Raw genomic sequence first — 1,059,895 nt, 5'->3', positions numbered from 1 at the left:
ATACAGCAGACCCTGAAAGCCAATCAGATCGCTAGACTAGAGCAATCATTGCTATTACCTTGTGGGATGTGTACTAGGAATAAATAGTTATTAAGTTTAAATCACTTCTGATCTGTTTTTAAGGACTTAATTTTTTCTTATTAAAGTGGTAAATTTGCACTATCCCCAGCATATCCACCCCACCAAAACAAAATTTACTACCCTTCGTAAATTAATGCAATAGACAATTACTGTTCTGGGATTTCTCCAGCATCTTTTGGAATATTTCTACCTGTTTTAAATTCACCATGCAGTGAATGGGATTTTCCCTCCGCAACAGTGACTCCAGCTGAAGATTAAAAATTGATGAGTCACTGAAAAGTAACCAAACAAAAATGGAGAATTTCCTTTACTTAGTCATATAATATGATATCTGTAAGTGCCTCTGAAACGCATTGCTGGAAGTTAAATGTAGAAATTGAACTAACGAGTACCAACCTTTGTCTGATTTGGAAGCTTTCTGTGAATTCTCTTTTAATATCTTGGGGTTGAATTGCCAAGAAACAATTAATTGGGAATTGAAGCACGGAGAGCAGCTGAAGGAACTCAGTGGTTCTAGCAACTGGACATACATTTTGGGTTGAGTGTTCATTTTCCTCCACAGACGCTGCCTGATTAGCTGAGTTCCTCCACTGCTCTTCCTTTCTCGCTGCAAATTGCAGCAGCTCCAGTGAAAAATTGATTCCTTACTTTGAAGATCAAATCAAACTACAAGCAATAGAAGCAGGATACAAAGTAGATTTAAGAAAAAATAAAGAAGGGTTTCAACCCGAAATGTTGCCTATTTCCTTCGCTCCATAGATGCTGCCCTCACCGCTGAGTTTATCCAGCATTTTTGTCTACCTTAAGAAAATAAATGATCAAGTTTATTTTCTTAAATGATCAATTTTGGTTGAACTTTTATAAAGCGTACAAAAATCATATTTGGAACACTATAATTCTTGTGCTTGAAAGTACCTGCGACATACTGCAGAAACTAACAAAAAGAGATAGTGTATGCCTTTCATAGTTATAAATTTAGCTTGTGCACTTCTTAAAATAACTTTGAAATTAAGTCAATTTAGGAGCCAATATTCATACTCTGGAAAACCCATTGGATGTGTTGCATATAGTTTTTCCCCAAAATAAAACCAAACCATTTAAATAGTTGGTAAAGTTAGAATTAGATAAAACCAAACAATTCCAGATTTAAAATGTCGATGCATCTTACACTATCCATACACATTTCTTAAATTCTATTGAACACACTTCAAAATTCCGTTTTTTTTTTCCTTTGCTCTTTATACTCCCATTCTTATTGGGATATTTGAAGTATATTTTAAGCTTCTGGTAACACACCAACAACATGTTCCACATTTACTAAAAGTCAGTGTATTCCTTGGAGTTGTGGAGAAAAAAGTGTAAATAAATCTATACTCGTACCATACAGAATGATGGAGGTAGGCACAGCAGTTGAAAAGTATAAAAATATGATTATTGACATTTTGTTCATACAAACCCGTGTCATTTAGCATCTCAACTGACAGCACATTACCTTATTAGAGCAAGGTGTTTCCATCTCTTTCTCTAATCATTTAGGTTCACTACCATCAAGATCAAGAATGAAGAAAATAAATGAAATTCCAAGAAATGTAAGAATAAATATTACTCTAGTGCATTTCTGCAATCCTATAATAACAATAAATGTTAGTACAACATCCTAAGATTGCAGGGTCTTGATGTACAACAACAAAATCCTAAATCCACATTTGTCATTTGTAAAAAATGCAGTTTACTGTGATTTATTAACATGGATTAAAATGCCCAACCAGTGCTGTAATGTGACAGTATTTTTTAAAATTAAAATTCTTATACTAAGCTCACAAAGAACATACACATCTTTTTGCAAAGGGACTCAAATTTACAACAGTATTCAAAAATGGGACAGAAGCATTGGCAAGTTTTTTTACAAAGGAAAAAGTAAATACACAATTATTTACATAACATCTGCAGAAATTGGAAATAATCTATACATTAAATTACTTTCCTACAAATAACCAATAAAGTAAAAGAACCACTCTGCAATGTCTCAAAACCAATATTGCATTGTTCTGCTATAGTTTAATAGTATACAAAAAAAGTTTTACTACAGAAAGGAAAGGAACAAAAATGTAAATTGCTTGAGTGCCAACACTCCTTAGAAGTGCAGATATATTTAACATACTTGAATAAAAAAATTTATACAAAACATTCAATAAATGCATTTTTAAATGCAACAATAAAATACTAAATTACAATTTTGAGCCATCCTGTGCACTATAATATCAGTAAGGGTGGCTGGAATGTCCACTTACAAAATAAAATTTGAAAATGTTTTTCGTCCCACTGGCTTCACAAACATATATATACACAACTCCAACAGGAGTAAAATGTTCTTAAGAATCAAAAACGGTTGTGAAAGACAAACAGATAAGCACTGGTTTTAAGTTTATTACAATGTCTAACTTACAAGTCTTAAGAAGTATCTTTAAAAGATACAATACATAAAATATTTACATCTTATTTTACAGAATAATGTTCTAATCGGTTTGCACAACCCCATTTCAGTGCCATCCTGAGCTGTGAAAATTATTTTGCTGGAAAGATGGTGGCAATTGTGATCTGGGAACAGAAATTTGTGGGGGTAATGCAGGCATCTGTTTAAGTCCTTGACCTGCATGTGGAAGCGATACTACACCAGAGGATGGAGGATGGAATCCTGGGCTTGCAAGTGCAACAATATTATTTGCTCCTTGAGGCTGGTGATGAGAGCCTTGCCTTGGCAGTGGATGGTGAGATCCTGATCCCGCAGGTGGAAGTGGAGATCCTAGATGATGCGTAGGATGGTGACCCAACGTTTGATGGGCCCCTGGTGGAAGATGATGTGGTCCTTGAGAAGTTGGATGATGAGATGTTTGTCCAGGAGGAACATGATGTCCCACCCCATGAACTGGAGCTGGCGGTGGTGGTGGTGGTGGCGGTGGTGGAGGAGGAGACGGTGCTGCTGAATTAAGTGCAAGTTGATGGGATGTTGTAGTTCCAGATGCTGGTAGACATTGCAGTCCAGTTACAGATGGTGGTTGATGGTGATGAGATGTTGGCCCTGGTGGTGGAGGTGGCGGTGGATGATGTCCTGAAGTCTGAGTATGTAGTAATTGCCCTTGTGTTGGTGGTACTGGATGGACTGCACCTTTTACATGTGGCAATGTTGGTGGGTGTTGGGCCTGTCCTTGAGGTGGAGGATGGTGTGAACCTGGAAGAGGCGGATGATGTGGTCCTGATCCAGGTGACTGTGACACTGGAGGGTGTGGCTGTGTTGCCGGTGCCGAGGAAGAGTGATGCAGACCAGAATTTGCAGATGGAGGATACTGCCCTGGAGATGGTGCATGATGTACAGAAACAGCTACTGCTGATTGTGATGCAGAACTTGGAGATTGTGGAGGAACTTGGTGTAAAATAGTCCCAGGAGAAGACTGAAGTAAACTCGATCCAGGCAAAGTTTGGGTAGGACTTGGTGCAGGAGAAAATGCTCCTTGCTGGAGAACATTTGTTCTCGGCTGACTGAAACTTTGAAAGTTCCCAGAAGGTTGCTGGTTTTGATAGTACGTGGGTGGTGGTGGTGGTGGTGGTGGTGGAGGTGGAGGTGGCGGTGGTGGAGGTGGCACACTGTTGCTTGAATGTTGCTGGCTGAACTGACTCATACTAGGTTGATGACCTGATGATGCTGCAGATGAAGAATAAAATGTTGCACTTGTCTGTTGCTTTTGTGCTAAATTCCCAGGCTGTGTTGCTTGATAGTATACTTGCCCCACAGTGACAGGGGTTAAAAAAGATCCTCGATGTGATGGGGCCTGTGTGGTTCCCATCTGAGGTGACTGTGAATGAATTGTCCTGTAGGATGATCCCAGATGCTGTGTCTGTGACTTTGGTGAATGCAACAGCGTCTGAGGCTGCGGTTGAGAACTTGATGGAAGATAGGTGGACAGTCCAGGTGCATGAGGGGCTGGAGATTTAATAATCTTCTCAGAATGTGATGGAAGCACAGGAGTTTTCAACGGAAGTTGTGTCGGCTGAGAATTGGATGGTTTTACTGAAATTTGGGATTGTAATGGACATGGATGTTGTGAATAATGTGGATTTCCAGATTGGCTGGTAAAATTAATTTTTGTTATTGGCTGGGATAAATTGAGCTTCTGTTGTGCCTCAGGTTTAGATTGATTCAGATTAGAAGTCTCAATTATATTATTTGTATTCTCTACTTGGGAAGTCTTCACCTGCAACTTTACTTGGGACTGGGATGAAATCGGAGGCGACGATGGACAAGTCTGTTAAGTTAAAATACAAGATTTTAAAAATCACTTAAACTGAACACATGATAAATTTACATTGTCACAGTGTAATAAATTAAAAATGTGGTACAAATATCAGTGTGCCTATTTTAATGAATTACTGAAATCATCCATAACAAGTTAGTTACCTTGTTTAATTTTGTAGGGCTTATATTATGCTTCTGAGAATTCACTGGAGAAGGACATTCCTTTTCAGAAATTTGCTCTGGAATTTCAGCTTCTGAAACTTCTGTGGAAATATATTAAAGGATTAATATAGAGCAACAGGACAGTACAGAAGAAATACAAATGGCAAACATTAAAATTGCTACGCCAATTATTAAAACAACAGCCATTTCTTCTTTTGGCATCTTAAATATAAATGGCACATTAAATAATGTTGTACAATAAATGAGTTTTGTTGCTCGTCGTCAACGTGCAGTAACTCTGTCCATGTATAGAACCACAATTCATATTTTTTTTCCAATTACAGGTAAAAAAAACGAACATTTGTTAAGCACAACTTGAATAACTCTTCCTGCGCTTTAGCACAAATGAAACTGAAATTTACTAACATTGTGCTTTTAGGTTGCTAGTTATTTATGATAGCTTCTGTTTGCACAATCAACACTTATCCAGCAAATATACATCTCCAACCTTTAGAATCCATGCATATTTGTGAGCCACAATTACTGGAATTCTTGGCCAGAGCTTTTAAAGGAATACTCTACATTCATAATATACCATCTCAGAATTTTTATTAATTCATTTTTCAAGATATTCATTCAGATTTTTCCATAACCATATCTAGACTTTTGCATTGTCTCCCATCAATGATCTAGAAGAATTGAGGCATGGTATCTCAGTGCTAAGTCTCACAATTCAAACACTCGTCAGAAACATTTAATCTTTCACCCTTTCGGGATCCACAATAAAGCCAAACGAAGATCTTAACTGGCTCAGGCTGAATAATGGAGATTGCAATGTTAGACAGATATCCAAATGTTTTGATCAATTACCTTTAGAAGATGGGTAGAAGTTTCACAGTTCTCTTCTTGGAAGTAATACTTGTGTTCAGACACCTCTTCAAGAGGTAAGACAAAAACCGGGGAAAATGCATGATGTTTAACTTGTACATTGCTTGGTGAAATGAGCAGGCTTGAAGGGCAAATAATTTCTTTCCATCCCACATCTTTTCTGTGTCTTTATAAGGCTTGTATAGAACCTTAGTGTGGAGTATTCCTTTAAACATTTACCAGCAGAAATGCACAAACCACCAGATAATATCTTTTTTACAATTTTCATAAACCTAGCTGCCATATCGAAAATGGAGGTAGTAATATAAATTCCAGAATACAAAAAATTGCAAGTACGATGAACCCACACTTTATTTCATATTATACATTTTACTACATGCATTTTACCAAGTACAAAGATCTATAATTTAAAAATAGCCTTACATATCAACAGTTTTAAACCCATTTATTCACTGATATTTACATAAAATATCAATTTGTACAAGCAATATGGAAACAATAAAGGGAGTTCAGTTTGAAATGACATTAGAATATATGGTTAAAAATAATTACATGTCACATAAATGGTGGAATGAATATGGAATGTCTTCACTACTGACCTAGGTTAGATTCACTGGGATGGAAAGCTGGGATCTTCAGTTGGAGACGTGGAATGGGTTTTGAACAATGGGATGAAGGTGGAGTTTGGAGATGAGACTGTGGCCAATGAGTTGATGTTGGGCTATGAGTGGGTGAAATCATTCCTACAGATGGAAATCCCAACAAAATAGCATTAGAAACCATGGGCTAAATTTAGTTGAATAATGAGCTAAATCTCTAAATCTACTTTCTATAATTACCAAGATTAAACAATACCCTTCTTACATAGACATGAAATTAATTACCATAAAAGATGCCAGCTTCTGGGCAACAAAAAATAATTTAAAAGTGCAGGAATATAAATGTATCCTCTATTGTACAAAATAAATTATTTAACTGTGGTTGAACTTTATTGTGCAAGAAATGTACAATATTGCATGATCAGTTCAAGTGATCAAAGATGAGTTTCAACCTCATCAATTCTCAACCATCTGAGGAAATGATTCAACAACAAAAATTGTATGGAATACCCCAAACTCCTGACTTCAATACTTTCCTGGTAATTACCTATGCCAATCCACATCGCCTTTGATCCAGCGACGAACATCAAACCACATATCACCAAGGTTGCATATTTCAAATTCAATATTTGTCTCCAGTTTTTTAACCTTATCTCAGCTCATCTGTTTGTGAAATCCTCACCCCTGCCTCTTACTTCCAGGCTCAATTACTCTTAACGCACATTTGAGCAGCCTTCCTCACTGTGACATAATGTGCTTCACCCCTTATCCTTCATGTCATCCAAATTTCAGAATCCTCACCTTCATTTTGTCTCACTAATGTTCACTCCTGATTTACACTGGTTCCTGCATAAGCAATAGGTTTATTGTGATACTGGGTTCATTTGCTTTCAAATCCTTTCATCACAGAAGCCAAGCAACATTGTAATACTCAAAATGTTTACCTTTACTTTACTATGAATGAATGAATGAATCTCTTTATTGTCATTGCACATGGTACAACGAAATTTAAAAGTCAATCCCACGGTGCGATTCACAAGAGCAATTTTAAATATATAAGAAAAGGTAAAAATATATACATATTTAAAAAAAAATACAAATAAATAACAATAGCAGCTGAGGTAGAACCATTCAGTTGAATGCGAGTGTTATTTCTTATTTTGCATTGTTAAGTTCACGTATGGCTATGGGGTAGAAGCTGTCTCTGAGTCTGTTTGTGCGAGTTTTGAAAGATCTGTACCGTCTGCCAGAGGGCAGCAGGTGGAACAGGTTGTGTCCAGGGTGGGAAGGGTCCTTCAGGATATTGGCTGCCCTGCCAAGGCAGCGAGAGCTGAAGATGTCCTTCAGGGAGGGCAGTGGGCAGTCAGTGATTTTTTGTTGTTGATGACCCTTTGAAGGGCACTCCTGCCCGCTGCAGAGCAGCTGGCATACCATGTGGTTATACAGTACGCCAGCACACTCTCGATGGAGCAGCGGTAGAAGTACACCAGCAGCTTCTCCTCCAGGTTGTTTTAGAGAGTACTCTTATATATCTATTGTGCTACCGCAAGTAGAATTTCATTGTTCTGTTTTGGGACATATGACAATAAAACACTCTTGACTCTCTTGAAACCCATCCAATGTGATCACGTTTCCCTAACTTTGTCATCTCTGCAGACGTACATCCCTCTGAGATATGTTTCTCCAATTCTGGCCTCTTGATCATTCCCACATTTAGTTGGTCCCCCTGTTATAGAATTCCTTTCTTTAGATTTGACCAGTTCTCTTTCCATATTTGACCCCCTATTACCTGGCCCTCTACCCAGGCTTTTGACCAGCTACTTTAATATCTCATCAGGCATATCAAATTCTACTTGATGAAGTTCCTACCTTAGAACTATTGTTTTGTAATGGTATAATAAACTTGCTTTGCAATTGGACTTTGATAACTGAAATTCAGTGGTTAATTCAAAGCTTTCTTAAAAAAGGAAACATTTTCAATCTCCTCCTTCCCTCCAGCATGATCACATCCTTGAGTCACAAAAGGTGCATAGTGAGTGTACCTGCACACATTGAGTATACCTTAAATCTCTACATTTCTTTCTGTTATACCACTCCATCTTACACTTCGTTTCATTCAATCATTCACACCTCTTATGAGAACTTGTGCATTGTGTAGAGGTCTGAATTTCCTACTGCATGATGGTATTCATTAAACATTTAAATTCAATTTGTAAGCAACTCAAATAAATTCCACCAAAGGTCCAAAACCTATTAAACCAAGCGAGTAATATCAGCCAGTTTGTTATCCACAACTTTGTTCCTGGTTGGTAAGTACATTTACCACATACTTCCATCTATTATTTCATACGAATAAAGGAAATAGAAGTGGAGCAGGTCATTTGATCACTTGTTCCTGCTCTGCATTCAAGAAGATCATGGTTAATCTATGTCAGCACCACTTTACTGCATGTTCCCCAGATCCCTTCATTCCCTTATCTAAAAATCTGTTAACTTGTCTTGAACATAATCAGCCTTCATAGTCTGACTAGATGGAAAATTTCAATGATCATCCACCCTCTCTATGCTGATATTTCTTCCCATCCATGTCCTGAATAGCTGATTCTTTATTTTGAGACTGTGACCCTTGAATCCCCATTCTGGAATCAATCTGGTGTATTTTCATTACAACCACTCTATCACCATTAAATATTTCCCAAGTTTTAGAAAGCAGAATAACACACAATATTCCAGGTGTTCTCTCATATGGGTCCTAATAATCCCTGTAAGGCATTGTTCCTCTTGCAATCAATTCCTTAAAGGACAACATACCATTTGCCTTCCTGCTAGCTTTTTGTACCTGCACATTAACTTTTGTGACGTGTACAAGGAGATGAAGAGCAGCTATTTTCAAACTCTCACCACTTTAAAAATACTTACCCTCTCTATTTCACATGTATCCCCAATATATTCCATCTGCCATGTTCTTATCCATTCACTAATATCCTCCAAAGCCCCTCTGAAACGTCTACCCTGCATCTAGCTGTGTATCATTAAACCTATACATTTAAGCATCTCATCCGATGCCTGCAGACCACCTCTGATTCACAATTTACTTGGGTCACGTTTGGAGTATTGTGGTATACTGCTCTGGTGACCCCATTACAGGAAGGATACGGAGCCTTTGGAAAGAGTGCAAAAGAGGTTCTCCAGAATGTTGCCTGGATTAGGGAGTTTTTGCTATAAGGAGTCGTTGGACAAGCATATTCTCTGGAGCATCGCGGAGGCTGAAGGGTGATGTGAAACGTATTTACAATTATGAGAAGCCTAGAGAGGTAAATTGTCATCACTTTTTCACCAGGGCGAAAATGTTATATACTAGAGGGCATAGCTTTAAGGAGAGAGGAAAAACATTTAAAGGAGATTCACGAGGCAAGTTGGTTGTTTACACAGAGTGCAGTAGGTGCCTGGAACACGCTGCCATGGGAGGATTTGGGAAACTGACAGTGTGTCCACCAACCCCAAAACCATTTATTTCAAAACTTTGGATGCAGGTCATCTAGTCCTGGATATTTAAGAATTTTCAGTCCAAATATTACTCCAATGCTTTTTTTTTAGCTTTTGCTAATTTCCTGCAGCTCCTTCACTTTAGACATGTTGCTTGTCACTTTTACTGGGAAGTTTACTGCTACTTCCATGAAGAGACACAAAATATTGATTTATTTGCCATTTCCATATATTTCAATGTAATTTTACCTATCTCAGTCTGTACTGGACATACAATAACTTTTCCTAGGGTTTTACGTATACTTTTTAAATACAGCGCATTTGAAGTCTGTACTATTACTTGCTATATCACGTTTGCTTTCACTCTTTTCTTACCTAGGCTTGGTCCACCAAATTCTGAAATTTTCCCATTTCACAGGAAACATACAATTTTTAAAACTTGACATTGCCATCTTTTTTCTATTAGCTCCATAACACTTACCACCTTCTTTTTCTTTTCTGTGATCACTCAAAAGCAGAGCTCTCTGGTAGCTTCTTTCTCTTACTTTCTCAACTGAGGTTGATGCAGTCCTGTAAGAAAAAAAAAAATATATATATATATAGCATCAATCCATTTGTACCTTGCAACATTTCAAAAACTTTAAAAAAAAATGATTTACTCAGCTGACTAAACAAATATTTATCACATATTCAGAAAGCACAATTTTTGTCTTCCAAAAATTCAGTCAATAATTTTAGAAGATTTCCATCTCTGGATAAGAATAAAGATGTAGATTATTTTCTAAATGGAGTGAGAATTCAGAAATCTGAGGTGCAAAGGGACTTGGGAGTTAAAGTTAATTTGCAAGTCGAATCGGTAGCAAGGAAGGCAAATTAAATGCTATCATTTATATCAAGAGGACTGAAATACAAAAACAGAGATGTAATGCCGAGTCTCTATAAAGCACTGGTCAGGCCGCATCTGGAGTACCGTGAGCAAATTTGGGACCATAACGGAGGAAAGATATGTTGGCCCTGGAGAGGGCCCCAGAGGGGGTTTTCAAGAATGATTCCAGGAATTAGGTTAGCATGTGATGAGCGCTTGACAGCACTGGACCTCTACTCGCTGGAGATTACAAGGTTGAGGGGGATCTCATTGAAACTTACAGAATAATGAAAGGCATAGATAGACTGGATGTGGAAAGGATGTTTCCACTGGTGGGAAAGTCTAGGACCAGAGGTCATAGCATCAGAATTAAAGGGCACTCTTTTAGAAAGGAGGCGAGGAGGAATTTCTTTAGTCAGAGGGTAGTTATTCTGTGGAACATATTGCTACAGAGGGCTGTGGAGGTCAAGTCAGTGGATATGTTTACGGCAGAGAGACAAATTCTTGATTAGAAAGGGTCAAGGGTTATGGGGAGAAGACAGAAAAATGGGGATTAAGAGGCAGAGATCAGCCACAATTGAATGGCAGAGTCGACTTGATGGGCCAAATGGCCTAATTCTACTCCTATAACGTCAACATGTGATAAGGGAACTGATTTCAACCACCATACTTTTCCAGAGGCCATTTACCTTCTGCTGCTTGCAACTCTTGGTCTTGCTATCTATTTGTAAACATCTTCCAGCCATTTACAAATAGCTAAAATATATTTAAATACATGAAATTAACAAGGTAATACCTTTCAGTACATTTTTCTGTACACCTTTCTTCCACAAATGAGACCAATTTCCTTTAAAAGGCTTTACGTTTCACTCCTCATCTGACATAATTTTGTCTCCTTTTTATTTCTCATTGTTTGTCACTTTCTCCACCTATCTGCCAAACAACCCCCCCCCTTACCTGTATCCATCTATCACTTGCCTGGATTTGTCCCCCCATCCCCTTTTCCATCTTTCATTCCCCCTATTCCAATCAGGCTGAAGATGGATTCCGGCCTGAATCGTTGCCTGTTCATTCCCACCATAGATGCTGCCTGACCCGCTGAGTTCCTCCAGCATCTTTAATTTTTATCCTGCTTATTTTAAATGTAATAATCCTGGAATTAAAATAATACCCACTTTAAGACAGCTATTTTGTCTGGATTCGGGCTTTTATTATTGTTTTATTAATATTATCAATATTAATGCAGGATGAAGGCAATTCCTTTACCCTGCATTAGTATTGATAATAAATTGAAATAAGATAATATTGATAATGTTGAAAGACGGTATATGTGGAAAACTGAGATTATTCACTTTGGAAGGAAAAATGAAAGAAAATTCGGGTCAGATTATAAAATGATACAGCACAAAGGGATCTGGAGAAGCTAGTGCATGGAACAAAGGGCTCGCGTGTAGGTACAGCGGGAAGACTAATGGCATGTTGGTCAAACGGTACAAAGAAGTTTGATGTAACTTTACAAAGCACTGATGATGAAACACAGTGTATGGCCTAATGTTTTGGTCTCCATATGTAAGGAAGCATGTGCTTGCGACTGGAGACAGTACAAACAAGGTACTCATTGAGCGGCCTTGGGCATCTATGTTGAATTCCTGGGAAGGATGTACAAAACTAGGCTGAGCCAATTCTCACTGGAGATTTAGAAGAATAAGAAGTCTTATTGAAAGATATAAGATTCTGAGGACATTTGTCAGGGATGATACCAAGAGGATTTTCCCTATTGTGAGTATTTTGTACTGGGGGACATAATTTGAGAACATTAATTTACGATGGAACGGAGGAGGAATTTCTCCTCCCAAAGGATTATGACTCTTTGGAGCACTCTGCATGATGGCTGCGGAGATGATGTATTTGAATATATATATATATATATATAAAGCACAAATTTTCCAAGACTTTTAGCCATGAGGGTTATGCAGAAAGCGGGGAAGATGTTAAAGCCAAGATTGACTTCGAATGACTAGTTGCAAAAATAGGATGCTTCAAGACCATGTTTTATGAGCAGATACAAGAATTTTTAAATCAATGTATAATGAAGCAGGAAGCACAATCACGTTGGTGAGGCCATAGATAATAGGTAGATGTTGAAAAAAAGGAACATGAGTTTTCATCAATCAACAAGAAGTTATCAGCCAAGTTCCTGTTGAGCGATGTAAACTCCTGTTCCTGTTTATCGTCGTTTATTTATTATTTATATCCACACCCACATCAATATGCTCCCTGCTTCATTATACATTGATTTAAAAATGTGTGTATCTGCTTATAAACCATGGACTGGAAACTTCCTATCTTTTCAATCACTCACATTCGAAGTCCAGTTCGCTTTGGTGCTTCCTTCATATCACTCCACTGCTGGCAAAAACAGTTATATCAGAAATTCCTTTTAGTAACTGTCCTACATCTTTTTCATAAATGTGTTAGTTATAACATCTGGGCAGGGGGCAGGTGCTATAGACCTGCACGGGAAGGTAGACGCTCCCGCTCCCGCCCCCACGTGTCTCGGGCAGATGGGGCTCGTCAGCCTGGGAAGGCAGTCCATCTAGGAGAGGACATATCCAGTCATGGAAAAGGCTCCAGGAGTAAACCTCAAGAAAATCTGGAGTCGGAGCACATAAGGCGGTTCGTCGTTGTCTACAACCTCACTTTGGCAGCTCCTGCGACGGCGCTGGTGCAAAACTGAACAGCCCTGCTGTTCCTTTGGATCAACTAGCGACGTGGAGAGGGGGGACGTGCTGCATGGGCAACAGCCTGTCCTCCATATGGCATTGCCCAGGCTTGCATCCGACCAGGATGCATCACCCATGGCCAGTCATGACCGAGGGGGGCCTACTATAACTACAAACAGCAGCAGAACTTGTACTCACAAAATTTTCTCAATGTGTTAGTATTTCCATTTGAAATTATTTGATTAGTGATACTCAAATACTCATTCATTTTTTTTCTTGTATCATTTTTTGATTCTAAATTGAAAACGCTGTGTGCAGACCTATACTTAAAATGTTTCATTGTCTATTAATGTGTACCACCACATCCCTTCACCCACCCACTGATGTGTAAAAATATTGTATGAACATACCATCGGACATCTGCATCATCAATTTTCTTTTCTGTTGGAGGCGTTTGTTTTGTTGGAGACTTGTTGCCTGTTTCAATGGGACTGACAGACTCCACCATACCAAGCAAAGTTGGTGGATGACTAGGAATACTTTCCCACTGCTCTCCACAAGCTTTTACACAGCTGCTATTGTCATTGCTATTGGGTATACTATTACCACTACAACCACCACTGTGTGGTGACGTTGCAACTGGAGAGAAGCTTTCTGATTTGGAACCACTTTGTCTTGCTTCCCTCTGTCTTTTGCGATACTCCAGTAGAGAAACCTGGAAAAAGAAAGCAACTTGTAAATAATAGCAACTACTACCATTTACATTTCGGCCTTCATGTTTTGCCACATGTGAACTGCACTTTATTTCATGGATGTCACCCAAACCAGAGCATTTAAGCATCTTCAGTTTTTATTTCAACAGCGTAAACCTATTTTACAATGTTTCCTTATGATGCAGATGGTGGCCATATGATTGATCAAACTTATTCTGCTCTAGGAATAATTACATAAATTTCCTTCATTTACTTCTCTGTAATCTATTCTTTCTCATATGGCCATTCATTCACAAATTCTCACACCATCCATCCAATTTTACACATAATTTACAGTGCCCAGTTTGTCTTTTGGGATGCAGGAGGAAGCAGGACCACCTGGTGGAAACCACATTGTCAGATAAAGAATGTGCAAACTTGATATGTACAAGTATCAGGATTCAATTCTGCTGTGAGACAACACATCCGGCTGCTATGCATGTAGTAAAAATTCTGAAAAAATTATTTATTCACTTACTTTTTTCTTCTGTGGTGGATTTTGTGGTGTACAACCTCCCTCTGTCATACTGTCCCCATTAATCCCTTTGCCAAAGTTGATCATCCCATCCTCAGAGCAGTAAAAACCAGTTCCTTCTGGAAATGATAGCCTGGTGTCATCTTGAAGTATTTTCGATTCATTTGCCCTAAAGCCACCTCCTATCTCCAACTGATGCGAGGGTGTAAGATCCCGAAGATTGGAGTTCAATGCAGAAAAACTCGGTTGTTCTGGGCTCTTCATCCATGAAGAGTACACAGAGCCCACTCCACTGTAAATAGGATCTGATTGGCTGTTTGTGTCAGTCCGATCATGGTGAATAGGGCAATCTAAATCTTTGTGCAGTGCACGCTGCTCGCACAATTCAAATCCCGCCTGGAGTTCCGAAACAGATTCAATGCCACTGTTACACTGGTTAATTTCTGTTTTGCTCCGTGGGCTAACGTCTCCAATAGTCTTTACATCATCAAGTTCCATTTCCGTTACGTTGGAGCTCGTTAAAGAATTCAGTGCTAAGAGGGAGGATACTTTGTCAGAAATCTGCAAATCAAAAAGTTAATAAGTTACTTTTAAAACTTTTCACTCTTTAAATTCAAAGCTATTTATAGGAAAGAACTTAGGAAAAGATTTATTGAAATAAGTCAGTTGTATATTACTAAATAGGAAGAAGAATGGTTTAGCATATCAAGATGCAATCTTGTGACACCCAGCCTAAAAAGACTTGATATGCACAAGCAAATTATGGAACATCTTTTAAAACTGGATGCCTGAAAACTGCTTAACATGTTTGAGACAATGGAGGAACAACATTCCATAAAAGGATTGAGCGAGTTTGATCGGAAAAAAACCCAGACATCAGTGACGGTTGACAGTAATGAGACCCCGTCAGTTCTGCTGGGCAAGGAGCAAAGAAATAAAATGAAGGATGATATTTTACGCCAGGCATAGTAACAGCTTAAAGTAACAAATTTATCCATACCTTTGTGGAGTCTAATGGTACCCTAAAATGTAATGTTGTGATAGAACTTGTTTTCTTACAACACCAAAACCCCACAGTATTTATCATTGTTAATGCACTAAAATAAATTACACTAACTTACCTCGTGAGTACAAATTCTTCGCTTAACTTCTGGGGAACCTTCTGGTGACGAAATGTTCTTTAGATAAGGCAAAGGAGAGAAGGGCAAATTAAAATACAAACAAAAAATACTTTAATACTGAATTGAAAAAGCTGTTTTAGCAAAAAAGCACTTTATATTTAGTAAAGTATTCTGCTTCACAAATCATATTCTCTTTAATACTAAAAGACAATGACATTCTAGATAAACCACCTATTTAATTTACATAATTAATTTTAACCTTTTTGATGTGCCATTTCACTATAGCCAAATTATCATTGGGAGGAATCACAGGCTAAAACACTTTTATTAATTTGATTTATAGTCATAGAGTTATACAGTGTAGAAACAGGGCCTTCAGCCCAACTTGCCCATGCCAACCAACATGCCGCATCTACACTAGATGCACCTGCCTGCATTTACCTATATCCTTCTAAACCTATCCTAAGTTTGTATTTATCCAAATGTTGTTTTAAATGTTGTGATAGTACCTGCCTCCACTGCCTCCTGTGGCAACTTGTTCCATAAACCTACCTCCCTTTGTGTAAAAGTTACCCCTCAGGTTCCTATTAAATCTTTTCCCCCCTCATCTTAAACCAATGTCCTCTGGTTCTTGATCCCCTTACTCTGGCTAAAAGACTGTGCATTCACACGATCTATTCCACTCATGATCTTATACACCTCCATAAGATCATCTCTCATCCTCCTGCGCTCCAAGAAATAATGTCCTAGCCTGCTCAACCCTTCCTTATAGCTCAGGCCGTCGAGTTCTGGCAACATCCTCGTAAATCTTCTCTGCACCCTTTCAAGCTTACCAATATCTTTCCTATAACAGGGTGACATAAACTGAACACAATACTCCAAATTGGCCTAACCAATATCCTGTACAACCGTAACATAACCTCCCAACTTCTATACTCGATACTCCGACTAATGAAGGCCAATGAAAGCCTTCTTGACCACATTATCTACCTGTGACGCCACTTTCAAGGAATTATGTACCTTCACTCCTAGGTCCCTCTGCTCTACAACACTCCACAGAGCCTTGCCATTCACTGTGTAAGTTCTGCCTTGGTTAGACTTCCCAAAATGCAACACTTCACACTTATCTGTACTAAACGCCACTAATCATTCCTTAGCCCACCTGCCTAACCAATCAAAATCTTGCTGAAATTTCTCACAACAATCTTCACTATCTACAATTCCACCTATTTTAATGCCATCTGAATCCAAATCATTCACATAGATGACAAACAGTAATGGACACAGCACCAAACCTTGAGGCACACTTGTCACAAGCCTCCAGTCCAAAAAAACAACCTTCCACTATCACCCTCAGTTTCCTTCCATGAAGCCAATTTTCTATCCAGTCGGCAGGTTCTCCTTGGATTCCATACGATTCATCCTTCCAGTGCACCCTACCATTAAGAACCTTGTCAAATGCTCAAGAATTCTGTCTTTGTACTTGCTTAAAACAAATTACATCTCTAACTTTTCCAAATTTGGAAGTAATCAACCTTAAATGTTGACATTTTCTCTCTTCATCGATGCTACCTGACGCTGTTATTTCCAGCCTTTTCTGATTGTAATTCAAGATTTTTAGCATCCACAGTATTTAGCAATGGGCACAGGTTGTTATTGCTTTCATCTGTAGAAAGTTGTTTATTTCAATGATTACGATATAATGGGCTCTCCAATCATTGTTATGGCATTACATTATCATTGCTTATGAGAATTTTTTTTTAAAAAGATACAAGCACAGATAAACAAACAATTGACTTTGTTCCATCTGTAATGTGCGACTGCTTAATTATAGAAGATGCAGATTGCTCCAGGTCTAATATTATCAAGCCAAAACAACTGAGTCAATTAATTTTTTTTAGTGCCTGAATATTCCATAATTAACAAAACATAAAACTTACTTCAAACTGCAAGCTATTTCCATGAAGGTGGGGTGTTACAGGTGTCACTGGTGAATAAACAGGTTTCAGGCCATTTCTACAAGGTTCATCCTCTATTTTTCCCTTAGTTGGTGTACTACACAAAGAAGGATCTGAGGCAGTGATATCAATAAATGGGGGAGTTGTCTGTGGAGAAGGGACTGGAGTGAAGAGCTCGGGTAGACCAGAGTCTGTTAGATGGCGTAATCTTCTTTTCTTTAGCGGGGTAATCAATTCTGCAAGGTAACGACAGAGAATGAGAGCAACAATGCACCCCTCTGTGATTAATGTCAAAAGTTTTTATTAAATACACAAAAACACCAAACTTGCACCTACCGAAGAGTCCACCACGGACTATACTGGAAGTTGGACAATTTTTTTATACTGGACAATTATTTTTTAACATTTATCAAGCCAATTAATCAAACCTGTACGTCTTTGGAATGTGGGAGGAAACTGGAGCTCTCGGAGAAAACCCACGCAGGTCACGGGGAGAACGTACAAACTCCGTACAGACAGCGCCCGTAGTCGGGATCGAACCCGGGTCTCCGGAGCTGCATTTTGCTGTAAGGCAGCAACTCTACCGCTCCGCCACCGTAACTATATAAAGATGAGTGGCAAGATTGGACAGAATTTAAAACAGCTAAAAATGACTAAATGATTAGCAGGGAATGAAAAGAGCTAGCCAGGAGTATACAAGTATTTAGTAAGTTTCTTCTGATATTAAAAAAGGTAGGTGAGCGTTGGTCCACTAGAAAGCGAGTCCAGAGAATTATTAATGAATAAAAGGTGGCAGATGAACTAAACCAGCAACAACCTTCAAGTAACATCCCAGAAAAGCTGTAAATCGGAAAGGAGGAACTCAAAAATGTTTACAATAATCAGAGAATCTGAAGGATTTCCAATGTCCCTGGTGTGTAGGAAATATGTCCAGCTGCAGCTACAAACACACTGCATTGCACAGCTGGAGGTGGGAATGGGTGAACAATGTTGAGAATGTGTGGATAGTATGTTTTGCAAGTGAATCACATAATAAGTAGGTGCTGCACAGGTGCAAAAGCAGTGGGTGACCACCAGTGGGAATGTATAGGTACAGCAGAAGATCCATTTATTCATTCCCTTCTCGAACAGATACACAGTTATCAAAACTGTTCAATGGGGGGTGGGAGAGTGGATGGCCCCTCAGGGGAGAGCAGCAACAACAGTTATCTTTTTGGCTCTTCTGCTGCATAGTGGGGGAGGGAAAAGACTAGGATGACTATAATGAAGGGAGATGGGGTGGTAACGAAAGACGTGTCTGTGGCCATGAGTGAAACTCTCAAATGACATTGGTGCCATGGTCTGGCAGAGCTGCAGGGCATTCTGAAATGGGAGAGTAAACAGCCCATGTTCATGATACATGTCAATACCAATGACATGGGTAGAAAAAAGGAATGATATCCTGCAACATGAATTTAAGGAGTAAGGTTGTAGATTAAGAGCAGGACTTCCAAGATTGTTACTGCTGGATTAGCTCTACTCTGTCATGCATCTGTCACCCCTTCCAAGCCTATCCAGTTCAATATTACTATGGCTGATCTATGTGTGCCAATTCCCATAACCGTTAATATTCCAAATATTTATCAACCTCTACCACTCTCAAGGGCTGGGAATTCCAGAGATGAAGCACCCTCAAAGAAGAAATTTGTTTGCACCTCAGCTTGAAATAACTGGCCCCTTATTCCATAACTAGATCTCTTTGTCCCATTTACCCTTTCGATTCCTGTCAATTTAGTGCACAACCTTGCACATTGAACTCTATTTGCCAGATTAGAGATTAAAACTAAAAAAATGGGCAACCACTTTCCTGGGATTATACTACAGGCCTCTCAACAATCAGCAGGAAATGGGAGACAAATCATAGACAAGCATTAAAGGATTGGAGCTTTTAACTTCACCATTAACTGAGATCACCTAAGTGTGAAAGGTTGGGATAGGGTGGAGTTTTGGTGCATCCAGAAAGCTTTTGGTGTCAGTACATATATACTTCTAAATCAGGATTAGGCAATGGGCAAAAAAGAAAGCCAAATCAATGAGGTATCATGGATGTGCACACCGGTTTGAATAACCATAATTTGGCAAGTTTCCAATACAGTTATAAAATGGGATAATAGTCGGGTAATATCAGCAATCGGGAAAGTCATTGTTTATTTCTAAGGAAATTAAATATTGAAGTAGGAGGGATGCATTTCATTTTTGCAGGGCATTGATGAGACCACATCTGGGGTATTTATTACTGTATTGGTTTCCTTATTCATGTGCTGAAGGCTGTTGAGTGAAGGATGGATTGTCATGAGAAAAAGTTGAACATGCTAGACGTTCTGGAGTATGAAAGAGTGAAAGGCAACCATTAAAATATATAAAATCTTGAAGAATTCTAAATGGAAGGATGTGGGAGAATATAAAACCGTGGATCATTATTTAACAAAATATGGGGTCGCTTATTTAAGGAAATACAAAGACTGCAAATCTTTGGAAGCAGTCTTCTTAATTCTACATTATTGATCCTAAAGACCCAAACAGCTTTTGGTGAAGTTCAGATATTTGTGGAGCCTGAGCAGATGAGGAATCATATCCATTACAATATTAGGCTTATTTGAATCAGGTTAGTATGTTATGAAATTGCTTTGTAAAATGTGACATTAAGTTACAATACCTGTCAAACAGCAATTTCCACTGGGTGCAACTGTGCCTGGACTGTGAGTTTCACCACTCATTGCTGGACTCAGAGAGCCATCATACGAAGTTGAATCAAAGGCATCAGCAACCGTTGAAGTCTCATCCTCCAAGGCTTGTTTTAACCAACGCTTTACAAATAAATATACCAATTAGGCGCTATTCGTACAAACACCTAAATTAGAATTCTTATTTTTTTCAAGAATTTTATTACTCTCAGGTATCCCTTAAATTTATTTAAAAAAAGGTTGCCTTCATAACTACTACTCAAGTGTCTTAATCATTTAGATTGTAAATTCACTCACCATGAATATTTTGCCATTACTGCTTTGAAACCCAATATCTTAGCAATTCTTAACAACACCTTCTGTTAAACATAGTGAATTCTGATCTATGTTGTAAGCGAGCTGTTATTATCACATTAACTCAAAAATAAATCTACACTATCAAAAATTAAAGTAAAATCTTTACCTTTTTGCAAGATCCAACCTTTGGTTCCAAAGTTTCTTTCCGACGTCTTCTCTCTGACAAGAATGGCGAGCAAAATCGAATATAGTGCTTAGGGGTTGTATATATATGAGGACTGTGTGCAAGGCCAGGTAATGAATTCAATTGTGTAGCAAGAACTTCAGGATCAGTTGTTATTCGCAGAGGTCTCTCTAAAGGGCTGTCAATTAGTTTACCGGCCTTCTCATTCAACCATTCAGTGACCAAGTGCTGAAAATAAAATGTAAAACTATGAACAATGTCATAAAAATTCTAATTAATTAAGTTGTTTTTTAAATATTTACTTTCTAATTTTTCACAGGATGAATATTTTTTTAAAAAGCAAATATAGTGGAAAAACCTAGCTAAGAAATCTTTTTTTTTAATGACTAAGAATAGAGATGATAAAGGAAGCAATCATTTACCCATTAGGCCCATGCTAGTTCCCATAAGTCCCACGCCCAGTTTCATTTTCCCAGTACCCCTGAAACTTATTCTCACACACATGCCCATCAAAACCCCTTTGATTCACTTTTCCATGAAACTACACTCAGAAGTTGTTTAGACACCCATCACATCAACATGCCATGAACTTGTAATCCCAACACCATTGCTAGAGACTTTAGATATATTGATAATATATCCTCAGACAATATTAAAAAAAAGCTAGACAAATGTGGACAATTTAGATAGATACAAACCTTTTTTGTTTTGGGATATTTAATTGTTGTTTTGTTGATGGATGGTGATGTTGTTCCAGTTGATTCTTCCGTTGTTATTGTAGTTGTTTCCACTGCTGCTGCTGCTGCTACTGCTACTGCTGCTGCTGCTGGTGGTGGTTCTATTTCAATTGTTTCTTCATCCACGTTGGCATCGCATGACTTAGGTGCAGTCTCAGCAAAAGAATTTTCAATTTCATTTTGTTGGACATCAACCTCTGGAGAAGATGGAAGAATGTCAGAGCAGGTACTAACAGTTCTGTGTCTCCGGCGTTGCTGTCCTATATGGGTCCTACTGCGAGAGAAGCTTTTCCTCTGTTTTGCTCGGTTTATCTTGCAGGGATTTGGCTTAGTTAAGACTTCTTCCTTCACTGATTCCTTAAGGAACAGATAAACATGATATAGAATTAATAATTTATGCACCCATCCTTGGGTGAATTAAAAATCAAATTTTCTTAACCCATTTGAAAATATTTTTGGCTTAGGTTTTATAACATTTACAAGAGATAATGAGATAAAAAAAAGTGGACTGATGGTGATGATATCTCTTTTTTTTAAATTGGATTCTTGCACTTTTCAGCACAGGATTGTTGTCAATCACAGAGCATAAAGTGTTGGAGTAACTCTGCAGGTCAGGAAACATTGCCGGAGGACATGGATGGGTGATGTTTTGGGTCAGGATTTTGAAGAGTCCTAATCCAAAATGGCGCTAATCAATGTCCTTAAGAGGTACTGCATGACCCACTGAGTTACTCCAACACAGTGTTTTACGGAAGATTCCAGCAACTGCAGTTTGTTGTGTCTCTCTTCTCATTTTCAATCATAACTCACATCTGAGTTAATGGCTGAAAAAAACAATTAATAATTAAAAATCGAGGATTGAATATGAATCCCAAGCGAAAAGAGCTAATTTAGGTGGGCAAAATAATTACTTCAGGTACAAAAATAAAATGGGTAACAGATTTTAGCAGTAAAAAGAAAAATCAAAAAAGAAATACTTTAAAAGAAAACAAACACAGGCTGATAATTTAGGAGATATTCGTAATGTGATCAAGAGTTCATGGCTGTCATCATTAGACGCAATCATAAGTCATGATAAGAAATCAGGGACGAATATGATAAATTTGAAAGAGACATCAATTAGCTTTTGCATATTTCTTTGAAACCTGCAGCAATAAAAATGCAAGAATAAGACTGAATAATTTAAAATGAAACCCATTCCACGTTTGATTGGCACTAAATAAACAATTACTACATTATTATGGCACTTAATTTCCATGTATAACTGATTATGGCATTTAATCCAGTAAAAGTAAAAAGAAATATTAAGAGCAAAGGCTACTTGTATGATTCAAATAGCATTAACAACCAGCAACACATTGAGATTTGAAACATACAACCTACCTTCCATCTCCTGAATTTACTTTGCATTTTCATAACTAAATATATCATTAACAATGTTATTTTTGCAGCGTTTAGTCCATTGTTTTTCTTTGCCTTGGAGAAATATTATTTGACCATACCATTTATTTGAGTCATTTTGATCAAGCTCCAGCAAGTACTCAGCAATCAATGCATTTGAAAACAGTATTTTCAGTGGACAATCAAAGACTGTATTGAGATTTGACATGAATAGAATCTTGTTGCTTCTTGCAGTTATCAAGGATATGGCATCCTGATACACCTTTAAGCTCCAGTTATTAGGGTGGGATGTGGACGAAGGTGTTGTGTTCCCAGAAAGGAAGTGGCTCTTTTTCCACTGGCATAACAGAAGGTAGATCCCTTGTAGACACAAAATGCTGGAGTAACTCAACAGGTCAGGCAGCATCTCTGGAGAGAAGGAATGGGTGACGTTTCGGGTCAAGACCCTTCTTCAGACTCTGTATCAAAGCTTTTCAGTGATCCTATGGTTTCTATGAATGCATGGTATCAGGATATCAGAAAAAGGACATGACAAAGTGGAAGGATAAAGTCTAAAAAGAGGAAACCAGACAAAAAATCTTGTGGGAAAACAAAGAAAATTAAGGACAAGAAAAAGGCAGGTCATTTTTTTAAGCTGTCTCTGACTCCATGCTATTTGTACAGATTTAAAGTGGCAGCTGTTAAATCCCCAATCCCTGGCAAAGGCCTCAATACTAATCCTTGGGCATTTACCTTTTGATACACTGCTGGAGCTTCATTCACAACCCTCTTATCATTTCTGTTGCAATTACAGGTAGCATGATGACCAGAAGTGAAAAATAAAAAAGTTAACGGCGATTAAGAAACTGATCAGATGCGGATATTAAATAAAATGTGAACATAAAAAGTAAAATTAAACTAAGTCAGCAATTCAAAAAAAATGAGGCATTGAAAGATTCCAGGAAATGGCATGATAATCATGTCGCACAAGTGTAATAAATATAAATTAATTATTCTTCATATACATGAATAAGACCAGTGTCACATGTCAAAGTCAATTTTTTGGTAGTGGAAGAATAAAGAAGTGGTTCTTAAGGGAAAAAATAAAATAACGCGGTCATTGACCATTTCTCTAACTTCTGCAGTTGGTATCCCTATGTTACTTAAAGCAGGAGTAGCTTATGTATAAGAATGTAATCTAGAACTCTCAAAGTAGGAGTAGCTTATGTATAAGAATGTAATCTAGACGCAATTTTTGATGGTGTCCTAGACTACTTAATAAATTAGTGTCCAGTGGGCCAAATGGCTGAATTTTAGGATGTTAGACTTTATTTTGAAAAATTAGTAATGAATCACTTGTATAATAATGCTAATGGTAGGCAAATAGGGAATTAGCATAGGAAGCAGATTTGTTTTACTGATTTACTGTGATGGAAGAGAAGTAATATACCTGAATGGAATCCGAGATGGGTACTGCTTGTATTTCTTTGCTGTCCAGTTTAACATCTTTTGCTGTACTGATTCGTTCCAAAGCCTGTTCTCTTCTTTTCTCCCTCTTCTCCATCTTTGCAAATGCTTGCATGATAGCTTCCATTTTTCGTTCTTCTCTTGTCTGGTGAAATAGGATGAAATTAAAAGAAGTGAGCCAAATATATACAGCTACCAAACTATATTAATATTATATTGGATCCACATTTTCTTAGTTTGTGACCAATAATGTTTTATGAACACAATTTAAGAGACATTATCTTCAGTTGCATAAACATAAATTCATAATAAAGTGGATAAAGAAGCAACACATTGTATTTTTCATTGAGGTGGGTTTTAAATTATAAAGGGAAACCAAGCTGTGTAAGCATACACGCAAATGGATACATCTTAAGTTCCAGTTATATGTAGCCATCAGTTCTATCTTTGTATGTCATAAACTCTTTAAAATAAATCAGCTTTACCATTCTTTCTGAAATTGCTTTTTCTTATATATGTAGATAAATCACCACCACAGATCTAGCTATAAATGTTATATTTAAAATAACCTATACACAATGTGGCCATGATGCTTCCAGGAAGTATGGGAAGTGAGAGGTGATAATAGAAGGTAAAGGATCTGCTGAGCTTAATGGGAGGACCTCATAATACTATTTTTGACTTCTGCCCCAAATTCAGCAACAAGTTGTGGAAGTAGAGACAATGAATGATTTCAAAGAGAAATGGATTGGCACTGACAGGAAAATAAATGTATAGGATTATGTGGATAACAGAATGGAACTGACCGTGGCTACACCCAGAAATTGCTTGGATTTGATGAGCTAAATGGACACTTCTATGCAAATTCGACTTTGCATTTTAATACATTAGAACTGATTGAGAATAAAATTGACAGACACGTTGGCAACATGCATTGCACTGGAACAACTTTGTTTCCAGCCTAGTCAACTGAACAAAGTCCTCATTAACATTGTAGGGCCTTTTTGTAGGGCTCAGATGGCTCCATCCCAATTCCTGGATACATCCTGTCCCACCGGCAGGACCCATTCACCACAGGTGATGAGACTGCTGATATAATTGGGAAAGAGTAGCCATGGGAATTCCCAATATTGCCTCTGGTTTTCATGAAGTCTCACGGCATCAGATCAAATACGACCAAGGAAATTCCCTGGCTGCTATCTACTGTCTTCGCATATGATGAACCATGCTGAACAACACTTGGAGGCAGTAGCAAACTCTGTATGGGGGCTTTCAAGTCTTTCACCAAGAGTGGCTTGGTAACACGCTGCCCAAATGTTAAAGGGCAAACCTACCCAAAGTGTGTGAACCATCAAAAGATACAAACCTCCTTGACCTTGTCCCCACCAATGTATCAGCAGCAATTACATCTGCCTATGATAGCACTGACATTACTGGGATTACCTTGAGAGTTGAAGCCCTTCCTTCAAATTAGGTCATCATCAGGTTGTATGACACTACCACTATGCTAAATGGAATAAGCTTCGTATAAATGGGGTAGGTCATAACAGAGCTATCATGCGGAATTAAGTAATGTATATACAGTTGCGAAACTATCCAAAATCTGTACTTTATATCTGGGCATAGCACATATGCTAGGGTTGATGAGCAGAAGGTAATGTCAGGAGCAGCAACAGGAGTAATGAGAAATTATTGTCGAGTTTCTACTGTGTTTCATGGAGAATCACCCAATTGTCCACCAAAACAAGGACAAATTCAACTCATTTGATTGCTCACTTAATCGACTCTCAAATATCAGTAAATCATTAGTTCTCCCATTATTGTGGTATGGGTATGAAGACTACTTTGACATAATGAACCACTGTTCTGATTATAGTATCAAGATCCATTTCTGAATCCCGACATTTTTAATCATTTTCATATGCACAATTCTAATGCAACAACTCTAATCATTTTTGTTTCAAGCCTTTGGCAATAAAAGTGGCACATTAAACAACACAGGAATTACAATTTTTATGAATTTTATGACACAAAAATGGCAGTCTTGCAAGTTCTGTTGGCTTTTAGAAGTACTGCTGGGTGACACGTCTGAGTCCTATCATTATTATGTACTCATTTTTTGGGTCCTAAATTTCATGTCGTCTGAGTTTTTAATTCTGTTAATTATGTTTCCATAACCTGAATTTAAGCCATTCTTTATACAAATCTTATACCGTAATTATAACAGCAACAATTTCTACATGTATGAAATGTATGATATACAACAGTATTACATCTGTAATTATTTTACATGCACATACAAGGAAAAGGTAAACTGAGAGCATGGGTTGTGTGATAATAATTACATATCAAGCCATTATCTATCGGTCACCATCCCAATTTTAAATATTGCGCCATACAGAAAATCTACACACAGTAAACAGTCCTAGACCTGATGAGTTCCTTTTATGTACAAGTTCTTTGTCAGAAAAAAAATGCCTCAATTTATCTCAACATTTTCCTTATTGGTTGCGTCATTTCCAGACTAATTTATGCACCATGCTAGTAGTTTATTCCATCATAAGTATAAATTAGTTTAAAATAAAATTATGGTATATAATATGGTACGAAGATTTTAATTCTGCAACACACTGCTCAGAGTGCCTGAAGACAAGGTTACCCCATCAGGGAAAAATAAATCAGCATATCATCAGAAATACTATCCAATGTTTCATTTCAACCTGCCACAATATGATAATTCAGTATGACTCGTTTTTCTCCAGATAAGGAAAGCTTTGGAATACTGTTTGGAAGAATGCATAAATTAGACACTTTGCTGCGAATAAAGCATTCACTAGATATCTACTTTGTCAATATGTGTTTTTAAGAATTATTGTTGAGCATATTGGGAGTTCATCAGGCAAAACAAAATCCTACAGAAATGCAATAATGTAGCCCTAATGTATAAAGCAACAACATTTAGCAATCAATTAAAGCTGTTTTTATGCCTGAAGTCTTTTGACAGCATGAAGCAGCTATTTGCCTGTCAACTTACCATCTTTCTTTTTCTCTCTGCAATCTGCTCCTCAGACTCCATCTCTACTTCATTGCTAACTGGAGGTTTTTCTTCTATATCCTCAATAAAATCTGGCTCCTGCAAGATGGAAATGACTGCTTTACATGATCTGCACTACTCTCTCTACAGACGATGGAAAGCTATAATCTTGCTATATTAGTCACTACTGGGGTATATAGCTGGCCATCAAAACAAGATTACTTACTATTACAAGTGTTACTACAATTTTACCTGATTGTTAACCAAAGAAACCCTGAGGGGAGACAGTTTTCTCTGTTTGTTATCCAGTGCCTTAACTTTGGTGGCCATTCCTTCAGTATCCGAAGAAATATTTTGATTTTGAGCATCCTTTTCTTTCAAGCAGTCCTTTTCTTTCTTTCCTTTTTTTCTTCTTGTTTCATAACCAATGCTGATGTTCTCAGTTGGCTCCAAATTTTGTTTGAGGACAGGACAATCTGGATTCCCTTTCAGACAGGCACAATCCACTTTATATTTGCTGTATGGAGGAACAAACATTGAAACTCTGGTGCACATTAAAGAAAACAAAATCAAGCTATTCAGTAGAAACTATCCTACCAAATAAATACCAGATTATATTCAATAATGCAACTGCAATAAACTATGAAAGCTCACAAATATCACTCATACGTTCACACTTTGAATGTACTTTCAATGCCATTTGCTGAAATGTACAATTGGTTTAATTTTCCCTCACCCCCTTTACGTTATCTGTCGCTGTGGATCTCTCAGGAAATTACTTTATTTATGCCTCTTTCTACACATTGTTAATTTTCCCTCGGTTTCTTCACTTATGTGCATCTCTCTGCTCTTTCGAAATATTTGTTTTTTATTTACCTCATTGCTTCTTTCCCTGCTCTTATTTCTCACTGCATTTACATACACCACTGTTTTCTAGTGTCTACTTCTTTCTTGCCTCATTACATTTCTTTCTTCCCTGCCATTATATTTTTACTAATTTCCACACTTCTTCAAATTAAAAAAAAACGTTCTTCTTTCAGGTGCTTTGACAATGCCAATTTTCCAAAAACAAAAAGCAATAGCATTGGGTGTGTGTGTGTTAAAAGAAAACAAGCACAGCTCACGAATCATTCGTTACTTCTCAACATTACAGTAAATGTTTAATTTATTAAAGCACAAAAGTATCCCTTAAAACAAACATTTGTAAGAACCATTTTTGTCGACATCATTTTGCTAATTTAGATGTTACTCAGCACAACATCACAGCAACCCATGACATTAGGTTCAGCATAAGCACAGAGGACACCTAACTTTATCTCTTTCCTCTTCACCACCTCCCAATACTATTGCGTCCACTCAACTACTTACCAATTTCCATAATCAAAATCAAATCCAATGGTAATTTCTGTTCCCTTTGGAATGCTTCTCTTGGAGTAGATATGAAGATGAATCATACCATCTTCAATTTTGTGGCGAACCTACAAATGTAAAAAAATAAAATGAGAACATCTCACTGGCCTGAATCTCGCAGAAGTATCAGAGACACATTAGGGTAACTGACATTAAAGTGAAATGGTAACAGCATAAGCACAAATTCGGGAAAGTGTTATCTCAACTGTTCTTATGTTAATGCTGACCTCTACATCTCTACTATGCTGAACAATGCCAAAGACTTGACAATTAAATTAAAGGAACAATAATGTTGGTTATTTACATATCCAATTATTACATTAAAACCTGACCAGAAAATGTTTGGGCTGTTCACTTAAGTGCAAGTTCTTAATTAAAGTGTAATTGTCCTAGTTGGAACATGCAGCCTCTTTCTTCGACAATTTAATTATTTTTGAAAAAATATATCACAAAAAAAAAATTCCGACCTCCCTCAATCATGTCTTTTTTCCCTATGTTTGTCTTATGATCTGTTGATGATTTGACATGCATCTACCTATACTGACTGGCATCACCCGTTTCAGACTCAGAAGAATATATTCAGAAGCGTATCCTTTTCACACACTTCCCAGATTTCCTAGTCAAACACTGAGATGAAATGAATCAATACAAAGTTCCAGTACAAAAAAAAACAACAAAAATTCTATTGTCAAGTGTGAGTGTATTGTCAATAATGAACTGCTAGCAATATTCATTCAATGCTGATCACAAAATCCAAACATTAATTCATGACATATACTTTATCAAAATACAACTCAATATATAGTGTAGCAAAGTGCGGAGTCATGCATTTTGGTAGTAGAAATAAAGGCATAGATAATTTTCTAAATGTGGAGAGAATCCGGAAATCAGAGGTGCAAAGGGACTTGGGAGTGCTGGTGCAGGATTCCCAAAAATTAAATCTGCAAGTCGAACCAGCAGTAAAGAAAGCAAATAGAAACAGAGACAAATAGGTGCAGGACTAGGCCATTCAATATGATCCTGGCTGATCATCTAAAATCAGTACACCGTTCCTGCTATTTCCCCCATATCCCTTGATTCCTTTAGCCCAAAGAGCTAAATCTAACTCTTTCTTGCAATGCTAGCATTTATTTTGAGAGGGCTTGTGTACAAAAACAGGGATATAATGCTAAGTCTGGCCGCACAGAATATTGTGGGCAATTTTGAGCATCTGATGAAGGATGTGCTGGCTCTGGAAAAGGTCCAGAGGAGGTTTACAAGAATGATCCCAGGAATTAAAGGTTTACATATGATGATCATTTGTCAGCACTGGGCCTGTACTTGCTGGAGTTTAGAGTTAATTGAAATGTACAGAATAGTGTAAGAATTGGATAGAGTGGATGTGGAGAGAATGTTTCCACTAGTGGGAGAGTCTCGGACCAGAGGTTATAGCCTCAGAATTAAAGGGCGTTCTTTTAGGAATTTCTTTAGTCAGAGGGTGGCGAATCTGTGGAATACTTTGCCACAGAAGGCTGTGGAGGCCAGGTCAGTGGATATTTTTAAGGCAGAGATAGATAGATTCGTGATAAGTACGAGTGTCAGAGGTTATAGGGAGAAGGCAGGAGAATGGGTTTAGAAGGGAGAGATAGATCAGCCATGATTGAATGGCAGAGTAGACTTGTCGGCCTGCCAAATGGCCTAATTCTGCTCCTGTCACTTGTGATTTTAGGAACTCACCTCTGAATTTGGTATGCATGACCGCCTGACAAATCGTGCCTCATTTCCAAATGTTCTTGCATCAACACACATTTCCAGTCCTCGAAAGTTTGAATAAAATAATACAAAGGGATAAGGTCTAGAGATAAATAGATAATTGTCGATTCATTTCAATGCTGGATAACTAGCAAAGGTTGAAGTTAAGTTTTCAAAGCAACAAATTCCAATAATTAAAGAGTTTTTTCCACAGGTGCATACAGTCAAACATCTCTCTCCAAATGAAACTATAATTGCTACTTTCTGTTATTCTAAGATCTTGAAATGTATTCTCAACTTAAATCGATAATATCAATGTTGTGTTTTTCTGGTGAGAAAGCATGTTTCTACCTACAGCACTTTAGTGGTAAATCAGGAATGGTTCAAATTACGATCAATGGCGATAGCTATATTGGAGTGATGGGAGTAGGCATCATCGTTGGTGTCCATGTATCTCTCTTAGGTTTGAGGGAGTACAGTGGGGTGATGAAGTGTTGAGGAAAGGAAATAGCTGTGGTTCATAAGCTTAATTACATTTTCTGCAGAAATTGTGCAACGGTTGTGAAAAATGCATTGGAACACACTGTTAAGATATTCTCACCAAAATGTTCAGCGTTAGAAGACGGAAACTTATTTAAGTTCATATGTGCACAGTGGATGAATATTGAGCCTCACCTTTCTATTACTGCTATATAATCAGCTCTTGCAGCACCTTACCTCCAGCATCTTGTTCTATACTCATGTGTCATTACCAGAAGTTCTGGATGTGCCCAATTTCCTCTAATTAAATGATGGATGAGGAATGAATCCCATTTTTCATCTGCTCCACTGTCTTGAGACAAAACACTATTCAATCATTGCATCTTACTAAAGCAAAACTGCACATCCATCTCCATATCCTCTTCCTCTATAACCTTGTACTTCTACTACCTCATCACAGTTAACCGTTAGCTGCCTCAACATATTAACAGCAGAAATCCTCATCTTATTCCCTAATTTAGTCCAGTTTAGATACAGCACGAAAACAGGCCCTTTGGCCCATTAAGACCCACATTGACCAGCGATCCCTGCACTTATCCTACCCACACTGGGGACAATTTACATTTATATCAAGCCAATTAGCCTACATTCCTGTACTTCTGGAGTGTAGGAGGAAATCGGAGATTGCGGAGAAAACACACGCAGCTCACAGGGAGAGCGTACAAACTCCATACAGACAGCACCCAGGATTCTGGCACTGTAGGCAGCAACTCTACCACGGCGCCACCAGGCCACCCTCACAATGATATTAAAAGCAATTTGTCAATGTAATGATTTCAATGTGAACAGAAATTTAAGGAACTATATGCTTTTAAAAATAACTGAACAATATTTCTCAAACTTGCCTTTTGAAGAAATGCCCATTTGCTTCAAATTGTTCCCGTAGCATAAACTTTCCACGATATTCAATAATGAACGTATCAGGAAGCAAATCTTTGGTGGCTTTCAATATTTTTTTGTTTTTTTGCACTTGACTCTGAAAGAAAAAATAAAACTGTAACCCAATGTAGTTTGGATATCTGGAAGCATCATTACATCAAATCCATAACACAGAAATTCATCCATGATATAGAAGTACCAAAGTATAAAATCCACCATAACGCAAAAACAAATGCAACATTCGCTCTAATTAAACATATAAAATGTTACATTGGGTCTGTGCTCAATTTTTAGGATGTTTTAATGGGCTACATGGTATTTTTTTAAATAAGATGTCATGTTATGAAATAAATGCTCCATTAGTTATAGCAGCAGCTGTTAGTAGCCAAAACAGATTTCAAGGTGACAAACATCAAAGGAGTCTCTTAAAAAATTAACAGAAAATGTTCAAATGTATGCTGACTTGAGAAAAGTTTTGAACAAGGAAACAAATGGAGGATTAAATGGAAACTGAACTATCCAGATTAGCAAATTGAACTGAAAATTAGATGGAGAAAAAGGAATGGGTGTTAAAGCAGTTCTCAGAAGAGCATAGTAATACCCCAAAGGCTTCATTTCTGAGTAACTTTTATTCATTGTATATCAATTATACAGTCACATGACTAGAGAGAAATGTCAACAATTGCAGAACATTAAAATAGGATTTTTTTTAATCTGTGGAAAAGCAAAGGAAATTGAAAAGTGGGGAGTGGACTTGGGAGCTGCACACACTCCTTTCTGCTCCACATTCAATCAATATATATATTTTTTAATTAGCTTGTTTGCTTAAGGGAGAATTCAAAAGTAGTCATTGACCAAATTAAAGTTTGAGCCGTTCTAGTGACTATCCAAACTCAAATTTTGTAGTTTCATGTTGGTGGCTAAGCATCACAGACTTTAATCAAATTCCAAGGTAGAAGCCACCACCCCAAAAGTAGTAAAAAAAAAAAGACAACGTAATGGAATAACTCAACGGGTCAGGCAGCATCTATGGAGAACATGGAAAGGTGATATTTCGGGTTTGGGGCTTTCTTTAGGCCGATCCCGAAACGGCACCTAAGCATGATCTCCAGAGATGCTGCCCGACCCGCTGAGTTACTCCAGCACTTTGTGTCTTTTGTTTTGTAAACTAACATCTGCAGTTCCTTATTTCTCTCTCCAATATAGTAGATTGACCAAATTATGGGAATGAATTAAGTTTGAGCCATTCCAGTGAATATAGAACTTGGAGTCTGGAGCAAGGTGGGAAAGTATCCAATAATCTGTTTATTGTAACATTTGGATGCTAGGTATTGAGAGAGAGAAAAAGAAAGTGAATACCGAAATGAAATGGAGAAAATATTACAGATTAAAGAAATATAATGGATACAACCAGTAAGAGAAACCAAAGAACAGAGAGACTGAGGGAGAGAATGAGTGAACAAGAGGAATTACATCCCGTTAACAACAGTGGCAGCAGAATGGTTATGTGAAAATAAATAAAAGGGCAAAAAGCCTTTATTTCTTACCTCCACTGGCAGCTTAATGGCTGCAAGATTGGTCATTAGATCCGATCTACCGACCACCTCCAGTTTTTCATGTCCATCACCTATTTCTAAAGCAAGTCTGTGTGCTTCAAGAATGTTCTGAATATCTTCACTATACTGATTCCCATCTGCTTCTTCATACCGATCCATCCACGTTTTAATTTTGTTTTCCCACACAAAGCTGGCATTATCAAGAGCATCAGTTTCTGATATTGAACTTTGCTAAAATCAAAAAAGCATTGGCAAACATTATTTAACATCAATTCCAATTTCTTAATTTACTTCTTCCTTTCCCCCCACCAACTAATATAAAATCAGCAATTCTCAAAAAAAAACATGCAACTGTGGCATCATAAATATTTTAAATTTGAGATATGCTGATCAAGATTTGATAAGTGCCTTCTCTCAAGATTTAGCAAGGAATTACATTTAATAAATTTTGGGAAACAAGGCTAATATATACAGAAGTTAAAATTGAAAGAGTGAAATAGGTTAGAAAAAATTGAATAAAACGGAACTGAAATTGCAAATAAAAGTAATCAAGTACACACCTATTAATACAATTATCAGGATTGTGCAGCCAATAATTTGGAATTTTCAAAAAAAAGCCACCGACACAGATTTCAGAATTTGCCACTGACAAGAACTCAATTGAGCCACTCTCTCCTGCCTTCTTATAAGTTACCGTAGGTCAACTCAAAATTATGACAATAAGCCACAGTTTGAAATAGGGGTTCTAAAAATGATTCACTGTAATATTTAGCTTAATAAATCATAGAGATAGATTATGTTCAGATGAAGTACAGCTGGTAAAATGTCAGATTAAAATTTAGTAAAATTACATTTGTAAATAATAGAAAAATAAATAAACAGTAATTTACTTTTTTTAAATACGCTTTGATGAATAATTTTGGATACAGAAAAAGATTAGCCCTTATGGAATATATTGTCTATATAGATTAAGGTTGTTTAACTACCCCAAAACTATTACCTGTTTTGTTGTTAAAATTATTTCATTATAAGACATTTTTATGCCTCCACATAATGAAATACAAGAAAAACAGGCAAGGAAAAAACAAGAGAATTAAGAGACATGTCTTGGTATCCAAACATCTGACAGTAGGGTCCAAAACTGGCTCGTGACAACACTATACTTATTGTCTAGCTAGAGTGACAGACAACTAATTTCATGGAAATTAGATCAAAATCTGATATAAATAGCTGGTATTAAAACATCAACGTCCACATCAAAAATATAAAGTGAAATGCTCATCCCAAACAATAATCATAAGATTGTAAGCAATACAAATATACAATTGCATTATATATAGATATCCACATTTATTGAAAATTGATCAGGAAGTGCACGCACATTTGACAAATAGTCAAGCACAATGTTATTGAAATAGTGCAATTTCTCACCTTTACCCTTGAAGATTTTCTAGATCCTTCCCGGAAAGGCTGAAATACAGAAACAACATTCACTTACTTAATTGAAGGACAAAGTACACTGCATGGAAATCCTTTATCCTTTGTTTTGTAATTGTCAGGTGGATCTTCCCTGTCCTCAAAATTGTATAAACAACTACAAATGCCTTCAATCTCTCCTATCATCTTTACCTCTCTTTAGTTTATGTATTACTTATCCTCAATTCAAACCCAAACCATATTAACGTTCCCAAATCACAATCACGTGATTCGGTGGTATTTGGACAGAATCACAAATTTTAGCATAAATTACCTTACTACCATCTATGTTTAAGAAAGAACTGCAGATGCTGGAAAAATCGAAGGTAGACAAAAATGCTGGAGAAACTCAACGGGTGAGCCTCACCCACTGAGTTTCTCCAGGATTTTTGGCATACTAACATCTATAGAAGCTTTGCCTATGGTTTGTGTTGTAACACATAAATCTGTATTACTGTCACTGGCGAACTGAAATCTAACCTTAAAGGTAAAAACATTTTCATATATACCTTGCTTGGGTCAATGACAAAAAGAAATTACAGCTAATGAAGAGTAGCCACCATTATAATTTATTAAACGCAGCATGCTCCCTTGAAATAAAAAAATAGTAATAAATAGATAGTCCACGAGAATCAGGAATCAAGAGTGTTTTATTGTCATATGTCCCAGATAGGAGAATGAAATTCTTGCTTGCTGTAGCACAACAGAATATGTAAACATAGTGCATAACGGGAGAAAAAAAGTTCAGTGTGTATATATATACACATGCACACGTACTCAATAAATAAACAAATATAGTGCAATAATAAGTCTGTTGTAGTTCAGAGCTTATTTGTTGTCGTGTTTAATAGCCTGATGTAATGTTGATTGGGAAATAAATCTTGACAAGGCACCATGGATAAATATCATTATTTTGAAATCATGGGATTTTTACATCCTTAGTGGGAAGATGAGGCCTTGGTTTCTTGCGCAAAAAAAAAAAACAAATTGCTGGAGGAACTCTGCAGGTCCCACTCAGTTCCTCCAGCAGTTTGTTTGTGCTCAATATTACAGCATCTTCAGTCTCGTGTCTCTCCTTGTGTTCTTGTGTCATTCGAAAGATATGCCTCCATGAGTGCATCACCATCCCCGAGATTAGAATCCAGGTCCATTTTGGATCAGAGATTAGAGTGTTATCAAGTGTGCAATTGGAAAAGCAGGACTAGCAACAACAAATCTAAATTGCTGCCATGAATAGCAATAATTTTTCTTGCTTTCTCACAGCAGGAATATGGCCTTTGCGTCATTAATCAACGAGAGAGAAAAAACATTCAGCTACATTTCTGCAGTTATGGTGAAACGGGCAACATGGTAGCTCAGTGTTTAGAGCTGCTGTCTTACAGCTCCAGTAACACGAGTTAAATCCTGACATTGAGCGATGTCTGTGTGGAGTTTGTGTACATATTCACCTTGTTTGCGTGAATTCCTCCCCACAGCATCTCAATAATGTGCTAGTGATTGGGTTAATTGGTTGCTGTATTTTGGCAGATGGCCACAGAATCAGGGTTCTGGGGGCAGGGGTGTGGTGGGCAAATATTGATGACAGAAAGAGACAAGGATTGGGGAAGTAGGATAGGCACAAACTGCTGGAGCGGGTCAGGCAGCATCTCTGGGAAAAAAAGGATGGGTTACGTTTCAGGTCAGGGGTCTTCCTCAGACCCGACCCAAAACGGCACCCATCCTTTTTCTCCAGAAATGCTGCCTGACCGGCTGAGTTACTCCAGCACCTTGTATCTATCTTTAGTATAAACCAGCATCCACAGTTCCATGTTTCTACATTGTGCGGAATGAGATTGATGGGATGGTGCCAAGATAGACATAGGCTTAATGAATTAAATGACCTCTCCAATGTTATGGGAAATACAAGAAAGAATATGGAAGTTACACTGCATTATAAATGGGACATTCTGATATGAATAATATTAATGTAGCAGTAACTCATATTGTGGTGGAACTACATTTATAAAATGAAGCATATAATTTAGTATAAATTGTAGCTGACTAATACTCTTTGTTACATAATTTTTCAAATTGTGTCTGCAGTGTTCAATTAGATAATATACAATCAATGGTGGCCAGGTTTGGCACTGACACCTGAAATATCAATGAACAATGTACAACATAGAAACATAGAAAATAGGTGCAGGAGTAGGCCATTCGGCCCTTCAAGCCAGCACCGCCATTCAATATGATCATGGCTGATCATCCAAAATCAGTACCCCATTCCAGCTTTCCCCCCGTATCCTTGATTCCCTTAGCCCTAAGAGCTAAATCTAACTCTCTCTTGTAAACATCCAGTTAATTGGCCTCCACTGCCTTCTATGGCAGAGAATTCCACCGATTCACAACTCTTCTGGGTGAAAACATTTTTCCTCATCTCAGTCTAAATGGCCTACCCCTTATTCTTAAACTGTGACCCCTGGTTCTGGACCCCCCTAACATCGGGAACATTTTTCCTGCATCTACCCTGTCCAATCCTCTAAGAATTTTATATGTTTCTATAAGATCCCTTCTCATCCTTCTAATTTCCAGCGAATGCTAGCCCAATGACCCATTCTTTCATCATACATCAGTCCCACCATCCTGGGAATTAACCTGGTGAACCTACACTGCACTCCCTCAATAGCAATAATGTCCTTCCTCAAATTAGGATTACCATTTATCCATTGTTTTTACTGGCTATAAAATTAATTTGCTCTGGAGCATGAAAGCAGCATTGCACATCATGCCAGCTTCCTAAACTTCTAATTCATGATCTCCAATTGTGATCCTTGTACAATAGAAGTCACGTTTTCTTTTACATCCTCAACTCACCTGCACCACGTACTAATTATATAGCAACAAGCATGTACTAATACAAAGCTTCATTACCATTTTACATAGCAGCCACTTCAGGATTCCAGCACTTAAAGGCAACATGTTTAGACAGGTACATGGTGCATACATATTTATAGCAAATATGTACAAGACAACATTCAATGAAACCATTGTCCACAACATAAGACAAGTAATGAGGTTAAGGAAATGAACTTAAGATGGCATGTGCGCCAAAGCAATCAACAAAAAGGCCCGCTCTGTAATACCCTAGGTTACAGAGAGAAGGCATTCCTCATGTTCATGTATGCAACCAAGCCACAGCCCCAGGAGCAGCAGAACAATCTCAGAATAGAATAGAATGACTTTCGTCATTCAAACAAACTAAAGTTTGAATGGAATTTCGTTCCCGGCAGTCATAACAGCAAAAAAACCCCCAAAAAACCCCACACAATTAACAGAGTTTCACACAAACATCCAACACAGTGAATCTCCAAACACCTCCTCACTGTGATGGAAGGCAAAAGTCTTCTCTTCCCTGTTCTTCTCCCGCGGTCAGGCAGTCAAATTGCTGCGTCGAGGTGATCGAGGCTCTTGATGTTAAAGCCCCCGGCGGGCGACGGTAAGTCCCGCGGCCGATTAAGCCGCGCGGGGCAATGAAAAGCCCTGCGACGGGCCGGTTCAAACCCCGCGATTCGGCGCGGGTGAAGTTGCCGTTGCGGGAGCACCCGAAAATCGGTCTCCTACCAGGGACCTGCGAGCTCCCGATGTTAACGTCCACAGGGCCTGCGACCGAAGCCTCTGAAGCTCCGAAGTCGGGTCGCAGCCACAGCTCCACCACAGCCTCCGAAGTCAGCCAGCTCCGTGATGGTAAGTCCACAGGATCTGCGACCGGAGTCATCAGATCGATTCCAGTTGGAGGCCGCCAGCTCCACGATGTTAGGCCCCAGCGAAACGGAGACACGACAATGGAAAGGTCGCGTCCCCGTTCAAGGAAGAGATTTAAAAAGTTTCCCCCACCTCCCACATATACACAACTAAAAATAAACCAAAAACATACCCATAACAAGACAAAGAAAAAGACAAAAAGAAAAGATAAACGGACTGCAGGCGAGCCGCTGCTGCTTAGGCAGCGCCGCCACTTCCTCTGTATGCAACTACTTTATGCTTTTAAACATCACACTTCGTCATCAAAATGACCCCTCCGCCTAAAGTGCGTTAGTCATATTCACTGATGAAAAATATAATCATTGTAGCTGTGCTCCTTCTTGCCAATCATCAGGTTTGATTTTGTAAATGAGGAGAGACAATTGAAGACCACTGAAGAATGCCTCTGACAGTGGTACTATTGCAGAGGAATCACTGGAGAATTAGAGAAACTTTCAAAAGGTCAGTGGAGATGCACAACAAAATGTTTCTTGGAATGTCCAGCATGTCAGACTGAATGCATCAGATAACTAGGTACATTGAGGGATCCACATCAAACATCACAAAGTGAATTATGCAGAGCCAGTTATCCAGATTCTTAGTCTGGAGGTGATGCACACTTCTATGGGGGGGGGTTGCACGTAAGGTCACCGGTTCATAGGGCTTGCCGCACGGAGCTGCTCAATCCATCTGGAGGACATCGCAGCTTCCGGTATATGTTGTTAATACACGAAACTCGCACTTTCATACCTGTTAAAAATCGCCAAAATTGTGAATGTTTGCACTGTAAAAAATTGTGAAAGTCAGGGTAAGCATGTACCCAACTTCAGAATTCCTAAAGTGAAGCGAAATGAAGGTAAAGAGAAGCGAGAGCTGAAGGGACAACAACAGCTAAAGTGCTTGGTGAACATTGGCCGTGCAGATATCGAAATTGAAAATATTGGGAATTATCGCGTTTGCTCACTGTATTTCATCAACAGTAAGGCATTATTTGTGTTTTTTCTTGATTCCTTTGATCTCTAAAAAGTCTTAGAAGTGATAAATCTGGCTGTAAAATTTTAAAATCGCCCGTGGTTCTGGTGGATTTTTACATGCAAAAAGAAACGCTTCTGAAGCTAAATTTATCATTAAAAAAATATCCAGACTTACGAGTGGTGTTTGGAAAAGTAAGTCTTCTATCATTATGCTATTGAGATGTATATTTTGGCAAATAATAAAATGGCCTGACAGCTTAAACACCCACTCCCTTTCAATAGGATATTGTCAGTTTGCTGAGGTTGATTATGTCCAATTAACAGCCAACAATTATGCCATTCCTTGGCTTGCATCTGAGTAAAATGTAATTCAAAACCCATGTATGGTTTGCGATTTCTTTTTTAAATGATAAATGTTGCTTCAGAGGCGCTATCTTTTTGTATGTAAAAACCCACTTGAGAACCATGGGTGATTTAAAAATTTTACAGCCAGATTTATCACTTCTGAAACTTTTTAGATGCCAAAGGAATCAAGAAAAAACACAAATAATGCCTTACTGTTGATGAAATGCAGTGAGCAAACGCAATGTTCGCCAAGCACTTTGGCTGTTGTTGTCCCTTCAGTTCTCGCTTCTATCTACTGTCATTTCTCATCACTTTTGGAATTCTGAAGGAGGATAAAAGTCTCTCACGCTTATCCCGATTTCCATAATTATTTACAGCACAAAAATTGACCATTTCAGCTGGTTTTAACGGGCCCGCAATGCTGGAAACAATGGTCAGTGCTTACCTGCAGTTCATCGCGTGTACTCCTGTTGGCGTAGCGTAGCAACAGTACGGGTCATGGGTCGTGACCCGACTGCCGTGCAACCTCCCTACGCTAGCCACTGGATGCTCTGATGAAGCAGATTTCTGTTTCAATGAAACCATTGTGCAACTCTGGAGTCTCAGGCCAAGTTCTGTTAAATGTGATCCGTAGAAAGTAGAAATCTTTAATGTGAGCAGGTTGCTGTTCTGTGTCAACTGAAATTGGACTTCACCTGAATCATTGAGCAACAGACAACTGTTTAATTTTCCTATCCCAGATTCTGTGGTTATTGGAACAGTGGTAAAAACAGTGCATTGTCTGACTGGTCTTAAGTGAAAACCATAAGATAGCAAAGGTTTAAAGACCTTCTCCCTCAGGCTGCCACGGTTTTTTCTCCTACCACATGCTCTCAGGCAACACACTTGCCATGCTCAACAGAGAGCTTTCACAATCTGCAGATGCTCCTTTAAATTAATGTGCATACAAAAAAGGTGATCTGCTTCCCTTTGTCAGAAAGGGAAGTTGAGGAAAATCGCAATGCAATGGGAGAACCATGAAGTCTACACAGAAACAAGTGTGACAGTTTGCTGAATAGATTATAAAACATGGACCAATTTCAGTTAATTGTTATGTTGAAGATTGTTCAATTTTGTCCTCAATTCTTCTCAATTAAATACTTTTTGCTTTCAATGGTAAACACTTTTCATGTAATGTTTTAAGTTGAAAGAAACATTTTCTTTAACCTTTACTATCAATGTGAAAGGCACATATTTGGCAGAGCACTGAAAGGAGATATTCAAAGTTTGTAAATTAAAAATTGTGCAGTAATCAAAAGCACAGTATAAAGTCAGTGCAACATGAAAAAAATATGACAAATTAAAACACAGATGCTAGCTATAGCATTTACTTTAATTAATCCAATAAAAGGAAAGGCAATTGACTTAACTTAGAGGGTAGCACGATGACCAATGTTTGCAATTATCACGGTGGAGGGGGACTCCATTGTGTCCCATTGCATTATAGTTCACACTTTACCCACCCTCACAGTGAATGCAAACTTTTATAAAATCCTGACATTTGGCCTCTGTGGCTGAAGATTGTGGAGATCATACAATCATCTACGATTGTGAACACACATCTTTTCCTTCAGTTTTAACAATCATAATTTATGCATGCATAGTTCTTTGAAATGCTTCATTCACTGGATGTGGACGTCACCGTAAATGCCAGAATTTACTGACCATTCCTAAGTGCACCTGAACTGAGGAGGCAATTAAGCATCAAACATCTTGGCGACTCTAGCTTGGTTCATATACAAGGCAGGCTGGGCAAAAATGGCAGATTCCCTTCCACGAAAGACATGATGGAGTTTTACAACAATCTAGTGGTTTGGTGATACCCTGACTGAGATTAGTTCTTTAAATATTTGAATTTAATTTTCCAGCTCCAGATCAATGATCCAGAAATCAATCTGCTGATCTAATAAATTAGCATCTACTTTATCATGCCTCCTAAAGAAGCAAGAGTGAATTGAAAATGCACCTTTGGGGGCCATTCATAGAAAGAAAAATCAGTGCCATGGTATCTCATCCAGTTTGCACAGCCTCTTACCATTCTTATTACACGGATATAGAAATCCAATCGTCAGAATCAAATGTCCATGAGCCGCCACAATGTTATTCCGTCATTATGGCCTCCCCTTAGAGAAAGATCAAACACAGATGTGACGGCAGTGCATTCACAACAGTGAACACACTGACAAATCGCCTTGATTAGCAAGGGTTACTTTCTCATCTTTTTCCTTGACTGCCTAAAAGCATAATTACCTTTGTGATTATTTTCCTCAGATGCAAACAATGAATTTAAAATTAAGTGAAAATGACATTTCCTTAGATCTTAGGATCTATTCTCTGTCTTTAAATGGTTCATTGTTAGTGAGTTTCTTTACTGTAGTTCCACTGCTACATTGAACTTTAAATTAGTTATAAATAAGGATAAGTCTGGACCTTGGGGGAAGTACTAAATTGGGAGAGGGCAAATTACAATATTATTATTAGGTAGGTGCTCGGAGAATACACTGGAAACAACTGTGATTGAGTACATCTACATCTGACATGAGGGAATCGTTTAAGGGAACCATGGATGACATGAAAAATTATAAATTTGTCCTTAAAGAAAAAGGAGACAAAGGCAAGTATTAGGAAAATGAAATCAGACTCAGCCTTTGAGGAATATAAATAATAGCAGGAAACAATTCAAGCAGGGAATTTGGAGGGGCAAAATGAAGCCTTAAAATGAAGTGTTTAAGAAGGAACTGCAGATGCTGGAAAATCGAAGGTAGACAAAAATCCTGGGGAAACTCAGCAGGTGAGGCAGCATCTATGGAGCGAAGGAAATGGGCAACGTTTCGGGTCGAGACCCTTCTTCAGACTGATGCGAGAGTGGCGGGAGGGGGGGGTGTGGGTGGGAAGAAGTCTCCCAGTCTTTCCAGATGCAGCAGAGGTTCATCTGCACCTCCTCCAACCTCATCTATTGCATCCGCTGCTCTAGGTGTCAGCTGCTCTACATCGGTGAGACCAAGCGTAGGCTTTTGTCGATCGTTTCGCCCAACACCTCCGCTCGTTTCGCAATAACCAACCTGATCTCCCGGTGGTTCAGCACTTCAACTCCCCCTCCCATTCCGAATCCGACCTTCCTGTCCTGGGCCTCCTCCATGGCCAGAGTGAGGCCCACCGTAAATTGACCAGCACCTCATATTTCGCTTGGGCAGTTTACACCCCAGCGGTATGAACATTGACCTATAATTTCAGGTAGTCCCTGCTTTCTCCTCTCCTTCTCAGGTCTCCCTCAGCCCACTGTCTCCTCCTCTTCCTTTCTTCTTCCCGCCTTCCCCCCACGCCCCCCCCCCACATCAGTCTGAAGGTTTCGACCCAAAACGTTGCATATTTCCTTCGCTCCATAGATGCTGCCTCACCCGCTGAGTTTCTCCAGTATTTCTGTTCATCATAAAATGGTATCCCATAGAAGAAAGAGGGTAGAGATGGAAGTGTGTTATTCTGGTTGAAGGTCTGTGACCAATGGTATTCCAAAGTTATCAATGCTGGGACCTCTTGTTTGTAATATATATAAATGACTAAAATGAAAATGTACATGGGCTGGTTAGTAATTTTACCAGGCAACATAATCATTTGAGGGGTTGCAGACAGTGAAGATGGCTGTAAAAGCATACCATAGTACATAGATCAGTTACAGATATGGGTGGAGTAATGGCAGATGTCGAGTTTAATCTGGGCAAATATGAGGTGTTGCACTTTAAGTAAGGGGAATGTAAGGGGAAAGTCTAATGGCGAGATCTTTAAAAGCACTGATATACACAGGAATCTTGAGGTTCAATACCATAGCTTATTAAAAGTAGCAGCACACGTGTATAGAGTGGTAGAGGTAGCGTGTGGTATGTCTATCTTCATCGGGTCACTGAGTATAAAGGTTAGGGAATAAACATTTGGTCAGACAGCATCTGGACTATTATGCACCTTTCTGGTCACCTCATTCCAGAAAGGATATGGAAATGTGGAGATGGTGCAAAAGATATTTACTTGGATGCTGCCTGGATTAGAGGATATTAGCTACAAGGAAGTATTGAGCAAACTTGGATTGTTTTCTCTGGAGCATCAGACTTTGGGGGAGTGGGGGGAAGATCTAATAGAAGTTTATAAAATTATAATACATAGAGAGGGTAGACTGTCAGAATCTATTTCCCAGGGTGGAAATATCAAATACACAAGTGCATAGTGTTAAGATGAGAGAAAAATATTTAAAGGAGATGTGCAGTGCAAGTTTTTATGAAACACACAAAGTGGTAGGTACCTGGAGCACAGGCGGCAGTGGAAACAGATACGATGGTGGCGTTTAAGATGCTTTTAGATAAGTGCATGGATATACAGAGAATGTAGGGATATGGATCACGTGCAGACAGAAGTGAATCGTTTGGCATCCTGATCAACACATGTATCGTGGGCTGTAAGGCCTATTCCTGAGCTATATTGCTCGACAATCACCAGGTACAATGCAGTGCAGGCTCAACTAAATGCAGTGTGACCTTTCATCACAGTGGAGGCCCCACCTCCAGTTTAAATTCCATTTGGAATATTTTGGAGGACCAAGAAACCAAGAACCAAGAGGCAAACATAGCATTGATATGAAAACCTGATTCATTTACGAGTGAGCAATGACAAATGTAATTTGGAAATAAGACTGAATGTTGCATGACAAAATTTGTTTTAAAACAACATTGCATTATTAATGATGTCAACAGTTCTGTAACGGTTACCAGACACCTATCCCTAGCCCTAGCTTGAATCAACTTAGGAAGTGCCCAGGTCTTGGAGCAATGTAAATCCATTTGGAAACATAATTTCACAAATGTATAACATTGTTCAATGGTTTAAATAATTTTGAGCCCAGCACATTTACAGGATGCCACTAAATCGACACATCTCCAGAAATGATCCCAAATTTTCCTGGAAATTTCCAAGTTACGACAAAGCAAACAAGTTAAATAAAATTATTTAATTTATTTTGCTTCTTTTTTTAAAGTTATATGCAATTTTGTCTTGAATTTTACTTTACAGCTATCCTACCCTCTTTTTATGTCCTTTCCTCAAGAGTACCACAAAAATGAAGTGCTATTTCTAATTTTATTAAATAGTAAATTTATTCAAATTGTGAATAAAATTTGCAAATAAAAGCCAGCTTTTACACAAATTTTGCTTCAATTTGAAGCCTTAAAAAAAATATTATGGAGCTAAACTCCAACTATACAAAACAGAACTAATCTGAATAGAGGCTTTTATTATCTGGAACGATATAATCTGTTCAAATTTTAAACACAAAAGCGAAATTGTGAAATACAACACAGGAGACCATAGGAAACATATTGCATTTCTCTGTCATGCGCAAGTGTCGCTTCTATGGGCGATTTTATATATACCAAGCAAACTATGACCACGTTGTGTTGCAGTGTTACTGTAGCAACTTGGGTAGTCTTATGTACAGTATAAAATTATCTACAATTTTGTGACAACATTTAAATCAGGCAACATAAATTCATATCCCTCTCTCAATTTACCCTTAATTTTCCCACAATGGTTGCTTTACCACATAAGTGAGCCTATACTGAATACCAGGAAACAAACTCAAATAAAGGAGATTAAAAACATGTGTAAAATAAGAAAGTAATCTGCGGAGTCTGATGATACATGCATTCAGATTTACAGGGTTCAAAGGACAGAATAATGAGAAAATAATAGGCATAGGGCCTGTTTAAAATGAACAAAAACATAATAAAGTAAATATATACTCATAACTTTGCTGTGTGATGTTATTAACAGCTGTCAAATGCTGTTGGATCTCTGATTTTACAAATTTATGGGGTGTTTCATCTCTCCCGATCCCCCTCTTTGCATCATCTAAACAGCACTTAGGGCCTGTCCCACTGCGGGGACCTAGTTTGCGAGTGTAGTAGAGTTTAGGAGAGTATGAAAAAGTGTCATGGTCATGTTGATTCGCCGAAGTAGAACACCTCCTTCGACCTTCCTCAATTATGTAGAGAACCTCCTACGAATATGTTGAAGACCTCATTCGACTATGTAGAAGACCTCCTTCGACTATGTTCAAAACTTGCTTTGACTATCTATGATTTACTCGACGATGGGCTCTGGCAAATTGGACCCTGAATAGTAGAGAGTGAGGACGACCCCCTTCGACCTCAGTCGACTACACCGAAAACCAACTACGAATAGCGACGAGTGGCTACAGCTCAAATGATCACCTGAGAAAATGATGTCATCTTTACAATTTGTTTTTCACTATAAAATGGCTGCCAGGTTGTTTTTTTGTAAAATCATTCTGAGCCATGCGTGCAAGGAAGGAACTGGTGAGGAGGATGATGGCAGTAAAAATACAATTCCTGCTGTTTGCAGAAGACCTTTTGCTTGTGCAGTCTAAAGGCAGAAGGGCAAGAACAAGGGTGAAGAGGAAGCCCAAGAAGAGGTCTCAGTGGGTGAAGCCCCTCTTGCAAAGGAGATTCAGGTTGGGACAGTATGAGAACCTGATAAATGCGCTGCACGAAGTGGATTTGTCTGCTTTTAAAAACGAGCTATTACCTTTGAATACCTTCAATAGCATTACGACCTACCTCGACTAAAAAATGACGTGACCTAACTGAGGCCTCGAGTACGCGGGGACTACTCTCGAACATGAAGGAGAGTTACAAAGACATCCTAGGACCTTGTGTCGACCATGTTGCGAGTATGAGTCAAGGGCAAACTCTTCTAAACTCGCGAATTAGGTCCCCGCAGTGGGACAGAGGCCCTACCACCCCCCCCCCCCCCCCTTTTTTTTTTAACTGGCAGGTTCATGCAGCCGACAACAGTATCCCATAGATTAACCTTGAATTACTTTTAGGAAGCATATTTTCTGATAAAAGAAATGATCAATACAACAGGAATAAGTCTGCTTCAAAATAGTGCTACCTGAATTAATGAAGCAACAAAGTGCCTTTGATTGACATCTTAACAAAAGCATGAAACCTGTAGTAAAGCAGCACGTCCATAGTACTGCAATGGAATGAGAGCCTAGATTCAATTAAGATACTGGTAAGGGACTCGCAACCACTGATTATGATCTCTCATGAAAGATAAGAAATGCCATCAACTTTGTATGAAGAAAGTTGTCAATGTGTCAACCAAACTATTCAGACGAACAACAAAAGGAAGCTAGACACAAAAAGCTGGAGTAACTCAGCGGGATAAAATGTTGTTTTGTCCCACTGAGTTACTCCAGCTTTGTGTGTCTATCTTAGGTTTAAACCAACATCTGCAGTTCCTTACGAAACAAAAGGAAGCTAGCAGTTTAAACAATGCATCCAATTGCATTCTAGAGAACATGATTGCATCCAGCACAAACCGAACCAGTCAATATACTTGGGCAATCTTGAGTCTGAAGAAGGGTTTCGGCCCGAAACGTTCCCTATCTCCTTCACCCCATAGATGCTGCTGCACCCGCTGAGTTTCTCCAGTATTTTTGTGTACCTTCGATTTTCCAGAATCTGCAGTTCCTTCTTAAATACTTGGGCAATCATCCTGATGAATGTTATAGCCAAATTCCTGAATCTAGGTTAAGTCGTGCTCTCAAAGGTGACAATTCAGAATTGCAAATGCTGATCAATGAGAAAGATTATAGTCAAAGCTTCCCTGTACACTGTCATTGACTTTTGCTTGCACTTTTGGTTGGTTGGCAGATTAATCAGAAAGTAACTCCTCTGTATTTACACTATTGATATACAAGCCAAGCCTATTCTATCGGTTTTAATATTTTGTATAAATTAAATGGTTTGATTTTACATCCAATAAACTTTAGAACATATTTCTTTGTTTAACTTGAAAGTGCCTGGGTGTGGGGAACGGGGGACAGGGATTTCCAAGTATTTGTCGGCAACTTGTTAATAGCTTTAAAAGTTTACAAAACCAGACTTTCACAAACTATTAAAATAATCTTGAAATGTTTTTGTCAATGCAACATAGTCCAAAGACCTGAGAATTATGGTACAAAATTAACCTTCAGTTAAACTAACTCTTAGTGGATATTTTTTTCCCGTTAGTTAGTGCAGCTCTCTCTAGTTGTCGAACATTATTAAAAAAAAACAGAATATGACTGGACAAATTCTACTTGCCTTTCTTGATTTTGCAGCAAACTGTTCTTTGTCTCCACTTTTCTTTCGCTTTTTCTCATTTACCTTTGTTACCCTTGTGGCTGTTAATGTGATAGTTGTAGGGATTTGCTGAAAGGCAGTGTATAGCTCCACAGGTACCTCATCTCCACTTTCTGTTGCACTGGTATCGCCGTCTATTTAAAAGAAGAAAACAAAATCTGAAACAAACCTGCACTCCTATATACATAAGCATTTGTACAAAGGGCCAAAATAAAAAAATATTACATATTTTAAAATATAACCTCAATTATCCATTCTTCTATCGTTTACTATGAGAATATTCTGAAATTTATGAGAATATTTTGAGGACTCAAGATTACAGATGGTGCGATCTCTGTTGCAGAAACAAATTAATCAATGTTATGTTAACTCCCAGACCATTCAAGAAAGGACACCCTTAAACAATATTTGCATGAATTCTAATGTCAGTAGTTTCATTAGTGAAATTCACTGAACAGGTAGTTGTGTTCAGGTGCAGAGGATGCTATTGGTGTATCAAACAATTACAAGTCTGGTCTGCAAAATAAATTGAGACGTAGAGATTTATCGGATTAGGTCGAGTATTGCAGTGCCCAATGTGTAATGAGTGAATTAAGCATAAGAGTATTTGGCACTTTCCGTATTCTACCTACTTGCATTAATGGAGAATGGTGAGGTTTAGCGAGAGAGCTGCCACCAATATGCTGGATAATCAAGGTTATACGCATTTTAAATCTGCACATCTCCAACAAAATGGCACATGGAAGCAAGTACAAATATTATGAACCCGACACAGTGACATGTGGAGCAAGCATATACAAATCAATACATAAAAGATAACTGCTCTACTATTCAAAATGCAGTATTTTATGACATTTTTTTGTATGATTGGATTAAAATAAAATCCAACAAAGGGATATGATATTTTATAGATTGCCAAAATAAGTATTTGGTTCTTTACCTCAGGGATAAACCAGTGGAACTAATATTATTAAATGCAGCATTTTAATCATTAAGGTTAGAATCTGAATGTATCATGAAACTGTGTCAGGTTGTCACTTCAAAGAAATTTGCTTTGCATTTCATAATCTGTTTCACATTTTATTCATTAAGAACAAAAAAGAATGGAAAATAATAAGCGATGCTCAACAAATACATTGATACCATATTAAGAGGTGTAGAAAGAACAAGAGGATAAGGTGGAAAATTAGCAGATATATTTATTGCTTTAAAAAGACGGGTTAATAGGAATTAAAGGTGATAAATCACCAGGTCCAGATGGTCGACATTCCAGAATATGGAGGGAAATTAAGTGATGAAATAGCAGATGTACTAACCATAATTTTCCAAAATTCGTTGGAAACAGGAATTGTACCAAAGGACTGGAGGGTTGCGAATGTTAACTCCTGTTCAAAAAAGGGGAAAGGGATAAGCCAGATACCGATGGACCAGTTATCCTCACATCAGTATACTGTTAGCGATCATATTGAGGGAACACTTCAAAAGGGACAGTTTGTAAAGGGTATATAGTAACTGATTAATTTGTATCTTTGTGGACAAAGGGAATGTAATAAATGTGATATTTTTTAAAGTAAAAAGATAAAAACCTTTGATTTTTTTGTGAAGGTTCATGTTATTAACTATAGATTTAGATAGCACAGGTAACAAACAGGAACAGATAGGTGTTAGGCTATTTCTCAAAATAGCAAGATTCAGCAAGGTACGTGCCAGTGATAATACAGTGGAACCTGTCCTTACTCATACAAATGATATGGTGGGAGGCACAGAGAAATGAACAAACTTAACATAAAACACCAAACGATGGGCATAATGAACTGAAATTAACCGGAATATATCAACAGATTGTACAGACTGTAAACATCTGTAATGAAGTTGAAAGACAGATCTAGAATAGTAGAATTAAAGATATGTTACATAGATACGTACTTTTATTAGTGTTTTACAGATAAGAAAAAAATGTGCAACTAATTGATTCTGAGCTTCATTAAATTGGGGTTTTTAAATTAATTCAAAGAGCAAATGATTAACCTGTCCAGAATATGGTTAAGTGTAACTGAAGAACTATGCAGATTGGCAACAGAGAATGGAGTTTGTACAAGGTACAATGCATCCCAACAAATTCACCTAAGGGATGAAAGGTTATGACAGGATTGAATTTACAGAACTGTTAATAACTGCAATGGAGTTACAAAACAATGGACGATTCCAATCGTTTACCACTCTTTAAAAATAGCACTGAATATTATAAACATACGTAATGAATCAGTACTTTTCCACGTTGAACAACTTGAAAGGAGCACTAAACATAGCAAGCATGCAGATTGTAATTTAGCTGAGAGACTTCAATCTCTATCACCAAGGATGACATGGTATCACAACTACTGACCAAAATAGTCAGACCGGGCATACAATTGATGGTGAATGAGCCAAGGTGAAGTAAACTATTTTGGGCCCAATCTCACCAGAGAACACTGTTTTGCTTGTTACAGATACGCCTATGCATCATCTCTGCACAGCCCTACTGGAGGCATTATCATCTTCATAATGAGAATGGCATTATTCTTATGACAGTACTTTTATGCAAAGTGGGATACGTTCAAAATAGGACTGGTGGCTTAAATCTAAACATCTACAACAAACTGGATGGCCATTGGTAACAGCAGAATTACATTCCACAATTTATAGCCATGGCCTAGCATATCCATCAATCTATCACAAGCAAATAAATTAGAGGACCAATCCTAGATCAGGGCAATGTACTAAATGCAATATTCTTAATGATGCTATGACACAGCATGCATACCACATTGTGGAAGCAGCATGCTGCAAATAGAGTTAAGTATTTCAAAACTAATCCATCACACCAAAATATCCACTATTCTATACATTCAGCCATGGATGAGTGAGATCAGTTAATTAACAGAGGGAAACACCATCTGGAGGGAGCTGTTGGGGATGTGGGTCAAATAAAAATGGGATTAATGTTGGATAGGTGTAAATGGGCGGTTGGTGGACAGTGCAGACACAATGGGGCGATGGACCTGTTTCCGTGCTGCACTTCCCTATGATTATGTGACCATGAACATCCCATTCTCAAAGATGGTTGAAGAAAACAAATTTGAACAATAACCAGTAATGACAAGTACTTTATTCCTCCCGGTCTCCCCCTTTAGGTTCCTGCCATCACAGAAACAATTCTTCAGCCAATTTCCGTCATCTCACCTTGTACCAAGAAATTGTAAATGCAATGGATATGAAAAAGCCTTGGACACGGATAACATCCTGGAGCTGGTGTTGTAACCTTGTGTTTCCCAGTCTGCAGCTCAAAACAAGCTGTTCCAAGTACAGTTACAAGACCCACATCCATCGAACAGAGAGGAAAATTGCCCAGGTACATGAAATCCACAAGAAGCATGACAATTCCAATCCATCCAATTGCCACTCAAGTTACTTACACACAGAAAGTTACTCAAGAAACAGAGTTACATACACTGCAGTTACTTACACACAGAGAGTGGTAGGTACCTGGAATGCACTGCCAGTGGAAGTGGTGCAAGTAGAAACGATAGTAATGTTTAAGAGGTATTAAGACATGAACAGGCCGGAAATATAGACCACGTGCAGGCAGGTGCGCAACTTAAATTGGCGCCTTGATCGGCACAGCCACTGTGAGCCAAGTGGCCTGTTCCTGTGCTGTACTGTTCTATGTTCGATCAAATCGCCAAGTTCCAGTAGTTCTTAGCAATTTCACTGCAAAATCTGGATGCTGACGCCAACTAGTTTTCTGGTGCAGGTCAGTGGACAGGAATAGCTCTGAGGGAGGAGGCAACTATTTCAGACAATTTACATTTTCTGAATTAACTATATTTAATTATCAACTGCATTTAATTATTTCAAGTGTTTTCTAGCATGGCTCTCTGAAGACTGTGGCAGTAATGTGGCAGACCAGGGAAGATAAGCAATTGCTACACATGCACTTGGTGAACTTTGTGTATACAAACGTAAAATCAGGACAGTCCTACCAAAGTGAAATATTGAGACACAATAATCAAATTATAGACTGGAAATGGAAAAGCACAATTAGAGGGGAAAACAATGGATGAAAGAAGGAAAAACTAACAGAAGGAAAATGCATTAAAAAAAACCCAAAAACTTGAAAATTCCCTACAAAAGAAATGTTAAAAAAAATTATCATTTCTAATCCAAGACAAGTATGTTAGTATTCAATTAAGAATTATCCTGAAAAATGGAGAACATGGATTGCAAGTTGATGATGTCCAATGGGACTGCATACAGACTGAAAAAAAGACGTGCTAATCTATCACAATTATAATCACATTTTTACACACACACATGCACACGAGTTAAGGTTACTTGAATACATTTAAAGGGACAAAAAACCCAATTTCAAAATTTCAAACTCTGCAATGAAGGATGGTAAGTGTTGATTTGGAAAGCCATGATCCTCAAGGACATTTGGAAAAAAAAAATTTAGAGATGATGCAGTAGTTGGAAGGAATAAGAGCAAGAGTGATCTTTTGAGGAGTGGTTAAAGATCGTGATTTTGAGACATACCTAGACAGGACAACCTTTAAATTGTCAACCAACACATGTACCATGAAAATAAGTTGACAAAGGAGATACAAAAAAAGCAGGAAATAGGCGAGATCGAAAAGAACTCAAGAGAAATTTTACAGATAGAAAATGATGGCAAATGAACAAATGAGCCTCACATAAATACTGCAAATTAGAATATTGAGTATTTAATAGATTAAGTATTGTTTTCTGTTGTGGTCTGAAATTAAAAAAAGTTAAATGCAAATCAAACCTAAAATGATTAAAACATTTGCAGCACTTTGGTAACTTTTTATCACAGTCAAAGTGATATTCAGCTGTGGCAAATGGAAGACTAAAATTGAAGTGGAACAGACACTTTCAGACACAAGTTGATGAAAGAAAATTATACGGTCAAGTCATCTTATGATATATGTATTTTCTGGGGCTTTCCTTCACCTATAATTGATGTGGCTCACAACCAATCTCCTTTATTTCCTGCATTTTTGCTCTCATCTTGTTTTCTCTCAGAAAGGCAAGGAAATGTTTCTCTGGACTGCACCTCCTCACCCACCAGCATCAACGTATCATTCCCTATATTTTCTTTCAACAATATTCCATAACCAGACACATTATCCTTAGTTTTCATTTTAACCTTTTTAAAAGTACCATTACCTCCTCCAAACTCTGGTTCATTCCCTATAATTCCCTGTCCCCAGTACTTTCCCCACAAAGAGACAATGCACCATTTTGCTTTTATTTTGTCTCTTTCCAATGTTCAGGGACCTAAGCAGCTCTTCCAGGTGAACCAGCAATTCACTACCATTTTATTGCATGGCAACAGGTGCTCATGATTTGATTTATCCAGTGTATTTCTTGTACGATGGATAAATCAAACATAAATCAGGTGCCTGCTTTAGAGAACCCCCCATTTTGGCTGAAAGGATAACCCCAAACTTTAATTGCTACTTCAAATCTCCTTCCTACTATCACACTTATTTGACTTTGTTCTCCAATGTTTAATCAAAGCCCAACCAACATAAGCTCATGGAATAGCACCTCATCATCTGTTTAGGCATGTTGCAGCCTCAGTAATTTCAGATAACCAGCCTTTCGGACTTGTCCAGTTCTGGTGCAAGTTCCTTCACTTGCATCGTTAACCAATGTTTTGTCTCTCCACAGGTACACAAAATTGCTGGAGAAACTCAGCGGGTGCAGCAGCATCTATGGAGCGAAGGAAATGGGCGACGTTTCGGGCCGAAACCCTTCTTCAGACTGATGGGGGGTGGGGGGGGGGGGGAGAAGGAAGGAAATGCGGAGGAGGAGGAGCCCGCGGGCGGGTGGGAGGAGACAGCTAGAGGGTTAAGGAAGGGGAGGAGACAGCAAGGGCTAGCAAAATTGGGAGAATTCAATGTTAATGCCATCCGGATGCAATGTCCCCAGGCGGAATATAAGGTGCTGTTCCTCCAATTTCCGGTGTTGCTCACTCTGGCAATGGAGGAGACCCAGGACAGAGAGGTCGGATTGGGAATGGGAGGGGGAGTTGAAGTGCTGAGCCACCGGGAGGTCAGGTTGGTTATTGCGGACTGAGTGGAGGTGTTCGGCGAAACGATCGCCCAACCTACGCTTAGTCTCCCCGATGTAAATCAGCTGACACCTAGAGCAGCGGATGCAGTAGATGAGGTTGGAGGAGATGCAGGTGAACCTTTGTCGCACCTGGAACGATTGCTTGGGTCCTTGAATGGAGTCGAGGGGGGAGGTGAAGGGACAGGTGTTGCATTTCTTGCGGTTGCAACGGAAAGTGCCCGGGGAGGGGGTGGTGCGGGAGGGAAGGGAAGAATTGACAAGGGAGTTGCGGAGGGAGCGGTCTTTGCGGGAGGCAGACATGGGAGGAGATGGGAAGATGTGGCGAGTGGTGGGGTCACGTTGGAGGTGGCGGAAATGGTGGAGGATTATGTGTTGTATTTGCCGGCTGGTGGGGTGAAAGGTGAGGACCAGAGGGACTCTGCCCTTGTTGCGAGTGCGGGGATGGGGAGAGAGAGCAGTGTTACGGGGTATGGATGAGACCCTGGTGTGAGCTTTATCTATGGTGGCGGAGAGGAATCCCCGTTCCCTGAAGAACGAGGACATTTCCAATGCCCTGGTATGGAATGTCTCATCCTGGGAACAGATGCGGCGTAGGCGGAGGAATTGGGAGTAGGGGATGGAGTCTTTACAGGGGGCAGGGTGGGAAGACGTGTAGTCCAGATAGCCATGTGAGTCAGTGGGTTTGTAATGTATGTCGGTCAGGAGTCTGTCCCCTGCGATGGAGATAGTGAGGTCAAGGAATGGTAGGGAAGTGTCGGAAATGGTCCAGGTGTATTGGAGTGCCGGGTGGAAGTTGGTGGTGAAGTGGATGAAGTCACTCAGTTGTGTGTAGGTGCAGGAGGTGGCCCCAAAGCAGTCGTCAATGTAACGGAGATAGAGGTCGGGGATGGGGCCCTGGTACGTATTGAACAAGGATTGTTCAACGTACCCGACAAAGAGGCAGGCGTAGCTGGGGCCCATGCGTGTGCCCATAGCTACGCCTTGTGTTTGGAGGAAATGGGAGGAGTCAAATGTAAAGTTGTTGAGGGTGAGGACTAAGTGGAGGAGAGTGTCAGTGGGTGGGTATAGGTTGCTCCTCTGGTCGAGGAAGAGCTTTGAGGCCATCCTGGTGGGGGATGGAGGTGTATAGTGACTTGACATCCATGGTGAAGATGAGGAGGTGAGGGCCTAGAGAGTGGAATGCATGGAGGCGGCGGAAAGTGTCTGAGGTGTCTAGAACATAGGTGGGAAGGGGTTTGACCAAGGGGGATAGGATGGAGTCAAGGTATGTGGAGATGAGTTCGGTGGGGCATGAACACACAGAGACAATGGGTCTGCCGGGAGAGCCGGGTTTGTGGATTTTGGGGAGAAGGTAAAAACGGGCCGTGCGGGGCTGGGGAACGATGAGGTTGGAAGCTTGGTCGGGCAGGGCGTGGGAATTGATGAAGTCGGTGATGGTGCTAGAAATGGTGGCCTGGTGCTCGTCAGTGCGGTCATGGTCCAAGGGTAAGTAGAAGGAGGTGTCCAGGTCTCTCCACAGATGTTTTCTGATGTACTGGGTATTTCCAGTATTCACTTTTATTTCAGGATTTCCAGAACTGCTGTATTCTGCATCTCACAATTCCATCATACTCTTTATTTTTTCACCCTTCACTAACTGCTCTCTGTCACCTCCCTCCTTTTACAACATTTGTTCTACCATTGTTTATATTAAATTTGTACTGTCTATCGCTATTCTTCCCTGCAACTTTAAACAGGCCATTTTTCCTCACTTTTCCAGTTCTGATTGTCATTGACTCAAAACATTAATCTATTTTTTACTTCACAGATGTTGTGTAAACTGTAAAAGATCAGCAGCATTTTCTATATTTGCAGTATGATTTGCACCACAAGTGAATTTTCTTCTATAAAGGTTTGCACGTCGAGTAATTAAAAGGTGAACTAATAAAGTGTACAATAGAATTTAAGAATTATTGGACAATGGTACCAGTTGTTTATTTGTAATAGAGGAGTATTAAGGATTAGAAAATACACCAAAAGTTAGTTCAGGAAGTATTATAACAGTCAAATTATAGTCTGGCACAGAAATAAAAGCATCGAGGGAAAAACAATGGATTAAAGAAGGGAAAACTAACAGAAAGAAAATACATTCAAAACAAAACTTGACAATACCCTACAGCAGAAATGAGACCCAACAGCTAAAACGGTTCTCACTTCTGATCCAATCATTCTTAATAATCAATTAAGAATGATCCTATTATTTAAAAGTGCTTGGCTTTAAAATCTACCCATAATTTTCTGTAACAAGTATAATGACAATTCACATTTAAATACCGCAAGCATATAAACAATAACAATAACAGGAAGGCTAGGGAATATAACTGGAAAAGTTACATAAATTGACTGACAGGTCTGAGGTTTCATTTGTCATACCTCAATCTTCTGAACTTACTTGCTGATTCAGACATTAATAATGGGTGAATCAGCATGATCTAGCTCAATGACATGATAAATTTGCCTGCAATAGCGGAGTACATTCATTTAAATTGAATTGTGAACGCAGCCCAGACCATCATACAAACCAACCTTCCTTCTATTGACTCCATTTATACCCAACGCTGCCTCAGCATAATCAAGGACGAGTTGCACCCTGGCAACTTTCTTTTCTCCCCTCTACCATCAGGCAAAAGGTATAGAAGTGGGAAAATGCACACCTCCAAATTCAGGGGCAGCTTCTTCCCAAGTGTTATCAGGCAATTGAATCATCCTACCACAACGAGAGAGCAGTGCTGAACTACTATCTACTTCATTGGTGATTCTCGGACTCTGCTTGATCGGACTTTACTGGCTTTACCTTGCGCTAAACGTTATTCCCTTATCATGTCTCTATTGTAAATGGCTCGATTGTAATCATGTTTTGTCTTTCTGCTGACTGGTTAGCACACGACAAAAGCTTTTCATTGTACCTCGGTCCACGTGTCAAACTAAACTAATCTATCAGCAACTTACTGTCCATGAATACGGAAATCCAGCTGTCAGCAGGATGTTGGGCTAACTATCCATTACTTATAATACAATCTTAGCACAAAAATATTTTAAGGAAATTATTTTAATGGAAGTGAAAGGCATGGGGAAGTGATAATTTAAACTAATTTCCCATCATTTTAGCACACTGCCCGCTGCAAAATCTGCCAAATCAAGTTTACAGAATGTTAGAATCATTCAAAGTGTCCAATTTATTCAAATAAACTAACTCCAGCTTCTTAACCGTCTGCAAACCACTAAACACCGATAAGCCCACATCCATTTCATCTATGTTGTATCAAAGTAGAATTCTTAAAGTGCAAATCATCCTCAGCTGAAAACAAAATCACATGGTAAAACATATTTTGTATGGTTGTACATGTCAATTTTTGATTTTACATAAATCGAAATACCCCCTTAAAGTTATTTTTGATCTGTATTGTGAAAGCAGAAAATATTTTCCTCAATAAACTGTATAATCAAAATCAAAAAACTTCAGATGCTGGATCCCTCTAGTGCTAACAAAGAATATTTGACTTTAAACATTAACTATTTTGCATTCCACAGAAAATGCTTACTGACCTGCTAAGACCTTACTAACCTGGTCTTTAGACCTTTTAGACTAAAACTAAATATGTGTTTTTTAAATATTCGAGAGCTTAAACCTTAACTATGTTCCAGTCAAATGTTTCACAGCTGCTAGTCTTATGCAGCCTGTGACAGTTACAGTGCCCTGCATAATGCTTGGGATAAAAACCCATCATTTATTTATTTACCTCTGTACTCCACAATTTGAGATTTGTAATAGAAAAAAATCACATGTGGTTAAAGTACACATTGTCAGATTTTATTTTTATACCTTTTTGGTTTCACCATGTAGAAATTACAGCTGTTTTTATACATAGTCCCCCCCATTTCAGGGCACCATAATGTTTGGGACACATGGCTTCACAGGTGTTTGTAATTGATCAGGTGTGTTTAAATGCCTCTTTAATGCAGGTATAAGGGAGCTCTCAGCACCTAGTCTTTCCATCACCTTTGGAAACTTTTATAGGTGTTTATCAACATGAGGACCAAAGTTATACCAATGAAAGTCAAAGAAGCCATTAAGACACTGAAAAACAAGAATAAAACTGTTAGAAACGTCAGCGAAACCTTAGGCTTACCAAAATCAACTGTTTGGAACATCATTAAGAAGAAAGAGAGCATTGGTGAGCTTACTAATCGCAAAGGGTCTAGCAGGCCAAGGAAGACCTCCACAGCTGATGACAGAAGAATGCTCTCTATAATAAAGAAAAATCCCCAAATACCCATCCAACAGATCAGAAACACTCTTCAGGAGTCAGGTGTGGATTTGTTAATGAACACTGTCCACCAAAGACCTCATGAACAGAAATACAGAGGCTAAACTGCAAGATGCATACCACTGGTTAGCCGCAAAAATAGGATGATCAGGTTACAGTTTGCCAAGAAGTACTTAAAAGAGCAACCACAGTTCTGGAAAAGGGTCTTGTGGACAGATGAGACAAAGATTAACATATCAGAATGATGGCAAGACAAAGACTGGAGGAGAGAAGGAACTGCCCAAGATCCAAAGCATATCACCTCATCTATGAAACACGGTGGCGGGGTGTTATGGCCTGGGCATGCATGGCTCCTGAAGGTACTGGCTCACTTATTTTCATTGATGATACAACTGCTGATGGTAGTAGCATAATGAATTCTGAAGTGTATAGACTCATCCGATCTGCTCCAGTTCAAACAAATGCCTCAAACTCATTGGCCGGCGGTTCATTCTACAGCAAGACAATGACCCCAAACATACTGCTAAAGCAACAAAGGAGTTTTTCCAAAGCTAAAAAATAGTAAATTCTTGAGCGGCCAAGTCAATCACCCGATCTGAACCCAATTGAGCATGCCTTTTCTACGCCAAAGAGAAAACTGAAGGGGACTAGCCCCCCAAATAAACACTGCTGTAATTTCTACATGGTGAAACCAAAATGTATAAAAATGGCCTTTATTAAAATCTGACAATATGCACTTTAACCAAATATGATTTTTTTTTTAATTACAAATCTCAAATTGTGGAATACAGAGGCAAATAAATAAATGATGGGTCTTATTCCCAAACATTATGGAGGGCACTATATGCATTGGGGTTTTATGCATTGACAGAACTTCCCAGTGTCAAGGATCCAACAAACCTCCAACAATACAAAAGCATTACACTGTATGATGTTTGAATTTCAGATCGAAAATAGTTTGCAGTTTGGCCGTGTTTTCTGCTGTAGCTGGTTCACAAGTTTGCATTAATTAACATCTTACATTTCCTCTTTTCACACAACATTTCACTACTTTGTAGATTCACACTTACCTGACATATTTTCCCTTTTCCTTGTTTGCAGCAACATAGCTCTGTCTCTATCCAAACTCCTGGAAAAATAATTACATGATTACAGTTTCATGCAACTTATCAATAGAATCTTGAAAAATAATATGATATGTTTCATGTTATTAATTGTACATACCGAGGCTGACAACGATCACACAGGTAGGTTTCTGGAATATGCTGCCTGTCAATACCCATGCAATCTATATGCTGCCACACACTACAAATAAAAATTAAAAAGATCAAATTAAGTTGAAAAAACCTGCTGCAACTATAAACATTACTTGCACAATTAATGACATAATACATTTAATTTCAAGCCATTACCTTAATCTTTCATATGAGTTTCTGTAATGCAAACCAACTAGTTGTTAACTTTTAGTTTAAAAAGGAGAAATATGTCATATACATCTAATGTATAAAATAACGACAGCATAACCTACAGCATTGTGGAAAACAAAGTTATTTTTAGTTAAAACTTACGGTGTTAATTTAGGGTTTATAGTAGAAACGAATGGGGTCCTAAAAGAGCCATTTCCTATTCTTTGTTTTATATTTCAAAATTATTTTCAGATCATTCACATAGAAATCAACAAGAAAAACTTGGATAAATTTGAAAAATAAATATTTTCAACGTAAAAGAATGAAAAATAGCATAAGTCACACAGCAATAAATGAAATCTTAGAACAAATGTCACCAGAGGAAAGTGTGCAAAAATAAAATATCATCTCATCTCACTGAAAAGAACAGAAATATGCAATTCAAAGAAAAATAATAATGTTTCTGCTCAGCTGTTCATATAAGTTCTGCATTATTTTTTATGCCAGCAGATTGGTTTGTCTCTTTCAATGTCAACTTGAGTTTAATATTCAAATTGAATCTTCTAAATGGAAAATACACAATGTAAATATTTGTTTTGGAGTCCAATTTTCTTTCATTTTCAAACAAGTTGGCAAAGTGCTAAAAGGAAAATAACAGTTCTCTCCTTGGGAAGCAAATTAAAATTAAATGTAGCTTAAATATTCTTGAAATAGGCAATGATAATCCTGCCTCTTCCTTCTGCCAGCCTCTCCCCCCCCCCCTCTCCCCTACAATGAGTTTGAAGAACTGTTTAGCTTAACATCTAACAAAATTAATAGACTATAGATGCATAAAATAAACATCAGTAGTTGAGCACTAAGGGGAAAATACTCAAATAGTTAGAGCCATGCCTCACTGAAAGAAAAATTGTAGTGGATTTTGGAAGTCATTCATTCCAGTGCTACAACATCACTGTAGGAATTCCTCAAGAGATTGTGCTTGACAAAACCGTCTTCAATGGCACGATTCTTTCTAGAAATGGGGGTGAATATTTCCTTTCATTCCCAACTCCTCTGCAATTGAATCAGTCCATACATCCAAGAAGACCTAGACAACATTCAATAAGCAGAAAGTATCATTCACACTGCACATGTGCCAGAAAATGACAATCAATGAGAAAAAGTCTATCCACCAAATCAACATTCAATGGTATTATCAAGACCCATTCCCCTACCATCAATATCGTAGAGGTCAGCACTGATCAGAAATTAAACTAACATAGGCATATAAATGTGGACGAAAAGAACAAGTGATTTGTACATCCTGTGGTGAATAATTCACTGCCTGCCATGTGATGGAATATTCTCCAATATTTGCATGTGCAACTACAACAACACGCAAGAAACTCAACATCATTTAGAAGGAACACATCTGAGTGGGACATCATCTGCCATCCTAAATATAAACAAACTTCACCACCAATGTAATGTAGTTACAGTTCCTTCCTCAGGCTTCTCCAACAGCATTTCTTAAACCTTCAAGCCCAAGGACAAGAGCCTCAGCTGCATGGGAATACCACGATATATATGCTCCCCTTCAAATTGTACAATATCTTGACTTGGAAATACATTGTCATTCCTGCATCACTATTGGATCTCAATTCTGGAAACCTCTTCCCACAAAACTGAGAGAGTAACTTTCAAAACGACTGCAGCAGTTCAAGAAGATCGATCAACATTACTTTCTCGTGCCATAAGGAATAGTCAATAAACAGTGAACCTACCAGGTCATCCAATCTTAAAAAGCAGAACAAAAACCAATACGGCCATTCTAATGAATGGTTGTGAACTTTACCACAGCATTTTCCCAACACATTTTAAAAATATTAACTGTCCAGGTATTTCTCAAATACAGGACATACTGTGTTAAATATTTTCCATATGGAGTATCCAACATCACAATTATAAATCTTCAAGTATATGCATGGAGACATGATACAAATAGAGTGCCCCAAACTCTATGCAACAACTCACTGTGGGCAGCAATGAATGGATACTCTGAGGAACGCCACTTTGGATGGAAAGTAATTTTAAATGATCATAGATATTTAGGAACAAGCTTTTAAAAATCACATACTTGAATTCACTAATGCTATAATCTTTTTTAAATCCTTTCCATTGTTATTTTTTTAAGTCCTGTTCTTGTTCAGATTGTTAGCACACAAGGAGAATCTAGTAACAATTTTGTTATTCAAAATTATGGTAATTATAACCAGTGATTTTACCTGCCTACTGTTATAATTTGCTTTGAAAAAATGTTGTAGCTCTTTTCAATCCTGTAAACTCAGTAAGAAGCACAATTAATGGATATTTCCAGTATCCTCTGACCATTGGCTGTTAAATTGGCTATTCAATTTCCACATGATGAAATAGTCTTGATAGGCCATCTGGATATGAAATTTGATGTGGAATGTCTTGTGGTGAATTTGGACCACTGACAAGATTTGGACAAAACTTGGACCAAAAATTTGGACTAATTGATCCACATTAGAATTCATGCTCCACATATCTCTCATCCCACTCCATTTCACCCAAACAGCAGATCTTTCTACTGCACTTATGTAGTATATAAATGCTTCTCTGCTAGTTGCCTCATGAAACTCCATGTGGTAACAAGTTCAACGTTCATACCAGTCTGAAAAATCTTACTCCTGCATTCTTCATTGCATTTATTGGAGAACACCGCAAACTTCTCACCATTTCTGCAAGACCTCTTAAGCAGAAATACTCTCTCCATATTTATGCCTTTTTCCTATTTTTCCAAAATGAACCTTGCACTATTTATCTTCAGACTCTATCAAAGTTTAGTAAACCACACTTTATCAGAGCAAAGCTCTTCAGATCCAGAAATTATGCTAGAAAGAGCTTCTCAATATTTATAAGTACTTTACACAGAACATGCAGCACATATACCCACGAGGCTCTACCACCTCTGACTCGGGAGGTTCCGACCCGCAAGGCCTGCGAGGCTACACTGCCGGGCCGTGAGGCGCTAGCCTCTCAGAGGCAACTTCACAAGGCGCCTGACGCAGCGGCACCTACGGAAGGCGTCTGCCACAGCCACCATTCACCACAACTATTGTGCATTCCCTCCACATTATCTATTTTCTTGAGATTTTCATATTTGATTCTTGAACTTGCTTACAGAAAGTGGAAAAACACTCTTTGTGTCTAATCTATCAAGACCATTCAGCAATTTTCTTCCTTCCAATATTTTAACTAAGCGACTAACATTATATTATCCCTGTACAAACATTAAAATATCTTTGAAGCTTGAAGCAGATGACTAAGTCACTCCTGACCTCAGTGCATAAATTTCAGCCTGGGAAACTAAACGTTGAGCAAGATTTTTTTCATTGTATCCCATGCAAAATAAAGGTGCTGAGGCCGATGATGAGGCTAGCTCAGCCAATACTTCTCTGACATATTCCTAGTTCTGCCAGGCTAAAAGAATAAGCTTCCCTTAAGAGGAATCCAAAATCATCCTTTCAAATAGAAAACTATCATGTAACTCAAGACACAGATGAAAGGCAACGGTTAAAATCATGCAATCCTACCTGCATTTATCACAACAGATCATGTATCCATCATCATGGGTGAATCCACAGATGCACCTGGTAATATCTGTTCCGTAACTTCCATCCTCAGAAGTGCTGATCGTGGTGGCACTGGAGGTTTCATCAAAATTAGCAGTGGTGAATATGCTCACTTCATTTTTTCCTATCACAACTGGTGGAGGAGGCGATGCAGGGGGTGTTGGTGGAGGACGAGCACCATAGTTGTGGTCCTACAATTGAAGAAAAAAAAATAGATTTCAAGGCAACCAATTTTATTTATTTGTTGTATTATTTTCATAAATAATGTATTCAGTGATGAAGCATACATCAAACACTTGCAGCTTTACAGTGAATACATTCTATTCAGCACCATTTTTTTAAATTCTCTGGACCTAACAAAAGAACATAAAATCTTACCACACTTGTGTATCATTTCAAATATCAAGGTAATCACCTTTATAAGTTAATCTGATAATGTTAATTATTGTGAAATAAATTACTGCAGATAGTAAATTTCATTTGTCTACCACTATAGGTTGAAAGTCAGGCATTACCATCGCAACTACTACATAAGCTATCTATGAAAACTTAATTTCTAATTGGACCGAAGGCAGCTGACTCATCAATACAATTTGTTCTTCAAAAAGTTACAAATTATTGTACCCCCACAACATTTTCCTACCAAGAACTAACATTAGTACAATTATTAAATTGTCATCTACAAAACTTTTAATTGTTGTGAAATAAAGCAACCAGGCCAAAAATATATTTTGTTCAAGCAGGAACTGCAGATGCTGGAAGATCGAAGGTACACAAAAATGCTGGAGAAACTCAGCAGGTGCAGCAGCATCTATGGAGCGAAGGAAATAGGCGACGTTTCGGGCCGAAACCCTTTTTCAGACTGATGGGGGGGGGGGGGGGGGGGGGGGGGGAAGGAAGGTAAAAAGGAGGAGGAGCCCGAGGGCGGGGGGATGGGAGGAGACAGCTCGAGGGTTAAGGAAGGGGAGGAGACAGCAAGGGCTAGCAAAACTGGGAGAATTCAACGTTCATGCCATCCGGACGCAAGCAACCCAGGCGGAATATGAGGTGCTGTTCCTCCAATTTCCGGTGTTGCTCACTCTGGCAATGGAGGAGACCCAGGACAGAGAGGTCGGATTGGGAATGGGAGGGGTAGTTGAAGTGCTGAGCCACCGGGAGTTCAGGTAGGTTATTGCGGACTGAGTGGAGGTGTTCGGCAAAACGATCGCCCAACCTCCGCCTAGTCTCCCCAATGTAAATCAGCTGACATCTAGAGCAGCGGATGCAGTAGATGAGGTTGGAGGAGATACAGGTGAACCTTAGTCGCACCTGGAACGACTGCTTGGGTCCTTGAATGGAGTCGAGGGGGGAGGTGAAGGGACAGGTGTTGCATTTCTTGCGGTTTGCAACAGAAATGTGCCCGGGGAGGGGGTGGTGCGGGAGGGAAGGGAAGAATTGACAAGGGAGTTGCGGAGGGAGCGGTCTTTGCGGAAGGCAGACATGGGGGAGATGGGAAGATGTGGCCAGTGGTGGGGTCACGTTGGAGGTGGCGGAAATGGCGGAGGATTATTTGTTGTATTTGCCGGCTGGTGGGGTGAAAGGTGAGGACTAGGGGGACTCTGCCCTCGTTGTGAGTGCGGGGATGGGGAGAGTGAGCAGTGTTGCGGGGTATGGATGAGACCCTGGTGCGAGCCTCATCAATGGTGGTGGAGGGGAATCCCCGTTCCCTGAAGAACGAGGACATTTCCGATGACCTGGTGTGGAACACAAAATATATTTTAACAGCCTGTCTACGTATCTGTTCACATTCAGTTTTAAAAACTACCATCAGATGTTTAGCAGTACGCTGGTAATTTAAAACTATGTTGGAACTCATTTCTGGTATTTGTAGAAACATAACTTTGATTTTTGTGTCTGTCTCAATAATAGATATCACAAGCAGATAAGAAATAATGCCCACAAATGAAGTCTGTCTTTTAAAAAGTCTATTAACAATTATAGGAAAAATAAAAACACTCAGTAACAATGCACAAAAACAAGCAAAATAAACGATTATATATCAATGTAATAAATATTAAGGAACAAAAATGGCTACACCTAAGTTGTCTGGACCTCACCTGTAGCTAGAGAAGATGCAAAATGGGCAATACTTGTCTCATAGCCCAATTAATATTATATTCTGAGATGATTATACAGTCAGATCATCAGAAAAAAAGTACTAATTTGAAATTAAAGTATGCATGTTGAAATGCAGTTATTCTATTAATTAAATAACTTACTGCATAAGGCAAACCAATGTAACTGTGCGAATGATGAGAACTGCTGGTATATAATTGGTGTGGATAACTGTTTGATTTTTCTACCACCACGGGGCTCGCTTCTACTGATTCTGGTCTGGAGAAAGAGAAAATGCACTGAATTACTCCTTATGTTTTAGATTTATCGCAGCACATAATTCATTCAACTGGAAATAATTATACTTATATGTTACATATTATGTTTTTTTAAAGGTATACACATAAGCAAGGCTTCTATTATATTTACCATTATAATCATATTAGAATTAAAAATAAACTTGTACTTAAGTGCCTTGAAATGTCGTAAAATGTCCCAAATAGCTTTGAGGGGTGTTATCAAACAATATTTTACAACACGCAAGGACTTATTAGTGCAGGTTACCAAACGTTTGGTCAGAGATAGGTTTTCAGAAGTGCATTAAGAAAATAGAAAGGCAGACATATCAAGAAAATTCCAAAGCTAGAGCTTTTCTACCTGAATACACGCAACCAATAAATTCGGGAATATTTCCAGCAGTTCTGCAGTGGTTCCAGTGTGCGAAATGTTCCAAATGCACAGCAGTTACTCACTCATACTATTCCACCAGCACCTCCCAAACCCCAAATTTCTACCACCAAAGAACACAGGAGCAGGCAGACCTCCTGCAGGTTTCCTTGTTGTACCCCCATCATAAGGTCCGGGGCGATGGAGGACGCCCTGCAGCAGCTTGGGATTTACCAGGATCGGGAGAGCTCCAGAACATCCAACATGCAAGACAGGACCTTTTGACTTTGGACTTTTTCCTTTGTAAATTGTGCCAAAATATGGCCACGTGTGCAAGAATTTCACTGTGCAGTGCACACATGACAATAAAGAACCATTATGGTCTGTTATAACATGGGTTTACCTATTTAACTATAGGTATATGATGTACATAAATTGGCATATGACATATCTATGCAATACATAAATAATGTATTGCATAGATATGTCATATGCCAATTTATGAACATCATATACCTATACATACATCGTATGCCTTTCTATATAGGAGTACAATATGCTTGCCTTCATAGGAGTATCAGTCAGGATGTGATGATGCAGTTTTATAAAACTTTGGTTAGGCCATATTTGGAATATTGCGTGCAGTTCTGGTCGCCCCTTCATAGGAATGAATTGGAAGCTTTGGAAAGGGTACAGAGGAGGTTAACCAGACTTGGAGGTTTACCAGACAAGGCCAGCACTATTCTGTTTGGCTCAACATTTTACCACACAACAAGAGAACTTATTGAAGCAGGTTTCTGAGCATTTAATATTGTCATTTGGACCATATGACTAAATGACCAATACAACACATCTTCATTGATAAAACAACTTTAAAATATATATTTTAGCAAATATGCTGTAATTTATTCACTTTCCAAAATATCTCTTTGCAGTATTTATTTCCACCCAATAAATGGGGTGAAGCATATTGGCAGTAATTTCTGTCCTGCAAAGAACAGACATTGCAACACCTCATTAAACAATGGATAGAAGTTAACCAGAAAATAAAGATTATCTGTTCAAATCAAATCCCAACAAGAAAGATCAAATTGACTTTTACTCTATATATTGTAAACTCATTCTAAAACATACCTACAGAATATTTCAAGCGGCTTAACTCCAATACAACAGTTCCTAGTCTCACATGGTGTCAAACAGGGAAATCAACTATTATAATTTAAGCTATCACAATTAAGTTTTTTTTATCAAAATATGTAACAGATAAATATCTTACTTGTTCTAAACATAAATGATGCAGTCAAGAGGGTCTAAATCAATACATTATCAACAGCAAAGCAATCAACCAACACGGAAGAAGAAAATTATCGCAGCACATGCTTTACATACACCCAACTGTCACGGAACACAGTAACGACCTCGTTGTGATCATCGACCTGACTGTTCACATCCTTTACAGTACCAAATCATTCCGCCCAAAGTAAAAATTACACAATCTACTGCACAACAAATATTGCACCATAATACTGGTTTCTTGTGTAAGAATATACTGAAAGCTCCACAAAAAGCAAATTCCTCAACATTAAGGCCAAAGGTACAATCAAGGATCGTGCCTTTTCTTATCAGTTATGTTATTATTGAAATGATTATTTAGCACTTTGCTGGAAAATAGTTCAGAAATAAAGTTAATTTTATACATTCATTTCTGCTGCTCAGAAAGGTGTTTAAATGTGCATGGTAAAAAACTGCAAAGCTTAGCTAACACTGCACAATGCTGAATAAAACAATAGGGAATCCAGAACTTAATCCCAAAATGATTATTGTACAGGTAGTTGAACATTAATATTTCCTTTACAGTAATTGGCTACAATGCCTATAATGCATGGGTTACATATCTTCCAAACAAAGCTTAAAACCAAGTAGGAAGGAACTGCAGATGCTGGTTTATATCAAAGATCAACACAAAATGCTGGAGTAACTCAGCAGGTCAGGCAGCATCTCTGGAGAAAAGAAACATATGATGACGTTTCGGGTTGGAACCCTTCTTCAGACTGAAAAAGGGTTCCTACCCAAAACATCACCTATTCCTTCTCTCCAGAAATGCTGCTTGACCTGCTGAGTTACTCCAGCACTTTGTGTCTATCTTATGCTTAAAACTGAACAGTTTAAAATAATGTATTTGGCATTAAAACAAAAGTAGAATATAAATTTAATTTATAAATATATTTCCATGTGTAAAATTAAAACTCAACTTGAACCTCATGAGCATTGATCTAAATACCCAATAGATGATTCAAGCATGATCATTATTATAGATGTATCTACATATCTGAAATTGTTAAGTTCGAAGATGCAACACAAAATATTACTCAAGGGCAGAGAACAAGAATTAAAACCAAAAAAATCTTGAAATAGGTTAAAATTGCAGCAAATGGTACCTGAAACATGGTTACGTTCTATCGAACTCTGACAGGCATTTACGGCTTTAATTTAGATATATTTTCTACTGTGGCCGAGTCAAAAAAACACCTGCAGTTCAATGCCTACTATTTATCTTTAACTAAAAAGTGTTCCTTTTGCAAAAAATTGTAACTTACTTTAATTTATTAACTGCACTCGATGGTTTTGAAAGGGTTCAAGTTAACCAAAAGTTGAACTAATTATAGCCATAATTTACAGACTGTCAATGTAATTTAATTTTTCTTAATTGTTTGATACCACAATAATGTTAATAGTGTCTCAATTTTATATCAACATACAATCAGTTCATCAACATCAAAATATTAAAGTGCTTATTTAAATATGTATTTCCTATTCATGCTATCATAACTGCCATGAGTTATACTTTTAAGGCAGCATTTATAATCACAGCCTCTGCAAACATTTATCTACAATTCTATGGTGACATACCGTACCCCTCAGGTGAACTTGTAATGCAAATTTACTGCCACAAGATGGTGGTCTGGTGCAGTTTACACTGGTGCACAAGCTATTTTGTCTACATCCAAGTTTGGAAAATGGTACATATATTTCCAACATCATACTCCAGTTCCTTTCCAATTTAAGTTAATAGAAATGATTTATCTACTTCCAGTTCCCACTTCTTACTATTTCCTAATTCCTACCAATCCAATACATTTTAGTTTTTTTAGGGGATGCGAATTTCCAAGCTAGCAAGTGCCAATGGTGCCGTTTTTTTCTAATTGTGATCTGCCATCTTCATCTGCATTCATCTTCTGTATAGTGCACTATCTTTTCTCACCATTTATGTTCGTACACGAGGCAGAAATCTTTTAAAAATTAATTGACAAGTAAAAACTATTGCTTACACCTCCTGTTCCAATTTTAATTTCAAGGCCTGCAAGATGCAAATTGCCATAGTAAACTTTGTTCCATAGTGTTGCTACTTTGCAACCCTTAGCTCTTTAAAAAAACTACTAAATTGAAAGTTTGTAACATGTTAACATGGAAATCAAGAAAAGGTGAGACAAATAAGAGCAGAAAAAGAAAACAAATGGATCTAGAAAATGCATCATAACCACAAGAAACAACATGCTCGAACTTATAAGCACATTCACAGTGTACCTACAATTAACACAGATTTACAATGTGATATTTATTTCTGTGCTATAACAAGCTATTTCTGGTAGACACCTGGGACCTTTAATAACTGAATAACATCAAAATAGCAGTTAGAAATGCACCAGAGTACGGAGGTTCCTAGTTATTTATTCAATTTAACTAACTATTCCTGATACTAATATGTAGGAAAGAACTGCAGATGCTGGTTTAAATCGAAGATAGACACAAAATGCTGAAGTAACTCAGCAGGCAGCATCTCAGGAGAGAGGGAATAGGTGACTTTTTGGGTTGAGACCCTTCTTCGGACTGATGTCAGGGGAGCGGGCGGTGCAGAGATAAAATGTAATCGGAGACAGTAAAGGGCCTGTCCCACTTAGGCGACTTCTTTGGCGAGTTTAGAAGACTCTGCGCTCGCCACAAGATCTCCACATTCACACTGTGTTTTTGATTTTCTGTTTTTGGATTGAATTCTGTTTTTAATTTGTGTCTCTGTGATGTCTTTATTACTTGTTTTATTCCGATTATATGTTTTTATTCCGATTACTATGTAAGGTGTCCTTGAGATGTCTGAAAGGTGCCCATTAAATAAAATGTCTTATTATTATTATTATTACAGGTGGTCTCCTTCATGGTCGGGAGGAGTTCCCGCATTCTGGGAACTAGTTGAGGCCTCAGTATGGTCGCCATAGAGAAAATTGATACATTTGTAGTTGTAGGTCTAGGTAGTGGGGTCATAGGTAGTCTTAGTTAATTGCCTTTGCTGACCAGTCATTTTCATTGGCTCATTGAGAAAAAAAGGTATGTAAACAGCTGTCATTCCAGTGCGTGGTCATTGTGCAATTTTTCTTTCAGTGGATCAAACGGTGTGAGACATGGCTCAGAGGAGAAGGCTTCAGTGCAGGGGCAGGGCACAACCCTCAACAACACCAAACATTTGTTTGTTTATAAGATTTTTGTATGTTTCATTACCAATAAAGGAAATTCGTGACTTTTTAACCTCAAATTGATATATGAATATCAATTCATAGTAGTCCCTCATGTCATCACATATCTCATATTTCATTTCTCATATATTTAGATCATTGAAACACACACAAACACAAGGAAGGAGTGCACTGTATTTAAAGTTTGTCTTTTCACATTTATTTTGATGAAGAAAACAGACACAAGCACTTCAAATGCACTGTATTTAAAAGGATTTTATTGTCATACATCTTGATAAATCTAACACTAAAACAAGCAATTCACAGAATTTAAAAGAATATATCTGAAAAATCTAACGTCATTTTTATAGGTGATCTTACGACTATATAGAGTCGTAGCCAGTCGTAGCTTACTTTCTGTGATCATGGGTGTAGTCGTCTGTAAGTCGAAGGGGGTCGTTCTCAGTCTCCACTCTTTGGTCGCCAATTGTCACGAGTGTATCGGCGATTAAGTCGTAGCTTGTCCTACATAGTTGTAGGATGTCTTCTACATAGTCGTAGGATGAGTTTGATACATTCACTTTTTCAGTGATTCAACAAGACTATGACAGTCGCCTGCACTCGCAAAAGAAGTCGCCTAAGTGGGACAAGCCCTTTAGACTGGTCAGAGAACTGGGAAGGGGGAGGGGATGGAAAGCAAGGGTTACTTGAAGTTAGAGAAGTCAATGTTCATATCTTTTTGAAAAAAAGGCATCTGAGGTAGGTAGTTGGACATAAGTAGTGAGGGATTGGACCGGGGGGGAAATAGGATGGAGTCGAGGTATGCGATCCCTGAAGGTATTCCTGAAACAAGATTAGTTTCTCTCCAAAGATGCCGTCTGTCCCGCTGAGTTACTCCAGCTTTTTGTGTCAATCTCCAGGTCAAACCTGACATACAGGTGTTACATCTCCTGAGGTTGCAGGGTGAAGTCCCCAGGGAGGGGACAGTTTGGGTGAGAAAGGATGTGAAAAAAAGAGTTGCAGAGGGAGTGGTCTCAATGGAAAGGCAAAAGTGATGGGGATGGGAAGACATGACTGGTTGTGAGATCATGTTGAGATGGCAGAAATGTTGGAGAATATGTTGTATGCAGAGGCTGGTGGAATGAAAGGCAAGGATCAAGAAAACGCTATCCTTGTTCTGTCTGGGGTGACGTGGACGAGAGAAGAACTGCGTGACATATAAGAGACACTGGTGAGGGATACATGTACAACAGCAGGAGAGTGTTGCTGTCGTAGATGGATCCCTCGCCCGTCTCCTCTGTGTCGTAGTTCTTCTTTCGCTCGCTCTCTCTCTCCGCAACTCCATGATTCACTCAACCCTGCCCATCTAAACTGCCTCCTCCCCAGGTACTTTCCTCTGCAATCTCAGGAGACCTAGCACCTATCTCTACCCTTCTCCTTTATATCCATTCAGGGACCCCAGCAGCTCTTCCAGGTGAAACAGAGGTTCACGTGCATCTCCTCTAACTTCATATACTGATATTCCTCAACATATACAAGGGTTACGTTCTGATGCATCTCCTGCGGTTGCAGGGCAAAGTCCACCGGAGGAAATGGTTTAGGTGGGGAGGAAATGGTCTCTGCAGAAAGCAGAAAAGGGTGGAGATGGAAAGATGTGACTAGTCGTGGGTGAAGAAATGTTATTGACTTAAAACAAAATGTTTTTATCCCACTTCTATCTTCCACCTCCTACTGCCTTTCATTCCTTAACTGATATGGTCCTTTTCTTTGATTCCCCCATCTAACTGAGGTAACTCAGAGGTAACTCTTTCATCATGTTCCTTTTATCTGGGTGTCAATTCTGTCTCAACATGTTTACTAAATCCTTAAAAGTCTAATTGCTTTAAAACCATAAAGACAATTCCCAGTTGGGAAAGTAGCTTAATCACTAATCTCAATAACAACCAATAAACAATGTTTCTGTTGTTCAACACTCAGATCCCACTCTCGTTTCATCAATTGTAATACTTCAGCAGGGGATTTGTTAGTTCCACCATTCCAATACCCTGGAAGGGGGGAGAGAGTGGGGAGTGGGAGAGGGTTAGAGAGGAATGGGGGGGAGGAGGGGAGAGGGGGAGGGGAGAGGGGGAGGGGAGGGAGTGGGAAGGGGAAGAGAGGGGTGGAAGGGAGGGGGGGGGAGAGGGAGAGGGGAGGGGAGGGTGGAGGGGAGAGGGGGAGGGGAGGGGAGAGGAGAGGGGGAGAGGGGGAGGGGGAGAGGTGGAGGGGGAGAGGTGGAGGGGAGAGGTGGAGGGGAGGGGAGAGGTGGAGGGGAGAGGTGGAGGGGAGGGAGAGGGAGAGAGAGAGAGGGAGAGGGGAGGAGAGGGGAGGGAAGAGAGAGAGAAAGAGGGGGGAGAGTGAGAAGGAAAGAAAGAGAGGAGAGAGGTGGAGGGGAGAGGAGAGCGAGAGGGGAGAGGAGGGAGGGGGAGGGGAGAGGAGAGGGGAGGGGAGAGGGGAGAGGAGAGGGGGAGGGGAGAGGAGAGGCGGAGGGGAGAGGAGAGGCGGAGGGGAGGGAGAGGAGAGGCGGAGGGGAGAGGAGAGGCGGGGGGGAGAGGCGGAGGGGAGGGGGAGGGGGGGGGGGGGGGAGAGGGGAGAGGGGGAGTGGGAGATGGGATTTTTTCAACATTTTCGAGATCTCGTCTCCACGGGAAAAATCTCTACCGGAATATGTAGAAAATCTACCGTTTCAGAGTCGTTTTATTTTCCCGAGAAGCTGCGATTCGGGGCAAACAAGGTCAGGGTTTTATTAATATAGAGAGAGAGGGGGAGGGAGAGAGGGGGAGAGGGAGGGGAGCGGGAGAGAGAGGGAGAGCGGGGAGAGGGAGAGCGAGAGGAGGGGAAGGGGGTGGGGGATAGAGAGGAGGGGGGAGAGAGAATGGAGTGAGCGGGGTGGGTGGGGGAGTCGAGCTGCCGGAGGCGTGGCGCGAGCATACTTGGCATGATGCGGGCAGGGTGGGGGGTGGAGGAGAGCCGGGCTGCCAAATGAAGAGAGTGAGAAAGAGAAGCGGCTTCTGACTCTGTGAACCCACAGCAGGAATGAGCGCGCAAGGCTTCACGAGTTGCGCCTACAGTTATGATATGGTTCAGCGCGTGAGGAGTCGCTGCCCCAAGATATGTAGAACAAAGAAGCTATAGCAGAACGGAGCTGGGGGGGGGGGGGGGGGGGGGGGGGGGGGGGATATTTTATTAAAAAATGTGTACATAAAAATGTCTAAATGTAATGAGGAGTGGATTAGCGAATGTAAAAGTGAAATCGCTAGCGAAATGGAAAAAATGTCGGAGTATCTGCATGTGGTTTTGGCGGACCAAGGAATCAAAGGCCAAAAATCTAATCTAAAAGAAAATCTGAAAATCGAATCTGACGTACACCCACAAACACACACAGAGTTTTAATATATAGATAGATATGATATGATATGCTTATTTTTATTACTGCAAGCAATGGCTCGTCAATTTCAATGGCAACCCAAGGTGAAACTGACAAGCTGCTCTGAAAGGCCAAAATTTCTGATTCCTGCAGGGAGGTTACATGTTTTTTTTGTTCCCTGGCCTTCCCCAACCCCCTCGAAATTGCATTATAAACAATTCAGCCCAGATAATACAAATAATGTTCCCTAATTTATCCATCACGTTATATCCAATTCACGTTATGGAGGCACATGTTACAACTTTACTGCCTGTCTGTAGGGTTGCTGAGACATCATCTGGCTGCAATTGTGAGGAGAATCAGTTGTAGAGAACAATTATTGGCAGAAAGGGATTGCTCTATGAGCTGATCAAACTTGCTAATCTCCTTCGTTCACATTAAAGTGTAAAATACAATGTGCTGGAGTGTTTCAGTGGGCGGGCAGCATCTGTGGAGACATCAGACTGAAGAAGTGTCTAGACCCAAAACATCGTCTGTCGAATCCCTCCACAAATTCCGCCTGACCCACTGTGTTACTCTCATTTTTTTGCCCATGAAAGTCATTGATACCCATCTACTTGGATCCGAGTGAAGAACTTACAAGTAATAAGTTTACTAATGACACAAAAGTTGACTTATTGGATAGTTGCCGAAGGCTACCACAGGATACAGTTCAGATTGAAAGATGGGCAGAGCTTTGTCAGATGGAATTTAATCCCAACAAGTGCAAGGTGAGGCGTTTTATGAAATCAGGGTATGACGTATACAGTAAATAGAGCTAAGGAATGCAGAGGAACAAGGGTCCTTGGGATTCAAGTCCATTGTTCCCTGAAAGTGATGAAGTGGATGGATAAAATAAAGAAGGCATGGAGCTTTACTTCATGGGTCAGGGAATAGAACAAAAAATGTGGGAAATTACATTGCAACTTTACAAAACTCTGGTTAGACCACTGTTCTGGTATCTGCACTGTAGGAAGGACATATACCTGAGAGGGAGTAGAGCAGATTTGCTAGGGTGTTTCCTAGATTACATTGATAGGAATAGTTTTCCTTGGAGCAAAGAGGGCTAAGGGGTGACCTGATAAAGATGCTTAAAGTTACAAGATAGGGAAGACATTTACAGGGTAGATAGTTGGAATCTTTATTTAAAATCATGATAGGGGTATCAAAAACAAGACTATAAGTTTAAGGTGAGAAGAGAATTTTAAAGGGGATTTAAAAGGAAAATGTTCCCTAAAACAAATAGTGATTGATAACTGGAATTAGCTGACCGATGTGTTGGTAAAGTCAGAAAAAATCACTGTTTAAGAGACATTTAGATGCGCAATTTAAATAGGTACGGCATAGAAGGATACAAAAATCCATTGCAAATAGATGAGATTAGTATGAGGGTAAAAGGTCATAAGTGACAGTAGTAGTATTCGGCCATTCAGCCCATCAAGTCTTCTCTGCCATTCAATCATGGCTGATCTACCTCACACTCCTAACCATTCTCCAGCCTTCTCCCCATAACCTCCGACACCTGTACTAATCAAGAATCTATCTATCTCTGCCTTAAAATTATCCACTGACTTGGTCTCCACAGCCTTCAGTGGCAAAGAATTCCAGATTCACCACCCTCTGACTAAAGACATTCCTCCTCATCTCTTTCCTACTTCATCTGCCCTTTAATTCTGAGGCTAGACTCTCACACTAGTGGAAACATCCTCTCCACATCCACTCTAAGCCTTTCACTATTCTGTATGTTTCAATGAGGTCCCCCCCTCATTCTTCTAAACACCAGTGAGTACAAGCCCAGTGCCGGCAAACACTCATCATAGGTTAACCTACTCATTCCTGGGATCATTCTTGTAATCCTCCTCGGGACTATCTCCAGAGCCAGCACATCCTTCCTCAGATACAGTGCCCAAAATTGCTCACAATATTCCAAATGCTGCGTTACCAGCACCTTATAGAGCCTCGACATTACATCACTGTTTTTGTATACAGGCCCTCTTGAAATAAATGCTAACATTGAGTTTGCTTTCTTTACTACCGATTTGACTAGCAGATTAACTTTTTGGGAATGCTGCACCAAAACATCCACGTCCCTTTGCACCTCCGATTTCTGGATTATCTCCCCATTTAGAAAGTAGTCTATGCCTTTGGTGCCACTTTGGTGGCAAGAACAAGGAGGCAGATTATTAGCTGAATGGTGTCAGGTTAGGAAAAGGGGAGGTGCAACAAGACCTGGATGTCCTTGTACATCAGTCACTGAAAGTAGGCATGCAGGTACAGCAGGCAGTGAAGAAAGCAAATGGAATGTTGGCCTTCAGAGTGAGAGGATTTGAGTGTAGAAGCAAAGAGGTCCTACTGCAGTTGTACAGTGCCCCTGTGAGACCACATCTGGAGTATCGTGTGCAGTTTTGGTCTCCTAATTTGAGGAAGGCCATTCTTGCTATTGTGGGAGTGCAGCATAGGTTCACCAGGTTAATTCCTAGGATGGCGGGACTGATATGTGATGAAAGAATGGACCAACTGGGCTTATATTCATATAACCATATAACCATATAATGGTTATATGGTTATATTCACTAGAATTTAGATGGGTGAGAGTGGAATTCTCTGCCTCAGAGGGTGGTGGAGGCCAGTTCTCTGGAAATTTTCAAGAGAGAGCTAGATAGGGCTCTTGAAGATAGCGGGGTCAGGGATATGGGGAGAAGGCAGGAACGGGGTACTGATTGTGGATGATCAGCCATGATAGAAACATAGAAAATAGGTGCAGGAGTATGCCACACGGCCCTTCAAGCCATTCAATGTGATCATTGAATTCTCTGCCACAGAAGGTAGTTGAGGCCAGTTCATTGGCTATATTTAAGAGGGAGTTAGATGTGGCCCTTGTGGCTAAAGGGATCAGGGGGTATGGAGAGAAGGCAGGTACAGGTCACTGAGTTGGATGATCAGCCATGATTATAGTGAATGGCGGTGCAGGCTCCAAGGGCCGAATGGCCTACTCCTGCACCTATTTTCTATGTTTCTATCAGAGGCAGAGAATTCCACAGATTCACAATTCTCTGTGTGAAAAAGGAAGAGAGTTAAGGAGAAGGACCACAAAAGTAACAATCTCAGGATTACTGCCTGTGCCATGCGACAGTGCGTAGGAATGGAGTGAGGTGGAGGATAAATGCATGGCTGAGGGATTGGTGCAGAGGGCAGGGATTTATGTTTCTGGATCATAGGGACCTCTTTTGGGGAAGGTGTGACCTGTACAAAAAGGACGCATTGCACTTGAACCTGAGGGGAACCAATATCCTGGCGGGGAGATTTGCAAAGGCTACTGGGGAGACTTTAAATTAGAACGGTTGGGGTGAGGGACTCAAATAGAGAAAGCTAGTAGACAGGGTGTGAGGCAGGAGGCAGAGAAGGGTAGCCTTCAGACCCAACGTGTAGGGGAGAAAGAAGAAAAAGATAATAAACAGAGAATAAGAGGTGGTGGGTTTCTTAAATGTGTATATTTTAATGTAGCATTGTAAGAAAGGTGGATGAGCTTAGAGCCTGTCTGGATTGACACCCGGAAGTATGATGTTGTGGGGATTAGTGAAACATGGTTGCAGAAGGGCTGTGATTGGAAACTAAATATTCCAGGATTTCGTTGCTTCAGGTGTGATAGAATTGGAGGGGCAAGAGGTGGAGGTGTTGCATTGCTTGTCAGGGAAGATATTACAGCAGTGCTTTGGCAGGATAGATTAGAGGGCTCGTCTAGGTAGGCTATTTGGGTGGAACTGAGAAATGGGAAAGGTGTAGCAACACTTATAGGGGTGTATTATAAACCGCCTAATGGGGAGCGAGAATTGGAAGAGCAAATATGTAAGGAGATAGCAGATATTAGTAGTAAGCACAAGGTAGTGATTGTGGAAGATTTCAATTTTCCACACAAACTGGGAAACACATTCTTTAAAAGGGCTGGATGGTTTGGAGATTGTAAAATGTGTGCAGGATCGTTTTTTTCAGCAATACATAGAGGTACCTACTAGAGGAGGGGCAGTGCTGGACCTCCTGTTAGGAAATGAGACAGGTCAGTTGACGGAGGTATGTGTTGGGGAGCACTTCGGGTTCAGTGATCACAATACCATTTGTTTCAATATAATTATGGAGAAGGTCAGAACTGGACCAAGGGTTGAGATTTTTGATTGGAGAAATGCTAACTTTGAGGAGATGCGAAAGGATTTAAAAGTAGTGAATTGGGACATTTTGTTTTATGGGAAGAATGTAGTAGAGAAATAGGGGACATTTAAAGGTGAAATTTTAAGAGTACAGAATCTTTATGTCCCTGTTCGGTTGAAAGGACAGAGTAATAATTGGAAAGAGCCATGGTTTTCAAGGGAAATTGGACACGGTTCAGAAAAAAAGAGAGATCTACAATAATTATAGGCAGCATGGAGTAAATGAAGTGCTTGAGGAGTATAAAGAATGTAAAAAGAATCTTAAGAAGGAAATTAGAAAAGCTAAAAGAAGATGAGGTTGCTTTGGCAAGTAAGGTGAAAGTAAATCCAAAGGATTTCTACAGCTATATTAATAGCAAAAGGATAACAAGGGATAAAATTGGCCCATTAGAGGGTCAGAGTGGACAGCTATCTGCAGAGCCAAAAGAGATGGGGGAGATATTGAACAATTTATTTTCTTCGGTATTCACCAATGAGAAGGATATTGAATTATGTGAGGTAAGGGAAACAAGTAGGGTAGCTATGGAAGCTATGAGGATCAAAGAAGAGGAAGTACTGACACTTTTGTAAAATATAAAAGTGGATAAGTCTCCAGGTCCTGACAGGATATTCCCTAGGACATTGAGGGAAGTTGGTGTAGAAATAGCAAGGGCTATGACAGAAATATTTCAAATATCATTAAACACAGGAATGGTGCCGGAAGATTGGCGTACTGCGCATGTTGTTCCATTGTTAAAAAGGGTTCTAAGAGTAAACCTAGCAATTATAGACCTGTTAGTTTGACGTCAGTGGTGGGCAAATTAATGGAAAGGATACTTAGAGATAATATATATAATCATCTGGATAAACAGGGTCTGATTAGGAACAGTCAGCATGGATTTGTGCCTGGAAGGTCATGTTTGACTAATTTTCTTGAATTTTTTTGAAGAGGTTACATGGGGAATTGATGAGGGTAAAGCAGTGGATGTTGTCCATATGGACTTCAGTAAGGCCTTTGACAAGGTTCCACATGGAAGGTTGGTTAAGAAGGTTCAATTTTGGGGTATTAATAGTGGAGTAGCAAGATGGATGCAACTGTGGCTGAATGGGAGATACCAGAGAGTAATGTTGGATAACTGTTTGTCAGTTTGGAGGCCGGTGACTAGTGGGGTGCCTCAGGGATCTGTGTTGGGTCCACTGTTGTTTGTCATATACATCAATGATCTGGATGATGGTGTGGTAAATTGGATTAGTAAGTACGCAGAAGATACTAAGGTAGGTGGTGTTGTGGATAATTAAGTAGATTTTCAAAGTCTATAGAGAGATTTAGGCCATTTGGGAAAAGTGTGCTGAAAGATGGCAGATGGAGTTTAATGCTGATAACTGTGAGGTGCTACATCATGGTAGGTAGGACAAATCAAAATAGGACGTACATGGTAAATGGTGGCGAATTGAGGAATGCAGTAGAACAGAGGGATCTAGGAATAACTGTGCATAGTTCCCTGAAGGTGGAATCTCACGTAGATAGGCTGGTAAAGAAAGCTTTTGGTGTGCTGGCCTTTATAAATCAGGGCATTGAGTATAGAAGTTGGGATGTAATGTTAAAATTGTACAAGGCATTGGTGAGGCCAATTCTGGAATATGGTGTACAATTCTGGTCGCCAAATTATAGGAAAGATGTCAACAAAATAGAGTACAGAGGAGATTTACTAGAATGTTGCCTGGGTTTCAGCACCTAAGCTAGAGAAAGGTTGAACAAGATTTGTCTTTATTCTTTGGAGCGCAGAAGGTTAAGGGGGGGGACTTGATAGAGGTCTTTAAAATTATGAGAGGGATAGACAGAGTTGATGTGGATAAGCTTTTTCCTTTGAGAGTAGGGAAGATTCAAACAAGAGGACATGATTTGAGAATTAAGAGACAAAAGCTTAGGGGCAACATGAGGGGAACTTCTTTAGAGAGTGGTAGCTGTGTGGAATGAGCTTCCAGTGGAAGTGGTGAAGGCAGGTTTGTTTTCATAATTTAAAAATAAATTGGATAGGTATATGGATGGGAAAGGAATGGAGGGTTATGGTCTGAGCGCAGGTAGATGGGATTAGGTGAGAGTAAGTGTTCGGCACGGATTAGAAGGGCCGAGATGGCCTGTTTCCGTGCTGTAAATTGTTATATGGTTATATTTCTGGAGACTTCCGTGACCTTTCCTGCACTCTCTTTCCAGTTAACTCCACGCCTATGCTTCCACGTTGTTGACCCCACGTCCCCACTATTTTGTTTAAACCCACCCTGTACGGCAGCGGCTTGACTGCAGTCCGTCTGTCTTTTTTTAAAAAATTTGGCCCGTTAAATGTATGTTTTTGATTCTAGTTTTTATTATTTTTTAGCTGTGTATATGTGGGGGGTGCGGCGGGGGGGACCGTTTAATCTCTTCCCTGTATGGGGACCCGACTTTTTCCCTGTTGGGTCTCCGGTGTCGTTGGGCCTAACATCATGGAGCCGGCGGCAACCTGAGGGCTCCAGTCGCGGAGCCTGTGGACTCGCCATCGTGGAGCTGGCCGACATCTGAGCGGGGAGAGCTGTGGTGGCGTGCAGCTGCGACCCGACTTCGGAGCTTCGGAGGCTCCTGCCGCAGGCCCGGTGGACAGGAACATCAGGAGCTCGCAGGTCCCTGGTGGGAGACCGCTTTTCGGAGCTCCCGCAATGGCAACTTCTCCCGCCGGAATCGCGGGGTTTAAATGACTCGGAGCAGGGCCTAACATCGCACGACGCGGCTTAAAACGGCCGCGGGACTTACCATCGCCCGTCGGGGGCTTTAACATCGTGAGGCCCAGTCGCCTCGATGCTGTAGTTGGGCTGCTGGACCGCGGGAGAAGAACAAAGGGAAGAGATAAGACTTCTGCCTTCCATCACAGTGAGGTGTTGGAGATTCACTTGGATGGATGTTTGTGTAAATTGTGTTAAGTGTGTGTCTTGGGGTTTTATTTTTTGTAGGAATGTAGGAATGAAATCTTGTTCAAACCTTGTCTGTTTGAATGACAATAAAAGGCATTCTATTCTATTCTAGTACCAAACCTACCTGCCAGAATGTTGTTTTCTGGTATTAAATGTTGGTCAGCATGAACATGGTGGATTGAAGAGCCTTTATCTATACAACGTCAGGACGTTCGTAATTACAGGGTATAAAGGGTTAAATTATATGAACGGGTTGCATAAACCGATTGTCTTAAATTCCTTAGAATTCTTAATTTTGGGTATTATCTAATTAAATTGTTCAAATGAATAAAAATTGTCAAAATCTGCTGCAGAAAAGTTACTTCCTAGGATGGGCAATTTCAGAACAAACTTGTGGAGTTGCTGCCTCACAGCTTCAGCAACCTGGGATCAATAATCTCTGGTGCTGTCAGTGAAGAGTTTGCATGTTTTCCCTGTGATGGCGCAAGGTTTCCCCCAGATGCTCAGATTTTTTCCTTCCACATCCCAAAAACATGCTGATTGTTAAGTTAATTGGCCATATAAATGTCCCCAATTTTGTAGGTGACCAGAAGAATCTGGCAGCAATTGATGGGAACATGAGGAGAATCGGTTATAGTGAAAAATACTTGCAGAAAGAGATTACTGTTATGAACTGGTGTGATGGGCTAAATGGCCTTGTATATCACAAGAAAATAATTAAAATTGGAGGAAGATACTACTGCTCTGATTTTTCCATCAGACTTATGCCTCAAATGAAATAATGCTAATTAGATTAATAACTTAATTTTCCTTTTGACAAATGTAATAAGGAATGAACTATTTTGACCTCAATCTTTCTTCTCAGTATAGATGTGATGGAATTATTGAACCTATCATACACTGATATTACTTTATTGTACAAAGCACATCGCCCGACATACAAAGCAAATACAAATACAAGGCATCGCTTTGTAGCACACTGTATGTAGCATGCAACATTTTTATTTGTAGGAATTAGGATAACCTTTGAGAGTAAACATAAAATAAGTTTTGAATAGATCATGACTGCAGAGTTTCTTCTGCGTGATACCATTTCCACCTGCAGTAAATAAGATGTCAATTATAACATCCAACTGAAACATTTTCTTATTTAAAAATCTGTATGCATATCGTGGAAATGACATAATTTACAATAGTAAAATTGGATTCAAAAGGGGTTGTGTTTCTCAAATGGAATACATTGAGCACCTGCAAAGCAATGGAGAACATTTTTGACAAATATTTTGGCACATTTTATCCACTACCCTGTCCAGCAAGAAGGTTACATGGAATGCTCATTCCATTCTTGCTAGGCTACAACCCTGGATAACTACACCAATAAAGATGGGGAGCCACATAAGTAATGTTCCTGAGGAATCCCTCACCTTCGAGGGCAAGACTGTAGTATTCTCTGGCCAGTAGATACCATTTCTTTGCTTATTAAACATTTTTTTACTCTGAATCTGGAGGGCTTGGATGCTTTCCTCAGGGTCCAGGTAGAATTATTTGTGCTTCCACCTTAACTACAGTATTATGCCACCACCCTATTTAATTCCAAGCTTGCTGCTGCTTAATTTCAATGGACCAGCAGAGTTGAAGGGATCTATGAACATTACTTGCAAGAACCCTTTGAAAAATACATTTCAACGTTTTTGGACTCAAGTGCACAGCTATTTTGGGCTTGACTGCATTATTCCAGATACCTGTGTGCTCCTCTAGTATTGATTAAAAAAAAGTACATTGGTTCAAGGCTGAGTTTAAAGTTCAGTAGAAGTGCCCGTCCTCAATACAAACAATGAGAATTCATGCAATGCCTGACCATTCAAGTAACCAATGCATGAAATAAGACTTCATCACTTTCCACTTGATAAATGTATTTTATGGGAAAAGGACAAAATAAGGTGCAGTCCATACTGAAGAGATTAAGATAGGTTTCTAAATGGCACCAGCAATAATGAACTAAAGACAGTAGTCAATTAAAAAATTTGTCTACGAATTCTTTAAAACACAATTTTTTTTGTAGAAACTATTAATCCAAAATTACGTTAAAGAAAAATGTAACAGGACTTGTCTCACATGTACAAAGTTGGTTAATATTTTAAATCATTCATAATGGGGGGTGAACATTGTTGAATTTACAAAACATAAATATCAACCATAAAATATCTTACTCTGAGCCAGCAGCCATTTCCAAATAAGAGGTCTCCGTTGTGTCAAATCCTATTGGAATCACTATGCTCATGACGTTCGCTGCTGATAAAGTCGACTTCTACGGAGTCCTACACATTGGCATCCAAAACACTGGGGCATGCCAGCCACAGTGCTCATTGCAAACATCTAAGTGCATCCACAAAGCCTGTAAAATAACCACACAAAAAAAAAAACATGAACTCAACAGCATTTACATATTATAAATCAGTAATTAAATTAGATTCTACTTGATAAATTCACAAATCAAAGTTGCCCAAATTGCAGGAAGGAACTGTAGTTGCTGGTTTACACCGAAGCAGCATCTCTGGAGAGAAGGAATGCATGACATTTCGGGTCAGGACTCTTCTTAAGACAGTCAGATGTGTGAAAACGACAGAAAACTGCTTTGATCTATCGTTTTCACATCTTACATTCTCTTTGTACCCTTCCATATCTCCACTTTCCCTGTTTCCTGACTCAGTCTGAAGAAGGGTGTCGACCCAAAACGTCACCCATTCTTTCTCTCCAATGATGCTGCTTGTCCCGCTGAGATACTCCAACATTTTGTGTCTAACTACATTATTATCTCACTTGGAATGCAGGATGTATTTCCAGGAATGAGATCTAGTGGAATCCGTGATAAATTAAGTTATTATAGAATAAAATGAATAACTGGCACTGCATGAGGCCTGTACCCCTCATCCTATCCCTATCCTCTCTTCTGCTATGCATTGCCATGGCAGAAACCTGGCATGAAGCTGGAATGAACTGCGCCATGGCATGATTTGGAGAGATTGTGAGAGCTGGCACTGGACAAGTAATGTGGTCACTCAGCCCCCAGTTGCTGGACAGAGTGCAGCTCTGAGCTCCACATTTCAATGTTAAGTAGCTGCACCACTTGACCTACCTGTTCCAACACTAGCCCCTGTGCAGCCTCTGTACACAAAGTAATAGGGCAATTCATTGCTGGTGGATTTCCAAAGAAGGCAAGTGATTTGTAACATGTGCACAGAACAGCGCAATAATATTGCTTTTAAGGTAAAGTTGAGGTTGGTACCAATGTGCAGAAAAGAATTGCAGATGCTGGTTTAAATCGAAGGTAGACACAAATGCTGGGGTAACTCAGCGGGACAACAGCATCTCTGGAAAGAAGGAACAGGTGACGTTTCAGGTTGAGACCCTTTTTCAGAATCTAGGTAGGTACCTATGTTTGGAATAGACTACCAAGAGCACTGCAATGAATTACCACTCTGTTGAGAACTATAATGACTGAATTACCATATAAGTTGTGATTTAAGCCCTTCATTTGAACTAGAAACTGGCACAGCATCTGAATATGACAGACAATGCCGTTCTCTCCAAAGTGAAGCTATGTTCCATTCCTGCACAAACATTCCCTTGTACATTTCACTGCTTAACCAAGATAACATCTAATGGCAAAATACGCTCAAATAAATGATGCACAGCAAAAGTTAAGTTTGAAATGGAATAAAGTCACGCTCTCAAAAATAGAGGGTGTACCAATGCCGAAATTAATTGATGTAAATATTTTGATCAGATCTGTGAAAATAGCATTCTTTCAAAACTTTATGTGACTTATTGCTGAAGAAACGGCAGAATAGGATGTTTTTATACAGAAAACCCTTAATTGAACTCAATACACTGCATTTAAATTTGGTGAAACATGGAAAACTATTAACCCAAATTTTAATTAAATAACTTCTCAAGTTCCACATTACTGAGGCACTGATTGGATTAAATGCTAACATACTTATGTTCTCCAAGACATTCTAAGGGAAGACCCTTCATGCTAATAGAATTCCCTCACTATTCAGATCAAGGTGATTTTTTTTTCCATATCTTTCTGATTACTTCCCACTATTTGCAGATAGTTATGCAGGACCAATAAAATGTAAAGTAAGACATCATTAATCTCACAACTCCCCTCACAACATTAAATTGTTCTCCAGCTATAGAGGGAGTATGGGGTACATTAACTTCACTTCTTGTTTATCTAACTTACGAAAGGGAAAAAAATGGTTGATAATTTATCATATTGCCAATTTATTCTTGTTATGCTGAATTATTTTTGTGTCATTGATAAACTGATATCAAAATAGGCCCAAGTTCCTTTATTAATTTGGAACCCATGCTGCATATCTGCCCTATTGTTTAAGAAATTTCACCTGGAAACACCTATGCCGGACAGACTATATTGTTACCAATTTGTTAATCATTAGTTGTAATCTATTTTTCAAAATAGGAGTCTCTAAAATTCATAACAGGTTATGGCTCACAATCTCGTGATAGGGTTCCATCCTGACCTCCACTGCTGTTTGTGACTGCATGGAATTCCCCCGAGTACTCATGTTTCCTTACACATCATGAGCGACACAGTGGCGCAGCAGTTGAGCTGCTGTCTTACAGCGCTTGCAAGTTTGCATGTTCTCCCCGTGACCACGTGGGTTTTCTCCGAGATCTTCGGTTCCCTCCCACATTCCAAAGACTTACAGGTATGTAGGTTAATTGGCTTGGTGTAAATATAAAATTGTCCCAAGTGTGTGTGAGATAGTGTTAATATGCAGGGGTCGCTGGTTGGCGTGGTCTCGGTGGGCCGAAGGGCCTGTTTCCGCGCTGTATCTCTAAGCTAAACTAAACACCTTGGTTGTTAGATTGCAGACACAAGAGACTGCAGGTACTGGAATCTTGAATGAAAAAAACAAACTGCAAGAGGAACTTCTGATCAGTCATCTGAAGAAATGTGTCAACCTCATCTGTCCATTTCCCTACACAAACGCTGCATGAACCCACTGAGTTCGTCCAACAGCTCGTTTTTTACTGGTTGTTAGGTTGATAGATCACTGTAAATTACCTCTAGTATAAGTGAGTGGTTGGAGAATCAAGAGAAAGAGAATAGATTAATTGGATGTGAGGAATGGGACTGTTGAGATAGATATGATAGGCTAAATGGCATCCTACTATAATGTAAACAAAATATATATCTGGTTCCTCAAAGCCCCATCATAATCAATCGAGTACTTCCCAAAGAGCAGTTATAGTGCAGGAAAACAAGGCAAACCAATTCATGCAACAAGAAAAGTTACTAGACATTCACTTTTAATTACACAAATTTAAAGATACATTCTTTCCCAAAACATAGGATGATTCCAGTGTTGTTTGAAAATAATTAAGAAATTTTATGTCCAGCCAAGATGACAGGCAGGCCTCACTTTAATAGCTGACTCAAATAACAGTAGTTTGAACACAGACTTTCCAGCACCCTCCGTTCCAGAGCCTTTCTGGATTATCCCGTTTTTCCAGCTCAACTATTGAACCAAATACACCCCTGGCCTGCTAATGACACCCCTTCCGTGTCTCTGAGGCACCATGGAGTGCCAGAAACTTAAGAAACAAATATAAAATGTACACCGAATGTGAATGCAATGCCCTGCCAACCTATCCCCAGTGTAAAAAAAACAAATACAATCTAAGTAAGTTCATAAAGAAATATGCAAGATGAAGAAACAAGATATTTGCAAGTATCTGCAGGGCATGAAATAAGAAAAACTTACAGAAAAGGGGAAACGTCAGGAAACGGTAAGACAGCCAACAGGGGAAAGAAGTGGGAGAGAAATAAAGAGTAATAAGAGAAAAAGCATTCGAATCCAAACTATTGTCAATAAGATTTAACATTATTAGCAAAGTTAAATAAAACTTTGTGCGGTTACTTATCAATACTAACTGCAAGTCTGTACTGTTTACCTATTCTTCAAACATGCAAAGCTAGAGCATTTTTACCATATTTCTAACATAATACAGCAAAGCAATAAAATAACTACGGGGAGGTAAATTTGCCATAAGGTATAAATCCAGGGGCCATTATGGTGAAGAAAGCTTAATAAACTGGTACACAAAATTTTATTTTTGATTCCAATGCCACAAGAAATGAGCTTTCCTTTCCAAAATTAGTCTTTTGGGCTCTTATAGACAAAGGCTTTATAAAGACTCTGATAACAGTACATTTTGTGGTCTTCAAACCTGCATCCTAAATAACATGATATTCAATTGCCCAAGACCATTAACTAAATTATTTTATGTTTGCCAACCTTTAGACATTAAAAAAACCATCAAAAGCTACCTTTTGTTTGTCCAAAATATGAGTAGACTTTTTGTACACTATGTGGTAAACAAATTCAATTCAATATAAAAGACCGATTGTTAGTATAAAGTGCACCATTTTAGAAAAACATTTCCCTAATTAGCATTCAAATTATTGAAATACAGCTGAAAATAGACCTCTGACAGCTTGGTTTTCAGTGTGTATTCATAAATTTGTTCAATTTGGTGCAGGTTGAGCCGATTCATCAGTCTCAGTCAAGAGCTTAAATGTATGCAGCATAATAACTTCCCTCCCATGTGCCATTAACAGCCAAGACTTCAAATTAAATTTGCAGTAAGACAGTGAAGTTCACGGTGGTAACTCTGTCTTTTCATTCAACACCTTGGAGTAAAAAGTGAGTTGAGAATTGTTCAATGTCTTTATCAAGCATAGAATTCTGGATTATAAACATGTGAATTAGGAGCAGGGGTTGGATAATAAACCCCATCCACATGCCCCAACATTCAACTAAGATTATGACTGATCTGCCTGTAATGATAACGCCTTATTCTAGCTACTCATAATGTAACTTTTCATCCCCTCTGCATTACTAATCTCCATTAGTACAGTCACTTAAAAAAATTGCTATTCATGTCCTAACTCACAAAAATGTCCTAATTCACATCAACTATTATATTTTGGACAACAGCTTCATGGCATCTGAATCAATGCAGAAATCCTAAAACAAACAAACATTCCATTTTAGATTAATTTCCCAATGATTAGGAAGACTTCTGGATAAGCGGTTAACAGTGAAATTACTCTGTGATTAGATTAAGACAGGAGTCCTTAATTATCCAGTTTCTTATTATCCATGATTTCCCTCATGCTGCCATTGCATTACTTGTATTCATATGTTTCTAATAAGATCTGGGGTACCATTGACAAACTAAAACTGCTATTTACCTAATCTTCCTCCTATCGGTCTCACATTGTAAACATCAGCTCACCCAAAACCCTGTACGTCCATCTTGTCCTATAAAAAGATTTTCATTGTTGAACTACTCCAGATCCTTGTGTAACAATTGAAAATGATCATTTTCATCTTCAATTCTCCTCATAACATCATTCAGCTCCAAAAACCCAATAACTCTACATTCTGCTGGCAGGTGATGAATCTATTCGCCTCTTTCCACATCACCCTTAAAGGCCAGGACGTCACATTGTTTGTGCTGAATAACCTGGAATTCTTATCCAAATTTAAATGCTTCTTTACACTCCTCTTCGCCTGTGTACTTTCTTAAATCCAATTTGTTTAATTACATTTATTACCCCGCCCCCAGGTTTAGTATTTAAATCTTCAGCAATTTGTCAATTTTTTATTTGATAGTATCTTCTACAAGTTAGTGCAACCCATTATTCTATGATAAAAGTGGCGCATAGAATTTCTATTAAACATATCTTTACACAGAATCCTAAGGATGTGGAAATCAGAATTGCATCAATTGGCTGAAGGGAATAGTGTGTATTAAATAAGAAATTAAAGACAAGAGAAAAGGGAATAGAACTCCAAGTTGACAGGATAATATGAAGAGGGGGGATTTGTGTGGGATTAGTAGTATTGCTAACATTATTTGTAATGACTAGAATGGGATACAGACAAAAGGATTTCTTTTAAAATGCAACAATTTCAACCAATCCATACAACCTCCTCTCCCCTACATATACATTTGTTCATGGTATTGAGCATCAATAACTACAGAATAAAAGTTGTTTTAACTTTATATTCTGCTACACAGATCATCAGCAGAACAAAACGTAAGTGACAGAAATAAGCATGCAAGTGATGGGCCAATTTCATACACAACCCGAACATCAGTTACAGCAGCTGAGGCATATGCAAGTTTGCAAACAAGGATTTCAAGGCTGATTTGAATATATGAATTTTAAATTAAAAAGGGATTGGGTTGTGTAAATGAAAGGAGGTTCTAGTAGTTGAAGAACATGTAGTGGATAGATGAATGTTGTTCAGAGAACAATACAAGTAAATGATGTTAAACACAAGGCAGAAGAAACTTGTTTTTTAACAAAATGTTAAAAATGTGGAGTCTGATATTAGCCAACATTAAAAATGGATTGTGCAAGTAGATTCAGGAAAGGCATCAATGATGTAGATGGATGATGTTTTCCATTAGGCCTCCAACTGCTAAGTTCAACTACAGGACTTAGAACTACAAGACTTAGAACTACAGTCACCAACCTGAATGACTACCGCCCGGTTGCCCTAACTCCAATACCAATGAAGTGCTTGGAAAGACTGGTCCTCTCCCACATCAAATCCAGCATCCCTGCCTCACTGGACTCATCAATTTGCATACAGGGCAAATAGATCCACAGAGGATGCCATCTCACTGGCTCTTCACACTGTCCTGACTCACCAGACAGGGCACGTACGCGAGGATGCTCTTCATAGACTATAGCTCTGCCTCCAATACGGTTATCCCCACCAAGCTCACCACCAAACTCCACCAGCTAGGCCTCAGCTCACTGATATGTGATTGGATCCTGAATTTTCTGACGGAGTGAGACTGGGCCCGCACCTGTCCTCCACTATCACCCTGAGGTTGTGTACTGAGCCGCATGCTCTACTCCCTCTTCACACACGACTGTGTTCCTGCATTCGACACCAACACCATCGTCAAGTTTGCAGATGACACAACGGCAATCGGGTTGATCACCAACAGTGATGAAACAAACTACAGCGGAGGTGCAGAACCTGGCGGACTGGTGCTCATGTAACAACTTGTCACTAAACACCTCCAAGACCAAGGAGCTGATTATCGACTTCAGGAGGTCACAGAAGGGGGAATATGCCCCAATCTCCATCTACGGGGACAGTGTGGAGAGAGTGTCCAGCTTTAGGTTTCTGGGCACTCACACCTCAGAGGACCTCACATGGTTCACCAACATCGCTGGGCTGGTCAAAAAGGCACAGCAACGACTGTTCTTTCTGAGAACATTGAAAAGGACTGGTCTGCCCCAACAGCTGCTGACAACCTTCTACCGCTGCACGACAGAGAGCATACTATTGTATGGCATCTCTGTGTGGTATCTCAGCTGCACGGAGGCAGAGGAGAGCTCTTCAGCGCGTCGTCCACAGAGTGCAGAAGATCATTGGAACACCGCTACCAGCCTTGGAGGGCATCTACCACACACGGTGCCTCAGGAAGGCCGTCAGCATTCACAAAGACTCCTCACACCCTTGTATAGGACTGTTCGAACTACTTCCTTCCGGCAGACGTTACAAGGCCTTCTACGCCTGCACCTCCAGACTCAGGAACAGCTTCTTTCCCAGAGCTATAGCTGCTCTGAACCGGCCCTGCTGAGTGCTCCCCACCCCCACGGACTGTCTCCCTCGGATGGTCACGTCACACAGACACATCTGCACTTTGGTCTGTTTTGACTATTTTACTGTTGTAATGTTCTTTCTACAAACCATGTTCTCGGGGTATCTAACCCTAAATTTTAGTAGTTATTTAAGTTATGATGTCGGATGGAAACTGCATATCCAAATCTCGTTGCACTTATGTGCAATGACAATAAAATATATTATTATTATTATTATTATTATTATTATTATTAGGACCACAATAAAAGATCGAAATTGTTTCTGAGGAATTTGGAGCATATGATACAATGCAATTTGTCAAGTAGTTCAGCCAAAAGTGAACATCACCAGAAAATAAACATAGGATTTGCAATGCAGGCAGCAATCTAGCCTCATACTGCCTGTTTAATTTAATGATTTATGCTTCCAGTTGGACTTAATTACACTGTTCAGTAGCTGCTGCATCACCAGGGAGCCAATATTGCCAATGTGAAAACTTAAAAAGGAAGTCGAATCATACTTAGCGCAGCTGTTCTAGACTAAAAAACCATTAAGAATGGCATTAAATGGGATAGGCCACTACCAAGTTTACAAATTCTTAATTGGAGCTTTGGCCATGAAGGTGAAAAATTGATAAAAAGTTAACCTGCATCCACAGATGGACACAAGGCCCTCCACACATGCTCAAAAGAAACTATAACGGCTAATTATAGAGGTCCATCCCAGGAGACATGCCAAGGGAACCTGAATGTGGTACTGGAAGTTCACAAGTTCCATTATTACATATATCAAATGCTAAAACCTACCACCTGCACCAATGTTCTCAGTCACTATTCAATTTACTATACAACCATTACTTAAGAACAAATATATATCAATCAGGACTTGCTCCTAACCTAAGGAACTGCAGATGCTGTCAACCAAAGATAGACACAAATTGCTGGAGTAACTCAGTGGGACAGTGAGCATCACTGGAGAGAAGGAATGGATGACATTTCAGGTCGGCACCCTTCTTCAGACTGAGAGGGAATCTAGAAATATGGATGGGCAATGTGTGAAAACAACAGGCTAAAGCAGGTGATAAGGAAATGTAGAATGGTTCATTGCTAGCTATTGGGAAGATGACAACGTGGCATACAATCAGTAATATTTAATCAAGAGGACAGTAGAACAAGTTGGAGAACTAGGATGAGGGAGGGACGGAGAGAGGGGGATAGCAATGGTTACTCAATGTTCGAATAATCAATTTTCATACCGCTGCATTGCAAGTTTTCCAAGCGAAATGGTCGCCTCCTTGACGAAGAGGCGACTTTTTCCACGTCACCTCCCTCGTGGCCTAACAGCTTGGATTGGAGCAGCCTTTCCCGGAGACGGGCCCTGGAGCATCAGCAGTAGGCGCAGCGTGGACTTTTCCATCATGGAGCGGGCGAACCCTTGCCGAGGGTCATCAGAGAGGAGTGCTCCGATTGCTGGCCTGGTTACTTTGGCATCATGGGGCTGTGGTCCGCGGAGCTTCTAGCCGCGGGCGGGGCGTGGACTTACCATCCGGAGTCTGGGATCCCTTGCCGGGGATCGCCAGAGAAGAGCTCCGACCGCCGGCCTGTGGCCTATAACATCCTGAAGCTGCGGTCCCAAAGTGTGTTTGACCGTCCCGACGTCGGAGTTTTGATCATCCCGACGAGAGGGCCTGTACATCGGGCCATCCATAGCGGCGACTACGAAGGGTTTATGGCCCCGACCATGGGTGAACAAAGGAGGAGGACTGGCTGAAGAATGCTGTGGTGGATGTTTGTGTTAATTCTTATTGTGTATTGTGTGTTCTTTTTAAGTGTATCGCTGCTGGCAAATTCATTTCACTGCACCTTCGGGTGCATGTGACGAATAAAATTGACTTTGACTTTCATTTTAATTGTCTGTTAGAAGGTGAAACACTGTCTCCGAGTCTCTCTTCACAGGCTTTGACCAACTCCTACAAGAGTGTGTCTAACCACCCACCCTTGGCACTACCATCATAGATTTATTGTTCACAACCATTGTGCAAAAATATAACTGGAATACTGTGCCATAAGGAGATCAGAGGTTGGATGTCCAGGGGCAAATTATTCACTTGACACACCAAAACCTTGCAAGGAACCAATCAGAAGTGCGATAGAATATTCTTCACTTGGCTGGATGAGTACAGCTCCATGGACAATCAAGAAGCTCAATGACAAGCAAGGCAAAGATTGGCAACCCATCAGCACCCTAGATATTCACTCATTCATTCCACAACCATTACACCATGTGAATGCTAACCCTGCACTAATGCTACTCTGATGGTTCTAGCAGGTGCAAGGTATGTGAAGATATCCTTGCCAATGCACTTTTGTCTTGTATGTTGTTCTCTATTGAGGTAGAATAATTGCTCCCTAAACCCCTTCTTTGGCAAGTTCACATATGGCAAGTGCCTCCTAATACATTAAATGCCTGGAATCAAATGATTTTGCAAAGCAACTTGAAGTCAGCAAGCAGTCTTTCAGCAATTGCCCTGTAGACTTTTGCAATTTGAAACTACAGAAACCACGAAGCACCAGAATTCATAGCAGCCAGAAAGAAAATTCAAACAGCAGAAATCTGTAAGCAGTTAATCATCCTGATATACTTCACTCACTGGGAGGTTAATAGCCCTTTCACATTATCTGTTCAGCTGTATCAGATTAAGGGAGGGCATTGGCTGGACAAGTACTGTCATGCTTCGTCCCCAAATATATTACTATATAACCTGAGGAAATTGTAACAAGGACAGACAATTGCTAAGAATCAAACATTTGGGGAATAAATGCTGGATTTCCATTTCCTAGATTCATCTTCGGTATTAAAATTGGAACTGGTTGAACAATGCTGCCCTGTTAGATAATGGAAAGAGAAAACACAAGTTATGACACCTTGGACGTGCATCTTTGAGCCAGCAATGTAGTTTGAAAAGTGCATGGCTAAAGTTCTGCAATACTTTTCTCCCCTATACATGGCAATATCCGTATTTCTAGCACTATATTTATATTAGATTATCAACATTTGCATTATTTTAATTTTCTTGGTAAATACTAAAACGACCTCAGTAACTTAACTATTTTATACTTCATATAAATTGGTTAGAATACTTGCCAAATGAGCTCTCTAAAAGGTTATTGAATATGCCACAACAAATGCATCTTATGCTATTGTCATTGCTAATTTTGCACTTGCTATATGCATTTTTAACTCAATTTAGTGGGAAATAATAATTTCTTGTTTTTTGTGTTTTTCTTATTTCAACTGAACTTCTCACTGCATTACCATACAGTGATTCAGAAAGACATGGTTAGTTTATTTATAGAATAGAATATCCAAGAACATATCCAGATATATTCTTCATCCACAAAGCTAATACTTGAATGAACATTTAACTGATAAAGAGCTTCTGATGACATGAGCACATTAACAATTGAAAATATCATATTTTGTAATTATATACTGAGATAGGTCAGCTCAAGTTTAGTTTTCAATTTAGAGATACAACATGGAAACAGGCCCTTCGGCCCACCAAGTACCCATTCACAGCAGTTCTATGTTCTCCCACTTTCTCATCCACTCCTGACACACTGGGGGCAATTTACACAGGCCAGTACAGACTCCACACAGACAGCACTTGAGGTATGGATCGAACTCGGGCCTCTGGCGCAGTGAGCCAGCAGCTCTACCAGCGGTGCCTCTGTCAAGTGACAAGCTTTGTCGTGAAACCTATTCTGTAATATTTTGAAAGCAGATGCTTATAAATATCCACGTAAAGAAAAAAGGGCTTATGTAGTGAACTTTTAATTCTGGTCATTGATCCAAGTGTATAAAGAAATAATAATAAACAATATATAGTCTATCAGTTTAATAAATATTTATGTTAGTTGTTGTCCACTGAATTATACATTTTACTTACATCTGTACATATAAAATTGAATAGTTATTAGCCCAGATACAATGGGATTGCAAAGGAAAGAATGCAGACATTATTTACGAAGAATGATGCCTACGCTGGAAAGCTGTAGTCAAGAAAAATTGATAATCTAGGTTTGTCATCTTTGCAAAGAAGACAAAGGCAAGGTGGAAGAGTAAAGAAAACTTCATTGAGGTGTGTAGAATGTGAAGCATAATCCCACAAGGAGGGTCAAAACCAAAGGGCGTAGATTAAAAGGGCATGGAAGTATTTGAGGAGAGAGAAAAAAATTTTCCCCTCCAACTAAAAAGGTAGCAGAGTGGTAGAGCGAGAAATCTTCATCACCCATTTATTCTACACTTGAAGAACCGTGGCCTGCAAGATTTAGGATGTTTCGCGGAAAATGGGATAAAGTTGTGTGATTCTCTTTCAAGCAGTTAAACACCGAGTTATCCATATTATGTTTACTATGCTGCTCTTCAATTAAAGGTGCTTATAGTTATTTGTGCGGTTTTGTCAGGCTGTTATATGTATAAAATTGTTATATATATTCACAATCCTTTGACTATGCCTCAACCAAATCTACTGAGACTGCTTCTTTAACCCTAAAATGTTCTGTTCACTTACAAGATCTGAGGGATTTTTTTTTAAATATACAGAATGGCTGATATCTGGAACTCATTGCCAGAAGAGATTAAGGAATCCGACTCAATCACAATATTTAAGAAACGTTTATTAAGGGCACTTAAATAGGCATGGTGTAGAAGGATACAGACCAAATGTGGCCAAAACAGATTAGTGTGCATGAGCAAAACTTATGTTCTATACTTTGATTATTCCATTTTGTTTGCTATTCTTAATTGGTTACAGAAATAAGTTATTGGTCTTATAATTCAGCAAATTTAAATATGTTAATTGGAGCTGAAGGATATGCAAACATTAACTTACAGCAATGCTGCAAGGTCCAGTAGTCCATCAAATTGTAAGTGGGATTCCAAGTTTGCTGGGTGGCTAACTGCACCAGTGGCATGGTACCAAACCAAGCACACCAGGGATGACAAAATACTATCTAAAATATGATTAATACCAGTTTTCCAATATGAGAAATGGGTGTCTGGACATCATACAGGAGGTAGATGTGATATCTCTCTCTCTCTCTCTCTCTCTCTTTAAGTCAGATCATACACAAAATTAAAATGTAAACTGTAATTTAACCAGATAGAAGCCAATGGCATACATGTGCCTTGCATTTGGGTTTAATTAAGTAAAAAATAATATATTACCATGTGTAAGAGACAATTTACACAGGCCAGTACAGACTAATCTAATTTCAATTTTTTTTAAACATTTCCTGTTCACCAGAGACATTATTGCATGTTTTTATAAGGTATTTAAGACTTCCTGCTTGTATATGGTTTGTTTCTACCGCAGTCCCCTTTTTAAAGATAAAAATAACAATGTGCTGCACAAAATTTCATATTTATACCAGTTTTTTTTGTTGCACTTGGGGACAGCTGCAGTTAAAGAATCATCGATATTAGTTTATGTTACTTCAAAAATGCATATCCAAAATAGTGTCTAAGAACTTTTGATTGTCGAGTTCCTGTTCTGTCTTCATTCCCATTAATATTTCAACGCATTGTATATATACTTCCGTGCACATCCAATTAAAAAGGACATTGTACTATATTAAAACAAGATGTGATACATAAACATTGTCAAACCCAAGCTGTCAAAAATGCAACCTCGTACTTCCTTACTTTTGGGGCAAAAAAATAATTTCCTTGATTGAATATCTTCACTTGTGCGATTGCTGGTAAATATTTTTGCTCTGTTTAAGCTCATTTCGGCACACTGGCTAAACATAAATACATGGACCACTTCAATTTATTACAATTACTAAATCCCAGAACATTACTTTGCAAGTGTACTACAGCACCTTCACCTGCAACTTAAGGCACCTTTAAGCATTAAGCCCCCTTATCTTTTTACTTTCACCATTAAAGAATGAAACAAACATCGTTAATAAAATACACAAAATTTTAACGTAATCATATCAGAAGATATTGGACTAGTTTCAGAATGACATTCTGAAACATTTTTTTCGAAACCTTCGCAATTAAAAAAAACATTTCTAAAACCCTCAGAATGGAATACAAGTTGAGGCTAATTTATAGTAAACCTATTAGATATGTTTATAATATGCTTCTATTAATACAATGACTTAAGGTAGACAAAACGAACACGGCATGGGGTGTGGAGAACTCAAGTCGATTAGATTTACTATAATACCAACTGTCCGCCATTTTTCCTAACAGCGTAAAGGACAAAAGAGTTGCTTTGGACACTTTAAGCATTTATGTTCATAATAGCCAAATTTTCCCGAGACATTTTGGGAACATTTAACACATTTTACTTATTTACTAAGTAGCGACGGGTTTAAGGATAAATATGACTGTACCAAAAGAAAAGCATATCGATTTAAGTACTCATAGGTTGATCTGTCAAGAATATCATTTTCAATAAATCACGAAGAAAGTTGGAAAGTAATGTATCTTGATTTTGTTAAACACTTTTGATCACAAATATTAAGAAAAACGATTAAAAAAATAACTTCCCTTTGCCAACCTTCCAAAAGGTGGAACCATTTTTGTGATTCCGCACCGAAGCCTATTTAGAATTTAGAAGTGTTTACAAAAACTGTCAATGAGAACTAAAGTGAATTGTGCAAAAGAAAGTTTCGTCTCCATCCTAATGCACTTGAATTCCTAAGATAAACAAATCCACCCTCCCCCAATATGTTGTGGTTCCACGTTTGCAGTGGTCCATCTTCCCTCTCGAATTCGAAGTACGTTATCCGTTACCTGAATTGTATATTAAAAGTAGTTATTTTACGTGATTTCTATTTTAATAGAATGTTTAATATTGACTAAATAACGGTACTGTAGATATTTATTGAAGAAGCACTCAGAAAAAAAGGGCAAAAATATAAGCAATACTTTAGCGTGAACGACGTACTATATTTTTAAATCTCTAGCCTTTGCTAAATTCCTGTCACAATTAGAGAGATGACAGTATGTACTAAACAGACAACATATGGCATAGACGTATCTTTTCATCTTGAGAACTAAAATGGAGTAAAACGGAAATGTTTATTTATGAAAGTCCCAGCAAAACCAAAGTTAAAGAACGGTGGGACTCAAAATATGACACTAAAAAATCATATAGATTGCCATGATATATATATATTACACGAACATATTCTATACACCTACGTTTATACATATCGTGTTGTGAAGTGGTGTTGTGGACTGTGATTCCCTGAATTTAAAAAAACGGTTTCCCTAACCCGCCATATTTCGCGTTGTCAGTCAGTAACCAACCCTACCACCTCGGTCGCCACAGACTCAACGCGTATATATAGTTTAAATTAGACATTTCCTCATAAAACGTCTTGGACAGATGCCATGTAACATTGTCTTACCTGAAAGGTCCACCAAGCCGATAGAAAGTCTCCGTTAAACTCGTTTTGCCAAACCAAAACAATGCAATATAATCTCCACCACAACGTAAATATACAAATAGTCCTATATTTCTAATCACACCACAGCGTTGGCTGTAATTTCAAACTCAACTACCTTTCTTCAGAAACAGGAATAAATGCGGAACTATTGCAGGGTATCCTATTCCGCAGTAAAAAGGTTTTTAGTTTTTGTAGACAGTCTCTGTGGGATCTGTTGCTATCTCTGTGTACGATTTACTCCCCTTCTTTGGAAAATGGCGGCTACGGAACGTCGTTCTACGGGGTTTGCCGGGTGGTGGTGAAGGGCGGAGAGCCCAGCACGCATGCGTATAAAGAAGCGGTGAAGGAGCCCCCTGGTAGCATTGGCATTTCGTTTTTGGCTGTAGTGGCAGCGCGTTGAAGAAACCAAATCACCATGGTTAACGTAAAGTGCTACTGCTTTGTGGTTAGAGGTGAAACTGTGTATTAGCGTTGAGTCAAGCGCGTGCATTTTTTTTTTTTTTTAACGTTTGGGTAACGTTGATGCTGTTATATCTATGTATAATAATTCTATAAAATGGCGCATTTTCCAGTCAAAAAGATAAATGTTGCGTGTTCGATGTCTTTCTGTGAGTGACTTCCTTCTAGACTCGCCATTGGCCATGGAGCTGCATGCCGGCCTCAGATTGGCTGTCAATGACGTTATTCCCACTGCATGCAGGTGGAGCCTAGCGCAAGATATCTGGTCAGGACGGCGTTCATAAATATGGACTCCATTATGGGGCAGGATTGGCGCTCTCCTGTGGGGGAAAATCCTGCCGACCGCATTCGACCCGGAGCACTCGGAAAGGACTAATTCTACTGCACAGGTCTACTTTTAGGCCATCAGTGTCGCCCTGCGAAAAGTTAATAATAAGAATAGTTTGTGATCGTGCCTTGAATCTGCGTCAAAACAAGATGGCGACAGTTATGTTGTTTGTCGCAGGTTAACCCTACGCGTTTGATAGTCCACGTGATCGGGATAAATTCCTCTGCTGCATAATAAGGTTGTGGGACTGACTGACGTCTGAGCAGTAGTTTCCATGACACTTAGTTTAAGGCGAAAACGTTTTTGAAGCACCCCACCCAATTAATATGTACAGGTGCATGGGGTTTCGTATCTTTGTGTGACGACGTTTTTAAAGTTCGCTATTAATTTTTGATCTCCAAAAATAGTTTGAGGTCCTAAAGTAGAAACTTGATAAAAGAGTGTCAGAAGAAGGGTCCCGATTGGAAATGTCTAATCATTCCCTCCACAGATGCTGCCTGACACGCTCAGTTACTCGGTTACTTTTATTTTTGCTCATGATTCTCAGCACTTCTTCTACAATTCGTCGTCTCCATTTTGAAGTCTTGATTTTGTACATGGGTCAAATCGTTTTTTTGCGTTTTCTAGTTCGTCGTGATGTTCAATTGTAGCCAGTTTTCGTCAACGTCCGCATCGTTATTAAACCGAACTTTCTCCGCTTATAAGGCTGGGTTCTGCATTCAATTTCGGAACTATATATAGTACCATATTTAGTAGCTCTATGGAGGCACCATATTTATTCCATTGTTCTATAAATAGTTTGCATTCGTTTTAAAAGGTCCCTGACCTGGAAATGTTAACTTTTTTTCTCTTTCTACAGGTGCTGCTAGACTAGAGTGTTTCCAACATTTTCTGATCACTTTGTTATTGTTTTAATTGATTGGATTGCCTCCATCCGAACTAAAATGAGAGCCTTTTTTCATATGTAGAATGGGAAGTGAATTGTGATAGAAGGGGATATTTGAAAATTTTGATTTGTATTTGAAATTTTTTATTTCAGTTGACCTGAAGAAAACTAGACAAGTTGTTGTAAATGTGGTTAAATTAGATTGTGTATAGTTTGAAGGTATCTGTTAAACTGCACAATGAGCATGCAATGTTTAGTAAGATTTAATATTCGAGTTGATGTTGCACAATTAGTTGAAATTACTATTTGTAATTATTGTAGTCTGTAGTGAAGATTCTCCCTTCAGTAGTCCTGATATTCCAGGTAATTGGCAAATGGAAACCTATTGATAAGTGTCCTCCAATTTTGGGCAGGCCTACAGTGTGAGAGTGGAGGGTAATTATGAATAGCTGTTCTATGTTATATGTTATACTTGGCAAATGCTGTATCTACACACATTGGCAATTAATGACACTGCTGCATCTGTACATTGCTTCAACAATGGATTGCTAGTAGATTAAACAAAGCATTATGCCTTAAATTACATTAAAGTTGTGTTGTGCGATGGTTATGTGTGAACTGTGGAGGGAGTATGACTTAAAACTGGAGAATTTAATGTCCCTGCTATTGAGTTGTAAGCTAACCAAGTGAAATTGCCGTCTGTCATGTTTTCTGTGGAGGAATACTTTGTTCCTGATAATTCTGACAAACCAGCATTTTCTGGCAGAGAAGCCAAGGGCCAAATGTCAGGTATTATGGTGGGCTTGAAGGGCCACATGATACTGTGGAAACAATGCTGCTGTTGGTTGGTTGGTTGTGTTGTCTGACATGCCAGTTGAATCTTTGAATGGTAAAACTGTTTTTTCCTCTTGGTGGTAGCAGCATTATTTTAGGGGATACATAAACGATTAGATGACAATTGGTCTTTAGTACTCACAATCACAAGTGACCTGTGGTTATTCAATCAAATGCCAATTTCTTGTACTTGGATTCTGAAACTTGTGACTCGTGCAGCACTGCATTAGTTTGGATTTCTATTCTGTCCATCCCATTTGTTTATCCCTATGAAGGTTGTACTTTGCTTTGGCACAGTTGTCAAATGGAATTCCTGTTCCATGTGGATTTAGGGTAGTTTGCAGTCGGTAGAATTTTCTTTCTCGATTGTATAGTGTTTCTCAGCACACATTCACTAATGTTACAAATATTGATGAACTCTAGGGTTATTGGGCAGTTGCTTTTTTCTCCTGAAATTGGACACCAGACCAGCTTCATTTTGGTATGACCAATCCCTTGACAATTGTGTCATTCTTCTGGTTTGCCCTTCTGGAAAGGTGTGCCTGCTACTTTTGTCCTATTCATCCTACTTAGTCTCTTTTCTGGAGTTTGGAGAAATGTATGTGTTCTAATGCATGAGCAGCGAAAGAAAAGCTAGCAGACAGGTCCATCAGAGTTAAGAATAGAAATGGTGTATTTGCTTTTATTGTGAAATTTAAGAATTTTGGAGGTTTTATCACAGTTGTGGAGGGTGGTTCCAGGCCACACCTCGAATACTGAAGGGTTTCGGCCCGAAACGTTGCCTATTTCCTTCGCTCCCTAGATGCTGCCACACCCGTTGAGTTTCTCCAGCATTTTTGTCTACCTTCGATTTTCCAGCATCTGCAGTTCCTTCTTGAACCTCGAATACTGTGCACAGCTTTGTCATATTCTTTTTTTAAACTGCTTGTTTTTGAAGGAGTCCAAATTAGATTTGGCAAACTAATTTTAGGTATATGGTTGTACAACCAAGAGGCTATGTATCCAATCTAGAAATGTTCTTAAAGTAGTTAATTTCTTGCATTATCTGGCCCAGAGGATGTTGAGAGGCATCATTGAATATGTTTATTGTGGAGATTAATATTTGGAAGATTAAGAAATTATGGGTAAAGGAAATGGCACAGAAGAGGATGGTCGGCAAAGATTCAACATGGGCATGTTAAACATGAGAGCAGGCTTGGGAGCCCTAGTGGCCTACACGTATCTTTGAGTGCAAAGAAACCAATGGATGCAACATGTCAGTATTTTCTAAGCTCATTAGGTAAGAGTTGGGTAATTAAAAGGTTGGTGCGAGTATGAGCATGAATAGGTGTTAATTTCACATCTAGGTGCCATTTATACTCCAAATTAACAGATGGATATTACTTGAATATCACTTTGCTATTTTGTGCAGTTTTTAAGAATGCAACTGAAATATTCTTGATGCTTCGATCTGTCCAGGCAGAGCCTATAACGATCTAATTTACTTACTGTTTTTTTAAGTATTTTAATTCCTTGCAAGATCATAATTTCTACAGAATTCAAACCATGAAATATTTTCCATCCAGCAGTCCTTCCGGATGAGGCAGAGGTTCACGTGCACCTCCTAACCTCAACTACTGCATTTTGTGCTCCTAATGTGGCCTTTAGACTAGACTGCAATTGTTTCACCAAAAGCTTGTGCTCGGTCTGCCAAGGCTTGCTGCATCTCCCGGTTGCTAGCCATTTTAAATCTTGTGTTCCTAAACTGCCCGTTTTGTCCAGGACTGCCTCCATTGCCGCAGTGAGGCAATATGCAAACAGGAGGAACACCTCTTATTCCGTTTGGGTAGTTTACAACCTTGCGGTAGAAGCATTAAATCTGCCAATTTTGGATAATTAACTGACAATCAACCAGCTGCCCTTATATTTCTACTTAACAAGCAAGTGGCCAAAATGGAAGGTGAAGGATGTAGAACAGGGAAGAATAGAAAAATTAGTAGACTGGGAATGGGGATCTTTTGTTCGGGTTGATAACGTGATCACTGATACTGCAAACAAGCAGAAAGTGAAAAGGTGTGTAGGGGTACAAAAGTCAATTTTCATGGCAGATATGTCAAGATATTTCAGTGTTGTTTCTTAATAGAGGAAAGATATTCTTGTACTGAAAGTTGGAACAATTTGGATGATCTGATAGTTGGGATAAAGTGTTTGTACAATGGGCAAGGGGTAGGGTCTGGCTTGTACTTGCATAGTGTCTTCGATTATGTTCTCGATGAAACTGAAGATCTTGTAAGGGTGTATGTGAAGATGCAGAATCTGCCATGACCCTATTTGATGGCAGTACAGATGTGACTCAAAGGCATCATGTAGGAAAGTTTAATGTCAAATGTAGTATCCCATTAATGGTATTTTTTTTTAAAAGGGCCAATTTAGCTTTGTGTCCAGAAGTAGAATAGTTTGTTTTGGCTTTCAGTGCGATTTTCTGTTTTTGGGCCAGATTTTGTCACTTGTAAGACGAGCCCTTTCTGCCCAAAATCAATCTAGGTGATATAAACAGTGCTGATTATCAAAGAATAGTTGAACCCAGGAAACACAACTCATCCTCTTTGGCCCAAATATCTGTTTAAACTGACCCTTTATGATTGGTGCTTTTAAGGTAATTGTTCAGGCTATCTCCATGTTTGATACCTTCTGCAAATTTCATTTTAATTTCCTATTGTGCTGCTAGGAAATTGAATAGGAAAAAACTGCTGATGTTGGTTTAAATCGAAGGTAGAAACAAAATGCTGGAGTAACTCAGCGGGACAGGCAGCATTTCTGAGGAGGGTCGAGACGGGTCTGAAAAAGGGTCTTGATCCGAAATGTTACCCATTCCTTCTCTCCAGAGATGCTGCCTGTCCTGAGTTACTCCAGCATTTTGTGTCTACCTTGAGCGAATTGAACAAATTTATTACTTATAACTTTTGAATTTTCTCAGAAACATTGAATTGCACCTGTTCCTTACCAAAAATGCCTCTTGTCAATTTTTTGTAGCATGAAACTCACCAAAGGAATTCTATGCAAAGATGAATGGCCAAGACGGTGGTTATCACGTTCAGTTTAAGAATATGTGCCCCCCTACTGGGAAAAACTGTGAATTGAAGCAGGAAATAGTGTGTGGTTTTCTCAGTACTTTGACTGAACTTGCAGAGATTTGCGCAGTAAAATTGTACAGAACCTTAAGTGAAATTGGATTATTTGGGATTAAACATTGTAAATGCTTTCATGTAACTGTTTAAATACTTCCTCGAGGATGTAACTAGTAGAGTGGATAAGGGAGAACCAGTGGATGTGTTATCTGGACTTTCAGAAGGTCCCACATAAGAGATTAGTATACAAACTTAAAGCACTCGGTATTGGGGGTTCAGTATTGATGTGGATAGAGAACTGGCTAGCAAACGGGAAGCAAAGAGTAGGAATAAACAGGTCCTTTTCAGAATGGCAGGGAGTGACTAGTGGGGTACCGCAAGGCTCCGTGCTGGGACCCCAGCTATTTACAATATATATTAATGATTTTGACAAGGGAATTGAATGCAACATCTCCAAGTTTGCGGATGACATGAAGCTGGGGTGCAGTGCTAGCTGTGAGGAGGATGCTAGGGGGCTGCAAGGTGACTTGGATAGGCTGGGTGAGTGGGCAAATGCATGGCAGATGCAGTATAATATGTATAAATGTGAGGTTATCCACTTTGGTGGCAAAAACAGGAAAGTAGACTATTATCTAAATGGTGGCCGATTAGGAAAAGGGGAGATGCAACGAGGCCTGGGTGTCATGGTACACCAATCATTGAAAGTAGGCATGCAGGTGCAGCAGGCAGTGAAGAAAGTGAATAGTTTGTAGGCATTTATAGCAAAAGGATTTGAGTATAGGAGCAGGGAGGTTCTACTGCAGTTGTACAGTATTGGTGAGACCACACCTGGAGTATTGTGTACAGTTTTGGTCTCCAAATCTGAGGAAAGACATTCTTGCCATAAAGGGAGTACAGAGAATGTTCACCAGACTGATTCCTGGGATGTCAGGACTTTCATATGAAGAAAGACTGGATTCTAGCTTGTACTCGCTAGAATTTAGAAGATTGAGGGGGATTCTTATAGAAACTTACAAAATTCTTAAGGGGTTGGACAGGCTAGATGCAGGGAGATTGTTCCTGATGTTGGGGAAGTCCAGGACAAGGGGGAAATCTTTTAGGACCGAGATGAGGAAAACATTTTTCACAGAGGTGAATCTCTGGAACTCTCTGCCACAGAAGGTAGTTGAGGCCAGTTCATTGGCTGTATTTAAGAGTGAGTTAGATGTGGCCAATGTGGCTAAAGGGATCGGGAGGTATGGAGAGAAGGCAGGTACAGGATACTGAGTGGGATGATCAGCCATGATTATATTGAATGGTGGTGCAGGCTCGAAGGGCCAAATGGCCTACTCCTGCACCTATTTTCTATGTTTTTCCTCATGGTATGTGGCAACATTTATTTTGTCTAGAATTGCAGTAAGTAACCAAATACTACTCCAAGAGCTGAGTTATTAATTTATTTTAAAGCATGGTGCGTTCTTGTATATTAAACACAGTTCACAATCCGTGTCTTTGGACCTGCACTTGTAAAAATATACACAAATGTATGAGCTGCCATGCTATTTGGTAATTTATTCATCTAAAAGCATATTTGGCAGTAAGACAAATGGCAGAACTGGTGTGGGGTGAATAGAGGTATGGCAGGGCTCGAAATTAGCAGTTGCCCGGGTGCCAATGATCACCCAAAGTGCCGCCGGGCAACCTAATCGCAGAGTCATTTTGCCCGATTTGGCACAGCAGATACTGGTTTATGCTGAAGATAGACACAAAAAACTGGAGGAACTCAGCGGGTCAGGCAGCATCTGGAGAAAAGGAACATGACGTTTCGTGTCGGCAATGGCTGTTGTGCGGGGCAAAGATATTAGGTGCGTGGTGATGAAGGGTCGGAGCTAATGATGGGGCCCCCGTTCAGCAGCGGCTCCTCCCGCACCCCGCCCACCCTGATAGCGGCCGCTGCTTGCAAATCCACTAACGGCGATAAACGCTTTCAAAGCAAACCCTCTCGCATGCTGAAGCCGGGAGGAAGGTGGAGGCCTCCTTCCGCCGTGTGAAGCAGCTGCACCAAAGATCTTATAGCATCTATGAGCTGCACAGCTTGGCCCCGCACCTTCCTGTTTACTGGCTGAGGAGGGTAGGCGGTGGTGAGGAGATCCCAACCGTCTACCCCTTTGGCGGTGGACAGGGATGTTGTCCGAGGAGCGCTGACCTACCTTCCTCCCCACCTTCTCTGCCCCTTCCCCCCCCCCCCCCCCCCCCCCCCCGGTCTCTGTCTTGTACGCCCCCTCCACCCCCCCCCCTTATCCTGAGACCACTCCTCTCCATCCTGCACTGATCCCCATTCAATTCAATTCAATTCAATTCAATTCAATTCAACTTTAATGTCATCGCACAAATACAAGTATCAGTACAACGAAATGCAGTTTTGCGTCAGACCGTAGTAGTTGTACATAAAGAGAAAAAACAAGAAAAAAATAGAAAGAGAGAAGATACAGAATAATCAGGAAATACAGAATGATTAAACAAAGGGGGACGGAGGGACCAGAGAAATCTATCGTCGGGACTCCGAGTTCAGCAGTGTGATTGTGTTGTTATAGAAGCTTTTCCTCATCCTGCTGGTACGTGACCTGAGGCTCCTGTACCGCCTCCCTGATGGGAGGAGGGCAAACAGTCCATGGTTGGGGTGTGAGGGGTCTTTGATGATCTTCCCAGCCCGACTCAGACACCGTTTTCGGTGGAGGGCATCCATGGCAGGGAGCGGGGCACCGATGATGTGCTGCGCAGTTTTCACCACCCGTTGTAGTGCTTTCCTGTCCGCAGCGGTGCAGCTGCTGTACCATACCGTGAAGCAGGTGGTCAGGATACTCTCTATGGTACAGCGGTAAAAGTTGGTCAGGATCTGGGGGGACAGGTGGGCTTTCTTGAGCCTCCTAAGGAAGTAAAGGCGCTGCTGTGCCTTTTTGATCAGCTTGGAGGTGTTGAGGGACCAGGACAAGTCCTCCGAGATATGCACTCCGAGGAATTTATAGCTGGAGACGCGCTCCACCTCAGTCCCGTTGATATGGATGGCGGTATGACTGCCTCCTCTGGTCTGCCTGAAGTCGACAATAATCTCCTTCGTCTTTTTGGAGTTGAGGATGAGGTTATTGTCGGCACACCAGGTGGTCAGGTGCTGGATCTCATCCCTGTAGGCTGACTCATCGTTGTCGCTGATCAGTCCTACTACCGTGGTATCGTCATTCGTGAGCATTCATGCCTCCATTCAATTCTCACATCTCACATTGATAAACCTGCCACCCCCCCCCCCCCCCCCCATTCATTCTGTACTGATCTACCCCCCCCCCCATTCATCCTGTACTGATCCCCCCCCCCCCCCCCCCCCCCCCCCCCCCCCCCCCCCCATTCATTCTGTGCAGATTTCCCCCCCCACTCATCCTGTACTGATCCCCTCGGCATCATGCTCGGCGTCAGTCCCTATTTCAGGATATCCAACAAATACAAAAATACTGCAGGTCATTTTACTTTGCGAGCTTGCTTTGGGTTGACGAAGGGAAAGAACTCTGTCAATATGGACTTCAGCAAGGCATTTGATATGTTTCTGCAAGATAGGCTGCTCTGGAACATTGGATTGCATGGCTTCCATGGAGAACTAGCAACATGGTTTCATGGAAAGAAGCCGAGAGTGAAAGCTGAAGGGATTTTATTGGACTGGGCGCTTTTGACTTGTGATGTACCTCGGGGATCGATGCTGGGCCCATTGTGTTTGTGATTTATGACAATTATTTGGATGGGAATGCAGAAGAGATAATTAGCAAGTTTCAAATGTTAGTGCTTAGTGGTATCGTAGCTAGCAAAGATGGTTATCAAATTGCAGCAGGATCTTGATCAGTTGGACAAGTGAGCCAAGAAATGATTAATGCAGATCAGTGTTATGTTTTGGGTAGTCCAACCAGGGCATGACCTACCCAGTGAATGCCCCTGGGAGGTGTTATAGAGCAGAATGATCAAGGAGCGTGATTAGCGTTTCTTGAAATTGGTGTAACGGGTCGGGAAGGCTTTTGGTACATTGTCCTTTATCAGTCCGGGTATTGGAGTATAAAATATGGGATGTGTTACTATTGTACAAGATGTTGGAGAGTGGTGTGTTCAGTTTTGGTCACCTTGCAATAGGAAAGATGTTAAGCTGGAAAGAGCGCAGAGAAGATTATATGGATGTTGCTAGGACTTGAGGTCTTGAGTTATAGGGGGGGGAGGAGGGAGGGGGTGATCGAGAGGTGTATAAGATCATGAGGGGAATGGATAGGATGAATGCATTGTCTTTTACCCAGAGTACGGAATCTGTGTTCTTTGACCTACCTATTCATCCGTCCACCACTATCTTTGTATACCTTGCTAGTTCTTTGTCTGAACTGGGGAAGGGTTTTTGACCTGAACCTGTACTGTTTCTTTTTCTATAAATACCTGGACTGAGGTTTTCCAGTGGTCTAATAGATGTGTAATAGATTAATTTAATTTAGTGCAGTAACAGTAGATTACAGGTAAAACAGTAGATTGCCAGGTTTAACACACCTGATGTTTTTCTTTAAATGAAAATTCTGAAAGGGCTTTTAGATTACCAGTGTTGGATGCTTGACAACTGGATATAGTGAGGACCTTTTATATATAATTTTTTTTTAAACTAGAGGGGGAAAGACATTTAAAAGAATCTCTTGTCCTGAATTCACAATCCAAGTGAAATTGGTATACAATTGCAGCATGTACAGTTGTATTCCGAAAATTGGACTGAATGACAGGCTCTTTCCTTGTTTTCTCTCCACCCAGTGTAGAGATTCTGAATACACTTCTAATTGAAGGCTCTAGGAGGAGACACTATCTATATTCCATTTTTTTGAGACCAGGGAGTTGCTGGGCGATTGTTAAGAGAAGGTTGGTGTACAATTGCTGGCTTCTCCCCTACACTAAAAAATACCAACAATTTAGGAAGTAATACGCCACAATTTCATCCACAGCATTACTTTCAACAAAACACTGGGAAAAGGGGCATTGAGCAAAGAACATTGCAGTCCGCAGCATTAGATTTTAGCAGTAGATATTTCCTAATTTGGGACGGGGACAAGGAATGTGCACAACTTTGAAACCTTGTTTTAAAAAAATACATTAATGCACTTTTAAATCTTAATTATTTATGCAAGTGATATTTTGAGCAGATTAATGCAACATGGTCCAGTACTCTCCCCTAATTAAATTCTGAATTGTTCACATGACCTCTAGAATAATATTATGAACATAAAATGATTTGTATTTCCAGAATTGCAGGTCGTGTTGCATCCTAGAAATTTATATTTCAAAGAATGATTTGAAATATAACCACACAGCATTTGGAAGAAACATAATTTTCAATATTTATCACTATTTATCACTGTGGTTCAATAAACCTTTTTGGATTTCAGGCAGTTGCATTGAGAAATTGGATGTGCAAAAGGTATTTGGTTGATCTAAATGAGAAAACTGTTGGCTAGTGGTAGATTAGATGAAAGCAGTTATGTAAATGATTCTAAAATGCTGCTGATTTTTATTTTTAACTTTTTTAAGGTAATGGTAAAATCCATGGGTGGTTACAAATTATTTAATTACTTTTTCTCCAACTGAAGATGTTTGTCAATACTTGCTGGGATAAGAGTTAAGACTACTAAATCTGGATACAATATTTATGCTTCAAATTTTTAATGTTTTGTCCTTGGATGAAGATCCAAAGGTGCCCCACATTATTAAAGTGGGTATATGATATGGAACAACAGTAAAAGATTAAGCATAGGTTTGGGTTTTGATGCCTCTAAGATATCTGCAACATAAGTAACTTGACACACCATGCTACAAGGACGAAAGAGCAATTTTTATAGCTGCCACTGTAAAGGCATACAGGTAAATGGCACATACACAAATGAATTTAAGCTTAAAATCAGCCCAAATGTTATGCAACAAACATTGACAGGTTCATCTGTTCCAAATGTCATTGAAGTTTGCACATTGTGGTATTTTGAATTGCTGAACAATATTCATAGACAAAATGTCTGATACATATTTCTGTTCCTGCATACTATCACGTGGATGCCTGTAGACTATTTCTTGGTGCTAATCCCCAATGAACCACTAGAAACACAAATTTTAGTGTCTTCCATCTACTATAACAACATCTCTTGAAGTGTTGCTAGTCTGATATGCACTTTGCCTTTAAATTAACTATTGACTGTAGCATTTTGCTTAATTAGATAAAGTTTTTAGAGGTGCAAATATAGCTGCTACATTAAGACCAGTTAATTTAATTCTGGAAAATTAAGGTGATTATTGCAAACGTGTATTGTAATAAAACCACAAATGTTTAAATTCTGTAATACATTTGCCCTTTATATCTTGAACAGTCACTAATCTTTTATCAGTCGAGTAAGCTGCAATATTTGTCCAAAGACGTCACAAGTCTAGTAATACACATTTTCACAATACATTGAGGTAGGCTGATCTCTAAGTTGGTATATTTAAAAGCAAAAATCAATAAGACAAATCGCCAGAGACCAATATTAGAGTTCAGTGTGGTTACATAAATATTGAGTGACAAACCAAGATACGCAACTTGTATAACATACTGACATGTGATGTGAAATATTCCCTTTGTGATATTAAAAGCCATAAAGACAACATAAAACATTGACAATTGTAACAATACAAAATCCAATCACTGGAAAGGAGAACAAACCTAGATTTCAAACTTTCGCCTGTTGAATTTGTTGCTGTGCATGTACAAAATATTCACAGCACAGCTCAACTGTTCATCTTAGAGAATTAACCTCAGGAGGTAGGTATGCATTCTCTTCTGGAAGGAACTTTCTCTGCAAAATCTAGACTCTTAACTCAAAACAAAGTAAATATGATCTCTTGTGGCACTCGAGTTGATGGCACACTTGCAAATCCACAATTTGGGTATTGAACGTAACAATTTACTCCATATTTTGTCGGTTTGCAGGAATAGTTGAGATCTTGTTGAGCTTCCCTTTTTTTAATAAAATTAAAAGCCACATAAAACAACATTAGATTTGACAAAACATGTAAGTAACAATAAATCCAATCACTGGAAAGGAGAACAAACCTAGATTTCAAACTTTCGCCTGTTGAATTTGTTGCTGTGCATGTACAAAATATTCACAGCACAGCTCAACTGTTCATCTTAGAGAATTAACCTCAGGAGGTAGGTATGCATTCTCTTCTGGAAGGAACTTTCTCTGCAAAATCTAGACTCTTAACTCAAAACAAAGTAAATATGATCTCTTGTGGCACTCGAGTTGATGGCACACTTGCAAATCCACAATTTGGGTATTGAACGTAACAATTTACTCCATATTTTGTCGGTTTGCAGGAATAGTTGAGATCTTCAGTTGAGCTTCCTTTTTTTATTTGGTGTGGATAAAATTAGCAGTTATCTTTAATTGCCTGAAGTAGTTAGCACAGAAAATAAAATAGATGGTCATTATGTATCAACAAGAATTTTAAGTACGTTGCATTTCATGTAAGTTACAAAAGTTTGTAGTTATAATTGGCCTGAGAATTAAAATACATTTAAGTAATTAAAATTCTTGACAAATGAGGATTTTGTATTTCCATATATTTTCAGTTTTTGGTTTACAAAAGTAATTTAACAGTTCATCAGAAACTAGATCTAGTTAAGGTGTTGCATTCTAAGAAGGGCTTTTTGTTTTGAGATTTGAGCTTTCTCACCTTATCCCAGTTGAGCTACCAGTAGGATGTTGAATTGTACTATAATGTGCAAAATCATGCTCTTTCAACTGTCTGCCTGGAATCTATTCTTTACTAAGTCCTATATTAATCTTTATGTTGATCATGGGTTTCACCTTGTTGCTTCTCTATTCTAATATAAACATTAATACTGCGGACATGTACCTTGGCAGTCAAATGTCTGACTAACTGGATCTGAAGGCTTACTTTTTCTATGTAGAATTTATTTTACAATTGAATTTGTGCTGACTCTGGGGTTGAAAGTGTGGATATGTCATTTGATGTAAAAGCTTGCTGTTAGAATTGGGGTACTTTGAAAAGCTTGTTGTAAATACCAGGTACCCAATTAGTTACATTACTTTGGAACTTGACAGACAAAAGTTGGGGAGAAACATGTTTCCATGTAACCTTGCAGTAATCGAACACCATCGTCTCTTAAGAATACAGCTTCTACTTTAACAGTGGGTGGATATTGAAATTGATTAGCAATTGCTTCTATTAAACATTGTCACATAATACCTTATTTAGCTTGCAGTGCCAAAAATGGACTTTAAAAAATGTTGTTGCAAGTCTGAAATACTCTAGCCACTACATGATTTTTTTGTAACGTGGAATTTCTTGGATGTGCACCTATCATGTTAAAATAAAACAACCTGTATTAAATTTTAAAGGCAGCTCTCTACCCATTAATCGTTATCTGGCTATAAATATAAATGTATATATTCAAATAAAATGTTGGCATTCAAAATATTAAAGACTTTAAAGATTTGTATATGAATTTTACTCTAAGGCTGAACAAACCTATTTATTTTAATGTTTTATTTATTATTTATTTTTATGATACGTGACTAAGGAAAATTCATTTCGTTGTCTCTAATATGAGATAATGACAATAAATTGAATACAATACAAAAAGCTGGTTGAATTTTAAACGTGTAAATATTTGTATCTACAATGAAAAGATCAACAATTTTGCAGTACTGCTGCGTTCGTTAAGTGTAGGAAGGGAAAAGTCTGCCACTAATAATTTCACAACCTCAAATGTTCCAAACTGCTTTGTAGGTCATGAACTAAGTATTAGTCAGTGATATAATGTAAGAAAGGAGCAGTCTATTTGCAAGGCCTATTTTCTATTTTTTGGTTCTGACAGTCAATGTTTCTGGTCAAGGACTTATTTCTATCTGTACTAATGCTGCTTGATTATGCAAAGTAATGAAATAGCATTTCATTTTTTTTGGCTTTTATTGCTTTCAGCCTAATTGGCCTATTTAAAGTATTTGAAATAGTTGAAAACATGATTATCTCCAATACTCCTGCAAGTGAGTACTTTGCTATGTTAAGAGTTGGAAATAGTAGAAAGTAATAAGGGTGTAGAATGTACTCTAGAAAATGGTTATTGGTTTCGATTAAGTGGTTTAATCATGGTGAAGTTATAAATACCAATTTTGCCAGAGTAATGACTAGTTAACCTTGTCCTTCTCAATTGGTCCACTTGCTGCATTTACATCTATCCATGCAAGCACTTGTATAAGTGCTCGCAGCAGTCGCATGAAGATAAAGTCCTGAGTTCAAGCCAAGAACTCACTCCCCATTGTGTATAGCCATCAAATTGTGGGACAAACTTGGAGCACTTGTTATGTATCATTGAGCATCCCTTAGACCACCAACAGCAGCAATAAAACTGCAGAGTAAATGCTGGTACTTCTCCCATCATACCCATCTGAAAAATATGTGCTGAACTGTAACAAAGGTAAGCAATCCACAACTGGTGCATCAGATCAAAACTACAGTATTTTCATATCTATTTAGGAAGGTAGGATAGAGTTGAACATCATAAGAGGAGACTGAGGCATCCTCATTTGTGGCTGGGTCCAGCATGTGTGTGCTGTGCATAAGGCTGAAACATTTAAACCCGTTTCAGCTGGAAGAGCCGAATGAATGTTTTCTCTCATGATTCCCACCAATTTGATTCACTTAATTATATCGGGAAATGGCTGAGAGTACTGAATACAGCAAATGCATATGCACTCTAACTTTCCAGCTGTAGTATTGAATTTTGAGGAGTTGTGCTCTGGAATCAGTTGTAGTTCCTGCCAATTTTCTTCAACACGGTTTCAACTTGATGTTTCTAACAAGATGGAAAATTGTCCAGTAATGTCCCCTGAAGAAATCCCATCCAGTTAATTGTCACCAGCCAGTTATTAATCAAAGGGAGGAAAGTGCCTCTAGTTAGTATGAAACCCGCGTCTCTGGTGCTGTGAGCACAACTCTACTGCTGCACCACTGTGTTGCCACTAAAATAGCTGTGAGTGACCAGGCAGTATTTGTGCAAAAAAAAACAATTGATGTTTTGTGTTGATGACATTTCATCAAATGATCTGTCTGATTATGTCCAAGGCATTGATCTGAGCAATTAGTTTCTACCCAGACAATGCCTGACCTGGTAAATATTGCCAATTTTCTGTGTAGGAAAGAACTGCAGATGCTGGTTTAAATCGAAGGTAGACTCAAAATGCTGGAGTAACTCAGCCAGCCAAGCAGCATCTCTGGAGAGAAAGAATGGGTGATGTTTTGGGACTGATATAGTCAAAAGAAGGGTCTCGACCCAAAACGTCACCCATTCCTTCTCTCCAGAAATGCGACTTGTTCCTCTGAGTTACTCCAGCATTGTGTCCACATTCTAAATTTTCTCGCAGTTTTTGTCTTTTGAAAAAGCTCCAATGGTTGGCTTATTACTTGCACAAAGGAGAACAGTTTATGCTTGCTGAAGGAAATCACACCCGCAAGAATTCACAGCAGGGATTCCTTGGGCAGCCTTTGTATACTCAACTTCATTTACTTCATCAATGACAGACACAAAATGCTGTAGTAACTCAGCGGGACAGACAGCATCTCTGGAGAGATGGAATGGGTGATGTTTCGGGTCTAAACCAGCAACTGCTGTTCCTTCCTACACATTTCATCAATGACCACCTGTAAGGATGAAAATGGGGATACTGATGATTCTACAATATGAGATTTCATTCAACTCGAATCTAGTTTTTTATCTGCATGCAGCAAAATGTAGCCATGGATTTGTAATATTCAATCATATTGACATTACCAATTAACATCCTTCAGGAAGCCAGAAATTTTACTGATGTGCCGCAAGTAATGTAGCTGCTCAGACGTTGGGCACTTTGGCAATTGGGTCTTTGAGCTAATACGTTGCTACTATTCACTAGGCACACATATGAACTATTATTTGCCTTGAGTGCAGGTAATAACACTGAAGAAGCTTGTCCCCATACGTGGCAAAGCAATCCTTTTGATAACCTAACCCAAAACATTAACTTGCTGAGCCAGCAGCTAGTGCAGTGTATGCCATCTGCAAAATGCACTGTAAGTACTTGAAAGGCTACCCTAATAGCCTCTCCCAAAGCTACAAATGCCACCATCAAGAAGAAGTGGCAAATGTACCAGAACACTCTTATGTAGCAGCCTTAAGGGCCTGTCCCACTTGGGCGTTATTTGCGCGTCATTTACGTGATATGACGCACAACGCGGCATCATTAACGCGAGCGTGGTGAGACGTGGCGTAGGCAGTGACGTGAGGTCGGGCGCGGTGCCCCAGGATTTTGGGATTCACAAAATCTTTGCGTGATGTGCAAAAGACGCCCAAGTGGGACAGGCCCTTTACTTTGAAGTATATCACGATGTTCCTATGTGTAGGAAGAACTGCAGATGCTGGTTTAAATCAAAGGTAGATACAAAATGCTGGAGTAACGCAGCGGAACAGGCAGCATCTCTGGAGAGAAGGAATGGGTGACATTTCGGGTCGAGACCCTTCAGTCTGACGTCTCGACCCGAAATGTCACCCATTCCTTCTCTCCAGAGATGCTGCCTGTCACAATGCTATATTGTTCCAAAATCATGAAATGTTTTATCCAGTCGGAATGAGAGGGTGCCTGCATTGGAGAACTACAGAGGTTTAAGATGTCTCACCACCCTCAAGGACAATTATGTATAGGCAAAAAAAATGCTGATCTGGTCAGATGTTCAAACCTCAATTTTTTTTTTTTTTTTTTTTTTTTTAAATGCCAATGATCTTGTCTGCATTAAAGAGGATCTTGAACCGCCTCAAGTTTTGTCTCTGGACCCTACTACTCTTCGATCATCAAGTGGGTGTTAACAATTCCAGGCCTCTGCCTCTGATGTTATATTTCTTGTATTGGGAATAATACAATGTTGATTTACCTTTGTGTTAACTGTGTAGAGAGAAATGGAACCGAGATGACCAGCTGAATATTTCCAGCATTTTCTGTTTGATATCACATTTAAAACATCTGCAGTCATCTACAATTGTATAATTCCAGGGGACTGTTTACCTTAATGTTTGCTAAATCCTTGTAATATGAATTGTTTGTCAGGAAGAAGCCAAACCCAAGTGTCATACAGAGAACCCCTACTTATATTTTTGTTTATTAACTTATGGTCCTACATAAGTTTGCTGATAGAAATTGATTATTGTGCCGAAAATGTTGGACTTGTAAGTAGGTCTTTGCATTTGCAATGAATGTATTCATGGTCAACCAGGAATACAGACTGAAAGCAATCATATATGGATAAACTAAACCTGTAGAATCAAAATTACAAAATACATACCTTATTTTCTTAAGCATTTCCATCATCTGCAAAACAATAAGATATTAAATGTAAATTATTTACAAGCAGTAATTTTGGCCTGAATTTTGTGGTTGTCAGTACATTAACAGCACTTGCCATTCATGATTCTTATTACGAGCCAGAGACCTTTATTCCTCAAATAACATCAGACTAGAAATGTCTCAACATCTATTTCAAATAGGTGCTGGATGTTGCTTTGGCTGCTATCTCAGCAGATACTACTACACTAATTAACATGTACATGTATCTGATTAGATATGAAATGCTTTGGGACATCTCCAGAACAACAAACTTCTCCAATCACAAATCACTCATTTTTATCAAAATGTATTCAGTTGAGATGCAGTTTTTGCTAATAGCCGTAAGGTGGCACAGTCTTATACATTTCAAAATGGCAAAGTGAGAATTTTTGTAACCTTCACAGTAAACGTGAACAAATAAAGCAAATTCATATTTAAGCAGTTATTGAATTCAAGAATCTAAATAGCATGTCATATAAACAAAATAATTATTTCTGCTGGTAAAAACATACGATTTTCTGTTGTTAACATGGACCAATGGTACAGATTTCTTTTCAAATCGGTGTCTTAATATTTAATTTCCCTCTAATATCATTGCACTAATTCATTGAACAGAATCCGGAACTAGACAGAGAATGATGCAAAAGCCATGTGATAAGAAAGTGTAGAAAAAATGATAAAGATTTGCAGCTTGACTTTGTCAAATGACTATTAGCCGGAGGAAGCAACAAGCTGTAATCTCAGCAAAATAGCTTGACGATATATTTGTAATAAACGAAAATAAATTGTCATTTATCAGAGAAAACCACCATCCTCACACATTTCTACTGCTCCCTCTGTAACTTCTTGGTTCACACATCCCTTCCCACCCAAACGACGCCTTCCACAACCACGTTCTCCTGAAACCGTGGATGTAGCACCTGTCTCTTTACATCCTCCCACACATCCATCCAGGGACCTCAGCAGTTCTTCCAGGTGAGACAGGTTGATGTGCACCTCCTCTAACCTCGTCCACTGTATTCAGTGCTCCCTTTATGACCATAAAATTACCAGAATGTCACAAAATTACAAATGCCTTTTAAGTAGAAATCTGCCACCCTTCCCGTTTGGCAGATATGCGACTCCAGAATCATACCAAATGGTCGACTCTTAAATTCCTTAATACAGGACTACTTAGGTGCAACACAAAAAACAGTTTCACTAGTCAGAGCTAAACAATCTCATAACCAATAGCTGAGATCAAAACTTTAGACTCCTAAAAGCATCTAGATATTGGAACAAAAAGAGGTGGTTCCACAAATACTCCCATCTTCAACAATGACAGGACCCAGCATGCATGTGCTAAAGTCTGAAGCATTCATGACCATGTTCAGTCACAGGTGCTGAAAGGATGATCCATCTTCCTGTAAAAAAAAAACTAATTGCAGACTAACATTGGTGGATGGGAAATTACTGATTATTATAATATTCAATTTTACATGATTTTCCTCCCCTCACTAAACCAGGCCACTTACATCACCAACAATGAACACACTGCCTCAGTTATAGTCATAGAGTGATCAAGTGTGGAAACAGGCCCTTTGGTCCAACTTACCCACACCAGTCAATATGTCCCAGCTACACTAGTCCACTCTGACCTCGTTTGGCCCATATCCTTTCAAACCTGTCCTATCCATCCATGTACCTGGATAACTCTTTCTTAAATGTTGGGAGTCCCTGCCTCAACTACTTCCTCTGGCAACTTGTTCCATACACCCACCACCCTTTGTGTGAAAAAGTTACCCCTCGGCTTCCTATTAAATCTTTTCCCTTTCACCTTAAACCTATGTCCTCTGAGACATATCTCCGCTATAAGGAGAAGTTGAGCGCAGTTATTCCGTGGAGCGCAGGAGGCTGAGGAATGATCTTGCAGAGGTGTGTAAAATCATTCATGGGGTGAATGCACAGTCTTTTACTGAGAGTAGGAATCAAGAATCATAATATGTCATTTTAAGGTGAGATGTGATAGGAATCTAGGGGCAATTTTTTCACACAGTGTGGTGGGGAAATTGAATGAGCTGCCAAAAAAGGTAGTTGAGGCAGGTACTATAACAACAATTAAAATACATTTGGACAGGTACATGGATATGAAAGGTATAGAGGGATATACAGTATGCAAAACACAAGCAGGTAAGACCAGCATGGTTGGGTCATCTTGATCAGCATAGGCAAATCGGACTGAAGGGCCTATTTCCATGCTGTATGACTATTACACATTAATAAAGCATTTCAAACTTCTGACCCTTTTATTAATCCTCAATACATTGGAAATTATGTTTGGATTGATTTTCATCTGAGCAGTGGAAAACAAAGCAAAAAAAGCTGGAAAATCTACACTGCATGACAAGTTTCAGAGGCCCTGCAAGTGGATGATAATTTAAAAGCTACTAGGCATCGAATTGTGCCAGACATCACATTTCCATGTTTGGAATAACAATGATCATTGACAAAGACTCACAGCAAATTGAGTATTCTCTGAGCTTGAACAGTTCCAGTTTTTACATATTCCAAGCCTGCCATCCATTAAATTCTCCTCAAGCTTTCATAAAGGTGTTCTGCAACAAAACACTTTGCATTTATTATTCTTGGCATTTCTGGGGATATTGTCTCAGATCTGTTAAGCATTCTGTAATGCGCCATGACAAGACATGGTTGGTTGATGTGTAGGCAGGAACTGCAGATGCTGGTTTAAACCGAAGATATACACAAAAAGCTGGAGTAACTCAGTGGGTTGGACAGCATCTTTGGAGAAAAGAAATAGGTGACATTTTGGGTCAATAAAATTATACATGCACTGGAACACTTCTTCACTGATCAGGTTAGCTAATCGTCATTTCTGCACCAGATCCCCAAATAATTCAATAATATCAGAGTTGACAGAATTCACTGGACTCTGAGATAGTTAATTTATGCTGGTGATGTTATTAATATTCACCAGTAATTTACAGAATCACATTTTCTGATATTAATACTTCACAGAAATCAGAGATTTTATGGGCCTCATCTGTATATCTCTTTCCATCTGAAAATGCAGAAGATGTGTCAAACGCAATGGTGTGGTGGGTATTAATGTGTCACGTGCCAAGCCAGAGTATTGCAGTGAAGATTCCTCTTATCTTATTTCAACAATACTTATGATCATAATCTTTTTTGTGTGTTATTGTAAATCTTTCCATTTCCCACAACAATCAAAGAGTTATTCTATGGGCCTAGAAAAATCAAGAACTATGCAAAGATTGCCTATGTTCATTCTTTATTTTAAGACAATATTTTCATCTTTTTATTTCCAAGTCATTCAAGCTTGTCCCAGAAATGAAACTCCAATGTACTGATTTCTTCTTCTCCTGACACCAAGGATCTTTTCAGTTTCCTTATTAAGAATCAGCGTAATGGAGCTATACAGCATGGAAACAGGCCCTTTAGTCCATCTCGTCCATTTGTAACTGTGTGCTAGCAAGCTAGTTGCATGATTTGTCCAGACCTTTCCTAACAATGTACCTGTCCAAACATATCTTGTACCCATGTGTACCACATCATCTGGCAGCTTGTTCTATGTACTCACCAGCCTCCATGTGTAAAAAGATTCAGATTCAGATTCAATTTTAATTGTCATTGTCAGTGTACAGTACAGAGACAACGAAATGCATTTAGCATCTCCCTTGAAGAGCGACATAGCAAACGATTTGAATAAAAAAAATAATAAGTGTCCGGTGGGGTGATTGGCAGTCACCGAGGTACGTTGTTTAGTAGAGTGACAGCCGCCGGAAAGAAGCTGTTCCTCGACCTGCTGGTTCGGCAACGGAGAGACCTGTAGCGCCTCCCGGATGGTAGGAGGGTAAACAGTCCATGGTTGGGGTGAGAGCAGTCCTTGGCGATGCTGAGCGCCCTCCGCAGACAGCGCTTGCTTTGGACAGACTCAATGGAGGGGAGCGTGGAACCGGTGATGCGTTGGGCAATTTTCACCACTCTCTGCAATGCCTTCCGGTCGGAGACAGAGCAGTTGCCATACCATAGTGTGATGCAGTTGGTAAGGATGCTCTCGATGGTGCAGCGGTAGAAGTTCACCAGGATCTGAGGAGACAGATGGACCTTCTTCAGTCTCCTCAGGAAGAAGAGACGCTGATGAGCCTTCTTGATCAGAGTAGAGGTATTGTGGGTCCAAGAGAGGTCATCGGAGATGTTGACTCCCAGGAACCTGAAGCTAGAAACACGTTCCACCTCCGTCCCGTTAATGTGGATGGGGGTGTGCGTGCCGCCTCTGGACTTCCTGAAGTCTACAATGAGCTCCTTGGTCTTCTTGAAAAGTTATCTTTTCAATCTTTTCTCTCCCACCTTAAATCTATGTTTACTTGTTTTTGACTGGGGGGAAATAACTGAGAATATTCACCCATCTGTGCCTTTGAAGATTTTATACAACTTTGTAAGGTCACCCCTTAGCCTCCTACTCTCAAAGGAAAACAACCCCAGCCGATCCAGTTTCTCCTTAAAATTTTAATCCTCCAGACCCTTGAATCTTTTCTGAATCCTTAGGATACAAAGTCCTGGAGTAACTCAGTGGGTCAAGCAGCAATCTGGAGAATATAGATGGGTGACGTTTTGGGTCAGCACCCTATCAATCTTCTCCAGAGATGCTGCTTGACCTGATTAGTTACTCAAGCACTTTGTGTCCTTTAAACCAGCATCTGCAGTTCCATGTTTCCACATATTTTCTGCACCCTTCCCAGCTTAGTGACAAATTTTCTATAGCAAGGCAATCAGAACTATAAACAGTATTCCAATTGTGGCCTTAATAACATCTTGTACAGTTATAACATGATGTCCTAATTCTTGTACTTAATACCCTGACCAATGAAGGTCAACACATGTGGCCACTTTCACAGAACTGTGGACCTGCACTGCTCGGTCTCTGTGTCCCACAACACTTTCTGGGGCCCTACCACTTGCTCATTAAGCCCTGTCCTGATTTATCTGAATTATACTCAATTTGCCATGAATGCTAGGGAACTCAGGGAAGTTAATAATGCTGTATTGAAGAGAATCTACATTACTGAATCTACATTACTGAAGGTAGCAGGGAGATGGGTGTGTGGCCAGGATGGTGTGGGTCTTTGATGATACTGCCAGCCTTTTTGAGGCAGCGACTGCGATAAATCCACTCGATGGAAGGAAGGCAGAGCCGATGATGATTACTAAGTCTATCAATTGTTTTAATAAAATTCATGGTTATATATTCTGGACATATTTTTAACCGTTAAATATTTTGAAGAATGGATTTATTAATGGATCTGTTAACGTTCAAACTTAAGTAAGTTGTGGGTTATATCTGAGAACTACATGAAGGTAAAAAGTCAACCATATTTATAAATTTTTTGTAATTCTTGAATAAAGGATCCGTACAAATTCAAACTATTTACTGTGACTGAGAAAGATCATACCTTTGGCATCCACTTTGAAGTCATCTGGCAGTAAACCATCTTGCCTGTTGCCTAGGACGAATGCCAGAAATGAAAGGATGAGAGCATCTAGGATTCCAATAATTGCCAGAATGTAGGCCCAGCGAACAGAGCAGGCACCAAGGGTGTACTTGTCCGTTTTTTCCCCACACATGCGTTTTACTTCATCTGAATCCCAGCCATCTGGAAAGATCATGCAGCCCAAGATCAAACAGCCAGCTGAAAGAGAAAACTGGAAGTAAGGAACAAAAGCATTTCATAAACTCGTGTACATCATGCAAGCTTTGGAAAATGATGACCACATGGATGCTGCCTGACCTGTTGAATGCTCCGGGCATTTTCTGTTTTGTTTTGAATTTTCAGCATCCACAGATGTTTGGTCCAGTTTTCAATATTGTACTTGAGTTAAAAACACCACTTCCAAGTTCTATCAATAACCATTCTGACTTGGAAATATTTCACTGTTACTTCATTGTTGCTGGATCAGAACCCGGGAACTCCCTCCCCATCAGCATTATAGGTATACCCACACCTCAAGGACAGCAACAGTTCAAGAAGGCAGCTCACCACTGCTTTCCCAAGGGCAACTAAGGATAAGCAATTAAATCCTGGTCCAGCAAGTTAAACCCATGCTTTGAATGAATAGAATTTGGTTCAGGATCCAATGCATTTGCTGATTATTTCTCTAAGCCGAGCAGAGATAACTACATTTTTATGATTCCTATATTTCATTCTGCCTTCTCTGCAATTGGACATAATGATTTTCCAGTTCATTTAATAAATGCTGCATTAACACATCAATATATTTGGAGATTCTTTCAAACTTCAGCTGTTTTATAAAAGAAAACAATTAATTTGTGTAATCGCTTCCTTGAAAAGCAAATAAATGAACCTTTAACAAGCTCAAGATGTTTAATAAAATTTAAGGACTAATATCAGGCTACTAATTATTTTGAAATACTTATTTTCAGTTTTATTAATATACAAGTCAGGCAACTACACAATAAAAAAAGCAATAATCTAACTGCATCTGCTACCAAACTTTTTCCCATTGGCTGCACTTAGCTTTTTTGGCTCTGCTGCACCAATTAAGCTCAAAGGTTGGCCCCTGCAGCTACTCTGCAAAGTGGAGTGGTCTGCAAGCAAAGACTAGACATCAGAGAGTGGATCCTGAGTGAACTCGCAGAAAGCCATGATGGCCTTTTTGTAGCTTGATGATTCATGTCCAAGTGAGTTCTGCTATACTCCACATGCAGTTACATGTAGACTGAAATTACAATAACAAAAACAATGATTAGGTGTGTTGCTATAGTAAGACTAGGTTTGTGACAAGGTATGCAAAACAGCAACTTAAATCGCTCGATACTGAAAGGAGCGAGATAGGGACACCTATATTGCTGAATCTCTCAAAATGCAGGATGTAATCAATGGAGCACTTACCATTACCTGTATAGGGTGATTTCACTAAAGGTCACTGGAGCGTAGATCCGCACCCAAGTGACCAAAATTCTCAAGTGGAGGACACTCGAGGGTTCGGTACATGTTAGTGGATGGGAAAAAACGCATTTTCCCACCCGTTAAAAACATAGAAAACGGCGAGGTTGTGAGCTGCAAATTACTGTGCCAGTCGGGGTGACCGTGAGGCACAGCTACCTAGATTTACAGGAAAAATAAAAGATAGCAAGTAAGGTAAATTCAAGAGGGAACTGAAGGTGCCAAACCGGCGGAAATGAACAGCCGACATTTGCCGTGGATATTTACAGGTCCAAAATATCGGGAATTATCGCGTTTGCTCGCTGAATTTCATCAAAAGTAAGGCATTATTAACTTACTTTTTATAAATTCAGCGAGCAAATGCGATAATTCCCGATATTTTGGACCTTTAAATATCCACGGCAAATGTCAGCTGTTCATTTCCGCTGGATTGACACCTTCAGTTCCCTCTTGAATTTACCTTACTTGCTATCTTTATTTTCCCCTGTAAATCTAGGTAGCTGTGCCTCACGGTCACCCCGACTGGCACAGTAAATTGCAGCTCACAACCTCGCCGTTTTCTATGTTTTTAACGGGTGGGAAAATGCGTTTTTCCCCATCCACTAACATGTACCGAACCCTCGAGTGTCCTCCACTTGAGAATTTTGGTCACGTGGGTGCGGATCTACGCTCCAGTGACCTTTAGTGAAATCACCCTATTCACTATTAAAATTCTCAATTTTCCTAACAAAAAGTATCACTTGATATATCTCCAGACTGTGAGACTGGATACAAGAAATATCTATATGATTAAAAGTCTCATCTTGACCACTTCCTGTCTGCGCTGTATATTGATTTTCAAAAATAAAATGCTACCATATATCGCTATGATTTTTTTTGGCCATCTTACTCAGTCCTCCTCCACTGAGCAGGCCCCGAGGATTTTTCCCATCGATGAAAAATAAAAAAAGTTATGAGTTGTTAAAAAATCTTGAGATCCTCTCATCTGTCAATCACCGTAATGAAGGTAACGCCCCTTCCAGGGGAGGAGGACTATAAAACCCCGGATGCCTCGACATGGCTCAGTCACTCTCATTCTAAGCTGTGAATCAACTGAACTCTGAGTCTGCAATGTACTTGCAATAAATGATTTGTAAATCCTTAATGACAATGCCATGAGTTGTTTGGCCTGCTGCCCTGACTGTGCTTGAAACTGCAATGCTTTATTAGGTCCGACTGTGTTTAGAAGGAATACATGCTTTATTAGGTCCGACTGTGTTTGGTTCAAAAGACCCGCTCAATTTGCCATGAATGCTAGGGAACTCAGGGAAGTTAATAATGCTGTATTGAAGAGAATCTACATTACTGAATAGATGGTGCTGGAGGTCTGAAAATGCATTAAGATGATTAAATTCCTGGGACCTGATCATATGTATCACTATGATTTGTGCACGGGATACACTAAATGACAATGATTGGCCCTTAAGTTAAAAGAATATTTGTATCAGTTTTTACACTCCTCTTGCTGATGGGGTTTTATGAACACATTTTCTTTGCAGCTCTTTTACCTTTTCCAAATATAAAAGCTAGTCGAAAAGGTACAATGGTAGTAATTCACTGAATCATAGAATTGTTAAGACACAGAAGGAGACCATTTAACCCGCTGAATCTATGCCAGTTCTTATCAGCACAATCTACCTGCAAAATTATTCAGATCATAACTATTTTCTTTAAAAACCATTCTCTTTCCTCCGTTAAACCTAAGCATCCTATATCTTTGGAACATTTGCAGTTGGGAATTTTTTTTCTCTATGCTAAGGCAGTCATTTTGTGACTTCCGCTTAGTGGACAGGTCGCGCTGATTGCGTAATTTCCGGTAAGTGCAGAGGTCACGCTGATTGCGGAAGTGCCGCTGACTGCAGAAGCCCCAAAGTGGAGAGGCCGCGCTCAGCCGTGTGAGTATTCAAGAAAGTTTACTGCCATATATATGGTATGTGAGTTGGTGAGTGTGTGTGCTTGTGAGTGTGAGTGGCTGTGTGTGTGTGTGTGTGTGTGTGAGTGGGAGTGTCTGTGAGTGAGTGAGTGAGTGAATGTGTGTGTGTGCGTGTCTGAGTGAGTGTGTGAGTGGTCTCAGTGACTGAGCTGCCAATCCAAAAATCCATTTGGCCCACAATGTCCATAATAGGTCTATAGAAACCAGTCCTTTCAGCCCACAACACCATGCCCCCCCCCCCCCCCCCCCCCCCCACCACTGGCCATCAATATTAAAATTGGTGGAGAGGTGGAATATTGTGTTGGGGCCCAGCCCTCCCGTGTGAAGCTGTGACCCGATTGGGTCCCACTTAGTCTAGTTGCTCCTAAAAGCCCAATTCAGTCTTTATGATTGGGTTGAAATTATTTGTACGTTTGGGGCTGGTGCATTCTATATATTGGGTCATATCAGAGAAGCAATCTCTGGAGGTCTGGAATGAGCAGCAGCTTCATGCTGGATGTATACACTAGGAAAGAGCTTCACAGAGAAACAGCAAAATAACTCTACATACAGTTCTCAAATTAGGAAAGCCCTCGAGCTCGGCAACCAAAAAAACATTTACTGCTTCTGACTGCACCACATGGCACAAGGACATCCAAACTGTGGCCCACACATCAAATATGACCTGAGATGCTTCATGGATTGGCACACACAATATTCTACTTTGACAGGCCCCAAGTGTCCATGGGTAGTTTATTCCGTCATCACAAGTGAAGCGAGACTTGGCTAGAAATATGACAGATGTTATATTGGGAGGAGTAATTCTGATCGATGACTGGGGATGGTCAGGAAGGTGATGGGGATATTTGGACAAACAATATCAGCTCTGAGGTGGTGGTGGTCTGCTGCTGGATCTGCAATAACAATGAAAATTTAAGAAAGTCGTCTACCCGGAAGCCACACCAACCCCAAGTTACTGGGAACCCGTTAATTAATGCTGAAACAAGCCTCAATATTCCAGCTAAGCCCTGCGGTAGTGCTTTTGTATGCATCGATTAATTTTGTGTTTGTAATGTCAAACACATGCTCTCTGACCTTAATCACCAAGGCACTATTCCCTGACTCGGAGCAGACCACTAGATCTGACCACTGATCAAAGATCCCATAATCCTCAGAGTCATGTGTGCCAGGGTCATTCTGTTGTGCACAGCATTGTGGGCCTTGGTTGCTATTGAAATTTTAAGAGGCAGGCTCACAATAAAAACATCTTTCCTGGACCATATTACAGCAGATCTATGGACTTCTGTGGTGCTGAAAATGCCAATTTTCAAGTATTTACAAATACTTAGAAATTCTCAGTCTACTTGGAATTGAATACTCTGGTAAGTTTCACAAGTGCCATTTCTAATCCCAGCCCCATCTTCTCTCCATCTCAACTCTGTTTTCATCACCAAGAAATTCAGACAAGCAATTTCCCTGGAGGATCTTAGTGTTAAGCCCAATTAAGCCAACAGTGACAACCTCCACATAAGTCCAATTCTTGTTGGATAAGTTGATTCTCCTCTGGAGTCAAAATCAGCATTATAACCATTGGGATTAATTAATTATAAGATTTTTAAAAGGATATTGCAAAAAGAGCAAGCACAAACACATTAGATAGAACCAAAACAATAAAGTTTATGCTGTTTGACAAAATCACACCATGTTAATGCTTATCCCTATAATATTTCTCTATTAATGCCGCAATAGTTTTGCCTTCAGACTACATTTTACAATTAGACTTAGGATCCAACTTGCAATTATTGAAATTCCTCCTTTGGCAAATTATATTTGACTGTCTATAAAGAGTTTATGTTCAGTCTGAGACTGTGAAAGGTATATAATGTTATTTGTTCTTCATTTATTTCTTATGTTCTTGTCAATATTTTTTTGTGATTTGCTGGCCATAGCAATTAGGATTGTACTCATTATTCTTTATGAATGGTAATAGGCTTACACATATTGTTACGATTTATCAAATAGACAATTACAAACAATTGCAATCTTAACATTATGCAATTTAGAAGAGACATTGTAACTGTACCTGGAAATTATATTTTTTTACAAAATCTACCAATCTGAAATGGCTAACAAAATTAAGTTGACAAGTTTATTTAGGAAAACACCAATCTGAAATGTATTTGATGAGTCCTACTACCCTAAATTTTTCATGCAATTTGTTTAAAATTCGTAGTCTTAATATGGTATATACCAGTTCATGAATAAAGTTGATATTACAGATGTGACGGCAATATTATGTTTCAATCACATTGCTCTGAAATAAACAGCACCACACAAGCAAATGTCTAGGCCCGTTACTCTTGTTGTTGTCAACTAAGTGAGATTCATTTCCTTGGTGTCATCATACATCTATCAACCAAAAAGAACCCTGATGCCTCACACCTGCACAATTGGTATCAAAAGATTTATTTTGTATCCATCATTCACTGTTCAAATTCATTCTAGCAATGCTGGAGCTGAAGTTTTCATATGGGGAAAAAAAAAGAAAGGTTATTGTGGAAATAATTCATGAGAGAGACAGCTTCGTCGGAGGAGTTTAGTGAGATCAGAACAGATAGGGCAGATTGGAAAAAATTAAACGGTTGGATGGAGGAGATTGGAATGGCTATTTTTTTTTTAACAAGCTACTTTGAGAACTTTGATATCTGAGTGGAATCTGCTTGCAATGAAATTTGAAAAAATTCAAGTGAAAGATCTAACTTTGCAGAATTTGATTTTAAAAGATGTTAATAATTGAATGTCAAGAATTACATCATCCATCTGCTGATTGCAAAATCTACCCATTACTACAGGTTTGGATATGCAAATATGGCGCTAAGAGACACATAAATCATTAAACTTCATAAACATACCAATATCTCTGTGCTGTAAAACGTTCTTCCAAATCTATTTCACTATATAAACAGACAATGTTCCATTTTACACACAGAGTTCCATCCATTCTAAATGTGGTACTTATCTATTGAAGGTGCATATAGAATAAAGATCATTATTTAATTTCTAATAATTGACTAAACAAGTACATCAGGATGTCGAAGAAACCTGTTCAAAATTTATTTTGATTTTTCAATGGAAAATTATACACACTCTCTATTTATGAATCACAAATTATCCTCAAACTCAACCAATAGCTGACACAGTAGAACCAATAGAAAACACCTTTAGGTATAAGTGGCTAGATTATTTTTAATGAGGGAAATAACATAGATATGCAATTTGGGGTAGCTGTTTATTTTCTGAATTGATTCATGGAGCATGTTCCTGGACAGTTTTTGGCTTCAAAAAACATTGCCACTATTGATGGTCATATGAGTATGTACTGCATATGAAGTATAGTACAAGAAGGAGATAAAGTCATTCATGACATGATGTCAAGACAACAACTCTCCTTCAATGTCAGCAAGATGAAAGAACTATTTATTGACTTCAGCAAACAAGATGGAGCACATGTCCCAGTCTGCAGCAATGATACCAAAGTGGAGATACTGAACAAGACCTTCAAGTTTCTAGGCAAAAATATATTGCTAATCTGTCCTGGACCAACCACTTTGAGTTAAGAAAGCACACCAACTTCTCTACTTCCGCAGAAGATTAAGGAAGCTCGACATGTCTCCAACAAACACAAGAAATTGAAGAGAGTTGTGAATGTAGCATGGTCCAGCATGCACCCCCCCCCCCGCCCCCCATCTCCATCATATATACTTCATGCTGCCTCAGGAAAGTTGCCAATTATACTCAAGGATCATTTACCTTGTCATTTCTCCTCCAACATCCTACTGGGCAGGAGATATAGAAGCTTGAAAGCATACACCACCAGATTCAGGGACAGCTTCTTCCCCACTGTCATCAGACTACTGAATCCAATTCTCATAAGCTAAGGATGTAGTCCTGATCTCCCAACCTTACTCATTGCTCTTTCACTTTTTTTTATAAATATCTGCAGATAGTCTGTAATTGTAATGCTGTAACACCATAACATTATATTCTGCAATCTGATACTTTTCTCTTTGTATGATTGTAATGATCTGGATAGCAGGCAACCAAAAATGTCACTGTATTAAGGTTGTCAATTCTAAACTACAAGTAATTTTTTTGCTGTGTAATTTGTACTGCACTTCTATATCCTGGTTTGTTTCGTCTATGAATAATCACACTCTCCAGATGTGATAGTTAGAGGATCTTTAGTATCAAACTATAGTGAATTTATTTTCAGATTGATAGCACACCACACTTTCCTTGAAGAAAACAAAGCATTGGATATAAATATGCCCCAAAACCACATGCAAATACAGCTTTTTTTTGATCAGGCTCACTAACACCCAGTAAAATGAATTTTCCCAGCAAACACGCTCCATCTCATTATACTTATAATTCTTACACCATGTCAATTTCTAGCAAGACTAATTTAATCCGTTAACTGCATGTATAGTGTAAACTAAATGATGATGGCACAACTTTTGTATTTTACTGGCTTATAATATTTCTCACAATACCAATCAATCAATCAATCAATCAATCAGTTTTATTCGTCACATGCACATATAAGTGCATGTGTCTTGGAAGTCCCGAATTGGCACTTTCCTACCGGAGAACGCAGCTTTGCGATGTTGTAGGCAGCAGGCCGGCGGTCGGAGCTCTTCTCCGGGGATCCCCATCGAGGGATCCCAGGCTCCGGATGCCGCGCCCGCGGATAGAAGCCCCGCAGAACACGGCTTCAGGATGTAACAGTCCGCGGCCAGCGAACGGAGCACTCCCTTCCGGCGACCCCGGCAAGGGCTCGCCTGCTCCACGATGAAAAGTCCACGCTGCATCCGTTGCTGAAACACCAGGCCCGACTCCGGAAAAGGCCGCTCTAAATCCATGCTGTTAGACAGCGAGGAAAAAGTCGCCTCTCCGTGGAGGGGGCAACCGAAAGCGGTTCCCCCTTTACCCCCCTCAAAGGGAAGTTGAAATAACGAACACACTGCTGGCAGGGCAGCCTTCTCGCAGTGCCCCCACCGATCAGAATAGTAAGTACACCTCTCAGTAAGCAAATATTTTCTACAGGGATTAAATTATGCGGCACAATCCACCTCTGAAAGGAACCTCCACAGTTTGGCCAAACCCCATCCTTCAAAATGTAAGACAGATTATGTCAACTTGCTACATAGCATCACTTCACACATTACTTCAAACTAACAAATATGGGCAGAGGATGTGGAAGCGATAAGATAGCTGGTTTTGAGATAGAAAACAGGAGGAGTAAAGAGTGGAAGAGGTGAGTGGTGATGTCCCACAAGAATCGGTACTGTGATCACTGATGCTTCATTCTCTGATGCTCATTTCAATGTTCCTAACACCAATTATCTCCTAGGACTTTAGTCTCTCTACCACCCTCTCCATCACTTCCATATTCAGCTTTCTTTACCTCTGCCTCTAACACAATCCAATTACTTCTTCAATCAACTCTACAAAAGGATAGCAGAGGGAAGACTTTGTGTGCAAGGGTCATTCCATCTTATCTTGGGCCTGTGTATGACGGAATTTAGCATCAAGGGCCTGACCTAGACTCTCCACTTTACCAGTATTACTTGTATTTCATGGCAGGCACGGAACATTTTCTTCCGGGTCAATGATTTTTCAGTAGACTTCTTCATCGGTATTTCATCAGAATTCAACGTGAAGAAGCGACTTTTAATTTAATTTGCATTTAATTGAAAATGAAGCACCATTCTGATGAAAGGTCATTGATCTGTTGCTCTGACAATATCTGACGCACAATTTTTCCAGCATTTTCTGATTTATTATAGAAACCTAGGTAACAGATTTTTAATCCAGTGTATACATAATAAAACTAAGGCTGCTTTGTTTGAATTTAATGATTCCCTTCAGAAGGGTCATCTTGAAGCCAGTTTGATCAGGAAAGTGAGATTTACAATTGATAGGAATATGTGAATTTGAATGACCTTCTTAGAGCAATCAGAAAACTAAAGCAGAGCTCCATTGTAATCGGTGTAATCTTTAAAATCTTTTTTTAAGGAGAATCATCAATGATGCTTCTTTTCAAGTTGAAAGCAAGTATGATTGTAATTGGTATTTTATATCAGTCTGTCTATAAATCCTTTGACATCATTGGCATAATTAGCAATCTATAACAATGACATTAACTGGGAAAATCTGCTTGAATAGATCATTGATTCTGACAGTATTAAGAATCTAAATTAACATGCACAGTTGAAGCATGTTTGAAATTGTCAAGTTGTCCTCTTACCAACAATACATGATATACAATCAGATCTGTAACCTACAATTTTTAATAGTAAATGAAATTACTATTTAAAGTCCATCATTAAAGATTTTAGAGGAAAATGGAAAAGCAAGTACAGGTACATACAATTAAATTGAAAAAAATCAAATCAAAATTGTATGTGCCTTCACTAATTTTTCATGCATCGATCAAGCTGTTTGCAGGTGGTGAGAAGAGTAAACTCTTGATTTCAGTCTCACTCCAGCTTTTGACAGTGTGAGTATCAAAGTCAGAAATGAATTCTTCAGTTCTGATACCTTGAGGTCATTTACACAGTTAAGCTTTCTACATGCTGAAAGCAACATCCTGTGGGTAGGACGGCAACATCGAGCACCTTAATATATTTACGAAGAATATTATACGTTTGATCATGTACATTTACTCAATAGTTTGACCTTATGAATGGTATATTTTAGATTTTTTCTAAGAGTTATTTCATTGGTGTAGATATTTGTTGGCTTTTGTACTGTCTGACAGAACATCTGCGACTCCACATAAAATAAAAATAGAACTTCAGTCTCATCAGTAAAACACTCAGAATAAGAGATGAAAGCTGAAAATATTATTTCCTGGATAAATAACCAGGGTTAGACAGTGAACAGTAATCACTTCAGGATTTATATCTCTACAAACACAACCCTTCACCAGTCAACCATTAAATTGGATACTGACTAGTGCATTGTGAATTCTACCTTCCAGGGTTAAGAGGAAACCAATAGCATTACTATCACCTGAATAGAATTGCTTCCGATATAAAAGGAATGTAAAGAAAATAGATTTTCGATTTAAATGGGTTTGGTGACTGAAAATCAACCGATCTTAAAAAAAAGAGACCGCTGTCATAAAAGACTGGCATTTGATGAATCCTTCTTGCTCTCAAGTCTCTTTAGCCAGCAGCGAAAAAGGACTACTTGACCTAAATGCATCCTAATGAGCTGCTTTACTGTTCCATAATTAAGTTATGAAGCAATGTCCATTTTTTCTATTTCTCTGCCTTTTATCTTTTTGTGTGCACAAAACAGACGGATGAGATAAGTGTACTTAAAATGATAAAAGGTCTAGTAGGAGTTGGTAGAAAGCTCTTTCCGTTGCCAGAAGGGTCAAGAATCAGAGGACGTAGATTTTACGCACCACCTCGTCCATGCTGACCACGATACCAATCTAAAATAATCCCATTTGCATGGATTAGGACACATCCTTCCGCTCTTTTCCTATAAAAGTACCTGTCCAACAGCGCGCCAATTCAAAGAGGGCTGAGTTAAGAGTGGTGATCAAATATTAGTTTCAATTAAGTGGGTTTTAAAGAGAATCTTCGATGCATAGTGTAATAAAGGAAGGAAATGACATTACCAGTACACATTACCCGCATAGCTATGTGCCTCCAAGACCACCTCCCATGAATCTTGTACAGAGCCTCGGCGTTCCTGAACCAGTCCAGTTTACTGTCCAGGTGCACTCCAAGGTATTTGTACTCCCTGGTAAACTGCACATCCACACTATTGCTGGAGACAGGGGACAGGGTGTTCCTTTCCTCCTAAAGTCCACCACTAATTCCCTAGTCTTGTCAGTGTTGAGCTGCAGGTGATTCAGCCCACACCATTCAACAAAGTCGTTGACTACACCTCTGTATTCAGCTTCCCTCCCACCACTGATGCAGCCCACGATTGCAGGTGCTACTGCAAGCATGATACTCGTTGTACCTGTACCTCAATATACTTGTAAATATGCAAATAAACTCCACATGACTTGGATCAATCTACCATGCAGAACCTTTAAGTCCATTTGGAAAACAGCTACCACCTTGCCTTTATTAATCTCCTTGGTTATCTCCACACAAAAAAAAAACTGATTTGTGAGACATGATCTCCCCTGCACAAAACTATGCTGACCACCACCTAATCAGTCCTTGTCTTTCCGAATGAACATAATAAGTTGACTGTGTAAATACCACTCAATGTTCAGAGTTGCTCTCACTTGTGGTCCTCAAACAATTGGGTAAGTCAATCAGAGCAGACCCTGACTCATTTTTATTCATATCTTAAAATGGAAAGATGGCCACAGGTGAAAAGATATCAAGTTGGTGTATTGTCCATTTACCACAAGGTGGTGTATTGTCCATTTACTTGGTCAAGAATTTTCAGAGATGGTACATTTGAAACTTTCTGTCAGCTTTCCTAATTACTTGCTCGATCTACATATGATCAAAACATGTACTATGCACCTCAGAGTCCTTTAATCTCTCGTTCAAAGGATTTAAAATGTTCCTGTTTGTGAAACAGAGCCTGATCACTTGATTCAGTAATGTGAGTATAGGATCCATTCCCTTCAGGTATGATAAGTTGACAGCGGCACTAATAAACTTTTCTGTATTTCTTCTATGGCAAACCTTCCATTTTGAGCTACTAACAAGAATGAAGTTAAGGGGCTGTCCCACTGCGCGGACCTAATCTGCGAGTTTAGACAAGTTTGCCCTCGACTCAAACTCGCAGCATGGTCGACACGAGGTCTAGCAGGGCCTATGAGGTCACTGAAACTCTCTTTCATGCTCGAGGGAAGTTCCCGAATACTCGTGGCCTCAGGTAGGTCGTGGAAATTTTTTCAGCATGTTGAAAATTTTTCCGAGAGTAAAATTTGGTCCGCATGGTTCAACATTTTTGACTCGGAGTGGGGTCGCTACTTAGTTACAGGCAGTCGATGGCAGCCGTAGGTAATCTCCTTTGCTGACCTGACCGGGCATTTTGATTGGCTCATTAGAGTTTTCAGGACTCTAATGAGCTAATGAATTTTTCCCCCCCCCCCCCCCCCAAGTCCTCTCTAAAGGACTTACCGTACCGTACACTGTGGCAGCCGTTTACCTTCCTGTTCATCATGGGTGTGAATTTCAGACAGCGCTCCCCCGCTTTCCCTGGCCCCCGCCTTTGCGATGTGTTTGTCTGTGTGTGTGTGTGTGTGTGTGTGTGAGCGGTCGGTCGATCCAGCTCGAGGTTTTCCAGGCGAGTGCCCTCGAGCTTGAAGGTCGCAGACACTCTTCTTAACTCGCAGATCAGGTCATCGCAGTGGGACAGCCCCTTTCCAGAGTTGTAGAGTTATATAGCGTTATTATAACAGGTCCTTCAGCCCATGTCGTCCATGCTAACCAAGGTGCCTATGAAATAGTCCTATTTTCCTATATTATGCTCATATCCTTCTGATCCATGTACCTGTCCAGATATTTCTTAGATGTCATTGGAGCTAGCTCTATTACTGCCTCTGGCAGCTTCATCCATACAGGTACTATCCTCTATGGAAAATGGCAACCGAGGTCTCCTTTACAATCGCTCTCTTCTTTCCTTAAGCCTATGCCCCCTAGTTTTAGACACCTCTATCTTGGGAGGAAGACTGTGGCTGTCTACCCTATTTATGCTCCTCATGATTTTATAATCATCTTTAAGTGCATATTGATTTAACAACCTCATTGAACATGGGAATCTTGTTTCCTTTATTCATTTTCTGTCAGTTTTCAAACTGTGCACTCTATCTGTTTGGTCTCCCCAGTTACATTTCAAGTAGAAATTTATTTTCCCAAATATGCTTAAAAATAATATTTAAATAAAAAAATCTTGAAAATGTTTTCCCATTTCTGAACGATTACAGACATTGGACCATTTTACCAATGGCAAACTTTTTAATATGCTGCTTTATTGATAAAAGTAATTATGGCTCCCTGATAAATCTGTCAATTATAATGGAAATACAATCACCACATTAGCAATGAACATGTTAGAACAAGAAAACCTGAAGCACTCAATGGGGAAAATGTAATAAGTACACCATTACTTTGCTTGCCAATCGGACTCTATTGCATCAGTTATGACAGAGGTCTTATACTGGTGCTGCTTCCAGACTTCTCCCTTGCTGTAAATTTGACATATTAGCTTTGGAGATCTCTTCTGGAATACAACTACATACTATGAGTGTGTTGCATGTCCGAGATTTTAGTGCACCAAAAGTAATCTCTTTTATAGACACAAAATGCTGGTGTTACTCAGTAGGACAGGCAGCATCTCTGGAGAGAAGGAATGGGTGACGTTTCGGGTCGAGAACTATCTTCAGGCTCAAGTAATCATTTTGTACATATTGAAGGAGACCAATGTGGCAGAAAGCAATGTAATGTTTCTCAAAATAATTTCTGACCAGCAGCCCCACTAAGTTAAGGGTGAAGTTATAACATTTATCAGACTAACATGACATTTATTTTCCCTCCATTTGGAACAGGAACTGCATAACAACAACTAATCTGAGATATGAGCATTCCAATATTTCATATTAAGAGCCATAGATTTTTGCTGGTATGCCATTTCTCAGTACAGAACAATATAGTAAAATGCAGGAATAGATATTCATCCTAATGTCAGTTCTGACAAGAATACATCATGACTGAAGTATTTCATACAGTGATAGAAGCAATATCCTCTCGCGGATGGTATAAAAAAAAGTTAGAAGCAGAGTAAAAACTGGTCTTTCTGCAAATCTGGAAACTGCCAGTAATTAACTACAATGGAAATGTCAATTTAATAGAGCCCAATTTAAAATGTATCTCAAACAGACTGACTCAGACTACAGATCAACTTCAAATTTCAAAGGAAACATATTGCAAAGGAAAGACGTGCTGTGTGGTTGGTGATTAAATGTGCAACCACAGTAAAGTATCTGATCTGAACAGATGATGTAGCTCATGCAAACATGTCTTTATGTTGATATGCCAAATTTCGTTTAATTTATAGTGTGGAAAGAAGCTCTTCGGCCCGTCCCTGCTAACCATCAATCACTAGTTCTATCCTACACACAATTTACAGAAGTTAATGAACCTACAAACCTGCACATTTTTGGGATGTGGGAGAAGACCAGAGCACCTGAAGGAAACCCACGCTGTCACAGGGAGAACGTACAAACTCCGTACTGATAACACCCAGTCAGGATCGAACTCGAGTCTCTGGTGCTGTAAGGCAGCAACACCACCACCACGCTGCTGTGCTGGCCCATATCTCTACTATCGTGCCCTAACTTGCATCAATTACCATTTAACCATCATCCGAATTCCAGTTACGTAAACACGTCTTTAAAATTCTCATCCCTGTTTTCAAACCCCTCATTGGTTTGGCAATTCCCCATCCCACCAAAATAAATATGTGGGGCAGCATGGTGGTGCAAAAGTAGAGTTGCTGCCTTACAGTGTTTGTAGTGCCAGAGACCCGCGTTCGATCCCGACTATGGGTGCTGTCTGTATGGAGTTTATATATTCTCCCCGTGACTTTTCACCAAGATCTTCGGTTTCCTACCACACTCCAAAGACGTACAGGTTTGTAGGTTAATTGGTTTGGGTTTGTATACTTGATATAGGTGTAAATTGTCCCTAGTGTGTATAGGCTTGTGTTAATGTGCAGGGATCGCTGGTCGGTGCGGACTCAGTGGGTGAAGGTTATTGGTTATTTCCAAACCCATGGATCTAGAGTTAAAGCAAACATTTGCAAAAAGTCAATAAAGGATTAAGGGTTTCGGTACAAAACGTTGCTTATTTCCTTCGCTCCATAAATGCTGCCGCACTCGCTGAGTTTCTCCAGGACTTTTGTCTACCAAAGGATGTGGATGTGTAGAGAGCAGATAAGAATACCACTGGAAATTGTATAAGAATTTAAAACCAGATAGAAGATGAATTAAAAGATAATCAGTCAGAAAAGTACGACAAATTAGCCCCAGAAGTCCCCTAAATTTAACAAATGACATTTTTTGCACAGTGCCAAGGTGGTAATATGTGCTAAAGCCTGGTTTTGTTAACTGCTACTATAATTTAATCTTGGGAAAATATGATTTTGGCTTAAATGTAATGTAAATGCTATAACTATTGGTGTTGGGGTTTATTGAATCACTGATTGGCTCTGTAATGGGCAACATTTGCCCAATCATCATTTTCCCAATCATGCTGTATTCCAAGGTGATTGTCCACTACTAAATCCATACCGAGGATACACTCCACTAGGTTTTCAAGTCAGCAATAAATCTTTCAGCACCACACCTCGTGGACAGTGGCAATTGAAAACTAATAAAAGCATTTATAACTTGCAGAATCATGGCAACAATCATTTGAGAATAATAAACAACTAGCATGTAGGTAGCTTATGATCCCTTTAACATCACTGGATTGTGGGGTAAAGGGTGGACTTCTTTCTGCAGCTTCACATGTTCAGTCGATATTAAGAGGAATGATAAGCATTGAGTGTTGATATCATAGCCTTTCTGATCCTCGTACTTCCAGCAAGTGTTCATTGTAAACTGTCTATCACCAAGATCGTGAATGCCATGATTCACACCATAAAAACAGTGAATTTCATTTTGAAGCTCTCAGAACAAAAGTAATATCCAAACAATGGGCACAGACAAACTCAATATTTTTCCAGGAAATAGTACACAGATGTGTAATTCACTGCTTCTGAATGAACTCTAATTGAACATTCAAGAAGTGATCATATTCGTTAATGAATACTTTGTTTTTCCTGTAAAATAGGCAGCGATATTTGTGCAAACAATGATAATCTTGATTTGTTGCTTGCTATCCCACCAAGCCTTATGGTCCTTTCCACTTGATCACCTGTATCTATTGAAAACATTAGATCATTCAAAAACTACATATGTGAATTTGCTGATATAGTAGTGGACAGTAAATTGACTGATGTTGTTAATTCTTACAAAGTGTCCTAGTGTGTAGAATCTGATGGAATGATGTGCCTAAACCACTGCAATGATTAACATGGCTTTGAGGCACTCTGCCTACTGGAGCAGAACTACCAGAAATACAAATCCTCGCTGGTTAAAAAAGGCCGTATGGTGTGAGGCCCTATGCATCTTGCTCTCTTGGGCCCTTTGTTTCAACCACAGCATAAAATCTCTGCTCTCTTTTTGCTGCTGTTCCTCTACATTCTTTAGCTACAGTGTGGATCAACCAAGATATCCATTTCTCACCAACTTACACTGGAGGATCTCTTCACGCTTCAGTTCCATCAAGTTTTATGAACAGAGAAAATACAAACAGTAGCCATCTAAGAAGATTGATTTGTGAATTAACACTGTTGATATGACAGTGTTAATCTTCACATAACTACGGACTGTTAATGCTAAAGATTTTAGTGTCATTGGGATTCTGCGGACTTGGGGAAAAGAGTTTTCAACAACTGAAGAATATATATTTTAATATTCTAAAAAGAGCTACTGGTTAAATCATTTTTACCACAGGTTACTTACCATATTAAAGGCACAATATAAATATAAATATAATTTGCTGTATGATAACTAGACAACATTGTCATGTTTGAAAACAAAAGCAATAAAAATCTATCCTGAGTGGCCAGGACCTTCACAACAAATTGTCTTTGTCCCAAACATTATGGAGGGCACTGAATATAAGATGATGAGGGGAATGGATAGGGTGAAAGCACAGAGTAGGGGAATTAGGAACCAGAGAACATAAGTTTAAGGTGAGAAGGGAAATATTTAATAGGAACCTGAGGGGCAACCTTTTCATACAGAGGATGGTGGATATATGGAACGAGCTGCAAGAGGAGGTAGATGAAGCAAGGACTATAACAATATTTAAAAGATATGTGGGCAATTGCATAGATAAGAAAGTTGAGAGGAATATAGGCTAAACGCCAGCAGAGACTAGCATAGATGGGGTATTTTGGTCAGCATGGACAAATTGGGTCGAAGGGCTTGTTTCCGTGATGTGTGACTATGAGTGAAAATGTTCTATTATTAGCAAACATTTACACAAGTGTGTTCAATTATATGACTCGAATATTAATTTAAAAAAAGCTCCAATCCTGCTGGAAGGAACATAGTGAGATCAATATTTCTCACCTTAAATTTCACAACATCCCAACATGTAACAATGTTTGTTATATGCCACTGGCACAGTATGCACTCATTATTTCAGCTTTTAAACACTGGAATAACTGTGACATTGTCAGCACCATATTCAGTGTTTACATTAAGTACCACCCTTTTGAATTTCAAAATCAATAACATTCATTGTCAATTATATTATAGAACACGCTGCTCAGCGTTCTTCTTAGAGTGAGAGTATTAACAGCACCGAAATCTTGCATTCTGCGTTAGATACGTTGAAACTTCTTAAGTGAATGCATTCACTGACAGCCACTGAATAGTGCAGTATAGCTTTACTCCAGTAAAGGACCATATCAATTAATCATTATCTACACTATACTCCAAGCTCCAGTAGCAATATCAGTAAATAAGAATGAATAATGATGGTGAACTTGGTATATGATATGATTCTATATTGTTTTAATACTAAAGATGATGGAGATCATGACAAAAAGCAACACTTTTGTTAGTTTATTTACGTTTCCCTGTGAAGCCATATTGGTTGTATTTTATGTCTCTGCTGATTACATCAGCAAGCTAACCTCCAGAGATTTCAATGAAGGTTTGAATTCATTCATATTCAGAGGATGTCTAACCTTTCAGTTCAGAATGCTGCAGATACCGCCATAGTGTTCAATTTATTTTCACAGTACCATTTTGATATTAGAATCTTCCCTGTACACATGTAACAAACCTTACTTAAAAGGCAATCACAACATAAAATTTCATGAACCAGTTTACTTGTGTTCCAAATCTACATGTAAATTAAAGATAGCATGACCTTGTTTGAAATGTTACAATAATGGAATTTGTCAGGACTATTTGCCTATCCAGAGCAAAAACAAATCTAACCATTGCCTTTCCTCTTAAAATAGTAGATAATGCAGTCATCCTGTAATAGTATACATATAACCCTCCCTGTGGGAGGCATGTGGAAAGCACTTAGTAGTTAGAGGAGCCTTACAGACAAGATGATTTAACTATTCTTTATCAGCAAAAATAAGTGTGTTTGTCATGGCATATTTCATTCTTGACTATTAAGGTAATAATATATGATGTTAGTATTTGATTATGGATAATTTAATCCTTTCTAGAGGGCAGATTTTGGAGCATTACTCATTAATTGTCAGTAAATACATTATTTTATTCCAAAATCAATATCCCATGCAACAGACACTGATTTCACAAGTTCACATTATCGGAGTAGAATTAGGCCATTCAGCCCATCAACACCGCCATTCAATCACGGCTGATCTCTGTCTCTTAATCCCATTTTCCTGCCTTCGCCCCGTAACCCTTGACACCTGTTGTATTTAGTTCAATTCTTGAATTCTCATGTAATTAGCTCAAACTCTGTAGTCTTATAGTTTTACATCAACTATTTTATCCAGCTTCTCAATAGTAAACTATTCTGATATAAAGTAAATTTGGTCAACCAATCAGAAACTATTTCCAATGACAAATACTATTCGCTGGAAACTGCAGGAAATGAGTGGTGATGAAAAGAACAGAAATGCTTAGAATTCTGTTTTCAACCAATAATTTGTGTCCAACAGATCAGTACTTTTGACCCAATAGCATTGATATAGGAGACCCTTAACTCTGATTCCTCAAATGGGTAAAAATAAACACACAGTGAATTTTGTGCATTACAGGAGAAAATTCTCCTGACCCAAAAATATCTTTGCATTTATTTCTGACCCTTCAATGTCTACCAACTTGAGTTCACATTCCTTCAATATAATCTCTGTTAAATCCCCACATATTTCCTGTTGTTCCTCCCCCACTGTGGTGTGTATGAAAATGGGCTCCTTTTTGTTCCCACAGATATTTTGAATCTGTTAGAAAGATCATTTATTTACACTGAATTTATTCCTTGATTTTCACAGAAATGTTTAGTGATGATTTTAACTTTTCTTGATGTTTTTTCTGTGCTTACTGAAATTCCAAGTTTAACATTAAAAATCTTCAAATTCGTTGATTTCTACGCCTATGCATAGCATGTGTTGAAAAACATGCATTAAATTAATATTATGAAAGCTCCTCTAAAGGAATCTGACCAAATGACCCTATTGCTCAAGATTGATTCAATTTTATTTGCTATAACATTATGTACTGAACTTTGCATATAGTTCTTTCATAGCTTTTTAGTGTGAAAAGACAGACAAAAGCCTTGACCAGACTAGAGCCGTCGTCTTCAAAAACCATTGATAAATTTAACCTGCATCATGCAACCTTGACTAATGCAAGGCTAATTAATTCAGAAAATTTGAGTGGACGGGGAGTGTGGGAACTGTGGACCCGTTAAGTGGACGGAGACTGTGGGAACCGGGGACCCGACGAGTGCACAAGCAGCGTGGAAGCAGTGGACCCGTTGGCACAGGGAGTGTTGGAATCAGGACACAGCGAGTGGATGAGGAGTGTGTGAATTGTGGACGAGGCATATGGGAACTGTGGACACAGCGAGTGGGGGACCCAAGGAGTCTGCGTGTGAATAGGGAATGTAGGAACCGTGGCCCTACTGAGTGCATGGGGAGTGTGGGGAATCAGGGACCCGGAGTGGACGGGGAGTGTGGGAACTGGGGACACAACGAGGGGAAGGGAAGACACAAGCTGAAATAAGAGATATTTGCAATATCCCATAATTTATTGCTCCATGTTTTTTAAAGAAAGTGGCTGAAGTCTCGATTCAAATGTAGCTGAGTACACAGTTCCCTTTTCCATGTGAATGTATGAATTAGGAGCAGCGGCCAGCAGCTCAGTCCACCATTTAAAAGGATCATGGGTGATCTGACTCAGTATTCCTGTCTCCCTGTGGAAATACATCCTTTCCTTGTTTATCAAGAATTAATCTATTGAAACACAAGAAACTGATGGAGGAACTCAGAAGGCTGTGAAGTATCTGAGGGGAAATGGACAGACGGCATTTTGTGTTGGAAATCTTCAGTGATGGAGTCGGCAGAGATAGCTGGAAAAGGGAGATGATGGTAGAGCAAAGCCAGGCAAGTGATAGATAAATGTAGCCAAGGTGGATGGGGTGATTGACAGATGGGTGGAGTAAGCGACAAAGGCCAGAGGTGAACAGGACACAAAAAGGTTGTCAGGTGAAGAAAGAAGAGGTGTGAAGTATAAATCCAGAGAGAGGGATATGGGTGGAATAGGACAAATGGAGGCCAAAGAGGGGGGACAAGAGGGGAGATGCGAAGGGAAAGAAGCATGGTGTCTTGGTGGTGAAAGAAATGTGTTTGCACTGAGGTGGGAGTGGGGCAGAGGAAAGAGGAGTGAAATTGGAGGGGTATTACGTGAAATAGCTCGAATGGGCAGATATGCCATGAGAAAAGATTCAACATGTATAGAAGAATAAGAGGGGCGTTGATTGAAACACAAGATCCTGAGGAATTTTGATTGGGTGGATGTAGATCGCGAAAGGGGTGTCAGAAATACTCTACTTTTGTCTACCTCAGAGATAGTCCAAATGATTTTGAAGCAGGGTGAAAGTTAGTAGTAAAGTTTATGAAATCAATGAGTCCTGCCCAGGTGCTGGAAACAGCTCTGATACAGTCGTCAATGTGACAGTGAGAGAATTGAGGAATGGTGCCAGGGTACATTTAGAACAAGTAGTGTTCAATGTAACCAACAAAAAGACAAGCATAGCTGGGGTTCATGCAAGTGTCCCTAGCTACGCCTTTGACTTCAAGAGAGTAGTGAGGAGTCAAAGGAGAAATTGTTAAGGATTAGGATGAATTCTGTCAGGCAGAGGAGAGTATTAGTTGAGGGGAACTGATTAATCTATCTCTGCCTTATAAATATTCAAGGATTTAGCATCCAATGGTCTTGAAGAAAAACAATCCTGGGTCTCACAATCTCATTGCGTTTTTAAATGAATGATCCCTGATTTTTAAACAACTTTTACAGTTATAGATTCCCTCACAAGAGGAAATATCCACTCTACCTCCACCCTATCAAGACCCCTCATGATCTTATGTGTTTCAATCAACACTTCTCTTATACTTCTGAACTCCGGCATGTTGAACCTTCTCTCATGACAAATTTGCCCATTCAAGCAATCAGTCCAGAAAATATTTTCAACAGTGACTAAGGCATAGCATCCAATGTTACAAAGGATGTTCTCCATGCAAACCTGAATACCTATGCATTTGTTGACCTGGTCCCCATGTAATTCGAGGTGACCATTTCACGAAGCATTTCACTGTGTGTACCTATCAGCTGTTAGGGCAAACATCTCTTCTCATTACGTAATACTGCACCAAAGCACACCCCTTGAACCCTGAAACAGGACCTTCAGCCCATTAAGGCAGTGCTGTCCCTCAAGCACCTACTTATAATCCTACGCTAACTGCCTTTGTTCTCCCACATTCCCTTCAATTTCTCTCAGATTCTATCACTCACTTGGAGATAAAAGACATAAAGCTCTCTGCCTCCGAATGGCCTACTCCTGCACCTATTGTCTATTGTCTATTGTCTAAACCGGTGCAACAACCTACATGTAAGGGGAAAAAAAGCAGGCTTTACTGCAAGCAGATTGGAAAAGATGGACATTTAGGACTTTCTCTGCCCCTAAAAAAGAAAATATTTGCATTGGAAACAGATTAGAATTACCTTTATTGTCATTCAGACCTTACGGTCTAAACGAAATTTCACGCCTGCAGTCATACATACAATAATAAACAACAATAAACACAAATTAACATCCACCACAGTGAGTCCTCCAAGCACCTCCTCACTGTGGTGGAGGCAAAAATCTTAGGGCTGCAGTCTCTTCCCTCCTCTTCTCCCTCTGCGCTGAGGTGATACCCCACCGGGCGATGGTACAAACAGTCCCGCGGCTCACCGAACCCCGCAAACGGGCCGGCTCAAACACCGCGGCCCGGGGTGGTCGAAGCTGCCGCCCTCCAGTCCAGCGGACGCAGCCGCTGGCCCGCGGCTGAACCCCGGACTCAGGTCACCGCCGCCAGAACGCCGTCCCAGCCACCGGAGCACCGTTCCAGCCCCGAGCCGGATCGCCCTCACGTGAGTGCCGTTCCTCCCTCGAGCTGGGCCGCTCCGACCTCCCTCGGGCTGGGCCGCTCCGGGAGCGCCGTTCCTCCCTCGAGCTGAGCCGCTCCGACGGGAGGGCCGTTCCTCCCTCGAGCTGGGCCGCTCCGACGGGAGCGCCGTTCCACCCTCGGGCTGGGCCGCCCCGACGGGAGCGCCACAGCCCCTCACGGGAGAGTCTCAGCCCCGCGCCAGGCCGCCCTCACGGGAGCGTCACAGCCCCTCACGGGAGCGCCGTTCCAGCCCCGAGCCGGGCCGCCCTCACGGGAGCGAGCCCAGGGCAAGTCCTGACTGGCTCTGCCTCCGGAGTCTCGAGGTCGCCAGCTCCGCCATTAGGCCTCAGCGCAGACGGAGGCAGAGAAGGGGGATACGACAAAAAAGTCGCATTCCCCCAAAGGGAGAGACAACAAGCCCCGTTGCAACCCCCCCCCCCCGCCCCCCCCCCCCCCCCCCCCACCCACAAACACAACCTAAAAACCAAACACTTAACTAGACAAAACGGAAAAAAAAAAACACAAAAAAGTAAAAACAAACGGACTGCAGGCGAGCCGCTGCTGCCAGGGCAGCGCCGCCACTTCCGGTGCTTGAGGCAGGGAGGTTCATCTTTGAAGAGAGATTGAGTAGCTTTGGCCAGTGTTCATAACAGTTTAGAAGAATGAGAGCTGGGAACCTTCTTTCCCTGATTGGAGAGTCAGCAACCAAAAGGTACTGCTTCAGGGTAAGGGTTCAGCCATTCAGTTTAATTGTGTTTAGCTTAGAGATACAGCATGGAAACGGCCCTCTGACCCACCGAGTCCTCGCGGGCCATCAATCACTCATTCACATACTAGTTCTACACACACTCTATACACTTGGGCAATTTATAGAAGCCAATTAACCAACAAACCCACGTGTCTTGAGGCCAGTTCATTGGCTATATTTAAGAGGGAGTGGCTAAAGGGATCAGGGGGTATGGAGAGAAGGCAGGTACAGGATACTGAGTTGGGTGATCAGCCATGATCATATTGAATGGCGGTGTAGGCTCGAAGGGCCGAATGGCCTACTCCTGCACCTATGTTTCTATGTCTTTGGGATGTGGAGGAAACCAGAACACCTGGAGGAAGTCCATGCCATCACAGGAAGAAACTCCACCCAGACAGCACCCAAGGTCAGGATTGAACCCAGGTCTCCGGCACTGTGGGGCAGCAGTTCTACTAGCTGCGCCACTGTGCTGCTCATTTGGGACTGAGATGATGAGAAAGTTGTTAATTTAAAGGGTTGAACATCGTTTACAATTATTATTTTTTTACCCCCAATGAAACAAAGGGTTTGGGCAGGAAAATCGATAATAAGGATCAGCTTTAACCTAACTGAATAGTGAAGCATGAGTGTTTTATGGTTCACTTCTACTCCTATTTTGAATCTTATTATTATGTTCTTTAATATTTCATGGATTTATTAAGCAATGTTATCTATATTATATTATTTTTACTTAAAAATTGACGGTACTCAAAAAACTAGTCTTAACAATGTTTGAAATATCTTTGTCATTGGCAGTTACATGGAAATTGCATAAAAAAGTATCTTGGCAGCATCTATTAATATAATTACTCATCCATTTTACTGCAGCCACTGCATTGTGTAATTACTTTTTTTTTGCTTTAAAGCCTTAGCATAGGAAGTGCTTATGCCAATATCGAAGTAGAAAATAATGTCGCAGTTGACTGTGCATGTAATAAGGTTATTACCAGGATCCTTAACATCTTTTTTACAATTCAGTGGCATCTTGTGCCAATACTTAACCCAAGAGTAAATATTCTCACAGCCACAAAACATTGAGGCATTGTTATACATCCGAAGAAATTGATAAGGTGAAGTGCTCTGGATGAATTTACAAAAAAGATTTACAATCTATTATTGTTAATTGCTTAAGAATTGCAGTGAAATATTTATTTTGACATCTGAGCTGTCCAAAGGAAATAATTGCCAGTGGCTAAATTATATAAAGTCAACTTCTATGCAGATTAAACCAAAGGTACTACAGGTATTTTTATATTCTGAACAAACTGCAACAATCACTTACATTAAAACTGCATGTTTGCAAAACATAAACATCTCGAAACGTTTCACAGAAGTATTATCCAACAAAATTGCATATCAAAAAGACACGAGATATTACAGAAAATAACCAAAAGCTTGGGTAAACAGCTCAATTTTAATCAGCCTCTTAAAAGAAGAAAAGCAAAAGAGGGAGGTAGAAAGATTTACAGAGGAATTTCTAGAGATTATGGCGTTAGAATGTGAAGATAAAACGACCAACATTGCAAAAATTGACAGGCAACTTTTCACTCAGAAGGTGGTGGATATATGAAACCAGCTGCCAGAGAAAGTAGTTGAGGCAACTACTACAACAGCAATTAAAAGACACTTGGACTGGATAGGAAACAGATTATTCTAGGAATATGGGCCAAACACGGGCAAATAAGGCATCCAGGTCTCCATGGACGAGTTGATCTCTTCAATGTATTGCCAGTCAACACCCCCAATCTATGTCATTTCCCATATATTTTAAAATAAACTAGTTGTCCTTTTACTGAATTTGTTTATCCTCTTGTGAAACCTTTGATATTTTTCCACAAATTTAATTTGCAACTTGGAGACACAAGACACTGTAGATGCCGGAATCTTGAGCGAAAAACAAACTGCTGGAGGAACTCAGAGCACCAGGCAGCATCTGTGGAGGAATGTGGACTGACGGCATTTTGGATTGGGACCTTTCGTAAGTTTTGGTTGGTACTAACTCCATACATCAGGAGCACATATGATGCCTTGCACGAGGGGCAGACCACAAACTACCCATCCGTTCATCCAGTCAGGTTTGTCCAGCTTCGTCTGTGGAAAACTCTGAAGTTCCCACTTTGGCTTCATGAGCCATTTCAAAACCCACAAAACTAGAGTAGAAGCAAGCCATCCTTGATCTCAAAGTGTAGTGTAAGAATTTAAAGATTATCAGATCATTCTCAACCATCTCTCTTCTAGCCAGGAATTGTGATGTTTCTATATGCAGATTTATTTAGTTCAATCTCAGTTTGGATCTTGACTACACTGATAGTCCAAATCTCACTTGGTTGTTTTCTGTCCAGGTTTTAATATTCTTAAGTTCAGAAAAGCAAATTTTTGTGATTTTTGTTTAACTGAATTTCATGAAATTCTGTTCATTTCTGACAGTGTTGAGAATGCTCGATAATCAGATAAAATAAGTGTGAAAGAACAAATATTAAATTAAGATCTTTCTTTGTCATAACCTACTTCTCTCATGAATATTCATTTTGATCAATGCCCAATCTTACTCATATAGCCAGAGATTAATTGAACTAATTGTTGTTCCCACTTTAGAAAAGAATGGACATTGCTAATGACATCATTTCCTGTTTGGCTAATGAATTTAAAGCTAATCTACAAAACTCAATAAAAGAGCATTCTAGCTACCAAAAAAAACTAATTGATATGAATTTACATAAAATTTAACAGGAGAAAAGATAGGCCATGGGGAAATAACTAAAACAGTTTCTTGTGTACCAAAAAGATAATATTTGTTTTATTGAAAAGTAATGTAGCAATTATACTTGTGTGTAGAATGTTTAGAGCAATTATAGAGAAGCAAAATGACCCACTGAGTGAAGGACTTCAATCAATTTTGTCATGGAAAAAATTAGCTTGGAGATATACTTTCTATAGAGGAAGAGAGATGAAATCACACCAGACGTTCCTGGGATGGTTGGTCTGCCATACCAGGCAGGATTGAGTAGGCTAGGCTTTTCTTCTTTAGAGTTTAAGAATGAGAGGTAAATTCTTTATTGTGTACACCAATTTTGAAGGGCTTTGGGGGGACCTTTCCCCTTGCTGTCAATCAAGGTCACCCACCATCTCAAGGGGTCACCTCTCAAAATAAAAGTTAGGCCATTTAAAACTGAAAAAAGGAAAATTAATTTACATAGGCAAAGTTTTGCATTTATCAAGGAGAGCAAATGATTGGGTATTTATAAAAATGGAGATTGATAGGTTCTTGTTTGGTAGGGGTGTCAAAGGTTATGGGTGGAAGGCAGGAGAAAGAATTGAGAGCGAAAAATAGATGTCATTAAAATAAGGCATAGCAGACTCGATGGTCCAAATGACCTAATTCTGCTTCCAAGTCATAATCCTATGATCAATAATTTACCATTTTGGTGTAAACCTATGCAAGAAAGAAATACTGACAACTACCCTACTTGCTTAAAAGGCTTAATAACGGAGACACAACTTCACATATTTTGTGCTGCGCATTGGAGAATAATCATGATTTTGAAATATCTAAAGTAGATTGCATGTAGATTCAACTGCAGATGCTGGTCTACAAGAAAAGAGACAAGGTGCTGAAGTAACTCAGCAGGTCCGGCAACATCTCTGGAGAACATGGATGCATGATGTTTTGGGTCAGGACCCTTCCCAACCCGAAACATCTCCTATTCATGTTCTCCAGAGACGATGTCTGACCTGCTGAGTTACTCCAGCACTTTGTCTCTTTTAAATTGCAGGGAGTTGCAAATAAGTAAAAAGCACACTGAGGAAGATTTAGTTCTGAACTCCGATTTAGTTCTAAATCACCTTTAGCCGAACAATCCGTGGATAATTCTGCGTCTCCAATTACGTTTAAGGTGAGAACAGGGAAATTGAAAGGAGATCTGAGGGAAATTGTTTTAAAACAGGTAGCAATTATAATGAGCTTCAAGAGGACATGGTAATGGCAGATAGAATTACAAAGTTTAAAGGGCATTTGCATAGGTACTTGAATATCAAAGGAAGGGAGGGATACGAGCCTAATGGGCCTGTCCCACTTAGGCGACGACAGGAGACCATGGTCGTGAGGAGTTGAAAAATTAGCCGCGATCAGAATGAAGTTGCCATGGAGAGTAGCGAGAATTATTGTGTCATAGGGGCAGTGGTAGTGGGTTGCCAAGAGGTCGAACGTTATCATAGGTTATCGTAGGTTGTTGCCGGTGCTGACCAGTGAATTTCATTGGCTCATTGGGAAAATAAAACGTAAACAGTAGTTTTCAGAACCAAGGATAACTGATCGGTAATGTTAATGTCCGCCAAGCTTCACAGCCGTGTATCTCTGGCTTCTTAAAAGTTGTCTCCACTCCTTCTCCCCCCCCCCCTTTTTTTAAAGGACTTACGTGACCCTTCCCGTACACTGTTCTTTCACCGTCTTCGTTACAGCACCAACTTTTCCTGTTCATCGTGGTGTGTCTGTATCGCATTGGCTTTGCACCATGTGAATTTCACTCGGACAGCGCTCCCCCACTTGCCCTGTCCCGCGCCTACATAACTGGCTGGTGAAGGAAGCGGTGTGTGTGTGTGTGTGTGTGTGTGTGTGTGTGTGTTCCACTCTGACAGTCGCCGATCCAGTCGCCGGTTTTTCAGCAACCTGCTACAACTTGACAGTCGCCGGCAGTCGCCTGAAAAATCACCTAAGTGGGACAGGCCCATAATGCAGGTAAATGAGAATAGCATAGATCAAGGTCAACATGACCAATTATCTAAAGATCCTGTTTCTGCGCTGAGAGGTCTATCACACTATACCATTCCTCTGATGTTCCTATCATCACAAAAGGAACTACCGGTATATTAATGCAAGGTATTGTTTCTTTGACCGTTAGAGAAATACTACCAATATTTGGGCCTCTGCTCTAATTCCTGAGTATATGACTCTGCAAATGAGAACTCCAATTCAAGTCTCACGTTTAACCCACAGACTAATGCCATAATGTAATTATTCACACTGAATAAATAAACTGGATTGAACAGAACTAAAAATAGAAGCTATTTAAACATTAAGAAAAGTTAGTCCTTATTGTCTAACTGATCACTTGCCTATCAGTAAACTCTCAATATTAAGTTGTAAAATATGAAGCGCAGATCAACAAATTTCACAATGTCAGGGTCACCAGTAATGATGGTGAGATTCTTTAGGTGCTTGTGGAATTCAATTTGTAAGAGGATCATGAGCTTTCCGAGCTGACAAGGTGCATAACAAGAATGCTGATCTATTGATATCTGCTACGGTCTAAAGGCTGCAGTTATATATGAAGGTGAAGTAGACCTTGAGAGCTGACACTGAAAAGCTGGTTAACTATTGCAAGAGTAGACAAAAGTGCTGGAGAAACTCAGCAGGGGTGCAGCAGCATCTATGGAGCGAAGGAAATAGGCAACGTTTCGGGCCGAAACCCTTCTTCAGACTGATGTAGGGTGGGGGGGGGGCGGGAAGAAGAAAGGAAGAGGAGGAGCCAGAGGGCTGAGGGAGAGCTGAAAAGGAGAGGAGACAACAAGGGCTACCTGATGTAATCATCTGATTGCAAGATGTCGGCTTCCAAAGATAATTTCCAGCACACTTCATCTCCAAGATGCCAATGCTAGCAGTGAGGTAAGCATCATAATAAATGGACAAGCTTAAGCATGATGCACTTCCAATTTTTACTTTAGTGCTACCCTTGACTGAACACTAGAATGTGAAATTTACAAGAGCTAGGTAGCAGCAAAGGTGAAGAGAAATAACAGCATTCTTAAAAATGGTCAGAACCTTCATGGTTTTGTTTAGTGGATAAAGGCAATGACCAGCATAACCAATTGTTGGCTTCAGGAGAGGAAGCATTAACATAAAATGTATTTGCTGAAAGGTCAAGAACCTTGCCGCTTATACAATGGCAATAACTCTTCCTAAGATGGTGACATGACATGAAGCATAATTGTCTACAATTATTGACAAAAATTCCCATGCAATCGCTCATGATGAGTTAGAAGTAAACTACTAAATTACTTTGATTGAAGTAAACAAAAGTAACTGATGAGACTCATGGATGAGAATGAGACTCACAACTCCAATTAAATGATTCAGAAAGATAGCATGCAAAATCTTTGTAAAGAACAGAATATGTGTCCTGAAAAATAAACATTATATTTCCTCTGGGTACAAAAATAGATACATATCTTTGGCATACCTGTTACATTTATGTATAATTTTTTGCAAGGAAGAACTAACTCTTTATCAACTCATCAAGTTGGCATAATATGCCTCATTTTTAGAATGAAAGCTATGACGCATAGAGCTTACTAAAAATGGAATCATTTGGCATAATTGCATTTTAACCAACTGCAACGCTATTTAGTGTTAATGAGCTGCCAGAGAAAAGCTGTAGAAGTGGATACAATTCTGACTTTTAAAATATATTTCAACAAATACTGTATATAGAGAGGAAGGGTTTGGAGGGCTATGGGCCAAATGCAGGTAAATACGCCAATATGTCAACTTGGCCGGCATGAACAAGGTGGGCCAAAGGCCTGTGCTGTATACCCTATTTACAATACAATATGAAAGGTTCTGCCAAAATGGAGGCATTTAAATTCATGCCTGCTCTCATAATTTCTCTCACGAATGGCATTATGGGCAGTAAATTGGATCTACATTCATTTTCTTTCTGACCAGTTTTCTCCTGCGAATGGCCAGTCCTGCCGCTTCAGAAATAATTTATGTGATATTCTGTGATTAATCAGAATATATACATTTAATGGCAAAGCCCTCAACCACATTGACAAGAGGAATCGTGGTATCCAAGGCCATAATTCACTAAAAGCAGCAACACAAACAGACCGAATAATAAAGAAGGTGTTTGGTATGCTTGCCTTCATCAGTGGGAATCAGCAAAATAGAGTTGAAGGAGAAGATCAAATATGATGATTCTGGTGAATGACTGAGCAAGCTCAGATAACCTACTCTTGTTCCAATTCTCATGCTCTTTGTAGTTCAATGAAACATATGGCGGCATGGTGCACAGCGTGGTGCAGCCTTACAGCGCCAGAGTCCCCGGTTTGATCCCAAAGTAAAAGTGCAACCTCTTCTTATCTTCTTAAACCACTGGTCACAGACGTCCAGCCAGAATAACACCCTTCCACCATCTTCTATGGGTAAGTCAGTTCTGAATCCATACTGGGAGGCACTGTAGAATTTTGGGTCTACCTTGCATCCATACTACCATGTCACCATGGATACCATACATCTTAATCTGCAGGGAGGATCTTATCAAATGCATCACTGATGTCCATGAAGACATCACCCACTGTCGTACTCTCATCTTTGACATCTCCTCACAAAACTCATTCAAGTTTTTAAGACAAAATCTGCCCCGCACAAATCCACACTGCCTGCCCCAAATTAGACCGTTCTTTTCGAAATGCGAATAAATTCTATCCCTAACAATACTCTCCAACAGCTTCCCTACTACTGATATGAGACTCACCGGCTTATAATTTCCTGGATTATTCTTATTTCTGTTCTTGAACAAATGAACTTTGGTTACTCTCCTGTTCTCCAGCATTGCCCCTCTCTCAATAACCTGAGATAGATCGCAGCATGCCCTGGGGATTTAGTTTTGTTTAAGTTTAGTTTAAAGATACAGAGCGGAAACAGGCCCTTTGGCAGACCGAGTCCGGGTTGCTTAACTTTCCTCAGTAAAAGCTCAGGAAAGGTTTAGTAGGAAAGAGTTGGAGATTTGTCCATTGGTTGACCTACAAACATATTTCCATTAACATCAATCCTTTCATTCAACACAAGATGCTCCATGGGCAATGACCCATGAGAAAGGGATCAGGGGGTATGGAGAGAAGGCAGGTACAGGATACTGAGTTGGATGATCAGCCATGATCATATTGAATGGCAGTGCAGGCTCGAAGGGCCGAATAGCCTATTCCTGCACCTATTTTCTATGTTTCTATGTCTATGACCTACTTTTGAGGTCAATTCTCTGCAGGAACTGCAACAGTCAAGGGGTACGTAGTAAACTCCCATTTGAATGCAATTTTATATCGATCAGACATTCACTGTCTCAGTTGACTTTGATAGAGGACAAAACTGTCGACCAGACCATTAGAGATTACTTCCCTGCTCATGATCAAAGTGGTTTTTGGGCGGCATTTGCATCCATCCTTTGGAAGGAATTGATAGAGAGTTTGCTGAGAGTAAAGATAAGTCCTGCCAAGCTGATGAGAGTGTTGGTGAGGGAGGAACTGTTTGTTTCTTTGTTCAAGGAAGAAGAAGAGGGCCCGAGGACTAGGACTTTCCTGATGGGGAATGAAGTGGACAGATGCTGCAGAATGACAAAATAGTGAAGATGAGTTGGTTGGGACCAGGGAAATGGAAGTTATTAAAATGGTGGAGAGCATATGAGCTGTCCCAGGTGTGATTGGGAAAGGAATGGACACGAGGATTGAGGATAATTTTATCCACTTTAGACCCAGCATTATCTCCTTGTTGATCTCAAAATGACCCAGCATATTAGTGTACCCCATACTGGTCTCACTATCCTTCATGTGAAGGGAGTGAACTGCAGATACTGGTTTCAACCAAAGATAGACACAAAAAGCTGGACTAACTCAGTATGATAGGCGGCAAATCTGGAGAGAAGGAACGGGTGGTGTTTCGGGTCTAGGAGACCCTTCTTCAGAAACGTCACCCATTCCTTCTCTCCGGAGATGCTGCCTGTGCCGCTGAGTTTCTCCAGCTTTGTGTGTCTATCTCACTCTCCTTCATGTTCTTCTCCTTGGTGAAAACAGATCCAAAGTAGTTGTGTAGTACCTCAATTTTATTATTTCATTCCAAGCACGAATTACATCTATCCTTGAGTGGTTCTACCATCTCCCTAGTTACCCTCTTGTTTTTATTGTATGTATAAAAAGCCTTGGGAACCTCTTTAACACAATAACATTTCATGGCCCCTTCTGGCCTTCCCAATTTCCTGTTTGGGGTTTTCCTGCATTCTTTATATTCCTCAAAGACCCTATCCGATTTCATTTTCTTAAACATTACATATGCTTCCTTTTTCTCATTGACCACATTTATAACCTCTCTCATCATCCAAGATTTCCATACCTTGCATTCCTTGTTCTACCTCCTTACTAGAACATGCCAGTCCTGAACTCTGATTAGCTGGACTTTAAATAACTTCCACCTGTCAGATGTGTACTCACCCAATGACAGCTGCTTTCAGTTTAGTTTAATTTATTGTCATGTGTACCGAGGTACAGTGAAACGCTTTTGTTGTGTGCTATCCCATCAGCAGAAAGACAATACATGATTACAATCGAGCCATTACAGAGTAGAGATACATGATAATGGAATAACGTTTAGTGCAAGGTTAAGCCAGTAAAGTCCGATCGAGGATAGTTCGAGGGTCACCAATGCAGTAGATAGTAGATCAGTGCTCTCTGGTTGGGGTAGGATGATTCAGTTGCCTGCAATTTACCCTTCCCAGCTCCTGTCAAGTAAGACTGTAATTTCGCCTTCCCCAATTTTGTACTTTCTCCCCCAAGGTACTTACTCATCCGTACACATAAAACTATTTTGAAACTTACGGAGTTGTGGACACTGTTCCCAAAATGCTCTTCCACTGAAATGCCTTCAGTTAGCTGGCTGGCCAGGCTTGTTTCCCAATACAAGTTCCAATATGGGTTCCTCCTATCAATGGACTATCCACATAATGTTTCAAGAAACCTTCTTGGATACACCTTACAAATTCTGCCTCGCTTCCTTTAATTTCCTTAGTATCCAGATATCTATCCATCATGGTTGGACGAATCACAGATGGGGACGAGTCAGAGTATAGACGTGAGATCGACCAACTGACCAAATGGTGCCAGCACAACAACCTGGCTCTCAACATCAGTAAGACCAAGGAACTGATTGTGGACTTTAGTAGGGGAAGGATGGGGACCCACAACCCTGTTTATATCAACGGGACAATGTTGGAGAGGGTCAATAACTTCAAATTCGTGGGCGTGCATATATCAGAAGATCTTCCTGGACCCAGCACACCAATGCAATTGTAAAGAAGGCACATCAGCGACTCTACTTCCTGGGAAGATTACGGAGATTCGACATGACAAATAGGATTCTCCTAAACTTCTACAGGTGCACGGTAGAAAGCATTCTGACTGGTTGCATCATGGCCTGGTTCGGCAACTTGAATGTCCAGGGGCGAAAAAGACTACAAAATGTTGTGACCACTCCCCAGTCTATCACTGGCATTGACCTCCCATCCGTCGAAGGGATCTATCGTAGTCGCTGCCTCACAAAGGCAGCTAAAATCATCAAGGACCCACACCATCCTGGCCACACACCTATCTCACCACTGCCATCAGGAAGAAGGTACAGGAACCTGAAGACTGTAACGTCCAGGTTCAGGAACAGCTTCTTTCCCACAGCCATCAGGCTATTAAGCACAACAAATAAGCTATGAGCTCTGAACTGCAAAAGACTATATTATGATTTGTTAATTGCACTATATTTGTTATTTATTGAACTTTTTCTTTTTTTTCCCCGTTATATACAATTGCAATGTTTACATATTCACATATTCTGTTGTGCTGCAGCAAGTAAGAATGCCATTGTCCCATCTGGGACATAAGACAATAAAACACTCTTGACTCTTGATCACTGATTTGAATTAACTCACTAACTGAGCATTCACAGCCCCCTGGGATAGAAAATTCCAAAGGTTAATCACTTGGAAATTAAAAAAATCCCTTTGTTTCTCAGTCCTCAATGGCTTCCAGTAAGACCCTGACCCCGAGTTCCGCAGGAAAATCATCCACCTATCATTCACTCTCCTGAGCCCTCTGCAGAATAATTTTAATGGGATACCAATGGTGGTGTCATCAGCAATGGCAGCCTTGCCAACGGTCTGTCTGTCTTTTTATCTTTTTGTTATTTTTAGTGTGTTTTAAAAGTATGTGTTAATGTTCTCTGGTTTGTTTTATGTGGGGGCTGGGGGAGGAGGTCGGGGAAAACTTTTTTTCCAATCTCTTACCTTGCCGGAGATGCAATTGTTTTCCGGATCGTATCTCCGTTTGCTCTGCGGCCGAACATCATGGAGCTGGTGGCCTTGCTCAAGACAGACTTTGAGCCCCACCAAGGACTTGCCAACAGAGCCTGTGATCCCTTGCCTGGGATCGACGCTCCAACTGCGGATTTCAACATCGAGGAGCTCACAGTCTGGTGTAGGGACTGATGGCCGGAAGCTCCAAAGTCGCAAGATGTTCGTCTAGTCCCCACCCGGAGTCCGATCGCCTGGTGCCAGGAGCCAAGATCCCCCCAATTCCGGAGCTTGATCGCCCCAACGCAGATGGCCCGACCGCTGGCTATGGTAGCAAAGATCGTCCCGTCAACAGAAGACTTGAGGCATCCGACCGCGGGAGAACAAAGAAAGGAAGAGATTGACATTTTTTTTCGCCTTCCATCCCAGTGAGGAATGTGTAGGAGTCACTGTGATGGATGCTTATGTTAAAATGTATTTTGTGTGTCTTGTTGCTTTTTATTGGTATGACTGTATGGCAAATCAAATTCCTTGTATGTTGCAAAACATACTTGGCTAATAAAGTATGATTATGATGATTATGAATATGAAATAGTTTGGGAAAAGCAGAATTGCTCAAGCCAGAGAATAACAATTTTATCAATGTATTTAAATATTGTTGTCTGCAGAAATATTTTTCTAGACCCAAGAAAAGAGCAGGTAATGAGTAATATGGTGGAGTTTAATTATAAAAAGCAGGAAACAAAGTGTTGGAGCAACACAGCAGGTCTATTGCATTTGTGGAAGGAAATTAATAAATGACGTTGGGGTTGGGACCCTTTTCAGAGTTATGAAGTGGGGGGGAAAGTTGGAAAGAGGTAGGGCAGGGGCAGAGCATGATAAGACTGACTTGCTAGATTCTGCTCTAGCTTACTTCTCCCCCGCTCAGTTTTTTCGCATCTAGTCTATGTCTGAAGGGTCCAAACTGAAACATCATCTGTCATTCCCTCTACAGATGTTGCCTGGCCCGCTGTTCTTCCAGCGCTTTTTTTTCCTCAGGTTTCAGCATCTTCAATCTCTTTTGTCTCCAGATGTTGATAATAACCTGACAGATGTTATTATGGAACTCTAATTCATTGTTAGCTTCGTAAAGTAAAAATGTAATAGTTATTATTAAGATTCTAGAACAATTTTAACGCACAAGTACATGATTTATGGCAGTCAATTGGGAAAAAACCCAATTTTCTATGAAATCCCCTAAAGAGTGTGGTGTACAAAATAGAATTGTCAAACAGACACCTGCTGCACATTTGGAAGTGGAAAGAGTTCAATTAAGTAATTAAAGCAGCCATGATTAACAAAAGAGCATGGAGACCATAAATGACTGGACTGAAATGTGTAAAGAATAGTTTAGTCCATGGGACTGTTGATTCTGAAGGAGCTGTACCGAAAAATAAAGAAACCATAGTGAGAAATAGAATGAGTAATGTACATAGAAAGTTAGCATCAAGATTAACATGAAAAGTATTCTCAATTATGTTTGAAGAAAATGTTTGATGTTTTGAAACAGAGATGGTTAAAGCTGCAAAATAAACTCCTGATATGGTAGACTTTTGAACTGGTACTTTAGTCTTCATAGCAGAGGAGAACAGCTGCCAATTTCCACCCTGCTTTCACCTTCTCATCATCAATCTCTGACTTTTCCTTTTTCTTTCTGAATCATTCTGTGTCTATCTCAGGGGATTGACTCATTGCAAATATCCATTACAAGCCACAGATTATTGTGTTTTCCTTCAACTACCTTGACTGTACTTCCTCCTATGTTGCTTCCTAAAAGAATGCCATTACAATCTCCCAGTTCCTTTGTCTCATTGCATTCACTTTGATGATGAGACATTCCTCCTAGTTGCCTTCAAAATGCCTTCAGGAACCGTGGCTTCCTTTTTACCATGGTGGGCAGAGCCTTTGACTGCATCTCATCTGTTTCCCATGCATCTGCTCTTGTCCCCTCATCTGGTGCAGAGCAAAACAGTGTTTCTCTGACCTTCACCTTCCACCATTTTTAATGCATCAACTTTTCAATTTCTGCCACTCGCAATTAGATCCCTCTACCAGATACACTCCTCTTTCGTTTCAGCATTTCAAGGCATTTCTTTCTTTTTGACTCCCTAGTCCATTCTTCCATTTCCAGAAGCACCTAGTCTGCAGGAATAAAAATTAGCTTCCGATTCTCTACCACTTTAATTCTCAATTCCATGCTCACTCTGGCTTCCTGCACTGTTATAACAAGGCCAACAGCACAAGCTTGAAGAACAACGCTTTACATTCCATCTGGGCACACTGCAACTTTCATACTTAATATCAAATTTTCCAACTTTAGGTAACTTGCTCCTTCTTGGCTACTAAAAACTAACTTGTTTTCTCTCTTTCCCAGTTATGACGAAGGGTCTCGGACTTGAAACATAATATCTTGTTTACAGTATCTTTCCATAGATGTTGTCTGATCGGCAGAGTCCTTCCTGCAGATTCTGGGTTTATTTTAGATTTTCAGCAGCTATAGATTTTTCTTCTGATTTTTGTACAAAACTGGTGTGAGCCACATTTCCAGTTTTGCTTACATATCTTTTCAGGCACAATATAATTTCCAGGCCACCATTCTATTCTTTAAGAAAATCTTTTCCAACATACAAAAGATCTGAGAAATTAAATTGCAATATATATTTTAGATAGTTTGATTATTTATATTGTAGAAAATATTGCTGACACTTGAATTGACAAGGCACTTCATCATACATGGGAGTAGACCAATGGAAATGCACATATTCAGCACAGCTTAGGAGGAAAGACATATTTAAATCAGCTTTTGTTCTTGTCATAAATAAAACAGAAAATATGGCCAACTCCTGGTAAATGCTGAAAGACAAATAAAATCAAAAACTGTCAGAAATACATAGATTAACCACTATCCGAAATACAGCTTTAATCGGAACGGGCTGTTTGGCAGAAGGGTTCTTATGAGGCTTATGCTGTATATTTTTGTTACTTTTACATTTGTACTTCAGAGACATAACATTTTCATTGATCAATAAGACTGATTGGTTCCTTAAGATTGCAGGACAGTAGAGAAGCAGGCTACCATGTTAATTTTTTATTTGTCACTTCAAATTATAGAACTTTACATTTTAGTTTAGTTCTAGTTTTAGAGATACAAGATGGAAACAGGTCTTTCGACCCACTGAGTCCATGCTGACCATCAATCACCCATTCACACTAATGCTATGTTATCATACCTTTCTCACCCACTTCCTTCACACCAATTTGCAAAGTCCAATTAACCTTCTGTAGCAATAAATTCCACAGATTCACCACACTCTGACAAAAGAAATTCCTCCTTGATTCCTTTCTAAAGGTACGTCCTTTTATTCTGAGGCTTTGGCCTCTGGTCCTAGACTCTCCCACTAGCGGGAACATCCTCTCCACATCTGCTCTATCCAATCCTCTCATTATTTGGTATGTTTCTATGAGGTCCCCCCTCATCCTTCTAAATTCCAGCAAGTACTGGCCCACTGCCATCAAACGCTCATCATATGTTAACCTAAACATCCCTGGGATCATTCTTGTAAACTTCCTCTAGACCTTCTCCAATGCCAGCACATCCTTCCTCAGATATGGGGCCCAGAACTGCTCACATTACTCCAAATGCGGTCTGACCAGTGCCTTATAATGCCTTAGCATTACATCCCTATTTTTATATTCTAGTCCTCTCGAAATAAATGCAAGCCTTGCAATTGCCTTCCTTATTACCGATTCGACTTGCAAATTAACTTTTTGGAAATCGTGCACTTCCATTGACTTTCCTTTGTCTATCCTGCTATTTACTTCCTCAAAGAATTCCAACAGGTTCTTCAGGCAAGATCTCCCTTTCACAAAACCATGCTGACTTTGGAATATATTTTCATGAGCCTTTAAATACTCATAAACCTCATCCTTTATAATGGACTCTAAAAATGTGACATGCTTCTGCCCCCACTAATATTTTAGGCAATGAGTTCTGGACCCCACCACTTTTTTGGTGCAAATATTTGTCTTAATTCCTCTTTAATTTTTCTATTATCTACTTTAATTTTATATACCCTGGGCATAGACGACTCTGCCAAAGGAAATAAACCTCCCTTTGTTCTTCATGTGTAGCCTCATATAATTTTACACACCTTGATTAAATTTCCCCTGAGCCACCTGAATTTCAAAGAAAATAACACCAGACTCTTCATAAATACCATTTTTCATCTGACAATATCTTGTAAATCTCCTCTGTATTTTCACCATTCCAACTATACTATGATGTGGTGACCAAACCCCATACATTTATCATGTCATAAGTGATAGGAGCAGAATTAGGGTATTCGGCCCATCAAATCTGCTCCACCATTCAATGACTGACCTATCTCTCTCTCCTAAACCCATTCTCCTGCCTTCTCCCCATAACCCCTGACACCCATACTATAACCATATAACAATTACAGCACGGAAACAGGCCATCTCGGCCCTACAAGTCTGTGCCGAACAATTTTTTTTCCCCTTAGTCCCACCTGCCTGCACTCATACTATAACCCTCCATTCCCTTCTCATCCATATGCCTATCCAATTTTTTTTAAATGATACCAATGAACCTGCCTCCACCACTTCCACTGGAAGCTCATTCCACACCGCTACCATTCTCCGAGTAAAGAATCTGATCAATACTGATCAAGAATCTATCTATCTCTACCTTAAAAATATCCACATCCTTCTGTGGCAAAGAATTCCATAGTTCAACCTTAATCACTCTGCACTCACATTCTCTATCACAACCCTTAGAGGCAAGTGTTCTAACCACTTCAATAAAAGATGGAAACACCCAGCAAGTCATGCAGCATCTGTGGAAAGATAAAAAGAGTTAATGTTTCAGGTTAAAGAAATATAACCTGAAATATTTATTTCATCAGAAATAAGATGTTAAGGAAAAAAGTTGGCTTTAAGTTGCAGAGAGGCTTGCGAGGAGGAAATAGGACAGAGAATATCTCTGATAGATAGAGCGAGGTGATTCCACTGTTTAGGGAGCCATCTAGTTGATTGATTAATTATAAAAGTTAAAGAAAAAGAAAACAAAAATACTTGTAATTGCTGTGATGTTCACGTTGGAGCTATTGCTGAAACCAAATGGAGAATGTTTGAATAGTCCGCAGATCAGACGCTGTCTGTGAAGAGATAAAACATTTAATAATATTACATTACATGGATAACCTTACAGCAGAACTGCCAAATTTGACATTAGCAGAATGAGGAAATTTAATGAAATTGGTGAATTCAAAATTGAGTCCAAAGGCTACAACATGTCTAGAAGGAAGATGAAATGTATTTCTAAAGCTTATGCAAGACCTCATTAGAATGATTGGAGATGTCGAGTTGGATGGAGCTCTCAGGTTGAGGCAGGGTGGAACTGCACTGATACTTGTACGTCATTCTATTTACTGAATTGCTGCATTTGAATTGCGGCAGCAAAAATCTAATGTCGTTTAGTCAAGGTGAAACTCCTGATTTCAGTAACTGTGCCATGGCAAGGTAAGATCAGTTCCCTCAGTATATTATCATATCTACCCAATCCATCCAGACAGTTCAATTGATTGAAAAATATCAGAGCGACCAGACAAAAGCAACAACTACACTGCTGGAAGTTGTTATTTTGCAGGTTAATAATATAACAATGCATGTAGAAGTTCAAGGCCATCATCATCCATCCACAGTAGCATGACCAATAGCAATCTACCACCATTATTTTTTGTCATTAATACAAAGCACATAGTAGAAGAAAAATGACAATTTTATTGAATTTAATATAATTTTCTTATGTTTTTATTCCTTTAGAAAGCAGACCGTATTCCTTAGGAAATTTAATTTTCTGGAGAGGATCTATAGGCATGTTTTTCAGAGTTATTGTATTTTTTCAATGGCACCAGATAACAGTTATTTGAAATAGCCCTCCATTCTCAATGTTGACATGTATCTCCTGTACATCAGTACCTTTTTTGTTTAGTTTTGTTATTCTTTTGCTGCAGGTCTTTTGTCCCCCTGGCCTCTTCAAACTCACATTTTATTGGATGGCAAAATACAACTGCTGGTGCTAATGGACTGGGTTATGAATCCTGGAATGAAGATCGTCGCCTCGACAGAAGTGAATCAGATTTTTACATCTACAATTCAAAGGCATTGTCCCCAATAAATATAATGGTGAACAGGCCTTACTGCAATTGTACTCTACTACTTTGTAGGAATTCAAATTTAGCAAATTCAGCTGTGAATTCTAAAGGCAGATTTTGAATCCACGAAGGGTCTCCACCTATTCCTTTTCTCCAGAGATGCTGTCTGATCCGCGGAGTTACTCCAGTATGCATCTAGATTGACAAATGGAAACCTGATAACCAAGAAAGATTCACTAAACACTTGAAAAATATTACTGCAACAGGTTTCACACTTTCCACCAAGTGCCAGAGAGGCCATACCAAATGCAACCATTACACTGCTAGAAGTAGGTATATAGCAGAATTATAATATAACAAATCATATAATATATGCAGAAGTTCAAGGCACTTTCTTCATGCTAAAAATCTTACAAATTATTCTTGTAGTTACTTGCTCATCTTATGCAAGTATGACGATATAAAAATCATGCAGAATCAAAGCTTAACACAGATATGCCTCGATGACAAGGTAAAGATCTCAATTCTTGACACTGTCCATGCCATAGACTCACAAAGTGGCCCAACTGTCGCCACCTCTTATGATCAGGAATTTCATCTTGCAGCTATAACAGCTGCCCACCCATAGAAGATAATTATTGAACATGTTAGTATAGTAACATAATTAGTAACAGAACTCTAGCCAAATGATATGATGAGGAACCTCATCTACTTAACCATTTCCTACTTGAGCAATGTGATTCACACCAGATCCAAAACCTATTGTAAATTGTTCAGTTCTCTGCAATGTACCAAAATAGATGTCCACTCCTGAATATTTACAGGTTAGGACTCACTCAATTCTCAATGATAGCTTTGATAATCTGGTGTCAGAGTCAGGCAGCTTCATGATAGTCAAGGGGACTACAGATGAATGATTATCCAGCCTCGTTATTAAGGAGACCCAAAGTAGTAAATCTGCATCTTTAGTCCCAATATGTATATGTATGTACATTCATATACCTTCACAGGAAATATCTTTCATATTGAACATTAATCTAAAGTTAAATGAAGATAATTTGCCTTCAGCATCATTAAAAGTAACATACACAAGATAGCTTGTAAAGTCCCAAGCACTTGGTTGTTCTAAAAATCCTGGATGCCAAGCACAATGAATTTCATTATTTTCTTAATATATCATTTATCTAAATGTCTGTGTAAAAATAATTTTATATTAAAATTATATGCCTGTACCAAATTATAATGACCAAATAACTAGGTAATCTAACCTTGCCTTATCCTGCTCTATATTCCAAACAGTACTTGACTTTAATTTCCAGCAAGATATTGAACAGAAAGATTTTGCTTTTAATTACTGGATGCTGCTAAAGTGATTGCATTATTTTAAAACATGATCTAATCCAGTTGCAGATCTCAAACTTGTTGAATATTTAGCACAATAATCTTTCGCCTGTAAACAACATTTGTAATATTGTGACAATACCAACGATCAATCCTACATAAGGAAAGAAGTTTCATTTGTTAAATATGCTGGAATACTGACAGAATACAAAGCTATTTCAGACACCTGTGGAACACTATAAATCTGTTTTATTAAAACAGTATAGCAGTATATAAATATGGTGGATTTATGATTAGATCAGTGCTCTACCCCAGGATAGTGGAAAGTCTATTACATTATTTGCAATTCACGCATTTTTTCCAGTTGTTTAATTTTCACTTTTTAAACTTTTAAACATAGTGACTACTGCTGGGAACCAACCATAATTTCATAATGAAATCTTCAAAACTAAGTAACTGTTAAATCGCTGAATCTTTACTTACAAATCGTCGCAGAAACATAACAATCCTCTCCATTCCTCATCGTATTAAATGGGGTACTTTTCAAACATGTTGTTTGTTTGTGGATTCAGAACTACTACCTTTCTACATATATTCCACTGACATTGTAAATTCCTTATCATACACGAATCAGTGCACAACAGTCAATGTTTCAGTTCATGTCAGATAAAACAGATCACCTGGTTTCATGAACCACATTGCCTTCTCATTATGGAACACGCTAATTGATCTGCATATGAATATCTTTACACTTGACTCAAAAATATAATGTTGCAATAAAAAAGTAATAACTTATCAAATAAACGTTTAAAAATCATATACCAACTATTTAGATCAAAGCAGTTGCTCCAAATGAATATTTCACATAGAAATCTTAGGTACAAATCATGTTTACTATAGATGCAACATGTTATAAACTTGAAAAGATCGAACAAATTAACGCGTTAACAAGTTAAATTGTTAGAAAATCTGTTTCCAGGGCCTCCTAACTCATAATACATTAATGAACTCAGTCCAAGTTCCCCTTGTCAGTACAAAGTATCCTTGTTTTTAAAGTAGCTACAGATAGGTAAGCTTGAAATTGAAACGTGTTATCCATGGATTACCCAATAGTCAAATGTCATTCGAGGCATCGGAATTTTAAAATATGAAACTGATCAAAATGTACATTATAATCGATTATTAACGATTACAGCAATTCTATTATTTTAATTTGAAATGTATTGAAACTCACATGAAGAAAGCAAAAAAGAGCGATTCTATATGTTGATGAAGACCCAGACTGGAAATAAGGAAATGTCCTCTGCAGTCGTCCAAATATATATGATTGTAACAATTAAAAAAAATGTATTGTGATACACCAAGATGAGACCGTTGCTTAAAATATCAACATTTTAAATGTCTTCATCTGTTTTAAGATTCACCATCTATTTACTCGATCACTTTCCCAGCTATCTTTCCTTTTATCTGTTACTGTATGTGTGTTAAAGTTTTGAATACAGGCAAAATACCTGGCTGAGATAAGAAATGATCTCCGCTGCGGAGATTTGCAATTTATGCCAGGAATTGACCTTAAAAATCTTTGCAATGTCCAATACAATGCCTGACTGAGGTTCTGGGCAATTCAGTGCTGACTGCTCTGCGTGTTCACTCACCAGCTGTAAGTTGCACCCATCCGCAGATTTTGTAGACGGTGGCCGTATTACAGAAGAAGAAGAGAACGAAGCATGCGATGCAGCCCATGATGAGCGCCATGGACGTGGCGATGAAGAAAGAGGCGGCTTTGAAAGCCCCGGACGCAATGGTGGAAAAGTCAGTGAAGCTACCGCGACAGGTCAACTCCCGGGAGAGCCCGTTCCCGATGCAGTAATGAAAGAGCCCGAAGTAGCCGGCTTGGGGGGTATCCACGCCATCCCCGATCCAATAAGGCTGGATGAAGCACACCACATTCACTATTGCAAAACAAATGGTGAAAATAGCCCACAGTACACCGATCGCTCTTGAGTTCCTCACATAATTAGTGTGATAAATTTTAGCTGCCTCCTGAGCTGGCAACATTCTGCTATTCGATATCGTCACCCCAACTCGGCAAAGATGATCTTCAATCTTCGCAGAAAAAAACACCTTCCGATGCAGAATATGTCGTCTGATATTGTCTTGAATCTGACATTATTCTGGAGTTACGATTCCAGGCTGTGATTTTAACCTCTCATTCCGATCTTCTTTTTGTCAGACTGATTATCTTTCCTTCCCACCGATCACAGAGTGGAGATGCAGAGTGCGTGCATCAGCGCCGCATACCTCACCCTGGTCGCGACTCAGTTCATACTCCGGTGCTGAAGAATTATTGGAGCATGGAGAACAGTATTTAGCTTGCGAGCCGCAAAAGCCCCTGACACCAAGGACGGTATGAAACGGTTACCCGAACACCACATCCCACAAGCACGAATTACCAAGCGCGCTGTATGTTGGGACATGTAGTTCTTGCTAAAAACATTAAAATAGAATGATCACCGACCATTGTAAGACATTGCAATAATAATTACAAATACATTTCTAGCAACATATTACAACATTAAGCAGTTGCCAATGAGCTGACGCTGCAGCATCATCAATCACGGTTCTATCCAATCCAGTTCTACACCGTGATCCAATCTAGCTCATATGTTCATTAACGGTATTTGGTATCTGTTGCTATTCCTACCTTATTACATCCATACCAATGTTCTTTCAATGCCATGTCTGAGTGTACTATGACCTGAAAATGAAACAACAGACTATGAATCATTTGCCTCAAGGACACACCAAAGTATTTCACTGGAGGTAAAAAAAAAAGAAAACAGCAAATGAAAATAGTAGACCAGAGTATAAACACCCACGTTTCCACAAAGAGCAAAATACAAACTTCTAGAGGAACGCAGCGAGTCGAGCAGCACCTGTAGGGGGTGGGTGGGGGGGGGGAATTGTCAACGTTTTCGGTTGACAAAGCCACCTAATGTACAGTGCCCTCCATAATGACCCATCATTTATTTACCTCTGTACTCAACAATTTGAGATTTGTAATAGAAAAAAAATCACATGTGGTTAAAGTGAATAGTGTCAGATTTTAATAAATGTTGATACATTTTTTTTCACCATGTAGAAATTACAGCAGTGTTTATACATAATCCCCCATTTCAGGGCACCATAATGTTTGGGAGAGCAATGTCATGTAAATGAAAATAGTCATGTTTAGTATTTTGTTGCATATCCTTTGCATGCAATGACTGCTTGAAGTCTGCGATTCATGGACATCACCTGGGTGTCTTCTCTGGTGGTTCTTTGCCGGGCCTGTATTGCAGCCATCTTTAGCTGTTTGGCTGCCGCTGCTCTCTCTTCACATTGTGTTTTTGATATTTTGTCTTTGGTTCGAATTCTATTTTTAATTTGTGTATTGGTGATGTCTTTATTATTTATTTTATTCCGATTATATGTTTTATTATTATTGTTAATCTCTGTAAGGTGTCCTTGAGATTTTTGAAAGGCGCCCACAAATAAAATTTATTATTATTATTATTATTATGCTTGTTTTGGGGGCTAGTCCCCCTTCAGTTTTCTCTTTGGCCTATAAATATTTGTACTCGATTAGAGATCTACATCTTTGGGGGTGTCACCAATTTCGATGATCTTTGCACCTGCCAGAAGCTGTATAATGAAACCAGAGGGAACAATCAATAGGGAACCAGTTTAGCTGCCCAGATTGAATATTCTTTCCAGAGATGTTGCCAGAATTGTTGAATGTATCCAGTATTTTTTGTTGTTAAATCAATGCAATATTGGTTTTCATCCATCAAACTGGACCTGGTGCCTATTAGCTCCAGCACTTAGTGAATTTGCATTGCCGTACTTTATTTGTACAATTGTGGGAAGCTGAACTATTTAGGGTTCTTTAGGTATTATCTAGGCTTTTGGAATTTGTAATAAGTTTGTTTTAAGTGACAGAGAGAATGGGGGAGGCTTATGTTGCCATAGTGATAAGCTATTAAAGACGCCATCTGATTAGTAGGTATACCTGGGATTGGAATGAGTCAATTCTGCTGTTGGTTGTCCATCTGTTATGTTTATTCAGTTTTATTCCTTCCACTAACACTGCGTGACTACTGGGTATTTCTCACTTTTAACTGATTAAAGAGAATCCCAAGGCTTTTTAGACAAACATGAAAACAAGAGTATTTTACACCACCAGGGGGCGCTGCACGATGGCAGCCTTGCCAACAGACTGTCTGCCTTTCCATCTTTTTTTTGTTATTTTTAGTGTGTTTTAAACGTTTTTGTTAATGCTCTCTGGTTTATTTTATGTAGGATGTGGGGGATGAGAGACGGGGTCGGGGGAAACATTTTTTTGTCATCAAACAGAAAATAGGTGCACGAGTAAGCCATTCGGCCCTTCAAGCCAGCACCACCATTCAATATGATCATGGCTGATCATCCAAAATCAGTAACCCATTCCTGTTTTCTCCCCATTTCCCATGATTTAGTTAGTCTCTACCCGAGACAGCGAGTTCCTCGATGGTGAAATCCAGGCAAGGGGTCGGCTCCGATGGTAAGTCCACATCCCCGCGGTAAGTCCACATCCTCGAACAGCCTTTGCTTGCATGCAACAAAATGTAGACAACATTCAGATGGACTGATATGTGGCACAGAAATGCAAGGCAATTACCATCTCCAACAAGTCTAACCATTTTCCATTGGCATACAATTACCATAATTACATTCCCCACCATTAATATCTGGGGAATGGGTTGGAGTGATCATCTATGATCAAGAATTCTACAGGACCAGGCATGGGTACAAGTCTGGTCAGAGGCTGGATATTTGTTTCCTATTCACCATTAGGGTTTTCAACAATCAACAATGCACAAATCCGAAAATCAAGGGAATTTTCTTCACTTGTTTGTTGAGTGCTGCTTCAATTCTCAAGAACCTTGTCACTGTCTGGAACAAAATAATCATCTTGATTGACCCCCCATTACTTACCCTAAATATTTATTCAATCCATCACAGGCACATTGTGGCTACAGTGTTTACCATCTACAGCACAACCCAAACCAGAGACTAAGAAGGACAAGGGATTCAGCTGCATATCCCATGTTCCCCTTCAAGTCACACAGCATTCACACTTAGAAATATATTGCTACTCCATCACTGGATCTGAACCTGGTACTCCCAATGCAACAACTTCATCATCTGTCAGACCAACCTTTACCAAAAGGACTGAAGTGTTTCAAATAGGTGGTTCACCATAGAAACAGAAAATAGGTGCAGGAGTAGGCCATTCGGCCCTTTGAGCCTGCACCGCCATTCAATATGATCATGGCTGATCATCCAACTCAGTATCCTGTACCTGCCTTCTCTCCATACCCCCTGATCCCTTTAGCCATAGGCGCCACATCTAACTCCCTCTTAAATATAGCCAATGAACTGGCCTCAACTACCTTCTGTGGCAGAGAATTCCAGAGATTCACCACTCTCTGTGTGAAAAAATGTTTTCCTCATCTCGGTCCTAAAAGATTTCCCCCTTATCCTTAAACTGTGACCCCTTGTTCTGGACTTCCCCAACATCGGGAACAATCTTCCTGCATCTAGCCTGTCCAACCCCTTAAGAATTTTGTAAGTTTCTATAAGATCCCCCCTCAATCTTCTAAATTCTAGCGAGTACAAACCGAGTCTATCCAGTCTTTCTTCATATGAAAGTCCTGACATCCCAGGAATCAGTCTGGTGAACCTTCTCTGTACTCCCTCTATGACAAGAATGTCTTTCCTCAGATTAGGAGACTAAAACTGTACGCAATACTCCAGGTGTGGTCTCACCAAGACCCTGCAGTAGAACCTCCCTGCTCCTATACTCAAATCCTTTTGCTATGAATGCTAACATACCATTCGCCTTCTTCACTGCCTGTTGCACCTGCATGCCTACTTTTAATGACTGGTGTACCATGACACCCAGGTCTCATTGCATCTCCCCCTTTCCTAATCGGCCACCATTCAGATAATAGCCTACTTTCCAGTTTTTGCCACCAAAGTGGATAACCTCACATTTATCCACATTACACTGCATCTGCCGTGCATTTGCCCACTCACCCAGCCTATCCAAGTCACCTTGCAGCCTCCTAGCATCATCCACACAGCTAACACTGCCCCCCCAGCTTCGTGTCATCCGCAAACTTGGAGATGTTGCATTCAATTCCCTCGTCCAAATCATTAATATATATCGTAAATAGCTGGGGTCCCAGCACTGAGCCTTGCGGTACCCCACTAGTAACTGCCTGCCATTGTGAAAAGGACCCGTTTACTCCTACTCTTTGCTTCCTGTCTACCAGCCAGTTCTCTATCCACATCAATACTGAACCCCCAATACCGTGTGCTTTAAGTTTGTATACTAATCTCTTATGTGGGACCTTGTCAAAAGCCTTCTGAAAGTCCAGATATAACACTAGTCACATCCTCGAAAAATTGGTTCTCCCTTATCCACTCTACTAGTCACATCCTCGAAAAATTCTAAAAGATTCGTCAGACATGATTTACCTTTCGTAAATCCATGCTGACTTTGTCCAATGATTTCACCACTTTCCTAATGTGCTGCAATCCTATCTTTAATAACTGATTCTAGCAGTTTCCCCAATACCGACGTTAGACTAACTGGTCTGTAATTTTCTGTTTTCTCTCTCCCTCCCTTTTTAAAAAGTGGGGTTACATTAGCTACCCTCCAATCTTCAGGAACTGCTCCAGAATCTAAAGAGTTTTGAAAAATTATCACTAATGCATCCACTATTTCTAGGGCTACTTCCTTAAGTACTCTGGGATGCAGCCTATCTGGCCCTGGGGATTTATCGGCCTTTAATCCATTCAATTTACCTAACACCACTTCCCAGCTTACCTGGATTTCACTCAGTTCGTCCATCTCATTTGACCCCCGGTCCCCTGCTATTTCCGGCAGATTAATTATGTCTTCCTTAGTGAAGACAGAACCAAAGTAGTTATTCAATTGGTCTGCCATGTCCTTGTTCCCCATGATCAATTCACCTGTTTCTGACTGCAAGGGACCTACATTTGTTTTAACTAATCTTTTTCTCTTCTCATATCTATAAAAGCTTTTGCAGTCAGTTTTTATGTTCCCTGCCAGTTTTCTTTCATAATCTATTTTCCCTTTCCTAATTAAACCCTTTGTCCTCCTCTGCTGGACTGAATTTCTCCCAGTCCTCTGGTATGCTGCTTTTTCTGGCTAATTTGTACGCTTCATCTTTTGTTTTGATACTATCCCTGATTTCCCTTGTTATCCACGGATGCACTACCTTCACTGATTTTTTTTTTTGCCAAACTGGGATGAACAATTGTTGTAGTTCATTCATGCAATCTTTAAATGCCTTCCATTGCATATCCACCGTCAACCCATTAAGAATCAATTGCCAGTCTATCTTGACCAATTCATGTCTCATACCCTCAAAGTTCCCTTTCTTTAAGTTCAGGACCCTTGTTTCTGAATTAACAATGTCACTCTCCATCCTAATGAAGAACTTAACCATATTACGGTCACTCTTGCCCAAGGGGCCACGCACAACAAGACTGCTCACTAACCCTTCCTCATTACTCAATACCCAATCTAGAATAGCCTGCTCTCTCGTTGATCTGCTCTCTAACCAGCAACGCTACCCCACCTCCTTTCTCTTTCTGTCTATCCCTCCTGAATATTGAATATCCCTGGATGTTCAGCTCCCAGCCTTGGTCGCCCTGGAGCCATGTCTCTGTGATCCCAACTATATCATAGTCATTAATAGCTATCTGCACATTCAACTCATCCACCTTATTACGAATGCTCCTTGCATTGAGACACAAAGCCTTCAGGCTTGTTTTTACAACACTCTTACCCTTTATAATGTTGAAAAGTGGCCCTTTTTGATTTTTGCCCTGGATTTGTCTGCCTGTCACTTTTACTTTTCACCTTGCTACCTATTGCTTCTACCCTCATTTTACACCCCTCTGTCTCAACGCTCACACATTTAAGAAACCCTTTCCCTTTAACTCCATCCTCGATTATCCCATTCGACACCCACCCCCCTTATTCAGTTTAAAACCACTCGTGTAGCAGTGGCAAACCTGCCTGCCAGCGAAGCATCATTTTCTAAAGTGTAAAAATGAATACTGGATTAGATTTGAGGGATTGAATGATTCAATTCTGCTAACATGTCTTATGGTCAGATGCATTACATTTTGAACATATCAGCATTTTAAATACAAAGACTATTGCAGCTTTGCCTATTGCCCAGCTATTGAAAGAGATGTGGAAAATGTAATGTCAACACTTGCAATCTGTCAAGATTGCAGAGAGAGTCCATCAAAGAAACTCTTACTAATATGAAGATGGCTGACACAATCACTTAAGATCCTCTTCAGTGATCTTTGTCAGAAAACCAATGACAACTTTCTGATATTTCTCAATTGATTGCAGATCAATACATGGAATCATGTTCTGCAGCAGGAGTGAATCATTTTCACAAATAATAGTTCAGTTCAGAAGATGTTAATTAGTAAGTTCAAATCTGCTTGACTTTACCATGTGCTACCAAGAGTAGCAATCTACCTAAATTGCTGCTGCTGAACGTTATTATTACAAAGAATAGGAAGAGATTATCTAACCACTCACCCTTGTTCAATGACATTACAATTGCCAAGTCACTCACCATCAACATTCTGAATCCCACCAGACCAGAAATGCAATAGGGCCATCCACATAGACCATGAGCAGTTTAGTTGGGTGTCCAGTAGTGCGTAAAACCACATTTCCCTCCATTTACCTCCTGCAACTCCAATACTCAAGAAGCTCAACACCATCCAGCACAAAGCACTGTATTTAATTAACAATCCATGCACCACCCTAATCATGTATTCCCTCCACAATCTGAATTTCACTGTACCTTAATTGGTACATGTGACAATAAACAAACCTTGAAACCAATGCACAGTTGCTGCAGGAGCTGACATCTATAAAGTGTGCAGAATAAGTTACTCGAACAGCATCTTTCAAACTAATTACCTCTTTCATGAAAAAGGAAAAGGGCAGCAGGCACACGGGAGCACCACTATTTATAGGTATTCCTCAAAATAATGTTTAAGCCTGACTTGGAAAAAGGTCACTGCTCTCCAATGCTTGCTGGGACTAAATCCTGGAACTCCCCATCCAATAGTATTGGGGAAAGACATTGCCACCACTTTCTCAAGGGAAAATTGAACAGCTCAATATATTGCTTGTGATAGCAGCAAATTGGCTGCATTAGACCTCTATTTTTTTTAATGCAATCCATTCCACTTTATTAGGTCCGGAAGAAATATTGACTTTTAAGTCTTTTAATTTCTCTGGCACTTTTTACAGTAAAACTGATAATCCATTTTCATATTGAATTCTGATGGTTCTGTATTTGGCTCACTGGATGGTGACACTCATGTTCCCTCTGAGACACTGGACCACAACTGCGGTAGCCATGCTTTCTTTAAACGTATTAAGCCTTTGGTTCTCACTCTCCTTTGAAACTTAACCAAGTACACTAAAAATGTTATTATAGTAGTTGTGGTATATTATTTATTTCGAACATGTAAAACTAAAAGTTAAAAACAAAGCAAAATAACAATAAAATGAACAATAAGCCTATACACAACTTGTAATGAAGTTTGTGAATTAATTACACATGATGAAGTTTGTGAATTAATTGATGAGTAGCGGAGAAGGGATAGGAATAAATATATAATATATATATATATATATACACACACACATATACGTACATATATCCATACATAAGCCACGTACATACATATATACAAGCACGTAAACATACATACATAATTTATAAATAATTATCCAAATTCTATGTACTACGTAAATATCACACTGTGTCAATAAACTAAAACTTAACTGTCATCAAAGACAAAGTCAAAGTAACTTTATTGTCAATTCAATCATCACAGCCCTTCCTCATTCTTATATCTCTGGAAAAAAAATGTTTTGCACTTCTTAATAAACTGAGCACTGTTTGTGCTTTGCTTGAGTTCCACATCCAAATAATTCCACAATTTCATCCCACAGATTGAAATATACATACTCTTCATTGTTGTACGAACACAAAGTTTCTTTAAATTAAACTTTCCTCTCAAATTATAACCACCCTACCTGTTAAAAGAACATTTTTTGTATATTACCTGCTAGTAAATTATTTCTTGCTTTATACGTTATTTGTGCTGTATTAAATTCTACTAGATAAACTTCATTTGTGTAATGTAAAAAGAGTGAAAAACAACAGAGTATTCTGTTAAATTCCATTAGTCTGAAATATCAGCCAGCCAGGCATCCACCAAAGCCTCCATTTGTACCTGTTGCTGAAACTACGAAAGATTGAGTCAATATGGTCAATTTGTAAGAACTTCCTCAGTCCTCGTCCTCAAAACGAATTATCAACAAGGAAGCCTCTTTTCTAAAGAACAAAAAAACAAACTGCTGGAGGGAATCAGTTCTGAGGAGGGAGATGAACAGATGACATTTTGGGTCAGAACCCTTCTGCAAGAGGGGAAATAGCTTGTAGAAAGAGGTGAGAAGAAGTTGTGGAGCAAGAGATGGTAAGGGATAGATTGATCCAGGTGAAGTGAGGAGGGGTGGTTGATAGGCAGATGAATCAAGTGCGGTGAAAAGGGTTGTGATAGTCAAAACTGAGAGGTGAAAAGGGCTGCAAGTGGAATCTAAGAAAGGAAAGTGATGAGTGAAATGTAGAACTAGAGGTAGCAATGTTGGGTAGATAGGCAGGGGTATGTAATAAGGAACCCAGAGGGGGTAGTGGTTGACGATGAGCAGACGGGGAGATGGGAATAGGATTGGAAAGGTCTGCGGGTGGATAATAAGAGAGGTGAGGGAGTTATCTGAAATTAGAGAATTCAAATTCATGCCGTTGGGTTCGAGGCTACCCATAATATATATGAGGTGCTGTTCTTCTATTTTATGTGTGGCCTCACACTGGCAATGGAAGAGGCTGAGGACAGATAGGTTGGTATAGGATTGGGATTTATAACCGTTTGCTTCAACTGACCGTGGCGGACAGAGCGCGGGTGTTTGGCTGCACATGGTATTACCAATGTAGAGAAGACCACATGGAGAGCACTGGATCATGCAAATAGCATCCAAAGACCTGCTCAGCTGAACAGTTCTAGAATCAGATTATCATTTAAAACATTCCGAATCAATCTTCGTGCAGGTTGTGACAAAGGTGCCATTGAAGCAGTTAAAATTCGCACTCCCAGACAGAGATCACAGAGCGGAATATGATTTTTGCTCCCGGAGACGGACAACAGTTGACGCCGAGTCGCCGACACCAGCCGGCGCGTGCGCAGAAAGCTGGGGTGGAAGGTCACCGGCGAGGGAAAAAGTGGCGCGCGAGGTAAAAACCAAAGATCTTTGGTAAAAACTTCGGTAAAAACTGGACGGAGAGGAGAAAAGAAAAGAAGAAAGGCAAGGGCCGTGAAGAAGTGTGTGGCGGAGGGACAGTGTGGGTGATTCGGCGAGTGAGAATGCGGGAGGAGCAGAGGGGCTGCAGCGATGGAGATTAAACTGAGAAGTTGGTGACAGTCAGTGGCGTGGAAGATGTGAGCTGGTGTTTGGGGTGGGGGATGAAGGTAGAATTTGGTTGACGAGAAGGGAGTTGGGTAGGTGAGAAGGGGGGAAGTGAGTTAGGCCCCCTTACTTGTTTGTGTAAGAAGGAACTGCAGAAGCTGGTTTAAACCGAAGTTACTCCAGACACAAAAAGCTGGAGTAACTCAGCAGGACAGGCAGCCTCTCTTGAGGGAAGGAATGAGTGACGTTTCGGGTCGAGACCCTTTTCCAGACTCGAGTCTCAGTGTCACTCAGTGCCAACTGCTCTTCTATGTAAATACGTTGCCCAATAAATGGCTTGGCTAGTAAGATTTATCAATAATATTTAAAAGAGCTACTGTTTTACTTAAAATGCAGCCAATTTACATTCAGCATGTTCCCCACAAAGGAGTATGCATCTGAAAATTCTGCCAGATTTTTTAAAAAGAGTAAAAGTAATATTTTGCTTATGATTCTGTAGCAAAATCTTTATGAACAAGACCTGTCCATGGTAGTTTTCACGGTATGTTCTGTAGAGGTTTGTTAGAGTATACATGCACAACTGTTTAAATCACTGAAGCCTCATGGTTATGTGATCAGTCCTCCGCTCAACTCTATCGCCAGACACAGCTCCAATGCCATCTTTCAATTCACTGACATTTTACAGGAGGAAGATTGAAATTCTGATTGAATAGTTTCAGATCAACAATCTTGCCCTCAACGTCAGTAACACCAAGAAGCTGATTGGTGACTTCAGGAGGGGATGTGTTTAACCCATTGACTTCAATGTTCTATTAGCAGCTTGTGTATTATACTTTCTTGGTGACAGCACATGATATAACAATCATTTTCTATATCTCCATCTCTCCTGATCCATTGTCACTGTCAGGTTCTCTAATATCCAGCCCTGTCACAGTTTTCTACAGTTAAACACTACAAAGATTATTATCTTTGGCTTCTGTCACCAGCATCTCGGTTCTACTGACAATTGGATACATTTAAATCTATTATTTGATCTTGATTATAGAAACATAGAAAATAGGTGCAGGAGTAGGCCATTCGGCCCTTAGAGCCTGCACCGCCATTCAATATGATCATGGCTGATCATCCAACTCGGTATCCTGTACCTGCCTTCTCGCCATACCCCCTGATCCCTTTAGCCACAAGGGCCACATCTAACTCCCTCTTAAATATAGCCAATGAACTGGCCTCAACTACCTTCTGCGGCAGAGAATTCCAGAGATTCACCACTCTCTGTGCGAAAAAATGTTTTCCTCATCTCGGTCCTAAAAGATTTCCCCCTTATCCTTAAACTGTGACCCCTTTTTCTGGACTTCCCCAACATCGGGAACAATCTTACTGTATCGAGCCTGTCTAACCCCTTAAGAATTTTGTAAGTTTCTATAAGATCCCCCCCTCAATCTTCTAAATTCTAGCGAGTACAAACCGAGTCTATCCAGTCTTTCTTCATATGAAAGTCCTGACATCCCAGGAATCAGTCTGGTGAACGTTCTCTGTACTCTCTCTATGACAAGAATGTCTTTCCTGAGATTAGGAGACCAAAACTGTACGCAATACCCCAGGTATGGTTTCACCAAGACCCTGTACAACTGCAGTAGAACCTCCCTGCTCATATACTCAAATCCTTTTGCTATGAATGCCAACACACCATTCGCCTTCTTCACTGCCTGTTGCACCTGCATGCCTACTTTTAATGACTGGTGTACCATGACACCCAGGTCTCGTTGCATCTCCCCCTTTCCTAATCGGCCACCATTCAGATAATAATCTACTTTCCTGTTTTTGCCACCAAAGTGGATAACCTCACATTTATCCACATTATACTGCATCTGCCATGCATTTGCCCACTCACCCAGCCTATCCAAGTCACCTTGCAGCCTCCTAACATCCTCCTCACAGCTAACACTGCCCCCCCAGCTTCGTGTCATCCGCAAACTTGGAGATGTTGCATTCAATTCCCTCGTCCAAATCATTAATATATATCGTAAGTAGCTGGGGTCCCAGAACTGAGCCTTGCGGTACCCCACTAGTCACTGCCTGCCATTGCGAAAAGGACCCGTTTACTCCTACTCTTTGCTTCCTGTCTGCCAACCAGTTCTCTATCCATATCCCACTCTACTAGTCACATCCTCGAAAAATTCTATATCCACTCTACTAGTCACATCCTCGAAAAATTCTATAAGATTCGTCAGACATGATTTACCCTTCATAAATCCATGCTGACTTTGTCCAATGATTTCACCACTTTCCAAATGTGCTGCTATCCCATCTTTAATAACTGATTCTAGCAGTTTCCCCACTACCGACGTTAGACTAACTGGTCTGTAATTCCCTGTTTTCTCTCTCCCTCCCTTTTTAAAAAGTGGTGTTACATTAGCTACCCTCCAATCCTCAGGAACTACTCCAGAATCTAAAGAGTTTTGAAAAATTATGACTAATGCATCCACTAGTTCTGGGGCTACTTCCTTAAGTACTCTGGGATGCAGCCTATCTGGTCCTTGGGATTTATCGGCCTTTAATCCATTCAATTTACCTAATACCACTTCCCGGCTAACCTGGATTTCACTCAGTTCGTCCATCTCATTTGACCCCCGGTCCCCTGCTATTTCCGGCAGATTTTTTATGTCTTCCTTAGTGAAGACAGAACCAAAGTAGTTATTCAATTGGTCTGCCATGTCCTTGTTCCCCATGATCAATTCCCCCGTTTCTGACTGCAAGGGACCTACATTTGTTTTAACTAATCTTTTTCTCTTCACATATCTATAAAAGCTTTTGCAGTCAGTTTTTATGTTCCCTGCCAGTTTTCTTTCATAATCTATTTTCCCTTTCCTAATTAAGCCCTTTGTCCTCCTCTGCTGGTCTCTGAATTTCACCCAGTCCTCTGGAAGGCTGCTTTTTCTGGCTAATTTGATATTATGTTTCCTTCAATCCCCGTATGCCCTCCACAGCAATCCATTTGCACCTCTAACTCGCCTTTCTTCATTCCTGCCTGAGCCCACCTGCAGATGAAATCCTCCCATATGTCTTTAGTCATATCTTGACATGATTGTTCGAATGTCATGTCTGCTGACCTCCCAGTGGGTGCTCTCCACAGATGAGCTCATCAAAAAATCTGCAACCCAGCTTGTTTCACTCCTTTTCCCTCTTCCCCATAGCCCTGCAAATGCATCCAGTCAGGAAATTATCCAATCCCATATCAAATGCTGCATTTGAACCTGCCTCCAGTAACACTTGGCAGTGTTACACTGTTAAATTGTTTTACTTTAACTTCCCATCCCATTCCCATACTGACCTTTCTGTACTGGGCCTCCACTGTCAGTGAGGCCATATACAAATTGGAGGAACAGAACCTCCTGTTTCATTTGGGCATCTTACAACCCAATGGTATGAATATTGATTTCTCTAACTTCAAATAACCCTTGCATCCCCTCACTCTCCATCCCTCCCCCATCCCAGTCAACATACTTGTTTCACAATCGTCCTGTGGAGTTTCACTATCACTCGTTATCACCTTCCCTATTGTGGGCTCCACCTTTCTTTGATCATAGTTGCTGGCTTTGATTTTTACCTTTTGCATATCTGTCATTCATTTGTTCTATATACATTTCATATCTCTCTCCCTCTGCCCTGACTCAGTCTGAAGAAGGATCTCGACCAGAAACGTCACCTATTCCTTTTCTCCAGAGATGCGGCCAGAGACACTGAGTTACTCCAGCTTTTTGTGTCGATCTTGACCTATTACTTGCCAGGCTTTGCACTGTCTCCTCTCTCCCAGCTTTCTCCCCACCACCACAACAATCACCACAAAATGTCCCGACCCGAAACATCACCTATCCATGTTCTCTAGAGATGCTGTCTGACCCGTTGTGTTACTCCAACACTTTGTGGTTTTATTTTTACATGCAGCAGGTAGCGTAAAGAGAAAAATACCAGCGTGCCGAAATAGCGTTGAAGCGTTTTACATAGAACAGTACAACATAGGAACAGAACCTTCTGTACACAATGTTTGTGGCGAACATGATGTCTAGTTAAACTGATCACATCTGCCTGTACATCATCCATATCCCTCTATTCTCTCACTTCCATGTGTCAGCTAAAAGTCTCTTAAGTTTCCTTGTTCATTTATATCAAAATTAATAATATCAGTTCTTGAGGCAAATGAAATATTATCTACAAAACATTTTTTTGAAGATATTTAACTTTGACATTTGCTAATTGTTTTTACATTGTGCTCTTTACAGAAGGACTTTATTTGATATTTAGAGATGTCTGAGATTGATTATGCTGAATATCCCAAAGACAAAATAATTTTGCTGAAAGAGAAACTAATTTGCCGGGACGCTCAGATTGTTACTCTGCTATCATTGTTAGGAGAGGTAATTTTTATTTAAATGAATTAGTATGAAATTAAGCAACGTGTTTGTATATTATTCTATCTTAATTTACTTTATCAGTTTATCAGAAATGTAAGTGAAGATAATTTTACAGTGCTTCTAGTTCCTTTATTTTTGTCTTCATGTTATCTTTATTTTTGTTATTTTTAAGTATTGTTCCATTGGTAAAACATATTACTGTACAGTTACTGCTCGTTTTGGAAGTATTGTTCCATTGGTAAAACATATTACTGTAAAGTTGCTGCTTGTTTTGGAAGGGTGGGAATCCATCGAAAAATGCAGTCTCAGATGAGATCTGCAGTCTGAAGGTCAAAATGATACAATAAGAATCGACCTCAATTAATTGACTTCATACGTTAGTTCTTGAGGATGTGAACATTACTTTTTTACCTTTTTAAACTTTTCATTGTATTTTTCTAAGACTTTTCATTGTATTTTTCTAACTCTTGGTATTGTAGCCAATGTTTTATTCCTCAACTATAATCTGAAATAACAAAGGCTTTCATTAGTAAAAGACAACAAAATGTTGTTATATTTCCCTGCAACAGTGATTGCTTGTTGGAAAAGTACTAAGTTCACTGCTAATTGCTTAAGGGTCACCTGAAATGCGATTTAAAAAAACCCTTCATATTTTCATTTAATTTCTATTTCTTTAACTAAATATTCCATGTTTCTGGCAGACATTCCATTTACTTTCTTTAGCCATTTTGTTTTGTAAAATTTGTCACAAATATCAGTGTAATGCAAAAACAGCACATTTTTTGATATTGAAATAAAGGCACAAATTAAATATTTCATATCTATAAATATTTTGTTTATTATTCCAGCCTCAACATTATAGCTACCCTTCCTTTTTCGTATATGGGCACACTGCAACAGGGAAAACCTATGTGATACAAACATTGTTGGAGACATGCAAGGTAAATGAAAACAAATGTTGAGTCTGGTAATGGGAAATGTGATTAGTTCCAAAAGATTGTCGTATAACATTAATCAAATGGATTTCAACAAAAGGCTGCTTTAGATTTTACTTTAGACTAAAGAGATACTGCACGTAAACAGCTTCGGTCCACCGAGTTTGCACTGACCAGTGATCACCCCCTACACTAGCAGTATCCTACACATTAGGGACAATTTTACTGAAGCCAATTAACCAACAAACCTGTATATCTTTGGAGTGTGGAAGGAAAATTACAAGTAGCAATTGAATAGCAAGGCTGGTTGGTATCTCCTTTTTTTTTTAACACTTTGCAGATTATCTTTTGATGTGTAAATTTAGGAATACAGGTGGCAGTAGAATTAAATGGTGTAAACAGAAGACCACCCCCTCTCCGGGCACTTTCCTTTGCAACTGCAAGAAATGCTACACTTGTCGCTTTACCTACCCCCCTTGACTCCATTCAAGGACCCAAGCAGTCTTTCCAGGTGCGGCAGAGGTTCAGCTGCACCTCCTCCAAACTCATCTATTGCATCCGCTGCTCTAGATGTCAGCTGATCTACATTGGTGAGACCAAGGGTAGGCTTGGCGATCGCTTCGCCGAACACCTCAGCTCGGTTCGCAATAACCAATCTGATCTCCCGGTGGCTCAGCATTTCAACTCCCCCTCCCATTCCGAATCGACCTTTCTGTCCTTGGCCTCCTCCATGGCCAGAGTGAGGACCACCGTAAATTGGAGGAGCAGCACCTCATATTTTGCTTGGGCAGTTTGCACCCCAGCGGTACGAACATTGACTTCTCTAATTTCAGGTAATCCTTACTTTCTCCTCCCCTTCCCAGCTCTCCCTCAAACCACTGGCTCCTCCTCTTCCTTTCTTTTTTCCCCATCCTCACATCAGTCTGAAGAAGGGTTTCGGTCCGAAAAGTTGCCTATTTCCTTCGCTCCGTAGATGCTGCCTCACCCACTGAGTTTCTCCAACATTTTTGTCTACCAACAGATTCTAGTAGATATCACCTTCAACCTTTGTATGAATGGCTTACATGCTGGATTTTCATTTCTTCATGCTCCCAGGAAACTTGGTACTGCAGCCTCAGTATCTGGACTTAATCCACTAAAGAAAAACAAAGTCCAGCTGTAGGGGTTGAACTTTGTTGAAGTGTAGTGTTTTCTGCCTTATTCTGAAAATTTATATATACAGTCATTGTTGTTTTCTGCTTTCTGTTAGCTTTGTGGCTATTATGATTTTTTTGTTTTTGTTTTATTGCAGTTTCCCCACATAATTGTGAACTGTGTGGAGTGCTTTTCCTCAAGAATGCTTTTTGAACAAATACTTAACCAACTGCAGGGTAATTGGCTCTCCTCTGAGAATGAATGCTTACCATATTTGCGGTGTAATACTCTTAATGAATTTGTTCTACTATTTAAGCAAGTGGTCCGTGAACAGAATCTGCTCGATCAAACTGTCTACATTGTAAGTGATTTTGAAATTACACTGGATTTTTTTAACTTTTAGCTAGGGTTATCGTAACACTGTCACAAACATCTCCTCCCTCACCTCTATCCCGGAACCCCAGCAGTCCTTTCAGGTTAGACAGAGATTTACATGTACCTCCTCAAATCTCTTTTACCTCGGCCGGTCCGGAAACTGCATGTAAATGATTAGATTAGTACGGACCGGAGGGAAATATTTATTATTTAATTATTTAATTCACTATTTGCATGTCCCATTTAAGGTGTTGGACAATGCAGAACAGCTAAGAGAAATGGATGCAAACCTGTTGCCAGGATTTTTGAGGTTCCAAGAATTGGTATGTAACTCATTAAGTAACAGTAATTTATCTATACACTGTAATGGCTCGATTGTAATCGGGCATTGTCTTTCCGCTGACTGGTTAACACGTCTTTGAGAGATAGATTGGCTTCATCAAGGAAATTGTTGAGGCAGGATCCATGATCGGGTGGATAGTGAAGAAGATAGTCTCAGAATTGTACTGATCAGCTGATAAACTGGGCAGGGTGATGGCAGACAGAAATTACTCCTAATAAGTTCAAGGTTATGTATTTTAGGATAGGATAGGATATACACCATAAACGTGAGGGCCTTGGGAAGTATTGAGGAACAAAGGGAACTTGGTGTTCAAACAAAGATTCTTGAAAGTAGCAGTACTGGTGGATATAGTAAAGTAGGCAGCAAATGGTACTCTTGCCTTCAATAACTGTGACGGATTATAAAATCGGGGATTTAATTTATAAAACATTGGTTAGGCTATTGCACATTTCTTGGGATAGGATGTTTTTGTTATAAGAAGAGACTGGGTAGGCTGGGATTCCTTTCCTTTGGACAGAGGTGGCTATGGAGGAACCTAATAAATCTACAAAATTAGGAAATGCATCAATAGGGTACAGTAAGAATCTTTTCTCTGGCAGAGAGATGTCTTGCACGGTTTTTAATTTCTGACGTAAAGATGCTCAAGAGCATCTATCTAGTATAACTATCTAAAGCAATGTCTCTGAGTGTGTGCTGCTCAATCAATAGATTGGAATTAAAATCAATACAGATCCATCACCGATTTTCCGCCACCCTTGGTTTCAGAACCTTTCCAGATAATCCGTTTTTTGCCGGACCAACAGAGGTGACGGTCTCTGAGAGGAGTCCACTATACCAGAATGGTCCACCAAGGCAGTCGAAGAGCTGAAATATCGGCTCGCAAAGTCGGCATCGGAATTCAGCTATGGAAACGGATCTGCCAGATCCATCTGGGCCATTCCAGAGCCCCAGCTGCAAGGGGCATATTCAACCCGCCGATCGGCTGCGGAAGTCCCGATGAAATCGAGATCAGCCTCACCCAGCCTAGGCGCAAATTTTCAGGGGTGCTTCTGAGGGAGTGGGGGAAATTTCAAGTGCGCTCTCGTAATTTTGTCAAGATTAAAGGAGGTGCCGGACCACCAGTTGCCTGTAAATCGGTGCTGGATCTTGTATTTAAAAACAACGAGGTGTAACAGGACAAAAATTCAATGCAAATAATTAGAATTAATGTGAACAATGATCACATCGTTTTTTTAAATAAGTATGGAATATCATGCATTTATCAACATTGTCAACAATTGTAATTTATTAAAATTGTCAACAATTGTCTTGTTCACAGGCTGAAACAAATGTCACTGTTATTTTCATCAGTGAAATTGTCTGGGAAAAATTTCGGCCAAATACTGGCTGCTTTGAGCCTTTAACCTTGTATTTTCCGGACTACAGCATAGGTAAAGTGCCTCTTTATACAGTTTTTATTTTTTGATAGCATGTCGTCTCACTTTTCCTAAAAAAAAAATAATGTTTCATATTGTATGATTTTATTCATTACACTTTATGAATTGAAATTCCACACTATTATGTTTAGAAACATAGAAAACAGGTGCAGGAGTAGGCCATTCGGCCTTTCGAGTCAGCACCGCCATTCAATATGATCATGACTGATCATCCAAAATCAGTACCCTGTTCCTGCTTTCTCCCCATATCCCTTGATTCCGTTAGCCCTAACTCTTTCGTGAAAACATCCAACTCTTTCGTGAAAACATCCAGTGAATTGGCCTCCATTGCCTTCTTTGGCAGAGAATTCCACAGATTCACAACTTTTTGGGTGAGAAAGTTTTTCCTCATCTAAGTCCTAAATGGCCTACCCCTTATTCATAAACTGTGACCCCTGGTTCTGGACTTCCCCCATCACTGGGAACATTTTTTCTGCATCTAACCTGTCCAATCCCTTAAGAATTTTATATGTTTCTATAAGATGCCCTCTCATCCTTCTAAATTCCAGTGAATACAAGCCCAGTCGATCCATTCTTTCATCATATGTCAGTCCCGACATCCCGGGAATTAACCTGGTGAACGTATGCTGCACTCCCTCAATAGCAAGAATGTCCTTCCTCAAATTAGGAGACCAAAACTGCACACACTACTCCAGATGTGATCTCACCAGGGCCCTGTACAACTGCATTAGGACCCCCTTGCTCCTATACTCAAATCCTCTCGCTATGAAGGCCAACTTGCCATTTGCTTTCTTCACTGCCTGCTGCACCTGCATGCTTACTTTACTTTTTCTGAAGTAAATTTGCTGCTCAGCCCAGTTAAGCTTCTCCACTCCAGATTCTTCAAGTCTTAGGTTTGCATGTTATGAATGCTATATGGAAAGTGCACAGGTTGGATTTCTTTTTTTTTTTAAAGAGCCCCACCAAATAGGTAACAGATTCCATTCTCAAAATAATTTAACATAGATCAATAATTTGCTATTAATTCTATCAGCTGCAACTGTAACTATGACTTTGCAAAGTCATTCATTTTCTCCCATATTAATATCATCCAAATATATTTCATTGTTTATTACTTAATATAAATTGGTTTCTGTTGAAGCACTTGAGAATTGTAATCTACCTCCAGCATAGAATAAAATAGGATGGTGAATTAGTGACGTTCTGCTCTTGCTTATTGTAACTTCCCTCCTTACAATTTGATATTGTTTATTGCTCTAAACTCCTCTGCAGACTGATACACAAATTTAAATGTACTGTGGCAATTGCTATTAATTTATCTTCGTATTCTTAACAGATGACATCCTGAAAATTCTTTCACGCGATTATCCTCCGGAATTTTCTGCAGATTTTTACATGTCTTACATTAACATACTGCTTGGAGTATTCTATACTGTCTGTCGGGATTTGAAGGAGCTGAGACATTTGGTACGTTTTTTTACTGGTTGAAGGATCTATTGAGGAGAAAGTATTTTGTTTTCTTCTTCCATTACTGCACATTCCCTGCTCAGTATCTCTGATTGCTGTTGGATTTGGTGGCCAGTACATTCACACTGCTTTTCACAGTCACAGAGGTATGAAGTGTGGAAACTGCATCTTGCCAAAGGTTTAAGACCTTATACAAATATAGATAAATAAATTTCACATAGGCAAAATTGGCATAATGTGCAATAAAACAGACCGTAGATTTGAAGTGTACGTGGATATAAGGAAATTCTTATACGTAGACTGAGAAATCAGTCAATCAATTTGGAAAAGTGAGTTGTGATCAGTTGGCAGGTTAAAGTTTTGAGCTTTTAATATTTCAAATAAGTATGACTATTTAAAAGCTGTTCTGCAGAGTTGCAGAAACCTCTGGTTATTCATCATTGAAATTAACTTTGGAAATAAAAAATGGTGTCAGAATTATTTTTTTTTAATGACATCAAAAGTCAAGAAATATTTGATATTAATAGGCTATGTCTTGTCATGTTTACCATCACCACTGTCAATGTGTTGGAAAGTAATGCTGCTAAATGCATATTCAAAGTTATGCCGCAACAATTTATATTTCTAGTTTTTGCAGACGAGTAATTGTAGTCAGTGACAGTCGTGTCCAAGTTTAATTTTCTCCAATCCAGTGATTTTTATATAATTGCGGGGCAGTCATATTTATTTACAATTGGGTATTTTTAATTTCAGTATTACCACAAAGTAGATTCTGTTAAAATGTTTGGGATGTACAAAAAATGAAATGATATGATATATTTTCATCTTCAAGGCTTAAGGGTTTGTTCCTGCGTTGTATCTCTAAAGTCTAAAATCAGCATCTGTAGTTCCTTGTGTCTAAATTACTCATCAATTGGCTTGATCAATACAAATGTTTTGTTAGCGATTGGGAAATTAGAAAGACTGGCATTATATTCAACAGGGTCATTGTGTGCTGAAGAGCCAATTCTGCTGCTGTACAGTTCTATGTTTAATATACTGAGTAAATTCTGCTTAAAGGTAGTTTATCATGTTTTACTTACATCATGCTGAGAATGAGAGAGTTGATTTAATGGTCCAGAATTTAGTCATTGGTGAGCCATACGCATTTGTTGGAAACTGAAGAATTGCACCATACTTGCTTGCTTCTGCCGAGTAGGAACTTGTGGAGAGAGGCCAACTCCATATGTGGTGTTAATGAGCTTCTGTGAAATAAATAGTATCAGTACGGTGGCGCAGCGGTAGAGTTGCTGCCTTAAAGCGCTTGCAGCGCCGGAGACACGGGTTCGATCCCGACCACGGGTGCTGTCTGTACGGAGTTTGAACGTTCTCCCCTTGACCGCATGGGTTTTCTCCGAGAGCTTCGGTTTTCTCGCACACTCCAAAGACGTACACGTATGTAGGTTAATTGACTTGGTGTTTGTGTAAATTGTTCCTGATGTGTGCAGGATAGTGTTAATGTGCGGGGATCGCTGGTCGGCATGGACTCGGTGGGCTGAAGGGCCTGTGTCCGCGATGTATCTCTAAACTAAACTATACTTTGGGAAGCCAGAAAACTTGCCCAACATATAGTTGAAGTCAATGACAGTCACGGTCCAAATTTAGTCAGTTATCGGAGCTGTCACAAATTCTGCTTCTGACATCCAAACACATTTAGAAGCATGCAAAGTATTATAATCTATTTAAACTGTGGGAAAAACGTTATTAAAACATCTGAATGCTAATTTAAAAAATAATGTCAAAGAGATTTAAAAACAAAAATCGAAATTAATTTAGTCCCATGGCAGCCCTTCCATTGAAATGATTGAGGAAGTTGTCTGTGCAGTCAGTCCAATCTATATAAGATATTAACGTGGTTGTATCTTCATAACTAGAGGAAATTGCCATTACTTTATCACGTAAAACTTGGTGTTGAGTCCAGTGTCGGTAAGGTGGGCAAACGGCTGTAAACAGTTCATAATTTTTGAACATTGAGCATGCGCATAAATTAGAACATTGCCTTCAACTGAGTGTTATGCAGAAATCATTGAGAAGGATGTCAGAGGCTGCTAATGAAATATTCAGATGAATTTTTAGTAGTGAAATTAATGAAATCAATATACCTTCAACTGATGTGCCTGTTTGTGTGTTTTATTTCAGGCTGCAATAAACTTTCCTAAGTTCTGTGAACCTGGTGTTCAAAAAGGGGGAGCGGTGGTGGAGCGCTGCTGCTGCTGGCCCGACATCCGGAGATTCGGAGGCTGTGGCGGACGGCGGCACCGGGAGCCCGCGGGTCCCTGGAGGGAGACCCACAGCGAAGATGTTAGTTTTTAAACAGTTGCAGTGAGAAACTGAAAGTAACTTAGAATTTCTTGAAATTGTTTACTTTTTTAAATAAGTTGTAATATCAATTTCTATCTTTTCAAATGTCCAACTTTCCATTGCCATTACTACACAGGTAAGTAGGAGTGATCTTACGCGGAGCAAAAAGAACAGATCTTCCAGTTGTTATTTCTATTTTAATTGATTCTTTATTGAAGTAGTTGTACAAACAAAGTGATGAACATACCGGGTTCTCCTTATTCTCATCCAAGTTGTAACTTTTGGTTCTCCCTGATCTGATGAGAACTGTGTACTCTCCACCTCCTGTGCTTGGTCTGAATCACTCCCTGTCCCCCAAGCCCATATGTTCCGCCCCTCTATGCATCAAATGACTGCCCCCAAATGTCCAAAATAATACTGCTAGAAATATCTAGACAAAATAATATAATATGCCAGCAGTAATTAGCCTAAACATAAATTGCTCCCACAGAAGTATTCATTGTTAAATGACCTCCAGAAAATGCAACTTCTTCATAATTACGAGGGCATGTCAGATTCCAAATGGTTAACTTTTATTTTTTTTATCCGTGATTAGCCGACAAAAGTGCAGTTTTAATTAATACACCAAATTGTTCATACTATAGGCGTTTCATCTATGCCAAATTTTCCAACACAAAAATTGAATTAAAAATTACAAACAAAATGGTATGGCTGAATTTCGCAGAATATCACCTACCAAGTCAATTCCCTACTCCGGACCTTACCAGATTGAAAACTCAGCAGTTGTTTGCTATTTAAATGACTCCATGATTCTTGTGCTAGTATGTTTTATTGTAATCTGTACTTGCAAGTGTATTTTATTTATGATCTCTTCATCTTAAATTTTTATTTTGAGAATTATCACACTACTTGTGATCGAGATTAAACTTTGAAGCTTTTCTAATCTTTCTCACCAGTTGAGTTCTTAATCTTTACAGGCTCTCAATGAATTTAATGTCGTCTTGTGTGCTGATTTGTAACTTGGTATTGTGACAGCACGCTCTCCCATGTCTGTCGCGTTGATCCCTTTAACTGGCTGACAGGCCACGGTATTATTGGTAACAACTTGGTCCAATTAGCTGGTATTGGGTGGCCACTTGAACCTTGTTAGCCTACTCCCTATAAACTGAGAGAGAAACAGAATGAGAGAAGAAGAAAGAAGGGAAAAGTTGAGTGCCTCCCAGTTAGTGGTTGTGGTGGACCACCAGTTGCCGGAAAATCAATGTGAACTTGCACTAGGGGAAAATACAGTAAATCTCTGCTGTGTTTTGTGAGTGAAATAAAATGAATTTGGGTCAGAGCACTTTCCTGGTGCATAAGAATATTTTTTGCAAGTCCAAAAGATACCATCAGAAAATGTTCTTGCCATTTTAGAGGGGGCTGTTACATACATTGGAGAGCTTCTATCAAGGTATAATAATAATAATAATATATTTTATTATAATTGCACATAGGAGCAACGAGATTGGGTATGCAGCTTCCATCCGATGTCATAACTTAATCAACTAAAAATTTAGAAAACAGTAAAACAGTATAAAGTGCAAATAGGTCTGTCGTGTCGATGTGCGATGTGACCATCCGAGGGAGACAGTTCATGGGGGAGGGGGGGGGCACTCAGCAGGGCTGGTTCAGAGCAGCAATAGCTCTGGGGATGAGGCTGTTCCTAAGTCTGGAGGTGCAGGCGTAGAAGGCCTTGTAAAGTCTGCTGGAAGGTAGAAGTTCGAACAGACTATTGCAAGGGTATGAGGAGTCTTTGTGAATGCTGACGGCCTTCCTGAGGCATCTGCTATAGATGCCCTCCAAGGCTGGTAGCTGTGTCTCAATTATCTTCTGCGCTCTGTGGAGGACACGCTGAAGAGCTCTCCTCTCCGCCTCCGTGCAGCTGAGATACCACACAGAGATGCCATATGTTAGTATGTGTGGTGCAGTGGTAGAAGGTTGTCAGCAGCTGTTGGGGCAGACTGGTCTTTTTCAATGTTCTCAGGAAGAACAGTCGTTGCTGTGCCTTCTTGACCAGCGCAGCGGTGTTGGTGGACCATGTGACGTCCTCTGAAATGTGTGTGCCCAGAAACCTAAAGCTGGACACTCTCTCCACACTGTCCCCGTTGATAGAGATTGGAGCATATTCCCCATTATGTGTCCTTCTGAAGTCGATAATCAGCTCCTTGGTCTTAGAGGTGTTTAGGGACAGGTTGTTTTCTGAGCACCAGTCTGCCAGGTTCTGCACCTCCGCTCTAATTTGTTTCACCACCGTTGGTGATCAGCCCGATCACCGTTGTGTCGTCTGCAAACTTGACAATGGTGTTGGTGTCGAATGCAGGAACACAGTCATGTGTGAACAGGGAGTAGAGCATGGGGCTCAGTGCACAGCCCTGTGGTGTGCTGGTGCTCAGGGTGATAGTGGAGGACAGGTGCGGGAATAGAGGGGGGAGCAAGAAAATGCAAATACAATGTTTGCAAATCCTCTTTTTTTCCCCCTAGTCAGTGAAGAGGATACTCGTCGGCTGTGGAGAAATATTGAACCACACCTTAAAAAAGCAATGCAAACTGTTTATCTGCGAGAAATATCAAGGTAATAATCTTATGAATAAAACAACTTTTGCAATACTTGATGCAAGGTGGCAGCACCAAGGCTTGCAAGTATGTGGCTTGAATGTGATGTTTTCTGAACTGGAAGCAGAACTGTTACCATCTGAACAAAGCTCATGCAGAACTTTAGTAAAGAGTATGGATCTTCTGTGCCACAACTAAAGTTATCTGGGATCTGAATACAATAGTAATGTTTAATCGGTAACTTGACATATCTGACATAGTCAAGAAAGTTTTATTGTCATGTTCCGAAACGCAACAATGAAATTCTTACTTGCAGCAGCACAACGTAGTATTCTGTAAGCAGAAATGTGTAAAATTTTTCCCATAGATTGGTGTATTGATCATTGATATATTAATGTATTCTAAAGTTTAAACTTTAATTACAGACTTGTTTGTTTTCTTTTCACCAACTAAAATTGTCTTGGATTGCTGATTAATTCAAGACAAAAAAAAAATCTGCTCCATAACTTGCCAGTAAAATAAAAAAATAAATAAGCAGTGTTATTTCAAGCTCATTTGCACCAGATCAAAATGCTTATTTACTCAAATTGTTCAAAGTAGAATGTTCAACTTTCATTCTGTTAACTGCTAAATTAAATATCATCTCATGCTTCAGTTCTCAGTGGGAGAGGCTGCAGCAGGATGATGAAGATAGTGGACACCTGAAAGGTAGTACAATCTTATTTAATTGATCAGAGGAATATTTGCCTTCTGTTGCTGCTGATCAGATCAATTTTAGTAATGTATGAATTGCAAAGAAAGTCTTGCTTGATAATTACAAATATTAATCTGTCTCATTTAGGATTACAGTGATTTTTTTTAATCCACTCCCGTACAGATTAATCTATTGTTGGTAGCAGTAATATTGACACTCTATAACCACTTCTACAGCCTTTCCGCAGGGTTGCTCTCCAGCACTCCAGCTTTTCTTATCTGGTGACTTATTGCATATGTCCTCTCATCCACCTGCTCCCTTGACTGCCAAGAAGTGCTAAAACACGCAATGCCATAAAATATATAGATGATCCATTTAGACTTTACAAATAATGTACATTACTTTTTTCGGGACAAAGGAGCAGAAAAGTTTATCCATCTACAGCTACCAGGAGGATTTAAAGTAACTTTGGATCAAGCGGGGGGAAAAAGCAATATGGACAAATAAAGCAAAAAGCCTGAAGATTGGGAAAATTTCAGAGCTTTACAAAAGACCAATGTATTGATAAAGAACGTGTTGGTGGTTTATAAAACTAGAGTAGTAAAAAATATATTAATTCAGATTGTAGGAGATTCTATTAACATGTAAAAATAAAAATAAATGAAATAAATTAGACTGACAGAAGTAAAATTATATTGAGAAATAAAATGGCAGAAAAATGTATGAGGGGTTGTAGAAAATCACCTGGGCATAGTGGAGAATTACAGGTTTAGATCTATCTTCAAAAAAATAATATGTTGTTTAAAAAAAGGTATTGGATTCATTAGTGGGAATGAAAAGATTATGGTTCCCACAGATTGGAAGGCAGCAAATGTAACCAAACTAAGATAGGACGGAGAGTAAAAGGTGGGAGCTGGACACCAGTTAGACTGATATCCATAGTTGGGGAAAAAGCTTGAATTTATTATTGAGGAAAAGGCAATTGGAGGCATAAAATAATATCAGTATCGGGTCAAGTTAAGTTTATTGTTATATGCACAAATATAGTACGGTGCAGGTAAAATTATTTTATGAAAATCTTGCTTGCAGCAGCATCAAAGGCACAAAGACTCAGACAACATAAATTACACAAATTCTACAAGATAGAAAGAAAATGACTTCAAAACACGTTATCAAGATGATAGGGGTCCTGGATTATATACACTGCATTCTTGAGACAGTCTCATGTAGTAACTTCCTATGGTGGTGAAGGTAGTGCTCATGATGTAATGGGCTGAATCTACAATTATCTTGTGTTCCTGTGTGTGAATTGCCATATCAAGCCATGATGCCACTTACCAGTTCAGTGCATCTGTAAACGTTTGTTAGTGTTTGATGATATGCCGAGTAACTTTAAACTTCTAAGAAAGTTGAGGCACTGTCCCAGTACAGGTCATTCAAGATCTTAATGCCACAGAATTAGAAGTTGATAATTAACTCTTTGTTATTAGATTTTATTTATTTTAAAATCCAGAAATGATTTCACCTTCAACACCTTATCAAGAGCAGTGTTGTAACTTATTACCTGGAACAAGCATATTCAAAGTGGAGCATAATTAATCTTTTCAAAACGGCAAACAAAATTCATTTTTGATGTATTTCAAATGATTGTGTTTATTACATACCAGCTAATGCAAATGTAATACTTGGTCCACAAAATATTTCTGCTTCAGAGTCTGTAGAACTCATTGTCTTTATTTATTTTTAATGCTTAGGACTCTCTGCTCATGCTCATGTTGAACTTCCATATTACTCCAAGTTCCTGTTGATTGCTGCTTATCTCTCCTCCTACAACCCTGCAAGAACAGACAAAAGATTTTTCATGAAGGTAATTTATTATTTTAAAATGTTTAATCCCTAATTTTAATTAAATCACATGGTCGGAAAATATATTTCAAGCAGTGGACAATAGAATGTACAGATTTTAAAGGTGTAATTCACGGGTTTTACGAGAGAAATATGATTGAATTATTTTGAAAGACTTTTATTTTTCAGTGAGTTATGGAGTTAGTGCAGAAAGGCGGCACTGAGCTGGAAAGTCAGCAATAGTGTTGTTTAAATTGGTCTTGGCATAAGGGGCCAAATTATTATTAATTGTTAATGGGAGTGCTTCAAAAGATCTGGGCAACTTTCGGAGTTATGCTTTTTTAACATGTGACATATTTCAGATGAAAGATTTCTTGTCCATGTACGTCAAGCATGAATAGGCTGACAAAATCAAGGTGTACTTTGAAAGGAAATCGTTTCTGGGCACATTCATATTCCATCACAAATTTCTATCAGTTGGTTAGCAGATGTCTGCAATTATTATTTTAATTATATATTTCCTGCATAAATATATGTTAAATGTCTGAATTTAATGTACCATTTTCTAATTGGTGTGACATTTCGAGTGCACATGATTTTACTGTTTCATCAAATTGTGCTGTTTATGAGATCTAAAATAAATTGTAAATTATATTGGGCCAAACATTGTTGCCTTGGGTTTGGAGATTTGCTCTGTTACCTGACATTATTAAACGATAATTACATCTATTTTATGTTACTTCATCGCTTTAAGTGCCAGTCTTGTTAGTTTTTTTTTTTTTGTTTGATGTGAAATCCCATCAAAAAATACTCTGAAAAACTGCTTGAAACCTTTTTATATTAAAAAAAATCATTGGTATATTTTAAGGCCATATTTGAGCAGTCTGAAGAAGTGTCTCGACTGAAAAATGTCACCCATTCTTTCACTCCACAGATGCTGCCTGTCCCTCTGAGTTACTCCAGCGTTTTGTGTCTACCTTTGATTTAAACCAGCATCTGCAGTTCTTTCCTACACATTAAGACTATGTTTCTCAGCTTTCTAATATTTGTGAATAGAAATTGCGATGTACCCAATTTATTCACTTTGAATAGACAGCTGATGGAATTAAAACAAAGTATGAAGAATTATTTGGAAGTTATTTCCAGGGGAGGGAAATTTCAGGCATAAAATGAATGGCTAATTTTGAAAGGAATTTACTTCCCATTTCAGGATTGTGCTGATGCATGTCGAGTTATGATTGAAAGGCTCATATCTTCCACTTTTGAATCCAGTAGAACTGTTTCGAACTGCTTGTCATTATCTGCAGATATTCGAAACTCTCAAACAAAGAAGGAAGTCTAGGCTAACCATGGGACTCAATCTTAATCTGCCAATCAGTTTATTTTATTGGGTTCACTGTACTGGTTATCTGGTGTACTATGCAAGAAAGGATATTGAAATTGGTTGGTGCATTGAATGCTTACTTTGTAATTTGCATACATTTAAAGTTGCCCTTGGAAAATGCAAGTAAAGCATTTCCTGTTAAAGCTTGCGTTTTAATAAACTCTTCAACAAAGTAGGTCGAGTCATTCCAGTCATGAAGAGCCTAGATTTTGATCTTAATTCTGCATCCTCCGTTAGGAATGTGTAATTTAGGTTCCAGCTGGAGAATCTGGAGTTATCATGCAGAATTATTATTTTGTATGTCTTGTATAAAACACATGTATTGTTAATAGCTTATTCAGATTATTGTCCCTATTATTTGAAAGGGTGTTCATTTCAGAACATTTTTTAATGCAGAATTGTAAAAATGTTTATTTTGCTAAAACAAAATCAAACAAACCTGTTCATAAAATCAAAAATATCAGATACAAGGGAATATTGTATTGTAGTTAAAGAGATAACCTGGGACACTAATGCTATGAGGAAACACAGCAGCTAAAATATGCATGCTATGGTTATTTTACTTAATTTTACTGGGTACCATTGTATTGATGGTTAGTTATAATTTAGAGAAGTGAAATTTCCCACTTTACACCTACTTTACAATCATACCCAGCTTTCAAGTAGATGTTAAATTAAGAATCATTTTGGAATTACTGCAAAGCAGCAGTGGTTACAAATTAATGATCAAATAAAATTGACGTAGAATTTGGAAAAACAGTGAAAATACAGTTTAAGCTTTAATTTTAGATATCTAATCTCTTTGAGTACTTTACAGATCAATCTAATACTTATAACTTTTACCTGGTTATATTTTCCAGCATCATGGGAAAATTAAGAAAAGTTCATTTTTGAAGAAGCATGAAAAGGTGAGTTGATATTCACTGTTATGTTTGCTTGTTTGACTAGCACTGAATGCTCTCTTGGGATTTGCACCCAAAGACACATGCTTCCTGTACCATCTCTTTAACAGTAAAGTATTCTACTGTTCAAAAGTGTTCTACTCTCTATCAATGGTGTGGATGTGCAGTTTACTAAGGAGTACAAATACCTTGTAGTGTACCTGGACAGTAAACTGATCTGGTCCAGTAACGCCGAGGCCCTGTTCAAGAAGGGACAGAGCCGGCTGTACTTTTTGAGAAGGTGCCGTTCCTCCAACATTTGCAGTGAGATGCTGCATATGTTCTACCAATTGATGATAGCCAGTGCCATCTTCTTTGCTGTCGTGGGCTGGGCGAAGGCTGTGGATGCTCACAGGATGAACAAACTCACCAGGCTTTGTCCTGGGGGTGGAGAATATCTTCCAATACCTTCATGGAAGAAGGTATTGGACAATACAGCTCGCCTCCTCCATGACACACTAGTCAACCTGAGGAGTAACTGGTTTCACCAAAATGCACTGACAGAAGGCCACAGGAGCTCTTTCTTCCCTGTGGCTATCAAACTGTACAGCTCCTCCGCCTTCTGTCGTAGAATAGACTGACTCCCCCCCCGCCCCCTCCAATCTTTTCACATCCCCAATCTTTTCCACTCGTCACATTAATGTCATGTGTTTTATGATTGTTGGCAGATCAATTTCCCTCTTGGGATAAATACAGTTATATCATGGTGTAATCAGCAACAAATGTTATCTAGTTTACACCCATGTTCATACATACAACCAGATATTGCAATCTGTAAATTCAAATCTGTTACTAAATAATAGTCACCACTACCATCAGAAAGAAAATGTTCTAGTGAGAAATTCAGAGCTGCATGCAGCACTGGCAGTTGAAACAGCTAATGAACTGTTATTGGCATGGCAGAAATCACTGGGCCTGTGAATGATGCTGATATTTCAATCTACAGTTGTTAATTAGAATGATGAGGATGAAGCTTGAAAATACTGCCAAAAAGAACACTACTGGATTAACTCCACAGGTGCCGTGATGTAGTTTCCATTTTATTGAACAAGATTTTTTTTTTGCTTTGCATTCTGATCATTTAAATAGCTAGAGCCACCAACATTATTATAATTTGAGCCAAACAAAAATAATAGGCGTTCATGATATGCTTGGTTAATTCTGAACCTTTGCCAGTTTTATTTTACACTAAACCTGTCACACGGGAGGCCTGGTCCTCCAATGCATTAAGTGGTTAAGGGACTGTCCCTGAACATTATTGCTGAACCCAGTGATCTGAAGGCACAGTGGAATAATTTTCATCTCCATAACTCCAAGGAAAATGTAGGGATCAGGTCTAGGCACTAAACTACCCACTAGTTACTTGGTAAGAAAGGTCTCAATTGCAACATGATACCCATTCTCTGAATTAGTCGGCTCAATATTTAGTCCATTTCAGTTTCTCTTTGTGGTGTTTGTGTTTTCCTGATTGATACTGTAGGAAATTTAACAATAAATTAAATGGGAAATACTTGAACTTTGTTATTCCAGATGGTACCAATGTCTACTTTTTCCTTGCTTCCTTCTTTGGTACCCTTTTGAACCCGAGGATGATTTACTTCCAATCCTATAATTGTGGGTTTTGAAGTGACTTCTCAAGCGAGGCCTGCAGATTTTGCCACGAGTGGGGCAGGAAGTACTTGACATGATGGGTGGGTGAATAATATGTGAGGTGGTGCGCTCCTCCCGCCATTTACACTGGGCTTTTGTATGCCCTTAACGCTTGGATGTTATTTTTTAGTGTTATCCCAAGTGCTCCTCCTCCCTCCTAGCACTATGGTTTATGGATTCCAAGGTGTCACTGGAGTTGTTGTATTTTTCACAGAGGTTTTGAAATCTAATATTTTTCTCTCTCCACTTGATAATTTCCTCCTATGGTATAGTGTCTATTTCCGGGCAGCTTACTTGTTACTGTTGTAGCTTTCCATTCAGTAACCAATGCCTGAATTTTGTTCAGGTCTAGGTACATGCAGACATAGTCCTAGGGATAAGAAATATATGACTTTTGTCATAATTCCATTTGAACATTTGGTAAATTCCATCTTTGCACCTATCCACCTTTCAGATTTGCTAATTTCCATATTTGCATGATCACAACATTTGTTCCCTTGAAAGAGTGCATCAGGCCTGTCAGCACTTGCTGTCTCCAGACATCCCGCCATGCAACATGTTAACTGCCTTAACTGAATGTCCTTAAAATCCTCTGGACAGGTGCCGGAGTTTGGTAATGTGTAGAAAACGTGTTCCTTTCAAGCTGCTTCGTTCCACACCTCTGGGGAGGCTTTGATAAAGAAGTATTTATGACATGATTTTCCTTCAAGTGTATTTGGAGATCCCCTGTACAATTCATTCTTAATCACCTACTTTGTGACCTTTATTCTCTACAGTATCAGGATAAATTCCTTTTCTCCTGTAACTGATACAAGTGCAGAGTAAATTATGACTCCCCTCCTTTGGCTGTGCTCCTTTTCTTTTTAATTTTTTTAAATTTTATTTTATTAGAAGTAAGTACAATCATATGGCACCAAAGTGCCTAATATATATTTTCATAATACATTTTATGTACAGCTTCTTTTTTTTTTGTTATATTAAAGAAACATTAGAATAAGAAAAACAAATTAGATAGTAAAGGATAGAAAGACGTGAGATATATAGTGTGTGAAGAAAAAGAAAAAAGACGAATGAGTGAAGAAAGTTGAGAAAAAGAAAATAGAAAAAGGAGAATAAAACATAAAATTTGTTTAAAATTAAAAAAAATGTAAGGAGATCATTGTTTATAATCTTGACCAACCCTCGTCCAGTCCTGAAACAGTTATTTTTTACAATTGTGTTGCACCACATGATTTCGGCTGTGCTCCTTTTTAATAGGCAGGATTAAAATTGACAAATTTCGACTGCAGTTTAGGACTCCCTACTAGAGTCATAGAGTGATACCAGTATGGAAACGGGCCCTTCGGCCTAACTTAGCCAACATATCCCAGCTGCACTATTCCCACCGGCCTGTGCTTGGTATATATCCCTCCAAACCTGTCCTATCCATAGACCAAGCACAGCCAGGTGGGACTAGTGTCAAACATTTTGGTGGAACCAGTTACTCTGCCGGTTGACTAGTGTGTCATGGACTAATGTGAAACTGGAGGCAGACTTAGATATTCAAATCCTTGCATATCATATTGTAATTGAGAAGGTAAATTATGTCTGGTGAATACAGGAAATAAATTTAATCACATTCACTGATTTGTTTTTATTAAACTTTTTAGGTGTTTTATAAAACCAAAATGTGAAGAACAGCTATTATTTCACTGCCTTGCAAGGGTATTAATTTTACTCTAGTGGGAAGATCCATATCAGTCTCCAATGCACAATAAATAGGTTTTAGCCACTATAATGGCATTATTCAACTTTGTAATGGCAAATTCCTTTGAAAACATGCCGCATTGCAGCTTAAAGGGAAGTACATTTATGGGGAGCTATTCACTTAATTGACTTGGAAGCACATAATGTCCTGAGATGTAGCATAACTCAACATTATAATATGTCTTGTTTCCTATAGACCAGCAATCACCTCCTTGGCCCTAAACCATTCCCATTGGATCGTTTGTTGGCAATTTTCTACAGCATTGTGGACAGCAGAGTAACTCCCAGTGCCAACGTGTTTTCTCAGGTGAGTATGGAGTACGTGAGTGTGAACAAGTTCCATTAGGAAATCTTAAGCTTTGAAATAAAAATAGAAAATGCTGGTACTCAGCAGACAACTGAATAGAGAAATATAGAGTTAACATTTCAAGGCAAAGATCTTGCACCAGAATGTTTTGAGTTTTGGTATTGAAAAGATTGGGCTGTTGGCAGCAAACTAATTGTAATGATGTGAAAATACATCAAAAGTTAAATTAAAAGGTTGTAATCCTGATATGGAAACTATTGCGATACAAAGATTAATTATCTGGCAATGAAACCTTGGGTCTGCTATTTACATACTCCACATTTATGGAATCCGCACACGAGGCGTACATTGAATGCTCCTTCTCTGAAAACAGTAATTACCCTTGAAGTCTGCAGCATTATTAAGCAAATACAGTGGACGGCTCTTCTTTTAATATGCTTGGGTGAATATTGATGAAATAATTATTTGTTGAAAATTTCACAATTATGCAGATGTGCTTGGGACAGTCGCCTTCTGCTTTTAAGTCTGTCCCTCAGGATGGTTTGCTTACACCCCATTACTCTGTGCCACACTGTCTCTCGTGATGGATGGAGTAAAAAAAGATTTCCAAGGCCAGAAAAGGCCATGTTTATTGGCAAAAGTCCCTTCCTTGTTTCATCATACCAAATGAAAGCATGCAGCTTGATTAATTTCACATAATCCGCATTTATACATTTGTGATGAAACCTGACATGTTTATCTGAGTACTCCCAATTTACTGATTTACTAGATCCATCCAGTCTATTGGCTTATGGCATTGAATATGTAATGCTTTATTAATATTTCATTTAAGGCTAATTGGGAAATATGTACCTAACAAGTAGGGGACAAAGGTCTTGGTTTAAAAAGAAACCACGTGCTTTTCCTGGAACATTTGTTCCTATGGAGGTTTTTACAACAAAATGGTAAATGTAAAATTAGTATAACTGATGCAATTAACTTGTAATGCATGACACTAACTTTTATGCTGCCAGCAACTCCAGGAAAAAGGAATTGCTCAACAATGCCAGGTTTTGTTTTAAGATTATCAGCTAAAGTATTAACATTAAAGTGACAGTCTGATTATGCAGCACTAAAATAATACTAGTGACTAGTGGAATTCCGAAAGGGTCGGTGCTGGGGCTGCTACTCTTCACGTTGTATATTAATGATTTGGATGAGGGGATTGAAGGCTTTGTGGCAAAGTTTGCAGATGATACAAAAATAGGTGGAGGGGCAAATTCAGAAAGCAGGGACTCTGCAGAAGGACTTAGGCAGGTTGGGAGAGTGGACAGAGAAGTGGCAGATGGAATAGAGTGCAGCAAAGTGTGGAGTTGTGCATTTTGGTAGTAGGAATAAAGACGTAGAATATTTTCTAAATGGGGTGAGAATCCAGAAATCAGAGGTGCAAAGGATTCCCAAAAAACGGAATCAGTAGTAAAGAAACCAAACTCAATGCAAGCATTTATTTCAAGAGGACGTGTATAAAAACAGGGATGTAAGGCCACATTTGGAATATTGTGAGCAATTTTGGGCACCATATCTGAGGAAGGATGTGCTGGCTCTGGAGAGGGTCCAGAGGAGGTTTACAAGAATGATCCCAGGAATAAGGAGGTTAACCTATGATGAGCGTTTCTCAGCACTGAGCCTGTACTCGCTGGAGTTCAGAAGAATGGGGTGTTGGGGGGGAACCTTGAAACATACAGAACAGAGAAAGGCTTGAATAATGGATGTGGAGAGGATGTTTCTACTCGTGGGAGAATCTAGGACTAGAGGTCATGGCCTCAGAATTAAAGGATGTTCTTTTAGGAAGGAGATGAGAAGAAATTTATTCCGTCAGAGGGTGATGAATCTGGAATTCTCTGCACTGGAGGCCAAGTCTGGATATTTTTAAGGCAGAGATAGATAAATTCTTGAATAGTACAGGTGTCGAAGGTTATGGGGAGAAGGCAGGAAAATGGGGTTTGGAAGGAGAGATGGATCATCCATGATTGAATGACGGAGTAGACTTGATGGGCCGAATAGCCAAATTCTACTATCCCTTATGACCTCATTATTCCAAATAAAAATCTTTTTTTTGTGGGTATTTTTTCAGTGAACTTTCTCAAAATATCTATGTGTAAATATCATTGTAATTTACCTTTCTTAGTCTCAGCCTTATGTAAGCACTGGTGAAAAAAGGCTGTATTAGAACGTGTAATATAGAAGCACCAGCTTCTAACATTTCACTTCTGATTTAGTGGAAAGTTGCTACAGCAAACTCCCACAATATTTGCAGATCTATTCTGGAATTTAGCTGTCTGATTTGTTGGTGTCTTTTTTCATAATTTCTTCGAACAGAGATGCTTCAATAACTTACCATTATGAATGACAGTTCTGAAGTTTACTTAATGAGCAGATCAAGCACTGATTGCAACCTTTTCTCACTATTAACCTATGACAACCTAACGGGTAGGGGGCGCAGTCCTGTATGGGTATGGCTGCCCAGCCTGCAGCAGTTCGTTTTTTCACCTCTTTTTATTATTAGTAAGTTAAGTGTTTTATTTCTGGAGATTTCGGTTTTTTTTATGTGGGGGGGGGGGGGGGGGGGGGTAAAAGGGGAAAACTGCTTTTCAGGGTCCCTACCTAGTCGGAGAGGCGGCTTTCCTCCGAGCAGCACCTTCGACCCATCCTCGCGGCCTACCATCGGGGTTTGGAACGGCGTTTCCTGTCGGGACTGGCCAGAACCTTGGCTTCGGTGGCGGCACAGCGCTGGAGCGCTATCGCGGAGCGGGCGATGCCTTGACCGGTTCGGCGTACTGTAACTCCGATATGCTGGGACCGCCGATAAAAACATCGCAGAGCTGTGGGTCTGTGGAGCGGCCAGCTGTGGGCGACGGCGCTGAACTTTACATCGGGAGCCTGGGATCTCTCGCCGAGATCGCCAGTGGTGGAGCTCTACCCAACGTGCCCTGTCGGCTTCGGAAGCCGCGATCTTGAGTAAGGAAGCGGCTGTTCTAGGTATCCCAAGCCGCTGAAAGGATTTTCCCAACGCCGGAGCACCATCATCCGGCGAGAAAGGCCTGGAACATCGGGCCTCTGTAAAGGCGACTGCGGAGGCCTCAATAGGCTCGACTATGGGTGGACATGGGGATGGGGACTGGACTTTGTGCCTTCCCTCATAATGGGGAACCATTGTGGGGGAATGTTTTTATGTTTAAATTTCTTTATTATTGTTATGTTGTATTCTTTTTAATGTGCTGCAATGGCAATCTGCATTTCACTACACCAATTGGTGTATGTGACAAATAAAGAACCTTTGAACCTTTGATGATAATTAAGATGACACCTATTAATTGAAAGCCCTCCCAGCAAAGACAATTGCTTGGATCTTGGACAAATACAGAACCATGTTAGTATCATAAACAATATGTTTACTAAATTTCCGCAGTGGAAGAGCCAGTTTCCTGGTCCATCGTCTTCCCACACCAACCTTCTTTCCTGTCAGAAATAGCCTGCTTTGTAAAATGAGGATCCTGTCTGTGGTGAAAAAGGGAGGAAAGTATATTGTGAATTTAAAAAGGTGACAAAGAGATACAACTAATTAAATTAGTAGGCAAATGGCATACAATGTGGGAAAATATGGTTATTCATTTTGTTAGGAATAATTTTTTAAAGGACATTATGCAGAACACTTAGATGCCGAAGGTACGGGTTGTCCTGGTGCATGGTGGGCAAAGTATATAATAGAGCAAGTACAGTATTTCCCAGCAATGAAGACTCACCTGCATCAAAGACGCACCCCCATTTTGAGTTGCTAAATTTTGAAAAAAGGCTGGCAGGACATAGAATTTCTAACGCTCAATAAAATATAAATAAATAAAGTAATAATTCAATTTGCCCAAGGCTTTCAGATCTCCTCCATTCTGAATGCCTGAATGGGTGGGGGGTGGAGGGTGACGGCAGGTGGAGAGACAGTGGGGAAAAACGGGAGCACACCGGACAAGTTGAATCAGTTGTGATCTTATTGAATGACTATACTAGTTCAAGGGACCAATTCATAGGAAGGGTTCCTTTCACAGCGTGTGGGGAGTCTGGCCCGGGTAAGCACGGGCAGGAGCATTGAGAAGGAGGGGGTTGGGGATCATGCCAGCAACTCACTCACTCACCGCTGCCGGGCGCGGAGCCACTGCATTGTGACCGGGGAGGGAAGTAGCTCGGGTGGCTGCGAGCGGCCACCATTCCTTAAATTCCGACTGCCGCCGGGAGCAGGACATGGCCTCACTAGAGCGGAGCAGGTTCAACGGGCGATGGAGCTTACTCCTGTGTCAGCGCGAGTAACCTTAATTGGTCCCTTGATCGCGCTGACACAGGAGTAAGCTCCACCGCTCCACCACCTGTTATCCATCGCCCGCTGACCCGCTCCGCTCTTGAGCTGGTCCCCTCACTGTCCGGTCTTCATTGAAAGACACGGACCGGGCAGTGAATGCCATGCTGTGTCACTCAGCGCAGCAAGTGAGGCCATGTCCTGCTCCCGGCGGCAGTCGGGATTTAAGGAATGGCAGCTGCTTGCAGCCACATGAGCTACTTCCCTCCCCGGCCAAAATGCGGTGGCTCCGCTCCCGGAGCGCCGTGGCAGCGGTGAGTGAGTTGCTGGCATGATCCCCGAACCCCTCCTTCTCAATGCTCCTGCCCGTGCTGACCCGGGGCAGAATCCCCACACGCTGTGAAAGGAACCCCCCCCCCCCCCCCCCCCCCCCCCCCCCCCCAGCGGTGCTGTCCTTTTACAGCCACTTCCCATCAGCTGCCAGCAATGAGGGATAGACTTCTCTATCCCTCAGTACAGCAACATCGTTCTTGATGTTGCTGTACTGAGGTATAGCCAAGTCCATCTTTCTTGGCTAACAACCTAACCTTCGTCCTCCAAGACGCATGTAAATTTTCATGCCTTATTTTTGGGTAAAAAATAGCATAATCATTGCCGGGAAATACGGGTAAATAGGAAGCTAATAGAATGTCACTGTTCATTGCAAGAGGAAATGAATGCAAAACCAAGAAATTTGCACTTAAGTTTTGCATAGGGCATTGGTGAGTTTATGTCTGAAGTTTGATGTATAGTGCTCATTTCCTTATTTAAGGATATATATATAAATGCTTTGAAAGCAGTTTGCATTAGCTTTGCAAGGCTAATAGCTGGAGTGGGTGGGTTGTCTTCTAAGGAAAGAATGGACCTACAGGGTTAGGCTTGCATCTGTTGGGAGTGAGGGACACCTTGATTTAAATTAAGACCTCGAGTGGTCTTGACAGTGGATGTGGAGACAATATTTTCTTTTGGGGGAGAATCTAAATCAGGTACCGGCGACTGAATTGTCTTCAGTTGTCTCCGACGGTCGTAGCTTGTCGCTGGTGGACGAAGGTTGACTTTGGTTGTCGTAGGTTGTGCCTAGGTTGTTGTAGGTTTGGTCGTAGGTGGACGTCCTAATGGGTCGCCAGTAGCTTGCCGTAGCTTGACGTCGACTAGGTGGTAGGTTGTTGTAGCTTGTTGTAGACATTGTCGGAAAGGGGGTCCAGTTGCCTGTTTTTCGGCGACCTGCTACGACTATGACAGTCGCCGGCAGTCACCTAAAAAATCACCTAAGTGGGACAGGCCCTTTACATTTCCAATGAATTGTCCTCTTGGTCATATGTGGTCCAGTTTTCACATCCATATGACGTTCAGGTAAAACGGTCTTATTATTTTAGTTGTTATATGAGGCTTTTAATTTTTCATTATCTTATTTGAGACAATATTCAATACTCAGTTATTGCACTGGGTGGCAGCATTGTGCTAAGCTTTGCTTAGTTAAATATTGTCAGCTATTGGAACGGAATATTGTTCAGGAGTAATTGAGATATTTAATTTGAGAATGTGTTCACTGCAAAGCTGTGTCACTGACCTCGGTCAATTTTCCAAAATCAAATGACAGCAATTTGACATTTAGAGCTCCTACTATATAAATACCTGCAGTCAAGATGAGGTACCCAGGTCAGTGCTACCATTGGTTCCTTTCCTTTATTTTTTATCATTGTGCTCACATCACTTCACTAAAAATTCCCCGAGTTAGACGTTTAATAGCTAGACGTTTTATAGTCTAGGGTTCAACTCTTTTTTTTAAATGTTTTCGGAGATCACGTTACAATCTCCACATAGCTTCATCATGTGTATCTCCGTTGACCATAAGTATGGCCTCCTCAAAATTGTTTTTTTTATTGCTAAATATTATTGCTAAAATATTGAAATCCTGGATGTATGCTTTTATACATCCCAATATTTAAAATATATTATACTCAGAAAGCACCGCATATTTAAAGTATATTTGATGTAGTTACCTTTTCCTGATTGATCCAGTTTAAAAGTATGTATATAATGTCTGAAATTATATTGTCATTCAGTTGAAAAATTGAATATTTTAAATCATGCATTTCAAACCAATCATTGCAATTGTTGCTAAATAGTGTACCTGTAATGCTTTTTAGAAGTAAGAGCAAACCGGAAATTTGGAGAAGCCCACCAAGGTGACGAGTTGTTACCGCAGGCTGGAATGGGCCAGTGTTGTAATAAGATATGGTTTGAGCCAAGTGTATGGAAAGAGCTGGGGGAAGGTGCAGCATGGAAAATAGAATCAGATTAAGAAAGGACTGAAAATAAGTGGGCTAGGAATTGGGATTGAATGATAACTTTTCTGCAACTAGTAAGGGGGTGGGAATAGATATATTGGAGAGAAGGAGCTTCCAAGCCTGAGATTGTATTGAAGGTTGACAGTTAAACCTGTGTAGATTTGTTCTCGGGCCATCAGCTTGCCGACACATTTGTGCCTGTTGCATTGTGATAGATGCTGTGCTACTTGAATTGAAATGTGGTTGTTCGTTAAGAATATTAGGCTTTAGAAGAAAGAGGTGTGAATGTGGACTAGATTTACAATTGATTGATGTGTTCTGCATGAAATCATGCAGGATATCGTCCCTTTGTTTATTTTATTGAACACAAATCACAATGCAGGCTTGGCCTCAAATTTAATCTTTTCTATTTGGCAATCACTCCACTAGGTGTCACAGTCCATCACATTTTCTTATGAACGGTAAAATATCAATATTAGAGTTTGAAGTCAAGGGCTCTGGATTTTTATATAATATTTTGAAATGCTGGCTTTATATCTCACTGCATCCCTGATTTTGTAATTTATAATACTATAATGCTGTGGTTTGCATAATTACTGTATTTCATTGTAGTTTTCACTCTGCAGCACTAGTTATCAGTGTGAATTTTCAAATTTACGGACAGATGAAAACCGCGTAGCCCATCGGGTCTTTGTAGCTTCACAGCATAGCAATTTCATCCATCCTATTTCCCCATCCCTTTTCCCTTGTGGCCCTGCAATTTATTCTCTTTCAAAAGCCCATCAAGAACGTAGTAATGGACCAAGTGCACAAAGCAGAAATATTTCTCTCTTTCCTACATTCTTGGAAACTAATAAGAATTATTTCATAAACATCATTCTGAAAATAAACTTGTATCACTCGGGTTTTAAATTACAATTTCCTGTCTTGCCCAGTTTTATTTTTAAAACAATGTTGCTGTCTTGAGTTTAAAATTATCAGTTGGTAATTCTCAAACTTGCAATTATTGTGACAAGAACACAAGCACCAATTTAAATGAGAACAAAAACCCAACTGTAAAAAAAAGTTTATCTTTATGTTTCGTCTCCATTTCAGTCATCTATGGCCAATACAAGGTATAAACTGGTCTTCTGTGCTGATGAACTACTGCAGACATAATGGAATCAAAGCTCGAGGATTTCACTGCAACATGTCTCCTTTAAATAACAATAGGCACCAGTTTTCTCTCTGAAGAAGTGTCCTAGCCGGAAACGTCATCTGTTCATTTCCTCCAGAGATGCCTGACCGGTTGAATTTCTCCAGCACTATTTTTTGTTTAAGCATCTGCAGTTTCTTGTGTTCTCACTTTATTGCTCCACTGGAAAATCTCCTCAAAGTATGCCTACTCTGACATAATTCCTCAGTCTTAAAAGGGTCCCGATCTGAAACATCGTCTGTCGATTCCCTCCACAGCTGCCGCCTAACCTGCTGAGTACCTCCAGCACTTTGGTTTCTGCTCAAGATTCCTGCATTTGCAGTTCCTTGTGCACCAGTTTATTAGTCCTTGATGGCATGTGCCACTATATTCTGGGCTCTTTAATCAGAGAGGATGACTTCACAATTCCAGAAGTTGACTGTGACCAAGACATTATCTTACAGGTGTACCTGTTTTACTTTGTAAAAGTCGTTAGCAAAGACTTGTTTGATTTTTGCACCCCAAGATCATCAGATTCAGGAGTGTGTTTCCATATGGAATTATTATCTGGTTTAATAAAACTCCATTAACAATTGCTTTGTTTATTTGCTAAAATGAGCAGTGAACCTGCAGATGATTTCTCTTAACTGTGCATAGAATCAACTTGCTAGTGACAAATAATCCATCTTCTGGAATAATTTATTCAAAATATCTTGGGTATAAGCAAGCAGATTTGGTACAAATGTACATATTGTCTTATAACTCGGTTAAATGCTGATCTGAAATTTGTTAAACTTTTATGTTTTACTGTACTCCAAAATTAAAATTCATCATCAGCTATTTAACATTGCAGAGCTAAAAATACTTGAATTGAAGTTGTAACTTAAAAAAATCTTTGAATCAGTGTGATTAACAACCTTGTTTTCCCAAAATGTATGTTCCTTTTAACTATTGGAATAAACTATCATTCCAATTTTATGTTGCTGTGGCCACTCTTTTAATCCCGAGTTCCAGCAATGCACCCCAGCCTCTCAATCTTCCATAATAAAAATGTTGTTTTCTCTTTATGCTCAATCTCTGTAGTTTGAAGCCTTTGATATAGTCCAAATGAATATATTTGATGTGCCTTCTCTGGTACCCGGAAGATAAATATATTAGTTTTCCTGAGCACCCTTCCTATCATCACTTTAATGCATTGTCTCTCAATACTTGGCTGACAGGACATAATCAACTTGAAGCTCAGCGTTTGTATCCCAGTGGATTTGGTGTTGCTTATTCATGACCAGTGATCTGTGGAGCAGTGGGCCATCTGCTTCAAGTTCTCTGGGGCAAAGGTGTATCGGGCCTCCAAACTTCTACTGCTGGTACATTTATCAGTAAATGTATTGTTTTCAACAAAATATGACAGTAGGTACAGTTACTCCAGCTGATGTTTATACTGCTTTAGACTTAATCTGTTTTCTAGATAATGGTAATGCATTTCCACTGATAATATTTTACAGACTCCAGACACAGTGTTTGGCATTGACGGGAGAGTACACTCTTGCTATAGGCAGACCACTGCGCAGTGAGGTTTGGTACTTCTCAAATATCTTCCTGAAAATGCTTGGGTGAATCAGACGAGCTCATATGCATGAGAGCTTCTCTTAGTTTAACATATTGAGTATATTCAGCTCAAAATCGAAAGCAGTTGAAAAATCTTCAGCAAAAAATGAAATCTATTTTTTGAATAACTACATTCTCTGAAATTAACCAACATCCAGGTGTTAGGCTTACCTTTACAGCTTTACTTAAATATTTATGTTAGTCTATTTCCTTTCTTTATTGGTTGATGTTAATCTATCTTTGACAATTGCTGTTAATGGATGTCTTGGATCGGGTCAAGAATTAGATTTAGGATGCTTTTGGATTTGTAGTGCCTTGACAATGTCCATGCTAACAAAAGAGATTTTTGGTAAGATGTATTAACAATGTTGGAACGAGTGATTGAAATTGAAGTGAAGCAGTACAGTGGAGAGAAACGTGCCTGGAAGGATAATGTTGGTTCCTGTTACTCAGCCTTTGCAGAATATGACCAAGGCAATTGTGAAGTGAAAAGTCATATTTATGCATGGTAGTTAATAAGGAGGCTGTTTAAATACAGGTTGCTGCCACGTAGTGGGAATATTGTGTTCCTAGAAAAGGGACCATATCGCAGTTTTCTACAGCACCGAGCCATTTTCTCTGTGCATGCATTAGGAAACACGAGATGAGAAAAATTATGTTGATTTTTTTAAAAAATGTTCACACAAATTCTGTACTTCATATTCCTGGTTAGTGATTGGTAAGGGTTAATTTCTGTAGTCCAAATAGCCATAATAAGGCAGGGGGCTCTATATGGGGCAATAATTGGGAGTGAAGTGATCAAATATGTTTATTTGACAACAGGTGCAGCAGGTTTTGGAATTAGTTTTATATTATCATTTTAATAGATTATGCATTATAAGTAAAAGTATGTTTATGTGGTGAGATTTGGTTCTTAAATCATCCAAACCACCTTTGACATACGATTTATACCAAGCAAGGGAAGCTATAGGTATGAATTTGTCCATATCTCTGCTTTATTAAACATGGATTTCTGAGGTATTTGTGATAGCAGAAATAAACTTTGGCTTATAGGCTCAATCTTCATGGTATATTAATCTAGCTCAGTTATGAATAAGTCGCAAGCTGTATATCTGCCGCATTAACTTGAATTAGCATTTATAAAAATGAAACAATAGTTTTATATGGTTCATTTATATGTATCTGGTTTGAAGAATGGTTCAAATTAGCACGTATTCCTATTTTATAGAACAATTTCCTTTGTCAATTTTGATTATATGGAATTGAAATCTTTGTGTGCCTTGATAATCTCTAATTAAAATAAATCTGTGGTTAATTGGCCAAGAAAGGTATTCATGATTATTGCAAAGATTTGGAGTTGTTTCCCCCCCCCCCCCCCCCCCCCCCCCCCCCCCCTTTGCTGAGGAATAAGTGTTTTTTTCAGAGACATTCCAGCTATAATGGTCAGTGATTAATGGGACTTTAAAAGGCAATGACATTGGTATTTACAATGATTATAAAAGTGACATAATTGTGACTATTTATCACCATGTCAGCTTTTACAGTTGGGTCAAGGTTTCTAAAATCTGTGTCCTCTGTTAAAAAATGGAATGAAAATTGTTCAGTTTCTTTGGCATTTCATCACACTTCAGCAGGAGTTTATCATCTTTATCTCATAGCGACCATCTCCCTACTTTGATTCTCTTATCCATACTGATCGATTTCAAGATCAGTTTATTGTCACATGTACCAATTAAGGTACAGTGAAATCTGAGTTACCATACAGCCACACTAAGTGAAAAGCAACAAGACACACAGCCACATAAAATAAAAGTTAACATAAACATCCACTACAGCGGCTCCCCACATTCCTCACTGTGATGGAAGATAATAAAGTCCAATCTTCTCCCTCTTTATTCTACTGCGGTCGGGGCTGTCGAACCATCCGCATTTAGGGTCATCAAAGCTCCTGCAGCCGGTGATCTGAAGCCCTTGCTTTGGGGTGATCGAAATTTCCTCGTTGGGATGATTGAAACTCTCCGTGGCTTGGAACTCCCGAATCGGTCTCTAACCAGGGAACGCAGGCTCTACGATGTTAAAAGTCCACAGGCCCGTGGTTGGAGCTCTCCACAATCGATCCCCGGCAAAGGGATCGCAAACTGCACAACAATAAGTCCATGCTGCACCCACGGTTGAAGCGCCGGGTCTGTCACCAGGAACAGCAGCGCCACTCTACGATTGAAATAGAGTCAAGATGGTAGGAGTGAAATGAGAGTGTGGCCAGGATGGTGTGAGTGCTTAATGATACTGGTTGCCTTTTTAAGGCAGCACTTCCTATAGATGTCTTTCATGGGGTGGAGGCCAGTACCTATGACGGACAGGGCAGTGCTCACCACTTTTGTAATATCATTTATTCCAGGATATTTGCATTGTGGAATCATGCTGTGATGCAACCAGTCATTATGCTCTCTATCATACACATGTGGAAGTTTGAGTGTATTCATCAACATACCGATTCTCCTCAATCTGCTAAGGAAGTAAAGGTGTTGATAGTTTTCCTTATGATTGCTTCAATGTGCATAGGCTAGTATTTAGTGCCCAACCCTGATAATCATGGTGGTGGATAATCTTGTACAATTACAATCTTTTGTACAGTGAAGTTCCTCCCAAAATACTGTTCGCAAGTGAAGAATATTTGTGATTTGGAGATTATGTCAGAAATAAGGACATTTCTTTAATAGATTTCTGACTTTCATTTATACCCTGTAAGAATAAAATGTTGTGTTCTCATTTTATTTCTTCCCATTTATCTAAGGAAACACAGACTGTTTTCTTAGTGGAATCAGCTATGCTAAACCCTGTGATTAACTCTGTACCAATATTTATTTATTCTATCCGCTATCTAATCTTGCATTTTGTTTGGGTTGCACGTTTTATCATTTTGTTACCACATGGCTTTTATCTAAAGTGGAAATGAACATGATTACCTTCACAGTTTTACAAAGTGTTTTATTTTTATGACATTTGCTTGCTCAGCTTCATTAGCCAGCACCTTGTCAATCAGGCAAAAGCGGGTGCTGGAAATATAAACTAAAACAAGAAAATGCTCAAAATATTCAGCAGGCATAGCAAACATAGTTAATGTTTTGTGGTGATAATGTTTCATTAGAATCAGCCAAAGGTTGAAAAATAGTTTGTTGAATTGCAGAGAAGAGAGATGATTGGAAGAGGGATGCTTCTAATAGAGTGGAGACCAAGAGAAAAGGGAGAAGCAGATTGGTGTTGATAGAGAGAGGGTGACAAAGGTGAGATAATGCAATTATACTGTCTAGAGGAGGGTGTGAAAAGTGGAATGAAATCAGGATGGAGCAATATTGAAATTCAGTAAATCTGAAATGTCAAGGGTAATGTGTTTGTATTAAAATAATAGTTTTGTACATGAATTAAATTATTTTAATATTGGAAACAATTTGAGGAGTTATATGTCTCTCTTCACATTGTGTTTTTGATTTTTGTTTTTGGACTGAATTCTGTTTTTAATTTGTGTTTCTGTGATGTCTTTATTATTTATTTTATTCTGATTATATGTTTATATTCCTGTTAACCTATGTAAGGTGTCCTTGAGATGTCTGAAAGGCTCCCAATAAATAAAATTTATTATTATTATTATTATTATTAGGGAGGGAGGGAGGGTGATGGGTGGGGCTGACAGTATCTGATTTGGCAAGCCATATTTATTGTGGGATATTTACCAGAAAATTCTGATGTCTGTTTTTGGAGACACTTAAGACAATTTGAGGCTTTATATGTAAAAAATAATGTCCTGATTAGACAATACATTAGCAGAACAATGTTTAAAACACCAATTATAGAGAACAATGAAAGGGATTGTTATTTGCTTATAAAGAGCACTACCTGCGCGCCCTGTTTTAGTTGACAATTGGGTCACTGTAAACGACACAAGTTGACTCTTTACATTACATTGATGCATGTATTTCCAAAGATTTTATGGAATAGATAAATTACTTAATATAATACATAATATTAAAATCAAAACGTAGATAATCTACTTAAAATGACAAGGATGGTCAGAAATGCATTTGAGAATATCTCCGTAAATTAAGAAGTAGAAACAAGGAACAGGAGATGCTGCTTTACACAAAAAGACACAGTGCTGGAGTAACTCAGCGGGTCAGGCAGCATCTCTGGAGAACGAGCATAGGTGATGTTTTGGGTTGGTATCCCCCCAATTCTATCCATGTTCTCCAGAGATGCTACCTGATCCGCTGAGTAGCTCCAGCACTTTTGTGTCCTTCTCAGTAAATTAACTCCTACAGCACATTTCATACAGTAGAGGTAAGCTTCAACTTCACCCCCTGGGTATAATCTGGATCACCCGTCTATTCTAATATCTACCACATTTCGTGATGCTGCATTTGTGATATTCCAGAAATAACATTTGTTACTGTAATTTTGTCTTTGAGTCCTAACAAAGTTGTTTGTGCAATGATTTTATATTTTTATCCTATATTATCTAAATGTTTTGTAATTTGTTAGAAAAAATCTGGTCAATATTTGTATTTTTTCCGAGTAGTTATTTTAATATTTGAGATATATACAGAAAATGGGGCTAAGTTACTGTGCAGACAGCAACTTTTTAAGTAGTAATGTCCCGTAGAGAGATCTACTAAGATAACTGACTTCATTTAGAGACCAGCTTTAAGTTATTTCCTTTTTCTTACTTCATGGCATCTGCCATTAATTTAATGCCTACAAATAAGGGTCTGTGTAGTCGTGAACTCTGCAGTGCGGCTAACAAAAAATATAATTCCAAAACTAGAATTTTGTTAGTTGCCTACAGTTTTTGTTACTTCTATCCTCTCGGTTGATGATATCCCATGATACAATCCATTTTTTTTTTTTACATTACAGTACTTGTAACCGCTAAAACTCATGCATGTTTTGTTGTTTGCAGTTCCTGTAATTCGTCATCAATAAATCACAATTGCTTAACAAAACATTTATTCACTTATTCTAATTAATACTGTTCCGTGCTCTTCATCTTTTTAAAAAAAATGATGCTAATTTCTTTACAATGTTAGTTCATTCCATATTTTTTTTCTAACAGTGATGTGGAATTCTCACTGCTGCCGCAATGAGCAAGATTCGGTGTAAAGGGAATTTCATTTTAATTAAAATTAAAAATTAAATGTCATCCTTCAAAGATACAAATTCCAAATATTGGCTTCTTTGCTTTCCTCCTCCAAATCCTCATCAAACTGGATTGGCATGGATTTAAATTCAGCATAATCTGTTGATTAACTTTTCAACAGCTCTTTAATATCCTGATCACTGGGGCGCTGTGTCATATTGAAGCGCATTATGTTTGTGAACTATGATCAAATGCAGATCGGAGCAGAGTAGATAATCCTTGCCTGGATGACACTGAAATTCAAGGATGATTATGAATTTTATGACAAAAATTTTATAACAAAACATTCCTCTTTCAACATCATGTCAAATGTTTCCAAAGTAACATGTAATATTTTCAAAGAGCATTTCAAAGAATGCTCAGAGTACCAAACTTCTCATTTAAAATGTAGATCATAAGGGAGGAAAAGCAATAAAATCAGGTTTTCCATTTGCTAATTATGCTCCTTGTATTTGCATTGCACCTTTGACATTAGTAAAACCTACCAAAACAATTAGTAACCATGGTCTGTTAAAAATTGATGCTGAATCCAGCATGTCGCTTTTGGAATAGATGGTCACAATCTTTGACCATCAAAGTAAGGCTTTGATGATTATCTTAAAGGATGTTATATCAGTAGGGAATTCTAGGGTAGACACAAAATGTTGGAGTAACTCAGAGGGACAGGCTGCATCTCTGGATAGAAGGAATGTGTGATGTTTCTAGACCCTTCTTCAATCCTATGGCTTAGGAATAAAGTAGATGAACACATGATCATTAATGCTACAGTAACTAAATGGATACAGGAGATGACAAGTATGGAGGACCTCAGAGATGTTTGTAGGCATGGTAAAGATTACTAGATGGATGACGGGATGTTGTTAAAGGATTAGAAAACTGATGCACAATTTTAGAATTAGACACGATGAACCAGGAGGCCTTGTAAGTCACATGCATAAGGATGAGGGGTGAGTAGGATTTGATGCATATTAACACAACAGCATTAAATGAGCAAATGTTTATGTGAAGCAGAAAATACGGGTGCCAAGTAAATGAGTAATTCTAGAAGTAGAAATGTGGGCAATATTGTATTAGCAGTTAGCTTTGGTAGAGTTGGGTCAGGAACTTGAACAAAAAAAGCTCCTCTGCCCACAGCCTATTCAGATTTAAAAACCTAATGTGATATTAATGTAACGCATGGGTCTGGATTTAGGGTTTGCAGTGGGAAGAGAAGAGCCGACCTCCATTTAATTGCATGGCTGATAAGATGCTAAAGATGTTTTTTAGATGTTATGCATTTCATGACAAAGTAGGAAATTCCAAATGTTTTCTGTGAAAGAAAGTGGTTTAATTACCTTATTTACTTCAGCATTCTTGTCTAGTAGAATTCTTTACTTGTTACTTGTAAGTATAAATTGAAATATCTGTTAAAATAGTCACCAGTGGTTTAAGGATACAACTTGAAGTGTTTCAGTATTGAAGGACCTTTTAATGTGCCAAATCGACAACTATTCAGTCCCTTACTTGTTCCACACTTCAATTAGACCACAAAGAACCTGCACTTCCATTTACATACATTTGACCCATAATGTGCTCATCAATGAAAAAGACATCAAGCTCCACACCTGAAATTCAGGTGACTACTGTCTTTTGGGGAAGAGGTTTTTTTTGTTTTTTTTTGCAACCTTAGAATTTTGAAAATCGTGGGACTACTGAAAGCCACAAAATATATTTACTAGGATGGATGAAGAGAATTAGAGAATTAGCAACATTGCAGGGGGGTGCGCCCCAGTATTAAAATTGGAGTTGGACTCTCCAATTGGGATGAACACTTTCCCCAAATGTGGTGGAAATTTGCAACTTACTATCCTATTTGGAGCTGGGTCTGGTAATTGTTTCCAAGCTGGAGATGAATAAAAGGTGGTTTATATTAAACGGTTGCAATTTAGAGAATATAAAATGTAGCATTTAAATGAGAATAGATTAACAAATACTGTGGTATAATCAGAAATAACAGGTTTTTGCTAAGTACTACACCATTTTCTAAAAATATAGTCTTGGTAAGATACCTTTTGTAAAGCATATATACAGTGGATTGATCTGCAGTGCATGTCATTGGCCAGTGAGCGAATAGTGTGCCTATAGTTTTTCAAATTCAAGTAATTTTCCAGTTTTCCGAAGACATTTTTAAGTTGCCTTTTGAGTTGAGCAAAGTAATATCTATCTATCATATACTTATTAAAACTCTGATCTTGTACGTGTGTGTATATGTGTGTGTGTGTGTGTGTGTGTGTGTGTGTATATGTGTGTTTATATGTGGATGTCTTTACATCTTCGCAAAAACACTACGCGGTAACGATTACATTTTTACATATTCTGATTGACATTTTTCCTATGAGACAGAGACCATCTTCACTGAACATTTTATGCTTTATTTCTCGACCTATTACTGTTTAAAAGGAAGTAAGAAGATTTTTTAAAAAATCAAATGACTTTGAATTTAAAACGACCAGCTTCAACTGATGACCTCACAATGGCCCGGCTAGCAGTGACGACACTGGAACACTGAACTATTCACCTCACAGGAGGGGAAGGGCGAATTGCTATTGCAACACGCAGGTGAAGTGCAATTGGAATTTGTTTTAAGTTCACTGCTCAGGGAGGCAGGGAAGTGCTGGAATCTTACGTTCGGGAACGGCTTGGAGGACCTCGCCTCCCGTGGGGGCTACGGGTAGGGAACGGACGCGATGGGGGAGCAGATAGGGGGTGGGGAGGAGGGGGATAGAGGGAGAGGATGGGGTAGGGAGGGGAGAGGAGGGGGTAGGGAGGGGAGAGGGGTTATGGAGGGAGGGAATGACAGGGTAGGGGAAAGTAGTGGTGAGGGAAGGAGTGGGGGAGGGGAGGAGGAGGAGAGGGGAAAGAAGAGGGAGGGTGTGGAGGAGGGGGACGGAGTGCTGGGGATGAGAGGGAATGGAGGAGGATAGGGTAGGAAGAGGGATGGCAAGGCGCAGTTAGGGAGGGCTGCCGTGACTCGCGTCACAATGGGGATCTCTGGCGTCACAAAGGGAACCCGTCGATCGTGCCTGCGCAGTTGTGGGCTATGGGTGAGTGGTGGAATATTGTGTTGGGGGAACGGGGCCCAACGAGTCCCACTAGGTCTAGTAGATCTTTAAAAGTTTGCAACATTTATTACCACTCTGTAGTAAGATGCAATATTTTTATTAATTCAGAGTTCTAAGTTTAGTGTTTATTGAAATGGATAATTCTTTAGATTGGCAAATTTAAATGAAGCACTGAAACTTCTCTTTTTGCTACAATTGGCTGCAATTCGGGTTTTATATCAGCATGTGTGTTTGTATCATCGCCAATGCTTTTCCTGCCAGCAGATGATCCACGTTATCCAGTACTGCTTCAATTTACGATAGGCTTGGCTTGGTTCATGTTTCTGATCAAATAGCCATAACTACAAATTAATTATTTCCTCGCCCCCATCCTTCCCATGTTTCCACTGTACATGAGCTTGTTATGGCCAAAAACTTAAATGAACGGAACTGAATTGCAAATGGTGAGTGGAAAGAAATGGCAGTGGAAAAAAACTTTTATGGGTAATAGAAGACTGTCCCAATTGAAGAACAGCTGCTCATTTCAAAGATACTTGTAAGAAGACATGTTTCCCCTGGTGTCATTAATTGCCTAATTGTGGATGTCTTTTCATGCACAAATAAAGAAAATAAAAGAAAATTGACAATTGCAGTGCTGGAGGATTGATTTGAGACATGTACCACATGGATAGCAGCTACGTCTCAAAACACAGCAGTCTCACTGTTGAATCAGAATGCTAACGGTTTATGTTATGACTTTAGTGCCATGATCACATAATCCACATTCACATGTCTGTACAGTGCTGATGGCATATTGTAGTGGTGGTGGTAAGTTTTATTTTCTAACCCTTAAAAATGACTCTATGCTACAGTGATCTTTAACTTGATTTCTTACTATGTAAAGTGAATCAATTATGACATTTTTAGTATTAAAAAAAAGACTATTTGAGAACTTGAGCAATGAGGTGTAGATGAATTGCAACAAACTCAGAGAATCAAAGTAAACAGAGGACGAACAATGGAGGAGTGAATGCAGTCTGGTAATGCATCATTGTTTGTCAGTCCATAATAGACAGAATGGAATTTGCTTATGATTACTTGACATGCCCTTTTCTAGATTGGCCCTACAATTACTTAGTCAATTGAGAGCCCTAATTTGATGGTAGTAATTGTTGTAAATTATTACAAATTATGTTAATTGAATAATGTAAGCATTTGAGTGCTTCATTTTGTATTTTAACTTGCTTCAAGTTGTGCAATAATGTTGAATGTAATTAAAATGTTGTCCACATTTTTGCTTGCACCTTCAGATCACTACCCTGGTGGCACTTCAACTATTGACCCAAGTTGGACATGATGATCAGCTGGATGGGCCCAAGTATAAATGCACAGCAAGTCTTGATTTCATCAGAGCAATTGCCAGGTATGCAATGTTGTTTTCCATTGCTGAAGCATAAAGATTTAAAAGAAAACTATGGATCATGCCTAGACAAGATACAATAGTGTATAACGGCTTTAAAAGCAAAAGGAGATACTAATCGGGTTAGATAACATCTGTGGAGAGGAGAATAGCTAATATTTCAGGCCAATTACTTTTCATGAGGAAAAAGATAAGTTAGAAACCTAGTTGCAGAGAAGAGCGAGAAATGTAGAGAACAAAATGAATATTTGATATTGGGCGATAGGGAGAATCTCAAGACTGATCATCAAGAACATACAGCTGAATGAAGAGACCAGCTGTACGCCCACCCACCCCATCAGGCATCTGCTGCTGCTGCATCTGACAAAGAGTTTGTGGTTCACACTTTGGCCTCATCATTTACTTTGATCACCATTTAATTAGAATGAAATCGTCAGCCTGGAAAACTGACACGAAGAAGTACTGCTGTTTCTTGAGATTACTTTAGACTTCGCAGGAACAGTGTGAGAGATCAGAACAGAAATGGTTTGGAGAATTAAAGTGATGGGCAACTGGAAACAAGATCACGCCTGCACGTGGAATAGAGGTGTTCAGCAAAATAGTCACAATCTGCTTTTGATTTCTCCAGTGTAGAGGACACCGCATTGTAAGCTCTAAATGTAGTCACTGAATTGGAAGATGTACATGTAAATTACTGTGCCACTTGGAAGTAATGTGTTGGGTCCCTGGATGATGAAAAAGGAAAGGGAAAAAGATCATGTGTTACATATTTTGCTGATGTATGGGAAGATGCTGTTGTGATAAGCGCTGGCTGTTGGTGGAGATGGAAGAGAGAATCAGTGGATCATGGAGTGATTGCTTCGTTGAAGTGCTCGGAGGGGAAGAAGTGTCTTGTGGCATCTTGATTCATTAAATTTCAGGGAATGATATGTTGAATGTAAAAGCTGGTGAATGGGAAGGCAAGGATCAGGGAACCCTTATCCTTTCTCATGGAAGGGGAAGGTCTGTGGGCGTAAGTTGCAAATGAAGCAGATGTAATTGGGAGCCATGCCAACTTTGGAGCAAAAGCCACAGTAAAGGAAAGAAGAAGATATCTTGGGTATGTTTTTTTGGAGTCCCCACAGGATTCAGGGAGGGGAGGAGGTATGATCAAGAGAGGTGTGGGAGTTTTTGGGCATGCATGAATATTGGGTTTAAAGATTGTACGCATGTAGCTGTTTGACTTAAACTCACAAACGATTTTGTAATAAATACATAACAAAAACTACACGTGGCATTTTGGAACATATTAAAAATATATATTTGATGCTCCCAGTAAGGTTTCTGCTTATGCTGAGCACATTGCATGCTAAAGTAGGAGGTGATGCTATACTTTGATACCTTGTGTCTACAGTTTTGAAGTCATTTCTGATATCTGTCAGCATTATATGCAATATGTAGGCGGGTATGTTTCGAGCTCTCCTTCCCCCAAAATGGAACATGGATAGAGTTCCCCTGGTGCTCGCCTTTCACCACATCAGCCTCTTCCAGCATATCATTCTCCGACATTTCAATCACCTCTAATGTGACATTAACTAGACTCTTAACGAGTCACATCTTCCCATCCCCATCTCTTTCCACCTTCTTCAAAGACCATTCCCTCCACAACACCTTCGTTCACTCATTCATTCCCACTCAAACCATCCCTTCCCCAGGTACTTTCCACTGCAACCGCAGCAGATGTAACATCTATCTCTATATCTCTCTTGCCCAGCAGTGCTTCTGGGTGAGACGAAGGTTCATGTGCACCTCCTCTAACCTCATTTACTGTATCTGGTGTTCTTGATGTGACATCCTGTACATTAGTGAGACTAAGCATAGACTGGGTGACAGTTATGCCGAACACCTCCTGGATCTCCATTTGTTAACCATTTAACTCCCCTTCCCATTCCCATACTGACCTTCTGTCCTGGGCCGCCTCCTTTGCCAGAGGGCCACATGCAAACTGGAGGAACAGCGTCTCGTATTCCACTTGGGTGTAGCTTACAACACTATGGTACGAACGTTGATGAAGAAGGTTCTCGATCCAAAACGTCACCCATTCCTTTTCTCCAGAGATTCTGCCTGTTCCACTGAGTTACTCCAGCATTTTGTGTCTATCTTCAGTATGAACATTGAATTCTCCAATTTAGGGTAACTAACAAATTTCTTCCTCTTCTTTCTCCGCCTCCCCATCTCCCCATGTCTCACCTAGACATGGTTATATTTCTCCCCTCTCACTTGCATTCCTTCCTCTAGCTTCACAATTTGCAACTCCTCAATCCTTTTGTCCCACACCTTCTGTCTTTTCATTTCTCGTTTTTGTCCAACCATCTGCCTCTTAAAACCCCACTCACCTATATACATCTGTTACTGAATTCTGACATTAGCACTTGAAATTCTATCCATTGAAGTATTACTCATGCTGAAGAAGGGCCCCGACCTGAAACGTCATCTATCCATGTTCACCAGAGATGCTGCCTGACCCGTTGTGTTACTCCAGCAGTTTTAGCCACTTCCTGGTTCATAATCAGAATTGCTCAGTAACAGATTTTCCAGTCTGATAGTAAGGCAGTTATCGCTCTGTTCTTGCGTGTCCCAGCACCCCTGTAGAATTGTTCATGCCATATATAATCACCACAGGCTTCAGAGTAGAGTCCATAGAAAGTCTGTGGGCCAAGACAACAAATGGCCGATCCCTTTCAGTGACAATTGATTGTTCAGTCTGTTCCATTAACATTGGCATTCCTAATGCTTCCATGGCTGTGAAATATTTAAAGTGCTAATGTCAGAAGCTGTTGACTGATACCTGGTACAAACCTGCCTCGAGAGAACATATAAATATTTACTTGGACTTATCTTGTAAACTGATGGAATGCAAATTGTATTTACATAATGCCCAATTATGGACTTTTTCAAATTTCCTGTAATGTTAATTAATACTAAGTCTAATTAGGTGGTCATGGCTTGATGGGTGAAGCTAAATTTCATGTTGTATCATATTAGAAAAGAGAAATATGGTTCATTTTACCCTTGTAATAGAATTTCCAACTTGTGTGTTTTGGTTGATATTAAGCCTTTGTGTGAAGCAGAAGCATACATTTACATTTTATTTTAAAGTAATATAATCAATTGTTACAAACATTTATTTAATCTCATTTGAATAATGCTCAATAATGGTAATTTCAATGTTTGGCCAACTTTTGCCCTATTCCACGATTGTTCTTTATTAGACCAATAACATAGAAGAAAATGTTTATAAATATTATTCCTATACTTCGATTAGTCATCAGAAAGTGGGTGAGCATTTTCTCAATTGGAAGTTGAAAGAAAAGGGTCGTGATGAATGGAATGTGTACAGTAACACAAATTTTGAAAACTACTTTGAAATGACTGTCGTCATCTACTTTAAGAGATGTTCAAGGCAGAAGACTATATTATCAGTATCTTGAGTATTTGCTAAATAAAATGGACAAATGTGAAAATACCTTTCACTGAGTAGTTGGACATTCTGGATGCAGCACCCTGGAAATCAATTAATCAATTCAAGATCAAGATCAAGATCAAGATACATTTATTTGTCACATGTACCAATTGGTACAGTGAAATGTGTGGTCGCCATACAGCCATACGAATAATAAAGAACACAGAACACGATAGTTTTTAAACACAGACATCCTTGCACAGCGGGATCAAAGTTTCCCACTGTGAGGGAAGGCTCCAACATTCAGTCTTCTCCCTCTGTTCTCCCATGGTCGGGGGGGGGGGGGCGAAATTCCAGGTGTTTAAAATCTTGCTGTTTTATTGATGGAGAATCAGAGCTAAATTGTTAAGTATCTTTTGCAGATATTCTTGAATCAAAATTTTAAAACTTTGTGGTCAGGCAGAGGAAGACATAATTGGCATAGACATTGAAGTGAGTTCTAACCATATTTAACATAGTCATGCGTTTTATCAGAATATAGAAGTTGTGAAGCAGTGTTGCCTAGGGCAGCTTATACTTTGCATCCACAAATTCATCTTGGGACTCCCTACAAGGACATTTGCTGCCTCTTCTTCTTTCAATGCATTTTCTCTCTAGCCCTCTCCCCCAACATTATTCCTTTAATGATCCGTCCCCTCGGAACACTGATCCCATGCTTAGCCAGAATGTCGGCAAGCATACAATTTCTGAAGCTCCCTCTGTGCAGGAGCTGTGGAATATTACTGAGGTGCTTTCATTTAAGGGTGTTGTTCTGAATTGAACATTTGAATAAATAACATTCTGAGTGTTACATGAAGACTATGGATGAAGATGACCGTATAGCTAAAACATAGATCAACTATAAGTAATAATTATGCACAATTTGAGATTTTTAATGCTGGCATGTTTTAATTATTGTAATCAGTGCAGAATTTACAAGATAAATCGTGTGAAATTATGAATTTAATAATCATTTCTTTTTTTCTTTCTTTCTAGGACTGTAAATTTTGATATAGTCAGGTACTTATATGATTTCTTATGAGACCAGATGCACGACCATATGGATACTGTGAGCAATGATCAATGTTTTTACACCAATTCATACTGATCTATCTACTCCACTGATAAGTGACAGAGGCATTTTGGCTCTATTGGATTTGTCCAAGCAGGTGCTGGCACAGTGTGAGATCTGATGAAAATATCTTGATTGGTCAGAATGGATATTTAGATTGAACTATTTACCACGAACTCGTCAGTGTTTTGGAACGATGTGTTAATTATTGACAGCAGGAACTCAACACAATCTGTTCCAATCTAATAACATCATTTTAGCACAAAAGCTGTCAGAAATGTATTTACTTGCAATTATTTTTCCTCCATGTTGTTCTTTCCTTGGAATCGTGTACACATTTATTTGTGGCTAATCTTTCATTTTTAGTTGTCTCCTGTAAATTATACACACCCTACTCCTGGGAGAGTTTGTCATTGTTGTTCATGCTGAGAGCAAATTACTTCTATTTTCTTGACAAAAATAAATAAATATTACTGTCATAATTGTGTCCTCTAGATTTTCATTTTATTCATTGTTTGAAGCGTTAACATAACCAAATGTTTTTTCGTCTTTGACACAGTAAGTTAGTATTTCGCTCATTCAAATACGTTGAATATCCTATAGGAATTCTCTTATTGTCCTAGTCAGTTGCTGCTGATTAATTTGCATTCATCGTGATGGTAAAACGTAAAACCATTTATTTTGTGAATATGACTGACCATATTTTGTGTCATAGTTAATATATAAATGCTAATATATCATCATTTGCAGCAGCTTGAAATATTATACTGCACATGATAGGATATTCCTGCTATTATGTTAAACATCTTGAATGGCCTCCAAGGCAATAACTTGTTTTTTAAGCCAATTCATGCATTGCAGCTGGTACTACTGCTGACAAGGAATTTGAAACGATGCATGCTCGCAGGGGTCATCATGGTGAACACCCATCATGAAGCACCATAGTTTAGTTTCACATAACTAATAACAACAGACATTTCATCTCTGTTGGCTGAGGTTTCCCTGTGTTCTGGCTATCAACAGAACAGTTTGTGCCATATTGATTGCGAATGCAACAGGCAAGCACTTATCAGCGTGCAGGAATTTAACTGCAGTGTGTCCTGACAGACGCTGTAATGCTCTCTATGCTGGAATTCTACTTCATTTTCTTATGTTAACATACTTAATCCAAAGTAACTATGATATCAACCTATATCTTGCTACTAACATAATTTATACCATTCATTGGTGTATTGTTCAACGTGGGATTTTTTTCCAGCCATAACTATTGTGCTTTATACAATGCATAAAGAAAAGTGCATTTAATTCCACACTTAATTCTCCACATTGAATTTATTTCCCATTTTTGTCTCATACATTTGGCAAATGAGAATGCAAAGAAATGCAAACAAATAAGTGACCCGAAGGTGTCTTGTTTGGAAAATTGTTGAAAAAACGCCACACTTTAAATGTCTTTGTTGCTGTGACAAATACAGTACAAGTAATATAGAATTGAATCCATATTTTTTCCCAGAAATGTATAATTTTTGAACCACAATTTCTAATTGTACCATGAACGTTTCCATATTTTTGGTATTGTTACCACATAGTCCCGTAGTTGTGTCAGATGACTAGAGTTGGGCAAAAAAAGTTAAATTGGACGATAAAAGGAAAATAAAAATATATATAATGTTTTATTTCACTTTCTTCATCTTCTCCAGGTCCTTCCAAGGGAACAGCAGGGTTCTGTTCCCGAGAACTGTTCGTAACCTGAACAGTTCGCAAGTGGGAAATGCAGCCACGTACCGCTTTCCCACCAGGCAAAGGTTGCCTTCATCCCAGCAACAGCTGGCAAATCCGCGCTGCTGGTCCCCCAAACACTCCTTCATATGTACAGCTCTGGATAAGTTGACCATCCATAAACTGGAGAGGTCATGTATTTGCCTTGGAAAGTACCTTCCTCGGAGGATTGTCAAAAATAAGTTATTGACACTGGCAAATGCAGAAACGAAAATTGTTAAAGTTGCTTTTGTAAATTAAACACTAAAAGAGTCCATATGCATATCCAGCTGTAAGCCAATTAGTGCTACTAGGAGGTGAATTGACCGTTATTGTTTGCGACCTATAAATGTTGGTCCATAATAAAGTACAAGCAAATTTCCAACTGGACAGTTCTACAGTAAGTGCTGCAGAGTTCAGGATTTCAAATGTAGCGAGTTATTGACATCTATTAAATCTAGTTTTAATTAAACTAAATACTTGGTTTAAGATGAAGGATAATGCGTTTCTTATTTTGTATATTAAGTTACCCCAAAGAAGAGCAAGAAATGTAAGATGTTTCTATTTTACTTTAGTTTTTGGCTATTTGCAAAGTGAAAGATTCAATTATCGAATGTGTTGGAAAATTTCCCAAGGAATGTACATAATATTTACAAGTTTCCATGTATTTAAAATTCTATAGGTCTTTTGAAACTGTGCGCTAATAACTATGCTACAACATATTTAAGATATCTGCATCAACTTGACCTAGCAATATCAAAACATTTTTTAAGTTTCTATAATCTACAACATTTTGGAAGCACTTTTTAAAATCCCATATAATAACTAATTTGACTGAGTCAGAGGTATCAGTTTTCTTCAGGTCAAATGGCAAATTTTCTCTTTGTTTTGAGCCTGTTTGATGAAGCTGTCTGTCACTTGAACTTCAGAAAGCAAAGGTTGTGAACTGTTTAGTTTTCAAATACTAAATCATAACTATTACATGACAACTGTTAATCTTCAGTTGTCTGTAATATTTTTTTGCTGTTTATTTTAAAACTTTTAAATCTTTGCCTATGTTATACCTGAACAAAACCTGGTTTATAGACGGACTCTTTTGTTATTCTTGGTGTTCTGCTTGTAAAATTATTTCTGTGGAATCAAAATCTTTATACATTTTGTCGCCCTCATTGAGAATAATGCTTGCATGAAGATTCTTGCAAGTCCAATTTTTCTGTCAGGCAGTCCTCCAGCAAACATTACAGGTTAGTTGATTTTTTTTTGTTTCCCAGTAGTTGAGTTAAAGTTGCAAGCGGATTTAGACTTTGTGCTGTGTTTACAAGAATTTCAACTTCTACAGATATGCAAAATGTAGCTCTAGAATTCATACTTTGAATACAATAACAGAGCAAACATAAATAAGCAATTTTATTAGGCATTTAAATGTGCAAGTGTTTTTGCACAAAGTATCCATTAATCTAATGACATCTCTAATTAGATCCAATCAGATACAAATATTTAACAAAGCCCTCCTGTAATGATTTGCACTGGAGAATGCACAAATAACATTTTTGTTTGTTGGGTGTTCTTTAAAAAAAAATGTGATTTCAAAAATTGTAGGCACTTAAATCCCACAGGGGGAAAAAAGGTCAGTTTGTGACCTTGCATGCAGCAACTATCTGTCAAGCCTAATCTAGTTTTGAACTTAATATCCAAGCTCTCAGATATTTTTTAATATGCGTAATTCTGCTTTGGTCAAAAATTGACTGAAATGTCCACTGGTACTTGGACAGACTTATTTACTCTCAGGTTAAAGTTCTGTTGACATGTTATTAATAATTGACACCAGTTACTTTTCCACAACCCACACAAATATATAGAATATATTAGCTGAAACTAAAATCCATTTGTCAACTGATTGTAGCCACGCCAATTATGAAAATCTAATCTTTCATTTCTAAGTATTTGTGCTAAACTCAGTTTTGAATATTTGATATTAGTATCAGGAACTCGCCAGTGATTTAAAAAAAAATCATATTGTGATCCAGTGGAAAAGTCGGCATGGATATTTCGTGAATGATCTCGTTATTCCACGATATTAAATCAACAGAGAATGCCGCTTCTAATATCTGGTGTTCACGAGTCGCTTTGATTAACTGATGCTGGGACAGAAGAAACAACTTTCATCCAAGATCTCTATAGGTAATGAAACAACTGGAATGACTAGAATGTTAAATAATAATGGTTCAGGAAGGAAGTTAAAATTAATATTTTCATTATATTATTTTTACCATTTTAATGTTTAATGTAAGGGGGCTGGTGGTCCTAATAAAAAAGGAAGTTAGCAATATTGATTAAATGTCCAGAATTAGTACCACAGATTAAGCACTGCAAAACCAGTGTAAAATCTAGGCAATTGAGGTTTTTGACAAAAGCAGATATATGTCACTGCAGATTTTTTTTCCAAAGGTAAAATTAAACCATTAATTATGTTGAGTAAGGTCTTTTGTGGTGAGCACTTCAGAACTGAAACAGCATTTAAATTACTTTGCAGTGTATGCCATAGAATGAACACAATGTTCGATGCGTAGATTTCGTTATTTGATTAATAACAAGACGAGGCTTAAATGAGAGATTGCAGTTCTGGACAGCAAGAATGAGTGAGGAATGGTTCTGTCTGATGCTAATCTGAGAAGGTGGAGTTTTTCAGCACTCCAGTAAAAACAGCAGGGGAAATAAATTATTTCTAGTCACTGCATTTTATGCCTGATCAGTTCCCAGTTTTAGTCGGTGTTCTGACTGGAGGGAAGACGTTTGTCGCCTTAAAACAAAGTTAACAATAAAAGACACGCCTTGAGGCACGTGGGAGGGAGCTGGAAAGTGGAATGGAATATGCTCTGAGAAAGACGTGTGTGAAAGCTGTATTGCAGCTTATGAAGCTGGTGTATTAGAATGCAGTAGAAACAGCTGACAGCTGGCAGTTCCTACAGTTTCTGGCTTATGACTTTCCCAACAGAAGCTCTCTAACATTAAACTTGTAATCTTTTTCCCACAGCAAAAGAAAACCCTCACTCACAAGAACCGGGTTTCTAGCAGAACAGCGTACGAAGAGGATAAAGATATGGATAAAAAACGATGCTTTAACATTTGGACTTTGTTCTTTCTGGTTGGAATATTCTCGTCAGATCGTGTCCGTGGCTCTGTGGGGTTTTACCCAAGGTTTGCCCCATTCTTTTTCCTCTGTACCCACCATGGAGAGCTGGAGGGTGATGGCGACCAGGGAGAGGTGTTGATGTCACTTCATATTGCGGGAAACCCAGGGTATTATGTGCCTGGTCAAGAATATCATGGTAGGTCACTTTCTGTATTTAAAGGTATATTGTTCTCTCTTTTTGTCTAGTTTAAAATAATGGTACAAGGATTAGTTTCAGGCAGACTCAAAATATGATTCTTTTGCATGGTATGATGTATGAAATGCATACATCCATCAAAACTGATAAGCATCTGGTTGAAGTCTGCATATTTTAAATAATAATTTCTTTGTTTTTTGACTCACGAATATTTAATATTTTGATGTTTACATTAAGAAGAGCAAGGTTTAAAAAAAAAAAAAAAAGACCATATTAAGATGATATATTTGAACATCAGCTTTCTTGCTGATATGAGTTCTAGAGACAAATGAATCCTTTGGGATTTCCTCCTTTGTTGTGAACCATTCCCTTTCTGTTCCTAAATCTCTGTCCTTCAAAGAGTCTGTACTAGAGATTGGGTGTATTAAACTAAGCCGGCAGGCCTGAGTAGGCTTTGTGTGTGGGCTCAACTCAAGTGTAAAAACCTTTTTGCTGAGACAGCTGTCAGTCCCAGACCGATCTGTGTTTTAAAAGTAGATATATTTCTGATGAGAGAGCATAGAGTGCAGTCCTGGCTCATTTCTATCCTCTGGACTGCGTTCACAGTGAGGCAGATAATAATGGAATGCCCAGCACAGTATCTCCTATGTACATGTGTGAACTACAGCAGACTGTTCACTGTAAACCAAAAGTGAGAGTTCAGGTCATCCGAGCATGGGGTTGAATTAACATGGAAAAGCAGCTTGACTTGAGCAGTTGGAAGCAAAAGCGCCTATCTTATATCCATAACGGAGATTCTGGCAAACTCTAGAGGAAAATAATTCGACAGGAAGCAAAAATATTAAAAATGTTGATATAAAAGTCAAAAGTACAGTGGTTAAAGTTTTGAAATGTAGTCCAGAACACAATAAAATCCCTTTTATTCCACACTGGATACCCTAGTTCGATGAAATCAGATGATGTATTTTATATTTAAACATGATTTTAACCAGTTCATTTCAAGTACTGGCAATTCATCCATTGGGATTAATTAGTGGGGAAACATCAGTATGTTGAATATACTGCACTTTTTCTGTAGATATGAAAATATTAAAAATGCAACTGTTCAGTTTTTTGTTTAATTAGAATTTCGGTGTTAGTAAATTATGGATAGAATGCAGAAAACCATAGGGAGCACTACAGATTATTGTGAAAGCCTCAGTGCAATTCGCTAACTAACAAAATAACCATAATGTGTAAGAAGGAACTGCAGATGCTGGTTTAAACTGAAGATAGATGCAAAAAGCTGGAGTAACTCAGCGGGAAAGGCAGCATCTCTGGAGAGAAGGAATGGGTGACTTTTCGGGTCAAAGCCCTTCTTCAGATAGCTAAAATAACCATAATGTCTGGATTCCCCTTTATTTTGGGAATTGTTAATAATCTTATTTTATAAATTAGACAACCTGTAACTGAATATTAATGATTCTGCTTGTCGGTAGATTAATCCAAATTTAATTTGTTAGCCTCTAATATATTTGCTGTCAAAAAGTTGAGAATTCGCTTTTGTGAAAACGTCCTATTGAAGTGCTGATTCATTTAAATTACTTAATTGTTCATTGAGGCAAGTGTGCCAGGTATTGTCAGCATTGAGCTAACTCGTATATTTGGTTTTACACTTCAAATCAGAATTAAATACTACCATTTATATAGTGTTTAAGAAGGAACTGCAGATGCTGGAAAATCGAAGGTAGCCAACTATGCTGGAGAAACTCAGAGGGTGAGGCAGCATCTATGGAGCGAAGGAAATAGGCAACGTTTCGGGTCGAGACCCTTCTTCAGACTGAAGAAGGGTCTCAACCCGAAACGTTGCCTATTTCCTTCGCTCCATAGATGCTGCCTCACCCTCTGAGTTTCTCCAGCATTTTTGCCTACCTACCATTTATATAGTGATGGGGACAAACCAATCTATAAATTTGCATTAGCAAGAAGCACTGTATCAATAAATCACCTACATGTAAAATAAGTACGATAACTTATGCTTTGCAAATAGTGGGGACTAGTAGTCTCAATCCATTAAGACAAATTCAATACAGTAAATAGATTCAAAAGGTTGCTGCCTGCAAGTCATTACTGTACCCTGTGATTAAGGAGTCATGTTGACATTGAAGCATTTATTTGATTTGTTTTTTTAATTCTGACACTAAACCAATTACATTAAAAAAATTAATTGGGTGACATTTTCTTTGCGGAGATTTACTTTCCTTGCATTGGATATATCCTAACATTCAGCCACTCAGAAAATGAGGAGCAGGGGAGAGATGAGTTATCACCATGGGAAGGGTTGCATAGAAATTGTGTTCCCAGAGCATGTTTTATGGAAAGGATTGAAATCAGCCTTTTTCTTATTCTCTTATTTTACCAGAAACATTATCCTTTTCAAGTAGTCTTGTTGTGATATCAGCATCTTTGAGTGCTGATTTGAGTCCCTACCTTGTCATAGTACAGTGTGAATGGACACTGTTGCTTTATGGAGAGAGATTGGATATTAGATGCTCTTGGAGTACTGCCAGCTCTGTATTTCATCCACAGGTGATATGTTTGGACACTGAAGGGGAAAAAACGAGTAAAAGAAACAAGTACGCGCTTGTTTATTTGTCAAATGCACTGGATATGAACCAGAACAATGGAATTCTACCTTGCTGCAACTTTGATACATTAGACGCAACAACAATAAACGTGTAATAAATTATCAATTATTCTAAGTAAATTAGACCACGATGGTGAAGAAATCAAAGTATAAAAAGCAATCATAGTTGTGCAAAGTCAGTAGTTGTTCCGTGCTGTGGTAATGTTGTTGTCTGGACTGTGTCGGTAGATTAATCCAAATTTAGTTTGTTAGCCTCTAATATATTTGCTGTCAAAAACCTGAAGGTTGATGGGAAGAAACTATTCTTGAACCTCAAGGTCGTGGTTCTCAAACTCTTGTATCTTCTTCCTGATGGTTCCAGCGAGAAGAGAGAGAGAGTTGCCAGTGTAGTGTGGGTCTTTGATGATATCAGCTGCAATCTTAAGGGGTGCTGAGCTTCCCACCCTTCCAATGGGTGGGAGGTCAGTACCCGTGATGGATCGGGCAATGCCCACTACTTTCTACAGCCACCTTTGCATTTGAGCATTCACGTTTCCAAACCAGGTCGTGATGCAGCCAGTTAGTAACTGTACATTTGCAGAAATTGGATTATGTTCGGTGACATGCAGAATCACCTTAAACATCTGAGGAAGTCGAGGTTTTAGTGAGCTCTCTTTGTGATTGAATTGATGTGCTGCGCCTAAGCCAGATCATCAGGGATGTGTACGCCCAAGAACCTAACTTTTGATTCTTTCCACTGCCGTCTGCCCATGAAGATAGCTGCATTGTGTCTCAGCTTTCCCTTCCTGAAGTCGACAATCAGCACCATGGTCTTGCTAATGTTAAGAGCAAGATCGTTGTTATGGTACCACTCAACTAGATTATCGATCTCCCTCCTGTGCTTGACTCATCGAAATCCGTCCAACAATGATGGGATTGTCAGCGAATTTAAAAATGATGTTGGTCTCGTATTTCAGTGGCACAGTTCTGGGTATAGAGAGTAGAGCAGGGGACCGAGCAAACAGCCTTGAGGTGCTCCTGTACTGATGGTTAGCGAGTAAGTGGTGTTGTTGCCAAACAGTACTGATTATATCTGCCAATGTAAAAGTCAAGAAACCAGTTGCATTGGGAGGAGCAGAGATGCAGTTTCCTTGACAATGAGATTTTTTTAAATTAAAAAATTCAAAATAAAAAATATACTGCACAAAAAAGCTGCAAAAAAACCTCTTCATATATTCTCAGTGTCATACTCAGTAATGTTCGCACCTATCTTTAATGAAAACACTCTTGCCACTCTTAGCCCTCTGAGCAGATATCCCATTTCTTGTTTGAGAGGTTCCCCCAACACTCTCCCCCTCTCAATATCTGGCAACTAAAGGATCTGACATTGTGGCACTCCTGCACAGTGCCATTGTGTTGGCTACCCAAACATCAATTCTTCTTTCAGCACGTATTCCTGTAGTCCAGAATTGGTTAGCTGGCAACATTCCTTGAGAAACATCTCGCTGTGCTGGAAGGCCAACAAGTTTTGTACAGACCAAAGAGCGTCTTCCACTGAGTTGATGGTCTTCCAGCAGCACTTGATGTCCATCTCCAAGTATTGGCTGGGAACGGGCCATAAATCACAGAGTCCTCTGGAATAAACCGTGACAAGGACCCTTGCACGTCCTTCTCCATAATCACTTCACAAATCCACGCTCTGCGAAGAGGTGGGAGATCTTCTCCATAGCAACCATCCCAAGGGTAGTGTGCCAAGTCAGTAATACTCTAACTGGGAGGGCTCCTCTCACTACCAACCAAGCAATATCTTGGTCGTTGGCGAGCTCTGGTGATGAGGCATTTTGCTAGACAAACTGGGCAGTCTACTCGGGGAACCTCCGCATCAAATCTGTCGAGTCCTTGTCCCGCAGAGCCTGCAGGATGTTCTGTGCTAACCACTTTGCCCACTTTGTCTGTGAATGTGCATTCTATGGTCCCGTCGGATGATAGAGCATAGAACAGAACAGCACAAGTTCAGGGCCTTTAGCTCACAATGTCTTTGCTGAACATGATGCCAAGACTGTCACTTACCTACCTGCAAGTAACTCGTATCCCTCCATTCGCTGCATATCCACATGCCTATACAAAAGTGTCTTAAATGCCACTTACGTATCTGCTTCAACTACCACATCAGGCAGCGTGATCTAGGCACTCATCGCCCTCTGTGTGTTTAAATCAAAACCTGCCCCACACATCTCCTTTAAACTTTGCCTCTCTTGCTTTCAAGGTATGCCTTTAGTATTTGAACCAGATCCAACTTTCTTCCCCAGATACATTGAAAAACGGCCCAGGTGTTCATCAAGGCAGAGGAGCGGGAGACGAGCTGCACCTACGCCAAGTACAGCAGCCCTGAGAGCAGCTCACACCCGATAACCAATCTTTTAACCAGTTATTAGAAGCAATGCTGCTTTCACAGTCCCAATTTTTGTTTGACTTTGGCTATCCGCTCCAGTCAATTTTTGTTGCACACCTTGGCCCCTGTGAACCAGATCCCCAGCACCTTCAGTTAGTCAGACCTGACGGAAAAGGGGATGGACGATGCCAAAGAGCATGGCCTTGTTCTTCCTGCAGTTTACTCTGATTCTTGATGCCAACTCAAAATGGTCACAGATCCTTTGACAATGAGTTTGGAAGAGAAGGTGGTATTGAATGCCGAGTTGTAGTCGATGAACAAACGGCCTTGCTTTCAATCGCTATATTTTCTGTACCACAATCCACACAGGATCAGGCATTCTCCCACTCTAAATCAACCAAAACCAAACAACTTCCTTGAACTTAATTGTTTTCCCTGGGCTTGAATATCAAAATATTTTAATTTCAATGTGATCATGGAGGCACTTGGAAAACTATTATGCTTTAATGTATTGTAATAGTAGCTTTAAAGTCATTGGCTAATTGTTGCTGTTTTTGCTCTGCAGAAATCCATAATATTTGTCATAATAACTGAGCATAAATGTTTTTTTTATTGTATATAACTAAATAAATATGTATTTGTAACATAAAAATCATACAAATTTTCTGATCATTCTTGCAAATTCATGAGGAATGAAGTCATTTTAACAGTAAAATGCTGAATATTTTGTTTAGTGAATGCGATAGGTAATTTTATTGGCAATGGGAAAGGCACCTTGTGCCATTTATGTTTCTGTACAATACGGTATTCCAGCTTTTATTTCAAGCTCGCAAATGTTAAAGCATCATTGATTATAAATACCTGCTTTGATTTTACTTAAATTAGCGCTTGTATTGCAGAATTACACTGAAAATGAAAAGGGCTTTTTTCAATAAAAGTAGTCAACAAATGTGTAACCAGCCTTGAACCATGTCTGCTGTAACACGCAGATTTCCCTCTAATACTAACCAACAACATTCAGACCAACTTTTTAATCCCTCACCCATTTTCCTCCTTTAATTAATAAAATTATGTTCCATTATAACAGATGAAGCAAAACTTGCAGTTGTGGGAAGAGTCTCATCAGAGGAGACCTGGAACAGACAGAAGACATAGAATATACCATAACAAGAGCTAACAAAGGGCGGGCTAGATTTTGATGAACAAGGTAGACAGCTGAGGAAGAGGTTACCTTGCAGCTTTCTAAACTGTACCATGAATGATAATGATTATGATTTAAACTTGGATGAATTAAATTCACAGCCTCTGGTAATGTAGCTCCCAGGAATCTGTCAGTTACACCGAGTCATTTTTAGCCAATATTTTTACAGGCATCATAACAAATGTTATAGATAATTTCCATCTCAAGGAATGACTTTTAAAATAACTGTAATTTGTGTGTAATGCAGTCAGCAATTCAAAAATATATGAAAAAATACTTTCTATATCTCCTACCTCTAAATTTACTGAACGCCTTCAGCCATTTTTTCCCTTTATCTTGGAATTCTTCTAAACCTCTTCTAACTTAATTACTTTCTGCATATTTAGAAATACCGGTTCAAAACCAAATTCCTTCATCATGCTTTCAATTGATTTCACTAAATTATTCACAAATGTTGGATAGCATTTGTTCTTGGGCTGCTTCGCTACATTTTGGGTGATATGTAAATACTGTCCAATATTGGTGATGCAAAGCTTTGGATATGCTTGATTAGGTCAGACAATTATCAAATGAGAATTCATGAAAATACTTTGCAAGGCTATTTCCAGGTATATGAAATAACAATTGATTAACCAAGTTTTTTTTTGGGTAAGATGCAAGGGATATTTATTTTCTTCTCTCCTCACAATTTTAATTCAGAGGTATTTTGTATTGGTGGGATTACGATTACTTCAGGGAACAATCTTGAATATAACAAGATTGATGAGTTTAAACTTCAATCAATTTATAATTTCAAGCATTTGGCATTCCACTGGAATTTGCTACTTTACTTGAGGATAGAAGGATAACTAATGAACACGAGTACTGGTGAGAATTCCCAAAAGTTGCACCAGTAATAGGGGATGTAATCTGAATTAGGATTAAAATTGGATTCGCCAAATCAATATCCCATTGCAAAAATATTGCTTTCCTTAGTAAATTGGAGCGAGCAGCTCCAAAGAATTTTAAAACTGATTTTTAATGTTAATAATAACATTGTGTGCTCATGTCAGCATTTATGAATTTGTTCCTCCAAGCACAAATGAAAAAGGTATTTTACATACAGTTGAATACACTTTACTTTCAAAAGGCAACATTTTGTGCCATCAGTTTGATGCAAGCCAGCAAATATGGATATCTCAAACTTGATCACTATTCACATTTTTCAAAACAATTCTTGGAGCCCAGTAGTAGAATTATGAAGTGGAACTATTTTCCATGAAGAACAGTTAACACGGATGTTGTTATTATTTTTAGATTGCTTGAATTATTTAAATTATAGATATTTTTCTTGATTTTTGAAATTATTTTTTTAACAGTTTGGTTCTTAAGAGCTTTGAAATGCTAAATCAGAACATTTAATATTTTAACACTGGCTAAATCAGGGCAGCGCTTAGCACCATGTCAAAGTTGGTCAGTAGTTGTGTCTTTGGCTTGTTCTTTAAAAAGTTAATTTGAGATTTATAAGCTGTAGCACTAACAGTTGATTCAAAATGCATAACTGCTTTAGGTTTATAAATATATGCTCCTGATTCAACATTAATGAGCAATTACCATATACAAGTTTCAAAATGATATTCAATGAATAAATATCTCTTTGCAAGCATCTGGTTAGCTCATATTTATTATTTTAATATATATTTCTATGCACAATTTAAATGAATAAAACTGGATCCCTTAATTCTAAAATAACAACATTTGTGATTTAAAGCAATATTATCTGCTTGGTAGACAGTCATGTGAAACAATTCGCTTCCAGCAGCAATAAGCTGTGCATACACAAAGACGTTTTCACTTTCACTCCATTGCACCTGTCAACTCATTTCTAGAGATGAAGTGCTTTTATTAGAAAAGGACAAGGCACATTAAATGATCCTATGTGAGAATCTATTTTTCAGTAAAAACAGCAAACTCCAAGAAGTAATTTCCCCGTCTAATGAGCTATCTTTGTGCAGGGAAGGCAACTTGATGAAAAGCAATTATTTTCAATGAATTACACAAAAATTTCGGAAGAAATATCCAACCTATGTCATGAGATTTGAATAGCGTTTCGCATTAACATGTCAGGGTGAGCATCTGAGATCTTTCCCTTTCCATTGCTGAACTATGCTGAAAGTTTGACTACTTTTTTGGAACAAATCCCAACTCGTGTGACTATATTTTCAATCAATTTCTGCAATACAAACACCAATTTAAATAAAATTAATGCAGATATTACAAGCAATTATGTTTTGACCTTAGATTTGCAGCCTTTCGATTGCATTGCCTCTATTTTCTCAAAATGTATCACTCACCACTTCACAGCAATAAATTCCATCTGACACAAACTTGTCTTGGAACCCCTCTCTTCTTCCTATCATTGTGCATTCACCATTTATTTCAATTCCAAATCCTACATTAAAATGCTCATTTTAAATGTGTACTTTACACTCAATTTCTTCATTGAATTATATCATTAAATACCATGATATCATCCTCAGTTAATATCTCAGTCACTTTTAAACTGTCTGAAGATCGAAAGCCACAAAAAAGATCACCACGATTTTGGCATCAGCCGTGTTGACCAGCTGCATCAGTTTTGATCAAATAACTAAAGCAGAGGGAAATTGAGTACACATGTAATAGAAACTATATAAAACATGTATTTGGAGCTTAGAAGATAGAATGTGCAAAATATTTTGAGCAGTACTGTGATGCAGAGCTACTCCTGTTCCTTGCAGCTCCTTGGGTGTTGTTTGTGCAGAGTTTTCACATTTTCCCTGTGACTGCATGGTTTCTGTGGGGTGTGCCAGTTTGATCCCGAATCCCTACGAAATGATGGTAGGTTAATTGGCTTCAATAAATTATCATTTAATGTACATAAATAAAAGTAACCAAACACCATAGGATATAGGAGCAGAATTAGGCCATTCGGCCCACCGAGTCTGCTCTTTCATTTGATCATGGCTGATCTATTTTTCCCTCTCAGCCATATTCTCTTGCCTTTTCCCCATAATCTTTGACACCCTTACCAATCAAGAACCTATCAGTGTCTGCTTTAAGGAGAATTGATGGGCATGTAAGAGGAAATACATTTTCGGGCTTCTGGGAAATAAGAACAAAGGGAAAAGCATTGATAAGATTGCGCTGCTGGGAGCTGGCGTAGACTCGAGCTTTTGATGCACTCGAGGATTTGATGGACTGAATGGTCACCTTCTGTGTTGTAATTAGTGAGTAAATAAATCCATGGTTCTGGAACCACTGGGACAGAGGAAGTAAGAATGTCAATATTAAGGAAGTTTGGTTGATTTCCAATTTTGAGGATCAGAGAAAGGTTTTGTAGAATCATTACACTAGAAATTGTATAAGGCGTGACCACTACTATAGTAAATGTGCATGGTCTGGAAGAAGAGTTGACCTTTCGTGCCTTACATTCCAAAAATAATACTGCATGACTGATGGCAAATCTTTTCTTTAAACATAATATTGTCAGTTATTTCAAACCTACCACTTCATCATATTATCAAGATAATTCAGCAACTTCTTGCTCCAGCACTTTTCCATCTCCATCCTTTTTTAATAAAGACATTGTAAAGTTGAAACTTTTTATTGCTCATTACACTATGCCTAATTAAGTAATTTATCAAAAAAAAATTCACTCGGGTATATGTGGGTATATGGAACAAGCTGCCAAAGGAAGTAGTTGACGTACTATAACAGCATTTAAAACTTGCACTTAGACATGTACACGAATAGGAAAGGTTTAGAGGTATATACGAGCCAAATGGGGGTGAATGGGACTCGCTTGGATGGGGCATCTTGGTCGTCATGGGCATGTTGGGCCTCAGGGCCGTTTCCATGCTGTATGACTGTATTGCTTTGTTAACCTAGGTCCTGAGTGACCAATTTGATTTAATTTTTCTTAAAGGTTACAAAGTGCATTGATTATGGCAGTGCAGTTGAAGTAATCGACTTTGATTTCAATAAGCCTTTGACAAGGTCCCACATGGAATTCTGATCCAAAAGGTTAGAGCCTAGGGGATGTAGGGCAAGTTGGCAAATGGTTACAAAATTGACTGCGTAATAGGTGGCAGAGGGTGATGGTATGGATTGCTTTTATGATTGGAAACCTGTGACCAGTGGTGTACTACAGGGATTGGTGATAAACCTCTTAAGCTTGTAAGGGGGAAAAAAAAATGATTTGAATATAAATGTAGATGGTATTAAGTTGCACATGGCACGAAGATTGGCATTGTTGAGTAGGGTAGTCTTTATCTACAGGATAGTTGGTAAAGGGGACAGAGCAATGGTAGATGAGATCTAATCATGACCATGGTGTATGAGGTGATTTATTTTCAGAGGACCATTGATGCAAGGACACGTACAGTGAATGGTGAAGGCCCTAGAGAGCATTGAGGAAGAGAGGGATCTTAGTACACAAATCCAATTTTTTATTTAAAGGTGATAGCCAAGGCAGATACAGTGGTTGAGGAGACATATGGGATACTTGCCTGGGATATAGAATATCAGTGTGAAGACGTTATTGGCAACCTGATTTAAAACAATTAGTAGGCCACAATTGGAGTGCTGTGTGCAATGTTAGTTGCTGTACTTTATTTGTATTGGTGATGGTGCAGAAGAGATTCACTCGGATGTTGTTTGGGGTTTCAGTCACAGGAGAGATTGAAAGCTTCGATTTCCTTGGAGCATGAGAGACGGGGGGGGGGGGGGGGGTTAGTCCCTGATTGTACGGAATATTATGGAGGGGCATTGATACAATCCATGTTCTCGAGGTATCTAAATCTAAATTGTATTAGTTATTTATGTTATAACATCGGATGGAAGCTGCATACCAAATCTCGTTGCTCTTATGTGCAATGACAATAAAATATATTATTATTATTATTATACAGTTGATAGTAGGAAATATTTCCCCATAGCAGACGTGTCAAAAACAAGAGGATGAAGGTTTGAAGTAAGACGCAAGAGGTTTATAAGGGATCTGAAAGAGATTTTTATCACCTCGAGTTTGCAATCTGGAACACTCTACCAGAGGGAGTGATGGAGGCAGAGACTCTAGTGTCTAATATCTAGAAAACTACTTAAAATCGACAAGCATTGGAGGTTACAGGCTGGAAAATGGGATTAGTGTAAATTAGTCAGCATTGAAATGGTTGGCTGAAGGACCTGTTTCTATCCTGTATAACTCTTAACTTTCCATCACTGCTCTGATGGAAGCTTATTTTTGGTGCCAATTACACTATTCTCGTTTGTCCTAAACAATAGATTGGTAACCCCTGGAGGAATATTAACTCTTTTATTTTGCAGTACTGACATGCACAGTGTCTGTCAACTCGATCAACTCGTTCATATCTTTAACAATTTACAAACCTTGTCAGTTCACGTTAATGTTTTATTGCAAATAAACCCAGAAGCCCCTCTGAACCTAACTGATGTCCCTTTTATTAGTTTTAAATATTCAGTGTCCTGTTGCTTTTCATCAACAACAATGACTGTAGATTTGCCAGATAAATGCATAGCTACTTCCAGGAGAGTGGAGTGATTCCAGTGTAAGCCTTTTGTAAATTGATGTCAAAACATACACAGGAATGTTAGAAATGCTGCTGCAGCACCATGAACAAGTCAGCTCTACTGTTATACTCGAGTTTCTGAGTATAATTGTTTTGTTTGGGTGTAATTCACCCTTGAGTCTTTATCACAAAATTTCATTTATCCTCAACTAAATTTCTTATTTTTTTGGTAATATTCATCTTATTCTCCCTCGTGTATAATTTTATATATAATTTATTTTGTCACATGAGCAAAAGAACATAAATTAACTAATTTCTTAAGTGCTTATTTTATTCACCTTTTTGAACATCCTAAAAATATGTAAAGAAAACTAGGAGTGAAAAAAAAAAGTTTAAACACCACTGGTTTTGGAAAATATTCGATTAGAATGATTGAAAAAACAGTCCACCGTCTAAACACTAGGCTCCAGCCCCATCCGACCATCGGGCTTTGATTACTGCAGTTTCTTTTCTTGAAAAACTAGCTGAAAAAACCATGGTCTTCCCTAAAAGTTAATATTACAGTGAATTTGGAAAATATACTGCAACTTTGAAATTAGAACATCATAGGTAGAGAACTTACTAACCATTTTAATGGCAATGCCTTTTTTAAGCATAGCACTAAAATATATAAATATCAGAATAAATGAAGTCATTCACCCTTCATTCACCCCTCAGCTTTCATTCACCCCAAAATAATTTCATTCACCCTTGGATGAACCATTCACCAGTTTAAGAAGCACTGAATTTGACAAAAGCTCAATTCAGAAAATGTGGCTGAAAGGCAGTTAAAAGTAGCAAAAGATCTACCTAGTTAGAAGTGGTCTAATTGGAGATTGCAGAGGAAAATATGATGGCAGGGAAAATACAGAGTAGATAAATACAGAGTGAGGCTAACACAAATTTGGGGCAATTAATGAAACTGCTGGAGAGACTCAGCGAATCAAGGAGCATCTTTGGAGGGAAATGGACAGACAATGCTTGGGGTCAGAACACTTCTTCAGAAATGGACAGACGATAGAAGTCTGAAGAAAGGTCCTGAACCAAGATGTTGCTTGTCCACTTCCCTCCACTGATGCTGCTTTAAGTTCTTTCAACATCTGCAGTCCCTTGTGTCTCCATTTGAGGCAATTAAGCTAAGTCACACTCAACTGCAAAGGAAAGCACATCAACAGGAAAGTGGTAATCGGGTGGCGCCATTGAGTGTGGCAGCCTCGCCAGCAGCTGTGTGTCCTTTCATCCTTTTTGTTATTTTTAGTGTGCCTAAAAGTATGTTTTTAAAGGTTTCCTAGTCTTTTTTATGGGGGCAGGGGATAGGGGAAACCGTTTCCCAGTCACTTCCTGGCCAATAGTCAATTTTCTTTGTCACATACCCGAAGGTGCAGTGAAATGAATTTGCCAGCAGCAGTACAATTAAAAAAGAACACACAATACACAATAAAATTTACATCCACCACAGCATTCTTCACTGTGGTGGAAGGCACAAAGTTCAGTCAATTCTCCTCCTTGTTCACCCATGGTAGGGACCATAAAACCCTCCGCAGTCGCCGCTATGGACAGCCAGATGTCTTGACTTGCTACAATCATGGAGCAGAACGATGCCTTACCGGGGATCGCTGTTTTGGAGCTCCGGAGTGTTGGGCCTGTTGACTTGAACACCGTAGAGCTGTGATTTACGGAGCTTCTAAACCGTGGGCCAATGGTCGCCAGTGTTGAATCTCCGCGCAGCTCGGCCTGTGGACTTCGGGAGCCGTGGTCTCCGGTAAGAAGTGGCCGATTCAGAAACTTCAAGCCGCTGAATGTACTTCTTCTGTTCCGACACCGGAGCTTCAATCATCCAGGCGAGAGGGCGTGAACATCGGGCAATCTAGTTCATAAGACTTTAATCAGAGAGTGGATGGAGATAGGTTTGTACAAGTGTTTGACTTGCTGGCAATTGTGACAATTGGTAGACAGCCTTTTTAAAACATCTTTTGGTGAACAGTAAAAGGACTCTCTCAGTGGATTCACTAATGGATCCAGTAGACAGCACAGACTGTGAAATGAGTAATTGTGATATTCTTATTAGATACTTCAGGTTTACGGTATGCCTGACAGATGAAAAATTAAGTAACTATAAAAATTTCATTTGAGACTTGCAACCAATTAACTATAGAGCTAGAGGCTTTTTTAACAAAAAGAATGTAGTTAGAGGAGCACCGAGAATGGATGCCTTCTCAGGAGATGAAGAAGTTCATCTGGGAGCTAAGCTATGCAGCTGCTGAGTTGCCCAGTGATCATCTGTGAGCTTGCATTGGGGTAGCTGCGTGGAACAACAAGAGCAACAAAGAGGTCTGGTCTTTTAAATCTGGCAAGGTGGTCCCATTACCAAAAAAAATGCTAGCATTTTAAGGTCTCTGCAGCTGGAAGCTCAGGACATTTGTAAGATAAGGAACTTCTGTCATATAGAAACTTAAAATCAGAGAAGGTTACAGCTCAGGAGTGTGTGCCGGAGCTTTTCTTCAATGAATCAAGAGGACAATGAAATTCTTAACTTGCAGCAGCACAACAGAATATGTAAACATAGTACACTGTAAACAGTAGAATAAATGAGAAAAAAAAGTTCAGTGTGTGTGTATACACAGACACGCGCACATATCTTGGGGCTGCGTCCCCCACCCCATCTCCCTCCACCTCATTTTCCTCATCCTCCTCCCCTCACTCCCATTCCCTGTCCCAGCACCTATGCAGAGTAGAGCAACACCAGGGCCTGGAACTTGGCCTGGATCTCATACTCTGCCCGGCCCTGGCTGTAGGCGGCCGAAGCACACGTGGACCTGGACCTCGATGGAGTTGGGCTCGCGGTACAGGGGGCGGGTGAGGTTGGCAGGCGGCTAAGCCAGAGTTGCCCACAGAGCAGGAGGCGGAGGCTGTTTCCACCATTGTCCCGTTGATATAAACAGGATTGTGGGTCCCTATCCTACCCCTTTCAAAGTCCACAATCAGTTCCTTGGTTTTGCTGGTGTTGGGAGCCAGGTTGTTGTGTAGGCACCAATTGGTCGATCTCAACCTTGTATCAACGTTGGGATTTTATTCTTGATATTCCACTGTATTCTTTTCCATAATTCAATAATCATCACAATCTCTTCCTTTGAGGGGCAAATATTATTTTGACTACTCTAATATGGCTCATTGCCCAGACTTAGACATGAATTGAGAGCTGAAACTTTTTTTTTCAAAAGAGACAATCTTGGAATGAAAGGAAAGATTTTAGAGCTTTGCATTTTTCAAATGTACTATTTTTTTTAAACCTTCAGTTTAACAGTGTTATTTTGGATTCTACATTTTTTAAAAATAAATATCTATTGAGAGAAACCAAAGGAAATACCAGGGCCTATGATGCAGACCCTACCTGGGTTGGTTAAACATATAGAAGAAAGATCACTTAAACCACCAAGCAGTTGTTAGGTGATTTGGATTGTAAATGCTTGCAACTTCTGGAAGAGGTGAAGACAAAGGTCATGAAACATAAGAAGACAGAACTGCTGGAGTAACTTGTATAAGCAATAAAGAGGTGGATTGCGAGTGTAGCAAGCATGCTTTCCTTTCACGTATGAAGAGAAAATATTATGATGGACCAAACTTAAAAGCTGGAAGAAAGAGAAGAATAATTGATCAGACTCCATTTATTCTTTCCCTTGCCCAGAAATGTGAATAAAATCAGTATGAAATTTGGGTTTTGTGAAGGCTGTAGATCTGTTAAATGCCTGTACCATTAGCAATTTTATTTGCACTTTATTTTTCTCATTAAAAATACCAAGTTTAACCCATTCTGCATTATTCCTATTTTGTTTATTTTAGTCTTATTCTGTGCGCGTGTGTTAGTTGTGACTAATTCATTCGATGACTAAATGGAGCTATGTTTTTTCTTCAGTACCTGTATTGATGGAAAGGTGCAGAAATTTTAATATTTCTGAAAATACTTGTTGAATTGTAGCCTGAGCAATCTAGTTGTACTTTATATGTTTCAGAGCTTGTGCCAATTTCTAGTCACAAATGCAAAGTGCTGTCTGTGACTTATTCTGCAGGGCTGCAGTGGAAAATAAATACATACCAAGATATCTGTTGACCATTTCACAGAAATACAGAAAACTATTGAAGGAATTAACTTGTACTTTCTGTCACCAGTTTAATATTTAATGGAATTTCACTGTGCCTTGTCACATGTGACAATAAAGTATTCCATTCCATTCAATATTGAACTCCATGTTCATCTCCGTTCGTAATATTAAATAGTGTCACTGCAGAATATTTTTGTTATTTTAGGGTCTTTGATGGGCGTGAAGACCCTAAAATAACAAAAATATTCTGCAGTGTCACTGTAAATGCTGCACCTTTTGGTGTTATGCATTCCTAAGAATTACAAAGCCAAAGTCGTAAATATACTTGAACCCCCAAGATGCGCTAGTTTTTTTTTAAATTTAGAAAAAAAAAGGTAAATGTCAGTGAAGGAAAATTATTTAAGGTTGTGGCAAGTTAACTACATGTGAAGAGAGAAACATTGGAAAAATATGGCAAAATGATTTTACCAAATCAATAAGTAACGTTGTTCCTAATGCTGCTCCAACCTGTGCCATTTTGGTCCTGGTCCTGAAAGAGACAACCAAGATGACTGCTGGGCAGTATATTATTAGCTAGTTTCTCGAAATTGGAGTTCGATGATGTTAGAAAGTCTGCAAACAAAGATTTTTAGTTGCAGTAGAAGTAGACGCAGTTGTTCTTCCACGTGTCTCTCAATAGTAGCTTAGCCAGTATTCACTTTGATGAGCCTTTGAATAAAGCTTCCCATCAAGCCTGCATGGCCATTTAGCTCCTCAAACCTTTATTTACCATGATTGACACAGCTTCGTAGAGAAATCAGCAAATTTCCCACTCCCTCCAACTGGCAAGCTGGCTGCTTTTTTTCCTCATTTAGTGCCAGCATCCCACTGGTTATATTTAAATGGATCCTGCTTGGTTCTTGGGAAGGTAACATACAAGGTGACCTTTTATTTTGCTGAATTGTTGGTGTTTTCAGATGCTTGTCTTTTTGGAATGGCATGAGGATTTGCCTAAACAAACTTCGAAAGATGATTACCAATGAATCAAGAATAGCACCAGCAAAGGATTTTTTTGATTGGGAAAGAGGTCAAAAACACACAACAATGAAAAATGGGAGCAGAATGGAGATCTAAAATACAAGAAGTACAGTCATTGCACCACTTGATAGGAGAATGTCTCTATTAAGATCTCAGTCTGGAATTTAAATGTACCTATTTTAAGGAAAGTTTGTCGTTATCAAATTGATTAGACATGGATCATTTTTTATTTTTCTATTTTGTCTTTATTGATTTCTATATTGTCTGAATCATCAACTCAGTTGTCAGCAAAAGTTTAATTCTGATTAAATTGGTAACTTTAATTTAGCAATTTAGGGGGTTAGAACAGTGTTGTGTATGTTGGTTTCCTTCTGCCTCATGCTGTTGAAAGCAATATACGTTCCTGTGAAATATTCTATATTTCAACCAAAGGCAAACGGTTAATGAAGAATAGCAAAGAGATTCATAGGATTTAAAATCTTGTCGCTTACACTTCTGAAGTATCACTTTCTCACCCTGCCAGGAATATTAATAACACTTCACTTTATATTTGCACTACCCATGGTTTTTATTAAATGGCTCTAAGCAGTGACATCGTTGCTGTTTACAGATAAACTGAAAATATCTTATTTTTTGCCTAATAGCATAAAGCAAGTGATAGCAACTCAGCATCTCTCCTGATTCCCCAGTGAACTGGATCATGCCAATTTTGATTTACCGTTTGGAAAAGAAAAACATGGCAAAAGCTAATTGATCATGCTGAAGTTTTACCATACTGTTCAGCCAGTCCAATCCTAATCCGTTCCTTTCCTGTACCTTTTAATTAGGCTGCTGAACTGTAATAGTTTCAGCTCTGTTTCAAGGATAATTTATAAAACACATTTCTGTATTTTGATTTAAGAACATAGATTAGAGCCCGTGTGGTGTCGGGCAGTTTGGCAGAGTGGATCCTAAATTGGCTTCATAATAAGAGACATAGGTTATCCACCAAAGAGTTATCCACTTTGGCGTCAAAACAAGGGGGCTGATTATTATCTCAATGGGGTTAGGTAAAGGGGCGGTACAGCGAGACCTGGGTGTCCTTGTACACTGGTCACTGAAAGTTGGCGTGCAGGTACAGCAGGCAGTGAAGAAAGCTAATGGAATGTTGGCCTTCATAACAAGAGGATTTCAGTATAGGAGTAAAGAGGTTCTTCTGCGGTTGTATAGGGCTCTGGTGAGACCACATTTGGAGTATTGTGTACAGTTTTGGTCTCCTAATTAGTGCAGCTTAGGTTCACGAGATTGATCCCTGGGATGGCGGGACTGTCATATGAGGAAAGATTGAAAAGACTGGGCTTGTATTCACTGGAGTTTAGAAGGATGAGGGGGGTCTTATAGAAACATATAAAATTATAAAAGGACTGCACAAGCTAGATGCAGGGAAAATGTTCCCAATGTTGGGCGAGTCCAGAACCAGGGGCCACAGTCTTAGAATAAAGCGGAGGTCATTTAAGACTGTGAATTTATGGAATTCCCTGCCACAGAGGGCAGTGGAGGCCAAGTCACTGGATGGATTTAAGAGAGAGTTAGATAGAGCTCTAGGGGCTAGTGGAGTCAAGGGATATGGGGAGAAGGCAGGCACGGGTTATTGATAGGGGACGATCAGCCATGATCACAATGAATGGCGGTACTGGCCCGAAGGGCCGAATGGCCTCCTCCTGCACCTATTTTCTATGTAGGGCAATGGCAGATGGTTGCTTTGAAAATCTGTAACTAATGGTGTACTGCAAAGATTGCTGCTGGGCATGTTGCTGCTATAATATACAATAATGACTTGGATATTGAATATAGAAGGTTGAGGGAAGACTTGATAAAAGTATATAAAATTATTTTCATAGTCGGGGTAGATAGTCAGAACCTTTCTTGCATGTTGGAAATGTCCAACACTGGAAGGCATAGCTATAATATGAGAGGGGGAAAGTTTAATGGAGATGTGCGGGCAAATTTATTTTACACGGAGCGTAGTGCAGACCTGGAATGCATTGCTAGGGATGATGGTAGAGGCCGATACAATAATGGCATTTGAGAAATTTTTAGTTAACATCATGGAAGTACAAAGAATAGAATCATATCTGGTTCTCTTGGGGTGAGCAACATACTCTGTTTCACAGCTCCCCATACTCTGCCATCAAAGCCAGCACATGTCCTGCAGCACCAGAGGAGCAAACGCCCTTGATCAATTCTATACCATCATCAGACTGGTCAATGTTCAAGGACTCGGTAACGGACCTGAATGAATACGGCAGAGTTGTTACAGACTTCATAAGGAAATGTGTGGAGAAGCATGTTCCCACGAAAACCATCTGAGTATACCCCAACCAGAAGCCTTGGATGAACCAGGTCTACAATCTTCTAAAGATCAGACCTCGAACATTCATGTCCGGTGATGCAGATTCACACAAGAAGTCCAGATATGACCTTGATAAGGCCATTAATAAGGCTAAAGGGAACTTGTTTTAAACTGGAGGTTGAGGTGGACATTCGGCAGCTGTGGCAGGGTTTTCTCGCCATCACTTACCGCAAGGTGTAACCAGGAGAAACCTCAAGTGACAGCAAAGCAACACTCCCAGATGAGCTCAATGCGTTCTACGCAGGCTTTGATAGGGAGAACACTGATGTGCTTTCCCAGGCCTCCATAGGCCCCAATGGTTTAACAATCTCAGTCACAGAGGCCGGCATCAGAAGATCATTCAGGAGGGTGAACCCTCGGAAAGAGTCTGGATATGAATGCATACTTGGTCGTGCTCATAAAACCTGTACAGATCAACTGGCTGGAGTTTCTGCAGACATCTTCAACCTCTCCATACAGAGGTCTAAGGTGCTCACCTGCTTTAAGAAGTTATCAATAATACCGATGCCTAAGAAGAGTAAGATGACATGCCTCAATGACTACCAACCGGTGGCACTAAAGTACATGGTGGTGAAGTGCTTTGAGAGGTTGATTATGGTCAACAAGAATCAGGACCCACTACAATTTGCCTACCGCCACAACATGACAATGGGAGGATGCAATCTCGCTGGTTCTCCACTCTGCACTAGACCCCTTGTGCAATAAAAACACATACGCCGAGTTGTTGTTTATAGACTGCCGCTCAGCGTTCAACACCATCATCCCCTCCAAACTAGCTTCCAAGCTCATGGGATGTAGGTCTCTGCGCATCTCTCTGCAACTGGATACTCACCTTTTTCATCACCAGACCACAATCAGTACGAATTGGCAGCAACACTTTCTCCTCAATAACCATCAGCACAGGAGTGCCTCAAGGCTGTGTGCTCAGCCCCATGCTCTATTCATTCTATGCCCATGACTGTGTGACCAAACACAGTTCCAACTCCATCTTCAAATTCGCTGACGACACCACCATTGGACGAATTACAGATGGCGACGAGTTAGAGTACAGGAGGAAGATTGATCGACTGACCAAATGGTGCCAGAACAACAACCTTGTTCTTAACATCAATAAAGCCAAGGAACTTATTGTTGACTTTGGTAGAAAAAAGCCAAGGATCCACAAACATGTTTTCATTGATGGGACAATGGTGGAGAGTCATAACCTTCAAATTCTTGGGCGTACTAGTCTTTGAAGATCTGTCCTGGAGCCAGAACATTGATGCAATCATTAAGAAAGCCCATCAACGCATCTACTTCCTTAGAAGACTGAGGAGATTTGGTATTTTAACGAATACTCTCTTGAACTTCTGCAGGGGCACAGTAGAGAGCATATTGACTGTTTGCATCACAGTCTCAGTCGGCAACTTCGAATGCCGAGGAACAAAGAAGATTGCAAAAAGTGGTGAACACAGGTACTGACCTCCCCACCATTGAAGGGATTTACAGGAGTCTCTGCCACAAAAAGAGAACGGGATCATCCGAGACCCATCAGGAAGAAGGTATAGGATCCTGAAAACTGTAATGTCCATGTTTATTATGGTGCTTACAGAGTGCTATGTTTGCATATCTGTTTTGCTGCTGCAAGTAAGAATGTCATTGTTTTTCGGTACATATGACAATAAAACACTCTTGGCTCTTGATATGGATCATGTACAAGCAGATGCGATCACTTTAACTTCATCTCTTCAGTACACATACAGTGCCCTCCATAATGTTTATTTATTTGCCTCTACTCCACAATTTGAGATTTGTAATAGAAAAAAAATCACATGTGGTTAAAGTGCACATTGTCAGATTTGAATAAAGGCTAATTTTATACATTTTAGTTTTACCATGTAGAAATTACAGCAGTGTTAATACATAGTCCCCCCCATTCCAGGGCACCATAATGTTTGGGACACAGCAATGTCATGTAAATGAAAGTAGTCATGTTTAGTATTTTGTTGCATATCCTTTGTATTCAATGACTGCTTGATGTCTGCGATTCATGGACATCACCAGTTGCTGGGTGTCTTCTCTGGTGATGCTCTGCCAGGGCTGTATTGCAGCCATTTTTAGCTTATTTGGGGGCTAGTCCCCTTCAGTTTTTTCTACAGCATATAGAAGGCATGCTCAATTTGGTTTAGATCGGGTGATTAACTTGGCCACTCAAGAATTTACCATTTTTTAGCTTTGTAAAACTCCTTTGTCGCTTTAGCAGTATGTTTGGGATCATTGTCTTGCTCTAGAATGAACCACCGGCCAATGAGTTTTGAGGCATTTATTTGAACTTGAGCAGATAAGATGTGTCTATACACTTTATGTATACAGAATTCATAATGCTGCTACCATCAGCAGTTGTATCATCAATGAAATACCTTCAGCAGCCATACATGCACAGGCCATAACACCCCCACCACTGTGTTTCACAGATGAGGTGGTATGCTTTGGATCTTGGGCAGTTCTTTCTCTCCTCCATACTTTGCTCTTGCCATCACTTTGATATATAAGTTAATCGTCTCATCTGTTCCCAAGACCTTTTTTCCAGAACTGTGGTTGCTCTTTTAAGTACTTCTTGGCAAACTGTAACCCGGCCATCCTAGTTTTGCGGCTAACTAGTGGTTTGCATCTTGCAGTGTAGCCTCTGTATTTCTGTTCATGAAGTCTTCTGTGGACAGTGGTCATTGACAAATCCACACCTGACTCCTGAAGAGCGTTTCTGATGTGTCGGGCAGGTGTTTGGGTTTTTTTCTCTTTATTATAGAAATAATTCTTCTGTCATCAGCTGTGGAGGTCTTCCTTGGCCTGCCAGTCTCTTTGCGATCAGTAAGCTCACCAATACACTCTTTCTTCTTAATGATGTTACAAACAGTTAATTTTGGTAAGACTAAGGTTTGGTTGATGTTTCTAACAGTTTTATTCTTGTTTCTCAGTCTCACAATGGCTTCTTTGACTTTCATTGGCACAACTTTGGTCTTCATGTTGATAAACATAAACAACAATAAAAGTTTCCAAAGGTGCTGGAAAGACTGGAGGAAAGACCAGGTGCTGAGAGCTCTCTTATACCTGCATTAAGGAAGCAACTAAACGTACCTGAGCAATTACAAAAGCCTGTGAAGCCATGTGTCCCAAACATGATGGTGCCCCGAAATGGGGGGACTATGTATAAACACTGCTGTAATGTCTACACGGTGAAACCAAAATGTATAAAAATACCCTTGAATAAAATCTGACAATGTGCACTTTAACCACATGTGATTTTTTTTTTTTTCTTTTACAAATCTCAAATTATGGAGCACAGAAGTAAATAAATAAATGATGGGTCTTTGTCCCAAACATTATGGAGGACACTGTATTGTGGCTGGAAGTGCCCGTTCCTCTGCTGTACTGTTCTATGCTCCATGTAGGAGATATGGTTATTAAATATACAGATGATATAAAATTGTGGTTTTGCAAATGGTACGAGGAGTTATCTTAGTTTACAGTTTGTAAAAGATGTGCCGGAAAGGTGGGCGGAGCATTGACAGATGGAATTTAACCTGACACTTCTGAAGTGATTCATTTTAGGTGGGTAGAAAGGGCAGGCCATACACAATAAATGTATGCCCCAAGGGAGTGTTGAGGAATGGAAGGACCGTGGGGTACGTCCATAAATCCCTAAAAGGACATCATTGGTAGGCCTTCATTGCCTGTGACACACAATACAAGCTGGGAAATTATCGTATAACCTTTATGAAAGCATCCTCTCCCTTGGATGCCGCTCTGATCCCTTTAACTGGCTGACAAGCCAGCAGAGGCCAATCATTGGTAACAGCTGGGTCAAATTAACTGATATTGGTTGGCCACTTGAACCATGTCAGCCAATTCCCATTAAAACCACCTCTCAAACCCAGGCATTCCAACCAGAGGGGAGAAGATGAGAGAAGTGCAGGAGAGAAAGAGGAAAGAATAAAATAGAGCAAGAAGAATACGAGGAAGGGGGACAATGTGGAGCGCCTCCCTGCTAGCTGTGTTTCCCTGTCGCAGGTTCGAGGAAGACTGAACTACTCAGACAAGCCCAAGACCACCAGCGTCGCTGTTTAGTCAAGACTGGTTCACCAGGAAAAAAGTAGGAGACAACCAGCGCCTCTACCTGAGGCTGGGGCAACCCTGAGATGCCAGAATCTCTTCCTTTCCACTGACAGCGCACACACAGAGGCAATGACTGGCTGCCAGGATAAATCAGAAACCACCAGTGCCGCATCCTCAAGACTAAATCTTCAGCACCTCCACTCGAGGCCAGGGTGAACTGCAGGAAGAAGCCCAAGATCACCACGCTCCCTCCTTCGAAGACCAGGACTAGACTGCTGGGACAAGCCCAAGATCACCAGTGTCATCATACATGTGCTCTGACGGTGAGGAACAGCACCCCCTGGGCGCTCCTGGACTTTCTTACCACTATAAATAAAATATATCACGTGAGTTCCCCCTACTGCTAGTTTTGGTGTAGTCGCTGCCAAATCTGACATCACCTCCTGACACCACACTTTATAAAGCATAAGTTTGGCTGCTACACAATAGGAAGAATTTGGCAGAGATGCTTGAGCAAGACACTCTCAACATTTAAGAAACATCTAGACAAATTTTTGAATTGCCATGACAAATGGGATTACTATGGCTGGGTCCAACCGGAACTGTGCAAGTGCTGGGCTGAAAGGACTGTTTTTGTCCCCACTTGTGTCAATAAGTATCTACCAGCTTTTCATTATTTTGCAATTGGGCTTATGTTGCCATAAGCTATTTCTCTTAACCCTTAGGAATTAAATGTATTCCATAACCTTCACATCTTCAGTGGAAAAATGGGACCTAATTTCTCATATTAATTTTTATATTCCATTTCCTTGTGCCCACTAATACTCAAGTATATCCACTATAATAATTACAGCCAAAGGTGTAGATACATAAGGGAACATGTACCATCAACTTCTGATCGCTTCCTTGGCCACTTCAGGGCAGTTAATAAGTCAATTGCATCGGTCAGTTTGCTGTTGACATATAGGCCAGATTAAGGATGTTAATTGTTTCTCTGACCATTTTTGGTATTGGTAAAATGATCTAATAGAATGTCAATAGTGTATGTTCCCTTGATCATTTCTACAATCCATCCTGTAAAAACATTTTGACAAAGCTCCAAGCACAAAGTCCATGCAGACATTTAATTTGGCAATATTTTTTTATCAATGTAGCACACCTGATATGAACTTCATTGGGAAATTGACTTGTTTTATTCACCCATTTGGTGTCACTTGAAGCAAGTTTCGACATTTGTTCCTGACAACCATTAATCATCAAAATCATGCTTTATTAGCCAAGTATGTTTTGCGAGGAATTTAATTTGCCATACAGTCATACTAATAAAAAGCAACAGAACACACAAAATACATTTTAACATAAACATCCACCACAGTGACTCCTCCACATTCCTCACATGTGATGGAAGGCGAAAAAAGTTCAATCTCTTCCCTTCATTATTCTCCCACGGTCGGGGGTCTCGAGCCTTCCGTTGATGGGATAATCTTACTCCCATAGCTGGCAGCGGGCCTCCTCGTTCGGGCGATCAAGCTCCTGCATCGGAGGTTATCAGCTCCCTGCACCGGGTGATCGAGCGCCGTGTGATCGGACACCGGGTCGGGGCTTATCGAACGTCGTGCGGTTTTGGAGCTCCCGACTCGGTCTCTCCCGAGGCTGCAAGGGATCGAGGTGTCGATCCCAGGCAAGGAATCTGCTCCGATGGTAAGCCCGCGGTGTGGCTCAAAGTCAGTCCCGAGCAAGGCCTGCCGCTCCACGATGTTTGGCCGCAGAGCGACCGGAGATACGACCCAGAAAACAATCGTATCTCCGGCAAGGTAAGAGGAAAAAAGAGGGATGAATTATAAACAAATTCAAACATGGGGATGAGATATTTCATGGGACGAGATTGGGGCTGTTGAGGATGAGCTGACGTGTTGAGTGTAAAGTTCAGTTATGCTTGAGCTAATTGGCTCCATGCCTTTGTATTGTTTGCATCTTATAAAAAAAACTTCAAACGTTTCACTTTTCAAGGCCTTTGATTTATTTGGTTTCCAACTTTAGTTTGATGTGTATTTGTTTGCCCAATTATTTGTTGTGCTACTTTAAAATCTGTTTTGTAAAGATGCATTTTCCAGGATGGTTTTAGGAAGGAATGCTAATGCAGAGTTAAAAATTGGATGAAGGGATGAACATGTATACGATGCTGAAGTCCAAGCATGTATGTTTGGGAAAAGGAGAGATTGTTTTGGAAAAGGATAACGTCAAAGGGAGGGATGATTCCTTTCTATAGAAAATTAATAAATTGCAGAAATCCAATCTGCCTAATTTGATCCCTGATGAACTCCATTGTGCAATCATGAGGACATTGCATTGTCGACCACATTTAGCATAATGATCACTGATCTCCACAGCCCCAGGAAACTGCTGCTTTCTGTTTGATCATATGCTCAAAAATTGTAAAACAACTATTACAATTAATAGCAGTCTGAAACAAAAACAGTATACGCCTCACCAGTATCCACCTATCACCTGCCAGACTCTGTCCTGTCTCCATTTATCTTCCCGCTTTCTTCCATCCCAATCGCCACAATCAGTCTGAAGAAGGCTCCCAACTCACCTATCCATGTTCTCCAGATATGCTGCCTGACCCGTTGAGTTACTCCAGTACTTTGTCTTATTTTACAATGAACTCAATAAACGGTCAACAATGCACTAGTTAATGTGGAAAGAAAACCATTGGCATTTCAGATACGTACCCTTTGAATAAAAATATAGCAATAAGGTCAGCAGACTCCAGCAGTGTGGCCTGAGTGATGCGTGGTCCTCCCAATGTTGCTCCAAAGAAGCCAAGTTTCTGAAATCTTCATAAATGTCTTTGACGGGTGACAAAGCCTCCAACTCCAGTTTTGCTGTTTGTTAAAACAGTGTGGGGGGAAATATCAGAAACATGCTATTAAAAACAAAATACTTATTAAGAACGAAATTACTGTTAAAAATGTTTTTTTTTTAAATAAGAAGGTAGACAAAAATGCTGGAGAAACTCATCAGGTGAGGCAGCATCTATGGAGCGAAGGAATAGGTGACGTTTCGGCTCGAGACCCTTCTTTTGCATTTGCAGTTCTTTCTTAAGCATTTAACAAAATTAGCTATGTTATAAAAATTGAACGCTTTAAGCCAAACCATGTTTTTTTTAATATAAAGTGTACTTGCTTTCTCTTTCACTTCTTTGCAGACCTACATTTGCCATTGCAATCTTGGGTTCTTTTGTCCTGCACCAGATTTCACTAAGTTACGATCAGAGATTAGGTCCTGGGGAATCTCTGCAAGATTTATAATGGCCACTTGGGAAATGTGGCCAGAAAAGGTGCTCTTTAACAGATATGATGTCTACTGCCTTTGGCCTCCCAAATGGTGCATTAAGGGCTACACGTGCTTGGAAGCGCGGCACAATGGTGCAGAGGTAGAGTTGCTGCAATACAGCATCAGAGACCTGGATTTGATCCTGACTATGGGTGCTGTCTGTACAGAGTTTGCATGTTTTTCCTGTGACCACATGGGTTTTCTCCAGGTGCTCTGGTTTCCTCCCACATTCCAGAAATGTGCAGGTTTGTAGACCAATTGGCTTCCGTATATTGTCCCCAGTGAATAGGATAGAACTAGTGTACGAGTGATCGTGGGTTGGCGTGTACTCGGTGGGTCGACGGGCCTATTTCTACGTTGCACTTCGAAACTAAGTACCATCATTTCTGACTCGCCATCAGAATCTGATCCTCTGCTGTTAATCTGGTAAACAGCATTTCCATACACACAAGTAAATCCGAAGTAATGCTGCAAGCTGTTATAATTGTGTTTAGTCATTTTGTGGAGTTGGAAATGCTGCTAACTTTCAATGCCCGTGCCTTATTCGACATGGACACATGCACATTCCCAAAAGTGCCTGAGTATTTTGTGCTGTATTTGCAGTTTGGTCTCCCAAGCCCTCATTGTTCATATGTGATTTCCTGTATGTTTTTCAGTGACTATTTCCACAAGCACATACTTTGATGGCTTACTCGTGACTGGTCTCTACACATCAACAAGCATGAGCACTCCACAGAGGGTCAATGGTCCTAGTTCAATTGCTCTTGGTAAGTCTTATAGCCCCTGGAACTTTTTTTTTGACAAATGCTGGAGTTTAATTAAAATGTGCATAAATGGTTGAGTGTGTTAAAATAAAACTACAACCTATTGAAAGTAGTGTGCGTGCTAAAGATGTAGTTGCAATCCAACATCAATTATCCTTAACCAGTACAATAGTGCCCATAGAGTGAGAGAGTACTTGTTCATTTTTTTGCATGAAGGGGCACTTAAGCTTAAATAAAGAACAAGCAACTGTATATTTTGGCCTTGACAAAGTTGGCCCAGTGTCAGTAGTTTGTATGTTCAACTTCGTTAAAAATCGGTAATGCAGAAATCTAGCCTGTGAATCATTTACAGATCTGAGTGACCGCTCCATTGTCAGAGGTGTGATCCAATGGATGAGAAATGAAACTGAACTCCTGTATACCTGTTTTTGTTTTTTTTCCTTATTTCAGTTTACCATACAGCATAAAAGGCTAATCACCCATTGAGTCTGTGATAGCTCACATGGCAATTGTATTCCCATACTAATTTTCCTTTTAACCAATTCTTGTCAGATTTCCTTCAGTTATCTCAATATCCTACCACATACCTATGATGCACTGGGTGCAATTTAGAGTGCCCAAGTAACTCCTACCTTTGGGGATTTGCAAGAAACTGAAAAACACAGGAAGAACATAAACTCTACACAGATGCTCCTTCAGAAAAAAACACAAAATAATCACATATTGATATTTCAGTGGGGAAAATTTACATTATTACAACTAACCTGGCCATTCTTTCAATTGATATCGCCAAAATAAAACATAGAAAATAGATGGAGGAGTAGGCAATTCGGCCCTTCGAGCCAGCGCCACCATTCAATACGATCATGGCTGATCATCCAAAATCAGTACCCCGTTCCTGCTTTATCCCCATATGCCTTGATTCCATTAGCCCTGAGCTTATCTAGTCACTTTAATATCGTTGCTTTAAACATTTTATTGAACTTTCTGTAATTCAACTGAGATTACATTTCAAAGGTATTTCATTGCTGCATCATGCTTTGGGATGTCTTTCTCCCAACTCCCCCAATCGCACTACACTTTGATATTGTGGGACAGTCACAAATGCAGGCATTGACCCATTAAACATTTGCACTCTTTAATTTGTCAAAGAACACGAAGTTGCTCTGATATTCTTTATTCGAGTCACCTTTTAATATTAAGGAGTATGGAATATTTGACGCCAGATTCCTTGAGCTCTGTAAGCAAGTCATACCTTCAGAGGAAGTAAAATAAAGCAAGAATGTCATAGTCTTTTCAACATTGCCCAGTAACTCCATAGCCATTATTTAAGACTGTTGATTTGAAGGTAAAACAAATCTTCTGCTAGGTCACAGGCATCTTCATTTGACATTGTCACCAGACTCTGGTGTCTGTATGTAAAGGAAAATACATCATTCTGACTCCAGGTATCAATTGGCCGGAGACAATGTCTGTTTGTTGAGCGATTCATAATCTGCATTTTCTTGCAGATTGAGAAAGAATATTGAGAAAGAATAACATGGATCTGAGATGCATTCATTTGATATTTATAGTTCCAAGCATAAATCTTACATATTTTCATATTTGCTTCATAAATATAAATTATGTAAATGGATTTTACATTAACCATGCCTGTGGCAGAAGTACAATCATCAAGTGCGGAACCTCAGCTCACATGGAGCTATTGATCTTTAAAATGGTACAGTGAAGATGGAAAATTTTCTAATGATGATGGGGGGGAAGGGGTTGAATTGGCGAGTGAATCTTTCTGTGGCGTGGCTCTTTTTTTCTTGAAAAGGGTACATGACGGGAGTCTGCAGAACGTATGATGGGGAGAATAATTTGTTTTTAAATTTATAAAAAGAAACCTGTTGTAAAGATTAATGCTCAAATCAGTAATGGTAGAATAGAATATTAATTAATTTTGTTTAAAAATATAAAGATTGCAACCATCTTTTATTTTTGATAATTACTTTGAAAATATTTTGACTGAATTCTTTCTTGCTTTATCGTGCTGCAAATACTGACAAAAAAAAGATTTCTTCACGTAGCAGTGATGAAAGATGTCCATTATCATGTACAAAGAGCCATTACATTGATCAAGTGCGTTGAGATGAAATCACTTAAACCCTGCTTCCCATCTCAATAAAAAATTAGTAGCGAAGGGTTGAAGGATAGCAATTCCAGTCGAACCATAAGATGATCAACTAAGTACATAACAACTTAAAAGTATGAAATCAAATTAACTCATAGAGCCGGCATGAAAAGATAAATTAATGAATGGAAACATACAGGCTCGAGGCATGTGCTTTCTTAAAAGAAAATCAGCAAATTGTTCATTTACAGGGGCTATTTTTATAGTTAATACGATTGAAAACGCATTGCCCCGGGAATATTGCCCTCATGCCACCAAATTAATTCCCGCAGCTATGTATCTACTAGCCATGGGCTGAAATGACTAAATTAAATGTAAATTTGTTTGTCCCCCCCCATTTCAAAGAATGCAAATGAAGTTATTTCACTTGAAAAAAAATAGACATGAAGCCCATACGACTGTATCAGTTGAAATAATCTGGCATGTGGCCTCTCTGCGTGATACAGCAGTGACACGGGATTCCTGTTTCCAGACTGCATGAAAGCATCAGGGTTGTTGCAGCTTTTTGATATATGGTTGAAAATAAAATCCCACTTTCCAACTGTTCTTCAACCCACTAATTTTATTTGGTGTCTTCATAATTTTCAGAAAATGAATGAATGTACGTGCCATGTAAAATGACTCTCATTTCATAGATGATTAAATTTAGTTTTGACATTTGTATTTCAGTAATTATATGGTAACTATATAAGCCAGTCAGGTTGAAGATAGCGAGCAAATGCACCTGGGAACTGCAATTTATTCCTGCATTTGAATCAATCAAAGATGACAGCCCTGTTTTAATTAAGTGTGCACTTCAAATATGCCTATTTGAGCACCATGTTTAGAGCTGTGTATATTGATTCCAGAAAAGTCACAGACATTTGCATCTAATATTAGTCACAGCTCAATGCTCAATTATGGCATTTGTTTGTGGGTTACCAACAGTGCAGTGCAGAATGACAGATTTATATGAATCTAATACTTCCATAAAAATGAATAGAAAAAAGATCCTAAACATGTGGTTGGTTTAATCTCTTGAGCTTGTCCTATGTTGATCAGCTACAAAATTCATTTTTTTAAATTATTTGTTATGTGCTCTGCTTTTTAATATGCCTCTTTGAGGCAATGGAAAGCAGAAACATCTGGGCTGCAGCAAAACTTACTTTATATAATTTCCTGAGATTACCAAATCCTTCAAAATACAAATGTATAACAAGGATATTGTTCGTTGAACTTTCTCCGTCCATAATTTGTTATATATCTTTGGTTAAATGTGATTAGTTTCATTTGTCAACATTTTCCTCTGATCCTCACCACCTCTCCCCCTTGCATTGTGTACGTTTCAAATTGGCACTGAGGTAGTCGCTGATTATCCAGAAAATACTGTAGACTACTCTCTCAGGTATGCTCGTGCCTCAAATCTAAATTCCGTCCCTTCAGTACTCCTTCGTACTGTTTCAGACTTGAATCTATTTTGCTCATTGTATTTCTGTGTATATACAGGTGCACAACCTTTTATCCAAAAGCCTTGGGACCAGACACTTTTCGTAATTCAGAATTTTTCGGCTTTCGGAATGGAAGATTTTTAGCGTAGTGGTAGAGTGCTCGGCTCATATCCGCAAGGTCGCGAGTTTGCGCCTAGATCCCGGCAGTTACTCAATCGCGGGTTTGAGTCTTCAATGTAGTTTTTTCTTGCAGAATAGGAGAGAATAGGGAGGGTTAGGCTGGGATCATTCTCTGCAAGATGATTTTAGTGCGGGAGACAAGTGCAGAAGAGGTGTACTGACTGTGTGGGCAGAACTTTGGAAGGGATTGCCCACCATTCTCAAAAGCCGCTGTGTCTCCCTATCCCTCCAACTCCAGAGGAATCCGCTGCCCGATGGGCCGCTACGGCGACAAGTGGCAGTTCGCCCACAGCCCGAGCTGTGCCCCCTCATCCGCAACCCGGGTTCCTCTGGAGTTGGAGCGGGGCTGGGCTGGAGTTGCTGATCTGGGATCTCCGTGCTTGCAGTGGGCCTGGGGGTCGGTGTCCCGATGAGCGGGCGCAGCTCGGGCTGTGGGCGAACTGCCACTTGTTGCTGTAGCGGCCCATCGGGGAGCGGCTTCTGGTGGTCCTGACGTCTCTCAGCTCCTGTCCAGGGGGATGGCCGGAGACGTCAGGACCAACAAGAACCCGCTCCCCGATGCGCCGCTACAGCGACAAGTGGCAGTTCACCCACAGCCCGAGCTGCGCCCCCTCATCCGCAACCCGGGTTCCTCTGGAGTTGGAGCGGGGCTGGGCTAGAGTTGCTGCTGGTTGTGAGTCTCTGGGATCTCCGCGCTTGCAGTCGGTGTCCAGTTGGTCCCGACGTCTCCGGTCACCCACCTGGAATGGAGCTGAGACTGGGAACTGTACCGCCCTTGCCCCCTCCCTCTGCAACTGCAAACAACCCCACAGTTCCTAGTCTCAGCTCCTGTACAGGGGGGTGGCCGGAGACGTCACAGCCCGAGCTGCGCCCCCTCATCCGCAACCCCAAGACCAAGACGCACCTTGCACACCATCAGCTTCTGTCCCTACGGGGAGCATGTTCCTCTGGAGTTGGAACGGGGCTGGGCTGCTGCTGGCTGTGGGTCTCTGGGATCTCCGTGCTTGGAATGGGCCTGGGGGCCGGTGCCCCGTTGGTCCTGACGCCTCCGGTGACTGGCATTGGCTCCGACGTGAAGACAGTGCGAAGCCCCCGCGCCAGTGCAATGGGCGGGGAGCTGGAGAGGTGAGGGAAGGGGTCACACACATGGCCGGGAAGCAGAGGGGTGTAGGTGGGGTGAAACTGAAGGGAGCGACAATCTACTGCTACCTGCCCGCTGAGTTAAAAAGTTCCCACGCAAGACTCGCGATACACTGTGTATCGTGAGTCTACCGTGGGAACTTTTTTAACTCAACGGGCAGGCAGCAGCAGATTGTCAATTATTAACCCTCCCGCGCAATATACCCTCACCTTCTCTTTTATGAATGGGGATTTAGTTCACCTCTGTCACCTCTGCGGGCCGCCCTCGGTGAACGTCTTCAAGGACCTTTTTTCAAGGACCGAAAAAATGTCCGCTATTTGGAGGTTTTCGTTATTTGAATCTTTGGATAAAAGGTTGTGCACCTGTATTGGCGTTCTCGGTAGCCATTACTTCTTCCTTATGAACAGCAACTCAAATAAGTTGTTCTACTTCCTTACATCCGTGCCCAGCCATCGCCCTCGAGTGAAGCATGCTAATTTCCTTCCTCTCCAACTCGTCCTACCCAAGCTGGTCTTTTGAGCTTTGCCCGTGTCTCAGCTATCGCAGGTCTTGTGTACCTCTTTATGCTCTACAATGGCCATCTGTGCACTTGTCAAGAAATACGAAGTGAAAATAAACTAAGCTTTGATTTAACTTGAATTCATTACTTTTTTTCCCCCCACAAATTTCCCGAGGTAACATTTTATTCCACATTTCAACTTTTTGGGTAACAATTTCTAAATTCTGTATGATAAATATCTGAAACCCGATAGCTTGAGTATTGTTTTGGGACTGTGATCCCTTTGTTCCAGATTCCTTAATCAATCTTTCCTGCATCCACCAAATCAAACACTCTAAAGTGTTTTGTGTAAGGGCACCTCTCATTCTTGCTATCCCTAGAGACTAGAGGCCAGGAATCAGTCTCGTAAAGCTTTGCCATACTCATTACATAGGAAAGGAGATCAAAATTGTACGTAACTCTCCAGGTATGGCCTCATCAAACCCTATATAAATATAATAACACATCTTCATTCTATATAACTATTGTAAGACATCTTTATTCTTGTACTCAAATTCTCTTTCAATTCACTTGCCTTCCTGCGTGGCTGCTATTAGCTGCATGTCAGCTTTCGGTAACTTGAGTACAATGACACACTGGTCCCGTAAAGCATTGACATTTTCTAATCTCTCACCATTTACAAAATACACAATATTTCCTCTTCCCTGCCAAAGTAAGTACTGTAACCCCGTATTTTCCACATTGTACCACACAAACGGTATTATTGCTCACTCACCTAGGTTGCCTATACCCTCCTGAAGCTTCTTTCACTTCTCGCCACTGTTCTCGGTTTAGTTTCAAGTCATCAGTGAATCTCAGATTTGGTTTGCAGCGCCAAAAGGAAAAAATATATATTATTTTCAACAAACTGGACCATTAGTGCAAATAAATCTTTCTTATGAATAGTTGAGGCTCAGTTTCGGAATCCTGCAGTACCCCGCAAGACATTGCCTGCCAATATTAGAAGGACCCATTTATTTCTATTTTGTTTCCTGTCATCCTCTTAACCCATGCTAGTTTACTACTACCAATTCCATGTGCTCTATTCATACTCACCAAGCTCCTCTGTAGGACCTTGTCAAAAGCCTTCTGAAACTCCAAATGCAGCCCATCAACCAGATGGAGTCATAGAGTGGTACCGTGTGGACCTTTGGCCCCACTTGCCCACACCGGCCAACATGTCCGAGCTACACGAGTCCCACCTGCCAGCATTTGATCCATATCCCTCCAAACCTGTCATATCCATGTACCTGTCTAACTGCTTCTTAAATGTTGGGATAGTCGATGCCTCAACTATCTCCTCTGGCAGCTTGTTCCATACGTCCACCACCCTTTGTATGAACAAGTTACCTCTCAGATTCCTATGAAATCTTTTCCCCTTCCCCTTCACCTTAGACCTATTAGTCAAATGTTTTGTGATTCCTTCAAGAGATGTGGCTTCACTGCTGAACATTCAATTGTCCATCTTTAATTGCCTTTGCGAAGTTGTGGTAAACTGCTTTCTTGAGCAGTGCTTGAGGAGTGGCTATGCCCGCAATGCTTTTAGTGAGCGGTTTTGCACTAATGGTCCAGTTTGTTGAAAATAATATATTTTTTCCTTTTGGTGCTGCATTTAATTGTTCCAGTGCGTATCCTGTGTATGCGACAAATAAATACTTATGACTCGTGATTCTTGACACTGGAGGGGTTTCCAGGATTTTAACCTGGTGAAGGTGAAGGAACAGCAATATATTTCCAAATCAGATTGGTGTGAGGCTTGGAGGACAACTTCCAGATGGTGGGGTTCTCATGCTTTTACTACTCTTGTCTCTTTTGCCATTAACGGACTAAGGTTTGGGAGATGTTATCTCAGGAGATGCTGCAGTGCATCCTGTAGATGTTCCAAACTAGGGCGACAGCGTATCCATGGTGGAGTAAGCAAATGGTTGTTGATGGGATGCCTATCAAGCGGGCTGCTATATGCTTGTCGTGTTGAGCTCCATAAGTGTTGTTGAATTGGGAGATTAGTTACTTGCTACAGGATTCCCAGCTTCTGATCTGCTTTTGCAGCTATATGTTTTTTTTTGGCTGCTCCTGTTCAGTTTCCAGTCATAGTAAACCAAGGATATTGATAGTGAGGGACTCGGTGAGAGTCTGGGATAGAGTGTGATTTGTCAGGTTTCAGGGTCATTAACTTCTCTAGTCTTTATTTCCTTATTTGCACTGTCCTCCTGCTCCTCAGAATTTCTGGAAGATGTTTTTGTGTCTCTTATGAAGACAGAGCAAAAATATTTGTTTAATTTTTCCCTTGCCCATTTCTTTATACCCTGTTAAATTATCATTCTTTGCCTGTAGGAGACCCATATTCGTCATTACTTGTCTTTTACATTTATGTGCCAATGGAAGCTCTGGCGATCTGTTTGTGTTTCTTGGTAATTTACTCTTGATTTGCCTTTTCTTCTTCAATTTCTTGGTCATCCTTTGAATTCCAACGTGCCTTTCCCAAACCATCAGGTGCACTACTTTCTATTTTAACTTTATAAGCTTTTCACATAGACTTAATATTGTTGTTAATCACAGCAATTAACATCATTGTTTTTTTTAGTGCCTTTAAAGAATATTTTTTTGTTGTAAATCATGTGTTATTTCTTTACATGTTAGCTACTACCTGTCCATCGTAATCCCTTTTAATGTTGTTTCCCAGTCAACCACAACCGACCTGTCCCAACTATCTTCAGAGATTCTTTTGTTTACTTGAAAATCATTGTTCAACTACATCACTTTAAAACAACGTTTAAATTCTATTATATTGTGGTGAGTGGGCACTCCTTCTGAGAGCCCCCGTATAGAAAGTTATTATTCAATCCTTTTTCTCAAAGTCCCCCTTAAGGCATGTATCAAAGAGCCCTTGTGCTTTGTTTTAATTATGAATGGAATATTTAAAACAACTTTCTGTATTTATGTCTTGGAAAGAAGGCACTTGTGTTTTATCTTTTCATTGCAATGGCAAATAATGACCAACCTGAAAGACATAATTTAGGTTAAAATAAAAAAGCACAGGACAGGTGGAATTACATGACCACATGAGAATTCCTATCAGGATTCATGGCCACTTCAACAAATTAGAACGTTTTATAAAATGTTATTAAATTCAAATAATCACATACTGTACATCTTGCATGAAGACATAGAGATAGAAGGAACTACAGATGTCAGTTTACAAAAAAAAAGCAATGTGCGGGAGTAACTCCGCAGGCCAGGCAGCATCTCTGGAGAACATGAATTGGTGACACTGGGTGGGGACCCTTCTTCAGACTGATTGTGGTGAGGTAAGGGGGAGAAAGCTGGAAGAGAGGAGGGGCAGGACAAAGCTTGACAAGTAGGGGCAGATCAGTGGCGCAGCGGTAGAGTTGCTGCCTTTCAGCAACAGAGCCCCGGATCCGATTCTGACCTTGTGTGCTCTCTGTACGGAGTTTGTACATTTTCCCTGTGACCGCATAGGTGTTCACCGAATGCTCTAGGTTCTTCTCGCATTCAAAAGATGTGCAGGTTTGTAAGTTAATTGGCTACTATAAATTGTCCCCAGGGTGTAGGATAGACTAGTGTATGCGTGATCGATGGTCAGTGCAGTCTTGGTGGGCCGAAGGGTCTGTTTCCATACTGCATGTCTAAAACTAAAACTCAGTAATAGGTGAATACAGGTGAGGCGTGATTATTGATAGGCAGATAGTTGGATAAATGCCAGAGAAGATGGTAGGTGTGAGATGATAGAAGAGGTGTGAATTGTGAAGCCAAAGGAAGGAATGTAGGTGGGGGAGGGGGGAAAGACCTGGAGACATGGGTATGAGTCTGGCAAGGAGGGAAGAAAGGAAGGGGGGAAAAAAGGATGTTTATAGGTTAGTTATCTAAAATTGGATAAATCAATGTTCATACTTTTAGGTTGGAAGCTACCCCAGTGGAATATGGGGGGATGTCCTCTGGTGGCTTCACTCGATCAGTTGAGGCCCAGGACAGAAGGGGTGTAAAAATGTTAGCAACCAAGAGATCCAGCAGCCCTTGGTGAACCAAGCACAAATGTTCGGCGAAACATTCGTGTCAATGTAAAAGAGGTCACATTAGGAACAACGAATGCAGTAGATGAGGTTAGAGTATGTGAACCTCTGTCTTACCTGGAAGGACAGATGGGGTCCCTGGATGAATGAGAGGGAGGAAGTATATGGACAGATGTTGTGTCTTCTGTGATTTCAGGGGAAATTACCTGGAGAGGGGGTGGTTTGGGCAGGAGGGGTGTTTCAGAGGGAGCAATCTCTGTACAAGACAGAAAGGCACGAGAAGATGTGATGTGGTTGGATCATGTTGAAAGTGACGGAAATTATCAGAGTATGATGTGTTGGATGCGAAGGCTTTCTAAATTGTATTTATATTTATGAAGGCCATGTATATTTTGTATAAAGACATAATGCGTATGTAAATCGGGATGGGAATTGTAAATAATTACAATCAGGATAACTTATAAAGTAACTCCATTGAACTACATTTGAATGATCAGGTGAGCTCGCCCACAAATGAAAGATCGCAAAGCATCATATAGAAGAAAAATGGAAATGATGTAGTCTGATGTGCATTATAATCCGCAACCATAGATGGGACACAATTCAAATTAATTAATTGATTCCATGTTTCTTGTTATGTTTTGATTCAACTCAAATGCGATTCTCAATCATCAATCTTAAATTTAAAAGAGATGGAGGATTTGATAGCACAAAGATTTGTTGATCTTACATGCAGAAAAATGTTAATCTATTTCTCTCCTTTCTAAATAATTATTTCTGTTTTTGAAGTCTGCTGTATGTATTTGGCAATCAGAAGATATGAGGACACTAACAGATTGGTAAATGTTAATATATGCGCCACTGTCACTTTAAAACAACACTTTGATAACAAATGTTTACATCAAAATAAAGAAAGAATCTTTTTCTTTGAATTCTACTCATAAGAGAATTCCCCACTGGTTCTATGCATCCTCCGTTTCAAGTTAATATATGCTACCAATATCTTGTGTGACAGGTAATTTTTACAGGTACAAGAGACAGATGTTAAAACTGACTGGGAACATTTTCTACGATGACAATAAATTGTTTTTTATTTATCATATATCTCTTGTGTTTCATCAGATTTTCTAGATTTGACAGAGCTATGTATCTCAATATTTTTGGGATGAATATTTTGGTAATGTTTTACATGTAAAAAATCTGATGTGTATTTTTATGTGTGGATGAATCTTGCATTAATATTGTTTAAATTTTTACATTAAATTCATGAAATCACACAAATACATAAAATAAATTGGCAATTCATTCTCAGATCCAGCCGATTGAGAAGCTGATTCTTTCATGGCATTTGATTTTATTCTATTATATTGTTTTATATGATAGATTTGAGGTCCCACCCCTCAGATTATGCATTATAACAAATAATTTTTTGCTAATCGCTTGTATGCACAAAATATTTTTGAGTATCTTGCATTCTCTACAGGATTTAACAGAAGTGTTGATTTTGACACTTGAGAAGTTAGAAGTTTGAAACAGGGTAACAGTTCTTCTGAAATGTGTTGCTTATTCCAAATGGAGGCACTCTTACATTAATGTAGTGCTGCTGACTCCTAATGTGCAGATCCCAGTCATCCCACGTAATTAATAGCACTCTGTGAAATGGCACTGAAATCCACTTTTTGTCAGGACTCCTGATCCGTTGCCATCAATGCAACCTTATAAGCATAAAAAACAAGTTCACTATATTAATAGACTTACACCCCAGTGAAAAGTTGCCTATCTAGGCATAATTTAATGTTTAATCTGGTTCTGTCAATACCTTTCAGGCCCAACAATATTTGCGACTTTTGTCATAAGTGATAGGAGTAGATTTAGGCCATGCGGCCTATCAAGTCTACTCCGTCGTTCAATCATGGCAGATCTATCTCTCCCTCCTAACCCCACTCTCCTGCCTTCTCCCCATAACCTCTGACACCTGCACTAATCAAGAATCTATCTATCTCTGCCTTAAAAATATCCATTGACTTGCCTCCACAGCCTTCTGTGGTAAAGAATTCCACACATTCACCACCCTCTGAGTAAAGAAATTTCTCCTCATCTCCGTCCTAAAAGAGCGTCCTTTAATTCTGAGACTATGACCTTTAGTCTTAGACTCTCCCACTAGTGGAAACATCCTCTTCACATCCACTCTATCCAAGCCTTTCACTATTCTGTATGTTTCAATGAAGTCCCCCATCATCTAAACTCCAGCGAGTGCAGGCCCAGTGCCGACAAATGCTCATCATAGGTCATAACTACTCATTCCTGGGATAATTCTTGTAAACCTCCTCTGGACCCTCTCCAGCGCCAGTACACCCTTCCTCAGATATGGTGCCCAAAATTGCTCACAATATTCCAAATGCAGCCTTACCAGCGCCTTCTAGAGCCTTAGCATTTCATCCATGTTTTTTTATACAAGCTTTCTTGAAATAAATGCTAGCCTTGTCTTTCCAACTACCTTTTATTTATAATTAAAGATATCTTTTCTTTAGCCTGCAAACCTTATTTTTGGGTGGTATAAAAGTTTGAAGAAAGTATATCGCGGTCAATAATCAGATTACACAAATAATCCAATTGTTAACGCCGTGCAAACACACCACTACAAACATAGGGGAGGGTCTACTTGCAATTCATAATCAATCACCAGATGGAAGGTTTTCTTTATCAATGAAATGTCACACAATTTAAAAATAATTTTGTTAGGCCAGTGTTCTCAGAAGAAACTCTGTCCATATTTGACCCATTCTCCGATAATTGCTCTTTCCTGCAGTGGTCATAACTCTAATCCCACCTTTGCAACATAACACCATATCTTGCACTACCATGGAATTATCTTACTGATTGTGCTCTGCACCTATACATCACTCACCGTCCTGGTGTGGCTGACAACATACGTGACTTGACCAGTTCATTCCAAAGAGGAAAAAAGATTACAAGGGAATATTGGGCGACCGTGGCTGACAAGGGAAGTCAGGGGCAGTATAAAAATAAAAGAGAAGAAGTACAACATAGCAGAGATGAGCGGGAAGCAAGAGGATTGGGTAATGTTTAAAGAGCATCAGAAGACAACTAAAAAGGCAATATGGGGAGAAAAGATGAGGTACGAAGATGTTAGCCTAGAATACAAAGTGGGATAGCAAAAGCTTCTTTAGGTATGTGAAGAGGACAATAATAGTTAAGACCAAAGTTGGACCTTTGAAGACTGAAAAAGGTGAATGTATTATGGGGAACAAGGAAATGGCAGATGAGTTGGATCCGTGTTCACTAAGGAGGACACAAACAATACTGGTGGCCAGAGGATCTGGGGTGATGGAAAAACTGAAGGAAATCCACATTAGGCAGGAAATGGTGTTGGGCAGACTGATGGGACTGAAGGCTGATAAATCCCCAGGGCCTGATGGTCTGCATCCCAGGGTACTTGAGGAAGTGGCTCTAGATATCATGGACGCATTGGTGTTCATTTTCCAATGGTCTATGGATTCAGGATCAGTTTCTGTGGATTGGAGGGTAGTTAATGTTATCCTACCTTTTAAGAAAGGCGGGAGAGAGAAAACAGGGAATTATAGACCAGTTAGCCTGACATCGGTGGTGGGGAAGATGCTGGAGTCAATCATAAAATATGAAATAGCAGCACATTTGGATAGCAGTAACAGGATCGGTCTGCGTCAGCATGGATTTACAAAGGGGAAATCATGCTTGACTAATCTTCTAGAATTTTTTGAGATGCAACTAGGAAAATGGACAAGGGAGAGCCAGTGGATGTAATGTACCTGGACTTCCAGAAAGCATTTGATAAGGTCCCACATAGGAAATTAGTGGGCAAAATTAGGGCACATGGTATTGGGGGTCGAGTGCTGACATGGATAGAAAATTGGTTGGCAGACAGGAAACAAAGAGTAGGGATTAATGGGTCCCTTTCAGAATGGCAGGCAGTGACTAGTGGGATACCCCAAGGCTCTGTGCTGGGACCGTAGCTATTTACAATATACATCAAAGATTTATTTGAAGGGATTCAAAGTAACATTAGCAAATTTGCAGATGACACAAAGCTGGGTGGGAGTGTGAACTGTGGTGAGGATGGTGAGGAGGACTTGGACAGGTTGGGTGAGTGGGCAGATGCAGTTTAATGTGAATAAATGTGAGGTTATTCACTTTGGTAACAAAAACAGGAAGGCAGATTATTATCTAAATGGTGTCAAGTTGGGAAAAGGGGAAGTACAACGTGATCTGGGGGTCCTTGTTCATCAGTCAATGAAAGTAAGCATGCAGGTACAGCAGGCAGTGAAGAAAGCGAATGGCATGTTGGCCTTCATAACAAGAGGAGTTGAGTATAGGAGCACAGAGGTCCTTCTGCAGTTGTACAGGGCCCAAGTGAGACCACACTTGGAGTATTGTGTGCAGTTTTAGTCCCCTAATTTGAGGAAGGACATTCTTGCATGTGAGGGAGTACAGCGTAGGTTCACAAGGTCATTTCCTGGGATGGCGGGACTGTCAAATGCTGAGAGAATGGAGTGGCTGGGTTTGTATACTCTGAAATTTAGACCTTGGATGAGAGGGGATCTTATTGAAACATATAAGATTATTAGGGGTTTGGACATGAAGAGGTAGGAAACATGTTCCCAATGTTTGGGGAGTCCAGAACCAGGGGCCACCGTTTAAGAATAAGGGGTAAGGCATTTAAAACAGAGATGAGGAAACACTTTTTCACACAGAGAGTTGTGAGTCTGTGGAATACTCTGCCTCAGAGGGTGGTGGAGGCCAGTTCTCTGGAGAATTTCAAGAGAGAGCTTGATAGGGCTCTTAAAGATAGCGGAGTCAGGGGATATGGGGAGAAGGCAGGAATGGGTACTGATTGTGGATGATCAGCAATGATAACAGTGAATGGCGGTGCTGGCTCGAAGGGCTGAATGGCCTACTCCTGCACCTATCGTCTATTGACTTGAAGATTAAGAAAAGTGTTGGGACAATAACTGTTGTGCTTGACTAACATTCAGTGAGATTGTCTCTGTTATAGACCTTATAATTAGGATCATGGTTTATATCCTGCATGAAGCAAACATAAAATGTTGTCAAGGTTCTATGGATAGCTAAATTTGAGGAGGGTGTTCTTCAGTCACATCTGACAAATGGAGTCAAAGACTTTAGTGAGGTAAAAAATGGACTACGTTTAGTGGCTGGTGCTGCTCTTTGCATTCTCCTTGGTGTTCTTCTGAATGGATGAAATCCACACTTCTATTTGGGGAACAGCTCTTTCTGGTTTCTCTGAAGAGCCAATTCAGAAAGATCCTATCCCTTAATTTCCCAAAGGCAGACGAAAGGAAGACCTGAAATGTTGCCCATTCCTTCTCTCCAGAGATGCTGCCTGACCCGCAGAGTTACTCCAGCATTTTGTGTCTATCTTCAGTGCATGAAAAGGACAGGACACAAGTGAGCTGATCAGGCCCACTGACAACTGATCGCTGTTAATTTGCATTTAGTTTGCTGATGTCCAAAGGCAAGTTTAACTTTCACATTTGAAAAGTTTTTTAATCTCTATCTTTATTCTTCACAGTACTATTAGTTCGACTGCGATAATGAGGAACAGGTTGTTTTTATCCTTTTAAGTATATCCCACACCACCTATTTATAATTCATGTCAGGATTAATTTTGCTATTAAGTGTTTTGTGTGTGAGCCACGCTGTTAATAATTATGTAGCCATGCATTATAATATTTTCAATTAAGCTATAATTTGTTAGGAAAAATAAAACAAGCCAAAGGTCACAATCTAATGCTCTAATGCTTGTGAAGCACAGGGAAATGCAACTCAATAATTGTCAAGCTCCCACATAATGTGCAGATCAAGGACTTTGTCTAGCCAATTTAATGTAAATATTGCATTGCTAAATTTAAATATACTAAAATGAAACTACTTCTATAACTAATAAGAACATTACAAATAGAATCGGGATGAGGTCATTGTACAGCTCATGCTTGCTCCATTGTTCAGTAAGATCACGGATGATCTTTTAGCTTGGGTGCATTTTCCTGCACTGCCTTAGATAAAGTTCATGAGAAGGCTTCCTTTAATCCTAACATCCACTGTTAAACTTCAGAAATACTCTTTCTTGTTTTCCAGCTGTTGATACTAGCCTTGTCCTGTAATGAATGAATCACTTAATCATAATCTGGGGAGCTTTCCAAAGTGATTTTATTGAAAATAGCCATTAATGCAACATACCTGAGTCAAGCTGCAATTAGCTGACAACTAGAAACATTTTTGTTTGCCATAGTACCTACACCAGTGAATTGTAATATAGAAATCTTATTAAATATGACTATACAATTGAAGCAAAAATTGTTACAACATAATCAAGAGCATTTTGCAGTAAATAGATTGGACCATATATCTGAAACTGAATGTCTTGAAAGTAAACTTAATCCAACTGTTCCCCCTAATTATTCAAATGACATTATCTGTCCATTACTGTCATCTCGTGAGTTTTGAGCATGGGCTGTCACTGTAATGACTGCCAATCCTGCTCTTCTGAGGATGGTCGGCCTTCTCCTTTCTGAACTTGATAGCTGCAGCCAAAAAATGATCAATCACATCATATGAAGTAGGTCTCAGCTCTTCAAGTACACATCCAGGTAATTTAAAAAAGGGATGAAGGTTTCTGCCACCCTGTCATGCAGTGAATTCCAGACACCTCCAGCTGTCCGGGTGAAATTATTTTCCTCGTTTTTTCCCTAATTCTTCAATGTGGTGTCTGTGACTTCTGGTCTTTGACCCTTTTCTCAGTAGAATAAGTCCCTCTGTTTATTCTTTCTCAGCTCCTCATAATTTGAACTAATGTCTCCGATAAGAATATGAATTCAGACATTTGAATTTGGCTGTTATCATTTCAATTGCGTTTATCCTAAATCCTCTGAAAGAAACATTGGATTATCTGCATTAAAATGATGAGAACATTCCTAAAATAATAATAAATGGGCACTATTTCTATAAAGTGCAGAATTACATTTGGAGAATTTTCCTTACTAAATGAAACTATGTGGTAAAATAAATTATATTACAGCAGAGTGAATAATTTAGACTGTTCTATCACAGGAGAGAGTATGATTTAGACTCTTCTGCTACCCAGCACTGCTTTAAACATCATTAAGCAACCCACTTGGCTATGTAATGTTGGTGTTTTTATGCAACATTAAAAACTAACCCTACATTAGTAATGGCATCTGCTATGACTTTAAAAAGTAAATATTGTTCGATCTAAATTTATGAAATTTGTATGTAACTTCTAAATTCCATTGACATTGAAGAACAGCTAGTCATGTATTAATCTTGAAATTAGTTTGATATGCTGCTGTTTAGAGAAACAAATTAGAAAACTAAAATATGATTTAATTATAGCAGCAATGGTTTGCCTTGCTCTATTAATCTCTGTTACAGAAATAAAAAGGGAAAGGGCATGAAAAGTTTCAAACACAAAATAAGAATTTTGTACAGTGAGTATGATCTAGTGAAATGCACACGCTGAGTAAATTGGTGTCAGGTTAGGATTTAGGCAGCAATACTTAAAGGTCTGAACTTCATGAAGGAAAGAGCCCAGCTGGAGAACAGGGAAGCTGTTATATCTGGAGCTACCGATTTAAGTTTGAGTGTATAAACAGTACATGTGTCAGGTAAGAGGTGAAGTTGGCAAATAAATATTGGCCGTTATAATTGAGAAAAATTAGCCTGGCCATCTCCAAAACAGCGCAATCTATCCTTTACCCCCTACCTTTTACTAACTGGACAACATCTCAGATCCAGAAGGGATAGGACTCGGAGTGGAACTATAGTTAACAGTTCAGGGGAGAATAGAAATCATACCTGAGCTCCTATTGCAATGATTAGAAAGATTATGACAGAAACAAGCAAGTGTCCATTGAACTGGATCATGGAAGTTGATTATGTCAATGGTTGCTGAAGCTGAGAAGGAAGAGGAGAAGTTAAGCACTGCATAATCTCAAATAATTTGTTGTCTAACTCTGTTGAGATCTGTTTTAATGCTGTCTCTGATTTTGGAAAGATTTGAATATCACATTGTGCGAAGGATGGGAAAAAATATTGACAAGTGATGTTCATAGGTTTGGGAAGGCAGACCCAAATTTGTGATATCAGTGATAGAACAAGGGCAGGCAAAGAGTTTTAGCCTGGGATATCAAACTGAGCATTATCTCGAATGGGGAAAATTATTCACTTGGTTTTCATTTATGTTGGTGATGATGGTGGTGTAAGGCATGGATGAGTTAGGCCGAAGGACCTGTTTCCATGCTGTATGACACTACGATTCTCAGAAGAGTTTGGAAAGCTGGTTTATTGGGCTGTCTCAGAACTGTTCTGCCTTTCGTCTCCAGTACAGTGTAGGACGTTACTTACCTGTTGAGGTAAAATCTACCGTCGGATTGCGAAGTCTGAAACAATAATGGGTTGAATTATTAATGGGATGTGGACTGAACCTTGTGACCAATAATTTAATTCAATTTTGACCATAGATCGTTATGTTACTGAGTTATTCATGTTCTATTGCTGTCCAGATTTTTTGCTTTACGGATGTATGAAAAATAATGATAATATTATGTGTGGGAATATGGTGTAGAAAGGGCATTGACCTGACACTAAATTGCTCCATCGGTGGCCAACATGAGCTCTAAAAATGATACAATTAGTGGCACTTTGGATTGATTAACTGTATATTACAGTTTGTGAAGCTATTATTGTTATTACCTGGCTCGAGTGCACAACTATAATGGTCAAGACTAATTCTGTTAGCATATTTGGTGATCAGCATTTTAGAGTGAGGGGCAGGTTCCATTTAGACTAAATTCTATCCTCAAAGCATTTCTGTTTCATGAGGAAAATAATGTACTACTTTTCTGCAATGAACAAAATAGATTAATAAAATAACCTTAATAAAACAGTACCTGGATGAAATACCAATAAGCAAAAAATATATATATTTTAATTTATCACTATTAACTAAATGTTGTGTACATTCTTATAAAATGTAATCATTGTTGTAAGAAAAGTTATTGTAGGTTTGCTGAGCCATGGTTGTGCGGGTATAATTTGAGAACTTTCTCACAGTAAGGTAATGATGGATGAGTTCATGAGATATACAGTGTTGTTGAGGTAAAAACAGGGTGATTGAAGGACTGGACCAGATTACCAGTAGCTAGATGGGCCACTTGTCACATCTTGGCTCTTTCATCAAGAAAGAACTTACAAATCCACGATCATAATGTCCACATTTGAATTGAGTGATTTGTAATTCCATCTCATACAGCACCAGCATGCCTTTTTCATGACACCATAGGGACTGCAGATGACGATCTAGGGAGATCATGAAATCTGGGAATGTAACGTTGTCAGAATTTCACCTATTAACTGGCAAATATTCATTTTATTTCCTCGTGACATTGCAAGTGTATTATATCGTGTGTGTTCCATAGGGCTCAGTTTTGCTTTAATTAACCAATTAAGCTTGCATTCTGATCGAATTTGGATTTTGCAAAAGGCTTATGATCTTGTGAATAATCATGCTACCAATACCCCAGTGCAATGCTGATATAATTATTTGGAACCCATGTCACATTTTTTGCTCATCTTTGCCAGAAGAAGCATTGCATTTACTGGCAAAATCTGTTATCCCCAATAAAATAAATTAAAAAATATAAGCAGTGTTTTCATAACTGGCCATCAGTAGATAACATTTCAGATACATTTCAGAAAACACCCCAATGACTTTACGTAATTTGGAACATCAGTACATCAAAATTAATTTGTTTAATCATTGGCTTCATTAACCAGACAGACAAAGAATCCATCAAACTCATCTATCAAAATAAAAGTAAAATTAAACTGTTAACACTGCGAATGGCATGTTGGTCTTTATAACAGCGAATGGCATGTTGGCCTTTATAACAGCGAATGGCATGTTGGCCTTTATAACAAGAGGAATCGAATATAGGAGCAAAGAGGTCCTTCTGCAGTTGTACGGAACCCTAGTGAGACCACACCTGGAGTATTGTGTGCAGTTTTGGTCCCCTAATTTGAGGAAGGACATTCTTGCTATTAAGGGAGTGGCAGCGTAGGTTTACTTCCCGGGATGGCGGGACTGTCATATGCTGAGAGAATGGAGCAGTTGGGCTTGTACACTCTGGAGTTTAGAAGGATGAGAGGCTATCTCGTTGAAACATACAAGATTGTTAAGGGTTTGGACATGCTAGAGGCAGGAAACATGTTCCCGATGTTGGGGGAGTCCAGAACCAGGGGCCACAGTTTAAGAATAAGGAGTAAGCCATTTAGAACGGAGACAGGGAAACATTTTTTCTCACAGAGAGTGGTGAGTCTGTGGAATTCTCTGCCCGGCGGTGGAGGCAGGTTCTCTGGATGCTTTCAAGAGAGAGCTAGATAGGGCTCTTAAAAATAGTGAACTCGGGGGATATGGGGAGAAGGTAGGAACGGGACACTGATTGGGGATGATCAGCCATGATCACATTGAATGGCGGCGCAGGCTCGAAGGGCCAAATTGCCTACTCCTGCACCTATTGTCAATTGTCTATTAGAAACATAGAAACATAGAAAATAGGTGCAAGAGTAGGCCATTCGGCCCTTCGAGCCTGTACCGCCATTCAATATGATCATAGCTGATCATCCAACTCAGTATCCTCTACCTGCCTTCTCTCCATACTCCCTGATCCCCTTAGCCACAAGGGCCTCAGCTAACTCCCTCTTAAATATAGCCAACAAACTGGTCTCAACTACCTTCTGTGGCAGAGAATTCCAGAGATTCACCACTCTCTGTGTGAAAAATGTTTTCCTCATCTCGATCCTAAAAGATTTCCCCCTTATCCTTAAATTGTGACATGTGACCCCTTGTTCTGGAATTGTTACATCTCCAGTGTGGTACAATATAGCTGTTGATTGATCAGTTCAATCACCCATGTCTCCCATTTTACTTTTCTTGCAGATGTTACCACTATATGTCCCTTCTGTTTAAAAGACAGTGTTCTTTTGTGGTTGTTCATTCTCACAGTAGTTGAATCATCTTGTTACTTTTCTCCCCTTTCTTCATGGAGCTCACCATCGAATCTTTACATACAAAAAAATGTGAACATATGGTACAAATGTAGAGGAATGTCAAAACTGACCCTACCTTTTCAGAAAGTAGCAATGCCCATAGTCTAGAAAGTGAAATTTTAACTGATTTAATTTTGCCCCTCACTTGGTTCAAGTCTATTGAAGCCTCACGGAATCCCAAACATGACAGTGGTTGATATCAGGAAATTGAGTACAGTTTAGTCCTTCATGGATAAACTGACTGCTGCATTTTAGAAAAATAATCAATTGGTGATAAAGCTCAATAGGGTGTGCTTAAAAAAGGAACTTGCATTTGTCGAATGACTTTCACATTCTAAAAACATCCAAAATACTTTAGTACCATAGTCATGTAAGCAGTACGTTAAAGGTACTTGTATAAATTAGTGCAATTTCTCTTTCTGATGATTAGCTTGATCTTGTACCAGAATGTCTGAGTTAGCTGAATGAATATATTTCTTCAAGTGTAAACCCACGCAGTGAAACTTTGACAATCATGCCCCTCCACAGGGAAATGTTGACCGCCGACTGAGACTTTGGATCAGAGTGACATTTGAACCTTTCCCAGTACTAAACCAGAATGACTTAAACACTTCAGCTGTGTAAATATATGTGCAGGTAACTGGCAAGAATGAGAGTGAAAGATTAATCTTATCAGAGGTATTTCTGTAAACTTTTGAGTCTGTGATAGAAAGTGTTACAGAGCTAATAATTATCTTGACCTGACTACTGCATTCCAGTCATTCACAGTCATTAAAGGTCTGTTTCCTTTTCTGTTCCGGTGTGTCCCAGATAATGATGTAGTGCCATCTCATCCTTCACTTTGAGGTTAGACTCTTTCACATTCGGGTTATACTCCTTCCCACAAGATTTCCAATTTTATTAATGAGTTTCTAAAAGCAGCAAGGACAGTTTGCAAAGCGTAGAAAGAATATGTGCGTAAGAATCATGGCCTTTGACCTCAACCATATTTCTCATTATTCGATGTAAATTAATCTCCATGCAAAGATACCCATTCTCAGTAAGTTTTTAATTTCCAGACAACTTATGCTGTCCATTCTTGTACTGTGTATCTGCTTTCCATCGATAAGAGGATCTGTGCACGCTTATCATACGTGGCAGCTGCACGCTGCAATTGTTATTCAGAACAAAGATTAGTTGTGCACAACAGAGTTACGCATATTGATTTTAATGCCAACGGTCCGTCCCTTTAGCAAATCTTAACTTATTTGACCGAAATAAATCTGATAATTCAATCCTTTTAAACTCTCAGAATTCTGACTTATTTTCAGGAATGTCAGCCATGACATAATTTCTATCAGGTTTCCACCCAGTCTGGGGGCTTTTTGTTCAAGTCCCAGACAAACATTCAGACCAAGGACCCTCTGCTCATCAATATTCCTTGGTGTCCTACTATTTACTCTTTGTCCTATTCTGACTTAACTTTCTACTTGACTTCCTGCTAAAGCTTAGACATCCTTCACTATCCACAACAAGACCAATATTTGTGTCATCTGCAAAATTACTAATCATACCTCCTACATTTACATCCAAGTCTTAGTACATATCACAAACAAGGATTCCAGCACCCATTCCTGAAGTGCACACTGGTCACAGATTTATAATCACAAAAGGATCCTTCCACCATTGCTCTCTGCGTCCGATCACCAAGCCGATTTTTAATCCAATTAACCAATTAGCTTTGGATTCCATCTTCCTAAACCTTTTGGACCAACCTACCAGGTGAAACTTTGTCAAATGCCTTACTGAAGTCCATGTAGACAATGTCTGCTAACCCTCCATTAATCTTCTTACTTACCTTCTCAAAAAACTGGCTCAAATTAGTGAGACAGGATGTCCCCTCTACATAACCATGCTGTCTATCCCCCTTGAATGCCTGCCTTTTCAAAAGTACATGTATCTTATCCCTTAGAATTGTTTCCCGTATTTTTTCTATGACTGACATAAGACTCACTGGCCTGTAGTATCATTGCTAGTCCTCTAGTCCTACAGGACCAACATTAACTATCCACCAATCTTATAACATCTCACCTTATAGCTACAAAGATGTAAAAATCTCAACAGGGCCCCAGCTATCTCCTCCATGGCAAAGGCACTATAAACATTTTGTATCGTTCATTTGTCTGTGTTTATAGAATTGGCCGTGCTTCAGTATCAAAGAACAGGAAACACTTTTATGAAGACACCAACAAATACATAACATCTTGATCCAATTATATAATTAATTCTGCGCTTTGAATGGCTGTATTAATACCATCAGAATCAAAGTGCATGAATTAATGCATTACATTTTTGTTTCATGCAATTCTGCATGAGAGAATAAAAATACCATAATGAAGTTTTGAACAATTTGCTGCATGTACTTTTAAAGGATCATTTAACACTAATGCTCAACTACTTAAAATGTGGTACTGGATACACAAGGAACTGCAGATGCTAGAATCCCGAGCAAAACACAAAGCAGCATCTGTGGGGGGAATGGACAAGTGACGTTTCGAGTCTGGTCCCTTCTTACAGATAGTAGTAGTTCGTGGAGTTCTTGAATGATCTGCAATTTATCCCTGTAACCTTACCCCTTCAGCAGTGGCATGAAACTAGTTGATATAATAATCACAGCTAAATCCATGTTAAATGCATGATCTGCCAAATAATTTAGATGTTTCATCATTGAATAAGCTCCAACTTCAAGGATTAATAAAATATCAGTAAAACAACTCCAATAGTTTAAACTAAATGTTAGCTGGAGAAGCATTTTTCTCAGTAGAGAATAGCTAGTAAGAAATAATTTTCTGTCATCGGTGGCTTGGTAAAATTGATGCTTAACTGCTGTAGGTCAGGGGAAGTTGACTTGACACTTTTTCCTGCACTCAGAAACTGAAATGATGTATTTGGCTTTAACTGGTAGTGTCACTCCAGGATCTGTGTTGGGAATGCAACTATTCACTATATCCATAAATGACATGGATAATATGATAAACAGTTTTATTTTCAAATCACCAATGGGTCAAAGAGCATCGAGCATTTTCTGTCCCTACTGAATAACAGTAGGGACAGAAATGTTAACATAAAATAACAATACATTTGACAAATGGGTTTCAACAAAGGCAAGGATGGAGTTACTCATGTTGAACTTAAAAGAAAGTCTGTGCAAAAGTCTGTTTTGGACAGGTTTGATTTTCATGGATTTTTGGTGATGAAAGGTGGATGATTTTTTGTTACAAATTAATTTCAGTACAGGACACCTTACTGCAATTATACGTAGCTTTAGTGAGGCTGCACCTGGACTATAGTGTTATAGAGTGAGTGCAGCGAAGATTTCAGTTTCAGTTTTGTTTATTGTCACGTGTGCCGAGGTACGGTGAAAAGCTTTAGTTGCATGTTAACCAGCCAACCAACCAATCCATGAAACCAGATTCCAGTGACTTGCTCCAGGGTTTCCTGTTCGAGGAGGGTTTGGCCTTTATGCTTCGATTTAGAAGAATGAGAGGGAATTGACAGAGTGGATGAAAAAGGATGTTTTCTCTCACTGCGGAGTCTGGAACCAGGACGCTGACTTTGAAAATAATAGGTAGACTATTTCAGACTGAAAGGAGGAGAAAGTCCTTTATGCCGTGTGTGGTGAATCTCTGGAATCCTCTAACCCAGCAGAGTTGTTGAAACTCCCTTATTACGTTCATTCAAAACACAGACGGTTAAATTTCATAGATATGGAAAGAAAATAAAGTTATGGGGATAGTGCGGGAAAATTACATTGTGATAGAAATCAGTCATGATCATCATGAATGGGAGCTACGTTATAGAGTAATACAGCTTGGAAGCATGCCCTTTGACCCAACTCATCCATGCTGAACAAGATGCCTTATCTAAGCTAGTCCCATTTGTCTCAGATTGGCCCATATCCTAGTAAATCTTTAAGAAGGAACTGCAGATGCTGGAAAATCGAAGGTAGACAAAAATGCTGGAGAAACTCAGTGGGTGAGAGCAGCATCTATTGAGCGAAGGAAATGGGCAACGTTTCGGGTCGAAACCCTTCTTCAGACCTTGTAAATTTTTCCTAGCCATGTATCTAACCGAATGACTTTAAATGTTGACGTTGTTCCTTTCTCAATTATTCACGCTGGCAGCTCATTCCATATTCCCACCACCCTCTGTTCTGTGCAGAGTGACCAAAATAAAGATCAGCCTGCCAAAAACCACCCTATCTACCTGTGCTGTCACGTTCAGAAGGCCGATAGAGCCTGTTGACCTACTACTATTCCTGATACTTATGTTACACTCATATTAAAGCCAGATATGTGAAGCTGGGTTACAGGTCAGCTGTGATCTTTTTCAATGACAGAATCCACTAGGTAGATCAGTAACCTAAGCCTATTTCTATCTTCCTCACTTATTCTGAACAATCCAATTCTACTGCAAAGTGTATAAAGTGCAACTAACTAATTAGAATATTAAATACATTACAGTGATACAAGAAAATAAATATGTCAATGATTCTGCAGTGAAATATCCAATGTGTCTAATTATTTGTGCCTCCCTCCCACAGTTCAGGGTACACTGGAGTTTTAGAGCCAGCTTAATTAATCAGTTCTGTTATAACACAAGGTTCAAGCCAATGTATCTTTATTGATTATGGATTTGTGACAAAACATTTTAAAACAACACATATTTGAACAGAGTAGCTGTAGTTTTACAAATATTTACTATTATTATATGCAATAATTTTTTTTATTTAACTCGCTACTTCTGTAATTGACGAAATATTGGTACTCAAATTATAATTTGAGAATGCAGTATTGAACAAAAGTGTCGTGCAAATGTTATCACATGCCAGCAACAGGATACATAACTTGAGGGTTTCCTCCCATTAGACCTTTGGAACTTTGACGTTTATGATAAGGGCCAAAAGGTTCCCTGAATCTCATTTAGTGTAGAATATTTATTTTTCTTTTGTCACACATTATGGTGGTTTATAGTGAACGTAATGATCAAAGTATTTTATAGAATATATAACTGGGAACTGTTTGTTCCCCAACCATATGCAGCAATGATGTTACGTTATTCATTGCAAATGGATAATTAGACGTGTGCTTGATATAATACAGTTAATGCGAATAAACTGATTGTTGCCCACAAAATGATGGATTTAGAATTCCCAAAAGGTTAACTGATCATCTTCTAAATGATCAATCCTCCCACTGCACACATTGTTAGAGCACTTCTGATGCCTACCAGACAAGAGGTTTAAGTAAATAAATTCACTTGCACAAAGTTATAAATTTCAGCTCTTTATTTTATAACCAGTAACTTTCATTTCTGAAGAATAAATAATATGGTGAATGAGAGGAATTTCAAAAAAAATCAGGGCAATTTCTTTGGAGTTGTAATGCTCGTATCCTTTCTGTTTCATATCTTACATTCAAAGGAAGTGTAGATTTGTATTTGTAAAGCACTTTTTGCAACCCAAGGAAGTAGCAGATCTTCATCATGGAATAAATGGTTCGGAAGTGTTGCCATGGTTCTGTAGTTCTAGTAGACACAGAAATTGCAGATGCTGGAATCTTCAGGAAAACACAAAGTACTGAAGGAACTCAGCGGATCAAGCAGCATCTGTGGAAGGAGTGGGCAGACAATGTTTCGGATCAGGGATCCTTCTTCAGACTGATGGAAAGGAGGGGGGGGGGGATAAAGCTGGGAAAGAGCGATGGGTGGGGCAAAGTCAGGCCAGTTTTCAGATGGATACCAGTGAGGGAGGGAGGTTGATAGGCAGATGGCTGGAGATGGTGAGGCTCGAGGTGAAAAGGCGATAAAAGGGAGTCAAATAAGAAAAGGAAGAATTAATTGTAAAGCCAGAAGGAATGATATGGGTGGAAGTAACCAGGTAATGGGGAAAGAAGGGATGAAAAGAAATATGGGACTTTGGGGAGGATGAGGAGTGGAGTGACTGGGCTGGTGGGAAATGGAGGGAGAGATGAGGGTGCACTCTGGGTAGGAGAGGGGATGGAGGCCATTACTTGACATTGGAGATTTCCATGTTCATGTCGTTGGATTGTAAGATGTTCAAGCAGAATATGACGTGCTGTTCTTCCAGATTGTCTTCCAGTGGTAATCGATCAGAAGGTCAGTATGGGAATGGGGAGAGGAGTTAATACAGTCTGCATCTGGGAGATACAGCTGGAGAACGCAAGAGTTCTACCAGATAGTTTCCTCGTCTATGCTTGGTATTGCCAATATAAAGGAGACCACGTCATGAGCACCTTTCGCACTTGGAAGGGCTGCAGGGGTCCCTGGACGGAAATTCCATCTTCTGCAGTTGCAGGGGGAGGGTTGAGTGGGGAGGGTTGAGTGGGAAGGGCAAACCATGCAGTTGCGGAGATGGTGGTCTCTACGGGAAGCAGAAAGGGGTGGGGATGGGAAAATGTAACTGGTGCAGGGAATGATGTTGAAACGTTAGAACTATGGAAACATGGGGAAACTACCAATGCTCACGTTTGTTTCATATGTTTCTGACCTTTTTTATTTTTTTATTTTTTGGTGTAGTATTTGTAAATGAAATTTGAGACAATTAAGTATATTGTAGTGCATAATTTGAATGTCAAGTGTTGGCTCTTGAAGGATGATATTTGAAGTGGGGCAAACACTTAATATAAATTAATATGAGGTGATGTTTATTTGTATCTGGTACTTAAGGGTGTACAGACACTTTTTTAAAACATTATCTGATATGTCATTTTTGCAGAAGGACTGATTTCCAAACCAGCTGTTTAATAATAAACAATCTTGTTGTGTTGCTATTTCCGTTTACTATATGTCATATTCCTTTTCCATTAGTTATCCCCTTATGCCCCTGTCCCACTTAGGAAACCTGAAAGGAAACCTCTGGAGACTTTGCGCCCCATCCAAGGTTTCCGTGCGGTTCCCGGAGGTTGCAGGTGGTTGCCGGAGGTTGCAGGTAGTGGAAGCAGGGAGGGAGACTGACAAAAACCTCTGGGAACCTCCGGGAACCGCACAGAAACCTTGGGTGGGGCGCAAAGTCTCCAGAGGTTTCCGTTCAGGTTTCCTAAGTGGGACAGGGGCTTTGTATGAAGGTAGCTTGTGGTGCAGCAAGAGATATCTGTAGGGCGTGCTGTGCAGAAAATACACTTGTGGTGAAGAAAATACACAATAAAAGAGAAATAATCACACAATTGCTGAAGCTTTTCTCGCTGGCATATTTTATACGCACACCAGCCACCACATGCCTATATACAGACGCACCAGTATATAGACCACACACACAAATTCTCACAACAAACTTCCTTTATGTATCACACATGCCCAATATGTACCGTGCGTTACACACACACACACACGTGCACACAATGCATCTGTCACAAACATTCTACGTGTATTACACACACATATTCTTGCACCACACATGCCCTATATATTGTATGCACACTGCACATATATTCTCCGTGTATCATCAGAGAACGCCTGCATCATACACATTTCCGATTAACACCAGGCACAGTTTGTACAAACTCCACCTGTACCAAACACACCCGTTCACATACATCACCTGCAGAACACACACAAACCCTAGAAACTGTTAGCTTCAATCGCCCTTACTACATGGTGTATATTCTCCAGAGTGGCTCTGGAACATATGGGTGACATATTGTAGAAATCGGTTAGCTTATTTAAAATGTGTTGCTCAAGACACTTTCTTGGAACATGAAACCTCACACTCCACTTCATTCACAAACACCAGTGACACCAGAGCATATGGTGACGTGTTGCTGAGCGCGGAAACATATTTTGGCTGCATCGAGAGGGCTGCAGCTAGAGCTTTGCTGAGATCGGAGTCAAGCAGATTGAAGTGTTGAGTGAGGTGTCACAAGGGCCATGTAATACTGTATGTAGCAACAGCATAGGAATAGGTTAATAAACCTTTCTCTGAGAGTACAGGGCTGTTTTCTCTGAGAGTACAGGGCTGTTAGCGCTGAGCAGTGGAAAGTTATTAAGTTTGAAAACACATTTGTGATATTAGGCCCACACAAACCCACCAAAGGCAGTGTGCCGTATCCTCAAAGGAACATCTTGCACAATGCTGGGGTCAGACTTTTTTTAAACCTGGCTGACTTTGTCAAAGCACAAGTTAAATTGAGCAGTTAACCCACTAATGTGACAAAACATCTGGCATTGTGTTTGTATCTCAGTCACCAATACCGCTTGCCCTTACAATTAAGGAACCTCAGATTTGCAGAAACAAGGTCAACAAGTAGCGTACGGAAATGTGATGTCGTAACTTAGCCCAGCAGAATGGGGACCTTTACATTGTGTTAAAGCAGGGGAATCTCAGCCCTGCAGAACCATCCAGCACCCATGCAAGAAATCATCAATGCAAATGGGCCCTGTTGTCCACTTCAATCCAATAGGAAATGCTGGGAATGATCGGCAGGTCAAGCAACGTGTGGAATGAGAAAAAGAGTTAATATTTCAGGTTGATGACTTCTTGTCAGAGCTCCTTACTGACATTGTCTGATGCACTTTGTTGTTACAGGGTTCATGTCTGATCAGCCATTTGGATCACAGTTCATGTGCAGTGTTGTAGCATCTCACGTCAGCCACCTTCCACAGACCAATCTCAGCTTTGTCTGGATTGCCCCACCTGCAGGAACAGGCTGCGTGAACTTCATGTGAGTAAACCTGTGATGTCAATTGTGGGGGGCAAAGCGGGCTGCTACTCAACTAATTGCTTTAAATGCAAGACTGGCTCCATTATAAACTCCAATACCAATATTAAATGATTAAGTTACATTTGATCGTTATATTTTCTAAGAGACAAAGGTAACCACAACTCGCACAAATTTGTAGTTGGATGCAAGATGCAACAAAATGGAATTTTAGCATGAATTCTGTAGCTGGTGTTTTGGGACTTAAATGGGAACAGTGAAGCGCTATCTAGCAGGGTGGAGACCAGTGTTTAATCTGCATGTTCATTTGATTCATTGCTAAATTGAACTGGAACTTTATTGAATTGGCATTTGGGATTTGGCCTCTACCTCCCTCACCTTGCCACTTTTCTTGATTGACTCCACCTACCTCACCCATAAGGAAACCTTATTGACAAGCTGATGACGTCAAGCTAATAAAACCTTTCTCGGTCTCACCATGAAATATAGGTGTTTTCCCACAGTCCCTCATAAAAACATCCAGGAATCTGCTGCCCTATTCTGTCCGTCCACAATACTTTGATAAGACTTCCCCCACAACCACCCCCCAGATTTACCTTGACATCAGCAGCATCTCCTGCCAGCCAACTACAGTTTTCCAAGGAAAAGTCCAAACAACTGACTGCTGTCACTAAAATAAGGCAGGGAAACTTGACGGGGATCCGCCTTGTGGCACCATTCATGGTCCAGACTGGAATGGCACCATTCCCAGCAGCTTCATGTTGATGAGTTATATCAATCCATTATTCTTTACTTCTATTCCAAAGCATTTTCTTCCAGCAGACTGACAGGGTCAGTTTTCCTTATCTAATGGTGATTTAAAGGATAAAAGAACAATTGCTAAATCCGACTGCTTCACTACATTGGATGACAATCAAATTGCATGTATCTCTCATTTTCTTCTTTATGCACAAACCAAGGTGCAACTGAACCCTATGCTTCAGTGGCAGGAGAGGAAGCGAATGTGTACTGTTTCAAAGATAGACCTAAAATGCTGGAGTATTTAACTCAGTGGGTCGAGAAAATGGATGTGACATTTCTGGTTGGGACCTTTTTTCAGACTGATTGTAATAGGGAGAGTGGGGGGGGGGGGAATTGGAAGGTCATAAGGAATAGGAGTAGAATTAGGCCATTCAGCCCATCAAGTCTACTCCGCCATTCAATCATGGCTGATCTATCCCTCCCTCCAAACCCCATTCCCCTGCCTTCTTGCTTGAAGCCCACTCCCTACTATTCTTCTTGAAGCACTGCTGAAACGCTAGTCCAAAACCTGTATTAATAGATCAGATATACTGTGTAACTTCTGAAGGACATTGTGGAAAAGGAGAATTTTGTAGAAAATTATCTCTTTTATCCCCATTAGTGTTCACTTCTTTATGGTGGTCTTCACGCTTTTAAAATCCAAATCACCTCATATGTAATCTCTGATTTAATTCATCTTCTCTATCACTTTAAAAAAATCTCTTGTCCTGTTTCAGGGGTATGTTAGGGTAATGATTATGTCATTGACTATTGGTCTGGAGGCAAATGAGTTCAAATTCTGACACTGCAGTTTAAGGAAATTGAATGGATTTGAAATTAAAAGTGTCAATAATGGTTGCCATGAAATTACTGTTCATTACTGATAATTATTGTTACCTAGTTTGCTTATGTTCTTTGGGAAAGGGAATCTGTCCGTTTTACCTTTATTTAACCTACTTATTGTTGTGCACAAAGATCAGACACAAGCCTCCCTTCCTGTTTCAATGGTCAATAAGCATATTTAAGGAATTGCATCTGCAAGTATGTGTATTATATGTTTTGATGTGCTTTTTAAGAACCAGGCAAATTTAATTTTTTTGTCACTACCCATGGCTATGTGTGACTCTAGATCCACAAATTTGGTTGACTTTTTACTCTGACATGGTCTGGAAAGGGGAATTGGGGACGATCAACACAATGAATAACGAAAGCAGTGTTTACATTGGCTCAATTATCAGAAAGGTGTCTCAATGATCATAAAATAGGATATGAATGGTATTGTAAAAAACTATTTGATGTTTGATTCTGGCCTTGGTAACATTACCTACATTCTACATAAAAATAAAAAAGTTTGCAATCTTGATTCATTAACTAAATTTCTCAATTTGACTGAGTCTTATAGCAATACATGCGAACAAATATGCTTGGACTTCATGAGTTACTTTTGTATGTTAGAGCATCCAAGAATACTAAGAAAATGGCAAAACAATGGAGTCTATTAAAGTTTGGAAAAAAAACAATGAATAAAGGCCTTAAGGAGACTCTTACCGGTCCAGGAAAAAACCCTAGGACCATCCGCAACTCAGAAGATATTTAATATACAGCCTTTTTAAAAATCTGTTCTCAGTTTTCTGGCAGGTACTAAACTGTTTAGATGTTTAACAACAGAGAGAAAACAGTGAAGCACAGAAAGGTAACAACAAGAAGGGCTCTATTATGTATGACAGGCATGTTTGAGTCACATGGTTTTGATTGCATGAATCAGCTGCAATATTCTCAGCAGACATTTACAGCGCCTTAAATCTTTGCTAGTTGTTAGTACACCGCAGCCATCACAGGGAATCATTTGGATTGAATCCAGACAGCAGTGTGATAGATATAGTCTGGTTTGTGGAAGATTAGAATATAACGGCAATTCATTTTTTACAATACCATTCATTGCCTGTTTTATAGTCCCTGGGACACCTTTCTGTTAAATGATAACGGTGCCAATTTAAACACTGCTTTGGTTATTAACTTGGGTTCAAATCTTGCACTGGCAATATTGGAACCAATAAAATTGTAATAATAAACTTACTAATCTATAAAACATTGTCGGAGTCCAATAGCCAATGTTAGTCATAAGTAGGTAAATGGAGCTCATACAAATGTATATTGTAATTTCTTTAAATGGTTCACTCATAAGGGAGATGTATTTACTCTCAACAAAATCTACACAACTTTCTCACATGTCTTTGCAGCTGTATTATTACTTATCAATTAATTTCTTGGGATCTGGGTGACACTGGCAAGGCCTCTCATTGTTCTTGAAAGGGTTTTTTTGGGTTATTGCAATCCTTTAGCTGAAGATACTCCTGTAGTGCTGTTGGGGAGGATTAGAAACAGTGACAATGAAGTGTTGGCAATATGTTTCCAAGGCAGGTTGATGTGTGACTTGGAGGAGGACCACAGGAGGTCTTGTTCCCTGCTGCCCTTATCCTGTGGTAAATTTTGTGTGTTCATTAGGTGCTAATTAAGTAATCTAGGAAAAATGAATGCAATGCATTTTGTAGATGGTACACATTACAGCTACTGTGCACCAATGGTAGAATGGAGAAATGTTCAGGTTGGTGATTGAGGCACCAATTAAGTGGGCAGCTGTGATGAAAAGGCTTTGGCATATTGGGAAGTGAGCCATTCATCATGGAATGCCCAGTCTCAAGCCTGCTCTTGTAACCATGATATTTATGTGATATTCTGCGGCTGGACAAACTCAACCTAACTTTCTATGTGTGTGACAAATGGAATATTTTCCCTTTGATGCACATGGACTTTAGGATAACCAAGGCTCTTTGATGCCCCATTCTGTCAAATGTTACCTTGATATTATGGGTACTCCCATCTTACCTCTTGAATTCAGGTCTTTGGTCTAAATTCATCCAAGGCTGGGTGGGATAAGGTCTGGAAACAAGTAATCCCTATGAAATATAAATGGGGCATCGCCAGGTTTAGTGCCGGCACTGTTGAGAGCACCTTCCTTTTTGCTGAAGATTAGTCAAAATGAATGGTAATTAGCTAGGTTGCATTCATCCTGCCTTTTTGTTTTGGAACATGAGGTACAAGGCAATTTTCCACATTTTCAGGTGGCTGCCAGTATTGTTATATAATGGAATAGTTTGACTAGAGATGCAACTAGACTTGAACCACACGTCTTTAGTGTTCCAGCCAGAATTTTGTCAGGGCCTCCTGCATTCACAGCAATTTGTTAATTCTATTTTTAAGCTTTTGCATGATGGAATTACATTGGAAGTGTTTTTAAGCAATAATCTCTTGAATTTAACACTCTACGGACCATTGCTTCTCTCTTGGCCAGAACTGATCTCCAATGTGGCAGATGGACTGGTCATGTGGACACCCAATTGAGCTGTTGTCACTACCTCTGTCTGAATTACAATTGGAACTGAAAGTTTAACTATTAAAAATAAATATGTTTCCTGTCCAATCATTTAAGTAGAACCAATGCTGATTCCTAGCATGACACCCCTCTTTCACATTGCAGTCTTTTTAATGTGTTGCAGACCCCAATGATGTACAGACTCAATAGTGAATCCATCAATTAACTAAAGATTTTATTGTCATTCAAAAATACACCAACAAATCCAAGTCTGAACGAAATTTCGTTGTCTCTCGCTCACCATGCAACATAAAATAACAAAAAGATAAAATAGATAAAAAGATAAAATAGATAATAGTGGCAGCACATTATATGGAATTAAAGAGTCTGATGGCTCGGGAGAAGAAGCTGGTGCAAAACCTGGCCGTTCTGTGCCTTATACTGCGATATATTTTGCCCGAGGGCGGCAGAGTGAACAGTCCATGATGGAGATGTGTGGGGTCTTTTAGAATGCTGTTGGCCTTGGACAAGCAACGTTTGCATGCAATGTCCCGGATTGAAGGAAACATAGAAACATAGAAAATAGGTGCAGGAGTAGGCCATTCGGCCCTTCGGCTCTGCACCGCCATTCAATATGATCATGGCTGATCATCCAACTCAGTATCCTGTACCTGCCTTCTCTCCATACCCCCTGATCTCTTTAGCCACAAGAGCCACATCTAACTCCCTCTTAAATGTAGCCAATGAACTGGCCTCACTACATTCTGTGGCAGAGAATTCCAGAGATTCACCACTCTGTGTGAAAAATGTTTTTCTCATCTCAGTCCTAAAAGATTTCCCCCTTATCCTTAAACTGTGACCCCTTGTTCTGGACTTCCCCAACATCGGGAACAATCTTCCTGCATCTAGCCTGTCCAACCTCTTAAGAATTTTGTACGTTTCTATAAGATCCCCCCTCAATCTTCTAAATTCGAGCGAGTACCAACCGAGTCTATCCAGTCTTTCTACATATGAAAGTCCTGACATCCCAGGAATCAGTCTGGTGAACCTTCTCTGTACTCCCTCTATGGCAAGAATGTCCTTCCTCAGATTAGGAGACCAAAACTGTACGCAATACTCCAGGTGTGGTCTCACCAAGACCCTGTACAACTGCAGTAGAACCTCCCTGCTCCTATACTCAAATCCTTTTCCTATGAATGCTAACATACCATTCACTTTCTTCACTGCCTGCTGCACCTGCATGCCTACTTTCAATGACTGGTGTACCATGACACCCAGGTCTCGTTGCATCTCCCCCTTTCCTAATCGGCCAACATTCAGATAATAGTCTACTTTCCTATTTTTGCCACCAAAGTGGATAATCTCACATTTATCCACATTATACTGCGTCTGCCATGCATTTGCCCACTCACCCAGCCTATCCAAGTCACCTTGCAGCCACCTAGCATCCTCCTCACAGCTAACACTGCCCCCCAGCTTCGTGTCTTGGAGATGTTGCATTCAATTCCCTCGTCCACATCATTAATATATATGAGAAGAGAAGTCCCAATAATTTTTTCAGCCGTTCTCACCACTCTCTGCAAGGACTTGTACCAATAAAGAACCTACTTATGTACAGCTGTTTAAAAAAAAATCTGTGAAACCTACTTCTATTTCTGTATTCATAACCACGACATTTGAGGATGGTCAATTGTGATGCAAATTGGTTTTATGCTGCCATTTCAGCACTGAGAATACTGGATCCTGGGAATAAAGGGGTCCATCATTTGTATTTGCTGCCACCCTGCACTCAGATAAGACACCGTTCACCATTTCTCCAAAGGCCCGACTTATATTTTACAGTGTCATCAACAGTCAGGACTGTCAGATAACAGTCAGGTGAATTTCATCAAAATCAATCCTTCCAATGCAATCATCCTGTTAGACTGGTCGCATAGGCCTCTACTAAAATTAACTGTCCTTTCCTGAAGTGAAATAATGGTGTAATCTAAAAACTGACACAGTAATCAAGCAGCTGGAGTTGACACTGTTCTGTCTACCAAATGAAAGACTAACTTACTGGCAATGGGCTTACAGCATGTTGGGAACTGTATTGCGTTCTTAGGCTTGGACTTTACAACAGCACTATAAAATTACCTAGAAGGCAAAAAAATATGTCCATAGTTTTGGGAAAAATATTGTTCCTGACACAAGGACAGATGAAAAGAGAGACATCAGAAATTTCACAAGGCACAGCCAGGAGGTGAGAGAAATATATACCAGACCAAGTAAAAACAGCAGTGGTCAGCCAGGTTCTGGTGCCACTGACATTATTGGATATCCAGTGGTTGAATCCAAGCTTTCTTCTGGAAAGTAAAATGTTAGTTTTAAAATCTTCCAAAAATATCTAAATTAAAATGATGAATAATGCAACGATCAAATAAAATAAATTACATGTGCTAAGTTAATGAGCAATTATATATTTCATAGAGAAGATGAATGAGTTACAAGAATGAAGCAGAAATTATGTATGAAGACATTTTGATGAAAATGACATTAGTTATAGTGAGGCACTTGCTGAATTATAAAATAGATTGGGAATGCTAAGTATCTTGAATGTTAGGGTAACTTTTCTGATCCCAGGATAGCAGCAAGCTACCTCACCTATTCCAGTCAATGGGCAGAAAATCTTTAGAAGGCCAAAATCTCTGATGTCATTGTCCAAAATGGAGCAATTGAGCAGAGCTTTCAAGGTTAAAGGTGATCATATCAAAACCATTATTCTGACTGCAATGCATAATAGATCAGCTCATGTTGGAAACATGAGAATTCTAAAAGAAATTAAATGAGGAATGAAACGTATATTCAAGAGCACAATTTCAAGAAGGCCGTCTTTATTGATTGATTGTTCTCTACTTTTCTTATTTATTTAAAGCAGTGTCAGTGAAGACACAGGGGTTTAATTCAGTAGCCACTGGAAATAGCTGGGCTAATCATGATGTACTGTACATCCAGGTTGGCAGCAGTGGATTCCCCATCTTTGTGGGAAATCCACGTGTCCAGATTTTGCTGCTGGTCCCCCCCCCGTGTGCATGGAACCTGCTATGAGTGGAACCAGCAGGAAAACTCACAAACCTGGAGTATAAGCAAGTAAGTCTCAATCCCAGGCCACTGCCTACTAAAAAAAAGCAGATTTTTTATTTTGACTTTGTTAATATAACACATGGAACTGAGGAAATCTGCTCTTGTTGATCTGAGTTAAGGAATATTTTTACTTTATTTAATTCTGGTGTGTGCAATTGGAGAATCCAGTTACTTTGAGATAGCATAGACAGTGATACATGGAAATACTGTGCCCATGTCCCTTTGGAGATAGCACCTGCCAGTTCAGGTTATTGGTAATATCACTGAAAAATAAGGCTGCAATTGACCTTTGTGTGAACCAATTATGGTGTAAGCCTGGTCATACATTCTAATTCACGCATATTCCTTTCATGTTCATTTGGAAGACATTGTCCATTTTTCAAACCATTTTATCATTTGAAAACATAAAAATAGAAAAATGCTTAACTGTGTGCTTTTAAAAACAAATTGCATCAAAGTAGATGAAAAGTTGCTCTGACTCCTGGTTTAGGTTCAACATATGTCTGAACTTTATTCAGAACTCATGCATCAACATTACAATCAACAACAAGTTAAAAATAAGTATTTAAATAGTGAGCTGACTGGTGTACATAGGTAGGTAGATGTAAGAATGGAAATGAAGCACAGGTGTTGAGTGATGAAAATCAAAGTTGGATTTATGTTTTGAACAAATATCCTTTCAAAAGATGGTGGGACGATGTATTACACACCATCGTCCCGCTCCCACAGTCTAGTGCTTCCAGGGAAAGAATAATCAATATTCAGTAAGTCAAATGGGAGTCTGGAAGATCAATGAATTTGGCCCAAATATAAACTTAGTTGGATAATTCCATGCCCCTTGTTTCTTGAATATTTATTACTGAGCTTTTGCTGTGCAGCTAATAGAAAAAGATGCATTAAAGCATCGCAGTTATTAATTCTGAAGAGCTGACATGTGATGGATTTACTTTTGTGCACTTTATATAATGTCAGTGGTTATAAATACATGTCAAATTCACTGCTTTCGTGAGTATGCATCTTACCTGTGTTCATGGCCAATATCAAGTTAAATGTCTATTGTGAGTCTAAATCAGCTTGAGTTAAAAAATATTCAACTGTTACCAGAGCTGCTATTTCCCAAACGTCTGTAACTAACCATGTCTCCTCTTGTCCCACCTTTTAGTTCATCCCTCTTTACTGTGCATTGCCATTCAATTCATCAGTGAATTACATCTGCTTTCTACCCTATCACACTAACTTGTCCTTTTGTTTATTCCCTCCCCTTGAACAGTCTGCCATTTCTGAATTTGCTTGAAATCTGTTACATCCTTAGTTGTTTCCACCTCAAAGGAAAGTTCACCAGCAGAATTAAAGAGGAACTACTAAGATGTAAAAAAGGATTAGTCCTTGATGGTATAACTGATTATGTACCTAACAAATAATTATCTGATTTTGCAGCACAATGCTCAGTGTTTCCTGTCACTTAGTGTGACACAAAATTGAGGATTTTTTTTTTTTTTACTGACTCAAACATCATCCGTTGATGGAATTCGCACAGAAAGCAACTTGCCTGGCACTGTGACTGGCTACCGATTGTTAAAGAATTTACAGATGCTGACTGACCCCAGCATTCCTATAGAGTTATTCATTCCTGCTTGTGCAAGAGCCTTGGATGTGCAGAGGGCAGAAGCCCATAATTTAGAACATCACAAATGTCATGAGAAGTACAGCTTTTGATTAAATCATGAGATGCAACCTTGATATGGAAGCATTTGTAAATCCCAGTGCACTAATGGTAGTGGTATTCCCCCATGTAAGCTCTGGTGGTTGTCAGATGGTGTCTGAATAATGCAAGTGTTGTTTGACAGGTTTTTTAATCTGTTCAGTTTTATTTATTATTGAAAATGTTAAGTCAAAAGTGCAGAGGCCATCTCAGATTTAAAAAAAAAGAGTAGAGAAGCTGGTCAAATGGTAAAGAAAGGCCATTGGTATTCAGGTAATCTAACTTTCTCCTTAAAACAGCTTATCCTGTTTTTCTTATTCTTCATTTCAGCATATGCTTTGGATGAAACTCAAGTACTATTCAAATCATTTGCCAAATACCGGAAAATAAACAAATACAGCACAAAGTGAAAGAATACTTTCAATTAGTAACAACAAATTTAAGTTAACAAAATTCATCTTTTTCTTTTTTCTCTTTTACAATGTTAGAGTCTCTGTGCCAGTGATGTACATTTAGTATAGAGATACAATCCCTTTGGCCCACCAAATCCACACCAACCATCGATCACCCGTTCACACTATTTCTATGTTATACCAATTTTGCATCCACAAGGGTAATAATATAGAGGCCAATTAACTTACAAACGTGCATGTCTTTGGGATGTGGGAGTAAACCAGAGCACCCGGAGGAAACTTGCACGGTCACAGGGAGAATGTGCAAACTCCATACAGCACCCAAGGTCAGGATCGACTCCGGGGCTGGCACTGTTTGTTCTTTATATGCATGTGTAATATTGAACAATTTACAGTTCTATTCAGGACCGTGCAAGTTATAAGATCAAACAGAGTCTTACAGAGATCTTACATTTTCTATTGATTGCGTGGGATGATAGGCGAATAGGTAGGGCATATGAAATGATGTCTCATTATAGTATCTGTAACAATATAATTTGAATTATAACATCGGATTAGAAAATAATAAATTGATATGTAACATTTTCTCTCTTATTTTACAAGGGCCACTGCTACACAGAGGGGTCAAATCATATTCAAGGATGCGCTGGTTCAGCAGTTGTGTGAACAAGGAGGTAAGAGAAAGACTGTGACTTCAAAAACAAATGCCAATTGTGCAAGTTTAATTTAAACCATGTTGCATATCTTTAATGCATTGTGGTTATTCATGTTTTGTAAAAAATAACACTCAATTGGTTATGTTTTGGATATGCTGGGCTTTATTTTTTCTTTTCTCATTGTAACTAACCATTGATGTAGAATCCTTAATTGAGTAAATCCACAGGCAAAACTGCCCGAGTGACCATGACTCATGTTCAAACTTGGTCAGAGAGAAGACTATTTGACATTTGGAGGCGGTACAGCATAATATACGTTTATAGAATTCCTACTTGCGAACCTGAATCAAACAATGTGATAAAAAAAAAGCAGGAGGACTGGGTCATTGTTCTTCTCCTTAACTTAGAATCGATTTCCCTACTGCCTTGACTCGTGCCAAATTCACCACACTCCAGGCAAGCAATTGACCCACCCATCATCTTGATCCTTATGGCTAAATAATTCACTATATAAATCATTAAATGCCCCTATCCTATTCGTAAATATATTTTCTCTGTTATTTCATCTAATTACCCAATGAAGCACCATTTCTTTGAGGTCTCACCCGCTGAATTTCTCCAGCAATTTTGTCTACCTTCGATTTTCCAGCATCTGCAGTTCCTTCTTAAACATTTCTAAGAGGTCGATCTGGAGCCATGGTTGCACCAAGGATGCTTGGAAAATGGATTCTGGTTGACATGTAAGAGTTACCCTCTAATTTTCCAAGGAAACGTGTTATCTTGCCCAATGATTCCTCCATAGCGACAGTTCAGAATATATGTAATAATTGATTCAAATCCGCATCCTCCCATTCTGTTGGGCCATGTCAGATTTTAGTGAATAGTTTTGTAATACAGTATACAGCAGTTACAGCAATACAGCTGTGATCATTTGTAAATTAATGTGAACTCAAATTGCAACTCATGCCTGGTGATATATCCAGGAAAACCTTGATAGAATATTGATCACACTTGTATGTCCAAAGCATTCCTTTTGTATTGTGCTTTCCATGAAATCACACTGTAAAATTATCTTTTAAAACAGAGCTCAAGCATCGTAGAAATTAAAATTTGTGCTTCCGATTCTCTAAATGATAATGGAACAGGTTAACTACAGAACACCTCCCTCGACTATGTTTCTTTGTAAAAGATTTGTTAATCTTTAGGATTAACCTGCCCCCAAATTGACATGCTTAATTTTGACCCATTCAGTCCATCATGTAAACTACCCCCCCCACCCACTCCCCATTGACTTCACCTATACTCTACCTACAGTGGCCACAGTCACAGGGCAAATGTACAATTCCACACAGGCAGCACTTGAAACAGGTCCCTGGATCTCAAAGGATCTCAGCATTGATATTTCATGCTGGTGTCAAAAGGGGCAAAAAACCTGGAATAATAACTATTTTCTTCCATATATGTTGCCCGACCAGCTGATTATTTCCAGATTTTGGTTCAGATTTCAAGCATCTGGAGATTTTTGATTTTCAATGACTGAAAAAGAGTGCATTTTTCATGGGTAAATGAAATAATGAATCCGTTTATCCCACAGGAAACAAATTAAATTCCATTTGCATCTTTAATTTAGTATGTTGCAAAGACTGTAGACTAATGCTAATAATAAACTTTAGTCAAATCCACTCCTGTAGTTGCCTGTTAGCTCATAAACAAACATATTGTAGAATTTTAAACATTTCCATTTGTCTTTATGAAATACTGAGCATTTTTAGTTGTACAGAAAATATGTTCTTTTTGTACTCTTTGATCCATAACCTCAGCAGACTGGGAATGTTCCCTAGATTTATAGCAATTAAAAATAGAATTATAATTGTGCTCAGCTACAATCTTTAATTATCAATGAAAATGAAATGTGCAGAATTAAGTATACTTGGGGATTATGAGTGTTTCAGCCGACAGCTCATTAAAGACCAGGCCATGGACTCTTAATAACTTCCTAAAATATTGGCAAGCAGTTGGTTGAGTGAGAATTACAATTCATTCAATGTGATAACCCAGGGCAAGGTACTGAAAGCCTATTAAGTACAAAAAGAATTTGGAAAATTTATTCCGGAGACATTAAACTTTTATACCAAGCACTTTCTCTTGTATTTTGGCATTTTAATAAATGTATTCGGGCTTAGATGTAATTTTTTTTCAGGCATAAATGTTTCATTGTTTCATGATCGTAATAGTTAATTTCGAAAGTTAATTATTTAACAGGTACAATTTCTCTAAACATGATTATGAAATTCTACCTAATAAAAGTTTAATAGGTTTTGTCCCTTATGTTAATGTGCTCTTCATAAATATGAAACTTAAGGATGTTTTATGTTACATTGGTATAGAGCTCTCAGCTTTTACCTGCAAGTCCCATGATTATAGATTGGGGGGGGGGGGGGGGGGGGGGGGGGGGGGGGGGAGAAAGCTCTCTGAACTCAACCTGGGGAAAATAACAAGCCATCTATCTCTCGTGTGCTTCACATCTGAGAGGGTTTAACGCAGGTTTTCACCTCAACGGGATTGATTAAAGGTGAAAACCCTGTGGGGACCAATGGCACTTCCTTCCAGCTAATGTTTAATGGATCAGTTGTCAATTACATTTGAGATTCTTTTGCCTCACAATCCCCAAGTAATTTGAACACAGCCAAAACCTGGCTTATCTAGAAAAATAAACATTTGACTGGGAGAAGAGAAGAAAGCAAAGTAACAACACAACAGGAAAGAAATCCACAGAGAGAGGCTATTCCAATTTCTTAATGCTAATCTCAAAATTTTACCCTTGGATTTTTAGTGCAGGCGGGAAGTCAAACTGGCCATGGGCTGTTTTTATTTGCAGCTTTACTGCCACTGTGCAAAGTGGAAACATTCACATTAATCCTGTCATGCCCATTGTTTTGGAGGACTTTATCAAGGCTAACCTCAGCCGAGAGCTTCCAAGGTACAGACTTCATGTTACCTGCCCCACCAGAGGGGAGAGAACACTTGACCACTGTCACACTTCAATCCAGAACGCATATCGCTCCGTTCCCCGGGCGGCTCTGGGTCTCTCTGATCATTGTTTAGCTCATCTTATTCCGACCTACAGGCAGAAACTAAATTCTGCTAAGCCTGTGGTGCGAACAATGAAAAGGTGGACAAGTGAGGGCATTGAAATCCTACAGTCCTGCTTTGACTGCACTGATTGGAATGAGTTCAGGGAAGCAACCACCAGCCTCGATGAATATACAGAACTGTGACATCATATGTCAGCTTTTGTGAGGACAGTTGCATTTCCACCAGGACCCGTATCTGGTACAACAATGACAAGCCCTGGTTTACAGCAGAACTCAGACAGCTCCGCCAATCTAAAGATGAGGCCTACAGGAGTGGGGATGCAGAACTCTACAGGCAGGCCAAGTACAAGCTGAGAAGAGGAATCAGAGCTGCCAAGGATAGGTACTCTGAGAAGTTGAGGTACAGGTTCTCGGCTAATGACTCTTCTTCAGTGTGGAAGGGTTTGCAAGAAATCACCAGCTACAAGAGGAAACCCCCCCCCCCCCCCGCTCCTTGGACAATCGTCAGCTGACCAACAATCTGAACGAGTTCTACTGCATTTTCGATAAACAGAAACATAACCCTGGTAACCCCTCCCCAATCAGCACTTCACACCTCCTCACAGCCTGACTCCAGTCTGCAAAGACTGGACCCTTCTCCACCCATTCCTCCCAAATCACTACTTCACACCTACTTACAGCCTGACTCCAGTCTGAAGAAGGATCTCGACCCAAAACGTTACCCATTCCTTCTCTCCATAGATGCTGCCTCACCCGCTGAGTTTCTCCAGCACTTTTTGTCTACCTCCAGTCTGCAAAGGCTGGGCTCTTTCCCACCCACCCCTCTCCAATCACCACTTAACACCCACTTACACCCTGACTCCAGTTTGCAAAGACTGGGCCCTCGTCCACTACCCACCCTCTCCTTGCTGCCCAACATCAGTCTGCCACTTCTCCATCACCAACAATAGAAATTGAGGAGATGGAGAGGCTATTCAGAAGACAAAAAAGCCGGAAATCACCAGGACTGGACAATCTACCGTCAAGCTCTGTGCCAAACAACTGGCACCAGTCTACACAGACATGTTCAACCAGTCCCTGCAAACCTGTACTGTCCCTGCCTGCTTCAAAGCCTCCACTATTGTCCCTGTACCCAAAAAGACAAGGATTACTGGTCTTAATGACTACAGGCCTGTCGCACTGACCTCTGTAGTAATAAAGTCAAAGCCAAAGACTTCAGCTGGCCCAGCTGAAAAATATCACAAACCCCCTGCTGGACCCTCTGCAGTTTGCATACCGGGCCAATAGATCAGTGGATGATTCAGTCAACTTCGGCCTGCACTTCATCCTCCAGCACCACCTGGATTGTCAGGGGACCTATGCAAGGATTTTGTTTTGGGATATTAGTTTTGCATTCAACACCATTGTTCCAGAGCTACTACACTCCAAACTCTACCTGTTGACTGTGCTGAATCCTTCCGTCAGTGGATCACCAACTTCCTGACAGACAGGAAGCAGCATTTGAGGCTGGGAAAGCACATCTCGGACCCGCAAACCCTCAGCATAGGAGCACCGCAAGGCTGCATACTCTCCCCTCTCCTTTACTCTCTCTACACCAACGATTGCACATCCGCAGACTCCTATGTAAAGCTTCTCAAGTTTGCGGACGACACAACCCTCAACAACACCATATCACATCTGTGGAGTTTTTTAAGTTCCCCGGAACCATCATCTCCAGGGACCTTAAATGGGAGGCCATCATCAACTCCACAGTCAAAAAGGCCCAACAGAGGATGTACTTCCTGCAGCAGCTGTGGAAACACAATCTGCCACAGGCAATGATGGTCCAATTCTATACTGCCATTGTAGTGTCTGTCCTCACCTTCTCCATCATGGTCTAGTTTGGCTCAGCCACCAAGCATGACATCTGGAGGCTGCAGCAAATCGTTCGATCAACTGAGAAGGCTGTTGGCTGCAACCTTCCCCCCCATTGATGAACTGTACACTGCAAGGGCCAGGATAATCTTTGGCCCCTCTCACCCTGGCCACAAACCCTTTGAATCACTTCCCTCTGGAAGGCGACTCCGGACAGTCAAAGCTGCCACAGCCAGAAATAAAAACAGCTTTTTTTCACGAGCAGTAGCTCTACTCAATAACCAAAATCCTGCAGCCTCCTTTTGCTCTGGTATTTTATTTCATTCACATGTTTAAACTATAATGTTTTATTCTTAATGTTTTATGTTTTATTCTTAAGTTTACTGTATGTCGTGTTGTTACTTGCGAGCGGAGCACCAAGGCAAATTCCTTGTATGTGTACATACTTGGCCAATAAACTTATTCATTCATTCATGCATTCATTCATTCATTGTAGGTAGAGGGATTGTACATTAAAACTCAACCTTCCCTCGGTCACTCATTGTCACCGGGTGTCTCACCAGTCCCCACACTAAACATCAGGCAATATCTCTTCACATAAACATATTTCCACACATGCAAAACACTTACTGAGTACCTAGAAATGCCTGTCACTAATCATAATTTAATGTGTTATGGGCAGCATGTATGTAAATGACATTGGTGGGATGATGGATGTTCTCGGCTTTTGGCTTCAAAGGCAGTTGACTGTAAATGATCATATTAGTAAAAGGAAATTCAATCTCGAAAAATGTTTCAAAGTGTCACACAGTTTGAAAATTATGAAAAATGAATCATTTGCAGTGTATAAAAAACAAATGTTCATATATCATTTAAAATTAATGAAATCTTGTAAAGCAGCACATTGAAACATTTAATGGGATCTTCTTTGAACCTAGAATAAAACATACCTTGAATTTATTATTTAAAATATTAATATTTAATTTACCACTATATTACTGCAATGTCCCTTTATTTCATATTTTAGTGAAGATAATACTTTTAAATGGTGTTTCTTTTAAATAGTTGATACAGGTTTTAAATATTGCATGCAGTGATTTTATAGCTCAGGATTTGGTGCAGTGGGCAGGGATTCCGATGTTTTGACTTTTGAGATCTCTTCTGGGGCAGAGATGACCTGTACAAGAGGGACTGGGTTACATCTGAACTGGAGGGGGGCAATGTCCTTGCAAGCAAGTTTATTAATGCTACTTGGGAGGTTATCAACTACAGCGACAGGAGGGTGAGAACCAGAGTAGTACAGAAATTGGAAGAATTGGTAGATGTTAGTCTCAAAGGAAGGACAGGCAGGGAGAGGTGAAGGAATATGGTGAAGCTGATGTGCTTATTTCAATGCAAGGAGTATTGTGGAGAAAACAGATGAACATAGAGCCTGGATCAGTGCTTGTGACTATGATGCTGTGATGGCCATTGCACAAACATGGTTGTGAGAGGGATACGAATGGAAGCTCAATGTTTGACATGATCGAGAAGGAGGTAAAGAAGTGGAGGAGTTGCGCTACTAATCTGGGAGATTGTTGCTAGAAGCACTCAGGACGTACTGTACACTAAGGCAATATGGGTAGGGCTTAGAAATAAGAAAGGCGCAAGCACACCTCCGCTACATCGATGATTGCTTTGGTGCTACCTCCTGCACCCACACACAACTGACTGATTTCATCCGCTTCACCACTAACTTCCATTCGGCACTCAAATACACCTGGACCATTTCCGACACTTCCCTACCATTTCTTGACCTCACTATCTCCATCGCAGGTGATAGACTTCTGAGCGACTGACAGATTCAGATTCAGATTCAGATTCAATTTTAATTGTCATTGTCAGTGTACAGTACAGAGACAACGAAATGCATTTAGCATCTCCCTGGAAGAGCGACATAGCAAACGATTTGAATAAATAATAATAAGTGACGGGGGGGGGGGGGGTGGTCTGGCAGTCACCGAGGTACGTTGTTGAGTAGAGTGACAGCCGCCGGAAAGAAGCTGTTCCTCGACCTGCTGGTTCGGCAACGGAGAGACCTGTAGCGCCTCCCGGATGGTAGGAGGGTAAACAGTCCATGGTTGGGGTGAGAGCAGTCCTTGACGATGCTGAGCGCCCTCCGCAGACAGCGCTTGCTTTGGACAGACTCAATGGAGGGGAGCGAGGAACCGGTGATGCGTTGGGCAATTTTCACCACCCTCTGCAATACTTTCCGGTCGGAGACAGAGCAGTTGCCATACCATACTGTGATGCAGTTAGTAAGGATGCTCTCGATGGTGCAGCGGTAGAAGTTCACCAGGATCTGAGGAGACAGATGGACCTTCTTCAGTCTCCTCAGGAAGAAGAGACACTGATGAGCCTTCTTGATCAGAGTAGAGGTATTGTGGGTCCAAGAGAGGTCATCGGAGATGTTGACTCCCAGGAACCTGAAGCTAGAAACACGTTCCACCTCCGTCCCGTTAATGTGGATGGGGGTGTGCGTGCCGCCTCTGGACTTCCTGAAGTCTACAATGAGCTCCTTGGTCTTCTTGGAGTTAAGGGCCAGGTTGTTGTCAGCGCACCATGCTGCTAAGTGCTGGACCTCCTCCCTGTAGGCCAGCTCATCGTTGTTGCTGATGAGGCCAATCACCGTTGTATCATCTGCATACTTGATGATGGTGTTAGTACCATGTACAGGTGTGCAGTCATAGGTGAAGAGGGAGTAGAGGAGGGGGCTCAGCACACAGCCCTGTGGAACGCCGGTGTTCAGGGTGAGGGTTGAAGAGGTGTGCTTGTCTAAGCTCACAGACTGGGGTCTGTTGGTTAGAAAGTCCAGTATCCAGTTGCAGAGGGAGGGGTCGATGCCCAGGGTACCGAGTTTGGTGATCAGTTTTGATGGTATAATGGAGTTGAATGCTGAGCTGTAATCGATGAACAGCATTCTTACATAAGTGTCTCTGTTGTCGAGGTGGGAGAGGGCGGAGTGAAGTGCCGTTGAGATGGCATCCTCCGTACTCCTGTTCTTGTGGTAGGCAAACTGATAGGGATCCAGTGTGGGGGGTAGGCAGCTTTTGAGGTGTGCCAGGACCAGCCTCTCGAAGCACTTGGTGATGATGGGGGTAAGTGCAACTGGGCGGAAGTCGTTGGGGCTTGCCGCAGTGGAGTGTTTTGGCACTGGCACGATGGAGGTGGTTTTAAGGCAAGTGGGGACAACTGCTTGGGCAAGTGACAGGTTGAAGATGTCAGTCCAGACGTCTGTCAGCTGCGCAGCACAGGCACTGAGCACGCGCCCGGGGATGCCGTCAGGGCCAGCAGCCTTCCGTGCATTAGTCCTACTCAGTGCCACGTACACGTCGTAGGGGGTGAGTGTGAGGGGTTGGTGATCGGCAGGTAGCACAGCCTTGATGGCTGTCTCTAGATTGTCTCTAGACTCCCATGGCTATCTAGACTACACTTCTTCCCACCCTGCTTCCTGTAAGGACTCTATCCCCTGCTCCCAATTCCTCCGTCTACGCCGCATCTGCTCCCAGGATGAGGTGTTCCACACCAGGGCATCGGAAATGTCCTCATTCGTCAGGGAACGGGGGTTCCCCTCCCCTACTATAGATGAGGCTCTCACCAGGGTCTCTTCAATACCCCGTAACACTGCTCTCTCTCCCCATCCCCCCCACTCGTAACAAGGGCAGAGTCCCCCTAGTCCTCACCTTTCACCCCACTAGCCGTCACATACAACAAATAGTCCTCCGTCATTTTCGCCACCTCCAACGTGACCCCACCACTCGCCACACCTTCCCATCTCCCCCCCCCCTGTCTGCTTTCCACAAAGACCGCTCTCTCCGTAATTCCCTGGTCAATTGTTCCCTTCCCTCCCGCACCACCCCCTCCTCGGGCACTTTCCCTTGCAACCGCAAGAGATGCAACACTTGTCACTTAACCTCCATCCTCGACTCCATTCAAGGACTCAAACAATCGTTCCAGGTGCGACAGCGGTTCACCTGCATCTCCTCCAACCTCATCTATTGCATCCGCTGCTCTAGATGTCAGCTGATCTACATCGGTGAGACCAAGCGTAGGCTTGGCGATCGTTTCGCCGAACACCTCCGCTCGGTTCGCATTAACTAACCTGACCTCCCGGTGGCTCAGCACTTCAACTGCCCATCCCATTCCGAATCCGACCTATCTGTTCTGGGCCTCCTCCATGGCCAGTGAGCACCACCGGAATTTGGAGGAGCAGCACCTCATATTCCACTTGGGAAGTTTGCACCCTAGCAGCATAAACATTGACTTCTCCAATTTCCTTGCTGTCTCCTTCCCTTCTCAGCTCTCCCTAAGCCCTCAGGCTCCTCCTCTTCCTTTCTCCTTTCTTCCTGCCCCCCCCCCCCGCCCCGCCCTACTTCAGTCTGAAGAAGGATTTCGGCCCGAAACGTTGCCTATTTCCTTCGTTCCATAGATGCTGAGTTTCTCCAGCACTTTTGTCTACCTTCGATTTTCCAGCATCTGCAGTTCCTTCTAAAGTACACTAAAGGGATAGTATTGTGTTGTTAAAGTCATAAAGTCATGGCCATATGGTCATACAACACGGAAACTGGACCTTCAACCCAACTTGCCCATGCCAGCCAAGCTGCCCAATCTACATGTCCCAGCTGCCGATTTGAGTAACTCCAAACCCTTTCCTGTCAACGTATATGTCCAAATGTCTTTTAAAATTTGTTATAATACCTGCCCCTATTACCTCCTCTGGCAGCAACACCCTCTGTGTGAAAATGTTTCACCTCAGATTCCTTTTAAATCTCTTCTTTCTCACCTTAAACTTACATCCTCTAGTTCTTGATTCCCCTACTCTGGGTAAAATAATCTGAGCAGCTACCCTATATATTCCCCTCATGATTCTATGCACCTCTATAAGATCACCCCTCATCCTCCTGTGCTGAAGCAATAGTCCTAGCCACATTCTTCATAATCTGCAAATTTTCTTTTATGTATTCTCTTTTAAAAGCATCTTTGAAGGTGCTTCCCCCATTATTTATAACCGTTCTTATTACTTTTTTTCGTCAATTGGTTTACATCTTGTCACCATTTTTTCTATCAGTGCAAATGTTTTTTTCCTTTCCTGTTCACTGCATCACACACGTACGTACACCCCACACATTGCTCCGAAAAGTTGGCCCAGAATTTGCAGTCAGCAGTGAAGCAACAAAACCGAACACTGACTTTGAAGAAGCCTCTTCACAAAATCAGCTATCTCTGGAAGTTAAAGGATAAACTTGTAAAAAGCAATAAAAAAAAACAAAAGACAATGGAAATGACAGTACATAAAACTTACACATTTTTAGGGACAGATAGTTTGATGTGATAATTAAAATTCAAACTGTCATTAAGTTCACATTTAAAATTTAATAGAAAGAACAGATTTCACAAAAGGACGAGATCATAAATATTTGAAATTCATGATATTTCGAGTGAATTTGCCTGAATACAAGGAAATAAATTAGCTTTACTGATGGAAATGTACAGAATCACTGTCGATAACTGTGATTTTCATCTTAAACTAAGTGTGTACTGAAATTCCAAAGTTGTTGCTGCGCATGGAGGAGTGATAACAAATCTCAGTACCTATAGCATCATTACTGCTGTAAATTTCGGACCAGTTACTTAACTTTTCCCATCATTACTGTAAAAAGACCAGTTATGTAGTTCCAAAATTTTGAACTTCAGTTGCTACGTTTGGAATAAACTCCTATCCTCACCTTTGTTTTTAGCCCTGTGGTGCAGTGGCTTGCTACCAGCCTGGGATAGTCACTGGCCCAGGGTAGATCATAAGGCAGTCAATAGCCTGGCTGTGAGTCTTTAATATATGGTAGCAGGAGTTGACATGCATTTGGTTTAATTTCTGTAATTCTTTCTCCTACAATGTACATTTTAAAATCGTTTTGCAGTCCATTCCCCAGGTCTAATCTTCTACTCAGTATAAATCCAACACTGATAAAAGACGAACCATATGTAGAGTGATCCTTCACCAAGACAAGTCTGCCAGCATATTTTGCAACTATTTCTATTTCCAACACCACTAACCTCTGAACGGGATGGGCAATTTCATGTCAATTACTGATGAATTACAGATAGTTTTGCACTAACAAAATGGGTTAAAACAATTCACTTGAACTCATTATACCGTGAATTTTGGCATTATGTGATTTGGATTCCAACCTCAATTGTAATCTGTGTGCCAAATTTTTTAAATATGTTTTAGTAGGCAATTTTATTTAAATGTATTCTGTCTTTAATGATCCATAATGTCACATCATTATACTACCATATAAAATGAATTTCCTATCAGTTTTTCATGCTTCTATTTTATTGCTTTACAACAGTATGGTAGATTTAAGCTGAAAACAACTCTGCCTGTTATTAAAATTCAAGAATAGGTTACAAGAAGACCAGCAGCTGAGGTGCAACCAGGAGTATTCACTCCCACTGGGATAGGGGATATTCATGCCCGTGATCAGTGCTATGTACAGTCTGTGTGAAGGTGTGTGCTGTGGCTATCAAATGATATAATTAAGCTAGGAATGGTGCAGAATAGATCCCCGAGGATGTTCCCGAAATTGGAGGGCTTCAGTTATAAAGAGAAATTGGGTAGGCGGGACTATTTTACCTGGAGTGTGGGAAGCTGAGGGCTGACCGTATGGAGATACATAAAATCATGAGGGGCATAGATAAGGCAGATGGTCCCGGTCTTTTTCCAGGATAGCGGAGTCTAAATCTTGAGAATAATAATTTACGATGAGATATAAAAGGGCTTTGAAGGGCAACTTTACCACACAAGGTGAGGTAGGTATATTGAAAGAGCTGCAAGAGAAAGCTATATAGGCGAGTACTGTTACAATGTTTAAAACCCATTGGATTGGTACATGGATAAAAAAAAAGGTTAGGATGGATGTGGGCCAAATGCAGGCAAATGGGACCAGCTTGGATAGACATTCTGATCAGCGTGGACAAGTTGGGCGAAAGGTCTGTTTCCATGCTGAATGACTTTACGAGGTGAATATCAGGCTCGAGTGTGTTGTTGTAAATGATCAAATAATACAGTAGTTTTCATTATATGGGCTACCCCATGAAAAATCACCCATTGACTGAGGTCTTGTGGAGTGTGAATGGCACCACTGTAGCTCCGTACTACTTTACAAAAGGGAGAAAAGAAGAGAAAATGGAAAAATATCCATGGACTGCAATTGCAAAGTTGTAATAACCTTAAATAGAGCCACTGTGCATCCTTTAATACATCGAACAGTACAGCATAGGAATAGGCGATTCAGCCCTTGATGTCTCTGTTGAACATGATGCCAAATCAAACTCACACCTTCAGCCTACATGTGATTTATATCCTCCATTCTCTGTACATTCGCTTGGAGCATCCTTATTTTACAATCTTATATAGTTTATATTCTCATGGCTTCCAGCTTTGTTTCCATGAGTAATTATAATTTAAAAAATCTGAGTTTGTTTAATTGAGTGTTTAATGGTGATTCATAAATTAATGAAGACATACAAGCTTAAGCTTAATTGCAATGGCCATGCATTTTACTTTATAATACCATGTTCTGTGGGTGTTGTAGTGTGATGTATTATGTTTGTTTGATTTACTCTCTTGCTTCTCAACAAGGTCAAGGTAACATGAATTTTCCATTTTGCAAATATCCAATCTGACTCAAAGTGAACAAGTTTTATTTTAAATATGCTTTTAGTTTAAGGTCATCTATAGAAAAATCGACATAGCACATAAGTGAAATAGATAATCTTCAGTTTAGTTTATTGTCACGTGTAGATAATTGACCACAAAGTGTGAATTAACCTTAGTTATTACACGCTGTAATTAAAGTTATTTTGAATTGTCAAACAACTGACTAGTTGAGAAGGAAGCAAGCCTGCCTCAGCTTGAAATTTATGATTTTTCCCCCAGAGAACGTTATTCATGGAAATCTTCCATGTAAATAATTTACGCAGTTATCATTATAGCGAGGGGATATAGAATGTGCCCATCAGTTAACACAACTTAACTATTCTTACCTCACAGCTCCCACTGAGTCTCCCCTACGGCCAAGGCTGGGTAAGTGAGAATATTAACAATACAATAAAATACTGTCTGGAGCTTTCCAGTAACTTTGTGTAATGAAAATTTCCTCCAACTTTTTAAGGTATATTTGAAGAATTTGAGCATTAATACCACACAATCCCTTTTATCTTGGGGACATGTAATATTAATTCTTATAAATCCTCTTTGTTGATTAAACATTTTTGATCTTTGACAAAATTTTCAAAATATGTGATAGAATGTGTCATTGCCCCCGAGCCAGCTAATTAGTGTGAATATCTTCTCATGGATAATGATTTCATCAGTCTCTCGTGGTGCTGGTAGCTCAAACAATAACACAGAGTTTTCTGCAATCTACAACCAGATGTCTGCACTGTGATAAAGGAAGAGCCCGTCAATAAACAGTACAATTCATAGTTGTGAGATGAAGTTAACCAGATGAGGTTAATCATCTCAGTTAATAGTGAGATGATTAACTTCATCAAGAAAAAAAGTATCTGGATGGAGACCATTTAGTTCTTTAACAGTCTGTGGATCCGTTATTCTCATTGTCTCTACTATAAGTACAAGTTAAATGCTGTTTTATTCTGAGACGCTTTTGTGTTGTACAAAACCGAACTAGGCTATTACACTCAGTTGACAAATGTAAACAGAAAAGGCCGCCTAATATAACCATAATATCACTTTACGTAAAAGTAACCATTTTCCAGAACCCCAATGCTTTGCTCAGAAGTGGTTTGCAGATCCTGTTTGAAGATGCTCAGAGAATGCCCAGCTGGTAACCCCTGTATCTGTAACTACTGATCCCAATTACAAATCTCTGGAGACCTGCAACAAAGAGATATAACACGCTCCCTACCACCAACCGGGTCGCAATGAGGCAAGCCATTGGAACATTCAAATAATCATCCCATTACTCAGATCTGAGTTGCTGTTTGGGCCACCTGAGTGTGTGGACAGTCATTGTCGGCATTAGGAAGATGAGGCTTTAGCTGGAGGATCAGCACAATGGTGGAGCTGGAATTCCCGGCAGGGAGCAGGTACTAATCACCTCCCTCCAGAGCCACTTCCAGAGGAGGTGCCCACAGCCACCAACCTGCCATGTTAAGCAATTCAGTGAAGGCTCCACAAACCTTTACCCTGCTGACTTTTCCGGGCAATTTACCCACCATTTCACAATCTACTAAAACATGTTTAAAACACAAAATAAAAACTAAATAAAATAAATCTGAACTTGTCTCCTTCTGACAGTAGTGCTCCCACTCCTGATATTTATCACTTAACCTTCATGGTTACCAAGTGAAGGGGGTATTTATGTTTTGGTATTTACATTTGAAAGGAGTAAGTTAAATTGGGCATTTGAGTCACATAGGCCACAGGGTGGTTGGTGGAAGAAACACATCGCTGCAGTCGAGGGTCTATTTTTGATGACGTCCTAAAGCAGGTTTATGTGGTAATATTCAGGAAGTTTCACTCTGATTCCATCAGTACTGTACTTAGAGCAGTTTCTGCTAACACTAATTGCCTGAAATAGAGAGACTCCACAGAGTCATAATTTGAGGCACGTAAAGTGGCCATTCAGCCCATTATGTTTGTGGCAGCTGAGAGAGAGCTAGCCATTCCAGTATTATTGTATTGTATTGTATTCAATTTATTGTCATTATCTCATAAGAGACAACAAAATGGATTTTCCTTACAGTCAAGTAACATTTAAAAAAAATAAATAAATAAAATTTAAAAAATTTAAAACAGCACAAACACAGAAGTCCACGATACAACATGACCCCACAGCGGCACCAAAGTTAAGGAAGGTACCATAGTCCAGCCAGCCTCCCCGCTAAAATACATCACCTTCCCATTCCAGGTCTGGAACCAAACATTCTACTGCATACCTCAACACTACCATTCATTATGAACTATAAAACTGTAATTGTTCGGGAGAATCCCTTTGGCAGAATATAAATGGCCAACAGTGAAATCAATTAATTTGTTATTTAAATTCCCATATCTGTTATCGTAATTTGTGGCGCTGGCTCTCGAGCCTGTATGAATTTCAGTGTTGCTTTGTAAGTGATGTTCCCACATGTTATAGCAGCATTTGCATTCTTTCAGTGAAATTACTCATATAATCATGTGTTGATTCAGAAGACTCATTGAAATGAATTACTGGCTCGGTTATGCAGGTTACTCTCGGAGAGGCCATAACCAGTGCCATGCTCAATAAATGTTTTACAGGCATCAGGAGAGGGACTAACCAGCTCAATGGGATGCTAATGTAAGCATGCAGCCTTGCATAATAACATGCTAAAATACATCCTGCATCCCTCGGTGGATTGAAATAGCCATTTTCCCTGTCCTATGCAGAGTCACCATTACCATTCATTTAAATTTTAAAAGAAGGGAACCATAACAAATCAATGTTGCCATGGAAATGAAAAATCCATAAACCTCTGTTGCTGAGATCTACATACATCTTGTCCTTGAAAGAACTGGTTTTGAACACAAGCCAAACAGAGGCAAGCCTGGCTCTCCAGAGCATAGCACATAATGCAAATTGTAGTGACTATTACTCATGCCTTTTCATAAGGAGAAAAAAATGACTGGGCTCTTGAGACAGAGTTAGACAAGCTAAGCATACATTTTGCAAAGTAAATTGCTTTGTGATGGATTGTTTATTAATTAGTCTGAATTTCCTTTCTAAGCTGAAATCCACAATGCCAATGTGATTCTCCGGGATGATTTTGATTCCCATCCTCAGTTGGAACTGAATGAAGAGTTATGGTAGGTGTACACATAAACACGAGCACCCGTTAACCTCTGTAGTCTGGAGGGACCTGAAAGTCTTATTTTAAATTCAGTTATCATAAAATTTGTTATGAAACAGTCTGTGTTTTATTTTCATGGTCAATTTTTCTGTGCTGGTTAAAATATGTAAACATCCTTGGAATCAGTTAATATGTTCAGTGGCTACTATTCCTCACAAAGAAACAATAACATTATGTAGTGACTTTATTGCAGTTAACATCCTTCACGATGAAAAGCAAAGGGGTTAAAGGAGACAGTCCAACAAGTTGAAAAGTTGGATTTTGATGTTTTAAAGAAATAGAAGCACGATAACCACATGGACAAACATAAGGCAGAAGAACTGGCAAGTCGGGTGGAAATGCCTGAAACTAATGCCACTCATAGTGGGGTAATATCGCAGAAAAAACACAGCCCCATGCGTGCACAAACTATTTTAGCCATTGTGTACTGCATACGTGTTTGACACAATAAAAAAATACGTGCAAAGATCTGCCCTCAACCAAAATATTCAGTGCATCCAAAGCTGTTCAGTATTTGCAATTTCATGACATAAAATGATTTGAGCAGGAAGATCCAATATTTGCTTCACATTTCACTCCTCCTCTAGTCTTACACCTTTTTGCCTCCTTTTCAAGTCTAGCCTTTGTCCATCCACCTGTCAAACATATTCCCCTCACCTGTATCCATCTATCACTAGCTGGACTTTGTCTTGCCCCCCACCTCTTTTCCATATTTCTCCACCAACTACAATAATTCTGTAGAGTCCTGACCCGAAACATCACCTATCCATGTCTCCCAGAGATGCTGCCTGTCTCTCTGAGTAACTCTAGCATGTTGTGTTTTAAAAGCATCAAAGATGGTTGTTCATAGCAGGATATTGTAGCAGGTAGTTAACACAGTGGTCCACAAATCACAATGAGAGGAGGAACGTGAAAGCCTCTTTAAATGTTACATCTCCACACAATTCCAAGCACAGCACTCTTGGAAATGCTTTTATCATCAATCACATCCAGATCATACCACCATGGCTGAACTATTTATGGAAGCCTTGTGCATGGCCTACAATGTAATGCCAACAGTCAACTAACTGTTGATCAAACATAATGTCTCAAACATCAACCTAATTTATAATGATAACTTCCCACTATGGCTTACAGTGATAAAGATCCTGGCGAATCTCGGTCTATGATGGTGGCATTCCTCCCTTCTTGGGTCTCAGTGGATCCAGTGTCTTTCATCCCTTTGCACGTATTCATACCAACACTTCAGTCACAGGAGGTTTTTGCTTTTAAAGTCTGACCCCAAAATATAATTTGTCAGATTATTGATTTTTTTTTTTTTGCTGTTTGTGGGATTTCCCTTTGAGCATGTGACTGCTGCATTTAGCCAAGGTGCAAGCAATGGCTACCCTTTGGTTGGCTGGTGTTTTGGGGGTGGAGGAGGGTTGAGGATGGGGAAGGTGCTAAGCAAATACAATTTATTCTTTGTTTTGTTTTTGTTTTTTTTAATGAGGTGCATAGTCAACCCTCATGTGAATTAATACAATCTTCCTTTGTCTCATTTCTCCAGGTTTGAATGCAGCCATTGTGTAGTGGGTGATCAGTGCGGGATCATAATGCATGGCAATGCGGTTACATTCTGTGAACCATATGGTCCACGAGAGCTGGTAAATTGTTTTCAAATGTGAAGCATTTTGCGAAAGTAAAGCAGATTGATTTATGCCTTTTGTGGTGAGCCATATGTAAACTCCACTGAGGCATTGTGAAATATCTGTGTGAATATTCCTCATATATTACAATGCACTCTATGGGAAAGGTTTGACCCAGTTTAAACCCCAAATCAGCATTGCAGAAGCAGCACATATTTAACCAGGGCTCTAAGATGGTTCAAATGTGTACCCTGGACCTTTTTTCAGAGATGTAGGTGGGCTGTTCTGGCTGTTTTGTTGGGAATGTCTTTAATTTTAGCAGAAGTAGTTTGGCTTGTTTGCTGTGTTGGCAGCTGTCCCGTGTGGTGGGGAATTGAGGCACACCTGGAGATGGGGACCTTGCTGCCTGGAACAATCCCATTCCTCGGCAAGACAATGACCTACCCTACATCACTTGAAACCCATCTACGATATGGTCAGTATTTCAAAACTTGACAATCAAATAGTTTAAATCAGCCACTTTGAATGCCCTCCAGCCAGTTTTCACATCTAAGGCTGAACACCACTGCACTCTGACCTGAGATAGTACTGAAGGAACCTCTTAATCATAGTCATAGTGTGTGGAAACAGGCACTTCGGCCCAACTTCCCCACACCTTCCAACGTGTCCCCTACACTAGTTCCACCTGCCTGCGTTTGGTCCATAACCCTCCAAACCTGTCCTATTCATGTACCTGACTTAACAGTTTCTTAAACATTGGGATAGTCCCAGCCTCAACCACCTCCCCTGGCAGCTTGTTCCATACACCCACCACACTTTGTGTAAAAAAAAAAAACTTCTGAACCATCATGGTGGCACTCTGTTATCTTAACTTTGATTAATTAAAATAATGACATTCAATTAACATTGAGAGCTGACCTGTGAAGGAGAGCATATAGGAATGCACAGTAAAGTGTGTGGAGTGTTGCAGCATCTCAAGTTCCTGGGCTTCCCCAATGTATTAGCAATGATGCAGTTCACAGGCTGAATGATTATTGGTATTGGTTCATTATTATCACGAGTACCAAGAGTGAAAAAACTTGGTTTGTATGCTTTCCAGTCAAATCATATTATACGTGCGTACAATCAAGCCATACACAAGTACAATGGGTTGTGCAAAGAGAGAAATACCAAGGTACAGAATATAGTGTTACAGCATTAAAGGTTCAAAGGTTCATTTATTTATTGACACATACACCAATTGGTGTAGTGAAATTCATTACAACAAAACAGCTACAGTTTACAAAAAAAGTACAAGGTTTATGTTGAGGTAGGTTGGGAAATCAGGACTTCATCCTTGCCCTATGAGATAACTGTTCCTTAGTCCTTCAACAGTGGGACTGACGCTGTTCCTAAATCTAGTGGTATGTGGTTTCAAGCTTTGGTATCTTCTGCCCAAAAGGAGAGGGGAGAGGAGTGATTTTCTGTCTTGTAATTACAGAAGGCATGGCAAGAGAACAGGTGTGTGTTGTGTGGTTCCTCCTCCTGAAGGACTTACACTTGACTTGATGGAGGATAAACTAAATGTGGATTTAACAACCATCTACAGAAATTCTGTTTAGCTGCAATGACTTAATCCACTCCCCCATCGCACGTACTAATCAACATTCTAAATGAACTGGAAATCTCCCTGCAGATGTGCAAATAAAAATGAGATAAATGAGCATCTGAAAATACTATTTATTACTCTAAGCATTACCATGTTTGAAAATCTAACCAACTTTCACCACGTGATCTCAGGAGCAAGAGAAAAAGGGTGCTGTGCCATGAGTAGCAAATGATGCCAAAGATACAGGATGGAGATGTAAATTTTCCAAACTTCACATTCCTCACCGCCACGAGCACAGTATAATGTCTAAAAGTGACTTTTCTCATTCAATCCCAGTAAATGGATCTCAGTCCATTTACCATTCGGACAGGTTTATTTAGATTACCAGTAATCCGATTCTGCCATGAAGGGCACATTATGACCTTTCTTCGATAAAGCATTTCATCTAGAAATTTAGGGAAAGGTAGCTGCTTTCTCATTCCATTTAATAAAATTACATTTTGCACAGGGGATAATCCTTGACCAAGATTGCCACTTGTTACATTTCCAAACTTAAATTGCTTTCAGGAAGAACACATGCCTTCTCAGTTGATACGTAACAAAATTAACTTCATTTTCGTGACTCTTAAAAGGGATTTGCAGTATTTCTAGTATTTGCAGTATTTCTAGGATTTGCAGTATGTTCTCCATATAACGGGGACTGATAAACTGTTCCAAATGTACTTCCACACATCAGTCCTGGTTACAAATTAACTAGCTCTTTAAGCCGATGCACGCACGGAGCAATTCTCAGTGCTGCCTGTATGCACACAAGGAATGTTCTTCAAGGAGCTCTCTGGATTAAAATATCCAGGGAATGATCTTCAGGAACTTTTATTGAATGTGCACAGTGTAGTGTTTAGAGATACAGCATGGAGACAGGCCCTTCGACCCACCAAGTCTACACTGACCATCAATTACCCATTTATACACGTTCTGTGTTATCCCACTTTCCCATCCACCCCCTACCTACAAACTAGGGGAAATTTACAGGTGCATTTCCCCTAGTTTCTGCCCAATTTTTTCATGACATCAGGATATCTGCCTGAGCTAATCCTTTTGCTTGCATCTGGTCCATATTGCTCTAACGCTTCCACATTCATATACCTGACCCAATGTATTTTAAACATTGTAACTGTATTTCTCCCTACTGCTTCTTCCAGCAGCTCGATCTGTACACTCACCACCCTCTGTGTGGAAAGTACTTCTTCTTGGGTCCCCTTTAACACTTTCTCCTTTCATCTTAAATCTATGCCCTCTAGTTTTAAACTTCCTTACCCTAGTAAAGGACTGTGACAATCCAACTTACCTATGCCCCCCATGTTTAAAAACAAAACCAAATAAGAATTGGATGCCTAATTACAGTAGAATAAGTTGCAAACAAAGCTCTATTTATCCCCTTGTCTCTAAAACCTTGTAGAACCAAATTCCTGGGAGGCACATTTCCTGTAGGAATATACTTGGATAGCTCTGGTGTGTAACTGGAATGTGCAGCCTTTATCTTGGTGATCATTCTCTATCTTTAATCATTCTTTAGCTGCCCTGCGACTAACAAAACAATCCAGCAATTTATGTTTGATCCATACTTGTTTCCCTCTTTAATTGGAGCTTTATTCTGTATCATTCAGTATTAATTGAATCACATTTTTCCATATTTCATATACAACTTGCCCATCAGTTTCATTGTTTTCCTGATTAAACTATTTTACAACATGCACGTGTTTTTTTGAAACGGCTAACTTATGGAATAGTAAACAATATTAGTCGGAACCACCACAGTGGTCTTCATTTTGTCCATTTTCAACGTGCAACATCTTGTTTTGCAAATGTCATCAGAAGATGGATGATTGCTTATCACACTACTAATCGTGGTCAAACACATCAAATGAAAATTATTGTGAGTTCTACCACAAGTGGGAAGTGGGCTAACGTTTGTAGGTCTGTGCCGTGAGATCAGGAGATTCCTGATGTGGGCTCAGATGTGTGCTGAGCAACAGATCTCATCCAGAGCAGTAGTCAGGGTGGGCTCTCAGAAGATGAAACAGTGTGGGTGACTGCTACTGACCACCATATGACAGTGTGGTTGTAAAGCTTTTAGGATATTTGGTTTAAATGTAACAGCCCAAAGATCACCCTTGGCTCTGATCGCAAAGATGTTGCTAACATCCAATGCCTCTGTCCCTGCCTGAAACTTTACCAGCAGGAAGACTCTAGTCAAGAGACAAGAGGGTTTTATTGTCATAAATCTCAAAACGGAACAATGAAATTTTTACTTGCAGCAGCACAACAGATATGTAAACACCATAATAAACCTAAAGGAAACCCCCAATCCCCAAATCTTTGTAGTTAGGAGCTTATTTGGAGGTTGTAGTGTTTAATAGCATGATCGTTGTTGGGAAAAACCTGCTCCTGGACCTGGACGTTACAGTTTTCAGGCTCCTATGCCTTCTTCCCAATGGCAGGAATGAAATGAGAGCATGGCCAGGATGAGTCTGAAGAAGGGTTTCGGCCCGAAACGTCGCCTACTTCCTTCGCTCCATAGATGCTGCTGCACCCGCTGAGTTTCTTCAGCAATTTTGTGTACCTTTGGCCAGGATGATGTTGGCTGTCGTTTTGAGACAAACATGCTAGAAATATAATATTAGCAGAATAATGGTCTTTCCAAAACTAAAACTAGAATGCGCATTATGAGTTGTTCAATTTGCATTGTTCATCTTCTTTGTTCCCACTCAATGTGTTGGAGTTATTGACCCTTGTTAAAGTTCAGAGCTTGCCGTGCGGAGCTGTTAGGCAGCTGTGCAAATGGTTGAAAGCATCCTCAGAGGCTCAAGTCTACACCTTGCTAAAGATCTCCTTTTTCCAACAGCTGAGAAGTACTTTATGTTTGATTGTTGTGAACAACTGCAAGTAACTCTGAATGGATGCACAATTTTGGGTGCATTTTGTGTAACAAAAACACTCCCCAGTTCAGGAATCGCAACTATGCAGCACAATAAACAGCATGTGAATTATAGATGATGTCAGTCATCAGCATTTACTTTCAATCAATCTTGTGGATTCATCCAAGTTATCTTGTGAATACCTGTCATTTCAAATGATAAATAAAATAATGACAACACCTATGAGATTGATGGGTGCAAAACAGCATAGGCACACTGATTAAATTGCTAATTAATTGACTATTAATGCATGATTTCATTTTCCGGTTTATGCATTCCTTTCCAGCAACTGGTGTTGGATGTGCAGTGAACTTTAGATTATTGTTTATTTTTCATTTGCTGACATTGTTTCCCCATTTAAATATTGGAACACCTTTTGGGATTGATTATGACCAGAATTAATTAGGATTTTTCAACAGAAAATAAGTCTTGGGTTTAATTATAAAGGTAGTTCCAGATTGTGAAGCAACATGAGAGCTATATGTTTTAGTTAAAGATGATCATTTCAGATTGGGTCTGAAAATAGATCCTGAATGACATTGCAAAGCAGAGATTCTGAATCCCATTCACACGTTCCTCTCAACAATAATTAATTACATTTCATTTTCAGCCTTGGGTGTTGAGCTGGTATTCTGAGTTTAAATTCTGATTCACACAACATTTTTTCTCAATTTGTCTTTTTAAACCACCAACAGACAGATTCCTTCCCTGAAAGACTTTGTCTATTCAGTGAATTTTGTAGAGGCAGCAGTCAAACACCATTTGAATTCAATTATTTTTTGCATGTTAAAGTCAGGAAATATCCTTTGGTAACTCGTGTTTCTTTTTCTAGACCACTGTTATGCTGAATACAACTACAGCATCTGTTCTGCAGTTCTCCATTGGTGAGTGATAGAAGATGCCTGTTCCTTATAATAGCCCAATTGACATTGAAACTGACACATGAGAGTATTCTGAAATCTGCAGGAGGAAGCAAGAGCCCTGAGCTCAAAAACTTCTAATTAAAATGAACGTCTGGCGATACAGTGCCCTCCACAATGTTTGGGACAAAGACCCATCATTTATTTATTTGCCTCTGTACACCACAATTTGAGATTTGTAAGTTTAAAAAAATCACATGTGGTTAAAGTGCACATTGTCAGATTTTAAAATGAGTCATTTTTATGCATTTTGGTTTCACCATGTAAAAATTACAGCAGCGTTTATACATGGACACCCATTTCAGCGCACTGTAATGTTTGGGTCAGGTAAATGAAGGTAGTCACGTTTAGTATTATGTTGCATATCCTTTGCATGCTTGAAGTCTGCGATTCATAGACATCACCAGTTGCTGGGTGACTTCTCTGGTGATGCTCTGCCAGGCATGTATTGCAGCCATCTTTATCTTATGCTTGTTTTGGGGGATAGTCCCCTTCAGTTTTCTCTTCGGCATAAAAAAGGCATGCTCAATTGGGTTCAGATCGGGTGATTGATTTGGCCACTCAAGAATTGACCATCTTTTATCTTTGAAAAATTCCTTTGTTGCTTTGGTAGTATGTTTGGGATCATTGTCTTGCTGTAGAATGGACCGCCGGCCAATGAGATTTGAGGCATTTGTTTGAGCTTGAGCAGATAGGATGTGTCTATACACTTCAGAATTCATTATGCTACTACCATCAGCAGTTGTATCATCAATGAAGATAAGTGAGTCAGTACCTTCAGCAGCCACACATGCCCAGGCCATAAACACCCCCACCACCGTGTTTCACAGATGAGGTGGTGTGCTTTGGATCTTGGGCAGTTCCTTCTCTCCTCCATACTTTGCTTTTGCCATCACTCTGATATGTTAATCTTCGTCTCATCTGTCCAGATGGCCTTTTTCCAGAACTGTGGTTGCTCTTTTAAGTACTTCTTGGCAAACTGTAACCTGGCCATCCTATTTTTGCGGCTAACCAGTGGTTTGCATCTTGCAGTGTAGCCTCTGTATTTCTGTTCATGTTGTCTTCTGCAGACAGTGGTCATTGACAAATGTACATCCGACTCCAGGAGAGTGTTTCTGATCTGTCGGACAGGTGTTTGGGGATTTTTCTTTATTATAGAGAGAATTCTGTCATCAGCTGTGGAGGTCTTCCTTGGCCTGCCAGTCCCTTTGCGATTAGTAAGCTCACCAGTGCTCTCTTTCTTCTTAATGATGTTCCAAACAGTTGACTTTGGTAAGCCTAAGGTTGGTTGATGTTTCCCACAGTTTTATTCTTGTTTCTCAGTCTCATCATGGCTTCTTTGACTATTAATGGCACAACTTTGGTCCTCATGTTAATAAACAGCAATAAATGTTTCCATGATGGAAAGACTAAAGGAAAGACTATGTGCTGAGAGCTCTCTTATACCTGCATTAAGGGGGCATTTAAACACCTGAGCAATTACAAATACCATGAAGCCATGTGTCCCAAACATTATGGTGCCCTGAAATGGGGGGACTATGTATAAACACAGCTGTAATTTCGACATGGTGAAACCAAAATGTATAAAATGGTCTTTAATAGAATCTGACAATGTGCATTTTGGCCACATGTGATTTTTTTTTCTATTACAAATCTCAAATGTGGAGTACAGAGGCAAATAAATAAATGATGGATCTTGGTCCCAAACACTGTACATTCTTCCAACGTTGCTCATAAATGTAAATTTATATAAGAAATGCTCAAGGAGAAATGTCTTTCAATGAAGCTATTGCATGACTTAACTTACAGCTATGTATTTGTGAAAATTCCCCAAGGGTTAAAAAAATGGTCAAATGAGCTTTTTCCGAGTTGATAAATGACTTGTTTTAGTTTATTATAGATGACAAAATTTACAACGAACCAAATACAACGATTGTAAGATTTTTGGGGCTTTTAATTTATCTGTGATAATTAGTAGCAAGTGCGATGGTAGAAATGTTATCTGTGATGGACCTGTTGAATCAGGAATTTAAAAGACTTTTCCTCCACATTACTTCACATTTCACTTTTTAAATTTCAGTCAAGGCAAGAGGTAGAGGGATGATTGGATATGAGGCGCAACCCCCTCTTTTTCTAGATTTTGTTAGTGTGGAGTGTCATTATTGACATTCCTGTAACCTCCAGTAAAAACGGATCCACTCATTTCACATTTGCCTGGTTTTCAGGAGCTAAGTCCTTGTGTCCATCAGACAAGGTCAGCTACCTCGAGTTAAAACATTCTGTCAATGTATAAGGATTTCAGATTAAATGTACTGGAGCAAAATCCACGTTCCGGAAAATCAATAGCCATAAATCTGGTGGAAAAGCGGCAGAAACCTGATGGCATTCATGATCAATCTATGATGAAAGGATTGCACTTGAGGAAAGAGGGACTGAGTTGTCTGCATAATTTTTCCACCTTTTCCCCATTGACAGGAGCAACATACTGCCAGGGATATCATTGGGCATAAAACTCCACATCTGTGCAAGAGTGAAGGGGTTGGGATCCAACTTCAACACATGAGAAGAAAAAAGAAAGCTGGCATTCCAAATTTAAATTTTTTTTTTTTTAAATCCCAATTTTAATTTTTTCCTCTTCATGCCCATCCCCAATTTACATTTTCTCACTTTGTTTGTTCTTATGGGTCTCCTAAGAATTATACATTTCTGGCCGAGGGTGCAAACTGTGCAGTTGCAGCCTGCTAGTAGTAGGTGGAAGAGAGAAGGAGCCTGTGGAATTGATGCCTGATCCCACCCAGGGTAGATCAGCAGGTCAAGTCATTGGGTCCTGAGAGTATGAGAAAGAGTTCACTGGCCCTGCCAGGGAGGCCTTCAGTTGAACATTGTTGTCTCATTAGATTTCTGCCTTTTCCCAAAGCTGGTTAACTCTGGAAGCTGTTGTTAAATTTTAGGGGCGCTGTCAATTATCATAATGGGACGGGACTCTGAATTCTTTCATGTTACTAGACACCATGTTCAAATGTAACATTCCAAATAGTAATAATGGTGATAATAAGTGAATTAAATTATATGTAATTATGTTTACTTCTTCTGAAGAACAAACAAGAAAATAATCAAAAGTCTGTTTACAAATGCTATGGAATTTGGACCTTTTCCCTTCGATGTTTCCAATTTCTAATAAGCTCTAACTTTACATACAATTATTTGAAATGTTCCTAGTGTCTCCTCTTGTAAAACGTTAATGAAATTCAATTTACAGAATCAATTAAAAAATATAGTTAACCTTTTAATTACCATTTTTTTAAAAAAATACCGATTTCAACCTGCCCATTTTATTTCGTGTTTGCTTCCTTCAGTGAAGGAAAGTGATTGTTGATCCCTAAGAGATGCCAAATCATGGGAAAACTTGACATTTCTGTCAGGTGTATGGCTCCAGCTCTTGAACAAATCACCAAATATATTTTAATCCTGTCTCTGGCAAACTGTTTACTCATATTTTTCTTTGATTTACAGTTTCACAATTTATTACTCGGCACTATCATACTGACAATGACCAATGTTCATTCTGTTATTTATTGTACTTTTGGACCAGAGTGTTGTCAAGTGATTTGCTTCACCTTCAACCTGGTACCAGAATCTATGTGGGAGAGGTTGAGGGGACATAAGCACCAATTCTTTGGGGATTTAATACTGGCATTTCACATTGGTCCTGAAATCCAAAAATCATGAATATGAATGAAAGCCCTTTGTTACTTGTTCCCTTGTTAAATCAAATCCTCATCGAGTTGGTGTGTTTTATGCAACTGAGTAAGCAGAGCTCTGTTCCATTCGAATTTCAGCCCTGATCATAACATGTTGTTCCTGTAAATATGTATCATTGCTTCAAATACCAGGTACTTGTGAAATGCAGCAATGGGTCCAAGTTCAAATACCTGAGGAAGCAGAAACGGAGCAAATTGTTCCACAATCTGCTCAGCAAGTGTTTGTTCTTTTTCAATATTGTCATTGGATTTTCAGCTTTGCTTTATGTTTTGAGAAATATTTATAGAAAATCACAACACATGCCAAAATGCTTGATCATTTGGGGAAACGCAAAGCTGATTTATTAACGGAGTTTTTTTGTAAAGTAAAAAGTTCTGACCAAACTACTTGTCTGCAAAGTAAAATCTGTTAATTCATGCAGAAATCAGGTCAAAAAAAACAGTGATGAATTTTTGTGTTTAATTATAGCTTCAGGCTTCCGTCACCTAATATTAATAAGAATTACACAGTCAATATATCAAGATAATGTAGCAGGGAGCAATAATCCAGGCTCCATGAAAGCATCAACCAAAATTTCCTTTGCCATTGAGCATTTTTGATATCGGAGTCTGATGAACTTCAAGAACAAATACCAATCGCATATTGTCGAGACACGAGTCAAGAGAGTTTAGTCGTCATATGCACCAACAGCGAAACAATGAGATTCTTTCAAGCAGCAGCATAATAGGACAGTAAACACAGTACTCGTATTCAACATTATAAACAAAATTCAATAAATTAAGAAACACCAACATTAGTGCAAAAAGACTAGAATCCTTCGTGTAACCCAGACAGTTCATAATTCACAGTTTAGTTTATGATTGTAGTATTCACTGGGCCTGATGGTAGTCTCAATGAAATAAATAAATAAACATTTGGAGCAGCAAAGATTTACAGGTAATGGATTGTAGCACAGGACTCAATCTATTGTAATGAGCAGATTAGAATGTACTGTAGCTTTTAGGTCATGATCTGCAGAATTTTAGTTGGACTTCCATTGAACAGTAGAGCAAAGCAGTGAACAAAGCAAGTGCAAAGACACCTTTCAATTCTTCAGTCAATAGTTTGGGTTGATTTGTGTTTGAAACCTGCTATCATTCTGTGGAGAACAACATAACAAAATACATTTGATGGTGTGAACCAGGTTTTAAATTAGAGACAGCAGGTGAAACATGTTTATGGTTTTTGTGAAATGAAAATCAGTTTTCTATCCCGACTCCTGAGCTTATTATTCTTCAAAGAAGTATCAAAGTGACATATATATCTGAGCTCTTGAAATGGCAATTGTAGCAGGAGCGCCTACTTGCATCACCAGCTCCTAATACATCTTCAGATTTATTCAGCCATGCCTCTGGGAGAATGTGACAGATGATTTTCCAGGATTGTGATTTATCATCAATATATCACATGTGTCATGAATGATTCAGTATTTACATTTAACCACAAATCAGTCAATAATTTCATCATAAATCAGAGGCACAAACGCCTAAAGACTAACAGAGGGGCAGCAGAAGGTCACTGCTGATGCCGACAAGTGATCTTTTCCTGATGCTATTTTCTCTTCCCTCTGATCTGGTTTACAGGTTCTGGCACATGTCGCTATAGTTACACCGATCCCAGTATTGCTGTCCTCTACTCCAAGAACTCCTCGGCCGATTGGATTGTTTTGGAAAGGATCAGGTTTGTACAAAAGAAAAGTAATGGTTAGAAACTCTTCAATCAGCATGAAAGGGTTGATTGTGATTGTGAAAGATCTACTTCTAATATGATCCAATTTGGGGAAACTTGTTTCAAGCAGAAATAGTTCTTAATTTAGATAACTTTTTAATGAGACTGCCTTACATGTTTTCGTTCCTCTCATGTGATGACATTACAATACAATACGGGTTTATTTGTCACATTGCACAAAAAGTGCAAGTGAAATGAATATGTCAGCAGCGATACAATGAGAAAGAACACACAATACACAATAAATATTTAACACAAACATTCACCACTGGTGGAAGGAACAAAATTTGACCAGTCCTCCTCCATTTCCCCCCGTGGTCGGGACCAGAGTCCAGAGTCAGTCCAGGATCGGCTCTTCCCCACCTGGGACCGTGGCTTCAGGCTGGTGTAGGCCGCAGGCCGGCGGTCGAAGATTTAAAATTTGCGCCGCAGCCAAAGCACCGCAGACCGCAATCGAAGCTCCCCTCACAAACGCCCGCGGCTGAATTCATTGGAAGCTTCTTTGGAATGTAGCTGAAACTGACAGCGGCTTTCGGTTGGGCACTCCCCTAACACCCGCTTCATGCCGGGTCCACGCTGCGCCCGCCGCTTTCGCCTCCGGGAAAGGCCACGCCAATCCTTGTTGTTAAGCGACCTGGAAAAAGCCGCCTCTCCATGGAGGAGACGACCAAAACGGTTTCCCCCTCCACCCCCCCCCCCCAACCCCCCCACCAGGCACCCACCAGGGACGAACATCAAAAACCATACATTCAAACATACTAAAAAAACAAAAAAAGTTGAAAAAAACGGACATGCTGCTGACAGGGCGCCGGTTTGCAGTGCCCCCCGCCACACAATTTATATTTAGTGCTGCCGTTTATTAAAGCAAACCCCCTGTGAATTCAAACACTCTGGTGTACATTGGCATGGGTTATTTCTCCTCCACTTTATTTTAGTGGTTTCCCCAATGCATACACAGGCGGCCCCTGTACTTTAGGTATTGAAGCAACTGGTCACCTTGCTCAAGTGCTGGCAGGTGCAACTTAACACAAAGAATGATAAGGCCATGAGTATCCATAAATACACTCTCCCATAGGTCAGCCTATATTGATGATATTTTGTTGAGCCCTATGAAATGATCCAGTTCCAGACAAAAAAATAATTTTGTTTTCATTGCCTAGTTCTTCTGTGACCTTTAAGCCATGGGGCAAATCCAGCTGGTTTTGGCTCTGGCTGCCGGTCCTAAAGGGACATTCAGCTGTTCCCAGGCAGTGATATCTCCAGGGTTACAGTGGCAGAACCTGAGCGATGAGTTCATCCTTGCAATCCAGTATCAGTCAATCTGGCACAGGGCCAAATTCCCATTGCTTTAAATTGGGAATCTCAACTTGAAGACCAGGAAAGTAAGCTTGCAGGTGAAGTTAAATAATTATAAAGGCAAATGGTACGTAGCCTTTAAGCACATGAGATGTTGAATATAAGGATAAATGTGTCTAGGTACAATCACACAAGGCCTTGGTGAGGCAAGAGTATTTCGTGCAGTTTTTGTCTACTTACCTGAAAATGTACTTGCTTTAGAGGCAGTGCAACAGAAGTTCACTACACTGTCTCCTAAGACAGTATGATGAAAAATTAAATCAACTGGGCCTCCAGTCACTAGAGTTTAGAAGAATGAGTGGATGTGGAGAGGAAGATTCCCTGGCAGAGTCCACAAGCAAGAGCTTCGGTTATTGTCTTGGGTTACGATGTAGAACATTGAGAACTGAGATGCGGAGACATTTCTTCACACAGATGGTGGTAAATCTGTGGACTTTCCTTGTTAGAAAGTACTAGAAGGAGCCTGATGGATCTCTGAACACAAAAAGACACGAGGGGGAACGGGGAGAGAATGGGAAGATGATACTGAGACAGAGTCTGGTGAACTTCGGTTGCACTCCCTCTATAGCAAGTTCAGTGATTTCCTAGCATGGGACTGATGATTTACAAAGTCATCAGAGCTGTGCGGTACTTTACTGATCACCTCTGAACAGGCTTTTGATAAACTCCTTACCAGGTAGCATAGCTATTGTGCTGTTCTGAGGAAGTTCTGGGCTGATATGCAATGGCAGCATAGCTGCAACGTAAAATACAGGAAGAAAATGTAAACAGAGAAATGATGTATGCGTTTAATCTTTACATAACAGGGCTCCGTCCAACACCGACACTGTTATCCACATTGTCTACCTTCCTCAAGATGCCAAAGGGGAAAATATCAGATTTAAATGGGCACAGGATTATCTCCATGCAAGCCACGTATATGAGGCCTGCTGGGCCCTGGATAACATCCTGATCATCAATGCTGCCCACAAGCAGTCACTCTTGGAAGATAACCTGGATCCAGTCGACACGGGCAACTGGCTTTTTTTCCCTGGAGCAACAGTGAAGGTTTGCCCTGATTAATCACCTCATCTCGGTCATTTGTTGCGTCTTTGTCTCTTTCTATCTTTCTGTAATTACTTCATTTTAATTTGATAAGCTTCACATCTCTGTGGAGAATTCGTATCCTACGATTAATCAATTAAAATATGGATGTCATTCAAATATGTCTCTGTAGGTAAGGGACATGAATGTAAACCTGCTTGCAAATGACATTTAGTACATTTTTATTTGGAGTTTTTATGGTAATAGTGTGTTAGTCCGTCTGGCTCTCAAATATACCCTTCTGTCCGCTTACGTTGAATGACATCTTCTTAATTTCAGAAATGAATGTGTTGAGGGCAGATTCCTTTCCATCTGTCACCAGCCATTTGCAATCTGCCATTGCCCAAACCCAATGCGTACAAGCCAACAGCAGTAACCCTAGCAAAGTGTGTGGGCCAGCTGTCGGGAAGTATCATCACAAAACTTAACCCTTGGGGAGGGAGTCAAGAATTTATATTGTATTAGTCTTTGACGTGCATCTAACCATGAGATAATATAAGTGACTGAAAACATTCCTGGGACATGAAGGTGAGGACATTTAGATTTGCCTCTGGTGGGACAACCTTGCAACTGAAATTGTTTTAGTTGATCTGAACAGCCTGCTTGTTTTGGAAACAAGCCTTGTATTTCCTGATCCTTGTGTATTTTAATTATTTTCTATCGACAATATTGGAATTTTTATACTGCTGTGGGAGATACCATATAATAAGCATATATTTCCTCTGGAGCTCTGGGTACAGGCAATGAATTGGAGTGTTTGCCTAAGTGAATACTGAGAAACTGAAGCTATTTTCCCAGACTGAGAGATCCAGAACTATGCTCATTGTCTAAGGATAACAAGCTTGTTATTTAGGACTGAGATGAGAAGTTTCCTCACCTGAGAGAAGAGAATTGTTAATGCAAGGCTGCCATGGTACTAGAATGGGAATTTGGTTGTTTCGTATTTAGCCTAAATAGAATTGAGGGATTGGCGGTGATTTTTGTTTTCTGGATAAAGATAAGTTCAGATAAGTTGCAAGGTTCTGGCAAGAGGAGCTTTGGAGGGGGTCTGTTGCCATGAGGATAGAAAGTGTGTTTGCATAAATATATTAAAATGACAGAATTCTCATTGTGCAATTGTAACCCAAAAGCACTTGTGAGTTTCAGTGACCATTTGAACCCCACTTCTTTACTGTTTCTGGAGGAAAGCCGCCACCAGCTGATGAAGGAGATGCAAATCTCGTGGCCACTAACTATAAGACTGCCCTCGCGGGATGTGCACTGATTTTCTCCTGCTCTGGTGGATGTGGGAGATTTAAGAATTGCCCTGGACAAGACATATGGCCTTCATTTGTGAAACCTGAAACTAAGAACGATTTTTTTTTTTTTTTAATCTCATTATTAACTTGTATTTTAGACTCTGTTGTTTGGAGCAGGTAATAGTATTCTTATTAATCATTCATCATTTGGTATTAATAATATTATGAAATGTAATGGAATAGCCAACTCTTAGTGTCAAAGAAACCTCTCTGTGTGTGGTACGAGAACTTTGTCCCGCACTTGTTAATGAGGTTCAATGGCGAAACTCTCAAGACTGCGACCAGTAATTGGCAGACATGGAGTTTGAAGTGTTGTATCTCCATTTTAACAGCTGCCCTGCTCCTTTCCCACCAGTAGAGGCGATTATTGGGCTGTGACGTGCTCGTTCCAGCCTGCCGCCTTCAGCATTTGTGTAGCTAGTCAATTCCAGTGGCCTCTGGTAAAGGCCATAATGCTAATAAAGAACCATGCAGTGTGTAACTCTCTGAAATATTTAGTTTAGTTTAGAGATACAATGTGGCAACAAGCCCTTCAGCCTACCGAGTCCGCACCGACTAACGATCCCCGCACATTAACACTACCCTACACACACCCAGGAGAATTTTACATTTTCACCAAGCCAACTAACCTACAAATTATCCTGTATGTCTTTGGAGTGTGGGAGGAAATCGAAGATCTCGGTGAAAACCCGCACAGGTCACGGGGAGAACGTACATACTCCATACAGACAAGTACCGGCAGTCAGGATCAAACCTAGGTCTCTGGTGCAGTAAGGCAGTAGCCCTACCCCAACGCCACTGTGCCGTCCTATTCAATTATTTTTGAGACCAAAGTAAAAGTGCATTTTAATATTATGTTCTATCTACATATGCATCAAAATACAATATGATTTTTAAAAAAACACAATTCTTTGAATGCAGATGTTTACTTTTTATTTTCAAATGTGAGAGATTTCCAGATGGAAGGACTTTCACAGAAGATATCTCCACCTTCATAGGTGGATTCATGTGCATTCATTGTCTTTGCATTTGGCCAGCCAGGGATCTATTCAATACAAATTTGTATCAACTGAAGAAGTCCTCTTGCCTGCTACCGTGTCCCAGATCTTTTGTGTGTCAAATACTTTAGTCCTGCAACTTGTCGGTGAAGCATGACTGGGCAGTAGTATGCAACCATTTTTAAAACTCTAGGGTTCAGAACTTATAATTTCACATAGAAATATGCAACACTGGGAGAAACATTTGGTCCATCACATCTATGCTGTTGGTTCCCTCCCATCTTTTTCCCGTTTGTAAATTATGTCTAACGCTGCCGCCACTGGCTGTAAATAAATATCCCTCACCCCCTGCATTCTTTGACATAAATAGAAGCTCTCCAGCCAGTGTTGAGTTTCACCAAATCAACATTCATACTCTTGAACATTTCTACCATTGTATGTTATATCAGGAAACTAATTGTTAACTTAGTGTTGCAATTGCTCATTGCTAATTTCTCAGTTAATAACAGCCTTCCCATTTTGGAATTCAAACTAATTAATAATTGCCAACTTTAAGACAGTCACCCAAGAAGTATTACACGGTTAATCATTGCAACTCAGTTGCCCCATGTTTGTATCTTCAGTTGCGATTTGACTCTCAATGAACAGATGTTTCCTGTCTTCCAGTTCTGAACCAATTATATATCACAAAAAGGCACACGAGAAACAGAATAAACAACAATTCCATTTACCTTTCGGTCTCTGTGGTTTACTCCAAGTGGTGCCAGCTTCTTAACTCCTTCTATGACTTTGAAATCTGTCAGCACTGGCATCATTCCAGTAAATCACCTCTGTAGTCCGTACCTCCAGGCCTTGAATCTTTCCTGGTGTGATCCTGAGAGTTGAGATGAGACCCAACGAGAGATATAGAAAGGCATGCATACAATTCAAAGGTTTTACCTTTGGTAGCAAGAGGAAGATTCATTTTGTTCACAGGCCTCTCAGGAAAGAAAACGTGGCCGTTGGGTATTGCTGGGAATGAACCTTCCAGGCTTCTATAATTGCAACAGTGGGAGAGCCCGGGAGGCCCAGTCCGGATGAGCTTAAGTTTACTTGTGGAGCCCAATCTGGGAACAGTTGCCACGACCCCCTGTGACTGCAACACCCACACATTTGCCTTGAGGGTGGGTTGATAGCAATTGTCCTCAGTACACCAAGCTGAAGGATACCAGCCTTTGGGTTTGTTGCTCCCACCATTACTGACCACTTTGACCTGTATTTCTTTAAGATGTTTAACCCAGGTGCTTTATAGTTTTGTAGCAGAGAAAAGGGATTTGTAGGAATCCAGTGCACGTGTAGCTTTCTATATAACGCATTTGCACACACACATGCAATAATTAAATGAGGCTCTAACTATCTGCCTGAGAACCAAGTTACAATCTGCTATGTTTAAAGCTGGTTATAAGCATCATCAGTGGGCTCCCAGAGTTGAATTGCTCCTCTGCCCCAGGTGGTGCTGGTGCCATCTTCCCTCCCTTGTCGGAGTCTTCACTGAGTGTAGTTCTCACTTGCATCCATGTCTGCTGTCGAGGCTCCTCACTGCTGACCATCAGGGTGAGATTATTGGTGCCTAGTTTGCTGATGGGGTTAGTTACACCCTTGCCGTGGTGGCCTTCCAGAAACTTCTCTTGGCTTGTTCAATTGGACAACAAGGCGGGAGAGTTGCTTTAATGGATAGTAAGTTTGGGGGAAGCTAGGAAAGCAAACCTCCAAGTAGGATAGAGGCAGGAAACCGACCCTTCCCTGTTGTTTATCTCTCCCTGGACTAAACCTTACGTTGAATATTCAATCACTGAATCAATGGATCTGCATCTGGTCAGGAACACCTCTTCTTGTCACTAGTATCAGTGACCTGTGAGCTCAGACCAAATGTCTGGCCCAGCTGGTGTTCTGGATTTGGACCTTCCGCTTGGCTACGCCAGCTTGGCCAACCTTTCCTTGAATCCCAGCTTCCCTGCTGTGGAGTGTAGCTGGCTTCAGGTTCTCTTCAGCCTGGTAACCTGACACCAGGAAAGCTGCTGCCCCAAAATGGCGGGTGACTCCTTGTGATGCTCATAGGCAGCCGGCTGACTGGGACTCGCTGCTCACTCGCTGCCCCAGAAGTAAGAATTGACTCCACTATGCCTGAGTTAGTGAGCTGTGAGATTGAGAAATTGGATCATTTCCAGGATGTGGGTTTGAAACTAATCTGGGAATAAAAGTAAAAATTCAGATGTGGTTAATTAGGTTTGTTAGTGGTTCAGAAGAACTCTAGAGATTTGAAGCTGTACTTCACGTAACTTAACACATTTATCATCCCCATGAGACAGGAAACCTTTTATTAAAAAAGACGTCTGAATAATTGCCACATTGTATTTATTCATGATGTTTTTTCAACTACGAAAGCGGATATCAGCTTCAGTATTGTGATATATCAGGAATAAGGCTTCATGGAGGGAAGACTACATTTTACCATCAGTGCTTTATAATATTAACATCAGTATTAAAACGTTGTTGCCCACTATACCCTACTTAATCCTGTAAAAGTAATCTTCAACCTTATACTTGATTTGTTGTAATCAACAGTCCATTGGAGGGTGGCCAGGGTGGGGAGCTTTGATGATATCAGCTGCTTTTTTAAGACAGCGCTTCTTGTAGATTCAAGATGGGAGGGAATACATCGAAGTCCCTCACCCTGAGCACAGGATCACCCCAGGGTTGCGTCCTCAGCCCCCTATTGTACTCCCTGTACACACATGACTGTGTGGCTAGGTTCAGCTCCAATTTAATAATTAAGTTTGCTGATGACACTGTGGTGGTGGGCCTGATCTCAGACAACGATGAAAAGGCCTACCGGGAGGAGGTGGCTGATCTAGCGCTCTGGTGCCAGGATAACAGCCTCCTCTTGAACATCAAAAAAACGAAGGAGCTGATCATGGACTTTAGAAGGGCACATCATCCGAGGACGTACACTCCATTGAGTATAAATGGGGATCCTGTGGATAGGGTGAACTGTTTTAAATATCTGGGAGTCCACATCTCTGAGGATATGACATGGGCATCACACGCCTCAGCACTCGTGAGGAAGGCAAGGCAGCGCCTTTACCACCTCAGGCAATTGAGGAAATTCAGAGTGTCTCCGAGGATCCTCCAGTGCTTCTATGCAGCGGCGGTGGAAAGCATCTTGTCCGGTAACATTACCATCTGGTTTGGGAATTGCTCTGCCAAGGACAAGAAGGCTCTGCAGAGAGTAGTGCGTTCGGCCGAACGCACTATGGGAACTTCACTCACCCCCCTGCAGGAACTATACAACAGGAGGTGCAACTTCAGAGCAAACAAAATCATGAGAGACCCCTTCCACCCCTGCAACAGACTGTTCCAGCTGCTACGGTCAGGCAAACGCCTCCGTTGCCATGCGGTGAGAATGGAGAGGTTGAGAAGGAGTTTCTTCCCAGAGGCAATTCGGACTGTAAACGCCTATCTCACCAGGGACTAACTCTACAGAACGTTTTTCCTTCTGTTATTTATTATGTAAAAGAATATGTGTGTTATGATTTTGTTTATAATTTGTTTGGTTGTTTTGTTGTTTGTCTTTTGCACAAAAAATCCGCGAGCATTGCCACTTTCATTTCACTGCACATCTCGTATGTGTATGTGACAAATAAACTTGACTTGACTTGACTTGACTTGAGATCCCTTTAATGGTGTGGAGGTCAGCATCTGTGATGGACTGGGCAGTAGTCACCACTCTCTGCAGCCTCCTTCCTTCCTGGGCATTCATGTTACTGAACCAGGCTGCCTGGGATGCAACCAATCGGTGTGCTATCCATCATACACCTGTAGATGTTCAATAGATTATTATTGAATTTATATCATTGTGTTTTTATACCACTACAACCTAAAATTAACATACTTTAACTGAACGATTTTTAAAACGGCAACCTATTTTTAGTCGAGGCCAGTTTTAAACATGATGAAAAATTAGCAGCAACCTAGATGAAGTCTCGACCATGCGGAAACCACTTTCGACCATTAAGGAGAGTGACCAAAACCTCCGGAAACCTTGGGTGGTGGGCAAGGTCACCAGAGGTTGATGTTTCGGTCTCCTAAGTGGGACAGGGGCTTAAGACTCCATTAAGTAAATACATTTTGTAAATGAAAATATAATTGCCTCCAGATTATTTGGCAGCTGCACTCACACTGTGCTGTTAGCTGCCCCCACATAACAATGTGGAATACGTATAATGATTTTACACTCGAAAATGTACATGACCAAAACTTACCTGGGTATATTTTCTTCTGGCTACTGATATTAACTAGAAAAGATAGTGCAACTGGAAAAATGAAATCTGTTTTACATTTATATTTGCGACTGGTAATAGTTCCCACAATAATAGTTCCCACAGTTCACTGCAGTATGTCTTCCGTCTCTGCCAGTCAGTTTCATGTTTTGTTCAATGAATTAAGATTAATTACTATTTGTTTACAAGGCTCAAAGCAGAGGATGATAAAACAAGTTAAAAAAAAAAAATAGGAGTTGGATTTATCCCATGCTGATCATTAAAGTTTTAACCATTAGACTGTGTTTCTGAGGGCATGGGGGGTAAAAATGAAACATAAATCAAACTATTTGGCTGATATTTCTCAACCATTAAAAATCAATCAATCAAACATATTTATATAATCAATGTATTCTTAAGAAAAGGACCCACTCATATTGCTGAATTTACTTTGTAAAGCCTTTATGCCTAATGGCTGCATTAATCCCCTGCTACTTCGCCATTTGATCCTAAATGTAACATTCCTGGAAGGTGAGAATATGAAAATGTGAAAAAAGATGGGAAAACCCCAGGATTTATAATTTGATCAATTCCCTCTATCAACAGCTCTAGCAACTATCCTCAGACAAACCTTCTGTCTTTACTTTGTGTACTAGTCATGTCTCTACTATTTATTTCATTCCCCTTACATGTTTTTCCTCTACCTGCTAAATTTTTGTAAGGTGTCCTTGAGGCTCTTGAAAGGCGCCCATAAATAAAATGTATTATTATTATTATTAAACCTCCCCTTGTTTGCTCTCTAAAGCTTTTGATTCACATGTGCTGTTTCTGAAGCTGTATTATATTATCAGAGCTTTCCTTTCCCTTATGTTTTTGTTGCTTGACATTTGTATGGACCACATGCTGTGATAGATTATCAACACAGAGTAACTTTGTCACAATAAGATTTTCAAACAGTCGAAGAGATGAAGAGCCAAGCTTGGAGGTGTAGCAGTGCTCGACAGGATAGAAGTGTTTATTTTAAATAAATTATTCTGCATTATAAGTGTTTTAGAGGAGGATGTTGAATTATTGTTGCAAGTAATTACAGAAAAATCTGGTACTTGGGGAAAGTATCTGAAACTCGTATGGATGTCATTGGGTTGTAATAGAGATGAGGAGGAATTTCTACAGCCAGAGGGTGATGAATTTATGGAATTCATTGCCACAGATGGCTGTGGAGGCCGAGATATTGTGTAATTTTTAAGCGGAGATTGATATGTTCTTGATTAGGAAGGGCATCAAAGGTTATGGGGAGAAGGCAGGAGAATGGGTTGAGAGGGAAAAATAGATAAGGCGTCATCAAATGGTTAAGTGGATTTGATGGGCTGAATGGCCTAATTCTACTCCTCTTATGATAATGTACATTCTTGGCAGTTGGAAATCAAAGAGAAGGTACCACAAACTGTTACTGTATTTTATCAATTTTCACTAGTATGCATATGTGGGGGACTGAAGAGCAGTTAAATAACTTTTCAACCCGAGATTATTAAACTGGGAAGTACAGGCCTGTTACTCAACCCCCAGCTGTGCCCAAACTACTAGAAGCCAATAATTTGAGATTGAATGTTTAGAAATTAAAATGTATTGGACAACATCATGTTTCTACCAATTTAACTGTTCTTTAAATCAGAATCTAATTAATAATGAAACTGAAAAGATGCAAATAATGAAGCAACAATTGATTTTCCAATGGCTTTTGCTGAAGTGTCTCACGGAAAGGTTCACTACACTGCATCAATTATTGGGTAGAATTGGAAATGTAACAGCACGGATAGGTACAGAAAACCAACCGAAAGTTGCTTTGCCAGGAGAAGATTTGAAAATTGTGTTCCAAAGGGTAGATTTCATTGTCTAACCAGGTTTATGATTTGAATTTGGATCGCATGAGAACATCAAAATGTATCGGAGAGGAAAATTCAGAGATTAGGCAAATAATCAGAAGGGTGGTAAGAAGTGTCCAGAAGGAATAGTCAAACTTGTGGAATGGATAAACCAATGACCAACACGATTCATTGAGAGATGTTTGAGATAAGCATTTAGGAAAGGAAATTCACATCAAAACATTCATTGCGATGCTCAAAGGCTTGGATATCAGAAACAGCAGGGAGTTGAAAATACTTATTGTGGGTACAATACTGCAAAGATGTAACATGCGCCAAAGGAATTTCTATTTTTATAAACAGAGGCTTAAAGTACATCACCAAAGAGATCCTAGTAATTTTATTTTAGCCAATAGTCATGACCGTGTTTACAATTGCATTCTCATGGGTACACCATTATAAATGAGCTATTGAGCTGTAGATTAATGAGGGTGATAACACAAATTCATAAGTGTAAATAGAAAATTGAGATTAATATAATTGTATAAAGTATTGTAAAAACATTGCAATTATAAAAGCAAAGGATTTTAATGTTATTATTGTTTTTAATAATCTGACTGAAAGGCTTGTGAAAACGGATGTATTTAGCACTGTGACATTAATCAATAAAGTGGCTCTTGTTTAACTGTGATTTTGCTTTTTAATTGGATCTAATATTTAAAGCTATAACAAATGAATAATTCAAAACTCTTCCAAATTCTCTTTTTTGCTTTATGAGTTGGTTGTGTTTACAAAAAAATGATTATAATAAGTGTAATGCCGTCTCTCCTCTGTCCCTCTCTCCACAGCATAGCTGTCAGTCTGATGGTAACGCCATGTATTTCCATGGGACAGAGGGCACTGATTTTAACTTTGTAACAACCAGGGACATTGATCTGCAGACTGAAGGCATTGTAACACAGTGGGTAGAAGAGTTTGAAAGTCAGCCTGCAGGGTAAGTGCTTGTTATTTCTAGTATTCCGAAGATGTGTACTATTATCATGGGGATAAGTGAAATTCAAAAGAGAGCTGCATTAGCTCTGCACATACATATTTAAACTGTAGCTACCAGCCAAATAAATTTGCGGAGAGTTCAGTGTTTGCAGTGGGATGGAAACCGTGCATTAGGAATAACTTTTAACTCTTCATACCCTTGCAACTTAAAAGAAAACCAAACATAGCTTTTTCCTCCATTGCCCTGGAAAAATAAATCATCTTCTCCCAGTTCATAACCACAGAGGTTCTGAAAGGTTTCCTGTGCACCTAGATATTAAAAAAAAAAGCACTTGACAGCAGAGGGAATTCAATTCCCTGAACTTATCCTCACTGCTGATGCATGTTCAATTGACAGCTCAGGGATATCCATTTAATGTCCTCCTCAGAGAGTTTAATTTTCTGTTAACCCCCTTTGTGACTTCACAATGTTTAATATATCAGCTACTTCAAGCTCGATAACAAGCTGAATAGCTCTTGCGAAAGTTCAAGGGAAAAAAAATGTTCCGCCTGCTTCTGGTAGCAAAAGTGCAAATGCATGAATAGGAATGGATTTAGGATTTTATTGTGGCTGGTGAAGCGAGAGGATTTTTCCATTATTGCTACTTACCATTTTCTTCCACTACAGAGAACAAACAACGTGTACAAATGGCCTGTGTTCTAAAGTGATCAGACTCTCCCTGGGTTACTCCGCTGACATGTGCTTTGATTTGCTACGACTTCATTTGCAATTCTCTCCATTTACTTCCTTCACCCAGGCTTGAATATTCTAGCCTTCTGTCCATCCCTTCATCTTTTTACTTAATGCAGGCCTTCAGCTGCCTCAGCAATATCTTCTGAAACATCGTCCCTTGTTATTATTTCTTTTCAATTTTACCAAGCTTGGAGCCCATCTCCCCAGCTTTAATCACATTTTGCTTTGCATTGTGAAGCTCTCCTGGATTTGGGGTTTGCAGCAGAGAATTGTGCAGTATTTAACAATAGGTTTGGTTGGTCTTTGGGGGAGAGATGATTTTGATCGAGGGCACAGGAGTTGTATTTGCATTGTGTGTGGAGATGAACAGCAACAAGAGCCAAGTTGCTTTTCCCTGTGCAAAATGACTTTGTAAATCTCCTGTTCTTGCTTGTAAACTCTTCCCCTCTCCTAGCCCTTGGCACTGCTCAGGATATCTGCAACATTAAAAGTATTATGTAAATACATGCAGTTATTGTTGTTGAAGCAGCTAGGATTTAAGGAGATTAGAATAATTGCCCCATGCACAGAGTTCGTGAGCATCCCTGAGCAAGGTTTCTTCATTGTTTTTTAACATTTACCTTCACTGTTTGCATATAAATAATGTCAGATTCTAGAAGCTTCTCATAAGATTGGATGGATTCCTGTACATTTTAAAACAACATAATAATTTTGGCAAATGTGTAATGGACTCTTAATTACTTTAATTAATTCTAAATCCATTCGTTTTTCAAAACCAGTATTCACCAATGCCCCAGAAGGATTTGAAAGACATTAAGTAAATACAAACTCTGCCTCTTCTTACATAAATCTGATTGATGATCCCATGGAGTCTGCTTCTTTCTTTCAAATACATCTGTGGTGATTTTTAAATTTTATTTCAAGTCTGTTTTCTTTTGTCGTTGCTATGTTAACACCAGAAGTTAATGCCATAATTCAGTCTGAAAATGGTATCTAAGCCATGACTCTACCTGGGCCTCTAAGATTCCACTCACGTTCTAGTGTTTTAAATAGGTCTGTGAAAAGAAGATCTTTCTCTTTGAAACTAGTGAGCTGTGGGAATCTACAGCTACACATCCATGTTCTTAGTCTAGACTGATCAGATTTCCAATTAGAGTTTTGTCTCACAGTGGCAGTTATCGTCTCAATCCCTTTTCGCCCTAGTATTGTTTTTAAAAATCTCTTAATGCAGGTATGTATTTCTGAAAATCAATGTCACTTTGGAGTAAACAATTTTGATATCAGATTTAGTCACTCAAGTGCCTGTTGTATACTTGCATTCCTGAAGTTATATCTTTTAACCCCCAGCTTAACATTTCATATCTTGTCCTGATGTTATTAGAACTGTTTACTTTTGCTTCCTGGGTAATTATTTTTATCAAAGCAATCGGGCGACGCAGAGATAATTATTTTGAAAGCTGAGTTTCTACAAATCCACAGCCTTTGAAACAAAAGCATGTTTGCTTCAAATGTTTATAAAGTGGAATGTAAGTTTTATCACAACTGCAATTAAAGTATGCGGCAGAAACATACCATGCTGGCCTTTCTCACGTCTTTCTCTCTGCAGCTGGGAGACATCAGGAGCTGTCATTGGCACAGAGTGCGGCGAGGTGGAATCAGGCTCCTCTCTTGTCTTTCTCGATGAAGGCAGTCGTGTTGCCTGCACGCCATCTCTGGACACAACCAATGGTGGAAACCTCAGGTTTTACTTCAGCATGGGTGAGCTGTAAACCACAGAGCACAACGCTCGTATCTATTGACTCAAAATGCTAATTTGCTAACTGTTGAATATTTTAACAGTTTGAGTCTAACCTTGCCTGACATTGTGACTTGGCTACCTTTGAGAAGATTAAAAAACTTTGTCTGACTGCCCAATTCAAATCACCCATATTTAGCATGTCAACATCCATTTAAGTTGCACCTTTACATGTGTATGAAGGGATTCCAGAGCTGACTTAAAGTATCAGAAATATGTCCACTATTGTTGGTTATTGGGCAATACTCACCACTCCACAACATAAGCAGTGGCAAACACTCTTCCAAAAAGAATATCCAAGGCAAGTCCTTAAACTTCTTTTAAAAAAAAGATCATGGTGATCAGTTTTAGTTTTGTTTCATTTCTGAACATCCCTCTTCTCCGGATAAGACATGCATTGGCAAAAGGCCGAAGGGCCTCTTAACATGCGATATGACTCTATAAGCACAATTTTTTTAGACCATGATCATTTCAATGTGCCTGATAGGAATTTGGCTTTGACTAAACTTCCAATTCCAACCTGTGCCGTGTGCTGTCAGACATCCAAACATTTCCATTCAAGAACATCCCATTGTTGATGTGTTTTCTTTGTAGCTATTATAACATCAAACTGATGGGGCAACTATTTGTAATTATGAAACATGGCAAATTTAAAAAGAATTCAGTGATGGAACATTAGCTCATAGAGTGCTGTGTCTAAAGATACAGAGTTTGATGACAGCCATAGAAAATAATGCTCCATCTCTCTCCCTCAGGGGCTGGTTCATGCAGTCCTGGAGAATCACATGAAAACGATGTCATACTCTATGCCATTGTTGAGGGCAGAAGGGAACATATTTTGGACTTGCTCCCTTTTTCATCTTATAGGGTAAGTAGATTCAGTGCATCTACTTAAAATGGTCAGCATCAGTCACCAATGTTTTAATACTGCAGTTCTGGAGACCCATGAGCACCATAAATCTGAGGTTGTACAAAAGAATGAATGCAAAAGAAATAGCATCTCCACTCCCTTTATGTGAGTGCAAGAGGCTTGCCGGTAAAGTACAGATTCAACCTCCATCTAATGCTTTGCTAAGTTACCAGTCATCTCCACTTGCTCACAGTGGAATAGCAGCTGGAAGAATAACTCGTACCCCAACACCACAAACTTGCCTGGAGAAGCGACAGGTCAAGGGGACAGTTGTCACAACCACCTGATGTCAACTGGGCCAGGATGCGGCAGCAGACTGCCTTTTTATTAACAGGAAAAATATAATTAAAAAAATTAATGGGATTAAACTGAGATCCAAACATTTGATACCATCTTATTTGATGAAAATAAGATCAGATAATTAGTTGAGAGTGCCCTTAAGGAAATCATGGTTAAATAAATACAATTTCTTGTCACATTTTGGAAATTATGCAGTCAAAGGTCACAGTTTATTAGTATATCTTTATTTTTCCCAAGCTGCATGTTTGAACTCAGGCATGGAGGAAGGTTTGCCCTTTGCTTTGTTTCAACAGTGACCCGCGCAACAAGGACCCCGTCACTGTTTCTAATATCACATTTTATCTGCAGATGAGTTGTTCTTGATTGATTTAATTGTGTTTGGAACCATGGCAATGTTCACTGCACATTAGATGCGTCTTCCCAGCTTATTCACACCCCGTACCTACAAATGAGCTTTGGGAGACCGGCAGGAAGGATTTCCCTAATGATGCAGACGACTGTTCAATGGTACTTTATGGTCACATGTACCTAAGTACAGTGAAATGCACATGTACCGTAGTAGAGTGAAATGCTCTTTTTTTTGCATACAGTTCAGTGACAATCCTACCATACACCGGGCACAATCATACCAAGTACAAGACTGTAAGATAGTAGACCACACTGAGTCTGTACACAAGAGTCGCCATGGTTTAAGCACGATTTGTACCCCTTAAAGTCCAAAATTAAAAATAATGTTGTCTTAACTTGGCCATAAAAGCCCGTTGTCCTGGTGGCGGCACTGGGTCAAAGTTACAAACATCGTCCTGGCCAGGCCATGTGTCAATGTCCTCTACCGATGCTCCATGCTGCTGCAGGCCATGTCGGCTGCATGCACTCTACCACGGTGTGGAGCCCAATCTAATGGAGCCCCAGGCTGCTGCATGGCCTCCATTGGCCACTAGTGAAACTTTGCCACAGCGAACCCAAGAGGAATACATTCCAGTTGACTTGTTGATGCTCATTTTGTGATTTTTAATGAGAAACTCACCATCTAGGCCACCAGCAGTGCCTTTGTTAAAATCTTCAATAGCAATTAAAACCTCATCTGCAATAAAATATTTTAAAAGGATATGAATATTAGCCAGAGATTGGTTGTTAATTATTAAGAATGGCAAAATAAGATTTAAAATCTCCCTTCAGATTATCTATTCCCACGGGACAACCCACCGCTGTGGCGTGTTCTGCTGTGGGAGAACTCAGCTTCTGGCCTCATTTCCGACTTGTGAACTGTTTGTGTTATCAGGAATAGCACTCTGCTGCACCCTGGAAAGGATCTGTAATGTGTTTAAAATGAAGAAGTAGACAAGAACTATGTTTTAATCTCCAAGCTTTCTTTTGCAGAAAGCAGGTCTGGTTTCTGTTGTGATCACACCAGAACTGCAGACAGCAGCTGCAAGGTTCTGCTTGAGACAGAAGAGTCACCATGGGCTGAACAGGAACGTCTGGGCTGTCGACTACTTCCACATTCTACCTGTGATGCCACCAGCACCTTCTCACCTCGCAGAATTCTCCATCAACATGGGCTGTGGATCTCATCAACCCGGCAACAGGTAGAAGTACAGTATCTGCTGGTCAGCTTCTCACATTCTGGACAATATGCGCTCTGACCTTGGCCAGGGATCGTGTATACAGGAACAAAATATGATGGGGTTAGGAAGATTGCTTATTAAAGGGCCTGTCCCACTTTGGTGACATTTTCTGCGATAGCCGGCGCCAGTCACTATCGTGGCATGACGCCGAGAAATCGGCCCCCTACGACATTGTCCACGACAGGCCACCATCTAGTCGACGTCAAGCTACAACAAGCTACGTCAACTGGCGTCCCAATTCTTCGGGACACGCGACATCAACCCACGATAACATCCACGACAGCCTACGACGATATAGACGACAGCCTACGACAACCGAAGTCAGCCTATGTCAGTCCGCGACAAGGTACGACCCTGAGGGCGTCAACTGAAGACAGGTGGAGCGGTGCACTTTTTTCAAATGACGCAACGTGACACTCGTGACGCCGATGCTGCCGCCGGTTGACGTAGCACGACATAGGCACCCGGCGACAGCCAACGTCAGATGGTGTCAACCTGGCGACAGCCTACGACACCCTACGACAGCACCTACGCCAGGAGAAGTCACTCAACGTTAAGCTGACTGTCGCCGAGAGGTTTTGAACATTTCAAAACCAAGCGGCAACAAGAAAAAGGCCATGACACTTGAGGCAACAGCTCACGATAATACAGGTGTCACACCGCGTCACCCCGCGATCATGTGGCGACAGCCGATGTTCCGGCTGTCATCGAAAAAGTCGCCTAAGTGGGACAGGCCCTTAAGAGATTCCCACCTCCTTAAGCCTAGTGATCCACTGATGCATTCCTTAAAATCCCTCAAGCACTGCTGGATTAGTAGATAAAGGAATCTTTGATCTTCCTGATTCTTCAGAAATCCAACTCATTCCCTTAAAGATCAATCCCCTTTCTCTTCTAATGGTCTGGACAATCTCCAATCCTCCAACAATCTTCATATCTGGTCACACTTGGTTCCATTGAGGTCTCAGAAGACCTCCTCGATTTTATAGTTGGAAGTCATGTCTCCCTTAGCTACATGTGTTTCTGTTAGATGGTTCCAAGTGAAGGAAAATTATGATTTAAAAAAAATAATTAAATGTTTCTGTGCCAACAGCATCAGTTTGGGGTTTTCAACCAACCGTGGCCGTTCATGGTCCCTGCTGCACATGGAGTGTTTGCCTGATCTCTGTGCCGGCCCACACTACCCCCACAGCTCTGTCTACTCTTCTGAAAATTACAGTGGGTACGGATCTAACCAATCTTCCAATGTTATTGCTGAATAAAATCATTGTACTTCTAAATGACTGTTTTCCAATGTAGAATGACCAGGGGCTGAAAAATGTTTACATTGAAGCCAAGACCAGAATTTAGTCTGAAAATTGGATTAGAAATTCAATTGAAAATGAGATTTTCCGCTGTCAACATATTCATTAAAAATTCTCAGCAGTGTGAACAAATTGCACACACAAACATATACAAAGGCATGGTCAACATCGGCCACTCAACCCCCTGAGCCTACTCCATTGGTTTATAACATCATGGCTCATCTGATTGTAATATAATCTCTGCAATACCATCTATCCATCGTAACCTTACACTTTCTTGAAAGTATACTCCAACAGCTGTGAACCTCCTTCCTTCCTCATCTCCATTTGTTGTAGTGTCAGGGTCATAGAAACATAGAAAATAGGTGCAGGAGTAGACCATTCGACCCTTCGAGCCTGCACCACCATTCAATATGATCATGGCTGATCATCCAACTCGGTATCCTGTACCTGCATTCTCTCCATACCCCCTGATCCCTTTAGCCACAAGGGCCACATCTAACCCCCTCTTAAATATAGCCAATGAACTGGCCTCAACTACCTTCTGTGGCAGAGAATTCCAGAGATTCATCACTCTCTGTGTGAAAAATGTTTTTCTCATCTCGGTCCTAAAAGATTTCCCCCTTATCCTTAAACTGTGACCCCTTGTTCTGGACTTCCCCAACATCGGGAACAATCTTCCTGTCATACTAATATAATCTGAGAGGGACCATCCTCGGGAACTTGATCAGAACGCTGGCTGCTTATCCAGGAAGGAGGGAGTTCACCCATTCCAAGTACGTCGAAATCAACATAAACTGAGGAATTTGTTGATCTTGAAAATACTATTTGATTAATCAAATGTTGTCCTTTGTTGAAGGTGGAGTCGCATAACCATTCCTCTCCCATACGCAGCGCTTACCACTGGTACCAGGTTTCGCTGGAGTCAGATGGGCTCCTCAGCAGGGAACATGTGGGCGATTGACAATGGTTTGTAATGTTACATTCTTCAGTAAATGCACCATGATCAGCGACTTCTCTTTGTCAGTTTCATTTGTTTCATTTGTTTTTTCTGATGTATTTTGTTAAATTCCTGGAAAACTCTGCCATGACATGAAGTGACTAATGAGGGATGGCGAAGAGCTACCCCTGATGTCCTATTGCGATCCTGTTGAATGTTACATAAAGTGCCCCTTGTGTGACGCTGAACCTTCAGCAAAAAGCATATCCTATATATGGTCTCCATCATTTGGCAGTGAGGATAAGATGATTCCAAGAGAATAAGTGAGTTCGGTATTCCGAAAAACGCAAGGAATCATGGGATTTGTCAAAGGTCATTCGCGATAAAGAAAATGCGAATGAAGCGCTGGCTGTATAAACTGTGTATAAATTCTTATCTTTATTCCTAATTTATGTGCAAAAATATATTTAATCTGAGGAACGGGAGTGCCAGGTACCAACAGCGAGAGAGAGGGGGCAGATGCGAGTGGGAGATGGGGAGAGACTGGACCGGCGGAGAGACATTCTCGGCTGTTGCGTACACAGACCCGTGCCTCATCCGCAGCCAGGATCGAACACGGGCGCCACAAGCGCTGCCGAACTACCACTGGACCGTCCCCGTCCCCCTCTCCCCCTCCCCGACTGTCCCATCCCCACCCGGGGGGCATGCAGAGACGTCCGTGGTGACCCCTGACCGACGGGACACCGGGCTGGAACTGCGGCTGCCCCAGGCCCACAGCCAGCGCGGAGAAGAAGCGTTGACCCCACCTCGACTCCGCCTGCCCCGCCGGGCCATATACGACAGCCCCGGACCGACGGGACACCGGCCCTGAGCAGTGGCGGCCCCAGTCGCGCAACTAGCGCGGCGAAGAAGCGCCAACTCCAGCCCAACCCCGCTCCAATTCCCGAGGAACCCGCACCTCCAGTCCCACCCAGCGGCCACTGGCCAACCCCCCCCCCCCCCCCCCCCCCGCCCCGCGCCATCGAAAGCCGAGCATCAGCCATCAACGTGGACACACACAAAATGCTGCAGCAACTCAGTGGGACAGGCAGCATCCCTGGAGAAAAGGAATGGGTGACTTTTCGGGTCGAGCCCTTTCTCCAGAGATGTTGCCTGACCCGCCGAGCCATCGCATCACCCATGTGCATCCCCACCGATGACCGGCGCTCGGTCCGCGCTGGCACCAAGGGGGCCAACCGACAGCCACTGGACAAGGCAAGAGGCGCAGCCGACGGTCCCCGGCCAGCCAAGGATCGAAACGTTTCGGGTCGAAACGTTGCCTATTTTCTTCGCTCTATAGATGCTGCCTCACCCGCTATTTTCTCCAGCATTTTTGTCTACCTTCGAAAGTTTAACCAGCCTGTTCAAATCCAATGTGAACTTTCCAACCTACCCTCCACACTGCACATTCTCCTCATTTCCTTCTATCCAAGAAGGTTGTTTAGATTGGAATATAAGGGCTGTTTCAAATTGGTTGACCACATAACTTGTAATTTGTGTCAATCAATATCGAATTTGAATAGCTGTGACTCAGGCTAATGCCAGGGATTTTATAATTAATAGGTTCGTTCCAGGCTTTCTTGCTTTTTCTAGGCCGGTGCTGCATTGAGTCAATAATTTAAATAGATACAATTGTGGATTTGTGCAGCCTGCAGTACACTGTGCTGACATATTTGACGGATAAATGTATTTATAAATCATATTGAAATTAATACGCAGGTCCGTACACACACAGTAGCTCAGCTGGCGAGAATGTTTATCCTGAATGACCCATGACCTGGGCATGCGCTGTTGAAATACCGAACTCACTTATTGGCCCAGGTCTGCACTGTCAGCAACCACGGTCTGAATCCCATGAGCAAAGACTTTTAACTCGGCCAACAACAATCTCAGATTCTGAGATGCTGTGCTCAGAACATGCTGTGTTGGTCAATTAGCAATCTTTGGCTGGGCTTCACCAATGGGAGGCAGTAGAAATCTTCAGGGTGACAGGCTGGTAACTGGAGAAAATCACAAGTTAAAGAGAAGCCTGACAATTACATTCCCAATCAAGCTGCGAATGGTGGCTGATAAGATTGACAGCAACCAAATCATTGTGCACTCTTCCATTGCTAAATTCTTGATATATTTAACAAGACCGTTAGAATGAGGACAACATCTAATGCCCTTTTTATTCATGGCAATGTTAATCCTCTGTATCATAGGATTGAATGACCAGTAAGTTATTTTGTAAACTGTCTCTAACCCAAGTGGATATTACAGTGATCTAATCTGTTTATTTCTCTCCCAGTCTACATTGGTCCAGCCTGTTACAAACTGTGCTCTGGTCGAGGTCGATGTACTACTAATGGATGCAAGTAAGATCACATTTTCATTATTCTTCATTATTTCAGGTTTTTATCTGCAAAAAAGAAAACATTTTTACTGACCTATTTTCTTTGATCATTAACCTTGCCTCATTTTTCCCAATCTACCAGCACTATTGCATGTACAAGAAAACAGATGTGTTTGTTTATCTAGGATGTCACCACTAACCCAGCACAGTGGTTTTTCAGTGAGCTTCCTAAAAATAATGTTAAGCTAATGATCCTGAATTATTTCACGTCACCTTTAATACATTAAAATGGTTAATCAACTTCCGAGGCAACTGCCTGAGCTAAAATTGTGTAACAAGAAATTTTATCAATATATTTAACATGAGCTGGACTCAGAAGTAAATCGGGAAACTTGACATCTTAGTCATACAGTACAAATAACTAATGTGATTAGATAGGAGGCCTGTGAATTGGGTCAAAGCTTGTAAGTACAGATCTTTTGGAATTCCAGTAATCTTTATGTTTTGTTTGAGTAAGAACCTTGACTATTCTAAACATTGACAGTACAGGGAAAAGCCCAGGGGTTTCCTTGAACTTGGCCCGGTGCTAGATGTTCAACAGTTGGACGCAGATATCTTCACTACGGCTACCAGACCTGAGATTGGGCTGGACCTTTGAAGATTTTGGACCACTGTAGAATAGTGATGGGTGAGGATGAGACTATGTACGATGTTTGCTGAGAAGACGGGGGGGGGGGGGGGGGGGGGGGTGGGGGGGGGGGAGGGGGGGACGCACCTAAAAAACATTAACTCAGTTTATCCTATCAACAGTGTTTCGTGACTTGCTGAGAGTTTCTCGCTTTTTTCTGTTTTCATTTTAGATTTCCAATTTTATGGATTTTTATTTTCTAATCTTTTACTTACTTTATTAATTTTATTGAACATATTAAAAAATACAAACACAAATAAACTTGTAAGCAATAAAAAAAAAAGAAAATAAAACACAAAGGAAAACAAACAAATAAGTAACTCAAATAATACAAATAATATTGTTCATGTTCAAAAGGGGTAAGAAGATGTTCGAAAACATTTCTGGTCCTACCCCCTCTTATTTTCTATACATTTTCATGGAAAAATAAAGTAATGGGAACAAATGGACCCAAAATCTGTTGAACAGTCCACAAACAAGAAATAACCAACCAGAAAAGAAAATCACTGGTCCAGCTCATAACCATTCAATCTTTTGTTTCTGAGTGTGTTTTTAGTTTGAATAGAGTCTTACATTTTTTCAGCTCATCATGGCAGTTATTCCAGATACTAACACCCTTTGCTGTAACACAATGGAGTTTTGCATTAGTTCTTCTTGCCGGTTTTTCGAATATGTAGGTTCCTCTCAGGTTGTGTTTGCTTTCTCTCCGTTGGAACAACCCCTGGATATTACAAGGCAATTGCTGATTAGCTGCTTTGAACATAATTTGGATAGTTTTGTAATCTGTCAGATCTTGAAATTTTATTGTTTTTAGTCTGATAAATAATGGTTTTGTTGAGTGTCTGTAGGTGGTTTTATGTATAATTCGTATTGCTCTTTTTTGGATCTAAATGCAGAGAAGGAGAAATAGTTCAATTTCTTTCTACAATTCAAGCCAATGATCTCTCATTGGAACCAGCTCTAACAAACTGAAACAATAACTGTTTGGCCCCACAGATGATTACTGGACTGCTGAGTGTTTCCAGTATTTTCTGTTCTCTGTCCCTTACTGATTCTTACAAATCCTACGCCAGTCAACATAGAGTCTGGGTGTAAACTAGTATAGCTGATTTCCAATTCAAAGGCTCAGATTTAAGTGACCAGATTCAACCAATAGCACAGCCACTAAAAATTGCAATAATTCAAAGGAACCATTAACCCTGTTTATGAATCGCGATAATTTAAATCTTCTTGCATATGGCGTGCACAGCCTAAAGTTGTAGATCAAGGGTAGGCATCCAGGCCAGGACAGCATTGGTTACTGGGTGAATGGCTTTGATGCCACCAGGGAAAAGCCTCAGTGGGCAGTCATTCACGATGTGTGGGATGGTCTGGTCTGGATGTCCGCAGTCGCAAGCAGGGCTGTCTGTCAACCTTCACATGGTCCACCCTGTTTCGACTAATGCAATCAACCCAATGTGCACAAACAAATAATTTAAATGAACCCACATCCTATCCATTGCATGATGCTGATATTGGGAAAGCTATTTTCATTAACCATATCGATCAATAATTACTCTAAATATCAAGTAATATAATGGTGTCGTCAAAGGTTTATGGTTATTGTTTTGACTTTTTTATTTGCTTTCAGATGTGACCCAGGATTTTCAGGGCCTGGATGTGACATGGCTTCCCAAACCTACCCTACCATCATTTCTGAGAGTTTCAGCAGCTCCCGGCTCTCTTCCTACCACAATTTCCATTCAATCCGTGGTGCAGAACTTGGCTTTGGTTGTGGTGTCCTCTCTAGTGGCAAAGCTCTGGTGTTCAACAAAGAGGGAAGGCGTGAGCTCATTACTTCTTTTCTTGACAGTACTTTAGCCAGGTAAATGCACAGTATTTAACTGAAATATGACTTTAAAGGGGTTGCCCCACAGTGTGCATTTACATGTATAGGAAGGAAGAAGTATCTCGACCCGAAAAGTCACCCATTCCTTCTCTACGGAGATGCTGCCTGACCCACTGAGTTACTCCAGCATTTTGATTCTACCAAGGAACTGCAGATGCTGGTTTCTACTGAAGATAGCCGCAAAGTGCTAGAGTAACTGAGCGGTTCAGGAGGCATCCCTGGAGAAAAAGACGGGTAATGTTTCGGGTCGGAAGAAGGTTTCCATCTTTCTCCAGAGATGCTGCCTGACCTGCTGAGTTACTCCAGCACTTTGTGTCTATCTGGTGTACATTTACATGCTGTCTCCAGGTAACAAATGGATTCTGTATTTGTGGACATCCATAAGTCGATTTTGTCCATAATTCGGGAACCACACAAAAATCACTTGATATGGCAATCATAGCTCGACAGTATTGTAATGGATGGCATCAAAAGAACATAGGACTGAAAAGGAAGAACAATTAGTGAACAGAGAGAGGAAGCTACGGTGCCCTCTATAATGTTTGGGTAAAGACCCATCATTTATTTATTTGCCTCGGTTCTCCACAATTTGAGATTTGTAATACAAAAAAAAACAAATATTGTTAAAGTGCATTTTTATACATTTTGGTTTCACCATGTTGAAATTACTGCAGTGTTTATACATAGTTCCCCCATTTCAGGGCACCATAATGTTTGAGACACAGCAATGTCATTTAAATGAAAGTAGTCATGTTTAGTATTTTGTTGCATTTCCTTTGCATGCAATGACTGCTTGAAGTCTGCGATTCATGGACATCACCAGTTGCTGGGTGTCTTCTCTGGTGATGCTCTGGTGATGTATTGCAGCCATCTTTAGCTTATGCTTGTTTGGGGGGTTAGTCCCTTCAGTTTTCTCTTCAGCATATAAAAGGCATGCTCAATTGGGTTCAGGTCGGGTGATTGACTTGGTCACTCAAGAATTTACCATTTTTTAGCTTTGAAAAACTCCTTTGTTGCTTTAGTAGTATGTTTGGGATCATTGTCGTGCTGTAGAATAAATGGACGGCCAATGAGTTTTGAGGCATTTCTTTGAACGAGAAGATAGGAAGTGTCTATACACTTCAGAATTCATTATGCTACTACCATCAGCAGTTGTATCATCAATGAAGATAAGTGAGCCAGTACCTTCAGCAGCCATACATGCCCAGGCTATAACACCCCCACCACAGTGTTTCACAGATGAGGTGGTATGCTTTGGATCTTGTGCAGTTCCTTCTCTCCTCCATACTTTGCTCTTGCCATCACTCTGATATAAGTTAATCTTCGTCTCATCTGTCCACAAGACTCTTTTACCAGAACTGTTGCTTGTTTTTTAGTACTTCTTGGCAACTTGGTCCTCATGTTTATAAACAGCAATAAAAATGTCCAATGGTGATGGAAAGATTGGAGGAAAGAATAGGTGCTGAGAGCTCTCTTATACCTGCATTAAGGAGGCAATTATTACACACCTGAGCTATTACAAACACCTGTGAAGCCATGTGTCCTAAACATTCTGGTGCCCTGAAGTGGGGGGACTATGTATAAACACAGCTGTAATTTCTACATGGTGAAACCAAAATGTATAAAAATGGCCTTTTATAAAATCTGACAATGTGCACTTTAACCACATGTGATTTTTTTTCTATTACAAATCACAAATTGTGGAGTACAGAGACAAATAAATAAATGATGGGTCTTTGTCCAAAATATTATGGAGGGCAACAGTGGTTCTGTAAATGTGGGAATGAAAGTATTTATGTATGCCAGACTTTAAATTTAACGTTGGAGCTTATTTCGATGGACGGGTGATAATAAGTTGGATGTTTGTAACCTTGAACTGCACATACACTGTGAGATACATATCATCATACACAAATCTTCTATAGGGAGATCGTTGAGCCCAAATTCATCTGACTTTGAATTCCTGCCGGATGCAATGCCCAATTTGTTGTTAAATAGCTGGCAGACAGCGTGACAGAGTGGTGAATTTTGCACAATCTCTAAAGCCTGCTTTATGGGCTTGCTAGTAGACTGAGGATCAAGCTGCTTTAGTCTAATCCTGAGTAACGAGTATTGTTCAATTTGTTTGAAAGCCCTATTTTCCGTCCTCATGGAAATTTTCTGTCAATATCGTGTTCTTTACCTCAAGAAAGAAAAAGACTGATGAAGATCCCAGATGTCCTTCATTGAGAAGCATGCAGGGCTGGTCTAATACTGGTGAAGAGTTTTCTGTTCAACATGCTATGGAGCCTAGGGGCCCATTTACAAATATCAATACTCCCATTAAGCTCTTAAATTGCTAAAACCATTAGATTCCGGTGTTCTGATTTAGAATTTATCCACCAATAGGAATTCAACAATTTCCAAATCTCCAGGCCCACAAAATTCAAACAGTATCAGTGCAAATAAAACTGAATTGCCTGGCTATAGGCTATATATTGAACAGTGTTTCAATGTCTTAAAGTGTTGAATGTAATTTACAGTTTATAACAAATAGGAATTGCAATTTCCTTCAAAATAACATAGCGGCAAGCAAATATTTCAAATCTAGGATAGAAACGTAGGAAATACTGTAGATGCATGAGGGGGCCATTTGGCCCTTCGAGCCAGCACCGCCATTCATTGTGATCATGGCTGATCATCCACAATCAACAATCTGTGTCTGCCTTCTCCCCAGATCCCTTGATTCCACTCGCCCCTAAAGCTCTATCTAACTCTCTTTTAAATTCATCCAGTGAATTGGCCTTTACTGCCTTCTGTGGCAGAGAATCCCACAAATTTACAACTCCCTGGGTGAAAAAGCATTTTTCTCATCTCAGTTTTAAATGGCCTCCCCTTTATTCTTAGACTGTGGCTCCTGGTTCTGGTGCTGTTACAGCAAAGGAGAATGCATGGAAAATTCTACAGATTAGAACAGCAAATTCACGCTAGAGATTAATTTGACCTAATACATTTGTGGTCTCTGATTATATGCCATAATTTCTCTCTGCTGCAAGAGATGGCATGTGACGAGTAAATCTACTGCATAGCTGGGCATCTGTAAGAACCACTGCATGGATTTGTTCCAAGTCATTTCAGCCAAAAGGAGCTGAAGAGTATTCTGCAGTTGAATGAATGTACTGTAAGTCTCAAATAATACATGCACAAGCAGGGAAAACCTGCAATTAGATTTACTATATAGTGCATGATGAAATTACTCCAGAATGTGCCACTGCTGTTGATAGCAGGAAGACAATTGTAATGCCTTGCATATCAGTCGCAATCAGTCAGTTTGTTGAGAGAACACAGGCAGAATTTATGCGAGATAGATTCTTCACCACCTAAATCTCCACAAACTGCCTCCTTGTCATTCCTTTGAACATACTGGTGGTGAGTGGCAGCCTCCTTTAGACTCTTGAGTAATTTCAGAAGAAAATGTATTTTGCTGATTACCAAAACATCAGTTATGAGGCTACAAAGAACAGAGAGACAAATACCACGGGGATCAGTATTATCAACATAAAAGTTTGAATTCTTTAAAGAAATAATCAACATTATGATCTAGAAACTAACAGCTTTCCATATGATAAAAATACAAGTGGATTTGACAAAAACATTTGAACAAACAAGGAGCAGCCCAACCTAATTACCCAGCTGATGCAATCAGTCTCCAGGATCGAAATCCTCCAATCCGGCCAATCCTGGTGAATCTCCTCTATGCCTTCTCCTTATAAGATTGAAGAGATTCGTACATCGTCGAATACTCTATTGAACCTCAACAGGTGTGTGATAGAGAACATACTGACTGGTTTAGGAGCATTATTGTCACGTATACTGTGGTACAGTGAAAAGCTTTGTTTTGCATGCTATCCAAACAGATCAGATATATCATACATAAATACAATCAAGTCAAACTCCAGTACAATTGATAGAGAAATTGATGCTGAGGTGGGGTTATGGTTAGTGTTGTGCAGTGTTCAAGAGCCTGGTGGTTACTAGGAAGAAGTGTTCTTGAACCTGGAGGTGATAGTTTTCAGGCTCCTGTACCACCTTCTCGATGGTAGCAGCATGAAGAGAGCGGACCAAGATATTGTTGGTGTTTGATGACATTGGCTGTCTTTTTCAGAGTGGCTTCTATATAAACCTTCAATAGAGGGGTGGGTGGTCATTACCCATGATCGTCTGGGCAATGTCTACCACTTTCTGCAGCCTCCTTCATTCCTGTGCGTTTGAATTACCGAACCAGGCCATGAATGCAGCCAGTCAGTATCATCCCTACTGTACACCAGTCGAGGTTCAATAGAGTATTCGGTGACATGCCAAATTTCTTCAATCTTATAAGGAGAGAGTGGAGAGGAGATTCACGAGGATGTTGTCTGAATTGATGGACTGGGTGGGCTGTGCTTGTTTTCCCCGGAGCCAAGGAGGCTGCGGATGTCCCTGATATAAGTGTATAAAATTCTATGAGGCATAGTTAGAGTGGATAACCAGAATCTTTTTTTTAACAAACTTACTACATTCTCCTTGTAAGTTCTCATCCAAATTGTTGATATAGGTGACAAATAGGAGTGGACCTAGCACCGATCCCTGAGGTACATCGTTAGTTAAAGGTCTCCAGTCCGATAAGCCACCACATTCCACCACCACATTCCCTTTCATCATTACCTTATTTATGATGGTGCCCATTTGCCACATTATCACCATTGAAGTTTAAAAGCACGTGGAACGAATGAGATTCCCTGTGAAATATGTTCAATGGGTAATTACGATACTAATTACTAAAGTAATACTAAACTCTTAATTGTAGCTTCGTTCCTGCCCAAGGTACCACATTTCAATGCAGGCTTTGAATGATGGGCTTATTTAAGGTGTTAATTATTCTGCCTCAAAATCTTATTATTTTCCAGATTCCTCCAGTTCACTCTTCGCCTGGGTAGTAAATATGTTCTGAGCACATGCAAGCCTCCAGACCAGCCAGGAGAAGGAGTTCTTCTGCACTTTTCAGCTGACAATGGAATTACATGGAACCTGCTGCAACATTATTCCCACCTGAATTACCACGAGCCACGGTAAGGCGTCAATCTCCTGGATCTCCCCACCCAACAGTGACTTTTACCAGGCATTTAAGATGGCCATCACCTCACCATCACCTTCTCAAAGTGAATTATAGATGAACTTTTCTCTGAATTAATGTCAAAGAATAGATGATAGTTTTTCATAACTTTGAAATTATTGCATTGGGATGATGTCATGGGAATGGCCTTGCTTCCCGCTCATTTTAGCTCCGTTGTACTTCTTTGCTTTAATTTTTATACTGTCCCTGACGTCCCTTGTCAGCCTTGGTTGTCCCTTTCTCCCCTTGGAATCTTTCTTCCTCCTAGGAATGAACTGATCCTGCACCTTCTGTATTATTCCTAGAAACACCTGCCATTTCTGTTCCACTGTCATCCCTGCTAGTGTATCTTTCCAGTCAACTTTGACCAGCTCCTCCCTCATGGCCCCATAGTCCTCTTTATTCAACTGCAACAATGAGACCCCCAATCTACCCATCTCCCTCTCCAATTGCAGAAGGGAGAGAGAGAAGAGAGAGAGAGAGAGAGAGAGAGAGAGAATGGGGAGCGAGAGAGAGAATGGGGAGAGAGATAGAATGTGGAGAGACAGAGAAGGGAGAGAGGAACGATGGCACGTTATAACCCTCAGCCGTCCCATTCTGACCGCCGCCGAACCCCCCCACCACACCATTGCACCCTTCTTCACGGCGGCCCAGTGATGTCTCAGCTCTGACAATTCGAGCGATCTAACCGGTAACAACACTAAGAGCAGCCCCGGGTCGCCGAGCTCCCCGACTTGAATCAAGCTCACTTGAAAAATCAGGCGGTGGGCCTGATGTGTCCCGCGGCCATATTTTGGAGACTCCTGCCTTACATGAACTAAACTAAAATGTACAGAAGTACAAAAATTGATGACTTTATTATTGTGATAATTATAGATCTATTTTTTAAAAAATTTGATAGCTTTCTAATTTACCGACAAAGTCTACCTTCCCAAGTGGTGTATCTATGATCTTTGGTCAGCGCCGCCGCTGCTGAAGCGAGCTAACGTGGAGAGAGAGTGAGGTAGCGTCAATTACGTTGTCTGTGCCTATATAATTGACGCTCGCTCTTCCTCCACTGGGCTCAAGACACGCCCCCTTGTGAGGCAGACGTGATCGCTGCCTCCCCTGGAGCTTTTTCAATGCAGTTTTATGTGAGACCAACGAGCACAAATTTAATATCTTTATATGTGAAATACGTTACCTGGACTATGGAAGGTAAGGACATGTAATGAAGGGGTTTACACACATTGCTTTAGTGACTTACATAGAGATAGTAACAGGCACACACTTATTGCCCGCGCTCCATCCAGTTTCTGAGGGGTTGCGCAATCAGAGGGGAGGCTCAGCTCGCCGCTGCCTCACCTCTCATCTCTTCATGTATTTGCAGCAGAGCTGCGCAAACTTTGCGATTTTTACTATAAAAAATTATTCGATTCATATGGAAATTACATTTATAACACGGATCAGTGGAAAAATCTTTATATTTATTTTATTTTATTATTATTTTTCTTTACTTTTCTTAACAGCTATTTTCATTGGGAGTATGACGGGTGAGGCTCTGCCTCCCCTGACCACACGTCCCTGGTATGTGTATATATATCCCTTTTAAATCATTTTGATTATCCCGGCAGATGTATTTGGTGTCATTAATGGCATCTTTCCAGATGCAAATGACTCTTCACTCAACAGAATGGTGCCATTGAAATAGCGGAAATAACAAAGTTATTTCAGGAAGTTTAATTTCATTTTCCCTGCCACTTTTTTTATAATGGCGACGTTCCCTCTAGTCTTACAGTCTAGGTGAAGGGTGTCCACCCGAAACATTGACTGTTCATTTCCCTCCACAGATGTGCCTGACCTCCTTGAGTTCCTCCAGCAGCTCTCCTTTTTTTGTTACAGATTTTAGCACCTGCAGTCTCTTGTGCCTTCATTTTGTTTTTCTCTTGGCAAAGAAATCTGGTTATCCATATTTAATATTGATGAAGTGGATATGTCTGAATCTCATGCAATGTTGGTGTTATTTAGACAGCTGAGATTTATCAGAAGGTGGAAGTGTTTGATGATATGAATGTTAGAGGTTGAGGCCAATGGACTAACTCACCTGACTTGGCACGTGCCTGCTGGATAGTATCACACTGAGGTAAAATATGGCATCAAGAGGGAGAAATTATGCAGGTATTTGGCAGTCTTCAGAAGACAGAGCAAATTGCAGGATGAAAGCTCACAATAATGTGTTTGTGCAGCATTAACTAAGTTAAGCAGTGTGGCAATGTGATTTTCAAACATCCAGTTGAGGGATAACTCTTCAATTTGTCTGTCCTAAAATATGTGCCATTAAATGAAACCAGATTAATAGTTCTTTCCTGTCCAAACTCGCGGCATGGCAGGTTTCATATGGTTCGTAGATGAGGTGACACTGACATGAAATATGTGAGCTCGAGTAGGTAATTACGAAATTCCTTGGCAAGAGGTAACCTTATCGCCATCTATTATTTTTTAAACTATCAATAACTATAGGATGTTGATCAGCTCTGCGGCACTCAAACAGGTGTTATTAATTAACACGTTGCCATGGAGACAATGGAGTTGAAAGCAATCTTGTGTGTGGAGCCCTTAGCAATGTTACAGGATTTTAGTTTGCTGTGCTTTTTTTTCAGGGATTCAGGTGTGTGGAATGATTTTAGCTTAATTAAACAGAATTACAGATGACTGTTGTGCTTGCCCAAGGCCTCTAAAATATCCCAAAAGTCTCGCTCACTCACTCTCCAGCTTCCTTTGGTCCTTTGATGATTGTTTTCCTTTCTAATTATGCGTGGGTGTCATTGACGAGTTGGAACAACCTCGAGTTGACAAACAGGACAGGATCTTTGCAGGCTGGAGCTGCCTGCTGGGCCAGTTGGCTGCCATTGCCAAGTATCTCCACTGTTTGAGGTCTGTCCACAGTGCCCATTGTGACTAGAGCGGCAGCTGTGCCAGGTTTCATAACTGTTCCCCAGCTGTGTCAAGCCCCCTGGTTTTGCCAATTGCACTATTTTTGTGGTGCGTGCCACCTGTCTTAGAGACACCACTGCCAGCTGAATAAAGCATACTCTGAGTTTGACGCTAGAATCATGCTCCTCCCTGCATTTGTAATTAACCCAGAATAACTCCCTGGCCCCTTAAATATGTGATTGGATTTCATATTGCTTCCATATTCCTTTTAATTTATTACTAAAGTTTTAATCAATTAAAACAATCCTAAGGAAGTCTAATGTTTCTTTCATTACTTTTTTTTTCAAAAGTTGTTTTAAAGGATATTTACTATCGAGTAACTTCAGTCTTTTTTCTACTTAATGTAAATTGTGTGCAAATCAGCCACCCTGACCACTGTGTAGCTGTTCGGCTTCTGGTTTCAGTCAATTATTTTCTTGTCAGGACATAATTTCTGCTAAGAAGACCATTTTGTTTGACTATGCGGCACGGTGACACAATAGTAGAGTTGCTTACTTACAGTGCCAGATACCCGGGTTCAATCCTGACTACGGGTGCTGTCTGTACGGAGTTTGTATGTTCTCCCTGTGACCGCATGGGTTTTCTCCGAGATCTTTGGTTTCCCACACTCCAAAGATGTACAGGTTTGTAGGTTAATTGGCTTGGTATAAATGTAAATTGTTCAGAGTATGTGTGGGATAGTGTTAAGGGCCTGTCCCACTTGGGCGTCATTTGCTCGTCATTTACGCAACATCATTTACGCGTCACGACGCACGCATGCGCCGTGACAAGTACATGATGCGCGCATGGTGCGTGGTAACGTAGGCAGTGATGCGCGGTTGCGCGTGGCACCCCAGGATTTTGGGATGTACAAAATCTTTGCGCACCATCTGCGTGAAGCGCAAATATGCCCAAGTGGGACAGGCCCTTTAATGTGCGGGGATCGCTGGTCGGTGCAGGTTCGATGGGCCGAAGGGCCTGTTTCCGTGCTGTAACTAAACACGGTTATGTGTTCAGCCTCCAGAACCAGGACTTGAACCCATGGACCTGACACAAAGCTGTAACTAAACTAAACTACAAATTAGTGATCTGAGAGAAGATAAATGTATAGAATATGTTGGGATGATAGCTTCTCTTTCTTCAGATTATGTACAGTTAGTCTTGACATTGGCTCGGTTCCATTGTGTTAATCACGTGAATATAATTATTTCCCCTGGTTTGGTGTAACACTTTCCTATCCATCCCTGCATATCCAATACTAAACAATTTTATATAACTGCACACTGCTTAAGTATTCCAGGTTTATAAGGTCTCTGTAGTCTTCAAACATTGGCCATCTAACTATCCTGCACCATTAACTCTGTTTCACTTAATATAGGTGCTGCTTGACCTTCTGACTATTTCCAGCACCTTTTTAGTTTTATTTTAGTTTTATTTTCGATTTATCCATTTTCAATAAATATTTATTCAGTCTCTTTTCAAAAAGCGAATCAGTCAGCTGTGACTTCGCAGTAGCAGACCCAGCTTTGTGTCAGGTCCATGGGTTCAAGTCCTGGTTCTGGAGGCTGAACACATAATCGAGGCTGACACTTCAGGGTAAGTGTCGAACAGCAGGAGGAGTTTGGATGGTAATGGATAAACCCAAGGCATTATTGCCCGCTGAAGTGGATGTTAACGGGTCTTTCTTTGCTTCAAATGAAAAAAACAGGCTGGTTCACCTCATATCCTGACCATCATTTTGGCCTCAACCACCATCCCAAAAAACAGATATATCTGATAATCATCTTATTGCTATTTATGGGACTCTAAAGTGAAAACCTGACATAATCATTTCATTTATCACCTCCAGTGGCTACTCTGGGGCATCCTGAGGATGTGAAAGGCACTGTACTAAAATGAATGTTTTTCTCCTGTTTATCCAGCACTAAAATGTAATCCCTCAATCTATAACATTACTTAACTACTGTTCACTTTCAACATTCTGCATAAATCTGCTCCATCTTCAAGCCCCCTCCCCACCATTTCAAAGTCAAATCTGCATCTCTTCTCGTGCATTAGTGTTATTGTCCAATTGAAAATCCTGATCAGTGGGTAATGGCAACAATGTTTTAATTGCCTACCACTATTTTCAGTTTTTTAAATATCTTGGGTACACTAACAGACTACTTAAGAAACTACACTGATTTATTCTGTATGCTTACATAGTTATTGAATGGCATTACATTAGTAAGTAAACCAGACTCAATAATAAAAGACTCCCACCATCTGATTTTTATCTTTTCCAAGCACTCAGAAATATTAAAGAGCTCAAGAGAACAGTAGTATTGAAATTGGAGTTTGTTAATAAGAAATGCAATTAGTTGCACTTGAATTTCCAATTAATTCCATGTGGCCAAAGGTTAATATTGTAGAAAATAATGTATCACAGATCTTAAGCATGAGAATTGTCTTTTAACACCTTCTAACTTTATAAGTCAAGTTGCCAAATATAACCTGCAAAAGATTAGAATAACTTTTTTTTTGCATTGAATGGATTTTCTATTTTCACTCGAATAGTACTGAATTTTACACTTGGGGCTGGGGAACATGATACAGAGGGCTGTGCACCTGCCAAATTGCTCCTGATTTTCATTCTTTTCCCAGGAAACTTGCCCCTCTGCATGATGGTAGGCGGCGCGACCAACGTCGCAGCGGCCTCTGCAGTCCGTCTGTCTTTTTTTATTTTATTGTCCTGTGGAGTGTAAAGTTTGTGGTGGGTTTTTGACTGTGTATGTGTGGGGGGTGGGTGGGGGAAACTTTTAGATCTCTTCCCTGTACGGGGACCCGACCTTTTCCCTGTCGGGTCTCCGTTGCCGTTGGGGCCTAGCACCGTGGAGCGGCCTCCAACCGGAACAACAGCTCAAGTCACGGAGCCTGCGGAGCTGCGGACCTACCATCCTGGAGCTGGCCAGCTTCGGAGCGTGGAGAGCTGCGGTGGCGCGCTGCTGCGACCCGACTCTGGTGGATGGTGACACCGGGAGCTCGCGGGTCCCCGGTGGGAGACCGATTTGCGGGGCACCGGCAACAACGAATTCTCCCACTCGAATTGCGGGGTCGAAAGTGACCTGGAACGGGCCGGTGCGGCTTTAAATGGCCGCGGACTTGCTAGCACCCGCCGGGGGCTCCAACATTGGGACCCGGAGCAGGGCCTTACATCGCCCGGCGCGGCTTTAAGTGGCCGTGGGACTTGCTAGCGCCCGTCAGCAGCTTTGACTTTGACCAGGAGAGGAATGGAGAGCAGGGGAGAGAGGGGGAAACCGTTTAAAATCTCTTCCCTGTTCGGGAGACCCGACCTTTTCCCTGTCGGTCTCCGTTGTCGTTGGGGCCTAGCACCGTGGAGCGGCCTCCAACCTGAACGACCCGGGGGCTCGGGAGACTGCGGAGCTGCGGACTACTCACCATCGTGGGGCTGGCCGGCCTCGGAGCGTGGGGAGTGGTGGTGACTCGCTGCTGCGACTCGACTCCTGGGGCCCGGAGGCTCCAGCAACGCAGCTGCAGGTCCGGTGAACTGGGACATCGGGAGCTCGCGGGTCCAGGGGGAGAGAGAGAGACCGCTTCCCGGAGCTCCCACAACGCGACTTCTCCAGCCCGTGTCGCGGGGTTGGAACGACCCGGAGCGGGGACGTACATCGCCCGGCGCGGCTTCATGGCCGTGGGACATTCCAACGCCTGCCGGGGGCTCCAACTTTGTGACATTTAGACCGGGAGCGGGGCCGTAAATCGCCCGGCACGGCCTAAAATGGCCGTGGGACTTATCATCGCCCGCCTGGGGCTTGGATATCGGGAGAGACATGGAGAACAGGGGAGAGAAAAGACTTTGCCTTCCATCATGGATGGATGTTTGTGTGAATTAAATTGTGTGTATGTCTAGGAAATTGTCTTTGTTTGTATGGCTGTGGAAACAGAATTTCGTTTGAGCCTCACTGGGGCTCAAATGACAATAAAATTGTATTGTATTGTACAAGACTTTGCCTTCCATCACAGTGAGGAGGAGCTTCACTGTGATGGATGTTTGTGTAAATTGTGTTGGTGTGTGTCTTGGTTCTTTTCTTGTATGACTGCAGAAAAAATTTTGTTTGCACTTCATGTGAGGTTCAAATGACAAATAAACGGTATTGTATTGTATTGATGAGCATCCACAATCTTCCATGACTTCCCCATTTTCAATAAATGCTGAGTTCAGAATGGGGAGCAAAAGACCAGTTTGAAGCACTTTTAGTCATATTTCGTCAGTCATGTGGAGTGGATGATCAATCTTGTACTCCCCCCCCCCCCACCCCCCGATGTCCCAATGGCAGAGAAGCCAGTCTTCAACTAATCCAATCCAATCCAAGAATTATTTTACTTTGTTCTGAAATATCTGAGCACACGGCAAACAGCAAAGGCTTTGAGTCACAGACGTATCCCCCTGATCTATGGAATGTCCAACATCACTGACAATCTAACATTGATCATCCATCCCTAATTGTCCCAAAACTGAGGAGACATACATTGGTGGATCTGTGGTTAGCTAAATACAATACTCAAAAGGGGTAACTGATTTCATTTCTTGAAAGGCATTGTGAACCATATGGATTTTTCCAACAGTAGTTTAAGGTCATTGTTAATATTTTTAATTCCAGATCTATTAATTTATATTTCAGCTTCTTCTGGATTCAAGCTTGTAACTCTGAATCAATGGTCTTGACTCTGAATGCTTTTAACCATAATGCTACAGCGTCCCAAAGTTACACAAAATACTGGAATAAAGCCCCTGTCCCACTCCCGAGTTACCATGAATTCTCCCGAGTTTTCCCCTTGATTCAAACTTGGAGAATTACGGTAATAGCCAGCCATAGGGCTATATTTTTCACTTGTGAACATTTTTCAACATGCTGAAAAAACGTCCCGACTTACCTGATGCCCCGGGTACCTACGGCTGGCATTACGAGCCCCTACAAAATATCTACGGACTCGCTACGGACATTCTCCGAGTTTGAATCAAGGGGAAAACTCAGGAGAATTGGTGAGTAACTCGGGAAAGTGGGACAGGGACTTTACTCAGCAGGACAGGCAGCATCTCTGGAGAGAAGGAATGCGTGACGTTTTGGGTTGAGACCCTTCAGAAGAAGAAAAAGGGTATCTTCTACAGCAGAAGGGTCTAGACCTGAAACGTCACCATTCTTTCTCTCCAGAGATGTTGCCTGCCCTGCTGAATTACTCCAGCATTTTATGTCTATCTTCAGTTTAAACCAGCATCTGCAGTTCCTTCAAGTCAAGTCAAGTCAAGTTTATTTGTCACATACACATACGAGATGTGCAGTGAAATGAAAGTGGCAATGCTCGCGGACTTTTGTGCAAAAGACAAACAACCAAACAAACTATAAACACAATCATAACACACATATTCTTTTACATAATAAATAATGGAAGGAAAAACGTTCAGTAGAGTTAGTCCCTGGTTATAGGCGTTTACAGTCCGAATGGCCTCTGGGAAGAAACTCCTTCTCAACCTCTCCGTTCTCACCGCATGGTAACGGAGGCGTTTGCCTGACCGTAGCAGCTGGAACAGTCCGTTGCAGGGGTGGAAGGGGTCTCCCATGATATTGTTGGCTCTGGAGTTGCACCTCCTGATGTATAGTTCCTGCAGGGGGGCAAGTGAAGTTCCCATAGTGTGTTCAGCTGAACACACTACTCTCTGCAGAGCCTTCTTGTCCTTGGCAGAACAATTCCCAAACCAGATGGTAATGTTCCCGGACAAGATGCTTTCCACCGCCGCTGCGTAGAAGCACTGGAGGATCCTCGGAGACACTCTGAATTTCCTCAATTGCCTGAGGTGGTAAAGGCGCTGCCTTGCCTTACTCACGAGTGCTGAGGCGTGTGATGCCCATGTCATATCCTCGGAGATGTGGACTCCCAGATATTTAAAACAGTTCACCCTATCCACAGGATCCCCATTTATCCTCAATGGAGTGTACGTCCTCGGATGATGTGCCCTCCTAAAGTCCATGATCAGCTCCTTTGTTTTTTTGATGTTCAAGAGGAGGCTGTTATCCTGGCACCAGAGTGCTAGATCAGCCACCTCCTCCCGGTAGGCCTTCTCGTCATTGTCTGAGATCAGGCCCACCACCACAGTGTCATCAGCAAACTTAATTATTGAATTGGAGCTGAACCTAGCCACACAGTCATGTGTGTACAGGGAGTACAATAGGGGGCTGAGGACACAACCCTGGGGCGATCGTGTGCTCAGGGTGAGGGACTTCAATGTATTCCCTCCCATCTTGACTACCTGGGGCCTGGCGGTGAGAAAGTCCAGGACCCAGGCACACAGGGAGGTGTTGAGCCCCAATTCCATTAGCTTCCCGGCCAGTCTGGTGGGGAGTATCTACAATATCCCAAGTTGTGGTATGCCTCCAGCCAACCTGTTTCAGATAAGCTATAACGCTAGCATGTGCTTGACAATGTGGAGATTCTAGCGGAACTTTGAAGTACATTTCTATAAATCCTAGTCAGTGCTGAAAGTAACAGGAACATGATGGACCAAACGATCTCCTTCCATGCTGTAAATTTCAGGAAATTCATGGAGTTTTTTTTCTCCCCCACCGCCAGTTGGGAACCCCCCCGCCTGCATGTTCTTTGCTCTCTCTCCAGTATACCTAATCATCTATCCAATTCATTTCTAGCCCTTTCCCTACTTGTATTTGCTAAGCCAGCTCTGAATCCTTAAGATGTTTCTTACTTTCACTTGGCATTGTTGTTATGTCACGTTAATAAAATTACAAGAAGCACTTTTTTCTAAATGCTCATATGCTGCTGACATTTTGAATAGAGGAACATGTATTATAATCATTCTTGTTCTTAAAACATGTTTTAAGAAGAAGAAAAAACTAAATCAATGCTATATATTGTCTTTATTATGTGTTTTAGGTGCTAATTTTGCTTGTTCTAAATTAATTGCATATTTCTGAAAATTATATGCAATGTTTATTTGTACGAAGCATTGATATAAATGCTAACAGTTTTGTATCAAGAATTTACACCTTTTAATGAATTGAAAGTTGGCAACCTCCATGTTATTCTGCATTTTGCCTGATGAAAACTCTGAGAGGCAGATAGATCATTTGTACAGTGCAGTGACAGTGACCAGCAGGTCTGCCAAGAATCCGGCATGCTTCCCAACCTGACAGGTGCAGAACTGGGTGGGAACGCGATCATTGATTTACGTAGCTAATCACGGTGATAGAATTATTTTCTTTCCTGTGATAATATGTCCTCCCTGATGCTCCATATGTTAAAAATATAACAATGTTTTTCATTTGAGGTATGTGTAGATACAAGCACATTGCCTAAACGCCAGGTACTGATAGAGTGTAGTATTAACAATTGGAGAAAAGAAGCAAATGTAAGTAAATGTATCTATGAACATTTATTTAGGAGTAAACTGGTGGCCTCAATCCATGCAGTGAACTCAATATTTACTTATTGTGCTTTTAGAAAACCTCTGATAAGAACACAAGTGTCTTCAAGATTTATTTTCTCTGCAATCAGCTTTGTTTTTTATTTAATATACTTAAGACAAATTATTGTTGGTGATTGAAACAAATGAATGATTTGGTTCATTGACTTGACTTCCACTCTTCACAATTGAATGCAAGTGTTGATTTTTGTAGATTAATTAAGACATACAAAATTGGATGGAGAATTACAAGATCAATGGCCTCAGTTTTCTTCCATTAATGTTTCTAACACCAGTGTCTGGATCTAAAGTGTCTGGATCTAAATCGTGACAACGAAATGCAAATGCGAATCTGCATGCAAACCTAATTTTTGGTCTAAGATTTGTGCTCTGTTACACTTAATTTCAATCAACATTAACCAAATGCAGGCTCCTCAATCACATTTTTTTTAACTGAAAATGTGATGGTTTCTAATTTATCACACATTCTTAACTGAAATGAACATCAATCTATTGTCCTAACGTGATAAAAATGTGTGGTGAAGTTTACCTCAGTAAGTGGGAACACTGCACCGGTGACCCATAACTTCCATGTGAAGACTTCCTTACCTGTTCCATCACTTCTGAACTTTACACAAGATTCACCATCCAAATCTCATGAACAGAATTTCACAAAGTAAAGTTCATTATCACGATGGATACGTCTATCTTTGTCATTGAGCAGAAAGAAGATGATGTCAGAATGTCTTTCTAACAAATAGGAGTTCTGTTGCAATTGTTTTTTCTATAATATCTTGAAATTATTACCTCTAAAAGTCATTCTATTGCTTAATTAGATACATTGATGGGTTTTATATTTTTAATATCCCTCGCCGTAAATATTGCAGGTATCAAGGCATGATAAACAGGTTGCAATTTGTCGAATTTTCATTCACTGCTGTCTTCTCCATCTTAGAATCATCTCCGTGGACCTCCCGCAGAATGCCCAGCGGTTAGGCATCCAGTTCCGATGGTGGCAACCCTATCACTCTGGGCCTAATGAGGATGTGTGGGCAATTGATGAAATTAGTATGACCTCAATCCTGTACAACAGCATTAGTCTCAACTTCACCAATCTAGTGGATGTCACTCAGTCCCTAGGCTTCTACCTAGGAAATGTCCAACCTTACTGTAACCATGACTGGACCCTCAGGTAAGATGATATCAGTTTCATTTCCCACGTTGTGTTAAACCTGTGTGAGGAAAGCAAGAATCATTTTACAATAATAGGATGTTAATGTTTTTCATTTAACGTCAAACTTTCTCGTGTGCATCTGCCTGAACTAACAGACAATGGAGAGGAGCCAAATGTCATGGATTGCACCAGGTACTAACTTGCCTTGGATGAATTATCATCACATTTCAAGTAAATCAAAATCCCTTGAATGCATTGAAATATTTGCAAAGTTCTCACTTTGTTGTATGTTGAGTTTGCTCACAAATTACAGCAGGAAACACTCTTTTTAGATAATACTACTTGGAATTCTGCGACACTTCAAATCTTTACTAGCTTTAGATAGGTCACCAAAAAGATAGGTAGGTAAGAGTGCCAGGTTGTTGATAATCTTTTCAGAATCTCTATTTTGTCTCTCTGTTAAATTTGTTTTTCTAATTATTCCTTGTTATAGAAATGCAAATAGATGTTGTTGCATGGGAGCTGGTTCAGAGAGCGTCTGGGGTACAATGTCCATGATAGAATTTTGCACTGGGTTAGTGAGTGAGGCAGGTTTGACAGGACTAAAGGAACAGTGGAAGGCTTTTTCAGAAGACAGTTGATGTTAGGAGTCCTAATGCATTTCGATAGCCTGAGGGGAGACAGCCACTGGCAATGTTATTGAATACTTAATGAAGGAAAGTTTACAGAAAGCTAGTTTGAGAGGAAATCAAATTATTGAATAAGTTCTGAAATACATTTGGTTTAATAAGGGCTAGAAAAGAGATGTTGCATCAACCATGCCATCCTTTATTGATTAGGTGAAGCTAATCCCAATGTTTTTTTCATTAAGTAGTTTTATTGTGCACTAATGACTATCCCACAGTTTAATTTCCATATCATGCTAACCAATTCATTCAACAAAATTACATGGGGCACAGATGAGTTAAAGTAGGTAATAACTTTAACTTCACGGTTTAGACTGATTTTCGATCTATGCACGTAGATCCAATGTTGACTTTAGTAGGCACACATTTTTATAATGACAGAGAGGTAACAGATTATTTTGCACAATATGAGAGAATGTTACTGTTGCGAAGGAAGGATTTGACGGATATACAGAGATTGCCGAGCATGCGTTTGTCAATCTATTCCAGCACAAAATTCATGTTTCTTATTAAATGCCGATTTGATGATTTCTCAACTTTATCCACGCCCCGTGGTTTTCATTGATTTAAAAGAAAATTAAGTTAAAATTGATGAATATAATAAATAATAGCACTAAATTGGTGATGGCATTCCTCTTCACTGTTTACATTATTGTCCTTAACTTCAAATAGAACCACCATCAGTGATCCAGATATAAAAATAGACAATACTGGAAACACTCACCGTCCTGAAGCTACTTCTGTAGCAGGCCAGACCATTGGGCTTGTGACCAGGGGTATTTGCAAGGATTTAACCATGTTTGGAGCGAACCTTAAAGATACACATGTTACTGATGTATATCACTTATCGTGCTTAATGATCAAGTGGAGAGGGGCGAATATCTTTTCAGACCTGTCATCCGTTGAGCATCCACACTAAAAGGGACCAATAAAGACTACTGAAAATCAACGAGTTTTTTTTTTCTCTTAATGTCATTATCTATCGAGTTGGAGAATGCTTCTTCTAGTCGTGGAAGGAAGATCAGAGAGAAACTTACTGTATTTCATTAGTTTGACAATCTTGACAGGCATAATTAAACTATTCCCTGTGACAGTTAAGGGTAAAGATCGTTTTTTATGAACTTATTTTTGCACTTTTCAGGAAAGATTGAATACCTACTGGCATTAGCTTTATGCGTTAGAAATTAATCAACACCTGAAAATTGTAGATTTCCAACAATGAGAATGAAAATTCTGTAATTGTTAAGCCCCTATCTAAATCATAATATTGCTGAGATTGTGGATTCTGTAACATCAGGCATCGGCTGCAGGGAATATTGACCACTTTTGGTTCATGGTCTCTGGCCCCCCTCTCACCAGTCCTGGCGGTTGCTGTTCTGCCCAGCTAATCCCAGAGTCACCTGTTCTTGCTGAAGGCTCATTACCCAAACGCCAACTCCATCCTTGAATTTAAACAATGCACAGTGGTGCGCCCAGAGACAGGAGGAGGAGCCATCTTGGGGAACGGCTGCTAACCAGCAGCCGTCTGTTTAATTCACTTTTTTTTGCAGTTTTAGTGAGTCCTGTGCCTTGTCTGTGGGAGAAATTACTTTTTAATGTGGGGGGTAGGGGGTAACAACATTTCTATGTCCTTACCTGGTTGGTGGGGCAGCTTTTTCTCCGGGCTGCCCCGTCGACCCGTCCTCGTGGCCTACCAGCGGGCGTGGAGCGCCGTTTCCTGGCGGGGACTGCCCAGCACCTCGGCTTCGGTGGCGGCACAGCGCTGGAGCGCTATCGTGGAGCGGAGCGGGCGATGCCTTGCCTGGGTCGCCGCGCTGGATCGACACGCTGGAGCTCCGGTGAGCTGTGACCGCCGAGATCAGCACCTCCGGGCTGCAGGTCTGTGGAGCGGAGCGGGCGGCGCCGACTCTAACATCGGGAGCCTGGGAGCTCCAAACCGGCGCGGCCTTGTCGGCTTCGGAAGCCGCGGTCCCCAGTTAGGAAGCGGCCGTTCCAGGTGGCCCAGCCGCTGAGAGGACTCTCCCGATGCCGGGGCAACAGCGCCCGGCCAGGATCATCGGGCCTCTGTAGGGGCAATAGCGGTGGCCTCAATAGACCTGACTTTGGGAGAACTGGAGATGGGGACTGGACATTGTGCCTTCCCCCACAGTGGTAACCATTGTGGGGGATGATTTTTTTGTGTGTAAGTTAATATGTTAGTCTGTGTCCAAGATGGCTGTCGGAAGGGAGAGTGGACGCTGGCGCGGTTTAGCTGCCGCTGCTCTCTCTTCACATTGTGTTTTTGATATTTTGTCTTTGGAGCGATTTCTGTCTTTAATTTGTGTATTGGTGATGTCCTTATTATTTATTTTACTCCGACTATATGTTTTTTCTCTCTTGTTAATTTCTGTAAGGTGTCCTTGAGACTTTGAAAGGCGCCCGCAAATAAAATTTATTATTATTATTATTATCTACTTAAAAAGAGATTTCTCAGATAAAATACTCCACAGTCATGATTCAATGGAATGATTTAATTATTTTAAAATGTACATGAAGTGTGCTTGTTGGTAAACCTGTTTTTTTTTAATTTAGCAACTGCCATGAATTACCACAATAAGAAAATGCTTGTCAAATTTTGTCTATCTCGTTTCATAACTGCAATTTTTAAAGGTTTATCCCACAGTTTAGATTGGATCGATTTGTTTAAATAATTAATTAAATTTTGATAAACGTTGTCAAGAACCAAAAAATGAATCAACCTTCCTGACAATTGCTCAAATCAATTTGTATGTCTCAAAATAGGCTCAAAGGAGAAGAGAGTTTACAGTAGAATATCTTGAGTTTAGATATCAGTACCCTGTACCTCAGAATTTACACATTGGCTATGAATATTACTTTTTTTAAAACACATTGAAGTATTTTAGGTATGGCTTATCTTTTAACGTATTCAATGTAAAAACATTATATTTTGGACAAAATATTTTCCCCACTTTTCTTGACTCGCCCTTCTTACGTTTGAAATAATGTAGCACAGCCTTCTGTTACAGTCCAGTAAAATAAAAACACGAACTTCATAAATTCTGTTTGATTAACGGAGGAGAGAAATAGTTGAGTTTTCGTCGCTGGAAGCAATTTTTGCCATGCTCATATTAACTTTTTAACCTATGCCTTTTGGAACTAGCTTCAAGGAAAAGACACACCATTAGGTTAATATGGAGGATGATGAAGCTGGAGAATCTGCATTGAATTTGGCTGATGACCTTCATCGCCCTTGCCAGCCATTACCCCATGGGAAATCTCCAGACCAATTCACACTATCTTTAACTGATTAGTAGTTAAATTAATTAATGCCAGCTGATCTCAGCTGGGCTTCCATTTGATTTGCTCTTGGCAAATCCAGAACAACGAGTTAGGTGCAATGTTCTTGTTGGTCGCAGGGGAGTGATTGACAATGTTTTCATCATTGCATGAAACTTGGGTTGGGTAATTTATCATTCAGCACAGACTATTCCCCAGCTCATTTTCTGCAGCAGGCGAAACGTGTCTAATCATGTGTAATGTTTCCATCAGTCACCTTCTTTTGCCAAATAAGAACCCATAAATTTGGAGGTGGTTAAAATGCTCATAAATTATTTAAATTTTAAACAAATGATTAAATTATGGGCTTATTCTAGACAACAAAATCATAATAAAGTAATTACAGTGCAAAGCTTCTAGCAAAGCCGATAACTTACACAAGGTCAAATTTACTGTTAACCCACACTCTGCCAGTACCAATATCATTTTTGCAGCTTGAACTTTAATATCATAAATAATTCTTTAGAAATAATTTATTCATTTTCAAATCATTTTGCCATTAGCTTATAACTGAATTACAGAATTATTTAACGACAATTTTTTTACAACACAGATTGGTTTGAAGGTGGCACACAGGAGGATCATTTTCTGAGGCAACATTTTAATTCCAGTGAACCTACTCGGAGAAAATGGATCAAACCCTGTAATTTGTTAGTCATAAGAGAAACGAAATGCAGTTCTGAATATTCCCCTAAGCTGCCATGAATAATTACAGTGGGGAAGCAGAGCAGGGGCTGTATCATTGCATTCACCGTCTGTTGAGGGCTGTTGAAGTCCCTGTGATATCAGTGGCAGGGCCACTGAATTTTCCTTCAGAGGGAAGAAGCAAAAGTCTATATTTGTCCTTTTCCTTAGGCCTCAGTAAATGGATGGTGTTTTGGCCTTGGCTCGGCCTCTGCATTGATTAATAGCTAGGCAGAAGAAAGAAGGTCCAGTGGCTCCGATTCTGAAATCAAATTGTAATGAATGGGAAATTCAAAATGTTTTGTTGGGATGCCCTCCAATGCTGGAGTTGAATGGACAATGCTGAGGAAATAGACTAAGAATTGGCTGGTTGATTAATTGGCATCTGTAAATTGCCATTAGTACAAAGAGGTGACAGGAGAACGGGCGGTGGGGCGGAATGTGAGGAAAAGTGGAATTATTGCAGATGGGTTCTTAACAGTTGGAGCAGACTGTTATATGAACTCTTGCATGGAAGTTCAAGTTCACATTTATTTGTCACATGCACCAATTAAAGTACAGTGAAATTGAGTTACCATGTAGCCATACAATCAAAAAGAACACAATACACAATAGAATTTAACATAAACATCCACCACAGTGGAATCAACTTTCTTCACTGTGATGGAAGGCAATAACGTTCAGTCAATCTTCCTCCTCTGGTCGGGACCTGTGGTCGGGGCCATGAACTGTCCATAGACGCCGCTATGTACAAGCCCTCTCGTCGGGATGATCGAAACTCCGACGTTGGGACGGATCGGAACACTTTCGCTTGGAGCGAAACGGAATGCTTGGAGTTCCCGAATTGGCCACTTCCTTTCAGCATTGCTGCCTGCAAATATGCATATATACATTGACCTTATCATCTGTTTCTTCAATAGGCAAATTAAATAACTTGTATGAAAGGTGGTTTTTGTGTAGAATATATTTGTAGAGGAATTTGTAGAAGGGTTGGATCACACTCTATTTGATCCACTGCTTGTCGGACACACTCGAGTTACTATTTGAATTAAGAAGTTGCAAATATATTACCAATTGGGTCAGTCAGGATTCAGACAAATCCTTAGTTTAGTCATTTTCTTTACAATGCAATTATTTTTCTTCAATATAAAACCTATTAACACTTTTAGCTCTTAGCTCTAATAATATTGTTCTTCAGTGGTGGATATGACAAACATTAACAGCTTAGCTAATAAAGCCAGAGGCAGCAAAGGCAGGATCTCAGAGCCGCCTGTAGTAGTTGTATCCAGGTTCCCTCTGAATCGAGTGACTTGGCTTAGTCCTGTTTTTTATCAGACACAGATTGCTGTCAACAGTGATGATAAACAGGTGTTTGTTGCTTCATCTGGACCAAGGAAAAAGTAAAAGCTTATCTTGGACAACTGAATGATGTTACCTCCTTGGTCAATCTCAATTATGCCAATTCCTTGCTCTTATCTGTACAAGAGGTGGTTTACACTACAAACTTTAAGACTAAAAGATCATGAATATGGCCTTTTACAAGATAGAGTGAGTGACACAGAAGTAGTAAATATCCAAAAGAATAAACAGCTGGTCCTCAATTTACAAAGTAAATGAATTAAATAACATTTTGTAAATCACAAAAGGTGAGATATAGTACATTGTGCATACTTTGGTGCAGTGTGTTCCTACAAGTAAATAGTGCACTTTTCCTTTATAGTTAAATAATATTGAATATTCAGAATATTGAGGCTTCCACATCATGGCATGTCGGTCACAGTGCTCAGCAACTGCGGCACTGAGTCCGAGCCATTCACTGTGGAAACGGGGGTCACACAGGGATGCATCATCACACCCACCCTGTTTGTCGTCTTCATTGCTGCCATACTTCACCTCATTGGTGAAGAGCTGCCACAGGGGATCCCAATCCTCTACAGAACTGACAGTGGGCTCTTCAACCTTAATAGGTTGAAGGCCAAGAGCAAAGTCAGTAACACCGCCATCGTGGATCTTCAGTACGTGGACGACTGCGTCATTGCAGCACGCTCTGCAGAAGACCTTCAGGGCATCCTGAATGCTTTTGCCAAGGCATACAGAGCCTGGGCCTAGCCTTAAATATAAAGAAGACCCAGGTCCTACATCAACCTCCACCCAACCAGCCGTCTACCCAGCCCACTATAAAAGTGGACGACACCACTCTTGACCACATCGACTATGAGGTCAACCATCGCCTGAGCTGTGCCAGCGGAGCCTACGCCAGACTCGGGAAAAGAGTCTTTGAAGACCGAGACCTAAAGGTTGAAACAAAACTGCTGGTCTACAGAGCCGTTGTTCTCTCCACCTTCTTGTATGGAGCTGAGTCATGGACCACCTACAGCAGGCACCTGAGAGCCCTGGAACAATACCATCAAAGATCCTTACGAAAGATTCTGAGGATCAGCTGGGTGGACAAACGTACCAACATCAGCATTCTGGAGGAAGCCAACATGACCAGCATCACCACCACAATAATGCAGCACCAACTTCGATGGACTGGCCATGTCATCCGCATGTCCAACACGTGTCTCCCTAAACAAATCCTGTACTCTCAATTGAAGGTAGGTCGGCGAGCCCCCAGCGTGCCAAAGAAACGCTTCAAGGACAACATCCAGAACAGTCTGAAGAAATTCCACATCACATCAAGCAACTGGGAGCATATTGCACTGGACAGGCGCTCCTGGAGGAAATCAGGTGCACGTTCACGAAATGGAACTACGCCTTGTCGCAGAGACAAAGCGACAGCACTGTAAGGACAGAGAGAAGGGGGCTCGACGATTATCAACCGCCATCAGTCTCCACTGCCCAGGTTGCACCAAGGTGTGTGGATCGCGGATCGGCCTCTATAGACATCTGCAGACCCACAAGTAGACAACCATATGGAGAGGAGAGGACAGTTATACCGTCAAAGCTTGTTTCTTAAAAAACAGACAGCAACAAAGACTGTTAAAGGTAAACCGTGGCAATCTTTAATTGAGTCGTCAGACGGACGTGGCGAGATTACAATGAGCACAAATGGTGCTCAGTGCTACTCGGGCACCCACTCACAGAACAAAGAAGAATTAGCACAATTATACATTTTCCTTATCAGTAAAACATTCCTACCAAGTCTGAATATGGCATGACTGAAAGATTCTGTAGCCTTTCAGAATACAAGAAAGGTTGGGTCCAAATCAAGCTCATCCAATAACAAGTTATTACTTATCTTTGGGGTGTCCGCTTTTTTGCCTGCAGAGGAAACAATAACCCAATAACCCATTGACCTCATGAATAGTATGGGACGAATTGGGACAAATTGCTACACTCATTATGCAAACTGTAAAATCTTTAACTATTTGGAAAAGAGAAACAAAGTTAGTTATTTCCCACTTTATTTTAAAAGACTGTTCCCCCAGAGATTGTGCAGATCTACTAGAGGTTTCTTATAATAGTTAGCTCGTACCCCCTCAAAGATCAAATGACGCTCAATCTTAGAAGTTAACCAAAATAAATGTGTCCCAGTCCCCAGACTCATGACCAATACCAACAAATTAATACAGGGCCATTGACGATTTGAAGCCTTGAAGGTACCATTCGTCCAAACCACTTCCAAATGACAATTTCTTATGTTTTTTGGTTGTGTATATGCAGCATTTGGCACTTGTCAAATTTTCAAATGAAGTGCAGTGCAGCATGGTTAGATGAAGAGTAACATTATCATCCCATATTGTATTTCAGTTCCAATGTCAGGCAACAGCATAGGATTATTTTGTCATTATCCTCAACAATTTTATTATTATTATTTATTATTATCGTTGAAAACATTAGTGACGCAATGGTGCTGGTGACGGACGCACCACACATCTCTGTCCTCCATGCAGCTGGCAAGCTCCTCTTTTGTCTCTACATATGCGTCTTCCATCAACGTCTTCAGCATCGTCTTGATTGGCCGTCCCGGGTCACATGTTCCATGGGTGGGTTCCCACAGCACAACCCTGTTTGCTGGCATTTCTGGGTGGCGGTAGCAGGGACCAGCGAGCCTCCTCCTTCTCCACCTGATCTTCTCTTGGCCTCTGTAACTAAGGATGAAAATTAGTTGTGAAATAAAGTAGCATTATGCTTTTGATGTCTGGATTTAGGCAGGCAGAGCCCCAGTAGCTACCAGGTAAAGAAGACTTGGTCTCACATTCTTTGAATCCAGAATCACTGGGATGAGTCACTGCAGACATTGTTGTAATTGATCATTTTGACCTTTATCGTCATCCTGACAATTTTGTCCATGGTTTGCGTCCACTACATGTTGTTTGTCTTTGTCTTTGCTGTAGTTTCACTGGAGATTCCAAAACAACGCGCTACGTTGAAACCCAATCCATGCAAATTGGGGCTTCCTACATGCTGCAGTTCAACCTGGTGATGGGCTGTGGAAAGCCTTTTGCACTGCACGTGGACAACCAAATCAGCCTGGAGTATTCCACCAACCATGGCCTGACCTGGCATCTTGTACTAGAGGTAAATCCCAAGCAATTGGACTTGCCAAGTGCTACAAAGACCATTCACATTGGGAGAAATTGTACTCTTTGTTGAGTTCATTTCACTTGTACTTACATTGTACAGAAATTTATTTTTTCAGATGGTCTGATGGTCTTCAAGCACATACCATTAAGTGTTAATTATGGTACCTATTGAATGCATGTGTACTTTCTTTGGATAGTGTTTTTGGATAAATTCTACCTAATTTGGATGGGAAAATATGTGGACAGCTGGTCAAGGGCCCGCAGACTGCCAATGAACAGTTGACCCGCTGCAATGTCATGAATACTAAGTCACTGGTTTGCATTTCAGTGCGTTTTTTGTGCCAGATGTTGCACATTAGTAATGTGTAACAATTCCAGAAAGTAGTTTATCTTTTACTTTTCATGGCCAAATTTGAATGTGTTTGGCCATGCTCTCGTGTGTGAAGTGAAAAATGACACAGAGTGCTGGAGTAACTCAGCGGGTCAGGCAGCATCTCTGGAGAAAAGGGATGGGTGACGTTTGAGATTGGAACTTTTGGACTTTACGAAGTTTTCTTCCAATTTTGTTATCATATCATAGCATGTTTAATGGTTGGATTTGTGCAGGTAATGTCTTGTGTTCCTCTCTGATCTTTTAATATTTCAGCTCCCATGGCCACACCTGAAAAACTGAGAGCATGGTGGCTCATTGTGGTTAAGGCTGAATGAAGGCCTGATCTTTAGCAGCAACAGGAGGGAGATTTATTCCTTTCAAATGTGGATCTGTGAAAATATGAAAGAGATTCCAGAATGATTGGAGTTTGTGTTTGCACAAATATTAATTGATTACCTAGTAACACAAGCCCATTAATTGGTTCATCCTGGACCTCTGTTGAAATTATCCTAAATGTGGCCCATGTAGAGACTGTTCTCACAATGTTATTTTGAAATTGATGCATGTTTAACTTCTGATCATTAAACTTTGTATTCCAACTGCTACCCTCTTTGAATAGAGAATATGTAATATAGAATGAAGTGGCTCTGATGTTAAAAGTCACTGTAGAAAGCTTACCATTTTTATAAATCACAATTAGAATTGTGAAAAACAGACGGACTGAGGTTATTTTGCAGGCCAGGCTCAGTTTTGATTTTTCTATTCAAATTTACAATAATCTAATCACTCTGAAGCTTTACGCCTGGTGTCTTTGAATGGAGGGATGTGGGATTTTAAAAGCGATGACAATCTTGTTATTTTCTGTCTTGGTTTCCTGCAGGAGTGCTTTCCCAGCATGCCGAGTTGCCAAGAGTTCACTTCTGCCAGTGTTTATCATTCCTCAGAGTTCTCACAGTGGAAAAGAGTAACTGTGTCCCTGCAGCAGAAAACATGGTAAGAATATCTTTGTAGGCATTAATCCTTGGGAAAGGGCCAAATATAAGGTGAATCATTGTCTTCCCACCAACTGTCTCGTCTCGTAAATCTACAGAATGTGAAATGAAAGATTCCATGTAACTGAACTATGATTGGCTCCTCCCAAACCTGCGACGATGGGTTTAATTATCTTAACAGCTGTTATCTACTCAAATTAATTTTTAATCTCTGTAATAGGCATAAACATTTTAACAAGCTTCTGTAAGGCATTGATAAAATATGTGCCGTTTTTTAGTATCTTGACGAATGCATTCAAACCACAAAGATCACTGATGTTCAAACATGTTCAAGTGTGTTAGATGGGATTTGCTAATCTTCGCACCAGTCTCATTAAGCATTTGCAGGACATTTAAGCTTGAGCCTGCCATTTTTTTTTTTAAACATTCGCTTTAAGTATCAAGTACAGCTTAGACAAATTGCATTTGTTATTGCTTTATGAAAATGAATTTGGCTTTACGTGTGGATATTTGCATATCTGCACTGCTGATGAGATGCAGGCGGCTGTCAGGGACAGGTTTTTTTATTAAGCCAGAGTAATTATCACATTTCAGTTTTGGAATATAAATATTAAAATACTATTACATTATTTGGTATTTGGCAGGGGAAGGCATGTTTGAACATTCACTTATAATCATTTGATCTTCCTAAATGGGTTGACCTTGAAAACCAGCTTGAGGTTTTTCCACAGCCTAACACATGCAGCTTGCCTTGAAGTTTAGAATCCTAAAGATCTGGTATTCAGAACACTGGGGACCGTAGAAAACAAATATGCGCTCGAGGAAAGGAATACTGCCTTGGAAGCAATACCCTTCATGTGGCTAGTTGGCCCTTGACCCCCCCCCCCCCCCCCCCCCCTCTCTAACAGATCTACTTGTTAAATAATGTATCCATGCATATTTGCTGTTCATGACTGGTGCAGGGCAAATGTACGACTCTGAGTACAGTGGATGATCAGCATGGGAATTCAGAACACGGGAAAACATCTTCCATGTTCAACCAATGTCAAGAGTGAAGAGTGTTTTATTGTCATACATTCCAAAATAGGACAATGACATTTTTACTTTCAGCAGCACAACAGATATGTTAACATAGTACTCTGTAAACACCAAAATAAACAACAACAACAAATCTGTATATATAAACAATAATAGTGCAAAGACCAAAACAATGCCCCCAACACCATGTAGTTCGCAACTTATTTGGAGATTGTCGTGTTTAATAGCCTGATGATTGTAGGGAAGTAGCATCTCCTGATCCTGCACACAAGAAATAAAGTGGCTGAGTTAGAAATTGGCAAGTGTAATGTTGTGGGAATTACAGAGACATGGCTGCAAGAGGACCAGGGCTGGGAACTGAATGTTCAGGGGTATACGTCCTATCGACAAGACAGACAGGTGGGCAGAGGGGGTGGGGTTGCTCTGTTGGTAAGGAATGAAATTCAGTCCCTTGCGAGGGGTGACATAGAATCAGGAGATGTTGAGTCATCATGGATAGAATTGTACTGGTAAAATACCCTAATGGGAGTTATCTACAGGCCCCCAAACAGTAGCCTGGATATAGGGTGCAAGTTGAATCAAGAGTTAAAATTGGCATGTTGTAAAGGTAATGCTACGGTGGTTATGGGAGATTTCATCATGCAGGTAGACTGGGAAAATCAGGTTGGTACTGGATCCCAAGAAAGGGAGTTTGTGGAGTGCCTCCGAGATGGATTCTTAGAGCAGCTTGTATTGGAGCCTACCAGGGAGAAGACAATTCTGGATTTAGTGTTGTGTAATGAACCGGATTTGATAAGGGAACTCAAGATAAAGGAGCTATTAGGAGGTAGTGACCATAATATGATGTTTTAATCTACAATTTGAGAGGGAGAAGGGAAAATCGGATGTGTCAGTATTACAGTTGAGCAAAGGGGACTATGGAGGCATGAGGGAAGAGCTGGCCAAAGTTGACTGGAAAGAGACCCCAGCATGGATGATAGTGGAATAACAATGGCAGGTATTTCTGGGAATGAAACAGAAGGTGCAGGATTAGTTCATTCCAAAGAGGAAGAAAGATTCTAAGGGGAGTAAGACGCGCCCGGACTGTGGCTGACAAGGGAAGTCAAGAACAGTATAAAAATAAAAGGGAGAAGTATAACATAGCAAAGATGAGCAGGAAGCCAGAGGATTGGGAAACTTTTAAAGGGCAACAGAAGATACGTGACTAAAAAGGCAATACGGAGAGAAAAGATGAGGTACGAAGGTAAGCTAGCCAAGAATATCAAGAAGGATAGTAAATGCTTCTATATCTATAGGTATGTGAAGAGGAAAAAATTGGTTAAGACAAATGTGGGTCCCTTGAAGACAGCAACAGGTTCATTTATTATGGGGAACAAGGAAATGGCAGACGACTCGAACAGGTACTTTGGATCTGTCTTCACTAAGGAAGACACAAACAATCTCCCAGATGTACTAGTGGCCAGAGGACCTATGGTGATGGAGGAACTGATGGAAATTCACATTCGGCAGGAAATTGTTGGGTAGACTGATGGGACTGAAGGCTGATAAATCCAGGGCCTGATGGTCTGCAACCCAGGGTACTTAAGGAGGTGGCTCTAGAAATTGTGGACGCATTGGTGACCATTTTCCAATGTTCTATAGATTCAGGATCAGTTCCTGTGGATTGGAGGGTAGCTAATGTTATCCCATTTTTTAAGAAAGGAGGGAGAGGGAAAACAGGGAATTGTAGACCAGTTCGCCTGACATCGGTGGTGGGGAAGATACTGGAGTCAATTATAAAAGATGAAATAGCAGCACATTTGGATAACAGTAACAGGATCGGTCCGAGTCAGCATGGATTTATGAAGGGGAAATCATGCTTGACTAATCTTCTGGAAGTTTAATGTGGATAAATGTGAGGTTATCCACTTTGGTGGCAAGAACAGGAAAGCAGATTATTATCTGAACGGTGCCATTAGGAAAAGGGGAAGTACAATGAGATCTGGGTGTCCTTGTACATCAGTCACTGAAAGTAAGCATGCAGGTACAGCAGGAAGTGGACAGCTAATGGCATGATGGCCTTCATAACAAGAGGAGTTGAATATAGGAGCAAAGAGGTCCTTCTGCAGTTGTATAGGGCCCTGGTGAGACCACACCTGGAGTATTGTATGCAGTTTTGGTCTCCAAATTTGAGGAAGGACATTCTTGCTATTGAGGGAGTGCAGCGTGGGTTCACAAGGTTAATTCCCAGGGATGATGGGGACTGTCATAAGTTGAAAGAATGGAGAGACTGGGCTTGTATACATTGGAATTTAGAAGGATGAGAGGGGATCTTATTGAAACATATAAGATTATTAAGGGATTGGACACACTAGAGGCAGGAAACATGTTCCTGATGTTGGGGGAGTCCAGAACCAGGGGCCACAGTTTAAGAATAAGGGGTAGGCCATTGAGAACGGAGATGAGGAAAAACCTTTTTCACCCAGACAGTTGCAAATCTGTAGAATTCTCTGCCTCATTAGGCAGTGGAGGCTGTTTCTCTGGATGCTTTCAAGAGAGAGTTAGATAGAGCTCTTAAAGATAGCAGAGTCAAGGGATATGGGGAGAAGGCAGGAATGGGGTACTGATTGTGGATGATCAGCCATGATTACAGTGAATGGCGGTGCTGGCTCGAGGGGCCGAATGGCCTCTCCTGCACCTATTGTTTATTGTCTTTTGTCTATTGTTACAGTTTTCAGGCTCCTATGTCTTCTTCCCAATGGCAGGAGTGAAATGAGAGTGTGGCCAGGGTAGTGTTGGTCTCTGACGATGTTGGCTGCCTTTTTGAGGCAGTGACTGCTGTAGATCCCTTTGATGGTAGGAAGGTCTGTACCAGTGATGGAGTGGACAGTGTTCATCACTCTTTGCAATCTTCTTCATTCCTGGATGTTCGAGTTACTGAACCAGGCCGTGATGCAACCAGTCACTATGCTCCATACCGTACACCTGTAGAAGTTCAAGAGAGTATTTGTTGACATTACTGAAAGCATCCAACAATTAACACCGTGATTAATTTTATTTAGATTTAACTTTCTTAAATACAATAATTGTGGTATTGGTTAATCACATGGAAATGTATAAGAATCACAGGTGTCTATCAGTTAACTTTTCCCAAATATTCTCACAGAAGATTCAGATTACATTCCCCACTCTACTGACTTCATCACTTCAATTACATTGCATTTGAGTAATTGCAGCATACAGTGCATGGTCTTTGGACCAATTTACAATGTTGCTTTGCTTGTGTGAAATATATCTTGAAGATTAAGTATAGGTTAAGATTGTTCCTTTGTACACCTCCCTCCAGTAGGTATTGATTGCAAGAACCCCACAGACCTTTGGTACCTCACTCAAGTTACCATTCTTTGTATACAAACCAGAAAATGAATATGGCCAGGTTTGGCTATTCCTTTTTTACTATAGCTGAGCATTGCTCTGTCTCCAGGAAGCTTTGCTCTAACATAGGCCAAAAGCAATCATGACCAAAACCTGCTAATGATTCGTCCCTCTAGTTTTGAAGACTCAGGCCACTGTGCTAGAAAAGGTCAAATGAACTGTTAAGACTAGAAAACAAACTTAAAATCATGTAGTCTATTTGCCAAGTCAACTATTTAGAAAGTTAAAGTGTTTAAGAAGGAACTGCAGACACTGGAAAATCGAAGGTAGATAGAAATGCTGGAGAAACTCAGCGGGTGAGGCAGCATCTATGGAGCGAATGAAATAGTCAACGTTTCGGGTCGATACAGTCTGAAGAAGGGTCTTGACCAGAAACGTTGCCTATTTTCTTCGCTTGAGTCTGAAGAAGGGTCTCGACCCGAAACGTTGCCTATTTCCTTCGCTCCATAGATGCTGCCTCACCCGCTGAGTTTCTCCAGTGTTTTTGTCTACCTTAGAAAGCTAAAGATATTTCCTTCAACATGTCTGCAGGATGTTTCACTGTGACAACTTGTAGTAAAACCAGATCCCTCCGATCTATCAGTCACTATAAATGCCTTCATAAAAGACATTTTCATATTCATATTCATGGCTAAAAGATATTGACGGATAGTGGTTACAGTTTGCATGCTGCTCTTCTTAAAACAGCATTGTGTATTTATTGTTGTACTTATTGTATTTATAGGTTGCTCTATGAGCTTCATGCAAATTAGAAATGTCATTGCACCCTGGTGTATATGACAATAAACTAATCTGAAATTGGATATGTTAATTCTGAAGACTAATGCATCTTTTTAAATGTACTCAGGTCAAGTGCCACACGTTTCCGCTGGAGCCAGAACTATTACATGGTTCAAGATGAATGGGCATTAGATGATATTTATATTGGACAACAGTGTCCTGGGATGTGTAATGGCCATGGCTGGTGTCACAACGGATTATGCAAGTATGTGGGTGTAGTAACATACAACTAATGCCTTGTCAGCAGATATGTGTTGGACAATAGAAGATCATTGAGACACTTGAACCTAATTCACCATTCACTTCAAAAATAGACGATCTATACCTCAACTTAATTTACTCACCTTTGATCTGCATCTCTTGATGTCCTTAAGTAATAATTAGTTAGGTTTAGTTTAGTTTATTGTTACATGTAGCCCAGTACAGTGAAAAGCTTTTGTTGCGTTAGAGATTTTAAAAGATTTAATTGTTTGAAGTCTTTTAGTTTAGTTTAGAGATACAGTGCGGAAATAGGCTCTTCAGCACACCGGGACCGGGACTGGGACCGGGACTGGGACCGTGCCGACCAGTGATTCCCACATACTTACACTATCCTACACACACTAGGGATAATTTACAATTATTCCAAGCCAATTAACGTACAAACCTGTACGTCTTTGGAGTGTGGGAGGAAACCGGAAAACCCACGTAGTTCACTGGGAGAATGTACAAACTCCGTGGTAGCAGAGGATGTTAAAGTAAGGATTATGATGGAGCAAATAAATTATATGCAAGGAACGATGGGATTGACGTACTGACTGCCTTTTTATCAATACATATCATTTCTTTAATAAAAAGGAACAGCAGGTGGTGATTTATACTAAAGATACCAAATGCTGGAGTAACTCAGCGGGTCCGGAAGCATCGCTGGGGAAATGGGTGGGTTCAGACTGAAGAAGAGCCCCGATCTGAAACGTCACCTTATCCATTTTCTCCAGAGATGTTGCCTGACCCACTGAGTTATTCCAGCATTTTATGTTTGTCTTTCATGCCTTTCATTAGTTATTTATTTTTATAACCATATAACCATATAACAATTACAGCACGGAAACAGGCCATCTCGGCCCTTCTAGTCCGTGCCGAACACGTATTCTCCCCTAGTCCCATCTACCTGCACTCAGACCATAAATTTTGAATACTTCTACAATTGAAATTTATGACCTTACAACACCACCAATCATTTGATTTAACATCCCCTTAAGGTAAAGTTGGGTAAATACAGCTTATAGACATGGTGCAGGAGTGCACCTTCACCAAACTGTGACTGAACATGGTTTTATCTTCCCTTGCAGTTGTGATCCAGGTTATCGTGGATCTTCCTGTAAACCAGAGGTGATGTTACCTTCAACGGTGACATGCGACTTTGAGAATGAGGCTGTGATGAAGAATGATTGGCAGGAAGTGATAGGAGGACAAATTGTTAAACCCGAGGAAGGCTGTGGAATCATTTCTTCTGGATCCTCTCTCTACTTCTCTGAGGTAAAGTTCACTCTTTTCTCCAATACAACCTGAATCGTTGTCAGATTGGGAGAGGCTTTCATACTATGTATATTGGAATTAATGCCCTCATACAAAATTATTAGTAAAGGTGAACAGTTACATGAGTTTAAGGATAAGGGGAAAGTCTTTTAGGACTGAGATGAGAAAAACATTTTTCACACAGAGTGGTGAATCTGTGGAATTCTCTGCCACAGAAGGTAGTTGAGGCTGGTTCATTGGCTATATTTAAGAGGGAGTTAGATGTGGCCCTTGTGGCAAAATGGATCAGGGGGTATGGAGAGAAGGCAGGTACAGGATACTGAGTTTGATGATCAGCCATGATCATATTGAATGGGCTCGAAGGGCCGAATGGCCTACTCCTGCACCTATTTTCTATGTTTCTATGAACACTTGGTTGTTCAGAGTAGCAATGATAGCCATAAACTATGCAGGCTTCCTGTTCGATCGTTAGCCATCATTGGTATTCATGGTCTCAGTTAGTCAGTCGTAGCAGAGGTACAATTGGAAAAATTGATGGTAGACAAAAATGCTGGAGAAACTCAGCGGGTGAGGCAGCAATAGGCGACGTTTCGGGTCGAGACCCTTCAGACTGCAGAACTAAGGTGCTTTGAGACAGAGATAAAACTATTATGGGCTAAAGTACCATGTGATTATTTCCTCCTTCATTCACTTGTTGCAAAGAGTAATCTCCACTTATCTTTGTGCAAATCGTTTACCCAGTGTTTTCTGTCATTTGTTGCCATGTGTTTTAATAACATGAAGTGAAGGATATATCCACCACTCCAACATTACATTTACTAGCATTTCTTTGTTTATCCAGAATGGAAAGAGGCAGCTGGTTAGCTGGGACCTGGACACCCAATGGGTCGACTTTATCCAGTTTTATATTCGGATTGGAGGGAACACGGGATCCTGTAACACGCCTGACAGCAGAGAGGAGGGCGTTTTGTTGCAGTACAGCAACAATGGTGGCATTACCTGGAACCTGCTGTCAGAAATGTACTTCTCCGATTTCAGTCAACCCAGGTATGATGCAGGGACCGAGCAGGTTGGTTTCAAGACAATTAAACAAACATTGAAGCTGAATGTTGTTGCGCTGGGTAGCACATCTCTTCACAGCTGCTTTTTAACATTCTTCAAAGGTGCTTTGGCCAGATTGGTCACAGTAGCATTGTGTGCTTGCTCCCAAAAATGCTGCTGTCGTTGCCAGCTCTCTCCTCGGCTTTGTAAATAAAATGCAACACCTGGAGAAATGTAACCTTTCCAGCAGTGGTTTCTCTGCATCTTCCACGCACTGCAGCCTCCTGACATTGGTCCCTACAGCCCAGTACTCTGCTGGCACCGGCTACATGTGTTCTATCACTGCAACACTTGGCAGTGGAAGGAACAATTCCCCAGAAAGCAAGCATGCTGCAGAGTTCAGCCCATCAGGGGAGTGACATTCAGGAACCTTTAGTGCGGGAAGAGTTCCTGAAGCAAGTTCAATCTTCCAGTCCAGAGAAGTAGACTCCTCTTTTATCTGAGAATAGGTAGAGTCAATGTAAACAAACTGGAAGACTGAAGTTAAAGCAAAATCATTTTTGTTGCTCGTTTGTGTTGTATTCAACAGATTTGTTTATTTTGAGATTCCGGCCTTGGCGAAGACGACTTGTACAAGGTTCCGCTGGTGGCAGGCAGTTCATTCCGGGGAAGGGTATGACCAGTGGGCTATTGATGACATCATCATTTTATCTGAGCGGCAGAAACAAATCATCCCTGTCATCACACCAACAATACAACAGGTAACAATGTGATTATTTCATTATTGAACATTACCTGGAGAAACTCCAGTTGAATGCTAAAACTGAATATTACTTCAGGGTCATCTTGCCACTAGCTCTTTGAGCAACTGGTTGGAGTTGCACGTCAAGGCTGTAGATACACCCGATGGCCGTACAGATGGATGCTGTGGGACGGCTCAGCCTGGACAATAGCTGGGGAATAGATCACAATGAGAAAGGTTTTTTCCGGATGCTCAGGTTTCCTCCCACATTCCAAAGGTTTGTAGGTTAATTGGCTTCTGTAAATTCTGTAAACGGGTCTTCGTTGTCGTTGGGGCCTAACACCGTGGAGCGGACTCCAACTGGAACGACCTGGGAGCTCCAGTCGCGGAGCCTGCGAGCTTACCATCGTGGGGCTGGCTGGCTTCGGAGTGTGGAGAGCTGTGGTGGCGCGCGGCTGCGATCCGACTCCGGAGCTCGGAGGCTCCAGCTGCAGGTCCGGTGGACGGTGACATCGGGAGCTCACAGGTCCCTGATGGGAGACCGCTTTTCAGAGCTCCCGCAACGGCAACTTCTCCCGCCGAAGTTGCGGGGTTGTAAATGACCCGGAGTGGGGCCTTACATCGCCCGGCGCAGCTTTAATGACCGTGGGATTTGCCATCGCCCGCCGGGGGCTCCAAGATTAAGACACGGAGTGGGGCCTTACATCGCCTGGCGTGGCTTTAACTGCCGCAGGACTTACTATCGCCCGCCGTGGGCTTTGGCATTAGGAGGATAATGGAACACAGGGGAGAGACAGGACTTTGCCTTCCATCACAGTGAGGAGGAGATTCATTGTGATGGATGTTTGTGTGAATTGTGTTGGTTGTGTGTCTTGGTTCTTTTCTTGTTGTATGACTGCAGAAACCAAATGTTGTTTGAACTTAATTTGGGGTTCAAATGACAATAAATAAATTGTGTAATTGTATAATTATACCTGTCTAAATGTTTCTTAAATTCTGCAATATTACCTGCCTCAACTACCCCTTCAGCAAGCTCGTTCCATACACCCACCACCCTTTGTGTAACAAAAATATTACCCCTCGGATTCCTACTCAATTTATACCCCTTCACCTTAAACCTATGTCCTCTGCTTCTCGATTCCTCTCCTCTGGTTCTTGCCTAGAGTAGCAGAATCGAGAACCAGAGGACCTAGGTTTAAGGTGAAGGGGAAAAGATTTAATAGGAACATTTTTACACAAAGGGTGGTGGGTGTATAGAACAAGTTGCCAGAGGAGGTAGTTGAGGCATTTCAGAAACAGCTGGACAGGTACATGGATAGGACAGATTTGGAGGGATATGGACCAAATGCGGGCAGGTGGGACTAATATAGCTGGGACAAGTTGGCCGACGTGGGCAAGTTGGGCTGAAGGGCCTGTTCCCACACTGTATCACTCTGTGACTCTATAACTCTGTATTCAGTGCTGGAGCTGTTGGTTCAGGACGAGCAGGTTCCCTTCAAAATCTCATTCTCTGCCGGCTCAGTCAAATGATATCCTGCCCGTCACTCCCAAGGTTTCAAGTGTCTGATGGAGTGCCATTCACATTCCAACAATCTTAAATCCAGCTCTTTTAATCACCCTTGGATGGACCGCAGTTAGAAATAAAATATAGATTCATGTCCTTGACACACTGGAAGTAATCAGTGAAAGGCTGGAATTGCTCAAGGGAATTGGTTTAGAAAACAGATGTGCATTTTATGCGCTCATCAATCTTTGCATAAAATCTAATCACTGAAATGGAGAATTTTTTATCATTGATCAACATTAATAAAAACATTTGATTAGTCAAGGTTATCGTCCATGTATATATCTAATAAACTGAGCGAATTATGTTATGTCAATTGCACCATTAAAAACGTTTTAAAATTTGACAAAACGATAACTGAACAATTTGTTAATCATCAGGATATGGAAGGTTAATCGGGTTCAGAACTTTGTATGTTCATGAATTCCTCGCTTTTTTATTCTGAGCAATAAGTAATAAAGCTTGGAGGTAGACAAAAATGCTGGAGAAACTCAGCGGGTGAGGCTGCATCTATGGAGCGAAGGAAATAGGCGACGTTTCGGGCTGAAACCCTTCTTCAGACGCTTGACGCATTCAAAGCTTGGTTGTATTTCAACTGTTTGTTCAGTGCAAACTGTTCCCAGTTACTCCAATGATTAATCAAGCTCAAAAGCATTTTATAACATTGCAAGAATATTCTGTATGCAGAGATTAGAAATACTCTTTACTTTTGAGATCCTGTTTAAGTCTTCAAAAAAGAGTGTTTCAAGGGCCTGTCCCACTTGGCGATTTTTTTTCAGCGACTGCCTGCGTCATAGCAGGGTCGCCTAAAGATTTGAAACTTTTCAAAATCCAGCGGTGACAAAAAAAATGTTGCGGCACTTGAAACACCGTGCGTCAATATGTCATCACGGAGCATCACGCCGCGTCCCACCGCATATTTTTCACGCCGCATCATGCCGAAACAAAATCGGCAAGTGGGACAGTCCCTTTAGTTGTTACTTTCTTACTCATGCAAATGAATGGCTGCAGTTTAAACAGTAAATTTGCTGGAGACACCAGAAACTGCAGATGTTAGAATCTTGAGCAAAAAAAAGTGCTTGTAGAGGTCAGCGGGTCAGGCAACATCTAAGGAGGGGAATGGACAGGTGATGTTTGGGACAGGACCCTTCTTCAGAATGAATAAGTTTGCTACCTAGGTTCAAGATTCTTCACTCTTTGGCTTGCTTATCAAACATGTCTCTGTTTTATACGAGCCATAATCATTACATTGTAATAAAGTGATTGGTCATAAATTGGCCCCTGTGAGTGGAGATATATTAAATATGAAAAGCTGTGTTAATTACCAAGGGATGAATATTTAGTAATGCACAGTCTCTCTCATTTTTCCATTTAAAGTTCTGTGACTTGACCAAGTTCAACACAATGATAGGAGGTCCTTGTGCTCTTTCCAGTATTGCACACAAGAGAAATGGGCACAAAAAGTCAATTTATAGGTTGGTGCTTATAGATTGCATTTGAAAGTTATGGGCTCAGAGAGCCATGACAAATGTGCTGTAACCAAATCAATCTGGTACCCACAGAATGAAAGCATCTGGAGAATCCCATTCACATTCTTTGATTTATTACCAATAAGATCATGCCAGTTTGCTGGATTGGAGGACGAAGGTGTTTCCTTCTTGAAATGTAATTAATTTGAAAGTGGCTTTTGCAGCTAACTAAAGTTCTCTGAAGGTGACATCAATTTCTGTGAGTTAGTCAGAGGCAGGTTTTGTAGATTGAGGTTGAATCTTGCACCTTAATTGATTTTGCAAAATGCTCTGACATTGGTCTAAAGCCTCTGTATCTGTGGGGTTCGGTTTTTAAAATCCAGGGCGCACAGAGACCTCTCCCCAATAATCCGAGTGAAGCTTTACCCCTGATGGATATAAACGACGGTGTCTTCCACTCTGAAAAGTGTGTGGGGTGATTCCCTGATGTGGTGTAATCAGTGGAGGATACTGCTTGTGGGGAAGGCATATCAGGAAATTGAGAGGCAAGTCTGAGCATTGGTTCTACACTGAGCACTGTTACTACTACCATTCTTAGCATTTACAGGTTGCGGCTTACTTCAGTACAATTATATATACAGAATGATAGAAGATCTCTTAACTGTTAGAGCAGAAATCAGACCGAGGTGACGCTGTTTTATTGCTGAAGAGCCATGATGGGCAAAGATTTACAACTAGAGAGTCTTGACAAATACTCAAAGGGGTCATTCCCAGGAATATGTTATCTATCTTGACATTAAAAAAAGACTACTTCCTTGCAAAGATCTAAATCTGTGACTGACTCTTACACTGTAAGATAATTTATTTTAAGAACAGATTCTATCTTAAGCAATCATTCCAATTGCATCAACATTACAGCAAACTTTTCACACTTTTGGCTTGTGCATATATCCTTCACCATCCAGAATATCAAGGGTTCTTGAATCAACCACTGCACACCCAAAACATTCAAATAATGTCACTGGCAGATGCAGAACAAGTCTTAAGCCATTGTTCTAATGAAAACTTTTTTTTCTCCTGACAGTTCTTAAGACAGTTAGCAGTTCAAATAGAGTCTCAGCATTAGATAATTGCAGCAATTTGCTCCAAAGTATCAGCTAGTCATGTCTCAGAGAACTGAAGCATGAAATCAATTGTTAAGTAAGGCTTAGTATTCAGTTCAGCAAGCAGGTACTTGATCGTTTACAGCTTGAAGGTGTAGTAAAACAGTGGAGCACAAATAAACGTTAAATTGGCAATTGCATTTCACAAGGTGCAATGAAGTAGTCTGCCTCCCAGCTATTTACACCACATTTACAATCAAGTGCCTCCTCAGTGTGAGAATGTTGCGAGGGGTGAGGGGCTCGTCTCTCAAAGTGCACAGCCACAAAACACCTTGATCCACCAAAGCAGGCTCTGCAGAAAATAAAGACATGAAGTGGTAGAGTAACTCAGTGAGTCAAGAGTCAATTTAAGAGGCAGCATCTCTGGAGAACGGTGCCATTTCGGGACGGGACCCTTCTTTAAATTGGAGATTTGGTTTTGGGCTGCGTGGTTGGACAGCACACGTACAAACAAGGCCACCAGAGAGGAATATACTCTGTCTCAGCAGCAAGTGAATGAAGAGTGGGAATGACCCAGTGTGCTTGGCCTGTTGGTATTGGCATCAGCTTGGGGAAGTCTTCCACGGCAGCCTTTTCACAATACCTGGAGAGATTTTCAGCTTTACGGTGAAGGAGGAGATGGAGACAATAGCTGTTGGGTGCCAGCAGCAGAACTTTCCCCTGATCCCTCCATTTTCATTGGCGAGCAGTTTGAAGTTGCCCTGAACCTGAAGACCTGTGATAGAGTTAAGGCCTGTCCCACTTATATGTCCTTGGCACGCAAATTACGCGACTTCGTGGTCGCATTGAGGCGCACGGGCATCGTGTGGCCGCGCGGGACCGGTCCCACTAAGAAGTGTGGAGGGGTATTTAGTTGTGCGCGACATCGCGCGGGGCTCTGAAATTTTTGTAGCGAACTAAATCTTCGCGCGCCAACGGCCTGTCGCGGAACTGACGGCCAAAGTGGGACAGGCCCAAGACCCTGGCGCGACGCAACGTCTCACCTCCAACAGCAGCAGGGGCAGGCAAACAATAGCCGAGCTTGGCCTGGGGCTCACGGCCGTTGCGGTCCGGATCCGCCCCCACTTCTACTCCCAGAGCGGGGCCAAGAAAATTGAAGATTGAAGAAGAGTCTCGACACGAAACACCATCCATTGCTTCTCTCCATAGGTGCTGCTGGTCCCGCTGAGTTACTCCAGCATTTTGCATCCATCTTCAATTGACTTCACGTACTCCAGACGGCTGTGCGTACACATGAAATCGCGCGGGACCGTTGCGGCTCAACGCGACCACAAGGTCACGTAAATTGCGTGCCAAGGACACGCAAGTGGGACAGGCCCATTACCCTCTGGTTTGCCACTGACAACCTTGCGCATCAGTTTTGTTCAATGATGATGATCCTACTCCGGTGCGAGATGGAGGTGGCACCTGACTGAGGAAGAGTACAAGGAGTTTTCTCTCTGTCTGGCACACAAGGTAATTGTTACTGACACAGGCTGCCAAAAATAAGAAATACTTTTATTCCACTGGTCCCCATTAACTTGCCTAGTTCAATCAACAAAGCTTGGATTTAGTTAAAGAATGATTTGAAAATAAAGCTGCATTATAGACGAAAGGTCAGCAGTGCGATTAATTGTTCTGTTGCTTTGTTTCATTATCAATAACAGCCCAATGACTGCTTTAATATGGTAACTTTCTACATCCAGCTTAAATGATCTTGATCAGGAAGTGGGAGTCAGGTTCTGTCTCATTTCTGCAGTTGTTTAAAATACTATGGCCCTTCACTACTGTGGCATCCACAGTGTGATATTGTGCACTGCAACCTGTCAAATAAGGACATAAGAAACTGAAGCAGGAGAAGGCCATTCAGCCCCTTAAGCTTACTCTACTATTCAATAACAATAAAACTGATCTTTCACATCAGCACAATTTACTTGCGTTGACTTCATATTCCGTTATTTGATACTTTTATTTCGAAGACTAAAAGGTGCCGGTATGCATAGTATGCCTTGCTGTTGATGTCTATGACAGATTGTCACATTATAAGCTGCTTAAGGGCCTGACCACCTTATTTAATTATTACATTTTATTTATTTAAGCTTTAACTTTTTTGTAATACTAAAGATGTGAAAATCTATTTTTTAACCTTTTAGAAGTACGGGTAGGCTGTACAATCACAAAAATGCATTGCCTTGATTCCCTTAATATCCAGAAAGAAATCTGCCTCTGTCTTCCATGTATTTAAGCAAATGAACCCCCATGCCCTCTCAGATGGAACATCCAAAATGTAACAACCCTCTCATCTCGGTCCAGAATGTCCAACCCTTTACTTTGAGTTGGTAACATTGGGGTAACCTTGGTTACAGATACCACATCCAGGGGGAAACAACATCCCTGCAACAAGCCTCATGAGCAATTCTGGATGTTTCATCTCTCTAAACCCAGAGTGTAGTCTGTTGTAAAGGTATACTGGGGTAAAAGGTCTTGTTGAATGGTGAAGCAGGCACGAGAGACTGAAACGTCTGCTTCTTCTGTGTTAATATTTCCCAGTAGGACTTTACCCCAATTCTAGGTATCAGTCAGCCAAATTTTTCATTGTATTCTCTCTATTGCATGTATATCCTTCATTGGATAGGGAGGCCAGATCTCCCAGCAGAACCCTGTTATAATTTCAGCAAGATGTATTTACTCGTGTACTCCAATCATTTTTGCAATTAATTGTTTTCCTTTCCTAATTGCTTTCTGTACTTGCATATTTATTTTGTTGAACCATCTCTATTCTTTAAATGCCAGTGTATGATATTTATGAACACCTATTAGAAAAAAAGTCTTCTTTGGTATTAATTAGTCAAGACAAAATATAATTTGATTCATGGTTTTTGAAACGGAGGATAAAGTTCAACTCGGGTGACAGTTTTGAAAATCTCTTTATTATTATTCGCTACTGCAAGTTTCTCCCAGGACAAGTGAGCAGGAATGCAAGCAGACAGTGACAGCTACGGCTATTTCATGGAGAGGGACTTCCTGAAATGATTCACTTGATCGTCCTTGGAATAATCGTGCATTTGCACCAATGTACTTCAAGGATGAAACTGGTATAAGCACTGTGGTTATAAGCAGCTTATCTGCCCATTCCACATGTGTTGTTCTGATATTATCTTACCCAGGATTTCCAATAATCCACCATCAAATGGCAACTCAAATGGATTTACTGTGTTTGAAGACAACTTTACATTAAGCAGCTCACTCACTGCTGGCTTACAGCCACCACATTGCAGCCTGATTTACTGGGCTCTGAACCAGTTGTTCACTTGCAACTGGCCACAATTTAACCAACACTATAGCATCATCTATATTGTCATCTTTAAACACGTAAATGTCACTGCACCATAAATAACTTTCCTTTAACATTAGATGGAACTTCTATTTATATTAAAAAATCATACGTGGCAGCATTAAGATGATCAAAAATATTTGCTTCTTACTAAAGCAGCTGGCTGAGTTCATGGATCTGATATTTATCATTTAATGTATTTTCGTTGCTTTCTTGTCCCTCAGGACTATACACCATCTTATGATATCCCGCAGAGCCAGCTGAGCATTTGGCTGATGTTAGCTAATGAGGGGATGGGCAGCAATGAAACATTCTGCTCCATGACCCACTCAGCCATGGTGTTTGCCAAATCCGATGGTGACCGGGTTGCTGTGACTCGAGACCTGACTCTGAAACCTGGAGACCTGCTTCAATTCAAGGTACTGTGTGTGTGTTCTATCACCTCTCACTGATACATACACTTCTTGCCCCAAGCCAGCTACTATCGTATCCTTGCATTATACGATGTATCAATTGGAGGTTTAATGTCCGTAAAGGAATACTTGATTTTTCTAGCACCTTTTATGTCATTTTCAAGGTCTCTCAGAGTATTTTACAGCAAATGAAGCAGTTCTGAAGTGTTATAAAGCACTAAGCTCCCACAAGCATTTGACGTGCTCTTGCAATGATTTTGGAGGGTAGTTAGTATGAAGGACATAGAAGAATACAGAACAGCGTCAAGCCCTTTAACTCACAATGTCTGTGCCAACCAGGGTGTCAAGCTAAAACGCATATTTGCCTGCACATGGTTTATATCCCTCAATTCCCTAATTGTTCATGTGTCTGTCAAATGCTTTTTAAAAGTTGCTATTGTATATATTTCCACTATATCTTCTGGCAGTTAATGCCACGCATCTTTGGTCTCCAAATCTGAGGAAGGACATTATTGCCATAGAGGGAGTGCAGAGAATGTTCACCAGACTGATTCCTGGGATGTCAGGACTTTCATATGAAGAAAGATTGGATAGACTCGGATTGTACTCGCTAGAATTTAGGTGATTGAGGGGGGATCTTATAGAAACTTACAAAATTCTTAAGGGGTTGGACAGGCTAGATGCAGGAGGATAGTTCCCGATGTTGGGGAAGTCCAGGACAAGGGGTCACAGCTTAAGGATAGAGGGGAAATCCTTTAAGACCGAGATGAGAAAAACATTTTTCACACAGAGAGTGGTGAATCTCCGGAACTCTCTGCCACAAAAGGTAGTTGAGGCCAGTTCATTGGCTATATTTAAGAGGGAGTTAGATGTGGCCCTTGTGGCTAAAGGGATCAGGGGGTATGGAGAGAATGCAGGTACGGGATACTGAGTTGGATGATCAGCCGTGATCATATTGAATGACGGTGCAGGCTCGAAGGGCTGAATGGCCTACTCCTGCACCTATTTTCTATGTTTCTATGTATTCTATCTACCACTCTGTGTAAAAATACTTGCCATAAATCATCTTTAAACTTTTGCCCTCTCATCTTAAAGCTATGCCCTGTTGTGTTTGACATCTCCGCATTGGGAAAGACTCTGACAGTTCATCCTGTATATATGTCTCTCATAATTTTATACACTTTTATCAGGGCACCCTTCAACGTTCCAGAGAAAACAATCTACATTTGCCTAACATCTTCTTACGACCAATAGTCGTAAGAAGAGCGCCCTCTCCAATGCCTCCATATCCTTCCTGTAATGCAGTGCCCAGAACTGCGCACAATACTCCATTATAGCCGAACCAACGTTTTATACAGCTGCACCATGACTTCCCAACTTTTATACTCAACATCCAACCAATGAAGACAAGCATGCTGTCGCCTGCTTTACCACCCTGTCATCTTGTGTTGCCACTTTCAGGGAATTATGGATTTGCACCCCAAGACAAACTAGTTTGTTACTGACTACAGATTGAAATAGTCTTCATGGTCATAGATATAATTGGGAATGTAGGTTCAGGGCTCAAGGGGAAAGCAATATGTAGTGCGGTTCATGTATTGGGCAGCAGCTGTTTGGTCAGTTCAACCTGTTCAGTGCCACCCCGAGTATACTTGGGTCAGGGCCAATAGTGAAAAAAAAACTTGGCAGTGAACGGGTTAAAGGAAACCAAGATATAACCAACACTGCATTAGGTCTGAGGTAAATGGATAGTGGCTGAATCATGTTGTGATTCATAATAAACACAATGCATCCATCGGAAATTGTTTTCTGCAGGCTTTGAATGAAGGTTTTAATCTTTCTATTTAAAAGGCCTACAAAGGCATAAGAATTCCTGGATAATGTATAAAAGGAAGGATGACGTTGGGAGGGTTGAATGTAATTTTGACCCGTGTCACTGCAAAGTCCTTGTTGCATTTGGTTGAATGGCTTTGTCCATTCCCTAATGTCTATGCATTTCACGACCAATATTGCTACTACAGGATTCAGATGGTAAGCCATTGCAGTTAAGATTTGGTGGAATAGTTCTCATTTTGAAAAGATCATACCTCATCCCCATTTTTTAAGCAGTTGACGCGCTGCTGTCACTGTTATGTGATACACAGGACGGGCGCATATAATTGAAAATTAATGAACTGTGCAGAAATTTCTGATCAATGTATAACAGGCAGGAGCTGAATAATTGAAAGCTTGTAAAATAATGAAAGGCTACAGAGGTGAACAGCTGATTCATTGCCACAGATCAGCTTTCCTCATAACCCAGATTTACCGCCAGTTCCTTGATATTTGTTAAAAGGGGATTTTCATCCAGTTTAGTTGTTTGGATACTGATGTTTGACAATCCAAGTTTGACGATCAAATACAAAGATTTTTTTTTCCTCTGAGATGCTAGTGGTATTTCCTCAATAAGTTCCAAAGCATTCTTCCACCAATTAATAACACAAACAAAGATTTTAGTTTAGTTTAATTTAGTTTAGTTTATTATTATCACCTGTGCCAAGGTACAGTGAAAACCCCATTTCAACCTTTCCGCTCTGTATATTTCTAATATGGGACCACAACAAATGGACTCCCTTAACGTATATGTTTTTATTTTGTTTTTCACATCATGCATTGAGATGATTTCCAGAATATAAGAAAATGGAGATGAATTATTGCACCATAAACTATGGACAACACTTGCAGATGAATGATTAATTTACACAACATTTCTCCATCTAGTATTTTAAAAAGCTCTGCAACTATTCTGATAGAGATGAGCGATCCTTTAAAGCAGCGCAGAGGAATGTCATAAAAACACCGAGTTTTCATCTACAAACATTGCCAGCGTCTAGTTCAAACATTTTGGGAGCTGAGTTTTTAACGTATAATAATGCAGAGGTGCTGGGTTTGATCCTGAACTCTGTGCCAATACAATGTGACATGGACGTACAGGTTTCCTGGGTGAACATTCAACGGTGACTGGAGCTTTCCAGCAATGATAGTCCCACATGCGATAGAAAGGAATGTTCTAAACCGTTCTAAGTTCTCTGACGTGGCTTATGGTTACTCTAAGCCACATCAGAGTTTTTTTGAATTTGAATCCTTTATTTGTCATTCAGACCTTTCGGTCTGAACAAAATGTCGTTGCCTGCAGCCATACATGTAATAATAAACAACACACATTAAACACAAATTAACATCCACCATAGTGAGTTCACCAAGCACCTCCTCACTGTGATGGAGGCAAAAGTCTTAGGGTTGCTGTCTCTTCCCTCCTCTTAAGTGGAAAGTGGAAATAAATTAAATGGAATAGAAATTGTACTCATTTTGAAATTGGGCAAAAGCAGTTTGAGCTGAACCCTAAAAGCATAAATCTATTGCTATTAAATCCTGCCCCTCTCACCTTATAGTGAAAGAGGACAATTAATATTCACGGATTCTCAATCCTTTACCAGCATAATGACTAATCTATTACATCAAGTTCACTCCCTTCCTTGCTGCAGGACAGGCATGGGTGTATGTATGGCTTTCGGATGTTTTTGCCCAGGGAGGATTTAATTTTCCACATCTGGGACTTTTCAGCTGAACATCGGGTGTGAGAGCCAGTTCAGCATTGCTGCCCCGGTTCTGCTCCAATACTCTCACGATACTGGCAGATCCTGGTCCTTGGTCAAAGAAGGTTGCTACCCTACATCAGCCAGTGTCAAAGGCTGCGAGGGAAGTTCAAGAGAACTGAGGGAGTCAACAGTCTATTACACAGGAGACTTTGAAACCTGGACAAGGATCACAGTCATTATCCCAAGATCTGTTACGTCCAGGTAAGGAAACATATTTTCAACCTACCACAAACGAGGTCGTTTATGCAACTAACATAAATACATTGATGAGAATGCTAAATTCAAGGTTATGGTTGGATGGTTGGGAAGGGCATCTCATAGAGCATAAACATTGGAATGTGTACAGTTTTGGTGCTCTTGTCCGGGGAAGTCTAGACCTTCTTTAGTGGGTTCACTGGAAGGCGGCCTCATGAGGTGAGATTGAGTAAAATGGGCCAATCTTCACTAGGGTTCAGAAATATAAGGTGGGTTCTTTCCAGAAATAAAGGAAGGGAACAAGCTTGTCCTTGCTTCTTGTATGAGTGCCTTGGAAATTATCTGTTAACTTTACTGTGGAAGTGTGGTTATTAGCTACAATGTGGTTAATGAGCCATTGCCTTGTAATGTGCTGTCTTACAGAAAATAATAAGACACTTTGTAACCTGCGCAGAACACAGGGTGTACGCACCTTCTGAAGCCACCAGCTCTTTGTAATCATTTGAGCATTAAGTCCAACTAGCGTAAGGCTGAATTGTTAAACATTTCCATTTACCGAGAGCCATTTACAGAGTAATTATTTTTACTGTTTGAAATAACTGGAAAAAAATGCTCAATTCTTTTGTACCTTTAAATCACGTGCTGTCTCATGAACAAGCAAGTAGACCACTTGTACGCTCCGAGTATGGACAGGGAAAGAAGGAAGATTATAGTAATGTTGCAGCAATTGGTCTGTGCTCTGTCAGAATCCATCAACAGATATTGATTTTGATCTAGTGATATAGATCAGATGAAGCCCTTGATAAACACAGAGTGCTGGATCAACTCAGCGGGTCAGACAGCATCACTTCTCCAAAGGAAAAGGTGATGTTTGGGGTCAGAACCCTTCTTCAGACAGACATAAAGCCCCTGTTTTCTTTCCAAAAGATGCCACAGCCTTTTGTACTTTGACTAGAACACATGAAGACATCTTGCTGGAAAGCACAGCTTACTCTATATAGAGCAATATAAGTGGGACCCGTATATTCCTTATCATGAAATATGGAATATAATAGATGGTTATTGACACTGACAGCTGGTGAAATCTTGACCTTGGGTATACCTGTTTTCGAAACCTTGGCGGAAATTCAGCCTTTACTCTGGCAATAACCGACTGGGAACAATGCCTCTCCATCTCTGAAATCAACAGTGTGCAGGATGCAGGAAAGCCTCGAGCAAGGTTACATCTGCAGCCCGCTGTGAGATCGCCCTATTACAAAAAAGTTACACCAGGGAACCTGTTCTGCCATGTGTTGTATTTGTAAAAATGAAGCATCTGCAGACGGCTTTCCCTTTTGCTAAATAGTCATCGGTTGTGCTGAGAATAGTAACACCGACTGCAAATCACCTGAACATTTTCATTATTCTACAGTGTATAACTACTTTTGTATCTATCATTGTAATGTCTCAGTTTCTTTCATTCTTTGGTGAATTACAGTAAGACTCGATTCCGCTGGTTTCAGGAGACCAACACGCACAAGAGTGCATCTGCCTTTGGCCTAGATGAAGTTTACATCTCTGAACCCTGCCCTAACTACTGCAGTGGACACGGTGACTGTATCTCTGGGGTCTGCTTCTGTGACTTTGGTTACTCTGGTAAGATCATGCCAGATAGCTGTTACATTTATCTGAAGCTAGTGCCAGAGATGGCAAGATCCCGATCTTTGTTAAATGTGGTAGACATTGCCATTCCTTGTGTAGATACTTCCGCTTCAGAAAGACAGAAATATCAGAACCAGTCAGCTAAGCAGTTGCTCCTCCTCATATTCTTGAGCCCCAAAGAATTCACTGCATTTGACAAGATGTGACATAAACTGTAAAACGTTAGCGCATTTTAAACTCCGGCTGATTTTTTTTCCATTCAAAATAAAGCTGCTGATTCACCACTTACCAAGGTACATTTTTATCTCCCATTGATGGTATAATGAATGAACTACTGAAGAGCAAAGTCCAAAGTCATGTGTGAACTTTTCTGACTGATCAAAGATGGGATGCAGGATGAGAAGAGTGGATTGTGTTTGTTTGTAATGGGTGTAAAGTAATACGTGTGTAAAATGAAAATAGGGAATTGAATTTGTTGTGCCCCATTTTGTCACCAGGTCAGGGAGATGTTTTGAAAGTACTGACAGGTTAGTTAATGAACTGTACCTTTAGCTTGTGTGTGGCATTTTGAAAGTCTTTTAAAAAAACAAAACTTTTCATTTAAAATTTGAGCAAGACCAGTTCTGCTACTTGTTATATTACCCATGTTATATTGGACACTGCATGTCTTAAATTATTAAAAAATAACCCTTTCCTTTCGTCACCTGTCTGCCCAATTCAATGTACTACCGATAAATTATTCATATTAGCAAATCACAGTTTAATACAGGGTCCTTGAGAGCCTTATTCATTCAACAACGTATTTCTCTTATTGTGCCGAGTATAACAGAGGAATATCAATATCAATAACATTATAACATGGGCTCACATTGATTTGAAATGCAGCTAAGATCCCCTCTCAATCTTCTAAATTCTAGCGAGTACAAGCCGAGTCTATCCAGTCTTTCTTCAGGACTTTCATATGAAGAAAGACTGCATAGACTCGACTTGTACTCGCTAGAATTTAGAAGATTGAGGGGGGACTTATAGAAACTTACAAAATTCTTAAGGGGTTGGACAGGCTAGATGCAGGAAGATTGTTCCTGATGTTGGGGAAGTCCAGAACAAGGGGTCACAGTTGAAGGATAAAGGGGAAATCTTTTAGGACTGAGATGAGAAAAACATTTTTCACACAGAGAGTGGTGAATCTCTGGAATTCTCTGCCACAGAATGTAGTTGAGGCAAGTTAATTGGCTATATTTAAGAGGGAGTTAGATGTGGCCCTTGTAGCTAAAGGGATCAGGGGGTATGGAGAGAAGGCAGGTACAGAATACTGAGTTGAATGATCAGCCATGATCATATTGAATGTCGGTGCAGGCTCGAAGGGCCGAATGGCCTACTCCTGCACCTCTTTTCTATGTTTCTATGTTTCTAATGTTGAGCAATTGTATCACTCAGGTGCATTATTCAAATACTTGATTCTTTGTTTCAGATCACCATTTCTAGTTTAGATAACAGAACATTTTCTATACTTGAATGCAAATATTAAATGTAGAAACCTACTTCTCTCCATGATGCATGGGTCCATTCTCTCATAGTTGAACATGGAACCTGTGTACCGAACATACCGAACCCCAGTGAAATGACTGATCGGTTTGAGGATAAGCGGAGTCCTCTCTGGTTCAAGGTTACAGGAGGACAGGCTGGAATTGGCTGTGGGATACTGAATGATGGGAATTCCCTCTACTTCACTGGCCCCGGTCGAAGAGAAGCCAGAACTGTCTGTCTTGACACGACAAACATCAGGTGAAAAGCAAAATGTATATTTGACACTAGCTGTTGAAAAAGTTCACATTAAAAGCTCCCTTTTAATATTCTTTAAGTACATGCATTTCCTGAAGATGCTGCACAAAAGCAACGTCTATTATTTTGAAAAAATATTTTCCACATAGTTGTATCTCATGAAGCACAATACTGATCATTACCACCAGATCCAAATTAAGTGAGTTTAATTTATCTCTATTGGGTTAGTTTTGGTTAACTCAAATAGGCAGGGGCAGCACTGTATTCATTGTAGAAGAACATGACTTTTGAGATGGCTGAAGTTGCCTCCAACATTGGTTCCATCATGAGGATGCGCAAATCTAATTACCTCATTGTCCGAAATGTGAAGCTGAAGATTTGGAAGGAACCACTCTTGTGGTATTCAAACTTCATTTAAAACATCCATGAATCCAAAAATCCAATACCATTATTTTACAACGATGTTGGTAATCAGTCCAGGTGTGTGATTTGAGTTCATTAATTAGGATTACAAGCCAGTAAAATGTAATTGTTTATTTCACTCAATTTACTCTAAAGACAGATTAATCAGAAGTGTGAGGCATATGCAGAATAAAGCTTTTGACCCTATGTCCTCCAATGAAATCCTATGAACATAGTCTGGTATATCAGTGCAAATGAGGGCAGCACAGTTGAGTTACTTCCTTACAGCGCTTACAGTGCCAGAGACCCAGGTTTGATTGCGACCATGGGTGCTGTTTGTACGTTCTTCCCATTTTTTCTCTGAAATCTTCAGTTTCCTCCCACACTCCAAAGACATAAAGGTTTGTAGGTTAATTGACTTGGTATAAATGTAAATTGTTTGCAGTGTGTTAGGATGGTGCAATGTGCGGGGATCACTGGTCGGTGTGGACCAGGTTGACTGAAGGACCTGTTTCCGCGCTCTATCTCTAAATTAAACTAAATTAAACTAAATGTATCCTGTTCCCACACTGGCCATTGTTGTAGCTCTCCAAATGCATTACCAATATGTCCTGAATACTGGATATTCTGACATGGGTCAGAGCTCATGTCCAGCTGACAATTGGGGTCAGAGCTCATGTCCAGGCCGCCTCAGCACAGCAGCTTCCCCATGCAACCCTGAGGTTTCATAGCAATGTGCACATAGCAAGAAGAGTCCCTTTGCATGACATTTCCCTGCTTACCTCCTGCTGAGTGACACCAGATAAGTTTAATTTCACTTGGATATGATTTCCAGAATTCAGTTTCACACGTCAGATAGTTCAGTTTCATGGCTGGATTAGTTCTGTCGTGTGATAATTCTTGTGTTGTAATTCTATCGTCTACCTATGTTTCCATTATTGTCCATAATGCTCATCAGTCCTCTCTAGATGGCCTGTTTAATAACATAAGGTGGTTCTGACAAAGTGTATTTGTGATAACTTCTTCCTATGAATTTCATCATCTCTACTTTTCATACATAGATTGGTGCAATTTTATATCCGCATTGGAAGTAAAAGCCTTGGATCCTCCTGCAGCAAACCAAGAGCTCGAAATGAAGGTAATTAGAATTCAGAATGTTTGCTAGAATACTGTATGTTTTTGCAAAGGGAACATATTATCAATAACCCCAATGTATTCAGTACTCTTGTTTGCCTGAAATACAAAATGCTAGAGGAACTCAGCGGGTCAGGCAGCATCTGTGGAGCGAATGAACAGACCAAGATCCTTCTCTGACTGAAGGATGGTATTGCCCCAAACCTTTGCCTGTCTATTTCCTTCACGGGTGTATAAAAAAACGCTGGTCCTGAATCGTCATTTGGAGCTTTGTCTTTCTTTTGCTCTTTACAACCAATTATTTCACTCTCAGGATGATTGCTAATGGTGGAGTCCGTACGCATGCAAAACGAGTCCTGGTTTTAATCTATACATAACTAAAATTCTGATCTTGTACTCTTCCGGTTTGAGCGTTTGTCTATTTGCGCAAAAACGGTACGGGGGAGAGTAGAGGCGGGGGTAGTGGGGGAGGTGAGGAGGGATAGTGGGGGGGGGGGGGGGATAGGGGTGGGGGGGGGGTGTGGAGGGGTGTAGGGAGGGGAGAGGAGTTATGGAGGGAGGGAGTGACTGAGGAATAGGGAAAGGAGAGGAGGAGAGAGGTGTGGGAGGGATTGGGGAGGGGAGAAAAGGGGAAAGAAGAGGGAGGGTGAAGAGGAAGGGAGAGAGTGCTAGGGATGAGGGGAATTGAGCTGTGCCTGTGCAGTTGGGGGCTATGGGTGAGTGGTGGAATATTGCGTTGGGGGACCAAGCCTGTGTGACAGGGACTTAGTCCAGTGTCCTTCAATCATGTCACTTTTATTTGTGTTTTCCTCGATAGATTGTTGGATATTCTTCATTTTTCTGCAGTTTTTTTTCCACTTTTTCAGCTGATCCAGGAAGCAACAGGCATATAAAATGGTTTACATTCAGATTTCCCAGAGGATGTCTCATTCTTGGTAACACTGTATAAGTGATATTGTTTGGATTCATAAGTAGGAAGAGATGGGAAAGAGGAGCTGATAAGAGAATTTACAAACATAAATGCACCCTGGGGAATCAACAAAAGGTGCTAATTAAGGAGAACCAATTAAGTCATTTCAGATATTGACAATCATTATTTTAATTTCTTCATTTAGCAAGGCTCATTGAATAATCAGAAGAACATTTATAATTTCACAGTGCCACTTGAGAAAAATGACTTAATAAAAATTTATTGCTCCAACCTCTACGAAGAATTTTATGGATTCAAAATATGTCAAACGATTGATTCTATTGTTTGAGAAACTTTAGATTGAGCTCACGTGGGTGCCCTGAGCTGTCACACTCCACTCAAGCAAATCATAAGGAACAGGTGGAGTTCTCAGTGCAGGAGTACAGGAACAAGTTGCACGGAATAATCGTGTGATTAACAAGAAGATTATATCATGACTTTCCCTGCTCCTGTGTGTTATTAGCAAAAAAGTACTTGGGACAAAGTACTCTTGACTGCCATGTTTGAGAGCAGTGAAAGAAACCAGCGAGACACCATCAAATTTAGTAGAATGGTAATTGAGGTACAACTGAGGAGAAGTGGTTGATGGGATCTGTAACAGGAATATCCCACAGCATGCCTTTTGATTTTGTCATATGTGTTAACTAGTTGCACCAACTGTATTTATTTTATTCAAGATCTCTGCGTTGCTCCAGTTTGGTTTATTGTCCATCCCTGATCTTAGCTGTGCCATCAGTGGTGATTGTGCCTTCAGCTGCATTAAGCTTCTACTTTAATTTAATATTCCCCAAACCACTCTGCGCTATCCTTTCCTTTCCTTTAAAAAGCTCCTTAAACTGTATCTCTTTGACAAATGTCTTAGCTGCCTATCCTCATGCCTTCCAATGGAGCCAAGAGTTAATCTTATCATGTGCTTGCTCTTTGGGATGTTTTGCTACAATAAAGTGCTGAAACAAAATGACTACTTTGTCATTTTATTACGAGTAACTAGGAAACAAACAAGTCTTTTAAATAATCTGGACATATAAACATATTATCATATAAACAATGTAGTCACTTCACGTATAAACATTCTGAGTTTAGGTATCTGTATATACCTGCAAGTGTTTAGAAAAAAAAGGATTGAGCAGATTAGATTAATGGTATATATCTTATTCACTTTAGCTTTTAAAAATCCAGGAGATGGAGAACAAAGGTTAAAAGTAATTTTCCCATTTAACACACGTAAACTTGTTTAAGTTAACGTATGGGGATTAAAATATTAATTGACACCCAAGTGAAATGAAAAATGGTTTGTTTATTTATGTCTGATTCCTTGCCATTTTGAAAATTATGAATATATCGCTTATCCTTGGAGAACATCATATTTAATTCCCTCAGTGCGTACATTTTCCCCTCCAGCTATTTCACTTTCTAACACTTCCCCTAGCCCACACTGCAGAGTAATCATTGAACTATTAGGAATAATGTCATGGGAAATCTGCCACTGTGAAGCAAAATCCTGGCAACACAATTTATCCTCTCTCTCTCTCTCTCTTTCTCTCCCAAATTAGGAATTGTTGTCCAGTACACCAATGATAATGGAGTGACCTGGCATGTTTTGCGTGAGCTGGACTACATGTCTTTCCTCCAGCCTCAGAAAATAACAATCGAACTGCTCCCCGAAGCCAAAACCATCTCGACAACATTCCGCTGGTGGCAGCCACAGCATGGTAAGCTTCCATAACTTTGGAAACCAAGTATAAACTTATAAAAAGATTGTCTAGTCCCTTTATAACTTATACACCAATCAAATCTCCCTTTGAGATTCCTGTATTCAAAGCCAACAATCCCAGCCAAAACAAAAAAAAAGATACAAAGTGCTGGAGGTTTCAACTGGTCAGGCAGCATCTCTGGAGGACATAAGGTGGTGACATTTTGGGTCCCAACCTCAACAGTATCCTAATAACTGTAATTCCTCAGCCATGAAAAACATCCCTATAAATTGTGTTGGCATCCTTGCCAGGACTTGCACAGCCCTCTTGTAACAATGTGAAGAGACTGTACACAGTTGCCCAACACAGTATATGTATGATATATTTTACAACTTCATCCTTATTATATTTTTTACCTTGACCTATAAAGGAAAATTACCTTCCCATACATCCTATTCAGCATTTCTATTGTCTTAAGAGACTTGTGGATATTAAATATATAATGTCTCTTTTTTCCTGTACACTTAATATGGAGTCATACACCACGGATACTCATCCATGCTGACCAAGGTGCCCAACCAAGCTTGTCCCATTTGCCCATGTCTGGCCCATATCCCCATAAACCTAACCTATCCACGTAACTATCCAAGTGTCTTTTAAATGGTTACACAGTTCAACCACTTCATCTGGCCTATCCTTCAACTAATTATGTATTCACTTGCCCTATTGGTCCTTCCATTCGATCATGGCTAATCTATTTTTCCCTCTCAACCTCATTCTCCTGTTTTCTCCCCATTACGTTGAAGATCCTGCACCCTCCTCCATATTGTGTTCCACATCTCACGTATTTGTTCATCTTTCCAGTCGATTAATATATTTTGCTGCAGTGTTCTTTCCCAATATAAAGCTCAGCACCAATGTTAGCATTATTGGCATATCTTCTACTTGTGGCTCTTGCATTTAAATTCAAATCATAGAAACATTGAAAACAGGTGCATGAATAGGCCATTTGGACCTTCGAGCCAGCACTGCCATTCAATATGATCAGATCATCCACAATCAGTATCCCATTCCAGCTTTTTCCCCATATCCCATGATTCCCTTAGCCCTAAGAGCTAAATCCAACTCTCTCTTGAAAACATCCAATGAATTGGCCTCCACTGCCATCTCTCATCCTTCTAAATTCCAGCAAAAACAAGCCCAGTCGACCCATTCTTTCATCATACGTCAGTCCCGCCATCTCAGGAATTAACCTGGTGAACCTACGCAATATTACCTTAATAGCAAGAATGTCCTTCCTCAAATTAGGAGACCAAAATAGCACACAATACTCCAGGTTTGGTCTCACCAGGGCCCTGCACAACAGTAGTAGAACCTTCTTGCTCCTAAACTCAAATCCTCTCTCAATGAAGGCTTTCTTCATTGCCTGCTGTTCCTGCATGCTTACTTTCAGTGACTGATGTACAAGCACACCCAGGCCTCGTTGCACCTCCCCTTCTCCTAATCGGCCACCATTCAGATAATAATCTGCTTTCCTGTTCGTGCCACCAAACTGGATAACCTCACATTTATCCACATTATATTGCATCTGCCATGCTTCTGCCCACTCACCCAACCTATCCAAGTCACCTTGCAGCCTCATAGTATCCTCCTCGCAGCTCACACTGCCACCCAGCTTTGTGTCATCCGCAAATTTAGAGATGTTACATTTAATTCCCTCGTCTAAATCGTTAATATATATTGTAAACTGGGGTCCCAGCACCAAGGCTTGCGGCACCACTAGACACTGCCTGCCATTCTGAAAAGGACCCGTTAATTCCTACTCTTTGCTTCTTGTCTGCCAAACAGTTCGCTTTCACTGTCAATACCCTGCCCCCATTATCACGTGCTCTAATTTTGTACACTAATCTCTTGTGTGGGACCTTGTCAAAGGCTTTTTGAAAGTCTAGATCCACCACATCTACTGGCTCTTCCTTATCCATTCTACTTGTTACATCCTCAAAAAATTCCAAATTCCAAAAGCATGATTTCCCCTTCATAAATCCATGCTGATTTTGATCGATCTTGTCACTGCTTTCCAAATCACTGAATCAGAGCTGTATTCTGTGAAAAAGCAAGCCTAAGGGCCTAATGCTGATCCCTGAGTTTGCAACTCACTGCGAAGGTTACACAAAAAACTGATGTTCAGCATGGCCAACGGGCCGAAACCTTCTTCAGACTGATCGGGTCAACCATGGGAAGAGTCTTTTCTTTGGCCACCGGAGGATTACTTTTTAATTGTCCCTCCATAACTCCCTTGTCCCCGGGCACTTTCCCTTGCAACCGAAAGATGCATTTTACCACCTACTATAGAATCCCATGGATATTTATCATTCTGTTAGGCTATGTGTAAGGCCATGGGATTTCTGTGGATTCACGAACAAACTATGTTTGGTTCTATCATAGTAGGGGTTATAGAATCTTGGCTCCTTTGGTGAACTCTGTTTTTTCCCTTTCTTTCCCCGCACATCAAGAATTTAAAATTAGCATCTACATAATTGTTGTCATCTGCACAGGATAAAATAGCACACTTCATCTAATGGCAGATGATAATGTTAAGATTTTTAATTGTGAAGATTAAATCACAACTACAAACTAATACATTCTTGTTATCAGGTTTTATCAATTGTTTATCAAAATGGGCATGCCTCCTGAATATGGGAATCTGGAATCCTTCTTCATGCTTGTTAACATTAGCCTAACGTTGATTGTATTTGTCTTTTCAGGAAAGATCAGTGCACAATGGGCTTTGGATGATGTCTTGATTGGAATGAACGATAGCTCACTTAGTGATTTTCAGGAAACATTTGATGACTCCTCTGACTTGCAGCTCAATTGGTATCGCATTCAAGGGGGCAATCCAGATATGTATTGTCTCTCGAAGGACACAGCACTGGTTTTTAATCTGAATATTGGTAGGTAATTGAACAGAACTTGCAAACACAAGGACACAGGAGCTGGTGTAGGTCACCCGGCCCCTCAGGACTGCCTTGTCGTTCACTAATTCAATATGATTGTTGATGACCCACCCCAAGCCGCGTTTCCTCTTCTGTGTTAGTTCCTGTAGTCGCAGAATTCCCGGATTTTTCAAAAATGGATCTCCCTCATTTTGAAATGCATCCTGTCATCATCTATCCTCCTCGGCACGGCAGGCTGGAGAATTACAGAGATTCGCCATTCACCATTACTAAAAACATTTCCAATGGTGGCACAAAGTGCTGGAATAACTCAGCAGGTCAGGCAGCATCTCCGGGGAACATGGACAGCATCTCTAGAGAATCTATCCCTATTCTCCACTGATGTTGCTGAGTTACTCCAGCACTTTCTGTCTTTTTTTTGTAACCAGCTTCTGCGGTTCCTTTTCACCACTATCCACCATTTTCTAACATTAATCATAACACAGTCAATAAATAATCGTAGAAACATTTAATAACTTTGATGCTTTAGTTACCAGAGACATTTTTAATCTTCGAAATGATACATTCTCTCTTCCTCCTGCCTCCCAATTGCTTTTGTCTATTTTGTATTCCAGGCAAGCCTCGGTTTGCAGAAACGTGGGATTTCCATGTTACTGCCTCCACGTTCCTGCAATTTGAGCTCAATATAGGCTGCGGTGGTCAGTCGCCAGATTCCTCCGGCATCCACCTGCAGTACTCGCTCAACACAGGCAAAGACTGGCATCTGGTGAAAGAAGAGTGTGTCCCCCCCACCATTGGTTGTCTGCATTACACGGAGAGCACGATCTACACTGCACAGAGTTTCCAAAGCTGGAAACGTGTCACCGTCTACCTGTTTCCAGGAACCATGTAAGTCTACGAAGACATAAGGACGCAATCGAGAATGGGGGAAAAAGTGGTCAAGGCCTCCCAAATCAAATAATCACTTTAAGGATACTTGCATGTCCATGTTTGTATGTGTTTAGTACAGATGGTGTACTTCAAATTTCTTCATGTGATGATTTAGGAACAGGAAAATTACATTCAATCACTCCGACGTGTTCTGCTCTGTAGTTAGATCATGGCAGATCATGTTTAAAATGTTTTAAACATAGGAAATAGGTGCAGGAGTAGGCCATTCGGCCCTTCGAGCCTCCACCACCATTCAATATGATCATGGCTGATCATCCAACTCAGTATCCTGTACCTGCTTTCTCTCCATACCCCCTGATCCCTTTAGCCACAAGGGCCAGTAGCTCTTCAATCACTACTGATTCCTTATCCCTGCCTTGACACAAATCCATAAACCTCACTTTTGCCATTTTCAATTGACCCACCCCCCGTCCCCCTCCCCGTCGCCCAGCAAAGACAAATTTCAACTGGGTGAAGAAGTGTTCCCAATTTATTTTCTACTACCCTGCCACACAAAATAATTTATCAACCATATTGATTTCAATAATCATCTTGACCACCTATATTATTCATATATTTCTCATGACACAAAAGGCTATTCAGCCCATTGAATCTCTGCCAGCTCTCAGAACAAACTCATCAATCCCAATTTCATGGGTTAGTTCCTCTAAGCCTTTCCCCCTCACATCCTCATTCTTCTTATCGAGTCCACACACGTTGCCTATTTCCTTCACTCCAGCAATTTTGCTCGATTTTCCAGCATCTGCAGTTCCTTCTTGAACACAAGATTAGCCAGAGTTGAACACACTTCTCGGCATCTGCATACAATGATGTCTGTCTTCTTCTTGTGTTTCTTGCGCGTGGTGCTGGAAAGATTGTTGAAAACAGGGCCGCGACATGCACGCTCTTTCCTTAACCCCTCATCCTCATTAACTCCCCCAATCCACCAGCATCCGCTTCCACTAGGGACACTTTACAGTAACCAATTATCTAACCAACACACATGGCTTTAGGATATAGGAAGAAAACAGATTACCCAGGGGGAAATTCACAAGGAGAACATGCAAACTGCACACACACAGCACCAGAGGTCAGGATTAAAAACAGGTCACTGGTGGTGTGAGGCAGTCGCTGAATGAGTTGCACCACTGTGCTACCCTTAAAACTTTGTGGATTTAGTGTTTTAAGTCCTGTAAATGAAAGGAGTATATTTTGGGTAAACCTCCCCCAAATCTTGTTTTCGTTCCGTAAAGTTAGAGATGGATATACCAAGAACACACTTTGCTTCCCGCTGTTGTTAGCCCTGTTGTTGCCTCAATAATTGTGTAAAAAATGTTTTTTGTGAGATTGAAGCTAGGCTTTAATTAATAATTTTCATTTCCTGAATGCTGAGAATGATTTATATTTCAACCCAGCACCTTTCCTTTTGATGTTACTTATTCGTCTACTGTCTAATTAGTTCCCCCAGGACCCGATTCAGATGGATACAAACTGAATACTCTTCTGGGACTGATAATTGGGCCATTGATAATGTGATCCTAGCCTCGGGGTGTCCCTGGATGTGTTCTGGTCATGGCATTTGTGACATGGGTCATTGTGTGTAAGTATGAAAGCATCAATCTAATTGTGACACCGATGTAAGGCAGGAAGCCATTTTCTGCCGCTGACTGCAAATAATTAGAATTCATCCTGATACAATATCAGGTCTAAAACAGATTGAGAAAAGTTTTCATTATTATTCATTACAGATTACAGAGTGGTGTATATTAACTGTTGACTAATGCATCCCATGACAAACTAATCCCAAAAGGGCATCAGTCACTAATTAAAGTAACCCTGCCAGTTCATTTTTGCTATTGAACACCAACTTGCTCTATCCTGCTTCAATTATAAAGAAAATGTTCATGGTTGACAAGATTTTAGATGTAAATCATTGATGGGACCATCTGCTGTAATGTGGCCTATTCAAAGCTATATAATACAGGATATTAGTCTGCTACCAAAAGATTTTAATTACATCGCCTTTAGAATGTTCTGAGATTAGTTCTTAACAATGCACTTTGTTGCAAGCCAATAATTAGAAATTCTGCAACTGGGAGCAGAGTATGATTAAGATTTGAAAGGGGAAATGATGTACGGTTACATTTCCATTCTTCTCCTTTTTTTGTTTAAATTTAAAAATGTTTCTCCCCTTTTACAATTGCAAACTCCCATTAGTTACAATGGAGGCAATTTTGATTTTGGCCAGTTGTATTATCTGATTGACAATGGATTGGATGCCTATTATAGAATTATTGTGAGATTATGGAAGAGGGGGTTTGCAGGGCAATAGATGAGAATTTCTAGATGAGTGAAATCTTTTATGTAGTGATAGAAAACCAACAAAATAGGTTTGGGCAGGTTATGTAGTAATTAGCAACATTCAGTCTGGTTATTTGGTTTACTTGCTGCACTCAATCCTGGCAGGTCAGGATTTTATTTCTGCTATGTTAAAGAAAGCTTGCATTTACAACCATCCTTTTTTTAGATGCAAACTGTTGCTGCAGAGCTTCAAGGAGCCAGGGAGCAGTGGCTGTCGTGGTCTCAGTGCCAGCAGTTCCTAAGCGTTTTGTGACATTGAATGATTGAATGCTTCTAAGAACAGAATGGATGAAAGGCAGATTTTTTTTTTTATAATTGATACTTTTCTGGGAGTGAAACTCACTTCATCTTTGTCAATGTGTCAGAACGGACAATGGCAGATATAATCGGGTTCATTCTCCACATCCAGAGGAATGTTTTGCGACTGGAACAGGACAGTGGGAAAGTTTGCAACCTTCACATATGCTTTGTTACACTTACATTAACGGTGGGAAATGTAAAATGTGTATTATGTTTCATAGAATTGAAACTAGATATGGTTCAAGGCTTTTTCTGATTTGTCTTCGGAGACCTTTTTTGGAAATGAATTTAAAAAATGAATTTGTACGTGATCCTTGGGATTCCAGAGCAGCAGGAAGCAGGACATGATCAAAGCAGATAAATGAACTGAATGCTTCCTTTCTCTGTTAGATTTCCTGCCTTTTTGTCAAGCTCCCCATGGTTTCCTGCGAGGAGGTGCTGTTGGAATGAAGGTGCCGGGGTGGAAAAGGAGAAAGCATTCTCCCCAATAATCTTGTACTGTGCCTTGGGACTTGCGCTGTGTGGCACAACGGCTGACGGCATTCAGCCTGATGAACACAAGTGAAAGGGTGGCTAGTAATGGTACAGCTGAGGGAGTGAGCAAGTAATGTCTCAACAGTTTACCAGTAGTGATTGGAGTTGCAATCTATTCTTGTCATTTGGGCATTATTACAGTTTATGAAATTGACTGAGCTGCTTGATCTGACAGTGCCGTGTAACTGCACATACAGTTACTGTCTTGTACACAAGACTTATTGGATAATATTCAATAATTCTATATCAGATTTTTCCAATAATTGTTTACAAAGCAATGGATATCACTCCAGAAGAGGGGTCTCAATCCAAAATGTCACCCATTCCTTCTCTACAGAGATGCTGCCTGTCCCGCTGAGTTACTCCAGCTCTTTGTGTTTATCGTAGGTGACATATCGGGTTGGAACCTTTCTTCAGACCCAGCTAATCCAGCCTTAACCATTTCACCGGTTCCTTTAGAAACCTCTCCAGTGAATAGCAGAAAAGAGCATTTATTAGCAGCAAAGACCTAAGAGCAGACAATGGGCACAAGCCACCAGAGACTGGATACTGATGCACAGGTTACTGCTTCTGCTGCACCTACAGGAAAGCCTCTAGGACAACAGCAGATGGATCCAGGCCAACTTTTTCCGTGAGGTGGCTTCTACCAGTGAAGCTGCCAGATCTGCTGATGATGACAGCAAAGGGAACACACTTTCTTATTGCTGCTACTAAGCGCTGTCAGTTGCAGTATATCTGTGGAAGGTGGCCCCCAATCTCGCTGAGGTGTCCAGTGTTTCCGGAACAGTCCTCTGCATAGAACACCGTTCTGGGTTCCATCATTTAGAAACCAGATTGGTTGCTGCTAAACAAATAGAGCACTGCTGTCCACAGCCTATTGTTCCTGCTCCCACACGGGGTGGAGATAGCAACAGAATATATGAGGTAATAAATCGAAACAACAAAGGGCTACAGATTGCATAAACTGATAAGGAAGGAAGGAGATGAGTGGAAGCAAACAAGGGAGGGATGCTGGTCAGAAGAGAACAGTGGTTGATGGGGATGGGGGACTCTTTATACTGGATATCTCTCAGTTACACCCTCAGCCCTAATGCAGGGTCTCAATCTGAAATGTTGACTAACCCTTTGCCTCCATAGATGCTGCCTGACCTGCTGTGTTCCTCCAGCAGTTTGTTTTTCTGCTCCAAGAGAATATTGTGCCTTGGATATTTGGAGCCATATTCCGCAGAAAATGTTGCATTGGTGATTGGCAATTTGATCGGTTGGATGCGTTGATTTGTGGACTTTAGCTTGTGTGCTGTCTGTGAGAATGTCATTAGGTTGTGCCTTTCACTGATGTTCTTTTGCTTGCAGGTGCGACAGTGGCTTTGGAGGCCGCAACTGTGTCCCCACTCTTCCATTGCCGTCAATCCTCAAAGATGACTTTAATGAGAAACCCCACCCTGACCTCTGGCCTGAGGTTCTTGGAGCAGAAAGGGGAAACTTAAATGGGGAAATTATCAAATCTGGAACAGCGCTGGAATTCAACAGGGTTAGCAATCTATTATAAATATGTAGATGTACAAAACAGGTGTTGGAATACAGGTACGGCCCCACTCAACAAGGTTGAGCAAGTGAAGCTGCCACTGAACACAGTGCCGCCAGCAAGTGAGGCTGCAAACACCATGCCCATATTTGTAACGTTAGTTAATGCACAATCTCCCACAAGTATTGTCATTCTAATCTGTTTAAACTAGACTTTGGCACCTATTTATGTTTATCTTGCATTGTTTCAAAGTACCATTCACATCATTGCTTGGCATGAAAAGGTTCTTTACAGCTTAAGCCCCTCTAATTGTCAGGAGCACCAGCTTTATCTCATCATCATGTTGCCAGGAAGAGTTTATACAGATACAGTTTCATTAACATGAACCTCTCCAATAACCGGGACACGTATTCACTCCCTCTGGGCAAAATTCTGCAGATGGTGGAAATCTGAAATAAAAACTGAAAATGCCAGCGATACTCAACAGATCAGTCAAAGCTTAGAAAAGTACAGCACCAGAACAGGCCCATCGGCCCACAGTTCCATGGAGTTAATGTGGCATCAGGATTATGAAAATTTAGTAAATTGCTCGACTGACCTGCTAAATATTTTCAGAATTTTCTGTTTTGATTTCTCCCCCCTCTTATTGCTGGTTGAGTTGCAACCACATCTGACAGAAGAACGCAAGGAATAGAATGATGACATAGTGGACAGATTTCAGCTTGCACTTTCAGATGCTGGGCTTTGTCTGCCTGCCTTTCTTTTTGCTTCTGGTTTCTATTGAGGCGACAAAAATGTGAAGTGTTTCCCAGGGTCCAAATCTGGCTTCCTGTTGGGATTTTCAAAGCACGAGACTCGGAGAGGCTTTTTGTAATTGTAGGCCATTGGCAAGTGTAGGCTCAGAGTTTGTCCCTCAGCTGTACCCCCAGAACATAAGCCCAGCTGGTTCCACAGCACTTTCATTCATCCACATGCCACATGGAGCACGAAAATGCAGATAGCTTCTGCCCATTCCTCTGCATTCTGTCGATTTTGAGAATTAAATGTAATCTCTTCCCACCCCCATTGCGAGGGACATGTTTTGCGGCAAAATTTTGATAATTGCCTTCACTGCACTTATGGAAGAGTGTTTTGTCTGAATGTTATGCAAGGCCACTTGTGTCAGGTCTGCAGGCTCGTGGATTTCTGACTGGTGATCACCAGTTCCCCCAATTATTCTTGGGCTGCTCTTTCATTGATTTATTGTTTAGTTTTAGTGTGATTCAAAGGGGCTTTTACTTTTGTAGATTAAAGAGATGTTTATTATTTCTGCTTAAGGAATTGAGTTCTTCAATTGTTGTCGACAAGAGAAGCAAGGAATTTCACAAGCATTCTGCTTCTTAAGATAATGGGAGACTTTACACTTGACACATATCTGTGCCAGTAAGTTTACAGTCCGGACAGTTGTGCATTATTCTGGTGAAGGCATTAAGAAGCAAAGTATTCTGTCAATATGTTGCATCAACTGTGTACACCTCTGATTGTCCTGCTAGATTAGATGTTACAAGAAAAGGGAAGGGAACTAACAAGATTTAGGAGGAGGTTACACAAAAAAGCTGGAGAAATTCAGCGGGTGCAGCAGCATCTATGGAGCAAAGGAAATAGGCAACGTTTCGGGCCGAAACCCTTCAGAATTGCAAGAAACCCTTCTTCAGATTTAGGAGGATGTTTCCAGGTGTGGAGGGGTTGAGCTATAACGAGCCGCCGAATAAGCTGTTTTCTGCAGAGCATAGGAGACTAAGGAATGACCTTATAGTGGTATATAAAAGCACGAGAGGCATTGATAAGATGAATAGCCACAGTCCTTTCCCTGGGCAGGAGTTTAAATTGAGAGGGACCCTAATGATGCATACATGGAACAAGCTGCCAGAGGAAGTGGCAGAGACGGGTACAATTATCACACTTAAAATACACTGAGGCAGTTGCGTGGATAGGAAAGGTTTGGAGGAACATGAGCCAGATGCAGAGACGTGGGACCAGCTCAGTTTAGCTACTCGACTGACGTGGACAAACATAAAACAATAGAATGTGGAACAGTTGAGGATAGGAAAAGGCCCTTAGGCCCACGATGTCTGTGCCGAACATGATGCTAAGTTAAACTAATCTTCTCTGCTTGCAAGTGATCCATATCTCTCTATTCCCTGTATATATGTGTGCCTATCTAAAAGATGCTTAAATGCCACTATCCTGCCTGTTTCCACCACCACCCTGACCGTGCATTCTAGGCACCCGCCATTTTCTATGTAAAAATATGCACAGCATTTCTCCTTTAAACCCTCCCTGGTTGACCTTAAAGCAACACCCTCGATTTTTTGGTTTAGGAAAATATATGGACTGTTCTCCATATCTATGCTTCTCATAATGTTGTATACTTGTATCCGGTCTCCCCTCAACCTGACACTACGGAGAAAACAATCTAAGTTTGTCCAATCTTTCTCTTAGCTAATGGCCTTTAGTTTATTGTCTCTGCCACGTGCCTGCCTCTGACACTATCCCTCTTTAAACATTTCTGAATTGATTATATGGACCCCCCCCCCATAGTACTGGTGTACAATATTAAATAAAATCTTGGGTGCCTTTATCCATGAAACCTGAAACACAATGTTTTGTGGCTCTGAGAGTCATAGTCATACAGCATGGAAACAGGCCCCTTGCGCCCAGCTTGTCCATGCCGACCCATATGCCCCATCTATGCTAGTCCCACCTGCCCGCATTTGGCTTGTGTCCCTCTAAACCTTTCCTATCCGTGTACCTGTCCGAATGTCTGTTAAATGTTGTTAATGTACCTGCCTCAACTACCTCCTCTGGCAGCTCCTTCCACTTACCCACTATCCAGGGAGTGAGTTTGAAGTGACATTACTTTTGTTATGTGTTCTGTTGCTACCCTTATACAATAGCCTGTGTCTTCGGTTAATAGTTTTCAACATTTTGCACTTGGTGTGGTGATATTCTTATACAACGCACTGAGAATTGTGTAATTGCTCTTAATGTGTATTACTGCATAATGTGTATTACTACTGTATAGCACTGCATGTTGTTGCATTAATACACCCCTATACCACAGTTTATGGTCTGCTAACACTTTAACAAAGTACGCTGTTCATTATGCTAATATGTTTACTATGACAAATTATGTTGTTAATGTTCAACATAATGCAGTTAATAATGTAACATACTAAATGATATGCATTTTAATTCCTTCATTTAAACGTTTTGTGTGCTGTGTTAATATAGTAACATGCCACACTGTGTGTCATGCTAAAATTATTATGCACTGCACTGTATCTTGAGTCAATTTTCAAACAAATTGTCCTGTAAGTTATGTTAATGTCATGCAAATGTTGTTAATCCTCTAACTACAATATACTAAGTGCGGGTTTAGTACTGTTTTGTTCACACTCTAATATACAGCACAGTGTGTTGTCAGGGACACTTCTTTTAAATTGTTTACTGCAAAATGGACATTTGGCTGTTCATGTTCAATTAGTTGTACAGTAATTATGGAAGTAAAATGCCCTTGGCCTTCATTTAAATAACACATTGTGGTCATTTCTGTGTGTTTTTCTATACAACATACAACCACATTGGTTCTAATCCTCTTCATTTCTTGCAGGATGGGCTGCGGATGCTGGTGTCCCGGGACCTGGAATGCACAAGCACCTTGTACATTCAATTCTCATTCAAGTTCATCACTAAAGGTCTGTTTAAAAAAAAAAAAATCTTACCCAAGCAAACAATATTGAACAGATATCCGACTTAAAAGTTCCAGAGTATAGAAGCTATCTTGCATCTCATGCTGCAGAGACTAAAAGTAACATTAATGGCAAACATTTAAATATAACAAAAATAATATATATATTTGATGTTAGATGTTATTTCAAGTGAGGTCCATTGGCCATTTTGGATAAGTGTTGCAACTCATGGAGAATCCAAGTATTTTTGCAGGGAAGGTAATTTACCTGGCCAATTTTCTGATTGTGTTGCCTGTTTACTAGAGCACTGTGGCAGTTGTGCTGCTTGTGCATGTTGCTTCCCTGTAACCCGCTAGTGGCCAGGTATCATATGGAACCAATGCAGGTAACTTGCTGTTGATGGGTCCCCAGGAAGATGTGGAACTTCCAAGTGTGCACTTTAGTAAGGTCAGTCAGGATCAGCAGAATATCCATTGTGCTATAAAGTGCCAAAGGGACCCGGCGGTCAATTGGCACCAAATGATCAAGTTGTAAATTTCCATTCATTCGTTCCATTCCGTGCAGCCGAACTGCAACTGTCGGAGTTGGACTGACCAATAATCATGTACGAGTTAATTAGTACGAGTGTCAGGGGTTATGGGGAGAAGGCAGGAGAATTGGGTTAGGAGGGAGAGATAGATCATGATTGAATGGCGGAGTAGACCTGATGGGCCAAATGGTCTAATTCTTCTCCTATCACATATGGCATTGGAGAGGTTGGACAGAGTAACATCATCTGATAAAAACTCTTTGCATTTTCTGGTAATTTGATTAAGAGCACATAGATCATTATACATAAGATTTAGTGTGTATAACCTGAGAAGGAAGGGAGAGAGAAAGTAAGAGTGTCTGGACGAGTACTGAACATATAAAGCTCTGATTTAATATCCAAACACAACTCTGCACTGAGGTACAGACATCTGAAAATATCAGAAGTCTCTGAAGTCAATATATTAAAGCACTTCTCATGACAGCATGTTAAAATGACAGAAGGATTATCTCATCTTATGAGTTAAATATTTAACAACTGAGTTACAGAGACATACTCAGCCGCCATTTAGATTAAAAAAGGGAAGCACTCAGTTTGAATGCAGATTTCAAAATTAGTTTATTAATGGATATTTTCCTCGCTGCTTAAAAGGAGTTGCTTTCTTTGGAGATATATATGCACAGTTATTCCAGAAACTGGTTAATGCAGAGCCCGTAAAATATTACTAACGTTCATTGTCAGAATGTGGGTCATACATTTAAATTAAAAGCATCAGTGTAGGCTTCAAGCCCAAAGCTAGTCCCTTGTTATTTTGCATTTACATTTAAATAAAGAATTAACAGAAATTCAATGATTTGTAGTATTTCTAGATCCAGAATGGCATTTACATCGTTTTAGTATTAAATTTAATTGCAATATGAAATATTCTAAAGCATTTCCATCAGTTACTGATGTATTATATTTAGCTTCTGTTTTTTTAATATATTTGCCCCTTTCAATTTATTCTCCAGTCCCGATGTTATGCATGTTATTTCATTGTATTTATTTTACTCAGGAATGATATATAAGCCAGTTATTCCATCTGGTTAAGGAAGAGGGGAATTGTTTTTCACCCTGTCAGGTTTCAGTGACTCGGACACACTAAGGTTTCTGAAGTTGGCCCTGGCTATGCAAAGTGTTGGGATTCTAAAGACATTCTGGTTTGTAACGGACAATGTGCTCAAATAAACTATTTAATTCTGTGAATGACTTGGAGAGTGAGCTGATGGAGTTGATTAGCACGTCCTGGCAATGTTCTAAAGGTCGCATTCTGTTTGTGTCAATCATGCATCTAGTGAGTTTTTACAACTCTCAGTGGAGTTTCTAAACTCTGATTAATTACACTTATGCAGACTGACTTTTAGTAGATATTTTTGTAAACTTAAATTAATTTATTAGCGCCTGCCATTTCTGTGATAAATTGTGGGTTAGCAACAATGTGGTTGTGGTTCAGCCTCGTCCTGAATTGGTCTGATGGGAATTACACTGATCCCAACACTGTCTCTTTGGCTCAGGTGCTCCCGACCGCTCGCATTCTGTTCTGCTGCAGTACTCCATCAATGGTGGCATTACCTGGCATTTGATGGATGAATTATACTTTCTTCAGACAACAGAGGTGCTCTTTATTAATGTCCCCTTCCCACTTTGAATTTTCGTGACCTGGTGTCGGCCCTAAATTTAGCTTGCCTGGTAAATAGGCAGACCAATGTTAATTTGTCGCATGATACTGATTTAATGCCACCCATGTGCTGTTTCCGCCTCTGGCAACCTCACAACGAAGGTAACACATTGGAATTTCATTTACATTGTGCTTTCATTAAATCATTTCTGCCACCTTCTATTTATTAAAGCTGAATCTGTGAAGTTCTGTTGAACTGTGCAATATGACATGTGTGTGTTATGTATAAGAATAGATCAAGGATAATGTTATAGACGCAAAATATTGGAGTAACAGTCTGAAGAAGGGTCTCGTCCCGAAACATCACCCAGAGATGCTGCCCATCCCGCTGAGTTACTCCAGCATTTTGTGTCTATCTTCGGTTTAAACCAGCATCTGCAGTTCCTTCCTACACAAGGATAATGTTATGCTGTGAATTAAATCTCTAATATACTTAATTCTTCTGTTCTCGCTCCGTTAGTCTTGAATATGCAGATGCAGAGGATGAGCTCACTGAATCAATCCACCCAGTACCATTACACCTCAATGCCAACAGTAAACCACTGTATCCTGTTTCCATTTCTTGAGCCAGTAATGCACCGAAAATCAGAAATCCACAAAAGATGGGATCAAACTTGGTAACATTTCACTGCAGGGCACAAAGATTCCTGCAGGTCAATCTGCCCATTTAGACCCTCAGCCTCGCCCTTTGGCCTTCGCATGTGGACAGCCTGTTTAAATTTTGCAACACCAATGTGCCCCTACACCCATTACAACATCCTTCTCATGGAATATAGAGGGTACAGAAGGGTGTGGAGAGGAACAATGGAGATATCTCCTCATAATCATGCGTTTGCACCGAACGTCTCCCCTTTTCGGTGGGGAGAGCTGTGTCCTCCGAAATGATAACCGGGCCGGTCGGTTTTCTGTGTCGCCTTCCTCCCTGTGCGGGGCGTAGATTTAACTGGGGGCCTCCGCATTGTCCTCCGCTGCGAGAAGGGTCCTCGGGTGGAGTAGGGAGGCCCTCCTCTAGGCCATTATTAGCGCGACTTAGGAAATTGGTTGATGCAGCTGGAAAGTTACACTGACGTAATGCATTCACGTAGAGTCCGAAGTTTACACTTATGCAGACACTTTTAGTAGGAAACTTAAATTATTTAGCACTGTGATAAATTGTGGGGACAAGTGTCACTCTCAATCTGTACACTGATAACAACTTTCATTTTGACCATTCCATCAATGGTGAAATACCTGGCATTCCATGGAAATGAACATTTCAATAATTGTTCAATGAGGCACCAATTCTTTAAATTTTTTAGTTACCTTTACTGTAATGTCTACAATGCTTGATTAAAAGTAAATCGCAGCTGCATGTTAATGATTTTTTTAAAGATATTAGTGTATGCAGTCTTAGTTAATTTGTGTGGAAATGTAAGATTGGTGAGTTTGATATTGAGGCAATTCCACAAAAGATGGAAAATACAAAGAATAGTAAACTTTGTTGCATTAAAATTGGCAAATGCTTTCACATTTCTCGTGGCAACAATGGATATTAATAGCAGCTGTGACTTTGTAACCAATGTCTGCATGACCCACCTCTACAATTAAACAGTTTGTTACATTGGGATGTTGGAAATAGCCAAACAGTGTCACTTCAATCTCTAACAACTTTCATTTTGACCATTGATGAAATAATTCCATAAATGAACATTTCAATAATTGTTCAATGAGGCACCAATTAGTTACCTTTACTGTAATGTCTACAATGCTTGATTAAAGCTGCATGTTAATGATTTTTTTAAAGAAATCTGGCCTTATCATTTTGTGGAAATGTGATCTGATATTATTGATGGGTAAACTTGTTAAATGAGAAAAACTTTTAACCATTTGCTTAAAAAAACAGTTTTGTTGGAAATTCGTTCTAATGTTTGTGGCCAAAGGATGGAAGAAACTGGTTATTTCTATCCTGGGTGGAAACATTGGTCGTTCGACTTTACTGGTTATTCCCTATTGGTCTATACTAAAGGGAACCACGTAAGCATAACAGCTTCTCCAGTCCATTGGTTATTGGTCTCTGACTATATGTGTTAACATTAAGTGTTTATTTCTCTTGATTAATGTCCAGGCTCTTAAGTCATAAGATCATAAGGAATAGGAGTAGAATTAGGCCATTCGGTTCATCAAGTCTACATGGCTGATCTATCTCCCCCTCCTTACCCCCTTCTCCTGTCTTTCCCTCCATAACCTCTGAAACCTGTACTAATCAAAAAGTCAAAGAATCCTTGACGTCTCCACGTCTCTGCCACTTATTCCACTTTAAGGATGCTTCTTAAAACCTCCCTCTTTTAGCAAACCGCTCCCAAGGCCCAACATTTCCTTCTGTCATGCATCATGGTGGCCTAGCGGTGGAGCTACTGCCTTACAGCGCCAGAGACCCGGGTTTGTTCCTGACTATGCGTGCTGTCTGTACATTTGTACATTCTCCCCGTGACCTGCGTGGGTTTTCTCCGAGATCTTCGGTTTCCTCCCACACCTGGTATCTTGGAAACATGAGCGGCCTGAGACATACCCCAGGTATCCTTCTCAACATGTGCTTTATTGGGCAACATATCAGATTTCTAAATGATCTCTTTTATATATATTTTTTTAAGCATTGGAAAATTTTGTATTAACCATCAGGGGATGAATGCATCGTCAAGGGCAAAATGACCAGAAACCTGTCAGAAATGTGTCAGCATCACACCTCTTCATAGGCTTTGGCAATGTAGGTTTAGACTATAGGCGTAGGCGTAGTCAGGCTCCTGTTGCAAACTACATTACTGCATTATATACTAATTATCCTCGTGTACATGTCAACTCATCTGCAGATCCTTTTAGGAACATCCTGAAGATTTGCTCTAATGTTTTTACCTCACACCTTTTCTTACATTTTATTTACAAAGGAGCTATACATCACCAGGAAAACAAGTCTTAAGCTAAACCGTAGTTCTCATCAGGAAGCTTCTTTCCAATCATTGAAGTGAGTACCAATTGTAGATGGTCTCCAATGTAGCAGCATCCACTCACCAGAGATGCCTGGGAATGAACATTATCTCAAAAGATGACTAGACAGTCGGGTGGCGTTGGTGGAGAAGGGCAGCTTCTCTGGCTGCTCTTTCATTTGAGAATCACTTTTCCTCCTAACAAATGTTTTTAGTGACATACACAACAATCATAGCATTGCCTCTTTCAATATGCAATCCTCTGAATGCTCCCAAGCAATGCTGCAGTGTTGCAATGTTTACACCCGATCTTAGCAAGCGGATTTAACTGCATAGTTACTGTGCAGTTATTTTTATTTTAATGTTGTGTCTCTGAACAAGGGAGGAAGACTCTGCCATCGTCTTCGTGTCAAACATGGTTGGGGAACATTCCATCACCACACGTGATCTGGATGTTAATGAGAACACCATCGTTCAGTTTCAGGTAATTCTCTATGTTTACTGTACCTGCCTATTTTTTAGCAACATAGAATTTTTGGACATTGACTGCATGTATTTAGAATGTCCTCAGAATATTTTGAATTTCCCAAATCGTCTTTGAATCAAAACCTTGTTGCCCTTCAAATGAAAACCTTCCTAGGCCAAATGCTTACATTTCAGCAACAATGTGTAATAGCATCACTGAGTTAAAACAGAGAATATAAATGTGTTTTCTATAATTTCAGATCAACGTTGGATGTAACATAGATAGTTCAGCTTCTGACCCTATTAGATTGGAGTTCTCACGGGATTTTGGAGCCACGTGGCACTTGCTCCTGCCTCTCTGCTACAGCAGTGGACACATCAGCTCACTTTGTTCAACTGAGCTCCATCCCAGCAGCACCTATTATGCTGGAACCACCCACGGCTGGAAGAGGAAGGTCATCCATTTTGGCAGGCTGCATCTTTGCGGGTGAGTTCCTAATTCAGAATTTTTTTTAAAGCTTATTTAAATCTTTTTTTAATCTTTCCGCACACTTAAACTGGTAATCTTGTGATTCAAAAGAGTCGGTAGCCTCTGTCCCATTTGCACATTGATGATCAGTAGTTTGCTGAGCCTTGCCTGGTCTGGCCTGGTGTAACTCAGGAGCTCAGTTGCACTGCCATTCTCTGCTGCACCTGAACAAGTGAAGGCTGTGGCCTGAGAAGGTGCAATAATTCCCGACTCCCATTTTGTCTGGACCCACCTTTCATTCAATTGCGCTTTCTGCTTCCCCACCCCTCATCTGATACCCTTCTAAACAGTCAGACTTTGGCGGTCCTGACCAATTGCGGCTATTTCCTCTTCGTCCAATTTGATGCTCATCACATTTAATTTCTTCTTGTGGCAGAGGTACAGATGCATAACAGGTCATGACCCTGTCGCCAGTTCACTGCGTAGATTTCTATGGAACTACCACTGTAATATACCCAATGAACATGAGATGCTGGAGTAACTCAGCAGGTCAGGCAACAACTCTGGAGAAAGTGGATAGATGACGTTTCAGTTTGGGACCCTTCTTCAGACTTTCCAGACTTCTTTATGGGCCTGTTCCACAGGCGATTTTTTCTTCGACTTCCGACGACTGTCATGGTCGTAGCAGGTCGCCAAGAAATTGGCAACTGGACCCCCACACGACAATGTCTACAACAACCTACCACCTAGTCGATGCCAAGCTACGGCAAGCTACTGCCGACCCATTAGGAGGTCCACCTACGACAACCTACGTCCACCCGCGACAAGCTACGATAAGGTACGACCCTGTCGGCGACAATTGGACAAATTAAGACAATTCAGTCGCCAGTATTTGTCACCGGTTGACGTAGGTAGTCGCCAATGGAATTCACCGAAGTCAGCACCAGCGACAACCTACGTCATCCTGGCAACAACCTACGTTAGATTACGATCGTTGGCGTCGAGCACATGGGCGCCTACTGTCGCCGAAAAGTTTTGAACATTTCAAAATCCAGCGGTGACCAGAAAAAAAGTACGACTCTTTGGGCGACCGAGGAGATCATACTGGTGACACCCCAGCGACCATGTCGCAACAGCCTAGTTGCCTGTAGTCGCCTAAAAAATAGCCTAAGTGGGACAGGCCCATTAGGCTTTTTCAGTCCGGATCTGAAACGTCATCTATCGATTTTTTCTAGAGATGCTGCTTGACCTGCTGAGTTACTCCAGCATTTTGTGACTATCTTTGATATAAACCAGCATCTGCAGTTTCTTTTTTATTACCCAATAAACATGGTTTAGTAATTAATTTATGCTGGTACACTCCAGGTTGGTGAAACATAGAAACATAGAAACATAGAAAATAGGTGCAGGAGTAGGCCATTCGGCCCTTCGAGCCTGCACCGCCATTCAATATGATCATGGCTGATCATCCAACTCAGTATCGTGCACCGGCCTTCTCTCCAAACCCCCTGATCCCTTTAGCCACAAGGGCCACATCTAACTCCCTCTTAAATATAGCCAATGAACTGGCCTCAACTACCTTCTGTGGCAGAGAATTCCAGAGATTCACCACTCACTGTGTGAAAAATGTTTTCCTCATCTCGGTCCTAAAATATTTCCCCCTTATCCTTAAACTGTGACCCCTTGTTCTGGACTTCCCCAACATCGGGAACAATCTTCCTGCATCTAGCCTGTCCAACCCCTTAAGAATTTTGTAAGTATCTATAAGATCCCCCCTCAATCTTCTAAATTCTAGCGAGTACAAACCGAGTCTATCCAGTCTTTCTTCATATGAAAGTCCTGACATCCCAGGAATCAGTCTGGTGAACTTATCCGTCCACGAAAACCGTAGAAGTACCTGGGGTAGTGAAGATGGGAAAAGGACATGTTGTTTCGGGTTGGCCCTTCTTCAGACTGGAAAGACCAGGATGGAGGTCTGAAGGAGGAGGATTCTTACCCTTCACATATGCAGAGTTCCTCCAGCACTTGGGGCTTTCCTCAACATTTACAGCTTGTTTGAAATCTTCTTTTCTTTAGCTCATGCCATGGAAATATTACTGCTTGTTTCCACAGGTCAGTGCGGTTTCGCTGGTACCAGGGCTTCTACAGGCTAGGTTCTCAGCCAGTGACCTGGGCCATTGATAATGTTTACATCGGGCCCCAGTGTGAGGAGATGTGTAACGGTCACGGTAGTTGCGTCGGTGGAACCCACTGCATTTGTGATGCCAGGTATTCCGGGCCCACCTGCAAAATCAGCTCCAAAAATCCAGACTTCCTGAAGGGAGATTTTAAAGGTAGGTTGGAAAAAATTATAGTGGGTTCGTACTAGGTAAAATTATAGTAGTACAGGTAGTATAAAATGATTGTAGGTTGGTGAGGCCTGGGTTAAAGCGATCAAACAGATTGACTCTATCTACGGAGAATGGAAACAGTCAGTCTGTTCTACCATTTTGCGTAAAAATCTGAATGACACGTAATTTCCAGGATAATTGACACTGAATGGAGAATATGTCCAAAATCAGGATGTGGGTGGGAACCAGTGAATGTGTGTCTACATGTGGTGGAGGGGATTTGATTTGTGTGGTACAGTGGGAAGTGCTGGGTGGGGGTGGGGGTAGTAGGTGTGGACAATGGTAGGGTGTGGGATGCAGATGGAGATGGGCAGATGTGGAGGGGGATGAAGGAGGTGGTGGGCATGATTAGATGTGGGTGTGGGTGGTCATGGAGCACATGTGGGCAAGGGTGGTGTTTGCAGCAGTGAATGGGGATGATGGATGTGGGCAGAGGGGAGGGAGATGCAGGATGTGGGCAGTTGTTGCGTAGTGTGGTGGATCTGGGCAGTAATGGGATTAGGGATTGCTGGGCGGGTGATGTTGAGGGTGGGGGAAGGGTGGGATAGAAGCTGTCAATGGGTGTAGGATTTTCCTTCAATTGCTTCCGGTCACACAGTGAACACATTCACTGTAAAAATCAAGGATCATCGAGCAGAAATCCCCACCCGTTTGTTTCCATGCTTGCCTGTGGCTGGTGGGGGTATTAGTGAAATGCAGTCCCCTCCACCATCAGTAGGGGGCAGTGACGATCAGCTCAAAACTAACACCCAGCCAGTTTGGAAGCTGGAGCTTCATAATGTGAGCAGGACCTGGGCAGTGTGTACGGTTCGACTCGTTCGAATGCTCTGGACACTGTTGCATCAAGATAGACTAGCTAGGCGTTCCCTGTCTGTCAGCGCTGTACATTTATAACATTCAACATAAGAAAATAAATATTTTCATTTGTAAGGGGCTTCATTGTCGATTTTGTTTCAACATATGCTGGCAGTTCAGTCAAAGTTTTATGAGCATGTGTGACAGGCACAGGAGTTGTCGCTGGTGGTTCAGTTATTAGTCATGATTGTTAAAGGAGCCGGGGTCAGGAATCCCTGTCTTTCCACGGTACTTTAGCAGAGTGTCTGATGTTGGAATTAGGCCCTAAACCCACAAACGTTGACACAGTGAGGTGAGGCAGATGCAACCAGTGAGCATTAGGAACATCTGCCGTTACTGCAGTGTTTAATGAATATAATTATTGGTTGGCTTGAAATGTCAGGCTGTGAACTTTGTCGAGAGTGAGCAAAGGAGGAGGTTAGGGCCGATCCATTAAGATTACATTGAGCTTTATGTTTCTCTGAAGGACTATTCACAGGTTAACAGTTCAGAAACCTCTAAGATGTCAAGAGAATACATCTCTGCATCATATTTAAGGCTGTAATCCACTTTGGGTTTATATTAGCCAACTGATGTGGCAGCCACTTTGAAACATTTTTGGCAAATCAAACCTAACCAATCCGGACTTACTTTCATTCTTAGGTCCAACAGACCCTGCAAGGTTTTTGGTGATGAGTGGCGGCAAACCATCCAGGAAATGTGGTCTAATGTCCAGTGGAAACAGCCTCTTCTTCAGTGAGGAGGGCCTACGCATGCTGGTGACTGTTGACATGGATTTGTCATACGCAAGGTATTCGGGACACGTTCAGTCATGGACATTTCTACCATGTTCACCGCTTGTTTAATCCTTTTGTAATGAGCCTTCATGTGAAATCCTGCATTCAAAATTCAGGTGTGATGGGGATTTGGTTATCAGACACATCCGTACTGAACTACATCATTTGTGCCTTCACCTGCCTTGACACAGATTTTTCTGGTGGTCACACTAATGTGGCCATGAATGTTTCCAGTAAGTCTCTAGTCACTGTACCAAGCCAAGGCCCGTTCTAAATGCGGAATTGTTATTTCCCAAATCTGCTTTAGTTTCAGATCCATTTCACAATTTTTGGACACTGTTCTTTTTATTTTTTTTTTTGTTTTTGTTTCTTTTTTTTTTTTAGGCGTTTTTCCTTTTTTTTTTTTTTCCTTTTTTTTTTTTTATTTTTTTTTTTATTTATTTTTTTTTTTTCTTTTAAATTTTTTTTTTTTTTTTTTTTCCTTTTTTTTTTTTTTTCTTTTTTTTTTTTTTCTCCCTTTAACATACCCCCTATCCCTCTCTCTTTTTTTTGTCCTTTCCACCTTGTGCTTTCACTCTATTTTTATTTTTTTTTTTCATTTTTTTTTTTCCTCCTCTTTTTTTTTTTTTTATTGTTTTTTTTTTTTTTTTTTTTTCTTTTTTCCTTTTTTTTTTTTTTTTTTTTTGTTTTTTTTTTTTTTTTTTGGTTTTTTTTGTTTGTTTTTTTTGTTTTTTTTTTTCTTTTTTTTCATTTTATTCCTTTCTGTTTTTTTTTTTACCGGTTTCACGGTAGTTGCCTGTCGGTTGGAACCCCTGCATTTGGATGCCAGGTATTTCCGGGCCCACCTGCAAAATCAGCTCCAAAAAATCCAGACTTCCTGAAGGGAGATTTTAAAGGTAGGTTGGAAAAAATTATAGTGGGTTCGTACTAGGTAAATTATAGTAGTAGTACAGGGTAATGATTGTAGGGTTGGTGAGGCCTGGTTGTTAAGTGAGCGAACAACATTGACTCTATCTACGGAGAATGGAAACAGTCAGTCTGTTCACCCTTTTGCGTAAAAATCTGAATGACACGTAATTTCCAGGATAATTGACACTGAATGGGAGAATATGTCCAAAATCAGGATGTGGGTGGGAACCAGTGAATGTGTGTCTACCCTTGTGGTGGAGGGGATTTTTGATTTGTTGGTACAGTGGGAAGTGCTGGGTGGGGGTGGGGGTAGTAGGTGTGGACAATGGTAGGGTGTGGGATGCAGATGGAGATGGGCAGATGTGGAGGGGAATGAAGGAGGTGGTGGGCATGATTAGATGTGGGTGTGGGTGGTCATGGAGCATATGTGGGCAAGGGTGGTGTTTGCAGCTGTGAATGGGGATGATGGATGTGGGGGGGATGGTGAGGTGAGGGGGATGCAGGATGTGGGCAGTTGTTGCGTAGTGTGGTGGATCTGGGCAGTAATGGGATTAGGGATTGCTGGGCGGGTGATGTTGAGGGTGGGCGAAGGGTGGGATAAAAGCTGTCAATGGGTGTAGGATTTTCCTTCAATTGCTTCCGGTCACACATTGAACACATTCATTGTAAAAATCAAGGATCATCGAGCAGAAATCCCCACCCGTTTGTTTCCATGCTTGCCTGTGGCTGGTGGGGGTATTAGTGAAATGCAGTCTCCTCCACCATCAGTAGGGGGCAGTGACGATCAGCTCAAAACTAACACCCAGCCAGTTTGGAAGCTGCAGCTTCATAATGTGAGCAGGACCTGGGCAGTGTGTAAGGTTCGACTCGTTCGAATGCTCTGGACACTGTTCCATCAAGATAGACTAGCTAGGCATTCCCTGTCTGTCAGCGCTGTACATTTATAACATTCAACATAAGAAAATAAATATTTTCATTTGTAAGGGGCTTCATTGTCGATTTTGCTTCAACATATGCTGGCAGTTCAGTCAAAGTTTTTATGAGCATGTGTGACAGGCACAGGAGTTGTCGCTGGTGGTTCAGTTATTAGTCATGATTGTTAAAGGAGCCGGGGTCAGGAATCCCTGTCTTTCCACGGTACTTTAGCAGAGTGTCTGATGTTGGAATTAGGCCCTAAACCCACAAACGTTGACACAGTGAGGTGAGGCAAATGCAACCAGTGAGCATTAGGAACATCTGCCGTTACTGCAGTGTTCAATGAATATAATTATTGGTTGGCTTGAAATGTCAGGCTGTGAACTTTGTCGAGAGTGAGCAAAGGAGGAGGTTAGGGCCGATCCATTAAGATTACATTGAGCTTTATGTTTCTCTGAAGGACTATTCACAGGTTAACAGTTCAGAAACCTCTAAGATGTCAAGAGAATACATGTCTGCATCATATTTAAGGCTGTAATCCACTTTGGGTTTATATTAGCCAACTGATGTGGCAGCCACTTTGAAACATTTTTGGCAAATCAAACCTAACCAATCCGGACTTACTTTCATTCTTAGGTCCAACAGACCCTGCAAGGTTTTTGGTGATGAGTGGCGGCAAACCATCCAGGAAAATGTCCAGTGGAAACAGCCTCTTCTTCAGTGAGGAGGGCCTACGCATGCTGGTGACTGTTGACATGGATTTGTCATACGCAAGGTATTCGGGACACGTTCAGTCATGGACATTTCTACCATGTTCACCGCTTGTTTAATCCTTTTGTAATGAGCCTTCATGTGAAATCCTGCATTCAAAATTCAGGTGTGATGGGGATTTGGTTATCAGACACATCCGTACTGAACTACATCATTTGTGCCTTCACCTGCCTTGACACAGATTTTTCTGGTGGTCACACTAATGTGGCCATGAATGTTTCCAGTAAGTCTCTAGTCACTGTACCAAGCCAAGGCCCGTTCTAAATGCGGAATTGTTATTTCCCAAATCTGCTTTAGTTTCAGATCCATTTCACAGTGACCCCTAACAGTAAGACACCCATGTCCCTTTCCCTCTGATTTATTTCTCCCTTCAACCTCAGGCACAGATTCAACAATATTTGTTGTTCTCCTCTTTCCCCGGGAGCCAAAGTAATATTCTCTAGCTCCTTTTCTCTTTGAGGTTTGCCGTTATTTGCCTGAGTGTTTCAAAAATTGAACGCAAAGCAGGTTCCCTCCACCAGTTCCCAAGATGCTCGTTCCTTGTTAGCCGGACTAGTGCGTGGAAGGAATAATTTCAAACAACTCACTGAGAACAGTGTAACCGTGTTCAGCTGTCATGTTTAGAAGATAACAGAAATTCTGCCCAGCTTCTCTTCCTCTGATTTCTAAGAGCCAGACATTTTCATCTCATTGTGTCAGAGCGTTCTTTAATCTCCTGTCAGGTACGAGTTCACTATTTCCTCCCTGAGGTGGCGGTGAAACTGCTAATTTGAGACCTGAAGGTTGATAACAGAACCATTCAAGTTGATGCTGAGTGCCCAGTGGTTTTCACAGCAGCATGCCATCAACGCTACCATGATGCAAGCCTGTGGGGCAGTGGGCGTCTTCATGAATACTCATTAAAAATAAACAGCAAATTAGTTTTCAGAGTCAGAACTTGCCAGTAACCTAAAGAATCTACTTCAGTTTAAGAAAATAAACACCTACGCTTTCCAGATGAAGTGATCCAAATGCGAGAATTTAAAGTCGCAGCCCCAACTTTGCTGCTGAGTGCTCAGAATTCCTTTCCGAACATATGTTATGCATGGAAAGTGTTGTATTTGAGGTTGTCAGACACGTCAGACATGAATCATGTGCCTCAATTTAAAGAGGTGTTTGGTGGAAAGACAAAGGGACAGTCACTTGTGGATTTTCTGACCTTGAACATCCACTACGTCCCTTGGAACAGGAATGAGTTATTTATAAAGATCTGACATTTTGTTGACCCTGCTCCTGCAATTAACCTCCAACAGACCTTGGATTATCATTATATTTGTGTCACTGAAACAAGAATTCCTTCAAAAATGATTTTAATGGAGTAAGCTAGATTCAACAGAGGATCACAGAAAGGTTACATCCTCTGTTTGAACACTATGATTGAACTTGCCTCTGCATTCCATAGTCTGACTATTTGCTGTCTAAAAAAATTGTTCCTTATGCCACCTTATGTCAATTTGCATCATCTGGTTGTTGATTATCCACAAACACAAAGAGTCTCTGTTTAGTTCCTTCATGATACTTAATACCTCTGTCGTAATCTTCCCATCCTGCTTTGTCCAAGGAGAACAACCGCATTTTCCCCAAACTAAAACCCGTCATCTCACAGAAAATCTCTATTGCACCCTATAAGGCTTTAACATCTTTCCTAAACTTTGCCATCCAGTACTCCAGTTATGGTTAAAACGGTATCTTATAATAAACAGTTCACCATGACCTCCTTGCTCTTTTCTGAGTGACTGCTAATTCCTTCCTGGATCCTGGTCTCTAGAACATTCTCTAGACAACAAGCTGATGAGCCTGAAACTGCCGGGTTTACACTTAAAGCATTTTTTTGAGCAAAGGTGTAACATTTGCGGTACTTTTGCAGTCCTTGGGCACCACCCCAGAAACTGTAGATCTGTTGAGTCTGACCAGTGGCTCTGCATTTACCTCCTTTAATTCTCTCGGCAATGTACAATATATCCCACCCGCACCAGGGAGGTGATTTATCTACTCACAAAACAGCGAACCTTATGCCCCTGTCCCACTTAAGAAACCTGAACGGAAACCTCTGGAGACTTTGCGCCCCACGCAAGGTTTCCGTGCGGTTCCTGGAGGTTTTTGTCAGTCTCCCTCCCTGCTTCCACTACCTGTAACATCCGGGAACCGCACGGAAACCTTGGGTGGGGCGCAAAGCCTCCAGAGGTTTCCGTTCAGGTTTCCTAAGTGGGCATTACTCTTATCTCCTTAGCAACTTGCAGCCCAACCAGTATCTCAATAACATTTTGCTTTGTTGAGATTTTAACTGCACATTTTTTCTTGGGAGGATCAGGTCTGTGATATTAATAGTCAAAACCACCAGAAATATGTGGACGGGGCCATCAGTCAGCTGGTAATACTAGACTTAAATAAAGATGCCATGTAAAACCGCTAAATATTCACGATGCATTGAAAGATGGAGCCATTTTTCTTCGCCTCTTAGAAAATCTCCTGGTTTTAATTTCCAATCCACAATCCCACCTTGATTAAGGTGTTGCTCTGAGTTGGAAACAAATGTGATGTGGTTCACTCTGCCATGACAAGTGGGCCTGCTGGCATTCTGACATTTACCCAGAAACTTACTGCATGAATCAATTCCTTATGTGAGCGTCCACAAAGTCCGTCCGAAGGGACATTTTAACTATGAAATGCCAGCTATTTTATTCCACTTTTCACTCAGGTTTGTGCAGTTCTTCCTGAGACTGGGCTGTGGCAAGGCATCACCTGACCCCCGCAGCCAGCCAATGCTGTTGCAGTACTCCATGAATGGAGGCCTGAGCTGGGGCGTGCTCCAGGAATTCCTCTTCAGCAACTCCAGTAACGTGGGCCGATACATTGCTCTCGAGATTCCAATGAAGGCCCGCTCCTCCTCCACCCGACTTCGCTGGTGGCAGCCCTCTGAAGACGGACATTTCTACAGCCCTTGGGCCATTGATGAGGTGAGATCTATTAGCTGAAGGCAGGCGTGATACATTGAACTCATGAAGGCAAGTGCAGTACATTGAATGCGGGGAGGCACTCGCAGTAGATTGGGTGAAGGCAAGTGTTTGCTGCAAGGCCTCTGGCCTCTAGACAAGGGTAGATGTTATGTAGTATTAGGAAGGACACAAGCTGAGGGCAGTGAAATAGCAGCTGGAATCCCTGCTCTGTTGGCTGCCCAGTGAGTTTAGAGATACAGCGCGGAAACAGGCCCTTCGGCCCACCGGGTCCGCGCCGACCAGCGATCCCCACACACTTACACTATCCTACACACACTAGGGACAAATTACAATTATACCAAGCCAATTAACCTACAAAGCTGTATGTCTTTGGAATGGAGTGATTGCTTTTGGAAATTCCACATGCCTGGACTGGTGAAGACCAGGTCCCATGTTAAGTGGCCAGAGTCACAGCATGGGAATGGTCATTGGATTGAACCATTTTCCTCTGTGGACGGTACCATTGCCCGAGTCCCGGCCACCAGACAGGGGCAGCACCCGGAGCAGGTCATGTGCAAATGCTTGAACAATCCACCAGATGAGTGGTCACCCCTTCATATCTGCCTCGAGCATGCTGTGTTATCTTTCCTTCGATCTACACGGTAGTCAGCAAAACCCCTAAAACAAGGTCGCTGAGTGATACAGCATGGAAACGGGCCCACCATAACTCTGCCAACCATCAGCCTCCCGTTTAAAATATCCCAGCCTCAATCCCACAATCTCACTATCACCCCCCAGCCTTGCTCACGTACCTACACACTGGGGACAATTTACAACAACCCACACTTCTTTGAGATATGGGTGGAAAGCAGAGCACCTAAAGGAAAATCATGCTATTGCAGGGTAGAGCATGCAAACACCACACAGACAGCACCCAAGGTCAGAATTGCACCTGGATCTCTGATGCTGTGAAGGGACAGCTCTACCAGGTGCACCTCTGAGCTTCCCCTTTATTGTCCGTTTTGCCATAATTCAAAATGGTGAATGTTTTGGCCTGTTTCCATGCTGTATCACTCTGCGACCATGTTTTAGGGGTTTTGCTGACTACCGGGTAGATCCAAGGAAAGATAACACAGCATGCTCGAGGCAGATATGAAGGGGTGACCACTCATCCAGTGGATTGTTCAAGCATTTGCACATGACCTGCTCCAGGTACTGCCCCTGTCTGGTGGCCGGGACTCAGGCAATGGTACCGTCCACAGAGGAAAATGGTTCTCTGAAGCTTCAATCCAATGACTATTTTCATGTTGTGACTCTTTCCCATCATTTAAAATGGTTTGGTGGTTTCGAAAGAAAGCCAAGTCTCAAACTCCAGTAACAATGATAACTCTATGTCTGAAGATGGGTCTCGACCCAAAACGTCACCCGTTCCTTCTCTCCAGAGATGCTGCCCGTCCCGCGGAGTTACTCAAGCATTTTGTGTCTATCTTCGTACTGTATTAGTGCCTGTGATTTGCTCTGTGTGTAATGTATTGACCCTCACTGGTGCCTCTCTGAATAAAACAGATAGTGATTGGAGGCAGCATTCTGGGTGAAACGGTGATTGAGGATAACTTCAGCACTCTGGACAACAGGAAGTGGCTGCTCCACCCAGGAGGCACCAAGATGCCGGTCTGCGGTTCGAGTGGGGATGCGCTGGTGTTCATCGAGAAAGCCTACACCCGCTATGTTATCTCCACTGACGTAGTCGTGAACGAAGATTCTTTCTTGCAGTTTGACTTTGCTGCCTCCTGCTCCGTCACAGACTCATGTTACGGTAAATATCTTCTGGATTTATTCAATTGTGAGCTTCCCCTCGGCTGGCTGTATCGTGGTAGTGCAGGCTTCCCGTTCACCATTCCTGGAAAGTCTGATTCCATCTCGTATTTCAGGAACAGGGTCATCTATACAGACACGGCAGGTGGCACATTCGTAAAGGGTGCATCAATAATCCCTCATGGGATGGCATCCTCCACCTGGTAAAGGTTTGGAGGCCAGCTACAGTGAAATGGATTTCCTTAATAATATCACAACCACAGTAGAGTCATACTGCACAGAAACAGGCTGAAAATATGCAGCTACTTCCATCTGGGTTTCATGTGCATGGCTACATTTGAGAACATGTTACTACAAATTATTCGGAGAATGCGCATGCAATGTATGTTGAACACAAGGCTGCCCAATGTGTTTTGTGCCTGAGAAAAAAAAACGATTCATTTACACATTACTGTTAGAAATGTAGAAATCGGAACTGCTCAGGCACAAAACGCACCTGCAAAATCTGATAGCAAGCACACAAGACGTTGAAAGCGGATGGCCCAGTTTAGAGGGACCATCCCTTCCCCAGGCCATCTGCAGCTTGGGTTGATGCCCAGGCTACAAGGATTGATCCAGCACTCTGAGATCAGGAGCCTGAAGTTCTTGTAGCCAATGTTTTTCCACTAGCAGCAATGGGCAGAGAATCATGAGTGCTCCTGCACTCCTGTCATGCATTTTCACTCCTGAATGTGGTGCTCTCCGCTGGTGCAGTAGAGCCAGTCCTCCGTTCTCCTGGGGGAAGTTCCTTCAACTCCAGAAGTACTGAGCAAAATGCCAATGTTTTTAATCCCTTCCCAAATCTAAACTGCCACTGCTTATTCAGGATGGTATTGTCTCATGCTTGGTAATGTTAATAATGTAGCAGACACAAAATGCCTGTCCCACTTAGGAAACCGGAACGGAAACCTCTTTGCGCCCCACCCAAGGTTTCCGTGCGGTTCCCGAAAGTTGCAGGTGGTTGCCGGAGGTTGTAGGTAGTGGAAGCAGGTAGGGAGACTGGCAAAAACCTCCAGGAACTGCATGGAAACCTTGGGTGGGGCGCAAAGTCTCCAGAGGTTTCCGTTCAGGTTTCTTAAGTGGGACAGGGGCATAACTCAGTGGGTCTGATGAAGGGTCTTTTGTCCCGGAACATCACCTATTCCTTTTCTGCAGAGATGCTGCCTGACCCACTGAGTTACTCCAGCATTTTATGTCTCCCTGCAGTTCCTTCTTACATGTAGTGGTTTATACCTGCTAAGTTCCTCCAGCATTTTGTGCATTCCCTCCACAGACGCAGCCTGACCCACTGAGTTCCTACAGCACTTTGTGTTTTGCTGTTGGTAGTTTATACAAGCCGTCCCATGATGCTGACCTGCCTGATCCTGCATTATAGCTCCAAAACCCTGAGACCTTGCAGGGTCCTGACCCCTTATGTTCAGATCTGAAATTGCATGCTATATTCTGCCTCGGGATTTGGTCTAAGAATTTAAAGCAAATGCGTTGAAACTGTTATTATGAACATTTGGGTCTCTCTCGTTCATTCAGCTGTGGAGATGCAGTATTCCGTGGATCTGGGACTGGCATGGCAGCCTGTGCTGACTGACTGTCTCCCCAGCAACGTGGAGTGTAACAAGTACCACCTGCAGAAAGTCCTGGTGTCAGACACATTCAACAAGTGGACCAGACTCACGCTGCCACTGCCACCCTACACCAGGTATCTCCCGCACCTTTCCTTTCAGTTCACAGAACATCTGCATAAAAATAGGCAAGAGTATTTCTACTTCACTGAGCTGCTGATAGTGGGGTGGGGGGAGAGGCTGGAAAGTGTCAACAGAGATGGTATCAAAGGAGAAATGTTCATCCCCTGGGAATTAAATGTGTCTGAAAATATTTAATGATCAAAATGTCATCATTATTTTTTGAAAAATACTGCACAGTTGCACATTTTAATTGAGGAAATCAATTTGGCCAAAACCATCCATTGACCTCTGATCAACTAATCCCGGGATGATATCCCCGTCTTCTCCTGTTACTTGTGTGTGGCAAATCGAGGGAATCCCCAGGGAAGAAATAAAAAAGAGATATTTATATAATCTCTGTAAATGAGCCATGTTGCATAAATCAGCCTTGGCTAAAATGGCACGAAGGTCAAAGTACCTGCCCACAATTGCTGTCAAAACTCACAGATGAGAATTTGCATTTGGACATCATGTGGAAAGGATAATCATTGTTCACTGTGCAGTGCCTTTATCTCTCTGCTTTCCCCAATATTCCCGTCTATCTGTTACAGATCTCGCTTGTATGGGAAACACTGCCATCTGGTGATCACTGTGAACACTGCACAATCTGACTATTTCCTAGAAATTGGTTTTCACCAAAAGCTAAATCCCAGGGGCATTTAACCCTATTGCCCAATTGGACAAAAGAAAATTCAACACTCCCCCCTCCAAAAAAGTGGGTTGTTCACTGTGTGAAAACGCTGCCTGCCCGATCCCTGGCAGCCACGTCATACTCATGCTAACTACAGGGTCGCGTGAAGTGCAGTCAAAGTGGGGCGCAACAAAGCTGCCATGAAGCTGAAATGGAGGTGAGGTCAGGTGCCCTAAGCGGTTGCAGCAAAACTCCCCTCCACATGATCATCCTTACTGAATGGGCCGTATGCCCTGAGTGGCCCCGTGTACTGCGAGGCCTGGGTTATAACTGCAGGCGTTGCAACATTATCAGTGTTGTGAATAACTGCCGCCAACACTGTGAGACTCTGCAATGATTTCTAAAGCTCAGGCGACACACGTGGACAGCAAGCAGCACTGTCCCCAGGAGAACCCGTTTAATTCATATTTCCTTGCTGATTTGCCACAGCTTCATTAGAATTATTAGTCTGATTCCTGTGGACAGAATCCAGTAATTGAAACATGAATGTGGCAGGTGTTATATCCCTCCTTCAGTTTAATTTTACAAAGTAACTGCTCCTCTGATCCCTGGATCCAAACTACACGTAACAGGTAAGTAAGTATCAGTCTCCCTGAACAACAGGAAAAGAGTAACAATTAAACTGGCACAGGTAAACCTCCCATTGCCGTCACACTGGTCTTAACATCAGGTGAAGTACCTTTGTGATCCAGAGGCAGAGATACAGATGAGGTTCCACCATATGGAGGAACTTTCAGTAAGCAGGATATCCCAGCTTTGCCACCAGATGAATCTGCCAGACACTCTGCAACATTGTTTTGATGTGTTAAAGGCAACTGTCCCAAATGTGAGCTGGGGGGTCAGTTCTACCCCAGAATGCGAGTCTAGACTTCCGTTGCCCCTCTGCTGGGCTGCCCCTCCAGCTCACATGTCAAGACTGCTGTCCACCTGCCTCATTAGTCAAAGTCATGTGGTGCAGAGTACGTGGTGTTGTGCCCAGAGAACATGCATATTTCAAATGTTCCCAGGGCTTAATATCTTTAATCCAATTTAAATAACATTGCAGCTCATACTGTCAAGGCATTACAGTATCTGATTAAGATTTGCTTGAAGTGGAATGACACATTTTTACAAAATGTATTTATTTTTATATACCATCAATCACTATTATTTAGTGATGTCCATTTTTAAACTCCACTGTGTGAAGTACAATCTTTATCGCTTCTGATATATTTGCCATGTTTATTGATAAACGGATGATATTTCACAGCGATATTTTACATTCACTCATGCGCTGAGATATTTGCCGAGAAGTGTATGTGAAAACATGGAGGTTATAGGTAGGTTTTGGCAGCTGCCAGAGCTGGTGAAGGATGCCAGTCACTATTCAGCCCCCTTCCTCCCCTGCCTGCCATCGGCATACACAGGACTGTGCTCAGATTCTCTGCTGTACCTTCAAGGGTCCCACTTGCCGATTTTCTTCGGCGACTGCCGGCATCATTGACTGAAGTATCAGGTCACCGAACAATTTGCGGCGGTGACACGCGCGGCGTGATGACATATTTTCAAGTGTCGCAACATTTTTTTTTGTCGCCGCTGGATTTTGAAATGTTCAAAATCTTTTGGCGACACTGATATGACGCTGGCAGTCGCCGAAAAAATTGCCAAATGGGACAGGCCCTTCAGTTACTGCCCAGCCAAACAAGTCAGTGACAAAGACCAAAAGTAAGAAATGCAAATTAATGATAACAATTAACCTCTGTCCACTGCACTGTGCTGGAGAGGCTGCTGGCCTGTGGGCAAGCCATGTCAGTCAACCTGCTTTCCTTCAGTTGCTCAGTGAGGTTGAACTATTCTCCACAACAGCAGTACCATTTGAGGAATAAATGAACTGATGATTCTATTTGAGTCTATTATCCATTACAGGTCCCAGGCCACTCGTTTCCGTTGGTATCAACCCGCACCCTTTGAGAAGCAGCAGACATGGGCCATTGATAATGTGTACATCGGGGACAGCTGTCTGGACATGTGCTCTGGCCATGGAAGGTGCTCACGCGGATCCTGCATGTAAGTGAAGGATATTTGATGTTCATGCTACCAACTGTTTCAAAGTATTGTTCTTCAATTGCTTTAAGTTTGTCCTGGTATTAGCATACCCGCTGCATCCTAACACATCTGGATTGTGCATGCCACAGAATCACCAATATAGATTTGTATTTCCTTTCGTGTAGACACAAAGAACTACAGATGTTGGTTTACCAAAAAGAACTTAAAATGCTGAAGTAACGCGATGGGCCAGGCAGTGTCTCTGGAGAGGGAAATGTGATGTTTTGGGTCGGGACCTTTCTTCAGACTGATTGCAGTGGGTGGAACAAGTTGAAAGAGAGATGGGAGCAGGACAAACCTGGCAAGTGATAGATGGATACCGGTGAGGAGGACTTTCAGTGGCAGATGGTTGGACAAAGGCCAGTGATGAAAAGACAAAAAGTGTGAGATGAGGAGGTAAAGAGAGAGGAGGTGAGAAATGTAAAGCCAGAGGAAGGAATATAAGTGGAAGGGGAAAGGGAGAAATTGATGCACAAACAGGTGGGACAAGGGAAGAGACAGAAAAGTGGGTGGGGGGAGACAATGGCGGTGGGGTTGTTCACGTAAAAGTGTAGAATTTAATGTTGGGATATGGGCTACTCCAAACTGGACGTGAACTGCTGTTCCTCCAGTATTGTGTGGCCTCACTCTGGCAGTGGAGGAGGCCCGGGATAGAAAGGTGAGTATGAGAGGGGGAGTTAGCAACCTCAAAAATGCACAGGCACCTCCTCTAACTTCATCTATTGCATTTGGTGGTCTCAATGTGGCATCCTTTACATCGGTGAGACCAAGCGTAGATTAGGCAACAGCTTTGCCTAACATTTGCACTCGGCCTGCTCCTCCCAGACTCCCAGTTGCTAACCATTTTAACTCCCCCAACCATTTCCATGCTGACCTCTCTGTCTTGGGCTGCCTCTATTGTCAGAGTGAGGCCACACATAAGCTGGAGGAACAGTACCTCTATTCTGCTTGGGTCATTTACAACCCAATGGCATGAACATTAAATTATCTTATTTTAGGTAACTAATCCCCTACTTCTCTCCCCCCCATCAGAGACGATCTGATATGAGTGTTTATCAAAGCTGAACAGATAAGATAGGCCTCAATGTTTTCAATATGTTGAAGTTGGTAGGCAGGTAGCAGATGAAACAAATGCAAGGAACAATGCTAAAGCAAATAAAGTCATGTTTCTACAAAATGAAAGCAAACTAATAATAAATTATCTTAATCCTGCTTGTTAACTGCTGGGATCTGTTAGAAAATCAAAACTGAGCTGAAATGCTGGGATGTGCGTCTACCTCAGAATACTGTTGTGACTACACTTATTTCTGTGTATAGCTCTAATCACCTCCACCACATAAAAAGGAGTTTGTGGCTATTGAAGGATTGGATGCCATGCGGCCTCACCTTTGAACCAGGGGCTTGTCAATATGGGGCTTGTCAATGGCCCTACTAAAGTTTGTGTAAATCATATCTCCTGCCCTGCCCTGATCGATACACTTTGAATTATTGAATTAAAGCCTTGAATTCTTGCTATTTCTTCATTGAATATTTCCGACTGTGCAGATGTGGACATGGTTGCAAGCAGATACACCCAATCTACTTTTGCCATGTCCTCCTTTACGTTATTGAATGTGGCCACACCCCAGAATGTGGACAGATCATGGACTTTTATTAATGGCCCTTCCCTATCCATCTACATAACAATTTCAAAATATGCAGTTATTTCGTTTAGTTTAGAGATGCAGCGTTGAAACAGGCCCTTCGGCCCACAGTGTCCATGCTGACCATCGATCACCCTTTCACACAAGTTCTATATTTTCCCACTTTCTCACCCACAGACAATTTTACAGAGGCTAATTAACATACAAACCCTCACATCTTTGGCATGTAGGAGGAAACCCACACGGTCAGAGGGAGTGCGTGCAAACTCCACACAGACAGCAACTGAGTACAGGATCAAACGCAGGTCTCTGGTGGTGTGAGGCAGCGGCTGTGCCACTTTGCTGCCCTGTGATGAAACCTCCTGGAATACAACCAGTCAAAGTTGCCAATCAGTACCCCTCCCTACCGCAACTATGACAAACAGGAGTACATGAAAGCATCTGAGGACAATTCTCCCAATTGCATATCACGTGGTTTTTAGTTCTGTATAAGTCAAGTTGAAGGTTAGCAAAGACCCATGTTTTCATTAATCCCACAATGCAATCCGACCTGGCTGATGTTGACTCAAGTAATAGAACTACTTCAACAACATCTGGCAGGTGCGGGAAAGAGAGAATATCAGACACCGTAAAAGTCCCAGCCCACCCTCAACAAAATAATTGACCAATCTGCCTTCAGCACCGTTGAATGCAACTCTACCACCTTACTTACAAATGTTTCTTTTATTCAGGAGATCATTTGTGCAGGTGCTACTGACTTTGAAAATCTAACGTGAAAAGGCAGTGTATGATTATATCAGTGTATTTGTTGATGCAAGTAAAAACAAAGGAAGTTACTTGTTGGCATCAGTAATCCAGCACTGTGACCCTGGATCTGAGGCCGAACCTTAATGTTTCATTTTACAAATGCATGAGTCCTGCAAGAGTGTTATGTACTGGATACCGGCAGCGTCTCAAAGCAGAGCTGCAGTGTCCTTGTTTGCAGGAAATGTTTAAAGATGTAGTCTTTCCTTGTGTAATTGTGGGATGCTTTCATAATCGACTATTATCACTCAATTATCTTAATCTCTGTGTCCATAATCTTGGTAACTGCTTTTATTTCAACCCAGCTGCGATGAGGAGTGGGATGGCACGTATTGTGATGAACCAAAGTCCAGTCTTCCCCGACAGCTTAAAGACAACTTCAACAGATCCCCCTCCGGCAACAACTGGCTGATGGTGAACGGAGGCAAACTCAGCACTGTCTGTGGAGTCGTGGCCTCAGGAATGGCTCTTCATTTTAGTGGAGTGAGTGCGATCTTCAGGTTCGGTTGCTTCCAACCGGGCTGCTGTGTAAATAAACCATTAACTGTGAGAGGTTGAGTTCAAATATATAATCATAGAAAATGTTCAGCTTTGAAGAACGAGATTCAGCCTTTCATGGCTCTGAGCTACCCAGCCCGAGGAGATTTAGCACGCAGGTACAGTACGTAATTTGGAAGGCGAACAATGTTTATTGTAAAGGGGATGACATATAGAAGTGGGGAGGTTTTATGAAATATTTCATGAACCAATGTTTTGTGGTGCGATGATACCTGGATACAAATCAGTACAATCAAACCCCATTAAAGGACTTCTTCTTCAAGTCCGAAGAAGGGTTTTGGCCCGAAATGTTGCCGATCTCCTTCGCTCCATAGATGCTGCTGCACCCGCTGAGTTTCTCCAGCATTTTTGTGTACCTCCCATTAAAGGACTGTGTTCAAAGACTTATTGCATTAATCCACGTTCAAAGGCTCCTTGCATTAAATTGCATGCTTATTTCCTTTCCGATAATGTTTTTAAACAAACACTGTGCTGAGACAACTTGGCATCTAACATGCCCAAAACCAGTGACGTTTGTCTCTGATGGAATTCTTCCTCTGCTTTAGGGTTGCACACGTCAGCTGGTGACGGTAGATCTGGACCTCACAGATGCTGAATTTATTCAGTTTTACTTCATGTACGGCTGCCTTATTCCCCCAAACAATCGCGATCAGGGAGTCTTTCTGGATTATTCTGTCAATGGAGGCATCACATGGAACATCTTAATGGAAATCTTCTTCGACCAGTACAATAAGCCTAGGTGAGTATCTCAAGTACTTGTACATATGGACCTCTTTGGGGAGCTGCAGATGTCTCTAAATTAAAAGGTGCATTAACTAACGAGTCAGTGTGAATGGCAAGGGCTGTCAGAACCTGGCAATGGAGCCTTACTTGGCAACAAAGTAAGTGGTGTGAGCTTTCCTTATTCTGCTTCACTCTGAACTTTATTTGAGCGTCTGATTTACAGTCAAAATTATATTATATCAGGAAATCACAATTGACTAATTATTGATATTCTCCAATGAAGGAACGTGATGTGATGAATGGAAAGCAGTAGTTGAGCTATGTTCGGATTTCAAGAAAACATTTGACAAGTTGGTGTGTCAAAGGTTATTGTGGAAAATAAAAGCTCCCTGCGAAGTGGCAAGCCAAAGGGTGGTTTACAGGAAACAAGGATTTGGGGATATGTGGATCATTTATTTGTTTGGTTTGGTGTAACAGGTTGTTAGGTTGTTAAGTTAATTGGCTGCTATAAATTGCTCTAGTGTGTGTGATGGATGGGAGTGGTTGATGAGTACATGAGATACTAGGTTATTGAGAAATAGGTGGGGAAATCACAGATGGCAGCAGCTGTTGTGAAACAAGTATTTAAAGTGAAAAAAAAGAGGAAATCAGCAGCAGGCTTGGAGTGACTAACAATCTAGTTAATCTGCCATAACAATTTGACAATAGACAATAGGTCCAGGACAGAGAAATCAGCATGGATATGGGAAGGGGAGATAAAATGGTTATATATAATACATGGTTGCTGGATGGCCTACTGATATAAAGGTAGGTAGGAAAATGTACACGTTTCTGAGGCATCTTGTAAGTGCTCATGGAGAGGAAATTTAACCTTGCAGGAGAATCTAGAACCATACATCAATGTTTAACAATAAGGGGTTGCCTATTTAGGAAAGATGAGGCAAAATATTTATTTTCCAAGTCTTTTGGTACACAGTTCTTCAAAGGATTTCCATTGAGAGTAGGGAAGATTCAAACAAGAGGACATGATTTGAGAATTAAGGGACAGAAGTTTAGGGGTAACATGAGGGGGAACTTCTTTACTCAGAGAGTGGTAGCTGTGTGGAATGAGCCACCAGTGGAAGTGGTGGAGGCAGGTTCGATTTTATCATTTAAAAATAAATTGGATAGGTATATGGACGGGAAAGGAATGGAGGGTTATGGTCTGAGTGTAGGTAGATGGTACTAGGTGAGAGTAAGTGTTCGGCACGGACTAGAAGGACCGAGATGGCCTGTTTCCATGCTGTAATTGTTATATGGTTATATGGATGGTAGAAGCAAAGTATTTGAATATTCACAGCAGAGCTGGATTCACGTTACTCAGGGTGGGCAGGAATTTGTTGTTGAGGTTACAATCAGGTCTTGTTAAATAGTGAATGTTCAGAATTTACATTGAAGATGTAGGGAGTCCTTCATACAAATAGGCAATTTTCCAGTTAGTCTTATTGGCAGAAAAAAATAAGTGTCAGCGTAATGCTGAGACATCCGAATTGACTTCCGAATGGAAGAAGTTTTAGAGCAGCAGTCATGAAAGAAAGACAGAAGTTATTTGTCCCATTGATTTTGGTCCCTTTTCAAAAGCTTTCCCATAAAACCCACCACTTATTTTCTGAGCTCCAATTTTTTTTTTCTAATTTTTGTTCTAATGAGTATTTATCTATTTCATCTTTGAAGGTGATTACTCAATCTGCATCAACCTCATTGCATTTAAAGACTAAATGTTTATGTTGCCAATTGCTCTAAATTGATCCTCCCTGGTTATTGTTGTACATTCAGCCACTAGAAACAGGTTCTGTTTATTTATTTCCTCTAAACCTATTTGTGATCTTAAACGTCAACTCTCCTCTTTGTTTTCTGAAACTTGGAAGTTCTTTGACCAAGCTCCCCTTCATTTAAATTTGTAATTTGCGACAGAGATGTCAAATTCCTAACATGACTGGAAATGGAGTCTTTTTTTATGTGTATATTGAACTGAACTGTTCTGTATTTTTGCTTACAATATTTTGTTGTGCTGCAGCAAGCAAGAGTTTCATTGTCCTATCTGGGACACATGACAATAAACTCTCTTGACTTGAATTGAGTTAAAATAAAAACACTCAGCAGGTCAGGCAGTAACTGTGGAAAACAAAACAGGGTTAATATTTCTGGTTAAAAGGAGCAAAAAAAAACATTGCAGCAAGGAAGTGGTAGGGATTCATATAGGGCAAAATGAACATCTCAGACGGAGTGAAGCCAGGTTGCAGAGACGATAAATTGTGGAGATTATCTGGTCAAAATGTTAATGCAGGCAGTTGTAGGGGCAGAAAAGGAACACAGGCCAGGAAATGAAGGGAAGTAGAAATTAAGAATACCAAATAAATAAATGTAAAAGTTACAGAATGGTTTGCTGTAGGTCGGGCTGTGCTAATAGTGGGAGAAAGATGGATCAAATATCACAGATTGAAGATTTATACCAGAAATAGCCAATTCTCAATGGAAGCAAGTGCAAGTGAATTACTGCTCCACCTAGAATGACTGTTTGTGTTCGTGGGGACGGGAAGGGAAGAGTTAAATTGTACGGGAAGTGATCAAAAGGTGGGGTCGGAACAGCACGTCACAAAGGGAACTGACCTTCAAAATACTGAAGCTAGGTTGTGAGATTTGAGAGGAATGTGTGGCCTGGTGGTGGAATTCAGTTGGACTTGGGGAAATTGTGAAGGTTGAAGACGGATGTTGATGGGGTGGAAGGTGAGGATTGGGAGAACTCTATCCCAGCTCTGTCCAGAGAGAGAGAGAGGGTGTGAGTACTGAAACATAGGAAGTAGATGTAATGCAGTCAAGGCCTCTGTCATGCTACCACAGTCCATAAGGTAGCAATAGAGGAATATGGAAAATGGGATTGATATATCACAAAGGTTAGGGTGGGAGGAGCTATAGGAGACTTTTAGACTTTAGAGAAGAAGCTGGAAACAGGCCCTTCAACCCACTGAATCTGGGCTGGCCAGCGATCACCCCTACACTCGCACTATCGTCGTACACACTGGAGACAATTTACAATGTTACCAAAGCCAAAAAACCTACAAACCTGCACATCTTTGGAGTGCGAGAGAAAACTGGAGCACCCGGAGAAAACCCACGCGGTCACAGGGAGAATCTACAAACTCCATACAGACAGCACCCGTAGTCAGGATCAAACCCTGGTCTCTGGCGCTGTAAGGCAGCAACTCTACTGCTGTGCCACTGTACCACCCTTAATGTCAGCAGGCTTGTAATTGATGTTTGTCTTTAGCTTATTATCAGCATCTCCGTCCTGTCAGACCTCCCAAGGTTTTATAGCATCTTTTTTTATTACTCATTTCCACCACCTGCAGCTTAATTATTTTCATGGTGTTGAGTCTGTTTCGGACAAAGACCCCACATCAGTTGCTACCTAATCCAATGATTTGTTGACATTTTGGTTTTATTTCCAACTGTTAGAGCGTTACCACTGCCTGAATTGTACCACGTCCTCTGGACTTGTGAGAGTGTTGCTGTTTATATCGTCATCTTGATTTCAATCCGTCTCACTTGTTAAGGGAATAACTGTCCTCTTGGTTGGCCTTTAGTTGCCTTTGCAGAGATCAAGAGCTAATTACCCGAGGAATCTCAGATGGCAGCAGCTGTTGTGAAACAAGTATTTAAAGTGAAAAAAGGGGAAATCAGCAGCAGGCTTGGAGTGAATAACAATCTAGTTAATCTGCCATAACAATTTGACAATAGACAATAGGTGCAGGAGTAGGCCATTCGGCCCTTCGAGCCAGCACCGCCATTCAATGTGATCATGGCTGATCATCCCCAATCAGTACCCCGTTCCCGCCTTCTCCCCATATCCCCTGACTCTGCTATTTTTTAAGAGCCCTATCTAGCTCTCTCTTGAAAGCATCCAGAGAACCTGCCTCCCCCGCCCCCTGAGGCAGAGAATTCCACAGACTCACCACTCTCTGTGAGAAAAAGTGTTTCCTCGTCTCTGTTCTAAATGGCTTACTACTTATTCTTAAACTGTGGCCCCTGGTTCTGGACTCCCCCAACATAAGGAACATGTTTCCTGCCTCTAGCGTGTCCAAGCCCTTAACAATCTTATATGTTTCAATGGGATGCCCTCTCATCCTTCTAAACTCCAGAGTGTACAAGCCCAGCTGCTCCATTCTCTCAGCATATGACAGTCCCGCCATCCCAGGGAATTAACCTTGTAAACCTACACTGCACTTTCTCAATAGCAAGAATGTCCTTCCTCAAATTAGGGGTCCAAAACTGCACACAGTACTCCAGGTGTGGTCTCACTAGGGCTCTGTACAACTGCAGAAGGACCTCTTTGCTCCTATATTCGATTCCTCTTGTTATAAAGTCCAACATGCCATTCGCTTTCTTCACTGCTTGCTGTACCTGCATGCTTACTTTCATAGACTGATGTACAAGGACCCCCAGATCCCGTTGTACTTCCCCTTTTCCCACCATTTAGATAGTAATCTGCTTTCCTATTTTTGCTACCAAAGTGGATAACCTCACATTTATCCGCATTAAGCTTCATCTGCCATGCATCTGCCTACTCCCCCAACCTGTCCAAGTCACCCTGCACTCTCATAGCATCCCTCCTCACAGTTCACACTGCCACCCAGCTTTGTGTCATCTGCAAATTTGCTAATGTTACTTTGAATCCCTTCATCCAAATCATTGATGTATATTGTAAATAGCTGCGGTCCCAGCACCGAGCCTTGCGGTACCCCACAAGTCACTGCCTGCCATTCTGAAAGGGACCCGTTAATCCCTACTCTTTGTTTTCTGTCTGCCAACCACTTCTCTATCCATGTCAGCACTCTACCCACAATAACATGTGCCCTAGTTTTGCCCACTAATCTCCTATGTAGGACCTTATCAAATGCTTTCTGAAAGTCCAGGTACACTACATCCACTGGCTCTCCCTTGTCCATTTTCCTAGTTACATCCTCAATTTGCCACTGATTTAGCATTTAGCATAAAAATAGGCAATTCAGCCCACGGAGCCCAGGCTGATCACATTCTCTGTTTCCCCACTTTCTCATCCACTCCCTACCCACTATCACGGAGGCCAATTAATCTATGAACCTACACGTCTTTGGGATGTGGGAGGAAACCCAGTGGTCACGGGGAATGTGCAAATTCCGCACAGACAGCTCCCAAGGTCAGGATTGAACCCAAGTCTCTGGCACTGTGTGGCACAGTTTTACCTGCTGCGCCACTGTACTGCCTAGTTTAATCCGTTTTATTCATAATTGCTTATTCAAATGTTTTGTTTTTCAATTCATGTGATGTGAGCATCAGTGATAATGCCAGCATTCATTGTGCATCCTTGAATTAGTTTTGAACTAAGAGGTTTGCTTGCACATATCAAAGGGCAGTTAAAAGTCAAACACTTTGCTACAGGGAGGGAGTCTCATTCAAATCAGACTGGATAAGTTGGACACATTTCCTTCTTGAAAGCCCATACGTGACCCAGTTGGATTTTTACTGCAGTCTGCGAGTTTCATGATGAACATTACTGATAATCGCTTTTAAATACCAGTTTCATGTAACTTATTAACTTCTCAACTACACTGGTGAGATTTGAAGCCAAGGTTCTGGATCACTAGTCCAGGTTTACTATTCTAGTTATGTAAACTTCGCAGTATACCAGGATATTTCACTGAAGTTTTCATTGTATATTTTTGACATGAAATAAAGCTAATTCTTATTTGTGGTTTATTTGTAGCTTTGTAAGTATTCTCCTTCCATATGAGGCGAAAATAGTTGGCACACGTTTCCGATGGTGGCAACCAACCCATGATGGCCGTGACCAGAGCGACTGGGCCATTGACAATGTGTTGATAGCTGGTTCAGCCAGTGAGAGAACCTTCATGCTGGATACGTTCAGCAGTACCCCTGTCCCACCACATGACCGGAGCCCCGCTGACAGTGGTCCTGTGGGCAGGATCAGCTTTGACCTGTTTCAGGAAAAATCCACAGGTAAATCACAGTTCCACGGCCAATAGTTACCGAGGTTCCTCATAGGAAGGTTTACTGTGTAATTCTTAAATAATGGACTCTGAAAATGTTAACTCATGATTATCTGAATGCCACTTTTGTTATCTCTTTTATTGCATTGAATAATGTGTTCAGATGCAAACAGAAACAAAAACACGCTGGATCTTGCCATAAAGACATGTTTACCTGTCCCTTGGGACTCTCCAACTTCAATAATTGATTGCGTTTATACCAAAATAGAGCAACCATCAGTATTACACCTCAAGGCTAATCTCTGACTCCATTGTACAATTGGGTCAAGTTATAATTTCTCCAAGATAATTACAAAACCACCTTGTACATCCAGTCTTGAGACCCAATCTCCCACGCTCCCAGTTGGAGTCTCAGTAGAAAGGCTTGTAAACTAATTGCCATCATGACTTGCACTGCAACTTTCTAATTGTGTCCTGTGATGCTGAAACTAATTTTGAATTACATTCCTAAGGCACATACTTCTAACTCAGAGACAAATATTCAGTGGAGAAAAACTTCATCCTTGTGGAGATTAGTGTAATGAGTTGCCAAAAGCAGAGTATTGCCCTCAAGTGTGCTACCCTTATGTGTGCTTTGTGGCACATTGCCATCCCCCAAATGGTGAGCATTTTATCTTCACCACTGCAATACAATAACACTGCACATCCAAATAATGCAACACTTTCAAGGTGAAAATTAATATCTACTCATCAGTTGTCAGGAAATTTTAAGTCAAGTAAAACTGGAGCTTATCCAAGACGATGCTGAGAAAGTCGTGGATAGCACGTACAGCGAGTTGGTCACACCGCAGGTAAAAGGTAAGAGGACAGAAAGGGAACGGGTGGCCAATAGCCAGCAAAGCAGTAGGCAGGTAATGCAGGAGTCCCCTGCGGTCATCTCCCTCCTAAACAGGTATACCATTTTGGATACTGTTGAGGGAGATGGCTCATCAGGGGAATGCAGCAGCAGCCAAGTTCATGGCACCATGGGTGGCTCTGCGGCACAAGAGGGGGGGGGAAAAGAGTGGAAGGGCAATAGTAATAGGGGATTCAATTGTCAGGGGAATAGATAGGCGTTTCTGCAGCCGCAAACGAGACTACAGGATGGTATGTTGCCTCCCTGGTGCAAGGGTCAGGGATGTCACTGAACGGCTGCAGGACATTTTGGAGGGGGAGGGTGAACAGCTAGTTGTCGTGGTGCATATTGGCACCAACGATATAGGTAAAAAAAGGGATGAGGTCCTACAAGATGAATTTAGGGAGCTAGGAGATAAACTTCAAAGTAGGACCTCAAAGGTAATAATCTCTGGATTACTACCAGTACCACGGGCCAGTCAGAGCAGAAATAGGAGGATATTGCAGATGAATACGTGGCTTGAAAAATGGTGCAAGGGGGAGGGATTCAAATTTTTAGGGCATTGGAACCAGTTCTGGGGGAGGTGGGACCAGTACAAACAGGACGGTCTGCACCTGGGCTGGAATGGAACCAATGTCCTTGGGGGAGTGTTTGCTAGTGCTGTCGGGGAGGATTTAAACTAATGTGGCAGGGGGATGGGTACAAGAGCAGAGAGGCAGGGGGGTGTAAAATGAGGGTAGAAGCAATAGGTAGCAAGGTGAAAAGTAAAAGTGGCAGGCAGACAAAACCAGGGCAAAAATCAAAAAGGGCCACTTTTCAACATAATTGTATAAGGGGTAAGAGCGTTGTAAAAACAAGCCTGAAGGCTTTGTGTCTCAATGCAAGGAGTATTCGTAATAAGGTGGATGAGTTGAACGTGCAGATAGCCATTAATGATTATGATATAGTTGGGATCACGGAGACATGGCTCCAGGGTGACCAAGGCTGGGAGCTGAACATCCAGGGATATTCAATATTCAGGAGGGATAGAGAGAAAGGAAAAGGAGGTGGGGTAGCGTTGCTGGTTAGAGAGGAGATTAACGCAATGGAAAGTAAGGACATTAGTTTGGAGGATGTGGAATCGGTATGGGTAGAGCTGCGAAACACTAAGGGGCAGAAAACGCTGGTGGGTGTTGTAGTGAAGTTGGAGATGGTATCAAACAGGAAATTAGAAATGCGTGCGACAAAGGCAAAACAGTTATAATGGGTGACTTCAATCTACATATAGATTGGCTGAATCAAATTAGCAGGGATGCTGAGGAAGAGGATTTCTTGGAATGTATGCGGGATAGTTATCTAAATCAACATGTAGAGGAACCAACGGGAGAGCAGGCTATTTTAGACAGGGTATTGAGTAATGAGGAAGGGTTAGTTAGCAGTCTTGTTGTATGTGCCCCCTTTGGCAAGAGTGACCATAATATGGTTGAGTTTCTTCATTAGGATGGAGAGTGACATTGTTAATTCAGAAACAATGGTTCTGAACTTAAAGAAAGGTAACTTTGAGGGTATGAGACGTGAATTGGCCAAGATTGACTGGCAATTAATTCTAAAAGGGTTGACGGCGGATATGCAATGGAAGACATTTAAAGACTGCATGGATGAATTACAAAAATTGTTCATCCCAGTTTGGCAAAAGAATAAATCGGGGAAGGTATTGCATCTGTGGATAACACGGAGAAATCAGGGATAGTATCAAAGCGAAGGATGATGCGTACAAATTAGCCAGAAAAAGCAGCATACCAGAGGACTGGGAGAAATTCAGAGACCAGCAGAGGAGGCCAAAAGGCTTAATTAGGAAACGAAAAATAGATTATGAAAGAAAACTGGCAGGGAACATAAAAACTGACTGCAAAAGTTTTTATAGATATGTGAAAAGAAAGAGATTAGTTAAAACAAATGTAGGTCCCTTGCAGTCAGAAACAGGTGAGTTGATCATGGGGAACAAGGATATGGCGGACCAATTGAATAACTACTTTGGTTCCGTCTTCACTAAGGAAGACATAAATAATCTGCCGGAAATAGCAGGGGACCGCGGGTCAAAGGAGTTGGAGGAATTGAGTGAAATCCAGGTTAGTCGGGAAGTGGTGTTGGGTAAATTGAATGGATTAAAGGCTGATAAATCCCCAGGGCCAGATAGGCTGCATCCCAGAGTACTTAAGGAAGTAGCTTCAGAAATAGTGGATGCATTAGTAATAATCTTTCAGAACTCTTTAGATTCTGGAGTAGTTCCTGGGAATTGGCGGGTAGCAAACGTAACCCCACTTTTCAAGAAGGGAGGGAGAGAGAAAACAGGGAATTACAGGCCAGTTTAGTCTAACATCGGTAGTGGGGAAACTGCTAGAGTCAGTTATTAAAGATGGAAAGTGGTGAAAGTGGTGAAATCAAAGTCAGCATGGATTTACGAAAGGTAAATCATGTCTGACGAATCTTATAGAATTTTTCGAGGATGTAACTAGTAGCGTGGATAGGGGAGAACCAGTGGATGTGGTGTATCTGGACATCCAGAAGGCTTTTGACAAGGTCCCACATAAGAGATTAGTATACAAACTTAAAGCACACGGCATTGGGGGTTCAGTATTGATGTGGATAGAGAACTGGCTGGCAAACAGGAAGCAAAGAGTAGGAGTAAACGGGTCCTTTTCACAATGGCGGGCAGTGACTAGTGGGGTACCGCAAGGATCAGTGCTGGGACCACAGCTATTTACAATATATATTAATGATCTGGATGAGGGAATTGAAGGCAATATCTCCAAGTTTGTGGATGACACTAAGCTGGGGGGCAGTGTTAGCTGTGAGGAGGATGCTAGGAGACTGCAAGGTGACTTGGATAGGCTGGGTGAGTGGGCAAATGTTTGGCAGATGCAGTATAATGTGGATAAATGTGAGGTTATCCATTTTGGTGGCAAAAACAGGAAAGCAGACTATTATCTAAATGGTGGCCGATTGGGAAAAGGGAGATGCAGCGAGACCTGGGTGTCATGGTACACCAGTCATTGAAGGTAGGCATGCAGGTGCAGCAGGCAGTAAAGAAAGCGAATGGTATGTTAGCTTTCATTGCAAAAGGATTTGAGTATAGGAGCAGAGAGGTTCTACTGCAGTTGTACAGGGTCTTGGTGAGACCACACCTGGAGTATTGCGTACAGTTTTGGTCTCCAAATCTGAGGAAGGACATTATTGCCATAGAGGGAGTGCAGAGACGGTTCACCAGACTGATTCCTGGGATGTCAGGACTGTCTTATGAAGAAAAAGACTGGATAGACTTGGTTTATACTCTCTAGAATTTAGGAGACTGAGAGGGGATCTTATAGAAACGTACAAAATTCTTAAGGGGTTGGACAGGCTAGATGCAGGAAGGTTGTTCCCGATGTTGGGGAAGTCCAGGACAAGGAGTCACAGCTTAAGGATAAGGGGGAAATCCTTTAAAACCGAGATGAGAAGAACTTTTTTCACACAGAGAGTGGTGAATCTCTGGAACTCTCTGCCACGGAGGGTAGTTGAGGCCAGTTCATTGGCTACATTTAAGAGGGAGTTAGATGTGGCCCTTGTGGCTATGGGGATCAGAGGGTATGGAGAGAAGGCAGGTACGGGATACTGAGTTGGATGATCAGCCATGATCATATTGGATGGCGGTGCAGGCTCGAAGGGCCGAATGGCCTACTCCTGCACCTAATTTCTATGTTTCCATGGTTCTAAGTTAACAAGAACTTGTTGCCGAGAGGATCTCCAGTTGGTTTTATTGATTGATAATGATTCTCTAAAACATGTTTTTATCTCTAAACTGCTGGAAACTGTGAACATGTTGGCAGCTTACAAACCAAACAAGTACTGGATGTTCCATGATGAGTGTTCTGTGGAGAGATTCTGTGATTCGCCTGATGGAGTGATGCTGTGTGGCAGCCATGATGGGCGGGAAGTCGATGCAACGACCCACGACCTCACACCAAGCGAGGACTGGATCGTGCAATTTAAGGTGAAACCTCATCATCTTGCAAAGTAAAATTGAATTGGCATTTGATATTCTGTTGTACGTCTTGATGGAAAATGCCGATTGGTAATAGGATTACACAGGCAAGGTTAGATATCCAAATGTCTATAGCTGTAAAGATTTGCTCCAGGCTGATTCTGCAGTGCAGTGCAGCTCAGGTACTGCATTTTGTCCAACTTCTGGATGGTCTGTCATAAAAAAAGTTAAAACAAAGAAAGTCAGTGCCCAACAGAGAGAGTCAGATAGCATTTTAATCATAACATGACAGTCTTGAGTGATGTTAATGTGGATTTCTCAGCAGAGGCTGACTGGTTTGTGAAATATTGCCAGCACTCTTTGTGTAGGTTTCCAAATGCGTGCTTTTATTTTGTCTCCTTTTCACTTTCCTTTATTCAGAATCAGCCTAAGTCATTTGAAAAGAATGTTAACAGGCTGAGCATCTTGATGTCCACTCAAAGTAATGCTCATTTTACTTAAAAAAACAACACATTGAACTGTTTGGAGTTTTCTGAAGAGTAGCAACTGTTTGTCATTAAGAAATCTTGGCTACTCCTTTTGCCCACAGGAAGCCTGATAAACAATGATATGATTGTGACTGGGTAACCTGTTCCTGGTGCTATTATTGAGAATGCACAATGATAAAGGCACCAGGGGAAACTCGTTGAAATAGTGCCATAAGTTTTATATTTTTTTACAAAGGGGAAGTAAGCAGTGCCAGCAAGGTCAGCAATTAATGCCCATCCTTAATGCCCTTGAGAAAGTCCTTCTCTGTAAAAGATAATCCCACAGCAGCGAATTAGACCCAGTGATGCTGGAAGGGTGCAGTTTATTTCCAAGTACTGTGTGTCTGGGAGGGGAAGTTGCAGGTCTGGTATTCCCATGCATTCACTGCCCATTACCTTTTTGGAAATAAAGATCTTGCTGGTTTGGGAGTAACACTAGTCCCTGGAATTTTGTGAGAGGACGTTGCAAAATAGACTGGGCTGCACCATTAATACGTGATTCTAATTTCAATGGACGATTAAGTCAACCATACCCCAAAAGTGGCATGTAGGATTGCTTAGGTGAGGCAAGCAGATTTCTTCCCTGAAGGATATTAGATGCTTAAAACAATTACCAATTCTGAATTCAGTGAGATTAACTGAATTAAATATTCTCTAGCGGATTTTGAATTTACAACTCCAAATCAATGCTCCAGATTAGACATTACCATCTATAATTTAACCAGCACACCAGTGTTCCAAATGAGGGATGAGACAAGGCCCCAGTTTAATGTCTCACTGCACAGATCCGAACCAGTGAGGCAACACTCCCTCAGTAGTGCAGTGGGTCATTGTGTGCCCTTTGTGTAAATATATGTCACAGATGTAGTATACTTTGCACTTAGTCAGAAATCCTTGATGCTTCACTGATGCATTGTTTTAGATTATGCACTGAATTTTGTGTTATAAATCATCAGCTCATTTTAATGACAATCAATGAACCACAGATGCCAGAAATCTGAAATAAAAATAGAAAATGCTGGAAATACACTACAGGCAAGAAGCATCTGTGGAAAAGTCAATGTGGCTGCAATGTGTCCCGCATCAGAAATGTGAAATATGTTTCTCATTTTGCTGCTGCTGCCCGACCTGAGTGTTTTCAGTAGTTTTTCTTTTTGTGCAGCTCATGTTTCCCTGCAGATGAAGGGTTATAAATATCCAGCAATGATTTTCACCTGACCAAAGTCAGATCATTTCTTTGCAAACTAAATGGAACATAATTTTTAATGACAGTAAAGCAAAATGCCAACCAGTGAGAAACATCAGTGGACCTGGTTTAAGAAATGTTTTTGTTTTCGATTCAGATTTCAGTGGGCTGCAAGACTACAGAAAAAGTCATTCAGAATCAGGTCCATGTTCAGTATTCGACTGACTTTGGAGTGAACTGGCGATACCTGATGCCACAGTGCCTCCTGGCTGACCCACAATGTTCTGGTGATATCACTCAGCCCTCCGTGTTTTTCCCTGCCAAGGAATGGAAAAGAGCCATCTACCCGCTGCCTGACAATCTGGTGGGCAAGTGAGTAAGCCGAGCTGTTGCAGTGAGGAGTGTGCTGCATTGATTTGTTCCCTAGAGGTCCACACCCAAACTTCCAAGCTCCTCAGCATAGAGAAAATAAACCCTGCCCAATGTTGACATCAGACAAGATCTAGTTATACTACATTTGCCATCTCCTATTAAATTGAATTGGAAATAAACTGATGAAATAACAGGTTGCCTAACCATGCTCCCATTCCTCACCCTTTCTCTGTCTCCATCTCAGAAACTGGAGCTGACGACTGGAAAAACCTCAGAGATGCAACAACTTTCTACCATCCCTCCATTTGCTTTCATATTCTCTCCGCACTGACACACCTCATTCTTTCCTACCTCCTCTCCCCTCCTCCCCCCCCTCCATTCTCCCTTCTTTTCTCCTTCACTCATCCTCTTCCTCTTAACCACCATCCCCGCCGCGCCATCCACCCCCAACACCCTCTTCTCAACGCCACCCCCCCCCTCCCCTACCCTCCCTCTCCCCCTCACTTTCACTCTTCCCCCTGCTTCTCATCCCTTCCACCGTCTCTCTGCTCCTCTTGTCCCTTGTCAACAACTAGACTAAAGCCACATGAAGAGCTTTGTACACCATAAAAGCAAAAGTTGCTAGATTTACTCAGTAGGTATGGCAGCATCTTTCAGTAAGGAATAGAGTTGCAGGTTGATGAATCATCTCTGAACTGCCAGTGTGTGTGTGTGTGTGTGTGCGCGCTCTGTTCTAGTTGACGACTGCTGCTGACCTTGACTCTATCAACTTATACACGGGCAAGCTTTGTCTCTCTGCTTGAGTGAATGCCAACGCAGGGCTGGAGGAGAGTAAACAGTGTGTTTGAAACCGAAACCCATAATGTAAATTAGAAAAGGAAATGTTTAATAGGAACAATCTTTGATATGTTTCATGAATCATTATTGAGGATACGTTGACGGCTCATTAATGACATACTGATCCAGAGGGCAATAGTGAACAGAATCCTATGACATTAGACACAGGGAACTGCAGATGCTAGAATCTTAAGTAGAACACAAAGTGCTGGAGTACCTCTGCAGGTCAGGCATAGTATGGATGTGATGTTTCTGGTCAGGACCCTTATTCAGTCTGATCGATGTGGGGGAGAGAAACTTGGACAAGAGTTGGAGGCAGGACAAAGCCTGGCAAGTGGTAGCGGAATACAGATGAGGCAGGGATTGATTGATTGATCGATGTACAAAGGCTGGATTTGAAAATGAGATGAAAGGGGACCAAAGGAGATACAAGGGTGGTATATAAGGAAAGAGGAGGAGTGAAATGTGAAGCCTGAGGGAGGGAGAAAGGAGTGGGGAGAGGAGGAATAGTGGATGAATAGGAGTGCACCAGGTTTAGGAAAGAGAGGAGGGGAGAAGAAGAGAGACAAACAAATGGGTGGGGCATTACCAAAAGCTGGAGAATTCAATGTTCGTGCCATTAGGTTGTAAGTTATTCAAGTGGAATATGAGGTGCAATTCCTCCATTTGCATGTGGGCTCACACTGGCAATGAAGGTGGCTCAGGACAGAAAGATTTAGATGTGAATGTGAGGGGGAGGGTTAACGACCGGGAGATCTAGAAGGCCTTGATTAATGAGTGCATGTGATTGATGAATCTGTCGCCTACTCCACACTTGGTCTCACAGATGTAATGGAGGCTACATTAGGAACACTGAATGCAGTAGATCAGGTTAGAAGAGGTATTCGTGAACCTCTGCCTCACCTGGAAGGGCTGACAGGGCCCCTGCATGAATGTAAGGGTGGACGTGTTACATCTGCAGGATTTTATGGAGAGAGTGGTCTCTGCAGAAAGGATGGGTCAGGAAGATATGTAGTGTGGTGGCATCCTGTGGAATGCCTTTAGCATTAATTGGAATTCCTCAAGCAAGTGACCATTCTTTTGTAGCAGTGAAGCAGACTCCCTTTTTATGCCCCTGTCCCACTTAGGAAACCTGAACGGTAACCTCTGGAGACGTTGCGCCCCACCCAAGGTTTCCGTGCGGTTCCCGGAGGTTGCAGGTGGTTGCCGGAGGTTGCAGATAGTGGAAGCAGGTAGGGAGATTGACAAACACCTCCGGGAACCTTGGGTGGGGCACAAAGTCTCCAGAGGTTTCCGTTCAGGTTTCCTAAGTGGGCCAGAAATCAGAAAAAAAATGCAGATGCTGGAAACTGAAAATAAAAACACAAAATGCTGGAACCGACAGACGACTTTAAATTTACCTTTACCTTTAAATTTCACCATCACCTTCAGCTAAATAAGTGCTCTGTGTGATAAAGAGAAAGTAAGCAATTTGACTGGAGAAATGAGGCCCTTTATTCAAGGACCTGTTTAGTTATATCTGCATTTGGTTTATTGATAGATGTAACTTTGTCATTCTGCAGGTGAAAGTAAAACTAACATGTTTTATTCCAGCCCAGTGAGATTCCGCTTCTATCAGAAGTATTCTGATCTTCAGTGGGCCATAGACAATTTCTACGTGGGACCTTCCTGCCCAAACAATTGTGGAGGCCATGGAGACTGCCTGCACAAACAGTGCTACTGTGATCCTGGCTTCACTGGGTCAAATTGCTATTTGAGTCACCCTCTAAAGGTAAAGTTAGATTAGATGAGGTTTCTTATCATCTTGTGTTCTTGGAATATTGAAACTATGCAAATTTCACATGGCTCTTGAGTCCAGACTTGTGATATACTGGGTCAAGAGCAACAGCGTGGTCCAGAACCTTACTTTCACCTTCTGTGTTGCATTAATACTGGATGTTTGGGTCATTCTTTTGATGCACAATACGTTATATATATAAAACTCTCTTTCTTCTCGCTAAAAACTCAAATTGAACAATTATTTTCTTTTGGATGATGGTCAGGTCTGTTTTCACATTACACAGGTGGCTAAAATAACTGTGGCTTTCTGAGGTGTAATACTTAAGCACAATGTAATGAAAAATATGTCCATTGCCTTCTAAAAATATTGCCTAAAATACCTCATAGATAAAGGCACTGATTGACCCCCTATTTAGTGGTGCAGACAAGGTTTACAAGAATGATCATGGGTAAGGAAGGCCCATCCTACAGTGCAGGTTGGAAGGTTTGGGCTCCACACATAAGAGTCTAGAAGAATAAGCAACAATCTTATTGAAATATGTAAGTGTTTTAGTGGATTATAAGTGCTGGTGGGATGTTTCCCCTCATGGAAGAGTCCAGGGCCAAAGGGCAGTGTCTCCAAATAATTACGATTCAAATGATGAGAAATAACTTCTGGGAACATTTAAGCCTTAATCATTGGCTATTTGGGAAAACAACAGTTCTGGGGAAAGGACAGAAAATTGGACAAGAACATCTGAGACTGAATAGCCTGTTAGAACAGTAAAGCTGTTCAATAGAACAGTACAGCACAGGAACAGGCCCTACAGCCCACAATGCCTGCTGAACATGACACGTGTTCAACTAATCTCCTTTGCCTGCATGTGATCCATATCCCCTTTTCCCTTCATATCCACGTGCCTATCTTACAGACTTAAATACCATTATCGTATCAGCCTCTAATACTACCCCTAATAGTGTAGTCCAGGCACCCACCACTCTCTGCATAAAAAACACTTGCCTCATACGTTTCCTTTACCTCTCACCTTAATGCCCTGGCCTCCAGGCTTTGACAGCTCCACCCTGGGGAAAAAGATTCTGACTATCTACTCTATCTATCACTCTCAGAATTTTATAAACTTCTCACTTTTGTTCCTACATCTTATGATGTAGTATCAAAATGTACGAACCAGATGATTTTAAATTTAATTTCCTATTTCAGCTGAGTTAGCTGACCTTGGGCAAATCAACCTTTGAGGTAAAAAGGTATCTGTAGCCCGTGGGCTAACCTTTCATATCCAATCACTACTACAGTAACCTCTCTTGGAAAGTGTTGGGCATTGGTTGGGATTGGGATTATGCCAGCAGTCATAAAGGGCAGAGACAAGCTTACACAGAGCAAATGCCAAGGTACTGAGTGAGTTGTATTCAATACACACCATGAGTAAGCATGGAGAAGGAGAAGAAAAACACAGTGTCCTCTTTACAGTGGATGTTTGTGAAGAAAAAGACGTGCATTTCTACTGAAATGTTCGTGGCTATTTCAGGGTGACCCACAACAAAATTCCTCTTAAGATGACTGCTATTGTGAAACAGGAAGGAATTTTATCTAATTAATATTTATATTTAATATTAGTTACTGCGGCCCACTCAGTTCTACGGACCATAAAGCACATTTAATGAGCTTCTTTCAAGTTTAATTTTATGTCAAAATTAGTCCGTCTGTAACATGCGATGTAACATTAGACTAGATTTTTGATGGCAGCAATTGGGGAATGAGGGATGGTATAAAGGAAAACTTGGTGTTCCAATATTCTCTAATGTGAGTCGTGCAACTAGGGATTTTGTCCTTTTTTCACAGCATGTCACCTCTCATCACATGATAGTATTTTGGAAACTGGTGGCTAGAGAAAGGGGATGAGGAGGAGATTTCAAAACAGCTTAAACTTTTTGACGTTGGCTCCAGATGAAAATAGGAATGCTGCCTTGGCTTTTCTGATCTAGTAAATGGCAATGTTATGTGTTGCAGACTTCATTGAAAGAACGCTTTGAGCTTGATGACATTAAATCAGATACATGGATTTCTCTGGATGGTGGAAAGGCTTGCACAGACTGCGGTGTTCTGGTGGAAGATTTGCCCCTCTATTTCAGTGGAGTAGGCATGAGACAGGCAATAACCAAGGACCTTGATCTCAGGGGTACAAAGTGAGTTTGACACCATTGTTTTTATGTAAAACTCTGTTTCATAAAAGATCAATCAAAAATGTATTAAAATGTTTAAAACGTTGTGAATTACTGATCATAGACACATAGAACATAGGTGCAGAAGTGGGCCATTTTGACCTTTGATATGGCTGATATATCATGGCTGAGCATCCAAAATCATGCAAATCATCCAAAATCATTACCTGCTTATCCCCCATATGCCTTGATCCCATGAGCCCTAAGAACTCAATCTGATCATCACCTACTCTTGTCAAATTGTTGCTGATTTTGGTACTTTGCTGATAATCTGGCTTCAGGAGTTCACAAAATATTGGCATGGTAAAAGGAGAAATGTCAGCTTGCTGCGGAGACAGTTCTAGTCTGATGTTAGTGATGAGGCATCTTGTTTGGCAAATTCAAGGGAACATCATGCCTATTTGAACTATTGTTGACAATGGCTGATTTGCCTACCCAATGTCTGGAGATTATTATCAGGGCTTGAAAATTGAGCAAGATTATAAATCTACAATGAGGAAATAAACAACACCATCCATTTTAATTGTGCAATATGTTAATTGTTTGTTTTGAAAAAGACAAGCATTTGTACAGAAACTTTCAGTATTTCTCAGGAGGAACTGCAAATACATACCCTTTGTGTGGCTGCTAAAGTGTAGCTTGTAATACTTTTATTTACATTCAAGTGAAAGTAAGAAAAAAAAACGACTGTTTAAGGTCATAGGTCCACTGCACAGAAACAGGCCTTTTGGCCCACCTTGCCCATGGTGACCATCGACAACCTAACTAGCTCATTCCATTTGTCAGCACTCGGCCCTTAGCCTGGCTATGTCTGAAACGGAAAACATTCCAAATGCCATGGATCCTTTACCAGATGAGAACAAAATAAATCCTAAACCATTTAAGAGAAAGAAATAATGAAAAATATCTGAGAACAGAGGATGAGGTCCATAATTCTCTGCTGGAGATAAAATAAAACATTTGAACTGCCTACTTCTACTCTTCCATCCCCTGTTCCATACTCTTCCATCCCAACCCAGAATCATCAAACCTCTCCGTAGGGGGCAGCTGTCACACAGCTTGCATAAGGACCATGTTGTGAAAACGAAGCAGAGGTTGAAGAAGCTGCTACCTGATCAGAACTCTTGAAATTCCAGCCTTCATTCCTGCCGACTCCGAGCAACTTGATCAGCAGGAAACAGTGTTGTTTCTGGGGAAGAGAATTTGGTGGAAAATCAGGAAAGGGAATCTATAAGACCACCTCAGCCTCCTGCACTCCATGGAATAAAGGCCTACTCTGCCCATCCTCTCCCTAAAGCTCAGGCCCACAAATCCTGGCAACATACTCATAAATCTTCTCTGCATTTTTTCCAACTTGACAAGATCCTTTTTATAACTAAACTGAACACAATACTCCAAATATGGCCTCACCAACATCTTGTACAACTGTAACATAAGATCCCTACTTCTATACTCAATACCCTGACTGATGAAGGACAATATACCAAAAGCCTTTTTGACCACCCGATCTAATGCATTCCTAGGCACTCTGCAACACTTGCCAGAGCCCTGGCATTCACTATCCTGCCCTTGTTTAATTTCCCAAAATGCAACACTTCACACTTATCTGCATTAAACTCTATTAACCATTCCTCAGTCCACTTGCCCAACTGTAATCATGCTGTAATTTTTGATAACCATCTTCGCTATGTACGATACCACCCACTTTAATGTTAGAGCTTGGGCCTCTGGCATTTTGCATCTTGTTCATTTTTGATGCATGAGCCTGAGAAAATGTGTAAATATGCTTGATTGCATTTACTCAGAAGGTCAGGGATGAGAGCTGCAAACAGAATGGAATTCAATCTGCGGCAAAGTCACATTCCTTAGCCCCGCTGCTCTCAACCACTGTGCAGCTCAGCTGGCTCCTGTGTTCACCTCCATCTTTAACACTTCCCTCAGCCAATGTAGAGTCCCGCAGTGTTTTAAATCATTCATTATGCATTTATTTTAAAAATAAATTGGATAGGCATATGGATGAGAAGAGAATGGAGGGTTATGGTATTAGTGCAGGCAGGTGGGACTAAGGGAAAAAAGTTGTTCGGCACGGACTTGTAGGGCCGAGATGGCCTGTTTCCGAGCTGTAATTGTTATATGGTTATGTGGTTATTATCATCCCTGTGCCCAAGTCCTCCAAGGTGAGCTGTCTGAATGATTTTAGACCTGTTGCACTAACATCAGTTGCCATGAAGGCCTTTGAGCACATAGTCCTCACCCATCTGAAAACACACACTGCCCCCATCATGGACCCTTTCCAATTTGCATACAGCGCCAACCGGTCTGTGGAGGATGCTATCAACTTAGCTCTTCACTACTCCCTACATCATCTGGAATCACCGAACACTTATGCACGCATCCTGTTTATAGACTTTAGCTCGGCCTTTAACACTATACACCCAATTAAACTCTACAATAAACTGTTGGACATGAGCATTCACCCAGCCATGTGCCATTGGATTCTGCACTTTCTGACAAACAGACAGCAAAGAGTCAAGGTGGGTGAAAAACTCTCCAGCCCTCTGACTCTCAACACAGGAGCCCCCCAAGGGTGCGTTCTGTCACCTCAGCTCTTTTCACTTTACACCAACAACCTCACATCCCAATGCAGCTCAGTCAAAATTTTTAAATATGCAGACGACACAACAATAATTGGCCTCATCTCAGACAACAACGAATCACAATACCATCAAACAGTCGACAGCGCAGTCAAATGGTGCGCAGACAACAACCTCCAGCTTAATACTTCAAAAACCTTAAAAATCATCATAGATTTCAGACGCAAACAAAACCCCAAACCCCCGGTCCATGTCAACTCCCATCCCATAACCTCCACAAACTCATTTAAGTTTCTGGGCACCTATATCTGCAATAATCTAAAATGGCACATCAACGCAGACCACATCATCAAGAAAGGACAACAACGCCTATACTTCCTCAGACAGCTCAAAAAGTTCAGAGTCCACAAACACCTCCTGGTCCGTTTTTATCAATCCATCATTGAAAGCATCATCACCTCCTCAATCACAGTCTGGTACGGAAACACTGACAGTCACTCACTACACAGATTACAGCGCATTGTCTCCAAGGCCTCCAGGATCATCAACTACCTCCTCCCCTCAATCCATTCCATTTACCTCCAACGTACCTCAAAACGGGCAATAAAGATCATCTCGGACCCCTCCCATCCAGCAAACTACCTTTTCCAGCCTCTCCCTTCAGGGAGGCGCCTCAGGTCACTTGCTACAAAATCCACCCGCTTTAAAAACAGTTTCTTCCCCTCAGCAATAAGAACACTCAATTCCCTCCAATAACAGTCAATATTAAGGACTTTTGATGTATACAGTGTCTTGTCTATGGTCTTTGTCTGTTCTTTTGCACTATGTATTGTTGGTGAGGTTTGTGATGTGGTATGGGTGCACTTTATTACTGTGATCTGTGTTGTTTTTAGTGTTAATGTGACTAAAGCAGTGTACCATCATGTACCGAACCCAAGTACCACCAACCCTGGTCGTGTGGCAAATATTCTATCTTCTATCTTCTAACTTCTAACGAGTCAGACAGCATTCATGGCATGAAAAATCACAATTAGGCAAGGGTTTTGAGACAGCTGTGGAATATTCCGATAATATGCTTCTTGAGCTAAAGCACCTGAGAATACACAGTAAACATCCATGACTAAGATAACACTTTGTGCCTAAAAACAATCTGCTGGAAGATCTCAGTGGGTCAGGCAGCATCTATGAATGAAGTCTGATGAAGGATCCCGACCCAAAACGTAGTCTGTCCATTTTTGGTGTGGTGGCGCCTAACGGCAGCGGTTCGACTGCAGTCCGTGTGTCTTTTTTAAATTTTTTGTCTTGTTAAATGTATGTGTTGATTCTAGTTTTTATTATTTTTTAGCAAACAGCCTGAAAGTCCCCTCTGCTCGTAGTCTGTTTCCGATCAGTGCCAATAGATAGTTCATTACTGTGTCTATAAGTACAAGTTTACAAATGAATGCTGATCTTTTTGTTCCAGGTTTGTGCAGTATTGGGCCAGAATTGGTAGTGAGAGCAACATGACGACTTGTCACCAACCCATCTGTCGGAAGGAGGGAGTTTTGTTGGACTATTCAACTGATGGAGGTGAGATTTATTCACTGTCTTACTAATTGTGTAATTAGTTGAAACACTTCTTCCTGTCCAAATTAATCAGACGAATCACTGTGACGTTTGAAAGAGGAAGTAGAAACCCAACCAGCATTAGTAATTGACTGAATTTGTAGCATTTCATTGGCATATTTGGACATAAGACATAAGGCATGTCAGTGGGCATTTTGGGGGAGATAACTCATAAACCTTTGTAGGTAGGTATGTGATGAACAGAAGGATTGAAAAACATGTTGGTGCATTAGGATGAAGTAAAATGGAAAGAGGCTTGTGTGAGGAGCAGGAAGGAATCTGAAGGGGAAGATTTTCACATGCAGACCTATTGGCATCTACAGGAGGAGGCCATACAGTCATAGAACCATATGACATGGAAACATGCCCTTCAGCATAATTCCTCCATCCTGACCAAATTGCCTAACTGAGTTAGTCCCATGGCCTATATGTGCCCCATATCCCTCTAAACCGTTACTCTCCATGAACCACTCCAAGTGGTTTTTAAATGTTGTAATTGTATTCATCTCTACCATATCCTCTGGCTGTTTATTCCATATATGCAACATCTTGTGTGTGGAAAAAGTAGCCCCTCGGGTTCCTTTCAAATCACCATAAACATGTACTCTACAGTTTTAGACATCCCAACCCTCGGGAAAAGACTGTGGCAATTCACACTATTTAATCCCGTCATACTTTTATAAACCTCAATACTCAATAGACTGACCGATGAAGACAAGTGTGCTAAAAACCTTCTTCCCCATCCCGTATACCAGTGTTGCCACGTCCATGAAACTATGTACTGCACCCCTAGACCTCTATATTTGACAACATTCCCCAGGGCCCTCCTATAAACACCTTTCATTTATCTGAATTTAACTCCATTTGTCATTCCTCAGTCCATTGGCCCAGTTGATTAAGATCCCATTGTAATCAGAGATAACCTCCTTCATCATCCACAATATCACCAATGTTATTGCCATCCGCTATCTTACTAATCATGTCATATCTTATCAATCGTGTCAATTATATTCACATCCAAATTGGTATAAATAATGAGCGACCGTGGTCCATGCACTGATCCCTGTGGTAATCCACCCGTTACAGGCCTCCAGTCTGAAAAACAGACCTCTACCACCACTCTCTGTCTCTAATCTTCAAGCCATTTTTTTCTCCATTTGGCTAGCCTGCCCTGGATCCTATGTGATCTGAGCTTCCAGAACTTCTCATCCATGCTCATCCATGTAGACAATGTCACCCCCCCCCCCCCCCCCCCCCCCCCCCCAATCAATCTTCTTGGTTACTTCATCAAAAAACGCAATCAACTCGGTGAGACACGATGTCCCATACACACAGCCTGCTGGTTATCCATAATCAGTCGTTGCCTTTCCAAATGCATGTAGATCCCGCCTCACTCAATCCCCTCCAATAACTAACCCCCCACTGTGGTGGAGGTACAAACAGTAACTATATTTAACAGGCATCTGGATATATACTTGAATGAGCACAGCATAGAGGCGTGGGATTCATATAGATAGGCACAATGGCCAGTATAGGTGCGATGGAACGAAGGGTTTGTTTTTGTGCTGCTCATCTCTATGACTGTGATCAGCATAGATCGAGTGCTATGACTGGCTGCTCATATACAGTGTTATTATGTGTGAACCCATCAGTACCAGCCTTCATCAGCAAGCAGCAGTGATTGAAATCATTGACATATTATTGAGCTTCATTTAGAAGAATCTTTTAAACATTTTTTTTCCATTGAGGTATATCCTGTGCCTGATTCATTCTTGTGATGTGCTGCAGGAATGACCTGGAACATGCTGCATGAAATGGATTACCAGAAATATATCTCTGTGCGCCAGGACTACGTGTTGCTCCCGGAGGAGGCCCACACCAACACCACCCGCCTGCGATGGTGGCAGCCCTTTGTTGTTCAAAACAGTCTGATGGTGGCGAGCACAGACCGTGCTCAGTGGGCACTGGACAACATCCTGATCGGAGGATCTGAGATCAACCCAAGTCAACTCATGGATTTCTTTGATGATGGTAAGATGAAAATATTAGGCTGGCCAATGGCACTGTTGGTATTTATTTGTCAGACGCATGGGATTGAAACTCGAACAATGACATTCTTACCTGCTGCAACTTTATTGGCACATTAGACTCCTGAACAAACATTGAATTCTCCTATTTTAGGTATAAACACTGAATTCTCCTATTCTAGGTAACTCTGAAGCCCCCACTCTCTTCTCTCCCCACCTGCCCCCTCATTCTCCGTCTCTTTTCCACTATACAAAACCAAAATGCTCAGCATTCCCTGGGGATTCCTGGGGTCAATGGAGGATCAAGGGTCATACAACAGGACTGCACCAAGGTAGCTTCACTTGCATAATTGTGGCCTGAGCAGACATTGTCCCGGGGTGTGTGTCCAGTGGAGCTATTGGTCACGCTACAAAATACCTCAGATCCTTAAATAGGATGATAATGCATCCATGGTGTTGAATACGGCCAGTTACCTGGACCTGCAGACTTGAATTTTAGGGAGAGGTTGGATAGGCTGGGACTTTTTTTCTTTGGAGCTTGGAAGACTAAGTGGTAACCTTATTACGGTGTACAAGATCATGAGGAACATTGATAAAATGAATGCTCACGGTCTTTTCCCTAGGGTGCGGTGTTCTAAATCTAGAGGGCATAAGCTTAAGGTGCGAGGGAAGAGATATAAGAGGAACCTGAGGTGCAATTTCTTTTTCACTCAGGTGCAGGTGGTAGTCTGTATCTGGAAAGAGCTGCTAGAGGAAGCTATAGAAGCGGATACAATTACAACTTTTAAAAGACATTTGGAAAGGGACATGGATAGGAAGAGGTTAGAGGCTGATGGACCAAATGCAGACAAATGGGACTTGCCTAAAATGCCACCTCAGTTAGCATGGATAAAGTAGGCTGAAAGGCCTGTTCCATTGCAGTAGAGCTCTGAAAATGTCAATGCATGGTGGGATAAACATGTGCCGAACTTATAAACCAGCCTGATGTTAGTAAGCAGCCAGATATTATCACGTGACCATGATGATTAGGATCTGCGATAGCAGGTGTGAATGTGGTGAGAGTTTTAATCATACGTTGCTTCATAAAAGGACATTTTACATTGAGGAATGGATGCACACAGAGTGCATAAAAGATAAATAGTTTTGATTTGCCAAGGGGAGAACAATAAATATAGAACATCCATTATTAGATCATGGATCTAGATAAATTAGATGGTAAAAGTGCATCTCACGACACCTAGGTTTCATTCATGCAGAATAACTGGGTCTGAACTTTAAACTTTGCTTTAAGGCTGTAAAATATCGATCAATCTTGCAAATGTGTTTCTCAGGATTGTACATTTTTCCTACAGAAGGCATTAACCACGATGGGAACTGGATGTTCTACCCCAATGCAGTCCGTACAGCCGGTTTCTGTGGCAACCCCTCCTTCCATCTGTACTGGCCTAATAAAAAGAAAGATAAGACGCATAATTTCCTGGCTTCACGGGAACTTATTGTAGCACCCGGATATGTTCTGCAATTCAGAGTAAGGTTCTGTTTGGTTAATTTAATAATCCTCGTGCTTCAGTGCTTTCAAATCAAAACAACCCAAGGGAGTTCTGTTTATCCAGAACACAAAACATTTTGGAATTTAATTATTTTACTTTTCCATTGATTCAACACTACATATCAATTTTCTTTGTCTCCCCCCCACCCCCCGCCCATTTGATGAAGGGTCTCGACCCGAAAATGTCACCCATTCCTTCTCTCCAGCATTTTGTGTCTAACTTCTGAAGAAGTGCAGATTGGGTTGGGAAGATGACTGGGTGCTGGGTGAGAGGCTATCAGGTGTACAGAGAACGGGGCCACTGGGCAAGGTTGCTTTAAGAAAACATGAACAGATATAGGTGAATCCATGAGATCTTTCACTGAAGAGGCTGTGGGAGACACTGGGTAAGTGTGATAGTGAGCCTCAAAAGGTAGCTTCCAAACGCATTATTCCGGGCACCCCCCCCCCCAATTTTCAAGTGTTTATTTTGGCACACCAGTCCCCTTTTGCAACTCTGTCACCAGCCCATACCGAGAGTATAGGGTTTTGCTGACTTCCTGCTAAAACTCTTGAGCTGTTACATAGGAACACTGAACCAAAAGTGAATAATTGTTCACATCACGTTCTACTTGATGCTTCTACTTGTTCTGTGTTTTGACAGATTATTTTGTAATTTTGTAACTTTGAATATTCTTTTGGAATTTATTCATTCTTGTATTCTTTCTTCTCCTGTTAATTATTTACATCTTCTCCTGTTACTTATTTAATACTCTGTGTTTTGCAAAAACCTTCTTCCCCCGGTTAAATTCATTTTATTAATCATAAATCTACACACAATACCTCATAATATACAAGCAAAACCAGGTGTTTCGATTTTTTTGCAAAGTAATTAAAAAGAAATAACTGAAATATCACATTTATTCGTAGTATTCAGACCCTTTGCTATGACACTCAAAATTGAGCTTTGGTGCATCCTGTTTCCATTGATTATCCTTGAGATCTTTCCACAACTTGATTGGAGTCCACCAGTGGGAAATTAAATTGATTGGACATGATTTGGAAAGGCACACACCTGTCTATATAAGGTCCCGTAGTTGACGGTGCATGTCAGAACAAAAACCAAGCCATAAAGATGAAGGAATTGTCCACAGATCTGGGGAAGGGTATAAAACAATTTCTACAGCATTGCAGATCCCGGAGAGCACAGTGCCCTCCATCATTCTTAAATGGAAGAACTTTGAAACCAATAAGACTCTTCATAGAGCTGGCTGCTCGGCCAGACTGAGCAATCGGGGGAGAAGGGCCTTGGTCAAGGAAGGACCAAGAGCTTGATGGTCACTCTTATAGAGCTCCAGAGTTCCTCTGTGGCGATGAAAGAAACTTCAGAAGGACAACTATATCTGCAGCACTTCACCAATCAGGCCATTATGGTAGAGTGGCCAGACGGAAGCCACACCTCAGTAAAAGGCACATGACAACCCACTTAGAGTTTGCCAAAAGGCACTTAAACAAGATTATCTGGTCTGATGAAACCAAGATTGAACTCTTTGGCCTGAATGCCAAGTGTCATGTCTGAAGGAAACCAGGCATCGCTCATCACCTGGACAATACCATACCTACGGTGAAGCATGGTGGTGGTTGCATCATGCTGTGGGGATGTTTTTCAGCAGCAGGAACTGGGAGACTAGTCAAGATCGAGGGAAAGATGAACAGAGCAAAGTACAGAGAGATCCTTGATGAAAACCTGTTCCAGAGCATTCAGGACCTCAGACTGGGGCGGAGGTTCACCTTCCAACAGGACAACAACCCTAAGCACACAGCCAAGACAACGCAGGAGTGGCTTTGTGACAAATCTGTGAATGTCCTTGAGTTGCCCAGCCAGAGCCCGGACTTGAACCCGATCGAACATCTCTGGAGGGACCTGAAAATAGCTGTGCATCGACGCTCCCCATCCAACCTGACAGAGCTTGAGAGGATCTGCAGAGAAGAATGGGAGAAATTACCCAAATACAGGTGTGCCAAGCTTGTAGCATCATACCCAAGAAGACTTGAGGCTGTAATCACTGCCAAAGGTGCCTCAACAAAGTACTGAGTAAAGGGTCTGAATACTTGTGTAAATGTGATATTTCAGTTGTTTATTTTTAATTACTTTGCAAACATTTCTAAACACTGGTTTTCGCTTCGTTATTATGATGTCTTGAGTGTAGATTGATGCTAAAAAAAAAGAATTTAATCCATTTTAGAATAAGGCTGTAACGTAAAAAAATGTGGAAAAAGTGAAGGGGTTGGAATACTTTCTGAAGGCACTGTGTATGTGTGTGTGTACGCACACACATGCACACACACACGCACACACACTACACACACACACACACACACATGCACACACACACACACACACACACACACTACACACACACACGCACGCACACATAGACACGTACACATATACACACACTACGTACACACACACATAGACACACACACACACACACACATGCACACACACACACACACACACACACACACACACACACACACACACACACACACACACACACACACACACACACACACACACACACACACACACACACACACACACACACACACACACACACACACACACTCACACACACACACACACACACACACACACACACACTCACACACACACACACACTCTCTCACTCACACACTCATACACACTCTCTCTCTTCACTGGACCTTTTGTAATGTCTTTCAGATTGTGGTTGGTTGTGAAGCTGATTCCTGTGGGGATCTCCAGCCTGTATTGCTGGAGTACAGTAAAGATCCAAGGTAAGTTGCAACCTGTGAAAAGATTGTGACATTTTTGCCATCAGAATGTTACGTGAATTCAGCGACCTGTTGGTAAAATTCCCCACTGTACCCGCAATAAAATCATATGTTGTGATCTCAGATATAACAAATACTTGAGTTTATTTCTCCCTTCCCCATTTTCCCTTCGCAAATTATTCTTAATTGTATCCTATGACATCCACATTGTGGGAATACTGTCTGCCTTGCTGAGCTGTGTGCTGCACACAAAACCAGTGTTATATTGCAGCGTTATATACCAGCGTTATATACCAACAAATATACCTGCGTATTGTCTTTAAGCTGACTGGCTAGCTTGATTGATAATAGGCAAACATTTATATTGTTTCCCCATGATCCTGACCTCTCTTACTGCTGTCATCTGCTCTTTCGATGTATTTGTTTTATATTTGAACACAATGAGTGTGGCAGCTGAACATAAAGTTTCTGTAGGGCATCCTCCGCCTGGTTGTTTTTGGTTTAAATTCCTTTCTTCCTTTTGAATTGGATTCCTTTCTTCCTTTTGAAATGTTTCATTAGGAAATAGTAACGCGAGCAGTTGGCAGCAAAATATTAAGCAATTCCCATCAATTTTGCAGTCTGTCGTGAGGATCAGTTGTGACAAGCGCATCAGTGAGGTGCTCTCTTTTTCCTTTATGCAGAAAGGACTCCTGGTCACTTGTCCAAACAGAGTGTCTTCCTTCTACAAGCAGCAACATTGGCTGTTCTCCATTCCAGTTCCATGAGGCCAGCGTTTACACTTCTGTCAACTGCTCCACCTGGAATCGGGTCACCATCCAACTACCAGATTACGTTGCATCCAGGTATGTTTCAGAAGGGGAGGAGGTCACTTTGTGGCATTACAGCTCCTTACCATTCAAAACTTTTTAATCCACATTTTCACCTTGATGTTTATATTTTTTTAAATGACAAGTATGTTAAAGGTGCATTGTTTTTTTAATGTTTTCTCCATCACTCTTGATCGGCCGGTTAGTGCTGGGATTATAGACAGAAAGTGTTGGAGTAACTCTGCGGGTCAGGCATCATCTCTGGAGAAATAGGATGGGTGACGTTTCGGGTTGAGACCCTTCTTCAGACTGAAAGACACGGGAACGGGAATCTTGCCATTCCCTCCCAAACAGGATTGTGGGTACACCTACTCTTCAGCACTGCAACTATTCGAGATCGCAGCTTACCACGACCTTCTCCTCAAGGGCAATAGGGATGTACAATTAAATGCTGACTCAGCAGAGGAAGCCTACTTCTCTCGAATAAATAAAAAAAATGAAAAGAAAAGCTACTGGATTCATATCCAGTGTCTGGGCAATTCATCATATTGCCTCTAGATTTCATCACGGGAGCTATGGAGTTTAAATTCAAGTAATTAAATGAATCATTAATTGTATGTTAACCATGATTGTTGTAAAAAAAACAACCTGGTCCACTAATGTACACCAGGGAAGGACACCTGGTGCCTTGACTTGGTCTGGTTCTCTATGTGACTCAGACACTCAACAATGCGGTTGCCTCTTAACTACTCAGCAACAAATGCTGCCTTGGCCAGTGACATCCACACAAAAATACATGATGAAATTTACTCTCTTATTCTGTTAATTATTACCCTTGAACGATTCCATAAATCATGAAGAACAGGATCTACCTGAACAAAATCTTTGCTAAATGATCTTGCTCAGTAAGTTTGTCTAGTTATGGATTAGAATACCAGCAACTGAATTATCCTGAACCTGCCAAGTCGTCTTTTCTTGCAATCCAGTCAGATATTCACTTCACAACTTCTTTTTTGTTTTCTTATCTGATACTATTTCTTATTCCCTAAATTTAATGCCGACCACTTTTTGGAAAAAAACAGAAGCAACTTGTTCAACCTGTTCAATCATTGTTGTTGCTTTCAGCGCCACTCAGTTCCGATGGATTCAGAAGGAAGGCAACGCAGAGAAACAAAGCTGGGGAATTGACAACGTCTACATTGGTGAATCCTGTCCTAAGCTCTGCAGTGGACACGGATATTGTAGAACTGGAACTGTCTGCATTTGTGATGAAGGTTATCAAGGTACCTGCTCTATTTTTCACTATAAACCAAAATAAATTGATACCGTGATGGAGCAAAAACCTTGCGGGTTTGATTGTGATAGCATCATATGTTCAATAAAAGATGCAGTTATTTTTTCCAAAACCCTTTCAAGTCTGGTAAAAGACTGAAGACTCATATTAAGGCGCGTAATACAATTGCTGGAAACTGAGAGTACAAATCAAGAGAAACATTTTGGAGCATAGGGTAGGGATGGAGAAAAGATAAAGGTCAGCAGGTGGTTTGAGGAAGTAATTATAAAGTAGCAGAGGTTTTATTTAAACCAACACGCCACTCGGGATTTAGTCTGTTTAAAGAGTTGAAACCTTGTCTACTGAGGATGTTCTGCAGAAACCTGTCACTGCTAGATATTAGAGATATTTTTTTGTTTTTGGATACAGCCTTGTTCGGCTGTAAGTGAAATGTGCAGGTGGTCATGGTGACTGTAGGGTTTAGGGAGAAAATAGAAGGGCATTCAGAGAACTGGGAAAGGAGGCTCTGAGGGAAGATTGAAACAGGGATGGAGATATGCAAAGATTGGAGTGGGTCTGACAGAATGGAAAGGGAATGCAGTGGTCCAAGGGGATGGGAGAACCCTGTGGCTCCAAAATTAGTAAGGGAGTCAATACAAGAACCATTTGTTGGGCACCTTAAGGGGTTAGTGGCGGTGGATTAGATAGATCATTTGGATAGGGTATAAAGAATAGATTAATGGAATTGGAGGAAGGAATCTTATTCCTTGAGATCTGCAAGCCATCCTGTAAAAAGTATTTCCATAAACGATTCAGCATAAATCACCTAAAATGTGTGCAGATACCTGGCTGGCCTGCCTATAGGATCCTCACTCTCGTAGCAATCACCGCCTCTTGCAGCACCACTTCTACTCTCCCCAGCATCAAATCTTCATCTTTACACTTGAGCCTGATGTTTTCAGTCTTAAATGTTCTATTGTTTTAAACTTTGTTCATGCTTGTACATCAATTCTTCCAACACCATAGCCCTGCCTGTTTCAACAAGTGTTCTCCGGCTGTTTCATTCATTCTTCCACAGATTTCAGTCGCAAATTAGTATCTCGTCTATTCCTTCTGCATTAGTTTAGCAGTGAGTGTAACTAAGCCATTTGACAATGGGCCTTGTAGTCAGCAATGCTGAGGTGAATGAAATCAAGGATACATAAGAGGCCAATATTGGAATAAGCCGAGTGCCAATGCCTGCAGTATTGGAGACAATTGCAGAGATGAGGGGAATAGCATGCAGGATGGAAATGTTCAATTATATCACTCAGTTCGGAACAGTAATTTTCTTCTCCTTTGGAACAGTAAAAAATATTGGCTTTGTAATATTGTTTAACAATATGAATAAACCTGTGATTAACTTGTTGTTAATTATTTAACAAGTGTTTGACAGTCTTAATTAAAATTGAACCCTTGCTTTAAAAAAATAGCTTCTCAGCTGGACCTGTATTTGCTTCACATCTGTATCATACCACGTAATTCATTTTTCCCCTTTGTTTAATTGTAGCTAAAAGCTGTTTATCTTCCATGTGCAGGAGATGACTGTTCTGTTCCAATTAATGACCTGCCCAGTTACATCAAAGACAACTTTGAATTGGCCCGCGTCAGAGAAACAAACTGGCAGGTGATCCAGGGCGGTGCGATTGGCAGTGGATGTGGGCAGCTGGCACCCTATGCCCACGGCGAGTCTCTGTACTTTAATGGCTGTCAGATGAGACAGGCTGTAACCAAACTTCTGGATCTGACCAGGGCCAGGTACATATCCGTTAAAAAACAACTGTCAGCTTTGTTTTGCGGAAAGTGTTAAATCCATTGCGGCTTTCTGCAAATACAGCTGAAACCTTCCAAATCTACTTTTAAAGAGAAAGCATCTTTCAGTGGTCATGAGGTTGCAAAATAAACTTTCTTCTCCTCCCCTCGAATGACAAATGAATGTTGAGAGCAGAATAATGCATTTCATGAAAATTATATCTAAAGGACAACCTGATAGTCCCTGGTTGAAACTAACTAATGGATGTTCCAACAAATATGCTATCCAGGGGACTGTTCAGCTGAAAACAGAAAACTACCATTTAAAAATGAAATTGACATCAAGGTGATTACATATTTTCTGTAGATAGACACAAAATGCTGGAGTAACTCAGCAGGATAGCTAGCATCTCTGGAGAGAAGGAATGGGTGACGTTTCGGGTTGAGACACTTCTTCAGACTGAAAGTCACGGGAACGGGGAATGAGAGATATATACGATATATACGATGATGTAGAGAGATATAGAACAAATGAATTAAAGATATGCAAAAAAGTAACAATGATAAAGTAAACAGGCCATTGTTAGCTGTAGCTAGGTGAGAATGAAAGCTGATGTGACCTGGGTGGGGTGGAGGGGGAATGAGAGAGAGAGGAAATGCAGGGGTTACTTGAAGTTAGAGAAATATGAAATGCTGTTCCTCAAATTTGCATTTAGCCTCACTCTGACAATGGAGGAGGCACAGGACAGAAAGGTCAGTGTGGGAATGCGTAGGGGAATTAGAGTGTTTAGCTACCGGGAGATCGGGTATGTCCAGGTGGACTGAGCGCAAGTGTCTATATCTATCGTTTCCCTTTCCCGTAACTTTAAGTCTGAAGAAGGGTTTCAACCCGAAACGTCACCCATTCTTTCTCTCTAGAGATGCTGCCTGTCCCGCTGAGTTACTCCAGCATTTTGTGTCTATCTTCGGTTTAAACCAGCATCTGCAGTTCCTTCCTACATATTTTCTTTATTGCATGTATGCCAATGGTTTCAGTAAATTTTAATTTTGTTTAGAGATCGCTAAACTAAACTAAAAGATACAGCGCAAACACAGGCTCTTCGGCCTACCGAGTCCACACTGACCAGTGATCCCACACACTTATGCTATCCTACACATACTAGCGATCATTTCCAATTATACCAAAGCCAAATAACCTACAAACCTGTACGTCTATCTAGTGTGGGAGGAAACCGGAGATCTCGGAGAAAACCCACACGGTGATGGGAAGAACGTACAAACTCCGTACAAACAAGCACCCATTGTCAGGATCGAACCTGGCCTCCGGCGCTGTAAGGCAGTTACTCTACCGCTGTGCCACAATGCTACCTGTTAGATAATAAAAACATTTATTCTGTAATTATATGGAAAGGGGAATAGTCCCAGATAAAGTTCAACCATGCAGCAATCTAAGTAAGTCTTGGATCATCGTATCCTAAATTGTATGTTTGCGATGTTAAATTCCAATGCTTGAAGAGTTGCGTCTATTAAAATGGGGACGAGATGGACAGCTGGAATTGCACCTTGAATTTTCTGTTCCACCCACAAACTGCTGACAAATGTGGCGAGTGTGAGTGACCACAACAATCTGCGATCTGGAGCTCCCTACTCTGACAGATTATCCTGAGGCAGCAGCAATGCCCAGCAATCAGGTACCTGGCTGGTCCGATGTGACCTCTCCTACTAAAATAAACAAGAGGTGTTCCAGAAGTCAAAGGCACTTGCAGAATCAAATTGCTGCAGGTGCTGGAAATCTGAAATAAATTACAGAATTATATTTTAGTTCAATGACCTATCATCACTGTTCTAATATCAGGTCAGTGATCAAAAAGTCATCACCTGAAGTATTAACACCATCTCTATCCAGAGATACAGCTTGACTTGCTAAGTATCTCCAGCATTTTGTGTTTTTAAAAAAAATTATTTCCAAGAGGCCTTGGCATCAATTAGGGCCGGTATTCTGAAAATATTATTGAAACACCATTTAAAATTGGTGTAATTTTATATTTTAATGCATGCAATGTGTGAATTATTTTACAAAAGTAATTCCTTCGATCTTCTTTACTTTGTAGAACTCCGCTCATCTAAAATAACTTGCACATTAACTGATTAGATTGACATGTTAACTGCTTTGGATTTGGTTACTTTTCTGAACTTCCAATTCATTCATTGTTATGATGACGTAATTACTAAATAGGAAATGTTTTCTTTTGTCCTCAGCAAAATCATGTTTGTGCTGCAGATCGGTAGCATATCGCAGACAGCAAGCTGCAATATTGACCTGACGAACCCCAACATTGCAGACAAAGCCATCCTGCTGCAGTACAGTTTGAATGGAGGAATTACATGGCATGTTATTGCTCAGCACCAACCAAAGGATTTCATACATGCCCAGAGGATATCTTACAACGTCCCACTGTGAGTATCCAATTGTATGAAATCAGTCAGAATATGATGCTTTGGAAAATAAAAGGTCTACCTCTGTGAAAATAGGCAAAGAAAATAGGCAAAGAAAGCCTCTTATGAAAAATTGCAGCATCTGTTTAGGCATGGGATGGAGAGGCCCACCTTTTTTAACCACTGCCAAGTTAAAAAATATATATTTCCTGGATATGTTTTTGAGTGCTCACCAGTAGCTCCTTTAAACTCTAGTTATTACCCAATGCATCTTAGAGTCATAGTTGTACAGCATGGAAACAAACCCTTCAGTCCAAACCTGTCAATGCTGACCATGTGCCCTAACTAAGCCAGTCCCATTTGCCTGTGTTTAGTTCATCTCCCTCTAAAATGCTGGAATCCTGAGTAAAACACTAAGTACTGGAGTAACTCAGCAGGTCAGGCAGCATCTGTGGAGGGAATGGGGAGGCTATATTTTGGGTCAAGACATGCAGAGTTACTCTAGGAAGTTTGTGTTTGATTTTGTGATGAATAACTTTAATCTTTTTAAGTTCTTGGTTGTTAACTGAAATAAAAGCCATCATTAATACTGATGACCACAGAAGGAAGAGGATGGTGTTAGAATTGTGAGTGTCTACACAGTTGTGAGTTTAGAGAGTAGAGCAGAGGACTTAGCATACCGCCTTGAGGTGCTTCAATTTTGATGATTATCGAGTAATTTGTTGTTGCCAAAATTAGTGCAAAAAAAACTCAAAACCCCTAAGTTCCTAGTGCAACCAAGACAGTTAGTGGTTCGAAGTTTAGTTGGTATTCATAGTGGTCAATAGCAGGATGGTTGTTTGGAAGAAGCTATTCCTGAGCTGGAGTTCACAGTTCTCAGATTCCTATACCTTCTTCCCGGTGGCGGGAATGCAATGGGAGCATGGCAATGGGTGGTGTGGGTCCTTTTTGAGGCAGCGCCTCCTATAGATCTCTTCAATGGTGGGGAGGCCAGAACCCGTGATGAACCAGGCACTGTTCACCACTTTTTGTAATCTCCTTTGTTCCTGGGATTTCAAGTTGCCGAACCAGGCTGTGATGCAACCAGTCAACATGCTTTCTGCGATACACCTGTAGAAGTACATGAGAGCATTCGTCAACATATCAAATCTCCTCAATCTTCGAAGGAAGTTGAGTGTTGATGGGCTTACTATATGATTGCATCAGTGTGCTGGGCCCAGGACTGATCTTCAGAGATTTGCATGCCCTGGAACCTGAAGTTGTTGACTCTATCCACCACCGACCCATTGACGAAGACAGGTTCATGGATCTTCAGCCTTCCTCTTCCAGTCAGCATTCAAGTCTTTGATCCTACTAACGTTGAGAGCAAGGTTGTTGTTCTGGCACTATTCAATCAGACGATCGATCTCCCTCCTTTACATTGACTCGGTATTACCTGTAATTCATCCAACAACAGTGGTGTCATCAGCAAAGTTAAACATTGAGTTGGGACTGTGTTCAGCTACACAGTCATGGGTATTGAGTGAGTAGAACGAGGGACTTAGCACACAGCCTTGAGGTGACCCTGTGCTGATGGTCATTGAGGAGGATGTGTTGTTACCAATTCATACTGGTTGTGGTCTGTTGATGAGGACGTTGAGGATCCAGTTGCAAAGGGATGCCCAGAGACTCAGTTCCCTTACTTTGGTAAGCTTGGAGCCAGGATTCCTGAAGTTTCGGAAACTGGCTCACCATCAATAACTCAAGCACATGTCAGTGACACCTTGTCAGTGACATGTCCTTATTAAACAATGGGAAGGAGGTGCTTGAATTTAAATTATTCAATAGCATCAAGATTGAGTAGAGAACAACCTAATACATTGTTACTTTTGGCTCTTTGCTACATTTTTCACCAATTTTTATTGATTAGTAATTATTTGTTATCAAATCATTTTTATTGATGAGTTATTTATCAAAACAATGTTAATTTCCTAGTTAACACAAACTCCCCTGAGTTAAGTCATATTTATACAGATTTGTTCAACGGATCTATCTATTCATCTATTAAATGGTTTGTCTTAGCAGTTGTTTGATTGTTTCATAATGTTAGGATTTATTGTTATCCATATCTTCATCTTGTATATGTCACAAGTTGCATAAATATGATGCATGTAAAGAAAAATAGATCAGGTCAAACTTAACATATGTGTTATATGATAGGAATATGTATATTGAAAATGAATAGCACTGAAAACTTACATAACCATCTTTGGTTCCTCATGAAAATGACTCGCACTGTTTCAAGAAGCAAGCGTGCAGAACGCTTCGAATGACATTAAGTTACAGACATTCAAAGTACACATCAACCTCGATCATTGATAGTACTTGCAACTGTAAGGAACTATTTTACTATATCTAACACAATCAGAGGGTGTTAGAGATTAGTCTTAAAGAAAGATCAGTTAACAAAACCCTAGAGAGTAGTTCAGGGGCTTCCTTGCTGCCTCCCTTGTGCATTCTAATTCTGCACGCAGCTGCCTCTCCATCTGAGATGAAGCGATACATGCTCTATTTTCAGTGGAACCAAACCAGTAATTCTTTCCTGTGGCGCCTATTATGGGTAATGGAAAGCTTAAAAACTAAATACCCTCAAATGTTTTGAAATTTCCTTTAAATCTTGCTCTTTCTTGCTACAGAGAGGCACGAGTTAAGGGTGTACAACTAAGATGGTGGCAACCACGTCACAATGGAACAGGCCATGATCAATGGGCTTTAGATCACGTGGAGGTGGTCCTGTAAGTATCTGAGTTCTGTGTCATGAAGATAATGATTTTTTCCATTTTATTTGTGTGCAGTCACTGGCAATTTGCGAAGCTTCAAGAAAAGTCAATAGCTGGCTTTTCTGAAGGATGGGAAGTTAATCTATCTGAGTGTCTATTGCAACACCAGAGGTTTATTCAGCTCATTTCCTTTGATTGCAGGACTCGTAAACAGAATTACATGATGAACTTCTCAAGGCAACATATGCTCAGGCATTACTACAGCAGAAGGCGAAGGTCCCTCAGACGAAACATTTAAGTAATTACAATACATCTCTGACCTGCTTCATTATTCCAATAAACAAAGTACTGTTTTTAATAAGGGGCCAATATCAGATATAGGAAAGTAATGAAATAAATGAGTCTACAAGATACATATTTTACACACTGTGAATTGATGAATGAAGTGGCTTATATTCTGAAATGTATTGTCTTTTGCTCATTTTTGTGGTTGTGTGTTATGTGGTATGTTGCAATGTCAGTTACTGTGGCAGTATTATAAATAAATGTAAAAGTACAATTTAATTTGCAATATATTTGTTCTTATAGTCTCGTGGCACAATGACACAAACAATATTGAATGGTGCTCATCACATATGAATCTGTGTAAGTTAAATATGTTTAATATAAGAGGATCTTAAAGTGGAAACTAAAACAAAGAGAAAGTAGAATTCAAACTGAGCCAGTTAAAAGTAAATTGATAATAGGAGTTTCACACCATGTACAAATGTGGAATGCACTGTTCCAGATGGCTATAAATGCAGAATTAGTGTTCTAAAACAGTTATTTACGTGAGAGTTTTAGGCATATAAAGAATTATAAAAAAGGCTTTAGATAGATCTGCCACAGTTAACAAATTGTAAATCAAATGATGAGATGACTGTATAATCTTAAATAGCAAACAACGGTTTTCTTTGCATTCTATTATCAATAAATGTAACAAAACTAAAAAAAAATTCCTATGTTCAAAGAACTTCAGAGTTTGGGAAGTTATTAAAACATGTTGAATTTTTTGTGAAACAAAGTAGTTTGCCTTTTAAAGCCTTCAACACCATAGAAATAACAGTGTGTTGCAGTTTAAATGTGTATATCCTAGTTGGACATTAATATTGGTTTTCATGTAAATCTTTAATCTAGCTTTGTGTCCTCTGGCAGTAATTTAATGGTGATGATGCTTATTCAGTATGACAAATTGTTGTTAATTGTGTTAATTTTTAACTTGTTTCTACTGATTGAAAGCTGGGTCATGTTTGTAACTTCTGAGTGAACTAGTGTTGTGGTGACCTAGCATAGCTATAACTGCAATGTAACATGATCTAAAATTAGGTAGAGTAACTTAATATATCACAATGTTATTTACTGAGATAGTCCAAAGTTACTTTCAATAAACCAACTATCACTGATACCACTTATTGCTTTGTGGTTATCTTTTTGAAGTTAGGTTTTAACTACTTTACAACAGTAACCATACTTCAAAAGCACTTTTCGGTTGTAAAGGTCTTTGACATATACTGAGGATGCAAACGATGTTATTGGAATTAAAGTTCTTGGCATTTTTACACTTTTTTCATGTATTTTTTGTAAGCAATTTATAAAAACCTGACTCTTTAGGATAACTCATGTCAGAAAGAGTCATTGAATTTTATCGCTCACATTTTCCATCTTATTGAGTATAATTACACTATTTCTTTACCACCTTGATTTTGATATGTTGCCTAATTACTCAAAGCAATGTGCTGTGGATACCAAACCAAAGAACTTTAAATAAATGGTGGGCCAATGTTTCTTTTAAAGATATTAATTGCATTGTTAATATTTATGGAGGGAGGAATTGAAATTACCGATCTTTAGTTAGCTGTCAAACATATTGGTAAGTTCTCAAACAAATTATTGTGTTCACTGAAATAAAAATGGAAAATATTGGGAATGAGCAGCAGTTCAGACAAAGTAAAGAGTAAGAAACAAGTTAGTGGTTCAAGTAAACTCTCTCCATCCACACCTTAAGCTGGTATTATGCAGCTTAATACCAACTGTTTGTAATGTTTATATTTCAGATAGACATCACTCGCCTAAAATGTAACCTTGATAATATTCCAACTTCTTCAAGTTACCTTTTCAATCTAAGGATAATATATAAATGGGAATCTGCCTTAATACAGTGAGGATACATACAGCTGTAAATTATTGTGGATCTTGAAATGTGACAATTTAATGCCCCAAACTCATAGACTAACAGCCCACTGTAAATTACTCTCATTGTAGATGGTTGCTAGTACAGTATAATTGATCGGCATGTGAGAGAGAATAACTGACAGGAAAGTTGGTGGCAGGAGTGTAATTGATGGCATTGTACTAACAGCAGGTAAATAATGGACCAAAGTGTCTGTTGAGTCATTAAAACATAAGTAAACTTTAAAATGAAAACTGATTTGGGGTTTGCTACAGTGAATCAATGTTAAAATACAACTAGATTTAATTTTTGCAGGGTTTCCACTGATTGCCAACAAATCTTTGGCAAAAGTAATGCAGTAATCTGAGAAGATGCTATAAATAGCTATCATGTACCACATGACCAGAGATTCCACTAAATATTTTCCAATGTGGATACAGAAGATCAGGAGTCTCTGTGTGAAAGTTCTACTCCACTATGTTAAACAAAAGTACCACAGCAAGAGTGTTTTAGTTCAAAAATTGTGCTAAGGGTTTTGAACACTTCAAGCTGAAGAACGCTGTCATTTTATACAGTGTTCGTTTACTCTCCAGTGCCACAATCACAATGCATCAATACGGGCGATTTGCATATCCCAAAACCACACAAGTAAAAGACTTACTAATTATATTTATTTGATGCACTAAAATCATTTGAAAGATCTACATAGAAAATATTAAAATATGAACCAATCCACTCCCTTTCCAGATACAACAATTTATTGTGTATTTCCATATTATTTTATTGTACATTTTCAGAAAAAGAAGGATCGCCATGGCACTTGGAGCAAGTTATTTCATTGATCTGTGAGTGTAACCAAACTAACCAAAAGATTTGTTTGAAAATTAGACAAAATCTTTCAATCTTCTTTCCATGCCTTCTGTTCTTACTCATCTACTAGTTCAGAACCAGTGATTTCACCTGCCACTGTGGGCCTAGATTCTTCCAGCATGATCACGGGTACTTCTGAGCTTTGAGGTCCAGCAGGAAGCGGAGTTGGTTCAACAGAAGTTTTGATTGTAAATTCAGACACTGTGGACTCCTCAGGCTGCAGCTCCTTCAAGTAATCAGCTTCATTCCAGAAGACTTCCTAGAGACATGATGGGAAGTAGCTATGAGTATATGGGAAGTAACTATCGGTGTAATTAGTAATCACATCTTCAAAGCTTATTTCTCTGTTGCTTTACTGACTGTACATTGTTATCAAGAAATGATCCATACGAAAGAGAGGCATTAACTGAGTTATTTGATAATGCTAGTTTATTTCTCTAATTACTGGATTATAAGTGGCATTGCTTATGTGCTTATGACAGGTGCATATTATCAAATGCATGAAGCATTGTTCCACTGCAGCTGTATGTAAATAGAGCTGCTTTTTAAATCCAGACCTCTAATTGGTAAAATAGAAGATCTGAACTGAAGATTGATTCATGTTAATGAGGAAAGTGTGAAAATTAGAACATGTTCGTAAATTTTCACTTCCAGGTCAGAGGAAACTGGCATAAACTGCTATTTGTAATCAAACTTTATACTTTAAATAAATCTTCTGCTATTTCTGTGAAGGACTGGCCTTGATTTTAAAAATAGACGCAACACTTGCAGCACATAAATACAATGAAACGTTATGCAAATGTGTCTTTAATGGAAAAATAACAGATATACGGATGTAAATATGATCTGTTAGCATCATTTGCTGAACAGTTTGTCATCTCCCCCTGCAAAATTCATTATGCTCAGAAGAAAATCCCTAATATCAGTGACATTTTTACAAATAGTAAGAGGATTTTCTTGCCAAGATATAGGATACCCATTAGTTTTGGATGAGAAATTAAGAAATTAAATTAACATAGGGGTCATACTAATTTTATTTATTGGCTTTGCTAAATATATTTTACAAGATTTACATAGAAAATATTAAAATCTTGATCTATTTTTCCCCTTTCAATATGTGTTTTCCAAAAAGTAATTTTACTTCATTGTACATTATCAGAAATTCAGAAAACTAAGGCCAATTAACATACCATAGGGAAAATGTGAGAAGCTTTAATGAGGAAGTAATAGGAGGCTACAGGGAAAAAATAATAATTGGGCAAAGTCAACATGATTTATGAAAGTGAATTAAAGAGCTAAAAAATGAGTGAAACAGACCAGTAAGAAACGACTATGACTTCCATACAAATATAGGTGTACACAAAATCTGCCAGATAATTTGTACTTTGGACAGTAAAACAGTGCTACAATTTTACTGCAGTCAGTTGTCAATTAGAGGAGATTAAATAAATAAATAAATTGGGTCGCAGCAGATATGAACATGTGTATTACCCTGCAATAATAGCCTCGACCAAAGCCATAAAACTTCAGTCATTTTAAAACAATGCAAATTGTTCCTCCCAAATTTCTGCCACATCACTTTGGCAAAAATGCCAGAGCATAAAGCAAACCCTTCATCATGGCATTCCCACCCCACAGAAGATGTATTACGATTGGCAATTATGATTGCAAAACTGTATTACGTTAGGATCAGAGCACAGCCATACCTGGTTCTTTCTGGCTGCATATTTTAGCGATGCATATAATTCTATAGAAAAGTGTAAAAAGTGCAAGTGTTTGTGATTAGGGTATCTTTTCTGGCTGGTCTTAATGATGTCCATTATCTCATCAAAAGCTATTGATGGAGGTTTCACAGGATTTACTAAACTTTGTTTAACCTAATGATATTCATCTGGACTATAGCCTTTGATCATAGATTACTCACTTAAAACAGAGATTGAGCAATGTTTTCCCCACATTGGCTCATAAATCTTTAAAACTCTCTTCCTTAAAGGGCGGTAGAAGCATTATCTTTGAATATTTTTAAGGTAGAGGTAGATTGATAGGTGATAAGCAAGGTTAAAAATTTACTACGGGTAGACAAAATGCTAAGTTGACCTTGCAATCAGTCAAAAAAGGCACTCTCTATGAAGCTCTGTTATGGCAAGAAATTAACAGAGGACAGAGGAAATAATTTCAAGGATGTTCCCAAAGCATCCTTGAAAGAAATCCCTTACTAATGACTGCTCAAAATGGAGAATTCTGGATTGTTCTGAGGACTTCTTTCCCCATCAGTGGATGCAGGCAGAAGCCCAGCGTAAATGGCAGATCACCCCCTCCATCAAGCACTCCCCACCCCAACCCTTCTCCGTTATACAATCTATCATTTGCATACTGGCTTCATCAACCACCTCAGAAGTCATAGACTTGGAATGGCAGCAAAATACTGGATGTGCAACATCACAGCCATGTGTTATAACACCCAAGCATTTATACATCAACTGGCTCCTGACATTAGCAAACATCGATCCTGAAGACTTGAGGAAAGAATCCTCTGTTGCCCATTTTGTTACCTTTCTTTTTCAACCCTGAGGAAAATCTGAGAAGGTAAGAAAAACCAGGAGAACGAGAAGGTGATTCACAAAACATACATTAAGAAGGATTATTAAATAATGATAAACAGAGATTGCCAATATTTTCCTCTAATCAGGGATTATAATGTACTGTTAAAGCACTCCAACTGATAGATACGCTGTTGATTTTTACTTGCATAAACAGACTGGGATCAAATAGTAAATTGTCTAGATTTGTAAGATTCTCGTCATCTTAAACTAGATGAAAATCTCAAACTAAATATACAGAAAGTTTAATTAATCACCTCTTACCGTGTAATTGAGTATATAGAGTTTCCAATCTATCGTCATGTTGCACGTTAACTTGTGGTAGACTAGTTTTCCAAAGATGCCATAGGTCTGCACGGTGAAACAGACAGCAGAACCCTATGCAGAATAAATATGTCAGATCAAATCTGGTAAAGTCTCGAAGAGACTTATTATTGGATGTAAACAAGCTTTCATCAAAGTAGTGATCTACATTTTCTGATATAAAATGCAGTAATAAGTAATAAAGCTTCAACGCCATCAACTTACTGCTGTTGCAGGGATCTTTGGACCACACATGTCTGGTACAGTCTCATTATTGTTAGGACAGGTTGTTTCAATAAGCTCGAAATTCAGAGTAATGTTCTCCCCGATGGAGTTCTGTAAACATTAAAGTACAGGAGAGAAAAATGTTAGAAATATCGTAGAGCTGTATTATCACCTGCAAGCCACATCATATTGTTAAAGATGTTAATGTTTAATTGAAACGTTGCCTATTTCCTTCGCTCCATAGATGCTGCTGCACCCGCTGAGTTTCTCCAGCATTTTTGTGTACCTTCGATTTTCCAGCATCTGCAGTTCCTTCTTAAACACTTAATGTTTAATTGTATTTATTTAATGCCCTACTTGAAGGTTGCAATTTGTGAATCAAGCTTACAGGATAGGTTATAGCTTTTAAGATACAAAGTGCTGGAGTAAATCAATGGGTCAGACGACATCTCTGCAGAACAGGTCTCTTCTTCAGACTGATTGTAGTAAGGGGAAAGAAAGTTGAAAGAGAGGAGGCGGGACAAAGTCTGGCAAACAAGGGGGACTTTTTGATTGGAAGATGGTTGGATAAAGGCACGAGATGAAAGGCCAGAGATGAAAGGCAAATGCATGTGATAAAAGAATGTGCATGTACATAATATGCATTTATTTAGGTGCATCTAAAGAATCTATTCCAAAACAGAAATGTTGAAAACACTCTGCAGATAAGGCAGCATCTGTGGAAACTGAAACAGTCAACATTTCAGGTTAAATCATTAACTCTGAAAACAGTATGTCAGTATCATCCGTTGCCTGCTGACTGTTCATACATTTTCTATTTTTATTCCAGATTTGCAGCAGTTGCAATATTTAAAATTTTCAATAACTATTAACTTTTCCTTGGCAAGTGTTTTCTTATATTAACTTAACTTTCTAGAGTAAAACGATGATTTGTAATGCATATTTGCCAATTTAACTATTATAACATTTTAGGTTCTTTAGAAGCAAGATGAAACTTATTAGTGTATCATGACACATTAGCAAAATTTTGGCCAGATCATGCTTAACTTGACAACTGTCTCCCATTTCCAACCCCCCCATGTAATTGCTATGGTGGCACTAATTCGTCAGGTCCATGGGCCTGGGGGCCTCTACTACAGAGCCTTTACACCAGGTGAAATCGCCCAGTCTGCTGAGCAGGCAACAGAACACAGTCCCCATTTCTGGACTCCATGATGGGGTTTCTACCTTTGCCTTGATGAAATATACGTTTCATTGTTCTTAAATAACTTTGATAGAAACTATTAAATAAATCATAATTTATTTTAAAATTGTTTAAAAATAAGTAAACCCTTGTAATTGCGGACCTCTTTATAACAAATTTCGGTTATAGCAGATGGAGCATCCCCACAGTAATTAGACACCCGCCTCTTTAAGAACATAGGTTGCCAGTTACACTGTGGAGGCCATTGATATTGACAAGCAATTGCTTCTATCACAATTAACTCTATTAAACAACCTAACAAACAATCTTTAGTATTTGTAGCCAGCAGTAACAAAAATACATTTTTGTTAAAATGAAATTTGTATGCTCAGCAGGTTAGTGTCTTTGGAAGGAGAAAACACGTTAACATTTATGGTTGAAGAAGGAACTGGAGATGCTGGAAAATCGAAGGTAGACAAAAATACTGGAGAAACTCGGCGGGTGAAGCAGTATCGATGGAGCGAAGGAAATAAGCGACATTTCGGGTCAAGACCTTTCTTCAGACTGATGTGGGGTTGGGGGGGGGGGGGGCAGGAAGAAGAATGGAAGAGGTGGAAACAGTGGGCTGTGTGAGAGCCATTCCACCTCCTATAGTACCTTATAATGAGGGATTCTTGTAATTCACAATAAAATCATAATACATTTAGTTAAAATATATTGAAGTATTACAAATGAAAAAATAGACATAAGGTGACTCAAAACTTCAACTGAATTTATCTTTTTAATAGTTACAATCTTCCATAAGAAAAAATAATGATGTATTAATTATAACAATTAGCAAGTAATATTTACAATCAATAAGTAAGGAATTGTAAGGATGAAGTTAAAGTGCAGGTTACTAAAGTCTCCAGAAGAAATAGGACAGAAAGTTTAAGAAGGGATAAGAGTCTAAGGTCAGACAAATTGGGGATTAATATGAGAAGAGCGATGCTGAGTATTGAATTAAAATGTTATATTTGAATGTATGCAGCATGCGGAACAACGTGGATGAGCTTCTAGTGCAGTTAGTAAATGGCAGGTACAACGTAGTGGACATCACAGAGACATGGCTGAACGAGGATCTGAGCTGGGAATGGAATATCCATGGTTATACATCCTATTGAAATGGACCCTGGTAGGAATGATGGTGGAGCAGCAATGGCAGGAGTTTCTGGGAGTAATTTGGAAGATGCAGGATCTTTTCATCCCAAAAAGAAAGACATATTCTAAGGGGAGAATGAGTCAACCGTGGCTAACAAGGGAAGTCAAAGACAGTATAAAACTAAAAGAGAGGGCATATAATATTGCAAAGGTTAGTGGGAGGCTAGTGGATTGGGAAACATTTAAAAACCAACAGAAGGGCAGGATTCCCAAAAGGTTAATTTGCAAGTTGAATCGGTTATAAGGAAGACAAATGCAATGTTTAACATTTATCCCTGCGACTTAGAAACATAGACATAGAAACATAAAAAAATAGGGCCAGGAGGAGGCCATTTGGCCCTTCGAGCCAGCACCGCCATTCATTGTGATCATGGCTGATCATCCACAATCAGTAACCCGTGCCTGCCTTCTCCCCATATTCCTTGATTCCGCTAGCCCCTAGAGTTCTATCTAACTCTCTTTTAAATTCATCCAGTGAATTTGCCTCCATTGCCTTCTGTGGCAGAGATTTCCACAAATTCACAACTGGGTGAAAAGGTTTTTTCTCATCTCAGTTTTAAATGGCCTCCCCTTTTTTCTTAGACTGTGGCCCCTGGTTCTGGACTCCCCCAACATTGGGAACATTATTCCTGAATCTAGCTTGTCCAGTCCTTTTATACATTTCTATAAGGTCCCCTCTCGTCCTTCTAAATTCCAGTGAAAACAAGCCCAATCTTTGCAATCTTTCTTCATATGACAGTCCCAACATCCTGGGGATTAACCTCGTGAACCTACGGTGCACTGCCTCAATAGCAAGGATGTCCTTCTTCAAATTAGGAGACCAAAACTGCACCTAATACTCCAGATGTGGGCTCACCAGGGCCCTGTACAACTGCAGAAGAACCTATTTTCTCCTATACTCAAATCCTCTCGTTATGAAGGCCAATGTGATGCTTTCATTATGATGGCTTTCTTCCCTGCCTGCTGTACCTACATGTTTACTTTCAGTGACTGGTGTGCAAGGACACCCAGATCTCGATGCACTTCCTTTTTTCCTAATCTGACACCATTGACATAATAATCTGCCTCTTTGTTCTTGCTGCCAAAGTGAATAACCTCACATTTATCTACATTATACTGCATTATCTCTTTTGTATGCCCATCAACTATCCTGTTCTTCTTTCTGTCACTAATTCTGCCAAAGGGTAATTTATAGAGGCCAAATAACTTACTAATGCATCTTTGAAAAGTAGAATAAACCAGGGGACCCAAGAGCAACGTGAACAGTCATGGGAGAATGCGCAAACTCTGAACTGAGCACTCGAGGCCAGGATCAAAATTGGCTTGCTGGGGCTGTGTCGCAGCAATGCCAACTGCTGCATTACTGTGCCGTCTGCCATTTAAACACCATAAAATATAGAATAGAGTTGTGTTTCAACATTACAAATGTAATTTATTGACCTTGAGATAAGTTGCACCACTTTTTAAAAGTTTACTTATGCTATCTCTTCTGGGTTCAATTATTTGCAACTAAGCCGGTGATAAAGTGAATGTCAAGCACACAACCATGTTTTACCTCATGTACTGCCCAGAGAACTCGAGCCAAAACAAATTTGTAAAGCTGCCCGCTGTTGTCATTGAATTTAGAAATGGAATGCTCCACAACCTTGTGCACTCTTGGGTCAGTAACCTTCAGAGGTCGTAAGCAATCAATACATGGCACCGAACTAACATCTAGAAAACAAACATTTATTAGGGAATGACAATACAATTTTCTCCAAAAAGTGTGAGTTCCGTACTTGCTTAAACTGAGCACCCTTGGGAAATTGTATATGGGTTATAATAATGAATCCCTGCAGAAATGGAATTTTAATGTAATATATGCTTTATTTACACTCTTGTGAGGTGAAACCACAGATTTAATCTACACACCAGAAGTTTGAAGGGATCACATTATCCCAGATCAGGCACAGCATCTGTGCCATGTTTAAAGTTATTTATGTCTTCAGCTTTATTGTTGGCTCTACCCTCTTGTATAGTAAAATACTCTGGCAGACTTCATCTGTTGCATGTTTCAGTAGAGAGGCCAAGATAATAATAATAATAATAATAATAATAACAACAAAATTCTCCTACACAAGAATAAATGTAAGTTTATTTCTCCGAACTACTCTTGGCTGAATGGCAGAAGGCAAAGAGTTGGAGTAATAAGGGTTTTTTCTGGTTGGCTGCCAGTAACTCGTGGTGGTCCACAGCAGTCAGTGCTGGGGCCGCTACTCTTCATGTTGGTGATCAATGATTTGGTTGAGGGAATTGAAGGCATTGTGGTCAGGTTTGTGAATGATACAAAGATAGGTGGAGGGAAGGTAGTGTAGAGAAAGCAAGAACTGCAGAAGGACTTGGACTGTTTGGGAAAATGGGCAAAAAAGTGGCAGGTGGAATGCAGGTAGCAACGTGTGCAGACATGCATTTTGACAGTAGGAAAAAAGCCATAGACTATTTTCTAAATGGGGAGCGGATTCAGAAATGGAGGTGCGGAGGGACTTGGGAGTATGTTTACATACTGTGATTTACAAAATCTTTCACCATATTGCCTACAGGTTTCAAACTTATGCTGTATCAAATAATAAATGAATTATATACATTGGGAAATAGGATTTCCGTAGGCCAATTCTTATTTGAGTGTACTTTCAATAAATTAATACATGGTCAAGGCAAAGCTTTGAATAAGCTTATGGGCAAAGAACACTGATTATGAAAAGATACAAAGGGTGATTGGGTTCAGACTGATAACCTGATTTACCACCTGCTTAAGTGCGTGTAGTAAACACTCCAACATGCATGGACAGGGTTCAACTGTAGGTTAACTACTGCTGTTAAACAAGTCAAGTCAGAGTTTATTGTCATGTGTCCCAGATAGGACAATGAAATTCTTGCTTGCTGCAGCACAACAGAATATTGTAGGCATAAATACAAAACAGATCAGTGTGTCTATATACCATAAGTATATAGACATAATATTATCTACACATAAATAAACTGATAAAGTGCAAAAGGCTGTTATAGTTCAGAGTTTGTTTGAAGTTGTGTTTAATAGGCTGAGGGCTGTGGGGAAGAAGCTGTTCCTCAACCTGTATGTTGCAGATTTCAGGCTCCTGTACCTGCTACCTAATGGTGTGTGGCCAAGATTGTGTGGGTCCTTGATGATGTTGGCAGCCTTTTTGAGGCAGCGACAGCGTTAGATCCCCTCGATGGTGGGGAGGTCAGAGCCGTTGATGGCCTGGGCAGTGTTTACAACTTTTTGCAGCCTTTTCCGCTCCTGGACGCTCAAGTTGCCGAACCAAGCCACATTGCAACCGGTCAGCATGCTCTCTACTGTGTGCCTGTAGAAGTTCGAGGGAGTCCTCCTTGACATACCGACTCTCCGTAATCTTCTCAGGAAGTAGAGGCGCTGATGTGCTTTCTTTATAATTGCATCAGTGTGCTGGGACCAGGAGAGATCTTTGGAAATATGCACGCCCAGGAATTTGAAGTTCTTGACCCTTTCCACCATCGACCCGTTGATATAAACGGGATTGTGGGTCCCTATCCTACCCCTTCCATCAGTTCCTTGGTTTTGCTGGTGTTGAGAGCCAGGTTATTGTGGTGGCACCATTTGGTCAATCGGTCGATCTCACTTCTATACTCTGACTCGTCCCCATCAGTGATACATCCTACAACAGTGGTGTCGTCGGCGAACTTGATGATGGAGTTCAATGATTCAATGATTCAGAAACTATGATTCTGATGAAGCAATACAGCACCTCAAGAATAATAAAAGTAAACATTTAAAAGAATCAGCCCTAGGATATGTCCTCTGGGATGATATGTTTTTATTAAAATGAATGAAAATCAATGGGTCATAAATTAATTTTTTAATACTTTTGAATATTGTTCAGTGGTGATTTGTGCCTAGTTTTTATCTCTGTGAGGAGATTTTAAGGCTCTGCAAAAAAGGTCACCATGATAATTAAAACATAGCATTTTGGAAGAGTTTAGCAGGTATTGCAACCTTTGTGGAGCAAGAATCAGAATTAATCTTTCAGGTCAATTACCTTTCCTTTGAAAATTAATAAAGGGTTTTAAAAATAACATAAATGAACAAAATAACTGAATATGTATATTTTCAAAGAGCATGGACTTCATGGAAATTTGATCAAGAATGAACATAAAAAAAGGTTTAAATTGTGTTTAAGAGAAACTATTATTTCAACTGTAATAGAGGAAAAACTGATCTACAGGGTCCCTCACCATGTCCCTCACAATCTTCCAGTCCCACCTCAAGACCCATCTCTTCACCTCTGCCTATCCTTAGCCCCACGTCCCCCTCCCTTTTCATCTGTGCTTGAATTGCCTCATATTGTGTTTTGAATTGAATTCTGTCTTTAATTTGTGTACTAGTCATGTCTCTACTATTTATTTCATTCCGCTTACATGTTTTTCCTCTTCTTGCTAAATTTTTGTAAGGGAGTCCTTGAGACTCTTGAAAGGCGCCCATAAATAAAATTTATTATTATTATTACAGGTTAGATTTCAATATGTAAGCCAATCAGAGGCAATGTGACTTACATTTTACATATGTTTTCTCTTAATCCCTATGACTATGCAAATAAAATATTTCTGAGGGATTATGGTTATGCTGTTCTATTTTTAGATACATGTGTTTCTGAAAGACTGTGAGGGAGGAGGGAGAAATGATGGATGACCTTTCTATTTTCTATTCATTCACCATGTATACATTTTCAAAGTTTTAAACAAAAGAATTTCTTCACCGTTGAACATTACCTTCATCCATAATCAGTTGGATCAGCTGGCATTTGGGAATTCCTCTTATCTGACCTGTTGTATCACCAATTGGAAACAAAACTTCTGCACGGCAATCTCCGATTATCTTGATTTTTACAAAAGGCATAGAAATTACAATTCAGCCTGATGGTATCATGATTCTGTGCATAAACAACTCAATAACAATTCAGGCACCTTCTTGTAAAGCAAATGCATATAGGGCACAGTAGAAATCTAGTGTGAAAGTTTTTTCTAAAGGTTAGCAAATCCTTTGCACAGATTCTTGTTGTTATTACTGCAATGGAGACTACTTGCCTGGAGACTGATCTGTGGTCGAAGGAGACTCTGCAAATTATGGATATCAAACAGATTAGCTGAGATGAAGGTTACACAGAAAAGCTGGAGAAACTCAGCGGGTGCAGCAGCATCTATGGAGCGAAGGAAATAGGTAACGTTTCGGGCCGAAACCCTTCAATCTTGTTATTAGCTGAGATGAAGATAGGATGGAGTTTTGGATCAACAAAAGATGTGAAAATTAATAAAGATGGAGTTCAAATGAGAGTTAAAGAATCTAGAATTCACACAATGATTCTTCAGTGATCAACTGCATAGTCCATGTTTTTTTTTCTTTGGCCTGCATGCTGTGATAGGTAGAAGTGTATGTTCTTAATTCTCTGTTGCTTATAATGTTATTTGAAGAATCATTCAACATTCAGATACTTCTGTTTACATTGTGCTCTTTTTTTAAATCACCAAATGACAATTGTTTCTAATATGATTTTCCTTTTATCTTGAATAAAAATTGGACGTTAATTACGCATGAACTTACTGCTTCATCGATTGCTTTAAGTGGACAGTCTGACCAGTGCTTTTTTTTGTTTTCTCCACATTCTGTTTCCCGAATTCGGAAGTGCACCCAGTATATCTCTCCCATCACCACCTGACGAAGAAAACAATACTAGTTCTTTGTGATAATCTCTAGTTCTTTTCATCCCTGGTGAAATGAAAGGTAAGTGGATTTGAACAGGTCACCCTTGCGTAACTGGTGATTTTCCAGTCATTGAACTCAAAATAGGTGAGGTTACATCATCTTTGCCTTGCAGCCACAGAAAGAGAAGTGACATAAATATGTCTGGTTGTTTCACTGTCTTTTTTTTAACTTGTAGACTCAGTTATTCTAATGCTTTGCTAGACAATACGCAAATATTAATTGAAACTTTGCAGCCCATTACCTAACTGAACAAGTTATTTGCAACCATCATCCTGTGCTTAAACTACACTGTCTACACTATTTTAAAATGATCATCTTAATTTTCATAACCACATGTGCCTTTATTCTTTCTCTATCTCTCTGAGCCGCAAACTTCACAATCCTCTAAAGATATTATTGTGTTGATTACGTAATGTTGGATTATCCAGTACCTCTTTTATTGCATATAAAATCTTGTTAAGCGCAAATGTCCTTTTCTTTTTATTTTCATAATTGAAGATTTCCAATGCCAATTCCACTGATGCTTTCACCATGGGATTGTCAAGGCTTGCAGAAACTGGACAATCTTCACAAGGAATAGCAATGGTCTCCACTAGCAAAATAAAAGAGAAAAATGATTAATGAGCAAAGGCAAGTTGAAGAATAGTTTCAAAGAGATCTGGAAATAAAGCTTCAACGAATAATGGAAGTTAAAAGACTATGGCGCCTCAGAAGATGGCTTACTCACTGCAAGGCACTTTCCTTCTGACCTCTTTATGTCTGTTTCTAATTAAGCTTCTGGTCAATGGCAATCCCAGGATGGTCATGATAGAGGACTTGATGATTAGAATGGCTTTTGAATGTTGCCTTGCACTTTTACAAAGAAAATGCAATTGCCACTTATCATCCCATGCCTGAAGAATGTCTGGATCTTCATATCTTTGCATGTTTGTGTGGACGGTTTCAATTGAAGGAGCTCTGTTCAAGTAACTGAGCCATCTGTAATCATCGCCCATCATCCCCACCATAATTTTTTTCTTCTTCTGATTTCCTAAAGTCCAGTATTTGTGGTAAAATCTAAACTGGGCATAGGTGAGTGGTACATTGGAGATAGTACTGTTGAAGCCATATTCCATTAGTTGGCTGATTATTCATTGGTTCACCTGGCCAACACCAGATAAATCTGATGTTTCTATGCAGATGAAAGACATTTGGAAAATACATCAATATCCCCTTATAAATATTTCCATTAGAAGAGAGGGACAGCAGAACACAAGAAACATACCAAATAGAAGCTCCTTGAGCTGGTGCTGCCATTCAATAACCTCATAACCAATCCTGTATCTTCTTCTGCTTCCCTCCCAACCACAATCTTCCTTGGTTCTCTTGGTGTCAAAAAATCTATTACTTTCAGCCATGTGTATATTCATTGACTAAGCATGCACAGGATGGTAAGATGGCAAAATGGAATACTGTCAGTTGTAGAATTTCATTCCAGTAAATGCCAAAGAATTCTGAACTTTTCCCAGTATAGTAATTGATGGTATTACCAAAGCAGATCTATTTTTAACATGTAATATACACAACGCCGTTACTCACCCACTTTTTTGATGGGCATTCGTAGATCACACATAGGTGTCTTGGGCACTTTAATGTGGAACCCAAATTGAAAAAAGATTTCTGCTTTGCACACACCCTCAACCTGGGGCAAATGAAACACACATCCAATATGATTCAGTTTCATCTTTTCCCTATTGTATTGCTTTCAAATTATTACATTTAAAATGCATAATCCAAATTGATCGGGTGCGTTTGTATGTACGCATCTGTAAGGGTAGACAAATGCAAAAAAACAGCTGGAGACATTCAATAGACCAGGCAATGTCAGTGAAAGGAAATGGCCAATTGACCTTTTGGGTTGGGACACCTCTTCAGACTGATGGAGTAGAAAGAAGTGAGGAGAAGCGGTGGGGCAAGAGCTAGTGTTATATGGATCCAAGTGAGGACGGGTTGACAAACTATCCACATTTACTCCAAACCCAAACCAAATTGTCCATTTTGGACAAATATTGAATGGCGGTGCAGGCTCGAAGGGCCAAATGGCCTACTCCTGCACCTATGTTTCTATGTTTCAATAAATTATTTATTGTAAGGCAGGAATGTTTTGTCATAAACAAAGATACAAAGTGCTGGAGTAACTGAGCATGTTGGGTTACATCTCTGGGGAATACAGATAGGTGTTTTGATCAAGGACCCTTCTTCAGAGTGATTGTTGTAGAGGTGTGGAGAAAGCTGGAAGAGAGTTGGTTGCAGGACAAAGTCTGGCAAGTGAAAGGTGGATAGGGATGGGGGGTTCATTGGCAGGTAATTGGACAAAGGCCACAGAGCAAAAGACAAAAAGTAGGAGATAAGGACAAAGCACAAATTTTGAAGCCAAAGAAAGGAATATAGGCAGAAGGGATCGGGGGGTGGGGGGGAAGGGAGAAATTATGTAACACCTCCAACTTTGTGGATGAAACAAAGCTGGATGACAGGGTGAGCTGCGAGGCGGATGCTATGAGGCTGCAGAGTGACTTGGATAGGTTGGGTGAGTGGGCAAATGCAGTACAAAGTGAAGTGAAGTAAATGAAGAAAGCAAATGGCATGTTAGCCTTCATAGCGAGAGGATTTGAGATAAGGAACAAGGAGGTCCTACTGCAGTTGTAGAGGACCCTGGTTAGGCCACACCTGGAGTATTGTGTGCAGTTTTTGTCTCCTAATTTGAGCAAGGACATTCTTGCTATTGAGGGAGTGCAGCGTAGGTTCACCAGGTTAATTCCTGGGATGGCGGGACAGACATATGATGAAAGAATGGATTGACTGAGCTTATATTCACTGGAATTTCGAAGGATGAGAAGGAATCTTATAGAAACATATAAAATTCTTAAGGGATTGGACAGGTTAGGTGCAGGAAAAATGTTCCCGATCTTGGGGTAGTCCAGAACCAGTGTAAGAATAAAGGGTAGGCCATTTAGGACTGAGATGAGAAAAAAACCTTTTATAACCATATACCAATTACAGCACGGAAACAGGCCATCTCGACCCTTCTAGTCCATGCTGAACACGTATTCTCCCCTAGTCCCATATACCTGCGCTCACACCATAACCCTCCATTCCTTTCCCGTCCATATAACTATCCAATTTATTTTTAAATGATAAAAACAAACCTGCCTCCATCATCTTCACTGGAAGCTCATTCCACACAGCCACCACTCTCTGAGTAAAGAAGTTCCCCCTCATGTTACCCCTAAACTTCTGTCTCTTCATTCTCAAGTCATGTCCCCTTGTTTGAATCTTCCCTACTCTCAGTGGGAAAAGCTTATCCACGTCAACTCTGTCTATCACTCTTTTAAAGACCTCTATCAAGTCCCCCCTTAACCTTCTGCGCTCCAAAGAATAAAGCCCTAACTTGTTCAACCTTTCTCTGTAACTTAGTTGCTGAAACCCAGGCAACATTCTAGTAAATCTCCTCTGTACTCTCTCTATTTTGTTGACAGAATGGATCGACTGAGATTATATTCACTGGAATTTCGAAGGATGAGAAGGAATCTTATAGAAACATACAAAATTCTTAAGGGATCGGGATCGGAAAAATGTTCCCCTTCAACCTTTTCACCCAGAGAGTTGTGAATCTGTGGAATTCAATGCCATAGAAGGCAGTGGAGGCCAATTTACTGGATGTTTTCAAGAGTGAGATATACTGTAGCTCTTAGGACTAATGGCATCAAGGGATGTGGGGAGAAAGCAGGAACGGGGTACTGATTATGGTTGATCAGCCATGATCATATTGAATGGCGGTGCTGGCTCGAAGGGCCGTGACCTACTCCTGCACCTATTTTCTATTTTTCTATGTAAATGGGTATGCATCCAGGCTGGGCATGCTGGTGAAAGAAAAAAGGTGGAGGGAGAGGGGCGCGAGTTCTGGCGAGTTTGTCCTCGACTCATACTCGCAGCATAGTCGACACAGGGTCGTAGGAGGTCTTTGTAACTCTCCTTCATGCTTGAGAGTAGGCCCCGTGTACTCGAGGCCTCAGCTAGGTTGCGGCTTATTTTTCAACATGTTGAAAAATGCCCGCAAGAAAAAAAAGGTCGCCAAGGAACAAATTAACACTTTTTATACTCGTAGATTTAGTCATAGTGTGTCGTAGTAGGTTGGCATGTTAGTCGTAGGTAATCGAGGGCAGTCGAAGGTAGTCGTAGAGAGTCTTCAACATAGTCAAAGGGAGGTCGAGGGAGGTCGTCTTCAGTCTCCACTATTCGGTGCCCAATTTTCCCGAATTTAGTCGTAGCTAGTCTTCAACATAGTCGAAGGAGGTCTTCTACATAGTCGAAAGAGGTCTTCAACATGACATTTTTCAAACTCTCAATGGACAGCTCCTTGACAGTGGAGGATGCCAAAGGACAGAAATGACAGTATGGGAATTGGAAGGGGAGTCCAAATGTTTAGCAACCGGGAAAATAAATTTAAAAACACAAATCTCAAACAATACCATTCACAAATGTTGTTCTAGCTGCATGAGGAACTTGTTTAATATGTTTATATTGGATAATAAATTTTATATGCAAAGCATTATTTCTTTAAACGTGCTTTATCAGCAGGCATAATGAATGTAAAGATACTTACAGCATCACCGTCAGATTTAAAACGGCATGTTCTCAGTTCCACTTGTTCTTGACAAACACTTTCCTTAATATCAAATATCACAGTGTATGCTTTCACCCCTGGAGAAGTGATCTGTTAAGATGCGTACAACACAGGAAAATATTGTTCTCTCTCCGTCACTTATATTAAACTATGTGAAGCCTGTAAAGTAAACATAACTTCTCCTTTCATTAATACATGTATTTTACACCATAGTGAAGGGTGAAGATATTAGACTTCAAACTTTCTGTAAAATCAATTATACGGATTCATTAATGCTTTCATATTTTCCACTATTATTAAAGGATGTAGATAATAAAGACGTTATGCTTTCTTTGACATCAATTAGTCAGATTCATTAATTTTCTACCGTTACTAAAGGGTGAAGAAGATATTAAAGACTTTAAGCTTTCTTTGACTTTATTCTTACAGTGCAGCAGACATCGTACTTTTGCACTGGCATGTACAACTGTTTACCAATAAAACCAGTTCTCCATACAAAACCAAAATGTACAATGCAATGTTTATCATGGCTTGAACTTGCCCAAGCAAGAGCATTAAGTATAGAAAACTGAATTTCCATTGAAGTGAAACATTTTCATGAAGCATAAATTTGGGTCTCATTTTACTTCAGTTATTCTCTTTCTTTATCCCATGTTTTAATTTTCTTTGAACTCTTTTTTCATATTGTAACATTTCAGCTGAAAGAGAAAGTTCAGTAGGCAATCTGATTTGCAATCCTTGCCACTATCTTGTCCACTGCATGGAGCTTTCCTGTTGCTAAGGAAAAAATAAGGTCTGCCTGAATTAACTCCCTTCCCTTTTCCTTAATCCCCTGCCCTTCTGCAGTTACTGGAACAAGGTGAGCATGGAAGTTTCAACGTATTGAAGTTACTTTAATCTCAACCCAATATGCCATTAGCAAGTAAAGAAAGCTTTTTCATTCAAAATACAAATTTGGTTCTGATTACATATTTGTTTGGGATTTCCTCATGAGGTTTTAGCTGATGTACGGTTCGTGAGGGCCAAAAGAGAGATGGTAAGAAAAGATTTATAATTTCTGATGATGCCTTCTCACATAGAGGATGGTGCGTATACAGTACACTATTGTTTTTTGTCTATTGTAACAAGTTGCCAGAGGAAGTGGTAGAGGTGGGTGCAATTTTAACATTTAAAAGACAATTGGACAGGTACAAGATAGGAGAGGTTTGCAGGGATATGGGCCAGACGGGAATAGTTCAGTTAGACAACTAGGTCGGCATGGACAAGTTGAACCAAAGGGCCAGGTTCAGTGCCATGTAGCTTTATGATTCTACGACTCCATGATTTATAGGCCAGGAAAGGCTTGACAGTTTTTTTAACCTACAAAGAAACATTGAAGCTATGTTTGATTTCCTACCCATGCCTCTGACATGCTAAGCCCATCCGATCTCGTAACCTCATAGGAGGAAACATTCACCTTGATCTGCAGGATTAGGTTCTGAGCCCCCCCAAAATTATTAACTGGACATCTTTATTCTACCATTAATGTCTGTTGATAAAAAAAACATGAGGCTTGCCTTTCTTATATTTCTCACAATGTCACATTCCTGACCATGTTCTGTATAGTACTGCATCCTTCAGCGTAAGATACAACTATAAACCCATATATTATAAACACCTTCCATTGCACTGCTGTAGAATGAATTGTTCTCGTTCTGCCTTCCAGTTTGAGTGTATTTGAATTTGTGGGTAAAATAATAAAAATGACGGAAGAGCCATTGTGTCAGCAGAAACACATGACTTTTTTTAATGCAAAGAGTAGTGCAGCTAACCCAACATTTTGTTCCTGGTGGCTCACCTATTAGTTCAGTCCATTAACCCATTGGGTTGCTATGCCAGGGAAATGGAGTGGTCAAATGATCCAAAAACTACACTAACAATTGATCTCAGTTGGAATAATCATGGCAATCCTATGAAATTTGCATGTACAGTTTAACATTGCTCCAATTCTCCACAAGGAAGAAAGCACATTTTGCAACTGCCTGTTTCTTTTCATTATCGGTATGTTGCCAAGATTGGCATTTATTGCAATGACAATAAAGTATAATTGAATCCCTAGTATCCCAGGCTTTTGATACAATTTATTTGTTTACCACATCATTTCAGAATGCAAACCATGTACATGCCTAAATCAAATCACTATGAGGATATTGCAACTTTCAACGGTTTCATGGTTATTATTGTAGTTTTTCTGTATAGAATGAATTCATCTTTTCAAGATGCCACCATGTGATTTGAATCTCAGATCTCTAGATTATTAATCCAAGGCACTGGGTAACTGGTGCTGTAAAATTACTAAGTAGACATGGTTCTAGCAAAATGAGGGATGTTATTTGTCTAAGGAACAATGTTATCACAATTTTATTCTTCAGTAGGAAAATCTAATTCAAATCGAATCTGTGTATGAAAAAGTCTATTGCAATTTCTCAAAAATTAAGTTTTACAATCTCATAAATGCTGTCCATGACAACATCAGTTGTCATTGTATATTTATACCATTATTACAACGCATCAATGCTATAGCACGTCCCATATAGGGACTTGGTTTTGAAAGTTAAGTACACATATATCTCTTTGCTTAGTCGTAAATTTTTGGAGATCTCCGATTCTACGTCTGGTGGAGGCCAGATCATTTAATATAGTTAAGGTTGAGATAAATAAATATTTCAAAGATTGAGGAATTGAGGGTTTTGGGGAAATGGCACAATAGTTGAAGCCGACATGGATCAGCCTGTCATTTGAATGGAGGGGCGGGCTTGAGGGGCCTCGTGGCCTGCTTCTAATCCACTTTTCATGTGTTCTGAAGTTAAATGTAACTTAAAAATGACAGGTAATTCATATTCATATTACAATAAAACTCACATAAAATCAGATATATTCAGTTACCTGTCATATTACAGTTACTTATTGTTGGAAACTAGCTGTTTTATTTTTAGTTAGGCTGATTTGTGAACTTTGTAAACCATATAGGATGTGTCTCATATCTATAATTTCAATCCAATCCAGTGAACTGAATCTAAGAAAAATTTCCAGACATTCGTCGTTTTTTTCTACTTCAAATTGATGCTAATTTAATGCAGTAAATATATAATCTGGATACAATATATAAATAACAAAATAAATAATTTAGATTTGGCTATGCCCAACACAATAATCTATTCTAATTATGTACTCCATGTTAAATTATTGTTTATGTAATTCAAAAATATGTTTTATGGTAATCATTAATTCTATGAGTAATGGTTAGTTATCCAGATTCATTGTTAAGTACATGTGGAAGCATAGTTACATAAATAATTATTACCCACCTTATACTTCGCACTTTTTAGTTGCTGCTGCTTGAAGAGGTAAGGATTGGCAGACTTTCTGTTGTAAGCATTCACAGCATAATCTACAGCCAGGTTTGCCTCCCTATCAGAAACTGGAACCTGGATAAATATTTCTGCCGACTTAATGGTTAAAAGCAGGAGACTGAAACAAAGTAGAACATACACTAAAACGCCACAAGCCATGCTCAGAGCTGAAGTCTTTTTTTGTAGAAATGGATTATAAAATTAATAAAAGCAAGTTTCAATTTACAACCATTTGCTCTGGAAAAAATCTCAACCTGAATTTTCTGTGGGACTTTCGCACATGACTTGCCTAATGCACTCAGAGCTTTGTTGAAATAGTTTGTTTATTACTAAGTAAACTAACATCCTGATATTAGGTCAAGAAGAGTATATATTCTCTGTTTACTTGGACAATACCAGAAGATCTTCCTGATGGGTCAAAGCCCAAAACATATATACGGAGATGACTTTGAAAATATTGGTCTAAGATTAACACAGTAATGTTCAAATCTCTTTTGCTGAACTTACCTGTTTTTCCCCAAAAATAATATTGGGGCTGTCATCAGTTTAAAAAATGATTTGTATTTAAGCTCACAACTACTTTTAGTTCATCACTTCAGTTACAAATTTAATTCAGACAAATATATACATTGATAAAAAATGTATAAAGAGAAAGCTTGCATCTTGGGATACTTGAAAATATCTAGGCATCTGCCCAGAACACTCAATCAAAGGTAGAACACTTCCAGCCTTATTTTGCAGGATGGAGCTGAGAGGCTGTATTTCCCTTTTGTTCAAGAGTTTTTATTTGTCATATAAATATAAGATTTGATAGGATAAGAACTGGAGCAATGGAATTGTTACATGCTGCAGCTTTAAACATACATTAGATGCAACAACACATATAAATATATAATACACTATCAGTTATTCTAAGTAAACTAGGCCATGTTAGTGCAAAAAAGCAAAGTACACAGAGCAACCGTGGTTCTACAAATTCCATGGTTGTTTGGTTTGGGTGAAGGTGGTTTCTGCACCCACCTTCATTCCTGAGCATTTGAAATTCTGAACCATGCCGTAGTGCAACCAGTCACTTTGCTCTCCATTTGTTAAAGTTCAATATTTTCGGTGACACCTGGATCTCCTCAAACATCCGAGGAAGTAGAGGCATTGGTGAGCTTTTTTTGTGATTACATCAATGTGCTGAGCCCAGGACAGATCATCAAAGATGTGTACAACCAAGAAATTGAAGTTGTTGACTCATGCCACTGCCATCCCGCCGATGAAGGTAGACGCACGGTTCTTTGGCTTTCCTTCCTGAAGTCAGGATCGGCTCCTTGGTCTTGCTAATATTGAGAACAAGATTATTCAGGCAAAGCTAGCCATTGTCATCAACAAGAGAAGAAGAAGAATCAAGGATAAAGTTACAATTTCCCGTAAAATAAGATCAGTAAGCTTAGAGAATAATTAATTACAGTATTTCTTCCTGAAAAGACACGGGAAACTCTGCTTTTCAAAACGGGGTAGAAGAGATGCCACTGTACATCCAAAGACAAGACAGAAAGTCAATAACTCATTATCGATTTTTTTTCTGCGTAAATCCTGTGAAAAAATAATAGGAAAAGCTAATCCTGAAACAAAATATCTGAAACATGAAAAAACAGAAAATCCAGGAAATATTCACCAAATTAGTGCAGAAATGGGTAATTCACCATTTTTTAAATTTTTGTCTGCTATCTACAGCATTTTCTTGCTTTTGCAAATGATTCACTGCCTCCTCTCTTCCAGAAAAGCCTAATCTGAAAAAGTTTGACAAAGCTCTGACAAGATTTCTGATTGTCTCTTTTAATTTGTTCTTCATCCTCATCTTTTTCCCTATCTATTTTTTTGATTGTGTGTCTATTAAAGGCTGCTATTCATCAACAACAGCTCAGCATTCAACACTATCCAAGCACACCAGCTAGGCCCCTTGCCCTCACTTTGCAACTGGATCCCTGACATTCTTCTAGGCAGACCTCAAACATTGTGGATCATAGAAACATAGAAATTAGGTGCAGGAGAAGGCCATTCGGCCCTACGAGCCAGCACTGCCATTCATTGTGATCATGGCTGATCAGTAACAGCATTTCCTCCTAGCTGTCAACACTTCAAGGCTGCGTGATCGATCACAGGTAGAAAGGATGGCAAGGATGGTGTTTGGCATATTGTCCATCATCAGTCAGGGAAATTAGAATGGAAATTGGATGTTATGATACAGTTGCATAAATCAATGGTGAGGTTGCTCTTGTGTTATGTTCAGTTTTGGTCATCCTGCCATAGAAAAGATTCCATTAAGCTGGAAAGACTGCAGAGAAGATTTACAAAGATGATGCTAGGACTTGTGGGCATGAGCTATAGGGAGAGGTTGGGCAGTCTACAACTTCATTCCTTGGAGTGCAAAAGACTAATAATAATAATAATAATAACTTTATTTGTTAAGCACCTTAAAAACAACCAAAGCTGACCAAAGTGCTGTACAGAAAAAAGAAAACAAGCAAGACATCATAAAACAGGCAGAACAACAGAACATACAACTAACACGAGGCGCATAAATTACATACAAAAATCCAAACAATAAATTAAAAAACATAAAACACAAGTACAAACAACGCAGCAAAACCAAGCAAATAAAGTTAATAAACAATTCGACACCTCACTGGTCTACAAAGGCCATGGAGAATAGATATGTCTTCAGGAGTGATTTAAAAACAGCTAGAGAAGGGGCCTGTTTAACGTGCAGAGGCAATTCATTCCACAATCTCGGAGCCGACACAGCAAAGGCACGGTCCCCTCTGAGCTTCCACTTAGTCTTTGGCTCAATCAGGAGCAGCTGATCATCTGACCTGAGAGAGCGGGAGGGCGAATAAGGGTGAAGAAGCTCTGATAGGTAGGACGGGGCAAGACCACTTAGGGATTTAAAAGTAAATAAAAGAATTTTAAAACGAATCCTATACTGAATAGGCAGCCAGTGGAGAGAGGCCAAAAGGTGAGAAACATGATCATGCTTTCGTGTGCCTGTCAAGAGACGAACAGCTGCATTCTGTACCATCTGGAGACGGGCGATGGAGGACCGACTAACCCCCAGATACAGTGCATTGCAGTAATCCAGCCGGGTGGTAACAAAGGCATGGATTACCGTCTCAAAGTGCTTCCTTGACAAAATCGGCTTTATTTTTGCCAGCTGCCTCAGATGGAAAAAACCAGATTTAACAACAGCCCTTACCTGACAGTCAAATCTAAGCTCAGGGTCCACTTTAATCCCCAGGTTCGTGATGTTAGGTTTGAGATATGCAGACAAAGAGCCTAGATCAACAGGGGGGGCCCCAGAGGTGCCACCAAAGATCATTACCTCTGTCTTGTCATCATTAAATTTTAAAAAGTTCAGTGACATCCAGGCCTTTATGTCACTGAGACACTCAAGCAAGAGGCCGACAGAGTGTACACCCCCCTTTCCCAGAGGCACATAAAGCTGACTGTCATCAGCATAAAAGTGGAATGAAATCCCGTGCTTCCTAAGGATGGAACCGAGTGGGAGCAAATAGAGTGAAAAGAGGAGAGGGCCAAGAACTGAGCCCTGTGGGACCCCACACGACAGAGGAGCAGAGGAGGATACAGAGTCCCCAAGGCTGACACAAAAAGTTCGATCAGCCAAGTACGACCTGAACCACTCCAGTGCTATGCCCCTGATGCCCACCCACTGCTCCAAACGGGAGATCAAAATTTCATGATCCACTGTGTCAAAGGCAGCTGACAAATCTAAAAGCACGAGGACAACACAGTCACCTTGATCAGTAGCCAAAAAAATATCATTAAAAACCCTCAAAAGGGCCGATTCTGTGCTGTGCCGGGACTTAAAACCGGACTGGAAAACCTCCAAAACGTCATGTTCCTCCAAAAAGGCCATCAATTGCCTGTGCACGATCCTCTCTAGGACTTTTGATAAAAAAGGCAGTTTGGAGATAGGCCTGAAATTCCCAAGAACTGCAGGGTCAAGAGCAGGTTTCTTAATCAGGGGTTGTACTACTGCATGTTTAAAAAGTGCAGGAACAACACCCGAGGACAAACTGCTATTAACGACAGCGATAACAGATGGTCCTACAGTGGGCAACACCTCCTTAAACAGGAGATGATCTAATTGAGGTGTATAAAATAAAGTGGTATAGATAGGATGAATGAACATAATCTTTTTCGCTCGGGTAGGAGAATGCAGAAGTGGAGGGCATGGGTTTAAGTTAAGAGGAGAAAGATGTAATAGGAATAAGACAGCACAGTGGTGCAATAATAGAGTTGCTGCCTAACAGCGTCACAGACCAGAGTTCGATCCTGCCTGTATGGTGCGTGTACATTCTCCCTGTGACAACACAAGTTTTCTCTGGGTGCTCCGGTTTCATTCAACACTTAAAAAATGTACTGGTTTGTAGATTAAATGGTGTTGGTAAAATTGTCCCTAGTATGTAGGGTAGTGTTAGTGAATGGGTGATCGATGGTCGGCACAAATTCGGTGAGCCAAAGGGCCTGTTTCCACACTGTATCTCTAAAGTCTAAAATAAAGAATCTCATGGTCATTTTTTCAGTCACATAGGACAATGGGTCAATAGAAAGATCTGCCAGAAGAGGTCATTGAGGCAGGTACAATAACAACATTCAATAAACATTTGGACAGATACATGATAGGGGAGCTTTTTTTAGATCAATATAGGCTGATGGCAGGCAAATGGGACTAGTTAAGATGAATAGTGAAATGCTTTGATAGAGTGGATGTGGAGAGGATATTTCCACTCGTGGGAGAGTGTAGAATTAGAGGTCAGCCTCAGGAAGCAGTCAATGGATATTTTTAAGGCAGCGATAGATAGATTCTTGATTAGTACGGGTGTCAGGGGTTACGGGGTGAAGGCAGAAGAATGGGGTTAGGAGGGGATAGATCAGCCACGATGATTGAATGGTGGAGTAGACTTCAGCTGCTATCACCTATGACCCAGATGGGGCATTTGGTCAGAATGGGCAAATTGTGCTCAATGACGCCATTAGTGAAACATTCTGATACTGTAATGGCAGTTTCTATACCTTCCCAAAATCCATCTTCAATAGCCATTACTTCTCGAGAATGTGATGGAGCTACGATGAATTATTTCTTGGTTATGTATTACTTCAGTAAAAACCAATTAATCAAGAAGCAATGTCTGGAGAATTCGTTTTTGCTATCATACGAGTTCAGTGAGTGCGTATGAACTCATATGATAGCAAAAACGAATTCTCCAGACATTGCTTCTTGATTGTTTTTTACTGAAGTAATACATAACAAAGCAATAACTCATAACTTTCCATTCTCAATAGCCGTTCCATTCATTGCATATAAATCATATAAGAGTGTCTTCTTATAAGAGTGTGGCATCTCATGTGATCGTGGTAAAAACTGTTAGCCTTCACATCCTTCAAGACAAATTAAAACTCAAATCTATGAGTCTGCGCTAGTAGACACATCCACTCTATGTATCAAATCCCACCTACAAAAGTACAGGCCGATAAAAACCAAAAAATATTAGACATGGCTATAATATGCTCACAAGCTTAATGGCTCCTACAGATATGTTGCAAAGTGCTTTATAAATATTACCATATTTAGAGAACAATTATAACATTCGACCTCATAAGTCTGTATCCTGAAAATAGGAATGGGTATCAGTCTGTCCCACTTTGGTGCCTTCCCTCACAGTGGGAAACTTTGATTACGCTGTGTGGGGATGTCTATGTTAAAGACTATCGTGTTCTGTGCTCTTTTTTATTTGTATGGCTGTATGGTGACCTTGATAGTAACGTCATCACGGATTTAGTTGTGCTGGACTTTTCTAAAGCATTTGATATCATCCCACACTAGAGACTGCTTCAGAAGCTTGACTTCTATGGTATTCGTTCCAACACGAAACGATGGATTTCCAGTTTCCTGACAAAACGTCTTCAGCATGTGTGTGTGAATGGAAAGAGCTCCAATTGGTATCCAGTGTTGAGTGGTACACCTCAGGGCACAGTACTTGGCCCACATCTATTTTTGCTTTACATAAATGACATCCATGAAAAAGTCACAAATACAACCAGGCTATTCGCTGATGATTGTTTGCTGTACCACCCAATTAAGTCAGCTGATGATGAAGATACTCTCCAAAAGGATCTTGATACTATGGTTGAGTGGTCACAACAATGGGGCATGCAGTTCAACCCTTACAAATGTGAAACCATGCGTGTCACCAGAAAGAGGAATCCAGGCGAAACATCTTACAATATACTTGGTACCACCCTTGAAGAATCCAAACAAACCAAGTATCTTGGCATCAAATTGCAGAATGATCTGCGTTGGAATGGTCAGACTCATCATGCAAAGGTGAAAGCAACAGGTGTCCAAAACTTTCTGAGACGCAACTTTCATCATTGTTCAACTTCTGTCAAGGAGAAGCTATACTTCACCCTCGTTAGACCTCATTTGGACTACGCAGTTGCAGCATGGGACCCATACACAAATAAAAACATTTCTTCCATCGAACGTGTCCAAAGACAGGCAGCTCGATTTGTTACTAACACCTATGAGAGAGAAGCGAGTGTCACCAAACTTCTGAATTCTCTGGGGTGGAACCCTCTCCAAGACAGACGTGAAGCTCACCGTTTGACCAGTTTTTACAAAATGTTAAATGGTCAGCTCGACATAGATTACAAGACCTACACGAAACCCAAACCAATTAGGAGCAGATTAGGGCATTCGATCCAATTTGTGATCCCAGCTACAAAGTCAGATGTGTACAGCAATTCGTTCTTCCCCCGCACAATTAAAGCATGGAATAATCTCCACCCTACTATAGTTACCCAACCAGATGCAACTAAATTTAAAGTAGCTCTTTCTTCCCAATAACCCTTCCTGGCTTAAGTCCTCCCTCCACCACCTTCCAGTTTAAATTCCATTTGGAATATTTTGGAGGACCAAGAAACCAAGAACCAAGAAGACCACAAATGTCACTGTACCAATTTGTACATGTGACAACATGTGACAAGACATGTCTTGAGATAAAGCGATTGTGTTTGTACTATGCTCACATCCTTTTCCTATTCCCTGGAAATGCTCTTGCCTCAAGCGCGAACCCACATTTCTTTGAAAGCTCAGAATTGCAGTTATTTACACTATCGTTATCAGCAGGGAGCTTCAGGTCTTACATTAAGATTATAAAATTAAAATATTCTAACCATTTGCCACAAATTTTAAGTCCCTGTGCCTTAAACCTTAGAAGCATCTTCTAATGGGAAAAGCTTTACCCTAAGGAATCATTTTTCTCATTGATTTTGGCGTTTTCATTACAGGCCGAAATCTGAACATATTGTATTAACAAGTAGATGGACACAAAATAGGAATGGATGTCGTTTGGGTCGAGAACCTTCTTCAGACTGTCAGCCTCACCCATTCCTTTTCTCCAGAGATGCTGTCCCTCTGAGTTACTCCAGCATTTTGTGTCTATCTTCGGTGTAAACCAACACCTGCAGTTCCTTCCTGCAACTGGCATTAACAAGTGCTCCGCAGTGAGCAACAGAAACACACGTTATAAAAATAAATACGCTCCACCCACAGCCATTTAGACATCTCCAAGGTACACAAAAATGCTGGAGAAACACAGCGGGTGCAGCAGCATCTATGGAGCAAAGGAAATAGGCGACGTTTCGGGCCGAAACCCTTCTTCAGACAGATGGGGGGTGGGGGGGGGGGAGAAGGAAGGAAAAAGGGAGGAGGAGGAGCCCGAGGGCTGGGGGATGGGAGGAGACAGCTCGAGGGTTAAGGAAGGGGAGGAGGCAGCAAGGGCTAGCAAAATTGGGAGAATTCAATGTTCATGCCAGCCGGATGCAAGCAACCCAGGCGGAATACGAGGTGCTGTTCCTCCAATTTCCGGTGTTGCTCACTCTGGCAATGGAGGAGACCCAGGACAGAGAGGTCGGATTGGGAATGGGAGGGGGAGTTGAAGTGCTGAGACACCGGGAGTTCAGGTAGGTTATTGCGGACTGAGCGGAGGTGTTCGGCAAAACGATCGCCCAACCTCCGCTTAGTCTCACCGATGTAAATCAGCTGACATCTAAAGCAGTGGATGCAGTAGATGAGGTTGGAGGAGATACAGGTGAACCTTTGTCGCACCTGGAACGACTGCTTGGGTCCTTGAATGGAGTCGAGGGGGGAGGTAAAGGGCCAAGTGTTGCATTTATTGCGCTTGCAAGGGAAAGTGCCCGGGGAGGGGGTGATACGGGAAGGAAGGGAAAAATTGACAAGGGAGTTATGGAGGGAGCGGTCTTTGCGGAAGGCAGATATGGGGGAGATGGGAAGATGTGGCGAGTGGTGGGGTCACGTTGGATGTGGCGAAACTGACGGAGGATTACTTGTTGTATGTGATGGCTGGTGGGATGAAAGGTGAAGACTAGGGGGACTCTGCCCTTGTTGCAAGTGGAGGGATGGGGAGAGAGAGCAGTGTTGCGGGGTATGGAAGAGACCCTGGTGCGAGCCTCAACTATGGTGGAGGAGGGGAACCCCCATTCTTCATTCTTTCTTTCATTCTTCCCTTCCCGTACCACCCCCACCCCGGGCACTTTCCCTTGCAACCGCAAGAAATGCAACACTTGTCCCTTTACCTCCCCCCTCGACTCCATTCAAGGACCCAAGCAGTCGTTCCAGGTGCGACAGAGGTTTACCTGCATCTCCTCCAACCTCATCTATTGCATCCACTGCTCTATATCAGTGAGACCAAGCGGAGGTTGGGCGATCATTTCGCCAAACACCTCCGCTCGGTCCGCAGGAACCTACCTGACCTCCCGGTGGCTCAGCACTTCAACTCCCCCTCCCACTACATATCCGACCTCTCTTGTCCTGGGTCTCCTCCACGGCCAGAGCGAGCAACACCGGAAATTGGAGGAACAGCATTTCATATTCCGCTTGGGGAGTCTGCACCCTGGGGGCATGAACATTGAATTCTCCCAATTTTGTTAGTCCTTGCTATCTCCTCCCCTTCCTCAGCCCTCCTGCTGTCTCCTCCCATCCCCCAGCCTTCGGGCTCCTCCTCCTTTTTCCTTTCTTCTCCCAGCCCCCATCAGTCTGAAGAAGGGTTTCGGCCCGAAACGTCGCCTTTTCCTTCGTTCCATAGATGCTGCTGCACCCGTTGAGTTTCTCCAGCTTTTTTGTGGACCTTCGATTTTCCAGCATCTGCAGTTCCTTCTTAAACACGTTCTTCAGACTGTCAGCCTCACCCATTCCTATCCTAGCCCATTCCCTTTCTCCAGAGATGCTGTCCCGCTGAGTTACTCCAGCATTTTGTGTCCATCTTCGGTGTAACCAACACCTGCCGTTCCTTCCTGCAACTGGCGTTAACAAGTGCTCCGCAGTGAGGAACAGAAACACGCGTTATAAAAATAAATACGCTCCACCCACGGCCATTTAGACTCCCATCCCCTGGCGCGGTGAGGTTCGCGCAGGCGCACTCAGCAGCAGGAATCCGTGGGCCTTTCCCAAGATGGAGCGCCTGTGGTCACGTGATGCTAATTAGGGGGCCCCGACCAATGAGAGTCTGGCGCGGTCGACGGGCTGGAGCGGCGGCGTGAAGATGGTTTGTTTCAGAGACGGCGTCGGCAGGGTGCCCGGACCGTGTGGTATACGGAGAGGCTAGAGGGCAATAAGGGACGAAGGGTGAGTGACCCACTGACCGCGGGAGTTGGGTGGGTGGGCCTGGGTCCCCAGGCAGGGGAGCGTTGACATCCATGTTGCCGGGTTGTCGGGTATCTCCCCTCTCCCTGCACCGAGCCGCTGTCAACAAGGGCACCGCTCCTAACGGTCGCACTCTCACACAGTCAGCACTTTGGCTCCGGTTCCATTATCATCCGGCTCCCGTGTCAGCTCAAAGCAACTAGATGACTAAACCCAAGGGGAACCGCTGATGCTTTAAAGACTCGGTGCCTGACACTTGTTCAATGCCTGAGAGGCGCTGCTTTCTTCAATCTCAGATGTGTACAGACATTTAACATCAATATTTTACTATCTGGGAATAAAACAATGAACTTTCAATATCTGTATTGGTTTTTGTACTCTTTTTAATCTTATTTGTCTGTGAGTTGCGGTGAGGAATGAAAAGCATTACCTCCTTAAACACCGTATTGTCAACGAGAGCAGTGCTCATTCCCTCCAAGTATCAACAAAAAAGTAGTAGCGATAAAGAGCAGGATAAGTTCCCTTGACTTTTTAGTGGAGGCGCGGGGGAAATTCTTTGAAATATTGAGTCATCATTCCGGAGAGTCTACTAACTCGCTGCTGAAGTCTTCGGGAAGTACGTGATTGTTGTTGGGGATCAAAGTTGCCAATTTGTAATGGCAACTATAAACAGCCTATTTTAACCACGGATTTTGAATGGGGTTGAAAAAGGTTTTTATTGTAGTTTCAAAATGTTTTATTAGATTGTGAGTGTTTTGGTTTTGATTTCGTGAATTCCGATTGAGTGGTCTTTTAGCCTAAGTACTCGGTTTAAACTACTCTGTTTGTTCGTGAGTATTAAAGTGAAAGTTTGATTTTAATTGATTTTATTTGTGCATCGAAGTCAAATAAACGTGCAATCGCTGCCCTGTACGCACATGTCGCAAGGCTACACTTCCTTAACATTGAAAGGGAAGCATATGACTCGAGAGAAAATTGTCACCATAAGCATGTGATGTGGGCCGTCTAAGAGTAGAGGCATTGTAAAGTGCACATGTAGTTTTTCTGTGCTTGATCCTTGTGTATAATGCTGATACTCCAGGGCTGTCAACTCTCACGCATTTCGCCAAATTCATGTTGATCACAAATCTGTCGTGAGAAATTCTGTGAAAACTGCACGGGCCGCGGGTGTTGGAGAGCCGGGGCTGAGGGAGGAGTGGAAAAAGAAACAGCGGCGGGGACAGATGCGGACGGGGAGCCGAGGCTGTCGAGTGTTTGCCGGGCTGGCGAGTCGCTCGCTGCAGCTCCGGCCATTGAGCAGCCTCAGAGCAAGAGTCCCGAGCAGTCGGAAGCGTTGCGCCGCTGCCGTGAGAGTCTCTGTGCCGAATTCACCCAGGTGACCGGCATGGATCAGGCACCATTGAGGACAACCAGTGGTTGTTGGAAGTAAGTACCAAGCACTTGGTAGAAACGGTGGAAGATAGTGGCCTTCAAATGGGGGTGGTTGGAGAAGGCATCCTGCTTGCCTGCTAGATGTTGGGGGAGTTCAGAATCAGCGGTCACAGTTTAAGAATAAAGGATAGGCCAGTTCGGACTGAGATGTGGACAGTTTCTTCACGCTGAGAGTTGTGAATCTGGAATTCTCTGCCACAGAAGGCATTGGAGGCAAATTCACTGGATGTTTTCAAGAGAGGCAATACTTATTAGATCAAGGAGCAACAGTAGTACACAAAATAAATTGTTTCAGTTCAGTAGTCTATTGAAAAAAATATTAATGATATGTTTGTGAAGATCTTCAGTTTCTTTAGACTCACATTTTACTAAAGTTTCAGCCCTCTGATGCCTAGGCGAATCTGTGACTTGACATCCATGAATAAGTTTCATACGATCCTTTTGCATTTATAGGGTGATTTCACCAAAGGTCAAATGAGCGTAGATCCCCCCTCACGTGACCAAAAATTTTAACTGGAGGACATATCTCAGTTCGGTACATGTTAGTGAATGGGGAAACACGCACTTTCCCACCCGTTAAAAACATAGAAATTTTCTGTGCTAGTCGGGGTGACCGTGAAGCACAGCGACCTAAATTTTCAGGCAAAAAAAAAGATAGAAAGTAAGGTAATTACAAGAGGGAACTGAAGGTAGAAAACAGCGGAAGTGAACAGCAAACATTTGCCGTGGAGATTTAAAGATCCAAAATATCGGGAATTATCGCGTTTGCTCGCTGAATTTCATCAAAAGTAAGTTAATAATTCCTTACTTTTGATGAAATTCAGCGAGCAAACGCGATAATTCCCGATATTTTGGATCTTTAAATCTCCACGGCAAATGTTTGCTGTTCACTTCCGCTGTTTTCTACCTTCAGTTCCCTCTTGTAATTACCTTACTTTCTATCTTTTTTTTTGCCTGAAAATTTAGGTCGCTGTGCTTCACGGTCACCCCTCTCAAGACAGCCCTCCCTCTTCCCCCCCCCCCCCACAGGATTTCCACCCATGCAGGGTTGCACCATTTGTTGTTAACGAGAAAAGCATGTCCCCCACCCTTATACTTGCCACACTCTCTGCAGTCCCTGTCCGCCTGAACAGTCTGAAAGCCGTCCACACTCGTGTCCTTGTGGAGCCATGTCTCCGTGAAACACATCACATTGCTCTCACGGTACTCTCTCTGGGTCCTCACTAGTGCAGCTATATGTGCTGTTTTTCTTTTTGCCCTTTACCTAGATTGAATACATTTTAGGTAATGCAGTTTATGGGACGAACACATTTGTGAATTTGTTTCTTTGCAGAACTAGAGTTTGATCAAACTACAGTCAAATTTGTGCTAAATAGACAGTAGAGGTAATCCTTGGCGTAGTGGTAACACATTCGATCTTGCCTCACAAAGTTCTGAGATCATGTTCCACCCTAAAACTTTCACCCTAGAACTTATCGGATACACATTGAAAAGTTACTCTTTGACGTTATATTCTTAGAACTCCTATCTCTCAGTCAAGGAATGTCAAGGATTTTATCTTGCTTCAGTAAACATAAATTATCATCTAATAACGTTTAAATAAGTGTTCTCTTATTCATCACTCTACAATAGTGTAAATAATCTGGTTAGATTTCCCTTTTTCAAGAACCTTTATCTTTTGCAAATTATGAAAGAGTAGCCTCAACTATTTAGTATTTCACCATGGTATTTAATTGGATTTTAAATGCTTTGAGATGCACTTTGATTATTCCCACATATACAGAATAGCCTGATCATATGATACAATGATTCCAATTATTTACCGTGCTCTTATCTCCTGATTTTTTTCCAAGGATTTGTGCTGGGGGCTGTGGGGGGCGACACTTGTATGTCAGCTTTCGGGTATTCACTGATAATGTATCTTCATCAATACCAGAGACAGAGTCTGATAATTTAATTACTACTTTTGAGATTGTAAAAGGCTCTAGATAAATGTGCCATTCTCGGCTAGCTTTGCAGGCTATATCTTCAACTGTAAAGGCTTCACATTTCAAAATCCTCCAGCTGAGCTCCAACCAACCTGTACATCATTCTCATTAACGTATAGGCCGCCTTTTTCCCATATTTAGTTGGGTTTTGCTTACTCTTTTAGCTCTGCATTTTTTTGAGCCAGATTTATCTAACAGCAGCTTATCCCACAAGCATTTCATATTGGTTTCCATCCTCCCTCCCTTGAGTTTGCTCCAATAAGTTATTCTCAACACTGAACCTATCCTGGTTGGTGGAAGACTTCAATATTATATACACCATGCAAAGAATGTACTTGTTTGAATGCAGTTGTCAGTATGGAATATTTGTCAATCTAGGCTGCCCATTCCCCAATTGAGTAAGTGGCCTGGGTGTTACTTTTTGGCTTGCCTAAATTAGCCATATTTGTTTAGAAGATTCTTGGCTTGATGTAGTTTTCCTGCTGGATTCAATATTATTTTGAGCAAAAGAAAATCATCATATAGGCTAGTGTTTTCTATTCTTTTGTGACTAGTTAATTAAAAAATGTTAAGCATAATATCTAATAGTTGGAGAAACACTAATTGAAGTTTTTGACTGTAGCATTTGAACTGACCTTGAAATGATCTTACCTGTTGATTATGAAGCTGGTTAAAATACTGTTATGCCTCTTTATTTTTAAATATTATATGCTTAATGCACTTTTTTTGCAACATTGACCAAAGTTGATGAGAAATAAATAAATCTAATATTACCTGTTTTTATTGCAGTGCATTAATTTAAGGAAACATTTAAAGGTTTTCTCAATTTAATTGAAATATCAACTTCAAAATGAACCATACTGAATTGAGCAGTGAACTGAGCTATAACGTCAGTCGCAGAGTTTTTAATGAAGAATATTTCCAAGCTTACCTACATAAGAAAAAAAAGCAGAAGCTATCAAAAAGAGAAAGGTTTCTACAGTATTTTCGGTAAGTCTTTCAGTTACTAATTTGTGATGAGTTTTATAAACTGTTATGAACTGAAGTGGACCAAAGATTACTTGAAGACATGAGATTCCGAATGCAAATGATCACAGTTCAATTAGCTTTAAAATAGTTACGGATAAAGACAAGGCGGGTCCACGTTAAAATTCTGAATTGAGGCAAGGCCAACTTTGATGGTATTAGATAGGATCTTACTAGATTGAAGTAGGTTGTTGGTGGGCAGATGAGTATCTAGAAAGTGGAATACTTTTAAAAATGTGATGACTAGAGTTCAGGGCATGCCTGTTCCTGTTAGAGTGAAGGGCAAAGCAGGTGGGTGTAATGAAGGAACTGGAGATGCTGATTTATACCAAAGATGGGCACATAGAGCTGGAGTAACTCAGTGGGTTATGCCCCTGTCCCACTTAGGAAACCTGAACGGAAACCTCTGGAGTCTTTGCGCCTCACCCATGGTTTCCGTGCGGTTCCCGGAGGTTTTTGTCGGTCTCCCTACCTGTTTCCACTACCTGCAACCTCTGGCAACAACCTGCAACCTCTGGCAACAACCTGCAACCTCTGGGATCCGCACGGAAACCTGGCAGATTAAGAAAAATCCAAAGAGATTTTATGTACATTAAGGAAAAGAGGGTAACTAGGGACAGAATAGGGCCCCTCAGAAACCAATGTGGTCATCTCTATGTGGAGTCGCAGGAATAACCAAAACATTTGTCGAAGGAAAGCTGTAGACATTATCTATATGGCCTCGAGGCATTTGTTAAGGTTTCATGTAATAGGCTGCAGTGAAAGATTATATCACATGGGATCCAGGGAGAGCTAGCTGTCCTGATAGACAATTGGTTTCATGGAGGAAACCAGGGTGACGGTAGAATGTTGTTATTTGCATTGGAGGCCTGTGACTAATGGTGTGCCTCAGGGTTCAGTGCTAGGCCTATTGCTATTTGTTTTTTTGGAATAATTTGGATAAGAATGTACATGCCATGATAAGTAATTTTGCAGATGACATCAAAGTGGATGGTATATATAACAAACATGAATATCAAAAATTACAGCAGGATCTTGATCATCTGGGGAAGTGAGTTGAGGAATGGTTAATGCCCTTTAATACAAATACAGTGCCCTCCAAAGACCCATAATCTATTTATTTGCCTCTGTACTCCACAATTTGAGATTTGTACTAGAAAAAAATTGCATGTGGTTAAAGTGCACATTGTCAGATTTAATTAAAGGGTATTTATTACATTTTGGTTTCACCATGTAGAAATTATAGCTGTGTTTATACCTAGTCCCCCCCATTTCAGGGTACCATAATGTTTGGGACACATGGCTTCACAGGTGTTGCTCAGGCTTGTTTGATTGCCTCCTTCATACATGAGAGCTCTCAGCACCTGGTCTTTCCTCCAATCTTTCCATCACCTTTGGAAACTTTTATTGCTGTTTACCAACGAGGATCAAAGTTGTGCCATTGAAAGTCAAAGAAGCCATTATGAGACTGAGAAACAAGAATAAAACTGTCGGAGACATCAGCCAAACCTTAGGCTTACCAAAATCAACTGTTTGAAACATTAAGAGCACTGGTGAGCTTACTAATCGCAAAGGGACTAGCAGGCCAAGGAAGAACTCCACAGCTGATGACCCGAGGAATTCTCTCTATAATAAGGAAAAATCCCCAAACACCTGTCCGACAGATCAGAAACTCTCTTCAGGAGTCGGGTGTGGATTTGTTAATGACCACTGTCCGCAGAAGATTTCATGAACAGAAATACAGAGGCTACACTGCAAGATGCAAACCACTGGTTAGCCGCAAAAGTAGGATGGCCAGGTTACAGTTTGCCAAGAAGTACTTAAAAGAGCAACCACAGTTCTGGAAAAGGTCTTGTGGACAGATGAGACGAAGATTAACTTATCAGTGTGATGGCAAGAGCAAAGTATGGATGAGAGAAGGAACTGCCCAAGATCCAAAACATACCACCTCATCTGTAAAACTCGGTGGTGGGGGTGTTATGGCCTGGGCATGTATGGCTGCTCACTTATCTTCATTGATGATACAATTGCTGATGGTTGTAGCATAATGAATTCTGAAGTGTATTAACACATCCTATCTGCTCAAGTTCAAACAAATGCCTCAAAACTCATTGGCTGGTAGTTCATTCTACAGCAAGACAATGATCCCAAACATACTGCTAAAGCATCAAAGGAGTTTTTCAAAGATAAAAAATGATCAATTCTCGAGTGGCTCAAGTTAACCAACCGATCTGAACCCAATTGAGCATGCCTATTTATATTCTGAAGAGAAAACTGAAGGGGACTAGTCCCCAAAACAAGCATAAGCTAAAAATGGCTGCAATACAGGCCTGGCAGAGAATCACCAGAGAAGACACCCAGCAACTGGTGATGTCCATGAATCGCAGACTTACAGCAGTCATTGCATTGCAAAGGATATGCACCAAAATACTAAACATGACTACTTTCATTTACAAGACATTGCTGTGTCCCAAACATTATGGTGCCCTGAAATGGGGGGACTATGTATAAACACTGCTGTAATTTCTACATGGTTAAACCAAAATGTATAAAAATGGCCTCTGTTAAAATCTGACAATGTGCACTTTAACAACATGTGATTTTTTTTCTATTACAAATCTCAAATTGTGCACTGAGACAAATAAATAAATAAATGATGGGTCTTGGTCCCAAACATCATGGAGGGCACTGTGAGAGGTGCTATGTTTTAGAAAGTCTAACCTGGGCAAGACCTTTACAGTGAATGGCAGGGCCTTGCGGAGTGTTGTAGAGGGTTCCTTGGATGCAGGCAATTAGGTCCAGAGAATTTCCCAGCTATTGTGGTTTGTCCAGCAGATTTTCTCTATTGAAAATGATTTACTGCAAGTTCCCCTCCTCTGTTCCCATTTTCGGCCATTGGAGTGTTTGTAGCATTTTCTACTGTGATGATGAAACACAATATTTATTCAAAGTCTTTATAATTTCCTTGTTTTAATTTATTAATTGCCAGATCTTAAACCTGCAGCTTTCTAACTTGGCTTCCATTGCCTGCATTATAAAACAAAAATGATGTCTGTGTCATTTAAGGTTTGGGGATTGTATGACATAGCACACCAACTGTGGAATCTGTGGAATTCTCGGCCACAGAAGGTAGTTGAGGCCAGTTCATTGGCTATATTTAAGAGGGAGATAGATGTGGCCTTGTGGCTAAAGGGATCAGGGGGTATGGAGAGAAGGGAGGTACAGGATACTGAGTTGGATGATCAGCCATGATCATATTGAATGGCGGTGCAGGCTCGAAGGGCCGAATGGCCTACTCCTGCACCTATTTTCTATGTTTCTAACTACCTCTACCAATTTACAAGTGGCCAGATTACTGCTTATTCATTTTGCTTTCTGCAGTTGTTCAACCGTGAAAGCCAAGTCAACACTCTTCAGCTATGTTCCCATTCTGCAATGGCTACCCAACTACCAAGTAAAGGAGTATATATTAGGAGATATAGTATCTGGAGTGAGCACTGGAGTGATGCACCTACCTCAAGGTAAATATGAACACTGCATATATTGTTGTGATGGAAGGGAGTGAGGGGGTATCTGGGTTCGGAGGGAGGGAATGTTTGAATGCACTGAGCATGGTCATAATCCTAATTCTCCAGCCTTAATCATTTAGATTTCAACAACTAATTTGCTCAGTTATTCCCTTGCTTCCAATTGACACCCAAGGTCTAATTTCAAAAAGAAAGTTCCTTTTGGTACATCTCTGGAACATGAGAAGAAAAGTAGGAAATAGAAACTAAGAGCAAGAGTAGGCCATTAATTCCTTTAAAACTGATCAGCCATTTGATGTGATCATGACTGATCATCCAAATTCAGTACCCTGTTCATCTTTCTCCCCAAACACCTTGATCCCTCAACCCAAAAGAAAAATATCCATCAGCTTGAATATATTTGACAATTTGGCTTCAATTCTGTGATGGGTAATTTCATATGTTCACATATTTTGAGGGAAGTAGGGCGTAACTGGCAGCTCAATGCTCTAGAGTATAGATGCTACAGGCATGATAAAGATCCAGGTAAGATAGGAGGTGGAATTGCCTTTTTGATTAGGCAGGCCATAACTATAGTGCCCAGAGAGAATTTTCTTGAGCAACCATGCAGTGAGTTTTGAGTAGAACTTCTAAATGGGGAAAGAATGATCACTTTGGGACTGCATTATAATCTTCCCAATAGTCAGTATGCATTTGAAGAGCAGGTGTGTGGGGAGATTGTAGATGGCTAAAGTAAAATAGGGTAGTATTAGTTGTAGATTTAAACCTCTCGTATTGACTGGGTCGCCCATTGTGTAAAGGGCTTGACGGGGTGGAATTTAACTGTCCAAGAAAGTTTCCTTAATCCATATATAGAGGCCCCTACTGAAAAGGCCACATCACTTGACCCCATCAGGGACAGGATAGGGCAATTTACTAAAGTGTCAATGGGGAAGCACATTGAAACCAGGATCTAGATCAGTTGGGACGGTGGGCTAAGTAATAGGAAATGGAATTTAACTCTTATCAAGTGAAAGGTATTGCACTTCAATTTGTCAAACCAGAGCAAGACCTGCACAGAAGATGCAGAGCCCTGGAAAGAACTGTGAGTTCTCTGAAAATGGCAAGTCCTTATGGATAGTATGGTGAAGAAGCCCTTTGGCATGCTTGCTTTCATTGAGTAGCATATTGAGTACATAAGGTGGCACATGATGAAGTTGTTGGTGAGTCCATACAATGTACAGTTCTGGTCACCGAGCTATAGGGAGGAAAGGGTGCAGCAGAGATTCATCAGGATATTACCTGGAATTTCGGGCTGGAGGTATTGGGAGAAGATGGATAAGGTGGGACATTTTTCTTTGGAGCATAGGAGTGACCTTAATGAAGTGTACAAGATCATGAGGGGCGTGGATAAAGTGAACACTCAGTGATTTTCCCAGGGGAGAGTATTCTAAAACTGGAGGGTATAAGTTAGGGTGAGAAGAGTGAGATTTAAAGGGCAACTTTTTCACTCATAGAGTGGTTAATAACTGGAATGAGTGGTTGGAGGAACCGCTCATTACGACATTTAAACAACATTTGGGCAGATATATGGATAGAAAGGGTTTAGTGGGCTATGGGGAATTTGCAGACAAATGGGACTAGATCATTATGCTAACTTAGTTGGCATGATCAAGGAGCTCCCAAGGGCCTGTTTGTGTGCTGTATACCTTTATGTTATTTTAGATTTCTGATATCCTATTATTGTTCTAAACACATGTGAATACGAGCCTAGTTGAGCAATGTTTCTCAATACATCAGCCTCCCATGCTGACAACCGTGCTTCACCTGTGACTTACAAAGGAAAGGCAGATATATGAAAATATATTTTAATACTTTTTTTGATGAACAGCGAGTTTAGTTTTTTTGTCACGTGTACTGACGATGTACAGTGAAAAGCTTTGATTAGTGAAGATTTTGGCCACGTTTTTATGGACTGAAGTAATAGATGCAGGAATATTGCAGGTGATAAAGCTAAGTGTCAGCCATAATCTCAGTGAATAATGAAGCAGATGTGATATGCCAAATACCTTTTTTAATTACTGCTTTTGTTTCTTGTGGGTTTTTTTTAAATGGCTGGATGATTGTCCCATCACCACCCCTCTTATTTTTTGTGGCATAACATTATTAGTTTCATTTAGAGTTATCACAACTTTTTATTGACACCATAAATTTGCCAATAAAAACATTTATCAGCACAGCTAAGGATACTCCAACTGACCAATACGAAGCTATTTGCCTCGTGCAGCACTGATAAAAACATAGAAACATAGAATATAGGTGCAGGAGGAGGCCATATGGACCTTCGAGCCAGCACAGCCATTCGTTGTGCTCATGGCTGATCATCCACAATCAGTAACCCATGTCTGCCTTCTCCCCATATCCCTTGATTCTGCTAGCCCCTCAAGCTCGTTTAAATTCATCCAGTGAATTGCCCTCTACTGCCTTCTGTGGCAGAGAATTCCACAAATTTGCAATTCTCTGAGCAACAACGTTTTTTCTCATTTCAGTTTTAAATGGTCTCCCCTTTAACCTTGTTCCCTCCTTAAATCTGGTTCATTAGCCAACACTAAATTCAGAATTGCCTTCTCTCTGGTAGGCTCCAGTACAAACTGCTCTAAGAACCTGTCTCGGAGGCACTCTACAAACTCCCTTTCTTGGGGTCCAGAACGAAACCAGATTTTCCCTGTCTACCTGCATATTGAAATCTCCTGTAACTACAGTGGCATTACCTTTGTTACATGCCAATTTTAACTCCTTCTGCAACTTGCACCCTATATCCAGGCTACTGTTTGGGGGCCTGTAGATAACTCCCATTAAGGTCCTCTTACCTTTATAATTCCTCAATTCTATCCACAGCGACTCTTCATCGTCAGTCCCTATGTCACGCCTGGCAAGGAACTGAACTTCATTCCTTACCAACAGAGCTACCCCACCTCCTCTGCCCACCTGCCTGTCCTTTAAATAGGACGTATAACCTTGAATGTTCAGTTCCCAGTCCCGATCCTCCTGCAGTCATGTATCTGTAATCCCCACAATGTCATATCTACAAATCTCTAACTGAGCCTCAAGCTCATCCACTTTACTTCTTATACTTTGCATACATATGTAATACTTTTAATCCATTACTCACCTCACCTTTCACATCGATTCCTATTTCACTTGGCCATACACTCCTATCACTTCGTGAGCTTTCTGCCCTGTTAATTCTGGTGTCTTTCTTAACTTTTCCCATACTCTCTTCCCCTTTAACTCCATCCTTGTATTTCCAATTTGTCGCTGAAGCAGCATTTCTTGTCAATCATTTCAAAGAACCCATACTGTATTAGAGAAATTATATTAGATACATTTTGCCAATTATGTCCTTGCACTATATTCTGGGAAAACCCCATCAAGTAATTTGTACATTTCTTTTCAATTGTAATTTTAAAAATCACCTGAGACGAGGCCAAATGTTTACATTTTATTATTATTATTATTATTAATTCTTTATTTCGAACAGAATAAAAGAATAGAAAGCTAGTGTGAAACAGAATACAAAAAAACAAAACAAGAATATTTATAAAGTGCCATACACAATATCTATAAATAAATGAAATCGTATGTGTCCGAAAAGGAGCAGGAAGAAGCCAAAGCTTAATAATTCCCACCCCTTATTCAACTGCTTATAATTATCTTATACAAATTTAGCAGCATACACCATATGTACACCAGCAGCTATATGTACACCAAATATTTACATTTATACACTAATCAAATATTTACAAAGCCATACAAAAAAGAGAGAAAAAAATAAAAAAATAAAAGAAAAAACCCTCGTATACTATACAGTATCTTAGTCATATATACAACCCATCACCCTATAATCACCCTTCCCAATACAATCACTATAACAAATATCCCACTCACAATCACCTATCCTTATCCCAATATCCTTTAAAAAAAAAAAAAGTGTTTTGTACATCTTTTTAAACTGAATTATGTTTGTGCTAAATTTTATCTCCTGTTCCAGACCATTCCACAAATTCACACCACAGATTCACACCACAGATTAGGATGGATTGAAGTAATATAATTTGACACCTTAAGGTAGACTAAGAAACAATTTATTTGTGCAATTAATTTGGTATATTTGGTAAATAATTTTGTATTTTATTCATGTTATGTCCTAAGTTTCCTTGCTGATGATTAAATAACTTTTTCCTTTCTTCTAGGTTTAGCATATGCCATTTTGGCAAGTGTTCCCCCTGTGTTTGGACTCTATACTTCATTTTTTCCAGTTCTGTTATATATGATATTTGGGTCATCAAGGCATGTGTCAATAGGTACATTTTATTTATCTGTAACTACTTATTTGGTGTGCCATTAGGCAATCTTTCCATATGTATAATTTACATTGTATGAAGTCTTTAACATTGAAAACAAGTTATTGGTAAACCTCCAAGACTGTAAAGCTTTTGTAAGTTGTGGAACAGTATGTATCAGAGACTGCACAAAGTGAGTGTAGTGTATCCCAGTATTTGAGGAGCTTATTGGTACCTTCAGTTATTACTTTCTTGTCTCTTCTGAGATTGTGACCACATTGTTGTTTTTTTATTCCCCCTTTCCCCCATAATGTACAGCAAGTTTCCAGCATTCCATTCCCACCTTCCACATTGAAGAGACCAAAAACAGATTTGGTTGACAAGTTTATTGCGTACATCTGTCTGGTCTGCAAGCATGACCATGAGCTTATCATTTTAATTCTAAGTGTATATATAATGACGTATTTTGGCTGCAGAAATAGTTTATTTTATTTATTATATTTTCCATGGAAAAGTACATCCATGTACATACAAAATGGGGAACATTTTATAATTACCCTAATGCAGTTATATTTACGGACTGGGGCCCTTTGTTGCCCATCTATTTAAATGACTCCTGGATTAGAATGTACAAGGTTACTAAGTTTGCAGAAGAATCATTAGGAGGTATTGCAGATAGTGAAAAATTGTTAAATTACAGCGGGAACTTAAATCTAAATGGCCGAGGAATAGAAAATTACTTTCAATTCAGATGAGTGTGAGATGAATCAAGAGTGATTAATTGCCATACATACCGACAATGGAACAATTAAATTCTTGCCTATAACAGGCCTATAAACACACATAATAAACAAAAACAAGGTAAATTAATTACCCTAGTATTAACTCAAAAAAGCCCAAAGTCCGGAAGGGCCTCTCCCATAGGCTGGGCGAGTGGGCAAATGCATGGCAGATGCAGTATAATGTGGATAAATGTGAGGTTATCCACTTTGGTGGCAAAAACAGGAAAGTAGACTATTATCTGAATGGTGGCCGATTAGGAAAAGGGGAGATGCGACGAGACCTGGATGTCATGGTACACCAGCCATTGAAAGTAGGCATGCAGGTGCAGCAGGCAGTGAAAAAAGCGAATGGTATGTTAGCATTCATAGCAAAAGGATTTGAGTATAGGAGCAGGGAGGTTCTACTGCAGATGTACAGGGTCTTTGTGAGACTACACTTGGAGTATTGCGTACAGTTTTGGTCTCCTAATCTGAGGAAAGACATTCTTGCCATAGAGGGAGTGCAGAGAAGGTTCACCAGACTGATTCCTGCGATGTCAGGATTTTCATATGAAGAAAGACTGGATAGACTTGGCTTGTACGCGCTAGAATTTAGATGATTGAGGGGGGATCTTATAGAAACTTACAAAATTCTTGAGGGGTTGGACAGGCTAGATGCAGAAAGATTGTTCCCGATGTTGGGGAAGTCCAGAACAAGGGGTTACAGTTTAAGGATAAGGGGGAAATCTTTTAGGTCCGAGATGAGAAAAACATTTTTCACACAGAGTGGTGAATCTCTGGAATTCTCTGCCACAGAAGGTAGTTGAGGTCAGTTCATTGGCTATATTTAAGAGGGAGCTGGATGTGGCCCTTGTGGCTAAAGGGATCAGGGGGTATGGAGAGAAGGCAGGTACAGGATACTGAGTTGGATGATCAGCCTTGATCATATTGAATGGCGGTGCAGGCTCGAAGGGCCGAATGGCCTACTCCCGCACCTATTTTCTATGTTTCTATGGGGCATAAGTAAGGTGAATGCACAGATTTTTTTTTCTCCTCCGGGATGGGGTATCAAATACTTGAGAGGATAGGTTTAAGATGAGAGGAGAAAGATTTTAAAGGGACCCCAGGGGCAATTTCACCCAGAGGGTAATGCATAATAGAATGAGTTCGTAAAAAGTGACCGAGGCAGGTATACTAACAATAAGGCATTTAAAGACATTTGGCCAAATGCCTGCTTAGGAAAGGTTTAGTGGGGTATGGGCCATTGTGAGCAAATGGGACTTGCTTGAATGGGGCTTCTTGGCCAACAATGATGCATTGTGCCGAAGGGCCTGTTTCTGTGCTGCATTATTTTGACTTGCATAGAAAAATATAAACTCTTGCTGATGGTGTTCATGACAATCAACCTTGTTTTTAACATTTTCTTCTATCCTAGGCACATTTGCAGTTATAAGCTTAATGATTAGTGCAGTGTCAGTAAAACTTGTTCCAGATGATATGTTTGTGCATTCCTTGAATGCAACGAATAACTCCGACCCATTCGCACAAAGAGATGCAATGAGAGTTAAAGTAGCAACGGCCACAGCTTTCTTATCGGGAATTGTGCAGGTAACAAAAGAGGAAAAAAAAACTTAGATAAGAAATACGATGTAAACTTTTTTAATTATTATGCATTATTGTAAGCCGTTGATATTGTGTTGGAAATCTTACTGATGACCAGTGAACATTGACAAGAATTGGAACTTTGACTACAGGGGATGAAATTATAGGATTCAATTAATCTGATTTGTCCCATTCCCCTGGTTAAAGACTAATTGCCAGTGTAAAACACCTGTGTAGGGAAATTAATAATTCCAGGTAAAATCTATTCTATTTAAATAGTGCTTGGTTTATTTCCATCCAATCATTATTTTTTTTTTTCTTGAACAGCTCTGCCTCGGACTCTTACATTTTGGATTTGTCATTGTTTACCTCTCAAAACCTTTAGTACGAGGTTTCACCACTGCTGCAGCTACACACGTCTTTGTCTCTCAGTTAAAGTATTTTTTGGGCATCAAAACTAAACGATACAGTGGAGCGCTCTCAGTAATTTATGTAAGTATCCTAGTTGGATGTATTCTGTTAAATAAGGACATTTTGTTGACGGTCACAATCAGTTTTCATGGTTTAACTTTAAATACAAGTTTAACCAAGTGAAAGATCAAACTATTATGCTATTTAATCCATTTAATATTGTTGCTTCCTTTATGCCAAACATGAATTGAATTCCCCCTCTGCATTTAATTTCTCCTCTGAAACGCGTCACATTCTAGGGCCAAAATCATTACAATTCATTTTGGGTGGAAGAGTTGCTGCCTCACAGCACCAGTGACCTGGGTTCGATCCTGACTGCGGGTTCTGTCTGTATGAAGTTTGCACATTCTCCCTGTGGCTGTGTGGATTTTCTCCAGGTGTTCCAGTTTCCTCCCATATTCCAAAGACGTGCAGATTTGTAGGCTAATTGGCCTCTATAAAATTCTCCCCCCCCCCAGTGTGTAGGATAGAACGAGTGTTCACAAGTGATTGTCGTCAACATGGACTTCGTGGGCTGAAGGGCTTGTTTCCAAGCTGTATTTCTAAACCAAATAAAGCTAATTAAAATGTCACAGTTTGGATTTTCAAGTGTGCTTTATTGATTTATTTTGTGTTTGTAGACCTTTCTTGCTGTGTGTAAGAATATTAAGGAAGCTAATATAGCAACAATAATTGTTGGAGCAATTTGCGTTGTCGTCCTGTTTGGAGTGAAAGAAGTGAATGCCTGCTGCAAAGATAGATTTGTTGCTCCCATTCCTGTGGAGCTTATTGTGGTAAGTGGATTGATTCTTTTTAAACTTCACACTTGGGACTGAGAAAATGTTTGTTTTTTAAATACAATGAGATGATATGATTTGAAGGCAATGATTGAAAGAGTAGTGCGATCAAATTTAGTTGGAAGGGAAATAAATACTTTAAGGAATAATGTGTGGGGATGGAAAACTAAAGTGCTGGAAGTATTCGGCAGGTCAGGCTACAGCTGAGGAGGGTGAATTGGCAATGTTTTACATTCTAAGTGCAGGCCTTTAGGAGAATGCAGAGGGTGGTGGTGGGTGTGAGAATGATTGGGTGGCTCTTTCAAAAGATTTGATATGGGTATAAGGAGCCATTAAGCCATTCTATGCTGTCACGTTCTATAACTCTTTGAAATATCTGCAATGGAACTTGAATGAAAACTTTGAGTCCCAGCAAATGCATAATGACACTCTGAACTTCCAAGTCAACAGCATATCAAAACAGCCCAAAGGCAACTTTGATCTTGGTTTTAATTCCCCGAGTCCTGCCTTTTAGCTTTGAAAGTAATGGATGGATTCTGCGACAAGGGCACAAAAAATATTTGAAATATTGATTGTAACTTTTTTTTAATTTGTAGGTTGTTGTTGGCACTGGTGTTTCTGCTGGAATTAACCTCGTTGGCAATTATCAAGTAGATGTTGTTGGATATATACCTTCCGGGTACGAGGTGCATGTTGGAATAATTACTTATTACTTGTTATATAATTACTTGTCCGCGTTTTTATTATTTTTTGTCTGTGTTTTTATGTAGTTTTTGTTATTTTATGTTGGGGTGTGTGTGTGGTGGGGCGGGGGTGGGGTGGGAGGGGGGGGAAACTTTTTGAATCTCTCCCTGCACTGGAGACCCGACCTTTTCTCGTCGGGTCTCAGGTGTCGTTGAGGCCGCAACGAGGAGCGGCCTCCAACAGGAAGAAGCCGGGGACTCAGGTGCCGACTCACCGTTGCCGTCGCGGAGCTGGCCGGGTCCGGAGCGGGTGGAGCGGTGGAGGAGCGCTGCTGATGCTGTTGCTGCTGCTGCTGCTGCTGCTGCTGCTACCGGAGAGTCGGAGGCTGCTGCTGCGGGTCTGTGGACGACGGCGCCGGGAGCCCGCGGCTCCCTGGAGAGAGACCGCTTTTCAACCCAGAGTTGCGGGGTCGAAGAGCTCCTGGAGCGGGGCCTAGCACCACTGCCCCGCGCGGCTGGAATGGCCGCGGACTCTGCGAGCGCACACCGGGGGCTCCAACACCAAGACCCGGTGTGCGACCTCGTACCACCCGGCGTGGCTTTAATGGCCGCGGGACAATCGCCATCGCCAGCCGGGGGCTATGACTTTGACTCTGACATCGGGGGGGGGAGAGTGCAGTGGAGAGATAAGTTTATTTGGCCTTCCATCACAGCTATGTGATGGATGTTTATGTTAAATGTAATTATGTTGTGTCTGGGGTCTATTTGTGTGTACTGTATGGCTGCGGAAACGGCATTTCGTTTGGACCTCCAGGGGTCCAAATGACAATTAAATTGACTCTTGACTCTTAAGCCATTCATCGGTTTCAAAATTCATAAAAATAAGCTAATAGTGTTGGATTGTCTATGAAAAACCAAGACCATGTCTACTACTTGGATTGATAGATTAGCAAGAATGGGATGGAATTCTTACTATCCATCCCATTAAGGGGATGCTTTATTGCAAAAATAAGCAATGTTTCCCCAGTTTTCCTGCATTTGACATTCAAGAGTAGTTTTCTCAGCACCTCTTTGGTGCATGTACTTTTTTTCTACATGTATGTCTCCCTATGATATGAGTACAGGCAGTTGACTGCATGGTAAAATGAGGGGGATAAAAACAGAATGAATTGTTGAACAATTGATCAATGAATTGGTTTAAGCACAGTAAAATGCAAACCAACTAAATATTGCTCCTCTAGTACTGTTCAAACTTGTAGACAAAATAAAGGAATAGGATATCATTAACTTCTGCCTTACTAATACTGACATACTGTACATAAAATGTATTATGAAAATATATACTAGGCACTTTGGTGCCATATCATTGTACGTACTTCACATAAAATAAGATATTATAAAACAATAATACTGACATAGTTTTGATATTGTACAGTATGAAATACTGGGATGTTTTAACGTATGGGAATTGCAGGATCCTTGATTCTGTCAGTTGACAATCTTCTTGGCAAAATGATAAATGTTCATGCTATTACGGAGCATTATTGCCTCAAAGCTTTTAAATGCTGAGCAGCTAATATCCACGCACATTTTACTCTTTCAGATTGCGGACCCCTGTTCTACCTGACATCGATCTACTTTCTAAAATACTTTCAGATTCTATTGCAATTGCATTAGTTGGATTTTCTATGACTGTATCAATGGGGAAGATATTTGCTCTGAAACATGGTTATACTGTGAATGGGAATCAGGTAATATGTTCACTCTTCACATTTGTGTAGATCATGCAATTTCTGCAATCAGTGTTGGGGCAATGTTAACTAGAAAATAATCAACCATAATGATATTTGAATCCTCTATGAACAGAAAATGTCAAATGTTGTACATAAAGTATTAATTTAGGAATTGATGTGGAAATTTGCATAAATTTAACTTTAAATTTGCACATTCTGCTTGGATCAACTGATGGCAAATTATTCCCAATATATCACTTCTGACGTTGCAAAGCTTGTTTGTGGCCACACAAACAACTTTGAACTACTTTAGGCATACGAAACCTGTAATAGTAATGCTTGATACTACTGCTCTGTGTCCACTTTTACAGAGAAGAAACATTAGAAAATAGGTGCAGGAGTAGGCCATTCCGCCCTTTGAGCCAGCACTGCGATTCAATATGATCATGACTTGATCATCTAAAATCAGTACCCCGTTCCTGCTTTTTCCCCATATCCCTTGATTACTTTAGCCTCAAGAGCTAAATCTAACACTCTCTTGAAAACATCCAGTGAATTGGCCTCCACTGCCTTCTGTGGCAGAGAATGCCACAGATTTGCAACTCTCTGGGTGAAAATGTTTTTCCTCATCTCAGTCCTAAATGGCCTACCCCTTATTCTTAAACTGACTACTGGTTCTGGACTCCCCCAACATCAGGAACATTTTTCCTGAATCTAGCCCGTCCAATCCTTTAAGAATTTTATGTGCCTATAACATCCCCTTTCAGCCTTCTAAATTCCAGTGAATACAAGCCCTGTCGACCCATTGTTTTCAACATTTGTCAGTCCTGCCATCCCGGGAATTAACTTGAACCTACGCTGCACACCCTCAATAGCAATAATGTCCTTCATCAAATTAGGAGACCCAAATTGCACACAATACTCCAGGTGCGGTCTCACCAGGGCCCTGTACTATTGCAGTAGAAACTCCTTGCTCCTATACTCAAATCCTCTCACAATGAAGGCCAACATGCCAATAGCTTTCTTCACTGACTGCTGTAACTGCGTGCTTACTTTCAGTGACTGATGTACAAGCACGCCCAGGTCTCATTGCACCTTCCCTTTTCCTAATCTGACACCATTCAGATAATAATTTGCCTTCCTGTTCTTGCCACCAAAGTGTAAAATCTCATATTTATCCACATTATTCTGCATATGCCATGTATCTTCCCACTCGCCTAATCTATCCGTCACCCTGCAGCCTCATAGCATCCTCCTCTCAGCTCACACTGCCACCCAGCTTTGTGTCATCAGCAAGCTTGGAGATGTTACATTTAATTCCCTTGTCTAAATCGTTAATATATATTGTAAATAACTGGGGTCCCTGCACCGAACCTTGCGGCATTACTAGTCAATGCCTGCCACTCTGAAAATGACCTGTTAATTCCTATTCTTTGCATTCCTGTCTGGCAACCAGTTCTTTATCCATGTCAATACCCTACCTCCAATACCATTTTGTACACTCATCTCTTGTGTGGGACCTTGTCAAAGGCTTTTTGAAAGTCCAGATACTCCACATCCACTGGCCTTCACTGATGCTGATTTTGACCGATCCTGACTGTCTGTAGCCTACTTTTGCATTGGTATTTTATTTCATCCACATGTTTATAGACAGTAGACAATAGGTGCCATTCGGTCCTTTGTGTCAGCACCGTCATTCAATGTGATCATGGCTGATCATCCCTAATCAGTGCCCCGTTCCTGCCTTCTCCCCATATCCCCTGACTGCTATTTTTAAGAGCCCTATCTAGCTCTCTCTTGAAAGTATCCAGAGAACCAGCTCTGAGGCAGAGAATTCCACAGACTCGCAACTCTCTGTATTAAGAAGTGTTTCCTCGTCTCCGTTCCAAATGGCTTACCCCTTGTTCTTAAACTGTGGCCCTTGGTTCTGGACTCCCCCAACATCGGGAACATGTTTCCTGCCTCTAGCATATCCAAACCCTTAATAATCTTATATATTTCAATAAGATATCCTCTCATCCTTCTAAACTCCAGAGTTTACAAGCCCATCCGCTCTATTCTCTCAGCATATGACAGTCCTGCCATCCCGGGAATTAACCTTGAAAACCTGCATTACACTCCCTCAATATCAAGAATGTCCTTCCTCAAATTAGGGGACCAAAACTGCACACCATACTCCAGGTGTGGTCTCATTAGGGCCCTATACAACTGCAGAAGGACCTCTTTGCTCCTATACTCAACTCCTCTTGTTATGAAGGCCAACATGCCATTTGCTTTCTTCGCTGCCTGCTGTACCTGCATGCTTACTTTCATTGACTGATGAACAAGGACCCTTGGATCTCGTTGTACTTCCCCTTTTCCCAACTTGACACCATTTAGATAATAACCTGCCTTCCTGTTTCTGCTACCAAAGTGGATAACCTCACATTTATCCACATTAAACTGCATCTGCCATGATAATCTTATTTAAAACTATCTTGTCAAACACTGTCAATGAGGCTTTATTCAAACCAGTTGTACAAGATCCTCGGGATTAGTGCTATTACATGGAAAACTACAGTTTGGATTGCCGTTGAAGCACTTGGTAGGGTAATCCTTTGCAGTGTCAGCTCCTTGCCCAAATAAACCAGTTGTATTTGTGTGGTCAAATACTTCAATGCTGTCCTGTCATGTTACAGCTGTAACAATTACGGAATTTTCACTATGTTTGTTTTATTATAAATCTGTGTGTGTTGCATAACCTTTCCTTTATGCCAACCAGAACAAGAATTTTACTAATTCTTCCCTTTTTACCAGGAACTTATTGCATTGGGAATCTGCAATTTTATTGGATCCTTTTTCCAAACATTTCCTGTCAGCACCTCGATGTCCCGAAGCCTTGTGCAAGAGAGTACAGGAGGCAACACTCAGGTATAAATGTAGATTATTTTATCCCAGACATTAGCAAACATTAAGTAATTTTCACACTGGGTTATTTACTTCAATCCTTGCAGGCAATGATTAAGATTGTGGTATAATTCACTATTTAGCAGTTTCACAGGTGATAATGTGTTTGTCCTCCTATGGTCAAAACGATCCATATATTGTTGTGGCTTATGATGATGGGTGGATGTGGATAATTCACGGACAACATCCTGAATCCTGTACCATTTTCAAATACAGGTTTATGCTTCTGTTCCACAACTTTATAACCTGGGAGGCATTTTCCAAGTTTTGATCCTGTTGTTCTTAAATGTTTTATATCTTCAACGCTATTCATATATAATCTTTGAGTCTCACATTTAAAAAAAAACTGATGCTTGGAATTTCTATCCCACGGTGCCGTTTATTATACATTACACAACAGAACATAATTCAAATATTTTCTGAATTTTGATCAGGTGCTCTACGCGTGGGTGCACCCGAGTCAAATGGTGCAATACTCATTTCAATAGATACAGGTTTCATGCATGGCGCATGCAAATATGAATATTCTGTGTTCACAGGAGTTGAGGCCTGATATTGTTAATTAACAGGTTTGATCCGGTCTGGACTGCAGCCATGGAGTCCAAGTGGCTCCTCTAGCTTTTTAGTGACTTGTAGACGATAATTTCCTCCCATGCCTCCATTGCCTTCCAACTCTTGTGCTTTTTCCATGTTCTCCACTCTGGGCTTGCCCTCCTTTGTCCCCCTCTTCCCTTGCAATATCACAATCGGATTGCTTATTAATCTTATTAAAGTATTATTTCCCTTTTACTCATTTTTCCATAGGTTTCATTAGAACTGCTGCGATACTGTATATCGTATGTAAAATTGTTCCCAGTTTTGTACCCGAGAGACCATTCCCAAGTTCCAGTCTCACCATGGCACTACAAAATTGAAATTTCAGTTTGATTTAATTTTTTTTAATGAAAAATTAATTGATGGTAATAATATTTGGATTGTTATTAAAAACCTGTCCTTTAATGTTTGCTTCCTAGAAAGCAATCTGACCCTTTTTCTTTCTGGACACTCAACAGGAGAATTGATACTAATAATCTGCATTTGTATTAGCTAGGTGTATTTAATCCCAGTCTTTTATGACAATTAAACAATGATATAGGTCTCAACTAGCAAAAAAGGTTATTGTACTGATATTTTCCAAGGTCTATTACTCTTCATTTGTAACCTTCCTCCTTTAGAACATAGAAACATACAAAAATATGTGCAGGAGTCAGCCATTCTGCCCTTCGAGCCAGCACCAAAGTGGATAACCTCACATTTATCCACATTAAACTGCATCTGCCATGATGATCTTATTTAAAACTATCTTGTCAAAAACTGTCAATGAGGCTTTATTCATTAAAGTTGTACAAGATCCTCGGTATTAGTGCTATTTCATGGGAAAACTACTGTTTGGATTGCCTTTGAAGCACTTGGTAGGGCATCTCTTTTGCAGTGTCAGCTCCTTGCCCAAAATAAACCAGTTGAATATGAACATGGCTGATCATCTAAAATCAGTACCCCATTCCTGTTTTTTTCCCCATATCCCTTGATCCCTTTAGCTCTAAGAACTAAATCTAACACTCATTAAACTCTCTCTATTTTCAACCTGTGACTGATTCTGTCTAAGCATCAGCTTTATTTTGTTCTTTAGTATACTTAATAATTTAGTTCTCCAACTGGCACCAGCTGAAGCCAAGTTTTAACGAGCTAAAATGTTAATTTATTTCTTTTAATTAATGGTTCTAGTACTTTTATTTTAAATTCTCATAAATCTATATCAGCAGTGTGAATCTGACCTTGTATGTTTCTAAATTCTTTGCTGAGGGCTGCTTCTTGAGAATGTGTATTGTTTAACATTATTCAATTGCAGTTGTCGACCTTGCGGAAAGCTGATCATTTCAATGCACTGGGTTATCTGATTAGTGACGTTGGAGGAGGAAGTAAAAGAGGAAAAGTAAATGCCTTTTAAGATTCCTTTAGTGTTTAGTAAATATGTTTTATCTGTCATAGATTGCTGGAGGAATATCTGCCTGCGTTGTGCTCCTGGTCATTGTTTCCCTTGGTTATCTCTTTGAACCTTTACCTCAGGTATGTCCAATATTACAGGGTTTTCAATTACTTTCTCTATTGTAACTTTGCTAAAATATATTTAACTTTATTTTTCTCTCTCAACTTGGACATTTTTCTTCTCATCTACTGTACGCTTTGGTTCTACAAACAGCAATTACACTCTAGTGCTTTTATTATGTCTTAATATGTTACCAATATATATGAGTATGCGTTAAAATATCCTTTGTGTATTTTTACTGTTCATGCGCAAACCTTGGCAATGAACATGAACAGACACATTGCAGTCTAGTCTAACACTGTCCTTTTCTAGGGATGGTTCATGCAACTTTTACCATGGTTAGCAGTTAGGTGGGGGAATAATATTATGATCATCCTGACTGAAGAACAACAATTTAAAGTCCCTCCATCTAACCAAACTACAAGGGGAATAGGAAACCACGTCTGACATGCTAGTCAATCAAAGTTTTACAGGACATTAGGACATGCAGGAAGATCACTAGACTAAACTGGTGGGGTTGTTTTGCATATAAGCAAACCAGGGATGCATCACACCATGGTTTGCGAACTACTCCAATATGATTGCAAGAAATTGCAGAGAATTGTGGATTCATCACACAAACCAATCTCCGTTCCATTGACTTTATTTACACATCGCCCTGTGTCAGTAAAGCCACCAACATAATTAAGGAAGAATCTCACCCCGGTCACTCCCTCTTCGCCCCCTCCCATCAGGCAAGAGGTGCAGGTGTGAAAATGCACATTTCCAGTTTCCGAGACAGTTTCTTCCTAGGTGTTATCAGGCAACTGAACCATCCTATCAACAACTAGAGGGCAGTCCTGAGCTACGATCTACCTCACTGGAGACCCTCAGACTATCTTTAATTTGATTTAACCGGACTTTTTCTTGCACTAATTGTTATTTCCTTTATAATGTGTCTGTACAATGTACATGGCTCGATGTAATCATGTATAGTCTTTCCGCTGAATGGTTAGCATGCAACAAAAGTTTTTCTCTGTACCTCTGTACACGTGACAATTACACTAAAGAAACTAACACCATGGCTGCTACAGAATCATGCATGGAACCTTTCCCATGGCAGCTATAAAAAGGCTGCATAGGAAAGATGTGTGAGAGGAGGGGGGAAATGTTTGTGCACAACTCCCCACCTCTGTGCGATGGCCTGCTCTGAATGAGACCCATGTCAAAAGTAGCCTTGCATTCCAAGGGCCAGGATTATCTGATGTTCATAGTTGGCAGTGCAGATTGAACAACCAGTGTGGAGGTTTCAAATACCTTGATGTTGAATATTAGCTGGCAGATACTGCTAGATATCAACATCAGATTTCTTAATTATGTCTCATTGTTGATGCCAGCCTTACTTGCAGATTTTCAAAGATTACAGGCTGCACCCAAAAGTTCCAATTTACATTGTTAAGTGGGGAGATGTACAGTGTGCAGTTCAGGATCTTATTAGGTGCTGGGCTGAAGCCAGGACTTCACAAGATACAAATTATACTCCTGGGTGACTGGGCCAAATTTCCAGCGGGTATAATTTTACCTGGAAATTTACTAGTTATCCACCCAGGCTAAATTACATTTATGTGTCATTTTAAAATGAGCTCTAATGGCTGCAATATCTGAATATCTTTTGTGGAGCCAAGACGACCATTCTTGTTTCACAAACTTACTTTTCTCTTTTGTCCTTGATTATTTCCCCAGGGTTAACATACAAGGTTGATACTGCAGCAGCCATAATGTCATTGAAACCTTTAGTTTCTTTAGTCTAATTGTCACGTGTACAGAGGTACAGTCAAAAGCTTTTGTGTGCTAACCATTCAGTGGAAAAACTCCATGATTACATCACCATCTACACATAGTAGAGATACATTATAAAGGGAATAACGTTTCGTGCAAGATAAAAGTAGTGCTATCTGCAAACTTATTAAACATGCTTTGCACATTTTTGTCTAAATTTTTGGGCGTAATATTGTCTTAGTTTTAAATTTAAAATAAACGTTATTGTCTTTGTTTATATATTGTCTTATGATTTATTGTAGACTGTGTTGGCTGCAATTGTGATGGTGAACCTGAAAGGAATATTTAAACAGGTTATGGATATACCATTACTCTGGCGAACCAGCAAACATGAACTTGTAAGTATTCATAATATTTGTTATCTATGAAAACTTGAGGAATGTTGACATGAACAAGATGAAGGCTTTCAATATATATATTTTTTGGATGCTAGGGAATGCATCATCTGAGCATAAACCATACTGCAGGGCAAATCATATCTGAAAATAGTAATTATATCAATTTCTCCCCTACCCATTCCCCTCCCTCTATATTCTTTCCTCGATCTTCAAAATTCACAAAATCCTTTTGTCGCACACATTCTGTTTTTTTTTCCATCTCTGGCCTTTGTCCAATGTCTAACAACCACCCCCTTCCTTGTGGCTGTGTTCACAAATTATTTATCACGCTTTTTGTCCTGCCTCTTCTCTCACGTTTTCTTCCCCACCACGCTCCCGCAATCAGTCTGAAGAAGGGTCCTGACCTGAAATGTCATTTATCCATGCACCGATGCTGTCTGACCCACTGAATTACTCCAGCACTCTTTTTTTGTAAACTGCATCTGTAGTTCCTTGTTTCTCTAAAAGCATTGATTGAATTGGGGATGATGTGTAATATTAAGTGACATGCAGTACTTTAGCTGTAGCTGTATTTTCTCTAGTAACAGTTAACCTGGTGAAAATACAAATTAAATGCAACTAATCTGCCGGAGAAACAAATGGATGCAAAGTCAATGCTTCAATATCAGACCTTCTACAGCATCTTCTAGCAACTTGGGTGATGTTTCACTGATTTTCCCCAACCAGCTTAATTTAATCAGGCGACATTTTGGATCAAAACCATTCTTGAGGTGGGGATGCAGGTGAAAGGGGAGGAGAGGAATTGGTACGAGTTCAGTTAGGGGACAGGGGTAGAAAAAAGAGGTGAGGGGGGGCAAGAGGTTGGCAGTTACACCTGGCAACTTTTTCTCCCCTCCCCCTCCCAATACATTCCTTGCTCAAGCTTCACAATTCACAACTTCTCCATTCTTGTATGTCACACATTCTGTTTTTCATATCTGGCCTCGTATCTGACAAATTACTTGCCAGACATTGACCTGACCCCCCAACCCCCCTCCAGATTTCCTCCTCCCCTTCCGTGATCAGTCTGAAAAAGTGTACCGACCTGAAATGTCACCCATCTATGTTCTCCAGAGATGCTGCCTGACCCACTGAATTACTCCAACACATTTTTAATTTTGTAAACCATAATCTGCAGTTCTTTATCTCAACTGCTTAATTTAACTGGAGTGCATAGATTTAAAACTACAACTCTGTGTAGGCATAACAAATTAATAATTAGAAGAGTTCAGAATTTGTTTGCAACCTGAAAGTAATTAGGATTTTGATCTCTTCAGCCTGACGATGGAGGCAAAGGCCCTTAGTGTCTCTAAAAGTACTTGGATGACATTTGATGAATCAATAAGAATTATAGACCAAGATCAAGAAAAATGAATTCGTGTGGATGGATACTTCTAACCATGTATGAACATATTGAGTCTTATAAAATCCCCCTGTACAGTAGGGCTCTGTTCTAATAATCCCCTCAAACTAATTCCAATTTGATTCTGGACTCTATAACTTTGCTTATACAGATCACCATATGATTTCTTCTGTTGTGAAATTGTCTTTATTTGACTACAATGTACCCTGTAATACTTCAGGCTCTTTGGGTCATAATGCTCATTATGAATTTTTGGGGGAAATTGTACTAGCCATATCAAAAACTAGACAAACAAGGCCGAGGGGATCAAATAAAAGGATTTGAGCACATGGAGAGAATGTCTTGCTTCATTGGAAAGTGCCTTGTTTAGACTACACCTGAAGTACTGTGTAGAATTCTGATCAGAAGGATATCTTTGTTATTGGGGAGTGTAGTGAGGATTATTCGGATTGACAGGTCTGTCTTTTACAAGGAGATTTAATAGATGACTGCTATTCAGTAGAGTTTGGTAGAGTGAGAGGATCTTTGAGCAATGCAAAATTCTGAGGGCAAGGCAGAAGGGGAGAATATTCCATGCACGTGGAAACTAGAACTTGGTCAAACGTTCAAAATAAGGGATATTCCATTTAAGAGAAGAAATGTCATCCCTCGGAGGATGGTGAATGTCTGGAATTCTCTACCCTGGAGTTGCGTAACTTGGTCATTAAATGCCCTCAAAGCAGATGGATACATTTCTGGATATTAAATAACTTCGATTATTGGAAATGGGGTAGGGAAATTATGTTGAGATAGTAGTTGAGCCGTGATCTTATTGAATGGCAGAGGTGGCTTGAGGGGCCATATGGTCTTTTCCTTGGGCTGCTATATAAATGGGATTTTTTTTTTTAAAAGATCACATTGCTAATCAGGTTCAAAGAGGTTCTGAATAAATGTATCTGCCAAATTCATTAACTTCACTGTTTTGGCTCCTTTCAAACCATTTGAAGTGTACACCCAACAATACACATCTATGATATACTTGCAGCTCACAGCAAGTGTTGTTGAAGATGATCTGACTGAAGAGGTAACTGCAAAACTACAGCTCAGTCTGGGCATAACAAATTAATTCAATTAACTGGGTAGAGTTGCAACAGTCTATTGTGTTTTGAATGAAAATATGTATCATGTTGTTTTGGCATTCGCCCCATGAGACTTCATACTTCCCCTTTTCCCAACTTGACACCATTCAGATAATAATCTGAATGTACAAGGTAGCTTGCCAAAGTAATTATTAAAATGACGGACCCAAATATTCTAACATAGTAATATAGATTCTTAATTTCAAAATATTTTAAATGCATTCTTTTTTTAATGCCAGTTGCTGCTCCCTGCCCTGCAGAGCACCCACATGCTCATTGCAATCCTGCCCCAAGTGTTGACTGTAAGGGAGGTGTAGACACAATTTGTTCTACTCCCTGTTTGCACAGAAATATGCAACCCCTGATGTACAACTCCTCCCTGGCTACATGTCGAGTCGTGTGGAGTAATACATCCCTGTTTCCTCTTGTCCCGGGTGTAAAATATCTTCCTGACATTCCTTTCCATGTATACAGTATGGTGTCATTTTTGTACTGACTATAATCCTTTCTTGTCTAGACATTGTGGTTTGTATCATTTCTGGCCTCTCTTCTTTTGGGATTGGACTATGGACTCATGGTTGCAGTGGGATTTGCCATTTTTGGAGTTGTTTTTAGAACACAAAGGTTAGATACAAAGATCTTATTGCTTGATGGCTGAACATCTACTTTTTAAATGTGTGCATTTTCATGCAACCTTTGGTGTAATTTTTCTTTTGGTAACAGTCCTGGTCATCTACTTCAAACACAGCCTTGTGTTATTGTGCAGTACTATTAAGCAGTGTTTTTGCACTTGACATTCGCCATTGCTGGCATGAATGCCCATTCAGAGTACTTTTAAGATAAGAAATGGGCATGGTTAAATGTGTCCTGTTTCAGACACGCATATTTCTTTGTGCATCAGTTTAAAACAATTTGGCTGATATGTGGCATCAATATTATTTTCTGCTTAAATTCAGGGCACTTATCAAATTGAGAGACATGAACCATCCGCCATTGATGTTCCATGACGTTATTGGCACTGCAACATCCAGGATTGATATTCTGCACCAGCCATGTAAAACCCAAGGCTAAATGAGTAGTTCAGGGCTTTGTAACCTGCAGCAAAAGACTGACCACTTGACATCCCAAAGCCTCCACTGCCATAGTGAGGCCACAAGCAGACTGGAAGAACAACACCTCGTAATCTGAACAACGGTCTGAAATATCATCTGTCCATTCCCCCCACAATGCTGCCTGCCCCACTTCCTCAGTTTCTCCAGCACTATATTTGCTCATGATTCCATCATTTGAAGTTTCTTCTGAGATACCAAAGCCTCTTCACTTTCACATAACATGTTACGAGTGTTATGGAATACTCTCCACATGCCTGGTTGAATGCAGATCAAGCATTCTGATTAGCACACCATTTGTCACTTTAAAATGAGTTTATTCATGGTCCGGCTGTTCTGTGTACCAACTACACAATCACTTTGGATAGCCAATGTTTGATTTTTCATTTGGGAATTATGAACCTTGAACATTGTATTTTTGTAGATGGTACCTCTGAAGAATCACAATAAAATATTTTACATTTCTTTCTGTTGATATAACAGTAAAACCAATTTCGTTTTGCAGTCCTAAATACAGGGTTCTTGGTCAGATACCGAATACAGATATCTACTGGGATGTAGAAGCTTATGAGGAGGTGAGAACTATATGTCTTTCTAATTATTTCTCTGTGGATGAACCATAGGTTCAAGTTGCCGATTTGCTTAATACTTCCATAATCTTGATTGGGATGAAAAATATTTGCATTCTAGGTGCAGGAAATCCCTGGGATAAAGATATTTCAATCAAATTCCTCTCTGTACTTTGGCAATATTGACTTGTATGTCATTGCATTGCAGGAAAAGGTGAGTAATGAATGATTTTTACAATGAGTTTTTTTGTTTCTGCCATTTATAAATCATGAGAGTAAAGGTAACGAAATCAGGCAAAGTGAGGATATTAAATATTCTCGGCAGCAAAATCCCAAAGCCATAAAACTATATTCAAAGAGAGAGAGGCTAGCTCTAGGAAAAACAAATTCCTTTCAGAGACCAAAAGAGAAATGTGCGTGTGGAGCCACGAGCTGTGAGTGGGATCCAAAATGAAACTTCCTGTCAGTATGCAGCAGGGGAAGGATGTGGAGGATGGAGAGTTAGCACAGGGTACTCTTATTCTCAAACATGTCGGTGTCACAAAGGAGAAAGTGTAGAGATGTTGATATGCACAGTGGTGGATAAATCTCCAGGGCCAGACCTGATCTATCCCAGGATGTTATAGGAAGCAAGGGAGAAGATTGCTTGGGCTCTAACGTAGATGTTTGCATCTTCATTAGTATTGGTGAGGTACTGGAAGATAGCATAGCCAATGTTCACATTCAAAAGAAGGACGGGTAGGCCAGTGATCATTACATCAATAGTTGTGCGGAAAATAAATCTTGGGGATGGGTTTTGTGTTTAGTCTTACAGCGTGGTAACAGGCCCTTTGGCCTAACTTTCCCACCCTAACCAACATGCCCATCTACACTAGTCCACCTGCATGTGCTTGGTCCGTATCCCTCTATAACCATCCTATTCATGCGCCTATCTGAATGTTTCTTAAATGTATTATAGGACTTGCCTCCATTACCTCCTCCGGCTGTTCGTTCGATTTAGCTATCACGCTTTATCACCCAAAAAAACAAGATCCCCTCGGGTTCCTATTACATCTTTTCCCCCTCACCTTAAATCTATGGTTCCTGGTGCCCCTACTCTGGATAAAAATGCATTTGCCCTATTTATTTCTCTAAGATCGCCCCTCATCCTCCTGTGCTCCAGGGAATAAAATCCTAACCTGCTCAACCTCTCCCTATAAATTGCCTTGCTATTGGCTAGGGCGGTGAGGAAGGCATCTGCAAATGTACAAAACATTGGTCAGGTTGCACTTGCAGTGTTATGTCTGGTTTTGGCTGTCACGCTATAAGAAGGATGCGGTCGTGTTAGAAAGAGTGCAGAAGAGATTCACTCGGATTTTGCCTGCCGTGAATGGCTGCAGTTAAAAGAGTTTGGAAAGTTTGGGTTTATTCTTACTGGAACTTTGGAAGGCTGAGGGGTGAACCTAGATGTGTATAAAATGATGAATGGCATGGATAGGGTAGATCGGGTGAAATTAATGCTAACATTGCATTTGCCTTCCTTACTTGCAAATTAACCTTTTGGGAATCCTGCACCAGCATTCCCAAGTCCCTTTGCACCTAAAATTTCTGGATTTTTTTCCCCATTTAGAAAACAGTCAACGCTTTCATTCCTACTGCCAAAATACATAACTGCACACTTTGCATCTGCCACTTCTTTGACCACTCTCTCAACCTGTCCAAGTCCTTCTGCAGAGTCTCTGCTTTCTTTACATTACTTGCCCTTCCACCTATCTTCGTATCATCTGCAAACTTGGCCACAAAGCCATCAATTGCCTCATCCATATCATTGATATGCGAATGAAGAGTAGCGGCCCCAGCACCGACCCCTGCAGATAAACCAAAAGTGACTGGCAACCAACTAGAAAAAGCCTCCTTTATTCACACGCTTTGCCTTCTGCCATTCAGCCAACCGCTTAGGGGTATACTATAGGGAACAATGCTGGGACCATTGTTTCTCAAATGACTTGGATGAACATGCAGGTGGACTGATTAGTTTGCTGACTCCACAAATAATTTGATTGATTGCTGTGTGGAACAAGCTGACAGACCAAGTGATAGAGGAAGCTAATTGCAATGTTTAACAGGGATGTTGACAGTTGCTTGGATAGGAAAGGAGTAGAAGGATAGAGACTTAATGTGGAAAACTGGTATTAAGGTAGAAAGGCAACATCATTGGCATGGATGAGTAGAGCTGAGAGGCCTATTTCTGTCATGTACAATTCTATGATTTGCTGCATTTTTAAGTGGCTAATATCTCTAAATTCTTAAACTTCAGATTGAAATAAATCCAACTGCAATATTATTGGAAAAGAAAACTCTTGAAAAGAAAATGAAACAAAAGGCAAAGTTGTCAGAGGGAAAGAAGAATGCTTTCCTAAAATTGGTAAATATAAATATGACAAGCTTTATGATTCAAATGTGTAACTTTGACAAGGTAGAAGCTAATTAACCGAGCTTTAAATGTATTATGTCTGTATTCTCTTTCGATCTGTTCCAAACATGGCCTGGTCACATAACAATGTGAATGATGTGTAGCAGTAGGGTACTTGGCCACACATCTGTTTCACTATTTAATGAGCTTGTGACTGATCTGACTGTAACTTAAACTCCTGACTCGGGTCTACTGGTCTACCTTTTGTCCTTTTATTGAGCATCAATCTACCTTTTGGCTTCAGAATTCCAAAATCCTGAACTCGCTATCTCAGAGATGGAATTAAAGACTCTTGATACTCGTTAAAAAAAAAATGCTTTGTCAATCTTAAATGGCCACTGCCTTATTTTAAAGTAGTGCTTCTCCTCCCTCTCCCTGTCCTAAACCCCATTGGTTCTAATTTCTCCCGTGTCCTTTCCGTGTGGGGACGTGGCGTCGACGGACGAGAAGCCGAAGCAAAAAAGTCGAAGCCAAAGAACTGAATGGAAACGAGGCCGAAACGTCAAATGACCGAAAGAGTACAAAGTCGAAACGCCAACAAACCGAAAGAATGGGCTACCTAAATGCAAACTAACCGAAAGGGCGGGATGTCTAAAAGCCAACTAACCGAAAGGGCAGGATGCCTAAAAGCAAACTCACCGAATAGCCGCTCAACAGAAATAGCACCTACCCGAAAGGCAGCGTCACCTACAAGCCAACGAACCGAATGCCGCTCAACAGAAAAGTCAAATAACGGACATGACGTTGCCGGTGGCGGGTTTTGTCCTGCCTACACTTTTGACCTTGGCTATTTAATGAGTAGCCGTTAGAGCATTCTGATTTACCAAATAAAGTTTAGAGGTGGCTGCTGAGAAGTTGTTCAATTTCTTCCTCGGATTCGCAAAAGTTAGAATGAAGTAAAATTTTGATTCCACTTTACTTTGCTGAATTTTAATTTTGAGTTTAGATGATACCGTCTAATGGGAGCCATAATCACATTGTGTGATAAAAGTTATAGTTTCTCCATTCAGCATTTTGCTCTTTGTGGGATATTAGTGCATTACATCTATTGCTCTAGATTTTCCATAAATATATACACTTTGTAATGCAATAATCTTGTTATGTGCACATTAATGAAATTGTGCAAGCAAACCATATGATGAGGAAATTTCAAGAAAACAGGAAATGAAAGTCAAGAACAGGAAAGAAAACTGCACTGCTGCATAATGTTTCCGGCATCCAGCAGCATAATACAAAAAAATAAAAAACTGGTATTTGTAAATCCCTTTAAATAAGATCGTGATTGACCTGTTGCTTCATTGCTCACTCATCGTATTCTCTGGTTTCCTTAGAATCCATTGATTGTAGCTTTAAATATACCCATTGAGCACTGCAATCTTCTGAGGTAGGGAATTCAAAAAGATTTGTAACATTCATGTTTGAATTTAATGGCTATTCTCTTATCTTGGGACAATACCCACTAATTCTATAAGCCCAGCTAAAGGAAAATCTCTCAGCATGTTTTCCACGAACCCTGCTTAAAATATTGTACGTCTCAATGACATTATTTCTCTTTTTTTTAAACTATATAGAGAAAATGTCAAAGTCAATCTCTCCTATGGGACATGCCCATCATTTCAGCAATTTATCTAGCAAGTATATACAAGACAAGTATATACTTCAGGTGAGGAGAACAACATTCCACACTGATCTCAAAATGGAAACTTGCCACTCCCTACATAATTTGAACAAGATATTTTTAAGCATTTTTTCTTCCTAGTTGCTTGCTCAACCTCAATGGTTACTTTTTGTTTCTTGTGCGCCTGTTTTTCATCATTCAGTATTTCCTGTTTTTCTACTTGTGCCTGTTGCATTTCTTCCAATAGGAAGTATTTTACTTGTAGATCTACCAATCTTTAAAACAATAAAAGCAACTGCATTTCCCACGGTTATTTTACTTTGTTCCTAACTTTGTTATTTTCCTTTGAGAGTAAGTTGTTCCTCTCAATAAATTATTAACTGCAGCGTATTAGATTAGTCTGGTAATTAGTTGAGACTACTTTGTATAAAAAAACTCTATACAATGGCGGTTTCTCAATTACTTTTGCAGAGAAAAAGTGAAAAGAAGCATGTAACTCAGAATAAAGTGTCTGAAGACCATCAAAATGACGAGGCTGCAAAAGAAGTTTCAAATATGCAGAATGCTGAGATATATTTTGCTAGCACTGGAGCAAACATGCCAGGGGAAAGCCTAGATGAAGAACAAACAACATTTGTCAAAACACCATCTGACATCCATTCATTAATTCTGGACTTTAGTCCAGTCAATTTTGTAGATTCTGTTGGAATAAACGGACTTAAAATGGTAAGTATGAATCATTTTGACTGAAAGTGCTAATATTCCATGGCATAGGTGAATTTCCTTTGTTCTCAATTTGATAGCTCCTTGTCGTTATGTTCTCCCTGTCCCTAACGTTGCAACATAATTGTAAATTTAATTTATTAGTTGACCCACAATTGTACAAGTCTTAAACTGTCAATATTCAAATCGAGCAGAAACGCACGATTTTTGGTATTTAAAGTTTAGTGCTTCCTGTCTAAATAACAGGTGAGAAATATATTGCAATCCTAATTAATAATGCAATGTCCAGGCTGTCCCCTGGTTGTGTGAGGGTTTTATTCCCAAGGACTGTCCATAGATTGTTCTGTGAGTCAGTTCCGTCCATTTTCTAAAGTTAGCTATAATCATACACTTGCTCTAATTCTCTTAATTCATTGAATAATCACCCTACCACTGCTCACAGTTAAACTAACATAATATATTGTATCCAGTTATTACTGAATACCATGAAACATATTATTTACTATCTTGAAAAATATATGGGTGAATTTGTATAAAGTAGGATTTTTGTAAATAAAGTTGTGTTTTAAATTTAAAATAAGTGTTTAAAATTACAAATTGATAGTCTGTGAACTTGCTCTTTTAGTCTTGTGGCATTATTCTCCTCACCCTTTCGTATTCCGACATAAGTTTGTAGTTATTCTGAAAGTTGCCTTTGGTATCATAGGGTTCTCCTTGTAGCTTTTGATCGTCTAAAGATAATCAGCGACTTGGGGAAACAACAAACCCACTCAACTTCAGATATGCATATTTCCCAACACAGTCATGCAGTTGCAAATGAAGAAAGTGAGCATCAAGAACGTGAAATATTCAGACAAACTAAATAAAGGAGAGGATGGTTCTGAGAGGAAGTTTAGAATATTTACGGGATAAAGCCACAAACACAAACCACATAAGTAAAGATAATCAGGGTGATTCGGGATGGGACTGCTCACAAATGTAAAAGTATATCTCTAATTGGAATCAGAGTAAATGAAATGGCAATGACAAATAAAAGGCTCCTTAGTTGATTGTATAAATTACTTGTAACATGGCAACTCAATAGAAATAAATGAATACCATCTAGTGGTTGCTATAGAGCCTTTGACATGGGAACTAAATATTCTAGGATATTCAACTGCAAGAAGAGAAAACTTAAATGCGAAATAAATCGGGTCATTAATTTTAAACAATGAGATAAAGGTATTAGAGAGAAAAGATTTGAGCTCGGAAAGTAAACAAAAACCCACATTTTGAGGACCACTGATTTTCCAAACACTCGGGCATCACTAGGCGAGTCAACTGACTTTACTGGTGACCTTGATCTATCTGATATGATACTTGTATAATCTTGGCAAGCCTTTAGCATAGTCTAAAATGTGGAGCTTTTTAAAATTCTATAACAGATTAGATGATAAAACTCAGGCTTATATTTGTCCCTAATTGACATGGTGTTTCCTTATGATATTTTCAGATGCTAAAGAAATATGCAGAAATTGGAATTAATGTCTCCATATCTGGATGTAATGGTAGGTATAAATACCATCTTCATGCGAGAGTATCTAGGTTTTCCTATCTATTGAGTTCTACCTTGAATATACTCGGTGGCTGAGAGAATTCAAAAGAGAAATTCCTTGTTTCACTCTTAACTGGTAAACCCCTTGAATTGAAATGGTGATTTCTGTTTTTAGACTCCTTGTCGGGAGAAACCTAAAACTTGCATCTATACTGTTGAGCACCATTGGAAATTAGAATGGCAGAGTAGACTTGATGGGCCGGACGGTCTAATTCTGCTCCTGTAACTTGTAAAGTTATGAAAGGTATAAATTATACATTGCAAATTTTGTAAGATGATGAAAAGAAAAAAAATGCAAAACAAATTTAGAAAAAAAAAGTCAATGGCAATGCAACAGGTTGTGTTCTATTACTGAGGTAGGATTAAGGTAGTGCAGGATGGTTCAAGAACCTGATAGTTGTATGAAAGTAGTTGTTCCTGAATCTGGTGGTGTGCGACTTCAGATTTGTCCTTCTCTAGCCTGATTAAGGCAGTGAAAATAGATCATGCCTGGATAGTAGGGATCCTTGATGATAGATCCTTAATGACTATCACCTTAACACAGCATCTCGTAGATGCTTTCGATGGGAGGGAGGACTGTGTGATCGACATTGTTCAGTCCTCCACTCTGCAGCCTATTGTGTAGCTGTGTATTGGAATTGCCGTACCAGGCCATAATGCAACCAATCAGGACACTTTCTGTAGTGCATCAGAATATACAGTGATGTGCTGAATTTCTTTGTACTTTGAAGAAAGTAGAATTGCTGGTCTCTATGAAAATGAGTTATGATCTCAAATTGGGCTTGGTAGGATATATGCAGGATAGAGATTCTCTCTGTCATGGAGAATCACAGTTTCAATCCAAGGGATCAATCATTGACGATTGGGAAAAAAAGAAAAACATATCTTCAGAGGCAGTAGTGAACGTTTTGAATTCTTTATCCAAGAGGACGAGCAGAATGGTAGTATATTAACTTTCACTGATGTGTATACAAGGACACCCTGATCTCTCCCAATGCCAATACTTTTCAAACTCTCACCATCTCAAATAGAATGCTCTGTTTTTGTTTAATCGGCCAAAGTGGATGGCCTCATATTTTTCTACACTGTATTCCATCTCCTGTGTTGCTGCACATTCACCTAGCCTGACAACTGCTCATTTGCATCTGATTAGCATTTGAGAAAATTGGCATTTGAGTAAAAGGTAGCTGAACAGTTATTCAACGAGCATGGCAAACAACCTCTTAGATGAAAATTGAATTAAAGGCTTTAAAAATAATGGATGTTGCATAGAAATCTTTATCTTCAATCCCTTTCTTACTAATGGTCTTATTTCTGGTACCCGGACGTGGCGTCGAAGGACGAGAAGCCGAACGGAAACAAAGCTGAAACGCCAACTAACCGAAAGGGTGGGACGCCTAAAAGCAAACTCCCGAAAGGCTGCTCTGCCGAAAAGTCAATTAACGGACATGACGGGGGGGGGCTTGTCAGTGATTGGTCCAGACTGCCGCATCCATCACATCACTGGCCGGTGGAGACGGGAGGGTGGGGGTCATTTTCCCACATAAGTCATAGGTGACTGTGCAATCTGAACCCGAGCACCAAGTTGTAAGCGGCCATAGGAGTGCATCCCTCGGGACAGCCCCCACTGTCCCATGGCCACGCTCCGCACTCCGCCTCGTCTCCCCATGCGGCTGCACACACACGGGTCGGGGCCGGGTGGAACAGAGGTGTGGGATCAGCTGGCCCCTCCGCCCACCCAGAGTCAATGACCCTGTCCCCAACCCCCCCCAGGGTGATTCACTCCCCTGACACCCACACCGGTTGATTCACCCCCCCCCCCCCCCCCCAGGTCTGAAGAATGGTCTCAACCCGAAACGTCATCCATTCCTTCTCTCCAGAGATGCTGCCTGTCCTACTGAGTTACTCCAGCTTTTTGTGTTCATCTTCGTTTAAAACAGATCATCTGTTTTGAGCGTGGGAGCTTTTGTGTGTTACGCAGGTAACCAGATGGTATTACTGTGTTTAGACAATAAATAAAACGTGCTTCTTATTGTAGCAATGTTACAAAATTTTGAGATTTAAAAAATCACGTCTGCAATTTATCCCATCAGATAAAGCATAACAATAAGTTTAATTTGACACCAAATTCACTTTCATATCTCAAGTATTAAAAAAGTTATGACCATTTTCATACTCGGAAATTAGCATCTTGTTCCCTATTGATTTTCAATGGACATTACAAAAAAGCTGTGATCTTGGATAGTCAAACGCCCATTTCTTAAGGAAAGATTAACATTTTTAAATAGCCTAAGTGTCCAAAGATTATTCACAAATAATTCACAATATAACATGATTTTTATATCTAATTTACATTAATTTATAGGCCAAATGGAAGGAATTTAGTGTTCAATTGCTGTAAATAAATGCCCATTTAAATCGGCTTTCTAGTGGGTTCATGTGGAACGCGCTGGTTTAGAATGTTGACAGCGCGCTGGATTAGTGCCCTCAAATGCCGAGAAAAATACTGCGGGATATAAAAAGCCCAAAATGAACTATTCGTTATAGATAACTTGATATTCAGGGTTATATATATGCCCCATTTAATGTAAAAATAAGGTACATACCTTTAATTGTTTGCTTTATAAAACCCTGGGGCTGCGAGAGGTTGCGAAATCAGAGAGTAATTTTAAAACTATTAGAACTATATTATCGAGGCCTATAAAACTAATAATACCTTTTGCGACCGGGTCTTGCAGCGATTTTTCGTTAATGATTTACTAGGCTGAACATGTGCGATTAGTACAGCCTAGTAAAAATCGCGTTTTAAACCCGCCCCCTCCAAACAGCGCCAAAATCGCCGACATGGCTGAGGGCAGATTCCCAATGGCGATTCAGGTAGGTTTTGTAACATACCTACTTATTGTCAAGGGCGGGGCGGAGTGGGAGGAGATAACATTGTTTGTTGTCATGCACACTTGTCATCAGCGTGCCAGGGAATTTGTGTCTCCCCCCCATCCCCATGTTTTACCCTGGTGTGGGTGTTGGGGTCCAATGGAGGTGCATCGTGGTCAGTGACTCTGGGTGGGCGGAGGGACCAGCCTGTCCCACACCTGTTCCGTGTGTGTGTGTGCGCTGCCGACTCACAGCCCATCACAGTGCGGCCGCACGGGGTAGGCGGAGCGTGGCCGTGGGAGAGTGGGGGCTGTCCCAAGGGATGCGCTCCTTCGGCCACTTACAACTTGGTGCTCGGGTTTAGAGTGCCCAGTCACCTATGGCTTGTGTGGGAAAATGGCCTGCACCCTCCCATCTCCACCGGCCAGTGATGTGATGGACGTGGGGGTCTGGACCAATCATTGACGAGTCCCCCCCCCCGCCATGCGATGTCCGTTATTTAACTTTTCGGCAGAGCGGCCTATCGGTGAGTTGCATTGTAGGCGACGCAGCCTGTCAGTGAGTTTGCTTTTAGGCGTCCCGCCCTTTCGGTTAGTTGGCTTTTCGGCTTCTTACGCTTTCGATTACTTGCTTTTTCGGCTTTGTTTCCGTTTGGTTATTTGGCTTCCACTTCTTTGCTTCGGCTTCTCGTCCTTCGACGCCATGTCCGCACACATTATTTCTCCATATGATGACGTTTTTGTTTTCTAAATCTGAAACGTATAATTGTATAATGTCTTTTTTCCTGACAGGGTCAGTAATTGCAGATCTGGAACGGCTGGAATTCTTTGATAGCTCAATTACAAGAAGTCTTCTGTTTCACAGTGTACATGATGCTGTACTGTATTGCCAACATAAAGCTGCTTCTGAATCACTTTAGAAGAGTCCTTTGCTGCAGCTTGCCATCTTAATGAAACGCATTACTTGGAGCAGGCATCATCTCGTCACTTGAGAAATCACCATTCAACCATAATCACAGGAATATTACCCCATTAAGACTAGCTTATGCATTTGTGACCAATTTGAGTTTCAACTTCAATATGTTGTAGTTTTGGGATGGAGACATTTCAATACTGGTAACTAATTTTCTGAAGTTGTGTTCATCTATTTTGGAACTTTAAACCACTTGTTTCTCTATTCATCCTGAACTTTGCTCATGCATTGTTCATTGCTCAACCTTCAAGAGACGTGCTTTCATTCTAGCTGAGCCGAGCAGAATAAATAACCTCCTCGTAGAACAAAAGATCTGCTCCCATCTTCATCCATGCCTCTGTCATCATGTGGAGAGTCGAGTAGAACCAGCATTCTCAATGGTGCACACCATGCCAGAGAGTGGCCTTTACTTTTAATAGAGCTTACAACCATGCATATATTGAGTACTTAGCCATTATTGCTGTTGTTTTTCTTTGAAACATTCATCTTAATCATTAAGTGCATTCTGCAAAATAATTCTTAATACAATTCTAGCCAGTCCTGTGAATGTAAAATATATTTAATATGTTTTTGTGGAATTATGTTACTAATCTAAATCTGGAAGATTTATCTCCTCACTCATTTGTCTTATCTATCGCTCATCAACTATCATATTGTGCTGAGAGTTTGGCCCCTGGCTTCTGACTATCCTGCTTTCCTTGTTCATGTTCTACTGAATTTCCCATTTCTTCTTTAAATCACTTTTTATTTAGAGATGCTGTCATTGAATTTATTTTTGGGCAAGAGGCACAAGACCTAGTCTTACAATTTAAGTGAGGTTGAAATCAGTTGTATTACAACTATCTCGATTAACATCAGATAGTTCACATAATGCTTTAAAGGTGGACATTGTTTTCCAATGTCACTGCCAATTGCAATTTTCACAAACTGCTCACAGGTGGCACTAAATATTATTGTGATAATGTGAATATTTTTTTAAATTATGAAATTTAGCAAAATCTCTGAATTTTGATAGTTTAATCATCAAACCTGTTTTTCATTACTCAGAAGTGACCATTATTTTTTGATGGTGTTTGAAGGTCAATTTTATACTTTATTAATTTTCTACAACTTAGAGCAATATAAATATCACAATACAAACTGTTAGACTGTTTTGGATACAGGTACAATGAAGAATTAAAGGACAGTGGTGGAAAAGTGTGGGTGTTCTGTATCGTGTTGTCAGGTGGCCAAAGCACAAATATTGTAAATTTAGTTGTGTTAAAGCTGGTTTGCTTTCAGTACTTATTCATTGTACTAACATATCTTAAGTAAACTACTGTTTGTTCCCAGATCTGTTCTACTGCACATTGTATGAAGGGAGCAAAACATCCCGGCGCGAATAACGCGTATATTCACCTGATCGTAATTACTCTGAGGCTTGGGATGGCTTTGTTCTTTGAGAGGTTATATACATTGCACTGCATTGTTGGCATAACAATAAATCTGTCACTCAAAATAAGCACCTTTATTTATATCAGTGATTTCTTACGTAAAATATAAAAATCTCATTGTTTAATGTTAAGTCTTTGAAACCTGTAAATTTCAAATAAATCATTGTACGGTTTTGTCACTTGTCAGACTAAGAAGGCTCAGATAAATCAGGAATTTGACAAGATGTTGACATCTGACTGGCAGATCTTTCTTCTCAAAATGAAGGAATCTATTCCCTGGGGATATAGAAACAATGTTGAAGGATCACTAAGGGAAAAGTCCTTAAAATTTATAATCTTGAAGGTTTTGCACATTTCCAATTTTGTTTTTCCTTGTTCCTAAGGTCCAACAATAGTAGCTGTCTTGACTTTAAATTTATTTACCTATCATTGTAGTCATTATCTTTCAAAAATAACATTTCTGGCATTTTTTTAACATCCTAGATAGCCTTCCATACAAATGATCAGGTTTAACATGGTTAGCTCTCGTGGTATTTTGATACAGTAGCCATCAGAATCCACCTGGAATCGTGTATCAGGTATAATTGTAATTTGCCTTAAAAGTAGGTATTAAAAATTCACAACAAAGATATTGCTCTTTACTAGTTTTGGAGGTTTATGACTCGCTCCATTTTACCAGTTCTAGAACTGTTCTGTTTTATGTTGTGCTCTGATAACTGAACATATAAAATATAGAATAAATTGCTGATACAAGAGCACAAGTTGAACTCCAAAGCTGCTATTTGGAATTTTGTATCAATCTATTCTTGTGAATTGAAATGTAAAAGAGAATTTCTTGATTTGAAAATGCAATTTATTGTTATTTGTAATGTATTTTTATACAATAAAGAAACTATTGCAAGTTATTTCTGTGTGACCTCTTCAGTGAGAAGTTTTTATCTTGCTCGAATTTACTGTTACCGGCTGCTGATCAAACGGGAAGCTTATCTCTTTCTTACATTGTGAATGTTCGGCACAGGACCAGGCCCGGCCTTGTTGATATTATCTATCTATGCAAATATAATTTAACTGCATTAGGTCCTCATACCTCCATTGTTTTCTATTCTGTCCAAATGCCTTCTAATTACTGTAATTATATCTCTCCATCACCTCCTCTGGCAGCTGTTCTAGTGGTAGCTCTTAATCATCTTTATACCAAAGATATTAAGTACCAAGCCATATTTGACACATCAGAATGAGATGGTCATTCAGCAATGCTCCATAATTCATTAAGGTTATGGCTTATCCTTTTAAGGCCTACTTTTCTATATCAACTCTCATCCCTGGATTCCGTTAATGGGTAAACGGAATTAACGTTATTGTGGCGATCAGTGAAACGTGGTTGCAGGAGGGCTGTGATTGGAAACTAAATATTCCAGGATTTCGCTGCTTCAGGTGTGATAGAATTGGAGGGGCAAGAGGTGGAGGTGTTGCATTGCTAGTCAGGGAAGATATTACAGCAGTGCTTTGGCAGGATAGATTGGAGGGCTCATCTAGGGAGGCTATTTGGGTGGAATTGAGAAGTGGGAAAGGTGTAGCAACTCTTATAGGGGTGTATTATAGACCGCCAAACGGGGAACGAGAATTGGAAGAGCAAATATGTAAGGAGATAGCAGATATTAGTAGTAAGCACAAGGTAGTGATTGTGGGAGATTTCAACTTTCCACACATAGACTGGGAAACACATTCTGTAAATGGGCTGGATGGGTTGGAGTTTGTAAAATGTGTGCAGGATAGTTTTTTGCAGCAATACATAGAGGTACCTACTAGAGGAGGGGCAGTGCTGGACCTCCTGTTAGGAAATGAGACGGGACAGGTGGCGGAGGTATGCGTTGGGGAGCACTTCGGGTCCAGTGATCACAATACCATTAGTTTCAATATAATTATGGAGAGGGTCAGAACTGGACCTAGGGTTGAGATTTTTGATTGGAGAAAGGCTAACTTTGATGCGATGCGAGATGATTTAAAAGGAGTGAACTGGGACATTTTGTTTTATGGGAAAGAGGTAGAAGAGAAATGGAGGACATTTAAAGGGGAAATTTTAAGAGTACAGAATCTTTATGTTCCTGTTCGGTTGAAAGGAAACAGTAAAAATTGGAAAGAGCCCTGGTTTTCAAGGGAAATTGGACATCTTGTTCGGAAAAAAGAGAGATCTACAATAATTATAGGCAGCATGAAGTAAATGAGGTGCTTGAGGAGTATAAGGAATGTAAAAAGAATCTTAAGAAAGAAATTAGAAAAGCTAAAAGAAGATATGAGGTTGCTTTGGCAAGTAAGGTGAAAGTAAATCCAAAGGGTTTCTACAGCTATATTAATAGCGAAAGGATAACGAGGGATAAAATTGGTCCATTGGAGAGACAGAGTGGACAGCTATCTGCAGAGCCGAAAGAGATGGGGGAGATATTGAACAATTTTTTTTTTCTTCGGTATTCACCAAGGAGAAGGATATTGAATTATGTGAGGTAAGGGAAACTAGTAGAGTAGCTATGGATACTATGAGGTTCAAAGTAAAAGAAGTACTGACACTTTTGAAAAATATAAAAGTGGATAAGTCTCCAGGTCCTGACAGGATATTCCCTAGGACATTGAGGGAAGTTAGTGTAGAAATAGCCGGGGCTATGACAGAAATATTTCAAATGTCATTAGAAACGGGAATAGTCCCCGAGGATTGGCGTATTGCGCATGTTGTTCCATTGTTTAAAAAGGGTTCTAGGAGTAAACCTAGCAATTATAGACCTGTTAGTTTGACTTCAGTGGTGGGCAAATTAATGGAAAAGATACTTAGAGATAATATATATAAGCATCTAGATAAACAGGGTCTGATTAGGAACAGTCAACATGGATTTGTGCCTGGAAGGTCATGTTTGACTAATCTTCTTGAATTTTTTGAAGAGGTTACTAGGGAAATTGACGAGGGTAAAGCAGTGGATGTTGTCTATATGGACTTTAGTAAGGCCTTTGACAAGGTTCCTCATGGGAGGTTGGTTAAGAAGGTTCAACTGTTGGGTATAAATGCAGGAATAGCAAGATGGATTCAACAGTGGCTGAATGGGAGAAGCCAGAGGGTAATGGTGGATGGCTGTTTATCGGGTTGGAGGCAGGTGACTAGTGGGGTGCCTCAGGGATCTGTGTTGGGTCCTTTGTTGTTTGCCATGTACATCAATGATCTGGATGAAGGTGTGGTAAATTGGATTAGTAAGTATGCAGATGATACCAAGATAGGGGGTGTTGTGGATAATGAAGAGGATTTCCAAAGTATACAGAGTGATTGAGGCCATTTGGAAAAATGGGCTGAAAGATGGCAGATGGAGTTTAATGCTGATAAATGTGAGGTGCTACACCTTGGCAGGCCAAATCAAAATAGGACGTACATGGTAAATGGTAGGGAATTGAAGAATAGTTGAACAGAGGGATCTGGGTATAACCGTGCATAGTTCCTTGAAGGTGGAATCTCATATAGATAGGGTGGTAAAGAAAGCTTTTGGTATGCTAGCCTTTATAAATCAGAGCATTGAGTATAGAAGCTGGGATGTAATGTTAAAATAGTACAAGGCATTGGTGAGACCAAATCTGGAGTATGGTGTACAATTTTGGTCGCCCAATTATAGGAAGGATGTCAACAAAATAGAGAGAGTACAGAGGAGATTTACTAGAATGTTGCCTGGGTTTCAACAACTAAGTTACAGAGATAGGTTGAATAATGTAGGTCTTTATTCTCTGGAGCGCAGAAGGTTAAGGGGGGACTTGATAGAGGTCTTTAAAATGATGAGAGGGATAGACAGAGTTGATGTGGACGAGCTTTTCCCTTTGAGAATAGGGAAGATTCAAACGAGGACATGACTTCAGAATTAAGGGACAGAAGTTTAGGGGTAATACGAGGGGGAACTTCTTTACTCAGAGAGTGGTAGCGGTGTGGAATGAGCTTCCAGTGGAAGTGGTGGAGGCAGGTTCATTGGTATCATTTAAAAATAAATTGGATAGGCATATGGATGAGAAGGGAATGGAGGGTTATGGTATGAGTGCTGGCAGGTGGGACTATGGGGGAAAAAAAAAAATTTGTTCGGCACGGACTTGTATGGCCGGGATGGCATGTTTCCGTGCTGTAATTGTTATATGGTTAAACAATTAATGTAGACAATGGCTGAGAGTCTATAACTGCCTTGGCAATTCACCTCGAAGAAACCTCTTGACTCGGCTGTTATGTGCCAATCATTTATTTTGAGATGGTGATCCTTGGATCTAGGTTCATGGGAAATGTTATTACTGCATCTACCCTCTCAAGTTCTGAGAATTGTGTATGTTTCAATAAGATCGCCCACATTGTTTTCAACTATAGGAAGCATAGGTCTAGTCTGCTTAATCTCCTTAAATTATCAATGTGGTGAACATATGGTGCAAGTATATTCTTCCTGAAATGGGGACACTAGACCTCTACACATCATTCCAGATACATTCTCCCCAGGGCACCATAGAATTTGACCAATGTACTGTTTCCTTTCATATATCCTTTTGATTTTTATGGCATTGATTTTGGTTTTGCTTTTGGCAGTGTTGAACTAGATGTTAACAATATATGAATGGCTCCAGGAAATCAGATGGAGAATCCAGCTTTTTTTAAAAATCCGAGCAGTGGGATTCTCAAACTCTAATGCATAATGGGAAGTTATGGGGAAGATGGATACATAATAAGAATTAAATAAAATGTGCTCAGCTTTGGACAAAATGGTGGGATAATTCAATAAATGCGTCTTCAATGTTACTGTCAATAATTGAGACATTCTTGCCACTAGGCACTGTCACAAGGCTTGCTGCTTGCCTTCAGATTTCACCTATGTAGCAGTTTTATTGTTTGTCATTTCTGCTTAAAAATGTTCTACAATATTGGCTTAAACCATGATAAAATTTGTCAAGCAGTATGTATACCACAGAACAGTTTGTACAGTACTTTTAGCTTAGCTATTTTCAGACAAGATAATTACTCAGATTTATTCTATCCAATAGTAAATAAGTGACCAGACCTACAAAAAAAGAATGTTTTATAGTGTAGATAGATGAAAAAAAAAAAAAAAAAATTCAATTCTTGCCCATGACTTTATCCACTGGTGAATTTAAGTTTTTCACCATAAATATTACGACCATTGTTTCTATGAAGAATGAATCAACATCAAAATACTATGACTGACATCAGATAATGTCCAAAGAAATTGGATTTTGAAGAAAATGTTGTTCCCGATTTTAAAACCCTTAAGATTAAAATGAAATCAGATCTTATACGTCTAAAGTGACAAAATTGTAATTAATTTTTGGTTTTAAAATTGGATATTCTCCTCTATTGTCAAACACCTCATTGATAGTAACAGGAGAAAGATAGCAGGAACAGGCCAATGTGCATTTTGAGCCTGCTCACTGTTCAATACATTCATGACTGATCTCTACCATATTTCTGTACTCCACCCATATTCCCCGATGATTTGTCTAAATAAATCTGTTTAATCCATTATTTCCTGTGGATTTGAAGGATTTTGACTGAAAAATTCTCACTTGTATTAATGCAAGATGTCTTAATTTCAGCCTTCAGCAAATCTTTTAAAGTGAATTTGTCTTGTGTCATCCTATTCATTTTACCACATTCCTTTAACTTTTGCAGTGCTTCTTCATTATGATGGAAATAGTTAATTGCCTCAGGAATTGAGGCATAAAGGCTGTTCATTTCAGTGTCCAATGACTGTATGTACCATGGTGTGATGTAACAAATCAATTACATAGAAAATAGGTGCAGGAGGAAGCCATTCACCCCTTCGAGCCAGCACTGCCATTCATTGTGATCATGGCTGATCGTCCCCAATAAATAACCCTTCTCCCCATGTCCCTTGATTCCACTAGCCCCTGGAGCTCGATCTAACTCTCTCTTAAATCCATCCAGTGACTTGGCCTCCACTGCCCTCTGTGGGATAGTCGGGATATTCATCGGCTAAAGAGGAAAACTGCCCTCATCTCAGATTAAATAGCTTCTAGGTCTCAAAAATTGTATCTTCAATAGCGGCCTCCTTGATAAATTCAAACGCAGTGGTAAGGCACAATTAAGGAATTTTATAAGGCTGATAAAACTCATTCTGAAAAAAATCTTGAATATTAATAATGTATCATAATTGGAACAATATTGTCAAAGTAAATTAGAAATCTGAAAATTCTTTTACTATCTTACATGAGTTTTCCAAGCTAGCATAGCTTAATGTTAGCAGTATTCTGAAATACTGCACGATTAAGCATTTAGTTTTCCAGGCTCCTTAAACTAAGATAATGCATCAGTTGACACGTGTTAAATAAACCCAAAAGTTTTACCAAATATCAATTTGACCCAATGTGGAAAACCTCTTATTTTAGATGTAAGATAATTTCTTTGTGCAATCATTTTTTAATATCAGAACCTATTCCATTCTCTCTTCACAGGACAGAACTTTCTTCCAGATGAAAATAATTCTTACACCTTTACTATGTCTCATCCTTACTGACCTGGCCCTGCAATCTCTATGATTTTTCATAGCCCTCAGTTAATTTATCTTAAACATTAATCCCTCTCTAAGGAGCCACTCCCAATTTAACTTTTTCTGGTTCCTATACCGGCTGACAGTGGTAATCAATAACTTCCACTTCCCTTGAAACCATTTAAGATAGTTATCTTCAACCACCCATCTCTTGCAACTGTCCCCTTTGTACTTATCATAGTGCCATCTAGCCCTGTCGCTTTCCAAATTCCATAATACCCTTGGTAACAGGAACAGGCATTAACCCCATTTCCACAAGTAACACCAAGTACACCTCTTACAGCTGTTCTGATTGTAACCTCCACTCAGTTGCAAATTTAGTAGTTGTAACAATTTGTCTTTCCATTCCCAGATCTCATGGCATGAAGGCAATTCTAAATTATATTTATTGACATTATTCAAACAAATTCTGTAATCTGCATACATTTACAGTACAAGCAGCTAAGTGGAAAAATGTTACAGAAAATCATAATGTCTCAAATCTCAAGTATGTTAATCAGCAGCGACATCTGCTGGCAATTCCCTCCAAAGCAGCAACATTCATCTGAACAGTATTTGGCCCAATATATATTTTTAAATACTTTAATTATATCTTTGTAATATATCAGTTTTGCAATTGATGCAAGAACATCCACCAAAAGCATCATTTTGTTTCTCTCTCCACTGATGACACCTGATACACTGAGTATCATCATTTTATTTTAATTTTCCAAGGATACCCATCTTGAAAAAGCTCTGCTCGTTCTCTCCAATGGGGTTTTTGTTTTGTTCACATTACCAAAGAAATGTCCTTTTGTCTACCTCAAAACTCATCTCATTTTCAAAGCCTCAGATGTGATTTTTAGTTAAATATCAGAAACCTATACAAAACATGGATTATCCCCTCCAAAGAATGCACTAACATTCCTAGTATTAGCAAATTCTGAATTTAAACCGTGAATGCAAAATTTCAAAACTACAAAAAATTGATTTGATTTGCTGTTGCAGGTTTATAATTTATAGTGAGGTTCTAAGCTCAAGGGGTTTCTATACCAATAACTTTATATTATCATCCAATGCAGATATAAATTTCCTTGCACCCAGGGCTCAGAAACAAATCAATTAATCTGACTTTACAAATGGGAATTATGCCTAGAATACAAGAAATCTCATCTCTTTGAATAGATTTTGTTTTCACAGCAACCTGAAATGGAAGCCCTATTTGGTGCCTCATTCAAAAGGTGACATTGCATTACTTTTCCAATAATATTCAAGACACAGTATAGAGTATAAACCTTATAATTTAAAGGCATATGTATTACTAAGTGTACCTACACACCTTGTACTAAATTCTCATGCAGATCAGAATGCAAAAATGGCTCATCACATGAGTTCATTGTTTCTTTATTTCTATTAGGCCATAATGAAAACCCAATTATTAAACACATTTAAGGATCACCAAATCCACTTTTTATAACTAGTTAAAATCACAATTGGCTAACAATGTAAATATTACAGTCACAGAGGTAAAGTTCAAAGCTAAATTAGTTATAGGTCATGTATCTTGGGGTAGCACTGAACTTGGCATATGACTTGATAACTTTATTCACAGCTTCCAAGAAGTCTTTCTCTGTGGCAATTTTTCTGCGAGCTCTGATAGCAAACATTCCAGCTTCAGTACAAACACTACGAATCTCAGCTCCTGCAAAACAACAGTTTGGCACATAGATAACAACATTACTTTTGTTTATTATTATGTTTTTATTATATTGGCGCTACAGATTCATCTTTGAATGATGACCCAAGTTCACATTATAAAAATCCTAGCATCTATTAATCTGGCAACATTTTATACTTGTTTCAGAGGAAAATAATCTAATAATAAATAAATCTAAATAATAATAAGACAAAAGGACTGCAAATCATCCCAGAAACCTTTACAATTATTTTTCATCATGTATTTTACATAATGTATTTTACAGCCAATGGGTAATATAAATCAACCACAAAAATAGATTCCTGTTCCTCGTTAGCTTATGTTTCATTATGCATGTGATGTCAACAGTCATTATGCATTACTAGTCCACTACTTGCACCTTTAACTGACTGGCGTGCTGGCCAACTTGAGGCGGTGGTAGGTTTTCCTCTCTAAAGGATGCATGGGAACCAGGTGGGTTTCTATAATAATACATATCTTATCCTCATGAGTGCTGCCATTGGTATTAGTTCATTCCCAAGCTAGTTAATTGCATGAATGTATATTCCTAGTTGCCATGCTGCAAAGGGCAGAAAACAATGATGGGACGTATATAGCTCAGAAGCATTTTCTCAGCATACTGACCCAGAAAACCATGTAATAGGTGCAAGGATTTTATCCTCCACTGCTCATCCAATCCATACATAGATTAATGTCCCATGATTACTGTACTATCCTTATTAAATTAAGTTTAAATTCCCATTTAAAAAATAGTGAACAGTTCTAGAGAGGCGCTGAAAGAAATTAACATTGCATCAACAAAAGCAAGTGATCAATGACACCCAAACCCAATGCTGTCAAATCACCAGGATATGAGAATGTACATGCCAACATTTTGAAAGTGGTAGACGTAGAGAGTGAATGGAATATTGCCCTGATCCCAAATTCCATGCATTCTAACATGGTTCTAACAGCACAAAACTGCAATATAAACCACGCGAAATTAGAAGCATAGGCGACAAGACATACAATAATTGTGTGTGTTTAATGTACACCAGACTGGGCAAGTTATCAGAAGCAGTGCGAGGACAAATTCATTATGCCAACATGATGGTTTTCTAGATCAATATGCTGATGTTCCAAGGATGTACAAGCCATTTAACATCTAGTATTAGGGCAATGAGAAATTATTAATTAATAATCTGTAGCTAACAAGCTTTAGGATACATCATTAAGAATAAATGCGATTTAGATCAATACAAAATTGTCTTAAATCTCTTAAAATACCCTATGAAAGTATGGGACAGAAGTTTGCAACGGTACATTGTAGAACGGTAGACTAACTTTTGAAGAACTAATACACCGGTTACAACAAACATCTATCCACTCAAGATACAAAATACAACTGGGAAAGTTAAAGATTGTAATAGATTGAAGAAAATAATTAATTTGTTCAAAAATTGCTGTAAACCTTAGGATTAAGAACATTTCAGAATTCATCAAAGGTCCATGAAATTGACAAAAGTTGCAAAATTGAATATAACACTAATCTAGTGAGAAACATAAAAATAGACTGTTAAAGCTTTCATATAAAAAGGTACAGGTTAGCAAAAGAACGTAGGTTAGTTTTATAGACTGAGACATAAGAAAATGAAATGCAGAGGAATTTTGTTTATTCAATGTGAAAAAAAAGTTGTAAATTTTGGAGCATGGCTGAAAAAAATTAGTATTCATAAATAAAATTGTGCAAGCAGTTATTAGAACCTATGATTGATTAATAAATCCGCAAGACACACGGGCCCACATTTCTAAGTTTGGTAAGAAGTAGCTACGCAGAGAATGAATGGACATCCTCTTCCAAAATTCCATAACTTCTAGTACAGTTCCCATGGACTGGATAGCAAACACAAACCCAATATCAAAAAAAGATAGAAAGGAGGAAATAATAAGCTACACATCTGATATCAGTAGCAGGCAAAATGATAAATGTGTTAAGGAAGTGGTAGCAGAGTAATGAGAAAATATGACTACCATTAGACAGAGACAACACAGAATAACAAAAGGGAAGACTTTCAACAAATCAAGAGTACACGTAATAACCAGAAGAGATGAACCTGTGGGTGAGGATTGAACGCGATGCTTCCCTGCATAAAACACTTGCAATAATGTAGAATTGATTATATGATCCTTAAACTGATGTTAAAAGAATATCACTTTCACCCACCTGTACTATTTGGACATAATCGAGCAAGCAGTTCAAACCTCGTGTCTCTTTCCACACTCATGCTCCGTGCATGGATTTTGAAAATGTGAGTTCGACCCTGAAATAGTCAAATACCAATTATTTCATGCAAATCATGATTTTTATATCCAGAGTAAAATTCCAGAGTTTATCCTTTTCAGGACGGAAACAGTATTGGTTCATAATTTGGGGTAGTTGCCGATGACTTCCAAAGACAGACCTCTCTTACTCCTTTGAGTATAGGAGCAGGGAGGTTCTACTGCAGTTGTACATGGTATTGGTGAGACCACACCTGGACTATTGTGTACAGTTTTGGTCTCCAAATCTGAGGAAAGACATTCTTGCCATAAAGGGAGTACAGAGAAGGTTCACCAGACTGATTCCTGGGATGTCAGGACTTTCATATGAAGAAAGACTGGATAGACTCTGCTTGTACTCGCTAGAATTTAGAAGATTGAGGTGGGATCTTATAGAAACTTACAAAATTCTTAAGGGGTTGGACAGGCTAGATGCAGGAAGATTGTTCCCGATGTTGGGGAGGTCCAGGACAAGGGGTCACAGTTTAAGGATAAAGGGGAAATCCTTTAGGACCGAGATGAGAAAAACATTTTTTACACAAAGAGTGGTGAATCTCTGGAACTCTCTGCCACAGAAGGTAGTTGAGGCCAGTTCATTGGCTATATTTAAGAGGGAGTTAGATGTGGCTAAAGGGATTAGGGGGTATGGAGAGAAGGCAGGTACAGGATACTGAGTTGGATGATCAGCCATGATCATATTGAATGGCGGTGCAGGCTCGAAGGGCCGAATGGCCTACTCCTGCACCTATTGTCTATGTTTCTATGTTTCTAAATCATCTGCACAAAATATAGGCCAATAATTTTTTTACTTTAACTACACATTTTGTACCAACATTCATGGCAGAAATAATTGCATCATAAAATTGTCAGTGCTAGAAATCAAATGACAAATTAACAAACTGTATTAACAACCAAAAAAATTAAACCAGAATTAATGCAATTCTCCAGTTAGTTCTTATAATTATGCGAAATGCAGAATATATTTGACAAAACATTGCCATACCTCAAGATCTGGCAAACTAAATTCAATTTTTCGGTCTAAACGCCCAGGTCTCATCAGAGCTGGATCTAAGGTGTCAGGCCTGTTTGTGGCCATCAGTACTTTAATGTTACCCCTTGGATCAAAACCATCTAGTTGGTTAATAAGCTCCAGCATTGTGCGCTGAACTTCATTGTCACCACCAGCACCATCATCAAAACGGGCACCTTGGAGAAAAGAGAAACTTGTCAAATGCAATTGCATGCTCAAAATATTTTAAACAGAATATTAATATTGACATAAAACAAGATAATTGTAATAATAACTAGACTAAGTGGGTCCCAGTCACACGGGAGGCCTGATCCCCCAATGCAACCTATTCCCCAATGCAACAGTCCACCACTCACCCGTTCCCCGGGTTGGGGTGTGTGGCCTGGGGTTGTGTGGGCAGGGGCGTTGTGGGGGGAAGGGGTGTGTGTGGGCGCGGGGGGAGGTTGTGGGGGGGAGGGGGGAAAGCTCAGAGAAAAGGCGGGGAAAAGCAATGTGGGAGAGGGGGGGGATCACGGGGGAGGAAGGCAGGAGTGAGCAAGGGGGACCAGAGGGGAAGGGGCTGGAGCTGACGGTACGATGGGGACTTACAGCGGGCGCTGGTCGTCCTCCTCTGCCGGGATCACAGAGTCTCCGCTTTCCGTTTGGCGACATCTCCGACTCCGCGCAGGGCTGGGGCTGCTTCCGGTCCCTCCGAAAATTGTGTCCGGTTGGAGACCTCCACCGGCCACCCTCAGCTCCAGTAAAGACGCGATGGCGCAGGAAGGAGCGGAACATCCCGGGGAGTGACAGGAGAGACCAATCCACACTGCGCTGACTGGCAGGAGAGGAAATCGGTCTGCGCAGGCGCGGTTTTTAAGATTTTTAAACCTTGCTAACTTTTAAAATAAGCCACCGATCGGGAAAAAACTTGGTGCACTCGCAAGCACAGGAGAACGGCGAGTGAGCTGGCGAAAAATCGTAGCGCTATCGTGTACCAATTTTGCGCAAATAGAAAGACCGCGCAAACGGGAAGAGCACAAGATCAGAGTTTTAGTTATGTATAGATTACGTAGAGTCAAACAGCACAGAAACAGGCCCTTCCTCCCTGGCATAGACGAGTTGCGCCAAGTTGCAAATTTCCATATTGTATGGTTCCAAGATGCAACACAACTATTTAAACTATTTAATCTGAGAAATTTAAACCCTGATATTGACCATAGTGCATTTTTTAAGGTGTGTGTGTGTGTGTGTGTGTGTGTGCTTGCGCATGAGTGTATCCGTGTGTGCATGCCTGGTAGGGATCAAAAGGGAATACTTATCTTTATCACATAGTCGTTTGTGCCTACCTTCAGCTATTGAGTCTCCCAAGACTGGGGAAACTTGGTACGTCAGGGTAAATATGAAAGACTCATTTAATTGTATGCATTAAATGCCTCAAAAATGCGGCTAAAATCAAAGTCCCACACCACCCTGGCCACGCTCTTATCTCACTATTATCATCCGGAAGAATTTACATGTAACCCTAACTCGGCAACTGTAACCCTAACTCGGCAACTATGATCTACTATGGATTTTGTTTTGCATGCACCACAGACTTCGGTTTTGCACTTCAATGATCTGGTTATACAGTATTACCAATTAATTTATTGTATATTTATTTGTATTAATGGGTTATTGAATTAATGGGTCTGTAAAGCTGCAGCAAGTAAGAATTTAATTGTTCCCTTGACAGTATATATGACAATTAAACACTCTTTACTCTTAAAATACGAGGCAGTAAACCTCCAATCTAGGTCCCCTATTTGCCACAGTTAAACCCAGGTGCTGGAATTGAGTTCAGGTTTAAGGTTTATGCCATCTTGTCCAATAACGACCAAAACCCAACTGACTTGATGCACTAATTGTGTATAAACAACCTGAATTCCATGAATACTGAGTTCAGAATACAAAATTGAGAAACAGAATATGGCGCTATTAATAAAAGAGGATAATTATTTGTCTACACTAGTCAATAGTTATCCTTGTACGGACATGGGGAATACACGTCAATATATGCTCTCTTACAACACTAAATAATTCATTAATACTACTTACTGTATTGAATTTATTCCCCCCCCATTTGAAATATTGTTTGAGATTTACTTGAGATTTCAGTAAGGAAGCAAATTAACAGCAATTTTGTTGAAGTAGCTACTGTATCCAAATTACTATTACATATTGGTGGTATAGCGTATAGTATTGTTTTCATATCACAAAGGATGTACCAACTTCCAGAAATCTTCAGAAAAAATAAAGCAAACCGTCAGATAGCAGCAAAACGATGCTGAAGATAAGTACAATACCTCCAATTGCATCAATCTCATCAAAGAAAATCAAGCACGCCTTTTTTGTTCTGGCCATCTCAAAAAGTTCACGAACCATTCGAGCACCCTAAAAAATAAAAAGTAAATCTTTATCCGAATCTAGATAAAAATTGCTGTGTATTAATTTGGTGAAAGGCAACGTTAATATAGAGAACAAAAAGGATTCAAGTTATTTAGTACTATGGCGGCCTTGGTGGGAGACCTTTCACCATTGCAGTTATCCAGCATCTTACAGAGGTTCTATTAAAGGGGAGCTGAAATGGGTATCCAATTCTGTTTTCAGTTACTACAATTTCACCACATCTATTCGGATAACTTCCTACACTAGTGCCTCCAAGATGCCTTTCTTCTCTCTTCCCGAACTGTGGTTTTATTCCAACATAAACAGAAAATGCTGGAAACACTCAAAAACACATCATCTTCCAACTAGACACATTATAGTCCTCAGACCTCAACATTGATTTCACCATTTTTTTTTTAAGAACTGGTCAGTTCTGACTGTTTAACTGTAATACTTCTTTAGTTTTTTTGGAGAGTGGGGGAAATGTCAATTATCTCTCTGGGTATTTCCAGTAATTTTTATTTTTAGATCAACTTTTTTTAGGATTATCTCAATATCCCAGGAAAAAGACTGATCCTCAGAGATAATATTCCTATAGATGGGCTTGTGTCATCAACTTTTAGAAATGAGTTCTGTCACAGGAATAAAAAGATAGCGTTATTTACCTCTCCGACGTACTTCTGCACCAGTTCCGATCCTATCACTCTAATGAAGCAAGCATCGGTCCTATTAGCCACAGCTCGAGCACAGAGAGTCTTGCCTGTTCCTGGTGGTCCAAAGAGCAGCACTCCTTTTGGTGGTTCAATACCAAGGTTTACAAAAAGCTCTGGCTGTAAATTAAATCAACGTGTGAGCTCTCATGCTTTCTTGTTCAGTGTGAGTATTCCACAGTGGAACTGCGTGTTAATACTACAGTAGTTTTGACATTTAAGAAAAAACGAGCACATTTCATTACACTTTTAGATTTTAGACTTTCTTGATGTTTTCACGGCTTCATTGTTTATGGAACCAAACCAAAATACAGATGCCACTGCACAATTAAACCAAATAAAATACAGATATCATGTAAAAAGCTTGAATTGTACACGATTATTTAGTTCATTCTGTGTTTTACTTGTGCCTTTATAATTTTTTTGGCAAAATTATATACTTTCTGCTGTGAAAGGTTCAAGAAACGCATAAACTTTATTTCTACAAAAAATAAATTGAAATGTATAATGCCATAAGCTCTAAGTCAAAGTCATACATATCAAAAAGTTATGAGGTCACCACCCCATTGTCACAAAGGGGACTGGCCCGTAGTTTATGTATTTAATTAGAAAGCCACACGTGTGATTCTTAAAGCAAAATGAAGTCGCAAGTTTTTCTATAGCTGACATGAAGTTTTACACGGTTTAAATGAAACTTTTTCAAGTAAGTCCTGGGGGTATTTTTCAGTTTTGTTTAAATCAATAAGCAAAAATTCATATCCCAATCACATGCAATTCATACAATAAACCATTACACTAAAAATTATGCTTACATGTAGCAAAGGAGTTTCCACAACCTCTTGCAATTTTGCAATCTGTTCTTTGCAGCCACCCACATCACTGTAGGTAACATCTGGCTTTTCTTCCACCTGAAAGGCCATTGCAGAATTAGTTACACAAAGGGAGTAAAACCTAGAGCATAAAAATAACTTAAAAAATGCTTCTCCCCAATGCCAGACACGTCAAATTTTGTCTCCACATAGCTCTAAAATATAATTAATGAAGCACATTCAATACACTGAAGGCAGCTTAAAAAATTATCATTGTCCAGTCATAAGCCAAATTACTTGTTTAATTAAAACTGTAACCAAATAGAATGTTGTTTTATTAGTAATTTTGTCGTTAAATTCACAACGTAGCACTTTAAGTTTGATTGCAAATTATGATGGCAAACCTCGTTATTTCATCATATGTTAATTACAGGATCAAAGGTACTAACATTAAAAAGGAAACCTAATGACGCACTTAAATATAATCTAATGATACATTTAAAAAATAAATGTTACATATTTTTGAGCTCCATCTTTATATTGGTATTTACCTTGTAAACAGACCTGAAAACGATTTTGTGAAGGCGTTTACAAATCAACAATGCCCAGTTAACATTTTAACATAAGATTTAATTAAATGAACCCAAAGCTTGTAATTGAATCAGTGATAATTTCTAAAATACAACTGAAATACCACTGATCTCTATCTCACTTCAAGTCATTATCCTGACTGAAAATAAGAAACATTTTCATCTAATTTGTCTTGAAAACTGCTGTGCCATTCCATTTTCTCGTCACAAGTGGCTTGGGGCTCTTGTTTCTATTTATCTGAACCGATTTCTGTCCCCTGCCAGTGCCAAAGCAACGCTCTTCACCTTTGACCCGTATGTTGCTTTTAACATGGTCGACCACTCAAACGTCCTCTGATGCTTATTCTCTTTTGCCCAAAGTAGTAGGATTGATCTTACTTGTTAACCCTCAAACCCTCTTGCAATCTTTTTTGTTCCTGCACTGAGGTGGTTAACTTTTGGACATCCCAAATCCTATTGCTCATCAACAAGCTGTACCCGGAAAATAAAATCACAAGTCGTCACAAACCTCGTGACTTTATTTCCCCGCCACCTCACTGAACTCCAGCACTGCTGCTAATTTGATAGACCAGCCCAAAATAAGACAACATTTGCTCTAATTAAACATCCAAAATCAATACCTCTGGCCATCAAATTATACTTGCTAAACCGTCTCGTATCAAACCAGTCACTCGTTTCCTGTGACCATAAAATGAAATTTCTACCCTTACCTGCTCCATAAGGAACACAGCTGCTGCTCAAATCCTCGCCTATGTTTCCAATATCTCCAGGTGGAAGTGCTCCACTGCTCTCCCGGATGGCCTCTTCACTTCTACCCTCCACCGCCACGTTTTCACATATCAAAGTCTGTTCACTCATCCCATGTTCTGTCAATTTCCAATTTGCTTATTTTAAAATCTTGTGTTCAACTCCAGCTTGACCTCAACCTCACCCCCATAACCATCTTCAGTTCTATAAGCCACTCAGTGGTCCTTTAAGTCTTGCCTCTATCCAACATTCACTTCCAACAATCCAACAACCTGCTCTTTACATGATATTATCGTATAAACAATGACTGGAATTTTGTCAAAATTTGCAGTTCTCTATTCTCTTTGACCAACCTTAGTTTACCTCATCTAACCTAATATCTTCTCTCTGGATGATGTAGACATCAGCCAAATTATACTCCTGAGATGCCCTTTGGATGTTTAACTATGATAAATGCACTACATAAATGCAAGTTGCGCTATTGAATTTACCTGCATCATGGTAACAGTAGGATCGATCTTTGGTGGCAGTGGAATATGTATCTGGTACTTGTTTCGATCCACACTGCAATGTTTAAAGTAATATTTTAAAATATGGCACAGTTTGCAATAAAATATCAGATATCTAACTGTATAAAATATTAACATAATGAATGTTAATCAACTCTTGATGTAATTCTTAAATGTTGATGTAAGTCTAAGATTGCCTTACATTTCAGTAGTTATAATGAATTAATGCAATTTACCAAAAACTAAACACAAAAAGTGTACATGTCAGCATGAAAACTAAAAGTTTGGTTCCTACCCAACTCTCATTCCTTCCTCAATATCAGTAGGAGCCACCTGGTCACTTAGATCAACCACAAATTTTGCAAATTGCTTCACATTAATGATGTACTTGGGATCTTCAGAATCTGCATTAATAATCTTTGTACATCTGTAAAAAGAAAATAAAAATTCTTAGTCATCTTGTCAATAAGCTTCAGTGTCAATCTGTAATCATGAACTTGCATTTGTATTAGTGCCAATGCTAGACTTCACTGGGCTATTTAACCAATGTCAAAATACTATTTCAGAAATGCAGCAATGTTAAAAATCATATGTCCCCATTGGAAGGCAGATCAAGTAAAATTAAGGTCATTAAAATAAAAGTCAACATTAGAATAGTTTATAGCTTAATTTATTGTCCCATGTACCGAGATACAATGAATTGTTTTTTGGTGTGTGCTATCCAGTCAGCGAAAAGACTATACATGATTACCAATCAAACCATCCACTGTGTACAGATATAGGATAAAAGGAATAATGTTTAGTGTAAAACAAAGTCCAGTAAAGTCCGATTAGAGAATAGTCCAAAGGCCTCCAGAGGTAGGTGGTAAGCCAGTCTTTAGTTGGTGATAGGATGGTTCTTCTATTCTCTGGACTCTGCATTATGCATTAGATTTGAATGAGCAAAACTCACATCTTTAGAAGGCAAAAGCTCCATGAAATGCCAAAATACAGGTGCACAACCTTTTATCCGAAAGCCTTGGGACCAGACACTTGTCGGATTTCGGACATTTTCGGATTTCAGAATTGAAGATTTTTAGCGTAGATTAGGTAGGTAGCGCGGGCGGCTTGAAAAGTCTGGAGCAGCTGCCTCCTCCCCGGAGACCGGGAGAATCATTGCATAAATGTTAGTCATTTAGTTTGGAGGGATTTTATGTGGTGGTGGTGGTGGAGGTGGTGAAGGGGGAAACTTTAATTCTTAGTCCCCTACCTGGTCGGCAACTCCCAACCTCGCGGAGCTGGGGGCTCCGTCCGGCCGCGGGCGTCGCCGGTTGTAGCTCCGACCCCGGCAACTCTACCCCTGGCTGCGAGGCGCTCCAAATCCAGCGCGGCCCGCGGCCGGACGTCCCAGCTCCGGGAATGTCGGGAGTCGGCGGCGTCGCAGCGCTGGGACAACAGCGGGGAGCGCTGTGGCCGCCGACACACAACATCGCGGAGCGTCGCTGGATTTGGAGCCGCGCAGCTGGGGGCTCCGTCCGGCCGCGTACGGCGCCGGTTGGAGCTCCGACCCCGGCAACTCTACCCCTGGCTGCGCGGCTCCAAATCCAGCGCGGCCCGCGAATGTTGGGAGTCGGCGGCCACAGCGCTCTGGAGCTTGCCGCACGGCAACCAGGTAAGGCATTGCCCGCTCCCCGCTGGTATCCCAGCGCTGCGACGCCGCCGACTCCCGACATTCGCGGAGCTGGGGCGTCCGGCCGCGGGCCGCGCTGGATTTGGAGCGCCTCGCAGCCAGGGGTAGAGTTGCCGGGGTCGGAGCTACAACCGGCGCTGCCCGCAGCCCCACCGGCCACAGCGCTGCGGAGCTTACTGTACGGCGACCCGGCAAGGCATTGACCGCTCCCCGCCTCTCCGACCAGGTAGGGGACTAAGAATTAAAGTTTACCCCTTCACCCCCCTTCACATAAAAGCCCTCCAAACTAACTGACTAACATTTAAGCAATGATTTACAGATGTTTAAGCGTCTCCCGGTCTCCAGGGAGGAGGCAGCCGCTACGGTAATACAGACCTGGGTTGACCGTGGGTCGTTTTGGGTCAAGTTTGGCGCCAAACGCGAGCTTTGGTGCGCAGACGACATCTGGAAAAAATGGCCGGTTTTCGGAGCTTTTCGGTTTCTGGAACTCCGGATAAAAGGTTGTGCACCTGTACTGTGTAATTTTGCAACTTAAGGAAGAGTGATTTTTCAATGTAACAGTCACCTCCATTTCATAAACGTGTTTTCCAACCCAGCTTTCTATCTATGTTAGCAACAGTAAAAGAAAAGGCAGGGAGCTTGCAAATTGGCTCTTATCTTCTCTTACTAACAATGTTGGCTACATTTCAAAATCACTTCATTAGCTGTAAATTGTTTTGGGATATACTGAAAAGACTTGGAAGGTCACATTGGCAAAGAAGGGAGCTATTCAGCCCATCAAATCTGAACTAGCACTTTGTCAATATATCCAGTCAGTCCCATTACCCTGCTTTGCATTTGGAGACAACTTAATGTAATTCATCTTCCTTGATGGAAGTAGGAATCTTCACAAATCTGGAGGAACAATTAATAGGAAGGTGTTGAAACACACACAGCATCCTACTTCAAGAAATGAAAATCTTGAACAGAAGCAAACTAATTACTTTTTCTATCATTTTCCAAGATGCGGCTTATCAAACCCGGATATTTGCTTTGGATCATAAATGTTCTTAGGAGGAGAATGATACCGGATCTATTTGTATTACAGAAAGCTCTAAAAATTGTATCAAGCATGTCTTCTCATTCTTAACTCTGCCAAATACAGATTTGTCTGTTCTGTAACAATGCTCAGGCAATTGTTCTGTGAAAATTGTGAATGAAAATGACTCGTATTTGGAATCACGGTCAGATTTTGCCATCTACTTGTTTCAGTGGCTATTAAGATTTATTTCACCTCCAGCTACAGGATCAGGCTTGTTGGCTAATTAGTTATACACAAATCAGTACACAAATTAGTTGGCTAAAGGTCATTATCCAGAACTGCCCTGAACAGTCAAATTGCCTTTACCTTAATTGCAAAGGTTTGTCTACTATCCCTTAAAATGCAATTAACTTGCTCAACTACTCTCCATCATACATTATTCAATTTCCAAGTAGTTCTGTTAAAAAAAAATCAAAAATTTAATACAAACATATTCCCTCAATTCGAGATAATACTCCTGAATCATCCTCACAATATCCTTCATAACTTTAAATGTCTTCGAAAAATATTGCAACTCTCTCTATTCTCAAGGAATGGACAGCAGTTCAAAGAAACATGGGCATTTCTAGCACATTGCAAGCCTTTCAGCCCCTCGTATCCATGTTAGCCAAAATGGGCTTAAATTTAATCACATTTCCCAGTCCTCAATCCACAATTCTGCGCATTATAGCTTTTCAAGTGCTTATCCAGATGCTAATTGCAACGGGATGAGGATTTCCTTTCACTAATCTTTCAGAGAGTTAACTGAAGATCCTGATTAATATTTTCTCCTTAACATTCCTCTACTATTCACATTAATTTAACTCTGTTTCCTATTTACGAATCTCTCTGTTGAGGGTGAATAGCTTTTTACTGTTTAACTTGCTTCGGGTGTCTATTTTATATCTCATTAAATTGCTCAACATGTGTCCCAGTTAAATTAAGGATGTACACGAATTGGAGGCTCAGTATGACAAGGGGAAAAAGGATAGCATAAATATAAGCTCCTTCTTCAGTGTGAACTGGAATCTTTCAGAATCCTTACCTTGCAACTTGTAAAGGCTGCTCACTCTGGAGAGTCTGTTTGTCTGCTGCTAAGTCCCACAATGCTGGAGGAGCCAAACCAGTGTCAGATTCTTTGATACCTACACAAAAGAAGGCAATCCTTAAACGTGTGTCAAATTGCCACAATAAACAAAGTAAAACTACACAGCAAGGTGATATTAAACCAATTCTTAGAATGTGACTTCAAATTGTATTACTTTTCATGCATGATTTCAATTCAGATCAGATATATAAATTGGAAACCGTAGGAGGAAATTCTTTATATGACTTCTGTTATTGACTGAACACCACCTGTGAAGGAGTAATATGAATTTGTATTCTACATTTTGTCCTTAGGTCAGACCATATCAATTTTATTGTCAATGAAGTATTCTGAACTGTGGTCTCTGGAATTTGTTATACATTTGCATGTTACAAATTCCCACAAAAAGCCACGTGCTAATAGCAAACCAATGCATTTCAGAGATTTAGATTGTCGAATCAGCATGAATCAGTTCACCAGTATAAACTTGCTTGTTTTTTTTATTTGCAATAGTGCTGTGCGATCTTTTATGCCCAACCAAGAGAACAAATGCAGCCTTGATTTAACATGTCATCCAACCATCAGTATCTCAGTGCAATTCTCTCAGTACTGCACTGAGAAGTCAGACCAGCTTGTTTGCGCAGCAACTGACCATTCCTGGAGATACAAGAAACTGCAGATGCTGGTTTACAAAAGAAAATACAAAGTGCCAGAGTAACTCACCAGGTCAGACAGCATCTCTGGAGAACATCGATAGGTGAGGTTTCGGGTCGGGTTCCTTCTTCAGACTTAAGAAATGTCTCGACCTGATATTTCTTCTATCCATGTTCTCCAGAGATGCTGCCTGACCCCTTGAGTTACTCCAGCACTAAGTATCTTTTATTTGCTGATCATTATTAACTATTAAGTGGCACAAGAAAATATTAAAGGCTTGACGAATCTTGTACAAGAGAAAGGTTGATTGATTATAGGCAGTTTGGTAGTTCACACGGTTGCTCAAGTTTAGTTTAGAGGTACAGCGTGGAAACAGGTCATTTAGCCCACCAAGTCCGCACTGACCAGCGATCCCTGCACACTAACACTATCCTACACACACTAGGGACAATTTACAATTATACCAAGCCAATTAGCCTCCAAACCTGATCGCATAAATCACAATTCTTAACCCAGGAGTTTGTAAATCTAGCTCAAATTGGCAAAGCCAATTTAAAATATTAACGAATTGGTCTAATTTCAGTGAAATGTCTGTGATATGTCATAATCAGAGTGATACAATGTGGAAACAGGCCCTTTGGCCCAACTTGTCCCACTTACACTACTAGTCCCACCTGCCTGCACTTGGTCCATATACCTCCAAACCTGTCCTATCCATGTACCTGTTAAACTGTTTCTTAAACGATGGGATAGTCCCAGCCTCAACTACAGTGCCCTCCATAATGTTTGGGGACAAAGACCTATCATTTATTTATTTGCCGCTGTGCTCCACAATTGAGATTTGTAACACGTGGTTAAAGTGCACATTGTCAGATTTTAATAAAGACCATTTTTATACATTTTGGTTTCACCTTGCAGAAATTACAGCAGTGTTTATACATAGTCCCCCCCCCCCCCCCCCCCCCCCCCCCCCCCCCCCATTTCAGGCCACCATACAGGGCTTGTACACATGGAACAGCTATAAATTCAAAGACTCTTCGAGGACTACGGTCAAGGTCCAAAAATCCCAATTTCAGGGACCAAAATCTGGACTCTACCAAAGATCACAAGCTTGCCCGCCTCGAGACCGGTCCCTCCACCGACACGACCACCCACCCACAGACCCGGAGCTCCACCATTGGACTGCGGTGTCGCCTGCCCGACCACCACAAGGCCGAGATGGCCACCACGAGGAGCAGCAACAACATCCACCGCTTCTCCGACCCTCATCGTCTCCCCGGCCAAACCCAGGCCCGGGCCACTGAAACCGCCGCGGCTGCTGACTCTCACCGCCTCCCCGGGGCCAGATCCGTCGACCCGTATCTCTACTCCAGCCCCTCACACACGTATCCACCAAAGACTCCGCCGACCCTCGCCTCTCCACTGGCCACCAGCGGGCCGGAGGTGTCACCTCAACAGAGTTCCAGGCTCAACCCCAGGCCCACAACCTCCACGATGCAGACAGCACATGGTCTGACTCTGCTGGATCCTACTGCTTCTTTCCTCCCTCCCTCCCTCCCGCCGACCCCCCCCCCCCCAAATTCCAGGACTTTCAAGGATCGCAAGAGCCCCAACCATAATGTTTGGGACACAGCAATGTCATGTAAATGAAAGTAGTCCTGTTTAGTATTTTGATGCATATCCTTTGCATGCAATGACTGCTTGAAGTCTGCGATTCATGGACATCACCAGTTCCTGGGTGACTTCACTGGTGATGCTCTGCCAGGCCTGTATTGCAGCCATCTTTAGCTTATGCTTGTTTTGGGGGCTAGTCTCTTCAGTTTTCTCTTCAGCATATAAAAGGCATGCTCAATTGGATGCAGATCGGGTGATTGACGGCCACTCAGGAATTTACCATTTTTTTACTTTAAAAAACTCCTTTGTTGCTTTAGCAGTATGTTTAGGATCATTGTCTTGCTGTACAATGAATCACCGGCCAATGAGTTTTGAGGCATTTGTTTGAACTTGAGCAGATAGGATGTGTCTATACATTTCAGAATTCATTACGTTACTACCATCAGCAGTTGTATCATCAATGAAGATAAGTGAGCCAGTACCTTCAGCAGCCATACAAGCCCAGGCCATAAACACCCCCACCACCGTGTTTCACAGATGAGGTGGTATGCTTTGAATTTTGGGCAGTTCCTTCTCTCCTTCATACTCTGATATAAGTTCATCTTTGTCTCATCTGTCCACAATATCTTTTCCAGAACTGTGGGTGCTTTTTTAAGTACTTCTTGACAAACTGTAACCTGGCCATCCTATTTTTGCAGCTAACCAGTGGTTTGCATCTTGCAGTGTAACCTCTGTATTTCTGTTCATGAGGTCTTCCGCGGACAGTGGTCATTGACAAATCCACACAGGACTCAAGAGTGTTTCTGATCTGTCGGACAGGTGTTTGTGGATTTTTCTTTAATAGAGAATTCTTCTGTCATCAGCTGTGGAGGTCTTCCTTGACCTGCCAGTCCCTTTACGATTAGTAAGCTCACCAGTGCTCTCTTTCTTCTTGATGATGTTCCAAACATTTGATTTTGGTAAGCTAAAGGTTTGGCTGATATCTCTAACAGTTTTATTCTTATTTCTCAGTCTCACAATGACTTCTTTGACTTTCATTGGCACAACTTTGGTCTTCATGTTGATAAAAGGTGATGGAAAGTTTCCAAAGGTAATGGAAAGACTGGGGGAAAGACTAGGTACTGAGAGCTCTCTTATACTTGCATTAAGGAGGCATTTAAACACATCTGTGCATTTACAAACACCTATGAAGCCATGTGTCCCAAACATTATGGTGCCCTGAAATAGGGGGACTATGTTTAAACACAGCTGTAATTCTACATGGTGAAAACCAAAATGTATAAAAATACCCTTTAATAAAATCTGATAATGTGCAATTTAACCACATGTAATTTTTTTCTATTACAAATCTTAAATTGAAGATTACAGAGACAAATAAATAAATGATGGGTCTTTGTCCCAAACATTATGAAGGGCACTGTACCTCCTCTGGCAGTTTGTTCCATACACCCACCACCCTTTGTACATCAACAGAGAATTTACTTAATCGTACCAGTCAATTCGTTAATTTTCTTGAGAAGCTGTTGGATGTCATCCTCCACTTGCTTGATCTGCCTGGAATAGGTACTCTGACCCTACAAGAGAAGACAATGTAAAGTACAGTGGTCTCATCATACTGTGCAATGGCACCCTGGTGTAATATACCATTTAATCTGTTAGAAAATCATATGCGTCAAAACATCTAATGATGTGGGGAACACAAAAGCCCTTTGGTCATTTTGGAGAAAACAAGTATGTTCTGCGCATCACATCGGAACTGTCTCTCCAACAACTTGTGCTAGCTGTAGAAACATGGTGAAGAACAAGAATTATAGGGAAGAACCACAAGCCTGAAAACATGTTTAGTCTCGGGTAATGGAAGGTTGTCCTGCAAATTGCGGGAAGATGATGGATTCCTTAAAGTATGCCTGCCTTTGTTGAGAGGTTGCTCCTGTACTATTGCAATTGACCCAGGTTTTCTGGGGTCTGCTCAAGTATGTTTACTGTCGGAGTCTGGTGTTCCACAACAGAACAAAAGTGGTGTTGATTACAAGACCAGGATTCATGTACGTATCAGCGAATGATGACTTCGACCACAGTCACTGAATAAGTGCACAGGCGGGCATGTAATGCAGCTCACTGACTGAAGTTGAAGTAACCGTGGTCTGGAGCGAATGTGACATATATTGTTCAGATTCCCATTTGTCCTATACGTTAAATCCGCTCCATCAGGAAATCTGTTGGTGAAGGGCAACATCAGGAGAAGAAAGTTTGAGAAGGTGTTAATAACACACTCATGAGAGACATAATTCTGCAATGAGATATACAGACCGTAAGATCACGGCTTGAATGACATTGGGAAGCTGATATAAAAATGGTGACATACTATCAGGCTGATAAATTTGGGAAGATTGTTCAAGATTCTTTTTCATTTGTAGAAGCAGACTTCTCTGCAGTAAAAAAAAAAAGCCATTTGTAGTGGTTACTGCTGTTTGCTGAACCTCTGATTTGTAATACAATGAAATTAATGTTCATTGTGCCACCAACTGGACAGAATCCTAAGTGCAATTTGGGAAGCAACTCTTCAGCAACTGAAAAGGCGGCTGGTGTTAGCAATGTTGTCCTGAAGCAGACAACAAGGTGAACCCTCTGTAGTTATCTCAAACACATTTGTCACCTTACAGTCTCATGATTCCAAGATTGCCAGGCAAATCCTCTTCTTCCCGGGCATGGGAGATGAGGTTTGGGATTTATGATTTTGGCTCCTCTCCTCTATATTTTTATACTTCATAAGGAATATCTTGTGCTCACAAGATTTGTTGTTTCTTAGTTGGCATGTGGCGCTTTCAAGTTCTTGTCATGCAGATGTGGAAATGAGACTGAACCAGACAGTTTACTGCAAAATGGGACAATGGGAGCTCACAACAAAGACCTAATCATGGTAGATAAATTTTGGGGTCTGAAGAAGGGTTTCGGCCCGAAACGTTGCCTATTTCCTTTGCTCCATAGATGCTGCTGCACCCACTGAGTTTCTCCAGCACTTTTGTCTACCATCTATCTATAATATCAAGGGGGCTAATTAGCGTGAGTGCAGGGGGGAGGGGGGGGGGAGGAGAGATAGTTAGTGTGTGTGACGCTGCATGCTGCCTCCCTCCCCCCCCCCCCCCCCCCCCCCCACAACCGCACGTTGGGGGAACAGACCCAACGTGTCTGCACTTGGTCTAGTGGTAGATAAATGTTTGAATAGTTCCTTCAATCCTGCTGACTGTCTCTTTGCTATTGATAAGTTCTCCCACATTGTTAGCTCTCAGCGGTGTGAGCACTTGGGTGTTTAGGCAATAGATATCCTTAACCACACGATTGCCTTTGGGTCGCTGGACTCCCTGCACTCTTTGAGTTACTGTCAATTTACACAAAATCCTTGTTGCTTCTTTGACATCACCAATCCCGTACAACATCATTGGAAAAAGCTCTGTGAATTTGAGGGAAATAGTCCACCTTGACGAAACCATCTCTTTCATACTGCAAGCTGCATTTCTAAGGGAGGGGGGTAAAAAGGGTTAAAGAGAAAAGAACATTCCTACTGGCAGTCATTTCACTCTGACTTTGGCTTTTTTAACTGGATTATGAATTTTCCCATTGTCTCCTCTGAAATTGCATTACTGGTTCACGCTCACATCTGGCCAACAATTGCGAAATGATTGTCCTTGAGGATCGATCCATCTGACTAGAAAGACAAAAGCCAGCCAAACTAGGCAGCAGAGAAGTTCTTCAACTTTACCTCAGCCATGACTGATGCTAGTAAAATGTGTGGGTAAGTGGATTCCTTATTTTTCTTTGTCATAAATTAACTAATTAACGAAGAAGAATATAATTTATATTTAAGTTAATTGTTTGCCTTTAAATTTTTGAATATTGAGAAAGTGCAAAAATAAAGACTCAGAAAAAAATGTGTGATTAAGAGAAACACTTCCAAACTGTTCAAAGACGTCTGGTTACAACTAAAGGGCTAGCAAAACAATCTGGGGAAAGTACCGTCGGATCTGCCACTTTATTCACCATTCACGATACACGCATTTTCACGCCTGACACTAGGAAACAGAAGATCAGAATATTTAAGAATAAAGAGTAAGCCATTTAGAACGGAGACGAGGAAACACCTTTTCTCCCAAAGTGGTGAGTCTGTTTTCTCCCAAAGTGGTGCTCTTAAAAATGCTTTCAAGAGAGAGCTAGATAGGGCTCTTAAAAATAGCGGAGTCAGGGGATATGGGGAGAAGGCAGGAGCGGGGTACTGATTGGGGATGATCAGCCATGATCACATTGAATGGTAGTGCTGGCTCGAAGGACCGAATGGCCTACTCCTGCACCTATTGTCTATTTGGCATGCTGTGTCAGGTTAGTGTTGGTGAGCAAACTCTATGGCCCATTGATACTTTGCTACAGTACAGATCCACAGCCTATATTACTTGAAGGATGTAAACTAAATTACTCGTGTGTGCACGCTGACCATGGACAATTTATTAAGCCTTGTGATATAAACCCGATCTTATCCTTACCCAATATTCACAACCATGCTGTGCCCGTTACAGTATTCTTTGGCAGGATTGATATCCATGCTTTCGTTTACATGATTGATTGAGAAGTTGACTATAATCCAGTTTCAAATAATTGAGGGCACAGAAGATTAAACTTTCTGGTTCATTTGTAACTGTGTAAATGTTGATTCATTAGGATATTTTTTTTAGCAGAAATTCATTCAGAAAAGTAGCCAAACAATAAACATTGTGCATGTACATTAGAGAATGGATATAAATCCAATAAGATCAAAAATAAAACAGGCGGCAGAATTGGCACAGTACTTACATAGGTCTTAAGGAGGGCAATATCCCCTTCATCAAGTGCTACAGTTCAACCAAGAAAAAGCATAATTAGAAATGAAAATACATTTCTATCAATTAAAGAAAATCGCTAAATTAGTCAGTATATTAACAAATAATGATTTGAGGCTTATATGCAACTCTAATTTTAAAGATAAAACCTCCAAAAAATAACCCAGCATTTGAACTTAGTTCAGCTCAGTAACTTGGGGACTCAAGAGGAAACAGGAGAGAAAATAAATGAGAGAGGAAAGAGAGACCACACCTGGAGTATTGTGTACAGTCAGTTTTGGTCTCCAAATTTGAGGAAGGACATTCTTGCTATTGAGGGAGTGCAGCGTAGGTTCACAAGGTTAATTTCCGGGATAGCGGGACTGTCATATGTAGATAGAATGGAGCAGCTGGGCTTGTATACTCTGGAATTTAGAAGGATGAGAGGGGATTTTATTAAAACATGCAAGATTATTAAGGAGTTGGACACGCTAGAGATAGGAAATATGTTCCCACTGTTGGGGGATTTCAGAACCAGGGGCCACAGTTTAAGAATAAGGGGTAAGCCATTTAGAACAGAGATGAGGAAATACTTTTTCCACACAGAGAGTTGTGAGTCTGTAGAATTCTCTGCCTCAGAGGAAGGTGGAGGCCGGTTCCCTGGATGCTTTTAAGAGAGAGTTAGATAGAGCTCTTAAAGATAGCGGAGTCAAGGGATATGGGGAGAAGGCAAGAATGGGGAACTGATTGTGGATGATCAGCCATGATCACATTGAATGGTTGTGCTGGCTCGAAGGGCTGAATGGCCTATTCCTGTACCTATTGCCTATTGTTCTGGCCGAAATGAGGCAGGCAGTCGTGAACATTGGAGAGATACGGTGGGGCACATCAAAGGGAGATATGCAAAAAGAGTTCCATTTAAAAAGGAAATCAGAGCTTTCCTAACCAGGAGAGAATGATGAGTACCATGCATGGAGGTGCTGGGTGGCTGAAACGTGATGCGTGCTTTGATACAGTTGGCAGAATATGGAATGTCCTCATTCAGAGGGATAAAAGTTCATTTGCACAGCCTTTGACAGGGGTAACAAAGGTCTGAAGAAGAGTTTCAGCCCGAAACGTTGCCTATTTCCTTTGCTCCATAGATGCTGCTGCACCCGCTGAGTTTCTCCAGCTTTTTTTGTGTAGCTTTGATAAAGATCTCTGGAGAGAAAGTAGAAATGGTAATTCTCAGGCTGATATTTGTTGACTTCCAACGCCAGGTGAGCAAAAATGAATTTCAATGAATTTGATGTCATTATGGAGTTTATGAAAATTAATCCCATGTTTTTATGTGACATCATCCAGCATTTACAATAAGATGGGGTGCAGGTCATTCACTGAGGACTACTACAAGCAAAGGTGCAAGCACAGGAAGAATAGCCATTGTAATGTTTCCTCTTTAACTGGATTGATCAGAATACAACTCGTGGTCCACAATTTAACAAGTGGAGAATCATTGGAGTAAGATTATGAATAACTGGTTTCATGATCTTGTAATAGGCTGTAGCTGGGTCAAGGAGGGTCGATTGTCATTGTCACAATCATAAAGGATCATGATTACTGCGAAAGGTGCTAATACTGCAACATGAAAGGAAACGTGATCAGAAACTCAAATAAGGATATTCAGGAAAAATGTGCATATTGGGAAGCTACAACAGCTTGAGGAAGAACCATTGATAAAATCAGACAATATAGGGACTATGGAAGGCATATTTATTTTAAATCAGAGATCATGGGCATTGCTGGGTGGTGAAATCTGGGCTCACGACCAGATCAATAATGCAAGGCACTGGACCAGTGACAGCCTCTATCAGTTCTGATAAAAGATCAATACAAACATTAACTGTTTCTTTCGCTACAACTCTTATCTGATCTGTTGCAAACTTCCAGGATTTTCATCTCCATTTCATATTTCCAACATCTGCAGTATTCAGTATCTGCAGTGTCCCCCTTGAACTGTGTAAATTGGAATTTATTGAGATAATGGAGCAGAGAACAAACAAACAGCGTGCAGGTCAAAATAGAGAAGTTAGAGAAAAATGAGAATGTTTGTGTATCTTGTTAAGCTAGGGTTAAGGAGGGAAGAAGCAAAGACAAGGTCGTTTTTATTGAAGAATAAGACATTTGAATAGAAAGCTGGAGGAACTCAGCAGGCCAGGCAGCATTTGTAAAGGTACATGTTCCAACGTTTCTATTAGATAGATCTCTAGGGGCTAGTGGAGTCGAGGGATATGGGGAGAAGGCAGCACGGGTTATTGATAGGGGACGACCAGCCATGATCACAATGAATGGCGGTGCTGGCTCGAAGGGCCGAATGGCCTCCTCCTGCACCTATTTTCAATTTCATGTCAGAACCCTTCATCAAAGGGTGCTGATGCAAAACGTCGTCAGTCCTGTTTCTTTCCACGGATGCTGTCTGCTCCACTGAGATCCTCTAGCACTTTGGTTTTCGCGCAAGATTCCAACATCGGCAGTTTCCTTGTGTGTCTCCAAAACAAAGTGCTGGAGTAACTCAGAGGCCAGGCAACATCTGGGGGACAGGGCCGGGCGACATTTCGGACCAGGCTCTTTCAGCCTCCAACCAACAGCAATGGGCCCATTCCTTTCGCAGCCGCGGATCTCCCACCAGAAAGTCTCCGAGAATCTATCCCTCACCTCGAATCGGCTTATCTTCTTCTTTGGACTCCTCTTTGGCTTTACGCTGGTCACTTCCCAGCTGATCCGGCATGACGGCGGCAAAAATCACCCGGCGTTAGTTACACAGCACTTCAGCAGGCCTCGCCGACCGGAAGTCATCCAGCCCCACCTCCCAGCACCCACCGCGCCACCAATCAGACCCACCTCCCAGTATCCCCCGCGCCACAATCAGACCCACCTCCCAGCACCCACCGCGCCACAATCAGACCCACCTCCCAGCACCCACCGCGCCACCAATCAGACCCACCTCCCAGCAAAGATCCTATAGCAAGCTCCGCTATAAGATCTTTGGTCAGACCCACCTCCCATCGCTCCGACAAGTATCTCCTCCTCTTCTAACCACGCTGACTCCAGGGTCGCTATTTTTGTCAAGAGCAACGTGTTATTCAGGGAGGTAGCATCTGTGGGTCATTGACCTTCCGTCATTAATCATTTTCCTCAATTTTCCTGAATTTTTGTTTATTTCTCGAACTGTCCATATTCTGCTTCTGTAATTTGGAAAACATGCATGAGCATTTCATATCTGAGCACAAATTGATGCTACATTAATTAAGCTTGCTTATTGCAATACACTTATCTTTAGGGGAAAATTCTTTAGATTTTCATTCACTATTGTTCCATTTAATTAATGTGCTGTGCATTATTACTGCTGGGCTTTACACTTAGTGTCTTACCTAATGCAATTACAATAGATAATAGGTGCAGGAGTAGGCCATTCTGCCCTTTGAGTCAGCACCACCATTCAATGTTATCATCCCCAATCAGTACCCCGTTCCTGCCTTCTCCCCATATCCCCTGACTCCGCTATCTTTAAGAGCCCTATCTAGCTCTCTGTTGAAAGTATCCGGAGAACCGGCCTCCGCCGCCCTCTGAGGCAGAGAACTCCACAGACTCACAAATCTCTGTGAGAAAAAGTGTTTCCTCGTCTCCGTTCTAAATGGCTTACCCCTTATTCTTAAACTGTGGCCCCTGGTTCTGAACTACCCCAACATCGGGAACATGTTTCCTACCTCTAGCGTGTCCAAACCCTTAATAATCTTATATGTTTCAATAAGATACTCTCTCATCCTTCTAAACTCTAATTCTAAATATGAATTCTCACCCTAGCTTCCCTGGTGTTTTCGAAACCTAATCGTGATTCCCTTATATGCATTTTTCCATTTAACTTGTGTATTTATAGCATTGTCAGACTACTTATCCAATATCCAATTTTAGATGAGTAGTACACTAAACTCTTACAGTTTAACACTGCAGCGAACCAAACTATGGGCATTGATCATGCCACAAGCTGTTCTCCATTTGTCCACATTTTTACAATGATTATATTGCCTTTAATAAGTCGTTTTAAACTTTGTATTCTCAGTGTGAGAAACCTGATAAGACTAAACACTGACAAGTTCCCTGCATCTTCTCCTAAAGTCTTAAAAGCGTCTGCAGGGAAAGTGAATAAACCTGCTACCTCTACCAACCTGCATGATAAGTTCTTTGAGGGTGTGAAGGCAGAGTGAATAAATGGTAACTAGTGTACCTGGATATCCAAGAGGAATTAATAACAAATGTCCTAGATGAGGCTATGGAAAATGTGTACCACTTCCCATTTCTCATGATTCACTTTTCAATGATGTCTGACATCGTTGATGAAATTCACCAGTGCTTTCTATGTGTCAGCACAGCCTTTGAGGAGAAATGCTTGTAAATCAAGTCCCTAACTAGTCTTGGCATTCATGGAGAGCAGTGATCCCCTCCCCCTTTCACCCCACCAGCCGGCAAATACAACAAATAATCCTCCGCCATTTCCGCCACCTCCAACGTGACCCCACCACTCGCCAAATCTTCCCATCTCCCCCCATGTCTGCCTTCCGCAAAGACCGCTCCCTCCGCAACTCCCTTGTCAATTCTTCCCTTCCCTCCCGTACCACCCCCTCCCCGGGCACTTTCCTTTGCAACCGCAAGAAATGTAACACCTGTCCCTTCACCTCCCCCCTCGACTCCATTCAAGGACCCAAGCAGTCGTTCCAGGTGCGACAAAGGTTCATCTGTATCTCCTCCAACCTCATCTACTGCATCCGCTGCTCTAGATGTCAGCTGATTTACATCGGTGAGACTAAGCGGAGGTTGGGCGATCGTTTCGCCGAACACCTCCGCTCAGTCCGCAATAACCTAGCTGAACTCCCGGTGGCTCAGCACTTCAACTCCCCCTCCCATTCCCAATCCAACCTCTCTGTCCTGGGTCTCCTCCATTGCCAGAGTGAGCAACACTGGAAATTGGAGGAACAGCACCTCATATTCTGCCTGGGTTGCTTGCATCCGGGTGCCATGAACATTGAATTCTCCCAATTCTGCTAGCCCTTGCTGTCTCCTCCCCTTCCTTAACCCTCGAGCTGTTTCCTCCCATCCCCCAGCCCTCGGGCTCCTCCTCCTCCCTTTTTCCTTCCTTCTCCCCCCCACCCCCCATCAGTCTGAAGAAGGGTTTCGGCCTGAAACGTCGCCTATTTCCTTCGCTCCATAGATGCTGCTGCACCCGCTGAGTTTCTCCAGCATTTTTGTGTACCCTCCCTCCTGTACATCTCGGAGACAGAGCTACCTACAGCTGGCAACTAGAAACACTGAGATACCACCAAAGCAGAGTTTACAAAGATCCTCAAAGGATGTGATAAGGACATAACATGATTGAGCAGGCAACATGGATGCATTTGCTATAGGGGGACTGCAGCATTCTGGGATAGAAAGTCACATGGGGAGAGATTGAGGCCCTAAGCCTCCATTCTCTGGAGTTTGTATGAATGGGATATGACCTCAGTAAAACAAATACCACACCTAGATGATTTGGCTGGGTACAACTGTGGAGGATGTATCCCCTGATTTGATGGGCAAAATGGCCTAATTCTTCTCCTAGAACTTATGAACAACCACTCCCTGCAGCTACATCAAGGCAGCGTTCTGGTAAACCCCTTCTGCGCCCTCTCCAAAGCCTCCATATCCATCCTTCCATATTGCAGATCATCCCAAATTCAGCTGCAACACTCCTCTCAGATACTCCTGTTATTTGATGGTTATTTTCCCCCTTTGTCCCTGAATTCCCTCAACTCGGCAGAACAACCACCACCACCATCATCCCTTATAGCTTCTGAACAAGCGCTCCGACTCCTCGTCCGACATCATCTTCTTTTTGCTTGCGGGGTTAGCAGCAAAGATTCTATAGGATCTTTGGTTAGCAGTGCCTTGGATCTTTGGTAAAGATGCAAGCTGGTGTGCAACGGGTAACCAGCCCCCCTTTTCTCGCAGGGATTGCTGGCCGGAACGCTCTGTTCAGCCTCCGAGTTCCGCGGACAGACGAACCCGTTGCACGGGAAGGCCCCGGAAGTGTTGGGGAGAGTGGCCGGCCGGCCGGTTCATGTGGCGGCGGCGGCGGCGGGGACCGGTCGCGGAGCGGAGCGGGGGTGGATGGTGAGTGGCCAGTCGGGCAGCCATGTTGTGCGAGGCGCCGGAAGGCCTGGCCTCCGCCGTGCTAAAGCCGCTGGGAGGTAAGTGTGTGCGAAGCCCCTCTCCGTCTGCTCGACCCCGGGCCGCTACCTCCCTCTCTCCCCCCCCCCCCCACACCCGGGCCCGCTAACCCTTGTTCATCCAGGGCGATCTGAGACACAGTTGCCTGGGTAAGAGATCTGAGATTAATTTACTTGGGTAAGATACCAGGGCACTCGACCATCGTTACTCTGCACTCATGGCACCTTCACTTTTCAGATCTTGAACACTTGTGGCCGACTTTTCTCTACCTTTCGTGAGGTTTGGGGTGTAAGATTGTAGCGATGTTTCGAGTTCTGAGAGGAATGGGGTGGATACCGAGAGGCTCCAACTGAGGACTATTTGAGATAGGCGCAGGAGTAGGCCATGCGGCCCTACAAGCCAGCAACGCCATTCAATGTGATCATGGCTGATCATCCACAATCAGTACCCCATGCCTGCCTTCTCCCCATATCACTGACTCCGCTATATTTAGGAGCCCTATCTAGCTCTCTTTTGAAAGTATCCAGAGAACCGGATACTTCTCTTGAAAGTATCCAGAGAACTGAGGCAGAGAATTCCACGGACTTACAACTCTGTGTGTGAAAAAGTGTTTCTTCATAGAAATATAGAACATGGTGCAGGAGTAGGCCATTCAATATGATCATGGCTGATCATCCAACTCAGTATCCCGTACCTGCCTTCTCTCCATACCCCCTGATCCCTTTAGCCACAAGGGCCAAATCTAACTCCCTCTTAAATATAGCCAATGAACTGGCCTTGACTACCTTCTGTGGCAGAGAGTTCCAGAGATTCACCACTCTCTGTGTGAAAAATGTTTTTCTCATCTCGGTCCTAAAGGATTTCCCCTCTATCCTTAAGCTGTGACGCCTTGTCCTGGACTTCCCCAACATCGGGAACAATCTTCCTGCATCTAGCTTGTCCAACCCCTTAAGAATTTTGTAAGTTTCTATAAGATCCCCCCTCAATCGCCTAAATTCTAGCGAGTACAAGCCGAGTCTATCCAGTCTTTCCTCATATGAAAGTCCTGACATTCCAGGAATCAGTCTGATGAACCTTCTCTGCACTCCCTCCATGGCAATGATGTCCTTCCTCAGATTTGGAGACCAAAACTGTACGCAATACTCCAGGTGTGGTCTCACCAAGACCCTGTACAACTGCAGTAGAACCTCCCTGCTCCTATACTCAAATCCTTTTGCTATGAATCTCCGTTCTAAATGGCTTACCCCTTATTCTCAAACTGTGGCCCCCGGTTCTGTACTCCCCCAACATCGGGAACATGTTTCCTGCCTCTAGAATGTCCAAACTCTTAATAATCCTATATGTTTCAATAAGATACCCTCTCATCCTTCTAAACTCCAGAGTGCACAAGCCCAACTGCTCAATTCTCTCAGCATATGACTGTCCTGCTATCCCGGGAATTAACCTTGTGAACCTACGCTGCACTACCTCAATAGCAAGAATGTCCTTCCTCAAATTTGGAGACCAAAACTGCACACAATACTCCAGGTGTGGTTTCACTAGGGCCCTGTACAACTGCAGAAGGACCTCTTTGCTCCTATACTCAACTCCTCCTGTTATGAAGGCCAATATGCCACTCGCTTTCTTCACTGCCTGCTGTACCTGCATGCTTACTTTCATTGACTGATGAACAAGGACCCCCAGATCCCATTGTACTTCCCCTTTTCCCAACTTGACTCCATTTCGACAATAATTTTCCTTTCTGTTTTTGCTACTAAAGTGGATAACCTCACATTTATCCACATTAAACTGCATCTACCATGCACCTGCCCACTCACCCAACCTGTCCAAGTCACCCTGCATTCTCACAGCATCCTCCTCACAGTTCTGCCACCCAGCTTTGTGTCATCTGCAAATTTGCTAAAGTTACTTGTAATCCTTTCATCTAAATCATTAATATATATTGTAAATAGCTGCGGTCCCAGCACTGAGCCTTGCGGTATCCCACTAGTCCTGCCTGCCATTCTGAAAGGGACCCATTAATTCCTATTCTTTGTTTCCTGTCTGCCAACCAATTTTCTATCCGTCAGCACTCTACCCCCAATACCATGTGCCCTAATGTTGCCCACTAATCACCTATGTGGGTCCTTATCAAATGCTTTCTGAAAGTCCAGGTACACTTCATCCACTGGCTCTCCGTTTGTCCATTTTCCTAGTTACATCCTCAAAAAATTCCTGATTAGTCGAGCATGATTTCCCCTTTGTAAATCCATGCTGACTCGGACCGATCCTGTTACTGCTATCCAAATGTGCCGCTATTTTATCTTTTATGATTGACTCCAGCATCTTCCCCACCACCGATGTCAGGCTAACTGGTCTATAATTCCCTGTTTTCTCTCCCCCGCCTTTCTTAAAAAGTGGGATAACATTAGCAACCCTTCAATCCACAGGAACTGATCCTGAATCTATAGAACATTGGAAAATGATCACCACGATTTCTAGAGCCACCTAGGGTGCAGACCATCAGGCCCTGGCCTATCAGCCTTCAGTCCCATCAGTCTATCCAACACCATTTCCTGCCTAATGTGGATTTCCATCAGTTCCTCCGTCACCCCAGATCCTCTGGCAATCCTCAGGAAGATTGTTTGTGTCCTCCTTAGTGCAAATGGATCCAAAGTACCTGTTCATCTGCCATTTCCTTGTTCCCTATAATAAATTCACCCTTTTCAGTCTTCAAGGGTCCAACTTTGGTCTTAACTATTTTTCTCCTCTTCACATACCTAAAGAAGCTTTTACTATCCTCCTTTATATTCTTCGCTAGCATACCTTCATACCTCATCTTTTCTCCCCGTAACTTTTTAGTTATCTTCTGTTGCTCTTTAAAAGTTACCTAATCCTCTGGCTTCCTGGTCCTCTTTGCTATGTTGTACTTCCCTGACTTCCCTTGTCAGCCACGGTCGTCCCTTACTCTCCTTGGAATCTTTCTTCGTCTTTGGAATGAGCTGATCCTGCACCTTCTGTATTATTCCCAGAAATACCTGCCATTGTTGTTCCACTGTCATCCTGAGGGTATCTTTCCAGATAACTTTGGCCAGCTCCTCCCTCATGGCTCCATAGTCCCCTTTGTGCAACTGTAATACTGTCACCTCCGAATTTCCCCTTCTCCCTCTGAAATTGTAGATTAAAACTTATCATATTATGGTCACTACCTCCCAATGGTTCCTTAACCTCAAGTTCCCTTTATCAAATCTGGTTCATTACACAACACTAAATCCAGAATTGCCTTCTCCCTGGTAGGCTCCAGTACAAGCTGCTCTAAGAATCCATCACGGAGGCACTCTACAAACTCCCTTCCTTAGGGTCCTGTACCAACCTGATTTTCCCAGTCTACCTGCATGTTGAAATCTCCCATAACAACCGTAGCATTAGCTTTACAACATGCCAATTTTAACTCTTGATTCAACTTGCACCTTATATCCAGCCTACTGTTCGGGGCTGGTAGTTAAGTCCCATTAGGGTCTTTTTACCCTTACAATTCTTTAGTTCTATCCATACTGATTTCACATCTCCTGTTTCAATGTCACCCCTTGAAAGGGACTGAATTTCATTCCTCACCAACAGAGCTACCCCACCCCATCTGCCCACCTGTCTGTCTTTTCAATAGGATGTATATCCTTGAATATTCAGTTCCTGGCCCTCTTGCAGCCATGTCTCTGTAATTCTTACTGAGCCTCAAGCTCATCAACTTTATTTCTTATACTTTGTGCATTCATATACAACACTTTGACTTTGGTATTAACCTCCCCTCTCACTACAGTCCCCATTGACCCTGACCGTACTCTCTTATCCCGTCTTGAACTTTCCTTCCCATTAATTTGGGAGTCTTTTGTAACTTTTCCTGTACTCACTTCCCCTTTAACTCCATCTTTATACTCCCAATTTGTCAAATAGTGTACAATGTGTAACAATTTCTCATTCAAGATTGAATTGAGCAATGTTTCTTTTCACTGGTTGTTTCAAATTCTCTGCTTTGGAGGGGGTGTTGAGTACGTTCAGTTGTTGAGTATATTGTCGACTGAGATTGATAGAATGTTTGAATTGCAAATAAAGCAAGATACATAAATTCAGGAGGAAAATGAATTAAGTGCATGAGCAACTGAGATCTAAAATATCCGGTATGTTTCCTCCAGATGTATGAATATTAACTTATTTCAACTTTTGCCCCCCATGGTATTTAAAATCCAAGCTTTTAGCCTTTTCATCATAATTTTCTGATTTTAATCTTTAATACAATAATAATAGGTTAAAATCAGAAAATAATGATGCGAAGGATTAAAGCTTAGTTTTCAAATACCTACAAAGCGGGAGCAATTCCTCTCAGAAAACTCATCTGCGTGTAGCGTCTACACTCAGAACTTCAGTTCTTTCCATAGGCTGTTGTTTCTTCATTAAAATACATTTGTGATGTCTTTAGTCATTTCCATAAGGACATTGGTATGTTAGCTTTTTTACAAAGTTTCTCTTTGCATGCAGCTTCAGTACTTTGCCCAGTGGAGCCAGTTGGAAGATGGTTTGAGGCACTTGTAAAGAGACGGGCGAGGAATGTGTCGGCTTCTTTTCATGAGTTGGAAGATGAGAAAGAATCATCTTCCGAATCAGAAGATGAAGAATTGCAAATCGAGGAATATCCGTTGCTGAAAACCCTTGAACCAAAGGACTGGAAAGTATGTATTGATTTATGTTCTTAAAATTTCTGTAGGGATGCACTTTTTTCTTCTCATTTTGACCGTTTTAGCTTTAGTTAGATTTGGTTGATTTTTGTTTTTTCTCAAAATGTACTGCCTCGTTAATTTTTATTGAGAATTGATGTAGATTTATAATATATTTGCTGTATCGGGTTGTTGACCATAACTGAATCCATTATTTCATAAATAGAAAATGTTGGAAGTGGTATAGAAACATAGATATAGAAACATAGAAAATAGGTGCAGGAGTAGGCCATTCGGCCCTTCGATATGATCATGGCTGATCATCCAACTCAGTATCCCATCCCTGCATTCTCTCCATACCCCCTGATCCCTATAGCCACAAGGGCCACATCTAACTCCCTCTTAAATATAGCCAATGAACTGGCCTCAACTACCTTCTGTGGCAGAGAATTCCAGAGATTCACCACTCTCTGTGTAAAAAATGATTTTCTCATCTCGGTCCAAAAAGACTTCCCTCTTATCCTTAAACTGTGACCCCTAGTTCTGGACTTCCCCAACATCGGGAATAATCTACCTGCATCTAGCCTGTCCAACCTCTTAAGAATTTCTAAAAAAAAAAACCTCAATCTTCTAAATTCTAGTGTGTACAAGCCGAGTCTATCCAGTCTTTCTTCATATGAAAGTCCTGCCATCCCAGGAATCAGTCTGGTGAACCTTCTCTGTACTCCCTCTATGGCAAGAATGTCTTTCCTCAGATGAGGACAGCAAAATTGTACGCAATACTCCAGGTGTGGTCTCACCAAGACCCTGTACAACTGCAGTAGAATCTCCCTGCTCTTATACTCAAATCCTTTTGCTATGAGTGCTAACATACCATTTGCTTTCTTCACTGCCTGCTGCACCTGCATTCCTACTTCCAATGACTGGTGTACCATGACACCCAGTCTCATTGCACCTCCCCTTTTCCTAATCGGCCACCATTCAGATAATAGTCTACTTTCCTGTTTTTGCCACCAAAGTGGATAACCTCACATTTATCCACATTATACTGCATCTGCCATGCATTTGCCCGCTCACCCAACCTATCCAAGTCACCTTGCAGCCTCCTAACATCCTCCTCACAGCTAACACTGCCCCCCACGTTTGTGTCATCCGCAAACTTGGAGATGTTGCATTCAATTCCCTCATCCAGATCATTAATATGTATTGTAAATAGCTGGGGTCCCAGCACTGAGCCTTGCGGTACCCCACTAGTCACTGCCTGCCATTGTGAAAAGGACCTGTTTACTCCTACTCTTTGCTTCCTGACTGCCAGCCAGTTCTCTATCCACATCAATACTGAACCCCCCAATACCGTGTGCTTTGTAGTTTGTATACTAATCTCTTATGTGGGACCTTGTCGAAAGCCTTCTGAAAGTCCAGATATAACACATACTACATGTGGTAACATCATCTGGTGAGAAAAGCTGTCCCAGTGGAAGGCCTGGTCTCAGCTAAAAATAAAATTTTATAAAAATAAAAGTATTTTCTAGATGGTGAAAAGTTGGTGAAAAAATAAGAATTTAAGATGAGAATGAGTATTTAAAGGGATTTGAGGGGAAAGTTTTGTGCATAGAGTAGTTGATATCTGGAACTTGCTACCAGAGGTAGTTGTGAAGTCAGATCAATCCGATTATTCTATTTAAGAGACATTTAAATAGGCAAGGCATACAAAGCAAATGCAAGAGTGTAGGATTAGTGCAGTTAGGCAAAAAGGTTGGCTTGGATGTGATGGGTAGAAAGGCTGTGTCTGTGCTGTTCATCTCTATGACTGACTTGGTACCAACTCGTATTTAGGGATACGTGAAAGCAGATCATTGAAATGTGATGGTAAAGTATGTTTCTCAATGTTCACGGGAATTTCAACCTTTAATCCTTCAATAAAATGGAAATTATGTTTTGTTAAGCACATCTAAATGTTGCCCTCTATGGAACCTATCTGGGGTACTAAGGTGATGTTCTTAAAGAGCTTATGTAGGCTTTGAAGTGAGAAATGAGCAGACTCGCCGGTATACGAGAAAAGGAAATTATAAACAGGAGATGCTGGAAAATTTTTAATGAAATTAGACTGAGTGGGACCCATTGGGTCCCAACATCACACGGGTGGGCTGGTCCCCCAACGCAATATTCCACCTCTACACCAATTCCAATATTGGTTGCCATTGGGGTGGTGGGGGTGCTTTCTGGAGCGCTGGTATGGGTGTTGTGGGCTGAAGGGACTGGTTTCCGGAGGGCTAGTATGGACATTGGGCCCAATGGATTCTTGGGCTGGCGGCTCAGTCACTCAAGCCTGTGGTGCTGGCAGCTCACTCATGGCTGGTGGGCTGGCAGTTGACTTGGGGCTATTCGTTGAAATTCCATTTCAAGCAAGGTGCAAGGCCACCAAATTCAAGTGCAGTTTCTAACCACTTGAAGCAGGGTGCAAGGCCACTAAAGACAGCGAGTCGTGACCTCTCCCTCCTCCATTTTGCACAGATTGAGCCACGCCCACACTTCTGGGTTTTATAGTCCCTCCCCCCCCCTCCCACCAGAAGGGGCGTGGCCTTCATGGTGTGATTGACAAGAGAGAGAATCTCAACATTTTTTAAAACACTAATAACTCTTTAATTTTTCATCGATGGGAAAAATCCTCGGCACCTGATGAGCGGAGGGGGACTCCGAGTATGATGCCCAAATATCATACGTGGTAGCGATTTTTCTAAAATCAATATAAAGCACAAACAGGTCAAGATTAGACTTTTAATTATATAGAAGGCAAGGCAACTTTAATTAGGCAAGGCAACTTTAGTATTTCCAAACCAAAGGCAACACAGCTTTAGCATTTCCAAACTATATTCTCAAACCACATTAAGGGCACTGACAGGTCAGTAAAACCACTCACAGTTTAGTAGACATAGTAGATAGAACACTAGGTGTTCAAGATCAGACTTTTAGTAATACAGATAGAGATAGATAGATAGATATAGAGTACTAGAAAATCTGAAGACGTCCGTCTTTGGAGAGAGAAACAGTTAATGTTTCAGGTCGCTAACCTTCATAGGAACAAGGAAAAGTTGGAAATTAGTTGCATTTTGTGCATTGAGAAGGGGAAGTGTGGTGACCAAGAGTAAATAAAAAGTGTAGGAAGGAATTAGATGCTGATAAATTGTTTCTGCACATTAAAAACACTTGAAATGTAGGATATCTGGTGAAAATAATTTCTGTGCTGCCATAAAAGTAGTAAAAGTTTACGAAAATAAAGATCACCAATACTGAAAATCGAAAACACTAAAATTCAGCAGTCAGGCAGTGTCTGAGAAAAGAGACCCAAAAATCATTTTGCATTTATCCTTTATCAGAACATATGCATTTTCTGTTTTTAATTAGCAAAGGTTTCTGTGTATCTGTAGAGCATTAGGAAAACAGTCAGGTATTAAATGCCAGGGAGTGATGACATAGTTTATCAAGGAATTAATCACAGATCTCTATATTTCTTTGGCTACATTTTTCTGTTCCTTTTCCAGAATCAAGATCATTATGCTGTTCTTGGGCTACGACAGTTGAGGTACAAAGCAACACAGAGACAAATCAAGTCTGCCCGTAAGTAGTTTTCCATGAGCTGAGGATTCACTCTTTTAGAATCCCTTTTGTTATTGTTCTATTTGATGTGTTTCATGGAATTTAAATGTAATCTGAAAAGTTTTTAGATAGTTAATCTAGAGGGAAATGACTTTATCTGTATTCTTGATGCTATATTTATTGTTTGATAGTGATTGAAACAGAAATCGTTAGATTTTTGCATATTAAAGTGAGTATATGAGGTTAGAGTTGGACGATGGTATTTGGTCAGCCGTATCCTAGTTGAATGGTAGCACATGTTTGAGGGGCTAAACAACCAATTCCTGCTCCTGTTTATGGTGCTATTTGATTTAATAACGTGGAAGCGATTCAATTAAATATTTTATGTCTTGATGTTATTGCCCTGAAATTGTGCCCAGGATTCAGTTGTGCAGGCACTCAAACTTTCTCTTTATGGTTTGATATGCTGATTTTTATTTTTCATTGCAAGTTGCTGGAAAGGTGAGAAGAAATATCTTGGTGCCCTTTATTGGGCTAATTGGATCTGAAAGAGTGGAGGGACAGACATTGTATTGCTATTTTCATAAAGTTAAAGATGGTATGATACACTTTGGTCACAGGTTTCTAAAAAAAATTGTTTAATCACATGTCCACTCCCACCCTACAGTTTCTGTAGCTATTGCACACGTAAAGGCAGCCCTGTTAATCTCAGATTTATTTATGCATAACACAGAAATTGCAGTTTCTCCAGGTTTTGTGAACACGATAGCTGTTCACGCTTTCCTAACTGAGTGAAAATAAAATTATTTGAAGGCTTTTTGGGAATAATTTTATATCATAGTCATTTGTATGACATCCTGACTTCATCTAAAGTTGATAAAACATTAGTGAGAGTCACTTCATGATAATTTGCCACCAATGGATAATACGTGCACAAACGTGTTAGTTTATTATTGTCACGTGTTGCAAGATATAGTACAGAATTGTGTGTGCGCGCATTATCCAGTCAAATTATACCATGCATGAGTATAAACAAGCCATACACAAGTACAACAGATATAATGCAAAAATAAAAACTGAGTACAGAACATAATGTTAAAATGTTACAGCTGCAGAGAAAGTGCAGGTCAAAAACGATAAAATATGATACAACTTTATTTATCCCAAGTGGGAAAATAGTCAATGAGATAGGATTTGGATGTCTTTGTTTATGAGAAATCTGTACAATAGCTTGATTACGATGGTGAAGAAGCTGTTTTTTTAATTTGTCAGACTGTGCTTTCAAGCATATGTATCTTCTGCCCGATGAGAGAGGGGAGAAGAGGAATGGCATGGGTGTAAGTGTCCTTGATAATGTTGGGTGCTTTCCCAAGACAATGTGACGTGCAGATGAATTGGATGGGGGGGTGGGGGGCTGGTTTGTTTGATGTACTTGGCTGCATCCTCAGCTCTCTGAAATTCCTCACAGACGTGCAGAGCTGTTGCCAAACTAAGTTGTGATGCATCCCCATAGGATGCTTTCTATGATGCATTTGTAGAAATTGGTAAGAGTTTATAATGTATTTAATAATTTCATTGGCAGTACTGTTCAGCTCGATCAGGCACTGGGGATGGTCATAAATCCAAAAATATATTATTGATTCTTCCAAACTATGACTTTAAGTGTCATTGACATCTATATTCAAATGCACCTTTCTCGTATGTTTGTGTATGGGATCCTATCCCTAATAATAAGCACTCTAACTGCTTACCTGTCCTATCAAAGCATGACGTAAGCTGTTGAGTGGTAAATGGTGAATGTCACTTGCTATGTCTTTCAATTTATCAGTGTAATGCAGCAGAAATACAATGTTAGAAACTTGCACAGACTGTACCAGGTTGAACAGATTATTTGTGAATTTGACAGCTTTTAGAGTTTATAGATGTTGAAAACTCCTAATTTAAACAAATATGTAAAGAAAAGAATGGCAAATAACTCCAATTTATACAAGTATGCTTCAAATAAAAAACATAATTTCTATATAATTGCATGCACCCACAACTGAAATCTGTTAAGCCAAGCATTTGCTGTTATTCTAGAACAGGGGTCGGCAACCTTGTTCTGCATAGAGGCCAGGACCCATGTCTGTGAGCGGATGGCAGATCACATCTTATCCGCTCCAAAGGAACTTCGGGGCTGCAGAGTTTAAAGATCGGTGGAAGGAGAGATTGTGCGAGGCGCTCACTGGCTTTGCGGAGTGGAGCAGAATAAGAGTCGAGTCTGCTAGTGCCAAGCCTGTCCTTCTCTGGGCCGTGCCTCCAGTGTCCCGCCAGGGGATCGGCGCAGCAGCTGACAGAAACCCGAGAAGGAGGGGAGGGTGAAGAAGTTCTTTCAAACAAATTCCCCCTCCCCCACCTCGCCCCGATTCAACGGGAGAAGCCGGAGACTGCCGCCTGATAGCGAGTGATTGATAGAAACCCTCTGGCCACCGTGCGAGTCGCGCAACCGGTGTTGCTTCAGTGTCTCACGCATTCACACCTCAATACACACGCCGCACGCACGCACGGGGCTGGCTTCAGCTGTCTGAAGCAGGAGCCCACCTCCCATGGAAAGCGCTTGTTGTGATTCCCGAGGCAAACCCCCTCGGGCAGGCTGAACTTCGGGAGGTTTGTGTTTACAGCGAGAACCTGGAGGATCTCCCCATCACTCACACGGGGCCCGACCCCAGTGGGCAACGCAACCACTGTTGGAGGCGCTGACTCAGCTCCTAATCCGAGGTTTCACACACACACGCGCGCACACACAGGCTAGATGACGGAAGTCCTCGGGGAAAAGAAAATGCCTGCGGACCGGATGTTTTCGGGTTATGGACCGGATCAGGCCCGTGGGCCGTAGGTTGCCGACCCCTGTTCTAGAAGCTCATTATGATTTCTCATGGAATTAATTTATTAAAAGCTCCGTAACCATCTATTTGTGATATTTTTAAGTTAAAATGTCTGAATCGTATTTGATAGGAGAGCTACAAAATTAATTATGCTAATTAGAATGGAAGCCAATTTAAACAGGGGGAGAAAAGTTAATCCCTCCTGATGTCTGTACGATTGACACAGTGGACACTTTGTACAGACCATGAGAACTTGATCAATTCAGGATTCTAAATGCAGTCTCTATGCTGGGTCCTTAAAATGAAAACTTCTCAGAAATGTATTAGACATAAGTAATCAAGCTTAAGCCACTGTGTTTTCTTTTAGATAAAACCATGGTATTGAAACATCACCCTGATAAAAGGAAAGCAGCTGGAGAACAAATAGGGGAAGGAGACAATGATTATTTTACATGTATTACAAAAGGTAAGAATTAAATTGGCGTGTGGTTCCTACGTGGTGCTGTAAAGAAAAGAAAATCAAATTGTGGGGGTTGGAGTGGAGGAAGCTCAACATTTAAAGTGCAATTGTGATGGAAAGAGATGAGACAATTCATCCGTTGGGAGGTTTAATTGCGGATGGAAGGCACGTGCTAGGGTATCGCTAGGGGCGCTGCATTGAAGGCGCCTCTGTCTACAGCCTGTCCGTTTTTTCCTATCTTTTTTTAATTTTAGTTTGTCTAAACAGTTTTGTTTTGGGGATACTTTCGTTTTTCTATACGGGCGGGCGGGGGGGGGGGGGGTAAGGGGGAAACCGTTTCCCTTGCACTATTTCTTTCATTAATAGCGTTTTCCTATTTTTTTTAGCCAACGAAATATTGTCTGATCCATTGAAACGTCGAGCATTCGACAGTGTGGATCCCACTTTTGAAAATTCAATACCTTCTAAAAATGAAGCAAAAGAGAACTTCATCGAGGTGTTTCTAGCAGCCTTTGAACGGAATGCCAGGTGAGGAGAAAATATCTGTATACTCAATTGTGGACAATTTAATTTAAATCTAAAGAATTAGTTGGCTATAGTGCTATAATCACAATCCAAAACTGGCACCGCTGCATGAATTCTCTTTCAAAATTTGGAATGAAATTATACATTAAAGTAGTTCTACCTAGTCGAAAACAGCAGTTTCATTTTCGAAGGCTTGGAGTTCTGCTGTTGGGAGATTGAGCTGTTGTTACATTGGTACAGATTGTCAGGAGTTGTAGTTTGTATTTGCAATGGCTTGTTAACATGTTAGTAACCCCTTTTTGCAATATCCAAAACATTTATAGCAGACTGCACTGTTGCAATTTTACATGTGAAGGAACTGCAGATGCTGGTGTACAACGAAGATGGACACAAAATGCCGGAGTAACTCAGCGAGATAGGCAGCATCTCTGGAGAGAAGGAATGGGTAATGTTTCGGGTCGAGATCCTTCTTCAGCATGAAATGTCACCAATTCCTTCTCTCCAGAGATGTTGCCTGTCCCGCTGAGTTACTCCGGCATTTTGTGGCAATTTTACATGCTTTGGTTGGATCTAATTTAGTTTAGTGATACAGCGCGGAAACAGGCCCTTCGGCCCACCGAGTCCGCACCGACCAGCGATCCCCGCACACTAACACTATCCTACACACACTAGGGACAATTTAAAATTATAACAAGCCAATGAAACTACAAAACCTGTTTGTCTTTGGAGTGAATTAAAAAACACACCAGACAATTGATAAGGTTGTTCTATAAAAGGTTTTCCATCTATTCAGTGTATTTTGTCAGGCTTATGCCTGTGATGATCTATTTTTAATGTAAAAACACATTTGAATAGGTTCACTAAATTTTGTTAAATGGCTGATGAACCATAATAAACTATGTATAATTTTGCTATGTGGCCATGATGTTTATTTGTCATTTCAAATTAGTTTTACCACACGTTTTCTAAACTCTGCTCATGTATTATACAATGGGTTTCTTGTACATCGATTCCTGTACACTTCATTCAGTTTTCATTTTTCACATTTTTATTTGGCATATTCAATTGGACCTTATGGAAAGCTGTTTAGTTTTATTTCCTTTGTAGTACATAAGATTTTGCAGTGTGTTTATTTAACATTTAATTATGAAAATTGCAAATATTATTCATAGGTGGTCTAAAAATAAACATGTTCCAAAGCTGGGCGATTTGAATTCTTCCATTGAAGAAATAGATGCATTTTATTCATTCTGGTAAGTTTCATTGTTTCCCAATACCTTGTATTTCATATGCCTTCATTCAGAAAAACATTGTATTACTATTCATACAGTGACTTTTGTTACAGAATGTCTCTTTTAAAATCATTTTATCAAAACAAAAGGATTTTGAGAGAAGGATTTCACAAGTGGGTCCAACAGTATAAGCTCCAAATGACGGAAAGATTCACCATCAATGATGAGAAATTGGATGGCTAGATTTTTATTCATTCGCAAGTCTAAAATTTTATTATCCCTAAATAATTGGACTTGAACTGTGTAGCTTGCAGGAATATTTCAGTGAGCAATTAAGAGTTAACTATTTATTAAAGACTGGAGACTTTATACAGCTGCTGGAATCTTGAGCAAAAAAAAACAAACTGCTGAAGAAACTCAGTAGGTAAGGTGACATATATGAAAGAAAAGACCAAACCTGAAACATTTCTGATCCAATATATAGCCTCCCTATTTCCCTCAATAGATGTTGCCCGATCTGCTGAGTTCCTCTTGCAGTTTGTTTTGCTCAACCCTTTAATGAACTTGAAGCGCAAGAGATAAGTAAATTGCTTACTCAGCCAATTTCCTGGATGGGTTGATAGAGTATTGATAGTGGGCACATATGCAACAGATGTCAAATCGGTTTGTGGTCTCATCAGTTCATATTTTAATTATGGAATAGAGTGTTAGGTATTAAACTTTACCGATGGCACAAAATATAGGCTTTCTGTAAATGAATGGATTTATAATGACAAACAGTAGTTTCTCACTTGCTAATGTTTGCTTTTTATGACATTTGTATAGTCAACAACTATTATGATGAAAATTGAACGTATCTCGGGATTACTAGTTCAGCCTTCATGATTACAAGATCAGTAACGTGACCATTTTGGCATGTAATCCATAGGAGGTCACCTTGTAATTTAACCACTTAATTAGACTGCCATTAATCTGTCCACAAACTTTGCACTGGTCTCTATCTCCCATCCTGTAATATTGTATGAGATTACATTTTGTAGTGTCATCAATATTTCAACTTGAACTTTGAAGCAGGCAAAATCAAAAGTTACCCCAAATTAGTAAATTTGATCCATGATTTTCTTTAATGCAAATGCCAGCCTAATTTATTTATCTGCTGGTTGGTAGATTCAATTTTTGATGTTATTCAGACAATATTTGCGCAAGAGCAAATTGGAGCTTTAAATTTTCTATTGTATCCAGGTGCACATGTTTTGCTCTGTGGCCTGTACTCTGCAGTGCTGTTGGTGGCTGCTCTTCTGCGCAATCAGGCTGCTCCATTTTCCCGGTTAAAACACGATAAACATTTAACTTATGTTCTTATTTATTTTTTCATAATACAATTTAAAGAGGCTACGTAGCCTTTTCAATATTTGCCAGCTGCTCTGAATTGTAAATCACTTGGGTACGTAAATCACTAGTTCTTTCCCCACAGCCAGCAATGGTTTCATTCACGTATTACATTTTTTGAAAGATTCCATTGAATCTGTAGCCAGCACTGTGCATGGCAAATCCTAGGATGTTCTGGTTAAAAATAGTCTTTTTAATGTTGCCAATAATCTTAAATCTCTGTCTTTTCATTGCTGACATTAAGGCCCAGGAAACAATTGCTCTTTATTTTCTCAATCTGAACTCTTCAAGATCAATTTCAATTAAAACTCTGAAACTCTTCAGAACCATTATATCAAATCCCTGCTGGAGATTCCGCTCCAGTGTTCGCTTGTTTCCTAAATATTGACAAAATTGCAGATGCTTCTATATTGTTTTCTAAATGGTGGCAGCTATTTGAGAAATGAGTTCACATGATCATCGTATGCTAATCACACAATTACAGCATTAATTTGTAGTGTGACATCATGCTGTTGCAAAAGTGTTCAAAGGAAGAAATTTTAACAGTTTGTCGCATAATATGGAAATGGGCAAAATCAAAAGAGATCCCAAATTAGTAAGTTTGATCCATGATTTTATTTTTATGTACACACCAAGCTAATCTATTCCTTTGCAATTTGCAGAAATTGAAAATATTAAAAAAATCTACTGTTCCACTGATTCTGTTTTAGATGTGACCCTTATGCTTAAGTTTAGTACCTATATATGAGATACTATTGCATTTTGGAGTAAAGCTAATTCTTTTAAACACCATGGATTTAACAGTTGTAAATATAATAAGCTGACTGTTGTATCCTTAAAAATCAAAACAAGGAATAGGCAACTTTACCCCCCTAAATTATGATTGTCTCCTCAATATCCCGTAGCTCCGTTCTCTGTTGTATCCGCTGTTCCAGGTGTCAACTGCTCTACATCGGTGAGACCAAGCGCAGGCTTGGCGATCGCTTTGCCCAACCCCTCCGATCAGTTTGCAATAACCAACCTAATCTCCCGGTGGCTCAGCACTTCAACTCCCCATTCCGAATCCGACCTTTCTGTCCTAGGCCTCCTCCATGGCCAGAGTGAGTCCCACCGCAAATTGGAGGAGCAGCACCTATTATTTTGCTTGGGTAGTTTACACCCGTGTGGTATGAACATTGACCTCCGCTTTCAGGTAGTCCTTCCTATCTCTCTCCTTCCCCTCCCCTTCCCAGCTCTCCCAGTGTCTCTGCCTCTTCCTTTCATCCCCCCCCCCCCCCCCCTCCCCCATCAGTCTGAAGAAGGGCCTTGACCCGAAACATCACCTTTTCCTTCATTCCACAGATGCTGCCTCACCTGCTGAGTTTCTCCAGCATTTTTGTCTGCCTTTGATTTTTCCAGCAGTTCTTTCTTAAACAGATAATTTAAACCAATATTTTGCAATAGTCTTCATGATGGGAAGATATTACAGCAGTGCTTTGGCAGGATAGATTAGAGGGATCGTCTAGGGAGGCTATTTGGGTGGAACTGAGAAATGGGAAAGGGGTAGCAACACTTATAGGGGTGTATTATAGACCACCAAATGGGGAGCGAGAATTGGAAGAGCAAATATGTAAGGAGATCGCAGATATTAGTAGTAAGCACAAGGTAGTGATTGTGGGTGATTTCAATTTTCCACACATAGACTGCGAAACACATTCTGTAAATGGGCTGGATGGTTTGGATTTTTTTAAATGTGTGCAGGATAGTTTTTTTGCAGCAATACATAGAGGTACCTACTAGAGAAGGGGCGGTGCTGGACCTCCTGTTAGGAAATGAGACGGGTCAGGTGGCAGAGGTGATCGTTGGGGAACAGTTTGGGCCCAGTGATCACAATACCATTAGTTTCAATATAATTATGGAGAGGGTCAGAACTGGACCTAGGGTTGAGATTTTTGATAGGAGAAAGGCTAACTTTGAGGAGATGCGAAAGGATTTAAAAGGAGTTAATTGGGACATTTTGTTTTATGGGAAAGATGTGGAAGAGAAATGGAGGACATTTAAAGGTGAAATTTTAAAGTACAGAATCTTTATGTCCCTGTTCGGTTGAAAGGAAATAGTAAAAATTGGAAAGAGTCATGGTTTTCAAGGGAAATTGGACACGGTTCGGAAAAAGAGAGAGATCTACAATAATTATAGGCAGCATGGAGTAAATGAGGTGCTTGAGAAGTATAAAGAATGTAAAAAGAATCTTAAGAAAGAAATTAGAAAAGCTAAAAGAAGATATGAGGTTGCTTTGGCAAGTAAGGTGAAAGTAAATCCAAAGGGTTTCTACAGCTATATTAATAGCAAAAGGATAATGAGGGATAAAATTGGTCCATTAGAGAATCAGAGTGGACAGCTATCTGCAGAGCCAAAAGAGATGGGGGAGATATTGAACAATTTCTTTTCTTCCAAGGAGAAGGATATTGAATTATGTGAGGTAAGGGAAACCAGTAGAGTAGCTATTGAAACTATGAGATTCAAAGAAGAGGAAGTACTGACACTTTTGAGAAATATAAAAGTGGATAAGTATCCAGGTCCGGACAAGATATTCCCTAGGACATTGAGGGAAGTTAGTGTAGAAATAGCATGGGCTATGACAGAAATATTTCAAATGTCATTAGAAACGGGAATAGTGCCGGAGGATTGGCGTACTGCGCATGTTGTTCCATTGTTTAAAAAGGGTTCTAAGAGTAAACCTAGCAATTATAGACCTGTTAGTTTGACGTCAGTGGTGGGCAAATTAATGGTTTGGATACTTAGAGATAATATATTATAAGCATCTGGATAAACAGGGTCTGATTAGGAACAGTCAACATGGATTTGTGCCTGGAAGGTCATGTTTGACTAATCTTTTTGAATTTTTTGAAGAGGTTACTCGGGAAATTGATGAGGGTAAAGCAGTGGATGTTGTATATATGGACTTCAGTAAGGCCTTTGACAAGGTTCCTCATGGAAGGTTGGTTAAGAAGGTTCAATTGTTGGGTATTAATGGTGGAGTAGCAAGATGGATTCAACAGTGGCTGAATGGGAGATGCCAGAGAGTAATGGTGGATGGCTGTTTGTCAGGTTGGAGGCCAGTGACTAGTGGGGTGCCACAGGGATCTGTGTTGGGTCCACTGTTGTTTGTCATGTACATCAATGATCTGGATGATGGTGTGGTAAATTGGATTAGTAAGTATGCAGATGATACTAAGATAGGTGGTGTTGTGGATAATGAAGTAGATTTTCAAAGTCTACAGAGATTTATGCCAGTTGGAAGAGTGGGCTGAAAGATGGCAGATGGAGTTTAATGCTGATAAGTGTGAGGTGCGACATCTTGGTAGGACAAATCAAAATAGGACGTACATGGTAAATGGTAGCGAATTGAGGAATGCAGTAGAACAGAGGGATCTAGGATTAACTGTGCATAGTTCCCTGAAGGTGGAATCTCATGTAGATAGGGTGGTAAAGAAAGCTTTTGGTGTGCTGGCCTTTATAAATCAGAGCATTGAGTATAGAAGTTGCGATGTAATGTTAAAATTGTACAAGGCATTGGTGAGGCCAATTCTGAAGTATGGTGTACAATTTTGGTCGCCTAATTATAGGAAGGATGTCAACAAAATAGAGAGAGTACAGGGGAGATTTACTAGAATGTTGCCTGGGTTTCAGCAACTAAGTTACAGAGAAAGGTTGAACAAGTTAGGCCTTTATTCTTTGGAGCGCAGAAGGTTAAGGGGGGACTTGATAGAGGCCTTTAAAATGATGAGAGGGATAGACAGAGTTGACGTGGATAAGCTTTTCCCACTGAGAGTAGGGAAGATTCAAACAAGAGGACATGACTTGAGAATTAAGGGACAGAGGTTTAGGGGTAACATGAGGGGGAACTTCTTTACTCGGAGAGTGGTAGCTGTGTGGAATGAGATTCCAGTGAAGGTGGTGGAGGCAGGTTCGATTTTATCATTTAAAAATAAATTGGATAGTTATATGGATGGGAAAGGAATGGAGGGTTATGGTCTGAGCGCAGGTATATGGGACTAGGGGAGAATATGCGTTTGGCACGGACTAGAAGGGCCGAGATGGCCTGTTTCCGTGCTGCAATTGTTATATATATGAAGGAGTCTATAAATATCTCAAAGGTAACAGAAATTTCAAATATCATGGAAGAAGTTGTAATGATCTCTATCACAAAGGGCTTGAGTTGGGAAGACTTATGGCCTGCATCCATGGCTATTAAAATAAGATGCTGCAGAGATATTAAAGTCATTGGTTGGTTTATCAGAACTGAATTTCAAAAGGATACTGATAGATTGGAAAGCAGCAAATGTATTCCCCTAGCTCAATAAGGGGGGGGGGGGGGGGGGGGGGGGGGGGGGAGATGTGAAACTGTTTTAGGCTAGTTAGCTTAACACCTATTTGTAAGATACTGGAGTCTATAATCAAGGAATAAATAATTAGTCTGTTAGAGAAGCTAATGCAATCAAACCAAGTTAATGTTGTTTTACTGGGGGGAAATCATGTTGGATACATTTGTTGGAAGTTCTTTGCGGATGTATTTCTTCAAGGAGGCTTTGAGTATATCCTTGAATCTTTTTTCTTGTTTGCTTGGCGATCTCTTCCCATGACAAAGCCTGGAATATTTTTCTGACCACAGGCATTCTAGTTGAAATTCCAAGTGTTGTCATTGTTTACTGGATGTGTGGTTGAGAGCTTTAAACATCTGTGTTGTTGAATTGAATTTCAATTTTATTTTGACACTTTACAAATAGATTTTGGCATACACGTTTGGTTTATATTTTGTGTGCTTTATTGTCAATACTCAACATTCTTTAGGTATAATTTTGATTCCTGGCGGGAATTTTCTTACTTGGACGAAGAAGAGAAAGAAAAAGCGGAGTGGTATGTAATATTTCATTCATTCATTAGTTTTAGTCAATATTTTTCAGTCTTGTTCAGAAAAATGTATGCAAATCCTCTGTTAAGCAGATCTAATTGTTTATCCAAACTAACTTTCTTGAGCTTTGTTTATAAGGTCATCAGCCTCACACACTCCAGGAAACATTGCACCAGCCTCGCCTTATAACTCAATGCCTCAAGTCCTGGTAACAACCTGCTGGTTGTATCTGTTCTCACAACCTCCTTTGCTGGTTGCAATCCCTCCCTCTTGGTATAATTTACCAATAATTGCCTCGGTTCTTACACAATTCTCTCTTCATCAGTATTAAATTATAATCAGTTCTCATTACATCTGCATTAGCACTTATCCCCCTCTTCCAACACTAATAATTATAATTTCTTATGTTCTCATGTTGTCCCAGCAATTATAATCTTCTCATGCTCATCCCTCTGTCCATTGCTAATTGATTTCAATTGCCTGTGTTCTTATTACTTCATCCACATTTCCATTAATTGATTCTAATTAAATTAAAGACCGTCCCATCATTAATTGATCGCATCGACTTCCTACAATACCTCTCTAACACTAATCATATATGGTTCTCATTGTCCTACCTTCTTTTCATCAATAATCAATTACAATCTGCTCACCCCCATCTCCCTTCACCATCACTAATCAAATTTAGTCTGTTCTTCCCATCTGTCTCTACTTTATAATGATTACAGGTGCACAACCTTTTATCCGAAAGCCTTGGGACCAGACACTTGTCGGATTTCGGACATTTTCGGATTTCAGAATGGAAGATTTTTAGCGTAGATTAGGTAGGTAGCGCGGGCGGCTTGAAAAGTCTGGAGCTGCTGCCTCCTCCCGGGTGACCGGGAGACTCATTGCATAAATGTTAGTCAGTTAGTTTGGAGGGATTTTATGTGGTGGTGGTGGAGTCGGGGTGAAGGGGGAAACTTTAATTCTTAGTCCCCTACCTGGTCGGCGACTCCCAACCTCGCGGAGCTGGGGGCTCCGTCCGGCCGCGGGCGGCGCCGGTTGTAGCTCCGACCCCGGCAACTCTACCCCTGGCTGCGAGGCGCTCCAAATCCAGCGCCGCCCGCGGTCGGACGTCCCAGCTCCGGGAATGTCGGGAGTCGGCAGCGTCGCAGCGCTGGGATACCAGCGGGGAGCGGGCAATGCCTTACCGGGTCGCCGTGCGGCAAGCTCCGGATCGCTGTGGCCGCCGACACACAACATCGCGGAGCGTCGCTGGATTTGGAGCCGCGGAGCTGGGGGCTCCGTCCGGCCGTGGGCGGCGCCGGTTGGAGCTCCAACCCCGCAACTCTACCCCTGGCTGCGCGGCTCCAAATCCAGCGACGCTCCGCGATGTTGTGTGTCGGCGGCCACAGCGCTCCGGAGCTTGCCGCACGGCGACCCGGTAAGGCATTGCCCGCACCCCGCTGGTATCCCAGCGCTGCGAAGCTGCCGACTCCCGACATTTGCGGAGCTGGGGCGTCCGGCCGCGGGCCGCGCTGGATTTGGAGCGCCTCGCAGCCAAGGGTAGAGTTGCCGGGGTCGGAGCTACAACTGGCGCCGCCCGCGGCCCCAACGACCACAGCGCTGCGGAGCTTACTGCACGGCGACCCGGTAAGGCATTGACCGCTCCCCGCCTCTCCGACCAGGTAGGGGACTAAGAATTAAAGTTTACCCCTTCACCCCCCTTCATATAAAAGCCCTCCAAACTAACTGACTAACATTTAAGCAATGATTTACAGATGTTTAAGCGTCTCCCGGTCTCCAGGGAGGAGGCAGCCGCTACAGTAGTACAGACCTGGGTTGACCGTGGGTCGTTTTCGGTCAAGTTTGGCGCCAAACGCGAGCTTTGGTGCGCAGACGACATCTGGAAAAAATGGCCGGTTTTCGGAGCTTTTCGGTTTCTGGAACACCGGATAAAAGGTTGTGCACCTGTATAATGATTTCACTTTCCCACTTTCAAACTATTCTTATCACTTCTGCTCTCGTACACCATCACTAATCGAATATAATTTTCTGATCTTGCATAGCTCACTAATCAGTTATAATTGGTTTGCATTCTCCCTGCCTCATCAGCATTAATCAGTTATAACTTATTCTCACTGTTCCAAAGCTCGCCTCCACTTGCCAATCTAATTGACAATAATTACAGAGGTTTTCTAAAGTTGCAAGATAAATTTTTAATTTGTTTTAGGATATTTGGATAGATATATGGGTGGGAACGGTTTGGAGGAATATGGAGCAAATGGAACTAGCCCAGAATGACGACTTGTCAGCATGGACAAGCTGGGCCGAATGGACTGTTGCCACGCTGCACAGCTCTATGCCTCAATGAAAAACAGACCATTAAATATTAGAAATAAGGAACTGCAGATGCTGGTTTACCAAGGAACAATGCAAAATGTTGGAGTAACTCAGCATGTCAGGCAGCAAAGACACAATGCTGAAGAAAATCAGCAGGTGAGACGCCATCTATGGAGAGGAATGGATGACGTTTTGGGTCAAGACCCTTCTTCAGACTGATGGGGGCGGGGGGGAGAAAGATGGAAAGTGGGCGGAGACAGTAGGACTTGTAGGAGAACTGGGGAGGAGGGAGAACGCAAGGGCTATCTGAAATTAGAGAAGTCAATGTTCATACCGCTGGGGTATAAACTACCCAAGCGAAATATGAGGTGCTGTTCCTCCAATTTGCGCTAGGCCTCATTCTGACAATGGAGGAGGGCCAGGACAGAAAGGTCAGATTGGGAATGGGAGGGGGAGTTGAAGTGTTGAGCAACTGGGCGATCAAGTTGGTTACGACGGATTGAGCGGAATGTTCAACGAAACGACCGCCGAGCCTGCGCTTTGTATCGCCGATGTAGAGAAGCCTAGAACAGCAGATGCAGTAGATGAGGTTGGAGGAGGTGCAAGTGAACCTCTGCCTCACCTGGAAAGACTGATTGGGTCCTTGGATGTAATCGAGGGGGGAGGTAAAGGGACAAGTGTTGCATCACCTGCGGTTGCAGGGAAATGTATCTGGAGAGGGGGTGGTTTGGGTGGTAAGGGACGAATTGACTAGGGAGATATGTGAAAAGAAAGAGATTAGTTAAAACAAATGTAGGTCCTTTGCAGTCAGAAACAGGTGAGTTGATCATGGGGAACAAGGACATGGCGGACCAATTGAATAACTACTTTGGTTCCGTCTTCACTAAGGAAGACATAAATAATCTGCCGGAAATAGCAGGGGACCGCGGGTCAAAGGAGTTGGAGGAATTGAGTGAAATCCAGGTTAGTCGGGAAGTGGTGTTGGGTAAATTGAATGGATTAAAGGCCGATAAATCCCCAGGGCCAGATAGGCTGCATCCCAGAGTACTTAAGGAAGTAGCTCCAGAAATAGTGGATGCATTAGTAATAATCTTTCAAAGCTCTTTAGATTCTGGAGTAGTTCCTGAGGATTGGCGGGTAGCGAACGTAACCCCACTTTTTAAGAAGGGAGGGAGAGAGAAAACGGGGAATTACAGAGCAGTTAGTCTAACATCGGTAGTGGGGAAACTGCTAGTCAGTTATTAAAGATGGGATAGCAGCACATTTGGAAAGTGGTGAAATCATTGGACAAAGTCAGCATGGATTTACGAAAGGTAAATCATGTCTGACGAATCTTATAGAATTTTTCGAGGATGTAACTAGTAGCGTGAATAGGGGAGAACCAGTGGATGTGGTGTATCTAGACTTCCAGAAGGCTTTTGACAAGGTCCCACATAAGGGATTAGTATACAAACGTAAAGCACACGGCATTGGGGGTTCAGTATTGATGTGGATAGAGAACTGGCTGGCAAACAGGAAGCAAAGAGTAGGAGTAAAAGGGTCCTTTTCACAATGGCGGGCAGTGACTAGTGGGGTACTGCAAGGCTCAGTGCTGGGACCCCAGCTATTTACAATATATATATTAATGATCTGGATGAGGGAATTGAAGGCAATATCTCCAAGTTTGCGGATGACACTAAGCTGGGGGGCAGTGTTAGCTGTGAGGAGGATGCTAGGAGATTGCAAGGTGACTTGGATAGGCTGGGTGAGTGGGCAAATGTTTTGCAGATGCAGTATAATGTAGATAAATGTGAGGTTATCCATTTTGGTGGCAAAAACAGGAAAGCAGACTATTATCTAAATGGTGGCCGATTAGGAAAAGGCGAGATGCAGCGAGACCTGGGTGTCATGGTACACCAGTCATTGAAAGTATGCATGCAGGTGCAGCAGGCACTGAAGAAAGCAAATGGTATGTTAGCTTTCACAGTAAAAGGATTTGACTATAGGAGCAGGGAGGTTCTACTGCAGTTGTACAGGGTCTTGGTGAGACCACACCTGGAGTATTGCGTACAGTTTTGGTCTCCAAATCTGAGGAAGGACATTATTGCCATAGAGGGAGTACAGAGAAGGTTCACCAGATTGATTCTGGGATGTCAGGACTGTCTTATGAAGAAAGACTGGATAGACTTGGTTTATACTCTGTAGAATTTAGGAGATTGAGAGGGGATCTTATAGAAACTTACAAAATTCTTAAGGGGTTGGACAGGCTAGATGCAGGAAGATTGTTCCCAATGTTGGGGAAGTCCAGGACAAGGGGTCACAGCTTAAGGATAAGGGGAAATCCTTTAAAACCGAGATGAGAAAAACTTTTTTCACAGAGAGTGGTGAATCTCTGGAACTCTCTGCCACAGAGGGTAGTTGAGGCCAGTTCATTGGCTATATTTAAGAGGGAGTTAGACGTGGCCCTTGTGGCTAAGGGGATCAGAGGGTATGGAGAGAAGGCAGGTACGGGATACTGAGTTGGATGATCAGCCATGATCAAATTGAATGGCGGTGCAGGCTCGAAGGGCCGAATGGCCTACTCCTGCACCTAATTTCTATGTTTCTATGAGTTACGGCGGGAACGGTCTCTGCAGAAAGCAGAAAGGGGTGGCCCGTAGTTGGAGGTGGCGAAAATGTAAGAGGATTATATGTTGTATGCTACGGCTGATGGGGTGGAAAGTGAGGACCATTTCAGTACAATTTCAGCGTAACCTGGAGCACCACCCTAATTCACTCGAGGATCAAAGAGGATCAGTAATGTAGTCTTAATTTTTCTGGTGATTTATTAATCTGCAGCCGAGATGAGAGAAAGTGGATCGAGAAGCAGAACAGAGCAGCTCGTGCACAAAGGAAAAAAGAAGAAATGAATAGAATAAGGACACTAGTCGGTAAGTTTTGTATTTGAACATCAAATCCATTATTTACTACATAGGATAGCTAAGTAGTTCTCTACTGAGTCAGTTATTTTTCTAGCTCAAAATAAATCTGATATTATAAACATCAATTGTATAGTAAAATGAGCTAGTTCTAAAGCTAATTAGCTTTGTCCTATGGTAGGGAAAGGTACATTTCAGGAAATGTATGAACAGTAGTGGTTGACTGTATGAGAGCCTTATTTCTTGTGGGTCCTCTAGAACATTGGCATTTTAGCACTATTAGCCTGATACCTCCATGCAACATGGAGAACCTACTCTGTTGTTGTTGAGACTTTCTTTTCCGTGAGGCATTCTAAATTGGGCAAATGTATTGCTCAACAAAGAACTGGGAATTCTCCGATAATCCTGTAACAATTTTCCAACCAGTGCCAGCCCAAAAGATTGAGTTGATCATTGAACCTTGACTGTTGTCTTCATATGCTGTTCACAACTTTGTATTTTCAGTATTGTTATTATTTCTATTGTCAGCCACTCACTCAGTGATGACTGTGCAATTGAAAGTCGTATAACAAAGTGCTTTGCTTCTGATGATTAAAAGACTGATGAAGCTATGTTATTTACTACGTCCATTTAGGACTGAGACGAGGAAAAACATTCTCACCTAAATAGTTGTGAGTCTGTGGAATTCCCTGCCACAGAGGCAGTGGAAGGCAATTCACTGGATGTTTTCAAGGGAGAGTTAGATTTAGCTTTTGGGTCTAAAGAAATCAAGGGTTATGGGGGAAAAAGCAGGAACTGGGTATGGATTTAAGATGAACAGCCATGATCATAATGAATGGTGGTGCTGGCATGATGGGCCGGATGGCCTACTCCGCCTATTTTTCTAAGTTCTATGTTTCTAATATTTTTGCCCAATTTAAAATCATTGATTGTTACAATATAGGCTGATCGAATTAATTGGGTGTATTTTTATTTGACCATCTAAGCTATAAACAGTCTTTAAATATTAATTTGTAGAGTTGACCTAACTCTTGTCTTTGGTGCATTTAATTGTGATTGATGGTCTGGATATCACAAAGGTCTCAATGTAAAATCTCAAGACCCAAGACATTATTGTGATGATTTCTTTTACAGACACTGCATACAATTGTGACCCTAGAATAAAAAAATTTAAAGAAGAAGAAAAAGCAAGAAAAGAAGCAGAGAAGAAGGCAAAAGCTGAGGCAAAAAGAAAAGAGCAAGAAGAAAAAGAAAAAGTAAGGATTAAAAATTGAGGAAGTCTGGTTGCATTTAAAAAATGCTGCAATTTGATTTCTGTTATTAAATTGAAAGGATAACATGGGAATGCCATGCTTTAACTGTCAACTGCGAGAAAACATTTCCTTTCCCCAAATTATCTTATAGGGCATGATGTAATAAATGTTTAACATTTTCTCTGCCCTCTTTCCAGTTTAATGACATTTTTACTATAGCGGGGTGAACAAACTAGACACAATACTCCCAAGTGCAGCTGCACCAGCATCTTGTACAACTGTAACATAACGTCCCAACTTATAAACTCTCTTCCTTGACTGTTGAAGGCCAATGTGTCAAATGCCTTCTTCACCGTCTTAGCTACCTGCAACACTACTTTTGGGAAACCATGTTACCTTCAGTTATCCTCCTAGATCCATCTGCTCTACAATACTCCCCAGGGCCCCACTGTTCACTGAAAGTCCTGGTTTGAATTTCCAAAGTGCAACACCTTTCACTTTTCTGAATGAAACTCCATTAGCCATCCTTTGTCCCACTTGCCCAGCTAACCAAGATCCCATTGTTATAACCATGGTTTATGATGCCACCTTGATATTTCAGTATAATCTAAAAATTTATTGAACATACACGTACATTATCGTCCAAATCATTGATATAGATGGTAAATGGCAATGGTCCCAGCATCGATCTCTAAGACTCACCATTTGTCACAGGCTTTCAGTCTTTAAAAACACCCCTCCACCACCACCACCTACCATGAAAATGTTTCTGTGTCCAATTAGCTAGCTCTGGATCCCATGCAATCTGACCGTACAAAGTAGCTAACGTGCAAACTTTATCAAACGTTTTGATGAAGTCCATATAGATTACATATTTGGCCCTGCCTTGACTCTGCCCAGGTCCCTCCCAACCTGCATGTCTTTGGTCCATTGGTGGAAATGGGTCATCAAAGAATTGTGCAAATTGCCCAAACATTTTATTTGGTGCTCTGCAAAATGTAAGCTGTTTTATTTATTTTTTGGGTATTATAAAAAAAACCTTTTGGGCAATTAATGTTGGAATGTTATAAATAAGGTGTCATTTCTATATGTGTGCAGTTTAGTTTGGGACTCGGTGTTATTTTTTAATTGCACAAACAGCAGTGCTAATTTTACCGTGTTCTACAAAGATATTCAAAATATATATTTTTAAATAGCTTAAACAAGCTGAATTGGAAGTTGCCCAATTGGCCAAAGAAAAAGAGGATGAAGAAGCTAGACAACAGGCACTGCAATCAAAGAAGGAAAAGGAAATACAGAAGAAAGCAATTAAGAAAGAAAGGCAAAAGCTACGAACAGTTTGTAAGGTGCGATGAAATGTGGCAGTGTTGGTCACTTCTCGGAATTTCACCATGAATATAAAACAAAAATTCTTATCTGTATATTAATGAATTTATGGATTGAGTGCACATTTTCCTGGCATAAATTTTAGCAGCTAAGTTTCTGTGCTAGAAGTAACTGTTTTCTAACATCATGATGGTTTTTATTTTTTTCCTGGTATATATAAATTTTAGCAGCTAATATATATATGTCTGTATATATATAGATGTAGTATGTATGTGTATATATTATATGTAACATCATGATATATATATATATTATTTATATATATATATATGATATATATATATATATATATATATATATATATAATGTGTGTGTGTGTGTATATATATAAAACTAACATTCTGGCAGTTAAGTTAAAACTAGCATGCACTTCACTAAATGCCCTTTGAAGTGTAAGCAAGGATAGCAACACTGAGGTAACAGCAAATCTTATTTCTTCAGCTCCTGACAGACATCCTTGTCCAAAAATGTTCAATTTGTTGTAGAGATGAAAAACAAAATTTAATTTAGCTGGACCTTATCTGTTAACTTCCTTGCTCTCTGTCATCAGGATAACAATGAACAAATTATTAGCCTTTCTGTTTCATATTGATCTATTAACTTCCCTTCTGTTTGTTCATGTTGATTTAACGATTGCTTCAACCGGCATTCTAATTCCAATGATAGTTTTTAATTTTAGCATCTTTCCTAGCAGGCTGTAAATGGCATCTGCACATAATTAGGCCCTAGTGTATTGGTCATTTCTCCATCTTCTTCCTTGCAAGTTGTATGGTTTCTATTCCCCTGATGTTGGCATCAGTTTCACAAAGGTGAATCAATCACCATCAAGTGTTTCTGATGCTTCTTGCACGTGGGGTGGCTCATCTCTGCCTCCAAAGGTGAAAGTCTATTTTCACATGCACGGATCCCACAATAACAATATAACAATGACTCTATCAGTGGTATTTTAGCGCCAACTCCCCTGTAACTTAGGTGCTGAAACCCAGGCAACATTCTAGTAAATCTTCTCTGTACTCTCTCTATTTTGTTGACATCCTTCCTATAATTTGGCGACCAGAATTGTACACCATATTCCAGAATTGGCCTCACCAATGCCCTGTACAATTTTAACATTACATCCCAACTTCTATACTCAATGCTCTGATTTATAAAGGCCAGCATACCAAAAGCTTTCTTTACCACCCTATCTGCATGAGATTCCACCTTCAGGGAACTATGCACAGTTATTCCTAGATCCCTCTGTTCTACTGCATTCCTCAATTCGTTACCATTTACCATGTACGTCCTATTTTGATTTGTCCTACCAAGATGTCGCACCTCACACTTATCAGCATTAAACTCCATCTGCCATCTTTCAGCCCACTCTTCCAAATGGCCTAAATCTCTCTGTGGACTTTGAAAATCTACTTCATTATCCACAACACCACCTATCTTAGTATCATCTGCATACTTACTAATCCAATTTACCACACCATCATCCAGATCATTGATGTATATGACAAACAACAGTGGACCCAACACAGATCCCTGAGGCACCCCACTAGTCCCCGGCCTCCAACCTGATAAACCGTTATCCAACATTACTCTCTGGTATCTCCCATTAGAGACACTGTTGAATCCATCTTGCTACTCCACTATTAATACCCAACAATTGAACCTTCTTAGCCAACCTTCCATGTGGAACCTTGTCCATATAGACAACATCCACCGCTTTACCCTCATCAACTTCCCTAGTAACCGCTTCAAATAATTCAATAAGGTTAGTCAAACATGACCTTCCAGGCACAAATCCATGTTGACTGTTCCTAATCAGACCCTGTTTATCCAGATGATTTTATATAATATAATTTCCTTTCCTGATATATATTATATATATATGTGTGTATGTATCAGGAAAGGAAATTATATAAGAATTTATATATTTATATATATATATGTGTGTGTGTGTGTGTGTGTGTGTGTGTGTGTGAACCTCTTATCACTGTGTATGAAATGATGTTCGGCTGTGTTCTCTTTGATGCTGCCATCACTATATAAGTGCACATGAAAATTGCATTAATGCCAATGGATTCTGAAGTCAATCATCGCTGCTTTCTGATCTGTTTACTGTATGAGTGATTCACTCTTATTTTTGTACTTTACAAGAATTGGAACTACTTTACTGATAATCAAACGGAAAATGTGAAAATGATGGAGGATGTGGAGAAACTCTGTGACCGACTTGAATTAGTGAGGTAAATATATTTTAATGTTGCTAATCTGCCTTATCTGGTACAGGTGCACAACCTTTTATCCGAAAGCCTTGGGACCAGACACGTTTCGTAATTCAGAATTTTTCGTCTTTCGGAATGGAAGATTTTTAGCGTAGATTTTAACGGCTGGCGCAGTGGTAGAGTGCTCGGCTCATATCCGCAAGGTCGCGAGTTTGCGCCTCGATCCCGGCAGTTACTCGATCGCGAGTTTGAGTCTTCAATGTAGTTTTTTCTTGCAGAATAGGAGAGAATAGGGAGGGTTAGGCTGGGATCATTCTCTGCGAGATAATCTTAGTGCGGGAGACAAGTGTAGGAGAGGTGTACTGACTGTGTGGGCAGAACTTTGGAAGTGATTGCCCACCATTCTCAAAAGCCGCTGTGTCTCCCTGTCCCTCCAACTCCAGAGGAATCCGCTGCCCGATGCGCCGCTACAGCGACAAGTGGCAGTTCGCCCACAGCCCGAGCTGCGCCCCCTCATCCGCAACCCGGGTTCCTCTGGAGTTGGAGGAATCTCAAATTGTGGAGTACAGAGGCAAATAAATAAATGATGGGTCTTTGTCCAAAACATTATGGAGGGCACTGTGTGTGAAAGGATGAACAGACTGAATCTCTTTGACAGAGAAAGCTGAGGGGTGACCTATAGAGATCTTTAAGATTGTAAGATTTTTGTAATGTACATAAAAATACTATATTTTTACTTTTGGTGAATAGAAAAACCTTAAGCCATTAATGCAAGATTGCTACCAAGAATAAAGTATGCAATTCAGAGAAAGATGATAGCATGGAACTTGATACAACTAGAGTGAATGAGAGGAACTGGATTTTTCTATATAAAATATGAAACCAAATGTTTTAACAGATTGTATTAAGAATGTTTACCTATAGGGATCTTGAAAAATAGTGAAAGGGACATTGATGTGGCGAACACGTGTGGGAATATCAGAATATCACTGCTATAAGAGACGCAGCAATAAATTCAACAAATAACTCTGGTTGCCTTTATTCACAGAGTGATTAGAACGTGGAGGTTGTGACGTGAGCAGGCAGCTGCAAAACATTTTAAGGAAAGCTAAATAAATAGAAAAGAGTAAATGGATTTCTAATAGGAGTTTGTAATTTAAGATGACAGGCTTGTGTGGAAACTGTGCAGTACCATCATTAGCCGGTTGGGCCAAATGATTCTGTGCTGTATCATTTAAAATCAATGCAATATTTTGTCTATTATGGAGGTTCCAGGATCACGTATCACCCTCATTCCCTCTGCTCATCTGCTGCTACCTGATCTATATTGTTTGTGTATCTCCTCTGCTCTGCCCATTATAGATGTTTCACCTGCATCTATATAATAATTTTCTCCTTTAACATCCTCTTTGAAATCCATGTAATTATCCCAGCTTTTAAAAGTCTCTTTAGACTGGAGTCAAATTTAATTTCATCCCTCTAGGGAGAATAAAGTTTCATCTTAAATGTCACATAAATGCAAATCTACTTTTTTTTTTTTTAAATGTTGTTTATAAACATGAGCAACATTTTTTTTTAAATTGTGGATCAAAATTTCTAAGTAGGTACTATCTTTGACTTGTAATATCCATGTGCATTCAATTACTGGATTATGTCTGCCTAAATGTACATGGACATAATAATGCTCGGAAAAGACATAAAAACCATGGATATCAATGTTTGTTTTTCTTTTTCGTAGCCTACAAACCTTAAATGAAGTACTTGCATCAAGTACAAGGGATGAAGGTCAAGCTGAAGTACAGAAACAGGTACAATGTTTGTTGAGGTGGCACAAAAAGTATTTTCCTGGCATGTAGTCTGCAAAATTTGGTTTATGGCATTGGTTGCTTGAGTGCTCTTGGGACCAAAATGGATAGGTTTGTGCCACATCGAGTAAGAACTCATTTTGGTGAGTTTATTTCCTCATTTTAGTGCCCCTGCTGTCACCTTAGCTAATGCAGGTCATCGTGTCCTAGAGATTAATTGCCTTTAAGGGCTATAATTTCTCTAATTTTAGTCTTTTTTATTAATGCTTTGGTTCTCATTCACTTTTGATCTTTAGTCGTCGATTATTTTCTGGAGGTTTCTTGGTCTCCTTCCAGGAAGACATTAATAAATTACCTGATTATTTTCTACCATTTCCATAGCCCCCATTGTAGTTTGTCTTGCTTCAGTCAGAAAATAAATAACGTTAAATTCTTTGTTATAGTATGGTACTTTATTTGTTATATTTACCAATGTACAGTGAAATTCATTTTTGTGTACAGTTCGGTACAAGTATCACTATACATAAGCACTTAGATACATATTATATAAGCATCTCGGATACAGTATACAGCAGTAGTACACTGAGGCATTATAGTGTCGCCTGCCATTTTCAAGTCCCAGTTGTTGTAAGTGCAGGGTTCTTGACCTGACCATGAAGGCCCATTGTCCTGACGGTGTTGCAGGGTCGGCCTGGCCAAGCATAGCCATGGTGACCTCCACCGCTCCGTGCTGCTGTAGGCCGCGTGTGATCCACAGGCTCGGCCTCTGTGAACGGCACCCGATCCACTGTCGAGGCAGTGCACTCCCTACCGCAGCCGGTCTGCTTACTTGCCCTCTGTCCGACTCCCTCCACTCTGGGCGGGCAAGCCTGGCCGTCCAAATGGATTCCCGTCTACGGTGTGGTCTTCCATCCGTGGTGGGTGAGTCGGGCATACCGGGAGAGTCCCCAGTCTCTAGCAGGTGAGCTGGACCTTTCTGGCTGGGTCCTCTGGCCGCGGCTCACCGGGATACTCCCGCTGCGCGAGGCTCGCCTATAAGCTTGTCTGTTTTTGAGTTTATTACTTCGCCAATAGTCATTCTTCTTTCTCTTCCCCTACCAATATCTTGATCCTTTTATGAAATGTTAAACTTTCCTAAGCTTTTTTTTCTTGGCATCATTTTAAGCTTTCCCCTTTAATCTAATACCTGAATGGTCCTCTTGCTCTATTCCTCGCAATTCTCCCACTTGTTGCTTTGATGGAGGTTTATCTCACTCATTCCTGCTGTCCAGCATATTAGTCAAGTGGTAAAATACCAGATACTAGATGGTTACAAAAATGGATAGATGTAGAAAAGTTGATCCTAAGCAATTGAGCAATGATCCAGGGAAGGGTCTGAAATGTCATTTATCCATGTTCTCCAGAGATGCTTCTTCACCCGCTGAGTTACTCCAGCACGTTGATTTTTGTAAACCAGCATCTACAGTTCTTTAAGTCTACATGATTTTTTTTTTTGGAAGATCCAAGAAGTGAATGCACAGTTAGCAAAAGAGAAGGAGGAGGCAGAGGCACGGATGCGGCAGGCTACAAAAAGCTCAGATCACGCTGCAGGTTATGGAGGAGGAAGCAAAGCCTGGATTGAGGAGGACTTGCAGCTCCTGATAAAGGGTGTAAATATCTTTCCTGCTGGAACTAATGCCAGGTAATGTCATGGCAATGTTAATCGAATGAGTAACTTCTGAAGTAACATGTCTTGTTATGTGCAGCACTTATAATGTGTCTTGTGAAACACTGGCAGAATTGAAAATATGGCACATTTCGGCTAAAGTTAAATTGCTTCTGGTGGTATTAATTTCTGGTTGTAATATTGCAAGTTAACGGAAAGAATCTTAAGCAATGCATGTTTTTCACATTTCTTACATGTGGGTCGAGACCTTTAGGGTGCTACTTGTTGGGTGGTGACCACAAATTCTCCTTTGGCAGCAGTATAAGATTAACAGATTTAGAAAAAATGTAATGCAAGTAGGTTGATTCATTGAACCTTTTAATTTTCCCTTTCCACCTCTGTATATCTCAGTTTCTGTTCTGAACAATAATATTAAAAGCATAGCAGCTCCATTTATTCCTGGTCGAGAGATCTATAATTCTGGCTCTTTTTAAACTCTATTTTCTCTTCCACTTTCATCTACTTATGATGGTCATTTTTGCAAAGGAAGTAGTATTTCACCATGTGTCCATCTCAAGAGTTAGTGGGCATTGTCATGTCAGCTCCATTTAATCCTGTCATGCAAGGGCATGGCCATGGCTGGAGCCTTGCGGGTCGGAGCCCGCGGAGAAGCCGAGGACGGAGCCTGTGGTCGACGGAGCCCGTGGCTGTGGCCTAGGTTGGTGCCACGGAGAGGACCTGGCAGCGATAGTGGAGAGGTCAGCGCGGCAGTCGATGATGGCGCCGGCCGACTGACGAGGATAGACAATGCGAAAGTGAGGACGCCGCTGCCTAGGGAAGGAACATTGGAGGACCTGGCGTGGGGGAACCTGCTGTGAGGAGGGGGGAAAGAACAAAGGAAGACCCGGAGTGGGGTGCCGCTGGGAGGAGGACCTGGCGTGGATACTTTGTAAGCACCCTTGATGTGGTGACTATTTGCATGCCTTGGGTATGCAAGCAAAGAATTTCACTGTGACTTGTCACATGTGACAGAGTATTTATTCATGCATTCATTCATTCAATATGTGTATTTGCATCAGTGAGCACAAGTCAGACTGCAACAAACATAACATTTTGGAAACTCAGGAAGTGAAGGAGCATCATTTAATGTTTCATGTTTAAGTTCCATTCGAGTATCTTTGACCTAAATGTTTCCAGAATTTAGTCAGGTTTCCAGTATCTGTGATTTTTATTGGTATTATATGTGAAAGCAAAGTTTCAATGTTCAGGGTGGATCATTTCATCAAAAAAAAAAAAATTGCATTTGGTTAAGTGAATATTTAAATACTTTTATCGTGTACTTAGTTCAAACCCCCATTAAATGAGATTTATACAACATTGCATTGTAATGTTTTAATATCTAATTTAACTAATGTTTTTATATTCAGATGTGGTTAATGAATTTAAGATCACAGGCATGTGCTTTCTTTTCAGATGGGAAGTAATTGCTAATTTTATCAATTCACATTCAACAAGTGGAATTAAAAGGACAGCCAAGGATGTAATCCACAAGGCTAAGAATTTACAAAAACTTGGTAGGTACTGAGTCTTTTACTAAATCCTCCCTTAAAATGGGTTGAGTAAAAATGTTAAGTATGCAAGCAGATGTTATTTCAATTCATGGTTTATCAGTTATAGAATAAATGGTAGAGCATGAAGATCTATAATGTGTAATTTAGAAATACCTGTTAATATTCTCCAGAATATCTTGATTATTTTTATATATTCTGAGCTTGGCTTACATGAACCATGTGATTCATAAGATCTTAAAAATGGTTAGTTTTAATGATTCTGTTTGCCCTGCAGATCCTCAACAAAAAGATGAAATAAATAAGAAAGCATTTGAAAAATTTAATAAGGAACACAGTACAGCAGCTGCAACAGCGGATAAAGTGATTCCTTCAGAGAGATTTGAGGGTAAAAGTGTGAACTACTGATTCTTTAAAACTGACCTTCTGAGCACTCTTTCAAATCTACTCTCATTACACACAAATTACACATTCAGTAGAAAAGCACACAGATTGAATTTAGTTATTTTTGCAGGCAGGCAAAAGTGCTGTCATGACTCCTTAGCAACTACTAATCAATTGTTTTAGCCTCCCACAGCAGATGTTTCACAATCTGCTGCCTCTTTCTTGTTCAAAAAAAAAATCATCTGCAAGGTTTGAAATTTACACAGTTTGAAAAACTTGTAAATTTCTGTAACGCTGCATCCATTGCCCCCTCATTCCACCCTGGTGATCGTACTTCTGGACATCACTAACACTTAACTGCTCTCCATCCTTTGCAGAGTAATGGATTTTCAAAAATGATAAAAACATTGAGCCTAGTAAACAGGTGGAGTGTAGTAGAAAAATAAGGCATTTACCACCTCCTTATTGGGCAATGGCTGCTGGCGTCAAAGTCTAACTGATTGTGCAGGAATCTGGTGCAAGTGACATAACTTGATATCAAATAACGATTTCACTAAAGAAAGTATGATGGGAGGAAAGTAAACCTAATGATTCTCAGATGTTTGCTTTTTGGTTACAGCAGGCATTAATGAAGGTTATTTCGTGGTGCTTTATAGTTGCGTTCATTATTGACCAAAACTTTATATAAATTTACTGATGATTGAAGACTTTTTTTGTTAGTGCCTGGTTATGAAATTAACCCTTGGACAGCCGAAGAACAGAAGCTTTTGGAACAAGCGCTAAAGACGTATCCAGTTAACACACCTGAACGATGGGAAAAAATAGCGGTTACTATTCCAGGAAGAACTAAGAAAGATTGCATGAAGAGATACAAGGTAAATATATAAGACAGGTCTTGAAGAAAGTTGTATTATTTAATGAAATGCTACTCGGCTAATATAGACAAACTACTTTAGAACACACTTATAGCTACTGTATCTTGTACTTTGACTGTCCTGCATTGTGAAACCTTTGTTCCTTCTTAACAGGAACTTGTTGAAATGGTTAAAGCAAAGAAAGCTGCACAAGACCAAGTTAATACCACTCGACTGAAGAAATGATGATTCTAACTCCCTTTTATCATTGTGCATGTGATTATTTGATAATAAAATGATAAAACCAAATATAAATGTCTTGTTTTATTTCATAATAGTATAACATTTATCTCAACCAGTACATTGAACTGCAAATTTTGTTATAGTCTGGAAGCTGTTCAACAGGACCTGCAAAAGAAGTTTCAAAATAATTGCAGATCAATTTTTTAAATGCTCTGCAGAAGATATATGATTTATGACATGCACTTACCAACAGCAGCAATGACAGGGGCCTTGTCATAGATGTATCTGTTACATACTTTTCTTACTGTTTTGGCATCAACAGCCTAGTTCAAAAGCAAGACAGATTTCGGCAGATTAATTTATTTACACAAATCATCTTTGGATACAATACCGTGATAATCGATATTTAACTTGGATGCTAGGTTTTAAACATGTGACCCCCCACTATATGGTGGATTTGCAGTTCTAAAACTTTGTATGACCAATTTCCTGTAATGCAAAGCTGCGCATTAGAAATGCGGAAACAGTATGTGTAATTTTCGCAAGTGCAAATATTTAATCTGCACCTCAATTTTTGGTCGTTTTTGTGAATTCTGGAAGGGCAAATTTCCATTACCCAAACTGTTGTAATAAGTGGGAGTCTGGTAGGCAGGGTGGAAAAGCAAGGAATTCAGCCTCTTTTTGAAAATCACCTATAATTAGCACAATATTCACTTACTTCAATCCTAGCTTCAAGTTCAGGGAGAGGAATCCTTCGATTGTAACACAGCATCTGTCTGCCAATATCCTCACAGATTGGCGTTGAACCTGGAAACAATGAAATTCCAAGTGAATACTTGAAAGTGAATAACAAATAACAAAAAAAAATGAACCCTGCTCTTACCATCAAGCTGCAGCAGCATGTTTGTTTTCAGCAGATTTTTGGCTCTTGCAATCTCACTGTCAGTAACACTAGTGCACAATCGCATCCTGAAATAGAAAAAAACTTCTGCTGTAGTGTTTTTTGAAAGCCTCACTGACCGTATTTATTTCCAACTGAAAATATCAATAGAAGATCTTGAAATGAGGCAGAAAGGTTCAGGTAGGAAATTTTACAGCACTTAAAAGTTCACTTCAGGCTTAAAGTGAAAGCATCCCGCTCAGTGCATTTGGGTTTGTATCATGGTGACTTGAAATCAACTTTGCCACGTTTACTATACTACAGTAAAGTGCACTAAGATCAAAATAGTCATGTTTTTATAAATGTTCAAATCATTATGTGATTAAGCAGATATCACTGCTGTTATCTTAATTGAATTCACTTTGTAAATTATATGTCTAACGTGTATGATTGAGCATATCCTTGAAATACAAAATTAAGCTAGAATTTAGTTTCCCCTACTTTTAACCATTTGCTGTGCTGCCACTAGGCAGGCCAGTAGTGTCCCCCCCCCCAATACCCTTTAAAGATAGCTTATGGGCCTATCGCACTTGCGTGATTTTTTTCGGCGACTGGTTCCCCCCTACGACAATGTCTACAACAACCTACCTCCTAGTCGAGGTCAATCTACCGACAACCGAGGACCATTTGGACGTCCACCTACAACAACCTACGACAAGGTAAGAAAATTCAGTCGCTAGTACCTGTTGATGTAGATTGACGTAGGTAGTCGCCAATGGAATTCATCAAAGTCAGCACCAGCGACAACCTATGTCAGGCTACGCTCCTTGGCATCAAGCCAACTGTCGCCGAAAAGTTTTGAACATTTCAAAATCCAGCGGCGGCCAGAAAAGCGCTACGATTCTTTGGGCGACTGAGGTGACTATGCAGGCGACACCCTGGCGACCATGTGGAGACAACCTAGTCGCCTAAAAAATCGCCCAAGTGGGACGGGCATAACACAAACTAAAATTTAGCAATCTTTAATCTGTAAAACAAAAAGTATGTACAATGTATACTTACCACTCTCTTTGTACAAAATGCAACATCTCATCAATTGTATTGGACTCGCAGACCATGTAGAGCCCCCAAAGCCCAGTGTCTGTATAACAGGTGTTGAATGATTGGAAACTGTGGCAGAGGTTACCCTGGCATGCAACCTGTGCCAATTTACTGGACAAGTTCTGTTTTAAAGAAAAAATGTTTTACACAATATTCAAGGATGGCAATGGAATAGGGTAAAAAGACTTTTACTTAGTTTGGATGGAAACAAGACATTGCAGATTTCAGTATTTAACACCCATGTTGGGGTGGGTTATTTTCTTGATTACTTGTAATTTGTAGATACATTTTAAACATACTAGAAATCATTTTCATTGACTTCCCCACGATTAAAATTTGTTACTATACTGTTTCCTAATGCTAGAATCATAGGATAAAAGACAGGCCACTTAAGGAATTTTATTTTCACTGGTCTTATGTAGAGTTTTGCAGATGCAGATTTTTTGAGTATATTCCAAACAGATCGACAGAATCTTTGACCACAAAAGACAAGGCACATAATCAGCTACAAATTTTCCTGCCATGATTGTCCATTTCTTACTTTGACTATTCCACTGATTTCAGTTTCTATCGCAACTTTACTGAAAATATAACCTTGGCACTTCTACTATAAGGGGGTACAGATTGTCTTTAAGCTCAAACAAAACTATTTTCTGTTGAGGTTTTCATGCTTGCTTACTTACCACACCACCGCCAAAAGAACGGTCCCAGTTACCTATCAAGGTGTTTGCAACCATTAGAGGAATAGTGTCTGCATGTGACCAACCGGCAGCTTCAATAGCAATGGCAATATGTGCCAACGGCATCTTATCATCTCTTACACGAATCTGTGGAACAATTATCATGAATGCAACTTACTTCCTAGAGCAAGAAACCATTAGAACTACCTATATAAAGCACTAATCTTAACAGACTACATACACTCTATTATGTTGTAAAGTATAATAGTCCAATAATCAGGAAATTCAGTTAAAGGAATTAGTCCTCAGACATCACACAAACTGAATTCTCAATCAAGACTCTTAGATCAACTTGATTCCACTTCCCATAATGTGATGCATACTCTAAACATTAAATGATTATTATGTAACTCGGGCAGTACATTTTCTTTGCCACCCTGGTTACTCGTCACATTAGCGAGTAAAATTAAAAGCTATGCAGAGACAAGCAAAAAAAAACAAAAAAAACATGTACAGATGGATTTGGGACTGCCTCGACCACCCACATGCGCAGTTCAGCAATAGCTTTAAACTACTGAAATGAGGAGATCTTTATGCACATACCTCACTTCCTGTGAATTTACAAGGAGGCAGATCTGGTATGATGTTACCATCGTAGGTTGTTAAATTACCAAAGTGATGCTTTGCTAAGTCAACCAAATCATCGTGCCCCACACCTGCAAGAAGACATTTACACGTTATTACTGTAGAAAAAGTACATCAATCTTGGCAAATATACACAAGGAATCAACCATCTAAAATTCCAGTTAATTTCTGCACACACACACACACACACACTTCCAATTATTTATTCTTCCCTCATTGCTTAACCGGTTTTGTCTTGCAGTATTCTGCCCAATCACCTTGAGTCTTAATGTGAGTGTGCTAAGGAACAAAACAGCACTATACCAATGCTGAATTCTGTCCTCCAGTGGCATCTGTATTTATTGCTGAGTCACCGAAATTCAAGCAAACCCTGACGTTTCATCACTCAGATGTAGAGTACGATTCACAGTAACTTTGTAGATCAAGTCAAGGACTAAATATGAGCCTTCCCTCAACTATATAACATAATAACGCACAATAAATCCAGCCAAGCGGCGAAGGAGGCATTTGGCATGCTTCTCTTCATCGGTCAGGGTATTGTAGAGGAATTGGAACATTATGTACAGCTATACAAAGTGTTATTAAGGCCACATTTGAAGTACTGTGTACAGTTCTGGTCACCCTGTATTAGGAGGAATGTCACTGAACTGGATTTAGGAGGCTGGTACTGGGTTTTTGAGGGTCTGAGTTATAAGGAGCAGCTGGCTAGACTGGATCTTATTTACCCTGGAGCATGAGAGGCTGAGGGGTGACTTTATAGAGGTATAATCATGAGGGGCAAAGATAAAATGTTTTCACAGAGGATGGATTCTACATGGAACGTGGGGGACAGGTACAATGCCGGCATTTAGATAACTCGGATAGGAACATGGATAGGAAAGGATTGGCCAGGTGCAGGCAAATGGGACGAGCTGGGGTAAGCAACTTGGTTGGCATGGACGAGTTGGGCCGAAGGGCCTGTATCATTCATCGCTGTCTTATCTGCACAACTATGAATTAGATTTTGCTGCAAGTTTCCACACTATACTATGATGTATGTAAAATCCTTCAGATCAATCTTAAAACAAATAGAAAATATAAAGAGTTATGTTTTATTTAATGATGCTGTTCTGAACAATTTATTAAAATTTTAATGAGATAAAATGTAAGCTAAGTTTATAATTCTTTATTTATACTTTTAGTGAATTTCCTTTAAAATGGCATTTACATCCAATGACGTTACCCATGAAAATAATCATATCGGTAACTAAGAAACAAATATCATTTAATACTCCAAATCCCTGTTGACGGAAAGAGCTGTGACTAAATTCGATTAGAATGAGGCTTATGATATATTGAAAGTAAAATGCAATTACCTCCAGCAGCAGCCAGGACTATTCTTGGTCCTTTGTAATGTGTTGTGATGTATTCCACCAGATCATTACGAGTTATAGATCTATTACAGAAATTGTTACAGTAAGCTTAAAATGAGAAAATCAATAATAGCTACTAAAAACAAAATACAGAGGCATACTTGATGTTTTCTGTAGGGCCCAAGATGGTGCGGCCTAATGCTGTGCACTGGTAGGCTGTTGCGTGTAGATAATCAAAGACAACTTCCTGAAGGTTGGTTTCAACTTCTTGCATTTCTCTCAGGATAACACCACGTTCACGCTCAATCTCAGCTGCTCCCAAGGTGCTGTTCTGGATGATGTCTGCGAGTATTTCAACAGCTGTGTGCAAAACATGGCATACAAATGAAGATGTATTATTTTAATCAGACTTTTTATAACCCAAATCTCTTCACTGTGTCCAATGCTATACAGCTTGGACAGCAGATAAATTATTATAACTTCTGAAAACATAATGCTAATTGCATTCACAATGAAATAGATCTGTGAGTGGGGAGGGAAAATAAATTCATTTCTCTGCTAAAGGGAAGGAGTCTCAAAGTTAATTTGCAAAACTACAGCTCTTTACAAATCAAAAGAACCTTTATGTTCCTGGTATCCAGGTTCAAAAGCTAATTAGACATCAAGGGAATCACCTCTGGGCAAATCTTTGGAAAATGCTTTAGCATAATACACCGTTTGTTCTCTAGAAGTGTATGCATTTAAATGGGCTCCCATGTTCTCAATTTCAAGTTCCAAATCAAGCTGAGAGCGTTTCTTTGTGCCCTGTGGAAGAAGGAAAAGAAAAAGGCTTACTAATAATTTATTGAATTATGATGAAAGAACTGGTATTTTTTATGACACCGAATTTACATGACACTGAGCAGAGCATTAATCCATATCATTTGGAGTCTTAGCATGACATGTCTAGTTCAACTTCCAAAAATGGTTTAGTTCTCAACCATCGTTTCCAGTGTTTTGCACCACAAACCAATGCATAATGTTTCCAACTATTCTACACACTCTCAATATCACTGAACTTCCTAGTCCCTGGTATAAATTATTCCACAATCTCACCCCTTCTTCCCCTCCATTTTAAAGACATTTTTATTTGCTGATACTTCCTTCCAACTTTCTACCCTAGTTCACAGGCTAAAATATTAACAGCACAATCTTGTCTCTTCAGTATAATTTTGTTCCACCTTAAAACCTACCCCTTGAATCGAAAGCCTAAATTCTTCTCCCTACTCCTATCCAATTCCATCTCTAAATTGTTAAATTGCTTGGACACTTCACTACATTAAACACAATGTCCAAATAAAAGCTGTAGTTATTAAATAATTTCATCACTGCATTAATCAGGCCTGGATAGAGTAAATGTGGAGATGATGATTTCCACGAGTGAGAGAATCTAAAACCAGAGGCCATAACCTCAGAATAAAAGGATGTACCTTTAGAAAGGAGATGAGGAATATCTTGATTAAGAAGTTGGTGAATCTGTGGAATTCATTACCACAGATGGCTGTGGAGGCCAAAACAATGGATGTTTTTAAGGCAGAGATTGACAGATTCGTGATTAGTAAGGGTGTCGGGTGTTATGGGGCAAAGGTAGGAGAATGCGGTTGAGAGGGAAAGATAGATAGGCCATGATTGAATGGCGGAGTAGACTTGATGGGTCGACTGGCCTAATTATGCCCCTAGAATTTATGAACATTGAAAATTCTCATGGTAATTGCTGCCGTCCTTACTTTGAAGGCCATGTGTTCCAAAAAATGAGCTGTTCCATTGTTCTTTTCATTCTCATAGCGACTCCCTGCATCAATCCACAATCCAACCTAGAGAAAGTAACAAAAATTTAATTTAAATTCAAGCCAAACAATTTCCTCGTACCAACACTTAAAGGCAAACAATTGGCAACAATACAATGCAAAATTACAAAGGGGAATGTTCTCAAATTTGGCATGTTATTTTATGCTGATGCAACAGACTTTTTTTTCCCCCCATTTGATTTTTTTTTTAAATCCAGTGTTATGTATGCTCAGGTCCTCCCTCAGCTACCGAATGCCTGAATTATGCACATCTGATACAAACTAGCGTTTGAGACCATCAAGATGAATTTGTTGGCTGTTGGGAGGTCTGGGGGCATTTTCTGCCATGTGAGAACATAAATCGCAGCCACATTCCAACCGTTGCATTACAAACAGTTCACAGAAATGAAACCTACCATAACCTGGGGAGGAACTGAATAGGTAATGTTTTAAATCTCTCAAGATCAAATGTACAGGATAATTAGAGACATACAACAGATTATCTGTATTAATGGGGTGGCAAGAAAGTAGTTAATCGACACTTCCCACATTGCCATGATATAGCAGTCTGTCTCTCTCGTTCAATATTTCCATGAAAAATTTGAGTACATGCACAGAAAATCAAATTTTGCTGTAGAAACAGATTGGGAACATGGCAAATATGAGATTATAGGAAAAATCAGATTAAAGCAGACACAAAGCAAAATGTGAAGGTGTGTTTTGATAAATAATTAGAATGGAAAAATATTCTGATAACAAATGAATTTAGAAATAGCGGAAGGAAAAAGAGCTGGCGCCCAGCTCTTTAAAAGCCAGACAACACACACAAATACAAGTAGGTCTCGGCTACAACAGATTCATTAGGAAGAGATCAACATTGAGATATTTTGGTCCAGATCACCCATGACTCGCAGATGTTTTTTCCAGCCACGAACTGTCCCATTTACAAACATTCCAAACTCTGAAAACAAACTGCACTGCTTATCAATCATCAACGCATGGCAAAGACGTGACTGGTCTCATTGGTCATCCCTTGTGATTTACAGGATACCTCACTGAATACAATTCCCTGTTGGGTTATTTTGGAATTGGGATGAGTCTATTCTACTGCCATCCAAATTATGTATATTTAAAATCCATTTTTCTTCAGTATGACACCTTAAAATGACAGAACTACATTTTAAAAGACTAGAAACTAAATATATGGTCACTGATCTTCATTGATAAGTGGAATTCAGTTTTAATTTTAATGTTTGTCACCAGTATTTGTTTTTGTAAAGTTTATGGTTATTTGGCTCTTGATTCTACATCATTTACACATTACACACTACCATCCCTGATCCTAAGTAACCTACTAAATGACCACTGAGATTATGTTTAGATGCCCTAAGATTCCAGTTTAGGTGTATTAATAGCACGTGTATAGCGTGCAAGCTATGTTTTACATGCTGTCCAATTAAATCAGATATCATGCATAAATGCATTCAAGCCAAATTCAAATAAAATAGGTAGAGCATGGGGAAAGAAACAGAGTGCAGGATTTCCAGAGGCAAAGTCCAATGTCCTCAATGGGATAGAGTGTGATTCACATAGCATCCTAGTTTATGGAAGGACCGTTCAAAAGCATACAAGAGGGGGAAGAAGCTTTAGTTTAGTTTGAGTTTAATTTAGTTTAGTGATACAGTGTGGAAAACTGCTCTTCGGCCCACCAAGTCCTTGCCGGTCAGTGTTCACCCATACACTAGTTCTATCCTACACACGAGGGACAATTTACAGAAGCCAATTAACCTACACACCTGCACGTCTCTGGAAATGGCGGGAACCGGAGAAAACTCATGTGGTCACAAGAATAATGTACAAACTCTCCAGACAGCACCCATAGTCAGAGTTAAACCAAGGTCTCCGGCGCTGTATACAGGATACAAAGGATATATTCATGGTAAACAATGCCCACAGATCAGTTTAGTGCTCACTGTACATGTTGGGAGGCCAGAATCTTCAGATGTCACCCGGAGCCCATTTTCCAGTACAGTAACTTTTGTTTCTGGAACATTCAGAAGGACATGTGCAGCAGCAGCTTGCGTAGCCTGGAATCTTTTGCAGCTGTTTAAGATGGCCTGAAATAATAAGGTTTAATTGTCAATGTTAATCTGCAGAAAATCAAGATCATTTGAAGAAATATAATTAAAGGAAAAAGTGATAATCCACTATCCAACTGTTCAAAATCTGGCTCACCAGGTGACATTGCTGACAAATCCTAATGTCTCATAAATGTACAACGCGCAAACTCCAGAAAAACTTTCCACCTCCTTTCACTGGATGACAAAATTAATTATGCATTAAAAATGCACATCTGATGTCACGTCACTATTCTAGAGGATCAGGAATTTAATGTTTTCTAACTGAAGAGGCAAGATTCACGACCATTTTACGCCTGAGACTTATAGCAATTATAACAAGTCGCAAAACTAGATATTTTTATGAAATGTTAATCTTAGAGAAGTAAAACGTAAGTCTAACATTTCAGTTGTAAGAACCTCCTGATATCTCTGGAGGAAAATGCTTCCTGGCAAACTAGGCTAAGGGTTTAATCCAAGCTGAAATAACGGAACCAGTTCTGCTGGTTGCCCAGGACCTTCCACTGGTGACATCTGACCGCATAGCTCCCCTCTGGAGCTGTGCGGTCTTCATGGGGACCCATGGCAATAAAACTCTCTTGACTTGGAGGATCAGCCTGGAGTTTGCGATCAAATCTTACTGGAGCAGGTGTAAACCAGTATCTGCAGTTCCTTCCTACACATTAATGTTACACAACATTTTAGCACCTGGACTAAACCATGACCATAAACCCTAGGCTGTGGAACAGCATCCCCTTTCATATAACAATAACCATATAACAATTACAGCACGGAAACAGGCCATCTCGGCCCTACAAGTCCATGCCGAAATTTTTTTTTTTTCCCCTTAGTCCCACCTGCCTGCACTCATACCATAACCCTCCATTCCCTTCTCATCCATATGCCTATCCAATTTATTTTTAAATGATACCAATGAACTTGCCTCCACCACTTCCACTGGGAGCTCATTCCACACCGCCACCACTCTCTGCGTAAAGAAGTTCCCCCTCATATTACCCCTAAACTTCTGTCCCTTAATTCTGAAGTCATGTCCTCTTGTTTGAATCTTCCCTATTCTCAAAGGGAAAAGCTCGTCCACATCAACTCTGTCTATCCCTCTCATCATTTTAAGGACCTCTATCAGGTCCCCCCTTAACCTTCTGCGCTCCCATCAGAACTGCCATCGACTCTTTTAAGTCAAGACTAAAGACTTATCTATACTTCCAAGCCTTTCCTGACGTCATCTGAGTGAGGGCTACATGTATATATGTATGTAGTCTGTTTTGTTGTGCTATTATAACAAATGTAAAGCACTTTGGCCAACGAGAGTTGTTTTTTAAATGTGCTATATAAATAAATGTGACTTGACATGACTGCCTCACTCCTTGTGAACTGGTCACCTCACACAAATGAAGCTTAGGTTGGCCATTTCAGCACCTGGCCTTTCCGGTTCGGTTGTTTGTGGACAAGCAAACAAAAACATCACTCGGCAAAGTAAACCCCCCGCCGGGTCCGGCCCTGGGCCGCAGACGGCGCAACAATCAATGGCATCAGTCTAGAGTTGTGACAACACGCACGGCCCAAACCCCCACCGGGCCTGGTCAGGTCAGGTCAGGCGGCCAACACGGACCCACCTGCCGTCGGACGCCGGGCCAGTCGGTCCGCAGCAGCGAGCGGGCGGCGAGACGAGCTGTCCGTCGCAACAAGGCCGCCATCTTACTGCCGCACCGCACCGCACCGCGCTCAGGCGGCGTCACCACGACAGGCGGCTCCAATCGATGCATCGACCAAGTGCTCGGGCGCTCCGCTCGCAACTCTGCTCATTGCACGTGTAGGGTTGGGCAGAACTGCAGGTGCTGGTTTACACCAAAGATCTTATAGCAGAGCTCTGCTCTAAGATCTTTGGTTTACACCGAAGACAGGCACAAAATGCTGGAGTAACTCAACGGGACAGGCAGCATCTCAAGAAGGAAAAAAAAGCCTCACCCATTCATTCTCTTCAGAGATGCAGCCTGACCCGTTGAGTTACTGCAGCAGCATTCTGTGTCTATCTTCGGTGCCAGTTGCATGTTGTTCTGGTTACATTTAAAAAAGTTTAAATACACTCAAAAGTCAAAATAATCGCTAAATGTGAGACATAAATGATCGTAAGTGCCCAATATTTTTAATCTTATTTGGATTAGTTTTGAGACACATATATCTGACATTGTGAAAAATATTAACTTTTCCTTACTTAATAATTTGGGTATAATTATTTTGTAAGTGCCAAAAATGAAATTATAGTATTGATTTCTGATAGCACTCATTTAAACGCAAGTACTTTGCAAATTCCAAATTAAATTATTCTCAGTGGAAATTATATTTTATGTAGAAACTGAGATGAACAAAGATGTATCGAAATAGAATCGTGTAATATCACATTCAAGAAAATAATTTTCTGAAGGTGATTTTGAAAAGTTTTTTTTTAACAAAGGAATTGTGCAAATCTTGTTTGTTTTAAACCTCTTCCTAACCTGCAGACTTTCGGAGAATCTCAAAGGCACATCACGGAGGTTAGCTAGATATATTATTTTAATCTTATCTCTGGGCAAAGTTAACAATGTAATTTATAAAATACAAATCCCGGGCGGCGGTGGTCGGGCTTGGAGCTGGATGGTTTGCAGCACAGGCGTGACATGCTACAAAAGCGCGTAACGCGGGGACTTATTCCTGAGAACTTCGCAAACTGCCATCGTTTGTTCTGTCTTTCGACCTCATGGAGTTCCCATTATATATTAACCAGACGGAACGGGATTAACGCACCGATGCTGGGGATCTGAGAGGCAATGGTGACAGAGAGTACCAGACCCACGTATCTGGCGGTCTGTCGGCCTCTCTCGGCGGTTTGTGTTGCAGCAGCGATTAATTTGCTGAGGCTGATCCACAGATACTGGAAGTGTGGGGAGACAGACCCAAGAGCCAGCACGGGGGAGGTCTATCCCAGGTGAATTTCTAACCTTTCATCTCATTCCCCTGATCCATGTTGGCACAAAACCTAGCCCTCGACATACCTTTGGCGCCTTTTAATTCAATAAATGATCTCATTCTTTTTTGTTAGTCATGCGGCTTTAGCAAATCTTTTTGCAATCGAGTAGCATGGACTTAAAATCATTAAGGGGAACAAGAAGTTAAACGGAGATCCAGAAACTTGAATAATTAGAATTTTTAATATTTTTCTTAACGGTTCGAACTTTTTGGATACATTTTTGGTGTTAATCCAAACTACAATGGCCTTTGTTATTTTTTTTTTTTGCCCCGTCAGGCCAGGATCCGGTACTAATCCCTGCGGGTTGACACAGGGTGCAGGGTCTGGGCGGAGTTTCAACAAAGGAAATTATTGTAATACAGGTTTGTCACGAGTAAACGGATCAACAGCGAAACCCCTCCGACCACCGCTCTACCCATCGGAATCATTGAAGAGAATATTGTTTTTACCAAATCGGAACGATCTAAAATTAAGTCGGACTATAGGTTACCTAAACCGAAGCCTCTCTATTTCCATTGGTTTTACGGGAGCGGCGCAGCCTGTCACCATTCTCCAACTTCTCCAAACATAGAGGCGATGCAGAGAGAGAGTGGAGGAGCTCCGGCGTCCCCAGGAGCCTCAGGGTAACGAAACTCCCAGGCTTTCTCTGTTTTATATTTTAAGATTTTCAATGTAATCGGTTGCTGCTAACTGCCTACAAATCAAACATGCCCAACAGTAACTGTGTCTATACAGTGAAGTGAAAGGTTGTTGCTTTTATCCAGCTCGATATTCGCGAGCGTTTTCAGGGATATATCGGAAACAAAATTAACCAGTGTATAAGTTTCCACACGGACAGCTTTTCTTAACGCAAACTTTAATTTTGTTTTCCATTCCATCTGGATGCAGTTGATAAAAATGCAGAACCTCACAGCTCAAATAAACCTCCGAATGGCTTGGTGCTGCAATGGTGTAAAGGCCGGCAGCGAATTCCAGCGATTAATTTTGGCTACTCGGTTGCTTATTTTAGTGGAGGGTGCTGGATTTGGGAGGAGAAATCTCTCTTTGTGCCCCCTCGACAGAGCAGCTTTGAGTAATGTGCCCGTGGGACTGGCTGGCTGATAGCAGCGCCGCATCACGTGTCGGACCAGGGCATGGGTTGACCTCCCGGCTTCGCCTTGTTCCTCTGTCACCTCATCCGCGGGCGGGCTGGCTGGCTGGCTGCAACCACACGAGGTAAACTATGCAGTAAGTGGATCAAGTGCGAGAACACGGGGCCGCCCCCTCCCCCAACACCCAACACCCACCTCCACCTCTCGGAGTCTGTCCCAAAACACAAACACATCGGTAACAAACATCCACAATGTTTCCCCTTTCCCTCCAGTGCTACGTACTGCTGCTTGTGGAGCTAACAGTTCCCCATAGCGTAGATACAACGACGTAAGATCAAAAACTGCACCCTGGCTTTGGGGTGAACTTTTATGTTGTTGTTGTTCACCCGCTTACTGCGATAATTGACCCGGGTGGCGAGTATCATCTTACGTTATGGTTGAACAATCGGAAAGTCTGTGTGTGTGTGTTTATGGCTTCACGTTGTACACCGCGTAGTGTCGTGGGCACTGCTTCGTTTAAGAGACTGGATGGTGTGAAGACCTACACAAAAATTTATTTGTCTTTGTTGAAAACAAATCTAGAATTTTCCGGGTTTTTTTTCAGACATATATTGATCGTTCGGCTTCTGAGCGGTGTTTTATTTTAAAGACGGCCAGAGTTGTTCAGCAAGGTTACCTCAATGCCATCTACACCGCAGTTTTGGCCGTTGATTAGTATTGATATTGGCGGCGTGCGATAGATACACGGCCGACAGATCACTCGTGCCATCGGCTGCCTTGGTGCGGGTCACACTGAGGGTCGGGGTGCAGAAAACAGGGGGGAAAGGGGCAATTAGAACATGGGGGAGTAATCACCCACCAAAAATAACACATTTAGAAAGCTCCCTTCACGTCGAAGCGATGATTTGGACACCGTTGAAATATGACTTTTAGTATGGCTGTTTGTGGAGCACAAGTTACAAGGTGGCGGCTGTGAAGTGCCGATTACTTAATGGAAAGGGCTGAGGTAGTATAAGGGGGATCGAGTAGGGTTCTCATTGAACCGTGGACCATGTAGATTGATGGATAACTCAAAATTGGGAATGATAAGGTCATTAACTGAAAGTAAAATTCTGTTTCTGAAACTACTTATCATAGTGACAAATTAACGTTAATTCATCAGAGAACATAACGAGAGTGGTGTGTGAAGCTGAGATTTGTGTTTTGCCGTTGCAGATATTTTTTTATCAGAAACCTCAGGGATCTTGAACTTCATTTTTAATATATACTTTGCCTTGTTTACCCTGGACTATAGAGCCGATGGGAGCATGGAAATGAACACTGAAGAACAAGTTTCTAATTCCAGGGGTCATTATCCCAAGGAAGTTGTGAAGAAAAGGCCGGGGAATGTGAGTCGAGAGTCGAGAGGGAGCACTTCATCCCGGTCCTCCAGGAAAAGCTTCAGATTGGACTACCGTTTGGAAGAGGATGTTACAAAATCCAAGAAAGGCAAAGATGGCAGATTTATCAATCCGTGGCCAACATGGAACGCTCTTGCTCTCAGCAAAGTGTTGAAATTTGCTGTGATGGAAAAGGACCACACAAACATCCCAAGTTCAAAAATGGTGAGTGAGTCGGGGAAAATTATAAGGTTTCAACCGTTGAATTTAACAAATCTACAGCACAATTGTATTCTCTAGGAGAAATTATTTGTAACAAGTAGATACAACATTATAACAGGGTCATAGAGTCAAACAACACAGAAACAGGCACTCCATCCATGCCGATAAGAGCATTCTAATAATGTGCAGAATCAATGCATGCTTGTCCATGATAATTTCTGATTTAATAAGTGAATAATATAATTGAAAATATTTTAAAGTCTTTGCACGATTGTCCAGTGGTCTGATTAGAACAGTGCCCTGGAGTGGGGGGTGGGACTGTTACTGTTTTTTCAGTACAGTTCCCATGAACTCACAATCGGTGATTATTAGATGTATCACCTGTGTTATAAAGACCTACAGCTCATGGGAGGAAAGGATGAGTAAGGTAGTGGTTGCCAGTGATGCAGTTACTAGAAAAAATAGTTTTAGTTGGACATAGTAGCAATGAGGTCTGAGTTCAATAAAGTAGAAATGTTTGGAGAAGGAAGTATACAAATGTAAACATAACTGAGTTTAGGACAGAAGAGAGTTTAAAAGAATGCTAATTAGATAATAAAAAGAAAAGATGAGAATACTAATCATGGGAGGAGATAAGTATAGGAAGGAACCACAGATGTTGGTTGGCACCCAAGATAGACACAAACAGGCAGCATCTCTGGATGGAAGGAATGGGTGACGTTTCGGGTCGAGACTTCTTCAGACTGAGCGTCAGGCGAGAGGGAGTTGCAGCGACAAGGAAGTGTAAGATATCAAAAAAGATGCAGATCAAGGAAAAAGTAGAACAGACCATTGATAGCTCGGAGAGGGTGACAATAAAGCAGACAGAGATACAATGTAATCAGAGGAACAGTCAGACTGGTCGGAGAACTATTCCTTCTATCCAGAGATGTTGCCTTATGACTATAACTATTTAGATTTGTATCATGCTGTACACTTTCCTTATTCTGTAATTGAACAGCTGTAAAACAGCAAATGACTTTTTCGTCTAAATAATGTGAAGCCTACAATGTATAAATCATTACTTTAGATTGATGGTTTTCATATAAGTAAACAACCCTCTGAGATCATTAAAGTGCCTCTTGCTGATTTTGCAGCCCAGTGTCTAAATGTAGATTATTTTGGGTTTAAAATATTCAAGTAGGAGAAAGTAATGGTTACTTTCCCAGTAACCACTGCATTCTGCATTTAGTTCTTACATTGAAGCCTTGGAGCTTGAGGTACCACACACCACCCATATCATTAAAACATGATTCATCTATTTCACTCGTCAGGCCAAAGGATCAATAGTAAAGAAATGCTTGCTGCTTGGCTTGACAGACTAGGTCATGTTATTTGTTAAAGTGGGATTGTTGAATTTTTATTCATTAAGAAGCCTTGTAATGTAAAATGCTACCTGGACAAAGGGACGAGGTCAGATAATTCAAAAAGTATCAATCAGCTGTTACAAGTACACTGTTTTAAAAGTGTGTAGAATATAAAAAGAATGGAGATTACGAAATGCTGAGGAATTCCGTTGTTTTGAGATTGTCAAAATGTGGCACAATTGCCTGGCTTCTGGATCGCAAGGTTTCAGTTTCAGATGCCGTCCCTGCAATTTGAGTGTAAAACTCCAGGCTCTAGTGCAGTGTCGAGGGATTGCAGTGCCATCAGATGTGCTGTCTTTCAGAAGAGATGATCTGTCTGCTCCCTCGAGCATGTAAACACGTAAACCCTGTGGCACTCTGCAGTTACTCCCGTCAGGGCCGGCCTTAGGAGGTGCAGGGCCCAATTGGGAGCAATCGGCGTAAGTCCGGCCCCGACTCCAGTTGTCTTAGCCAATATTTAACCTTCCATCAACTTTTGCAAAAGCAGATGATCTTGTCATTATCATGTTGCTGCTTGTGGGAGCTAGTTCTCATGAAGCTGTGCCAAAAATGCTGCCTTTGTTTTGACATTATATCCTTCTACATCACCTCAAAAAAGGAAAATATGGAACACGAGAGGAAAATGTTGAATATAATACAGGACAGCAATAAAACTACCCAGTGCACATTACAGTGGCTTGCAAAAGTTTTCATACCCCTTGAACTTCTCTACATTTTGTCACGTTACAACCACAAACGTAAATGTATTTTATTGGGATTTTATGTGATAGACCAACACAAAGTGGTGCGTAATTGTGAAGTGGAAGGAAAATGACACATGGTTTTCAAATTTTTTTTACAAATAAAAAACTGAAAAGTGTGGCGTGCAAAAGTATTCAGCCCCCCTGAGTCAATACTTTGTAGAACCACCTTTCGCTGCAATTACAGCTGCAAGTCTTCTGGGGTATGTCTCTACCAGCTTTGCACATCTAGAGACTGACATTTTTGCCCATTCTTCTTTGCAAAATAGCTCAAGCTCAGTCAGATTGGATGGAGAGCGTCTGTGAACAACAATTTTCAAGTCTTGCCAGAGATTCTCAATTGGATTTAGGTCTGGACTTTGACTGGGCCATTCTAACACATGAATATGCTTAGATCTAAACCATTCCATTGTAGCTCTGGCTGTATGTTTAAGGTTGCTGTCCTGTTGGAAGGTGAACCTCCGCCCCAGTCTCAAGTCTTTTGCAGACCCTAACAGGTTTTCTTCCAAGATTGCCCTGTATTTGGCTCCATCCATTTTCCCATCAACTCTGACCAGCTTCCCTGTCCCTGCTGAAGAAAAGCATCCCCACAGCATGATGCTGCCACCACCATGTTTCACAGTGGGGATGGTGTGTTCAGGGTGATGTGCAGTGTTAGTTTTCCGCCACACTTAGCGTTTTACATTTAGGCCAAAAACTTCAATTTTGGTCTCATCTGACTAGAGCACCTTCCTTCACATGTTTGCTGTGCCCCCCACATGGCTTGTGGCAAACTGCAAACGGGACTTCTTATGGCTTTTTTTCAATAATGGCTTTCTTCTTGCCACTCTTCCGTAAAGGCCCGATTTGTGAAGTGCACGACTAATAGTTGTCCTGTGGACAGATTCTCCCACCTGAGCTGTGGATCTCTGCAGCTCCTCCAGAGTTACCATGGCTGCTTCTCTGATCAATGCTCTCCTTGCCCGGCCTGTCAGTTTAGGTGGACGGCCATGTCTTGGTAGGTTTGCAGCTGTGCCATACTCTTCAGATGATGGATTGAACAATGCTCCGTGAGATGTTCAAAGCTTGGGATATTTTTTTATAACCTAACCCTGCTTTAAACTTCTCCACAACTTTACCGCTGACCTGTTTGGTGTGTTCCTTGGGCTTCATGATGCTGTTTGTTCGCTAATGTTCTCTAACAAACTTCTGAGGCCTTCACAGAACAGCTGTATTTATACTGAGATTAGATTACACACAAGTGGACTCTATTTACTAATTAGGTGACTTCTGAAGGCAATTGGTTGCACTGGATTTTATTTAGGGGTATCAGAGTAAAGGGGGCTGAATACTTTTGCACGCCACTTTTCAGTTTTTTATTTGTAAAAAAATTTGAAATCCATGTATCATTTTCCTTCCACTTCACAATTATGCGCCACTTTGTGTTGGTCTATCACATAAAATCCCAATAAAATACATTTACGTTTGTGGTTGTAACGTGACAAAATGTGGAAAAGTTCAAGGAGTATGAATACTTTTGCAAGCCACTGTAAGTTACAACGGAGAAACTGGAGACTAAAGATTAGATGATAAGCTCTGTGTGTTCTGTGCATGAAAGTAAGCAAAATCTTAAAAGAGATACCTCGAATAAGTGAATTATAATCCAACCAGCCAAACTTGGGAATTTTGGAATGTTAACATTTTTATGCAAAAAAGGAAACTTTTATGAGGATGCTTGAAAGAGCTGTGAGCGTTTAATTTAATGGTGGGAAACTTCCATTGCTCATGACATCAAACTTTAGATCTCATCACTGACATAAATTCTTGGAAAAAGCATTTAATATTAATAACTCCAATTTCGGGACCGCATAGTGAACCGTTGGCCGGTAGACAATGTTAGGGCCAACAAACACCAAATCCAATAGAAAAATCTATCTCTGTGTTACACATTAAGCTAGTTTGGTGTATAAAAATGATAGTTAACACAAAGTAATTAAAAACAATAATCACATACACTAATCCACTTGTGTAGAATTTAGATGCCATATATTTTCTTGGCAGTTCCTCCAGCTACTCTGTCTAAACTTCCTTGCCTCGTCACTCCCCTCTCCTTTCTTTAAGGCTCTGTTTAGAACCTACCTCTTTAACCAGACTTTTGGAAACCCCTGCTGTTTCCAATTTCTTCTTTATATTGAAACCAGTTTATGTGATGTATTTTTGTCTGAAAATTGATGAGAGGCCATATAGATTCAGTGAATGTGTGCAGAGAGGAAGAGACCTGGGGGAAAAGATGGGTTGAGAAAGCGTTTAATTAAGCATACACAATTCTGGGGTCTATTACTAGAGGCTTAAAGTATATAAGCAGAGGAGTCATTATGAATCTTTATAAAAACACTAATGCGGCCTCAACTGGAGTATTGTGTTCAATTCTGGTTGCCTTGTTACATTAAGTCATTGCCAAGTATCCTGAAAAGACTTGGGAGCATGGCTTATGAGAAGGAAGTCTCCAATTACCAGGAGGTGCAGGGACTGTTTTCCTTTGAGAAGAGAAAAATGAGAGGAGATTTCATCAAAGTATAAAAATGAGGAATGGTTTGGAAAGAGTGAAAAGCAAGAGCTTGTGGAGTCGTCGAGGATCAGATGTCATTAATGTAAAATAAAGGGGAAGAGAACTAAGAATGGTAGAAAGAGGAACTTTATGTGTAGAAGGTATCGGGATAGCATTGCATGTGGATGTGGTGGAGGTAGGTTCCATCTGGCCATTAGGAAGTAAGATAAACACCTGATGAGGAAGACTTTGCAAAGCTATGGAGAAGCCAGGGATGGAATGGTAAAGAGCTGGCATTGACATAGACTGAATGCCCTTGTTTGGTGCTGTAACTATTCTATGATTCAGTATTCACTGTTCTGTGAAACAATGGGCTGCTTTATTATGTTCTAAATACAAATGAGTCTTAACATTTGCATTTTAGCACAATATTTACACGTCAGAATAATATAGATGAAAGAAAATCATAGATGAGTGTTGGCAGAAACTTTTCCAAAAAATGTAAACTTTCTAATCTTGCCTTTATCAAAGCAAGTAGATCTTTTTCAGCAGTTTAGTCATTGTACATTGCCACAAACAAAATACTGATGGCCCTGGCATTGGTAATTGTTCAACAACCTGAAAATAGCCTGATAATATCAAACAATAAGGTAAATCTAGGCTAGCCAACGAAAACCCTATTGTTGTTGCCTCCGCCCCCTCCCCCGTCACCAGAAAGTCTATGAAAGCAGACACAGTGGTCCAAGCAAACTGGGTGCAAGGTCTCACTGCGTAACATAGAGAGCCACCCAGGTGAAGGGTGAAGGTGAGGTTTAAGCAGTAGTGATCAGCTGTGTTAATGTGGAGATTTAAAAATAGTGTAGAATATAAACGAATGGATGATTGGAAAAAGCTGAACAATTCTATTGTTTTCAGATTGGCACAGTTGGGGTGGCTCAGTGGTAAAGTTGCTGCCTTTCAGCGCCAGAGACTCGGGTTTAATCCTGATTACTGGTGCAGTCTGCACAGAGATTTTACATTCTCCCTGTGACCATGTGCGTTTTCTCCGGGCCCTCCGGTTTCCTCCCACACTCCAAAGACTACAGGTTTGTAGGTTAATTGCCTTTTGTAAAAGTTGTAAATTATTCTTAGTGTGTAGGATAGTGTTAGTGTGCAAAGTGATCGCTGGTCGTCATGGACTCGGTGGCTAAAGGGCCTGTTACTGTGCTGTATTTCTAAAGTCTAAAGTAAAGTAAATTGCTTTCTATTCTGGGTCATGAAATTTCAGGTAGAGATCCCATTCCAGCTCGAGGATCTAGTGCAGTGCTAAGGCAGTGCTGCACTGTCAGCAGTGCTGTCTTGCAGATGAGATGTGCAATCAAGGCCTGTCTGCTCCCTCCGATGAACCCCCCCCCTGCTGTAGCACTATTTCAAAGAAAAGCAGAGTCGTTATCGTAGTTTTCCAGCAACGTGCCCTCACATGGTCTGTTTGAAATCTGACAACTCTCTAATTAGCCAAACACATGAATAGAGGGATATAGACCATGTGCAGGAAGATGGGATTGGTTAGATTGGCATCATGGTCAGTGTATACATGATGGGCTGAGGGAGCTGTTGCTGTGCTGTACAGTTCTATGTTCCTAATTGCCTTGATCCAAATATGGGTGTAAACAAGGAATACTGAGCGGTAAGTATCACTGATTTTCAGGTTAAATAAAACCCCACGAAAAGGTATGTTATAAAATTATAGCTTAGCGCAAATATTCTTCTGTAGCATCTTCTCTAGCATTCTTTGGACACCATCTAAACTAAGCTGTTGTAGCTAGGATTTATGTTTTATACTTTCCGCGTATGAGATCTTCAATGCTCCTACATGCCAAAGACGAGCAGGTTTGTAGGTTAATTTATCTCAGTAAATTGCCCATAATGTGTAGGGAGCGGATGAGAAAGTGGTATAACATAGAACTAGTGTAAACAGCTGATAATTGGTCAGTGTGTACCCAGTGGGTCTAACGGCCTGTTTCCATGCTGTAACTTTCAATCAAAAATTAACCTCTTATAGCTTTCAACAACATATCCATTGCTGAAGTATCCATCATTGTTTTCTTGTAAATCATTGGCCAGGAGATTTAACAGTACTAGCCATGGCCGTAATGTGACTGGCTATTCTGCAACAAGTTGTTAATCTCCTCAAAACTAAAATAATATGAATCATCTCCAAGTGAAGTCAGAATGTATAAGAGTCTTCACCTGTTGTCTGGATTAGAATTGAAGAGGTTCAATAGTTTATAGGGCTGAGAGATGCAAGGACCTCTTCTTTGTCACTGACCCATATCTGACCTCTGGATATGGCACAAGAACACATTATGCAACATATCCAGTATTCCTCCCGCATCCGCCCTGCCCCCCCACCCCCCACCAGCTTCCTTTTCCAACAAGATCAAAGGAGGACCACCTTCTCCAAGTTTGATCCAAGCCACAAATCACACAAATTCCATTCCTGTATTTTAGTTATGTCAATATTCTAGAATTTACCTCATTTAATCCATATTTGGGCACCATTTCATTTCATTTCATTTCATCATTTCATTTTTTTTTTCTGATATTCCCACACGTGTTCGCCACATCAATGCCCCTTTCACTATTTTTCAAGAGCCCTATAGGTAAACATTCTTAATACAATCTGTTAAAACATTTGGTTTCATATTTTATATAGAAAAGATAGCGACAGATAGCACAATGGGCTAAGAGTTCGGCTGGCGACCGGAAGGTAGCCGGTTCAAATCCCGCTTGGAGTGCATACTGTCGTTGTGTCCTTGGGCAAGACACTTCACCCACCTTTGCCTGTAATGGAATGTAATTACGGCGGCAGGCGCGGGCCCTGTGTCTCCCTTTCGAGGGATATTCTAGAATTTACCTCTTTTAATCCATATTTGGGCACCATTCCTGGGCACTGGTTACCTTCCAATATCTCTTTTAAGAGTGTTATTTTTACTTGAGCTCCAACTAGATTTGAGTGCTAATTTAATAAGAAAGTAGGAAAATCTAAATTCCAACCTAAAGGAAACGTCCATGAAGACTATTGAGTAAAAATGAGCACCACATTAGTTCACATTGTGATTTAGAAATTGGCTTTAGAAAAGTAAGGTTCTATCTCTTTGTAAACGTGGTCCATTTAATTGGCCTTCAAAGCGTTGCTGTTCCGTAAAAGGTTTAGTTAAACATGACAGATGACAGCAATTTGTCAGGAAAGAACAAGTTATTTTGTTTTTAAAATATATCTTTTCTTTGCTTCCAGGAACTTGATGAAGGATTGCCAATAAAAGAACCATACTTTGTCAAAAACCCAGAACTGGTAGGTGATGTAAGCAATGGAATCCGAGTGACATGGTTGGGACATGCATCGCTGATGGTGGAAATGGAAGGGCTCACTTTTCTGACGGATCCCATGTTCAGCCAACGAGCCTCCCCGGTGCAGTTCTGTGGGCCAAAGCGGTTCCGAAACCCACCCTGTACAGTGGCTCAGTTGCCCAAGATAGATGCTGTGCTTATTAGTCACAACCATTACGATCATTTGGATTACAACACTGTGCTTAGTCTTAATCAGCGATTTGGCAGTGACCTGAGGTGGTTTGTACCATTGGGTCTCTTAGGCTGGATGCAGAATTGCGGCTGTGAGAATGTTATCGAGTTAGACTGGTGGGAAGAAAACTGCGTCCCTGGGCACGATGAGGTTACATTTGTCTTTACACCTGTTCAGCACTGGAGCAAACGAACTGTGACAGATGACAACAAAGCACTGTGGGGCAGTTGGTGTGTCCTTGGACCCTGGAACAGATTTTTTTTTGCTGGAGATACCGGTTATTGCGTGGCCTTTGAACAAATAGGGAAACGATACGGACCATTTGACCTTGCTGCTATTCCTATTGGTGCCTACGAGCCAAGGTAAGCAGATATTCAGCTATTTCAGATTTTTAATTTATGTTGGGGAGGATCTGCAGATGCTGGTTTAAATCAAAGACAGACACAAAAGGCAGGATAATTCAGCGGGTCAGGCAGCATCACTGGAGAAAAGGAATAGGTGACATTTCAGGTTGAGACCCTTCTTCAGACTGAGAGTCAGGGGAAAGGGGAACGAGAGATATAGATGGTGCCTGGGAGAAATTGATGGAAGGTATGCAAAAAGCAACAATAATCAAGGCAATATGGGGCACACAATGGGCCATTATTGGTTGTTGGTTAGGTGATATGGTGACCCTCAGTCTGAAGAAGGGAAGAAGGGTCTCGACACAAAATGTCACCTATTTCTTTTCTCCACAGATGCTGCCTAACCTGCTGAGTTACTTCAGCCTATTGAGTCTGATTTTTATTTGTTGTAATTTTATGTATTTGATGCCTTCAATGGGGGAGAGGGGGGGGGGGGGGGGGGGGGGGGGGGGCGAGGGGGGGGCGAGGGGGGGGGGGGGAGGGGGTTAGAATAATATTCTCCTCCTCTTGTAGCAGAGTCCAAAATTTCCAATTGTATAATTTGTCTCAGCCCAATAATTTATGAAATTGCTTCAAGGAAAAATTGCCTCAAATCTATATTAACGTCAAAATGTGGCAATAGTAAAATAATTATTTTCACAAATTATAGTAGCATTCCTTTCCTTTCTGCAGGACTGGTCATGTAAGGTGTGTAGATCACTTGCAGGAAGCATTTGCCAGAGAGAGAAAACCTCCTTGCATTATGGCCTGAGTTTTACAAAAAACACAAGAGCATTCATGAGAGAAACCTCACCACTGTCATCTCCACAACTGCCTGGAATACATGAGATGCCACATTGGGTGAAGGTGACTCTGGGAGTTACCAACCTTTAAATTACATGGGTTAGTTGGTACGGCTGAAAGTAATGATACGTTCTGAGCAGGACACCCTGGGTTGATTCACATAATGCAATTTAATGATCATAAGTGGTAGACAGATAGTTAAATGTAACCCTTGGATTTAGTGATTAGAATTAACTGTCAGTTGGTAAATGAGGACCTCTGCATGCATTGACATGGAGTGAAAACAGAATTGGGCTCCTAACAACAATTCAGTTCCCTGTTAGTGCTTACTGCAGTTCACCTAACGTTTGGAATGATCATTGGGGCAATGCATCAGAAAGTCTGTCGGAAGTAGAATGATAAATACACAACAGCCCCTCTGGTATTAGGGAAAGGGGACGCATCAAACTGATGGAAGTGCTACCTGAGTCAGGTAAGTCTGAGTGAGAAGGGAGAGAAATGGTGCAGGATCATCATTTGATGTCTTGGGCATCTGCCAAGGCTCTGGATACTGAGTCTTACTGCAGAGACCTGAGCACCTGAATACAGTACTGAGAGCATCCTTTTTAATATTTTTCTGTTCCCATATACCAAAGGAGCTACCATGCATTTATAGTATGACTGGTGTTGCAGACTTTCTGACACCTTGCCTGGATGCTTCCTTCAAATATTGAGAGGTGGAGATATTTTGAATTGTTGGAGCAAACCTGTCTCACTCAGTGTCACGTTATGCAGAGGTCCATAGCTGGTAATGATCAGTTTTAGATGAGACATTATCTCCTTGCTCCAACCTCTCAAGTATACATAAAAGATCCCATGACATTATTTTATTTTAGTTGCGTTTAGAGACATAGCATGGAAACGGCCCCTTCGGCCCACTGAGTCCGCAGACCATCGATCCCCACTTTTGCATCCACTTCCTGCACACTAGAGATAATTTACAGGGATCAATTAACCAACAAATCCACACGTCTTTGGGATGTGGGATGAAACCGAATGGAGCACCCAGAGGAAGCCCACGTGATCACAGGGAGAACGTGCAAACTCAACACAGGCAGCACCCAAGGTCAGATTGAACCTGGGTCTCCGGTGCTGTGAGGGTGCAAGTCCACTGGGCTGACCTAATGTAATCTTGACGAGCAAGTGAAATGTTCAGTGTCCCAGATCAACTGACGAGACTAACTGGTTTATATCATTGCTGATTGTAACAACTTACTCTGTGAAATTTGGCTGGTATCTTCCTTGCTGTACAACAGCAATCATAAATTATAAAGAATTTTAGAGCACTTGGAGGTAGTGATTAGGTACTAAGGAATGCAAGTATTTCACTTTATTGATTCATTATTTCAACAAAATCTCATTACATTGAATAATTTAAAATTCAACATATGTCATTGCCATGGACTGTGTAAAAAAAGCAAGCCACTGCCAGGAAATATCATTAACTATGGCTTTAATATTTTTTAACAATTTGAGTAGCTGCACCATTAGGCAGCAGAACATTCGAATCAGTTGCTAGCCATGACTCATCAAGCTACCAGTCACAAATGTGGGCAACTCCCTTCATCATGAGGGAGACAAATCGCAGCATGTCCCATCGGCCTGGTGCTACATTCCATGTTTCTGAGATTGACCCAGCCTGGATTATGGAATGTTAGTTCCATTCACGGGGGAGAGGGTGTACTGCATGTAGCCAACAAGAGATAGACTCAACAACATCCAGCCTTCCTCTTTATTTCTTTAATGAGCAATTTATATATTTAAAAATAAAATAAAAAAAACTTTTCTTTCAAAAAGGTTACTGTTGACATCACCAGAGGATTAAAGGGGGCGAGAGACTCATCAGGATCAGGATGGAATAGATATCTTTACAATCCCCCTCCGTTCCATTCTTCATCGGTTTCCTGTCATCACTCTTGGTTTCCATGTAAAATTTAAAGAAACAACAATCCGGTCGGCCCAACAGTTCAAAGCAGATGTTTCTTGCTCACACCAGCATCTCCTAGCTTCCCTGCAGTTCCAATTGCATTACCCCAGGCCGAGCAAGATTCTGGTTGGAGACATTTCTCCTGAGTTCTTATTGAATTTATTTTCTATATGGCTGCTAATGTTAGATTCCCTTCCAAGGGAAGTGTCTTCTCAACTTCTCTTTCCCAGAGAAAGGAATACTCACTCATTCAGTTTTTCCTGCAGACTGCAGATGCTGGAGTCTTGAGCAAAATGCCAAGTGCTGGAGTTACACAAAGTGTCAGGCAGCATCTGTGGAGCAAATAAACAGGCAATGTTTTAGGTCAGGATTGTAAGACAAAGAAAGTTGGAGAAAGAAAACTCACTGGAGCTGTGAGATGTAGAACACAGCTGTAGCTAGAAATCAGAAATTAGTAAACTAACAAATGCTCTAGGACGGTATTCGGTAAATACTCAGTAGTTGAGATGGGATCTGTGGTGAGAGAAAAGCTATTGGCAGGTGATCTTGCATCAGAATTGGCTAGTTACGACATGAAGAGGAAAGACAGGTTACCTCATATACTTATTCAACTTCCTCTATTTACACTCCTCCAGATCAAGTGTGATTAATAAGAATTCATAATCCCTATTTTCAAAGGAACTGAAAGCATTTGTAAATGTAGACGGCTTTGATTGCAACCGAATCAAATGAATTTCCTCTGTCCTCTCTAATCCTCAACCTCTGCAACTGAAAATATACTTGTCTTCTTACTTTCATAGTTCTGATGAAGGATCGTTGAACTGAAAATTTAATGCTGTTTTTCTTTCCATGGATACTGTTTGACTTGCTCAATATTTTGAACATGTTCTGTTTTTATTTCAGTTTTTCAGCATCTGCTGTTTTTTTTTTGCTTTTCGCCACATAAATCCATTTTATTTGCTCACCATAATGCTTTTCACATACTAATACTGTATGCGTAAAAATATCTTTCATCATCCCCTTCAATCCTAATCTTGATTCAAATTCGCTAGCCAATGGAAATAATTTTTCAATGTTTATGATCTTAAATCTTCACTGCAGTGAATTTAGGTCTGCTCTAGAATTCTGTCATTATAATATTTCCCTTATCTTGCAGATTATCCAAGTGAGTCACCCGCACTCATTTGTTTTTATCTCTTCTTTTCTTTTTAAAATCTGTGCATAATTTGCCAGCTGTGGATGAATTATTGTTTTACACATCAACACTTTCATGCTCTAGTATTCAAATCAGGTTGCATAATCTTTTGTTTCTGATTCCTACATCACTGTTGAAACTGTACCAGATGTATTTTCTGTCTAAGTACAGAACAATTGTGACAGTAAATTCCTTTTAATGGAGTTGCCCACAGGATTTAATAAATCAGAAAAGCTATTACAAACTGCTTTACCGATAAGATATCCAGCACAATATATGATCTTCCCTGCAGCCACTGTGCGGCAAACTGTGCGTACGGCCGTCTCTTTAATAGATTTATCAGAAATGTGAGTTGCATCTGGAGAGAACATTTGTGTTCTGCAATGCCAATGCAAGTTATTGCTGGTACTATCTGCCACAAAGAGTGAAGATGCTGAATGCAATTTGAAATGATAAATACCAGAAACATGTTGTTACAATGTTAACATGTATAGTATGTTAGTGATGCTGATAAGTGTAGGAACAAACCAAAACCTTCTCTCTTATTTGGCCATTATCTGATATGGTAATGTTTTAATACTGTACGTGTTTTTATTAGGTAGAGCACCAGTCTATCTCTCTAGCAAATATCACCAACAATTTGTCCTGGACCAACCACTATGGACAAGAACACACGCCAATACCTCTACATTTGGGGTTCTCAACCTTTTTCGTCCCGTTTACCCCCGGCAACTTTAATAGCGCATAACAATGTTATTTCACTTTTTTATGAACAACAAATGATGAACAGATACCGTAATACCAGAACCGAACACAGTCAGTTAATGAGAAAAAATATGTACAAATCCAGAATCAACAAATTTATCCCCTGGATAGGCAAAATTGCGTACCCCTGGGGTAAATTTACCCCAGGTTGGGAACCCTTGCTCTACATTCTCAGATGTTCAGCATGTCTCTAGCAAGCATATTTAGATGCACTGTAGGAAGCATCCTATCAGGATGCATGAAAGCTTGGTTTGGCAAAACAGCTCTGCCCAAGACCACAGCAAATTGCAAAGAGTTGTGGATTACTCCAGTCCATCATCCAAATGAGCTTCCTCCCTAATCAAATCCATCTTCACTTTATGTTGCCCTGGGGAAGCAGCCAACATATTCAAGGACCATTTTCACCATTTCCCTCTTCTTTCCTCTCCCATGTGGGCAGAAGATACATAAGCTTGAAAGCATGTACCACCAGATTCAGGAATATCTTCTTCACTGCTGTTATCAGATAACTGAACAGTTGTCCCACAAGCTAAGGAAAACCCTGACATTTTTGAAAGGGAAGAAGAATGGACTTCCGGAGGAGACAGTGTGTTTTATGTCATTCCTACTCGGTTGCAATCATTTTAGGAGATTTTCTTTCTTATGGTCTTGGATTGCGATTCAAGATTATAAATTAAGATCACACTTTAGATGCACAATGCCAAGTTATTGCATTTTTGAGATACTGTTCACTAAAACATTAAGAAGTGTAATATCTGGCTGTGACTAGAATTGATCCTACTGAAATCCACCAAAACCCCAAGCTAAAATCTTGCTTCATCAATGTTTCTTAGGAAATTAATTGTCATCTTTCTGGCATCTTGCTCCATTTACCTTCATAACAACAACCTCTCTTGAAAAAGACTTTATTGTATGAAATGTTGTGACATTTTCAGATATGACAACTACATTTATTCCAACTCGCCGTGTATGTTATTTTGTGGATTGCATTTCTCATGCTTGCTTTGTTATTAATTCTTATTTTGTACTAACTTGCGTTAACTTCAGTTTTCAGTTCATGGCAGAATGAGTCTGATTGAATGTTCCTGGTGTCCTCTTTTTGCCCATTTACTATGATAGAGCTTTTGCAATAACAAATATATTCCAAGCAAAGTAATACCATTTGTGCATGCACTGGCCAAGCTGATTCTGAATCTCTCAGTCACTCATCCTGTTTCTGTTTTGCAATACCTGTTGAATTGATCAAGAGTATGTCTGGCCGGAAGGAGGGTCATAACGTATTGTGTCATTCAAGCACAGAAACATGCACCTTCTGCTCCTCTCAGACTTGTGGCTCATGGTTTGTTTACCAGTCAATTTCTTGGTCTCTACTCTAGATGGTTTATGAAGTATAACCACGTGAATCCAGAAGAGGCTGTGAGGATCCACATAGATGTTCAGTCAAAGAGGTCTATAGGAATACATTGGGGAACATTTGCTTTAGCCAATGAGGTAAGTAGTTTATAGCTCAAAGTTTCTTTTGTAGGCTTCTAAAGTTGAAACTTAATTTTCACGTTTGGTATTCATGTACTTTGATTTTAATGTTATTTACCTGCACAGATGGGAAGTATAACTAGCAACCTATGAGGTCTTGTCCAACCAATTAAATGTGAACCTGGGTCAGTGTACATCAATGGACTGACCCCAGTGTACATAGACCGATAGCCATGAAGTGCATCACAGCTGAATCCTGCCTGGTCCTTATCGTTATGAAAGGGGTTACTCACTAAATGGTTTATTGGGTACTATTGGATGACAGCTAGTTTCAACTGGGATCCCGGTGAAAGTGGGTAAATGTTGGCCACAAGTCAATGAGGGAAAGTGAAATTTGACGACTTCTGCATATGCAGCATATTTTTAAATATTCATGCACAGCAAGTCAATATCATGGAGAAGTTATTTATTATCTATCTATATTATTATTAAAACTCATCTTGACCACTTCAAAGGTCAACGGTATTTTATTAGTCACATTCACATACACCCAGGTGTAGTGAAGTGAAATGCTTTTTGCCATTTTGCAGCACACAAAAAAAGAATACAGACATAACACCAATGAGAGTCTTAAACACATAGAACATCCCCCCACAATGGCTCCCACCATGAGGGAAGGCACAAAGTCCAGTCCCCAACCCCAGTTCACCCATAGTCGGGCCCATTGAGGCCTCCACAGTTGCCTCTACGGAGGCCCGATGTTCCAGGCCGTTCTCGCCGGGTGATGTTGCTCCGGCGTCGGGAGAGTCCTCCCAGCGGCCTGGGAACCCTGGAACGGCCGCTTCCGCACTGGAAGCCGCGGCTTCCGAAGCCAACAAGGCCGCGCCAGTTGGAGCTCCACAACTGGCGATCTCATCTAGAGATCCCAGGCTCCCGATGTTAAGTTCAACGCCGCCGCCCGCAGCTGGTTGCTCCACAGTCCCGCAGTTCCGCGATGTTTTACCCGGCGGTCTCAGCTCACCGGAGCTCCAGCGCGGCGACCCAGGCAAGGCATCGCCCGCTCCACGATAGCGCTCCAGCGCTGTGCCGCCGCCGAAGCCGAGGTTCTGGGCGGTCCCCGACAGGAAACGCCGCTCCAGGCCCGCTGGTAGGCCGCGAGGACGGGTCGAAGCTGCAGCTCGCAGAAAAGCTGCCTCTCCGACCAGGTAGGGACCCTGAAAGGTTTCCCCCTTCCCACCCCCCACATAAAAAAAGTCTAGGTCTCCAAACAAAACACTTAACTAACTAAAATAAAAAATAAAAGATGAAGAGACAGACAGCTGCTGGCTGGGCAGCCGTGCTTCCGGTCTGCGTTGTTTTTAAATTTGCGCACAAATGGTACCCTATATTGCCAGGATTACTCCCCACCTTACTCACCCTTCGCCTCTGCTCCAAGCACACCAAGTTTTGTTCCGATCGGTGGAAGATTACAAAAGTTATGACGGTTTAAAGAATCGTGAGATCAGCAGATTGGTCTTCTCGCCTGTCGGTCACCATGAAGGTAACGCCACTTCCGGTACCTGCTGGAGAATAAAGCTCCGGAGGCGGGGCTGTCTCCGTGAGCACCGTCCACAAGCCGCCGAGAATAAAGCTGAAGCAGCGGAATATGGGCTGTGTTAGCGGGCGGGGCGGGCTGTGGGGGGGGGGGGGGGGGGGGGGGGGGGGGGGGGGGCTGTGTACATGGGCGGGGACTGGGAGCACAACAAGCGCTGGGGACTGGAGCAACTGAGTGAGTCTGGAGCCAGGAGTGCGGCCGGGGTCAGGAACCAGTGAGCCCTCCCACATCCCCCCCCACATCCCCCCCCCCCCCCTTCCCACACCCCCCCCCCAACCCCCACACCCCCCCTTTCCCCACACTCCCCCAACACCCACACCCCCTCCCACCTACACCCACAGCCCCCCTACCCCCACACACCCCCTCCCGCATATACTCTCCCTCTGTACCCCCCTGTACACCCCCCCTCCCCCCCGCACACTCCTCACCCCCCCGCACACTCCTCTCCCCTGTACACCCCTCTCCCCCGTACACCCCTCCCCCCACACACTCCTCACCCCCGCGCACACCCCTCTCCCCTACACACCCTCTCCCCCCGCACACTCCTCCTCCCCCGCACACCCCTCTCCCCCTGTACACCCCTCTCTCCCCCGCACACTCCTCACCCCCGCACACCCCTCTCCCCTGTACACACCCCTCTCCCCCGCACACCCCTCTCCCCCGCACACACTCCTCTCCCCTGCACACCCCTCTCCCCCGCACACTCCTCACCCCCGCACACTCCTCTCCCCCGTTTGGAACGGGGGATGGGTCAACCCTGATTCCAGCTGTTATTAAGCTGGCAGGTGGAAGGAAAAATCTCCAATTCTAATTTCGGATCACCAACCACTCTCTTTTGTTGGCAATTTTTCATTCCTCCACTCTCCCCTAAGCACGTTGACTCCATTCTTGAATATAGGCGTTGTGTTGACGTTGACAAAAGGGCTGTATGTTCCGTTGCCATCCCTCACAATCAACCCTTCCAATACTATAACATTTTTAGATGCTGTAAGTGAGCTAAGTACATTGTACATTACTCTGGTTAACATTCTCCTTATTATTGGCCATAATGTGTGTGTAAAGTTTGATCTGTTACAGACTTGCTGAGAAACTCAGTTCTTTTCTCTTGCAGCACTGATTAGCACCTCTTGTTTTTTTAATTGCCTGTTGATGTGATTCTTCATCTCAAGAGTAATAAAAACCATTATCAGGGTCTATAATTAAATTCAGAGATAAAATATATCAGTATTAAAAATGCTTTCTTGTATGTGGAAACATCAACATCATTTGCACCTCGTCTGAGTCCTGATGCCACTGGGTATTTCTTGTAATTACCTGTAAATGAACCACAAGTCCAGGCAAAACTTCCATTGTCTCCCACAAGGTTATTTACACTGTGGATGTTCCAGTTGCCCTATTCACTGATTTGTGGTGGGCCATATTGCTGTTTGAATAGGACTTCACCTTTCCCTACTTTAGCCCAATTTAAAAAAAACTATTCTGTCTCTTCAATATTGTGTGCAAGATCCTTTCCCAAAAAAATATAATCAAAAGCATAACTTCATCCTTCAGGATAAATTAAAATAAATGACATACTAATTTGTTTAAAAATTATACTCTGCAGTTTTTTTCTGCTCAATTTCAAAGAAGGTGTTAGCTGGGATGTGTTTCTGAAGATATTATTCAGAAATGTGCTGCTTGAACACACCTGACCTTTTAGCCAGGGTGCATTTTTACGCACCGGCCTACATGTCCCAGCTACACTAGTCTCACCTGCTTGCGCTTGGTTCATATCCCTCTAAACCTGTCATATCCATGTACCTGTCTAACTGTTGGGATAGCCCCAGCCTCAACTACCTCTTCTGGCAGCTTGTTCCATACACCCACCACCCTTTGTATGAAAAAGTTACCCATCGGATTCCTATTAAATCTTTCCTCCTTCACCTTGAACCTATATCCTCTGGTCCTACTCTGGGCAAGAGATACTGTGCATCTACCCAATCTATTCCTGTCATGATTTTATACACCTCTGTAAGATCACCCCTCATCCTCCAGTGCTCCAAGGAATAGAAACCCAACCTACTCAACCTCTCCCAATAATTCAGTCCTGGCAACATCCTCATAAATCTTCTGTGAACCCTTTCAAGCTTGACAATATATTTTCTGTAATTATGGTGCCCAGAATTGAACACAGTACTCAAAATGCGGTCTCACTAACGTCTTACACAACAACATGACCTCCCAACTTCTATACTCAATTCTCTGACTGATGAAGGCCAATGCGTCAAAAGCCTTTTTGACCACCTTATCTACCTGCGACTTGATCGTCAAGGAACCATGCACTTGCACTCCTAGATCCTTCTGCTCTACAACATTCTTCAGAGACCACCATTCACTGTGTAGGTCCTGCCCTTGTTGGACATCCCAAAATGCAACACCTCACACTTCTCTGTATTAAATTCCATCAACCACTCCTCAGCCCACCTGGCCAATCAATCCTGCTGCAGTTTCACACCCATCTTCACTATCTGCAAAACCACCCACTTTTGTATCATCAGGAAACTGGTTCATCTTGCCCTGTATGTTCTCATCCAAATCATTAATGTAGATGACAAACAGTAACGGGCCCATCACTGAACCCTGAGGCACACCACTAGTCTCAGGCCTACAGTCCGAGAAGCAACCTTCCACCATCACCCTCTGCTTTCTTCAATGAAGCCAATTTGCTATCCATTCAGCTATTTCTCCTTGGATCCCATGTGATCTACCCTTCCAGAGCAGCCTACCATGTGGAACCTTGTTGATGATGTTAGGCAGAGTGCTTTTCTGAAAATATTAGACAAGTTGTGTTTCCTAGAGGTTTTAGCAATGGCGACTTCCTGAAATTATTTGATAGAAGGTAATTGAAGGTAATGCAAAAGGTGTAACTCTTGAAAGTATTAGCTGGCTTCCAATTCATTGAAGTAGTCACCAGGTGTGTTTCGTAAACCTATTAGCCAAGCTGTGTTTGCTGAAGGTACGCTTCACAATTTTCCTTCAGCTATTAGCCAGGTGTGTTTCCAGTAGGTATAGGAACGCCTTTACCATAGCATTTTTGCCTTAAGGTATTAGCCAAGATGTGCTTCCGGAAAGTATTAACCAAGGTAAGATTCCTGGATGTGGCTGAAAGTATTAACCAGATTGTGTCCAGTCAATCTTGATAATATTGGACATAGTAAACTGCCTTAAGGTGCCTGAAGACATTACTTAGGGTTTGTTTCCTGAAAATGTTGGACAGGGCAGAAGATGTTTGAAGCTACCAAAAATATTAACCTGTGTGATTTTCTTTTATCTATCAATCAGAATGCATTTGTTTCCCAAAGTTGTCTGAATGCATTAACTCAACTGCACTTCCTCTGTGTATCTACATATTGTGTTAAGGTATCAGACAAACAATGTTCCTACAGGTATTAACCAGGAGGCACCTCCAGAAAGATATTAGGCAGGATGCATCTTCTAATAATAATAATACATTTTATTTAATGGGCGCCTTTCAGACATCTCAAGGACACCTTACATAGTAATCGGAATAAAAACATATAATCGGAATAAAACAAGTAATAAAGACATCACAGAGACACAAATTAAAAACAGAATTCAATCCAAAAACAGAAAATCAAAAACACAGTGTGAAGAGAGAGCAGCGGCAGCCAAAGCGCGCCAGCGACCACTCTCTCTTCACGGCAGCCATCTTGGACACAGACCTACAGGACTACAATTAGACAAAAAAAAATCATCCCCCCACAGTGGATAGCACTGTGGGGGAAGGCACAATGTCCAGTCCCCACCCCATGTTCACCCCAAAGTCAGGCCTATTGAGGCCACCGCAATTGCCTCTAAAGAGGCCCGATGTCCCTGGCCGTTCTCACCGGTAGGTGGCTTCTGTAGGTGGCTCTGGGTATTTGCTAGGATGTACTTCATGTAGATGTTGGTGAGATATTTTATTTTCTGAAATTATTATTTGGGATGGATTACCTTAATATTATTTGTTCCTTTCCTGAAAATATTATCTCGGGTCTGTTTCCTGAAGCATTGCTCTGGGGGTATTTCCTGAAGGCGTTTGTTCATGTGTGTTTCCAAGGTATTAGCTGAGATGTGCTTGGTGAAGTTAATAACATTGATGTGATGTGTATCTACACAGCGGATCAAGGTATTAGGCAAATAATGTTCCTACAGTTACTAATCAGGGTGAAATTCCACAAAGAATTTAGGCAAAAAACAAAAAAAGCTTTTCACTGTACCTCGGTACACGTGACAATAAACTAAACTACTTTTTAGTTTATTGTCTCACTTTAGTGTGACAAGCTTTAGTTTACTTTATTATCAGAAGCTAAAGATATTAGCTAGGGTGTTTTTCCCGTAAGTATTGCCCAGGTTATGCTTCCTGAAGGCATGAGCCAGAATATGACTGTTCATAGTATTAATTGTGGTGCGTTGTCTGAAGCTATGATCTAGGTTGTATTTCCTAAAAATTGGGTGTGGCTCCGGACGTTTTCAGGCAGAGTGTTTTTCATGAATTTATTGACCATGGTGTAATTCATTAACAATATAGCTAGTATGAACGTCCGGAGGGTTTTAGCTAGGGCGTGTTCTTCGAAGGTGTTAGATGGGGTATGTTATGCAAAGTCAGCTGAAGCTACTCAGCAGGTGTATTTTCTGAAGTTTCCCAAAAGTATTAGCAAAGCTCTATTTCCTGAACATATTAGTCACCGTGCTCTTCCCAAAGTTACTGTTATCCCATGTATATTTATTTAAAATTATCCAGGTAAAATTATCCCGATCACCATACCCAGGTTACATTTACAGGTAAATAATTGGTGACAATGCACAGCGATCCAAGTTCTTTTCTTCCTCCTCTTCTGATTTGAGTCAGTAAAGACAAGTGCAGACCTGTAAATTCAAGTTGGGTCTATTGTCATTTGCATGTGTAATCTTGCTCACAGGAAAATCACAGGCACGTAGACTCAGACAAATACAGTCATAAATTATACATAAATTCTACAAGGCAGTGAAAGGAAAAATATTGTGCAAAAGCCACAACATTAGTGTAAAACACAAATGTGAAACAAATCTATGCTAGTCCAATATGTGTCTGTAGTGTTCTGTTGCCGGGGTAGGATTAGGGTAGGTACACAAAAATGCTGGAGAAACTCAGCAGGTGCAGCAGCACCTATGGAGTGAAGGAAATAGGCAACATTTCTGGCCAAAACCCTTCTTCAGACTGACCGGAGAAGAAAGGAATAAGCAGGAGGAAGAGCCCGAAGGCTGAGGGATGGGATGAGACAGCCCGAGGGCTGAGGAAGGGGAGGAGACAGCAAGGACTAACAAAATTGGAAGAATTCAATGTTCATGCCCCCAGGATGCAGACTCCCCAAGCGGAATATAAGGTGCTGTTCCTCCAATTTCCGGTGTTGCTCGCTCTGGCCATGGAGGAGACCCAGGACAGAGAGGTCGGATACGGAATGGGAGGGGAGTTGAAGTGCTGAGCCACCGGGAGGTCAGGTTGGTTATTGCGGACCGAGCAGAGGTGTTCGGCGAAAGGATTGCCAAGCCTCCGCTTGGTCTCACCGATGTAGATCAGCTGACATCTAGAGCAGCGGATGCAATAGATGAGGTTGGAGGAGATGCAGGTGAACCTCTGTCGCACCTGGAACGACTGCTTGGGTCCTTGAATGGAGTCGAGGGGGGAGGTAAAGGGACAAGTGTTGCATCTCTTGCGGTTGCAATGGAAAGTGCCCGGGGAGGGGGTGGTATGGGAGGGAAGGGAAGAATTGACAAGGGAGTTACGGAGGGAGCGGTCTTTGCGGAAGGCAGACATGGGGGGAGATGGGAAGATGCGGCGAGTGGTGGGGTCACGTTGGAGGTGGCGAAACTGACGGAGGATTACTTGTTGTATGTGACGGCTGGTGGGATGAAAGGTGAGGACTAGGGGGACTCTGCCCTTGTTGCGAGTGGGGGGGATGGGGAGAGAGAGCAGTGTTGCGGGGTATGGAAGAGACCCTGGTGCGAGCCTCATCTATGGTTGAGGAGGGGAAACCCCCCCCCCCCGTTCCATGAAGAATGAGGACATTTCAGATGCCCTGGTGTGGAACGCCTCATCCTGGGAGCAGATGCGGCGTAGACGGAGGAATTGGGAGTAGGGGATGGAGTCCTTACAGGAAGCAGGGTGGGAAGAAGTGTAGTCCAGATAGCCGTGGGAGTCAGTAGGTTTATAGTGGATGTCGGTCAGAAGTCTATCACCTGCGATGGAGATAGTGAGGTCAAGGAATGGTAGGAAAGTGTCGGAAATGGTCCAGGTGTATTTGAGTGCCGGATGGAAGTTAGTGGTGAAGTGGATGAAGTCGGTCAGTTGTGTGTGGGTAGGATTAGGGTAGTGCAGGTCTGTTCAAGTCATCTGGAATGCTGGGAGTTTTATTTAGGAAAGGCCATGGATCTGATTACCTTCTTTCCGTTGTGTTTCTTTGGAAGAGCTGAATGGCATGAATGGACAGAAAGTGCAACTGTGGATAAGTAGCCCGCATACCTGAGTTTCATCTCTCTTGTGTAACTTTCATGTAAAAACAACAGCCAGTGGTAATGCGAGGGGAAGGGTGTAAAGAAATTTAAATTGATCACAGAGTAGTGGTTGGGATGTTGACCATTGAAGTTGGGACGTCATGTTGCAGTTATATAAGACGTTGGCGAGGCCACATTTAGAGTATTGTGTTCAATTTTGGTCGCCATGTTATAGGAAAAATGTTGTCAAGGTGGAAAGGATGCAAAGAAGATTTACGAGGATGTTGCCAGGTCCTGAGCTACAAGGAGTGGTTGTGCAGCCCAGGACTTTATTCCTTGGAGCAGAGGAAGTTGAGGGTATTCTTACAAAGATGTACAAAATAATGAGAGGAATAGATCGGGTAAATGCCCAGAGTAGGGGAATCAAGGACCAGAGGACACAGATTTAAGGCGAGGGGAGAAAGATTTAATAGAAACCTGAGGGATAACCTTTTAATACAAAGTGATGTGTGTATGGAACGAGCTGCCGGAAAAGGTAGTTGAGACACGGTACCGTGGCAACATTTAAGAAACATTTAGATGGGTATGTGGATAGAATAAGTTTGGAAGGATAAGGGCCAAATATGGGCAGATAGGACTAGTGAAGTTGGTGAATGTTGGTCAGCATGGGCAAGTGCTTGCCTATTTATTTCCTGAACTGCATACCTTGTCCCCAGGCAATAATCTAATTTATCCACTTTAATTCTGTATAACACTTGGATAATTTTATTCACATGCAGATTACACCTGTTAGTTTATTGCTTTTGAACATTTTCTCTGGTCAATGAAATCCCAAATACTCATGCATCACGAATTTCAACATTTAAACTTGGAATTATATAAATCAAAACCAAATTAAGGTTGTTAATCTTGGTGGTTCTAACACATCATGTCTGGATTGGGTCCATCTCTTCCCTTTAGCTGACAGGTACAACTTGTCACCATGCTTTGCCACCAGTTTGACAGGTCTCCGGCGATAGGCAATAGATGTAGCCACATCCCAAGCCATCCCCCTACACCAGGCAAATCACACAGAAATGCCTATCTATACAACACCACTCTGCACATTCAGACACTAGCCCAAATTGTAACCATTTGCTTCATTCCAGAGAGAAGGGGCAATCATTTCATGTTGTTATAATGATATATGTGATCAGGATAATGTAGGAAAATTATACATTGTTGAGCACAACAATGGCAAGGAGGTCAATTAAAAACAATAGAAGCGGCCATTAAACCAGAATATTGCAGAACACTTTAATTCAACTGTGTTGATATAAATCCAGCTTCCTCATGTTGTTAACCTCAGTTGAGTCAGGTGCAGCTGATTAAATGATCTTATTTTAATTTGGCTATAGACGAGTTATGCCCGTCGAGTCTATGCTGATTCACGAAGCAGACCTAGCAATTTCTCTAGTAATCGATTCTCTCTCCAATACTCATCAACTTCCCCCTGATTTTCGTGTCCCCATCCATATTAGGGGCAATCTATAGTAAATCTACCAGCAGGCACTTCTTTAGGTTGTGGGAGGAAATGAGAGTACATGCAAAAACCCATGTGGTCAGTGCAAAAACATATGAACTCCACACAAACAGCACCAGGGGTCAGGATCAAGGTCATAGAAGATTAGGAGCTGGTGAACAGAAATGTTTCAGGTAATTGACATTACTTGGAATATTGTTTCTCTCTCCACAGATGCTCCCTGACCTGTTGCATATCTCCAGCATATTTATTACAGATTTCCAACATCTGCAATTCTTTTGGGGTTTTTTTTTGTCAAAAATCTTCTAGCTCCAACAATATGGTGCCCAGGATCATGATAGGTCTGGCTGGCAGTGAAGGTGAGTAAGGAGAACTGTGCAGTGGGGGGGGGGGGGGTTACGGAGTACGGGGCACATAAACAATTAAACCATGATATGAAACGGTGAAGGTTGTTAAGTTGAGAAAAATACATCTCTGTTAGCTGACATGTTTGTAGTAACATTCACAGAACAATTTAAAATGTTTACAGAACACAAACTGTTGGTGTGTTCTATTGAAATGTCCAATCTTTACTGAGTGCCAGAAAGACTTTAATCCTTTCCCCTGGTCTGTCTTGAGTTGAAGTCCAGCTCTAGTTGTCAGCAATTACTCTTTTTTCCAGATGGTGTTGCTGTCTTCACTTCCACTCCTTGTTCAGCTGCCTCCATTGTGCTTTTATTCCTGCTCACTTTAATCAAACAACCCTTTGTCTTATTTCCTCTTGTCTGGGTCCTCTCTTGATAGAGAAATATATAAAAGACAGAAGAAGGCAGAGAGGGATTAGGGGAAATGGATCCCACATGAAAGGGGTTAAAAGTAAAATTGAACATTCTGAACAATTGAGAGCTGCAGCAGCAACTTATTATGTGAGGAATGACGCTGTGAACTGGTCTCTAAAGACAGTGGTGCAGCCTTTCTGTGTGGTGCCTCGCTCTCACCCCCGCTCCTGGGCATCATTCAAACCTACATAAGGCCAGCAGAGCTTTTATTCGAGAGGGAATATTGTTCTTGAAGCAGTCACGTGGTTTCAAACAATTTTCGGTAACTTTCAAGACGGCATACATGTTTGTAATTATCACTGATATATCCTCTGGGTTTAAAGGCATTTTTTTTTTTGTCAGCTAAATGTTTGTTTAGTCAAAAGGAAAATTAGCTAACTTCAAACCAAAATAAAACTAATGATGTTAATAGCTACAGTACATATGGGTTAAGCCATACAGATATAGGCTGTACTCTTATCTTCAGGAACTAAACCATATAGTATTTATTTTTTCAGCCTCTCACATCATTAGTAGGAGGGCAGGACAAACAGTGGTGTATGATTCAGTGGTTTGAAAATGAGGGGTGGCGTGAGAATGTAGGCATGAGATTGTCATATGGTGCATGATTAGAGGAAATTGAGTATTATAAATGAATCTTTACTGATATTTAATTAAGATTTTCCAGGAAAAGGCTCATTTGTGAGGTTTTGCGGTGCCAGCCTAATGTATTTCTGATCTATCGTGTAATTTGCAAATGGGAGGTAAATTTTATCAGGAATAGAAATTCCATAATTTCAGCCCTGATCTGGAACCAAAAAAACATTTAAAGACAATAGTTTCCAAACCCTTGGAAGTTTTTAGATTTAAAAAGACCGTTATCTGTTATTTGCACTTTATCAGTTTATTTATTCATGTGTGTATTTACGTATATAATGGTACTAGACCAAGTGCAGACCCACTGTTCCCCCAAAGTGCGGTTGGGGGGGGGGGGGGGGGGGGGAGGCGGCATGTAGCGTCACACACTAACTACCCCCCTCCCCCCCCCCCCGCACTCACGCTAAGGAGGGGAGGAGAGAGAGAGAGTGGAGGGAAGGGGGTAGGGGTGTGTGGAGGGGAGGGGGGTTTAGGGGAGGGGATGGATGGGAGGAGGGGGGAGAAAAAGAGGGGGAGGGGGGGGAAGGGGAGGGGGGAGGAGAGGGGAGGGAGGGGGAGGAGGGTGGGAGAAGGGGGTAGGGGTGTGGGGAGGTAGGGGGGAGGGAGGGGATGGGATGGGAGGAGAGGGGGGGGAGGAGAGGAGGGGGATGAGAGGGGGGGGAGAGGGGGGGGGGAGAGGAGGAGGGGAGGAGAGGGAGGGAGGGGGGGGAGAGGAGAGGGGAGGGAGGAGGGGGGAAGGAGGGAGAGGGGGGGGAAGGGGGGGGGGGAGGAGGAGAGGGAGAGGGGGGGGAATAGGGGGGGGAGGAAGGGGGGGGAGGGAGGAGAGGGTGGGAGGGGGGGGAGGGGGGGGGGGGGGGGGGGGGGGGGGGGGGGGGGGGGGGGGGGGGGGGGGGGGGGGGGGGGGGGGGAGAGAGAGAGAGTGCCTTTTTACTTCAACCCAAACCCAAACAACCATTTGCAGGCAGTGCTTTTTTACCTCTAAATATTTCCATTTTCAATCCAAATTAAGGGCACTCACAGTGCTGTAGACATTTGTCAGTCATTCAAAGCTCTGATTGAGGCACACCACTTGCAGAGACTGATTGAGGCACACCAGTTCCTGGTTTTATAGTCCCTCCCCCCTGCTGCCAGCGGGGGCAGCAGAGAGAATGGGGAATTTTGTAAAATCATTAATATATCTGTCATATTTCATCGACGGGAAAAATCCTCGGCACACATACGGCGGAGGGGGGCTCTGAGCGAGGTGGCCAAAAATGACGGCCGTAGGTGGCGGCGTACTCTTGGAAATCGCAGCACAGATCGCCAAAACCGGTCAAGAACAGAGTTTTAGTAATATAGATAGATATGGACACACTGATCTGTTTTGTAGTCAATGCTTACTATGTTCTGTTGTGCTGAAGCAAAGCAAGAATTTCATTGTCCTGTTAGGGACACATGACAATAAACTTCGACTTGACTCTTGACATTTTAATAATGTTTACACTTACCCATTACCAACAGTGCTTAATTGACTGTAAATTGTATTGGGACTTCCTGAGATGGAGGAAACCACTATAGAAATAGTTTACATTTCTTCTTTGTCGTCTCCATCCTGTAGATTACTTTCAAATACATTATTTTTTTGCATAGGAATAAAATAAATTGGACATGTTTATCAGCTAACACTGTTGAAAAGTAAATCAAAATGCAAACCCATACATTTAACATACGGCAAGTTTCAGTTTGGCAGTGCAATGATAGAACTTGCACTTAACAGATTTTCTCTCCATTCTTCAGCTATGGTGCGAACCTTTACATTACTTGGAAATTGATTTCAAGTAATCTCTCTCTCTCTTTTTTTTTTCTTTTAAAGTATATATAGATAGATTGTAGTTGTTCGAAAGAGGGGAAATGTGACTTCGGACTTGCCAACCTAAGAGAACAGAAATCTCAGGAAGTGACTTTTAGTTAGTAGAAAGTGCAAGTCCAGCCCTATGTGCTTCAACAGAGGTTGTGACCTGCTGGTAGACTCCATCTGTACGAGATTGACTTTACAATCCACTTTTTACATGCTGCAGTTTAAAATCGCATGTCTGTCAGTTTGTGTAATAAGGGAATCATAATTTTGTTTATTGTATATTCTTATCCATTACCTGCTTATTTGAAATATGTCTATGAATGTCCAACATAATAATCAACGCTTCGAAAATTACCTGTTTGCAAATGTTTAGGTTTCTATTTAAATAGATAGCTCATGGATTTAAAGCCATTTTCAGCTCATATGAAGCTTCTTTTCAGCACAGTAATTGAAATAGTTGGTTTATTTTAATCAGTAGGTAGCCAATCGACTTTAACTCTGTCCCACCCAAAGGAGTAAAAAATTGGCTATGAGGCATCTATTTAATACTTATGACTTGTCTCTATGCCACACCCCCAACGTTAGAAAGCTATAGGGAATGTGTATGTATTTAAATGGAAAAAAAAATGGTTTCCTAAGTTCAGTTTTATTACAATTTGCAAGATCAAATATTTTAGGATAGTGAAGTGACTGTTGTAAGAAATAGTGAGAATACGTTGGCTGAGATTTCAACAACACTTCACTCAAAACTACTTAAATCAAACCAATTGCTGTGTTTAAATTAATTAATCAATTCCACCAAATAACTTGTTTGTCATCCCTTTAATTAAGCTTGCCTAATATCTCCTCGTTATTTCTGGGTATTTTATGATAATATTAATTTTGTTCCTTGTAAAAACTTTCCATTTCCCCCAAACCCACCCAGTTTAACTACTTTTCTCTGGACAAATTCTATATTTAATGCATGTAGTCTTTTCTAACCACACATCTTTTCATCTACTCTTTTATCATACACGCTTAATATAAATATTGAGTTTATTTTGTAAGCCCCTGTTTTCAACCTGCTTCAGTTCATTTATCATTTCCATAGACCTCTGTTATGCTTCTGTATTGACCACAGTAGCATGAGTGAAAGCCATTGGCAACATCACCACTACTGCAGTCGAGAGGTTGGCCTGGAAATTAATTAGAAACTCCTCTCCTCTTGTCTGTAGGTTTTCTCACGCAGTTTATTACTTATGTAACCATTCCAAGTATACTGCCAGTGTAAATCATGCACATCTACGATGAGTTAATTAATTTAGTTTGCGCAGGATTGATGAGTCTTGTATTGTTCAGGGCCCAAAATGTTTGAAGGCAGACATAGAGAGGAGGTTACAAGGTTGAGGAATGCCTGGTGGGAAAGGTGAGCATTTACCAGTCTATATGGGGCCATCCTAAAGTTTTATTGAGAGCTTAATATTGCATTTTTTTGTTTGTGTTGTTAGAATTACATACTGGTAACTTCTGGACTTTATTCGAGTTTAGCAATGGTTTATTGGAGATTTTGATGTTAATTTTATTGCTGTGTAGAGCTAAATGAGAAAAGGTTGGGCAAGCAATTAGTGTAACCTGTGAAATACAAAGAGAAAGTCATTAAAAAATGTTCGGTGATGTTATGCCAAGAAGTAAATTGAGCGCACAAATGAACAAAACAAGGAATTACTATGCTATCCAGTATCAGTGATCAGGGTGGTTTGAGCTGTCTTTTAACACACTCCTTCAAATGTTCTCAGAAGGTCTCTGATAAAGAAACCAGGAATTAAATTTACAGGCTATCTTTTGGTAATTTGAGCATTTAATTGGTTTGGGATAGTTTTTTTTTGGCTCAACATTACTGAACAATTTTCTACGATTTTCCTTTTATACTAATTTTCCTTTTCTCTGGCTGAATATCCATTACACAGCAACTCTAAGTCTTTGAGCCAAATTTGCCAGATCACCTTGTTGTGGATACATTTGTGTGGTTCTAATTTGGTGATTTGTTAACAGGGCTACTTTCTTTTACCGGAAATAGTGCTAACATGACGAACCATTCCCTCCACTAACATTCATATCCGCTTGGCAGAACCTGGCCTTATCCTCAACAACTTCTCTTTGACTTCCTACCATTTTCTGCAGATCGAATGAGTGGCGATTATTTCTTGCATGAGCTCCAGCTGCGGCTGTCTGTGTTGGCAATGTATCACAATTCTGCCACATCTAGCCCCCTTGCTAAATTGATGCCTGCGTTGGTGGTGTCTCCTGCACCAATATTGAACACACAGATGTTACCGCATCTAGAGGGAATTAACTATAAGGAGAGAATGGATAGGTTGGAGGGAGTTTTTTTCTCTGGAACAAAGGAGGCTGATGGGTGACCATATGGAGGTATATAAAATCACGAGGTGCATGAATATGGTGGTCACAGTCTTTTTTCTGGGATATGGGAATCTAAATTTAGGGGCTAGATTTTAGATGAGAGGGAAAAATTTAAAGGGGACCTGAGAGACCACAGGCTGGTGAAACAAGCTGCCGGTTAGAGAAATGTAGGCAAATGGGACTAGCTCAGAGTGGCAAAATGGACAAGTTGGGATGAAGGGCCTGTTTCTCTGCTAGATAACTTTATGAATTTATATTGTACAATGTTGTATTTACCATAAAATTAAGTCTTTCTGTTGAATTAAAGATTTTAAAATATAATGATTTTATCTGATGCTGAATAATTGGAGTGCTTTAAACTCGGGCATTAACTCGCAGTGCTGGATTTACAGCATTGTAGTGCCACTTTCTTTACAAATTTTCTCATGAATTATGAGCCATGTTGTTAGCATGAATCAAACACCATATAAATTGAATGGGGCTGATGGGCTCATTAGCTACTGTGAATTTCCCAAAGGATATTAGGTGATAGGAGAATCAGATGGGAGGTAATGAACACGCGAGAAAGAAAAGCGTTATAGGAATAAAAGGGGATGGTGTACAATTGACAGGATAGCCCCGAGAGCTAGCATAGATTCTGTGGGCAGTGACCTGCCGTGTTGTGAGAAAATATGTTTATTTTCTCACTATTTCTCTTTCCCTTATTTCTTTTGATTCCTTCCAATTTTTTGATGGATCAATGTTGGGTTCAGAGAGGAAACATTTAAATTTGTATTAAGAGAATTTATTGAGATAAATTCTGCCATTGAAATCACTTTTGGATAGGCATATGTATATGCAGGGAATGAAGGGATACGGATTATGTGCCGGCAGATGGTCTTGCCATCATGTTCGGCACAGATATTGTTGGCCTGTTAACCCTAATCCTACCTGAGAAACAGAACAGTATAAAACTCAATTTACACTACCATGGACTTGGTTTCTAATTGTGTTTTTGCACTAACGTCGTTTTAAAAAAAAATATATATTTTTGCTATTTTAGACAATTTATGTATAATTTTTGGATTTGTATGTTATCCGAGTCCATATGTCTGCAATATTTGCATTGTACCCTGTACCTAATTGTACTGCATATGACAATAAATAGTTGACTTGAAAATTAAAAGACTTGACTTATACTGGAGGAAATGAGATGGTGAATAGGTTGCCTGTCAAGTAGGCTGCCTTGTCCTGATTCATGGCAAAAGTAAATAATTTTATGACATTCCTGACGTGCCTTTTAAATGGAGGAAAGATTCTGAGATCTCAGAGGATGAGTTATTAAGTGTATTTATGTGGCTGATCTGAACAAGCTGACCTCTGGGCTATTGATAATGGTAAACTAGAACAAAATAATGTCATTGAATATCATGGACAGAAGACTAGATACTCTCTTGTTGGACATGGTTAATGCCTGGCACTTTGGTGACACAAATGCGTTGGTATTCTCTAGGTCGGTATATGGCCTGCTTCATTTTTCTAAGGAATTATGATTATATTGTGTCATCAGTGAACATTCTCACTAATGAAAGGATAGTTATTGATAAATTGGGAAATTGTCCTGAGGAACTCCTATGCCACCGATCTCCACCAGCTTTCATTGTGTGAAGTATGACTAGCCATTGGCATGTTTTCCTTCTTGCCCATTAACTTCAGCTTAATCTCCTTGATGTCACATCATCTAATGGTACATTGGTCAAAGGCTGTCTCTCTCAACCTTATCTTTGGAATTCAGCTTTCTGGTCCTTGGGCTGTGATGAAATCTGGAGCCATGTCGTTCTGGTAAAACACAAACTAGGCATTTTACACTTTGTTGATTGAGTAGAGTGATTGGGTAATTAATTTGCTGGATTTGATTTATCCTGTTTTGAATGGACATATCTAGGCAATTTCCCCAGTTAGATGGATACCAGTGTTGTATTGATTATGGAACTGCTTTATTAGGGGCCTATGTGAAGCTCAGTTGGGATTTTGGCTGCAGCTGAGACCTTTGCTGTACCCAGTGCTCAGTGATTTCCTTAAATCACATGGGCACATTGAATTAGCTAGAGACTGGCTTCTGAGATTTTTTTGTTTAGTTTTGAGATACAATGCGGAAACAGGCCCTTCAGCCTACCGAGTCCATGCCAACCAGTATGTCTTTGGAATGTGGGAGGAAGCAGGAGCCCCCGGGGAAAGCCCACGTTGCCTCAAGGAGAACGTACAAACTCTATTCAGACTGCAACAGTGGTCAGGATTAAACCCAGGTCTCTGGCGCTGTAAGGCAGCAACTCTACCGCTGCGCCTCTATGCTGCCCCGGTGGGGCTCTTAGGAGGAAGCCTAGATGAAGTGGCCAAGACACAAAAGACTGCAGATTCTCGACTTTAGAACCAACTACCGGAGAAACTCTGGGTCAGGCAGCAGCTATGGAGAGGGCAATTGAGTTTCTGGTGAGGTGGGAAAGGGATGGTAACAATGGGGGCTGCCATCTTGATTCATAACAGTAACATAAACTGCAGCATATAATTGCTACAGTAGTCCAGTATGCAAGTCTGTAGCATTATTGAGGATGGGATACTTTTGGAGCCTCTTTCTTCTCATGTCATTGTTAAATTGTCCATCGTAATAGTTGTGACAGGAATGACTGCAGACCTTTGATCTTATCCATTGATTGTGGGATCACTTGGCTTTGGCTATTGCCCTACAAAACATTATGCACCATAACATTTTTTTAATATAGTTCTGACTAGATGTAGCGCAGTAAATTAATACATATGGAAACTATGCTGTTTAAAAAAAAACAGGGCACGTGAATGTTATGGAATTTGACTCTGGACCTAATTTATGGTTATTACTACTTCATAAATAGCAATTTAAAGCTGTCTCTGGTTTATGCCTTAAAATAATCTTCTGGGTGTCTATAATTTACTCGCATTCAATAGGTTGTAATTAGGCAATTTGAACTACATGTGAATCTATCGAGGGTTTATTTTGGGCTGAAACTAAAAGTTAATGGCAATATTTACCCGTAATCAGGCAAAAAAAAAAAGTGACAGCAAGCTTTGGAAATTGCAAGAGGCTTATATGACAACATTGCTGTGTTGTAGATCTGTTTCAGGTGAGTGGGCATTGGAAGAGTTACTGCGAAAAAAAAGTGTTACATATCATTGCCTTAAATGAAGTTCCAAAGGTGACCTTGTAACAACCGTGGACACTTACAAAGTAGTAAGCACATGGGAAAACCTGGGACCAGACACTGGTCGGATTGTCATTTTGTTTCAGTCAGATTTTTGCGTAGTTTAGGTAGGTAGCGGGCGGCTTGAAAATATAGACAGCTGCCTCCTTGACGGAGATGGGAGAATAGTCTATAAATGAAGTTTGGAGGCATGTTTCTGGTGAACAGTTACATATAAATTTAATTCTTAGTCCCCTACCTACCTGGTCGGCGACGACTCCCAACCCCCTCAGGGTAGCTCCTAAGGCCGCGGGCGGCGCCGGTGGACACCCCACAATGCTACAACTACCCAAGGGTTGTTTACAGCTCCAGCTTCCTCCTCTGGTGTCCCGCTTTTATGTGGAGTCGGCGGCATGCAGCCTGGGATACACAGCGGGGAGCTACAATGCCTTTCTGTCCAAATGCGGCAAGCTCCGGAGCGCTGTGGCCACTAGACACACAACATTGGCGGAGCGTATATTGGAGCCTCAAAGTGGGTAAGTAAATAGTGAAATCGGGCGGCGCCGGTTGGGCTCCGACCCCGGCAAACTCTATGGAAACTCCAAAAAGCGATTGCTATAAATGTTGTGTGCTTGGTGCGGCCACAGACTTGGCTTGCCGCACGGTTGGCTGAAGGAGGTGTTTCCATGCTGTTGATTCCGTGACACACAGCATTTTTACCCAGGCACCAGAGTGGTAATCCAGAATTATTTTGAAAACCCTCGGGTGAAATATGTTTTTGACATAAGCAAAATATTCCCATCTATCTATGCCTTTTAGGACTTTCAAAACTTGCTATCAATTTTCACCTTTTCTTCTTCAAACTTTTTCTCCTTCTGGACCTTTAACTCATTATTTGGTGTCTATAACACCAATATTTTCCATGTTCTTTTTAAAGCATTTGAGTGTCCCTCTGAGTAATTGAAATATTAAACTTTTTAACTAATCAGTAGTGTGTGAATTAGATACAAGTACTTCATAGAGCCAACTATTAGATAGACACAAAAAGCTGGAGTAACTCAGCGGGTCAGACAGCATCTCTGGAGAAAAGGAACAGGTGATGTTTCGGGTTGAGACCCTTCTTCAGACTGAGAGTCAGGGGAAATGGAAGCGAGAGAATATAGATGGTGATGTAGAGAGATTTAGAACAAATAGAAACATAGAAAATAGGTGTAGGAGTAGGCCATTCGGTCCTTCGAGCCTGCACCGCCATTCAATATGATCATGGCTGATCATCCAACTCAGTATCCTGTACCTGCCTTTTCTCCATACCCCCCTGATCCCTCTAACTTCCTCTTAAATATAGCCAATGAACTGGCCTCAACTACCTTCTGTGGCAGAGAATTCCAGAGATTCACCACTCTATGTGTGAAAAATGTTTTCCTCATCTCGGTCCTAAAAGATTTCCCCCTTATCCTTAAACTGTGATCCCTTGTTATGGACTTCCCTAACATCGGGAACAATCTTCCTGCGTCTAGCTTGTCCAGCCCCTTAAGAATTTTGTAAGTTTCTATAAGATCCCCCCTCAATCTTCTAAATTCTAGCGAATACAAACCGAGACTATCCAGTTTTTCTTCATATGAAAGTCCTGACATCCCAGGAATCAGTCTGGTGAACCTTCTCTGTACTCCCTCTATGGCAAGAATGTCTTTCCTCAGATTAGGAGACCAAAACTGTACGCAATACTCCAGGTGTGGTCTCACCAAGACCCTGTACAACTGCAGTAGAACCTCCCTGCTCCTATACTCAAATCCTTTTGCTATGAAAAAAAGTAACGATGATAAAGGAAACCGTCCATTGTTAGCTGTGTGCCAGGTGAGAACAAGTACAGACAATGAGATTCAACCAGACAACTTTGAAGCCGGTACGACTTGGCGGGGAAGGGGGGGGGGGGGGGGGGGGGGGGGGGAAATGCAAAGGTTATTTGAAGTTATAGAAGTCAACATTCATACCACTGGGTTGTAAGCTGCCCAAGCAAAATATGAGGTGGTGTTCCTCTAATTTGCATCTGGACTCTCTCTAACAATGGAGGAGGCCTAGGAGAGAAAGGTCAATGTGGGAAGGGGAATCAAAGTATTTGGCAACCAAGAGTTCAGGTAGGTCCAGATGGACTGAGCGAAGGTGTTCAGCTAAACGATTGCTCAGTCTACGTTTGGTTTCACCGATGTATAAGAGTCCACACCTTGAACAACGGATATAGTAGATGAGATTGGAGGAGGTGCGTTTGAACCTATGCCTGACCTGAAAGGACTGTTGTGGTCCCTGGACAAAGTTGAGGAAGAAAAGGGACTGGTGGTGGATTTCCAGCAGTTGCAAGGGAAGGTACCTGGGGAGGGGGTGGTTTGGGTGGGGAGGGGTGAGTTAACCAGGGTGTTGCAGAGGGAATGGTCTCTGCGGAAGGTGGAAAGGGGTGGAGATAGGAACATGTGACTAGTTGTGGGATCCCGTTGGAGGTGGTGAAAATGTTGGAGGATTATGTGTTGTATGGGATGGCTGATGAAAGATAAGGACTAGGGGAACTCTGTCCATGTTGTGACTAGAAGGAGGGGGAGCAAGAGTGGAGCTGTGGGGTTCCGAGGAGACACTTGTGAGAGCCTCATCCATAATGGAAGAGGGGAACCTGAGTTCCCTAAAGAATGAGGACATCTTGGATGTCCTGGTATGGAACACCTCATCTTGGGAGCAGATGCGGATGAGATGCAGGAATTGGGAGTTGGGGATAGAGTCTTTGCAGGAAGCAGGGTGGGAAGAAGCGTAGTCTAGTGGGAGTCAGGTTTATGATAGACGTCATAGCATAGCAAACTGTTGCAGGATTTTGTGTATTTCAGATGCAATCGATTGGTGCTGTATTTTGACCCAATCTGCAATTAAGGACCCACAAGCATTGTTAAATATACATATTTAAAAACAAAATAAAAATCACCAAATAACCCTGTCTCCCCCCCACCCACCTTAAATTATTTTGATGCACTAAAATGCAACCTGCCACACTCCCTAGCAGCAACTGCCTATAGAGACTGCAGCAGCTATCTTCAACTTAAGGGTTTTAGAATTAAAATACTCTCTCAATAGCAGCTACAGCAACTACATGGGCCCTAAGTTATATACCTATTCCACTTCTGAGAACTCTAGGCAAACCACATGTTTTTTCCCCACATCAGTGCCGATCTGCAAGTGCAGAAGTGATTGGCAAGAGAAACTTTGGTGCCAATTGGGATGTGGACAGAAGTATCTATCCTGTAGCCATGCCGCATTTCATACTATAATGATGTGAAACACCCCTGGGTGTATGGAGCAACTGAAAATGTGTTTTTTAATACATTAAAAGAGGACTTGCTATTAATAATAATGTGATAGATTTCTACAAGCCCATCCAATTATTCACCCACAAAACCAAATTTCATAAAAATGTAATTAAATAGGATTGGTAACTAGAACTATTATCAGAATATAATCATCCCATATTGTTGAATAGTATCCATGTGTTAGACTATAGAGCTACTCCCATTGTATAGTTCTGTATAAACTTACTATCATCCTGTTACCATCTTTTATGTTCACCCAGGCTAGCACTAATTAAACTAATGGAACATCTAATGAATTAACTTCATTCAGTAGTTAATGAATACCAGTTTTCATTTCTGTAACGTATCTTGATAAATTCTTTAAACATATATGGAAGATTTCCATAAGTCGCATCTTCCTTAACTCGGGAAGCCCCTGAGTATTGAAGGCCACTGTGTTAAATGGTGGTGCAGAGAAGGTTGACCAGAATGATGCCTGGATTAGAGGGTGTCAGCTACAGGGAGAGGTTAGATAGATTTGCAGGAAAGTTTAAAGGGGATGTGCGGGGCAAGATTTTTGTACAGAGTAGTGGAGGCCAGGAATGCAATGCTAGGGGTGATGGTGGAGGCAGATATGATAGTGGCGTTTACGAGGCCGTCCGATAGGCACAGGGAATAGAGAGATATGGATTATGTTAGACAGATGAGCTGTTTAACTTGGCTGCATTGTTGGCCGAAGGGCTCGTTCCTTTTGAACTGTTCTGTGTTCTTAAATCTGATTAATATCATGAATGGAATTTCCAAAGGGACTCTCCCAATGTATATTTTAGGAGAAAGAGGGCTGTGGCAGCACCGCTTATAGACACTCAATTTTTACACTCCATCAAACGCTCATCATGTGTTAACCTACTAATTCCTGGGATCATTCTTGTAAACCTCCTTTGGACTCTCTCCAGAACCAGCACATCCTTCCTCAGATATGGTGCCTAAAATTGCTCTCAATATTCCAAATGCAGCCTGACCTTATAGAGCCTCAGCATTACATCCCTGTTTTTGTATACAAGCCCTCTCGAAATAAATGCAAGCATTGAGTTTGTGTTGTCCTTGTTTGCTCGTCGTTAATCATTCCAGAGGAAAGGTAGGTGTTTTTCTTTATAATATTTAAGATTATCAAATGTATTTTCAAGTTCCTGAGGTCTAGCCAGCTAGAAGTTTTGCAACACTGAATGTACTGGTTGCTAAAATTGTGAAATGTTTTGTATTGTGAAAATAGCACTCGGGATTGATGGAATATTTTTTGGAAGCTGTATTTAGTGACTTCAAATAATTCTAACAAAGCAAAAACACAATGTGTAAAACCATAATAATTTATTGCATGCCCAAAAGCAAAAATTGGTATCGGAGTGTGAAAACTGGTTACTTTCATACCGGGAATAAAATCTGTAAGCTAATGTCTCCAGGTTTTACCCTAAGAACATACTCTCATTTGTCACAGGAATGCTGCTGCAAATCCCTTCAAGGCTCACAAATTCGGTAATAAAATAAAACCCAATAATGGCAGTTCCTAAACAGGACAAGTCAGCTGAGAAAAAACAAAATTGTACAGATATGCTTGTAACTTTAAATGAGGCTGCCTTATTATTAATGCAGTATTTTATTATACTAAAAGGATAAAGTATATATATTTTAAAATTTTAAAACAGTAATATGAATACTTAAATCCTTAAATAATTGTTTCTATTCCAGTACTACTTAGAACCACGAAGAAAACTTGAAGAAGCTCGAGAAAGATATGGATTGAAATCGGAGGATTTCTTTGTTTTGAATCATGGAGAATCAACAAATTTGATTGAGAACAAAGGTTTTCAATGATAAACAAACAATGTGTGGTTGTTTCACACAACAGGTTGTATCTGATACATCTGACGCTCATTGTCTTTAATTTTGGGTTGAAGTACTATTAGTTTATTAAATGTTACATTTTATTTATCCTACTAAATGTGCTCTAAATATAAACATTGCATACACTTGCTTTCTCCCCACTCGCATTAAATCATCAGTTAAAGCTTTGAACATCAGAAACTGTTTCTACACAAGTAAAAACATAATTACATAATTAAAACCGTTATTTTCAGTTTTGTGTTAGTTAATCTAAGCCCGTATAATGTTTATTTTATCAAATAGCCATCACATAGCATTTTATTGATAGGAGCTTTATGAATTTTGCAAGTGTTAGTTGCCTTAAGAGAATCTGTGGTTGTCCTCAATTCCAGAAATACTGCACCTGATACTTGCACGTTTGCCAAAATAATTCAAGATTGCACAGTTAAATGTGTATTTTGAGTATGTTAAAAATACATAAACATTACAGTAATTAAATACTGTATATAAGCAGTTATCTCAATGCAACTTGTGTTGTGACCTTGATTTTTAAATGGAAGGTTGACCTTAAGCCATGTGCCTTTTGAATCAACACCACGGCTGCACTGGTGCCTGGTGGTGCACAAAGATATCAGTGTTTCTTTCCAGAGTGAATGGGCCTATGGGCCTGAACTATGAGATTAGTTTGTATTGTGAAGCTAAAATATGTTACAGAACCAGAGTAGAATCCAGGATTGAAGGCAGAAATAACATTTCTGGTGTTTGTAATCTCCTACGCAACTGTTTCAAATATACTTTGCTGTAATGGTGACTTTCTCATTTATTAATTAACCCTCTACTTTGCGTTCCTGGCTATTTTACAAATAACAGTTCTCCACTCAGGAAATATTTTATTTTAGGAAGCACAAGAGATTGCAGATGCTAGTAACTGGAACAAAAAATAAACTGATACAGAGAAACATTGACTATTCCTCACTTCCACAGATACTGCCTCGCTACTGAGTTCCTCTAGCAATTTGTTTTTTTGTTAGGGGATATTTGAACTGTTTCCAATCAACTCTAGAGGTGCGCAGGTCACTTTAAAAATAGTAGTACCTACACCTTGGATTTATTTTCCTATGTAAAAATCTATTGCCTTTGTTGATTAAATCTGTGCATCGGTACTCATGTGGAGCCTACTTCAGTTTTCATAAATATTGGATAGAAATGTAAAATGTTAATACATGTAAATATGTGATAAAATGTAAGATTTAGAAAAATAAGTCAATCTCCCAGATGCATTGTTCAGGTAAAAATTAAAAGTTATCTCTGATTCTGATTACAATTTATTTCTTTACATGAGTACAAAGTGGCTAGATTTCTATTGGAGTTCCTTCTGCCGTCTTCAACAGAACAATAGGCAATCAAGAAGAAAAACATTACTATTAATCAATGCAGAAGAAACATAAATCTACAATAGCAATAATTGCTGCTTGTTCAAATGAAAAAAAATAGTGTCCACATAATGCAAGTTAAGTTTTTAAAACAAAATAATCTGCTGTTCCATTGACATTGGTATCCCAATCTAAATGCAGCTGGTCTCCGTTCATGTATATCCCAATTGTGTGTACCCTCCCAATGGTATCTGATGTCAAAATATGTAAATATTTACCATTTCTATTTCCTTCCTCCAGTCTTTCCCTGGAGAGAATGATTAAAACTGTTATCTATTTTTGGGTAACTATATGGGGAAGTGTTTTTAACTTGCATATCTTTTCAAGTTACAATTTATCCACTTTTCAAACATTCCATACAAATAGAAATATCACAACTTAAGTATTCAAATAGAGGCAGCAGTATCACATCACATCAATTTACAGTGATTTTTCAAAATACTTCAGAAATGCTGGCTAGCCATCATACCTTTTTTAGACTGGATTATGTTCTCAACACTCTTTTTGGACTAATGCCCAAGGTAAGATTGATTTAGAAGATTTAATTACCATCTCGACAGATACCTGTAGCACAATTACAGCAAAATCAGCATTAGCATAAAGATATTTAATGAGTATTGGAATGAGTCTCCTTTCAACATTACCAATGCTATATACACAATGCATTTAATTTGATGTTAAATTACTATTATACTTGCATCTTTATTCTCAAGTCGATACATTTACATTATATAGTGAACAAAACAGGATTAGTTTGGGAATAAAAAAATATCAAAGAGCATTTGGTCTTAGACTAAAATTCTGGCCATGTATTGTCTCACTTCAGGATCTTGGTATAACATAAGTGATGCAATTTTCTGAAAAAATTGTGATGAATTCCCAAATATTACAGAATGAAGTGATTCTACTCTATATTCATACGGAACAGAGTCGTGCAACAAGTTCATATTTTCCTTTAGATTTGCAATGAATACAAGCATTCGTATAAGAAATTCTTTGCTTATGGTGTTGTCAAACAAAAGGAACAATGGTGGCACCTGGAACAAAAAAATACAGTTATAAATAAGGCTTATAACAAGGCCTATTACATGGCCTTATAAATCACAATTTTAAATTGGGTTTTGGATTAAACCTAGATTTAACCTGGGGTATACTCATCCAAGTGTACACTGGACATCTCTGAATATCTCCTCCTACAATTATTTTTATTTATATCTCAATGAAATGGTTATTCCTTTGAACAAAGAATAATTACAAAATGGCAATATGTTGCAATCTTTATGTATATTTGAATATTAATATTTTATAGTGCAATCAATGCCTGTAATCATGAGTAAAGTATAAAAATACACTGTCCAATTAAGGTTCACAAACAAATAAGGGGAGTATGGGGGGGGCGGTGTAGAGGAGGTCCCCGGTTCCGACTGCACTCCGCTATCGCGAACCATTTTTGAGACGTACAGACAGACGCATGCATGCAAAAAACCATCAACACTGGAGGTAGTCAGAAATAAATTAGCATAAGACCTGTGCTGTCAACAGTTGTATGAAAATTGTAGCAGTACATGTAAGTCACAGATCGAACAGCCTTTGCACCACACAAGAGAGTTTACACTTCAATGTAATCTGTTGTGTTGGCATCTTAGAATGTGATATGTAGATTTCTGATTACCTTGAACTTCTTGCCAGCAAAATTCAAAAAATTCAAAACTGGGCAGGACAAGTGAATACTGTTCTGAATAAAGTGTTAGATTGGTATCATTGGGTACAAGGGTATTATTAAATATGTGGTAAAAATAAATAGCATCAGTTTATAGCTTACCTGAGCACATAGAAGGTCATGTGTTAACTCTGGATCTGTAGACAAATTTACCAGGATTTTCAATGCCTGAACCTGTTTTTATAAAAAAAGATGGATTAGAGAAACTGTTCCTCTTATCTGCCTTCATTGCGCTAGTATCTTTGTCTATCATTTGGGTGGCACAGGATTCGATCCTGACTGTGGGTGTTTGTCTGTACGGAGTTTGTACGTTCTGCCCGTGACCTGTGTGGGTTTTCACTGAGATCTCCAGTTTCCTCCCACACTCCAAAGACTTACAAGTTTGTGGATTAATTGGCTTGGTATAAATGTAATTTGTCCCTAGTGTGTGTTGGATCATGGTAATGTGCAGGGATCACTGGCCGGTGTGGGCTCAGTGGGCCGAAGGGCCTGTTTCCACACTATCTCACTATCACACTAATAAGTGGGAGGAATATCATAAACTGTATAATTACCTCCTTCATATAGCTTCAAATTATGGGATAAACTTATTTCAAATCTCAGCAGTAAGTGGATAAAAAACTAACATTTAGAAGATAAAGCTCTAAATAAACAAAATAAAATTATATTTCAATCCTTATAATTATATTTTTGAGTATGTATCAACGTAGTGCCAATTCCAGGCCCTCACAATCTTTGCAAGGTTACTTTACTACATGAAGGAAAGCCCTGTCTTATGCCAGTAAGGCAAATTATTTACACTAGAACTCTTATTTCAGATCTGACAAGAACTACAATAGAATGGAACATAGATTAAATAATCTGTCATGTGCAATTCAAATCACCATAATTTCTCAGATAGTGGGGGAGGGGAGGAAGAGAGGAGAAAGAAGAGGAAGGGAGGGAGTGCTGAGGATGAGGGGGAAGGAAGAGGATAGGGGTAGGAAGAGGGATGGCGAAGTAATGGAAGAGGGGAAAAGGGGGGAGGGGAGAGGCAGGATAATGGAGGAGGGGAATATGGGACTGAAGAGGGAGAGTGAGATGCGTTCACATTGATCTTATATTTTAGAAGCTATTGTCATTTTAAACTTTAAAAACATCACAGTAGTGCTCCCACTTGCCGGCCGCACCTGCGCAGTTGGGGGAGGTTTGCCGTGACTCACGTCACAACGGAGACCCGTCAGACGCGCCTGCTCAGTTGGGGGCTATCGGTTAGTGGTGGAATATTGCCTTGGGGAACAGGCCCAATGGGTCCGTACCTGGTCTAGTACATAATAAAATTCAAGCTGTCCAGTCAGCACGTCTTACCTTTACATTTTCAGTTCCTTCTACTAAGAGCTTAAGAAAGTGAGGAATGTAGTTGATCATCAAATGGTGATGAGTACTGACAACACTGATATTAGTTAGCATTCTGAGGCCAGCGACTTGTAACTCAGAGTTTAATGTAGCAGCTTCTTGGATCTTCAAAATTTGAGGGATCCAAATCTGTAATAAACATGTTTTTAATATATTTAAGACTTTCTCTGCTATTTAATTAAACTGAACATAGATCAGTACAAGAGAGAAATAATCTTTTTGTCCCATTATATCTGTGCCGAACATGATGCTAAGACAAACTCTTATCAGTTTTCCATCCTGGGAAAATGTTTCTGATTGTCTACCCTATCCTGGGACCCCAGTAGTTCTGCCCTATCCTGGGACCCCAGTCTGAAGAAGGGTTTCGGCCCGAAGCGTCGCCTATTTCCTTCGCTCTATAGATGCTGCTGCACCCGCTGAGTTCCTCCAGCATTTTTGTGTACCCCCAGTAGTTCTTATTGGTGACATAGTTTACATTCACCTCCTCCAACCTCATCTACTGCATCTGGTGTTCCCGATGTGGGCACCTGTACATTGGCAAGACCAGGTGTAGACATCGTAACCACTTTGTTGTCACCTGCACTCTGTCTGCCAAGGCCTGCTGGATCTCCCGGTTGCTAGCCATTTTACCTTAGTTTCCTGCTTACCTTCCCATTCCCATACTGACCTTTCTGTCCAGGGCCTCCTCCATTGCCAGAATGAGGCCACACGCAAACTGGAGGAACAGCACCTCATATTCCACTTGAGTAACTTGGAATCGGAATGGTATGAGCATTGAATTCTCAAATTTCAGTTTCAATAATCTATTAACAATCTCCCCCCCCTTCACCCCATGTTTTCCCCTTCTCTTTCTGTAACACTAATTTCTCAGCTTCACCCTCCCTGTCACCTCCCACCTATATTCCTTCCTCTGGCCTCACAGTATGCAGGTCTTCTATCCTTGTCTCACATGTTTTGTATCTTCATCTCTGGCCTCTGTCCAACCATCTACTAATCAAAAATCTTCCTTACCTGTATCCGCCTATCAATTGCCAGGCTTTACCCTGCTCCCACTTGTACGAAGAGGGGTAGGTACCAAGCTGAAAAGCACCTATCCATGTTCACCAGAGATGCTGTCTGACCCATTGAGTTACTCTAGCACTTTGTGTCTTTAGTAAACCAGCATATACAGTTCCTTGTGTCCCCATGAAACTATATGACATTTTTGCTATTCTATCTACTTGCATAACCACTTTCAAGGAATTATAGACTTGTACCCCGATCTATCGGTATTCCAATTAAGGCTCTTGCCTTAATTGTATTTTGCCTCTTACATTCGACTGTCCAAAGTCCAACACCTCACACTTACTCAAATTAAACTATCAGATTACTGTCAGACTAAAATAACAGACTACTGACTGACATCTGCTACAAACCCACTGACTCCCATTGTTATCTAGACTCCACTTCTTCCCATCCTGCTTCCTGTAAGGACTTTATCCCCGACTCGCAATTCCCCTGTCTACGCTGCATCTGCACCCAGGATAAGGTGTTTCAAACCAGGGCACAGGAGATGTCCTCATTCTTTAGGGAACAGGGGTTCCCCTCTTCGACTATAGATGAGGCTCTCGCCAGGGTCTCCTCTATATCCCGTAGCTCTGCTCTCACTCCCCATCCCCCCACTCGTAACAAGGACAGAGTCCCACTTGTCCTCACCTTCCACCCGACCAGCCGTCACATACTACAGATAAACCTCCGACATTTTCGCCACCTACAATGGGATCCCTTTTGGCTTTCCGCAGAGACCTCTCCCTCCGTAACTCCTTGGTCAATTTGTTCCTTCCCACCCAAACCACCTCCTCCCAGGAAATGCTACATTTGTCGCTTTACCCCCCCCCCCCCCCTCCTCTTGACTCCATCCAAGGACCCAAGCAGGCTTTCCAGGTGAGCCAGAGGTTCACCTGCACCTCCTCCAACCTCACCTATTGCATCACTGCTCTAGGTGTCAACTGCTCTACATCGGTGAGACAAAGCGCAGGCTTGGCGATCGCTTCACCCAACACCTCCGCAAAGTTCGCATTAACCAACCTGATCATCCAGTGGCTCAACTTCAACTCCCCCTCCCATTCCGAATCCGACCTTTCTGTCCTGGGCCTCCTCCATGGCCAGAGTGAGTCCCACCGCAAATTGGAGGAGCAGCGCCTCATATTTCGCTTGGGTAGTTGTCACCCCAGTGGTATGAACATTGACTTCTCTGATTTCAGGTTGTCCTTGTTTTCTCCCTCCTTCTTCTCCCCAGCTCTCCCACAGCCCACTGTCTCCGCCTCTTTCTTTCTTCTTCCTGCCCCCGCCCCCCACCCCTACATCAGTCTGAAGAAGGGTCTCAACCCGAAACGTCACCTATTCCTTCGTTCCATAGATGCTGCCTCACCTGCTGAGTTTCTCCGGCATTTTTGTCTACCTTTGATTTTTCCAGCATCTGCAGTTCTTTCTTAAAAAATTAATCTGTCCTTTCTCCACACATTTCTACAGTTGATCTATGATTCTAGTATACTTTGACAGCCTTCCTCAGAGTTCACTCCTACAGCAATTTGCAGATGACACATCTTGGTGTCATCTACAAACTTGCTAACCAATCCATCTACATTTACGTCCATCGACACAAAATGCTGGAATAACTCAGCGGGATAGGCAGCATCTCCAGAGAGAAGGAATGGGTGACTTTTGGGTCGAGACCCTTCTTCAGACTTTTCTGACTTCTTCAGACATTTGCGTCCAAGTCATTTATATATATCATAAACAACAGATACCAGCATAGATTCCCGTGGATTTCCACTGGTTATAGTTCTTCCACCACAACCCAGTCTTGTAATAATCCATACGACCTATTTGTCGCATTCATAACTGCTGAAAGTGGACTCATTTGACTCGGAGGCAAATTCTACATGTGGATCCAAATTGTGACAAATGTAGTATTTAAATAAGATTTTTCGTGACACATAAGGTGATTAAGGAAACCTCGGGTAATTCTTAAGAGGGGTTTCTCCTTCTGGTGTTACGAATTTGGGTAACATTCAATTGCAAATAGCAGGCAGCAAAACATAAAGTTAGCCTAAGCTATTATGCCTTGAGAAACAGCTACAAACTGGCACATACTGTATCAAAATCTTCCAACTTGGTAAGTAGGCTGCAAATTAAAATCTCATACTTGGGTCAATAGCACTCTTGGACTTAAATAACCTAACAACCAATGTGGTATAAGCAAGTGACTTCAACATAAAATAAATTACATCTTGAGAATTGAAGACAATGGCATTTGAACTTAATTTCACTATTTCACTGTGATTTACTATCACTTTTGAGATTAAAGATGAAAATGGATGTTGAAGAAATCGCCTTTAAAATTGTTCCGAATCAGCTCAGAGAGCAAAAACAATGATGGTAAGCATATTGGTAATTCACATAAGCACTTTTAAAATTAATGATTTAGCTCGGAGCTGGCTCCACTCAACAACTGTAGTTTATAATCACGTTGCCATGGCTACAAACACAATAACATACAAATGACTTTGTCTAGTTAAGATAAAGTTTTTTTTGATGACCGAAAGTAAACGCAATTTTATCTTGTGCTGCTTGGTTTTAACAAAGTTAAAACAACTTAACAGTAAATGCTTTTTGTTGTATCATTAGAATTTCCACATAACATGCCTGACCTATATCTTTAAAGTGATCAATGCCAAGCAGTTTGTGATCAAACAAATCAACTTTTATGATGGTAGAAAAGTGCTTGTGATGGAAAATCGCAATAAAAAAGGCAACTATCTGGAGTCAGAAAAACTGGAAATCCAGTTAGACCATGGATTACTGACCTTCCTTTGTTGTGTGCTTCCATGTTTCAGTTCCTTTTTAATTAGGCAATCAAGTTGCTAATAGCAACATTCAGCATAATACTTATGCTGTTATCAACAAGAGTAATTACTTGATTTATATTAATACTAAATGTTGGAAATGTTCAACAGGGCCCACAGCCAGATGGACAGAGATACATTTTGTCAGATTTATAAAAGGCCCGAAATTAAACCCAGTTTCAGCTGCCGAGAAGGGGAAGAACTGGAGGTGATGAAAATTATTTTGTTAAGGTGAACATCAACAGGGATACACACAAAGTGCTGCGGCAACTCAGCAGGATAGGCAGCATCCCCTTGAGAAAAGGATTCGGGTGACGTTTCAGGTCGACACCCTTCTCCAGAGATATTGGCTGACCCGCCGAGCTACCGCAGCACCCCGTGTGCATCCCCACCGATGAGGCGCGCGGCCCCCGCCGGTGCTGACAGCCACTGGACAACAAAGATACTAGAGGATTTTTTAAATGTGAATGTCTCATAGCAACACATTTGTGGTTCAGCCGTATATTGCACCAACCCCCACAATTTCAAATAACTCTAAATTGAACTTTATAAACAAGGAAAACACTTTTTATTTCTGTCATTTATGGTAATATTTACATAATTCACATCATTTTGTGCATGACATATACAGGAGGTTGCAGTGTTTTGAAAGTGATGTAAAATTCAACATATTTCAGACAATGATAGCCCCTTGCTTAGCCCAAAGAACAAAATTTCCAACATATCTGAAATTACAGAAAATCTCATATAGGATTAACTAAGAAGGAAAAAAAATGTAGTTATAACACACGGTGATATAGGGGTTCCAGGACTGTATATTGATGGCATTTTGCCACTAGCATGTCAATAATCTTCAATGTAGAACAGCGCCCGACCATTTAAAATATTTTCTTTCTATCCTCTTTTGGACCTAAGACACTAGCAGGGTTGCCAACTCTCAGGCAGAGAGAGAGAGGAAGAGAGAGAAAGGCAGATGGGGCAGAGACTGAGATAGAGAGACAGGGAGGGAGAGAGAGAAGGGGCACAGAGAGAGAGGGGGCAGAGAGAGAAGGGGAGAGACAGGAACCGCACTGGCTGTGGGCCTCTCTCTCCCCATCTCTTCTCCCCTCTCTCTCTCTCTCCTCTCCCTCCTTCACCTAGAATTTCTTAAATCTTAGTCCTCCGGACCGCGACCACTCTCTTCCATCCACGTTGTCTCTGTCTTTCGCTCTTGCACTCTCTCTCTTGTGCGCTCTGTCTCCCGCTCCCCCTCTTGTCTCTCTCTTGCTCTCCCACTCCCTCTCTCTCATCCTGTCGCCTCGGCATTCCCGGAATAATTTGACGTTTTGCGGTGACGGCTGCATCTGCGGTTCCTTCCTGTTGAGAGGTGTGTGGGGGGGTGAGTCCTGGAGAGTCCCCAGCCCGCCGGGAAACGCCCCCCCGGGGAGCAGAGCAGCACTGGAGCCAGCGCCTCTCCCCCCGTGCAGGCTGTAAGCCCTGCCCGACACCTCCGGACAGGGACGCTGCTTCTCCGCACTGGCTGTGGGCCTGCTGTCTTTCTCCAGCCTCCAGTCCTTCACCTACACCAGTCCTCCAATATCACTCTTCCTCTTGCACTTCAATACTCCTCACTCATCTCCTCCTGCCTGCAACAGTTTTTCAAATACCTGCCCTTTTATCATATCCCTCTTCCTCCTACTCTCCTGCCTGCAACTTTTCAAATGCCAGTCTTAAAGAACTGTGACAACTGGCTGGATTAAGACTGGATATGTTGTGCACCAGCCTTATTTGTGTCACATTGTGAGGAACTCCAGTAACTCTCTGCTGAGAAATGAGTTTGCAATAATTTATGCAAGCCAATAATGTTCCCTGCTGACTGTCGTCATTCCTGACTTGGAAATTGATACTTGTACATCAGATGCCTTGAAAATCATACAGTAAAATGCATACCCTTGGTGATCCTGTGAGGTGTTGTCAGTTTCCCTTTTAAAAATAGAATGTCCTGTCCAACTAGGGACTGTGGGTTACTTGATCTTCAGCTGCATATGCCTGAACTTGGATTGCCTTCCTGTATTTGGATTGCCTTCCTACACTGTTCTTCTTCTCTCCAGCTATTTTGTTTGGTTATGTCAAATTTTGTTTAATAATGTTCCTGTGAAACACCTTATGCTAATTTAATTGGGTTACAATGTGGTAAGGGGGCGCTGTCCAGTTGGGTATGGCTGCCCAGCCTGCAGCTGTCTGTCTTTTCACTTCTTTCTTTTATTTTTAGCGTGTTAAAAAGTGTTTTGTTTGGAGGTCTATTCTTTTTTATGTGGGGGATGAGGGGGGAAGGGGGAAACTGCTCTTCCTGGTCCCTACCTGGTCGGAGAGGCGGCTTTTCTCAGGGCAGCATCTTCGACCTGTCCTCGCGGCCTACCAACGGGCCTGGAGCGGCATTTCCTGAGGAGACCGGCCAGAAACACGGCTTCGGCGGCGGCACAGCGCTGGAGCGCTATCGCGGAGCGGGCGATGCCTTGCCTGGGTCGCCGCACTGGTACCGCCGATTGGATCATCATGGAGCTGCGGTCTGTGGAGCGGCCAGCTGCGGGCGGCGACGCGGACCTAAAACATCGCGGAGCCTGGGATCTCTCGCCAAGATCGCCAGTGGGGAGCTCCGTCCAGCTGGTGGCTTCAGAAGCCGCGGTCTCCAGTAAGGAAGCGGCCGTTCCAGGTGTCCCAAGCCGCTGAGAGGGTTCTCCCCACGCCGGAGCACCATCACCCGGCGAAAGGGCCTGAAACATCGGGCCGCCGTAGCGGCGACTGTGGAGGCCTCAATAGGCCCGACTATGGATGGACAAGGGGATGGGGACTGGACTTTGTGCCTTCCCTCACAGTGGGAGCCATTGTGGGGGGATGTTTTTATGTCTATTGTTAAATTCTTTAATGTTGTGTCTTTATTTGTGTGCTGCAATGGCAAGTCAAATTTCACTACACCAATTGGTGTATATGATAATAAATGTCCTTTGTGTCCTTTGTATCTTTTTGTATCCTTTTTGTACAAATTCCATACCAGTTATTCTCCTTTAATAAAATATATGCATAGTACTGATTATATAAATGTCATATTTAATGCAGCTTCATGAATATAGGCAATCTAGATTTGAATTTATTATTCAATTGCTTATGTAGACTTCCTTCTTTTCTTTTTTTTCATACAATCTGTGAATTGTGGTGCCACAATCCTCAAAATTAATTATGGAGGTATATAACCAAACAAGAGAGGTAGAACACTTTTTTAAGCCCCTATACACAGAACAGGTATGCAATATTTTGAAGTCACTCTCAGTTTAACTCCATTAGACATTGGTTCAATCCCCAGTGTGAGCTAATCGCAGAGTTTCAGTTTACAAATTCAGTACATTACTAAGGAGTATGCACGGTTGAATATACTGTTGTTCATAGCTTATATTAAAGGCACAAATGGCACATTTTGAAAAACGACAGCGATTTCTTCCAGTATTTGGCCAACATTCAGCCAACATCATCAAAAGCAGATTGTCTATATTATACGCAAAGTCTCATCTTGTTTGTCTATCAGACAGATATGTCTGTGAGATCAAGGAACTACGCCAAAATGGTACACAATAGTGCAAACATTTTTGCATAATCTCGTGGTCGTTAGTAACAAGTTTCTATACATTTGATGTTATATTTCACAAGTTATTGATATTTAAAGTAAAAAAAAAAGCCAACTTTGAAAATAATAACTGCCGGTGAGAGTGAGACTTTTCTAGCAGCTTCCAGTGATGATGTCACAATGGCATCTCACAGTCATCCAATCACAATAGGATCTCATTTAACAAGCTGCCATGAAGATTCCGAAAACCGAAAATGACATCACAATGGGATCTCGGGCACACACTGCAGTGAACATTCCAAACCGAAAATGACATCACAATGTGATCTCTGCTGCCAATACACAAGTTATGAGAGTTGGTGGAGTGGGGGATGGGAGGAGAAGAAATGTTATTTAAACATTAAATGTTATTAATGGGGAGTGTGAAAGGGGAGAGGTGAGGGAATGGAGTGAATGAGGGTAGGGAAAAGGAAACAGAGGGAGAGGTGACAGAGAGACAATGGGATCAGCAGCTTCAAAGAGAGTAAGGAGAGAGTGGGATTTTTGACCCCCCCCCACCCACGTCGGAAGGATTGATTGGCTCAAGGGAGCACTGACGCCGACCCAAAAGTCAAGTCCATTCATTGGCTCCGGGAAACACCGACTGCCACTCCCCACCCCCCCCACGTGGGAAGGATTAATTGCCTCCAGGGAGCGGCGACGCCAACCCAAAACTCGAGTCCATTCATCGGCTCCAGGAAGCGCCGACTGAAACCCCCGCCACGTGGGAAGGATTGATTGGCTCAAGGGAGCGCAGACGCCGACCCAAAAGTACAGATTGTACAATCATTGGCTCCGGGAAGTGCCGACTGCCCCCCCTCCCCACGTGGGAAGGACTGATTGCGTTGGGGGAACGGGTGAGTGGTGGAAACTGTTTGCTTTGGGGAAACGGGTAAGTGGTGGAATATTGCATTGGGGAAATGGGGCCCAATGGGTCAGGGGGATAGGAAGGGGAGAGGGGTTATGGAGGGTTGCTGAGGGTAAGCAGTGACTGAGGGTAGGGGAAGGAGCGGAAGGGAGAGGTTGAAGGAGGCTGTGGAGGTGAGGGGAGAGAAAAGGGAGGGTAAAGAGGAGGGGAGGGAGTGTTGGGGATTGGGTTACGTTGGGTGATTGACTCCAGGGGGCGCCTGTCTCCGGGGTGAGCGTCGACGTTCGGGGACCAGCCCTCCCGTGTGACGCCCCCCCCTGCGTGTTGGGGGAAGGGGCCCAACGGGTCCCACTTGGTCTAGTAAAATATATAACTAATTTGTAGTACTGGTGCACAACCTTTTATCCGAAAGCCTTGTGACCAGACACTTTTCGTAATTCAGAATTTTTCGGCTTTCGGAATGGAAGATTTTTAGCGTAGATTTTAACGGCTGGCTCAGTGGTAGAGTGCTCGGCTCATATCCGCAAGATCGCGAGTTTGCGCCTAGATCCCGGCAGTTACTCGATCGCGTTTGAGTCTTCAATGTAGTTTATTCTTGCAGAATAGGAGAGAATAGGGAGGGTTAGGCTGGGATCATTCTCTGCGAGATGATCTTAGTGCGGGAGACAAGTGTAGGAGAGGTGTACTGACTGTGTGGGCCGAACTTTGGAAGTGATTGCCCACCATTCTCAAAAGCCGCTGTGTCTCCCTGTCCCTCCAACTCCAGAGGAATCCGCTCCCCGATGGGCCGCTACGGCGACAAGTGGCAGTTCGCCCACAGCCCGAGCTGCGCCACCCCAAGAACAAGACGTACCTTGCACACCATCAGCTTCTGCGTGTTCCTCTGGAGTTGGAGAGTGGCTGGGCTGGAGTTGCTGATCTGGGATCTCCGTGCTTGCAGTGGGCCTGGGGGTCAGTGTCCCGATGAGGGGACGCAGCTCGGGCTGTGGGCGAACTGCCACTTGTCGCCGTAGCGGCCCATCGAGGAGCGGCTTCTGGTGGTCCTGACGTCTCTCAGCTCCTGTCCAGGGGGGTGGCCAGAGACGTCACAGCCCGAGCTGCGCCGCCTCATCCGCAACCCCAAGACCAAGACGTACCTTGCACACCTTCAGCTTCGTGTTCCTCTGGAGTTGGAACGGGGCTGGGCTGCTGCTGGCTGTGGGTCTCTTGGATCTCCGTGCTTGCAGTGGGCCTGGGTGTCGTGTCCCGTTCGTCCTGACGTCTTTGGTGACTGGCACTGACCTGCTGGCATCGCTGACGTAAAGACAGTGCAAAGCCCCCGCGCCGGTGCAATGGGCGGGGAGCTGGAGAGGGGAGGGAAGGGGTCACACACATGGCCGGGAAGCAGAGGGGTGTAGGTGGGGTGAAACTGAAGGGAGCGACAATCTGCTGCTGCCTGCCCGCTGAGTTTAAAAAGTTCCCACGCAAGAATCACGATACATTGTATACCCTCACCTTCTCTTTTATGAATGGGTATTTAGTTCCCCTTTCTTCGAGGACCGACCGGAGGTTCCGCTGTCACCTCTGCGGGCCGCCCTCGGTGAATGTCTTCAAGGACCTTTCTTCAAGGACCGAAAAAATGTCCGCTATTCGGAGCTTTTCGTTATTTGGAACTTCGGATAAAAGGTTGTGCACCTGTACCTTGCAAGCAAATTACTGCCCATTCCCTAAACAAAATGGTTGTACTTCAATTGAAATTTAGTGGCTAGGTGTACACATACAACAACCTCTATTAACCTCAATGATTAGCGGGTTACTAAACAATCAACAAATTGAGAGCTACAACATTGTAAAATAGCTTTTACCAGCGGAAATATAGTAAAGTTCCTTTACCTTCAGTTCTTCTTGATTAGCAACATTAAGGGACAGATTTGTCAGAGCATTCATTGCCTTAACTTTGACAGACGTGACTTCATCTAACAAGCAATTTGCAATGACATTGAGACCACCGAGGTTGCGAATGAGATCCTAAAAACAAAAGATGAGCTCATTTAAGAATTCTTTCTTAGATTTTCAAATACATATCTGAAATTCCTATCACTTCAAAAAAATATTGAGTATTGTATCTGAGCAGATGTAAAAGATCTCCAAAACCAGGTATAGTTAAATTCTGATAACCTTGGGACATGGGTGTGCCATACTGGCAGGTTTTCTAGATGTTTGGATGTTAATCGCTTTAATACCCCAAACACTTAAAAAAAAATTTAAAGATATCACACAGGAGAAAAAATAATTTTCCACTGCAGTTGGTGAGTTTAAAAGCAACGTGGAAAAAAGAACCCAGTGAGTTTGATAATGGGAGCAAGTGAAACAGGTCTCCACTGAATTTAAAGGTATGCAGAAAATTGGGCTTGGTGAATTTAACGGTGGTGTCCAAAACAGGACTGACATGAGACAGATGCTCAGCAATTTCCAAAAAACAGAATGTGAATCGCTGGAGTTTTATGGAGTTTTATCATATAAAGTACCTGATTACAACAATTGTATCATTGTAATAATGTTGCTCTTGAACTTTTTTTCTTAGCAATCAGAACTAATCCCCAAGATTTTTTCACTTCTTTTAATAGATGGCAATTGCAACCAGACTTACCTGATTAACAGTGAATGCAGCACTATTACCAATGGTCACGAGAACATTTTCTCGAATGGAAGTATCAGAGGTCCGCCTAAGAAGGTCCAAAATCACTTGAAGATGCTGCTGTTCCAGACCATCATGAGGATTTACAAGTACATGCCCTAAGAAAGAAAATAAACATTATGGTTTTAGTGTGAAAGATTCAAAAAAGTACCTTGTTATCTTTTAATGCCTGTAAACAATTACTCTTTTTGTATTTATAAAAGGCTTTTGCAAAATATTGATGAGGGTTAAAAAAAAAAGCCAAGGCGGCTGATACCTAACACAAATAGATTTGGAGTAGATGTATTATGAAAGTATTGACCTAAATTACCTATTACTTTGTGTAATCTTCTACATTTAACTGGTAAAATTTCTGATTATTTACCCACCTGGAATAGGAAAATATGAAAGGGCATGTGAATGGATTTGGCAAAGAGTCTGCTCTCTTGCTGTTTAAAAAAAAAAGTGTAATATTGTCCCAAAATGAATTGAAATCTTGTACTACATTAATGGTATATCAGTAGTTCTAGCACTGCATCACGATATTATGGTTTGAATTATGTCCCTGAAAAATAGAGGTAATTATCACAATCCCAGCATATTATAATCAATAATGGTGGAAAAATTGTCGTATGAGTATTTAAGCCACTTCACACCATTTCTACCCATGCAGAAAAATAATGGGACAGAATAAATTACAAACTTGAATTTCAGGAAATAGACGTTCCAAACCCAAACACAGACAAATTCTTACCATTTTACACAAACCAATATCTAAGGAACATTATTGGGAAATAATCTAAGCATGCACAATTGATGATCTGAGTAGTCTGGTCTTTTGCGATATATTTTTGTGTCTACTCTCTCTTTACATTGCATGAGGTGTTAATGGCATTGAAACTTATCTATTGGAATCATAGGTGTCCCGGTTTCTTGGGTTTTAATTATTATCGGGGTTTAAAAATGTAACATTTTGTTGTTTTTATTTTCATACCATTTAATCCATCATGTCTTTTCAGCACCTGATTTAACTTTGAATTTATCTGCATAAATTAACATTTCAGTTTTAATTCTTGCGCTGTTAATTTGATAACTCTTCATTTTGGATGGTAAGGATGGTACATTGTGGCTTCCCCCATTTACGCAGGTGGTGAATGTCAATAAGTTGGAAAACGCTAAAAATGCAAATGCACAACTGCAAGTCCTATCAACAGCAGATTTTGTTTCGATGTCTTATGAAAGGAAAATTTGGCCCAATGTGTTGAAGAGAATAAAGATCTTTGATGAAAGGTCATCAACCTGAGACACTAACTGTTCCTTTCTCTACAAAAGCTGCCTGAGAAATGTGCAACATTTTCCTCATTATTTAAATGCTAAAATAAATTCAATTATTCGCAGAGAAAATTAAAGGTATTTTCAGGCCTTGTACTTGTAAAATATTGCAAGGTCATTTCAGAAATTACCATTTGTCATTCGATTCCAACAGAGTTAGCTGAATACGATGGAAGAAATAGTACATGAATTCCTCTGCATGAGACATTCATGTCTATATAGAGACATAAGCCAAAAATGTATTTGTGCCCCATGTACTAATTTGGATTCAGCTTCTATATTAATCAAGGGATGTTCAGAATCAGCAATAATTACCGCCTTGATAGATTGAATCACATTTTTTTACAGGACTCTTTTCCTCTGTTACAATATCCCAGCATCTGCCGTTCAAGAAATGTAGTAAGTTGTGCAAGGCGTGTTATTTTGCTCTTATACTTCTACCATTGCATTGACTTCACATTTTCCAAACTTTATTTAAGTTGAAACTTGAATGTATTCTATTTGTACAGCTTTTATACATAAATTTGGAGTATTTTCTCACTTGGCATAATCTTTTAAAAAAAGTTAAAAATTAGTTTTCATCAGTGTTAAAAAGTATTTTATTTTTTGAGAAACATCAAAAGCAGTTGACCACGCAAGCCATTGTTTCAAAACATTCCACTTCTCAAAGGTTGTAAAAAAGCATCTAAAGCCATTAGCGTTCTTCCACTGCCATTAGAGGATATTTGTCTACAAATAAACGCAATGAGCAGTCTTTTTCCGCAATGAGCAGTCTTTTTCCGTTACATTCTCAAGCTTTTTGCAGTAGGATTCACTTTAATTTGTTTCTTTCCCACTGACCAACTGTGACTGGCCTTAAGGTTCTGCTTCTGTCTTCATAAAAACACCTAAAACATCCACAGCAATTTCTAACTACTCCTGCACTTCTATATTTATCCTGCTACTCATCTTATCTATTTATAGCTTCTTGATGTTATCAGCAAGTACAGACCAATCTTTAAAATACATGTTCATCAGGGTGTTTGGAACAAGCTGCCACAGGAGGTAGTTGAGGCTGGGAGTATCGCAACATTTAAGAAACAGACAGATACATGGATAGAATAGGTTTGGATGGATATGGACCAAACGCAGGCAGGTGGGACATGTTGGTTGGTGTGGGCAAGTTGGGCCTGTTTCCACACTAAATCACTATGACTCTATAAAATCATGTGATAGGAGAAGAATTAGGCCATTCGGCCCATCAAGTCTACACCATTCAATCATGGCTGATCTATCTCTCCTTCCTAACCCCATTCTCCAGCCTTCTCCCCATAACCTCTACCACATGTACTAATCAAGAATCTAGCTATCTCTACCTTAACTATATCCACTGGCTAGGCCTCCACTGCCTTCTGTGGGTAAGAATTCCACAGATTCACCACCCTGTGATTCACCATGTTGACGATGACCATCTCTCCCATCAGTTCACTTGTCATGAAAATCATAGAAACATAGAAAATAGGTGCAGGAGGAGGCCATTCAGCCCTTTGAGCCAGCAACGCCATACATTGTGATCATGGCTGATCGTCCCCTATCAATAACCAGTGCCTGCCTTCTCCCCATATCCCTTGACTCCGCTAGCCCCTAGAGCTCTATCTAATTCTCTCTTAAATCCATCCAGTGACTTGGCCTCCACTGCCCTCTGTGGCAGGAAATTGCATAAATTCACAACTCTCTGGGTGAAATTTTTTTTTCTCACCTCAGTCTTAAATTACCTCCCCTTTATTCTAAGCCTGTGGCCCCTGGTTCTGGACTCGCCCAACATTGGGAACATGTTTCCTACATCTATCTTGTCCAGTCCTTTTATACTGCTACTGCTACTGCAATACTGCACCATCAGACTAGGAAGATGACGTTATTTTCTCACGTTAGTTTATCCTCTGAATGAACATTAAAATGTCTTATTGTGACAGGAGCTCATGTGCTATTCAAGCTAAATGATATTGTAGACTTCAAACCCTACCTCTTCACCAACTAATCGCAGTACTCTTAAACCCTCTATCCGTCGACTTGTCATTTTGTCGCAATATCATTCTTTTAGAATTGTAGAATGATTACATTAGAAGAGGGTAGACAAAAATTCTGGAGAAACTCAGCGGGTGAGGCAGCATCTATGGAGCGAAGGAAATAGGCGATGTTTCGGGCTGAGACCCATCTTCAGACTGATGTGAGGGTGGAGGGGCGGGAAGAAAAAAGGAAGAGGCGGAGACAGCGGGCTGAGGGAGAGCTGGGAAGGGGAGGAGACAGTGCTTTCTCCCCTCCTTCCCAGCTCTCTCCCTCAGCCCACTATCTCCGCTTCTTCTTTTCTTCTTCCCACCCCCCCCACCATCACATCAGTCTGAAGAAGGGTCTCGACCTGAAACTTCGCCTATTTCCTTCGCTCCATAGATGCTGCCTCACCCGTTGAGTTACTCCAGCACATTTTTTTCTACCTTCGATTTTCCAGCATCTGCAGTTCTTTCTTAAACATTAGAAGAGGGCATTCAGCCCATTGTACCCATTGGATTTCTACCAGAGTAACTCTCTAGTTCCACCCAGTAGCCCATTATTAGACCCATGCATTTTTTTCTCTGCCATATATTTATCATATGTGCAGGCAGTGTATTCCAAATTCCAGATCTCTTCCTATACTCATTTAATTCATAAAAAGGTCAGCTGCCTATATACGGTGTGTTGACTCATATATTAATCGCTCACTGCCATCTTCTCCAAATTCTCCTTCTGTGTTTTCTACTCCCCTTTACCTCTTCCGCTTAATATTCACATAATCCTCTCACATTTGTCGGAACCCTCTGAATAGCAAACGAGGTTTGACCTTATCCTCTGGATTTTCTGGCCTAAATCATCCTGCATCTATTTCTCTCGGCACTTTTATAACAATCTAAATACAAAACTTATTTCTGTGCATTTTGCATTGTGACATCAACCCTACCTGTTTTTTTCTATATGGCATTTCTATATACCGGATACAATTCAAATCTGAATGTCATGTTTTGGTGCTTTAATTCTGGCATCCAGAACAGCCTGTTGCTTTCATTTCCAATCGACCACAAAAACAATTTAGTTTATGCTACTCCTTTTTCTGCTATTTTTAACTCTTCAAATTCATTTGCATGGTTGAAAATGCAAATCTGAAATTAAAAACTCGTATAATTTATATAACCATTAATTGTAAAACTATTATAAAACCCTATTGTAAAACCCCATCTAGTTTAATATTGCCCTTAAGCAAAAGAAAATCTGTTGTCTGACCCATGTGACTCCAGAGCCCCAACAACGTGGTGAACTCTTAACTGCCCTCCGAGTTCCCTAGGGGTCAACCAAGAATAGGCAACATATGCTGCTTTTGCCTCCATACTAACCTGTAAATTATCTAAAATTAATCTGATTGGGAATGTAATTGTCAAATACAACAGATGTAAATGTGGTTGTGGATGATTACATTCAGACCGCCCTTTCTTTAAATGAACTTTAACGGGATGAGATAATGCTTCATCATCCTCCGGAAAGGCTGTTGACAGGAGTAAACGGTCCCTCTCCACTGACCATTCTACAGCTGTATTTACCCTGATGACCGTCCTCAGTTTCTTGACTGTTGACGCCCAAGTCGATCGCTCGTCGGAGTAAATTTTGCGTTTTGGACTGACAGCAACCAACGCCTCGGTCTTCCTGCTGCTGCCGCCACCGCTTTGCCAAGCTGTACAGGGCGTACAGGCCACCAAACCCCGCCAACAGGCCCATTGCAAACCTCAGAGGCCATTTTCCCCTCACCACAGCGCCCATCTACTTCGATCCCTATAACTAGATTGCGATCGAACGCCAAACAAAAACTGGGCAATGCACTCGAGGAGCGAATTTCAAACCATTTCCTCAGTAACAAGAAAAGCTGAGGCATCCCGGCTTCCAGCATGCGTGGAAATCCTGGGCCGACTGAAAGCACACCCGAGGTTTAAGAGTCTTTTAGTCATATACGAAATGGAACAATTGCATTCTTACTTGCAGCAGCACGGCAGCTCTATGAACAAAGTACTGTACTCAATATACAATATAATAAACACACGTAAAAGAATAAGTTCAATACTTCAAAAAGTGCAAAAAAACAATTATTTTTCTGGGCCCTCACACATCAAGCTCTTGCCAAAATTTGAGAACATAACCTATGAGCCTGGATATGCCAATATTATCACAACAAACATCTGTGGAGCAAAATGGACAGATGTCTGATGAAAAGTGTGAAGGGACTAGACCCGAAATGCCGTCTGTCCATTTCCCTCCATTTAATTCCTCCAAAACGTTGTTTTTCCACTGAAAATAGTAAGTCACAGATTTCAAACCAGTATTCCGTTTCTGACCAAACGATATGACCGCCACACAGTATTTGTACATGACGTCCATTTCGATTCATGTTGTTAAAAGAGTCATAGTCATACAGGAGGGACACAGGCCCTTTGGTCCAACTTGCCCTTGCCGACCAAGATGCCCTATCTACACTACTCCCACCCGCCGCATGTGGCCCATATCCTTCTGAACCTTTCCTATCCATGTACCTATCCCAAAAACTTTTAAATGTCATTATAGTACCTGCCTCAAGTATCTCTTCTGGCAAATATAGGCACAAAATGCTGTTGTAACTCAGCAGATGAGGCAGTATCTCTAGCTATTTTCTCCAGAGATGCTGCATGACCCACTGTGTTACCCCATCACTTTGTGTCCATCTTTGGTATAAACCTTCTTATTACCTCCTCCGGCAGCTCGTTCCATAATGTTGTCACTCGGGTTCCTATTACATCGTTTCCCTCTCATCTGAAACCTATGTTCTCTGGTTCTTGATTCACTTACTATGGCTAAAAGACAGTGCATTCACCCTATCTATTCCCCTCATGATTGTATACACCTCTACAAGATCACCCCTCTGCCTCCGGCACTTCAAGGAATAAAGTCCTCGCCTGCCTAGCCTTCTCCCTTCAGCTCAGGGTCTCAAGATTTGGCATCATCCTCGTAAATCTTCCCTGCACTTTTTCCAACTTAACAACAGTGTTTGAGCACTTTCCGTTTACTATTTCAGATTTCAATAATTTACAGTATTTTGGCTTTGGAATTCCTATACATTGAAGATAGACATAAGTGCTGGGAGTAACTCAGCCGGACAGGCAGCATCTCTGGAGGGAAGGAATGGGTGACGTTTCGGGTCAAGACCCTTCTTTTTACATTGCCGTGTTTGTGCGTGCGTAATGTGATTGTGCGTGCAATGAATAATATTCTAATATAATTCATTTCCGAAAGGCAATGGGAGCAATGACCTGGCTCGCCTATGGGCATTGATGCACACTCCCTGGTGACCGGTTGGAAATCCTTCGCAGCGTTGCAGTGGCGGTTGGTCCCCCTGCCTTTCAAAGGGCGTTACCATGGCGATAGCAAACACCAGTGCGTTCCCTGGCGGCTTCCACACGACTGCAGCCATGGCCTTCATGTCGCACGCAGATGCTGAGCTGAAACAGTACATCAAATCTCACTCAATCTCAGAGATCTATGAGGTAATTCAACCGATTTTTGAAAAGAAAAACAATTCTGAACACGGCATTTCACACTTTGTTTTGAAGATATTGTTTCATTTGGAGTGCAGTATAGGAAATAAGGGTCAGCAAATAACCCAAATCACCGCAGAGCATGTAGAACTCGTTGAACGAAACTTTAAAATCATACCGCGGCAGCAACATGTCATTCCGTTATTGTTTAATATATATTTAATTATAACTTAAATTCGTCACAAACATAAAGAAGATTTGCTAGAGCATTTTTCATGTCTTGCATCCCCGTCAGTGCTTAACAAGGGGGTAGGGAAAGCAAAACGATTGCATAAGTAAACTCCAAAAGATAGGAATTAAAGCGCATGTGACTCGATGTTTAATAAGAAACTGCAGATGCTGGAAAAATCGAAAGCAGAAGCAACAATTCCAGCCCAACTCTGCCTGTCCCGCCAGGCCAACTGACAGCCCCGGACCAACAGGACACCGGCCCGGAGCAGTCGAGTTAGCGCTTCTTCTCTGCACTGGCTGAAAGCCTGGGCCGCCTCTGCAACGGGACGGCAAATTTGCAGATGACACAAAGCTGGGTGGCAGTGTGAACTGTGAGGAGGATGCAGGGTGACCTGGACAGGTTGTGTGAGTGGGCAGATACAAGGCAGATGCAGTTTAATGTGGATAAATGTGAGGTTATCCACTGGTAGCAAAAACAGGAAGGCAGATTATTATCTAAACGGTGTCAAGTTGGGAAATGGGGAAGTACAATGGGATCTGGGGGTCCTTGTTCATCAGTCAATGAAAGTAAGCATGCAGGTACAGTAGGCAGTGAAGAAAGTGAATGGCATGTTGGTCTTCATAACATGAGGAGTTGAGTATAGGAGCAAAGAAGTCCTTCTGCCATTGTATAGGGCCCTAGTGAGACCACACCTGGAGTATTGTGTGCAGTTTTCGTCCCCTAATTTGAGGAAGGACATTCTTGCTATTGAGGGAGTGCAGCATAGGTTCACAAGGTCCCGCGATGGCGGGACTGTCATATGCTGAGAGAATGGAGCGGCTGGGCTTGTATACTCTTGAATTTAGAAGGATGAGAGGGTATCTTATTGAAACGTATAAGATTATTAAGGGTTTGGACATGCTAGAGGCAGGAATCATGTTCCCGATGTTGGGGAAGTCCAGAGCCAGGGGCCACAGTTTAAGACCCCGCTTTTGCAGTTGCAGAACCTAGACTGTGGAGTAGCATCCCGCTCCTCATCAGAACTGCCCCCATCATCGACTCCTTTAAGTCACGACTCAAAACCTATTTCTACTCCCTAGCGTTTTTGAGCCCCCCTGAGGGGGTGCTGTAAACAGTTTATGTATTGTTAGGTCTGTCTACCATTGTATGTATCAAATTAGTGCGTGCACTGATGTGAAGCACATTGGTCAACGTGAGTTGTTTTTTAAATGTGATATACAAATACATTTTTTATTATTATTATTATTATTATTATTATTATTATTATTATTATTATTATTATTATTATTATTATTATTAAGAATAAGGGGTAAAACATTTAGAATGGAGACAGAAACACTTTTTCACACAGAGAGTTATGAGTCTGTGGAATTCTCTGCCTCAGCGAGTGGTGGTTGCCGGTTCTCTGGATACTTTCAAGAGAGAGCTTGATAGGGCTGTTAAAGATAGCGGATTCAGGGGATATGGAGAGAAGGCAGGAACGGGGTACTGACTGTGGATGATCAGCCATGATCACATTGAATGGTGGTGCTGGCTAGAAGGGCTGAATGGCCCACTCCTGCACCTATTATCTATTGTCTATTAACGAGCAAGGAAGGCCATTGGAGAGCGAGGAGGGCCGTCGGAAGCTCCTGGCAAGCACCAAAGGTGCCGTCCAAGAGAGGAACCTGCGCCGGGCGCCCTACGGTGGGTGCTGGTGGTTGGACGGGCCTGCAGTGGTTGCTAGAGGAGGTCGGTTGAGGATGTGCTATCAAGATCCGAGGGACCCATCGTTGGGGTCGCCTGGAACAAAGGGGGTCCGCCGAAAAAAAAGAAGGAGTGGGGGAGGCACTGAGATTGAAGAGGGATCCCGCGTGGGGGGAGCACTGTGAACAAAGAGGGACCATTGGGAACTACAGTGAATACTTTGTAACTTTGTCAATGTCCTATACGTGGCAACTCTGCATACTTTATGAATGGTATGCAAAACAATGAATTTCACTGTGACATGTCACATGTTAATAAAGTATTAATCATTTATTGGCCATCTAATCATTTCTGGGAAGAGTTCCATGCTCAACAGGGTAATATTGATTGGGAAATTATCACTGCAGTAAATGGGGGCAGGGTGTGGTAAATGTGATTGCTCACTAAGGTAAACTAAATAGAAGTATCACTTAAGGTCTATGTGACTGACCTCTGGCATATACGCTGGTGACCATCCTTGCCGTACAGCATAACAATACATGATTCTCCAATGGTGGTCCAATGGTTTACATATCTGTAAACAGACTTCCTTTTCTTCTGCAATATTCAGCATGTGCTGGATAGTAGACAGTGGACTGACCTGACATTCATCCTCTCTGTGCTGGTTAGCTTTCCCCAGAAATGGATTTCAGTATTTTACATACTGCCCAACATATGATCGATCAACAAGGCCATTTGAAAATTAGCCAAATCTGCACCATATCTTGAGATGTGATTGGCCTGTTAATGATAAATTATTACCCATTGAAAAGATAATTGGATAGCTTTGCAAGAGAAAACTAATTTCATGATAAATTATGTTGAAATATATTAATTCCAAATAGTGCTCATAGAATTCTATATAATTCAAATAGTAGCATTAATGGAGGCAGTTGATTCCAAACTGAATTGAAAAGCAATTCACCCCATTCACTTCCAATGAACAACATACATATACTCCAAGTTCTCTCTGCCCTTTCAGAATTATGGATGTCGGGCCAGTTCATATTGCTTCTTCTCATTCTTCCTATCATAATGTAACTTTAGACAGTGAAATAAAAGTATGCTTGAACATTAAATTGAATAATATCTAATTGTTCAGAGATTTGCCTATCCAGCGTGCTGGATCTACAGACTTGGACATAAAAATATATTACAGAAAATCAGTCTGAGGAAGGGTCTCGACCTGAAGCGTCACCTATTTCCTTCGCTCCATAGATGCTGCCTCACCCGCTGAGTTTCTCCAGCATTTTTGTCTACCTTGCAGAAAATTAACATCTGTTATCCTTATTTGCTGAGAAATGGTTCTGTTCCTGAGAAGTTGCATCCTTATTATTACCAAGATACAAGTTTTTTGACCACTAGGTGAAACCTTAGTTCTAGAATTTAGCAATACCAAATAAGCAATCAAAGTGCTGTAATGTTTATCTTTTTATGTGTGTGTTAACGATGATAATCACTGTAAGTTATAATCCTTTGTATAAATTTTGATATTGCATAAGTGGGATCTCAGAGGTAATTGCACATTCAACTCCTTAATTATAACTATTCCACATTGGTGGACCACACAGGACCAGATAACAGTACCATGGTTTATGTAATTCTTTCTCTAATACTCTCTCACCTCCTCTTTTAAAAATCAATTGATTTGTTCATTTTTGATTTACCTGTCCTAGAATATCTGCTACATTGAATTCTGTTTAAATGATCCTGTAAAAGTCTGTGCAATGTTTTTATTACGTCAAAGTGCCGTATAAATGCAAGTTGAAGAGTCTAAAATAAACTTACAAATAAAGCTATCATGGTATTCTAAGTATTGAAACAGTTTTGGTGTAATAGGCGAGTTCTGTATTCTGACTGCGCATGCCCAGGTCATAGGTCACGCGCTATAAACATTTTCGGTAGCTGTGGTGCTGTGTGGTGTGAAGGCCTGCGTTTCGTCCGTGGTCAGGGTTGGGCCCATGTCTCCGGCTGCTGGGCCATCCGCATCCCCTCCTGGGGGGGAGGCGCTCGGCTCTGCTCCAGCTCCCGGGGAGACTGTTCCCCAGAGGGCCGGGGACCGTCGACTGCGCCTCTCGCCTTGTCCAGTGGCTGTCGGTTGGCCTCCTCGGTGCTGGCGGGAGCCAAGCGGCGATCATCGGCGGGGATGCACACAGGGTGCTGCGGTGGCTCGGCGGGTCAGGCAACATCTCTGGAGAGGGGTCTTTACCCAAAACGTCACCCATTTCTTTTCTCCAGGGATGCTGCCTGTCTCACTGAGTTGTTGCAGCGTTTGTGTGTATGTTTGTTGATGGCTGATGCTCGGTTTTTGCCGGCAGCAGGGGGGTTGGCTGGCGGCCATTGGGAGGGGCAGGGTGTGCGGCAGTGTTCGTTTCTTAAAAGCAGATAGCAACAAAAACTATTAAAGGTATAACCATGGCAATCTTTAATTGATTCGTCAGACGGGAGTGGCGATCTACAATGAGCACAATCGTTGCTCAGTGCTTCTCTGGCTCTCACTCACAGAACAAAGGACAGTTAGCACAATTATACATTTTTCTTATCAGTGAAACACTCCTACCAAGTCTGAATAATGCATGACTGCAAGATTCTGCAACCTTTCAGAATATAAGAAAAGCTGGGTCCAAATCAAGCTCATTCAATAACTAGTTATTATTTATCTCTGGAGCATCAGCTATTTTTTCAATATTGGCTTCTTTATGGCCTTGAAAAGAAGCACTGCAGGCTGCCATTTTAATGTCTTTATTGAAAAGACAACCTGTCCTCCATATTGTGTTCCATATAATTTACAATGTAATTCAGACTTGGCACCGAGCCATTCTTTTGTTCTGCTAGTCCATGCTTTTGTAGAAGAACAACTCAATTTTAGATTTGACTATTAGCTCTTTCATTCCCTCCTTTTTTATCAAACATGATAACATTCACAGTCCTCGGTAGGTACATACAATGGTCGCAAGTATTAGAGCAATGATTAGCAGAATGATACAGCCATAATGTATCACACTAGCCCAAAGTACACCAAACCAAAGGTATGGTTATCAGTTCAATAGTACCCCAAGATCCATCAAACCAATGGCATTGCAACCAGTTCTCACTCTCTTCATTGACAACCATCCTGATGAAGCTTGTTTAGGGTCAATGGATCAGGTGCCACCTGTAGGCAGTGTAATCTTTTCAGCCGATATTGGGGTTCTGCCATAAAGTTCGCACCTGTCCAAGGGTGTTGCCAGTCTCTTCGTAGATCATTGCACAGGTCAGGTGCTCCCCCCCCTCTCATCCTGTGGTGGGGTTCATCACCTTGATCTAGACGCCATCGTATCGGGTTTGGACAGCTTCTCCTTGTAGGTTTGGATGGCCAAATGGGTGACTTCATGGGTGATTTCAATCTACATATAGATTGGGTGAATCAAATTGGCAGGGGTGCTGAGGAAGAGGATTTCTTGGAATGTATGCGGGATAGTTTTCTAAACCAGCATGTAGAGGAACCAACGAGAGAGCAGGCTATTCTAGACTGGGTATTGAGTAATGAGGAAGGGTTAGTTAGCAGTCTTGTTGTGCATGGCCTCTTGGGCAAGAGTGACCAGAATATGGTTGACTTCTTCATTAAGATGGAGTGTGACATAGTTAATTCAGAAACAAAGGTTCTGAACTTAAAGAAAGGTAACTTTGAGGATATGAGACGTGAATTGGCCAAGATAGACTGGCAATTGATTCTTAAAGGGTTGATGGTGGATATGCAATGGAAGGCATTTAAAGACAGCATGGATGAACTACAACAATTGTTCATCCTAGTTTGGCAAAATAATAAGTCAGGGAAGGTAGTGCATTCGTGGATAACAAGGGAAATCAGGGAAAGTATCAAAACAAAAGATGAGCATACAAATTAGCCAGTAAAAGCAGCCTGACAAGAGGACTGGGAGAAATTCAGAGTCCAGCAGAGGAGGACAAATAGCTTAATTAGGAAAGGGAAAATAGATTATGAAAGAAAACTGGCAGGGAACATAAAAACTGACTGAAAATGCTTTTATAGATATGTGAAGAGAAAAAGATTAGTTAAAACAAATGTAGTTCCCTTGCAGTCAGAAACAGGTGAATTGATCATGGGGAACAAGGACATGGCAGACCAATTGAATAACTACTTTGGTTCTGTCTTCACTAAGGAAGACATAAATAATCTGCCAGAAATAGCAGGGGACCAGGGGTCAAATGAGATGGAGGAACTGAGTGAAATCCAGGTTAGTCGGTAAATGGTGTTAGGTAAATTGAATGGATTAAAGGCTGATTAATCCCCATGGCCAGATAGGCTGCATCCCAGAGTGCTTAAGGAAGTAGCCCCAGAAATAGTGGATGCATTAGTGATAATTTTTCAAAACTCTTTAGATTCTGGAATAGTTCCTGAGGATTGGAGGGTAGCTAATGTAACCCCACTTTTTAAAAAGGGAGGGAGAGAGAAAATGGGGAATTACAGACCAGTTAATCTAACATCGGTAGTGGGGAAAATTAGCATTTGCATGATATTAGCATGATACATAAAATTAGCATTTTCCCCACTACCGATGTTGGACTCAGTTATTAAAGATGGGAAGCAGCACATTTGGAAAGTGGTGAAATCATTGGACAAAGTCAGCATGGATTTATGAAAGGTAAATCATGCCTGACGAATCTTATAGACTTTTTCGAGGATGTAACTAGTATAATGGATAAAGGAGAACCAGTGGATGTGTTATATCTGGACTTTCAGAAGTCTTTTGACAAGGTCCCACATAAAAGATTAATATGCAAACTTAAAGCACATGGTATTGGGGATTCATTATTGATGTGGATAGAGAATTGGCTGGCAGACAGGAAGCAAAGAGTAGGAGTAAACGGGTCCTTTTCACAATGGCAGGCAGTGACTAGTGGGGTACCGCAAGGCTCAGTGCTGGGACCCCAGCTATTTACAATATATATTAATGATTTGGACGAGGGAATTGAATGCAACATCTCCAAGTTTGCGGATGACACGAAGCTGGGGGGCAGTGTTAGCTGTGAGGAGGATGCTAGGAGGCTGCAAGATGACTTGGATAGGGTAGGTGAGTGGGCAAATGCATGGCAGATGAAGTATAATGTGGATAAATGTGAGGTTATCCACTTTGGTGGCAAGAACAGGAAAGTAGACTATTATCTGAATGGTGGCCGATTAGAAAAAGGGGAGATGCAATGAGACCTGGGTGTCATGGTACACCAGTCATTGAAAGTAGGCATGCAGGTGCAGCAGGCAGTGCAGAAAGCGAATGGTATGTTAACATTCATAGCAAAAGTATTTGAGTATAGGAGCAGGGAGGTTCTACTGCAGTTGTACAGGGCCTTGGTGAGACCACACCTGGAGTATTGCGTACAGTTTTGGTCTCCTAATCTGAGGAAAGACATTCTTGCCATAGACGGAGTACAGAGAAGGTTCACCAGACTGATTCCTGGGATGGCAGGACTTTCATATGAAGAAAGACTGGATAGACTCGGCTTGTACTCGCTAGAATTTAGAGGATTGAGGGGGGATTTAATAGAAACTTACAAAATTCTTAAGGGGTTGGACAGGCTAGATGCAGGAAGATTGTTCCCGATGTTGGGGAAGTCCAGAACAAGGGGTCACAGTTTAAGGATAAGGGGGAAGTCTTTTAGGACCGAGATGAGACTTTTTTTTCACACAGAGAGTGGTAAATCTGTGGAATTCTCTGCCACAGAAAGTATATGGCTATATTTGCTATATTTAATATTGGCTATATTTAAGAGGGAGTTAGATGTGGCCCTTGTGGCTAAAGGAATCAGGAGGTATGGAGATAAGGCAGGTACAGGATACTGAGTTGGATGATCAGCCATGATCATAATGAATGGCGGTGCAAGCTCGGAGGGCCGAATGGCCTACTCCTGCACCTATTTTCTATGTTTCTATGTTCCTGGATAGTTTGGAGATACGTGTAATACAGCACATTAGCATTTTCTATATTTAGCTAGTTCTCTAATTGTCATGGACCTATGCAATTTTAGGTCAGTTTAGTTTATTGCTTCCCCTGAAAACAATTATCATTCTTTATGTCCATGCGGTCCTATTTTTAAATCAAAATGTATCATTCTTTATCAATTCCAAAAGTAACAAATCTTTTCAACATTGTGCTTAAGAACAATGTGCATTATACCAAATTTCATACAGCAATTATACAGTCATTAAACATTTGGATTTGTACACATTGCTAAACTTTCTTTGGGTGTGTTATATGCCATGAGGATTTATTTAACAAATGACATTCCAGATTTGATTACATTGTAGTACATCAATTTTACAGATCTTGCAATAATCAAGTTTTATTTTCTGATAGGCATTGCTGACAGGATTATTTGTTCAGTGTCCTGGTGATCCATTAATATTTTTGGAAGAGAAAATTAAAGAACTACAAAATCGAAAAAGTCAAGCTTTGCTTTTGTAAGTATAAAATTAAATTTGGAATTCCAGTTTTCTTCAAACATTCACATGTTTATTGCTTGGAGCACCGCACCATTCCACTAATTGAAGATATTTTGGGCTTGGATTGTTAATTAACTATGTCAATTGTTGTGATGTCGGCGATAATTCTAGGAAGCCTTTGATCTTAGGGCCCTTGAAAGTAACTGAAAGTAACTTAGAAAGTAACATAGAAAGTAATTAGACATTAACGTTTTTGCATGATGCCAACAAAACAATGCCCTGGAATGCCTGCTTGGAATTTAAAATATCACAAAATCAAGAAGAAATAGCTGTCACAACTTATTTGGATACATATTTTACTTTAAACAATAACATTAAATTTTGCTTCCTATTTTTGTTACAGGACAAAGGAAGGTCATATGGATTTGAGCTGGTGAGTTCTTTTATTAAGATATACATTGCAAATCACGGACATTGAAACTAAATAACTTTATGCTTAATTTGACTGCAATCAATGTTTCAAATAATTTGACTGCAATCAATGTTTCAAATAATTTGACTGCAATCAATGTTTGTATATTCCAAACCTTTTCAGTTAGAAGACTTCATATTGTCTAATTAATTGTGTTTTGTTGACTATAAATATTCAGGTATATGTCAGTTAAATGGTATGAACATGTAGAGAAAGAAACATTTTTTGCAGATATGATGATGTTAACACCGATTACAATACCGTTACTCAGACCAAAAGTCTGAAAGTCTTAAACGAGGAGGACTAAAATAAATTTGCCTTCCAATGTGGCTAGAAAATGTTATCTTGATTACCATTATTATCCTCTCTTAACTGATGAATCAGTGCTCCTCCACATTGAATAAGATTGGGAAGAAGCCTGAAAGTATCACATTACGCTTGGGAGCGCTTGCCAGAGGAGCCCGCTGCTGCTCCAATTTTCTTTAGTTCTTAACAGGGATGTTTCATAACCATAAATATTAAACACTATCAATTAATCCACAACATTTCATAACTTGTCATGATGTTTTTGTAGTAAATGCCTTCTATGTTCTGTTATGCTGAAGCAAAGCAAGAATTTCATTGTCCTATCAGGGACACATGACAATAAACTCACTTGAACTTGAACTTGTTTTGCCCTATGATAAAAGTTTAGAGAACCTCATTCACTTTCCTCCATTTTCCTCCCACATTTCATTTGTGTCTCAAATAACTCGTGTTTTTGAATGTAAGAACATGTGAGAAAGTTATTTGATTCAAGGGGAAAATATTTCAAGGGACCTAAGGATAGTACACGAAAGTAGCTCTGAAGTAAAACATTAGCTATGATATTATCAAATGACACCAGATGCAAGTGGCCTAATAGTCATTGGAGGTTGAATAGCTGAATCAGTAAATTTGGCCAATGCTAAACAATAACTGAAAAACATAGAAAACATAGAAAATAGGTGCAGGAGTAGGCCATTCGGTCCTTCGAGCCTGCACCGCCATTCATTATGATCATGGCTGATCATCCAACTCAGTATCCTGTACCTGCCTTATCTCCATACCTCCTGATTCCTTTAGCCACAAGGGCCACATCTAACTCCCTCTTAAATATAGCCAATATTAAATATAGCAAATATAGCCATATATTTGCCACATATTATCAAATGACACCAGATGCAAGTGGCCTAATAGTCATTGGAGGTTGAATAGCTGAATCAGTAAATTTGGCCAATGCTAAACAATAACTGAAAAACATAGAAACATAGAAAATAGGTGCAGGAGTAGGCCATTCGGCCCTCCGAGCCTGCACCGCCATTCGATATGATCAGGGCTGATCATCCAACTTAGTATCCCATCCCTGCCTTCTCTCCATACCCCCTGATCCATTTAGCCACAAGGGCCACATCTAACTCCCTAGGGCCACATTTAACTCTAGGACTTACTAAACAGTTTAGTAGGTCCAGACCATCCATGAAAGATTTGTTATTCAATGCCATTAAGTGGATAAATCTTTCAATAGTTTACAGATTGCATAAGCCCTGGGTTTCTCGGTGCCACATGTTGTCCTATCATTTTATACTGTATACAATTAAATGGTTTGATGATCTAAATGACTTTTAAACTATTAAACCAAGCATTTCCTTTCTACTCACATCTGCAAATAATCTGTTTTATGTGTAGATTTTGTATATGATAATGTCAGTCACTGTACAAGTTATCAGGAAAAAAAGAGGTCATATTGCTCCATATTGAATCAGATGTAGGGCAGCCAGAGCAAAATCTACTATTTGGCTGTACAGCAGCATGAATTAAAGGGCCATTCACACATTTTGCACAAAATTCTGCAGTCTTCAAACAAAACTTTAACTTGATTCTAAATTCTGCTGACATTGACGACAAAGATTTAGGTGGATTCTATTGCCATTTTCAAATTTAAAATTATTTTTTGTGAAGGTTCCACTGGGTATCCTGCATGAGCTGGTGTTTCATGATGGGTGTCAGAAACAGTGCAGATATGACTGAGAACTCCAAAACACAGGATGCAGAGGCTCACGTTTGCCTTTTTAGAGTTTATAGGGAATTGTATTTCTACCTTAAATTTTTTTTTGTTGAAAATTAATGCCTTTGGAGACCAAGTCACCCAGGGTAATTTGCGACCTTCTACAGATATAGTTCAATCCACAGATTTGTTCTTGGTAGATATACCCATGGAAGCCAAGTTTGTCATTATCACCCTCAACTTTCTGACCTCCAGATCTATGCCATTTTCCACCATTTGCTCTTCATTTTAACATCAAGAAGTTGATGGTCTGTACTCAAAGAAAAGCGATTTTCTTTACTTTTCCTTCAGCAGAGATTGAGCAGGTGCACTGATTTGACAGCATTATAGGGTTTCCCAAGGCTCACAGGGTCTGAAGTGGTAGGGCTTAGGGCCTGACCCACGAGCATGCGACCTGCATGTGGATAAAAATATATGACAACAATTTTGCTAATTAATTATTTGACTTTATATCGATCAAGTTTACACAGTTTGGCATCTTCAAGCATCTTTTATTTTTGGTGGTCTATTGTTCTGTTTAGTATATTTTCAATATTTTACTCTTTCCTCATGCAGGGACATGTTTGTCACAGATGATTTCCGACAAAGTATGACAAAAATGATAGGCAGTTATTTAAACTATCTCTTTGATCTGGAAGCAGGTCTGGTGGTAAGCAGATTTCAATTTTCTATTTTCTAAAGTTAGATAAAGCCTATGGCAGGGTAAATGACAAATGGGTATTTCTAATTTACTCTAAATCTAGCTGTGAGTTTATCAGAATTTAAGTTATATGTCATTGTATTTCAATATCTCATCTGTGAAAATTTTAGAATGATACAGCACTTGCCGGTTACAATTCTATTTTTGCTTGATCATTTATATGTATTAATTAAACATAAATTATGTTGCACCCCTGCCGAACCTTTACGTTCCATCTTTAGCTTCCTCACTGTTCTCCCCTACCCTTTGTGCTGCTGCATTTATATTTTTTGCCTCTCTTTCTTCGGTTCATTGCATTAGGCTTTCAACCAATCTTAATTGTGGGAAATTTACAGTAAACCCTCATGGGCACCCCCCCAGCCCCCCACCATGGTCCGAGGGTTTACTGTAATGTACTCTAATTTAAAGCACAGTGTGGTGTGTTGTTAATACTGTATCTTATGTAGCTTTTCTTGAATTGTTTTATCCACAAACCAAATAAGATTGAAATCAGCGATGGGAGAGGGAAAGTTAATGTCATAGCGATTTGAAATTCTTTTGCTTCCTATTAATCCCATGCCCGATTTATTTTAATAAGCATGTTTCAAGCACATCCAAAGCCCTTGCCTCAAGTGTTGAGGACCTTACTGACATGCAAAACCTATTGTATGATAGTGGAGATCGCAACTCTATTATACCCTAAGGCTGTAATATGCCATTTGACTGTGGTAAGCTAGCTCAAAAAGATAGGCCCTGTCAAGAGATTTTAATTTAAAAAGAATTGTGTGGCCCAAAAGGAACATGAGCGGCACTCTAGAACACATAAGGAATCCTTGGGCCTTTCCTTGTTTGGATTTTCCTCAAGTCACCTCATAGAACAGATAACTTTCTGATCTTCAAAATTTCAAGTAAAATCACTGTGAAATGTATATTTTTATATTCAGTGTATGACAGATACAGATACAGATACAGATAGCCTTTATTGTCATTCAGACCGAAGTCTGAACGAACTTTCGTGCCTGCAGTCATACATACAATACAATAAAAAACAACAATAAACACATATTAACATCCACCATAGTGAGTCCACCTAGCACCTCCTCACTGTGATGGAGGCAAAAGTCTTAGGTCTGCAGTCTCTTCCCTCCTCTTCTCCCTCTGCCGTGAGGCGATACCCCACCGGGCGATGTTAAAAACAGTCCCGCGGCTCAATCACCGCGCCCCGGGGTGGTCGAAGCTGCCGCCCACCAGTCCTGCTGACGCAGCCGCTGGCTCGTGGCCGAACCCCGGACTCAGGTCACCGCCGCCAGAACGCCGTCCCAGCCACCGGACCACCGTTCCAGCCCCGAGCCGCATTGCCCTCACGTGAGCACCATTACCGTCCTCGCGCCAGGCCGCCCGACATGGGCGCCGCTCCTCCCTCGGGCTGGGCCGCCCCGACATGGGCGCCGCTCCTCCCTCGGGCTGGGCCGCCCCGACATGGGCGCCGCTCCTCCCTCGGGCTGGCCCGCCCCGACATGGGCGCCGCTCCTCCCTCGGGCTGGGCCGCCCCGACATGGGCGCCGCTCATCCCTCGGGCCGGGCCGCCCCGACATGGGCGCCGCTCCTCCCTCGGGCTGGGAGCGCCGTACCTCCCCGAGCTCGGCCACTCCGACGGGAGCACCGTTCCTCTCTCGTGCTGGCCGCCCTCACAGGAGCGTCACAGTCCCTCACGGAAGCTCTCGTGCTGACCCCCCTCTTTCAGAAATTCATTGAGGAGTTGATTGTTTCTAGTTGCTAACTAATATCATCTTCATGTCACTTTGATCAAGTTTGGGCTAGTGTTATGTGAATGAGATGCAAGAGTTAAAATGGTTCTTGTTTTCTGTTAGCAATTTATCATAAGCATTCCTCTATTGCTACATGAAGTCAGCAGACTGGAATTTTAGAAGCGAAGTACAAGACAAAGCTGGCCATTATACCACAATGACCAATGATGAATTTCAACATATTGGTCTTATTTTTTAATAATTTTTAGACCAGAAGGAAAATATTAATTATTGTATACTTTTTGCAGCTTCCTCCAGAAATGAATGAGAAAGCATATCGGTTCCATTTGAACTTTTTATTGAAGAAGTACTTTTAGTGAGTACATTTTTCAGAGCTATTTAGTAAAAAATAAATAAATAATCAAGCTTGACTTTTAATTTTTTTTTTTAGGCAATTGTCAGTTGGTATAATCCCTTAATCATAAAGTTTTACAATTTGTCAATAACGAGCATAGACATGGATTAATTTACTGTAAGGCATATGTTTGATATTATGGATATTATTCTCTGTTTTAAGTGTCACTTGGTGTGTATCTGCAGACCTTGTGGGAAGCTAGGGAAGAAATTGCGGAGTCCCTTGCTGATATATATGCATCATCTTTAGCTAAAGTTGAAATATCGGAAGATGGGAGGGTGGTTATTTAAGAAAGGCAGTTATTTAAGAAAGGCAGCAAGGACATGCCAGAAACCAATAGGCTGGCAAGCCTGACATCACTGGTGGGAACATTGGTGGAGGGGATTCTGAGGGACAGGATCCATCAGCTTTTGGGTGGGCAAGGACTGATTAGAGATAGCAAGGCCTTGGGTATGCAAATATGATAGTGTTTTTTGAAGAAGTTACCAAGAAAATTAATGAGGGCAAGAAGTAAACATTGTCCATATGAACTTTAATAAGTCCTTTGATGGTCTGGAAGATAGGGTTACAGGGAATCTCAAGTGAGTTAGCCAAATGGATTTAAATTTGACGGTGGAAGGAGCTGAAGGGTGGTTGCAGAGCATCACTTTCCTGATTGGAGGCTTGTGACCAGTGGTCCACTGCAGTGGTTAGTGCTGGGTCCACTGTATTTTGTATCTACATTAATGATTTGGATCACAATGTAATTAATTTGTAGATTACACCAAAGTTGGTTGAATCATTGGCAGCGCAGAGGGATATATAAGTTTACAACAGAATTTAGATCAGTTTTGAAAGTGAGTCAAGGAATGGGTAATGAAATGTAAAGCTGACAAGTTTGAGATGTTGCATTTTGGTATATTAAGCAAGGGCAGAACTCTCGCTGTAAATGGTAGAGCCTTGGGAGAGTATTATAGAATGGCCTAGAATTATAGGTGCATGGTTCCTTGAAAGTGGTGGTTCAGGTGAAAGGTGTGGTGAAGAAGGCATTCGGCATGCTTGTCTTAAGTTGGGACATCATGATGTAACTGTACAAGTCATTGGTGAGACCACACTCATAGTATTGTGCAGGTATAGGAAGGATGTCATATGTTTGTAAGTGCAGAGGAGATTCACCAGAATGTTACCTGGACTTGCAGGTTTGAGTTATAGGGGAGAGAATGGATAGCCTAAGACATTTTCTTTGGAGCATAGGAGGCCAAATGGTGACTTTATTGAAGTATATAAAATTACGAGGAGCACGGATAAAGAGAATGTTCAGTCTTTTTCCAAGAGTGGTGAATTCTAAAACTAGAGGGTATATGGTTAAAGTGAGAGGATAGAGATTTAACAGGGGCCTTAGGTATAGCGTTTTCACTCATTGGGTATTCGATATCTGGTGCAAGCTGCCTGAGGAAGTAATAGAAGCAGATACAGTTATGACTTTCATAAGACATATATGTATATATATATATGGATATATGTATATATGGCTTTGGCAAAATGCTAGCAAATGGGGCTAGCCCAGAATGCCAACATGGCTTGTATGGACAGGTTGGACTAAAGGGCCTGTTTCTATGACTTTATGACTTGTCTGGTCCTGGAGATTTATCCACCTTAATGTTTTTTTAAGAATGCTCCTCCTTGGTAATTCAGATATTACCCAACACATCATTACACATTTTCCGATATTAGTTTGCTTCCATGATTTTCTCCTCAGTAAATACAGATGGGAAATACTTGTTTAACATCTGGCTTGTCTCCTGAAGTTTGCCTCACAGACAACCATATTGGTCCTCTTGTTGCCTGCATAATTTCCTTCTTATGTATACTTCTACATTTCTTATATTCCTCATGGAATTTGCTTGATTCCAGCTGCCTATCCCTGACCCTGACATATGCCTCCTTCTTTTTCTGGCTTGAGCCTCCATATCCCTCCTCACTCAGGGTTCCCTAAATCTTCTAACTTTGCCCTTTACTCTAACAGGAACATGCTACTTCTGAACACACCCAAACTCACCTTTAAAAGCTTCCCACGAGCCAGGCATCTCTTCACCTGATCCAGCACACACACTCTCACACACACACACTCACACAGACACACCCTCCATCTCACACACATACACACTCTCACACACCCTCCATCACACACACACCCTCCATCTCACTCACACACACACACACACTCCATCTCACACTCACACACGCACACACACCCTCCATCGTACACACACACCCTTGATCTCACATACACACACCCTCCATCACACACACTCACTCTCACACACACACACACACACACACACACACACACACACACACACACTCACACACACACACACACGCACACACACACACACACACACACACACACACACACACACCCTCCATCTCAAAACACACACACCCTCAATCACACACACACTCACACTCACACTGACACTGTCCATCTCACATGCAGACACACACCCTCCATCTCACATACACACACACACATACACACACACCCTCCATCACACACACACATCCGGGACATATATGACAGTAAAATTTTCTTGAATCTACTCACGCCCGACTTCTGGACTGAACGCGGTCTTGGACTCAGGCCCGACTTCTGGACTCGGATCCGATTTCTGGACTGAGTCCGACCTCCGGATTGAGCGCGACCTCCGGACTGAACGCGACCTCTGGACTGAGTGCGACCTCTGGACTGAGCGCGAATTCCGGAATGAACGCGACCTCTGAACTGAGCGTGACTTCCGGAATGAGTGTGACCTCTGGACTGAGCCACGGCTTGTAGACTCACAGTTCAGTCAGCACAGCTGGCGGACTCACAGTTCACTCACTGACTGCTTGTAGACTCACCTTCACTCACTAACGGCTGGTGAACTCACAGTTCTGGACTCAACTCTCACTCACAGCTTCTGGGCTGACTGACTCACGCGCAGCCACCGGGGCTTTATTTTCCTTGCCCCTAAAAGGGGCGTTGCCTTCATGGTGACTGACAGGCGAGAAGATCAATCTGCTGATCTCACGATTTTTTAAACCTTCATAACTTTTCTAATATTTCACTGATCGGAACAAAACTTGGGGTGCTTGGAGCAGAGATGAGTAAGATGGTGAAAAAATCCTAGCGTTATGGGGCAGCGTTTTTGCCAAATTTATTTACAAAGTGGCCAAGATGAGAGTTTTAGTAATAGCATAGATAGTATATCTGATTTGTTTGTATAGCATGAAAAACAAAGCTCTTCGCTGTACCTCGGGGCACATGACAATAATAGACCAAAACCTAAATCAACGCCAGTGGGAATTTTTGATGGGGCTTGGTTGAAAAGAAAAGAACTACTGTTTTAAAGCAAAGCAATTGATCCTGCATAATATTAATTGAAAAGTATACTGTACCGGATGTTGTATTATTTGTTGCTATATAAGAACAATGAGATTCTTTTGAAAATTACCACCGTTTTTATTTCAGTGAATGGATGACATATATCAGAAATAAAAAAAGAGATCAGATTGAAATGGCACAAGCTGTGATCAAGGCTGAAACTCATTATGTACGGCGTAAATTAACAGTGGGACTTTATGCATGGATAAAGTGGATGCAAATAAAAAGAAAACAAGAAACCCGTGAGTTGAATTGTATTTTATATGACAGAGAATTGAAATTAATACACTTCTCTGTATATCGTTGTATTTTTGTTAAGAGTTTCCTGTGCAGTTAGTTCAACTTTCTAAGTAAGCCCTTAATTGAAAGGTATTTTTGATGCAAATTAAGTATTTAGTTTAAGGTTGCAATTCTACTTTTCTTCACTGTCCAACACCAGCTGCAGGTGCCATCCAATACTCTGGTGAATATGAGAGACTGAAAACAATGAAATTAAAAATTGTAAAGTAAAACTATAAGTTACCTGTAGGAAATATTTAAATACTAGTGAATGTACACAACCAAAATATATTCCAGGAGAGAAAATGGAAATTCATCTAAACAGAACTTCCAAGCCTGAAACTGCAGACAACATTTAGTACATACCACAGATTATTAAAACAAAAGACAAACTGATGATGATATGTTGATGACAAAAGCCACTGGCATCTATTTGGAGGATTTAATAAAGAAGGGTAAACATTCAAACAAATCAGTACTGACTCAGAGGAAGAAGAGAAGATCATGGAAGCTAAGGAATTGAGCCATTGGAATACATATCTTAGATTATATATGGATTACCAAAGAGGCAGTATTGGCAGTTTTAAAGTGAATTAAGGTAAATAACTGGATAAGGCCTGATCAATTGCATCCTTGTGTCATGTGCGGAGCTAGCAAGGAAATTGTGGAGGCCCTTGCAGAGATATTTACAACATCTATACATAACTAAAACTCTGATCTTGTGCTCTACCGGTTTGTGCGGTTTTACTATTTGCGCAAAAACAGTACACGATAATGCTACGATATTTTGTCAGCTCACTCACAGTTCTCCTGTGCTGTGTGTGCAACAAGTTTCGTTCCGATCGGTAATGTATTGTAAAAGTTAGCGAGGTTTAAAAATCGTAAATACCGCTCGTGCGCAGATCGATTTCCTCTCCTCCCAGTCATTGCTGCGCAGATTGGTCTCTTCTCCTGTCACTCCGTGGGACAGTCCTCCCATTCCTGCACCTTCGCGTCTTTACTGGAGCTGAGGATGGTCGGTGAAGGTTTCCAATTGGACACAATTTTCGGAAGGGTCCGGAAGCGGCTCGGCCTGGCCTGGAATCGGAGATGTCGTCAAACGGAAAGCTGGTGGAGGAGAGCGTCCAGCACCTTATGTGAGTCCCAAACTCACCGCCATCGCAACGCCCGCTGCTCCTGCCCCTTCCCCTCTGATCCCCCTTGCTGGCACCTGCCCCCCTTCCCCCGTGATACTCCCCTCTCTACCATGGCTCTTCCCCCATCTGTTCTCCAAGCTCTCCCCCCACAACCCCCCTCCCCCCACATCCCCCGCCCACACGCCAGCGCGGCCGTAGCTACTGGTGCTTCCGGGCCGATCGGAGGCCTGGCTCTGAGGGCGCGGATGACTGATGCTCCTCTGAGGGGAGTAGTGGCAACCATGAGATCCTGGGGAGGGAGAGTGGGGGAGGAGAGGGGATAGAGGGAGAGGATGGGAGTAGGGAGGGGAGAGGAGTTCTGGAGGGATGGAGTGACTGAGGGTGGGGGAATGGGGAGGCGAGGGAGGGATTGGGGAGGGTAGGAGTAGAGGGAAAAGAAGAGGGAGGAGGTGAGGAGGGAGAGTGGGTGATAGAGGGAGAGGGCGGGGGAGTAGAGGAGGGATGGCTTTGGGGATGTGGGGTGTGGGGAATAGCGGGAGAGGAGGCCAGTGGGGGAGGTGAGGAGAGATAGTGGGGGGATAGGGGGAGGTGAGGAGTGGGGAAGGTGGGGGATAGAGGGATAGGAGGGGGTAGGGAGGGGAGAGGAGTTATGGAGGAAGGGAGGGAGTGCCTGAGGGTAGGGGAAAGGAGAGGGAGAGAGAGGTGAGGGAGGGATTGGGGAGAGGAGGAGGAGAGGGGAAAGAAGAGGGAGAGTGAAGAGGAGGGGAGAGAGTGCTAGGGATGAGGGGAAATGAGCTGCGCCTGTGCATTTGGGGACTATGGGTGAGTGGTGGAATATTGCGTTGGGGAACCAAGCCTCCTGTGTGACAGTGACCCAAAGGGTCCCATTTAGCCTAGTCTTTAACTAACAATGACGATTTAGAAGACTGGAAGGTGGCTAATATACTGTTATTTAATAAGGGCAACAGGGATAAGTCTGGAATTTACAGGCCTTCCATCACTGACAAGTTGTTGGTGGGGATTCAGAGAAACTGGATTTACTGTTGTTTATTTGAATAGGCATAGACTGATTAGGGATAGGCTGCCTGGCTTTGCACATTGGGTGCTGGGTCCACTATTGTTTGTTATTTACATCTAACACTTGGAAGACAAAGTAGTTAACATTCTTAGTGCAGGTGGAAAGGGTGGTGAAGAAGGTATTTGGCACACACCATTGTTCGGAAGGGAGTTGAGCACAAAAGTCGGGACATCCTGATGCAGATGTACAAGTTGTTGCTAAGACATCAGTCGGTGTACTATGTGCAGTTCTGGTTGCTCAGCTTTTGGAAGAATGTTATTAGTTTGGAAAAAGTACAAAGGAGATTCACCAAGATATTACCTGTCTTCTGTTTTTGAGTTATAGGAGAAAGGTTGGATGGGCTAGACCCTTTCCTTTTTATAGCTTTTTTAGACTGAAGGGTGACCAATTGAAGTATAGAAAATCACGAGGGGCAGGGTTAATGCTCGCAGTCTTTTTTCCAGAGTAGAGAGTTCTAAAGCTAAAATGCACAGGCTTAAGGTGAAAGGGGAGAGGTTTAAGAGTGATATCAGGGGTAACTTTTTAAATCAGAGCATCGTCTACATGTGAAATGAGCTGCCTGAGAAAGATATAGAAAGGATACAATAACAAATTTCAAAAGACATTTAGACAGATATATTGATAGGAAGTGTTTAGAGGACAATGAGCCAAATCCCAAATGAGACTAACCCTGAATGTCAACTTGGTTGGTATGGATAAGGTGGGTCAAAAGACTTGTTTACTTTAATGAGTCGAGTCGTGCACTCGTCATGGTACAACACATGTTTATTAAAGCTCACTCACAGCATTCATCTGCATGATGTTACAGTAACTAGCAGCTGCTCAGACTAATTACTTAAGCAGACTTCTGATAATATAAATCGCATAGCAGGCGGAGCTTCTACTAACAAGCACTTACAATTGGTTAGTAAGAAGTAACCAATCTACATCTTTCCTTGTAGAAACAAAATGACGCATCGATACAAGGTGGCTAAATAATACAGTAGCCGAAACGCTAATACAGGTGCACAACCTTTTATCCGAAAGCCTTGGGACCAGACACTTCTCGGATTTCGGAATTTTTCGGATTTCGGAATGGAAATTTTTTAGCATAGATTAGGTAGGTAGCGCGGGCGGCTTGAAAAGTCTGCAGCGGCTGCCTCCTCCCCGGAGACCGGGGAATCATTGTAAATCATTGCTTAAATGTTAGTCAGTTAGTTTGGAGGGATTTTATGTGGGGGGGGGGGTGAAGGGGGAAACTTTAATTCTTAGTCCCCTACCTGATCGGAGAGGCGGGGAGCGGGCAATGCCTTATCGGGTCGCCGTGCAGTAAGCTCTGGAGCGCTGTGGCCGCCGACTCACAACATCGCGGAGCTGGGGCTGCGGGCGTCCGGCCGCGGGCCGCGCTGGATTTGGAGCGCCGCGCAGCCAGGGGTAGAGTTGCCGGGGTCGGAGCTACAACCGGCTGCCCTGGATGGCCGTCGCCACTGACATTTTCGAGTGGCGTGGCAAGCATTTCCTGGTCCTCGTTGACTCGTACTCCAGTTGGTTCGAGGTTGACCAGTTGCACTCCCTCACCTCTTCGGCCGTTATCGGGAAGCTGCGCCGCCACTTCGCAACCTTTGGCTCCCCGGCAAGTCTTCAATCGGACAACGGCAGCCAGTTCTCAAGTGCCGAATTTCGGAGTTTCGCTGCCAGCTGGAACTTCCGACACTATGCCAGCAGCCCAGAGTACCCGCAAAGCAACGGCTTGGCAGAGCGCGCTGTCCGCAGTGCTAAGGACTTGCTGGAACATTGTAGACTACCCCAATTCTGACACCATGTAAAGAGGAGTCATAACACACTGTGTCTTTACTACTGTTTATTCATGATACACATACGTTGTAAAGAGGAGTCATAACACACTATGTCTTTACTACTGTTTATTCATGATACACATACGTTGCTGCCCTAGCTGTTCGTGGTCTGTCACCGGAACTAGAGAGAGGGATCAATGGGTGGGAAGGTTGTAATTATACTTGTGATGTGGGGAGTGGTTTGTAGTGGTGAGGTCACTATGTTAAAGGTACATGCACATGTCATCTACAGTTGTTGAGCAGCCGGCCAGGCAGTGGGAGGGTATATAAAACGTGAGACCTCTGGAAAAGGAGCCGCGGGACGTGGTTCCTTCACAGGAAGGAGATGTTGATGGTTGCGTCTGTGAATGCCGTCGTCCGCGCTTACCAGGTAAGAGCGCGGTTCTTTAGCAGGGCTGTGGATGTGACCCAGACGGCCATAGCCCTTGTTGGTCTAGAGGCAAACAACCTGTCCACTGGAGAGAGGTTTAAGTGGCTTGCTGGACTTGTCAAAAGATCGTTTTTGTGCATAACGCTTCATTTGTAGTTGTTTCTGGACTACGGGAGGTGAACGGACCTGTGGCTGCAAAAGCTGCTGGCAAAAGGGCAGGGCAGCACGGGTTTGATGAGACATCAGTCGCTGGGCTGGAGAACCCAGCATGGGGTCACGGCCAATGTTCCTTAAATTGAGCATGGCCAGGTAGACGTCGGATTTTGCAAGATAAGAAACAAGTTAGTTGTTTTGCACTTCGGACAGCCCGTTCGACGAGTCCATTGGACTGCGGAAATTCAGGTGATATGGTGATATGGTGAAATTCAGGTGCTGGTGATATGTCGAAAGTCCCATTGTTGAGCGAAGTTTCTGAATAGCTGACTGGTGAACTGACTGCCATTGTCGGATAGGAGGCGTGCAGGAGAACCATGCATGGAGAAATGGCGTTGCAACTTCTGGATGACTGTTTCTGATGTGATGGTTTGAAGTAAGTCAATTTCGAACCAGCACAAGTATGAGTCGACGAGAACCAGACACTGGTTCCCATGCCATTTGAATATGTCAGTGGCTACTGTGGACCACAGTAGAGGAGAAACCGGGTTTGACAGTAAGGGCTGCTTCTGCTGGTGTGGCGTCAGGCTTTTACAGATGGCGCAGACCTCAGTTTTGTCACGTATGTACTTGGTCATGCAAGGCCAGTAAAACATGCTCCACGCCTATTGTAAGGTTGCCTCCACGCCGGAATGGCCCCTGGTAGAAGGCATCGTAGTACTTGTCCCGGAGAATGGCTGGGATAACTGCTTTGTGATCCTTGACTATAATCCCGTCCTGTAGCACCAGTTCGTCACGAACCAGGAAGTATGAGCGGATTGCGAGCGGGGTGCTGTGTTGTTTATCCAGCCAGCCACGCCGGATGACTGCAGATAGCAATTGTAAAGTCTCGTCAGCAGTCGTGCGCTCTGCCAGGCTGCTTAGTCAATCAGTGGAAACATACGATACCTTCATTACTAAGAACTGGTCCTGTTAAGAGAGCTATTGTTCGCTGGTTTTGCTTGGGCCCTTGATAGCGTGTCAGCTATATGCATGTCCTTGACTTTTTTGTAGACAATGTTGAAATCGAAATGCTGCAGCTGCATCATCATCTATTGCAGACAAACCAGCATGGATGGGTTTATTCAAGATAGTGACCAGCGGCTGGCTGGTGGTCTGTTTCTATAGTCACAGATTTCCCAAAAACAAAGTCTTTGAATTTCGTGCAGGCGAAAACCACTGCAAGTAACTCTTATTCAATTTGGGCGTAACGTTTGCAGATCTCTAAGTTTGCAGATGACACAAAGCTGGGTGGTAGTGTGAGCTGCGAGGAGAATGCTAATGAGGTTATAGACGGCAGAAGCATGGCAGACTTCTTTGGTGGCAAGAACAATGGGTGGCATGGTGGCGCAGCGGTAGAGTTACTGCCTTACAGTGAATGCAGTGCCGGAGACCCGGGTTCGATCCCGACTACGGGTGCTGTATAGAATTTGTATGTTTTCCCTGTGAACTGCATTGGTTTTCTCCAAGATCCTCCCACACTCCGAAAATATACAGGTATGTAGGTTAATTGGCTTGGTAAATGTAAAAATTGTCCCTAGAGTGTGTAGGATAATGTTAATATGCGGGGATCTCTGGTCGGCGCGGACCCGGTGGGACAAAGGGCCTGCTTCCGCACTGTATCTCTAAAGTAAACTAAACTAAACTAAACTAAACTAAACTAAACTAAACTAAACAGGAAGCAGTTTATTATCTGAATAGTGTCAGATTAGAGGGACAGGTGTAACGAGACCTGGGTGTACTTATATAGCAATCACTGAAAGTAAGCATTCAGATATAGCAGACAATGAAGAAAGCCAATGGCATGTTGGCCTTCATTGCAAAAGGATTTGAGTTTAGGAGCAAGGAGGTCCTTCTGCAGTTGTACAGGGCCCTGGTGAGACCGCACCTGAAGTATTGTGTGCAATTTTGGTCTCCTAATTTGAGGAAGGACATTATTGAGGGAGTGCAATGTAGGTTCACCAGGTTAATTCCCGGGATGGCGGGACTGACGTATGATGAAAGAATGGGTCAACTGGGCTTATATTAGCTGGAATTTAGAAGGATGAGAGGGAATTTTAGAGGATTGGACAGGGTAGATGCAGGAAAAATGTTCCTGATGTTGGGGGAGTCCAGAACCAGGGGGCCACAGTTGAAGAATAAGGGGTAGGCCATTTAGGACTGAGATGAGGAAAAACTTTTTCACCCAGAGCGTTGTGGATTTGTGGAATTCTCTGCCACAGAAGGCAGTGGAGGTTTCCAAGAGAGAGATAGCTTTAGTTCTTAGGGCCAGGGAATTAAGGGATGTGGGGAAAAAGCCGGAACGGAGTACAGATTTTGGATCTAGACAAAAATGCTGGAGAAACTCAGCGGGTGCAACATTCTATCAAATTAATCTATGCTCTAATTATCTCATATTATCAGAGTAAGGGCTAGCCCCTGTGCCTGCCAATGAGGTCCACGTGCTAATAGCAATGTCACAGAATGTACTCTTGTTCCTTATCACGTTGCAGACATCTCATAATTTCCTAATTTATTTGACTTATGACATCTTGGGTCTTAGTGATTCACAATTTATGGCTGCTGCCAAGCAACACTGAGAGGTTGTTACATTGGGGGTATTGCCTGGTTTTAGGTCACAGTTATGCTTATTTCACAGGGTTTAAATTGGTACCAATGGCTTCTCAAAACAATTCCTTATTCAGAATCCTGTGATCAATCAATCTTGGAGAATCACTCTATAATTGAGTTATTATCAATATCCTTGTTTATACTTTCATAACATTCTTGGAGAACTTCATTGACCGTTATCCACCCATGTATTAGCAATCTCCAAATGCCTGTTAAGCCCAAACACTAACCTTCTTCTGTGATTGTTGTTTTAACTTTTGGACCACCAGAAACTTTACTTTTATATGTTTTGAATCATATCTTTTATCTTGCATTAAAATATCGAGTCAACACATATTCAGCCTCACTTATTCTCATTTTTTTCTAGTGGCAATGGAGCATATACGCAAGGTCAACAATCAACGTCAGGCCAGGCTCATTTTAAGAGAGTGGCTTGTTGTGGCAAAAGAGGCAAAAACTACCCGAGTGTACTTTGAGGTAATAACTAGACTAACTGGAACCCATTGGGTCCCAGTCACACGGAAGGCCTGGTGCCCTAACGCAACCCATTCCCCAACGCAATATTCCATCACTCACCTGTTCCCTCAATGCAACCCCTTCTCCCATGCAATATTCCACCACTCACCCATAGCCCCTAACTGTGCAGGCATGGCTCATTACCCCTCATCCCCGATCAGCCCCTCCCCCTCCTCTTCATGTGTGGGAGGGGAGATGGGGGGGGGGGGGAGGGAAGTGGGTGTGTGGCGGGGGGGGGATGTGTGTGAGGTAGGAGGGGAGGAAGGGTGAGTGGACGAGGAGGTGTAGGAGGGGGGGAGAGGGTGGTGTGGGGGAAGGGGGGTGTGGGGGAGGGGGGTTTGTGGCGAGGGGTGTGGGGTGGGGGGGAGATGTGTGTGTGGGCGGGGAGGGGTGTGGGAGGGGGGAGGAGATGTTGAAAATGTCTGAGGATATCGCCTGCTGGTTAGCACATTTCTTGAGCACATGACCAGGCTGGTCTTGGGGCTTTCTGTGGGTCGATCCTGGTTAGGGCTCCCAACATGTGGGCTGAATCCAGGATTATTATCTGCTCCTTGGAGCTAGGGGTGGACTTCCTCTCAGGCGTGGTGTTAAGCGCCTCAAAGCGCGCATAAAAGTCATTTAGCTTGTCCGGAAGGGAGGCATCGCTGTTGTTGGAATGTGATGCTCCTTTATAGTCCGCAATGGACCGCATACCTTGCCATATACGTCTGCTGTCCCTGGTGTCACAGAAGTTGCCTGTGAATTTCTGCGAGTAGGCCCACTTTGCTCTCTTGATGATCCGGGAGATCTTGGTTCTTAATGACCCGAGGGCAACAGTGGGGTCATATTGTGAGCCAAATGAGCAGCTGGAGCTGAATCCAGTGTATTGTGTTCAGTTCTGGGCACCATGTTACCGGAAAGATGTTGTCAAGCTGGAGAGGGTACAGAGAAAATTTACGAGGACGTTGCCAGGACTAGAGGGTCTGAGCTATAGGGAGAGGTTGAGTAGGCTGGACTCTTATTCCTTGGACCTGTTATAGAGGTGTATAAAATCATGAGAGGAATAAATCAGGTAGACGCACAGTCTTTTGCCCAGAGTAGGTGAATTGAGGACCAGAGGATATAGGTTTAAAGTGAACGGGAAAAAATTTACTAGGAATCTGAGGGGTAACATTTTCACACAAAGGGTGGTGGGTGTATGGAACAAACTGCCAGAGGAGGTAGTTGAGGCAGGGACTATCCAATGTTTAAGAAACAGTGAGACAGGTACATTGATAGGACAGGTTTGGAGAGACATGGGCCAAATGCAGGCAGGTGGGACGAGTGTAGCTGGGACATGTGGGAAAGTTGGGCCGATGGGTCTGTTTCCACGCTGTATCACTCTATGACTCCATATGTCATTCCAGACTAAGCCTTGGTGATATCAATATATATTTTTTGTAATGTGTAGAGCTCTCAGGAATAAGGAGGACGGCGTATATCGTCATTCCTTCTTCATTGCTGGGTTTCAATACTGGAACTCCACATCCATAGCATTGTAACAGAATGACTGTAATGGTTTAGGAAGGCATGTCACTATATTTTCAAAGCAATTCTGACTGCCGAAATATTAATTTAAAAAAATCTTGTTTCTGTTCATAGCGACTGGAGCGAGGGGAATTGGAAATCGAGAGTGACATTTTAATGGTAGCACCAACAGATGAGAAAGATCATATTTCCAACTTTCCTTCGGCAATTTCACAGCAGGTTGTATATATTTCTATTTTGTTTAATTTAAATCCATTATGTTCTGAAAAAAATGGTTAGGAAATATGACATATTTTGGAAATTCAAACATTACTTTTGATATCATTAGGAATTTTAAGTGGAAACTATCATTCTATCTACCTTGTAAAATTCTGATGGATCTACAGTAGATGCATTTTTTTTGTGCCTTCTTGCTTATATTGCTGGGGAATAAAATATCCTTCCAATTGCCTCAATTGCAAAAAATATATACTTCTAATTGCGGTAGAATCAAAGTAATTGTAATTTATGAACTACATGATTAATTCAGAGTGAAAGTAAAAGCATATATTAGCAATGTTACAAAATTTTAAGATTTTAAAAATCAAGTCTGCAATTTATCCCATCAGATAAAGCATAAAAAGAAGTTTAATTTGACACCTAATTCACTTTCATATCTTCAGTATTAAAAATGTTATGGCCATTTTCATACTCGGAAATTAGCATCTTGTTCCCTATTGCTTTTCCATTGACTTAACACAAAAGCTGTGATCGAGGACAGTCAAAAGCCCATAACTTTCTTAATAATTAAGAGAACTGAATGAAATATTCAGTTACTGTAGATTGAAGCAATCTGAAACAAATATAAAACATCTTACTTGGATGACCTGAAATTAAAGCATATAATCAGTTAGTTACCTAATTGTAGCTAATTACAAAATTGACCGTTGTGACGGAAATAGTAATAAACACCCAGACTGCCTTGAAAATTCAAAAATGTGATATTCTCAAGTTCAGAACTTTAATATTATTGTATTATATGCTGTAAGTTCGTAACAAATAGGTAAATAAATTACAATTTCTAGCAATAGACCAAGTCTTTATGGAGAAAATTAGTTGCTAGCTGGTACATTGGCATATCATAATCAGTAGCATCATCATACTCCTCAGATTATAACCAATAAGCAACTCTGTACACCTTGTTTTTCCTCAAGTTTTCAATTTTGGCATTGTAAATTACAAGTTTTTGCTCTTCAAACCACGCATGACATGCCTTTCTGCCCACTACTTTCCCATTAAGAATGTCCTGTAGATCATCACATTTGGAGTAGTCTAAATCAGTCTCTTTTCCTCGGCATTTGGATTGCCAATTTTGCATTTCTTCCTCGGAGACATCTGTTTAAAATGTAAAGGAAAAAAAGCACTGAACAGAAACAGAAACAAGTTATTATTTGCAGTTTTAAAAAAAAGGTAGAAATGATAAAGTTAAACGCTAAAACAAATAGTAAATACCCAACAAAAAATTCATATTCATCAGTTTCATCAAATCAATCTAATAATTTTTTTATCAAATCAATCATTCATCTAATCAATTAAATTCATCTAAATTCAATTACTAGATCTGAACATCTATCCATTTCTTAAGAAAATGATAAAACATTTTAATAGCCTAAGTATCCAAATAACAAACTAATCCCATTCACACAAGAATTCACAATATAACATGATTTTTAAATCTCACTGTCATGAACTTTTATGCCAGATGGAAGGAAATTAATGTTTAATTCCCATAAATTAAGCTAGAAACATCTACTCTCAATATAATCAAAATTATTATTTTTTGCACAATACATATGGCTAAAACTGTTGTGGATATTTAGTATAAAAATATTGACTATAGATAGCCAATCACTCAAAATATAGACCATTTAGATGCTCTTAAGACATGATTGTCCAAAAAAAAGAAGATTTAAATCTTCTTGCGAGTGGGTGTTTCTGGAATACGATCGATTGGAACGTTGCCGTTGCCGTGAATTTTAACCCCATATCGGCAGGCAAAGACACTGCAGGTTCGTATGGAGCCAAATAACATTTTCGCGCCGTAAAATTAGATTAAAGCCACCCCAAGAAGGAAGATTATATGTGAAATAGACGACTTACCTTTTGTTTTGTCCTGATATTACGATCCGTCACATTGTAGGCTTTGAGGGCGTCCGAAGTAGCTTTTTACTTTAATCCTACTATTAAATTGTCCAGCGATTTTTTAATTAAAAAAAACGGGAACGGAAGTCCGATCGATTTTTCTTCATCGACTAGCAGCCCGAGGAAATCCCTCTCCTACAAGCGATACAAACCTGCATTTTAATCCCGCCCCCCTCCCCCCTCAAAGGTGCCAAAGTCGCACACACGGCCAGTGGCAGAACTGCAGCGCCGCTGAAGGTAGGTTTTGTAACATCGCTAGATATATGTTTTAAGCTTAAGGCCAATTATGCTTTTTCTTTGATAGCTGATAATGTGATACAGGGGAAAGTCTGATGACCATGAGACTTATGCATTAACAAATAAGCTATCTCTGCATATGGGGATTAAGGGAGCAGTGCCATTTCGAATTGAAGAAAATGGGAAGGAGAGGCATTGAAATAAATGCTTTTGGTTGGTTCATCTAAAATTAGAGCAGTTTCTCTATATCTACTATCTTATATCAGAAATGGGTAAAGTAACATTTTGTCCTGATCCAACCATATTGATGCTGCAGCCAAAAAAACACATTAACACGTCAACGTCCTCAGAAAACTAAGGACATTTGGTATGTCCCCAATGACTCTTACCAGTTTCTACAAATGCACTGTAGAAAGCATCTTATCAGGATACATAACAACCAACTCTGCCAAAGACTGCAAGAAATTGCAGAGAGTTATGGATGCAGCCCAGAACATCATGTAATCCAGCCTTCCCACTATCGACTCCATCTACAATTTGCTGACAAGCCATATCTGAAGTTTAGCAATATTGAATTAATTTATGGAAAATATGATAAAATGTCAAATGCAATGAACAGAAAATTGTGCTGAAGTTATGTGTAAATAACAACTTTCTAAATATTATTTTTACCTCAGATTTTTGGTTATCTTGGTGTTAGGGAGCTCATAAGATGTGCACAAGTTTGTCAGTCCTGGAAGGTGATTACACAGTCAAGTTTCCTCTGGAGCAAGGTTTGTTTAGTGTCCAAAAACTGATATGATTACTGAAATAAGAATAAACTTATATTTATAAAGTATTCTGTCACATATGTCAGAATGTTCATGTACTTTAGATGTTTAGGCAGTTAGAGGTTACTGCCTTGATATATTATACTATTCAATTTTATCGGTGAGAGCAGGATCGTTCCTATATCGTGCGGATAGCACTCCTCTTTCTCCATTCTTATCCACTCCAACTGCTGAGTGGAGCTATCCAGCCAGTACATTATGTTCTTAATATGCACTGCCCAGTAGTAATACATAAAGTTAGGTAATGATAAGCCCCCAACTTCTTTAGATTTGCACAAATGCTTTCGTTGAATTCTGTGTGTTCTGTAATCCCATATGAAATTAGTGATAGTGGAATCTAGTTTTTTGAAAAAATATTTTGGAATATATATTGGGATCGCTTGAAACAAATATATTAATTGTGGTACGAAAGTCATTTTTATAGCGTTAATTCTACCTATCAATGAGAGCGGAAGCGTTTTCCAAAATTTAATCGTATCATTCAGTTTATTTAATAGTGGTATAAAATTGGCACTATATAATGATTTGTGTCTTCTCGTAATTTGAATACCCAGATACTTGAATTTTTCTGTTGCAATTTTGAAGGGGAATTTTAGTAAGTGTCTCGAATCCTGTGGTTTTAAAGACATAATTTCGCTTTTATTCCAATTTATTCTATATCCTGAAAAAGAGCCGAATTCCTCAATTAGTGTTAATAAGGTGGGTATACTCGTTTGTGTATTAGTAATATATAAAAGGATATCATCAGCATATAATGAAATTTTATTCTTTGAGTCCTTGCTGTTATATCCGTGAATATTCGGGTGATTTCTAATCCTTTCGGCCAGCGGTTCTATCATAAGGGCAAATAGCAATGGTGATAAGGCACACCCTTGCCTATTACCCCTTGATAAGTAAAATTTTGGAGATAGCGTATTGTTAATTAATATTCTTGCCGTAGGTCTATCGTAAAGTAGTTTAATCCCTCTAATAAAATTCTCTCCCGTATTAAATTTTTGGAGTACCTTGTATAAATACTGCCATTCTACTTGATCAAATGCCTTCTCTGCATCCAGCGTGATAACTGAGATATCTTCATTGTCCTCATTATGAGAGTACATTATATTAAAAAGCCTTCTCAAATTATTAAATGATTGTCTTTTGGGTATAAATCCCGTTTGATCCGTAATTATTAAATTGTTAATATAATTATTTAGCCTTCTAGCTAGAATCTTTGCTAAAATTTTCTGATCCGTATTTAGAAGTGAAATAGCTCTATAAGAACCCGGTTCATCTAAATCTTTATCCTTTTTTTGGTATAAGCGTTATTGTTGCTTCTGCTAGGGTTTCTGGTAGTTTATTTTCAGTATAAGCTTGCATGTATAAATTGAATAATCTTGGTACAATTGACTCGTGAAATCTTTTATAAAATTCATTACTAAAACCGTCTGGTCCTGGGGTCTTCCCATTTTTCAGTGAGTTTATTATTTGTTTTATTTCTTCACTAGTAATCCGTGCTCCTAATTGCTCTTGTTCTAAACTATCCAATTTTGGGAGCTTGCAATTATCTAAAAAATTTGTAATTTTACTTACATCTGTCTTTATTTTAGATGTATATAAATTATGATAAAATTGGGCAAACCTCTTATTAATATCCTTAGGCAATGTTAGCAACTCACCCTTATCCGATTTAATTTTAGTGATAGTTTTTTCCTTTTCTCGTTGCTTCAGTTGCCTCACAAGTAGTTTATGTGGCTTATCGAATAGTATAATATATAAGAAGAACCCAATTATTCACAATATAATAAGAATTTGGAAACAAATAAAAGTACCCTTGAAATTAAATAATTTATCAGTACTAACCCCACTATTGAACAACCCCGCATTCAAACCTTCTCTCATCGACAACGCATATCAACAATGGGATAGACTGGGGATTAGGAAAGTAGGGGATATGTATGAAGTGGGCAAACTGTTATCATTTCAACAATTACAATTAAAATTTAAATTGAAGGATAATCAATATTTTAAATATATACAGGTATGTGAATATTTATGTAGAAATATACACATAGATTTCAAACTATATTTTTAGATCCTTTAGAAGAAGCAATGAATATTAAGGCTGATTCGCAAAAATTAATATCATACTTTTATAATAATATATTAGAGAATCACCCTCAACAGAAGCATTAAGGGAAGATTGGGAACATGAGCTAATGATAAAGATCTCGAAGGATAGATGGGAAAAGTATTTGATGAATACACATAACTGTTCTATTAATGCAAGACATAATTTAATTCAATTCAAATTATTACATAGACTATATTATTCAAAAACGAGGTTGAATAAATTTTATCCAAACGTCTCTCCCAGATGCGATAAATGTTTGTTTCAAAACGCTAATATACACATTCATTTGTAGGATGTACAAAGTTGAATAAATTTTGGAGTGATATATTTGATATATTTACAAAGCTTTTCAAGTCAAGAATAGAACCCAAAACGGAATGGATTATATTTGGAATAATAGGAGAAGATACCAATTTAAATAAAGATCAAAATGTTTTTTTTAATCATGGGTTAATAATTGGAAAGAAATTGATACTTAAATTTTGGAAAAATACAACCACACCAACTGTTAAAATGTGGATTAGGAATATGATGGACATAGCACGCCTTGAAGAAATGAGACTCTGACTAATAGATAAATATGACCAATTCTGAAGGAGTTGGTCTCCTTTCATCGACTTTTTGGAATCATGTGATGCAGCGGTACCGTAAAGATTGTTGATTTCAGTTCATGACGCGGATAGAGCTACATCTCCGAATACAGATTTGAAAAATTCTCTTTTAAGGGGCCTTCTCTTCTATTTCTACTTTCCACTTTCTCTCTTCCTTTTTTATTTTTTATATACACACTTCACGTTTTTCTACTCTCTACCATCTATTTTTCCACTTTTTCCTCTTTCTATTGTTTTCTTTTTCTTGTCTTGCTTACTTCCTTCTCATAACATAACAAACTAGAGGTTGTACATAGAATGGATTACGGTATTACATAGTTGGCACCTAAAATTAGGTTCCACTGTACTGTTTTGTGCTGTATTAACTTCTAAAAATAAAAAAATAAAAAAAAAGAGGTTACTGCCTTGAGACTGATGGATTTTTCATATAAAGTTAGAACATAGGATGGTACAGGACAGAAATGGGCCCTTCGACCCATAATGTTTGTGCTGAAAATGATGCCAAATTAAACTGATCTCATCTGCCTGCTATCCCCTGCACTTCCATGTGCCTATCCAAAAGCTTCTGAGACACCACTACAGTATCCACAACCCTAAAGAGAGAAAATCCTAAATAAAATTTTCAGGGTCGATGTAGAGAGGATATTTCCTTCTGTGGGAGAACCAAGAATCTTATCTGCCTGAACATAATCCATATTCCTCAATTCCTTGCATATCCATGTTCCTATCCAAAAGTCTCCATGTATATGCAGGGAATGGAGGAATATTTCAAAAATGAATTAGATGCTCATTGCTTAATGTAAAGGTCATCAACAAATTTATGTAACGAGATTATTTTCAAAAGCAGGCTGTTTCACTCACCTAATGTTTGCATTTATTATATATTACTAGACCAAGTGCAGACCCAACGCAAGATTCCACCACTCACCCGTTCCCCCAACGCAAACCGTTCCACCACTGCAATATTGCACAACTCTAAGTATACAATAGCGAGAGAGTGGGGTAGAGGTGGGGAGGTGGGGAGAGGGGGAGGAGGGGGGGAGAGAGGGGGAAGAGAGGGGGGAGAGAGAGGGGGGAGAGAGAGGGGGGAGAGAGAGGGGGGGGAGAGAGAGGGGGGGGGGGGGGGAGAGAGATGGGGGGAGAAATAGAGGAGGCCCAGGACGAGCCGAGGACCGGACCTGACCATGGTTAATTGGTAAAATGTATATGAAATTGGCCTGGTCAAAGAAGTTAGAAGATAGCGATGGAGATGTGTTTCTTTGAACAGAAGTCTGTGGTCAGTGGTGTTCTACAAGGATCAATGTTGGGACTATTGCTTGTAATATATATAAATAATAGAGATGAAAATGTTAATTTGTCTGACTAGTAAGTCTGCAGATAACATAAAATTGATGGAGTTTGTGCATAGTGAGGAATGTAATAAAAGGATATAGCATGACATACATAACTTCGAAATTTAGGCAGAGAAATGGCATAGTGTTTAACCTGGTCAAGTATGAAGTGGTGCATCTGAAAATGAAAAGCATACAATAAATAGCAGTATCGTTAGATGCATTGATGTGCAGAGGCATCTAGGACTTCAAGACCAAACCTCCCTGAAAGTGGCAACACAAGTGTGTAGGGTGGCAAAGAAGGTTTATATATACGTCATGCATGCCCTCGTTTGTCAGGGCACTAAAAATAACAGTCAAGAAGTATAATACTTTAATCAGACCACATTTGGAATATTGTCTGAAGTCTGGTCGCCACTTCAGAATGTGAGGTTTTGGAGAGTGTGTAACAGGTTCACCGGGATGTTTCTTAAATTAGAGAGTACTAGCTTTTCATTGACCCACTTGCCCAGTTCATCAAGATTCTGCTTTAATTCTTGACAACCAACTTCGCTAACTACGATACCATTTATTTTAGTGTCATTTTTAAACTTACTTGCCTTGTACATTATTTTCCAAATTGCTGATAAAATTGACAAATAGCAATAGGCACCAGCACCGATCTGACCTCCAGTCCAAAAAAACAACCTTCCGACGCCATCCTCTGCTTCCTACCATGAAGCCATTTCTGTATCCATTTAGCTAGCTGTCCCTGGATCCTGTGCCATCTAACTTTCCGGAGCAGCCTTCCATGCGCAACCTCATTAAAGGCCATGCCAAAGTCCATGTAGACTACTAGCACTGCCCTCATCAATCTCTTTGCTTACTTCTTCAAAAAATTCAATCAAATTTGTGAGACATGTTCTCTTAGTTATAAAACCATGCTGACTATTCCTAATCAACCCCTGTCTATCCAAATCCATGTAATTCTTACCCCTCAGAATCCTTGTCAGTAACTTTCCCAACAAAGATGTTAGGCTTACTGGTGGAAGAGCAGATTTGAGAGCAACTTTTAAAAGTAAATTTAAAACAAGCAGGGAATTGAAGAATGCAGACCATGTGCAGGCATGTGGGATTGGTTAGCTTAGCATAATGGTCAGCATATCATGGTCTGAAGTGTCTGTTCCTGTGCTGCACTGTTCAATGTTCTATATTTTTGAGCAATTTCCCTCAAGGGGCTCCAGAACAAGGGGTCACAGTTTAAGGATAAGGGGGAAATCTTTTAGGACCGAGATGAGGAAAACATTTTTCATGAAGAGAGTGGTGAATTTCTGGAATTCTCTGCCACAGAAGGTAGTTGAGGCCAGTTCATTGGCTATATTTAAGAGGGAGTTAGATGTGGCCCTTGTGGCTAAAGGGGTCAGTTTTTAGTGTAAAATGTTGATTATTTGGATAGCTATAAAACATGATATTGTACCTTAATTTTCAAACCTTACATTCCAGATTGACTTTTATCCAGTAAAACATCTGATTAAAGATGATGATGCAGCAAATATTTTGCGGAGTTACCGTTCTAGTGTCGTTCATTTGAGTCTCCGGGGATGCAACAACATCGGTCGGGCCACCTTCAAAGGAATTAGTGAGTATATTTAGCACTTTTCATCTTTGCATATATATTTTTCTTTATGCATGGTAGTATATTTTGTTTCAAGAAAGCCTTGCATTGTTGCAGCGTCTTTCAATTTTTAATTTTCATTTGCCATGGTGAGAAGCCAATTAATGTTTCCCGATTATTAGTCCATATTCATCAGTTCAGTAACAACAAATGTGCCACTATATCTGAGTATGGTTAGCCAAATTATATCTCACATGTTATCTTAATAATTGATGCTTTAGAAATAATATGGCAGTCGTGGGTTTGGGCGTTGCTATGCATGTTGCATAAATGGAATAAATATTAAACTGGTTTGCAAAATTATTTAATTTACTAATGTTTGATGTACACTATAGTGCCATTAATTCTCCAGCTAATGTATCCTTGATATGTGAAGGAAAGAACTGCAGATGCTGGTTTAAATCGAAGGTAGACACAAAATGCTGGAGTAACTCCAGCATTTTGTGTCGATGCTGCCTGTCCTGCTGAGTTACTCCAGCATTTTGTGAAGATGCTGCCTGTCCCGCTGAGTTACTCTAGCATTTTGTGTCCACCTTGATATGTAAAGGTTTTTTTGCTGTTACAACTGGTATGCTTCATCCATCATGCATTTCATACTTCCTCCATGCTATTTTGTCTCCATGAATTGTCTTCATTGCAATTTATTTTATATATCCTTCAAGTTTGCTTCAAAATGTCATCTAAAAAAATCACAGCAAACATTATTACTAAACAGGATATGTTTATGTATCAATGTTTCAAGATTCCTTTCTGTTTCTCTGTTTTTCATTTATGTTTTCTCTGCCATTTGCAAAAGCTCGCTGTGATTGAGGTTGAACTACAGTTTTGGGAGTCTAGTATCAGACAAACAAATGATATGCATGTCTGCATAGTGGAACTGACTTTGTTTCGAATCTCTTGTTAAAGTGATCAAGGAGTTTGACTTTGATTTTCAAACACTTGAAATTTTCTTCAGGCAACCAAAGCTGTGCAAGCTCACGGAAAACACTGGCGAATCTCATAATTGAAGGCTACTTGGTTGAGAAGTAATCTCTATTAAAGCTGAGAGTGGTCCTCATTACCTGGCTCAATATTTGTGGTCTTGCAGTGGACCAATATTGTTGGAGGGTGGTACTGTGCATTGTGAGAGCATGCTCACAAAGCCCTGCTCAGGCTTTGCTAAACTACTAGACTAAGTGGGACCCATTGGGTCACATGGGAGGCCTGGTCCCCCAATGCAACCCATTCTGGTTCCCCCAATGCAACCCATTTCCCAACGCAATATTCCACCTCTCACCCATAGCCCCTAACTGCGCAGGCGCAGCTCATTTCCCCTCATCCCCCAGCACTCCCTCCCCCTCCTCTTCATGTGTGGGAGGGGAGGGAAACATAGAAACATAGAAAATAGGTGCAGGAGGAGGCCATTCGGCCCTTCGAGCCAGCACTGACATTCATTGTGATCATGGCTGATCGTCCTCAATAACCCATGCCTGCCTTCTCCCCATATCCCTCGATACCACTAGCCCCTAGAGCTCTATCTAACTCTCTCTTAAATCCATCCACCGATTTGGCCTCCACTGCCCTCTGGAAGGTGGGAAGATGGGGGTGTGTGGCGGGGGAGTGTGTGTGATGGGAGGGGAGCAGGGGGAAGGGTGTGTGTGTGTGTGGGGGGGGGGGGGGGGAGGGGGGGGGCGTAGTTGGGGGGGGGAGCGTGGGGGGGGAGGGAGGTGTAAGGTGGGACGGGAGGGGGGTGAGTGTGGGTGGGAGGCGTGATATGAGGGGGAAGGGGGGAGAAGGGGTGTGGGATGGGGAGGAGGGAGGGGGATGTGGAAGGGGGAGGGGAGGGGTGTATGTAGGGGATGGATCCCAGGAACCCCCGTCATCGGTGCTGATCCACTGGGGTGTGCTGGCAGGGGGATATGAGGGGGAGGAGGGCGTGTGGGAGGGATGGGGGGGAGGAGGGTGTGTGGGAGGGATGGGTCCTGATGAGTTGCCATGGGTCCTGATGGGAATTCGGAACCGCCCCCAAGGAAGATCTGTCATCGTCCTCCGCGGAGTTGGTATATGGTGCTCCGCTCACCGTCCCCGGGGAGTTTATCCCTGCTGCTGATGGATCCCAGGAACCCCCGTCATCGGTGCTGATCCACTGGTAGGAGAGGGTCAGCTCCCTGTCTCCCATCCCAACGTCGCGTCATGTAGTGGCCCCTTCCTATGTGCCACTGCCGCTGATGGGCTGCCCGTACGTTTTTCTTCACTATGATTCCCACAGGTCGCCCTTGCAGCGCCCATATGAAGGTCCCTTTCGCGTGCTGCAACATGGGCCTACGACATTTGATTTGGACATGGGAGGTCGGCGTGAAACTGTGTCTGTGGCTCGTTTGTAAATGGCCTACTTGGACCTGAGCAAGCCAGTCCATGTGGCTCAACCGCCCCGTCGCAAGTGTCCGCCATTCCGAGCTCCCGGAGATTCTTCCGAACCGAGCAAGCCCCCGGGGTGTGGTATTGTATCTATGAGTTCGGGCCACATCGTTCGGCGCCCCATCCGGTTCGGTGCCTCTGGTTCTGGGGGGATCTTGTGGCGGCACCTGGTGGCAACCCGGCACAACGAACCATCGACTCTGGAGGACGGCGGCTTGGTGTGGGAGGCCCTAGTCACGGGGTCGGTACCTGAGTTGGTATTTAAGGCCGGGCAATGCTCCTGACCTAACAGGAGTAGGAAGCTGTATTGGAGAAAATAAACACGTCTAGTGCACGCAACTCGTGTCCGATTAGTTTTGACTGGACTAAGTCCCCGCCACCCCAACGTCATTAATTGGGTGTTTTTTTTAAAGTTTGGATTCCTGAGCTTGCTTGAATATCCAAATGCCACTTCAATCGCTTCTGGCTTCTATTTGAATGAATCATATCCTTGAATGATACCTTTGTGTGCCATTTGTCACGTGATTTAAATAAATCTTTAATAAATCCTGAAATTCTTAAATAAATCCTGAAATTCAAATGAAAACCTGCAGATTCTGTAAATCTAAATTTAAAACAGGAAATGCTAGAAATACTCAGCAGTTTTGTGGCCATATCTGTGGAAGAGAACCAGTTAATGTTTCAAGTTGCGTACCCTTCAACAGAACTCGACAAAATCATGTTTAGTTTTAGAGATACAGTGTGGAAACAGGTCCTTCGGCCCACCAAGTCCACACCGACCACCGAGCACATTAACACACACTAGGGACAATTTACACTTATACCAAGCCAATTAACCTACAGACTTGTACGTCTTTGGAGTGTGGGAGGAAATCGAATATCTCGGAGAAAACCCACGTGGTTATGGGGAGAATGTACAAACTCCATACAGATGGCACCCATAGTCGGGATCGAACCCGGATTTCTGGCGCTGCAAGCGCTGAAAGGTAGCAACTCTACTGTTGCACCACCATGTCGCTCATGAATCAGTTGATTTAATCTAGCTATTAATGTATTGCTGTTAGTTTTTGCCAACCAGACATTATAAAGTGAAATTATGGATGATTATTGGCTACTGGACTTCTTCAATAAAGGTATTCTATAAACTCCCATAAATCTACTATAAATGTCACTAGACCAGATCTGTGGCATTGATTACCTCATCATTTCAATACTAAATATTTATGAAAACATTCTTGAGGAATAGGGACAAGTTCTGTTCCTTCATATTGACTGAACATTCTTGGCCTCTACTTGGGTTCCTTCCAGTTTTATCATCTGTCTCTACTACAGTTGGCATAGAAAAATAGTGGAAAATAACTTTCAATGTTTCAAAATGTTAAACAGAGAAGAAAGCCGCTTTGGCGATATTTGGAGAAAAAATAATGACGACAAAAAAATTGCATTAAAAATATGCAAATTAGGAATACTAGCTTTCCGTCTGCATTAATGCGAAGTGCAGTCTTCAGATTACATTTAGTGGTTAGAACTAAAAATCAGAAGTGGAATTATTACATGGCCAAGAACTGAATGCCCGTTATACAATTGACATCAAAGTTTTAGAAAAATAAATAAAATGAAAATCCAAATAACACATTAAATTAAATGGCCTAAGCCTACATTGGCCTAATGGCCAAAGGGATAAAAAATCTAAAATAATACAAAAATTCACCATAAACAAATAAATACTAACATTAATACATTGAAGCCACATAGTAGAAAATAGGAAGCAAGTAAGAACTACATGGTAGGTACACAATAGTTTTTGCTAACTGCTTTATTTTTCTCAAGTAAAATGAATTGAAGTTACTCCTAATATATATTTACAGGGAATATTATTCAAAAAACTATGTACAGTGGCATCCATAATGTTTGGGCCAAAAATCCATCATTTATTTATTTGCCTCTGTACTCCACAATTTCAGATTTGTAATAGAAAATAAAACGCATGAGGTTCAAGTGCACATTGTCAGATTTTAATAAAGGCCATTTTTATACATTTTGGTTTCACCATGTAGAAATTACAGCAGTGTTTATACATAGCCCCCCCATTTCAGGGCACCATAATGTTTGGGACACAGCAATGTCATGTAAGTGAAAGTAGTCCCCTTGGGCAAGAGTGACCATAATATGGTTGAGTTCTTCATTAGGATGGAGAGTGACATAATTAATTCAGAAACAAGGGTTCTGAACTTAAAGAAAGGTAACTTTGAGGGTATGAGACGTGAATTGAAATGAAATGAAATGAAATGATTCAATTTATTGTCATTGTCAGTGTACAGTACAGAGACAACGAAATGCATTTTTAGCATCTCCCTTGAAAGGGAGACACAGGGCGTCGCGGTGTGCCCGCGCCTGCCGCCGTAACATTCCATTACAGGCAAAGGTGGGTGAAGTGTCTTGCCCAAGGACACAACGACAGTATGCACTCCAAGCGGGATTTGAACCGGCTACCTTCAGGTCGCCAGCCGAACTCTTAGCCATTGGCCAAGATAGACTGGCAATTGATTCTTAAAAGGTTGATGGTGGATATGCAATGGAAGGCATTTAAAGACCACATGGATGAACTACAACAATTGTTCATCCCAGTTTGGCAAAAGAATAAATCAGGGATGGTAGTGCATCCGTGGATAACAAGGGAAATCAGGGATAGTATCAAAACAAAAGATGAAGCATACAAATTAGCCAGTAAAAGCAGCCTGACAGAGGACTGGGAGAAATTCAGTCCAGCAGAGGAGGACAAAGGGCTTAATTAGGAAAGGGAAAATAGATTATGAAAGAAAACTGGCAGGGAACATAAAAACTGACTGCAAACGCTTTTATAGATATGTGAAGAGAAAAAGATTAGTTAAAACAAATGTAGTTCCCTTGCAGTCAGAAACAGGTGAATTGATCATGGGGAACAAGGACATGGCAGACCAATTGAATAACTACTTTGGTTCTGTCTTCACTAAGGAAGACATAAATAATCTGCCGGAAATAGCAGGGGACCGGGGGTCAAATGAGATGGAGGAACTGAGTGAAATCCATGTTAGCCGGGAAGTGGTGTTAGGTAAATTGAATGGATTAAAGGCCGATAAATCCCCAGGGCCAGTTAGGCCCAGAGTACTTAAGGAAGTAGCCCCAGAAATAGTGCATGCATTAGTGATAATTTTTCAAAACTCTTTAGATTCTGGAGTAGTTCCTGAGGATTGGAGGGTAGCTAATGTAACCCCACTTTTTAAAAAGGGAGGGAGAGAGAAAACGGGGAATTACAGACCAGTTAATCTAACATCGGTAGTGGGGAAACTGCTAGAGTCAGTTATTAAAGATGGAATAGCAGCACATTTGGAAAGTGGTGAAATCATTGGACAAAGTCAGCATGGATTTATCAAAGGCAAATCATGTCTGACGAATCTTATAGAATTTTTTGAGGATGTAACTAGTACAGTGGATAAGGGAGAACCAGTGGATGTGGTGTATCTGGACTTTCAGAAGGCTTTCGACAAGGTCCCACATAAGAGATTAGTATGCAAACTTAAAGCACATGGTATTGGAGGTTCAATATTGATGTGGATAGAGAACTGGCGGGCAGACAGGAAGCAAAGAGTAGGAGTAAACGGGTCCTTTTCAGAATGGCAGGCAGTGACTAGTGGGGTACCGCAAGGCTCGGTGCTGGGACCCCAGCTATTTACAATATATATTAATGATTTGGACGAGGGAATTGAATGTAACATCTCCAAGTTTGCGGATGACACGAAGCTGGGGGGCAGTTTTAGCTGTGAGGAGGATGCTAGGAGGCTGCAAGGCGACTTGGATAGGTTGGGTGAGTGAGCAAATGCATAGCAGATGCAGTATAATGTGGATAAATGTGAGGTTATCTGCTTTGGTGGCAAAAACAGGAAAGTAGACTATTATCTGAATGGTGGCCGATTAGGAAAAGGAGAGATGCAACGAGACCTGGGTGTCATGGTACACCAGTCATTGAAAGTAGGCATGCAGGTGCAGCAGGCAGTGAAGAAAGTGAATGGTATGTTAGCATTCATAGCAAAAGTATTTGAGTATAGGAGCAGGGAGGTTCTACTGCAGTTGTACAAGGTCTTGGTGAGACCACACCTGGAGTATTGCGTACAGTTTTGATCTCCTAATCTGAGGAAAGACATTCTTGCCATAGAGGGAGTACAGAGAAGGTTCACCAGACTGATTCCTGGGATGTCAGGACTTTCATATGAAGAAAGGCTGGATAGACTCGGCTTGTACTCGCTAGAATTTAGAAGAATGAGGGGGGATCTTATAGAAACTTCCAAAATTCTTAAGAGGTTGGACAGGCTAGATGCATAAGATTGTTCCCGATGTTGGGGAAGTCCAGAACAAGGGGTCACAGTTTAAGGATAAGGGGGAAGTCTTTTAGGACCGAGATGAGAAAAAACATTTTTTACACAGAGAGTGGTGAATCTCTGGAATTCTCTGCCACAGAAGGTAGTTGAGGCCAGTTCATTGGCTATATTTAAGAGGGAGTTAGATGTGGCACTTGTGGCTAAGGGGATCAGGGGGTATGGAGAGATGGCAGGTACGGGATACTGAGTTGGATGATCAGCCATGATCATATTTAATGGCAGTGCAGGCTCGAAGGGCCGAATGGCCTACTCCTGCACCTATTTTCTATGTTTCTAGTCATGTTTAGTATTTTGTTGCATATCCTTTGCATGCAATGACTGCTTAACGTCTGCGATTCATGAACATCACCAGTTGCTGGGAGTCTTCGGATCGTTTACCTTGTCGTGGTGAAGAGGCTTGCGTGTCCTCATGATTCCGAAAGCGATGCCGTCGGAAGCACCAGCTTCTGGTAGGGCCACCCATGGCGGTAAGTTCGAGGATGAGGGTGCAGACTAAGAACGATCCAACCTGCAAGACCTCAACGGCGGACTAGGCGGACTTATCTTGAACTCAACGGCTGTGAAGGCGGATGAAGGCTGCAACAGATTTATCAGCTCCAATCATCTTTGTTCCCTTGCCACTGGAATTAGATGATTGATTTGTGATGGATCGTGTGCTTCTTGGAGTACAAAATAAAGTACACGTTAAACAAACACACGCACAGGCGTCTTCGTTCTGTGAGTAGCACAAAACTTCTAAAAGCTTTCGGTGATCAGGGAAGGGCGACGGGAGCAGGCCACGTGATGGCTGGCATCTCCTCGTCAAGAACTGGCATGGAAATGGTGAATACTTGATTCAATCCCTCAACTTTGGACAGAAGCAAGAAAGTTGTTCGGTAGCAGTATTCATGCCTGAGCAGCCCTGTTTAGGATCCACTCTGCTCACCCCGAACTGGGAAGGGGTTAGAAAAGGTGCCCTTAAAATAGTCTGCTTCGCCTTGTCCTGTCTGGAAAGTCGCATCCAGTGGGATCACCATTATGCGATCGAAAACCATCAAGAAGCGAAACTATGAAACTCGGAACTTGGAATATACGAACTCTGATGGACAACCCAAACTCAGACTGACCAGAGAGAAGAACCGCCTTTGTTGCTTGGGAACTCCGAAAATTCAACTTTGACATCGTTGCTCTGAGTGAGACCCGCAGAGCTGGAGAAGGGCAACTAAATGGAATAACAAGGTCAATACACCTTTTTCTGGAAAGGTTTTGATCCTAAACAACCGAGGATCCACGGAGTAGGTTTTGCCATCTGAAACATCCTACTTCAGAAGCTGACAGAGCAACCAGTGGGAATCAACAAACGTCTTATGACTCTACGAATTCAGCTCATCAAGAACTAATACAACACCATCATCAGCGCCTATGCTCCAACTATGGACACTGAAGACAAACTAAAGGAGAACTTCTACGTACAACTTGATGACGTCCTTTCCTCTGTTCCCATCGACGACAAGATAATTCTCTTAGGAGACTTCAATGCCAGAGTAGGGAAAGATCACAGGCTGTGGACCAGAACAATTGGCAAGGAAGGAGTTGGCAAGGTCAATGCCAATGGAACACTCCTCCTTACCAAATGTGCTGAACACAACCTGCTGATTACAAACACCTTGTTTTGCCAGAAAAACAGGCCCAAAGTCTCCTAGCAACATCCACATTCCAAACACTGGCACCTCATCGACTACATCATCGTATGATCCCATGACCAACAAGATGTACTGAAAACAAGAGCTGTTACTGGTGCCGATGAGTGCTGGACAGACCATCGTCTCATCTCGTCCACCATGCGAATGAAGATTCGGCCCAAAAGGAGACATGAAAACCAGAACCCCATCAAGAAATTCAATGTTGACGCCCTTCAAGACATCAACCATGTACAGAAGTTCCAACAAAAACCTCAAGAACAACTGCCTCAACAAATCCCACCATCTGTCAAAGAACATTGGAATCTATTGAAGAATGCCATCATCGCTTCCTGCAAGGAAAGAATTGGGTTCAAGTAAAAAAAACATCAGGATTGGTTCGACAATAATGACAAAGAACTCCAACAACTCATTGATGAAAAGAGAAAAGCTTTCATAACCTTAAAAAATGACCAACAGTCGCTACCAAAAGGAAGTGCAGTAACGAATGCAACGCTGCAGTCCAGTAGAGCACCCGAAACCTGAAAAACCAATGGTGGAGGGAGAAAGCTCAGGAAATCCAACAACCAGCAGACACCAACGACACACAAGGCTTTTTCAATGCCACCAAAGCCATTTTGGTCCATCCACTCACGGTTAAGCCCCTCTCAAAAGCAAAGATGGGTCAACCATCCGGAAGAGCAATGCTGTCATCAATTCTAGATGGAGGGGGCATTTTGAAGATCTTCTAAATCAAACCGCCTCATTTGACAGGAATGTGACCAACAACATTCCAAAGCAGCTTAGTTGACGACTCCCATAGCAAAATAACATCACTTGAAGAAGTCAAGGAAGCCATCAAAACCTTGCAAAACAACAAGGCAGCTGGGCTCGATGGAATACCAGCCGAGGTCTACAAAATTGGAGGTAACCTGCTCCATTACCAACTGCATCAACCTCATCAAGATCTGGATAAATGAAGAAGTACTTTAGAGACTATGCTATCGATACGATCTACAAAATGAAAGGCGATCGATCTGACTGCGGAAATTATCGTGGAATTTCCCTATTAGCAACAGCAGGCAAAATCCTCGCCCGCATCATGAACAACCGCTTCAAGCCTTTAGCCGAGAAGATCCTTCCAGAGACACAAGCCGGTTTTAGACCATCACGTGGAACAGCCGACATGATCTTCACAATGCCTCAACTACAAGAAAAATGTTGTGAACAACTTCAAGCTTTCTACATTGCATTAATTGACCTCACTAAGGCCTTCGACACAGTACCAAGGGAACTCTTATGGGGCGTCCTATCCACCTTTGGATGCCATTTGAATCCTGAGACTCCTCCATAATGACATGCTTGCCACAGTCATGGACAGCAACAGCAACTGTGAGCCGTGTCAAGTCAGATCAGGAGTGAAACAGGGAATTGTGATTGTCCCAAACTGTTCACCATCTTCATTGCGGCAATCATCCAGGACAACCTACCCCCAGGAATCGAAATTGTTTACAGAACAGATGGCAGACTTTTCAATCTTGCCCTTCTCGTCCAAAGCTAAGACATCTATGAGCTCTCTCATCGAGTTCCAATACGCAGACGACAACTGTGTTGCAGCTCTCTCATAAAATGATCTGCAACAATGCATACACGAAACTTGGACTTACCATCAACTCCAAGAAAACTCAGGTTATCTACCAATCGTCACCAACTGAGACAAATCGGAAAGAAGCGTCAATTCAACTTGGTGAAACAACCTTGGAAAATGTGGATCATTTTCCGTACATTGGAAGTCACCTCTCCTGCAATGTCGACCCTGATGATGAGATCCAACATCGTCTTAAATGTGCAGGATCAGCTTTTGGACGATTTTGAACGACAGTCTTACAAAATCGTGACATCCGAACAGACAGCAAAATGTTAGTGTACAAGGCAGTGGTGATTACAACACATCAGAAACCTGGGCACCATACCGTTGCCATCTGAAAACACTTGAAAAGTTCTATCAACGATGTCTTCGAAGCAGCTTAAACATCAGTTTGGAAGACAGAAGAATTTAAAAAACGTGCTGAATGAAGCGATAACATTTAGCATCAAAGCCTTCGTCATCAAGAACCAACTAAGATGGGTCAGTCATGTTGTTCTGATAGAAGACGAGCGTCTAGCAAAGCAAACCTTCTACTCCCAGCTTAAAGAAGGCAAACGTAAAAGAGGCCAAGAGATGTGCAGAATTAGAAGAAAGGAGAAGAAAAAGGAAAGAGAGGCAGCAACAACTAAACCCGATCTGCCATCTGGAATTACCTGTCCCGAATGTCAAAGAACTTTCAAAGCCAGGATTGGACTCATAAGCCACCTGAGAGTCTATAAAAACAACAGAACATAGAACATAGACCATCGAGGGATAGCCATGATGACGGCGATGCTCTGCCAGGCCTGTATTGCAGCATCTTTAGCTTATGCATGTTTGGGGAGCTAGTTCCCTTCAGTTTTCTTTTCAGCATATAAAAGGCATGTTCAATTGGGTTCAAATCGGGTGATTGACTTGGCCACTCAAGAATTGACAATTTTTTAGCTTTGAAAAACTCCTTTGTTGCTTTAGCAGTATGTTTGGGATCATTGTCTTGCTGTAGAATGAACCATTGGCCAAAGAGTTTTAAGGCATTTGTTTGAACTTGAGCAGATTGGATGTGTCTATACACTTCAGAATTCATTATGCTACTACCATCAGCATTTGTGTCATCAATGAAGATAATTGAGCCAGTACCTTCAGCAGCCATACATGCCCAGGCCATAACATCCCACCACCGTGTTTCACAGATGAGGTGGTATGCTTTGAATCTTGGGCAGTTCCTTCTCTCCTCCATACTTGGCTCTTGCCATCACTCTGATATTAGATAATCTTCATCTCATCTGTCCAGCAGACATTTTTTCAGAATAGTGGTTGCTCTTTTAAGTACTTCTTGGCAAACTGTAACCTGGCTATCCAATTTTTGTAGTTAACAGTGGTTTGCATCTTGCAGTGTAGCCTCTGTATTTCTGTTCATGAAGTCTTCTGCGGACAATGGTCATTGACGAATCCACACCTGACTCTTGAAGAGTGCTTCCCATCTGACGGACAGGTGTTTGGGGGGATTTACTTTATTATAGAGAGAATTATTTTATCATCAGTCTTCCTTGGCCTGCCAGTCCCATTGTGATTAGTAAGCTCACCAGTACTCTCCTTCTTCTTAATGATTTTCTAAACAGTTGATTCTAGTAAGGCTAAGGTGTGGCTGATGTCTCTAACAGTTTTATTTTTGTTTCTCAGTCTCATAATGGCTTCTTTGACATTCATTGGCACAACTTTGGTCCTCGTATTGATAAACAACAATAAAAGTTTCCAAAGGTGATGGAAAGACTTGAGGAAAGGTTAGGTGCTGAGAGCTCTCTTAAGGAGGCAACCTGAGCAATTACAACACCTGTGAAGCCATGTGTCCCCAAACATTAGGGTGCTCTGAAATGGGGGACTACATATAAACACAGCTGTAATTTCTACATGGTGAAACCAAAATCTATAAAAATGGCCTTTAATAAAATCTGACAATGTGCACTTTAACCACATGTGATTTTTTTTCTATACATATCTCAAATTGTGGAGTACAGAAGTAAATAAATAAATGGATCTTTGCCCCAAACCTTGTGGAGGGCACTGTACATGTATATTTGAGATGGAGTGCATTGAAGGCTGTAACCAGTTTTATAGTTTGATTGGAATGTGCTGAACAAGTATCTGCAAAATGTCTAGTATTGATTTGGTGATGCTGGAGAGCTTGGATTGAATATAATTTCAGTTAAAATAGTAATGGACACTGTCATGTCCATTAGCAATGGAAACATTCTATAACTTACAGATTTCCAGTTATTATTTCAAAAATAATGTTTATGGTTAAATACTGGTTTCATTTCAGACAAAAACTGGGACAAAGATTGTCAAATACATAAAATTAATCTAGAGATCTGATTTGATCAATAACTGTAGAACAATTTAATGAAGTTTTCTACAGTTTCTTTATGTGGATATACAAAAAAACAAAGTAAAACTTCTCAATGCTTGGTACAATCAAATGACATCACAAACTAAAGAGCAATTAAAGGTCCTAATGCGCTTTGCTGGCATATTCTTTATTTATAACTGCAATAGATGTTCTGCTTTCTAAATTATTACTAATAAGATACATTACAAGGTTTCATAAAAATGCAGCTTATGATAAGATATAGTTATCATTTGTCTCAGTACTAATGTAATACAGCTGTCTTACAAAAAGCTTGCAGAGATTCCTGAACGAGTTGGAATGTGTGTAATTTGATCATTTTCTATAATGTTATAATATAAACCATACTGGTTAGGACAAAGTGATTTTGACATATGTAATGCCTGTATGAAATTTGGCTATATACTTACTCTATGTCATATTTAAAGGAAAAATGTGAAATATGTAAAACTGTAACAAGTCAAGGTATTCTTCTAGTTCCTTCCTCTTCTAACTCATCAGAACCATAAGGATCAAAATGTGACACTGATTTTTCCTTGGGGCAACCTTCATAATATTTTTTGACATACTTCTGTACAGTCCAGCCCTCATATTCACTCGGCTCTTTACATTCAAGGCCTTCAAACTCTACAGTGTAGTGAACTTGCAGCCAGTAGGCCAAGTAGTGGATTTGGTAATCACACTTCCATGGATTTCCAGTAAGAACTATGTTCTTTATAAAATAGAGATGCTCCAAGACGCCATATTGAAAGTTGTATAGATAATTTTGAGATAGATCCAGCTCCTTCAGACGGAGAAGACCAACAAATGCAGCTGAAAATGAAAAAAAAAAACACAATGACGTTTTCTTGGAAACTATTTCATATGATTCTTTAAAAATTTAATTTCTACAACTTCATCAAACTGAAAAGTGATGTCACTTTTCAAAATTGTCATGAAATGGGACAAAGTTTATAAGAATGGAACAAATGTTTTCAATTTATATTTGTTATTTACATGTTTGGGTAACAGATAATTTTCAATATTTATCAAAGGTGATACGATGCATTCTTGGCTTTACATAAATGGACACTATTTGGAATATTTTTTACTCTTTTATACTCCGAAGAAAATTTAATTGTTTGCAGTCTCATAGTTCAATTTTTTCTAAAACAGCATCTTAACAATTGCATTTACTTACGAATGTTCTTACCAGAATGTATGTATGTTAATGCATTGTTGCTGAGATTTAATGTTTCTAATTCCTGAAATGTCATGAAATTTCTGGCACTCAGTTGTTTGATTTTATTTCTGGAAAGATCAATTTCCAGAACGTCGGGAGGTATATCTGTGGGAACTTTGGCCAACTCTGTGGAAAGAATAAAAATAATGTTAAGGTAGAATTTAAAAAAGAAAATAGAGAGGATTAGAGATGAAAACACGACAGATGGGATCGGAAAGCAAGAGTGCATTGAAAAGGGTTTATGGAATGGGAAATTAGGTGATAGGGTGAAAAGGAGAATGGATGAGCAAAAAAGAGTAGAGACAGACAAATCAGAGAAGGAGAGAACCAAAAATATATTTAAAATGGAATAGAAACATCCCATTTCACTTCAGTTAAATGTGTAATTGTTTATTCGCACACGAGTCATGCTACACATTCTGCTGTTAATCTAGGCATATATAATCTAAGAACTAGACTAAGTGGCCCGTTAGGTCCCAGTCACACGCGATGCCTGGTCCCCCAATGCAACCCATTCCCCAATGCAATATTCCACCATGGTGTGGGAGAGGGGTGGTGTGGGAGAAAGGGGGGGTGTGTGAGAGGGGGGGGGGGGGGGGGGGGGGTGGTGTGGGAGAGGGGGGTGGTGGTGTGGGGGAGGGGAGTGGTGTGGGGGTAAGAGGGGTGGTAGGGGGGAGGGAACGGGGTGGGGGGGTGGTGTGGTGTGGGGGAGGGGGGTGTGGGGGAAGGGGTTGTGTGGGGGGGGGATTGTGGGGAGGGAGTGGGTGGTATGGGGGGAGGGGTTGGGTTGGGGTGCTGGTGTGCGAGGGGTGGGGTGGTGTGGGGGGTGGTGGTGTAGGGGGGTGGGGGAAGGGTGGAGGACTCCACACAGCGGCTTCCCCGACTCCACTCTTGCGGACTCAATCAAGACTACTTGTGGACTCAGCCCCGCCTCCGGGGATTTATTCTCCAGCGGGTGCAGGGAGGAACGTTACCTTCATGGTGACTTACAGGCGAGAAGACCAATCTGCTGATCTCATGATTTTTTTAACTTTCACAACTTTTGTATAATTCCACCGATCAGAACAAAACATGGTGCGCTTTGAGCAGAGGAGAACGGTGAGTAAGGTGGCAATCCTAGCGATAAAGGGTACCATTTTTGAGCACATTTTAAAAAAAGCAAACCGGAAGTGGTCGAGATGAGAGTTTTAGTAATAGTATAGATGATATACTAGAAAGTCATATACTTCATTTTGTCTTCAGTCCAACCTTTCTCTACTGTGTAACTTCTCAACAGTGATTTCATGAGAGATATAGATTTAGCTCTTAGGGCTAAAAAAATCAAGGGAAATGGGGGAAAAAGCAGGAATGGGGTACTCATTTTAGATGATCAGCCATGGTTGTATAGAATGGCGGTGCTGGCTCGAAGGGCTGAATGGCCTACTCCTGTACCTATTTCTCTGTTTTTATGTAATCTCAATGTTCTGTGTAGGTGCTGTTTTGGTATTTGTGTTGGCAAATTTTGCAGAACATATTTTGGGCTGTAGGGCATCACAGGGAATGACTCATAGTTTGCTTTTCCTGACATGCAGAATAGTTGGTTAAATGAAATCCTCATGATTTCATGAGAAGATTGCACTTGCCAAATACTACTTGCTTCTCTGCTACGTTTGTTATTTATAACGTGACCCAATTTCCCATCATGGCTAACTTCTTGCTGGCAGTGCCCTTGCTGTCTATTTTCTCTCATTCACTTTGGTTGGTAATATGGTAGAAGATATTAGTTTATTTCTTGATGAAAGCTGCCATTGGCTGATGTAAATGTTAATAGCCATCTACTTTATTATCTGCAGATATTTAGAACAGAAACTCAGATGTACTTTAGCTAACCCGTTTTCCAAGCATGCCTTCACGGGAGTTACTGAGTGGCTTAGTGTTAGTAAGCTATTTGTAGTAGCTCAATAGTGGCCACTTCATTTTTAAATCAATACTAGACTAAGTGGGACCCGTTGGGTCCCAGCTTCACATGGGAGGGCTGGTCCCCCAATGCAATATTCCACCTCTCCACCAATTCCAATATTGCTGGCCAGTGGTTGGGGGGAGGGGGGTTCTAGAGCGCTAGCATGGTGTTGTGGGCTGAAAGGACTGGTTTCTAGAGGGCTAGTATGGACATGGTGGGCCGAATGGATTATTGGGCTAGCAGCTCAGTCACTGAGACCACTCACATACACACACACACACATTTGTTCACTCACACGCACACACACACACACACACACACACACACACACACACACACACACACTCACAAACTCTTTGACTCACACACCAAATATATGGCAGTAAACCTTCTTGAATACTCACAAGGCTGAGCTCCACTAGGGGGCTTCTGCAGTCAGCGGCACTTCCACAATCAGCATGACATCTGCATTTACCGGAAATTACGCAATCAGCGCGACCTCTGCATTTACCGGAAATTACACAATCAGCGCGACCTCTGGATTCACTGGAAATTACGTAATCAGCGCGACCTGTCCACTAAGCGGAAGTCACGAAATGAGCGGGACTTTTGAACCAAACACAGTCGGGCCTAATAAAGCATTTATTCCTTCCAAACACAGTCAGACCTAACAAGGCATTGCAGTTTCAAGCACAGGCAGGGCTGCAGGCCAAACAACGCAGGGCATTTTCATCAAGCGCTAACAAATCATTTATTGCAAGTACATTGCAGACTCAAGAGTTGAGTTGATTCACAGCTTAGAATGAGAGTCACGTCCAGGCATCCGGGGTTTTATAGTCCTGCCCCCCCCCCCTGGAACAGGCGTTACTTTCATCGCAGTGATTGACAGGCGAGAGGATCTCAAGGTTTTTTTAAACACATAACTTTTTTATTTTTCTTCGAAGTAAAAAATCCTCAGGGCCTGCTCCGCGGAGGTGGAATGTGAGTAAGATGGCCAAAAATCATAGCAATGTATGGTAGCGTTTTTTCCTAAATCAATATACAGCGCAGGCAGGAAGTGTTCAAGATGAGACTTTTAATTATATAGATATTATGGATTCAAGTCCTGATTTAGAGATGTATATTTTAATGCAGTTATGTTGCATAGAAAAAGATGTTATCTATTAACCATCTGTTTTGAGAGGCTATGTATCCACCTATCACTTGCCAGACTTGGTCCTGTCCCCACTTCTTTTCCAGCTTTCTATCCCCCAAAACAATCAGTCTGAAGAAGGGTCTCAATGCAAAACATCAACTTATCAATGTACTCTAAAGTTGGTGCCTGAACAGTTGAGTTACTCCAGCACTTGTGTTCTCCACCAATTTTGGCGTCATCTGTAGACTTACTAATCATGCTTCCACATTTTTGTCCATGTCATCTACTGTATATACATTAGAAACAGCTGTGCCAGCACAGATCCCTGCAGAACGCAACTGGTTACAGACCTCTAGTCAGAATAACACCATTCCACCACAACCATCTGCCTTCTATGAGTAAGCCAGTTCTGATTCCAAACAACCAAGTCACTGTGGATCCTATGTGTAGTAACAGTCTCAACGACATCGCAAGGGTTTAGCCCTCAATAGTCACTTCAATTGATGATCGTGGATTAGAAGGTAATCTATACGCACCCACGAGCCCTCCATGAGACATTCAATCTTCTGGTTCAGCCTATCATAAGGGATTTTCATTCACTGCCCTACCCTCATCGATCACCTTTGTTTCCTCCTCAAAAAACGTAATAGTTCTTAAGATGACCCGTTGCAGATAAACCCATGCAAACTGTCTAATTGACCCCTCCTCTTCCAAAAGCAAGTTTTGATGATAGGTTTGAGTTGGGAGGTCAAAAGGATGTCAACATTCTAAAATTAGCAGTGTTGGTGTCCAGAGATCTGCATAGGGTTAATTGTAGGGAACTATCAAATAGATAGATCATGGTTGATCATGGTTGAGGGTATGGTTAACTGATTGGAAGCAAGAGTGAAGGAGCACAGAGATGAGAGTCTCAACTGGCGGTGCTTGTGTGCATGAGGCATAGCCAAATAAAGTGTATTATTTAGTGGGAATCTAGTTGTCTTGGACGTACCACCAACTTCATGGGCTAGAATCTGCCCAGCTTGATTCTCTTACGGCAATGCAAAAGCAAGCCTTGCGAGTATTAAAATGAATCAATTGGACACGTTATTCATGGGCCACACATCAATGAACAATAATCTAAGAACTGGCATCCTGGTTTAATTCCAGTCTTCTCTGTGTTAACATGTCAGATATGCACAGTAATTGGAAAGAAAACCAGCACAATTTACAGTAAGTGCCCAATTTTCCTTTATGACTGATTTTTAATTGAAAATTAATCACACAATGAATGGTGGCAAAGTATCTAGGTAGTTTCTTTAAATGAGATGACATCAACTCTACATCCTGATGGATATTAAAGTATTAGAAGAAAGCAGGGAAGGATTATAGTAGCCTGGCAAAGGTGCAGTCCTTTACTAAAGTCATTATTTACCTCAATGCTGTCAGCACAATTTGATACCTGCAGTTATGTTAGTGATTTAATTTGAAAATTACGTAATTGGCTGTTGAACAATTCGAGATGCATTGATATGATGAAGGTTGTTGTGTAAATGCAGGTTATTTTCTTATTTTGCCCTCTCACATGTGAGAGGGCAACACTGGGTCTAGTATTGGGAGATTGGGAAAGGCAAGTTAATCAAGTGTTTATGGAGGAGCCTTTTAGGACCAGTGACCACAGTTCGATCAGGTTTAAAATAGTCATGGGTAGGGACGGAGAGGGTCCATGTGGCGGAAAGTCTCATCAACAAGTCTCATCACCTCTTTGAGTGGCAAGATGTAAAGAAAAAGGGATGTGCTAACACTACTGTGTGTAACACTAGCAATGTTATAGACACACTATGAATGTATAAAGAGTTGTTCATAGTTTTTTCTCTTTGTATATTTTTTCTGTTACAAATAAAGTCTATTTTTGAAATAAAACAAATGGAAGACCTTGCTGCCTTCCAGCATAATGACATGCAGAGAGCTATTATTTATTTTAGACTGGTGGAAATGTCCCAAAACTAAGGTTGTTCTATTGTTTTAAGAATTCGTCCAAAATTATCCATCGATGACAGGTTTATAAAATAAATAACCACAAAATAATGTCAAGTTTAGGCAAGTTATTTTTCCAAATTTTATACATGGCATCAGTCCTAATTATAGAGTACTTGGAATGGAATGGGGCTTAAACTTAATTATGTGGTTTTAAGAGAATTTACAGTGATTAGAAAAAAACTAAAATGAACTCTGCCTTCTATGGGGCAGCTGGGTCCATTGGGAACAAAGTAAACAATTGTATATTTACTTAACAGACTGAAGGATTGTTACTGAAACAAATAATCTCCTGAAGTGAGTATAAGCTAGGAGAAGGTAGATAAAAATGCTGAGGAAACTCAGTGGGTGAGGCAGCATCTATGGAGGGTTTTGGGTCGAGACCCTTCTTCAGACTGATGTGGGGGGATGGGGAGGGAAGAAGAACGGAAAAGGCGGAGACTGTCAGTGGGCTGTGGGAGAGCTGGGAAGGGGAGGGGAAGGAGGGCGAAAGCAAGGACTACCTGAAATTGGAGGTCAATGTTCATACCGCTGGGGTGTAAACTACCCAAGCAAAATATGAGGTGCAACCACTCCAATTTGTGGTAGGACTCATTCTGGCCATGGAGGAGGTCCAGGACAGAAAGGTCGGATTCGGAATGGGGAGGGGAGTTGAAGTGCAGAGCCACTATGAGATCAGGTTGGTTAATGCGAACTGTGCGGAGGTGTTGGGCGAAGCGATCGCCAAGCTTGCGCTTGGTCTCACCGATGTAGAGCAGTTGACACCTAGAGCTGCGGATGCAATAGATGAGGTTGGAGGAGGTGCGGGTGAACCTCTGCCTCACCTGGAATGACTGCTTGGTACTTGGATAGAGTCAAGGGGGGGGGGGAGGTAAAGCGACAAGTGTAACATTTCCTGCAGTTGCGAGGGAAAGTACCAATGGAGGGAGTGGTTTGGGTGGGGAAACATAGAAACATAGAAAATAGGTGCAGGAGGAGGCCATTCGGCCTTTCGAGCCAGCACCGCCATTCATTGTGATCATGGCTGATTGTCCCCTATCAATAACCCGTGCCTGCCTTCTCCCCATATCCCTTGACTCCACTAGGCTCTAGAGCTCTAACTAAAGAGCCTGTCCCACGAGCATGCGACTCCATGTGGCAAGCGCGACCTAACGTGATCGCTTGAGCCGTACGGCCTCGCAGGGCCGGTCCCACTTCGATCGCCGGAGCCGTATGGAGTTGTGCGAAGCTAGTCCCGACATTGGCTCCGAAAAACTGGCCGTGTTCAAGAACTCCACGCGGTAACGGCCTGCCGGCCCGCAGCCACCTCGACGACGTACGCACCGCCTCGATGGGTGTGCGCAGTGTCTCAACTCAGTACACAGCGTCTTGATGCCACACGTCACGCACAAAGTTCCAGCGGACTTCGCTCGAACTTCAGGTCACTCACTCGACCTCCGTGCGGCCCCCGCTTCCGGTTTGGTCGCGCTCGCCGCATGCAGGCGCTTGCTGGTGGGACTGGCCCTGTACGGGGATCACTCGACCTCCGCGCGGCCCCAGCTTCCGCTTTGGTCGCGCTTGCCGCATGCAGGTCGCATGCTCGTGGGACAGGCCCTTAACTCTCTCTTAAATCCATCCAGTGACTTGGCCTCCACTGTCCTCTGTGGCAGGGAATTCCATAAATTCACAACTCTCTGGGTGAAAAAGGTTTTTCTCACCTCAGTCTTAAATTACCTTCCCTTTATTCTAAGACTGTGGCCCCTGGTTCTGGACTCGCCCAACATTTGGAACATTTTTCCTGCATCTAGCTTGTCCAGTCCTTTTATAATTTTATATGTTTCTATAAGATAACCCCTCATCCTTCTAAACTCCAGTAAATACAAGCCTAGTCTTTTCAATCTTTCCTCATATGACAGTCCCACCATCCCAGGGATCAATCTCGTGAACCTATGCTGCACTGCCTCAATCACAAGGATGTCCTTCCTCAAATTAGGAGTCTAAAACTGTACACAATACTCCAGATGTGGCGAGTGGTGGGATCCCATTGGAGGTGGCGTAAATGTTGGAGGATTATCTGTTGTATGTGACGGCTGGTGGGGTGGAAAGTGAGGACAAAGGGCACTCTGTCCTTGTTACGAATGGGGGGGATGGGGAGTGAGAGCGGAGCTACGGGATATAGAAGAGACCCTAGTGAGAGCCTCATCTATAGTCGAAGATGGGAACCCCTGTTCTCTAAAGAATGAGGAAATCTCCGATGCCCTGGTTTGGAACACCTCATCCTGGATGCAGATGCGGCGTAGACGGAGGAATTGGGAGTAGGGGACAGAGTCCTTACAGGAAGCAGGGTGGGAAGAAGTGTAGTCCAGATAGCCATGGGAGTCAGAGGGTTTGTAGTAGATGTCGGTCAGTAATCTGTTACCTGCGATGGAGATAGTGAGGTCTAGAAATGATAGGGAGATGTCGGAAATGGTCCAGATGAATTTGAGTGCCAGATGGAAGTTAGTGGTGAAATGGATGAAGTCAGTGAGTTCTGCATGGGTGCAGGAGGTAGCACCAATGCAGTCATCAATGTAGCGGAGGTAGAGTTCGGGGATATGGCCACGGTATGCCTCGAACAAGGATTGTTCAACATACCCTACAAAGAGGCAGGCATAGCTGGGGCCCATGCGCGTGCCCAAAGCTATGCCTTGGATTTGGAGGGAATGGGAGGAGTAAAAGGAAAAATTGTTGAGGGTAAGGATTAGCTCTGCTAGGCAGAGGAGGGTATTGGTAGATGAGGATTGGTTGGTTCTGTGGTTGAGGAAGAAAAGGAGGGCTTTAAGCCCCCCTGGTGGGGGATGGAAGTGTAGATTGACTGGACATCCATGGTGAAGATGAGGGAAGGAGGGCCTGGAAAACGGAAGTCATGGAGGAGATAAAGAGTGTTTGAGGTGTCTTGGACATAGGTAGGGAGGGATTTGACCAGGGGGGATAGAATGGAGTCGAGGTATGCGGAAATAAGTTTGGTAGGACAAGCTAGGTGGTTGCACTCCTCCGCTGGGATCAGACTCTCTGCTTTCCGTTTGGTGACATTGCTGCGCAGCAGGGCTGCTGCTTGGAGCGGGGCTGCTTCGGGTCCCTCCGAAAGTCCGGTAGGAAACGTCCGCCGGCCATCTACAGCTCTACTAAAGATGCGAAGGCGCAGGAAGGGGCGGACCGTCCCGGGGAGTGACAAGGGAAAAGACTAATCCGCGCGGCGTTGGAAAGCAGGAGAAGAGATTGATCTGCGCATGTGCGCTTTTTAAGATTTTTAAACCTCGCTAACTTTTACGACATTTAACTAATCGGAACGAAATTTGATGCAATCACAGCATAGAACAGTGAGTGAACTGGTGAAAAATCATAGCGCTATCGCAAACCGTTTTTACGCAAATAGAATGACCGCCAAACTGGAAGATAACAAGATCAGAATTTTAGTTATATATAGATATTAAGGGTTTATGCCTAGGATGAAAGACAAGCTTGTTTCAATGGATCAGAAAGATCCAATTCTCTAAAGAGGCAGCTAAATTTCTGCCATCTTTCAATGCCAATATTCTGCCAATATTACCCCTCTGCACAAGAAAGGAGCAAAGCAGAATAATGGGAACTCTAGGCCGGTTAGTCTGACTTTGGTGGTTTGTAAAATTTTAGTGTCCTTTATAAAGGGTGAGGTTATGGAGTACATAAAAGTTCATGATAAAATAGGCCAAAGTCAGCTTGATAAATTTCTGCTTGATAAATTTGCTGGAATTCTTTGAAGAAGTAAATAGCAGGACAGACAAAGGAGAGACAGTAGATGTTGTTTACCTAGATTTTCAGAAAGCTTTTGATTAGGTGCCACATGTGAGGCAGCTAAGGAAGACGAGAGCCCATGGTATCAAAGGGCAGATATCAGGTTTGCTGGATGGCAGCCAACAAAGAGTGGCAATAAAGGGGGCTTTTTCTGGTTGGCTGCCAGTGACTAGAGGAGTTCCGCAGGGGTTGGTGCTGGGGCCGCTACTCTTCATGTTGTATATTAATGATTTGGACAATGAGATTGAAGCCTTTGTGGCCAAGTTTGCGGATGATACGAACATAGGTGGAAGGGCAGGTAGTGTAGAGAAAGCATGGACTCTGCAGAAGAACTTGGACAAGTTCAGAGAGTGGGCAGTGAGTGTCACGTGGAATATAGTGTAGCAAAGTGTGGAGTCATATATTTTGTTTGTCGGAATAAATGTATAGACAATTTTCTAAATGGGGAGAGAATCCAGAAATTGGAGGTGCAAAGGGACTTGGGAGTGCTGGTGCAGGATTCCCAAAAAGTTAATCTGCAAGTCGAATCGGTAGTAAAGAATGCAAACTCAATGCAAGCATTTATTTCAAGAAGACTTGTATACAAAAACGGGGATGTAATGCTGAGGCCATTTGGAATATTGTGAGCAATTTTGGGCACCAAATCTGAGGAAGGATGTGCTGGCTCTGGAGTAGGTCCGGAGGAGGTTTACAAGAATAATCCCAGGAATTAGTACGTTAACCTATGATGAGCGTTTGTCAGCACTGGGCCTGTACTCGCCAGAGTTTAGAAGAACGAGAGGGGATCTCATTGAAACATACAGAATAGTGAAAGGCTTGGATAGAGTGGATGTGGAGAGGATGTTTCCATTCATGGGAGAGTCTAGGACTGGAGGTCGTAGCTTCAGAATTAAAGGACGTCCCTTTAGGAAGGAGATGAGGAGGAATTTCTTTAGTCAGAGGGTTGTGAATCTGTGGAATTCTTTGCCACAGAAGGCTGTGGTGGCCGTCATTGGATATTTTTAAGGCAGATATAGATAGATCCTTGATTAGTATGGGTGTCAGAGGTTATGGTGAGAAGGCAGGAGAATGGGGTTAGGAGGGTTAGATCAGCCATGGTTGAATGGCGGAGTAGACTTGATGGGCCGAATGGCCTAATTCTACTCCTATCACTTATGACCTTCTGCATAACATTGCCACAGCTAACTCAATATTGCTTATTGCAGTCAAGTTCACTGAGCCTAAGTAAATTTGCCCCTGGTTCCTCCTCAATATCAAAACATTAATTAAGTTTGTGATTTTGTCTTCTCCCATAGTTCAAAGTTAGTCATATCAATAATTTGTTAGGTTGGTTAAAGAACAATAACTGAAACCCTGAAGCAATACAATGATAATATGCCAATTTACCAATACCGTGACAAATCTGATAGGTAGTAGAAGCTTTGTAGAGATTAGTAATTAATACATAATCATGCATGTCACACATCAAAGGATATTAGTTAAGGGCCTGTCCCACTTGGCCGTAATTTGTGCATCACACAGATGGCGTGCAAAGATTTTGTACATCACAAAATCCTGCTATGCCGCGCGCGGCCGCGCGTCACTGCCTATGTCATCGCGCACTATGCGTGCGTAATGCGCAGCATGCGCACATCACGTTGGTGTCATGTCGTGCGTCGAGCAGCAAACAAGCCTCAAATGTGCCAAGTACAGCAGACAGAGTACCTCACGCTTGATGACCAAATTTTTGCTGGTTATGGAGAGAGAGAGCATTGCTCGCACAGTCCAATCTTACTTTAACCATGGCCCTCTTCTCCAGCCAATTTCTGTTGCACGCCTTGGCCCTCCCACATCAGATTCTCAGCACTTTCAGTTGGACCTGTTAATGAAGGGGGATGGACGATCGGTTGGGCCGGTTTGCTTTGCATTGTAAAGCTATTATTGTGATAAATGAAGAGTTGACTTCTCAGAGTAATACTTTTTATAATTTGAAAGTCATACTAACCTTTATTTTGACAATCTATTCTTGACTTTGGAAAAAGGTAAATGTTGCATTTTGTGGAATCTGGATAATTCTGGAATGGTGCAGGATGTCGATCCTCAGAACAGAGCAAGCTCACATTGATTGTCTTCAGCTTATAACCAGCTAATCCTGGTGGAGCTTTACATTTTGCCAGATTGCCTAAATTTCGTTGGCCAGGTATCTGGAGCTTTCTAACCACTTGTTCTAGATCACAACTGCAATTCCAGGGGTTGCCATAGATACGCAAATACTGTAGTTTAGGTATTGGAATAAAGATTTCCTCGGAGATAAATTTTAATTGATTGTGTTGTAGCAATAGAGTTTCTAGATTATCCAACCCCTCAAAAGCATCAGGTTCAATGTTTGTTATAGAATTCCGTTGCAAGTCAAGACTCTTCAATTTTGTTAATGTTGAAAATGTAGACATCTTTAAACTTTTAATTTTGTTTCCTGCCAACTGTAAATGAATAACATCCTCTGGCAAATTACGAGGAATTATATTCAGTTGCTTATCTTGACAAGTCAGAAGTTTCTCATTCTCATACAAACTTTCACTGCATATGCTATCAAGGAATTGAGAAAACCTTTTGACAGGACTGGACCTCCCTCTGCGGCATTTCTCACCACAGTTCCTCATTCTGTTTCCGTGGCTGCCATTTCTTCTTTTTGTGAACTCAGCAGCTCTACAAAGAAGTAGCAAAGCAATTATCCTAACCACGTGCATCCTGACATCAAGATGGTCCCAGTAATCGCAGATGATTTCAATTAAATTTGTGAGCCAAAGATAGCCTTAAGTGATCTTGATCTTGGACGGATTTAAACCAGTTGTTCCATACAAGGCAGTCTGTAAAAGGAGATGAAATATATGGTTACAAGAGATGTAACATAGAAGATCACTTTATTTCAAAGTACTTCAGGTTACAAATTACACAACATACAAAGTGATGAAAGGATTATATTTTCAACAAAGCATAGCAAAAAATGGGAGAAATCTATATTGTACTTGTGACGTTAGCTAAGCCACTCGGAGGCTGAAGTTGTTTGATATAAAAGTCTTTATTCATCAGGGGAAGCAGACATTCTCTTCGAAATCCTCTTGCTAGAATCTCCCAAATTCAGAGTACATACAGCTTCTATACTTTTAAGGTAAAAAATGTCTGCAGGTGATGTAGTGGCCATTTGGCTTGTTTTGTGTGTCATTAATTATGGCATGCATCTTTAAATTTTAGACTACCCGTTATTATGTGGGTGGGATTTATTATGTATTCTAAGGCGTGTTTGGAGCTAGATTTCTTGCGCAGAAGCTTAGTTTTTTGTTTAGCTTTGTACTCACATGGGAATGGCTAACTCTTTGACCATGTGACGTTTAACCGAGACACGAGGAGTTTTCTCCTATTTAAGCGATAAGCTGGAGTTTGACGAAGAATAAATTGAACGAGTCGGAGTATGTTGGATTTATACCTTATTGTTTTTCTTCAACAATAAAGAAACTATTAATCTAAAAACTGTGTCATGAAGATTTATCTGAAGAAGCTCTGAAGGTCTCACGGCGAGCTCACATGCGTATTATGACATTCTCCTTAACCATGTAGTTCAACTTAGTGGCTAGAGGGAGTAATCTCTTGAACGATATAAAAATCTGCCGTTACAGGCGATTCATTACAATTTCAATAACTACAATGATAATTGATTACTTTGATATTTTGAGTCTGGAAAAAGCATTCAATTACACATTTACAATGTGAGCACACTGTAGCTGATAAGACATGTCTGAATGGTTTACTCCTTTGCTGTTCAAAGTAAAAGCTTCTGAGGACGCTTCTTCCTTCCACAGCCTTCAACCTTCAGCAACAACCCGGCAGTGCCCGTTTCTATCTCCATTCTAAAATTCACACGCAGGTCTGCCTCAACAGACCCATTGCTTCTACCTGCTCTTGCCCCATCCTCAAATACCTTGATCAATTCTTGAACCCCCTTGTTCAGTCCCTCCAACCTACATTCAAGAAACATGTTGTAGCATGCTATTTTAAATAACACACATGGTGTAGTGGTAGGTTACAAGGCTTCATTATTTATAGTTTACAGTTGCTACAGTTTCAGAACAAAAGTATAGAAATTACAGAACAAAGCTGCAGCACAAAACTACAGTGCTTACAGGAAAAGATAAACAGGCTTTCTTATCTGTAAGTTATCAGTCATTGTGGCGCCTCTTACTGGGTCGAAACCAATCACGCATGGTGTGCCCTTTTATTATTGGGCCTGATCCCAGGGGGCTAGTTGCCATTGCCCTTGTAATGGGGTGCAGGTATAATTAGTTAACTTGGTACAGAATTGGCTTCATGATAGAGTGTGATGGTGGAAAGCTGTTTTTTGGACTGGAGGCCTGCGACTAGTGATGTGCCTCAAGGGCCAGTGCTGGGCTGATTTGGAAGTGAATATAAAAGGCGTGATTAATAAGTTGCACGTGATTAACAAGAATTATAGTGGATTCTTGATCAGATGGAACAACTAAGCTGAGAAATGGCTAATGGAGTTTAATTCAGATATGTGTGAGGTGTTTTATTTTGGAAAACCAACCAGAACAGAATCTTGACAGTGAGGCCCTGGAATATGTTGTAGAGCGGAGGGATCTAGGAGTACAAGTATATAATTCACTGAAAGTGGCATATCAGATAGATTGAATGGTGATGAAGGTTTTTGGCATTCAGGACTTCATCAGTCAAGGGATTGAGTGTAGAAGTCGGGACATTATGTTACAGTTATACAAGACGTTGAAGATTTTATTTCGGAACTTTGGAAAGCCTGTCCATAGCAGGACAGTTTAATAAATAAGTTAAATAGGCACATTGTGTGCTTTATTTTATTTGCTGAGACACAGAATAAGCATAGGGAAGTTATATAAAACTATACAACACTAGTTATACCATAGATGTAGTACTAGATAGAGTTCTGTCACCCCATTACAGATAGAAGGTGCTGAGATTTACAAGAATGGTTCCATTATTGGAAAAATGCATCTATGAAGAAATATTGGATAAGCTAAGATTTTATTGGGAAGAGTGGAGAATGATGGGGCATAATTAATGTGTATAAAGTTATGGGTGTCTAAATGCAGCAATAGGAATGATCTCTTTCCTTTGGTTCATCGTAAACCAGCGGATGTAAATTTAGAGTAATTGGAAGAAGGATTAGAGGGGAGAAAATGAAATATATTTCATAGAGGGTAGAATGTGCTGGAATTTGCTGACTGAGAGTACGTAGATGTGCACTTGAAGAACAGCAATGAAGCGCTGGAAGATTAGATTCGCTGGATAGCTCTTATTAACTGGTTCAGACACAGTGAGCATAGGTGTCAAGTATTCCACAATTACACAGGCAATCCAGACTCTGTCGTGGACTATTCTTTCTTTGTACAATGTACATTGGTGCAGCATTAGGCAGAAATATTTTATCAATATGTAATATTGATTCAGAGAGGTCAGAGATCATGGGCCTCAGATGCTGCTGAAATTTCAAGTGGTGGATCAGTAACATGAATCAATATATTGGTCATAAATAAGTCAAACTCTGACCCATTAATGTCCTTATGGGAGCACTGATAATTTTTCAGGCAGTTTTCCACGTTATTGTATAACTGGTAAAGAAATTGAGCTATGCAACATTAAGGATTTGTGACGGATTATTTGAACATCTGACACTGCTCTTGAATGAAAGGAGGCAAAAGGGAGCAGAGAATTATGTCATGCAAATGTGAAGCACGTGATAACAATAAAATTATCACCATTTCTTATTAACATGGAAGAAAGCAACTTCCGGGGCGCACACATGCACAAATAAACTTGGAAATCCGGATGTTCCTGTAATTGATTCTTCACTTCTCCGATAGAGGATGCTAGTCTATAGTTGTCTCTGGCATAAATTTTAGAAATCAGTGGATTAACAATTATTCAGATATTTACAATCTTTGTCATTGTGAACAAAGCCTGAAAAAGTGCTTTGATGTGTGAGGTAACTGAGTTTGTAAAGTCTTCTAAACAGAAATCTTTCATCTGAGTGCCCTTCACTAAGAAATATTTAAAATCATTATTTATCATATTTTTTTTATCTTTGATAATATTTTAGCCTTGATCTGCTACATGCACATTTCCAATTTAATATAATTTATCTATTTACTATTAAAAGTCTTGTCTTGTTTCTATGTGCCTGTGTGATGGTATTTTCGCCCAAATGGTACACAGTAGCACTAAAATATTTGCAGAACCTTACTCAGCTTTTTCCCGTCGTCGATCTAATCGAGTTTCCTCCAGATTTGATGTTATATTTGATGTTATAAAGGTTTAGAAAAGCCAACTTTGAGAATAATAACCGCCTGTGAGAGAGAAACGTTTCTGGCAGCTTCCAGTGATGAGGTCACAATGGGATCTCACAGTCCTCCAATCATAATGAGAACAAATTTACATGTTTAATGCCGTGAACATTCCGCCATCCCACAATGACATCACAATGGGATCTCAGCTGCCAATCAACAAGTTATGAGAGTTTTCTTACATTGTTTTAAGGAGAGGGACGTAGTGGGGGAGATTTAAAAAGTTTTAAAGTGACATTTAAAAGTTTACAACACCCCACTTTGAGAAGGATTTCTTCAAGTCTGCACTAGCAATTAGGTAGTTACCAGCTATAACATCACAATGCCCTACCGGCTACAATGTTGCTATCCCAGAACAGTGAGTCCTTCAAAACAAATGTCCTTCAGGGAAAGAATCTGCCAGGCTAACCCAGCACAGCAAAGTTTAATGATTAGATTTGGATAACAAAGGGGAAGAATCTGCCAGCCTAACCAGCATTCCAAAGTTTAATGATTAGATTTGGATAACAAAAGATGGCATTGTCGGTGGCACCTACATCTCAGTAAATCATAGTGCAATTGTATTTTTTTTTAAGTTTAAAATGAGGGAGAGTGAAAAGATGAGCCGACCTGCACAGTTGGGGGCTATGGGTGAGTGGCGGAATATTGCATTGGAGGAACGGGTTGCATTGGGGGGAACGGGTGAGTGGTGGAATCTTATGTTGGGGAACACGTTGCTTTGGGGGACCAGGCCTCCCATGGGGCTATGGGTGAGTGGTGGAATATTGCATGTGGGAACGGGTTATGTTGGGGAAATGGGTGAGTGGTGAAAACGGGTTGCGTTGGGGGAACGGGTGAGTGGTGCATTATTGTGTTGGGGAACGGGGCCCAATGGGTCTCACTTGGTCTAGTGCCCTATAAAATAATTATAACAATGGTTGATATTTTTGATGTTTTGTTTACTTGATGACATCATTCTTGCTATATGCTCAAAAGTTGTGTTGAAGGCCATCAATATTAGCATTAGTGAATATAAACAAGGGAGATCACCAGATCGTTTTAGTAGCTTTTGGGTTTAATGGTGAGCTCTGTTGCTTTGTTTCAGACTCCAAACTTACTAAAGTTAGATTAGTGGGTGAGAGTTTAGGTATTTATTGGGAAAGCCATCATGCCGGTTTTGTCGGAATCTTTTCTACTCTGTGCAGGAGCTGCAAAATGAAGCAGGAGGCTTCCTACACTCCTGCTGTCCCATTTAACGAATTGTTTGATCCCAGGTCTCAAGAAACCCAGGACAATATTCATCTTATCTCAATTAATCTCACTTGCACCTGATACATTTGTCCACAACAGCTACTCTATTAGCTGAAACCAGATTGTGTAACTGTCCAAATGGTAGAAATTCCCACAATATTCAAAAGGATTTTATTTTATTTTGTCATCAATTGTAGGTCCTTGCAGACCTTAATATAATTAGTTCCACCTTCTGAAATACCATGTGTTATATCAAAAGAGATCAGCTTTTATATGAGAAGAGATAGAGACATACTGATACTCAGCAGGCCACTGAGTTAACGCTGAGCACCAAGTACCCCTTTACACCAACCCTACACCAATCTGATTTTTTTTATTTGCCCCACATTTGCTCCCCCCTAGATTCCATCATTCACAGACAGATTTGCAGCAATTTACATTGGCCGATTAACTTATCGCCTAATGTAGATTACATGGTCACAAGGAACATACGAACTCCATACAGTCAGCATCTGACGTAACTATGGACCAAGGTATCTGTAGCCGTAAGATGACATCTCTACAGGCTGCACCACTGTATCACCCAGATTTAATAATATATACAAAATGCAATTGTAAATACATTTTCCACAATATATAAAACTCAGTATTTAATATAATGATTTATTATTTATTTCTATTTCAGCTGGCTGTCGTAATTTGCAAGACCTAAATTTATCTGAATGTGAAAAAGTAACTGTAAGTTTAAAACTTCTTGCTCAAATGTATGTTAGAATTATAGTCACACCGCATGGAAACAGGCCCTTCAGCCCAATTGTCCATGGCGACCAAGATGTCCTATCTAAATGTCCCATTTCCCCACATTTGGTTCATATCCCTCTAAACTTTTCCAATCCATGTACCTGTCCCAGTGCCTTTTGAATACATCTCCGAGACCGGACCATCAGCAGGCTATCATCTCCAAGACCGTTATTGAACTCAAGACGTCTTTTGATTTCCCTTCTTCAACCTCCAACCTTATAGTTCCCCAGCCTCGTACTGCCTGTTATCTTCTTCCCAAAATTCATAAAGTATGACTGCCCTGACAGGCCCACGGTTACTGCCTGCTTCTGCCCCACATAACTCCTCCAAATAGCTTGATTCTATCTTTTCCCCCTTGTCCAGTCCCTTCCGACCTATATTTGAGACACCTCACATGTCCTTCAATTCTTCAATAACTTTTCATCCCTAGACCCCAGTTGCCTCATTTTTACCAAGGATGTCCAGTCCCACTACACCTCCATTCCCCATCATGAAGGTCTTCTGAAGCTGGTTTGTCCTTGAACAGAGACCTAATCAGTTCCCCTCCACTAATAGTCTCCTTCACTTGGCAGAACTTGTCTTAACCCACAGTAACTTCTCGTTTGACTCCTCTCACTCGCTTCATGTTAAAGACGTAGAGTCATGGGTACTCGCATGTGCCCCAGCTATAATCTGCTTTTTTGTTAGTTCTGTCGAACACTCCTTGTTCTAAACATACACTGACATCATTCCCCAACTTTTTCCTTGTGACATCAATTTGCATCGGGGCCGTCTTCCGCACCCGTATAGAATTAGTTTATTTACCACTAACTTCTATATTGCCCTCAAATCCATGTCTCTAACACCTGTCCTCCCCTTTCTTGATCTCTGTGTCTCCATCACAGGAGACAGATTATCGACTGACATCTCCTAAAAACCCATTGAATCTCACAGTTACATGGACTGCATCTGCTCTCATCTTGCCTCTTGCAAAGACGCCAGTCCCTACTCTCAATTTCTCTGTCTCCACCACATCTGCTTCCAAGATGAGGCATTCCTCTTTGGAACATCAGAGATGTCCTGTTTCGGTAGTAAATGTGTATTCCACCTGCTGTAGTGGATGGAGCTCTCACATGATGTATGGAGCCTCTCCTTGTATCTCAAAGTTCAGTTCTCGTTTCCCTTCCCTCCAGACAAAACAAGGATAGAGTTCCCCTGATCCTTACACCCCACAACCAACACATAATTCTTTGACATTTCTGCCACCACCAGACACATCTTCCTATCCCCACCGCTTTTCACTTTCCACAGAGACCACTCCCTCTGTAACTCCTTGGTTCATTAATTCATTCCCATCCAAGCCAACCCCACCCTAGTACTTTCTCTTACAACCACAGGAGATTACCATCTATCTGTATACATCCTCACATCTACCCAGGGACCCCAGCAACCCTTCCAGGTGAGACAGGTTCACATGCACGTTCCATAACCTCATTGATTGCATTTGGTGCTCATAATGAGGCTTTCTTTACAGAGGCAAGACCAAGCATGGACATGGCCGTCGTTTCGCTGACACTTGCACTCAGTCTGCCAAGGCCTGTTGATTCTGCCATTTGCTAACCATTTTAGCTCTACCATTCCCATACTGACATTTCTCGTCATCCCCTATTGCCAGAGTGAGGCCACATGAGAACTTGTGGATCAGCCTCTCATATTCTGCTGGGTAGCTTACGACCCAAAGGTACGAACATACATTTCTCAAATTTTAGGTAACTAACCTATAAACTTTCCCCCCCCCACCTTTCCTCCCTCCGCTCTCCTATACCTTACCCAACTACGAACCCATTTATCCCTTCTTCCTTCGCACAACCCCTTCCACCTATATTCCTTCCTTTGGCATCACATTTCATGCCTCTTCTTTCCTTATCTCACTACCTTTTCATCTCTGGCCTTTGTTCAAGCATCTGCCAATCAAAACACTCCTCACCAATATCCACCTATCACTTGTCAGGCTTTGTTCACCCTCCACCTTTATTCTGGCTTCCTCCCCTGCCACCACAATTAGTCTGAAAGGGATCCTGAACCAAAAAGTCACCGATCCATATTTTCCAGAGACTCTGCCTGACTTGTTGTTACCCCAACATTTGTGTTTCTTTTGTAAACCAGCATCTGCAATTCCTTGTCTCTACAGTACTCAAAATATGGCCTCGCCACCATCATGTAGAACTGTAACATAATGTCCTAAGTTCTATATTCAACTGACTAATGATGGACAATATACCCTGACTAATGATGGACAATATACCAAAAACCTTCTTTATTACCCTATCTACCTGAGATGCCACTTTCTTGGAACCATGTACCTACATTCCGAGCGCAATAACACACCCCAGGGCCCTACACTCACTGTGAAGATCCTGCTCGAGTTTGACTTCCCAAAAAATAACACTTGCACTTATCTGCATTAAACTCCATTAGCCAGTCCGCAGCCAACTTGGCCATCTGATCAATCTGATAACCACTTCATTGTTTGGGTGGCACAGTAGAGCAAAGGTAGGGCTGCTGCCTTACTTGGTAGGCTGAAAGGCTGGTTTCCATGCTGTATCGCTAAACAAAACTGTCTACGATATTAGCTATTTTAGTGTCAACAGTAAGCTTACTAATCATGACTTCAACATTCTCATCCAAATCATTAATATAAATCACAAAAGACAATGGGACCAGCACCAATCTCTGAGGTTTTACCACTAATCACATGCTTTCAGTCTGAAAAAAATATTCCACCATCACCCTCTGATTCTTTCCATGAAACCAACTCCGTATCTAGTTAGCTACCTCTCCCTGGAGCTCATGTCATTTAACCTACCCGAACAGCTTACCTTGAACTGTCACCATCACACTTTTCCAATTGTCCCTTTGGTTGCAAACATCCAACTCCAATCAACTTTACCAAGTTCCTTTCTAACATCGTCAAAGTTGGCCTTCCCCAATCCAAAACTTTAATTTGTGGGCATAACTGTTTTAAGGCTAATGGTATTGTGGTCGCTTGTCCCTCCCAATTTCCTAAGAGTAGGCCAAGCTGTGCCCTTTCCCATATGTAGGGCTCTCTACATATTGCCAAAGAAAACTTTTTGGAACATATTTGATAAAATGTACTCTGTTCAAACCCTTGGCACCATCAGTCTATATCATATCCTTATCCTTATATAACTATAAAACTCTGATCTTGGATGTGGATGTGGATGTGGATGCGTGTGTGTGTGTGTGTGTGTGTGTGTGTAGTGTGTGTGTGTGATCACATCTACTCGAAGAAACAACGCGCTAACGGTAACATTTTTACAGATTCCGGTAGAGATTTATCCCGTGAAATCAAAAATTGACTTATCTGAAAAATTCATGCATTATTTTTCTCGAGTTATTTATGAAAATGTTCAAAAATTTCAAATAATTTAGAAAACAAACAAGATGGTCTCGTTGATGACGTCACAATGGATCTGCCTGCCTGCCACTGTTCGCACTGCGAGTGAAGCCACCCTTGTTCTGTCTTCTGTACTTCTTGGCTTCTTAATTTTTACTTCTTTAAATTTGGCACTTAATGTTTTTAAACTGCTGCTCAGGTCGTGCTGCACGCGCCGCTGAGCTCCTTGAAGTTCTAGAACATGGCGGCGGTGGTCGTTATTGCCGCGCGTGTGCGGGTGAGAGTGCGGGCCAGCACAATGGGAAAGTTGCCCGAGCGGCCATTAGTCCCTCTGGGAGAGCCGTCTATGAAGACCTGCGATTCCTCCGTCGATCGCAGGGACTCGGGGAATCGCGACGCCTTTTCCTCGCTAGTGATCCTGATCCCACCTGGCGATCTCTGGGGGACGACCTCCTCTCCGTCTCCCCTGCCCAATCGTCTGTCACGCGGGTGGGTGGGCTTCCCCTTGCGGAAGCCACGATCGGCCGGCCCTCCGCTGCTTTTGACCGTCCGCCCGCTCGCAGCATCAGGGCCGTCCGCTCGCAGCATCAGGGCCGTCCACTCATAAGATGCCGCAAATCGGAAACCCCAGCTGAAAAAGGCAGCAAGCTCCCCTGCCTGTGTGTAACTCTCTGTGCCTCTCTCTATGCCTCTGTATCCCTCTCTGTGTCCCTCCCTGTGCCTCCGTGTCCCTTTCTGTGTGCCTTTGTATGGCTCTGTATCCCTCTGTGTCCCTCTCTGTGCTTCTGTGTCCCTCTCTGTACTGCTGTGTCCCTCTCTGTGCCTCTGTGTCCCTCTCTGTGCCTCTGTGTCTGTGTCCCTCTCTGTGCCTCTGTGTCCCTGTCTCTCTATCCCCCTCCCTCTCTAGCCACGCCTGCATGTTGGGGGCTATGTGTGAGTGGATAGGGTGAGGCATGTGGTAAAAGGAGTGAATGAATAATATTAATATAATATCAATGGGGGTGGTTAGTGTGTGTGACGCTGCAGGCCACCCCTTCCCCTCACAACCGCTCGTTGAGGGTACGGGACCCAACAGGCCCCACTTGGTCTAGTAACTATTAAAACTCAGATTTTGGATGGATGTGGGTATGTGTGTGTATTTATTTGTTTGTGTGTGATCACATCTACTCGAAGAAACGATGCGCTAACGATGCGGTAACATTTTTACATATTCCGGTAGAGATTTACTCTCTGGAGTCAAAAATTTGCTAATCTGAAAAAATCATGCTTTATTTTGCGAGTGATTTATGAAAATCTCAAATACCTTTGAAAATAAATGAGCTGATGACGTCACGATGGATCTGCTTGCTGCCGTCTTGCTTGCGCTGCGAGTGACTGTTTTCCACTCGCTGCGCACTGTTTTCCATGCGTTCTTTGGTCGGCACTCGCCGAGTTCAAGTCCGCCCTCTCCCTCTCCCTCTCTCTCCCCCTCCCCTCTCCCCCCTCTCCTGCCCTACCGCTCGCAAGCCCGGCCGCACCACTCATAAGCCCGGCCGCTTGCCCGGCTCTCCTCCCACTCTCCCCTCCCCCTCCACCTCGCTTCCATCCCCCTCTCTCCCCCTCCTCTCTCCCTCCCCCTTCTCTCTCCCGTCATTTAACCCCACCTCTATGTCATGTAGCCTGTACCGTGGAATATTCAACTGCCAGTCTTATCCCTCCCTTAGTTGGCTAAATTGACCCATTCACAGGTACCTATCTAGGGCCTGATTTAATCCACATCACCAGTCAGGCCTCTTGCATTAAAATAAATGTGATTTAATCCAACAGTCCTTCGTTGTCCTTGCTCCTACCTATGCTGTCTACTGAACTTGCTTTAATTGCCTTTCTTACTGACTTCCAGCCTCTCACCTGTCTCATACTTTAGTTCTCATTCCACTGCCAATCTAGTTCAAAGTTAAAGATCTAATAGGAGACAGAGCCGCACATCTTTCAGTATCCAGACCAAGTGGCGAGATCTTATACATGGAGGAAATTTTAACCATACCTCCTCCATTTGTTTACTTATTCAGAATACTGTGAACTGTAGTTAAAATGGAGAAGCCTCATTTCCTCCTCCATTGTCATTGCTTTTTGATTTTATTTCTATGAATGATTGTGGTTGAGGCAACTGCAAAGTGCAGAAAGCCTATAAAATGAGTATATCCCACCGCACCGATGATAAAAAGAGACGTTGGAATGTGGAGACACTGCTGGAAGGTAATAACCAGGAACTTCAAGCCAACCATTGCTGGAATCTGATAAATAAGGAAAGTGATAATGGGAACCATTAGGGGAGAAGTGAATGGCTGATGGAACCAAAACCAGATGGCGGAGGGGTGGGAGTGAAATGTGTGTGTGGTAGTTGAATGGAACTGAGAGGGGAAGAGAGATAAAAATGGTTGATAGAAGGCTGGAGGGGACATGGTGCATCATCTAGGCTGGGTGAGTGGGCAAATGCATGGCAGATGCAGTATAATGTGGTTAAATGTGAGGTTATCCACTTTGGTGGGAAAAACAGGAAAGTAGACTATTATCTGAATGGTGGTCGATTAGGAAAAGGGGAGATGCAATGAGACCTGGGTGTCATGGTACACCAGTCATTGAAAGTAGGCATGCAGGTGCAGCAGGCAGTGAAGAAAGCGAATGGTATGTTAGCATTCATAGCAAAAGGATTTGAGTATAGGAGCAGGGATGTTCTACTGCAGTTGTACAGGGTCTTGGTGAGACCACACCTGGAGTATTGCGTAGTTTTGGTCTCCTAATCTGAGGAAGGACATTCTTGCCATAGAATGTACAGAGAAGGTTTACCAGACTGATTCCTGGGATGTCAGGATTTTCATATGAAGAAAGACTGGAAGACTCGGCTTGTACTCGCTAGAATTTAGAAGATTGAGGGGGGATCTTAGAGAAACGTACAAAATTCTTAAGGGGTTGGACAGGCTAGATGCAGGAAGATTGTTCCCGATGTTGGGGAAGTCCAGAACAAGGGGTCACAGTTTAAGGATAAAGAGGTAATCATTTAGGACTGAGATGAGAAAATCATTTTCTACACAGAGAGTGGTGAATCTCTGGAATTCTCTGCCACAGAATGTAGTTGAGGCCAGTTCATTGGCTATATTTAAGAGAGAGTTAGATGTGGCCCTTGTGGCTAAAGGGATCAGGGGGTATGGAGAGAAGGCAGGTACAGGATACTGAGTTGGATGATCAGCCATGATCATAATGAATGGTGGTGGTGCAGGCTCGAAGGGCCGAATGGCCTATACCTGCACCTATTTTCTATGTTTCTATGTTTCTATCTTGGGCCCAGCTCAATCTTCATAGCCCAATCCCATATCCATGTTCAGTTGTATTCCCAATAGTATAGTGTATCACGACAGTACTGGTTGATTAAGGTCTGAAATAGTATAACATTGTGGTGCCATACAATAGGATAGAAGTTTGATGCTGATAATGGGGTAGAGTACAGATGGGCAAAGAGTGGTACAATGGGGAACAACATCACTCGGTCTTGGTCTCTTGTTAAACTTAATAATATTTCAAATAATTCTTCTAAAGAACCTTAACCCTAACCCTAACCCGAGTATAGAAGAGAGATCGAGCAACTGTCCATATGGTGCCAGCGCAACAACCTGGTTCTCAACACCAACAAAACCAAGGAACTGATTGTGGACTTTGGAAGGAGTAGGATGGGGACCCACAGCCTCGTTTATATCAATGGGTCGATGGTTGAAAGGGTCAAGAGCTTCAAATTCCTGGGCGTGCTAATCTCTGAAGATGTTCCCTGGTCCGAGAACACTAATGCAATTATCAAGAAAGCTCATCAGCGCCTCTACTTCCTGAGAAGATTACGGAGAGCCGGTTTGTCAAGGAGGACTCTCTCTAACTTCTACAGGTGCACAGTAGAGAGCATGCTGACCGGTTGCATCATGGCTTGGTTCGGCAACTTGAGCGCCCTGGAGAGGAAAAGACTATAAAAAGTAGTAAGCACAGCCCAGTCCATCATCGGCTCTGACCTTCCTTCCATCGAGGGGATTTATCGCAGTCGCTGCCTCAAAAAGGCTGGCAGTATCATCAAAGACCCACACCATCCTGGCCACACACTCATCTCCCTGCTACGTTCAGTTAGAAGGTACAGGAGCCTGAAGACTGCAACAACCAGGTTCAAGAATAGCTACTTCCCCACAACCATCAGGCTATTAAACCTGGCTTGGTCAAAACTCTGATTATTAATAACCCATTATCTGTTATTTGCCCTTTATCAGTTTATTTATATTTATATTATGGTATGTGGACACACTGATCTGTTTTGTAGTAAGTGCCTACTATGTTCTGTGTGCTGAAGCAAAGCAAGAATTTCATTGTCCTATCAGGGATACATGACAATAAACTCACTTGAACTTGAACTTGAAGAACAACCGGCTGTAAGACTTTTTGAATTATCATCCCTGCTCTGGCCTCCCTCTCAGATGTTATGCTTATCGGAAACATGCAAGTTCTATGAAGTTGTGGATTCCAAGATAAAGCTGATTCTGCAAAATACAGTGGTTATTGAGGGTGAATATGAATAAACATGACTTAGGAGGTTAGAAATATTTGCCTTCTGAGATGAAACAGGAAGCTATGAACAGCTTGCTTAAAAATAAAACAGCTTTTATGTTTTATCTTTGAATGTTATGGAATACTGCCATTAGATATTTTTTTCCTAAATGCAATAGCACACGCTTTAAAATCTGCAATTCTACAAAATAAGGACACATTTTAGGAATGGGTAACTAAGAGTTTCAATTTTATTTAATTTTAATCACCTGTAAGATTAGTAAACTTTCAAGCAATGCCCATAAGTGTGTGTGCGAGAGAGAAAGAGGGGAAGAGGGAGGAGAGAGAGAGAGAGAAGAGAGAGAGAAAGGGAGAGAGGGAGAGAGAAGAGAAGAGAGAGAGAGAGAGTGTGTGTGTGTGTGTCAGGGGAGGGGTTAGATCAGTGACGTTATGCTTTCCCTGCGCCCCAACAGACTCTGATCTATTCTTTGTCTGCAACTAACTGTTTACTGCCTGAATCACAGCATTATTTAAAAAGTGAATTAACAACCCTTTAACAGCTGTTACATCTCACGATATGTTTTTTGATTGTATAACTTTTCAGTGTTTTGTATATTGATGCCAGGAGCAAATATTTACTACAATTAGCGAGCTTTGTCAACTGCGACAAAGTTAGCCAGTCCGAAACATCACCAATCCCATGTTCTCCAAAGATGTTATCTGACCCATTGAGTTATTCTGGCACTTTGTGCCTTTTTTTTTGTAAACCAGCATCTGCAATTCATTGTTTCTACAATACAACCTTAATTTACTTAAAGCTGGCAATTCTAAACATTCTCAATTTTATAACTCTCTGGAGGAAATAAATAATGCTAATATTACAATGATTAAAACATTTAATATTCCATATCTTCTTGCAACATGGAAAGAGGACATTTTGGCTCATTGAATCTATGCCAGTTCACAGAGCAATCTCACTTCCCTAATATATTCGCAAACATATTCTTTCCCAATTCCCATCAAATTCCCCAGATTCTATCACACACCTACACTGTGGACAATTAAACTACCAATTTGTATGTCTTGATGAAAAAAAACCTCAAAGGAAACACACAGAGAGTGTGCAAATTGCACACAAACAGCAGCAGAGGTCAGAATTGAACCAAGCTCATTGCAGCTGTGAAGCATCAACTCTATTTGCTGTGCCAGTATCTTCTAGATTTGTTCTGATGTTTATAAAGGCAATCTACAAACTGGACATCTCTTTGATGTTAGCAAAACATATGGACCTGGGATTGAGGCCAATGACTGTTCAAAATGGATCTAACATGCATTATTTAAAAGAGAATCTGTAATGTTACAATCATTTCTTGTTCCTAGGATCATCCATGAAAAGTCTTAGAAACATCTTCAGACACTTTAAAACACTGTTATGCCCTGGACATAGTACTTGCAATTTACTATCCAAAAGAGAGGAATCATTCTTTTAAACTAAGTACCATCGTTTTTTTAAGAAAAGACACAAAGGTAGAGTGAAAGCATTTAAATACCTAATCCCTGTCTATATATTCCACATTTCACTTCCCACCTTCCTTCCTTATCTCTTTCCACCATCTGCACCCTTTAGTCATCTCCAGTCTTGGCTATGAGTGATGGCTTGATAATACAATTATTGACTGAATCTTCCAAATCTTGAAGAACAGAAAGTTGCCATTCAGAGTATCTGACAGATGGCGAGAGAAACAAACAAGCAACTTGTATTGTGGTGTGATAAATGCAGTCCAGGCCCTCAGAGACACAGCCCTCCCCCATAAACATACTTGACTTTGCCCTCACCAATTGACCTGTTGCAAATATGGATGTTTATGACAGTGGTGACTATTGCACATTTCTTGCCGAGATAATTAAACTTAATGTGACCCGAGGGACAATTTCTTCACACATAGAGTGGTGTTCATTTGGAATGAGCTGCCAGAAGAAGTCGCGGTTGCGGGTATAAGCGCGACATTTAAAAGGTATTTGGTCAGGTACATGGATAGGAAGAGTTTAGGGGGATATGGGCCAAATGCTGGCCAATGCGACTAGCGCAGTTATTAAACCTCGTCCGCATGGATGACTTGGGCCGAAGGGCCAGTTTCAATACATGACTATGATTCAAATGTATCAAATATGTTTCTGATGTTTAGTGATTTACTGCTGAACCCATCCCTATGCATCCTTCCCCACCCAAAGCCTCTTTACTATCTGTGTAAACGAATGAACTTCACTTGCCACGATGAGTCCAATTCCTAAAACATTCAAAAAATGCATAACCAAATCGATTGGCTTCCCATTGACCAATCTACGCATTTAGTCCCTCAACTATCAACAAACTATAGCTGTAGTAGCATTTACAAAATATCTTACAACATTGATAGCACCTCTCAAACCTGCAACTTCTAACACCTAGGACAAGGCCTGGGAACACCAGAACCTTCATTTTGTTTTTCAAATGGCACATCCTCCTGGTGTGTAAATTTACTAGTTTTCTAAAATTGTCTACCATTATAACATTGGAGTGATAAACAAAGACTTCCTACCCAATAAGTAAATGATAATACCTTTATCACATAGACTGCACATATACACATTATCACTCAGATCTAAATCTTCTTGACAATTAGAAATGATCAATATGCCCATTTGCCTCCAAAATACACACACGTTGAATGAATAAAAAATTCTACTCAAGGATGCAATGTAACCAGTATGCATGCTTACTTTGGGGTCTTTTTTTAAACATTTTAAACTATTTTATTTTTCCCTCATTTAGGATGAATTTGTGTCTGCAGTGGTGGAAATATGCAAATCGCTTATGTACCTGAACATATCCTACACTAGTATTGGTGATGCTACACTTAGGTCATTATCAAAGTAAGTTGTTCCATTGTTAATCTTTCAGTCTCTATTTCAGGAGTACACAAGCCTATCCAGTTTATAGACTGATTGCACTACTTTCATTCACACTTCACTTTAGTCCTATTTTCTTCTGTTCTTTTTAATTATCATTATTAGCTGGTGTCAGTAAAAGTTGATCTAGTAATAGGTACCTTTATATGTTGAGTAAGGAATTTGCTGTGATGTTTTTCTTCACACTGGCAAAGATTTATTAAACACTACATACAAATATATTGCAAGAATTATTATACTTTGTTACTTAGAAAATGTCAAACTACGTGACAATAGAGAATAGTACTTGGAGTTAACTTTCCAGCTTTAAATATAATGCTTTTGTTGTAGGATTACAAACTCGTTTTGATTTCAGATTTAAAAACATGCATTCAGAGAGATTTATTTCAGACTTTGTCATATTAACAAACTTTGTTTTATAAAATGGTTGCATCAGTTTTAAATTTAAAATAAACCTGCTTTAATTTTCATTAAAAATATCTGAGGAACTTTTTTTATTTTCATTAAGACTCTGCATGGAAGATTTTCCTGCAGGGAAAGGTAAAGAAAATTCTATAAATAACATTGGCATTGAGCTTAATAGTTACCAGACCAGCTCCATTCCAGATGCACAAGCTCTGGACTTCTGTTAAAGACAAATGCAGTACGAGGTTGTTGCAGTTGAAACAAGACTAAAAACGACTCCCAAAACTAGCTTGCAGCACAAACTCTATCGATTGCATTTGCACTTTTTTCATGCCTTTAGCCTGCTCTGCCATTCAGCAAGTAATTAATAGAACAGAACAGAAAAAACCCCATCTGCAAACCTACTGTACTGTTGTTTATTGTAGGCTTAACAACTTCAAAATACCCACACTAGAAATAGAACTGCATGTTTCACTGTCTTGTTTCTGATTTAATGCTGCCAAATCTTGCAGGTCATAAAATTCCAGCAGGAAAACTTTGCATGGTAGAGATCCAAATTAGCTTTCCTTTTCAGTATCTTGGTAGTATTACAATTGAAAGTCTTCCACGTTTTTCTTCTCTTTCAAGATTTGGTCTGAATCTGCAATATCTGAGCCTGGCATATGCAAAGAAATACACAAATAAAGGTTTGAATTACCTTGCCACGGGGAAGGGCTGCCACAGGCTTGTCTATCTGGACATTTCAGGCTGCACTGAGGTTAGTCTACACAACTTTTTTGCTGCTATGAGAAACGATGTACTTCGATGGTGGTTAACAATCCCAGTCTTGAGCGGCAGACTGAGTAATGCAGGAAGGGGGAGGGGAGTTGAAGCTAGTGTGGAGTTACAGAAACCCAAGCTGCCAAAAATGATTGCTCCCTCAGGCTTCTGGCAGAATTCCAAATGGTTTTCAGCTCAGCTCAGAAAATATATAATTGGCTCAGTCAAAAAAAGAATCAGTGAAGTTATTAAAGGGATATGCCTTTATTTTATCACATTCATCATGGTCATTTACAGTTATAACCAATACCCACTTTTGACTTTCTTGCCCATATGTTCAATCCTTCTCACCCCCTTCTTCACCTCATTTCCTTCTGCTCCATCTTCCTCTCCCCCATTTTCCCCTATTTTGTTTTTGCCTTTTTCATATCTTCCTTACTGTTTCTTCTCACCTTCCCGCTTCTTTCTTCCTCCATTTCTCTCAATAATCTCTGTCCTTTTTACCACAACCCTTCTCCCCCCCCACTTCCAAAAGCCTCCTTCTATTAAACTCCTCTTATACCCCTTCTCCCTCCTATTTAGATTTTCTCTCCCATCCTCTACCCTCCCCATCCCTCACCCCCACCACTCCGCTATCTTACAAAACATCCCTGTTTTTGTATTCCAGCTGTCTTTAAATAAATGCTAGCATTGCGTTTGCCTTCTTTACTACCGATTTGACTTGCAGATTAACTATTTGCGAATCCTGCACCAGCACCAGCACTCCCAAGTCCCTTTGTATCTCCGATGTCTGGATTCTCTCCACATTTAGAAAATAGTCTACTCGTTTATTCCGACTACCATAATGCACGACTCCACACTCCAGATTATATTCCATCTACCACCTCTCTGCCCACTCTCCAAACCTGTCCAAGTCCTTCTGCAGAGTCCCTGCCTTCTCTGCATTTCCACCTATTTTCGTATCATCCGCAAACTTAGCCACAGAGCCTTCAATCCTCTCATCCAAATCATCAATATACAACATGAAGAGTAGCGGCCCCAGCACCATCCCCTGCAGAACTCCGCTAGTCACTGGCAGCCAACCTGAAAAAGGTCCCTTTATGGCCACTCTTTGCCTTCTGCCATCCTGTCAACCTGCTATCCATGCTAGTATCTGTCCTTTGATACAATAGGCTCTCATCTTCCTTAGCAGCACTATGTGTGGCATCTTATCAAAGGCTTTCTAAACATCTAGGTCAACAACGTCCACTGACTCTCCTTTGTCTGTCTTACTATTTACTTCTTCAAAGAATTCCAGCAGATTTGTCAGGTAAGATCTCCCTTTCATAAAACCATGCTGACTGGCCTATTTTAGCATGAACTTCCAAGTACTCCACAAGCTCATCCTTTATAATGGGCTCTAAAATCTTACCCACCACTGAAATCAGACAAACCGGCCTATCCTATCGTTCCCACTATTCTGCTTTGCTCCCTTCTTGTGCAGCAGGGTAATATTGGCAATTTAGTCTGTTGTCAAAGTGAGTAAGACTTTATTCTCACTGTGCCTCCCACTCTTGATTGTGACAGGTCTTTGTTTTCCTCTTTGGTAGAAGCGTGCTAGCCTTCTTTGGTTGTTTCCAGTTGTATTGCTGCACTTCTCTACACCTTTGGTTCAGCAGTGTTTTGTTAATAGTACAGGCTGTCCTCAAATATTTCTCCAGAGATGCTGCCTGACATGCATAACTGCTTCAGCGTTTTGTGTCTATCCCAGATTACAAACACCTGGTTTAAGGACATCTACGCAAAGGAGTGAGCCTCCAAAATATTATTGAATTCAAAATCCGATGTACATACATACATTCGTCCCTGCAAACTAATTTCCTCTCTTGCTCTATTTTTATTAGTGTTCTTCCTTATCAGTCTTATGTGCTTCTTATGCCATCTATCTATCTATCTATCTATCTATCTATCTATCTATCTATCTATCTATCTATCTATCTATCTATCTATCTATCTATCTATCTATCTATCTATCTATCTCTTGTTTCTGTGTCTGTCTGTCTGTCTGTCTGTCTGCCTGCCTGAAATTACGGCAGAATGGTAAACGATAGCGCTACAATTTTTGGCCCTCCTTACTCACCATTGTCCTGGTGTGTGGTGTACCAGGTTTCTATCAGATTGACGGTACATTTTACAAGTTATTCACATTTTAAACTTTACAAAACCTCACTTTGACAAAAATATTTCATCTGCACTGGCAGTTAACGGCGTATGATGTTCCAATGGAATCAAATTTACATAAACTGCCCGTCAGCAGCGTTCCACCCCACAATGACATCACAATGGATCTCATTTACATTAAAAAAAAAGCTCAGTTTTCAAAAACACAGCAGCGCTCCACCATTACATCACAATGGGATCTCATACACATAAAATAAAAAACACAGCAGCTTCCACCACACAATGACAGCGGGGGGGGGGGGGGGGGGGGGGGGGGGGGGGGGGGGGGGTTAGGGAGGAATGAGGGAGAGTGACTGAGGGTAGTGAAAGGAGGAGAGTGAAAGGGAGGGGGGAGGAGTGGGGGAGGGGGGAGAGAGAGGGGAGAGAGAGGGGAGGAGGGTGAAGAGGAGGGGGAGGGAGTACTGGGGGATGAGGGGAAATGAGCTGCGCCTGCGCAGTTGGGGGCTATGGGTGAGTGGTGGAATATTGCGTTGGGGGAACGGGTTGCGTTGGGGGCACATTTAAAACTTTACAAAACCCCACTTTGACAAAATTCACTTGCATGCACTGACAGTTAGCAGCTTATGACGTCACAATGAGATCCCAAATCTCATTTACATAAAAGAGTGCTCTTTTCAAGAGCGGGAGGAAGAGGTGAGGGAGAGAGTGCGGGAGGGGAGGATGAGAGGGGAAAGAGCTGGCGGGCTATGGGTGAGTGGTGGAATATTATGTTGGGGGAACGGGTTGCATTGGGGGAACGGGTGAGTGGTGGAATATTGTGTTGAGGGAACTGGGCCCAATGGGTCCCACTTGGTCTAGTTTATTACAAAATTATGGAGATATAGTTACTATATCAAGTGATTTTTGCATATTTTCCAACATGAACAAAATCGATTTGTTGACGTCAATAAAAACAAAATCTGTTACCCAGGCACAGCTTGTACACTTACCTTTTAATCTCTGAGGATCAGGCTAGATGAGACTCTGGGTCTTTCCCCATTAGCTGTTTTATCTGAGGTTTAAATTGTTAGAAATTGCAGGTAGTTGTTTTTCAAATTGGCCTAAGATGTCTTTGCTTTTCTTAAAAATTAACACAGCACCTGCCTTATCAGATAAGATCTATTTTTAATTTATTCTTAAATTGTGGGCTTTGCTACCAATCCTGGTATTTATTAATCGGCTGTAGCCATACTAAAGAGATGGTAGTGAGCCGCTCTGTAGATCAAGAATTGGTTTGAGGTTTGGAGGTACACAAAAATGCTGGAGAAACTCAGCGGGTGCAGCAGCATCTATGGAGGAAAGGAGATAGGCAAAGTGTTGGTCTGTCTAAGGGTGAGGCTCAGGTATTCTACTCAAAACTCCATCATTAACTAAGCTGCAGTCTAAATTTTACCTCATAGGGTCACAGTCATGGTGTCATACAATGTGGAAACAGGCCCTTCGGCCCAACTTGCCCACACCGGCCAACATGTCCCCACTATACTAGTCCTACTTGCCTGCCTTTGGCCCATATCCCTCTAAATTTGTCCTATCCATGTACCTGTCTAATTGTTTCTTAAATGTTGCAATAGCCCTGCCTCAACTACCTCCTCTGGCAGCTTGTTCCATACACACCCCACCCTTTGTATGAAAATGTTACCCTCTCAGATTCCTATTGAATCTTTTCCCCTTTACCTTAAACCTATGTCATCTGGTCCTCAATTCCCCTACTCTGGGCAAGAGACCCCATGCGTTTACACGATCTATTCCTCTCATGATTTTATACACCTCTATAAGATCACGATTCATCCTCCTACACTCCAATGAATAGAGTCCGAGCCTACTCAACCTCTCTCTATAGCTCAGGCCCTCGAGTCCTGGCAACCTCCTTGTAAATTTTCTTTGTATCCTTTCCAGCTTATCAATATCTTTCCAATAACATAGTGCCCAGAACTGAACACAATACCGAAATGCGGCCTCACCAACGTCTTATATAGCTGCAACATGACCTCCCAACTATACTCAATACTCTGATTGATAAAGGTCCATGTACCAAAAGCCTTTTGTGAGTCTTAGCTGGTTACTTGCTGCCATGTAGCATAATTTCTTTCTAGTATTTGGATGTGATGATAAGTACTGTAGTTGCAGTGAATCTTACAGATGGTACGCATTGCAGCCAAAACATGTCAGCTAGTAGGTGGGGCGCAGATCCAATGAACTAGTTTGCCCTGGATAGTGTCATTGGACAGCATCCATCCAGACATGTGTGGAGCATAAAAAGATTTTAGGGTGTTTGGTGAGCTATCTACTGCAAGAAACCTGGCCTCTGACTTGTTTTAATAGTCATTGATGTTATGGAACTACGCCTGACAAGTTTTGTTATTAGTTAATGGTCATTCACAGGTTATGGTATGAGTGAATACTTGAGAATGGATTGAGTATGAGTTTGAAGAAGGGTCTCGACCTGAAACATTGCCTATTTCCTTCGCTCCATAGATGCTGCCTCACCCGCTGAGTTTCTCCAGCATTTTTGTCTACTTGAGAATGGGTGTCAAATGCATATGAGAAACATTGCCATTTGTGAATACTATATACTTGAAAATAGATAAATCCTGATACATTTCTAATCATGAACAATGTCTGTGCATAGAAGCTTGTGAATGAAAGAATAAGGAGATTGAAGTTAAGTTATAGTGTAAATTTAAAGGCTAGTAATCATGCATATTCTTGGAATTATCAAGATTATTGAGCTCCATATTGAGCTGAAACCCATCTGGCTGCTGCTCCAGACGATAAATGTAACGTATGATTAAAAGCTTAACCGAAGTCGGAAGATGGTTTGAAGCTCCTTTTGCAGATCCTACAATCCAAAGCTATTATCAGTGTCTTCATCAGATACGTGGTAGAAACCTCAGAGAATGACACATGGGGCATTATTACATTTTACCTATCCTGCATGTTTTAGCTGACTTTCCACCCATGAGGATTATTGCAGGTCAGCACAAATACACATTACTATGGCTGCCTTTACAATTTCCTCTGATAACTCTCACAACCTACACAACCTGGCATCAATTAAGCAGTCGGAGCAATTTGGCTCGTAGATGCATCTCAAATGAAACCTACAGTGTATTCTGTTATTGGGGCATATGTGTATTCTTATTTTCATTTGGGGAATAAAATTCTTCTGTCAATGATATTTAGCACGAAAGCCAGTGTTAACAGATGGAATTTAATTCATTTTTCATATGCTACCAAAAGAATTGTCCAAAAAGCACTTAAGCATGACTAAAGAATTGCGGATCTAGCCTGTTTACTTAGCTTATAGATCTTCATTTACATTTTGACAGTCTAACTTCACACATGGCATATCTCCAGTCCATATAATGATTTTTTTAAGAAACATGTTAACTACATTTTTCTGGACCAAGATTATTTATTAAATAAATATTGATTTTTCTGGGTTTTTCTGAGGATGGAAAATAATGTGGGCTTTGTATCACTGCTTTCCTAATACGTTTAGTACTTACTAGACCAAGTGCAGACCCGTTGGGTCTGTTCCCCCAACGTGTGGTTGTGGGGGGGAGGTGGCATGCAGCATCACACACACTAACTACCCCCCCCCCCCCCCCCCCTCCCACTCTCACGCTAATAGAGGGGAGAGGAAGGGGAGAGAGAGAGAGGGGGGGGGAAGGAGAGGGGGGGGGGGGGGAAAGGAGAGGGGGGGGAAAGGAGAGAGGGGGGGGTGAGGGGGGGAGAGAGGGGGAGTGCTGATAGGGGGGTGAGATGAGGGGCGGGGAGAGGTGGGGAGCAGGGAGGGGGTAGGGGTGTGTGCAGGGGAGGGGAGTTTAGGGGAGGGGGACGGTGGGGGAGGGGATGGAGGGGGGGGAGGGGGGGAGGGGGGGGGGGGGGAGGAGGGGGGAGGGGGGGAGGGAGGGGGGGGGGGGGGGGGGGGGGGGGGGGAGGGGGGGGGGGAGGGGGGGGGAGAGGGGGGGGGGAGAGGGGGGGGGGAGGGGGGGGAGGAGAGGGGGGGAGGAGAGGGGGGGGAAGAGGAGAGGGGGGGGAAGAGGAGAGGGGGGGAAGAGGAGAGGGGGGGAGAGGAGAGGGGGGGAGAGGAGAGGGGGGGGAGAGGAGAGGGGGGGGATAGGGGAGGGGGGGAGAGGGGAGGAGAGGTGAGGGAGAGGGGAGGGAGAGGAGAAAGGAGAGGAGGGGAGAGGAGAGGAGGGGGGGGGGAGGAGAGGGAGCGGGGAGAGGAGATGGAGGGGGGGAGAGAGAGTGCCTTTTTACTTCAACCCAAACCCAAACAACCATTTGCAGGCAGTGCTTTTTTACCTCTAACCATATTTTCATTTTCAAACCAAATTAAGGGTACTCACAGTGCTGTAGACATTTGTCAGTGTCATGCAAAGCTTTGATTGAGGCACACCACTTGCAGAGACTGATTGAGGCACACCACTTGCAGACACTGATTGAGGCACACCACTTCCTGGTTTTATAGTCCCTCCCCCTCCGTTCCAGCAGGGGCAGAAGAGAGAATGGGGAATGTTGTAAAAACATTAATATCTCTGTCAATTTTCATCGACGGGAAAAATCCTCGGCACATATGCGGCGGAGGGGGGCTCTGAGCGAGGTGGCCAAAAATGACGGCCGTAGGTGGCGGCGTACTCTCGGAAACCGCAGCACAGAAAGCCGAAACCGGTCAAGAACAGAGTTTTAGTAATATAGATAGATGGTAATGCTTACACCAGGTGCTGGAAGCTGCCATACAAATATAGGAGGGCTTACTCAATTAAGGCAATAAAAATCGTGTTGTGAATAATATTTTCATTAGCAAGGCAGCATTTTTCTGCATCAATGTTGCTGAATTTAGTGAGTGAAATTGATTTATTGCTAGTAATAGATTTTGCCAGTATAGTACCATACAGCACAGAAACACTTCATTTGTCCCACTGAGACCGTGTTAACCATATGCAACCATTTACTCTAATCCTACGCTAATACCTATGTAATTCTCCTCACATCATCCCTACATTTTACAACTGACCTATGCTCTAGGGGCAATTTAGAGTGGCCAACCTGCACGTCTTTGGGATGTGGTAGGAAATCAGAGCCGCAAAAGAAAATTAATGCAATCACAGGGTCAAGATTGAACCTGAGTTATTGTAGTTGTGAGGTATGAGATTTGTTTATAATATGTTCACTACCATGGCAATTTATTAATCTGACTGATACCTTTTAAAGTTATCAGTCAGATTGGCCCTCTCTGCAGGAGCTTCCTTGCTGCGAGTTGTATAAAGCTGATCTCAGGAAGCTTTGGACAACAGCAATTTGGCTGGGTATCCTACCATCACATTTGTGATTATATTGATTGTGAAGAAGGGTATTCTGTGTGGTTTTGCGAACAGTGTGGTTTAGCCATTATTTGATGATTGACAGATTAAAATGCATGGAGAAAAGGTTATTTCAACTTGCTAGAGGTCAGATTTTCTCTGTACCTGTACTTAGAAAACACCAAACTCTTTTTATTGCAGTGTTAACCTAAAAATTGTATTGCTGTTCCAACTGACATACACAGATCAAATGTATTCAAATTAACTTAGGTTTGTTATGCATTGTTATGCATGTTTTATGCATTTCTTGTTTCAGATCTCAGTGAGAGGTTTTAAGTCATTAGGAATTGGCTGCAATGAAATTGAGCACCTTGTAATCAATGATATGGCTACACTTACTACCACCTGCATCGTAGTAAGTGCAGTATTATTTAATTAACTAAGTGATGATAACAGTAAATTGTTAATTCACTATTTTATGCCTCCTCTTATTTTTATTTTTTAATTGGAATAATACTTTGAAATATTTTGTCTGCTTCAAAATATGAACCCAACAGCTGGAAACTGCAGATAATGGAAAGCTGAAATATGATGCCTAAATTATATGCCTAAATTAAAAAAGTTGTTAATACTCAGCAGTTAAAATGGTGAGAGAAACAAGGTTAATGTTTTTATAACAATAACTTTTCTCAGTTTTCTTGAAAGGTCATCAAGCTGAAATGTTAATTCTATTTCCCTCATCACAGATGATGTCTGACGTTTTGAATATTTCCAATATTTTCTGAGTAATCGGATTAAACCATTGATCTTTGCATGAGATTTAGCAAAAGTTACATTACTATCCCTTTAATAAATTGAATATATTTGAGACTTTAAGATATTTTTGTACCAGAAATAAGAAAACATCTATAAAAAGTATAATTAATGAAATCAACATGTAATTAATGGAAATGAGTCATAGTCAAGTCATACGGCATGGTAACAGGCTATTCAGCCCAAATGTCCATGCCTACCAAGATGCCCATGTGAGCCAGCCCCATTTCCCCACATTTGACCCATATCCATCTAAACCTTTTGTATCCATATACCCATTCAAATGTCTTTTAAATGTTGTTATTGTACCTGCCTCAACTACTTCCTCTGGCAGTTTGTTGTATATACGTACCTCAGGTTCCTGTTAAATCTTTCATCCATTCAGCCCTTCGAGCCAGCAACGCCATTCAATGCGATCATGGTAGTTCATCCAAAATCAGTACCCCGTTCCTGCCATTCCCCGTGATTCCGCTAGCCCTAAAAGCTCTATCTAACTCTCTTTTGAACGCATCCAGTGAATCAGCCTCCACTGCCTGAGGCAGAGTATTCCACAAATTCACAACTCCCTGTGTGAAAAGGTTTTTCCTCCATCTCAGTTCTGTGGCCTACCCCTTATCCTTAAACTGTGGCCCCTGATTCTGGATTCCCTCAACATCGTGAACATGTTTCCTGCATCTAGCGTGTCCAACCCCTTAATAATTTTATATGGTTCTATAAAATCCACTCTCATCCATCTAAATTCCAGTGAATACAAGCCCAGTTACTCCATTCTTTCATCATGTGACAGTCCCGCTATCCCGATAATTGGTCTCATGAACCTACGCTGCACTCCCTCACTAGCAAGAATGTCCTTTCTCAAATTAGCAGACCAAAACTGCACATAATACTCCAGGTGTGGTTTCACCAGGTGTGGTCCTGTACAACTGCAGGACCTCTTTGCTCCTCAACTCAACTTCTCTCTTTATGAAGGCCGACAGGCCATTAGCTTTCTTCACTTCCTGTTGTACCTGTATGCCTACTTTCAGTGACTGATGTACTAGGACACGCAGGTCTCATTGTACTTCCCCTTTTCCTAACCTGACACCATTCAGATAATAATCTGCTTTCCTGATTTTGCCACCAAAGTGGATAATGTCATATTTATCCACATTATCCTGCATCTGCCATGCATCACCCAACCTGTCCAAATCACTCTGCATCCTCATAGCATCCTTTTCACAGTTCACACTACCACCCAGCTTTGTGTCATCTGCAAATTTGCTAATGTTATTTTTAATTCATTCATCTAAATCATTAATGTATATTGTAAATAGCTGCGGTCCCAGCACCGAACCTTGCGGCACCCCACTAGTCACTGCCTGCCATTCTGAAAAGGACCCGTTAATCCCTGCTCTTTGTTTCCTGTCTGCCAACCAATTTTCTATCCATGTCAATACCCTAACCCCAATACCATCTGCTCTAATTTTGCCCACTAATCTCCTTTTGTGGGACCTTATCAAAGGCTTTCTGTAAGTCCAGGTACACTACATCCACTGGCTCTCCCATGTCCATTTTATTTGTCCTCAAAAAAATTCAGAAGGTTTGTCAAGCATGATTTCTCTTTGTAAATCTACGCTGACTTGGACTGATTCTGCTTGACTAATCTTCTGGAATGTTTTGAGGATGTGACAAGTAAAATGGATGAAGGGGTGCCAGTGGATGTAGTGTATCTAGACTTTCAGAAAGCCTTTGATATGGTCCCGCACGGGAGACTGGTTACTAAAATTAGAGCACATGGATGTTGACATGGATAGAAAATTGGTTGCCAGACCGGAAGCAAAGAGTAGGAGTGAACGGGTCCTTTTCAGAATGGCAGGCAGTGGCGAGTGGAGTGCCGCAAGGCTCGGTGTTGGGGCCGCAACTGTTTACCATATATATTAATGATTTGAAAGAGGGAATTAGGAGCCCCACTAGAAGTTTGCGGATGACACAAAGCTGGGTGGCAGTATGAACTGTGAAGAGGATGTTAGGAGGTTGCAGGGTGACCTGTACAGGTTGAGTGAGTGGGCAGATGCATGGCAGATGCAGTATAATGTAGATAAATGTGAGGTTATCCACTTTGGCAGCAAAAACAAGGGGGCAGATTATTATCTCAATGGGGTTAGGTTAGGTAAGGGGGAGGTGCAGCGAGACCTGGGCATCCTTGTACACCAGTCACTGAAAGTTGGCTTCCAGGTACAGCAGGCAGTGAAGAAAGCTAATGGAATGTTGGCCTTCATAACAAGAGGATTTCAGCATAGGAGTAAAGAGGTTCTTCTGCAGTTGTATAGGGCTCTGGTGAGACCACATCTGGACTATTGTGTACAGTTTTGGTCTCCTAATTTGAGGAAGGACATCCTTGTGATTGTAGCAGTGCAGTGTAGGTTCACAAGGTTGATCCCTGCGATGGCGGGACTGTCATATGAGGAAAGATTGAAAAGACTAGGCTTGTATTCACTGGAGTTTAGAAGGATGAGGGGGGATTTTATAGAAACATATAAAATTATAAAAGGACTGGACAAGCTAGATGCAGGAAAAATGTTCCCAATGTTGGGCGAGTCCAGAACCAGGGGCCACAGAATAAAGGGGAGGTCATTTCTTCCAAAGAGTTGTGAATTTATGGAATTCCCTGCCACAGAGGGCAGTGGAGGTCTAGTCACTGGATGGATTTAAGAGAGAGTTACATAGGGTTCTAGGGGCTAGTGGAGTCAAGGGATATGGGGAGAAGGCAGGCACGGGTTATTGATAGGGGACGATCAGCCATGGTCATAATGAATGGCGGTGCTGGCTAGAAGGACCGAATGGCTTCCTCCTGCACCTATTTTCTATGTTGCTATGTTACTGCTATCCAAATGCATTTGATAATTGACTCCAGCATCTTCCCCATTACCAATGTCCGGCTAACTGGTCTATAATTCCCTGCTTTCTCCCTCCCTCCTTTCTTGAAAAGTGTGATAACATTAGCTACCCTCCAATCCACAGGAACTGATCCTGAATTTATAGAACATTGGAAAATGATCACCAATGCTTCCACGATTTCTAGAGCCACCTCATTGAGTATCCTGGGATGCAGACCATCAGGCCCTGGGGATTTATCAGCCTTCAGTCCCATCAGTCTACCCATTTCCTGACTAATGTGAATTTCCTTCAGTTCCTCCGTCACCCTAGGTCCTCTGTCCCCTAGTACATCTGGGAGATTGTTTGACAATAGACAATAGGTGCAGGAGTAGGCCATTCAGTCCTTCGAGCCAGCACCACCATTCAATGTGATCATGACTGATCATCCCCAATCAGTACCCCGTTCCTGCCTTCCTCCCATATCCCGTGACTCCGCTATTTTTAAGGGCTCTCTTGAAAGCATCCAGAGAACCTGCCTCCACCACCCTCTGAGGCAGAGAATTCCACAGACTCACCACTCTCTGTGAGAAAAAATGTTTCCTCGTCTCCGTTCTAAATGGCTTACTCCTTATTCTTAAACTGTGGCCCCTGGTTCTGGACTCCCCCAACATCGGGAACATGTTTCCTGCCTCTAGCGTGTCCAAACCGTTAACAATCTTATATGTTTCAATGAGATTACCTCTCATCCTTCTAAACTACAGAGTGTACAAGCCTAGCTGCTCCATTCTCTCAGCATATGACAGTCCCGCCATCCCGGGAATTAACCATGTAAACCTACGCTGCACTCCCTCAATAGCAAGAATGTCCTTCCTCAAATTAGGGGACCAAAAGTGCACACAATACTCCAGGTGTGGTTTGTGTCTTCCCTAGTCTGCCATTTCTTTGTTCCCCATAAAAAAAATCATCTGTTTCTGTCTTCAAGGGACCCACATTTGTCTTAACTAATTTTTTCCTCTTCACATACCTAAAGAAGCTTTTACTATCCTCCTTTATATTCTTGGCTAGCTTACCTTCATACTTCAACTTTTGATTAAGAAAGATGCACTGAGCAGAAAAATGGTGCGTGCCATAATAAAAATGAATAAAACTGCAGGTACTGGCATTCTGATTAAAATAGAAGAAATTGGAAACATTCAGTACATCAAAGCAGCATCTGAAAGAAGAGAGGCAGTTAATAGAATCATAATGTTGTAACAAATGATTTGCAAACAGGAATGATTCTCTTTCTTTTTTCATTGGTGCTACTTGATCTGCTGAGTATTTCAAGCATTCTGTTTTTTATGTCCTGTACCTTAAATCTACATTTTTGCTCCTTATTTGTGGAAGAAACATAATTTAAGACTGAATAGGGTAGAAAACATTCAAAAGTAAGTCAGGAATAATTTTTTTTTTCCAAATTCCTTGTCTTTTATGACAACTGTTTTATCATGTTCCACAACATTTTCTCTGTTTCTCTCTTCACAGATGTTTCATTTTTTTCCAATCTTGTCACCTGCACGTTTTGCATTTTGATTAATATTCCAATATTGTATTTGTTTTTTGTTTTTCTTTTTATACCATGAAGCTCAGTAATAATGCAGTCCATTTTTATTTTATCCTTATAGGCAATGGCTGGTTACTATTCTAATCTCACAACAGTTTCACTTCTTGCCTCGCCACACATATCTGATTCAGCTGTTAGAGCACTTTCCCAAGGAAACAAGCTCACCGTATTTAAAACTGAAGGTTTGATTAATTATGTACTTTATTTACTACATTAGACTTTTTTACAAGCTACATCTTTAACTAGCAAAATTCTTTGACTATAACTGATGTTTTGCCACAATAGGTAATAAACGTTTAACTGATATAAGCTTCAAAACTTTCGGCACCAGTTGTCCAAATTTGAAACACATCTATGTGTCAGACTGTCCAAAGATAACTGACAACAGCTTGAAATTCATATCATCACTGCAAGACATCGTTGTGTTGAATATTTCAGACTGTATAAGGTAATAATCTTGAATAAACTATTACCTATTTAGATCTTTTCAATAACTCTTTATATTCTATTTTTTTATTCCAAAATATATCTCATTCATGGTGTTTAAAATAAGTTTATGTTAAAGATCTAGACAAGAGCCATGGTATTTACTGTTTTCTAAAATGTGGGTTAGATTTTCCCGACAGCACATTCTCAAACTCTAAATGTACTACTTTAGGGTAGCTCAGAAGTACATTTCCTGTGGGTTTGTCGTTGCATTTGGATAACCAGGGGACCATTGCTGATTTCAAGGCTGGGATATCCATCTCTGCGACAACTGTTGAAGACCATGGTTAATCATAAGGGAGCCACATGACAAATGGATGCTTCGAGTATATTTGAGAAGAGAGCACTGAAGAATTCATAATTTTAAGATCTAATCTAGAAGTGCTATTGAAGAAGATGGAATAAAAGTTATTACTTCTTTCAAGTCTAGGAGAATCTTACTTTAGACCAGCTATGTGTCATGCATGGGCGGAGGCTGTGTGAGCTAACATGCTTTCACATTGTAAGGATGTGGGAACAAATGAGAAAGAGATTAATAAAGGTCCCATGTTAAAGGGGTTGGTACTTCTTCAAGGAAGTAAAAAAATCAAAATCAGATGGGAGGAGTACTTCAAGACATTTCCAAATCGTGAATGATGAAGTTGCCAACTGTCATGTCAGTTGCCAACATAAAAACAATCCTTCAAACATCCAGAAGCTGCAGGGCCAGACTAGGACAATTAGGTTGGTACTGGACCCCAAGAAAGGGAATTTGTAGAGTACCTCCGAGCTGGATTCTTAGAGCTACTTGTAGTGGAGCCTATCAGGGAAAAGGCAATTTTGGATTTAGTGTTATGTCATGATAAGGGAACTCAAGGTAAGGGAACCATTAGGAGACAGTGACCACAATATGATAAGTATTAATCTGCAATTTGATAGGGAGAAGGTGATATCGGATGTGTCAGTATTGCAGTTGGACAAAGGGGACTACAGAGGCATGAAGGAGGAGCTGGCCAAAGTTGACCGGAAATGGACCCTAGCAGGGATGACGATAGAACAGCAATGGCAGGAATTTCTGGGAATACTCTGGAAGATGCAGGATCTTATCATTCCAAAGAGGAAGAAAGATTCTAGGGAGAGAAAGAGGCAACCGTGGCTGATAAGGGAAGTCAAGGACAGTATAAAACTAAAAGGGAAGTCATTGGAACATAGCAAAGATTAGTGGGAAGCCAGAGGATTGGGAAGGTTTTAAAGAACAACGGGTGACTAAAAAGACAATACGGGGAGAAAAGATGAAATATGATGGTAAGCCAGCCAATAATATAAAAGAGGATAGCAAGAGTTTCTTCAGTTATATAAAGAGCAAGAAAGATGCAAGAGTGGACGTTGGACAGCTGGAGAATGATGATAATGGGGAATAAGGAAATGGCAGAGGAGTTGAATCTTTTTGCATCAGTCTTGACAGTGGAAGACACCAGCAATGTGCCTGAAATTCAAGACAGTTAGGGGGTGGAAGTTAGTGGAGTGGCAATTACTATGGAGAAGGTGCTTGGGAAGCTGAAAGGGCTGAAGGTGGATGTCACCTGGTTCAGATGGACAGTAACCTGGGGTTCTGAAAGAGGTGGCTTTAGAGATTGTGGAGGCATTGATAGTGATATTTCAGGAATCACTAGAGTCAGGAGTGGTCCCAGATGATTGGGAGATTCCCAATATTACGCCGTTGCCCAAAAATGAAGCAAGGCAGAATAGTGGGAACTATAGGTAGATACAAAAAGCTGGAGTAACTCGGAGGGACAGGTGTACCACGAAACGATCGCCCTGACTGTGTTTGATCTCGCTGATGTATAAGAGTCCACATCTTGAACAACAGACACAGTAGATGTGGTTGGAGGAAGTGCAAATGAACCTCTGCCTAATCTGAAAGGACTGTCAGGGTCCCCGGACAGAGTCGAGGAAGGAGGTAGAGCGTCAGGTTATAGGCCGGTTAGTCTGACTTCGGGGGTTGGTAAGATTTTAGAGTCCATTATAAAGAATGCAGTTACGGAGTACTTAGAAGTTCAGAATAAAATAGCCAAAGTCAGCATGGCTTTGTGAAATTTCTGCTTGACAAATTTGTTGGAATTCTTTGAAGAAGTAAATAGCAGGTCAGATAAAGAAGAGTCAGTAGATGTTGTTCACTTAGATTTTCAGAAAGCATTTGATAAGGTGCCATGGGCTCTCATCTTCCTAAGCAGGGAAGATGAGAGCCCATGGTATCAAAGGGCGGATACTAGCATGGATAGCAGGTTGGCTGGATGGCAGAAGACAAAGAGTGGCAATAAAGCATGGCATTTTCTGGTTGGCTGGCAGTGACTAATGGAGTTCCGCAAGGGTCAGTGCTGGGGCCGCTACTCTTCACATTGTAAATTAATGATTTGGACGAGAGAGATTGAAGGCTTTGTGGCCAAGTTTGCAGGTGATACGAAATAGGTTGAAGGGCAGGTAGTGTAGAGAAAGCAGGGACGCTGCAGAAGAACTTGGACAGGTTGGGAGAGTGGGCAGTGAAGTGGCAGATGGAATATAGTGTAGAAAAGTGTGGTGTCATACATTTTGGTAGTAGGAATAAAGCCCTAGACTATTTTCTAAATAGGGTGAGTATCTATAAATCGGAGTGTAAAGGGACTTGGGAGTGCTGGTGCAGGATTCCCAAAAAGTTAATCTGCAAGTCGAATCGGTAGTAAAGATAGCATTTATTTCAAGAGGGCTTTTATGGAAAAACAGGGATGTAAGGTTGAGGCTCTAAAAGGTGCTGGTAAGGCTGCATTTGGAATATTGTGAGCAATTTTGAGCACCATATCTGAAGAAGGATGTGCTGGCTCTAGAGGAGGTTTACAAGAATGATCTCAGGAATGAGTAGGTTAACCTATGATGAGCGTTTGTCGGCACTGGGCCTTTACATGCTGGAGTTTAGAAGAATGAGGGGGGTCCTCATTGAAACGGACAGAATGGTGAAAGGCTTGGATAGAGTGGATGGGGAGTGGATTTTTCCACTAGTGGGAGAGTCTAGGACTAGAGGTAATTGTCTCAGAATTAAAGATCGTTCTTTTAGGAAGGAGATGAAGATACATATCTTTAGTCAGAGGGTGGTGAATCTTTGCCACAGATGGTTGTGGAGGCCGAGTGGATATTTTTAAAGCAGAGATACTGTAAATAGATTCTTGATTAGTACGGGTGTCAGAGGTTATGGGGAGAAGGCAGGAGGATTGGGTTAGGAGGGAGAGATAGATCAGTCATGATTGAATGACTTGATGGACTGAATGGCCTAATTCTTCTCCTGTTCCTTATAGCATTATGACCTTATGACTGCATACCAGCTGAAATGTTTAAGGTTGGCGGTGAAGAGCTGGTATAGAAACTCTTTCAAGTTTTTTTTTTCAAATATTCATTCTCCTCTGGGTTTGTAAAATTCCAATATTGTCACGAAGAAAAGAGATGTCAAAGTGTGGAAAATACCTAGACGTTACATGTTTCCATACATGACAAATTCCCACAAACACTTTTTACAGTGATTATTTTGCCTTGTTGATGTAATCATATTGGAATCCCACTGCAGTGATCTGACAAAGCTCTTTGACACACTCAATCATGAAGCCCAGAGGAAGGTGCTGGCCAGATCTAGCTGTCCTCCAAAACTTTTATGGTCATCAGGCTTCTACTTGAGCAGGTTACTCTGCTTTTCTATGTGATAACCTGGAAAAAATACATTTTATCATCCAAACTGGGATTCAGTAAGATTAGGTGATTGTCCAGTGACTCCATTCTAGCATTGTTTCCCTTAATAATGGTTGTCTCCTGACCAGAATTGATTACTAATCGAGAAGAAATGAACGGATCTTTAAATATCAGCAATTCCACATAATGACCAGACCCTTCAAGGCATCCATGACAGATATTCAGTATTCAGTATGTTCTCACTAAGCCTGACACCATGAATGACCTGCAGCCTGTATTGGATCATTGAATCATAATGTTTTCAAAACAGAAACTGGTCTTTTGGCCCAAGCACATGCCAATCTTTTTGCTCATTTTCACTCATCCTATTTGCTCGCATTACTTCCATATTCCTCTAAGCCTTGCCTATTTAAAAACCTGTCCAAATCTCTCTTAAAGTTAACGATCGTGTCTGGCTCCATCATGTCCCCAGGCAGAGAGTTCCAGATATCAACCATTTTCTATGTAATCTTTATGATTGAATCAATGTGCTGGGCCCATGACAGATCTTCTTGTCTTAAATGTATTTATTTTAAAGTTTGTTTTGCATGTACAGCAATGAGAGAAGTATGCTTTTTGTATATTACTTAAATAAAAGAGCAGATAAATATCTGTAAATGTGTAACGCATATAATTTGTGTTGTAGTATCACTGATTTAGGTGTACGAATCTTTTTGGAAGGACAATCAGGTTCAAAACTAAGAGAACTGAATCTCAGCAACTGCATCTTAATTACTGATTTAACATTACTGAAAATCGTACAGAGGTATGCAAAAATATTTTGATTATTTTATGAATAAGAAGCTCAAGCTTTCCATTTACACAGAAAGTTAACTACTAATAATTTAACATATATGATTTACACGGTCTCAATTTTTTCACATAAAAGCATTAGAAACCGGTCAATAAATAAATTATAATCATTACTTGTCCTATTATGGATTTGCTGTCTAAATGAAGGAAAATATTTATGTTTATTATCATTACAACATGAATCTAAGAACAATGTCAAGATGTCCATACTCAGTCAGCTTACCATGGAACTCCTGAAGTTACTATCACCAATTTACTTCACCATTTTTAGGCTGCTTTTTGTTTTGCAATTTTCTGCAATCGACTTTAAGAAACTGTTGAAATGATTTTTAAAATATCAAATAGTTATTAAATAGTTGTGCTCTAAAGTACCTTGAAAATATTAGCTTTCTTGCATGAGATTGTAAAAAAGTATTCTAAGCTTTAATTACTTCTTAATAAATACTGGCTCTTAAAAAATATGTACGTGAACTATAATTCCCTCACATAAATGCTCAAAAATATATTGCATTTAAAGTGATTCTTTATATTCTTCAAAATAATTTTCCGGGATCTGGGTGCACTCACAAGATCAGTTTTATTTTTTTCCATTCCTAATTTTCTTTGAGAAGGTGGTAATAAGCAGATTCCCTTAACCATTGCAATCCATAAAAACATAGAAACATAGAAAATAGGTGCAGGAGTTAGAAAATAGGTGCAGGAGTAGGCCATTCGGCCCTTCGAGCCAGCACCGCCATTCAATATGATCATGGCCGATCATCCAACTCAGTATCCTGTACCTGCCTGCTCTCCATACCCCCTGATCCCTTTAGCCACAAGGGCCACATCTAACTTCCTCTTAAATATAGCCAATGAACTGGCCTCAACTACCTTCTGTAGCAGAGAATTCCAGAGATTCACCACTCTCTGTGTGAAAAATGTTTTTCTCATCTCGGTCCTAAAAGATTTCCCCCTTATCCTTAAACTGTGACCCCTTGTTCTGGACTTCCCCAACATCGGGAACAATTTTCCTGCATCTAGCCTGTCCAACCCCTTAAGAATTTTGTACGTTTCTATAAGATCCCCCCTCAATCTTCTAAATTCTAGCAAGTACAAGCTGAGTCTATCCAGTCTTTCTTCATATGAAAGTACGAGTGCGGACATGGCGCTGACGGACCAGAAGCCGAAGCAAAGAAGTGGACGCCTAAATGTAAACTAACCGAAAGATGCATCGCCTAAAAGCAAACGTACCGAATGGCCGTTCTGCCGAAACGCAACCTACCCGAACGTTTCGTGTCAAAACCATTCTTCAGACCTAAAGACTGAGTCTGAAGAGTCTCGACCCGAAACACCACCCATTCCTTCTCTCCAGAGATGCTGCCTGTTCAGCTGAGTTACTCCAGCTTTTTGTGTCCATCTTCGGTTAAAACAGTTTACAGATTATCTGGTGTTTTGTGCGTGGGAGCTTGCTGTGTGCATTCCGCAGGCAACCAGACGGTAATAAATAAAACGTGCTACTTGTTGTCAAGGGGGGGGGGGGGGGGGGGGGGTGAGTGGGAGGAGATACAATTGTTCGTTGTCATGCACACTTGTCATTGGCCCGCCAGGGAATGTGTATGTGTCCCCCTGTTTTAATAGCAATTTACTATGCCCCAAGCCATCGGTCCCCGCAGCCGGGGTGGGGGTGAATCAGCCGGTGTGGGTGTCAGGGTCCGGGGGTCGGGGGGGAATCACCCTGGTGTGGGGGGTTGGGTCCGATGGTGACTCTGGGTGGGCGGAGTGACTAGCTTGTCCCACACCTCAGCTCCACCCGACCCACAGCCCATCACAGTACGGCTGCACGGGGGAGTCGAGGCGGATGGCAGCCGTGGCCATGGGAGAGTGGGGCTGTCCCGAAGGACCACCGGCGGTAGGGTGGGGGTCATTTTCCCACACAAGCCATAGGTGACTGTGCAATCCGAACCCAAGCACCAAGTTGTAAGTGGCCGAAGGTGCGCATCCCTCGGAACAGTCCCCACTCTCCCACGACCACGCTCCGCCTCGTCTCCCCCGTGCAGCCGCACTGTGATGGGCTGTGGGTCAGTGGGAGCGGAGGTGTGGGACAATGTTCATCCCTCCACAGTGATGTGATGGACACAGGGGTCTGGACCAATTTCTGACTCGTCCCGCCCCCCAGTAATGTCATGTCTGTTATTTGGCTTTTCTGTTGAGCGGCATTCAGTTCTTTGGCTTGTAGGCGACGCCGCCTTTCGGGTAGGTGGCGTTTCGGCCAACGGCCATTCGGTAAGTTTGCTTTTAGGCGATGCAGCCTTTCGGCTAGTTGGCTCTTAGGTGTCCTGCCCTTTTGGTTAGTTTGCATTTAGGCGTCCCACCCTTTCGGTTTGTTGACGTTTCGGCTTCGTACGCTTTCGGTTATTTGGCGTTTCAGCCTAGTTTCCATTCGATTATTTGGCTTCCACTTCTTTGCTTTGGCTTCTCGTCTGTCGGCGCCACGTCCAGGTACCCTGTGGTATTCCCCACAGTGTGGTTGATTCGATGAGAAGTTTCCAGATTTAGATAGTAGTAATAAAAGGGATCCAGGGAGGTACATAGGTGGAGTAAGTTTAATTTTTAGATTATGTTAAATTAGTAATACCATAAATCAAAGAATAAGATAGATTCATTTTAATATCTAAACTTATTCATTTCAATGTGATTCTTTCTTTCAGGTGTTCCAGTTTAAGTCATCTGAGAATTCGTTTCTGTGTACACTTAACTGATAATGGGATAGAATGGCTCGGAAACTTGCATGCTATAACCCACATTGACCTGACAGGAACCAGTGTACATGAACAGGTTAATAACAACTAAAAGTATTTATCTATAAAAATTGTGACATCAAGCCTAAAATAGAAGATTTGTCTGAGCTCAAACATCCTGTCATGTAAGAGCAGGACAGTGTAGTTGGATAATCCTTTTGTACAACCAACTTTTTGTGCTGTGTAATTTATGATTCTTTATCACATTTCCTGTGATCCAAACTATCAGAAGTTTTAGAGCAGTTAAGCACAGGCCAATTTGCATGGAGGAGCCAGAATTTGGCAGACTAATCCTAATGACATCTTGGTGTTGCATTTTACATCTGTTACTTTCTTCCATTGAAAACAGATCCCCGGCTCAAAACTGTTCCCTCCCCAAAGACCAAAGCTCAAAGAGTCAACTCCAGTTGTCCAATCCACAGTAAGAAATGTCACATTTTAGGTCACGGCTGGAAGTAATCTTACTGTTAAAGTCCCTTACTGAATTTTCATCATCACTTAAGGAAAAAAAAGAACTTGTACATAACCATTAATTGCAGGAAATGTGGATCTTGAAGCCACAGCGGGGCACTGAGATTCAAAGCTGGAGATCAAAATCTAGCTACAGCCATGGCATGCAGGCAAATATTCTTAAAAATCCTTATATTCCCTTAGTTTTGCATAATTCTTACTCCCAAAATCTGCTGCATCCTATTTTCCAGCTACTGCTCCACATTTGTCCTGCAATTTTACTCATGGCAACAATTTCCAACATTTTCTATGCTATTTTCTGTTGTGTCCCAAGAATAATGAAACAACTTTTACTTAAGGGAAAGGTTATTATATGGTACATATCCTTTTGCAATTCTAGGCACTAGCATGGAAAAGCAGGAGCACTGTCCAGCCTACCAGTTCGCTCCCGGACGAGCTTAACACCTTCTATGCCCAGTTCGATGCAGGCAACACAGCGCCCAACATGAGTCCACAGGTGTGCAGGGGGACCACCTCACTGACCCTACAAACACAAGCGCCATCTCTTCTTTCTGTCGTGCCATCTGTTACATCATCTATTCTTGCCGTCGGGCCATCTCATGTTTTTTCTTCATAGCATCCACTTCTATTGAGAGCGCTCCTAATTCAGCCTTGACTCCCAAACGAGCAGAAGCCCTCGAAACCGAACTAGCTGAGCTACCAGACATGAGGCGGTCCTTCAAAAAGGTCAATGACCGCAAAGCTCCAGGGCCGGATGGTATTCCAGGGTGGGCTCTCAGGGCGTGCGCTGATCAACTGGCAGAGGTGTTCACCAACATCTTCAACCTCTCCCTGAGTCAGTCTGTGGTTCCCACTCCCTTCAAAGCATCCATCATTGTTCCTGTTCCAAAGAAACCATTAATCTCCTGTTTAAATGATTACCGTCCTGTTGCACTGACATCAGTCATCATGAAGTGCTTCGAGCGGATAGTCAAAACTCACATCTGCTCCTCTCTCCCTGACACCTTGGACCCTCTTCAGTTTGCCTATAGACCAAACAGGGTCATGGACGATGCCATCGCCATGGCAACTCACACTGCGCTCACCCTCCTGGACAAAGGGAATACATATGTGAGAATGCTCTTCATTGACTACAGCTCGGCATTCAACACTATCATTCCCTCAAAACTCGTCCCCAAGCTCCGTGATCTTGGACTGGGGACCTCCATCTGCGGCTAGACATTCGACTTCCAGACAGGCGGGCTCCAGGTGGTGAGAATTGGCAGCCACACTTCTTCCTCACTGATCCTTAACACAGGCGCACCGCAGGGCTGTGTACTCAGTCCTCTCCTGTACTCCTTGTTGGCGGACTGCGGGGGTGATGCGCCGTTGTGTATGGCTGCTCCTCCTGCAGTCTGTCCTTTCTCCCCTTTTTTATTTTTATTTTTAGTCCTGTCCGTGGAAAATTTTAATTGGAAGTCTTCTTTTATGTGGTGGGTGGGGGGGGGGGAAGGGGGAAACTGTTTAAATCCCAGTCCTACCTGGTCGGAGATGCGGTTTTCTTCCGAACCGCTTCTTCGTCCTCTCTGTGTGGCCTACCTTCGAGCTGGAGCAGCGCTGGAGCGGCGTTTCCTGCCGGGACTGCAGCTTCGCCGGCGGTGCAGATGCTGGGACACCAATACCAACACGGAGCGGGCGATGCCTTACCGGGTCGCCTTCGGGTAAGCTCCGGGGCACTGGGACCGCCGACTGCACCATCGCTGAGCTGCGGCTGCAGAGCGTCCAGCCGCGGGCGGACGGCACTGGATTTCAACACCGCGGGGCCTGGTGTCCGAGTTCGCCAGTGTCAGAGGTCCGGCCAGCGCGGCCTGTAAACTTTGGACATTGCAGTCTTCAGGGAGGAAGCGGCCGCTTCAGTTCAGGCCGCTGAAGAATGTTCACCCGACGCCGATGATCCAGCTTCGCGGCAGAGGGCCTGAGAACATCGAGTTGGCTGAGGAGGCCACATATAGACCCCGACCTCGGGTGGACTATGAGGGGGAGAACTGGATATTTTTAGTGCCTTCCCTCACAGTGAATTCTGCTGTGGGGGGACGGTTTCATGTTGATTTCTATAGTGTACTGTTCTGTGTCTTTTTTCTTTTTTTCTCTTTTTTGTTTTTATGGATTTATTGACATTTGATCTGTTCAATTAATTTAATCAATCTCTGTAAAGCACTTTGGTTCAAATACTGGTTTTGTTGAAAAGTGCTATATAAATAAAGATTATTATTATTATTATTATTGTTCACGCACGACTGTACTGCTAAGCACAGCTCCAACATCATCTTAAATTTTGCTGACGACACGACCATCCTGGGCCTCATCACAGACAATAATGAGATGGCCTATAGAAAGGAGGTAAAGGCACTGAACAGCTGGTGCCAGGAAAATAACCTCTCTCTCAATGTCAGGAAAACTAAAGAGATGATCGTGGACTACAGGAGACAGCAGGGGAGTGGACACCTCCCCATCCACATCGGTGATGCTGAGGTTGAAAGGGTCAGCAGCTTCAAGTTCCTCGGTGTGCACATCACTGAGGACCTCTCTTGGACACTGCACACGGACACAGTAACTAAGAAAGCCCGACAGCGGCTCTTTTTCCTGAGAAGACTGAGGAATTTGGCATGAACGCCAGCATCCTCACAAACTTCTACAGTTGCACCATCGAGAGTCTGCTGACGGGCTGCATCACAGTCTGGTACGGGAACTATTCTGTCCACAGCCGCAAATCACTACAGAGAGTGGTGAAGCACATCACTGGCAACTGTCTCCCTCCATTTAGGACATTTTCCACAGACGGTGCCTGCGGAAGGCATACAGCATCATCGGGGACCACAGCTACCCAGCACGCAGACTGTTCTCCTTGTTACCATCAGGAAGACGGTACAGGAGCAAGGCTGCACGTACCACTAGACTTAAGAACAGTTTTTATCATCATGCCATCAGGCTTCTGAACTCATAAACGCATCATATATGTTGATGATTTTATTTATTATTGTCTTTTATCTACCACTGTCACTTTTATCTTATCTTTTTTTACCTTAATTTTATCCCGTAATATCATTGCTGAGGTGACCCATTGTCTTATCAAACACATTTCATTGTACCGTTGACCCCGAGTTAACCTACATATGACAAATAAAACTGAACTGAACTGAACTGATGTTCCTCTCATAATTAATCAGTAGAACATGATTATTGTCTAACTTTGCTTATTATTGGTAAACCTGCTGTTATTTGTTGAGTCAGGGGGAAGTCTTGTAATGAGATTCACATCTCTGCCATTTGATTTGGGACAAAGAGTAACCCTAGTTTAACTGCCCCAGAATCCTTACAATATTTTTTGGATAATATATATTTATTTTTGGTTTCCACATACAGAGATTAAAATTAGTTCTGGTTTTAGCTCAAATCATTCCCTCGGCCCCATTCTCATCTATTCCATTTTAAAGGTGGTGAGCCTCATCTTGGAGCATTCCATTCCAAACTAGTTGAGACAAAATTGTTGTATGGACAGAAAGACTGGATAAGATATACATATGTTCATTATATCAATAATTACACTTTATTATGTAACAGCAGTTTTGATTTTATTCAGAATTTTATCCTTTGCCAAACACACCCATTGAGCAACAAGGGTACAAGTGGCATTGATTTTAAGCATTCCACAGATATTACTTTTAGAAACTTTGTTTATCCTGTGGTATGGCTGAGGTTTTTGAATTTTGCATGGTTGTGGCAGATTTTTCCTGACCAGTAAATCTGCTTCTATAATTATTCGTTTCAGCTATAACAGGATATGAGACAAAATATGAATTACTTTCCATCAGCCCTTTGTTTAAATGTAAAGCTGGAACTTAATTTGTATCATAAAACCACTTGAAAAATAAATTAGACATAAATACAAGATATATGGAAATAACATTTAAATATTTATGGTCAATATGTTGAGTTATGTTTTGTTGAAGTGACAAATTAAGAAAACAATACCCTTTCAATAAATTGAAAATGTATTGTGGCAGGCCATATCAGAATTAGCTTTCTAGTCACTTTCTTAATTATCTGCAGTACCTGCATAACTAGTTACTTTTGTTAACATAATCACATGTATAATGATCACTCAAAGCTTTGGTACTTTGATATCTCTAAATCATTTCTCCAACCTCCTGGAACATCTTTGTGTCCCAAAGATGCTAACCTACAAAACAACTTCCCGTGGGAAGTCATTTCCACCAGGAGCAATGCCACGGGACTTATGCAGACCATGTACCAGTTCAAATACTCATAACTCACCTGGTAACACAAACATTGTGAGTGAGCAAGTGGGGAAATTAGGAACACAAGAGGAGATTTCATATTGGAGGCTGCAAAACACACTAGATGCTAATTCTATGTCAGGAAGGCACTGATAAATAGGATATTTCTGGAACTGCAGCAAAGGATGTACAATCATAATGGCAAATATTCCAGCTTATCATTGTAGATTGGTGAACATCAAGCATGAATGAGATAGAGTTCCTTGTTTCCGACATCATTAACCTTTCTCTACTCATCTTGAGATTCCCACCTGCTTTTAGAAGCTAACTATCATCCCAGCACTAAAGCAAGGTAGCGTACCCAATGACTACTGTCTGGTGGATCTGATATCCACCATCATGGATCCATCATCCCCCAACAACTCCAAACTCCCGGACTTAAGAATCAGCACCCCCCTCTGCATATGGATCCTAGACTTCCTAACCCATAGACCACAATTAGTAAGAATAGGAGTAAAGAGCAGGAGCAAAGAGTAGGAGTAAACGGGTCCTTTTCACAATGGCAGGCAGTGACTAGTGGGGTACCCCAAGGCTCAGTACTGGGACCCCAGCTATTTACAATATATATTAATGATCTGGATGAGGGAATTGAAGGCAATATCTCCAAGTTTGCGGATGACACTAAGCTGGGGGGCAGTATCAGCTGTGAGGAGGATGCTAGGAGACTGCAAGGTGACTTGGATAGGCTGGGTGAGTGGGCAAATGTTTGGCAGATGCAGCATAATGTGGATAAATGTGAGGTTATCCATTTTGGTGGCAAAAACGGGAAAGCAGACTATTATCTAAATGGTGGCCGATTGGGAAAGGGGGAGATGCAGCGAGACCTGGGTGTCATGGTACACCAGTCATTGAAGGTAGGCATGCAGGTGCAGCAGGCAGTGAAGAAAGCGAATGGTATGTTAGCTTTCATAGCAAAAGGATTTGAGTATAGGAGCAGGGAGGTTCTACTGCAGTTGTACAGGGTCTTGGTGAGACCACACCTGGAGTATTGCGTACAGTTTTGGTCTCCAAATCTGAGGAAGGACATTATTGCCATAGAGGGAGTGCAGAGAAGGTTCACCAGACTGATTTCTGGGATGTCAGGACTGTCTTATGAAGAAAGACTGGATAGACTTGGTTTATACTCTCTAGAATTTAGGAGATTGAGAGGGGATCTTATAGAAACTTACAAAATTCCTAAGGGGTTGGACAGGCTAGATGCAGGAAGATTGCTCCCGATGTTGGGGAAGTCCAGGACAAGGGGTCACAGCTTAAGGATAAGGGGGAAATCCTTTAAAACTGAGATGAGAAGAACTTTTTTCACACAGAGAGTGGTGAATCTCTGGAACTCTCTGCCACAGAGGGTAGTTGAGACCAGTTCATTGGCTATATTTAAGAGGGAGTTAGATGTGGCCCTTGTGGCTAAGGGGATCAGAGGGTATGGAGAGAAGGCAGGTACGGGATACTGAGTTGGATGATCAGCCATGATCATATTGAATGGCGGTGCAGGCTCGAAGGGCCGAATGGCCTACTCCTGCACCTAATCGCTATGTTTCTATGTTTCTAATAGGTAACAAAATACCCTCCAGGATAATTCTCAACACCAGTGCCCTGTAACGATGCATTTCAGTCATTTACCATACTTCCTATCTTCTCACAACTATATAGCCTACTTTGGTTCAAATTCCATTTACTGGTTGACGAACGACATTACTGAGTGGGTCGGATCTCAAACAATGTTCTCCCTCAATGTCAGCAAGACAAAGGAGCTAGTCAGTGACTTAAGGAAACACCTCCTTCACCATCAATGCTGGTGAAGTGAAAGTGGTCGAGAGCTTCTAGCTCCTGGGTGTAAATATCACCAAAAATTTGTCCTGGTCCAACCACATTGACGATAAAGCCAAGAAAACAAACCATTACGTTACAATCAACTGAGGAAATTTGGCATATCTCTAACCACTTAACATTTTCTACAGATGCACCATAGAAAGCATCTTATCAGGATGCATCACAATTTCCACAACAGTTTCCAAATATTTGCCTTAAATGATGCAAGACAAAATATCTCGCCTATAAACCCTGTATTCCAAAGTTACATAAGTTTTTTACAACCATAGAAATAAAATATAACATTCAATTTCACCAAGTAAGCATGCATCACCCATATATCAGGTTTATCCAGAGTCCAGGGTCCATACACTGTACCCACATTGCCTTGTCAGCTCTTCAGCATCATCAGAAAGATACCTTTCTTTCTTCTTTATAAAAGATGAAATAGCGGCACATTTGTATAGCAGTAACAGGATCGGTCCGAGTCAGCACGGATTTACGAAAGGGAAATCATGCTTGACTAATCTTCTGGAATTTTTTGAGGATGTAACTAGGAAAATGGACAAGGAAGAGCCAGTGGATGTAGTGTACCTGGAATTTCAAAAAGCATTTGACAAGGTCCCACATAGGAGATTAGTGGGAAAAATTAGAGCACATGGTATTGGGGGTAGGGTACAGACATGGATAGAAAATTGGTTGCCAGACAGGAAACAAAGAGTAGGGATTAACAGGTTCCTTTCAGATTGGTAGGCAGTGGCCAGAGGGGTACCGCAAGGCTTGGTGTTGGGACCGCAGCTATTTACAATATACATTAATGATTTAGATGAAGGGATTAAAAGTAACTTTAGCAAATTTACAGATGACACAAAGCTAGGTGGCAGTGTGAACTATGAGGAGGATGATATGTGGATGCAGGGTGACTTGGACAGGTTGGGTGAGTGGGCAGATGCATGGCAGATGTAGTTTAATGTGGATAAATGTGAGGTTATCTACTTTGGTGGCAAAACAGGTAGGCAGATTATTATCTGAATGTTGTCAAGTTGGGTAAAGGGGAAGTACAACGAGATCTGGGGTTCCTTGTTCATCAGTCACTTGAAAGTAAGCATACAGGTACAGCAGGCAGTGAAGAAAGCTAATGGCATGTTGGCCTTCATAATAAGAAAAGTTGAGTATAGAAGCAAAGAGGTCCTTCTGCAGTTGTACAGGGCCCTAGTGAGACCACACCTGGTGTATTGTGTGCAGTTTAGGTGTCCAAATTTGAGGAAGGACATTCTTGCTATTGAGGGAGTGCAGCTTAGGTTCACAAAGTTAATTCCCGGGATGGCGCGACTGTGATGTGTTGATAAAATGGAGCAGCTGGACTCGTAAACTCTGGAATTTAGGTTGAGAGGGGATCTTATATGATTATTAAGGGATTGGACGTGCCAGAGGCAGGAAACATGTTCCCGATGTTAGGGGAGTCCAGAGCCAGGGCTCACACTTTAAGAATTAGGGGTAGGCCATTTAGAACGGAAATAAGGAAAAACATTTTCACCCAGAGAGTTGTGAATCTGTGGAATTCTCTGCCTCAGAAGGCAGTGGAGGTCAATTCTCTGGATGCTTTCATGAGAGAGTTGGACAGGGCTCTTAAAGATAGCAGAGTCAGGAGATATCGCGAGAAGGCAGGAACGGGGTACTGATTGTGGATGATCAGCCATGATCACAGTGAATGGCGGTGCTGGCTCGAAGGGCCAGATGACCTACTCCTGCACCTATTGTCTTTAAAATTATTTGAATCCTTCAAGAATCAGCTTGTTTGCAATTATAAAAAACACACCAATGGGCCTGTGCTTATTTCCTGGTAGCATTCATGGTTCATTCATCTTATACCAAACTCTCCTATTCGTCTTTGTCCAAACAAAAGTCCAAATGCAACTCAAAGATTCCTTATACAATTGCTGTCTTTGAATTCCTATTCCTTCTGTTTTCAGGGTATGTCGGGTCTTTCTAACAATCATAACATAAGGGAGCTCTCAGTGGCACACTGCTCAGGAATCACTGATAATGGATTGCAGGTAGAAAAACATCTAAGATTCATTTCTATTGCCATAAATGTATTATTATTTATCTTTAACCTATATCTTATGCAAAAGTTCTCTCATTGTCTGAATTTGTATTGCAATCTGCTTTATTTGGAATGTATTACCTCAATGGTTGCTTATTTGTAAGATAATTTGAACCCAGTAGATTCCATTGAATTCTTTCAAACAGGATCATAACCTTAATTTTGATTATTTGAAAGTTGGAAAGCCACAAATTTAAAAGAAGCAGTTTTAACAAATATTCTACAAGACCTAACTGCTTTGTTAATATTATTATTATTATTTTATACTTGCTCTTCTGAGACCCTGGCAAGGAGATACATATAGATATTTTATTATGTGTAGATTTGCATCTGATGATGTTATTAAACTGATTTCTGAGTGGCCATTTTGTTTTCGCGCATTGTGAAAATAATTGGGGTCAGCATAGCTTATGTTTACTTTTTGCTGTCTGGAAATGTCCCACTCAAAAGCTCAAAAAAATGAAAAGTAGCCATAGGAATAAAATCAAATTTAAATAAAATTAAACGTCAGAGCCTAGGATCATCTGTTAGAGATCTTAGAACTTCTACGGCCATTTTACAAAAAACGCTGCTTTTAATGATGATCTTTAGACATAGACATAGGACAACTTACAATAAGCAAAGTCGTTTTGGATATTCCTCTTCTCTCAGTTAATGTCCACATAATTCAGAGTTGCTGAATAGAATAGATACTATTATGTTCGGTGAAATATTTGCTATTCCTATTTTTAATGAGCCTTTGATGGCACTGGAGACTACTGGCTCTCTAGAGTTTAGAAGGATGAGGAGGGACCTAATTGAAACTTATCGAATAGAGAAAGGCCTGGATAGAGTGTGTGTGTGTGGCGAGGGTATTTCCACTTGTGGGAGAGTCTAAGAACAGAGGCCATAGCCTTACAATAAAAATATGTACTTTTAGAAAGGAGATGAGAAGGATTTTCTGTAGTCAGAGGGTGGTGAATCTGTAGGATTCATTGCTGCAAAAGGCTGTGGAGGCCGACAATTAATATTTTTAAGGATATTTATATTGATAGGTTCTTGATTAGTAAGGGTGTCAAGGGGTATGGGGAGAAGGCATGAAAATGGGGTTGAGAGTGAAAGATAGATCAGCCATGATTGAATAGACTTGATGGGCCGACTAGCCTAATTCTGCTCCTACAAATTATGAGCTTATGAACTTAACATGTTGATGGTAAAGTCCAGTTTAAATTCTGATAGCAGGAAAGGAGGGGTATATTCTACAGTCTGAAGTAAGTTTCTAGCTCCAGTTTGTACTTGGCATTCACTGGCTACTGTGAATCGTATGTGGAAGGGGTTAAAATATCAAATTCCACCCACTTGACATGAATTTAACCACATTCCTGGCCATTTAAACTTTTACTCATCTAAATTAAGCCAATAATGAAGGAAAATACCTTAACATTCAGAAACCAGAGCCCATTTAATTCAAGTTGTATCAATATCAGTGTACCAATGTCATCAATATCAAGGTGAAAACTCTACTGTTAATTGCCCAGCAGTGGATCTAAAATACGAGATACTAGGAAAGATACAAAACATTTATTCTTTCCAGAATAATTTGAAAGCTATCAGAATCGGAAATGGTTCTTCACAGGTTCTCAAGCTGTTTTTAGGTGTACACAACAAGCTCAGCATCTGAACATAAACATTAGACCTGAGTTAAATGCTCTTTGTCCATAACATTGGCTGGATAATGCTGAATATTTTAACACTACATGTAGGAAAACTATGTTTTGTGGGCTGGAATGCATTAAGGAAGTTTCCAAACCAAAACTGCCTTTACAGAAATTCAGACCCCGACTTCTGTCAGGAATTCCTGTCATTTGAAGAAGTTAACAATCAAAATTAGGTAATACAGTTCCAAAACATGTCTGCTGTTGATGCTGGTAACATGACTCAAGTGCCATTTTCAGTTTTTAACTCACTGGCTTGCCTTTAGATCCTACATACCCACTCTTGGGGTGGCACAGTGGCACAGCGGCAGAATTGCTGCCTTACAGCACCAGAGACTCGAGTTTGATCCTGACTATGGGCGCTGTTAGTACGGAGTTTGCCCGAATAGTAAACATTTCCATATAAATTGTCAAAGATTAGTGTTTTGCAGTATGCAATAGAAGATGATAGTTTCCAGACCTTGAGGTTTTACTTGCGGAATCACATGACAGCTGAATTTAATCCTGAATGTGGGATGTTTAAGAATTAAATTAAAACGATGAGCCGAATCTAAAATCCTCAAAATAGATGGGCTAGGAAAGTATAACGGATGAAATTGCAAAGAAATTCTGTAACTGAGATCAAGGTCATTTCATAACCCTAATATTTCCAGTTTTAATGGAGCATATTTGTCCTACCGAATATTTTAGTTATCTAAATGTTACATTGCGACTTCGCACTTTTATTTTAATCTCAGTCTGTTTAGTAATTATATTTAGCATGACTTTTGGAACAGAGCTAAATTCATGTCTGCAGGCTAAGAGAAGCAGGATTGCAGCCTGCAACAACAGGCATCTCAGTAAATCGTTAACCTCATGATCCAACTGCTCCTCACATTCCATTATAAATTGCAGTCACATCTGCCCTTCTGCACCATTGACTGCTAGCAGACTCCAAATTACCATCAGATGCCAACTGATCAACATTACCCCCCCCCCCCCCCCCCACAACTGTCACCCTCGTACTGTTCTTCAATCCCAAAGCTGGCTTTAATTGAACTTTTGGAAACTACAATTTTCATAAATATTTGCAATATTGTGTAGATTCTGGAATTCCTACTTCTTAAAGTTATTTGAAGCATGGGCCAAGATTTGGAGAGAAACAGAGATTAAGATTGTTGAGGAGACATGGATATGGATCTTTTACTGGAGAAAATTAATAAGCCGTGTAGACAATGAATGTATCTGAATTTGAAAGCCGTACAATTACAATTTAAAGGAATGCAAGACATTGCAGATTCTGGATTCAGTTTGCTGAAACTTATGTTTGTTGCAGTGATCTAAACTATTTTATTTCAACCATCAACATGCTAACAGATCTTGGAGCTTAGACTGTGGTGAAATAGAATATACAGACTTAAAATAGATACATTTCAAATTTGAACAAAGTCAGCTAGAAGAAAATCCAAAGGAATTACTATATAGCGCAGATATCAACAATAGCAATTGATACTGTATTAATTAACATTCAAGGAGTAACATAACAAGGAAATGGCAGACAAGTTGACCAGGTACTTTGGATCTGTCTTCACTAAGGGAGACACAAACAATCACCCAGATGTACTAGTGGCCAGAAGACCTAGGATGATGGAAGAACTGAAGGAAATTCACATTAGGCAGGAAATGATGTTGGGTAGACCATTCTACCGTCACCAGGCGGGAGCGGCAACGACTGACTCTGACCCCAGTCCTGGCAGCGGCCGTGACCCAACACCAGGCGCTGCTCCGGTCGGGCCCATGCCTCCCACCCTCCCCCCGCCGGGCCCAAGGGACAATTTATACAGACCTGTGCACCTTTGTAGTGCGGGTGGAAACCCTAACCCTGGCCCCAACCCTAACTCTAGCTCGATAGACTTGGTATAAGTATAAATTGTCCCTAGCGTGTGTGGGATAGTGTGCAGGGGATCGCTGGTCGGTGCAGACTCGGAGGCCGAAGGGCACTGTGTATCTCTGAACTAAATGTGACACAAGAACCCCTGGGGTTGGACTCGCACCCCCAATGTTCTGCCTGCTCCTCATGGGAACTAAACTGTTGGCCACAAGTTGTCCCAGAGGCAGATCTCTCTTCCAATGGTCTCTCCAAACCTCCAGGGGCAGTGAGTTTTTCAACTTGGTACAAGCTATGTTGTCACTGTACCAGTGCCACTCACCTGCTCCGGCCGCCAACCGGCCGAGTCTAAATACCCACCACCCATTTTGAAGCAAGGTGACAGGGTGGTGGGGGGGGGGGGAGGTGGGGGGATGTTGTTCCCAAAGTCTGCATTTATCCCATAGGCAATGTTACTGAAACAGATGATGAGGCCTTTGTGCAGTACTATTAGTGGGATCTAGCTGTCACAGGCTGGGTCCACAAATGGGAGGTGTCGGGGAAAGTGGGGGGGGGGGGGGAAGGGGTTGGAGAATAGAAAAAGGGAGGGAGAGGGGGGAGAAGGATGTGGGGGGAGGGAGGGGAGTGGAGAAGGGGGAGAAGAGTGGAGCAGGGGGAAGGGAAGAAGGGGGGGAGAGGGGAGAGGAAAAGGGTAGGGAGGAGTGGAGAAGGGAAGAGGGAGGTGGAGGGGAGAGGGGAGTTCAGTCTACACTCACTGAATCCATCCCTGTGAAATGTTAGAGATGGTGATTGGATCTGGAAGCAGACCAATACATCTGTAAATAAAACTGGATTCGGACATCTTTTCATTTGCATAATGGGTTTTATTGTATTCATATTAATATATTGATGTTTAAAATCCATGCATGGAAGGAAGAATATTTTACAGGCCATCTGTGGTCCCTAACCCCAACCCTAACCGGGTGTCACATGCAAGACAGTATACGTCAGCGTGTAACAGGGCGCACGACACGATGAGACACCCAGATGTCGCCCCTGGATTTTGAACATTCCAAAATCCAGAAGCGACAGGGAGTCACCGTGCGTCACCACGCATCGACCACGACGCAACAACCTCTTTTCAGGCTGTCGCCGAAAATGTCGCGTCGTGGTCAAAACTTTGGAAATGGCGCGAAAACATTGCGGTGCCTGCATGTATAAATATGCAAAAATAATTAAATTGTGCAGTGAAACAAGGACAACCCTGCTGCTTTGGCATCTTTCAGCAATCTATCTATGTATATGATCTTCTATCTCTCAGTTGCTATTGGGGGGCCTATAGCACAAACCCGTTAGAGTGCTTACACCTTACATATTTTTAAGCTCTATCCATATCGCCTTGGCGGATGAACCCTCCAGTATGTCTGCTTTGACAGTCTCCCTGAATAATAGTGCAACTCCTTTTTTTCTCCCTCTCATTGAGCTGTCAGGCGTGTCCCTCACGCAACCATGTTTCTTCAATGACCACAACATCATAGTCCCAAGCACTGATTCAGGCTCTAAGTTCATCTGCTTTCCCCACAATACTTCTTGCATTGAAATAAACAGACTATTGATCTCTTACCCAAAAGTATCTCCTTTGACTAACGTTGTGTCAGGCAGGTGTCCCGGTGACACATGACTGCAATGGAGGAGAGCAGGTAGGTCTGTTCGGAGACATGATGATTGTTAGTTTGGCTGTGTTCATTCCCCATCTCACGGATGGAAATTGTGGGAGGAGATCATATTGAATTGAGCATTTAGAGATGAATGGTTGACATGGGAAATAGATTATGATTGCAGATGATTATGCAAGAGGCTTTACCGGGTTGCATGTTCGCCTGGGAGAAAGCACAAACCTTGTATTCTTTCATCTCCGGCCTCCAAATCTGAAGATTTATCTGGCATGTCCCAACATTCTGGGCTTCTTCAGAGGCTGATTGACAGTCATCCAGATTATGATGGGGCTTCAGTTACAGAGGCCAGATTCAATGGTTCAATGGCTTCTTTATTGTCATGTGTACCAGGTACAGTGAAATACATATTTTGCCTGCAGATCAGCAAGACTGTCCACATACATAAGCACAATCACCCCAGTTAGTACAGTATGTACACAAACAGCCTACCGAGTCCTTATGCAAGAGGCAGCATTTGATGCCATTTTACAATCCCAGATGCAGCTGACCACAAAGGCCTGTAGCAGCCGTCTTCTCCTCCATTACGGTCATCCCTCTCCATTCCTGACCCTCTTCAGCCCTTGTTCCACGGAGAATGGGGCGACTCTGGCAGCCGACCCCGAGGCGCGGAAAGTAATATCCCTCCCGCCCCAGTTCCTCGCACCGGGCCCATCAGATTAGATGAGAATGATAGTCTCATTCACAACGCCACACTCTCTCTCTCCAAATGGAGACAAGTGGTCTTTAACAATAATCTTATTTATTCTATTTAATTAACCAAATGTTAATTCCTCAGCTGGGATTTGAACTGAATTTGTTCAGGCCTTTTGTTTACATAAGCACTCTACTTATCCTGGCTCTGGTATTAACAACGGATTTGTTATTTGTTCAAATAGTGACTTAAACATAGATCAAGTTCAAGGAATTGAAAACATAATTTGTCATATTTGTGTTCAAGAAATTCTACCACAAGATGGCAAATCTGGAATACTTGGATGTCTCCCATTGCCTCTCAGTGACTGATCAAAGTGTAAAGACGCTGGCTTTCTGCTGCAGAAGGCTCATTTCATTAAACATCTCTGGATGCCCAAAGGTACACTTTGAACTTTGAAGTACCCCTGTACTAGAATTTTTTATGCCATTTCTTTTTTCCCACTTGCTTTTCTTACGTCCTTTTTAAGTACAACAACTGTTTCCAAGAGGGTTAAATAGTTAGCCCTATCCCATATCATCATCAGTGCTATTCTTGGTCTGCCCAAATTTGTTATTCTAATCTCCAGTGAGGCATTTGGAGCAGCTAGCAGCTAGTCAGTATATAGCTTAAATGCAACTCTTAATACATTTTGTTTCAGCCTAACCTGACCAAATTCATCCTGTCATGTGGTATGCTAAAGAAAAGATAGACTGTTAAAACACACAGTCCTACGCCATTAATAATCTAGCTACTTACAAATTTGAAATATATTAACTGCAAGATAAATAACAAAATAGTTGAATGGTCAATGAAGCTATTCATTTCTCTTCAACTATAAAGCAAAAACATGCTATGATCTAATTCATACATTTGAACCAGGTAACTGGTAAATCTGATCTAAAAAAACCATGGTGCAAACAGATCTCAATAATATGCTGCTAAGGATATCATTTGAACAGGCAGAACAATTATTTTCTCCTCTAGACAGATGTGGTGCTCTCAGATCAAATAGTTTCTTATGGGTAACCATTATTTTTCAAACTAAATTGAAGGACGTGCGAAGTAGGAAAAGTAGCTAAAATGGAAAGTGCAATATAATAAAACTTTTTTTTTGGTATATACTTTAATTGCAACATCCCGGTAGTGAGACCATATCTATACACGTCATTTAATATACTATCTCACCAGGGGTCTATATCATTGTTGCAAGTTGTTTCTACCCTTGTGCTCAAATCCTCTGGCACTAAAGTACAACTGTCTGTTGAATCTGCATGTAATCTTTCAGTGAAATGTAGACAAAGACAGCATTTTTATTTTTTTCAACTGAAATGAATGAACTCATCTTTTTCCACATTATGTTCCACCTTCCGTGCTCTTGTTGAATCAGTCTCTATTCATCCTGTTCAGAACTCACATTGACGGTTAACCAGTCCACAATTCACTCTAGTATTTTATCTAAATAATACTGTGTGTTCTAATTTTATTGATAATCTCTATTGTGACTCCCTGTGCCTGTTGACTGCCCAAACCCAAAATACATTGTATACATCACCTAATTATAGGTTTCAGCAAAGCACCCTTGCTAATGCTTGGCTAACAAATTCAAGGTTTATTTCTCTATTTTTCTTAAATAGTTTACATTTGTGCACTTCCAATCTGACCTAATTAATATTAGTCTCATAGTTTCAGCGAGATATGTCTGAAAATGTCAAAGGGTACTGGTTTATAGAGGGAAGGTACAACCATGTCCAACATTTCTATGTTCCTCCTCCAGTGTTGTTTCACAGAATGTGTGGCAGAAATCACACTTTATTAGATATCAGATAACCAAAATGACATTGATACTTAAAATCCCCCCCTGGACAAAATAACCCACATCCTTGTGCTATTAACAGTTCGTGCTTAGAGCACTCAGCAGGCCAGACAACATCTTTTGAGGGAGAAAAACAGAACTAACTGGTTGAATATTTGATCCTGCAAATGTGAGGGGTGGTCAGATCAGATGTTAAAACATAAAAAATCTGAAATTGGACACATACCAGGCTCCATCTCATCCATTGGATAAGAAGGAACTGCAGATGCTGGTTTAAACTGACGATGGACACAAAAAGCTGGAATAAATCAGAGGGGAGATGCAAGGGTTACTTGAATTTGATAAATCAATATTCATACCACTGGGTTGTAAGCTGCCCAAGCAAAACATGAGATGTTGTTCCTCCAATTTGCATTTGGCCTCACTTTGATAATGGAGGTGGCCCAGGATAGAAAGGTCAGTGTGGGAATGGGAAGGGGGATTAAAGTTTTTGGCAACAGGGAGATCAGGTAAGTGCAGGCAGACTGAGTGAAGGTGTTCAGCGAAACGATCGCCCAGTGTATGTTTGGTCTCGCCGATGTATAAGAGTTCACACCTTGAACAATGGATACAGTGGGTGAGGTTGGAGGAGGTGAACCTCTGCCTAATCTGAAAGGACTCTATCCATGGATCCTGACAGTCTGCAGTGTTTTTTTTTGTAATCGTCATCCTATAAGCCGCTTAAGCTATTCAAGGGCCTGACTGCCTAATTAATGTTTTATTTTTTAGACTTTAGAAATATTAATGTAATGTTAAAAATTCTAAACATTAAAAAATCTAGATTTTAACTTTTTCAATGTGCCAGCGTATACCAATACAAAAAAGTGCACGGGGATCCTGAGTCTTGGCTGGGTGTATTTGCAGAAGATGTTTCTTCTTGTGGGAGCAAGTAGGACTAGAGATCACACATTTAAGATACAGACTATGTATTTTTTTTACTCTCATAGGGTCATGAATCTTTGGAACTAACTTCCCCAATGGATGCTGAAAGCAGTGTCTGAATATTTCTAAGGGAGAGGTAGATATGTATCCAAAACATCAACGTGCACCTTTTGCTACACATGTGCCGTTTGACCCACTGCGTTCTTCAAATGTTCTGTTTTGTGGTAGATATATGCTTAATAAACTAGTAGGTGAAGGTAGATGGAACGTAAACTTGAGGTTACAGTGACTTTAGCCATAGGTTTGTTAAATAGCGGAGCAAGCTTGAGGGACCAAGTGGCCAACTGGTGCTCTTAATTTCCATGTTTGGATGATTTACAGTGTGTTGATGAGTTTTCAAGGCTTTGAGAAAGCCAATAAATGAAGGGAAGGGAAGTCAGTCAAAATGGTAAGTGCGATTATTCCAGTTTGTAGACCCCAGAGCGATCCAGACTGCTGACAGCCCCACGATTCTTTGCCAAGATAAAATGACCTAAATAAAGATTCTAGCATTGGAACCCACTCCCTATCCTACAGTTTCATATATGGATATGCAATGTAGGGGATCAGTGGCAGTGCAACAAATCCTCAGTACTATTCAGAAATATTAACCTTCCACCATTATGGTAAATGTATTAATGAAATGCTGTATTTACAAAATGAGATTTTATATTTTGTGTTGTATTTATTGATCCATCAGATTACTGACTTAAGTATGCAATATCTGTCCGGAGTTTGCCATTATATTTATTTCCTGGACATCTCAGGTTGTGTCAGGCTTACTGATTCAGCATTTACGTTCCTAAGGAAAGGCTGCAAACATCTACGTGCCCTCAAGATGCTATATTGCGCAAGGATCACAAAGTAAGTATAATATTTCCAAGTATGGTCATTCCATTGTTTTCTTAAGCTTATGCAGGGAATAAAACCACGGTAAACAGAACATATATAATTTGCTTTTCTGAAGATGGAATCAATATGAGTTTGACCAACTTCCCAATCTGAGAAAGGCCAATGCCAACAATAATATCCATTTCTAAAACACTCCTGGAAGAAACTAAATGCCTCAGAACACTTTGAAAGGGGAGAAATGGAGGTGTAGTGGAGGATGTATGTCATGATGCTCTATTGAAAGTATTTTTGAAAACAGGCTAAGAAAAATTGGTGTTGTGATAGTTAAGTAACGTACAAATTGTGGAAAATGACAGGCGAAGTGGAACCCGTTGAATTTTCCTCACTCTTCAAGTTTGCTTCAATGCTTCTACAGTGGAAATATCAATGGGCGAGGGTGTTACCAGATATAAAACCCTCACAAGATATTCAGTGGGTGGTCTGTGATGTCCTATTTTGTTTTAACTATATTACTGCACAGTCTCCTTCCTGAAACTGGCAGAACTGACATTGGGACCAGTGGATAGGAGTGTGAAATTGGAAATGGCACTGTGGAATTCTATGGACTCATTGCAGTGTTAATGGCAGACAATTATTTTAGCAACCAATGAGTTATTCAGGAATCTAAAAACTCCCTGTGGGGTCCGGAGATTGCATTCATACTCCATCTGGTGTACTAGTACAAAAGGAATTTTATAGCGCATTAATTATTTGTTCTGACCAATAAAAGTCTGACTTTGTTTAACTTCTTGGATTTTGGAGAGGGATCATCTCTGACTCCTCTCACCTTGGCCACAAACTCTTTGAATCACTTCCCTCTGGAAGGTGACTTCAGATTGTCAAAGCTGCCACAGCCAGACTTAAAAACAATTTTTATCCACAAGTAGTTGCTCTACTCAACAGCCAAAAATCTGTAGCCTCCCTTTGATCTGGTATTTTATTAGTTCACATGCTTGATCAATGGTGGTTTATCATTAATGGTTTATTATTATTAATGTTTAGTGTTTTCTGAGTCATTCGTAGCTGTCAGTGTATGTCATGTTGTTACTTGTGGGCGGAGCACCAAGGCAAATTCCTTGTATGTAAATACTTGGCCAATAAATTCACTTACTTACTTACTTACTTACTTACTTATACCATGTGAGTCTCTCCGAATCCAATGTAAAAATCATGCTGTGGTGCCAATAATGCTATGTGATCATAATATTTGGACATAAAGCCTGCCTGAAATGTTGCTGAGTAGAAAGCAGTACCACAGACAAGTAAATTAATTTAATCTTAATCCATTCCTACTAAGCAAGTGAAATCAAAATTGTAATATTAGTTAGTCTACTCCGTGTGAGGAGAATTTGCATGGAAGCTAACTGTGGAATACTTCAGTTTCATCCCCATTCATAGTGGATCTTATAACATAACATGCTTTACCTACACTGCACTATAAGTACTGAAATTGATTGAAAGGTACAGCATGGAAATAGACTCTTTGGCCGACCAAGTGCACACCAACCATTGATCATCTATTCACACTAGTTCTATGTTATCCCATTTTCATATCCACTCTCTGCACATTAGAAGAAATTTTACAGAGGCCAATTAACCTACAACCCCAACATCTTTGGAATGTGGTAGGTATCTGGAGCACCCAGAGGAAATCCATGCAGTCACAAGGAGAACGTACAAACACCACATAAACAGCGCCTGAGGTCAAGATCAAACCCAGGTCTGGCAATGTGAGGCAGAAACTCTACCAGCTGTGCCACTGTACTGACCTTGACACTTCCATCTAAACTGTCAGGTCCTGTATTTATACGGATATTTCCACGTTACGGATTAGGGATGATCTATGCTTGGGCCTTGAATGTACAAAATGATGGTAGCTTGCTGAAGGGTGCTGGATTTGGTACATACAAAGCAGTAGATACTCTTAGTGGTATGCACACTGCTGTTAAGGGATGCAATTTCAGCAGTTTTCTTCAGAGTTAAATAGTTTTATATATTTTAAAAAACAACCAACAGATAGGTAAATGTGAAATGAAAGGGAATAAACCATTTTTTCCAGCAAACCCATCTCTCCCACTGATATGGGAATGTGCCCTGTTAATCTACTCATCGGATAATTCAGCTCTCTTCCTGTTCCTCTTTGGAGGAACAGTAAAATGTGAGGCAAAGAGAGCAAAAACAGAAATTCCCTGACTTCTCATCACAATCAAGCATTCCAAGAGGCCACAAAAAGCCACAAAACATTCTAATCACAGCTAACCCTCATATTAACATCTATAATTAGAAATCTTTTCCTCTCAGGAAGTTGCTGAGCCGTTGATGTTGAAGCACTGTGGAAATTCAAACACACCACAATTCAGTAATATGTTCCAGAAGTTGATGATTCTCTGAAAAGAATATTGCTACCTCCAAATGCTCTCAGTTCTACATGTACATGTAGGAAGGACATTCTTGCTATCAAGGGAGTGCAGCATAGACAATAGACAATAGACAATAGGTGCAGGAGTAGGCCATTCGGCTCTTCGAGACAGCACCGCCATGCAATGTGATCATGGCTGATCATCCCCAATCAGTACCCCGTTCCTGCTTTCTCCTCATATCCACTGACTCCGATATTTTTAAGAGCCCTATCTAGCTCTCTCTTGAAAGCATCCAGAGAACCTGCCTCCACCGCCCTCTGAGGCAGAGAATTCCACAGACTCACCACTCTCTGTGAGAAAAAGTGTTTCCTCGTCTCCTTATTCTTAAACTGTGGCCCCTGGTTCTGGACTCCCCCATAAGTTCACCGGGATGGCGTATGCTGTGAGAATGGAACGGCCGGGCTTGTATTCTCTGGAATTTAGAAGGCTGAGAGGGGATCTTATTGAAACATATAAGATTATTAAGGGTTTGGACATGCTAGAAGCATGAAACATGTTCCCAATGCTGAAGGAGTCCAGAACCAGGGGTCACAGTTTAATAATAGCATTTAGAACAGTGATGAGGAAACACTTTTTCACACAGAGTTGTGAGTCTGTGGAATGCTCTGTCTCAGAGGGCAGTGGAAGCCGGTTCTCTGGATACTTTCAAGAGAGAGCTTGATAGGGCTCTTAAAGATAGTGGAGTCAGGGGAAACATAGAAAATAGGTGCAGGAGTAGGCCATTCGGCCCTTCAATATGATCATGGCTGATCATCCAACTCAGTATCCTGTACCTGCCTTCTCTCCATACCCCATGATCCCTTTAGCAACAAGGGCCACATCTAGGGATATGGGGAGAAGACAGGAACGGGGTACTGATTGTGGATGATCAGCCATGATCACATTGAATGGCGGTGTTGGCTCGAATGGCCTACTCCTGCACCTTTGTCTATTTCCACACACAATTATTCTAACCATTCACAGAAACTGATGTCTCCTTCATTATGGATACCTTCATTTTATTGGTGTTCATGTGCATGCCTACATGATCAAATAATGTTACCAGTTCACTACTAAACTCTACTGTAAGTGTTTAAATTGTAATTTTATATTATAATTTTTTGAGCACAGTTCCCATAATGTTAAAAGTTGTCTTTCACAGTATTAATTAATATCTATGCTTGACCACCCTCTAAATGTTGTTCTCTCCACCATTTCTCATCCATCAATAGAAAGGCAATTGAAATCCTCCGAACAGTAGCCCACATGCATGGAATGAAGTAATTATTATGTAGGATGTATTAATTTGATTATTTTCATTTGTCAATGAAAGGAAATAAAAGATCAGCAAAAAGACATCAGGGGCTACATGGGGAGTATAAATTACAAAACGTAGACCTTTAGAGTTCAAGTGCACAAATTTGCATTCCAGCAAATGCAAATTTAGATTAAGGAAACCATTTGATTTACTAACTCATCAAATGAGCCATAGATATTATAAGCATACAATACTCACGAACAAGAACTAAGGAATATCTGCTCAAATTGTTATACCATCAAATATGTCTGCATTGGCACTGTGTTGATGTGAAATAGGTGCCTGGTGCTAACTGTAGTGTATAGTTCTGAAAGGAACCACATCCTTCATTCTAAAAGAACATGGATTTGGATGAAGGAAATGCATGTTATATCTCCAAATTTGCAGTTGCAAAGAGGCTCCATGTGATTTAGATAAGAGAGCAGAATGAGTGAATGCAAGACAGATTCAATTTATCAAAGATAAAAGTGAGGTTTCTCAAGTGCAGAAAGATTGGTTATTTTCTATATGGTGACAGATTGGGAAAAAGGGGTGTGATAATGTCTGGTGTCCTCATACTCCAGTCACTGAGAACAATTATTCAGATGTATCAAACACTTAAAAAGGCAAATGCTATGTTTATCTTCATTGTAAGAGAATTTGAATACAAGAGTGTGGCTGTATTTTTGCAGTTGTATGGAATTTTGCCCCTTTTCTCTGAGAAAGGAAGTTCTTACCATGGTGGAAGTGCAACAAAGGTTTTCTGCACTGATGTATGAGAAGATAGGTTAGGGTTAGGCCTACGTTTATTTTAACCTCAAAGAAGAATTTAATCACATGAAAATACACTGTTATATGCTATAATTTATTTTTAGGCAATAGATTGGGGTTGAGTGCAGATGCTGGTTTAAATTGATGGTGGACACAAAATGCTGGAGTAACTCAGCGGGACAGGCAGCATCTCTGGGGAGAAGGATTGGGTGACGTTCCAGCTGAAGAAGGGTCTTGACCCGAAATGTCACCCATTCCTTCTCTGCAGAGATGCTGCCTGTCCCGCTAAGTTATTCCAGCATTTTGTCTACCTTGAGGTCTACCTCTAGATTGAGGTTGAGGGTGATTTCCTTTCAATGGGTGTTCTGAGTGGCTGATACAAACACAAAAGCTCTTTTAACATGCATCCACTCATCTGCACTATTAAACAGGTCAAGTCAAATTCAATTGGAGCTTGGGTTCACATATGGAAATAATGTGCGTACATCATTCATTGTGTATGTGCACACGTTGCCATTGACTTAAACTGCAGAGAATGGGTCTTAGATTTGCAAAAAAAAAATAGATCTTCTACAAATCTCTTTTCCATTGCACAACACAGCCTCTCCTCCCCAACAATAAAAATCCTTGGTGGATCACTTTTCATACCTTAGGAGGTATGTCCCAGTGAAGATATATATATATAAATAATGAGATTCACAAACTCAGCCTTTAATCATCTAAAGAAGAGTATTTGATTCAGATTCAGATTCAGATTCAACTTTAATTGTCATTGTCAGTGTACAGTATAGACAACAAAATGCAGTTAGCATCTCCCTGGAAGAGCGACATAGAATATGATTTCAATAAATAAATCTACTTACATGCATACAGCCATAGTGTTTTTCCTGTGGGAGGAGTGTCCGGGGGGGGGGGGGGGGGGGGTTAAGGGTGATTGGCAGTCACCGAGGTACATTGTTGAGTAGTGTGACAGCCGCAGGGAAGAAGCTGAGCCGCAGGGAAGAAGCAAGTCTTCACACCCTGTCACTGTTCCTGAACTCCAACTGGCCCACCTTGCATGATTGAAATGCAGAAGAGAAATCCATTGCAGGGTCATTGCAGCTTCCACAAAGGGGAATTCTCTTTCTGCACTTCTACCACAGAAGCTGGGCCAGTTGGACTTGGCACAATGACAGGGTGTGGAGATCATCAAACAGTCTTATATCAACTCGATATAAATGTAAGGATAGCATAATTTCTGCACAAGCCAATGAAGTAGCATCTTACGGAAAGGTTTAAATAAATGGTACATTTAGGATGTTGCATCAGTTGACATTAGGGATTATCATTTGGACACAGATAAATTATCTTTACCATATGTGCTTTGACTTCCAAATATCAAGACCCAGCTGTTGAAGTCTTTACAATAATTTTAAAGTGATAAGCTGATGAAGGCACAGCCATGTAATGAAAGTTCCAGTACTTTAGTGCCAAACATCCGGTCATAAAAAATATATAAATTGACGATACCTATGTGAAGTATTGAGATGTAACACTACTCTCGCATCTCAAGCTGCAGGATACTTTTTATGGTATGTACATGTCTGCTATCTCCCACTTCACAATCAGACATTATTTTGCTTCTCTTTTTGATATTGCAATAGTTATTAATTTCTGTGAAACAAATTCAAAACCAGGCAAGAATTGTGCTGGAGGGGCTATTTGTAAAAAAAAAAAAATGGACGGCTTCAAATCAGCTTCTGTGTGTGTAAATCACCGTGCAAAATGACTTGCAATGTGGCTTAAGCCCAACAAGCCTAATAAAAATTTTGATGCAAGAAATTATGTTTTTATTGGAGGAAAAAGTGGTAATTCGCAAAGCAAGGAGAAAGGCAAAAATGTAGCTCTCCTCTTCATTTGTGTTTACTACATTAAATGAAGCAACAGCTTTAAATTTAAAGCACATCAGTAAGTACAAATGTTTTTGTCCTATCATTGAAACAAGCAGAATGAAGACCCCCCCGGGAAAACGCGCTGCATTGCATGAAACATATGCTCCAGTAGATAACATTTTCTTTAACCCTCTACCCTTTAATTTCCACTTTACACTTTTCACTGGAGAATTTGTTTAACACATCTAATAAATGTTTTCTTACACTAATTTAGGCAAACCGTCAAAGCAGCAATAAATATTGAGCATGTGGAATATAATGATGACAATCCTCCCATGTGGTTCGGATATGATGATAAAGGAAACTACCTTGCCCCCAAAAAGGAGGAAGAGGAAAAAATGTAAAGGTGTAACCATCAAATTTTTATGCATGCTAGAATTCCACGCATATATTGTCTGTACAGAATCTATATCTTTACCCAGTCTCTGTCAAAACAATTAAACTTCAAATTGTAAAGTCTAAGGTAGCACTGTAGGACTTATTGATGAGGAAAATCTTCACTAATTTGATGAAAATAAAATGTATCTTAGATTGTTTACACACACAATGTGATTATAATTAGAGCTGTGTTAATAATCAAGATGAGATATAATCCTGGTATTTCAGGGGTCACAATTTGCAGTTTGGGGCTATTTTATTCAACTTTTTTTAAGATGACCACATGTAAAATGACCATCCCATTCTGCTCAGTCTGACCAGGACTTCTGCTGGATTTCCCATGTTTTAAAAAAAATGAGAACCAAACAAAAGATTGCTTCAAAATAATTCCATTAAAACCAAAAGTTGTGTTCAAACGCATCTAAGGGCGTCCTTATATCAATAAATAACTATAATTGGTTGATGCATGTCCAATTGAAAACATTTAAGTTGCATAGCAGAACACTAAAATTGATCTAGAGTAATATTCAAAATGGCGAAAGGATCTAAAAATACAATGACCCTCAGATCTGCAGAAAAATCATGATTCCATTCCACCCAATTACACATGTGCCAGACACCCCATGAAGCTATTGTTGAAGCAAAGTAAGTTTTGTATTTAAAGCATGTGGAAAGCCATAAGAGGGTGAACCATCTATTTTCAAAAGCTTCAGTCAAAGAGTCCAACTGCATGGAAACAGGCCTTTTGGCCCAACTTGCCTATGCTGACCAAGATGCCCCATCTACATTAATCTCACCTGCCCACATTTGGCCCATATTCGTCTAAACATTTATTATCCATGTACCTTTTAATGCCTTTTACTGTAAATATTGTTATAATACCTGCCAGATATACCAGATGTCCCTTGGTTCTTGATTCCTCTATTCTGGGCAAAATACACTGTGCATTTACTCTATCTATTCCCCTTGCGATCTTACACACTTCTATAAGATCACACCTCATCCCCCTCAACTTCAAGGAATAAAGTCCTAACCTCCCCAACCTTTTCCTTTTGCTCATGCGTCCTGGCACCATCCTTGTAAATATTCTCTGCACTCTTTCCAGCTTAACATCATCCTTCCTGTAGTAGGGTGACCAAAATGCAAGACGATACTCCAAATGTGGCCTCACCAATATTTTGTGTAACTCTAACGAACATCCCAACTTCCATACTCAATACCCTGACTGATCAAGCCCAATGTACTGAAAGCCTTCTTGACTACCATATCTACCTGTGATGCCACTTTCAAGGAACTATTTTCCTGCAGTCTTGAATTCTCAGCCCTAATACACTCCCTAGGGCCCTGTCATTCACTGTGAATGTCTTTTGTCTTCCCTAAATGCAATACCTCACACTTATCTGCATTAAACTCCATTAGCCATTCCTCAGCCCACTTGCCCCACTGGTTAAGATCATGCTGTAGTTTTTGATAACCATATCCGCTATCTTTGATACCACCCACTTTAATGTCACCTACAAATTTACTAATTATGCCTTCTACATTTTCATCCAAATCGTTGATATAAACCACAAATAGTAATGGTCCCAGCACCAATCCCTGAGGCACATCACAAGTCACAGCCCTCCAGTCCGAAAAAATAAATTTCCACCATCACCCTATACTTCCCTCCATGAAGCCAAATTGCTATTCAGTCATTTATCTTTCCTTGGATCCAATGCAATCAAACCTTCAAGAACAACCTATCATGCTGAACTATATCAAGAATGCTTGGAAAGAATGCCTTGCTGAACTCCATCTAGGCAACATCTATGGTTTTGCCCTCGTCAATCTATTAGGTTACTTCTTCAAAAAGGTTTTCAAGAGAGTTAGACTTAGCTCTTTGGGCCAATGGAATCGAGGGATATGGGGAAAAAGCAGGAGCGGGGTACTGATTTTAGATGATCATGTTGAAAGCTCGAAGGGCCGAATGGCCTACTCCTGCACCTGTTTTTTTTCTATGTTCTAACTCAATTAGATTTGTAAGATACGATCTCCCACGTACAAAACCAGGCTGACTATTCATATTCAGCCCCCATCTAGCCAAATGCATATATATCTTAACCCTCAGAATCCTCTCCAGTATTCCATGGGAGCATTTCCGTTCCCAAAATTCCAATATCAATTTCTCTTTTTAAATATATACTAATCACCAATTTCACCAAATGCAATTTATTTTTGAAATGTTGGGATCTCATATCCTGGGACTCCACAGTCAAAAAGGCACAACAGAGGATGTACTTCCTACGGCAGCTGAGGAAGCACAATCTGCCTCAGGCAATGATGGTCCAATTCTACACGGTCATCGTAGAGTGTGTTCTCATCTTCTCCATCATGGTCTAGTTTGGCTCAGCCACCAAGCATGACACCTGGAGGCTGCAGCGAATCGTCCGATCAGCAGAGAAGATTATTGGATGCAACCTTCCCTCCATTGATGAACTGTATACTGCAAGGGGCAGGAAGCGAGCAGGCAAGATCATCTTTGACTCCTCTCACCCTGGCCACAAACTCTGAATCACTTCCCTCTGGAAGGCGACTCCGGACTGTCAAAGCTGCCACAGCCAGACATATAAAACGTTTTTATCCATGAGTAGTTGCTCTACTCAACAGCCAAAAGTCTGTAGCCTCCCTTTGATTGGTATTTTGTTGGTTCACATGCTTGATCAATGGTGTTCTATCATTAATGTTAAGCATTTTCTGAGTCATTCGTAACTGTCACTGTATGTCATGCTGTTACTTGTGGGCAGAGCACCAAAGCAAATTCCTTGTATGTGAATAGTTGGCCAATAAACTTACTTACTTTCTTAAATAGAAACCATCACATTTCTCCCAAATTAACACACAGGTTGTCACACCTCATGCTATATTTTAAAACTCACAGACAGTTCACATACTTTAATAAAATTTCCACTTCAAAATCCAAATAAAGAGTAAAACACAATGCCATACAACTCAAGGAAATTGTTCAAGCTCTTTACACAAGAATGCTGGAAGAGATTGTTCATACAAAGATACACATTTAAACATCCCCACACGAACCAAAGCTCCTACCATTAAAATGTAAAATTATGAGCCATCCTGCCCTGTTTCTTGGCTGCTGTCAAGGCGACCTGTATTCCTAAGCAAAGTGACCTGGTTTCCCACAATTAAGATACATTCACTCTAGTTTCTGTTCCTTCGCTGTTCCCTCATTTCTCCACACTACTCCTGACACCTGAGCCTTCTGTTTCTTTAATGCCCCTTTCTCCCAGGCTTTCATTACTTGCCTCAACATCCATTGTTTCCCCATGATTATTATCTTTTTGAATCATACACTATTTTATCAATCTCCTGAATAGTCTGATTAGCATGAGAGATGGCTGTTCTCAACCACCTGAGACTATTCCTATTTCACAGGACCTGTTGTTCCTAAGCTGCGATAAATCCACAATCCATTCAAGTGATGTAGATCTTTGATGATATTGGCTGCCTTTATGAGGCAGCACCTCCAATAGATCCTTTCAATTGTGGGAGGAAGATACCCGTGATTGACTGAACAGAGTCCAAAACTTCATTATAATCACCATTCCTGAGCATTCGGGTTCCTGAACCAGGGCGTGATGCAACCAGTCATTATGCTCTCTACAATACACCTGCAGAGGTACGATAGAGTATTCATACCAAATTTCCTCAATCGTCTCGGGAAGTAGAGGTGTTAATGAATATTCTTTGTGATTGCATTCAAGTGCTGGGCCTAGATCTGCAGCGATACGCACGCCCAGGAACTTGAAGTTGTTGCGTCTCTCCACCACCGTCCTATCAATGATTGTGAATACTCGGATTTCCCCTCCTGAAGTCAACAATCCATTATTTAGTCGCTAACGTTGTGAGCAAAAGTGTTGTTCTGGCACCATTCATTCAGATTATCGATCTCCCTCCGCTACTCGGACTCATTATTACCCAATATTCAGCCAACAACTGTGGTATCGTCAGCAAATTTAAAAGATGGCAATGAAGTTATGTCTTGCCACAGTCGTGTGCATAGAGTAGAGCAGGGGACTAAGCATACAGCTTCAAGCATATGATGATTAATGAGGAGAACATTTTGCAAATTAGTAGTAATTGGGGTCTGCTGGTGAGGAAGTCAAGGAAGAAGAGGGACCCAGTACTCTAAGTTTTGATAAATTTAGAGGCCATGACAGAGTTGAACACGGAACTATCATCAAAGAAAAATATTCTGGGCTGCAACTAACTTTGTATCTAAATTTCATATTCATGTGAAAGGTGGGCAAGTCATTGAGTTTTATTCTGTCTCTCTTTCAGTGGCAATGTAACCAACTGAATTGCTAGCCACCTTCCCCATCTCCCCTCCCCAAGATCATTAGAGAACCAGATGGGATTTTATGGCGATCACCCAAACTTTGTTGCCAAGGCTGATTGTTTTTTTCCCCAATTCCAGATTACTTTGATGAGCAGGATTTGACCACAGATTTATTTGTTCTGTAAATTAATTACTGCATCATCACTGCATGCAAAAATAAGCAGCTCATTGTGAGTTGCAAGCAGACATGCATTGACGGTTATCTGCAATTTGTACCTTGTGAGTATCCTCTGTTTCAATGCAGCTCAGTTTCAATAGTTAACGTCTTTCTTTTTTTTTGCAGAAAGTGTCTTTTTGCATTTTTCCAATTTTACAAGATATCACTATAAGTTCACAAGATATCACTAAACATCCTTTGACACAAAGTGTTGGAGTAACTGAGCGGGTCAGGCAGTATCCCTGGAGAGCATAGAGTAAATGGCATTGAGTCAGCGCCCTTTATGGAGACCTCCAACCAGTCTGCAGAAGGGTCCCGACCCAAAACATCACCTATCCATGTTCTCAGCCTGACCCACTGAATTACTTCAGCACTTTGTGTGTCTTTTGTTGTAAACCAGCATCTGCAGTTCCTTGTTTCTAAATACATCCTTTGAGTGATTACTCATTATATTTATTGCGTTCACAGATGATTAACCAAGTTTCCAAAATAAGTTTAATATAATCTATCTGCAATATGGAAAATGCTATTCTTCGGGAACATTTCTCTAGGTACTTCCTTGTTCTTGACAGTAACGAAAATTAAAGTATATTGTGTATTTTTTAAATAGTGTCTGTTACCACTACACTTCCTAAATATTGCTGGGTGAACCTTTTAATCCATGTTTATATAAAAAATAACATACAAATTAAAATATGAAGATAATGCAAATTAATGCAAGTAAATGCAAATTAATAATCCAGTTATAGACAGCTTTTAAACAGGTTAAGGCATTACAGTGACAGGACAGACTTGATGATTACCACTGCAAATAAAAATTAAAGTACAAGCAAACCTGTAATAATTATACGCAGCAAGCTGGCATTAATGTAAAATGGCAAAAGAAATAATCCAAAAGCTGAAGTTATGACAAATTATAATGGCTTCAGTTTAAGAGATTCAATCCAACTTTGACTTTTTATGTTCAGCATTCCACGCATTGTGTGAGCCTCGATTAAATGCGCACCTTCCCCTTTACCATTCAGAAAACCTGAAATTCCATTGGGAAAATTATTTAGTCATTAAAGTAAGCTTTTAACTTTACATTACAAATAACAGTCGTACTGACATTTCATCCTTTCTGCATTATTAATTATTCAACTACAAGATGTTGCCAATTTATTCTGATCCTGTCAAAATGAAGGACTCGGAAACTTTGTTACCTTCGCAATTTATAAGAAACATTTAAACAGGTACTAGGAGAGGATAGTTTTAGAGAGATATGGATCAAACACAGGCAGCTGGGACTAGTAGGGACATGTTGGTCGACGTGTGCAAGTTGGGCTGAAGGACCTGCATCCACTCTATATCTCTCTATTACTTTGAATCTTCTCAGTAATTTCACTAAAATCTTCATTTTCAATGCTCCATTCAATTCAATAGGGAGGATCGGCAATTAGGGCGAGTGGTTATTTATTTTATTCAATTGATTTAAATTGGTATACAGGGCACAACCTTTTAGGATCGATTTTCGGCATTTTCGGATTTCAGAATGGGTTTTTTAGCGTAGATTAGGTAGGTATCGGCTTGAAAAGTTGGAGCAGCTGCCTCCTCCCCGGGAATCATTTTATTGTCAGTTAGTGTTTTTTTGGAGGATTTTATGTGGTGGTGGTGGTGGTGGTGGTGGTGGGGTGAAGGGGGAAACTTTAATTCTTAGTCCCCTACCTACCTGGTCGGCGACTCCCAAAAATGTTTAATTAGCTCACCCCGGCAACTAGTTTTTCGAGAATGTTTCGGCGGCGTCGCAGCGCTGGGATACCAGCGGGGAGCGGGCATTGGCCTCTTTGGCTTGCGGCAAGCTCCAAGCACTGTGCCGCCTTTTACACATTCGCGGAGGTCGCTGGATTGGGAGCCGCGGAACTGGGGGTCAATCCGGCCGCGGGCGGCGCGGTTGAGCTCCGACCCCGGCAACTCTACCCCTGGAGCGCGGCTTCAAATCCAGCACGCTGGAGGATGTGCTAGCCACAGCGCTCCGGAGCTTGCCGCACGGCGACCCGGTAAGGCATTGCCCGCACCCCTGGGTATCCCAGCGCTGCGACGCCGCCGAGTGACATTCGCGGAGCTGGGGGCGTCCGCCGCGGGCCGCGCTGGATTTGGAGCGCCTCGCAGCCAGGGGTAGAGTTGCCGGGGTCGGAGCTACAAAATGGATTTTATACGGCGACCCGGTAACCATTGACAACTCCCCGCCTCTCCGACCAGGTAGGGGACTAAGAATTAAAGTTTACCCCTTCACCCCCCTTTAAAAGCCCTCCCTAACATTTTTTCAAGCTCCCGGTGGCAGCCGCTTAGACCTGGGTTGACCGTGGGTTGGGTCAAAAAGTTGGTGCGCAGACGACATCTGGAAAAAATACAACTGTTGCCCCTACTGCTTTAAGTTAACATTGAAAATGTTTAATTTCAATAATTTCAATAGTTTAAGATTTTTTGGCAAACAATTGGAGGACTGTAATGGTTGACTAACAATAAATTACAAGCTTGGCTTATTTGGGTTAAAAAGTCTAATTACAACTAGTCCCTACTTTGAACTGAATTGCTTAAGATTTTTCCAGCAGGACTAACAATAAATTACAAATTCATTTATTCACATTTAGCCATAAGATTGGTCCTAAAATTGATTTTATAATAACCAACAACAAGATTTCCTCCTTTACCCTTTTTTTCAAGCTTGGCTTATTTGGTTAAAAAGAAAGACTGCCGACATCACTGCATACTTGCTCTTCTTGTAAAACCAATGTAATGTGACAAAAATAATGACTCGTTTCTCATGAATTGTATGAGATCGGTTTCACATTTTTTTGCATCTTAAGATAGTTTTTGTTTTACATGTTGATACAATAACAATATTTAAAAGACATTTGGACAGGTACATGGATAGGAAAGACAGAGGGATATGGATCAAATGGGGAGAAATGTGATCAATGTATATGTGCATTTTGCTTTACATAGACAAGTTGGGCCGAAGGGTCTGTTTCCTTGAAGTATGACTATGCTAGTCTTCAAAAGGATAATGATGACAACTGAAGCTAACTTAACATGTTTTTTTTAATATCTGGTGGGATTTCTTTCATTTCAGGCCAACTTTACAGGAATTGTGTTAAAATTAGATCTTACCTTGAACAGTTTGGTGACCTTGTTCTGTGCTGCTGCTAATCTCCTGCATTTGAAGCTCAGGACTGATTTTTACCACAGACCCTGATAATTGGAGTTTAGCTCTTAGGGCTTTGGGTACTTTTAGTGTGATAGATCCTGTGATAAGAAAGGCAACTTTTGGAAAACACGAATTATTATATACATAATAAATAATATACTTTTCTCTCCATAAACGTCTTTCTTAAGTTAATATCTAGTCCCCATGAAGTGGTACTAAGCCTGAATAGTTTTATATATTTCCAGCCAGAAATACTCTATCAACATTTAAAGAAGGCATTTTGCCAGCAATTGCAGATTTTTCCTTTCAGTGAAAGGTTCCAGAATATACTGTAAGGAGGACATAATGAGGGAACGAGTTTCTGGTCTGGTTGAACTGGCTTTAAGTAAACATTGGAACAACAGAAATATTCCTTAGTAAATATCTGCTAGATAAACAAACTAAGTGTACATTGGCAAAATATTCCAAATACTGTACTGGAAATTAAAAACAACATAAGATATATCAGAGAGTGTTGGAAATACTCTGTGCATGGTGAGATTTTTACATTCTACTTTCTTTCTTTCTCCTTAGATGCTGCCACACTTGTGGTGAATTTTTAACACTGTTATTATGGTAAATACATTAGATTTCCAAATACTTCAACAAATGTCAAATCCATGCAATTAATTGCTGCACCCTAATGTTGGAGAACAAGTTTCCAGGAATGACACATTTCATTGCAGCTTCTCCAGCTGTAGGACCAGTACATGATGGAAATACTGCCTTAAGAAAACACCCCATTTTTTTTCCTCTTGTGGAATTGGAAGTGTATTGGAGCCTGTCTGCCTGACTGATTTTCATGCATATTGCACAGCCAGAAGGCATGCTGCCAAAATCAGAATTGGAGAACTGACACTTGGATTCAATCTATCACATAAGCTCATGCTTTGCATATTGAACACTTTGAGTTTTTTTGTACCTCCACATCATCACCCAAGTGTTACCAATATTTATTTAGTAATTTTAAAATATTTCCTACCCTTTCTCAGCCGCTCAGAACAAAACTGAGAGATTTTTTCATGAAGCCTTAAAACCCATTAGGAATGGGAGTCCAATTTTCTTTCTAAACACAGATTGGACCTTGACGTCCTCAAAGGCTACAGGTCCTCCTACAATGTTAATCTGTCTCAAATATTCCACGCTGTAAAACCTGCAAGAATTTAAGGAGACAGCAAAGTCTACTTTAAGTCTCCACAACCAAAGATATATTTATCATTGAAGCAACACAACACAGATTCACTGGACTGATTACTGGCTTACAGCGGTGGTCTTGAGAGTAATCTCACTAACTAACACTGGAGTGCAAACCAAATCTTCCAATAGTGCAAAATGCCTTTGTCCCATTAGTGTGTTTTTTTTGCGGAAGAGCTAGCTAGATTAATTCTATTCTGCCACTTTTAATATTATACTACTACAAACAACAAGTTTAAATATCTTTGGGTTATGCTTCAAAAGCAATTGCAAAGAATCTAAACTGTAACAGCAAAAGAATTTTTCTATCCTTCCCTTCAATTTTTCCAATTATATATTTGTAAACTGACCAAGAGTAAACTGGCAGTTTTACACATTATCTTTTCAGCTGGAATAAAACAAACTATTGCTAAATGTTCATATTCAATATCACCAGTTTAAATCATGGATAACTTCAGTACTGAATACTTTCAAATGTTCACCTTTAAAAAAAATCTTAACACTTAGTGGATCAAGCAGATTTGACTTTTAGGTTGCAATCAATGACATAGGAAACACTAATCCTGGTGTTGTTCAGCAAAATTGTCTCCATGTAATATCTGGCGGGACATAAATCTTTCCATAGCCTCTGCACATCAAGAGTGATTGAATTAGCAGAACAGGAACACAGAAATCCAGACTAACCCCAGAGATACAAGTTCAATCCCTGCCCTCACGGTAACGTGCTTTAAGTTAAATTTAAAAGTATTACATTTTGTGAAAAAGCTAGTAGATAGTCAGATGGGGGATGGAATAAATGACGACAAAAGGCTGCACAATTGTGGAAACTAATAAGAAAGGAAGGTTATAAATAGAATCAAATAAAAGGAGGGATGGTGAGCAGATGGGAACATAAGGGAGAGGAATGATGAACACAGTGCCTTCAATTTAAAATATAGCCATGGACCCTCTTATCCCACTTACCTCCCTTACACTCCATGAACAACATCTCCAGTTTCTCATAATTGAAATGCTCCATCCCAGGCATCATCCTGGTGAATCTCCTTTGCACCATTACCCACACTATCACATCCTTCCTTTAGTGTGGTAACCAGAACAGCATGTAGTACTCCAAGTGAGGTCTGACCTGTTTTTTTTTTCCCCAAGTTGGAGCATAATCTTCCTGGTCTTGTATTAAATGCCCCAAATGGAAACAAATCACATGCCTTCTTAACCACCTTATCCAGATGATGGGAACTCTTGATGATAGATGCTACCTTCTTGAGGCAGTACCTCATGCAGATCCTTTCTCCGCTAATCCGGGGCTACCTCCTGCACCTGTGCAGAACTCATTCATTTTGTTACCTTTCCCACCAACGCCTGCCATGCTCTAAAAATCACTTGGACTATCTCAGACGCTTGATCTATCTCCATCTCAGGACAGATGATCAAAATACGTCAAACCCACAGATTCTGGCAACTTCCTTGACTATACCTCCTCTCACCCTGCCTCTTGCAAGGACACCATCCCTAGATCTCTGCTCTATGACATCCAAGATGTCATCTTTCTTCAGAAATTATGTTTTTACTATTTGAAGGAGTGTCTGAGGAAGGGTCATGGCCCAAAACATCGTCTGTGCATTCCCTCCAGAGATGCTGGCTGATTCCAAATTCTCCAGAACTTTGTGCTTTGCTCATGTTTCCAGCATCAGCAGTTTCTTCCATTTGCATGGTTTTATTGTATTCTTTATAGTAGAAGAAAGTGCCCAGATGGATTTCAAAAAAATATATATATCACTAACTGGGCCAGCATTTATTGCCCATCAAACACTCACAATACTCTGTTCACCATTTCTCCCTATTACAGAACATTCAAAATGTAGATATAATAGTCCTCAAATTAAGTAAATTCAGCTAATCACTTGCCAATAAACACATCTGGCAGGCTGTTTATGACCAAAGGAAAATTGTGATCCAGATTCTAAATAGGCTATCAAATTAAAGGTGTAGTTTTGACATCAGTGCAGCATCTCACCTTCTTGAGTTAGCAGATTCACAATTCCCAGTTGACTGACGTAAACATCCAAATCACCTTGTTGTGTAGTAGCGTTTAGATTGCCATCAGAGGAATCTATGGGTAAACAATTGATACTTCAGTTGTTGCCATTTCATTTGCAAGCTCTTTGGATCAATAACATCCTGAAAATGAGGTTATTCTAATACTCAGGTTCCTTTAGCACAAGTGGAATGCCAGCTGCAGTTTTTGAATGCATTTGGAGTACATTGTCCCAGGAGAGGGGAAGTGCAGAAACGAAGAGGTGGAAATGACAGATTGAACCCTGCAAAAAGCATAATGCTAAGTCAGCTGAGGGTTATGAAAACAAGTCTTGTTTGCAGATGTTTCATAGTGCACAACAACGGAAGACAGTAAGGCAGCAAATATGGGGGTGGGAATCTGTTACAGTACTTGTATAACTTTCGTGCAGCTAGAACTCCCTGAAATTATTTGAGATACTATTTCGTCTTTTGAATCTTAACTTTGCATTCTCAAACACACAGAAACAACAGAAAGTACCAGCCCTTCCCAAGGGCATCTAAAAAGCGGGCTCCATTTACTTACATTAATTATTGATTTCCTCCAGCAACTGATATTAATCTATAAGCATTTACTGCATTCCACAAATGGTTCAAACGGTACAAGTCTACAAGTACTGACATGACAGATGCTACTGCATTTTCAATAACTTCATAGAACTATATAATTTAGTTGCTTCTAGATATGGGTGCATTGGTAGAAAAACAATGCTACTGGGAGAATGAGCAGAGGAAGGAGAAATATAAGATGCCAAGCCCCTCTCCAAGGGGCATTTCTGCTCAGGATATTCAGGGAGCAATTTTTTGAGTTGAATCTTAACAATACAATACAATACAATACAATACAATTTATTTTAACAGGGATCAATGCTCAAGATACTTGTGTTTCAATAAAATATGCCACCTTCTGCACCATAACTATAGCCTCAAAGGAATTTCACTCCATTGATGTGCAAACATAGGCTGTGAATCATAAGTTGCTGCCAACCATACAATAATCAGATAAAAAGCATGAAAAGGGAGGAAGCAGCCCAGCCGTTTTCTGCATAGCCTGACCACGAAGAAATGATTCAGCTACGAAGCTGAAAATTTGAAAATCCAAAAACGTTCTCTTGAACAAAGGATAATCTGCTAGAGGAACTCAGTAGGTCAAGCAGCAAACTTGCAGGGAAATGGACACATGTCATTTCGGGTCAGGACCCTTCTTCAGACTTCAGGTTCCTGCCTCAAACGCCTTCTGTTTATTCATCCATGGATGCTGCCTGATGTGTTGAGTTCCTCCAGTAGCTTGTTTTTGCTCAAGGCTCCAGCATTCTTTAAAAAAACATTTTTCTTGTATATCGCCACCCTCTTGTAGAGAATTATACTTTTATGGCACTTGGGACTGAACAAATATCCTGTCTATTTAAACAAAGACTTGGCCTCTGTAATTGAGCTAGGATGAGTTATTATGCTGTTTTAGGAGCAGAAAGGGCCACAGACTTGTTTCTAAAGCAAGCAATCTCAGCAGAAATGCTGGGAGGTGTAATTGGTCTGTGAGCACAAATGATCAAAAGAAGAAACATGTTATTAATTAGAAGGTAGACAACAATGCTGGAGGAACTCAGCGGGTGACGCAGCATCTATGAAGTGAAGGAATGTTATTAATTAGGATCTATTGAGTATAAATGACTGAAGGGATTTGATATTGAAATCAAAAGGGAAATTTTGCTATGATTGGCTATATATCTGGCACAAGGGTCTCATATTGATTGAGTCAGGTAGTAGTAGATTAAAATAGATAGAGAAGAAAATGCTCAAATCTGACGTGTAACCTGGATAATGCAGGTCGAATGAAGTTACATATTGCTATACGTATTGCGACAAATGCATTATTAAAAAGTTCACAATTTATTCTCTAATCAAGTCATCCTAGAACTTTATCCAGATGGTTTCCTTTGAAGATTGAATAAACCAGTGAACAAAATAACTCAAGTTTCAATTGATCACAGTGAATGTGCAGAAGGTCATACAACTTGCACAAAATTATATCCAACAGTTCAACTACTGAATTTCATGAGAGGAAGTTATTGGAAGATCGAGCTCTTTCAATCAACAAAAACCTTGACAGGCCACATCAAATGCACTATTGGAGTGGCATAATCACACCACAGAGCAGCAGATTTATGGTTCTGAGAATATACACTGACCTGTGCTTCATGGATCCATTGTTGGATGCTGGGTGCTACTGCATAATGCCAGAAGAGGACAGATCACAATACTCCTGTGATGGTTCTCAAGTTCATTTGAATACATTAATCCAGGAATAAATAGAATCAGTCCGAGTGTGCATACCACAAGATGACCATGCATGGAATCAGTCTGAACTTTTAGAACTGCTACAAGAACGAGACTTCTGATGGTGAATGAATTGCACTGTGTTTGAGTGAAATACTTGCCAGAATGGAATAGCTAGGGCAAAGCTGCATGAGGCTCACAGCAGTGATAAACATGTGAGGTGCAGTGTGTAACTTCAGTATTAGGTAGGAATAACGTTGTGGATTTGATGTTGGGTGAATGATGCAGGATTAAACCATGGAAGCAGCTATCCAAGTACTCTTTCGTGGAATCCCATACAACTCGTCTCAATTCAACTTTGCAGTCATCTCCAGTAACATGACTGCTCGCTCTATCTTTCTATCTATCCATCTATCCATCTTCTATATATTACTAAAACTCTCATCTTGACCACTTTGTCTGCTTTGTAATTAAATTTGCACCAAAACGATCCCCCATAGCGCTACGATGTTTTGTCACCTTACTCACCTCTGCTGCAAGTCAAATAAGTTTTGTTCCGATCGGTGAATTAGTACAAAAGTTATGAAGGTTTTGAAGGTTTTCCACCCCCTCCCCCCCTCCTCCCCTCCCCTCCACATCCCCCCCCCCCCCCCCCCCCCCCCCCCCCCACCCCCCCCTACCCCCCCTCCCTCCCCCACAGCCCCCCTTCTCCATCCCCCCTCTCCCACACCCCCATCACCCATCTCCCTCCTCCCCGCCCACACACCCTCCACCACCCCCCCCCCCCCCCTTCCCATTAAATTATGGTGGATTCAGTATGAGCAATTAGAAAACTGGAATGAGTATGATCAAATGAACAAGAATGTCCTTACCTATTGTAACAGCACCTGCTTCCGTCTGAATAGTAACACTACCTGCATAGATTGAAAAAATAATTTATAATAGTTATTGCACAAAAAAGTCATAAATGTACTCAAAATTATTTTGGCAAAGCAGGTAATTTATGAGAAAATGGGATTTCTACTTTGGCTGGTGCCAGTTTCACTTGTCCATGTCTATATAATTAAAGTCCACATATTTGTTAGATTATAATGATCAAATTACTGGCAATTAATTTACAGGTTGGGAAAATATTCCCTTAAGCTACTTTAAATAAAAACTACTTCCACAAAAAGGGATGTTGTGGGTGTAATATGGAATATTCTGAAACAATCTGAACAGAAGTGTAATATTGTAAAGATTCAGCATTTCTGCAGGAATACAAAATAGCAGGTATAAGCAACATTTTTAGGTCGATAGCTTTTTTGAAATGCTCTATTAGAAAGTTAGATATGATTCTGATGAAAAGTAATCAATCTGAAACATTAACTCTGTATCGTTCTCCACATATGCTGTCTAATCTGCTGAGTATTTCTAGCATTTTCTATTTTTATTTAAGATTTCCAGCATCTGCTTTACAATCACAGGAAGCTTTGTATATCCAACTTTTTAAGAATTTAATTTAAGAATTATTAAATGTTCAATTTTTATGCACCTCAATGCGACTGTGCTTAACATTTGTCAGGTTGTGTCTTTGTGAAAGTTCACAATGGCACAAAGTACACTACATTGTGGGGGAATAATGTCAAATGTTGTGCTCAAAACTGTCCTCAGCTTCAAGCATGAATTGGAATGAATTGTTTCTGTAACATTACTCAACCACAGTGTGACTGGTTTGGTTGGATTCAGTATTAAGTTAATTGGCATTACTGCAACGGTCTGACAAGTACTGAATACTTTGTCCAGTCTAAATAACCATTAAAAAAATAATGATTCTGGAACGATCATCTTGAGAAAGTCACTTTTTTCCCCTAAATGGATGCATTAGTTGCAAAAATACCCCAAAAGGCAGTTGTCGGAAATTTAAATATATGAACAGAAAAAAACATTGGACAAACGACATTTTAGATTGATGATAGACAAAAATGCTGGAGAAACTCAGCGGGTGAGGCAGCATCTATGGAGTGACGGAATAGGTGAATTTTCGGGTCAAGACCCTTCTTCAGATTGATGATGTATGATAAGCTAAGCAATTCTTAACATTTTCTGTTTTTAACTTCTGGTAAATAGCAATAAAGTTGGAACAATACAAAATAACTTAACATTTCATCTTGCATTGTTTTTGCAAAATAAGATTACCAGTTACAAGCTAATACTAATTTCAGGATGACCTCACTACTGTATTTTCATTACGACATTATTGATCATACTGAATTGTCCTCAATCATCTCATCCAACATTGTTTTTTAGTCAAAAATCACTGTCCAATTTCATATCTTGCAGTCATAAATTAGTGTGCTGTATCTAATAATGCCAGAGAGGCTTTCAATTTCACAAGTACAATTTCAAGTCATATTGCATCAATTGTGTAGCACATAGGGAGTAACAATTTGAAACTTTGAATTTTAGAATGACAAACCATTTCAACAGATTAACACAATAAATAGAATGTTTGGGTCAAATCTCAACTTTCTCAACACAATAAACACGATTCCCTATAAATGTCTTCTAGGATCTTTAATCTCAATAATTTCCTATAATCCAGGATCAATCTGACAGTTATCCACTGAAATTCTTTAGGCTGCTGGTTCCTAATCTTGTTGCTAACTTGTTAAAAATGTTATACCTTTTGAAAATAACTTTGTGGGTAATGGGTCCCACTGTCCGAGCTAATTCAAGAGTTCTCCCGAGTTTCCCCTGATTCGAACTCGGCGAATTACGGTAATAGCCGCTCGTAGGTACTCAGGGCTCTTGTGGACATTTTTCAACAGGTTGAAAAATCTTCACGAGTCTTCACGGGCTTACTGCGTTTCCCGAGTACCTGCCGTTAGCTTTACAAGCCGCTAAGAGACGTCCCGAGCTCCGATGTATCCGCAAACATTCTACATGCTTACCACGAGTATGATTTTTTTTTTTTTAAACTCGGGAGAGCTCTTGAATTAGCTCGTACAGTGGGACAGCCCCATTAAAGTACATTCTATTGTTTTAACTTATAAACAGGCACTTTTGCCAAAAGTTTATCCAAAGTCAGATGATGGTTTAATTTGAATTCTAGCAAGATTTGTTATATGTGTGATGTTAGTCATGTCTAGTATCCAAAGTTAATTCTAACCAGGATGAAATGTTGGTAAATTCTTAATTTTAGTCTTCTGCAGTTGTGGGGGAAAAAATAAGAACTTTTGGATGCTGCAATCCTGAGTAAAAAACAAACTGTTGGAGGAACTCGGCGGGTCAGGCCGCATCTGCGGAGGTAATTGGATAAAACATTTTGGATTGGGACCTTTTTCTTAGACTGGAAGGGAGGCAGCTGGTAGAAATAGGTGAGGCAAAGGTGTGTGATGGGAGCTGGCAATTGATGGATGGTTCCAGGTAAGGAGGGGTGGATTGCAGATGAGTGATGCCGGGGAGGAGATAGTCACAAAAATCGGAGGTAATAAGTGGAGAAGATAAAAGTCTGCATATGGTGAGCACAGATAAGAAATGAAGGAGAGGAGTGACATAAGTGGGAAGGATGTTGGGTAGATGGAGATGGGGTAGCAGCGGATGTGGGGAATAGGAGACCCGGTGGGGATGGAGATTGGTTATATGCAGAACGAGGAAGTGCGGGAAGGGATAAGAACTGGACATCACCCAGCTATGATTGCTGCATAGATTATTTCAAAATAGGTAATTAATAGGGTTGGCAATAAATTAACTGTTTCAAATCTAAAGTTTTCCTCCCCTTATAAAAAACACATGTTTCCATAAGACCATGACGTAGGAGCAGAATTAGGCCATTCAGCCCATCGAGTCTGCTCCGCCATTCAACCATGGCTGATCTATTTTCCCTCTCAACCCCATTCACATGCCTTCTCGTCACCTTTAAAACACTTACTAATCAAGAACATACCAATCTCCGCCTTAAAAATACATAATGATTTGACCTCCACTGTCACCGGTGGCAATGAATTCCACACATTCATCATCCTCTGGTTAAAGAAATTCCTTCTCATCTCCATTTTAAAGATGCATCCTTTTATTCTGAGGTTGTGCTCTCTGGTTCTAGACTCTCCCATTACTTGAAATGTACTTTCTGCATCCACTAGGCCTTTCTCATCTGGTAGGTTTCAATGAGATTCCCCCTCATCCTTCTAAACTCCTACGAGTACAGGCTCAGAGCCTTCAAACGCTCCTCATACGTTAAACCAATCATCCTCGGGATCATGCTCGTAAACATCCTCTGTACCCTCTCTAAAGCTAGCACATCCTTCCTCAGATATGGGCCAAAAACTGCTCAGATTATTCCAAATGTGGTTTCACCAGTGACTGATAAAGGGCCTGTCCCACTATGCGAGTTTCCCCAAGAGCTCTCCCGAGTTTAAAAAAAATCAAACTCGTGGTAAATACGTAGAATGTATGTAGATGGTACGTCGGAGCTCGGGACGTCTCTTAGCGGCTCGTAACGCCAACGGCAGGCACTCGGGAAACGTGATAATCTCATGAAGTGTTTCCAACATGTTGAAAAATGTCCACGAGAGCCCCGAGTACCTACCTATTACCGTAATTCTCCGAGTTCGAATCAGGGGAAACTCGGGAGAACTCTTAAATTACCTCGTACAGTGGGACAGGCCCTTAAAGCTTCTGTGATTTTATATTCTAGTCCCCTCAAAATGAATGCTAACTGTGCATTTGCCTTCTTTGCCACTGACTCAATCTGCAAATTAACCTTGTGGGAATCCTGCACCAGCACTCCCAAGTCCCTTTACCAGAAGAAAGTAATCTACACCTTTATTCCTTCTCCCAAAGTGCATGACTATACATATTGCTACACTGTATTCCACTTCCTCAGATCTTTGCCCACTCTTGCTCAGATTATTCCAAATGTGGTTCCTTCAGTGACTGATAAAGGGCCTGTCCCACTATGCGAGTTTCCCCAAGAGCTCTCCCGAGTTTAAAAAAAATCAAACTCGTGGTAAATACGTAGAATGTATGTAGATGGTACGTCGGAGCTCGGGACGTCTCTTAGCGGCTCGTAACGCCAACGGCAGGCACTCGGGAAACGCGATAATCTCATGAAGTGTTTCCAACATGTTGAAAAATGTCCACGAGAGCCCCGAGTACCTACCTATTACTGTAATTCTCCGAGTTAGAATCAGGGGAAACTCGGGAGAACTCTTAAATTACCTCGTACAGTGGGACAGGCCCTTAAAGCTTCTGTCGTTTTATATTCTAGTCCCCTCAAAATGAATGCTAACTGTGCATTTGCCTTCTTTGCCACTGACTCAATCTGCAAATTAACCTTGTGGGAATCCTGCACCAGCACTCCCAAGTCCCTTTACCAGAAGAAAGTAATCTACACCTTTATTCCTTCTCCCAAAGTGCATGACTATACATATTGCTACACTGTATTCCACTTGCCACTTCTTTGCTCACTCTTCCTACCTCCCCAAGTCCTTCTGTAGCCTCCCTGCTTCTCAACGATAACTGCCCCATCACCGAACTTCATATCGTGGGTACCACCAGGGGCGCCGCACGATTGGCAGCCCCATCAACAGTCTGTCTGTTTTTTCATCTTTTTGTTTAATTTTTAGTGTGTGGTTAATTTTGTATAAATGTTCTCTGGTTTATTTTATGTGGGGGGAAGGGGGAGGGGGTTGGGAGAAACTTATTTTCAGTTTCTTACCTTGCCAGAGATGCGATTAATTTTCGGGTCTCATCTCCAGTCGCTCTGCGGCCTACCATCGATGGAGCTGGAGGCCTCCTCGGACTGACTTAAGCCCTACCGCGGGGCATGGACTTAACATCGGAGCTGATCCCTTGCCTGGGATAGCTCCAACCGCAGCCTGCGGACTTACCATCAAGAGCTCGCAATCTTGGGCAAGGCTGAATTGGGAAGCTCCGACGACGCAGAGGCTTGTCCAGCCTAGACCTGGGGTCCGATCACCGGCGCGGGGGAGCTGACATGCCCCCGATGCAGGAGCTGATCGCCCCGATGCGGAGAGACTAAATGCCACCGGCTACGGGAGTCAAGATCGTCCCGTCAACAGAGGGCTCGAGGCCCCTGATTGTGGGAGAGCAAAGAAGGGAAGAGATTTGAACTTTTTTTTCGCCTTCCATCACAGTGAGGAATGTGGAGGAGGCACTGTGGTGGATGTTTATGTTTAAAATGTATTTTGTGTGTTCCATTGCTTTTTATTTGTATGACTGACTTGGCAAATGAAATTCCTCGTATGTTGCAAAACATACTTGGCTAATAAAGTATTATTGTGATTGTGATTGTGTGCAAACCTGGCCACAAAGCCATCAATTCACTCATCCAGATCATGAAAAGACAACATGAAAGGAAGAGGACCCAACACTAGTTGTCAGCAGCCAATCAGAAAAGCCCCCCTTTATTCCCACTTTTTGCCTTCTGCCAGTCAGCCAATCTTCCATCCATGCTAGTACCTTGCCTCCAATACCATAGGTATTATTGTATTAGAGGCAAAAGTTATCCTGTATAATTTTTTTTAACCTACCTACAAAAATTAAGTTCTCTCCAAGCCTACAATGAAACAACTCTAATATAAACATGCAAGAGTCTGCAGATGCTGAAATCTGGAGCAAAAATGAAAAGCGAGCTGCTGGAGGACATCAGTGGGTCGGACAGCAGCTGTGGAGGGAAATAGACAGTTGATGTTTTGGGTTGACGCCTTTCATTTGGATTGCTGTTATTTCTTGGTGTGTAAGAGAACTGTTCTAAACAGGCAGAGAGAAAAAGGGGCAGAATGGGTGCGGGTTACCCGAAATTGGAGAATTTAATGTTCAGGTTGTTGGGTTGCAGGTTATCCATGCGGAATACGTTGATGTTCCTCGAGTTTGTGTTTGACCTCACCCAGGCAATGGAGGTGGCCAAAGATTTAAGGGTCAGTGTGGGATTTGGAAGAAGAAATAAAATGGCTGGCAACCAGGAGATCCAGATGACCACAGTGGACAGGGTGTGGGTGCTCAAGAGAGCTGCTGCCTGGTCTGTGTTGAGTCTCTCTGATATAGAGGAGGCCACATTGTCCAGGTGAAGGGCCTAGATCTGTGCAATTCCCTCCACAGACGCTACCCAATCTCCAATATAGTATTTGGTACCAGAATCACCAGACTAAAACGATGTCCAGTATTTTGCAGGAAGTTTCACACAGTGTCATTTTGCTATTGAATAACTTGAAACATAATGGGAAGTGATCTTCCCAAATGATACTCCTAGGAATAACTGGAAAAAATAATTCATCACAAGGCAAAACAAGTTCTGCCTACAAAAATAATGACACTGGGCAAAGTGCCCTACCACCTAGTCAGCTGTCAAGGCAGTCAAATACTGCTACTAAATTAGTAGCTGCTGCTATTGCTACTGCTACTGGAGGAAATAAGGGGAGGGAAGAAGAAACTATAAATGTAACACCCTGATGCTTGAAATATGATGCTGGCACTGTAAAACTTAATGGAAGAAAATACATGCAAAGAAAATGTGTAGATTTGATTAAATAATGCAACACTACAAACCTGCAGGAGATAACTGACAGTAAAATTAATCTCAAAATGTATGATCAATGCAGCCTGGTTCCATACAATTTGATCTTTCCCATTTTAGATAGTTGGAGCAACAATTTGGTCAAATATAAACAATCAATGTGGACTTACAAGTTGCAACTGTACCACTGGATTTTTCCCTTCCCTTTGCCTACCACACAACCCAAATGGCCCCCCAAAAGGTACAAGGCAGACAATCCCAAGAGGGACTTTCTGGCACCAAAAAACCAAAAGCTGGGAATATTCGAGCTAGCTCTTGGCAAAGTCACAACAACAGTCAGGACTACAGTTTTAGTAGCGCTTTCGTGATAAATCACCACTTATAAGTCATAACCAACAAATGAGTAATATTTCTTCTACAAAAAAAGCAAAATAAAAATGCGATTGTTTCATGCAAGCGCACATTAGGATCTATTTTTGAATTAGCCTTTTCTTTGATAGACCCAATTAACAAAGAACAAAGAGCCATTCTCCTCAGTGCTAAACTGTGACTTGCTTTGATTTGCAGCCAAATTGGTTCAATGTGTAATTTCACCCTGCAGTGATTTTTTTAACATAAGCAGCCAAGCTGGATCAATGAACTGACCACATTTTTTGTTTATTCATGAACTTGTTTCAAACCAAAGCCTTACACATACTGATCTCTTAACTCTCACAATGCTGATATTTAACATTGCAAATACACCCATGTGCTTTAAAAGCAGTGTTTTTTATTGTATGTTTACAATTAGCTTCAAGTTATAGATAAATATAGATTATATATTTCCCTATAACAAGGAATGTTTTCTTTGATTTGAAAAATGGAAAAGGAATCACTTTACATGGCTTCCAGCAATATAGTATTTCCCTACCTTAGCATTTGTGATAAAACTTTAAAAAGCAAAAAGGGTTTATTCCCCTTATGCTATCCCCATGCTATTTCCAAAGCACAACATAGTAGTACTGAAGATGCTTTGTGATGGTTCTCCGTCTTGTTTATATTTCATGCAAAATTCCACAAGGCATAGGTCTTCTGACATGCATGCTTAAGAACCAAATAAGTAATGCTTTGAGCCTGTCAAATTTTCTCAGTTTTCATCTCTGCAGCTTACATTTTTAAATTGTGACAGAAATACTCTCTACTCACTCCTAACAAACGTTAACCAGATCTCTTGCTTGTTACCGGCCGAAGTTGTGCATTATCTTTTGCCTATGTATTTGTAATGTTGCATTCTAAAAATCCAAATAGAATTTGAAACTCAGAACATTTACATGATTTTACAAGGTATTTTTTATAACCATGAGCAAAGGCAGTGATTATTTTATAAACAATTGGCAGTTTTTAAGATATAATTGAACTGTTTCCTGGCCAACTACCCCTTAACCTAGTAACTCTAACATATGTTACAACTGTTCCGGTCCTCTGTTCCAAATCTGTTAACGGAATGAACAGGACATGCAACCCAAAAGCAGTGGGGGGGGGGGGTTGCGGAGTGGATGCAGGTGATGAGAGAACAGAAGAATGTGGATTCACCCTCAGCACCTGTTGTCTTGGTTTATATCCATTTTTTTCTAGAGAGGCTTATATATTGATTTTGTGACAGTAAAGACAAGGAACCTCCCTGTCCAAATTGTGAAAGTCTCTGCAGGAGACATTGTGACCAATGAAAGGAAGTGACAATAGTTATCTGAGGCCATCTGCTGTTTAAAGTAGAGTTTCCAAAGAAGGTGCTGCAACATAATGATTAATTGTATTGAGGGGCAAATAGTGAAGTAATATAGATTCATAGTCATGCAGCATGGAAACAGGCCCTTCGGCCCAACTAGTCCAACCAAAATGCCCCATCTACTCTAGCCCCTCCTACCTGTGTTTAGCCCATATTCCCCTAAACCTTTTCCTATCTCTGTACCCGTCTTAATGGCTTTTGAATATTGTTATAGAGCTAACCTCAATTAACTCCTCTGGCACTTCGTTCCATGTACCCCCTGTGGAAAAAGTTGCCCCTCCGGTTCAGATTAAGATTTCCCCTCTCACCATCAACCTTGACTCCCCTACTTTGGAGAAATGTCTGGGCATTTGCCCCATTTACTCCCCTCATGATTTTATCTCTAAGACCACCCCTCAATATCCAAGGCATAAAGATTATGCCTGCCCTAACTCTCGCACTCGAGTTCTGGAAACATCCTTTAAAATCTTGTATGCATTCTTTCTGGCTTAATAATAACATTCCTGTGGCAGGGTGAACTATTTACAATACTTCAAATATAGTCCCCCCCCCCAACAAGTGGTATAACTGTAACATAACATCCCAACTTCTTGACTCAATATCCTGAATAAATGGCAATACAGGGCTGCCAACATTGGGTGCCCCCCCCCCTCCCATGGTAGAGAGCTTTCACATTTTTCAGCTTGAAATTGTGCAATCAGGTGCATACTGCAGCAAGCCTTTTAACTTACACTTGAATGCAACATTTATGCTTTAAATTGGATTAGGTATGAATAAGGTTAGGCTAAATTACATTCCTGATTACTAGAGTCCAGGATGTTTAGGCACTAAAAAACTCTGAAATGGGCAGGCAAAAAGGCATAAAATTCAAAAAAAGGCACAGAAAAGTCATTTATTGACAAAAAGGGCATAACAAGGCATGTATTTCCACCACCAAAATATGGTTAAAAATGATAATATAAAGGTATTCTACATTAAATGACCAAAGTTTCCTGGTTGCACATAATTACTAGCATTTGTTTCAAATTATCTGATGTTAAACTATGCCATCTGTCAGGCAGAATATGCTTCAGTTGTGAAAAACTTCTTTCTACCTCAGCTGAGGTCACTGGTGCATACCCAAAACAAGCTACAGACTCTATATTCATGTTGATATCTAGTGCATCACAACTACCTTTGAGAACTTTAGCTATGTTTTGTATTTCTTCAAGATCTTTGTTAGCTAAATAACTCTCTCACATTTTCCTTGTATGTCTTTATCTACATCGGCAGGAATTTTACAGATATCGTCAGTTACTTTGTTGAAAACCTGCAAGTTATTCACTAATGTTTCACCACGTCTCTCAAGGGATGTGATAGCTTGTGGGAAGTTTGCAAAATTGGAAGCAAATACTCCTTTGATGGTTAACCTGCCTCCAGTGTACCGATGACCACATTGGCAACATATCTACTCACACCATCGGTTGTCTCGTCTATTGAGATCCATATTTTGATGCATGCAACTCCATCTCTAATTTTCTGCACAACAATGTTGAAGTTGCTATTAACATAATTTTTTCCTAATGATGACTTGCTTGGTATACATACCTCAATGTATTTCTCTTTAAAAAAACCTGTGAGAGGTTTGTTTTCCAATTTCCACAGTGGAATTCCAGCATCAATGAATGCCTTGCACACATCACTCGAAAACTCAAGTTTGCGACTGGATCCAGCAGTAAATGTGGTGTGGAGACAAACTTGGGTATTTTGCTTGTGTAGTCCCAACGGTATCAACATTGACTTCTCTAATTTTAAATAACCCTTTTGTTTTCCTTCCTCCCCCTCACCCTTCCCAGCTGTCCTTCTAGTCCTACTGTCTCCGCCTCTTCCTTTATTTTTCCTGCCCCTCTCCCCACATCAGTCTGAAGCAGGATCTCGACACGAAACGTTGTCTATTCCTTCTCGCCATAGATGCTGCATCACCCACTGAGTTTTTCCAGCATTTTTTGTCTACCTTCAATTTTTCCAGCATCTCAAGATCAAGAGAGATCAAGAGACATTTATTGTCACATGCACCAATTGGTACAGTGAAATTTCGGGTCACCATACAGCCATACAAATAAAAAAAGAACAAAACACGATAGTATTTTAACATAAACATCCCCTGCACAGCGGAATCGAAGTTTCCTACTGTGAGGGAAGACCCAAAGTTCAGTCATCCTCCTCTTTGAAGTTCTTTGATGTACACCCGTGGTCGGGGCCTCCCGAGCCCTCCGCAGCCCTCCAAAGTCGCCACTACGGGTGGCCCGATGCTCAGGCCCTCTCACCGGGATGATGGAACTCCGACGTCGGAACGGGAGAACAACTTCAGCGGCTTGGACTTCCGAATCAGCCACTTCCTACCGGAGTCCGCGGCTCCCGAAGTCCACAGGCAGCATCGAGCGGAGACCCACGCTGGCGGCCCTCGGTAAAGGGCCCAAGGCTACCGCGATGTTGAAGTCAGCACTGTCTGCGCTGGAAGCTCTTCAAACCACAGCCCCACGATGTTGTTGCAGCAGGCCCCGCACTCAGGAGCTTCAAACAGCAATCCCAGATGAGGCGCCTGCTCCGCAATGTATCCAGCGCTGCGCCGCCACTGCTGGAGCTCTGGTCAGGTCCCCGGCAGGAAAGGCCGCGCCAATCCAGTTGGTTGGCCGCGAGAAGGGTTCGAGGACGCGACTCGGAGAATAATCACATCCTCACCAGGAGGTGACTGGGAGACAGTTTCCCCTGTACCCTACCCCCCTCCCCCACATAGAAAAACTAAAGGGACCTCCACAACATACTTTTAAACAAACTAAAAAATTAAAAAAATTATTTTGAAAAGGAAAACGGACAGACTGTAGGCAGAGGCAGCCTTTATGCGGCACCCGTAGTGGTATCATGATTCTGCAGTTCTTTCTTAAATAGAGCTTGGAGAAAGCTGAACCAGTGGGCAGCGGCACGAACGAATGTACGACTGATGGTGGCGCCCCCGGTTTTGCCCCAGTGGTGTAAATAATAATAACATTCATATTAACATGTTAACAGAGAAAACGTCATTGTAATCACGGAACAATTAGAGAAAATAGCACGGCTTAGCAAAACAGCAAGAAAAGGCTGATTTAGGCACTCGGTCGTGAAAAAGGCATTATCTTGGTGAAATCATAAAAAAAGGCACGAACAGGCACTTACGGCAAAATCCTGGCTATAAAAAAGAGAAACAAGGCAAGAGTCTGACTTCCATCACTGTTCTGCACAAATAAATCAATCAACCTTACCCTTTGACTATAGAAACAAGACAAACATAATGCCACATATTCAATCATATATGGTTCAATGAAATTAAGATATATATGTAAAACATATATATGGAAACAGGCCCACCGTCCACACTGACCAGCAATCTATCATACACCAGTTCCATCCTACACGCCAGGGACAATTTACAGAAGCCAATTAACCTACAAACCTGCACTTCTTTCGGATGTGGGAGAAACCGTAATATCCAGAGAAAACTGATGTGGTAGTAAGGCAGCAACTCTACTGCTGTGCCACCCCATTAAATTATTTTTTCTGTATTATATTTATTATGGTGTCACGTCAATAAAGATGAACACATGATTCTGATTTCTGCCCTTAGTTGGATAACACACATCGCCAGTCATTGTTTTTTATGGCTGGTTTTCAACCTCTTCAGTCTAAAGGTCTCAACCAGAAACATCACCCATTCTTTCTCTCCAGAAATGCTGCCTGAGCACCCCAGGAAAACCCATGCAGTCACAGCAAGAATGAACAAACTCCGTACAGACAGCACCCGTAATCGGATTCAAACCTGGGGCTTTGGCACTACAAGGCAGCAACTACCGCTGTGCCATTGTGTCGCCCTATGCTGCCGCCTCATTACAATGAAGATTTTCACTTTGCGGGTACAAACTGTGTCAATCACCCAGATAGATAGTGGTAGGAAATAAAATGTATTTCTGTATTGCTCCGTTATGGACGAATTTTCATTCCAGGAGGAGATTACTGATGTCACCTACTGCCAAGCTCACCTTAAGGACCCACAACACGGGTACCTTAAAGATTTGATACCTTTCTATGATCGTAAACAGAGCAAGATCCTGTCAAGAATAATGACATTTTAGCATGTTTCTGGATGTGCACTATTCCATGTTGTTTCACACTTCATTTCAGACAATTTCAACATTTTTTGTAAGAGAATCAGATTTGCTGTTACTGCTAAACAGTGCTAACATTATTTTTAGACTTCAGTTTCTCCTCAGCTGCACTTCCCAAAGCAAAATTTGAATGTTGTGAGGCCCCTTTCCTCTCAGACTACTGCTAGATACAAAGGAATTTTGCACTAGCACATTAATGAATTGTTCAAAATATTAAGAAAGAATTCCCTGGCCTTTTCCCTGCATGAATTTGCCACATCAGCAATGACAAACCAAAACTTAACTGTAGACGTTTTGTATTAATAAGTTTTATTGATTGCAGAAAAAAAAAGCCTGCACATATTGTGTGCTTAAATCTATACTTTAATCGATATTTTGTTAACCAAATCCAAATCCAAATTCCATTTTTGTCACTACACACCGCAATTAATCAGAAATTGTTTGTATCTCTGCATTATACATGAACCATTGATGCTTAAAGTTTCAAATCGAAGGGTAGGAAGAAAAAAATCCCATCTCACCTTCCAGGATATTAAAATGATTTATATCTATAAAATAAATGATCTAATTTGTTTCTATCTGTGAAGTAATACGAACAAAAATGCATTAGATCCCAATTTTCCATTACCATTGGTTATTGCTAGAATAAAATCCTCACCATGAATGTTTCCAAGTTCAATATTCCCAATGGAAGAAGACAGATGTGAAGACTTGGCATAAATGTACTTTGTTTTTAATGAACCGTTGGTAGTGGAAATATTCATGGTTGTTCCTTGAAGTTTGTCAATATCCACAACCTATAGTAAAAGCAGATGCAACTTAATTTTGACAAGAAATCATTAATTTCTTACTTAATAAACAAATCAGCTTTTATCAAAAAAAAGATGTTCACTCTAATGCCATAAACATTCTTGTGTTATGCAATTCTAGGGCAAGTATATAATGCTCATTTATGCCAAAAAATTGCTTAATGAAATGCACAAGACAGATTAAAATCACTTATTCAGTACAGATTCACAATTTTCTTCTAGCTATTAAAAAAAAACAATGTCAACAAAATAGAGAGAGTACAGAGGAGATTTACTAGAGTGTTGCCTGGGTTTCAACAACTAAGTTACAGAAATAGGTTGAATAAGTTAGGTCTTTATTCTCTGGAGCGCAGAAGGTTAAGGGGGGATCTGATAGAGGTCTTTAAAATGATGAGAGGGATAGACAGAGTTGATGTGGACAAGCTTTTCCCTTTGAGAATAGGGAAGATTCAAACAAGAGGACATGACTTCAGAATTAAGGGACAGAAGTTTAGGGGTAATATGAGGGGGAACTTCTTTACTCAGAGAGTGGTAGCGGTGTGGAATGAGCTTCCAGTGGAAGTGGTGGAGGCAGGTTCATTGGTATCATTTAAAAATAAATTGGATAGGCATATGGATGAGAAGGGAATGGAGGGTTATGGTATGAGTGCAGGCAGGTGGGACTAAGGGGAAAAAAAATTTGTTCGGCACGGACTTGTAGGGCCGAGATGGCCTGTTTCCGTGCTGTAATTGTTATATGGTTATATGGTTATTATAATGGTGTGATAGTAAATTTTCCAGAGATCAAAATAAATGCCAAAAGGTACAATCGGTTTCTCTTGACTGCATGATAACGATTATAATGTAATGGCATTGGGAGCAGGTGTGTTTGTTCTCTTAATAATGAATAGAAGAATGAAGAGCAAGCTGATGACCAAAAACAAGAGTTAAAATGATTTTAAAATATTCTATCTATTCTGCATGCAATTAATTTTAGCTTTGGGACAGAGTGAGATGTACCCATGTTTTAAAATGGTTATATGCTTGAGAATCAAATAAGTGGTTGTGCTACTGTGGACTAAACGGTTATTGCCCCTTGATGGGATATAAGCTACTTTTGTTGCATGATCTATTCTTGTCAGGAGTTAAAATATGGTAGGCATAAAGTAAATATAACTTTGAAATGAATCCCAGTACTTGTTTTCAGATTTAAAAAAAATAAATTTAAATGAGTCTTTTGTCTGAAATGGATGGTTTATTTTACTGCTTGTTTATCAGTCACCAACAGTGCATTGTAAAAAACTATTCAATCAATAGGAAGAAATAAAATTTAACTTACACCTTTGTTAGAGGTCTGAATATCTACATTTCCATGGATTGTTCCTAGACAGATCACATTTCCACCTCTGCTTTGCACTTTGACTTTATGGGCCTGGATAGTACAATGAACAAAAGAAAGCAAAACTTAGTTTCACCCAAGAATAAACATAAAATCTATATTAACACATCTATCACAAAATAACCCAAATTAAAATAATTTCTAGCTTTCCTCATATCATCAAGGTACATTTTTTAAAAACATCAATGGTGGTTGCATTCAGCAATTTAAAACCATAACATGACCCAAAATTGACATGTATAAAACCTGAGAGAAATTAGAACATCAAGTGTTGATTCACCATCCCATTAATCAGTAGGCTACACAAATTTGGGACTTGGCTACACAAACTCTCTTGACTTGGACTTAAGCAAAAAAGGGTTCTCGGGAAAAGAGAGCTACCTTAAATTTAGTTGCGTCCAGTTGGGTAACTATGGTAGGGTGAAGACTATACCATGCTGTAATTGTGCGGGGGAACTCCATGGAGCAGCCAGCATCTCTGGATAGAAGACATTGAGTGGCGTTTTGGGTAGACCTTTCTTTAGAGTCCCTCTGGTTTTAGTGATTTTAGTTTAATTTAAAGATATGGCCTGGAAACAGGCCCTTCGGCCTACCGAGTCCACGCTGACCACCGATCACCCATACACTAGTTCTATCCCACACATTAGCGACGTAAGTCAAGAGTGTTTTATTCTCTCACATCCCAGTTAGAACAATGAAACCCTTACTTGCAGCAGCACAACAGAATATGTAAACAATGCTATAAACAAGAAAACAACAGTGTATATTTATATATGAATATATAACAATTTCCCTCCTGGGATTAATAAAGTTCTATCATATAGTATCGTGTGTGTAGGAAGGTACTGCATATGCTGGTCTAAACCGAAGATGGACACAAAAAGCTGGAGTAACACAACAGGTCAGACAGAATCTCTGGACAAAAGGAAAATATTACGTTTTGGGTTGGGTCTGTAAAAGGTTCCTGCACACCTTTGGAATGTGGAAGGAAACAAGAGCACCCGGAGAAAACCCATTCGATCAAAGAGAAAAGGAGCAAACCATACAGATTGCACCCATATTCAGGATCAATTCCAGGTCTCTGGCACTTTTAGGCAGCAACTTTATGGCCAATGTACTGCCCCATAGTCTTGAACTGAATTAAAACATACAGTTGCTGTAAAGGGGGACATAGTGTGACAGAGATTTAAGACTGAAAATGGATAGTATCTTTTTTTTTTAGTAAGCAAAGTTATCAACATATAATTTTTGTGTGTGTTGGGAAACAAAATATAGTGGCACAGCTGGTAGACCTGCTGCCCTACACTCCAGAGATCTGTGTTCGATCCTGTCCTCGGGCACTGTCTGTGTTGAATTTGCACATTATCCCTGCAAGCGTGTGGGTTTCCTCCCACATCCCAAAGACGCATTGGCTTTGTAGGTTAACTTGTCTCTGTAAAATTGCCCCTAATGTGTAGGGAGTGGGTGAGGAATGTGGGATAACAGAACTTGTGTGAATGGGTGGTAGACAAAAAAACTGGAGAAAATCAGTGTGAGGCAGCATCTATGAAGCAAAGGAATAGGCGACGTTTCGGGTCGGGGCCCTTCTTCAGACTGATGTCGGGAAAAATAAACGAAGAGGCAGAGACAGTGGGTGAGCTGGGAATAGGAGCGGAAGGAGGGAGAAAGCAAGGACAACCTGAAATTGGAGAAGCCAATGTTCATACCGCTGGGGTGTAAAGCAAAATATGAGGTGCTGTTCCTCCAATTTGCGGTGGGCCTCACTCTGGCCATGGAAGAGGCCCAGGACAGAAAGGTCGGATTCGGAATGGGAGGGGGAGTTGAAGTGCTGGCTCACTGGCAGATCAGGTTGGTTATTGCAAACTGAGTGGAGGTTATTGCGAACTGAATGGAGGCGAAGCAATCGCCAAGCCTGCGCTTGGTCTCACCGAGGTTGATCGTACGCTGAATAATCCAACCACATTTTTGTTTGGAAGTGGAAAGAAATAATAGAAATTGCATTCATTGCAACGTGTAAAATGAGGTGAGATACTGTATTATAATTTAACTGCATGTCATTGTGGTATATATCATGTCTTGATTGGTGAATATGTTTAGTTTGTGACTTTATTTAAAGCAGAAATAATATGTGAATGCTTCATTGAGCATAATTCCGACTGGTAACTACGCACTTTGCCCGAGCACATTATCGCACGCATCATGCAAGCAGTCTTAAATGACCACTTAAACTGTCATTTGGAAACTAAAAGGCTGCCTAGATTGCCCGGCTGGAAACAAGGGAAAAAAAAGTGAGAGCCCCGTGTGAGATTGTGCAAATTCCACAGATTTTGGATTAAATCACTGGACCAAGATCCAAGATGGTGCCGGAGCATGGTGACTCTTTGCATACCAGTTCCAGAAGAGGATCTGCTAACATCTATTACAATCATTTCACTCTTTTGAATCTTTATTTTTTGCACTACAAGTTGTACCCTTTATCCTCTATCAGTGTGCTGTTGACAGCTTCATTGTATTCATGTATAGGCTTTTCTTTGACAGGGTAGCACACAAACAAAAGCTTTTCCCTGTATCTCATGACACGCGACTATCTATACTATTACTAAAACTCTCATCTTGACCACTTCCAGTCTACGTGGTAAATGCATTTTAGTAAAAACGCTACCTTATATCGCTATGATCTTTTCGCCATTTTACTCACCGTTCTCCTGCGCTCCAAGCGCCCCAAGGTTTGTTCCAATCGGTGAAATAATAGAAAAGTTATGAATGGTTAAAAAAATCATGAGATCAGCAGATTGGTCTTCTCGCCTGTCAGTCACCATGAAGGTAACGCCCCTTCGGGGGGCCAGGAGAATAAAGCCCCAGAGGCCGGACGTGAGTCAGTCAGCCCGGAAGACTGTGAGTGAGAGTTGAGTCCAGAACAGTGAGGCTACGCCGTGCTGAGTGACTGAACTGTGTTTATGTCATGAGTGACTGAACTGTGAGTCTACGCCGTGCTGAGTCCAGAGGTCGCGCTCATTCCGGAAGTCCAGCTGAGTGCAGAAGTCATGCTCAATCTGGAAGTCCCGCTCAGTCCAGAGTTCGCGCTCATTCGGAAGTTGGCGTGAGTAGATTCAAGAGAGTTTTACTGTCTTATATGTCCCGGATGTGTGTGTGAGATGGAGTGTGTACTGTCTTGTGTGTGTGTGTGTGTGTGTGTGTGTGTGTGTGTGTGTGTGTGTGTGTGTGTGTGTGTGTGTGTGTGTGTGTGATGGAGGTGTGTGTGTGTGTGTGTGTGTGTGTGTGTGTGTGTGTGTGTGTGTGTGTGTGTGTGATGTGTGTGTGGTGTGTGTGTGTATGTGTGAGTGTGTGTGTGTGTGTGTGTGTGAGATGGAGGGTGCGTGTGTGTGTGTGTGTGTGAGGGTGCGTGTGTGTGTGTGTGTGTGAGATGGAGGGTGCGTGTGCGAGATGGAGGGTGGTGTGCGTGTGTATGTGTGTGTGGGTGCGCCAGCCGTGAGTGAGTGAACTGCGAGCCCACCAGCCGTGAGGCTTAAGGGGTTGGACAGGCTAGATGCAGGAAGATTGTTCCCGATGTTAGGGAAGTCCAGGACAAGGGGTCACAGCTTATGGATAAGGGGGAAATCCTTTAAAACCGAGATGAGGAGAACTTTTTTCACACAGAGAGTGGTGAATCTCTGGAACTCTCTGCCACAGAGGGTAGTTGAGGCCAGTTCATTGGCTATATTTAAGAGGGAGTTAGATGTGGCCCTTGTGGCCAAGGGGATCAGAGGGTATAGAGAGAAGGCAGGTACGGGATACCGAGTTGATGATCAGCCATGATCATATTGAATGGCGGTGCAGGCTCGAAGGGCCGAATGGTCTACTCCTGCACCTAATTTCTATGTTTCTATGTGAGTGAGTGAACTGCGAGCCCACCAGCCGTGAGTGAGTGAACTGCGAGCCCACCAGCCGTGAGTGAGTGAACCGAGTCCAAGAATCCATTCGGCCCACAATGTCCATTCTAGCCCTCTGGAAACCAGTCCCTTCAGCCCACAACACCCAGACTAGCGCTCCAGAAAGCCCCCCCCCCCCCACTGGCCACCAATATTGGAATTGGTGGAGAAGTGGAATATTGCGTTGGGGGACCAGCCCTCCCGTGTGAGGATGGGACCCAATGGGTCACATTTAGTCCAGTAATAAACTAAAAGTTTATCGTGCAGCAGCAGCAGCATTAACTGCCGTGCCATGTGCCAACCTAAAGCCATTTACAAAGTTCAAGATTGTGAAATACTAACATTAAACGGGACTGGAAGTAGACAATTATACATGTGAAAAGTGTTTCGAAAAAAAATCTGTTAAAATACACAAACATTTAGTATCACAAACCCAAGAATTGCAAAGCAATAAACCCAAAGTAAACCGAAAGTTATAGAAAATAGAATTAATGTTTCAAATGGTCACCTTTCATAATATCCAACTTTTTAACATGCAAAAAAAGAGGGAAAACCAACAGGAAACACCAGGAATGAAACAGAATGCAGGGGAGATTAAACGTCAATGACCGTGCAAAGTAAAAGAGCAATAATGGAGACAGTAAAGAAAAAGTCTCAGCCCAGTTCAAAGTGGGGAAAATGGAGGCATAGTAAAGTTTGAGGTGAGAGGCAATTAATTGAACGCAATTATAAAGACTAATTGTTCCACGATTAACGTTAGGTCAGAAAATTGCGGGTATGGAGAGTGAACTCTTGGTGCTCAGTAAGGAAACATTGCAAATCTTTGAAATGTGAATGGGAGAACGAGAGTTCCATCCAAAGTATAGTTATAATTTTCCGGACGAGAAGACAAAGTGCATCTCCTCATTTACATTGAGAGAGAGAATTAACTGGATGTACAATGGCTCATTCTCTGTCAATGCAATGAAGCAACTTACCACGGCTTCTTCAACAGTACCTCTTAAATCCACACATGTATAAACCTGAAAGGCCTTTGTGTACAGAAACACCTTTGTTATTCGACGCAATTATCAGTTAAGAATGCGATTTTGATACCTATTTTAAATGACAATTTAGCAAATGTCATTTAGTAACCTATGTATGTATGGAAATAATGCCATCTAATGGCAAACTCCAGTAATTGAGGATAGATTTGTTGAGCTGCACCTAAAAGTCAGAGTCCACCAGTATGGAACCAGGACCTTTATTTAGCCTACCGAGTCAGCACCAACCATCAAGAACCCATTTAATGTTGTTCCAATTCTATAATCTATACATTTCCCTGAATGTCCCTAGACTCTACCACTCACTTATATGTTAAGTGCAATTTACAGTGGCCAATCAATCAACCCACACACCAAGCATTGATTCAGCCAGCTACTGTTTTAATGAACATTTGGGCTTGGTCTGCCGAAACCTACCGGATATCCTGGTTTGTGACTATTTTAACTCCCCTTCTCCTGCTGACCTCTCTGTTCTGGGCCTCTTCCATTGCCAGAGTGAGACCAAGCATAAACTGGAGGAACAGCACCTCATACATCATATTCTGCTTGGATAGCTTACAATTCAACAGAATGAATATTGAATTCTACAATTTTAGGTAATCTCTAATAACCCCCCCCCCCCCCACCCTTCTTCCCTACACTCCCTTTCTTATCCCTCTCCCATGTGCCCCTCCAGGATTCACACCTATTTCTTCCCATCCCCCTACTTCATCTGGCTTCGTAATTCACAAATCTTCAAACTTCGTCCACAAAACCTTGTTTTTTTTTGTACATCTCAGGCCTTTGTCCAACCATCCCCTCCTCCCGCCGCCGCCTGTGTTCAGCTATTACCTGCTAAGCTTTGTCCTGCCTCGCCTCTTACAGTTTTCTTTCCACCTCCCCCATCTATATTCAGTATGAAGAAAAATCATGAGCCAAAATGTCATCTGTCTATGTTCTCCAGGGATGCTGCCTGACCCAGAGCTACTCCAGCACTTTGTTTCTTTTTTTGTAAATCGGCATCTACAATTCCTCATTTCCACACATCTTTGGGATGAGGGAGAAAACCTGAGCACTTGTGGAAAACCCAATCTGGTCATGGCAAATTGCAAACTGACAAATATCAGAATCAAACTGGGGATGCTGGAACTGCAGGCAGCAACTAACTACTTTTAGTGCCATCAAATGGGCTGTGTTATTCTGTCTGGTGTTGTCTGGTAAATAAGCAAAAAATGCCAAATGATCTCTTTCGTTGAACAATCTCACCATTGGTAATGTGGAATATGGGAATTGGAGCAGACGTAATGGGCCAGTTTTCCTACTTTATGACTATTACTTATTGGAACAAATGACCCAATGTCTAAAACAGTGATTTAGTCAATGGCCAATTTTCTAACAAATCTTTTACTCGTAGGATCTATGTTTCTATAGATTTGCTATTAACTAGATTGTTTGAGAACAATTAAATCTATTTCTTTTCATCTAACAAAATCTATAATATTGAGATCATTTCACACTGGCAAGTAATGATTATTCACTTACATTGTATCGTAACTTCCAGAGACGTTAGGATCCTAAATCCGATTCACAGCTATCACTTCAGTAAAATTCCATCCCCAGCTTTAATTCTCTGTACTTAGTAGCAGCCTGATGGAGATCCTGCACACTAATGCTCAAAATCATCACTCAGTACAAACAGTAAGAAGCCGATGTTGAGGTAGGAAGCATCGCCAATTGACGTTTAATAAAGAATTATTAACACCGTAAAAGTATTGTTCTAGGCAATAGAAAAGTACTGTATATTATATTACTGATATTTCTGTTCAGCATTAAGGATGTGAAGTATATTATTACTATAAAATCTACAACTCCAATGCAAGTCATGTAAACATGTCTTAGATTTAAAGTCCAATATGATTTTCTTTTCTTTCAATCCCAGTCACTTGGTAAGTCATCAGTTCACTAGTTGATCCACCACTGGCACACATTTCTTCAGCTGCTTAAGTTTTAGGCTCCAGAATTACATGTTTAAACTACTCTCTCATTTAAAATATTCCCCCACCATCTCTTTGATGTTGCTGTCATAATATCTCCATGTGGTTGCTATTAAATATTATTTGATATTGCTTCACTAAGTATCTTGTGAAACCAGAGGTGAGTAACTGAAAAGAGGATTTCTCCCAATTGTTCGAAGAACTTAAGCATCTTTTCTTCTGGTATAGATCTTGTATAGATTTTATGGATTTAAAGAAATGTTCTACGTCTCCCACAATGCTATAATAACTTTCAATTAAACAATACACACTCATTCCTTTACTTAAAAGCAATAATAATCTTGACATAGCATTAAAAAACCCCCAACAATATTGTCTTCCAACTCAAAAGAAATAAAATCAGATAATTTACTTGTACCTTTAATGAAGTCAAGATACTGTGCCCTCTCTCAGTTTCCACATAGCAGTTATCACTCTCCATATGTTTTATTTTAACGCATCCTTTATTGAATGTGCTAATATCGAGATCTGCAAAAAAAAAAGATGAATCAAATCTTTTTAATCAACATCACAACATACTGAACAGTATATTTGAAAAATCTGCAAACTGTAGATGCTGGGAATCTGCAGTAAACACAGAAAGCATTGAAAACACTCAGTAGGTAAAGTAGCATCTATGGAAAGAGAAATACAATTAATGTATCATGTTAAAAATCTTTCAATTGGGAAAATAAGTTATGTTCAATGAATAGGAAAAAGATAAGAAATATTGACATTGCCCTATCCATCGACCATCCTCTCTGCATCTTAAAACTTATTTTTCCACTTCTGGCGAACGGTCTTTGATCTAACCAATATCTCCACTTTTTTCCACAAATGATGGAAGACCTGCAAAGTATTTTTTGTTTTAGTCATAGTCATATGTAGAGGAAACAGGCCTTTTGGCCGGATGCCCACACTGACCAACATGTCCCATCTAGTCCCACCAGCCTACATTTGGCCCATATCCCTCGAAACCCATCCTATCCTCAATGTTTCTTAAACATTGCGATTCTGCCTGCCTCACCACTCTGTATAAAAATGTTACCCTTCAGATTCCTATTAAACCTTTCCTCCCTCACCTTATGGCTCTCAATTGACGGGGCAAGAAACTCTGTGCGTTTACCCGATTCCTCTCATGATTTTGTACACCTCAAGATTTAAGAGAGTTTATTGTCATGTGTCCCAGATAGGACAATCTACCTGAAGGCAACGGAGAGATGAGTGTGTGGCCAGGATGGTGTGGGTCCTTGATGATAGATGCTACCAGCCTTTTTGAGGCAGCGACTATCGATGGTAGGGAGGTCAGAGCCAATGATGGATTGGGCAGTGTTTACAACTTTTTGCAGTCTTTTCCGCTCCTGGGCACACAAGTTGCCGAAACAAGCCACGATGCAACCGGTCAGCATGCTCTCTACTGTGCACCTGTAGAGGTTCGAGAGAGTCCTCCTTGACATACCGACTCTCTGTAATCTTCTCAGGAAGTAGAGGCTGATGTGCTTTCTTTATGATTGCATCAGTGTTCTGGGACGGGATGCAAGCAGAAGCCTCTACGTGGCGCATCCCGGGCAATGCTGACGACAAAAACTGTACCATAGTAACTGACCGAAGTAGCCAGTTCTGCAACCACCGACCCTCAACCGTCGCTGACCGACCAGAAAGGCGTGATATAGAAGATGGCCCGACACGAGGAAGAAGAAGTGTTCTGGGATCAGGAGAGATCTTTGGAAATATGCACACCCAGGAATTTGAAGCTCTTGACCCTTTCCACCACGTTGATATATACGGGACCCCATCCTACCTCTTCCAAGTCCACAATCAGTTCCTTGGTTTTGCTGATGTTGAGAGCCAGGTTATTGTGCTGGCACCATTTGGTCAGTCGGTCGATCTCACTTCTATCTGGAAGTGGCGGCGCTGCCTTGCAGCTGCGGCTCGCCTGCAGTCCGTTTGTCTTTTCTGTTTTTTGTTTTCTCTTGTCCCGTTTTTACAGTTTAATTCAGTTTATTTAGTTGTGTATGTGTGGGGGGGGGGGGGGTGGGTGTAACATGTTTTTTGACTCTTCCTTCGGGGGGGGATGCGACCTTTCTTGCTGTATCCCCCGTCTCCGGGTCCGACTGCGCTGAGGCCTATCGCGGAGCTGGCGGCCTCCAACTGCGACCGACCTTGAGGCTGCGGAGGCAGAGCCAGGACTTACCAACGCTAGGCTGGCCGACTTCGGGGCTGTGGTTGCGGTGCGACACAACTTCCGACCCGACTATGGAGCCTCGGAGGCTCAGCCGCGGGCCAGTGGACGACATCATCGGGAGCTCGAGTCCTGTTTTCCGGAGCTCCCGCAACTACAGCTGCATCCGCTGGACTGGAGGACGGCAGCTTCAGCAGCTTCGACCGCCCGGGGCCGAGGCATTTGAACCGGCCCGTTCGCGGAGCACGGATTCAGCCTCGGGACTTACCTACCATCACCCAGCGGGGTCACAACATCGGAGGCTTGGATTGCCTCTGCGCAGAGGGAGAGCAAGGAGGGAAGAGACAATGACTTTGGGACTTTAAACCGTGTTGAGTGTTTGTTATTTATTCTATGTTATGACTGCAGGCTAAACCATTTCGTTGCACTGAAAAGTGCAATGACAATAAATTGAATCAAATCAAAATCAAATCAAATCCTCTGACTCGTCTCCAACAGTGATAAGTCCCAAACAGTGGTGTCGGCGGTGAACTTGATGGAGTTTGCCCTATGACGTGCTACGCAGTCATGAGTATAGAGTGAGTACAGCAGGGGGCTGAACATGCAGCCTTGAGGTGTTCCCGTGCTGATTGCTATCTCACTCGATAAGACGACACTCTCCATCGTCTCCAGGCATTCCATTCCCTTGGCCCCCATCCCCTCATCTTCACCATGGACGTCCAGTCACTCTACACCTCCATCCCCCACCAGGATGGTCTCAAAGCCTCCGGTTCTTCCTCGACCGGAGAACCAACCAATACCCGTCCAGGCAAAAATTTCTAAACACCTCTTTTCCCTTTTTTATTACGAGGTATTGTGTGTAAATAGATGAAAAAAAAGAATTTAATCCATTTTAGAATAAGGCTGTAACGTAACAAAAAGTGGAAAACGTGAAGGGGTCTGAATACTTTCTGAATGCACTGTACATGATTACAATCGAGCCGTCCACAATACACGGATACATGATAAAAAGAATAACGTTTAACATAAGGTTAAGTCCAGTAAAGTCTGAATAAATATAGTCCGAGGTCTCCAGTGAGGTAAATACTAGCTAGCTCAGGACCACTCTTTAGTTGTTGATAGTATGGTTCAGTTGCCTGATAAGCTGTGATGAGGGATCCAGGGGGCAACTTTGTCTTTACACAAACTCTGCTGGGTGAATGCTATCAATTATCAGAGGAGGTAGTTTACACACAGGTGATGAAGATCCACTCCAAAACCAGCAACCCTATCCTTATGCACAGCACTGCTCTAGAGGAACAAGCCAGGAGCTCATTGACTTACAAATTCCAAGGAGAAAATGGAGTTGGATTGGACACACCCTCCGGAAACCTACCACAAACATCACCCGGCAAGCCCTGAAATGGAACACCAAAGGAAAAAGGAAAAGAGGTCGTCCCAGGAACAACTGGAAGAGGTGTCCAGACAGAAATGTCTGAGAGTGGGCTCAACTGGGGAGATCTCGAAAGAACTGCCAACAACCGAGTAAGGTGGAGGACATTTGTCAATGAACTATGCTTCCTGGAGGAGCAAAGGGCTTAAGAAGAAGAAGTAGTTGAGGCAGGTACTGTCGCAACATTTAAAAGTCATTTGGACAGGTACATGCATTACATAGGGTGGGTTTAGAAGGATATGGGCCAAACGCAGGCAGGTGGGACTAGTGTAGAAGTGGTATATTGGTCGGTGTGGGAAAGTTGGGACGAATAACTTATTTCCACGCTGTATGACTATGACTTTTTGGTGTATGGGTTAAACGGCATCTGTAAAATGATGTGCAGTCAGTGGATGCGAGAGTGGGATAACATAGAACTTATTATAACGGATGATGGCATGCACTGTGGTCCAACGAGCCTGTTTCCGTTCTGTAAAAGTGATCCTAATACAACCTGATACAAAAGATAATGGTCCAAAAATGCTGGAACTCCACAGAAAACAAGGAAAACTTCACAAAAAAACCCATTACTTTTGAGCGAAAAACAAGGTGCTGGAGGAAATTTGACAGACATTTCGGGCGGAGCCCCTCTTCGAAGTCTAAAGAAATGTCCCGACCCGAATCATCATCTGCCCATTCCCTCCTTAGATGCAGCCTGGCCCGTTGTTCTTCCAGCACCTTTTTGATAAAAAATTCCAGCATCTGCAGTCTCTTGTACCACTCCCACTTACTTTTGAAACTAAGAATCTCGCTTGTGGCGGACTATTATACGTGTTTAATGCTTTATTCCACCCCCACCCCACCCCATTCTTTTTATTTTGTTAGTTATAAAATGTCGATGGTGCCTTTCCCAAAATAACTTGCCCACATTATATTTGCGCGTGAAGAAAACATGATAGCTAATAGGAAGAAAACATTATAGCTAATAGAGATAACAAAGACTGCAATAATATTGCGTTTAACACGAATAGTTTTTGAATTGGTAAACAGAATTTTAACTGAAAGCATTGGACTCCTCTCCCCTTCCTCTTCAGGGGGGTCGTGTCGTATTGAAACGCAAATAAATACTCACCAAACTTTACCGGAGTTACCAAAACAATACGAGCATCACCACTGACGTTCTCGGAAACCACCACCATCTGTTTCAGAGCCTTGTCGTACTGCACCTGAACATCATCCACGTTTTCAGCTTGGTTGGGGGAAAGAAGCTCCACAAACACGCGATCAGCATCCGGATAACCGTGCGGATCCAGCGCCTTCACGGACACATCGCAGGGCAGGCGGACCTTTAAAGAGCTGAAAGGATCCACCAGTAAAGTCCAGCGTTTCAGCGCCGTGCCTTTCTGTTTGGAGCTGAGGCTTCGAGTAGCTGACACAGGCCTTCGGGCCACTGCACGGAGAAAGCAGTGACTAGTCACTCCGAGCCCCTCTTTGAGCAACACCGCTCGACTGGCTCTGCGGCAAAATACAACCAGAAATGTCATGTTTCGCCAGAATAATTTTAAAAAGCCTCTTCGTTAAAGGGCGGCTGTAGTTGTTTTTGTTTTGATCAGCAAGCAGAGGTTGTTTGGAGCTGAAGTCTGCGCACTCTCCGTCCGTCCTGGTCGTGGCTAGACTACAATTCCCAGCATTCCGCGCAGGGCCCTGGCCAACCATGACAACGAAATAGAGTCCAAGTTTGACACAAAAAGTTAGACAGTGGGACAGGCAGCATCAAAGATTATAGAGGAGCTCTAGTATCTTTGGGCAGCATCTCTGGTGAAAAGGAATAGGTGACGCTTCGGCCCAGACCCTTCTTCAGCTAAGTTTGCAAAGATTTGCCGATAGGTGACTGAACATCCACACACTAAAACGTTTCATTTCAAAACATCATGAACTTCTCAACAGCATGCAGGCTTAGCGAAAGAGCTGCACCCAAAATATCGTTTAACACTGATACAACTCGACATTTCCTTTCCTAAATATATACAGAGCTAGGGTTCAGATTGAAGGTACGGTGGTCCATATGTATATTGTTTATTGGTGAATACATTATATTTAAGATACATAAAGATGCCTTGTTTAGTTTGAACATTGTGGAGTATTCTCCCCAGGGACCACCCTAGTTGTTGTACTAACGTCCTGGTGGGTTTCATTGGCTGGATAACTTACACTTACTGATGAATCACCCTAACACCCAGCCAACAATGGACAGTTTCCTTGATCATCGTTACTTTTTTTTGCATTTATTTCGTTTATTTGTTCTATATCTCTCATTTTCCACTTCCCCCGACTCTCAGTCTGACGAGGGTCTCGAAACCAAAGATTATAGAGGAGCTCCTCTATAATGTTTGCTCGAAACCATTCCTTTTCTCCCGAGATGCACCTGCCCCGCTGATTTCCTGCAGCATTTTGTGTCGATCTTCGGTTTAAACCAAAGATACTAGAGGAGCCCTAAGCAAGAGCTTTGGCCCTAAGTGTCTTCGGTTTAAACCGGCAACTGCAGTTCCTCCCTTTGTCCGCGTCCCCAGGCCGGCGCCGTCTGGCCAACGGGGAGGCAGGAGGGAGGAGAATGGTTACCGTGGAAACAGTGGACGCTGGCAGTAAACGATGAGAAGCCGTGGGCCGGGCAGGACAGTTGAAGGAAAAGCAGCTTGTGAAGTACAACTGACGCCTCGGGTCTCGAAGTGTTCAAAGTATTTTGAATAATACAGAGTCACAGTAAGCGGACAAAGATTAAGTTTACAAATATACCGTTTACGCGTGTCATGTGCGAGCAAAACCAACGCTGCTTAATCCAGACGTTCGCGTCCCATCTCCACTCCCCCTATTCCCCAGAACTGCACACCCGCCGTCAAAGTCTGCGCTTAGAAACACAGAAGCTTAAACTTTCGTGAACCCCCATTTGAGGGAAGATGGAGGGGAACGTCCCTCCCACCCTCCCCCCTTTCTAGTCCATTTTCGGCGGCAGTGATTCCATCGATTTATCCAACAATTTAAACTTCTGCCACAATGTATTTTATATACCGAAATGCCAATGACTCTGATTGCCTGTAAAGCGTACAACGTTACGTGATATGCAAGTTGTTCTTGGTGTTCGAGAATGTCGGCTTACAAAAGATGCACTTAGTGCTCGAGTAATAGGAGGATACAGTTGGTGGGATTTTTTGATAGGCAGATGGTGGGACAGATGCCAGAGATGAAAAGACAAAAAAGTGTGAGATAAGGATAGAAGATGAAGACATTGTGAAGGCAGAGGAAGGGGAGAAATGGATGTGAATCCAGGTGGGGCACAGGAAAGAGGGGGAAGGAAAAAAAGTGGTTGTTTATAGGTTAGTTCCCTAAAATTGGAAAATTCACTGTTCATACCGTTGAGTTGTAAACTACCCAAGCCAGAATATGAGGTGCTATTCCTCCAGTTTACATGTGGCCTCACTCCGGGCAATGGAGGCAGGCTAAGACAAAAAGTTTGGTGTGGGAATGGGAAGGGGAATTAAATGGTTAGTAGCAACTGGGAGATACAGCAGGCCTTGATGGACCGAGTGCAAGTGTTTGGCAAAACGGTCGCCAAGCCTATGTTTGGTCTCGGACTTCTTTTTTAGGGGTTGTGCTGTGGGGGGAGAAGGGAGGGAGGAGAGGGGTAGGGCCCGCAGCCCGGAGGTGTTGCTCTCGGCGGTCCAGCTCACCGGAGCTCCAGCGCGTCGATCCAGCGCGGCGACCCAGGCAAGGCATCGCCCGCTCTGCTCGGCGATGGCGCTCCAGCACTGTGCCGCCACCAAAGCCGAGGTGCTGTGCGGTCCCCACCAGGAAACGGCGCTCCAAGCCCGCTGGTAGACCACGAGGACGGGTCGACGGGCAGCCCAGAGAAAAAGCTGCCTCACCAACCAGGTAGGGACCTAGAAGTAAGGTTACCTCCTTCCCCCCACAATAAGAAGTCCATTTCTCCGAAAAAAACAACGAACAAAACTAACTAAAAACTGAAAAAGAAATGAATTAAACGGACGGCTGCTGGTTAGCAGCCGTTCCCCAAGATGGCTCCTCCTCACCATTTAAGAGGGAGTTAGATGTGGCCCTTGTGGTTAAAGGGATCAGGGGGTATGGAGAGAAGGCTGCTGAGTTGGATGATCAGCCATGATCATATTGAATGGCGGTGCAGGCTCGAAGGGCCGAATGGCCTACTCCTGCACCTATTTTCTATGTTTCTATGTTTTGTTGCTCAGGATTCCAGCATCTGTAGTCACTTGTGCATGGAATATGAGGCTACATACTTGATTGAAATCACTCCCCTTGCCTGGATGAATGTAGCACCAATAGGTAAAGAAATGCAACATCATCTTAACAGCTCATTTGATTGGCACCATATTAACCACTCTAAACATTCATTCCCGTCAATGTCTTCCTCAATGGCTGCAGTGTGTATCCACAATATGCACAGCAGATTCTTGCTCAGTTCCAAAGCTGCAACCTGAGCCGAGATCTTGGAACACCTTGTCCAACAACATTGTGGGAATATCTTCACCAGAAGGACCGTAGTTGCTCATGAAGATGACGCACCACTATTCTCCCAAGGGCACTTAGGGATGGGGAATTAATTGGAAAGCCACAATGATGATTTAAAATTCTAATAGATATTTGACATGCATTATGGCCTGTTTGCTTGAATCAACGTAACCTTTTTTACATTGGTTAAAACTGATAAGAATTGACTTTTAATGAGAGATTCCCAGCATGAATTATTAAATCTGTTTCTGTCTCCACAAAAATGCTGATAAACATACTGCATTTTTTCAGCATTTATATATTGAATTTAAATATTTCATTCTGACTTAATGTGGGATATCAATGAAATATCATTTAACTTAGACTGGAGAAACTCAGCGGGTGTGGCCGCATGTATGGAGAAGGACGTTTTGGGTTAAGACCCTTCTTCAGACTAATGGGGGGGGGGGGGGAAGAGAAGGGAAGTAGGTGGAGACAATTGGACTTATGGGAGAACTGGGAAGGGCGAGGCGAAGGAGGAAGAAAGCAAGGGAGAAAAACCTTTGCTTTCTACCTCCTCCCCCCCCCCCCCCCCCCCGCCTTCCCAGTTCTCCCACATCCTACTGTCTCCACCTAATTCCTCTCTCTTCCCCCCCCCCCCCGACATCCGTCTGAAGAAGGGTCTCGACCCGAAACATCGCCTGTTCCTTCTCTCCATAGATGCTGCCTCACCTGCTTAGTTTCTCCAGCATTTTCTGTCTACCTTCGATTGTTCCAGCATCTGTAGTTGTTTCTTAAACATTTAAATTAGACTGTTGCAGTAAGTCTTTTATATCCCCCACCACCACAAACCCCAAACTTTACAGAGTTTGGAGACTTTTGAACATGAACAAGATAATGGTGGGGGGTGGCAAGTTAGCAGTTGAACTTATAGGACTTGATATTACAATCCCTACTATAATTGGCACCTTCTTAATATCTTGAGTGGGGGTAGGGGTAAAGTCTTCAATGGGGTCATCAGGTGGGCACCTTCCTTCCTTGGTGTTTTGTTGATAGGCCCACGACACCTCCAGAGGGCTCAACAGCAACACCTGGCATCTCAGGTGCGCTCCCTTCCATTTTAATAATAATAATAATAATAAATTTTATTTATGGGCGCCTTTCAAGAGTCTCAAGGACACCTTGCAAAAATTTAGCAAGTAGAGGAAAAACATGTAAGCGGAATGAAATAAATAGTAGAGACATGACTAGTACACAAATTAAAGACAGAATTCAATTCAAAACACAATATGAGGCAATTCAAGCACAGATGAAAAGGGAGGGGGACGTGGGGCTAAGGATAGGCAGAGGTGAAGAGATGGGTCTTGAGGTGGGTCTGGAAGATGGTGAGGGACACGGAATTGCGGATCAGTTGGGGGAAGGAGTTCCAGAGCCTGGGAGCTGCCCTGGAGAAGGCTCTGTCCCCAAAACTGCGGAGGTTGGACTTGTGGATGGAGAGGAGACCGGCAGATGTGGATCTGAGGGACCGTGAGGGTTGGTAGGGGGAAGAGGAGGTCAGTGAGATATGGGGGGGGGCCAGATGGTGGAGGGCTTTGTAGGTGAGGACCAGGATTTTGTAGGTGATCCGGTGGGAGATGGGAAGCCAGTGAAGTTGTTTGAGGACTGGAGTGATGTGATGCCAGGATTTGGTGTGGGTGATGAGTCGGGCGGCTGCGTTCTGGACCAGTTGGAGTCGGTTGATGTAGGTGGAGCTGATGCCAAGGAGAAGTGAGTTGCAGTAGTCCAGTCGGGAGGAGATGAAGGCATGGATGAGTCTTTCAGCAGCGGGAGGTGTGAGAGAGGGTCTGATTTTGGCAATGTTGCAGAGGTGAAAGAAGGAGGTTTTAATGACATGATGGATGTGAGGCTCAAGGGAGAGGGTGGAATCAAAGATCACGCCAAGGTTGCGGGCCTGGGGAGATGGGGAGACAGTGGTGCCGTCGATGGTGAGAGTGGGGTTATTGATTTTGCTGAGTGTGGATTTGGAGCCTATGAGGAGGAATTCTGTTTTATCGCTGTTGAGTTTGAGGAAGTTATGTTGCATCCAGGTTTTTATAGCTGACAAACAGGTGTTAATATGGGAGAGGGGGGATTTGGTGCCGAGGTAGATCTGGGTGTCATCGGCGTAACAGTGGAAGTCCAGGGGGAAGTGGCGGAGTATCTGACCAAGGGGGAGGATGTAGATGATGTTTTACCCCTCTTACTGGTCATTTTGCAGCCCAGTTGGAGTCCTTCCACTTCAGCCACAGTCAGTTGCTGCTTCGCTCGGCAGTCTCTGACAATGACCTGACGGCTTGCCGGAAGGCCTGTCCTCGAACTCCCATTCCCTTCAGGAGTCTGGTTGTTGACATGGCTACAAACCCTGTACAACCAACCTCTACATGGAGCACCTGGGTACGCCAGCCGCATTGTTCTGCCTCGGCTGCTGTCTGAATACTTCAGACATTTGCGTTCATGCGCTTCACCAACTGCAGCCTCCCAAGGCACAGTTAACTCCGCGATGTACAGGGACTTCTGTGAGGTTGACCACAAGATCAGGTCCGGCCTGAGATTAGTTGTGATGATCTCTGGTGGAAAGATGAGCTTCTGGTCTAGATCAGCCTGCGTCAAAAATCATATACTTATTAAAACACTGTGTGTGTGTGTGTGTGTGTGTGTGTGTGTGTGTGTGTGTGTGTGTGTGTGTGTGTGTGTGTGTGTGTGTGTGTGTGTGTGTGTGTGTGTGTGTGTGTGTGTGTGTGTGTGTACGTGCGTGTGTGTGTGTGTGTGTGTGTGTGTGTGTGTGTGTGTGTGTGTGTGTGTGTGTCATTTCGCCTTTGATTCAAATCTCCTCGAAAACCAAATGCCGAAACGGTGAAAATGTTACATATTCCGGTAGAGATGCACCTCATGATTTCAACAATCCCCTCATCTGTAAATTTGCTTCATTATTTTCCGAGTTTTTTACTAAAATTCTTCACAAATCTGACTTTTGTTTCAAATGTAACTGCTGGCCAGCTGATGACGTCACAATGCCTTTGCCCGTGGCCCCACCACTCTGGATTAAAGCAGCTGCTGTCAACGCGCAGGGGCACTGTTTTCCATGAGTTACGCCACCATCCTGCCCCCCTCCCCCCCCCCCCCCTACTCACAGTCATTTTTTTCGCCTCCCGCTGTGCTGTTGATTAGCACTCACCTGGCTGTCCACAGCGCAGCGCTCAGCCCACTAGCCCGGCCGTCCACATCGCAGCGTCAAGCCCTGCCGACATCCCAATGGCTCAACACTAAGTATGCTCACGCCTCAGCCCCCACAGCACCAGTCCTGCCCACAGCCCAACCACTAAAAATGAAGTTCGCACTCGCTTCGTCTTGGTTCCAGAACATTGCGACGGCAGCCGTTATCGTCGCGCGGGCATGGGGCAGTGTGATGGGAAGGTGGCCCTGGCGGCCATTCCTCCCTCTGGGAGAGGTCGTCTATGAAGACCTGCGTTACCTCCGTTGATCGCAAGGATACGGGGAATCGTGACGCCTTTTCCTCGCTGGTGATCCCGATCTCACCTGACCTGTCACGGGAGGGTTCCTCCTCTTCATCTCCCCTGCCCGATCGTCTGTAACGCTGGTGAGTGCGCTTACCCTCGTGCAAGCCACAATCGGCAGGCCCTCCGCCGTTTTTCACCATCCTCAGAGTTCACGACTGTCGCAGCCTAGCTCGGGACCGGGGCTAGGTTAATGTGGGTATGATGCCACAGCCCCCCCCTGGCAACTGCGCATTGCCGGGACAGGACCCAACGGGTCCCCCTCGGTTTAGTAAAACAATAAAATTTGTTCTGTAATTCACATCCATTATTAAAGTCTAATTGGTTAAATAAAAAGGATACTCCACTGGATAGAGTAGTAAACATCTGGGCAGGGTCGTTGGCATGGGGTAAAATGAGAGAAGCAGAAAATACAAATTACTTTTGAACCATGGCACAGCGGCCATTTACAAAGCAATAGGCAAGAGGGGTTCACATTTTTGGAAGAGATCAAGAGAAGAAAACTAATTCAAATAAAATCTCTTTATAATGGAATTGATTGCACAGTAAAAGATAAACAAATCAAAAAAATCTTTGCACTAATTCTGTGAATTGAAGGTACTGAAAGAGGAGGAGGCAATCCAGACGCAAAATGTTAACCAAACTACACAAAATTCTCTACAAAAGTCATGCAAATGCAATATCTCAAATCATTATGGATTATAAGAATCTATTCCCATAATAGGGGTGGCATGGAGACGCAACGGTAGAGTTGCTGCCTTATATATAGCGCCAGAGATTCCAGTTCAATCCTGCCTACAGGTGCTGTCTGTACGGAGTTTGTACGCTCTACCTGTGACTGTTTCATTAAAATTGTAAAATTGTCCCTAGCGTATAGGTATAGATCTCTAAACTAAATTCAACGATATTGCTAGTGTACGGGGATCGCTGGTCGGCACGGACTTGCTGGGCCAAAAGGCCTGTTTTCGCGCTGGATCTCTAAACTAAATTCAACGATCTAAGCAAATTAGAAATTGCAAATATTCTTCCCAGCAATACCATTCCTCATCAGAAAAGGTTAATTTACCTACCTTGACAATATCCCATCTGTGGTCAGTTCAACCCAAATATTCTTCTGATAATATATATATCATCTGATTAATTTTCAATGGATTAGCCATTTGTCATTTATGTTCATTTATTATTTTCCATAAATGATTTTCATATTTTGTATTTGTACATAATCATTCTCTAGGTGAAATGAGTGGAGAGGAAAATGCTGCTCCACATGTACCTGAAAATGAGATCAATGAAGATGATGAGGAAACTATCACAGCTCTTGCTCCATCTATGGATCTTCAAGAGGCCCAAGCTGTAGATGTAACTACCTGTCCTGCTTTTCAGTGCTTGGAAGAAGTAAGTTTTCTTCGAAATTTTAGGTTGATATCCTGACGCTTTGAAGATGAGCTGTACAACCTGAATAAATCACTGAGAATAGTTTTAACTTTGATTAGCAGCTCATTTTACACCATCGTTAATTTTTGTTCTTTTGTAATATTAAGAATTGGGAATAGCTTACAAAACTTCATATGGGCTGTCAAATGTAACTATCATTTATTTTGCAAGACTGCATCCAATAATTTACAGTAGACTAAGTGCAGACCCGTTGGGTCTGCTCCCCCAACACAATATTCCACCACTCATCCATTGCCCCAATGCAACCCGTTCCCCCAATGCAATATTCACGCATAGCCCTCAACTCTGCAGGCTCATTTCCCCTCATCCCCCAGCGCTCCCTTCCCATCTTCACCTTCCCTCTTTTGCATCTGCAGTTCCTTCCTCACCAGGTCATTAATAGTTAGCTGTGGTTTAGATCCTGTTGACTGGACGATTGGACCAGTTTGCCATGTGTGTGTGTGTGTGTGTGTGTGTGTGTGTGTGTGTGTGTGTGTGTGTGTGTGTGTGTGTGTGTGTGTGTGTGTGTGTGTGTGTGTGTGTGTGTGTGTGTGTGTGTGTGTGTGTGTGTGTGTGTGTGTGTGTGTGTGACTCAAACTCTGCGCAAACTGCTCGGCCACCCTACAACCCGACTCTCCCTCCCTCCCTCCACTCACTCCGGCTCAGCCGCCACTCAGCCCGTTCCTGTCCTGCCCGACCGCCCACTGCTGTCGCCGCATGGCCTGTTCTCGCCCTGCCCGCCCGCTGCTGCCGCTCGGCCCCTGCCTACCTGCCTGCCTGCTCGCTGCCGCCGCCGGGCCAGGCTGTGGGAGGGGATGGAGTCGTTGTTCGTCACGGTGGGCACCACGAGTTTCGACGAGCTGGTGGAGAAGATCTCAGAGAGGGCTGTGAGGGTAAGTTACTGCAGTGGCAGAGGCAGAGGAGATGGATGGTCGCAGCCATTCACCTAGGGGGACTGGGAGACAGGGCCGCCATTGCCGCAGAGGGTGGGGGAGAGGGGTGAGTGAGGGAGAGAGAGACGGGACCAGGGGCTCCACTGAACCCCCATCTGCCAACTGCCACCAGTGGTGGGGGAGATGGTAGACAAGTTACTGTGAGGAGGGGAGAGAGGAGTTTGTGAGTGAGGCGGGAGAGACCGCAACGCAGGAAAAGGAGTTGCCATCCTGGCCGTGGAGTTAACTGACAGGAGAGGAGACCAATCTATGTGGCGCTGACTGACTGGAGAAGAAACCAATCTGTTCGTGCATGGTTTTTAAGATTTTTAAACCTTGATAACTTTTAAAATATACCCCGATCAGAACAAAACTTGTTGCACTTGCAGCACAGGGGAATGGTGAGTAACGTGGTGAAAAATCGTAGTGCTATCGTGTACCGTTTTTGCGCAAAAAACCATGCAAACTGGAAGAGTACAAGATCAGAGTTTTAGTTATGTATAGAAGATAGATAGATAGATGGTGGGTGATAGGTGGAATCAGAAGATAGAGTGGTAGATAATGGGCCAATAGAGCCAGGTGGAGGAGGGCTATGTGTGACTGCCTAGACAGGCGCAGCCAAACATGATAACAAGATGGGGGGGGGGGGGGGGGGGGGGGGGGGGGGGGGGGGGGGGGGGGGGGGGAGGATGGAAAAGGTAACCAATGGGCAAACGGAGACATTTGGTGTATGGTGGGAATGGAAAAGAAACATCGGTAGAGTGGGATAACGGGAATTGGAAAATTCAATCTTTGTACTGTTGTTTCTCGAGTGGAATGTGAAGTACTATTCCGTTAGTTTGAACTTGACATACTCTGGGAATTAAGAAGGCTGAGGACAGAGAGCTCGGTGTACGAATGGAGGTTAAATGACATAGATCTGGAAACTCAAGATGGGCATTGTTGGACAGAGCTTGGTTTAGCCAGTTGCATATATTAAACCCCCTACTCTCCGAGAATGTGACTAGTTGAGGGAGAAATGTTGGGCAAAATGCTGGAAGAACATCTTGTTCATACATGAAATGACATGTATGTAAACGGAATAGATCATACACAATACACATTGTTCATTTTATTACTGAATTTTTTATTTTTTCAGCTTTACTGATTTGTAAAAGGTCTTAGAACGTATATTAAAAACATCACTATGCAAGTTAATATTTATGATCAGCTTTTACATTCATCTTTCATAAACAGCAGTGTATTAGTTTGATTCCTTCAATAGTACTTCTCTCATAATTAGCAACAATTGCAGCAGATAGAACTCTCATTACCATTAATTACAGAGTAATTTGTCATCACATGAACATTATAATTACATGATACTAAAGCAGTAGAAAAAGTACAAAGGTAAAGGATTCTATTTGAATATTAATTAGCATACAAAAAAGTTATGTTATACATTTTACTGCTTGCATTTAGGGGAATGCGGCTATTGTTACAAAAATGATCAATCAATATTTACATTATATAGTTTGAAGCTTTCTTTCTAAAAAAATCTTTCATGTATTTTAACTATAAAGTCTATTCAATTTTCTTAAGAATTTCCTGAAATTCTCATACAAAAGAATAGGAAATAGATATATTAAAATTGTCTCTGTGCACCTCTTTAAAAGATGAGGGGATAGAAATTCATTTAATTTGTGCTTCAGATTTGGAATTGCACTGGAAGCACAATATCTAGGATGAGCCCAGAATTGAGGCGTGGGGCTCGCCTCATTATTTGACATGAACCTAATGCCTGTTCTCCCTCGTGTACGATTATAACGATTAGTAGAAATATTTTACACCCATATGTACATATCTTTCTGTAATAAATTCTCCTTCCCAACAACAACTTGCTTTTATATCGAATGTTAACGTCACAAGGTAATTTAAATATTAAAAGCAACAGATAGTGTATCAGAAAGACATTAAGAAGATAAAAATAGTCGAGGTTTGAGGTGGCTTTTAAGGGTGTAAAAAGTAGCAAAATTCCAGGCCATTATTGGTAGGGAAAAGACAATATGAATGTATGGAAAGTCACTGTCAAATGTGCTGGTGGTGTGGTATGGGAATGGGTAACAGTACAAGGTCATAAGGGGAACCAAAGATGAGCAAGAGTATCATTTAACGTGTTGATGAATGGGGATCTAATGGAGATTAAAAAGAGAAGAATGATGGATGATCACAATTAGAATATATAAACATTAGAAAAAAAAGTTATTTGACCTTTTATGTCTGTCAGCCATTCAGTAAGATTACGTACAATCTTTTAACATAGTGGCAATTTCCTGAACTGACCCCATATCTCTTGATTGCCTTTAACACATAAAATTATATCAATCTTAGTCTTTATGACACTCGGTGCATCAAAGTCATAGCTCTCTGGGGGAAGAAATCCTGTTCTGAATGGCTGATCCATTATTTGAGACTGCTTCCAGTTTTAGGGCTGAGATCAACTCTACCCTGTAAAGTTCCTTCAGAAATTTGTACCTTTTAAGCAGATTGATTCAACAAGAAGTGTGTAAAAAAGTTAATTATTTGGAGCAACTGTAGGGTGAAGCTTGGCAGATCAGTTGTGAGAACTAAATACAAAATGCCAAAAGTATTCAAGAAGTTTATGCTGAAGATGGAGCTAAAGATATGAAAGTTAACTTGATGAATAGAGATGAACCTCACTCTGTTTGTACAGTGTGAGTCTGTACGCTGTGAGGTGAGATCAACTAATAGTAGAAGACCACAGCAAAAGAGAAATATTTAATATTGACATTTTTTATGCTTTAAAATTTAACCTTCTGGAATAAAAAGAAAAATTTTGGAAAATACTCAGTTGCATTTGTGGAGGTGTGATATAAAATTAATATTTCAAATCCAGGGGTAAAAAGTCACTTTTCCAGTACTGATGAAAGGTAATTGACCTAAATCTTTACTGTTTTTATCTGCAGATGCTACCTGACCTGCTGAGTATTTCCTGCATTTTCTGTTTTTATTTTAAACTTCCAGCATTCATTTTTTTTTGCTTTTGGAAGCTTTTGTTATTGTTCTGTGCTTATGGTACAATTCTTTTCTGCCTGATGAGCATTCTAACTGTTTTTAAAGCATGGCGATAGCCATTCAGAGTTTCCGTTTTTGTCGTGTACCAAGTGCTCCAAAAAATTCCATTTTGGATCCCTTTATAGAACTTCTTATAGTATTTACCATTAAGGTTGGCTGATATGCAAGCATCAAACCACCAACCAGAACTATAATAGGCTCCACAGTTACTTGAAGGGTACATGTCATTATCTTTGTCCTTGGTGGTAAACTTTTGTTGATCATGGTTATAATTTTTACCTTTGTGCATTGCATCACCTGCTGTACCAGAGTAGCCAGCAATGGTCAGACGATATTGGTCATTTTCGTCTGCAACAGAAAATTGACTGTATTCGGCATAATTTTGCACCCCTGCCCAATCTTCAATTTCAATTCTTAAGGTCATATTTTTGGATTTTGTTAAAACATGTATTTTGTCATTTCCAAGCCAAAATTCTGTTGATAAGTTCCCAAAACCATTTTTGTAATCTGCCCAGGTGCGATTAAAATCGACACTACCATCTCTGCGCGACTGAATGACTGTCCAGCTGCCACCTTCAGTTTCCATATCACAATAGACCTCAAAATATTTACCCAAACCATCAGTATATTTATAGATGCCACTTTTCCGAATGTTCTGTTTGTAAAGACTTGAGCAATTTTGAGGCAATACTTTTATATCTGTAAATAAGGAAATAGATCATTAACTTCATTATCTTTAATCAATAAATTCGGTTTGAATAGCTTGACTCTCAATAGATATCTATCTATTATTATAATACTAAAACTCTCTGTTTGTTTTTTTGTATGAGTGCATGAGATCCCAAAACCCAGCCAAAACGGTACGCGATTGCGCTACAATTTTTGTCCACCTTACTCACTATTTTCCTGTGATGTAAATTAAACAAGTTTTGTTTACATTGATGGTATATTTTACGTTATTGACATTTTAAACTTTACAAGAATCACTTTTCAAACCACTTTTCCACATGAATATGAGCCTTACCTGTCAGCCGCGTTCAACATCACAATGACATCACAATGGGATCCCGAATCTCATTTACATTAAAAATCGCGATTGTCAAAAAAGCTGTTTTAATCAAATTATTCCATTTTCATTAACAGCTAACATTGTGTTTAGTTTATTTTAGAGAAAAATGCACTTTTCATTGAGACTTTCATTTAAAATTAAAAAATTGCGACTTTCATTGTGGGGTGGGTGAGGGGAGGTGAGGAGTGGGGGAGCAGAGGGATAGAGGGAGAGGAGGGGGGTAGGGAGGGGAAAGTGGGGGAGGTGAGGAGGGAGTGTGTGGGGGAGGAGGGGGGATAGAGGGAGGGGGGGGGATAGAGGGAGATGAGGGGGGATATAGGGAGAGGAGGGGAGAGTGTGGGAGGTGAGGAGGGAGAGTGGGAGAGGAGGGGGGATAGAGGGGGAGGAGGGGGAGGGGGGGGTGGTAGGGGAGTGGGGGATAGAGGGAGAGGAGGGCAGTGGGGGAGGTGAGGAGGGAGAGGGGAGAGGGGGAGGGGGAGGAATGGGGGAGTAGGGAGATAGAGGGAGAGGGAGGAGGGGGGTGGAGAGGGGAAAGAAGAGGTAGGGTGAAGAGGAGGGGGAGGGAGTGCTGGGGATGAGGGGGAATGGAGAAGGATAGGGGTAGGAAGAGGGATGGCGAGGCGCAGTTGGGGAAGGTTTGCCGTGACTTGCGTCACAACTGGGATCTCTGGCGTCACAACGGGAACCCCTCAGCCACGCCTGCGCAGTTGGGGGCAATGGGTCAGTGGTGGAATATTGCCTTGTGGGACGGGCCTAACGGGTCCACACCTGGTCTATTATACAATAAAATGCTGATAATTCTCTGTCCGATTGTTCAGAGAGTCTGATCGTTCAGCATCTCCCTCACTGGTGTCTGAATTCTCATCACCACAACACTTTAGGTGCAGTTCATGGACTGGATAGATGTTGTATTTCTGAGCCTGATATTTAAATATGTAAAATTTACTTATTTGGCAGTTTGGATGAATGTAAGGTCGTTGGGCGATACCTCTATGTCTCTTCACTCCACAAAGTCTTACCGACTATTACCTTCTCCTTTACACTCATCCTATATTAATTCAATTTTATATTCTCTCCACAGTCTCATCAATGCCCCCCTAGATTCTACCACTTGCATACACACTAGCACACTAGTACTAATTTATAGTGGCCAATTATCCTTTCAGTTCACATGTCTTTGGGATGTTGGAGGAAACACATGCAGTCACAGAGAGAACAGCTAGCACCCGAGGTCAGGATTGAACTTAGGTCTCTGGCACTGTGAGGCAGCGGCTCTACTAGCTGTGCCACTGAGTTACCCTCAAGCCCACAAATACAATTTCCCAGCCTGTTGACTCTATCAATCCCAAACTGAAATTGAGCCTTAAGATTAACAAATCTTGAATATTTAAATTGGCATTACGTGATATAGAGCATTGTGAACATTGCTACTTCAAGATGATATTATTGAAAAAGCATCGTGGTTCTTAACCAGAGACTCCTGGCTATCTAGAGGTTTCACAAAAAACATAGGCATCTGCTAAAACTAGATTATGTGTAGTCACAATGTCACAGGGTAAAGGCTGTGACATGCATCAATGTCCTCCTGTTTGCAGTTGAATGGACCTCTAAGTTTTGCCTTTCCCTTCCTTCTTTTCAACATTGCTCCACAAGTCCATCCACACCTTTTGACAGCTGATCTGGACCTCAGCCAACTGCATCTTACAATCATATTGGTGCAGCAGTGCCAGTGATAGCTTATTTCACGTGCCTGAATGTCCACGATTCAGTGCCTGCACTCATGGTTTGGCTATTTCCTGGCAATTCCACCCTTGCAATCTCCCTCAGACTCATAAATCAACATGCTTCGGTTAACTCTGTTATTATGTAACATTGCAGAACATGGGCAAATCATGATTCAGCAAACAGCCCTCCCAGGTATGGCTTCAACTTGTACAAAACCAGAATGTGGTCTGATACCCTTGTATTTGAGAAGCTAGCTGTATTCTCCTGTAGCAGATAGACGGCATAGTATTGAAATCGCTATTCACTCGAATAAGATTCTGGTATAGAGAGTGGGAGAAAGAGGATTGATTAAATATTTTTAATTACTTAAATACTTTTTTTTAAATGTAAAAAATGGTTTATTTCATAGTTATGAAAGATTTCTCTATATGTCACCATTTAACTAACTCTTTACAATGACTTTTATCCTTGACTGTCTCTTGTCGAAGGCCAAGAGTGCTTTGGGGATGAGGCCTTGGTAACCTATTGTTTGAAACTTGATGCTACCAGGGCGCCACGGTGGCACAGCGATTGAGTTGCTGCCTTACAGTGCTAGAGACCCAAGTCGATCCTGAGTACGGATACTGTCTGTGCGGAGTTTGTATGTTCTCCCCGTGACCACATGGGTTTTTTCTGAGATCTTCGGTTTCCTCCCATACTCCAAATACTTTCAGTATTGTAGGTTAATTGGCCTGGTATAAATGTAAACTGTCTCTAGTGTGCGTAGGATAATGTTAATGTGCGGGGATCGCTAGTCGGCGCGGACTCAGTGGGCCGAAGGGCCTGTTGTTTCCAAGCTGTATCTCTAAATAAAAGCCAGTACTTTTCACACCTTATCAGGTGTTTCATGAATATGAGCCGCAGCTCAGTTAATTCTCTGCATCTGTCCTGTGGTACAGGGACTGTAATGAACATATCTGGCCAGTAGGTGGAACCAGCTCAGTTTGTGAATTGGAATATTTTATAACGTAGAAGTTTGCTCAGAAGGGAAATTATTGCGATCACCTGTAACAAGGAACTCTCCCAATCTTAATTGTAATGATTGACTTGACTCTAATTATACTTATATTTGAATAATTGGCTTGGCTCAAGTTAGCCTGATTGTGAGTTAATGTAACTTCTGGAAATGCAAATCCATGAGGTCTGCAATTAATTTAACAAATTATTTTACTTTTTCTGTTCTGGTAACTAAAGAGGTTACATGAATCTACATATTTCTTGCATGTTTCTTTGCTAAAAAATAGCAAGGCAATTTATTAATGTTATGACACAAAATGCTGTAGTAACTCAGTTGGTCAGGCAGCATCTTTGCTTCAAAGATGTTAATGTTACCCTTTCACACATTTTTGCAAATAGAACTGGCTGCTCTAAATGATATGACAAATTTGGCAATGCTTTTCAAGTTGTTCTGAAAAACATCTGGCCAAACTTAACTTTACTTGAAAACTTAAAAGGATCAAGGATTGGAATCTGTTTGCCATTTTAATTGTTGGCCAACAATATTAAATGTAATAATTGTTCACAAAAAATAAAATGAGGCAAATTGTGTTTTTTTTTTTAGCAAATTGCATCTCTACCGGGATTTTAATCAAATGTGAATTTGCAGTTGAGGTTTTACCACTGACATTTTATTAAGTAACATGTTTTTCAGGTTATAATATGAGCAAGCTTCTTGATTCAGTATGGCACTGTGTAATGCTGCATTAATCAACACAATTGAATTAAGCTATGTATATATACTGTAAATTTAATGCTATGTTAGATAGTGAAGTATATTCCAAAATAATTAAACTTACTGCTATTTGGAAAAACAGTGTTGTAAAAGCTTGAAAAATCATGAATACTAGTTTTGGCTATATGTGAGTATAGGAGGGAATCATTCTTGCTTTAATTGGACAAAGTAGTGTTATTTTTAAGTCTATATATACTTCACACACTGATACATACATACATACACACTGATACATACTTAACATACCTTTAGGTTTTGCTGTAAGTTCGCAAGTCGTGTAACACTTATTGTTCAATGTATTCACTGTGTTGTTAATACTTGTAAGCTCATCAGTAATGTAATGCAAAACAGTATCCATTTTCAACTCTTCCAAGTGACTCTCGAGCAAATCGATCTGGTTTCTGGCAGTCTGTAATGAAACTGTCAGTACTTTTACTTTCTCCTCCAATGCTGTTATCTTGTTATTTTCTTTTCCAACTTTTTTTTTTGCAATAGGTTGATCAGGAACGGTACGCTTTTTCCGATGTTCTTCCAGCCACCTTTGCTTCATCATATTTACCGTTGCTGTTAAACTTTTAACCATTTTGACGGTCTTTTCAAGTAGTTTTGTCTCCTTAGGAAGCTTCAGGGTTAATGGTGGAATATTTATCTGATAACCGCATAGTTCACCTTCATCACAGTCTGTGGGCTTCAGCTTGATGGAACAGCCTGCATTGTTTTCTGTTGGATTCTTGAATCTGGTAGTTATATTATATTCAGCAGGAATGTCTGCACAGAGTGTTAATCCAAAATTCACGAGAAAGAATGCAGCAGTAGCCCTCATTATTTCTTCAAAATGCGGATGTCTTATTATATATTTTAATGCTTTATACTCTTAAAATAAATGCCGTGTTGCACAAGCTGTTACTGACAGCTACTGCCAAGGATATTAATACTGTTGAGAGATGTGGGCAGGGCTCATTTATGATGTAGTATAGATGAGCATGTGATACTGACAATCACTAAGTCTGCCTCCAGAAACTGGAAATGATGCACTAAGTCAATTGCTTCCAGAAACTGTAAACTACGCAATATCTCAACTGCATACAATGAACCATCAATTTTGTATTTTCTGGAATGCTTTTTTTTATGCCTTAAGCATTGATAAAAGACACGGTTGGTGCAGTGAAATTCAGATCCGGTAGCACGTAGTTTTTTTGGGTACTTTGATTGCCCTTAGCCCCAATAGATAAAATTTGCAGCCCCGTGTAAAGAACAGACGTCTGTATTCAATGTGGTCCATAAAATGGAAGGTACACAAAAATCACTCGATATGGTAACCAATCCTCCACTGTATTATCAGTTATGGCATCAAAGGCCTAAGAAAGAATAATTATCAAAAATGGAGAGAGAGAGAGAGAGAGAGCAAAGTAGTTCTGACGTTTGTAGGAACAAAGGTATGTGGATACATTGGACTTTTGAACTTAATAATAATATAAGAGCTCATTCATCGTTAGGGGTTTGTGCCTAAGTTAGCAATCTTAACCAGGAGATGGTCTGATTGCATATACTTGTGGGGGAAAGAACTGGTGGGGATGTCAGTATTTGCCCAATGAATGCCTTTTGGAAGCATGATGCAGATCAAATTCCTCTTGCTCTTTCCATGCCCCCCTTTTTTAAACCTCGCGCAGTTGAAAGGAGCTCACACTGGTGTCACATTAAAGAGAGCAATACATTTCTTACAAGTTAGCATCTAGTTGATTTCTTCTCACATTTATTACATTTCAAAAACGTTTAAAGTTACTTTATTTCAGATTGCAAAGGTTTAAAGGATTAGAATAGCAAGAGGCAGGGACTGTTTTATTGTTGAAACCATTTGTTCCTAGCTATTTCCTTTCAATTACAGCAAGTTTGAGCATGAGCCGAGGACAGATCAGGAATGGAGGAAGGAGAAGAGCAGAAGTGGGAGGAGGTGGGAGAGAATTGTCTCCATGAAGCATATATAACCAAACTGTTCAAAGAACCACTCTACTTCCATCTCAGTAGTCAGCTTGCCTAGTGAATCCTGAAAAATGTAAAAATCGCAGGAAGAGGGATTAAAAAACATTTAGGTGGGATTCAGTTGAACATCCACCTAAATGCTTTGTGTTTCAATAGACAATAGACAATAGGTGCAGGAGTAGGCCATTCGGCCCTTCGAGCGAGCACCGCCATTCAATGTGATCATGGCTGATCATCACCAATCAGTACCCCGTTCTTGCCTTCTCCCCATATCCCCTGACTCCACTATCTTTAAGAGCCCTATCTAGCTCTCTCTTTCTTGAAAGTATCCAGAGAACCGGCCTCCACCGCCCACTGAGGCAGTGAATTCCACAGACTCACAACTCTCTGTGAGAAAAAGTGTTTCCTCGTCTCCATTCTAAATAGCTTACCCCTTATTCTGAAACTGTGGCCCCTGGTTCTCGACTCCCCAATATCGGGAACATGTTTCCTGCCTCTATTGTGTCTAAACCCTTAATAATCTTATATGTTTCAATAAGATCCTCTCTCATCCTTCTAAACTCCATAGTATACAAGCCCAACCACTCCATTCTCTCCGCATATGACAGTCCCGCCATCCCGGAAATTAACCTTGTAAACCTACACTGCACTCCCTCAATAGCAAGAATGTCCTTCTTCAATTAGGGGACCAAAACTGCACACAATACTCCAGGTGTGGTCACACTAGGACCTTATACAATTGCAAAAGGACCTCTTTGCTCCTATACTCAACTCCTCTTGTTATAAAGGCACAGCAGACTTTCTTCACTGCCTGCTGTACCTGCATGCTTACTTTCATTGAATGATAAACAAGGACCCCCCCCCCTCCAGATCCCGTTGTACTTCCCCTTTTCCCAACTTAACACCATTTAGATAGTAATCTGCCTTCCTGTTTTTGCTACCAAAGTGGATAACCTCACATTTATCCACATTAAACTTCATCTGCCATGCATCTGCCCACTCACCCAACCTGTCCAAGTCACCCTGCATTCTCATAGCATCCTCCACACAGTTCACACTGCCATCCCGCTTTGTGTCATCTGCAAATTTGCTAATGTTACTTTGAATCCTGCATCTAAATCATTGATGTATATTGTAAATAGCTGCGGTCCCAGCACCGAGCATTGCGGTACCCCGTTATTCACTGCCTGCCATTCTGAAAGGGGCCCGTTAATCCCTACTCTTTGTTACCTGTCTGCCAACCAATTTTCTATCCATGTCAACACCCAAAACTATGTGCCCTAATTTTGCCCATTAATTTCCTATGTGGGACCTTATCAAATACTTTCTGAAAGTCCAGGTACATTACATCCACTGGCTCTCCCTTGTCCATTTTCCTAGTTACATCATCAAAAATCCCAGAAGATTAGTCAAGCATGATTTCCCCTTCGTAAATCCATGCTGACTCGGACCGATCCTGTTACTGCTATCCAAATGTGCCGCTATTTCATCTTTTATAATTGACTCCAGCATCTCCCCCACCACCGATGTCAGGCTAACTGGTCTATAATTCCCTGTTTTCTCTCTCCCGCCTTTCTTAAAAATTGGGATAACATTAGCTACCCTTCAACCCACATAAACTGATCCTGAATCTATAGAACATTGGAAAATTATCACCAATGCATCCATGATATCTAGAGCCACTTCCCTAAGTACCCTGGGATGCAGACAATCAGGCCCTGGGGATTTATCCGCCTTTAGTCCCATCAGTCTACCCAACACTATTTCCTGCCTAATATGGATTTCCTTCAGTTCCTCCGTCACTCCAGATCCCCTGGCCACTAGTATATCAGGAAGGTTGTTTGTGTCCTTCTTAGTGAAGATGGATCCAAAGTACCTGTTCAACTCATCTGCCATTTCCTTGTTCCCCATAATAAGCCTTTTTCAGGATTCAAGGGTCTAACTTTGGTCTTAACTAATTTTTTTTCTCTTCACGTACCTAAAGAAGCTTTTACTATCCTCCATAATATTCTTGGCTAGCTTACCTTCGTACTTCATCTTTTATCCCCACATTGCCTTGTTTGTTTCTCAATGAACACAAATGCATTTTGGTGTCAAAAGCAAAATATACATTATCTTAATTTTCCACACACTTTGGAATTAAAAAGGACATTGACACTTTATGTTTAAAAGGAATAAACTGCATTTGATTCTCTCTTGTCAAAGTCCATAACTAGACAAAAGAATGCAATTTTACTGCATTGACTGATTGCCACTGTTTCAGAATAACGTAAACTGCACCCACATAGTTTTGCAAGTGCAGCATTCTGTCCTATAACAAGAATCTAAAGGGATTCTACATTCTCAACATCCAGATGGTGTGAGCTCATAGGCAATAAAGCATAAAGAATTGCAGTTATGATGCCTTCTCTAGACAACAGATCACTGAATGGCAAAAGCACAAAGGTGATGTTTTGGATCAGGATCTTTAAAGTATCCTAATCTGAAGCGTCACCTATCTATATCCTCTAGAATTACTCCAGCATTTTGTGTTTTTGTAAACCAGCACCTGCAGTTCCACGTGTCTTTATTGAAAGGCAACACGGACAATCCACTGAGATCAAACTACTGATCCCAACGTAGATTCCACACATGCATCTATACAGAGAAAATCATGCTGCCACTTGAAATTTGATACAATGCACCATTGGCATGCTGAAACAATCTTTCTGCTCCATAGATTATAGCAGCCCTCCAGAGCTCCAAGAGCAGGTATGAACAATCACAGGGTCTGCAGCATGCCAGGAAGTAAGGATCAGTAAAATGCCGGTGATGGAAGGGAAAGGTTGATGGCTGTGAATGGTCTGTGAGCTCAACTCCAGCGCCTCTCGGAGAGCTGCCTAAAGTTTTACAATCATGTTCGAGAAGATATATACAAGTGGGACATAGCGATTCCAGTGCATTGAAATGGAGGGGTGGTTACAGAGTGTAGCAGCTCAAGTGGTGCAGGAGGGAGGACAAGACGGCCACTGGAGTGCCTACGTTTGATCAGTAAGCAGCCCACGGCAGTGAGCAGCCCACAGCAACAGCACAGAGCGACGGCGGCCATGATAGGCAAGGTCAGCATCACGCTGGGTGTTGCCAGAATACCGGGCCTTAAAGTTACCAAAGTGAGTAAGTAAGAAATGCATATCTCCTGAGACCAAGATCATATTTACAGACACTTGAGACTTGCTAAATGTAAGATGGTGCTGGAATATGTGGGGGATGACAGACAGCCCTGCTTGCAACTGCAGACATCCAGACCAGACCAGACCATCCCACACATCATGAATGACTGCCCACTGAGGCTTTTCCCTGGCGGCATCAAAGCCATGCACCCAGTAACTGATGCTGTCCTGGCCTGGATGTCCCTCTTGATCTACAACTTTAGGCTGTGCATGTCATACGCAAGAAGAAGAATACCCAATCCAACCCGTTAAATATGTAGACACAAAATATAAATAACAGTATAGCTTTATTAATCTAACAGCCTCTTTAAAATGTTAAGCTTGTAATCTCTGTTGTTTAAATGTGTCAAGTTGATGTGATTTCTAGTGGGATTTATCCATTGGCGACATGTTTTCTTTCAGTTTGCCAAAGTTCAGTTTCCTAAGGAATTTATACTTCTGCTGGAACATTTTTGATGTCAACAACTTCTACTTTAGCAAACATAATTTTGTTCAGACCGAAAGGTCTGAATGACAATAAAGGATCTAGCTATCTATACATTGTTAAATACGAAATATAGTTGATAAGAATATCACAATTGATTTTATTGTGCTGAATAATAGTACATGTCCATGGGCTGAATTTTTATTTGCAGGACTACGTTGGTTTGATTACTGCACTCTGGGATCATCTGTGGGATTGATTTTGATGGTCTTGAAACCTATTTCCCCACCACATTTCACTTTTCCCAAACAACCTTTTTGTACTCTTATTCAAAAACTAAGGTACTTTAAGGATGACTCATCATTATTTGGTCATTGCTTCAGCGATGCTTCTGAATCCATTTATGGAATTACATATATTTTGTACTTTACTCAAAAATACACAGAGCGATTAAAAATAGCTCAAGTAGGTCTAACTATTTAAATTTATGTCCTTTAGGGGATTGAACTGGCATTATCCCAGAATTAATACTTCACTCCACAAACATATCATCCAAAAACCTTTAGCTCCATGATAAAGTGAAACTAAGGCAAAGGGGCACCCTGGATGCATTCCAGCACATTTCAAAAATGGACAGATTTTGTATAGACTAGCTTCTTGAATTAATATTTCTTGATAGAATTATATAACATTTGGAGGAAAGCATTGGATTTGAGTTTTAGGACAATATAAAAACTTGCAGATTTAAAACAACACTGTTAGAAAAATATTTCCAAGGTCTTTTCTGAAAAGGCATAATGTAACAAAAATTAGGTTCTAAAATCTTTAAAGATATTTTGGGGATTTAGCATCTAAAGCACTGAATGTTTGTCATTGATCATAAGGAAAATGAAACGATGGCGCGTGAAAGATTATTGGACAACAAAAATAGAACACTGAGAGGGTTGCATGGAAGTAAATCAGGGAACTCAAGTAGAGCATGAGTTATTAAAGTTGGTTATGAAGAATCAATAAATGTAGATGGTTGGTTAGTAAGTTTTCAAATGACTCCAAAAAATGGTGGAATTGCAGACAGTGAGGAGGCCAGTCAAAGTATTCAACAGCTTATATAGATTTGCTACAGAAATGGGTGGAGAAATGGCAGATGGAGTTTAATTTAAGCATATATGAGGTGTTGCCCTTTGGGTGGTCAAATGTAAAGGATAAGCATATAGTTAATGGCAAGACCTTTAATAGCATTGATGTACAGAAAGGGTCCAAGTTCATAGCTCCCTGATACTGGCAACACATATAGATAGAGTGGTGGAGAAGCCTAGGGTATGCTTGCCTTCATCAGTTGGGGAATTGAGTATTAAGAGATTTCTGATGAGTAATAGCTCAACTAGTGAATGAGTAGGAAATGCAAACATCTCCACTTTATATGGAATGGAGATGGTGGTTTATTTTAAATATGTTTATTAGCTCTAATATTATTCTACATTATATGGATTCACATGTCCATGAGTATACTGTTTGGGTTTTTCATAACTCATCCAGATATACATTAGAAATGCTTAACATTGGAGTAGACAGATACAATAATTTTGCCAAACAAGGAAATTTGATCTCTGAGACCATGTCTGAAAGCTAATTTAAAGAAGGTTTTGTTTTAAAGGATAGCTCCTCAGTCCACTTCCAAAACCATGATGCAAGCAGGGGGGCCAAAAGTGGCAAGTCTCTGCGCTGAAAGATTTTACTTCCTACGTCAAAAAGGAAGCAGCATAAGAATGGATACATATTCATGTGTTTAAAATGACCTGATAGTTGATTTAAAAAAAAAATTGTAATGTTAGTTTACTCCTTTTGACCAAAGGCTTGGTGAAAATTTTGAGAAACCAGTACAGAATTTTCTGTGAGCTGTGGTGTTTCTTCAAGATTCACTCACAGTGATGTGACCACTTCTCAACTGTTTGATTTTGCTGTTTTGATACTGTGACAGGTTGACTCAGTTGGAAGTATTAATAATTTTATATCTATACCAATACTGAATTGATTCAGCAAGTATTCATGCAGTGTGCTTTTAAAAATATTGCTAATACCTAACTTTCTGATGTACCTTTCAGTTATTTTCTGCTGGAAAAATTGCAGGAGCCCAAATTGGCTATATGAAATCCAAATACATGTCATTGCATGAGACTTTAAAAAGGTAAGGACTTCTTCAATTGATCAACTGATTATTGCTAATCAATGAATGTTCAGTTTTGTACGGCATGGAAATAAGCTCTTTGGTCCAACTTTCCAAGCTTGTCTCTTTGGCCCATATTCTTCTAAACCTTTCCTATCCATGTACCTGTCCAAATGTATTTTAAAAGTCACTAAAGTAGGTGGTGTTGTAGATAGTGAAGATGGTTGTCAAAAATTGCAGCAGGTGTGCTGAGGAATGGTTGATGGAATTAAATACAAAAAAAATGAGGTGAAACAAGGTCAGGACCTACATGGTGAATGGTAAGGCTCTGGGAAGTGTTGTAGAGCAGAGGGATCGAGGATTGCAGGTATAAAGTTCCTTGAAAGTAGCATCACAGGTAGATGGGGTGGTCAATTAGGCTTTGGGCATATTGGCCTTCATCGGTGAGAGTATAGAAGGTAGGAGATCATGGTACAGTTGCATAAGACATTTGGGAACGCCGTATTTAGAGAATTGTGTTCCGTTTTGGTCACCAGGTTATAGGAAAGGTGTTGTCAAACGGGTAATGGTGCAGAGGAGATTTACAATGATATTGCCAGAACTCGACGGCCTGAGCGATAGGGAGAGGTTGAGCGGGCTAGGACTTTATTCCTTGGAGTGCAGGAGGATGTGTACAAAATCATGAGGGGAATAGATCGGATAAATGCACCGAATCTTTTGCCCAGAGTATGGGAGTCGAGAACCAGAGAACATAGGTGTACGGTGAGGGGGAAAGGTTTAATAGGAGCCTGAGGGGGAATTTTATTTACACAAAGGGTGGTGGATATATGAAACGAGCTGCAAGAGGAGGCACTTGAGGCAGGTACTATCATAACATTTAAGAGACTTTTAAACAGAGTAGGGGAATGGAGAACTAGAGGATATGTGTTTAAGGTGAGGGAGGATAGATTTAATAGGAACCTGAGGGGTAACTTTTTACACAGAGTGCTGAGGCAGGTACTGTCGCAACGTTTAAGAAACATTTAGACAGGTACATGGGTAGGATCGGTTTAGAGGTTTATGGACCAAGTGTGGGTAGGTGGCACTATATAATTGTGGCATGTTGGTCGGCCTTGGCAAGTTGGTCTGAAGCGCGTGTTTCCATGCTGTATGACTATGATTCTCTAATTGTTGTTATTGTACCAGTCCTATAGACTTCCTCTGGTACGTCATTCCAAATACCCACTGTGCTCTGTCTGCAAAAGATTGCTTCTCAGATTTGTAATAAATCTTTCTCTTCTCACCTTAAACCTATGGCATCTATTCTTGATTCCCCTACTCTGCGCAAACTACTATGCACATTCACCCTATTGCTAATCACCCCTTATAATTTTATACACCTCTATAAAATCACCATTCAGTCTCCTGTGCTCCAAGGAATAAAGTTTTAACTTACCCAACTGATATTTGCCCAGCTGATTAAGATCCTGCTATATTACTTGATAACCTTCTTCATTGTCTATGATACCACCGATTATGGTGTCATCTGTCGCTTGGATTATGTTAAATGTAGGGTGTTTGAGTCTCCTTGGTGACTTACATATGCAAACAAACATATTGAAATACTTTAATCAATAAGGGATTACCTAGAGTGAGGTCATTTGGGATATGAGAAGAAAATCTTTGCTGGTAAGTGTAATATCTATAACAAGTGTTTGCCAACATATCTCTGTAAGAAAGAACTGCAGATGCTGGAAAAATCGAAGGTAGATAAAAATGCTGGAGAAACTCAGAGTTGTGAGGCAGCATCTATGGAGCGAAGGAATAGGTGACGTTTCGGGTTGTGACCGTTTTTCAGACTGATGTGGGGGTGAGGGGGTGGGGGCCTGAAGAAGAAAGGAAGAGGCGGAGACAGTAGGCTGTGGGAGTGCTGGGAAGGGGAGGGGAAGGAGAGAGAAAGCAAGGACTACCTGAAATTGGAGAAGTCAATGTTCATACTGCTGGGGTGTAAACTACCCAAGCAAAATATGAGGTGCTGCACCTCCAATTTGTGGTGGGACTCACTCTGGCTATGGAGGAGGCCCAGGACAGAAAGGTCAGATTTGGAATGGGAAGGGGAGTTGAAGTGCTGAGCCACCGGGAGATCAGGTTGGTTAATGCGAACTGTGCGGAGGTGTTGGGCGAAGCATTCGCCAAGACTGCGCTTGGTCTCACCAATGTAGAGCAGTTGGCACTTAGAACAGCGGATGCAATAAATGAGGTTGGAGGAGGTGCAGGTGAACATCGGCCTAAACCTGAAACGTTACCTATTCCTTCGCTCCATAGATGCTGCCTCACCCGCTGAGTTTCTCCAGCATTTTTGTCTGGCAGCATATCTCTTTGTTAGTTACAAAAGGCATCTGTTTCTTCGGCTTGTTTTAATTTGTTTTGGATAATATCAACTGATCACAATAGTGAGTCCCTTAGCGAGCCATGATACTTTTATACATTTGTATTCAGCACCCACTCTGATTTATCTAAGCAGTTAAATGACAGTTTGGCCCATCCACACATTGATTGATGCATGTGCTATCAGGATCCTGGGCAAAAATCTCTGACCAATCAGACCATTTTGCCATACACTGTGCTCTGTCCACTACAGCCATCTGGAGCTACCGGTTGCAAGCTATTTTCATCAGTCTTCCCATTCCCACACCAATCTGTCTGTTCATGACCTTCTCCACTGGCAGGATCAGCTAATGCAACCTGGAGGATCAGCATCTCATACACTGCCTGGATATTATATAGCCTGACAACATGAGCATTGAATTCTCTGATTTCAGTTAATATGCTCCCTATCTGACCCTTACTTGGTTCCATGATTCACTTTCCTTTTGTATCATATTTCATCATCTGCAGCCTTTGTTATCCCACCTTTCACCTCCCAGCCTCTGTCGCTACTTCAACCTCCCCTCCTCAACCTCATTCCATCTGCTAGGCAGCTACTCCTCACCTGGATTCACCAATTGCTTGCCACTTACGCCCCACCCAGCTCCACTCACATTTTTACATCTGCTATCTATCCTCTATTCTTTCAGTCCAGATGAAGTGGCTCCACTCAAAATATTGAACATGCACTTTTCCTCCATAGTTGCTGGTTGACCAGCTGAGTTCCTCCAGCAAATCGTTTGTTGAACAATATCAAGTAATTTGCTTGAATTTGTTGCCTTTCTGTGTTCTTTGCACATTACAAGTTACTTATAAGACCGGAAAAAAAAAATATTTTATGCTTTCAGGACACAGGAATCTGAGATCAAGTTAATGAAGGATATTAAGTTTTTTACTGCTGATTTGGAGTACCAAAGGCAGGAGCTGGAAAAAGGTGAACAGTTTCCTGAATGCTATGATACGGAAGTCAACAAACTAAGACAGCAGCTGCTTCATTTTCAGAATGACCTTAATCAGATAGAAGAGCGTATTGCTCAACAGAAGAACAGAGCTATTTAGTAAGAATCTATATTTTCCATCCTGTTCTATTTAATGACATTATGCTCAACATTTGCTTTGTTATTGATGATAAGTCTTCCATATATAATTTTAATGAAAGTTCTGTCATAAAAAATAAATATTTATAACTATGTTCATGTATTTGCAAACATGGCGCTAAATTGGGATTAACTGAGATTAAATAGTTGTGACATGACCATGATTCCTATATCTGACGTATCAACTAACTAGCTTGAACTTGGATAAGGTCAGGTACATGTTCATGATGATTCCAGTTCTGCCCGATCATATCATGAAGATGAGGAATAATTGGTTAAAAAGAGGGAAAGATAGAGAGAAGCAGGCACTGTATGGGTGAAAGAGGAAGGCAAAGATGAGCAAACAACATGTTAATGGCCAGGAGGGAGCAGGTCAGGAATAATTAACAGTAGTTTGGGTTTGGTTCGGAACTACATTGACCACAGTTGGGTTTGGTTCACGCTGGGTTCCAATTTTATTCCTAATTAGATCATAATCCTCCCTGGATTGTCCCTCAGGGTCAAGGATGATTTGCTTCTATGACAGTTCTGTGGGTTCTGTGGTGACCATTGATCATAAGTGAGATCTGTAGAAACTGCAACGTGAAGTAGATTGAAGCATGATGGGGAGGATGGGTGAGTGGATTGTTTGCAATGTTGTATGCTCTTTCTGCTGTTTGTATTTGCACTCCACTTACTTCCATTGGAGAAACACTAACTACCTGCAATCTTCGCGGATGCTTTTCTGCAGGTATGAGTAACTTGAGCCAGGGATTCATGTGCTGATGAAGATTTTATAGTTTTTCAAGGAGGATTTGCGGTTCTTGAAATGCTATCTCTGTTCTTTTTTTTTTTTTTTTTTTTTTTTGTTTTTTTGTTTATTTTATTAGAAGTTAATACAGCACAAAACAGTACAGTGGCACCTAATTTTAGGTGCCAACTATGTAATACCGTAATCCATTCTATGTACAACCTCTAGTTTTATGTTATAAGAAGGAAGTAAGCAGGACAAGAAAAAGAAAACAATAGAAAGGGGAAAAAGTGGAAAAATAGATGGTAGAGAGTAGAAAAACGTGAAGTGTGTATATAAAAAATAAAAAAAGGAGGAGAGAAAGTGGAAAGTAGAAATAGAAGAGAAGGCCCCTTAAAAGAGAATTTTTCAAATCTATATTCGGAGATGTAGCTCTATCCGCGTCATGAACTGAAATCAGCAATCCTTACGGTACCGCTGCATCACATGATTCCAAAAAGTCGATGAAAGGAGGCTATCTCTGTTCTTTTAGAACTTTGTCCCTGATTGATCTTGGAGTACAATTTTGGTATGGCTTTAATTTTGGTATGTCTTTCAAGCTGGTTTTCTGCTCAGAATCTAGATGCTGGGGAAATTAGCCAGGGAGAGGATACTATCTTGCTAGTGTATTTTGAGGATTATTCAAAGGCAGTGGTAGTAGTACTTCACTAATACAGGTAGATCTGCTATAATGTGAGAGTTGCATTCCTATGAAACCTTACCTTATAGAACATTGCATTATAAAAACAAATTGTGTTAATGTGGAAAAAGGAGGTTGGGGGCTAGGGAGTTTCACTCTCGCAATAACAAAGTACAAAATAACAAAGTACAAATATTTTCTTAATAGCTGTGTTTAGTTTAGTCAAAAAGAACCACGCCGACCAAATTTTACTTGCAGAAAATTTTTCAACAGGCTGAAAAATTTTCCGCGACCTAGCTGAGGCCACGAGTATTTGGAAACTTCCCTTGAGCATGAAGGAGAGTTCCAGCGACCTCCTAGGACCGCTTGTCGACCATGCTGCGAGTTTGAAGGTGGAAGACACTCTTCTAAACTCGCAGATTAGGTCACGCAAGTGGGATAGCCCCTTTACTAATCTGGAACCTATCAATCTCCACTTTAGAAATACCCATGACTTGTCCTCCACAACTGTCTATGGCAATGAGTTCCACAGATTCACCGCCCTCTGACTAAGGACATTTCCTTTCTAAAGGTATGTCCTTTTATTCTGAGGCTGTGCCCTCTGGTCCAAGACTCTCTCACTAGTGGAAACATCCTCTCCATATCCACTCTATCCAAGCCTTTCACTATTCAGTAAGTTTCAATGAGGTCCCCCACAAGAGTCAATAGAATTGATTGCATGTCAAGTTGAATCGACACATGCCATTAACCAAATGTATTCTTAAAAGGCAATGGTGCATGATTACTGTAGGGAGATTACATGGAAACATAAGATCATAAGAGATAGAAGCAGAATGAGGCTATTAAATGATTGCTCCATTCATTTAACCAGCTGATAATAACATTCTGTTACCTAAGACTACCCTCCTCATTATCACCACCAGTAATTGTTTGTGTCATCTGCAAAATTATGAATCATATCAGCTCCAATTTTTTCTCCGTCATTAATGTATATGACAAATAAGAAGGCTCTCGACACCGATTCTTGTTGTACACCAGTGGTCACAGGCTTCCCATCACAAAAGGAACCACCATCAAAAAACACTCTTATTACCAATCAAGTTTGGGTCAAATTTCCCAACTTGCCTTGGATCCCATGGGATCGAACATTTTTCTCAGGCGTTTAATTTTCAGAGGGCTTACTGAATGAAGCTCTCTGAAATCTGCAACTACAATGTCTTTCCCCCCCATTTGAAACAGATGAGAAGTATTCTTTTAAAACCACACTCACATCCTCTGGTTTCATGCACAGATCTTATATAGGACCCACTGTTTTCCTCATTATCATTTTACCCTTAATTTACTGAGATTTTTCCTTAATCTTATCTGCCATTGATGGTCTCTCTTCACCCTCCTCGTGTTTTTAATTAAGTATCTTTCTGTGTGTCTATGCTTTTGAAAGGCCTTGCCTGAATTCATTATTCTATAACTACCATATGCTTGTTATTGTTTTCTTTATCAAATCCACAATATCTTCTGTCATTCATGATTCACTAGATTTGAATTTATTTCTTTTCACCCGTGCAAGAACACATTGGCCCTGAACTTGCACCCTGAACTGAACTGACAAGGATGTTGGATTGTTCAGGTTCAGGTGCATTGGACAGCTGTTTGCATACGTCCCACTTCCTCAAAAATGGTCCCTGTTATACACAAATCTAAATCTACATCACCCTTTAGCTATATTTTCATCTGACCCATCCTGCCACTCCTCTACTCACTGGAAAGTGATACTGGAAGTTAACCAGCAGTTACAACCTTGGTGGTCCTATTCTTTAATCTGTGAGCTAGTTGTCTAAATTCTTGATGTCGGCCCTCCTCTCTCTTTTTACCTATGTCATTAGTATCTATCAATCAATCAACCTTTATTGTCATCTTGCAAAGCAACAATTGTACAGTGCAAAATGAGAAGACGTTTCTCAGGGAATACCGAAGCATCACACATAAAACTTAAACATTTCACACATAATAACAGTAAAAACAATCCAGTCCCTGATGAAACAGTATAAATAATTAAAAGCAGGTAAAACAGCAACATTAAAATTCAGTAAAAACAGTCAAATCTAGGTATAATAGGTATTAGTGATCTGTTATCCAAACCACCTCCACCCCAAATACTCGTTTGCTTCTATTTTTTTGCATCATCTGAGATCCTATTCAATTGCGTCTAGATTTATCATCTTCCCTATATCTTGAGTCTTTGCCATGATGAGAATCTTTTGCTACTAACCACAACCAATTTCTGTTTATCGTCTTAATCATTCATAATCTTTTCCTATGATTGGCAACACATTTGCATTTAATTATCTTGTTTAATTGATTTGTTTATGGAATGTAGTTCTTTTTAATATTTCGTCAACATTCTCTCCAAGCTCTTCCATCTTCTTTCCTTATCATTCTCTCATGGATAGAATTCACCACCCAGTCAGAAATTCCTCTTCTTCTGTGGTTACATCTGTTTTCCAGCAATTGGAACTAGGCAATAAATCTGATAAATGAAACCCTTTCAAAAACTAATATGCATAGGAGTAAACAAAAAGGAATGTCTTATAAACGCAGAAAAAACACATTTGTTAGAAATTGTAATGAAGTCAAAGAAAGGTCAAAATATTGGACTGATTTCAAGTTACAGATTTTAGCCAATGTGCAGCTTCCATGTTTCTAGGCAGCAGATGTTATGACTTGTTTGTAAAATATTTAGCTCACAGTGAATATACAGCAATTGCTGAGAATATATTACAAAACTATGGATGACATACTCACTATATCAAAGGCTTTCTGGAGGGTGAAACATTCAGCATACTGAGAGCATGCATTAAATAGGCATTAACAACCACAATATTAGCAAGAGCCAAACCTGATGTAAATGTTTCAGTTAATTGTCACACTGGTGGGTATACATGCACAGTGTATAACAATACACCAACTTGAAGGGGAAGGGAAATTTAATGGCTGCAAAGCGAAGATTCATTTTGTAAATAATGTATTTGAATAATTGCCATAAATTGGTATTGGCATTGGTTTATTACTTTGTACCGAGATACAGTGAAAAACCTTGTTCTGTGTTCACGCAAATCATACCATACACAAGTACATCAGGTAGTGCAAAACAGAAAGTAAGCAGAATGCAAAAAATAATGTTCCAGCCCCAGAGAAAATGCAGATGATGCAGAAGAATGAGTGGGGACCTAATTGAAACATACAGAATAATGTAAGGCTTGGATAGAGTGGATGTGGAGAAATGTTTCCACAAGTGGGACAGTCTCCGGCTAGAGGTCATAGCCACGGAATTAAAGGACGTTCTTTTTGGAAGGAGATGAGAAGAAATGTCTTTAGTCAGAGGGTGGTGAATCTGTGGAATTATTTGCCACAGAAGGCTGTGAAGGCCAAGTCAGTGGATATTTTTAAGGCAGAGATAGATAGATTCCTGATTAATACAGGTGTCAGAGGTTATGGGAGAAGGCAGGAGAATGCGGTTAGGAGGCAGAGATAGATCAGCCATGATTGAATGGCAGAGTAGACTTGATGGGCCGAATGGCCTAATTCTTCTCCTATTCCTTATGACCTTATAAAACAAAGTACCAGAGTCACAACAAAGCGGATTGGAAATTCAGGAATTCATCCTTAACATGTGAGGTTCATTGAAGAGCCTGATAACAGTGGGGAAGATTTCTTAAATCTGGTGTTACACACTTTCAAACTTTTGTGTCTTCAACCTGATGGGGAGGGTGGAGGGGGCTTGTTTGCATGATGGACTTGCCTGCATTCACAACTCGGTTAAGGTAGTAACTGCAATATTGTGTCCGTAGACTCTTGATTTTAGGGATCCTTGAGCTGGCAGTGTCTAGGAAGAGGGGACCAGGTATTTAATAGGTTTGCAGCAGTGACTAAAGCAGGTCGAGGTAGTGAGCAGATGGATGGAATGGAATGTCCATGGTTGAAGTAAACAAGCTTGCGTCGAGAGCCTCTGTGGATGTAACGTGGTCGACATAGAAGTCTAAGCTGTTTAATGACTGGGATGCAGGATGGGATGTAGTTGTTGAAGAGACCAGTCAGTTGCAGAGTTGAGTATTTGAGCATGATGAGGAGCCCGAGCAACTGCAGGAAGTAGCAGAGAGGTTGTCCAGCAGTGAGGGTGCAGAGAGGTGACCAGCAGAGAAGGTGAAGAGAGGTTGTCCAGCAGAGCGGGTGCAGCAAGTATCCAGCAGTGAGGGAGCAGCGAGGTGTCCAGCAGAGCGGGTGCAGCGAGGTGTCCAGCATCGATGGTGCACAGACAGGTAACAGACAGGTTACAAAAGAGAGGGGGGGGGGAGGAATGGCAGGCGGAGAAGCGGCGAACAATCAACGCCAGCGTCCTCTCCGGGCAGCGTGCAGGGTTCTAGCGGCTAGCGATGAAGGCCGCAGGGTGACAGCCATCGGCTGTCAGCTGAAGATCGTTCCACGGCCAAGAACAGCCAAAAACATCGCAGACCACCGCAATCGGAGCGACCCTCCAGTGGTCCCTCGTCGATGGTAGGTCCAGGCCTCGTCCGAGGTGGAAATTTACAACATTCGGTAATTGAAGCCGACTCGCTAAAGGGACCGTTATCATTTTAAATCTGCCGCAACTACCGCCATTTTAATAATGGGTGAATGGGTTACTAGTAATTATTTTTACATTTACTCCTTTAGTTCTTGTCTCCCCCACAATAATTACTGTAGCAAGAACTTGATTTTCATATGCCGCTTTCAAAATAACAAAATGTCTTAAGGTGTTTCACAGCAATATTATCAAATAAGTTTTGAACAAGTCCATAGAAGGTGATATTAGGGTAAATATCTAAAAGGTTGGTTAAAGCAATCATTGTTACATAATGTGTTAAAGAGACAGAAAAGCATAGAAGAAGATTTCCAGAACTAAGATTCTGACTAGCTGAGGGCACAGATGTTAGTAATGAAATAATTTAATTTACGGATGAACTGGAGAAGTAGCTCTGGGGGTTTTAGGGTGGGAAGAAATTACAGAAATATGGATTTGAAGCGAGCGTGTTTGCTCTTGCATGATCACTTGTTGTTCTTAAAACTAGCTGAAGAAAACAGGCAGGAGGCCAAACAAGCGTTTAAGGGAAAACAATCTAATTGAAGTAGTGAACTTTGGAGATGTTGTGGATAGACTGGTTATTTTAAGTAAGGGTCTTAAGTTTACTGACTGCATCATTGTAAATTTATACTCAGTTTTATGAAAAAAGGGGAGGGGGGATGGGATTAGATTATTTTGTTTGTATAACTTGGAGAAAATAATTTTTGGAATAGTTTTCAAACATTATTCCACAAAATTATTCCACAGTGTGACATTTATTCTTGCTGCCAAATATGTTGCCTTGCTACAGAATACCAAAGCTATACTCAGAGATCAAATGTTAATTGAATTTCTTTATCTAATAACAAATTGATATTCAGATTTCAGGCAACTATTAAGCAAGCACCTCGGTGGATTTGGAGATATTTTAAGCTTATACCTATTTGAAATGTCCTAAGATATTGTTTCTATTTAACTGTCAGAATCCAATTCAAGTTTTCATCAACAATTGCCCTATCCTCTTCCTATTTTTGTCCTCAAGAAACTCCTATCTCAACATGCTTTGGTTGTCCTGCCAACCTTCATATTCGTACCCCCAATTCCCCCTGCCAATTGTTCTCTCTCATCAGGATTTATTTCGAGGGATAGATAGAGGGTGAGGGGTAGGGGGGTAGATGGGTGCTGGTTTGGAGCTGCATTTAGCCAGGCAAGAGTAAAGTAGTTGTATTTTGATTTGCATTTTGTAGATAATGGAAAGGCTTTGGGTCTTATTTACCATATAGTACTCAGCCTCTGTCCTGCCCTAGGGTGGCCATAACATTGACATAACTGGTTCCACTCAGTGGCTCTGGCTCGTCGTACTGGTCGCCGCAGCGGCAGCCCACACACTGCTCACTCCCTGCACACTGCTCACTCCCCGCACACTGCTCACTCCCCTCACCGCACACTGCTCACTCCCCACACACTGCTCACTCCCCGCACGCTGCTCACTCCCCCGCACTCGCTCAACACACTGCTCACTCCCCGCACGCTGCTCACTCCCCCGCACTCGCTCAACACACTGCTCACTCCCCCACACACTGCTCACTCCCCACACACTGCTCACTCCCCACACACTGCTCACTCCCCACACACTGCTCACTCCCCACACACTGCTCACTCCCCACACAACACACTGCTCACTCCCCGCACACTGCTCACTCCCCGCACGCTGCTCACTCCCCACACACTGCTCACTCTCCCCACACTCGCTCAACACGCTGCTCACTCCCCACACACTGCTCACTCCCCACACACTGCTCACTCCCCGCACGCTGCTCACTCCCCACACACTGCTCACTCCCCTCACACTGCTCACTCCCCGCACACTGCTCACTCCCCGCACACTGCTCACTCCCCGCACACTGCTCACTCCCCACACACTGCTCACTCCCCACACACACTGCTCACTCCCCACACTCGCTCAACGCTGCGCTGCTCACTGCTCACTCCCCACACACTGCTCACTCCCCTCACACTGCTCACTCCCCGCACACTGCTCACTCCCCGCACTCGCTCAACACGCTGCTCACTCCGCTTCTTTAACTTTATTCTCCTCGCTGCCGGTGATTGACAGTGGGTGCTGGAAGGGGCGGTTTTTACGATTTTTAATAACTTTGTACTATTCCACCGATCGGAACAAAACTTGTTGCACTTGCGAGAGAGGGGCAGGGGGAAGGGGAAGGGTGTGGGGGGGGAGAGGAGGGAGGAGTGGGGGAGAGGAGGGGGGAGGAAGTAGGGGAGGGGGAGAGGATGGGGGGGGGGGGGAGGGGGAGAGGGAGAGGGCGGACTTGAACTCAACGAGCGGGCGGCACGGACACTGAGTGGGCGGGGCCGACTGCGAGTGGGCGGCGGGCCTCGGGATCTCGCGAGACCTCGCGGGACCTCTGAAGCCCTCGGAAGCCCAACCAAGTTACTTTGTGTTCTGCGGCTTCAATCCAGAGCCCTGGGGGGGGAGGGCGGCTGGGCTGCGGGCGGATGGTCGGCCGAGTGCGAGTCGACTGCGAGCGGGAGGCAACAAAATGACTGCGAGTCCGGGGGGGTGGGGGTGGCTAACGTAACTCGCAGCGCTTGGAAAACAGTGCCCAGCAGGCTGCGCATGGAAAACAGTGCGCAGCGGGCCGTGAGGAGCAGAGCCATTGTGACGTTATCAGCCCGTTAGCTTTATAAAAGGTTTCAGATTTGTGAACAATTTTAATAAATAACTCAAGAAATGATGAAAATTTTTCAGATGATGAGATTTTTGACATCATGAGATAAATCTCTATCGGAATATGTAAAAATCTCTATCGGAATATGTAAAAATTTCACCATTAGCCGTTGTGTTTTCGAGGAGATGTGAATCGCAGACAAACATGACACAAACACACAAATAAATACACACACACGCACAAATACATCCACATTCAAGATCAGAGTTTTAATAGTTACTAGACCAAGTGCAGACCCGTTGGGTCTGCTCCCCCAATGGTGTGATTCCCCCAACCCAATATTCCACCATGCACCCGTCTCCTCCAATGGAACTGAAGCCGTTGCCAAATGTAAGTTTCCAGCACTCCCCTGCCTCCCTCAATTGCACCTACCCTGCCTGCTGCAGCAGTGAAAAGTTCAGTGTTCCTGTCTTGCAACTTTGTTTCGAAGTGTGTTGGAAGCTGATAGGAAGGAGCAGCCGTCAACGAATCAAAAGGCAGGAAGGGATCCGTACTGCAGGCGGACGGATGGATTTGAGTTTTATATATTAACTAGACCAAGTGCAGACCCGTTGGGTCTGCTCCCCCAATGGTGTGATTCCCCCAACCCAATATTCCACCATGCACCCGTCTCCTCCAATGGAACTGAAGCCGTTGCCAAATGTAAGTTTCCAGCACTCCCCTGCCTCCCTCAATTGCACCTCCCCTGCCTGCTGCAGCAGTGAAAAGTTCAGTGTTCCTGTCTTGCAACTTTGTTTCGAAGTGTGTTGGAAGCTGATAGGAATGAGCAGCCGTCAACGAATCAAAAGGCAGGAAGGGATCCGTACTGCAGGCGGACGTCGGATGGGTTTGAGTTTTATATATTAATAGATAGATAAGATAAGATATATAGATTATTTACCTAATTTGGCCTTGTATGTGTTTCTTCCTGGATAGATATATTGAAATTGTGAGCTTTATTTTGGAGCCTAATTATCCACTTGTGTCAAATGAAATTGCTCTTCAGCAGTTAGAATGTGCATTGTTTTGCAATTTAAGGTTAATGCCAAAGGATCACCTTGATAGGAATCTTATCAGTTAATTCAAGGCAGTTCTGAATTAAGTTAACCTTAAATTGCAAAACAATGCACATTCTAACTGCTGAACAGCAATTTCATTTGAACACGAGTGGATAATTAGGCTCCAAAATAAAGCTCACAATTTCACAACTAATCATTTAACCAGATCATGGCTATCTGGACTACACTTCTTCCCGTCCTGCTTCCTGTAAGGACTCCATCCTCTACTCCCAATTCCTCCGTCTACGCTGCATCTGCACCCAGGATGAGGTGTTCCACACCAGGGCGTCGGAGCTGTCCTCATTCTTCAGGGAACGGGGGTTCACCTCTTCTACTATAGATGAGGTCTTACCAGGGTCTCCTCTATACCCCGTAACTCTGCTCCCCATCCCTCCACTCGTAACAAGGGCAGAGTCCCCCTTGTCCTCACCTTCCACTCTACCACTCAATACAACAAATAATCCTCCAACATTTTCACCACCTCCAATGGGATCTCAACACTGGCCACATCTTCCCATCTCCTCCCCTGTCTGCTTTCCACAGAGACCGCTCCCTCCGTAACTCCCTGGTCAATTCGTCCCTTCCCACCCAAACCACCCCCTCTCCTGGCACTTTCCCTTGCAACCGCTGGAAATGCTACACTTGTCGCTTTACTTCTCCCCTTGACTTCATTCAAGGACCCAAGCAGTCTTTCCAGGTGCCCGCTGAGTTTCTCCAGCATTATTGTCTACCTTTGATTTTCCAGCATCTGCAGTTCCTTCTTAAACATTTAACCAGATCTTATCATTCTATTTTGTTACAGTTTAGAAGAAGAATTGGTAATGTTTAAAAAAGACTTTGAGAGACTACCAAAGGCCGCAGTAAGTTTTTAAGCCTTCAATTCAATCTTATAAAATTATAGTCATTGAGCTCTTGGCCCATCCCCTACCAACCAGAAGGCCCATCAACATTAGTCCCATTTGCCCAAGTTTGACCCATATATCTCACTTAACCTTTCCTATCCATATATTTAACCAAATATTTTTTAAATGTCATTATAGACTTGCCTCAAACCACTTCCATTGGAAGTTTTGGTCCATACACATTTCACTCTATTTTTGAAAAAGTTGCCCCTCTGAAATCATTCTCCTCTCACCTTAAACCTATGCCCTCTAATTCCTGATTTCTCAAACCTGAAACAAAGAGGACGGTGTGTATTTATCCTAGATATGATTTTACACAGTAACATTTAATGTTTCAAGAGAGGGTGGCCAACAGAAGCAGATGAGCTTAAAGTGATTGCAGGAACTGGAACCTGGTGATTGAACAGGGAGTGCAGAAGCTGGGGCACCAACGAGTGTTCAGGACCTGATTATCAGAGTTCTACTGCTTTCTATTTTTGATTGGCTTCACACTGCATCGTTTTATGAACATATGTATGTATATTTGTCAAGTAAACACTCCTGCCCACCTCTGCCTACCCAATCTTTTTGGACCTGGTTCTCACGACCCCTTTCCAATCACTGGGTCCTGACATAAAGTAGGCCCTGCATTCCATTTAAAATTAACCAGTTCACTGGAAAACAATATAATACTGTGTAACATCCTTTTAAAAAAACGAGTTAAAGGTGTGTTTAATATTAGTAGTAATATCCAATAGTCCAGAAAATCTGCAAATTCAGCACCTCAAGTGTTGAACTGGCCAGATTATTGGAGTGTAACTGTATATGTATTTAGGCAAAAGACAGTCATACAGCAGGAAAACAGGCCCTTCGATCCAACTCATGTTTGCCGACCCCATGGTGCCCTACCTAAGATAGTCCCATTTGCCCACGTTTGGCCCATATCCCTGTAAACCTTCCCTGTCCATTTACCTCTCCAAGTGTATTTTAAATTCTGTTAGAGAACCTGCCTCAACAACTTCCTCTGGCAGCTCATTCCATATAACTACCATCCTTTGAGTGAAAAGGTTGCCCCTCAAGTTCCTATCTGATTTGTTATGATCTCACTAAATGGCGGACTGGCTCATGGGCCTAACATCCTACTCCTATTTTAATGTTCCTATGTCCCAAAATTAAAATTGTCAATGGTTCTCTGTAAATAGTTCTCTATAATGGATTTATGATATGTATAAATATTATTGTAAATTCATTTATTATATTATAAATTATAAATTTTTCACAACAATTGCCAAGGGTTTATATAAATATTTTAAAATGTTTCATTTGAAAATATGTAATTGGTTCTTATTTTTAGATGAATTGGAATGTTTAATACTTATAGATATCTTGGATCATTTAGAAACTTTCATCGTTTTTGACCATTTCTAAGCCAGGCCATGACTCAGCCAACTGGTAGAGATTCTCAGGCATTTTGTGGGCAGGGTTTCACCCCAATGCTCATGTGATGGTACTGTCCTGAAAGGCCTTGCAAACATACAAGGCCATGCGTCAGAGTGTAAGTATGTAACAATGATTCAATAAAAATGTGCATATGAAGTGGATCAGCAGCAAACTTATTTTTGCCATTTGAGGAAAACACAAAGCATACTATTTTCCACATTGTTGCAGAGTCTTCTCACTGTTTGGCATTAAGCTTGCACAGTGCATGTTTCCTAATATGGAGAGATAGAGCTGCTTGTATAATTAATATCATTGTTCAACAGCTGTATGTTTTTGATTGCTGGAGTTATTACATTTTTTACATTTTCCTATTGGGTTTTTTTGGCAGGATTTTGAAAGAAAGTCTAAAGCGCTAAAAGAGAGTTGCATTGAACTAAAGCGAGATATTAAACAGAGGAAACGGGACATCAAAACGACAAAAGAAGATTTGGAAAAGAAAATTGTAGATGTGAAAATTTCACAAAAGGAATTAGAAATGAAGGGAGAAAATGAAGCAAGCCTGAAGGTGAGAGTGGTACAAACTGCTATTTGGACGTCATGATTCTTGCTTTTATTGAAGTTTTATAAATTGAATTGATAATCCAGCATCCAATGGAAACCTTGCCATCCAGCATCTGACTCATTCGCTGATCGAGAACGTGAGATGAACTGTTATAATTATTCAGATTATCACATGCATGATGTCTCATAGCATGAAACCTTGCAGCACATGTTAAATGAGTACTTGACAAGTTGGTTATTAACAATTATTCTATTCATTGGATGCTGTAATTATGATCTTGCAAAAAATATACGTATGCATTCTAATCACAACAATCTAAGGCTAGATCATTTTATCTCCTCATAAAATCCTAAATGCTTCAATATTTTCAATGTATGTTTTTTTTTAAAAAGTTGTAATGTTTAAAGACAGAGATAGATGGTAGATGGATTTAGGGTGTGAATTCTGAAGTATTGGATCGCACAGCTTGCTACACAGCTGCCAATGATAGTGTTTAAGAGAGGGGGCCATGCTCAAAATCAGGAAAAGTTTAGTTAGAAGACGCAGTGATAGGGAGGGTTAAAACAATGAAGGGATTTGAATATGAAAAGAGAATTACACGAGAGATTTTGGAGGATTCAGAGCCAATATATGCCAACGAAGAATAAAAATGATGGGTGTGCAAAACCTGGTGCAAGGCACATTTTGGGCAGTGGAGTTTTTGATGGACACCTGATACACCTAACCATTATGGATATTGACCATCACCATTATCGGCTTCCTTTTTTTTTTGCATCAATAAAAAACAGCATTCAATCAAGACTGGTGAGCCTGTCCACTTAGGACTGCCGGCAACTGAAAAACCAGGAACTGGAACGGCGACTGACACACGACACACACACACACACACACACACACACACACACACACACACACACACACACACACACACACACACACACACACACACACACACACACACACACACACACACACACACACACACACACACACACACACACACACACACACACACACACACACACACACACACACACACACACACACACACACACACACACACACACACACACACACACACACACACACACACACAAGCTGGAGGAACTCGGCGGGTGAGGCAGCATCTATGGAGAGAAGGAATAGGTGACATTTCGGATCGAGACCCTTCTTCAGACTTCTTGAGCAATTGTTTTTGTTGGTAAAAGAGTGAGACTACAGGATGATTGCGAGATGTCAGTGGGTAAAATATCTGGATGATGGTAGCTGGCGTTGGATGGAAAACAAAGTTGCCACTTCTCTTTCTCCGTTATTAATATAATAAGTCTGTTGATATTGATAAAAATTATTCTTTTTAATGTGAATGAAACTCACTTTCGAAGCAAGGAAATATTACTAAAGAGCTATGTATGTTAATTAGTTCATGTTGATGCAGTATAACTACATTAAATAAATAATTTCCCAATAAGAAAAAACAAAAGTTCTTGTATATTTTCTTGTATATTTAGATTGATCTGGTCCAACTGCATACCATTCCTAGCCAAATGGCCAAAGATATCCAGAAACTGAACCGCAAACGCAAGTATGCCTGCTTCAGAAAATAGGAGATTGATGCAATTTATTTAGATACCAACAGCATATTTTGCATGAGCAAATTAACATGTAATTATTTATAACAGACCACAAATTTATTTTAATTTTTTTTTTTGTTTCTCGGTACTGACATTTGTCACTTTCTGGAAATGTCGAATGTTGCAATCAGCACACACGATGCTAATGTTTTGAAATAACTTGTTTTTTTGGGGTAGGAAATGACTTGTAATTTTAACTCCTTTTATGTAAGCAAGTAGTTAAACATTTCAGAATATTAGTTTAAAACAGAATGCATTCAATTCAGAATAGTCATTAGTGGCACAAATTTTTTAAACCAAGATTTTGAAGGCTCTGAACCATTAGTAATTTCTTGAGAACTTGCTTATTAAAAGACGTGGTGGTGCTGCAATTCTGAGTGGCCACTATTGGGACCATTTTATAGGCTGGGCATGAAAAGAACTTAAAAACTATTGAAAAACAGAGTCTCGCTATTAATCAATGACACAATGATAGCGGAACAAAGAAGAAGTAGAAGTAGTTCATGTTATCTGCCAAGCCTGCTGTGCTAGTTCATTAGTTCTGCCTTATCATTTCATTGGCCTCAATTCTCACTTTCCTTACTACATTATTTCATTGTGGTCCAAAGAAAACTATGTCCACTTTAAATATACTTATTATGTCACTATATACAACTTTCTGGGTTAAAGAATTACAAAGATTTACAATCCTCTGAAAGAAGAAATTTCTATATATCTGTTTTACTTGGACACTCCTTTATGTTATGATTGTATCCCCAAATTTGAGATTGCCGCCCCTCACCTTCCACCCCATCACGACCCCTTAGAAACAAACGTGCTTCAATAAGTTTATTTTTAACTCTTCTAAATACTTGAGACTGTGGGCCCAATTTATCAAATATGTTCTTGTAATGTAACTGCTTCATCCCAGGAAGGATGGTAGTGTGGGTGAAGCAGAGTTAAAAGCAAAGATAAGTTGACGGAGAGGCCAGGTGACAACTATCAGACACCTCCTCCTACTTATCCTTGGACCATGACCCCAAAGGCCGAGCGCCAGGCCTTAATTTCAAACACCATTTCTGATTTAATTTACTGAAGAACGGTCTCAACCCGAAATGTCACCCATTCCTTCTCTCCAGAGATGCTGCCTGACCTACTGAGTTACTCCAGCATTTTGTATCTAACTGCAATTTTCTTTCCGGATATCAGTCTTTATGTAATCCTCCTCCACATCTATTATTATAGTCAAAACGCAGACTATTTCAAGTAGACTCATGTATCCATTATTTCCATTATTCTATCTTTACTCAGCATTTTGTGTCTACCTTCGATTTAAACCAGCATCTGCAGTTCTTTCCTACACAAGGTCCTCCAGTTTGATGACCTGGAAAAGATCATCCACACATTCATCTCCTCCCACCTAGATTACTGCAACTCCCTTTACACTGGCATCAGCCAATCTTCCCTTTCCCGCCTGCAACTGGTCCAAAACGTCGCAGCGAGACTCCTGACGGGCACCCGAAAAAGGGACCACATCACCCCGATCCTGGCCTCTCTCCACTGGCTCCCTGTGCGGTTCCGTATAAACTTCAAGATCCTCCTCCATGTCTACAAAGCCCTCAATGGGCTTGCCCCCCCCTACATAAAAAGTCTTCTCACCCACCACTCCACCTCCAGGCCCCTCAGATCAGTCGACTTGGGGTTGCTGAATATCCCACGGTCTAGGCATAAGCTCAGGGGCGACCGCGCCTTTGCGGTTGCAGCCCCTAGACTGTGGAACAGCATCCCCTTTCCCATCAGAACTGCCCCTCCATCGACTCTTTTAAGTCAAGACTAAAGACTTATCTATACTCCCAATCCTTTCCTGACGTCCTCTGAGTGAGGGCTACATGTATATATGTATGTAGTTTGTTTTGTTGTGCTATTCTTATAACAAATGTAAAGCACTTCGGCCAACGAGAGTTGTTTTTTAAATGTGCTATATAAATGACTTGACTTGACTTGACAAGAAAATTGCAGTCACAGTCAGCCACATTTTATCTAATTTTACAACATGGGTTGGAAATGGGTTGAAAGATATGGTGGGGTTAACTGCTTATCAAGAAGCCACTTCCATCTCACTAATTCCACATTTAGCCAAGTACATCAGGCTGTTCTGAAGAGATTGTTTGAGACATGGATTGTTTTTAAATAACCTAATTAGAACAACTATAATGTGGATTCATAAGTTTGAATGTATATCCATGATATTCCTCAACAAACTGGAACACATCCCTGAAAGCAAGGTGAAAGCAGCAATGGAGGCTAAAAATCAACAGGCAAATCTATAAACAACTACTGCTGCTTCACAGCTATTTTCTTGAAAGATTCTTTGAACGTTTTACTTCACAGAATTTATGAGGATAACTAAACTTTGTAAATTTTGGAGCTGAGCTTCTAAGCTCTGGAATTTATTTTTATTTAACCTTATATTGATTATTTAATTTGTTTTTCTGGAATGTGGACATCATAGGCACAATCAACATTTATTGCCTGTGTCTGACTGCCCTTGAAAAGGGAATGGTGAGCTATCTTCTTGAACCTCTGCAGTACTTCTTATGAAGGAATTCCTATATGTTTTCTCAGGGAGGGAATCGTTTGAGAGGGAGTCGTTTTCTCGGGGAGGGAATCCTAGCAATCGTTTGAGATGTCATTACTGATGGTTTGTCCAGCAAAGCTATACGAGTGGAGCTGAGAAATAAAAAGGGGATAATTAACATGTTTGGAGTATACATTGCGTTGTAGGTTACCCAAGCAGAATACGAGGCACTGTTCCTTTGGTTTGCACATGGCCTCGCTCTCACAGTGGAGGAGGCCGGGGACAGAAAGGTCAGTATGGCAATGGGAAAGGAGTTAAAATAGAAAGCAACCGGGTGATCCCACAGGCTGGCAGACTGAGCACAAGTGTTTGGCGAAATGGTTGCCGAGTCTATGCTTGGACTCGCTGATGTACATGAGGCCACATCGGGAACACTAGATGCAGTAGAATAGGTTACAGGAGGTGCATATGAACCTCTATATCATCTGAAAGGACTGCTGGGTGCCTAACTGAAGGGGAGGGAGGAGGTATATGGACATGTGTTCCAACTTGTGCAATTGCAAGGTAAAGTACCTGGGATGGGTTGGTTTAGATGGGAAGGGATGAGTGAACCAAGGAGTTGCAGAGCAGTCACTATGGAAGGCAGAAAGGGATGGAGATGGGAAGTTTGTGTGTGGCCTGTCTATACCCGATTTAAACATTTTCAGACTCTACTTGCAGCAGCCCTTTGAGAATAAACAGTTAATGTCATCTTTGTCTTAAATGGGTAACCCTTTATGTTTGATCAGTGGCCCCTAATTAAGATTCCCTCACAAGAAGAAACATCCTTTCTCTAACCACTCTGTCAAGACCCTCAGTCACCTCTCTTCTAAACTCCAACAGATACAAACACATCTTTCCCCATTAGACAATCTGCCCATTCCAGGTTTAGTTTGATAAACCTTCTCTGAATTATTTCTAATGCATTGTTTTAATCTGACTTTGTGTTGGATAAGTGGCTAAGAAACAATACGGTCAGATGGTATTAAGCCAAAATAAGATTTACACGAATGTAAGAACTTGGTGAGCATTGTAAGTCAGCAAAGGGATATAAAGTAAATAAACAGTGATTCGTAAAAGGAATCTCTCTTAAACCAAAGTTGTGCATAAAATAAGAAATCTAACAAATGTTTTTAGAAGTAACAGTGAAGAAGAAAATCTTAAGGAGACATGTAGCCTCATTGAATATGAATATAAAGAGACTATAATAGAAAATAAGGAAATAACATTGAAAATTCATTCTAGGTTCATGGAAAAATTATGAGATCTAAAATAGATAAAAGAAGTCAACAAGTATGTTTCGACCATCGACTGATCCTACACTAATCCCAATTTATTTTCTCCATATTCCCATCAATACATCCCAGATTCTACCATTCACCTACAAATGGGGGCAATTTACAATGCTTGGTTGTCCTGGATGTTATATTTTATTTCCTGAAAGATTAAAAGAAACAATTGAGGAGTTTGCAAATGTTTTAGCCATAATTGTCTATACATTCTAGATTTGGAAATTGAGTTTTTGGATTAAAAATTTCAAACCTTAGTGTATTATTTAAGACAGGAAAAAGAGGGGCAGGATGAAACTATAAGAACTATATCAAGGAAATTCTATTTAATTTCACAAGCTATCATGTTAAACTATCAGTCTAGGTCTCTGAAATGACAGTCTAATAACACTGCTCACTTGATCCCAGTTACTTGATGCTAACATGCAAAAATGGGCCACTCTCATCAGATATTCCAATCATCAAACAAATGATTTAGTTAGGTTTGTGATAATTTTCTCACAAATTTTAATCTCCATAATGTTTTGCCAGAAAAAAAAAATCTTCTATTCAATGTTTGTTCTTCAAATTCAGTCAGCTATTTTTAAGAATAGCTTATTTTCCATCAGATAGCTCTGAAGCCCTGAACTTGAAAATACTTACACAATACCCATCAAGAGTCCCACATCTTATGCTTTTATCTCTCTTTTTTCTTCCATTGTGAATGAATGCTTATGTTAAAATGTTTCATTATCCATTTATCGAGGTTATGTATAAAAACATAATACGGCAAAATAATGCATTAAGTTGAAAATTTGAAAGCTTTGCTCCTTCCAAAGTTTGTTAAAATATTCTTTTTTTATCTCAGCAATTTGGAGAAGACACGAATTGAATTAGATGACCAACGCAAGGAACTTCTTACTTCTGTCCACCAAATAGAGCACAAATGTAGAATAATCGAAGCTGAGAAATTGGAAGTAATGAAAGAGTTAGATGAAAGAAGAGTTTCATTGGACAATAAAGAGCAAGACTGCAACCAGTTGCATAAGACGATTGAGATGGGTAAAGAGACGGAATCGGCATTAATGGGAGAAAGGTTTGTCATAAATAATGGAAAGATTTGTCCATCCTGTGATAATGACAACAGTAGCCTTTACATTTAGCTATATATTCAAAACCAAAGTGTGAATGATTATTGGCCAAATTAGTCAGGTTTGAGCTTCATGTGATCATGGGAATACATCTCAAGTTTTACTGTTTTGAGGATCTGACAAATTAACTGGCAATTAAATTTTCTTCTGCCATATCTAAAATTTGATGAAATCACATCTCTACAAAAGAAAAATGCTCATTGGTTAATAGGCTTTTCTCATGGGGCGACTTGATGCAAGATGTAACCAGAGTGAAGTGGTCGTGGTCTAGCACGATATCACATGATATAACGGGGGGGTAGACAAAGAGTTCCCACGGTACTCGGCATTTCTGTTATTTGTGCGAGTGACTTGTCCGTCTCCCGAGCTTTCCCGTTAAATCTTGAATGAACATTGTAAACTGTCAAGTGTAATTAAATCATCACGTGGCACAAATGATGTCACTTTTTTTTTCACACACTATAAATATCCTCCCTTGGTTGAATTGGCTCATTTGGAGACATGCCTGTACTGATGCCGTGACTTTACTGCAGGAAGATGCCACATTACTTAGGAGAGAGGGGGAGAGAGACAGAGAGAGAGGCACAGAGGCAGTGTGATGTACTTCGGGGTGACTGGCGGAAGAGAAAGAGCGCACATGACCTTGGTCTATCTGTGTGTGTGGGAGCGAAGAGAGACTAAGCAGAATACATCGGTCTTATTGTGTGTGGGGGGAGAAAGAGAGAGGTGGGGGAGGGGGAGAAAGAGAGAGGTGGGGGGGAGGGGAGAAAGAGAGGGGTGGGGGGGAGAGAGAGAAATGAGGGGAGACGTATATACACACACAAGGCAGAGTTTTACTGTGTATGGGGGAGACACAGATGGACTGAGCACAGTACCTCGGTCTTACTGTGCGTGGGAGAGGGGGAGAAAGAGATGTGCACTCACAGAGAGCTCTCAGCCTGTGTGAGAGGGAGGGAGGGAGAGAGAGAGAGGCACACACAAGGTGGATGTGAAATCCCACCTGCCTGTTTCAGTGACAGACACCCACCGCCAGTAAATGAAGACACCCCCATCTGTCTCCCCCTCCTCTCCCTCGACTCCCCCACCTTTCCCTCCCAACTCCAGTCCCATCCCGACCCCCCGGGGGGCGGAGGGGGGGGGGAGGGGGGGGGCAGGAGGTGGTGGGCGAGGGGAGAGAGAGAGAGTGTAAGTTACCTAAAATTAAATAATTCAATGTTCATAGTGAACACAGACACAAAATGTTGGAGTAACTCAATGGGTCAGGCAACATCTCTGGAGAAAATGAACAGGTGGCGTTTGTGTCTATCTTCGGTAAAAACCTGCATCCGCAGTTCCTTCCTGCACAATGGATCTCAGTGTCAAGTCTCTGACTCCCATTGGCAGGCCATTCGGCCCACAGCCCGCCCAGCGATGACTAACCCATATCACAGGGGGATGGTGTGAAGGCGGAGTTAGACAGAGCTTGATTAATGTTACGGTTGGGGAATAGGCCATAGTATGGCCAGGGAAACGCTGTTATTCGTGACGCCCCCTCCGCCCTTTCTCAGCTGTTCTCAATCGCACCCCTGGCCACACAAAAATTTATACTTTAAGAAGGAATACACGGAACATTTAAACTCAGAACGCTTCTAACAGAGTGAGCCATGTGAGCACTTTGATCATTCTCCCTGTATTTGCATTTGACAAAATAGTCGGAAAAAAATGTTTAAAAGTGTTCATACCTTTTGCTATGCCTAATTGGCCCTTACCTCTGCGAAAATAGTCTGATATTCGTAGGTGAAATGTCACCAACAATAATTGATTATATTATTAATTGACTAATAATTGACTCTATTAGCGGAAAGATGCAATTCTGATCTAATATTATAAGTGCCTCTGTCTTTGGAAGCAACACCAGCAATTTATTAAATCTGACTACATGCGGCACAGTGGTAGAGTTGCTGCCTCACAGCCCCAGAGACCGGGGTTCGATCCTGACCATGGGTGCACCGGTTTCCTCTCACACTCCAGAGATTACAGGTTTGTAAGTTAATCGGCTTCGGTAACATTGTAAAATTGTCCCTGGAGTGTATAAGAATAGGTGGTCGGCGCGGACTCGGTGGGCCGAAGGGCCTGTTTCCGCGCTATATCTCTAAAATCTGAAGTTAGGTAATGTCTAAAGGAACTGCAGATGCTGGTTAATACGCACAAAAGGACACAAAATGTTGGTGTAACTCAGCAGGTAAGTCAGATCTGGGAAGAAAAACATAAAAAGCTGGAGTAAGTCAGCGTGTCAGGCAGCATCTCTGGAGAAAAAGAATAGGTGGCGATTCGAATCGGAACCCTTCTTCAGACATCCTAATCGGAATTGAGTCTGAAGATGTGTCTCGTCCCGAAACATCACCTATTTTTCTCCAGAGATGCTGCTTGACTCGCTGAGTTACTCCAGCTTTTTGTGTCTGTCTTTGTTTTAAACCAACATGTGCAGTTCACTTCTTTACACGGGTCTCTGGAGAGCATTGATTGGTAGTGTTCCGGACCCTGCTTCGGAAAGGCATCGATCGCTGGTCGGCGAGGACTCCGAGCTGTATCTCTCAAAGAAGTACATGTGAAAAATTTCTCACGGACCATAAAAATGCGGGACCTTTCAGTAAAGTCCCTTTTAAAGATTATAGTTATTTTCTTGAATCTCATTAACATAACTCATGAATAAGTTGATGTCCATATGCGGATGCAAATCTTTATTTTTTAAATTCAATCCCACAGAAGACAATTTTTACTCACCTTCTGTCCCCTCTGTCCAGCTTCCGGGTTCACCGTTCGCAGGAGTTCCCACGGTACACGCAAGAGTCAGTACGGATATTGCACTGGCCACTACGTGCATATAATGTTGCAATGTTCAACCACAAGTGTACAAGTCACTCTTGGAGAAATTCAAGCTTGTTTGAATTTTCTCCCGAGTCACCAAGTTACACGAGTACCTGCCATTAGCGCCACGGTGGTCCACGGTGGTCACGAATGCCGTACGGTTATCGCAAGAGGTTCCCACGATGTTCAACTCTGGTTAACTTTTGCGTCAAGTCGCCCCGTGAGAAAGGGGTTTAAATCTGGCTCTTAAAAAGGAGAGAGAAAGTCTTTGATCCTCTAGAAGATGGTTTGCCATTGGCAAAAGATTTCTGTGAAGTTTATTGGGAAGCAGCTTTTGCATGTGTAAAACAAGACCAAAGGCATTTAAGAGAGTTGAGGTAGTGAAGAGCAAGATGACTCTTCTCACATCCTGCATGGTGGGCGCTTAGTGTCCATACATCCAGTGGAAGGAGACACAGATCACAACTTCAGTAATTCATGAATTGTTCTCGATGTATTCCTTGTACATAAAGTACAAAAGAATATGAAACAGAACTTGTGTCTACTTTATCCTGGAACAATAATGCATAAGCATGCAAACTTAGTCAACAAACATCTTGAACACTTCCATCACAGAAAGAATTTACAAACACTACACAGATAGCACCAGAGCTCAGATTGAATCAGGCCTCTTGAATTATGAGACAGCAGAACAAGGTGCTTTGCCACACAAGCCAAACGTTGACATATATCTTTGCAAAATGTTTATTACTTTGGGGCTTAAAAATCTAGAATTAAGAAGGATTAGGCATAAGTTCCATCATATGGCGCCACATTTTCAAAATAAGTACACAACTAAGTTTCATTGTAATGTAAAATTCTCAGGAAAATCAGACACTTATTGCAGAATGCACAAGGTTTGTGATTTTCCATCCATACAACAGTACCATTGCCAAAACATCGCAATTGTACCAATGGCAGCTCTTGGATACCAATTCTACAATTTTCATCCAAATACAGTACATGTGATCTGCAGACAGTACAGGCTGCTCATGCAGAGAGGGGTCTTCACATTACTTTTGAGGCCTGGAAGCTGGTGCTTCTACAAGTCAAATTTACAATATTTGCCTGGCCTACCCACACTACTGATCTGCTTACACAATTGCCAAAAAATAATTATTTCTCAAACCACCAACAATAAAGCTCAGTCAACAATAAAAACTCCCCACCCCCACCCCTAATCCCAGCTCTGATCTTTGCTCCAACAACTCCACCTATCCCCAATCATTCTCCTACCACATTATTCTGCATAATCTTTCCATCACAACCTTCCACCAAATTCCTGATCTGATCCATCTATCAAAATCTTACCCAACCATTCTTCTAAGATTCCAGCACAACTATCCAGTTTATCAAGTTTCCACAATGACCAGTCACCAAGATCATGCCCTGATCAAATCCTCTACCATCAGGTCTAAAGAAGGGCCTAGACCCAAAAATGCCACCTATTCCTTATCTCCAGAAATTCTGCCTGACCCACTGAGTTACTCCATCATTTTGTATCTATCTCTGGTGTAAACCAGCACCCGCAGTTCCTTCCTAAATAAAATTAGGCCTGACTCCATTAGCAAAATGCCAGTCCAACCTCCCACTGATACCTGGATCCTTATGCCCCCACTCACTAGATCTTTCTTCCCTACATTTCTCCTTATGCAGCCTCCAGACTGGGCTCCTTGACTTCCTTCTTGTGTTCAACATTGGGGAAACAGTGAGCCTTGGGAGTAATACTGTGGGCCATTTGACATCAACATATGTGCAATACTGTGGGCCATTTGACATCAACATATGTGCAATACTGTGGGCCATTTGACATCAACATATGTGCAATACTGTGGGCCATTTGACATCAACATTTCAACATGCTGAAATATGTGTCATTCTAGGCACATACACGTTTGGTATGTGAAAAACATTTCAAAATATTATTGAGAACAATAGCGATCTTTTGAGTGAGATAAAACAACTCTCATTAATTAATTCAATAATTATCCATCCAATTAATTAAATGATTGATTAATTAATAGATGAATTAGCTGCTTTTATTTAAGGTTTCTTTTGTGAGATTTAATGACAAAAATCAAAATTGCATGTAATCAATCTATTTTATAATTTTAACAGAGCTTCCTTGGACTTGCAGCTACGTTTTATCCAAACCGAAAAGAAAATATTGTCTGACACTGTCACATTAAAACAAAGAGAGAAGGAACAAGAGCTACGAAAAATTAAAAAAAGAGAAATACAGTTGAAGATTGCACTTGATTCACTTTCATATGTTGAATTTACCTATGAAAAGGTCAAATCTCAGGTAAAGACAGTACAATATTTGTAGTTGGACCATTTATGTATTACAGATGCATAACATTTGTAGTGATAGGTTGATCAGAAACAATTTCACATAAGCAATTTATTTCAATGGTTAGTCACCACATGAGAAAATAATGTTACCAGAAATAGTCATTTCTGTCCATCCTATCTCAGTCTTTCACCATTTTATGGTATTGGTTGATTGGGAGATACAGCATGGAAACTGGTGTTTCGGCACATCGGATCCACGCGAACCATCGGTCGCCAGTTCATACTATTGTGTTAAAGAAGGAACTGCAGATGCTGGAAAATCGAAGGTACACAAAAATGCTGGAGAAACTCAACGGGTGCAGCAGCATCTATGGAGCGAAAGAGATAGGCAACGTTTCGGGCCGAAACCCAAACGTTGCCTATCTCCTGCACTCCATAGATGCTGCTGCACTCGCTGAGTTTCTCCAGCATTTTTGTGTACCTACCAGTTCATACTAGTTCTGTTATCCCACTTTTGCATCCACTCCCTACACACGAGGGGCACTTTACAGTCCAATTTACTTACAAACCAGTTCAGTTTAGTTCAGTTTAGTTTATTGTGAGGTTTACAGAGGAACAGTGAAAAACTTTTGTTACATGCTAATCAGTCAATGGAAAGACAATGATTACAATCGATCCATTTACAGTGTATAGATACATGATAACAGAATAGCGTTTAGTTCAAGCCTGTAAAGTCTGATCAAAGATCACCAATGAGGTGGATAGTAGTTTGGGACTGCTCACTAGTTGTGGTAGGATGATTCAGTTGCCTGATAACAGCTGGGAAGAAACTGTACATGAATCTGGAGGTGTGCGTTTTCACACTTCTATACCTTTTGTCCAAAGGGAGAAGAGAGAAGAGTGGCCAGGGTATGACTCATCCTTGATTATACTGCTTGTCTTGCCGAGGCAGTGTGAGGTATAAATGGAGTCAATAGAGGGGAGGTTGGTTTGTGTGATGGTCTGGGCCAAACCAAGCTGTAATGCATCCCGATAAAATACTTTCTACAGCGTACCTGTAGAAGTTGGTGAGAGTTGTTGGGAACTTGCCGAATTTCCTAAGCCTTCTAAGGAAGTAGAAGCATTGGTGTGCTTTCTTGATTGTTGCTTCAATATGGGTGGTCCAGGATAAGCTATCGGGGATATTGATTTCTAGAAATTTGACGTTTTCAACCATCTCTACTTCGGTGCCGTCAATGCAATCTGGGGTCTGTGTACCCCTTCGCTTCCTGAAGTCTATCACTATCTGTTGGATGTGGGAGGAAACTGGAACAATGAGAGGAAACTCACACAGTCACAAGAGGAACGTGGAAACTCTACACAGAGAGCATCTGATGAGATCAGGATCAAACCTCGGTCTCTACCAGCTGTGCCTCGTGCCACCCTATTGTATAATACATATGGTATTCAATAATAATTCATACACAGAAATAGAGAGGACTATGACAAAATACAGGAAGGTGGATTTGGAAAATGGGTCTTTGCTGGACAAATATGTTATTTGATACGGATAAGTATGTGGTGAAACATATTGTAGGAGCGAGACGAAAATGCTGCAAATAGCAGCAAAGTGGTTTTGGCCTGACATTGCTCAAGTTCATGTAAATAATATATGCTGTATTTTGGAGCAAAGAATGAGAATAGAAATGATGTAAATGTGCAAGAGGTGTGTTGGGTTTAGTTATCTTAAATGGAAGGAAGCTATTTTCATTATTGGATGGATGGTGGAAGGAAACAGTTCTTGAATTTTGCGATTTAAAATTTGGGAAAGAAGATGCTGTGGTGGTATATGAGGAAATCCCTTTTAAACAAACACCAGATTAAGTGGGACCCGTCGGGTCCCTGTCACACAGGAGGCTTGGTTCCCCAACGCAATATTCCACCACTCACCCATAGCCCCCAACTGCACAGGCGCAGCTCATTTCCCCTCATTTCCCCTCATCCCTAGCATCTTTCCCCCTCCTCCACCCTCCCTCTTCTATCCACTCGCCTCCTCCCCTCCCTCCCTCACCTCTCTCTTCCTTTCCTTTCCCCTACCGTCAGTCACTCCCTCCCTCCCTCCATAACTCCTCTCCCCTCCCTACCCCCGTATTATCCCTCTAACCCCCATCTCCCCACTCCTCACCTCCTATTCCCCCCCCCACTATCCCTCATCACCTCCCCCTCCCCACTGCCCTCCTCTCCCCCACTTCCCCCCTTCTCTACTCCCCCCTCCTCTCCTTCTATTCCCCCTCCTACCCCATTCTCCCTCACCTCAATCCTCTTCTTTTCCCTCTCCTCCTCCCCCCCTCCCCAAATCCATCCCTCACCTCTCCCTCCCTCTCCATACCCTCAGTCACTCGCTCCCTCCCTTCTTAACTCTCCACTCCCTGCTCCCCTCGTCTCCCTCTATCCCCCACTCTCCCTCCCCAGAATCTCGAGGTTGCCGCTTCTCTCCATTCTTGCATGCCCCAGAGCAGCATCAGCCATCGGTGCCCTCAGAGTCAGACCTCGGTTCGGCCCGGAAGCACCAGCAGCTACTGCCACGCCGGCGTGTGGGCGGGAGGGGGGGGAGAGCTTGGAGAAAAGATAGGGGAAGAGCCATTAGGGGTATCATGGGGGAGGGGGCAGGGGGCAGGAGCCAGCGAGGGGGACCCGAAGGTAAAGGGGTGGAGCTGCGGGGCGCTGCGATGGCAGTGCGTTTTGGACTCACAGCGGGCGGCAGATGCTCTCCTCCGCCGGGATCAAACTCTCCGCTTTCCGTTTTGGTGACATTGGAGCTGCAGGGCTGCTGCTTGGGGCTGGGCTGCTTCAGGTCCCTCCGAAAGTCCGGTTGGAAACCTCCGCTGGCTTTCCACAGCTCTACTAAAGACGCAATGGTGCAGGAAGGGGTGGACCGTCCTGGGGAGTGACAGGGGAAGAGACTAATCCGTGTGGCGCTGGAAGGCAGGAGAAGAGATCGATCTGCGCATGCGCTGATTTTAAGATTTTTAAAACTCGCTAACTTTGACGACATTCAACCGATCGGAACAAAACTTGGTGGATTCGGAGCACAGGAAAACGGTGAGTGAACTGGCGAAAAATCGTAGCGCTATCGCAAACCGTTTTTGAGCAAATAGAATGACCGACAAACAGGAAGATAACAAGATCAGAGTTTTAGTTATGTATAGATTTGTAATGCTATGGAATACATTCCTATTGGGATGGTGGAATAGAGGCTTTCAAAAGAAAAAATGATATCTGTGAAAGAGAGAATACTTGCAAGATTGTGGAAAATGATCAGGGAAATGAGACTGATGGGATTGTTCTAATTTTGACTTCATCAACTCCTTATGTGGCGTAACAATTCTGTGATATTGTGCCATTATGAAACCAGCAAGAATTGCTAGGCCATCTACCAATTCCTTAGATATACAATTGAGTGCAGTTATTCTATACTCAATTGACTTAAGGAAATCAACTGAGTGCAGTTGACTTCAGGAATGGAAGACCGAGGGTCTATGAACTTGTCTTCATCAGCAGAATGGCAGAAGAGAGTCACAGCTTCAGGTTCCTAGGCGTGCAACATCTCTGAAGAAGGATCTCAATCCGAAACATCACCCATTCTTTCTCTCCTGTCTCGCTGAGTTACTCCAGCATTTTATGTCTATCTTCTGATAGTCTAACCTGGGTTCAGCACAGTGATGCACAAAGAAAGCTCATCAATGCTTCTGCTTCCCCAGAAGTCTGAGGAGATTTGGCATGTTACTTCAGGTGTACAGTGGAGATTATACTGACTCGTTGCATCACGGCCTGGTTCAGTATCTCAAACTTCCAAGAACGAAGGAGGCAGCAGAAAGTGATGGACATTGTTCAGTCCATCACAGGTATCAACCTCCCCTCCATCAAAGGGATGTACAGGAAGCACTGCCTCTAAATCATAACTAATATCATCAAAGACCCACATCGCCATGGCCATGCTCCCGTCCCACCACTAAAGTTGGCAACAAGCTACAGCAGCCTAAGAGCCATTGCCTCCAGGTTCAAGAACAGCTTTTTCCAGTCAACCATCAGGCTCTTAAGTTACTGCACAACCCAACCACAACTCTAGCAGCAAACTACTATGGACTTTGTAAAATGTTGCACTGTGTACTTTGGATTGCACTGTTATGGTCTGGTTACCTAGTATAACTGATAATTTATGGTTCATTGTATATTTATTTGTTGTGATAATGTGCCTATTGCAAGCAGGAATGGTGCAGATGCATGTGATAATTAACTCTTGCCACTCTTGCCTATATTTATATGCTAAATAATAATCTATTTTTTCTCAATATCCCTTTTTTTAACTGAAGGTGGATTCTTCCTATCATACCGGGACATTGTTGGAACGACGGAGTGAGCTGGAAATTGAAGTTAAAATTCTCAAAAGAAAACTAACAGACCAGGTGAGCTGAATATTTAAAATGTAAAATTTTGGCAAATCTTCTCTGCACTCTCTCACAGGCAAGCCACGTGTTGCTATAGTGCACACTGCACACCAAGTGTGATCTAACCAGTGTCTTACAACATAGAAACATAGAAAATAGGTGCAGGAGTAGGCCATTCGGCCCTTCGAGCCTGCACCGCCATTCAATATGATCATGGCTGATCATCCAACTCAGTATCCTGTACCTGCCTTCTCTCCATACCCCCTGATCCCTTTAGTCACAAGGGCCACATCTAACTCCCTCTTAAATATAGCCAATGAACTGGCCTCAACTACCTTCTGCGGGAGAGAATTCCAGAGATTCACCACTCTCTGTGTGAAAAAAGTTTTCCTCATCTCGGTCCTAAAAGATTTCCCCCTCATCCTTAAACTGTGACCCCTTGTTCTGGACTTCTGGACTTCTGAACATAACATCCAACTTTTATATTTTATGTTCTGACCTATGAAGGCTAACATTATCAAATGCCTTCACCATCCTACCCACCTACACTACCACTTTCTGGGGACTATGGACTTCACGATCCCTCTGTTCATCAATATTCTTTAACATCCAACCATTTAACGTGTATGGCCTACCTCTTCTCAAATGTCGTATTAAAGTCCACGCAGCCAACAACATCTGCTGCCTTTCCTTCATCCGTCTACTTAATTACCGTCCCAAATCAAATTAGTGAGGTAGAGTTTCTCATGCACAAAGCCATGCTAACTATCCTTGATCATTCTCTACCCTTCCAAATGAACATAAATCTTGTCCCTTAGAATTTTCTCCAATAATTTCCCTACCACAATGCTCATATCCAATCTTGAGGCTTACAAAGATGCAAATTTCTCTGTTAGAGCCCAATCTCCTTGCCTCCCAGGGACTTTATTGACCCTCATGCATTCAGTGATGTCCAACACTTCCTCTTCTTTACTAGTGACCGGTCGCAGATAACTCCTTCCCTGAACGCACTTGATTCCATGGTGAATACAGATGAAATGTGCAAGAAGGAACTGCAAATGCTGGTTTAAAATGAAGATAGATACAAAAAGCTGGAGTAACTCAGCGGAACAGGCAGTATCTCTGGAGATAAGGAATGGGTGACGTTTCGGGTCGAAACTAAAGAAGGGTCTCAACCCGAAACATCACCCATTCCTTCTCTCCAGAGATGCTTCCTGTCCTGCTGAGTTACTCCAGCTTTTTGTGTTTACGGTGAATACAGATGATAAGTGTTTAGGATCTTGCCCACATCATATAAATCCACACCTATCTTAACTCTTTGGTCTCTAAGGGGAGCCATTCTTTCCCCGACCACACTCTTGTTTCTGATATACTGAGAGAATGTCTTAGGATTCTCTTTTATCTAGCAATGTTACAAAATTTTGAGATTTTAAAAATCAAGTCTGCAATTTATCCCATCAGATAAAGTATAAAAAGATGTTTAATTTGACACCTAATTCACTTTCATATCTCAAGTATTTCAAAAGTTATGGCCATTTTCATACTCGGAAATTAGCATCTTATTCCCTATTGATTTTCTATGGACATAACAAAAAAGCTGTGATCGTGGACAGTCAAAAGCCCATAACTTTCTTAAAAATTAAGAGAACTGAATGAAATTTTCAGTTATCATAGATTGAAGCAATCTGAAACAAATATAAAACAATCTTACTTGGATGACCTGAAATTAAAGCATATAATTAGTTAGTTACCCAATTGGAGCTAATTTCAAACTTCAATTACTAGATCTAAACATCTATCTATTTCTTAATAAATGATTAACATTTTTAAATAGCCTAAGTGTCCAAATAATATTCACAAATAATTCACAATAAAACATGATTTTTAAATCTCATTTACATTAATTTATAGGCCAAATGGAAGGAATTTAGTGTTCAATTGCTGTAAATTAAAGTCAATTTAAATCAGCTTTCTAGTGGGTTCCTGTGAACGCGCTGGTTTAGAACGTTCACATTGCGGTAGATTTGTGCCCTCAAATGCCCAGAAAAATACTGCGGGATATAATGGGGCCAAAATTAGCTACTCGCAACATTAAACTTTATATAAAGGGATCTTAAGAAGCCCTTTTTAACGTAAAGATAAACAGCCTACCTTCTGTTGTCCCCTGTATGAGATCCGACCCGTTGCCGGCGGTCGGGGGTTTAGAGGTTAATTTTTAAACTACTATGACAATTATATAAAGCCCTGAAAAGTAATAATAGCTAAAGCGACGGAATCTTCCAGCGATTTTTCGTTAATAATTAACTAGGCTGAACATCCTCGATTTGAACAGCCTAGGGGAAATCGCATTTTAAACCCGCCCCCCTCTAAATGGCGCCAAAATCGCGCACACGGGCTGGGACAGATTTTCAGCGACGCTTCAGGTAGGCTTTGCAACATACCTATTTTATCTGCCAAGAATATTTTTGACCACCTTTTGTGCTCCTAATTTCTTTCTTAAATTCTCCCTTTTACATATTCCTCAAGAAACTCCCTCAATCCCAGTTGCTTATATCTGCCATTAGTTTTGTTTTTTCTGATCAATTCTTCAATATGCTTTGTTATCCTAAATTCCTTAATCTTGTTATCATTGCCCATCACCCTTACCAGAACATACTGGTCCTGAAATCTAACTAATTCTCTTTAAAAAAAACCTCCCCCTTGTCAGCTATTATTTTACCTACAACTGTTTGCTCCCAATCTACTTTCTCCAGATCCTTAAGCTCTTACAATCAGTTTGCCCCAATTCAAGGCCTTAACCAAAAGCTACGTTAAAAATTATAGAATTATGGTCAGTGTTCTCAAAGACAGTGTTCCCATTGACAGTTCCACTGCTTGTCCAGTTTCATTTCCTAAATGTGGACGCAAGAAACTGAGGATACTGATTTTTTTAAAAGAACACAATGTATTGGAGCAACTCAGCAGATCTGGCAGCATCGCTGGAGGACTTGGAGAGGTGAAGTTTTGGACCGGGATTCTTTTTCAAACTGGAGAAGACTTTTTCACCGCGTAAAGAAGGGTCCCAACCCAAAATGTCATCTACCCTATGACCCTGTGAATATTTCTCATCCATTTTTGATCCATGAGAATTTTTTGTCATCCATTTGTGATCCATATTTCTCATCCATGAGAAGATTATGAAACCTAAGGAATTAAAGCAGGCGGATAGTGATGTCTTAGATGAATATATGAATTACCAAATAGGAGATAATGGTAATTTTAAAGTATATTGAAGTAGATAAATCCCCAGTCCTAGAACTAGGGAAGAATTTGTGGAGGCCTTGAAAATATACCTGCATCATCTTTAGCCACAGGTGTGGTTCTGGAAGAATGTTGTACTGTTCAGATTCAGAACTGGCTTACTAATAGAGATGTAAGGAACTACAGCTGCTCATTTATTAAAGAAGACACTATGTGCAGGAGTACCTTAGCAGGTCAGACAGCATCTCTGGGGAACATAGATAGATGTTGTTTTGGTTGGAACACTCCATCAGACTAATTGTAGTGGGGGGGGGGGGAAGCTGGAAGAGAGTTGGAGGCGGGACAAAATCTGGCACGTGATATGTGGATAGAGGTAATGGAGGTAGGGGGGTTGATTGACAGATAGTTGGACTAAGGCCAGAGATGAAAAGACAAAAATTGTGAGATAAGAATAGAGGGACATGAGCCAGGCGCAGGCAAGTGAGGCTGGCTCAGTTAAGCAACTTAGTCAGCATGGACAGTGGGGCTGAAGGGCCTCTTTCCATGCTGTACAGCTCAATGACTATAATTTAAGTACAGCTTACTTTAACTGCAGAGTAAACAGAAAGCAATAATGGTCCAAGTTACTTTCTAATGTTAATGCCTTTGGGCAATAAATAAGTTTCATAAAAACATAACCTAGTAAAAGTTTTAATTATAAACTATTTTATTTCTGACATCTCACTATTAAAATGCTAATTTTGTGTACGTGCAGCTTTCATTGACTGAACTAGAGGCTCATCTATTGCGTAAGCGTTTGGTTGAAGAAGATAATCTCATTATAGAACAAAGACGTGCCCGTGAAGACGTCATAAATCTAACCCGACTTGCTCAGATCAGGTCTGACGAAAGAGATCAAAAAGCAAGAGATCTAATAAATATCCAGGTACATGAGTTGTTATTCTATCATTCTCTTTCATTAAATTATAAAATATTGAGCATATACGGTGTAAATGGAGTCAGGAGACTGCAGATGCTGGAATCTTAAGCTAAAACGAAGTGCTCGAGGAACTCAGTGGGTCAGGCATCCGTGGAGAGAATGGGAAGACATTTTACGTCTGCAAACTGAGGGAACGGGGATAATTTCCCACACACCTGTCATCCTGTTCCTTCCCCCTCCTCTGTATACTCATTGCCCACTATCCCATCTCTGAGTTCTCCCTCTTCCCTTTCACCTCCTCCTCTTTCTTCTTCATTCGCTGTCTCTTTCCTTCCCACTGTCCCACCAATATGCTTCTCTCTACCGTTGTCACTATCTCTACCTATCTGTCGATTAACCCCCTCTCCACCTGTCTCTTGCCAAGCGTTGCTCCACCTCTCTTTTGCAGCTTTCTCCCCCTTACTTTAACAGTTGAAGAGGGGTCCTGACTCGAAATGCCTCTCTAATCCACAGATGCTGCCTGACCCGTTGAGTTCCTCAGCACGTCGTATTTTGACGTACCCCGTATTTCCTGGCAATCAAGACACTTTTTTACCCAAAAATAAGGCACGAAGATTTACCTGCGTCTTGGAGGCCGAAGGTTAGGTTGTTAGCCAAGAAAGATAAACTTAGCTATCCCTCAGCACAGCAACATCAAGAACAATGTTGCTGTACTGAAGGCTAGCCAAGTCTATCCCTCATTGCTGGCAGCTGATGGGAAGCAGCTGTAAAGTGGGAAGCGGCTGTAAAAGGACAGCACCGCTGGGGGAGGAGAGTTCATTCACAGCGTGTGGTGAGTCTGGCCAGGGGAGAGATGTATCTCGGGTGGCTGCGTGCGGCCGCCACCTCCACGCCTTCTGCCGGCCGGCCCGCCAGCCCGCCATGTGTCCTTCGGCACAGGTGCAACCGGTGGAGGTGGTGGTTGGCGGGTAGCTACTGGGCAGAAGGCTGACTGCTCCATCTTGGGCTCTCTCTCTCTCTCTCTCTCTCTCTCTCTCTCTCTCTCTCTCTACCAGTCCCGGGGCAGGCGACCTGGGAACTGTAGCCAGTCTCGGGGACGCGAGGGATCTGGGAACTGCAGCCAGTCCCAGGGATGAGAGGGATCTGGGAACTGCAGCCAGTCCCAGGGCACACAAGTGATGTTGCCGACCCCTGGACTAAACCAAACCCCTGATCCTGTCCCGCCATCCTTTTTTCAAAATGTAGCATCTTAAATAGGGGGTGCATCTTCGACACAGGTGCGAACCCACACTGGATTCTCCAGCACAAACTCAATCCCCTGAAGTGTAATTTTGGGTCCCGGACGTTACTCCAAACCATCACATCTGAAGCAGTTATCTAGAAGTTGCAACGTCATTTCTCCATGCACGGTTCCCCTACACGCCTACTATCCGACAACGGCAGTCAATTCACCAGCCAGCTTTTCAGAAACTTCACTCAACAATGGGACTTTCAACATATCACCAGCAGCCCTGAGTTTCCGCAGTCCAACACTCGTCGAACGGGCTGTCCGAAGCGCAAAATAACTAATGGAGCGTTCTTATCTTGTAAAATCCGACGTCTACCTGGACCTGCTCAATTTAAGGAACATTGCCAGGGATCCCTTCCTGGGTTCCCCAGCCCAACGACTGATTTCTTGCCAAACCCACGCTGACCTGCCTGTACCCCAACGCCTTTTGCAGCCACAGGTCCGTTCTCCTCCCGTGGTCCAGAAACAACTACAATTGAAGCATGATGCACAAAACGTTTTTTTGACAAGTCCAGTAGGCCACTTCTGTGGACAGGTTGTTCGTCTCCAGACCAACAAGGTCTATGGCCTTCTGGGTCACATCCACAACCCTGCTAAAGAACCTGGTAAGCGCGGACAGGGCCATTTACAGACGCAACCGTCAACATCTCCTTCCTGTGAAGGAACCACGTCCTGCAACTCCGTATCCAGAGGTCTCGCGTTTTGTATTTCCTCCCATTACCAGGCCAACTGATCCCCACTGCCTGAGACTGTGTCCCCCGTGGCCTCTCCACGGCGTTCAGCGCCCAGCTCGCCTATTTCGCCACCTCCACCAGACGGGGCTCTGGTGCTGTCCCCGGTCACATCCCCGTTCCCCTCCCCAGTCACTTCATGGGTGAAAGGAGAAGACACGGATTTGTACCGCACACGCGCCGGATGGGTCAGCCGTGATTTTGTGTAACCATGTATACTCTCCCATATGCGTTACTAGCATTTCGGCTACTGTATTGTTTAGCCACCATGTATCCACGTATCTATGCTTTATTTTGTTTCCACAAGGAAAGATGTAGATTGGTTACTTCCTACCAATCAATTGTAGTGCTTGTTAGTAGGTAGTAGCTCCGTCAACTATGCGGTTTTTATTATGAGCAGTTTGCTTACGTAATGTAGTCTGAATAGCTGCTAGTTACTGTAACACCTTGCAAACCAATGCTGTAAGAGTGCTTTAATAAATACATATTGTACCTTGACGAGTGCATGACTCAACTCACTATAAAATCATGAAAGATACAGATGGATGGAGTAGATAGCCAGAGTCGTAATAGGAGCATATAAAACCAGAAGGCATTGTTTTAAGCTGAGGAAGGAGGTTTAAAGGCAATGTGATGGACAAATCTGTTGCACAGAGGCATCAGGGCTGGAACTTAATTGAGAGGGCATAGAGGGAAATGGAATTAATACAGGCAAGTGGGAATAGTGTAGATGGGCATGATGGTCACCATAGACAGTCACTACATTACTCTCAGAAGTGCAGACATGTAGTATTCTACATGTTCACAAATTTAATATGGTAACTTTTGTTGTTTTTAAAACAGCAAAAACGTGATCGAACTATTGAAGAACTGAAAACGGAGAAACTGAATTTACATGACTCCACGAAGAAACTTAAACATATGCTGGTTGGGTAAGAATGCTGATTATATATATAGTTATATATATTTTTTCCTATTTACGTTTTGTTTTCTTAGAAATCTGTCTTTCAGGTGTATTTGTTTTACCACAAAAAACCTCAATAAATATTGCAATTAAAATACTGCACAGGTAATCCAGCCATCCCGATAACCAGGAGTCCATCGTTCAAAATCTAATATGCCAACTGTGCAATTTAGATTCTGTTAATTCTGTGGAATTTGGAACAACTACACTCAGTAACATTAACTACAAAAACTACTGGGTTGTCATAAAAAGGCATATGGTTCATTGGTGCCTTTCAGGAGAGGGAATCTACTGTCCTTACTCAGCCTGGCCTATACGTGTCTCAAGATGTTTCACATGTGGTTGACTCTCATCCAGCTCTGGGGTAATATTGCTACGGAACGGATATTGCAATAATTGGGTGCGGGGGGAGGATAGTGTGGAGAATACTTCCAGGACATTGGAGGGATCTTCACAGACTGGTGGAGAGCAGTGCCTGTAGAAGGCATGCGTTTTGCCTTCAGACATCATGGCAACCCTCCAGGGCTTCAATCACGTGCTCCTGTCAGGGGGCTCGAAGGACATGTGTGTACCATTTAGGAAAAGTGGCAATGGGGCAAATGACTTCTGCACTAGTAAATATTGCAATAAAACGAAAACACAAAATGCTGGAAATCTCAGCAGCTCAACCCACATTGGTGGACAGAGAAACAGAAACTGTGATTCGGGGTCCAAAACCCCCTTATCTGAAATGAAAAGGGGACCATAAGAAGCTTATAAAGCTGCAGTGAGGATGGAAGAAGGGGATGTCTCTAATAGGGTAAACCCAGGGTGACCACTGGGATTAGCTGAAAACAAGGCTATCTGGTCAATGAGTGAATGAGAGCAGTTAGAAAACAGATCAAAAAATGTGAAAATTGCAAAATGAAATGAGAAAATTCCAAAATGCAGAGCAGGTGTACATACCCAGCATATACCCCTCTTCCACAGCAACAAAAGGGAAGGACCGGAAGCAAGATGAACCAATACTGCAAAAGGGTGACTGATGCAGACTGAAAAATCAAGCTTACCTGAAGTTGTAGAATTTGAATTAATATTAAGTCAAGAAGACTGCAACATGTCCACATAGAAAATGATGTGCTCTTGCTCAAGCATGCATTGTACCTTACTGTGAGAGTACAGGACGCCACAGACCAATAAATCAAACTGGTAGTGGGATGACCAATGAAAGGGGCAGACATTAGGAAGTTATGGTAGCCACTCCAGACTGTATGCAGGCATATACTGCAAAGCGATCACCCCATCTCCATTTGGTGAATGAAGCTGTGGGAATCAGTGGCCTTGTAATGGATGTTGGAAACTAGCTTATCTCCTGAGACGAAGACCAAGAAATCCCGAAAAGAAAGTTAGTGATTCACTATGTGAAGGTGAGGGCAGCAAAAGTAATCGAACTGTTGAGTTTTGCACAAGTTCAGCAGCCCACACCGATTCAGTCGTTAGTGTACTGGAAAAGGCATTGAGGGGATGGGCCCAGGTAGAATTTAAACAAAGACTGTTTCACATATCTCACAAAAAGGCAGATTGAGCACATGCGGGTGGAGTGGAAGGAGAAGTTGTTTAAGATGAGAACAGGTTCAACTGGGTGAATGAGTGCATTGGTGATGGGGAACTGGTTGGGCCTCTGCTCATGGGAGAAGGGTGGAGACCATCAGATGATCCTGATGTGGAATGGGAAGATAACAAGGGTATATGTCCATAATAAAGGTGAGTCCATTGGGACCAGGAATTTGGAAATTGTCAAAATTGTGGAGTGCATTGGAGCTGTCAATGGTATAAGTGAAAAGAAGCTGGTCACAAGGAGGACGGGTCGAGTCAAGGGAGGAAGAAGTAAGTTTGGTGGGGCAAGAACAGGCTGATATTTCACTAGTGAGTCGGGATTTTGTGTGACTTTCCTCATGCAGCAATGAGCAACAAAATAGGAGAAGTGGCAGAGACCAGTGTCAGCAGCCTGGAAGTTCAGGAGCTGAGAATAAATATGATCTTCATCTTCTCAAGCAATGTATTTCAGACTGACTGTCAAGTCAAGTCACTTTTATTTATATAGCACATTTAAAAAACAACTCTCGTTGGCCAAAGTGCTTTACATTGGTATAAGAATAGTATAACAAACAACGGTGGTTCATAGATTAAATACAAACATCACCACATACATATAGCCCTCGCTCAGAGGACGTCAAGAAAGGCTTGGGAGTAGCGATGAGTTTTACGTCTCGACTTAAAGGAGTCGATGGAGGGGGCAGTTCTGATGGGAAGAGGGATGCTGTTCCACAGCAGACTGTACATTACAAGACATCACAGATCTTAGTGAGAGTAAAGAATGAAGTTTGAGTGTTGACCCTTTAAATTGTCTTGCTTTCATGGAATCTAGGTTAGCATGACCTGGCTGTTCTGTAAGTAAATAATAACTAATTTTTCAGGCCAATTAAATTATAAATCTCACTGTAACAGGAATGTCCATGTTGAAAACTGCTCATGAGAGTAAGGAAGGTTGGCAAGAAAGATGCAAGGGCAAAGGAAATCAACTTTTCTGATGGGTACTAAGTGATGCAGAAATATGCATAAAATCTCTATTTGAGGATAACCTCATTTTCAAATGCACACCACTATTTTTATTTGAAGTTGTCTGAACTTGAAAAATGCTGTGAATTAATTATTTCCTAATTTATATACTTTTATGTTAGATTTATTAAAATAAAACATATTCCAATCATAACTATAGTTACCTACACAGTAAATGATAGAGCCTTGGACAGTGTTGCAGAACAGAGAGATCTAAGAGTACAGGCAACACTGTTCCCTAAAAGTGGCAAGTCAGATGGACTTTGAATGAACAAAAGAATGTTTGGCTGCTTCCCTGCAATGAGAGGGGAATGAAGTACTAAAGTTGGCACACCATGATGCAGTTATACATTCGTTGGATGGACCACACTTGGAGTACTGTGTGAAAATCTTGTTTCCCAGCTATAGGAACAATTTCAATAAGTTGGATTGCAGCATTCAATATTTATTTCTGCTCTGCACCACTATATAAGAACACAATAGTAACAATCTAAATGCATGTCAAATCATACAGGTAGTGACCTATGTAGATTTGGATAGGCACATTCAGAAAAGTATTACTAAAGTCAATTTGTAAACAGTCTAAGTCTAAAAGACACTGCAGATGTTGGAACAAAAACAAAATTCTGGAGGACCTCAGCAGGCCAGGCAGCATCTGTGGAAAGAAATGGTCAGGTGATGTTTTGGGTCATGATCCTTCTTCAGACTGCATTAATTTTCTCAAAAGGAAATTACGCTTGTCATTTGACAGTCTAACCAAAGGAAAATATTGTGTTCTCTTTTATTGTAGCATAAATAATTTTACTAAAATCTATCAGATCATCAAAAATGAGAGAAACAAGTATGTCAACCTCATACAAAGTGCAGCACAGGAATCTGCAGAAGAGCGAGAGAAGATCAAGATTCTACAGAATGAAACTGAGATTCTTAGGACCACTACATTGGTCAAAGACAGGTACATTTGAAATAAGATCTAAAGTAATGAGGAACTACTATGCAGAATGGTGCATTACTGTGAACTAGAAACAAGAATTCATAATTTACAAGCAAAATCTAATTGTGTGTATTTGGGAAATCGCTGTGAATGATTTGTGATCTTCCGATGTTGTCATGTTTTTACTTTGCATGTAAGTTACAGTTTTGAATATATTTTATATAATCTGAAATATCTATCAATCCAAATTAAAATATGATTTATTTTAATCATTGTTGAAAAAGTACAGAGAAATCTTCCATTGTTCATCCCTGATGTATCCATCCATCATTGTGCTGGAAGAATACATCACTGAGAATAATCAGTGAGGCTTACATTTATTGAATTAATAGGGCCAGAAGTGAGGCCCTCTCCACTATTTAATGATTAACTAAAATAAACCATATTTTAGAACACACGCTAAATCACCTGCTGCACATTAGCAGTGTTCCATGCTTTGACACCATGTTTATAACCAGACACTATTTGAAAATGAAATTAGAGCCACTGATCATTTTCTCCCTTTTAAGAGCATAGCATAACTTAACTTGGGCTTGGCAATGTTCTACTTTGCAAGCTGTTGGACTCCTCTATTGCTCTGTTTATATGTTAATCATAACTAATATTTAACACTTTTCAGTCTTAACTTCATGTCCAAATACAAAGTATTAATTTAGAACTGTGATCATATTTTGTAAGAGGTGCTATCCTTTAGCTGTTTCATGAGCTGCATTGTTTTCCATGCATTCCTTTCTTTGTCCATGTTCCCATGAACTAATATGTTGGAAAGACTAGCATTTTTTACACATTGATCTTGACAATTTCCCAACTGCTAATGCATCAGTGGAAGTACATCCAGCTTGATATATACAGTAACTGTTCCATATACACACCCTCTCTCGGAGATCGACAATCTAATTAGTTACAAAAATTAACCTGCATTCTCTTTGCCATCCTAATTTTCTCTTTAATTTTACATACATTTTCTATATTTAGTTAGACATTCGGCAATAGTTACCTCTTGGTATCTATTTTAAGCTTCTCTTTTCAAGTTATCCTATCCTGTTTGCTCCTCAACTTCCAGCAGGCTTCCTGGGAACATAAATGTGTACCCTCACTAACTCTGAACATCTCCCACTTCTCTGACAATGATTTACCTTCATGTATCTAGTTCCCGTCCGGCTCTGTTAAATCACAGCCCAACATTTCCTGGATGTGACTCACCACCTGCTTTCCTTGCTCTCATACTTGCTGGATCCACACATACTTGGCACAAATATTCAAAAATCATCTTTGCACCAACAAGCCAGCTTTATCTCACTCCCTCACTTAAATAATTTGATAGGCTGCCTATCGCAATACTACCCCCTGTGAAGCAAAGTGACAATGTGAAAGTGAAATAGCAGCTGTTGAGGTTGTAGGTATTTTTTATTCATTCAAATCTGAGGGTAAAACCTGCGAACTGAAGATAATCATTGTGGTCAGGTCATGCTATATCTCTTGAACATGTTCCCCATTCATATCCCCTTTCAGAGGTGAAACAACAATTGAAGCACATCCAGTTTCAACTGCTGTTGATAAAAGTGAAGTGAGAAATGCTGTCAATGAAAGAGAAATAGATAAATGTTAGGATCATTTTGGTATTACCCAGTCACATTCAAACAAGTCATTGAGGTACAAACCTGGTTTGAATGCCAATTCCCTCAATTCATATCAACTCTACTAAAATGAAAAACAATAAATGATGTGCCTTCAATAATGGCTGATCATTCAATAATTATTATGAAATTGAAATTCCTCTTCCATTTTCCCATACTCTGGAATGATCATCGTTTTATTTGTAATTAGCATTTTACTAATCATTGAAGTATATTTAACATCCAGTCCAGAATTGACTGTCTATATTTGGAAATATGATTACAACTTAAATACAATATGACTTGCATTGCCTCTAGGATAAAGAATCTAAGGACTCTTTATTTGTTACATATACAATTTTGTAATGAAAATGTTCTACTGGGTGCAGATTTTTGCTGGTTTGAAAACAAATACAATTATTTGACTTCTGTATTGGTGCTGCCACACGCTATATTCATTGCCACTCCAATTTTACCTGCAAAATTTATTTTTGCGTTCAAACTAAAGCAGCAGGTGGAAGTGAAAGGTATTTATTAAACACCAGCACAAAATTACATATTACTTAGCATCCTAACTGTTCAAGTAGACATTAGATGTGAATGAAAATTAAGTAAATGATTCATATGTACAATTTAATTTTATTTCCACTACAGTCAGCTGCAAAAATATAAGTTAAAGCATTCAAACAGCTACGTCATTAGGGACAGCCTGAGGAGGGCAATTTGCAAATTGGACCAAGTACTTCGACAATTGGGAGAAAAGAGAGAAGGACAAAAGATAACAATTGTCAAACTTAGTAGTCTGATTAACCAGGCTGAAGAGGATATGATAAAGCTACGGAAAAAATATGAGTCTATTGTTCAGAATCGCAATGAAAGGTAATTTGTCAAAAGACTTGTCAAAGTTTATATGGTTATTGATATTTTTAATAGTTGACATCAAGAAAAATAAAAGAGAGGAAACATTGACATTGTTGACTAGAAAATGTGGTATGCCTCCTATTTGGTTAGACCTGCTGAGTCGTACCAAGTGTTTTTGGTCAATTAATAGCTCTAGGAGGGGAGCAGTCTGATGCAAGTAAAAAATTAGAAGTTCTTGGTAGAAATTACAAAAAATATAATCAGTGTCAGGGGAATTTTAAAGAGGAAATTGTGTACAAATGTACTATCGTATTTCATAACCCATTTCCTTCCCTTTTCTTACTAAGTATTTTCATCTTCTGGTAACATGTGGCTTGTTTGCTGCCTGTAGTTCATAAAGTATTTAATAGATTATACACATATACATTTCTCCAAGCTATCTCCCACAGACCAACACAATTTGTATTACAAACCACATTATATGACAGAAAGCACACCAATTCCAGTTAGTGATTAGATACCTGTACAGTGTGGATTTATGCTCCAGAAGCAAGTTTATTGAAATCATATCTGGCAATTTACATTGCTTGATGGACTGAAAAATGTAATGTCAGAGAACTTTATTCCCTTTATCATGTATTTGTACACTGTGGATGGCTCGATTATAATCATGTATAGTCTTTCCGCTGACTGGTTCGCATGCAACAAAAGCTTTTCACTACCTCAGTATATGTGACAATAACCTAAACTAAATAAACTAAATTAAATGGTAGATAAGGTTTAACCCAGGCAAATGTGAGGTGATGCATTCATGAGGCAAGGACATGAATTCCATCCTATTTCCCCCATATCAGAAATAAATAAAACAAAAGGACATAGGTTTAAAGTAAGGAGGAATAAATTCAGAGAAGATGTGAGGGACCTGTCTTTATATACACCTGGAGTGTACTGCCTGAAACAGTGGTTGAGGCTGGGTTGCTTACAGCATTTAAGATGCGTCTCGATGAACACTTAAATTGGTTCAGCGTCATGGACTATGGACCAAGCGCTGGGCGTTAGGTTTAGTAGGGAATGTGCCACTGGTCATCATTGATGAGTTTGGCCAAATGGTCTGTTTTCATGCTGTACAATTATACGATTTATCAATAAAGGAGTTTGGATTCCTAGCAGCAGGGTCAAAAGCAACAAAAAGCCCACATCAGATGAAGTGTCGTAAAATGAGTCCCACCGATGTAACAACTGAAGAAAATTTGATGAACAGTTCATCTAGTTTAACTGTCAAAAGAAATTACTGTAACCTGCATTCAGTAACATTCAAAGCTATTAATTGGTACTTATGCTGGTAAATCCTGGCAGTTTTTTGTGGAAGAACATAAAATATCACAACCGTACACAGACTACTAAGTAATGCTGCTTTTGGCTCCATAAATCAGTAAACCATTAAAAAAAAATCATCCCAGAGCATTGCCATAAGAGACAAATATTTTTGAATATAGTATATTGCATTTTTTTCTTGTACGCCAAACTGAACAAATGAGACTTTGTAAACAAAAACCTGATTGTCTTTTTGTTTTGTTTACAGAGGAATACAATTAATTGAACGGGAGGAAGAGGTTTGTATTTTCTACGAGAAGTTAAGCATTCAGGATTCATTGATAAGTAATGGAGATGTGGAGTTACATAGTATTGAGGAAGAAAAACGGATTTTGAAAATTCAACTGGCAGAAGAAACAAGAAAGATTCAAAATTTGCGCAAAGATATACCATGTAAACAGGAAATGGGGAAACATTTGGCCATATTACAGAGAGAGGTAAGAAAAGATTGGTATTGGATTATTATAGACATTGTCATGTGTACCAAGATAGAGTTTGTTCTTTGAGGATACGGTTAACAAAATGTGGATGGTAAATTATTTAGTCCCATAACTTTGGAAAAGTTGTTGACAAAGTGAAATGTGAATGATGATTAATAAAAAAAAAAAATCAAGATGGGAAACAATTTTCAAAATAGGAAAGAGGGGAAGTAAGAAGAATTGAAAAAGTATTGAAAACACAAGAAGCAATGTTAACAAATTAGAGCTGGCAGTTGTCATTCCTAAATTAGTTCTGGCTGACATCTTCATGCAAGGCACCTCATGACTCTTACAGGAATAAATTATTTTTACTGCAATTCAGTAGGGCCTTGATGAACTGCGCACGGCATTGGTATCCTGATCTAAGAGAGAGGTGGTTTCTCCAACTAGACAATGGTGAACCTGTGGAGTTCACTGCTTCAGAGGGGCGTGGAGGCTCAGTCATTGTGTTCAATCAGTAGAGAGATCAATGGATTTCCCGGCATTAAGAAAATCAAGGGTTGCGGACATAGACCTGTTGAAGTAGAAGATTTTCCAGTTTGCCAAAGTTTACTCATTCCTACACACCAGGGACATGGCTCTGTAAAATGGTCATCAAGAGGCCCATTGGAATCTTAAATAAGTGTTCTAGTTCTTTGATGGGTCGAGAGAGGTACTGCCTTATGCTGTAGTGTTTCTTGTTCTGCACATTTCAATGTTGTTATGCTGCATCTTTGCTTTCCTGTAAAAAGGATTTGGGTATTCCATTTTTCATAGCATACAGACTATTTGGAAGGAAACAACAGGGTAACCATCACTGAGAGAAAACTCTTATCATTGGTGCAGTTGTACTCCTCCATATCAGACCTGTATTCTATCTAATACACTCAATCTTTGCAATGACTATATTTTTGTACCTGGCGTGAACAATTTATACAGTTTAACATGGTTACTAGTCAAGTCAAGTCAAGTCAAGTTTATTTGCCACATACACATACGAGATGTGCAGTGAAATGAAAGTGGCAATGCTCGCGGAACAACAAAACAACCAAACAAATTATAAACACAATCATAACACACATATTATTTTACATAATAAATAATAGAAGGAAAAACGTTCTGTACAGTTAGTCCCTGGTGAGAAAGGCGTTTACAGTCCGAATTGCCTCTGGGAAGAAACTCCTTCTCAACCTCTCCGTTCTCACTGCATGGCAACGGAGGCGTTTGCCTGACCGTAGCGGCTGGAACAGTCCGTTGCAGGGGTGGAAGAGGTCTCTCATGATTTTGTTTGCTCTGGAGTTGCACCTCCTGTTGTATAGTTCCTGCAGGGGGGTGAGTGAAGTTCCCATAGTGCGTTCGGCCGAACGCACTACTCTCTGCAGAGCCTTCTTGTCCTTGGCAGAGCAATTCGCGAACCAGATGGTAATGTTCCCGGACAAGATGCTTTCCACCGCCGCTGCGTAGAAGCACTGGAGGATCCTCGGAGACACTCTGAATTTCCTCAATTGCCTGAGGTGGTAAAGGCGCTGCCTTGCCTTACTCACCAGTGCTGAGGCGTGTGATGACCATGTCATATCCTCAGATATGTGGACTCCCAGATATTTAAAACAGTTCACCCTATCCACAGGATCCCCATTTATACTCAATGGAGTGTACGTCCTCGGATGATGTGCCCTCCTAAAGTCCATGATCAGCTCCTTTGTTTTTTTGATGTTCAAGAGGAGGCTGTTCTCCTGGCACCAGAGTGCTAGATCAGCCACCTCCTCCCGGTAGGCCCTCTCATCATTGTCTGAGATCAGGCCCACCACCACAGTGTCATCAGCAAACTTAATTATTGAATTGGAGCTGAACCTAGCCACACTACAACACACTTACAACTACTACAACACATAGGTCCTTTATATGACTTGAGGATAACACAAAGAGTTTTGCTGTTAATAAAGAGCTGTGTACAAATGCCTGCCATTGTATTTTTTCTTTTATAGTTTTGCATTTTAGAAGATGGAAAATGTACAGATGATCATAGAAGTAAAGGGATAGTAGCTAATGCACTACCTCCCCTATGCTGGTCAGGCCACTGATCTTATGATTGCTTATCTATGAGTAAAAATGAACACTCAGTGCCATAGTGCAACTGTCGTACTCAGCAGCATAGACCAGGGAAAAGTATTACACATCATAGAAATGCCACTTTGAACCAGACCACTCATTATCTTTGACATTTTCTTTGCCCTTTCTGCAACAATATGATTTTGTATTATTGACCTTATTATTTTTGATGTGTGTGTATGTGACTAATGTGGAAAAAACGTAACATTTGCCTGGTTAGCTCTGAAAGCTGAAACATCTCAACATAAATTCAGAGTGGGTAATTCTTAGATTGTTAACAATATAAACTACTTTACTTAAAGTAAGTTGCCAAGTTGTAACATTTTCACATAAATTTGAAATGTAACAGATCAACTCATGTTGTAGCTTACAGCTGGAAATTCTCTTCTTGTGCCAACACTTTCACAAGAGGTTGGGAAATTTAATCCATCTTTGTAAAATGATTATTTGATTCACAGGAAGTTGCTGAGCTCTCAGTACAAGAACATGCATTGCGGGTGACTGTCTAATTTACATTTTACTTTCATTGTGCCCGGTTCTTTCCAATCTTGACTAATCTTCAGGCGTATTTTGAGGATGTAACAAGTAGAATGGATAAGGGAGAGTCAGTGGGTGTGGTGTATTTGGACTTTCAAAAAGCCTTTGACAAGATCCCACACATGGATTATTGTGCAAAATAAAGCATGTGGTATTGGGAGTAGGGTATTGACTTGGATAGAGAACTGGTTGGCAGACAGGAAGCAAAGAGTAGGAATTAACGGGTCCTTCTCCGAGTGGCAGGCAGTGACTAGTGAGGTGCCGCATGGCTCGGTGCTGGGACCCCAGTTATCTGCAATATATATTACTGATTAAGACAAGGGAATTAAATGTGACATCTCCAAGTTTGTGGACGACACGAAGCTGGGTGACAGTGTGAGCTGCGAGGAGGATGCTATGAGGCTGCAGGGTGACTTGGATAGGTTGGGCGAATGGGCAGATGCATGGCAGATGTAGTAAAATGTGGATAAATGTGAGGCTATCCACTTTGGTGGCAAGAATAGGAAGGCAGATTATTATCTGTATGGTGTCAGATTAGGAAAAGGGGAGGTGCAACGAGACCTGGGTGTGCTTGTACATCAGTCACTGAAAGTAAGCATGCAGGTACAGAAGACTGTAAAGAAAGCTAATGGCAGGTTGGCCTTCATTGCGAGAGTATTTGAGTTTAGGAGCAAGAAGGTCCTATTGCAGTTGTACAGGGCCCTGGTGAGGCCGCACGTGAAGCATTGTGTGCAATTTGGATCTCCTAATTTGAGGAAGAACATTATTGCTATTTGAGGGTGTAGGTTCACCAGGTTAATTCCCGGGATGGTGGAACTGACATATGATGAAAGAATGGGTTGACTGGAATTTAGAAGGCTGAGAGGGGATCTTATAGAAACATAAACAATTCTTTAAAAGGATTGGACAGGCTAGATGCAGGAAAAAAGTTCCCCATGATGGGCAAATACAGAACAGGGGTCACAGTTTAAGAATAAAGGGGAGGCCATTTCTGACTGAGATGAGGAAAAACATTTGCACCCGGAGAGTTTTGAACCTGTGGAAATCTCTGCCACAGAAGAAAATACTTTCTTTAAGACCCTAGGATGAAGTCCATCAGGAGCAAAGATTTTTCAGCCTGTAGCTTGTATAATTATTCTTCCATGGAATAATAACTGTTAATAGATTAAAAACTTTGGGCTAGAAATTCCAATTTAATAACAGGAGAGGCACAGCGAATGTTTTGCCATTTTATTTATATTAGCATTTGTACATCAAATGTACTAATTAAGCAATAAAGATCATTTATCTAATCTTAATCTTTACAATTATTTCATCTGCAGCTTGAACTGTCTCAAGACAAAGTCCAAAGTCTTGAGAAGATTTTAGTGGACCCTTCAAGTGAAAACAGAACACGATTATTGGGAGGAGATGATCCTTCATTTGATAATCTACACCAAAGAGTAAATGAGGTAAAGCTTTTAAGCATTAAAGCTTATTAAATGTCATGAAGTTATGTGCAATATTTTATTCATATCTCTCATATTCAAAAAGAAAAACTAAATGGTTCAATGCAAAGCAAACATTTGTCATTAGTGGGAAAACTAGCCTTAATTTGTGATTAAATGTTATTGCAAGTTATACTTACGACCAGATGAATCAATTATTCAATCCAGGAAAGAGCTCCAATCTTGAACTTGCAGTATGTATTAAAGTGTCTTCAACTACCAAAGACTTATTTCATATATCAAAATTAACTGTGAGATTAAAATGGTCTAGATATATATTGAAGCTATGGAGCCAATCATACAGTTGCAAAGAGTTAGTCGTACAACACAGCAACAGGCCTTTAGCCTACCATGATTGTACCGACCATCAAAGTACCTCTCTATACTAATTAAATTTAACATTTGGCCAAAACCTTCTATGCCTTGACAATTCAATTGCGCGTCGAGATACTTTTGAAATGTAGTGAGAGTCTCTGTCTCCACCACTCACTAAGGCAGTGCATTATAGATTCCAACTACACATCAGGTAAAAAAAGTTATCTTTCAGGTGGGCTATAAACTCCTTACTGTAAACCTATGCCCTCTAGTTTTAGATATCTCTGCTGTGGGGAAAAGCTTCTTACCATCTACCCCATCGTTGTATCTCATACTTTTGCATATCTCTTCTGCTGCAAAATAAAATAACCAAATAGACTTAGTCTTCATCTGTGGCAACGATCTGGTGAATCTCCTCAACACCCTCTCCAGTGCAATTGCGTCCTTTCTATTTGTGACAGATATTACATTGTCTCAAGGATTTAGTCCTTGATAGTTACTGAGGACCGAGGATCAGAAGGTAATTAATATGCACCCACAAGCTCTCCACGTCATTCAATGTCGTCTAAAGATAAATCTTCCAAAAACAGTCTCTTGATTAATAGTTTATTTATTGTGTAGTACAAACCGTAAGATAATTCATACTAGCTTCTTGTATAAGTACATTTCAATCATATTCGTGGTCATGCTCGTGCATGGTCAAAAACTATATCTCTTCCCCGAACTTCTTCAAACTAAACTAAACTTCTTGGGAGGCAGCGCCAGAATCCCAGCCGCAAACACGCCTCAGACTACGTATAAATCCCACGCACATAATTACAGGCAGATAGAATTTAAAGGTAACTGGTTATGGTTATAACATGTTGAGTTAAGCTAAATGGCTACTACACTATTGTTAGCCAACCAATTGTGGCCTAACCAATAGTTTACTAAGTAGTGCCACAACTTCCCTATTCTTGCATTCTATGCCCTGGCCAATGAAGGATAGTTTTCCTATGACTTCTTGGCCGTTTTTATTTGTACTGCTACCTTCAGGGATACTCGGACATGTGCACCAAGATCTCTCTGTTCCTCAGTACTCCATTAGCTCCCACCATTCATTGTTTATTTCCTATGCTTTTTAATGCCTCCACAGTACGTCATCCTGCACTTAGTAAGATTAAATTGCTTTGCTCATCTTACTAACTAATCAACTCCTCATGCTCGACAATTCTACTGAACAATCCTTCATCATCACCCTTTGCCTTTTCCAACCATGGCAACTTTGGATCCAATTTGTCAACTTGCCCTGGATCACATGAGCTCGTATCTTTTGGACCAGGTTCATCAAAGTTGAGGGAGACCATATCATCACCACTCCCCTCATCAATACTCTCTGTAATCTCTTCAAAATTCAATCAGTATTATACATCACAAATATGGGTTCTCTGCGGTGACCATCAAGCACCCATTTACATTGTTTATATTTTTATTCTCCATTGGTTATCAACTTATCACTAGATTGTCCCATTCACCTGCACACTAGGAGCAAGTGGTCGATTAACCTAATAAATTACACATTTTTGGGGTGTGGGAGGAAACCAGACCACCCATAGGAAACCCATTCAGTCACAAAGAGAACGCACAAACTCCACACAAAACGGCACTGGACGTTAGGTCAAACCTGTCTGGATTATTGCCATGAAAATGCTTTGGGATTTTCCCTAATCAAGTCCACCAGTGATAGTGTTAGAGGCACCACAGTGCCTCCCTTTGTCCTTTTGGTTTCTTTTTTATTACTATTTTTAATGACCTAGACTTCTGAATAGACTTTTCTGTTTTCTGCAATATGACGCCCTTTTCATCTTTATCCTGCCCTCAATATCCTTTGACATCCAGAGTTCATTGGACCTGACATTTGTACCTTTTACCCTTATGTGCAGACTTTGGTCCTGAATTTTGAGTGACTCCCGCATGTGCAATGTAGACCTAGCTCAAGGTTAGTGCTCCCGGTATACTTTAATAATGCATTATGATATTGAAATCTCACTTTTATAATGCACTATGATATTGAAATCTCACTCCCCCACTGCCCCCTCAAAATGCAGAGCCTTCGTTTGTATAACTTCTTTGAAATTAACAAACTTATAGCCTCTATCTCCAACATGCTTTGCCAATGAACTACAACCATTATATACATCCTGGAAGTTTCAGTACTGCCCCATTTCTACTAGGACTATATACACACAGACTCAATGGCTCTCTGGTATACACTTTAGAAATTTTGATAATTCTGTGCTTTGTTTCCATTTGAATGCTGTGAACCTGTGTTAAAGAAAATGGCATATGCCTTTAGAAATAATGTTCACATTTATGTTGGTGCTGTTAATTGCATGTTTTTTTATTGAAGTTCACCTTAAAGTTACAACTCATCCTATTTGAAACTCTTAAAATAATCTCATAGCTAGAAATAAGACCACTGAAAGAGTTTTTACATTTGCATACTTGCTTTCACACATAGTGTGGAGCATATTTATTGAGTTGCGTTTGTTTTTTTGTGTAGCATTTTTGTTCACTCATGGGATGTAGTTGTCTTTGGCAAGGCAAGAACGTATTGCAAATATCCTGTCCTTGAATAGGCCCCATAAAATATTTCATAAATATTCATTGGAGTTAGGAGCAAGGAGTTCCTACTGCAGTATTGTGTGCAATTTTGGTCTCCTAATTTGAGAAAGGATATTATTGCTATTGAGGGAGTGCAGTATAGGTTCACCAGGTTAATTCCCGGGATGGCGGGACTGACGTATGATGAAAGAATTGGTCGACTGGGCTAATATTCACTGGAATATGGAAGGATGGGAAGGAATCTTATAGAAACATATAAAATTCTTAAAGGATTGGACAGGCTAGATGCAGGAAAAATGTTCCTGATGTTGGGGGAGTCCAGAACCAGGGGTCACAGTTTAAGAATAAGGGGTAGACCATTTAGGACTGAGATGAGCAAAAACCTCTTCACCCAGAGAGTTGTGAAACTGTGGAATTCCCTGCCACAGAAGACAGTGGAGGCTAATTCACTGGATGTTTTCAAGAGAGAGTTAGATTTGGCTCTTAGGGCTAAAGGAATCGAGCGATAATTAAGTTTGAATTGGATTTTTCCCTCTGTTGGTTGGTATACTGTCTGCATACCTAGTTTGGAAGTGACACCTATCAGTGCAGTCAGTGGATGTAGTAATTGTCAGGAGGCTTGCTCTTGCCTGATGCTGCGTAACATGGTAGTGCACAAGATGTGGTCCGTGGTACTCTGTTGTCCAGGAGGGATTACAGTTGTGCAGGTTGATTCAATAGCCTGACAGTTGTAGGAATGCAGCTCTTGCCAAACTTGCTGCTGTGCCAGTTTGTAGCAAGTAGAGGCTTGGCCTGGATGGTGGGATCCTTGATGATCAATGAACCTTCGTGAGGCAATGCTTCCTGTAGATGATTTTGATGGTGGCTAGAGCTGTACCTGTGATGGACCCGTATGAGGTGGGATTGTCGTACCAGGCCATAATGCAAATAATCCGAATACTTACTACAGCAGAAGTTTGTTGGAATATTTGGTGTCATGCCAAAAATCTTTAAAATTGTGAGAGTCAACTGGCATACCTTTGCGATTGCATCTATGTGCTGGACCCAAAACAGGTTATTCAAGATGTTCACTCCCAGGACTTTGAAGCTGCTAACTCTCTTCACTGCTGACCCACCAATCAAATCCGGCATGTGGTCTCCTGACTTGCTCTTTTGTTCCTTGGTTTTGTTGATGTTGAGCTGGACCTTGTTGTCACAATGAAGAGTCCGTGTACAGGAGAGAGATAGAATACATGTTTGGTGATGCTACAACAATGACCACTGCACCCAGCATAAAGATGCAATTGTGCCAGCGCTTCTGTATTTATTCAGCACAATTATAGATGGCTTTGGAGCAGTCATTAGTATAGAGCAGGGAACTAAGCACGTAGCCTTAAGGTGCACCTGTGTTAATGGTTAGTGAGGAGGAAATGTTACAGATCTGTACGGACTGCGGTCTGCTGTTGAGGAAGTCAAAGATCCTGTTGCAAAGGGAAGTACAGAGGCCCAGGTCTTGGAGCTTGGTGGGGATGATTGCATTGAATGCTGAATTGTTGTTAGGACAGTACTATGCTCCTCCTGCAAGATGTGTGAGATCAGGCAACCTCCAGTGTACCTGGTGACCACACCTGTGGAAAGTGCTCAGATGCAACTCCAGACTGACCATGTCGATGATCCGGAGCTGGAATTGAATGCACTCTGGGTCATCCACATTGTTGAGTGCTGAAAAATTGAGTGAATACAAGAAGTTAGGAAAGAGGTTAAAACTGCAGGACTTCAAGGGTATTCATCTCTGGATTACTCCCAGTGCCACATGGTAGTGAGGGCAGAAATTGGATAGGCCAGATGAATACTTAGTGGAGGAGCTGATGCAGGAATTCAGTTTATTTGGTCACTGGAATCTCTTCTGGGGCTAAGGCGACCTGCACAAGAGGAACAGGTTGCACTAATATCCTGGGAGAGTTACATGCTACTCAGGAGAGTTTCAGCTAGATTGGCAGCAGGTGGGTCCCAGAGCAGAAATGAGGCAGATAAGAAGTGGGAGTAAACACTGTAGTCAACAAGAACACATTTAGTGGACAGGACAGCTAGCAGCACAGCAAAGAGAGGAAAGACCAGTGACTTAAATTGTATCTATATCTATGTAAGAGGCTTTATAGGTGAAGCAAACAAGCTCAGGTGTGGATTAGCTCAGGGACTGTATTATTGAAGCCATAATTAACATGAATGTGAGAAGGGCAAGTGGCAGTTTAGCATTCCAGGGTTGAGCTGCTACAGGCTTAATTGAGGTATAGGTAAAGGGAGATGTGATCGGCATTTTGATGATGGAGAACATAACGGCCTCAGAACAGACACTTCGGCCCACACTATCTGTGTCAAACATGATATCCACTTAAACTACACACCCTACCTCCCTCCATTGCTGACATATTCACATACCTATGCAAAAGCTTGTTAAATGCCACTAAATTATTTGTTTGCATCACCACCACCCCTGGCAGCTCATTCCACACATTGACAACTCTTTTTTTTTTTTTTTAAACTGATCCCACCCATTTAAACAATCTCCCTCTAAAGAAAATACTTGACCTGAAACATCGCCTATTCCTTTTCTCCATAGATGCTGCCTGACCCACCGAGTTACTCCAGCTTTTGGTGTCCCCCTGACCATGTAGCTACGCCCTCTGTTATTTGACATATTCACACTAGGAAAATTATTCTGTCTATTTTAAGTATACTCTAATAATTTTATCAACTTTTATTAGGTGTCCCCTCAGCCACTGAGAACAATGACATTTGTCCAAATTCTCCAAATAGCAATATCCCCTAATCCAGGAGCATTCTGGTAAACCTCTCTGCACCTTACTGCATCACTGCAACTTTCTTTACACTGGCATCAGCCAATCTTCCCTGTCCCGCCTGCAACTGGTCCAAAACGCCGCAGCGAGACTCCTGAAGGGCACCCGAAAAACGGACATCACCCCGATCCTGGCCTCCCTCCACTGGCTCCCTGTGCGGTTCTGTATACATTTCATGTCCCTCTATGTCTACAAAGCCCTCAATGGGCTTGCCCCCTCCTACATTAAAAGTCTTCTCACCTACCACTACACCTCCAGGTCCCTCAGATCGGCCGACTTGGGGCAGCTGAATATCCCACGGTCTAGGCATAAGCTTAGGGGCGACCGCGCCTTTGTGGTTGCAACCCCTAGACTGTGGAACAGCAGCATCCCCCTTCCCATCAGAACTGCCCCCTCCATCGACTACTTTAAGTCAAGACTAAAATCTTATCTATACTCCCAAGCCTTTCCTGACGTCCACTGAGTGAGGGTTATATGTATATTGCATAAATGCATTTAGTTGTCTCTGTACTGTATACTGACAATCACAATTAAATTGAATCTGAATATTTGTATGTAGTTTGTTTATACTATTCTTATAACAAATGCAAAGCACTTTGGCCAACGAGAGTTGTTTTTTAAATGTGCTATATAAATAAATGTGGCTTGACTTGACTTGACCCTCTCAAAAACCTCCATAATGTTCATGTAATGGGATGACCAAAACTGCACATTATGTTCCACATGCCGTCAAACCAAAGTTATTTTCTGTTAGTAAAGATATTTGGTGGGAGGATCACCCAGTGAGGCTATATGGGTAGAACAGAAAGAAGAAAGGAATTATTACTTTGATGGGGCTATTATAGGCCCCTCCAATCGTTAGCAGATAATTAAGTACTAGATAGGAGAGGTTGGTGGGAGGTTTTAACTTTCCTAACATTGACTGGGTAATCCAAAGCTGTGACTTCTAGCCATTCATTGAAAAAAACAAACCTCAACATTTGTGGGACACCCAAGACAGGAACATCATGATTTAGTGAACCACAATTGCAGCAGCTGTGCACCCTGCAAGTGAGTTGCCAGAATGGTTATATGATTTATATTGTACAGTAAACAGAATTCAGTTCAGCTGATGCCAAAGGAAAACATTGCAATTATTCTGATGACTTCAAGCCGGTTTACAAATTTATATCTGTCAACTGTTTGAAAGCAATGACAACTTTATTTTGTATACTTCCTTAAACAGTGTCCCATATTATATGGAAGTGAGACTAATGATGTTTAACAAATATCATAACATTAATACTGGAACTTGATCAGCAAACTGGGCTGCATGTCATATCTGATTGTGATTATTTAATTTGTGATGAAATTTGCTAGGGTAGATAGAGATGGTATTTTTACTCAAGGTGAATGCAAAAATATAGATTATAAAGTGGTCACGAGGGGAGAAGGCAGGAGAATGGGGTTAGGAGGGAGAAATAGATCAGCCATGATTGGATAGTGGAGTAGACTTGATGGGCCGAAAGGCCTAATTCTTCTATTCCTTATGATTAATAACCATTGACACGTAGCATTACTCTATTTTCAGCCCAATGATTCCGCCTGACCTGTGGATTATTTCCAACATTTTCTGTTTATGTTCCAGATGTCTAGTATTTGCATTTTATAAGTAGGGAATTTTATAAGTAGGGAATTATAACCTGGCATGAACTTAATTATGTTAAGAAATTCCAGATAATCATAACAAGCTCCTACATAAATAAGGAAATTGCTCAGGCACAAGCCGTCCATTTTTTTGTGAGTACAAAAAAAGCCTTAACAAAAACATATAGCAAGAATATAAGATCTAGGCGAACTTGCAAAACCACAGAATATACTGTAACGAGATTAGCCTTTCACTTTGATAGCTCTGTATAGTTGTGTGCACTCCAAACAGGCCTCTTGTTCCAGACGATATCACCCCTCCATATCTTTCTCTTTCATTTCTCCAGCTTCTCTTCGAAGCATCAGAGCCTCAATCACTCCATGTGGTGTTATGTGCTGCATCCTAACCATTGAGAAAAACAGTTTCTGAGAATTTACTTCATTGATTTGTTAATGGCCCAGAGCTCACCCAGGTTAAGCTATCACTAATCAATTTAAGCATAATTCTAAAGACTTTTGTCAGATTGCCTTCATTTTGAAATAAAGAGGCTAAGATGATTAAATTTTCCATGTACTAATTGTACATCCAAGTCTGTTTTCATCTTTAAAAAACTCCTTAGATTTTTTCCTCAGGTTATCTTTCTGATGGTGAAATCTTTAGGCAATTAATATAATTCTGAACATTGGACTTTTATTACTCTCTATGCATATTGTATTACATATATTCCACCGTCTCATTATTTTGTTTCTGGTTAATTTCATGAATTATATCCTTTTCTCCATAACCATAGATGGAGCTGACACTTGCAAGAAAGGAGGAACAAATATTGGAAAAGGATCTCATCCTGGAACAGGTGGATCGCCTTGCTGAAAGAACCAATGTTAAAGCAATGAATGGCAAACAAGACACACTGGCCTTGGCTAAGAAGGTAAAATATTTTTCACCATTGAATCTTAATCAGAGAAACAAAGTATTTCAAATTATTGATTTGCAATATTTATAGTTATGGTGAACATTTGAAATCATCTATACTATTTAAGAATTGTCCATAATTTTAATATTGTAAATGCTTTGATTGTGATTTCTGTTTATTGAAAACATTGATTTTTTATTAAGACTATTTTTTGCAGTTGGCATCCTGCATTGTCTTCTTAAAATGTATGTCCCCTCCTTCCCACGTTCATCTATTTTAATCAGTTTGAACCCCACCCTACTGCCTTTCCAAACCTTTACCACCTCCCCTGAACCACCATCCCAGATCCAATTATTTTTCTCACAGCCCATTCTACTCCCACACCATAACATAATCACCAGATATTTCTCCACCATATTCCACCTCTGACCCCCTCACTACCAAACCTCTGGTTCTGTTCATACTCCTCCATCCCAGAACTCTCTCCCTCCTGTGCCTGTACCCATACAAGATCCATCGCCTACTGCCAGCTCAAACACATCTTCCTCATTAACTTTGTTGTTGCTGTTGTAATATACAAGCCAAATTTGACAAGCCATAGAAACAGCTATGAGATAGGGACCAGTTGATCCGTTTTTAGCCTCTGGTTGCAGGACAAATATTGGCTAAAATTGTCCTGCCCTTCTTAGAAGTAATGACAAAAGATCTTTTATATTGCACTATAAAAGAGCAGTTAAATGCTGCAAGGCCAGTTTACTTGGCAGTGGACCACATTTTCTGCCCATTTTTGAAAATGGACATGGATAGCCTTATTTACAAATAATTAAGGTCAATGTAGCCTGAGCCTTTACTGGAACACTGAAATAAAACAAAAAAAATGCTGGATCAACTGCTACATTGTACCATATGCCAATTAGCTCTTGACCATTATGATCAATGAAGTGATCTCGGTATTTTGGGCTAGGAGAAACTATATTGTTTTCATGTATCAAAAGCAAAGTAGGATCAGAACTAGGGTACAACTATATGGCAGGCTTCACTGCAACCCAAGACAGCATGAATTGTGATCATTATCTTGCCTGTTTCCTATTACCAAATACCTTTATCCACTGTAAAAAGATTGCACTCCCTCATAATATTACAATTTGCAACCACAACCATTCCATTGACCGGTCTACGTCCAGTATACTAACAAGTCTTGTCTATTTCATCCCAAGTTCACCATTTGTCCTGTCTTAGCCTATAATTTGTCATTGCCTTACATCACAGTGAGGAATGTGGTATCCACGGTGGTGGATGTTTATGTGGTTGTGTGTCCTGTTACTTTTCACTTAGTATGACTGCATGCTAACTCAAATTTCACTGTACCTTAATTAGTACATGTGACAATGAACTGACCTTGAAACCTTGAACTACTGATTACACAACATGGAAAAAACTGTGTATAAGCAAGAGCTCTTGGTAATATAAACAAAAATGCAGGAAAATAATTAACATGACAGAGCTGCCTGGTCATTGTACCCAGCATTTGTTTGTTTTATTTCAGTGTTCCAGCATCTGTAGTTGATTGTCTTCAGTAACAAGGTCAAATTATTGCTCATCTAATGCTGGGACGTTCATCCAGTGCATTCAAGTATTGCCTCAAGGGCAGAAGCTTCCCTCTTAACAAGTCTTCCTGGACTCTAATTAATAAATGCACTGCCATTCAGATTCCTCACACTTTAAACTGCCTATTACAGGCAGAAAACTAAGCACCACCCACATAATAATTCTGGTTCCAGAGATTTTTTTGTTGTTTGTTTTATTATGATAAATAAATGTATTGGAGGATTTCCCATGCAAATTAAAATCAAAATCTGCAGGTGAATGATGTTCAAGGAAAGATGAAGGACATTACACGGAAGATGATGGCTGTAGTCTCAGAGCTGTCAATGCAACAGGCCAATGCCATGCAACTCCAACATAACGTCAGGGATAAGCAGCAATTCCTGGAGTCATGTCATCTACGAATGGAGCAGGGACTGGCACCCAGTGAGGAGTTTGAAACCGAATGGCTGAAAATGTTGGATAAAGAAAACAGACGGATGATGGAGATTAAGATGAAATACAAGGTATGAATCCAACTGACTACCAAGTCCGTAAACAATGTTCACAAGAACACTAAAGATTGTAAATAGATTTCTGTGTGTCACTGAAACCTAATTAGGTGCTGATATCTAACACCTCAAAGTTAAATATAGTTCATGACAGTTTAAAAAAAAATACAATTCTAGTCTTTATTTAAATACTCAGTAATAGCTTTGGAGCCGCTTTGGAAATAAAAGCAGCTTGAATCAGTCTTAAGAGTCAGATTAAGCAAGAACATTCAGGAAACCATTAGGTTGGGCCAAACATCTTCTTGTGTCACATCTGGGAAAGAGAAAAACAAAATTGTGTTAAATTGCAGAGAAGAAATGGATGGCTCATTATCATATCTGTCAGGGTAAAGCTAGAGTGTGTTCAGATTCAATTTTTAATTGTCATTGTCAGTGTACAGTACAGAGACAACAAAATGCATTTAGCATCTCCCTTGAAGAGCCACATAGCAAACGATTTGAATAAATAATAATAAGTGTCCGGGGGGGGGGGGGGGGGGGGGGGGGGGGGGGGTGGTGGATTGGCAGTCACCGAGGTACGTTGTTGAGTAGAGTGACAGCCGCCGGAAAGAAGCTGTTCCTCGACCTGCTGGTTCGGCAACGGAGAGACCTGTAGCGCCTCCCGGATGGTAGGAGGGTAAACAGTCCATGGTTGGGGTGAGAGCAGTCCTTGGCGATGCTGAGCGCCCTCCGCAGACAGCGCTTGCTTTGGACAGACTCAATGGAGGGAAGCGAGGAACCGGTGATGCGTTGGGCAATTTTCACCACCCTCTGCAATGCCTTCCGGTCGGAGACAGAGCAGTTGCCATACCATACTGTGATGCAGTTGGTAATGATGCTCTCGATGGTGCAGCGGTAGAAGTTCACCAGGATCTGAGGAGACAGATGGACTTTCTTCAGTCTCCTCAGGAAGAAGATTCAACTAGTTCAAATTGTGATCTAGTCCCACTTTCTTCTGGTCTTCCCAGTATTTTCTGTTGGAATTTGATATCCAGTATTTAAATTTTTTTAATTTTTATAGCACATGGCAGACCCATTTCTGGAATATAATTCTAATTAGTAACTCTGATAACTTCTATTTTGTAATGCACTACTGCAATAGTAATTAACTTTGTAATGCTACGTTTCAATATAGAAACATTGTTATGTAGCTCCAAACCACAGTGAACATGTGTGTATCAATCCGTATTGAGCAATTTGCCTAACAACTGCCCAATTTTGTTCCTAAATTAGGAAGCTGAAGAGGAGGAGAGACACTTATTGCCCGATGGAATATATACAGCAGCTGAGCCAAGGCCAAATGCATATATCCCGGATTGCGAGTCTGGACTACCTATTCCACGTCCTTATGGGAAAATGGTTCCTTTTAAACCCAGTGAACCTAGCGCACATATGCGACATTATAGAAAACCAGTTACTAAACCAATTGAAATATAATGTTAAATGTACCCAAAGCCATATTAATGCATTTTAACAGTAATAAAGTTTACCACAAGTCAGCACATTAGTGCTCTTTAAGCATTTATATTTTGAAAGGTTTTAGATAAATAACTATAAATGCTTTTTAGGTTAACATGTCTAAATGAGTTTAATTAAAGTTTTAGCAGACTGAAATCAGTTTAATATATTATAATATTCTTTAATAAATACAAAACTGAAAGTGTTGCAATTGCGCAAGATGCCAACAGCCAGATTATTGTGCCAAAATGTATATCATCACTGTGGTATCTGGTATAAGTACTGTGCAATGTTTTGAAGAACTAATAATGAATAGAATGTGCATCTGCTAAATAAACAATTACATTCTTGACAATTTGCTATTTTAGGGATTTAAAAAAAAAATCAAATTAGCATATTTTATAATTAGTATTCATAAAATCAAAAAATAATAGACTTTACAATCTTCAATATTTTTTTATCAGCACCATTTCATTAAAAATATCAGTGAAATGTGCAGGAAGAAATCAGCCTTTGGAAATACCAAATAATTGAAGAGAAACACAAATACATTTCTGAACAGATGGTGGGAAGGTTATCCTGATGAAAATAAGAAAATTATAGAAACGCTCAAAGAGTGCCAGGCATCGGTGGAAAGTGAAACAGAGTTAATGTTTCATATCAAAAACCTGTCTTCATCACAACTAGGAAAGAGAAAACACTAGTTTTAAGTTGCAATGAAAGTGGAGGAGTATCTCTGATACAGTAACGACCGGGTTGCTTATATTGCAGATTATCCAGTTAATTAAACCAGTTAAATGAGTGGGAATACAAATAAAACAAAAAAAATGTACAAATGTCAGGCTTTTAATGGGTAGATATCAGAATTCAACTGACACAGGCCTGTTCTGATACAGACCAGGAAAGGAATGCAGAAAGTTGTGACCACTGTCCAGTCCATCATCGGCTCTGACCTTCCCACCATCGAGGGGATCTATCGCAGTCACTGCCTCAAAAAGGCTGCCAACATCATCAAGGACCCACACCATCCTGGCCACACACTCATCTCTCTGCTACCATCAGGTAGGTACAGGAGCCTGAAATCTAGTAATCCAGGTTCAGGAACAGCTTCTTCCCCACAGCAATCAGGCTATTAAACTCGCCAACAAACAGACTCTGAACTATAACAGCCTATTGCACTTTATCTGTTTATTTATATGTGTATATACACATGGTATATGCTATATAGACACACTGAACTGTTCTGTATTTATGCTTACAATATTCTGTTGTGCTGCAGCAAGCAAAAATTTCATTGTCCTATCTGGGACACATGACACTAAACTCTCTTGACTTGACGAGACAGAGACTTCAATTCTTCTTTACAAACATGCCCCACCTGCCTATCTGTGGCCTCTGGCATTGTACTAAACAGGCCCAACATTAGCAAGAAGAGCAGCACTTCAACCTCCTTTGGGGGACACTGTAGCCTTTGGGACTCAATATCAATTCTATAGCTTCAGGTAACTTGCATTTTCTTTGCATCCATCAAAACTGATCATTTCTGCTAGAAGCCAATTCTCTGTTTTTCCTTCATCAGAGCCTAGCCTGCTGGGAATACATCCCTGATTTAGTATCTTTTCACATTCTTGTTTGGTAGTCTCACTCACCAACTGCCTCATCTTATGGGTTTTATTCACTTTATTTATCTTAACTGCCCCCCATTAACCAGAGGAGCTCCACAATGAATCAGCAGGGCCTGACCCAAAAAGCTTGGGATACTCAATGTGTTCTATCTATTGTTTACACAGCCCATCTTCTCTGCAACAAACCTATCTTGTTTTATCTTTACAAGTTTTGACAAAGAATCTGACCTGAAATGTTAACTCTTTCCACAAAAGCCGTCTGACCTGCTTGTATTTTTCCAGAATGTTCTGCGTTTATTTCACACTTCTAGCATCTGCAATATTTTGATTTTCATTATCCTAATAAATTAACTTGAGCAACAATTAATTGCATTCACATTAGCACCAAAGACAATAAATGAACCAGGATGCTAACTACAAACACATAATTCAGAAGCATCCCTCGTTCAACACCTGGAAATGGCCGATGTTCTTCTCTCACTTAAGAGCGTACACAAAAAGACATAAAGAGAGAGAAACATCTATCTTCTCAGGCAGCCTCTTGAATAGGAGGATGATTTATGCCCTTACAGTTCTGCATGTTCTGAGATGACGAGGCAGGTGAGTACATTGTTTGGAATGTATGGTCTTATTTGTACTTCATGCTGGTACATGAAGTAGTTATTCCTTAAAGATAAGCAAGCTGACTTAATGTAGAGCCATTTAATCTCCCAATCATATGTCACATTAACCCACACTTTCAAAAACAAAGTGTCAATAATAGAAACTGTCAATGAAGATAAAATTACGACTTCCTTATGGGAAATTCTGCCCATGACAACCGCTTCTGAATTAGTCATAGAATCAGCAGTTATTTGGAAATAACCATGCATATTTCGTGGGATCTGTCTTTACTAGTTACCCTGGTTCAAACCAAGAATAGGTTTTCATGTAGTTGCCAACATATATTGCAGAAGTGGAAGGAGCAAACTATATTTGATTGTTCCTAGGTTACAAATGTTTACGCATAAAATATTTTGTCCTTCTACCCTTCAAGTTCCAAGCTTCATCTAATATGTGCCATACTGCACTCTCTACTAAATCGAAGTAAACATACATCAGTAATGTTTCAGAGAATTATAACATAAAAATGGGACTTTTCAGCCCACCTTGTCCAGTCCAACCATTAAAGCCATCTATTTTAATTGCATTTGCCTGCACTATTCCCTATCCCTCCAAGCTGTTCCTCCCCATAAAACATTGTGTTTTAACCCCTGCTTCATTACCCACTCTGGCACTTCATTCCAGATATTCACCAACGTGAATGAAAGATGCATCCCACAGATCTCCTTTAAATCTCGCACCTTAAAGGCGACTAGTTCTAGACTCCCCTGCGCTGGGAAAATGCTCCATCTATAATCCTCATCGTTGTTATAAATAAATAGTAAATCAATATATGCTGCAAAGTATTTGATTAACCTATGTTCCTGTAATATGTTTGTCATGACATCTACAAATAAATCCTCTAAGAACCGGCTTTATCCTAGAAAGCAGAACACCATCATCATCAATTTAAAAAGTGGGTCTTTATGTAAAACTGGTTTGAGGTTAAATTTTATGCATAAATTATTTAGTTCTTGACTTCATGTTCGGTTAGACAAGTAAAATCCTTTGGGTACTTTTAAACCTGAATGTCTATTGAAGGGTCAGCTGCCCACAGGTCGGCAGTTGTTTCTCAGAACACAGAAGAAACAAAATGCTTTTGTAGTACAGTTTCAGGTTCTCAAATATGTTTCACAAATTTGATTAGCTACAAGACAGGACGCAAGTTATAGGGTATAAGATGCAGTCCTTCGGCATCAATTTCATATCTATATTTTGACAATAATCCAGCATAGTTAAACAGAAGATAGTTTGAAACTTTGGGGAAAAAACGTATAATTGGGGAAAAGAGATATCAGTGCAGTGGTAGGTATCAAAATTATAAGATGTTTAGTTCCAAATGGCAATTAAAATGATGCAAATATGATGGTCAGGTGACACTTGAGGAAAAGAGATGTAATATCTCAGATTGATTATGTGCAATGCACATCAATTACAGTGTTTTGATAAATATTCAATTAATTTACCCTTCATGTGGTTTTACTTGAAAACCACTAGGTTGGCATGAAGGGAAATGTAGCGGTTATGGGGAATTGCATTTAATAATGTGAACAATAGGCTAGAGTGCATCAATACTAATTTCTGGAAATGTTTATCGTTAACTCAATCCAGGACTAATGCATTTTTTTTCTAGATAGCATGGAAGATCATCAAACTTTAAAATTAGGTTATCAATTTTCCTCGTTGACCAAATTCACTGTAGAATGATAGTATACAATATGCTGAAACAGAATATAGACCCACAAATTCACACATACAGCATGGCATTCAAAAGAAGTTTTATTTTACTCAAAATGCAATATATTGCTATTTCAAGAATTTTAAAGTAAATAGTGCTTTTTGTCTCTACTTCAACTGTTAGAACAAACAAATGTTGCAAAATAATGCCTCAAACAATATACCACAAATTCCTTATAATTTAATTTCAATTATTGGCCACATTGAACATACTTCTCCTTGGGTTTTCTTTTATTTTTTTAAATAGCGAATAACTAAATTTGCATTTATAAAAGCAAATACTATGAACATGCATCCCAACACTGTACACGTCCCTTCAATTGAGAGCTCAGATTAGACAGTTATCAAGTCCTCATTGTAAGCTGGCTGGTAGAATGAATAAGCAGGCATTCATTTAGAAAGGCACACTGTTTGAACACTCTTAACTCAACAATTGCAGCAGAATCCATGCTGTCAATGAGTGGAATCTGTAGCCACATTAGAGCCAACCTGCCCTCTCTCTGCTGTCTTCAATAAAGAAACCATGTCATGCTTGGTCTCCTTTACAAGTTGACATAAAGAAAAAAGCATGCATGCAATGGTACTTGCCAAATATTGTCAAGTTTTAAGTTTTATCCGCAGTTGTAACCTTACACTATTTATTTTCAAGGCCAAGAAGAATGAATGTTTGCTTCAATGCTACTTCTTCCACAAACTTTACATCCACATTCTGCTGGGCTTCAAAAGGGTTCATTGCTGCAGAGAAAAATACAGTGAGGATAGATGGTGTATCCTGCTTGACTCTTATCATGTATTCTTCATAGAGTATGCTACCCATCACATTATTATAAGATAGTGAAACTAGGCACATCTTTAAATGTAAACGGTCATAAAAATAAGAAATAACATTGCACCTATCAAACTCATGCTGCTGTTCAAAATAATGGCTTAATTTTTACATCCCTCCCTTGCCCTATATTAACAGGTCTCAATTAGTTTAGTACTTTAAAACAATCTAGTGGTTTTTGATTTGAATATACTCTTTTGATTGAATATATTACATACCTCATTTCTTGACAAGTTGGATTAAAATAAATCCCAAGGCTTTTTATGCAGGCATTAAAAGCAAGTGGGTCACTAGAGAGAGGGTAGGACAACTCGAGGACAGAGTGGGACATTTGTGCCTGGTGCCAGAGGAAATGGGCAAGATATTAAATGAGTTGTTTGCATCGGTATTCACCAAGAAGTGGTATGCTGATAAGTTGATATCATGAAAGAAATATGAGATGTAAGAGTATCAAGATGGACAACTCTTGGGCTTGATGAAATCCATCCCAGATTAGGTAGAGGGGCAAAAAGGGGATTGTTGGCACCATGACAGAAATCATTTTATCCTCTTTAGCCACTGGCAAAGAGCCAGAAGACTGGAGAATAGCAATGATTGTTCCTCTGTTTAAGAAGGACAGCAAAGACAAACCAGGAAATTATAGGCAGTTGAGAGACTTGGAGAAGATTCTTAAGGATAAAATTTATGATCAAGTGCTTATTAGGGACAGAAAGCATGATGTTTTGTGGGGGAGGATGTACAAACTTTTTTTTGAGATGACAAAGATGATGAAAACAAAAAACAGAACAGCACAAGAACAGCCCCCTTGGCACACAATATCTGTACCGAATATGATGTCAAGACCAAAGATAGACCCAAAAAGTTGGAGTAACAGCAGGACAGGCAGCATCTCCAGAGAGAAGGAGAGGTAACATTTTGGGTCGAAACCTTTCTTCAGACTCTTATCTGCACGCACTTAATCCATATCCCCCCATTCTCTGTACATCCACATGACTATCTGATAGATTCTTAAATGCTGCTATCAGATCTGCCTCAACCACCTACCCAGCACTCACCACCCTCTGTATAAAGAACATCTTCTTTAAACTTTGCCCTCCACTATTTGTCTGTCCATCCTATCCATGCCTCTCATCATTTTATATCAGGTCTACCCGCAACCTTCAGTGGTCCAGAGAGTCTGGCCCAGCTGCTCCCAGTATCTAGTCTAGACATCATTCTGGTTAACCTGCTCTGTACCTTCTCCAGAACATCCTTGTAATGGAGTAATCAGAACTACACACAATACTTGATCCACACCAGTAAAGTAATGCTCTTTGGGAGGTCAAATGTGAGAGGAATGTAGTAAATGTAGGGCCCTTAGAAGTATTGGTGTACAGAGGGATCTTTGGATGCAAGTCCATAGCTCCCTGAAAGTGGCAATGCAAGTGGTTAAGGTGATAACAGGAGCACATGGCATGCTTGCCTTCATTGGTTGGAGCACTAAGAATAAAAGTTGGGGAAGTCACATTGATTAAGTCACATCTGGAGTATTACGTATAGTTCTGGTTGCCACATCATGGGAAGGATTTGCCATTAAATCGTAGGCCACACTTGGGCTGTTTTCCTTGGAGTGACTGAGGCGGAGGGGAGGTCTACTAGATATTTATAAAAATTGAGAGGGATAGGTAGGATGGACAGTCAGAACCTTTCGCCCAGGGTGGAAAAGTCAAATACCTGAGGGCATAGATTTATGATGAGGAAAAATTGTGAAGGAGATTTGCAAGACCTGTTTTTTTTTCTCTACACTGTGTGCAATGTACCTGGTCCACACTACCAGGGAAGGTGGTAGAAGCAGATGTGATAGCAACAGTTAAGAGGTGTTTAGACAAAAACATCATCAGGCAGGATAAAGAATGATATGGACCACATACAGGCAGATGTGACTAGTTTTGATTGCAGTCATGGTCAGCATAGACATTGGGGGCTGAAGGGCATGTTCCAATGCTGTAATGTTCTAAGTTATATACTCATTTTCATTACTGTTCATATACTTAGAACACACGGAGATCCATGCTGTCAATGAGTGGAATCTGTAGCCACATTAGAGCCAACCTGCCCCTCTCTCTGCTGTCTTCAATAAAGAAACCATGTCATGCTTGGTCTCCTTTACAAGTTGACATAAAGAAAAAAGCATGCATGCAATGGTACTTGCCAAATATTGTCAAGTTTTAAGTTTTATCCGCAGTTGTAACCTTACAATCTATTTATTTTCAAGGCCAAGAAGAATGAATGTTTGCTTCAATGCTACTTCTTCCACAAACTTTACATCCACATTCTGCTGGGCTTCAAAAGGGTTCAGTGCTGCAGAGAAAAATACAGTGAGGATAGATGGTGTATCCTGCTTGACTCTTATCATGTATTCTTCATAGAGTATGCTGCCCATCACATTATTATAAGATAGTGAAACTAGGCACATCTTTAAATGTAAACGGTCATAAAAATAAGAAATAACATTGCACCTATCAAACTAATGCTGCTGTTCAAAATAATGGCTGCATTTTTACATCCCTCCCTTGCCCTGTATTAACAGGTCTCAATTAGTTTAGTACTTTAAAACAACCTAGTGGTTTTTGATTTGAATATACTCTTTTGATTGAATATATTACATACCTCATTTCTTGACAAGTTGGATTAAAATAAATCCCAAGGCTTTTTATGCAGGCATTAAAAGCAAGTGGGTCACTAGAGAGAGGGTAGGACAACTCGAGGACAGAGTGGGACATTTGTGCCTGGTGCCAGAGGAAATGGGCAAGATATTAAATGAGTACTTTGCATCGGTATTCACCAAGAAGTGGTATGCTGATAAGTTGATATCATGAAAGAAATATGAGATGTAAGAGTATCAAGATGGACAAGTCTTGGGCTTGATGAAATCCACCCCAGATTAGTTAGAGGGGCAAAAAGGAGATTGCTGGCACCATGACAGAAATCTTTTTATCCTCTTTAGCCACTGGCAAAGAGCCAGAAGACTGAAGAATAGCAACGATTGTTCCTCTGTTTAAGAAGGACAGCAAAGACAAACCAGGAAATTATAGGCAGTTGAGCGTTGGAGAAGATTCTTAAGGATAAAATTTATGATCAAGTGCTTATTAGGGACAGAAAGCATGATGTTTTGTGGGGGAGGATGTACAAACTTTTTTTTGAGATGACAAAGATGATGAAAACAAAAAACAGAACAGCACAAGAACAGCCCCCTTGGCACACAATATCTGTACCGAATATGATGTCAAGACCAAAGATAGACCCAAAAAGTTGGAGTAACAGCAGGACAGGCAGCATCTCCAGAGAGAAGAATAGGTAACATTTTGGGTCGAAACCTTTCTTCAGACTCTTATCTGCACGCACTTAATCCATATCCCCCCATTCTCTGTACATCCACATGACTATCTGATAGATTCTTAAATGCTGCTATCAGATCTGCCTCAACCACCTACCCAGCACTCACCACCCTCTGTATAAAGAACATCTTCTTTAAACTTTGCCCTCCACTATTTGTCTGTCCATCCTATCCATGCCTCTCATCATTTTATATCAGGTCTACCCGCAACCTTCAGTGGTCCAAAGAGTCTGTCCCAGCTGCTCCCAGTATCTAGTCTAGACATCATTCTGGTTAACCTGCTCTGTACCTTCTCCAGAACATCCTTGTAATGGAGTAATCAGAACTACACACAATACTTGATCCAGACCAGTAAAGTAATGCTCTTTGGGAGGTCAAATGTGAGAGGAATGTAGTAAATGTAGGGCCCTTAGAAGTATTGGTGTACAGAGGGATCTTTGGATGCAAGTCCATAGCTCCCTGAAAGTGGCAATGCAAGTGGTTAAGGTGATAAAAGGAGCACATGGCATGCTTGCCTTCATTGGTTGGAGCACTAAGAATAAAAGTTGGGGAAGTCACATTGATTAAGTCACATCTGGAGTATTACGTATAGTTCTGGTTGCCACATCATGGGAAGGATTTGCCATTAAATCGTAGGCCACACTTGGGCTGTTTTCCTTTCGCCCAGGGTGGAAAAGTCAAATACCCGAGGGCATAGATTTATGATGAGGAAAAATTGTGAAGGAGATTTGCAAGACCTGTTTTTTTTTCTCTACACTGTGTGCAATGTACCTGGTCCACACTACCAGGGAAGGTGGTAGAAGCAGATGTGATAGCAACAGTTAAGAGGTGTTTAGACAAAAACATCATCAGGCAGGATAAAGAATGATATGGACCACATACAGGCAGATGTGACTAGTTTTGATTGCAGTCATGGTCAGCATAGACATTGGGGGCTGAAGGGCATGTTCCAATGCTGTAATGTTCTAAGTTATATACTCATTTTCATTACTGTTCATATACTTAGAACACACGGATCATGTTTTTTAAATTATTTATTATCTCAAAAGTAAACTCTGAAATGTTTAGATCTCAAATATTTAATTAACTTTGCAACTATTACTCCAAAATGTGGATATATTCTCTCTGGAGAAACTTAAACAAAGTACTAAAATACCGTTGCATTGTCAAAAGTAAAATTAATCGTATCTCAGTTTTATTGTAAGAACAGCACCAATATCCGATGTTCTCTTCTGTGTATTTACCTCAACTAGCACCAAAGAAAATAAAATAAACCAATTCATAGGAACTTTATGGCCTAGAATCTGCAGTCAGAAGAAAAGCAAGAGGCTGGCCCAAAAAATTCCAGTGATCTTTGTGGTGGAAGCTTCACGATGAATGACAACTGAGGGAATTCCCAAAGTTGCTACCCATTTCATAGTCTAATGATGGCAATTTCACTGTCACCACTACTACAAAAATTGAGATTGGATTAAATCGCAATACAAATCAGAGAAACATTTATATTTGTTCCCGTTTTTACTAAAATGCAAATTAGTTATTAACCAAATGTACATGTCTTTCTTTAAACTAATATTGCTTGCATTCTTAAACATCAGAAGACAAAAACTGACCAAAGACAAACAATTTTACTTGCCTTCGTATTCCACTTCTGTTAAGATTCTTGCTAGGTAAGTCAGCGGTAGAAATTCAGTCTCAAATGTGTCCCGCTCCCGTATGAAAATAGGTCTTGATTTCTACAATATGAAAATGGTAAAAATCACCAGTTTAGCCTACAAAAACCGTACTTTAACTGTAAAGAAATTATTGTTCAGCTATGTCATTTCAAATGTTCATGGTTTCTAAATATCTTTCTCTTGACACATTACTGTATTTCATTGAAAATAAACAACATTCTATGTCTATCTGAACTTGACTGCAGTCAGGAAAACTTTACAACTCTGACATGTTTCACTTCTGATGTCTGGTTTGGTTTATTGTTGACTGGTTCCATCTAACTGTTCATTTTAAAGAACTGAAAGTTTCTAGTCTACACTACAAATTGCAAACATATTAATCAACAAAATACTTTGTATTTCTACTAACTGTAAATTCAAAATAAATCTGTGTCACATATATACAATTATGGAATTAATTAACTTTTAATGTTTTAGGAAAACTTAAAAAGTTAAAACTTAAAACACTTCCAATGGAAGACGTCGCTTGGTATCCTCGACCTTCTGAACTTGCCAACGTCCCAGACTACATACCACATACTACATTGCACATAATCCAATTACACTTTATTTCAAATGGCCATAAACCCACAAATCCAAATCAAAACTGTCAGCAATCATGCCCATTAATTATGCCTCTTTCATAGCAACATAGAAAATAAATGCAGGAGTAGGCCATTCGGCCCTTCGAGCCTGCACCGTCATTCAATATGATCATTTCTCCACAAATGCGGCCCGACTTCATTTTTTTCCGCACAACTTTTTATTTTAATTTACTCAGTCCTCAGTATACTAATGCCTCACTCCTAACTGATAAACAATCATAGAAGAATCACTGTTTTGTCTTAGTAAATGCAAGTTCATAAAACAAAATCATCTGTAAGTCTTGCTGCTGCAAGTGAGAATTCCATTGTTCCATTTTTTGTTACGGGTTTGGACACGCTAGAGGCAGGAAACATGTTCCCGATGTTGGGGGAGTCCAGAACCAGTTTAAGAATGAGGAGTAAGCCATTTAGAACGGAGATGAGGAAACACTTTTTCTCACAGAGAGTTGCGAGTCTGTGGAATTCTCTGCCTCAGGCGGGTGGAGGCGGGTTCTCTGGATGTTTTCAAGAGAGAGCTAGCTAGGGCTCTTATAAATAGTAGAGTCAGAGGATATGGGGAGAAGGCAGGAACGGGGTACTGATTGGGGATGATCACCCATGATCACATTGAATGGCTGTGCTGTGTCAAAGGGCCGAATGGCCTACTCCTGCACCTATTGTCTATTTCAGGACATATGACAATAAAATACTGTTAATTAAGGAAATCTTATTTAGCTTATCAGACACAATGAGTTATAATTGGGAAGATAGAAATGACAGTCCAATTGAACACATACTTTGGATCTCTCTTCACAAAGCAGAACATAAATAACAATCTAGAAATGTTAAGAAACCCAAGGACTAGTGAAATAGAAGATCTGGAGAAAATCGTGGTTGGGGGAATGCAAGGCTAGTGGTGAAGCTGATTCCTGGTGGTTTATTAAGCAAGATAATAATCAGTCAGATTCTACTCTTGATTGTTGGGCTGTACCAATCACCTGCTGGGTGGAACGTTTTTTCAGGAGTATTTCCACGTAGTTCCGAGCAACATGTGATGTACTGATTGGATGATCCCAGAGGCAACAGATTTTCTGTTCAATAATCTATAAAAGAGAACACATTACTAACTCAAAATCGAGCATCAAACTAAAGCTTTTGTTTTACTTCGACAAAGCATCCAAAAAATTTGCAAACAGTAAAGAATCAGACTTTACAAATTGGTCCTGGTATCTTCTTACTGAGGTTTTAACAACTGTTTACGGAACAATCCCTTTGTTCTGAAAAGTACTTACACACCCGTTCTAACAATTTCTGGAGCATGATTACATAATCCACTCTCACATATAGCCATGTCAACAAGGATGATTAGCAGAAGGTGTATTTTTATTTTAAAGCAGATATATTACAGCTAGAACAGATTCAATTGTAATAAGACTATGCTTTACAGGCTCATCAGTCTTTGTATTCAATGTTTATGAAATATTTGAAAATCCCAACCATTGAGAAGAGTCAGGAAGAAAACGGTAAAAGGAATATATATTTGGGATCACCACCCACCTTTGGAATTCTTGCCATAATACTCAATTTGAATCTTTCATTAATTTCAGAATTATCAAGTTCTGAAAGCAAGAAAATACATATTTGTTCAAATAGTATTGGTAATACTTTCTTAAAGAAAAACAATAAGTTTCACTACTAAGAAACAGATTAACAGTTCTCACTTTCAAGAAATGCAACGTCATTAAAATATCTTCTAGAGAAGGGCAGTGCAAGCTATTTGTGTAATTTTCTTTACAGGACTTTGGTTTAACACTACTCCCCAGTGTGGATTCTCAGCCAGCCACTTTAGCCATCTTGACAAGCCACATAGGCGAGACTAGATTTTTGGAGAAAAGTTTCCAGCGGGAACCGAGTGAGGTGGTACAGCTGTGGTTTAGAACCCAAGATAACCAGTTACTGTAAAAAATGCCACAATCCACAGGGAGGCAACAGCACCAGCTCAAGAGAGTCATTGTTACTCTCACCAACATGGAGCTGATCATGCACAATGGAGCTGATCATGCACAAGGAAATAGAATATTGTTTTTAAACAGACCAATCCCTTTTGCAGTACAGTGGACAAAATGTTGAGGTATCACAATCTAGATATAGTAATAGTAGGTGATTTAGATGGTGATTTAGGTAGGCGAAAAATAAGTGTCATTTAGGGAAAGATTGGGGGGTTGAAGGGGACTCAATGGCACAAATTGCCTCAGGAGGAGTCTGAGCTGTACTGTCTAAACACATTGTATTGTACATAATGGTGGCAGATGAATAACAATATAACAATCCAACTAAACAATAATTTAAATTACACATATAAAAAGATAAATATTCATTTTTGGTGAGCACCAATGACCAAATGTAGACTTGATAAAGAACAGTTTAGAAGAAACTAGTAAAAATTGATACGAAAGCAGCAAATATCAGATTTATCAACTGAAAATTTAGATTTTTGGCACTATTTAAGAATTCATCCCTAAATAGGACGGGATCAATCATATCACCCTTTTGCTTCTTCCAACATTCCATAAGATTATGGTTGGTCTGATCTTGGTCTCATTTCTCCTAAAGACCCAAAATCCATCTATCTTAGCCTTAAATACATTCAATGATTCAGACTCCATAACTTGCTGAAGTAAAAAATTCCGAAGATTCATGACCCTAATGAGAATTTTTTCTCCTTTCTAGACTGTCCCACCTGGACAACAATCTCACTGCATCTACCCTGTTAAGCTGCGTCAGAATCTTGCATTGTTTCAATAAGATCATCTCCAATTTGCTGAACTCCAAAGTGTAAATGCTCAATCTGGTTAACCTTTCCTCGTAAGACAACATCTGCCTTACAGCAGTCAGCTGAGTGAACGTTCTCTAAACTGCTTTTGCAGGTGTATCCTTTCTTATATGAAGAGGCCAGGACTATACATTGCACTGTCATGTCATCATTGTCCTTTCTGGTTTTCTATTCTTATCAAGGTAGTAAATGTTACATTTTCCAACATCATAGCCATCTGCCATATTTTTGTTCACTTGTGTACCTATCTGAATGCCAGTCACGTTCTTTTTCCACCTAACTATGTCTCCGCAGCAAATATTGGCCACAATACACTGTTCCGTTATCGCTGTTGTTAATGTGAGCCATAACCAGCTGAGGCTGAATATTAATTCCCACGGCATGGCATTAATTAGAGCTTGCCAACACATGGAAGGAATGCCTTTTTAAACGTAGTTACAAAACGTGTCCTTCCAACAAGTCATTTATATAACCACAAGGAAATTACAATTTTCACCTTCAATTAACCTGGTAACAAACTGTTCTGTTGGATGTAACAAACCAAGATCGATATAATGCAGTAGGGAATGTAAAGGAAGGCATCGTGCACCAAGGACCATGTGAATTGTGTGATAACCTGTATTAAGACAAAGGGGTACATTTTAACATTGACAGAAACCAAAGAGAAAAAGGTATCCACATTCGCCATCAAATAGATTTTTATACATAACAAAGCCCTTTAAATTATTCATAGTGCAGAATTAATTCAGAATTCTCAATAAATGCACTTGTCCTTGAAAAATGAAAACGGTTAGAGTGGCAGAAACACAGTTAACAATATACGTTAACTTGAGCATTAAAACTAGTACTTTTTGACGTTGCCAAATCTATTAGAGGAATCACATTTTGAAATGGGATAGGGCACTTGTAAAGTCCAGGATTTATTGCCTGCCACAAAGAGGGCAAGTGGACATAATAAACCACTACAATTTGTCTGCCAAAGATACGCAGAGCATTTCTAGGTAAGGCATCTGAGGAATTATACCCAACAACGATGAAGGAACTGAGAATGTTTTCATCTCAGGATAGTGTGCGAGTTGGAGGGGAGCCTGGAGGTGGCGACATTCCCACACCTGGTGTTATTGCACCGTTGGCTGGTGGAAGTTAAAGGATTTGAAATAGTTTTTGCAGAAGCTTTGTTGAGCTGCCGTGGTACATTTTAAAGTCAGCATGTATGGAGGTCACAGTGCACTGGTGGCAGATGGATTTGTGTTTAGGATAGCAAGTATCTTTCTGATCATGTAGGCTACAATGACCTGAATGCTTTCAAGTTCCCGAGTATTTAATAAGCTGTATTCTGACAAGTGGAAGAATATTCTAGGAAACTACTGATTTATAATTTCTGTACAGGGTGGCAAGGATTTGGGGTTTTCAAAGGTTCATTCATTGCCACATAAAACAATTGGTGTAGTGAAATTCAAGTTGCCATTGCAGCACATTAATAAGAATACAACGTAACATCATGAAGAAATTTAACATAAAACATAAAAACATCCCCCCACGATGGTTCCCACTGTGAGGGAAGGCACAAAGTCTAGTCCCCATCCCTGTGTCCACCCTTAGTGGGGCCTATTGAGGCCTCCGCAGTCGCCGCTACCGGGCTCGATGTTTCAGGCCCTTCTCGCCGGGTGATGGTGCTCCGGCGTCGGGAGAACCCTCTCAGCGGCTTGGGATACCTGGAACGACCGCTTCCTTAGCCGACAGGCCACGCTGGACGGAGCTCCACCACTGGTGATCTCGGCGAGACAGCCCATGCTCCCGATGTTAAAGTCAGAGCCGCCGCCCGCGGATGGCCACTCCACAGACCCGCAGCATTGCGATGGTTTCATCGACGGTCTCAGCATTCCAGAGCTTCAGCGCGGCGACCCGGGCAAGGTATCGCCTGCTCGCTCCGCTATAGCGTTCCAGCGCTGTACCGCCGCTGAAGCCGTGGTTCTGGCCGGTCCCCTCAAGAAAGGCCACTCCAGACTCCGATGGAAGGCCACAAGGACCGGTCGAAGACGGTGCTCGGAGGAAAGCAGCCTCTCCGCCCAGGTAGGGACTAGGAAAGCAGTTTACCCCTTTCCCCCCCCCCACCCCCCACATAAAAAGACTAGCCCCCCAAAAACAAGACACTATATGACATACTAAAAATGTTTAAAAAGAAGCGAAAAAACAGGCAGCTGCAGGCAGGGCAGCCATCCCCAACTGGACAGCACCACCTAGGGTTTTGAGAAGTGAGTCACTTGCTACAAATATGAACAGCAAACTAGCAAGAAATATAAAATTGACGTTTTTTTCCAGTATGAAAAACAGGAAGAGGGCGAGCAAAATAAAACATTTTCTTAGATAGAGGTAGACAAGATTATAATGATATAGTTGAAAATGGTAGAGACATTAAACTGCACAGAACTGCTGGCGATATCCTCCGTGTGGGTCAACTTGGTTCCAACCTTTGTACTTGTGCCTTGCATCATGAAAGTCAGAAATGAGTTGAAGGTCAGAAGCACGAGCATCTGACCATTTGTTCTGCCACTAGGCTGCCCACTATCGAGTGTTTTGCATGACTCCACTCATCTTAATGGGTCATCCTTTACCACTAGGTTTTATTGACATTGCGACAACAGGTAGTTTACAGTAAATAGCATTTGCCAATTTTCCTTAAGAGCACAATATAATTCTGAAAAAGATAAAATGATATCTGCAACCCTTCATTTATCAACTGTCGCCTGCCTGGATTAATTTCAAACTACATCGTCTTTCTCAACCTGGCTGAGAACTCTGCTTCTCAATCAATACGTTACCTGGTGGAAGAGGCAGAGACAGCCCTTCAACAGCTTGCAAAACCCAAATCATCATATGGAACACGACAAATTCTGCAGAATTTACTTCCTCTCTGTTGGACCTACAGAGTAAGAGTTAAATATATACATTACAAGATTCAAACAACAGTGAAGACATTTTCATCTTTGGCAATGGTTCAATGGCACTTTATTTGCCACATGCACTGAGATACAGTGATATTGATTGTTGTATACAATTCAGTACAAGTATCATCCTTCATAAGCACTTAGATACATATTAGATAAGCATCTCAGGTACAAGTGTATAGCAGTGGTACACTGAGACAGTATAGAGTCACCAGTTTTGGTGCAATTTTCAAGTCCCAGTTTGTAAGTGCTGGGTTCTTGACCCGATGACCAGGAGGCCTTGTAGGGTCAGCAAATGGATAGTGGCACTTTGCCTGCCCACTGTACACACCACACAGCTTTTGATGAAAAGCTAAAACCGGACGTGCCTACTGGGCAGCTGATCAAGAATCATCTCTGTGCAGCCCTACTAGAGTTCAGCCCCAGAAAGTGATTCAATTTGCACAAAAATAGTCCACACGTTAAATTTTATCTCCATTGTTTTTTGTTCCAGAAGTAACTTTAGTGTGGAAGGACCAACTTGCCCAAGTTTCATATAAAGGACCAGAAGGTGGCCCTTTGGACCCGATTCATTCAATAAGATTTTGGCTGATTGGATCTTGGCCTCAGCTCCATTTTCCTGCCTGTCCCCCCAAATCCTTGTTTCCCTTATACATCAATCCAACTTGGTATTCAATATATATGATTTAGCCTCCATTAGATAGAGAATTTCAAGAAGACAATCCTCCTTTACAAAGTTATACAGCCCTTTAAATGAATGCCACATCATAAAAATATTCTTCCCACTTTCCCAACTTCCTGTACATTCTACCATTCATCTGCACACTTGGAGCAATTCACAGTGAATTCATCAAGGTACAAATCTTTTGGATGTGGGAGGAACCTGGATGATCATGGTGAGAAAATACAACCTCCACACAGACAGTACCAGGTCAGAATTGAAACCAGGTCAACCAGCTGTGAGGAAGCCACACTACCATCTGAAATGGGCAACTTCTTGTAAAAGATGCTATCTAGTTCTATAATGCCCCACAAAAGGGAATATCTCCTCAGCATTTTTCCCATATTTCAATAAGATCTATTCTCATTCTTCCAAAATACAATGCCTGTGGGTCCAAACTTGCCTGAAGCAATCCTTGAATCCCTGGATTCCATTCCACAGTGAATTTTATCTAAACTGTTACCAATCTAAGTGCATCCCTCTATAAATAAAGATCTTAACTGTACACAGCAGTCCAGTTGCCGTCCCACCATCAACCTATCCAGTTCTGTTCCTTTGCTAGAGATTACCAACGCTTTTCTCCCTCACCCACAAAATAAAAATCAACCCAAAATTAGTGGACAATACACTATTACTAGAACAGCCATAATATTTTACTGATTAGCTAATCAACTGATATTGGAAAATTATCAAAACTCTTTTTTGCTGACTTCCACACGAGTGCTCTTACTTTCTCTGCCATTCAACATTAAATATTTTGCATTCACATGGACTTAGTGGGAAATTTAAATGACACACATGTAGGCAGAAATATTATGGTTCTATTTCAGTATCACAAGTTTAAAATTCCACTTTTTAAAGAATACAAAATTATAACCATACAATAACTTTGACATCCAACTGTTTTCCCAAAATTGCTCATTATTAAAATTAATATGCACATGATGCTGTAACTTATCCTACTTTAACATGATCTTTACTTACAAGCACAGGTTGTGGGTTCTGAGCCCATAATTTTTCCATATTGTGTCCACAATTTTCCATATGCATTCAAGCTAAAAGAAAGGGCGATTTATTAAAAACATTTTCAACGTAAGACATAAACAAGTTTTAGATTCCTGTGACTTTTTTTTTACAACACTGGTACAGGCACAAGACACTGTCGACGCTGGAAGTTGGAAGAGAAAAAAAAACTGCTGGAAGAATTCAGTGAACCAAGCTGCATCTATGGAGGCAAGAGATCGAGATTCCAGGTCAAGAGTCTGCATCAGGACTAAAATGGAGTTACAGAGCAGTAGAAACAACAGAGGGGAGACAGGAAAAGAGAATTTCGTCAAAGTGATGCCTTTGAATTCCCAGTGCAGTTATATGTGGAGACACCAACTAATGATGAAGGAACCTAGAGCAAAAAATAAACAGCTGGAAGAACTGATTAAACCAAGTTTCATCTGTGGAGCAAAGGCATGGTTGACATTTGCAATTAAAATGCTGAATCAGTCCTGCTTCAGATTCCAGCATCAGCAGTCTCGTGTCTCCACACGCCTACTCCACTGCAAATTATTTCCCAGGCATTTTCACTTCGTAGAAGTGCTCCTCCAAGCTTTGTCAGAAAATCAGCAAGTCATCACACACAGTACAGTACATGACAGGAACAAGCCGTGTGACCCGCAATGTCTGTGCCGAATAGGATTCCAAGTTTAACTAATGATCTTTGTCTGAACACAATACATATCTCTCATTGCATATCCAGGTGCCTGTGTAAAAGATCTTAAATGCCACTCTCCCACCATTCTCCCTCTGTTGTTTTGTGCTGGTGTGGTGTAGGCTTTGGAATCGCACAAACAGCGCAAAGACCAAATCGCTTTTTGAAGAGGTAAGCAATGTTGATGGGAGCTGAAAGGAACCTACCTTGTTAAATTAAAATTTACACTGAACCACACGAAAGAAGTTAGGGCAGAAAACCAAAAGCCGAGTCAAAGAATCATAATGCTGACCCTGACCCTTGCAAAACTATTACACATTGGGGAAGCAATAACTTGGATCAATGAATCAAATACTTTTTACACCATTTCCTCATTCTAGCTTCCAGCTAAAATACAAATCAGCTTCTGTGCTAATATACTTGACTGTGACATACGTGAATCATAACTGAAATGTTTTAATTAAATGGGTTCACTCTCCACAAAAGCTACCTGATAGGCCGAGTACCTCTAGCATTTTGATTATTTTTCCCCCAGATTTCCAGCATCTAGTTATTTTGCTTTTATACTTACTAAAGTCTTACTAAAATTAAACTTAAGTTGAAAGAAATCATCACAAACCAAATTTGCAACATAGTTGTTAACAATCACGTCAATCTTCTTCTTTCCCAGAGAATGAGCATGTTTCAGTACATGTTCTTTCAGCTTTTCACTCATCTATAAGAATAAAGATATTCATCATTATTATTTTGCATTATCTTTTCAACATTCACCCATCACAAGTAAGAGTGCAATTAAATATTTAGTGTTTTACAACCAACACAATGAACAGTTCAATGCCAGGCTTCAATTGCACGGTTCATATAAATAATACCAGGCACACTCATATCAACTTAATTTGCCAATTTGTAATGGCTAGAACTATATGGTTTTCATCTAACGTATTTTGAAGAAAAATACTTACTAACGCAAGATAACAATGGAAGTCAAGTATTGTGACACATTCTCAAAATAAAATTACTTTTAAATAATCAAAAGCTCAGATTCACGTCAGACTATTTGTCTTTTTGTTGTTGATCTCAGATGGTCAGTCCTCACGTTTTCCATGGATTGCATACCTCTCTCTCCTTTTGAAATATCAATTAATAACCAAGACCCGAATGGAAAGGGCATAATCTGTAGATATTATAAAAAATAGCTGCATGATTGGCAATGAGAGAAGATATGGGAGGCCTGGTGAATTGGGCAGAAAAATGCACAGAGAAACCAGAAATGTGCAAAGTAATGCATTTGAAGAGATGCAACAAGGAAATGATTAAGACAACTTGAGGTAATAATAGTGTGGATATCAAGAGGTATGATGGAGTGAAGGAATGTTGGAGTTAAGAATGTTGGATAAAAGTAACAGATGCATCTGTTATGTAGTGAAAAATGCATACGAGTTAGCACGTTATACTAGAATTTTGTTCAATACTAAATGAATTATATTTGAGTACACCAAGCACAATTGGGCACCACATGAAAGGAACAATGCATTGGCACCAATTGAGTACAGTTGTTTACAAAGATGCCACGTAGACTGGGAAATTCTACTTGTGAGAAAATAATTGAAAAGCTGGGTTGGTTTCATTAGAAAAGAAGAGGTCACATGAGGTTTTGTTCAGGCGTATGCAATTATGAGTAGAGCAAAAATGGTCAAAAACCAGAGGCTTGCATTTTAGTTAATTGTTAAAAGAGGTGATGAAGACAGATACAGAAAGCCTCAGAACATTTCAAAAGTGGTTGGATACATACTTGTGGATTTATGATCTACTTGGCCCTGGATCGATGTGTTGGAAGATACAAACATGACAAGCCAAACGGCCTCCTCCCATGACATAAATTTTCTGATTCCAAACGTCAAGCCAAACTAACAAGCATATTTGATAGGGGCCTAAAGCTTCTTGGCACCAACTTACCCTGGATGTGGTATTTGGAAGCTAAAATTATAGTATTCTTAATTCAGAAATAAATAATTCAGAATTTGTTATTACTGAGCAACAGTTAAAACACAACAGTCGAATATGAATTAGCGGATCAGACAGCATCTCTGGAGAAAAGGAATCGGTGACGTTTCTGGTCGACACCCTTCCTCAGACTGAGTCAGGGGAAAGGGAAACAAGAGATATAGACAGTGGTAAAGGGCGATATAGAACAAAAGAATGAAAGACAGACAAAAAAAGAATTGATGATAAAGGAAACAGGCCATTGCAGCTGTGTTTAGTTTAGAGGTACAGCGTGGAAACTGGCCCTTCGGGTCCAAGCCGACCAGCGATCCCCGCACATCAACACTATTCTACACCACTAGGGACAATTGTTACATTTACCAAGCCATTTAACCTACAAACCTGTACGTCTTTGGATTGTGGGAAGAAATCGAAGATCTCGGAGAAAACCCACGCAGGCATGGGGAGAACGTACAAAGTCTGGAAAGACAGCACCCGTAGTCAGGATCGAACCCGGGTCTCCGGCGCTGCATTCGCTGTAAGGCAGCAACTCCACAGCTGCGCCACCGTGACCATGGCTAGGTGTTAATGAGTTAGACAATGAAACTCACCCCATTGTCTGAAGTCCCACACCACAAAGTTCAGGAACAGCAATTTTCTCCAGCTATCAGGTTCTTTAACCGACCTACACAATCTTAATCCCATCCCAGCAACCGAAGACAAAGGCCCATTTCCTGCAAATATTCATTATACCTGTAGCTCACTGTACCTGTGCATGTTGCAATAAATTGAACTAGGGTTAACTTGGGAAGTACTGTCTTGTTAATGCTAGGTTGAAGGTAGCACTCTGTGAAATACATCAATCAGGAGCTTTCTAGTTTGGAGGAAGTAGTGGCCGTTATACCTTTGTGACTGAGTTGGTGGTCGATTATTAGTACATAGGTTGAACAAGTTAATAGTTGGCACAGATGTTCAGACTAATTCTTTGGCTTTCATGTACTCTGAAATATCTGTCATGGGAAAACAACCAGTTCATGGGGAGAGGACCCTTATTAAGCCCAAATGTCACACCGTGTCACATGATGTATCAAGGAAAAGAGAAATATAAAATGTTTTCATATTTCATAAACCATTTTCAACTACCTTAATTAGAGCAAGTTCTTGATCACATGTACTAACTTTCTCAGAGATTTGTTTGATGGTTACTTCATAATAGTTTCCACTGCTGAAGCTATTGATGTTGAACTAGATGCTGTGGGGCATAATACCTGGAAAGCATTGATATAGGTTCAAAGGTACACAGAAATGCTGGAGAAACTCAGCAGGTGCAGCAGCATCTATGGAGCGAAGGAAATAGGCAACGTTTCAGGCCGAAACCCTTCTTCAGACAGGTTCATGTCTGGTGTGGGTCTCTTAACAAAATGAAACTGAAAATGAACAAACTAAGCAGCTGGATTTATTTTTACTGCTTTCTTATTCAGTATGCCACTGTACAATTCAGAATGTGTCTCCACGTGAATTCCTTACCAAGCCTATTAGCGCCATCTGCTGGCAGTCTTCTTCCTGACAGAAAGGAACCACTCGCTCTTCTGTTATCAAAATATAACATTGAAAATCAATCAATCAATCAATCAACCTTTATTGTCATCTTGCAAGCAACAGTTGTACAGTGCAAAATGAAAAGACGTTTCCCAGGGAATAGCAGAGCATCGCACATGAAGTTTAAAACATTTCACACATTATAACACTAAAAACAATCCAGTCCCTGATGGAACAGTATAAATAGTTAAAAGTGAAAAGGGTGTTTAATAGGTATTATCCTGTTACATGCACATCTAGGAAAAACAATTTTTTTTTCCCTAAATTAATTTATCTCGTGGCAAAGCACCCGCCCCCTCTTTTAATAGGCTTGTTATGTTCCCAAGAACAAATACTTCACATGGGAAAATTCAAAAGGTAAAATCCCCTTGAAACATCACTACGAGCAAGATGTTTAAATCTTTGAAAACCTGATCAAGGAATACCACGATTTTATATCCACTGTACAAACTCTACATCTCACATGATTGAAAGTTTCACATTTTCCCGTTCTAAAAAGAGGGTTGCTGTTTACTTAGTTATACTAGAAATATGAGAGTACAAATCCATAAGTACATCATCTCTATACGTTACATTCAACCATCTTTTCTTACCTGGAGACAACGTATCCACTTTTGAAAGAATCCTGCAGAAAATAAAAGCAGAGCTTACGCATGCCTGAATAAATAATAGCCTGATCAGCAACATTACATTAAAATAATTTAAGAAATTAACCACCATGGAGGTTCTCTCATTCATGGTTGTGTTGTGAATAGAAAGGTAAAAATCCTCAGAAAACTGGAACTGATCCAGTGTTTCTGCACTCCCATCAAATTAACAAATGATCATTAGATTAGATTAGATCCTTTATTTGTCATTCAGACCTTTTGGTCTGAACAAAATTTCATTGCCTGCAGTCATACATATAATAATAAACAACAAAACACACAATAAACACAAATTAACATCCACCACAATGAGTTCACCAGGCACCTCCTCACTGTGATGGAGGCAAAAGTCATAAAGTCACTGTCTCTTCCCCTCCTTATTCTCCCTCTGCGCTGAGGCGATCCAGGCCTCCGATGTTGTTACCCCACCGGGCGATGGTAAGACAAGTCCCGCGGCTCAACCGAGCTCCGCGAACAGGCCGGTTCAAGCTCCGTGGCCCAGGGTGGTAGAAGCTGCCGAAGGTGCCGCCCTGCAGTCCAGCGGACACAGCTGTTGCCGCAGGAGCTCCGTAAAAACAGGTCACCAGCCTGTGACCTGCGAGCTCCCGACGATGTCGTCCACTAGCCCGCGGCCGAGCCCTGGTTTTGGTCGTCGCAGCCGGAACGCCGCCTCAGCCCCGAGTCATGCCGCTGCCACTGGAACGCCGCCACAGCTCCGAATTCGGCCAGCCTCGTGTTGGTGAGTCCTGGCTGGCTCTGCTTCCGGAGCCTCGAGGTCGGTCGCAGTTGGAGGCCGCCAGCTCCGCCATTAGGCCTCAGCGCAGACGGAGGCAGAGAAGGGGGGGGATACGACAGAAAGAGTCGCATTCCCCCCGAAGGAAGAGACAGAAAACTATGTTTCAGCCCCCCCACACACAACACAACCTAATAAACTAAAATTTAACTAAAACAAGACAAAAAGAAAACCCAAAAAAAAAGTAAAAACAGATAGACGTTCAACAGCGCCGCTACTTCATGAGAACACCATGGAAATCAATTTCCCCAACAATATTGTTATAAAGTTAAAACTTCACTTACATTTTAGCAGTTTCCAGGACATTTGTGAAGTGTCTGATGGCTCTTGCATCTGCTTTCTAAAATCATTTAAAAAAACTTTCAAAAGACAAATTTAAACGACATCTTATACCATAAATTAGGAGCACAAAATAATGATGACAAAGGACAACTTGCTCATGAGAAGACCCATAAATAAATTGCTGGAGATTAACATTGTTTTTAAATCATGCAGTAGATACCAGCAAAATTATATCAAAATTTAGTTATTTTATTTACTAGGATAAACATAAACAAATGGACCTATATTTCCCCCAAAATATCAACCAGTTTAAGATATGAATCCTTCTGTAAGAATCAAGGAATGCCATATCAAACCAGCTGGAATATGTACAAAACCTAATTTTTATTATTAAAATATTCCCAATAAAACTCTAACTTTACAGTTAACCCTTGTCTCTCCCTTCCTCTTGCCCAAACAAACAACAAAATGCCCATTTTAAATCTGGGTGATTTAATTAAATCCCTTAAGTTCATCTCACTACTATCATTGGGAAGGCTTGAAAACTGTGACCTCCAGGTTCAAGTACAGCTTCTTCCCAGCAACCATAATGTCTGGTAGAAAATGGAGCAGGAGAAACAGTGAAGGTGAGCTGCTCTTTGGGTTATCCAATATATGGTATGTTCCAAATTAATCTTGAAGCAGTGGTTTGACCCATTCTTCCAATGCCATGAACAGATCATTACAGCATGGAAACAGGCCCATCGGCCCACCTTGTCCATACCTTTTCTCATAACCAATACAATGTCTTTCCAGGAAAATTAAACATTTTGCTTTGTAGATAACATGTCCTTCAAACACATAAATAAACTCTATGTGACCACTATCTGAGCGACTAGGATCTACTATAGATTTTGTTTTGGTTGCACAACGTCCATGAACCTCAGTTTTGCACTATTATGGTCTGGTTACCTAGTATTACTGATTATGAATTTATTGTATCATTGATTATTGTATGTTTGTGTGTGTATGGGAGACAAGTTGCTTCCAAGGCAAAGTGTGAACATTTTTTAATTTTCCAAGAAAATAATTGTATTGGTTATACTTACACAAGAATTAGGAAAATTCTTTAGGTTATATTTACACAGAATTGGAAAAATGGGACAAAGCAATGCTTCTATATTGGATAACAAAAAGAGCAGCTCATCTTCACTGTTATTGCTTCTCCATTCCCTACCCATTACACACACACACTGGCGCCAGAGTAACAGGTTAACGTCAACCTTTCTGCTTCACACAAGACTCCAACTTTCTTCATCCAATCTCAGCCTTGTGCTTGCACTCATGCAGTCAAGTGAAGTGAATGTAGTGTTTTTATGGGCCCAATATTTTCCTTCAAGCCCCTAACCTCACATGACTAATTTTTAAATAAAATAATTTAAGATTAATACGTTCCCTATGTAAACATAATACTTCAAGGAAAATTCATTTAAACAAAGTCATTAACAAACCACATCCAAACCATCCCAAAATCTTTAATTGATTCCTGGGTACATTAAAAACTATGAATACTCACCAAACTTCTCTTACCATTCCTGAAAGTAGTCTTGATTTCATTCTTCCTAAAGAATTAGTGTCTAGTGACTTATGCAAACATTCGAAATTCTTCAGAGATTCCACATTCGTATTCATCACTTCCCAGAAAACTTTACAATCATGAATCTAGGAAGAGGAAATAAACAAGAACAATTAAACTATCAAATATATTATTTAAGTTCACAATAGCAGAACAAGTGCTTACATTTATATCGGGGCATCAATACAGTAAAACATCCTAAGAGAATTCACAAAAACAATATCAGATAAATTAGCTACAAAAGGAGTTATTACAACAGATGACCAAAAGCTTCACCACGAAGCATCTGATAAACAAGATGCATACGACATCACTTCAATAAAACATTGCAGTCAAACCAACATTTTTCCTGTAAACTGAAGAGCATAATTGTTTTCAGTGAAAACAGGTATTTCTTTAGAAGTGATGAGAGAAAGGAAACAGGAGAGAATAATCAATCCAACAGACAAAACATAAAAATGAACTAGAAGTCACAGAAGAATCTCCAGTATTAACCTGAACAAAACACAAGCTCTGGAGGAACTCAGCAGGTCAGGCAGCAATTGTGGAGGGAAATGGTCAATCAACGTCTCAGGTTGAAATGCTTAAAAACAGGTTGGGGGGGGTTGGGAGTAGCGGTAGGGCAAGAACAGCAATAGATATGTGGATACAGGTGAGGAGGGGTTGAATGGCAAAAGGCAGTCAAGTGGCTAAAGAAGACTGGAGATAGGTACAGAGGTTGGAAGATGACAAGTGGAGAACAAAGTCTTTAATCTGGAATGTGATTGGAACAGAAGTTGAAGGGTGGAACAAAATGAGGGGTGATAGCAGATGGGAACAACAGAGTAGCAAACTCAATAGACTAGGTTGGAGGAGGTGTGAGTGCTCCACCACCAGTCACATGTTCCCTTCCCCATCCCTTTCCACACACATCACTCCCTCCGCAGGTTTCTGGTTCATTAATCCCACCTCTTGCCAGGCTCTTTCCTCAGCAACTGTATGTGCAACACATGTTCCTACACCTTCTCCTTCACCTCCTTCCAGAGACCAACACCCACAGGTTTAGCTGCACCTCCTCACCTATTGTGTGTTTTTGATGTGGCCTCCTCTACATTCAACAGATTAAACACGGACTGAGCAACAACTTTGCCAAGCCAACAGCATGAACATTGAATACTCCAATCTCCAAACCCCCATCCCCTGTTCAATTGCGTCTCCTCCTATCTACCCTGATCCTCTGTCATACCCTTTTTCCTCATCTTAACCCACAGCCCCCAGATCATCCTGTTTATTTTTCTCCTTCCCGGGAACCCCTGCCCGCTGATCCCTTCCCAGCTTCTGTTGCAATCTTTGCTGTTCCCTTCCCCATTTGACTGTTTTCTGTCATTAACCCCTCCTCACCAGTATCCATCTATATCTCTCTCTCTCTAGAACTTGCGACACTCATCCCACAGCTCTTTCCACCGGCTACTTCCACTTTGGTCCTTCTGTCCAGATGAAGGGTCTCCACCAAAACTTTCAACAGTTCATTTCCTTCCACAGATGCTGCTTGACCCACCAAGTTGCTCCAGCTCCTCTCCATTTTGTACAAGAATCTTACCCTTTTTCCAGCAGATTGCAAAATGTTTTCAGTTGTGCATGTTATTCCAGGAATATCCTATTGTGCATTGGAAAGATTGGTTAGTTTCTCATGTTTAAACAAATAAAATGGCCCATGAAAATGTCTAGAAAGCAGTTTTATGCTTTGTTTGCAAGATTAACCATACCCCTTTCCAGTTTACTAAAGATGAGCATGGCAGCAGTTTTGCAAGGGCATTTGTTTCAGAGATGGCTTTTCTGTATATAGTACCTGAAACAAATTTATTGTAAACGTAGGTAAAGGTTTTATCAGATTGCAGAATTTTAGAAACAGACATGAACATGGTAAAATATAGGTAGACAAAAATGCTGGAGAAACTCAGCGGGTAAGGCAGCATTTATGGATCGAAGGAAATAGGCAACGTTTCGGGCCGAAACCCTTCTTCAGAAAGAGCGGTTCAGAGAGTCTGAAAAAGGGTTTCGGCCCGAAACGTTGCCCATTTCCTTCGCTCCATAGATGCTGCCTGCTGAGTTTCTCCAGCATTTTTGTCTACCTTCGATTTTCTAGCATCTGCAGTTCATTCTTAAACATGGTAAAATATAGAGCTATGCATTTTCAGATGTACATAATTAGTTCCAGAATTAAAGCATGATGCAAATTTAATTAACATTGAAAAAATAATTCATTGACAATATAGTGGATGGTGGGAAGAAGGGGTCTATTCATGTACAGTGCCCTCCATAATGTTTGGGACAAAGACCCATCATTTATTTGTCTCTGTACTCCACAATTTGAGATTTGTACAGGTAATAGAAAAAAAAAAATCACTTGTGGTTTAAAATGCAGTCAGATTTTAATAAAGGCCATTTTATACATTTTGGTTTCACCATGTTGAAATTACAGCAGAGAATTCTACATAGAAACCAATTCTCCATAGAAACCAAAATGTATAAAAATGGCCTTTGATAACATCTGACAATGTGCACTTTAACCACATGTGATTGTTCCTATTACAAATCTCATATTGTGGAGTACAGAGGCAAATAAATAAATGATGGGTCTGTCCCAAACATTATGGATGGCACGGTATATGCCACATGTTTGGATCGCATCCATTGCTCCTGGGTATTATAAAGATAATTTACTGGTTTTACAATTTAATGGAAACTAAATAACTAACATTTACTGGGTTGTAACGAATTTTAAATCAAATCTAATGACACAATTGTCTTAAAATTGCATGCATAAACTATTGTAAATTAAGGGCATCAACATGGTCGATATCTCAGCAAGGGATTGGTGCAGTCTTTAAATCGTTGATCCACCTTTGGGCAATTATATTCCCAGTGATTGTGGGGAATTATGGTTTTCTAAGCAATGAATTATTGTTAAATGCTTTCCTCAGCTACATGCATACATATAATTGTTATATATGCAATATCAGGAGAGCTGACAAATAGTGTGTCCCATTTTTAACCATTTACTCTTTGTTTTGCACTCAAGAAACACAAAATATGCCTTCCTTCTGTGGAGCATACAGGTATCCGTCCTGACACTGAACTAAAATGAGAAGAACAGCATTTTGGTAGCCACCCATCATAGAACCATCAACTTTATTATCTTTGTAGTTCATTCAGCATTCGTGACATAATTTATTTTGAGAGCAATCCAGAATCTCAAAAAAGTAATTGGTTGTTTATCAGTGCTAAATCCTCAATAATACAATTATTAGAATATACTGTAGAAACAAGAAACCGTATATGCTGGTTAACAAAAAAAGACAGTGCTAGAGTAACTCAGCATGTCAGGCAGCATCTCAGGAGAATGTGTTTGGGAGATGTTTCGGTCAGGACTCTTCTTCAGACTCAAGAAGGATCCCTACCCAAAATGTCAACTTTCCACATTCTCCAGAGGTGCTACCTGACGTGATGAGTTACTCCAGCAGTCTGTGTTTTTTTTCCTTGGGATATACTGTTTGATGGACTCACCTACAATGAATTCCTGAATGAGATCTGCACAGGCAGAGGCAGACAAACCACATAACCAGTGAATGATCTATTCAACACAAAAAAAATTCAAAAGTTATAAACAAACCATATTTCCATAATATTTTCCAAAGGCTAAAATTCATAAATGACTTTAAGGTTAAAATATTTGCATAAACCAGCAGATCTCCCTTGCTAAATCCTGCATCTAAAATATTGAATGGAATTGAAACTGACAAACCTTCATCTCTTTGTTCTCTATACAATTCATATTTTTTAAAGATCTTTCCAAAAATCTCATCATCTTCAAATTACTATTAATCCTCCTGCTAGTCTTTGAGAATAAATGGGGATACTGTGGATAGGGTGAGCTGTTTGAAATATCTGAGAGTCCACATCTCTGAGAATATGACATGGACATCACACGCAGCAGCACTCGTGAGTAAGGCAAGGCAGCGCCTTTACCACCTCAGGCAATTGAGGAAATTCAGAGTGTCTCCGAGGATCCTCCAGTGCTTCTACTCAGCGGCTGTGGAAAGCATCTTGTCCGGAAATATTACCATCTGGTTTGGGAATTGCTCTGCGCAGAACAAGAAGGCTCTGCAGAGAGAAGTGCGTTCGGCCAAACGCACTATGGGAACTTCAATCGCCCCCCTGCAGGAACTATACATCAGGAGGTGCAACTCCAGAGCTAATAAAATCATGGGAGACCCCTTCCACCCCTGCAAGAGACTGTTCCAGCTGCTACGGTCAGGCAAACGCCACCGTTGCCATGCTGTGAGAATGGAGAGGTTGAGAAGGAGTTTCTTCCCAGAGGCCATTAGGACTGTAAACTCCTATCTCACCAGGGACTAACTTTACTGTACCATTCTACTGCTTTTTTTTAAAAAAGTGCTGTTTTTTTCCCTTTTTCCTTCCGCCCACAATATTTAAAAGGTAAAAGAATATGTGATTCTGTTCCATTCTGTTTGTAGTTTGTTTGGTTGTTTGTTTGTTTGTCTTTTTGCACAAAGTCCGCGAGCATTGCCACTTTTCATTTCACTGCACATTTCGTATGTGTATTTGACAAATAAACTCGACTTGAATGGTTCCCTGCTGCAAATTTAATTTATCCTGCTACATCAATGTGGGCTTCTAAATTACGGACATCTGCAATTTAGTTAATGAAATTCTATTTGAAATTATAGCAATTAGATTGTCCAATGCTAATCATCTTAAACCTGGTTACTGACCTTTCATCCAACGGAAACAATTTTCCTCCCTCAATTCTGATCCACACTATTTAAGAGTTAATCATCAATCCGAAGTTCTCTTCGGCTACCCTACTCTAATCAAGACAACCCAAGCATCTTTCCTAAAGTGAGCCACTCCAAATTTGAAACACTGTACCACTGCAAACACCTGCAGGAACCAAATTAGTGTTTAATATAATATTAACATAGCTTCCTGGACTTGGTGATCTATAATTCAGAACTCCTTCCCTATGTTTTAATAGTTTTTCTTAAAATAAGCACTGTACGTCATGCTGACACCAGTTTAAAAGTTCCCCCAAAGATCATAAAGACGTCCACGACATTTTTAGCATATGTTCTTGCCCTGACCATTTTCTGAAGAGATTTAGACAATAGACAATAAACAATAGGTGCAGGAGTATGCCATTCGGCCGTTCGAGCCAGCACCGCCATTCAATGTGATCATCCCGAATCAGTACCCTGATTTGCGACTGCTGGCACCAAGCCATGGGGCCAAACCCTAAAGGGACAAGGGCTCAATGTAATTTCCCCTCGTCCAGCCACTAGAGAATGCAGCAACAATGGTTGTTAGAAACATCGAAAAACAGGTGCAGGAGTAGGCCATTCGGCCCTTCAAGCCAGCACCACCTTTTAATATGATCAAAGCTGATCATCTAAAATCAGTATCCCGTTCCTGCTTTTTCTCCATATTCCTTGAATTCTTTAGCCCTAAGAGTTAAATCTAACTCTCATTTAAAAACATCCAGTGAATTGGCCTCCACTGCCTTCTGTGGCGGAGAATTCCAGAGATTCACAACTCTCTGGGTGAAGACGTTTTTCCTCATCTCACTCCTAAATTGCCTACACTTTATTCTTAAACTGTGACCCCTGGTTCTGGACTCCAACATCGGGAATATTTTTTCCTGCATCTAGCCTGTCCAATCCTTTAAGAATTTTATATGTTTCTATAAGATATCCTCTCATCCCTCTAAATTCCAGTGAATACAAGCCCAGTCGACCCACTCTTTTGTCATATGTCAGGCCCGTCATCCCGGAAATTAACCTGGTGAACCTACACTGCACCCCCTCAATAGCAATAATGGCTTTCCTCAAATTAGGAGACCATAAATTGCACACAATACTCCAGGTGCGGTCTCACCAGGGCCCTCTACAACTGCAATAGGATCTCCTTGCTCCCAAACTCAAATCCTCTTGCAATGAAGGCCAACATGCCATTTACTTTCTTCACTGCCTGCTGTTACTGCATGCTTATTTTCAGTGACGGATGTACAAGCTGCAATGTGGTCACCAGGAGCTGTAGATGCAGGTTTACAAAAAAAGACACAAAGTGTTGGGCAATTCAGCAGGTCAGGCAACATCTCTGGACAACATGGATAGGTGACATTTCGGGTTGGGACCTTATTGGCACATATATTGGATTCTGTCGATTTTAGTCTGGTACCTGTGATTCCATAACTGAATTACATTGGAGGTAAAGGATAGCACAATGTATCGCAGCACGTTGATGGCAAACCAGTTTACTGTTTCGCATGAACTGCATTAGCAACTGCGGATTGAGCACAGGTTTATAGATTTTCCTCAAATGGCAATCCAGCACCAAGTCAGACGATAATGCATAGCATTGATGATTCCAGGGTTTCACTTTGGCATCGTCCCCTAGCAAACACATAGATGGATTAATACATTTGAGTATTTTTGGAACAAAGTACCAGAAGCAAGCAAATTAAGTCCGTAAGTCCCTCTGCTATACAATTGGTTCATGGTTGAACTCTATTTTGCTTCCTGTCTCCATATTTATTGATTATACTCGAAGACAAAACTTCTCATTAACCAAGCATAAAAGTAATTTTGGGCAGGTATTTCAGATTTCTGCTGTCTTGTGTGCTTCCTAATTTTATACCCACTAGTGGAAACATTCACTCTATCCAAGCCTTTCATGATTGTTTAAGGAGGAGATTAATGAGAGGACAAAACGTACACTTAATTGTCATATGTGGTATCAAGTTTCACAGAATGCAGCTCACCAACTATCACTCACCTCCAGATTTTACCTCTTTTATCCATATTTGAACCAACACTGTATTGACATCAAGTTGGATATTGGTAGCATGGTGATTAAATTATCAACAAGAAACATCAGCCATGTCCACATTGTAGTAACGGCTAACCCAAAGATTAACTTTATTCCCTCAATTCCTTAACACAGTTCTGTTTAATGCTCCGAGATTAATATATGCCCTGTGTTACTGGTACACTCTTAAAATTATTGTTTAAAAAATATATTAATAACATTATAATTAACAAGGGTTTATGACTTGGCTCCTTCATACAAATAATACAGGGGCCGTGGAACGTTTCTGAAAGTGAGGGGGGAGGGGGGGGGGGGGGGACTGTGCAATCACTGATCATTGAGCAGGGGGAGGGTGGCACAATAATTGTTTTTTTGTTGTTGCTCAATCTCCAAAAGTTGGGGATAATAAATGGGGGGGGGGGGGGGGGGGGGGGGGGGACTCTCTCTCTCTCTCTCTATCCCCCCCTCTCTCCCCCCCCCCCCCCCACCATCCTTATCCCTCTCCCTCTCCGGCTAATCACAGCGCTTAGTTCACTGCCGCATATCTCAACTGTGAACCGCGCTGTGATTGGCCGTTGAGCGGAGGGGAGGGAGGGTTTTGGGGGGCAGTCGGTTTCCGCCACGGCTGGTCGTGGTTTTGCCGGCCTCACTGCGCGCTTGTTCTGAGATTCTGGATGTCGGCGGTCCTCAGAAGAAGAGAAAAATACACCTGTGGGCTGGATAATTTTGGGTGATGAAGCACGTCTCGTCAAAAAAGTGGAGGGGCTGCAGCCCCCAGAGCCCCCCTGGTTCCGCAGCCCATGTAATAGTCACATTTGATTGTCATCAGTGTCGATATGCCTTCAGCAATCCATGTTTTACAAATGTCTACAGCTATTTCAAGTTATTTGCTGCCGTCCCTTGCCACAAAAACTAAACCATTAGCTCAGATACTTGGCTCCCAGATTCTATTTTTTCCTTACAATAAAAATTGAGACAATTTCAGCCCCTAGGGTCTATGCATGACTGTTTACAGAGCAATCTCATTTCCCAATAATGTTCATATTCCCCTATTCTCCCCATCAAACCACCCCCAACCTCATATTTGCAACCTTTTAGATACACATCAAAAAGGCTAACTCATTAATCCTCAGAAAGTGCTGCAGATGGAACATAAGATGGCCCTCTTATTATTCCGCACTACCCATAGCTAATGAGACTGAGTGCCACTTACAATTCCCTGTGTGATGCTTTTCAACCTCTCAGTCCCATTAACTCAGGTCACAAATCTGAAGCTGTAGCTAACCGCCTAAATATGAGACCTGGAGTGATTATTCACAAACAATTAACAAAGCAGACCTCAGTTGTAAAATATATTCTTACCTGACAAAAACAGACTGTGACAAGTCAAATTAGGGTGTTGGATGTTAATAAGATGCAAAAAATATCCAGGCACATAAACAGCTATATAGTAACCTGAAAAGAAAAAGTGCATTATAATAATTTTGCAAGGTGAGCAAATTTCAGTTTTCAATGGCTAAATTAAAGTTTATTCCACTTCAAACTGGCATAGTTGGTCAAGACAACAGGGTAGCAAGATTAAACACGGCTTCCCAAATCAAACCGATTAAAAGCAAGACATTTCTTATTGACTGTGTGGGCAGAAATATTAATTCATCCATTTATTTTGAACTTGGAATAACTAATAAATAAATGGCTGGAACAACAGCTAAGAATTGATTGCATATGGGATCATTATATATCCATTCATAAAATGGTATACATTACTCTTCTGGAGCTTGCACTCCTAATGACAATGTCCACTATGAACTTGCACACATATTCTACATTAGTTATTTGGATAAATAATTAAAATAAACAATACATGGCTAATTTTAAAGGCATTTTGAAAACACACCGAGTAGTTATCCTTGCTTAAGACACAGTGATTGAGGTGTTCTCTGCAGTGTTGCTGCAGTTCAGCTACCCTTGGCAAAACCATGATTTAAAATTGCTGGGAGTACGTTTTATTAATTGCAATCTATTGCAAGGTCATAAGGAGATTAAGACAGACCAAACATCTAAGGATGAACACAGAGCTTCCCACTTAAGCAGGTCTTACATAAAGTATTCTTTCTAAGTTGCTATGCATTGAGAGAATACAAACCTTTCCTATTAGGGAGTATGGGTATTCTGGAGCCAGAGTGACTGCCATAAATTTCAAAACGTTAAACCACAAACCCCGTGCATCTGATGGGCCTATCTCTGCTTTCTTCCAGTGATACCAAAGCTGATGAATTGGCCTATATGTCTGAAAAGTTAGTAAACCAACTGGCTAACAAAATTATATAATAATTTTGCTAATATGATGCCTGATATTGTGGCAGTGCTGTCTAATTACGGTGTAGTGAATCCTTTCTTAGCTAAACCTACAGGTTTCTTTGTTGAGGGGCATGTTATTTTGCCACTTTGATGAACTACATAATACATATCACCTCAATAAGTTATTTATATGATCATTACTCTTGACATTCAATGCAAGCAAACAGAGCTATTCTATATCCAGCCTGCCCAAACCCCTTTCCTTCCATTCTATACAACCACACCTCCACAATGTTGGCACACGGTATGCCATAGACCATGCCATCATGCCCAATCCTACTCCAAGTTCAGAAACTCATTTTAATTCATTAGCTAATTCTGCCCATAGTTTGATCCAATATAATCTTGGGTGCATAGTAAGTGTAAAAGTCAGGACATTTCTTGTACTAGGATTAAATGAGGACCCTCAAGATTTGACAGATGAACTGTGAAGTGACCAGGTTGCAAGAAGTTGGTGGCATGGGGGGGGGGAAGGGGGGGAGGGGTGGCAGGGGGGGGGGGGGGGGGGGGGGGGGGGGGGGGGGGGGGGGGGGGGGGGGGGGGGGGGGGGAGGAGGGGGGGGGGAGGGGGGGGAGGGCTGAAGGAGAAGCTGTCTTAAACTAAAAAAGTGAGCAGAATGAACTCAGACACTGTAAAAGGTAAAGGAAATGCATCCTCTATACACAGTGCATTTTTTTCTGATCTAGGAATAGAATATCAACTTACCAACATTCAGAAAGGCCAAATCACTGATACTGGCACATTTGGACTTTTCCAAGGAAACTCTAAATGTTTTTCGCCAACCTGCAGAAAATAAAGAATTAAACAGCCATTTCTGAAGTGTACCACTGCAAAGTCAATTTAGATTATTTTGGTATTAAATTGCTCATACCATAAAAATATCGAAGGCAGACAAAAATGCTGGAGAAACGCAGCGGGTGAGGCAGTATCAAGAGTGAAGGAATAGATTACGTTTCGGGTCGAGACCCTTCTTCAGACGGGGGGGGGTGGGGGGGGCGGGAAAAAGAAAGGAAGAGGCGGAGACAGTAGGCTGTGGTAGGCTGTGGTGCTGTTCCTCCAATTTGCAGTGAGACCATGGACGAGGCCCAGGCCAGAAAGGTCGGATTCGGAATGGGAGGGGGAGGGGGAGTTGAAGTGCTGAGCCACCGGGAGATCAGGTTGGTTATTGCGAACTGAGCGTAGTTGTTGGGCGAGGCGATCGCCAAGCCGGCGCTTGTTCTCACCGATGTAGAGCAGTTGACACCTGGACAGTGGATGCAATAGATGAGGTTGGAGGAGGTGCAGGTGAACCTCTGCCTCACTTGGAAAGACTGCTTGGATCCTTGGATGGAGTCGAGGGGAAGGCAAAGCGACGAGTGTGGCATTTCCTGCAGTTGCAAGGGAAAGTAAGGGAAAGGGAGGGGGTGGTTTGGGTGGGAAGGGACAAATTGACCAGGGATCCAGGGACCAGGAATTAAGTTCTGTGAATCTGCATTTAAATCCCGGAATGCCGCAATACAGTTTTACGGGTGGAACATACTTTAAACCAAGACCACCAAGTGACTGCTTTTAAGGGGCAAACAGGAAAAAGTTGCACCATCAAATTTAGTCTCATACCCTTCTGAAAATTAAGAAAAAGGTCAAGTGAAATAATCAAAATGGAGAGAGTTCCAACTGCTTAAAAAAAAATTCTGCTGAAATAATTTAAAACTAGATTTACCATAATGCAGAAGAATGACTGAATAAATAAATTCTTGGTCATTTTGCATAGGATGACTGTAGCACACCGACAAGGCACCTGCAACAGCAATTGATTATAGGAGTACGCTTTCTGTCAAAGGTAATCTGTTGCAAGACAAATCACTTTATAAAAAGGAGAGAATTCTTCATACGCATCAAAGGGTATAGCCATCCCCACTTACATATGCTGGATTTTAATGTAAAATATATCCCAACATTTGCAAACATTCCAAGACTTGCCCCCAGTACCCACAACAATAAATTGAAAAAGATTTGCAAATAATTATATATACTGCCCATCAGCTAGGTGTCAGTTCCTTTAAAGCTATTCTTTCCACGTATTTCTGGGTTCATTTTAAATTGTTTTTCCACTGTTCAGATCGGTTTTCTTTATTTCATTGCAAATGACAAATACTAAAATTTAAGCATGAGTCAAAGTGCACTCTTTCCATTTTATGATAGGCAGAGAGCAAATAAATAACCCTAACTTCTCATCTACTAATTGATACTGGGATACAGAACTCTAAAGTGATGAATTTACTAATTTTGATTTTGAGATTACATACAGACACTGTCTGCCTTCTGAGGGCAACCTTTTGAATAATTTTGAATCAGTTAGGTATACAGAGCATAAGTGATCCACATACACTTCAGCTTACTAAAATTACATTTTATGCCAACCATTATATAATGAGAAAATAAGAGTTCAAGTTACATTTATTGTCACATGCACCAATTGGTACAGTGAGATTTGAATTACCATACAGCCATACAAATAAAAATAACACAATACACGATAGAATTTAACATGAACATCCCCACACAGCGGAATCATCGTTTCCCACTGTGAGGGAAGGCAATAAATACTATGTGTACTCAGCAAGACATATTAACATTTCAGCTTAATGACCCTGTATTTGGGCCTTGCAACGTACAAGTCAACATAGTTGAATCCACAAAATGTAAATAAACGCTTATCTGCAGACAGGAAGTTCTGACCCTATAACTCTGCTGCTTTATTCTCAGATGCTGCCGAGTACATCCAGCATCTTCTATTTTTTTATCACAGATTTCCTGCAATATCAGCTATCTTGCTTTTGCTTCCGCATTATTGTTAGAGGGAAGAACGAGGAGGACATCAAAATTATCTTTTTATCCAAGCTGCCAGAGGAGGTGGTTGAGGCAGGTGCTAGCACAATGTTCAAGAAACATTTAGACAGGTACATGGACAAGAAGGGATATGGGCCAGACGCAGGCAGGTGGGACTAGCGTGGATGGGACATGTTTGTGTTTGTCTGTGTGGGCAAGTTAAAAATATCTTTACATTAACATGCGAAAAGGTCAAGTAAATACACCTGCTTATACTCAATACCTGCATGATCCGTGAAAATTTGCAGATTCAGAGATTCTGAAGATTTCTCTTCCTCATGAAAGTAATTGTACCCAAAATTTACCAGACTAGAACAAAAAACAAAACAATGTTAAATAGAGATTACACACAATATATATTCATTCATCCATCCATTATTTCCTTGTAAAATACATTATAATTAAAGTACTACTTGAGACATGTAATGGTTAAAACAGAAACTTAATTCTGAATAAATTTAAATGTTTATATGTTAGCTCCTGTCTGGTCAGATAAATCTGCAACCAAGATTGATATGATAACAATGACAAAATGCACACGCAAGTCAACTGAGCTGCAATATGCAAATTGCTAAAATTTTACTTCATATAAGAAATAAAGATAATCCAGGGAATTCTAGGTCTGTGAGCCTCACATCAGTGGTAGGGGAGCTATTACGGACAGTTAGCATTGCTTTGATGTCGGTCGGTCGTGTCTGATCAAGTTATTTTTGAGGAGGTGATGAGGACAGAGAGGTGAACCAAGCAATGAATTCCTTAGCTCCGAAATCCTGAAAATAATCTTAATGTTAAGATGGCTAGTTAGGCAAGATAACTGTGGCAGGACAAACCTAAAAACCAATTATCAACCTTTTAGTCTAACATCAATAATGTTATTGAATACCAACTGAACAATCAACTGGTTCCTCCATGACCATACATCAAACCTTATTACAGCTTTCATCCAAGCATGAACAAAACTGTTTAGTTCCTGAAGCAAAATATAAACCAAAGCTGAATTAGATCAAGACCGGAGAAAGGAGCACTAATAAAACTGAAGTTAGCAGGGATCTGATTGTACTTGTATCTAGAGCGTGACAATTAATTGTATCAACTTCAAAGCAAAAATCCAAGTGCTCCCTAATATTCTCAGCAAACATCTTCAGCCGCTTCAACAATGACATTCCTGCCATCACGTAGGTCAAATTGGGAACATTCTCAATGACTGGACATTGATCATCTTAATTCTTCATGTCATTAAATGGTCCACATCAACATACAATACCTTGGCAACAACCAGGCACAAAATGCTAAGTGGCAAATAACATTTAAGCCAAAGCGAATATCTCCAACATAAAGGTCTAATAATCTCTGCTGAACCTTCAATGACATTATAACTATACAGTCATCAGCATCCAGGACTTAATAGTGAAGAGGAATGGGCAAAGCATGTAAATACTCTGGTTACAAAAATATGGCAGAAATATGGAGACAAGGAAACACTTTTTCCTCACAGAAATTTGTGAGTCTGTGGAATTCGGTGGAGGCCGATACTCTGGATACTTTCAAGAGCGAGCTAGATAGGGCTCTTAAAGATAGTGGAGTCAGGGGATATGTGGAGAAAACAGGAATAGGGTACTGATTGGGGATGATCAGCCATGATCACATTGAATGGCAGTGCTGGCTCATAGGGCCGAATGGCTTACTCCTGCACCTATTGTCTATCCTGCCTTCTGTGACAAGTAACTCGTTTTACTCCCAGCGCCCTTCCACTAACAACAAGGTACAAGAGTATGGATGAGTGTAGCTCCAACTAACTCCTGGTATGGAGACACAAGGAACTGCAGATGCTGGAATCTTGAGCAGAGCAGTGCTGGAGTAACTCAGTGGGTCAGGCAGCATATGTTGAGGGGATGAATAGGCAACAGAAGATAAAAAAGGGAAACAAAATGGTTTAAGATAAGAGAGGAGCGAAACGTGAAGAGGGAGGGATATAGGTGAAATGGGATGGGGAGGTGGGAGGGGAAAGAGGGGCAGGAGAGTGGGAGAAATGGGTGTGGGGGGAGAGCACAGAAAAGCTAAAAGGGATACAAGGATATTAATTGAAATTGGAGAATACAATGTTCATATCTTTAGGTTGTAAGCTACCCATGTGGAATACGAGGTGCTGCTCCTCTAGTTTACATGTAGCCTCACATTGGCAATTGAGGGGGCAGTGGGCAGAAATGTCAGCTTGGGAATGGGAATGAGACTTAAATTGGTTAGCACCAGGAGATCCAGCATGTCTTGGTGGGCTGAGCGCAGGTGTTTGTGACACAGTCGCCTAGTCTATGCTTGGTCTCACCAATGTGAAGGAGGCCACATTGGGAGCACCAAATGCAGTAGATGTGGTTAGAAGTTGCATGTAAACCTCTGACATTTGGAAAGGCTGCTAGGTTCCCTGGATGGATGCGACGCAAGGTGTATAGGAACAGGTGTTGCATCTCCTGTGTTTGCAGAGGAAAGTATCTGGAGAGGGGGTGGTTTGGGTTGTGGGAGTTGTGGCGGGAGCAGTCTCTGCTGTTAAGGTGGACCGATCTTCTAACGTTGAACACAGAGCTTCCCACTTAAAGTCTGACAAAGTATCCGTTGTAGGTTGCTGTACATTGAGAGAATACAAACTCTTCCTATTAGAAGGCAAGGGTGCTGCATAGATATAACGTCCCTTTGTGTATTAACTATCATCTGCAGTTCTTTGTTTCAACTACAGACAATGATAATATCTTACTCGGTTATAAAGGACAAACGGCAATCATGGACACTATTTCCCTTCCCCCGCCTCCAAGCCCCATAAGGAGTGTTTACTGTATTCATGTTTAAATATTCATGTTTACACCCAAACTATTTCAATTCAGCACAATTGTAAAGTAAACAATATTTATTGCTTACCTTAACCGTGTAACTATTAAAGGGAATCCAAGAGATAAAGACATCTATCACAGGTCAAAAAAAAAACAAAAAAAAAATTATAACCCATTTCATGATCATTTTACACTAACTGGAGATGTGGAAAATAACAGCAAAAACATGTCTTGTCTTCATTGCAAACAGTGACATTGACAGATAAACATATTCACCAATAGAACATATCGCTTTGTGAATTTAATGACAGGTTTGGGGAAGGTAGCAATTTTCTTTTTTCACACGACAGTTTGAGGTATTAGTTGCAGTCATTTTAATGATTGGAGGTTATTTCATAAACTTCAGACATTGAACCATGGATAAAGTGAGTTTGGCAGTGATGAGAAATTATTAGATTTCATGTCCACAGCTGCATCTGGGGATATTTTGAGCATTTGCAGAGCTTTTGGTGACATAGACACTCATCTGATCGGAACTTATTCAAGGCAAATTGTTCTCTCTGCCCGAGGTCTAGGTCTCGAGTTTAAACTGAGTTCCATTGAAATGCATCAGTCCAGAAAAAAATGTTAAGGCTTTGGAAAGGATTACATAAATTGTTACCAAAATGGTATCTGGGAGAAGGATATTAATATAAGGAAGTTGTTGTCACAATAGAAAAGTGATTATTGTACCACTTAATCATCTGTACATGAGGTTCATAGGGGACCAAATAAGTTGGGTTTTTTTGTATGATCAGCAGTTTTGATAAAGTTAATTCAACCGGGCAAACAACTGGTGGTCATACAGCCAAAATAATTGTTGAGCAGATTTCAGGAACAATTTCAAGTTCAAGTTACATTTATTGCCACATGCACCAATTGGTACAGTGAGATTTGAGTTACCATACAGCCATACGAATAAAAAGAACATAATACACAATAGAATTTAACATAAATATTCCCACACAGAGGAATCAACGTTTCCCACTGTGAGGGAAGACAATAAAGTTCAGTTTTATAAAGGGAACAGAATGGGTGCTTGAGCACGAGAAACAAACTTTTTTTTTAAACCATGGAACTTGATGTTAGCACAATGGTCAGATGTCCTCTTTCTGTGCAGCAAGTTTCGATAATTGTGACCACTTCTATAGAACTAAAGGGGAACTCCCAGGATTAGTGTAACTTCCATAAAAAATGGTTTCTGTGAATAATAACCAAATACTGTAGTTGCTTCTATATTTCCCAATTCCACCTTACCAAAATGTTTTTGAAATTGTGTTGATTATATGGAAAGGTCATTTTCAGAACTGCGAGTTATCGTAACATTGATAAGTCTGTCTACCCTGAAACAACAACAACAAAAAATGTACGATTCCTTCTCCAGAAACACCAGCTATTTGATGTGGATCATTTAGACTTCTTAATTTGCTCTCAGTACTACTCATTAAGGAACTCTCACTTCCTCCTGCATGATGAATGCCCTTGCCTCATATCGTGTTGTAGCTCAGTCACAAGTTGAAGGTGGTTATCTAAAAAATAAACAACTGTGGAAATGGAAAAGTGAGCCAATTCCTGTGTTCCTAACTGAAATAAACAAGCTGATGATGCTCAAGAGACTGTGCAACGTAAGTGGGAAAAGCACAAAGTTTCAGGTCAAATGGCCTTTCACCAGAATGTTAAAGAAGGTAACCAGGCAACCACTTCATGTAGAATCCAAAATTAATATATTCTCCCAGATACAGATTTAAAACTCCCTCTCACTCTTTAGTTTAAGATTGACATCCTTCATGACCTACTTTAAAGTTGTACCTGGGACTGATTGTTCCATTGAAATAAATTCTATAGCCTCAACCTTTCAGACACTACTCTCCTTCCTGTTGTAAAGCCAGGTGGACCAGTCCCAACTTAAATCTCTGGCTTTCAAAGTAAACAAATGTCCAGTCATGCAGATTGACACCTGACACTCCCGGCTGCCGAAAATTAAATTGGGGATTGGAAAAATGCTAAAAGGAAGCTTTCCTACTCTCCAAGCTGTGAAAATCAGTACCTTTCACATTTTATAGCAACTGTTCACTTCAAGCAATTAAATATAATCTATTTATATTCCAGGTATTTTGGTGAAACTATTTTTAGAACACTGTATGTGACTTACTATAGAGATATTGTTTGTGAGCATGGAATGCACACAGAGACATACTTGATAGTTCCTGCATCTGGAAGAGCTGCTGTCTCACAGTTCAAGGAAAGAGTGTTCACGTCGCGGCCCTGTTTCCACCAACCTTTCCACCACCACGCACAAGCAACAAGACAGGCACCATTGTATGCAGATGCCGAGAAGCCCGTTCAGCTCTGGCTGAACAACTTCTAATCTTGTGCGAGGCCTCGATAAGAAAACGTCAGTTCCAGCTAACCATGTTTAATCTCCAACTCTGTGATTAAGGTGGCGCAGTGGCAGAGTTGCTGCCTTACAGCGGCAGAGACCAGGGTTCAATTCAGACTATGGGTGCCGTATGTATGGAGTTTGTATTTTCTCCACATATGTTCTCTTTGAGATCTTTCCTCCCATACTCCAAAGATGTACAGGCTTGTAGGATAATTGGCTTGGTATAAATGTAAAATTTCCCTAGTGTGTAGGATAGTGTTCATGTGCGGGGATCGCTGGTCGGTAAGGACTTGGTGGGCCGAAGGGCCTATTTCCGCATTGTATCTCTAAACTAAACTGCGCTGTCCATGTGAAGTTTGTACTTACTCCTTGTGACTGCACAGGTTCCCACAAGTGCTCCGATTTCCTCCCACCACAAAGACATGCAAGTTGCTACTTTAATTGGCCACTGTAAATTATTCTCAAGCAGGAAGATGAGCAGAAGAATCTGGAGAATCAAGCAGAGTGTAGAGAGAATAAAATGGGATAAATGTAGAATTAGTGTCAATGGATGACTGGTGGTAAGTATGGGCTCAGAGAGCCAAATGGCCCAATTCTGTGCTATATGACTCCATGACCTGTCAGTTTTATATCTCAACTTTCCCATTACATTTTACAGACAATGCATTATATATGTTAGTAGAAAAATAAACACACAATCCAAATATAATGGACAATTCAAAATGTTGGAAAAAGGTTAGATGACAAATATATACTCCTACTTACCAACATTTCATTGCTCCTGTCCAGATAAAACTGGTAACACATCAGAACTGCATTGCTTTCCTAATTAAAGAGGTTATTATTATTGATGCAATCTAATTTTAGTTTGGAGCTTATTATTCAGAAGGATATTTTTATAATTACAGCAGTAAATTACTGTACTCAGTACATCAATATTGATACCACATGGAAACTGCTGCATTGCACCCAAACCCAAATCACTAGAAGTGACAAATCTATCTAATCACATAACTACATTAACTTCCTTGATGTTGTTATTGGCCAAAAATTCAAGGAGAGTAGCCACATTCATATTGCAACTCCAAGAACAGGTCAAAGGTTGGATGTCATGCTGAGAAAGACTTAGAAATATGATCAGCCATGATCATATTGAATGGCGGTGCAGGCTCGAAGGGCGGAATGGCCTACTCCTGCACCTATTTTCTATGTTTCTATGTTTCTATAACACCCAAACTCTGTCCTCCGTAGACAGGGCACGTCAGGATGTATGATGGAACACCTGGTTGATGGTGCCATTCCAACAGCTGGAAACCATTTAGTCAATTTGAATCACCAGTCTTTGTTGAGTTGCAATCTTGGATCTTCCTACCATAGAATGTTGGAGGACCTTCACAAGACCAGGTGCACAACAGTTCAAGGCAGATACATGCCACTGCTTTCTTGAGGGCAATTAAAGATGGGCAATAATTACCAGCCTTGCCAGTAACACACAGATCCCAAAGAAATGAGTGAAGTAAAGGTTCTTAATGAACTACAAGGGCTTCTATGTCATGGAACTGTTCTGCAGTGCATTGAATTTCAAGCCAAATTTATTTGTCACTGCCATCCTTGTACAACATTATCTTATCCTTATCCCTATGGAAAGCAGAAAGTTTTAAATTAAACAATTAGAATAGTCATATTTTGTTGCCCAAGTGAGATCTATGTATTTTTTTGAAGCAGTCAGATGGGCCAAATGAGAACATATGTATGACAGATAACTGCCATGGAATAAGATTTGGAAGAAATTGGAATAGTTTGGTTTTCCTCTCTCATGTAAACCAAAAAAAAATATTGGAAATTGCACATTGATGGAATAACCATTGCACTTTCAGTATCATTTTTAGGATACGGAAAGAATATTGTAGGTATGTTACAAAACCTACCTGAATCGTCATTGAGAATCTGCCCCCAGCCCGTGTGTGTGATTTTGGCGCTGTTTAGAGGGGGCGGGTTTAAAACGCGATTTTTACTAGGCTGTTGCAATCGAAAATGTTCAGCCTAGTAAATCATTAACGAAAAATCGCTGAAAGACCCCGTCGCAAAAGGTATTATTAGTTTTTATGGCCTTGTATAATAGTTATAGTAGTTTAAAAATCACTCTCTAAACCCGCAACCTCTCGCAGCCCCAGGGTTTTATAAAGCAAACAATTAAAGGTATGTACCTTATTTTTACATTAAAAGGGGCTTCTTAAGAACCCTGTATATAAAGTTTACTATAGCGAGTAGTTCATTTTAGGCCCTTTATATCCCGCAGTATTTTTCTGGGCATTTGAGGGCACAAATCCACTGCAATGTGAACGTTCTAAACCAGCGCGTTCACAGGATCCCACTAGAAAGCCGATTTAAATGGACTTTAATTTACAGCAATTGAACACTAAATTCCTTCCATTTGGCCTATAAATTAATGTAAATGAGATTTTAAAATCATGTTTTATTGTGAATTATTTGTGAATATTATTTGGACACTTAGGCTATTTAAAAAAGTTAATCATTTATTAAGAAATGGATAGATGTTTAGATCTAGTAATTGAAGTTTTAAATTAGCTACAATTGGGTAACTAACTAATTATATGCTTTAATTTCAGGTCATCCAAGTAAGATTATTTTATATTTGTTTCAGAATGCTTCAATCTATGATAATTGAAAATTTCATTCAGTTCTCTTAATTTTTAAGAAGGTTATGGGCTTTTGACTGTCCATGATCACAGCTTTTTTGTTATGTCCATAGAAAATCAATAGGGAACAAGATGCTAATTTCTGAGTATGAAAATGGCCATAACCTTTTTATTACTTGAGATATGAAAGTGAATTAGGTGTCAAATTAAACTTATTGTTATGCTTTATCTGATGGGATAAATTGCAGACTTGATTTTTTTAATCTCAAAATTTTGTAAAATTGCTAAATATTGTATCCCAATTTATTATGCAGTTTTTCTATCCTTTTAATCTAAGTGTCATCTCAGCTCAGTAACAGCACTGAATGCTGGAGGTTGTTGGTTCAAGCCCTACTTATCCACCATAATATTTGTTGAGAAACTAAGCAACACATTTGCTTAATATTGACATGCCCTAAATTTGCCTTCACAGATCTATGGAAGAAGGTGTTCATGCAAACCTTGAACAAAAACATTGTTTATTGTTGTTCCCCGAGTAGTACCCATCAAGTAGCAGCCAAAACAAAATTATTTTCTCATATATGCTGCTTGTAGAGAAGAGGGTCAATTTATTTTTTAAAATGCCGCAGCTTTGTTTATTCCAATGCTCCTTTATTTTTAATGAATCAAACATAAATGCTGGTATCTTATCATTTTTTACCTTTTCTACAATATAGAACAGTCTCTGTGCCTCTGTATCCCATTGGGCCCAGAAAAAGTCTTCAGCCACAATCTCTTTAGGCAGATGGTCTGGATCCTGTATTACCTAAAATAGATTTAAAGCAAATGGAAATATCCTGGAAAAATGAGATTATATCAATGATCTTCCTTCCAATATCAACACAGCGTTTTAGCTATAGATTACACAATATTCAATTTTATTACGCCCATGAAGTAGTCCATCCCTGCAGGCAACATTCACAAATGGGTAAATAACATTAAAGCCATAAGAGAGACAGGCAATGGCCGTCTCCAAAGTTAGACACCAACCACCTACCCTTGATACTCGATGGCATTACCATTGTCAACACTCTAACGTCTATACCCTATGAATTACTAACAGAAACTTAAATACACCAAAACCATAAAATTATGGCAATACTCAGCAGGTCAAGCAGCATCTGTGCAAAGAGGGAAAAAAGTGAGAAAGTTTCACAGACAATTTGACAGACTGAGAGGGTAAAACAAGTTAGTTTCAAGTTAAAATATAATAACAAGGAATTGCAGATGCTGGTTTATATCAAAGATAGACATAAAATACTGGAATAACAAAAGACTTCAGGAGTCTGAAGAAAGGTTCTGACCCGGAAACGTCACCTATCCATTTTCTCCAGACATGCAACCTGACCGGCTGAGTTACTCTGGCAATTTGCACCTATCTTTACTTTTATGTTTATGTTTGTTTTAAGTTGCAACATGCAACACTTGTTTTCCACCTCTCGTGGAATGAATTTTGAATTGACAACAATAGAGAAACCAAACAGTTGGCATCCATTTCACTAGGCAGCTGCAAAGACTATAAGCTTCCTGTTGCCTGTTGAACTTTAATTCCATTCCTACTGTCTGTCTGTTGCCTCATGCACATCATATCAAACCCCAATGCCAGCTTGAAGAACAGTACATTTTCTATCTGGACATTTTGCAGGCTCCCTTACTTTGAACAGCATCATAAAAAAAGGGCAATTTCGAAGCAAGATATGCTGAAGGGAATGACTTGCCTCGAGAGCACAAAGTCTTTCGACCATCTACAATGCACATCAGGAGCTTGGTGAAATACTCTATCTGTGGGGAGGACTATGACTTCAACAACTCAGAAGAGGCTCAACACCATCCAAGATGGTGGCACAAACACAGATGGGGCATCTTGGTCAGCATGGGAAAGTTGGGCCAAAGGGCCCGTTTCTAAACTGTATGACTATAAATTCCAAAACAAGTTGCACAACGATTTTTGAGAAACTTTTGGCGAGCTTTGCCCAACTTTCTCCAATGCACAGACTTTGGATCCACAACACAGCATCCATGCACTTGTACAAGTCCAATATATCTCACTTACCGCTCTGTAACCTTCTTCAATGATCACCCTTATACGAATGTGCTCAATACCTGAACAAGAAGAGCAAAAAATAATTTTACGATGTCTTGGATAGGATTGTAATAAAGCATGAAGGTATTAAAATAAAATGCCATTCAGATAGGTCAATGAAGATACTTACCATGAAGAACTCACTGCTAACGTTTGTAGATGTGCCACACCAGAGGTTATTTTTTTTTATTGTACTAGACGATTTTATAGTACACAATCATTCTATTGTTGAGGTGAACTGTGTACAACAGGCAAAAAATGGAATACAGTACAGTTGTATTTGCAACTGCCCTGGGTGCTTTAGTGCGGTACTCAGTACTGTTGCTGACCGCTCCAGTGACCAGAGTTTGATCCTTGCCCTGGGTGTATTCTGCACATTCTCCGTGAATGCACAAACTTCCCCCAAAGTGGTGGTCTGGTTTGCACCATTATCTCAAAGGCGTGGTAGTGGTTTAACTGGCGCCTATAAATGATCTCTGGTGCAGCAATATTTAGGGTGACAGGAGAGTTGACGGACCCGAGATAGAATAGGTTGCAGGGGGAAAAGCGAGGGATTGGGTCTGATGGGAGCGCTCAGAGAGCTGGACAATTTGATGGGCTAAATAGTCTCTTCATATGTCATAAGAAAATATGTAAACAAAAGATGGAGACACGGATGCCCCCAAGTCACCCGTGATGACATAGTTAGTTCAACCCCACCAATCAACACTCTACCAATTTTAAATATTTTGCACAGTGCCAGTGACCAGCCCCAAAATAATCACTGGCTCTCCTGGCTATCAGCCTGTCAATCAAACTAGTGCCGAGAAGAAAATATATTTCTGCACACTTGGGTCTCTTCCTACATCTCCCCCACTACTCTCGCTCTCCAAATATTGACACTTTTTTTGGACAACGTATGGACCAACATCATGCTAATGAAGATTATCACGTTGCTGTGTTATAGCCAACCATTCACTTTTAGTCACAGCTCTACAGCTTGGAAACAAGACCTTTAGCCCAACCCATCCATGCCAACTGAATTGCCAACTAGAGCCATTTGCCCGAAACTGGCTCATATTCCTTCAAAACGTCCCTATCCACGTACCTATCTAAGTGTCTTTTAAATGTTGTAATCGTATCTCTTTTAAAAGCAGTCATCACCAATCATGAACATAATATTACTTACATCTGTCCTCTGAAATTATGAGTAAGTGGCTTTCAGGCAACATCCTCGCATCTGAATCTTGATAGAGGAACTGAAAAATAAAATTTAGAAAATATGTAAAGTTTCCAAACATTATTTTGTAAAAATTGGCGCACTTGAATAGATGTAAGCAAATATTGGCTCAGAGTGCAAATAGAAACATAGAAATTAGGTGCAGGAGTAGGCCATTCGGCCCTTCGAGCCTGCACCGCCATTCAATATGATCATGGCTGATCATCCAACTCAGTATCCCGTACCTGCCTTCTCTCCATACCCCCTGATCCCCTTAGCCACAAGGGCCACATCTAACTCCCTCTTAAATATAGCCAATGAACTGGCCTCAACTACCCTCTGTGGCAGAGAGTTCCAGAGATTCACCACTCTCTGTGTGAAAAAAGTTCTTATCATCTCGGTTTTAAAGGATTTCCCCATTATCCTTAAGCTGTGACCCCTTGTCCTGGACTTCCCTAACAACGGGAACAATCTTCCTGCATCTAACCTGTCCAACCCCTTAAGAATTTTGTAAGTTACAATGATTTCACCACTTTCCAAATGTGCTGCTATCCCATCTTTAATAACTGACTCTAGCAGTTTCCCCACTTCCGATGTTAGACTAACTGGTCTGTAATTCCCCATTTTCTCTCTCCCTCCCTTCTTAAAAAGAGGGGTTACATTTGCTACCTGCCAATCTTCAGGAACTACTCCAGAATCTAAAGAGTTTTGAAAGATTATTACTAATGCATCCACTATTTCTGGACCTACTTCCTTAAGTACTCTGGGATGCAGTCTATCTGGCCCTGGGGATTTATCGGCCTTTAATCCATTCAATTTACCCAACACCACTTCCCGGCTAACCTGGATTTCACTCAATTCCTCCAACTCCTTTGACCCGCGGTCCCCTGCTATTTCCGGCAAATTATCTATGTCTTCCTTAGTGAAGACGGAACCAAAGTAGTTATTCAATTGGTCCGCATGATCAACTCGCCTGTTTCTGACTGCAAGGGACCTACATTTGTTTTAACTAATCTCTTTCTTTTCACATATCTATAAAAACTTTTGCAGTCAGTTTTTATGTTCCCTGCCAGTTTTTTTTCATAATCTATTTTCCCTTTCCTAATTAAGCCCTTTGCCCTCCTCTGCTGGTCTTTGAATTTCTCCCAGTCCTCCGGTATGCTGCATCAAAATGAAGAACTTTCCCAAATATAGAGGGGAGGGGGGAGAGAGAGGGGGGGGAGAGAGAGGGGGGGGGGGGGGGGGGAGGGGGGGAGGGGGAGGGGGGGAGAGAGGGGGGGAGGAGGGGAGAGAGGAGGGGGGAGAGGGGTAGGGCCGCCCAGCAGCCGTCGGCATCAGAGTCAGCCTCAGCTCCATAGCCTCGCATCCTCGGCGCATCCTCTCTGTACCCCTGGAGCCAGCCGGTTATCTCCAGGTCGTCACAAAGGACCGATTCCCGAACGCTTCAGACTCCCGAGTACGGAGAGAGAGGGGAGTGTGGGCGGTCGGGCGTGGTACCGAGTGAGCTTGCAGGCCACCAGCGAGGCACGGAGCGATGTGAGGATGGTGAAAAGCAGCAGGGGGGGGGGGGGGGGGACCAGCCGATCGTGGCTTCCGTCTGTCTGACAGAGCCGGGCCGGGGGGTGGAGGGCGGGGAAGTGGAGGAGAGCCAGGTGGCAGCAGGCGTTATCGGCGCACGGGGCACGCGATGAGAAGGTGGCCCTGGCGGCCAGTACTCCCTCTCGATCTTTGGTCCGCAGCACAGCGGGAGGCGAAAAAAATGACTGGGGGGGGTGGGGAAGGGTGGTGGAAAGTGCAAAGTGTGCCCGCGTGTTGAAAATTGATCACACACATGCACACGCATGCGCGCGCACACACATCTACATACATATATGTATATACATATCTACATACCTATATCTATATACATATATCCATAGCCATAACTGTATATATAAAACGTGAATATGACTGGAGTTATATATAATTATATTATATTAATAATATAATTAATATAATTGTGAGTGAGTTTTTTGAATGAGACTGCCGCAGAGGTCCGGCTCCTGAACCAGCCAAATTAATGGGTGAGGGCAGTTCCTATGGGTTCCCCCATTTACTGAACCCCACTGACTGCCAGTGTGCAGAGTGGGGGTCACGGTGGTGGTGAGACTGGGGCAGTGCCAGGCCGGGGGAAGGCGAAGGCATCTTCTTCTTAGAGGAAAATGCCTAACCCTAACCCACACCCCTTCCAGAGCTGCCCACGGCTCAAGCTGGATCCGCTTTGGTTCCGGCTGTGGGCTCTGTAAGTGTGGTCACTCAGCACGTCCACCTCGGCCAGCATGCCCTTCTGGATCATCATGGTGATGCTGGGGAGCAGCATTACCTTGCATGCCGCCCGGCCACCTTCAGCACCCCCATTGTGCTGGCTCCGTCAGTCTGCCCGCTCGCTGCAACATTGGCAGCCTGACAGCCCAACCTACTGCTCGCAGCATCCACCGGACTACCGGCTGCCCAAACGATCCTTCACAGCACTCACCGGGGCCTGACAGCCCGACCGACCCTAATCCACCAGAAGTCCTAACTCTACATTTTTATTTATCATTTTTATTTAACAGTTCACATCATAACTTTACAAAGGTCATGAATATACTGAAGCTGATTGGGGAAAGGGCTTAGGAAAATAATTTTCTTCCATCGAGCAGTGGAATGTAGTGACTCGAGGAATGACGGAAGATGATTCAAACAAAGCTTTCAAAAAGGAAAAGGACAAATACCTGAAGGATTTTTAATGCAATAGCAACTCTGTAATTGTACCAAAACCCCATTCTTGAAGGTTACTCCCTCCTTCTCATTTTATTACATTAAACACTTTCAAGCTAAGTCACAGGGCAGTTCTGTTCACAGGTTTTTGCAAATTCTTCTCAGTAAAAATCCTTCAATGTCCCACTTTTACTCTTCCCAATAGTTTGCAAATAGCATTTTATCTTTCTTTTACATCTCTGACCTGGCCAAGAGGCTATAAAACATGATCAAGAATTACAGGTGCAGCTTCAGAGCCTCAATCCCATATAGCAAGGAAAACTGCTCAAGATTTCTTCCAACCTGCTCATTCACAAACAGTTAATACGAAAGCATTATAAAAAAAAAAAATTAAGAAAGCAATTAATGATAAATACCTGAACTTTGACATTTGAATCAATGGCTTTTAAAACTTTTGTATTATTTGCTGGATGAATCTCAATCAACAAAGTCAAACATCTGGAAACTGCAACAAAAGTTTAAAAAGTGAACAGCATAAGATCCTGGATGATATGCCATATTTTAATAAAGGGGGAAATTTAATTTTCCATTATAGTACTGTATTGATAAAATACTCCAGCAATTCATATATATGGTTTTAAGTGAATTGTATCACATTTAAAACACAATATTGAATTGATATTTTCATGTAAACAAAGCATTAAAAACAACTTTCTTGGAATCCCCAGAACTACAAATTAATTCATTCCAAAAAAACCCTACAAAATATGCATTAACCAGAATAGACAAGAATTGTAAAATACTTTACTATACCAGACTCAGTACCATGAACTGAAAATAAGTCTCTATTTACTAGTTTTACCGATTCTGAAATGGTCCCGAGGACTGGGGTAAATGCAGAGCCAACACAACCCATTCAAGGAGGGAGAGCAAAAGCAGGGAACTAAATGTCCATTCGAATAATATGGCATTGAACCCTTTATTAACTAGTAAGAAATGTATTTAAATATTAATCAATACCTAGTAATAATAAGTAATATCTAAGTAGCTTTCTTATTACTTCCTTAATAGTAGTAAGAAAACTATTTTTCACTTTTCATATAGTAGTAAGATACTAAGATAAATATTTCAACAAAGCCAAAGTGTTTTTAAGAAATATTGGATATCAAGACACACCCCTTTCCCACACCCTCCCCCCCTCGGTTGCTATGCTCCCTCGCAATTTCTCACTCTCAACTCACACCCAATGTTGGCAGCCCTGAAGATATGACCGGTGGTTGGATAACATTTGAAGAGTTGGAAATGTCAGAGGACGACATGTTGGATGCAGAATCTGATGGGGTGAAAGGCAAGGACCAGGGAAAGTCTATCTGGGAAGGAAGAGCACAACTACAGGTCACAGAGGAGACGCAGTTGGACGATCTATATATGACAGCGATAGAGGACACATCTTAGATGTTTTAGAAAGGAAAGCCTCATCATGGGAACAAATGCAATTCAAGGATTTAACTCCTTCCCTCAAAATTAATTCTGAATAGTTTACAGAAATAAACAATTCCAAAAGCAATTCAATTGAAAGTTTGAATTCAACTTTTACTACTACACTAAAGAATGTTGAGAGCAATACCTGGTCTGAAAGTATTTAATGGCATGTCTCTTCCAGCAAACTGTAGAATACTTACAGCTAAAACAAAACAAGAATTTATTTGAAAAAGCAAATTCACTTATGACATATCAATTTTAATATGCATTTATAATCTTGATACATGTTGCAATTTACACAGGAACCCCACATAGCATTACCCCATTTGTCATAGTGCACCTGGCTCTGGTCCAAACATGCACAGGCAGGTACATCCCTGTACTTCAAGCTGTTGTGCTGGGAACATGGACTTTTCCCTAAGATGAAATAGTTAAAGTGATTACATGGTTGCCCCACCAAGGCAACATGCTTAGCTGCCTGTAAGGATCGATGTTGGGCAGTATGGCCGATTAATGCAACCACTCAGTGCTGAGATGCAAGGCTCAGGGTACATACACTGCTCTTTGAACTTGTTACAATAAAAATATCTCCAGCTGGAGAAACTGTGCAGCCAATCAAAAAGTGGGGGAGACAGCAGGTTCCATCCATCACCACTAGCCTGAGGTGATGAGATAGGATTCAAATGGTTTGTGTAACCGCCTGCACTCACCAAACATACCAGGGTGCACACAAACCCTGCATCGCAGTGCTGTGTGACTCTCTCCACATGCAGTGAACAGGTCATTATGTCATTGCTGTGGGAGTGTCAGTGGAGTGCTGAGCTCTCAATTGGTTTCCTGGCACTGCAACAGGAAAAGCAGGGATTCATGCACAGCAGCATGTGAATAATGCATCTCTCACATGCTATTAATGAGCCCTTTTAGCACCAATTCCATTGCATTCATTCCTAGGAATGACCGGCAGCTAAATGAGATACCAGTGCACCATTAAAAGTGTAAAACTATCTCCCAAAATAGAAATGAGTCCCACTCACCCAGCAGTGTCCTTTCCTTGTTGACAGAACAACTAATCAAAGACACTTCTCTATCAAAGATATACAGCAGCTGAGAATATAAATAAAGAGCAAAATAAAATGGAGAAAATATCTAAGTAAAACTTCTACATTTTGCTGGAGACAAGACATTGTCAACATAAATCACATTTACCTTGTTCTGTTTTTTGTGAAGATCATGCAAGCCAACACACGTCGTTCCTTTCTTACCCTTCAATACAAAAACATTTTTTAAATCTTCACATTACTGAGTAGTATTTTCCATCATTGACAGTAAAGAAAACTTAGTTTCTTTGACACATTTACTCTCTGACCATAATTTGTGCTTTGATGGATTTCAGTACTTGCAAAAAAAAACTCTAGACCTTAGTCATTGCAATATTTCACATTATATTGACAAATGTGTGCCTTTTGCAACCCCCATATCCCTCAGATTATCACATAAATCTCCTTCCAAATGTCTATCCAAGGCTATCCAAGGCCTATCTGCAGCATTCAAGAGCTACTGGGAGGGCATTATAATTTTCTGCAATTGGTATCTTCATCAGGGCCTTGGCGGTATATCATGACCTCCTTAGCAGAGTGGTGGGTCCTCTGTAGAATCAAGGACGGAGGATGAGCAATTGGGTACCAGAGTGCTGGGGAGCCCAAGAGCTTGATCACTGTGGTGCTCTCTTCCCTCTCACCAGTCACTTTGTCTGCTCCCCTGCTGCCTTCTCCCCTGCAGTTGCCAACATCTTCCAAGGTGTGTCGGCAACTCCAGGGGAGAAAGAGGATGAGGTAGTGGTGGAAGGAAAAAACTAAAAAAGCTCATTGGCCAAAACGATGAGAGAATGAGGAGGCGGAGGTGTCCTTGCACGCGCATGTCAACTGATGGTTTCTATATATTTCCCAGCTTTATCTACACACACACACATGCGTTTCAACTGATAGCTTATATACATTTCCATGCTTTATCTTTCTACACACACTTTTACATTATTCATTTGTAATGCAAAGGACTTTGCTTCAAAGGATCATGGTCAAGTGGTAAATTAGGAAAACAGTGTCCAATGATAGTTCCCTATGATGTTCACTCCCATGTACAATTCTATCCAAATAAGTCAATCATGCTCAAAAAAGCACTATACAATGAATGATATCATCCTGTGTGTGATGTGGAAATATCATCAGGCACTCAAGGTGATTCAAGCCTGTTCAAGTTCCTGGATGATGCTAAACAACCTCGGATGGTGGTTATCACTTTTCACTCTGTGCACAGGCCAACGTTCAATCGCATAACATGGAAATGCTGTCCAGCTAAACCTGTAGGTCACAATGTTTTCCCTCATCTGAAAGTTACTTATTGATAAAATTGAATTTTGTAAGATGGTGTTAGCATGTTCTGAAATGATTTGTCAGAAAAACTCGTAGACACTTTTCAATGTGAATTAACAGCCATTATCATATCTGTAAGGTTAAAGATCAAATTTTCATCTTCTAAAATTCCTGATCACTAAAGTTGTCCACTTTGCACAAAATTATGATTACTACACAAAGTACTTGTGCTCTGTCCTCAGTAATTAAAATTATAAACCCCAGACTAGTCGATCATCATGCCACAGGTGGCTATCTAGTAATATAAAAAGATAACTCTACTCTTCTCCCCATCACCACTTTAAGGAGAATGGTCTCACAAAACCTGTTAGTATCCAGCCGAACAGCAAAAACATGAGCATATGTGTCTCAAACAAATTCGTGATGTAAGAAATAGTTGCACCTTCCAGGTGAAGACGACACCGCCATTCTTTTCAACGTTAATAATCTGCAAATCGGTTCTTGAAAGGTTCGTAGATTCGCCTAAAACAGAATATAGCAAGAAGCGTTATGAATGCCTCATGAATGTGCCGCGTACGCAACTTAATCCAAACAAACACTCGACGGTGCGGTTTTCGCCAGTGTGTTGCTTTTCGCAGACATACACGACCCATTTGAACCCATCCGAAAAACTTAGCCATGGAACGTTTGGTTTAATTAATTTGTCAATTAGCTTTGAATTTCAAATCCGAACGTACATTCTCCAAATGCCAACATTCACTTCAGCAAACTGAAATACAGTAGTTAATAATGAGGGCATTACACTACCGCCTCAGGAAGCAGAATTTGTTGCAACTTACCATTTTCATTAAGAGGAGTCAGCTTGCCTTTCACCAGCCAAGGAACAACTTCACTCTGAGTATCAAACACAGACTCCAACTCCAACATTATCCAACACTTCTTCCAAATCTGTGTAAATAAGTAAATGCCTCAAGTCAACGTCGCCTTGCCAGGGAGTCGATTGGGCGATTCAGCTTCTTGGTTGCGAGTCAACTCCAAGAAAGGCCGTGACAACAAACGCTCGGAGCACTCCTGTTGCTTCCGAACAAGAGCACAACAAGGTAGCGGCCGCTGTGTCTCGAACACGCCCAGTGCCGGAGCCCCGCGGGGACGCGCTCTCAGCGGCACAAACACGGGGGCGCGCACACGTTGCCAGCTGGAGCGCACAGGAGGAGCCACTCTGGATTAGCCGACGGTGCGCTCCTCTTCACTAAAGGTTAAATCACTTACAAAGGTGTGGGCAGAACCAGGATTATGGGCGCAGTGTTTGTTGTGGGGGGCTCTAGGATGCTGAGTGACAATCTGTGATTTATTTTCCCAAAAGTCATGTTTTGTCACACACTATGAGGGAAATTATGTTTATAGTTGATGGAATGGACTAGGTTACTGTCAGGTATAATGCCATAATTAGTAGAAATATTCGCCCATTCTGCTACTCATGTCTGCCCTGCCATTCATTAATACCATCAGATCGCTGAGCTTTCCCCTCTGTACTACATTATTGCACAAACTCCAAATACCAAAATACGTTTTATCCAAAAATCCAACACTCTTTCTTTAATATGTTTTGCAACTGGGTAGCAGCAGCCGCTTCGGGTAAAGAATACCAAAGATTCACAACCCACTGTCTGGAAATTGATGGAACATCTGGCTGAATTATGACTTCAATGTCGACAAGGCCAAAAATCTAATTATTGCTTCAGAAAGGGGAAGTTGAGAGACAACATGCCAGTTTTATTGTGTCAGAAGGAACTGCAGATGCTGGTTTAAACCGAAGGTAGACACAAAAAGCTGGAGTAACTCAGCGGGACAGACAGCATCTCTATAGAGAATGAATGGGTGACGTTTCGGGTCGAGACCATTCTTCTGCCAGTTTTTATTAGTGGGTCGGCAATGAATACAGTTAGCATCTTCAAATTCCTGGGGATTAACATCTTGGATGACCAGTCCTGGGTAATCATGCAGCAGGTATACTTTATCACAAATTTAAAGACATTTGTCATGTCACTGAATACTCTAACAAACTTCTACAGATATATTGCAGAAAGTATCCTGACGTGATTATGCATCATGCCCTGGTAAGGCAAACCCAGTGCACAGGAACACAAGAGGCTGCAGAGAGTGATGGCCTCAGCCTGGTCTATCACAAGCACAGCCCTCCCCACCAATAAAAGCATCTACCTGAAGTGCTGCTACCATTAGGCAGGAGGCACAGAAGCCTGAGCTCGCACACCACCAGGTTCAAGAACAGCTACTTTCCTTCAAGCTTCAGGTTCTTGAAACAACCCTGATCCTACCTCGGCAATGGAACACTATGGACTGATCTCTCACATTATCATGGACTTGATATTTTTCTCTAATTGTAATTTACTTTTATGTCTTTTTTTGTTTGCACTGTCATTTCTCCATTTGCATCTTCTAAACTTATTTTTCAATATTTCAGGAAGTTTGCTTTGTCTTCCAGGAAGACAGGCTGAAAATCTGTTTACTTTCTTCATTGTTTTCTTATTTATCCAATATAATTTATCTTGTCTCGACCTGTAACTCCACCACATTCAGTGAAACCACTGAATATCAAAGATAGGTGCTGAAAGTGTCTTTTATTGAAAACTGTCACTGCTTGGTTCTTCAATGTTATAAATGTTCTACTTATCACACAGGGCTTCACAAGTTTGATGCAGGGATAATGTTTCCCCTTGCTTGGCTGCTGGATTGCACAAATGTCAACCAAGTCCTGTGTCCCTTGGCACAAACTCATTTGGATGGGGATAACTGGGGTCAGGGTGGGGCTTGTGGCTACTAACAGCTGCAAGAGATTGGGCAGTTAATTTAGACTTTGATAAATTGTTGCATTCAAAGTGCATTTAAATATTTCTATCTTTATTTTTAACCTGTTTTGGTTTCTTTTTTTTTAAAGGTTGGATACTAATTCCCATGTGATGCCATTACATTACAGAAGGAGCAGTTCACTCTGCAATATCTCATTGCTGGAACCACCCACAGACTGCAAATCGGTGCTTAAGGAATCATGCCAATTACATCTGTTCTGTCATCATCGGCTACTGTTAAGCAATGGCATTAAACCACTGATTACAAATACTATGCCAATAGAGACGAAGGGTAATATTAATATTCTAGTCTTTAAAGATGCTCACGGTTTCATTGGTTGGTTTGATTTCTGTAAGCCTTTTGGTGGCTTAATCATTTATCCTTTGAATTATCTGGGATGCTTTAAGTACAGATAACATTCGATTTAATCTTCCCATAAGTGCTTTTAAGCAACCAATATCAGTGAATGTGCTGATAGTGTTCAACATAAGATTTCAATAGTGGAAAAAGATATACAAACTGCTGGAGTAACTCGGTGGATCAGGCAGCATCTCTGGGGAACATGGATGGGTGATGTTTCAGGTCGGGACCCTTCTTCAGACTGATTCTAGGGGATGAGGGGGGAGAAAGCTGGAAGAGATGAGGGGCAGGACAAAGCCTGGCAAGTTATAGGCACAGTGCCCTCCATAATGTTTGGGACAAAGACCCATCATTTATTTATTTGCCTCTCTACTCCACAATTTGAGGTTTGTAATAGAAAATATATCACATGTGGTTAAAGTGCGCATTGTCAAATTTTATTAAAGGGTATTTTTATACATTTTTGTTTCACCGTGTAGACATTTGTTTTTAATGAATCACAAATTGTCATGAATAATGCATCCTTGGGAGTGTTTTGCAAGGTAAAACACAGTAAAACAACTTTAAAGCATAACACTGTGATTTTTATGAATCTATCACCAGAGAACAAAGGTTTCTGAATAATGTTAAGAACTTTAGCTGAAAAGAAATATAAAAATAAGCAAAATAAACATTTGCTTTCAATTTGTAGTTTTTAATCTGTGTGTTATTTTGAACACATTATATGCTTAAATTAGCATTAAATTGTTTATAATTTCTTTCTCATGGGCAAAACTGCTTAAATTCTACTTTGAGCCGTTATCTGGTTGCTTAGCATCCATATTTGCCTTAGGATTGCACAAAATAACTTTGGACACTATACATTTTAAATAAACTCTGTGAAATATAATATTAGGTATGGGAGAGCAAAGGTCACCTGATGTAAAATAGGTCTGCCTTCGATGGGGAATCTTGGAAATCTCTTCCAAATAATTTCCCAAAATGAAGTGAAAGTTCTAAGCACTTATCATCAATGCTTTATAATAAAGTGACTAGATTGATAATGTGCTCTTGCTTCAAATGAAAATTAGTTGTAAGTACCAGGCAATATTGCTTTCCATACATATGCAACATGTTACATTATTAAAAATAACTGCTTCAATTTGAAGTATTTCCACAAGGTGGCATTGTTCTCTGTTATTTTTCACTGGCTACCCGGCAGCAGTTTCCAAATACCCGGAATTATAAACATTCTTTTAATTCCATATTGGCAGTTGCCAAAGTCTTTTGCTATTCAATGAGCAAAGTGAAATAAATCATGATAGTCACTTAAAATATAAGACAACAGGACCATATGAAAATAGAAAGTATCATTGAATCATCAAAGTCAGTTCTGATTACTTTTCAGAAAAGGTACTTTGTTATATACTGAGGCAGAGTGACGGGTGAAATATGTAAAATAATTTAAATGTCTGAAATCCTAAATGAATTTAAAATGTTTATGCCAGCCAGCAATCCAATTAAACATGAGGACCAGTTGGGAGGGGTGAAGAGTGAGCGTTGAATGAAATAATTTTCTCTTCCCCCACCCCCTCATTTCTACCCACCTTCCCTCCCTCTGGCTCTACATTTTACCCAGTTTCCTTTCTTATCAAATTCCACCATTTGCATCTCTTTGTTTTTGGTGGACTGTATCTGGGTGGAGAGCATCTGAAGCGTGGGTGACTTAAGGCTGGAAAATGATTATACCATTGGGTTGTAAGCTAGCCAATTAGAATGTGAGATATTGTTCGTCCAATTTGTCTTTGGCCTCTCAAAGGAGAAGGCTGCAGACAGGCAGGTCAATGCAGAATGGGAAGGAGTTAAAATTACATCCTTTGGTTGCAGGGGGAAATGGTAGAGTATGGGGAGAAGTGGGTGAGAAGAGATGAGTAGACCAGGGATACGTGAAGAGAGCGGTCACAGCTGAAATCATAAAGACAGGGAGGTGGAAAGATGTGACTGGTGATGTAATGACACAAGAGCAGGCAGAAATTGTGAAAGATGATGTTTTGGATGTGAGGGCATCTGAGATAGAAGGTCAAGACCAAGGCAACTATATTACTGTTCCACTTGGCGAGGAAGGGATGTGATCAGAGCACATGTGCAGGAAATGGAGCAAACAAGTGAGTATTTCATCAATTATGGCAGAACCAAGTCACATTATGGAAGAATCAGTACATTTCAGTAGCCCGAGAGCAGAAGACCTCACGTTGAGAACAATAGTGGGGATGGAGAAATTGTGAAAAGGGGATTGTATCCTTACAGGAGACTGGATGGGAGAAGGTGGCAAAATATAAAGGTTTCCCTAATCTACACTTTCTGGCCATCCATTCATCTACTTTATCTTATCTCTGTGCATAGTAATATATGGTTCTTGCAGCATTGTGATTACCAGTTTTAAGACTCCGCTCATTAAATTATTTTACAGTTCCCTAAACCCTGCCGGAAGAACCTCTGTCCTCTTTTGACCTATTTAATCGGCACCAATATAAATCGTGACCTCTGGCTCTTTACCCTTTCTCACCTATTCCCATTTTTCAGACCTTATGCAGTCATTCTCTGACATCTTTGATCCTGGCTTCCTAGTGGCAATGTACCAGACTGCAGTCACACATGGAATGATTTTTCTTCCTCTCCTCGTATGCAATTAAGCCACACATGGTGCTATATTCCTATCCCTGACTGTAGTCTATTAAATAATATGTTTGTGAGGCAGATGGACTGGGGGGACTCCTGCACTATCTAACCCCTCCTTCTAGTCTGCATGTAGGTTGCACCTTTCCCTTAAGTTGCAATGTGATCACCTCACTAGCTGAGCTGTCCACAAAATTCTCAGTCCCATGGATGTATCATAGTGACACCAACTGCTCCTAAACCAACAGTTCAAATACATGTGCTTTTCTACATAATTGGGGTGTACCCATTAATTCCCACATGGCATAGGATGCATATCCCATGCATCTGAGCTGCCTGCTATTCCAGTTAATAATTTTAAGACAGAAGTCAGGCAACAGAGCTACTCACCAATCAGCTACCGGCCTTCTACACATAATTTTGACATGCTCGAACTGTTGCTGCTCTAACGGTTTTGAACATTTGGGTCTCTTTTGCTGTGGTGTTTAGACTCTCAGGCCCTCTTTGCCCCTCTGTTTGAACTCTACAGGCTCCACGTCTCAGCTGTGTAAACTCGTGTGGCCTCTGACCCTATATTTACTCGGGGCCTTTGTTCCCACTACATTTAACCTCTTGGGACTTCTGTTCCCATTGTGTTTATGCTGTTGTACTATTTGCCTTTCTATTGGCTTGGTGCATCTGACGATAATTTTCACTGATTTGTATACTCCACGTTATTCCCTCTGAACAAACTATCACCATTCTATAAGTACTCTGTGATTCTATTTTATCTATCAAAGTGGATAATATATTTTTCCACAATATATTCCATGTGCCCAGTCACACAATCTGTCAATATTCCTGCAAAGCATTTCTGCATTCTTATGGTACTAACACCATCATCAAGTATGCAGATGATACAACGGCGATTGCCTCATCAGCAACAACGATGAGTCGGCCTATAGGGAGGAAGTCCAGCTCCTAGCAGCATGGTGCGCTGACAACAACTTGGCCCTTAACTCCAAGAAGACCAAGGAGCTCATCGTAGACTTCAGGAAGTCTAGGGGCGGCACGCACACCCCCATCCACATTAACGGGACGGAGGTGGAAAGTGTTTCCAGCTTCAGGTTCCTGGGGGTCAACATCTCCGATGACCTCTCTTGGACCCACAATACCTCAACTCTGGTCAAGAAGGCTCACCAGTGTCTCTTCTTCCTGAGGAGACTGAAGAAGGTCCATCTGTCTTCCCAGATTCTGGTGAACCTCTACCGCTGCACCATCGAGAGCATCCTTACCAACTGTATCACAGTATGGTATGGCAACTGCTCTGTCTCCGACCGGAAAGCAATGCAGAGGGTGGTGAAAATTGCCCAACGCATCACCGGTTCCTAACTCCTCTCCATTGAGTCTGTCCAAAGCAAGCGTTGTCTGCGAAGGGCGCTCAGCATCGCCAAGGACTGCTCTCACCCCAACCATAGACTGTTTACCCTCCTACCATCCAGGAGGCGCTACAGGTTTCTCCGTTGCCGGACCAGCAGGTCCAGGAACAGCTTCTTCCCTGCGGCTGTCACACTACTCAACACTGTACCTTGGTGACTGCCAATCACCCCCCCGGACACTCCTCCCACCAGGAAAACACTATGACTGTATGCATGTAAATAGATGTATTTATTGCTCATATTCTATGTCGCTCTTCCAGGGAGATGCTAACTGCATTTCGTTGTCTCTGTACTGTACACTGGCAATGACAATTAAAGTTGAATCTGAATCTGAATGACAACATAAATTGGCACTCCAGGTTTGCATCATCAGCACACTTGGATATGTTGCAGTCAATCCCCTCGTCCAAATCACTGATGTAAAGCCACCTACCCAATCTCACCTTCCCAGGCTTGATCCGTAGCCCACACGTCACAGTTCTTCAAGTACATTCATTTTGTTTTAAAGTAATGAGGGTTTCTGATTCTACTGCCCTTTCAGCCAGAGAGGTCCCAAACCCAACACCCTCCAATTGAAATAATTCATTGTCATCTCTTTAATCTGATCGTTATTTAAAACCCACGCCTCCTGATTTTTGGTCCTCTCAGCCTGTTCTGTTCCAAAGAAAATATCCCTAGCTTGTCCAATCTTTTCTCATTACTAGTTCTCCAATCCTAGCAGCATCTTCCTAAATCCTCTTCGCATTCCTCTCCAATGCAATCACATCACATTTGTCAATTTGTGCAAAACACGATAATACACGCAAACGTGTTTTTGTCATTATCCTATTGCTTCTTTTTAGTCTTAACTCCTTTGCTTCTTATATATATTTGCTTTAAGAAAATACTGACTTTGGGTGTTGTCTGAGTAGAATTTACACATTCTCCCTGTAACCACATGGGTTTCCTCCCAGTGCGCCATTTACCTCCCACATCCTAAAGTTCTGTATGTGGGTAGGTTAATTGGCCATTGTAAATTGTCTCTCATCTGTAGGCAAATGAAAAAAATATGGGGGTAGCTGATGGGATTGTGGAAAGAATTGGGAGAGTCGATGGGAATGCAGAGGTTGTGGAGTGACCTTGATGTCAGATAGAAAAAGATTAGCAATACATTATCCGTGACAATGAAAATATTAAGGTAAATTGTGGCCATAATTTTAGTATATAGAAACAGAGAAACATAGAAACATAGAAAATAGGTGCAGGAGTAGGCCATTCGGCCCTTCGAGCCTGCACCGCCATTCAATAGGATCATGGCTGATCATCCATGTACCTGTACCTGCCTTCTCTCCATACCCCCTGATCCCTTTAACCACAAGGGCCACATCTAACTCCCTCTTAAATATAGCCAATGAACTGGTCTCAACTACCTTCTGTAGATATAAGAGCAGCAGTGTACGTTTCACACAACTGAAGTACAATTCTTAGCAAATAATCCTTTATGTTCAACCAGATAAGGTCACTGATCAATGGCGATAATCCATAACTGGGCATCATTTTGGGATGTTTTCTGAAATAGGAATCGTTACTGAATTAAAAGTGATTTTTGAATGGAATTATTAAGTACAACTACATTGAAAATAATAAGTAAATATTTTTTATTCATGCTTCCACTGTTGTTAAGACATTTTTTTGTCATGCAAGTTGTAAAATGACAAAACAAGTCTGTGCTAGTTCTGGAGTTCTTTGCATAGCCTATTTAATCATGTCCAATCATGGAATGAAAATGCCTGAAGCTAAATAATTGCCATTGATTACCTGTTGAGAATAGAATGCTGTGGAGGGAATCTATATAATGCAAGGACCTCCTTTATTCAGAAATTCCACAAATACAAGGTGTTTATTTGGACGTTGATTGTCGTTAGATCATTCCAAGACAACCAGTTACATATCTTTTAAATGTTTGTCAGAGTGCCAGTATTTCACCACGTAGTTTCTGCGAAACCACACAGAAGTAATGCCTTTGTTTTGATGCAGTTAAACTCTGTACTGTTGAAGAATGGATTTTATTTTATGTGTAGTAATTTGAAAAATTAGTGTATCGAATATATTTCCATATTGTTGTCCATGAATTGAACTGTGAAATAAAAGTGGTTATTATGTCTGCTTATTTTTTTTCTTCTTCTACTGCTGATGTTAAAACTTGTTGATTCACATTCCACTGTGCAATTCCAGAGCTCCTCCCTTAAAACATTATCAACATAAGCCTGCTGGTGCAAGAGGATCATAATGGTTTTCCCAAGTCATTGGAATTATAGGACAGAATAATAAAAGCATACATCACAAAAAGGGCTATTGCCAAATATGTGAATGAGTAATCGAGTTTAGATCAACACGCCAGCCATTTTCCCCATCACCCTGTAAATTAGTTCTCTTCAAGTACATTAGCTAGGATTTTTCAATCATTGAGAGACAATACACAGCTGACCTTGAAGAAGTCTAATTGCAATGTTTCAATGTGCTTTGTGGTCTGGGTTTCCCCTTTCTCAATTTGAGATGTTGTCAAACACCTATGCTTTTTGTTAGTGATGTCATCCAACTGGATGAAGAATTCAGATGGCAAAATAGGAAGTTAAAAGGATTATTATTTAGTTTTAGTTTAGAGATACAGCACAGAAACAGGCACATCGGGCCCACCGAGTCAGCGCCGACCAGCGACTCCCACACACCTACACTATTCTACAAACATTAGGAAATTCACAATTGTACCAAGCCAATTAGTCCACAAAACGTATGTCGTAGGTCTTTGGACTGTGGGAAGAAACCGGAGATCCCAGTGAAAACCCACGCAGGTCACAGGGATGCCTCGCTGTCGCTTGAGCTGCCCTTGGTTTCACCATGTAGAAAGTAGTGACATGCAAGCCCTGTCAGGGTTGCTGAACGTCCGTCTCATCCTCCAATTTAGAGTGAAATTCCCTTTTTTGCTGGCCTTATCGAGGTCCTACCTGGATTTCTTGTATGAACCTGCATCACTAGACTTGAATGCCTGAGATCTGGTCCTCAGAAAATTGCGGACCTCCTGGTTCATCCATGGCCTCTGTTGGGAACATTCGGATAGTTTTGGTAGGAACACACTCATCTTTTCCTTATGAAGTCAGGAAGAACCATTGCATATTTGTTCAGGTTCGCTGTCAAGTCCTTGGCCATCACCCAGTCTAGTGGCTCCAAGTACTCCCAGAGTTATTCCTCTGCCTCTCGTGACCAGCTCTGTACAATCCTTGCCACTGGGGCTACATTCTTTAGTCACTGCCTATAAGCACGAAGAAGGTGTGCGGCCACGTGGGCGGATTTCCGCAAAGTGAGGTTGAGGGCTGGAGTGATAGGTATCTTTGTTGGTGGAACATCAGTAGTCGAGGGTATTTGATCCTCTGGTACTGCAGGGCATGTACTGGTGTTAGTTCTTAAGGGACTTCAAACTAGCCTTATTGAGGTCCCCATCTATGAAATTAAACATGTCGGGGTATGCCGTTTGGTGTTGTTGTCCATAGTGTGCAGTTCCCCCAGTGCTAGACGAACGTCTCCCAGGGGTGGGATATAGACCATTGTCATGCAAGGATGGTGCATAAAAATCATATCAATCTATTGATTTTGCAATGATTGCCTTGGCAAAGCATCTAACAAATTATTCTGTAGATGAGTAGCAGTACATGGATTTATGCGTATAACTACTTTGATGCTGATGCCAGAAACAGCTTTCACTTTCACATGGTAAGGATATAAATGTTTACATTTCAGAGCTTTTCCAACTGCAAATTTTGTGTTTATGTTTAATTATGTTCTTAAAATTATCATGGAATCAAATTCTATCACCCTCTTAGGTAATGCATTACAGATCATAAATGCTTGTCTTACAGCATTTAATTGCCAGATTAAACTGATTCGTTATCTTTGCTAAATTAAAACCCTTCTATAAGATCTCCTCTAACTTTCTCTCTTTGTGAAGAATAATCTCTTCTTATTGCTGTTATCTTCCCATGAATCTCCCCCATTCCCTCTTCAAGACTTTGGTATATTTTTTGAAGTTCATCATTGGGAAAAATGCTCGACTTATTTGTATGATATATATTCTATATTTTTGTGCCCTTATTACCAAAGTTAGGTGTCCATCTTTTTTCTTAACCGCCTCAGCAACTTGACCTGTCCCTTCAATAGCAGATACTTCCCAGTGTCATATATATTATATTGGCTCTCCATATTATCTACTCGAAATGCATCACCTCATGCTTATCTACATTAAACTACATCTGCCACACGTCTGCCTTTTTCATCAGTGAGTCCATATCTTTATGAAATGTTCAACTAACACGAGTTACTATGGACCTACATTTTAGATCATTCACAGACTTCATAATTGTACCGTTTGTACCCAAGAACAGATCATGTATATGTAACAAGAAAATAAGTGGTCCTAAAACTGACTGCTGGGTTCATTCATTGCCTCCACCTCATTTATTTCTCTTGAGTCCTAAATATATCCATTAACCATTAATCTCTTAGCCCATTACTATCATCCCCTTATTATCACATGCTTCAGTTTTCCTGTAACGCTTGTTATGCAGCAATTAATCAACTGCCTTTTCAACTGTGCAAAATGTATCTCACCACTTCCATCGATCCTTCCAATTACATTATCAAAAGAGTGATGAATGACTTTGGTGCTAAGATGACAGAAACAGGTCCACTCGCTATTACTTTCAAAAAATGAGGTTGGTCTTTCTATTTCAAAGAAGCATGGAATTAAATTACCATCTCTGTTGATTGAAAACTGTGCAGTGGTGGGCTGGACCTGCTGTGCATGTGCCTTTCTGCTCAACTATTGAAATATGCAAATCAGGGTCCTCTTCCCAATGATATAGAATATGGAGTGGCTGTTCTGATCCACTACAGGCCACACTGAAAACCCTGGAATATTGTTTGTTTCCAACAGTCCAAAATTTTTGTGAGATAATGTATAATCTGAATGCTGCTGCTTATTATGCAGAAATCATTCAAATGCTTTTCATTTATTCGGCAACACCATTACCACAGTTATAAATTGCTCTTTACGTGTTCAAAATCCAGCCTTTGACTGTTTTGTTTGAGATTTCTCCCTGTGATTAAGCATCCTAAAAATTCAATTTTACATTTACAGAGAGCAGCAGAACTGAAGTTGCTGGAAACTTGAAAGAAAGGACATGGTGGAAATTATCACCAGCTCAATCAAGATTTATGGAGAGAACCAGATAATTTCTAGTTTTAGGTATGGACTCTATATTGAATATAAATTATTCCAGATAAAAGATACAAAGCCAAGATAACGGGGAGAGGGAAACTACACATACATCAACCTTTCCTATCCATGTACCTTTCAAAATGTCTTTCAAATGCCACCATTGTACCCATCACTGCAGCTTCCTCCAGCAGCTTGTCCTGCCTGAAGACATTGCCCTGCAGGTCCTTATGAAATCTTTCCCCTCTCGCATTAAACATATCTTCTCTAGTTTTGACTTGTCTACCCACCGACAATTCACCACTTCCCTAAGGTAATGTGCACAAGGAACACCAAGGTACACAAAAAAGCTGGAGAAACTCAGCGGGTGCAGCAGCATCTATGGAGCGAAGGAAATAGGCAACGTTTCGGGCCGAAACCCTTCTTCAGTCTTCGCTCCATAGATGTTGCTGCACCCGCTGAGTTTCTCCAGCTTTTTTGTGTACCTTCGATTTTCCAGCATCTGCAGTTCCTTCTTGAACACAAGGAACGCCAATACCATTTTGTTCTCTCCAAGTCACATGTAATCCTGACTTGGAAACATGTTGCTATTCCTTTATCATTGCTGGGTCTAAATCCTGGAACCTTTGTAGGATGGGCAATGAAATGATGGCCTTCCAGTAATGCCCTGATCCTGAAAAACTAGTTAAAAAAGTGACATGTAATTGCGTAAAAAATGCCTAAATGGAGAATGAGATGATACCAAAACTAAAATAATGGCACAGGAGACAATAGGATGTTCATTTACAAAATACAATGAACATTTAAACATGAAAATGAATGAAAAACCAAAGTGGTGGGATTAAAACAAATAAAAATATAAGCATGATAACTGGTTAAGCAGAATAAATGTTTGTGCTGTTGAACATTTCATTATGTTGGAGATGCTTCATATATCAACCATAACAGAGGTAATTGCGAAAGAAGATATGTCATGGAATGTTAAATATGATATTTGATGGAGCAATCATTGGATTGCTGTAACATAAGAGCTGAATTAGTCAATTGAGAAATCTCACATCGCTTTAGCAGATGAACAAAGAAAGGAAGGACTGCTTTTGTGTAATGTTGTTTTTGAAGGAAATATTGCAGTTGGTTTACTGCAATGTTATCCAAACAATTAAATAAACAATTAAATCACAGTTTTAAGTGCTAGGTGGGAGATAAGTGTTTGTCTAGACATGTGGGAGACGTTATTTGCTGGGGGGTTTTTAACAGTACCACTTGAGAAAGGGTTTCTAATTATTAAACTAATAGCATATTTTAAAGATCATGCTGCCAGCACAGCAGCATATACATTCCCACACCACCCACAGCATCACACTGGTCAGCCTAGATTAGGTGCCGACTCTTGAATCTTCTGCATCAGAAGTAAGAATGCTTTCATGCAGCTGTATCTCTTTCAGATCTTTCAACTGACAATTTAGCCCTCGTAGAATTATATTTCATGCCTTTTTCTTTATTCAATATACTTAATTTGATCAATATTATTCAAAAATATATTGTTCAATCAACAAAGGAAGAGGAAGGGGTCATATTTTGTACCTGTCTAGCATTCAAAATGCCGCAGTAAGATGGTTATATTTATTTAATTACTTTGTGATAACTAAAATCGTAGGGTGGTCAGAAGAATCTTTGTATGCTTTTGAGACCGGTTTTTCTAATTTATTGAATTTGGGGAATGGGTAGTCTGAGAGCAATGTATCAAAACATTAATATTTATTTTGTCAGGAAGGAGCTTCTGAAATATTCCCATTTAACTATGGGATTTCTTTGTGATATTTTCCTTTTAAAAGTTTTACCCTTCCATGTGATCAACATATGATTGCTTTGTGGTGGGTTTTTTTTCGAAAGCATCTCAGCTTTACTGGAAGTAATGCAGATTAAGCCTCATGATAGCATTCAGGAAGAGCACATGCTAAACACAAGACTCTGTTTTCCCTTTTTATAATTGATACAGAGTGACTGGCTTAGAAAATCAGCAGGGTGAAAAAGGGAGGGGAAGTCACAATGTACTGCTGGGATCTGCTATCTCTTTCTCCAGTTACTGACCTTATCAAATACTGTGGGGTCAAGGGAAGTGGGTCTAAGTAACAGATACTTGTAAATTTTAACTTCCTCTGTGACACACCGCAATTGAAAACAGTCTAATGAAGGGATGAGGCTTGTTAAGGTGAAGGAAAGTAATAAAATGGGCACTTGGCAATGTCATGGAGAGGCATGCAATTCTAAAATATGCAGATAATTAATTTTCTATACCCTTGTCTCTGGTCAGGGCTACATGGTAGCATGCACATAACAGCTATACATCTTATGCAACCAAAAACAAAAAAACTACTGACATGAAATACATCATATTATGACCAATAGAATAGTAGAAAGATGCATGCAATATTTCCACATGCAATCCTAATCAAAAAGGTTACTTTACAATGACTATATGAAGAATATTGAATATTGGCTAACTAGAAACATATAGAAACATAGAAACATAGAAAATAATTGCAGAAGGAGGCCATTCGGCCCTTCAAGCTAGCACTGCCATTCATTGTGATAATGGCTGATTGTCCCCAATCAATAACCTGTGCCTGCCTTCTCCCCGTATCCATTGATTCCACTAGCCCGTAGAGCCCTATCTAACTCCCTTAAATCCATCCAGTGACTTGGCTTCCACTACCCTCTGTGGCAAGGAATTCCACAAATTCACAATTCACTGGGTGAAAAAGTTTTTTCTCACCTCAGTCTTAAATGGCTTCCCCTTTATTCTAAGACTTATTCCTCTTTATTCTAACTAGTTCTCATATTGGTTGGAAGCTGGATAGAATTTCCTTGGCTGACATGGGGGATTTGGTTTGTTCCAACACATTATCTATTGTATCGTGTGACATTGAAATTAAATGAGTTATTTATCTGGGTTCACTGGACCTTTTGAGAATTCATTAATCCTATATGTGTGACTGTAGATAGTTATATATGATTTTGTCTGTGTGATTTTTCATCATCTCCTCTTCAGTTATTAATTTATTTATCTAACCTTTTTCTTGGTGGCCTTTGCAAACTTCTCCATAGATACAGTTGCAGGAAAATATCATTTTATGTTCAGATCTTGAATATTTACAGTGAGAATCTCTGTTGCAACTCTTGCAAGATTTTGCCAAAATACCAGAGAAGAGGAAGAATTTTCCCACTTATCTTACAAACCCCTTTAAGAATAAGGAGTAAGCCATTTAGAACGGAGATGAGGAAACACTTTTTCTCACAGAGAGCGGTGAGTCTGTGGAATTCTCTGCCTCAGAAGGCGGTGGAGGCAGGTTCTCTGGATGCTGTCAAGAGAGAGCTTGATAGAGCTCTTAAAAATAGCAGAGTCAGGGGATATGGGGAGAAGGCAGGAACGGGGTACTGATTGGGGATCAGCCATGATCACATTGAATGGCGGTGCTGGCTCGAAGGGCCCAATGACCTGCTCCTGCACCTATTGTCTATTGTCTATAAAGTAAGGTAACCAATACATGATTACTACAAGGCAGACATTGTCTACTTTCTTGGTTGGCTCAAGATCTGGTGCAGGACCAGAATAGTGCTGGTCTTTTGTATCCCTAATGGGAGTTCCAATCCAGCAAGTAACATGGTCAATTGTGGAATGTGTATTTAAACATACATGTATAAGCTTCCAGAAAAGCATAACAAGACCATCCCACTCACCCAATGTCCAATGTCCATTTGATTGGCTAAGAGATGTCCCTAAAGGTCATTAGTATTATCTTTGTTTTTTTAACCTTGCTTGTTCAAATTGGATGGCAAGGACAGAGAATGAAGAAACAAAGCAAGAATAAGGGAAATAGGTTAACGCTAGTTTTGTAGGTGAGAAGATTAGATGAGATAGGTAAAGATGAGTAGGGTGGGAATCTTAAACCTCTCATTTCTGCGGTCTGAGGTTCCCACCTGCTTCAAAAGTACATCAATCCTGTGGTACCCAAAAAACCATGGTGATCTGCCTCAATGATTACCACCCGGTAACACTTAAATCCACCATAATGAAGTGCTTGAAGAAATTGGTTACGGTGCAAATCAACCCCTGCCTCAGAAATAACCTGGATCAGCTCCATTTTGCCTAATCTCACAGTAGGTCAACAGCAGATCTATCTTGCTGCTCTTCACTCTGCTCTGGACTTGCTGGATAACAGGAACATATATATCAGGCTGCTGTTCATTGACAACAACGCGCTATTCAGCACTGTCATCTCCTTCAAATTAATCACCAATCTTCAAGAATTGGGCCTCTGTACCTATCTTTGCAACTAGTTCCTGGACTTCCTCATCACCAGACCTCAAACAGATTGGTAACAACATCTCCTCCTCTCTGACCATCAACACTGTTGATCCTCAAGGCAGTGAGTTTAGTCTCCTGCTATGCTCTCTTTACACTCATGACTGTGTGGCTAAGCAAAGATCTAATGCCATCTATTAGTTCTCTGACAACACCTCTGTGGACGGCGGAATCCTGGTGGTGAGAAGTCAGCGTAGAGGGAAGAGATAGAACACCTGGTTGAGAGATTCCAAGAAATGAATTATTGACTTTGGAAAGAGGAAGTTGGGAATTACGCACCAGTATTCATTGGTGTTTCGGTGGTGGCGAGACAGAGAGAGAGCAGTTTCAAATTCTTGTGTGTTAACACCTTGTATAACCTGTTCTGGACGTCACACATAGATGTAATCATGAAGAAAGCGCACCAGTGCCTCTACTGTAAGATATTTATGTATGTCACTGAATACTTTAACAATGATCTACGGATGCACTGTCAAATATATCCTGATTGGTGGCATCATGGGCTGGTATGGCAATTCCAATGCACAGTAACACAAGAGGTTTCAAAGAGTGATGGACTCAGTCCGGCTTAACACTGGCAACGTTGTCCTCACATCAAGGAACCACACAATACAAGGTAAGGCCCTTTTGTCACTGCTACCGTTGGGCAGGTGGTATTGAAGCCTGAAGACACATACCACCAGTTCAGAAACAGCTACTTTCCTACAACAAGTAAAAATAACATTAGCAAATTTGCAGATGACACAAAGCTGGGTGGCAGTGTGAACTGTGAAGAGGGTGCTATGAAAATGCAGGATGACTTCGACAGGTTGGGCGAGTGGGCAGATGCATGGCCGATGCAGTTTAATGTGGATAAATGTGAGGTTATCCACTTTGGTGGCAAGAACAGGAAGGCAGATTATTATCTGAATGGTGTCAAGTTGGGAAAGGGGCAAGAACAACAAGATCTGGGGGTCATTGTTCATCAGTCACTGAAAGTAAGCAGCCAGCGAAGAAAGCTAATGGCATGTTGGCTTTTCGTAACAAGAGGAGTTGAGTCGAGGAGCAAAGAGGTCTTTCTGCAGTTGTACAGGGCCCTAGTGAGACCACACCTGGAGTATTGGTATGGTGGAACTCTCATATGTTGATTGAATGGAGCAACCAGGTTTGTATACACTGGAATTTAGAAGGATGAGAGGGTATCTTATTGAAACATATAAGATGATTAAGGGATTGGACATGCTAGAGGCAGGAAACATGTTCCCAATGTTGGGAGAGTTCAGAACCGGGGATCACTGTTTAAGAATAAGGGGTAGGCCATTTAGAAACGAGATGAGGAAAAACCTTTTCACCCAGAGAGTTGGGGAATCTGTGGAATTCTCTGCCTCAGAAGTCAATGGAGGCCAATTCCCTGGATGTTTTCAAGAGAGAGTTAGATAGAGCTCGAAGGATATGCAGAGAAGGCAGGAACGGGGTACTGATTATGGATGATCAGCCATGATCACAGTGAATGGCTGTGTTGACTCAAAGGGCCGAATGGCCTACTCCTGCACCTATTGTCTATTTTCTATTGTTTATAAATATCAGGCTTTTGAACCAATTGGCCCAACTCCAAACCTACCTCGATTACAGGACACGACTAACCAGTTCTTCCACTACCATGGAATTTTTTTCTAATTGTGATTTGTACTCAAGGTTTGTTTTATGCACAATCTTTTTTATTTTCACTGTCTTGCAGAATGTAATTGCAATTTATATATAATTAAAGATTGTGTGTGTGTTGTCTTGGTCTATACTGTATACCTGTGATGCTGGTGAAAACAAGATTTCCATTGTACCTGTACCTCATTGTGCTTGTGAATATGATAATGAATTTCACATCTATTGGAGGAAACAGCATGGATGACATTGAATAGAAAGACTAGATCTAAACAAGGAATAAGTTATTTTTCAAAACACATATGAATATTCACAGGGGGAATTTTAAGAAGGGCAATGGAATCAGCATAATATTTATAAATTATCGACCATGGAAGTCAAATATTTTGAATTATTAAAAGATGTTTTGCAAAAGCCAGTGAAAGACAATTTATGTCCCGTTGCTAAAATGAACAAAGTAGTGTGATCAGGCACTGTAAATTACATCTGTATTAATTATTTCTAAAACATTCAACAGAATATATGTGTCTCTGTAGTTTTATTATAACATTGGAAATCTGTAAGGGGTGTCTAGTGAGGAATTTAATTATATAAACTTCTCAAAGCCATCAATTGGGCAATTGTTCTCATCTTCAATGAATCCCATGGCTGTATTTTTCAAAAGTCCAGAAAACTTTTCCCTGCTATCATGCTAACAATCATCAGTTGAGCAGGATCAAAAAAAAGTTCAGCTGGCAATTTTCACAATAAGTAGTGTTTGTGAGATTGTGCTGTGCTTAAATTACGTGTTGTGTTTCCGAAGTTATACTGTGACACATTACTAAAGTACTTAATTGGATTTCGAACATGCTCAGATTGTGAAATTATTTATTTATCTCAAAATTTAAAGACATTATTTCCTCTTCCTCAAACTATTTCCTTTTAGTTTGTTAACCTACCACTTTTTAGATTTACTGTACATGAAAATTAGCTATAAAGAAAGTTTGGTTGTTGCATTGAAGTATTATTAGGCCTGACTGAGCTTCTTCACTTTATCTAGAGAGGATGTGCTTTCGAGGATTTTAGATTTTCCTTCACACATCTATCTTCTTCTATATTACTAAAACTCTGTTCTTGACCGGTTTCGGCTTTCTGTGCTGCGGTTTCTGAGAGTACGCCGCCACCTACGGCCATCATTTTTGGCCACCTTGCTCAGAGCCCCCCTCCGACGCATGTGTGCCGAGGATTTTTCCCGTCGATGAAAATTGACAGAGATATTAATGTTTTTACAACATTCCCCATTCCCTCTTCTGCCCCTGCTGGAGGGAGGGGGAGGGACTATAAAACCAGGAAGTGGTGTGCCTCAATCACTCTGCAAGTGGTGTGGGGGGGGGGGGGGGAGAGAGGGGGGGAGAGAGAGAGAGGGGGGGAGAGAGAGAGACGGGGAGAGAGAGAGGGGGGAGAGGGGAGAGGGGGGAGAGGGGGGAGGAGGGGGGGGGGGGAGGGGGGAGGGGAGAGGGGGAGGAGGAGAGGGGGGGAGAGGATGGGGAGAGGAGAGGGGGGGGGAGAGGAGAGGGGGGCGAGGAGAGGAGAGGGAGGGGAGGAGGGGGGGGGGGGGGGGGGGGGGGAGGGGGGAGGGGGGGGGGGGGGGGGGAAGAGAGTGCCTTTTTACTTCAACCCAAACCCAAACAACTATTTGCAGGCAGTGCTTTTTTTACCTCTAACCATGTGTAAAAGCAGGGGGGTTAGTTAGTGCATGACGCTGCATGCCGCCCCCCCCCCCCCCCCCCCCACCCCACAACCACACGTTGGGGGAACAGACCCAATGGGTCTGCACTTGGTCTAGTAATTTATATATATTATTCCACAATTTTTTGCCACAGTCAGTATTCATCCTTTCTTCCCTCAATCCCTATTTTCTCTCCCCCACCCCCCCCCCACACACAGCTGAGGTATTCTAGTGAAGACCGACTGTCCGGTTGCCAGATCAATCCAGCAGCCTATGGTGAGTTGATAGGTTTTCAAAATGAGAGCCAGACCCTGTCATCGGGGAATAAAGGGACCCCATATTTTGTTTTTCTGGGTGTTAAACTGCACCCCTGCTGCCTCATGCGTCCCCCATCACTCGCCCCTAAACCCTCGCATCACCCTCTGCATGAACATCTGGACATACATTCTACTGCCATGGCCGGAACTGACAAGTATCTGCCAATATTTTCTGATTACATTTTTGTAAAGGACTTTGTAATGTGAGGAAGTGCAGGTTCTTTTTATATTTGTATAGTCCTTGCGAGTTGCAGTTCCATTCCTGGAATCTGAATCAGTGGACATGTGAAGGACATTTGTTTAGTTGTACAGATGATGGACAGATTGTTAGTAAATAGTGAGTGTGGTAAGTTGTAAAGTAAGTGAGTATTGTAAAATTACTAGAACAAATTAAGGGACAGAAGTTTAGGGGTAATATGAGGGGGAACTTCTTTACTCAGAGAGTGGTAGCGATGTGGAATGAGTTTCCAGTGGAAGTGGTGGAGGCAGGTTCATTGGTATCATTTAAAAATAAATTGGATAGGCATATGGATGAGAAGGGAATGGAGGGTTATGGTATGAGTGCAGGCAGGTGGGACTAAGGGGAAAAAAAAATTTGTTCGGCACGGACTTGTAGGGCCGAGATGGCCTGTTTCTGTGCTGTAATTGTTATATGGTTATATGGTTATAAAGCACTAGATGTTTCACTCACTGATCGTGGTAACTTCTTTGAGTTCCTTAAAAAAAAAAATTTAACATTGAACTTTGTGGTTCACCAGGAAGGTGCAGCACGTAGTTAATTGGGTTAGACGCCAGATTGACATTTATCACAAAGGCTTGGACTTAAGAAACAGGGACAGTTTGTTACAATTGTACAGGGTGTTGGTGAGGCCATACCTGAGGTACTACTCAGTTTTGGTCCCCTTACCTAGGAAAGGAAGTAATAGTATTGAAGGCAATCAAGTGGGGATTTATCAGATTTTTGGCATATCAAGATAGACTCAACAGTTTCGTTTTGTATTCTTTGGAGTTTAAAAGAATGAGGGTGATCAGATTAAAACATGTGAGATACTGAGGGTGAATGATAGTTGTTGAGATATATTCATGAGTGGGAGAATCTTTAAGGAAGGAATATAATTTCAAGATAAGGGGCTGACAGATTTAGGCAATAACTATAATTCTCTGCTCCAGAGATTTGTGGATGCTAGATACGTTTTAGAAATATTTTAAATGGAGCTAGATACATTTTTGAAAGGTTGGATGATGGAGGTCGACAAAAGTCTGGCACAGAGGTGGATTTAAGATCATATTGAGTGGTATGGCAGACATGAGAGCTAAGGTGGGCCACCCCTGCCCCTATTTGCTTCTGCTCTTATATTCTTAATGAATCATGAAGGAGACTTTGAGGGTTGTGTCCTCGTTTTGTTTTTGATGTTCTTACTCTAGTTGTGTTTTAATGTTACTCGCAAGTCTATTTCCTCACTGGTGCCTGGTTTTAATGTATGCCCAAAAACTACAGAATCGTGCAAATTCCCTATTAGCCACTTAAAATTAATTCAGAGAGAGCTAGGTGACTGGATCAAAAAATTAAGAGAGGGGGAAGCAATATGATCAAGCAATATCATCAAATTTAAGAGATTTATAACGGTGGATTTTTGAGACAACATTCTCAGGTCATGGATTCATTTCCAGGTGATTCAACTTTAAAAAAATAGGTTGGATGGATGAATTTATGAATACGAGATGGAGGGAGGTTGGGACAAAGAGAATAAATGCAACTATAATTATTTGTTTTAAAAAAGGGTAAAATCTAAAATTACCTGTTTGGTGTTTGTCCTTTTACATATTATAGCTTTTTACTCGCATCTGTTTTTCCAGTAAGATTCATAATGTCATCCAGAATGGATTTAAAAGGTATTTTAGAAAAAGTAATGACTTCCAAACTGTAGCTGCAATTCTCAATCACTCATTCCACCACGATTTGTAAGATACTTTTTAAAACTTCATGTCCTGGCATGAAGCTGTGCGAATCAAACATAAATACTCCCTCCACCCTGTGAAAGAAAATTATGAACTGATTTTTGTAGGTTGCTTCTGCCTGTGATAGAGCAATTGTAACTTCATCACTTGATGGTCTGATGACAAAGTTAGTGATGTGGTAAGTTGTATTTCCTATACATTTATAATAAGAACAGAATAAAATCACTTTTCTACCATTCACAACGCTAGTCTGGCTTAGTTCCACGGGGCATTGCATTTAACATTTATTTCCTTTGTAAAAACAAATAGCTAAAATCACATGACAAAGGGAATTCATATCCTAAAGCTACAGAATTCCAGTCTTCTTGCAATATATTTTTTCATACCAATCCAAAAGCCTAACTCATTATTCATAACATTTAAAGATTAGTATGTAGTTTACATGAAAACATACACATTCCTGTCAATTTTAGAAAGGGGCTGTTGATCTCATAGCACACTATATTGCTTTTTACTTGCCTTCAGTTAACTCTAGAAAAAAAGTTGTTGTTTATTGACATGACTTGGCATATTTTATATACAAACTTAAAGCACACGGCATTGGGGGTTCAGTATTGATGTGGATAGAGAACTGGCTGGCAAACAGGAAGCAAAGAGTAGGAGTAAACGGGTCCTTTTCACAATGGCAGGCAGTGACTAGTGGGGTACCGCAAGGCTCAGTGCTGGGACCCCAGCTATTTACAATATATATGAATGATCTGGATGAGGGAATTGAAGGCAATATCTCCAAGTTTGTGGATGACACTAAGCTGGGGGGCAGTGTTAGCTGTGAGGAGGATGCTAGGAGACTGCAAATTGACTTGGATAGGCTGGGTGAGTGGGCAAATGTTTGGCAGATGCAGTATAATGTGGATAAATGCGAGGTTATCCATTTTGGTGGCAAAAACAGGAAAGCAGACTATTATCTCAATGGTGTCCGACTAGGAAAAGGGGAGATGCGAGACCTGGGTGTCATGGTACACCAGTCATTGAAAGTAGGCATGCAGGTGCAGCAGGCAGTGAAGAAAGCGAATGGTATGTTAGCTTTCATAGCAAAAGGATTTGAGTATAGGAGCAGGGAGGTTCTACTGCAGTTGTAGAGGGTCTTGGTGAGACCACACCTGGAGTATTGCGTACAGTTTTGGTCTCCAAACCTGAGGAAGGACATTATTGCCATAGAGGGAGTGCAGAGAAGGTTCACCAGACTGATTCCTGGGAGTGTCATTCCTGGGGACTGTCTTATGAAGAAAGACTGGGCAGACTTGGTTTATACTCTCTAGAATTATCAGATTGAGAGGGGATCTTATAGAAACTTACAAAATTCTTAAGGGGTTGGACAGGCTAGATGCAGGAAGATTGCTCCCGATGTTGGGGAAGTCCAGGACAAAGGGTCACAGCTTAAGGATAAGGGGCAAATCCTTTAAAACCGAGATGAGAAGAACTTTTTTCACAGAGAGTGGTGAATCTCTGGAACTCTCTGCCACAGAGGATAGTTGAGGCCAGTTCATTGGCTATATTTAAGAGGGAGTTAGATGTGGCCCTTGTGGCTAAGGGGATCAGAGGGTATGGAGAGAAGGCAGGTACAGGATACTGAGTTGGATGATCAGCCATGATCATATTGAATGGCGGTGCAGGCTCGAAGGGCCGAATGGCCTACTCCTGCACCTAATTCCTATGTTTCTATGTTAAACTGCATTGTTTTGCTTCTAATTTGCATGCTCTAATTTTGTTCATACGCAACCTCAGCCTGTTTTTGTACTTAAAGAGTTTACATGATGCCTTCCTGGCCAATGGGGATCCTAAGGGTTTGATTGTGTGGAAAATAGCATGGGAATGTCATTTAGTGTCAAGGGAAGGTAATTATGTTCCCTTTGTTATAATTGACCATTGACTGGTACTTTGCTGCTACAAATAGACAGGTTGAAGAGAGATCATTTGGATAGACAGGAGCTGATTGGGGATGGTTTTGTACATGGAGATCGTGTCCTATGAATCTCATTGAGTTTTTTGAAGAATAACCAAAAACGTTCTGCATGGTAGGCTGATCTGGAAAGTTAGATCGCATGGGATCCACAGAGAGAGAGAGAGCTAATTGGTTAGAGAATTGTCTTCTTGGAAGGGTGATGGTGAAAGGTTGGTTTTTCAGACTGAAGGCCTGGGACTAGCGGTGTCCTTCAGGGATCAGTGCTGGGCTCATTGCAGTTTTGACATATCAACAATTTGAATGAGAATGTACATGGCATGATTAGTAAGTCTACATGACACTGAAGGGGGTGGGGTGGTAGTGTAGATAATGAATATGGGTATCAAAAATTACAACAGGATCTTGATCTGCTAGTCAAGTGGGCTGAGGAATGGCTGTGGAATTTAATGCAGATAAGTGGAAGGTGTTGCATTTTGGGAAGTCAAATCAGGGCAGGACCTTCACAGTGCATGGCAGGGTTTTAGGGAGTGTTGTATAACAGAGAGATCTTGGTGTGCAGGTACATAGTTCCCTGAAAGTGGTGTCACAGGTAGATAGGGTTGTCAAGAAGGCTTTTGATTCAATGGCCTTCATGATTCAGGAGTTATTGAGTATAGAATTTGGGATGTTATGTTGCAATTGTAACAAGACATTTGTAAGGCAGCTTCTGGAGTATAGTGTTTACTTTTGGTCACCCTGCTATAGGAAGGATATCGTTAAGTTCGAAAGAGTGCAGAGAAGGTTAAGAGGATGTTGCTAGGACTTGAGAGTCAAAAAGAGAGGTTTGGCAGGCAAGGACAAGGGTGATCTAATAGAGATGTATAAAATGATGATGGGAATACATAATAGGAATGCACAGACTTTTATACAGAACAGGGGAATCAAGACCCAGAGGATATAGGTTTAAGGTGAGAGGGGAAATATTTAATAGGAACCTGCTGGGCAACATTTACATGTGGAGAGTGGTCAGTATATGGAACAAGCAGCCCGAGCAGGTAGTTGGCAGGTACATGGATAGGTACATGGATAGGTAATTTAGAGGAAAAAAGGCCAACGCAGGCATATGGGACTAGCGTACTGTAGATGGGTATCTTGGTTGGCATGCATAAGTTGGGCTAACGGGACAGTTTCCATGCTGTAGGACTGTATGACTCTCACTTTACTTTCCATCAGCTCTCATCACAATGCTGTTAAGATTTATTTGCATGCTTGTGTGGACTGCTTCATAATCTGACGTGTGAATGGATCATCATCAGTAAGCAATCTCTTTTCTGTTTTTGATAAAGGAGCTGAGTTGTTGAGATCATGATTATTGTCTTGAAAAACATTCGCAGGAAGGGTGGCACAGTGGTGCAGCAGTCGGGTTGCTGCCTTACAGTGCCAGAGACCCATGTTCAATCCTGACTACGGATGCTGTCTGTGAGAAGTTTGTATGTTCTCCCTTGACTGCGTGGGTTTTCTACAGGTGACCCGGTTTCCTCCCACACTACACTTGTAGGTTCATTTGCTTCTGTAAATTGCCCGGAGCATGTATGATACGGGAGATTGTTGATCGACGTGGACTCGGTGGGCTGAAGGGCCTGCTGTATCTCTAAACTAAATGAAACTAAGGTCCTTGGTGCTGAGATAATTAGTTGATGGTCAAAAAACATCTTTCACTTTGTCAGGTATGAATCTCAGCACACATTCATAACCCTATTATATGAAGCTGAGCAGTTCTGACAGAAACCATATAATCATTCATATCCATAACTCATCATTCTTATGTGTAGGAAGGAAATGCAGATGCTGGTTTATACTGAAGATAGACACAAAATGCTGGAGTAACTCAGCGGGTCAGGCAGCATCTATGGAGAAAAGGAATCGGCGTTGTTTCGGGTTAGAACTCTTCATCATTCTTATCAATCTCTAACAAACGATATATAAATACAAAAAAGTTTGCTTTCTTATCTAAACATACATGGTATACCTTTCTGTTGTAGAGTAACATACATTTGCCTAAACCCAGAAAATGTTTGCATGTTAGCAAGGCTTATTATTTAGGCAGTATGGTTTGGTTCTGCTACTGAAGATAAGTTGGCAAAAGTAACAGTTAAGTTACAAAGGGAACTTTGTAAACTTCCTATTACTTCCTAACCAGGTTTGTCATGTGGTAATTTGTACAAAATTATCTGAAGGGAAGTGGCAAGAATTCTAGCTCCACAGTCAGGCCTTTATGTCCTGACAATGACCTAGACTAGAGTTCAATCATCAGCAATATCTTAGAGCACACAATGTACAGAGCACACAAAACTATCCAAGACAAAGATATTAAATTCAATATCAAATTCTTCAACTCCTGATAACTTGCTTTCTCTATTTTTTATCAGAACTGGCCATTTTTGCTGCATTTATCTGTCGGTGACCGGCTCAGTTCTATTTTCCCCCTCCATTAGACACCCTGGCTTGCTATATGCAACATGCACCATTTCTGTCGCCCTTTAATTACCATTAAAACATCCCCAAGGCAACCCTGGTCTCAATCTTCTTTGTCCCAACCCTCTGCAACTCCTTTGCCATTTATAATGAACACATTTTCTCTTTCTCATCTAATGAAGAGTCTATGACTTGAAACTTATCTCCATTTTTTCTTTCTACAGATGCTGCTTCTTTTGCTGTCTGTTTTCAGCATTTTCTATTTTTGTTTCAGATTTCCATCTTTTTATTTTCAAAATCTATCACAATCTGGCCATTAAACAATGGATTGTGTACAGACAAAACAGAAACATGGCTAAATTGGTTTCCCAGTTGATAATGTGTGATAATCAAGAACGCCAGTGCTAATTAAAAAAACAATTGAAGCAGAAAATCTAAAATAAAATGCTGGAATCACTCAACATCTTCAGTGCCAGCTCAGTGGGAATCCCATTGAAATCCAAGTAGGAAACACAAAATGCGTCGGTGGAGTAATTGCTCTTAGTGTAAAAATATTCTCATTGTATATGTTTAATAGTTTCCCCTCTTCTCAAATCTCATTCTTGCTGCTTTGGAGGGCAAACATTGGCTTTCGTTATACCTTCAGAGTCTCAGTGTGGCACCATGAATGTTACTTTATTGGAAGAATTACACCAGTTGGGTTTTTTGGGTGCATGCTGAAATGTTTAGGTAGTATTATCTGTATCCTCAATAACTCATAGTGGCAATAGGGACAGGACGGAATATTAGATTGTTCCTGAATACCACCATCAGAAAATCAGGGTTACCCACCCCTTTGCAAACAGGAGCTCAGTGTATCTGAGAGATCTTCAGGGAATTGAGTTGAAAAAAAGTTTGGAGCACGCAGCAGTGAGCGTCAGGCAGCGCGTCCAATCGAGGAATGGGATGATAAAGACACGGCCGACAAGAGGGTGCAGCCGTGCTCCAGATGGGCCAACGAGGAGCGGGAGAAGGGGCGGGAGCTTCGGCTGTGAGCTGGGGGTGGGGAGGAGGAAGAAGAGAGCGGAGAAGAGGAAAGTGGGAGACGGACGGAGGAAGCCCGAGGCTCGGCACGGCACAGTGGTGCAGATAATCGCCCATCACTGACATTATTCGGTGGCAAGAAGGACAGGGGCGGACCATCGCATTTTCAAAGAAAGATATTTGCTGGGGAAAGATGCGAAAGCGATGAGCGTTTGACCCGGTTTGCTGGCTCCAGTTGTCCAATGTGCTGAGAAGATGGAGCAAAGCGAGATCCTGAAGAAATTCATTGATCGGGTGCTGGCCATGAAAATCCGCGACCAGAATGGGGAGGATAACTTTGCCAACGACTTCATGGTGAGTTGCTGTGTGTGTGTAGTTAAGTCTCCTGTAATATTGCCTCCTTTTGTCTGTAATGAACTTTCTTGGCTCGTCGGGACGGGCGGCTGCCGGGGGAGTCGGGGTTTTCGGCGGTGTCTACTCATCCTCCTCCTCTGCCGCGACCCAGCTGGACCATCACCGCCAGCTCCAGGCTGTGCGGCCTAAGCCGCCCCCTCATGGCTCCTCATCCACTTTCCCCACTAAATAACTACAGCTCGTGTTTGTCTCGGGCACTGGGAACGAAATGTTCGCCTTTAACGGGGCACAACAACGGTTTAGACAACGTAGACCCCCCCCCCCCCCCCCAGGTTCATCTTGGGTGTGAGGTTTGCAGAGCAAAAAAATGTAATGAATTTGTCAGCTGTGAGTCAGAAATGTGGAGCGCTTGCGGATGTTGCGCAAGACACAGGGGCGTTGTGTTCGCTCAGAGAAAGTATGCAATGAGTGGTCTTGTGTTGTTTCACTTAAAAAATTCATGATTTTATAAGACCTGTTTTTCATTTTATGTTATCAGACCTGACAATAGACATTTATTTCTGTTACTACTCAGTAATTGTATTGGGGAAGGAGCTATGGTTTAACTATACCCGTTGTGTGAAGTATAGTTTCCAGTGGATGGCTGTTGTATGACTTCAAGAATAGCTGGAGTGTGATAATTCCTTTGATCGAAGATCTTTCCTGTATTCGGTGTATAGACTCACATGAATTATGGCCGCATTGGTGAAATACTCTGGAGTGGATGATGTCTGTGAACTTGCAGTCCGCGGTGGTTTGTAACATACAGTGAAGGAAGGGAAACAATTGATTTAATGGAAATTTAGCATTAGTGTAGCGATTGATATCAGGCATTTGGAGATCTTATTGGCTATCCAACATCTTCATCAGCACATTTTTGAATGAAGTGTAATTTGCACTACTTGGAGCTTTAACATAATAAATATCACAATGGCGTTGCATATGTCTGCAAAAATAATTTTGACAGTACTGTAAGATGTTGGATTAGATAACTAAATGATTGGTAAAGATTACATTTAGGATTACAAGGAGAGAACTTTGGAACTTAGAACCAAGGTAGACAAGTACAAGGCTATCGTTGGAGGGATGAACAGTTGTGACGGAGCAAGGGGCAGAATTTTAAGTTGAAGGTGTCTGGATTGTGGGGCTGAAAATAGTTTTTGATAGGCATATTGGATATTAACCATTGGAATTTGAAAATGTAGATGTGGGTTGGAGATGATATATAGAGAATAACAAAATGCAACTGATGGAAACATAAGATAGGGAATGAAATGGACCAGAGGGAGGGATAGTGCAAAAAAGGAAAAGGGGGTGTGATTTTGGGGCTGTTAGGGTGCAGGGGAGTGTTGCACAAAGAAAAAATGTTGACTTGGAGTGAAGAGGGATGAGTGATGAGTGGATGGAGGAAGTAGACAATTAAACTCTTATTTACAATGGCAGATTTTAGTTGAGCCCAATTTTCCAGAGAATGGTATCTTGCTGAGGAAATGTTGTTATACAATGCTGGGTAGAATTATTGACAAGTAATTCTAAATTGGGAAATAGATTTGACAATCATGGCGTACCTCAGTTCCACAAAGGAGTCTGAATAGTATAAGGATAAGTTGCTTTGGATTAATTAATATCTAATAAGCTTTTTTGCCCTGGCATGAAGCAGTGTAACAATTTTGTTTTGGCCTGTTTAAGTAGAACAGATTCAAAATTGAATCTGAGACAATTTTAAAATGAAGTATGCATCAATTTATTTTTGAAGATGGTGAGTCCATGGAATTCTCTACCATGGCAGCTAGATTATTAATAATAATTTAAAAAAAGAGGACATGGATAATAATTTGTAAAGTTTGGTGAACAGGCACATCAGCCAGGATAATACTGAATAGCAGGGCAGGCTTGAAGGGGCTTGAACTCTTGGTCCTATTTTTAGGGTATTTTTCTGCAGGTCATCAGGTCCTGTGGATTGATCACATTTGTCCTGTAAATTTAAATGAAAAGCTTGGAGTAATTAATACTATTGTTGTTGAACTCCTTCGCATTAGACCTGCCATTCTGCACATTTGGATGTTTGCTGTGCCTTCCATGAAGACGGGCAGGCCCTATACTCGGTCTCCTTTTTTTAAAAACAATATTTTGTGTCTCAGTCAGTAAGTTACCCTTATCAACGTTGACTATCTTTTCCTTTTAGTAGCTCTTGCGATCTGTTTTTCTGCTATTCACTTGACTTCTCATACTTTTCTTTCTCGGTGCACATCAGTGCCTTTGTACTTTTAAATTCAGTTTTCCAATGCTCGCATTTGTTGCTTTTCTTGGCAACGTACGCTATTTTTCTTTGAAAACAACTATTGGAATGATTATTCTTAAATGGAATAAGTTACCAGGTTTCGATGCAAGGCCTTTTAGGTTGTTGAAGTAAAGATGGAGATTTTGGAGATGATGGCAATAACAACCTACCTCATTTCCCAAAGCTAGATCAAACGGGGCCTCTTCATTTGATCAGGAGTCTTGCTGATGAAGATGTTTCTCTTGAATGCAGGTGTTTCAGCTATAATGCGATAGTTACATTCCTAAGAAGTTTTGTGTTATGGAAAATCGCATTATAAAGACAGTTGTGTCAATTGGGGAAAGGGGTTTGGAGGGGAGTGTATTTCAGACTTGCAACAATAAATTTATTTTGCCCACAGGATTTTCAAAACTAGGATTTTGTTAATAGCAATATTTATTATTGTTACTGCAGACCATAAATACTAATGGTTGTATGTTACCTTGTTTAATAAAGTATCATTGTACAAGTGTCAATAGAAGCGATTGTCAATTTCAGTGGCCACCTAATGTTAAACCAGAAGCTGTGTTCTTGAGAGATGCCTGATTACTGCAGGGGAAGCTTTTTTTTCCGCCTGTATTTAAATCCAAGACGGCTTTTTGTGTACTTGTCAATTTCCAATCTAACTTTTAAGTGGTTCTTATAGTTCCTGATCAAAACAGTGTTATAATGAATTAGGTCCACGTAATGCAAATGGTTCCTTAATTACTGCTGCGGAGCGTAGTTGATTACTTGAAGTCCACCTTTGTCACTTTGCGGTAGTTCTAGAACCTGACATTTCTTTATTACTTTGTTCCTCTTGTTTATAACTTCCTAACAGGTGTAAGGCAAGTAAACAAAATGGAAAATTAAAGGTGTAGGAAGGTACTGCAGATGCTGGTTTACATGAAGATAGACACAAAATGCTGGAGAATCTCTGGATAGAAGGAATGGATGATGTTTTGGTTCGAGGTCCTTCTGTTTGTTAAAAAGAAATTCATACAGTAATCACTGGAGACCTTAATCTTCATATAGATCTATGGCCAAGTTCATGCAGTGCATTGAATAGCTTCTAGATTAGAATGTGAAGCACTAGTTAGTGGCCAAGCTGTTTGGTATTTGCAATGATGCAAGGTTAATGAATGCCATTATGATCAACAACACCTTGGTGAAGGACAGTCATGATAGAATTTTTAATTACGAGTATGAATTTAGTTAAGTTTCCTACACTGGTGTTAAACCTGAATAAGTATGTGAGTATGAGGATTACTTTCCAATGAGGTTAAAAGATTTGCTAGTGAATAAAAAAAGGCAGCCATATAAATAATGAGTAATTCCTGATGTGTGTACATTTCTTTCAGGGATTTAAACAAAATATAGAAAATAGTTTGAGGTTAAATATCTATAGATATAGAGGCTTAATATGATTAGCCTAATTATTGGCCAGATTTTGAAATCCTTTCTGGTACAAATGCTGGGTTTAACAACATCCTGTGTTTAATCTTCCAATCATTCTATTTTACGTATAAATTAAAGAGTTGCAAATGTACCTAAAATTAATAGTTTGTGCAAATGCAAATTTGTCAACAGAAATAACATTTCAGCCATCTGCACTGATACCCACAGTAGGGAAAATCCCAGAATCTATTGGGGAAAGTTAAGTGTGCTTTAAAAAAAAAAATCACAATGTTGAGGGTGTCAATTTGATGTGAGAAGATCGTGTTTGAAGAGGATCTTGGAGAACTTTTGAGAATTTTCCTTGGTTTCTGCCAGAACTCTTCACTAATCTGCTAACTCAAAGTGAAACAGATTATCTGCAGCTTTAGTTTTGATCCTTGGAGACATTTTGGACCCATATCCTCTTGTCATAAAGATGCCTGACGTTTAGACTTTAAAGGAACAATTTACAATCTTACCACAGTCAATTAACCTATGAGAGTAGATCTGCCGACTCCGATCGGCGTGGAAGTCTTGATGAGGTCAATTGGCTGCCTTGCACTTTAAATAGACACAAATGCTGGGGTGGCTCAGCGTGTCAGGCGGCGTCTCTGCAGAGGAGGAATGGGTGACGTTTCGGGTTAAGGTTCTCGACCCGAGGCATCACCCATTCCTTCTCTCCAGAGATGCTGCCTGTCCCACTGAGTTGCTCCATCTTTGTGTTTAGTTTAGAGATCCAGCGCAGACACGGGCCCTTTAGCCCACCGGTTCCTCACCGACCAGCGATCACCGCATATTAACACTATTCTACACACACTAGGAACAATTGATTTTGCATTTACCAAGCCAATTAACCTACAAACCTGTAATGTCTTTGGAGTGTGGGAGGAAGCCGAAGATCGCTGAAAAAACCCACGCAGGTCACGGGGAGAACGTACAACTCTGTACAGACAGCAACCGTAGTCGGGATTGAACCCGGATCTCCGGTGCACCTTACAGCAAGTGCTGTAAGGCAGCAGCTCTACCGCTGCACCACTGTACCTCACTGGAGAAAAGGAATACTGCAGGTGATGTTTTGGGTTAAGGGACTCGACCTGAAGCGTCACCCTTTCCTTCTCTCCAGAGGTGCTGCCTGTCCCGCTGAGTTACTCCAGCTTTGTGTGCCTGTCTTTGAACTGAACTGAAGAAGTTTTCAAGAGAGAGTTATGATTTAGCTCTTGGGGCTAATGGAATCAAGGGATATGGGGGGGGGGGGGGGAAAGCAGGAACGGGGTACTGATTTTGGATAATCAGCCATGATCATATTGAATGGCGGTGCTGGGTCGAAGGGCCGAATGGCCTACCTTTGCACATATGTTTCTATGTTACCTGGTCTACGTGCAACATTTTTGGCGTGACTTCTGGACGGGATTTTAAGTGGCCTCATGATTTTGTCCAGATTAAAGGAGGTGCTGGGCTCTCAGTTGCTGGAAAATCAATGGTGGACCTATACCAGATTATCCAATTTGGTCTATAATGTTACTCTAGAATCGTGTGCTGGCATTCTACTGCTGAAGTTGTGGAAGTTGATGTATGGCTCCAGAATGGACGGATAAGGTGGGATGGGGAAATGGGAGCAGGCAGAGATGTTGTCAGCACAGATTTGTCGTACTTAAGGGGCAGAATGGGGCAGCTAATGGAGCTGGGCATTTGAACCTGAGGTGACATGATTAGTAAGAAGGAATCTATAACAAAAACGAGGTCTTGAAAGTTGAAGTAGCAAAAAGGATTGGCACACTTCGAATTCCAAACCAAAAGAGAGCCCACAAATATAGGCACGACTGAAAAACACAAAACCAATAGGACAAAAACTGAGGATTAAATGGGAAGAAATAAATGCAAGTGCAAAAAATCCAAAGTCTTTAGTTCAACTAAAAACAGTCCCGACAAGCTCATGGTTGCAGAGGTTAGTGTTGTGCACGTTCAATAGCCTGATAATTATTGGGAAGAAGCTGAACCTGGTGGTCATGGTTTTCGGGCTCCTGTACCTCTATCCCAATGGGAGAAGTGAAATCAAATGTGGCCAGGGTAGATTGGGTCTTTGATATTGGCTGTCTTTCTGAGGCAGCACCTGCTACAGATATCTTTGGTGGGAGGATAGTCCCGGGGACTAGGTGGTTGTACCTCTCTCTGTAATATCCTTTGTTCCTGGGCTTTCAAGTTGCAGAATTATTAAAAATGTACTGTATTGTACTTTTTGGTTAGTACTTTGAAAGACCATCTAGAAATTGAATATTACTGGGCCCACTATCAGGGAATGTAGCTGGATAGATGGAAGGCATATCAGTGGGCAAGCATTTTGTGAACAAATGATGACAATAGGCAGATTACATCACAGACCTGGTTTTGATAACTTGAACGGCCAAGCGTGAAGGAGACTGCTGAAAGTGATGGACGTGATTGACCTCCCCATCGAAAGGATCTACAGGAAATGGTGCTTCAATAAGGCACCTAATATCATCGGAGATCCACACAGCAATTCCATCTTGCTGCTACCATTGGGAAGAAGGTACGAGAGTCTGAGAACTGTTACTTCTCATCAAGAATAGGGCTCTTGAACCACCCTGCACAACCATAACCACAACACCCCTCAGCATGGAACTTTTAAGTGTTTTGTACAAGGTTGCACCTTTGGCTTTCACTATTATAATCTGGTTACCTAGTATAACTGAGAGTTTATTATTGCTTTTTGTATATTTATTTTGTATGTTGTTGTGTTAATGTGCCCGTAAAGCTACGGCAAAAGAAGAATTTCATTGTTCCGGTCAGGGTGCATATGGCAATGAAAATTTCTTGTCTTGACCAGATGTAAAATTTCCATCGTGATAAGGTCCAACTGTTATATAATTTATCAAAATGTGACATGATAGAAACAGTTACTGTAATATGAAAAGGTGCCAGCATTGTGGGATATATTTGTAGAGGGTTTGATGGGAGTGCAGAATGTTTCCATTGATGTATAGGTGGGGGTGTAGGATTCCTCTAATTCTAAAATCGAAAGGTTGCTGTCTGTTAAAATGGGAGTAAGATGGATCTGAATGTTTCCAGGCTACTCTTTAGCCATACATATCGTTCGCTCGTGTGTCAGACGATGTGGCTCGCTGTTGGCTTCTGTCATCGTCCAACATGTTGAAGGAATTGTCGCCCGACGCGTCACAGAATGCATCACGCTGTCGCGTCCAGGGATCACCACGAGGAGGCTTCTGTCATGATCCCCAGCCATACATATAAGAATAAATTAGTGAAGATGAAACAGCAGAAACTTGAATTACATTTTTATGAAGTATCTGGCTGCAAATTTAGGCATCAAATTGTGCTGGATCTGGCCTACTGCCTGTAATAACAGTACACCTGTATTGGTTGGACCAGATGTGAAGAGGCTGAGTTGATAGCTTCTATGCCCTTTGAATTTATCAGCAGCATCTAGATGACACTGGACCAAGGACAACACACTACAGTGACACTGCTACAAAAGACTCTGGTATCTTTACACAGGCAGCAAAGCCGGAGTGGTGCCTTGCCATCTAAGGCATTTTAAGATTTTGTACATATCGCTGCCATTCAGATTTACGCACCTTAAATTGATGTATACCGAAATAAATGCATTCTTTGGAATGTAATATTTGTCCTTTTGATTTTGTTGAGTTAAGCAATACCGTGTAGAGTGTTAAGTAGTTGTTTTTCCTTTAGCCGATGCCTATTGGATCTGATTCTGTGGTCATAGTGACAGCAAAGCTACTGGTGTTACCATTACTTCTCTCTGTGACTAAACTTGGGGATGTTCATGCATCTGGAAGTTAATATGACAATGCCAAAGTTGCTGTCAGTGATCCAGCAGACCTTTACATGGTGCACTGTCATTGTTTTCAGAGCTCTCCACCATAATCTGACATCTCTTGAGCTGACATAAATTTGTATTCACAAACTAATTTCACTGTCAAGTACCCAGAATATTTTGCATCGTTACATGGTCTTTAGGTTTTAAGCCAGAATCACTGATTGGCTTTTAAAGGTTACTTCTTTGTGAATTTTTTTATTTTCTTCCATAGAATTAGTAATTTTAAAATAAAACTTAATAATAATAATAATAATAAATTTTATTTATTGGGTGCCTTGCAGACATCTCAAGGACACCTTACATAGGTTAACAGGAAATATAAACATATAATCAGAATAAAATAAATAATAAAGACATCACAGAAACACAAATTAAAAACAGAATTCAGTCCAAAAACAAAAATCAAAAACAATGTGAAGAGAGAGCAGCGGCAGCTAAAGCGCGCCAGCGTCCACTCTCCCTTCACGGCAGCCATCTTGGACAAAGACTAACAGGATTACCTTGCAGACAAAAAATCATTCCCCCACAATGGGCACCACTGTGGGGGAAGGCACAATGTCCAGTCCCTATCCCAAGTTCACCCTAAAGTCAGGCCTATTTAACTTAGGAGGTTAAATTAGGAAATTGTGAAGTTCCTTTTTAACGAAGTTCAGCCCAACTCTCTGGTCATCTGGGTGTGATTATTCCAGTATTTCCTTGACCAACTTACCATCGTACAATCTCGGTATGATTGTCTCCACTTGCAAAATATAGACTGTAAAGGAAATGGCAGTCAATAAGTGTTGCATGAATGTTATGGATGATTATTTGCATGTTAACAAAATAAAATTGAAACGGGTGGCAAAGCGAGATGACAGGTGATCTACTGAATTTGTACCTATAAACTTGAATGTGTTCATGGACTGTGCCTGTGTTCCTACATGTACAAACTTCCAACTGCCTCCATCTCCACCTGCTTGCTCATTATCATGCTTTTCCTCCCCTATCTCTTCTTATTTCTTAAAGCTTCTACTTAAAACCTACCTTTTTACTCTTTTGGCCCCCTGTTTTAAATGTCAAATTGATTAATAATGTTTCTTTGAATGCGCTTGTGGAATTAAGATGTGCATAATAAAAATACCATTAAATGGCCCATCTACTCTATTCAAGGAATTAATCTTGATTTGGGTGAGCAGTTCGGAAGTTTCCAAGTTAACACTTAATCTCTAATTCTACCTTTCATCACATGTTGTCTGTTGTTTCATAACTTGTTGTGAGTTCATCTTGTTTTTCTCTTTAATAAATATCTCTGGGGAATTTTGCTTCACGAGAGCTATAAAATCCAAATGCTGCCCCCGCTTTTCCAAAGCTCTGTGTCCTTCCCAGATTAAAATAGTTTGGGGTTTATTTTGGCCTAAATTCAGCGCTAAACACTTGAGAATAGTACCAAATCATTGGCATAGTCTTTGTATTTGAGTAATAAGATGGTGACACGTGGAATTGCAGATGTTGATTTAGGAAAAAAAACATGGTGCTGTATTAATGGTGGATCTGGCAGCATCTCTGGAGGACATGGTTAGGCGATATTTTAGATTGGGGCACCTCTTCAGAGTTGTGTATTGGCTTAAAACATGTTTTTTTTTTGCAAAAAGGCACACATTAAGTGTTTACTTATTTAGCAAGTAATGAATTAGAAAATCTAATTAGTAACTACTTGATTTCCCATTAGGTGCTCATAGGCAGGATCATTTTATAACCCAAAATGTGCATGTTACATTACTGGAGGTTAGCTGCATCAGTTTTTTCTGGAAACTTATTAGCTTTCAAAAATTAGATTGCAAATAAAAATATCACATTGTTGGTGTGAAATACATTGATAGGTAGTGAAGGTAGACATAAAGGTGAGGCAGCATCTCTGGAGGGAAGGAATGGGCGACGTTTTCGGGTCGAGACCCTTCTTCAGACTGATGGGTAGTGAACATTATTAAGGAGCTGGTGTTTAACCATTGCAATATAAGGATTTCGGGATGTTTTGAAACACTCCTCGCTGCCCCCACCCCCTTCTGTAAATGACTAATGAGGAAGTTAGTTGCTATTTTGGGAGCATCCTTTGTGAATAATTGAATTCATTCCTTATATTGGAGAAATTACAGTGCCAAACTATATGAGCCTCAGTGCCAACATATCATTCATAAAAAATGCATTCAAATTCAAGGTGACCTTTCTATCATCTTTTTGTGCTATTTTAATGAAAATTCTTGCAATCGTCCAATTTAATGTGTCATGGTTGCTATTCCAATATTTGTAAGCTTAATACTTTAACACAATACTATTGTATTGCAAACAGTGACAAATTAGAAATGTTCTACAACAGCTATTTCTGTCAAAAGTAACATAAATATGAGATCTACAGGAATTGCTGCCTCAAGAAGCCAGCTGATATCATCAAATACCCACACCCTGGCCATGCTCTTTTATCATTGCCTCAATCAAAGAAGGTACATGAGCCTGAGAACAATTACTTCCAGGTTTGAAAATGGCTTTTTCCCTTCAAGCATCAAGTTATTGAAGTGCTGATTATTGAAGGATGTTGAGGTTTTGAAATGGGTGCAGGGAAGGTTTACCTAAATAATGCATGGGTGAGGAGATATTAGGTACAGGGAAAGATTGAACAGACTCGGATTCTTTTCTCTGAAATGCTGGAGGTTGCAGGGAGAATTGTTAGAAGTATATAAAATTTATGAGGCATAGCTAGGATTGGGAGTCAGCAACTTTTTCTCAGGATTGAAGAAATCAAATGCTAGAGTGCCAGTTTTGAGATGAAAGGAACAAAGTTTACAGGAGATGGTCTAGTGTGCTTCAAATAATTGATAATTTATTGTATTTTTTTGTTGTTAAGCAAATGTGTAAATGTTGTTAAGCAAATTGTAAAGCTGCAGCATAACTTTCATTGTTGTGGTTCATACGACAAGAAACTCTCTTCAGTAGCATTATAGTTACATGATACCATCAAGGCTTTCAGATTTGTTTGTTTATAAACTTGGCCTTCTGAAATTTCTTATTTAGTTTACTTTAGCGATAAAGCATGGAAATAGGCCCCTCAGCCTCCACGGGTCTGCGCTGACCAATGATCATCCGTACACTTGTTCCATTCTACTCGGGACAATTTACAGAAGCCAATTAATCTACACATCTGCATGTCTATGGAGTTTTGGAGGAAACTGGAGCACAGTCACAGGAACAACATACAAACTCCATACACATAGCACCCGTAGTTGGGATCATGCACATAGCACCCGTAGTTGGGATCAAACCCGGGTAAGGCAGAAACACTACCGCTGTGCACCACCTATACCACTTGCTTTCAATATATGATGCCTTTTGGATTTTTGTCATTCATTTAGATCCATGGCAGAGGCGTAAGTACTATAACTGTAGGCACATGCAATTGCATGTCTTTTGGATCAAGGCTATGGAAGAATTATTTTTGAACTGCACCTTGAAAGAAAGCCAGTATTCTTGAAACGCACTTCCAAATTTCAGTATTAAAATAAAGTCATGTGTACAATCTCGTAGTCATATGCATAAACTCACTGTTGTATATATGCCTAATCTGGCCAATGCCTCTATGAACATAAATCTCCCTCGCCTTTTATCGTTGGCAATCTATTTGGTCAAGTGGACAAATTGTTGATTGAAACAAATGTTTACTGAGGGGGGGGGGGGGGGGGGGAAGGACACCTTGTTGGAGTAACTCAGTGGGTCAGGCAGCATCTCTGGAGAACATGGATAGGTAATGTTTTGAATCGGGACACTTCTTCAGATTGATTATTGGGGGGGTGGGTGGGGAAGCTAGAGGAGGTAAGCTAATGGGTGGCGGATCAAAGGGGGTTTATAGGCAGATGGTTTGACGAACACCACAGATAAAATGACAGAATGTAGAAACAGGTGTGAGACAAAAAGATTGTAGAATTGTGAAGAGAGGAAGGGCTGTAAGTGGAAGGGAGAAATAAGTGCAAGAACAGGTGAAAGAAAGCGGGTTTGTGGGAGAAGGGATGGGGGTGGGAGGTTGTTACCTAAAATTAGAGAATTAAATGTTTATACTGTCGGGTTGTAAGATATTCAAGCAGGATATGAGCAACTGTTCCTATAGTTGGCGTGTGGCCTTATTCAAGCAACGGAGGAAGCCCAGGGCAGAAGGGTCAATATGGGTTTGGGAAGAGGAGTTAAAATGGACGGGAGATCCAGTTGGCCTGAGCGGACCGAGCACAAGTGTTTGCTGAAATGGTTGCCGGGTCTACGCTTGGTCTTGCCGATGTTTACCTATAATGCCCACTGGACATGATATGGAATATGAAATGTATTTTAACATGTCTTCAGGTTAAAGAAAAGGACACAAAGTGCAGGAGTAACTCAGCGGGTCAGGCGGCATCTCTGGAAACAAGGAAAGGTGACGGGTCAGGACCCTTCATCAGACTGATGAAGGGTCTTGACCCGAAACGTCACTTATCCATAGTCTACAGAGATGCTTTTAACCTGCTGAGTCACTCCAATACTTTGTCGTATTGTGTAAACCAGCACCTGCAGTTCCTTGTTTCTACTAAAGGTGAAAGAAATTGCTGCCACCTATTTCTCCTTTCCACCACACCAAAGTTTTAATGAGAAGACTAAAAGTATGTGAAAACATTTACTATTCTTGATATAGTCTCTTGGTTCATCATAAACAATTGAACAAATAATCTTTGTTTAAAGGAAATTAAGTGTTGTGGTCATACAAGATAATGCGCCACAATGTGGGGGTTGTTGTGAGAGATAAAAAGGATATTTCTTTGGTCTGAACAACTGTCATTTAAACAGATATATTTAAAATAGCAATTAGTAGTTGACTATAAGCTGACTTAATTTCTGCAAGTTAAATCCTGTATTCATTACAAACTTTTTATTTTGTACTTTGTTTTGCCATGAACTTCAAATTAGTTGTTCTTCAATATATTGCAGTAAACTATGCATTTGATATATATTCTTTGTCATCTCTGAAAGAGTTATCCACATAACTTTCAATAATTTGGTAGTTCAGTGGTCCAGAGCCCTGGAACACTCCAGAGTGTTTACATTTAACCATTTAAGTTCCATTAAAAATGTGGATTTTACTTTGGTGTTGTGGACTGAGATGGGAAGGGTTTGGAGGTAAAGGTCTACCTTTCCCTTTGGATAAATTAATAGACTATGCTGGATCTACAATATTGAACACAAAAAGTTAGAAATTTTCCTGTGAATCCTTGCACTGAGTATACTAACATATGCGTTTCTGACATGAACATCAATGATTTATGATTAAACTACTTGGAATTGTGTGTACTTTATAGAAGTGATTGAGCACCAATTTCTACTCTGTTTCAACTTGTGGGGAATAGAAACACTACTGGCCATCAACGTAGGAAAAATATAAATATTTGGGAACAGCCACGAATCTTGTCAGAATACACGACTCAATACTGTGGTAGATGATACAACTTGGAGGCAGGTGAGAATAGGTAGACTTTAAGGATATACAAAAAGGCTGCTAGAGAATGAAGTGCCGACTGCAATTTAATGCCAAGAAATGTTAAGTGACATTTTGGTAGGTTGTTTTGTACCAAAATGCTACGCTCACAATTAATAGTTGCGCTGTGCCCCTCTCCACCAGTTAGGCCAGGTAGTCCATGTGCCACCTTTGATTCTGTTCCCATGGTGTATGTTTGTAGAAGAGCAGAGGTGTTCTTCCCTTTAACCTTGGTATTATTTTAGTTTTTTTAGTTTAGTTTAGAGATACAGCGCGGAAACAGGTCCTTTGGCCGAACGAGCCCGCACCGACCAGCGATCCCCGCACAAGCCTACTCGCACGAGGGACAATTTACCCTTATACCAAGTATACAAACCCAAGCCAATTAACCTACAAACCTGTACGTCTTTGGAGTGTGGAAGAAACCGAATATCTCAGAGAAAACCCGCGCGGTCACGGGGAGAACGTACAAACTCCGTACAGACAGCACCCATACTCGGGATTGATCCTGGGTCTCTGGTCTCTGTGAGGCAGCAACTCTACCGCTGTGCCACCATATTGGTTTATTACTGTTCCAAGATGCAGTGAAATGCTTTTCGTTGCATGCTGTTCAGTTAAATCAAATCTTATCATACACTCGAGTCATAAACGTGGAAAGAGAAAAATGTAGAATTCTATATAGAATATAGTTTTACAGTGTTACAGTTAGAGAGAAAAAGTCCATTGTCTGCATTGAAGTAGATTGGAGGATACGGATTCCACCCTGGCTTATAGGAGGACTGTTCAGTAGTCTGATAATGGGAGGAAGCTGTTCCTGAATATTGTGTTGCATGGTTTCAAACTGTTGTATTCACTACCTGGTGGAAGAGAGGAGGTTGTGGAAAAAGATCCTTGATTATAATGGCTGCATTCCCGAGGCAACATGAATTGTACATTGAGTCGATGGTGGGGAGGCTGGCCTGTATGATTGGGTGGTCGAGTTCAGAGTTATACTTAAACGAACTTATGATGCAACACGAAAGTATGCTTTCTATGGTGCATCTATAGAAGTTGATTTTTATGCTTAGATGCTGGAAACTCTCAATGATTTCCACTTTGGTACATTTTGTATTGATTGGGGCATGCATTCTACCTCGCTTCCTGGAGTCAATAACTAGATCCTCCGTCTTGCTGGCATTGAGAGAGAGAAGTTATTCCCTTGACACTCTGCTACTAAGCTCTCTATCTCCTCTTCTTGTATTTTATCTTGTCATTGTGCAGATCCGACCCACTACAGTGGTGTCATCTCCAAACGTGTCGGTGGAGTTTGAGCAGAATTTGGCTGCACAGTTATGAGTGTATGGGGAGTATAGTAACGGTCTGAGAATGAATTCTTGTGGGGCACCGTTGTTAAGAATTATTGTGGAGGATGTTTTGTCATTTATCTTTACTGATTTTGGTCAATGGGTCAAGTCAAGGATCTTGTGGGAAAAGCGGGTGCTGATTCCCAGGTCCAGGCATTTTGAGAATTTCCACTGTGTGCCTTGACTGCCTTTGCCATCTTCCTCCATCTCTTCTCCCTATTGACCCCTTTCTGTCAATTGTCCTCTTAATATTAAGCTTCCGATCTGACTCCAACACTGTGACTAGCTTCCTCTAGAAACTACCACAACTCGCTTCCTCATGACAGGAGATTACAGAGGACAAATTTGTTCTGCTGCAGAGCTTGCCTTGAGCATTGTATATGCAAATATTGGAACCTCATTTTTTGGAGTACAGGCACCTCTCTCTCTCATTTTATGTGTGCTTGATTTGCGTGTTTTTAGAATAACACGCTTGTCTAATTCCTACTGAAGTTTAATTTATATGCTCCTATTTTCAGAATAGCATGCTCAAATTTATGCCTGGTAAACTTGCACAGCAGCTTTCAAAGTCATCTTGCAAGTTGAGTTTTGCATAACAGAAAGGAAACTCAAACTCTGCAGCTATTAGGTTATATGTTTAAATATATCTGCCTTTGGGAAATCTGAAGAAGGGTCTTGACCTGAAAAGTCACCCATTCCTTTTCTCCATAGATGCTGCCTCTCCCGCTGAGTTACTCCAGCATTTTCTGTCTACCTGCCTTTTGGATATATCTTTCCAATTATAAAGCATAAATGGGTAATTTTCTCTATTTTAATGCCCAATGGGTAATATCATGCATTTCAGGCAAAGCATTGTACAGATGGAAAGGAAGGTTTTATGATGCGACTCGCCTCTTATTTCAATTGACAGTATAGTTGCATGTGATGCCAGGCATGCGTTTGATTTACACACTTTTTGATTTACGCGCTGTTTTTCAAACCCTGTAACTCCCACGTAAAACATGAGGTGCCTGTTCAATCTTCATAGTAATTCATGTGTAAGCCACAGGCCAAGTTTAGTTTGCAAGCCATTATTTTTGCCACCCTTGAATAAAGGGTTGTATTGATAGTAAAAGGTAAAGAGGAGAAGGCTCAAATGGAGCATAAAATCCCATGTGGTTACATGACCTGTTTCTTTCCATCTGACTGTATATAATTTTGTGTAACTAAATTTGAATGCTGCAATAGATATGCCGCTGCCGTCCATTCAACATTGTGCTCACTCTCTTCAGCACGGTGGCGAGGCAGTAGAGCTGCCTTACGGCGCCAAAGACCCAGATTCGATTCTGATCGCGAAAACTATTTATGAAATTTTACGTTCTCCCTGTGACCGCGTCGGTTATCTCCGGTTATAGTGGTTTCCTCCTACATGCCTAAGAAGCGCAGATTTGTAGGTTAAATGGCTGCTGTATTTTGTCCCTAGAGTGTAGGATAGAACTAGTGTATGGGTGATCTTTGGTTGGTCCAGACTCGGTGGGCCTAAGAGCCCGTTTCCGCGCTGTATCCCTAAACTAAACAAAAAAATGAATCTCTTCATCCCTCATCCCAAGCGCCACTCGCTGGCCATACTCCTTGTAAGTAGTCGTCCCGGACTTGCTGATTAACTGCACTCCAACCCCTGAATATGGAATATGCATTGAACTGCCCAATCAAATGAATGTTTCATTTTAGTCAAATGATTTGAATACCTTTTTTTTGTTTAACTTGTGGATTTACACGATCAATATTTGCAGATTTGAATTCTTAAAATTGCAACCAACTTGGCTGATCAACCAGAACTGAATTTTATAGGAAACCATTTTTTTACGAATAAAATGTTTTAAAATTTATCTGTGGAATTTTGTTCATGTTGCCTTGAATATGTTGCTTATCTATCCCTGCTGGTAGCACTAGTTTCCTTTCCACCCATTAGCAACTAGGTCCATACAATATTTAGAAAATTCTGAAATATGTATCTGGTGGTGACACCACTACTTGTCAAGAATTGAGTTAAATGAGTTGTGGATTGTTTAATCGGTGACCTATTCCCGTTCGGAAGTGACTATGTATTTTTTTTAAAATATCAAAAGTTAGACCTAATGAATCAATTGAACTATGATCGCCAGTGAATGTTTGGACAAACACAAGAGTACTTCATTTTTAGAGAAGATCTTTTTTCACACAGAGAGTGGTGAATCTCTGGAACTCTCTGCCGCAGAGGGTAGTCGAGGCCAGTTCATTGGCTATATTTAAGAGGGAGTTAGATGTGGCCCTTGTGGCTAAGGGGATCAGAGGGTATGGAGAGAAGGCAGGTACGGGATACTGAGTTGGATGATCAGCCATGATCATATTGAATGGCGGTGTAGGCTCGAAGGGCCGAATGGCCTACTCCTGCACCTAATTTATATGTTTCTAATATAGTATGTTTGACCTTGCATAATTTGCCTTTGAGGAAAAATGTTAAGCTATGAAAATTGCTTTTGTAACCTGAATTTTAATGGTGAGCAGGTGATAACTAGAGCATTGACCTATTTCAGCTTGACAAATAGCATGATTAAAATTCACAATAAAATTTTGTTAATGTTGAAATTGCCTCCTTTAATATTTTCGTCCTTTTTGTTACAAAATCTATTTCAAATATTTTTGATGTTTACTTACAGTCAAAAGAGTCAGTGAGACAACGATTGTTTTTGTTGTATGTTTTATTAAGCCACTTGATTTACACGATATGGTACTTTTGACAGAAGTACAGCGTGAAATTTTAACTGAAGTCTTTTGGCATGGTTTGAATGGGCAGTTGCAGTTAATGGTTGCAGTCCAACTGCAGAGCTGTCAACATTAGATGAGAGTTGAGAGTGAGAAATTGCAAGGGAGCGTAGCAACCGAGGGGGGGGGGGGGGGAGATGTCCGCCCTCTTTTGTATTTTTCAGCTTGAAATTGTGCATACTGTAGCGAGCTTTTAAATTTACACTTGAATGCAACATTTTATGCTTCAAATTGGATTAGGTATGAATAAGGTTAGACTAAATTACATTCCTAATTACATTCAACAGTAGAGCCAGGCTCTGATCAACAGGTGCAGCACACGAATGGCCTTAGTATATTCTTGTATGGAAATCAGATTATAATTCATGCTGTTATGCACAGAGAGAAACAAAAACATAGAAACCAGGCAAGAGGAGTCAGACTTCCATCACTGTTCTGCACAAATAAATCAATCAACCTTGCCCTTTGACTATAGAAACAAGACGAAAATAATGTCACATTCAACCGTATATGGTTCAATGAAATTAAGACATATGTAAAACATATATATGAAACGGGCCCTTCGGCCCACCAAGTCCACACCGACCAGCAATCTACCTTACACCAGTTGTATCCTACACGGCAGGGACAATTTACAGAAGCCAATTAACCTACAAACCTGCACTTCTTTTGGATGTGGGAGAAACTGGAATATCCAGGGAAAACCATGTGGTCATAAGGAGAATGTACAAATACTGTACAGACAGCACCCGTAGTCAGGATCAAATCTGGGTCTGTGGTGCTGCAAGACAGCAACTCTACTGCTGTGCCACCGTGCCATCACATTAAATTATTTTTTCTGTAATATATTTATTTTGGTGTCACGTCAATAAAGATGAACACATGATTCTGATTTCTGCCCTTAGTTGGATAACACACATCTCCAGTCATTGTATTTTATGGCTGGTTTTCAACCTCTTCAGTCTGAAGGTCTCAACCCGAAACATCACCTATTCTTTTTCTCCAGAGATGCTGCCTGTCCTGCTGAGTTTTTCCAGCTTTTAATGTCTATCTTCAGTTTAAACCACCATCTGCAGTTCCTTCTTGCACTCTTTGTTAAGCGAAACGGGTCCCATTCTCATAATCACCTCGACTAAGTATTTTCTTCACCTCCATTGCTGCAGAGAATACAATCCCAGTTATCAAATCTTTCTTCAAAGTGGAAAAAAAACTTCCAGCCTTGCCAATATGTTCATAAATTGCTGCTGGATCCTCTCCAGAGCGATTGTACTGTTTCTACAGTGTGACATAGTCTTACAGCATGGAACCAGGCCCTTCATACCAACTTGTCCATGCAGATCAAGATGCCCCATTTAAACTAGTCCCGTTTATCTGCATTTGGCCCATATCCTTTTAAACTGTTTGTGTAAGGTTGTGTGTGATAGTGTGTGTCAGTGAAGCGGCGACAACACCTGGTGTGAGCGGAGACTTGGCGATGTCCGGAGAGCATTTCCCTCTCTCTCCTCCTCCCAGGGAATGCGGGCCGGCCCAGGTGCTCAGAGTCCAGCTGGGGTCCGGTGGAGGTGAGGGGTCACTGACCCGGGGGTCCGGGGAAGGCATCAGAGCGGAGTTATAGCCCAGGATTCATCCCCGCGGCTCTGGAGACTGCACCGACGCCCCCACTCACCCGGTCCGCTCCTGGCTCCGGGCCGGGGTTAAAACTCCATGTGGTGAGGACAGAGCGGCCGCCGGATACAGAGCCACTGGAGGTGAGGGTGGGAGGTGTGAGCGGTGCCTTGGGGGGGGGGGGGGGGGGGGGGGGGGGGGAGGGAATCACTTACACACTCACACACACACAGTGCTGGGACTACCGCTGCATCTCGCCTATTATACCGTCTGCACGGGATTGTGAATGCGGGTGAGGCAGCATCTATAGAGCGGTAGACAAAAATGCTGGAGAAATGCTTGAGTGTGAAGAAGGGTCAAGCTCAGACATAGATGCTGCCTCACCCGCTGAGTTTTTCCAGCATTTTTGTCTACATTGCCATTTTAAATAGTGTGCAATGGGCTTAACAGGGAACCCACCGACAGAAAACTATTCTCATTTGTGAGTGTGGCTATATATATATATATATATATAGATATATAAAATTTAAAATCACGAGCGTGAGAACTTCTATCATGAGCGTGAGAGTTTCGTCAAATGCGTGAGAGTTGGCAGCCCTGACAACTGGTAATTGGCAATTGTGTTCTGTATATATATTTAAATAGTGCTGACAATTCAAACAATAGTATTTCACAGAAGTAAGCATTTCATTTTGAAATCTTAACCTCTCCTTCAGCTTCCATGTAAATAAAAATAAAGACACAAAAATAGGAGCAGAAGTAGGCCATGTGGCCATTTTGGGTCTGTTCCACTTCAGCAAGATCAGAGCTGATCACCAACTTTAGTACTCTATTTTCAGCACCTTTCCACACCACTTGATTTTCTCAGCATTAAGAAAAATAGTTCCTTCCTGAATATATTTATTGACATTGCCTCAACTGCTTTCTGCGGTAGAGTATTCCACGGATTCATTATCCTCGGTGAATAAATTTCTTCTTATCTTTGTTCTAAAGTATATCCTGTATCCTGAGGTTTAGATCCCTGGTTCTAGATTCTGTAACTGTTACTCTTATCTGATTAGTAGAATTTTAGAGACCTTGTACTCCACTGAATGGAGGCCTAAATGACTCATTTTCAGTGTATGTCAGGGTGGGCAGTAGGACATCAAAAACCATAGCCGTGAGCACTGGCTCGCCCCAAGGCTGTGTCCTAAGCCCCCTGCTGTTTAGTCTGCATACACACGACTGTACTGCTGGACTCAACAACAACTTCATCAACAAGTTCGCTGATGACACAACAGTGGTGGGTCTCATCAGTGACAATGATGAGTCGGCGTACAGGATGGTGCAAATCCCACAACCTCATTCTCAACGTGGAAAAAACTAAGGAGATGGTGGTTGACTTCAGGAGGGCGGGAAAACAACACCATACACCTCTGCACATCGATGGAGCTGATGTGGAAAGGGTCAGCAGCGTGAAGTTCCTAGGACTGCACCTGTCAGATGACCTGACGTCCACGACCAACACCACAGCACTAGTCATGAGAGCCCAGCAGCGACTACACCCTCTCCGAAGACTACGGAAAGCAGGTCTCCCCACTACACACCTACGAACTTTTTATAGGGGGACAATCGAGAGCACATTAACCTACGGCATCACTTCCTGGTTCGGGAGCTGCAAGGCGTACGAACGGCACCAACTAGACAGGATTGTGAAGACCGCCAGCAGGATTATTGGTGCTCCACTCCCTTTCCTGCTGGACATATACAGGAAGAGACGTATCAGCAGAGCCATCTCCATCATCAAAGACCCCTACCACCCATCGCATCACATATTCTCCATCCTGCCATCTGGGAAGAGGTACAGGAGCATCAGCTGCAAAACCAGCAGGATGCTCCTCAGCTTCTTCCCGCAGGCTATAAGACTGATAAACGGACTTTGCCCCCTGCCAAAGTATCACGCACCAACCACCAACCTGGACACACTGCAGCAGAACCACTGTCGTGCCGCTGCCGATCGGAACGCCTGTTGATGTTTAGTAGAGAGTAGAGTGTTTAATTTGTTCATGATATATGTATTTTTATTTCAATTTATTTTTTACTGCACACTGAATGGATACTGGTTGAGCAACGTTTTTTTGTTTCCTCTGGGTATGTGAGTACTCAGGAAAATTACAATAAAGATATACTGTATATGTCAATCCAGGAATAAATCTGGTAAACCTTTGTGGCAATCCCTCCTCATGGCAAGATCATTTTTGCTCTGAAAAGATGACCATATCTGTGCACAGAACCAGATGGAATCTCACCAAGGCTTGCACAGCTGCAGCAAGACTCCCTTCCCATATACTCAACCTCTTGCAATGAAGCCCAAATGCCAACAGTCTTTCTAACTGCTCTCGTTGATCTCTTGCTTGAAGTGCCTGGCAAACAAGGCCATTCGTCTCATAGTGCTCGCCCTTTTACAATTTCCCTGTAAGGCGTAAAGTGAATAAATGTGGGGTTATGCACTTTGGTTCTTCCTGATGTTAGTGCTTCATATGGCATGCATTTGTCCACTCAACCAACTTCTCTAAATCACATTGGAGACTCCTTAGATCCTCCCCGCAGCTCGCATTCCCTTCCCCCTCTACTCTTCTCAGCTTTTATTGCCTGCATACTTGGAGAAGTTTCATTTTGATCTCTCAACCAGATCACAAATATTGATATTGAACAGCTGGGGCAACTACTGATCCTGTGGCAGCCCATTAGTCACAGCCTCATAACAGAAAAATACCTATTTATTCCTACTATCTCCTGAGTCAACTAATACTCAAAATAAAGTATGGAATAAATGCATGTAGTTCAAGTGCATTGGAATCCATTCATGCATTCTTGGTGGGAACTCTGAATAGCTCTGCAAATTGTTTTAAGTAGCCGATCTTCAGGCCTGTGGATGTTGTCAGTCACCTGATAATTTTGTGTATTAGATGCACGCTACAAACTGCGGCGTAAAGGTATAGATATTGAAGTCGGCCACAAAAGGAAAGGGTTTGTAAACCGTCCAGGCTTTCTTTAATCCAGCCAGTTGTAGTGCACATCTTTGGAACAGACCAAGAAACAGCAAGGTTCTTCAACTAATCCGTCTGAGGAACTGTTAGATTTATGCAACGTCTGAACCAGAAAGTTCAATGTTGGAAAAATAAATTTACATACAGAAAGCAAAATAAAGATAACATTTGGGGAAATATAAAGGAATGCGTAAAATTATTTTAACTTAAAATAATTCCAATTCAAATTTCATTCTAAAAGAATGAGTTTTCACATTTATAATTTTCCAAGCCAAATATGGCTCATCATTAATTAACAAACGTCACTGAAGTTAAACCCACTCAAGATTTCCCAGTCTGGGTTGTAAGTTGCCCAAGTTAAATATGAGGTGCTGTTCCTCCAATTTGTGTGTGGCCTCACTCTGACAATGGAGGAGGTCCATGACAGAAAGGTCAGTGGGAATAAGGGGAGTTCAAGTGTTTAGGGGTGCAAGGAGTTCATGACTTGGCTTAGTTCCTCAGTCTGAAGAAGGGTATCGACACAAAACATAACATATTCCTTTTCTCCAGCGATGCTGCATCACCCGCTGAGTTACTCCAGCACTTTGTGAGCATTTCTGGAGGGCATGGAGGTATCGTTTTGATCGGGACCCATCAGGTCATTTGGGTACCAGTTCAAACTGGTGATAGCTTTTCAGGTTAAAACGGAAATTCATCATTGCCAACAACTTTTAAACTTAAAATGTTTAGGTGGTGAGATTCTGGGATGAGCTGGATTCTCTCATTAATTATTACGAAATAACACATGCCCGCTGGATCAAGGAGGTGCTCTACAACTTAAAGCTTGAAAAACTTAGGTTCTCTCTCTCAAAGGCTCTACCAAGACATTCCTAGATACATGGAACCCTTTCCTGGAACTTGTTAACTCTCTTAACTTGTTTCTGGACTCGGAAGAGGACTGAGTGCCCTCTATCACTGCTCTGTCTTATTGCAGCTGCTATCCCCTCAACCCCTCCTTCCTCCCCACACTTTTTTTTCCATTTTGTTTATCTTATCGTATTTGTGTGGATGTGTACGTATGTGAGTGTTGTTTGTCCCCGGGTGGCGAGGGTGGGTAAGGGTTTTGAGGGTCGTTTACATACTGTTGTACAATTATGTCCTGACTATCACTGTCTGTTATCATTGTATGTATGCAAATTGCTGTTAAATTCAAAATTCAAATAAAAAGATTTAAATTAAAATTATTACGAAATAACTTTTGAAAGTACTGTTCTGTTATTAGAAAATGACCCTTATCCTAAAACTAATTTGAGAGTTTACATGATGTGCTCCTGATGTTGCTTGGTATTTAGAATTTGCATGGCACCTGTACTTGTGTATCTTCTTTGGCACAGTAGGGGTTTAGTAAAGGTCAATTTCACTTTAATAGCAATATTGTCAGTATTGATTATTGGCTGGCGGAATGAGCAAGTTCCAATGTATTTCTGATTGTATCATTAGTCTTACATGTATAGCAGTGGACCACTGTGTAAACAATTACTGAACAAAATTCAATTCATTGGTTTTTCGAAAGAAGCTTACTTCATGAACAGAGAAAGTCCCTCAGACTTTATTTTACTTGCCCTTCATTCATTCCAGCCATGATGTAATTCTTGTTCATATTGTGTTGAAATTTTGTCAAGCTGAAATTAAGTTGTCATTTTTTCAGAGATGTTGTTTGGGGGTTTACAATACCATGCATGAGAGAGTTTAGTTTTACTTGTCACTTGAATTTTAATTATCGTTGCATCGTTACCTTTCGTGTAAAATAACAACTTGAGCTGAGACATGGTTAAAGTATCTCTATGGTCAACAGAATTAGGACAGTTAGTCTTTGAATTTAGTAAATGGTTTGAGGGTGTTGAATTGAAGATAAATGGCTTTGCGGAAATGGGGAAAATATTGGATATCTAATAGATAAGTGTCAATTT

General features: G+C 40.8%; 18 protein-coding genes and 1 long non-coding RNA gene across 53 annotated transcripts in view; 9 read left to right on the top strand and 10 right to left on the bottom strand.

Moving 5' to 3' along the window:
• Positions 1-1,654: 1,654 nt before the first annotated feature.
• Positions 1,655-99,700, bottom strand: kmt2e (lysine (K)-specific methyltransferase 2E). 7 transcript variants are annotated; one of them, XM_055653181.1, is made up of 28 exons: positions 98,618-99,694; positions 83,682-83,866; positions 65,896-66,010; positions 63,599-63,828; positions 59,821-59,901; positions 59,667-59,725; positions 49,465-49,533; positions 48,110-48,282; positions 34,771-34,809; positions 33,331-33,570; positions 31,750-31,880; positions 30,350-30,467; positions 28,592-28,701; positions 27,476-27,740; positions 27,224-27,322; positions 24,173-24,334; positions 21,304-21,699; positions 20,588-20,833; positions 20,097-20,247; positions 17,384-17,637; positions 15,444-15,500; positions 14,326-14,883; positions 13,506-13,810; positions 9,989-10,077; positions 6,022-6,165; positions 5,405-5,469; positions 4,535-4,635; positions 4,246-4,382 (listed from the first exon to the last, which is right to left on the bottom strand). In XM_055653181.1, exons 2-27 carry the CDS (start codon positions 83,750-83,752, stop codon positions 4,576-4,578), a joined length of 4,287 nt encoding a protein of 1,428 aa, XP_055509156.1. In that variant the 5' UTR covers positions 83,753-83,866; positions 98,618-99,694; the 3' UTR covers positions 4,246-4,382; positions 4,535-4,575. The 7 variants fall into 7 exon arrangements, 6 of the variants coding, with proteins under 6 accessions (XP_055509152.1, XP_055509151.1, XP_055509153.1 ...); XM_055653177.1 differs by lacking the exon at positions 5,405-5,469 and having other exon boundaries at positions 1,655-4,382; positions 33,331-33,567; positions 98,618-99,700; XM_055653176.1 differs by lacking the exon at positions 5,405-5,469 and having other exon boundaries at positions 1,655-4,382; positions 98,618-99,699.
• Positions 99,701-111,365: 11,665 nt separating this feature from the next.
• Positions 111,366-175,859, bottom strand: lhfpl3 (LHFPL tetraspan subfamily member 3). 2 transcript variants are annotated; one of them, XM_055653202.1, is made up of 6 exons: positions 175,518-175,859; positions 167,114-167,167; positions 166,065-166,896; positions 122,191-122,427; positions 116,676-116,701; positions 111,366-111,728 (listed from the first exon to the last, which is right to left on the bottom strand). In XM_055653202.1, exons 3-5 carry the CDS (start codon positions 166,465-166,467, stop codon positions 116,685-116,687), a joined length of 657 nt encoding a protein of 218 aa, XP_055509177.1. In that variant the 5' UTR covers positions 166,468-166,896; positions 167,114-167,167; positions 175,518-175,859; the 3' UTR covers positions 111,366-111,728; positions 116,676-116,684. The 2 variants fall into 2 exon arrangements, with proteins under 2 accessions (XP_055509177.1, XP_055509178.1); XM_055653203.1 differs by having other exon boundaries at positions 175,617-175,859.
• LOC129707826 (uncharacterized) lies at positions 151,203-163,107 on the top strand. Its single transcript, XR_008725241.1, has 2 exons — positions 151,203-151,413; positions 162,928-163,107. It is a non-coding gene; the product is annotated as an uncharacterized LOC129707826 (long non-coding RNA).
• A 690-nt stretch (positions 175,860-176,549) lies between the features above and the next one.
• On the top strand, positions 176,550-223,798 carry orc5 (origin recognition complex, subunit 5). The gene is given in 16 exon segments (XM_055653205.1): positions 176,550-176,579; positions 180,319-180,453; positions 181,299-181,391; positions 182,677-182,880; positions 183,143-183,217; positions 184,556-184,667; positions 186,010-186,140; positions 188,319-188,369; positions 189,984-189,988; positions 191,005-191,091; positions 191,728-191,780; positions 193,521-193,633; positions 195,856-195,903; positions 199,529-199,639; positions 218,654-218,766; positions 223,241-223,798. Coding segments are annotated over 16 exon segments (1,392 nt in total). The 5' UTR covers positions 176,550-176,564; the 3' UTR covers positions 223,287-223,798.
• A 3,530-nt stretch (positions 223,799-227,328) lies between these two features.
• reln (reelin) lies at positions 227,329-480,585 on the top strand. The gene is made up of 64 exons (XM_055653596.1): positions 227,329-228,403; positions 255,786-255,896; positions 285,113-285,248; positions 295,240-295,310; positions 308,334-308,366; positions 311,054-311,132; positions 312,726-312,822; positions 318,203-318,254; positions 323,675-323,771; positions 325,982-326,222; positions 335,563-335,708; positions 338,047-338,198; positions 338,991-339,103; positions 340,826-341,034; positions 342,164-342,292; positions 343,234-343,343; positions 345,644-345,710; positions 348,007-348,240; positions 353,190-353,351; positions 364,777-365,013; positions 374,042-374,225; positions 375,484-375,596; positions 380,895-381,032; positions 382,159-382,345; positions 383,187-383,392; positions 383,976-384,147; positions 391,862-392,056; positions 395,654-395,889; positions 397,361-397,518; positions 399,102-399,309; positions 400,770-400,846; positions 403,366-403,524; positions 406,272-406,460; positions 407,078-407,351; positions 408,853-408,993; positions 411,942-412,119; positions 415,766-415,850; positions 417,927-418,048; positions 419,973-420,103; positions 421,432-421,534; positions 421,776-422,002; positions 424,097-424,317; positions 425,872-426,019; positions 431,338-431,596; positions 433,142-433,391; positions 434,957-435,125; positions 437,747-437,887; positions 440,679-440,856; positions 441,477-441,670; positions 447,437-447,690; positions 452,421-452,584; positions 454,446-454,660; positions 457,091-457,268; positions 459,285-459,460; positions 463,553-463,659; positions 465,484-465,726; positions 467,075-467,250; positions 470,000-470,073; positions 470,754-470,915; positions 472,005-472,162; positions 473,730-473,949; positions 476,203-476,400; positions 479,055-479,153; positions 479,340-480,585. Exons 1-64 carry the CDS (start codon positions 228,175-228,177, stop codon positions 479,434-479,436), a joined length of 10,269 nt encoding a protein of 3,422 aa, XP_055509571.1. The 5' UTR covers positions 227,329-228,174; the 3' UTR covers positions 479,437-480,585.
• Positions 480,586-482,087: 1,502 nt separating this feature from the next.
• LOC129707816 (kininogen-1-like) lies at positions 482,088-501,891 on the bottom strand. Its single transcript, XM_055653175.1, has 10 exons — positions 501,533-501,891; positions 498,165-498,275; positions 495,101-495,203; positions 493,954-494,114; positions 493,361-493,471; positions 492,532-492,637; positions 489,284-489,441; positions 485,346-485,456; positions 485,082-485,195; positions 482,088-482,476 (listed from the first exon to the last, which is right to left on the bottom strand). Exons 1-10 carry the CDS (start codon positions 501,734-501,736, stop codon positions 482,273-482,275), a joined length of 1,383 nt encoding a protein of 460 aa, XP_055509150.1. The 5' UTR covers positions 501,737-501,891; the 3' UTR covers positions 482,088-482,272.
• Positions 501,892-511,169: 9,278 nt separating this feature from the next.
• slc26a5 (solute carrier family 26 member 5) lies at positions 511,170-553,587 on the top strand. Of its 3 annotated transcripts, none has more exons than XM_055653173.1 (19): positions 511,170-511,292; positions 515,519-515,719; positions 519,137-519,276; positions 523,515-523,625; positions 525,801-525,973; positions 526,295-526,459; positions 527,059-527,211; positions 527,811-527,893; positions 529,501-529,648; positions 532,427-532,540; positions 534,605-534,682; positions 536,723-536,818; positions 539,856-539,962; positions 540,953-541,022; positions 541,138-541,230; positions 543,313-543,420; positions 545,558-545,812; positions 547,302-547,356; positions 551,069-553,587. In XM_055653173.1, the coding sequence occupies exons 2-19, from the start codon at positions 515,580-515,582 to the stop codon at positions 551,194-551,196; spliced, it is 2,217 nt and encodes a 738-aa protein (XP_055509148.1). In that variant the 5' UTR covers positions 511,170-511,292; positions 515,519-515,579; the 3' UTR covers positions 551,197-553,587. The 3 variants fall into 3 exon arrangements, with proteins under 3 accessions (XP_055509148.1, XP_055509149.1, XP_055509146.1); XM_055653171.1 differs by lacking the exon at positions 511,170-511,292 and adding an exon at positions 512,281-512,735; XM_055653174.1 differs by lacking the exons at positions 511,170-511,292; positions 523,515-523,625 and adding an exon at positions 511,981-512,735.
• A 7,046-nt stretch (positions 553,588-560,633) lies between these two features.
• On the bottom strand, positions 560,634-583,850 carry psmc2 (proteasome 26S subunit, ATPase 2). The gene is made up of 12 exons (XM_055653161.1): positions 583,684-583,850; positions 580,985-581,022; positions 577,635-577,716; positions 573,833-573,932; positions 570,354-570,485; positions 570,041-570,113; positions 568,216-568,311; positions 567,359-567,523; positions 566,612-566,699; positions 564,264-564,466; positions 563,166-563,262; positions 560,634-560,947 (listed from the first exon to the last, which is right to left on the bottom strand). Exons 1-12 carry the CDS (start codon positions 583,754-583,756, stop codon positions 560,790-560,792), a joined length of 1,305 nt encoding a protein of 434 aa, XP_055509136.1. The 5' UTR covers positions 583,757-583,850; the 3' UTR covers positions 560,634-560,789.
• Positions 583,851-587,058: 3,208 nt separating this feature from the next.
• Positions 587,059-623,517, top strand: dnajc2 (DnaJ (Hsp40) homolog, subfamily C, member 2). The gene is made up of 17 exons (XM_055653147.1): positions 587,059-587,249; positions 591,742-591,932; positions 595,460-595,535; positions 598,746-598,844; positions 599,225-599,366; positions 600,536-600,616; positions 606,815-606,880; positions 612,018-612,109; positions 613,232-613,353; positions 614,547-614,696; positions 616,882-616,970; positions 618,688-618,757; positions 620,254-620,435; positions 621,873-621,973; positions 622,245-622,355; positions 623,072-623,226; positions 623,380-623,517. The coding sequence occupies exons 1-17, from the start codon at positions 587,195-587,197 to the stop codon at positions 623,449-623,451; spliced, it is 1,854 nt and encodes a 617-aa protein (XP_055509122.1). The 5' UTR covers positions 587,059-587,194; the 3' UTR covers positions 623,452-623,517.
• pmpcb (peptidase, mitochondrial processing subunit beta) lies at positions 623,517-693,486 on the bottom strand. Of its 2 annotated transcripts, XM_055653150.1 has the most exons (14): positions 693,482-693,486; positions 633,684-633,770; positions 631,906-632,049; positions 629,873-629,959; positions 628,781-628,910; positions 628,268-628,466; positions 628,110-628,189; positions 626,713-626,825; positions 626,113-626,256; positions 625,391-625,551; positions 624,332-624,417; positions 624,167-624,255; positions 623,696-623,771; positions 623,517-623,613 (listed from the first exon to the last, which is right to left on the bottom strand). In XM_055653150.1, exons 2-14 carry the CDS (start codon positions 633,762-633,764, stop codon positions 623,552-623,554), a joined length of 1,452 nt encoding a protein of 483 aa, XP_055509125.1. In that variant the 5' UTR covers positions 633,765-633,770; positions 693,482-693,486; the 3' UTR covers positions 623,517-623,551. The 2 variants fall into 2 exon arrangements, with proteins under 2 accessions (XP_055509125.1, XP_055509123.1); XM_055653148.1 differs by lacking the exon at positions 693,482-693,486 and having other exon boundaries at positions 633,684-633,848.
• Positions 634,728-677,623, top strand: napepld (N-acyl phosphatidylethanolamine phospholipase D). 9 transcript variants are annotated; one of them, XM_055653151.1, is made up of 5 exons: positions 634,728-635,032; positions 637,460-637,769; positions 645,717-646,363; positions 652,491-652,605; positions 676,171-677,623. In XM_055653151.1, exons 1-5 carry the CDS (start codon positions 634,875-634,877, stop codon positions 676,294-676,296), a joined length of 1,356 nt encoding a protein of 451 aa, XP_055509126.1. In that variant the 5' UTR covers positions 634,728-634,874; the 3' UTR covers positions 676,297-677,623. The 9 variants fall into 9 exon arrangements, with proteins under 9 accessions (XP_055509126.1, XP_055509130.1, XP_055509133.1 ...); XM_055653155.1 differs by lacking the exon at positions 634,728-635,032 and adding an exon at positions 635,359-635,697; XM_055653158.1 differs by lacking the exon at positions 634,728-635,032 and adding an exon at positions 635,362-635,697 and having other exon boundaries at positions 637,511-637,769.
• armc10 (armadillo repeat containing 10) lies at positions 649,088-697,199 on the bottom strand. Of its 5 annotated transcripts, none has more exons than XM_055653170.1 (7): positions 696,839-697,199; positions 691,875-692,020; positions 691,118-691,252; positions 680,806-680,982; positions 679,561-679,632; positions 678,208-678,302; positions 649,088-649,486 (listed from the first exon to the last, which is right to left on the bottom strand). In XM_055653170.1, the coding sequence occupies exons 1-6, from the start codon at positions 697,053-697,055 to the stop codon at positions 678,231-678,233; spliced, it is 819 nt and encodes a 272-aa protein (XP_055509145.1). In that variant the 5' UTR covers positions 697,056-697,199; the 3' UTR covers positions 649,088-649,486; positions 678,208-678,230. The 5 variants fall into 5 exon arrangements, with proteins under 5 accessions (XP_055509145.1, XP_055509144.1, XP_055509143.1 ...); XM_055653169.1 differs by lacking the exon at positions 649,088-649,486 and adding an exon at positions 662,617-662,991; XM_055653168.1 differs by lacking the exon at positions 649,088-649,486 and adding an exon at positions 675,771-676,006.
• Positions 697,115-823,217, top strand: fbxl13 (F-box and leucine-rich repeat protein 13). Its single transcript, XM_055653146.1, has 23 exons — positions 697,115-697,219; positions 698,556-698,806; positions 707,108-707,211; positions 707,597-707,626; positions 710,307-710,400; positions 712,487-712,554; positions 716,087-716,241; positions 723,867-723,976; positions 725,636-725,740; positions 728,617-728,712; positions 734,307-734,442; positions 765,367-765,419; positions 776,246-776,346; positions 777,415-777,544; positions 785,371-785,469; positions 790,388-790,508; positions 790,612-790,774; positions 795,188-795,307; positions 798,042-798,168; positions 806,719-806,802; positions 813,066-813,200; positions 816,275-816,438; positions 823,078-823,217. The coding sequence occupies exons 2-23, from the start codon at positions 698,678-698,680 to the stop codon at positions 823,205-823,207; spliced, it is 2,454 nt and encodes an 817-aa protein (XP_055509121.1). The 5' UTR covers positions 697,115-697,219; positions 698,556-698,677; the 3' UTR covers positions 823,208-823,217.
• lrrc17 (leucine rich repeat containing 17) lies at positions 746,949-777,624 on the bottom strand. Its single transcript, XM_055653164.1, has 4 exons — positions 777,485-777,624; positions 759,068-759,929; positions 748,172-748,327; positions 746,949-747,792 (listed from the first exon to the last, which is right to left on the bottom strand). The coding sequence occupies exons 2-4, from the start codon at positions 759,807-759,809 to the stop codon at positions 747,440-747,442; spliced, it is 1,251 nt and encodes a 416-aa protein (XP_055509139.1). The 5' UTR covers positions 759,810-759,929; positions 777,485-777,624; the 3' UTR covers positions 746,949-747,439.
• Positions 823,218-826,160: 2,943 nt separating the features above from the next.
• Positions 826,161-864,474, bottom strand: fam185a (family with sequence similarity 185 member A). 2 transcript variants are annotated; one of them, XM_055653165.1, is made up of 8 exons: positions 863,926-864,474; positions 859,580-859,689; positions 852,157-852,249; positions 850,688-850,826; positions 837,440-837,481; positions 834,232-834,327; positions 830,948-831,082; positions 826,161-828,827 (listed from the first exon to the last, which is right to left on the bottom strand). In XM_055653165.1, exons 1-8 carry the CDS (start codon positions 864,335-864,337, stop codon positions 828,712-828,714), a joined length of 1,143 nt encoding a protein of 380 aa, XP_055509140.1. In that variant the 5' UTR covers positions 864,338-864,474; the 3' UTR covers positions 826,161-828,711. The 2 variants fall into 2 exon arrangements, 1 of the variants encoding a protein (XP_055509140.1); XR_008725238.1 differs by lacking the exon at positions 826,161-828,827 and adding an exon at positions 832,006-832,176 and having other exon boundaries at positions 831,029-831,082.
• A 48-nt stretch (positions 864,475-864,522) lies between these two features.
• On the top strand, positions 864,523-952,379 carry ccdc146 (coiled-coil domain containing 146). Of its 5 annotated transcripts, none has more exons than XM_055653142.1 (19): positions 864,523-864,844; positions 872,100-872,260; positions 888,587-888,669; positions 891,903-892,112; positions 902,747-902,804; positions 904,654-904,830; positions 906,336-906,409; positions 911,191-911,418; positions 916,478-916,664; positions 921,007-921,099; positions 925,076-925,246; positions 928,103-928,191; positions 931,612-931,776; positions 934,086-934,310; positions 935,875-936,103; positions 940,093-940,221; positions 948,431-948,568; positions 950,416-950,664; positions 951,922-952,379. In XM_055653142.1, exons 2-19 carry the CDS (start codon positions 872,105-872,107, stop codon positions 952,123-952,125), a joined length of 2,865 nt encoding a protein of 954 aa, XP_055509117.1. In that variant the 5' UTR covers positions 864,523-864,844; positions 872,100-872,104; the 3' UTR covers positions 952,126-952,379. The 5 variants fall into 5 exon arrangements, with proteins under 5 accessions (XP_055509117.1, XP_055509119.1, XP_055509120.1 ...); XM_055653141.1 differs by lacking the exon at positions 864,523-864,844 and adding an exon at positions 865,104-865,553; XM_055653143.1 differs by lacking the exon at positions 864,523-864,844 and adding an exon at positions 866,473-866,720.
• Positions 874,334-882,672, bottom strand: fgl2a (fibrinogen-like 2a). 2 transcript variants are annotated; one of them, XM_055653162.1, is made up of 2 exons: positions 881,109-882,672; positions 874,334-877,005 (listed from the first exon to the last, which is right to left on the bottom strand). In XM_055653162.1, exons 1-2 carry the CDS (start codon positions 881,692-881,694, stop codon positions 876,302-876,304), a joined length of 1,290 nt encoding a protein of 429 aa, XP_055509137.1. In that variant the 5' UTR covers positions 881,695-882,672; the 3' UTR covers positions 874,334-876,301. The 2 variants fall into 2 exon arrangements, with proteins under 2 accessions (XP_055509137.1, XP_055509138.1); XM_055653163.1 differs by having other exon boundaries at positions 881,118-882,645.
• A 3,791-nt stretch (positions 952,380-956,170) lies between the features above and the next one.
• gsap (gamma-secretase activating protein) lies at positions 956,171-1,008,945 on the bottom strand. 2 transcript variants are annotated; one of them, XM_055653139.1, is made up of 31 exons: positions 1,008,521-1,008,945; positions 1,008,124-1,008,203; positions 1,006,519-1,006,575; positions 1,006,347-1,006,416; positions 1,005,458-1,005,514; positions 1,004,247-1,004,335; positions 1,001,062-1,001,131; positions 999,864-999,913; positions 998,472-998,576; positions 995,877-995,936; positions 992,778-992,821; positions 990,094-990,179; positions 988,702-988,779; positions 987,708-987,785; positions 986,004-986,096; positions 984,012-984,226; positions 981,321-981,387; positions 979,520-979,602; positions 979,354-979,410; positions 977,729-977,860; positions 976,162-976,217; positions 975,031-975,062; positions 974,366-974,427; positions 971,475-971,570; positions 970,138-970,208; positions 968,307-968,407; positions 965,981-966,100; positions 964,209-964,270; positions 963,650-963,754; positions 961,989-962,088; positions 956,171-956,885 (listed from the first exon to the last, which is right to left on the bottom strand). In XM_055653139.1, the coding sequence occupies exons 1-31, from the start codon at positions 1,008,606-1,008,608 to the stop codon at positions 956,785-956,787; spliced, it is 2,565 nt and encodes an 854-aa protein (XP_055509114.1). In that variant the 5' UTR covers positions 1,008,609-1,008,945; the 3' UTR covers positions 956,171-956,784. The 2 variants fall into 2 exon arrangements, with proteins under 2 accessions (XP_055509114.1, XP_055509115.1); XM_055653140.1 differs by lacking the exon at positions 956,171-956,885 and adding an exon at positions 959,030-959,316 and having other exon boundaries at positions 1,008,521-1,008,944.
• A 26,711-nt stretch (positions 1,008,946-1,035,656) lies between these two features.
• LOC129707800 (tyrosine-protein phosphatase non-receptor type 12-like) overlaps positions 1,035,657-1,059,895 on the top strand; it is a 93,631-nt gene continuing 69,392 nt past the window's right edge. For 5 of the 6 annotated variants that reach the window (XM_055653137.1, XM_055653133.1, XM_055653136.1 and 2 more), the window contains exon 1: positions 1,035,657-1,036,012. In XM_055653137.1, coding sequence (XP_055509112.1) covers positions 1,035,914-1,036,012 — 99 coding nt within the window. In that variant the 5' untranslated portion in view covers positions 1,035,657-1,035,913. The remainder of the gene's footprint in view (positions 1,036,013-1,059,895) is intronic. The other variant, XM_055653134.1, reaches the window with a different exon arrangement.

The sequence above is a fragment of the Leucoraja erinacea genome, chromosome 22 (assembly GCF_028641065.1).
Source record: "Leucoraja erinacea ecotype New England chromosome 22, Leri_hhj_1, whole genome shotgun sequence".
Lineage (NCBI taxonomy): Eukaryota > Metazoa > Chordata > Chondrichthyes > Rajiformes > Rajidae > Leucoraja > Leucoraja erinaceus.
Note: the sequence above shows the minus strand (reverse complement) of the source record. Positions and strands in the feature narration are given on the sequence as shown.

Coding starts and splice junctions, on each gene's coding strand:
- kmt2e (XM_055653176.1), bottom strand. CDS start 83,752: ATGAGCATAGTGATTCCAATAGGATTTGACACAACGGAGACCTCTTAT. Junction 63,829..65,895: donor ACATTGGTTTGCCTTATGCA/GTAAGTTATTTA, acceptor CTTCAATTGTAG/GACCACAACTATGGTGCTCG. Junction 59,726..59,820: donor TGTGATCGTTGTCAGCCTCG/GTATGTACAATT, acceptor TTATTTTTCCAG/GAGTTTGGATAGAGACAGAG.
- lhfpl3 (XM_055653202.1), bottom strand. CDS start 166,467: ATGTTGCCAGCTCAGGAGGCAGCTAAAATTTATCACACTAATTATGTG. Junction 122,428..166,064: donor ATGGGTGCAACTTACAGCTG/GTGAGTGAACAC, acceptor TTTCTCTTTCAG/CTGGCTGTTTGATCTTGGGC.
- reln (XM_055653596.1), top strand. CDS start 228,175: ATGGATAAAAAACGATGCTTTAACATTTGGACTTTGTTCTTTCTGGTT. Junction 381,033..382,158: donor TGTCACAACGGATTATGCAA/GTATGTGGGTGT, acceptor CTTCCCTTGCAG/TTGTGATCCAGGTTATCGTG. Junction 400,847..403,365: donor ACCAAGAGCTCGAAATGAAG/GTAATTAGAATT, acceptor CTCCCAAATTAG/GAATTGTTGTCCAGTACACC.
- LOC129707816 (XM_055653175.1), bottom strand. CDS start 501,736: ATGGCTTGTGGCGTTTTAGTGTATGTTCTACTTTGTTTCAGTCTCCTG. Junction 489,442..492,531: donor CCAACTGATTATGGATGAAG/GTAATGTTCAAC, acceptor TTTGTTTTCTAG/ATGTTAGTTCGGTGCCATGT. Junction 482,477..485,081: donor TCTATATACTCAATTACACG/GTAAGAGGTGAT, acceptor TCATGTCTCTAG/GAAGTCTTCTGGAATGAAGC.
- slc26a5 (XM_055653173.1), top strand. CDS start 515,580: ATGAACCATACTGAATTGAGCAGTGAACTGAGCTATAACGTCAGTCGC. Junction 515,720..519,136: donor AGGTTTCTACAGTATTTTCG/GTAAGTCTTTCA, acceptor TGCTTTCTGCAG/TTGTTCAACCGTGAAAGCCA. Junction 534,683..536,722: donor TCTTTGAACCTTTACCTCAG/GTATGTCCAATA, acceptor GATTTATTGTAG/ACTGTGTTGGCTGCAATTGT.
- psmc2 (XM_055653161.1), bottom strand. CDS start 583,756: ATGCCGGATCAGCTGGGAAGTGACCAGCGTAAAGCCAAAGAGGAGTCC. Junction 581,023..583,683: donor AGAAGATAAGCCGATTCGAG/GTGAGGGATAGA, acceptor GTTGAACTGTAG/CACTTGATGAAGGGGATATT. Junction 566,700..567,358: donor TGCAGAAGTACGTCGGAGAG/GTAAATAACGCT, acceptor TTTATTTTTTAG/GGTGCTCGAATGGTTCGTGA.
- dnajc2 (XM_055653147.1), top strand. CDS start 587,195: ATGTTGTGCGAGGCGCCGGAAGGCCTGGCCTCCGCCGTGCTAAAGCCG. Junction 614,697..616,881: donor AGCTACGAACAGTTTGTAAG/GTGCGATGAAAT, acceptor GTACTTTACAAG/AATTGGAACTACTTTACTGA. Junction 620,436..621,872: donor CCTGCTGGAACTAATGCCAG/GTAATGTCATGG, acceptor CTTTCTTTTCAG/ATGGGAAGTAATTGCTAATT.
- pmpcb (XM_055653148.1), bottom strand. CDS start 633,833: ATGCATCGATTGGAGCCGCCTGTCGTGGTGACGCCGCCTGAGCGCGGT. Junction 629,960..631,905: donor CTGGCCTCCCAACATGTACA/GTGAGCACTAAA, acceptor TACTTTCTCTAG/GTTGGATTGTGGATTGATGC. Junction 628,190..628,267: donor GGCCCTACAGAAAACATCAA/GTATGCCTCTGT, acceptor TTTCTGTAATAG/ATCTATAACTCGTAATGATC.
- napepld (XM_055653151.1), top strand. CDS start 634,875: ATGGTGACAGAGAGTACCAGACCCACGTATCTGGCGGTCTGTCGGCCT. Junction 646,364..652,490: donor ATTGGTGCCTACGAGCCAAG/GTAAGCAGATAT, acceptor TCTCTACTCTAG/ATGGTTTATGAAGTATAACC. Junction 652,606..676,170: donor CATTTGCTTTAGCCAATGAG/GTAAGTAGTTTA, acceptor TTTCTATTCCAG/TACTACTTAGAACCACGAAG.
- armc10 (XM_055653166.1), bottom strand. CDS start 697,055: ATGGGCGCTGTGGTGAGGGGAAAATGGCCTCTGAGGTTTGCAATGGGC. Junction 691,253..691,874: donor CTGCATTCACTGTTAATCAG/GTAAGTCTGGTT, acceptor TTTTGTTTTTAG/GATCTCATTCGCAACCTCGG. Junction 680,983..691,117: donor CTAATCAAGAAGAACTGAAG/GTAAAGGAACTT, acceptor TGTTTATTACAG/ATTTGGATCCCTCAAATTTT.
- fbxl13 (XM_055653146.1), top strand. CDS start 698,678: ATGGCGATAGCAAACACCAGTGCGTTCCCTGGCGGCTTCCACACGACT. Junction 707,627..710,306: donor GGTCATATGGATTTGAGCTG/GTGAGTTCTTTT, acceptor TTCCTCATGCAG/GGACATGTTTGTCACAGATG. Junction 723,977..725,635: donor CTACCCGAGTGTACTTTGAG/GTAATAACTAGA, acceptor TTCTGTTCATAG/CGACTGGAGCGAGGGGAATT.
- lrrc17 (XM_055653164.1), bottom strand. CDS start 759,809: ATGCACGTGGTTAGGATAATTGCTTTGCTACTTCTTTGTAGAGCTGCT. Junction 748,328..759,067: donor AATAGATTGTCAAAATAAAG/GTTAGTATGACT, acceptor TTCTTTCCACAG/AGTTGGCCAAAGTTCCCACA. Junction 747,793..748,171: donor ATTAACATACATACATTCTG/GTAAGAACATTC, acceptor TTTCATTTTCAG/CTGCATTTGTTGGTCTTCTC.
- fam185a (XM_055653165.1), bottom strand. CDS start 864,337: ATGACATTTCTGGTTGTATTTTGCCGCAGAGCCAGTCGAGCGGTGTTG. Junction 831,083..834,231: donor GAATCTGCTAACTCAAGAAG/GTGAGATGCTGC, acceptor TTCTTATCACAG/GATCTATCACACTAAAAGTA. Junction 828,828..830,947: donor AGGTCACCAAACTGTTCAAG/GTAAGATCTAAT, acceptor ATGGAATTTCAG/GTTTTCTGAATGGTAAAGGG.
- ccdc146 (XM_055653142.1), top strand. CDS start 872,105: ATGAGTGGAGAGGAAAATGCTGCTCCACATGTACCTGAAAATGAGATC. Junction 911,419..916,477: donor TCGGCATTAATGGGAGAAAG/GTTTGTCATAAA, acceptor TAATTTTAACAG/AGCTTCCTTGGACTTGCAGC. Junction 925,247..928,102: donor GAGATCTAATAAATATCCAG/GTACATGAGTTG, acceptor TTTTTAAAACAG/CAAAAACGTGATCGAACTAT.
- fgl2a (XM_055653162.1), bottom strand. CDS start 881,694: ATGAGGGCTACTGCTGCATTCTTTCTCGTGAATTTTGGATTAACACTC. Junction 877,006..881,108: donor AAAACCTAAAGGTATGTTAA/GTATGTATCAGT, acceptor CCTTATTTACAG/ATATAAAAGTATTGCCTCAA.
- gsap (XM_055653139.1), bottom strand. CDS start 1,008,608: ATGTTGGAGTTGGAGTCTGTGTTTGATACTCAGAGTGAAGTTGTTCCT. Junction 995,937..998,471: donor TGTTCTATATTGTAGAAAAG/GTAAAAAATGAT, acceptor CTCTTTAATTAG/GAAAGCAATGCAGTTCTGAT. Junction 975,063..976,161: donor GTCCTGGAAACTGCTAAAAT/GTAAGTGAAGTT, acceptor TATTTTCTGCAG/GATTCTTTCAAAAGTGGATA.